Source organism: Schistocerca gregaria, chromosome 2 (assembly GCF_023897955.1).
Source record: "Schistocerca gregaria isolate iqSchGreg1 chromosome 2, iqSchGreg1.2, whole genome shotgun sequence".
Taxonomy (NCBI): domain Eukaryota; kingdom Metazoa; phylum Arthropoda; class Insecta; order Orthoptera; family Acrididae; genus Schistocerca; species Schistocerca gregaria.
Window position 1 is genome coordinate 765,229,809 of NC_064921.1, and position 1,153,433 is coordinate 766,383,241.

Here is a 1,153,433-nt window from a genome sequence, read left to right on the forward strand (position 1 = left end):
CTACGACTTTCCTTGTTATAAGTAGACTGTATATATTGTTTCAGGCTACGCCTCGGAGAAGAGCACTAAGGGGTCGAAGTGAGCGATAAAGAGCTAGGTAGTCACAATTTCTATGTAGACAAGTGGTTTGTGGGATTAAAGCGACCAGACTGCTACGGTCATCATTGACAAGTAATAGTAATAATGTGGACATTGTTCATGTTAATTCCACTGTTAGTTTGAAAGGTAGGTTTAAATGAGACTGAACGTCTAAACAATTTTGAGAGTCATATCTGCGGTGTGATGAATTTACTACGCAGGTTGTGTAATGCAAAACATTTGGCATCTGAGGTTACTTTACGTAATACAACGGCATTCACATTGTGTTGTCACAAGGGACTAGTGTATTTGCTGCTGTATACTCAAAATTAATTTTCCAAGGTACTGTATCAAGGACTCACTTCAGATGGTCGAACAATTAAAGAGAAACCAAAGAAATATTTCAGTAATATTCGTAGCTACAATGCAGTACAAACACTTGTGATCGAATTTCGACCACAGGCGATACTAGGTTTTAGAAGTAAACTTTGTATTCGCCTGACTTTGTAATAATATACGTTATTTGCTTCTAAAAAAGTTGGCAACTCTAGTGTTCACTATTAGGTTACTGCATAAAATTTATACGACGCAATATTTATACAATTCCCGGCCCAGACCTGTTGCAGTTAGTCTCTAATGTACGACAGTAATCGAATGACATTGTCTATCTGAATTGTAAGTCACCCATCTCCACAGGTTTCTTGTTATCTTTGCGGTGTTCAGACTCCGGTGAGGACAGTTAGAGTGTTAGACCACTGATGATCTCCTCAAATACAGTTTTAGATCTAGCACAATCGTGAACCCACAACAGGAGTAAATAATTGAAATAAAAAAAAGAAAAAAAAGAATCGATGAAGCTAAAACACGCATTTCTTCTACACTCATGTGTGGTGGTGTGGTGTTCTCGAGATCTGAGCTCGACTTGTAGGTGAAGCCACCGTGCTACTGGGACACAGTCCCACAGTCCGAGACTGGCAGCTGATACAGAGGGAAGGAAGAGAGATGGGCCGCAGAGCCAACAGTGAATGGCGTGCAGTCACGGTCGGGAATTCGAGCGCAGATGGCTAAAATTAACGACTGTGAAAGTTCTGTTGAAGGTGCAAGCAACGAACGAGTGTTACGTGTGAATAATAGGAAAAAGTGCTGCGTTTCTTTCAACTTTTGCCCATGTGCCTAAAATAATTGACAAAGATGATGCAGTCGCTATTAGCTCTGATCTGTAACAGCTGGTGTCGGGAACTAAGTTGTTATTAATAACTCGTAGTTCCGAAACCAATACAATTTTCCACAAATATCACGTCAAAAATTTACAGCGACGGCACCATGTTGGAAGTGACGCACTGAAACAGGGTTCGGTGCCATGATATACGTACAACGATGTACATTATTGTCATGCTCCAGAAACTATTACTATGGTCGTAGCGGACATATGAAGACGCACTTTCAACATGAAGATCATTGAGATTCAGCATTCAGGAACAGGCATTAGGACAGGGTCGTATAGTATCGGCCGGCTTACAGTACCGGCCACTGCTGTGGTTTCCCTTTCCGCCTCCAAACGGCGGAAGTGTACACCAAGCAGAAGCAAGCCTGTGTGTCCATGTACCCTGCAGACGGATATCTTCTTCTTCTCTTGAGTGCTTTGTCTGTTTTGAGTCGTCCTTCATGGTGGTTGATCTATCTCACAGCACACAGAATATTTTGATGCCAGTGTTGTCCGTTTTTGAAGTAAGTGATTACATTCGCTGCTATATTTCGGTTGTATGTTATGTAAGGAATAACATCGAACAAACGTTTCATGATAATTGCTATTAAAGAACGTACAATATGACTAGAGCCTAATGCGTGTTTGTCGTGCAGTTCTGGACACCCGATTGTATCGGGCCGATATAATTCAATTTCTGAATTGTGTTTTCTGCTACTTACTTCTTTTCAAATTAAAATGGCTGAAAATGAGGAAAAAGTACGAAGGGAATGGAATAAAGATTGCTTGAAAATCGCTGTCAGCAAGGACATGTCTAACAAAATGACAGCGAGGGAGGCAGTGAGCGTTTTCACAAATTAGAAAGGATTACCACAGAAGATAAGAGAACAAGTGCAGATAAAAGTAAGGCCGAAAGTGAATTGAAGAAAGCTGAACACAATTCGGACGTTCTAAAACAAAGACGCAAAAGATTGGCGTGGAAAGCCAACTGCAAACTGGAGAAAAAATCTGAAATTCACTGGAAATAATGAGTCAACAGAAGAGACTGAAAAGTGAATTATGTGTATGGAGTCATTTGATGAAGATTGGGTGCTATGTACCACGTGAGAGGCTGGGCACATGTTGATTGTATGGATCAAGACAATAATTAGTATTTTATTTGCTGTCTCTGTAAAACAGTGAGCTGATCATTGGTGAACTTAGGTGAATAAGTTCATATGTTTTGTGTTCTACTATTATTCAGTTCCGTGAAAGACATCATTAACAATCGTTATAATCACAGAAAAAACTGTGGCCGATACTACAAAACACTTTCAACAAGTATTAGCTGTTTTACTTTTAAGATAATTGAGTACTATAAACAAGAAATAAAAATCATTGCACTGTGCTATTCAGAGGATATGTCTTTAGGTAAGAGTATATATATTGATATTCCGATCAGTCCTACACAATCACACATTAAAGTAAAAAAATTAAGCCGGTCGATACTTCACAAGTCTCCTCTACATCTCGTAGCTACTTTTACTGATACTACGCAGTCAAATTGTAAGAAACAAAAACGTTAGCAACAAAGGGTTAAATGTCAATTACACGACTATAAACTATAAAAAAAGACTATTTTACACTACAGACTTCATATTCAATAGCTCAATAGCGGTACCGTAAATTCATTCTTAGCTTCGACGACGGAATAGGACTGCAACCATTTTATTTCAATATGGCTTTCCATGAGAACTTCATATTCAGTAACTGCATTTGACTTATAAGCTGCTAAATTTGGCCAACACCTGAGCGAATCGCAACACTGTTTTCGTCACACCCATTCACAGCCTTCTGTAATCTGAGAGCCCACATCTTGGTAGCACTTAGAATTAATCTTTTTTGGGGAAAAGCGCTTCAACTTCTAATAACTAAGCGATGTTATCTATTTTCTAGGTTGTGAGTGAGATTAATTATGCAATAAGTGTTGATTTTTCATTGTTAAAATCTGTGGTGTCATTTCCCTTTCCCTGCAGAGGAACACGCGAAAGGGAAGTTACGAGCATCAGGCACTGTAGGAGAAGTGAGTTATATTCCGCAGTAAAAACACAGAGTGCTAATTGTGACAGTATGGCGGGGGTGTAGTTGTGCTAAGACCTTGAAAGTTTTCTGCAGTGAAAACTGCAGCAGTTATTGAGCTTCCGCCCTCTTTGATCAACTAATTTCTATCAGGAGAATAGCTGGACAGTTCTGTTATAGAGATAAAGTAGTACATTAATAGCACGCGAGGGGTGAGAACGCATACACTTACAGCAAAAGTGGTTATTTGAACATAAATGATAAGCTTCAACTCGTTCACATTTCCCCTTAGATTTGTTTGTGATGTGGTAATCCATTCAAGCAACTGACTAGTTATTAATGAGCCACATTTAAATCTTCAGTAGAATACCACTCAAGGTAAAGATTTGGGTCCAGAAACACTCAAAAGCCACAATTTTGTCGGCAAAATTATGGGAATGATAGTTCGAGACTGAGCAAGAATTTCGTTGACTAAATCGTATCCTAAACTTCAGATAGTGGAGGAAATTATTAAATGGGTCGTAGGGTGCGAATAGAATTCAGCTTAAAAAACAAATGTCGGGAAATTAGTTTCTTCAGTTACTGCTTATGACCAATCCTAAATCTTCGTTATTTAGTTAATGGCATTAGCTACCTTTTGAACGGTATCTATTTGGACCTGCAGTGTTATGTAAGAACGGCTTATCTGTATGCGTTATAACTGTTTGTTTTCATGTTTTTGGCATATTTTTGCATTTTCTGGAATATCATTTTTGACTATATTACGACAGTTTGAAAATAAGTCCCGGCCCGGAACGATCAATGTATGAATAAAAAAAGTGAAGTTGGCAACTTTGGCCTGGTTTTTCGCGACGCTTTCCTTATTATCCTGGCTTAACATTCGGTAACAAAATTGATCAAGAAGCATTCTATTATTTTCACTTTTACATCAAATAGATGTCACTGAGATAGACAAGTTCTGCTCTGAAGAACATATGTTGATTCCACATGTTATTTATATCGTATGGTTTATAATGATCATTCCTTCTTCACAGTTTCATTTACATTAAGTTCAACACGCTACGGAGAAATATAACAATGCGCATACCAGGTTACGTTGGTATCTCCAATGTAAACTATTGTGTACTGCATAAGTTATTGGCCGTATAGTGTTGTTATAATGTAGTGAGCTAAGCTTGTATCTTTATTCTAAGACTCACACTTTAAGTATTATCTTTGTCCAGGAGTGTTTGGCAATGGAGCTGCAGCCCCAAAGGTAGTGACAAAGAAATAAACATAAACACAGTTCAGATGTAGTGTTGTTGTGGGACTGTTATGATAAGACAAATATTTTATCGACGACTAACTCACACAAGAATTCTCCTAAATAATTAAGAACATATTTACATTACCAGTGACCAGAAAGGCACTTCCTTCACCAGCGGATTTTTTCTTTCTTTTTGGAATTGGCATGTATCATGGTTTACCGCATCTCATCGCCACAAGCAACCCTTTCGTTTTTGCTTTTTTATTTATTGTATATCGGAACATGCCTATACAGCTATTTCAACACTGGAAATGTTACGTTACAGGTTATAGTTGGTATCGACAATTCAAAGCAGACATTAGTTTAAACCGTACCCTGGTACGAAGTTACATAGGCTTAACAAAAGACTGATTCTAACATGTAACAAGTTTTCAGCCACAGAATACTGAAATGAGTAAACAAGACGAAAATATAACATAGGATACACAAAGGTACTATGCTATAAAAGTCCTACTAGAACACAATGAGAAATAACAAATCGCGGTTGGTACACATTTGTGATATTGTCAGTTCAGTCCATATTAATGAATATATATCTAAATAAACAATAAAATGTCCTTTTTTGCGTCATGCAAGTAATGTTCGAAAAGCTACCGATAGAGGATTGAATATACGCACAGGTCTAGAAACATCATCTACACAGAACAAAAGAACAGCTCACAAGAACCAGATTTTGGGACTACGGCCCTACCTATAGATGCAGCAGTATTCAGACACATACATGTATGAAGAAAATAGTGACATATTTAGAGGCTGAGCGTTACATATTCTGCTGAGTAGCACGGGAGAATATAGTCAAGTAACTGAAATTTCGTCTTTCCCTGGCATTCTAATGAACCAAGAGCATTAGATTAGTAGCCCAGAGAGCTATAATTATATTGAAGTTGGCACTGTTGACGAACTGGAACAGTCGATTATACACTCATGAGCAAAAACATTATGACCACTACTCACCGCGACGTTGCATGTCTGGTGACGTTGCAGAACGTGACGCGGTAACGAAAGTATGTAAGTGGAGCAGACACGGACGGGGTATCACGCTAGCGAAGATATGGTCTGAAAATGGAGAAGTCCATTGAGATAAGCGACTTTGAGAAAAGGTATGTTATTATTACCTAAATCCTGTGAACAAATATCTCGAAAATGGCGTAGCCGGTCGAATGTTCATGTGTTACTCTCGTGAGCATCTACGGAACGAGGTAGGGCAGTGAAACTACCATTGGGATCTAAATGGTTAGATGTCCACGACTCTTCACAGAACGTGGGTCTCGGAGGCATGTCTGGTGCGTAAATAGGCATCTCTACGGAAAGAGATAAACGCTGGTGCACGTACAAATGTTTCGGACCACACCGTTCATCACACATTGTTGAACATGGAGCTCCGCAGCAGGTCATCACTACGTGCTCACACGTTGAACCAATGACGTCTTCAATTACGACTGCAGTGGCCACGAGACCATCGGGATTCGACTGTCGGTCAATGGAAACGTGTCGGCCACATTAGATCGCTGGTTGCCTCCATAAACGCCATTATTGAGGTGAACGGCGGGTCGAAACGTACAGCGCGCCACGGACGCTGGCTGGAGGAGGCAATGTTATACTGTGGGAGACATTTTCCTGAGCTAGCATGGGACTTGTGGTAGTAATCGAAGTAAGCTGACAGCTGCGAACCACCTACATCCCTTCATGCTTGGCGTCTTCTCCGATGGCGATGTCATCTTTCAGCGGTATCATTGTCTGTGCCTCGGAGCCAGAACAGGGCTACATAGCTTTGGAGACCATTACAGTGAACTCAGGGAGATGTCTCGGCAATTAAATTCGTCAGACGTAAATCTTATGGTACCCATTTGCGTCGCTGTCGGGCGTCATTACCGCCTACGCAAATCAGTGGCCCCTTATTTGCTCGAATTGCGTGACCTATGCGTAGACATCTAGTGCCATATACCTCCACAAATCTACCAACAAACTCCCGTTTCCGTGATACGCATTATCAGTTATGTATTTTGTCCTAAAGACGGAGAAACAAGCTGTTAAGGAGCTGGTCATGATGTTTTGGTTCCTCACTGAACGTTGCTACATCGTTGGATTGTAACAAGGTTTGGAGGCTGCTTGGGAACTGTTTACCAAGAGCCCGAAGTTTACTTGTAAGTACGTGTATGTAATACGTGTTCCGAGGACACGGTAGCCGGCGGGGGTGGCGAGCGGTTCTAGGCGCTACAGTCTGGAACCGCGCGACCGGTTCGGTCGCAGGTTCGAATCCTGCCTTGGGCATGGATGTGTGTGATGTCCTTAGGTTATTTCGGTTTAAGTAGTTCTAAGTTCTAGGGGACTGATGACCTTAGAAGTTAAGTCCCATAGTGCTCAGAGCCATTTGAAACATTTTGAGGACACGGTAGAAACATATAGTTTGCGTCTTCTTCTTCGCAAACCCATAAAGGGGTGAAGCTTAGATTGACCCGATAGAGGTGTTTGTTGAAGTTCCAATGATTAAATTTCAGCCTCCTATAACTGTCTTAACTCTCCTTGATGTTTGAGCCTTATTATACCATGGTACTCTTGGAATCGTGGGATGAATAAGTGCGTAGTGCCTGCCTTTGATTTTAGCTGTCAGTGACCATCCCTCTTGCAGGTGCGAGAATAACCGGTTTCTGAGCATGGGAATCACACCTGTGAGAGGGCTCCAAGCATATATGCCTGCTTTGCTAGAGCATATGCTTGTTCATTTCCAGGTATTATAGACTGGCCTTTCATCGACACTATCACTATGTTACGATAGTTCCTCTGCACCAAAAACGTCGACAATTTCTGCAACTGTGCGGTTGGTACATCAATTATAATGGTTCCTAATCGTTTTTTGGGCTGACATACTGTGGGAGATAATAAGTATTTTCTCTGTTGTGGTTGTCTGTGGGAATAGCAGAGCTTCCATAATGGCAATCACATCGGATTTCATAATAGTATAGTGTGGATCCAGCTTATACAGGCCTTCGATTCCGAGTCTCCAATAAGCACTGCCAGCGTCTTCGTTAGACTGAACCCATCAGTATGCACTACGCACGCCTTGTGACGGTGAGACAGGAATTCCATTGCCGTTGCGTTACTTGAGTCCTGGTCTTCAAACGTAAAACTAGTGCTGTCATCAATCTGCAAAGTTGACATTTTGTATGGCCTGTTGTAGAGTGGTAGAAGAGGACTTCCGCCGCGCGGGATTAGCCGAGCGGTCTGTGGCGCTGCAAGCATGGACTGTGCAGCTACTCCCGGCGGAGGTTCGAGTCGTCCCTCGGGCATGGGTGTGTGAGTTTGTCCTTAGGATAATTTAGGTTAGGTAGTGTGTAAGCTTAGGGACTGTTGACCATAGCAGTTCAGTCCCATAAGATTTCACACACATTTGAACATTTTTTTGAAGAAGAGGACTTTTCCACAACTGATGCGTTAATGTCTTCCACTGCTTACATCCAGCTACGACGGGTGGAAGTTGCTTATGTATCCAGTATCTTCCGCAACTGCAGTAGGATATATATTCCCGGGTTTTCTTGTTAAGGGACTCATATTCGTCGAAACAGAATCGCAGGAGGAATTTTGGGCAGAGGAATATTAGTTGCAAAAGAATTTCTGTTGTCCCTTTTCCTTTTTCAAACCAAGGTTGTTTTCTGATAATATTTTATTGTTCCCACACCACCATTCAAAGCGCCGCTTAGCAATACTTTCCATCACTTTCGCCGAACAAAGTAGTAAGATCGTAAGCCGATACGCTTGAGTTTATCACACGTTCTTTATTCGATTTGTGGGTGAGGGCGACACGACATAGTTCCAGCGAGTTGATTTCGATATTTTGCGTTCACATACTCAAAAATGGTTCTGAGCGCCATGGTACTTAAATTCTGAGGTCATCAGTCCCGTAGAACTTGTTGTTGTTGTTGTTGTCTTCAGTCCTGAGACTGGTTTGATGCAGCTCTCCATGCTACTCTATCCTGTGCAAGCTGCTTCATCTCCCAATACCTACTGCAACCTACATCCTTCTGAATCTGCTTAGTGTACTCATCTCTCGGTCTCCCTCTACGATTTTTACCCTCCACGCTGCCCTCCAATGCTAAATTTGTGATCCCTTGATGCCTCAAAACATGTCCTACCAACCGATCCCTTCTTCTAGTCAAGTTGTGCCACAAACTTCTCTTCTCCCCAATCCTATTCAATACTTCCTCATTAGTTATGTGATCTACCCATTTAGTCTTCAGCATTCTTCTGTAGCACCACATTTCGAAAGCTTCTATTCTCTTCTTGTCCAAACTATTTATCGTCCATGTTTCACTTCCATACATGGCTACACTCCAAACAAATACTTTCAGAAACGACTTCCTGATACATAAATCTATATTCGATGTTAACAAATTTCTCTTCTTCAGAAACGCTTTCCTTGCCATTGCCAGTCTACATTTTATATCCTCTCTACTTCGACCATCATCAGTTATTTTACTTCCTAAATAGCAAAACTCCTTTACTACTTTCAGTGTCTCATTTCCTAATCTAATTCCCTCAGCATCACCCGATTTAATTTGACTACATTCCATTATCCTCGTTTTGCTTTTGTTAATGTTCATCTTATATCCTCCTTTCAAGACTCTGTCCATTCCGTTCAACTGCTCTTCCAAGTCCTTTGCTGTCTCTGACAGAATTACAATGTCATCGGCGAACCTCAAAGTTTTTACTTCGTCTCCATGAATTTTAATACCTACTCCAAATTTTTGTTTTGTTTCCTTTACTGCTTGCTCAATATACAGATTGAAGAACATCTAGGAGAGGCTACAACCCTGTCTCACTCCTTTCCCAACCACTGCTTCCCTTTCATGCCCCTCGACTCTTATGACTGCCATCTGGTTTCTGTACAAATTATAAATAGCCTTTCGCTCCCTGTATTTTACCCCTGCCACCTTTAGAATTTGAAAAAGAGTATTCCAATCAACATTTTCAAAAGCTTTCTCTAAGTCTACAAATGCTGGAAACGTAGGTTTGCCTTTTCTTAATCTTTCTTCTAAGATAAGTCGTAAGGTCAGTATTGCCTCACGTGTTCCAACATTTCGACGGAATCCAAACTGATCCTCCCCGAGGTCTGCATCTACCAGTTTTTCCATTCGTCTGTAAAGAATTCGCGTTAGTATTTTGCAGCCGTGGCTTATTAAACTGATAGTTCGGTAATTTTCACATCTGTCAGCACCTGCTTTCTTTGGGATTGGAATTATTATATTCTTTTTGAAGTCTGAGGGTATTTCGCCTGTCTCATACATCTTGCTCACCAGCTGGTAGAGTTTTGTCAGGACTGGTTGTCCCAAGGCCGTCAGTAGTTCTAATGGAATGTTGTCTACTCCGGGGGCCTTGTTTCGACTCAGGTCTTTCAGTGCTCTGTCAAACTCTTCACGCAGTATCGTATCTCCCATTTCGTCTTCCTCTACATCCTCTTCCATTTCCATAATATTGTCCTCAAGTACATCGCCCTTGTATAAACGTTCTATATACTCCTTCCACCTTTCTGCCTTCCCTTCTTTGCTTGGAACTGGGCTGCCATCTGAGCTCTTGATATTCATACACGTGGTTCTCTTCTCTCCAAAGGTTTCTTTAATTTTACTGTAGGCAGTATCTATCTTACCCCTAGTGAGATAAGCTTCTACATCCTTACATTTGTCCTCTAGCCATCCCTGTTTAGCCATTTTGCACTTCCTGTCGATCTCATTTTTGAGACGTTTGTATTCCTTTTTGCCTGCTTCATTTACTGCATTTTTATATTTTCTCCTTTCATCAATTAAATTCAATATTTCTTCTGTTACCCAAGGATTTCTAGCAGCCCTCGTCTTTGTACCTACTTTATCCTCTGCTGCCTTCACTACTACATCCCTCAGAGCTACCCATTCTTCTTCTACTGTATTTCTTTCCCCTCTTCCTGTCAATTGTTCCCTTATGCTCTCTCTGAAACTCTGCACAACCTCTGGTTCTTTCAGTTTATCCAGGTCCCATCTCCTTAATTTCCCACATTTTTGCTGTTTCTTCAGTTTTAATCTACAGGTCATAACCAATAGATTGTGGTCAGAGTCCACATCTGCCCCTGGAAATGTCTTACAACTTAAAACCAGGTTCCTAAATCTCTGTCTTACCATTATATAATCTATCTGATACCTTTTAGTATCTCCAGGGTTCTTCCACGTATACAACCTTCTTTCATGATTCTTAAACCAAGTGTTAGCTATGATTAAGTTGTGCTCTGTGCAAAATTCTACTAGGCGGCTTCCTCTTTCATTTCTTAGCCCCAATCCATATTCACCTACTATGTTTCCTTCTCTCCCTTTTCCTACACTCGAATTCCAGTCACCCATTACTATTAAATTTTCGTCTCCCTTCACTATCTGAATAATTTCTTTTATTTCATCGTACATTTCTTCAATTTCTTCATCATCTGCAGAACTAGTTGGCATATAAACTTGTACTACTGTAGTAGGTGTGGGCTTCGTATCTATCTTGGCCACAATAATGCGTTCACTATGCTGTTTGTAGTAGCTTATCCGCATTCCTATTTTCCTATTCATTATTAAACCTACTCCTGCATTACCCCTATTTGATTGTGTGTTTATAGCCCTGTAGTCACCTGACCAGAAGTCTTGTTCCTCCTGCCACCGAACTTCACTAATTCCCACTATATCTAACTTTAACCTATCCATTTCCCTTTTTAAATTTTCTAACCTACCTGCCCGATTAAGGGATCTGACATTCCACGCTCCGATCCGTAGAACACCAGTTTTCTTTCTCCTGATAACGACATCCTCCTGAGTAGTCCCCGCCCGGAGATCCGAATGGGGGACTATTTTACCTCCGGAATATTTTACCCAAGAGGATGCCATCATCATTTAATCATAGAGTAAAGCTGCATGTCCTCGGGAAAAATTACGGCTGTAGTTTCCCCTTGCTTTCAGCCGTTCGCAGTACCAGCACAGCAAGGCCGTTTTGGTTAATGTTGCAAGGCCAGACCAGTCAATCATCCAGACTGTTGCCCCTGCAACTACTGAAAAGGCTGCTGCCCCTCTTCAGGTACCACACGTTTGTCTGGCCTCTCAACAGATACCCCTCCGTTGTGGTTGCACCTACGGTACGGCCATCTGTATCGCTGAGGCACGCAAGCCTCCCCACCAACGGCAAGGTCCATGGTTCATGGGGGGAGAACTTAGAACTACTTAAACCTAACTAACCTAAGGACATCACACACAACCATGCCCAAGGCAGGATTCGAACCTGCAACCGTAGCGGTCGCGCGGTTCCAGACTGAAGCGCCTACAACCGCTCGGCCACACCGGCCGGCTGAAAAGGGTTGTGTAATGACACTGTTGTTCTATTTATATTCCCCCTTATCTTACTGGTCCATTATGTCATGTAGAGCTATCACACACCAGACTGATTCTCAAAAGTTCGTCGGATGGTGGAGGCGTGTGCATGTCCGTTTATTTAATGTCCCTTATGACGCAGAAATCCCTGGTGTTTTGTGTGTCGTTGCGAACTGCAATGCAGAAACTTTGCAGTTTTTTTTTTGGTACCTTAATATTTTTTGTCTGTAGATTGTGCTTTCATGAAAGCAAGAAAGTTCTAACCATTGCACAGAGTTTTGTATATTCTCAATGCGCAACTTCGTTTCTTGAAGACTGCGCCACCTTCTGAATTTCACCAACAGGGTGATGGCCGATGACCAATCCGCGTATGTTATTTTCCAGGTATTGGGACCTCCACTGCTTCATTGGTAAGCGATAACAAGGTCCCGTAGTCTCTTCCGGGATCCTCATTTTCGATGACTGATATCAGTTTTTCTTCCAATAGTGTTTCGTGTAGGTTCCAATTGGCTTTGTTTGTGTTACATTTCCAGCTGATTGGGTGTTTGATAATCTCCCTACGTTATGCGTTTGTTATAATTTGAAATGGCACGTGATCGGCACCTAAAGTATTCTGTATCACTTATCACGTTGTCCGGCAGACCCTGGCTCAAGCCCACTGCCATCGCGACATCATTTTCTCAGACTGTTTGAGTGGGTGAACTCACATTTAGTACTATAAGGTTTTCTGAGTCTATTACCAACACTAGTATTGACATTTCTGCAGCCCCGTGGTGTGTTAAAATGGCTCTGAGCACTAAGGGACTTAATATTTGTGGTCATCAGTCCCCTAGAACTTAGAACTACTTAAACCTAACTAACCCAAGGACATCACACACATCCATGCCCGAGACAGGATTCGAACCTGTGACCGTAGCGGTCACGCGCTTCCAGACTAAAGCGCCTAGAACAGCACGGCCACACAGTCCGGCCCCATGGTTTGTGGTGGCCGTTAAATTTGTCTAGTAGCAGAAGGGGTTTTCCGATGGAGGCTATGATTTTCGTCAACTGTTGTTTAGATAGTCCGTCGTTAGGTGTTTTGTATGCTAAGACCAAATTCAAATGGAGGTCTCTGATCCCACTATTTGTAAAATGTCTTGCCGAGTACCAGTGTTGACAACGGAAAAGTGGATATCTTCGTTTTACCAACAACGCTGTACAGCCAAAGACATCATCTCTATCTTCTTTAATGACAGAGTGGCCAAGGAGTGTGACTGGTTCGTACGGTTTTTGTGATGGCACAAATAAATGTCTACATTAGTTTCGAGCAAAAAATGTGGACGGATGTCTTTTTTTCCTTGAGCGATCTAGCGTTCCATTGCACGGTTGTCTTAGTCGCTTTGGGGTGTAAGGAGCGGTTGTAGTACTGGGGTGGGCCCATTAGTAGCCTTCTGGTACTATACATCGTTCATCACAGGCATAATTATGCTCAACATGTTGTTAAGGAGATAATGTCCAACATCATTCTATTGGGTGAGTTTGTGAAATTGTGGTTCGTAGGAGTTGGGACTCACTGGAGTGAGAGGGAGGCAGAGTTCTGGTTGGTACAACTGGCTCCAGGGGACCGCACTTTGATGGAGCTCTTTATGTTCTACAGAAGTTATTCGTGGCAGTGGTGTAGTGGAAAATTCTGTATGAAAGTAGGGGGTCGCAGTATCGGAGGTGAATCCACTGGAGCCTCCATTTCTGAACTCTGCCGCATTATCGTCATGACGTGGGTTGGTTGCTGCGGATTGCAGGTGGCGGTGCTGGTATTTGCAGTGAGTCGCTATTGAGTCGTTAGGGGCGCGAATTCTGTACCCTGTCTCGTAATGTTTGGGGGAGAAGTAACTGCATTCGCATGAAGCCTGCTTTCAAACTCAGCTGCTGATTCTCGGAAGGTAATACTATTGCGAAACATAATGCTAATTTCCTTGTGTTTGAGATACATTGGACTTGTGACAACAGGTACAATGGATGCAAGTTGGTTGATTGGCCCTCACGCCGGCATCACTTCCGTATGAACTCGCGCAGCATGCACCTCTTGTAGTGCTTTTGTACCGTCTGCTGCCATGTCCAAGTCGCAAACAGTTAAAGCATTGTATGGCAGAGAGTATATACTCGTCCACTGAAAAACTAACTCCACGAACATGAAGAAACTGTCGGATCCATTGTCATCTAAATGTCACAACACAGACTAGAGACGGCTTTGTTACCTTTCGCCCACTCAGGATAAATATTTTACTAAATCTCTTCATGGTAATAACTTCACAGCAACACGTCCCCTGTAACGGAGGTTCCAATATTATTGATGATGCCTTGTTTTTGATTGTGAGGAACTTTAGAATATAAGTCTTCAAATTTGCTTTGTGTAAGTGTGTTCAACCAAGGCACTGGCAGTTAATCTTGACACAGTCTCAGTGTTCACATGGCTTGTCCCTGCCGCAGTAATATTGATTATGTGCTTGAATAACGACTCACAGTCCCCTCTAATAACTTTGCTAGTGTCATAGGATCGAACCTGCCTATATTTCTGTCTCTGCCTCCAACAAATAATATGAAAGGTCCTTTGTCGGTAGTTTCGTATACGTTAGCAGTGCAACTTACATGTGGGTGGCTGATGGTACCTTCTTGGGTGGCGCCGACATGTAACACTTTTTCCATTTTGTATCGTCGGTCATCGTCTCCTGCCACCTCCGTGCGGTCCCGTTGCCGTTTCTGCAAGGGCTGCAGGTCTGTTGCATCGACAGCTGTGTGTTTGCATTATGGGACGCGATCATTGCGCCGCTACTCACTTCACTAATGGGTGTATGAGACGCATCCATTGTGACACTGTGCAGCTGGTTTTGTGAAGTTTGTGAAACAATGGGGCTTCAGTCGCCACCGCCCATGGTGGAGATGGCAGCGTAGCAAAAGTTTTAAACTTTTGGCAGAGCCTGAGGAAGAACCAAGATAGATAGATAGATAGATACAAACATACATTAATCCTTGTTCCATAGATAATGAATGCGACATTTCGTAATGATGTGGAACGTGTCAATAAAACATAAGTTTTCTTTATACAAAAGAGTTAATTAATTAATTAATTTTTTGCAGTCATTACATCATATCTAAGAACTCATCTGTTGAGTAGAAGGAGTAGTCATTCAGAAATTCTTTTAATTTGCTTTTAAATGTTGGTTGGCAAATGACCAAAGATTTTTGTGGCAGCATAATTCACCTCTTTCTGTGCCAAAGCGAGATTTAATCCAAAATAATGAATATCATCATTTCTTCTAGTGTTGTAGATATGCACTTCGCTGTTATTTTTGAATTGGGATGGGTTATTAATGAAAAATTTCAGAAGTGAATATATGTATTGCGAAGGTCCTGTGAATATCCCTTGTTCTTTAAATAAATGTCTACAAGGTGATCTTGGGTGGGCTCCAGCTATTATTCTGATAACACGCTTTTGTGCAATGAATGCTTTCTCTCTTAATGACGAATTGCCCCAAAATATGATCCCATATGAAAGCAGTGAATGAAAATAGGCATAGTAGGCTAATTTACTGATATGGTTACCTTTTCTTTCAGAAAATCTACGTTGAAATCCCCACAAACAATAATTTGCTTTCCTTTGTCTGACAAGTAGCACAACAAAGAATCCAAGTTTTTCAAAAATAGTTGAAAATTTCACAATGGGGACCTAAACACAGCTACAATTATAAAAGTGCCTTTATTTAGTTTAAGCTGACATGCACATGCTTCTGTGTGTTGCTCTATACAAAAATTTTTGGTTTCCAAATTTTTCACACAATGGCTGATTTTAACATATATGGCAACTCCTCCTCTCTCCATAGTTTCTCTACTTATATGTGCTGAAAGTTTGTATCCACCTTCATTTACTATTTCCATACCTGTGATTATATGATGTTCAGACCGGCATAGTACATGTATTCCACCCTCAGTTTCTAAATCTTCTATACAAACAAGAAGCTCATCTAGTTTGTTTTTTAATCCCCTGATATTCTAATGCAATATATTATTATAATTTTTACTGTGCTTTTATGTGAATCTTGTAACATACTAACATTATTTTTCACTGTACTGTTATTAGAATCTTGTGATATTTTCACATCTCTTGTACCTGCTTGTCTGAACTTTCCATTAAGCTTAATTTTAATCAATGTAGGATAATTGGATACTGATCTTACCTCATGGGTTTCAGTGCCCCCTCTTAAAGATTTTGCTATCATCGCAGCCAGTTTACCTTCCCCTTTCCTACTGATCCGCAGGCCATGTCTTGTGAACTCCCACCTTCCAATACCATGAACAGAAACCAAACCTACGCTTGACAAAGTAGCCGCCCGAGGCAGCTGATCTAGCTCCATATTGACCCTCCTGACAGGGCTGTTCAATTGGGGCCGGTCACACCACATGAAAGCAGGAACCAAGCCAACATTTTTATGGTTCGTTGAAGATGCTATTTTTACCAGGTCACACTCAATATTGTAGCCCTGATCCCTATCAATATTGAATGAGATTTTTACTCTGCAGGGGAGTGTGCTCTGATATGAAACTTCCCGGCAGATTAAAACTGTGTGCTCGACCGAGACTCGAACTCGGGACCTTTGCCTTTCGCGGGCAAGTGCTCTACCGTCTGAGCTACCGAAGCCCGACTTACGCCCTGTCCTCACAGCTTTACTTCTGCCAGTATCTCGTCCCGAGTTCGAGTCTCGGTCGGGCACACAGTTTTAATCTGCCAGGAAGTTTCCTATCAATACAGTTTCCCGCTCCACCCACTACCACAACATGATCCTGCTTTGTTAAACCTTTGCACAATGATGCTACATCCTCTATCACAGGAATGAACTGTCAATGTGTTCACTGCATGAGCATTAGCAGAGGAACCCTTTATTCATGCTTTGTACGACCAAAGTTCGTACACCTGTGCCCGTTTCAGTCTCTGTCAGCTGCGATCTGCTGTGAGCGGTGGTTACCGTATCTGTATACTCATACCGCGTAGATAGTCTCCGGTTGTTATCATCCAGCACTGAAATGACTAACGATTTGCTGGTCTGTAGCCCTTCTGTTCGCTGTTACATTCCTTGGCAGTCGATGGAAAACCCACCTCATCAGCACGTTGTTATCCCCGACTGTTGATAATGGCGCCAGCTCTTTCCCTCGAAACTGAGTTGTCTCAGTACACTCATCGAGCCCTCACAATTACGCGCATTCAAATATACTATGCGATCAAAGTGTCCGGACCTACTAGCGGGCATTAACATGGAATGTGTCCAACGTTCACCTTTATGACGGCTTTAACATCACTGAAACCAGAAAATGTATTGATGTTGGACGCTGGGTTTTCGAACGAAGTCGACGTTATGAGTCATCTCAAGGGTGTCCGGCTAGTCCATTTTAGGGATGCTATTGTCTACAAACTATTGCCTCACGAATGCTGCTTTATGACAGAGTGCATCGTTTCCGAACTGTCCTCAGAAGCACGAAGTACACAAAGCACTGAAATTTGTTTATTTCCATCAGTATTTAGAGTTTTCTTAAGCACCTTAACAAGACTCAACCTAACCATAAGAGACACCCACGTATCGTAACATCTAAACCTCCGTATTTCACTGTTAGTACTAGGCATTAAAGCAGCTAATCTCGCCAGCCATTCGCCAGACCTAAACGATTACCAAAGGACATAGTGTGAGTCCTCGCTCCAAATTACTCCTTTCTAGTCGTTCACTGTCCACTTAACACCACAACAAATGTTGTTTAGGATCGACTACAGAAACGTGTGTCTTATGTGGATCTGCTTCACCATTGTACTCCATTCCTTGTAACTCCCTATGCGCAGTCTTGTGCTAGCTGGACTGCTAGAAGGAAACTCACGAGTGATTCTTTCCAGTAATTTAATGCGTTTTGCTGCACCCACCGTCCACAATGTTCGGCTTACCCTGTCTGTCAGTACTCGAGCTCAATCCCGGTCTTGGTTCAGCTGTGACGGTTCTCTCGCGTTTCCACTTCACAATCACATCACCAACAGTTGACCTGAACAGCTTTAGAAGGATATGTTCCTCATGGATCTGTTACTCGACTGACATCCAATAACTAGTCCACATTAGAAGTCACTAAGCTTTGCACACTGGCCCATTCTTTTGTTATTGCTTCCGTATACAAAACACCACCTTCTCTTACACTGAGGTGTAACAAGTCAAGGAGTAGCGATATCTACTTATCGTACTGACAACTGTGTTCGTCGTTGTTCCGCGAACTCACGAATCGAACAACAATAGTTTCTTAACCTTCCAAAGTGGGACCGATATCATGTGGATGGTCATATTCGCATCAAAGAGCGTGTAGGTACAATATTGCAAGTCGTAGCATCGATACTTTGAAACCAAAAGTGCTGCTTTCAGTGACTTTCGTGGAGTTTGCATTAACAGTCACGTTGCACTCGCCAACACCGAATTAGAAATGAATAAACTGAAGATGAACTGAATATTGAAGGGATAAACAACACAATATAAAAATATAGAAAAAGGTGGAAAGAGCATGTGAGCAGAATTCCAGAAATAAATACCGACAAAACCACTGTAAAGTACGAGAGGAAGAAGAAACTCTGGCACGGCCAAAATGAGATGGTCTCAACGATGACCTCCGAAGACGAACAGACTATTAGCCTAATGCCTGAAAGTGAAGAAGAACATGATGATGATGATGATGATGATGATGATGACAACGACGAGGTGAATAGGGACGGAGTACGAATTCTGAGTGGTGAAGCATAGGAAGGAAATCGGTCCTTCCCAAAGAGAAATCGCGGTATTTGTTTAAGTAACTCACAGATGACTGAAATCTGAATGACATGAGGGCGATTCGAACCGCCGTCCTTCAGAATACGAGACCAGTGGCTCACCAATGCGCCATTTCAATCAGTTAGTTACTTTTGATTACAACTTTCCATATCCTTTCAAGATGCTTCCTAAACTGCACTTATTCAATGAGATGGTAACGTCAGTGCACTAGATCAACTTCAGCATAAAACACACCGTTTTACATCCAAAACGTTTGCTAAGAGATACGTAGTATGTCTTTGGTAACGAAAATATATCTCTCACATTGTAATTTACTTTATTCCTTCACAGTGTAATGTCACTGCATTTGAATATGATCACAAATAAATAGAACACCTATAGTACCGAAGCAATACAGATCAGCGTGTGATAAAGATGTAAGCAGATGTGAGGAACATCGGATACAGTTACTTAAGGCAAGGGAGATACGAGGAAAAAGTATGGAGTAAAGGGAGATCCGCCCACGAGGAAGCCATTACAGATGGAATAATATTTTGAGTTGCAAATGGATGAGGAAAGAAAGAGGCCTTGCCGTTTCAAGGGAGGCGTTCTGGCATTCGTCTTAAGCTACACTACTGGCCATTAAAATAGATACACCAAGAAGAAATGCAGATGATAAACGGGTATTCATTGGACAAATATATTATACTATGACATGTGATTACATTTTCACGCAATTTGGATGCATATATCCTGGGAAATCAGTACCCAGAACAACCACCTCTGGCCGTAATAATAGCCTTGATACGCCTGGCCATTGGGTCAAACAGAGCTTGGATGACGTGTACAGGTACAGCTACCCATGCAGATTCAACACGATACCACAGTTCAACAAGAATAGTACTGGCGTATTGTGACGAGCCAGTTGCTCGGCCACCATGGACCAGACGTTTTCAGTTGGTGAGAGATCTGGAGAATGTGCTGACTAGGGCAGCAGTCGAACATTTTCTGTATCCATAAAGGCCCGTACAGGACCTGCTACGTGCGGTCGTGCATTATCCTACTGAAATGTAGAGTTTCGCAGGGATCGAATGAAGGGTAGAGCCACGGGTCGTAACACATCTGAAATGTAACGTCCACTGTTGAAAGTGCCGTCAATGCGAAGAAGAGGTACCCGAGACGTGTGACCAATGGCACTCCATACCATCACGCCGGGTGATAAGCCAGTATGGTGATGACGAATACACGCTTCCAATGTGCGTCCACCGCGATGTCGCCAAACACGGATGCGACCATTATGATGCTGTAAACAGAACCTGGATTCATTCGAAAAACGTCGTCGACCTCTTGGTGCAGATGGTTGTTGTCTTGCAAACTTTCCCATCTGTTGACTCAGGGATCGAGACGTGGCTCCAGGATCCGTTACAGCCATGCGGATAAGACGCCTGTCATCTCGACTGCTAGTGATACGAGGCCGTTGGGATCCAGGACAGCGTTCCGTATTACTCTCCTGAACCCACCGATTCCATATTATGATAACAGTCATTGGATTTCGACCAACGCGAGCAGCAATGTTGCGATACGATAAACCGCAATCGTGATAGGCTACAATCCTACCGTGATCAGAATCGGAAACGTGATGGTACCTATTTCTCCTCCTTACACGAGGCATCACAACAACGTTTCACCAGGCGACGCCGGTCCACTGCTGTTTGTGTGTGAGAAATCGGTTGGAAACTTTCCTCTTGTCAGCACGTTGTAGGCGACAGCCTTGTGTGAATGTTTTGAAAAGTTAATAATTTGCTTATCTCAGCATCTTCTTCCTGTCGGTTAAATTTCGCGTGTGTAGCAAGTCATCTTCGTGGTGTAGCAATTTTAATGGCCAGTAGTGTATTTAATGAAATCACCGAAAGCCTAATTCTGGGTGGCAGGACGGTAATTCGAAAGACTGTCTTCTTGCACACGAGTCCATCGACTTAGTGATGCGTCTCCTCGATCAGTAAGGTTGGAATATTGTTTGGCTGAAATTTGGTGCAGCCCTGTGAAGATATACCGACTGCTCTGACTCACCTATGTGGTTGGGACAAAGTGCTAAGTGACAGGTTCTCAATTATAATAATTATCCTGGAGTGATTATAACAACAAAAGTTGCAGTAACTACTGCAATTGCAGGAAGTAGGGAAATTACCGTTATAAGGAGAATATTAGATGCTGTTGCAACAGAAGCACAAAATCATTTGAAGGTAGTAGACGGTAGCTGAAGGCCAATGAAACTGAAACGTGAAATCGACTGGAGCAATTCGCTGCGCCACATTGTTGGAAACTGAAATTCAGTCAAGGCCTAGATCGGCGAAGCGAGTGGAGGCCGTCACACTGGCTGCGTACTCAGTGAGATAAAGTTGCCTCTTTCTGTCGTGATAAACCGGCTCTAAATCACGGAACGGTGGAGCATCAGTTACAGCGATAGCCTACAAATGGTAGTTGTAGATACCAGGTGAGCTCACGTCTGTCCTACTTGCCATACAAAGTACACTGACAGTTAACCGCCTTATTTGATTCCATATCAAATGAAAACAAGACAGGCGTGCACCTGTTCGTGCGAATCAGATCGACGACCACAAATATCTTTCTTCTGGGCCCCAAAATTATGAAAATCATATGGATAGAGAACGGGACTGTGGGGAGCGTGTGAAGAGGTTCCCTGCGAAACTTCTGCAGCGTAGTCGAAATAGCAATGGCAACATGTGCGCGGGTATTATCATGCAATAGGATGATGCCGTCCGTCAACATTCCTGAGCGTCTGGACTTTCTTGCAGAGTGTCCCACGTTCCGCTGTGCGCTAATTGTGGTGCCGTGATCCGCACAGTCAATGAGCAACGGGCCCTTGCAGTAAAAGAGAAAGATCATTGTAACTTTACCGGAGGTGTGGCCTGTTGTTTCGACTATGTAGCAGAAGTTTCGCTAGGAAGCCCTTTAACATCCTCCGTATAATCCAGATCCTTCCCCATGCGATTTCCATATTTTGGAGCACTGAAGAAAGACGTTTGTTGCTGTCGATTTGCTTCGGACGAAGAGGCGCATGCCTGGATACAATCATGGTTTCGTAGGCAGCCGCAAACATTTTGCCATGAACGCACTGACCGGCTTCTCAGAGTGGGATAAATGTATGAACAGTTATGGCTATTACTTATGAAATAATAAACCGTTTACTTACTCATTTCCATCTCTCTCGTTTTCACTGGACTGCCTCTTATATCTACAGGCCGGAACGTCCATTGAAATGGGTTGCGACATTTTTGAATCGCATAAGTTAATATTACTTCTAAATACATCATTAATTGGTACTTTAACAGTAAAATATTGGACGCTGAGTGAGCCTTTCTTTGCGTGTATTGAAACGGCCCTGAGCACTATGGGACTTAACTTCTGAGGTCATCAGTCCCCTAGAACTTAGAACTACTTAAAACTCACTAACCTAAGGATATCACACACATCCATGCCCGAGGCAAGATTCTAACCTGTGACCGTAGCGGTCGCGCGGTTCCGGACGGTAGCACCAAGAACAGCTCGGCCACTTCGGCCGGCTGAAAGTTTGCACACTCGATTCGAACAAAGAAATATTTTGAAAATTGAAATATAATCAAAAATGCTGTTTAAAACTAGCACAAGAACACTGAAAGAAATTGGAAAAACAGAAGTACAGTCTCTGATCAAAAATATGAACCTGAATAAATTAGAAAACTTAAGAAATTTCTTCTTGTAAAACTGCTTGGAATGTACAGCAACAAAGAATTCAAGAAAGGCGAAACTAATTTTCAACGTAAACACAGTCCATTTATAGCACATCTCGTACGCTCGTTTCGATTTTCTGCATCAGGGATATAAATGATCCTATCGTATACGGATGTCAGACTTCTTTCATTGCTATTTGGGGCTATTCAGTACCGAGACACGATCCTCCGACCTATCGTGGTCTACAGCCAAAATTTCAGTGACGTAGTTTTCATTCAAGACGATAACGTACTCAAACCTGTACTCACTTTTCGGACACTTTGGACCAAGCGGCAGGAATCAAGCGACGCTTGTGGTGTATGCTGAAACTTGCAGTACGCCTTCGCAGGAGCTCTGATGATGACCTCCGGTGTCCAGACACGTAGACTGACGTAATTGCGCAAAACTGGGTTTCTATAGCAGAGATAGTTAGTTTCATGTGACACGGCTCGTTTGTACGATAAATCGTAGTGATGCGGAATAAGTATTGTTACGTTCACATTAAACGGCAATTTGTACAATTAATCGTAATGATGTGGAACAATTCATTTTACATTCACATGACACAGTTATAGTTAAATCAGCGGAAAAATGCTCCTGCCTGAGCACAAAAAGGCGAACATGTTGCTCCCTACAAGTCTCTGACGAAAAAGTGGGGAACCGGTAGCCTCATCCTCGTTCCCACATGCGAACATATTCGCGCTCTTTTAACAAAGAACGTCCAAAACCCTTCTACTCATTCTCTCCTTGCAGATGAGCCTATATATGCTCAGCATCTGCCTGTCCCTAAAACTGACTGTATTGTCTGTCTCCCTCTTTTTCTCCCATTGGCACTTTCTCCAGTCTGTCACTTTCACTGCCTTCATCCTTCTCTCTCGATCTTCCTTACCAGTGTCTTCTTCTCTGCAACTTTCACTTGCTCTCTGTCACTGTCTTTGCCTTCCCCCATTTGTTTTCCTTTCCCACTGACACTGCCTCTTTCTTTCTTGCTTTCAATCTGCTGTCTGTCTCTTCAACCACCATTGTCTCCTCTGCACTCACGCCCTTGGAGAGTATTTGCTCGGGGTTTGACCCCTAGATTGGGAAACTTTAACCACATTCGTATATGGGATAGCGGAAATTGGGCAAATTGTTCAACACGTGGGTATAGGGGCCAGGAGGAAAATTGACAAAAGCCGAAATTCCCTCCCAAAAGGATGACTGGCGGCCGTGCAGACTACTCTGTTTTGCTACCAGTGTCCGCACGTGTAGCTTTATCTTCTGCTGACTCTTTCTTCTCTCTCATTTATATTGGCTACTTCCGCCTTTCCATCACACTGCCACTGCTATTGTCCCCTCTCCTTTTGTCTTTCTTTACCACTGCCACCGTCTCCCCCATACCACAGCAGCTGAAAACTTTTGGGGTCCAATTTATTTCCCCCCCCCCTACCCTCGTGTTTAAAATTTCGCCCCAAAATGCGTCCTCCCCTATACATATGTGTTATAGTTCGCCGGTCTGAGTAGGGGTTGGGGATGAGATCACTCAAAGTCTATCCATGGTCTTCCCTCATCTCTCTTTCTTTCATTTCCACTGTCTCCTCTCTCTTTTGTTCCCACTAATACTATATCTTTCAATCTCTCTTTCAGTTTCACTGCCTCTCTCAATGACCGTCGCTATTTCCTCTGATGGAATGGGAACAAAAGAGAGAGGAGAGAGCGGAAACGGAAAACAAAGATAAGAGGGAGACCGTACATAGTCTTTGGGTGATCTGGAGCTCCACCCACTCCCAGGCCAGCGAACTTAAAACCTAGGCATAGAGAAGGGCGAATATTGAGGCGAAATTTTAAACAGATGGACATAGGGCAAAAAGAAGTTGGATCCCAAGCATTATGAGCTGTTGAGATATGATGGATATAGTGCCAGTGGGAAAGAAAAACAAAAAGAGAAGTGTAAGTCAGAGAGGAGACAATATGAAAAAAAAATTTCAAATGTGTGTGAAATCTTATGGGACTTGACTGCTAAGGTCATCAGTGCCTAAGCTTCGCTACGGTCGCAGGTTCGAATCCTGCCTCGGGCATGGATGTGTGTGATGTCCTTAGGTTAGTTAGGTTTAAGTAGTTCTAAGTTCTAGGGGACTTGTGACCACAGATGTTAAGTCCCATAGTGCTCAGAGCCATTTGAACCATTTTGAACCCTAAGCTTCCACACTACTTCACCTAAATTATCGTAAGGACACACACACACACACACACACAAACAAACACACACACACAAACACACACACACACACACACACACACACACACACACACACACACACACACATGCCCGAGGGAGGACTCGAACCTCCGCCGGGACCAGCCGCACAGTCCATGACTGCAGCGCCCCATCGCTCGGCTAATCCCGCGCGGCGAAGACAGTATCAGCGGGTTGTACTTTAAATATGCTTTGTCTCCACTTGCTGCTGCATTCATCCATCTCTCTTTGTCTTTCATTGTCACTTTATTTCTCTCACGATCACTGTCTCCTCTCTCTTTCTCACTCACTGGCACTGTGTCCTCTCTCTTCCACCGACAATATTTCTCTGCTACTCCCTTTCAGCACAAAAAAGTGAAAACGTGTTCGTAAGCCAAAATATTTGATAAGGAAGGCGGAATAGGATTGAGGGAACTGGGTCGCCACTTTTCTGTCACAGTTTTTTTAAGAGGAAAGTATTCGCCATTTTTGTGCTCTCGGAGGAGTATTTTTCCGCTGGTCCTCTCCATTCCTTTGCTGATTATGGTATTCTACAGGTCACTAAAGTTTTGACAGTTTGCTTATTCGGTCGACACATTTACATACTTTGAATCAAATAAGCAACAAATAAGTACACATAATATAAGGCTAATACAAGGATCTCGGCATTGAAAAAGGTTTCACGGTTCCTCGAGAACATCGTCTTTTGAATATGTTGTGTAAATTTCGAGGATTTCACATCTACAGAAGTGGCCACCCCACAATTGGTGTTTCATATACCCAAAAATGATGCATTTCGGGGTTTTACTGATAAAAGACAAAGTATTGCGAAAAGAGGAAAATTGCATTTCTATACATATATAAAAAGAATATACTTTTAAAATTTGAGCCATTCGCTGTGTTTAATTATGTAGATAATTGTGGCACACGGTGCAAAAAAGGTAAAAAAGTGGTTTGTGCTGTTTCCTCGGGACGCGCAGATGAACAAACGGCGCTTTTATTAGCCACATAAGGCCCACTCAAGAACACACCTAATGCAAGAGAACCAATCAATTTGCTCAATTTGCCTGGGCTGCAGCATGTGTGTAATGTTCAAATTTTGACCCCATACTGTAGAGTAGCTACAGCATGCCCGTTTTTCCAGTAAGTCTACAAATGGTCGCTAGGCCTAGGGCTATCCAAATCCTTGACCCCTTATTTCTGTGATCCACAGAACCCGAGATGTGAACCCCTGAACAACCGTATTTTTGCCCACGCCTTTTCAGGACATATTGGTACCGCGTGTAGAGTGCACAGACCGATATGGCTATATGCTGTTTCTTACTGTACTGATCTGAGACAGCAATTCCGTCCACCGCCTTCTACACATTACAAGAACAGAAAGTCTTCTGCAGATAAATGGAGGTGCCAGGAGAAACTGTATAAGTTCGTTTATAAATTTAACTTGGCTGTCTGCCAGACCTTTTGTATCGTTGAGTAGGTTTTCAAAAAGTTTGGTGGCAGCATTTTGCAAACTTTTGCTGTAAATACAACCTTAATGTTAAGTAATGTACGTCATTTTTTTCTCCTAGTGTTGTAATTATGCTCATCATTGTCCCTTTTGAATTGCATGGATTGTTTGCAACAAACTTCACGAGAGGATAAATATGGTGTAAAGCAGTGGTCAGAATGCCCAACTCCTTAGACAGATATCTGCAGGATGATAGTCGGTGAGCACCACATATGCGCGTTTTAGAGCAATGAACACTTTCTTTCTTGAAGATGAGTTACCTCAGAAAATAACTCGATATGTCATTGCTGAATGAAAATATGCAAGATACGTAAACGTACTTCTTTATCTCTCCTGAAGATTCGTGATGATTCGACGTGCAGTCATGGCTAAACTAAGCTGTTTTAGGAGTTCCAAAATTCGTTTTTTCCAGTTTAAATTCTCATCAATAAGAACATCTACTTTTTAAAAAAAATCCATCCCAGTTATTATTCCCTCACCATGTGTTACAGTTATCATTTGTATAGTACTTCCAGAGACACAGAGTCACATTCGTTACGTCTTTTTGCAATTGAGAGTGAGATAATTCACAGGAAACCACACAGTAATAATTTTAAGAACATTTTTTACCAGTTCTAATGTCGCTGTATTATGTTTGAATTGATTACAATACTACCTTCATCCGCAAAAAGAAGTTGCTTGTTGGATATTAGACGGAAGGTCTTCTCATAAATGAGAAACAGCAGTGGGCATAGGATTGTGCATTGTGGATGCCAATGATGCACAAAGATATGCACTTTAGAATAGAATGCCTATATTTTAGCTATTATTTCATTTTTATATCATATTTATTTTCTTAGTTCTATTAGACTCCCCATGAATCTAAGCCCACAACACGTTCGCAAATATGCAGATAGTGCCGAACTTCTTTTTAGCTATTTATTTTGTTTTCAGAACGAAGTGTATTCCGAACAGATAAATGCAAAGGGAGTTGGAGGCAATACATCGAAAGTAAAGTAATTACTCTGTGTCAAGCCGTTGGACACCATGTTTCCCGTTAACAAACCTCTCAGAAAACCTCGCTGAACAACATCTGCAAGCTGATCTGTGGAACTTACATGATCCTGTATATAAATGTGAGAATACTTTCTGAGCTGTACTTGTATCGCAAGCTTCAGCATAAAAAACCTTTGTTGACCTTTTTTTTCAGAATGCCCCCCCCCCCATACCGAGGTGTACTTGTGTAATTGGAAATTAATTACACAGACACCAAATAAAATTTGGAAGCAGCTACAACCAGTTTCGGTGTCAGTAACGCAGAATGACCTTAAACGGTAACATATGCAGTCTTCGAAGCACCTAGAAAGAAGAAACAAGTGCCTATCGTCAAATGCTGATTCACGGTATAAATTTACATTGTACAATTCCTACGTCATGACGCAGGCCCGGATCTACGAAGAAGGGGAGGGGGAGGAAGGGGGGGGGGGCAGGAAAACGGGGTATCTGCCCTACCGGGCGGTAATTTCAGGGGGCGCCAAATTTATATTCTTGAAGAAAAGAACCTTGCTTCACAAACCGCCTCGATTATTCATATAGTTTGACACGCATCCCATTTGGTTTTTGAACCCTTTTGGACACATTTCTGCACAGTTAGAACGAGAAGAAACTGAGACATCACACAAATTGTATGGAAGAATATGACAATTCCAAATTTATACAAACTTTTCGCACTTTCGATTTCATGCCTGAGAATGATATGTGAAACTATTACCTAACACTAAACATTTTGCTTTTAGTAAGGCTAATGGGCGTTTGCTATCGATATTTCGTGAATTATGTTCTGTTGTGTTATTTATGTAAAAGAGCTACATAAACATGATAATCTGTACCAAAACAGTCTCGCTTATGTGGCGTATGTCGCAATTGCTGCAATATTAGAAAGGTCTCTTTTATCTAGCAGACAGTGACAAAATACACTTAATCCAATCGAGAAACCACACCAGTCTTGGGTACTATTCGTATTAACGTATTAACAGCTTTTTCAGTATTAGACAACGACATTAGAATATTTCGTTTAGCAGAACGCTTGGCGAATTTTAAGATAATAGATTCTTTCGCGGAAAGAAAAACACGATGTGTAAGTATGTAGCAAGATTAGAGAGAAAAAATGCTGGGACCCATGAATTGAAGAAACGTGCACTCTCTTTCTTGTCTTTACTGGTTTTACGTTTCCTATGTTTCATTTTACGTCACACAAAAGAAGAAGCTAATAGGCAATAAAGAGAGCAAATTTCCTGAAGAGTTCTTGTTCTCCCGGTCACAAATGATACCACCCCAGTATTAATTGAGAGTATTTTTTTATGGGACGTGGGAGGGGGGGGATGTAGGATGCCACACCGGCCGACTGGGAGCAGTAGGAGAACCACAGGACATTTTAATTACAAATGTCATGAATATACGTTTGATAGACCCCATTACAAAATAGACAATTCAAAAAATGTTTTGCATCACTTCGGTTCCGAGAGTTCCGGAACCTGTACAGAAAATTGGAATAGAGATCGACGTAAACATTATTTCCGCCCTTTTTATTGCTCATGAAAACCACACATTGCATGTTGTACCACCGTAGAGCGAGACCTTCAGAGGTGGTGGTCCAGACTGCTGTACACACCGGTACCTCTAATACCCAGTAGCAAGTTCCTCTTGCACCCAGTACCACGTCCTCTTGCATTGATGCATGCCTGTATTCGGCGTGGCACACTATCCACAAGTTCATCAAGGCACTGTTGGTCCAGATTGCCCCATTCATCAACGGCGATTCGGCGTAGATCCCTCAGAGTGGTTGGTGAGTCACCTCGTCCATAAACAGACATTTCAATCTATCGCAGGCATGTTCGATAGTGTTCATTTCTGGAGAACATGCTGGCCACTCCAGTCGAGCAATGTCGTTATCCTGAAGGAAGTCATTCACAAGATGTGCACGATGGGGGCGCGAGCTGTCGTCCATGAAGATGAATGCCTCGAATCCATGACCACCGGCGGCGTACGCCGGCCGCAAATAGTGCCACCCCAAAGCAGCAGGGGACCTCCACCTCGCTGGACTGGGTGGACAGTGTGTCTAAGGTGTTCAACCTGACTGGGTTCCCTCCAAACACGTCTCCGACTATTCTCTGGTTGAAGGCATACGCGACATTCATCGGTGAAGAGAACGTGATGCCAATCCTGAGCGGTCCAATCGACATGTTGTTGGACTCATCTGCAGCGCGCTGCATGGCGTTGAGGTTGCAAAGATGGACCTAGCCATGGACGTCGGGAGTGAAGTTGCGCATCGTGCAGCCAATTGCGCACAGTTTGAGTCGGAACGCGACATCCTGCTGCTGCACGAAAAGCATTATTCAACATGGTGGCGTTGCTGCAGGGTTCCTCCTAGCAATAATCCGCAGGTAGCGGTCATTCACTGCAGTAGTAGCCCTTGGGCGGCATGAGTGAGGCATGCTATCGACAGTTCTTGTCTCTCCTGCACGTCCGAACAACATCGCTTTGGTTGACTCTGAGGCTCCTGGGCACTTCTCTTGTTGAGATCTCTTCCCTGCGGACGCGATCGAACCGCGACATTGATTCATAAATGTTCAAATGTGCGTTAAATCTTATGGGACTTAAATGCTAAGGTCATCAGTCCCTAAGCTTCCACACTACTTAACCTAAATTATCCTAAGGACAAACACACACACACACATGCCCGACGGAGGAGTTGAACCTCCGCCGGAACCAGCCGCACAGGGAGATATTGATCATCTAGGTATGGTTGACCTATACACAACACGAGCCGTATACCTCCCTGCTGGTGGAATGACTGGAACTGATCAGCTGTCAGACCCTCTCCGTCTAATGGGCGATGCTCATGCATGGTTGTTTACATCTTTGGGTTTAGAGGCACATCTGAACAGTCAAAGGGACTGTGTCTGTGATACAATATCCACAGTCAACGTCTGTCTTAAGGAGTTCTGGGAACCGGGGTGATGCAAAACGTTTGAATTCCACGGAGCGAAATACAGTGACGTGTGATAGAAGAACGCTTTGTGAAGAGGCATGGCACTGCAGTTTGATACACTTAAGATCGAATAACATGTCTTACATTCACTCGAACATAAATGTTTTCTATGTAAAACTCTTCAGAAATATGTGCACAAAGTGAACATATTTTTGGAAAATATTTTTTTTTAATTTTGGCTCCTATCTCAAACACTCGCGGAAGGGAGGCGGAGCGCCAAGCGGTGTCACTATCAAGTTTTTGCGCCGATTCGGAAATATCGTAGATCCGGGGCTGTCATCATGTTGAAACGCGGCATAGCGCGAAACGCATCCTGTGGCCTTCCATTTACCTTCTTCCAGCCTGCCATCAAGAAGCGCAGCGTCCCGTGAACTCTTTCACTTCTGCGTTTTTCGCTCTGTGCTCTTGTCTCGCGGTGTCCCTCCTGTTGTTTTTAGTTCCCGCTGAGAATCCTGTGGACCTCACCTCTCTGTCGCGTGTTTCTAAAGGCACAACTCTGCTCGCAACGTCCACATATTTTATCCGGACATACTGGCGTTGAAACGTTTATTTGCTCGTCCGTCGAGCTTTCTTGTGTGACAAAATATCGTCAGATTTGAATCACTAGTTACTAAGAGACTAACATTACGTAAACAACTGTTGAGCTCACAAGGTTAAATCGTGTCTGTACCTGCTGGTCACGCAGTATTTGTTCTGCGTGTGACACCATCGTACGAGTGTAGGCACATGCGCATAATTACGAATTAACTTTGGAAAGTCACTGTAAACAGCTGGTGTAACTCTACTAGGTCCCAAATTGATACAGTAAAAATATTCGCCGTAGTGTAACTGAAAATTAAAAACAATTAATGAGAACATTGCACATAAACATTCTCGGAGGAGTAGAAAACGCAAACGATAGAAAATCTCGCGTCAAGAGAAATCCATAAAGCCTAAAATACATGTGCTGAAAGCTACGGCAGAGTCGAAGGCGAAATGAATAAACGGCGTACAGCAGCAGCGACAGTCCAGACATGTACGATGTACGTCTATACTGCACAAACCATCTTACGGTGTGTGGTGGAGGATATTTTGCGTATCAGTGTCACTCCACCCATTTTCCTGTTCCAGTCACATATTGTTCGCGGGAAAACGATTACTGGTAAGCCTCTCGTGGGATGGAATCTCTCAAATTCCGTCTTTATGGGCTTTCCACATGAGGAAGCAATATGCTGGTTTATTTATCTAGAAATGTACGCTCTCAGAAATTTGACAGTAGATCATAACGTGAGGCAGAACGCCCCTCTTGCATCGTTCACCACTGGAACTGACTGAACATCTCCGTGACGCTTTCGCTCTTACTAAATGAACCTGTCACGAAACGTGCTGCTCTTCTTTCGATCTTCTCTATATTTCCTCTATCAGTCCTATCTCGTACGGAAACCAGACAGGCGAGCAATATTCACGTTGTTAATAGACCACATTTCCTGAGAATTCCTCCAGTGAATCTCGTTTTGGCATCAGACTTACTCGCGATTAATTTTATATGGTAGTTCCACTTCAGATCGCTCCGTACGCATACTCCTAGATAACTGGTGGAAGTGATTACTTCCAGTGGTTTCTCTGCAATTTTGTAATCGTACAGTAAAGAGTCTTCCAGCCTATGTATACACAATACATTACATTTGTTTATGTTGAGGGTCAATTGCCACTTGCTGCACCGAACGTCGATCCCCTACAGATCTTCCTGCTTTTTGCTTCAACTTTCTTGCGTCGCAACTTCTCTCTAATCATCCTCAAAAGCTCCATGAAACTTCCTACGTTATCTATTAGGTCATCCCATGAGGTACGCCAAATATTACTTTTAGGTCAGAAGACTTCTCTCCGTTCAGAATAACACGCTGTGTGCTGTTTGCTAGGAACTTTTCGGTCCACTCACGCATTTGGTATGATATTCTATATGCTCGTACTTTGATCATTAGGCGGCCGTGTGAAACTGTATCGAATTCCTTTCGTAAGTCAAGGAATGCGGTGACCATCTGGGCGTCTGTATCTAGTGATTTCTGTGTCTCGAGGAACCAACAGAGCGATCTGCGTTTCACACAATTACATTACTCTTTGTAACCATTGCCTTAAACTGAATGATTATTAAGTCTTACTAAAACGAAACACTTGTCATGATTTTATTCTGCCCTTTAACGAAAAATCTGCTATGAGGATCCGAACTACTCACAGAGATTTTTTTTAAATGCACGTTTCACTCCCGTTTACTTTCGTTACCGAATCTGAACTCCTCTTTTGCTTATATCCATATACCGTTTCCTTTGATGCGCCGATCAACGTGGAAATAGCCACAAGATTTCGCGTGCATTCGCATACGCTTTGTGTCATCAGAGTTAGGTGCTTCCAATTATTAGTCTTTAATGCCTCCTTTAGACGTTCAGATCACACTTATTCTCCACAGTTATCTCGTGTTATTTCACAACTCCTTCTTTATAACTCCATTTGTACTGCCTTTAATTTCTTCTGCTTTACCCTGGAGACATCCCATAATCCAGCACCATAGAGAGCAATGCTCTCAACTTCAGTTTTGAATATTCTCTTTCTCAGACTTTTTAACGTATTTTTATTCGAACTAGTGGAGTGTAGGTGCTTAATTGCCGATTATCCCTTCCTTATTCTAACCTGTATTTTTTCATTGCTTCCACTCTTGTCCGAAATGTTTGTTCCTAAATATTTATATAGTCGATTATTCTTTACTGCAGATCCATCACCAAAGGCATCACCCTCATTTAGCTCGGACAACCAAGTATTCAGTGTTTGTGAAGTTTATTTTCGCCCCGCACTGCTCATATTCACTTGCGAATTATTGTTTGGATATACTGGATGTTTGTAAATTAGCTATACAAAAGTAACCTTTTACTATGAGAAGGATAAATAACTTACATAAATACAGCGGTGAATGCAGTATACCTTCAAGTTTTATTCCCTACCGACAATGTTAGTTCCCGACGTTCCGGCTAGGTGGCATGCACAAATGAGTTACTCCAATAGCTATCTTGGAGTCGTTTAACGTGCATAGCATACGCAGTCTTGTTTATGGTTTCACGGATCCAAACTGCTATTACAGTTCACAGACAATTCGAGACTAAATATCGCGAACTACTGTCTCAGAGACAAATTGCTATTAAACAAGTTCGGCAGTCCTACACACGTAGTTCAGGTAAATCAACGTGACGTGCCTGCTTAGAACTGAACATGCCTAGTGTTATAGTGTGGAAGGTATTACGGAAACGCCTGTCATTCAAACCCTACGAATTGGAAGTGTTGCGGAGAAGAACGATCTGAGTTTTGTGTAGAAATGTTTCACTAAATGCAAACTAAAGATAATTTCCTTAATAAAATTGTGATGAGTGACGAAGTCACCTTTCATACCTGCGGTAAAGTGAATCAGCATAATATCCGTGTATAGGGCGAGCAGAAACCACATCACGTAATCGAACGCGTACGGGACTCGCAAAAGGTACTTTTTTTTTAGCTTTCAGCAATAACAATATTTACAGTCGTTTCTACGAACTGTATCTGACCTACGGTACCTGGACATGCTTGAGCATTATCTAACGCCTCAGGGAGAACTGTATAGGGACGCCGAATTTATTTTCCAGCAAGATCAAAAATGGTTCAAATGGCTCTGAGCACTCTGGGAGTTAACATCTGTGGTCATCAGTCCCCTAGAACTTAGAACTACTTAAACCTAACTAACCTAAGGACATCACAAACATCCATGCCCGAGGCAGGATTCGAACCTGCGACCGTAGCAGCCACGCGGTTCCGGACTGAGCGCCTTAACCGCGAGACCACCGCCGCCGGCTTGCCAGCAAGATGACGCGCCACCACATCATTATCGTGAAGTTGTCGCCTAACTCCGTAGAAATGTGCAGATTTGGATAAGACGCGGTGCAACAATATACTAGCCACCACGATAATCCCAAATGACTTCTGTGTATGGGGTTACACTAAAGACAGGATGCTTGTTCCTCCGCTTCCTGGAAACGTCTACGAGCTGCAAAAACGGACAACAGTTGCCACCTTACATCATAGGATTTGGCAGGAAATTGGTTAAAGGTAGGACATTTGTCGTGTTACAAAATGTAGACACATTAAATACACACTGACGAAAAAAAAAAGAAATCTGAACACCATAACGAGAATTGGTAGGCGTTTCTCTACATCTGAATGTTTATGCCTGTTCAAATCTCGCGCCAGCGATGCATATCAGGTTTGCTTTAAGTATACGCTGCAAAGGTCGTGAGCATCGCAAGAAGGCCGGGCTCCAGACGGCAACGTGGCACTACCGAGACGGCAGACCATCGTGTTCGGCATATGGCAGCACAATGTGAGCATCAGTTGGCACCACAGTGGAGCAACGAACTGTTACAAATCGGTTATTTCACGGGAAGGTCAGTGCAAGACGTCTTGTAGCGTGCATTCCACTGACCCCAAACCTCCGCCATTTACGACTTGAGTGGTGTCAAATGAGAGCTCGTTAAAAGGTAGGGTGGAGGTCTGTTTTGTTTTCTGATGAACGATGGTTCTATCTCGATCCAAGTGATGGCACTGTGTTGGTTAGAAGGAAGTCAGTTAAGGTCCTAAAGCCATTGTATGTGCGTATTAGACACACAAGACCTACAGCAGGAGATATCGTCTGGGCCCGATTTCGTATTACAGCAGGAGCACTCTCGTCGTTATCCCATGCACTTTGAATGCAAAGCTGTACGTCAGTCTGGTGATTCGATGTGTCATGCTGCCATTAACCAACAGCATTCTAGGGAGTGCTTTCCAACAGGATAACGCTCACCCACGATACCGCCGTTGTAAAGTGCTCTCCAGAGGGTCGACATGTTGCCTTGTCCTGCTCGATCACCAAATCCATTTCCTGTCGAGCCCAAGTGGGACATAACAGGACGACAACTCTAGCGTCATCCTCACACAGCATTAACCGCCGCTGTATTGACCTAGTGCAAGAAGCATGGCACTCCATCCCAAAAACTGACAACCTGCACCTGCACAACACAAAGCATGCAGGTTTGTATGCTCGCATTCTGCATCCGGAAGTTACAGTGATTCATAAGTAGCAGCTTTTCACATTTGCAATGGCTTATCTCGCGCTTGAATTAACCTGTCATCTTGTTATGTTAATCACTTAAATATATTACTTAGACAAATGGATTCCCGAAATTTCATTACTCTACATTAATTACACTACTGGCCATTAAAATTGCTACACCAAGAAGAAATGCAGATGATAATTGGGTAGTCATTGGACAAATATACACTCCTGGAAATGGAAAAAAAGAACACATTGACACCGGTGTGTCAGACCCACCATACTTGCTCCGGACACTGCGAGAGGGCTGTACAAGCAATGATCACACGCACGGCACAGCGGACACACCAGGAACCGGGGTGTTGGCCGTCGAATGGCGCTAGCTGCGCAGCATTTGTGCACCGCCGCCGTCAGTGTCAGCCAGTTTGCCGTGGCATACGGAGCTCCATCGCAGTCTTTAACACTGGTAGCATGCCGCGACAGCGTGGACGTGAACCGTATGTGCAGTTGACGGACTTTGAGCGAGGGCGTATAGTGGGCATGCGGGAGGCCGGGTGGACGTACCGCCGAATTGCTCAACACGTGGGGCGTGAGGTCTCCACAGTACATCGATGTTGTCGCCAGTGGTCGGCGGAAGGTGCACGTGCCCGTCGACCTGGGACCGGACCGCAGCGACGCACGGATGCACGCCAAGACCGTAGGATCCTACGCAGTGCCGTAGGGGACCGCACCGCCACTTCCCAGCAAATTAGGGACACTGCTGCTCCTGGGGTATCGGCGAGGACCATTCGTAACCGTCTCCATGAAGCTGGGCTACGGTCCCGCACACCGTTAGGCCGTCTTCCGCTCACGCCCCAACATCATGCAGCCCGCCTCCAGTTGTGTCGCGACAGGCGTGAATGGAGGGACGAATGGAGACGTGTCGTCTTCAGCGATGAGAGTCACTTCTGCCTTGGTGCCAATGATGGTCGTATGCGTGTTTGGCGCCGTGCAGGTGAGCGCTACAATCAGGACTGCATACGACCGAGGCACACAGGGCCAACACCCGGCATCATGGTGTGGGGAGCGATCTCCTACACTGGCCGTACACCTCTGGTGATCGACGAGGGGACACTGAATAGTGCACGGTACATCCAAACCGTCATCGAACCCATCGTTCTACCATTCCTAGACCGGCAAGGGAACTTGCTGTTCCAACAGGACAATGCACGTCCGCATGTATCCCGTGCCACCCAACGTGCTCTAGAAGGTGTAAGTCAGCTACCCTGGCCAGCAAGATCTCCGGATCTGTCCCCCATTGAGCATGTTTGGGACTGGATGAAGCGTCGTCTCACGCGGTCTGCACGTCCAGCACGAACGCTGGTCCAACTGAGGCGCCAGGTGGAAATGGCATGGCAAGCCGTTCCACAGGACTACATCCAGCATCTCTACGATCGTCTCCATGGGAGAATAGCAGCCTGCATTGCTGCGAAAGGTGGATATACACTGTACTAGTGCCGACATTGTGCATGCTCTGTTGCCTGTGTCTATGTGCCTGTGGTTCTGTCAGTGTGATCATGTGATGTATCTGACCCCAGGAATGTGTCAATAAAGTTTCCCCTTCCTGGGACAATGAATTCACGGTGTTCTTATTTCAGTTTCCAGGAGTGTATTATGCTGGAAATGACATGTGATTACATTTTCACGCAATTTGGGTGCACAGATCCTGAGAAACAGAACAACCAACTCTGGCAGTAATAACGGCTTTAATACGCCTGGGCATTGAGTCAAACACAGTTTGGATTCCGTGTATAGGTACAGATGAACAAGCAGCTTCAACACGATACCACAGTTCATCAAGAGCAGTGAGTGGCGTATTGTGAGGAGCCAGTTGCTCGGTCATCATTGACCAGACGTTTTCAGTTGGTGACAAATCTGGAGAACGTGCTGGCCAGGGCAGCAGTCGAACATTTTCTGTATCCAGAAAGGCCCGTACAGGACGTGCAAAACGCGGTCGTGCGTTATCCTGTTGAAATGTAGGGTTTAGCAGGGATCGAATGAAGGGTAGAGCCACGGGTCGTAACAGATCTGAAATGTAACGTCCACTGTTCAAAGTGCCGTCAATGCGAACAAGAGGTGACCGAGACGTGTAACCAATGGCACCCCATACCATGACGCCGGGAAATACGCCAGTATGGCGATGACGAATGCACGGTTGCAATGTGCGTTCACCAGGATGTCGCCAAACACGGATGGTGTAAAAGGAACCTGGATTCATCCGAAATAATGACGTTTTGCCATTCGTGGACCCAGGTTCGCCATCGAGTACACCATCGCAGGAGCTCCTGTCTGTGATGCAGCGTCAAGGGTAACCGCAGCCATGGTGTCCGAGCTGATAGTCCATGTTGCTGCAAATGTCGTCGAACTGTTCGTGCAGATGGTTGTTGTCTTCCAAACGTCCCCATCTGTTGAGTCAGGGATGGAGACGTGGCTGCACGGTCCGATACAGCCATGCGGATAAGATGCCTGTCATATCGACTGCTAGTGATACGAGGCCGATGGGATCCAGCACGGCGTTCCGTATTACCCTCCTGAACCCAGCGATTCCGTATTCCGCTAGTAGTAATTGGATTTCGACCTACGCGAGCAGCAATGTCGCGATATTATAACCTACAATTGCGACAGGCTACAATCCGACCTTTATCAAAGTCGGAAACGTGATGGTACGCATTTCTCCTCCTTATACGAGGCATCACAACAACGTTTCACTAGGCAACTCCGGTCAGCAGCTGTTTGTGTATGAGAAATCGGTTGGAAACTTTCCTCATGTCAGCACGTTGTAGGTGTCGCCACCGGCGCCAACCTTGTGTGAATGCTGTGAAAAGGTAATCATTTGCATATCACAGCATCTTCTTCCTGTCGGTTAAATTTCGCGTCTGTAGCACATCATCCTCGTGGTGTTGCAATTTTAGGGGCCAGTAGAGTATTTTTTGGTGTAGCGATTTCCTTTCGTCAATGGGCGTAAAAGTATCAGACGTTTCTGTAAGTTATGTACTTTTTTCACGATTAAAGGTAACTTTCGTATAAATTATTTACAAACATCCTGCGTTGCACGCAACCGGCCCAGTTTTGTCTCAGTGCCGTTCTGCCCGGTATCAACTACGACAGCTTGCAGCCTGTTCCCACTGTGTGCCCTAGAGTTCGTCCGCTCCGAGGCTCGGCTCGATGCAGATGAGCGTGTAGCTGCTAATTGAGAGAGCAGCGAGCCGGAGAACTCGGCACCTGCTGCGCCACGCTACGCCTCTCTGAGACGAGTGGCGGGCAGTTCCCGGCAGCGCCGACATTGGCCGGCAGCGCGGGCCGGTTTACGAGCGGCGAGCGGCGGGACCAGCCAGTAGGCCGCGGCGGCTGCCCGCGACAGCACGCACCACGGCGGCAGCCTCTAGCGCTCTCCAGCCAGCCCACGCTAGGCGGCCCGCGACGCGACGCGATACGGAGGGCACCTACACCGGCGCCAGCAGGCACTGCCAGTGCTCCACCGGCCCCTCGCCTGGCCATCAGTGATCAAGAGGACGCGTCGACATTGTCGCCCAGGACGTCTAACCCTCTACAATCACATTACACACGTCGCAGGTGGAACATGCAGTCAAGTTCTTGCCTGTTTAAAAGTCACTTGTGTGTTCCACATGACTCTCGACGCGGGGGGAAGTACTTTGCCATTCTACACTATCACTTAATTAAATTCCCATTTACGTGACTCAATCGAGCCGAACTTTCACTTCCAGTAAACGGATCTTCCGCGTTTCGTAAATCGACGCGTTAAGGTATGTGCCGTACAAGGAGTGTCTAACGAGTCAAGTGCAACAGTAGAGCGTTGTCATCGAGACGTTATCAGTTTACAACTGGATTACTCTATTCTGCCGTTCAGCCAGCACGTGGGCACAATAAACGCGCAAGTGACTGCCTATACAACAGTCGGTAGCGGTACATACAGTATCCCAGTTACACATGATGCAGCAGGAAGTGCTCCGACATCCTGCGCCACCACATAAAAATAATAACAGCAATAACGTCGCGGCTGATGGAGTGAATTTCGTGGAATTAGAGCTCTAGCTTTTTTTTCCTGGTTTCACAGAACCGACGTGTTGACATTGTGAGCCTAGTTAGCTCAGACCTCACCACACACGACGTGGTAGAAGCGACGCTACAGTCAAGAATACGACGCACCATTTTATTAGCAAAACACAATTTCGTTCGTGCTGCTAATGCTGCGATTATTTTCAGTGCGTTAGTAACTTACCCATCGTTTCTCTGCTCGTTGTTGTGAAAGTGCCTAACAGTGCTGTATTCGACCCTCACTGCGTCGATCTACTTTAGGTATGATTGGCCGAGAGTCTTGCGATAAAGACACCCCTTAATGATCACACATTTGTGTTTTGTAAAATACACGTGGCTGTAAGATTAGCGTCGTGTGATGGTCTACAAACGTGAGTGAGAGGAGAAAGGGAAGTGGGCTGAATCAGCTACATCAGACAGGTACAATATGACCCCAGTTTTATAATATATTCGCTGTCTCAAAGGTCTGCTCTGCGTCTAGACTAGGACACCTGGCTGCGCCGGATGATGGACGCTGACAGTTCCACACTGTGTGCATCCGTCGTGCTTTGACAGTGCTGACAGATAGCAAAACTCGTGTGAATGCGGCGGTGGTTATGTGGCAGTGTAACTGCGAAAGCTAAACACACCTCTCAAACGTGACTACTATTAGTGCCGTGTTCTGCACACAGTTCAGGCAGACAACTTCGTGAGACGTCCCTAATACTCCACGTGGACGTTAATAGTGACGTTTAAGTGCCTGCGAGGGCGGTGTGGTTGAGTGTGTGTCACCAGAGGGCGTCGCTGATGCCTCACTTGGCCGGGGAGCGCGGCCGCGCAGTGCGACAAGTGAAGTGCTGAGCTGCGCCCCGCCAAGTGGACGGGAGGTCCGCCATGGGCAACGCGTCGAGCGCCGGAGCCGGCGTGGGCGGGAGTCGAAGCACAGACCCGCGGCCGCTCATCTTCCTGTTGTGGCTGCTGCATCGGTACTGGGGGCACAGTGACGCGCGCTCGCCCAGGGAGTTCCGCGCCCAGGTCGGTACCCGCCGCACACCTCTGTTTGTACAACTGAAATGAGTCGAGAGTGGACAGGTTCTAAGAGCCCAGACCCCAGGTCTCAGATCCGTACCAAACGTTTACATCGACATAGTATTAACCAGACCTCTCATGTAGTTTGTGCTATATGCTATCGTCCAGGAGCACTTGCGAAAAGAGTAAGTAATACGTAACACCAGACTCACAGAGCTCAGGAAAAACATAACTGTGAGCGCCTGTCTGGTACGGCTCTACTGGAGAAGTAGGTAGAGCGTTAGTCTATCATACCGAGGGTCCCGTGTTCAGGCTCTCGTTATGACAGTTTTTGTACTGTAGTATGTGTGACACTGTTATATAGGCCAACACGTTCCTCACATGTACATCTACATCTACATGAGTACTCTGCAATTCACATTTAAGTGCTTGGCAGAGGGTTCATCGAACCACAATCATACTATCTCTCTACTATTCCACTCCCGAACAGCGAGCGGGAAAAACGAACACCTAAACCTTTCTGTTGGAGCTCTGATTCTCTTATTTTATTTTGATGATCATTCCTACCTATGTAGGTTGGGCTCAACAAAATATTTTCGCATTCGGAAGAGAAAGTTGGTGACTGAAATTTCGTAAAAAAGTCTCGCCGCGACGAAAAACGTCTATGCTGTAATGGCTTCCATCCCAACTCGTGTATCATATCTGCCACACTCTGTCCCCTATAACGTGATAATACAAAACGAGCTGCTCTTTTTTGCACCCTTTCGATGTCCTCCGTCAATCCCACCTGGTAAGGATCCCACACCGCGCAGCAATATTCTAACAGAGGACGAACGAGTGTAGTGTAAGCTGTCTCTTTAGTGGACTTGTTGCATCTTCTAAGTGTCCTGCCAATGAAACGCAACCTTTGGCTCGCCTTCCCGACAATATTATCTATGTGGTCCTTCCAACTGAAGTCGTTCGTAATTTTAACACCCAGGTACTTAGTTGAATTGACAGCCATGAGAATTGTACTATTTATCGAGTAATCGAATTCCAACGGATTTCTTTTGGAGCTCATGTGGATCATCTCACCCTTTTCGTTATTTAGCGTCAACTGCCACCTGACGCACCATACAGCAATCTTTTCTAAATCGCTTTGCAACTGATACTGGTCTTCGGATGACCTTACTAGACGGAGGACTGTCCGGAGTTTACAGCAGTGTTGTATTGGCTATCCGCATCCGCTTCGTTTATTTGAAAGTACCAAACGTATAGATTACATACGCAATTTCACAGAATAAACACAAACAATGGGAACAGGAGAACAAACAGATAATTGCATCAACGGAGACAGTATGTAGTGGAAGTCGGCCGCGAGCGTAAACAAGCGAGAGCTCGGGCTGCCCGAGGGGTGAGGGAGAGGAGAAAAGCCCCGCCTCCCTCTCAAAGGGCTGCCACCCTACATCCGCGTTCTGTGCTTCCACGAAAGCACACCTGACACAACCTTCCTAGGGATCGCTAATTCCTTTTGTTGTGGCGAGAGTCGCATTAGAATCCCTTTGTGCACAAGTATTAGTCTCTCCACTCATTTACTCATGAAAAAAGGCAAGCAATTCACAACACAAAGCAAACTAGATTATACAAAGCATATGGTGGAGGCTACAGCGCACTTGTTTGCTGCGGTTGGCAGATAATTCAGGCCCGACATCTACGGGTCTCTCAGGCAACCATAGTTCAAAACACCGCCCACCTAAAATTACCACGATGTACGAGTAATGTCCGCATAGTATTCATAGCACTAATAATAATAATAATCATTATTATTCTTACTATCACTATTGTTACTAATATTATTATTAATTTCGCATGTGTGACGCAATTACTTCTTTAGTCCTCCGTTCCTATTGTTTATATTTATTCTGTGAATCTGTTAGGTTGGTGAATAAGTCCGTAGCACTTTTGTTTTGCACGTTGGTATTCTGGTTGCTACTGGTATACTTATCGATTGTCATTTTTTGTTTGTAGTTCACTGTCGCTATTTGAGTTTACATATTGTCATTTTGTCATTTGGAGATAGTGAGTAAAGCTGTCAACGCTAGAATACGGACTGCCAAGTGGAGAAGTCAGGATGTTTCCCACTTATTCTTCTCTTCAGGGTTGTCAATACCATCAGGCAAGAGTAGGCTGCCGCCTAGGGCGACAAACTTTTAGAGGCGGCAATGTGAGAAAAAAAATTAATTTCAAATCGAATGTCGAAGGAATTGTGAAAATGAGGCGAAAAAACGGAAAAGAGGTAAAACACCGAATTATTTTCAAAAGCATACGGACCAATTACAAAAGATTCTTTGCTTAATATGACGGTAGTAAACATACTATCCCTACTTAAATCGAAACTAAAGCAGCCGCTACCGAGTACGGAACGGAAACAAATATAACCTTGTCTGTCGAGCGCTGGAAGGGGGCACGTGCGTTGACTTGCCGAATAATAGCAAAGAATTATCAACTGTTTCATGATGTCCAATAAACGTATGAATCTGAGTGATACTTTTCATGTGAAATACGAGTAAGCATAAAACAGTAATATACTATCATTCATATCATTACTTCTGATAAATTTTAAATGTTACTAGTAGGGGCCTGCCGCGGTGGCCGAGCGGTTCTAGGCGCTTCAGTCCTGAACCGCGGGACTGCTTCGGATGCAGGTTCGAATCCTGCCTCGGGCATGGATGTGTGTTATGTCCTTAGGTTAGTTAGGTTTAAGTAGTTCTAAGTTCTAGGGGACTGATGACCTCAGATGTTAAATCCCATAGTTCTCAGAGCCATTTTGAATACCTCGCGCGAATGATCAGAAGCCAATCACTTGGATAACTATCCCACTGAGGTGGTTAACAGACGTTGTAGAAGTCCCAATAGAAAACGTAAACAAAGCTTCATTTATTTAATCTCAAGAGAGTAGATGCTAAAAAATATGGATGAGATTTATTCCTCAATATAAAAATGTTTGAATTACAACATAAACGAAATAATACCACGATGAACTAGTCTGATGCTTAGGCGTGTCTCCCATCAGTACAGCAGGGTTTCTAAATTCAATGAAAAATTCATACTCATCAGAAAATAGTTGCCCACCTCTATTAGTCCATTTTCTTGCGATTAAAAAGAATACGTAATTGATGTAAAATTTGATTGCACTGGTATACTCAATTGAGCTCTATTTTAGAATGTTCGGCACATTCATCTTATTGCAATTACTTAGGGAAATTTCAAATACTGAAGACAAAAAATAAAAAATTCGGAACATTTGTTGTTCTCAGTCAGTTTTAAAGGAGTTGAGGACAAAGGATGAAAACTGAGAACTATCTAGAGAAAATGAGGACGTTTGGTCATATTAGTTTAATGATTAAAAGTGTAATAGGAGATTAACATTTATGTGCCCTTGGATGTGGTGGTGGAGGTGGAGGTGGATGGAAGGAGGGATATCGGGCAGACCGATGATCGTGAAAAAGAGGGGTCATCATTTTTAGTTTTCGCGTAGGACGGCAAAACACCCAGCAACGGCTCTGCTTCTGAGTTCAATAGATGGGTGACAGCAGCAGAGGTAGCCAGAAACGTTTGCGCCATGTATGGAGATAATTCCACTGGACAGAGCACGGCAAGGCAATGATTTTCTTTTTTTAAGGAGGATCATTTTGACCTTAGTGACACTTCACGTTCAGGAAGACCTTCAGGTTTTGATGAAGATCGCTTAAACGCAGAAATCCACAATGATCGACGACACTGAACTCGAGAACTGGCAAATGTGATGAACTGTGATCATTCCACCATCGTTCTACATGCAATGGGGAAGGTTCAAAAATCGGTACTGCATGCTGTAAGCCAAAAGCACAAAAATCAGCTGGTGGCCATATGTGCAGCTCTCATTGCTCGTCATCAGTCATCTCGCAAACAACACTGACGGTTCCTATCCTTATCGTTACTGGTGACGTGAAATGAAAAGAAAACAATGTCTCAGCCCAAACAAATATGTGCAACTCTCATTGCTCGTCATCAGTCATCTCGCAAACAACACTGACGGTTCCTATCCTTATCGTTACTGGTGACGTGAAATGAAAAGAAAACAATGTCTCAGCCCAAACAAAGCAGAAACTCTCCGTACAAACACTTGTGCGCTTCCGCAAAAGGTATTGTTATGCATCTGGTGGAACAACGACCGCATGATGTACTACGAATTGTTACCCGATGTGTGATCATCACTGCTGACATTTATTGCCAACAACTAAGATATCTTACAGATGCAGACCACGAACAGCGACCAGGAAGACTGCGTGAAATGATGAAGCTCCACGATAAAACCCGCCCGCATTCTTCTAGACTGACAAAAATCACTATACTGGAGTTGGTTTGGGAAGTCATTTCGCACCCACCTTATTCACTTAAGATTGCGCCCTCAGGTTTTTGCCTTTCCCACTCCAAATGCAAAAAAAGGGTTTAAATGCCTCTGAGCACTATCGGACTTAACATCTGAGGTCATCAGTCCCCTAGAACTTAGAACTACGTAAACCTAACTAACCTAAGGACATCACACACATCCATGCCAGAGGCAGCATTTGAACATGCGACCGTAGCGGTCGCGAGGTTCCAGACTGAAGCGCCTAGAACTGCTCGGCCACACCGGGCGGTACTCCAAATGCACTTCGAACATAGCACGAGTTCTTGGCCTGAAAACTACGTGATTTCTACAGTGGCGGAATCGAAATCTTACCCCAGCGTTGGCATATGTAAATAGTCAAGGAGTATATATTACTGATGACTAAAGTCTCTGTTATGTGTACCTGTTGCGTTATTTAAACTTATGGAAAAACGCTACTAACTTAATGTTTCAACCAACTGTCGTCCAGGGGAACGTGTGTAAACAGTAACAGGTAACACATGACCTATGGAGCACAGGAAAAGCAGACCTGTGAGTATATGTCATGACGAGTTCGGATGATGATGTCGATAGAGCGTTAGAGGGTTGTGGGTTCGAGCCCTCGTTATACCAGTTTTTGTACTGCAGTAAGTGTGAAACTATTACACGAGATACATTTTCGACATATTAAAGGGATTGCTTGGGTTTTACAGTAATTTTGTATTGGCAGTCCTCTTTAACTTCGTTTATTTGTAAGTAGTAAATTTATACAGTACATTTGTAGTTTCACAGAATAAACATAAACAATGGAAACCGAAGAATAAAGAAACACCTGCAGCACACTTGCGGAAATATTAATAGTAATAATAATAATTATTACTATTATCATTGCCCGCATGTCGTGATCGTGCGGTAGCGTTCTCGCTTCCCGTTCCCGGGTTCGATTCCCGGCGGGGTCAGGGATTTTCTCTGCCTCGTGATGGCTGGGTGTTGTATGTTGTCCTTAGGTTAGTTAGGTTTAAGTAGTTCTAAGTTCTAGGGGACTGATGACCATAGATATTAAGTCCCATAGTGCTCAGAGCCATTTGAACCATTTTTGAACTATATCATTATTGTTATTGTTAGTACTATTAATACTCACGCATGTTTGATACAGTTGTTTCTTTATTTTTCTGTTTCCATTGTTTATGTTTATTCTGCGTAACTACAAATGCGCAAATAAACTTAGAGAAAGCCGACTGCTAATAGAATATTGCTATAAACTCCGCAAAATCCTTCTACATGTCAGAAACTTGTCGCCCCATGTAAGAGGATCACAAGTACTACAGTACAAGAACGGGCATAACCAGATATCAAACCCGGTACCTTTAGCATGACAAACTAACGCTCTGCCGAATTCCCCAAGGGAACTCTACATGACCGACGCCCAATGTTTGCTTTACCTGTGCTGCGTAGGTCAGGTATTATCTATTATTTACCATTTAAGTACTTTCTGCAGTAGGACAGCACACAACACAGCTCTGATTGATACTCTGTCGATATACAATGTCTGGTACCATTCTAATTGTCTGAAATATGGAGATTTGGATGTAAGTGCCAGATCTCACATTTGTCAGGAGAATAAAAGAACAATGTATCTCTTTGTACATAACTTATTTGTATCCAGAAAAATTGGAAGTTGTCCTGATACCACAGAATTCTGCTGCGCACTACATCGCCGCAGAAAAATAATGAGACAAATTAGATAAAAAATTCCTTATTAAGAACGTCCTAAGCGCCATAGCACGAAACCCACTGGACGTAGGTGCAGTAAGAAAGTTTTATTGCAAGTGACATTAATACACAGGGGTTATATTTTATTTGCGACAATACAAGAACAGAAATGCAGCAGTAAGTTGTAGTAGAAGTGTACTCCCATATCTTTTGATTTTAGAACTTTAAAGGAAGCAATATTTGGCAATCAATATTTGGGGCGAAAACCATACAGTACTAACCAACATTTGAATCACACACTGTATGATTTGTCACCTGTAACAAGTCTAGAAACATGTAAAGAGTACCGAGAACGCAGTACCACTGAAAACACGTTTTGAGGAAAAATAGTACTTACAACATTTTCCATTTCCGCTCTTTGCCTAGTGCTCGCAAATAAATATTCAGTTTTTATTGACATAAACAACATCCCTGTCTCTCAGAAACGTCAAAATCATGATATACTTGAACATCACCACATGCAACGGGTCCAATCTATGTTTAACACCTCAGATAAGCTTTTACTACGAGAAAAATAAATAATCTATCAAGCAAATATTGTTTAGCTAACGGGGGTGATTAACCAGGATGTTAGCCTTTCTTATAACTTCGCAGTTATGTCTTTTTTAAAATATCAGCCTGTAGTTTTATTTGGTAATTCACTGCTTCCCTCAAGAGGGTTACAGTGTATCATTCACATAAACACGACGTTATTAAAACGCAACACAAAATTAACTTCGACCGTCGTGTACTAGCATACAGTGTAGGTACCTGAGCTAAAGTAACTCGTCCACTTACTGCAGTAGACAGTAAACAAAAGTTTACGCAAGGAAAACGTACATCAGTCACTCATTTAAGCTTTTCAATTGAAAAGTTTGTGTGAGTACAGTGTACACCAACGAAGCGGAGGTAGAAATGCTGCATATTGCTCAAAAGGCAGACTAGAGCTTAATGTCCCGTCGACATCGAGGTCATTGGAGACGAAGCACAGGCTCGGACTAGGGAAGGAAGTCGGCCGTGCGTTTTCAAAGGAACCATTTTGGCATCTGCCTGGAGCGATGCAGGGAAATGAAGGAAAACCTAAATCTAGATGGCCGGACGAGGATTCGAACCGTCGTCCTTCCGAATGCGAATACAGTGTGCTAAGCGCTGAGCCACCACGCTTGGTGTATCGCTTAAAATGTACTACAGTACTGTACTACATATCCACCTATTATATATAAGAAAATATTTTCGCAGTTATTGGTCTTCTAATTTCTGTTTCCTTTAAACGAGCAGCATATTGTCCTTCCCTTCTCTGGTTTAAACTGTACTGAAACAAATCTTCAACAAAGACTGTTGACTAAACTACCGGTCTGCATTTTCCTTGCGTTTCCGTTTGATTACTGTCAGCTCCAGCAAGTAGACGAGTTAGATTAGTCTCGTTGCCTGCCCTGTGTGCTATTACAGGAGACCAAAAGCCAGTATTTTTAAAATTCTTGACGAAGTTATGTTTACGTGAATGGTACAATGTGACATTTTTCGAACAGTTCTTTCTGACACTCAAGAAGTTAGCATATAGTTTCATTTGCAACAGTCGTAGCTGACCTTGTGCCTTTGTCGTAATCCTTTCCTGTCCAAACTATGAAAAACTGTACCAAATGATTAAATATTTTCTGAGAGTACACGGCGTTTCAAAAATAATATATCCATTAAAAAGAATTATGTTGTCAAAGCTATCGGCCGCTGCACCACGGCTCAGTCATTGGGTGAACGAATAAATTGTCTATAGTCCATTTAAAATTATTTGTTAGTTCACACTTCATGCGTTGGAGCTGGTTTCCTCCAGTCAGAGAGCTCAAGGTCACGACTGAACCGTTTGCCGTTGTCTTCCAGTTCCTGGTCCAGTTTTCTTTGTTGATGTATTTAGATCCTAATACCTGAGTCTTGCCCTTTTATTTCGTATTTTATCACCCATGATAACCACTCTAAAAACTACAGATACACGCACACACACACACACACACACACACACACACACACACACACACAACGATGATATATCGAAATACAACAAAAAAATTGGCTCTGATCACTTTGAGACTTAAGTTCTGAGGTCATCAGTCCCCTAGAACTTAGAACTACTTAAACGTAACTAACCTAAGGCCAACACACACATCCATGCCCGAGGCAGGATTCGAACCTGCGACCATAGTGGTCGCGCGGTGCAGACTGAAGCGCCTAGAACCGCTCGGCCACTACGTCCTATACTGCGATACTACGTCATATACTGGCTCATCAGATGGGGCTTAGGAAAACTATCTCAATCGTGCGCACGTTTCCAGAGTGTCGTGGAAACAACTACAGTTTCGTTAGGTAGTTTTTTTTTACTACTTTTGTTTGACATTCGCTGTAAAAAAACAGCATGTCTAACTTCTTCTGATTTACGTATATGCCTGCATGCAAGAATTCTGAAGCGAAATGACCTGGCAATAGATAACAAAGTTCCTGCTAGTTCTGCACTGACGACAAGTAAATAGTCGAAACGCTTGCTACAAGGACGTAGCTTGGCATGAGCGGGTCTACAAGGCAGTAGCCTATTTCGGCCGGCCTGCTTTGCAGTTTTAGAATGCTTCTTGCATGCTTTTACGAAGAGTTTCAGTCTCAAAATTAACAATAATTATACCACTTCATTCGTCTTTTCAAACGCTTGAGGATGTCGTTAAAAAAGTATATCACTCTATTTAAAAGTGATGCTTGCTTCAATATCTCGACTGATATAAGAGTTAAGATTCTTTAATGCGTACCACAATTCGTGCCCCCTAGCGTATTATCATCCGTTATACAGTCTGAGTCAAAACCACTTTACACTTTTGAAATGATATAGAAATTTATTGAGATAATTTACAGAATCGCCAGAAGTGTCATTTTGTAGCAAACAATTTTAACTTTCACGTAAAAGAGTCAAGCTTAATTTTGGAACGATGTAACTACCATTTGTGGTACGGAAAATATCTCACGGGTAAACAATATCTTCCCACACTTGTTGCAGCAAAACGGGCGTAACTTGAGCAACGGCAGCATAGATTCGATTTTTCAGTCGGCTAAACTATTTGGTACGGGAGCAACATACACACGGTCTTTAATTAAATCCCAGAGCAAGAAACTCAGTGGTGTTAAGTCTGGGGGAGTGAGGTGGCCACGCTGGCTGGGGTGGCCGAGCGGTTCTAGGCGCTTCAGTCCGGAAACGTGCTGCTCCTATGATCGCAGGTTCGAATCGTGCCTCGGGCATGGATGTGTGTGATGTTCTTAGGTTAGTTAGGTTTAAGTACTTCTAAGTTCTAGAGGACTGATTACCTCAGAACTTAAGTCCCACATTGTTCAGAGCCGTTTGATGTGGCCACGCGATTGTCCCTTCACGGTCAATCCACCGACCTGGGAAGCGATTATCGAGGAAACCTCGAACTTCCTTGAGGAAACGAAGTGTTGCACCATCTTGCTGGTAGTAAATCATCCCATCTAAACCATCTTCGTCGATCGGTGGAATTTAAAATTTTTCAATCATATCCATATACACAATACCAGTGATAGTTTTTTCTGTGAAGGAGAAAGGACCATACACTTTCAATTTGCTGAAAGCAGAGAACACATTAACTTTGGGGCCGTCAGGAACGTGTTCTAGGGTTACATGTGCATTTTCGCTTCCCCATATTCTGCAGTTGTGGGTGTTCACCTTGCCACTGATACGAAACGTTGATTCGTCGCTGAAGATTATTGTGTTCAGGAGTGTCTCTTCGTCGTCTATCCGATGCAGTATTTCCGCACAGAATTCCCCATTAGCAAACTTATCTGTATCACAAATGTGCTGTGCCATTGTAGATCTGTATGGCTTAAAGTCTAAAAGTCGAGGCCCTACACAGTACTCACCAAAGTGTCTTTTGTGGAATGTCAGTCTCGCGAGGCGCATCTCACCTTGATTTCTGTGGACTACGGGTAAAGCTCTCGCTAACCTGTTCGACATGATCAACAACACGCTGGCGACCTGACGATTAATAATATCGCAGCGAACAACGCGTCTCAACAGAGTTCTTGTGAAAAGAGTAAATCGTAGACCTGCTTTTAGGTTCTTCAGCGTATTCGGTGCGAAATTTACGCCGAACAGTTGTTTCAGAGGTTGTTTCATCAGACCAAAACATACAGCGAGGACGTTCTGCACCAGTGAAAGTAGCCATTTTAATTGTGCACTACGCTGCCGCTCCTGCTGGCGGAATGGGTCACCGATACACCACGTGAATCAAACCTGAGGTTATTTGCTACACAATGACACATATGACGATTCTGTAAGTTACCTCAGTAAATTTCTATATCATTCCAAAGCTGTCAAGTTCTTTTTGAGTCAGCCTATAGTGTATAACAGCTTCACGCAGTGTAGTGGCGTAGTGGAGTGGCTAGCGTGTAAAATTGACGCGTAGGATGTCGTAAATTCGAATCTTGTCAAATGCACCGATTTTTTTTATTTCTAAATATAATCAAAAGTCTTTGATCATAAATTTTTTCAGTTAATTGGTTTCAATGTACTTATTTATTCAGAATGAGATTTCCACTCTGCTGCGGAGTGTGCGCCGATATGAAATTTCCTGTCAGATTAAAACTGTGTGCCAGACCGAGACTCGAACTCGGGACCTTTGCCTTTCACGGGCAAGTGCTCTCCAGTACCTCGTCTCCTACCTTCCAAACTTCACAGAAGCTCTTCTGCGGACCTTGCAGAACTAGCACTCCTGGAAGAAAGAATATTGCGGAGACATGGCTTAGCCACAGTCTGGGGGATGTTTCCAGAATGAGACTGTCACTCTGCAGCGGAGTGTGCGCCGATACGAAACTTGCCCGCGAGAGGCAAAGATCCCGAGTTCGAGTCTCGGTCAGGCACACAGTTTTAATCTGCCAGGAAGTTTCATACTTTTTTATTTCGTACACTTTTCAGCGTCATTTCCGTCATCGTATTGACTTTCTTATTTGTTTTTATTTTTCTTCCTAAAAATTCTGTTTTCATTTCCAATTTTCCTGTGTTGCCTATAATCTGTGACCAAGTGCCACCCAGGTTTGCTCATCGATTCGGCAATTCCAGCTGGACAATGCGACTCCCCACACGTCCCGAATTGCTACAAAGTGCCCCAGGAACACATTTCAGAGTTTAAACATTTTGCTGGCCACCAAACTCTTCAGACATGAACATTACTGAGCATTTCTAGAATGCATTGCAACGTGCTGCTCTGAAGAGATCTTCACCTCGTCGTACTCTTGCGGATTTATGTACAGCCCTGCAGGATTCGTGATGTCAGTTCCCTCGAGAAGATCGTACACGAGACCTTCCAAGGGAACGTAGGGATTGAAATCGAAGGAAAGATACTGGCATACTTAGCCTATGCAGACGACATCTGTTTACTCTCTAGGTCGGAAGAGGAGTTGGAGTAAATGACCAAAGCACTAATGGAGACTGCCAGCAAATTTGGGCTAAACATAAACGAAGCCAAGACAGAGTACCTCGTTATGACGCGTGGTCATTGCCAGACTGCTGATCATCTACAATCACTGCAGGTCGGGGACCAGTCCTACAAGAGAGTGCAAGATTTCAAATACCTGGGGGCACTTTTCACTGAGAACTCGTCATGTGAAGCAGAGATCAATGCCAGAATACAAGCAGGAAACCGATCTCACCACAGCCTAGCACAACTGCTTCGTTCCAGATATCTCTCCAGACAGTTTAAGATTCGACTGTACAAAATCCTGATCCAGCCTGTTGCTCTATGTGGCTGTGAGACGTGGAGTAACCGGATGCAGGACTTCCATATGCTCCTTGTTTTTGAGAGAAAAGTGCTTCGGAAGATGTTCGGTCCGGTTCTGGATGCAGATACAGGGGAATGGAGGATCAGATACAACCAAGAGCTTGAGGAACTATATCAGCAGCCCAACATAGCAGGTACTGTCAAAGCCAAATGCAGTGGGCCGTCCATGTGACCCGGATGGAGGATCACAGATGGCCTCGGAAGCTCCTGGATTTCACATCTACAGGAAAGAGACATCCACGGAGATCCAAGAAGCGTTGGAGGGATGGACTACATGAAGATTTAAACCAAGCGTCAATAGATGTGAACGGATGGCGGATAGCAGCAATGGACAGAATACAGTGGAGGAGGAAACTCGTAGATGCGTGCGGTCCACTGGGCCTGATCACGTAGTAGCAGCAGCAGTTCCCTCCAGCACTACTTCAGACATTAGTGGAGTCCATGTCACATCGTGCTGCGGCACTATTGCTTGCTCGCTGCGGCACTGCACAATATTAGGCAGGTGTACCAGTTTCTTTCGCTCTTCAGTGTACATAATAGTTTTAATTTATGTAAAAGACACAAGTGAGACTTAGTAGTCACATTTAATTTATGTAAAACACACAAGTGGGACTCACCAGTCCCATCAGGACATATTCATCGTAGCTGGTAGGGTTATTTATTTATTGCGGTACCAGTTTAAATCTACTAAAGTAATACAAAACCTCGAAACATTCAAAATAATGTGCTTTCACGTCAGCGGGGTCCCTACTTCCTTGTGCTAAAACGAACAACACAGCGGCACGACAATCTGATGTTGCCTTCTGTCCTCCGTTAGCGAAGGTGTTGAACTCTCACAGCCAGAGGGTTTCCTGTGTTGCAGCAGAACTGCCAGTGTACGTATTCAACTCCATGCTGTTTTATGACTAGAAAGCGAAAGGACTTAAGTCCCGTTGGGCGGAAAAGGTATAAACGAGAGCCAAAGAAAATACGTTTTCTCTCTTTAGCGTTGCTGCACACAACGACGAAGCCTGGCATTACAGCCCTACTTAGTGATGTTTACATCAGAGTAGCCGCTTTCGACCACTTTGCGTTTCAGCTTTAGCACGCTCTTAGGAAAAGACTGAGAAAGTTTCAAAGACAGAAATAACTTGAGTTATGTTACTGAAGTGGCTTTATCAAGCACTTTAGAATGCCATGTAAAAGTATCCCCTATAAAGATAACCATATTTGTTCCAGTATGTCACAAGAGGACCATGAAATTGTTAATCACGGATTTTAATGAGTCTTAGGTATGCTGGAGAGTGATCTGTTCTCAGTACCCTTGCAGCTGCTTTTCGTGCGACTTTCTACTTTCCGAGAGAACCGCTGAAGAAATTTTGTGCGTAACTTCTATACCGGTAATGCGAGTGTAACGTAGTGGTTAAGGTTAATGACTAGAACGCTGGTGGTACAGGTTAAAATGTTGCCTGTTTAGTTTCTTACCAGTATCATCTTTGAGAATATAATTAAATACGCTAAAGAACCAAAGAAACTGTTACATCTGCCTTACATCGTGTAGGGCCTCCGCGAGTAAGCAGAAGTGCCGCAACACGACGCGGCATGGACTCGACTAATGTCTGAAGTAGTGCTGGAGGGAACTGACACCATGAATCCTGCAGGGCTGTCCATAAATCCGTAAGAGTAACAGGGGTTGGAGATCTCTTCTAAACAGCACGTTGCAATGCATTCCAGATATGCTCAATAATGTTCATGTCTGGTGATTTTGATGGCCAGCGAAAGTGTTTAAACTCAGAAGTGTGTTCCTGGAGCCACTCTGTAGCAATTTGGACGTTTGGGGTGTCGCACTGTCTTGCTGGAATTCCCGAAGTCTGTCGGTATGCACAATCGACATGAATAGACGCACGTGATCAGACAGGATGCTTACGTACATGTCACTTGTTACAGTCGTATCTATACGTAGCAATGGTCCCATATCGCTCCATTTGCACACACCCCACACCACTGCAGAGCTTCCACCAGCTAGAAAAGTCCCCTGCTGACATGCGGGGTCCATGGACTCATGAGGTTATCTCTACACCCGTACGCCTCAGTGCGCTCGATACACTTTGAATCGAGACTCGTCCCACCACGCAACATTTTTCCATTCATCAACAGTCCAATGTCTGTGTTGACTTGCCCTACGGAGGCATAAAGCCTTGCGTCGTGCAGTCATCAAGGATTCACGAACGGGCCTTCAGCGGCTACGAAAATGCATATCCATGATGTTTCGTTGAATGGTTCGCACGCTGACACTTGCTGCTGGCGGACTAACGATGAGCGTCTTTCTGCCAGCCAGACTGATTATTAATCTGACTGCGGTGATTAACCATCTCCTTGAAAAGCCCGCATCTCGTGGTCGTGCGGTAGCGTTCTCGCTTCCCACGCCCGTGTTCCCGGGTTCGATTCCCGGCGGGGTCAGGGATTTTCTCTGTCTCGTGATGGCTGGATGTTGTGTGATGTCCTTAGGTTAGTTAGGTTTAAGTAGTTCTAAGTTCTAGGGGACTGATGACCATAGATGTTAAGTCCCATAGCGCTCAGAACCAGCCAAATTAACTATACAGGGTGATGCAAATGAGAGCACACAAATTGAAGGAGCGGACAGAGGAGTGGAAATTCAACAATTTTGGAATAGGAACTTATGGTCTCAGAAGTAATGCTGAGACAGTGGAAGCTATCGAATGTCAGGAACTACAACAACTTTCAATGCACACCCATTCAAGTTCACCAGTCATAACGTACCGTTTCTGTGTACATAAGTTTGTTGCTAAGAGATGTTTTTTGTATAAGTATCTGTAATGTTACGCATATTTAGCCGAGCTAATATGTCACCTAGAACTGCTACAAGGTAAGGTGTATCTGATGTACGGCTTAACGCTAGTGGGCCTGGAGGACAGCGCGGGCCAGCCCAGGACAAAGACGATCAGTGTAGCCGAATGTGGGTAAATCCCAAGAGAGGGGAACTGAACAATGATCGCTCGTTTAGCAGAATGACCAGCAATGGCAGACTTTGAGACAAGCTAAAAGATGGTGTCTTACGTCTATAATAGCTTACATTCAAATATTAATGCACATCTGAATATATCGGTGATTCCAGGAAACTGGTGTGTAACCAGTGGCATAGCAGTAATTTCAGTATCTTTTAAACTACAGACGTTAATATTTCACAGCAAACAAACATTTCACAATGACCGCCTAAATTAACAATTTCAAATGCTTCATGCAATCAGCATAATATATCTTAGATGATAGCATTGCTGTATAGCTATCATATCTGAAAGATATGTATGTGTATCATTTTTATTTCTTGGTTTATTAAGCCTTTTACATATTTTTTACTACGCAAAGCACAGCGTCAATGCCACATAATTTGTCATATTTGTATTTTCAGTTAATAAATGGTTCACTTTATTCAAATGCTGATTGCAAGTGCTTTTAAAAAACGGTGATAATTTGAAAGTGGTCAGTTGCATGTGTTTGGGACACCAAAACAGAACCAAAACACTCTTCTGATAAACAGGCCTAAATAATTGTTTAAAGCATATTTAACGACACTCTGTAGTCATTTGCCACGAGCGCTACTGCACAGAAATAATGGCTTATTTATTGATGGACACACATTTGTTTACAATTATTGTAAACGACTGGACTGTGGCCGGCCAGAGTGGCCGAGTGGTACTAGGAGCTTCAGTCTGGAACCGCGCGACGGTACGGTCGCAGGTTCGAATCCTGCCTCGGGCATGGATGTGTGTGATGTCCTTAGGTTAATTAGGTTTCTACATCTACATGACTACTCTGCAATTCACATTTAAGTGCTCGGCAGAGGGTTCATCGAACCACAATCATACTATCTCTGTACTATTCCACTCCCGAACAGCGAGCGTGAAAAACGAACACCTAAACCTTTCTGTTCGATCTCTGATTTCTCTTATTTTATTTTGATGATCATTCCTACCTATGTAGGTTGGGCTCAACAAAATATTTTCGCATTCGGAAGAGAAAGTTGGTGACTGAAATTTCAGTCGATGTCCTCCGTCAATCCCACCTGGTAAGGATCCCACACCGCGCAGCAATATTCTAACAGAGGACGAACGAGTGTAGTGTAAGCTGTCTCTTTAGTGGACTTGTTGCATCTTCTAAGTGTCCTGCCAATGAAACGCAACCTTTGGCTCGCCTTCCCGACAATATTATCTATGTGGTCCTTCCAACTGAAGTTGTTCGTAATTTTAACACCCAGGTACTTAGTTGAATTGACAGCCTTGAGAATTGTACTATTTATCGAGTAATCGAATTCCGACGGATTTCTTTTGGAACTCATGTGGATCATCTCACACTTATCGCTATTTAGCGTCAACTGCCACCTGACACACCATACAGCAATCTTTTCTAAATCGCTTTGCAACTGATACTGGTCTTCGGATGACCTTACTAGACGGTAAATTACAGCATCATCTGCGAACAGTCTAAGAGAACTGCTCAGATTTAAGTAGTTCTAAGTTCTAGGGGACTGATCACCTCAGATGTTAAGTCCCATAGTGCTCAGAGCCATTTGAGCCATTTGATTGGAGTGTGATCACATCTTTATGATATTCCTTTATTTAAATATTGTTGTAATACCTGTAATAATGTAGTCCGCAACTCATGATCTTGGGGTAGTGTTCTCGCTTCCCGCGAACAGGGTCCCGGGTTCGATTCCCGACAGAGTCAGGGATTTCCCCTGCCTCGAGATGACAGAGTGTTGTTGTGTCGTCTTCGTCATCATCACTCATCGCCATTACGGCCGGAGGAAGGCAATGGCAAACCACCTCCGCTAGGACCTTGCCCAGTCGGCGGTACAGGTCTTCCCCGTCGTACCCACACGCTCCTCGGAGTATTGGACTTCATCATCATCACCTGTGTAGTCAAATAATGTCTGTAGCACATAAGAACGATGTATTTTTGGTGCGAACGGCCTTCAGCCAATGGAAAAGCAGTCATTAGCGAAACACTACAGGAGTTAAGTGGAGGCTGTGATTTTTTAGTGAAGAGCTCAAGGGAGTGATTCTGGACACTTTGTGTCGAGTGGTAGAAGAAGGCATCCTGCCTGTGGTAATATGTGTGATTCAATCGTGTCCGTGATAGATTCTGGGTAGGGAACGGCCGCTTCAATTCTCTAATTTTGAATGGTCACTAGCTCACGAGAGATCGGAATGGGCCCCATAGTAGGACTCTAACTTTTTTCGCTTGTATTACGGAACTGGGGATAGACAGAATATGTGTTGCTATTCTCTGCATCATGTGTGCCAGTTAGTGAATCATCATGTTGAATTCTGGAACTGTCTGGGCTGGTGAATATATCGTGTATTGTCATTGCGAAATGGACTTAGTTTTCACAAATTTTGGATGACTATTTGGTTTGGGGAATTTGCTACCATTCTCGCCACGCTATCAACATAATTTTACTGCATTTGATAAGGGTATTTTCTGTCTGTGTTTTGACTGAATATCGTAGTGCCGCTTCCTGTTTATTTGAAATGCCCCTGCTTGGATAACTTTATTCAACATAATTCTCTGTCGTCTATATCAATTACAGGCGTTAAAAAAGAACTCTTGTTATTAAATTATTCATTTAATTTTTATTTTTTTATTTTCGTGTATTTTATTAACTCGCAATTCTGGTCAATGCATAGAGTATTTGAGTGCAGGATCATAGCTGCAGGTTATGTTTGCAGCGAATTAGCTGCGGGGTAAGAGACCAGACATGTGCTCAACCCTATGACTATATGCAAGTATTCTTGTTAAATAGAGCCAAGCACAGCCCAAGTACCTGAAGTATGAGTAACCACAGGTGGAGACGCAAATGGTTAGCTGACATGAGATGCTGTCAGAGAAACAGCAACACCAACGGAAACCATTATGTGCCGCCACATACGTGACGTACTCAGTACCAGCTTTCCCAGGCGTTGAATCGGAAGAGGAGGTCCTGTTGCTTGGCCGCCTCGTCCCTTGATCTGATCTCTCTTGACGTTCTTTTACGAGACCATACCAAAAGTGTAGTGTACGTGACACGAATTCCCGGCGAAGAAACACTTCTCGCTGGGGTATTTCCATCGTCTGATGAGGTTCGTGCGTGCGTGGTGTACTTGGTTGAGCGTGTCATAATTTTCTACAAAGATGTTATACCTGTGCTCAATGTGGTAGTAGCGATTTTGAACACATTCTGCAGCGTGCAACATTGTTGAGTTCATTATCTTTGCTAAGTTTAAGCAACGTCTGCATGCATTGTCCTTGTTGTTCCTGGCATTCCAAACATTTCAATGGCTCAGAATTAGTTCCAAGACCATAAATTCCTATTCCAAACTTATATTTTGACATACTCCTCCAGTTCGTGAGCAATCCTGTGAAAAATTCTGAATAATGCTCATCAGAGATCTGGTGATTTCCATCTGTATGTGTTGTATTGGACCACGTCGTTAATCAGACCACAAGGGTAATACCACTTAAAACAATTACAATTTTTCTTTACTTATGTAAAAGGAACATCTCTGACGTCGTCCTGTCTTCTCTGTCCCTTCCTGTCAACTCGCATATTGGTGAATGAGGAACCGCGATTTAGCGTGGCGTGATAACACATGAACCACGGACTGGTTCAAAAATGATTCAAATGGCTCTCAGCACTATGGGACTTAACACCACAAGTCATCTGTCCCCTAGAACTTAGAACTACTTAAACCTAACTAACCTAAGGACATCACACACATCCATGCCCGAGGCAGGATTTGAACCTGCGATCGTAGCAAACCGTGGACTTTGCCGGTGATGAGGTGACTTGCATGCCTCAGCGATACAGATTGAGAGGCCTGACAAACGCGTTCTTCCTGAGTAGGGATAGCAGCCTTTTCAATAGTTGCAGGAGCAATAGTCTGGTTGAATAATTGATCTGGTCTTGTAACATCAATCAAAACGGCGCTGCTGTGCTGGTACTGCGTACGGCTGAAAAAGCAAGAGGTTACTAAAGCTGTAATTTCTCCCGAGTACATGCTGCTCTACTGTGTGGTTAAATGACTACGGTATCCTCTTGTTCTCTTGCGTAAAATATTCTGAAGGTGAAAGACTCCCCCCATTCGGATCTCTGGGCGGGACTACCCAGAAGCATGTCGTCATCAGGAGAAACAAAACTAGCACTCTACCTACAGATGAGTGGAATGTTAGATCCCTTAATCGTTAGAAAATATAAAAAGGGAAAGGAATAGACTGAATTAAGATACAATGGGAATTGGCGAAGTTCGTAGCGGGAGGAACAGGACTTCTTTTCAGTTGAAACAGGGTTACCAATACAAAATCAGATCCAGGTAAGGCAGAAGTAGTTTTAACAAAATAGTAAAATAGGAGAATAGGAATACAGTTAAGCTACTATGAATAGCATAGTTAACGAATTATCGTAGTCAAGATAGACACGACATACACACGCATCATATTTCGGCGTATCGACAAGCGCCGGCACGAATATGAAGAACAAGAGAGTAGAGAAGGCTGTGAGACGACGACAGCGAGTAGTTCGCTGACTAGGACCGCACCACGGCGGGAGCGGCCTCTACAAGAAGAGAATACAGGAGCGGCCTCTACAAGAAGAGAATACAAGCGTCGCCCCTGCCAGCCTCGGCCGCTCAGTACTAGACCGGCACTAGGAGAGCACTGCGATAGCAGTTACTAGTAACCCATAACCATTGCTAGTATGGACATAGTATACAGAGAAAGACGCTGACTGTTTGCCTGTCACCCATCGCTTGCGACACGTTCTTGTAATACAAAGTTAAGTATTATCTATCATCTTTATTGTAATAAAAACTATTAATGTGATTGGCTTGAACTGTTGTATAGCATTCTGAATACGCAGCATCCTTTTGGCACCCTATACGAGACGACTGGGCAGAACCTCACACACCACAGTAGTACAAGTTTCTATACCAACTACCTCTGCAGGTGATGAAGAGAATAAAGGAATGTATGATGACATAAAAGAAATTATTCAGGTAGTTAAGGAAGACGAAAATTTAACTGTCGTAGGGGATTGCAGTTCGATAGTACGAAAAGGAAGAGAAGGAAATTTTGCGGTTGACTGTAGACTGGGGAAAGGAATGAAAGAGGAAGCTGCTGGTAGAATTCTGCACAGAGCATAATTTAATCATCGCTAAACTTGGTTTAGGCATCATGAAAGGAAGTTCTATACGTGGAAGAGTCCTGGAGGCACTGGAAGGTTGCTGATTGAGTATACAATGCTAAGACAGAGATTTAGGGGCCATATTTCAAACTGTGAGACATTTCCAGAACCAGATGTGGACTTCGACCACAATTGGTTGCTTATCAACTGTAGATTAAGACTGAAGAAATTGCAGAAATGTAGAAAGTTAAGGAGATGAGACCTGGATAAAACAAAGAGCCAGAGGTCGCTGAGACTTTCAGAGATGAAATAGTGAATGCAGCAGATGATCAAGTAGGGAAAAAGACAAGCCTAGTAGAAATCCTTGGATAACATAAGAATTACTTAATTTAAATGATAAATGGAAAAATATAAAAATGCAGCAGATGAAGCGGATGAAAGGAATAGAAAGATCTAAACAGTGAGATTGATACAAAGAGCAAAATGGCTAAGTAGGAACGGCTAGAGAACAAATTTAAGTATTCACAAGCATATATCACTAGGGAAAAGATAGACACCGCCTACAGAAAATTAAGGCGTCCTTAGGAGAAAAGAGAAGCAGCTGTATGAATATCAAGAGCTCAGATAGTAAACCAGTCCTAAGCAATGAAGGAAAAGTAGAAAGGTAGAAGGAGTACGTAGAAGGTCTATACAAGGTAGATAGACTTGAAAGCAATATTACAGAAAGGAAAGGGGACGTAGATGAAAATGAGATGGGAGATATGATACTGCGAGAGGAATTTGACAAAGCTCTCAGACACCTAAGTCGATACAAGTTCCGTCAGAACTACTTATAGCCTTGGAATAGCCAACCATAACAGAACCCTTCCATCTGGTATGCAAGATGTATGATACAGGCGAAATACCCTCAGACCTCAATAAGAATGCCGTAGTTCCAGTTTCAAAGAAAGCATTTGCTGACAGGTGTGAATATTGCCGAACCATCAGTTTAATAAGTCATTGTCGCAAAATACCAACTCGAATTCTTTACAGAAGAATAGAAAATCTGATAGAAGCCAACCTTGGGAAACATCAGTTTGGAATGCTGAGATATGGAGGAACACACAAGGTAATACTGACCCTACGACTTACCTTAGAAGCGAGGTTTAGAAAAGGCAAACATACGGTTATAACATTTGTGGACTTAGAGAAAGCTTTTGACAATGTTAACTAGAATACTCTCATTGAAATTCTGAAGCTAGCAGGGGTGAAATACAGGGAGCGAAAGGCTATTTACAACTTTTACAGAAACCAGATGGCAGTTACATGAGTGGAGGGGATTGATAAGGAATCACTGATTGAGAAGGGAGTGAGATAAATTTGTAGCCTCTCCGATGTTATTCAGTCTGCACACTGAACAAGCAGTAAAGCAAACGAAAGAAAAATTTGGGGTAAGAAGTAAAGTCCAGGGAGAAGAAATAAAAAGTTTGAGGTTTGCCGACGACATTATAATTCTCTCAGAGGCAGCAAAGAATATGGAAGAGCAGTTGAAAGGAATACATAGCATCTTGAAAGGAGGATATAAGATGAACATTAAAAAGCAAAGCAAGGATAATGGAATGTAGTAGAATTAAACTGGATGATGCCGGGGGGATTGGACTACGAAATGAGTTTTGTTACTTGGGCAGCAAAATAACTGATGATGTCCGAAGAAGGGAGAATATGAAATGTAGTCTGGCAATGACAAGAAAAGCGTTTCTGAAGAAGAGAAATTTGTTAACATTGAGTATGGTTCTAAGCGTTAGGAAGTATTTTCTGAAGGTATTTGTCTAGAGTGTGGAAGTGGAACATGGACGATAAACAGCTTTTGAAATGTGGAGCTACACAAGAATACTGAAGATGGTTCAAATGGCTCTGAGCACTACGGGACTTAACAGTCCCCTAGAACTTAGAACTACTTAAACGTAACTAACCTAAGGACATCACACACATCCAAGCCCGAGGCAGGATTCGAACCTGCGGCCGTAGCGGTCACGCGGTTGCAGACTGAAGCGCCTAGAACCGCACGGCCACACCGGCCGGCGATACTGAAGATTAGGCGGATCGATGACGTAAGTAATGAGGTGATAATGAATAGAATAGTGGAAGAAAGAAATCTGTTGCACAACCTGACTAGAAGAAGGCATCGGTTGCTACGATACATTCTGAGACATCAAGAGATCACCAGTTTAATTATCAATATTAGAGGGAAGTGTAATGGTCAACATTGTAGAAGGAGACCAGGAGATGAATACAGCAAGCAGATTCAGAAGAATGTAAGTTGCAGTAATTATTAGGAGATGAAGAGGCTTGCACAGGATAGGGCACATGGAGAGGTGCATCAGGCCAGTTTTAGTAGTGAAGACCTCAACAACGACACTAATACAAATGGGTATTTTCTCATTCCATATCCTTATTTCCGTCTGACAGTACAGGACTTAAAGCGGTCAGTAATGACATAAAGCATAGAACATACAGGGTGACAATTATTGAACTATGTGAAATAAAATCGCCATAACGTCTGAACAGTCTGCGTTATCATGTTCAAACTGTGCGGCTGGCCGCGGTGCATGGTTGGAATTAGTAAGCGCATATGGGTTGGTTTAGCGACAAAGTCCACTTTAATTTGGATGGGTTCATCAAGAAGCAAAATTGGCGCACTCCGGGGACTGTGTGATGTGCAGTGTCCAGTCACGGGATAATCGGTGCGATATTCCTTGATGGCACGGTGACTACCGAACGGTACGAGAAGGCTTTGGGAGATGATTTCATCCCCATTACCCACAGTGAACCTTATTTCGACAAGCTGTCAAGACGGAGCTCGACCCCATCGAAGCAGGAGAGTGTTTGATGTCCTGGAGGAGCACTTTGATGGCCGCATTCTGGCTTTGGGGTACCCGGAGGCCACTGGCATGGGCCTCGATTGGCCTCCATATTCTCCGGATCTGAACACGTGCGAGTCCTTTTTGTTTGGCTATATTAAAGACAAAGTGCACAGCTATAACTGCAAAACCATTGCTGAGCTGAAAATAGTCATTCAGAAGGCCATCGACGGCATCGATACTTCGACAGTTCAGCGGGTCATGTAGAATTTTGCTTTTCATCTGCGTCACGGCATCGCCAATGATGGCAGACAAATAGACATGTCAGCCTAAATCTGAATATCTGTAGCGACGTTTACATGTTGAATAAAGTATGTGCACACCGTAGTTTATAACTAATTTACGTTTTTTTCATATAGTTCAATAATTGTCACCCTGTATATCTTTCCTTTAGGAAGGTTTCAGAGCCAGCCACATAGTTTCTATATTTCTTTCTGTCGATAAACGAGACGATCTTACGACGAACATAACATTTGCTCCGTTATCTGTCTCAAGTTACTGACAAAGTGTGTAATACATAGGCCAGGTAACGTCAAAGTTATTTCATTAACTTCGAAAAGGTCTTCGATTTTTTTCCCATTTATCAGTTCGTCGCGCTCTTCGGAATGTTTCATGCGTCAGAAATTTCGATTCCGTTGTCTTTATTCTACATTTGCTGCCGACCTTCAAGAGATTTACTGCCATCTCAGACGAAAGTGTTTGCTCTGCTATCGTCTAGTAGAAACTAAACTTTTCTCTCAGCGTCCTTCAAATCACCTGATTGCTGAGTCAGATGATGTAAATAGCTACCGCGTCCATTGTTTAGCTGAGTCGTCGTCGCAATTCACGGTGCGAAAGTTCTGGAATTATTCAACTTTATATTTTGTGTAGGCGATAAACTCGTTGTCATTCCAGCCTTTCCACGTAGTTGACAGAGAATAATCGCCATCGAGCTACTCTTGCCCTCCAGGCTGCGATGCGGACTCAGTAGCGAATTCTGCGAACAGCAGCACTGTACAACGTGGCTATAGCTCGTTCTACTGCTGCCTTCTTGGAACTCACATATTAGCTGCTCTGTACCCGCGGCTTGGTCTTCCGCTCTTATTTCTGGGAAAGTTCTCGAGCAGCGTCTGTTTTCCGTTGTTCCCGATATCTTGTATCTATATGACGCTACTCTACGTGTTTAGCTTTCAGCTTCACCATTGCTGTATTTCCGCTATAAATATGTTACAGTTTCTTTCTTCTCATGCTACACAGATCTTTCGCTTCACTACTGTAACAAATATGTGCAGTTTTCGTACCCAGATTACCGTGAAACTATTAAGCTTAACTATTTTTTTCTACACTTCATGTCGACTAACTGCGATCACGTAACAAAACTGTAATTTCACTTGTTTATTCCTCTATATTGCTTCGAATCTTCTGGTGCTGTTGCACCTACTCTCCTGACGCCTTTTCCTTTCTTATATACATATTTGTTTTGTTTACTTCAAGAGGCATCAAAATTTAGTATTTTGCTGTTAAAATCGTTTCTTTTTGTGATTTCTGATGCTTTCATGTTTCTTTTTAGTTATCTTCTTATCTCTGTAATCCATGCCACCTCCTTTTCCAGAAATACTGAGTATTTGTTCTGTTACTCTGTTCCCATTTTTTCAGTAGGGATGTCCAAAGAATATTCTAACCATCGATTGCCATTACTTCTGAAAATTGCTTTGTATTCTGGCAGATCTTATTTTCCAACCCTCTGTCGTTTGCATTGTGCCTTCTTTTTCAAATAATCCATCTTAATCACTCACATACAGGAAGTCCAGGAGTAAAGTTCGAGTTTCAAAACGCTGTAGAAAGAGAATCATAGGTCAGAGTGACGTCAAATTTGAACAGCATATTATTGACGCCGGAGGCAACGTCATGGAACAAAAAACAATTTAACGAAATTTTGATCAATAGATGGCGCTGTAAGCGTCAGAATATGATCCACTGTTTGCGTCCGAGAAGCGCAACATGACTCTTTCCGTGAAGTATCGCGCGCTGCTGGTAAAGCTCTATTACAAGAACTATGAATGCGCGCCAGTAGCCCTACAGATCATCCAGACACTCAGGGGTATGAAAAAAGGCATTGATACGAAGTCTGAAAGCCTGATATGGCTCTGGAGAAAATGATTACCGTACTAGGAAAGACAGGTTCATTTGAAATGTAGGCCGGCCGCGGTGGCCGTGCGGTTCTGGCGCTGCAGTCCGGAACCGCGGGGCTGCTACGGTCGCAGGTTCGAATCCTGCCTCGGGCATGGGTGTGTGTGATGTCCTTAGGTTATTTAGCTTTAAGTAGTTCTAAGTCCTAGGGGACTTATGACCTAAGATATTGAGTCACATAGTGCTCAGAGCTATTTGAACCATTTTTTTAAAAATTGAAGTGATAGTTTCGGGGGGGGGGGGGGGGGGGGGTCAGCAGTTGGTCCGACGTCTGTCGAAGATGTGGCCACAGCAATTCGCAAGGGATCGATCGGTGGTGAGCAAACATACAGAGCGCGGGTAATTGCCCCAACGTTGGGAATGCCTGCGAACACGATGCATAAAATCTTAAGAAATATCCACCATTGCTATACATTTTCAGCAGTTGCTTCATGTTGACCTGTCGGAAAGACAAAAGTTCCCTGTGGAAATTCTAGTTCGGAAGGAAGTGGATAACGAATGGTCATAGAACATTCTGTGCAAAGACGAAGCCGATTTCCATCTCCAGGGACATGTCAATACGCAGAACTGTAGAATATGGGCCACGGAGAATCCGCAAGCACATCAACCGGTACCACTTCTTTTTACAAAGTTGACTCTGTGGTGCTGGTAGACAGCATCCTTTACAATAGGCCCATATTTTTTCTAGGAGTTGAGTCCTGTGGATCCTTTCACCTGTACCTTCACTGATAAACGCTATGAGATCTCTTGCGTACCACAGTCATTCCATTCTTTCCAACATCGTGGATAGGATCGTTTTTGTGCAAGACGGCGCTCTCCTGCACGTTGCATAGCCACTGAAGCGGCTGCTGGAGAGGCATTTAGGAAAAGCTAGAATTGTCAGCTGTCATTTCTCTACGGCCTGGTCGTTCAGATAATCCGACCTTAATCCGTGTGACTTCTGGTTGTGGGGTTATGTGAGATGTATTGTGTTCAGTGCTCCAATTATGAACGTAGCTGAACTGAAGGCAAGTATTCCGTTACGCAATCTGAACGTGACCCCCGGGACACTCCTGTCTTTTGTGGATCACGGTATTTTTTGATTTCAACTTGTGGCAGAAAACTTGGACAGCATATGGAACATGTCTTGTGCCAATCTCACGACAATTAGAAACCTATGTCAGTTAGGAACCTATGTCACTTTGGTTTTTATGCGGTTTTTGGCTTCGGGACAATTAAAAACCAATTTTCCCCATCCGATGTGGTACGACCTTGTCGTGGAAGATGGGCTTATCTAACTACAGCGAAAGAACAGCTGACTACTGAACTTGTGCACTCATGCACATTGAATAGAGCGGATGGCGTAATGTGCAACTCAAACCATAGCCGTCATTTGCGATTCATCTGTCTTTTGTAGCCGACCCCATTTAGGAGAAAACGGTTACAGCGCCACCTATTGTTAAAATTTTCGTTAAAATGCTGTTCAAATTTGACGTTATTTTGAGGAGTGGTTCTCTTTCTACAGCGTGTAAAAACTGGAAGTTAAATCATGGGCACCCTGTAAATATAAACATTCCCGTCTTACCACTCTAATATTGTGTTTTATCACTTTTGACAAGAAAGTCTGCGACGGTCTTCACCACTGAATGGAAGTATCCTAATCTTGGTGACCAAACTGATTTTTATTAACGTCTCATCATTACGCGTTTCGGTATATGCCCATCATCAGATCTGTGTATTGTTGTTGACAAACCTGATAGTGGGGCTATCCCGAAACGCGCAATCATGAGCTGTTAATAAAAATTTGTTTGGTGACCAAGAATAGCATATTTTCATTCCGCATAGTGTTTCAGTTTTATATTTATAGAAGTGCATTTCTTTGTATTACAGTAATATTTTTTTATTTGTTGCTCGTAAAACTGCAAATAAACTGAGTATAGAAGAAGTAACTGGCTGTAAAAGAGCATTGCTCCGGGTGGCGCAGGCATTAAGGCACTCGCCTCGTTACAGTCTGGAGCCGAGCGACCGCTACGGTCGCAGGTTCGAATCCTGCCTCGGGCATGGATGTGTGTGATGTCCTTAGGTTAGTTAAGTTTAATTAGTTCTAAGTTCTAGGCGACTGATGACCTCAGAAGTTAAGTCGCATAGTGCTCAGAGTCATTTGAGCCAAGCCACTCGTCTCGCACTGAAAGACGTCTGGTTCAGATCCCCGCCTGCCCTTCCAAATTTAGATTTTCCATCGTTTCCCTAAACTAGTTACAGCAAATTTGGGGATTATTACTTAGAAATTACCTTTCCGCAAGAATTATCAGCTTTTGCTCAGTTAGTATTATACGGAAATCCAATCTGCATTATGATCACACCTCCTTGACTCATGTGCAGGAAAGCGTCCAGTATTTCGCTTCATCCATTTTCAATAATTAGAATAAGAATTGAAAAAACCTTAGCAGTCATCCACGCACTTATAAGTACAAACTGAAGAACTGCCTTACTGCAAAGTTCCTCCATTCCGTCGGGGAGGCCCTGGAAGAAATTAGGCAAATTCCTGAGTTACGTTGTTGATTATGTTAGTATACACTCAGCAATTTGTCGTCTGCACAGGATTGGTTTAAATCTGGTTTTAACTGTTATTAATTTTTCTGGTGTTAGCCTCATGTACTGATTCGTTCCAAGGCCATGCAGATTTGCTGCTCTGTTTGGTTCTACGAAGCGTAAACAAGTAAATATTGACACGCTCGATTTGCTATCATGTCCGTACCCAAGCTTACGCTGCATCTCTAATGACTACCTCGTCGATGGGAGGTGAAAGTATAACTTCCATTGTTTACAAGCCTCTGATTATCCGTCTTTGCTCTCTGTTTAATGCCGTATAATGATCAAAGGCATAAAAACTGCCACAGATAGATAATATAAATGTGATTGCTGACTGTTTGTTAGACTGCGGTAACATGTAACGAAATGCGGGGACTCCTTTTATGTTCACTGACAAATCCAAACCTGACATGTCACATGTCAAGACATGAAGTAAGCTCTGAGTTGAAGATTCTGGATAAGACATCTGTTGTTCACAAACATTTCCGAAAAATTCAAATGAAGTGTGTCTAACACTGTCAGATTATGTTTATTTTTTTAGTGGTTAAGTGTTTTTTTAAGTGTTTAATTGTAACTAACATGTGAAGACGAACACGCTGAATCTATTATGCACTGTACCACAATAATAAAAAGTTCTTTTGAGATGAAAGATGATTGTTGTCACTGAGCTGTCAGACTATAATAAATACAAACGATTCCCCTCCGGACAAAACGAAGGAAAATTTAGGTACACTAAAAGGACATGTTTATTGATGGCAGTGTGAGAGTAATGTGATGACGGAGAAAAATATAAGCTTCTTTATGAAATATCCTCCTCCTGATGAAGGTAATTTAAATGAAACGCGCGCTAAATGAAGTAAAAACTTTAATGACTGCCGCAAAATTATATATTTTTCAACAGTCACAATCCTCACAAGTAAATCCGGTATGAACTGTTTTTGTTTGGTTACGTAGGTTCTGTACGTCTTTAACCCCATTTTACTGACAAAGTTTCAGAAGTTGTTCCGGGATATTTCCAGAGTACTTTCGTAGAAGGGATCTATTGTCTCCGGTAGCTTGTTACAGAGATTGCATTTCGTTTGATTTCTTATAGCTTATGTATCTTTGTACCTATGTCCCACTGAAAATATCTGAACAACAGTGCAAATGTCGACGGAAAGGGCTGTGTGTTTCGTTGGGAAACAAACTCGTTCGATTCACTCACTGCTCTTGCTGCTGACAACAGTAATGGCCACTCCACTCTCAAACGAGTTTTCGTGCTGTGTATAGACGAAGGCATGTTTACAAGAGATGGCATGTTCAATAGTAGGAATAACTACGTATGTGTGGGATGACGAAGAACCACACACAGTGACATGTCGAAACCATGAACGCAAGTTCGCTGTCCGCCACGACTTCCTCTCCTGTGACAATCTCTTCATTTCAGAGTAGCAGTTTCACCCAACGTCCTCATTTATCTCTTGTACGTATTCCATTCTCTGTCTTTTACTACAGTTTTTACCCTGCACAGCTTTTTCAAGTGCCGCGGAGGTTATTCCCTGATGACTTAAATCATGTCCTATCATCGTGTCACTTTTTCATGTCAGTGTTTTCCGCCGGCCGAAGTGGCCGTGCGGTTCTAGGCGCTACAGTCTGGAACCGTGCGACCGCTACGGTCGCAGGTTCAAATCCTGTCTCGGGAATGGACGTGTGTGATGTCCTTAGGTTAGTTAGGTTTAAGTAGTTCTAAGTTCTAGGGAACTCATGACCTTAGAAGTTAAGTCCCACAGTGCTCAGAGACATTTGAACCATTTTTAGTGTTTTCCATATATTCCTTCCTTCGCCGATTCTGCAGAGAGCTTCCTCATTCCTTACCTTAGCAGTCCAACTAACTGTCAACATTCTTCTTTAGTGTCACACCTCCAGTGCTTCGATTCCCTTCTCGTGCCATCTTGCCACTGTCCAAGGTTCACTTCCATGCCATACTGTGTTGCAAACCAACATTCTCACAAATGTCTTCCGGAAATTAAGGGCGTTATTCGGCAGAAACAGACATCTTTTGGCCAGGAATGTTCTCTTCGCCTCTGCTAGCCCGCATTTAATATCCTCGTGTATTGAAGATAAATGAAAAACGGAAGACATTGTCAGTTCATCCTGTCATTCCCTTTGGAGGAGAAATACAATAGCGGACGAAGAAACCTGAAACCTTTGGTTAGAGTCCAGTCGACGACAAGGTTTTAGAAGTGGATCAGAAGCTCAGACTGAGGAAAACTAGGAATGGGAATCATCCTTGCTCTTTTAAAACGAAGCATCACAGCTTTGTCTCAAGAGGTTTATGAATTCCATGAAAAAGCGAAGCTCATGGCCACAAGGGGAACTGAACGCCGGTCCTCCCACACGAGATCTATTGTGTTAACACTTTGCCACCTCGCTCAGTGACAGCGAACAAGCACGACATGAATGTACCGTACCGCTCATACAGTAGTTCCCAACTGCAACGTTCTTCTTAAGAGTCCACGTTTTGATAAACCGAACGATGCCGCAATTCCAACTCCCATCGGGCAATCCTGTTTTAGATTTAACGCAGTTTCTTCAAATTGTTTTACACGATTGGTGGGAATGTTGATTTTCAAGAGCTAAGCCGATTTCCGCCCCCAGAGTCCCCCCGCACGAGTTTTTGTTCCATCTTTAATAACCTTGTGGTAGAAGTGAAATTAGCCCCTTCGTGCGTTTTTCTTAACTAATCTGTAAGTACAGCCGTAAGGATAAACCCTTGAAGTGTCAAAATGTTGCATCCGGAATAATAATGAAATGTATGTCAGTATGGACTGACTGGGAATAGTAATCAATTCATTATGTTTCCCTATCACCACCATCAATTATGGAGTGCTAATCATTGATAGCAAAGAATCAGGAGCACAAAATCTATGCTGAAAAATTTTGCAAATACCTGTAGGAAATTAGCAGTGTTGGCAAGCATAAGCCCTTACGAATAAGACATTTCTCAAAGGATTGAGGTTCCTAACCACCTTAACACCATGTATATATTAGGTTGTATTATAAACATGTGATCACACTCCAATCAAATGGTTCAAATGGCTCTGAGCACTATGGAACTTAACTTCTGAGGTCATCAGTCCCCTAGAACTTAGAACTACTTAAACCTAACTAACCTAAGGGCATCACAGACATCCATACCCGAGGCAGGATTCGAACCTGCGACCGTAGCGGTCGCGCAGTTCCAGACTGTAGCGCCTAGAACCGCTCGTCCACTACGGCCGGCTGCTGCATAAGTTTGTAGCGTTGTTCCCTAAATTTAATAGACAACAGATACACATAAATAGAGACATTAGTCATCAATAATACGAGGGCTATCCACAAAGTACATTACGTTTTGGAATTAAAAATAAATAAAGTATTGGAATTTTTTATTATATACAGATGAAAGCCACACTTAAATACTACTTTTCTACATAGTTGCCATTTTAATTAAGGCACTTATGGTAGCGATGGACGAACTTGGAAATCCCTTCGTCGTAAAATTCGGCCGCCTGCGCCTTCAACCATGTGGTTACCTCTACTTGAAGCTGTGAGTCGTCATCAAAACGCTGCATAGCCAACCACTTCTTCACTGCTGGGAATAAGTGGAAGTCGCTCGGTGCCAGGTCGGGACTGTACGGCGGATGAGGAAACAACTCCCACTTAAAAGATTCGAGAACTTCACGAGTGGCATTTGCCGTGTGGGCCCGGGCATTGTCGTGAATCAACAAGATCTTTGAGCCCAACTTTCCCCTGCGCTTGTTTTGTATTGCTCTTCTGAGGTTGTGCAGAGTTTGGCAATACCTTTGAGAGTTTATTGTAGTGCCTCTTTCCAGGAAATCCACAAAAATCACACATTTATGTCCCAAAAGACAGTCGCCACGTGGTTGAAGGCGCATGCGGCCGAATTTTACGACGAAGAATTTCCAAGCTATTCCATCGCTACGATAAGTGCCTTAATTTAAATGGTAACTATGTAGAAAAGTAGTATTTAAGTGTTCCTTTCATCTGTATATAATAAAAAAATTCCAATACTTAATTTATTTTTAATTCCAAAACGTAATGTGCTTTGTGGATAGCCCTCGTATATTCTCCATCGCTATTTACAACAGTCTTTCAACGCTTGGGTAACTTTTCGATTCCGCTACTGTAGAAATCACGTGAGTTTGAGGTGAAGAACTCGTCCAGAATTTTCATCCCGAAAGGAAGTTCCTTGAAGGCTGTTCGACAGAGAGCGGAAAAGGTGAAAATCTGAGGGCGCTGATCAGATGAATGAGGCGAGTGGGAAATGACCCCCAACACGACTCTCGTATAGTGCTTATTCTTTTTTTTTTATTCTAGCAGAACGCAGTCGGGCTTTATCGTGGAGTAGCATCACTTCACGCAGCCTTCCTGGTCGTTGTTCTTGGATTGCGTCTGCAAGACATCTCAGTTGCTGTCAATAAATGTAAAAAATGTTCAAATGTGTGTCAGATCTTATGGGACTTAACTGCTAAGGTCATCAGTCCCTAAGCTTACACACCACCTAACCTAAATTATCCTAAGGACAAATACACACACCCCTGCCCGAGGGAGGACCCGAACCTCCGCCGGGACCAGCCGCACAGTCCATGACTGCAGCGCCTAAGACCGCTCGGCTCATCCCTCGCGGCAATAAATGTCACCAGTAATGAGTGCACTTCGGGGAAGCAACTGGATCAAATGTTTTACGTTTTTTATGTTACACTTTGAGATGTGCCAAAGCCACGAGAATCATCTAATTTTTGGGCCCATGGAGCGAAAACTGAATCTAATCTAATCTGTGTCGAGTGGCATTATCCGCATACACGGCGCAAATGTTTGACTGTCCCTGGTATGGTCACCCCTCTATGGAACTCAAATAGAAGAATATGTTGGAAATGTTCAGAGCTGTCCACTTGTCTCTCCATTCTCTAGCGTCCACAACCCTATTCACTACCTCAAAATAACAAAATAACAATATGTAAACACAAATAGAAACAGTGAACTACAAATTAAAAAATGACAGTCGATAAACAAACTCGTAGCAACCGGAATACCAACATGCAAACCAAACTCTACAAGGTTATGCACCAACCTAATAAATCCACATTCACAGCCACTTCAATGTCAGAGCAGATTTCACGACTTTCTTCAAGCCCAGGAAAACTGTCTACCTAACCGCTGGATATGTACTAGACGTTTCACCCATCGTTCCACTTGGCACTGTATTACGCAGATTACTATCAGTCACTTCATGAGTGTTTAAAAATGTAGAATAGTAGCTGCATCATTTGCTTCTGAGTATCCTTCAAATTCTGAAGCTTATGCGCACCCTTCTGTAACTTCTTCCCAACAATTCATTATAGTCCAGTCAAACCGCAGATATACGTTGCAAAAGGTCGGGTAGAAGAGTTTATTTTTTCAACTCGTTCATATGGTTGGAAAGATTAGAAAACCGAGTTTTGCCAACAAAATTTCGCTTGGGAAAACTTTCTGCAGTCAAAAAACTTGGAAAATTTCGGCCTTTTTCGGTTTTTTCAAAATATCTCAGTTTTTTGGCTCCTATCGCTTTAACGTCTAGTTTCTTTTTTAAAGAGCACAAATTTCTCTACAAATTTGATTCTTGCCATTTTTTCTACTCCCAATATCTAAGGTGCTACAGCGCCTCAAAAAATACCAATTTTTCAAATGTTGAGCATAGTGGCAAGATACCTTATTTTTGAACACTATTTTTTCAGTTTCTGTTTGTGTAGTATAAATAAATTATACATCATGTTAGATGTTGGAATTTACCACCTCACTTTCAGGTATTCAATTTCTCTGCATGCAACATGAGGATTGCTGGGCGCCCAACTATTGTGATTCTTACTTCAATACCTGAAGTTCACTGTGGGCCACCTCAGTCCTATAAATACTATAAGTATAAAATACTATAAATATAAAAATACAATAAATATAAAAATACGTCATTAACACACACACACACACACACACACACACACACACACACACACACACACACACACACACACAACACACATATACACACACACAAAATTGATAGTCTCAGGAAACTGAAATGAACGTGGTCTCGCAGCACTTATGAGTGCATGAGCAAGAGAAACACATATTTTCCCCCATTTTCTGGAAGACCGCTTGTGTTTCAAAATTATAGTTTCAAAGAGCTATCTTACAGATTTTGGTATGACAGACTCTACATCACACAAAAAATGATCAGAGGGAGGGTACTGTTTTACATCGTACGCTACTGAAGTTATATCGTCTAATATGATATTTGCAGCTGCTTTGACGATTCGTAGTCTTTCTTGCTGAGGATCTGAATTTCTTTTGGTGTACCAATTTTCACTGAGTAGTTGAAACATATGACTGCTGGCTTTGAAGCTGTTTCAGCTATCACCACATCCTAACCATATTTCTGGAAAGGCGAGCCTTGACAGTTCGAATATCCGGACGAGGTGATGTGTGTATTTGCTCCAACAAATCTTCCATAGAAAACTGACATTCTTCCGTATTGGTTTCCAGGTAGGCAAATATAGCCTCCATGCTTTCATCTACTTGTGTTGCAGGTCGGTCACCTCGATTCTGTCCAGTAGCTGAAACACGATGAAAGAACTTTCTGTAGCAAAATCTGTGGTATCACCCATCTGCAGCAACCAAATCATTTACATTTTGAATCCGCTCTATCACTTGTTGACCAAATTCTTCACCACGTCGTTTAGCTTGTTCTAATACTGTCGATTGAATTTCCAATTTCATTACTTTGTAAACAAAATTTCGTTTGGCATATGGCAACCTTAACTGATTGGTTAAAAAGTCATCAGAATTCCCTTTTGCACATAAGAAGCATTTCTCTTTGAAATTGAACTTACCTTTTCCCTGCAACCGACGTAGCACGCCTGTTGGTTCTTGAGGATGTCGAAGGCTAGCTGTTATCATTCTCTCATTAATGTACTTCTTGTAGCATGCTTCATGCACCATCACTTCAACGAGCGTTTTCAAAAAACGGGTGTGAGCAGACTCCCTGCGTTTAGCACTACAATCGATAAGTGTGTTCAGATCCTTTCTTTTTCACATTGCGTCCACCACTCACCACAGCTTCTTCGCAAATGAAACACAAATTCATGTCAGACATACTCATTTTCAGCACCACAACATATACTGAATGGAAGCGACTCCAAACTGTAGGACCCTTATTCTTGTGTGCTAGTAGCTGTCAGCGCGCTGTGAACAATCACCAGAGATAATCGTCTTCCGCCTGCCAAAGAAAAAATACTCTTTTGTCCGCTAAAGAACAATTCCTACATACTTTTTCTTATAACTGACCATTAACGTCAATCATCTGTAGAAAAAGTACGGCACCTGCATGCAATCGTATTACATATTGTAACACAAATAAAATTCACGCAACCCGACGTGAATGTTTTCGTAGTTACTGAATATGATGCTGTTTGTCCTGGCCCTGCAGCAGAGTGAGATGGTAAATTCCAATGAATAACATGATGAGTAATATGTTTATGCTACACAAATAGAAACTGAAATAACAGTGTTCAAAAATTAGGTAATTTGCCACTTTGCTCGAAATTTGAAAAAAAATTGTATTTTTTGACGCGCTGTAGCGCCTTAGATATTGGGAGTAGAAAAAAATGGTAAAAATCAAATTTGTAGATAATTTTGTGATCCTTACAAAGCAAATGGACGTCAAAGCGATAGGAGCAAATGAAACTGAGATATTTTGAAAAAACTGAAAAAGTCCGAAATTTACAAAGTTTTTTGACTGCAGAAAGTTTTCCCAAGAGAAATTTTGTTGGAAAAACTTGGTTTTCTAACCTTTTCAACAATATGAACGAGTTGAAAAAATAAAATCTTCTACCCCATCTTTTGCAAGGTACAGGCATTTTTTTTTTTTTGACAGTTTCACTGGACTATTACATTATCAGCCAGAACTTCATCTATTACGGAACTACTCCACCTCCGCGAAGTCATTCTTATACACAGAGCCAGAAAAATGTAGGCACTCTTTGACAGTTAAAATCTTTGGAACAAAATGCTACACCGTTGCAGTTTTGCGTGGTAGCGTAGTCCATTGTTTTCTCAACAGACCTTGGCGCGCGTTTTTCAGCAGATGATAGTACAGCAAAGAATGATGTAAGATTGTCGTTTGAGTAACGCAAGGCTGTACTCAAGTGATATCGGAAGTACGAAAACATGATGGAGGTACAACGGCAAAGGCATAATGTGACTGGAACCCTGCCACCAACATGTACAACCATTCATAGTTTTCGGGATAAATTTGAAGCCGGCGGTACTGTTCAGGATGTGCATAAGGAAAGGTCAACAAGTCATGCTTAAAAAATGGTACAATGACTTTGAGCACTATGGGACTTAACTTCTGAGTTCATCAGTCCCCTAGAACTTAGAACTACTTAAACCTAACTAACCTAAGGACATCACCATATCCATGCCCGAGGAAGGATTAGAATCTGCGACCGTAGCGGACGCGCCGTTCCAGACTATAACGCCTAGAATCGCTCGGCCACTTCGGCCGGCAGTCCAGCTTCCAGCGATGTTGTGTTTCAACATATCATTAGGTCACCTCAAAAAACTATGAAGCAGGGTGCACGTGAAAGCGAGAAAGCCAATCAAGCGTAGGACGAATTTTGAAGGCTGCAAAAGTGGAAAGTATACATTCCACGATCGCCGATCGCTATGAATGAGGATGGCCCGGGTCCAAGGATGGAGTACTACGAGTTATTTGAAGGCATGCTTCAAGAGCATGACTGCTTTGAGGGGATGGTTATCTAGTCTGAAGAGGAGCAATTCAAACTGAACGGTACTGGGCTACGTGTACTGGGCTCCTGAAAAATCTACCTGGTGGATGACATCGGAAGTTCACTGAGGCTTTTTGCAGATGATGCTGTGGTGTATCGAGAGGTTGCAACAATGGAAAATTGTACTGAAATGCAGGAGGATCTGCAGCGAATTGACGCATGGTGCACGGAATGGCAATTGAATCTCAATGTAGACAAGTGTAATGTGATGCGAATACATAGAAAGATAGGTCCCTTATCATTTAGCTACAAAATAGCAGGTCAGCAACTGGAGGCAGTTAATTCCATAAATTATCTGGGAGTACGCATTAGGAGTGATTTAAAATGGAATGATCATATAAAGTTGATCGTCGGTAAAGCAGATGCCAGACTGAGATTCATTGGAAGAATCCTAAGGAAATGCAATCCGACAACAAAGGAAGTAGGTTACAGTACGCTTGTTCGCCCAATGCTTGAATACTGCTCAGCAGTGTGGGATCCGCACCAGGTGGGGTTGATAGAGGAGATAGAGAGGATTCAACGGAGAGCAGCGCGCTTCGTTACAGGATCATTTAGTAATTGCGAAAGCGTTACGGAGATGATAGATAAACTCCAGTGGAAGACTCTGCAGGAGAGACGCTCAGTAGCTCGGTACGGGCTTTTGTTAAAGTTTCGAGAACATACCTTCACCGAGGAGTCAAGCAGTATATTGCTCCCTCCTACGTATATCTCGCGAAGAGACCATGAGGATAAAATCAGAGAGATTAGAGCCCACACAGAAGAATACCGACAATCCTTCTTTCCACGTACAATACGAGACTGGAATAGAAGGGAGAACCGATAGAGGTACTCAGGGTACCCTCCGCCACACACCGTCAGGTGGCTTGCGGAGTACGGATGTAGATGTAGTAGATGTAGATGTAGATGTTGCTGTGTGGTGTGGTGTGTTCTGTCATCGAGCGGTTTCATTGGTCATTCTTCTTTGAAAGTACCATAACTGATGAGTTGTATCTTCATACACTCCAAGCATTTATTTTACCTGCCTTCCGAGAGCTGTTCTGAAATGTAAGATTTTAACAAGATGGCGCTCCATCTCAATACCACAGAGATGTCAGAGTCTATTTGGATGGAAATCCACCTGGACGATGGATATGTCGAAGAGGAGCTCTTTAGTATCCACCACGGTGTCTAGCCCTTACACCTCTTGACTTCTACCTATGAGGCACCTATAAAAATGAAGTTTATCTACACAAGCCAGCTCCACTGAACGAGCTACGAGAAACCATCAAGGCGTCCTGTGAGGCTATCACACCGCCAACACTGAGAGCCGTAGTTCAGTCAACAATTAAGTGGTATCGACGTTGTTTGGCTGCTAACAACCTTTCCCCCGTCCAGGAATTGTAACGGTATGTCGTTTTGTTCCATTATCATTGTATCAATTGAAGACATAAAGTCTTAAAATGAGTCCGTGATCATTCAGATTGACTATCAAAGACTGCCTAAATTTTTCTGGATCCCTCTGTATATCTCAAACAAACACTCACAAATGTCAGTGTAATTCCTCTAGTTATAAAAACCAATCAAAAACGAGTTAATAATACGCCTATTAAACTCAAGCGTGTGCTTAATCTGTTTTTGTCATACATATTTCCATTATTCATCTTTTCAGGTGCATTATCAGTGGAAATAATTTGCATTACCTCAGTGGCTAACATTTTTGAGATAACTTCTGAAGCAATATTATCTGTAATATTCATTCTTCATTAGAAGAAGCATTTCAGCGCATAGAGTGAGTAAAACTATATGTAACTAAGAACTGCACTCACGACAATCTATATGTTTCCATGTACGCCACACAATAAAACTACATGTAAATATTCTTACAAACAACTCCCACATTGATTTTATACTTTTTACTGCAGTAAATTTTATTGTTGATTAAACTTTACTTCTTTTATATTATAGAACGTGAGAAACGTACATCTATGCTTGACTAATACTACCTTAAGACAGAACCAGCTCAGAAGATGACTGCCTCAAAGCCCAACCGTAAATATTCATACCATTACCCATTTGAAAGGGTGATTTCTCATGTCTTCCGACTCACAAACATAAGAAGGAACTGTTGTGAATAAAGTAACAACGATAAAATCGATTGTTTGTAGTAAACATAGTCATAAAAAACATTTAAGACTGATGGAATATATGTTTACCGCTGTCATTTAAAGGATTAACTACATAATATGTAGTAATTTCAAACAAGTTAAGACGCCAACCACTCAGTCTCTCTCACTAACTGCCTACTGTCCTCCAGACACTTCGTGTGAGATTTATTTTTAATTGGCTTTCGGGACATGCCTGTAGTGCCATTTCAAGAATGAAAAGTTAATTATGATGATACGAGAGTAATGACAACACAGAACCCCTTCGTGTGGTTGGTTACAAAGCAGTATTGCATCGTCAAGCAGGAGTCCCATTTGAATCCAGGAATACAGTACCTACACAAGATACGGAAAGAGGGCGTTCTGCGTAGAACTGGCGAAGAAAGGGGCTTATGGGAAACACTGAGAACAAGAAGAAGGGACAGGATGATAGGACATATGTTAGGGTATGAGAAATTAACCCCCACGGTACGAGAGGGGACTACAGAGGGTAAAAACTGTAGAGGAAGAAACAGATTGTAGTAAAACCAGCAAAGAATTGAAGACATAGGGTAAAAGTACTGCCCGGAAATGAAGAGGTTGGCGCAGGAGACAAATTCTTGGCGGACCGCATCAAGCCACTCAGATGGCTGATGGGGAGGAGGAGGGGGGGGGGGGGGGGGGAAGAAACAGAAACACACTAGTAGTCTAAACTCTTCACGGTAGGTAAGAGCGATCGATTTTCCAGTTTATCCATCACCAAGAGACTTGCCAGACTTCCATCCACGACGCATTAAATTTTCCGGCATTACGATAAATATTGGTTTTTTGAGGCTGTATTTTCTCACCGTATTTAGCGTAAGGGAAGCTGGAAAGAGTGCACTATATACAGATTTGCTGTTACAAAATTAATATAAGCAGTTTTGGTGAGTAGCCAGTATTTTCTGTCGAGGGTGTGTGAAAAACTGGCTACTGTCAGAACACTGATTGTTACCAAATCACTCTACAGCTAGAAAGGACCTCGCTGGTCATTCGCAGACAGCACTAACTCTGTCTTGTGCTGACTGTCTTCACGCTATGCTGTTCAGTCCGAATTTAATCGTTTAGCCACCTCGTGCTTGGTCATTAGATACGCCTAATGAATCTCGTATTGCTTCAATTACTACTCTTGCCTTTCTTGTTACGCCCCTTAACCGATCCACGAACTCACCTCCCGTCTTTATTACTGTACAATGTCGTTACATTAATTTCTGCAACTCCTTGTTAAGTATTCTGTAGATGTGCTTTTTCCTACACGGCTCCTTCAGCTTGCTCGATATTTTCTGTTACGAAGTCATCAAATTTCCACTCTCCTCCTCAAGTCTCTGAAGCATACGTGCATTGTTACTGAGCAGAAGTATATTAGCACTGTATAATGAAAAGTAAGACCTCGCGCTAATATATTTTGGAAATACTGCAAGATAAAGCAGTGGCGTTTCAGAGCTGCAACTAAACATTGACCTAAACTCAATAGTAACCTTAATCAACATCGTGACCAACTCCATTCCTCTCAAACGCAATTCCACTATCTTATCATTGCGATTCGTAGTTCTCTGTAATTATGATTCTCGCATTTTATGTAGCAAACAAATGAAACGTTGACTGTCATTACACTTGGCAGAGGTATTGGGGAGACTACCGAACGTAGTAGTTGGTTTCGTGCTTTTGATCATGATGAAGTAGGACAACGGAGCATTAAGCACACGAACTTATCCCGTTCTGTTTTCCTGCTCACTGAGAAACAGGCCAGATGCTGCGAGAGGAACCGCCGTTTATGGCTGGAATATACGACCAGTAGCGACATAAAACGGACGGAGAAGGGTCTGGGCTCCTGGGGAGGCAGTCGTCCTGGTCATCCAACAGCTGAGCTCTCTCTGATAGCTCGAATGAAATGTGGAGAAATGACCAGGATAACCTGTTTGTTCTTCCAGGAAGTACGTGATGAGAAGGATACAACAGAATCCAGGTCCAACATAAATTAACAAAAATCTCATTCGCTTCCAGAAAAGCGCAGTAGGACATAGTTAGAAAAATTCACTATATAACAGAGAAGGTGTTTGACGTTAAGAAATAACTTCACACGTATAACATATCGGTGAGTAGAGACATTAGGGCTCAACAGATAACTACGTAATACAACAGGCTTCGGCAACAAACATTCTTATATTGTAAGTAAACTTATATGTTGTTTGTAAGTACATCTTCATGCTCAAGCAACTTTTGGATTTCAAAGAACATATTTAGTGAAAGATATTATTCGTTTGACATCTGAGATTTGACGTGAGTCTATATCAATCATGTTGCAATGATACGACAGTTCCTACATTGAGAAAAGTGCTTGAAAAATGTAAAAAGATTTTTATGTTAAAACCCGTTTTCTTTTTATTCAGGACATAATTTGGCTATTTAGATATGCGTAAATACTTTACGAATTCCATCAGGAAATTTAGTACTTCTGATCAAATAGATTATAAGTATCCTGATATCTATTAGGGAACATTATATAGGGTGTGTCCATACTTCGCCGTAAACTCAGCTGAGGAGACATTCAATGAGGTGTCCGTATATGTGTGGAGGAGTTGCACCTCATTCCTCCTCAAGAGCTGAAACCAGAGAGGGTAGTGATGTTGGACCATGTGGACTGCGGCCGGCTGGTGTGGCCGAGCGGTTCTAGGCGCTTCAGTCTGGAACCGCGCGACCACTACGGTCGCAGGTTCGAATCCTGCCTCGGGCATGGGTGTGTGTGATGTCCTTAGGTTAGTTAGGTTTAAGTAATTCTAAGTTCTACGGGACTGATGACCTCAGGTGTTAAGTCCCATAGTGCTCAGAGCCATTTGAACCACTTGAACGCTGTGGACTGAAGTCGAGGTTGTAACTCATATCAAAGGCATTCCATTGGGTTCAGGTCCGGAATTTGGCCAAATCAGTCATTTCAGTAGTCTTCCAAAACCACTGCCTCACAGGGTGCGTTGTCATGCTCACACAATCATCGTCTACGAACTGTTCCTGTATTGTATCCATCCTTCCGCATTTAGCGTTTCCTTAAGAGCGATATGGGGACCACACCCAAACCACGTAGAACACCCGATTACCATAATACTTCTTACTCCACACTTCACTGTTGGCACTACGCATGACAAGTAACGTTCTTCAGGCACTCACCGAACCCAAATCCTTCTATCGGATTGCCACAGGGTATTGCGTGATTCGTCACTCCGTGTTCTGTATAGGAATCCTGCTTACTTAGTTCGCTAGACATACAACTTTTATTAATAAGTTTTAGTACAATAAGACAATTACAGTATTTAAATTTGATATTAGGTAGATGTGTCGCAATCAAAGGGCGACATACAAAGTGATCAGTCTTCCTGAGAACAGACAAACACAAATCTGTGCTACAAAGAGATTCCCATAGAAGTTGCTAACGTTGACGCTGGTATCCAAGTGGGCCGCCACCAGTCCGGCGCAACGCTTATGTCGTCTTCTCCTGGGGACCGCTGCTGTCGCGTTGTCGTCCTGGAAGGGGGTCGACCAGTGTGCGACCGCCTGACGTCTTCTCACAGCCTCCTCGTCTTTGTCGTTCCCAACTGGATTGCTGGGGCTGACTTTACGCCGTAGCACTCGGAATCATTCATATTCGGCCAACCACTCTCCAGTGGCGTCTCTCTTTACACCACATCACGTGTCGCTTAGAATTAACTACTGAAGTGTGCGACTAATGAGGAGTTACTCGACCATTGTAGCCCATTCTCTTTAGCTCTCTACGCATAACCGTTGTGCCAGCGAGATGGCTAGTAGCATTTTGGAACTCGCGGTTTATTACTTCCGCTGCTTTCCAGCGATTTTTTACAACCGCCCTTCGCAATGCTGGCCGGTCCTTATTCATCAGTACATGAGCTCTGCCTGCTCTTGGTTCAGTTGCAGTTCTTCCTGCGCTCTCCCACATCACATTCACATCACCAACAGTCTACTTTGATCGACATAGAGGCGTTGTAGTGCCCCTGATACATGTGTTAATCGGGTGACATCCAATTACTAGTCCAGATTCGAAGTCACTGCGCTCCCATGATCGCCGCATTCTGATGTTTCTGCTTCTCTACTGACAACAAGAGCAGGAGTGGCCGAGCGGTTCTAGGCGCTACAGTCTGGAACCGCGCGACCGCTACGGTCGCAGGTTCGAATCCTGCCTCGGGCATGGATGTGTGTGATGTCGTTGGGTTAGTTAGGTTTAAGCAGTTCTAAGTTCTAGGGGACTGATGACTTCAGAAGTTAAGTCCCATAGTGCTCAGAGCCATTTGAATTTTTGACAACAAGACAAGATACTTCCGGCCCTCTCTTACACTAGCTAGTCCGCCTCTCTTAATATCCATTGCTCAGTTCCGTACTATATAGTGGCGTACGTATACTTTTGATCAAATAGTGTATTTATCTTTACTTTTGGTGAGAAAGTTCTTATGGCAGTCAATATATGGCACGGATATGCTACGGCTATAATTAAGAAAATGATTTCACAGTGCCTACACTTAAGTCATCTTATTATCTAGACTCGACTAGTGTCTGAAGTAGTGCTGGATCCAGTTGATACCATGAATCCTGCAGGGCCGTCCATAAATCCGTAAGAGTACGAGGGGGTGGAGATCCCTTCTGAACGGTACGTTGCAAGGCATTCCAGATATGCTCAATAATGTTCATGTCTGGGGAGTTTGGTGGCCAGCGGAAGTGTTTAAACTCAGAAGAGTGTTCCTGGAGCCACTATGTAGCTATTCTGGACATATGGGGTGACTCATTGTCCTGCTGGAATTGCTCAAGTCCGTCGGAATGTACAATGGACTTGAATGGATCCAGGTGATCAGACAGGCTACTTACGTACGTGTCACCTGTCAGACTCGTATCTAGACGATTCAGAGGTCCCATATCACTCCAAATGCACACGACCCACACCTTTACAGACCCTCCACTAGATTGGAAAGTCCGGTGCTGACATGCAGGGTCCATGGATTCATAAAAATGTCTCCATACCCACACAAGTCCATCCGCTCGATACAATCTGAAACAAGACGTGTCCGACCAGTCGTCAACACTCCAATGTCGGTGTTGACGGGTTAGAGAGAAGCGAAAAGCATGTGTCGTGCAGTAATCAAGGATACACGGTTGGGTCTTCGGCTCCAAAAACCCATATCGATGCTGTTTCGTTGGATGGTTCGCACTCTGACACTAGTTGATGGCCCAGCATTGACATCTGCAGAAATTTGCGGAAGGGTTGCACTTCTGTCACGTTGAACGGTTCTCTTCATTCTTCGTTGGCCTCGTTCTTGCAGGATCTTTTTCCGGCCGCAGCGATGTCGGAGGTTTGATGTTTTACCGGATTCCTGATGTTCACGGTACACTCGTCAAATGGTCGTACGGAAAAATCCCTACTTAATCGCTACCTCGGAGATGCTGTGTCCCATGCACGTGCGCCAACTATAACACCACGTTAAAACTCACTTAAATCTTGATAATTGCCGTTGTAGGAGCACTAACCTTTCTAACGACTGCGCCAGACACTTGTTGTCTTATGTAGGCGTTGCCGACCCCAGCGCTGTATTCTGCTTCTTAACATATCTCTGTACTTGAATACGTATGCGTATAACAGTTTCTTGGCGCTTCAGTGTATTACATTCAACGTACTATATAATTTGTTTTCGACATTCTAGCCTCCGTCTACACTTATTATTTATTGCCACTCATGCTACTTCTACCATCAAATTAACTGTTCCTAGATAGCGTAGCAGATGTTCCAGTAAACTGTTCCACTTTGCTAAAACTACTCCAAAGACATTTTGTTTTATATTACTTGAATCCATAACTCATCTTTCCGCTTAACGATAACAGTCAACTTTTTTCGATAGTAAGGCATTTAAAATGCTCTATGTTTGCGTCTTCTTGGATTTTACAACGTGCACATTTCACTTCCATAAAAGACCGTGCTCGGGACATTCGCTTTCTAGACCTTATTTCTCAGTTCTTTATTAGTATCTGAAACCATTAGAGCACTTTCACTGAGGAAAGCTGTTTTCGCCTGCGCTAATTTACTTCTGATATCTTTCTTGTTTCGTCCATCCTCTGCAGTGTGCCTTTCTAGATAGGAGAATTCTTCTTCCTATTACTGAATCGTTCTTAATTTTTACGTTAAGAAATACGTTGTCCTTATTTCTTCCACTCTTCATCAGCTTTGTTTTTGCTTAGCTTATCCTTAAGCCACATTCTGTGCTTGCAGTGCTGTAATTGCTTTAAATGGTCTTTTGAGCCTTTCTTACATCAGGTCAGTACAGATATTTTGTTTGTTACCCTTGTTCTTTTATTTCTCTTCTGATTTTTTTCTTCATTTCCTTCACGTGTCTTCGACGTAAAAGTAAAGCGATAGTGGTAAGGAACAAAATTTCCGAAAAGGAATGTTAAATATCGTCGCCTTTGATCAGAAAAAAAATATTTCGCAACAAGATCTAACTGACGTACACCCTGAAAACGTCACGATAAAAAAGCGATACTGAATCACATAGTAACAACACATGGTCATCTGAAGAGAGTAGGGACGCGGCAACCTATTTTAAGCACTAAAAGCGTCTGCCGCTAGAAATATACGTAGTTTTGTTATGACAGTCTCTGAACTGAAACAAATGCAGTGCAATATAGATGTGCTTAAGTTTAAAAAAATCTTCCTCACTACAGTATTACAGTGCACTCACTCTGATAACATACTTTTTTAGCACTTTCAGTACATCAGTCTAAACCTCACAGGGAATACAAAAAATTCTACTTACATGCAGAAATAATTTAGTTTATTACGTAATGTGGAAGTTTGTGAACCAATGGAAGTCTTTAATGGCTCAACATGTCAGAGACTAGGAAAGGTATATTGAAGAGCTTTCTGCAAAGCCTTGTAGGCCTAAAATCTTTCTGAAAGCTAATGAGCTAACGCATGACAACTATTTAAAGTGAATTATGCTTTTGGAAATCTTTTTAACCTAAATGCTGCAGTGAGAGGTTTATACGACGGACGCTTCACGGTTGTCATCTAACCAGTGTTTTTTATGTGCGGAGGGATATTATTATGCCATTCCTCATCTAGTGATTTCGGGAAAGATTTTTCAAAATCGGCAAAGTGGCGAGGGCTCCTTTTTTTTTTTTTAAAAAAAAAAAGAAAGGAGACCATTTAGAACCACAGGGTACAGTGGCCGATAGTTTTGTTGCAGACGGGTGAGATGTAAATTCCTTTGACATTAAAGTTATTTAGTTTTCAAGGTCGTGGAATTCTATTTAAGGTGTAATCACAAAGGACAACCCTTGTTTGTAGCAAATATATTTTGAAAAAGACCAGTCACTCGGTTATTGCTGTGTTCTCTCATAATCTTTTATAGAACTCACACAGCTTTGCTCTACGACAGCTTAGAATTAAGACAATACACTTTGTAATATGGGCCATTTCTTCCAGTCAAACATCACTCAGCAGAAGATTAGCCGTTATTGTGCGATGGTCTTGACCAGCCTTTGATTACTTCCAAATCATTATATTGCTCTCATTAGAAAGAATTTTTTCCAGGAGAAACAAGTCACATAACGAAGTGTAAGTGTACTTCCTCGGCCGCGCCATGTCGGATGAAATAATTAGACTCTCGTAGCGGGTCAAACACAATAAAATCTCCAGGACCCTACGCATAGCTGCTAGTGCTTGCTTTAGGTACTGTATACAATCTTATAGTCAGAACCAGCAACGAAACTGAAACTGTAGAAAATCTTACATCTGCTGAATGAGACTTCAGCAGTCACACCTAAACGTGGTGAATACTGCTTTGCATTATGTTCCAGGAAGTTTTATTTTAAGTAGTCGCATCGCGTCAACTGATATCACCTTCACCATAGTCTATGACGTTTGATGAATTGCAGTTACCACTACACTATCAAATTAAAAAAAAATTCTTTACCTGAAGATAACAATATCTGTCTGTCTCTCCATAGTGCAGCAGTTCGCTTACTGAATTCGGAGTAATGTATCTTCGCTGTATGATACTTACACTTGCATTACGATTTCTTCTTATTTCAGTATCCTGAGGTGACAAAAGTCATGTGATACCTCCCAATACCCTGCTGGACCTCCTTTTACCAGGAGTAGGCAACAACTCTACGTGGCATGGGCTTAACAAGTCGTTAGAAGTCACCTGTAGAAATACTGAGCCATGCTGCCCCTGTAGCCATCCACAATTGCAAAAGTGTCGCCGATTCAGGAGTCTGTGCACAAACTGACCTCCCGATTGTGTCCCAAATGTTCGATGGGACTCATGTTCGGCGATTTCAGTGGTCAAATCGTTCGCTCGAATTGTCCAGAATCTTCTTCAAACGAATCGCCGCAAATTGTGATCAGTGGCAGGGCGCATTGCCATCCGTAACATTTCTATCCCAAGTGGTCTCCAAGTAGCCGAACATAATCATTTCCAATCAATGGTCGGTTCAGTTGGAGCAGGGATCGCAGCCCGTTCCATGTAAACATAGCCCACACCATTATGGAACCACCAACTGAAATTTGGACTCATCTGACGGGTATGTTCTTCAAAACCACGGTGCTCTCGGTCGTTAAGTGAACGCCCTCGGCCACTGCGTTGTTCGTGGTGAGAGATGCGATCTGAAATCTCGTGTTCTAGGCACACTCTTGACACTGTGGGTTTTGGAATACTGAATTCCCTAGCACTATCAGAAATGAAATGTGCCACGCCTATAGCTCCAAGTAGAGTCCCGCGTTCAAAGTCTCTTAATTCTTGTAGCGCAACCATTATCACGTCGGAAACCATTTCACATGAATCAACTGAGTGTAAGTGACAGCTGCGCCAATGGAATGTTCTTTTATACCTCGTGTACACGATACTACCGCCATTCGTATACATGAATACCGCTACCCCATGACTTTTGTTACCTCAGTGTATACTCACAAATACTCCAATCATAACAACAAATCGCATAATTCAGGCACAGGGAACATCAGCGCCTTAATGCCAAACCACCCTCGTGCTACACTGGTCGATAATTTCTTGGAAATAACAAATTTTCCAAATTCATTACTGCGCTTCAAAATCTGGCACAACCAATACGTAGAACTTCACTTCAAGTTACTATAAAAGGCGGTCGCAGATCGTTGTGGCTACATAATAACCAGTGAGTGTTTTGTTGCACAATGTCATCTAAGTGCTTACTATAATGGATGGGCAGTTGGTCGGCTAGGAGCAATCAAAAGTCAAAATCTTGGCGAATGGCATCTGTGTGGCAACAATTGTTACCGCACGCCTGAAGCCATCTACTCGTAGTGTTAGCAGAGCACTATCTGCGTGTGTTAATCTTGAAAGCCGTCGGAAGGTAAAATAAGCTAAGGAAATAGACACCAAGTCGGTAGCTGACATAAAATTAAAAGTGCGACACTGTTGCGCAGATCAGTTGAGGTGTTACTACTAACACAGGAACCGACGATAACATGGTGACTGAACAGTTGCATTCTCTGTGCTCTGAAGTCCACAGGGAGCACTGCGCATACTCCCAGCACGAACCTAGAAGATTGTAGCGGCGCCTGAACGTTGACTGTGAACTATGACTATGTGTCAGAATAATGTTATATAGTGCTTCGAGCAATTCTCAATAGTGTCTGGCCTGTAGAGGACGAGGGAACCGTTACCGTACTCACAGTATACTGGAACGTGCTGACAAAGAGAGGTGCCGTAGTCCGTTCTCCCGGAAATTTCGTTCAGTGGACGAGAGGTCAAAATAGGCGAACGCGTATCTCGGCTTACCTGTTGTCACTCGACCGTTTCTGAAAAAAAAACCGACGATCAAAACATTCGAGTTATTTTGTGTGCCTTTTACCAGATGGTATGTTCATACGAAATTGTGGCTCAGTAGCTAATGTCGCTGCTAACTAATTTTGCACTCCGTGTTCGAAACCAGATTACTGCTTTTATTTTCATTTTTAATTTATATGCCAATGTCTATAGCGCAATGGGACACGAATGTTTTTCAGTATATATCGACAGGACGTTCTCTTTCTTCGTCTACTAACTGTATCTCAGATGAACGAATTTAAAAACGAAAATGAATGAGAAAATTATTTGAAATTGTTCTCAGTGAAATTCCTGTAGTGTATCTTGATTCATAATCGATTGCAAGCGCCAGTTTTCGAAAAAGTGATCCGTTATGCAAGGTTTGTGCAAAATCTTCAATAAAGTTAACGACGTTTCTTTCCCGATTGAGATTCGTACAAAGAAATGTCACATTGGCAAACCTTCCTTCGCGCGATAGTCGTGGTGTTTGGAATATCTGCGTTTCGAATGTGTCTACGATCGGTATCATGTTAGGGAATGCACCAAATCTTCCTGAGGAATAAATATATGAAGAAAACAAGTGAATTAATATAATAATCGATATGAGAATGAAATATCAGAACATGAGAATTTAAAGAGTCTATAACCCCAGAACATACCATACACACATATATTACGCAATAAATGTGTGATAATTATTGTAAATACCAGTTGTAATTTTACATTTAATATATAACGGCTTTGTATCCACCAATTTGATGAGAAACATCCGTGTAGTAACTGTGGTGTCACCGCCAGACAGCACACTTGCTAGGTGGTAGCCTTCAAATCGACCGCGGTCCGCTGGTATACGTCGGACCCGCGTGTCGCCACTCTCAGTGACTGCAGACCGAGCGCCGTCACACGGCAGGTCCAGTCTAGAGAGACTCCCTAGCACTCTCCCTAGTTGTACAGATGACTTTGCTAGCGATGGTTCACTGTCTACAGACTCTCTGGTTTGCAGAGACGACAGTTTAGCATAGCCTTCAGCTACGTCATTTGCTACGACCTAGCAGGACGCCATATTCAGTTACTATAATTACTTCAAGAATGTATTCTGAACAGATAATATTGTGAATCATGTACCGTCAAGAGCGACGTTCATCATTAATGGATTAAAGTTAAGTATCAAACTAATTATGTCTGCTTTCTGAATTCTCATTCCTTGTCATGTTCCAGACCTCACGTCAGTATAATTCTTCTCTCCTCACGCCAGCATGCGTGAACTTAAAACGCGTGCAGTTCGGCCTCCACTCGTAACATAGTGTTGGCACTGCTGCTAACACAAAAGTAACCTTCTACGGACATGGGTAGAGCAATGAAAATAATATAAATAAAATAAAATAGACAAAACAGTAATCGAGTTTCGACCACGGGATGCCGCTACGCTACCCATTGAGTCTCAGTTACGTATGGACTACTCAGTTTGTATATTTTGCTTATTTTTTCATAGTTCCACACAACTTCTTCCTGTTTTCTCGATTGATCTGTGTTCAGTTTTCCAAGGCCTATCCACTGTGCCAACTTATAACTAAATCTGAGGGGGGTGCGACGGGGAGGTTCCCTTGTAAGTAGCGTCTTAAACGGTGTTCCTGTCCAGAACAATCGCAGATCGCGCATTACAATGAGCGGTGACGATAACTCTTTGATCTGTAAGCTCATAGTGGGACGTTTTATGATCTTTCTTTGTTTGGAGTGAGGTTTTTTTCCACGTTCAGTAAAATTTTTGGTACATAATTTACAATAGATTAATTCATAGTTAATCGCTTATTCTACAATAAGTTCATTAGAAGGTGTGTCTAATTGGCACAGTAAAGCTTTGGCTGTTGCAAAATGTAAACTTTCATGGCCGGAAATGTTACAATTAATAATATATTCCGGGCTGTTATGCTGTGGTCGGATGGACTTCACATTAAAACCCAACGTTTCGGCCCCATCTGAGGAGCACATTCTCGAGGGGTATTGTAGGTTCTCTGAGTTTCCTTTTGACACCCTGGCTCGCCACTGACTGCAGCAAAATCCCGTTTACTAATGCTCCCGCGCAGTGGGGTGACGTCACATGTTTCGAATACGCGAGGGCAATTCACCGTTTTCTCTTGTCGTCGTCCGCTGTTGCTGTCACCCCATGGTGAAAGACTTGTACACATGTTCTTCGCACCGGCATCCAGATGTCATTCAGTTTCACTCCTTTCTTCTTCCTTCTGAAGTTCCTGGGTTGTTTAACAGTCTCTATGGCCTCTCTGTATAGCCTTTCATGATATGCGCTTGAGACTTACGGTACTTGAGTCATACCAAAATGCATGTTCCGCAACGGCTGATCTGTCAGCCTCTCCCATTCCACAGTTGCCTTCGTAGTCTTCCAGTTGTTTGCTCTGGATACTTCGAAGAAACTGTGTGAGCATTAGTCTGAGAAGTGCTGCTACGGGTATCATAAATTGAGATGGTCGAACAGACATTAGAGTCCTCCGTCACGTACATCATTCAATATTTTACTTGAAATTTTTTTCATAGGTGTTTAGCATAAGCGTTTTGTCACTTTTTTATAGTTAAACAAGGATCTTTTAAAAAGTTTCTTTAAAATTTATTTCTGTTTGTTTCTAATAACTCCTCGAACTTATCATTGGCTGTATTTTGTAACCACCAATAACAAACATTACTGCATCGTTAGATGGTAGAGGAAAATATGTTGACCAAAACGTAACCCATGTTGCTTCTTATGGTGATACCAAAATACACCACAAGCCCTCTGTAAGACTTCAAGTTCATCATCTGCTGTACAATAGCGTATAACAAAGCATAGAGCTAAAGGTGGACAGAAGATGAATAAATTGCATTTGACTGTCAAGAGAACCCTTAATAACCACCGTAGCAGAATTTTGTGAAATGATCTTCCACAAAACCTAAAGAAATTCTGGTCGTATGTAAAGGCTGCTAGTGGTACCAAAGTTAGTGTCTGGTCACTCGCGGACGAACCAGCAACTGAAATTGCGAGTAGGAAGCAAAAGAAAAACTGCTTAGCCCTGTTTCTAATTGTTCCTTAACAAAGGAAAACCAATTTAATCCTCGTACCACTGAAAAAATAAGTGAAGTAAATGTTAGTGCCAGTGGTGTTGAGAAACGGTTAAAATTATAAAAACTGACGAAAGTTCCAGGACCCGATGGAATTCCTATCGGATTCTGTCCTGAATTTGCAGCTGAGTTAGCCCCTCCCTTAATTATAATGTATCTTAGATTCCTCGAACAAAAAACAGTGCCCAGTAGTTGGAAGAAATACAGATCACACCCATTTACAGGAAGGGTGTTAGAAGTGACCCACAAAACTACCGTCCGATATCCTTGACACTGATTTATTGCGGACTCCAATATAACGAGGTATCTCGAACAGAAGGACCTACTCTATGCCAACCAGTACGGATTCCGGAAACATCGATCATGTGGAAACCAACTCGCTCTTTTCTCACATGACGTAGTGAGTAGATGCATTAATTCTTGATTTCCGAAAAGCATTTGGCTCAGAACCAAGTGTATGCTTATTATCAAAAGTACTATCGTATAGGGTAACAAGGGAAATTTGTGACTGGACTGAGGACTTTTTGGTATGGAGGACACAGCACGCTATCTTGGATTCTTGGATGGAGAGTCATCGATAGATGAAAAAGTAACTTTGGGTGTGCCCCAAGGAAATATGTTGGAACTCTTTTTGTTCATATTACATCTTAACGACCTTGCGGACAATATTAATAGTAACCCCAGACTTTTAGTAAATTATGCAGTTATCTATAATGGAATACTGTCTGAAAGAACCTGCGTAACTGTTTAGTCCGTTCTAGATAAGATTTCAAAGTGGCGCTAAGACTGGCGACTTCCTTTAAATGATCACAATTGTAAAATTGTGCACTTCACAAAACGAAAAATCGTAATATTCCTATAATGAGTCGCAGAAGAATTAAGCCAATTCATACAAATGCCTAAGTGTAGCGCTTTGTAGGGATATGAAATGGAATGATCACAAATGCTCAGTTGTCATTGAAGCACGTCGAAGACTTCAGTTTATTGGTAGGTTATTGGGGAAATACAGTCCCTCTACAAATGACATTGCTTGCAGATCACTCGTGCGACCAGTCCTCGGATATTGCTCGAGTATGGAGGATCCGTAGGACTAATACTGAACGTATACAGAGAAGGGCTGCACGAATGGTCACCGATTTCTTTGATCCATAGGGAAGTGTCACATAGATGCTGAAGAAACTGAAATAGCAGGCTGCTGTAGATACACGTACACTATCCTGAGAAAGCCTACTTACAAAGTTTCAAGGACTGTCATTAAAAAATGACTCCAGGAATATACTAGAACGCTTTACGTATCGCTTCCGTTGGGATCGCGATGATAAGATTAGATTAATCACAGCACGCATGGGGCCACTTAAACAATCATTCTTCCGCACTCCATACATCGATGGAACGGGAAAAAATGCTAATAACAGGAACAGAGTGATGTACCCTCTGCCATGCAAAGTGTAGATGTAGATTGTCGACTTACGGGGACTCAGTTACATATAACCTAGCATCTTTACAAAATCCCTTGACAATTAATATTGCAATATCCATCGAAAATGAGTAGCTAATAGCAATAATAACAATAATAAAATAATGATCGTGATAATAAATTGGTATAGGAGTTAACAAAACCAGTATTGTAATGTCACCTCTTAACATTTTGATGAGCAAATTTTTCATAATCCCCATTCCTGTCAAATAAGAGAAATGATGTATTAACAAAAAGGTTTGACATTAGTGAATACAGAATTAAATCTGACGAATAAGTTAAAATATGGTCCACGGTACAGTGACAAGCTATAAGTATATCTTAGTAGGAGAGATAAGGAAAGAAAATGGAATGGAGATACAAACAAACAGAAGTGGGACACGATAGAGAGAGAGAGAGAGAGAGAGAGAGAGAGAGAGAGGGAGAGAGAGGTATTCATATGAGGAAATCGGTCAGGTGATTGGATGTCACTTGTGTCATACATCTATCTCTATGCGAGATTTCTACATTCCTAAACATCCCTAGCTGCCTGTTTCCGATGTGAAGTGGAAACGTGAAGGGACACGTACAGCACAAAGCGTACATGCCGACCTCGTTTGTTGACTGACAGAGACAGTTGAAAAGGTTCGTAATGTGTAATAGGCAGACATCTATCCAGACCATGACACAGGAATTCCAAACTGCATCAGGATCCACTGCAAGTACAATGAAAGTTAGGCGGGAAGTGAGAAAACTTGGATTTCATGGTCGAGCGGCTACTCATAAGCCACACATCACGCCGGTAAATACCTAACGACGCCTCGCTCGGTGTAAACAGTGCAAACATTGGACGATTGAACCGTGGAAAAACATTGTGTGGATTGACAAATCACGGTACACAATCTGGCGATCCGATGGCAGGGTGTAGGTACGGCGGATGCCCGGCGAACGTCATCTGCCAGCGTGTGTAGGCCAACAAATGGCTCTGAGCACTATGGGACTCAACTGCTGTGATCATCAGTCCCCTAGAACTTAGAACTACTTAAACCTAACTAACCTAAGGACATCACACACACCCATGCCCGAGGAAGGATTCGAACCTGCGACCGTAGCAGCAGCGTAGCTCCGGACTGGAGCGCCTAGAACCGCACTGCCACCGCGGCCGGCTGTAGGCCAACAGTAAAATTAAATTCGGAGGCGGTAGTGTTATGATGTGCTCATGGTTTCCACGGAGGGGCCTTGCACCCCTTGTTGTTTTCTTGGAACTATCACAGCACGGGCCTACATTAGTGTTTTGAGCAACTTCTTGCTTTCCATTACTTAAGAGCAATTCGAGGATGGCGATTGCATCTTTCAACACGATCGAGCAACTGCTCATAATGCACAGCCAGTGGCGGAGTGGTTACACGACAATAACATCCCTGTAATGGAATGGTATGCGCAGAGTCCTGACCTGAATCCTATAGACATGTTTGGGATGTTTTGGAACGCCGACTTCGTGCCACGCCTCACCGATCGACGTCGATACCTCTCCTCAGTGCAGCACTCCGTGAAGAACAGGCTGCCATTCCCCAATGAGCCTTCGAGCATCTGACTGAACGTATTCCTGCGAGAGTGGAAGCTGTCATCAAGGCTAAGGGTGAGCCAACACCATATTGAATTGCAGCATTACAGATAGAGGGCGCCACGAACTTGTAAGTCAATTCCATGCAGTGTCCGTATACTTTTGATCACATAGTGTATATTACCGTCCGTAGTGATCACACACCCTACCGACAAGGGAACCTCCTGATCGAACCCCCCTCACATTTACTGGTAACATGGCCTAGTGGATGGCCTGTCAAAAACTGAACACAGATCAAGCATGAAAACAGGAAGAAGGCATACTGAACTAAGAAATAAAAGGTAAATAGAAACAGTGAACAGCCCAAGTGTAACAAGTGCAACATTGAGGGAAGATTAAAGGCCGTGACGTCGAGGTTAAGTGGTTATGATGCTGGACTGCGAAGCAGGGTAATTGAGCTTTAAACCCCATCGGGCCATTTATTTTTACTTTCTTCACAACGTTATGAACTGTCCGTCCGCCCATTGAGATGTTTCTTCTCTTTATATAGTCTTGACAGTTGTCATACTATACATTGGTTACAGAAAGTAAGTCATGTGGTAAGAGTACGTTACTGTTCCATGTAAATGTAATGAATAGTGAGAGCAGGCGTGATACCACACAGACGTCTCACAGAAATTAAAACAACAAGTAAACGGAGGTGAACTGCGCAAAAACAAAGGAATTCAGGGGTCGAAACTTCCAAAACGGAACGCAACTTCAAAAACGTTGAAAACATGTCTTTTGACAGAGCAGAGAGAAACTGTGTGATTGTGAAACCATGTTGTTCATTTGTTCCAACTTATATGACAAACCACTACGTTTGCATTATTTCCTTGGGAGTGATCATATTCACATTCATACGAATACCTAAATCGGATAAGGAGGCATATCTCACTCCCTCACCATGCGGACAAGTTAGGTGCGTCAATAAGAGATTCCAGTCACATGACACACGAACTGTCACTAATGCCGTCTGTGAGACACCAGGCGTGTTTTCCAGTGGAGGTTTTGATTGACTTGTCGCCTTGTCATCAAAGGTTTGCGGTTCCCATGCGAAAGCCACATCCTTTCGGCTGCTAATAGAGTAGTTGTGCAGAATCAACTTTCATTACAGAGCCCTTCCTTACACCACGAAAACGGACACTAATTTGATTACAGAGAACAGTGAAAGAAATGAAATTAAAAGAAGGGGCAAGAGGGATCTTTGAACACGGCTCGCTTGCTTTAAAATCCAGCATCATAACCACTACACCACAACGATGCCCTTTCTCTCCGTCCCTCAATGTTGCCCTTCTGCGCTTGGACCGTTCACTGTTTCTATTTTGCTTTTTCCACAGTTTCAGTACACCTTCTTCATGTATTGATGCTTGACTTGTGTTCAGTTTTTGACGGGCTGTCAATAGGAGCCTCTCTCCACTAAATGTGAGGGGAGGGGGGTTGCGATGGGGAGTTTTCCTTGTAAGAACCATGCCTTGTCTATTGTAATGCCGAGAGAACCACCATGAATTTATTGTCTTTGAATGAAACTGTCATTGCTGTTCGTCTCATTGCGTATTTATTTCAGTTACCTTGTGTACTGTAATGTAGCAGTTCTTCCCATGTACGGCCCAAGTTTCAGCGAGCTGTGTTACTCGGCAGCGATATATAATCGGAAAGTTACTTTCATCCTTAAGTTTTGCCCACAAGAGTGTATTACAATTACCTTTAACCCTAAGAAAAATTATCTCAATGGGCTTATACTGAAATCATGGTATCTATCTGCTGTTACATATACCATCTCTTAGTTTTTGATCAAAGGAAATGGTCCATGGAAGAGCTACGAAAAACTTTCCTATATTATGTACATTGTTAGTCGTTTAACGTCCGTGAGGCAGTGCATAATACTCCGCGTCACAGGACTCTCGACCTTACATCACTCTTCCGACGCTTGAGGAATGACGCGAGCCCCCCGAACGGGTCATCGTGCGAGCTCGGGTGCAGTCGCCGGCGGGTCTTCCGGTGTGTGTGTGTGTGTGTGTGTGTGTGTACACGTCAGCCACAGCTACCTGCAGGACCAAGACCGCTCGCCGACCTGGATACCCGCCTAACTGTACACGCGATGTTTTGCACCCGCTGCTTTTAATACCCGACGAGACGTATTTATTAATGCGTTAAACTGGAATCCTGTAGCAAAGTGCCCTGCCGTGTCGCCCCAGCGTGCCCGCGCGGAAAAGTACTCTGCTACAGAACGTTTAAAGTGTAATCTCCCCACCGCTCTGCATCACGGACCGCTTTGCATAAACATTTAAACCTTGATTGGTGAGGCGAAAAGGTGCGGCGCCCCTACACTGAGGATGCAGTTCTGCCAGAGAGCCATCCATTACCCGGCTGAGCTGTATCGACGTGGCGACGAAGGGCTCTCATCCATATTTACATGTCCAATCTAAGACACTGTCGTTTAACAGATTCTCTAATCAGTTATAAAAACGTTTTTGCCTGATTTCCTACCGTTTTTCTCTTAACTTTTATTTTAAACTATTTTGTTCGTGCTTTGCAGTCTTCTCAGATCTGTTACCGGTTCCCCGCGTAATTGTCTAATCCCCTATCCTGTCTTGTGTTTATAGGTATACTAGCTGAAAAACTCACGATTGCCTTGATATCCGCCGGCGGATGTGGCCGAGTGGTTCTAGGCGCTACAGTCTGGAACCGCGCGACCGCTACGGTCGCAGGTTCGAATCCTGTCTCGGGCATGGGTTTGTGTGATGTCCTTAGGTTAGTTCGGTTTAAGTAGTTCGAAGTTCTAGGGTACCGATAACCTCAGAAGTTAAGTCCCATACTGCTCAGAGCCATTTGAACCATCCTTGATATCCATTTTGGCAATTTTCTATTACAAAAGAAACCTTATATATACTCCAGCAGTAGAATCGGTGTGAGCTCATCCTGGGCAGTTTTCGTATACTGGGTGCAGTTGCTACGTGTGTCTAAAACGTGATTTTATAGAAGTCTGTATGGCGACGCTTCTTCGCATGTCTATAGCCGGCTTTTATTTCCATTTACAACCGTTGCGCTTCGAAGTTGAAAGCTGTCAAAAGCGATGTCACATGTCAAGGACTTCCGTAAGCTGATTCGACTGTAGGAGTTTCTTAGCAGTAAAAGTTAAATGTATTAAAACATCATGCATTATGCGGCATTTTTTCACGCATTTCAGTGTTTATGGCATGAACCATGTTAGGTAGGTGGTTATTAGCCTGCCCAGCAATTGTTACCTGTATTTCAGTACACAGCTTGGTTTAGATGTGGAAAACACACACACACACACACACACACACACACACACACACACACACACACACATACTGTCCTCATTTTATTGTAACTTAATATTTCCTTCTTGGAAACATGCAACGCTACGTGAAAATCATTTACGTGGTTCGTCTGCAAAGGAAATAAAGGTTGTTTAACTCAGACAGCGTAACAGGTTAAGTCAACCCACATGTAAGTATGGGACTGGGAAAAGGCGGACCGGACGATTAGCACTGTTACCATCCACAACCATTACAAGCACTGGCCGGTAGACAACACTTTGCTGACAGGTGCCTACATTTCATGTTTCTGTGGACGCGTTATTGCGTCACCGTGTTTATTCTCTCTTTCTCTTACTCCGAGTGAGGTTGGGTAATGTTGACATACTGGAGGACAACGGTTCAAATCCTCGTCCAGACACTAGGATTTAGGTTTTCCTAAATCGACTAAAGCAAATGCCGTGGTGATTCTTTTGAATAGGATACGTCTAATTTTTCTACCCGTCCTTCCCAGGCTCGACTCTGCGCTTTGTCTTCAGTGACCTCATCATTGACGTGATGGTCAGCTCTGTTCTTCCTTTTTTTGAATTCGTGCGTTCGTAAATTTCACCAGCCACTGTCATAGACAAGGTAAAGGCACCAGAGAGGCAGTTATGAGGCGACTGATAATGGAAGCAAGTCTGAAGAAAAATCAAGATACATTCATAGGATTTGTCTACCTAGAAAAAGCAGTATACAATACAAAATTGTGCAAGATATTCGAAATTCTGAGAAAAATAGGGGTAAAGTACATTAACCAAGAGGAAGCAGTAACACTGGAAGACCAAGAACGAAGTGCTCGGACTGAAAATGGTGTAAAGGATGCAGTCTTTCGCCCCTACTGTTCAATTTACAGATCGAAGAAGCAATGGCGGAAATAAGAGAAAACCTCAAGAGTGGGATTGAAGGCCCCAATGTTCCGCCTCGGCTACACGGCTCATAGACATCTGCACACTTTCGCGCTATTCCATGGATTACACTCGACGCAGACAGTTGGGGTTCACTAATTCCGTCCCGAGGGGTACGGGGTGGCGGTAGGAAGGGCATGTGGCCACCCCTCAATCATTAACATGCCAAATCCGATTAACGATGGCTGACCCTGCGTAACTGTGGGACAAGGCTCAAGCAATAGATAGAAATTGCTGACCTCAGTGAAAGTGAGGATGAATAACAAGAGATGTTAAATGGAATGAACAGTCTAATGTGTATAGTAAATGGATTGAAAGCAATTGGTAGAAACACGAAAGTAATCAGAATTAGCAGTAATGAGAACTGCGAGAAACGTATCATCAGAATTGTGGATCACGAAGTAGAAGTAGTTTTCTGCTACCTAGGCAGAAAAATAACCCATGATGGACAGGGGAAGGAGCACATAAAAAGCTGACTAAAATTGGCAAAGAAGACATTTCTGGTCAAGAGAAGTCTACTGGAATCAAATATAGCTCTTAATTTGAGGAAGAAATTTCTGAGGATGTAAGTTTGGAAACGGCCGCTGTGGCCGAGCGGTTCTAGGCACTTCAGTCCGGAACCGCGCTGCTGCTACAGTCGCAGGTGCGAATCCTTCCTCGGGCATGGATGTGTGTGATGTCCTTAGGTTAATTAGGTTTAAGTAGTTCTATGTCTAGGGGACTGATGACCTCATATGTTAAGTCCCATAGTGCTCTGAATCATTTAGACCATCTTTTGGTTGTTGGTAGGTTTGGAGCACAGCATTGTATGATACTGAAACATGGACTGTGAGAAAACCAGGAAGCTTTTGAAGTATGGTGCTACACAAGAATGTTGATAATTAGGTGGGCTAATAAAGTAAGAAATGAGGAATATCGCCGCAGAACCCGTGAGGTAAGGAATATATGGAAAGCACTGACGAGAGAAGGGATAGGACGATAGGATATTTGTTAAACTATCAGGGTACTGGAGGGAGCTGTAGAGAGTAAAATCTGTAGGGGAGGACAGAGATTGGAACACATCCAGCAAATAATTGATGAAGTAGGTTGCAAGTAAGTGACAGTCTGAGATGGAAAGGTTGGCACAGGAGAGGAATTCGTAGCAGGCCACATCAATCCAATTAGAAAGCTAATGACACAAAAACAAAAAATTGATATAAAATTCGAAGCCAGAAATAAGTAACTTTTTTTTTACGTACAGGCCGGGGGATTTTTTGCCCCTAGCTACAATACGGTGGACTATGCAGATGAGAATAATCTGCACGTCGAAGTTCCATTTTCTGAGATCAGATATCTACATCCAGGTAGTATAGAGCTCACTGGTTTTTAACCTAGAGTCGAACAAGTACTGAACCAAAACAGCGATTCTGTTACTTAGTAAACAATTAGTAATAGATAGTACCACTTTCCTTCAACTTCGTTCTGAGCAAACAACGTATTTAAACAAACAAAAGATTCGTGTTCCGCAGTATCGAAGATGGACAAGCGCTTATAACTCTTAATGTAAGCATCGGTGTAAGTGCTGAACCCGTAATGTGAGCATTGTAACATTTAAACGATATTAGGCTTAAAAATTATTATATGAAGTTTGAAAAGGTCACGTGCTTCCTCTTGCAAAATGTCAACTTCTAAATAAAGCTCTGTTCACTTGAAAGGTACCATTGTTTTTCTCTCGTAATTTTCTACCTGTTTGATATGGCACACGTCTCCTTTCCATCTGAAGACTATGAGCTCCATCCAAGATCGTGGATCTTAAAATGTCGCCATGTTGGTAACGGAGCCGCACAGGTATCCGCATCTCCAATCTCACGTTACTTGTCTGAAAATTTATCCAGCAGCCATTCTTTTACGGCCCATCCTGAATAATCTCTGTATGTAAGAGAAAATGTCCTCACTGACTGAATCATCATCGCCCAGCCTAAGCCGCTAAGGATAGGAGTTTGAAATGAGGGAAGGGAGTTGATCTTACACAGTAGGCATCGCTCAGTAAAGGATTTTTCGAAGTACCTCACCTTAAATGGTAGAAGAAGGGATGAAAGATTTTTGAAAATATGTAGCTACTATTGCAATTTTGAATTTTGAGCTACGGAAACTGGTGTTTTGGTTTTTCGGTGAGAAATAAAATAATAAGTATTTCAGCATTTTTGAAAATTCTGTGCGAAATGGGGTGACTTAGTGGGTGAAAGATTTTTTTAAATAAATCATTATTAAGAGACTACTAAAATATTTTTAAAGCTACATCTACAAAAATTGGTATTTAACTTTTCGGTTGCAAATAAAAAAGACCAGTTTCAGTGCTTTTAGAAATTTAGCCCCTAATGGGGTGAAATGGGGGATGGAAAACTTTTATAAAAATATTTCGTTGCATTAAAAAGTTTTTAAAGCTTAATCTGTGAAAATCGATATCTTTCTTCTTGGTTAGAAATAAAGTAATAAGTGTCAAGGATGAAAGTTTCTATGCACACTTACACATGAACAGTGGGGATAACAACACACAAATTCTATTACAGAAACAGAATAAAAGTCGTGCAGAATGTACAACCTAGCGAAGCAGCGGGCAAAAAACGGTTCGAATGGCTCTGAGCACTATGGGACTTAACATCTGAGGTTATCAGTCCCCTAGACTTAGAACTACTTAAACCTAAGGACATCACACACATCCATGCCCGAGGCAGGATTCGAACCTGCGACCATCGCAGCAGCGCGGTTCCGGACTGAAGCACCTAGAACCGCTCGACCAAAACGGCCGGCAAGAAGCAGGCACTAAACTAGTATTTTGTGTTCGTCACTCCGAGAATCCCTCAGAAATCTCAAACCAAGCATGTTAACTTGTGCACCAGCTCGCTCATTGTGTCATTTTGGAAGTCGGGTCGGTGACGAGGCAGCGTAGGACTGATGGAGCCGTCTCAGTGCAGGGCGTGTCTGGCTGGGCCGTTACTGGTGCGGCCAATGGGCAGGCACAGAGCCGACGGGTCGTGCAGCCGATACAGGCGCTGCCTCTGAAGCCGCCACTGCACCCCCGAAAACCTTCACACCGTCCATCAATTTCCTCTCCACAGTAAAAGAATAGCGTTGGGTTCTCGGTTTCTGGTAGTCCAACTATTGGTCCAAAGTCTTTGAAGCCGCAGTCAGTGCAAACGTGTACCGTCAAATTTCCGAGGACTCCTGCTTTCAGTTAACGGCAGCACTCATTTTTCCGGCAAGATGGTGTTGCGTCCCACGTGTCCCGTTAGTCGCAGTGTCGTACGCATGAAGCCTTCACAGGAGGACACATTTGCGAAATGAGTTTCAACCTGAGACGACGACCACAAAACCGCACAGAGTCACCATTTTAAGCGTATGCTGCAGTTTGTAGCAGTATTTTGAAACTGCAAATTAACTGATGTTTTTTTACGACTGATTTTGCTTATTATGCACACAGTGCCTCTTATATCATGTACATAATGTAGTTAACTGATTTAAAAAACTCTGAAATCATCTCATTTATCACGGGAAGGAATTCAAAAAATTACAGTACAGAATCGATTATCTGAATATCGATCAACCGAACCTTCGTATAACGGAAAGCGTGAAAAAGGGATGGAAATGATTCTCAAGGACAGATGTGTACTTCAGTTGACCCATTGTACGTTCTAGAATGACGAGATCACCAGGGAATGCCAAGAAAACATTCCCCAATCCATAACACTTCCTCCTGGTTGTGGGTGTTCGTTTTCAGGCGTTTCACGCCGTACACGTCAACCGCCAGTTGTCCGCTGGAGCATGAAACATGATTCATCTGACAGGGGCACCTGTGGCTACTTGGTGGACGTCCAGTCGCGGTATTGGCGTGCAAATTCCAGTCTTCGCCACCAATTAACAGCAGTCAGTGTGAGGGCGCATAACCAGGTGCTGGCTGCGGAGGCCCACACGTAGCTAAGTTCGCTGAACGGTCGTTGAGGAGACGCTGTTGGTAGCCACTTGGTCCATCCGGGTGTCAGTGGCTGAACAGTTGCACGTCTACTCACCCAAACACGTCTCCGCAGCCGTCTTCCAGAGCTCTTTTAAATTTTGACTCTAATACTGAATCCCCTAAGTCGTCCCTACCGACTGAAATTTCTTCTTGTAATACATCAGACAAGTCCTCCCTCTGCACAGAGGCCTTCAGTGCACTCTCTCCACGTATTTGCTCTCTTGTGCGATTAACAATAGAATGTCCATTGCACACTCGATGTGCACTCTTTCCACCTGCAATACTGGCCATTAACATTGCTACCAACAAGAAATGCAGATGATAATCGGGTATTCATTGGAAAAATATATTATACTAGAACTGACATGTGATTACAGTTTCATGCAATTTGCGTGCATACATCCAGAGAAATCAGTACCCATAACAACCATATCTGGCCGTAATAACAACCTTGATACTCCTGTGCATTGAGTCACACAGAGCTTCGATGGCGTGTACAGGTACAGCTGCCCATGCAGCTTCAACATGATACCACAGTTTATCAAGAGTAGTGACTGGCGTATTGTCACTATCCAGATGCTCGGCCACCATTGACCATACGTTTTCAGTTGGTGAGAGATCTGGAAAATGTGCTGGCCAGGGCAGCAGTCGAACATTTGCTGTATCTAGAAAGGCCCGTACAGGACCTGCAACATGCGGTCGTGCATTATCCTGCTGAAATGTAGGGTTACGCACGGATCGAATGAAGTGTAGAGCCACGGGGCGTAACATATCTCAAATGTAACGTCCACTGTTCAACGTGCCGTCAATGCTAACAAGAGGTGGCCGAGACGTGGAACCAATGGCACCCCATACCATCACGAATAGACGCTTCCAATGTCCGTTCACCGCAATGTCGCCAAACACGGATGCGACCATCATGATGCTGTAAATGGAAACTGGATTCATCCAAAAAAATGACGTTTTCCCATTCGTGCACCCAGGTTCGTTGTTGAGTACACCATCGCAGGCTCTCTTGTCTGTGATGCTGCGTCAAGGTTAACCGCAGCCGTGGACTCCGTGCTGATAGTTCATACTGCTGCAAACGTCGTCGAACTGTTCGTGCAGATGGTTGTTGTCTTGCAAACGTCCCCATCTGTTGACTCACGGATCGAGACGTGGCTGCACGATCCGTTGCCGCCATGCGGATAAGATGCCTGTCATCTCGACTGCTAGTGATACGAGGCCGTTGGGATCCAGCATAGCGTTCCGTATTACCCTCCTGAACCCACCGATTCCATATTCTGCTAACAGTTATTGGATCTTGACCAACGCGAGCAGCAATGTCGCTATACTATAAACCGCAGTCGCGATAGGCTACAATCCGCTCCTTATCGAAATCGGAAAAGTGATGGTACGCATTTCTCCTCCTTACACGAGGCATCACAACAACGTTTCACCAGGCAACGTCGGTCAACTGCTGTTTGTGTATGAGGAATCGGTTGGAAACTTTCCTCATGTCAGCATTTTGTAAGTGTCGCCACCGGCGCCAACCTTGTGTAAAAGCTCTTAAAAGCTAATCATTTGCATATCACAGCATCTTCTTCGTGGTGTAGCAATTTTAATGGCCAGTAGTGTATTTGATTTCTTTTCCGTTTAACAGTAGAATGCCCACTGCACTCTTGATGTTACCACTCTTGTGCACTCTTCCACCTATTTGCTGTCTTCTGCGTTTAACAGTAGAACGCCCATTGCACACTTGATGTTACCACTCTTGTGTTTAATTTCACCGAAAGTTGTTTTGACTTTCGTATATGCAAGGTCAGACTTCCCAACGATCATTTTTTATCGATTTCTTTTTATCCTTGCTGCTGCTATTTCGCCTTGGATACCCCGTATTTGCTATTTGTTTATCCCTAAGGGATTTATATTGCTGTTTTACTGTTTTTTCCCAGCCATTTTACTGTTCGGTTCTTTCGTCGATCAGTTGCAGAATTTCATGTGTTACACAAGGTTTCGTCACAGTTACCTTCACTGTACGTATGTTTGTTTGTCCAACTCCTATGATAGCCGTTTTTAATTGAGCTTCCTATTCTGGTGTTACTTACAGCAGTAGTTAGTTCTATGGATCATTTGAACGATTCTCGTACGATATGGCACATGTAAGTTTAGAGGATGTACATAATGATTAGTGTTATTATTAATGAACACATTACTCTTAGTCCATCCATTTATTATTATTATTATTATTATTACTGTACTGGCTACTACTCTTTAAGTAGAAATTCGTCAATATAATAGAAGAAGTTGTCCACAAGAAATGATTTTAGATTAGATTTAAACTTGCTTCGCTACTTGTCAACATTTTAAGTTGTTGGGCAGATGATCAGAAATTTTTGTTGCTATATATTGAACGCCTTTCTGAGCCACAATGGGTAATTAAGGTCATTTACCCCTGTAGTGTTGTAGATATGGACATCAATGTTCTTATAAAATTGTGATGAATTCCATTAGCGAATGTATGTAATGTGACGGCGCTGTTAAAATACCTACCATGTTGAATAGGTACCTGCATGGCGCCAATAGATGAAAACAACATATTATTCTTACTACTCGCTTTTGTGGAATCAGTACTTTCTAAGTGATTAGTTACAAAAAAAATGGTTCAAATGGCTCTGAGCACTATGGGACTTAACATCTTTGGTCATCAGTACCCTCGAACTTAGAAATACTTAAACCTAACTAACCTAAGGACATCACACACATCCATGCCCGAGGCAGGATTCGAACCTGCGACCGTAGCAGTTCGCGGTTCCGGACTGCGCGCCTAGAACCGCACGTCCACCGCGGCTGGCGATTAGTTACACCAGAAAGGTATTCCGTAAGACATTATTGAGGGTAATTAAGCAAATACATCAAAATGTTGACACGTCTGTTTCCAAGATTAGCAATTATACGAAGAGAAAAAGTGGCTGAAATTAACTGTTTGAGAAGTGCTGTAATACACTCCTTCCAGTTCAGGTTTTCATCAATATGTACACTCAAAAATTTGGAGCGTTCTATACGCATCTACCGGCATGCAGCTCAAATCTTGCTCCATTGAAACATTTTATTGCTCATGCAACCAAGTTGCTGACAAGAATAATACACATAATAATGGAAAACAAAATTGAGGGTGTGTTATGTGACGATCAGTTTGGCTTTCTAAAAGGTAAAGGCAGTAGAGATGAATTCTGACGCTGGGGTTTATAATGGAAGAAAGACTAAAGAAAAATCAAGACGCGTTCATAGGATTTGTCGACCTGGAAAAAGCATTCGATAATGTGAAATGGGTCAAGATGTTCGAAATTCTGAGAAAAATAGCGGTAAGCTGTAGGGAAGGACGGGGAGTATACAATATGCACAAGACCCAAGAGAGAATAATAAGAGTGGACAATGAAGAACGAAGGGCTCGAATTGCAAATGGTGTAAGACAGGGATGCAATCTTTCACCATTACTGTTCAACCTGTACATAGAAGAAGCAATGATGGAAATAAAAGAAGGGTTCAGGAGTGGAATTGAAATTCATGGTTCAAGGATATCAATGATACGATTCACTGATGACATTGTTATCCTAAGTGAAAGTGAAGAAATCTTATATGATCTTGCTGGATGGAATGAATAACCTAATGAGTACAGAATCTGGACTGAGAGTAAATCGAAGAAGGGCGAAAGTAATGAGAAGTAACAGAAATGAGAACAGCGAGAAAATTAACATCAGTATTGATGGTCATGAGGTAGACAAAGTTAAGGAACTGTAATATATAGGCAGCAAAATACGAGAGCTATGCACAAAGTACATTACGTTTTGGAATTAAAAATAAATAAAGTATTGGAATTTTTTTATTATATACAGATGAAAGCCACACTTCAATACTACTTTTCTACATAGTTGCCATTTAAATTAAGGCACTTATCGTAGCGATGGACGAGCTTGGAAATTCCTTCGTCGTAAAATTCGGCTGCCTGCGCCTTCAACCACGTGGTTACCTCATCTTGAAGCCGTGCGTCGTCATCAAACCGCTGCATAGCCAACCACTTCTTCATTGCTGGGAATAAGTGGAAGTCGCTCGGTGCCAGGTCGGGACTGTACGGCGGATGAGGAAACAACTCCCACTTAAATGATTCGAGAACTTCACGAGTGGCATTTGCCGTGTGGGCCCGGGCTTTGTCGTGAATCAGCAAGATCTTTGAGCCCAACTTTCCCCTGCGCTTCTTTTGTATTGCCCTTCTTAGGTTGTGCAGAGTTTGGCAACACCTTTGAGAGTTTATTGTAGTGCCTCTCCAGGAAATCCACAAAAATCGTATTTCTACCGGGTTACTGATTAACCACGTGGTTGAAGGCGCAGGCGGCCGAATTTTACGACGAAGGAATTTCCAAGCTCGTCCATCGCTACGATAAGTGCCTTAATTTAAATGGCAACTATGTTGAAAAGTAGAATTTAAGTGTGGCTTTCATCTGTATATAATAAAAAAATCTCCAGTACTTAATTTATTTTTAATTCCAAGACGTAATGTACTTTGTGAATAGCACTCGTAACTAATAATGCCGGAGCAAGGACATCAAACGCAGACTTGCACTGGCCAAAAGGGCGTTCCTGGCCAAGAATAGTCTACTAGTGTCAAAAAAGGCCTTGATTTGAGAAAGAAATTTCTGACAATGTACGTTTGGAGCACAGCATTCTAGGGTAGTGAAACATGGACAGTGGGAAAACCGGAACAGAAGAGGATCGAAGCATTTGAGAAGTGGTGCTACAGACGAATATTGAAAATTAGGTGCACTGATAAGGTAAGGAATGCGGAGGTTTTGCGCAGAATCGGAGAGAAAAGGAATACGTGGGAGACACTGGCAAGGAGGAGGAGCAGGATGACAGGACATTTGTTAAGACATCAGGGAATCTCTTCCATGACACTAGAGGGAGCTGTACATGGCAAATACTGTAGAGGAAGCCAGATATTGAAATTCATCTAGTACATAATTGAGGACCTAGGTTTCAAGTGCTACTTTGAGATGAAAAGGTTGGCAGAGGAGAAGAATTCTTGACGGGGTGCAGTAAACCAGTACGAAGACTGATCACCCAAAAAAAGTCAGAAGGAAGGTCAGCGTTGGCCGTAATATTGATGGTTTATTGATAGCAAAATCGATTTTCAATCACATATTCAGTGCTGTGGTGTACAAGTTAAACTCATAGGCACTGGTATGAAGTTATTATCAGTTACCAAAGCTAAGAAACGATCGCAATTGAGTTATTGGGAGTTATTGTGATCGTTTCTTAGCTTTGGCTACTGATAATAACGTGATACACGTGCCTATGGGTTTAATTTGTACACCACAGCACTGAAGACTACCACTATATCACTACATGATTGAAAATCTATTTTTCTATCAATAAACCACCAATATTACGGCCAACGCTGACCTTTCTTATAATTTCACGTATATGGTCGTTGAGCACACCGGATTCCATGGAGTCGCTAATTAACCAAAAAACGTTGATGTTTTGTGTTCTCTTTCTGTGTCGTAGTGTCCATGAAAATACATTGAAATAAAATGGTACAGGCATGCGTATTCATATAAAGAAATATGTAAACAGGCAGAATACATAGCTGCGGTCGGAAACGCCTTCATAAGGACAACAAGTGTCTGGAGTAGTTGTTAGATTGGTTACTGCTGCTACAATGGCAGGTTATTAAGATTTCAGTTAGTTTGAATGTGGTGTTATAGTTGGCGCACGAGCGATGGGACACAGCATCTCCGAGGTAGCGATGAAGTGGAGATTTTTCTATACGATCATTTCACGAGTGTACCGTGAATATCAGGAGTCCCGTAAAGCATCAAACCTCCGACATTGCTACGACCGGAAAAAGATCGTGGAAGACGGGACGAACGAAGACTGAAGAGAATCGTTCAACGTGACAGACGCTCAATCCTCCTGCAAATTGCTGCAAATTTCAGCGCTGGATCATCAACATGTATCAGCGTGCGAACCATTCAACGAAACATCATCGATATGGACTTTCGGAACCAAAGGTATTGGTCGAGTGCACGACACAAATTTTACACCTCGCCTGGGCCCGTCAACACCGATGTTCGACTGTTGATGACTGGAAACAGGTTACCTGGTCTAGCGGTTGGACATGTACGGGTATGGAGACAACCTCAAGTATCCATGAACTGTGCATATAATGATGTGGGCATGTGCAGTTTGTAATGGTTCTTTATTTACGTGACCATAACGGCACTCCAACTCCAGTTCTTGATACCATTAATATCGTACTACTTTTCTGCGATGTAACAGACATATTTTTGTGACAATATTCACATTTGGTCTTATTAATGTATAGGTACTCCGATGTATCGATATATTACAGTGATATGGTTCTTGTGTGTATTCATTTCTGTGAGACTGTTATAATCTTTGACTTACTTGTAACCGTTTTGGCGCGAATGCGCACAGAGCAGTCTTTGTTTCACTTTGCAGAAGTTAAGTTTGTTGTTTTGGTAGAAGAGCCAACACCGTGTTACAACTGGAAGCCGAAATGCACGCGTTTTAGCTCACGAAGGCTGGCGTGTGTAGGGGAGAACTATACAGACGTGAGGTCTGGAAAATGACAAGGCATTAGTATCCAGAAAGGGGACGTAATTAGTTTGATAATTAACTTTAATCCATTAATGATGAACGTCGCTCTTGACGGTACATGATTCACAATATCAATATCAATAGTAACTGAATATGGCGTCTTGCTAGGTCGTAGCAAATGACTTAGCTGAAGGCTATGCTAAACTGTCGCCTGTGCAAATGAGAGCGTCTGCAGTCAGTGAACCATCGCTAGCAAAGTTGGCTGTACAACAGGGAGAGTGCTAGAGAGTCTCTCTAGACTAGACCTGCCGTGTGGCGGCGCTCGGTCTGCAATCACTGATAGTGGCGACACGCGGGTCCGACGGATACTAACGGACCGCGGCCGATTTAAAGGCTACCACCTAGCAAGTGTGGTGTCTGGCGGTGACACCACAAAGTTGTTATTTAGCTTTGTAAAAGAACAGTCAAGTCTTGTGTTTGGTTAAAGTAGAAATTAAATATATGAAGATTGATGCAAAACTGTTTTCTTGATGATGTGACAATTAAGAAGAAGCATATGTGAAGAAGTTTAATAAAAATGTGGATCGTGAAACCAAGTCAAAAATTATTTCTACCATACCATTGTTCTGATCTGGAATTGTTTGATCATTAAGAATTTCCTGAAAAACGCATTAGTTAGGTCTTCAAATATTGCTAAAATACAGATCTAGACCTTCTAGCAGTCAAAGTGGAATCACCCTAGTATCAGCAACATGAGCCATAACAACTTCGACGAAATCTACGTGGGAATCAATTCAAGATAAGTGCCAAAATTAATGACTTTTTTACAGTGACTTCATTATTTCCATTCTGACGATACCATCCACAGTTAGTAACTTTTTTGTTGCCCAATAAAGCGAACATATGCTGCGTGAGCAACATTATTAATCTGATTTCTAACCTACTTTGAAAGTGGTGATATTGTTAGACGTTGGAATGATATAGGACCCCTGATATGTCTAGATACGTCTCAAGTGAAGGTGACACGTAGGTACGCATTCTCTCTGATCACCTGCATCCATTCACGTCCATTCTGCATTCCGACGGACTTGGGAAATTCCAGCAGGACAATGCGACACCCCACAATACAGAATTGCTACAGAGTGGCTCCAGGAACCATATTCTGAGTTTAAACACTTCCGCTGGCCAACAGACTCTCCAGACATGAACATTATTGATATTGGGGTGCCTTGCAAAGTGCTGTTCAGAAGAGAGCTCCACCTCTTTGTTCTCCTACGGATTTATGTACAGCCCTGCAAGATTCATGGTGTCAATTCCCCACAGACTACTTCAGACATTGCTTGCGTCAGTGCCACATAGTGTTGCGGAACTTCTGCTTGCTCGCGGGGCCCTAAATGATATTTTAAGGGAAAGACGGGAAAACAGTAATATAAATCCCTTAGGAATGAAGCAAATAACAAATACAGGGTACCAAAGCCGAAATACAGTACTGGCCATTAAAATTCCTATACCAAGAAGATAACGTGCTACAGACACGAAATTTAACCAATAGGAAGAAGATGCTGTCATTTGCAAATGATTAGCTTTTCAGAGCATACACACAAGGATGGCGCCGGTGGCGACACCTACAACGTGTTGACATGAGGAAACTTTCCAACCGATTTCTCATACACAAACAGCAGTTGAGCGGCGTTGCCTGGTGAAACGTTGTTGTGATGCCTCGTGTAAAGAGGAGAAATGCGTACCATCACGTTTCCGACTTTGATAAAGGTCGGATTGTAGCCTATCGCCATTGTGGTTTATCGTATCGCGACATCGCTGCTCTCATTTGTCGAGATCCAATGACTATTAGCAGAATATGGGATCGCTGGGTTCAGGAAGGTAATACGGAACGCCGTGCTGGATCCCAACGGCCTCGTATCACGTATCGTACAGCCACGTCTCGATCCCTGAGTCAACAGATGGGGACGTTTGCAAGACAACAACCATCTGCACGAACAGTTCGACGACGTTTGCAGCTGTATGAACTATCAGCACGGAGTCCACGGCTGAAGTTTACCTTGACGCTGCATCACAGACAAGAGAGCCTGCGATGGTGTACTCAACAACAAACCTGGGTGCACGAATGGGAAAACGTCATTTATCCGGATGAATCCAGGTTCTGTTTACAGCGTCATGATGGTCGCATCCGTGTTTGGCGACATCGCGGTGAACGCACATTTGGAAGGGTGTATTAGTCATCGCCATACTGTCGTATCACTCGGCGTGATGGTATGGGGCGCCATTGGTTACACGTCTCGGTCACCTCTTGTTCGCATTGATTGTACTTTGAGAAGTGGACGATACATTTCAGATGTGTTAGGACTCGTGGGTCTCCCCTTCATTCGATCCCTGCGAAACCCTACATTTCAAGGGGATAGCGCACGACCGCATGTTGCAGGTCCTGTACGGGCATTTCTGGATACAGAAAATGTTCGACTGCTGCCCTGGCCAGCACATTCTCCAGATCTCTCACAACTGGAAACGTCTGGTAAATGGCGTCCGAGCAACTGGCTCCTCACAATACGCTAGTCATTACTCTTGATGAACTGTGATATCGTGATGAAACTGCATGGTCAGCTGTACCTGTACACGCCATCCAAACTGTGTTTGACTCAATGTCCAGGCGTATCAAGGCCGTCATTACGGCCAGAGGTTGTTGTTCTGGGTACTGATTCTCAGGATCTATGCACCCAAATTGCGTGAAAATGTAATCACATGTCAGTTCTAGTATAATATACACTCCTGGAAATTGAAATAAGAACACCGTGAATTTATTGTCCCAGGAAGGGGAAACTTTATTGACACATTCCTGGGGTCAGATACATCACATGATCACACTGACAGAACCACAGGCACATAGACACACGCAAAAGAGCATGCACAATGTCGGCACTAGTACAGTGTATATCCACCTTTCGCAGCAATGCAGGCTGCTATTCTCCCATGGAGACGATCGTAGAGATGCTGGATGTAGTCCTGTGGAACGGCTTGCCATGCCATTTCCACCTGGCGCCTCAGTTGGACCAGCGTTCGTGCTGGACGTGCAGACCGCATGAGACGACGCTTCATCCAGTCCCAAACATGCTCAATGGGGGACAGATCCGGAGATCTTGCTGACCAGGGTAGTTGACTTTCACCTTCTAGAGCACGTTGGGTGGCACGGGATACATGCGGACGTGCATTGTCCTGTTGGAACAGCAAGTTCCCTTGCCGGTCTAGGAATGGTAGAACGATGGGTTCGATGACGGTTTGGATGTACCGTGCACTATTCAGTGTCCCCTCGACGATCACCAGAGGTGTACGGCCAGTGTAGGAGATCGCTCTCCACGCCATGATGCCGGGTGTTGGCCCTGTGTGCCTCGGTCGTATGCAGTCCTGATTGTGGCGCTCACCTGCACGGCGCCAAACACGCATACGACCATCATTGGCACCAAGGCAGAAGCGATTCTCATCGCTGAAGACGACACGTCTCCATTCGTCCCTCCATTCACGCCTGTCGCGACACCGCTGGAGGTGGGCTGCACGATGTTGGCACGTGAGCGGAAGACGGCCTAACTGTGTGCGGGACCGTAGCCCAGCTTCATGGAGACGGTTGCGAATGGTCCTCGCCGATACCCCAGGAACAACAGTGTCCCTAATTTGCTGGGAAGTGATGGTGCGGTCCCCTACGGCACTGCGTAGGATCCTACGGTCTTGGCGTGCATCCGTGCGTCGCTGCGGTCCGGTCCCAGTTCGACGGGCACGTGCACCTTCCGCCGACCACTGGCGACAACATCGATGTACTGTGGAGACCTCACGCCCCACGTGTTGAGCAATTCGGCGGTACGTCCACCCGGCCTCCCGCATGCCCACTATACGCCCTCGCTCAAAGTCCGTCAACTGCACATACGGTTCACGTCCACGCTGTCGCGGCATGCTACCAGTGTTAAAGACTGCGATGGAGCTCCGTATGCCACCGCAAACTGGCTGACACTGACGGCGGCGGTGCACAAATGCTGCGCAGCTAGCTCCATTCGACGGCCAACACCGCGGTTCCTGGTGTGTCCGCTGTGCCATGCGTGTGATCATTGCTTGTACAGCCATCTCGCAGTGTCCGGAGCAAGTATGGTGGGTCTGACACACCGGTGTCAATGTGTTCTTTTTTCCATTTCCAGGAGTGTATTTTTCCAATTAATACCCGTTTATCATATGCATTTCTTCTTGGTGTAGCAATTTTAATGGCCAGTAGTGTATTATACAGTTGTATCAGTTTATTTAGGTCTTCAGTGTGAATGCTCGGCAGTAGTTTCGAAATGGCTCTCGTATTAGTTTTTCAGGCTGCTGGAATTTCGAGAGCCGAGTTTACGGCTCTGCAGCCCTCTCCATTCACTCGTTAGTCGCCGACGGTAGAGCAGGATGTCGTTACGGCCCGGCCTTGCGGCAGATGCCCGCTGGCGAGTGCAGTCGGCGCTCGCACGTAACTGGGTCCGCCGCATTCCTCGCGCTGCTCCCGTGTCCCTCCTCTCCTGCCAGGGCTGCGCCTGCGCGCCTCTTACCCCGCCGCTCAAAACACGGGTTCCGTTCTGCAGTAATAACTGTCCGCCACCGCGCTGCGGCCGCCACAGGCCAGCCTGTGGGCGGCACTCGCGTGCTGTCGGTTTTTCCTCTTCCTTCGGCCGTAGTGACCGACATTTGGGCGGTGGACCTCGTGTGACGTAATCCCGCTTACCGAATACGACAGCGGCTAATTGGACAGCACCGGAGGGTCAGTACAAGCACGATACTGAACTATAAACTCCCACGCTGCCGACGACACCGTTTTCCAAGCGCAGTAAACGTCGCAGACATGTGGACGAGTTTCGTGCCAGGAAGACCCCCGATTATCTTGTCTCGTTCGTATGATATTCACCTGCCGTCAGCAGCGGATAGGCACTTGATGCAGGGAGTGGCAACTCACCCTTAACATACACAAATGTAATGTATTGCGAATACATAGAAAGAATTATCCTTTATTGTATGATTATATGATAGCGGAACAAACACTGGTAGCACTTACTTCTGTAAAATATCTGGGAGTATCCGTACGAACCGGCCGGTGTGGCCGTGCGGTTCTAGGCGCTTCAGTCTGGAACCGTATGACCGCTACGGTCGCAGGTTCGAATCCTGCCTCGGGAATGGATGTATGTGATGTCCTTAGGTTAGTTAGGTTTAAGTAGTTCTACGTTCTAGGGCTCTGATGACCACAGCTGTTAAGTCCCATAGTGCTCAGAGCCATTTGAACCAATATGCGTACGGAACGATTTGAAGTGGAATGATCATATAAAATTAATTGTTGGTAAGGCGGGTGCTAGGTTGAGATTCGTTGCGAGAGTCCTTAGAAAATGTAGTCCATCAACAAAGGAAGTGGCTTACAAAATACTCGTTCGACCTATACTTGAGTATTCCTCATCAGTGTGGGATCCGTTCCAGGTCGAGTTGACAGAGGAGATAGAGAAAATCCAAAGAAGAGCGGCGCGTTCCGTCACACGGTTATTTGGTAAGCATGATAGCGTTACGGAGATGTTTAGCAAACTCAAGTGGCAGACTCTGCTAGAGAGGCGCTCTGCATCGCGGTTTTTGCTGTCCTGGTTTCGAGAGGGTGCGTTTCTGGATGAGGTATCGAATATATTGCTTCCCCCTACTTATACCTCCCGCGGAGATCACGAATGTAAAATTAGAGAGATTAGAGCGCGCACAGAGGCTTTCCGGCAGTCGTTCTTCCCGCGAACAATACGCGACTGGAACAGGAAAGGGATTTCATGCAGTGGCACATAAAGTGCCTCCGCTACACACCGTTTGGTGGCTTGCGCAGTATAAATGTAGATGTAGAACATTCCGCGAAAATTTGCCAGCTTCTATCCATCCAGCGGTTCGTACCGTCACATATTCCAGCAGCTTAAAAATCTCTCGTCGAAGTTGTCACGGCTTAGCTCCAACTCTCACTCGAACCATAACCGAAATCCACAGGACGTTTGTTAGGAATGAGTGGTACGTGAAACAAGTCATGTGAAGCATCGCACGGCATAATCGCAGTCAAATTACTATGACTAAACCCTGCTCTATTACACTGTGCAGCAAATTTTCATTGAAAATTTGTATATTACTTAAATTTGCGCTTTTTACAGAATAATAATAATTATTATTATCATCAATCTTATGATATGTTTCATGCTGCCCGCCACGACTTCCTCTCCCTCTCTAACCTATCAGAGCAGCACTTGGAACTTTTGTCCTCAATTATACCTCAGTAATTTGCTGGATGTATTCCTATCTCTGTCCGCCTCTACAGTTTTTACCCTCTTCAGTTCCCTCTGTTACCACGGACGTTATCCTTTCTGATGTCTGTCAACGTCTCTCTTCTTCTTGTCAATGCTTTCCAATGAATCTTTCTTTCGCCGATTCTGCGGAGAAACTGCTCGTGCCTTACTTTATCAGTCCATCTAATTTTCAACATCCTTCCAAAGAACTACATCTGAAACGCTTCGATGTTCTTTTGTCCCGGTTTTTCCCACTGTCCATGATTCACAACCCATACAATGCTGCGCTCCGAACTTACATCCTCGGAAATTTCTTCCTCAGATTGTGTTTGATTCAGGCAAATTATGATAGAAAACAGGCATTAGAAAAAAATACTTACCTCCAGTTACAGATGTGCGTTTCTTGTTTTATGCTATCGCCATACGCATTTAGCCGCGTGGGCTGAGGGGCCTTCATACGTATTTATTTAAGTAGCTATATATATAAGCTAAATTCTTTTATTGCAAGCATTTGATTAATAATCATGAATTCCTAACGTGAAAAATCACTTGAATAGCATAAAATCACTAATGATAACGGAATTCAATGAACAATAACTCGGAAAATGACTACATTAAATCATAAGAAACTCAGGAGTTGTCTGTGTTTTTTACGTTATACGCGAATAGTTCATTAATTTATAATGAATAAAGGAAATAACATCAGGTACAGCTCCAATACAGAAGAATCTTCCACTTGGACAGCAAAGCCAGCTAGAACTGTAAGAAGGGAAATACAACTTTCAAACTGTGTGGAGAAGGTTCAATGAACACACTTCATTGTTAGGATTACAGTTAATTTCAAATGCTAGCATTAATGTGTGATAATACTTTGTAGGTAATAGCGTGTGAAACGAGTTTATGAGCAACATCTTCCTCATAATGTCCTCTCACTACACACACACTTTGTGCTAAGCATCTTTGACAGTAAATTTGCTACATGTACGTAGACATATGCTTAAATATCTCAGGATAATGGCTGCTCTTAGTCGTAGGTATCTCCCACAAAAGACTAGAAACTGCTTAAAAATTCTCTTTGTAATAGCTATTAAACTGCTGTAAGACCTATAGTGTATTATTATTATTATTAGTGGCAGTGGTCAGGGACACACCAGTGGAAAGTGAACTCTTCACATTTCTGCCAGTTCCAAAGAAAGGAGAGCAACAGTCAAGTGATTTATGAACAGTTGTCCTAAGTATACCGCACACATTTTAATATGCTTTATTTTAAATGGGGTTGAAGGGTGTGGGTGATGCAAGTATCGCTGGGGAGAGGAACCACATTTTGTAAAACGTGTTTTCTCTCAATGTGGACAGCTAGCTTTGTTTTCTAAGGAGGAGTTGTAGATAGCACTCGCGATGCATTAACGATTGCTTCCTCATTCCACGAATAAAGAATGATTGTTAGAAATAAGTAGGACCAATTGTCTCTGTTACTGATTAGTTCATGGTCTGATAAACACCTGTTGAAAGTAAATATCACTTTCTGTCGTATTTTTACAAATGAGTGATAGAAGTTCATTTTCGTTCTAAAATTTGGTTATGTGCGAATCCTGATGGCAGCAGGGGATGTGGAGTGTAACTAACTAATATCTGACTGCACTCAGAGGTAATGCTCTAAAAGTACACTTATAGTGTGCTTCAAAACAGCGTATTGCCGACAACGTATCCTGAGAAAGTTGTCCGACAACACTGCAGCAACATGACTTGAGCCACATGTACGATAACATTACCGCCTGTTGTTTCCTGTCAGTGTTTGCGACAATACATTTCCGGGCCAAAAATGTTATCACGGAGCCACACTACTGCCACAAAATGGGCGAACGTGAGACAGTGGACTTGAGAGTGGCTTTACTGCTTTACATCACACAAAGAATAAAGTTCGAAATAGGGATCTACGGATGCGTTCTTCTTTAAATAAACGCAGTCCCTGGGAAAATTTTATTTGTGAACTAATTCTGGATGAGTACTTCTTCCAACATTTTACCAGAATGTCCAAACACTGTTTAGAATATCTCATACAATTAACTGGTACGAGAATTTGCTAAAACTAGCAAAAATATGAGAGAGTGTATTCCAGTTACAACCATATTGGCAATAACCCTTCGTCTTGTAGCTACTGATGAGTCATATACAAGTTCCATGTACCTCTTTAATAGCACTATGCATCAATAAGTCTCTTCGTAAAAGAAGTGTGCATTTCTGTTTAAAGAGGATTGAAGGATTTCGTTAAGATAAAGTTGATATAAGAATTATAAAATTTATTTGTGCTTTATTTTTGTTCTCTAGCACACAGCACTGTTTACACTATCACTTCCTACTTCAGGCACATCTCGAGACATGCTTCTATGAGACTCAAGCGTCAAATGCAAACCATGTGGACGAAGTGCCACCTGCATTTCCACTCCTTCTATGCAACTTTTGAAATGATAGGAAGTCTGGATTTGTTAGTGGTAAGGCACTGGGCATACAAGACCCAAGCATTTCATACTCTCAAATTTTCTTTATTTTCAATTTTTAACAACTGTGATTTCTCAAATGTGGCAAACATTTAAGAAATTACGCCAAAGGTACACAAAATTATTAAAAATGATTTTTTAAATATTTGCTATTTTAAATGACACTATAATACCAGAAACATTTAAGAAAATATACATTTAAAACACAAACACACCGAAGACCCAAAATCAGACTCCTTTGCTTACAATATCAAAAGACAATTACAAGGAGCCTTTAATACAAGAGTTAAAATAGCGTCCACTCAAATTTAAAAAAAAATTCTTTTGATTCCAAAAAAAATCTGCACTCAGGCAAACCTTCAGATTCACGAAGAAAATAAAAATGGTCAATGTACGAAAAATTTTAAAAATATTAAATTACCACAGAGCAAAACAAACGCCTTCATTAAGAGGTTCATAGTATAACTAAAAGGGAGTTGAAATTTAATGTATTAATAATGGTAAGGTCACCACCTCGAGCTCATATCACACATAAAGCGGTTGTTTGGTTCAGCTCAGACCCTAAAACATATCAGGACACACATGAAAATTATATAATAAACACAAATCAAAGATCGCAGGGGAGTGCTTGCCGACAGAACAAGAGAAACTGTGCCCATTTAGTCTACAGAAGCAAACAGACAACTGAATATGCAAATATTTTAAAACAGTTTGAATATCTGATCGTTCAGAATGAAATGATTCTAATGAGTTGACACACAAGTGCTTTAACTACAAAAAATAATACAAGGTTCAAAACCCTGAGCATTCAAAATAACCCACAGGTACCGATTTTAAAGAAGCAATCTCTGTATTTACGAGCCTTCATATTATAATGGAACTAGAGCCATTCAAAATGTGACTCCTTTTATAACTGCTATAAACGAGAATCAAACAAAAGTCTTAGTTAATAGGGCTCAGTAAAGTACAGGGACTTCCGCAAATTGCATCCAATACTCCATAACACATAAACTAGTTGCTCACTATTTATTTCTCCACTGGATACCAGAGACGAAAAGAATGGTGGCAGGATCACATCCTTCAAACATGGAACCAGAAATGGGAAGTGGTTTACTGAGACGCAACTGACGCCCGCAAGGCAGAGGGAAACAATGATTCTTCAAATGGCATCAGCGCACTCTCTACGATAAACAGCTGCTAACCACAATAAGACGACTCACCTGCTTCATCGGTGAGAGAGCCCTTTTAACGTGCGAAACAGCCAGCAAGACATGCGACGCCTAGCCTCCGGCGAGAGCCGCGTGTGCCATTAAAATCCCATCAAGCCACAGGCCAGTGCTTTAGCGAGACACCAGGAAGGCTGTTGCTAGGTAACGAAACCAGAGGCGTGCAACTATTGGCTGTAATCGATATGGGCGTACTCATGGATCATCTTTTTTGCCTCCCAACTGGCGTAGATTCAAAGACATTGAAATTTTTTGTACATTTCATCAAGCGTGATTCCGAGATCATCTACAACAGCTTTCCAACAGCTTTGCAACTGTCTTTTTCGTATTGTGAGTTACATACACATTACTTTCGACATCCCACAGCTCCGGTCGTAGATGAGTCGGATACCTGAAGTTCATATTTCTCTCATTTTCCTACTTCTCCATTGTGAACATAACAAATTTACCACAAGAAACAAACACGATAGGTGGCTATAAGCATGAACTTTAGAATTAAACGCGACACATGGCTGCAATGCTGTCGGAGAGAGAAATAGGAAAAAAAGGTGAGACTGAAAGGGAAGCGTTTAGAGTTTAGGGCAGAGATAGATATTGCCCTGCAATACGAAATATTGTCCACTGTTGATGGAAAGCACTGACAACACTTCGGCAACTTCCTGCTACAGCCTGCAACATCAGCAATATTGCCCGATGGCACCGAAAAATTGGCGTGTATTGCACCAATGTTCACAGATAAACTATTAGAATGAAACATTGCCATAAAATAACGGCATGTGTAAGTGCACCTTAAGATGTGCACTTGTCCACAAGAATCAAAGAAGTTTCTTAGAACTCTCCTCTAAAAAATGGCTCTAAGCACTTTGGGTTTTAACATCTATGGTCATCAGTCCCCTAGAACTTAGAACTACTTAAACCTAACTAACCTAAAGACAGCACACAACACCCAGCCATCACGAGGCAGAGAAAAACCCTGACCCCGCCGGGAATCGAACCCGGGAACCCGGGCGTGGGAAGCGAGAACGACCACGAGATGCGGGCAACTCTCCTCTCGTGCAAGGGAAACACACTTGCAGTTTCTTATACTTTTCCAAGTGGGAATAAATAATTTGTTAATAACTGTGTATCACTAATTTCCTAACTAAGAATTTAGTCGTATTGTCGAAACAGTTCCATGCCAAAATAGACCCACGACGTCTGCTTCCTGCAGGGCTGGCAACTGACTCCTAGATTTTCGTGAGCTACCAACAACTCCTAAATTTCAAATTCAAGTCATTCACGCCTTTTCCAGCTAAAGGCATTCCTTTGGGAAGTGCTACATCCTGGCAAACTCTTCCCAAGTTGATTTCCAACTTAAGCAGTGCTAGAAGAAAACTGATTTCATGGGAAAGTCACTTATCCTGCAGCCAAATTATGAGCTTCTGATCACAACACTAAGGTGGCATTGTGAATCTCCCTCATAGCTCACTTTATGTATATTAGTAGCAAACTAACACATCATCTCTAATGTGCAAAAAATCTAAGTCCACCAGAGAGCAGAAACCCGACGTGACGTCCCTAAGAATCAAGAAGGTAACAAGGTGTCCCAATACGGCGGCCATCTTCGGATGGCGGTATTTATGTAATACTCTATCTACTGTATCTCCCATGATTATCGTTCGGTTTAAGATCAAGGGCATAAGATGAATTGATGCATCAATGGGAAAAGTACAGGCAACATCTAAAAACCTTTTAAAACGCATTTTATGCATCTTGACACCAAACGCTGCAGAACAGGAAAAAAAACGAGCTCATGGTAGACAGTCAGCTGGTACACCAACATACTGGAAATTTACCCCTGTCGGGATTGACTCGAACAATAGCCTGCAGCAAGAGTATGGCCCCAGGACAGGGTAACATTCATTATTCTATGCTTCACCACATGCTGGAGAAGGGACGAATTCCTCTACTGAACATCTTAAATAAAAAATTTGGACCAACCAAATCCTTACACCAGAAATGAAGACTGCTCCAGTCGTATCAGTGTAGAAACTGGGAAAGGCGCCTAAGTGCACCTCATTATGGAGGTCCTTACTATTCTATCGTGTATTCATAAGACATTGGAACGAACGATTAAACACAAATTATAATGGTGAATTGAGAACTGAAGAGCTCTGCCCCTTTGAGAGACCAGTTTTGGAAGGGTATAGCCACAGCTGAAACGTTGGTATCGTTAAGTCACTGATATACAACTTAGATTCCAAGAGATTCAATTCTTGTTATCAGTTTATACTGATAGCACATATGCTCGTGATAGCGTTCTTATGCCCTATACGCTAAATAAGAAATATGACATCCCGCAGTCATTCAGTCCCCAAGCCACACTGATTGTTGTCCGATAGAAACCTGATTATTACAAGAAACAGTGAAACAATGGGGCCAAGGAGAACAAGCAAATGGTTATCACAGGGCCCGGGGCTGTTGTCATTGCTGTTCAGTATAGAACTGGAGGATACAGGTACTTCTAGATATAGTTTCATTGAGTGCCACCAGTAGATGGATAACGCTATGGTAGTGTTCAATGAATGGCTGAATGAGAACTGCCTCGATGTACCACGTTTTATATCGTCTGTGTGCGTATTTACAAGACATAGGCTTACGAAATAAGGAATATAAGATTAGGAACCATTATATTCCCGGTCAAAAGAGTGGCCAAGTACATAAACTAACACGGTCACAACACATTAATCATGTTGTTCCAAAAATGTCAAGCTGCCAAAAATATCCTTCAAGTTGTGACAGGCTTTTGTCTGGGAGCAGACCCAAGAACCTGCGTTAAAATATATCGGGTGCTAACAAGACCTTCCATAAATTATGGATGTGTCTGTTACGATTTAGCAACGCAAAACAGAGTAGAGAAACTCGGTAAGTGCCAGTATAACGCTATCGTAGAGTCTAATGGAGCATTCAAATCGACTCTAACATATTTCTGGTGGAAGTAAATGAAATACCCTTAAAACTACGCAAGAAATACGTACAGTCAAATTCCTATTGAAACCTTTTCACTTCTTAAATGACAATCTTTTGGCATAAATTAGAGATCACGCTACCAAGTGCTATGCAAGAATGCGATGTATTAAGAAGAATTTTGCTTTGATTCTTCGACTTTTCGTGAAGACGTTGCCACTTTCCAAAATATAACCTGCTTCAGTACGCCCTATACCTTAGTGAAGCTGAAGATCAAGACACACCTTCCATTCGGCGAAGGTTCACAGAATGACATAATTCAAGCTGACAACGTAGCAGCATGGCCATTGTCAAGACAGATCTACACAGACGGGTCTAAAGAAAAAGACTGGGCAGACAGAGTTTTCACAAATGGGAAGGCTAATCGAGGAGACAAATTCAATCTCCAGGAAGTTGCGTCCTTACTCACTGCAGAACTCATAGCGAATTTAGAGGGACTCGAATACGCAAAAGAAGTGCAAGAAGAAGCACTCATAATTTTGTAAGACTCGCCTCCACCCGCTAAGCTGAGTGGTGAGCGCGACTGACTGCCATGCAGCGGATCCGGATTCGATTCCAGCTTGGGGACTGGTGTTGTGTTGTCCTCATCATCCTTTCGTCATCATCGACACTCAAGTCACCTGATGAGGCATCAACTGAAACTACTTGAAACTCGGCGGCCGAACTGCCCCTGATGGAGACTCTGACATCAATACCATATACGATCATTTTATTTTATTAGACTCACGTTCAGCATTGATGTTGTCAAAATGGTACGACCTCAGCAGTCGCAAAAGTTATCTAGTATATCGAATTACAGATGCAGTGCAGCGTCTTTCTTGCGTGAATAAAACGACCATCATACTATGGGTGAAAGCAAAGCACACAGTGGAATAAAAGGAAATGAGAAAGTAGATACTCTGGCCAAGGAAGTTGTATGCACTGCTTCAGTAATATATGATAAAGTACCAACCGACGATATTCTTCACGACATAAGGACTATCATCAGGGCTCGATGGAATCATGATCTCTAACAGTCGTATGAAATTAAAGGGAAACACTATGCCCTATTGGTGCCTAATCTCCATCGTGTCCTTGGTGCTACAAATTCGGATACGACATAAACTTTATTGTGACAATTGCACGACTTCGCTTCAATGTCGGGAGATACCGGCAACTTTTCTACCGCCTCAGCGTGGTCACATCTTTTTCATGTGGACGCAGCAGTGAGAAAGATGTTAATCACATTTTATTCGGGTGTTACAAAAGGTTTCAAGAAACCGCGACACTAGTTATAGCATCTGCTGACCTCTGGAAGTGACTTGCCTAGAAACATTAAAACCTTTTCAGCAACAGAAGGCACGAAAGTCTATAAGGTCCTGTACGATTTTACAACAGAGGGTCAAATAATAATATAGAAAGAAACAATTTTTCTTACATTGTAATATATTAAAGATGTTAATTCACATTGATAGGTTACTTAAGTTCCGTTTAAATGGAAGTCACAGATAATTGCTGTTTTTATGGGCTGAGGCTGACTATTTGGGCGATGCCGAAAAGCTATTAATAAATTTTTAAAAATCTGTTGACTTTGACTTCAAAGTCCAAATTAAAACTCGAATTGACGCACTGTTCCATCTTACCAACGTCACAATAGACTTGTGAATAATATATTTCAAAGTAAAGCCAAAGGGAAATTTTGAACGGCCCACTAACAAAGAAACAAACACCTTAAAGAGAATAAGTCATTTATGGGCTCTGTACCATCCAAAACGTCCACTTGTTACGCAGATCACAAATAATGATACTGGACGAGCAGGTCAACTTTTTTTTCACTTTATGATGTAAATTTATGCGATTATCTTTCGTTTTTTCAGGGAAAGGGCCGTTTTTCATCCTCATGTAAATCTTTTTAAAAGACGTCATTGTCGCCTTCGCCTTTTACAATTATTTATTTATAAAAACTACGACTGAAATTTAGGTCTTTCGTCAGTTTACATGTGAAACAGAGCGAAAATCTCTTTCTTGAGCAAATATCGAAACTTAAAAAGTCTTGTACAATGTGTACATATCACCATTACTTGATCCATCTGCAATAGCTGTATATCTGTCTGCATCTGACGGTGTTTGGCGGAGGGCACTTCTGGAACCACTAATTGATTGCCCTAGGTTGTTTCACTCACGAATGGCTAATGGGAAGAACGACTGTCGGTAAGCCTCTGTATTAGCTTTAATTTCTTGAATTTTCTCATCGTGGTCATTTCATGCCACGAATGTGGGAGAAAGTAATATATTGTCCGATCCTTACCGGAAAGTACTCTCTTGAAGTTTCAGTAGCAAACCTCTCCGTTCAGCACAGGGCCTCTCCTGTGGCGTCCGCCGCTGGAGTTTGTTGATCATTTCGCTAAGGCTCTCGCGCCGACTAGACGAACCCATGACGAAACGCGCCGCTCTTCACTGGAGTCCTTTAGCGCCGGTCAGAATTTAAAAATATTGGACAACTGGTGGTGGATAGTGTAACGGCGACGTGTATACATTTTTTAATATTTTTAAATTCTGATGTGTACTAAAGCATGAAGTTCTCGTAGTGTTCCACTTCAAAATGGTGAAAGGCGGAAATTGCAAACGTGGAAATTCTAAATAAATATTTTTTACAATCGAAGGTGACAATGAAATCTTGCACGAAAAACGAGTTAGAAACCGTATCTTTCTACGACATCTTTACTGATTTAATTATTTGAACCGATGTGGATGAAGATAATCCCAACTAGTATTATAAACGAAATGAGGTGACATCTTAGATCAAGACACTGCGATGCTAGTAAATTTGTTTGATGATATCGACAAGTTATTGCTACAGAATACCATATCAACGTCACGGCAGATATTTACTTCCGCCTCACTTTTAATAAGGTTGACTCACTCCACAAACTGCAGCTTGCTGCGGCGTCGGGACACTTCACGCAGGAATAGACAGAGACGGATGATGAAGAAATCCCATCAGTGGATAGTATTTGCTACCGTCGTAAAGGACGGCAAAGCGGCACTGGCTGTTTTACGGCATATTCATCTGAAACCAGACAGTGAATAACTCGCACGGTGTCCCTGCCTAAAATGTCAAGTCTGTCACGTCAACCACACCGCGAGATTGGAAAGCCCGTACGCGTAACACTCGCAGAGGACCGATGCCTTACGTCACAGGCAAATGCCGACGCACCTGCGCTTGCTGCTGCATCTCTCGCGTTGTTTATGTTGGAAAAGGCCACAGGCACACTCTGAGTGCGGTCGAATCTCTTCATGCGTCCGCCTCGGCAGCTGTAGGGTCAGCGCGGCAGATTGCTAACCGAAAGTGCCGTGATCGTTACCCGGCGGGGTCGGAAATTTTCCTCCGCTCGGAGATTGGGTGTCGTGTGGTCCTTACATTGGTATCGTCGTTACTCACAAGAAAGTCGCCTCAAACACACTGTCGGATCGACTTTCTGCTATTGAGATGGTCTCATGCATACAAACCGAAAGCCAAAAAATTAACCCGGCCGTGGTGGTCGAGCGGTTCTAGGCGCTACAGTATGGAACCGCGCGACCGCTACGTCGCAGGTTTGAATCCTGCGTCGGGCATGGATGTGTGTGCTGTCCTTAGGTTAGTTAGGCTTAAGTAGTTCTAAGTTATAGGGGACTGATGACCTCAGAAGTTAAGTTCCATAGTGCTCAGAGCCATTTGAACCATTTGAACTAATAAGTTAAAGAAGAATTATCTCTTCAGAAATACACAACAGATCTTTCAGTAAATACACAAGCATAACCAAACGTACCCATAGATCGACGTCGCAGAAGACTTTGTCGCCGTCCCAGTACATCCCCGGGGCTCACAACTACTATATTGGTTTTGTTTCCTTTGGCACCATAAAAGCTACGAGGCGTCTTTTTGAGACTTAAACACACAGAAACGTCATCTGAGTTTGGCCTTTGGACATCAGGGCATCTTAAATGTACCTTCAATGAGAGGAACTCTGTTTCCCCTCACACAGTAACGCTTCACGTTTGCATTTTGGAACTCGAATACACTGGAATGTCATCTCAAATTGGGCTTCGGATTTTCAGAGTTGGTCTCTAATGTGTCTCAAATGTAAGGAAACTATCTGGCATCTGCAGAGCATATCGAGACCTCACGTGTAGAAGCGGTTAAGACTGTTTTACAGATTTTTTTCAGTGGAGCAATTTTAAAGTTTGAAACCTTACTGTTTCAATGTTTATTGAATTATACTTGTATGATTTATACGGTGCATTGAATGACCGTTCCTTAGTATTCCTTAATAGTATTGACAACTATTTTTAAAAACTTGACCGCATGTGTCTACTTGCCTTAATGTCATTTTTTTTTAGTTTCATGGTATATTTCTCAAATCATATTATTAAATTTACAATTTAATGTGATATTGAGATAATATTTCCATGCAACTCCCACGGCAAAGTTCTATTCCTCTCTGAGTCTAGTCATCTATCAAATAGGTGTTACTGACTAATTGGGCTTTAGAACTAATATTGTTTACCATTTTTTTGTTAGTATTTTGAATGAACTTGAGTAAATTATAATGATTAATAAGTCAGTCTGATAATTTAGTGTCTCAACTTTTGTATCCTTACTAAATCACGTTGAGTAGTACTTCCAGTAACCATTCAGTCTGTGGTTATAGTAAATATATAGTTAATGGAAGCATAAGTTCGGTTATTAAGAATAAATCACGATTTTTATATAACACAGTGTTCTTGTTTTACCTTTTAGTATAGAAAACACTGAATACATACGAAATGTGATTGATAAAGTAATAAATTCATCGCTAGAGTGGGAAGATTGTAAATTATTTTGGGACTCCTATGTCACAAAACATCAGTTCCTGCAGATCACGATACTTTTCTTCGGCAATGGCTTGCAATCCTGAAACAATGGATACGGGAGCACCTGATATCATGGTATCCCAATGGGTTTATTATTATATATCAAGAAATGCTGTTTCAAACAATGATATGACCTAGTTTATTTAAATTATTTGTGACCAAATTGTTTAATGACTTACTTTCATAACAGGATGATGGGTGCAAAAACTGTCCATCTGCAAGTTCTGGTTCCTGTACCATTCGTTCAGCAGGAATAGTGACAACTGATGCTATCCATGGTCCACTGTAAGTTTCACGATGTGTGATAAGACTTCGATGATGGCGCTCTACTTTCATCTCTTTTATAATTCGGGATGGAAATAGGCATTTTGGTCAGTATTTTGGATGCAAGAAATCAGTTCACTTACGTATCATTGAGCCATCAACTTCAACAGAGTTAAAAGGAGTGGGTTTTGCACGCGCGTCTTTAGTTATATCTATCCAGTCCTTCAGAAGCTCAGCTTTTGTTTTACGTGCAATGAGGCATATGTCTTTGTCGCATTCAAGAGGTTAATATTCTCTGACTGGGTATGTCACACGAATAGATTCGAAATGCTTGGCATGGTGTTCAAGGTAATAGATGAAGAGCGTGTGGTTTTTGTTTGACCCCCATAGGCGCCACAGTAGATTTCCAAATTTTTGCCCTGTAGATCCAGTTCGTAGTGACTTAATGATGTAGCAAAGGAACTACTTCATCTGAATCTTGCTTCCAAGTTCTTTCAGGATGAACATAAAATATTGCATTACTGACTGTGAATAGAGAAAGCTGTTGCTTATAACAGGCAACATTGATGCTCGTATCTGGACACGGAAGATTGCTTTGGAAATCCATGTATATCGATTTAGAGCTTCTAAACTTTCTGTTTCTCTGTCGAGATTGAAGGCATCAGCTTTTTGACGGTGTAGTTCCCCCCCCCCCCTCCCTCCCCAAACCCCATGAACCATGGACTTTGCCGTTGGTGGGGAGGCTTGCGTGCCTCAACGATACAGATAGCCGTACCGTAGGTGCAACCACAACGGAGGGGTATCTGTTGAGAGGCCAGACAAACGTGTGGTACCTGAAGAGGGGCAGCAGCCTTTTCAGTAGTTGCAGGGCAACAGTCTGGATGATTGACTGATCTGGCCTTGTAACGCTAACCAAAATGGCCTTGCTGTTCTGGTACTGCGAACGGCTGAAAGCAAGGGGAAACTACAGACGTAATTTTTCCCGACGGCATGCAGCTTTACTGTGTGATTAAATGATGATGGCGTCCTCTTGGGTAAAATATTCCGGAAGTAAAATAGTCCCCCATTCGGATCTCTTGGCGGGGACTACTCAAGAGGACGTCGTTATCAGGAGAAAGGAAACTGGCGTTCTACGGATCGGAGCGTGGAATGTCAGATCCCTTAATCGGGCTAGTAGGTTATAAAAATTGAAAAAGGGAAATGGATAGGTTAAAGTTAGATATAGTGGGAATTAGTGAAGTTCGGTGGCAGGAGGAACAAGACTTTTGGTCAGGTGAATACAGAGTTTTAAATACTAAAGTAAATAGGGGTAATGCTGGTGTAGGTTTCATAATGTATAAAAAAATAGGAGTACGGGTAAGCTACTACAAACAGCATAGTGAACGCATTGTTGTGGCCAGGATAGACACAAAGCCCACGCCTACTATAGTAGTACAAGTTTATATGACAACTAGCTCTGCAGATGACGAAGAAATTGATGAAATATATGATGAGAAAAAAGAAATTATTCAGGTAGTGAAGGCAGACGAAAATTTAATAGTCATGGGTGACTGGAATTCAAGAGTAGGAAAAGGGAGAGAAGGAAACATAGTGGGTGAATATGGATTGGGGCTAAGAAATGAAAGAGGAAGCCGTCTTGTAGAATTTTGCGCAGAGCATAACTTAATCATAGCTAACACTTGGGTCAACAATCATGAAAGAAGGTTGTATACATGGAAGAACCCTGGAGATACTAAAAGGTATCAGACAGAATATATAATGGTAAGACAGAGATTTAGGAACCAGGTTTTAAATTATAAGACATTTCCAGGGGCAGATGTGGACTTTGACCACATTCTATTGGTTATGAACTGAAGATTAAAACTGAAGAAACTGCAAAAAGGTGGGAATTTAAGGAGATGGGACCTGGATAAACTGAAAGAACCAGAGGTTGTACAGAGTTTCAGCGACAGCATAAGGGAAGAATTGACAGGAATGGGGGAAAGAAACACAATAGAAGAAGAATGGGTAGCTTTAAGGGATGAAATAGTGAAGGCAGCAGAGGATCAAATAGGTAAAAAGACGAGGACTAGTAGAAACCCTTGGGTAACAGAAGAAATATTGAATTTAATTGATGAAAGGAGAAAATATAAAAATGCAGTAAATGAAGCAGGCAAAAAGGAATACAAACGTCTCACAAATGAGATTGACAGGAAGTGCAAAATGGCTAAGCAGGGATGGCTAGAGGACAAATGTAAGGACGTAGAGGCTTATCTCACTAAGGGTAAGATAGATACTGCCTACAGGAAAGTTAGAGACCTTTGGGGAAAAGAGAACCACTTTCATGAATATCAAGAGCTCAGATGGAAACCCAGTTCTAACCAAAGAAGGGAAAGCAGAAAGGTGGAAGGAGTATATAGAGGGTCTATACAAGGGCGATGTACTTGAGGACAATATTATGGAAATGTAGATGAAGATGAAATGGGAGATAAGATACTGCGTAAAGAGTTTGAGAGAGCACTGAAAGACCTGAATCGAAACAAGGCCCCTGGAGTAGACAACATTCTATTAGAACTACTGACAACCTTGGGAGAGCCAGTCCTGACAAAACTCTACCATCTGGTGAGCAAAATGTATGAGACAGGCGTAATACCCTCAGACTTCAAGAAGAATATAATAATTCCAATCCCAAACAAAGCAGGTGTAGACAAATGTGAAAACTACCGAACTATCAGTTTAATAAGTCACAGCTACAAAATACTAACGCGAATTCTTTACAGACGAATGGAGAAACTGACAGAAGCCGACCTCGGGGAAGATCAGTTTGGATTCTGTAGAAATGTTGGAACACGTGAGGCAATACTGACGCTACGACTTATCTTAGAAGAAAGATTAAGGAAAGGCAAACTTACGTTTCTAGCTTTTGTAGCTTAGAGAAAGCTTTTGACAATGTTGATTGAAATACTCTCTTTCAAATTCTGAAGGTGGCAGGGGAAAAATACAGGGAGCGAAACACTATTTACAATTTTTACAGAAAGCGGATGGCAGTTATAAGAGTCGAGGGACATGAAAGGGAAGCAGTGTTTGGGAAGGGAGTGAGACAGGGTTGTAGCCTATCCCCGATGTTATTCAATCTGTGTATTGAGCAAGCAATAAAGGAAACAAAAGAAAAGTTCGGAATAGGTGTTAAAATCCATGGAGAAGAAATAAAAACTTTGAGGTTCGACGATGACATTGTAATTCTGTCAGAGACGGCAAAGGACTTGGAAGAGCAATTGAACGGAATGGACAGTGTCTTGAAAGGGGGCTATAGGATGAACATCAACAAAAGCAAAATAAGGATAAGGAATGTAGTAGAATTAATTTGGGTGATGCTGAGGGAATTAGATTAGGAAATGAGACACTTAAAGTAGTAAAGGAGTTTTACTATTTGGGGAGCAAAATAACAGAGGATGGTCGAAGTAGAGAGGATATAAAATGTATAGTGGCAATGGCAAGGAAAGCGTTTGTGAAGAAGAAAAATTTGTTAACATCGAGTATAGATTTAAGTGTTAGGAAGTCGTTTCTGAAAGTATTTGTATGGAGTGTAGCCATGTATGGAAGTGAAACGTGGACGATAATTACACTCCTGGAAATTGAAATAAGAACACCGTGAATTTATTGTCCCAGGAAGGGGAAACTTTATTGACACATTCCTGGGGTCATATACATCACATGATCACACTTACAGAACCACAGGCACATAGAAACAGGCAACAGAGCATGCACAATGTCGGCACTAGTACAGTGTATATCCACCTTTCGCAGCAATTCAGGCTGCTATTCTCCCATGGAGACGATCGTAGAGATGCTGGATGTAGTCCTGTGGAACGGCTTGCCATGCCATTTCCACCTGGCGCCTCAGTTGGACCAGCGTTCGTACTGGACGTGCAGACCGCATGAGACGACGCTTCATCCAGTCCCAAACATGCTCAAGGGGGACAGATCCGGAGATCTTGCTGGCCAGGGTAGTTGACTTACACCTTCTAGAGCACGTCGGGTGGCACGGGATACATGCGGACGTGTATTGTCCTGTTGGAACAGCAAGTTCCCTTGCCGGTCTAGGAATGGTAGAACGATGGGTGCGATGACGGTTTGGATGTACCGTACACTATTCAGTGTCCCCTCGACGATCACCAGAGGTGTACGGCCAGTGTAGGAGATCGCTCCCCACACCATGATGCCGGGTGTTGGCCCTGTGTGCCTCGGTCGTATGCAGTCCTGATTGTGGCGATCACCTGCACGGCGCCAAACACGCATACGACCATCATTGGCACCAAGGCAGAAGCGACTCTCATCGCTGAAGACGACACGTCTCCATTCGTCCCTCCATTCACGCCTGTCGCGACACCACTGGAGGCGGGCTGCACGATGTTGGGGCGGGAGCAGAAGACGGCCTAACGGTGTGCGGGACCGTAGCCCAGCTTCATGGAGACGGTTGCGAATGGTCCTCGCCGATACCCCAGGAGCAACAGTGTCCCTAATTTGCTGGGAAGTGGCGGTGCGGTCCCCTACGGCACTGCGTAGGATCCTACGGTCTTGGCGTGCATCCGTGCGTCGCTGCGGTCCGGTCTCAGGTCGACGGGCACGTGCACCTTCCGCCGACCACTGGCGACAACATCGATGTACTGTGGAGACCTCACGCCCCACGTGTTGAGCAATTCGGCGTTACGTCCACCCGGCCTCCTGCATGCCCACTATACGCCCTCGCTCAAAGTCCGTCAACTGCACATACGGTTCACGTCCACGCTGTCGCGGCATGCCACCAGTGTTAAAGACTGCGATGGAGCTCCGTATGCCACGGCAAACTGGCTGACACTGACGGCAGCGGTGCACAAATGCTGCGCAGCTAGCGCCATTCGACGGCCAACACCGCGTTTCCTGGTGCGTCCGCTGTGCCGTGCGTGTGATCATTGCTTGTACAGCCCTCTCGCAGTGTCCAGAGCAAGTATGGTGGGTCTGACACACCGGTGTCAATGTGTTCTTTTTTCCATTTCCAGGAGTGTAGTTTGGACAAGAAGAGAGCAGAAGCTTTCGAAATGTGGTGCTACAGAAGAATGGTGAAGATTATATGGGTAGATTACATAACTCATGAGGAGATATTGAATAGAATTGGGGAGAAGAGGAGCTTGTGGCACAACTTGACTAGAAGAAGGGATCGGTTGGTAGGACATGTTCTGAGACATCGAGGGATCAGAAATTTAGTATTGGAGGGCGGCGTGGAAGGTAAAAATCGTAGAGGGAGACCAGGAGATTAATACACTAAGCAGATTCAGAAGGATGTAGGCTGCAGTAGGTACTGGGAGATGAAGAAGCTTGCACAGGATAGAGTAGCATAGAGAGCTGCATGAAACCAGTCTCAGGACAGAAGACCACAACAACAACATCAACAACAACAACATACACCGCTTGACATTCGAAGCAGTACTGCGAGCATTCGAAGACACAGGACAGTGCGACTGCAGGGACTTACATCTGGCACGCTCCCCATGAGATCCACATTTCCAACTTACTATCCACATACTACATTTGTAGTGCCCTTGCCTACTATACTCATTACTTGCGGCACTCACATTGCTCAATATGAATGCCGCAAGTAATGAGTATAGTAGGCAAGGGCACTACAAATGTAGTATGTGGACAGTGAGTTGGAAATGTGGATCTCATGAGGAGCGTGCCAGACGTAAGACCATGCAGTCGCACTATCATTGCCAGCAATGCGGGGCAGGCCTTTACACGCGACGTATTTGACAAGAACCAGGAACGATGTTATTGAGTCCTTTCAGTATCTAGATATAACAAGCGTCAAATATCGTGGCCTCTGTGACCTCCAGCAGCTCACGTTGTCCGTGCGTATAACACATTCCGCAAAGGAAGTAAAAAGGTAGTGAATATTACCTGTTCAATTACGGGAGATTTGTGGCGTGCTGGCGCAGGAGTACACTTCACTCTAAATTGTCTGCTAATCCGGCCATAACTGGACTACCGTTGCCTTTGCTATGACTGTTGGAAGCGATTAAAGAGATCGGACGTGTTTTATGTTGGAGAGATTTTGCTGTTGTTGTGCGACGCTATTAAGCTCCATTCTGTATGTTTAATTAGTCGATGAAACAGTAAAGAAACTCAACAAATAATGCGCATCCAAGGTATGTTCAAAAATGGTTCAAATGGCTCTGAGCACTATTGAACTTAACTACTCTGGTCATCAGTCCCCTAGAACTTAGAACTACTTAAACCTAACTAACCTAAGGACATCACACACATCCATGCCCGAGGCAGGATTCGAACCTGCGACCGTAGCAGTCGCGCGGTTCCGGACTGCACGCCTAGAACCGCTAGACCACCGCGGCTGGCTCCAAGGTGTGTATTTATCAATTTATAAAAGAATTGACAAACAGTCTTCAGATATCACATGACGTAGAGCCATCGGAGGTGCTGTGTGGAATGATAGTGCGAGCCTATATCTTTTCACGGTCAATATTCTTCGAGAGAATATCTCAGAACTTTTCGTTGATAAAAAGGTTAGATACCAATCCATACGCATCATATGACATAGCACATCGTTGTGCCGAACGATGTTCGTAGCGAAATAAACATTTTAGAGATTTTAGGTGGAGCAGTTCCGACGAGGAGTGTCAGCGAGATCGACGCTGCGGGACATATATCTAGCTCTCCTGCGGTACTTGAAACAAAAGACTTATATTCTTTAGCTTTTAAAAGACTGAAGCTAAAACCTAAATAAAACCACTGGAAACCATAACTAAAAAGGTAAAAAATAAATAAGAAGCAGAGAATTTTCTTCAAAAAATTTCTTAAATAAATAAATTAATTAATTAAAATATAATAGTGGGAAGGTTCTTGTTTATTTCACTTGCATCAGCGTCGCTTGTGTGAAGTTTTCCTCGTTAGTGTTGTTCTGTCAGCCGAGTTAGTCAAAATGGCTCTTAGCACTATGGGACTTAACAGCTATGGTCATCAGTCCCCTAGAACTTAGAACTACTTAAACCTAACTAACCTAAGGACATCACACAACACCCAGCCATCACGAGACAGAGAAAATCCCTGACCCCGCCGGGAATCGAACCCGGTAACCCGGGCGTGGTAAGCGAGAACGCTACCGCACGGCCGAGTTAGTTGTAGCGCCTTCGCTACGCTCTTAAAAAATGGTTCAAATGGCTCTGAGCACTATGGGACTCAACTTCTGAGGTCATTAGTCCCCTAGAACTTAGAACTAGTTAAACCTAACTAACCTAAGGACATCACACACATCCATGCCCGAGGCAGGATTCGAGCCTGCGACCGTAGCCGTCTCGCGGTTCCAGACTGTAGCGCCTAGAACCGCACGGTCACTCCGGCCGGCCCGCTCTTACTGTCTTTCTGTGTTCGTCTACTTGCAGCGGCGTCGGCCGCTACTTTGTGACTACCATGCTTTCCACGTGTATCCCACGAAAAGGTACTGAGAGCTTCACTTTCAATAAACCAATGCAACATACGCAGCCCGGGTCTCAAGAAATCCACGATTGGCTTGTCGATACAATGCATGTGAACTCTCATCAAGTGCACACCGCTTATTTTGACGCAGACGAGTACGTGTTGTACGTGGAATTTATGGGTCCCCTTCACGCTGAAAGGTTATTGTCGCGACATGGTTCTCAAGCCCTGTTCAAGCATCGCGATAATTGCGTTAGGACGGTGGCACTCGCAAGAGCTGAAATTGACTGTACCAGTGTTAGTGTGTTCAGTCTCCCGCCGTAGATTGATGACAACTTTCTGAAGGACATATTGACTCCTTATGGTAACGTGAAAAACGTCCGTCGTGAACTTTGGTCTACTCAGCACAGATTACAGTGTTATAGTGGAATTCGTTCCGTGGAAATCCATGTCAAACGCAACATTCCATCACATATACTGGTGTGTGGTTATCGCGTTCGTCTCATGTATACTGGTAAAGAGTAAACCTTGTCTTTATGTAGTGAAAGTGGGCACTTTCGGTCTAATTTCCTGCCAAGGATTTTTGCATTAAAGCCGTCATTAATGCAGCGTTGCAAATTGACGGTTGCTGATCTTGTTCCTCCCACTCCCGACGTCGGATCTGCTTCTGCTTCAGATCATAATGAACAAAAATTCAGTTTTGATAATCGTGTAACTGAAGTTCCTCCTTTACCTCCACGACAGGTTCAGAATCCTATTGCCCCCAGGGTAGAACCTGTAACAGTGACAAACAAGCGACGTCACACTCAAGACGGTGAGGATTTGGCTGTGCCCAAATCTCCTCCACATCGATTGTGTGCCCTGCTCCTCTCGATGCTACTATACCTCCCTCCCAACCGTGGTGCGGTGAGTGGCGAAGAAGTTATCTCCAACATCCCTCCTGCTCGCGAAGTGGCACCTCCAGAGCTGCCTGTGTGTGGAGAGGGAGCGGAGTCTCCCCCCCGCCCCCCCCCCCCCTTCGTCTCTGTGACCTCCGTTACAGTCTGAGACAACGCAATGTCCTTCTGCTCCTTCGTGTTCAGACTATTTCCCGAATTTGCCGCTTCCAACAACTCCTGACGAGAGTAAAATTAGCGATCAAGTATTACCTGTTGTATTGGTAGTTCCACAGAATGCTTCTGCCTTAGTGACTGGACGTGCAGTACATGGCTGAGGGACAGGAGCCGGTGCCTACAACCCCTCCCACACCTCCGTCTGCAGAGGCCGCCATGCCACGCAGCCGACAGAACCAGCGTATACAACTTGATCGTGCGGTGGCACGTGAGAAACCTAAGAAAAAACGTTCTGATGATAAGGGTTCTGGTCCCCCGATGTCTGATTCATCTGTGAACTCCGCAATGGACCTTGGCGCTCAGTTTCCTATCTAATTCTGCTCAATATGTTCCGTATATCCGTGTATAGCTGTGATCAATGACCCAAGGCTACACGTTCCCTTCCTTAAATCTTAGTTGCGTGGAATCAGAATTGCGATTGGCTTCGCTGCGCCAGTTCATTTATGATCCATGTGCGGCCATAGTCTTCTTACAGGAGGTGTTATATAGTAATTTCTCCTTGTCCGGTTTTCGTATGATCTACAGGGTGTTACAAAAAGGTACGGCCAAACTTTCAGGAAACATTCCTCACACACAAATAAAGAAGAGATATTATGTGGACATGTGTCCGGAAACGCTTAATTTCCATGTTAGAGCTCATTTTAGTTTCGTCCACCTACGCTCAATGGAGCACGTTATCATGATTTCATACGGGATACTCTACCTGTGCTGCTAGAACATGAGCCTTTACAAGTACGACACAACAAGTGGCTCACGCGCGATGGAGCTCCAGCACGTTTCAGTCGAAGTGTTCGAACGCTTCTCAACAACAGATTCGGTGACCGATGGATTGGTAGAGGCAACGCACTGGATCGGATGTCCATGATAGTTTTCGCTCACTTACTTTATTAAACTTTGATTGCAAGACGGTGACTAGGGCAGTTGATAGTAGGATGTCGGTTGTAATGGAGACGATTGTTGCAAAACATCAAAGCTGCGTTCTTGGCCGTACCATTCTTACCCCTAAAGTCGAATATCGTGACGTGGTTTCTGTTGCTGCTGTAACGTCCATACCTTGTGCCCTTGCTTTTCTAGACTTCGATAAGGCATTTGGTCGTGTTAATCACGACTAACTGCTTCGGATTCTAGAGGCAGTTGGTTTCACTGATGACACACGGCAAGTACTCTCAAATCTGTTTACGGGTATTTCGACTTCGATGGTTGTTAATGGCCAACTGACGCCCCCCAATAATTATCCGTAGGGGGGGGGGGGTGCCTGAAGGAAGCCCACTGTCAATGACTGTTTGTCTCTGGAGCCTCTACTTCGGATGCTAGAATCCCAGCTGACAGGTTGGACGCTTTCTGGCGGAACTATAGCTGTTCGTGCATACGCAGATAACGTGATGTTCTACTTCGCAATCATGCTGAGACACCTCGGCTGAAGGCTGTAATCGATATTTTTTGTCAGAGTTCAAGTGCAAAACTTAAGGGAGGTAAATGCAAGCATCTTCCCTTGCGAGGTTTTGATGACGCGGTTGTACCATGGACTACTGTGGTGCATCGGCATACGTCTCTCGGTATCATCATTGATCGTTGTCCACTCAAAATGGTGACGGTGAACTGAAAGTCTGTTACGGACACAATTCAGGGAGCTATACTAGAGCATGAAAGGCGTTCTCTTACTCTGTTCCAGAATGTCCGAATACTGGATACATATGTCTTATGCAAAGATTATTACGTCGTCCAAATTTATCCGCTTTCCTCGATGATGGCGAAGAAACTACTACAATTGTCTCGTCGTTTCTTATGGAAAAGACATATATTTCGCTTACGGTATGAGGTGATCACGAAACCTCGTTCCTTTGAGGGGCTGGACCTGACTGATATACGAAGGAAGACGCAGATGCTATATGTGCGTCGTACTGTCGTGATGATGAGTCAGGCAACTCACACATTCACGTCTCATTTATTCCTCTGTGTCCGACCTGCTAGTCTTGAACCCCCTATTGCTGTTGGTTGCATAATTTATAAGTTAAACACATTCGTTACTTCTATCTTGCTGTGAGCTATTTAGGGGATGACATCTTATGGTGACCTGCCCTCACCATGAAATTGCTAGAGACACATTGGGAAGCAGTCCCTTGCCCGAACCTCGTTGAAAGTGAATCGCTGCAAACAACCTGGACGATATCATTTTCCGATTTTGCCGATGAGCGTAGAGTCCTCGTGGTATAAGGTAGTAAATAACTTGATTCCAACGAACAACAGACTTTTCCGTTTAGGGCTTAGTGACACGGATTTATGTAGTCGTTGTATATTTCCAGATATGATACACCGCTTTACTTGTGGAGGTCCTATGGCAAATTGGTCTTGCGTCAGGACACAATTGGCCTTCCTCACGCGTTCTTCTGAAACTGTATACACTACGGACAGCATATTGCGCCCAGATTCTTCTTTCTTCCCACGGTTGAAAACCCATACCGTTATGTGGTTGCTGGGACACTTCGTTCATTTGTTGTAGAAGGCGAGGGGGAAGTTCACATGAACTTCATGCAGTAAATAATCACTGCCTATTGGACATGCTTGCAAATGCCTCGATATCGAGACCTCTTCGCCAACAGGTTGAATCTTGTTTTCCGTCGGCAAGGTGTTGGTTAATTTAATTTTTCTGTGATAAGTGTGTTTCTTTGTTATGTATGTTCCCATTTGATTGCTTCGGATTGTCCTTTCTTGGTTTCCCTGTTCGTTTTGTTTTGTGTTTTGTCTCAGCATCGCCCCAGTTCTATTGTAAAATGTGTATAGATGATGTATAACTACACATGAGCGTACACAATTCTTAAAATCAAATTGGGATTTTTCTTAGTTTGCTATTTCGAATGTAATCTGGTTACGTTTTCCTTCTACTTTTAGATTGTATTACAAACTATAAAAACATATAAGAAATACTAAATAATTAACAAATTAAAAATTACTAAAAAACAATATGAAAACGGTTGTTGATACATATCATGTGAGCTTGGTGGTGGTTTGTTGGCTACGTCATCGGTTTTTTCCCTTCCTCCATTTATTTTTTATTCCGTTGTTATAATTAATTTTTTCTCCCATTTGCAAGATATATTAAATGATAATTTGACTATGGTCTACTGAATTGTTATGATAGTACCAAGTCATTTTGACAAAAAAAAGGCTCAGTTGGAAAGAGCGTCTGCCATGTAAGCAGGAGATCCCGTGTTCGTGTCCCGGTCGGGGCACACATTTTCAACTGTCCCCGTTGATATTTACCAACGCCTGGATTTCATTGTAATTTCATATTTCTGACGAGCTCCTATGCGACCAATGCTGAAGTTTTTCTATGGCGAGAGACATCTGAAGTTGGCCGTCCATGAGGCTCTTTCTTGTAAAGGAGAAATATCGGACGTCTACGTATTGTATCATTTTGATTTGTGAACGTCGATCCGAGGTAGAAAGGTTAAATAATAACGGCGATAAGGTCACATTGCAGATAAACATATTTGGCAAGTCAAAGTTCTATAACTGTAACGCTAAACGTGGGAACAGAACGAGCAAACAGTTCTTGCTATAAGTGAAATCTGAAAGTTGTACCTAAAGCGATGAGGCATCGGACGTTCCTCTACCTTTTCCAAAACAGTATTGCCTGTTCTGGGAAAATTCTGATTTTCTTCCCAAAATTTCTGTCTGTGTTGGTCATGCATTCTAAGATTTCCTAAAACCAAGAGTATAAATTTACTGATCTCCTTGGGGTGAAAAGTCATTAGTATTCTGGAGAATAAAATAAAATAAATAATAAAAGATAAATAATAAAAAGAGATAAATATAAATATAGACAAGCTATTTTATCTTATAACAGATATTTTGTCCTATGTCTATCTTTCCTTACCAGTCTTCACCACATCATGTTTTTATGACTGATCACATGCGTACTTCAGTCTTGTCATGCGCTTCACCACAGATCTTATTGTATGCTATGTGTACTCCAGGTTTAAAGCTCAATTTGACATTTTGGTTCGTGGCATGATGCTTGGTAGTTGTTATGGTTGTCAAACAGCTGATTATGATGTCACAATGTTCATGGTAAGTAGGTTATGAATGGCCATTATTATATTACGTCTGTATTTGTAACTACTCTTTGTGATCTGTTTGGGTCTTTTCGTTGTATGTAGATACCTGGAGATGATCTGGTGTAATAAAGTGAGAACAAAGCTGCACGCAACCTACAACTTTTTTAAAAAATTTCTAGAAGAAGTAAATCACCGCCTCCCTTAAAATAATATCACTAACTTTACCCTTGGTTCATACATTCTGTCCTACATTGAAGAGTGCTGTCGGAAGTGACTGAAATTGTTCCTGACTCTTCGTATTAAACTCAGGATATCGTATGGCCACGTAAGTAGCCCTGTTTCCGGTAGTGATCGATTGCTGCTTGCAGTGGAATATCATTCATTGCCATGATATATGTAATGCCTGCCAATTTCATGAATTTAGGCAGTTTCTGTTCGTTGAACCATTGTCTCCAGGGCAGTGGACGCACGTTGTAACAGCATTCTCGCACACTACCTCATGTCTGTCGCCATATTTTGCACAAGGCTTCGTTCCACGACATTGAGCACTTACATGGCTGTACCGTAAACACTGTTAACATTTGAGAACAGTCTGGAACTGTAATGGTCAGAGCGTGCCGCGTATTATAACAAGCTGTGTAAGTTGTCGCGCTCGGAAGATTAAAACACAGACAGGAATGGGATGTACTCCGACACACGGAAGCCCCTTCTGTATACCTTTCCACATGTAGAAACTGGCCACACTTACAATTTCTTATTACATTTCCTTCACGCTATGTAAGAGGTCAACAGGCCTGACTACCCTTCCTTTTTATTACACTGTTTGGGATACACGCTTCGAAATTTCTCTCCACTCACATTTTGCCATCAAGTACATTGTTAGCCGTTAATCATGAATTTTTTTCTATTCGTCCACGATTTGTCTTTTCTTTGACAACGTCAGGTACGTGCCTCTTGGCTATTATACCTGCACTAAAATTTATTTTCTCTATGGCAATGGGTGTAAGTTACCAACTGATTTTATGATACTTTCATAATTATAAACGATCAGTTATGCGTATTATTATATCTTTTGTTCTTTCTGGAAAGCTTAAAGCATGGCGGACATTCCGATCACTGATTTTATGTAAGTTGGGTCCTACAGGGTTTGAAGCTGAATTGTCTGAATTGGTATCTCCAATAATGACATTCGTAATGTTGCTATTAGTTTCGACACCAATCACTTTCTCTTACGTGTCTGAGTCCTCACTCGTTAGTTTGCTAGCAGTGATACATATCGACTTCTGCAGCACACCCGTAGTCGGCTGAATGTTGGTCTCGTTCTCCTGCACAGCACCATCCTGGTGTTTTTTTCTGCCGTGGTACATAATCTGGTAGTGGCATATTTGGCCGTTGATAATGAAGAATTTCGTCCATCCCCACCAGGTCAGAATAACATTCGCGAAGAACAGTATTAATGATCTGCCAGAAGTTCAGGGCATCATTCATGACGAATGAATTAATCTACCACGTCGTTCGTTCACATTACATATCTGTAACGCTTGTACACATCTACTAAAAGCAAACAACTCGTAACCACGTAGAGCGCACCGACTAAGACGTACAAACTCCGTGACGAACGGAGTTAAACGGCAGTGCTCTAGTTATGAGCCGACACTGACTCCACGAAATATCGCCCTAGTTAGTACTAACAAAGAGCCGAAATGGAAAACATCCTAAGTACCAAATGTGACATTTGTCAGGAGAACGAAAAGACTATGTATCGCTGTTTGTACATACCACAGAATGATGATGCTCAGTGCTCACTACAAAAATTATGAGAAATTAGAACGTTCTTTCCATAGCGGAAAACGGACTGGTGCAAAGTGCCAAGAAGAAAGTTTTTTCAAACTGATTCTCGCAAAGAACAACAACCAGCCCCTTTTAATAACGCTGCTTATTTATGCAAATAACATCGTTACCGGTTTCGCACGGACAGGTTCATCTTCAGGCGGCTGTTCAGGCTTTTTCACATTTCATGGTGTTGATATTAGTTGTTAGCTGTTTTTCCAGAAACTAATGTAAACAAAAACAAATGTTCGAGTGCGTGCTGAAAATTAATGCCCCCGAATTGGTGTGAAAACTCTTAAGGCTTTTTATCAAAAAAAACTTTATTAATGTTCTCCATCTTTACTCTTCAAGTCTACATGCCTCTTCATCAACATATTCACCCTGCCAAGAACACATTTCTCCCATCGAGAGATCAGTTTGTTGATACCGTAACTGTAGAATATTTGACTTTATTGACGGAGTCGCAACCTCATCTCTACTTGCACCGCTTCATCAGTATCAAAGTGAAGGCCTCGAAGGTGTTCTTGACGTTCTGAAAAGATATAAAAGTCGAATGGTCCAAAATCGGGATTGCGTGAAGGATGATCGGTAACAGTGCCCCACGACGTAGGATTGTCGCAGATGTTGCTTATACCGTGTGTGATCTGGCATTGTCATGGTGAAGCATAAGGTGCTCCATGCCTCGACTAGCGCTTTCAAACCGTACTTTCAGGTTTCCGAAGGGTCTTGCGGTACACCGACATAGTTACGTTACACTCTGCCACGTTACACGCTACGATTCGGAGCCCTCTAGCGGCAAAGGGCTGCAACTTGCGTCAGCAAATTGGGGAAAATCCACCGAGTTATATGCATGACATGTAAAATCTCTACCGATGTTGAGAACAGAATAAAAAAATCAGAGGCATTACTTCTCAGCACGCCTTCGTAATATAAACATGAACAGCCGTCTGAAGACGGAGCGATTGGTTCCCAACGTGTAACGGCGCTAATTGTGCAAACAAGTAGCATTATTAACAGTGGCTGGTTGATGTTTTCTTCTTTGTAAGAAACAACTTGTATTTTGACACAGCAACGGTCTCAAAGTACTCTCAGGCTGGTGTGGCCAAGCGGTTCTAGGCGCTTCAGTCTGGAACCGCGCGACTGCTACGGTCGCAGGTTTGAATTCTGCCTCGGGCATGGATGTGTGTGATGTCCTTAGGTTAGTTAGGTTTAAGTAGTTCTAAATTCTAGAGGACTGATGACCTCAGATGTTAAGTCCCATAGTGCTCAGAGCCATTTGAACCTTTTTTTGAAAAGTTCTGAGTTTTCGACAAAATAGCAGCAAGAATGTTTTTGCTCCAAGTGTCAAAAATACTGAGTCATTTCGTTTTATTTGTGATAACAAAGGTTCAGAAGTACAGCAATAGATTTCTAACTAGTAGAACTGTAGGCAACAAAAAACTCTTCGCATATATTTTCAATTTAGGAACTGGAGAGGGAAGCACAGCTTTCCAAAAAGACTGTGCCACCTACTAAGCATGTTCGGAAAACTTTTTCCATGGTTTGGCGACCGAGTGAGATGGCTCATTGGTTACCTCACTGGATTCGCATTTGGTAGGACGACGGTTGAAACCAGCAACCAGCCATCCTCGTTTAGGTTTTCCGTGATTCTCCTAAATCGCTTCAGGCAAATGTTGGGAGTGGTTCCTTTAAAAGGTCACGGTGGACATCCTTCCCTAATCCTCTCGGAAGGATGACCTCGCTATTTGGTCCTCTCCCCCAAATCAACCACGCTGAATCAAGACTAGAGTCATGAAACAGGGTAACGAGAACACGACAGCACTGAAAAGTAGCTTTGTGAAATAATTGGCTCTTAGAACGTTTTCCGTTTCCACTCTTCATATGTATTGGAGAGGTCAAAAAGTTTCTGGTTGAGGGAGTTATATGAACCGTAGTGCGACTCTGCTGCGGGTATGTAAGCACCGACATGTACACAAGGGATTAGCGTGGCATTCATGTCTTTCTGAAACGTAAAGCCGCGCGGGATTAGCCGAGCGGTCTTAGGCGCTGCAGTCATGGACTGTGCGGCTGGTCCCGGCGGAAGTTCGAGTCCTCCCTCGGGCATGGGTGTGTGTGTGTGTGTGTGTGTGTGTGTGTGTGTGTGTGTGTGTGTGTGTGCGTGTGTGTTTGTCCTTAGGGTACTTTAGGATAAGTAGTGTGTAAGCTTAGGACTGATGCCCTTAACTATGGCGACATCATTACATATGCGACCAAACAGAATCAACGTGCTGTTATTCTTTTCTTCGCTGCAGGACGACAATCACCTGTAGACATCAACTGGAGAGTGTGTATGCAATTAAGATGAAATGTCCGGGAAAAATGCGAAAGAGGATGCCGCTGCTTCATGATAACGCACGTTCCCAGACCTCAAATGTCGTGGCGCAGACGTTACGCCAACTGAGGTGGGAGACACTCGAGCACTCACCCTATAGACCTGATCTCTCCCAATGCGATTATCAAGTCTTGTGTCCCTTAAAAAAGGTGCTGAAGGATGGGCGATTTCCGTCGGACGAGGATATGTAGCAGACAGTTACGAAATTCTTCACGCAGCAGGACACGGAGACTTGCCAAACGGATGTCTTGAACCTGGTGTATCGGTGGGATGGATTCCTCAATCCTCACAGGCTTGCCGATACTGGACTGTAAGGCCGCCCCCGTTTATTATGCCGAAGTTCCACTTACAGCCTACCTTCACAAATACATTATCCCTTCAGCTCGTCAAATTTTACAAATTGCTCTACATTCGTACCTCTTAAACGAGGTGTTCCACGTGTTGTCGCTGTATTTGGATAACATACTGTCCTTTTCTTCGTGTTGAGTGCAAAATTATTTCAACCACACCCAGGTCATCTAGTGATGTTTAACAAGACTATAATTATCTCCTCCAGTCCTTGAGCGACATGTAACGCATCAGTACGGTTCGCCACTGACAGTTCGAGTAGGACCGGTACCTTCGTCTCCAACATCACCTGGCCTCACTCCTCAGGATTTTCTATTTTGAGTCATCTCAGAACTGAACTTGATATTGTTTAAGAATTGGTGCAACGAATTGTACATCCCCGCCAGTATTCACGAGATGATCCGGGACTGTCTGAAACGAATTCGTAAATCACAGCACAGAGAAGTGCGGCTGTGCTGTCGTCCTGAACGATGCATGTGATGTTATTACGTAACGTTATCTGATAACATCATTCGCCAAAACCGAAATTGTACAACGTACTTTTTTAAATTCAACAAAAGCAATCAGAAAATTTAAAACTGTATTTTAAATAAGCTATCCTGTACCATACAATGTACAGTGGCGACGTCACAATACGTGACTTGCAGCTCCATCACACAAAACAAATAAAATAAAGATGTCACCAAATTACAAACCGAATTTTGAAAGAGTAAGTAATCTAAATGTTTCTACCAAAGTACCCTGTGAGTTAACGTAAGCAATCTGACTGAATAACCTTCCAAACACTGAATAATATACAAATGAATGTAACGCTGCATCCTGAAAAATAAAAGTGTCTGCACTTGAAATTAAATTTGAATTGAATTTTATCGTAACTAATCCGGTAATGAATTCGGAAAAGCAACTCCTAACTATAAATGATCTTAATAAATTGACTGTACTGTACATCGCCCCAACAAATTTTCTTCGCTTGGCTGTGGCAACGGAAACTTGGCACTGCTCGAAGAGATGAACGAAAATGTACAGTCGAGATGGAAGCTAGCTAAAAGGAAAGAAAACCGTGCGCGTTGCAGTGCAGTGGCATGCAACTATTCTAAGTAGATCACGCTTTGACTTTAACCACCGTATTCCGGAGAATGCGAAATGGCGACATACGTAATCAGAAAAACGAATTTTTTTCATGAGGAGACGGTGAAGCAATTTGAACTTGCACAATGATTGAAAATTATTTTAAAAAAGAAAAATGGATCGCTAAAACTAAAAACCGTGTTTTGACAATTACAATGATCTTTACAAAAATTATTTTCTGGAACTAATATTACTCAGCCATGAAAACGACTGTTGTATTGGTAAAGGAGTGTAAATGTATAACACCAGAGTGCAAGGCATGTAAACTGATAAGTCATTTAATCACGTCTAGACAATGACACTGACTAACTGAAACCAATAAAGAAAATTTCAATCAAAATCTTCCGGTAATCAAACACATCATAATTAAGCTCATGAAAGCAGTGCTGTAACAACTGTACATAGTAATCTTCACTTCTGAAATTAATCTTTACCAAATCATGTTTCAAAATTCACTCTCCTCTGTGTCTTCCTCTCTGCGTTTTGCGTGCTATTTCAGACCGCTCGGTGTTCAGTCAACACACGACTCAAGCACTAGCTTCTTTGAGATCTCTGCTCGAACGACAGTACTACTAGGAACCAAAGATCATAGTATTTGTACACAGAACTTCTGTGGCGTAACATATCGATTACTGAAAATGACTGAAAAATGTTTAGTGTACAAATATACGACACATCCAACGAAAACATAGAGCTCACATCACTTTCCTTGAATACCAAAAATAAGCTACAAACCACAGTTACACTTGTCCAAATGCTCAGTACCCGTTAAAATATGCCGTTTTCGGAAATGATAAGTTTAAGTTAGGTGAGCAAAAGATACGTTTGTTCGGTTTTAGGAAACCAAACGAAGAACAAGTCTGGCGATACAGTCTGGCAGGTTACATTAATCTGCTGGCGACGACCTGATTGGCTAACTTCAGTGCTAAATAACTCTGAAACGGTGTAACGTATTCAATTTCTTTCTGAACACCTGTTTTTTCAGAACAACATCCCCTGCAACATTCTTAGAAACTTTCCGGACTGTTTCTGACTGCCCTGCACGCACGCATCGGAGTCGCGTTACGTTCCATTATACATCATGTGATCAAAAGTATCAGGCCACCCTACCACCCCAAAACATACGTTTTTTCATATTAGGTGCATTGTGATGCCACCTACTGCCAGGTACTCCGTATCAGCGACCTCAGCAGTGAAGTAGAAACGTGAAGGGACACGTACAGCACAAAAGCGTACAGGCCGACCCAGTCTGTTAACTGACAGAGACCGCCGACAGTCGAAGAGGGTCGTAAAGTGTAATAGACAGACATCTACCCAGACCATCACACAGAAATTCCAAACTGCATCAGGATCCACTGCAAGTACTACGACAGTTAGGCGGGAGCTGAGAAAACTTGCATTTCATGGTCGAGCGGCTGCTTATAAGCCACACATCATGCCGGTAAATGACAAACAGGTGCTCTATCGTGTTCAAAGATTCAATCGCCATCCCAGAATTGCTCTTCAACAAACGGTCCAAATGGCTCCGAGCACTATGGGACTTAACATCTGAGGTCATCAGTCCCCTAGAACTTAGAACTACTTTAACCTGACCAATCTAAGGACATCACACACATCCATGCCCGAGGCAGGATTCGAACCTGCGACCGTAGCGGTCACGCGGTTCCAGACTGAAGCGCCTAGACCAGGAAGACCTCATGTGCAGGAACCGTAAAGATGTGAGAACGGTAGTTCTAAAAAATCGCATGAAATCAGCTTAAGAAATCACTCGTGAGTTCCAAAGTGCGATCAGTAGCTCACACAGCACAATGACTGTGCATAGGGTGTTTGAAAGAAAGGGATAGAATGCTCGAGAAACTCCTAGTAAGCCACGCATTTCTGGCGTCAACGCTAACCGCCGCTTGAGGCGGTGTAAAGCGCAATGCCACTGGACATTTGATGACTGCAGACGAGGGATTTTGAGTAATGAACCACGCAATACACTATGATAATCCGCTGGAAGTATTTGGGTTCGGTGAATGCCTGGAGAAAGTTAGCTACTATCATGATTAGTACCAACGGCGAAGAACAGAGGAAGTGGTTGTAATGTATGGGGAAGGCTGTTTCGTGGTAAGGGTGTGGTCCTCTTATCGTTCTTAAGAAAACTCTAAATCCGCGAAGATATGAAAACATTTTACAGCATTCTGTACAGCGAACAATAGAGGAACATTTCGGAGACGATTCGCGATATCACAAAGCAACATCTGCGATGCAGTAGTTTAGGGACAGTAGCACTCCTGAAATGGACTGGTATGTCCAGTCCTGACCTGAACCCAATGGACCAATTCTGGGATGCGTTAGAACGCCTAATTCCCTCCAGATTCCAGCATCCACCAATGTGTTGTCTGGTGTAGACTCTTGAGGAAGGATGAGTGCCATTCCTCCAAAGACATTCATACACCTCATTGAGGGTTCCGAGCAGAGAAAAAACACAATAAAAGGTTGTTTATTTGTCTCACGACCAGTTTCAAAAATGGTGCAAATGGCTCTGAGCACTATGGGACTCAACTGCTGTGGTCATTAGTCCCTTAGAACTACTTAAACGTAACTAACCTAAGGACATCACACACATCCGTGCCCGAGGCAGGATTCGAACCTGCGACCGTAGCAGTCGCACCGGCCAGTTTCGGGCTTGCGCCCATCTTCAGGTGTTCATACAATCATGTACATGCTTATATGCTGGAGATCACTGTATAAACACAAAAAAATTATTTGCTGGTGACTAAAAAGATACAAGTGGGACAATTGTAAGTGGCAAGGCAGCATTTGTCGATAATATACACTCCTGGAAATGGAAAAAAGAACACATTGACACCGGTGTGTCAGACCCACCATACTTGCTCCGGACACTGCGAGAGGGCTGTACAAGCAATGATCACACGCACGGCACAGCGGACACACCAGGAAACGCGGTGTTGGCCGTCGAATGGCGCTAGCTGCGCAGCATTTGTGCACCGCCGCCGTCAGTGTCAACCAGTTTGCCGTGGCATACGGAGCTCCTTCGCAGTCTTTAACACTGGTAGCATGCCGCGACAGCGTGGACGTGAACCGTATGTGCAGTTGACGGACTTTGAGCGAGGGCGTATAGTGGGCATACGGGAGGCCGGGTGGACGTACCGCCGAATTGCTCAACACGTGGGGCGTGAGGTCTCCACAGTACATCGATGTTGTCGCCAGTGGTCGGCGGAAGGTGCACGTGCCCATCGACCTGGGACCGGACCGCAGCGACACACGGATGCACGCCAATACCGTAGGATCCTACGCAGTGCCGTAGGGGACCGCACCGCCACTTCCCAGCAAATTAGGGACACTGTTGCTCCTGGGGTATCGGCGAGGACCATTCGCAACCGTCTCCATGAAGCTGGGCTACGGTCCCGCACACCGTTAGGCCGTCTTCCGCTCACGCCCCAACATCGTGCAGCCCGCCTCCAGTGGTGTCGCGACAGGCGTGAATGGAGGGACGAATGGAGACGTGTCGTCTTCAGCGATGAGAGTCGCTTCTGCCTTGGTGCCAATGATGGTCGTATGCGTGTTTGGCGCCGTGCAGGTGAGCGCCACAATCAGTACTGCATACGACCGAGGCACACAGGGCCAACACCCCGCATCATGGTGTGGGGAGCGATCTCCTACACTGGCCGTACACCTCTGGTGATCGTCGAGGGTACACTGAATAGTGCACGGTACATCCAAACCGTCATTGAACCCATCGTTCTACCATTCCTAGACCGGCAAGGGAACTTGCTGTTCCAACAGGACAATGCACGTCCGCATGTATCCCGTGCCACCCAACGTGCTCTAGAAGGTGTAAGTCAACTACCCTGGCCAGCAAGATCTCCGGATCTGTCCCCCATTGAGCATGTTTGGGACTGGATGAAGCGTCGTCTCACGCGGTCTGCACGTCCAGCACGAACGCTGGTCCAACTGAGGCGCCAGGTGGAAATGGCATGGCAAGCCGTTCCACAGGACTACATCCAGCATCTCTACGATCGTCTCCATGGGAGAATAGCAGCCTGGATTGCTGCGAAAGGTGGATATACACTGTACTAGTGCCGACATTGTGCATGCTCTGTTGCCTGTGTCTATGTGCCTGTGGTTGTGTCAGTGTGATCATGTGATGTATATGACCCCAGGAATGTGTCAATAAAGTTTCCCCTTCCTGGGACAATGAATTCACGGTGTTCTTATTTCAATTTCCAGGAGTGTATATGTACTTACATAAAGCTGAAGCATCATTATTATAGTTACGCTGCGGTGACCGTTTTTCCACTTAGTTACACTCTTATCATTTTCACGTCCACATTTCAGTTTTATAAAGTTCAGCTGCATGTTTCATCATTACGATGTGCACTCGTGAAATACGCTGTGTTTTTCCCTTGTCAGAAATTGTTTCCCCGTTTTAATATTCCTGTGCATACATTTAGTTCACTTTTGTAATACTGCTCACTTTTTACTACAACTGCATTTCTCGATCTTTTTATCCCATTTTCTTGCAAAATTTCATTTTGAAATGCCAGGCACTTGGTGGTATGAAAACCCTTTGTTTTCTTGTTTTACAATCCTAAACTGGACAGCCCACACCTAATTTGTTTTGGGAAGCATAGTTGTCGAATATATTGTAATATTCTTCCGGTTTAATAATGGTGTCGATTTTCTTTATCTCCTTTTCAATTCTTCCAAATATTCGGTCAGGGACGATAAAAGAGTGGCAAACAATTGGAAAGAGCGACTTAGCTTCATCTATATTCTGAGGTGCTTCATTTATCATCCAGTAGGAAACCATGCCAATAATAGTGCAGTATTTGTTTTGTCCTACGCAGCCGTCGGCAATTAGCTTAATATTTTTATGGCAGATAGATCAAGCTTGTATAATCTATCATAAGTTCAGAGGCGATTTCGTTTGATCCTTTGGGGCGACATGATTCTAGCCAAACATACATGAAAGTATTGTCCTTATTTTGGGGATCATGAGATCAATCAGAACAAACAGTGAAACTGTACAATTGCCGACAGTAATATCTGCCTGATCAGGAATTTTCTGCAATACCAAATTTTTTTGGCAGTCGTAACTAATAATGAGTTAATGCGTCTCTTTCTTCTGCAAAATGCCACTTATGTACTTTTAGAGTAGGCATCACTACTAATTGTAGCGAGGACAATAATTCAGTAACTTCTGCATACACAACAGAGCACATCTACAAAAGGTATTCGCAGTTTGCACCGTAGCTTGAATACAAATACTGCATCGTGGGAAATCGTCCCTTCACGCACACGCTCTAAATACCCTCCGTATTTATTGTGTGGCGTCATAATGTTCTACATGTGTCGTCCACTTCCGGGATTTTTTCCGATCCTTGTGGCTCCACGTGTATTGTATTAAATTACTTGTCTCAGTGTCATCTACGCCGATACGAATTTTGTAAAACGTTAATAAGTCACCCAATAGTGGTTAGGCAGCAAAATAGCTGACAGCCGTGGACGGTTAGTTGAGAGCAGTGCGTAGCGTTCCCGCAGTGGCAGGGCAGCTTCCAGTCTGCCGGCGGCGGCGCTGTACGTGTGCGCGCAGGAGAGCCTCTCCAGCCGTGCGGTGGCTCGGGTCTATTTCTCTCCCGCCATTAGGCCCACGTTGGCGGACGCGCCGCCTCTCACCTCACCTCGGCTCACCTCAGCACAACCGGACCTGTCGCGTCATCGAGTGCGAGCCGGCGCAGCTCTCGCTGGAAAGGGTGGCGCGGAGCGTTGACTCTCAGGGAGTGCACCGCTGCCTGTACGTCGCACAAGGCAGAAATGTAATGAGTGTATGTGTTGTCCTATGTGTAAGTTAGTTTAAGTTAGATTAAGTAGTATGTAAGCTTAGGGACCGATGACCTCAGCAGTTTGGTCCCATAAGATCTTACCACAAATTTCCAATTTTCCAGATAGATGAACATCTCCTTGAAACGGCGGCAGCCAAATCACGGACGCTATAAACACATATCTTGGATCGCTAAGTTTCATATATCACGCTCAAGAGGGGGTAAACGGTTATTCAGAATATGTACATCCAGGAAATGTTAGCTCTCAAGTTTTCCCGGCGTGACTAATTAACCGTGTGCTCCCGAATTTCCAACAGAGCGTCCATTTCTTGCCGGTAGAAGTGGCCGAGCGGTTCTAGGCGCTCCAGCCCGGATCCGCGCTGCTGCTGCGGTCGCAGATTCGAATCCTGTCTCAGGCATGGCTGTGTGTGATGTCCTTGGGTTAGTTAGGTTTAAGGTTTTAAATCTAGGGGACTGATGACCTCAGGTGTTAAGTCCCATAGTGCTCAGAACAATTTTTTTGAACGTCCATTCCAATTTTTGATGACTATATTTCACTGACCAGCTGAGTCACCTTCTTCACATGCTGCGAGTTGTGTGACTACGAACGGATGCTTCCCAGGTTCACAGCGAATATAGGAAGACCACGCACACTATCTTCACGCCTCGAACTTTAACCAGCCGTCACAAAGGAATTCAGTGGGTAGAGCTCGAACGGTAAGTACCAAGACTGAAAAACTGTGCGGGATTTAAAGTCAAAATCAACAGTGCCGAAGGATCTGGGGGTGACTGAAAAAGAAAATTAAGGATCGCATCTCTGTCTTATATTAGACCTGTTTTCAGAAAATTTCATATCATCCATCCTTTCTAGGAGGGACGATATAAACATCCACTACTGGCCATTAAAATTGCTACACCAAGAAGAAGTGCATTTGATAAACGGGTATTCGTTGGACAAATATATTACACTAGAACTGACATGTGATCACATTTTCACGCAATTTGGGTACATAGATCCTGAGAAATCAGTACCCAGAACAATCACCTCTGGCCGTAATAATAGCGTTGATACGCCTGGGCATTGAGTCAAATAGAGCTTGGATGGAGTGTACAGGTACAGCTGCCCGTGCAGCTTCAACACGATTCCACAGTTCATCAAGAGTAGTAACTGGCGTATTGTGACGAGCCAGTTGCTCGGCAACCATTGACCTGACGCTTTCAGTTGGTGAGAGATCTCGAGAATGTGCTGGCCAGGGCAGCAGTCCAACACTTTCCGTATCCAGAAAAGCCCGTGCAGGACCTCTAACTTGCTGACGTGCATTATCCTGCTGAAATGTAGGGTTTCGCACGGATCGAATGAAGGCTAGAGCCACGGGTCGTAACACATCTGAAATGTAACGTCCACTCTTTAAAGAGCCGTCATTGCGAACAAGAGGTGACCGTGACGTGTAACTAATGCCACCCCACACCATCAAGCCGGGCCATACGCCAGTATGGCGATGACGAATACACGGTTGGAATGTGCGTTCACCACGATGTCGCCAAACACGGATGCGACCATCATGATGGTGTAAACAGAACCTCGATTCATCTGAGAAAATGACGTTTTGCCATTCGTGCACCCAGGTTCGTCGTTGAGTACACCATCGCAGGCGCTCCTCTGTGTGATGCAGCGTCAAGAGTAACCGCAGCCACGGTCTCCGAGCTGATAGTCCATGCTGCTGCAAACGTCGTCGAACTGTTCGTGTAGATGGTTGTTGTCTTGCAAACGCCCCCATCTGTTGACTCAGGGATCGAGACGTGGCTGCACGATTCGTTACAGCCATGCAGATAAGATACCTGTCATCTCGACTGCTACTGATACGAGGCCGTTGGGATCCAGCACGGCGTTCAGTATTACCCTCCTAAACCCACAGATTCCATATTCTCTTAACAGTCATTGGATCTAGACCAACGCGAACAGCAATGTCGAGATAACAAAAATGGTGCACCATGGGACTTAACATCTGAGGTCCCCTAGAACTACTTAAACCTAACTAACCTAAGGACATCACACACATCCATGCCAGAGGCAGGATTCGAAACTGCGACCGTAGCGGTCGCGCAGTTCGAGACTGAAGCGCCTAGAACTGCTCGGCCACATCGCCCGGCAGATACGATAACCCGCAATCGCGATAGACTACAATCCGACCTTTATCAAAGTCGGAAACGAGATGGTACGCATTTCTCCTCCTTACACGAGGCATCACAACGTTTCACCAGGCAACGCCGGTCAACTGCTGTTTGTGTATGATAAATCGGTTGGAATCTTTCCTCATGTCAGCACGTTGTAGGTGTCACCACCGGCGTCAACCTTGTGTGAATGTTCTGAAAAGCTAACCATTTGCATATCACAGCATCTTCTACCTGTCGGTTAAATTTCGCGTCTGTAGCACGTCATCTTCGAGGTGTAGCAATTTTAATGGCCGGTAGTGTATATATATTACAAAAGATAGAAACAGAAATCTGAAGTTCCTAGAAAGAGAAAAGTTCCAATTTTTATGCCTTCGTTGTGAGCACCACCTGTTGCAAATATCAAAACGGTGGCTCTTTTCCTGCCACACACGAAGCAGCTGGTACCTCGTTATCTATTTCACAGCTTCAACAATACGATATCGCTGATTTCCAAGAATGTCAGACACAGGCGGGATATAAACGCGGTCTTTTACGTAACCCCACAGATAAGTCACAAGGTGTGCGGTCTGGAGACCTAGGAGGCCACCGGCGATGAAGTTCTTCCGCAGCTCCACCTCTTCCAATCCGACGGCCTGGAACGGTGTCATTCAGATAACGTCGGACGTGCTGACACTCTTGAAAGTCTGCGACAACGCATATATATAGACCAGCAATAAATAAACCAACATCTCTGATTTATTCCAGAGGCAACCGGTTTCGGCATTCCATTATGACGGCTTAGGGCCCTCTATGGTAACATAAGTGTAAAAGCGAACCAGTATCCGCACATTCCGAGTTGCTTGGCTGCGTGATTTTAACTGCTTCGACAGTGTTTCAATCCCATTTCTGGATTGTCCCTCAGGAGGCACTGTTATTGTGTAGTTATCGCGTAATACATGTAAGACTCTCAAAGATGATCGTTCCTTATTGTTACAATGCCCGCAGCGTGTATTAGAGTCAGAAGTCCCGGGGGTCGAGGGGCTCATAACAAAATCCAGGAACCAAAGATTTGTACCGAGGTACCTTCTCTCAGAGGTTTATGCTTCCCGCACAACGCGCCTGACCAGCTGCTGTCTAGGTGCCTCGATAGTGCCAGACGTGTATTGTCTCATAAAGTTTCTTCTTTACTGGAGTGCAAGAGAATGTCCTTTCACACAGGAACGCGACACAGTCACGAAACACATGCATTACCTGAGGATCAAAGGGACCCACCCGTTTCGTGTTGAAGACGGAAAACTGGCACAGCTAAATAACTCAGAAGATTTTACTTCAACATTAAATTTGTCCGTGCAGTAAAGAACCATAAATATGTATTCGTTAATCTTAAATGTAGGGTTTTCCCAAGCAGGTCACTAACTGCATTTGCTCCATGTACTGCCGGGACTTCACGATGAGTATGTGTGCAATTTAGACGTTTTGTCCACAAGAATCGTGCTATCCTGCTTACTTCGACGTCGGAGTTACTTTTTTAGATTTTATTTATTTGTGAAATTTTGTGTTTCCAGAACCAGTTTATACCAAAGTTCATCACATAAAGTGCATTCACGTTTTGATGGAAAGATTATCATTAATGGGAGACGGAATGCAATTTTTATCCCTATTCTGCCAATGCTGTTTTACCCTTTGAATAGGTACACTTTTCAAAAGAACTATAAGTGATAAAACAATGAAATTTTTACTGCACGTATGTAATATATATGCCTCAATTTACAAGTAAAGTGAATACCTCTTATGGTTTTGAAGAGAAAAATTTATTCTTTCACTAGTAAAATTTAACTTTTTTTTTGTACTTTATCATAAAACAGTTTCTGATTGTTTGGTGGTTCTCAATTTCCTTGTAATAACTTATTACAATCTGCAGTACAAATTGGACAAATTTCATGTTTCTAGCCCCATTAGTTTATCAAATACTGGCACCTGAAAGCAAAAAAATGTAGTTTTGAGATAAATCCATCTAAAGTTTAATATTGCAATTCTAGTATAGTTATTGATGAGAATTACTTACCACTAATTTTTTTCCTGCACCATATTGAGAGCATTATCTGAATCATACTGATCTTTTCTTCTCTTGGTCCCTCTTCTTTTCTGTCTGGGTTCTTTTGTGCATTTTAAATTAGCAACATCTGCTTTGCAGATTCTTTATCTATTTGCACCAAGGATTTTGCAGTATTTCCACTAGATTTTATGCCCAATATTTCCAAAACGTCCAGTTTTCTAATTACACCATCATTGAAGCATAAAATAGCATCATAAACACCAAATTTGAGAATTGTAAGCTGAACAAATACAGTTTTTGGTAACTGGTTGCAAATGACAGAATTCACACATTCATTTCAATTTTCAGTTTTCCCATGAAGACATTTCTTCAACAAGTTATCTTTCCAAAGGTCTCTAAATATGGGTTTAATTTCATTCATTACTGAATTAAAGAATGTTTGTGGTCGTATCTGGCACTTTTCCTGTACTTGCACCAAGTGTCAGGATCATTCTGGCAAAGATCGTGCACTAGATTTTCAATTGTGGAAAGCTTATGCAAAAAGATAGCCCATACAGCTTTTTTCATATTTTCTAAATTCCCTACAATAATTTTGTAGTCTATCTATTCCAACATCTGTCAAGCGACCTTTACCACTTATCTTCTTACCATCTTCCAATACTATTTTTTACTTTTCTCTCAGTAATTTTCTCAACCTGGACTCCATTGTCTTCTGGACATGCCCAATGCACTCTAATTTAGAAACTGTGACATTAGGACCATAGGGTTATACTGCACATATCCCGTCATAGTCTGGGTGACACCGTCTCCAGACTGCACAGAGCGCCAGGAAAACCAACATATCTGAAAAGATTGTCGTATTTATACGAAACAAAAGCTGTTTCACCCAGGAAATACCAGGCATTTAAATACGCTAAAATCTAAAAATCTAATTTTTGAAGCCCACTTACCTTTAGTCTCCCCTTAAGTCCCAAAATAAATGGTTTCTACTTTCTTCTATGTCTTTGGTAGTTACCAGTAGCTAAGCGCTTCCCAATCGTCCTGAGACGTTTAAACTTAACAATAACAGCTATGAGTCAATATCCAAACAACGATTAGACCCTCACTAAAAACTGGATGTAAAATATAAACACTGTATGAAACTTCCTGGCAGATTAAAACTGTGTGCCCGACCGAGACTCGAACTCGGGACCTTTGCCTTTCGCGGGCAAGTGCTCTACCAACTGAGCTACCGAAGCACGACTCACGCCCGGTACTCACAGCTTTACTTCTGCCAGTATCCGTCTCCTACCTTCCAAACTTTACAGAAGCTCTTCTGCGAAACATGCAGAACTAGCACTCCTGAAAGAAAGGATACTGTGGAGACATGGCTTAGCCACAGCCTGGGGGATGTTTCCAGAATGAGATTTTCACTCTGCAGCGGAGTGTGCGCTGATATATGAGCGCACACTCCGCTGCAGAGTGAAAATCTCATTCTGTAAACACTGTATTTTTTCAATAACAATAGATAATTAATACCTTAATAAATACGTAGGGGTTTCAGGAAGTAAGTTATATATGTCGTCCCAGCCTAAGACCAATGCGTAAGCAGAGTCCACTAATTACAGAAGCTTTCCTGCAGATGCAGTACTGCTGCCGTACCTGTAACAGGTGCATCCCAGGCTGTGACTGAAATGATGCTGCAAATGGAAACTTATTCTGAAGTTGAAGTACGCAGAGTAGTACGGTTCTTGTGGATGAAACGCCTAAATTGCACACAGATTCGCCTTGACGTTCCGGTGGTATACAGAGCAAATTAAATGTCGCGCCCAGTGGTGGTGAGTTAGTGCCAGCAATTAGTCCAATTTCCAAGGACTGGGTGATTCTGATCGATAAGTACAAATGTTAGACCACGCAGTTTCGATCAAATGTTAGACCACGCAGTTTCGATCTTTTCTGAAAACTGAAAGAACGTATGGAGACAAAGAGATTTTTCAACGATGAGGACGTTACACAGAGCGGGTCTCGGATGGCTTCTGTGACCCTATAACGCTTTTCTACACGAATTGATGGATCAATAGAGCGTTCTGACCGTTGTTTACTGAAACTTAGCGACTTAGCGTCGAAACATAGTCATGTCTATGTGCCAGTATGAAGTGTAGAGCAGGACTGAATAAAAGTTACCGGGTGTGCTGCAAAATGTGTAACACTTTTTGAAGTGTCCTCGTAAAACTTAAAAGGTTTCGCAGTAGTATTCTGAAACCAATAAATGAGTCGATGATGCTGTTCGTTCTACAATATTCAATAAGTAATGTAACACACAAGAAGGTTGGTTTTATTCAGGACTGCAATACGCCATATTATTCCCCAAAACCCAACAAAATCCTATCTTTCAGCATAATCTTCTTCCAGTGCGACCGCCTTATGCCATCTTATTGGGAAGGCCTGTATGTCCATATGGTACCACTCTAATGATCGACGTCGGAGCCAACGTCTTTGTGCATCAATAGACTGCTCGACATCCACGTTCTGCTTTCCGCGGAGAGCATCCATCGTTGGGCCAACTAGACGAAAGTCGGAAGATGCGAGATGCGGGTTGTAGGGTGGAAGACAAAAAATGTCCAATGAAGTTTTGTGAGCTGTTGTCGGGTGCGCAGCGTTGTGTGAGGCCTTGCGTTGTCGTGCAGAAGAAGTTCGTTTGCATTTTTGTGACTATGAACACGCAGAAGTTGTTCCTTCAGTTTCCTGATGGTAGAACAATACGGTTCAGCGTTGATCGTCCCACATGAAACAGAATAACCTCTTGAGAGACCCAGAAGACCGTAGCCATGACTTTAACTTTCTTTTTGAACTTTTTCTTAGCATTTGGTGTGGCGCCACTCCATGAATAGACGTTTTGTTTCCGTTTCGAAGTGGTGAACCAATGTTTCATCGCCTGTGACGATATTCGACAAAAAATTGTCTCCATCACCCTTGTAACGTTCAAGCAGTTCCTCACAGACGGTCCTTCGTTGTCTTTATGTTCTTCTGTTAGTTGGCAACGAACCCAGCAAGCACACACCTTTGAGTACTCCGACTGGTAGACGAATGTTTCAGAACTACAGACGGAGACGTCCAGTCGTGCGGCGAGGTGATTAATTGTGATCCACCTATCACTTATAGTGAGAGTGTCGGCACGTTCCAACATTGCATTAGTCACAGCTGTGTGTGGCAGGCCGGCCGGTGTGGGAGAGCAGTTCTAGGCGGTACAGTCTGGAACCGCAAGACCGCTACGGTGGCAGGTTCGAATTCTGCGTCGGGAATCGATGTGTGTGATGTCCTTAGGTTAGTTAGATTTAAGTAGTTCTAAGTTCTAGGGGACTGATGACCTCAGAAGTTAAGTCCCATAGTGCTCAGAGTAATTTGAACCATTTTTTTGTGTGCTGTAGGCCGCCACGTGGGAGGTCCGTCAGGTGTGCGTGACATTGTTGCAATGATGACATACGCCTCGCCCAGCGACTCACCGTGCTTTTTTTCACTGGAAGTATTCTGCAGGCGCCTATGAGTATCTGCGATGCTCTGGTCTCCCGGCTAGGATAGCACTTCCGTTACAGACGCGATTTTCAAGGCTACTTATAGCGCCGAATCCAGACGTGAACCTATAGGGACTGAAGTAGGACTATTTAACGATATCCCACAACAAATTCCGCACTTTTTCAAGCGAAATTGGCAGACAAAAAGATGTTACATTACTTAGTGAACGCCCCTCACATTTCAAATTACATATTTTTTAATATATTCGACTTGACGTTGGTCAACACAGGTCTTAAAAGTTTATTCGGTTCGTCTCATTTGTTGCCGTTGTTACAGCAGTCGATGATCCACTTACACATCTCTAAGTTGTAGCGAACTGAATCAGTATTATGATAAGTCTACAGGCTTTCGTGGTCGTTGTCTCTGAAGTTCAAATCTTCTGGGTCTTTAGGTCACGTCATATTTCTTCTACACGATCGATGTGTCGCCCCCTCTGCTGAGATTTTCTTCAGGACTTTGTGGTATCCAGAGTCGACTGAGCTTTGTCATTTCCCGCTCTGGTGCTGGAGAAGTGGGGTTACTGAGTAAAGTCCCTGTGACTACCGTTGAGAGAGGATGGTGGGCGGGTGAGGGGGGGGGGGGGGAGGCGAACATTGTTTCATTGGACGGAAATGGATATTTCCCGCACTTATGCTGGAGAAAATCTATTGGTTAAAATTCTTCCTGCTGTTATTGTCAAGCCACCGTCATTGGACAGAAGCGAAATGGGCAGACGTTTCTTCTATATATGTTGATTTCCTTAGCCGGTACATGTATTATTGAAATCAACGTCAAGACCACAGTTTTCGAGATGTTCTGCTACCGCAGAATTCAGACTTTGTTTTAGCCGCGGGTGGATTCCGTGTTCCTTAGTACGTTCTTTAACAGTCCTTCCCGTTTCGCTTACGTACACTTTACCGAGCCACACATTATTTCGTAGACTCTGTCAGTGTGTAGGTAATCAGGTGCATCGGTTGGGTGTAGGGAAAAAGCTTTTATTTTGTTTTGAGAGAAGAAAGGGTCTGTATACCGCTTCTGCGCAGACGGTAGCTTAATAGTAAGAGAAGGCGGTTGTAACACTCCGTTCAAAAGCACTGTCTGCGGACAAACTGGCCTTCATTGTCTTCTTTAAGAAAACCAATTCCTATTCCAAGCTGTTTTCATCGCTGATGTGGAAGGCACGTGAAGACAGAATGTTAAGCACTGCTTGATGCGGGGCTGGGTGGTGGTGCCCAGGTGGCACCTAAACCCCTGTTTGTGTTACTATGCACTCTGCGCCCTAGATTGTTGTCGGACCATCTATACAGGGTGTTTCAAAAAGGACTTTACAAGTTTGAAAATTGACATAAATTAAGTCATAGTACCCACAGAGGTGACTGTAGTGTCACTTTGTAGGGAAATACATCACGTTTTGTCCCGCGTAGTCCGCTAGTGCCGAATCGCACCGCAAGGAGCGGTAGTGGCAGTTGCATTAAAGATGGCTGCCTTCACTGGGCCCGAGGGTATTAGCTGTGTGTTTTGGTTTGAAGAATTGAAGTTAGCGACAACAGTTAAGCGTAATTTCGGTACCAAGTACGCTAAAGATCCTACTATTGGGCCTACAATTTATGAGTGGCATAATTGTTTGGTAGAAACAGGGTGCTCGGTAAGACATGGGAAATCATCAGGTCGTCCAAGCACAGCTGACGACGTCGTTGAGCGAATGAGACGTTTTGTCAGCAGCCCTACGAAATCGACCCGGCGTGCATCTCGGGAACTGCAGATTGTCCGCAGCTCGTGGTCGTGCGGTAGCGTTCTCGCTTCCCGCGCCCGGATTCCCGGGTTCGATTCCCGGCGCGGTCAGGGATTTTCTCGGCCACGTGATGACTGGGTGCTGTGTGCTGTCCTTAGGTTAGTTAGGTTTACGTAGTTCTAAGTTGTAGGGGATTGATGACCATATATGTTACGTCCCATAGTCCTCAGAGCCATTTGAACCATTTTTGATCTGCAGATTCCAGATAAGACTGTTTAGCATGTGTTGAGAAACCGTTTGCATTTGAAACCATACAGATTGACGATCGCACAAGCAATAAAAGACGCTGATAAAATTGCTCAAAAGAACTTCTGTGTGGATGTATGAAATCGATTATATGAGGATGAACATTTCTTCGCCAAAATCATATTTTCTGACAAGTCGACTGTCCACTTAAGTGGCAAGGATAACTGTAGGATTTGGGGCAGTTAAAATCCACATCAAACATTGCAACACGTTCGTGATAGCAATAAACTGAACGTTTTTTGTGCATTGAGCAAGAACAAACTGTATGGGCCCTTTTCCTGTGAGAGAACCATCAATGGCATAGTGTACCTGGATATGTTACAACAATGTTTGATACCACTGATCGATGAGGATGACCAACAACGCCATGTTTACTTCATGAAAGCTGGTGCACCACCCCACCACCTGGCTGACGTCTGGGATTTTTTCAGTAATCGCTTTCCAGGTCAATGGATTGGCCGTGACGTGATAATTGCATGGCTCCCATGTTCCCCACACCTGACACCACTCGATTTTTTTGTGGGGATTCATCAGGAATATCGTGTTTGTACCCCTTGTGCCGGCTTCTCTACCTAAATTTGGAGCAAGAATTTACGCCGCCACTGAGCAAGTTACACCTTCAATGCTACAACGAGTTTTGCAGGAAATTGACATCCTATGGGATGTGTTCAAAATAACCAACGGAAGCCACAAACAACATCTTCAGTTTAAGGTAAAAAAACTTGATGTGATTCACTACAAAATAAGACTAAACGCAGCTCTATATCTTCTTTCAATAAATTTATATGAATTTTTAAAGTTGTAAAGTCTTTTCGAAACACAATGTACACCAACACACTTAGGAATGGGTGACCTAGCTCACTCTCAAACTTCAAGGTAAAGTTGATTTTGGAGTGAGTGTCATTCAAGAAATTGTTGAACCCGTAATCTCTTCTGTGCTGTGTCATTCACATGGCGGAGCCAACAGGAAGACTTTAACGGAGCATTACTTCACACCTGTTGCTCAAAATGTTTCATAAAAATATCAGCTACTAATAGCGACAAGGGTGAGCCCATAGCAAAAACGTAAGACAGTCATAAAATTCGCCGGCCGGAGTGGCCGAGCGGTTCTAGGAGCTACAGTCTGGAGCCGAGCGACCGCTACGGTCGCAGGTTCGAGTCCTGCCTCGGGCATGGATGGGTGTGATGTCCTTAGGCTAATTAGCTTTAATTAGTCCTAAGTTCTAGCGGACTGATGAATTCAGAAGTTAAGTCGCATAGTGCTCAGAGCCAGTTGAACCATTTTTTTTCATAAAATTCTCTGTATATTAAATTTTTTATCACACATCTAGAGTATCTTTCTCCCTTAACATTCTGTCTGACACTGGAATATCAGTAAACAAAGATTTCACATCGCAGCTCACAAAAAAATTTGAAATGCCAACTAGATATTTCAGTTTCTCAGATAAATGACTTGCTATTGGTCTCATCAAAGGACACGAATCTTTGTGTATGTTGGATAGGCCGTACATTTTGGATTCTGCAGGATGACAACAGATTTTTCTCTGTGCGAGCGATTTTTTCAAATGGCGCAAATGGCTCTGAGCACTATAGGACTTAACATCTGAGATCATCAGTCCCCTAGAATTTAGAACTACTTAAACCTAATCTAAGGACATCACACAGATCCATGGTTCGAACCTGCGACCATAGCTGTCGCGCGGTTCTAGACTGAAGCGCCTAGAACCGCTCGGTCACATCGGCCGGCAGCGATTTGTTCGTCGGATCGTTTTTCACTTGCTGTACGCAGGACCAGCTAATAGTTATTCCGTCTTCTTGGGTATTCCACATCGTACGTGACAACTGTAGAATGCCCTTACCTGCTTTCGTCACTACGCTGCTTTCGTTTCTCTTGAGGTCGTTAACAACTTTCCTTTCGGTGGCCGGGATGTTGCTTTTGGACGTTTTCGATTTCCTTAGAATTCTCTACACAACCTGTCTTAATTCTTCAGCCGGCACCTTCAGACGAGAAAATAGGGTTGCTTAGGCCGCACCGACAATTTCTACAACGGGAATTCCCTTAGGTGTAACTGCGATATTCAGACCTTTACACAGAACTGAGACGGCTGCTTCATAGAGTTCCTCTCACGAAAGGGCCATCACTACTCGTTACTGGTCCAGAATACACAAGAAGTGCACTTTATCCGTCGGTTTTACGAGCTTCTCTTTTTGTTTCTTAGCGTTTAAATTTGAAAATTTAGCTGAATGATGAAAGTATTCTCTCTGCTCTGTCCTAGTCTTCTGTGAGAGTGAAAAATGCATGGCTATGAAAACGGAGCTAACATAATTAAAGTGTCTGCGTATCTGCTGGATTCTTTCACGAAGAAGTGCTCGGCTCGCCCTCTGGTAGATCATCCTTTCATCGTCTGCATATCGTGGCTAATTCTAATCATCTTGACACCGGAAAAGAGAAACCAGATCAGAAAACAATTTACCTCCTCTTTTGCACAGATTCCCCTATCTTCTGAGAGTGATTTAAACATCTTTCCCTTATAAAAGTTCTGTGTAAATGTGCTGGGTTTCGTGGTCGTTATCACTGAAATTGAAATCTGCTGTGTTGTCGCGTCGCGACAAATTTCTTCTATACGGTCGACTTTTCTACGTCCCTGCTGGGAGCTTTCTCTGTATCTTGGGTCCACGGCTCATTGAACACTGTCAAGGAACAGTGTCGCGTTGTCTTATGAGAGTGGACTTTTGTCGCGCTTGTAGTGGAGAAGTGGGATTGTTGGGTAAAATTTCTGTGGTTGCCATTGGTGGGCCATAGTCATTGGATAGTAAGTGAAATGTTCCGCGCCAATGTTGAGGAAGTTGGGTTACTGGCTAAACTTCTTGTGGCTACCATTGTACAGTAATCTTCAGGCATCTTCCTAAACAATGTACACTTATCACCAAGCCAAAATGCTGCCACTTCTGTCTCATCAAAATCTGATTTCGGTGGTTTGTCTTTACTGATTCTTACAAATTATGCCTTGACTCGAATTTTACAGTCTTAATATGTTCCTTCTCTTATGTCGCGAGCGTCCGTAACTGCTGCACAGTTATTCAAGGGATTTCAAATCCAGTTTGCAGCTACTGCGAAATCCACATAATTTGGCAACACTACACATAATTAAAGATGCGACTGCCCATGAGGAAGTAAGTAAATACTACTGGTGAATTATTTTGTTGTGTTTTATCTAAAGTCAAGAAATGTGCAGTGGCTCATGCGAAAGTGAAATTAAGTCGAAAACATCAGTGCCAGATACAGCAATACATGGAAAAATGAAAACGAAAATTAGATAAACATGGAATAAATAGAAGTCGTAATTCAATATTTTTTTGAAGGAAGTATCTTTAGATTGAGACGCAAACCAAAGTTGTACACATTTTTTATTCCAGACCACTGACAATGTTTTAAGAGAATAAAACGAAACGCCTGTGGTAAAATATACACACATTTTTTAGCAGTGAGAAATACGTATTTTAAATACCTTAAAAATTAATATATTCCTTCAGTATCTGAAAATGTTCATAAAACGAAGGCATTTACTTGTCAGTTTTACAAATGAAGCAAACAGATATTAAGAGTATTGATTGCTACTGACAAGTAATGGTTATTGCGAGTGTGTGAAACAAATTGAATAGTCAAAATAGCCTGAATTTCTTTTGAGAAACTAAATAGGTTTCTCGGAATCTCAGAGAAATGTCGGAAAAAGTCAGAGTTTCATCAGGGTGCTTATCGGCTTATGGCAATGAGACTTGGTTCTCTAAGTAATCGACACAGCTTGAAGCATACACAGATTTACTCAGAAATGAAACATACTACAAGAAGACGAATAGATCGTGACCCATTCGAGCGGTGTCAGAATCCACTAGAGTCAATATGGAGAGACTCAGCGTAACGATAAAATCCGGGCATCGACACACAAAGCGTCGTACGCGATTAATTAAATCTTCTAGCGTAGCAATCCCGTTGAGTAGGAGTGCAATAGCACAGAAAGTTTTGCCAGGAACTCCATAGATGTCACAAAGTAGCTAGACGACGCGAAATGGGACACCCATTGCAGTCCGTAAACACAGGCCACGCCCCATAACTGAGAGCACATCCGAGCAAGTAGCGAGCGTCCCCTGGCGCCGGCCGCGGCGTAGCTCAGCGGCTGTGCAGTTACTTAATTAGTTACCCCACAATCAGATTCACGATAAGCGTTGTGATGCAGGACTTTTCAGCACAGTATAGAACTCTCATACACACTCGCCAACGGCCTTGCCGCAGTGGCAACACCGGTTCCCGTCAGGAAATGGGTGTTTAGCGATATCGGACTTGGCCACCACTTGGCTGGGACACCGTCCGAGGCTGCCGAGCGGTGTTGACCCGCTGGGTGCACTCAAGCTCTGGTGAGGCCAGTTGAGGAGCTACTTAATGCAGAAGTAGCGGCTCCAGTCACGAAAACTGATGTCCAAAGGAACTTTACATCGTATTCCTGAATAACATAGGCACTACAATGTCGTACTTATCCGCCGACACCGGGCAAATGATTTTGAAGTAAAATATCTCACCTGTACGGGAATATACGTAGTGGATGTACGAGTTCAGATTGTAGATGCACGGTTGACAACGTATGGATGTTTGGGTCTGGCCGTGAGCCGTGCGCGGATAGCCAAGTGATAAGGTGACCGGTACAAATTTTCACTGTCGTTATCCCATTCTACAGCTGATGGTTGTCCATATTTACAATTGTGAACACATTTAATATAAAACTGACAACGGACGGAAGAGCGATGTGCTAACCTCGTGCCCGTCAATGTTCGCATCTAGTGACGCCTATCGATTGAGGAGGTGAGCAGCCGCGCGCCTGGTGTGAACTCTTGACTTTTCGCGTGGTTTACGAGGTGGAGTATTGGACTTGTAATTCGCGATGAAATTGTGAATGATAGAACTGTGTCAAATGGGTATGCACTCGAGTGTAATAATAATCCTAAATACGACAACTTTCGTTATAAGTTTGCTTTCTGAATAAACATTATCCAAACCAAATCGTAACTGTGTGGCCTTCATCATTTATGAGTCGTTAATTTAGCTCCCGATTTTGTTATTACTGTTGTTATATGTTATATTAACGTTGTATGTTTCATACAGTTTCGCAAACTAACCATCAGCCACACAATTTAATCAAAGGGTCACAAGTGTGTAATTTCGGTCGTGTAGTGCGACACGTGCCTTTCAACCCCTAGACGAGTTTGAGCCAAGACATTTCGACGACGAGAAACCGCATGTAAGCCCTAACATCTCTGGGATGTTAGCTCGTAACTCTCCCGGGACATTCCAACCACTGTTGCTTGCTTACGAAGAGAACGGCTTGGGCTCCGTAAGACGACTCGCGTACATCTCCAAAGTTCCCTGGAGAAAGCTCACTTCTTGGTCGTCCTGTTGGTTTCTTCTTGGGGGCAGATAAAGTCTCTTCAAAGTTATTAACCCAACATTTTATCGCGTGTTTCGACGGAACGGCATCACGACGTCCTAAATTCTAAAAACGTCCAAAATCCCTCTGCGCCGCCACCAAACTATCATTGATTTTATAAAACCTTTTTAGGGCTAATGCACGGTGTTGTCCGTCCCAATGATCCATGATTATTGAAATGTCGGACTATTTACTTGCTAACTGTCACGAACCCGCTGTGCTGCCAGCTGCCCATGGCTGTCACTATTCATATCAAAAATCCCCTTTATTCTGTGTCACCCTGTACATACTCATGAGGAATAGAAACCGAGAAACCTACCTTTAAGTGTGTAATACCCCCTTACACCTTAATAACACGTCGTTGCATGGACATCATGCACAAAAAGTGTTGCGAACCCATCTTTAACATTGACAGCCCTCATATCACGGGGATTCCAAGCCATGCATATCTCGCTCGATGACTTGTTTCAAGTATTCAGTGTTGATGTACGTGCACCCGTTCTTATCACTGTGTCCTGCAATGTACAGTGAGTATATCGCTGCTGACACAGTCCCTTATGCATACCACAGCAAGTAGTTTCTGAACGGTACGGTAGCACACCCGTTGTTCTTGTTGTTCTACGGACTGCATTGTCGATCGATTTTCTGCACTAAGACGTGCCTATCCGCAGTTACGCTGTTGTCGACGGCGATTCCTGCCATCACAGTGTTGGTGCTATCATCGCCTCTGACGGCGGCGTATTTTCCGAAGTCGAGATACGGTACACGGTTCACATGGTTACACATGAACTGCTCACGCCCGGGGGATGGAGTGCTTCATTCAGTCTTTCTTCGTTATTGATTTTGGTACCTTTGTAGAGTATGTCCCTTGACTTTCTGGTTAACACTTTCAAGGATTTCTTGATCACAGTCGTTCTCTGGCCACTGAATTTCCAAGTTTCTTTAGCATCGAATTTTAGACGTTTCTAAATTCCCAACAGTTCATCGATCTTTACTACTATATCGATGGAGTCTACTGTTTGTACCGTACGTGCGTAGTAAAAGTAAACCACTCACGAATTAGGCCTGTCCCGATTGCAATTGGCCAACAGGTACCTACTAGGCAGCATGGGAAGCTATCTACGATCGTGAGACATTAGATTAGCATACTGCGAATCCCCCCAGCCGTAATTGCCGGTAGATAAATCCTGATGATACTTTTAGTTCTTTACTTAAGCAGCTCATACTTTGGCTTCACGAGGCTGAGTGGTAGCGGTTGCAGATCTCTCTGCCTCAGGAAGAACCTGAGAATGTACTGGAATTCGAACCGTGGTCATTCCACACCGAAGGCTACGGCGGCATGGATAGCAGGGACAGTATCCAGGTAAATCCTAATCATGCATAGCTTAGTGTATGACGTACTTAGACATAACGCACAACCATACGAAAAAACAAATACACAATGTGATCAAAAGTATCCGGACACCTGGCTGAAAATGACTTACAAGTTCGTAGTGCCCTCCATCGATAATGCTGGAATTAAGTATGATGTTGGCTCACTCTTAGCCTTCATGACGGCTTCCACTCTCGCAGGCATACGTTCAAATTGGTGCTGGAAGATTTCTTGGGGAATGGCAGCCCATTCTTCACGGAGTGCTGCACTGAGGAGACGTATAGATGTTGGTCGGTGAGGCCAGACATAAAGTCGGCGTTCCAAAACATCCCAGAGGTGTTCTGTAGGATTCAGGTCAGGACTCTGTGAAAGCTAGTCCATTACACGGATGTAACTGTCGTGTAACCACTCCGTCACAGGCCGTGCATTATGAACAAGTGCTCGATCGTGTTGAAAGATGCAAGCGCCATCCCCAAATTGCTCTTCAACAGTGGGAAGCAAGAAGGTGCTTAAAACATCAATGCAGGCCAGTACTGTGATAGTGCAACTAAAAACAATAAGGGGTGCAAGCACCCTCCACGAAAAACACGACCACGCCATAACACCACTGGCTCCGAATTTTACTGTTGGCACTACACACTCTGGCAGATGACGTTTACCGGTCATTCGCCATACCCACACCCTGCCATCGGATCTCCACATTATATACTGTGATTCGCCACTCCACACAACGTTTTTCCACTGTTTAGTCGTAATACGTTTACGTTTCTTACACCAAGCGAGGCGTCGTTTGTCATTTACAGGCGTGATGTGTGGCTTACGAGCAGCCGTTCGACCATGAAATCCAAGTTTTCTCACCTCTTGCCTAAGTGTCATAGTACTTGCAGTGGGTTCTGGTGCAGCCGCCTGCTGTAGTCGAGCGGTTCTAGGCGCTTCAATCCGGAACCGCGTTGCTGCTACTGTCGCAGGTTCGAATCCTGCCTCGGGTATGGATGTGTGTGATGTCCTAAGGTTAGTTAGGTATAAGTAGTTCTAAGTCTAGGGGACTGATGACCTCAGCTGTTAAGTCCCATAGTGCTTAGAGCCATTTGAACCAATTGGATCCTGGTGCAGTTTGGAATTCGTGTGTGATGGTCTGGATGGATGTCTGCCTATTACACATTACGACCTTCTTAAGTTGTTGGCGGTATCTGTCAGTCAACAGACGAAGCCGGCCTGTACGTTTTTGTGCTGTACGCGTCCCTTCACATTTCCACTTCGCTATCACATGGGAAACAGGGAGCTATGGATGTTCAGGAGTTTGGAAGTCTCGCATACAGACGTATGAAGCAAGTAACACCCAATCACCTGATCACGGGGGCGCTCCATTCTGGTCTCTCATGATGTCTAATGATTACTGAGGTCGCTGATATGGAGTACCTGGTAGTAGATGGCAGCAAAATGCACCTAATATAAAAAACGCATGTTTTTGGGGGTGTCAAGATACTCAGCATTCGAGGATGACTGCAGTACAATTTTACTGCCGCCAACTTATATTTCGCGGAAAGACCACAGAGATAAGATAAGAGAGATTAGGGCTCGTACAGAGGCATATAGGCAGTCATTTTATCCTTCGTTCTGTTTGGGAGTGGAACAGAGAGAGAAGATGCTAGTTGTGGTACGAGATACACTCCGCCACGCACCGTATGGTGGATTGCGAAGTATGTATGTAGATGTAGATGTAGTGTATATGATAGAGGGTTCTTTTGAGATTGGTAAAGTAAGTACGTAGTACGAAAAATAATGTTGATGGAAGTGATGTTCAAACAACAAATTACCTTAAGCTTTACCCTGCAGATACATCCCATCGAAGTATTCACTGAACTGATATAGATTAGTGTACATTCACAAATAGTCCTAGCTCGAAGCCGCAAGCAAAAAGTGTAGATGACTCTACACATCGGCAATCCTGGTGGTAAGATGTATGAAGACGCCTGTCGTTGCTTGGGATGGATGCATGACCTTTTTTTCTTTTTTTTTTTGGGAGGTCATCAGACTTTCGTTTGGTTTGATGCTGCATACAACGACTTCCTTTACTGTGGAAACCTCTTCATGTCATAGTACATCTAACATCATCAATTATTTGTAATATATATTTGAAACTCTGCCTCCCTCTATTGTTTTTGCCCTCTACAGCTCTCTCTGATAACGTGCAAGGTACTGTATTATGTTATAAATGTAGAATTCCTTACATATCATGTTTCACTTTCAAATAATCCTGTACACTACACGCGGTTTCTCAGAAAATTCTTCCTCAAATTAATGCCTGTATTTGATATTAGTAGACTTTCTTTAGCGAGAAATACTCTCTTTGCCCCTTTTACTCTACCTCTTACATTCTCCTTGATTCGTCGATCGGCCATTGCTTTACGCTCACTTGGTTTACTACGACGTTCCAAGTTTTGATGCTAAGCTTTTGCTAATCGCATTTCTGTTATTCCCCGTTACTTTCCTCTTTCATTGTTTTACTCTCATTCTATATTCTGTGATCAGTAGGCTATTCAGTCAGTTCAACAAGTCCTGTAATTCTTCTTCACCTTCATTGAGGATAGCAATGTCGTCAGCGTAAATTATCATTTTTATCCTTCCACTCTCAATTTTTATCTTTCCCCTGCATCTTTCTTTTATAGCAGCCATTACTTCTTCGCTGTACAAGTTGAACAGTAGGGAAGAGAGTCCGCATTCGTCTATTACGCCGTTTCTAATTTTTAGTACTTCTCTCTTTGTCTCCAATTCTCTAGGCCTACTGGTTCATGAATGAATTGTACGTTCTTTGTCTATCTTTATAGCTTATATATGTTTCGTGAAAATACAAACATCTTGCACCATTGTAACTTGTTGAATGCTTTCTCTAGGACGATAAATCCTATTAACGTGTGTTGGTTGATATTTCCTTGCATCTGCTATCAAGCGCAATGTCAGACCTAACTCTCTGCAGCCTTCACCTTACGTAGAGCCAAGTTGGCCTCGCCAGACGGATCCTGTGCTTTGTTTTCCTATCTTCCGTATATTGTTCTTGTCAGCAGCTTGTACACATGCGCTACTAAACATCTTGAGCGATCATTTGATTACCATTACTCACTATGGTTTTAGAAATTCCGCAGAAATTTTATCTATTCCCTCTTGCCGTATTCGACCGCAAGTGTTCATAACCACTTAAACTGTAATTCTGATACTGGGCCTCCTACGTCAGCCAAGCGGTATACATTTCTTCTTCTACCACGTACGCATAAGCAAACAGTTTCTCTCCCTAGAAGATGCCTTCAGTATACTCCTTTAACCTATCCTCTCCCTCCCCCTCGGGTTTAACAGTGGAAGTTCTTTGCACTCTTAATGTTGACGCGTTCCTCTATTATTCCATGGAAAATTATTTTTACTTTTCTCTTTGCTGAATTTGTCCATCTGTCAACCACTTCCTTTTAGATTTCTTCTCATTTTTTCTGCAGCCATTTCGAATTACCTACTCTGAACTTCCTATTTCATGCCTGTGTGACTTATACTGTAGCAGTCCTTTCTTCTACCAAACTTTTGCGACTGATCTTTTTTAAAGAAGTCGAGCCCCCATCTACTGAATTGGGACCGATGATCCTCAGCAGTTTGGTCCCTTAGGAATTCACTCACATTTGAACTTAAGCGTCAGCCTGCTCTTTAGCGTTACTAAATTGTGGCTGACGACTCGAACACTGCAAGTGCGATAACATGATTTCCAGAAACTTCGCTCAGGTGCCAAATAAGCGAATACATACTTCAGTTTATTCGTAGATACTCGACCTTTCCTAAGAAAATTTCTGAAGGTATATTATGTGCGTTTTACAGAGTATGTAGTTCATACGAATCAGTTCATACCAATCGTGTGTCTGAGGAATGAAAAAAAAGAGAAAGTTATTTGAAATTGTGTTCGCTGAAATTCCTGTAGTGCATCTTGATTCATAATCAAGTGCAAGCGCCAGTTTTCGTTACAGTGATACCTTATGAGTAGTTCGCCGCGAAATCATTGCCAACACATGAAGCATGTTAACGACGTTTCTTTCTCGAGTGAGATTCATAGGAAGAAAGGTCACTGTGGTAAACCTGGCTTCGTTCGATGTTCGTGGCGTACGGAATTTCTAAGATTATGTCTAGAATGTTTCTACGGTTGCTATCATGAAAGGGAATCCACCAAATCTTCCTGAAACATAAACATAAAAATAAAATATAAGAATTGACATATAGATGAAATTTACGAAGACTGAAAATTACACACACACACACACACATTCAGTTATTGAGAAGTTCAGTTGTAATTTTACAATTAGTATAATGCCCTTGTGTCCCCTATCATAGAAAGAATCACGCACGTAGTAACCTTCTACAGACATGAATAAACAAATGAAAGAAAAAATAAAAACAATAATTGCGTTTCGAATAAGGGGGCCTCTAAAGTGAGAGGTCGTGAAGCTAGCCACTGTGCTACGATCTAAGCCAAGGTTATAGCGCGCTGAAAGACATGAAAATTACATCGATAATTGTGACGGTCGTTTTTTCAAAAGTGACCGAGTACCAAGGGATAATCCGCGACTCTTGCTCGCTTATTTTTATTCCTCTTCCACTGAGAGAATTTTCTGGAAAATCGGGTTATGGCACTTGCCGTGTTCTTCAGGTGAGTCTATAGCTGAACCTGAGTACGCTTTGCATTCCAGCATCTGATTCTGGTATCTTTGTCTCAACGAAATATAATCAAACTGGTACCTTCCCGTGTGTCCAGGTCTCTTGTAAATACAGGGTGGTCCATTGATCGTGACTGGCCCAAATATCTCATGAAGTAAGCGTCAATCGAAAAAACTACAAAGAAAGAAACTTGTCTAGCTTGAAGGGGAAAACCAGGTGGCAATCTGGTTGGCCCTCTAAATGGCGCCGCCATAGGTTAAACGGATATCAACTGCGTTTTATTTTAATAGGAACCCCCATTTTTATGACACATTCGTGTAGTACGTAAAGAAATGTGTATGTTTTAGTTGCATGACTTTTTTCGCTTTGTGACAGATGGCGCTGTAATAGTCACAAAGATATAGCTCACAATTTTAGACGAACAGTTGGTAAGAGGTAGGTTTTTCAAATTAAAATGCAGAACGTAGGTACGTTTGAACATTTTATTTCGGTTGCTCCAATGTGATATATGTAACTTTGTGAAATTATCATTTCCGAGAACGCATGCTGTTAGAGCATGATTAGCAGTAAATACCACATTAATGCAATAAATGCTCAAAATTATGTCCGTCAACCTAATTGCATTTGGCAATACGTGTAACGACATTCCTCTCAACAGCGAGAAGTTCCCCTTCCATAATGTTCGCACATGCATTGACAATGCGCTGACGCATGTTGTCAGGCGTTGTCGGTGGATCACAATAGCAAATATCCTTGAATTTTCCCACAGAAAGAAGTCCGGGGACGTCAGATCCGGTGAACGTGCGGGCCATCCACTTGTCATGAAATATGTTATTCAATACCGCTTCAACAGCACGCGAGGGATGTGCCGGACATCCATCATGTTGGAAGTACATCGCCATTCTGTCATGCAGAAAAACATGTTGTAGTAACATTGGTAGAACATTACGTAGGAAATCAGCATACATTGCACCATTTATATTGCCATGGATAAAATGGATGCCTTTCTCCCATAATGCCGGACCATACATTAACCCGCCAAGGTCGCTGATGTTCCATTTGTAGCAGCCATCGTGGATTTTCCGTTGCCCAATAATGCATATTATGGCGGTTTACATTACCGCTGTTGGTAAATGACGCTTTGTCACTAAATAGAACGCTTGCAAAAAATCTCTCAAGGTCCAGTAATTTCTCTTGTGCCCAGTGGCAGAACTATACACGACGTTTAAAGTTGTCGCCATGCAATTCCTGGTGCATAGAAATATGGTACGGGTGCAATCGATGTTGATGTAGCGTTCTCAACACCGACGTTTTTGAGATTCCCGATTCTCGCGCAATTTGTCTGTTACTGATGTGCGGGTTAGCCGCGACAACAGCTAAAGAACCTACTTGGGCATCATCATTTGTTGCAGATCGTGGTTGACCTTGGACATGTGGCTGAACACTTCATGTTTCCTTAAATAACGTAACTATCCGGCGAACGATCCGGACACTTGGATGATGTCATCCAGGATACCGATCAGCATACATAGCACACGCCCGTTGGGCATTTTGATCACAATAGCCATACATCAACACGATATTGACCTTTTCCGCACGTGGTAAACGGTCCATTTTAACACGGGTAATGTATCACGAAGCAAATACTGTCCGCACTGGCGGAATGTTACGTGATACCACGTGCTTATACGTTTGTGACTATTACAGCGCTATCTATCACAAAGCGAAAAAAGTGGTCCAACTAAAACATTCATACACTCCTGGAAATGGAAAAAAGAACACATTGACACCGGTGTGTCAGACCCACCATACTTGCTCCGGACACTGCGAGAGGGCTGTACAAGCAATGATCACACGCACGGCACAGCAGACACACCAGGAACCGCGGTGTTGGCCGTCGAATGGCGCTAGCTGCGCAGCATTTGTGCACCGCCGCCGTCAGTGTCAGCCACTTTGCCGTGGCATACGGAGCTCCATCGCAGTCTTTAACACTGGTAGCATGCCGCGACAGCGTGGACGTGAACCGTATGTGCAGTTGACGGACTTTGAGCGAGGGCGTATAGTGGGCATGCGGGAGGCCGGGTGGACGTACCGCCGAATTGCTCAACACGTGGGGCGTGAGGTCTCCACAGTACATCGATGTTGTCGCCAGTGGTCGGCGGAAGGTGCACGTGCCCGTCGACCTGGGACCGGACCGCAGCGAAGCACGGATGCACGCCAAGACCGTAGGATCCTACGCAGTGCCGTAGGGGACCGCACCGCCACTTCCCAGCAAATTAGGGACACTGTTGCTCCTGGGGTATCGGCGAGGACCATTCGCAACCGTCTCCATGAAGCTGGGCTACGGTCCCGCACACCGTTAGGCCGTCTTCCGCTCACGCCCCAACATCGTGCAGCCCGCCTCCAGTGGTGTCACGACAGGCGTGAATGGAGGGACGAATGGAGACGTGTCGTCTTCAGCGATGAGAGTCGCTTCTGCCTTGGTGCCAATGATGGTCGTATGCGTGTTTGGCGCCGTGCAGGTGAGCGCCACAATCAGGACTGCATACGACCGAGGCACACAGGGCCAACACCCGGCATCATGGAGTGGGGAGCGATCTCCTACACTGGCCGTACACCTCTGGTGATCTTCGAGGGGACACTGAATAGTGCACGGTACATCCAAACCGTCATGGAACCGATCGTTCTACCATTCCAAGACCGGCAAGGGAACTTGCTGTTCCAACAGGACAATGCACGTCCGCATGTATCCCGTGCCACGCAACGTGCTCTAGAAGGTGTAAGTCAACTACCCTGGCCAGCACGATCTCCGGATCTGTCCCCCATTGAGCATGTTTGGGACTGGATGAAGCGTCGTCTCACGCGGTCTGCACGTCCAGCACGAACGCTGGTCCAACTGAGGCGCCAGGTGGAAATGGCATGGCAAGCCGTTCCACAGGACTACATCCAGCATCTCTACGATCGTCTCCATGGGAGAATAGCAGCCTGCATTGCTGCGAAAGGTGGATATACACTGTACTAGTGCCGACATTGTGCATGCTCTGTTGCCTGTGTCTATGTGCCTGTGGTTCTGTCAGTGTGATCATGTGATGTATCTGACCCCAGGAATGTGTCAATAAAGTTTCCCCTTCCTGGGACAATGAATTCACGGTGTTCTTATTTCAATTTCCAGGAGTGTATTTCTTTACATACTACACGAATATGTAATAAAACATGGGGGTTCCTATTTAAAAAATAAGGCAGTTTATTTCCGTTTGACCTATGGAAGCGCCATCTAGCGGGCCAACCATAGCGCCATCTGGTTTCTCCCTTCAAACTAGACGAGTTTCGTTCTTTGTAGTTTTTTTTGTTTCACGCTTGATTCGTGAGATATTTGGCCCAGTTACGATCAGTGGACCACCCTGTATTCCTCTTCCTCTTGTCGGAGCGCATCATGAGTGACCCGTTGAATGACCTCTCATACTCTGATTTTAGTGCAGCATATTCTTGTCAACAGCGGCTACTGTAATAGTAAACAAGCGTCCACCGGCTGTTCACATAAACCTGGGTGAGATACGTGAATAGACTGTTCAACTTTATTTAACTTGAAGTAATGGATTTCGTTTGCAATGTTATCGCTACGAGATCTTGAAGTATATTCCGGATAATCGCAAACAGGAGGCACAAATAAGCGCCTAGGTCCTCTGGAATCCAGTGCTTCATTAGCTGTGCTTCGTTTTACGGCTGTAGCGGGAATGTTACGATACTGGGTGAGATAACAGGGTAACAGCGGCGAGGTGGAACAGGAAACGCGGAGGCAGCTCGCGGCGCCGCCCTCAGTTGGCAGCCGCTGCCCCGCCGTCCCGTCCCTCGCCCACGCCTCGCTCCTAGTTTGGCGGCAGCAGGGCCTGCTGTCGGCGCCTCATATGGCAGCCAAAGAGGAAGCAATTATCTGACCATCGTTAGCGAGAGAAAGCGACAGATTTGTAGCTTAGGGAAAAATACCTTACCTTTTTCTGCGTGAAGAATGTGGGAAGTCATTTGCTCTGTTCTTCTATTGCCGAATAGTACACTGAACGAAGCTTTTATCATTGCCGACGTTGCAGACGTTTTCTCCTGGTTACTTTTCATTTGTCAACCTAAGTCAAATTATATGACATCGGAGTTCTTTTATTCTCTGATAACATTGATCACGTTACCTTGCACGGTATTCTCTATAACGCATGAAGGAACGCCGTGATTGTTGTGATTATACAGATTTGTAGCAGTACTTAGAATTTCTAATTAATTTCACATCACAGGGCTTGGCATTGAAACTGAAACACAATGGAGACGCCAAGCAACAAATGTCAGATTTGTATCTGTTGTCCTTGACTACACAAAGGGTCAGCATTTTCTGCGACCACACAAAGCAGAGAGGTTGGACAAAAATATGGAAACACCGCTAGAAATTTATACTTGAATATACACTACTTGCCATTAAAATTGCTACACCACGAAGATGAAGTGCTACAGACGCGAATTTTAACCGACAGGAAGAAGACGCTGTGATATGCAAATGATTAGCTTTTCAGAACATTCACATGACGTAGGCGCCGGAGGCGACATCTACAACGTGATGACATGAGGAAAGTTTCCAATCGATTTCTCACACACAAACAGCAGTTGACCGGCGTTGCCTGGTGAAACGTTGTTGTGATGCCTCGTGTAAGGAGAGAAATGCGTACCATCACGTTTCCGACGTTGATAAAGGTCGGATTTAGCCTATTGCGATTGCGGTTTATCGTATTGAGACACTGCTGCTCGCGTTGGTCGAGATCCAATGACTGTTAGCAGAATATGGAATCGGTGGGCTCAGGAGGGTAATACGGCACGCCTTGCTGGATCCAATCGGCCTCGCATCACTAGCAGTCGAGATGACAGGCATCTTATCTGCATGGCTGTAACGGAACGTGCAGCCACGTCTCGATCCCTGAGTCAACAGATGGGGACGTTTGCAAGACAACAACCATCTGCACGAACAGTTCGACGACGTTTGCAGCAGCATGGAGTATAAGCTTGGAGACCATGACTGCGGTTACCCTCGACGCTGCATCACGGACAGGAGCGCCGGCGATGGTGTACTCGACGACGAACCTGGGTGTACGAATGGCAAAACGTCATTTTTGGACGAATCCAGGCTCTGTTTACAGCATCATGATGGTCGCATCCGTGTTTGGCGACATCGCGCTGAACGCACATTGGAAGCGTGTATTCGTCATCGCCATACTGGCGTATTACCCAGCGTGATGGTATGGGTACCATTGGTTACACGTCTCGGTCTCCTCTTGTCCGCATGTCAGCACTTTGAACAGTGAACGTTACATTTCAGCTGTGCTACGACCCTTGGCTCTACCCTTCATTCGATCCCTGCGAAACCCTACATTTCACTAGGATAATGCACTACCGCATGTTGCTGGTCATGTACGGGCCTTTCTAGACGCAGAAAATGTTCGACTGCTGCCCTGGCCAGCACATTCTCCAGATCTCTCCCCGATTGAAAACGTCTGGTCAATGGTGACTCGTCGCAAAACGCCAGTCACTACTCTTGATGAACTGTGATATCGTGTTGAAGCTGCATGGGCAGCTATACCTGTACACGCCATCCAAGGTACATTTGACTCAATGCCCAGGCGTATCAAGGCCGTTATTACGGCCAGAGGTGGTTGTTCTGGGTACTGATTCGGTTCAAAAATGGTTCAAATGGCTCTGAGCACTATGGGACTTAACATCTGTGGTCATCAGTCCCCTAGAACTTAGAACTACTTAAACCTAACCAAACTAAGGACATCACACACATCCATGCCGGAGGCAGGATTCGAACCTGCGACCGGAGTGGTCACGCGGTTCCAGACTGAAGCGTCTAGAACCGCACTGCCACACCGGCCGGTCCACAGATTCCTCTGGATGTACGCACCCAAATTGCGTGAAAATATAATCACACGTCAGTTCTAGTGTAATATATTTGTCCAATGAATACCCGTTTATCATCTGCATTTCTTCTTGGTGTAACAATTTTAATGGTCAGTAGTGTAAATATAGACGCTAGCCAATATTACAGGTTTCACTGTATTTGGTCGTGAATGGAACCTGTGAAATGTCCTCAATATGTTGCAAGCGTCTGTTGTGGTCAGAACAGTGTTCTGTGTAGTTGTGAGTGCACTATGTTGGATCTGAGTCAGCTCTAACATGGGTAAATTGTTGGTGCTCGTATGACGAGTGCTTCCGTAACCAAGGTAACAGTAATGGTTTCTGTTTCAAGAAGCACCTCATCGAAGACTTGTAGCGCATACGGGGAAATCAGACAAATATCATCCATTAAACCACTATGTGGACGAAAGCGTGTGTTGAGTGGTCGTGACAGATAGTCATTGAAGAGGACAGTGACGATACATATAAAGATGACGATTGCTGCAAAAGTCATTTCAAAGGGTATATCCCACTTGCGAACCCTGTTAGCAGCAAAGCAACACGAAGGAAACTCCATAAGCAAGAAACTGCATGGGGAACTGGAATTCCAAAATCACGCCTCACTGATGCAAATTCCCGGAACAGGAAAACGTGGTGACGAAGCTATAAATCCTGGACTATGGGCAATGGAAGAAAGTCATTTGGTTGAATGAGTAGTGCTATACGCTGTGTCCAACTTATGGTAGAATTTATGTCTCAAGAGTGAAGCCTGGCGGGAGTTTAGTGATGATTTGGGCAGACATCTCGTGGTATTCCACGAGACTCATAGGAGGTAGGGTATCTGATTCCCTTGTAAATCATACGTGACCTACATTTGTCCATTTTCAGACAACCAAAGTATTAGGAATGATCAATAAAAAAGGCAACACAGTGTTTTCTAAAAGCAGGTTCGTTCTAATCAGGATTGCAATACATCATATTATTTCCCACTCTTCTTGTTACAAAACGTTATTTCCTAATATAATTTCCATTCAGTGCGACGGCCTTACCTCATCTTTTTGGAACGACCTGTATGCCCGCATTGTACCACTCTAACAGTCGATGTTAGAGCGAACGTCTTGCTGTCTCAGTAACCTCCCCGATCATCCACGTTCTGTTTCCCACATGGTGCATCCTTCGACGGGCCAACTAGATGAACGTCGGAAGGTGTGAAGTCTGGGCTATAGGGTAGAAGAGAAAGAGAGTCCAATGAAGTTTTTTGAGCCCCTCTCGGGTTCACATACTTGCGTGAGGCCTTGCGTTGTTATGGAGATGAATTTCGTTTCCCTTTTTGTAGCGAAGAACATGCTGAAGTCGTTTCTTTCAATTTCCTGAGGTTGGCACGCTAGACTTCAGAACTGATCGGTGTAACATGAGAGAGCACATCAAACAGATCAACCCCTTTAGAGTCGCAGAGTACCATGCCATGACTCTATCGTCTAAGGGTGCTGCTTCGAACTTTTTCTTCAGATGAGAGGTGGTGTGGCGCCATTCAATTTAGCCGTTTTTTCCTGTTCTAAGTCATGAACCCATGTTTCGTCTCCAGTCATGTTGCCTGACAAAAATATTGTCACGATCAGGCTCGTAACGCGCAAGGAATTCCGCACAGATGATCCTCCGTTGTTCTTTATGGTCTTCGGTTAGTCGGGGAGGAAGCCAACGGGAACAGGACTTTTAGTATCCAGACTGGTGGACGAGTGTGTCAGCACTATCAACAGAGATGTGGAGATGCGCAGCGAGGTGTTTGACAGTAATCTATCGAGCGACTCTAAAGAGAGTGTCCGCACGTTCCAACGTTGCGAGAGTCACAATTGTACGCGGCCGGCCGGCACGTACGCGTAGGAGATCGGACTGTTTGCACGACCTTGTTGCTATGACGACAAAGGCCTCGTGCAACAACTCACCATTCTTTTGTTCACAGACAGGGTTCCGTAGGCGCTCTGGAAGCGCGTAAGAATTTGCGATACTATGATTTCCTGCCAGAAGAAACTCAATGACAGCCCTCTGCATGAAACGCCCCTCCACTGCAGGCGCCATTTCGAAGGCTACGTATATCGCCGCTACCTATCGGAACTTCATGAAACTTTACGGGCTGACGCAGGAACACTCCACATTTAGCGCAACGAATTACGCATTTTTTAAACCGAAATTTGCCGAGAATAAATGTGGTGCATTACTTACCAAACGCCTCATGTACATTTCGTACGTAAGGAAAGATTACAAAGGGGGTTGCTTATTCGTAAATCTCATTTAAATGTTGTTTCTTTATGTGGAGTTTGTGCTACGTCTTGCGCAAGGAAGTGAAACATCTACCAGCACACGGAATTCGACAGTGGCAGGATCGTGGGCTATCAGAATTGCGGTTTATCGTTCGCTGATGTTGCTGCTCGCGTTGGTCTGGATCCCACGATTGTCATCTGAATATAGAATTTGTGAGGTCAGAAGCGCCATAATCATTGCCAAGCAGGATATGGAAAGCGTCACACAAGCAGATGCCGTGCAAGTAAACATATCGTTCACTTGGTGGTGCAGGGTCGTGCATCCACATCACGTCTCTCCAGTCTGGTTGTGGGACTGTTCCCAGCAAGGCAAGTATCCACACGGATGGGGCGACTGCATATGGAGCACCACGGACCGTCAGTTAAGGCAACCATTTTAGCCCTTTCCTTTGATGCGGCAACAGAGAGAGGTGCGTCGATACTGGTGCACACGACGATGCTGATAGATGCACGAGTAGCACAACGTTCTCTCTTCAGAAGAACCCTGCTTCTGCGTGCAGCACCACGATGGATGTATCCATGTGTCGAGGCTCCGAGGAAATTGGATGTTGTGAGAGTGCATACGTCGTCGTCACACAGGCGCAGCCCCTGACGTGGTAGAATGGGGTGCCATTGACTATGCAACACACTCCTCTCTGGTCCGCATATCCGGCAATTTTGGCAGCAGCTGTTAAGTCTCTGACTTACTAAAGGTATTGAAGGCGACAGCTGTGGCCTATCCTCGACGTCTTCGTGACGCTGTCTTCCAACAAAATAAGGCAAGACCGCATGTTTTTCGCTTGCCGTCGTGTCCTGCCTTGATCCAGAAACTTGCACTGGGTATTGCACTCTTGAGATCTGTTACCTGCTGAAGGCACTGGTCAGGGGTTACCGAAAGAATGGTGCGCCATCATTCGCCAGCCACTATGGTTGAAGAACTGTGGCAGAGAGTTAAAGCAGCATGTAGTGATGTGCCACAAACCGTAATACAAGTTCATTTCGACTCCAGGACCAGCCGGATTGGAGCGTTTCTTGTTACTAAATTTTGCGCTGTGTACGGCCTCAAAATGACCTACAGAACAGTGTAGGCACAAGGAGTAAAATTTCGTTATTTGCTATTCTTCCTGATGCTGCGTTTTTAACGGTAAACCTTGAAACTCCTCAGTAATACCAGCACGCTCTTTCTTATGTTTCGAGATCCTCTTGGCATTTTTTCTTGGCAACCGTCCACCATCGAAGAATTAAGGTCTAGCATACTTGGTGCAGAATCTGCAACGTCTGCAGTGGCTGAAAACTCCCACCTGAGAGTGACAGTCCCTATTGCAGGTTGGGCACGTGAAACGTGGGGGACTTCGAACAGAAGCCGTTCTCCCTTTCCGTCTTGTGCTCTTTCTGACTTTTCTTGTGGGTGTTCGTCCTCTACAAACTTGACCCCATTTCGCACAGTTAGTCGCCACCTGACACGGTCATCAGCAGTATTTTCCCAATGACTCTAATTAATATTGGAATTGGTCAGGTCCCTCTTCCAGACATCCTTAAAGCGAGGGTGCAGTCTTCCCACTGGCGTCACATGCTCCTAAAGCTCTCTGTACAGCACGTTCTTCGGCGTTCGTTCAGGACTCATCCATCTTACTCGCCGGTGGTCAGGAGAGCATGCGAGATTTGGGTGTTGGGTACTCTATCTCTCCAAGAGACCTGAAGGATCCTCCAGAGACAGCGGAGATTAATGCTGTTCAGTCGAGATTCGTGGTTAGCCAGAATTGCCCATGTCTCACAGATACACTATGCGATCAAAAGTATCCGAACCCCTGGCTGAAAATGACTTACAAGTTCGTGGCGCCCTCCATTCGTAATGCAGGAATTCAGTATGGTGTTGGCCCACCCTTAGCTTTGATGATAGCTTCCACTATTGCAGACATACGTTCAGTCAGGTGCTCGAAGATTTCTTGGGGAAGAGCAGCCCATTCTTCACGGATTGCTGCACTGAGGAGAGGTATCGATGTCGGTCGGTGATGTCTGGCACCACGTCGGCGTCCCGAAACATCCCAGAGGTGTTCTGTAGGGTTCAGGTCAGGATGCTGTGCGGGCTGTCCATTACAGGGATTTTAGTGTGGTGTAACCACTCTGCCACAGGCCGTGTATTATGAACAGGTGCTCGATCGCGTTGAAAGATGCAATGGCCATCCCCGAATTGTTCTTCAACATTGGAAAGCAATAAGGAACTTAAAACATAATATAGGCCTATACTGTGACACTGCCACGCAAAATAACAAGGGGTGCTAGCCCACTGCATGAAAAACACGACCACATGATAACACCACCGCCTACGAATTTTACTATTGGCACTACACACGCTGGCAGATGACGTTCACCTGGCATTCGCCATACCCACACCCTGTCATCGGATCGCCACGTTGTGTTCCGTGATTCGTCACTCCACACAACGTTTTTCTGTTCAATCGTCCAGTGTTTACGCTCCTTACATCAAGCGAGGCGACGTTTCGCATTTACCGGCGCGATGTGTGGTTTATGCTCGATCATGAAATTCAAGTTTTCTCACCTCCCACCTAACTGTCGAAGTAGTTGCAGTGTATCCTGATGCAGTTTGGAATTCCTGTGTCATGGTCTGGATAGATGTCTGCATATTACACATTACGACCCTCTTCAACTGTCGGCGGTCTCTGTCACTCAACAGATGAGGTCGGCCTGTACGCTTTTGTGCTGTACTTGTCCCTTCACGCTTACACTTCACTATCACATCGGAAACAGTGGACCTAGGTATGTTTAGGAGTGTGGAAATCTCTCGTACAGACGTATGACGCAAGTGACACCCAATCACCTGACCACGTTCAAAGTTCGTCGCTGATATGGAGTACCTGGCAGTAGGTGGCAGAACAATGCACATAATATGAAAAACGTATAATTTTTGATGTCCGGATACTTTTGATCACATAGTGTATAGGGAAGGGTGCTGATGGCACAAGCGTTGTATACTTGTAATTGCCGGCCGCTGTGGCCGAGCAGTTCTCGTCGCTTCAGTCCGGAACCGCGCTGCTACTACGGTCGCAGGTTCGAATCCTGCCTCGGGCATGGATATTTGTGACGTCCTTATGGTAGTTAGGTTTTAAGTAGTTGTAATTCTAGGGGACTGATGACCTCAGATGTTAAGTCCCGTAATGCTTAGAGGAATTTTATACTTGTAATTTAGTTGTTTACTTTGAGAAGTCCAATGTTCCACACACTATTTTTCAGTCTAGACATGATACGTTATGCTTTTATGATACGGTTCTTAATCTCAGTGTCCACAGATAAGTTGCTACATATTGTCGATGCCAAGTAGGTAAAGTCATCAATTACATGGAGATAACTGCCGTCGATGCTCATGTTTGGAAGGTTGATGGTGCCCTGCGCCATGATGTTAGTCTTTTGGAGGCTGATTGTAAAACCAAATTTTTCACATGCATGTGATAATTTGTTGATTAGTTACTGGAGCTCACTAATAACAACTCACTAATAACAGCTGTATTTACTTTGGTCTTAACCTTGAAGTGGGCAATGTCGAAAAGATCTCCATCAGATCTAATATATAAATACACTTCCTCCTCGCAGCCCTCAACGGCTAATCTCAGCAGAAGAAAAATGAAGATCCGAAATAGAGTAGGCGCTAACACACACACCTGCTTTACACCGCTATTAATAGGGAATGCTTCCAGTGTTTTACCATTTTACCGGATTATCACTTGCATTCTCTCTTGGAAAGGGACTGTTATCTGTAGAAGTTTAGTTGGGCAACCAGTCTTCTGCAACAATCTGAAGACCCCATTTCTTGTCACTGAAGTATAGGCTTTAACACGGTCAATAAAAGGAATATGAAATGGTCTCTGCTGCTCACGGCACTTCTGCAGCTGTCGTAGAGGGATCACATACACGGTTGATCGACCAGGTCTGAAGCCACAAAGAGATTCAGAGCAGATTCTGAAAGTTACGATATATAAACGTCGTAAAGTGACTCTTGGCCATGTCTTGCCGGCTACAGTTACCAGTGGAATGCCTCGGTTTTTGCTGAAGTCACTTCAGTCCCCATTCTGTTTCTACAAAGTAACAATGTTCGAATCAGTGGTACGTATCGGTTCCCCCAGCTGGTTGTGAGAAGTGAATGTAAGTGTCTGAGAGGAACACACTTGTTACACATAATAACCTCTGTAGGGATCCTTTCTTCACTTGGAGCCTTTCTGTCATCGAAGGAACCCATTGATCTGCTGAGTTCTTTCATAGTAGGCATACTGTAGCATCTAGTTCTTCCATAACTGGCATCTGTTGATGGCGCCAAGTGTATCCCTGCTAACTTAATTCTCAGCTGCATGCAGTTCGAGGTAGTGTTCAGCCTTGCGTTCCATTTTCTTGCCTTCATCAGTAATGACTTCACTTGCCTTGGACTCCAGTGGAGCTGTTTTTTTGACAGGTGGACCAATTGATTTCTTAACACCACCGTACATTGCCTTAGTGTGACCAAAATCGGCGGCTTTCTGTATACCTGCAAAGAAATTCGGCCAATAATGAGCACATCTCCTGGACGTTTACTCTGCCTTGTTCTTTGTTGCTCGAAAGTAACCCTGTGATCTTCCTCTTGGGTTTCTTTTGTAAGCAAAAAATGATTTCCATTTAGCCTCAATGATTGGCAATATCTCTTATAGCCCAATGCTACCGAATTATAGATGGCGCCAGAAAGTTGCGCCCATTTGTTATCAATGTTCCTTTCTGCTCATACGTTTCCTGGTAAAGCACTTCATAATTTCTTGGAAATTCCTGTTTTCGTTGTGAGTCACGGGTATGATACGTGTTGATCCGCGGACGACCTCTTGATTTGACGTGGTGATGTTTCTTAGGATGAGCCTCATTGTGTGTGTCATCAGAGTATGGTCACCGTTGCAGTCAGCACTACGATAGCTTCGTGTCAGTAGAATATTTATGAGGTTTGGCCTACCTATGAAAATTCCAAGTTGGTGTCAGTGATGAGTGAGGAAGTTTCTCCAGGACACCTTGTGTCGACCCTTAAGCTAAAAATGTGTGTTTGTAATGCATAGTCCATAAAAGCTGCAGACTTCCAGCAGTCTCTGGTCATCTTCATTCATTTTTCCCACTATATGATGACCCAGGAAAGTCTACCACATGCCATTACCTGATCCACCTAGAGCATTAAAGTCCCCTAGAATATACAGTGACTCGGAGCCAGGTACTTTGGCTGTTCTGTCACTGAGCAAATCATAAAAAAGAACCTTCTCATCCATGCAAGATAAGAAAGTGGGAGCGTACTTATTCAAGATAAATAGCACATTTGTATAGTGAGAACCCCCTCTATTTCACCAGATAGTGGCGCAATACTGTTCAGGGGGGTGTTTTTAACTGCGGATCCTATTCCGTGAAGTCTTGGCTCGCCTTGACACTTCCCTTACCAGAAGAATGTGTATCTGGCGTCTCTGAGAGAGCTCGTGTCTGAAAGCCGCGTCTCTTGCAGTCCAAAATGTCCAAATTCAAACGATGGATCTCTCTATCAATTACAACATTCTTACGAATGAAATCAACCTCTTGGGTATTGTCAAAGTGCCTTGGACACACTATCCTAACATTCCATGTGACAACACCAAGTGCTTATTTTCTTTGTTATTCTTTTTTAGTAGGTGTACTATACCAACCTGTTTCTGTTCGAAGATTACTTCTAAGCTCTACGTACTCTATGAATCGGGCGGGTAGTGGCGGGACAGCACCTTATTGTCTTGAGGCGGGCGGTACCAGTCCAGTAATATACAATGATCTCTCCTACCATCGGAAGTGCTCCCTGGCGCGCAAGTATTACGCCAATGAGACAGAGGTTATAGTCGGTAACTTTATTTTCCCTTTTTGTGCCAATGTCCTCGGACAGCACTTAAGTGTCTTTTTCCAAGATGCGATATGATAACATCCAGGAGATAGGCAAGGCAGTATATCTAGTATCACTTCGGTTGCAGAGACGTAGTACGCCTTCAAGCAGCGTTTGAGACCCCACTAGAGGTTTTCTTTGTTTTTTTTTTTTTTTAGGGTAGGAAACAGGATATGTAGGATATAAGATGGGTCGTTTTTAGGCACACTTTGTCTGGCTCTTCAGCTGTGTTGTGCTGTGCTGAGGTAGTATGTCGCTACCAATAGTCTGTAGTCTGAAACCAAAAGCACCCCTCTTGTTTGATTTCACTCTCCGGCAACCACATAATGAATGATTTCGCTCTGAATACACATAGAAAGCATATCAACTTCATTTCATTTTCATTTTGCGATTTCCTAATTTATTTACGGAATAGCAAACTTTCACCTGTCATTTTCTATCTTTATCAAATTTTAGGTACAGGGCTGTTATTTATCGCTCTGTGTGCTGGTGAGTATCGTTTATGTGCAAGATAATAACAAACGTGCTCTAGACGTCACTGCAGATGTTACCATGGAAGCCAAATGCACTACAGTTATCTTAACTGTATATGCAAGGGAAGACTTTCAATAAAATGCTCAAGACAAAATGAATTATTGCAAAGCGCTCAGTGAAGAAAAACAAACAGATTACATGCCTTAATGGCACATTCGTTAATATCTGTGCTGAGCGCTGCATGAAAGACACTTTTGAAATTTTCCACAGGTTCAGCCATACCTTACGCAGAGTTCTGCCACGTGTAACGAAGCACTGGCCTATACACTTCCGCATATAATTGATTGTAACTGATAGAACTCATTTTCGTGATGAATCTACCATGCCATTTTTCATGATCCTGGACCGTTGTTTAAGAAAGTCTCTTATTCTCTTGGCATATGTTATACATAGCTTGAAGAAGTACACGTACAGAGATAGTGCATGTTTTGTAATTTTAAGTGGCATGATTTTTAAAATTTAGTTTTTTCCTCCAAAAGCTTCCAGTAGTATTGTTCATCCTTATGTCCAGACCAGAAGTCACAAAGTACTTGTGACCTGGCCGGCAAAACTTATTGAGATGTTCTTTCGTCATCTGTCCGCTGACGCTAGAATCTACGAAAACAGTTCCATTTGGTTCTAAGAATCGTATATAGAGTTTGTCTGCCAATCGTCTGTCTATTGATACAGCAACGTCGACAGTGTACCTGTGCGTTGCACTGTTCACTGATTGCAATGTCAGAGCAGTGTTTCTGTCCCCTTTCAAGAATAGCGTTCTTTGGAAAGAAAGCTCGTAACAACAATGATTCTAATCAAAGTTCCATGCAGAAGTATTTGAATGTTTTCTGTTGTGATATGCGCGTTGATTCAACCACACATATTTGGATGCTTCGAATCATCTCTTCTTCATCGTCCTCCTCTCGTGCTTGCAGCATTGATATACGGTGTGAAGTTATCCTTATCTCCTGTTTGAAGCTAGCAATAAATCCCAGAGACGCTGTAAAGTTTATACACACGATTTTTCTACGTCCAGTGCCCAATGTTGCAAATGCCAATAATGAACAAAAAAATCGCGTTCTCGCGCTTCATCAAACTTCGCCATGACACGCTGCTTCATGATATTTACCTGCATCGTACGATTTCTCTTCAGTTTAGTTTCCCTTCTTTTCCTTAGCTTTTCATGTGTGTTCAGATCGCTGACTTGATAATTCGTACATATCTCTTTAAAGTCAGTAACGCCATTAGACTGTTTATTATTTGCAGTGTTACATTTACACGATCATGATTTCGGCTTTAAAGTGCCATTATCAAGTGTTTTAATGTTACACAGTGCCTAAGATGGCATACTATCGTATTTAAAATACGCTATGAGAGTGACTGTCTATAGTGTATTTTAAATACGACAGAATGCCATCTTAGGCACTGTGTAACATTAAAACACTTGATAATGGCACTTTAAAGCCGAAGTCATGATCGTGTAAATGTAACACTGCAAATAAAAAACAGTCTAATAGCGGTACTGACTTTAAAGAAATATAGTATGACTGTGGCCCCACATTATGAAAAAATTATTTAATTGATACATATTTTCTTGTGTATTCTCATCGAACATCGCGATGACACTTTCAATTTTTTACTTGTTATCAGGTGAAGGCTAGAATTGATTTACACTGCTTCCCTCGGCTCTTCTCGAACTTGCGTGAATTGTTCGTCATTATTGTCCCTAGCCTTATCTTTATGTATTAGTGTTACAACAGTATCCGTTCCCAAACAATATTTCAGCACTTTAACTGATACCACAAAACATGCAAATAATTGATCTTCTGTACTAGCAACATCCTCACGAATAAGAGTTCGCCATAACTTCATCTCAGCTAGTCTCAGTACGTTAGCTGGGTTGATTTACAATAGTCGACCCTTCTGACCCATCACCACACAAGTTACTTCACAAAATGCAACTTCGCATACACACTGCACCGTCTGTACTGATCTCGACTGGCATAGCTGAAGGCAAAAGTCGAATTCAGTATGGAATACTCAGAGGTCTCTAATGTACGACTGCAGAGGTTTGCAGGTAAACAAATTTCAACGGTACAGTAATGGCACTTTTAAATGAATCCTCAGGGGATTGTGATGTTTGTTCGCGCACAGATAATTTCCTTATATGTTTCGCATTTGTAAGGGTTTAATGGAATCGTTGCGTCTACAATACTCTCCAGTCATGTAGGTACTTCAAAATTAAATTTGGATAGCACGGATGGAGACTGGCAAGAGTCTAAAGTATAGTGAGAGTTCAAGCTGATAACTCTTGTTGTTATATAGCTTGCCATGACGGTAGATCTCTCCAGCGTAGCTTAGAGAAAGTCTACATAAACGTTTATAAAGGTTGCTATAAAATTTCCCTTGCAAATTTCTAGGACTTATATAGGGGACTGAGTAGATAATATTCTGAATTGGAACCCAGGTTCGTAAACGTACGGTTTCCGTGCTACAGCATTTAGAAAACACTTTGGAAAATGCGGCAGCTTGTAGAAGAAATTTATTAGGCGCGACCTGGTACATCATATGTTTTACATCCACTGCACGCGTTGTTGTTCGTGTACTCACTGGAAGTTCTCTTCAACGTGATGCAATACGGGCTCCTCCAATTCGGGTGTGCAGCGTCTCTTTGGAATACCAGTCACGGCTGCTGACGGTGAAAGTACCCCTTTCTCGAAGCCATTGCGTAACTGTAGTGTAAAGGGTATGCGATGGAGCGGGACATTCTGGATAACGATCTTGATAAAGGCGACGAGTAGTCCTTTCATCACTATGAGCTTCGCCAAACACGATGATCATGTCGGTCTATTCTGAAAAGGTGTACTGAACCACATCGCGGTAACCCTCACAAACACGTGTATGACGCTCGAACAAGGTCTCAAAAGTAGGACAGACGTCAAATAACATCAGCCGATCCGACATAAGCATCGCCACAGTAACTTCTCTGTTGCATACCTACCTAGAAAACACGTTTTAAAATAGTTTAAGCACGAAAACCGTACGTTTCCGGACATGGGTTCCAATTCAAACTATTGTCTACTAAGTTCCCTCTACATGCCCTAGAAATCTGTATGGGGAAATTTACAGTATCCTGAATAATGTATATGAACTTCCAGCATGCTGGAATAATTGTAGGTCAGCAAATTCTGTTAATCGAAAAACCAGCCAAAAATGCTACTTTTTCATTGTACAGTATAATGTGTTGTCTGTAGTGGCATGGGTCAGTAATCGCTATGGTGGGTTGTGAAGCTGGTTGTAATAAGTCAGGATGTTTGACGTTCACCACCCTGGGCGTGGCTGCAGTGGTGTTTTGGCAGGTGTCAACCGATCAGTCATGGAAACAGTACTTGTTGAATAATCCGTTTATTTCGTAACTAGACACAGTAGCCTTCGCGGGAAGGCGGCCAGTGTTGTCCGTGACGTACGCTGGACTCGGCTGGTGAAGCGTGCTGCTGTCAGCAGCGGACAGCACGTGGCGCCAGGCCTCGGGTGATAACAGCTGAAAAACATGGTGATGCCGTCTGCACTGCGCTGAAGCGCTGGTTCAAGAACCGAGCTGGCGTGCATCGGAGAGTGAAGGGCGTCTGCTGTAGTTGGTCTGCCCCCACTGCTGGATCCAACCATGGCCCCAGCATGGAGCAATGGCACCCAGTGACAGCGCATGCCTACACAGCGAAATGTACAGTGGCAGAATTTGCCCACTCATATAGCGACGATAGGTACACTACTGGCCATTAAAATTGCTACACCAAGAAGAAATGCAGATGATAAACGGGTATTCATTGGACAAATATATTATACTAGAACTGAAATGTGATTACATTTTCATGCAATTTGGGTGCGTAGATCCTGAGAAATCAGTACCCAGAATAACCACCTCTGGCCGTTCAAATGGTTCAAATGGCTCTGAGCACTATGGGACTCAACTGCTGTGGTCATTAGTCCCCTGGGACTTAGAACTACTTAAACCTAACTAACCTAAGGACGTCAGACACATCCATGCCCGAGGCAGGATTCGAAATTGCGACCGTAGCAGTCGCACGGTTCCGGACTGCGCGCCTAGAACCGCGAGACCACCGCGGCCGGCCCTCTGGCCGTAACAACGGCCTTGATATGCCTGGGCATTGAGTCAAACAGAGCATGGATGGCGTGTACAGGTACAGCTGCCCATGCAGCTTCAACAGGATGCCACAGTTCGTCAAGAGTAGTGACTGGCGTATTGTGACAGATCAGTTGCTCGGCCACCATTAACTAGACGTTTTCAGTTGGTGAGAGATCTGGAGAATTTGCTGGCCAGGGCAGCAGTCGAACATTTTCTGTATCCATAAAGGCCCGCACAGGACCTGCAACATGCGGTCGTGCGTTATCCTGCTGAAATGTAGGGTTTCGCAAGGATCGAATGAAGAGTAGAGCCACGGGTCGTAACACATCTGAAATGTAACGTCTACTGTTCAAAGTGCCATCAGTGGAAACTAGAGGTGACCGAGATGTGTAACCAATGGCAACCCATATCATCACGCCAGGTGATAGCCAGTATGGCGATGACGAATACACGCTTCCAATGTGCGTTCACCGCGATGTCGCCAAACACGAATGCGACTGTCATGATCCTGTAAACAGAACCTGGAATCATTCGAAAAAATGTCGTGTTGCCATTCGTGCATCCAGGAGTTTCGCCGTTGAATACATCATCGCAGGCGCTCCTAACTGTGATGCAGCGTCGTGCGTAACTGCAACCATGGTCTCCGAGCTGTTAGTCCATGCTGCTGGAAACGTTGTCGAACTGTTCGCGCAGATGGTTGTCTTGCAAACGTCCCCATCTGTTGACTCAGGGATCGAGACGTGGCTGCACGATTGGTTACAGCCATGCAGATAAGATACCTATCATCTCGACTGATACTGATACGAGGCCATTGGGATCCAGCACGGCGTTCAGTATTACCCTCCTGAACCCACAGATTCCATATTCTGCTAACAGTCATTGGATCTCGCCCAACGCGAGCATCAGTGTCGCGCTACGATAAACCGCAATCGCCATAGGCTACAATCCGGCCTTTATCAAAGTCGGAAATGTGATGGTATTCATTTCTCCTCCTTACACGAGGCATCACAACAACGTTTCACTAGGCAACGCCGGTCAACTGCTGTTTGTGTATGAGAAATCGGTTGGAATCTTTTCTGATGTCAGCCCGTTGTAGGTGTCGCCACCGGCGCTAACCTTGTGTGAATGCTCTGAAAAGCTAATAATTTGCATATCACAGTATCTTCTTCCTGTCGGTTAACTTTCGCGTCTGCAGCACATCTTCGTTGTGAGCAATTTTAATGGTCACTAGTGTAGCTAGATGGCCCATGCTCGAACCCTGATTCATCAGAGTAGGTGAGCAATAGCGGGTGACAGTCACATAGCAGGTGGCCCGCAGATGGAAATGCCCCACGACGGCAGCAACTAGACTTAACACTGGGGCAGTCTGTTGCTAGTGGAGACGGCAGCTGGTGGTGGTAGCTTCCTGACATGTTTTGGCTCGAGAATAGTGTAATCCTACCCTCGCGACCAGCGACTGGCGATGACTACGTAATGCGTGTCTGAATTGTGCGTTACAAACTACGGGGAAAATATCGCAACATCAAAACTGGCTAATGTACAGTAACGAAATTTCGGGAATACAATTGCCTACGTGACGTATTTAAGTAATTAACATTGCAAGATCACAGGTTAATCAAAGCGCAAGATAATCCATTGCGAATTTAAGATGCTGATACATAAATAACCGGTGTGACGACCAGAATGTTAAATGCCAGCGTGAATCCATTGTGTTGTACAGGTGCTGGATGTCAGTTTGTATGACAGAGTTCCATATCTGTTGCACTTGGTTGGTCATTACTTTTATTGCTGTTCGTGGGTGAAGCTGGACTTGTCCTATGATCTCCCACATGTTCTCTACTCGAGACAGAGCTGAAGATCTAGCAACCCAGGGCGACATGTCGATTCTCTGTACAGTATGCTACGCTACAACAGCGATACGTGGACGAGCGTTATCCTATTAGAAAAATCCCCTGGAAATCAGTTCATAAATGGCAGCGCTATAGGTCGAATCACTTCACTGACGTACAAATGTAAAGTTAGGGTTCGTGGGATGACCATGAGAGTCATCCTATTGTCAAACAAAATCACAAAAAATTGTTCAAATGGCTCTGAGCACTATGGGACTTAGCTTCTGAGGTCATCAGTCGCTTGGAACTTAGAACTACTTAAACCTAACCTAACCTACGGACATCACACACATCCATGCCCGAGGCAGGGTTCGAACCTGCGACAGTAGCGGTCGCGCGTTTGCAGACTGTAGCGCCTAGAAGCGCACGGCTAGAAAATCACACCCCAGACCAAAACTGCAGGTATAGCTGCAGTGTGTCTACCACGCAGACTGCTTGGTTGCAGGCCCTCAACTAGCCTCCTTATAATCTATACACGGCCATCTGTGGAACCGAGGCGGAACCAGCTTTCATCAGAAAACGCAACAGACCTCCACTCTGCCCTCCAATGAGCTCTTGCTTGACACCACTGAAGTCGCAAACGGCGGTGGTTTGGGGCGGTGGAATGCACGCTTCAAGGCGTCTGCCTCGGAGCCGTCCTTGAATTATCCGATTTGTAACGGTTCTTTCTATCACTCTGATGGCAACTAAGGCTGAAATTGCTGCTGCAGATGCAGTAAGATGCGCCAGAGCCATAAGCCGAACACAATGGTCTTCCCTCTCGTCTAGGCCCTGCAGTCTGGAACCGCGAGACCGCTACGCTCGCAGTTTCGAATCCTGCCTCGGGAATGGATGTATGTGATGTCCTTAGGTTAGTTAGGTTTAAGTAGTTCTAAATTCTAGGGGAATAATGACCTCAGAAGCTGAGTCCCATAGTGCTCAGAGCCATTTGAACCATTTGAACTTCCCTCTCGGTAGTGACACGTGACCGTCCAGACACACTTCTTACTACTGTACACTCCCGAGACCACCGCTGCCAGCAGTCGCGTACACTGGCTACATTCCTGCCTAGTCTTTCTCCAACATCGCAGAAGAAACATCCTGCATCACGTAGCCCTCATACACGACCTTGTTCAAACTCTGTGAGGTGTTGATAATGGCGTCCTTGCCGCCTTAAAGGCACTCTTGACTAACATCAACTCACCACATCCAATCGCAAAGGTAACTTACGCTCACGACCGTTGCAGCGTGTATTTAAAGCAAATCTCACTTGCATCCTCACATAGGCGTCACTAGCGCCACTCTTATGCCACTGGTGATAGGCAACATCTGTCAGATGTACAAAAACGAGTATCCAACTTTCTTTTATGTTGATAGGCGACCTCATAGTGAGCTGTGTGCACATTAACCATATGGTAAATAAAATTAGAAGGAAGGTCAGCATTGGCCTTGAAAATGGTTCAAATGGCTCTGAGCAATATGGGACTTAACTTCTGCGGTCATCAGTCCCCTAGAACTTAGAACTACTTAAACCTAACTAACCTAAGGAAATCACACACATCCATGCCCGAGGCAGGATTCGAACCCGCGACCGTAGCAGTCGCGCGGTTTCGGACTGAAGCGCCTAGAACCACTCGGCCACGGCGGCCGGCAGCATTCGCCTTAATTTTGATGATTTATTAACAACAAAAACGATTTTCGGTCACATAATGATCATCTTCAGTGCTTTAGCGTACAAATTAAAGCTCGTAGGCGCTGGTGTCTAGATATTAGCAGTAACAGGAGCTATGAAACGATGACAGTAACTTGTTACTGCGCCTTCCGCATTCAACGCAGGAACAACGCACTCAATGATACAACGTGCACCGTGTGTGCGTCTGACAACACTCATTCCTCTCCATGCCACGCTGCTATCGCCTGGACGGGCTTCTATCGACAGTAGGTCGGTGGTCTTAATGTTCTGGCTGATAAGTGTATGACTATGGGTAACACTATCCCTGATTACCTTGTGTTACGTTTTGTTTTCAGTTTCGATTGTGGCACATATTCACCCGTAACAGAATGTAGTCAAATGAAACCAGATGATTAATCTCCCGAAAACTTTGAGAACGTGCTATGCGGACTACTTTGAACTTCTGTTCTCATTTTGGATGGTGGTACATACCCACTCTTAACAGAATATGTTGTTGTTGTTGTTGTTGTTGTGGTCTTCAGTCCTGAGACAGGTTTGATGCAGCTCTCCATGCTACTCTATCCTGTGCAAGCTTCTTCATCTCCCAGTACTTACTGCAGCCTACATCCTTCTGAATCTGCTTAGTGTATTCATCTCTTGGTCTCCCTATACGATTTTTACCCTCCACGCTGCCCTCCAATACTAAGTTGGTGATCCCTCGATGTCTCAGAACATGTCATACCAAACGATCCCTTCGTCTAGTCAAGTTGTGCCACAAACTCCTCCCCCATTCTATTCAATACCTAATCATTAGTTATGTGATCTACCCATCTAATCTTCAGCATTCTTCTGTAGCATCACATTTCGAAAGCTCTTATTCTCTTCTTGTCTAAACTATTTATCGTCCACCTTTCACTTCCATACATGGCTACACTCCATACAAATACTTTCAGAAACTACTTCCTGACATTTAAATCTATACTCGATGTTAACAAATTTTTCTTCTTCAAAAACGCTCTACTTGCCATTGCCAGTCTACATTTTATATCCTCTCTACTTCGACGATCATCAGTTATTTTGCTCCCCAAATAGCAAAACTCCTTTACTACTTTAAGTCTCTTATTTCCTAATCTAATTCCCTCAGCATCACCCGACTTAATTCTACTACATTCCATTATCCTCCTTTTGCTTTTGTTGATGTTCATCTTATATGCTCTTTTCAAGACACTTTCCATTCCGTTCAGCTACTCTTCTACGTCCTTTGCTGTCTCTGAAATAATGACAATGTTAATGGCGAACCTCATAGTTTTTATTTCATCTCCATGGATTTTAATACCTACTCCGAATTTTTCTTTTGTTTCCTTCACTGCTTGCTCAATATACAGACTGAATAACATCGGGGAGAGGCTACAACCCTGTCTCACTCCCTTCTCAACCACTGCTTCCCTTTCATACTCATCGACTCGTATGACTGCCATCTGCCTTCTGTACAAATTGTACATATCCTTTCGCTCCCTGTATTTTACCCCTGCCACCTTCAGAATTAGAATGAGAGTATTCCAATCAACGTTGTCAAAAGCTTTCTCTAAGTCTACAAATGCTAGAAACGTAGGTTATCCTTTCCTTAATTTTTCTTCTAAGTTAAGTCGTAAGGTCAGAATTTCCTCTCGTGTTCCAACATTTCTACGGAATCCAAACTGATCTTCCCCGAGGTCGGCTTCTACCAGTTTTTCCATTCGTCTGTAAAGAATTCGCGTTAGTATTTTGCAGCTTTGATTTGTTAAAGGTATTTCGCCTGTCTGAAGGTATTTCGCCCGTCTCATACATCTTGCTCACCAGATGGTAGAGTTTTATCAGGACTGGCTCTCCCAAGACTGTCAGCAGTTCTAATGGAATGTTGTCTACTCTGAGGGCCTTGTTTCGACTCACGTCTTTCAGTGCTCTGTCAAACTCTTCGCGCAGTATCGTATCTGCCATTTCATCTTCATCTACATCCTCTTGCATTTCCATAATGTTGTCCTCAAGTACATCGCCCTTGTATAGACCCTCTATATACTCCTTCCACCTTTCTGCTTTCCCTTCTTTGCTTAGAACTGGGTTGCCATCTGAGCTCTTGATATTCATGCAAGTGGATCTCCTTTCTCCAGAGGTCTCTTTAATTTTCCTGTAGGCAGTATCTATCTCACTCCTAGTGAGATAAGCCTCTACATCCTTACATTTGTCCTCTAGTCATCCCTGCTTAGCCACTTTCCACTTCCTGTAGATCTCATTTTTAGACGTTTGTAATCCTTTTTGCCTGCTTCATTTACTGCATTTTTATATTTTCTCCTTTCATCAATCAAATTCAGTATTTCTTCTGTTACCCAAGGATTTCTACTAGCACTCGTCTTTTAACCTATTTGATCCTCTGCTGCCTTCAATGTTTCATCCCTCAAAGCTACCCATTCTTTTACTACTGTATTTCTTTCCCCTATTCCTGTCATTTGTTCCCTTATGCTCTCGTTGAAACTCTGTACAACCTCTGGTTCTTTCAGTTTATCCAGGTCCCATCTCCTTAAATTCCCACCTTTTTGCAGTTTCTTCAATTTTAATCTACAGTTCATAACCAATACATTGTGGTCAGAGTCCACATCTGTCCCTGGAAATGCCTTACAATTTAAAACCTGGTACCTAAATCTCTGGCTTACCATTGTATAATCTATCTGATACGTTTTACTATCTCCAGGGTTCTTCCATGTATACAACCTTCTTTCATGATTCTTAAACCAAGTGTTAGCTATGATTAAGTTATGCTCTGCGCAAAATTCTACCAGGCGGCTTCCTCTTTCATTTCTTAGCCCCAACCGATATTCACCTACTACGTTTCCTTCTCTTCGTCTCCCTTCACTACCTGAATAATTTCATGTATCTCATCATACATTTCATTAATTTCCTTGTCAACTGCAGTGCTAGTTGGCATATAAACTTGTACTACTGTAGCAGGCGTGGGCTTCGTGTCTATCTTGGCCACAATAATGAGTTCGCTATGTTGTTTGCAGTAGGTTACCCATACTCCTATTTTTTATTCATTATTAAACCTACTCCTGCATTACCCATATTTGATTTTGTATTCATAGCCCTGTACTCACCTGAGCAAAAGTCTTGTTCCTCCAGCCACCGAACTTCAGTAATTCCCACTATATCTAACTTTAACCTATCCATTTCCCTTTTTAAATTTTCCAACCTACCTACCCGATTAAGGGATCTGACATTCCACGCTCCGATCCGTAGAAAGCCAGTTTTCTTTCTCCTGATAACAACGTCCTCTTGAGTAGTCCCCGCCCGGAGATCCGAATAGGCGACTATTTCACCTCCGGAATATTTTACCCAAGAGGACGCCATCATCATTTAATCATACAGTAAAGCTGCATGCCCTAGGGAAAAATTACGGCTGTAGTTTCCCCTTGCTTTCAGCCGTTCGCAGTACCAGAACAGCAAGGCCATTTTGGTTAATGTTACAAGGCCAAGTCAGTCCGTCATCCAGACTGTTGCCCCTGCAACTACTGAAGAGGCTGCTGCCCCTCTTCAGGAACCACACGTTTGTCTGGCCTCTCAACAGATACCCCTTCGTTGTGGTCTCACCTACGGTACGGCTATCTGTATCGTTGAGGCACGCAAGCCTCCCAACAACGGCAAGGTTCACGGGGGGAACAGAATATAGTCATATTAAATCAGGTGATGCTGAGGGAACTAGGACAGAAAATGAGACCCAAAAATTTGTAAATGAGTTATACTATTTGGACAGCATACTAACTGATGATGGCAGGAGTAGAGAGGGTATTAAATGCAGGCTGACACTAGCAAGAATATCGTTTCTTAAAAGATATATTTCTGAAAATCTAATATAAGTCTTTAAGGTATTTTTGCCTTGAGTGTAGCCTTGTACAGAAGTGAAACGTGGATGATGAAGACACTAGAAGAGAAGTTTTTGAAATGTAGTGCTACGTACGAATGTTGAAGGTTAGATGAATAGATCGAGCAATCAATGAGATGTTGAATCAAGCTCGGGGAAAAAAGAATTCTATGACACGACATATTCAGAAGCGGCAAATCGTCAGTGGGGGGGAAGGCTATAGGGTAAAAGTTGAAGAGGGAGATCAAGGCTTGAGAACGGAAATCAGGTTCAATTGTATCCGGGCAGCAGCTGTAAAGAAAAGATGTAGAGATTTGCACAGGACTGACAACATCAGACTTTCAATTATAAGTGACAAGATCAGCACATCAACAAATTACACGTGTTGGAATATGCAGTATCTGCCAATGGTTTTTAAGAATATTCTGGCACTGAAACATTAATGGGAAATAGTTAAACAGCCAGTAAGCGTACCTTCAGTATGAACTTGAACTGTATAGGAATATACACTGTCAGACGAAAAAAAAGAAAAAAAAAACGACGCACCACGAAGGAATTATCCGAATGAAAAGGAGATCGGTAGAAGTTATTTACATGTGCAGACAAACAAATAATAACAATTTCAGAAAAAATTTTATGATTTGTTCTGGAGAATACAGAAGAAACTCCGGCCGTGTGCGGGCGGGCATTACCTTGCTGAAACGTAAGCCCACTATGGCTTGCTACGGAGACCATCAAAACGAGACGTAAAGTATCGTCTACGTACCAGCATGCTGTAAGGGTGCCGCGGGTGACAACCAAAGGGGTCCTGCTATGAAATTAAATGGCATCCCAGACCATCACTCCTGGCTGTTGGGCCATATGGCGGACAACAGACGGACTGATATCCCACCTCTGTCCGGTGCGTTTCCAGACACTTCATCGCTGGTCATTGGTGCTCAGTTCGAAACGGGGTTCATCACTGAAGACAATTCTACTCCAGTCATTGACATTCCAGATGTGTCTGAAGACTCCTGGACAGTGGTGGGATACCAACATGTCTGATGTCCGCCGTATGACCGAACAGCCTAAAGTAAAGGTCTGGAGGGTCCATTTTATTTCGTAGCAGTATCCTTTTGTTTGTCATCCGCGGTGCCCATACAGCACAGCGATACAACGATATTTTACGCCTAGTTTTGATGCCTTTCGTGGAAAGGCATCCTGGTCTTACCTTTCAGCAAGATAATGCCCGAAGGCACACGGCGAGAGTTGCTATTCCTTCTCTGTAGGCCTAAATCATATTCAGATAATCCCCTCGTAGTGCCTTGTTCCTTTTTTCTTAGAGTGCATGTAAGACGTGAAGCTGATACGCAGGCTGTCTGAGCTCATCTTCGTTTCTTCTAGAGTTTTAAAATGTTGTTTTCCGCTTTAGCGCCTTTCTTAATGGAGACGGATATCTATGCCGTTATACAGCTGGTGCATCAACTCTAAATAGAAATAGCGGTTATGAGCAGCTCTTGTTGGTAAGTGACTAGTGAAATTTGAAAATAGGATAAAAGTTGAAATATGATATACTTGAACCGAGATTAACGCCAAGGAGATTAAAGTGACAAAGATGAAGAACTGAAACAGCGGAAGAGTTTTCTAAAAAAAACTGAAGTTTGTTGACCGGTTCTGGTGCTTAGGAAACGTCACATCAGAGAATGAGGCTACTATAGGAAACATTAAGAGAAAACTAATGAGGCTAGCTTTGGGTTAGCTACACTCCTAACGATCTGGTGATGTGGAAACTTTAAGCCGTCAAATAGTAGCGCCTGTCTAACAGCAACGTAAAGGCGGCCCACGAGGATGACTGCAACACGAGGAAAGCCAATAGATTACATTCTAGGCGTCTGCAGGATTTCATGAAGACGTGCCAGAGGAACCTTCAGAGTACGTAGTAGAAACAAGTTATATCTAGAGAAGAACCCCGGATCAGTGCAAAGTCGACAGATAACGACAGCAGGTCTTGTCGCAGCAGACGGGAGATGGTCGCTCCCGGAAGAAACACGTACCATCTTACCGAACAAGCAGTGGAATGGGGACGTCAAGAAAATACAGTGACGGCAATAAAATCGCAGTACCGAGAAGGAGTCGGGCGACTTAAACCTAAGTTGGTAGAGGCGTTTCTACATCTGACAGATGACCTCTATTCAAATTTCGAACCAGTAGCATGAGATGGCGCTAATAACGCCACTAAGTGAATGCAAATCAGGTTAGCTGTATGTATGTGCTGACCGTTAGTTACCTTTGAGATTTGACGTGAGGAGTTGATGTTAGTCAAGAATTCCTTTAAGGTGATAAAGACGCTGTTATCAACACATCACTGAGTTTGAAAGTGGCCGTGTAAGAGGGCTATGAGGAGTTGGATGACCCCTCTGGGATACCGCAGAAACACTTGACAGGAATGTAGCCATTGTAAATGATTGCTGGCATCGGGGCTCGCAGGAATGTACGGTCGCAAGAAGATCGGGAACAGAAAGGTCAATTGTAAATACCGAGAAGGAAGACCGTAGGGTATGACTCGGCGCATCAACTGCGTCTTCAGTGGCAACTTGAGCCTTAGTTGGCGCCACAGCGACACAACGAACTGTTACAAATCGATTACTTCAAAGACAGCTCCGAGTCGGACACCCTGCAGCGTGCATTCCACTGACCCCAAACCACCGCCATTTGCGACTTCAGTCGTGTCAAGGGAGAGATCACTGGAGGGCAGGATGGAAGTCTGTTGTGTTCTCTGGTGGGAGCTGGTTCTGCCTCGGAGCCAGGGATGGCGGTGTGTTCGTTAGGAGGAGGCCATTTTAGGGCCGGAAACAGCGATCGTGTGAGTCCCAACTCGCTTTATGTGTTCATGAGACCCAGATAATATTAGATACAGGCTCCCAAGTAGATGCTATTTTCCTTGACTTCCGGAAGCGTTCGATACAGTTACGCACTGTCGCCTGATAAACAAAGCAAGAGCCTACGGAATATCAGACCAGCTGTGTGGCTGGATTGAAGAGTTTTTAGCAAACAGAACACAGCATGTTGTTATCAGTGGAGAGACGTCTACAGACGTTAAAGTAACTTCTGGCGTGCCACAGGGCAGTGTTATGGGACCATTGCTTTTCACAATGTATATAAATGACCTAGCAGATAGTGTCGGAAGTTCCATGCGGCTTTTCGCGGATGATGCTGTAGTATACAGAGAAGTTGCAGCATTAGAAAATTGTAGCGAAATACAGAAAGATCTGCAGCGGATAGGCTTTTGGTGCAGGGAGTGGCAACTGACCCTTAACATACACAAATGTAATGTATTGCGAATACATAGAAAGAAGGATCGTTTATTGTATGCTTATATGATAGCGGAACAAACACTGGTAGCAGTTACTTCTGTAAAATATCTGGGAGTATGCGTACGGAACGACTTGAAGCGGCATAATCATATAAAATTAATTGTTGGTAAGACGGGTGCCAGGTTGAGATTCACTGGGAGAGTCCTTAGAAAATGTAGTCCATCAACAAAGGAGGTGGCTTACAAAACACTCGTTCGACCTATACTTGAGTATTGCTCATCAATGTGGGATCCTTACCAGGTCGGGTTGGCAGAGGAGATAGAGAAGATCCAAAAAAGAGCGGCGCGTTTCTTCACAGGATTATTTGGTAAGCGTGATAGCGTTACGGAGATGTTTAGCAAACTCAAGTGGCAGACTATTCAAGAGAGGCGCTCTGTATCGCGGTGTAGCTTGCTGTTCAGGTTTCGAGAGAGTGCGTTTCTGGATGAGGTATCGAATATATTGCTTCCCCCTATTTATACTTCCCGAGGAGATCACGAATGTAAAATTAGAGAGATTAGAGCGCGCACGGAGGCTTTCAGACTGTCGTTCTTCCCGCGAACCATACGCGACTGGAACAGGAAACGGAAGTAATGACAGTTGCACGTTAAGTGCCCTCCGCCACACACCGTTGGGTGGCTTGCGGAGTATACATGTAGATGTAGAACCTGTGTGCGTGTTAGGCTGCGGGTAGTATTCCCAGGCGCAGGTCCTCGTTTAGTGTCGCAGATAGAAAGGGGTGACGAGCGACGTGGTCTGTTGTAGGATTTCTGCGTGGATGCCGTCAGGTCAGGAGCTTTTTACGGTTCTGTACCTCAATCGGTAAAAACAAAACCTTATAGGTCCATTTTGTTACCTGTTTGTCTGTCCAATCGACTGTTAAAATGCCTCTCAGGAACGGATATGCGTATCAAGTTGATATCTCTGCCATATACTAAGGTCTACTGTTCCTTGGCAGTGTAAAAAATTGAACTTGTAAGTCAATGCAATCAAAAGATACGGCCGTTTATGTCTCATATTTTGACACCCGCAAACTCACTCGTAAAATATTGTCCTGAGATATCAGATACGCCAAGATCGCTTGTAAATCTTTTTATTGAATACCTCTTTCGGCGCCGGCCGCGGTGGTCTCGCGGTTCTAGGCGCGCAGCCCGGAACCGTGCGACTGCTACGGTCGCAGGTTCGAATCTTGCCTCGGGCATGGATGTGTGTGATGTCCTTAGGTTAGTTAGGTTTAAATAGTTCTAAGTTCTAGGGGACTGATAACCACAGCAGTTGAGTCCCATAGTGCTCAGAGCCATTTGAACCTGTTTCGGCAAATTTGTGCTGTCTTCATCGGATCTTGTAACACATTGACAAAATCAGATTGGCTGATTTGGGAGAGGGAACTAAGTAGCGAGGTCATCGGACCCATCGGATTAGGGAAGGATGGGGAAGGAATTCGATCTTACCCTTTTAAAGGAACCATCGCGGTATTTACCTGGAGCGATTTGGGGAAAAATCACGGATAACCTAAATCTCGATGGCCGGACGCGGGTTTGAACCGTCGTCGTTCCGAATGACAATCGAGTGTGCTAACCACTGCGCCACCTCGCTCGGTCAGAACAGCAAGGTTTCACAGCACAAGTAAGGGAAAAAACCGAAAACTGTGAATTTATTATTACTTCACACGAAAAAAAAATTGGCGTTTGTTGTCCGATTGTCTGTTTTGTCTGTCCGTCTGTTTTGACGCCTTTTTTTCAGTAACGAGTAGACGCATCAAGTTGAAGTGCATATCATATACTGCGGTCTATAGTCACTTTACGGTGCAGTCAATGTTTCCAAGTGAATGCAGTAGATAGGGACATTTATCAACATTACCAATACCGACAGGTACTTCCAGTTGACCTAGAGTCACGAAATTTTGGAGGAAGCAAGCTTTCACAGTAACAGGAAAAGAAAAGTCTGAAAATTGTTAAGTCGTAGTTATATCAGATGAAAAAATATATATTTTATATCATATGTTACCCGAATGTTTCCCTATCCGTGGTCTAGCGGTTCTAGGCGCTCAGTCCGGAACCTTGTGACTGCTAAGGTGGCAGGTTCGAATCCTACCTCGGGCATGGATGTGTGTGATGTCCTTAGGTTAGTTAGGTTTAAGTAGTTCTAAGTTATAGGGGGCTGATGACCACAGATGTTAAGTCCCATAGTGCTCAGAGCCATTTGAACCATTTTCCCTATTCGTTTGTTAAGACCCATTTTTTCTCAGGAACGGAGCGACGTATCGAGTGAAATTTATGTCCTTCGGCGGAGTAATAAAGTTAAGCTTCTAAGTCAGTGCAGTCAAAAGATACGGCCACTTATGTCACATGTTTTGATGCTCTCAAACTCACTCATGAGAACCGATAGGGCCCCTCCCATTGACCTGGAATCATCAAATTTGGCAGAAAGCACAGTTTAACACAAGTAAAGCAAAAATCGCAAACTGTTAATATGCTTTATATTGCACAAAAAATTCTTTTGTTGTTTGTTATCGGACTTCTAAGTTAAAACTGAAACGTTTTCCAAAGTCTCTGAAGTACCGGGACGAATATCTTATCAGTATATGTGTTGATAAGAGTCAAGAAGCGTCAAAATTCTCGATTGGCGCAATGGATGAACTATTTTCGTACATATTTAAACTCGTATGGAACCCTCGGTGCGTGAGTCCTACTCATAATGTCGTATAAGTGGCGGTTTCTATTCTGTAGTGAATTCGTATTGCCGGCCGCGGTGGTCTCGCGGTTCTAGGCGCGCAGTCCGGAACCGTGCGACTGTTACGGTCGCAGGTTCGAATCCTGCATCGGGCATGGATGTGTGTGATGTCCTTAGGTTAGTTAGGTTTAAGTAGTTATAAGTTCTAGGGGACTGATGACCACAGCAGTTGAGTCCCATAGTGCTCAGAGCCGTTTTTGAATTTGTATTTCTGTTAGTAGATATCTGTAGATCTTCGTTTTGATCGTCACCAGGTAGAAGTTTTTGCAGTAACCGTACTGCAGTGCCTCTACATATATGCGATCGCGTGCCGATCATCTTGTCGTAGCGTTGACAACACCGAGTGGGGTTTTGTTTTTTTCTGTTAAAATTGTGTAATGTATTCGCCACATGCTTTACTGTGTAATGGTGACCCAATGTCGTTTCTTCATCTGAAAAGTGGCTGTTCTGTGTCTGTCTTTCATCTTTCTGCATATTTGTAGTCTTTTCTGTCCGCCTCTGGCGTTGTGTGCTAGTTGATAGTTTTTTTCTAGTTTGTCTTGTTTGTTTTCTTAGGTTTGTGAGCTCGTGTAACTATAGGTTTTTTTAGTGTTCGGGTTTGCTTGTGCTTGGTGTTGCTGTCTTTTGTCCCGTTTGACACACAGTCTATCATTATGGTGTATGCTTCCTTCTACGTTTTGCAGCCGGCCGGTGTGGCCTTGCGGTTCTAGGCGCTTCAGTCTGGAACCGCGTGACCGCTACGGTCGCAGGTCCGAATCCTGCCTCAGGCATGGATGTGTGTGATGTCCTTAGGTTGGTTAGGTTTAAGTAGTTCTAAGTTCTAGGGGACTAATGGCCACAGATGTTAAGTCCAATAGTGATCAGAACCATTTGAACCATTTTACTTTTTGCAGAGGATAATCTGATATGATTTCTCGCAATATATTCCAGTCTGCTTTAAACTCGTTAGATACGTAATCTGATACATTGCAGGTCTGGGTTTTTATTGTGATTACCTTTACGTCACATTGTGTGCAGCCTTCTTGAACGATCCAGTCTCCTATTTGTGTCAAGGCTTTGATGTTTACGATGGAGATATCTCTGTTGTCTTGCCGTCCTGTGTTTCCTTGGAAGGTTGATGGCTCTCCCCCTCTGTTAATAATGTGTATAGTATGTTTATGTGGCGTAGCGCTTACTATACTACTCCTATCGTCAGTTGCGTTGGAGGTCCATAACGGTTATTATGCGTTAATGCTTGTGCATACGTATATGGGGCAACGTTCCTAATGTAACGTACAAATGTTTCTATATTAACGGAGTACTGTACACAGGGAGAAGCTATGACCCAGCTGGTACATTCCCACGTGAACTCTATTGTTATGTTCTTCCCACAATGTTGACTTTTTTGGTCACTACAACGTTTTTATTCAGTACTGTTATGATAGCCACTGGCATTAGGCCACCAGTAACTGTTATTGTCCCTGGAGGTAGGCTTGTGAGTCGACCATCTTCGGAGAACGGTCCTTGGAGGCAAATTACGTCCGCAACTTTCGCTAATTCCACGATTACTAATTTACATCTTCCGGAATCAAGCCGCTTCATTTTTATCTAGGAATTTTCTAAAACCATAGCAATGCGGCGTTGTCTTGATATGGCCGAACAGAGCTCTTCCATGTGCGCGTTCAATATTTTCCTCAGAGCGATGCGTACATGGCTGATTGATCGGGGCACATAGTTTTTGCGTGTGTGTTTGTAGGTTTATTGCCTACAGTAACATTCTGTCTGCTTGCTCAATTGTGGAGTACCAATTTTGTCATCCCATGAATGTGTTAATCGTATCGCTATTCTCTGGACAGCCTGGAAGTTGTCTTTTTTTTCTTTTTCTAGTCTCCAAAGTCGTAAGTCTTTTTTAACCTGTCATAGTCTACAGTGGTCCGGTTCTGGTTGCTTCTCGTGGTTCTGAGTACTTTATTTTGCTGCGCTGGGGTCAGCACGTTCTAGTTCTGGAGTTAGTAGTATCTTCGTGCGTGTAGATTGGTCTTTTGTCTTTGCGACATCTGTCTTCATGAAATCTCCTGTCGCATATTTAACAGACGTCATGTGTTTTCTGCATTTGTAGACTCGCACTCTATATTAGATGATACTGTGTTAGTGGGACGCTTCTTAATTCTGTTCTTATGTTTAGCTATTATCACACTGATGTCTGCCTGTTTAGTTGAGGGATAACGTGTGTTTGCCCACGATGTAGCGGGCCCAGGTTGGATTCCCGGCCGGCTTGGAGATATTTCTCCGTTCGTGAACTTGGTATTGTGTTGTCCTCATCATCATCCATCATCTCCGACACGCAAGTCGCCCAATGTGGCGTTGCCTGAAATAAAGCTTGCAATCCGGTAGCCGAACTTCCCCGGTTGTGGCTTCCCGGCCATCAATGCCGCACGGTCATTTCATTTTTATCACATTGATGCCTAACACTGTGGTTCACTCTTTGGTAATCGTCACACGATGAATTTATGTTTTCACACGTATATTCGACGTTCAGCAGTTCCTTGTCAACTATTAATCCGTACGAACTGCCATATAAATGCTCGGAGAATTGAAATGGGAATTCTTGGAAGCAAAACCATCTAGTTCTCATGATACGCTGTTGAGCCACATCAGAGAACCTTTATTCGAAGAAAATTATGTGACAACTCTGCTGTCACAATCGTATACTTCCCACGAGATTCCTAAGAATAAGATAGATTAAGGTGTGTAGACAAGCAAATAGTTGTCTTTGCTTCAAGACACAGATACAATTGGGCAGAAAACTGAGATAATATTGGTGTGAAGTTCCCGTGGCCAAGCACTTGCCAATAGCTAGCGGATTATACAAGGTGGTTCAGGTGCCCTTGTCAATGACGTTTTATTCAGTCTGCAATGTTATATCTGGCCTTCAAAAACCATACTCGCCACGCGCAAGGTATTATTCCTGCAGGGAAAATGAACAGGACCTTTTTTGTATCAAGTTTAATCTAGTTAAATTTTGTGCTGGGACACAGTTTCGCTAGACGCTGTAATTTTCGAGCTAATGAAAAAAAAAATGTACAGAAGTGACCTTCAAATGCACCCATACTCTCACACTCAGCCGCCAAAGGTTAGGATTTCTAGTTTTCTGTTCGTGGCACTCCCCGATACTACAGAACAAATATTGGTGGTTGCATGAATTATTTCCCACATTCGGCCCTTATTGGCTTTTATTGGCTGCCTTTATTACGGCACGGAATAGTCGTTCACTTACGGATTGTATAACTGATGTTTGCGCATATTTTATCCAACAACGTTGTGAATTTTAACAGCATAAAATAAGCAGTTTCATCTTCTGACTAGGGAACTACGGTGCTTGTAATGGTTAAGTTCGCATCGCATTGTCACCGTAATTAGTTTTAGCGTAACGTGCACAAAAATCATTTTTCTTTCATTAGCCTCACGGCCACGTTTAAACGTAATGTTAACTAAACAGTAGACAACGCTAGCAACGTTACAGTCCAATCAATAGAAACTAAAATTCGTCGAATATCAAGAGGAGTTCCTGTAGTCGGAAATTTTTGTACAGTGTTAGGAGGAAGTGCCGCAAACAACAAACTAGAAAATCTGACTGGTGAGGGATGAGTGTGAGTTTGAAGGTCACTTTTGCAGGTTTTTCATGAACATCTCGGAAACTTCAGCGTATAGTGGACACGTATCCCAGCGTATCCGTAGCGAAAGAGAGCATATGAAAATCTAGCGCATATTTTTGAAGGCGTAAAACGACATCTGCAAGGGCAGTTGAATAGCTCTATATGTATATAGAAAGGACATTGACAGCATAACATGCTGACCATATTCTTTTTGTCATTATCTTTTTGTGCTCATTCCTCTTCAGCTGGCAGTTTACATTCATCGCAAAAAGATCGTGTTTGTTACTTACTGAATGTGGCATTACTATAAACCCTCTTCAGATTAAAACTGCCATCTAACATTAATGTCAGTCGTGCTGCTGACACGTCAAAAAAATCATCAAACAAACGTCACTCGGAAAAACTGAGACAGAAGCCAACAGACAGTTTGTCAACAAGCGGCCACGAAAGCGTTAATAATTTTGTATCCATAGCAATGTTCTGATTTTGGTCGTCGGTTTCTGTCACGGTTCGACGTTGATAACATGTTGTCGGGCAATATTCTGTGGAGTGGCGAAGCATATTTTGCACTAAAGCGTGCAACATACACGGAACTGCTGAATGTAGCAGACTGTTAAAGCACGTATTGTGTGCGTAGAGGCGCTGCACTCGGCTTATATGACTGTGTGATGTGGATTCACAAGCAACTTTATTCTCGGTCTGTTCTTTGAAGACAATACGTCACGTCTGCATGTTATCGAGACCTCCTTGTAGAGCATGTGACTCCTGCTTTGGAAGAGCACAGCTGTGAGGAAACCACTGTTTTCACGGAAGATGAGGCAACACCTCATGTCGCTCGCCCAGTGAAAGTTCTGCTTAATGCAACCTACCAAGAACGTGTTATCTCCAGAGGTTTCCCAGATGCGTTGCCTGTAAGAGTACCTGAAAATACTGTTCGCCACATGCTTCGGTGTCGATTGTGCCCAATCTCCTGTACAGAAGATGATCTTCAACAAGCAACGAAAATTGCACTGCAAGTGGCCAAGTTTTGGTCAAAGGTAATGTAATCACAACTGTGTAACATGTATATGCATGTACCTGTATGTGTCTGACACCAGTATAATAATAATAATAACCTGAACCTGAACCATGTGACTTTTGGCTCTGGGGATATCTAATAGAACGCGTTTATCGCCGACGCGTTCAGTCTCTACCCGATCTGAAAGCCAGTAAACATTGACGCGTTGCTCACATTAACAAATCGTTTACGTGGGGGTTAATAAGACAATTATGCCCTTCTCACTTTTTTTGACGTTTTCTGCCCGCGACCCCTTCCTAATCCATTGCATATGGAAATGTTTCTGTATGTCTTTCATGCATTCATGGCGCGAGATTTGCACTTGGTGGCCAATATTGGAATTAATTTTTTCCAAGAGTAAATCGATTCCGCAGCAACGCACTAAAATACCTACCAGAGTCTCTTCCATACAATTGCTGCGGCCCACACTGGACCTCTGTAAGTTGCTGCACTTTAATTATAACCACCCGGTACTTGTACTGTGATGTTATTGGCTGCTATACGATTCCACGCCACCGTTGAATCGAAATCTGTCCAAAAAATATCGTTACGTGAACATCCTCACTGCCAACACCACTCGTCAATACTGTGAACGCTGAGTGTCCTTTTAACTTCCAGCCTTGTTGTTCAATGGTTCAAATGACTCTGAGCACTATGGGACTTAAAATCTGAGGTCATCAGTCCCCTAGACTTATAACTACTTACACCTAACTAACCTAAGGACATCACACCCATGCATGCCGGAGGCAGGATTCGAACCTGCGACCGTAGCAGCAGCGCGGTTCCTGACTGAAGCGCCGAGAACCGCTCGAACACCGCGGCCGGCCCAGCCCTGTTGTCTGCGACCTGTGTTTAATGCTGTATCACGTATCCTCCTGTTGTGATAATCTTTATTATTGATGTCGAAAAGGCATGACTTGAGTTCTTATTGTTCGATTAAAACACGTATTCCTTGCACTATGTCTTCTTTGTTCCCGAAATGACTTTGTCAAAGTACCGCGACTGCTGTGCAGCGCAGAGCCGCAGATGTGTTCACCACTTGAAAGCACACACTCGTCTAATATCACATGCGCGTTCACGCACGGGTATCGAATTACCTTCGATACAGCGCAGCACGCAGCAGCAACGTGGGCGCAGAGAGTTTAGGTAGCCTCCGAGACTCCGCGGACTCTATAGTGTGCTAAAAGCAACGTGTAAAACAACGCCGGCCACGGCGCGACCAACACATCACAAGAATGGCTAGCTCCTCATTTGACAAGACTATCAGATATACATTTAAATAAAGGCAATCATCAATAGAGGACGTCAACTTTGTCCTCCTCACGTCTGCCATACAGTCGAAAGACGACCTAGTACAACGTTCTTTAGCAACGGATGATGGACGTCTATGTAAGGGCTGAAGTGTTACTGGTCCAGTAGAAAATATACAACCGTAATAACATATGTTACAATAATAGCCAAAACGTTGATCAACACCACAGTACCGCACCTGAAGACGAGAGCATATACACTCTAAGAAAAAAGAAAAAAGCAAAAGAAGGAATGGAACGGAAATCGGTGGATGTGATGTACGTGTACAGACAAACAACTGATAACAATTTCAGAAAAATTGGATGATTTATTCAAGAGAAAGAGCTTCACAGATTGAGCAAGCCAATAACATGCTGGTCCATCTCAGGCCCTTGTGAAAGAAGTTACACGGTTTGGCATTGATGAGTGTTGGATGTTCTCCTGACGACATCGTGCGGAGTTCTGTCCAATTGATGCGTCAGATTGTTAAAATCCAGAGCTTGTTGGCGCCATAATGCTCCAAACGTTCTCAGTTGGGAAAAGATACGACGACCTTGCTGGCCGATTTAGGGTTTGGCGAGCGCGAAGACAAGCAGTAGAAACTCTCTCCGTGTAGGAACGAACGTTATGTTGCTGAAATGTAAGCCCAGGATGGCTTCCCATGAAGGGCCACAAAACGGGGCACAGAATTTCGCCGACGTACCGCTAAGGGTACCGCGGATGACAACCTAAGGGTCCCTCTACGAAAGTAAATGACACCCCAGACCATCCCTCCTGGTTGCTTGGCCGTATGGCAGGCGAGAATCAGGCTGGTATCCTCTGCTGTCCGGGGCATCTCCAGACAAGTCTTCGGCCTGAAATCTCGTTGACTGGAACATGTCTTCAGTGTTGAGCCCAGATTGGGAATGAGCCACGATGACCAGCGAAGAATTATCTAAAGACGCCCCGACCAGCGATCGAATTTTTCCGAAATTTTAATCAATTTTTTTCTCTGAAGATCAAGTTTTCGTTCTATAAGAAACACATACTTCCTTTGAGAGTTGTCTAACCTTGCAGCTGATAGGTCATCCAGCCGTCTGCAAACAGAACTGAACAGCGCCAGCTTTAACTGTAAACTTAGTAATTTCTTGCGAGAGTTACGAACCAGTTATACCGTATCGCTTAATTTGTCACACCGAGAACTGCGAATCTGGAGCCAATATATAAGTCTGCCAGGAAGTTTCATATCAGTGCGTTCCCGGTAAAGAGTGAAAATTTAATCCTACACTACTGGCCATTAAAATTGCTACACCACTAAGATGACGTGCTACAGACGCGAAATTTAACCAACAGGAAGAAGATACTGTGATATGCAAATGATTAGCTTTTCAGAGCATTCACACGAGATTGGCACCAGTACCGGCAGCTACAACGTGCTGACATGAGGAACGTTTCAAACCAATTTCTCATACACGAACAGTAATTGACCGGCGTTGCCTGGTGGAACGTTGTTGTGATGCCTCGTGTAAAGTGAAGAAACGCGTACCATCACGTTTCCGACATTGATAAAGGTCGGATTGTAGTCTATCGCGATTGCGGTTTATCGTATCGCGACATTGCTGCACGCGTTGGTCTAGATCCAATGACTGTAGCAGAATATGGAATCGGTGGGTTCAGGAGGGCAATACGGAACGCTGTGCTGGATCCCAATGGCCTCGTATCACTAGCAATCGAGATGACACGCATCTTATCCGCATGGCTGTAACGGATCGTGCAGCCACGTCTCGATCTCTGAGTCAACAGATGGAGACGTTTGCAAGACAACAACCATCTGCACGGACAGTTCGACGACGTTTGCAGCACCATGGACTATCGGCTCGGAGACTATTGCTGCGGTTACCCTTGACGCTGCATCACAGACAGGAACACCTGCGATGGTGTACTCAACGACATACCTGGGTGCACGAATGGCAAAACGTCATTTTTTCGGGCCAATCCAGTTTCTGTTTACAGCATCGTGATGGTCACATCCCTGTTTGGCGACATTGCGGTGAACGCACATTGGAATCATGTATTTGTCATCGCCATGCTGGCGTATCACCCAGCGTGATGGCACGGTGTGCCACTGGTTACACGTCTCGGTCACCTCTTGTTCGCATTGACGGCACTTTGAACAGTGGGCGCTACATTTCAGATGCATTACGACCCGTGGCTCTACCCTTCATTCGATCTCTGCGAAACCCTACATTTCAGGAGGATAATGTACGACCGCATGTTGCAGGTCCTGTACGCGACTTTCTGGGTACAGAAAATGTTCGACTGCTGCCCTGGCCAGCACATTCTCCAGATCTCTCACAACTGAAAACGTCTGGTAAATGGCGTCCTAGCAACTGGCTCGTCACAATACGCCAGTCATTACTCTTGATGAACTGTGGTATCGTGTTGAAGCTGCATGGTCAGCTGTACCTGTACGACTCAATGTCCAGGCGTATCAAGGCCGTCATTACGGCCAGAGCTGGTTGTTCTGGGTGCTGATTCTCAGGATCTATGGAAGCAAATTGCGTGGAAATTAAACACATGTCATTTCTAGTATAATACATATTTCCAATGAATACCTGTTATCATCTGCATTTCTTCTTGGTGTAGCAATTTTAATGGCCGGTAGTGTAGTATTACTGTGACTTCCTGATAGCTTACTAAGGTTACAGAAAAACGCTTTTGTTATTTTAGGATTCCCTTGGTCGTCTTATTACGTCAAAAATTATTTGCAAAGCAAGTGATAAACGTCAGATTTTGTATGGATGACGTAACGACAGGCATAAGAGTTAGTCAGAAAGCCATCATGACGTTCCAGACACGCACTTTACAAACGGTTTCCATGTATGATACCTGTTATATAATAACCTTCAAGATTGACCGTGTCGTGTCGATGGAGAGCAGTTTGCGGTGGACACCGTTCGACCAATTAGAAACAGTCAGTCGTTCTGCGACCGCAACGGTAGGAGCCCGAGGCTCGGTACAACAGCAGCAGTGCTAAAATCTTTTGTTGTTAAAATAAACGTTTTTCAAAAACGAGGGATTTATCTCTTGGTTTCAAATACTGTAATGTTATTATAGAAAATAGAAAAAGTAGTCAGTGCTACTTTAATCACGATTCCGACAGACAAGCGCAACAAACACACGTCACGAGAAGTGGCACAGCATTGCTGAGACAATAATGTACATGTTACCATGTGGGACGACCTGTCAGATGGCACGTCTGCACTTGCAGTGTGTAAGACCTGTCCCATCTGATATGTACGGTACTGTCTCACTGTACTCGTCGGGTATCAGTTGCATCACAGATAACATCCCTAGTAAGAAGTATTTTATGCAATGTGGTATCAGCAAAATAAAATCCTCCGCTTGCTTTAACAAATTAAAGACGGGATGTGTCACAACAAACGGGCAACATCATATAAGGAGAAAACTTAAAATTTATTAGTTCTTCCATAGTTTTAAATGAAATAGAAAGTCTCTGATCTAGTGCCTGTTTCTACCTAGTGCGCCATTATCAGTTTGTAGCACTTGAAAACGGGCTACTTGACACTAAAAATAGAGTTCTGCGTCCTCAGTTTTACCCTTTGGCACTGAACGTTCGTAATTCCTAAATAGTGGTATGATCTTCGATTACAACATGATTTTTGAGCAGACTTTAAAAAACAGAATCAACAGAAGAATTGTTGAAACTTCCTGGCAGATTAAAAACGTGTGCCCGACCGAGACTCGAACTCGGGACCTTTGCCTTTCGCGGGCAAGTGCTCTACCAACTGAGCTACCGAAGCACGACTCACGCCCGGTACTCACAGCTGTACTTCTGCCAGTATCTGTAAAGCTGTGAGTACCGGGCGTGAGTCGTGCTTCGGTAGATCAGTTGGTAGAGCACTTGCCCGCAAAAGGCAAAGGTCCCGAGTTCGAGTCTCGGTCGGGCACACAGTTTTAATCTGCCAGGAAGTTTCATATCAGTGCACACTCCGCTGCAGAGTGAAAATCTCATTCTGGAAACATCCCCCAGGCTGTGGCTAAGCCATGTCTCCACAGTATCCTTTCTTTCAGGAGTGCTAGTTCTGCATGTTTCGCAGAAGAGCTTCTGTAAAGTTTGGAAGGTAGGAGACGGATACTGGCAGAAGTAAAGCTGTGAGTACCGGGCGTGAGTCATGCTTCGGTAGCTCAGTTGGTAGAGCACTTGCCCGCGAAAGGCAAAGGTCCCGAGTTCGAGTCTCGGTCGGGCACACAGTTTTAATCTGCCAGGAAGTTTCATATCAGTGCACACTCCGCTGCAGAGTGAAAATCTCATTCTGGAAACGTCCCCCAGGCTGTGGCTAAGCCATGTCTCCACAGTATCCTTTCTTTCAGGAGTGCTAGTTCTGCATGTTTCGCAGAAGAGCTTCTGTAAAGTTTGGAAGGTAGGAGACGGATACTGGCAGAAGTAAAGCTGTCAGTACCGGGCGTCAGTCGTGCTTCGGTAGCTCAGTTGGTAGAGCACTTGCCCGCGAAAGGCAAAGGTCCCGAGTTCGAGTCTCGGTCGGGCACACAGTTTTAATCTGCCAGGAAGTTTCATATCAGTGCACACTCCGCTGCAGAGTGAAAATCTCATTCTAGAAGAATTGTTAATTTTATGCAGTATTCAATCACGTATCACTTCGACAAAAGCTGCGAACGGTGAATGGACTTCTTTTATTTGCTATTAATTTAATATTTTGATTCTGAGTATCTTGAAACTGAAGGGCTCAAAATCTTACGGTCTTTGTACGATTTCTATGTTTATTACATGAAATAACAGGAACAAAAAACCGAAAATCATTCATTTCAGAAACGGGTTACTGTGAGCGGTTTTAAGACTCCAGTTCAACTGGCATGGGAATAAAACGAAATAACCTCAAAAAGGTTCCTAGAATGAAATTTTCACTCTACAGTGGAGTGTGTGCTGATATGAAACTTCCTTTCAGATTAAAAATGCGTGCCGGACCGAGACTCGAACTCGGGACCTTTGCCTTTCGCAGGCAAGTGCTCTACCAACTTTTCTTTTCTTTTGTTCGTTGTTGATCATTGTGTTTGGTCGTTGCGGACGTCACGGGACATCCGTTAAAGTTCGTTTTGTTGATCGTTCCACTCAGTTTTTTATTACAGAGGCCAACAGCTCTCTGATCGAACACACTGAGCTAGCGTGCCGGCATCCAACTGAGCTATCCAAGCACAACTCACGCCTCGTCCTCACAGCTTTAATTCCGCCAGTACCTCGTCTCCTTCCTTCCAAACTTCACAGAAGCTCTCCCGCGAACCTTCCAGAACTAGCACTCCTGGAAGAAAGGATACTGCGGAGACATGGCTTAGCCACAGCCTGGGGGATGTTTCTAGAATGAAATTTTAGCTCTACAGCGGAGTGTGCGCTGATATGAAACTTCCTGGCAGATTAAAACTATGTGCCGAGCCGTGCGAAAGACAGGCTGTAAAGTTTGGAAGGTAGGAGACGAGGTACTGGCAGAAGTAAAGCTGTGAGGACGGAGCATGATTCGTGCTTGGGTAGCTCAGTTGGTAGAGCACTTGCCCCCGAAAGGCAAAGGTCCCGAGTTCGAGTCTCGGTCCGGCACACAGTTTTAATCTGCCAGGTCTCAAAAAGGTTGCTTGAAAGATATCCGGCATCCCTATGCAGAACGCGAGTGTAAACAGCAGAGTCAGTTCACAGCACTCGGGCGATACCGGGCCCTGCAGGCAGAACAGCACGATATCAGGCGCTTCGGAAACATTGTGTTCGAAAATCACGTAAGACCACTTGAAAGCAGATGACGATGTAAAGATACGCACTCAGTATCAGATCTTCACAAACAATACTCGCACCGGCCTGCATACTGTGTAATTCTGAGCTACAACCTCCGCTGCTGAAAGCAAACCCAAGAGCGCGCCGGGTCTTATCCGTTTATTACGACTGCCCGTGCCGAATCTGAATTGCTGCGTGCGGCCATTCTTTCCTCGCCTAATCACAAAGCTGTCCGCACACGGGCTGTCGGCCAATCGGCGGCACGGAGCCGCCGGCGTGTAATTGCGGGCTGGTTATTGTATCCCAGCACACTGACCTGCTCTTACCGTGTCGGTGAATATTGATAGAGACTTGATTACACGCTTAGCACAGAAACTCTCGCGCAGTGAAACACACGTCAATTGATGCAGCAACGAACCGATATATTACACTGAATCAATAACTGTTTTCGAAATCCTTCGCCCGTCACCTGGAAAACGTGAATGAAATGATCGCTGTCTAAGCGAAACTACGAACAAAGTAATTTGGAACCACACCAATTAAACTCTTCCAGTTCATACTGGTACAATTTCTTGTCCGAGAGAGAATGAAGTTATCGAAACTCCTGCCAAGTGAGAAGCGCACAATAAGATGAAATATTACCATGTTCCACACACAGACCTATTCTATAATGTGCGGTTGCAAATTACAGCTTGAGGGGCAGCAACTGCATGCACCACACAAGCAAAAGGGCAGCACTACGAAGAAGTTGTCGTGAACATTCCATCATGGCCAAGATGTCTCTGGTTTTCATCACAGGTTCTTTCTAATGACCAAATTCCGCCTCCGCTTTCAGATGGAAGCCAGCCTAATCAAACATATGTTGTTGTTGTGGTCTTCAGTCCTGAGACTGATTTGATAGAGCTCTCCATGCTACTCTATGCTGTGCAAGCTTCTTCATCTCCCAGTACCTACTGCAAACTACATCTTCTGAATCTGTTTAGTGTATTCATCTCTTGGTCTCCCTCTACGATTTTTACCCTCCACGCTTCCCTCCAATACTAAGTTGGTGATCCCTTGATGCCTCAGAACATGTCCTACCAACCGATCCTTTCTTCTAGTCAAGTAGTGCCACAAATTCCTCTTCTCCCCAGTCCTATTCAATACCTCCTCATTAGTTATATGATCTACCCATCTAATCTTCAGCACTCTTCTGTAGCACCACATATCGAAAGCTTCTATTCTCTTCCTGTCCAAACTAGTTATCGTCCATGTTTCACTTCCATACGTGGCTACGCTCCATACAAATATTTCAGAAACGACCTCCTGGCACTTACATCTATACTCGATGTTAACAAATTTCTCTTCTTCAGAAACGCTTTCCTTGCCACTGCCAGTCTACATTTTATATCCTCTCTACTTCGACCATCATCAGTTATTTTGCTCCCCAAATAGCAAAACTCTTTTACTACTTTAAGTGTCTCATTTCCTAATCTAATTTCCTCAGCATCACCCGACTTAACTCGACTACATTCTATTATACTCGTTTTGCTTTTGTTGATGTTCATCTTATATCCTCCTTTCAAGACACTTTCCAATCCCTTCAACTGCTCTTCCAAGTCCTTTGCTGTCTCTGACCGCATTACAATGTCATCGGCGAACCTCAAAGCTTTTATTTCTTCTCCATGGTTTTTAATACCTACTCCGAATTTTTCTTTTGCTTCCTTCACTGCTTGCTCAATATACAGACTGAATAACATCGGGGAGAAGCTACAACCCTGTCTCACTCCTTTCCCAACCACTGCTTCCCTTTTATGCCCCTCAACTCCTATAACTGCCATTTGGTTTCTGTACAAATTGTAAATAGCCTTTCGCTCCCTGTATTTTACCCCTGCCACCTTCAGAATTTGAAAGAGAGTATTCCAGTCAACATTGCCAAAAGCTTTGTCTAAGTCTACAAACGCTAGAAACGTAGGTTTGCCTTCCCTAAATCTAACTTCTAAGATAAGTCGTAAGGTCAGTATTGCCTCACGTGTTCCAATATTTCTACGGAATCCAAAGTGATCTTCCACGAGGTCGGCTCCTACCAGATTTTCATTCGTCTGTAAAGAATTCGCGTTAGTATTTTGCATTCGTGACTTATTAAACTGATTGTTCGGTAATTTTCACATCTGTCAGCACCTGCTTTCTTTGGGATTGGAATTATTATATTCTTCTTGAAGTCTGAGGGTATTTCGCCTGTTTCATACATCTTGCTCACCAGATGGTAGAGTTTTGTCAGGACTGGCTCTCCCAAGGCCGTCAGCAGTTCTAATGGAATTTTGTCTGCTCCTGGGTCCTTGTTTCGACTCAGGTCTTTCAGTGCTCTGTCAAACTCTTCACGCACTATCGCATCTCCCATTTCATCTTCATCTACATCCTCTTCTATTTCCATAATATTGTCCTCAAGTACGTCGCCCTTGTATAGACCCTCTATATACTCCTTCCACCTTTCTGCTTTCCCTTCTTTGCTTAGAACTGGGTTTCCATCTGAGCTCTTGATATTGATACAAGTGGTTCTCTTTTCTTCAAAGGTCTCTTTAATTTTCCTGTAGGCAGTATCTATCTTATCCCTAGTGAGATAAGCCTCTACATCAAACATATAGTGTTGTAATAAATTAATTCACTGTAGCCGAGGCTGAGCATTCCTTCTATCACTGCCCCACATCCAATGTCTAAAGGTGTTTTTCTGAACCTATTTGTACTACCTGTATTGAGATCCACGAAAATTACGACTACAGGATTGACATACAACTCGTGGTCCTACCTAGAGTATTGCGCTTGGAATCTGGCCCAAAAGATAGAAAGAAAACCGTGACATCTGCAATGCTGTTCTGGGACAGAATTTTGGACCAACGAAGGGCAGAGAAGACTGGAGCAAAGGAAAACTTTGCGAACTATAGGACCTGTACAAATCGCTGAAACTTGTGGCAGTGATTAAAGAGAGGAGATTGAAGTGCTATGGCTACATAATACATCGAGAAGGCCAGGTCACCAAATAGGTGGTGAGACAAGACATCAGTGCTAGCAGACTAAGAGGTACAGCTTTTCTTAGATGGACAGACGGAATCAGAGAAGATACGAGTACGATGGAATTAGACGGAGAGGAATACATGGACCGAAGATGATGGTGGAGTCAGATTGGCGAGACCAAAGACTGACAGCCATTTGTACGGCCAACCTAGTAAGTAAGTATTTGCACAATAGCGTTATGTGGAAGTGAAACGGACGATAAAGACATATAGAGAAACGGAGAAAAGGAGAAAAATCTTGATAAATGTGGAGCTTTAGAAAGATACTGAAGGTTAGATGGGGACTCCGTGTAAATAATATCGAATTAGAAAGGAAAGAGCTATGGCCCAGTTTGACGAAAAGAAGGAAATGTTAATACTATACATCAAGAGGCATCATAGAACGCTTATTCTAAAGTCTCCGCCACACCCCGTTTTTGAGATGGATAAATTCATGAAATACATTCTGCAGTGGCAAGGATCATCATGGCGTAATCTGATTTTGCGAATCATTCTCTGTGTTTGTTATCATCCCCTAGTCATCAGAAAATAAAAATGTACCAATTCCTGCCGGCCGCGGTGGTCTCGCGGTTCTAGGCGCGCAGTCCGGAACCGTGCGACTGCTACGGTCGCAGGTTCGAATCCTGCCTCGGGCATGGATGTGTGTGATGTCCTTAGGTTAGTTAGGTTTAAGTAGTTCTAAGTTCTAGGGGACTAATGACCACAGCAGTTGAGTCCCATAGTGCTCAGAGCCATTTTTTTTTTGTACCAATTCCTACTGTCTAAGACCAATATCACTCGATACTTTTGTGTGAGATCCGCATCAGTTGGGACTGACGGATGACATCGAAAAAGTACAAAGAAGGGCAACTCTTTTTGTATTATCGCGAAATAAGGGAGGTGGTGCCACAGACATGATACGTGAATTGCAGTGGCAATCATTAAAACAAAGGCGTTTTTCGTTGGGACGGGATCTTCTCATGAAATTTCAATCACCAATTTTCTCCTCCGATTGCAGAAACATTTTGTTGGCATCCACCTACGTAGGGACAAGTGACAATCACGATAAAAGAAGAGAAACCAGGGCTCACACAGAAAAATTGAATTGCTTGTCTTTCCCTCGCGCCTTTCGAAAGGGGAACGGTAGAGAGATAGCTTGAAGGTGGTTCATTGAACCCTCTGCCAGCACTTTGTTGTGAATAGCAGGGTAATCACGTACACGTAGATGTAGATTAGAATGCTTCTTTCTTAAATTTAACATTTTGATAATGTGTGACTTGATGATGCTCGCTTGACCGAAATTAATACATAGTTTATGGATCGCAATAGCTTTTGCTGGTTCCTTGATGCCATTGTTTAAATATATTTAAGGTGCGTAGTGCTTTGTACACACTCCTTGCTGAAGGTACCAGAGATAAAATACAGGGAGTAAAATGTTCTTTGCAATGCAGTCATAACAGCCGAAGCAAATGAAAGAGAATGGAATGAGGCAGGATTGTATCCTATCCCCGATGTTATTTAATCTGTAAGTCGAACAAGCTGTGAAAGAAACCAAAAACAAATGTGGAAAGGAAATTAAAGTTCTTTGAAAAAGAATAAAAACTTTGTTTGCCAGTGGCATTGTAGTTTTGCAACAGACGACAGAGCACCTGGAAAAACAACTGCACGGCATATATAGTGTCCTGAAAACAGATAATAAGATGAAGGTCAACAAAAATAAAACAAGTGTAATTGAATTTATGCCGAGCGAACTAGATTTGAGAATGAGAAACTAAAAGTAGCAGGTACATTTTGCTATTTGAGCTGTGTAAAAACTAACGTTGGCCGAGATGATATAAAATGGAGAGTGGCAATATCAAGAAAAGAATTTCTCAAAAAGAGAAATTTGTTAACATCTAACATGAACTGAAATATTACGAAGTTTTTCTGAAAATATTTTTCACTATTATAGCCTTGTACGGAAGAGAAACAGGGAGGACGTATTGTTCAGATGGGAAGAGAACAGAAGATTTAGAAATACGATGCTACAGAAGAATGTTGAAGAATGACCTACGAGGAGCTTCTGGATCGATTTGCGGAAAAAATAAATTTATGACCCATTTCGACTAAAATAAGAGAGTTTGGCAGAAAGGAATTGTAAGTTTTGTAATTCCTGCCGGGTTTCGAACCCGGGACCCCGTGATGGGGAAGTGAGAACGCGACCGTGAGACCACGAACTGCGGACGGAGATGAAGAGACACCCAGGCGACAGAGCAGCATGTAGCGCTGGATCAAGCCAGTCTTCTGACTGATGATCACAACAAAAACAGCACTTCCCACAAAAGATACTTTTGCTTTCAGTGTTATAACTATATTGTTGAATAACCCTAGAATTTTGTTTACGCTCGGTGCAGTTCGGCGCGACGAAAAAAAATTTGGTAAATACGAGGTTCTGCTGAAAAGTATTGCCTCTGACTTTTTTATGTGAAAGGTCCTTAAGGTTTTTAAATAAAACAAACGTTATTAAGAGTCTACAGCTTTATTCTTCGTGTCTATTTCTCTAGTCGTAGTAACTCTGGCGACGAACACGTTTCTCCCAGCGAGAGAGCAGTTTCATGATACCGTCACTGCAGAATGTTTGACTTGATTGACGGAGCCACAACCTCAGCTTTGCTTGCACTCCTTCATCACTATCAAAGTGATGTCTTCGAAGATGTTCTTTAAGTTCTGGAAAGATGAAAATCGGATGGTCTCAAGTCTGGACTGCGTGGAGAGCATACGATAAATCGCCCAAATCTAAGGGCTGTCAATGCGACTAAATACCTAGGAATTACAATTACGAGTTTTTTAAATTGGAAAGACCACATAGGTAATATTATGGGAAAGGCGAAACAAAGACTGCGCTTTGTTGGCAGAAGACTTAGAAGATGAGACAAACCCACTAAAGAGAGAGCCTACATTACACTTATCCGTCCTCTACTGGAATATTGCTGCGCGGTGTTGGATCCTTACCAGGTAGGATTGACGGACGACATAGAAAAGGTGCAAAGAAGGGTAGGTCGTTTCGTCTTACCGCTCAATAGGGGTGAGAAAGTCACTGATATGTCACGGGAGTTGGGGTGGCAGTCACTGACATAAAGGCGGTTTTCTTTGCGGCGAGATCTATTTAGGAAATTTCAATCACCAACTTTCTCTTCCGAATGCGAAAATACTTTGTTGACACCCACCATCGTAGGGAGAAATGATCATCATAATAAAATTAGAGAAATCAGAGCTCGAGCGGAAAGACATAAGTGTTCCTTTTTCAAAAAAATGTTCAAATGTGTGTGAATTCTTATGGGACTTAACTGCTAAGGTCATCAGTTCCTAAGCTTACACACTACTTAACCTAAATTATCCTATGGACAAACACACACACCCATGCCCTAGGGAGGACTCGAACCTCCGCCAGGACCAGCCGCACAGCGTTCCTTTTTCCCACGCGCCATTCGTGTATGGAATGGTAGAGAAGTAGTATGGAAATGGTTCGATGAACCCTCTGCCAGGCACTTAAGTCTGAATTGCGGAGCAACCATGTAGATGTAGAGGATGATCGCTGACAGTGAACACAAGGCGTCGGATTGTTGCAGATGTCGCAGCGCTCGTGTGTGGTCTGGCATTGTCATGCTGAAGGAGAAAGTGCTCCATGTGTGGACGAACTCTTCGAATTCGAAACTCTATAACAGAACACTGTTTTTCATGCACTAGCGTAGTTACGTTACACACCGCCATGTTACACGCTACACTTCTAAACCCTCTAGCGGCGGAGGGATGCAATTTGCGTCAGGGAAGCGAGAAAGTCGACAGAATAATATGCATGACATGTAAGACGTCAACTGATGTTGCAAACGGAATAAAAAGTTCGGAGTCATTATTTTTCAGCGGGCCTCATATTCCCCACGTCGCGGAACAGATGCAGCGCGCTGCCCTTAATGACCCCCGGGCACTTTTGAGTAACGGCGCTGCTCAGCGAGGTAAGCTGTGTAGGCTCCCTGGGACGCCGGCCGACGCTGTTCGCCATGCCGAAAAACACAAACAACCCACCGCTACGCTGCGCTGCGACTCCCTAAATGACGGCGGTGGCGGCGGCGAGCGCTCGGTATGGTTACGGCCTATGGCACGCCGCCGCAAAAACTACGGCGCCGAGCGGAGCGGAAAAACCGGACGAAGGACAGGCGCTGCGGTCTAGCCTGCGTCCCCGATGTCCGCTCGCACAGAACTCAAACGCGCTCTTTGTCTCCCTCGACTTCATCTGCAATTACGACCGCTGCTCATAAAGTGCTACTTAGTAAAGAAAAATAAAGTCACATAGCTATATACATTGAAGAAAAAAAAATCGTAACGCCAAGAAGGAACTGGGCGACATAAACGAAAGTTGGTAGGCATGTGCCTACATCCGAAAGATAACGTCTGTTTAAATTTAGTAGCAGTCGCATAATAGTGACGCTGGTAGCGCCACTATGAGATTGCAAATCAGGTTTGCATTGAATACGTGATGTTACGGTCGTGAGCGTTGGTTACCTTTGAGATTGGACATCGTGAGCTGATGTTAGTCAAGAATGGCTTTACGGCGACAAGGACGCCATTATCACTGCCTTACTGAGTTTGAAAGAGGTCGTGTGATAGGCGCTTCAGTACAGAACCGTGCTTCTGCTACGGTCGTAGGTTCGAATCCTGCCTCGGGCATGGATTTGTGTGGTGACCTTAGGTTAGTTAGATTTAAGTAGTTCTAAGTCTACGGGACTGATGACCTCAGATGTTCAGTCCCATATTGCCCAGAACCATTTGAACCATTTCGTGTGATAGGGCTATGAGAAGCTGGATGTTTCTTCTGTGATATTATAGAAAGACTTGGCAGGAACGTAGCCAATGTATACGACTGCTGGCACCCGTGGTCACAGGAATGTACGGTCGCAAGGAGACTGGGCCCCGGACGGCCAAGTGGCATTAACGAGAGCGACGACCATCGTGTTTAGCGTGTGGCTCTGGCGTATCGTAGTACATCTGCAGCAGCAGTTGCAGCAGAATTTGGAATCACAGTGACACAAGGAACTGTTATAAATCGTTTACTTCAAAGACAGATCCGAGCCAGAAGCCCTGTAGCTTACATTCCAACCACGCCAAACCACCTCCATTTGCGATTTCAGTTGTGTCAAGGGAGTGTTCAGAGAATGGCATGGTAAATGTCTGTTGGTTTTCTCATGCAAGCTCTTTCTGCCACTGTGCCAGAGAAGGTCGTGTACTGGTTAGGCGCAGGCTAACTGAGAGCCATCAACCAACCTGTCGGCGTGCTACGCACATGACCTACAACTGGAGTTATGGTCTGCGCTGTAATTTTGTGTGGTTGCACCCAGACTGCATAATTATACATTAGTCTGGTGATTTACCGTGTTGTGCTGCCATTCAGGACCAGCATTCCTGGGCGTGTTTTCCAAGAGGATAACGCTCGCTTCCATACCGCTGTTGTAACCCACATGCTCTACAGACTGTCGACATGTTACTTTGGCCTCCTCAGTCACCAAGTCGAGCACATGTGGGACGTCATCGGACGAAAACTCCAACGTCATTTACAAACAACATTTAACTGTCCCTGTACTGACCAATCAGGTGCAACAGACCTGAAACTCCATGCCACAAAATGACGTCCGGCACCTGTACAACACAATGCATCCACATCTGCATGCTTGCATTCAACATTCTGGCTGTTACATCAGTCATTAATGTACCAGCATTTCACGTTTGCAGTGGCTTATCTTGCACTCTCATTACCCTGTGATCTTGCACCAATAATCACTTAAATATGTTACCTAGACAAACATATTCCCGGAAATGGATTACTCTACCTTTCTTCTTCCGTCTGTGCATTTGTTTTTTTTTTTTTTTTTTTTTTGCTGGTACATTCGTGCAGTACAGCTCACCATCCCACAGTACCATAGGACGCCGCTAAAAGTAGCACACTTCATTGTTAAAGGTGGAGTACTATGCGTTAATTCGTTTTCGGCAACAGTGGAAATAATGCGGCTGCGTCAGAACAAACCAGATGGTGGCTGTAATGTCATATGTTTTCAATACGCTAGCGCAATTGGTCGTTGCACTGTGCGGAAGCGGAATTTTGCTGTATTCAGTAGCGAACCAGGGTGTGAATCGAACATTCAACAAAGCTACGATCCCCCTTGAAAATGTCCTCCGCAGATGGGGGCGAAACGTCGGGTTTTAAAGTAAAATTCATTCGACCACGGCATAATAGCCCGGAATATTTTATCAGTTGCGAAATCCAACAACTTAACGCACCGTATGGCCATGGGAACAGCAAAATACAATTTCCCCTTTCTGTTCCTGCCACTTTGTCACGTCCTTATATGTACCCACGTTTACGAACAGTGTACTCTTGCAGCATAAATGTCACTGATCGTTGCTCCCCTACGCTCACGTAGCTGCAGTACGCTCATTTTAAAATAACAAATGCTGGGGCCTCGGAATCGACATGTATCTTTTCCTACGCAACGTTTCCCCTGATCTGATGGATTGTAAAGATAGTATCATTTCATTACGTAATACTTGGCTTAAATTGCTATTTTATGAGTATCTACATTAATCATGTATTATTTGATACGCCTTCTCCTAATTTGATTTTTAAATGCCATTTCAGCAAATTACTCGGAACAATTGTACTAGATCGGCCGTCGCACTTAGTGCGATGATGAAACTGATCGGCTGCCATTGTCGAAGTTTTACATGCATATCGCAAGGTCACCGCTCAAACCTATCCTCTTTCAGAAGTTTGTCCTGAAGTCCGATTCCTTTTTTAAAGTGTCATTTTATTACAAGGTCAACACCGAGGCAATGACCGCACGTTCGCTCATTTGCTTACCTTATTCCTTACAACGAAAATTAAAAGAAAATTAACCTGCGGAGAAAGGGCGATTACAAATCCCATGTACGTACGTAAAATGTGAGACCATAAAAGTCGAACAACAGAGGTTAAATTAGGTTAAAATAGTGCGTTCCAGATACATGGCATAAAACAGGAGACCCTCTCTGTTTCTAGGACCGCCGGAAAGCCACTCGGAGAGTGGAATCTACATAAGAAGACGAGAAGTCTCCAAATTAAAAGAGCGGAACCACCGAAAACAAAATCACGCCCCTAAGCACTGACCATTGTACGTTTTGTAGTGGGAAGTATGGGATGTTTGGACGTATAGTAATTTATATTTTGCTTACAATGATTTCACTTTTTTTTAATTTGCCGATATATGTCTTTTTAGCTAACCCCTGCTCTGCCATAGTCTTCGCGGCAGGCCTAGGAAAGGAAAGAGTCACCTGCTTTATGAATTGTACAGGGATGCACTAATTTAACCTATGTTATTCTACTTCAAAGGGCTCCCATTTTATATATACACATGCAATTTTTTCTTAAGTATTTTAGTGTAAGGTCTGTGTAGATTTTTAATGCTAACAATTTGGATTGGTCTCATTACTTATTTATAACTTTGCAGATGAATCCGAAGTGGGTCACATGTCCCAAAACCGTGTTGTCCTTTCTTTTTAGGGAGTAACGCGATGTATCATTGAAATTACATACCGAAACTACACGTACTTTTATAATACATAAGTATAAACATGAAAACCATCAAAAACTTAATTTTTTAATTTTATCGGCTTTGGGGACCTGCCCATATAACCATTTTAATAATGGAGTGCCGATTACTACGATACAAAGGGCAAGAACAATTCAGCACTAGTCGCACAGCGGAGAAAATCCCTGACTTAGCCGGGAATCGAACCCCAACCTCTTCGATTAGCTATCCGTCGAGCTGACTCCTCAGCTGCCGAGGCGTGGAAATACGGCATCTTAGCTTCAAAGATGGCGGCTCCTTGTGGGAGAAGGAAAGTGTCATCACATAATTAAAAAGTTTTCAACTTCTACATCTATATACGCCTACATTTATACTCTGCAAACCACCCCGAGGGACATGACAGAGGGTACGCCCCATTGTACAAGTTATTGTGGTTTTTCCTGTTCCGTTCATGTATGGAGTGCGGGAAGAATGATTGTTTGAATACCTCCGTAGGTGCAGTAATTATTCTAAACTTATCCTCACGATCCCTACATGAGCGATAGGTAGAGGGTTGTAATATATTCTTAAAGTAATCATTTAAAGACAGTTCTTGAATCTTTGTTTATAAACTTTCTCGGGATACTTCACGTCTATCTTCGAGAGTCTTCCAGTTCAGTTCCTCCAGTATCTCTGGGACACTCTCCCGCGGATTGAACAAACCTCTATACCTGCGTACATCCATATTTAAATTGGATGAAGGTGGGACATAGCTGGCATAATTTTTATTAAAAATGAGACTCATCAAGCTGCACTTGAGATTTTTTATTTATTTGGCTACTAGTTTCGACATTGTTTTATGTATGGTGTTGTTATACACTACTGGCCATTAAAATTGCTACACCAAGAAGAAATGCATATGATAAACGGGTATTAATTGGACAAATATATTATACTAGAACTGACATGTGATTACATTTTCACGCAATTTGGGTGCATAGATCCTGAGAATCAGTACCCAGAACAACAACCTCTGGCCGTAATGACGGCCTTGATACGCCTGGACATTGAGTCAAACAGAGCTTGGATGGCGTGTACAGGTACAGCTGACCATGCAGCTTCAACACGATACCACAGTTCATCAAGAGTAATGACTAGCGTATTGTGACGAGCCAGTTGCTCGGACGCCATTTACCAGACGTTTCCAGTTGTGAAAGATCTGGAGAATGTGCTGGCCAGGGCAGCAGTCGAACATTTTCTCTGTCCAGAAAGGCCCGTACAGGACCTGCAACATTCGGCCGTGCATTATCCTGCTGAAATGTAGGGTTTAGCAGTAATCGAATGAAGAGTAGAGCCACGGGTCGCAACACATCTGAAATGTAACGTCCACTGTTCAAAGTGCCGTCAATGCGAACAAGAGGTGACAGAGACGTGTAACCAATGGCACCCCATACCATCACGCCGGTTGATACGCCAGTATGGCGATGACGAATACACGCTTCCAATGTGCGTTCACGGCGATGTCGCCAAATACGGATTCGACCGTCATGATGCTGTAAACAGAACCTGGATTCATCCTAAAAAATTACGTTTTGCCATTCGTGCACCCAGGTTCGTCGTTGAGTGCACCATCGGAGGCGCTCCTGTCTGTGATGCAGCGCCAAGGGTAACCGCAGCCATGGTCTCGCAAGCGTCCCCCTCTGATGACTCAGGAATCGAGACGTGGCTGCACGATTCGTTACAGCCATGCGGATAAGAAGCCTATCATCTCGACTGCTAGTGATATGAGGCCGTTGGGATCCAGAACGGCGTTTCGTATTACCCTCCCGAATCCACCGATTCCATATTATGCTAACAGTCATTGTATCTCGTCCAACTCGAGCAACAATGTCGCGATACGATAAACCGCAATCGCGATAGGCTACAATCCGACCTTTATCAAAGTCGGAAACGTGATGGTACGCATTTCTCCACCTTACACGAGGCATCACAACAAGGTTTCAGCAGGCAAAGGCGGTCAACTGCTGTTTGTGTATGAGAAATCGGTTGGAAAGTTTCCTCATGTCAGCACGTTGTGGGTGACACCACCGGCGCCAACCTTGTGTGAATGGCCTGAAAAGCTAATCATTTGAATATCACAGCATAAATTTCGCGTCTGTAGCACGTCATCTTCGTGGTGTAGCAATTTTAATGGCCAATAGTGTATATAGGGCCTGAGGATGGCGTTGACGCAACGTCGAAAGTAGTAGCCAAATAAATATCAACCTTAAGTTCAGCTAGAGAGTTTAATTTTTAACAAAAAACTGAATACTTTCAATATACCTTTGTAGTCCTGTCTGGCACTGGTACCACACACTCGAGTAATATGCTAGAACCGGTCACACGAGAGATTTGTAAGGAGTCTGCAGGTTGATTGCACTTCCCCGGTATTCTGCTGTTGTGGCGTGTCTAAAAGTAGCGTTACTCGAATGGCGTCACAGTAATATGGGTGCTTCCGTAAGCAGCTTCGGTGATGCCACTAGAATGGTGGCCAAGTGGCGTTTTTTGTGTTGCATGTGGAGATTCAACTTTAGTCATTTAGTTCTGAATCTTCGTCGCCTCCCTCCAGGCAGAGTACAGGTCTATTAGCGTGATAGAGAGGCTCTTATCGCAGAAAGCAGTGCTGTTGGTGAGCAGGGTTCTGCTACGTTGACGCACAGTGGCGGTGACGTCGCTCTCTTCGCAGGCGCCGGCCGAAGTGGCCGAGCGGTTCTAGGAGCTTCGGTCTGGAACCGCGTCACCGATACGGTCGCAGGTTCGAATCCTGCCTCGGGCATGGATGTGTGTGATGTCCTTAGGTTAGTTAGGTTAAAGTTGTTAGAAGTTCTAGACGACTGATGACGTCAGCTGTTAAGTCCCACAGTGCTCAGAGCCATTTGAACCATTTTTTTTTTTTTTGTTATTGGCAGGCGGCGGCGGCGCGCCGGCGCGCGCAGCGGCCCACCACGTGGGAGCGGCCGTCGCGCTTCGCCGTGTCGCGGCTGGCGAGCTGCGCGCAGCAGCGCCGCCAGCGGTCCGCCAGCTTCTCCGACTGTGGCGGCAGCTGCTGCGAGGACGTCATCTCCGTCTCCTCCTTCTGGTGAGTACAGCCTCACCAACTTCAGAAACCTCAAAATGACACCCTCAACAGGATTTTTTTAAATTTATTTTGTCTTCGGCAGCAATGACCATACAGCCAGTAGCAGTCACAAGAGTGGCAAGACAACAGAACTGTAAATTCCACAATAGAAAAATGATGAAAGTTTCAAGTACAAGCATAAGTTCTCAGTCTGTAATACGAGGGGCGTCCAATAAGTAAAGCAATAAATTTCTTTCCTCGGCCATTTTCGGTTGAAAAAAATGCGGTACTTGTTGTGGGGCATCCTGGAATGTTCCCACTTCAGCCCCTATAATTTTATGAAGTTGCAACCAGCGACGGGACAGTAAGAAGTATCATTCAAAATGGCGTTCCAAGGACAGAGCTGTCACTGAGTTCATTCGGCGGAAAACCAGAGCATTGCAGGTATTCATACATGCTTGCACAATGTCTATGGAGACCTGGCAGTGGACACAAAAGCACGATGAGTCGTTGGCCGAGGCGTCTGTCACCATCGCAACAAGGTGGGGCAAACCTATCGCATTTCCCGCGTGCCGGCCGGCCTAAAAAAGCTGCGACTCCTGCAATGTTGAAACGTGCGGACACTCTCGTTCGAGGTGATCGAAGATACACAATCAAAGACCTCACTGCACTACTGGACGTCTCTTTTGGTAGTGCTAGCACAACCGTCCACCAGTTGGGGTGCTCTAAGCTGTGTGTTTGTGGTCGCTGAGTTCCTCGCCGCCTGACGGAACACCATATATAGCAACGAAGGACCATCTGTGCGGAATTGCTTACGCGTTATGGGACTCATCGTGAAAAATTTTCCTCGAACATCGTCACAAGAGACAAGAGATGAAATATGGGTTCATCACTTCGAACGGGAAACAAAACGGCAATCCGTGAAGTACCTTCTTACCACATACCCAATGAAGGATGCAATCCGCGGGAAGGAGACGTGAATGTTTTGAGCTTATCGATGCAGCAGGATACTGACGCCTACATCACCATAGCAGGGATATACGCCCTCCCAGTAAGGGGCATAAGGCTGTTGCATTTAACGGAAATTATGTTGAAGTTCTTAATGTGAAACGAAGACCGCCCTCGGTAGCTGAGTGGTCACCACGACATAATGTCAGTCCTAAGGGCCGCCAGCATGGTAGCTCAGCGTGTTCGGTCAGAGAGCTGGTTGGCCTCTGTAATAAAAAAAAACTGAGTGAAAGGATCAACAAACGAACTTGAACGAATGTCATGTGACGTCCGCAACGACCAAACAAACGATCAACAACGAACAAAATGAGTAAAAAAAGGGCCCGGGTTCGATTCCCGACTGGATCGGAAATTTTCGCCGCTAAGCGACTGGGTGTTGTGTTGTCCTAATCATCATTATTTCATGTCCATCGACGCGCAAGTTGCCGAAGTGGCGTCAAATCGAAAGACTTGCACCCGGCGAACGGTCTATCCGACGGGAGGCCCTAGTCACATGACATTTACATTTTTATGTAAAACAAAATTTCAATGGAACGAAAAACCAGTCCAAGATGCAAATATTATATTTTTCATTTGATGACTAGTTTCAGTCCGAGATCCATTTTCAAATCAACCTGCAGTGCAGAAAACTAAATTTACACTCATGCATAATACAGTTATTACCAAATTCTTAAGCATATGCCAAATGTACAGACCCTATCGCTTTAAACTTACATAACAAAGTCGAAAATGGCATTTCCGAAGATGTCAAAAAATGTGTAATATGCATTTACAGTGCATACAGACAACCGGCAGTTTACTCCTTCCTCTGTTGCCAGGAAATGTCGAGAAGGGGGTGCCCTATCAGGGTATAGGAAACCTTTCTGTTTATTAAAATGTTCTCTTACCATCAAGGATACAACAATTCATCCAATAACAGTAGAAGTCCTCAATAAAAATAAATTTAAAATATTTATCAAACAGAGTGAAATACTTAAAATCACTGACTGGTAGTACATAGCAGCGCCACATACGGCGTGTATTACAAAATTGTATGCCATGTTGACATATAAAAGTCATTAAGTGGAAAACTAGCAGGTGAACAATAAAAATATTACTTTTTAAATCCATTACCAAAAACTGTCAACTATTTAAAACCACAGACAGTAAAAGAAAACAGCACTATCTACGGTGCGTATTTCAAACTTGTATGCCATGTAGGTACGTAAAAATCTCCAAAAATGAACAGCAACATTAGTATTACAAGAAAACTATAGGAGATCAAAAATCCTTATCACGTCCGACCATTTATAAGCATAAAAAAATTTTATCACACCAAACTTAACAAATTCCGTGCAGGTTTTCGTAATACGTTCCAGATAAAAACAAACATTAAAGCACAAGTTGCCTTTTTTTCGCGGCACGAAAAATATACTTGCCATACAGACGAAGTCGTAGTATAGCCGCACCTCTGGGCGTGTAGTGTGGGAGTGTAGTTGTAGGGGGAGGGGGGGTGGGAAGGGAGAGGGTGAGGGTGAGGAAGGAGGGGGAAGCACGCTGCAAATTTGTTTAATGAAACGGAGAAGGCTTTAAGATAACTCCAAATCAAAGAAAATATGCTCAGAGATAAAACTGCAAAAAAAGAGAGAGAAGAGAGAGAGAGAGAGAGAGACAGAGAGAGAGAGAGAGAGAGGCAGGCTCCAGGTCAAAAACAAAACAAAACTAACGATCGAAAGCTCTGAAGAAGGGAAAAAAGTAGCCTCAGAAAGAATGAATCAATACGGGGGTAACTGAAAGGCACAGAATACTAAAAATTGGTTGACTTAACGTACCCCAAAGTCCGCTGAAACGAAAAAAGAAGAAAACAATGCTCCTGTTTTACACCATTTTTTGAGAATCATGAAACTGATGATTCAGCTTACCTAATAATGTGATTTACTGGGTGAGAAATATATACTTTAAGGAAGATGCACGTCGATAAACGCACTAGTCGCTGCATAATAGAGTATAGCACAAAAAACTCTTGATTAGAAACTGGAAGGAAGGTAAACAATCACATCACAGCTATCTCTTAGATGAAAAGACCGAAACATCGATTGTAACCAATATGAATAGATATTTTCAGATTCACTAGCACAACACATCAGTTTCAAGTAAATAACGTATCATGTAATTCAATTACTGTAGTAAAAAGTATATAAATTGGTCGCGATACGAGATGAAAACGAAAATCACAAGATGTTAATCTGTAAAACTGAAAAATGCTGACCTAAGCTACTCTCTCCTCTTGAACCCAAGACAAATTCCCTGTGCCCGGCACAAATACCTGAATTCTGAATCAGTTACACGCAGTAGGAAAGCTTTTGGAAAGTCAACCACCAGGAACATAGAATGAGAAGTTGTGTGTGTGTGTGTGTGTGTGTGTGTGTGTGAGCGCGCTCTCGCTACGCCTGTAAGAATATCTGTACAGTTCCGCGTGGTAGAACATGTACATCTGCATCTCCTTGATTACTCTGCAGTCCGCAATTACGCGCTTGGCAGAAGGTTCATCAAACCACCTTGAAGCTATTTCTTTATCGTTCCGCTCTAGAACAGCGCACGAGAAAAACGAGCACTTAAATCTTTCCATTCGAGCTCCGATTTCTCTTACTGTATTATGATTGTCATTGTTCTCTGTGTATATGGGAGCCAACAAAATATTTTCACATTCTGATTAGAAAGTTGACGATTAAAGTTTCATGAGAAGATTCTACTACAACGAAATACGCCTTTGTTGTAATTATTTCCACCCCAGTTCTCATATCATATCCCTGGCAATATCTCCCCTATTTCGTTATAAGATAAAACGATATGCTCTTCTCTGAACTTTTTCGATGTCCTCCGTCAATCATATCTGATGCGGGTCCCACACCACGCTGCAGTATACCAGAAGAGGACAAACAAGCTCAGTGCAGTAGACTTGTTACATCTTCTAAGTGTTCTGCCAATAAATAATATTCTTTGGTTCACTATCCCCAGACATTATCTATGCGGTGCGTTCCATGTTAAGTTATTCGTAATTACAATCCTTACGCATCAGTTGAATTAGTACTAGCGGCGTACGCCAAAGAAGAAACGATTACTGTACAGAGTGTCTATAACTTCGGCACTATTACAGATAAAGCACGGCGGTTTGTAATACAATGTTTAGCATCTATCGATTGCTTCACTGGTCCATACACGAAGGTTAGCAATGCCATAGACTGGTGCTATGTACACGTGATCCTTGACGTTTGCCAACAAAAAAGAGTCTAATAGCGTGACATCGGGAAAGTGCAGGGGCCGTGTGGTGACACCATCATGACCGATCGACTACTCAGGAAATGTGTCATTCAGCACATCCCACGCGTTCAAACTATAATGTGGGGCTGCACCACCATGCAGCCAGATGACGGACGACTGCAGCTCTTCAATCTGTTGTAGAAGGCGCTGTTCCCCCATTTCTCTTTCTTTCCGAAGGAAAAGATCATCCAGTAGTAGATTAGACCGCACCAGATATTATGCTTCAGGCTGTCATGGACTGGTTGACGTGTTTTGTGTGAGTTCTTGGAGATTCAAATACTAATGTTGTGGCGATTTATATGTCCAGAAATGCGGAACGTTGCTTCGTCTGAAAACGGCGTTTTTCCAAGTTATCATTGTCAGCACCTATGGAGACCAGCGTGCAACTTGCGAGTCCGTACCCTAGTTCGGCTCTAATGCATGGATCATTCTCATTTTTATGCAAAAAAACGTTCAGCATACATAACACTTTATGGACAGTTGATCTTGCTTCCTGCAATTCGCCTCGTGCATTACGAACTGACTTCTGATGGGAGCGCTGAAACGCAGCTTGCAATCTGTCAACAAGTGCTTGAAATACTGGGGAACGTCTACATCAAGAAAGGTCTTTGACACTGCCCCTCTCTTTTTAGTTTCTGAGTTGTCTCGTTATGCTTATTTTTATCGGCGGTACTCTCCCGTACGTGTGTCCATAATTGGGCAGTATCGGCGTCACAGGTTTGGATTCTGCATACCAGTTAACACATCGCACCTTCCCCTGATCTGTCGCCTTTTTTATGCATTCCTAGGCAAATCTGCAACAACGGACAAAGGGAAAGAAGCTTTAAGAGCTGCATTTCTCAATTTGTGGTAGTTTTTAAGTTAAGATGTTTTCTTTTAAATTAAAGCGGAACATGGTGAAACCTCTGTTCTCTAATGTTTGAGCGAGTCGAGTTATGTGGATAGCTGAGTGCCAGTAGCAGTAATTCTTCAGCTTCATGTGCTCGCTGTTTGTCTGTTTCGTAGGTATATGTAGACGTAAGATGAAAACTATATAGGATTTGTCTAACGGGAGACATGACAGCCAATCAGTGTAAGAGACATCATAACAAACTAAATGACAATGTTGTGACTGGTGATCCACAACTAACGAGTACTCTTAAAAATCATTTTGTAAATGTAGCAGCAAAAATGGAATTAAATGGCTCAGTTGAAGAAGCAGGAGAATATACTAAAAATGTAGTTCCACAAAAGGTTAAGCAACATCCTTCGCCGAAATTAACAGAACTATAAAAATTCTAAAAAACCAAAGCTCGCGTGGTTGACTGGTTGGTTGATTTGGGGCAGAGGACCAAACAGCGAGCACCTCAGTCCCATAGGATGAGGGAAGGATGGGGAAGGAAACTGGCCCTGCTGTTTCAAAGGAACCATCCTATCATTTGCATGAAATGATTTACGGGAATCACGGAAAACGTAAATCAGGATGGCCGGACTCTGGTTTAAACCGGCATCCTCCCGAATGTGAGTCCAGTGTGCTACACATTGCGCCACTTCGCTCGGTAGCTTATGTAGTGTTGATGAAATTTCAAAAACAGTTCTTAAAAGTTTCTTGAGCTTAATAAGTAGTGTCCTTAGTGATACACGTATGTAATGCATTACTGGCACAGGAATTTTTACAGACAGGTAAAAATATGCAGTTGTATCAAACGGGACAAGGCAGACTTAAATAATGACCATTCAGTTTCCTTACTGGCATACTTCTCCAAAGTATTTGAGTAGGAACAACTTGCTTAGCATATCGCAGTTTGCATTCCAGAACGGTTGCTCGACAGAGAAGACAATTTATGCATTCAATCAAATGTTCAAAAATGTACAAATGTGTGTGAAATCTTATGGGACTTAACTGCTAAGGTCTTCAGTCCCTAAGCTCACACATTACTTAACCTAAATTATCCTAAGGACAAACACACACACCCATGCCCGAGGGAGGACTCGAACCTCCGCCGGGACCAGCCGCACAGTCCATGACTGCAGCGCCTCGACCGCTCGGCTAATCCCGCGCGACTGCATTCAGTCAACAAATAGTACAACCGTGAATAATAAAATACTGTCATGTGGATTTTTGTGATCTTTCCAAGGCGTTTGATTGTGTATATCATGTTACTCTCTCAGAAAAAGCCAAGTTTTAGGAATTGTTGGCTCTACACACACAGCTGGTTTGAAACGTACCTCACAAAAATAGTGCAAAAAGCTTTGCTGAATAGTTGGAACAATGTTGGAAACGTAGAACATTTTAGTGAAGGGGGAGAAATTATAGAGATAATCCCAGAAAGAACAGTTTTGGGTCCACTCCTATTTCTTACAAATGTGAATGACCTTCCACGTAACATTCAACAGGCTGAGTTGGTCTTTTTTTTCAGACAACGCTAGCGTTATAATAAATACCATTAGAGAGAAAGCAACAGAAGAGGTTGTTAATGATATTTTCTTAAGAATTATAAAGTGATCCTCAGGAAATGCACTGTCTCTAAATTTGAAAAAAACACACTATATTCAATTCTGTAAAACAGCCGTACCAACAATTGGTGTAGCGCATGAGTAGGAGTCAGTAAGTGCTCCAAATTTTTGGGTGTACATCAGTAAAAACTTCAACTGGAAGAATCATATAACTGAGCTCGTCAAACTAATTTCAGCCACTTTTGGTGCTCGTGCAATCACTAACCTTGGAAACCAATGAATTAACCTCGTGACGTATTTTGCATATTTCGACACATTAATGTCTATGGAATACTTTCCTGATGTAACTCACCGCTTACAAAGAAAGTTCGGATTGCGCAAAAGCGAGCACTTAAAATAGTAAGTGGTTTTCACCCATGGACGTCATGTAGGTACCTCTTCAAGAATTCAGACACTTTAACTGCGTCGTAACAGTACACACATTCGCTAATGAAATTCGTCATAAATAATCCATCACAGCTTGAGCAGAACAGTGATGTCCACACCCATAACACCAGAGGGAAAAAATGCCTTTATTATCCGTTATTAAAGCTGCCAGTCGCCAAGGAAGGAGTCCAATATGTAAAAAAGAAAACAAATGATCATTGTCTAGTAGCAAAGCAAGTCTTAAATCTAATCTGACATTATTTCTCCTGGACAACTCCTGTCCTATGGACGAACTGCTGTTTGAAAACTTGGAGTCTGAAAAAAGCTAGTTTTAAACAGCAGTTGCATGAGTATGACTAAAAATTAATGTGTTCACTAATGATAAAACTAATCATGTATACACATCCTGTAAACTGTCTCGTTCCACACCATTTCGAAAAAAATCGCTAGAATGATCTATGGAAGATGTAACTAACACTGAATTTGAGATCCTTCTGAAGCGTGGCTGACCTGCATGCTGGCTAGACTGCCCTATCCTCCACCCAAATTTCAGCCTGTCAATGAAAAAGCTGTTGTATTCGAGTTACGTGTAGTGGTAGTGTGAAGACAGACTTGGCAATGAAATAGACAGGACTTGTTCATCGTATGCCGATAAAACAATGACGAAACATGGAGTAGTGGGTGATATAGTTGATCCCTTTACGACCTGATAGAAGATAACAGATTATGTGTAAGATGAAACGGTACGTATTGATCGCGAATCACCTCATTAATTATGAGAAATAGAGTTTAATCCCGTACAAACCATTTCCGCGAGCAGCCAGGTTAACTCCACACAAATACGTACTAGAAATCATATTTTGGTAAATGCTACAGTAGGAAACTAATTCGTCAAGATATTTTATTTCCGCAACGGAGAGCAGATAGCAAAGTAGTGGGCTACTAAGTACAGCCCGCATCTCGTGGTCGGGTTCCCGGCTTCGATTCCCGGCGGAGTCAGGGATTTTCTCTGCCTCGTGATGGCTGGGTGTTGTGTATTTTCCTTAGGTTAGTTAGGTTTAAGTAGTTCTAAGTTATAGGGGACTGATGACCATAGATGTTAAGTCCCATAGTGCTCAGAGCCATTTGAACCATTTTTTTGCTACTAAGTACACCTAGAAGTGAATAGCATTACTGTGAAAAGTGGTCATATTTTCGGAAACCTATGTCACCTCATATTTTATTAATTGACGAGCAACTAAAACTGTTTATTGAAATTGGAGTGATTTATCACAGGGACTTATTCGCGAACCTTATTTACACAAAATAGGCTTATTTTTCTTCTGTCGATCTCCAATTTTGTTATAAAATGACAGGTTTACGATAATGTCACCCATCCTCAGAGCACATCTCGTAAATACAAACTTATTTGACTTAACAAAGCTATCATACAACAGACAGCTCCTTTAAGACAGGTTACCCTTTGACTACGAAATATGATCTGAAGATGATCAAAATTGTCCGATACTTCTCATTTTGTAAGAAATGTGGGAATCGACAGAAAGCAGATAAACCCGTTTTATATAAATAGAAGTAACGAATAAGTCCATGTGACAAATAAGTCCAATTTTGATAAACAGTTTTAGTTACTTGTAAATTAATAAAATGTAATTCGATGTCGAAGGATTACCAAGTGATTTTGAAATAAAAATACTGATCGATGGACAGAAAACAAGCATATTTTGTAACTAAAACTTTTGATAGATAAATAAATCCACAGAGAACTCAATATGATTTTATGTAATTGTTTGATAAGAAAAAGCAACTATAGGAAAGGGAAATTTTTTGGAAGAATACTGCACTCATCGACACAATCTATGAAGTCAGGTGCTGCAACACAGTGAAAAACTTACCATGCGGCGCCAGGACTCTAAAGCCCTAGAAGGGTGTCAGAACAGAAATGACAGGCGAGGGTGTTGAATATAAGTGTGACGGTGGCGAAGTATCTGGGAGTACTGGAGATACATTTCGGCCGACCCCTGTGACCGAGCGGTTCAAGGCGCTACAGTCCGGAACCGCGCTGCTACTATGGTCGCAGGTTCCAGTTCTGCCTCGGGCATGGATGTGTGTGATGTCTTAAGGTTAGTTGGGTTTAAGTAGTTCTAAGTCTAGGGAATTGATGACCTCAGATGTTAAGTCTCACAGTGCTTAGAGCCATTGGAACCATTTTTGACATATTTCGATAGTTAACAATCTTATCACATAAGACTGAGGCTACAAGACAGGTGTAAATATTCAATAAGAAAATTATCGAGAAAGTTTTATTTTAATTCAGTGAAGAAAGCACTAAAATAATATGGTGCAATACGGTTTAAGGTTGTACGATGGTAGTTGGTGTCAAAAACCAATCGGAAATAGTAAGTGATAACATAAAAGTAATACATTAGGCCTATTATTTCGCTTAATCACTTATCTACAAACCGAAAATGTTGGCATCCTCAAGCTGAGCTCACCATCACCTTAAAGGTAACAGAGAGCAGGCTATACACACGTGTTTGAAAGTAAATCTTCGAAGATAAGAGCTTGGGAATTTCAGCTATCCGAATTAACAGTTTGCACGCAGCAGATTCTTTCAATAATATTGTATAATAATCATAGTACATTACACGAACAAAAGGTGTATAAATCCGTTATGCAAATAAACATTTAAAAGTTACGAAGTTCACAAACAGTTTTGTGAAGTAATGTTGGATCATATATGGCGTCACATGGCAGAATTTTAACAGACAGGAACAGCATAAATAGTTTATAATGAAAGAGCGCATTATGTCTGGCCTCCCATGCAAGGATAACTAAACGCCATGGTGGTAAGTGGAATATACGCTTTGTAGGGTGTTCTTTTTTGCATTTGATCAACAGTAAATCATTTTAGACTGTTTATTTCACCTCAGCTATTCACGAATTTTTAGCTAAGCTACAGGACTAAGTGTGGCAGTGAGAGGACAGTGTTTCACTATCAGACCCAATGGTCAACACTATGTACAAGTGACGTGTGATTTCTCTCTGTTAAAACATTGAAACGCAAATTCCGATGAAGAAAGTTAAAATAAGACAAAAGAATAACAACCAAAATTGGGCTAGGACTTACGAAGAGGGGTATTGGACACTGACTCGTGCTGTAGGGCATTATGCATAGACATTTGATACCGAGAAACATACGTAACCCCCTGCCCCTCCTCCCCCATTCACTCGTCTTCCCCTGAGAAACTGAAGTCCTGAGGGGACGTGGACTCGATAAGACATACATTAGAAGTATTTGCAACCTACACACGTTGTCAGAGTGTTTAATGAAAGTTGTGGAAAAAATTTCGTCACAGTCTTTCACAATTAAAAAAAAAAGGATTCAAGCAGTCATGCTGCTTCTGTTGCACATGCAAAAGCCTTGTACTTCTGGAGATGAAAATGTGCGGCAATGGCTTGTCAGATAACAAAGTTCTCATGTTTATATTTTTTCTTTGTTTTGGTCCATAATGCCTCTGTGGTAGTTGCCTACCCTACAAGCTCAGACAACTGTATTCTATTGTCGGAGGTGTCATAAGGACTTTCTCTCTTAATTTTCCTCTGTTATACATGAAAGTTTTTAACATCGTCAGGGAATCATCCTGTATAATGCTAACGACAGGTGGATAAAGAAGGCTTGATTTACCGTACTCATGAGAAGAACACGGCAAACGCCATAACGCGATTTCTCAGAAACTTCGCACAATGTAAGAGGGGTCTCGCTCATCCGTAGATACAAGACCGTTTCTGAGAAAACGACAGTCGCAGTGTTCGAGGTTATGTGCTTTTTAACGAGGAAAAAAGTGTTCTTGGAGCAGTGGAACAGTGGCTAGCATCGCGACTTCATCTCTTCATGGAACTCCGATTATTATTTTTGTGTTTGTTTCTCATTTATCTACCCACGTCCATAGAAGATTACTACACGAATTTTTTTCAGTTTACATTGAAATAACGTTGCCGTTAATCATCTAATAATTGTGCGTCAGAAGAATGATTTTAAGAGATAAATCAATGAGAAAATTATTTGAAATTGTTTTCGGTGAAATTCCTGTAATGTATCTTGATTCTTAGTCAACCGCAAGCGCCATTTTTCGATAAAGTTATATGTGGATTGTAGCGAAATTATTGCCAAGGCGTGATATCTTCAGCAATGTTAATAACATTTCTTACCCTAAGAAATGTCGCTGTGCAAACATGCCTTGGCTTAGGGCGATGCTCGCCGTGTTGGGAAGTTCTGCGTTTCAAATGTTTTCATGATCAGTGTCATCCACGGGGAAGCACCAAGTCTTTCTGTAGAATAAACGTCAGAATAAAACATAATAATTAACATAACAACCGATGTAAAGAACATGATACATAAGAGTTTGAGAATTTGGAAAGGTGTAATCCCTGAAAATACCATACACACATAAGTATATTCAATAACCATCTGATACATGTATGACACTTATGTTGAAACCCAGTTGTAATTTTACAATAAATACAACGCCAGTGTATCCCCGAACTTGATAACATTCGCGTAGTAACCTTCTAAGGACATGGTAGGTAAATGAAACAGTAAAATAAAGTAAAATAAACAATAGTCGGGTTTCGAAGTCGGGACGCAAAACTGAGGGGCGGTGACCGGAGACACTGTGCCACCATTTCGTCTGAGACTGTCGCACGCTAAAAGGCATTTAATATACATCGAAAACTTTGACCGCCGTTTTCTCCGAAAAGGTCGTGTATCCGGGGGTAAGCTGAGACACGTGTTCGTATATTTTGACTCCTCTTTCTCTGAGCGAAGCTTCTTGGAACTCGAGTCGTGGCACTTGTCGTGTTCTCGTCGTCAGAGAAAAGACAGAAGAGGAAGACAGAAGGTTGCCTGCTCAGACGGAGTAAAGGGGTCATAAAAAAGAGAAAGAGAAGTAGAAGACCGGGAAGCATGAGAACATAGAAATCAATGGCGACGGGTACGTGGGACGCGGCAACAGTTGTAGTAACTTCACAGGTTAGTGATTAAAACCTTGTGACTAGTCTTGGTACAGCAGTTGGGGCGTGCTGAGGGCAGCGGCCCGCAAGCAGGTGCCCGGTCGGCCCGCCACGTTCGCCACCCAGCTCCCAACTCTCAGCCGAGGTTGGGTCCTCCCTCGCCGGTCAGCTCAGCCACTGCCTTGCCTTCCTGTTAGCGGGGTCCGGCGTTTCGCAACGCGCTGCCGAATCGAGCCACCCGTATTATGACACGCAGCTTGTCCGTACACACCTTACGTCACCTGGCGTTGCGCAACGCGCGGCCGAGTGAATGCCCTGTGCCCCCAAGTTGCTACACGTGTTGTCATCGTGTACCATGCAGGCACCTCTGAAAATTAACATTTAACCTCGCAAAGGTCGCCAGCTGCCTTTAAACACACCGCCTTTCGCTGTAGCCGGAATGACTAAGCCAGAAGATATTGATAAAGAATACGTAAGGCAAATTTTACATAGCCAATTTAACACGAGGAAAGTGTGTGAGAAACTGGTGCCGAAGATTCTCATGAAAATGTTTGTACTGATACTTTGAACGCCATTGAAAACGATGCTGATTTCTTGGAAAGAGCGATAACACGTGAAAAATCACGGTCTTCCTAGTACGATCCAGGAACTAAGCGCCAGGCCACGTATTTGAAGGACCCAACGTCACAGAGAGCGAAAAAAGCTCGAATGAGCAAATCAAGATTCGAAGCAATATGACTGTTTCTTCAGTATTCATGGAACTATGTATTTTCACTGGGTTCCTGAAGGTCAGACTATTAATTATCATTACTACCTATAGGTTCTTGCTCAACTCCGTAAGGAAATAAGGGAGAAAATGACTCGAATAGTGGAAGAACTAGTCTCGGATTCTGCATCAAGACAACGCACCAGCTCATACAGCATTGTATGTTGAGAGGAAGCTAGTTACGTGCACCATTCCACTGTTAGACCACTCACCTCATTAACCTGACCTAGCATCATGTGACTTTTATGTATTCCCCAAGGTCAAATCCGAATTAAAGGAACAAGATTTCAGACTGTTGAAGCAGTGAAAGGAAAAGCGGAACGCATCATCAAGGGGCTCTCAGAGGAAGACTTCCAGCAATGTTTCCACCAATGGAGAATTGACACGGAGCGTTGTAGGTACGGAGAAGGTGAATATATAGAGGGTGACAGTAATTGAATATATATGTTTTTGAAATAAAATATTTTACGGCAGTAGACCCGTTATTTTATAGCCACACCTCGTATATTTTAACTTGATCGCATAGACATTGAGTCAAAACCTGCGCCCAAAATAAATGAAGTGGGTTTTCTGTTTAACGTAATATGACAGAATGTTAAGGTCTTAGTTTTCAGAGCTGCAGCTGGGCTTCATAGTGAGATAGGCTGCAATTTGTAGATGACAGATAGAACTATATATCCCAATTCATTGAAAATACTTTGTTGCACTTTCCTTGTTATTCATTACGAGGCTAGAGTTACTACATATATATAAAAGAGTGTGCGGATGTGTCTAATCAAAAGCATCCATCTAACACACCCTCTGGCCATTCTTACCACAGAAGAAAAATATTACGCCAACTGCTACAATGTGACAATGTGAATTGCTCAAGTGTAATGGCTTTTCAGTCTATCTACTCGGTGAATAGGTATCGTGCTACGCTTATTCCGACAAGTCGCAACGGGTCCCACGTGCCTGTAATGTGGTCCGATTCTCAAATAGCTTACTTACTTCACCAACAAAACTCTGTTGTACTAATTTTCTTAAATTTGAAGGCTGTAATTCAATTTTTGTAGGAGAAGAAACAGTTTGCAATCTGATTAATTAGGGGAAACAAACGCTTACTTAAATTATATTTTAACATAGCAGTTAAGTAGCGTACATGCGTTAATTACTTTCTCTCGAAAATTTTTCAGTGCTCAGGGCTCTTTCCTCCTTAAACGCTCACAACAAAAACTCCTCCTGTGTCGATAAGCTCACAGATCATATTCATTTTTACTCTAAAAGGAGACAGAACATTCTTTAAAATAATTAATACTTTGTCATTGTTTTTGTAATTACATCTACGCCAGTCATTAAAAGAAATGTTGCTGGCACTGTTAAGGTTTTCTCATTTGCTCACAGATGTCACTCTCCGTGATATTTAATGTTCTGTCCATCGAATGTTCCATAATGCCAATAGATGACAATATTCTGGTCATTCACAGATCGTCTCTCTCCATCTTTCTCTCTCTCTCTCCCTCTTTCTCCGTCGTTTGCGGCATGGAATACGAAATAAAACCCTTTTTAACTACTACTACATCTTTACCTACATAGTTTAAGACGTTTTACTTAAATTATATTTGATTTGTCTTCTGCGAGACATTATTTTCATTTCATGAGGTACAAAAAAGACGGTGCCTGTGAACGAAATTCACTTCACAGTGTTTACGCGAAAAAAATGTTACCGTACAAGTGAATTCACGTCCATCTCAATCAGTTTTCGAGCGAACTTTGCGATGGGAATTGCTTTTAATCTTCGGTCAACCATGTGCGACACAGGAACTTGTGAAAATGAGATAAGAAGATTTGTGACAATGAGATAAGCAAACGGAAAGTTTTAGGTCGAATGGCTTCGAAGCACCTCACCAAGATGTGGCAGAACAGAATGATAATCAACAGTACAGAGATCTGGCTTGTTAAAACACTCGTGTTTTCTGTCTTCTTTTACGATTGTGAAACAAGGATCCTCAATGACAATTAAACAAGACTCTAAGCTGCTGACAGGTGTTGATATACATCAATGGGGTCAGTTGATAATGTGCGCTCCGACCGGAACTCGAACCCGGGATCACCTGCGTACATAGCAGACGCTCTATCCACCTTTTTTCCTTCTTCTTCTTCTTCTTCTTCTTCTTCATTTTGTTCGGTATTGTTCATTGCGTTTGGTCTGGGTGGACGTCACAAGACATCCGTTCAAGTTGATCGTTCATTCCTTTACTCAGTTTTTCATTACAGAGGGCGAGCAGCCCTCTGACCAAACATGCTGAGCTACCGTGCCGGCGACATTCACAACCTAATGTCCACATACTACATTCGTAGTGCCCCAGCCCATTACACTCATTACTCGCAGTAGACAATCTTACCGAGTCCCGTAAGAGTTCGGGCGATGCGTGTGCATCCGCACAGGAGAAGGTCAATCGCCGGTTAGTCTTAACTATATGAAGATGGTATCTGTTCTTTCGGACATGTAAACAGGGGATCCCGAGTTGAGTCCCGGTCGGGGCACACATTTTTAACTGTCCCCATTGATGTATATCAACGCCTGTCGGCAACTTAGAGTCTTGATTTAATTATGATTTCATTCTAGAGAGCTGCACGGTCACCAATGGTATCTGTTCTTTCGGACATGTCCGAAAGAACAGATACCATCTTCATAAGGATTCTTAATGCCAGAGAGAAGCAGCCTTTCGGGGTATTTGGACTTTGGTACTGGTGCAAGATGCTGCACATCAAATAGACCAAAACAAGGGCTATGTGCCAACTGTTAAGCAAGTTATTAAGCAGGCACCTTTCTTTTCGCGTCAGCCAAAAAATTCTACAGTTCTTTGGCCATGTCGTCAGAAGAGATGAAGAAAATCTGAAAAGAAATGATCATGGAAGGAAAGGTGGAGGAGACGTGACCGAGACGGACAGCAATGAGTAGGTGGGTAATATATCAAACCAACCTCTTCAACAGGCTCTAAGAGAAGCTGGCAACCATCGGTATGGCGACACCTTGTTCATTGGTAACGACGCGCAACAATGAGCTCAGCTACTTGTGATGATATGATGCTCTTATTACCTGGCAAAAGGGCACCTCTCAGGGCAAAATACAAACACTTCTTCAAGGATCAAAACAGAGAAGCTGCAAAGTAGTTGACTGGAGTCTTGTAGTGTAGTGGAACGAGTCGCGATTTTGCCTGTTTTCAAATGATGCACCGTGTCAATTGTACCGTAGACCAAAATGAGGAGTTCAGCCCACACTGTGTGGACGATGTAATTCAGGCTGGAGGAGGTTCTGTAATGCTTTAGGGGGTGTTTTTCGTACCACGACTTGAGCCCACTGGTTTAGGCTACCCTAAACATCAACTAGGATGTTTAGTACATCACTATCGGCGTCTAAATGTTGCCGTTTCTTCTACATCTTTCGTTTGGCTAACATTAGGACATCCTGTCGCACCTCGACTGATTCACCAAATTACCCGATTTTAATCTCAAAAAATTCTAGCTCTAACTAGAACAACAGGTGAAACATATTCAGCACCCTCGCAACTTGTTAGCTATACGGGATCTAATCATCAATGAGTGGATTCAGCTGGATGTGGCATGACTGAAGATAGTTGTGAAGTCTTCCTCGTCGAATTGAGACCATTGTCAAGGGCAAAAACGGTGTTGCATGGTATTTGCGTGATGTTTCCCGGGAGTGACTAAGCTTTTGTGTGGTTTCCTTATGTATAACAACTATCGAGAAGTTTTTAGTGATTACTTATTACCGACTTGCGTATATGTTACTTTAAACGTATAAGCAGCCACATAAAACGCAGACGTGGTACGTTACACTGTAGCTAAGCAGAGAACTGAACGTGTCCCATAATTACTGAAACGGGTAATCGCCGAAATTGTATCGCAATTGTGACTGTAATAAATAATCATTTATTATTCTGTAGAGTTCTTTATTTACGTGTCGCTCAGATGCTAAGAGTACTGCTTGAGACCCTGAGACAAAGTTGACCTTCGAAAATAATTGCTTGCTCTACCACAACAGTCCTAGTCACATGGCGTTCAGCAGTTGCCAGTCCAGGGTTCGGTTCTGGAGGGGTCACAGGTCACAGTTTTGCACCGTCTCCCCCTCCACTCCTTCTCCCGAACATAGCTTACTGTCATACCCATTTTCAACGTCCCACACGTGGCTATAAGAGTGTAGAAATGAAGGGAACGCTGTTTGTTTCAATCGGTTGTCCCTATGTTCCAAAAAAACCGGCGCTTCATATTCTTTTTTTCCTTTGTTTACAATATTGTAGGGATTTTCCATTTCTGTCTTGACTTACTTACAAGAGACGGTCAAAAATACCGATAAGCCCACAAACAACACATCACCGCGTCCAATACGATGCGGGAAAAACACTGGCACTCGAAAATATGTTTCAGTCGTCTCGGAAAAGTAAATTCAGGTCCTGAAAAACTCTCCCTGCAAAATAATGCACAGGTTCAGGTTACGATGATGGAGGTGGATTGCGATCAAGCACCCTTTCCCCAAAGAAGATCACAAAGCATCAATAATATTGAGATTTGGTGGCTGTGGTGGCCAGTTAGATGAGACACTTCATCCTTGAGCTCACAAAAGTCCTGGAGGCGAGCTACGTGAGCAGGTTCCCAATCGTCTTCGAACTCAGTATCACCATTGGGCATCAAAGACTGTGCCATGGGATGAGCCTGGTCAGCCAAAATGGTCACTTAATTACTGGAAGGAATGCAGCCTTACAGAGTACCCATGGGGCCCCTGGAATATCACGATACGGGCGCCCAGATGATCACTGCACCCTCACCATGTGTCACTCTCGGCAGCAATCAGTCTGCATCCTAGGCCTGGAACAGCTTACACCAGACGAAACTTAACTGGAAGTAGCAAACAATATGAAACAAGACAAAACCGACCAAATGACTTTTTTTGCTTTGCCCCATAGCCCAGGTTTCATGGCTTCATCATTACGTTTTCCTGTTACGGGCGTTTGCATCACTAATGTGTAGAATTTCAGCCCACCCTGCAAATTGATACCCTGCTTCTGGAGCCCCCTTCGTGTTGTTTTGGTGTTGACAGTGTTCTCGGGTAGGACATTCAGTTCTACTGTGCCTATTGCACCTGCTTCTGGAGCCCCCTTCGTGTTGTTTTGGTGTTGACAGTGTTCTCGGGTAGGACATTCAGTTCTACTGTGCCTATTGCACCTGTCGTCCTCTTATTTTTCCTCACAATCCTCTTCAATGTCACAACGCGTTGCCATGATGTTTTTCCGCTTTCCATATATGGCTTAAAGTGTATGCGATATCAGTCTTCGACACGGTGTCTCCTGAAACTCGAAACACTTCGGCTACCTTCGTTACGGAAACACGCACCATACGAGCACCGACGGTTTACCCACGTTCGAATTCACTTACCTCCTACATAATGCGCTCACTCCTACACAGGAAATCAGACTGACCACGACTGACACTTGCAACGTATTGAGGGCATTGCGCTGGTGTCATTGGTGGTCAAATACAACACCGTAACCTGCAGGCTTGGCTAGCATCTGCTTTTATATTCCAGGATGCCTTTCAAGCGGTGTTTCTGTATTTTTGTCCAACCTCCATACCTTCCCAAAGTACTACGTGTTGACTCACGAACCGTATCGGGTTTGTTGTTGGCAACAAGCACGGTCGTACTGAGTATGGTAGCCTTAGCTGACTGGAATGTTTCTGTAGCCATTCCGACCACAAGCCCACTTACCTTGTCAAGGCCTTAAGCAAACAACACAAAAATTGTGTTTGTTAAACGCAGCCTGAAATTTTACAGCGTTTCTTGCCACTTTCATAGTTTAATTTTCACGGTGCTTTATCCTCCGTAAGTCAGCTGGAAATATGAAAAATACGTAAAATACAAACACTTTTAGTAAAATTTTTCTGAGTAAAGGGAGTGACTTTCAGCTCCCACCACTTCCACCCACTCTTTCCCTTAGGTTCTCATATGACGTTCAGTATCTGAAAAGAGGTTTTGGTAAAATCAAAATTGCTTATGTTTTCAGGCGCGCCCTACTCACCACCTATAGTCCAAAACGGATTTTCTTCCTCCTATAATGCGACCTAAAACGATAGTATTTCAGTACATAGAAGAGGTGTGACGGAAGTCACTGATCACTTGAAGACATTTTTTGCGTGGAATGTTATGAGACTTAACTGCTAAGGTCAACAGCCCCTAAGCTCACACACTACTTCAACCTAAATTATCCTAAGGACAAACATACGCACCCATACCCGAGGGAAGACTCGAACCTCCGCCGGGACCAGCCGCACAATCCATGACTGCAGCGCCTTAGACCGCTCGGCTAAAAAACAAGTATTCCAAGTTAGTACAGGCATCCCAACGGATTGAAATCAGTGTGTAGCACTAGCAGCTAGCAATAGAACCCGTCACTATCAGCGCCCGTATCCCAGGCAGGAGTTATAATTTTTAGTTCCCCACTAATACATAATTTAAAAAGTCGGAAAAGAATGTGGAAGGGCATCGCCCTTGTTCTGTTCGAAAGTAACAACCCGCTATTGGCCAGAAATGATATAACGAAACGACAGAAAACGTAAATCGGGACAGGCGGGCAGGAATCTGAATCGCATCCCGTGCAACACAAAGTGCAGCGCCTTAGTTACTGTACCACCTCAGCCGGTATTTGTTTTCACCAAGAAATGACTGGCTTTTCTACCCATGCAATGATGTTATACATTGAACGCTGTCCCTCCTCCAAATCCTGAAATTAGGTAATACTTTCCCCATTTTCATGTACTAACGTGTGATCATCCGTTATGCAATACTACATCAGCAAGCGTAATCCCTCTACGTCCTATGAACTACTTCATGAGAATTGAAATTTCCGATCTTGGAGCTGTTATTTCATCTCTGATGTTGCTTGCTTTTCACGTCCAACGTAACATCTCTCCTTTATCTTAAATTATGGATACGTTTCCTGTGTCTTGGTCCTTCGTACTTCAGTTCATAGTACCTCCTCGTTCTTGAATGTATCAGCTAGTTTCTGAAAGGCAAAATGACTTCTGGCTGTCTGAGTTCCCGAATATCTTTATATCGCTCTGACATTTCTCCGACTAAACTACTTTGTGATATTACTGGCTCCCTGCAACCACTGAGGTGGCGTCCGATGTGTCCAAGCAGTTTCTCTATACGGCCGAAGTCACAATGAACATCATTTATTACGTAACCCGCCTCACATTGTTACCGATACTGAAGCTGTTCTTACGCGTGTTTCAAAAGAGTAAAAAGATATGACACAACTTTGTTCTGTGAACTGTGTCTACTGCTATATTAAAAATTTATATGACTTTTTGTTAGCGTAATTAAAATCGTTGGCATTTGTGACACATTAAAATTGGGGGTGACATCAGAATTTATTTGCGATGGAAGGACCTTAATTTAAGACATTGGGCATGTACAAGACAAGTAACTAATAAACTGAATAATTATTTAAGTAAAATAAGTATTAAGTGTAACCGGTTTTATATCGGACTAAAAAGAATAACGTAATTTCTCCTAGCCCCACGCACATCCCTTACCCCTACAGAAAGATCAGAAAAATTGTGATTATGAATGTGTAAAGTCTATAATATAATAATACTTGTAAGACTTAAAACGGATAACGTGGGGCATGTGTAATAGATAATAGTTTGGAGGTGAACGGCTCATGAATTAATTATGTACTGTATGCGGAAATGATGTTTATGTTGATCTCTAATCCAATTTTCTGTACAAGTTCCATAACTCTCGGAACCGACGTAACGCCTAAATACACTGATTGTATCATAATTAAGAGAGGAAATTGGGACGATTCAAAGTACATGATAGTAGGAGCTTAAACGTAAATATTGTTCCGCAAACGAGCCGTATGCGATGTACTCGTAACTGTGAATGTTACTTTAGGATGAAATATTATCCTACTTACAAGGGGGCAGTACAAACTCCCCATCATCGATTTGATCGTTATTGGCAGGATGCGTAGGGCACTACTAGGATTTTAACATACATTAACAGGAAAACCCAACTCTCAGCCGTTTTTGGGAAAGTATAGTTTGAAAAACTTAAGCGTACTTACATAATGGTCGCTAGTATTTAATGAGCCCGCAGCTGAGCTAGTAATCCCTTAGATTCATAAGCGCGAAAACTCTGCTGGTATTTTTTTTATGAGCAAGTGATACAGGGTGACACAGAAAAATGGGAATATTTCTACAATCCGATAAAACTAGAAGTGATGAAGGAAAGAAATTGCATTCATAGTAACTGAAACCTTACAACTTTTTCTATTTACGGAACACTGATGGTATTTCTTATTTTTTTAAAAAAATTACACCCCTTAGATGGCTTCATCCTGTACGAATACAGTTGTGAAATCTGCTGTTGAGGTTCCTCATTGACCGCTGCAACATCTCAGCTGGGATACTGTGAATTGCATCCCGAATTCTCTGTTTTAACTCATCCAGGGTTGTTGGTCGAATCGTGTAGACTTTGATCTTGATGTAGCCCCACACGAAAAAATCACAAACGGATAAATCTGGCGTTCTAGGGGGCCAGGGAATGGTACCGAATCGCGAGATCACACGGATGCCAGAACAATTCTCGCACATACGCCATTGTTTGCCGAGCAGTGTGTGATGTCGCTCTTCCTGATGAAAACCGGCGTCTTGAACATTCAATGCAGGTATAACGAAAGATTGTAACATCTCCACGTAACGATCGGCATTGACAGTTATGTGAAAAAACATCACACCATACTGTAACTATACTAACGTGTAAAGGGCACTCATGAACCTAGTTAGGGTTTGTGTTTGCCCAGTAACGGTGGTTCTGTTTATTCACATAACCTGTGAGATGAAAATGTGCCTCAACTGACATCCACTACTTGCTTAGAAAGTCATTGTCATTGTTTATTTTTTTTATGATTTGTTGTCAGAATCCTAATCGTAACTGATAATCGCTGTCCTTCAATTCTAGCACCATCAGTAGTTTGTACGGATGAAATTTTAAATCAAGACCAAGAATTCTGCGAACACTCTCCCGGAACATTCCAACCACTGCTGCTTGCTTACGAATTGAACGCCGTGGGCTCCGTAAGGCGACTCGTGTACATCAATGTTCGCTGGAGAACGCACACTTCCTGGTCGTTCTGTTGGTTTCTTCTTGAGGGCAGATGCAATCTCTTCAGAATTATTAATCCAAGATTTTATCTCTTCTGGCGGAACGGCATCATGACGTCCTAAATTATGATAACGTCGAAACTTCCTCTGCGCCGCTATCAAACTATCTTTGTTTCTATAAAACATTATTATGGCTGCACGCTGTTGTGCGTTCCACTGATCCATGATTACTGAAATGACGGACTTGTTTACTTACTGTCATGAAGCCGCAGTGCTGCCACCTGCCCACAGCTGCACTACTCATTTCAAACATTCCCGTTAATCTGTGTCACCCTGTACTAACAAGGTGAAACTTTTGTACAGAGCGCAACACTCTGTCACGTGATACGGGGAGTTACTGCCAACTGTCTTCGTCTGCTTGCAAGAGACCACTGGCTCATTTGGACCAAATGTGAAAACATACTTGAGGAGTACGCACGCAAATACAAAAACGTTACGATAACATCTTCGAAGTCTGGCAAACTCAAAACAACATTATACGAGAGCTCCTCGAGACATGGGGAGGGCATACGAACTCGGGTTCGTAGGACGAATCTTTTAAAAATGATGAGGGTCTGCCAGCGTGCAGTATTGAAGTAATGTCTCCAAAGTGTACCCCGCTGCAGCCTTGCGACGTTTACTTTTACAGGCAAGTGAAGTACTTTATAAAAAGACAACAAAATTGTGTGTGCATCATCGAACAGAGTGGAGAGACAGCTTCTAAAACATGCAATCAGCAGTACAACCATCAGTCGTCTCCAACAATATTCGGTGATATGTGTCGACATGCGTAGTACGCTGCGAAATTGTGTGATAACCGAGAACCGTTTATGAACGTAAACTAAGTTTGTTTTGCAATGGACACATTGAAAAAGCCGTGCACGCGCAAAAATTCGGCGTTCATCATGCATGTTGTATGTCGCAGTCATTATTGCTTTCCATTTTCTTGAATTCAGTATCACACTGATTCGTGCAATGCCCCTTAGATTACTCATTACACTTCTCGGAGATGTAGATACAACAGTATAAATAATGACTATATTTACTTGAGTGAAGCTTCCCGTGCATCTTTTTTTTTATTTTCAATCTCCTTACGACTTTTTTTCAAGGTAAAGATTATTAAAGAAATAAGTGAATCATTACATATGGATAACTTTCAGAGTAATAATAAATCGGTTGTCAGAATTATTTGCGAATGAAAAGAAAGTGCCGGCACCGAGATTTGATCCAGAGACTTCGGGTTTATGTAGCTAAGTGCTTACTGGCTCAGCTGCAGACTCCTTGAAGACTAGTGACTAGTAACCATAAAAAGTACATAACCACGCCTAAAATTTTCAAATTCGATTTTTCCGAAGACATCGAGAGTCGCGTCGCCCTATTCACACATGTTGAAATAATAATCGTGCCCTACACGTCCGGGTCAATATGAATCAAATAGCCGAGGGGAAGTTCGAGTGCTTCACTTGTAGTACGAAATTATTTGAAATACGAACGTTTTCGACTCGCAAAAGGTTCATGGGTTCTGCACCATTTCCCGAGAAAATATTTAGGCACGTTCTTTTTTGCGGAAAAGACGGCTGCAGGAAGCACGTACTTGAAAATGTTGTAGGGCTGGCTTTCTCCATTATTACGAGAATACGACAAAAATTTCATTTTTCAAAAGGACGGGGCACGATCGTACTGGCACATACACTTATGATCGTTACAAGAACTGCCACAGTGCCGATCAGCTCTGCAAGGTGCGTACAGATCTCACAGTGCATCTCGAAGTCGCCTATCGCATCGTGTATGATTTGCGTGCGTGTGTGTGTGTGTGTGTGTGTGTATGTGTGTGTGTGTGTGTGTGTGTGTGGGAGGGTGGGTGGGTGGGTGGGTGTGTGGGTGTGTGTGGAGGGCCTGAGATACCCCTTCATCTGCATCCCCTTCTCACAACTTGGGATGAACTTCGACATAGCATAGCAACAGCATTAACTCCAGATATATTCGCAAAATATGGGAATACTTTGATTATCGTCAGAATGTCTTTCGTGCGTTTAGTGGATGGACTATTCAAAAATTTTTACGTAAAAATGTAAATTTTAATCCTGAACGTAACAGTAAAAGGCACCCTTTCAAAATCATATGATTCATTTGAAAATAAAAACTCTTTAGTCCTAAGTGTAAGTTAAAATTTGCTCTATGTTTTGTGTTCATTAATGTAGAAATAGCAAGAATTTTTCTAAAGGACTTTATATATAAAGAACCTAGTGAATATCTTGAGAAGCTCCATGAGGCTTTTAGCGGATGATGCCGTGTTTGTGAGAAGTTGCAACGCAAGAAATGTGTTGCAAAATTATTATGTATTATTTATACACAAATTATTGTGTATAAATAGCTGATTTCTTAAATGACTGCTGCAAACATTTAAAATAATTAAATATTTGGAAATAAGCGTACTGAAAGATTAAAGTGGAACGACCACATAAAACTAGTCGTAAGAAGGGGGAATGCTAATTCCTTTCAAGATTCACTAGTAAATAACAGCAAGCACCCTATTCTTTGAAGAATCGAGCCCCCACATAAAAAACAGCTGCAAACATATGATTTCTTTACGAACGAGTTAACATGTTAAATATTTGACGTTAAGCTTGTAAGCGAGAAAAAGTTTTAAGTGTTTGAAATTCTGTTTGAAGGTTGTTGGAAGTTGCTAAATTCTTTCGTCATGAAACATTGGTTGAACGTAGTCTGAGTAATTTGTGCTCCATTTTAAACAAAACCAAATTTTTCACGCATAAATATGTATCACGTCATATCTCCTGAAATGTGTGTCATATGATGACACAATTTTGCAGGTAAATTCAGTGGTATTATGTGGATACTGTCTGCAAACTGTGTTCCGAATAGAGTCGGTAATAAATTAAAACGTCATATCTGAGGCTGAAGTTTTACCGTACGAACAGCGAAAATGTAGTAAAAATGACCTTGCTTCCTGTCATCATTTTTTGGCGGTGTCGACGAGAAAAAGTATCATAACAGTTTGAAATTATCTGTATTTGCACGTAGTGAGTTAGGTTGCGCAAGCAAGACATACATACAGTTTCTAACTGTAATACTTGCCTTATTGCGTTAAACTATTAACATAGGATTATACCTCTTTTTGAGTAGACTATTAGAAATGTTATTTTTTTACCTCTTGATAGGCAGCCAGTAACCGAAATCGGGTTCAGGATTCCGGCATAGTCGCTTCGTTATATAGTTAGTTCACCCACTAAGTAAATAGCTTATACAACGCTCTTCTCAGTAATACTTGGATATTACTTCTCAGTAAGGAACCCTTATCAGGTGATACTGCTAGAAGAAATAGAGGAAATCCAAAGAAGGGCAGCAGATGTCGTCATAGATTCGTTAAGTAAACGAAGTCAGACGTTGCAGGTGGTACGTTGAGTATGAAGTGTGATTTTCTATTAATATTCCGAGAACGAACTTCTTAGAAGATCCAGCCAACGACATATTGCGTTTTCTTACATTACATCTTGAAGAAACCAAAATGGCGAAAATAGATACATCCGAGCTTAGCAACAATTGTTCTTCCAGCGCAGCGTTCATGACTGGGAAAGGAGATGGGGAAAGTGATACAGTTATACCGAATATCTCCGGCCACACACAGTAACGGGAGGTGGCTTCCTCAAGTGCCCAATGAATCAGTTGCATATTAATTCTTTGTATAACACTTTTATCGATAAGTTCGTTATACGTGATTTTTGCTGACTTTATTTCAAATTCGATATATTATTTATTTTTTTCGCTAGCGTCAAACAATACAGTGTCATCAGCAAAACGACGATGGCTCAGATAAATTTCATTTATAGGTCTTCTTTCTTGGGTTTCCCAGCTTAACACTACGATGCATATACATGGCCTCCGAGGCCCTTGTATGCCTTCATTTTTTAAAAATTCTGTAATTTTTTGTTTGGTTTCAAACTGCTTTCCAGTACTCTTTCACTAACACTGTGACATTCCTCCTGTCAAGTCTGAACGAGATACCTTTTTAAGTTTTTTGTATAATTAAATACGCTTACCCATACACCGTGAATACATATGCAGGGCTTCAGAAGCCCTCACACATTTATAAATGTTCTTTAGCCTATATTGTCTTCAACATTTGTTTGGGAGCAGTTATTAATTCAACAATAACTTTTAGTGGTATTTCCAGCAACAGGAGTACCAACAGCAGTAGTAGCTGTAGTAGTAATACTTTAACTAAAAAATAATACACACTACTTTCGCATATTGGCGATGTCGGTGTATTATTGATCTTTTTGCTATCAAATTTTTTAATATTGCATAGTATTGTTATCCTGTGCTGCTCTTGTCAGCCTCATTGTCACTGTAGTTTGTTTGTAGCTGCAAGGCCCATACTGTTACGGGTATGACTCGTTTAGTGCTACACAAGCTGCTGTTCTGTTGACACGCCTTTTGCTATGGCTTCGACACGCAAAGCAAGAGAGTCAGTACATGCAAATGCAGCTAATTTTGAAAGTGTTGTGGCTCAGTGGTTTGAAGAAGATGATTCTTGAGAGGAAGGAAATATTTTTGGACATGCTAGTAGTGAAGAATTAGCCAATGAACCTGCAGATGTGAATATTGACGGTCCTTTCGATAAAGGAGCACCACAAAAAGGTATAGAAGACCACACATGAATTAGTCGGAATGGAATGATTTGGAAATTAGATCCTCCTGCAACTTTTCGTACGCCTGTCTATAATATCGTAAAGAAGGCACCTGATCCAGCCTGTCGTTTGAAAATCTGTAAACCGAAGGATGCCTGGGACTATTTCATCTGCAAAGGAATACTAAAAGAAATCATCAACTGCACAAATATTGAAGGCATAAGAGTGGCTGTTTTACGTGGTAAAAAGTGGAAAAACGTTTCGCTTCCTGAAATGGAGGGTTTTCTTGATCTATGTCCCTATTAGAGAATTATTCTTGGATGAAAAGTCAAATCCTATATAAAAAGCCACCATGTCAGTAAATAGATTCGAGGATATAAGGAGAATGATTAGATTTCATGACAGGCGTACCTGTGAAGATCGATCTGCAGATGACAAATTTGCAGCTGTTCTCTATGTATGGGAACTATTTCTTGACAAGTGTAGAAATAGAATGATTTCCAATGATTCGCTCATAGTTGACGAACAGCTAGTCCCAGCTTCACCCAGTATATGCCCTCTAAACCAGCCAAGTATGGCATAAAAATATTTTGGTTATGTGTTGCTACATCTGCATATGCTTTAGACGGAATTGTTTACACGGGAAGGAAGCCCCATGAACCTATTGAGAAAAATCTTGGATTGAATGTGGTGAAAGATCTTGCTGAAAGCATTGAAGGATTATCACAAAATATTACTGTTGACAACTTCTTTACTAGTGTGCGGCTGGCAGAAGAGATGCTTCAGAAGCAAATTACGGTGGCGGGAACAGTCAAACAAAATAAACCAGAAATTCCTAATGATATGAAACCATCTACCTCAAGAGCGATTCATTCCTCTTTGTTTGCATTTAGAGGTGACATTACAATGGTGAGTTATGTTCCCAAAAAGAAAAAGTCTGTAGTTCTCATTAGCACAATGCATCATGACAGAAAAATATTACACTTGCAAGAGACAAACAAGAAGACAGCCATTTGCATTATGGATGAATATGATGGAAGTCGCAGCAATGAACAGTGAAATGTTATTTTCCGCCCGACATCTGACATACCATAGTGGAGGAAGTGATAAAAGGCGTTTGTTCCTAAGAGATTTAGCAGAGGAAATGGTAAGACTTCGTATTCAGAACCCTAATCTTCCAAAGAAAATCGTTGATGCCATGCAAAGATGGCTACGTCTGCTCAGAACAGTTTCAGTACTATGGAGTCTCCTTGCCTGGCTGTATTTTCTGTTCCAATATTCCCACGCTCCTGCGGAAGAGGAATGGAAATATAGCATCGCATACATCTCCTTCATCACACTAATAAAGGGTGTATCGCTTTCTCTACCTTTCATCTACACCATCTTCTGGTTACCTTTAAAACTTTGTATTCTTTGTATATTGCCAAACTCGATCTTTGAGTAGCCTTTTCTGCTTGTTCTGTTCTGTCGCTGTGTCTGCGTATCCAGCTCAGTTGTCAGATCAGGAGTGAAAACAAGCTATTTAATCTTGAAATTTGCATATGCAATGTGGATTTAGTTCTGAAATCCTTCCTCTTCATGTAAAGTTAGTTTTCCCATTCATGGACCATCTTTTTTTTTTTTTTTTTTTTTTTAAGAATACAGCAGAATTGGTTACAATTCATCAACTTGTCTGATGATATTTTCATTTAAAATTTTCATTCACGCTTTTCAATAATTCCATCTTACGACGAGGATAATTAAAATGTTTTCAGTTACCGTCACTATCATCGGCAGGAAGCAGACATGACTGACTACTTCACCAATCTTTTTGTGAAGTTGCATTATGCATAATAGTAACAGTGTTATACCACTCCTAATTTTATGTAGTAACTTGATACTGTACCCTCTCTATCTCATTAACTGGCAATACGCTCATTTGGATTTTAATATTTACGAACATTAATAATTGGTTTTCCATTTATTTCAAAACGAAAGTGACATGAATGGTGCATGGTACAGTGCTATCGGCGTAAACGCTTAATTCGCAACAAACTTTTCAAATGTGTTAATTATATATTTTATAATAGAGAGGTGAAGGTATCGAAGAAAATACACCACAAGAGTATTGTCTCACATACGTAGGGCTTGTGCATTGTTCGTTTACAAAGATGTAGTTGGTTGAAAAAATAAAAAAAAATAAAATTTAACTTTCCATAGCTGCCGCGCTTGAGGAGAATAACAAGTGAGCTCTACAAAAAAACTGAACACTTGAAGTTTGATCACGAAATAACATTTGTTCTTTCTCTACTAGAACTCCAATATTATTTAGTCAGCAGAAACAAAAGTATCTTTCAATACACTGCGGCTTATTCAAGAAAATCAGGTATTTCAGACGAAGAAGGTAGAATTATCAACGTCGATCTGCAAGAGAATAAACACAACGATCAAAACACGCTCTCGGAAATTTCGTGTAAATGTAGCGCCCGTGCACTAGCGCGGATGGCGGTGTTGTTGGGAACTAAGTTCGACTCTCTAAGTTGACGGCGCCGCCGCTAGATGGCAGCGGCGTGCCCAGAGCGTCGTTTCTGCGTCTGCAGCATTGTAGTTGCCTGAATCCAACAAACAGCTAAAAGAAGGAATAAAAATTAGAGTTTATCGTTCTGTCGCCGTACATATTAAGGACGGACGGAGCACAAGCTCGGACAGGGGAAAATGGAGCAGGAAATCAGAGGTGCCGTTTCAAAAGAACCACCGCAGTATTTGCCATGTGGTTTCTAGGGAAATTACGGAAGTTAAAGTGAGATATTCGTCCATCTTCAAACAGTACACAGCTACAGGTTTCTCCTTGTTAAAGTTTGTATCAGATCATTTACTGCTTAGTTACCTACAATTCAACTACTGCTATTCACTGAAAACAGCAACAAATAGAAAGCGTGTTTGCCAGCAAATTCAACTCTCGATTTCACCCCGCTCCCTTTCCCCCAATCCCCCCCCCCTTCCGCCCTTCAAAAAAATAGCTCTTTTGAAGAACGGTGTACCGATATATTCTGTTAAGAATACTCAATTGGCTTACTTAAAGGGCACTCCTGGTCAAGAGAAGTCTACTAGTACGGAACAAAGCCCTGAATTGTGAGGATGTACGTTTGGAGCACAGGATTGTATGGTAGTGAAATATGGACTCTGGGAAAACGGGAACAGAAGAGAATCGAAGCTTTTAAGATGTGGTGCTACAGAGGAATGTTGAAAATACGTTAGGCTAACAAGGAATCGACAAGGAAAGATGTACACGGTAAACCCTGACAAAAGGGCATATTGATAAAACATCTTTTAAGAGATTAGAGAATAACTCCCTGGCACTAGAGCGAACTGAAGAGTGTAAAACTGTAGAGGAAAGTAGAGACTGGAATATATCCAGAAAATAATTGAGGACGTTGGTTGAACTGCCACTCAGAGATGAAAAGTTTGACAAAGGTGAGGAATTTTGTGGCAGGCCGCATCAAATCAGTCAGAAGACTGATGGTTCAAAAAAAAAAAATGCTTTCGAGAAGGCTCAGTTTACATTAATCTGTTATTGATCTCTAACCTTTTGGGAATACGGCAGAAAATGTGGTTTATATTTCACTGAAAAACGTCGAGTGACCACAGCGCCTTGCGGAGAGCTGTCTGTTCCGTACAGGCCAGTGATTCCCAAATTTTATAAGACTATTACCCCTGACAGCAATCAGATATTAGCTGGTACTCTCACCCTTACCCCACCATCACCAACATTGGTGTCTAAGTAAACTTAGGAATGGAAAGAATTGTTTTTTGAACACTTATTTTGAAATTGACAAAAGATAAATAGTATTTGGTATTTGTAGGCCTTTTATTGAACAAGAACTAAGGAGTAAGTGAGGCAGTTAATACGCGTATTTCAAACAATCTGTATTTACAGAATGATTAAGCAATTCTAAGTTGTTTGCGAGTGCTGCCTACAACTCCTTCTCAGAAAAGAAAACTGACTATCCATACTGCGATGAGACACTTGTTACAGAAGATACTTCTTCCGCACAACTCCTGTCCTTAACCGCACTTCCTTCATCTACACCCTGCATCGACGTTCAGTGTCAACCAATTAAAATGTGTGCACCATACTTACTGTTCCTCACTCACGTGACTACCCGACTCCTAATTTCTCAACTGTCAGAAATCTGAAGACTACAGCTGCTAATAATAATAGTAATAATAATAATGTGTAAACTCTACTGCAATGCAGTAACCATTATGTGGTTACTGTTGGGTTGTACTGTGAATTGGTTCTTTTACCTGAATAATTAATCAATATCTGGTTGATTACGGGAACTACTTACAACTCGGAGAAGGCATTTTAATTGAGTTAGTGAAGGATATGTGACTTTACTATCGGATGCATAGTACAACGTACAAAATACGCTGAAGCTACAAAAGTCATGAGATACCTTCTAAAATCGTGACGGACCTCCTTTTGCCCGGCTTAGTGTCATGCCTCGACGTGGTTTGGACTCAATAAGTGTTTGGAAGTCCCCTGCAGAAGTAGTGAGTCATGCTGTCGCTATCCTCGTCCAACAGTGCGGAAATGTTGTCGGAGCAGAATTTTGTACACGAACTGACCTTTCGATCATGTCTCATAAACGTCGATGGGATTCATGTCGGGCGATCTAGGGGGCCAAATCATTCGCTAGAATTGTCCAGAATATTCTTCAAACCAGTCACCAAGAATTGAGGTCCGGTGGCGTGACACATTGTCATCCATAAAAATTCCATCGTTGTTTGGGAACATGAAGGCCACGAATGGCTGCAGATGGTCTGCAAGTTGCCGAACATAACCATTTTCACTCAATGATCAGTTCACTTGAACCAGAGGACCCAGTACATTTCATGTAAACACAGCCCATACAACTACGGAGACACCAACAGCTCGTACAGGGCTTTGTTGACTATTTGGGTCTATGGCTCGTGGGCTCTGCGCCGTTCTCGAACACTACCATCAGCACCTACCAACTCACTGGGCCACGGTCTTCCAGTCGTCTAGGCTCCAACTGATACGATCACGAGCCCAGTAGAGGCGCTGCTGACCATGTCGTGCTGTTAGCGAAGACACTCGCGTCGAACGTCAGCTGTCATAGCCCACAAAAGCCAGATTTCGCCTTACTGTCCTATAGGCTAAGTTTATCGTACGTCCTACCGATTTCTTCACGCAGAGTTGCTTCGTTCTTAGCACAGACAACTCTACCCAAACGCCACTGCTCTCGGTAGTTACGTGAAGGCCGCCAGCCACTGAGTTGTCTGTGGTGAGAGGTAATGTCCTAAATTTTGTATTCTTGACACACTCTTCACACTATGGATATCGGTCTGTTGAATTCTCTAACTATTTCCTAAGTGTAATGTCCCATGCGTGTAGCTCCAACTACCATTTTACGTTCAAAGTCTGTTAACTCCCATCGTGCAGCTATAATCACGTCGAAAACTTTTTCACATGAATAGCGAGTATTAATGACATCTCCCCCAATGAAATGCGCTATTACACCTTGTGTATCCGAAACTGTCGCCATGTGTATATGAGCATATCCCTATCCCGTGTCAATTGTCATCTCAGTTTACGCGCATAATGGGTGGATTAGGTGTGGAATATGGGATTCATACATTCGGTTCACAAGCTGTAACCTTCATTATAATGTGTCACGCATTAATAGCTAATACTGGAAAAAATGTAGCTCTTGGTTGGTTATGTAAGGAGTATTACAGTCTTAGGAAATAGTGATTATAGTAATGACCTTTTAAAAATGTTTCGTGACCGAAAGACAGTCGAAGATTTTCTTTTTACTCCTCAGAAAATTTTATTTGACTTGTGAGGTGTCAGGCAAATCCAACACCTTCCATGAAAACCCTGACATAATAAGCAAATCTAGTAATATCTCACATAGCTCCGAATAAATCGTGACATTAAATTAACCAAAGTAATATGAGTAACGAGTGAGCAAATGGAATACCACAGACTAACACAAGAATGCGTAAATGCATGTGGTACCTTCCCACCGTGAGACCGACGCAGTTCCGAGGGGAGAAACAAGAACAGAAGCCGAGAGCAGAACCGTGTTAAGCTAGAAGGCCCTACGATAAGGGACGGACTGGACACCTACGTCGCCAGCTAACCACTAGGGCCACACAACCCGCAAGTTTTAGCGTGAGACTTTTTCGCGTCTCTGTTACGTTAAGGACCACCCCCCAGCCCATGTTAAAAGCTAGAGCCCTCCAGAAAAACAGTATAGATCTTACGATAACACGAAAAGCGCCACTACCACCCGCAAGTTTTAGCGTGAGACTTTTTCGCGTCTCTGTTACGTTGCAAACTTTAAAAGCATTGCCCCACCACGAAAAGTATAATTGTTTCTCATTGGACAGACAGAATTTCTGTAGGCGGAGCTTAAGGTTAACATTGAGACCCTGATTGGTCAGATGAAAACACAGCCAGATAGTTTTTTTTTTAAACCAAGGAGAAGTTAGGAGGGGAGTTAGTTCCGAGATGGTGAGGTGAGCGGAGCTGTGCTGCCCGCCTCTGCCCTGACGCTGTCTAAACACCGACAAGGTAATGAATGCACGCGATGCCGCATCTTTGAGCGCATAAGGCTTCACCCAGAACTGCAGAAGTCTCATCTGTTAAACCTTCTTTTTGCGCAATACTAGTGTCGATCGTCAATTAAAGCTCATGGTGTTCACATTTGCCACTTGAAGTAAAGATCTGAAACGCGATGATTTTTCTGTTATATAGTTATTGAGAAGCCACATCAGCCACTGTAATTTATGACAAGTTAGATAAGTAATTAAAGATAATTGAGGGTTACTGTAGACCATTTTGATAGTTTTCTCTTTTGTAAAACTTAATTTAAACCTAGATTATAGACGTGATATGGCATAGGTCATCCTTCGATCCTTTGTAGAACCTGGAAACCCATTCAGGGAATATTCTTTCACAGTTTTGTTGAATGCAGTTGGTTTTTACCATCCTGTATTAAAATACTTCCTTTTATTAATAGTGCAACTTATAAACAATGTTTTGTGTGTAGAATAAAATTTCCAATGGTAAACTTAACTGCTTTTTCGACGTTATTTTACCACCTAACTAAAAATAGGAAAGCCTTGAACCCCTTCCACTAAATTTAGTTAGTATTAAGACTCTTTTACAGGGAGTGCAGTGGAGCTGACGCTGAGATCATTTAGTATTTGGTTATGTCATCGCTAGTCTCACTGAACTCTTCTGAATTCTACATGTCATGTGTGGTCTGGCGTCTCCTTACCAGCAACAGATCCCAGGTTCAAACTAGTCAATTCCCTAAAAAACACGCTCAGACCGCCGTTGAGCGAAAGTGGTAGGGAGACACGATATAGAACAAACAGACACCACCAAGAATGTTTAGATACTCCTCAGGAGTTAATTATCTGTAGGTTCGGAAATACTGGTGGTGGACGAAATACGGCGTCCCAAAGAGGTACCTCATATTAGTTTTGTTGTGAACAGCGAAATAGCTTTGAAATTTAGTAGTGGGTACGCTAGCTACGAGTCTTAGCCACCTTCAGTTACATGAGACACACGCAACTGTTACGTGTGGACGTTGCCGATGTCTAATACACTACTTAAAATCTAACGGATGAAGGTCGGATAAATGGAAAGACGCCTCCTTTCAAAGAAAATTTCCGCACATTCACCTTAAGGGAACTAAGGAAATCATGGAACCCCCAAATCTGGATGACCATAAGTGGATGTGGCTCTTTTCCCTACAGAAAACAGTTCTGGAGTCTAACCACTGCCAACAAAGGAAAATGAAAGTTGGCAGTACCCACTACGCTTGAAGAAAAACGTACGTCTCGAAACATCTATCGATGAATATCAAACTAAGACAATATAAAATTGTAGGGAAGTAGAGTGACTGTCAATAACCATGAAGACTGCAATAAGAATTATCAAATTAAAAGAATGGAAATTCCTGTGAAAGACAAAGGATCCAAGAGTTCTAGCAAGTGGAAGACTATGGCACAAGCCTAATTGAGAACTCTGCCACCACCAAGAAAACCCCATCGACGCCATCAGAAGAAGACGATTAGCTTTCTTTGGTCACTTGTGCAGAATGGATCCCCATAGGCTGAACTACGAGATCTTCAAAGTAGCCAATAAGGACGAAGCCGCCTGTAGCTAGTGGTCTAGAGGCTAGCGTTGCTGCCTCTGGATCATGGGGTCCCCGATTCGATACCCGGCCGGATCGGGGATTTTCTCCACCCAGGGACTGGGTGTTTGTGTTTTTCTAATCATCTCATCATCATTCGGGTAGTGGCGAAACTGGAAATGGAAAGATTGGAACTTGGGCGGGCGCTGATGAGCACGATGTTGAGCGCATCAACATCAGTAAGGACGAAGCCACTGGATCCCTGTGGATCAAGAAAAAGAGAAAGACCTGGCACAGCTTCATACTAGGCAAGTCATAGTGATCAACAAGGGTGGCTACCATTTAGTATTGAAAACAGATCCTTCCTAACATCTCTTACGGCAGAGCAACAAGAAGACCAGGAAATGGTCCGAAGAAACCAAGACAGAGCTCAAAAGGAAAGTGGAGGAACACTGGGGCTAATAGAAAAGTTCAGGGTACTAACAAGAGATCAGCTACTGAATTTTATGGGGAAGACCAGAAGTGGCAGACAACAACAAAACAAGCACTGTGGTTGACAGTAGACCCAAACAAAGTTTAAAAAAGAATCAGTGTTAATAAGGACCACTAGCCTTGCTTTGGCCCGCGAAACAGAGTTAAACTTCATAATTCAGAAGCCAATAATGAAAAGTCCTGTAGCTGTCTCGTTGATTTCAGGGAAGATTCCGAGGGATGTGACCACTGGACCGCTGACACTTCAGAACACCACTTCAAATGCCCGCCAGTGATTGCCGCCGACAGTCACCATAACAACAAAACAGAAACACCATTCAAAATTACCAAGGCAAGGTTACCGGTTTCACTTCCGGCTACATACAAAATAGTTGCTTGGTTCAGTTCAGAATCAAACATGGACAAGTTAAACATATACGAAATAAAGATCGCATGCGGGCTCTTCCCCTCAGAACAAGAAAATTTTTCCCGTTTAGCCCACAAAACCAAACACACAATTGAACAAAGAAATATTGTACAATTATTTGAACACCAGACCGTTCAGAATGAGATGGAGATATAACTCTACAAAATCACGCACGAGTCCTTTAAATACAAAAGAAACTGCAGTTTTTGAACCACTGAGCGTTCAAAATCAAGTATAGAGAGAGATGTGAAAGAAAAAAAATGTTTGTACTTAATGAGGCAGTAATGGAACTGGAGCTGGCCAAAATGTAACCCCTTTTACTAGGGCTGTGTTTTGAACACGACGCGAACTGTTCGAACAATCTACGTGACAGTTTGGGATATTTCGGGTTCTCTCCGAGCTTTCGCTCAGCTTGTGATCTAGTGACCTGTCTTGGCGTTTCTAATGCACTATGGATTTTAATGCTAAAAACAACTGTGAAAAACGGACTGAAATATCTTCTAGGGTGCAGGTCATGGTTAACAGCGGCCTGTCTAATGCTCGAGGTGTCGTTCAAATGCCTCTAAGTACTATGGGACTTAACATCTGAGGTCATCAGTCCCCTAGACTTAAAACTGCTTAAACATAACCTAAGGACGTCACACACATCCATGCCCGAGTCAGGATTCGGACCTGCGACCGTACCAGCAGAGCGGTTCCGGACTGAAGCGCCTAGAACCGCTCGACCACAGCGGCCGGCAAGCAAAACCATAGCTTGTTCCTTCAGCTAGTTTGTGGTTTCTGCCGTATCCCACGATACGCGCTGTGCGATCCAGATTTCACGCGATTGTTCGAACACATTTGATAGAATATCGAACGCTGGTGCGTTTCGGGAAATCTCGAACGTATGCGAGCGACAGTATCGTTTGCCCAGATTTACCCTTTACAGCGGCCTTAAAAATATCTCGCCCATGTTCCAATTACGGAGGATGCAAATCTGGTTTTAAAACCCACGCTAAGCAACGGCCAATAGCGAGAGCCACACATGCTATAGGTGTGTATCCAGCACAAGTCTCAATTAGTAGGCTCAGCAAAGAACAGCGGTTCCCGCAGACCGCATCCGGCACTTAATCGCTCGCTCACCATTTCTCTTTGTGGTGGAGCCCGAGGACACAAGGAATGGTGGCAGGCCATCAACGAAGGCACCAGAAATGTGAACTGGCTGCTCAGTAGATGCAGCCTGCGTCTACGAACGCACAGGGAAGCAATGACTCTTCAAATGGTGCCGGCAAGCTGTCCACAGTAAAAACCCGACAAACGGCGATCACCTCTCCGTGTCCCCCAGACAGCTCTCGTAGTGTGCGAAAGAGCCAGCCAGACAATATACAACGAGATCCGTGGGTGTCGTTAACATTCCTTGAAGCACCCGCAAGGCTGCCGCCTAACGAGTCGGCAGAAAGGCCGTCGCTGGGGAACGAAACCAGAGAGATAGAACCAGTTGACAGAACCAGCGGCCAGAATCAATATGAGCGCACACTTCACGCTCATTAATCCACACCACACGTAGAGGAAAACGAGAAAGTGCCTAAATAGAATTATAAGTCCGCACACGGGAACGCACTTTCGAATAATCTGTAGGATTTCCGTACACATAAATTAGCTTCGTTAACCACGAAAATTCACTAATACCACACCTCCGAAATGATAACCATTTATGAAACACAAACTTGCCCCAGAGGATTCCCAGCTTCTCACCTCGGCGCCACGAGATCTCCCAGTCGACTTCTCGATTTCAGGTGAACCAAACCAATTATGCTTAAAGTTTGTAGAAAGTAGCTAAATGTTCTCATTATAGAACATTGGACGAATATCGTTGACGGAAATCTGTTGTAGAATTATGGAACATGTTTTATGCTCGGTAATTATGACTCTTCAAAAATCAGTATGGACTCCGCAAAGAGGGATCTTGCGAAACTCAGCTCGCTCTGTTTCTAAATGAGATCCAGAGCCCTTTAGACAACGGTGGTCATGTTGCCGTATTCCTTCACTTCAAAACGGCATTTGACATAGTTCCATATTACAGTTTAGTGAAAATATACGAATTTTCCGAGTATCAAATCAGATTCGCGACTGGATTCAAGATTTCCTACAACTCAACATGTCACTCTTATTGGAACAAAATTGACAGGTACTTTCCGGAATACCCCAAGGAAGTGTGATAAATCTGTTAGTGTGATAAATCTGTTACTGTTTACAGTGTACATAAACGATCTAGCAGAAAGCGTGGGAAGCTCTTTAAGACTGTTTGTTAATGATGTGGTTGTCTATAACAAATTACCAAAGGCCGAAGACAGTTTAGATTTGAAAATGGTCTACAGATGAATGGTTCCGTCTCTGGCAGTTGACTACGAACGTAAATAAATGTAACATATTCCGAATACGTAGGAAAAGAAATCCACTACTACACAACTACACTACTGATGACAAATTTCTGGAAACAGTATCTACCGTGAAATATCTAGGAGTAACTTCACAGAGTGATCTTAAGTGGAATGACCACATAAAACAAGTAGTGGGAAAAGCAGGTACCACACTGATATTCATAGGAAGGCTCTTAAGGAAATGTAGCCGAGCCACGAAAGACCTGGTTTACAAGGTGTTTGTGCGACCGATTCTTCAGTATTGTTCATCTATCTGTGATCTTTTCCATGTAGTATTGATAGAAAATATCCAACGAAGAGCGGCGCGTTTCGTCACCAGATCTCTCTATGTCGCGACAGCTTTTGTTGCCTTTGGAAGGCATTAGATAAGCATCTTGCAACTTGGATTGCGAACTATGACTCATAAACCATGAACCATAAACCATCAGGCTTCAACTGCGAACTGGGTCGGTTTGTTAGCAACATATAAGAGACAGTGGAATTAAAATGAGACAGATGGTAAAAAAGTAAGTGAATAGTTCATTATTTCAAAAGTAATGGCCATTACTGTTAATACATTTACCCCACTGTGAGATAAGGCGGTCAGTGCATTGTGAGGCCACATGTTGTCAAGGTTTTTTGGACTATACTTAACAAGTTTCGTTGGGAAACCCTTACTTATTGTCCCGCTCTCTCCCCAAGCGATTTCCATATTTTTGATGCCCTGAAGAAAAACGTTCGTGGGCGTAAATTTGCTTCGGAGGAAGAGTTGCACGCTTGGATTCAGTCATGGTACTGCAGGCAACTACAAACGTTTCTCCACGAAGGCACTGACCATCTCGCAGCAGAATGAATGTGTTAAACGTTACGGCGATTACTTTTGAAATAATTACCAGTTTTCTTACATTTTTCCCTCCGTCTTGTTTTCATTTGACTGCCGTTACTGATATTCTATAACGCCAATACTTTTCTTGTTTATTTGTGTTTCAAAAAAATGTTCAAATGTGTGTGAAATCTTATGGGACTTAACTACTAAGGTCATCAGTCCCTAAGCGTACACACTACTTAACCTAAACTATCCTAAGGACAAACACAGACACCGTTGTCCGAAAGAGGACTCGAACCTCCGCCGGGACCAGCCGCACAGTCCATGACTACAGCGCCTGAGACCGCTCGGCTAATCCTGAGCGGCGTTTGTGTTTCTAAAAAGGGTTAATTGTAATCTCTGTTCCTGATACGTAATCATGTGCATGCAAGTTGTCGTCTGGTGAATATGAGTAAATGTTGTCGTGAGCGTCCTGAAGAACGTGAAGACGCAGTGAACTGTGTCACAGACCTGCGCGCCTAGAGAGCTTGCAACACTTAACGCGCTCCAATACACAGCGGTATGGATGAACGACGCAGCTCCTGTTTAGCCCGAACGCACGATTCTCTTCAGGTCGTCATGCGGTATCTAGCGTCGTTATCGTCAAGTTCATGTTGTTAGCAAGAACATAATAGTGCAATATACAGACTGCCGCAATAGAAAGCCAAATTTCGCGCTCGATTCGAGATTATTTGTTCCGTGGAATATCAGGAAACGTATTAACAACAGTGGGTGAGCTCGGCTTTTCCAGGTTCATTTACCAGCTCTCTGCCAACGCAGCCATTGTCGCATAGAACAGAAATGCTGAAAAACTCATCTGGAAGACGGTCGAAGGAAGAAGCCGAGCATATCACAAGGACATGTACCAAAAGCTGCAAAAATTATGAATATTCTTTAGACATCTATGTACCTGTCCTAAAGACATCTCTCAGATAAAATTAGGCTAACAACAGCTCACATAGATATGTACAAGCAGACCTTCTTGCAATCCCTCATCCATGATTGGGGCGGGAAGAGAGGTTCATGTATGACGCAGTAAAATGTAACCTCTGCCATGCACTTCAGAGTGATTCATAGAGTATAGACGTAGATGTAGATGCAACTGTCCATGTAGAAGTACCATCATCCCATCTCACTCACACGGGAAACTTTGGAGGGAAGATCAGTTTTCCTTTGACTCGCGTAAGGAATATCGTTGCAAAAAGTAACTTTGCGATTATGACCTTAATTTTAAAAAATAGATTTGGTGTAACGAACCTTTGTTAAATTCTAAATATTTGTACGCTATCCTTTTTAAACATAATCACCATATCTATACAGACTAAAGCGGCGAGTGCAAATTGCACCTAGACCAGTAATGAAACTCTCGTCTCCTGCTTACTAGGCAGCTGCGATAGCCACTAAGCCACCTCGGCAGAGCAGTTCCGATAACTGCACGGATTACCCTGACACGCCTCCCTTCTCGACCAACTTCTCGCTGCCGCCTCTGTATACTTCTAAATTCCCCATTACATACGAACAGAATTACCGAGGAGACACGGATTCGATTCCAGGTCTTGGTACGAATTTTCATTCGTCGCTTCAGTCTGTATACATCTTATCTGTATGAGACCAGTAAAGTGTCTGAAATTACGTCATTCCATCTGCATAGTTATCTTAACACCATGAACCACCCATTCCAAAAGGTAATAAATCAAATAAGTACACGCTGCATCTCTAGCGAACCGAAGCCTTGAACTCTGTCTCAAACGTACCTTTCCAAATATGTCTGGAACACCAACATAAAAAACCAAAGGATTTTGTTAAAAGCAACGAGCGTTTTACTAACATTAACTTGAAAGTGAGTTATGATACATTCTGCCTTAATACAATATCAATAGGAAAGGAAATAATAATAATAATAATAATAAAAATTTCACGCAAATAATGTAATCTTCACAAATCTTCAAATGATACTTAAACTGAGATATAGCTGCTGGTCTGTACTGGAATCAGAAAACTTCAGGTCTATAAGGCCTCCTTCCTATGAATTATGTATGTCCGTAAAAACTTGATGTATCGATTAACAGTCAGAGATTTCACATGTAAATACTCGTGTAATAAAAGAAGGCACAGCCTTCAAATTTTTTAGAGAGCATCTAGGAGAAGCCTGGCTGTTCGCATTTGTCTTTCTTGTTCTAGCCATCAGAATGTGAGCGTAGTGAGCAGTAGCTATTAATGATTTCTATTATTATATGAATTTAATTTTGCGTTACCAACGAGTTGTATCTTTACTCATCCAACAGATCACAAATTTATGTCAATATTTTTACAAGTTCTATTTTTCAGCTTTTCTCTAAGGAAAGACGCGACCCTTCGATGTGGCATCCACCCGCCATTGGCGTAATGTTATTACTGATTACAACGTTCATTTTCGCTTGTAGAACGACCAGAGACAGTAGCCATTCGTAGAAGAAGTCCGAGATTACTTTAATCAATCATACAGCATAGAGAGGTTATCAAATCTCGATATGCAATCTAAAATTCCATCGGTTCACATCCTCTCTTGCACTGTTCCAAACTCCAGTGTGGGAATCTTACAAACTTCATTCCAGGAAGTTTTCCTGAAATAATTTGGAGACCGGAAATGGGATCCAACTCACAGATCTCAGTACAGATTTTGGGGGTCTAGAACACTGCAAAAGCTATAAAACATATTACTCCCAATGAGACGAAGTTTATGAACTACGAGGGCTATTCAGAGCTGGAAACGACAGTGAAGAAGCGATGAAGCTTCGCATAGATGTTTTATCCGGTGTCTCTAGTATGCCTGTCGATCGCGTCACGTCGCTCTTTTGAGTTCTGAGTGCACAGTGAGCAGATAAAGACGCCTAGACCAATATGGAGTCTCTCGCCAAGTATGGTTGCCTACCGTGAGATTTCACCTGATTTCATGAAGCCCACATAACGCAACTGTAATGCATTCTCTTCTTCATGACAATTCTCTGGAGCACGTTGCAGACGCAACGAAGACGCTCCTGCAGCGTTTTGGATGGGAAGTCTTTAATCGCCCACCATACAGTCCGGACGTGGCTCCCTCTGGTTTTCATCTCTGCTCACATAAACCGGTGGCTATGAAGACAACACTTTGGCGCAAACGACGACTACAGACCAGCGTATAGAATTGGCGGAAAGCACAGTCGGCTGTCTTCTGTGACGAATGTACTAGGAAGTTAGTACAACGCTACGACCAAATGTCTAAGTCGGAGAGACGACTACTCGTATGTTCAGAAGTAGCTGGAAGGTGTAGCTAACTGTTGCAAGTAACATATTTTTTATTTTCACAGTGTTTTCCATTTCGTGCTGGTCGAACCTTACTTTCCGAATAGCTCTCGTGCAGTTAGAACAGTTCCTTTTTTTTTTACCACGTGGGAAGTCTACAATAATAATGAATGTTGCATTAGTACTGAAAGATGGACAGTTACCAACCAATTCTAACTGCCTATTGGAATAATACACAAAGTAAAAATAGCTATTAGGAACACTTTTGTAGAGAAAACCAAATATGTAAAAAAATATGCGTTTATTAAGAGGTACATTAAGATAAACAGGATTATTGTTGACATAATAGGGCAAGCGAAAGATATAGTAATACGAGAAACATACGACTGAGGTAGCGTGAATTGTACCTTACGATTCAGTTACTTTCTTCCTTTTGCCTCAGGAATTCCAAGTGGAAGCTTTGATAAGCGTTGTTATAATAGATGTCCATTAATGAATACTATACGGGATGGTCAGAAACAGTGGAAGAAGCTTCTAAGGGTGTTGGATGGTAGGCTGTGGTGAGGAATAATTGTTAAGAAAAAATTCCGTACTTTGCACCGTTTCCGAGCTACTTAGCATTTTAGATGGCTAATCAGGCCGTTGCGCACCAAGGATTTTACTTGGTTTTGCTTCTCCATTCAAATCTTGCAGTGCGTCTTTAATGATTTCTTTCGAGCGTGCATCCAGGACAACTACACTTCATCTTTCCATATTTAGGCTGTTAACCCGACAATCACTTTCAAGCAGAGTCTGTGACTAAATTCTGCAGATCCAAGGGTGCCTATTTATACGACGAAATTCTATAGATACGTGACGATAAGACGTACCCTGGAGTAAAATGTCCACATAAGACAGTTGGCACAACAGCACCAGTCGTAGATAAAACTTATATGCCAACGATAAACATGTGGCAAGCACTGAGTCAGGAAATCCTCAGTGCTTACAAAACATGTGGATAGTTGCGTTAAAATGGGAGGCAAGCGTTCGAATACCGGCTAGTCAGATGACTGTAGCATTCCAGCGTATAAATTGGCGCACTTAGACACGCGAAATTCAATCCCACACGTTCCAGATATGTGGCTTAAAAGAACAAAGTTTTGCTCCACACCTGCCCTCCAGACTTTCATGAGTCGGGAATAGAAGACGTGAAAAATAAAATGGTCTCCAGCCTTCAAGATGATTGTATGGATAACGCCGAGTATCGGAAGTTGAAGAATTCGTGTCCCGGGTACACATTTGAAAGATGATGGAATTTTTCTTTTTGAGTCATCAGTCTTTTGACTGGTCTGATGTTGCCCGCCACGAATTCCTGTTCTGTGCCAACTTTTTCATGTCTTTGGTACTTGTAAACTACGTACTCAGTTATTTGCTAGACACATTTCAGTTTCCATTTTCCTCTAAAATTTTTACCCTCTGCAGCTCCCTCTAGTACCACGGTAGTTATTCACTGATATCTTGACACATGTCCTATCATCTTGTCCCTTCTTCTTGTTAGTATGTTTCAAATACATTTCTTTCGACACCGATTCTGCAGACAAGTTCCTCATTCCTTACATTATCAGTCCACCTAATTTTCAACATTCCTCTGCAGCAGCACATCTCAAATGCATCGATTACCTTCTGTTCTGGTTTCCCCCAGTTCATGTTTCAGTCCCTTATAATTCAGTGCTCCAAACGTACATTCTCAGAAATTTCTTCATCAAAATGAGGCCTATGTTTCGTACTAGTAGACCTCTCTTGGCCAGGAATGCCCCTTTGCCAGTGGTACTTTGCTTTTTATGTCCTTCTTGCTCTGTCTGTCATGGTTTTGCTGGCTAGGTAGCAGAATCTCTCTTCTACTTCTTGACTATTAAAACAGATGTTAAGTTTCTCGCTGTTCTCAATTCTGCTACTTCTCATTACTATCGTCTTTCTTCGATTTACTCTTAAACTGTATACTGAACGTATTAGACTGTTCATTCCATTCAGCTGATCCTGTACTTCTTTTTCACTTTCACTGAGGACAGCAATGTTGTCAGCGAACTTTATCACCGATATCCTTTCACCTTGAATTTTAATTCCACTCTCGGATCTTTCTTTTATTTCCGTCGTAGCTTCTTCGACATATCGATTGTACAGTAGGGGGGAAAGACTACATCCCTGTCTTACACGCTTTATAATACGGAGCACTTAGTTCTTGGTCTCCCAGCCTTACTGTTCCCTCTTGGCTCTTGTACATATTTATATTCCATGTCTTTCCCTATAGCGTAAGCCGATATTTCTGAAAAATTTTAATACGTGAGACAATGTTATTTTGGCAAACGCGTTGTGTTGCCAGTAGAGAAGCAGTGTCGATCAGGAGAGCTCAGTGAATCCGAAAGTGGTCTAGTCTATGGCTGTTACCTGAACAACAGATCCACCAGGGACGTTTGAGCCCTTCTAAACCTGCCATAGTCGACTGCTGCTGATGCTGTTGTGAAACGGAAACGTCCTCAGCTGTACCCGGACATATACTAACAGGCAGGGAGCGACAAGCATGCTGAAGTTGGGTGTAAAAACATCGGAAGGAATCGCTCGTGAGTTAGAAAGGGCTGCCAGCATTCCAGCTAGGACAGTTAGTGCGGTTTCTCATGAGCGATACATTTTCGTAGTCAGTGCTAAGTGACACATGGGGTGATGTAAAGAGCTGTTCCGCTGGACAGTGGATGACTGGAAACGAGTTATTTGGAGTGATGAGTGACGCTATACCCTGTGGAAACGCGATAGAAAGGTTTGGGTTTGACGAACTGCTGGAGAATGTTACCTGTCATCTTGCGTAGTGCCAACAGTGAATTACAGAGGGGGCATGTCACAGTATGTGGGTGCTTTTCGTGGTTAGGGTGTCGTCCCTTCATTACACTTAAGAAAACGCTAAATGCAGAAGAATGCGAACACTTTTTACAGTTCTGTGTACTGCGTGAAGTAGAGGAACAGTTCGGGGATGACGATTGTTTCAGAATGACAATACAGCCCGTGATAAAGAAGCATACGTGAGACTGTGGTTAGTGGATCGACTGGGCTGGCCCAAGTCTCAATCTGAACCCAGTGCAGCTTCTCTGGAATCAGTCAAAGCGTCTACTTTGCTCCAGATCCCAGCGTGCAATATCACTACCTTCTTTGGCTTGGGTTCTAGGAGAAGAACTGGCTGTCATTCCTCCACATACATTCAGACGCCTCACTGTAAGCGTCCCCAGCAGAAGTCAAGCCATCATAGAGGCGGAGGGTGTGGACACCATATTAATGTCTACTAATGGGCGTCGGGATATTTTTGGTCACGTAGTGATGATGATGTTTGGTTTGTGGGGCGAATCCTATGAACGTGTGTTTATTCTTTCTTCAGTATTGCTTCAGAATTGCCTCTCCGGTGCCTTTATCTTTCCTGAAGCCCATATTGCATCAGCGAAAAAACCTGAAGAATGCCAGTGTACCAAGTTTTCAGTAACAGAATCACCGCAACGGCCTCCAACGTTTATGAGCGCAACATGCGTGACAAGAATTACGATGAGGACGGAAACCTTGTAGGAGGACATTCGAAATTGGGGAGACCAGATCTGATTTGTACTGGGATGCTCACTCTGAAAGGAGCAGTCCCTCACCGCTGCGACTATACGGGGGCGCCATTTGTGGAGCTTTTCTAAAACAGAAAGCGGATCTCGCACATAACGGATGCACGGCGGCAAAAAGATGTCGGGGAGGGCGTCGCCAGCCGTGAAGTTGGCAACGGTGACGAGCTCCAGCGGGCGCGCACTGCGCTCTGCTCTCTTCCGCGCTCTGTATGTCCCGTGCGGCCAGCAGACCGGGAAACGTCTCCAGTCCTGCCGCTACCCCGTACAGTACAGCACAGTACAGTAGGGGAGAGTCGTGCAGCATCCGCCGGCTTACAGTACCGCCCACTAATGTAATTTCCCTCTCCAGCTCCAACTTACAGAAGAGAATAGTAAGAAGAAGAAAGCTTGTGTATCTGTGTGCACTAGAGTCGGATATCTTCTTTCTTTCTTCAGCGTTTGCCTGCTTTGCGTGCCTGATGCTGTTGCTTTATCTCATAGCGGACGGAGGACATTTTGAGGCCTGTGGTACCCGTCATAAAAGTAAGTGATTAATTTCGTTGCTATACTTCGGTTAGACGTGTTATGTAAGGAATGACTTCTACCAAACGTTGCCTGATAATTTCTATGAGAGAGGGTACAGTATGAATAGATCCTACTGCGTGTTTTTCGTGCAGTGCCGGGTACCCGATTGCTTTTGGGTACTAGACACAGATAATTTCTATTTTTAAATTATATTTTCTTGTTTTTACTTCTTTTAAGACTGAAATGGTGGAAAATGACAAGAAAAGAGAGTTCATCTACATCTACATGGCTACTCTGCAATTCACATTTAAGTGCTTGGCAGAGGGTTCATCGAACCACAATCATACTATCTCTCTACTATTCCACTCCCGAACAGCGAGCGGGAAAAACGAACACCTAAACCTTTTTGTTCGAGCTCTGATTTCTCTTATTTTATTTTGATGATCATTCCTACCTATGTAGGTTGGCTTCAACAAAATATTTTCGCATTCGGAAGAGAAAGTTGGTGACTGAAATTTCGTAAAAAGGTCTCGCCGCGACGAAAAACGTCTATGCTGTAATGACTTCCATCCCAACTCGTGTATCATATCTGCCACACTCTCTCCCCTATAACGCGATAATACAAAACGAGCTGCCCTTCTTTGCACCCTCTCGATGTCCTCCGTCAATCCCACCTGGTAAGGATACCACACCGCGCAGCAATATTCTAACAGAGGACGAACGAGTGTAGTGTAAGCTGTCTCTTTAGTGGACTTGTTGCATCTTCTAAGTGTCCTGCCAATGAAACGCAACCTTTGGCTCGCCTTCCCGACAATATTATCTATGTGGTCCTTCCAACTGAAGTTGTTCGTAATTTTAACACCCAGGTACTTAGTTGAATTGACAGCCTTGAGAATTGTACTATTTATCGAGTAATCGAATTCCAACGGATTTCTTTTGGAACTCATGTGGATCATCTCACACTTTTCGTTATTTAGCGTCAACTGCCACCTGACACACCATACAGCAATCTTTTCTAAATCGCTTTGCAGCTGATACTGGTCTTTTGATGACCTTACTAGACGGTAAATTACAGCATCATCTGCGAACAGTCTAAGAGAACTGCTCAGATTGTCACCCAGGTCATTTATATAGATCAGGAATAGAGGTCCCAGGACGCTTCCCTGGGGAACACCTGATATCACTTCAGTTTTACTCGATGAGTTGAAAATGGAATGAAGACTGCATGAAAATGGCTGTGATCAGAGTTATGTCTAACAAAACACCGCGAGGGAGGCAGCTGAAGCGTTTTAAGCAATTAGAAAAGAAAAAAGTCATCACCGAAGACAACAGATTAAACGCAGAAAAAACGAAGTCTGAAAGAGAGTAAAGAAAGCTGAACTCAAATCATCTGTTCCCTAATATAATAAACATGCAAAGAGAGGCCATGGGAAGTCAATTACAGAGTGGCGAAGAAACCAGGAATCTACTAGAAAAATGGGTCAATAGAAGAGACTGAAAAGTTCATTGTGTGTCTGCAATCATTTGAATAAGACGGACGTCCGTATCTCACGACTGACTTCTAGTATCAGCCGCACGCAGTTGACGTCAACAAGTGTATGGGCCTGAAGATGACGTTATTAGAACGTTGAAACTAGTTGCCAAAATAAAATCGACACCTTAAATACAGCTGGAGGAATTTCTTCATTTTTAATATAAATTTATGCCAGTGGCGTCCCACTGTCCTCCATTTCAACTATGGATGTACGAAGACAGTTAAAAATGGCCCAACGTAGGAAAAACATGCTTTCCCTGTCAGAAGCCAGGATAAAGGGTGAGCGATAAGAATACTCGCACCTCCCAACAAAACCATGGTCCAGCTGACGTGGGTGGTAGTACCTTCTAAGGGTACCTGGTCAGGGTCGCTACTGACCATAGTGAATGTTCTTGAAGTCGAGAAAGGACTACTTTTTCCAATGGTGGATAAACCAGAGGAACTATCTTCAAGCTCCGGGGCTTACAAACCGAGCGAGGTGGCGCAGTGGTTAGCACACTGGCCTCGCATTCGGGAGAACGATAGTTCAAACTCACGTCCTACCATCCGGGTTCAGGTTTTTCATGGTTTCCCTAAATCGGTTCAGGAATATGCTGGGTTGGGTCGTTTGAAAGAGCACGACCGATTTCCTTCTGCGTCCCTCCCTAATCCAACCTTGTGCTCTGTCTCTAATGACCTCGTTGTCGACGGGACGTTAAACACTAATCTCCTCCTATTGCTCCTCCTCTGGAGCTAACAACGTCGGTTCTACTACCGGGAGGAAACAAGCCAACCCTCACCTTTCTAAACAATGTATGCTGACCAAAGTACAACGCTTCTTTGAACAAAACGTTTTATGTATTAGGCCTCGTCATTGGGAAAAGTTAAAAAACTATAAAACTGACGTCTCAACTAATTTGCAGTAGTTCTCTTCAGGGTGACTAAACTGCTGGATTCTACAGCAACATTTATATGTACACTTATATTCCCTAAGGCACTCTATACTATGTGGCGGAGGGTATTTTCTGTACGACAGTCGCCAGGTGGAGCGTTATATTGCGGCTACTCGTCGATGATGGCACACTATAGTTCTCTTCCGGCAGTTTGTTTTACCATGTCGAGAACTTATTGGTTGGCGAAAACACGTGGCTCCATGAGATGGGGTCGCTGGCAGCGAGGCCGTCAGCATCTTGTAGCCATCCTACAGGGTGAAGCATTAGTACCCAAAATTTACGAGCAATTGAAGAGGCGACAGAAAAACAAACAGATAAGGCAGTCAATGAGAAATATTGTCGCGATTCCTTTCCAGGATGAAGAAGCTCTTTATTTTCGTGAAGTGATGAGTGCTATCGACGGGGGACGTCAAACTGATTCCATATTTTTAGATTTAGAGAAGGCTTTTGACATCGTTTCTCACAAGAGACTTCTAATTAAATTGCTTGCGCATGGAATGTGTCGTCCCAATTGTGTGACTCGATGCGTGTTTTCCTGTCAAAAAAAAAAAAAAAAAAAAAAAAAAAACCAGTTGGTAATAACTGACAGAAAGTCATTGAGAAAACAATAGTAACACCAGAGGTTTCCCAAGGAAGTTTTATAGGCCCTCTCTTGTTCCTGATCTACATAAACGATTTAGGAGACAATCTGAGCAGTCTTCTTAGATTGTTTGTAGATGATGGTGTCGTTTACCGTCATGTAATGTCTTCAGATGATCAAAATGAATTGCAAAATTATTTAGATGAGATATCTAAATGGTGCAAAAAGTGGCAGTTGACTCTGGATCATGAAAAGTGTGAAGTCATCCACACGAGCACCAAAAAGAATCCACTAAATTCCAGTTACACGACAAAACACGCAACTATTTATTTTATTTATTCGTGTCAGAAGCATTTACAATATATAAAATAATGTACAATATTTGCATGTTGTTTGTAGATACAATTATTTACACTTTTGCCGCCCAGAAGTTAGCGACCTCTATTGCATTTGGCGTAGCATGTAGCAGGTCTTCTGTTGTGCATGTTGCTGGACATTGGGTACACTGGAGCAGGTGGAAGGTCGTCTGCGTTGCTCCACACTGGCAGAGTGGGGGGTCCTCTAGGAAACCCCATTTGGTCAGATTGCTCTTACATTTCGTGACACCCGAGCGTAGTCTGTTGAGGGATCTCCATGTACTCCAACTCTCTGTGTAGCCGGGTGGTAGTCTTTCGCTCGGTGTAACCCATCCCACAGTACTGGTAAGCCTTGCACGCCGTAGTTCGATTCGGCATTGCTGTGGTGCCCCAACTAGAGCCTCGGTAGATCTGAGGAAGCTCTTTCTGGATTTTAGTCGTGGGTTTGCTGGCTGATAGCCATATAGGGGGTGAGCTGCAGAAGTTTCTGATTTTTCCTTCTCGCTTTCCAGAAGCACTTATGAGTCCAAACACGCAACTGTAAAGGGTATAGACTCAACTCAGTACTTAGGGATTACTACGGCGGATACCTTAAATTGGAACGATTACGTAATGTTGTTGGGAAAGCAAACCAGGGACCGCCATTTATTCTGTGTGGTGTGGGATCCGCATTAGACAGGACTGACGGAGTACATCGAAAATGTTCAAAGAAGGGCAGTTCGTTTTGTATTATCGCGAAATAGGGGAGACTGCCACGGATGTGATACACGAATAGAGGTGGCTGTCATTACAACAAAGGCGTTTCTCGCTGTGGCTGGACCTTCTCATGATATTTCAGTCACCAACTTTCTTCTCAGATTGTGAAAATATTATTTTGGCGCCCAAATACATAGGGATAAATTATTATCATTATAAAATACGATGAATCGTATCTCGCACGGAAATATTTAAGTGTTCGTTTTTCCCGCGCACTGTTCAACAGTGGGACGGTAGAGAAGTAGCTTTCAGTTGTTTCGATAGACCCTATTCCAGGCTCTTAAATTTGAATTACAGAGTACTCACGTAGATGTAGATGTAGATGTAGGTGAAGCATGTACACCACTTAGCGCCAGACTGGGACTTAGTATTCTGCGCAGGGCAAAGCAGCCAAAATAGGCCATCCCATCTACATCCAGAGCGATTAAACGTAATAGAGAGGCTGTTAAGCAATACAGTAAATTGTATTTAATTACTGTAGTATCATTTATAGCCGCCGAATTATAGCAAAGACCTCTTTTAATTGAACTAATGCCTTTTCTTCAGCACTGGAAAGAGGCACTGGAAAGAGGTTTAGTACAGGACTTCGACAGAGTAACATGTGTCAAACTTGATCAAACAGTAGCAAGACAATACCGCCGCCAACCACTGTCCTCCCCCCTCCTCCACGCCCCGCCCCCCTCCCCCCCCCCCCCCCCTCCGTTCGCGGAAGAGGTGCCACAAAAGTCTGCCCTATTTATTAACGTCTTACAATTTTATTTTTCACACATACATATTACCAGCCCTGTGCCGCTAGAGGGCTCCGAACTGTAGCTTGTAACAAAGTAGTGTGAAACGTAACTACACTCATGCTCATAAATTAAGGACAATGCTGATACACTGTGAAACAACGCTCTGGTGGGCGGTTTGCGGGTTTAAATCACCTCGGTGTATGACCATGCGGTGCAATTGACCTGCGGTCGCCGCACGGTGGCGCTGGCAGCAGTCCACACACACACAGAGGTGTGTTGGTGCATGTCGGAGTACGGTGCAGAGAGTAAGTGTGCAGACATTTTCAGACGTGCTAATGGTGACTATGTGTTGAAAATGGCTCAAGTAACACATATTGATGATATGAGGGTAGAATACTAGAGCGACTGCAGGCCGGTCAAACACAGCAGCTCATAACACGGGCCCTCTGTGTGCCACAAAGTGTGATCTCATGATTACTGCAGGTAGCCTTGCTCGGGACCTTACCGCAGCCACTGGAACAGCTGTCTCCAGACACATAGTCTACAGACGACTGAACAGACATGGTTTATTCGCCCGCAGACCTGCAAGGTCCATTCCACAGACCCTTGGTCACAGGAATGGCACAATTCAAGAACACAGTACATGGTCATTTGAACAGTGGTCCCAGGTTATGTTCACGGACGAATGCGGGTATAGTCTGAACAGTGATTGTCGCCGGGTCTTCATCTGCCGTGAACCAGGAACCAGATACCAGCCTCTTAATTTCCTTTAAAGGGACCTGTATGGAGGTCGTGGTTTGATGGTGTGGGGGTGGGATTATGATTGGTGCACGTACACCACTGCATGTCTTTGACGGAGGAACTGTAACAGGGCAGGTGTATCGGGCCGTCATTTTGCACCAGTATGTCCGCCTTTTCAGGGGTGCAGTGGGTCCCACCTTCCTCCTGATGGATGGTAACACACGGCCCCACCGAGCTGCCATCGTGGAGGAGTACCTTGAAACAGAAGATATCAGGCGAATGTAGTGGTCTGCCTGTTCTCCAGACCTAAACTCCATTGAGCACGTCTGGGATGCTCTCGGTCGACGTACCGCTGGACGTCTTCAAACCTCTTGGACACTTCAGGAGCTCCGACAGGCACTGGTGCAGGAATGGGAGGCTATATCCCACAGATGCTCGACCACCTGATCCAGAGTATGCCAACCCGTTGTGCGGTTTGTGAGCGTGTGCATGGTGATCATATCCCATATTGATGTCGGGGTACATGCGCAGGAAACAGTGGCATTTTGTAGCACATGTCTTTAGGAGCGGTATTTTCATCTTATCAACAATACCGTGGACTTATAGATCTGTGTTGTGTGTGTTCCCTATGTGCCTATGCTATTAGCGCCAGTTTTCTGTAGTGCCACGTTGTTTATCACCACGTTCTGCAATTATCCTTAATTTATGAGCATGAGTGTATGTCGGGGCATAAGAATCTGGGTTCTGTAATCGAGTTTCGAATTCGAAGAGTTCATCCACACATTATCACCTTCTCCTTCAATATGACAATGCCAGATCACACACCAGCGCTGGGGCATCTGAAATAATCGGATACCTTGGGTTCACTGTCATCCATCATCCTCCAAACAGTTCCGACTTGGAACCATCCGATTTTCACCTGTTCCCGAAACTTAGAAAACTTCACCGAAGACTTCACGTTGGCAGTGATGAAGCGGTGCAAGGAGAGGCGAGGTTATTTAACATTCTACAATTACAGTATCAACAAATTGGTATCTCCCTGAAAGAAGTGTGTTTGGCGTCAGGGAGCAATGAGCGGGAGAAGTAATCCACAAAATATAAAATTATGTCACACATTTTCTTTTATTCCCAGAGGTATGAACAAAGGAAACATGGCACAATTCAGATACCGATCATTCACATGTGTTTAAAAGAACAACAAAATCGTATCCCAAATTACGTCTTTATAACTTTTAAAATTAACAAATAGAAAACCTCAAAAGAGTCCGTCCTGTTGCAAACACTCCAAACCAATACTTGATAGCTGATAAACAGCTGCTTCTACTAGTTCAGTTACGAAAAGCCACACTAGCAGCCCAATTTTCCAGAACATATCTAAACATTCATGGTGGTGTCTGTTTGTTCTATATCGTGTCTCCCTACCACTTTCGCGCCACGACGCTCTGAGCGTGTTTTTTAGGGAATTGACTAGTTTGAACCTGGGACCTGTTGCTGGTAAGGAGACGCCAGACCACACATGACATGTAGAATTCAGAAGAGTTCAGTGAGACTAGCGATGACATAACCAAATACTAAATGATCTCAGCGTCAGCTCCACTGCACTCCCTGTAAAAGAGTCTTAATACTAACTAAATTTAGTGGAAGGGGTTCAAGGCTTTCCTATTTTTAGTTACGTGGTAAAATAACGTCGAAAAAGCAGTTAAGTTTACCATTGGAAATTTTATTCTACTCACAAAACATCGTTTATAAATTGCACTATTGATAAAAGGAAATGTTTTATACAGGATGGTAAAAACTAACTGCGTTCAACAAAAATGTGTACGAATAGTCCCTGTGTGGGTTTCCAGGTTCTACAATGGTTCGAAGGATAACCTATGCCATATCACATCTATAATCTAGGTTTAAATTAAGTTTCACAAAAGAGAAAACTATCAAAATGGTCTACAGTGACCCTCAATTATCTTTAATAACTTATCTAACTTGTCGTAAATTACAGTGGCTGATGTGGCTTCCCAATAACTATATAACAGGAAAATCATTGCGTTTCAGATCTTTACTTCAAGTGGCAAGTGTGAACACCATGAGCTTTAATTGACGATCGACACTAGTATTACGCAAAAAGAGGGTGTAACAGATGAGACTTCTGCAGTTCTGAGTGAAGCCTTATGCGCTCAAAAATGCGGCATCGCGTGCGTTCATTACCTTGTCGGTGTTTAGGCAGCGCCAGGGCAGCGGCCGGCGCAGCACAGCTCCGCTTACATCGCCATCTCGGAAGCAACTTCTCCTTACTACATTTACCGAAGTTGGTTTGAAAAAAAAAACTAATCTGGCTGTGTTTTCATCTGACAAATCAGGGTCTCAATGTTAACCTTAAGCTCCGTCTTCAAAAATTCTGTCTATCCAATGAGAAACGTTATACTTTTCGTGGTGGGGCAATGTTTTTAAAGTTTGAGACGCTAAAAAGTCTCACGCTAAAACCTGCAGCTGGTGTGGTCCTTTTAGCGTTATCGTAAGATCTATACTGTTCTTTTGGAGGGCTCTATCTTTTAACATGGGCTGGAGGGTGGTCCTAATGTAACAGACACGCGAAAAAGTCTCACGCTAAAACTTGCTGGTGGTAGTGGCCCTTTTTGTGTTATCGTAAGATCTATACTGTTTTTCTGGAGGGCTCTAGCTTTTAACATGGTTGGGGGGGGGGGGGGGGGGTGGTCCTTGACGTAACAGAGACGCGAAAAAGTCTCACGCTAAAACTTGCGGGTTGTGTGGCCCTAGTGGTTAGCTAGCGACGTGGGTGTCCAGGCCGTCCCTTATCGTAGGGCCTTCTAGCTTAACACGGTTCTGCTCTCGGCTTCTGTTCTCGTTTCTCCCCTCAGAACTGCGTCGGTCTCACGGTGGGAAGGTACGACATGCATTTAGGCATTCTTGTATTAGTCTGTGGTATTCCATTTGCTCACTCGTTACTCGTATTACTTTAGTTAATTTAATGTCACGATTTATTCGGAGCTATGTGACATACTAGTGGATTTGCTTATCATGTCAGTGTTTTCATGGAAGGTGTTGGATTTGCCTGACACCTTACACATAGGGGAATACAGTTACAAAAAGGAATACGCTCAATAGATTAGCAATGAAGGAGAAAATTCGTGCCAAGTATAGTTACAGACTAAACAATATCCAGCATGTAATAAACCATTTAAGTTATTACGCATATAAAACGTTTAACATTCACAAAACGATTTGTATCAAAACGAGACTTCGCCCGAATCCTTAAAAAAAAGTCGCTTCTGCACAGGTACACCTTCATACACCTTATCTAAAATTATAAGATTTCCATCACATAAAAAAGCACATATATAAAAGGCACCGCTACTTCTGTGTTACTTCCCCTAAGCCCGGCCACTCCTGACAGCAGTACAGTGGCTTACGGAGCTGTTATCTTTTTGCTGTCTGATCAAGCTACACACGTGTTATGTCGTCAAGGTCCTCATCGAAGCTTTTTTCCAATGCCACAGAATAAAAAACATTGTTCCATTAAAAAAACGTAATTCGGCAATCGTAAAATAAACGAACTTGGTGATATGTTTAGTCATGAGTGGCCTCTTTTGGCTGGCTCATCCTGTCTGCTCGGCCTACACTCACCTGCTGCCCCGCATTTCCGTAGCCCCGGACGCTACTCTAGTGAAACAAGTGGTGCTTAAGTCCAACACCCCGCTCCGTTCCAGCCTGGCTAGAACAATAGCTTTCTATGTCACTTCCGTTTCTTTCCCCTTTTGCCGTTTGTAATTTACTCTCCATCTCTATTAGACGAAAAGACCTTCGAGTTCTCAAGCTTACTTGTGTCGTGATTCTTACGGACTGTTTTTGCTGGTATTAGTGTCTCGCCTTTCTTTAATTGTTACAGCGAGTGATACGCAGGTTGTGTAAAAAGTGGTCTTTATTCTTGAACAAGACAATAATGGTCAAAACTACAAAAAATTGTGCTTCAAACGTGAGTTCAAAAAGAGGTACTTGTTGAGATATGGGCCTTTTTATTACGTCACGAACACAAAAGTACTGCGTGGAGTTGACTGCCTTCTTGTTGACACTTATTGTTGATTCTTATTGGTTGCGTTTATTTTTGTATTTGGTCCTCTGTTATGCTGTTCTGATACAAAGAAATTACAAGTGTCTTAAAGAGCAGTCGTTTTATGTATATTATATTGTGCTTGTGCTGGATGAGTTGAGATCAGTGATTCTGTCGTCTTCTGCCAACGGCGTCATTAGATGCGGAGTGAAGGGGCATGTGATCGGCAGACTGCTGTTCCTGATCGGCTGAGTACCTGCTCAGCTGGTCTCACGAGGCTGAGTGCGCTCCGTTCCAGTTCTCCCACAAAGGAAAAACCCCAGGTAGTACCGGGAATACAACCCGGGTCCCTTGCGTGGTAGTCAGCCGCACTGACGACTCGGGTGTGGAAGCAAACAATGTGATAATGTGACAGGCTTCGATTTTTTTAATGGTGTATACCACATGTTAAAATCTGAAAAAAATAAGTCTAGAGGACGTTGACGTAATCTAAAAACTAGTTAGAGAACGATAACTATATTAACATTTTAGCGTTGATTGTAAGGAGGTGAGGAACAATTTGTGTTGCGGGTAAGCGTAAGCAATCAATATTTGAAGCTCGCGGTGTAGGCCTACTTGAGAAATTCCGGCTACTGCTCTCTTCTTCTGATTTCTGTCAGTAACAAACAGCGGATTCTGGGCTATGTAATGCGTCGTGAGGGAAACTAAATAAGTTAATTTCTTGTTATTTTCAGCAAAGGGAAAAGAAGACAAAGTAAGTTTATAGTTATTAGAGATCTGCTTTTATCTGAATATATTATTGAAATCTGCAACTCATTGTATCATTGCATGATTTTGCTTTCTAAATATAACAGTTTAACGAACAGAATCTGGTGGCGTTAGTGTGTAGCGGCAGACTGCGGTAACGGTGAAAGAGAACAGGTGCACACCGTCCGGAAAAAAGAAGCTACAGGAGGCTGGAATGAAGAATAAAATGACCAATGAAACAATGGACTTGGTTGCAGGGGAAGTTGTACGTGGGTACTTTGCTGAACAGGCAGAAAAAGAAGGAAAAGAAAACCAGCAGTAAGGAGTAAGCATGAGCATAATCGGAGCTATCGGATGTTTACAGCATTTGTCATGATGATGTTGACGATAAATGTGATGACCAGTTTACCGGTGCATTGAAACGACTACCTGCACGTACTAAAGAACACGACGAATTCCATCCATGTAGAAGTCGGTGAAGACAATAATTTTGGTACAGGTATGCTTTTGCTCTGCTTGGAATCATGCTGCATGTACTGCAGAAAACGCCCCTAGTCTATGTCTGTTGTGACTGCTTTTCCAAGAACTGAACATTCTAAAAATTGTTGAACTGTGGAAATAAAACTTATTACATGCTCCCTGTTACTACTGACAGAAATTGTCACATAATTTAATACTCATGTATATTTAATATCAGCTCCCCTTCTTAAGTGCAAATTTTCGTAAACTCTGCTCTGCTTACTCCCAAACTTCCCAGGCTCTCCCCGAGGAGTGGGGAATCGTACTCAAGCGTATTTGCACTCCATTGTACTGTCTTTCATATGTTGACTTAGTATAGTAAAAGCACAGCTTAATTTGTATCTATTTTTTTATTATTCAAGTCTAGAAACTTTTTGGACCGGCGGGTAACTGTGAATGTGTCAAAATAACCATTTCTGCTTAAGCGTACACTAGTACCCCATTTTTCATTACGTAAAATATATTTTATAAAAGCTGTGGAGTACAATTTAAAGAAGATCAAGGCATAACGTTGATATTACTAGAGGATACAATGAAAAGACAGAGATTGGAACATATGCCTCATACAGTTGAGGATGTAGAGTGTATTTACCACTCTGAAAAGAAGAACCGGAGATAGAAAATCGGGACAGTTGGATGACTAACGACTCAAAAAGAAAGAAATTACACAAATACAGCAGAACGCTCCATAATCTTCCATATATTTAATGCAATTTACGGACGTAGTGATTTTGTTTTTGTTTTGTTTGTGTATTAAACTGGGGACCTAAAAAACGCCGTAGCCGTCAGTGCTTCACAACCCCACAACAGGCCACAGCAGTCCACACACCCCACCGCCGCACCACATCGAACGGCTCTGAGCACTATCGGACTTAACATCTGAGGTCATCAGTCCCCTAGAACGTAGAACTAACATAACATTACACACATCCATGCCCGAGAAAGGATTCGAACCTGCGACCGTAGCGGCCGTGCGGTTCCAGACTGAAGCGCCTAGAACCGCTCGGTCACACCGGCCGGTCCCACACTGAACCCAGGGTTATTGTGTGGTTCGGCCCCCAAGTGGAGTCCCCTCCCCCCCATGAGGAACGTTTCATACCAGACGAGTGTAACCCCAAATTTATGTGTGGTAGAGTAATGATGGGGTACGCATACGTGGAGATAGTGTTTGTGCAGGAAATGCCGACATGGTGTAACTGAGTTGGAATAAGGGGAACCACCCCGCATTCGCCGAGGCAGATGGAAAACCGCCTTAAAAACCATCCAGAGGCTGGCTGGCACACCGGACCTCGACACTAATCCGCCGGGCCGATTCGTGCCAGGGACCGGCACGCCTTTCCGCTCGGGAGGCTGTGCGTTAGACCGCGCGGCTAGCCGGGCGGGCACGAAGTGATATTACTCAGAGTTCCAATATTTCCACGAACATGCATGATAACACTATCGATATTCGGGTCTGAACGAATGATAACAAAAATATCAGTTTCCCCATTTGTCTGTCTTCAGAACTGAGGCTGAGTACGTAGCATGATCGCTGAAAACATCTCGACACAAAATTACACTGAGGTGATGAAGTCATGGGATACTTCTTAATATCGCATAGGACCTCTTTATGCCCGGCTTTGTGCAGCAACTTGATATCGCATGGACTCAAAAACTCGTTGGAAGTTTCCTGCCGAAATATTGAGCCATGCTGACTCTATAAAAGTTCGGTGGGATGGATGGAAAAATCATTCACTCGAATTGTCCGGAATGTTCTTCACGCCAATCGGGAAAATTGTGGCCCAATGACATGGCACATTGTCATTCATAAAAATTCCATTCTTGTTTGGAAACGTGAAGTCCATGATGGCTGCAAATTGTCTACAACTAATCCAGCATAACCATTTCGAATCAGTGATAAGTTCAATAGTGCCAGAGAACAAAAATCACACTATTATGAAGCCACCATCAGCCTTGTTGACAACTTGGATCCAGGGTCTCGTAGGGTCTGCGCCACATTCGAACTCTACCATCCGCTCTCACCAACTGAAATCGGAACTCATCTGACCAGACAACGGTTTTCCAGCGATCTAGGGTCCAACCGATATGGTCACGAGCCCAGGAGACGCACTGCAGGCGATTCGTGTTCTTAGCAAAGGCACTCGCGTCGGTCGTCTGCTTTTATACCCCATTAACGCCATATTTCGCCGCACTGTCATATCGGATACGTCCGTCGTACCCCTTCCTGCAATATCGTATTCTCGCCACACTTTGAACACTGTGGATCTCGAAGTATTGAATTCCCTAACGATTTCCGGGGTGGAATATCCTATGCATCTACACTCATGCTCATAAATTAAGGATAATGCTCATACATAGTAAAACCATGACCATGCGGTGCATCTGACCTGCGGTCGTCGCACGGTGGCGCTAGCAGCAGTCCACATACACAGAGGTGTGTTGGTGCATGTCAGAGTACGGTGCAGAGAGTAAGTGTGCAGACGTTTTCAGACGTGGTAATGGTGACTATGTGTTGAAAATGCCTCAAGTAACACATATTGATGATATGAGGGGTAGAATACTAGAGCTACTGGAGGCCGGTCAAACACAGCAGCTCGTAACACGGGCCCTCCGTGTGCCACAAAGTGTGATCTCATGTTTATGCCAGCGATTCCAGCAGACAGGAAACGCGTCCAGGCGCTACAGTACGGGACGTCCACAGCGCACAACACCAGAAGAAAACCATCAGTGGCCGCAGACGACAACGGAGTACAGCAGTTAGCCTTACACCAGCCACTGGAACAGTGGTCTCCAGACACACAGTCTACAGACGACTGAACAGACATGGTTTATTCGCCCGCAGACCTGGAAGGTGCATTCCACTGACCCCTGGTCACAGGAGACCCATAAAGCCTGGTGTCAAAAACACAGTAGATTATGTTCACGGGCGAGTCTAGGTACAGTCTGAACAGTGATTCTCGCTGGGTTTTCATCTGGCTTGAACCAGGAACCAGATAACAACCCCTTAACGTTTTTGAAAGGGACCTGTATGGAAGTCGTGGTTTGATGGTGTGGGAAGGGATTATGATTGGTGTACGTACACCCTGCATGCCTTTGACAGAGGAACTGTAACAGGTCAGGTGTATCGGGATATCATTTTGCCCCAGTATGTCCGCCTTTTCAGGAGTGCAGTGAGGCCCACCTTCCTCGAGCACGTCTGGGAAGCTCTCGGCCGACGTATCGCTGCACGTGTTCAAACCTCTAGGACGCATCAGGAGCTCCGACAGGCACTGGTGCGAGAATGGGAGGCTATACCCCAGCATCTGCTCTACCGCCTGATCCAGAGTATGCCAACCCGTTGTGCGACTTGTGTACGTGTGCATGGTGATCATATCCCATATTTATTTCGGAGTACATGCGCGGGAAACAGTGGCGTTTTGTAGCACATGTGTTTCGGGACGGATTTCTCAACTTATCACCAATACCGTGGACTTACAGATGTGTGTTCCCTATGTGCAGTTTTGTGTAGTGCCACGTTGTGTGGCAACACATTCTGCAATTACGCTTAATTTATGAGCATGAGTGTAGCTGCAACTACCATTCCGCGTTCACAGTCTGTTAATTCCCGTCGTGCGGCCACAATCACATCGGAAACCTTTTCACTTGTGTACAAATGACAGCTCCGCCATTGCACTGCCCATTTATACCACGTGTACGCGATGGTTAGGTTAGGTTAGGTTACGCCATTAATACGTGTGCATATCGCTATACCATGACTTTTGTGTGCTCAGTATATTGTAGAAGTAAAAGCGCGTCTGCGAACACAGTTTCGCGAGGGCGCTGCCTACACCCCTGCATCCTTGGCACTTGCTGAGGATACGTACAAACCGTACAACCGCGCTCTCCCGCTGACCCTGCAGTAATGGCCGGCAACACGCCTCTGCAACCCGCCGCGACCCTGGCGGCAGGCTGAACAATAGTCCGTCCAGCAGCAGCGGGCCCGACCTCTTGTGCGACAAGCGTGCGTTTGTCTCTTCTGGCTGACAAGTGGGTCGAGGTCGGCAGTGCGTGTGCGACAGTCGTGTGCAGCGCCTCTCCGCACCCTCTTTTACTTTTCACTTCACAGGACACACAACAGAAGGGAAAGAAACTCAAAACTACAGAAAACTTGTACTTATAAATCACCAATTATACTAATGCTTCCACTTTTACAATACGTTCGTGCAAACTGTAACGCACGTTACTGGCAGTGGTATAGCTTGTGTAGATTTATACGTATTACAACGGTTATTCAATCAAAAACCGGAAATTTGTTAAAGCATGTAAGAGAATGGAATACAACATTTTTTTTCCAACTTAATTACCCTTAAGTTCTACGCAGTTATGCCAGCGTTGGAGAAGCTTCTCAGTTCCATGTGCAAACGATTATTCGGGGTGTGTGCGTAACCAGTTATGTACTGCTGCCTCGACTTCCTCCTCACCGGTGAACCTTGAACCACTAACAACCTCTTGAAGTGGGTTAGAAATACGGTAATCTGAAGGTGTTATGTGCGGGGAACACGGGGTGGTGTTCACGTCACACTTTATACACATATATGCGCCTTTCTTTCATTTCTGATGTCAAACGTCTTGGAAACCACATCGTATACACTTCCTGGAACATCAGAACATCGTGAATATTTTAATGGACCGATCTGACACAAGTGATCTTGCTGCAACATGACTCACGGTTATAAGAATGTTTTCCAACATCGGCTCAGCAACTCTCGCAGAGTTGTTCTCCGAGATTGCACAGGCAGAGCGTACAGGTCGTGGGGAATCTCGTGACACTTGTCACACCACATGTCAACTTTTCCGCCCACTCGCTTACTTGTGTTGAATTCAAACAACTTTCAACATATTGCACTACCATCCACCTCCAAATTTGCTAGCGTGTCCCCATCTTCTTTCACTGATCCCCAGCAGGCGTTTTAACCCCATCTGATAATAGTTCTAGGACAACGCCAACAAATAACAGATAAGCTCAAATTTCGTCGAAGTTTTGTATTTTTTATGCAACGTCTCTGTTATTTCTCGGATGGTCCTTCTATTTCGCGATCAGGGACGGAGTGTTCGTACGTATGTGTGTGAATACTTCCTGTATTCACATTTTAAGTAGTCTCGTACATTTGCTGATAGCGCGAATAAAAATACGCCGGGAGTTCAAGGGACAACGCTACTGAAAGAATTTAGAATCAAGAACCACTTTTTCAGTTACAAGGAAGTAATGGTGCACAGTGGTATGGTTTTAAGATATCCTGACAAATGGCTCAGAGCTACAATTACTAGTAGTTAATGTTGCTCTGTTCAGTTCGAAGGCTGATTTGATCATAACTTTACACTAAGGTATCGTGCGCATTTATGTCCATAACTACTACACTGAACCTACTTAATGTATAAATCTCGCCACTCCCCTCCCTTCCGAAACACGCACGCACACACACACACACACACACACACACACACACACATATATATATATATATATATATATATATATATATATATAAATATATATATATATACTCCTGGAAATTGAAATAAGAACACCGTGAATTTATTGTCCCAGGAAGGGGAAACTTTATTGACACATTCCTGGGGTCAGATACATCACATGATCACACTGACAGAACCACAGGCACATAGACACAGGCAACAGAGCATGCACAATGTCGGCAATAGTACAGTGTATATCCACCTTTAGCAGCAATGCAGGCTGCTATTCTCTCATGGAGACGATCGTAGAGATGCTGGATGTAGTCCTGTGGAACGGCTTGCCATGCCATTTCCACCTGGCGCCTCAGTTGGACCAGCGTTCGTGCTGGACGTGCAGACCGCGTGAGACGACGCTTCATCCAGTCCCAAACATGCTCAATGGGGGACAGATCCGGAGATCTTGCTGGCCAGGGTAGTTGACTTACACCTTCTAGAGCACGTTGGGTGGCACGGGATACATGCGGACCTGCATTGTCCTGTTGGAACAGCAAGTTCCCTTGCCGGTCTAGGAATGGTAGAACGATGGGTTCGATGACGGTTTGGATGTACCGTGCACTATTCAGTGTCCCCTCGACGATCACCAGAGGTGTACGGCCAGTGTAGGAGATCGCTCCCCACACCATGATGCCGGGTGTTGGCCCTGTGTGCCTCGGTCATATGCAGTCCTGATTGTAGCGCTCACCTGCACGGCGCCAAACACGAATACGACCATCATTGGCACCAAGGCAGAAGCGACTCTCATCGCTGAAGACGACACGTCTCCATTCGTCCCTCCATTCACGCCTGTCGCGACACCACTGGAGGCGGGCTGCACGATGTTGGGGCGTGAGCGGAAGACGGCCTAACGGTGTGCGGGACCGTAGCCCAGCTTCCTGGAGACGGTTGCGAATGGTCCTCGCCAATACCCCAGGAGCAACAGTGTCCCTAATTTGCTGGGAAGTGGCGGTGCGGTCCCCTACGGCACTGCGTAGGACCCTACGGTCTTGGCGTGCATCGGTGCGTCGCTGCGGTCCGGTCCCAGGTCGACGGGCACGTGCACCTTCCGCCGACCACTGGCGACAACATCGATGTACTGTGGAGACCTCACGCCCCACGTGTTGAGCAATTCGGCGGTACGTCCACCCGGCCTCCCGCATGCCCACTATACGCCCTCGCTCAAAGTCCGTCAACTGCACATATGGTTCACGTCCACGCTGTCGCGGCATGCTACCAGTGTTAAAGACTGCGATGGAGCTCCGTATGCCACCGCAAACTGGCTGACACTGACGGCGGCGGTGCACAAATGTTGCGCAGCTAGCGCCATTCGACGGCCAACACCGCGGTTCCTGGTGTGTCCGCTGTGCCGTGCGTGTGATCATTGCTTGTACAGCTCTCTCGCAGTGTCCGGAGCAAGTATGGTGGGTCTGACACACCGGTGTCAATGTGTTCTTTTTTTCATTTCCAGGAGTGTATATATATATTCCTTCATGCCTCAGACGGGGTTCTATCAACCGATCCCTTCCTTTAGCCAAGTTGTACCATAAACTTCCTTGTTCCTAAATCAATCTAGTACTCTCTCATTAACTGTTCGATCTATCAATCTAATTTCCGCGTTCTTCTGCATCGCCACATTTCAAGAGCTATTCTCCACTTTTCATTTCCGTACAAGGGTACACTTTAGAAAAATGCCTTCATAAAAGTCTTCCAAACATTTACATTAATATTCGATACTAACAAATTTCTCATTTCCATAAACGCTTTTCTTCCTATTGCGAGTCTGAGTTACATAGGTTCTACACTTAGGCCATTATCAGTCATTTCTCTGCCCAAATATTTGCTAACCTAATTCTCTCAGCATCGCCTGATGTCATTCGAAAAGGGAGAGTCAAGTTTAACGGCTCGTCGACATTGAGATCATTAGGGATGAAGCACGACATCGGGTTGTTTCAAGGATACGGAAGGAAATGGGTCCTTTGAAAGGGACTGTTCCAGCATCTGCAGGGAGCGATTTAGGGAAATCACGGAAAACCTAAATCTGTATGGCTGCACGTGGATTTGAATTGTCATCCTTCCGAATGCGAGCCCAGTGAGACAATTCAGCTACATCCCATTATCCTGGTTTAACTTTTATTGATGTTCATATTATAACGTCTTTTCAAGAAGCTATACATTCCGCTAAACTGCTCTTCCAAGCCCTCTACGGTATCTGACAGAATTACAAAATAATTAACAAAACTTAAAGGTTTTATTTCTTCTCCCCAAAATTTTACCCCCTTGCCGAATATTTCTCCTTTGTTTCGCTTACTGCTTGGTCAATGTAAAGATTAAATGATATCGAGGATAGGCTACTACTCAGTGTCAATCTCTTCTCAACTGCTGCTTCCCTGTCTCGTCCTTAGGCTCTCAAAACTGCAGCCTCGTTTCTGCACGAGTTGTTGTAAACAACCTTTCCCTCTGTGTCTTTTATTCCTTCTATTTTCTGAATTACAAAGAGTGCAGTCCAATGCCCCTTTGCACGTTGTGGCTCACTGCAAACTGATACTCATCTGATGCGTCTGCCTGTGAAGCGAGGTAGGATGCAAGTTCCGTTTCCGAAGATAATTTTTTTAATTGGAAATGCGGTATCTGGGGGAGGGGGTGGAGGAGCTCCAGCCCACCCCTACAACTCACCGTCACTTTACTCACTATAAAAGTAGGACTTCTGTTACAACTACCCACACTGATCAAGATCTCAAAGCGGTACGTCCATTATGTTAGCACATTTCTGTTTTGTCACTCAACTAACAAATCGCCTACATAATTACTTTTTCAAGACTCGTTTTCCTATTCAAATTTACTGGGATTCTGGTTTTGCTTTCCATTTTTGCCTGCTTTATATTAGAATTTTGATAAGTCGTCTCAGTAAAATCAAGCGATTTGTATCCGGCACGTTGTCAAACAGAATCCCGCACTAAACAAAGCCACGATACATGTTGCACGTAAAGGATAGCATTAGCAGATTGTTACGCGAAAGTTTTATAGACCATTTGGAAATAAATGGGGAACATTTACTCTTAAAAATATATTTAATTTATCACCAACAGCTGATTCCACGGCGTTGCCCGATTACGCGTTTATCTCATTATCTCACTCCTATGTCACCTCTTCTCCCCGGCACCCCTACCCTTAGCAATGAAATTTCCTTAGAAAATCAGTCTAGCTACCACGCAAGTCGTGGATACTACACTAATATTGTTCGTTTTCGATTATCTTATGTCAGCCTTGTCTTTCGTCACCCAACGTCGCAACAACACTCTACAGGTAAGAGTAATATAGTTGTCTTACCCCAACAGCATATTTTTGCAAATGGTGACAAGTCTGGCTGAGACTGCTCCACCTATTTCAAAGTTAGGCTTACATGGCACAACTCCTCTCATATGTGCACAATCAATTATCAGTTGGGTGCTAGCATTTTCCCCTCTCTCCAAGTAAGTGTCGCATGATACTGTGTCACAAGTATATCAATTAACACTCGAAAATAGCGTACACGACCCTTCCACTCCCCCCCCCCCCTCCCCCCCCCAAAAAAAACACACGTATAGTAGTTGAGTACTTGGCGTTGTTGGGAAGTATTTTTCCCGTTGTTAGTTTATCTCTACATTTCACCCTCACTCTGCCCATCCCCTTCTTTTTCAGTCTCCTCCTCCACCCCCTCTCTGTCCATCTCCTGCTTCACCTACCTATCTCCACCTTCCTCTTCTCTGTATATCCATCTGCTGCTTCCTCAAGCTTCTCCGTCCACCATCCCCACCCCAATAGAACGATGTTGTTTCTACTTCCACATATTTCTTTCTATATCACAGTTGTCCAGTCTTTTACCTTATCTAGGCAACATTTGAAAAACAGACGAGAGAGAAAGAGGACAGGATGGAGCAATGAGCGAATAGCATCGGTATAGTGAGCGTTTCAAAATGAAAATATTCAATTTATCACAACTTTACATAAACGGAATTTTATGATTTTTTTAACCCGACATATGTTCAATTCTTGGGCTGCAATCGTATCATTGATACATGCTTTGGGCCGCATGCGGCCAGTGGGCCGCGTTTAGACACCCCTGCTCTAGATATTAAGTAACATGTGTACCAAGTTTGGTTGAAAATCATCCAGGGATTTATGACGAGAATTTTACCCGCTTCTGCAACCGTTTACTCGTATATCTGTTTACATATGTGCAAGCAAATGTCACATACATTTCAGATATGTTTAACACATTTCACACATATTTGTACGTATATTTCACGTATATTTTTAAGGATCATTCAGCCTGCAGTATCATTTTCTTGTCGCTCATTTTTTATGACATCTTATCTCGTGAATAATGTGTCATAGAATGATGTAATTTTGTTGTTATATTCAGCAGCGTGTTTGAATACTGCCTGCGAAATGTGTTGGAAATAGAGTTAAAGAAGTAATAAATTAAAACATCACTAATTGTTCGGCAGTTTACTGCATGAATAGCGAAAATGTAATACGCGAAAAACGTTTTTTCTTTCAAAACTGTTTTGGAGGTTTGGAGCGAAAAAATGTTTCCTCAAAGTTTGAAACTAAGTTTAAGTTTTGTTACAAGTCGCTATGTGCTTTCATTCTCAAATACTGGATGAATAAAGCCTCACTATTTGCGCATCATTAGCTACGCTTCTTTTCCACCCCACGTGATCCTTCCAAACAATGCATGACATGTGTACCAAGTTTGGTCGAAATCGATCCAGAGATTTAGGAGGAATTGTGGAACACACATACAACACTTATATAATAATTTTGTATGGATATATACTGACGAACCAAAACATTATGAACTCTGTCCACCGCGAAATTTATGGCCATCTGGTGGCATGTGACATGCCAAGGAAAGTATTTAAAATACTTTGGCTGAGTGGAGACGAATGGGGAATTACACTAGCGTATATGTGGACGACAAATGGGATAATCCACAGACACAAGCGACTCTGACGAAGGGCGGGTTGTTACGGCCCGGCGTCTGGCGACGAGAATCTCCGGAAACTGAAAGCTGGTTGGCTATTCGAGCGTTAGCGTCGTGAACGTGTATGCAAAGTGGCAGAAGAACGGTGAAACCATGAGTAGGCGACAAGATGTTGGACGTCCTCGCCTCATTACAGAGCGTGGTGGCTGGAAGCTTGCCCACCCCGGATGAGCAGGACGGATGGTGCAGGAGCAAGTGTTTCTAAGCATGTCGCTCGGACTATATCTTCCCTCGTTGACCCAACGACATAGTTTAGCACTGCAGTGGGCAAGGTAAATGGATTCGACCGTGAATCAATGGAAACATGACGCCTATTCAGATGAATCACGTTTCATCCTATATCAGGCCGACGGTTGTGTCGGAATACGCCGTCACTGAAGCGAACGGATACTCTAAACATGCCGTATGCAACTGACACAGGTCGATGGAACAGTATTATGGTATGGGAGACATTCACCTAGGTTTCCGTGGAATGGTAATAATTGAATGCGCCATGACAGTTGCGGACTCACGTGGACATCACTGCGGACCACCAGCACACCGTCATGTTTGATGTCACCGATAGAGATGACATCTTCCAGCAGGATAACTCTCGGTGCGACAAAGCCGGAATCGTGCTACTGTGAACTCACGTTCATGTCTTGATCAGCATATCCGTCTGACCTGAATCATCTAGGACGCTATCACGAAACTGCTCCGCACTCACAAACCGCCAGCCTACAATTCATGTGAATTGCGTGGTCTGTGCGTAAACATAAAATACAAAAACTTTGTATTCTGTGAGTACAGTATCAGCGAATAATAATTGGAATCCGCTACGAAAGCCAGTTTACAAGGTACCAATAACCTGTATTAAGTCAGTGGAATACGTACAAATCTTAATACGAAGCGTATTTCGAAGTATACTTTTTCGTGAATTTCACAAAGGTTTGCAGAGTCTGGAGGTATGGTAAAACTCACCTTTGATTTTCATCCAGTGCACACACAATTCGCCATCAACGTGGTATCTATATCTCCTTGGATAGTGAAATTCAGTTTAAGGTTATCACTTTAATTCATTAAATACAAATACATATTTTTAATTGGAAATTATTGAAGTAAGCACGAAAATATTGCAAAAGGCGAGGTGATATACGAGGTGAGTGAGAAAAGTAATAAGACTGACAACGCTGCAAGCGACCAGGAAACGCTGTGTTGTTCTGCTTGTGTAGACCAATGCGTTCCTCCCTTCCAGATGTTCAGTACGTCTTTCAATTCCATGCAGCCAACACGTGATTCTTCAGATCGCCATCAGCGAAGTTGTGTTTTTGTTATGTGTTACGAAAAGGGAACAGCAGAATTAAGAACAACTTTATGCAATCCAGTTGTGTGTTAAACTTGTGGACTCCATTAGTGTGACTTCTGGAAAGTTGAATCAGGCCAATGGGCAACATTCCTTATTAAGAGCACAAGTTTTTCGCTGGTACAAATCATTTTTGGAAGGCCGGGAACACGTTGAAGGTGAACCTTACTCTGGGAGACCTTCAACTTCAAAAACCAAAGAAAATGTCTAACGTGTGCGTGCTCTTGTGAGATCAGACTATCATTTAACAATAAGGATGATGGATGATCTGTTAAACACTTCCAACGTACATCAAATTTTGGCGGATGATTTGCGCCTGAGAAAGGATTGTGCCAAAATGATGCCAAAAAACCTCACAACTAATCAGAAGAACGATCGCAGAAACGTGTGCGTTGGTCTTCTTGATTGCCAACGCCGACGAATAGTTCAGTCGTGTGAATTCTGGATTTTTGAGGACGATCCTGAAACAAAGCGGCAAAGTGAGGATTGGTACACTGAGACGTCTCCTTGACTGAAAAAACTTGAATGAGTAAATCAAAGATCAAAACAAAATTTGCTTTCACGGCAGCAGAGGGATATCATGCACAAATAATTTGTTCCCCCAACAAAGAAGCGACCAAGTGCTTTACAAAGATGTCCTTGAAAAGGTCAGGAAAAGGATGAATCAAGTGAGACCGAACACTGCAGACAGGCGGATGCTGCATCACATCAACGCCCCACGTCACACAGTCACTTTCATCACGAAATTTTTGACCCCAAAAGGCAGTCCTGTTGTTCCACAACCCGCTATTCAAGTGACCTGAGTCCGTGTGACATTTTTCTTTTTCCAAAATCAAAAAATGTCTTAAAAGGACGTTATTTCGCTACTCTGGAGAATATGACTGACATCTTAAATGCCCTAACAGTTGAACCCTTTCAGTGCTCCTATCAAGACTGGCAACAACGTCTCTGCCGGTGTGTAGCTGCCGAAGAGAAATGCTTTGAAGGGGCAATATCGTTGATTGAAAAAAATGAAAACTTTGGTAGATAAGAGATCAGTTTCATTTCTTTTATTACACACATCGTCTGTGTGGTTGTTCGAACTGACATTTGAAAGTGAAAATATCTTCAGCAGTTCCCGACGGTTACCAGCACGAACGATAAATTTTTATGTGTACTGCCATGCAGCTATAAAATACTGAGCAAATAAGTGAAACCGTCAAAGTTCTTCTTTCTTCCCCTTTCCCGTGACTACATGCACATTGAATCTGCTCTTCCTGTTATCAGAGCAATCAACGTATAGTTTTTATTATGCGTTCATGAAGCGCAATTCTCTTATAACGTCCCTGCAAATGCTTTCAGCGGAAGAGGAAAAATAACCCTTCGCTACACGCAGTGCAGTTCGTTTGCGACACGCTAGGAATACCACTGCTAATTGCAGAACCATATCTGTAAAACGATGCATCGTAAATGCCGCAAGGTGGAATGCAACCTTGACAGGCTGAATAGTAAATGAGGTCTGTGGGCAGCAGTTAAGGCAATTCGAGAAAAGCAAATATCCCAGCAGAAAAAGAAATGTTGTTTTTTTTTACAGCACATGGGAACGTCTGGATCCTAGTGCCGCGCCTAGGAGCCAACACCAAAAAATTTGAAACAGAAAAAATAGTTTAACAGTGTAGTGCGAGGCCTATTATGATCGTAAAAGAGATAGATGTAAATATTTTATATGAATGACTCGACTGAATTTTTGAGTGTACAGAAGATACGAATTAAGTCACATTTCATGTCTCGAATCCTTCCCATCCTAGTGTCAAATTACCACTGGTATCCATTTAAACGAATGCCACATCGACTAATAAAATCACGTATCCTGAAACAAAGGTTAACTTAACCTCAGCAGTTGGAAGTGAATTCGTTATCGTAGAACGCCCATTTTTTGCATACCTTATTTCATCCAAACATGAACCGGTAATGTTTTTTTTTTTTTTTTTTTACTTCCTGCCGCCGGACGCGGATTTAGGAGGTACTGAAGCTGGGGAAAACCATTTTCAGGTAATTTCATTCCTTGTGGAGATATTGTGGGAAAAGTACAAGGTGTCGTAACACCGATAGCACCTAACACATTCATTAGCGACTCCTCATGTCATGGTGAGGTCAAGCGACCACCATGAGATATTATAAATAACTTTTGTGACAGCACGGCCACATATACACTCCTGGAAACGGAAAAAAGAACACATTGACACCGGTGTGTCAGACCCACCATACTTGCTCCGGACACTGCGAGAGAGCTGTACAAGCAATGATCACACGCACGGCACAGCGGACACACCAGGAACCGCGGTGTTGGCCGTCGAATGGCGCCAGCTACGCAGCATTTGTGCACCGCCGCCGTCAGTGTCAGCCAGTTTGCCGTGGCATACGGAGCTCCATCGCAGTCTTCAACACTGGTAGCATGCCGCAACACGTGGACGTGAACCGTATGTGCAGTTGACGGACTTTGAGCGAGGGCGTATAGTGGGTATGCGGGAGGCCGGGTGGACGTACCGCCGAATTGCTCAACACGTGGGGCGTGAGGTCTGCACAGTACATCGATGTTGTCGCCTGTGGTCGGCGGAAGGTGCACGTGCCCGTCGACCTGGGACCGGACCGCAGCGACGCACGGATGCACGCCAAGACCGTAGGATCCTACGCAGTGCCGTAGGGGACCGCACCGCCACTTCCCAGCAAATTAGGGACACTGTTGCTCCTGGGGTATCGGCGAGGACCATTCGCAACCGTGTCCATGAAGCTGGGCTACGGTCCCGCACACCGTTAGGCCGTCTTCCGCTCACGCCCCAACATCGTGCAGCCCGCCTCCAGTGGTGTCGCGACAGGCGTGAATGGAGGGACGAATGGAGACGTGTCGTCTTCAGCGATGAGAGTCGCTTCTGCCTTGGTGCCAATGATGGTCGTATGCGTGTTTGGCGCCGTGCAGGTGAGCGCCACAATCAGGACTGCATACGACCGAGGCACACAGGGCCAACACCCGGCATCATGGTGTGGGGAGCGATCTCCTACACTGGCCGTACAACTCTGGTGATCGTCGAGGGGACACTGAATATTGCACGGTACATCCAAACCGTCATGGAACCCATCGTTCTACCATTCCTAGACCGGCAAGGGAACTTACTGTTCCAACAGGACAATGCACGTCCGCATGTATCCCGTGCCACCCAACGTGCTCTAGAAGGTGTAAGTCAACTACCCTGGCCAGCAAGACCTCCGGATCTGTCCCCCATTGAGCATGTTTGGGACTGGATGAAGCGTCGTCTCACGCGGTCTGCACGTCCAGCACGAACGCTGGTCCAACTGAGGCGCCAGGTGGAAATGGCATGGCAAGCCGTTCCACAGGACTACATCAAGCATTTCTACGATCGTCTCCATGGGAGAATAGCAGCCTGCATTGTTGCGAAAGGTGGATATACACTGTACTAGTGCCGACATTGTGCATGCTCTGTTGCCTGTGTCTATGTGCCTGTGGTTCTGTCAGTGTGATCATGTGATGTATCTGACCCCAGGAATGTGTCAATAAAGTTTCCCCTTCCTGGGACAATGAATTCAAGGTGTTCTTATTTCAATTTCCAGGAGTGTAGCTTTGGGTAATAAATGAATTTTGTAGCTGTACTTTTTTTTAACTTTGCTGGATGGAGATTAGTATTCTTGAATTTGTCTTCACTGATGCAGTCGTGATCAGGTGTTTTGCGGGAACTCTAGGACAGTCTAGTAACTTTGAATACGGGACAGCTTAGAATTTCCCTGCTGGGTTGCTGGTTCGCAGAACTTCTCGGCCGAAAACTACGTAGGTTTTGCCGTCCACGAGTCGGCAAGAGCCTCAGACGTTAGAGCATAGCGACCGTACGTTCCTTAGTATTGTTGGCGTGACGAATCTGCTCATCATGGACCAAACACGTAAGACAGCCATTTTACCGTCTCCATTGTGGGAGGATTTCAGATGGGTCATCAGTGTGGACACTGTGGGGCGAATACTCGAATCAATGAGTGGCGATACAGCAAATGCAGTGTACCAAATTCTGATTAGTTAATTGATAAACAAAGGGTGATGGCGGAGAAGCTGTTTTGGTGGATTCAGGGACATTGTTGCTCGTCAGTGTGGAGGAAATCATGAAACCCCCCCCCCCCCCTCCAAGTCGCAGGCTTTCGGGGGCTGAGAGGAACGTAGAGAAGACGGGAAACAGGATGGAGACACGTTGTCGTGTGGTCACATCAAAAGAGTGGCGCCCGGTGGCAACCTGGAGTCAATTGAGTAGGTATAGGTTTCTAGAGTCTGCGCTGCCTTTGCTCTGAGCAGCTCACAGTTTCCACAATTCTCATTTTGCTTCTTCAGTGATTTCATTTATCTGGGTCTTCGATACGTTTTCAATCTGAGTTTAAGAGATGCACAGATTTGGAAAGCCAGTCGCAGTTCGGTAGCAATGTTCCATAACCTTTGAGGTATCAATCAGTTACTGGCAGTACATTCTGTACCGGGACGGGCTCCACTCTAGAAGTCATTTCTTCTACTTTTCCTCACACCAACGTATGTTCCGTTGTGGAATTGAAATTGTTAAACTCATTTTGAGTTCATATAATTTGCTTTATGCTTCAAGAAAGCAATCATTTGAGATATAAACATGTGAATAGATATTCACTTTTTGTTCAAACAGCTAACTGTCAATCATCTAATTGTGATACTAGACTGAGAAAATTAACTAACAGATGAAAAGCTTAGTATTATATTCCTATCATCATTCAAATATAAACATGATCGATTTCTTTTGACTGAGTTGTGCTTTTACTGTGGTGGCGTTCCATTCATACTTGCAACGTATTTATGTACACTCCTGGAAATGGAAAAAAGAACACATTGACACCGGTGTGTCAGACCCACCATACTTGCTCCGGACACTGCGAGAGGGCTGTACAAGCAATGATAACACGCACGGCACAGCGGACACACCAGGAACCGCGGTGTTGGCCGTCGAATGGCGCTAGCTGCGCAGCATTTGTGCACCTTTTCCGTCAGTGTCAACCAGTTTGCCGTGGCATACGGAGCTCCATCGCAGTCTTTAACACTGGTAGCATGCCGCGACAGCGTGGACGTGAACCGTATGTGCAGTTGACGGACTTTGAGCGAGGGCGTATAGTGGGCATGCGGGAGGCCGGGTGGACATACCGCCGAATTGCTCAACACGTGGGGCGTGAGGTCTCCACAGTACATCGATGTTGTCGCCAGTGGTCGGCGGAAGGTGCACGTGCCCGTCGACCTGGGACCGGACCGCAGCGACGCACGGATGCACGCCAAGACCGTAGGATCCTACGCAGTGCCGTAGGGGACCTCACCGCCACTTCCCAGCAAATTAGGGACACTGTTGCTCCTGGGGTATTGGCGAGGACCATTCGCAACCGTCTCCATGAAGCTGGGCTACGGTCCCGCACACCGTTAGGCCGTCTTTCGCTCACGCCCCAACATCGTGCAGCCCGCCTCTAGTGGTGTCGCGGCAGGCGTGAATGGAGGGACGAATGGAGACGTGTCGTCTTCAGCGATTAGAGTCGCTTCTACCTTGGTGCCAATGATGGTCGTATGCGTGTTTGGCGCCGTGCAGGTGAGCGCCACAATTAGGACTGCATACGACCGAGGCACACAGGGCCAACACCCGGCTTCATGGTGTGGGGAGCGATCTCCTACACTGGCCGTACACCTCTGGTGATCGTCGAGGGGACACTGAATAGTGCACGGTACTTCCAAACCGTCATCTAACTCATCGTTCTACCATTCCTAGACCGGCAAGGGAACTTGCTGTTCCAATAGGACAATGCACGTCCGCATGTATCCCGTGCCACCCAACGTGCTCTAGAAGGTGTAAGTCAACTATCCTGGCCAGCAAGATCTTCGGATCTGTCCCCCATTGAGCATGTTTGGGACTGGATGAAGCGTCGTCTCACGCGGTCTGCACGTCCATCACGAACGCTGGTCCAACTGAGGCGGCAGGTGGAAATGGCATGGCAAGCCGTTCCACAGGACTACATCCAGCATCTCTACGATCGTCTCCAAGGGAGAATAGCAGCCTGCATTGCTGCGAAAGGTGGATATACACTGTACTAGTGCCGACATTGTGCATGCTCTGTTGCCTGTGTCTGTGTGCCTGTGGTTCTGTCAGTGTGATCATGTGATGTATCTGACCCCAGGAATGTGTCAATAAAGTTTCCCCTTCCTGGGACAATGAATTCACGGTGTTCTTATTTCAATTTCCAGGAGTGTATGTGGTAGGAAATTTACTTCATTTGCATTACAAATTATTAATCAGAATTATTCCTATTTGTATTTATCACTGTTTTGAGAACACAGGGAATTACAATTACTGTAACTATCAATCTGTTTGTTTAATATTACACAAGGCATGCACTAGCTTGTACAATATTTCTGTGTCCAGTACATAAGTGTGGTATGCAGTTTGCACATTCCACTGCTGAGTCCCAGCACGTCAGCCTCACACACATACAATAGTGAGAATATTTCACTTCGTTAGTAGAAATGTAGATGCAAACGAGTAAGCCAATAAGATTATTAGAAACTTTCATTTTAAGTGTGATTGTTTGGGAAAGTATTGTATTTTAACTAAATCTAAGTAAAATTTACTTGGCTTTTAGATTGATTTTGCTATATTTCATTTGCCTAAAAAACATGTTGCTTATAGTTAAAAGTGAAATACAAATTTTTATTTGGACATGAATCAAAACTCTTTGTTGTTTTTTTAATGTAGCTATTCATAGCGACGTTATAAATTTTGTTGAATACTTCAGTTGTATTAATTTTTTTTACCTTCTTAATGTGGATGATTTCATACAAAGATATAATAAAGCATAACTGTCGCTTTATAGTCTTTCAACTCTGAAATAGCTAAAAGACGATACACATATGAATTAAGTATCACAAGGTTTTCCCTGTTGGGTTCTACATCTGACACCCACCCTCAGCTCTTTAAAGATACTACTATCTATCGCTTGCGCCTTTGTCCCACATTGTACGCGGGTTTGGTATGGTTAAATCGGAATTGGCATGTTAATGTGAAGGTGTGGCCAGATGCCCTTCCTGCCGCCACCCCGTACCCCCTGGGACAGAATCAGAGTACCCCATCTGTCTGTGTCCAGTGTAAATAATGGAAAAGTGCGGATGTGTTTCAAATGTCACTTTTTTTTTTAGACAATCCCCGACCCAGCAGGGAATAGAACCTGGGCCCGTGACACGGCAATCCGTCACGCTGGCCACTTTTTTTATGTTATAAGAAAAAATAAAATAAAAATAAAAACGCGGTTCCTCCGCTTTATGGTCCAACAACGCGACTACTTCTTTTTTTCTGGGAACAGGAAGGCAGGGTAAACAAACAATCTTTATTCGTGCAGTTGTGCTGTCATAGGGATAAGAAAAGTATCGAGACAGCAAAAACAATTTGGAAACCATAAAATCAACGCAAAGGCCGCCCTCTTTTTTTCTTTTTTCTTTTTTTGGAACAGGAATAAAGTGAATGACAATCCTAGTCACGGGCGGGAGTGAAAATGAAGTTATCATCTGCATCACAATCCCTGCAGCACGCGGTGTCGCATCATAAACCTGGCAGAAAGCCATATAATCTTGACCATTTCTGCCAGTGTGGGAGGTATACATTTCTCCTGCGTAGACCATTCGAAGAACCATTAACTGAGGCGGTTTCGGTGTTTACCATCGTTGTGTGTGTGTGTGTGTGTGTGTGTTTTCATGTTAACATAATCCAGTCATAACTGGCGCCAATAGGTAGGGGCCAGTTTTCTTCTCAGTGTGCTATATGCCAATATAATGGAACCGCGCAGTGCTGTCTCTAGTCGTTCCGCTGCAGGAGTCTTCTCAGTTCTGGGACACCCCAGCTGTCGGGCGGATTGTGAAAAGCACTACCTAAAATTTGGAAAAGTAAGTCCTGTATTTCGTATGACTCCGTATGAGCTCGTGTTGTTCTTGTAAATACATCCAATAATCCATCACAGACTTAATATCGTACGAATATAAATATTTCGTCGCATGTCCAGCGATCCAATTGACCGCATACGCTTTTGTTTTTGAAAAAAGGTCTTGTCTAGTAGAAAAAGTACATCCGATGTGATTTCCGTGTAGTTAGTGCACCGAAGGAAGGCCAGTATTCGACGCGTCAGCATCCAGACGTCCCTCACTGCGCCACACACTAAACCATGTTCTTCCGTTGCTAACAGTCCACAGTTTGTGCAAAGAGGAGAATCGACTATATGAATTGTATGTAATCGACTCCTGGTCACAAGTTTACGGTTTATAAGCATGTACAACATCGATCTCGCTGCTGTTGACAGTAATGGAGTATGCACTGCACACCAAATGTGGTTCCACGTTCTCGACGGGTATTTGAATTCCATTATGTTGCGGCCATGGTGATTCATCAACCATCTATAGATCTCCCGAGTCGTGGGTATTCTGGCCGAAGGTACTTTCAGACAAACATAACTATAATCAACAAGAAATGAGGCAATGTGTGCGAGAGAGGGATAAATATTGCCCACCGCAATAGGGGGTTCGTACGAAGGCAGAACAAGTACTTCTATCAGAGCTGACGTTATGGTATGCTTTCTTTGTTGCCAATTTCGTATCATCGCTCTCATGTAAAGCGCCAGAGCTTTGTTTCGCACGTTTGTGAGGTTGAGGCCACCGTTCCGGAACTGTAGCGTTTACGTATCATATTTGATCTTAAATAACATCCCAGTACTAACAGAGTAATCAAAGACAGCCATGATGCGGTCTGCAATACCCTTCGGTATTGGTAGGATCTGCACTGAATGGGGGCAGTCGTGACGCTATGTGAACGTTGGCGTATGCCACACGTTGGATCATGTCAAAGGCTCTCAGTGAGTTGTTGCGTATCGTCAGACGAACATTCTGCAGAAACCGCCGAGAACTCGCCGCCGCTGACCGCCGTAGTGAACGGGTAAATGTAATCCCCAGACATCTCAGCGATTCCACCGTCTGAAACGGTCCCGGTACGTCTTCCAGACCCCGTCCAATGTGCATAATTTTGGGTTTCGTCATGTTAACGACGCTGCCTGCCGCCGTCCCGTAAGAGTATAGATGTTCAACAGCCTGACGCACTTCATGTCCTGATCTGACAAGGAGGATCATGTCGTCCGCATATGCGCGGCAAACGAAAGAGTTCTCATTAAGCGCTATCCCAGTAAGTGAGCGCCTCATAACACACATCAGCGGCTCAAGCGCTATCGGAAACAGCATCATGGAGAGTGGACACCTTTGTCGGACTCTGTTAATAGGAATCGAGCCCGCTTCCCGACCGTTTACGATCGCCTTCGACGTAGCCCCTCGTATTAGCCTCATAACGATGGAGATGAAAACAGGTGGAATCGCCAATCGGTTCATGACTGACGCCAAGAAGTCATGGTTTATCCCGTCTAACGACCTATCGAAGTTCACAGATATCATCGCTGCTCGCATTTTACACGTTTCCGCAAGGGCGATAACGTCACGGTATTCACTTAACGCCGAGGAGATGTTGCTTTGCACCCCTAGGCAAGCCTGATCAGGGGATATTGTCCTGGACATCGCCAGCTTGAGACGAGACGCTAATAGTCGTGCAAAGATTTTATAGTCGGTGTTTAACATAGTGAGACGCCGATATTGATTAACACCGCGACTCCCCGCCATCTTCGGGATGGGAAGAAGAAAGCCCCTCACAAAATCCGACGGTAGGTGCATGTCCGAACGCATCGCCACATTGTACATCAACACCAACTGAAGCATCATCATGTCCACGAATTCTCGATAAAATTCCAGCGTAATCCCATCTGGCTCTAGTGATTTATGGGCCGCTCCTTTTGTGAGTGCCACCTTTATATCGTCTTCTGTGAGTGGCTCCATAAGTGCTGCCTTATCCGTCCTGTCAGTGTCGTTTGCAGATGTTGCAGTATCTCTTCCCCCACCAGACGGTCCTTCGGTGTACCGGCATAGAGGCGGCGGAAATGCTCTAAAAATTCATTTGCAATGTTCTATTGTGTTGTCAATTGACGGCCATCTAAACTGTGGAGCACTGTTACCAATGCCTGGCGGTAACTTTTATGTTCCCGCGACACATGGTGAATCGAGGTACGTTTCCCAGTGATGGTGTCGAGACATCTTGCCCGTATTGGGATGCCACCCAGTCGTCGTCTCGTGATCGATAGGATTTGTGCCTTGACACGATGAACTTCCGGATGATGGTCTGCACACGGCACCTGGAAGGACAGCTCACGAAGCATGGTGTAATAATAATCAAGAGTGTCTCTTTGCCATCTCGTCTTATCCCGAGCATACTGTATGAGAGTTCTTCTTATTGCCGGCTTAGTACACTCGAGCCACCATTGAAGCACGGAGGTATATGTTGGTAGACGGCGTTGACATGTGGCCCATACCTCCTCGACTCTTTGACGACATTCGGAGTCCGCCAAAAGTGACGAATTGAGCTTCCATGTCCCGCGGCTTCTCCACACACTTTGCCTAGGGAGTGATATGATACAAATGTAAGCCAGATGGTCAGTAAATGCCGCAGGCCATCGTTCCGCGTCGACCGCCTTATACTGTAGGCCAACCGAAACATATGTTCGATCGATTCTGCTCGCCGAGTGACTGGTATAAAAAGTATATCCCTCACGGTTCCTATGAATCATGTCCCAGGTGTCGCTTAACTCCAGATCCCGGCATAGCACTTGCAATTCACGACAGGTATTGTAATGTGGAGTCTGGTCTTTTTTGGCTAAAACACAAGTCATCACCTATAATGAAATGATCGAATCTGCCGGTAAATAAGGGCAAGATCTCTTCCGAATAATATCTCGCACGCGCCCGTCTGTTGTCTGTGCCGGAAGGGACATAAACATTTAGAATGCGAATTCTATTAACAGTTATCGCCAGCCCCCGTGCCGAAGGTAGATAAGCCAGGTCGCGAACCGAATCCCGTCCCGGATCAATATCGCCGTTCCACTGTCGTTGTTCGAGTGCGGAGAGGTGTAGGAGATGTATCCTTGGACTTCCTGGAACTCAGGAATGTAAATTTCCAATACATCCACATCCGACGCGTATATCATGTCCTTAAACAACTGCTGCTTCACGGGCGATCTAATGGTATTTACATTCACTGTCCCTATTCTGTATGCCTGGGGTCGAGTAGCTGTCACCTCCACATGATGTTAAAATAACAAAGTTTCAACGTATCGGTAGTTCCTTTGCACATCCGCAGAGGGTCGCCCGACGGACGTGTCCCTGCGGCATTAGGTTTCTTGAGATGCGGACGGATGCGAGTCCCCACCAGTAGAATGGTCCGCATCGGTGATTTCGTCGTCCTGCTCATACCAGCTGATATTATTGGGGTGCTCCAAGTTTTCCTGTGCGGCATTGATGAGTGACATCTGTTGTTCTTTCGCAGCTTTAGACTCCACCGCAGAAGGGGTAGCAGGCCCCTGAGCGGATGCGTCGCCTGAACGACATGACATCTTTTCACTGTCCGAATTCATATGGTCTGCGACATCCGAAGCTTGTGGTTCCAAGTCAGACAGGTCCAAAGTTTTAGACACATGTGGGCTCCCAAGAAGCGAAGGGAGCATCTCCGCAGAGTTTAGTCGGCGCTTCTTGCGGCGCTTTGGCGAGCGTTGTTTGCGGGCCCTAACCTCGGCCTCCGGTGTCGGTGAATCTTGTATCTCCTGCTGTCTCGCCGTCGCCACAACGCCCTGGGGCCGTTCCACTTCAGCTTCCATGCCTGTTGTGATGCTGTCAACCTCTGTTTGCACCATCTGTAATGTCTGGGATTGAAGGTTTGTCGGAGCCATTCCTTCGTCAGTGGGGTCCGAAGGCGCCTCAATCAACTGCGGCGTCGGTTCGATAGTGCGTTCCGACCTCGGCGTCACCTCCCAGCGAAGCGCCGCCACGTAAGTCATCGGTAGTGACGTTGGTGTAGTCGGATTCTGGAGGTCTCCGCTGGGGAGTTGCACGAGTCTCCTCTGTATACACGCAGATCGAAGATGTCCTTCACCACCACACCCGGAGCATGTCCGGGGCTGTCCATCATAGATGACAATAGCTCGACAGCCGCCGATGTTGATGTACGATGGCACATGTTTCGTAAGGTCAATTCGCACCTGTCGGACACCATTGTTCACTGGATACGTGCTAAAACTTGCCCAACGTTCGGCCGTATGACTGATAACTCTGCCATATGGCTGGAGCGATTCTGTGACAAATGATTCGGGTACCTCGAAAGGCAGCTCGAAGACGCGAATCGTACGCACGCGCAGGCCCGAATGAGCGGCTGATACTTCGCCAATATGACCATCGGAGTGTCGGAACTGGAATCCTCGTTTGGCGGCTTTAATGATCCTATCGCATGCTGCAGCGTCAATCATCTTTACGTAAAGAGTGCTGCTCACGATTAATAAATGAATTCCAATAATCTCCGTGTAATTAAGTTGCACTTCGTCCCTCAAGAAACGTTCGATTTCGAAAGCCTTCGGTCGTGCATACTCGTTGCAGAACGTGAACTGTATGGTGGTTTTTCGGAAATTGTGTGCCATTGCGTTCGATTCAAACAGTAACACACGCGAGTGACGACGGTGTAAACGCCGCTTCTTCCGCGAACGTTCGCAGCCGGGACGTAAACAAGTCCGAGCTGCTCCGCGGCTAAAGGCGGACTGCTCTCGGCTAATCTGACGGGTCTGTGCTTCACTGGTATGTTTGGATACTACCTGCAGAGTATGCTACAAATAGAGGTAATAGTCAAGAAGTAATAAATGTAAACATCATGTATGATGCGACAGTTTTTCACGTATCTCAGTGTTTATATTTCCTGAAGGATGTGTCGCACAACGGTATGATTTTGCAGGAACATTCAGTGGTATATGTGAATACTGTCTGCAAAATTGCCGTGAACACAGCTATCACTAAATAAGTAACAAATTAAAACGTCATGCTTCACAAGGCAGTTTTACTGCACGAACAGCGAAAATGTAGTACCCGCTTCACTTTTCTTCTTTCATTTCTTTCTGGTAGTTGTCAGCGAGAAAAAAATTTCTTTAAGGTTCGAAATTTTGTGTAAAGTTTTTTTGCAAGTTAAGTGCTTTCAGTATCTAATACCGGATGAATAAAATATGGGCATTCACGCTTCGTTGACTACGCTGCTTTTTCAATCCCACCCCACCCCTACGATATGTAGGTGTTTTTTTATCCCCACAGCGATTCTTTTTAGACAGTAGTAAGTGATACGTCTACAAAGTTTGGCTGAAATGAGTCCATTGGCTTAAGAGGAAAGAAGAGCCAAACAAATTGGTACACCTATCTAATATCGTGTAGAGACACCGTGAGCACGCAGAAGTGCCGCAACACGACGTAGCATGGAATCGACTATTGTCTGAAGTAGTGCTAGAGGGAATTGACACAATGAATCTTGCAGGGCCGTCCATAAATCCGTAAGAGTACGAAGGGCTGGAGATCTCTTCTGATCAGCACGTGGAAAGGCATCCCAGATACGTTCAATAAAGTTCATGTCTGGGGAGTCTGGTGGCCAGCGGAAGTGTTTAAACTCAGAATATGGTTCCTGGAGCCACTCTAGCAATTCTGGACATGTGGGGTGTCGCATTGTCCTGCTGGAATTGCCCAAGTCCGTCGGAGTGCACAATGACGTCAGTGGATGCAGGTGATCAGGCAGGATGCTTACGTACGTGTCACCTGTCAGAGTCGTATCTAGACGTATGAGGGGCCCCATATCACTCCAACAGCACACGCCCCAAACCATTACAGAGCCTCCACCTGGTTGAACAGTCTCCTGCTGACGTGCAGGGTCCATGGATGCATGAAGGTGTCTCCATAACCGTACACACCCATCCGCCCTATAGAATTTGAAAGGAGACTCGCCCGACTATGCAACATGTTTACAGTAACCAACAGTCCAATGTCCGTGTTGACGGCCGCAGGCGTGGCGTAAAGCTTTGTTTTGTGCAGTCATCAAGGGTATACGAGTGGGTCTTCGACTCCGAAATTTATTATGGATGATATTTCGTTGAATGGTTCGCACGCTGACACTTGTTGATGGCCTAGCATTAAAATGTGCAACAATTTGCGGAATGGTTGCACTTCTATCAGACTGAACGATTCTCTGCAGTCATCGTTGGCCCCGTTCTTGCGGGATCATTTTCCAGCCGCAGCGATGTCGAAGATTTGATGTTTTACCGGATTCCTTATATTCAGGGTACACTCGTGTAATGGTCGTACGCGAAAACCCTCAATTCATCGCTAGCTCGGAGATGCTGTGTCTCATCGCTCGTTCACGGACTATAACATTACGTTCAAACTTACTTAAATCTTGATAACCTGCTATTGTCGCAATAACCGATTTAACAACTGCGCCAGACACTTATTGTCTTATATAGTCGTTGCCGACCGCAGCGCCGTAAGTGCCTATTTACATATTTCTGCAGTTGAATACGCACGCTATACCAGTTTCTTCGGCACTTCAGTGTATGTACGTACATACATTTTTATGGTATGTATGGCTTCCTAAGTTGGCAGTACTAGGATGAATGAGATATGTGCATGCTCTGTGTGCGGAGGTAGGAGGACCTCGCGGAGGCGCGTTGGCCAGTGGCAGCCATCTTCAGGCTGCTGCTGCCTCGGGTGTAGCGGTGGCAGAGTATCTGGAGCGCCGCATGGGGCACCTTAGCTGTCGCTCGTTTCGCCCTGGGCTCTGCTAACGAGGCACCTTGCAGTGTACCCGACGCAGGGGATCCGCCTCACTGCAGGAGGAGTGGCAAATGATAATACGTTCGCGTCGATCGAGACAGAGAATCAACGTGGAGACTGGAGACTCGCCCTTTCGCCCTGTGAGTGGACAGGTAGCCGCTCCCTCAGCAAGGTTCGAGAAACCACACAGGTGGTGGGGTTTACTAGTTATCGGGAGCTCTTAACTTAAAGCGTTTTATGGAGCCCATGAGGAAATTATGTTCAGGGACGAAAAGAAAGCCAATGTGCATTCGGTATGTCTGCCAGGGGATGTCTTCCGATATGTTTGGTGACAGCCCTGCCTGCGGCTACCGAGAGTGCAAGATGCAGCCGTCTGTAAGTTGTGACTCACATCGGCTCCTATTTGTCTGTCGCTTGGTTTCTGAGGCCGCCCTCAGCTCATACGGCTCGCTGACGGACACATGGTAAAGACTGCCAGTGGGGTGTACGGAAATCTAGCAATCTGCTGCATTATTCCCAGAATTGATCGGTGTTTTTCGACTTGGAGCCGAGTGGAGAGCATCATCAAACGCTTCGTCAACTCTGTAAAAGTCTTGGCTGCAACTTTATGGAACAGTCTCATAGGGTTGGAAAACTGAAATCTCCTTTTGGTAGGTCACGGATGCAGCTAGTGAGGTAGCTGAGCAGTTCGGTAGTCCACATGGTTTTTTTTTTTTTCCTAGGCTAGGCGACAGTTTGTGGTTCTCTGATGAACGCTCGCCACTCGGTACGCAGAGAATGAGATCAGATCGTGCGCCAAGTAAAGATATTTCGGATCTCAGAATTTTAATAGCACATTATCGTTGCAAAATTCCTGAATTTGCTGCCCTCCAGGACAATTATGGTGCTGAAGCTATTGTCGCAACCGAGAACTGATGAACCCTAACCAGAGTGCTCTGAAACATTTAGCTAGACATCAAATATGTATCCAAAAGACAGATTAGACGTCATAGGAGTGGGAGCGTATATTGCATTTGACAGAAATGTTGTGTCTATTAGTCTCAAAATTCAGACTGATTTTAAAGACATCTGGCCGCATGTAACAGGTAGAGAAAAACTCGCTTTAATTGTCGGATGTGTTTACCGGCCACCCGATTCAGCCGTGATAATTATAGAATCATTCAAAGGAATTCTTCTCTCAGTACCGCGAAAATACCTAGATCATGGGGTATTAGTTGAAGGCGAATTTGAGCTGACCGGGACCTCTGTGGATTTGTTGCCGGTGGTACGGACGGCATGAGAATTAACCTGCGGCTGTATGCTGATGACGCCGTGACATACTAGGAGGTGTCATCGTTGACTGGCTGTAGGAGGACAAAGGATGACTCAGGTACAATATCTAGTGGGTGTGATGACTGACAGCTTGCTCTGCATGCAGAGAAAATGAAAAGTAATGCAGGTGACAAGCAAAAACAATCCTTTAGTGTTGGAAAACAGTATTATTAGTGTGCTACTTGCAACAGTCGCATCGATTAACGCTTCAAAGCGATATGGAATGGAACGAGGACATAAGGATCGAAGAAGGGAAAGCGAAATGTCGATTTAGGTTTATTGGAAGAATTTTAGGGAAGTGTGGTTCGTCTCTAAGGGGACCGCGTATAGAACCCTAGTGCCACCCTTTCTTGAGTATTGCTCGGGTGTTTGGGATTCCCACCACGTCGAGTTAAAGGAGGACATCGAAGCAATTCAGAAGCGAGCAGCTAGATTTGTGCGGAAATGCTTCTTGAAGTGAAGTGGGAATCCTTGGGAGGACGAGGACGATCTTCTCTTTTAACAGTATTGAGAAAATTCAGCGAACTGTCATTTGAAGTCGACTGCAGGACGATTCTGCGGCCGCCAGCATACATTTCGCTTAAGTACCACGAAGATTAGATAACAGAAATTAGCGGTCGTACGGTGACACATAGACTGTCGTGTTCGCCTAGCTCAATACGCGAATGGAACAGGAAAGGAAATCGATAATATTGATACGGTGCACCCTCCACGATGCCCTGTATGATAGCGTGCCAGATATCTTTATAGATGTAAAATTTTCCAAAATGTTGATGTTAAAGTAATACAATGAATGTAGTATACGCACTTAGAGCATCAGAGAGCTTGTCTGTGCTTAATAGCTATACTTTCTGGATAACAGAGTATTAGTTGTTCAGCATGAATCAACTCTCACGTGATAACTACGGTATGTCTTTTTTTGAATGCCATGTTTCTCCACGCGCATATTTCTATGACACTTTTGCATTGTAGGTGTTTCTTTACTACTTCGTCCTCAGTTTCACATCTCAGTTATTCTTTTCACTCTACCGATGTTCCAACTTCCTAGCTGCATATGGACGGCGAATGGCTTGTCAGCGGTGATAACATCCCGCTCTTCAGTCTAGTGAATTTCGAAATTCATAATTAAAAAGGTGAAACATTTATATACGTTTTTGAAATGATTAAAAATAAAATTTCCATTGCTGATATTGATTAATGAAAAGGAACGAGAAGCAAAAAATAAAAAGATGACACTGCATGATGAAGACCTTAAAAAATGAAACACGTAACATTCATTGAACGTTTAAGTACCTGCTCTGGAAACCATAGAAACGGAAATACTAAGTGTTCTGTAGGGTTACAATGTAATGATGTACACAAATACACTCCTGGAAATGGAAAAAAGAACACATTGACACCGGTGTGTCAGACCCACCATACTTGCTCCGGACACTGCGAGAGGGCTGTACAAGCAATGATCACACGCACGGCACAGCGGACACACCAGGAACCGCGGTGTTGGCCGTCGAATGGCGCTAGCTGCGCAGCATTTGTGCACCGCCGCCGTCAGTGTCAGCCAGTTTGCCGTGGCATACGGAGCTCCATCGCAGTCTTTAACACTGGTAGCATGCCGCGACAGCGTGGACGTGAACCGTATGTGCAGTTGACGGACTTTGAGCGAGGGCGTATAGTGGGCATGCGGGAGGCCGGGTGGACGTACCGCCGAATTGCTCAACACGTGGGGCGTGAGTTCTCCACAGTACATCGATGTTGTCGCCAGTGGTCGGCGGAAGGTGCACGTGCCCGTCGACCTGGGACCGGACCGCAGCGACGCACGGATGCACCCCGAGACCGTAGGATCCTACGCAGTGCCGTAGGGGAACGCACCGCCACTTCCCAGCAAATTAGGGACACTGTTGCTCCTGGGGTATCGGCGAGGACCATTTGCAACCGTCTCCATGAAGCTGGGCTACGGTCCCGCACACCGTTAGGCCGTCTTCCGCTCACGCCCCAACATCGTGCAGCCCGCCTCCAGTGGTGTCGCGACAGGCGTGAATGGAGGGACGAATGGAGACGTGTCGTCTTCAGCGATGAGAGTCGCTTCTGCCTTGGTGCCAATGATGGTCGTATGCGTGTTTGGCGCCGTGCAGGTGAGCGCAACAATCAGGACTGCATACGACCGAGGCACACAGGGCCAACACCCGGCATCATGGTGTGGGTAGCGATCTCCTACACTGGCCGTACACCTCTGGTGATCGTCGAGGGGACACTGAATAGTGCACGGTACATCCAAACCGTCATCGAACCCAACGTTCTACCATTCCTAGACCGGCAAGGGAACTTGCTGTTCCAACAGGACAATGCACGTCTGCATGTATCCTGTGCCACCCAACGTGCTCTAGAAGGTGTAAGTCAACTACCCTGGCCAGCAAGATCTCCGGATTTGTCCCCCATTGAGCATGTTTGGGACTGGATGAAGCGTCGTCTCACGCGGTCTGCACGTCCAGCACGAACGCTGGTCCAACTGAGGCGCCAGGTGGAAATGGCATTGCAAGCCGTTCCACAGGACTACATCCAGCATCTCTACGATCGTCTCCTTGGGAGAATAGCAGCCTGCATTGCTGCGAAAGGTGGATATACACTGTACTAGTGCCGACATTGTGCATGCTCTGTTGCCTATGTCTATGTGCCTGTGGTTCTGTCAGTGTGATCATGTGATGTATCTGACCCCAGGAATGTGTCAATAAAGTTTCCCCTTCCTGGGACAATGAATTCACGGTGTTCTTATTTCAATTTCCAGGAGTGTAGTTCTGTGAGCTTCAAGTGACAACCCGACACGTTTCGGGGTTGATGGTAGGGAACAGGAATGGAGAAGGTGTATGGGTTGTTAGGTGACCCATAGTATGAACAGAAAAAAAAATAGGGTAAAAGTGGCGAGGGCAAGGGTAAACCGTGATGTGGAATGGGATTGGAAGGAAACAAAATTTATAGTATGACGGCAGATTTCATTGCCTAGCAGAGCGTGTCGGCTGCAATTTTGTTGGGATAGTATACAGAATGCCTGTATAGCTCCCAGGCGAAGTTCTTGGTAAAATGTGACAATGCTCACATGGGTGTTTTCCGCGAATTCAGTGGAAAGTAGCGCTAATAGTGTTCCATTTTGTTAACGTCTCTTGTGTACTTTAAACTCTGGTGGCTTCCATTTTCATGAGACAGTGACGTTTCCATAACTGATATGGATTCTTCTGATACTGCGAAAATCGCCTTTTAAACACAGTCTGTTTCCTTCAACTCTGGTGGCACGAGCAAGTTTTGTGTCACGTAATTCACATACACGTGGCGAACTTAGACAGTTCATCTTTTCTTCGTAGCTGTTTCACATTGCTTGATGCACACAAAAATAGAAACAAGCAGAAATATCTAAAATTAAACCAACAGTGCAGTACGATGTCTGTGTATAAAACGAAGACGTTGGAGATAAACAGTACGTGTACGGCTATGCTTACACATTTCATTCAGGGAAACAATGTGATCGCCTAGTTCTTGGGGTACAATGGTACGGTGCTTGATGGCGTTTGCAGTGAAACTTCCCGCAGAAAAAAGACGCGGAATACAGTAGGCATGAAGGTCAACTGTTTTCCAGTTGAAACATCGGATAGCAGTGCAGAAACTGATCTATGATGAATGCCTTGTCCGCAGCACTGTTGGTCCTTATGCCCTTTATTCGCAAAAACGTTTTCCTGCTGGTATTAACGAGGTCTGCGTCACAATGTTTCGCATTTCAATCGCTCTTCATTTCTGTTAATAAAAGTAAATAGATCTATTAAAAACACATTTATTTCAATAAACTGGTAGATGAAGATATTAGAAGTAATAACTGGACGGCATAATTCTCGCAGATTCGCGTTTATCAGTTGTCGGAAAGCTTGCTCCAATATCAGTAACCTTGTACAAAATGTGTCAACGTTCCATGGACACGTAGTATACTGTTCTTGCCTCAGCTGACGAGGTAATATCTTGTCACAAGTCGTAAGCCAGTTTCCTCTCAGCAAACTACGGGGTTCAGTTCGCAACGTAAGGAGACCGAGGGCAATAGCTATAGGCTGCACCACAATTACAGTCGTCGACCCCGTCGATAAATGTACTGCAATTGAAGGAACAGCTGTACTTCACCTTAACTGCAGCCTCCCGGCAGCGAACAGCTCAGCGATTTACGACGACCAAGACAGCGGCACATCCCCCGTGTGCAATGAGCGATCCGAGAACGTGGTCTTGTGTGCAAAATCCGGTTTACATCAGTTGTAACTCTAACTCCCGTTAATGTTCAGAATTTGATAAAAACTTTAAGTAGACAGATTTTTTGTTATGCTGTATTTCACACAGCCAGTTTTGTCCCTATACGACCCGCAATAATGTTATTATTGCTGGTGGAAGCTCTAACAGGATTGTAAAGTTTATAACGTAATTACCACTGCGGCATGGTTGGGGAGACCATAAGGGAAAAATCGGACACCCTGTCGCCCACGATGGTTTCGGTTTTACATGGTTTCTCTGATTCTTTGTAGGTTATTGTTAGCATCCTAGCCTAAGTCATCAGTTTCCAGAATTCAGCGAGGAACAGTTGGCATGCACAATCAACTAAGCTGAGTGTGCTTTCCCGGAAGTTTTTCCCCACCTAGTCACGCATCTTTCTCACTTGCCACTCCGTAAAAGAACAGAAAAACATGGAAACAAACGGATCGAAAATCACACAGTGTGCCCTTCATATTAGGTTACTGTGATGTTCTTGCTATGTAGAGCCCTAGCTAAAATCCTTAGTGCGTTATTAATGACTGCCTGTTGTTGACCCTGAAGAACGATGTGCAACAGCAAATACAGACATTATTACGACTTATCTCTTTGTTTCCATACCTTACTTCAGTATTTCTGTTGGAGCCTAGTTGAGTTCGCAGCCTTTTAGAGAATGCTTCTCTCTTGATCAGACATCAAAACAAAAGAGAAAGATACTAAGAAATTGCTCTCAGAATATCAGTTCCTTACATTAACAGAGCGACGCTTTGGTTTGCGTTAACAACTGAGCCATTAAGATTTGAGCTTAATAATGTATTATTTTTCTACCTGTAGTAACTTTCTAGTTATAAACCGTAGTAAAAGAGTTTATAACACAAAGAAATTGACTGTAAGTCCCAGAAAAAGGTAACAGACCGTTGGATCCATCACACCCAAACTATATTTATATTGTATCTGCAAGTCTCCCTAAAAAGGTTAACAGGCATGGCGTATTGATACGATCTTTTTGTTTTTTGGGTCATCAATCTCTTGACTGGTTTGATTCGGCCCTCCACGAATTCCTCTCCTGTGCTAACCCCTTCATCTCAGAGTAGCACTTCCAACCTACATCCTCATTTATTTGGTGGATGTATTCCAATCTCTGTCCTCCACAGTTTTTGCCCTCTACAGCTCCCTCTAGTACCATGGAAGTCATTCCTTCATGCCTTAACAGATGTCCTCTCATCCCATCCTTTCTCTTTATCAATGTTTTCCACATATTCCTTTCCTCTCCGATTTTGCGCATAACCTCTTCATTCCTTACGTTATCAGTCCACCTTAATTTCAACATTCGTCTGTGGCGCCACATTTCAAATGCTTCGATTCTCTTCGGTTCCGGTTTTCCTACAGTCTATCTCTTACTACCATACAATGCTCTACCAAATAATGCTGCACTCCAGACGTACATTCTGAGAAATTTCTTCCTCAAATTAAGGCCTACGTTTGCTACTAGTAGACTTCTCTTGGCAAGGAATGCCCTTTTGACCATTAGTAGTCTGCTTTTGATGTCTTCCTTGCTCCGTTCGGCATTGGTTATTTCACTGCCTAAGTAGCAGAATTCCTTATCTTCTTCTACTTCGTGACCATCAATCATGATGTTAAGTTTCTCCTTCTTCTCATTTATGCTGCATCTCGTTACTTTCGCCTTTCTTCGATTTATTCTCAGTCCATATCCTGTACTCTTTAGATTGTTCATTCCGTACAACAGAACATGTAATTCTTCTTCAGTTTCACTCAGGATAGCAATATCATGGGCGAATTGTATCATTAATATTCTTTCTTTAATTTCACTCATCAACCTTTCTTTTATGTCCATCATTGCTTCTTCGATATACAGCTTGAACAGTAGGGAGGAAGACTACATACCTGTCTTACTCCTTTTTTAATCCGAGCACTTGCTTCGTAGTCGCCGACTCTTATTATTCCCTCTTGGCTCTTGTACATTTCAAACATCTTGCACCATTTTACATTGCCAATGGCTTTTTCCAGGTCGATGTGTCTTGATTTTTCTTTAGTCTCGTATTGTATTGTATGTTAACGGGGGGCCTAGAAACGATGGAGATGATCCATTACCACCGTAGCCGCAGTGATCCACAACCCCACGACGACTACCGCAGTCCACTTCACACCTCCGTCGCCCCACCCCGAACCCAGGCTTATTGTGCTGTTTGGCCCCCGGTGGGCCCAACAGGGAACGTCTCACACCAGACGGATGTAACCCCTATGTTTGCGTAATAGAGCAATGGTGGTATATGCGTACATGGAGAACTTGTTCAGCAGTTGCCAACATAGTGTAGCTGAGATGGAATAAGGGGAACCAGCCCGCATTCGCTGTGGCAGATGGAAAACCGCCTTAAAATCCATCCACAGATTGGCCGGCTCACCGGATCTCGACACAAATCCGCCGGGCAGATTCGTGCCGGGGACCAGTCCCGCCCAGAAATCCGTGCATTAGACCGCATGGCTAACTGGGTGGGCTTCTTTAGTCTTCCTTCCATTATCAACCGCAACGTCAGAATTGCCTCTCTCGTGCCTTTGCCTTTTCTAAACCCAAACTGATCGTCATGTTGCACATCCTCAATTTTCTTTTCATTCTTCTTTACATAACTCTTGTCAGAAACTTGAGCATGAGCTGTTAAGATGATTGTGCGATAATTCTCGCACTTGTCAGCTCTTGCAGTCCTCGAAATTATTTGGATGATATTTTCCTAAAAGTCAGATGGTATGTCGCCAGACTGATACCTTCTACACTGCCTCCTTTTGCTCGGCGTAGTGCAGCAACTCGACGTGGCATAGACTCAACAAGGCATTAGAAGTCCCTTACAAAAAATGTCCAGCCATGCTGCCTCTACAGCTGTCCATAATTCCGAATGTGCAGAATGCTGTGCACGATCTGACTTCTCTATTATGTCCCATACATTTTCGATGGGATTCATGTTGGGCAATTTGGGTGGCCAAATCACTTACTCGAGTCATCGAGAATGTTCTTCGAACCAGTCATGAACAACTGTTGGTTGGCGACATGGTCCATTGTCATTCATAAAAACTCCTTTTTGGGAAAAAAACCTGTGAATGGCTGCAAGTGGTCTCGAAGTAGCCAAACGTAACCATTTTCAGTCAGTGATCTGTTCAGTGGACCAGTGGACACAGTTGATTCCTTGCAAATACCGCCCACATCATTACGGAACCACCAGCGGCTTCACAGTGCCTTGTTTACACTTGTCTCCATGGCTCTGTGATGTCTGCACCACACTCGAATCCTACCATCAGCTCTTGTCAACTGAAATCAGGATTCATCTGGCTATGCCAAAGTTTTACAGTCGTCTATGGTCCAACCGACTTTGTCACTAGTCCATGAGAGGCGCTGTGGGCGATGTCATGTTGTTAGCAAAGGCACCCACGTCGGTCGTCTGCTGTTATAGCCTCTAAAGGCGAAATTTCGTAGCGCTGTCCCAATGGAGCCGCTTGACGTATACCCAACATTTATTGCTTCAAATGGCTATGAGCACTGTGGGACTTAACTTCTCAGGTCATCAGTCCCCTAGAACGTAGAACTACTTAAACCTAACCAACCTAAAGACATCACTCACATCCATGCCCGAGCAGGATTCGAACCTGCAGTCGTGCGGTTCCAGACTGTAGCGCCTAGAACCGCTCGGCCACCACGGTCGGCCCCACATTTACTACTGCAGTTATTTCACGCATTGTTGCTTGTCTTATAGCACTGACAACATCATACAAACGCCATTGCTCTTGATTGTTAAGTGAAAGCCATTGGCCGCTGCATTGTATGTGGCCTAACATTTGGCATTCTGGGCACACTCTTGACCCCATGGATCTCCGTATATTGAATTACCTACAGATTTGTGTCCTATGATTCTAGCTCCAACTACCATTCCCCGTTCAGAGTCTGTTAGTTCACATCGTGCAGCCATCATCGCGTCAAAAACCTTTTGTAGACTCCTGACACCAAATGTAGATGGGATGTTGGATGAGGATGGAAGCTGTCAGGATGCGCCGTATTAAAACTCGTCCGAGTTTCCCAAGTGATTTATTATTTCCAGCTACAGTGCCCCCGTTCCTCTCGGTCTGCGTCACTGGGTCCCACAATGCCGAGGACATCACTTTGCCGTCTGCGAAACATCTTGGTGTGGAATGGCTGCCTCAGTGACCCGTGCAACGCCCTGCATTGTGTCGGCCTTGTACGGCCACAAAGCTGTGACGACATCAGGCAGCATCGGCAGTCGACTCAGCAGTCTCCGTCCCTGTTGTCTCAGCGCCGCTCACAGGGCGGCCTCTTGCGTGCCTCTTCACCAGTGTGGCCAAGATCGTAGCGACGACAAGCGCCGCGATCCGGCATCCGAATCTGTGGCCCTCACCTCAGGATGCCTCCAGTGTGTGTTGGGAGACAAAAAGACTGCCCGCGGTAGCGAGCCATGGCATGGCCTGCCACTGGCTGGCTGCGGACCCCGCTTTGGCCTCAGAGGGTCTAACCAGCGACCTGCTGTGGACTGGAACGGCTGGTGCCCCATCTGCTGCTGCCTGTAGCCAGTGGTGTGACATGCCCCACCATCCAGGAGAGCTGTCACACTTGAATGCCCTGCGCTGGCCTCAGAGGGTCAAACCAGCGGCCTGCTGTGGACTGGAACGGCTGGTGCCCCATCTGCTGCTGCCTGTAGCCAGTGGTGTGACACGCCCAGCCGTCCAGGAGAGATGTCACACAAGAATGTCTTGTTAGTGAACCGGCACCTATTTATGCACAGCTGTACGCCCGTTTTGCTAACACGCCGCTCCGAGTCATGTACTCATAGCACCTAGGGTGGGCAAGAAGGCCCTTCTGCCTATAACCTGCACCATCCAAACAGCTGTGTATACTCTTTTCAGCGGGCCTACGGCCCTGTGGCCTCCATTCTCCTTCGAAACGGCTAGTAGCATAACTTACTGTCAGCAGGCCCGCACCTGACTGTAACTTGTGCGCTCAGAAATATTGCACTGAAGCTAACCTTTTCCCATCTGAAACGGTGGTGCCACTACACTTTTCACTTGAATGACCTGAGTACAAATGACAGCCCCACCAGTGCACCGCCATTTTAAACCTTGTGTATGCTGTACTGCCACCATCGGTATGTGCGTATCACTATCCCACGACTTTGGCCACCTCACTGTATGTGTATCTTTAGAATCGTTATTTCATTTGACTTTACAGCAGGTCGTTTACTGCCACGCTGGCGTCGATCTGAACGCCACGTACAGAAACGAGACTCACAGCTGAACATCGGATAATGGCTCTCAGTATCCAAGCTGACACTGGGTGCACACTGTGCGAGTCGCTGTTATCTGTGGAATGCTGGCAGCGGCAAACAACGAATGGCGATAGAGTACTCAGTCCAGCACCCACAAAAAAAAAATTCCGACGGTTCGTGTTGACGCTCGGACAGTAACCTATATCCGGTTTTCGGCTACTGTTCTACGGCTTGTGGATGCAGCCAGTCGAACAATCAGATGATCTCCTTTTGTAAGGACGATGGCTAATCTCCTTGTCAGACTGTTCTCCTGTTCAGTTGGCATTTCGCTACAGTCAACAGTCTGTGCGATCTGCCTGTATGATTATTCTTATGCCTTTCATGCCAATGAGCCAACCATTCTTAAAGTCCGAAGACGCACCTTTCATCATTCCTCTGCAAATCGACACTGTCTTCTGGTGTTGCTACTTTCTTATAGACAACAATCTGAGAACAATCTTAAAAAGTTTTCGACGCTTTCTACTAGATCATCTATGTAAGTATAATGCAGACAGTAACGGTCCTATTACACCCCGGAAATTATGTTTACAGCTGTCGATTTTATTCAGTTAAGAGCGACGTGTTGAGTTCTATCAACAATGAGGTCTGGAATCCAGCCGCAAATCTGGCCCGATACTCGGTTAGTTCCTACTTTTTTCACTAAACGGCAGTGAGGTGTCAATTGCGCGCCTGAAGTCAAGCAACACGGTATTACCCTGAACGCCATTGCCTACAGCGCTGTGACTCACATGGAGAAACAAAGCGAACTGAGTTTTGCATTATCTCTGTGTGCGGAAGACACGCTGATTTTTATAGAGGAGATTTTCGTTCTAAAAAAACGTTCATAATTCTTGAGCATAAAACGTGTTCCATAATTCTACAAAAGATGGCCGTCAGCGATATAGGTCTATAATTATGTGCTTGTGTCCTACGGCCCTTCTTGAAAGCAGGAACTACCTGCTCTTTTCCCCTGTCACTAGGTACACTTTGTTGCTCCAATGAACTGCGATAAACTGCTGCTAGAGCAAGTTCTTTCGCATAATCTTTGTAAGATCTTACAGCTGTCTCATCTGTTCCTGATGACTTTCCACTGCTACGTGATTTTAGCTGATTTTCTATTGCGCAATCGGTTACCTCAATACGTGCCATTTCTGCGTTCGTACGATGAGTGAAAGGAGGTACTGTGTTACGATCTTCGGCTGTGAAACAGTTTCGGAAGACCGAATTCAGTACTTTGCTCCCTTCTTTGTCATCTTCCGTTTCGGTGCAAATGTAGCCACTCAAATGACTGAATAGATGATTTCTAGCTGGTTACTTATTTTACGTAAGGCCAAAGCCTGATAGGATTTTTTTGTCACATCGTTTATGGACGATGAAGAGAGATGCAGGTAGTCGTTTTTCCCAAGCTCTGTTTTTCGAATGAAACAAAAAAGGAAGTAACTAGTAGTTGTACAAGGTACCCTCCGGCACACACCACACGCTGTCTTGAGGAGTATGTGTGTAGATGTGTATGAAGCACCCCAAAGGCTATGCAGCAGATCACTTGCTGTAGGTTCAAAAAAATGTTCAATGTGTGTGAAATCTTATGGAACTTAACTGCTAAGGTCATCAGTCCCTAAGCTTACACACTATTTAACCTAAATTATCCTAAGGACAAACAAACACACCCATGCCCAAGGGAAGACTCGAACCTCCGCTGGGACCAGCCACACAGTGCCGTGGGTGACGTACGCAGTCGATGCCAGTATAAATAATTCCTTAGCACTTAGTGCTGGAATGTGCGGCAGCCAGTGGACAGTAGAAAGCAGCTGAGGCGGAGCGAGGTCCCAGCATTTAGGCCCAGCCCGGGGTCACTAGACACGCCCATGCTTTCTGTGGGAGTGCGTGGGTCGCGGGAGCCGCTGTTCGACGCTATTGCCCGATCACTGCGACGGGTTGCGTGAATCGTCATCGGCTTCAAACACCAGACTGATCCTGGGCACTACAGGAATATTAGGATGTATGCATCACCACAGTCGAATAACTGACAGTCTCCTCATAACACGAAATATTTTGCAGTATATTCATCTTTTGAATCTGCAGCTCTTGTCCTTTCTTTCCGCATTTGCACTTAAATTATAGGATATAGGTTTCGCCTTTTTGCAAACACACTGTTTCTTCTTTTTACTGGAACATGTTTCAGCACCTCTGTGGCATCAACAGTGGATTTTTATTGATTGAAAACGTGATTTTACGTTATTTCTTCATTTACAAGTGCCTTTTTACTTTGCAAACCTACGTGAGCAGTATGTTCTTGTGACAACAGCATTGTTCTCACCGCGTATTGTAAAGTAAAAAGCCGTTTATAAAGAAAGGAACTATACAAAGTACATTAATATGTGTGTGCACTGTTCTTGAAACCTAAAAGAAGAAGGATCAGTAACAACAAAACATGACAAGCTATCAGTGCAGGGCACCATACAATTGTGTAAGGTGTCAGGCAAATCCAACACCTTCCATGAAAACCCTGACATGATAGCAAATCCGGCAGTATGTCATATAACTCCGAATAAATCCTGACATTAAATTAACCAAAGTAATACGATCAACAAGTGAGCAAATGCAATACCACGGACTAAAACAAGAAAGCCTAAATGCGTGTCATACCTTCCCACCGTGAAACAGATGCTGTTCCGAGGGGAGAAACGAGAACAGAAGCCGAGAACAGAGCCGTGTAGGCTAGAAGGCCCTACGATAAAATATACCCACATCGCCGGCCGATCGCCAAGAGCAGCCCCCAGCACATGTTAAAAGCTAGAGCCCTCCAGAAGAACAGTATAGATCTTATGATAACACTCAAAGGACCACACCAGCTGCAACTTTTAGCGTGAGACTACACGCGTCTCTGTTACGTTGCAAACATTAAAAACATTGCCCCAGCACGAAAAGTATAACGTTTCTTATTGGATAGACAGAATTTTTGTAGGCGGAGCTTAAGGTCAACACTGAGACCCTGATTGGTAAGTTGAAAACACAGACAGATACCTTTTTCTTAAACCCACTTCAGTAAATCGTAGTAAAGAGAAGTTAGAGAGTTGCTACCGAGACGGCGAGGTGTGTGGAGCTGCGTCGCTCGCCGCCCATGACGCTGCCTAACCACCGACAAGGTAATGAATGCATGCGATGCCGCATAAGAGCGCATAAGGCTTCACTCAGAACTGCAGAGGTCTCATCTGTTACATCGCCTGTTTACGTAATACTCGTGTCGATCGTCAATTAAACTTCGTGGTACTCACATTTGCTACTGGAAGTTAAAATCTGAAACGCGATTATTTTATTGAGAAGACAAATCAGCCACTGTAATAAATAAGTAATTAAAGATAATTGATGGTCACTGGAGACCATTTTGATAGTTTTCTCTTTTATGAAACTTAACTTACACCGAGATTATAGATGTGATATGACATAGGTCATCCTTCGATCCATTATAGACCTTGGAAACCCATTCAGGGAATATTCGTTCACATTTTTGTTGAACGCAGTTGGTTTTTATCATCCTGTATGAAAATATTTCCTTTTCTCGATAGTGCAATTTATAAACAATGTTTTGTGGGTAGAATAAAAATTCCAATGGTAAACTTAACTGATTTTTCGACGATATTTTACCAGCTAACTAAAAATAGGAAAGCCTTGAACCCCTTCCACTAAATTTAGTTAATATTAAGATTCTTTTACAGGGAGTGTAGTGGAGCTGACGCTGAAATCATTAAGTATTTGATTATATCATCGCTAGTCTCACTGAACTCTTCTGAACTCTACATGTCATATGTGGTCTGGCGTCTCCTTACCAGCAACAGGTCCCAGTTTCAAACTAGTCAATTCCCTAAAAAACACGCAAAATTATATAACGTAAAATCACGTTTTCAAACAACAAAAATCCACCGATGGTGGCACAGAGGTGTTGAAACTTGTTTGAGCAAAAATAAAAAAAAAACAGTATGTTTCAAAACATCCCACAAACGTTTACAATGCATCTTAGAATAATCACGACACTTTACTTTATCCCTTGTCATTGTAGGACCAAAGACTGCTTTAAGTTTTCATCTTCTGAGGTACAAGCACAATTACAGTGCGCCTTTGTTGGGTCTTTGGTTATCTCCTGCCGAGCAAAGTGGAGCAGTGACATTCCTAATACGCTCGACTCGCATTCGATGGAGACTGGCGTTCAGTTCTACCCCAAGCATTTCGGTTACCCACTGGTATCGTTAAAACACTTCGAGTGAATGGTATAGTTCATTGTAGTACGCCAGGGCAATTTACTTCCTCATCCTTCACCAAGTGAGCTAGCGCTCTTTCTCTACTGACCTCATCATCCAAGTCGCCTTAAACTACACTGTGCAGCACAATTAAACGATCACTTGTTAGAAACGCCATAATTGTCTTAAGTTTAAAATTTGGCTCAAAGGTACCTAAAACCTCCCACAGTAATGGTGCAGGTGTGGCGCCCTGCGACTCCACCAATGTGCTCGACGACCCTTGAAGCAGCAAGGTGTCGGCAAAAGCGAAATACGGCCACAACTCAGACGTTCGTGTGGGCTTTAAGGTGCGCTAATGACGTTACATTGGAACAATTACTGTGCGCCTTTTTTGGGTCCTTGGTAAGCTCCTGCCGAGCTAAGTGGAGCAGTGACAACCCTGATAGCGTTCACTTAAGCTTATGGACTGACTGTCTTTCAGGTTCATGAACATTTATTTTTATCTGTTATTATTCTTATGTTGTAAGTTCATGTACTGACACGTTCCATGAACTTGGAGATATGCTCCTCAATTTGGTCCTACGGAACTTGAAGTGTAAATAAAATAAAGAAATAAATAAACTTCACCAAAATTCTGCTCAGCGTCACCGTGGACGTGTCAAACGATGGAAAGGTCGCCACGCCCTGTCATATCCACATTTCACCCGTTCTGACGCCCCTCTGCGATGGAGGGCCCCCAGCGTTGAAATCATGGGTGACCGAAGGACACAGTTCAGGCAAACTGCCGCTCAGAATAGACAGGGAATAGCCTTAGGGGTGGCAAAAACGGCGTCAATAAAGCCACCCCTACCCTCGGGATATTGATTCTCACACATTTCGCCGTCGAAAACGACAGTTCGCAGTACTGTGAGCAACAGGACGATGTTCTTGACAATGTTCGACACTGGTGCTATCCCCTGGGCTTTTCAACCGCACTCTAAGCAAATTGTGGGGCTGCAATCCCGCTCCACGCCATCTGCTCCATTTGATGTGCAATGCGACATCAGTTTTTGCTCTGGTATGCAGAAACAAAACGGACCGGTCAAAATTATTCGGCAGAACTTGAACGTGATCTGAGGCAGAAAGGGGTTTTTATGCTTTTTCAGTGCTGCTTTTTCACGGGCTCCCTTGTCGTCATCACAAAGCGTCGCTGAGCCCGTGGGTAACGTTCCGGGGCACCACGCTTTTGCACCATTACAGAGGAATACGATACCGCAGTGCCCGTATTCGCTAATGACGATGCAGTGCGACGACCACAGCCGTTACGATACACATCAAATGAATTCGCAACTGCGAACAGTGACTACCATCAGCTACACAAGGGAATGATGACGGTGAAAATTTGTGCCGAACCTGGAATCGAACCCGGATTTCCCGCTTATCGCGAACAGTCGCCTTACCATTTGGCTATCCGTGCGTTACTCACTGCTACGCTCAAACTGCCATATGTTGTCAACCATACTTCTACGATCTGTTCTCGCACATCCATTATGTGTATTCTCGTACAGATGAGACGTTGTCGCAATAAGCAGGAAATCCCAGGCACAAACTTTCATTGCCGTCATTCCATTCTACAGCTGGTGGTAGTCATTATTCGCAATTGCGAATTCATCTGATGTACTACAGGGGGAGGTTGTAAACATCTTTGAGATAAATTTTAAACTTACGCGTCGGGATGGCAGACAATTACGGGGTTTCGAAAAATTGATCCTTTAATTTTATTGCATATTGTAAAAACAATATATTGTTGTTTTTGTCTTCATTCTGAAGATTGGTTTGATGCAGCTTCCCACGACAGTCTATCCTGCGCGGTTCTGTTTATCTCTGAATAGCTACCAAAACCTACTTCTATCTGAACCTGCTTACTGTATTTATCTCTTGTTCTTCTTGTTCAGTGCTCTCCACTCTTCCCTCCATTAATAAACTCACGATTTCTTCTTGCCTCAGGCGCTTCAGTCCGGAACCGTGCGACTGATACGCTCGCAGGTTCCAATCCTGCCTCGGGCATGGATGTGTGTGATGTCCTTAGGTTAGTTTGGTAGAAGTAGTTCTAAGTTCTAGGGGACTGATGACCTCAGATGTTAAGTCCCATAGTGCTCAGAGCCATTTGAACCATTTGAACTATCTTGCAACTGCCAGTCTGCGTTTTATTCTTCTCTCCTTCTGCTATCATCAGTTTCTTTGCTATACCACTAACAAAACCTATTTGCTATCTTTATTGTCTTATTTCCTGACCTAATTCTCTCAGAATACCTAAATTAACTCGACTGCATTCCATTTACGTAGTTTTACTTTTGCTGATATTCATGTCATAACCACTTTTCACGACTAAATTCAGCTGTTCCTCCAAGTCTCTTCTTTAAATTTAAATTCTCTTTCCACATTTCTCCTCTGTTTCCTTCATTGCTTGCTGAATTTACAGATCGATTACATCGTAGACAGGTTACAATCCTGCCTCACTCCGTATACCAGTCTGGGCGCATGTTCTCCAGGTGTATTTGCTGGCGGTCCCCAACTAATGCGACAAAGTTTATGGCGAATGTAGTTTCTGCTTTTAAGTTTAGCGGACGTCGTGTCAAGTGCTCCTTAAGAGGAAGTGTCCTGTTTAACGAGATCCCGAGGTATACTGGACGCATTTTGTGATGGAGTGTGTCTCCCTCAGAAAAGATGTCAAGGGCGATGTGTGCTAATCAGTTTGACGGGTGAAAAAGTGCAACTTGTTTTATTTGAGTTTTTCTGTAAGCTGCTTTTGTGGAAACATTGGTTTAAGATGTGTAGATCAGAAGTTAGGATTTTTCCACTTGTTTCAAAGGTTTTGTGCTGGGTAGCTGTTGCCCATTCGTCTGCATAGCCAACTTCCTGGACTGTGTTGGAGGAATATCAGATATATATATATATATATATATATATATATATATATATATATATATATATATATATAAATCAAATAAGATATGCGCAAGGACAGATGCTTGTGGTAAGCAATTACTTAGTACTTCTGAATAGTGAGTACCTTTTTCTGTATTTACAGTAAATCTCCTTCCAATTTACATGTTGTCAAGTAGTTTTTTTGTCCGTCTGCATTGGACAAGTTGTAATAATTTATAAAGCAGTCCAAACCTCCAAACCGCGTCATCTGCTGCACTTAGGTTAACGAAAGTAACTGATGCTTTCTATTTCATATGGTACCCTGCATCAATAGATATTATAATATTTGATCAGCGCAGCTTCGTCCTGAATGGAATCCACTTTGCTCAAAAGGAAGGTTCAGGGTCACTGAACTAATTCTTTGAAGGAAATTATAAATAGTGCTCAATAGTGCGATTGACCCGTAGTCCTTAAGCTGGTCTGATACCTTGCCAGGCTTCAGAATTGCTATGAGTTTTGATTGCTTCATTTCTTGTGGGATTGAACCAGATATCACAGTGCAAGAGATGATGTCCCCCAGCTCTCTTTCACCCAGTACCCACTACGCAGAAGATTTTCTGGATGTATTCAGTGATTTCCCTGTGCCTTTCCAGGTGGATAACGTACTTAGTTCTGCTTTATACTGTGCTCAATGTTCCGAATGTTTATCCACCAGACAGAAGTGTGGATCCGTACCAAATTCCCTCCACAATTCCACTAACTCAGCATCAAACTTGTGTCGCACGACCACTGTATGCGAAATCCATGTCGATTCCTGTTGACGAGATGTACTGTCTCTAGGAAATTATGATACGTGAGCGAAAGCCGGTGTTTTATTTGACAGCAGACTAACTTCAGCGTTGTCAAATTTATCGTTCCAGCTTTTTTCTGAATGTCTGTGTAGAATTATTAAGTAAAAAGTAAAACGTTCTGTGCAAATGTTCTGTCCAGAACGAGCATGGTGAAAATTATTTCGTCCTCAGAGCCACTTGTTACACACGGTCTGTAAATGCTGGGATCTTGGACAAGAGATCATGAAACTCACCATCTACAGAAGACTGCAAATTACCCACAAACAATGAGTGATCATCATTGGAGCTTGTACAATTCGGCTTTTGCTGTGGTAAATATTATTTGCGATAAGCATCCAGCACACAGCACTCGTTACGTGACTCTCAATGCCTACTCAAGCATAAATAAAGCAAGGCGTAACCAATTTCCGAAGCTCGCCTCGCTGTTTCTGTGATTCAGGGGCAACAGGGTCAGCAACCAGTGCCGCGGGCCAGATAACGCGTTCTAAATAACACTACACGGGGTCGTTAATAATAAGGGCCACGAAACGCTGTTCTCGTATGCAAACTGCCGCTGAGATCAAACACGGCGTTTGACTCTGGCTCCAGTGTCGTTCGGTGGGTGGCTGGCACTGCCGTAATGGTTCTTAATTTCGGTGAGTTTCAGTTTCTTTTTTCGATGGGTGCTGATTCTGTTTGCTGTGGCGAATAAAATTCAGCTCCAATGTTTGCATCCCACGCGACACGAACGGAGTAACAACGGGTTTCCTGGAAGGTTCACCTTCAAAACCCACCCAGTTGTAATACTGCAGAGGTGTACAGGTTTTTTCCTAGTACTGCCACATAAACAACATTACTAGACTATCGTGATGTGAACCTGTCAATACGAGAGAGAGTAAATAAAAAGAAATTAGCACGTTCGGTGATCACACTTGCTGATAGCTGACCACACCCTCGATGTAAGCAGCGGCCGTAACGCCTTTACTGAGCGTACAGGCCAAGCAAGGAGCGACTTGACTTTTATTGGTTAGGGAACTGTCACATGGAACAAAAACTGTTACTGATATCGTGATTTTAGTTCCACGAGGGAGGCTCCCCGTGTAATCGAGTGCTGTTTATTCAGCGTGCGTTCGGCGAAACGTCGGCACAAATAAATCGCCACCTTTTAACGAGACAGGATTAATAAGAAAATTTCCTGCAGTATGAAACAAGATAATAAATAAATGTGACTTGCATGAACATGTTAACCCTGCTAGAACCACTGCTGCGGTCAATATGACCCCACAGCCACAATCGAAATATATCTTCCTTGTTCTCAAAACAAGTATTTTCAAAATGCATGACTCCTCCCTTGGGGTCAATATTATATCCAGTGCCGTTTTGTTAACTTTTTTATTTTCAAAACATTATAATTAATTCATAATTTTTGCACTGAGGACTACTGGTGAATATGGCCCCGATTTAAATTTTTCTTTCTTTGAATATGACAGTTACGAAAATAGAATGACGACTGTTACTTAGAACACTTGTTACACAAAACACATTCAACAACGAAGCCATAGACCTCGCTTATGTTTGCGCGCATTGTTGCGGTTTCTTGTCTTAGTTATTGCCCTACTGTTCCTAGTCCAAAAAATCTTAGTATGAACTCATAAGCCCATTGGAAATATATGTCTTCTTTTTTAATAGGTATTATGTTAATAATATATGAATTTCTCCCACTTGTTAATTTTAGGATAGAAACAGAACTCTTCTATGATCTCTTTGTTGTTTGTCTGTCTGTCCATCCAATTGTTTTTCTCAGGAGAAGGTAGAGCTATCAAGTTGGCATGTGTGTTAATACTAAGTTGTACGGTCCCTTGGTGGTGTGAAAATGTTAAACTTTAAGTTAATGTAATCAAAAGACAGAGCCATTTATGTCACATATTTCGATACTCGCAAACTCACTGACAATAAGTTATAGGGTACTTCCCATTGATCTAGAATCAGGTTTCACAGTACAAGTAAAGGGAAAAATCCGAAATTGTTTAATTAGGAACTACATCATATAAAAAATATTTATGTGCTACTTGTCATTCCACTGTCTGTCCATGTGTTAAGACCCCGTTTCCCCACGAACGAGTAGAGATATCAAGTCAAAATGTAGGTCAAATACTATGGTCTACGACGCTTTGGCGGTGTAAATAATGCCTGAAGACCGAGACGTAATTGGATCGAATATCGGTCCGAACACAGGTTTTTTTCAGTCTTCACTTTAACCTAGCCTCTCTCAACGACGTGAGGAGACGAAAACCACACACCACATTAAACTATAGGTCCCCTTCCCCCAGATGGATAACTGGGGTAGGTTAGGGACATGGAAGTCTTGAAACTGGCATCGACTACTGTGCAAAATTATTATTGTTAACAGTATATATAATTGGGTTTGTACGGAACCCTCAGAACACGAGTCCTACTTACGCTTGTCTTTCTTTTATTTTTACAACACATTTAAATTTATCTGTGGTTTTTCGGATGACTACCACTGGTGTCAGTATGATCCCAATTTAAATTGTTTGTTTGTTCCTTGAATGCGCACTACTGGAAATTAAAATTGCTACACCACGAAGATGACGTGCTACAGACGCGAAATTTAACCGACAAGAAGAAGATTCTGTGATATGCAAATTATTAGCTTTTCAGATCATTCACAAATGGTTCCCGCCGGTGCCGACACCTACAACGTGCTGACATGAGGAAACTTTCCAACCGATTTCTCATACACAAACAGCAGTTGACCGACGTTGCCTGGGGAAACGTTGCTGTGATGCCTCGTGTAAGGAGGAGAAATGCGTACCATCACGTTTCCGACTTTGATAAAGGTCGTATTGTAGCCTATTGTAATTGCGGTTTATCGCTTCGCGACATTGCTACTCCCGTTGGTCGTGATCCAATGACTGTTAGCAGAATATGGAATCGGTGGGTTCAGGAGGGAACGCCGTGCTGGATCCCAACGGCCTCGTATCACTAGCAGTCGAGGTGACAGGCATCTTACCCGCATGGCTGTAACGGATCGTGCAGCCACGTCTCGATCCCTGAGTCAACAGATGGGGACGTTGACAAGACAACAACCATCTGCACGAACAGTTCGACGACGTATGCAGCAGCATGGACTATCAGCTCAGAGACCATGGCTGCGGTTACCCTTGACGCTGCATCACAGACAGGAGCGTCTGCAATAGTGTACTCAACGACGAACCTGGGTACACGAAAGGCAAAACGTCATATTTTCGGATGAATCTAGGTTCTGTTTACAGCATCATGATGGTCGCATCCGTGTTTGGCGACGTCACGGTGAACGCACATTGGAAGCGTGTATTCGTCATCGCCATACTAGCGTATCACCTGGCGTGATGGTATGGGGTGCCATTGGTTACACGTCTCGGTACCTCTTGTTCGCATTGACGGCACTTTGCACAGTGGACGTTACATTTCAGATGTGTTACGACCTGCGGCTCTACTCTTCATTCGATCCCTGCGAAACACTACATTTCATATTATGCAAGACCGCATGTTGTAGGTTCTGTACGGGCCTTTCTGGATACAGAAAATGTTCGACTGCTGCCCTGGCCAGCACATTCTCCAGATCCCTCACGAATTGAAAACGTCTGGTCAATGGTGGCCGAGCAACTGTTACGTCGCATTACGCCAGTCACAACTCTTAATGAACTGTGGTATCGTGTTGAAGCTGCATTGGTAGCTATACCTGTATACGCCATCCAAGCTCTGTTTGACTCAATGCCCAGGCGTATCAAGGCCATTATTACGGCCAGAGGTGGTTGTCCTGGGTACTGATTTCTCAGGATCTATGCACCCAAATTGCTTGAAATGTCATCACATGTCAGTTCTAATATTATATATTTGTCCAATTAATACCCGTTTATCATCTGCATTTCTTCTTGGTGTAGCAATTTTAATCGTCAGTAGTGTAAATTTATGAAAACAGAATGAGGACTATTATGGAACACCTGTTAAAAGAAATACCTGCAACAATGAAAGCATTATTTCCACATATTTTTGTGTCCATTGTTGAATTTCTTGCCTCGGTTATTGTTGTGCTCTTCTTAGGACCACTGGAGTCGATACGGCCACATAACCACATTTGAAATATGTAAATCTTCCTTGTTTTCAAAGCTATTATTTCAAAATGAATGATTTTCTGCCTTGCACTCAATATTGTACCAAGGCTGTTTGGTTCAGTTTTATATTTACAACATACAAAAATTTATTGAGTAATTAACTCCAATTTTTTTGTTTCTTGTATGTAATTTTTATTAGAATAGAATGATGCTGTGACCTTGAATATCTGTAATGAATGTTTGTTATTTCATGTAAATACAGCCAATATATCTCGTGTGCTCTGTGAAATAGGATGCTGGTAGTAGGAGGTAAGAGGGTTAATGGAAACACGTAATAGTTACTGGCATTACATGTGAGCATTATACTTAGATGCAATTGAAAAACTGTTATCACTCAGCTTTTTAACAGTTGTACATAGGTTCGGAAACGGAACATTTCCATGTTGGAAAGAAAAAAAAATGTTTCAAATGGCTCTGAGCACTATGGAACTTAACTTCTGAGGTCATCAGTCCCCTAGAACTACTTAAACCTAACTAACCTAAGGACATCACACGCATCCTTGCCCGAGGCAGGATTCGAACCTGCGACCGTAGCGGTCGTGCGGTTCCACACTGAAGTCCCTAGAACCGCTCGGCCACACTGGGCGGCTGTTGGAAAGAAAGAAAAACTGACTCAGATTTTGGACAGCTGGACTAATGCTGTAGTTTATTCGTAGTTTTCTGGTTCTTGGCAATACAGCCATCGAACATTTGTGAATAAATATGATTAGAACAAAAATCGACAGAATAGCACGTTTTGTAGTTCTCTCCCGAGACCGCCACTACGCTACAGTCGGACAAATTATTGTTAGTTAGAAGGTGGGCGAGATACTTCGCCTCGAAGGGCCTCAGATTTGAGTCTCTCGTATTTCTTCGAATATGGGTCCGCGCTGAATAAAATTTACGTGTCTTCCGTACAGTCAGAGGCAGACCTAGTTGCATGAGTTGTGAAGGAAAAAACGAAGGAATCAAAGAACGAAGAAGGGAAGAATGGAGTTGAAAATCATGACGACGACCGGGTTGTCAGAGACGAGAACAAGCTCGGATTAAGAGAACAATAACGAAGAATGTTGATCGCATCAAAGAAATCATCCTGGCAGTTTCATAAGTGAATTAAGGAAACAACGAAAAACCAAAACCTGGCTAGCCGGACCAGAATTTGAACGTCCATCTTCCCCAAAGCGAGTCCAGTGTCAGAACACAGCTCCACCCTGCTCTGTGTAAAACACATATGGTATTTCTCTCATAAATTACGGCTCGGATACAATATGTGTAATTTTACAGGTCTTATATAAATGGGATGGTGACGATCCTTTGGCTGCCAGAGGATAAATCATAAAAAACATGACCAGTCTCTGAGCTACTGCAGTGTCCCATTTGTTCAGTTTAATACAAGTTTCTACTATTCATATAAGACAGAATCTGGCCCGTTCTTCGGTGAAATAACGTGAAACTCTTCATGTTTTCAGTTTTTCCTTATCATGGTTCTCTACAATTTCAGTGTAATTACGCAGGTGTCCCAAATCGAGGACAGGAACTCGTATCAGGAAACATCCAACGTCACTATAGCACCTGCCACAAAACCACCACTTCGGCAGGAAACGTGACTTTGTACGCTAACGGGCCATAGGCGGAAAGACACGCAGTGTTGTTTCTCATTCAGTGATCATGACTGTTTGCCACGCCAGTGGAGAAGATGGACCTAACTGCCTTGTAGCAGGCCTTGTCTCGTATGAATGCGATGTCCTGTTACCTTACTATATGACGGCTTTATACAGGGATTTCCATTAGCAGTTCATTTTTCTACAGCACACCAAAAAAATTAGAGATTTTAGGGGGATTCCGGGAGAAAAATAAACTTTAGATGAAAATCTGTGTCTGAAACGGTCATCCATCGAGACAACAGAGGATTTGTAGGAGACAAGGCATGTCTAGGCAACAGCTAGCGCCAGCTCCTCCACTGGCGATCGTGTCAATCAGTCGCAATCACTGAATAACTAACAACATTGCGAGACGTTCCGACTACGATCCATTACCGTATCTACAGGGTGGGCTACTAACAGTGACCGGGCCTAATATCTCACGAAATAAGCATCAAACGAAAAAACTACAAAAAACGAAACTCGTCTAGCTTGAAGGGGGAAACCAGATGGCGCTATTGTTGGCCCGCAAGATGGCGCTGCCATAGGTCAAACGGATTTCAACTGCGTTTTCTTAAGTAGGATACCCCATTTTTCGTTACGTATTCGTGTAGTACGTAAAAAAATATGAATGTTTTAGTTGGGCCACTTTTTTCGCTTTGTGACAGATGGCGATGTAATACTCACAAACATATGGCTCACAATTTTAGACGGACAGTTGGTAACAGGTAGGTTTTTTAAATTAAAATACAGTACGTAGGTACGTTTGAAAATTTTATTTCGGTTATTAAAATGTGATACATGTACCTTTGTGAACTTATCATTTTTGAGAATGCATGCTACGACAGCGTGATTACCTCTAAATAACACATTAATGCAATAAATGCTCAAAATGATGTCCGTCAACCTCAGTGCATTTGGCAATAGGTGTAACGACATTCCTCTCAACAGCGAGTAGTTCGCTTTCCGTAATGTTCGCACATGCATTGACAATGCGCTGACGCATGTTTTAAGGCGTTGTCGGTCACGATAGTAAATATCCTTCAACTTTCCCCACAGAAAGAAATCCGGGGACGTCAGATCCGGTGAACGTGCAAGTCGTGGTTGACGTTTCACATGTGGCCGAAGACTTTCTGTTTCTTTAAATAACATAACTATCCCGCGAACGGTCCGGACACTTAGATGATGTCGTCCAGGATACCGAGCAGCATACTTAGCACCCGCCCGAAGGCTTTTTGATGACAACAACCATGCATCAACACGATATCGACCTTTTCCACAATTGGTAAACGGTCCATTTTAACACGGGTAATGTATCACGAAGCAAATACCGTCCGCACTGGCGGAATGTTCCGTGGTACCACGTACTTATACGTTTGTGACTATTACAGCGCCATCTATCACAAAGCGAAAAAAGTGGTCCAACTAAAACATTCAAATTTCTTTGCGTACTACACGAATATGTAATGAAAAATGGGGGATCCTACTTAAGAAAACGCAGTTGAAATCCGTTTGACCTGGGGCAGGGCCATCTAGCGGGCCAACAATATTTCGTGAGATATATGGCCCAGTCACTATCAATGGACCACCGTGTACAGTAATGTTTTCCGCTGAATGGCTGGCCTAGTGACAGGTGCCGATGCCTGTAACTTCGACGTTCTGTAGCGTCGTTGGTTAACGTTTTCGGACTCGGGTTCCTATGCTCGATTCATTCCTCAAGACAATCTCTACAATTTCTCGAAGTTTGTTGCAACATTTCCGGGAGATTCTGAGTATCGCTTTTAGCTGTGTTAGTGGCATTTTCTGGCTGGATGACCTTCATGATACTACCACTCCATCCCTCCCCACCCCAGGAATGAAAATGTGTACCTCACCTATCTGTGCGAATGTGGATTTCAAGATCAAGTGTGATAACGATTACTGTTTACGTATTGTGTTTCAGAGGCGAGGAGCGTGTATCAGCCCACTATTTACCTAATTATATGTGAAAAACCGCCAATAAACGATATCTAGGTTCCTCGCCTCACCGGCGCTTCTCATTTATCTGCAAGGCAGATTCGATTCGGGGCTGGTTCAGATTCCCATGTCCCGGAAGTGGGCGCCTTAGAGCTCTCGGGTATTCAGGCAGATTAGACGAAATGACTGGTTCAACACCTAATAGTAAAAGGTGAAATAACACCAACGGACTAGACACAGTGGTAACATTGGTTCCCATCTCATCATCGAAGTTAATCACTTTAGGGCTTGGCTAGCAGTTAGAGAGTGACCGTCCGTGTCTGCCAAGTGCCGTTGACAAGAATGGTACACTCAGCCCTTGAGAGGCCAATTGAGGGGCTAGTTGATTGAGGAATAGCGGCTCCATTCTTAAAAACTGACAATGGCCAGGATAGTCGCGTGCCAACCATACGTCCCTCATATCCGTATCCCGTGATGCCTCTCGTCTGAGGATGACACGGCGGTCGCTCAGTACAGCTGAACCTTCCGCAGCCTGTTTGGAGCGAGTTTAACTTTTAGTTTTTTAAAAGGTTCATAAAAATAGACTATCCAGACTCAAGGAAACCGATATTAATAACTGGGCGAAGTGAACTTTAGACTCAGTCGTAGGGGGACCAACCTTAGTCACGTGACTACGTACCAGTGCAGCAAATAGTGCTCATTGCTACCTCGTAGTGCAAGTACAGAAGTGACCGTGAGAAATGCCTTTGTAGGTAGCGGGGTAGCGATGGTGCCCTGTTGTATACACGAAAAAGGGGACACAACGTGAAAGTAAAATGTTACAGTTGAGCAAATGGATGTGAAGAAATGACAGCTTGAGGGATACGATGCTGAAACCCCTGACGCAATGTGCGTACAATAAATATTCGACTGATGTTACTAATATGATTAAATATGTAACTACCCAGCAATTTGTGTTGAGATTGTAAACAATACAAGTAAATATCAACTACGTGAATTTTCACACTTTGGTTTGATAACTGGAGTTGAAGTCAACAATGAAACTCTGAAAACTGTTTTATCTGTGGGATTTCGTTTTGAAAGGTATTGGAATGATCGAGTTATGTATGGAAGAGGTGAAATACAGTGGTGAGGACGATGTTTCACTTACAAGTAAGGCAGTTCAAAGAAACTTGGATCATTGAAAGAACTCAAAAAAATACGCAATGAGACAAACGGATATGACAATTGTACTCGAAGATAATAAATACACTGAAGTCCCTGTAATGTATGATGGCCTCCTCGACATTACAGAAGACGGGACACGATTCTTAATAGGTTGTGCGAACACCACGGACGTCAGTGCATGCTCTGTAACTTGCTACAATGATGACCACAAAGATGATAAGAAGTTTGTGGTACGGCGTTTCAGTCTGCCATCAGTGCGGTTTACAATTGCTGGATGACACGGCTTGAACTGCTCCGAGTGAAACAAACAGTAACGACCCTGCACCTCCTTTTGGTCACTTCATAGGAAGCCGCATCAGTGGTGGAGGATCTCGTTGGAAATAAAAACTGGTTGGTCCGAAATGCCATGGTCGGGAACTCTACGGTACGGAAGTAAACGGAGCAATGCCTAGCTATCAATGTGTCTGCTCCGCTTGCGTTCCAGTCATGTGAGATCCTGCATGGTCATGGCCGTCCCATACTCGGCGAATCGATATCTGACTATCGTGAGACCCAGACCAACATGAACAGCTATATGCGGAACGATAAATCGCAGTCTCCATACACCACGATACTACCGCTGTCGCATTCTGTGACGTATTAGTGGACGTCTCTTCTTGTACGAGGCGTAATACGTTCTTTCACAAATGTCCAACATTCAGGTGGTGTTTCTAAAGAGAAACCCTCTTCAAAATTTTTCATTGCATATATGAGGTGTTATCGAAAAGTAACGGGAATTTTTTAGTTTTTGCGGGCCGTAGTGGCCGAGCGGTTCTAGCCGCTACAGTCTGGAACAGCGCGACCGCTACGATCGGAGGTTCGAATCCTGCCTCGGGCATGGGTGTGTGTGATGTTCTTAGGTTAGGTAGGTTTAAGTAGTTCTAAGTTCTAGGCTACTGATAACCACAACAGTTCAGTCCCATAGTGTTCAGAGCCATTAGAACCATTTTTAGTTTCACTGGCTTTATGCAATGGATTTACAAATTTCTTATGCTGTTGGTACACATGTTCCTCATGTATGTTTGCATTTTCAGCTGTTTTGAATATTTAGCTAAATAAAAATGGTAATATCGTGTGACTAGTTCCTCCCGTCGGGTAGAGCGTTCGCCGGGTGCAAGTCTTTCGATTTGACGCGTCGATGGGGATGAAATGATGATGATGATTAGGATAACACAACACCCAGTCCCTGAGCGGAGAACTCTCCGACCCAGCCGGGAATCGTACCCGGGCCATTGGGTTTGACATTCTGTCGCGCTAACCACTCAGCTACCGGGGTCGGACAATATTTAGCTTATTGTTGACAATCGAAAAGATTATACGTGCTTTCGACTGCTCGGCGAATTTTTACTTCGAAAAAGATGGACCAAAGAATCTGCGTTAAATTTTGTTTGAAAAATGTAATGAACCGCAGAACCACATTAGAAATGTTGACCATGGTTTTTGGCGAATTCACTTTCAGAAGGAAAGGAGTTTTCGGCTGGTATAAACGTTTGAAAGAGGGTTGAGATGATGTTGAATACGACTACCCTGGACGCCAAAGCACGTCAATTACTGACGACAATGTGGAACAAGTAAAAAAATGGTTCTGGAAAATCGCCGAATCACCACCTGAGAGATTGCTGATGATGAAGGCATATTCTTTGGCTCATGCCAAGCACTTTTTTCTGATTTTTTACACATGAAAAGTATAGTAGCAAAGTTTGTTCCGAAATTGTTGAATTTCTTTCAAAAACGTCGTCTCGAGACAGCCTTCAGCGATTTCTGAATGTAGTTTACAACGATGCAGAACTTCTAAAGAAGGTTATAACAGGTTACAATATACGGGTATTAAGGGTATAACGCCGAAACTGAGGCCCAATCGCCCCAATGGAAACTGCCTGGAGAGCCGAGGCAGAAAAACATTTGACAAGTTCCATCACACGTGAAGATTCTTTTCAGTGTTTTCTTGAATTATAATGGCATAGTGCATCATGAGTTCCTGCCTTACGGTCGTACTGTTTATAAGAAATACTACCTGGAAGTTACGCGCCGTTTGCCTGAAGCAATCAGAGGAAACGACCAGTGTTGTGGCAAAACCACTCGTGGAAATAACATCGCAATAATTCTCCCTCTCACACCTTAATTGTTGTTTGTGAGTTTTTGGCAAAAAAGGCAACCATTATATCGCCTCAATCACTGTATTTGCCGGACATGACCCCTGTGACTTCTTTCTAACCCGAGACTGAGGAGAGTTATGAAAGGACATCATTTGCCACCTCTGATGAGATAAAAACTTAACTGCTGAAGGGGCTGAACACCACAACGAGAAGTGCTTCCAAAATTGGAAAAAAGTGCTGGCACAAGTGTATTAAACCTGAGTGGTATTACTCTGAAATGGACAAAGTTGGTTTTGATGAATAAATAAAGATTCTTTAAGAAAAACAAAAGATGCCCGTTGCTTTTTGATCACACGTCGTAGGATGCAAACAACAGTAGAGTCCACGGAGAATACTATGGCCGATAGATGCACAGACGACAGGGCATAAGAGAGGGGCGTGGTAATGGTGGGTACTAGGTGCAGGTGTTGTATGTGAAATGAGGAGTGCTGGAGGGGAAGTGCTATTCTAAACTGAAGCCTATTCTCACATTTTTTGTAAATATTTAGTTGGGCCCCTCCATGCCCACGCTTGTATGGTGACCACTCAAAAGATCTGTTACCTCTGCTTTGGATATTATCTAAAACGAATTCCGTCAAAAATGCAGCGATTCATTTTCGCCTGACTTGTTAAACCATTTGTAAGTTTCGGAGAAGCATTGTCAGTGGTGAATTTTGAGTAAAACCTACATCTATCTCTGGTAACCATATTAAAATTTGCGTCCTTTGTCAAAACATAGCACAGTTTACACAGTTTCACCTTACTAAAATGTTGTGCAAAGACAGAAAATCCTGAAACAGTCGTTTATTAAGTTTATTAAGTGAAGAACTGAAGAAAAGTAAGGTCAGTTGCTTATGAAAAGGCACATCCTCAGTACAAAAAATCTTTAATGTCTTCACTTTTCCAAGACCCATAGCATTTCTTGTTTCACCAGTTATCGATGTTAGTGGAACAACACGCTAGATAATGAAGGTTTTCATAATGACAATATGGTGAAATAATCTCCTCTTTGTAAAATATAATTTACCAGAATATCATTTCGATATATGAAACCGTTTATGAAATATGAGGAATGTTGTGGATATTTTACACTGACCTGGTTCGAACGCAGATGAGTGTGCTACGACAGATCAATTTTCTCGGTATTAGTGACAGACAGACAGACACTTCTAACCAAGTCTAAAGAAATCATAAACCTGTCGTATAAAACTGTAAGCAAAGCAAAAATGAAATTTTTTTACTAAATCGTTTCTGTAAAAACTTTTGAGAAAGATTACAGGGCTTGCGCTTCGATTCTGTCATCGACGACCGGCCGAAAGGTGGAAAACACTTGGTTGCCTCCCCTTTCGAACAAACGAATGATCTCACCCAGCGCTTTGTACGAAAATTGGTCACTGCGCATTGACAACCGTATCCTGCGCGGACTCTGGCCCTACCGACTTAGCACCGTTGCGTCGAATCATTAGCATATCCAAACGTGTGGTACACTTCATATCAGTTCAACGTTTGTTGCACGCACCTTCATGGTGACTATTTTAATGTCGACAAGAGAGGAGACCTCGAGCGAATACTGAACAATTGAGAAAAATTCCGTTCCAGTTCATATGTGAAGTTCATTACATGCTACTGATTTGTCACACCCTATATATTCATCTTACAGAAGTCTATTACTGTTGCATGTTACTTCTGATACAATAAACTATCGTGACGTTAAGTTGTTCTAATTTTTCGATTTATTTTGAGTTTTTGTGTCAAATATGTTTTGTATTCTAATATGTGCAAATATGAAATTTATGTTAAATATTTGTGATGAAAGAAAAACCCGCCGATTAGCCGAGAGCGCTAATTCGCTGCCTCCTGGACTCGGGTAGGCGCGCCGGACCAGATCTAATCCGCGCGACGAGGGCCGGTACGCCGGTCAGCCTGGATGTGGTTTTTAGGCGATTTTCCACACCCTGCTAGTTGTATACCTGGCTGATCCCCACGTTCCGCCTCACTTACGCGACTCGCAGACATTTGAAAAACGTTCACGTACACTAATTCGGTCCCGGGGGGTTCGGCGTAGCGAAAGGAACGGCATCCGGCCACCCTCTGCAACTACCACTGCCAAATCCGTAGTAATACGGCCGATCCCGCCTTGAAGTGGGACAATGGCCCAAAGGAAATGATGAAGGAGGTGATGATTTGAGGTGAAGGAAAACTAAATTGCTTTTCATGGCTAAAACAAAGTAGTATCCTTTTAGATACCTAAGCACGAGTTTCGATGCAAAGAAGTTGCAACTACGTTTGACGCATAAAGTTCTAGTATTATGACTTAAACATCGAGCTTTAAATTCTCAGTCGGTACCTCATTTGTTGTACATAATTTCGATCATTGTTCAAAGGTGCCTCAAATGTTTCTCTAATCTGTTTTTCCCCTCACTTTTATACGAGGGTCAGTCAAAAAGTAATGCCTCCTATTTTTTTTCTACGTTTAATTGTCAGGAAATTTAAATGCAATTACATAGGTTGAAAACCACAACATTGAGGATCATTTTGTCATTTTTCAATGTAATCTCCGCCCATCTCTACAGTTTTGGTCCATCTTTGAACAAGGGCATGTATCCCAGCACGGTAAAAATCACAGCTCTGCTTCCTAAGCCATTGACGCACGGATGTTTTGACGGCCTCCTCATCTTCAAAATGAATCCCACGATGAGCTTCTTTTAGTGGCCCGAACAGATGGAAGTCTGATGGTGCCAGGTCAGGGCTGTATGGGGGATGAGGCAAAACTTCCCATCCAATTTTGACAATCTCGTCAGAGGTGTGACGACTGGTGTGTGGTCTTGCATTGTCATGCAAAAGAAGAACATCTGCCATTGATTTTGTTGGGCGAACTCGCTGAAGACGTGCTTTAAGTTTTTTGAGGGTTGTGACGTATTGAACAGAATTTATTGTGCATCCCTGCTCCAAAAAATCAACCAGAATCACACCCTCTGTATCCCAGAAAACTGTTGCCATAACTTTCCCTGCCGATCGCACAGTTTTGAATTTTTTCTTCCTCGGCGAACTTGTGTGACGCCACTCCATTGACTGCCTCTTTGAATCGGGTTCAAAAAAATGCACCCATGTTTCGTCCCCGGTCACAATTTTTTTCAGAAACTCATCTCCCTCCAAACGGAAGCGCTGCAAGTGTTGGGAGGCTATTGTTTTCCTTGCCTCTTTATTCTGATCGGTTAACATTCTTGGAACCCACCGTGCACAAACTTTTGAGTACCCCAATTGTTTAATAATCGTGATCACACTGCCTTTACTAAGAGAAATAATGCGACACACTTCATCTGCAGTCACCCGACGGTCACCACGAATGATGTCATCAACTTGCTGAATGTTGTGTGGAGTCACTGCACTCACCGGCCTGCCGCTCCGCTTTTCGTCAGTCAACGGTGTTTGCCCTTCAGCTTCCTTACAACGACGAACCCATCGTCTAACAGTGCTGACATCCACTGTCACAACACCATACACCTTCTTCAGTCTATCATGAATGCGTATGGGCGTTTCACCTTCTGCATTCAAGAATTCAATCACACAACGCTGTCTCAAACGAACATCGATGTCGGCCATCTTACAAACTTCTGCTGTGCTGCCACCTGTTGACACAGAAAGTTACTACTGCAGTGGATTGCAGAAGAAGGTTTGAGGAATGGCGCCAAATTCAAATTTTTCACTTAACTTAATTTTTTTAAGTAGAAAAAAAATTGGAGGCATTACTTTTTGACCGACCCTCGTATATAAATCATTCCACAAAACATCTCACCACATTTTTTAAATTGGTGTTTTTTTTTCCTTCTCAAGTTCAGTTCAGAAAGCGTGACACGTAATATATTTAAGTATCAGTCAGCGTTTCATTATCATTAGGAGAGGACAGATTAAGAGAAAGCAGAGGACTTTCACATTAAGCTGTGATTCGATATTTACTGTCACTTCATTTGCGTAGCTAGTAGCGGCTGTTAGTGAAATGTTTCGGTTTTCCTTTAAATCAATAATCGTTTCTTAATTACTCAATTGCTTTCAAATCATAAATTTTATTTTTGAGAACTGGACTTCACACTGGTGAATTTGATACCCCATTTATCCATTTCCATCTTTTCATTTGACTGCAAAGAACTGGATCAAAATTTTTCCTCAAATCACTAATTATGTTTTTCGTATTTACTCTGATTACTTTCAGGCAATTAAATCTTTCTTCGCAAAACTAGACCTCGCGCTGGTCAGTTTCACACCACGTTCGTCCGTTTACCTCTCTCCTTTTTTACGATGCTACCCCAAGGTCGGAAGGTTACCCTTTCAGTAGCCAGCCGGATCGGAGATTTTATCCGGTGGGGTCTGGGTGTTATGTTGTCCTCCTCATCATCGACGAGAGAGTCGCCGAAGTGGCTCAGAATGGTTCAAATGGCTCTGAGCATTATGGGACTTAACATCGGAGGTCATCAATCCCCTAGACTTAGAACTACGTAAACCTAACTAACCTAAAGACAACACACACATCCATGCCCGAGGCAGGATTTGAACCTGCGACCGTAGCAGCCGCGTGGTTCCCGACTGAAGCACCTAGAACCGCTCGGCTATCGCGGCCGGCGCCGAAGTGGCGTCAAATAAAAAGACTTACACTAGTCGGCCTAACATCCTCAGATGCTGTCTCCCTGCGATAATGTCATACAACAGTTCCATTTCTCTGTTTGGCTATGAAAATTCGGACAAAAATTCATTGCGTGATTTTTAGTGGGTGTTGTTTTCGCTCCGCTCAAACATTTGACCTAGAAGCAAGGAGCTCATTACTAGAGCCCGTGTAAAACAGCTCTAGAGCTCACGACCGAAGGTACTATCCTCCAAATTTTTCTTTCCACTTCCCTCCAGTTGAAACAGAGGAAAAAGTAGAGTTGCTCTCTACCAAAACTACGGTTCGTTGCTCCTGGATGCATTACATTAATAACGTAGTGAATGACTGGATTACCGGTAGGGAAAGAAACGTAAATTAATGTGTCAGAGAGAAAATAGGAGCAAACTACTCCTCTTTTGTATTTGTTTGATTGGTTGTTTGTTTTGCAGATAATTAGAATCTCATATTGTAAGTAGGTTGTTTAGGTTTTTTATATTGGTAACGCCACGTAGCGCTCTGTATAAAAATCACTGGCTGTGCTGTGTGCAGTCTGTGGCTAGTTTGCATTGTTGTCTGCCAAAAATATTGTGTGTCAGTTTAAGCACAGTCTTGTATAATTTTTCTAAGGGGACGTTTCAATATCATCAGCGTTAGTTTGCAGAAAATAAACTGCATTTTATAAGTAATAAAAATTAACTGATTGCGCAGCTTCTGCCTTTTTATGTAACCAAAGCGATTCTTTTGAGGCAGGTACCGTTTGCATGCACAAACACAAAAAATTATAATTATTCTTGTTATTTTGACAAAGGTGTGCCAGGAGAGAGGCGACTACGGTGTGAAGTATGTTAGCGGCAAGAAACTATCAGTGCCTTCTCTGCGCGATAACAATGGAGATACCATCGAAGACAGTGCTGACAAAGCAGATTTACTAAACACAGCCTTCCGAAATGCCTTCACAAAAGAAGATGAAGTAAATATTCCAGAATTCGAATCGAGAACCGCTGCCAACATGAGTAACGTAGAAGTAAATATCCATGGAGTAGTGAAGCAACTCAAATCACTTAATAAAAGCAAGTCTTCTGGTCCAGACTGTATACCAATTAGGTTCCTTTCGGAGTATGCTGATCCTGTTGCTCCATACTTAACAATCATATACAACCGTTCGCTCGACGAAAGATCCGTAACCAAAGACTGGAAAGTTTCACAGGTCACGCCAATATTCAAGAAAGGTAGTAGGAGTAATCTACTAAATTACAGGCCCATATCGTTAACGTCGATATGCAGCAGGATTTTAGAACATATATTGTGTTCAAACATTATGAATTACCTCAAAGGGCCGACCTCTGTGGCCACGTGGTTCTAGGCGCTATAGTCCGGAACCGCGCTGCTGCTACGGTCGCAGGTTCGAATCCTGCCTCGGGCATGGATGTGTGTGATGTCCTTAGGTTAGTTAGGTTTAAGTAGTTCTAAGTTCTAGGGGACTGATGACCTCAGAAGCGAAGTCCCATAGTGCTCAGAGCCATTTGAACCAATTACCTCGAAGGAAACGGTCTATTGACACACAGTCAACATGGGTTTAGAAAACATCGTTTCTGCAAAACACAACTACCTCTTTATCCACATGAAGTACTGAGTGCTATTGACAAGGTATTTAAGATCGATTCCGTATTCCTCGATTTCCGGAAGGCTTTTGACAGTGTACCACACAAGCGGCTCATAGTAAAATTGCCTGCTTATGGAATATCGTCTCAGGTATGTGATTGGATTTGCGATTTCCTGTCAGAGAGGTCACAGTTCGTAGTAATTGACGGAAAGTCTTCGAGTAAAACAGAAGTGATTTCAGGTGTTCCCCAAGATATTGTTATAAGCTCTTTGCTGTTCCTTATCTGTATAAACGATTTGGGAGACAATCTGAGCAGCAGTCTTCGGTTGTTTGCAGATGACGCTGTCGTTTATCGACTAATAAAGTGATCAGAAGATCAAAACTATTGATAAAAAATATCTGAATGATGCGAAAAGAGGCAGTTGATCCTAAATAACGAAAAGTGAGAGGTCATCCCCATGAGTAGTAAAAGGAATTTGTTAAACTTCGGTTACACGATAAATCGGACTAATCTAAAAACCATAAATTCAACTAAATACCTAGGTATTACAATTACGAACAACTAAAATTGGAAAGAACAAATAGAAAATGTTGTGGGGAAGGCTAACCAAAGGCTACGTTTTATTGGCAGGACACTTAGAAAATGTAACAGACCTACTAAGGAGACTGCCTCCACTACGCTTGTCCGTCCTCTTTTAGAGTACTGCTGCGCGGTGTAGGAATCTTACCAGGTAGGACTGATGGAGTACATCGGAAAAGTTCAAAGAAAGACATCACGTTTTGTATTATCGCGAAATATGGGCGCAAATGTCACAGAAATGATACAGGATTTGGGTTGGACATAATTAAAAGAAAGGCGTTTTTCGTTGCGACAGAATCTTCTCTCGAAATTCCAATCACCAACTTTCTCCTCCGAATGCGAAAACGTTATTTTGAGACCGACCTACATAGGGAGAAACGATCACCACGATAAAATAAGGGAAATCAGAGAATTGTGAAGGTGGTTCGATGAAACCTCTGTCAGGCACTTAAATGTGATTTGCAGAGTATCCATGTAGATGTAGAATGATTTGCGTAATCTGCATTTTGCTGAATTGATCGCAGGTGAATGAATCATAAATCAGAGAAAACGAGAATCCAGTATTCCTTCATTTATTAATTCAATTTTACGCGTTTCGGCGCTAAACATCATCACAATCGTGATTCGAATAAAAACCAGAGGAGTACGTAGTTACATTTTGGCTTGCAACGAACATGAGCAGACTGAAGTTGTAATTTTCTTCTCAATAGAAACTTCTTCATGAAGATCAAAGGTAAGAGTTTCCTGTTATCATTGGTAAATGCCAAAGTTGTCTATTAATAAAAGAAACATGGTTTGTATATGTTCGACAAAGTATTGGAGCGACGTTTGATATTTTTCTTACTTTTCTTTGTTTTACCAGTGCTCTTGAGGAAATTCCGTTTTCTAGTGCTGTAGGATAAATCTGTATTGTTTTATTTTTATTATCACTTCCCTGTGTCTCACATTACAAATCAACAGTTTTCGAATAAATTTGAATTAAAAAATGCCACTTTCAGTTTTGCCATAAATATTGGTTATTCTTAAGTAACAGACAGGATGGTGACTTTGAAGAACAAAGACGCTCCGTAGGTTGCCTTGCTCTTTGTATATCCCGAGTTTCTAGACTGTTCACCAAAGATGAGTGGCAACTTGCTAGAAGGACGTCATCTTTAAGCCAGTAACTGTTATAAATTTCTGTTACATTGGCCTTAAAGCCATAATATCAGCACTTGATAATGGCCTAAGGCCGAAATTACAATATTGAGATAAAAACTGATAACAGTCACTGAGCCGGCAACTATGGCCGAGCGGTTCTAGGCACTTCAGTCCGGAAGCACGCTGCTGCTACGGTCGAGGTTTCGAATTCTGCCTCGGCCATGGATGTGTGGGATGTCCTTAGGTTAATTAGGTTTAAGTAGTTCTAAGTTCTAGAGGACTGATGACCTCAGATGTTAAGTCCCATAGTGCTTAGAGCCATTTGAACAGTCACTGGTGTAAAGATGATGTCCTTCAAAACGTTTCTTATGACTGTGAATCCCAGCTACAACAAGTTTAACGTGTTAGAACACTGTGAGGGAAAAAAATCCCGAAACACCAGCTGGAGGCTGGGAACGTAGTTACAGATTACCCGATAGAAGAAGCACAAGTCTTTGATAAGGCTTTTACAACATAAAATCCACTAATACAGTAAGATCTGGACACCCGGGAAAGAGAGTACGAAATAACAACCAGCCAAACGGTGCAACGGACAGCCAGACAACAGACCAGGAATGCACATCGACTAACAACACCCAGCGAAATGAGAACCAAGTTAAAGAATCTTAAGAGCAACAATGTATCTGTCCCAGTTTCAATAACGAATGAATAACTCAAGAATCTACCGATGAAGGTACTCGTCCTATACACTAGAGTTTACAGCAACTGACTACACAACTGCTATTTCCCGAAAAAAAAATGGCAGCTCGGACACGTCATTCCTATTCCAAAAGCAAGGAAAGACTTAACCTGCCAATCAAAAACCTATCAGTTTACTGAGCAGTGCTGGAAAAACTTTCGAAAGTATCATTAAGGAGATACTAAACCACATTTTAACTGAAACTGAAATGATCCGACTTGAGCAATACAGTTTCCAACAGAAGTTTCGGAGGAGCTCCGAGTGTTGAGAATTACGGAGCATGTCATAAAGAATTTCAATACGACAACCTTGACCGCTGCTGTTTGTCTAGACGTGGAACAAGCCTGTGATAAGGTCTGGTACGCGAATTTGTTACGGAAGATGAGAGATCAAACAGCGATCCCAGTCAACTATACTAAACTCATAGCGAACAATCTCTTGATCAAAAAAAGGCGAGAACAACTTGAAGGCATGAGATGGAAGATTTCACTCGTAGACGTCGGAATTCCGCAAGGCTCGGACTTGTCACCATTCTTGTTTACAATCTACGCTAACAACGATTGCAGACCTCCAAATGCCTCTGAGCACTATGGGACTTCACATCTGAGGTCATCAGTTCCCTAGACAGAACTACCTAAACCTAATTAACCTAAGGAAATCACACACATCCATGCCTGAGGCAGGATTCGAACCTGCGATTGCGGCAGCAGCGCGGTTCCGGACAGAAAGGCATAGAACCGCTCACCCACAGAGGCCGGATGCAGACCTTCGGCTGACACAGTTCGTTGATCACACTGCGTCTTTTCCGAGTGGACGCCAACCACAACGCCAACGTCAGAAGACTACAGACACAATTGAACCTCACCACTGAGTAGTTCAGACATGACAAGATTAAAATAAACCCGGGCAAAACGACGTTAATATACTTTAGCAATAAACCTTCACAACTAGATAGAAACCTTACAACCAAGGGCAACAGGTACCATGGAGCTCGACCGTCAGGTATCTGGGAGTTTTTCGTAGACACGTACAAGACTTAAAGCCTCTGGCATTCTGCGTAGATAACTCAACATCTCAACAAAAGCTAGACTCTTCAAAGTAACTGTGCTATCAAAAATCCCTTATGGGAGAACGTCATGCGGTCTTGCTAGCAAGACCCAAATACTGCACATCCAGATATTACAGCCCAAGTCCTTTGGTGGATTCTTAGGGCTTCACGGTACGCGCGCATCCAGACACGGCATGAGGAGCTCAATATAGAACGTAGTGTAGAAATGATCCAACTCAGGTGTACAAAAATTCATGAGAAATTAGACCATCTTAGACATGTCATAGTCACATTCGAGACGTGGTATCACCAGTGCAGAACCTTGGCATTGGTACGGATTGTCCAAGGCATTAGTTGAATAGGACATCAGGAGTGAGACAAAACAGATTGTCCAAGGCATTTGTTGAAGAGGACATTAGGAATGAGACAATACTAACAAGGAAAGAACCTCTCGGACTTACGGACATGTAGCCCTTACAAGACCGCCCCAAGTGCAATAAGTAAAATTGTGAAAATTTTGCCTTACCCTGTCACAAGCAGAGAGAGCTGAAGAAGCGATGGAATTCGCCGCTTGCTGTTTTTTGGGGACACTAGTAAGAGAGTGATCCAATACGTGAAGAAAGCGTTCGTAATGAGGTAACGCCCGAAAGGTATGCAACGTACTGGTAACGAGGGTGCGACTTTAGCCAACACCGACTCAAAGGAAGGCCTCGACGCTTGTTCGTGACGTCACGTCAGCTAGGCACGGCGAACGCAATGTCTGTTGCGGGCATACTCATAATGGTAGTGTCTCCCTCCCTGACACAGGAAAATGTGAAACTATTGGCGGTAGTTGACCAACACACATTGTTATTAAAGATTTCTGCAATCAATTAATCGTGCAATTCATTACACTTCTTAACAAATAGTTTACTGCTGAACTTAAATTTCCACCTGTTTTAAGGATTGACATACAGAAACAACTTCATGGTCCAGCAGAAACAGAATCCGTGCTTCTTTAACTTATTTGTAAATCTGAGGAAGTTACGTTTGTACTGGGTTGCTTTTACAAGAAACTGTGAACATATTGGTGCTCTTCTTAAGGTATCTTGGTTGACTATGAGGTGAGGAGCACTGAATGTTAATGAAATATCTTGCGATTGTACACGTTGGGGGAGGGAGTGGGAGACAGAAGAAGAAGCAAAAGAGAGATACTTGTTTTATCAATTTTTTTTTATCTTATAAAGTTTCTCCTTTCAGTTGCAAGAGGGGAATATTTATCTTTTCTAATGTGCCTGCTTAAAAAAGTTTACGATCAGCTGTATTTTCGATGTATGAAGCTATTTTGTTTCCTGTTTAGAATTCCTTTCGTTGAAGACGTCTGTAATCTAATGACTGGCAACAGTTGCACATTTACACATGTAAATTAGTTCACATTTCCTGTGACGATGTCAAAAGAAAATAAATAAATAAAAGAAAAGAGTTAATTGTAAGGGGGTTGGGGTAAGTTTCGATAGCAAAATGGATCAAGTAAATATAGTTACATGAATGTAAAATTCCCGAAGCTTGCAATGGGGCAAAGCATCTTCTCATATTGATCTACGTTTGTTTCGATAGGATTCAGCAATACAGAACTATGATCTTCATTTGTAGCTTTACGATAGTAAGAAAATCTTTCGTCTAAATAAAACTGCAGAATCCAAAACAATACCAAACATTTTGTCCAAAAAGAAGAGATTTATAGTGATGAGCACGCCCAGGCTTTTCTGGCTGAAACAGACATGGCGTTCGCCGTGCCCAGCTAAAGTGACGTCACCAACAAGCGCCGAGGCCTTCCTTTGAGTCGGTGTTGCTTTAGCTGACCACTGCTACTGGGAAAACAACCATAGTCTACGCTTACTTGCAGAAGGCTCCGGTGGCCTACGGTAGTTCTACAGTTCTAGGAAAGAGTGAACTACCGTGGGCATTAAGTACCTTCTGCACGTCCGCGGCGAAAGGAAAGAGTAAAAAAGAAGTAGCGATCAGGAGAGATGAGACTCGCCGCGCCGGCGGAGGGCTTTGACACGGCCGGCGGCGCGCCGCCGCGGGCTGTTGGCACGCGCTGCGGCTTCGCCCCCCGACCGCCAGAGCGCGCGCGCGCTCCGGCCGCCCTTTCCCACTGTGGGAGCCGGCGTCACGTCCAGTCGCTGCGCGTCCCTCTCCACGGCAACCGCCAAGTGGCGTCTCCACGACCGACCGCTCGCCTGGCGCGCGCTGCTCCGCCACCGTTCGACGCCCCTCCGGCGTCGCAGGACATGTGACCCTATTCACAAGGTACGTCGCGACGCGTGCTGGCCCCTCGTCGTGGGGTCACTTCGCTCGTGATTCCAGCGTCCGTCGAAATTGTGAAATTTGTGCATCCTCGTAAACTCATTGCGTGTTTACACTCCCCGTCGTGGTGTTATAACCTTCCAAAGTTTCAGACGACCCGTGCCAAAGTGTTTTCCGCACAGAATCTGAAACAGTGAGCAGTATGCCAGTTTGCTTCTGGAGAATACTTTATATGAAGCGTATCGACGATTTTGTTGTCTCTGAGACACTTATCTTCTAATTGCTGTGATTTCCATTCCTTAACTTCTACTACAACCTAATAAACCAAACAAACCATTAAAAATAGTGTACGCAAATTGGCCGGTGTCGATTGTAAAAAAAAGGTAAATACAAAAAGAAAGTACGAGATAGAGGGTGTGATATGTGTGCTGGATACCAACCTCAAGTGGCAGAGAATATATCGTGCTTCCGGGTATTCACTTGAACTAAGTTAGGGAAACCTCGAAAAGCTATATTTCAGTATCCCCACAGGTATATGAACACTGGTCCATTTGAATACGAGTAGTCTCAAACACAGCACTATATCTCCCGGTCAGTCACTGTTTAAGTCTGCAGAACAATTTCACGTGTAATTTGCAACAACGGATGAGGCCAAACTTCTTAATGTTTTATCTTCTGGCAATCTCTCTTCATATCAAACTCCTCTCCTCTTTGCTCCCTTCACCACTTCCCTCTTCCTAAATTTCCATCTGCTGTACCTTGCCTTCGAGTATTAAATGTGCTTGTATGTTTGTTTATATCTGTGAGGGTTTGTTTCTGTGTGTGTGTGTGTGTGTGTGTGTGTGTGTGTGTGTGAGAGAGAGAGAGAGAGAGAGAGAGAGAGAGAGAGAGAGGCTCTCTTTTCTTACGACAAAAGCAGCCTTACTACATCTTTAGTTCTCAAATCACCTTTCAGTGTTTTAACAACACTGTGATTTGGTCTCTTTCCTGTTCCAAGTGCGAAAGGCATGCGGAAGGAACAACTAGCAGTAAGTCTGCGTTGCAAATTTCTGATTTTCCCATCATTCATACTTCATTTTATCACTGCAAACCAATGTCTGATCGTCTGAAATGCATTGTATGTAGTTGTACTCTATTAATTGTGATTATTTGTTGCTGATTGAATCACTATAACTAAATATTTATCGTAACCGTCGTTTTACCTTATCATTTCATATTTTCAGTATCGGTATATCATTGTTAATTACCTAAAGAAACTGTATTCGTTGATACTGCAAGATGATTATACATGTCATCGAGCAGTGCTTGACCGGGAATGGAACTGTGAAAATAATCCTTTACTATAACATCGCTAGTAGCATTATTGTATGGGCGGATCTTCTTAGATGACGACTATGAAACAGCGTTTTATCTAATTCAGCTGCAGCTCGCGGTGTAATCGTGCCGGAACGGTAGTTCAGTGCGTGCGGTCAGAGGGCTAAGTGTCCTTTGCAGAAAAAGCAGGGGGGAAAACAACCTGAGTGAAGTATTCAGCGATGAATAGAAGGGGTGTCACGTGACATCCGTCCAGACCAAATGACGGGTACCATAACGAACACAGTGAGAATGAAAAAACGTTAGCGTCGCTGCTGTTACATGGTAGTGTTAATCCTAGTGCCTTCCCGCCCCCGTCCAGATCTGACCAAGAAGGTGTCAGTTGACACTTTCCGCCGTAACTCAGTGTGATTGAAATATGGTCCAATCTCAATGTTTGCTCTTCTTTGAATTAACAAAGGCGTTCCACGGTGGCTGGTTCATCAGCCTGTGACCAATCCCGCATATCTGCTACACTGATTGAGATTTTTCCTAGACAGCTGTCCCTAGCCTGATTAATAGCGTATTCTCGCTTAATGTAAACGTACATATCTGCGTATCCACAAATGGCATTTCTGCAAAGTTTCTGTGATTTATATTCACATTTAGTTACTTTCCAGAGAAACGGGTATCGAATCCGCATCAATCCATCCAGATTTAGGTTTACCGTTGTTTCCTTAAACAGTGTGAGGAAAATCTGAGATGACTTGTTTAAAAAGAACTCGGCTGGTTTGCACTACTATCGTAGTCCAATTTTAGCTTGCGTTCCATGTCTAATAACCTAGTTGTTGGTGGGAGCTTTTCCCCTTTAATTATTTGAAATACAGTCATCTTGCATTATTGTTATGTTGGCGTTGTTGGCCAGATGTGTGAGTTCCTACATAACTGATCTAACAACTCAGGTATTGGAGTATAAATCACCAGGACTCTGTAACAAGAAATACAGACCACTTTCGGCAACATAAACCTTTCATGGGTTGTTCACCCAAATTTTTGGTACTCTAATCATTTTCCATAATCGTAGTAACGTTTTTCTGTTATATATTATTTATTCATTCCAAACCATATGCATTTTTATCTGCTTTTCCTGCTGGTTCTTGAAACAGAAATTTTGTTTCTCACTTCATGGAGTATTTCGAGTTGCTTTTCACAGTTCCTCGTACAAATACTTTACAAGGATAAAATAGTCCATGGCATGGCCAAAAAAAGAGAAAAAGAAAATTGAACCTGAAGTGACTTCTTGTTTTAGTTCTTCATCTTCTTCCCCCCTCCTACTCCTTCTTCTTCTCCCTCCGCTTTTTCACTGTGTTACAGAAGCACACACATTCTTTATTTTATCTTTCTTTTCAAAATCATAGCTATAGCCCTACTCTCATTGACAATGAATTACAGTGTGACATTTAAGCCGGCCGGACTGGCCGAGCGGTTCTAGGAGCTTCTGTCTGGAACCGCGTGACCGCTACGGTCGCAGGTTCGAATCCTGCCTCGGGCATGGACGTGTGTGATATCCTTAGGTTAGTTAAGTTTAAGTAGTTCTAAGTACTAGGGGACTGATGACCTCAACAGTTAGTTCCATAGTGTTCAGAGCCATTTGAACCATTCTTGTGACATCTTAGCTAAAAATACTGCTCCTAGAGTTGTCAAGCTGCAGGTAAGGATTTTTTTTACCAAGGATACACCTAATTTTCAAGACCGTTCAACTCATAGTAAATGATAAACACTAGTGGTCATTCCTGGAAGGTATCAGTTAGCGGCCTCGACTCAAGCGATACTCCTACCTATTGATCCCTTCCTCTTCCCCTTCCACCAAGCTTCTCAGTTGCCCCTCCCCCCCTCCTTCCATTACCAGCCTTTCCCCCTTCCTTCGCATCCAGCTCCTCCACAACCTCACTCTCTCTCTTTCTTGTACTGAGACGTTCCGATGCACGGAGAAATTAATTCGCATTCGGCTGAAGAATAGATTCAGAAAACGGATCACAGTTATTAGCTACTTTCAAAAGTCGTCAGTATTTTATTTAAAGTACAAATCACTGTAGCTGTAGCTAGTGTCTGAAGTAAGGCGGATGTCAGTATTTGTATCAAAATGACTTTCTGCATCAAACTTTCCCTATCTCTCCACATACGTGCAGTTAACACAGAGGTTGATTCTTCTGCGGAATTACACAATTATTTGCACACTTACGGTCTTATTTTGTGGACGGTGCCAATTAAAAGCGCACAGTAAAGGCTGACTTAATCTGCATTCAGTTCTCCCTGAAAAGACAGTGCAAAGGGGGGTGGTGGTCGTTCTAATTCTGATCGCCCTTCTTCAGCAGACACTCTTCTTTGTGACTCTGCGATCAAATGGTGGAATAGTGTCAAAATTGAAAAGGGCGAGGTTCGTTCGCCGGTCGACTCTGTAACATATTCCTGACTGTACCAACATGGGCTCCACAATTTCGGTGGCAATAAATTGAGGAAAATAAGCAACACCTATCGATGAAAGTTAGCCAACTGCACTCTGGCTATAATAACATTTTGGTTACTTCTTTTTCAAGTAAAGCTGGGCGCCTGTACAGCAACGGGTTACGAATGTCTTGGCATAAGACAGTCTTGGCTGCCAATTTTTTTATCTATTTATTGGCAATGAGGCGTTTCGCCCTTGTGGAGCGTCTTCAGGTTAACATAAGAAGTAATGTCGTCAGCCGACATATGGCATACGGCGTTAAAGAACTGAAGTTGGCTCATCACGTTGCTTGTCACGTAAATCTGAAGATGTCCTACAAGGGCGAAAAATAGAAAAAACGTTGGCAACTAAGACTGTCTTATTTCAAGAAGTTGTTCCTTTTCCTTGAGGCGACAAAATAAACAGACGAAAGATAGCGGAGGGGAGGATTCAGCACGTTTTCATATGCGAGGGACATGATACACTGTTGTTAGATATTCTTCTCAGGTTTAGCATTTCCTGCTAGCAACCGTGGACATATGTGTAAACCTCTCTCGCGTTTCCTATCACTCCCGCCAGACATCTGGTTCTGTACCAAAGTAAAACTAAGTCTACGGAAAGATATGCATATCTGAATATGTAGGTACCCGTTGTTGATATGATTCTTACTGTCATTCCAATATTTCGTAACAAAAGAACTACCGGTAGGAAATGTTATTGAAATATGTTATGGGGTGTAGCAGAACAAAGAACGAAAAAATTGAGTAGATGAAGGAGTAAGAGGAGAAAGCTTGGTCCTTAGCTGGTCTGTAACGAGAGAAGAAGTGGAGAAAAAAAATGTGCAACATATGAGCTTAACAAGCGCGAGGCAAGTAAAATTGAAAACAAAGACATGAGCTGAATAAGTATATAGTGAAAAAATACGGCACAGAAATAAACAATTAGTTGTTAGTTCGCCACAATTCCATCGCTTGCACGTAACGGATTTCCCATAATACTTTTACGAGCTTTATTCATATTTCTGTCCCGCGGGGTAGCCGAGCGGTCTTGGCGCCTCATCACGGTTCGCGCGACTGCCCCCGTAGGAGTTTTGAGTCCTCCCTCGGGCATAGGTGTGTGTGTTGTCCTTAGCGTTAGTTAGTTTAAGTTAGATTAGGTAGTGCGTAAGCTTAGGAACCGGTGCAGTATGGGACGAATCGGAATTGTTTGCTTGCATGCAGCCTCTCTCATTCCTGCCAAAAATTCATCCTTAAAAAATTTTGTATTCTGTATACTGCTATTATACTTCAATTCCAGGGTCGCAGAAGGAATAACTATTTTTCTGTCCCATTAGCTGGAACAATGATGGATTATACTGAATCATACGTATCTGTCGAGTGTTTTTCATTTTGGATTTTTTCATTTTCAAAATGGTTCAAATGGCTCTGAGTATTATGGAACTTAACATCTGATGTCATCAGTCCCCTAGAACTTAGAACTACTTAAACCTAACTAACCTAAGGACATCACACACATCCATGCCCGAGGCAGGATTCGAACCTGCGACCGTAGCAGCAGCGCGGTTCCAGACTGAAGCGCATAGAACCGCTCGGTCACAGCGGCTGGCTTTTCATTTTTAATTAATAATTAATCACTTGTGTTTCCCTGCATGCCACCTATTAATTAACGTAGGACATACTATCTCATCCTTGTTGTCAAGGGAAACCAATTTATACCCGGTAGTGTATGATTCTTACAATCATTCGTAACGGGGATCCCGCACGTTTTCATATGTGAGGGAGATAAACTGTTAAACGATTTTGCACTGTCGTCGCTTTTACTTGCATTATCATGATTCTCGATGTTACAGTACAGTTTCTGATCCGTGACATCTTCCAAGTTACAACTCATTTTTTCCACCACTGTTTCCACTGCCTCTGGGTACCGCTCCCTTGGACTACCGTTGGTCGCTTCCCAGTGCCGAGAGTGTTTTGTTGCTGCTCTGCATTTACCTATTCTCATCAAGTGATCATGCCACTGCAGTCTGCTGTTTCCAATAATACGAGAAGACTTCAAAAAGTAAGTTACACGTTATTATGGCAGGCCAAGTAACTTTTACTACATGCTGCAGTACACCTGGAAGCGAAACAGATACATGACACTGTTTCTCAACATAGTCACCAAGTCTCTGTGATCAAAAGTCAGATCAATGTACAAATGGTTCAGTCCCTCGACGACAGATACCTGCTCCCTCTTCACACAGCCTTCGAGAGCCACTGTTTGAATGTCTTCATCGTCACAAAATGTGCAGTTTGTTGCGAATCAGTTCCTCGATTGCTTTGACATTGTCCTCTGTGGTCGATATCGTTGGCTTTCCTTCCCGCTCAGCATCAGTCACGTCTGTGCGGCCGTGGTCAGATTGCTGGCACCATTCCTCTACAGCGGAACGCGACATAGCATTTGGTACATGTAGCGCCAGAATTTCAAGCTGAATTTGTGTGCAATTTAGACGTTTTGCTCACAAGAATTGTACTATACCACGTTCTTCATCTCTGACTTAAATTTAGAATCGCCGCGCCATTTCATTCGCACACCACGAGATGCAGATGTTAACCGTACTACTGCAAAATTGTCTCTGCAGGAAACAAAGACCCTGTCCCTCTTCTGACACCGCGCCAGTCGTGTTGTGCTGGCGTGGGATGGCATGTGTAAATTACCAAGTCTCCTCGTGTCTGTAAAGGGCTTTTAGTTGTTTCGTTGTAAGACTAATAGCACTGTTTTTCCTTTTTGATGTGTTTTTCTTTCCCTTAGTCTTCTGATTCATGGTTCTGAAGAATTTCCATTCTGTAGTTTATGTTTTCAGCCCATATTACGAGGGTAATCCCAAAAGTAAGGTCTCCTATTTTTTGTAAGTACATATATCTGTTTATGTCTACAATGTAAAGTTTGGAAGGTAGGAGACGAGCTACTGGCAGAAGTAAAGCTGTGAGGACGGGGCGTGAGTCGTGCTTGGGTAGCTCAGTTGGTAGAGCACTTGCCCACGAAAGGCAAAGGTCCAGAGTTCAAGTTTCGGTCCGGCACACAGTTTTAATCTGCCAGGAAGTTTCATATCAGCACACACTCCGCTGCAGAGTGAAAATCTCATTCTGGAATGGTTTACATCGGTTTACAGTTTCAACATTTAGCAATTTTTCGACATAATCACCATTTCTGCGGATGCATTTTTGTAGACGCTGTGGCAGTTTTTGTATGCCCAGCTCGCCGCCATGCTGTTCAGAAAGTTATGAACCTCTTCTTTCACCTCGTCATCGGAGCTGAACCGCTTTCCGGTGATAGTCACTGGCGCCAAGTCAAGACCATAGGTTGGGTGGGTGATTATGTTCCACTGAAACTATTGGAGGAGAGCAACGGTTTGCCGAGCGATGTGTGGGCGAGTGTTGTCATGGAGAATGTGTACGCTCTTTCTCAACATTCCTCTTCTCCGGTTCTGAATTGCCCGTTTGAGTTTTTTCAGAGTCTCACTGTACCTGTCAGCGTTAATTGTGGTCCCAGCGATTCAACTCAAATTGCTCAGACTGTAATTCCGTGTATAAACGAACTATTCTCTCATCTGTGGTGAATCAAAGTAAAAGAATTAATTCTTGTAGATACAATCCTCCGTAAACTTTTTATTATTTCAGGAGATGTAATGTTGTCTATTAGCAACATAAACACCATAGCAGTCCTAAATTATAAAACGTTAGCAGCTTGTATTTCATCTCCAGTTGTAAAATTCGATGCATTTCGCTCTACATAAATGTTTGAAACAGGTCGTTTTTTATAGGGTAATACAAATCGTTCAAATGGCTGTGAGCACTATGGGACTTAACATCTGAGGTCATCAGTCCCCTAGAACTTAGAACTACTTAAACGTAACTAACGTAATGACATCACACACATCCATTCCCGAGGCAGGTTTCCAAGCTGCGACCGTAGCGGTCGCGCGGTTCCGGACAAGCGCCTAGAAGCGCTCGAACACCCCAGCCGGCTAGGGTGATACATATAACAGTAATGTGGGACTGGCAGTCTACCGTTGTTTTAATGTATCTTAATTGATTTCTGTTCCCTTCATAAAACCATGTACTAATGGAAAACGCCACGCGGAGTGGCCGGGCGGTGTGATCCGCCATGTCACGGATTGCGCGGCCCCTCCTGCCGGAGGTTCGAGTCCTCCCTCGGGCTTGGGTGTGTGTGTTGTTCTTAGCATAAGTCAGTTTAAGTAGTGTGTAAGTCTAGGGACAGATGACCTAAGCAGTTTGGTCCCTTAGGAATTCACACACATTTGAACATTTTGAACTACTGAAAAAAAAGTACCGCAATCACTAACAAATTATCTCTGGACATCTTATTTTTGTGTTTGTAAAAGCAAAAAAAGAATCGTCTGACAGTTATCCGATGATGTTTGTACTCTTATGAACGACTGAATGCTTTGTGAAGGTTTGGGTCCCCTGTTTTATTTTTAACTCGTTTTCAGCCTCCAATCAGTACTGCCTATTTAAAGCAATGTATAGTTTTTTACATGTATAGAATAACGTGTGTAGGAAGACTTTATTTACTGACTAAATTGATCAAGAGTACAGATCAAAGAAGTTCTACAAGAAGAAACGTAAAAGTTTAACGTCACACCGATTCGAGATCATTGGGCAAGGAGCAGAAGCGTTCATTAGAACAAGAAAGACTGGGATGGAGTTCAACCGCCGTATGTAACCCGTTTGAAGAAAAGTTCTGACTGGCATGGCCATACCGATTGCGCGCGCTCTCTCTCTCTCTCACTTTTATTTTTAAAGGGAAAGGTGTCGCCATTATTTACTGTTCATGAAATAACTTTACTAGTTCATAGTTAGAACTATTTACTCATATTGTCACTTCAGACACTCAAATCATTTTATACCATTTGTCATAATAAATTTGCTATTTCGTAGAAAACTATGATGTAAAATGTGTACTGTATGTCTGATCCTGGGCCAATGCGAGAGAGGGCCTGGTGGCCCTGTGCAAAACACGTTAATTAAATAAATGAATATAAATATCCACGCCCCCACCAAGCCGCACAAAAAGACGGATCGGCTGCAGATGGGGAGTGTATGTAAATGCGTCGCAAAAACATCTGCGCGAGACGTCGTTTAGTTGGGGCATGAAGTGCAGAGAGAGCGTGTCGAATTTGTAATGGCGACTAGCGCTGCATTTAGATCAGATGGAAGCACAAAAAATGCGGTGCAACAAAAGGCGGCTGCGCTTCCAGGTGAGGATGAGGCCGGCGCCGTTGGAGGAGGTCGTCGACGTTGCCTGGTAACGGCGTCTCTGGCGGTGCCCTCCCTCCCACTCCACACATTGTTCGCCGAGACAGGCGGCGGGCGGTCCTGTGGCGCTGTGGGAATTCGCCGCTCGGCTCCCAGAGGACACTGCTGAGACGGCGCGTTGTTGCCGATCAGCTATACAGCGGCCTTGGTAAACCCTTCTTACCCATGAAATTATTCAGCCTTTCGAGACCTTCGTCTGAACTGTTATCCTTAATATCGCTCTATAAGGGCATGCTTGTTATTTAAATTTTGCAGCGCTTTGATGGGGCCACTACCCAAGACGGTTAAAGCGTAATGAGTCTCCGGGAACCAACTGATGTTATTGCCGTGGACGGGCGTTTTATTATATTATATACCGTTTAATTCTACATGTTCACTATGAATAAGTTAATATTAATATTCGAATTTGCACTCCTCTCCATCGAAATTGCAACGCCACCATTTCATACTCCTACGCTATGACCAAGCAGTGGCTACCGAATGGTGCGCTGCTGGTCTCTCGATCGAATGTTTCCCGTGAGTGAGAGATCACGCCAGAGCGACAGTCGCACACATTCTGTATCGAGATACATCATGGATAACATGTGGTCCTTCGTTATCCTCTCTTATTGCAAACAAGTCCGTTTCCTGACCTAACTCCACCGCCGAGCGAACAATAAATTTGTCCTCCTGGGAATTAGACGGCCGGCCGGAGTGGCCGAGCGGTTCTAGGCGCTACAGTCTGGAACCGGGCGACCGCTAGGGTCGCAGGTTCGAATCCTGCCTCGGGCATGGATGTGTGTGATGTCCTTAGGTTAGTTAGGTTTAAGTAGTTCTAAGTTCTAGGGGACTGATGACCTTAGAAGTTAAGTCCCATAGTGCTCAGAGCCATCTGAACCATTTTTGGGGGAATTTGGAGCTTGGGGCTATTGAAATCCTTCCTGTAGCTGAGAACTGCATTCCTGGACCAATCGATTCCATGTTCACGTGATTTTGGTGGGACCCTGACCAATGGTACCAGCAATACCACGGAACTACAAGGTGCGTCTGAAAAGTTTGATGAGTGGCCTCAAAAAATAAAGAAAACAAGAGTTAAGAACAAAATAGCTTTACTGGCCTGCAAAGCAACAACACACTCCCAATTCGCTGTTAGACCCTCTGGAAAGTGTTAAGAAACTCATCTTGTAAAATTGCTCGAGGTACCGTGGTCATGCATTCTTGAATATCCGCAACGTCACAAGAGATAAGACTTGGTGCTACCGATACCATCCGGAGACCAGTCGGCAGCCAATAGTATGCGGCCCGTCCTTCCCGCCTCTCTCGAGTAGAAATTCATGGCGGGTCAAGCCTTTGTTGTGGATAAAGACGATCAACGTCGTCTTAATCTCGGATTTCCTCAGCCGATCTTTTTTGGTACGATGGGACGATGAATTCCATGCCACTGTGTTTCGCTTACTCTCCAGTTGATACTGGTAGCACCACGTTTCATCTCCTGTTATGATACGGATAGCCAATGATGCGTCACCATGGTGCTTCGAGCGACTCCACACAGTTAAAGTTAACGAACGAGAAACCCGCTGCGTAACTTTTCCTTGCGTATAGAATGTACGATTGTGCTGAAATGCTAATCGTTTGCATATCCAAGCACGTGGTACACTTCATACCAATATGGCGTTTGTTGCATGTCGTCTTCATAATGCTGCAGTTGTAACGGCCAGAAGTGCATTTATATAAGGTGCGATCAAAAACTTTCCGTTCGAAGGCCGTACAGTCCGGAATCGGTATGCCAATCAGGCAAAATCGCTGTGAGCATCCCACCGACGCACCAGGATGAAGATACCCATTTGGTAAAACATAGCGTTCTGCTGCGTGCAGAAGTCCGTAACTGCCTGCTCCACATACTCATCCGATAGAAATCGTCGACTCTTCAAGGCGTGGTAATCGCATGGCGAGGGACCAGGGGACCTGGCGGGTGCCCGGGCGCCCCCCAGTTGAGTTGGCGTAATTTCTGCGCTACGGCTTTTGCGATATGGGGACGTGAGTTGTCATGAAGCAGGAGCAACCCCTGTCGCAGTTCTCCATAAAGATGGTTTACTACCAAAAAAATCGGTTCAAATGGCTCTGATCACTATGGGACTTAACATCTGAGGTCATCAGTCCCCTAGACTTATAACTACTTAAAGCTAACTTAAGGACATCACACACATCCATGTCCGAGGCAGGATTCGAACCTGCGACCGTAGCAGCAGCGCGGTCCGGACTGAAGCGCCTAGAACCGCTCGGCCACAACGGCGGGCGGTTTTCGACAGACACGTTGCGCATACACGTTCATTCTCCTATAGGTGTCCACCGATGTTCGTCATTAAGCAGCCAAGAAAAGAATAACAGCACTCACGTACTGTTTCAACGCATTTGATAATAACGTCGCCATATTTCACGTTTCTGCATTTAGCGTACGCACGTCGGAAAGACAAGAATGGTACGCTAATTTCTTGCTTGCATGCCGGTGCTTATAAAGTGTGGTCAGAAACAGCATGAAAAGCTTGTAATGCTGTTGCAGGGGAAGTTGTCCTGAGAAACAATTGCGCTGTTTCTGAGTTATTTAGGTTTGAAGCTACTCCTCAGGAATTTGCGTGTGCAAGTTTAAGCAACCTTCCATGGACAGTGTCCCAAACGAGCTCATCGTTTGATTTCTTCAGACCGAACTAACGTAGCTATTTTTCGCCTAGCTTAAATTTAACACTTACGAAAAAGGCACGTTTTAACTGGTAATGAGCATTTCAACAAGTGATAGCCCACAGGCGCACAAATGTATGTGCATTACTGCGTTTTAAGGCGTACAAGTCCTTGGATTCGTGTTTGCAATGATTTGAGTGTCTAACTTTAATACTAATTAACTCGAAAACGGAGCAACATATCGAATTTACTTCTTAATAATTATTTCCCGCACAACCATACCTGTAACAAGCTTACAAGCTATTTAAACAGTTTACGACCACCCTTTATACCCGCATCGGATTCGCACTAAGTTGGACATACGCTGCAGCCATGCCCTCAAGCATAAACTTTTAATCGTCCCTTTGTAAGGTTTCCTATCCTTATTATGTACCCTAAGCTAAAAAAAAAAATATTACAGCTCAAATGGTCAGGATGAGCAGCGCACTGAAATACAGAATTGCTCGTTTCGACTTAGTTTATTACAAATCCAAAAAGTGCTTTTCCAGTATTAGTGCACAAAAAGAAAAGAAACCGCGGAACAAAATAAATGGCGACAGATGATGTTGATGGTTAGCAAAGATGTAAGGGGAACGGGGTGGAGCTAGAACGATGCCTCCCTTAACATAATAGCAACAGCGCTCTCTGGATGTATGTGAGGTACTGAGCGAGATTGTGGACCTCTAGCTGAACGGCAATACAATGTGCATCCTTTGAAATATAGGACTGCAGGTCAGATGGACTCGCTGCAGTGATTACTAATTCCTCAGACAAAGATTTCTAATAGGCCTGAGCTGACGATTTGCTAACCGCTGAACTGCCCGATGAGTGATGTGCAGACTGGCTGTAGGTGCGCAACTGCAAAGGCCGCGACAAGCGTACCCTCGCCCCGAGCTGTGCAGAGAACCACTGCTGGCGTGCCGAAAACACCAAGGCTCTGTTATCCGCTCTCCGACAATTTGCTGAGTATACAGCGTATCTCTGCCGAACTGCCCAAACTGTTCTCTACGGTCGGCATGCACCGAATACCTCGACAATGTCTCCTCTCCTCCATCCTGAACATCAAATCCACATAGAGACGCCAAAAATTGTCCCCACTAATTTTCAAGCGGGCCGCGCAAATTGCAAAAATGGTTCAAATGGCTCTGAGCACTATGGGACTTGACATCTTAGGTCATCAGCCCCTAGAACTTAGAACTACTTAAACCTAACTAACCTAAGGACATCACACACATACATGCCCGAGGCAGGATTCGAACCTGCGACCGTAGCAGTTCCGCGGTTCCGGACTGCAGCGCCTAGAACCGCAAATTGCACCTATGGAGTACTTATGACACAGCGCCAGATAGCTCATCTAGACACGGCATAGCGGTATTCAACCAATGAGAAAGTTTCCCCGACAAAATCCATGTTCTACCCGGCTAAACTTGGCGCCAGAGAAACGCGCGTGCATTCCACTGCTGCAACGGACAACGCTCTCCTTCCCAAAGCAAATAATAAACCACGGCGCCCATCTGTCGGTCGCACACCCGAGTTGCATAATACGTTTCCAGAATGCAGGTCGCTGGCCATTGTCCTGCTGAAGACCGGGCCGCCCTCGTGGGGTGACTTTATGGCGAGGTACCACCACCTGCGATCATAAGCAAAGCTGTCATACTTCTCTAAAAGCCCTTGTGCTTTCCTGGAAGAGCTTACGGCTTTTCCTTGACTGCTGCCGCCCTGGCCACATCTCCTCGGCGTCCTCACTGACACAGAAAAGAATTTAGTGCCACAACCACTACTGGTAGCGGTTCACCACCTTAAACCTTAGTTGTTGTGTTTATGTGTGCTTAACATCACATGAACGAAATTTCCTGCGGAAGCTGAGTGTAGTTACTCTACAAATTTATTTACACTCTACTGGTACAGCTGTTTTTGCGCTGTGGATTTCAGATGCTTTCTTGATAACATTACCGTGGTATTTGTCGACTATTTCAGAACTGAGGTCTATCACAAGCAAGTAACGTGATCAGTAACCTTTGACGACTATACGATCATGTTAGAGTTACAAGAAAGGAAACAAGGTGGGGGATTAGTACCCATAAACGGCTTGATTACTAGAGACGCATCAAAAGCTCAGATTGGGGAAGCATAGCGAAAGAACTGGGTCTTGCTCGTATCAATCGATTTAGGCAAAGAATATACGCCTCCCAGCCTGCTTTGCAATTTTTGCTTTAGATTCCTAGAATAAGTGCATCTTTCAGGTCGTCAGACCATTTCGACATGCAACTCTGAGTGTAGTTTTAGACAAGATACATTATTGCTTAGTAGTTAAAGACAACCAAGAAAGAAGAATTGTTATCTGAATATCATAATAGGGGGTGACTACACTACTGGCCATTAAAATTGCTACACCAAGAAGAAATGCAGATGATAAACGGGTATTCATTGGACAAATATATTATACTAAAACTAATATGTAATTAGATTTTGACGCAATTTAGGTACCTAGATCCTGAGAAATAGTACCCAGAACAATCAGTTCTGGTCGTAATAACGGCCTTGATACGCCTGGGCATCGAGTCATACAGAGCTTGGATGGCGTGTGCAGGTACAGCTGCCCATGCAGCTACAACACGATACCAAAGTTCGTCAAGAGTAGTGATTGGCGTATTGTGACGAGCCAGTTGCTCGGCCACCATTGACCAGACGTTTTCAATTGGTGAGAGATCTGGAGAATGTGCTGGCCAGGGCAGCAGTTGAACATTTTCTGTATCCAGAAAGGCCTGTACAGGACCTGCAACATGCTGTCGTGCATTATCTTGCTGAAATGTACGGTTTCGCAAGGATCGAATGAAGGGTAGAGCCACGGTTCGTAACACATCTGAAATGTAACGTCCACTGTTCGAAGTGCCGTCGATGCGAACAAAACGTGACCGAGACGTGTAACCAATGGCACCCCATACCATAACCCCGGGTGTAGCGCCAGTATGGCGATGACAAATACACGCTTCCAATGTGCGTTCACCGCGATTTCGCCATACACGGATGCGATCATCATGATGCTGTAAACAGAACCCGGAGTCATTCGAAAAGATGACGTTTTGCCATTCGCGCACTCGGGTTCGTCGTTGAGTACACCTTCGCAGGCGCTCCTGTCTGTGTTGCAGCCATGGTCTCCGAGCTGATAGTCCATGTTGCTGCAAACGCCGTCGAACTGTTCCTGCCGAAGGTGGTTGTCTTGCAAGCGTCCCCATCTGCTGACTGGGATCGAGACGTGGCTGCATGATCCGTTACAGTCATGCGGATAAGATGCCTGTCATCTCGACTGCTTGTGATACGAGGCCGTTGGGATCCAGCACGGTGTTCCGTGGTACCTTCCTGAACCCGCCGATTCCATATTCTGCTAACAGTCATTGGATCTCGACCAATGCGAGCAGCAATGTTGCGATACAATAAACCGCAATCGCGATAGGCTACAATCCGACCTTTATCGAAGTCGGAAACGTGATGGTACGCATTTCTCCTCCTTACACGAGGCATGTCAACAAAGTTTCACCAGGCAACGCCGCTCAACTAATGTTTGTGTATGAGAAATCGGTTGGATACTTTCCTCATGTCAGCACGTTGTAGGTGTCGCCACCGTCGCCAACCTTGTGTGAATGCTCTGAAAAGCTAATCATTTGCATATCACAACATCTTCTTCCTGTCGGTTAAATTTCGCGTCTGTTGCAAGTCATGTTCGTGGAGTAACAATTTTAATGGCCAGTAGTGTATAATGAAACTTTCCCTACTTAAAGCCAGTGTAGACAAAAAACTATTTACCCAACATTATAGAAATGCTGTTCAGACAGTGCGCTGCAGGGTTTGTGCTGTTAGTCGTGTTAGTGTCATGATTTGCCGTCAGGCGACGGTACAGATACGGCGCCGCAAGGCAGAAGTAGAAGCATCAGTACGCATTACAGTTGGAGATAATAAACAAGGGTCTGGTCAAGATGAGCAGGGCGTTACTCGTAAAGCTGTTTTATGTAAACAACAACAATAGTACTGCTGCTCTTCGCGAGTATCGACGCATTAAACGGATACGGAGAGGTCCTCTTCCCACACCGAGTTTGAAAAACGTTATTGGGAAGTTCGAATTAACTTGCGATTTGGGAATTGCTCGTGGAAGAGGCCGACGGCCAATTGCGGCTCAACTTGTTAAAGAATTTATTATCACCATTGTTGAGAATGCTAGGCGTGCAAGGGGTGCACAAGCTGTGTCCTGGCGGCTAAACTTCCCAGGGTCCACCGTACGAAAAGTGCTACAAACGACTGTACGGTTCCAGGCAGTCGTGGGTGCAGATGAGTGGCATATTGAACAACGCTTGTGACCTGGAAACTAATCATTGTACACAATTAACAAATATTGTCCTCTCATGTGGAAGTTAAAATGTGTTTCTTTCCATGGTTTGTCCGTTATTTCTCCTCCGCATGTCCTTAAGAAGGATTTCACAAAATTACATTGACCTACGATCACTAGTTTTGCATGGGAGTCCTCTCTGTTAGCGAAAGTTTAGTGATGACCACGCTGTACACTTTAAGTCACGCTCACGATGCCGTTCATCACAGATTTATTCACAAAATTTCTAATTTTCTGTCGTTATCTCACTTTATTATTTCCATTTACGCGATATGGCACTCAGCCATCCTCAAATGGTTCAAATGGCTCTGAGCACTATGGGACTTAACATCTGAGGTCATCAGTCCCCTAGAACTTAGAACTACTTAAACCTAACTAACCTAAGGACATCACACACATCCATGCCCGAGGCAGGATTCGAACCTGCGACCGTAGCGGTCGCGCGATACCAGACTGAATCGCCTAGAACCGCTCGGCCACAACGGTCGGCAGCCATCCTCAGATCCGTCGTATGACAAAACGTATAAACATGACGTACGTGTAATTTCAGTGTACTACAAGAAGTAAGATGAGCTCACAAACTGATGGAAGAGAAATGCAGTATGCAAATATGTGAAACACAAACCAAAAACTTTAAGAAACAATGCAAGGTGTTACCTCAGATCGTGTAAGTTCATACCAAGCTCGACGGCGTGTGTTATTCACATTATATTTCCACTTCACAATCTTTTCACCAACAGTCGACTTGGGCAGCTTTAGAAGGGCTGAGATGTTGCTGTTGGATTCGTTACTCTGGTGGCATCCGACGACAGATCCACGTTCGAAGTCACTGAGCCCTCTTGATGGAGCCGTTCCGCTGTTACCACTTGTCCACTGAGAACACAGTACTCCCGGTCTCCTTTTACAATGGCAGTTCCGCCTCTTGTGAAATCTGTATTACATAAGGGTGTCCACATAATTTTGTTCTGATGTGTATTAAGGAAGTAAATCCTAAATCAACTGAAGGGCACATGAAACACTATTCCAGTGACAAATGTCACAGAAAAATTTGCTTAGCTTGAGTAATTTCTGTATTACTTGCGAAACATTCATATTCAACTGTAGCTTTTACCGTGATACGTTTAGAATTGTTAACTAAAAAACGCTTGAAGTTTAAAGTACCGATCTTCCTATGTAAGATTTGGGCAACGCTGGACTCAGAAACGCTCGTTACTTTAACAATAAACTTTCTACACTCCTGGAAATGGAAAAAAGAACACATTGACACCGGTGTGTCAGACCCACCATACTTGCTCCGGACACTGGGAGAGGGCTGTACAAGCAATGACCACACGCACGGCACAGCGGACACACCAGCAACCGCGGTGTTGGCCGTCGAATGGCGCTAGCTGCGCAGCATTTGTGCACCGCCGCCGTCAGTGTCAGCCAGTTTGCCGTGGCATACGGAGCTCCATCGCAGTCTTTAACACCGGTAGCATGCCGCGACAGCGTGGACGTGAACCGTATGTGCAGTTGACGGACTTTGAGCGAGGGTGTATAGTGGGCATGCGGGAGGCCGGGTGGACGTACCGCCGAATTGCTCAACACGTGGGGCGTGAGGTCTCCACAGTACATCAATGTTGTCGCCAGTGGTCGGCGGAAGGTGCATGTGCCCGTCGACCTGGGACCGGACCGCAGCGACGCACGGATGCACGCCAAGACCGTAGGATCCCACGCAGTGCCGTAGGGGACCGCACCGCCACTTCCCAGCAAATTAGGGACACTGTTGCTCCTGGGGTATCGGCGAGGACCATTCGCAACCGTCTCCATGAAGCTGGGCTACGGTCCCGCACACCGTTAGGCCGTCTTCCGCTCACGCCCCAACATCGTGCAGCCCGCCTCCAGTGGTGTCGCGACAGGCGTGAATGGAGGGACGAATGGAGACGTGTCGTCTTCAGCGATGGAGAGTCGCTTCTGCCTTGGTGCCAATGATGGTCGTATGCGTGTTTGGCGCCGTGCAGGTGAGCGCCACAATCAGGACTGCATACGACCGAGGCACACAGGGCCAACACCCGGCGTCATGGTGTGGGGAGCGATCTCCTACACTGGCCGTACACCTCTGGTGATCGTCTTGGGGACACTGAATAGTGCACGGTACATCCAAACCGTCATCTAACCCATCGTTCTACCATTCCTAGACCGGCAAGGGAACTTGCTGTTCCAACAGGACAACGCACGTCCGCATGTATCCCGTGCCACCCAACGTGCTCTAGAAGGTGTAAGTCAACTACCCTGGCCAGCAAGATCTCCGGATCTGTCCCCCATTGAGCATGTTTGGGACTGGATGAAGCGTCGTCTCACGCGGTCTGCACGTCCAGCACGAACGCTGGTCCAACTGAGGCGCCAGGTGGAAATGGCATGGCAAGCCGTTCCACAGGACTACATCCAGCATCTCTACGATCGTCTCCATGGGAGAATAGCAGCCTGCAGTGCTGCGAAAGGTGGATATACACTGTAGTAGTGGCGACATTGTGCATGCTCTGTTGCCTGTGTCTATGTGCCTGTGGTTCTGTCAGTGTGATCATGTGATGTATCTGACCCCAGGAATGTGTCAATAAAGTTTCCCCTTCCTGGGACAATGAATTCACGGTGTTCTTATTTCAATTTCCAGGAGTGTATATAATATGTTTAGGCCGTTTTTTGGCAGATGGTGATTATCTTTTATTCAGAATGATATTTTCACTCTGCAGCGGAGTGTGCCCTGATATGAAACTTCCCGTCAGATTAAATCTGTATGCCGGACGAGATTCGAACTCGGGACCTTTGCCTTTCGCGGGCAAGTGAGCACTTGCCCTCGAAAAGCAAAGTTTCCGAGTTCGAGTCTCGGTCCGGCACACAGTTTTAATCTGCCGGGAAGTTTCATTATCTTTTATTATGTCTCTCATTCCTTACACTAACCAAACAGCGTAAGCAGAAACGAATCTGGTTACGTGGATCTATAAAATCGAAAGGCAGCATAAAACATACGAATAACGATAATTTAAGGAACAAACACTTAAACGTGCTGATGAAGCAGTATGCTGGGAAATGTTAAATTAACTGCGCAGGAGTTTGTCATATGCAACGTGCTTTGGCCTACTATCATCTGGTTATCCTAGATTAGGATTTGTCTGTTTGTCTGACATTTACAAATGCCTGCTCGCATAACACACATCATTGCAAAACAGAGCCGCGAGAAAAAAGCGGATCAAAGTGGAGCGCCTGTTTAACCTTGAGTTGCGACGGGGTTTCGGTTTTAGGTTTCTACAGCCGGCAAGAAAAATACTATACTGTTTGTATGAGTGGTTAAAATACAAGAACGCACAGAACAGAATTTACGCAACTGGTAGACAAATCGCGAAGAAGAGATTATTCCTCGTTAAAGTGAAATGACGCCACTGAATATTTCCGACTGAACACTGATCCACCAGAGGTGAATTCCGGAATGCGAGATACACAAGAGAGAACAATGAGCTAGAGTTTGCAACATCTCTCTAGTCATATGGAAGTATGGCCCTTTGAACAATCTAGTGGTCCATTATCGCTATGCATCTTGCTTAATTTGGGGAAATTACCCTTCCCTACTGCTCTCGATATCGCCAGAGTATCAGGTCCATCAGAAAATGTAACTATAATGTGTTCATTAACTACGAATTCTGACACCATAATGTGTGTAAAGAAATTAGTATGTTGTACAGTACAATGAATCTACAGTTTTGATGCTCTGTTTAAGGTTTTAATCTGAAAGAAAGTCCACCGTTCCAGTTTCACCTTTGACTCTTCAGCCTGAAAACCACATCGACGGTCGATTTCCGCGCTCCATTTCCGATGGACCGTTTCTCACGGTGGAGTTCACGCCTCATCTGCCTCCAGAAACGTAGCAAGCATATTTACCAGGTCCTCTTCGTGTCGCGTTTGCATACGCTTTCACTAAAATTGATGTACAGTCACTGAGGTTAGTTACGTTATTTATGGATGGATGTGTGAACGTGAATCTAGTTCAGGATGAAAGCAACATTTTAACGAATCACACTCGGCATCTGTCTACTCAGAAATTACGAACTTTAGTTCACAGGTCCGGTTTCATTTTGTGTAGTTTGCGAGCTAAAGTGGTAACTTACAAGACTGGTACCAGTAATAATAATAATTTGTTTTCGATATTGACTGATGTGTGTTACGGGTAACACGGGATACATTTTCGATAGGAGCATGATTCACACCCTAATCTGGCCCTCCAGGTGTTCCGCTGTTCTTCTAAATCTCTGAAGGCAAATGTAGGGGTGGATCGCTTTTGAAGGATACAGCTAATTTCTTCTTTATCCTTGTCGTGTTCCAGCATTTCTTTTCTTTCTAAAGACCTTCTCGTTGACACGTCGCTAGACACTAATCTTCCTTCCTTTCTTCTGATAGAGAGTGAAGGGTGTAAGGCTTCTAGAATTGTATTTCCTAGAATTAGGTTTTTTAATATTGCTTAATGACTTCCAGACTCATTGTGTATGCGAAATATTTCAACAGTTGTTATGGTTCGGATTCACTCGCTGTCTTTAATTTTCCACCAGAATGCAGCAGTGTCTAGACCGTAGGACACCTTCAGTAGCATGAAAAGTAAAAAGAAATTGGTGTTACACCAAACTTCGAGCGGGTCCACGTGTTGCTAAGGTCGTTTCAGCTACACTGTAGAAATTTCGCTGGGTAGCCCTTACACATCCTCCATGCAGTCCTGATCTCTCCTCATGCAATTTCCATATTTTTCGAGGCTCGAAGAAAGACATTTTTCGATGAAAGCATTGACTGTCTGATCTCAGAGTGGAACAAATGTATTAACAGTTATGGTGACTGCTTCTGAAATAATAAACCCTGTTTTTCCCGTCTGTCTCGTATTCGACTGCCCCTCGCAAGTTCTACGATGTCCAATAAGGACAACTGTAACAGAGATACTGAGACCAAAGTAACGAAGTTCCTACATAGTGTGATTTTGATCAATGTTAGTCAACAGACGAAAATGAGGGTACTCACTAGTATTATTGAATACGTAGTTACTTAAGGCGCAATAATACGGCCACTTACGAATAAAAGAAGCGACGTCGGGACAGTGGAATTAGATTTTATAAGGGTATGCCTGTACGTTGAAACTTCAGCTTAAGCTTGGTAATTGAAAGCTGTATGTGCCGAAACCTCTCTCCAGCGATGTTAAAATAAGTACTTTTAATTTACAATGACGGTGTCGCCCTTGCATTCTTAACTAGAATAGCCTTAGATACCTTACTTTCGAACGCGAACGTTAATTATGTAAATTACTTTCAATGTGTGGGGATGTGTGTGATATCATTTAACCTAAACTGAATCTGACTGTTCGTATATGAAATTAAATACAAAGAATAGTTATCAATGATACGCAGGATGGCTTCCTCATCAAGCAGTCACACACAATGGCTAACTATTGCCTATTTCATCCCAGGAAGTTCGGTTCGGCCCTATACTTGTTTCCTACCTTTGCAATGGATAATTCAGCTCTGCTCTGTCTGCATACTGCAGGAATATGAAGTGCCGAAGTGCATGACCCTGAAATAAATCAAAGCGTGGTTGTTGCCTTGCCTTACTTTAGGCTATTTTGTAAATGAGTTTTACTAGCTTTCCAAAACTGCCGGTAGTTGTCCACGCAATAGTGCAAGGTATGTCGGCGCAGTAATGATAAGATTGCATTCAAACTGTGAAGATATCCATCAGTGAAATGTTTGCAAATGAATAAAAGGTTATTTTGAAACCATACGAAAGTCCTTTTAAAGAAAACAGTAACGACCCATACTAACAAGAACTATGATGTTTTTTAGCATTGTCATACACTACAAAATTTCACTCATAGAAATAATGTTAAATTACTTAAAATTTACTCTTTGCTTTTCTAATGGAATGCTTTTAAATGACGCTGGAGGATGAAGAATAATAAATAAGGTTCTGAACACATGACTGATAATCCGCCCTGGATATCAAAACATAAATGTTGTTAAGCACAATGTAATCTTCCTCTACAGTAATTGTTCAGCCAGCGCTCGCACCGAATAGAAACTCAATGCATATTTCCTTTTTCCACAAGTGTCGCATGACAACAAAACCATCTCAAAAATTGATCCTCTAAATTCAGTCCCACCAGGGGGCACCTCCAATAAAATTCATTCTCCATAGAGCACGTCCGCTATCAAAATCCCTCACTCTCTCTGCAACCGACGCACTCACTTGCTAGTGTTCTACTAATAATACAACCTCTGATAGCCAAAGAATACGTATCACTCTTGTGTTCAGACACGCCAAGACGCTCTTAGTGGCAAACATTTCAAATAAACTGCCATTTCCCATTATGTACGCCTTTCATCTTAACCCGTGGAGATAAGATCGAAACATACAAAACATGGGAAGAACTTGGAGTGACAGAGACCGTAACGAGCAGACTAGAGAATAAACAACTTCAGTGGTTGGAGCATAAGAATGCGCAATAATAGATAGCCAGCCGGCCGGTGAGGCCGAGCGGTTTAGGCGCTTCAGTCTGGAACCGCGCGACCGCTACGGCCGCAGGTTCGAATCCTACCTCGGGCATAGATGTGTGTGATGTCCTTAGGTTAGTTAGGTTTAAGCAGTTCTAAGTCTAGGGGACTGATGACCTCAGAAGTTAAGTCCCATAGTGCTCAGAGCCACTTGAACCATTTTGTTGTGTCCCATAGTCCTCAGAGCCATTTTGAACAGGTAGCCCAAGAAGGTGTTAATGTGGGCCCCGAGAAAAGCTCATTGTTATATAAATTATATATTGATCGAACATTAGATGAGATGGTGTTAACAGCTTTCTGCTGGAGTAACCGATACTACTGGAAGAAGGAATGACTAATGTCTAATGGGAAAAGTCAAAGAAGAAGAAAACAGAAGTGCCTTCTGGAGATATTCGTCCTTTGGTAGTGTCTTTAGTCATGCCACTTGCAATACCGTACTTCTATACTTAATTGTTCAATGTGAAAGTACCACTGAAAATGCTGACTGCCTTAGAGATTTCATACGTGTGACACACAGAGGAAGACACACGAATCTAGTCTCCCGAGAGATGGCAGTGGGTAATATTAATTTGCGTTGATGACTACGTACAAATACGAGTAGCCAAAATGCAGCGTAATCTCTCCCGTGGCTATCGCTTTAGATGAAAGTGTCAGTCTTTAGTGAATACATGGTTAAGTGCTCCCACTCTCTCTCACGTGAAAGGAAGCTCTTTTATTCCTTCTCTTTTGCGAATAATGGGTATTCTAGTTGCTAGTGTATAAGAAAACTTAGCGGTGTGTAATTCTCTTTAACATCAGTTCTTTGTCCCCCTACAGGAAGAATTTTTACATCAGGCTAGAATAAAAAATGAAGGGGATGTTACGGCGAGCAGCGATTCCAACAGTTATTTCTTTTTTGTACTATCCGACTTTTACCTGAGTGATGTAAACTCCTCAAGGCTTTACGCTAGCCAGTTCTTGAAAATTTATAAGTAGGCTTTCTCTCGATAATTTGCCTCAACTATGTGCCACTTTAGTTTCGCCAGCATCTCCCATGGGTCAAGCAAACTTGTGATCATTCGTGCTGCTCTTCTTTGTATAGTTTCAGCATCGTCTCTTAGTCCTATTTGAAATCGGTCCCATACTCTTGAGCAGTATTCTCGGACTGATCGTACCAGTAACTTGTAAGTTACTGCCTTTGCGTACTGGTTCCATTTCTTTGGCATTCTACGAATGAACCGTAGTTTACCACCAGCTACACTTACGACTGAACATATATGATCATTCTATCTAACATCTCTCAGGTATTTATATGGGCTCATCGATTTCAACTATGAATCATGTTGAGGACCGCAGCTGGTACTAATTTTAATGGAAACCACCTCAGTTGTATTAGCATATTACGTTTTCGCGTTTCGTTAAGTGCAAAATTTAACATTTCTGAGCGCTTAAAGCCAGTAGAATCAACTCTTCCACCACTTCTGAATCTTATCAATATGTGACTGGGCATTTACGCAGCTTTTCTCAGCCAGTACTTCATTATAGACAACTGCATCATCTATTAATGTTATCTGTAAGATCATTAGTATACAATATGAACATTAAGGGTTCCAGTACACTTCCATGGGGTAGACCTGAATCTATTTCTCTGTCGATGACTCTCTATCGAGGATAACATGCTGCATCTACACTATCAAGAAATGCTCAATCCAGTCACAAATTTCGCCTGATTACCCGTATGGTCGTACTTTTGGTAATAAGACTACGTTTGGTGCTAAGTCTAAGAAATCAAAGAATACTGTATCTGATTGTCTTGATCCTTTGCTTTCAGAAAGTCATGTGAGAAAAATCGTAGTTACGTTTCACATGATCGGTGTTTGTAAATACATGCCGGTTGGCATGTAGGATGTCATTCTTTTAGACTGGCGTTCAGTACTTTGCTTGCACCTTTTTCTTCAGTTTTGTCTCTTCCTTCTGCTAGTTATCAACAACTTTAATGACGTTAAGAGCAAGCGTACGTCTCCGTAGACAAGTCGTCACCACGTCTGACTCTCATAAGGACGTCTCGTGTTCAATTCCCGATACTATCAGTGATTTTCACAGTTCCATACCACAACCGGTAAAACGGAAGACTTATACGATCACATCGCTGGCCACTTTTCTGTCTGTCTGTCTGCCTAGCAACCTACCGAAAGCCCTTTTTCTCAAGAAGGCGTAGACTATCAAGTGGAAGTTAGTCACATATTGAGATCTACAGCCCCTTGGCGATGTTAAACAATGAAGCTTCTAAAGCCATTTATGTCAGATATTTTGATACACGCAAATTCACTCATCAAAACCTACATGGTATTTCCCGTTGACCTAGAATCACGAAATTCGTCAAGATGCAAGGTTTCACACTACAATCAAAGTAAAAAAAAAATTCAGAAAACTGTTAATTTTTAGTTTCGTCACGCGAAAAGAAAATCTTATTGTCAATTGTTATCAGACTTCAGACTTGAAATTAAAACATGCTCGAAAATCCTGAAATCCCTTGCCAGTATCAATGTCGATAAGAAGCAAAAATATTGGACATTCTGATTCCGGGAATGGATAAACTGTCTGTGTACGTAATTAAGTTTGTGGAGAACCTGAATGGCTACAACTGGTCTCGAAGTACTTCATTTGGACGAGAGGATCCAGTCTACTTAAACACATTCCACACGATTATGGTGCCTCCATCAGCTTGCACAGTGACTAGTTGACAATTTGGGTCCATGGGTTCGTGGGGTTTGCGCCACACTCAAATCCGACAATCAACTCTTACCAACTGAAATCGCGACTCATCTAACTACGTCACAGTTTTCCAGTCCTCTAGGGTCCAACTGATATTGTCACGAGCCCAAGAGAGTCGCTGCAGGCGATGTCGTGCTATTAGCAAAGGCACTCGCATCCGTCGTCTGCCTCCGTAGCCCGTAAACGCCAAATTCGCCACACTGTCTTAACGTTCGTCGTAACTCTCACATTCATTTCTGTGGTTGTTTCAGGCAGTATTGCTTGACTGTTAGAAAAGACAACTCTGCACAAAGGCCGCTGCCCTCGGTTGTTAAGTGAAGATCGTCAACCACTGCCTTGTCCCTGGTTGTAGGTAATACCTGAAATGTGGTATTCTAGAAGCACTCTTGACATATTGAATTTCCAAACTATTTCCGAAATGGGAAGTCCCATGCGTCTAGCTCCACCTACCATTCCGCTTGGATAACTGTAAATTGCCGTCGTGCGACCATAATCACGTCGGAAACCTTTTCACATGAATCACCTGTTTACCACTGACAACTTCGTCACTGCACTGCGGTTTTATAACTTGTGTACGCAATACTACCGCCACCTGTATATGTGCATACTGCCGTCAATTCATTGTAAATTGGAACGGGCCTCTACCTTTTCATCTAGAAAGTGGTCAGCACACTGGACTCGTATTCGGGAGGACGACGGTTCAGAGCCGCGTCAGGCCATCGTGATTTAGGTTTTCCGTGTTTCCCCTAAATCACTCCAGGCAAATGTCGGCATGGTTCCTCTGAAAGGGCACGGCCGACTTTCTTACCCATCCTTCCCTAATCTGATGGGACCGATGACCTTGCTGTTTGGTCTCCTTCCCCCCAATGAACCAACCAACCTTGTCTCCAAAATGAGTTGCCGATACGGACGGGTCTGTGGTTCGCTTTGTCAAGTAACACGATGGTCGGTAAAGGTGGCCACACACGTAACTGCTACTTGATAAACGTGCTTACGCAAGCGCGCACAAGTTCCTCGCGCCTCCACACAGTTCAAGCAAGCTTGTACAAGCATCACTTCGTTACCATTAAAAATCGAACCCTAACGACAATGTTCTGGCTTTGGCACTCGCTTTGCTTGTCTTACTGCAACAACAAAAGAGGAAACATGATATGCGGAGTAAGGAGTGGTTAAAGAAACGAAAATACTGTTCCCATGTTAACCATTCGCAGTGGAAACGCCACGGAAACTGTGTTACAACAATGATATTTTTCTTCTTTTCTCCCCACGTAACAGTGTATTCTTTGACTTTCCTACCTTATAGTACAACATTTGTACGAAATGTAATATAACATGAGTAAATAAAATTAAGTCAAATCAAATCACTGACGAATGCTTACACAAGCCTCCGTATTCTTAGTACACACAGTCTAACATAAACAGTCGCGAATCTCACCAATGTGAAAGTTATCATCTGACAGGCGGAACGACTCTAGCGCCCCTCGCGGCGAGAAAGCCAGCCCGGAGATAAATGTTTGTTTTGTAATAGTATTTCTACTCAAGTAAAGAAAGAGTTATTGTATTTTTCCTTTCCAGACATCAGTAAATTACTAAGGGGCATAAATAGTCATGTAATAAATGCAAAAAGCGTCTAATATCACTCATTTGGTGGCAAGTAATAACTTACTCATGAACAAATGCAACCGAATATGCGTATAGTTTCAGCTTACTCCATTGAAAGTAGCAGAATGTAAACACAGTATTTAATTCACGAGATGTTTATATCTTTGCTTTTGTCTGCTCTTATTATGATAGGCGTTTTTGCTGACACGTAACAATTTTGTGAGGAATCTAATGGTTCTAACAATCTAATAATTCACTCGATTTTCTAATATGTGAATATTTGTTTGAATGTAATTATTATTATTATTATTATTATTATTATTATTATTATTATTGCTTTCAGAAGACGACTTTGTTGAAGATTCTTGCCGTTTATGAATCAGAGGTAGCAACAATTTCAGAATTGGCTTCTTCAGTGTTGAAGAACAGCGTTATTGCTTTTGATTTATTGTCGCGTCTGCGTTGATTCTCTCTTCAGCTACAGTTGTGGTGACTAATTTGGTACGTTAAATAAATTAGGTATTGCATTTCACACAAGTTTCCTACGTTCCATTTGAATGATTTGGTTGGAAGTGTAGCGAATTAAATACCACGCTGTTGGTTGGATATATGACGTCTTTCTGCAAAAGGTCAGGTCTTCCGCGGTTTTCTGGCCCCTCTTTGTTCTTGAATAGAAACAACATTCTTCAGTAAATAGCCGTACGTCAAAAGAGAATCGTAAGTAAACTGCTCCGTCATGTATCTTTTATATGTCCCAGAGTCCTTAGGAAACTAAAGAAAGACAACTGCGGTGGAATCTTTTAGTATTTGCCGATTTTTAGTGCAATATATACGCTCCCTTTCTGTAAACTTTCTTACAAATCAGTGCAAACTATTATTTGCACTCGTTCAGTATTGTATTCAGAAGTATAGCTTACTGTCCGCTGCAGCGCTGGTGTCAGTGTGTAACAAATTTGACCGACTGTAAGAAGGAGTCGCATTCTGAGGGTTCCGTACAAACCTGGGTTTGTGTGTTATCCATCCCGAGAATCGAGAATCTTCGCGATTCTGGCAAAATATCGGTCCCGGAAACTCGCCGGCCGCGGTGGTCTCGTGGTTCTACGCGCGCAGTACGGAATCGTGCGACTGCTACGGTCGCAGGTTCGAATCCTGCCTCGGGCATGGATGTGTGTGATGTCCTTAGGTTAGTTAGGTTTAAGTAGTTCTAAGTTCTAGGGGACTAATGACCACAGCAGTTGAGTCCCATAGTGCTCAGAGCAATTTGAACCGGAAACTCCAGGACTTTCGAGAACATTTCAATTTTAAGGTTACATTATTTGTGAAATTTAGTATTTGCTATAGTAATGTCTGAGAAAAGGGATCGTAACAGATGGATAGAGGACAGACAGACTCACACACGGATAAAAAGAACAGAAACAATATATTTTCGTGTGATATAATTACAAATTAACAATTTTCGTATTTTTTCCTTACTTGCACTGTGAAACCTTGTTTTTGGCCGAATTTCATGATTCTAGTTTTTGATGAATGGGTTGCGAGTATCATTAAATGTTTTACATCGCTAACGGACCCTATACCATAGTATGTGACATAAATATTAACTTTATACGTCTACCCGTTCGTGGAAAAAAGGATTCTGGACAGCTGGACGGACATACAGACAGACAGACAGTCGGACGGACAGACAACAAAATGATTCTAAAACTGTCCGCTTCTACCGACTGGGATACGGTACTCTAAAAATGAACACGAGTGTTGTGACTGTGTGTTAGACTGTCGTACACGAACTCAAGCATTCGCACGCTTGAAGGCTTGCACAAGTAACCGTAATCGAAATTCGATTGAGCATCAAGCTGCTTGCGCAGTCCTAATGACGAGGTGCGCTCAATAAGTAATGCAACTTTTTTTTTCTCGGCAAATTTCGGTTGAAAAAATGCAAAATTTGTTTTGGGACATCGCTTTAGGCGCTATACTTTCATGAAGTTGCTATAGATGGTGGCGGTAAACATAGCCTGCAAAATGGCGTCTGTAGCGGAGGTGCGTTCCAAGCAGAGAGCTGTCAATGAGTTTCTTTTGGGGGATAACCAGTGCATCGCAGGTATTCATAGGCGTTTCAGAATGTCTGCTCCTGGAAGTGAACAAAAGCATGATGAGCCGTTGGACGAGGCGCCTGTCTTCATCGCAACAAGGTCGCGGAAAGTTGTCCGACCTCTCATGTGCCGGCCAACTGCACACAGCTGCGACTCCTGCAATACTGGAACGTGCGGACACTCTCTTTCGAGGTGTTCGACGATACACAATCAAACACCTCGCTGCACAACTGGACGTCTCTGTGTCTTCTACTGACACACTTGTCCACCAGTTAGTGCTTATAGGTGTGTGCCCTCTGAATTCCTCGTCGCCTAATAGAGGATCTTAAGGAGCATCGCAGGACCATGTGTGCGTAACTACTTGCGCGTCACGAGGCAATTTCTTGTCGAATGCCGTCACAGGCAATGACACATTGGTTCACAGCTTGGAGCTTGTGAAAAAGACAGCATTCCATCGAGTGGCGCCACACCTCCTCTCCTTCGAAGAAAAAGCACAAAGCCGCACTCCCAGTCGATAAAGTCATGGCGACGGTCTCGTGGGATTCTGAAGGCGTTATTCTGTTTGATAACTCCCTCAGGGTGTAGCGATCGACTTTGAAGTATATTGTGCTACCCCTCAGGAAATAGGAGAAATGTCTTCCTCGTGCTTGTCGCCAGAAAAATGCCAACTGTCTTCCCCATTCTCCATGGCGACTCAGGGCCTCAAACAGGTTTACGCATTCGAGGAGATCTCATAAAACTACATTGGACTGTTCTTCCTCATCCACTCTACAACCCAAGTCTCACACCTTCCTTGGCGCAGTGAAGGATGATGGAAAGGTTATTGATGCTACGAGATGTTTGTTCTGATGTCCACCACTAGAGCAGTATCATGTAGGCATTAAGCTCCTACGAGTAAGATGGCGTAGAGCGTTCGCATTAAATTTTACACAGAGTACGCGAAAGAACTTTCCCCCATTCTAACAGCCGTGTACTGCAAGTCTCTAGAGGAACGGAAGGTTCCAAATGAGTGGAAAAGAGCACAGGTAGTTCCAGTTTGCAAGAAGGGTCGTCGAGCAGATGCGCAAAACTATAGGCCTGTATCTCTGACATCGATCTGTTGTAGAATTTTAGAACATGTTTTTTGCTCGCGTATCATATCATTTCTGGAAACCCAGAATCTACTCTGTAGGAATCAACATGGGTTCCGGAAACAGCGATCGTGTGATCGCTTTATTAGATTCAGGATCCCAGGTAGATGCCATTTTCCTTGACTTCCGGAAGGCGTTCGATACAGTTCTGCACTGTCGCCTGATAAACAAAGTAAGAACCTACGGAATATCAGACTAGCTGTGTGGCTGGATTGAAGAATTTTTAGCAAACAGAACACAGCATGTTGTTATCAATGGAGAGAAGTCTACAGACGTTAAACTAACCTCTGGAGTGCTACAGGGGAGTGTTATGGGACCCTTGCTTTTAACAATATATATAAATGAGCTAGTAGATAATGGAAGTTCCATGCGGCATTTCGCGGATGATGCTATAGTATACAGAGAAGTTGCAGCATTGGAAAATTGCAGCGAAATGCAGGAAGATCTGCAGCGGATAGGCACTTGGTGCAGGGAGTGGCAACTGACCCTTAACATAGACAAATGTAATGTATTGCGAATACATAGAAAGAAGAATCCTTTATTGTATGATTATATGATAGCGGAACAAACACTGGTAGCAGTTACTTCTGTAAAATATCTGGGAGTATGCGTACGGAACGATTTGAAGTGGAATGATCATATAAAATTAATTTCTGGTAAGGCGGTTGCTAGGTTGAGATTCATTTGGAGAGTCCTTAGCGAATGTAGTCCATTAACAAAGGAGGTGGCTTAAAAAACATTCGTTCGACCTATACTTGAGTACTGCTCATCAGTATAGGATCCGTACCAGATCGAGTTGACGGAGAAGATAGAGAAGATCCAAAGAAGAGCGGCGCGTTTCGTCACAGGGTTATTTGATAAGAGTGATAGCGTTACGGAGATGTATAGCAAACTCAAGTGGCAGACTCTGCAAGAGAAACGCTCTGCATCGCAGTGTAGCTTGCTGTCCAGGTTTCGAGACGGTGCGTTTCTGGATGAGGTATCGAATATATTGCTTCCCCCTACTTATACCTCCGGAGAAGATCAAAAATGTAAAATTAGAGGGATTCGAGCGTACACGGAGGCTTTCCGGCAGTCGTTCTTCCCGCGAACCATACGCGACTGGAACAGGAAAAGGAGGTAACGACAGTTGCACGTAAAGTGCCCTCCGTCACACACCGTTCGGTGGCTTGCGGAGTATAAATGTAGATGTAGATCGGTCATCATGTTGAGAAATATAGTTTTGAAGCCATAAGACTGGAGAACAATGTGGTGTATTGGAATCTCGAATAAACCCAACCTATTTTCAGAAAAAAGGGAGTGTCGCTTTGCTTTTGAAAGGCCGTCGTGCGTACTCTGAGGTGGAAACGTAGGGCTCTGAGAGCCACAAGTGTCACGGAGCACTCGGCGCTCCGGCATTGCGCTGAGGTCAGTGACAGCGGGCGGGAGGAGGCGCGGCGCACGCTGCCGCAGACTCACGGCGCAGCGCCGGACAGAGGCGCGCGCGATGCGTTACGACCGCGACTGCGACCACGGCTGTGGCGGCGGCGGCGGCGGCTGGCGCGGATCAGGTTCCCGGCCGCCTTGACCTTGCCGCGGCACGGCACGGCACACTCCTGGAAATCGTTTTGCCGCTCCGGCGCCGGCGGTCGCTGGCTCGCTCACACCTGGCCGCGCCCGGTAGCCGCGCTGCCCCGTCGCCTCGCTACCTGCTCCACACCCGGCCGACGCCGGGGACGGCTTCTCTCCATACACCTGCGGCAATACCTCCAGCGGCCACATTCTCGCTGCCACCGCTACCGTCGAGCGTAACCACGCGGAGGATCAGTTTTTCAGGGACCACCTTACCCTTAAAAGCCGTCAGCACACGTTCAGCGTACCGACTTTTTACATCTACATACATACTCTGCAATCCATCATCGGTGCGTGGCGAAGGGTACCTCGTATCACAACTAGCATCTTCTCTCCCTGTTCCACTCCCAAACAGAACGAGGGAAAAATGACTGCCTATATACCTCTGCACGAGCCCTAATCTCTCTTATCTTATCTTTGTGGTCTTTCCGCGAAATATAAGTTGGCGGCAGCAAAATTGTACTGCAGTCGGCCTCAAATGCTGGTTCCCTAAATTTACTCAGTAGCGATTCGCGAAAAGGACGCCTCCTTTCCTCCAGAGACTCCCACCCGAGTTCCTGAAGCATGTCCGTAACACTCGCGTGATGATCAAACCTACCAGTAAAAACTCTAGCAGCCCGCCTCTGAATTGCTTCTATGTCCTCCCTCAATCCAACCTGATAGGGATCCCGAACTCTCGAGCTGTACTCAAGAATAGGTTGTATTAATGTTTTATAAGCAGTATCCTTTACAGATGAACCACATCTTCCCATACTCTACCAATGAACCGAAGACGACTATCCGCCTTCCCCACAACTACCATTACGTGCTTGTTCTACTTCATATCGCTCTGCAATGTTACGCCCAGATATTTAATCGATGTGACTGTGTCAAGCGCTACACTACTAATGGAATATTCAAACATTACGCGATTCTTTTTCCTACTCATCTGCATTAATTTACATTTATCTATATTTAGAGTTAGCTGCCATTCTTTACACCAATCACAAATCCTGTCCAAGTCATCTTGTATCCCCCTACAGTCACTCAACGACGACACCTTCCCGTACAACACAGCATCATCGGCAAACAGCCGCACATTGCTGTCCACCCTATCGTAAAGATCATTTATGTAGATACAAAACAACAGCGGGCCTACCACACTTCCCAGGGGCACTCTAGATGATACCCTCACCTCCGATGAACACTCACCATCGTACTGGGTTCTATTACTTAAGAAGTCTTCGAGCCACTCACATACTTGGGAACAAATCCCATATGCTAGTACCTTATTTAGGAGTCTGCAGTGGGGCACCGAGTCAAACGCTTTCCGGAAGTCAAGGAATATGGCATCCGTCTGATACCCTTCATCCATGGTTCGCAAGATATCACGTGAAAAGAAGGGCGAGTTGAGTTTCACAGAAGCGATGCTTTCTAAAGCCGTGCTGATGCATGGACAGCAACTTCTCTGTCTCAAGGAAATTCATTATATTCGAACTGAGAATATGTTCGAGAATCCTGCAACAAATCAATGTTAAAGATATTGGTCCGTAATTTTGAGGATCCATCCTTCTACCCTTCTTATATACAAGCGTCACCTGCGCTTTTTTTCCAGTCGCTCGCGATAAATGCAAGCTAAGTAAGGAGCTAATGCAGTAGAGTACTCTCTGTAAAACCGAATTGGAATCCCATCAGGACCTGGCGATTGATTTATTGTCAACCCATTCAGCTGCTTCACAACCCCAGGGATGTCTATCACTATGTCCTCCATACGGGAATCTGCACGAGACTCAAACGGCGGTATGTTTGTACGATCCTCCTGCGTGAAAGATTTCTCAAATGCTAAATTTAAAATTTCAGGTTTCGTTTTTCTGTCTTCCGTTGCCAGGCCAGACTGATGAGTGAGTGACTGGATGGAAGCCTTCCAACCGCTTACCGACTTCACGTAAGACCAGAACTTCCTTGGGTTTTCAGCAAGATTTTCTGACTTCATAGCATGGAATAGCGCGATCGGGAATCTTTCCTTACGTCCAGATCAATATCTAGCAAGCTAGATATTTTGAGTGCTTTTGAACGTAGACCAGTGAGATGGAAGTACGCTGCGTACGTCACATGCACACCATCTATATTCAGTACAGAGTCGCCAAGCGTCATATTGGCTTTCACCTGAAGCCCATATACACTGAAGAGCCAAAGAAACTGATACGCCTGCCTAATATCGTGTAGCGTCACGCGAGCACGCAGAAGAGCCGCAACACGACGTTGCACGAACTCGCCCATGTCTGAAGTAACGTCGGAGGGAACTGACACCATGAATCCTGCAGGGCTGTTCATAAATGCGTCGGAGTACGAGAGGTCGAAATCCTTTCCGAGCAGCACGTTGCAAAGCAACCCAGATGTGCTCAATAATGTTCATGTCTGGGGAGTTTGGTGACCAGAGGAAGTGTTTAAACTCAGAAGAGTGTTGCTGGAGCCCCTCTGCAGCAATTCTGGACGTGTGAGGTGTCGCAATGTTCTGTTGGAATTGTCCAGGTCCGTCGGAATGCACAATGGACATGAATGGATGCAGGTGGTCAGACAGGATGCTTACGTACGTGTCACCTGTCAGAGTCGTATCTACAAGTATCACGGGCCCCATATCACTCCAACTGCAGGCGCCCCACACCATTCCAGAGCCACCACCAGCTTGAACACTTCCCTGCTGACATGCAGGGTCCATAGATTCATGAGGTTGTCTTCATACCCGTACACGTCCATCCACTCGATACAATTTGAAAAGGGACTAGTCTGGCCAGGTAACATGTTTCCAGTCATCAACATACACTGTCGTGTTGACGCACTCAGGCGACGCGTAAAGTTTTGTATCGTGCAGTCATCAAGGGTACACGAATAGGCCTTCGGCTCCGGAAGTCCATATCGATTAAGTTTCGTTGAATGGTTCTCACGCTGACACTTTTTGATGGCCCAGCATTGAAATCTACAGCAATTTGCGGATGGGTTGCACTTCTCTCACGTTGAACGATTCTCTTTTGTCGTCGTTGGTCCCGGTTTTGCAGGATCGTTTTCCGGCTGCAGCGATGTCGGAGATTTGATGTTTTAGCGGATTCCTGATATTCACGGTACATTCATGAAATGGTCGTACGGAAAAATCCTCACTTAATCGCTGCCTCGGAGATGCTATGTCCCATCGCTCTTGCGCCGATTATAAGACGACATTCAAACTCAGTTAAATGTTGATAACCTGCCATTGTAGCAGCAGTAACCGATCTAACAACTGTGCCAGACTCTTGTTTTATATAGGCGTTGCTGACCCCAGCGCCGTATTCTGCCTGTCTACATACTCTATATCTACAGTTGAATACGAATGCCTATACTAGTTTCTTTGGCGCTTCAGTCTATAAATCGATAAAACGAATAACGCACTAGACTAAGCTGGGACCGCTCTACCGAAAGGACACGTAAAATTTTGATATTAATACCATTTTGTGTGTAAGTGGAAACAAACCGACGCCTTCCGTTGATACAGTGCTTTGTACGAAAGACGTGATGAGCAGGATTTGTTTCGGCTGACTGCAGCTACGAGCTGCGAAAACTAAATTGCAGATATCTGCCGAAACACCAGGGAAACTGCGCTTGACGATCCACACGAGAGAAACCCGATATTTAGGGTGTTTCCGTAAGAGCGAGAAAAAATTTAACCGGACGTGCAAGATGCTCCACTCAACAATGTGAGGTAAGGAACCTGGTATCGGAGAAGCCAGCTTAAGGACAGGACATAATAGGAATAAAATTATATTAATGTCTACTTTTTTATTTACATTACCTCGGGCATGGATGCGTGTGATGTCCTTAGGTTAGTTAGGTTCAACTAGTTCTAAGTTCTAGGGGACTAATGACCTCAGAAGTTGAGTCCCATAGTTCTCAGAGCCATTTGAACCATTTTTATTTACATTAGTTACAGTTAACAGTAAATACCACCACTGACAAATCAAATGGCTCTGAGCGCTATGGGGCTTAACATCTGAGGTCATCCGACCCCTAGAACTTAGAACTACTTAAACCTTAATAACCTAAGGACATACACACATCCATGCCTGAGGCAGGATTCGAACCTGCAACCGTAGCGGTCGCGCGGTTCCAGACTGTAGCGCCTAGAACCGCTCGACCACCCAGGCCGGCGATTATTTGCACTTAGCCATTGAGGGCTTCTTTTGTGTTATATTACATGCAGTATTGCAGACTCCCTTATTCAGCGAGTCAGAAATATAAGTGAACCTTTCTAAATTATTTGTGTGACTTCGTCACTAGTTTGTTGGAGTGTTGTAGAACCTTCGTCATCCTACCTTCTTACCTGACCCTGTAGCAGAGCTATGTAATAGTGGCAGGGAGAAATTGTCTTAGTGGTGTACTGCACCAGAAGCCGTTTCACGAACTCACTAACTCAGCGTACCGTAACAACAGTGGCAACTCGGCCTCCACAGCTGTAGCGACGAGGGTTTACAAAACTGCGACCCCAGGTTTCCTATCTCAAACTGTCCAATGGAGCATTCTCTGTGTCCTGTAACATTATTGCACCCTCTTACGGAAACACCCTGTATATACTGTTAACTGTCGCCTGAAGAAATGTGTCGGACACCCAAAAACATTGAGAAGCAGTGGTGCAGGAGCCACGTGCTGCCCTCTGAACTCGTTTTGGAACCAACGCGAACTCAGTACTATATTGAACTTCCTCATAAAATGAATGTTTCTGGAGGAAACTACGTACATTCAAGTTTTTGAGAAATCAAGACCCCGTGCATTTGAAATGCATTGCTCCACGCCTCTTCAGAACTGAGCGAAATGTCTTCTTGACTCAACCAAATTTACCAGCCGACATCCAGCCCTTAAACCTAAAGAAGCCACTATATGGCAAATGGTTCAAATGGTTCTGAGCACCATGGGACTTAACATCTGAGGTCATCAGTCCCCTAGAACTTAGAACTACTTAAACCTAACTAACCTAAGGACATCATACACACATCCGTGCCCGAGGCAGGACTCGAACCTGCGACCGTAGCAGCCGCGCGGTTCCGGACTCAACGCCTAGAACCGCTCGGCCACCGCGGCCGGTTAGCCACTATAGGAACTGCGGTTAGCGCAGTGTGTAAGAATTTTAGCTACAAGGGAAGTTGGCTACTACGAGCGAGCGCAACGGCTGAAAGCTTCGTGCCCTCGCACACCCGTACTCGGAAATGGTGTTGGATGGAAGCGGCCTTAAGGAAGCGACAGCGACAGGTTGTGTGGCCGTTGGCGCGGCAGGTGCGGCTCCCCTTCCGCCCTTTGTTACGCGGCTGTCGCGCCTCAACGGCTGCACCCACCCTGCTGTGGAAATGAGTCTGCGCCAGCACCGAGGTTTGTTTGTAAATAGCACAGCACTCCGCCTTCTTGGCCTGCGAGACTGGCTCGTAAACTGCAAACCGGAACCCTTTTTGTCGTCACTCTCTTGTAAGCTTACATGACGAATTGTTAGTCACTCCCTTAAAAGACCATACTGTTCACTTTGGAGTGCTAGGCGTGCTGTTGAACAGATACAAGACGGTTGTGTAAATCTTCTCTGCTGACGTAAATAGTGTAAGCGGAGTTGTGTGTATGAAGAAGCACAGTGCAGGTGGGCCAAACGCTTGAGTGGTGTGTATGAAACAGTACGGTAGAGGTGGGCCAAACGGTTATTTCGACGCATCAGTTATCGCGGGTGCGGTTACTTTTTAATACAGCGTATTGATCGACCAAGTGCAACAGTCGTGGGAACCCATCCCACAGACTGATATCCGGCTTCTGCACGATACAATGCATGCACGTTTGCATGCTTGCATTCATCATTCTGGCGGTTATGCCGGTTATTAATGAATGACTATTTCAAATCTCCAATCGCTTAACTCGCATTTGCATTAACCTGTGATGTTTCAACGTGAATTGTGGTATCAACGTTCGATACCACACTTGTTAGAGGCTGCAGTTATCGACCGCGGTTCGTATTAGTATCGTTGGACCCGTGAGTCACGACCAGCGCCGCTAGCGCAACTCTGCGGCTTGTACCAAGTTTCTAGCAGCTCTGGTCCACTTTGCCAACGTCCTTACCGCAGTCGTAACACCAGTTCCCGTCAGATCACCGAAGTTAAGCGCTGTCGGACTGGGCTAGCACTTGGATGGGTGACCATCTGGTCTGCGGGCGCTGTTGGTATGCGAGGTGCACTCAGCCCTTGTGAGGCAAACTGAGGAGCTACTTGATTGAGAAGTAGCTGCTCCGGTCTCGTAAACTAACATACGTCCGGGAGAGGGGTGTGCTGACAACATGCCCCTCCATATCAACATCCAGTGACACCTAGGGGCTGAGGATGACACGGCGGCCGGTCGATACCGTTGGGCCTTCATGGCCTGTTCGGGAGGAGTTTAGTTTTTTTTTCTAGTTCTCGTCCACTCCTGCTCGGGACATCAAGTAGTAAAGTATCAAAGCCTTCAGCTGATAGGAAGCAACCTCTAACAAGGGGCTTAGTAACGTATGGCATAAGTGAGGCCTTAATAGCTATCCGTTTATAGTTATATGTATGCACCCATGAAGAATCTTGTACAACCAATTAAATACAATATATTTTATTTTTCTACCTACGACTTCTAATTATTTTAGTCGTTACAGATCCAGACAATGCAGCCAGCACCCTATCGACGTTACTGACAAACCTGCTGTGATTTATACGTTTCTATTTAGCATTGTCCACCAGTCAAAATTGGCGACAACTCATTCGTCGTCATCATAACTTTAATCTCTTAAATGTGTTACCTAGACAAATTTATCCCGAAATTTCATTACTCTACATTAATTATTATTTGCTATTGTGATTTTTTCCGTCAATATACGTGCGGGACGTGTCAATAGCACCAGGAGAGCGGATGTTGGATACAAAGTTGCAATCTATTAATGAAAATGAATTCATGACGTGACCTGCACTGTGCCGGCCGGTGTGGCCAAGGCGCTCCAGTCTGGAACAAAATGGCTCTGAGCACTATGGGACCTAACATCTGAGGTCATCAGTCCCCTAGACATAGAACTACTTAAACCTAACTAACCTAAAGACATCACACACATACCCGATGCAGGATTCAAACCTGCGACCGTAGCAGCCACGTGGTTCCGGACTGAAGCGCCTAGAACCGCTCGGCCACTGCGGTTGGCCAGTCTGGAACCGCGTGACCGCTACGGTCGCAGGTTCGAATCCTGCCTCGGGCATTGATGTGTGTGATGTCCTTAGGTTAGTTAGGTTTAAGTAGTTATAAGTTCTATGGGATTGATGACCTCAGATGTTAAGTCCCATAGGGTCCAGAGCGATTTGAACCATTTTTTGACCTACACTGCCTCTTGAAGACATTAGTGACACTAATAACAACATTATATTTCTTGTAGATGGCGGAGGACACTTTATTAAATTTCTTTCACTCGTTTGGACGGGATTAGAGTGTAGCAGCATGTATACTAAGCAATTGAAAATGTGCAAGCGCAGATAACTACATAAAAAGGTAGGAAGGTTGCTTATGGGCAGCGATAGTGTAAATGAATTTGGCCCTCCTCCTTCTTGGGAGGAGGATACTGTCGATGCTTCCCTTTCGTGGCCGATTAAATTGTTCTTCAAAGTTCCGCACTCTGCTTCCAAGAGTGGAACTGATGACGATGATGATGAAGAAGAAGATGACGACAGCAATGGCGACGATGACAGCACGGCGAGACTGGCCACGCTGCACGCGTCAAGCACGCTGCTGACACCAGCTCCGCCGCGGAAGGGTTAAAGAGCCGTTTGGGGTTGCCCATCCAGGATAACGACTCCGTTCTTCGGCATAAAGTTTATGCGGCTGTAATCGTGTTCGCCGTGTGAACTCCGTTCAGTAAGACACATCGCTCGCAGCGCGATGACTTTCCGTATGGCCATTTGCTTCCCGACCCTAACTGTTGTGTTTCGTAATTTGTCTGTTTGTCGAGGTTCTCAGACTATGACGGATCAGATGACTCGCTCACTCTTAATTAACTACCTGCCCAACCGTTGCTTAAATGGAATTACCACAGAGTAAGTAGCTTTACTTTTATAAGATGCTCTGTCCATCCTATTGGATTACAAAGAATGTCAAGGATGCTACTCCAAACTACTGATTGCGATACAGCCATTTCAATAACTCTTTGCTCTTTGCCTTGTTCCTATGCAGAGTAAATCCGTCATGATTACAATGCCATGTTCCCAACTGTCCACGAACGAGATTCATAAAGTAGTGTTCTCGCGTTTCTTTTACTTTGACAGTTTGTCATTCGTTTACTCATTTTGACGAAGGGCAGTCTTCGTACTCCCACTGACTAGATTTACAATTATTTAAAACATGAAGCGTGTTTATGAAGAATCCTGCACCGAAAGATCCACCAGCATTGTCTGATGAAACGGCAACATTTCTTCCCGGAGGTCGCCTGCCAGTCTAGATAGCATTAAACGGCTCTTATCTGCAATATCTCATAGGCTATGCACAAAGAAATTATTTTGCACAATAACAGTGGTAATAGGTTATACAGACTAGACTACAATTTTATTTAAAATAAATCTACTAAATAAAAAGAAGTTCCCTTTAACAGGAAGAGAAGAACCTCAAAAAGACTTTCGTGCACCTTCGGCAACACTGAGCGCCATCAAGAACGGAGAGAAAGCAGTCAGAATGTCTGTTGCCACAAAGAAGGCTATTTGCGTGCTCTGATTGTGGGAAACAGTATGTACTGTTACTGCTCAGCGTCAACGCAAGGCAGGATTGTACAAAGGCGCGCATGCAGGGCAGTCTCCTATTCTGAACAGGGCTTCCTCACAACAGTTGAGAACTTTGCTCTGTTATGTAATATTTATTTGTATATTCTCTCACAGCTCTTTTGTGGTTAACTAATTCTTTTGTCTGTAAAATTTCTAATAAGCGTTCTGTAAAATGTGTACTAACTCTTTCCATGACCAAGTAGCTTTCACTCACAAGATGAGCTGACAGACAAACAAAGATAATTTTCTTCAGATCGATAATTTTGACAGTGCAGTAGCTGAATCTGAATATTAGAGACGGTTCCTAGAATTGTCGGGTAGTTTGATAAAGTGTGAGGCACAGCCTCAAGCTAAAAATTTTACAGTTAACACGTACCTGGAACCTCCTTATCTGCTAAGAATACCCTGGCAGCATATAATAATCTTAGCATTCCTGAACTGTATGCTATTCCCCAATCGCAAGCAACGGAATTGAATGTGTTCTGCACTTCGACAAAACTTCTCCGCACTGCTGACAGAATGTTAGTCTGTTTCTTAAAGTGATTTTTCAATATAATAGGTATTAGGTATGGTGTCATTCCACTGTACCAAAGACATTCCTTACAATAACAAAATTAAAAACTTACGTAGTATTACAGCCTGTATTAGAGATGGCAGTAGTCTCATTCACTGTGGCCGTGACCCAGGGCACGTTGAGTGAATTTGATAAAGGTCTGCAGTTCTGAAAGCTCTAAAAGTTTCCATGTATATCCTTATCGAAAAAAATCATCAAATCACCAACATACTATGTAACATTTTGACTCAGTTTATGACATAGCATAGTATATGACCGCCCCTTTTGCTGAAAACTTATTTACTTGTTTTGCACGAATGCCCATAGCGTAATTTAACATTAACATTTCAGCCACTACCGTACGTGGTCATCCTCATCGGGATCATGACAGTATGTAGACCCCCATAATATGTCACCTTGAAGCTGGGAAGTAAAATTGCCTGAAAAACTGAATATTTCATAGCATGACATAATCACAGCTCCGAATGTTTTTACTGAAACTCTCTAATCACAGAGGCACACCGCGAATTTTTCTAGAAAGAAGAAAATAGAGGAGGCAAAACGTTAGAAGAGAGAGAACAATATGAGAAAGGACACACACAAAAAAGAAACGCAACAAGAGGAAAGAGGTGACAATAAAAGAAGAAAGGAAAAGTAGAATTTAACATCTCATGGACGACGAGATCATTACAGATGGACAACTGTGGGGGACCAGACAAGAGGAGACAGGAGAGGAAACAAAATTAGAGGAAAGAGAAGACAAGAGATGGGGCGAGACAAAATGTATCCAGAGAGGAGACATGTGACGAAAAGTGAGGGGGAAGGAGATAAAACTAAAGATGTGAATAGAGACGACGAGAGTAAAGAGGAGGTGAGAGAAGCAAAAGAGACGAGAGAAGCAAAAGAGACGAGAGAAGCAAAAGAGACGAGAGGTGCGAAGAGAATATATGAGCGAAAGAGGCGACAGAAAGGATGAGACGGGAGTGAGGGAGGAATGAGAGTGAAGAAAAGGGGACATATTTGGGACAAGAGTAAAGATAAAACAATAGGATAAAAGAGACGAATGGTGGGAGGAGATGAGAAGATATGTGAGAGAGGATATGGGACGTGAGAAGAGGTGATAAGAGAGGAGCAGTGAGGCATGACGAGATCATAACAAAACAATGGCAGCCCGCAGATGTACCTAATCTGAGCCAGATGAGATGTTTGCACGTTGCCACAAAACTTTCTTACTGACCTAGCTGGTACAATCATTTATAACCCACTAATCACACCGATTTTTAATGCCTGATACAGCGAGAATATCTTCTCAATGAGCCAGCCGGGGTGGCCGAGCGGTTCTAGGCGCTACAGTCTGGAACCGTGCGACCGCTACGGTCGCAGGTTTGAATCCTGCCTTGGGCATGGATGTGTGTGATGTCATTAGGTTAGTTAGGTTTAAGTAGTTCTAAGTTCTAGAAGACTGATGACCTCAGAAGTTAAGTTCCATAGTGCTCAGAGCCATTTGAACAATTTTGAACCTTCGCAATTCTTCTGTTTAACATGCATGTGGGTATGGGAGTCAAGACAGAAAGAAGGTGTTTCTATTGCGTTATCAATCTGCCACAATCAGCATTGCTAAAGCACATTAAATCCATTTATGGACAGACTTTGAGCTTTTGCGTGGATAGTTTGCCGTTCCACAAAATCTAACGAAGCGATGCGGAGCGTATTCCACATCGGTTCATCCTTAATTCCCACTTTTTAATAACAGGTACATTCCACTGACAGCGAACACAACTTCTATGTAATGATACTGCCCGTGAGAATCGTAGCGATTTCCCCGCCGCAGTGGCATCTTACTTTGAAATGCGCGGCCATTTGTGCCGTCTTATTACCCGCTTAATGCCTCTCCCAACGTCCGTAGGGAAAAACGAATGAAGGCGTGAGGCGGGCTAACAGGCCATCGCGCCGAAGCTCATCACACAAATTGGCAGTGCGTGGGAGATTTCACGCGCACACGAGAGAACTGGTGCCGTTTTCATTAGCTTAATAATTGTAAGCACGCGAGGAGCACGTCAGGGCCATCTCTCCTGCGCAACGCACATCTTAAGGAGAGCTCGTTTCGACTGCCAGGCAGAAAAACCTACAGCTGCCGTGGTGCTTTTACCGATGCCACGGACGAAACGGGGGTTATCATTAAGTGACGGCTTCAGTGGAGAAGAAGTACACTCTAAATGTGACAGGGACGCTGACAAATCAAACGTGATATGTTTATATGCATACGAACGATGCCTGGCACCGTAAAAGGAAGGTATAGGAAAGCACGACAAAAAATAAGACATCTCATATTGTACGCGTCCATTTCTGTAGCTGAGCAGTCAGCATAGGTGTTTGTCATGTGGAGGACCCGGGTTCGTTTCCCGTTACCTGTTAAGAATTTTTCCTTTGTGGGGGAACTGGAACGGGATGCACTCAGCCTGGTCATGCCAAGTGAAGAGCTGTATGACCAAGTGGTGGCGACTCCGGGTCACGAAAACTGACAACGGCCGGGATAGCGGTGTGCTGACCACAAGCCTCTCCGTACAGCATCCAATGGCATCATTGGCACAGGGTTACATGGCGGTCGATCGGTACTGATGGACCCGCCATGACTTGTAGGACCGAGTTCCTACTACATATGCTGTAATTAACAGCAAGTATAAGCTCGAACATAATTTTGGTACAGTAGTAACGATAATATAAATTAGTGTAAGTCACCCCCCATGAACCATGGACCCTGCCGTTGGTGGGGAGGCTTGCGTGCCTCAGCGATAAAGATGGCCATATCGTAGGTGCAACCACAACGGAGGGGTACTGTTGAGAGGCCAGACAAACATGTGGTTCCTGCAGAGGGGCAGCAGCCTTTTCAGTAGTTGCAGGGGCAACAGTCTGGATGATTGACTGATCTGGCCTTGTAACAATAACCAAAACGGCCTTGCTGTGCTGGTACTGCGAACGGCTGAAAGCAAGGGGAAACTAGAGCCGTAATTTTTCCCGAGGGCATGCAGCTTTACTGTATGGTTAAATAGGTAAAATAGTCCCCCATTCGGATCTCCGGGCGGGGACTACTCAAGAGGACGTCGATATCAGGAGAAAGAAAACTGGCGTTCTACGGATCGGGGCGTGGAATGTCAGATCCCTTAATCGGGCAGGTAGGTTAGAAAATTTAAAAAGGGAAATGCATAGGTTGAAGTTAGATATAGTGGGAATTAGTGAAGTTCGGTGGCAGGAGGAACAAGACTTTTGGTCAGGTGACTACAGGGTTGTAAATACAAAATCAAATAGGGGTAATGCAGGAGTAGGTTTAATAATGAATAAAAAAATAGGAGTGCAGGTAAGCTAATACTGAACGCATGATTGTGGCTAAGATAGACACGAAGCCCATGCCTACTACAGTAGTACAAGTTTATATACCAACTAGCTCTGCATATGATAAAGAAATTGATAAAATGTTCGATGAGATAAAAGAAATTATTCAGGTAGTGAAGGGAGACGAAAATTTAATAGTCATTGGTGACTGGAATTCGAGCGTAGGAAAGGGGAGAAGGAAACATAGTGGGTGAATATGGATTGGGGGAGAGAAATAAGAGGAAGCCGTCTGGTAGAATTTTGCACAGAGCATAACTTAATCATAGCTAACACTTGGTTCAAGAATCATAATCGAAGGTCGTATAAATGGAAGAATCCTGGAGATACTAGAAGGTATGAGATAGATTATATAATGGTAAGACAGAGATTTAGGAACCAGGTTTTAAATTGTAAGACATTTCCAAGGGCAGATGTGGACTCTGACCACGATCTATTGGTTAATACCTGTAGATTAAAACTAAAGAAACTCCAAAAAGGTGGGAATTTAAGGAGATGGGACCTAGACAACTGACTAAACCAGAGGTTGTACAGAGTTTCAGGGAGAGCATAAGGCAACAGTTGACAGGAATGGGGGAAAGAAATACAGTAGAAGAGGAATGGGTAGCTCTGAAGGATGAAGTAGTGAAGGCAGCAGAGGATCAAGTAGGTAAAAAGACGAGGGCTATTAGAAATCCTTGGGTAACTGAAGAAATATTGAATTTAATTGATGAAAGGAGAAAATATAAAAAATGCAGTTAATGAAGCAGGCAAAATGGAATACAAACGTCTCAAAAATGAGATCGACAGGAAGTGCAAAATGGCTAAGCAGGCATGGCTAGAGGACAAATGTAAGGATGTCGAGACTTATCTCACTAGGGGTAAGATAGATACTGCCTACAGGATAATTAAAGATATCTTTGGAGAAAAGAGAACCACTTGTATGAATATCAAGAGCTCAGATGGAAACGCAGTTCTAAGCAAAGAAGGGAAAGCAGGAAGGTGGAAGGAGTATACATAGGGTCTATACAAGGGCGATGTACTTGAGGACAATATTATGGAAATGGAAGATGTTGTAGATGAAGATTAAATGGGAGATACGATACTGCGCGAAGAGTTTGACAGATCACTGAAAGACCTGAGAGGAAACAAGGCCCCGGGAATAGACAACATTCCATTGGAACTACTAACGGCCTTGGGAGAGCCAGTCCTGACAAAACTCTACCATCTGGTGAGCAAGATGTACGAGACAGGCGAAATACCCTCAGACTTCAAGAAGAATATAATAATTCCAATCCCAAAGAAAGCAGGTGTTGACAAATGTGAAAATTACCGAACTATCAGTTTAATAAGTCACAGCTGTAAAATACTAACGCGAATTCTTTACAGTCGAATGGAAAAACTGGTAGAAGCCGACCTCGGCAAAGATCAGTTTGGATTCCGCAGAAACATTGGAACACGTAAGACAATACCGACCTTACGACTTATCTTAGAAAATAGATTAAGGAAAGGCAAACCTACATTTCTAGCATTTGTAGACTTAGAGAAAGCTTTTGACAATGTTGACTGCAATACTCTCTTTCAAATTCTAAAGGTGGCAGGGGTAAAATACAGGGAGTGAAAGGCTATGTACAATTTGTACAGAAACCAGATGGCAGTTACAAGAATCGAGGGGCATGAAAGGGAAGCAGCGGTTGGGAAGGGAGTGAGACAGGGTTGTAGCCTCTCCCCGATGTTATTCAATCTGTATATTGAGCAAGCAGTGAAGGAAACAAAAGAAAAATTCGGAGTAGGTATTTAAGTCCATGGAGAAGAAATAAAAACTTTGAGGTTCGCCGATGACATTGTAATTCTGTCAGAGACAGCAAAGGACTTGGAAGAGCCGGTGAACGGAATGGACAGTGTATTGAAAGGAGGATATAAGATGAACATCAACAAAAGCAAAACGAGGGTAATGGAATGTAGTCGAATTAAGTCGGGTGACGCTGAGGGAATTAGATTAGGAAATGAGACACTTAAAGTAGTAAAGAAATTTTGCTATTTGGCGAGCAAAATAACTGATGATGGGCGAAGTAGAGAGGATATAAAATGTAGGCTATCAATGGCAAGGAAAGCGTTTCTGAAGAAGAGAAATTTGTTAACATCGAGTATAGATTTAAGTGTCAGAAAGTCGTTTCTGAAAGTATTTGTAGAGTGTAGCCATGTATGGAAGTGAAACACGGACGACGATAAATAGTTTGGACAAGAAGAGAATAGAAGCTTTCGAAATGTGGTGCTGCAGAAGAATGCTGAAGATTAGATGGGTAGATCACATAACTAATGAGGAGGTATTGAATAGAATTGGGGAGAAGAGGAATTTGTGGCACAAATTGACAAGAAGAAGAGACCGGTTGGTAGGACACGTTCTGAGGCATCAAGCGATCACAAATTTAGCATTGGAGGGTAGCGTGGAGGGTAAAAATCGTAGAGGGAGACCAAGAGATGAATACACTAAGCAGATTCAGAAGGATGTAGGTTACAGAAAGTACTGGGAGATGAAGAAGCTTGCACAGGATAGAGTAGCACGGAGAGCTGCATCAAACCAGTCTCAGGACTGAAGACAACAACAACAACAAGTCACTTTTAAACATATTTCCAGGAAATGATGCCACACAGCTATTTAGATATTTAAAAAATACCATGATTACCGGATTGAGCTGCTGATAAAGTCAGTAGTTAAACAACCAGTTTCGGTCGACTGGTCATGATCAGGATCTTAAAAGCATCGTATTGATAGAATATAAGTCATTAATGTCAGATGATAAAGCCATGAATTAGTCACTATTGACACATCGTAATATAAAGTACGTCGTCAATATATAAACTGTGCTAGGGACAAATTCACGGTTTTATTATCTGACGTAAATGATATTATGCACGCGTAATATTACGGTGTAAATGCCTTTACGAACGTGATGATGGTCAGTCGACCAAAACTAGTTGCTTAAATAAAGATTTTGTCAGGTGCTCTGGGCAGTAGTCATGACATTTTACCAATTTTTGTCTAAATGTGATGAGAGATAGAGCAACAGAGCTGTGTAAGGGACTATCACCATATACGCCTGAAAAAGTGGCGAAATTTGTAGCGGAGGATCTACTATGAGTGATCGTAATGTACATGCCATTTTGGGAGTATGTGTTAAGTACACTCCGTGATCAAAAGTATTCGGATACCTGGCTGAAAATGACTTACAAGTTCGTGGCGCGCTCCATCGGTAATGCTAGAATTCAGTGTGGTGTTGGCCCGCCCACTCTCGCAAGCATACCTTCAGCCAGGGCTGGAAGGTTTCTTGAGGAATGGCAGCCCATTCCTCACGGAGTGTTGCACTGAGGAGAGGTATTGACGTCGGTCGGTGAGGCCCACCACGAAGTTGGCGCTCCAAAACATCCCAAATGTGTTCTTTAGGATTCATGTCAGAACTCTGTGCAGGCCTGTCCATTACAGGGATGTTATTGTCGTAGAACCACTCCGCCACAGGCCGTGCATTATGAACAGGTGCTGGATCGTGTTGAAAGATGCAATCTCCATCCCCGAATTCCTGTTCAATATTGGGAAGTAAGGAGGTGCTTAAAACATCAGTGCAGTCCTGTTCTGTGATAGTGTCACGAAAAACAACAAGCGGTACAAGCTCCCTCCACGTAAAACACGACCACACCATAACACCACCGCCTCCGAATTTTACTGTTGGCAATACACACGCTGGTAGATGACGTTCACACCCTGCCATCGGATCGCCACATTGTGTACCGTGATTCGTCACTCCACACAATGTTTTTCCACTGTTCAATAGTCGAATGTTTACGCTCCTTACACCAAGCTAGGCGTCGATTGGCATTTACCGGCGTGATGTGTGGCTTATTAGCAGCCGTTCGACCACGAAATCCAAGTTTTCTCATCTCCCGCCTAACTGTCGTAGTACTTGCAGTGGATTCTGATGCAGTTTGGAATTCATGTGTGATGGTCTGGATAGACGCCTGCCTATTACACATTACGACCCTCTTCAACTGTCGGCGGTCTCTGTCAGTCAACATACGAGGTCGACCTGTATGCTTTTGTGCTGTACGTGTCCCTTCACGTTTCCGCTTCACGTATCACTTCAGAATCATTGGACCTAGAGATGTTTAGGAGTGTGAAAATCTCGTGTACAAAAGTATGACACAAGTGATACCCTATCACTTGACCACGTTCAACGTCCGTGAGTTCCACGGAGCGCCCCATTCTCCTTTCTCACGATGTTTAATCACTACTGAGGTCGCTGATATAGAGTACCTGGCAGTAGGTGGCAGAACAATGCACCTACTATGGAAAACGTATGTTTTTGGGGGTGTCCGGATAGTTTTGATCACATAGTGTAATTCGAGTAACAGTTGGCAATATGAAACCAACAACAGTGGATCATACACCACTAGCCATTAAACCTGCGACATAATAAAGGCGGCAAGCAGCATTCATCACATTGGCACGAAATGTACTAAATGCCTGGATTTAGAAATGATCAGGATTTCAGCACTGAAGCTCAATGTAGGCAGGAGTAACGCCGCTCCCATCTTGTGTAAAGGAAATACTGTACTTTGTGTTCTCACAGAAGTCGCATCTGAATGTTGTTTGTCAGAAGACCATGATATGCCTCATGCAAGAAGATGTCGTAATTCGAGAGTGGCTAGATGTCAGCTTAAGGAGACAGCAGTTTATCTTTTCACGGCACTGCTATTCGCGTTGGTCGGGACTGCACTACTGCCATGTGAATATGGATTCGATGAGTTCAGGTGAGCCGTAATAACGCCATGCAGGATCTCAGCGGCCCCACGCGACTAGCGAGCGAGAGGACATTCATACTTATCTCGCTCGACGGTGCAGGATGGTACAATCACGCAACGTACCTTGAATCGGGAAACGGGCAAGTTTGCAACAAGACACGGATACTGTAGCGACGCCTGGAGGACCGACGATTGTCAACAAGGCATGATTGATACAGCTTCCCTTGGTGCAGCAGGAAAGAAAGGTGACCAACAGAGGTGCGCCCAACGATAAGACATGGAAGAGGAATGGCACTGGGCCACGTGTTAAGAATGTGAAACCTTCCAAACTTCGTGTGAGCGCACACTCCCGTGCAGAGTGAAAATTTTATTCAGAAAATACTAGGCGTTTAAAACAGTGTCATTGCTTATCAATGCGTCTCGCCAAAGACGCCGGTGGAAGAGGCCCAGTCGTTGAATCACTTGCATCGCATTCGAGTGTAGGGGACTTTCCGGCCGTCCATAAATCACTCAAGCCACTGTCATGGTGCTTTTTGTGAAAAATGTCGGTAACGCGAGTCATCTCTATTTACCTCGCTGATGACGGGACACTGAACCCTTAATTTCCTTAGCGTTTTCTTCTGAAATTGCAGTGATTGAAGAACGAAATGCGTCGGTCAGAGTGACCAGTAAGCTATGTCTGGAGCTGACGCGTGCAGATTTCCATGTCTGCGAGAGCGGGCTGCGTGGCAGCGGCTCGGAGAGCGGCCCGCCGCGCCACGGTTTGGTGTAATTATCGCCTTTCCCTGGACGCACGGCCTCAGGGGACAGGCCGCCAGTGGACAGGCGTGGCGGAATTTACCGCAGGCACGTCAGCTTTCGGAACTGGCCCGCGGGAACCAGCAAGTGGACGTCAGTCACTGCGTCTGTTCTATCTATTTTTAATCATTTTTGTTGTCTACCCCTAGAAGCAGTCTGGGCTCTTCCAGCTCCGGCCTAAGGCAGAGTCAGGGCATTTCCAGCCATACATTAGGCAGCTGCTAGTGACGCAGAGGCAGTTCTGATTTGAAAACCAGTGCCTGACTAAAAAAGTTAAGTATCCTGACGAGAAAGATTAAAGGAAGTAATACTTCGCGTGCTAAGAGAATATGTTATTTCGCTAATTATAAAATGTAGCCAAATCTACAAAAAAGTTTGTAGTATGAGCCCCCACAGTATGATGTTTCACATTCTCTAGTCTGGACGCTTGCACTGTTTGGGAAGTGTTTCATAAAGCTGTCGTATTCCCTCCGGACGCTAGTTGGTCCACGACTGCTGTAACTAGACCTTGATATCCTCGATTCTGGGCATGGTACATACATGTTGTATCGGTAACAGTTCTGGGGATCTTTGTGGACACGGGACCACCTCTACATCACGCCATGTATGAACGAGAACTGAGCTGTTGAAAAATAGTACCACGACAGTGTCGCATGAGAGGTAACATATGAGGACGCAGGACATACGTGACGTACAATTGAGGAGCGTGATGGACTATGTGCGTAATTTGATTTACGACTTTTCCCGTCAAAGTGCTAAATTGATACCTCCATATTTAAATTACTCACCCTGAAATTTTAAGGTCAATATTTTTGGTGTAGGCTAAGCAATCGTCTTAAGAAGGCAATGGATGACAGGCAGTTGTCACCTTGTTTACTGCGTATAGGTTATTGTATCAACTCTGAGCTGCGTTGCGTGATAACTTTTGTGATAAAATGAATGAAGTGAGTGGTAATGAGACAGAAAATGACTTTACAGACAAAAAGAAGTCAGTATGACCGGAATTTCGACATTTATGGAAGAAAGTTGAAGAGGGAAACTGTACATTCAAAAGAAGAGTATGACATAATCCTTAAACAGTGCAGGGAGAACCCAGAGCCATTTTAAGTCACTGACGGAAGTGAGCTTATTAAAGATTGGATGAAACGTTTTATGGGCTTCTTCTCATCAAAGACACAGGGGAAATTTCCTTTCCAGTTGCAGTCATATGTGAGGATGCACTTTGTCAGTGATGCCACAATCGTTAGTTCAAAATCATATTGGAAGGTCTTCACACCCTTTAAGTTCATTAAGAAATCAACAAGACTACCTGAAGATAATCCGCGTGGGGTAGCCGAGCGGTCTAGGGCGCCTTGTCACAGTCCGCGCGGTTCACCCGTCGCAGGTTCGAGTCCTCCCTCGGCCATGGGTGTGTGTGTTGTCCTTAGCGTAAGTTAGTGTAAGTTAGGTTAAGTAGTGTGTAAGCTTATGGACCGATGACCTCCGCAGTTTGGTCATATAAGGCCTTACCACAAATTTCCAAACTACCTGAAGATATTTCATTTTTGTCATTAACGGAGAAACCAACTGTAGCAGCAGCAAAGTTGAAGGACAAATTCAAGACCTGTTGCTCTTTCTTCCTGATAAAGTATAAGGGTGGTATGAAGAACTTCTAGACAGAGTAAACAGTAAAGAAGCTACTGATCCTGAACAGGAACATATACTATAAAGCCCATGAACATATATGTTTTTGTTAATGTACAGTTTAACTGGATAGTAAAATAATAAAAGCAATTTTCAACTCAACTTTCATGATATTTTGTAGAGGCATCATGGTTTGATGAAAACGGGCGTAAACCATTCATTATATTTTGGATAATATAGCACAAATGGAAGAAATGTCTTCAGTTGTAAGGAATGATTCTGTACGTCGAAAGTATAGTCTAAAACAGAACTATTACATCATTCAAATATAACTGTTTTTAAATAAGATATAAACATGCAAATCTTCAAGTAACTTTTAGGATTTACGCCCATTGTCCATCAAACTCCTTAATCGTCCCCTCAATCACTACCTGCCATGACCTGAGGTAATACTCGATGGCTGCCCACACTATGACGTCGGGAATAACACTGTTGTCCCTCTCCAAAACACTGGAATAATTTGGACTTCTCCCCACGTCATTCCCACACTCGATGAAGATGGTCACCCGGGGCAGTACAGAATCGCGATTGATCGTTGAACACAATGCGACGTCATGCAACAGCAGTTTACGCTTCCCTGTCACGGCACTTCTACAAACACAAACGTTTGTGATACGGTGTCACAAGTACCCTACGCAAGGGGGGTAATTCCGTTGTCCAGCTGCTCCTGGTCTCTGACCAATGGTATAGGATGACACAGAATTTTTCAGAGAATTCATTACTTTTTCTCGGATAGTAGTCGAAGAACGCGAACCTCCCTTGTGATGATCAAGCGTGGTTGACCGCAACCTTCAAGACGAGTATGCCTGCCCTCAGTTTCCCATTCAGTCCAACCACGAGTCACAGTCACAGTCACATGCGAATGTCCCACAAGTTGCATACTGTACGTCGACAACCTCGCCGAACGGAGGGGCCCCTTTCAAACTCTGTTAGGTGCTGATAACGCTGTTTCACACGAGTAAGCGGCATCTCCGTGTCCCTGACAGTGATCACTCAACAACTGACGTTATGCACTCCATTGGGATAGCCTTTTGGGTGCTGTAACACTACTAAATGTTAACAACACTAATGTTCTCTGGTGGCCGTTCCACTTGCCACAGACAATTGCAGCTGCTGTAGTCATTAATCCACATGCGCCGGTGATGTGTACATGTACGAAGTTACATTAACATCCGGCTATGTCTTCAGGGTGCTTCACTTTATTTACCAGGCAGTGTGTTTAGGAAGATATTTCCAGTTTTATTTTTACACGTTGTATTCCCCACCTTTGAAAGGATGGCGGGCTGTTGTAGATCTTTCCTACCGCGAAGTATCACAGTAACCTGGTAATGGGACAGAACGGTTCTCAGTTACAAATATGTATGTGTGTGTGTGTGTGTGTGTGTTTGTCTTTGCGGAATGTAATAAGAGGAAATGGCTGCGGGTGGCAAGATAGTTGAGGTCGAATGTTCAGGTCTTGAAAGTACTGAACTGAGAATGGCAACTGTCGAAGTGGAATTCTTTTTTTGCTTATTCATTTTAATTGGCCTCGGGTAATAACCCGTAGAACCACATGCGAAATTAATGTAGCAAATGTCAAATTTAAATTTAAGTTACTTAGTCTGTGAGATACACAGTATACTGAAACCTTTAATCTTAAAAACTGTACTCTTTCTTATCACTTGTATAAAGAAATTAAATACCGTGTTATTCAGTGTTAAGCACTACAGTATAATTTCGGTATTCGTTATTCTAGAACTCGGAACTAAATAGATCAAAGAGTAAACTCACCTTTGAAAATTCCGTATAGTGCTTTTACTTTTTCACTGGTTGGAAATTGAAATTTTGTGGTATGTTCCTGCGGGACCAAATTACTAAGGTCATCGGCCCCTAGGCTTACACACTACTTAATCCAACTTAAACTAACTTACGCTAAGGACAATACACACGCCCATGCCCGAGGGAGGACTCGAACCTCCTACGGGGGACCCGTGAGAACCGTGGCACCGCGCCACAGACAGCGCGGTTACCCCGCGCGGCCTTTGATTGTTGTGCCTTATGCATTTGACTCAAAAATACAATGTAGTACACTTTACAGCTACATGGAAAACGCAATTCAAAGCCATTATTGTATTTAGCAGATACTTTCGCGTTGTTGATAAGCTATTAATGGTTACAGTCTCCTTCATAATGATATCATTACTAAGGATCTATGCAATGCGCTGCTGTATAGAGTTCTTTGACGTTAATGTTCTCATTATGTACCGTTGGCCCTTCTGCCTTTGCCTCGGTGACTCGTTGGTACCATACGCCGTATCTCTTCGTTCTGGGTCTTATCATTTGGAATTAATTTTGTTTTTTATTTCATTTACATAAATTAATTCCGCAGTACAAATTAGCGTGTTTGTCTGAGGTTTGAGCAAATGCTGTAACCACTGATCTCTCAGTGCATTACTACCACACTGCACACAACTGCTACAAATGGTTCAAGTGGCTCTGAGCACTATGGGACTTAACATCTGAGGTCATGAGTCCCCTACAACTTAGAGCTACTTAAACCTAACTTAACCTAAGGACATCACACACATCCGTGCCCGAGGCAGGATTCGAACCTGTGACCGTAGCAGTCACGCGGTTCCGGACTGAAGCGCCTAGAACCGCTCGGTCACATTGGCCGGCTCAACTGCTACACTTAGAGCCTTAAGATGACCGTTGTGCCGTGCCGCATCTAAGAAATCGTCTGCTCTGTAGGTCACAAAAGGTTGGCTTCTCTGTCGGAAATCACTAATACTGTAGCAGGCACAAGTGTTACGTAGCACCACGAATTCGTGCAGACGGTGCTTCGCAAGAGACATTTACTCGTTTCGTAGTGCCAGTTTCCAGTGACATGGCCCCTTTCTCAGTTGCAATAGGTACAGAAATATCATTGATTGGAGAGTGGAATCGAAGAAAAAAAAGTTGCCCCATTAAACAAATCACGCTTAGTGCTAAATTGTGAGAATGAGCAATTCAGGATACGACCTCTTCCGTGAAAATAGCTGTATGATACATTCGTCACTGGAGGTATATTGACCATTGGCCACAGTATCATGCTGTGGGATACATTCACCTGTGCACTGCTGGCTGTGTGATTGTTACAAAGGTATTATGAAACGTGTGGTCTCCATATAGAAAATTCCTCGAACAGAACATTGTGCTTACTGATTAGGAGAAAGCGAAAGTGCTATCTGCATACGAGAAGGGTAGCAAAAGTGAACCATAAAACTATAGTACAGCACTGACCTCTGTTGTATAATCTTATAATATACTCCTTATATGTAAGAGCTCTTACTAATCAGTATGGATTTCGTAAATATCTGTCTTGCCGTGCCCAACTGGCGCTTTTCTCACAGGACTTCATGAAGGCCACAGATCAAGGTAGTGTCATCGATGCATTATTTCTTGAGTCCTAAGGACATCTGACTCAGTACCACACTAATACTTAATAAAGTACGTTCATTTGGATATCAAGCAAAATTTTTGATACATGGACGACCTCCTGGTGGGGAGGGTCACTAGACTTTATCTTGGCTATAGAGTCATCGACGAATTTAGAAGTAACTCCACGTGTAATACAGAAAAAATCTCTTCAGACCCTTGCTCTACCCTCTGCTATGCACCTGACAGTGGTTTCCAGAGTATGGACGTAGGTACAGGTATAAAATTCGACTCAGTCGTTTACGTTGCCAAGTTTCCTATCTCAAATCTATGTGGAGAGCCTGCCCTATCACTCCTGTAAGAATATGTGAGCATGGACATATCTTATAGGATTCTCGACAAGCCGAAAAGTTAGTATAAGGACGCAGCAGCAGTTAGGCAGATGACTGTAAATCTCTGACAGACCAGTTTGCGCCAGTCAAAGCAGCCTTAACGCTGGAAGCACTACAATTTTGAAATGGCATTTCAAGTTATGCACATAGTAAACGCAAAATTATGCATCCTCTGCTCAGGCGAGTTCTTGCCAAGAGAAACGTTCGCGATGTAAAAAAGTAAAGGCTCGCCTTTTTCGTAAGTGCACAAAGGCAATCGTCGCGAGAAATGCTGTGCGCCAAGCCTCGGTCCTTGTTTGACCTCAATGACAGCATTTGAATGCGGAATTTGTCGACTCGTTGACTCAAGCATCGAGTACCGAGCTTTTGCACCTCATCCTATTTTGATAGCTCCGTGAGTGCAACGTAATAACATTACCCGATAGTCCCATTTAATACCCCTCTACACTGATAGCGTCTCACCTCATTTACACAGCGCTATGAGCGCCATCATTCAAGATAGTCACGGGCACTTTCGGATCTACTTGGTGGTCAGCATCAGTTGCTGCAGACAGCGTAAATTTCTCGTACAAGTGCTGCGCTTCACACAAGTCAAAAAGTCAACGGTCCGCCAGGAATGCTTCAATTCGGATAAAAGCCACCGTCTTCAAGCTCGATTTCCGGAACCATCAAAAATATTAATGAGAGAGGTTTCCGTCGGCTAGTTATTCCAATCGTCACTTCGTATAAACCCAGCACAAGATAGCTGCAGTAAAAGACGTGAGTACTCATCATCTTATAGTCTCCCCGCGACAGGACACAGAAGCCACCACCCCGTAATAAAAACCGTGACAGCTGTTCATCACAACGCACAAGGACATGAGAACTACGATGCTTAACGCTCAAAGCAGGTTAAGCAGTCGCTCGGAGCGTAGAAGTGCAATACTTGATTGCACAGGGCTATAAGGGGAATTCTACGAGTGTGTAGAAAGATAACTGAGGCGACGAATGCACTTGTGAGTGGGGTACCGTCTGGCTGGCAGTACTCTCATGTTACGAATGTCCATTGCAATCCGTGGTACGACTTGTACCTTTCGCCACAATAAGCGGAGGAGTTCATTTCCGCCAGTTTGGTCGCCTACAGTACCCAAATGAGACCTGTATCTTCAGTAGCTGTTTTTCCTCTGGTGAGTGTGGCTCTCAGAAAAGCATATTTTTCTTCTGGCGTCTCTCAGTGCTACAACGAGCAATTTTTTGAAACTCCCATGTTGGCCAGACAATCCTGTAACGAATTTTGTAGCTCTTCTTTCAATCTTTCTTACCTTCTCTTCCGTTAATCCAACTCAGTAATTGTGGCATACTGCAGACCAATGATAAAGAACAGATCAAAGAAGAGTTTCGTTAGCGACCTCTTTAGCACATTGCATTACATGAAATTACGTTAATTTACTCGTATATTAAGAGGCAGCTGTCAGCTTTTGTGCCAGGTACTGACCCTCTGCAAGTCTTTACAATTAATAGCAAGTTTCTATCGATATCCTTAACATCGGTTTGCTATAGAATTCTTGAACACATTCTGAGTTCAAGTACAATAAACTTCCTAGAGACATAAAAAAACGGAAAGAATATAGAAAATATCATTCTTGCGAAACTCAGTTTGCCCTTTTCTCACATGATATCCTGCGAACCATGGATGAAGGCCAACATGCACGTTCCATATTCCTAGATTTCGGAAAAGCGTTTGACTACGTGCATCACTGCAGACTGTTAAAGGAAGTCCGAGCATAGGGATTAGGTTCCCAGATATGTGCGTGGTTCAAAGACTTATTAAGTAACAGAAGACTTATTAAGTAACAGTAACGTTGTCTTCGATGAGCAGTTCTCATCGGGAATAAGGTAATAGTCACGAGAACCCTAGAAAGTTTTATAAGGCCGTTCGTGTTCTCTACATGCGTAAATGATCTCACGGACAAGATCAGCAGCGATCAGCGGCTTTTTACTGATGATGCTGTAGGATGTTCGTCGAGTGACTGTTGGAAGATATAAGATGACTGAGACAAAATTTGTGGTTGACTTGATGAAAGGCAGCTTGCTCTAAATTTGGAAGAATGGTAAGTTAGGGCAGATGAGGAGGAAAAAGAAATCCGTAATGTTCTAATACATCATTAGTAGTACGTTGTTTGGCATAGCCAGGTCGATTACATATTTAGGCGTAACGTTCCAGTGACATGAAATGGAACCATCACGTAAGGACAGTAGTGAGGAAAGATAATGGTCGACTTGTGTACACTGGGAGATCTTTAGGAAAGTTTAGTTCATATCTAAAGGAGACCGAGTGTATAGCCCTAGTCATTATTCGGTACTGCTCGAATGTTTGGAATCCCCACGGGGTCGGATTAAAGGAAGACATGAAAGCAATTCAGAAGAGGACAGCCATATTTAATACCGGTAGTTTCGATCAACACACCAATATTATAAAAATGCTTCACGAACTCAAATGGGTATCCCTGGAAGGAAGACGACGTTCTTTCGCCTTTCACTACCGAGAAAATGTATGGAAGCGACATTTAAAGCTAACTGCAGAAAGATTCCTTAGCTGCCAACATACATTGCGCGTAATGACCACGAAAATAAAAGAAATTAGGGGTCCTAAGGACAGCATTCGTTTCCTCCCAAGTCTGTCTGCGATCGGAACAGGAGAGAAAATGACTAGTAGTGGTACAAGGTAACCTCTGCAGTCACGCACCCACAGGGATGAACGTGCGGTTGCGTTATCGTGAAGCGAGAGCCATGAACTGTCTCGCCACATTTCAGGCCGTTTCCTTCTCACATTTTCTCGCAGACGTCGCAACACGTCCTGATATTACCATCGATTAACAGTTTGTCCCCGTGGCACAAATTCATGATAAACTAATTCTTCAAAGTGAAAAAAAGCTATCAGCGTGGTGGCTTTGACATTTGACCTGACCCGGCGTGCTTGGCTTGGAGAACATTACCCGACCCATTGTGAAGATTCAACCTTGGTCTCAACATCATAACCGGAGACCCACGTCTCATCACCAGTTGTGAATCTCTTAAGGAACATCTCGTTATTTGCGAGATCCAAAAGCTCTTAAAAGACTGCGCGGCGAAGGTCTTTCTGGCCTTGACTCATGAGCTGTGGGCTGAACTTGGCGGCAACACGATGCATTCCAAGAGTCTGTGTCGGGATTTCATGACATGATCCAATTGAAATGTTACATTCTTCCGCTGTCTCTCGGACAGTCAGTCTACGGTTGGCAAACACAATTTCGTTGACGTTCGTGACATGAGCGTCGTCGGTAGACGTCGAAGGGCGTCCTGAACAAGGGTCATCTTTAACTTCCGTCCGGCCATTTTTAAACGGTGTGAACCTTTCATAACGACGAGTACGGCTTAATCACTCATCACCCTAGGCTTGGTACGTCATTTAGGGAGTCTCTTTAAAGGTTTTTTTAAGTTTCACGCAAAATAGACATACAACAATGAAATTTCCGGCGGTTACACACTAAACACAGGCGTGTGTAGGAATGCCAGCCGAATTACGTTCCAACCTGTCATTGGCGCAAAACTACGGATGTTCCAGAATTTTTTTACCAGGCCTCGTATGTTTGATTTATGAAGATCCCCGACAGTTTGTTCCCTTGACAACGTTTGTCTTCCACGATATCTAACAGTGTTTAAGGCTTCCGCGGCGCATTAACATCGCTACTTTATGAAAACTGTCGCCAGTAGCGTGTTTCAGTAGATCGTTTAGGTTCAAATCGCTGCTTTCCTTTTCGTTTTAAGCGGTCTGATATACCTTTCATGTGCCGCGAAAGGAAAGACGAACATTCTCAATTAACTAACAGTTCGAAGCTCAGATCCGGTCTATGATTAACGAGTCGTTTCTCCCGGGGCGGAGTGAGGAAAAACATAAAAATATGCGGAAACCGGCTATTAAGGAGGGCCGCGGGCGAGGCTCCGCTCCCGGCCTTACAGCCGACCCGCCGGTCGCCAGCAGCGGCCCCTTACTGGCCAGTGTAGGCCGCCCCGCATTACAAGACGCTTTGCACAGCTCCAGAGCCGCGGAGGTTCGTTTACGTTCGAGCGGCGATAAACGACAAGAGTGACGATACAAGCAAAGCTGCAAAAAGTGTAAACATAATTCCTATGGCAGTGTTTACATTGGGGTATCACCCGGAGCCAGCATAGAAGCTGAGCTGCAATAATATCGGGTGATCAAAATGTCAGTACAGATTTGAAAACTTAAAAAACCACGGAATAATGTAGATAGAGAGGTAAAAATTGACACACATGCTTGGAATGACATGGAGTTTTATTAGAACAAAAAAAGTTCACAAAATGTCCGACAGATAGCGCTGGACAGCAAAACGTCACTGACTGCACATGACAATCGTGTGTAAGAGGAGCTGCAATGAGAGAGAGAATCAGATGCGGCAGCAGTCGCAGCTTGTTGACGTTACCTGAAAAGGCGCTTTTAGTGATCCTATCGCCATAGGAAGGGGATTCGAAGGGGAAAAGGTCCGTTGACAAATGCAGCTGTGGTGAGAATGATTTCGAAGTTCGAAGCCACGGGTTGTTTAGACGATAGACCTCGTAGTGGCCGACCGAGCACAAGGCGTAATGTTGCTGAGACAATTCAGGAAGAAATGGAGACTGTAGTGGGTTCGTCTATGCACGGGGAAGTCAGCGCTCGTGCAGTCGCACGTTGCGCCGGCATCCCATCCACTACTGTTTGGTTGGCACTTACGCGTACCCTCCGATGCTATCCCTACAAAATCCATCGGCATCGTGAACTGTTACCTGGCGATTTAGTGAAGCGGAGGGCATTTGCGGTGTGGGCTTTCAAAAGATGGTGGAAGATGACGATTGGTTGAGTAACGTGTTGTGGATCGACGAAGCTCATTTCATGCTCCGAGGGTGTGTCAACGCCCACTACTGCAGAATTTAGGCAACCGAAATTCCCATAACTGTCGTGGAAACTCCATTGCACGACGAGTCACGGTATGGGTTGGATTTACCACATCTACCGTTATCGGGCCCTTTTTCTTCGAGGAAATGCGTGATGCTGGTTTTGCAACTGTTAACGTGGCGGGTAGGAGGTACGCCGATATGTTACAGAATCGCATCATCCCATGCCTGGCTGATAAACACCTGCTGGAACGTACAATCTTTATGCAGGATGGAGCTCCACCCCATATTGCTAGACGCGTGAAAGATCTCTTTCGCGCGTCGTTTGGTGATGATAGGTCCCCAGACCTCAGTCCGTGCGATTATTGGCTTTGGGGTCACCTGAAGTCGCAAGTGTATCGTGATCGACCGATATCTGTAGGGACCCTGAAAGACAACATCCGACGCCAATGCCTCACCATAACTCCGGACATGCTTTACAGTGCTGTTCACTACATTATTCCTCGACTACAGCTATTGTTGAGGAATGATGGCGGACGTATTGAGCATTTCCAGTAAAGAACATCATATTTGCTTTGTCTTACTTTGTTATGCTAATTATTGCTATTTTGATCAGATGAAGCGCCATCTGTCCGACATTTTTTGAAATTTTTTTTATTTTTGTGCTAATAAAACCCCATGTCTTTCCAAGCATGTGCGTCAATTTGTACCTCTTTATCTACATTATTCCGTGAGTTATTCAGTTTTCAAATTTATACTGACTTTTTGATCACACAGTACCTTCGATTATCCCACATGACTTTCATTTGTTTGCATCGATTACGGCTGTCGGAAGCGTTATCTGTAAAAAATACAGGGTGATTCTAATTAAACTGTCGCCACCTGAGTCAATATAAACGAAGAACTATCTACCGTATGGGTACCGAATTTCCCTACATTTCAGTGATGAAGTGATCCATTTGTAAGGTATGTAACCACCCAGACTTGGCATGTAGTAATTGCACGGAAACGTCTTGATCGCTAAAAACTTTATTTATGATGAGTTTGGAGCAATCACAATCAGATAACTGTGGCACGGCGAGCACCAAAACACGACAATGTAACTGGATTAAAATTGGAAGGACCTGAAAAGAGAGGGGATGTCAGAGAAGATGGAGAGAGGAAAGATCGAAAGGAGTTCGGTGGCGGAGGGGGCAGGATTGGGCGAGAGGGGAAAAGCCGGTAGCGCACCAAGGGGTAGGAGACAGGGAGGCTGGGGTGGGAGCGGCCCAGAAGGGAGCCCAAGGACTGGGAAGAAAGGAGAGGGAATGACAAGGGGAAGTGGGTAGGAGGGTGGAAACAGCATAGGGGGAGGGGAAGGAGAGGGAGCCCAAGGGATGAGGGGAGGAGAAGAGGAGGGTCAGTGTTGGAATGAAGGATAAATATCGGGGCGAAGTACATCATCTGGGTCGGGGAGAATTTGAAAATCCCTTTGCGAGAGGAGTTGGAGGATGTGGAGGTTGAGGTGAAGGTGGAGGTGGCGGGACACATCGGTAAACGTGCTGCAGCAGGCGGGGAGTGGAGACAGCAGGGGGTGAGGTGGATCGAGGCGGCGGTTGGTGTAGAGGACACGGACTCTCTCGTTGGAGTATTTGTGCCTAGTGTGCTATACGATCTTTGTATATGTCCCATGACAGGTTTTGACTCATTACATATCCCGCTTAATTTTTCATCGACGGTATGACGCTTATACGTTTTTTTGTATTATTAAGAGCTATGTCCCAGTTTGTTACGATATCTGAGATCAACGCCGTCTGGCGCCAAGTTCAAATAAAACGGTTCTCGAGTCTGCTGCCTTCAGTCTGGCTCGCGACTTCTTTTTTGTGTAGATTTTGCCACAGTTATCTGTTGATGGCTACTCGAAACGAGCCATAAATAAAGTTTTTAGCGATGAAGACGTTTCCATGCAATTACTACATGTCATATACCTAACTTTATAGGAATGATAAAGCAGCTGCAGAATTTCCGTTGTTTGTGATGTTCGTATCGTAACTTTCCATTAGGCGCCGGCACTGGTACGCTGATGTAGAGCAGAAACGCAAGCACTAGTCTGCAGTACAGTAGCAGACAGTCAACACGGGTCTGGGCAAGGTGAGCAGGGCTTTAGTCGTAAAGCTGCTTTATCAAAACAACAGAAATACTGCTGTTGGTCTTAGGGGTATCGAAGCATAAAGGATTATGGAGAGGCCCTCTTTCCGCACCGAGGTTGAAGAACATGATTGGGAAGTTCGAATTAACTTGCGATTTGGGATTTGCTCCTGGGAAATACCGATGGTCATTTATGGCACAAATTGTTGAAGGCGTCATTGTTGCCATGGGCAAAAATGGTGGACGCCATAAGCGATCTCCAATCAGTGCGCGTGCTGTGTCACGACAGCAGAACATTACACGTATCGTCACAGTGAGCAACGTTTGTAACCTGAATCGTAAACGTCGTACACAATTAACGACTGTTACCCTCTTATGTGGAAATTAAAATATCTTTCTTTCAACGCTTTGTCGGCCGCGGTGGTCTCGCGGTTCTAGGCGCGCAGTCCGGAACCACGCGACTGCTACGGTCGCAGGTTCGAATCCTGCCTCGGGCATGGATGTGTGTGATGTCCTTAGGTTAGTTAGGTTTAAGTAGTTCTAAGTTCTAGGGGACTGATGACCACTGCTGTTAAGTTCCATAGTGCTCAGAGCCATTTGAACCAATTTTTCCTTTCAACGCTTTATTCGTCATTTCTCTTCCGCAAGGCCTTGAAAATGTTTCCACAAAGTATCATCGTCCTACGATCACGCTTTTTTCATGGAGACCTTCTCAAGTAGCTAAAGTTTAGTTATAAGCATCCTGTACCTTACGGGCAAGCGTGCCCAGGCCAGAAGAGACAAAAATACTATTATTATGTTTGTCTGGATAAATTATGGAATGAAATGATAGGAAAATTGAAAAGAATATATGCGGGTGTTGGAACTTTAGTAGCGGCAACTATTTACAACTTACACAAAAATAGTTGTATGTTTGACAGTTTTACTGTCCTTCAACGTAAACACCAGCATTGTGCATAAAGCGCTGCCAGTGATGCGGAAGTCGTAGGACATCCTTAACGGCACCAGTTGTGCTGGTAGTTCTAGCTGAACGGCCCACTTCCCGACGGATCTCCTGTAACCGTTCTGAAGCGAATCGCTTTTAATGCTTCATTAAATTTAGGAGTCAAGTCGAACTCATAGTTAGTGTTACCAACATGTTAAGGAGGTAACAGAGATTTGTTCTTACGATCAATTAGAAAAAACAGTTTTTTGAAGGAGACATCATCTTCACGCTAGTGACAGTTATAAGTTTTTATTACACTATTGCAATTTCGGTTTTACGCCATTATCCCCCCATGAACTACGGGCCTTGCCGTTGGTGGGGAGGCTTGCGTGCCTCGGAGACAGAGATAGCCGTACCGTAGGTGCAACCACAACGGAGGGGTATCTGTTGAGAGGCCAGACAAACGTGTGGTTCCTGAAGAGGGGCAGCAGCCTTCTCAGTAGTTGCAAGGGCAACAGTCTGGATGATTGACTGATCTGGCCTTGTAACAATAACCAAAACGGCCTTGCTCTACTGGTACTGCGAACGGCTGAAAGCAAGGGGAAACTACGGCCGTAATTTTCCCCGAGGGCATGCAGCTTTACTGTATTATTAACATCGAGTATAGATTTAAGCGTCAGGAAGTTATTTCTGAAAGTATTTGTATGGAGTAAGCCATGTATGGAATTGAAACATGGACGATAAATAGTTTGGACAAGAAGAGAATAGAAGCTTTCGAAATGTGGTGCTACAGAAGAATGCTGACGATTAGATGGGTAGATCACATAACTAATGAGAAGGTATTGAATAGAATTAGGGAGAAGAGGAGCTTGTGGCACAACTTGACTAGAAGAAGGGATCGGTTGGTAGGACATGTTCTGAGGCATCAAGGAGTCACCAATTTAGTATTGGAGGGCAGCGTGGAGGGTAAAAATCGTAGAGGGAGACCAAGAGATGACAACACTAAGCAGATTCAGAAGGATGTAGGTTGCAGTAGGTACTGGGAGATGAAGAAGCTTGCACAGGATAGAGTAGCATGGAGAGCTGCATCAAACCAGTCTCAGGACTGAAGACCACAACAATAACAACCATTATCCAGTGCTGATGTTATGGCTTTAAGCCATGTCACGTAATGTAAGCTGACACATTTGTATGTCATTGTCAATACTGCCAGCAGCTGTGGTCTAATGCGTTTGTGACTAGTGGTGGATTAACGAACATGTGCAATTACAGATTATGTTGTTTTACGATGTTTGAATACGTGTGCACGCACTGTGTAACGACGGCACGAATGTGTTTAACAGTATTGACAATGACATGTGTCAGCTTACATTGTAAGTAGGCTGTTTAGGTTTTCTTATTGGTAACGCCACATAGCGCTCTGTATGAAAAATCACTGGCTGTGCTGTGCGCAGTCTGTGGCTAGTTTGCATTATTGTCTGCCATTGTAGTGTTGGGCAGCTGGATGTTAACAGCGAGTAACGTTGCGCAGTTGGAGATGAGCCGCCAGCAGTGGTGGACGTGGGAGAGAGATGGCGGAGTTTTGAAATTTGTAAGACTGGATGTCATTAACTGCTATATACAGGGTGTTTAAAAAATGACCGGTATATTTGAAACGGCAATAAAAACTAAACGAGCAGCGATAGAAATACACCGTTTGTTGTAATATGCTCGGGACAACAGTACATTTTCAGGAGGACAAACTTTGGAAATTACAGTAGTTACAATTTTCAACAACAGATGGCACTGCAAGTGATGTGAAAGATATAGAAGACAACGCAGTTTGTGGGTGCGCCATTCTGTACGTTGTCTTCCTGCTGTAAGCGTGTGCTGTTCACAGCGTGCAAGTATGCTTTGGACAACATGGTTTATTCCTTAGAACAGAGGATTTTTCTGATGTTGGAACTGTACCGCCTAGAACACAGTGTTGTTGCAACAAGACGAAGTTTTCAACGGAGGTTTAATGTAACCAAAGGACCGAAAAGCGATACAATAAAGGATCTGTTTGAAAAATTTCGACGGACTGGGAAAGTGACGGATGAACGTGCTGGAAAGGTAGGGCGACCGCGTACGGCAACCACAGAGGGCAACGCGCAGCTAGTGCAGCATGTGATCCAACAGCGGCCTCGGGTTTCCGTTCGCCGTGTTGCAGCTGCGGTCCAAATGACGCCAACGTCCACGTATCGTCTCATGCGCCAGAGTTTACACCTCTATCCATACAAAATTCAAACGCGGAAACCCCTCAGCGCCGCTACCATTGTTGCACGAGAGACATTCGCTAACGATATAGTGCACAGGATTGATGATGGCGATATGCATGTGGGCAGCATTTAGTTTACTGACGAAGCTTATTTTTACCTGGACGGCTTCGTCAATAAACAGAACTGGCGCATATGGGGAACCGAAAAGCCCCTGTTGCAATCCCATCGTCCCTGCATCCTCAAAAAGTACTGGTCTGGGCCGCCATTTCTTCCAAAGGAATCATTGGCCCATTTTTCAGATCCGAAACGATTACTGCATCACGCTATCTGGACATTCTTCGTGAATTTGTGGCGGTACAAACTGCCTTAGACGACACTGCGAACACCTCGTGGTTTATGCAAGATGGTGCCGGGCCACATCGCACGGCTGACGTCTTTAATTTCCTGAATGAATATTTCGATGATCGTGTGATTGCTTTGGGGTATCCGAAACATACAGGATGCGGCGTGGATTGGCCTCCCTATTCGCCAGACATGAACCCCTGTGACTTCTTTCTGTGGGGACACTTGAAAGACCAGGTGTACCGCCAGAATCCAGAAACAATTGAACAGCTGAAGCAGTACATCTCATCTGCATGTGAAGCCATTCCGCCAGACACGTTGTCAAAGGTTTCGGGTAATTTCATTCAGAGACTAAGCCATATTATTGCTACGCATGGTGGATATGTGGAAAATATCGTACTATAGAGTTTCCCAGACCGCAGCGCCATTTGTTGTTGACAATTGTAACTACTGTAATTTCGAAAGTTTGTCTAACTGAAAATGTACTGTTGTCCCAAGCATATTGCAACAAACGGTGTATTTCTATCGCTGCTCGTTTAGTTTGTGTTGCCGTTTCAAGTATACCGGCATTTTTGAAACACCCTGTATATTATGACTAGTAAGGTCAATACATTGTTTGTTCTGCATTAAAATCTTTCATTTGCTAACTATTCCTATCAGTAGTTAGTGCATTCAGTAGTTTGACTCTTTTATTTAGCTGGCTGTAGTGGCGCTCGCTGTATTGCAGTAGTTCGAGCAACGAAGATTTCTGTGAGGTAAGTGATTTGTGAAAGGTATAGGTTAATGTTAGTCAGGGCCGTTCTTTTGTAGTGATTTTTAAAAGTCAGATTGCGTTGTGCTAAAAATATTGTGTGTCAGTTTAAGCACAGTCATGTATAATTGTCTAAAGAGGACGTTTCAACATTACGTTGACATGGCTTAAAGCCATAATATCAGCACTTGATAATGGCCTCAGGTAGAAATTGCATAGTGTAATGGAAACTTACAACAGTCACTGGCGTGAAGATGATGTCCTTCAAAAAAAAAATTTAATAGCTGTGAATCCCAGCTACAACAAGTTTAGAAAAAACAGTCTTGATCGCAGAGTATCTCATACGTTAAAATTACCAATATCGGCTCTTTTAAACGGCGATCTTCAGATTATATGAGCGCTGTAGAGATATGAAAGTGGTTGTTAGTTACGGACGTCAGTCGTTTTATAAAAAGGCTGACTTCTCTAATTAATAGGTGCCATGCGCACTGTCATCTGATGGTTAATCTCGAAGGAGAGACGGTCCTTGTCCGAAATAGTCCTGGCTCTGTGTATTAGGGTGTTCAACGTAGCTCTGTTCTGAGCTGGATGGTGAAACCTACGCCTGATCAGATATAGGCCTGTATGCGTCGGTTTTCTGTACACAGAATGGCCAAGCCGTCATTCTGATTTCCGTTTGCCCAGCACGTCCAAGAAAGCTTATAGCGTTTTGCCTGATCAGTGTAAGTCCCCCCTAACACTGTGTCTCACACAATGAAATACATCTCACTCATTCTGCTATGGATGTTTTACTTGGTGTATATACTTTCATGGCTTCTGATTCTTTCTTATTTGCAACAGTGAATTTCGATACTGCAGTAAAGTACACATTTTTTAATGTCATTGAATATTTACAAAGTATGCCTGTACGCTGTTTTGTTGATTCTTTGCAAGGAAAAAACTTAGGTCTTTACTACAGGCGTAAGACAAATGAATTATATATGCAATCTGCAACATCTATGATGCAAGTGCGATGCCCGAAAGTTGTTCATAAAGAGAAACGGTACATTATTTTTCATCTGCGAACTTGGAAACAAGATAGGAACGTCTCAATTAAAATAGAACTGGCAACTTGGGCACTGAGACGCTTTTGCCTCTGTCCTCCCATTCATTCTGGCCGTCATTATTGCCTGTAGGTAAATGAACATCAACGAGGAAATACTGCCACTGTCAATCTCGTAGAATGGAATGAAAGCGTAACGAAACGCCAATTGGAAAACTTTCTCCTTCGTTAATACTGGTGCAGCTTTGCGTCAGGACAGAATAAACTTTCTCCGCTTTTGATCACATAGAGAGAGACAACATTATGGGATACGAGGCAGTTGCGCTAACAGCAGTGTAGACCAATCAAGATAGAACACGACCCGCGCGGGATCTCACTCCTCGTTGACTTCCTTTACAAATGAGATGATTAATGGCTACGATAAACACGAACGAAAATATGGCAATGCGGTGTAAAGAAATTATAATGAAGTTTGCGGTGTTACTTATTACTGTTCCCAGTTCACGCACTGTGTAAAAGAACGTTGGTCTAATAAACTGTTATATAGCTTTTTCTCGTAGTTTCCCAGTTTAATGGCAGAAAGACATCACGAACAAAGAGGTTTATAGCAACGAGGAAGATTGGGCTAGAATAGAATGTCAGGAAGGGTGGGTAAGACACATAAGTGTGCGCCACTAGTCCAAAAAGAATTGTACGTACATAAAATGTGTTCTATCTCGAAAAATATTCGGAATAGAACCTATGTCCACATGAAGTTTTTTGCTTCAAATGATCATTTCTGTCATATCCCTGAACATTAATCGTAGCTTCTCGAGACCCTATACTAGTTATGAAAAGTTTCGTCAAGGAATACGTATAGTGAGGAGCCGTAGTTAGTACTTCTTTGACCCGTCAAATACACCAAAATCGTTCTCAACGCAGTTTTGATGCCAATAATAATAGTAAAAAGAGCATAGAAGAAGTCGATCACCTCTGTTCACTACAGACCTATACTTTAACTTTTCCAGTAGGTGGAAAAGGTGGAGCTCATAAAAAGCCCCCCAGAAAATGATATGCGAAAATATTTTAAAAACTGAAAAGAACAAATACAAAAGTTTTTGGATTGAAATTAGTACTTATTTAAAAATCCTAGTACTTACACAATTTATTTTATAACCACCCAAACATACAGCGTCAATTTCCTTTAAATTCTGCTCTTGTGTGGCCACATTGTTCATAGTAGCTCTACAATTTTCAAATGTACTCAGGATCTGTATTTGTAACTTCTAGAAATTCGTCTTTACACCACTACATTGGTTTCATTATTTTGGTTTGAAACGTCAGTAATCTGTAACGACACACATTTACAATTTTGATCACTTTCCGAACCAAATACAGTTCGCTACAACAGATGCCGTCGAGCGATATTTACGCACATCATGTTTTTCTTGATTTCCGTATGCATCTGAAAGTGTTGTGTGCTGGCACGATCCTCAGGTATACCTGATTTTAGCTGTCATGATTTTCGCTTAATTTCATGTTGGTTTGCAGCTTCACGTATTTCCTGACCTGGAGTAAAACGAAATACACTCTGTGACAAAGAAAATGACGCACCACGAAGGAATCATCTGAATGGGACAGAAACCGGCAGAAGTGATATACATGTACAGACAAACAAATGACTACCATTTCAGAAAATTTGGATGATTTATTCAAGACAAAAAGAGCTTATCAAATTGATTGAGTCAATAGTCCGTTGGTCCACCTCTGGTCTTTATGTAAGCAGTTATTCGGCTTGGCGTTGATTGATAGTTGTCGGATGTCGTCCTTAGGAAAATCCCGCCAAATTCTGTCGAATAGGTGCGTTATATCGTCAAAGGAAATGTGTTAGCACCATTGTTATATGATACCTATAACAATGACCAACAAATTGAACCTGTCACAAGATCTTTCATCTACGTAGATGATACAGCAGTTGCTGCCAAAGGAAAAACCTTTGAGGAGGTGGAAGAAAAACTAACTACAGGTCTTCAAACACTCTCTGCCTATTATGATGACAATTACCTGAAACCAAATCCCTCTAAAACAAACGTGTGTGCTTTCCATTTACGGAATAGAGAGGCTAAAAGGAACCTAAACATAACCTTGAGAGGACAACAACTGACCAACTGCGGTACCACAAAATACCTAGAAGTAAAGCTAGAACGATCCCTCATCTCCAAAGTCCATTGCAATGACACAAAAATGAAAGTATCTGCTAGGACCAACATCATACGGAAACGGGCAGGTAACGGTTGAGCGCACAACCAGATGTTCTTCGCACATCTGCATTTTCCTTATGCTTGTCCGCTGCTGAACATGCAGCACCAGCGGGCCAGAACTCCAACCATGCCAGACAAGTGGACATTGCCCTTAATGAAACAGAACGCATTGTCACTGGCTGCTTGTGGGCAAATCACGTCATTAAAAGATATCATCTCATGGGCATAGAACCTCCACATATCAGAAGATCTACATAAAAAGTGTAATACACAGGCCGGCCGCGGTGGTCTCGCGGTTCTAGGCGCGCAGTCCGGAACCGTGCGACTGCTACGGTCGCAGGTTCGAATCCTGCCTCGGGCATGGATGTGTGTGATGTCCTTAGGTTAGTTAGGTTTAAGTAGTTCTAAGTTCTAGGGGACTAATGACCACAGCAGTTGAGTCCCATAGTGCTCAGAGCCATTTGAACCATTTGTAATACACACATGGCTATCCACACATAAAAAGGACATTTTATGATAAAGTGAAAAGCAAAACCAACAACTAAGCTGGCAACGCTACACACAGTAAACACGCAGTCACACGTGAAAAAATACAACAGTTATATTTCGATGTATTTCACGACAAGAAATGCGTTGAGCTGCAGGGAAAAAATCAAAGCTGAAGCCATCGGTGGCCATCGAAGGGACAGCTGGGAAATTTGCTAACAGAAACATTTTCAGATGTAAAAGGAAACAATGACAGATGTAAAATTCACACGTCAGCATCTTTGGAACGAATTATTGTAAATCCAGACGGAAAATCATAACAGTAAATTGCTTCATTCAAGACCAATGCTGATGTTTCAGATCAAAAAGGAACATGTTCATGAGAATAGCACTCTGGCCTTATGGCCGAGCGGTTCTAGGCGCTTCAGTCCGGAATCACGCTGCTGCTATGATCGCAGGTTCGAATCCTGCCTCGGGCATGGATGTGTGTGATGTCCTTAGGTTAGTTAGACTTTAGATGTTAAGTCGCATAGTACTTAGAGCCATTTGAGCCATTTTTGAGAACAGTACGATCATCACGGATGAAATTGTCACCAAGATGTTGGTGATATTGTCACACGATTGGTATTGTAGCATAGTTCAGTGAGACTCCCCTTAAAGCCACGAGAGGTGTACGGATGGCCCATTGGAAACCACCCGACAGCGTCACTCCATCACCACACGTTGTTGCACATATGGGACACTTGTGTTGGAGCTATTTTATATTTCCGAGTTGTCTCCAAAAACATTTTCTGCGATTACCAGAATATAAACAGATCCAAGTTTCGTCCATAAACAACACACGACACGAACCCTGGGGCGGCAATTCTGCATGATTTCTTGTCCATCTGTAACTGAGTCCATGGTGCTGCAGTTTAGGAACTCGTGTTGGACGTGGTCGTCGACAACAGAGATTGCATTGTGGCAGTCGTTTCCTAACAACGTGATGCGATACTTGACATCGTATAGGCTCCTCGAACGCCGAAGCTCAGGAGCACTCAACGCGTACTTCTTGTGACTCAAAAACCGTAAGACACCGGTCTTTCTGTGCACCTGTCGAACGTTGACAGCCTCTGCGGCGTACTTCGTCCAATTACCCCCAACAGTACAGATTCCATGTCCGCACCACATCATTTGGACTCCAGTGCACATGTCGAGCAACTTCCCTTATTGACAAGCCTTCTGCGTGTAACGTGATGATGCGGACTCGTTCATTGATGGCGATTCACCTTCGTAGCATAATGGATGTCCACTCTACACTGAGGTGACAAAAGTCATGAGATATCTCCGAACACCGTGTCGGTCTTCCTTTTGCCTTGGGTAGTGCAGCAACTGGACGTGGCAAGGATTCAACAAGTCGTTGGAAGTGTCCTGCAGACATATGCAGCCATGCTGCCTCTACATCCGTCCATAACTGCGAAAGTGTTGCCGGTGCAGGATTTTGTGCACGAACTGGCCTCTCCATTATGTCGCCTAAATGTTTGATAGGATTCACGTCGGGCGGTCTGGGTGGCCAAGTCATTAGCTCGAAGTGTCCAGAATGTTCTTCAAATTATCCGCGAGGAATTGCCCTCTGGTGATATGACGCATTGTCAAGTCTATGAATGGCTGCAAATGGTCTACAGGTAGCCGAACATAGCCATTTCTAGTCAGTGATCGGTTCAGTTGGACCAAAGGACCCAGTCCATTCCACGTGAACGCAGCCCAAACGATTATGGAGCCAACATCAGCTTGCACAATGCCTTGCTGACAACCTGGGTCTGGGGTCTGTGCCACGCCGGAAACCTGCCATCAGCTCTTGCAAACTGATATTGGGACTCTTTTGAACAGACCACAGTTTTCCAGCCGTCTAGGGTCCAGCCGATATGGTTACGAGCCCAGGGGAGATGCTGAAGGTGATATCGTGCTGTTAAAGGCTCTCGAGTTGGTCGTCTGCTGCCATAGCTCATTCACGCCAAATTTCCCCGCACTGCCCTAACGGATACATTCGTCGTACGACTCAGACTAATACCTGCGGTGATTCTATGTAATACTGCTTGTCTGTTAGCACTTACAACTCTACGCAAACGACGCTGCTCTCTGTCGTCAAATGAAGGCGGTCGGCCGCTTCGTTCTCGGTGATGAGAGGTAATACCTGAAATTTGGGCTTCTCAGCACACTCTTGTCACTGTGGATCTCAGAATATTGTATTCCCTAACGATTTCCCAAATGGAATGTCCCAAGCATTTAGCTCCAACTATCGTTCCGAATTCAAAGTCTGTTAATTCCCGTCGTGAGGCTACAGTCACGTCGGAAACCTTTTCCCATGAATCACCTGAGTGCAGAATGACTTCTCCGCCAATGCACTGCCCTTTCATACATGATGTAAGCGATAATGCCGCCATCTGTATATGTGGATATCGCTATCCCATGGCTTTTCTCACCTCAGTGTAGTGTTCCACATGCGTCTCTACTGTATTCCTACAGTTGATTTACTTTCAACTGAAGTGCAGCAGTGTATCAGATAGCGGCGTTCTATACATAGCTAGCGCTCATGGTGATTGTGTGTAAGTTTACAAACAACTTCAGGGGTGATCGTCCTATCGGTGTCCTCCGTGATATATCGGCGTGGTGTAAAACCTTTGTTCATTTGTGTATTTTACAACAGCGACAATCGTCGTTACGTTGTAAGTCTACAGGGAAAATCTACTAACACTGCGTGCCTACCCTCAGCTTGTGTGGCCTTGGACTCCGTTAGCACAATCGGATGAAAAGACATAACAATTCAGCCTCGGCGTTACAAAGCAGTTCCGAGTAAAAGAGGAGTACGCAGAGCGTGTAATGGAGGGTTCTTTGAGCGCCGGGAGCAGCGTATTGCTAACGGGAGCGAACGGCGAATAATGGAAAAGCAGACGTAGTCCGTATCATTCTGTATAACGTAACGCAAAATACAGAAGCATCACTCATTTGATAGATTCCTGCGGTTAACGGTCGGTTTGTCGGGTATATGCGGGGCCGTGGTCGCCATTATACTGTTCCAATGAAGCGAGCCACGCTCTATTGGCTGGAGATAGGAGCTTGTGAACTGAGCAGGCGAGTTTTGTGCTCTATGAACGGCCCATAAAAACATGGCCGGCCGCGGAGCACCGTATCTCAGATGAGTGGTCAGCCATGGCAGAAGGGTCAATGGCCAGAGGGGAGGGGGCGCTGACTCAGCGGCTCTTCGGCGAATTCCTCGACGCGGGAACCCCGCGAACATCTCGCATTCCACAGCCTTTTAAACGAGTTCAGGGAGTGCTAGTCAGTGCTTATTCACCTTGTATATGTCGCACCTTCAGTTTTACCAGGTTTAATAAGAAAGTCAACTAAGTGTTGCATACAGGGTTGCCGGAAACCTTTAGACTCGAATTTATACCTACTGTACAGAATACTACACAGATATTTTGAGATACGGGATCGATGATCGGTAGTGAATATAAAGCGATACGAGGCGGGGCCGTATGTTGGAGCAATACGCTCAATCAGTCAACCTGTGGTAGCGGTGTCACCAGGCGACATTTTGTTTTAATTAAACAGCAAAAATAAAATTTTAGAATAGTTTTCGAATTAACGCAGCGTCTGTTTTTTCTTATGGTGTTTTTTTACATAACTTCCTACCGATTGCGAAATGGAAAAAACAGCGAAAATAAAGAAAAAAGATTTTTATTTGTAACATTTAGCTACACTTTCGTGCACCTTCTCTACAAAGTCGCCACTCTGACTTAGACATTTGCCGTTGTGTGGTACTAACATTCCAATATCTTCGTCACAAAAGGCACCCACCTATGATTTCCGTCAAGACTGGTGAGTAGCACGATGGCCATGCAACAATGCGGTCCTCATAGCGAGCAGTTCATGTGAGCGAAGAGATGAAATGTCCGGGTTTGTATGGCGAATGATCACACTTATCACAGAAAACGCTTCAAGGACGTCTTCGTTGCACTTGCAGTATGTGGCTGAGAATAATGCTGTCATAAGAAGGAAATGCACGACAGTTAAGTTATCTGGGCTGCATCAAGGCAGGCGAGACCCCTGAGGAGTTCACTGTGCATTCACAACTAAAAAGTAGGACATAATGCTGTAGAAAGGCGTACTAGAGACACTGTGCAACACATCTGCACAAATCTTCACAGATTTTCACTGTGGTTTCAATCTCGTGACCGATCGGACGCTGAAAAAAACAGCCCTCGTATTCTGACCTATAAAATATTATTATGCAATATGTTACTTAATGAAATGATACTAAAAATTTGAAAAGTATTGTCCTATCTCTCATTCGGTTTAAAATTCGTATTTCTTTTAGTGCGATTAGTTCATATCAGTATACAACCCCCCCTCCCCCTGCCACCACCACCACCACCACACACACGTAGTTCTTTAACGACTAAAACTACCATACACGAAAAAGCTTCAAACGCTTTAACAAATAACTTAATGTGTTAAACATTGGACGGGAAGCATCTAAAACCTAACATTCTTTTACTGCGGAATTCATCCACAGGTGCCATAAAGATGTAATTCGATAATTTTGAAACGTAAACTTCTAGACCTAATGCGTTTATAACAAATATCGCTCAAAATGCAATTAGCGGCCATGAGAGCTTCTGTCCTGTGGGAAGAAAAAGGATCTCTGCTGCGCCCTCAAGTGGAGTTTACCAGTGTTCACAGATAATGACAGATTGTAGCAGTTGGAGTATTACTCACAACAATAACTACTTGAACTGCATTTAATGTACGGAGCAGCAGAATACAGTGTCCGGAAAGCCGAAAGAATGTATAAAAGAAAAGCGCCATCCCATTTGAAGGAAATATACTTGAATATAAATCTATCAGAAACCGCGCCGTTCAGGTCAGAGAGAATAAGGAACTCTTGTTGGGTCGTGTACGAGTAGGTTGTTTAATGAGCCCATGGCAAACTTGCCTACGAAATGCACACTGTGGAGAATACATGTGGAGAGCACTGGTGGAGTTTGCTGTCATAAACAGCACATGGTTCGGCACCTCTGTGCCATCACCAGAGGGTTTTGTTTTATTGAAACGTGAGTTTGCGTTACATTTGTTTGCAGGACCATCTGTATGGTGTCCTGCACTGATAGCTTGTCAAGTTTAGTTGTTACTGATGAACGCCAACGGCGTTAGGACAGACGACAACATACTTCTCACTGCTTTTCGCGAGGTAAAAAGACGTATGTAAAACCAAAATTACACGAAGTGCATTAACATGTGCGAGCAGTGCCCTCAGAACGCAAAAGGAGGATGATCAGTCACAACAAAACGTGAGAAATAACAAATACATACTCAAAACATTTCGACACGCCAAAATCACGTTCTCTGAAAATGAAGGAATGTGTTAACTCGCTGATGAAATTCGTATTTACAGCGTTAGGTTTTCAGATGACAAGCTGTAAGTGCAGGACGCCATATGGCTGGTCCTACAAAATCATGTAATGTAAAATTACGGTAATACGAAAACGTTTAAAAATTTTTTTAGCGTCATTTTGTTAGATTAGTTACAAACAAATATATGTGAACTTTTTATAGTTTTCAATAAAAAAAAACCACTGATGACGGCACGGAGGTACCGAAACATGTATGGATAGAAAGAAAAGACAGTGTTTTTGCAAAAAGGCGGAACCTATATCCTATAGTTTAACTGCAAACACGGAAAGAAATACATGAGCTGTATATCCAGTAGATAAAAATTTAAATCATTTGTCAATAAAAATGTGAGGTAACATCGAAGGTTTCCTAAGACATAGTACCTTACTCAGCTCTGTCAACAGGTTATTATGATTAGAAACTACCATTGCAAATTGTGCCAGACTGGATTTTTACTCTGAATAAATGAAAAGTGCATAAGTGGTTGCTATCAGAATTAATATTCATTTCCAACCACATTGGTGCTTTATCTCAGTTTAGGATTTCTTACCCCCTTGTGTAACTTCGATGGTAAAGCTTTGGGACATCCTGAATAAATTTACTCCTTGTGGCTTTGTCCGGATCAGGATAGCTTAATTACACCTTCTCTCCTTTACAAGATGTAAGTGAAAACTGAGAATACGACCTGGTGGAAAATCAGCAGAAGTCATCTGAATACATGCAGCAGTATGGGTGCATATAGGCTTCCAATAGAACAAGATAATGAATCAGCCGTATAAATTCAGGAAGAGAGGCAGGGGACTCTATCATCAGAGCTCAGGTGGTAGATCACTGCTCAGAAAGACAATTTTATTACGGGACACACAGTTTTAATTCAGAATGGTCAATGACAATAAACAGTATACCAATGCGGATGAGTTTGTGTGACTGAGTAGAGGCCCTTTGTTTTGTCATACTGCTCAAAACTGGCTCAAATAGCTCCAAGTACTATGGGACTTAACATCTGAGGCCATCAGTCCCCCTAAACTTAGAACTACGTAAAGCGAACTAACCTTAGGACATCACACACAACCATGCCCGAGGCAGGATTCGAACCTGCGACCGTAGCAGCCGCTTGGTTCCGGACTGAAGCGCCTTCAGCCGCTCGTCCACCGCAGCCGGCTGCTCAAAATTATTTTTGGAGAAAAAACAGTATCTTCCCAGAGGATTTTATGGTGCCAACCGGCTGCCGTGTCATCTTCTGTGCTGCGGCGTTATGCAGATGCGGTATGGAGGGCATGGGGTCATCAGAACGCTCTCCCTCAACGTTTCCGTCTTTCCAAACCTCGGAGTCGCTACTATCTGGTCAAGCAGCTCCTCAGATAGCATCACGAGGCTGGATGAACCCCTATCCCTTCCTCCCATCAATAAAAATTCCTGGCAGTATCAGGAAGCGAAACCGGGTTCTTCCCATGGCAGTCAAACACGCTGACACCTCCAGCTACGGAGACGGACTAGTCACGAAGAAAACGAGAGAATTTTTTGTATCAGAGTTTCATATCTCGGTTGACGGCAAAGTCGGGCAGTAGCGACATCAATCCACTTGCAGTTGCAGACAAAGAGCAAGTAAAGAAAGGATCCCAGACGAACAAACACGCATCAGGCGTCTTCAGAAGCTCCAATACAGATGCTGCTGTGAGAGGGCTGACTAAAGGCTTCTAGTTGTCCTATAGGCCTACTGCAGGACGTAATATCACAATGGAGACTTTCCGAGGAACCTCAAAACTGACGACTCAGCAGAACACAGAGTTTTATATATATCGGAGAAAGTAAACAGTGCCCAATATTAAGAAGGAAGTCTTCTTGGTGAACGTTCGCTTTCTTTGTACAGGAAAAGAGGGTTTCACGAGATGGCGACTAAAGTTTCTAACAAATATATTTGATTAGTGAGAAGAAGAATCCTTGCAGGCCAATCAGAGGAATGGGCAGAGCAACAGCAGATCTTACAGGGCGCTAGGGGCGAGACAGTTGGATGACCCACTGCCAGACTTCACGAGACACACTTCACTGCTACACATAATGTGAGGCGTTGCAACTCGTGCTGGGAGGGCGCTCGGGACTTGGCTTGTGTGTAACCGACGACCTTCATTGAGTAACAGCCGGTAGCTGCATGGCCAGTTATGCACGGCCACCATCGCTTTCATCAAGCCGGTCGCGTCTGCCACACGGGAGATGCTGTCATACGAGTCCTGCAAGTCAACTCATTGCAATGCAGCGTCTGCTAATTACTTGGACTGTAACGCTACTCGTAGAAGTCCATCAGTCACTGTTACGCATGCCTCAAAGCAATAATGAAAACCTGCGAAAAGACCCTGAAATTTTATTTTCCTGATCAGTGTTGTGGAATAATACACTACTGGCCATAAAAATTGCTACACCAAGAAGAAATGCAGATGATAAACGGGTATTCATTGGACAAATATATTATACTAGAACTGACATGTGATTACATTTTCACGAAATTTGGGTGCATAGGTCCTGAGAAATCAGTACCTAGAACAACCATCTCTGGCTGTAATAACGGCCTTGATACACCTGGGCATTGAGTCAGACAGAGCTTGGATGGCGTGTACGGGTACAGCTGCCCATACAGCTTCAACACGATACCACAGTTCATCAAGAGCAGTGACTAGTGTATTGTGACGAGCCAGTTGCTCAGCCACCATTCACCAGACGTTTTCAGTTGGTGACAGATCTGAAGAATGTTCTGGCCAGGGCAGCAGTCAAACATTTTCTGTATCCAGAAAGGCCTGTGCAGGACCTGCAACATGCGGTCGTGCATTATCCTGTTGAAATGTAGGTTTTCGCAGTGATCGAAAAAGGGTAGACCCACGGGTCGTAACACATATGAAATGTAACGTCCACTGTTCAAAGTGCCGTCAATGCGAACAGGAAGTGACAGAGACGTGTAACCAATGGCACCCCATTCCATGACGCCGGGTGATACGCCAGTATGGCGATGACGAATACACGCTTCCAATGTGCGTTCACAGCGATGTCGTCAAACACGGATGCTACCCTCATGATGCTGTAAACAGAACCTGGATTCATAAGAAAAAAATGACGTTTTGCCACTCGTACACCGATGTTCGTTTTTGAGTACACCATCGCAGGTGCTCCTGTCTACGATGGAGCGTCAAGGGTAACCGCTGCCACGGTCACCGAGCTGATAGTCCATGCTGCAACTGTTCGTGCAGATGGTTGTTGTCTCGCAAACGTCCCCATGTGTTGACTCAGGGATCGAGACGAGGCCGCACGATCCGTTACAGCCATGCGGATAAGATGCCTGTCGTCTCGACTGCTAATGGTAAGAGGCCGTTGGGATCCAGCACGGCGTTCCGTATTTCTCTCCTGAACCCACCGATTCCACATTCTGCTAACAGTCATTGGATCTCGACCAACGCGAGCATCAGTGTTGCGATACGATAAACCGCAATTGCGATAGGCTACAATCCGGCCTTTATCAAACTCGGAAATGTGATGGTACGCATTTCTGCTCCTTACACGAGGCACCACAACAACGTTTCACCAGGCAACGCCGGTCAACTGCTTTGTGTATGAGAAATCGGTTGGAAACTTTCCTCATGTCAGCGCGTTGTAGGTGTCGCCACCCTCGCCAACCTTGTGTGAATGCTCTGAAAAACTAATGATTTGCATATCACAGCATCTACTTCCTGTCGGTTAAATTTCGCGTTTGTATCACTTCATCTTCGTGGTGTAGCAATTTTAATGGCCAGTAGTGTATTAATTGTTTCGTAGTTAACTTTTGGACACCATAACTAGCCGTGATCCAGTACACATACCCAAGGGCTGGAAAAACGAAATATGGAGACAGCGCGAGAAATTCGTGCTTGAGCATAAGGGCAGACTCTAACCAAGTCCACATGTGATGCCGTCGTATATTTGCCGCTAACGGCACTTTTCCGATTCCTTCAATGTCTTGAAAGTGTCAGCCGATGTCAAAACAGTTGTCTGTGTAGTTCTGAGTGCATCATGTCGGAACTCGGTGCATTTTAATGTGGGCGAGTGGTTAGTGTTCATATGGTGGGTGCTTCCGTAGCCAAGACAGCAGAAGTGTGTAGTGTTTCGCGAAATACAGTATCGGAGAATTATACCGTGCAAAGCGGTAAACATCATCCGCTAAGCCATAACGTGGACGAAAGTGCGTGTTGAATGATCGTGACAGATGGCTATAGAAGAATATTCTGACGAGAAGTCGACAACTGCGAAAATAACTGCTGAACTGAACGTCGAAGTGACGAACCCTGTCAGCACCAAATCACCACGAAGAAAGCTCCATAAGCGGGGAATTCAGAGACAACTGGAATTCCAAAATCAAACATCAGTGATGCAAATGCCCGCAAAAGGGAAACGTGACACTAAAGCCGTAAAACATAGACCATGGAACAGTGGAAGAATGTCATTTGGTCGAATGAGTTTTACGTCACACTATTTTTAACTTCTGAATACTGAAACATTGTGTGGGGGGGGGGGGGGGGCGTTGATGATATAGGTAGCCGTATAATAGTATTCCGTAAGCCCCATGGTTACTCAGGAAGGTAGCATTAAATCCAAGAATCATTTTACCACTTTGGCTCATCATGTCCATTCAATGGTACAGTGATTGTTCATCAATGGTGACGCCCCTGTTCAGAGAGCTCACACCGTCCAGGACTAGTTTTGTGAGCAGGAGGTAGAATTATCGCATCTCCGCTTGCCTCCACACTCACCTGATTACAGTATTACTGAGCCTCTGTGGTCTATCTGGAGATAAGGATGCACTATCCCTATCCAACTCCATCACCACCACCTGAAGTTGCCACTATTTTGCAGGAAGAAGGGTATAAGATTCCCTTGAATACCATACAGGACATACATTTGTCCAAACCGAGACGACTGGAAGCTGTTTTGAATGTCAGTAGCTTCTCTACACCGTATTAGGCATGGTAATCTGTTGTACTCTCGTCGTTTCAATATTTTTGTCCATCCCCCAGTGCAGCCTGAGCAAAATAATACTAGCCCAGAAAATATTTCATGTACGCGGTCCTCAGGATAGGCAACCGAACTTACAGCATCAGCCCCAGAAACGCATGATACAAGCTAAGTTGCGTATCTTAAGATGCATGAAAATATTTTCTGGGTTAGCTTTATCTTCTCCATTGTTTGTTTTGTGAAAGTAAGAAGAATTACAATACATTATTTACTAACTTTATGTTTACTTGTGCCCAAACTCCTACATCGTCTTCTATCAGCACTCAATTTCTTTATTTATGATAACGATTTTGGTATCGCGGACATCCTAAGAAATAAATCAGTATCAAATTATCGTTGAAAATGAAATTCATTGAGAATCCAAGCAAACCTAAAAACACTACTTATATTCCTGCAGTTACCACAACTAACCCATACCAGAGGCAGTCAGAATCTTTAATAATGACCTTGAAAAATCCAGCCTGCGAAGTGAAACTTAAGGGTGATATTAGCTCTGCTCCAAGTACTCACCCTTCAGTGACCTGATGGAGACTCTGAAGGTAGAAGTTTGCAATCTGGTTGTCCGGGAAACATTCCACCTTGAAAATCACGCAGTCATCCTTCTGTAACACAATCCACACAATGGTTTCTTCAACTGATGAAAGACAGTCACTGGGTGCCATGTTATGAAAATATAGGAGGTCAAAATTTGATATCCCAATGACGCAGCAAAGCAGAAAATGTGACTGTTTTGCGCAAAATGAACTGGAGCGTTGTCATGGAACAGAAACACCCCTTTGGTCAGCTTTCCCACTTTGCTTCATCTAGACAGCCTCCCGTAATCTCGTCGGAGGACATTTGGGAATATCTTCTTGTGACCGTTTTTTTTCGTACTAGCAAAACCTACCGAGTTGTTATAACTGAAGTGCAGCTACTCACAGATGTCCGTTGTGGGTTGTAATTATCATATGGCAGCGAAACGTGACAGCTGTTCTAAGTCGTTGATGCCGAACCGATTTAGGCCGGGAAAAAAGTTCCAATTTTGGCCACCAGGTGCGAATCAGGCGCTATGAATGCAAGAAAGGCGTATAGGAATGTTACCATATATAATGAATCAGGAACAGGGTGTGGTCAGAATATGTCAAACAAGTGAGAAAGTCATAATTGTTGATTATTATTACTAACCGCTCCTTACCCAATTTGCTCAGTATGAGCACCGGAGACGTCAACGAGTGCGGCATAATTTCACCTGGTGGCCAAGATTAGATTTTTTTTGTTTTTTTGTTTTTGTTTTTTGTTCTCCAGCGTACTTCGGTTCCACACAAACGCATGAGCATATCTACCAAGTTTCGCTGCCATACGACAGTTACAGCACACACTGGGCCTCCGTGAGTAGCTGCACTTCAGTTATAACCAGCCGGTATTAGCAAAATGGTTCAAATGGCTCTGAGCACTATGGGACTTAACATCTGAGGTCATCAGCCCCCTAGAATTTAGAACTACTTAAACCTAACTAATCTAAGAACATCACACACACATCCACGCCCGAGGCAGGACTCGAACCTGCGACCGTAGCGGTCGCGCGGTTCCAGACTGAAGCGCCTAGAACCGCTCGGCCACACCGGCCGGTTGGTATTAGCAGTACACTACTTTATTTCCAAAACGACTCTCAGAATCACCTTGCCCTACAATGGTTGTGTCTTCGCCATTTCCCGCGGTGCTTTGCTATCTTCGAAATTGTGTACATGATATTTTTCCGAATGTCTGATGGTATGTCCCAGTCTGATAGATTCCACACACCAACTTGAATAGCCCTTTAGTTGCCACTTCTCCCAACTATTTTAGAAATTCAGATGAAGTGTTATCTTCTAATCTTAAGTCGTCCAAATCTCTTTTAGTTTCTGATTCTAATACCGCATCCGCTCCTCTTTCCTTATCGACTCCAGTTTTCCTTTTACCATCACACAAATCCTCTCTGTCACAGAAGCTTCAAAGTATTTCCACCAACCCGCTGTCTCTTCTCTGCCTTTAACAGCGGAATTCCCGTTGCACTCTTAATGTTGCCGCCCTTGCTTTGTTATAATTTCAAGTACCGCACTCATCTATAATTATTTTTAATACATAATGAACATTATTCATCTTCCCAAACTGGGGCTAGCAAAAATTTCCACTACAGAATTGGGGCCCAACGCGAGAACCAACAAAACCACTAGCTAGTGTTGGTTCAACGTTTGTCAGAAAATATCAAACGGAACTCAGGGCGCCGATATGCCTGTATACGGAGACTCACGCACAGAGTGAAGATGCTGTCGTGTACAGGAAGGTTTCGTCGTTGAGTGAGTGTAGGAGGATACAAGATGACTTGGACAGGATTTGTGATTGGCGTAAAGAATGGCAGCTAACTCTAAATATAGATAAATGTAAATTAATGCAGATGAATAGGAAAAAGAATCCCGTAATGTTTGAATACTCCATTAGTAGTGTAGCGCTTGACACAGTCACGTCGATTAAATATCTGGGCGTAACACTGCAGAGCGATACGAAGTGGGACAAGCTTGTAATGGCAGTTGTGGGAAAGGTGGATAGTCGTCTTCGGTTCATTGGTAGAATTTTGGGAAGATGTGGTTCATCTGTTAAGGAGACCGCTTATAAAACACTAATACGACCTATTCTTGAGTACTGCTCGAGCGTTTGGGATCCCTATCAGGTCGGATTGAGAGAGCACATAGAAGCAATTCAGAGGCGGGCTGCTAGATTTGTTGCTGGTAAGTTTGATCACCACGCGAGTGTTACGGACATGCTTCAGGAACTCGGATGGGAGTCTCTGGAGGAAAGGAGGCGATCTTTTCGTGAATCGCTACTGAGGAAATTTAGAGAACCAGCATTTGAGGCTGACTGCAGTGCAATTTTACTGCCGCCAACTTACATTTCACGGAAAGACCACAAAGATAATATAAGAGAGATTAGGGCTCGTACAGAGGCATATAGGCAGTCATTTTTCCCTCGTTTTGTTTGGGTGTGAAACAGGGAGAGAAGATGCTAGTTGTGTTACGAGGTACCCTCCGCCACGCACAGTATGGTGGATTGCGGAGTATGTATGTAGATATGTAGATGTAGATATGTAGAGTCGCACGTGCTCCTGACCGCTCTCGCCGAATGAACGGCGAGGAACGGGACGCCTCGCCCCTGCTACTGTGCTGTTCGCCCGCTGTTTGTCGCCCGGGGCCACACCCCGGCTGTCGGTGGGGAGGAACGGCACTCCGGTAGCCGATATTTCCTGGCACGCCAGCACTTCATTACGACTATCCCCGCGGCGTCGGCCGCTGCGGCTAACAAATTAACGGCACCGCAGCAGATCTGCTTTTACGTCGCTCGCTGAGAGATACTTCTCAGATAAGCGGTATGCACGTCCCATAAATACTACTGGCCCGCTCAGGTCACTGCGTTCGCCGTTTGTTTCTTGTGCCTGTCCTGCGCTCAATACCAGGAGCGGCACGTAATGTGTGGAGCCTTTTCGCTGTTAGTACCTTCGCCAGCACTCAGCGAGCTGTTGTAACTAGCAGACCACTTCTAAATCACCATTCTTCGCCTATGTTTGCAGGTACGATCTAAGTAACCTCTTGATTACATGTAATCGTCAACGAGGGTAATTCCAAAAGTAAGGTTGGCTCTGAGCACTATGCGACTTAACTTCGTAGGTCATCAGTCGCCTACAACGTAAAACTAATTAAACCTAACTAACCTAAGGACATCACACACATCCATGCCCGCGGCAGCATTCGAACCTGCAACCATAGCGGACTCGCGGTTCCAGACTGAAGTGCCTAGAACTGCTTGGCCACACTGGCCGGCTCCAAAAGTAAGGTCTCCTATTTTTTTATAAGTACGTAGACCTGTTTATTTCTACAATGGTTAACATCAGTTTAGAGCTTGAACATTTAGTTATTTTTCGACATAATCACCATTTCCGTCGATGCATTTTTTGTATACGCTGTGGCAGTTTTTGTATGGCCATGTCGTACCAGCTCGCCGTCATGCCGTTCTTTCTCCTCGTCATCGGAGCTGAATCGCTGGGACCACAATTAACGCTGACAGGTACTGTGAGACTCTGAAAAAACTCAAACGTTCAATTCAGAACCGGGGAAGAGGAATGCTGAGCAAGGGCGTACACATTCTCCATGACAACGCTCGCCCACACATCGCTCGGTAAACGTTGCTCTCCTGAAACAGTTTCTGTGGAACATGATCACCCATCCACACTGTAGTACTGACTTGGCCCCCAGTGACTATCAGCTGTTCCCTAGGTTAAAAGAACATTTGGCCGGAAAGCGATTCAGCTCCGACGACGAGGTGAAAGAAGAGGTTCATAACTTTCTGAACAACATGGCGGCGAACTGGTATGACATGGGCATACAAAAACTACCACAGCGTCTACAAAAATGGATGGATAGAAATGCTGATTATGTCGAAAAATAGCTAAATGTTCAAGCTGTAAAATGATGTTAACCATTGTAGAAATAAAAAGGTCTATGTACTTATAAAAAAATAGGAAACCTTACTTTTGGGGTTACCCTCGTAATATCATAACCATTGCTATCAAACAGCAATTTGTCTCTCTAAACGTTTTCCGTCCAAGGTCAAGTTTCTTCAGCATCTGCTAAAGAGCAAATACTTGGTTAATTTTCCATTATAGTCTCTTATTTATTATGATTCGAAATCATAAAATTGCAATAAACAAAACCTCTAAATACAAATCAAATGTTCAAATGTGTGTGAAATCTTATGGGACTTAACTGCTAAGGTCATCAGTCCCTAAGCTTACACACTACTTAACCTAAATTATACTGAGGACAAACACACTCACCCACGTCCGAGGGAGGACTCGAACCTCCGCCGCGACCAGCCGCATAGTCCATGACTGCAGCGCCCTAGACCGCTAGGCTAATCCCGCGCCGCCTCTAAATACACTAATCTGTGTTCGCCTGAGATAGAGCGGTGCTAATAATGGCAGTTAATGTTCCGTTCCTGCTTTAAATACACGTGTAACGGTCGTGATTAGAAATTCGAGGTGGTGAGTTAATATTAGTCAAGAATGCCTTTAGGGTGACAAAGACACCATTATCAACACCTCACTGAGTTCCAACAGATAGTGTGTAGGGCTACGAAAAGCTGGATGTTCCTATTGCAGAAAAACTTGGCAGGAATGTAGACACTGTATTTCACTGCTGGCAACGGTGGCCACGAGAAAGTTCCAAGTAGACCGGGCTCCGGATGGCCACATGACATTACCGAGAGAGACCATCGTGTTCGGCGTATGGCTCTGGCGCGTCATGCTGCATCTGCATCTGCAACAGCAACTTGAGCAGCACCTGGCACCACGGTGACACAACGAACTGTTACAAATCGGTTACTTCAAGGACAACTCCGAGTGAGACGCCCTGTAGCGTGCATTCCGGTGATCCCGAAACACCGCCATTTGTGATTTCATTGGTGTCAAACGAGAGCTCATTGGGCGGAGAGGTGTTTCCTGATGAAAGCTGATTCTGCTTCAGTACCAGTGATGACCGCATGTTGGTTATGATGAGGCCAGTTGAGGACTTCGAACCACCCTCTCTGCGTGCTAGACGCACTGGACCCACACCTCGAGTGCGAATTCGTATGACAGCAGGAGTACTCTCGTGGTCATCCCACGTACTCTGATTGGAAACCTGTACGTCAGTCTGGTGCTTCGACCTGTAGTGCTGTCATTCATGAACAGCATTCCAGGGGACGGTTTCCAACAGAAAAATGCTCGCCCACGTACCACTGTTGTAACCCGATATGCTCTACAGAATGGCGAGATGTTGCCTTGGCCTGCTCGATCACCAGATCTGTCTCCAATCGAGTACATATTGGACTCATAGGAAGATAGCTCCAGCATCATCCAGAAAAGGCATTTTTATTCTCGAATCAGAAGAATCAGAAACGTGCAAATTTACAGTAGCCATACACATCAAATATATATTGATGTGTATGGCTACTGTAAATTTGTACGTTTCTGATTCGAGAATAAAAATCTTCGTGAAGGATGTAGGCACTGGAGCATGTGGCTTGTTCTTGTCCACAATCACAGAACGTATCTTCTGTTATGAAGTCCCATCTGTCCAGGTTGTCTCTGGATCGTCCCCGTATTGAGCGACAAAGTGCAACAGGTAAGGAACTCCATCCCACAAACTGACATCCGGCACCTGAACAAAACAATGCATGTACGTCTGCATGCTTGAATTCAACTTTGTGCCGGCTACACCGGTCATTAATGCACTAACATTTCACGTTTGCATTGGCTTATCACGCGCTTAAAGCCGTCGGCACACGGACCGTGCTGTCGAACGTTAACGTTGAGCGTGCCAAGTTCAACGTGCTGCTGAACGCTCAGGAACGATGCGACTCGTGCATACGGTACGTGGACCCCAATGTGGTACACGCGAGCGCAACGCACTCCAGCGGCAGTTGCGGAATATTTCTAGTTCGTAAATCACACTGTTTACTCAACACGCTGCGTAAAATTCCCTCGTTAGCTCTATTAAAACGCACATTTCCTCTAATGTTCATATCCTAGTCACGTTGTTCTATACGTAATATACACAAATAAAAACTTCAATATCGATGTATATGTTTTAAGACAGAAAGGAAAGTACCATGTGCAACGAATAAGGACACAGGCTTATAGAAGTTCCATTACAAACAGTGCGACACAAATTTGGAATAGTTCTCCACATAAGATAAACACTATTTTATCTACCCCACATTTTAGTAAAACCCTAAGGTCATACTTAACTTGATCACTGTTCCTGCCCAGTAGCAGAAATCATGAAACTCAAAAGAAAAAGAAACAAAATATCTTTACACAAATAGCGCAAGCTGTCCGGTATATTAAGCCAATCGAACAAACTCACTCCTCAAAAAAAGGTGAACTTATATTTACATAACATCTAATATTGTAGTATATACTTCCATTAAACTAATAATAAAGCATCAGAACCTATTATATACGCGAGTATTAGGAAAAAAAATGTAGACTTAGGGAGATGCGAACGATCATCAAATCACAGATTTGGGCTTGAATCATCAACGCTACTCACTAGGCTAAAGCGACAACAATTCATTTATGGCGCTCTTATAAGATCGTGCCACTTGCTAAAAGTTGTAATCGTAGCTATGTTACTAACTGAAATTTAATTACAACTAATTGTACCAAGAACATGGTGTTTGTGGTGGATCCTCAGTGTGTCGCTACCTTCAGATGATATACTGTCATAATACGCAAGTTAAAATAAGTCTTTTGCTGCGAATACGATGTCTCTCATTGTTTTATTATAACGAATCAGGCAGGTTACGACAGGTTTTCGAATGATTCTCAATTTCCTGATGCTCAGAAACGACATATATGCTTATAGGCTTGAACTGAATGCCAATATGGCACCTCGCAGCTCAATGCTGAAGGGAGATGGCGTGTATGTGGCTTTGTATCACCTGATTGGAAAAACTCCCGAACGTGATATTCCACGCTATGACGTCAGAAACTCGTCATGCTCAACGCTCAACGCTCAACGTTCGAATGCACGGTCCGTGTGCCGACGGCTTAACCTGCGGTATTGCAATGTTAATCAGTCAAATACGTCACCTAGACAAATGTATTCTCGAAATTACATTTCTCTAAAGTAATTATTTTGTGGTGTAGCGATGTTTTTCCGTCAATGAATTTTAGTCTCAGAACTTTAATTTAAACCTTGGTTATGACGTCAATGTAGTGAACTTGGAAGTTATAAATGTTAGCCGAAGTGTACTGATTATTGAGCGTGCTCAAGAGAACCAGGTCTCAGTTAATTTCTTCGTGTCCAAGACGTCAACTGAAAATTTCTGTCATACGAGACGCATTAGTTTTATTTGCCAATTAAGATAGTTTTAAGACTATACTGCAGTAATGTTGCGTTGCTACTTGCCAAGCACAAGTCGCATTGTCAACAGAGTCGCAACGCGCTGCCCGTCCGCTTCTTGCAGGCGTGGCCGTAAATCACGGAGCTGTCGTCAGCAGTCAGCAACAGAAGACGCGAACCTGCCGCCAGAGCGACGGCGCGCCAGAGCGAGCAGAATTACTCGTACTCAGCTCTGGGAGGCGGGGGACTCTCTCACTCGAAATCGGAACGCGCTCCGCCACGTGCGGCCGGCCACTGAAACTCATTTAATGTCCGACTGGAACCGCAGAATGGGCCGCGTTAATAGTCCAAGCGTGCGGTGCTCCGGTCCACCAACTAGCGCTGCCACTCACCGATTAAAGAGAGACAGTAATCTCTCGTGGTAACTCCTCCTGTCTGCGCAACAAACCTTCCTAATTATAATTCAACGCAGCCACGGTCGGTGTGTGTGTTCCTCCGAGTTTTCTAGGAGCTATTTGGCACACTTCGAAGCTATTTGGCAGACTTAACGAAGGTTCTGTGGTATCACGTGTCGATACCATCCCAGTGGCGTCCCACAGCTGGTAACGGCAATGTAAGTTTCCATCAGAAGCCAACAGCAGTCGTGTGGAATCCGGAGGACCCAGTGGTGCACGCCCGCTGAGGCTCATCAGCTCGTGAAGCTCTGTACAACGAGCGCCCTTTGCGACCACAGTATATGATGTCCGGGGACAGCTGCGCAGTCCACTCACACTCGGAATCTCTTCATTACTTTACGCTACACAGACGCCATGTAGTTACTGTTCTGACACCATAATTTGTGCTTTAGTTCAGACAGTCTCATTCTTGTTTCTGTTATATTAGCTGCCTCTGTCCAGCTTTCCTATGATGAAAGTTGCATCACCGCTCTGTATCCTGCCTCTCCTTACTGTTTCGTATCGTGTTGTACACAACTGGTACGACCATGAAAGGGTTCCAAGATATATGAGTGGGTCGAGGACATCTAAAGTAATAGAATCCAGTACTTCGTCCTCGACCGCGAGTGTTTACCCGAGACAAGGGTACCGTCACGAGTGCCTCAGGGCTGTGAGATAGGACCATTATTATTTTCTGTACAGGGTGCGACGTTAAAATCCGGGCAAATGAAACGTTCTTTGAAAGAAAATCTATTAAAACAAAATAGAAATGAAAATTAAAATCCTTTTACATATACGTCGTGGTATCTTTCAAGAGTAACATTACTCTGTGCAACCCCCTTCAGCCGCAGTGATCGCCACCAATCTTGTCCTGAAGCGATCGCAAGCACTTTTTAAAACAGCGCTGTCCATATTCGCGAATGCTGCCTCGATAAATATGCGTTGAAATTAGGGTCCCTTGCCTAATTGGTAACTCTTTCGACTACGTTCCAAACATAGTAGCAATTGAAGGAAATTACCTCAAGCGAAAGTACTGTTGTACTGTAAGCAGTATTTACGGGCAAAGTGACACTTTCACATCATTACTTATTTATACATTGAAGCGCTAGAGAGACCGGTATAGCCATTGGTTGGTTGGTTGGTTGGTTGGTTGGTTGGTTGGTTGGTTGGTTGGTTGGTTGGTTGGTTGGTTGGTTGGTTGGTTGGTTTGGGGAAGGAGACCAGACAACGTGGTCATCGGTCTCATCGGATTAGGGAAGGATGGGGAAGGAAGTCGGCCGTGCCCTTTCAGAGGAACCATCCCGGCATTTGCCGAGAGTGATTTAGGGAAATCACGGAAAACCTAAATCAGGATGGCCGGACGCGGGATTGAACCGTCGTCCTTCCGAATGCGAGTCCAGGGTCTAACATAGCCATTGGTGTTCAAATACAGAGATATGTAAACAGGCAGAATACGACGCTGTGGTCAGCAACACCTTTATAAGGCAAGTGTCTGGTGTAGTTGTTAGATCGGTTACTGCAGCTATGACAGGTTTTCAATAATTAAATAAGTTTGAAAGTTGTGTTATAGTCGGCGGACGAGCGATGGGACACAGCATCTCCGAGGTAGCAATAAAGGGACTATTTTACCATACGACCATTTCAGGAAGGTACCGTGAACATCAGGAATCCGGTAAAATATGTAATCTCCGACATTGCTGGGGTCGGAAAAAGATTCTGCAAGGACGGGATCAACGACGACTGAAGAGAATCGTTCAATGTGACAGAAGTGCGACCCTTCCGCAAATTGCTGCAGATTCCAGTGCTGGGCCATCAACAAATGTCAGCTTGCGAACCATGCAACGAAACATCTTCGATGTCGGTCTTCAGAGCCAAAGGCCCTCTCGTGTACGCTTTATGACTACACAACACAAAGCTTTAAGCCTCACCTGGACCCATCAGTACCGAAACTGGACTACTGATTACGGGAAACATGTTCTCTGGTCGGACGAGTCTCGTTTCAAATTGTATCGAGCGGATGGACGTGTGCGGGTATGGGGACAACCTCATGATCCCGTGGACTCTACATGTGAAAACTGAGTGAGTGTGAATTCCTAAGGGACCAAACTGCTGATGTCATCAGTCCGTATACTTACGCATTACTTGAACTAACTTATGCTAAGAACAACACACACACCTATGCCCGAGGGAGGACTCGAACCTCCGGCGGGAGCGGCTGCGCAATCCGTGCATTGCACCTGTAACCGCGCGGCTCTACATGTCGGCAGGGGAATGTTCAAGCTAGTGGAGACTCTGTAATGGTGTGGGGCGTTTGCAGTTAGTGATATGGGACCCCTGATGCGATTCTGATTCGTGGCACGTACGTAAGCATCCTGTCTGATCACCTACATCCATTCATGTCCATTGTGCAATACGACGGCCTTGGGCAATTCCAGCAGGACAGGACAATGCGACACCCCACACGTCCAGAATTGCTACAGACTGACTGTAGGAACACTCTTCCGAGTTTAAACACTTCCGGTCGCCACCAGACTCCCCAGGCATGAACATTATTGAGCATATCTGGGATGCCTTGCAACGTACTGTTCAGAAGAGATCTCCGTCCCATCGTATTCTTACGGGTTTATGGACAGCCCTGCAGGTTTCATGGTGTCAGCTCCCTTCAGCACTACTAGTCGAGTCCATGCCACGTCACGCTGCAGCATTTCTGGGTGCCCGCTGGGGGCCAACACGATATTAGGTAGATGCACCAGTTTCTTTGGCTCTTCAGTGAATATGTGATGTATGTTTCTTTCGGACATGTCCGAAAGAACAGACACCGTTTTCACCCAGTAACTATTAGGGGCCGGTCGGAGTGGCCGAGCGGTTGTAGGCGCTACAGTCTGGAACAGCGCGACCGCTACGGTCGCAAGTTCGAATCCTGCCTCGGGCATGGATGTGTGTGATGTCCTTAGGTTAGTTAGGTTTAAGTAGTTCTAAGTCCCAGGGGACTGATGACCTCAGAAGTTAAGTCCCATAGTGCTCAGAGCCATTTGAACCATTTTGAACTATTATGGACGAGGACACAAAGGAATTACAGACATTGGCTGAAAGCGGACTTAAAGTCAATGGGGAAAGTAGAAAATATATGCCGGACCGGGATTCGAGCCCCAGTCTCCTGTTTACCAGGCAGAAGCACTGACCACTGAGCCATACGGACGCAAATTTTCAGCTTTCCCCATCAATTTCAAACAACGCCCGCTTGGAGCCAATTTATGTGTTACTTTATTTTCCTTGAAATTAAAACACATTCCGCCACAAGAAGAAGGAAATGGTTCGACGAAATTACTCGCAACTTTAGTGACATGAAAGAGGTTGAGCTTATTTCATGAAATAGTTACTAAAAACACTGAAGATATACCGTCTCTTCTGCGAAATTACCACAGGAGCGTACCAACGGAGGTACTGCGATGACTTCATTCTTCCGACCCTGGAGCAGCCGTGCCTGTGTTTTGCGAGCGAAATGCTGACACAGCGAAACCAAGAATTACTTGCCGTCGTCTCGGTAATAACACTGATCGCTTTCTCGGGCTGCGTTAGCCGAGCAGGCGGCGACCGCCCGATTTGTTTTCGTTTTCTCAGCGCGGCCGTGTCTACCTAGAGCTGCAGAGCTGTCTGTCGTTTTGCTCCACCGACGGCCGGCAGTCAGCAGAAGAAAGTCTGTTATGAATCACGGCTGCAACCAGCTGGCAGCGCCGCCGAACCCTTGGCGAAACGCAGATTGAACGTGCCACCCCGTTTAATTGCAGAAAGTCATGCGAGACATTTTTACCGTTAGAAGAAAGTGGAAAACTGAATGTACATTTATCTAGCACGAACCAGTGATTTTTCAGTCCTGTTCTCACTGCATCCAGCGGCCCGAACCAAGTGTTGGTGCGGTCTGCTGTTCTCGTCCGTTTTTAATAATAATGTGCTTCTAAAGCAGTGATTCCCGACTTTTCTTAGACAATTATCCCTGAGTGTAACCCCCCCCCCCACCTCCGCCTCGCCAGCCTCCCTCGCAACACTTTTATTTTTAAAATGAGGAAAATATTTTGTGTGTGTGTGTGTGTGTGTGTGTGTGGATTAGAATGAATGACGGACGAACTTGTGGTGTATCACAAGTGCTACTCACAATCCTTCTCAGATAAGAAAGCTAACTATCCACAGTTAGGGCAGACACTTCTTACAAAACATACTTCCCCTGCATTACTCCTCTCCATTGTGACACTTGCTTGACCTGCATACTGCAACCCCATTTAAAACCAACCAAGTTAAAATGTGCGCGCTATACTTATGGATGTAAATCACTTGATTGCTCCACTCCTTACCTCTGAACTGGCAGAATTTGGAAGACTTCACGCTGTTAATGCTTTGTGTGTTACCACAGCCAGAAACAGCAATAGTAGGAATAATAATAATAATCCTGTGTACAGAACTACAGTAGACCTTATGTAATTACTGCTGTTTAGCTGTCAGTTAATTCATTTTTCTGTTTCGAAGCGAGTAATGAAGCAATTTCTGGACTACTGCAGACACTATGTACAACTTCGAGAAGACATTATGTTGAGATATTTAGTACTCGTTACGTATTTGTCTCTCTTTAACATCAGCGACGTACGGGACAGAGTACAACATATGTGTGTAACGGGTGGACTATAAGAGGAACTTACAACCTCCATCGCATTATTAATGCTGCTAATTGAGAAAAAGTAATTATTGGTTACTTATATAATCAATATTAGAGTCTTACAAAATTGTGGTAATATTAATAATCTTCAGAAAACAGTTTCGTGACTGAAACAGATTCGTATCGTTTGGTTTTTGTGCATCAGAAAATTTCATTTAACCCCTCATGGGGTAATTACCGCCAAGCTGGGAACCAATGTTCTAGCAGCTGATAGCATAATCCAAAAAGAACAGCTAACGTTGAAACAAAAATGCTTACAGAGACAGTAATATTTTAAGATACTTAATTTTAATTAACATCAGTGAAATGGGCCTGAGCTAAGTAAAGTTTGCCGCTTACGTCAGGGGCAAAATGATATGCATCGCGGCTATTGTGGGGTTAATAGAAGTGCGAGAGGGAATGTTTTATTGTCTTCCGATGCCGACAACTCTCGAGCGCGCAAAACTAGCACCGATCTGCTACTACGGTGTCAATGTCAAACGGAAGTAACATGGATTCGTGTATGCACGTAATAGACGCGGTGATCTTCAAGTGTCGTACACGTTTGTAACAAGTAATATGAAATCAAATTGGGACTGCTGTCAGACAATGCAGTGACTAAACATATAGTAATCATTTCTGATCGTGCCTCGTATTGAAATTAGGCCTGGTGTTATTACTTAATATAACATACAAATTTTTGTAAGTTACCAATTAATAGTAAGATCGGTAGAATGTGATATTCTAAAGTGACCAGGATGGGAAAAGTGGCCGTTGCACTTTTTTTGCCCCGAACAGCGATACTGCCTGCCGAAAAATGGTGAGATTAGTTCTAATATACGTACATCGCTATTGTCGTCAGTGAGATTGAAGAGGAAGTTTGTTCCATTATTTATAGTAATATTTTTTTGTTTCGTCTCATTTATATTATTGTTATTTTTAAAGTGTCAGTATCAATGTTTAAACGATGGCTTTTGGCCTACGAATGCAGTCTCTTGGTATTTATTTTAGTTTGATAGTTTCTTCTGTGGATCACCAATGCCAACATGGCATCCGATACGGAAAAGTGGCCAGACTACCCGTCAGGGTAAATGGCCGAGGTGTTAACCCCATGCAGAGTCAGACACTTCCAAAAATCACGCATAATACGGCAGATAAAACTGACTTCTAACCCCGTTTATATGCTTAGCTATCACACTGCCACTCTACCTACATGTGAGAGTTTTGAACTAATTAAGTTACATTATTTAAAACCGTCTCTGTTCTATTTGGCCTAATATAAAATCCGATCGTAAACGGTCTGCTGCAGGCGATTGGTATTAGGTGCTAGGACGTGAAGATGCCTAGAAAATATGTCCGGAAATGAGAAAAACAAACATGAGACCCTGTTGCAATGGCACGGGCCACAGTGCTCGCTTAAGTACGGAAAACTAGTCGCTACATGAGCCTTCAGAAAAATGCATGTAGTTTCAATATATAAATTTCTTTTTTACTTAAAAATATTTGGTATGATACCTTACGATATTCAAAATGTATAAGTGGTAAGCTTCTGTCAGTAACCATGGTTTGCTAAAAAAAGAAATTTCTCTTTGAGTAGCTACTTCACACACACCCCTCAACCAACACCTCCCGCTTCATTGCAACCGTGGTGCAAAGCAAAAAAGTTTGACGACCACTAACCTAACATTTCAACAGCACTCTTTTCTCCCGTAGTTCTGTTTGCGACTGTTACAGGAAAGGAAGTGTGTAATAGTGGTACAGGATACCCTCCGCCTGCACCATAGATAGCTTGTGGAGTATCTGTGTAGATGTGTATGTAGAGCCGGCCGCGGTGGCCGAGCGGTTCTAGGCGCTTCAGCACGGAACCGGGCGACTGTTACGGTCGCAGGTGCGAATCTTGCTTCGGGCATGGATGTATGTGATGTCCTTAGGTTAGTTAGGTTTAAGTAGTTCTAAGTTCTAGGGGCCTATGACCAGTCCAGTAGTGCTCAGAGCCATTTTTGTGTATGTAGATGTAGACAGCACAAAAATTCACTGGAGCACACAAAGAGGTTAGTATGGCCATGCAACGTTATGCCCCCCCCCTTCCCACACACACACACACACACACACACACACACACCAGAGTGTCTGGCCCATCAAAACGAGCGTTTTCCACAATGCTGGGCGTATCTTCTTCAGACGAGAGGTGGACGTAATGGGCCCAGGAATGTCGTCGAAAGTGGTCGTTTTGGTTATACAAGTTGAGCGAGTGTTCGAGGTATCAGTGACAGACACTTGCCAGGTGCTTACGAAGAAGTGATCGGTCTCCGCTCAACGAAACACTTGAACAGGATAGGTCAATAACCATAAATGAAATTAGCGGTCTACACATCTAGCAGCAGTCATTTCCGGTAGTAGTTTGTAACTTACATTCAATAAGAAAAATGCTATGCCCTAATAAGAGATAATGAGCATTAATCACGTTTTTTCTACAAAAATTCATAGTATTTTTAGCGTTATATTACTAACGACTTAGAACAGAGAACTTCCTTACGATCAGTTTTATCTTCACCTCCATTAGTTAACACTGTTTATCAATAGAATTGATACACCTTAATTTTGAAAAATGGATTACACTTGTATTTTAGCCATGAAAGATAACATCATATTTACACCCCATAAGTAGATCAGTGGTAAAACGCAGTGGAAACGAGATTTCGTGAACATAGTCCATACATCTAATTTACATCCACAGCCATATTCCACAAACCACTGTGACGTGGTATTCTACCACATGTTAATGTTTCTTCCCGTTCCATTCACGTGTGGAGTGCAGGGATATAGCTTAAGTTGCCCTGTGGGCGTGAAAATGAGTCAAATCTTCAAACTTCCTGGCTGATTAAAACTGCGTCCCGGACCGACATTCGAACTCGCGGCCCCTACCTTTATGGGCAGATGGTTTACGAACTGAGCTTCACGGAGCGAGATGGCCCAGTGATTAGCACACTGGACTCGCATTCGGGAGGACGACGGTTCAGTCAAGCGTCCGGCCATCCTGATTTAGGTTTTCTCTGATTTCCCTAAATCGCTCCAGGCAAATGCCGGGATGGTTCCTTTGAATGGGCATGGCAGACTCCCTTCTCCGTCCTTCCCTAATCCAATAAGACCGATGACCTCGCTGTCTGGTCTCCTTCCCCAAACAACCCAACCCAACCCAACTCCAACTGAGCTACCAAAGTACGTCCCGTCTTCACAACTTTACTTCCAGCAGTACCTCATTTGTCCAATTTTGTCCTCACTGTTCCTGCTTCTTATGGGGTAGGGGGGTGCGGAGCGGATACATAGGAAGGCTGTACTAAAAATTATAGATTCCTCAGTTAGTACTTGTTCTTTAAATTTTGAATTTAGGAGTTTCTTTCATTTCATCGTCATAGAATCGCAGTTACCATTGAAAACTGAGTTACTTTAATCATCACGTGTCCCCTTTTCACTGGAACTCCTTCACGTTTTGTGATCAACAACTTATCTCTTCTTCATAAAATCACACTTCCCAAACTGAATATTCACACCAGCCGTTGATATATTTAGTGCCTCATCCCCGTTAATCTGACAGACGTAACGGTACACCTTTATTGCTGTTTGTTTCACGCAATCGGAAAATTGACCGTTACTCAAAATTCCATTAGGCAGCCTTTAACGTTCTACTCACCTACGCAAAAACTTGTCATCAGTCACAAATAGATCACAACTAAATGTCAGCAGGGCACACAGGAAAAACAAAAACAATTACAACTTATTTTGTGCAGTGGCTGTGTAAAATCACAGTGATTCAAGGGGTTGCCGTAATTCTTGAACCGAACCAACTTTTGAATGATTGTGAATAACAGAGACGGCACTCCTTATGGCAAGGTTGTGGCTAGCCTCGCTGCCACTATATCAAAATAGATGACAGCGAAATAGCATCAAGTAGGTGAATCAGCCTTACTGCCATTATATTAGAGTAGATGACAGCGAAATTACTTCAGAGCAGAGAAAGTCCGAAAGAAATATTGTGGGAGTAACTGATCCTGCTACGTTTTTTGTACGTATTAGCTTTCTTTTCCGCTAACGAGTAGCGCTGAAAGCTCGGCACATTGCTGATCATCTGCGGTCCACAAGCGGGCGTTAAGTGAAAGGCTTCCAGCCGCTTTTTTTGTCCGTTGACGCTGCCCAGGTTTAGAACTGAATGTGGAGGCAATTAAGACGCGGTTAGTGGTGCGTAACATAACTCAGTGGACTCGTTAGACATGAAACGAGTTTTCATACACTAACTTTTTACGCCGCTATATTGCAGTGTTTGTATTATTATAAATTACGATGCATGCATGACCGGAGTGTAACACAGGCATTGCAATATCGTATTTATACGGCGACGCAGAGCCATCGACTTTCAAGTAAAATGTGGACAGATGGTTGACGACGAATGGAAGTTTGGGCCTGGCTGTGACCCATGCTCAGATCTCTGAATGGATCGCAATGAGCGGGAAATCCGGGTTCGAGTCCCGGTCAGACACAAATTTTCATTGCCGTCATTCCATTACATAGCTGACGGTTCTCCATATTCGCGACTGCAAATATGTTTCATGAATAGTAAATAACTAATCGTGTTGTCGCCAGACTGAACAACTTGGTCCTTAAAGATTCATGCTTTTTCCGTATTAGATGTATTATCAAACACACATTTATCTATGCACGATAAGTCGATATAGATTTCAAGCCAGTCTCAAGTACACCAAGCTCATCAGTTACACCTGGAATTTTTTAATACATTGGGTTACTTACGCGTACGTATACTAAATCGTACGCTAAGCGCCATTATCACGTGCTTTCATGGTTCATTAGCACCAATCTGTACTACTACGGTTTTTTTTCTTTTTTCTCACTTTATTCTCCCGAACAATAGCGTGAATGGGGAGCGCTGACTGTAGAACGTATCTGCTCCTCAACTGTGAAGTTCTTATTTTTGGTTTAATGCAAGCGATGGCTAGAAATGACTAGAAATTAGAATACACATCTGATAGTCGTGGAACTACATAAAGGTTATGAAATGGTCCCCCTAACCAAGTTGCAGAAGAGGATGCTGAAGAACAGTGTAGGTAACACTTAGGTGTTAGCCGTGAAAGAGTGCACCAGTTGTTCGAAGATGGGTAAACAGGTATCGATGAATGTAGAATCAGAAAAGGAGCTCCTACTCTGTTCAAAATCTGTTTGGAGGAAGCTTTATAAGAATGGAAACGTAAATGTTGTGGCGTGGGAATTCCAGTTGCAAGTGACTTTTTAGGTGACTATGCGTTCATTGCAACAGATGCTGAAGATGTGGACTACATATTCCGGAAACTCAGATAACAATACGAGCAATGAGATCTTTCAATGTATATTGGTAAAACTGTACTTCTTGCAGTGGAAGTAAATAATGATATGGATCAGGAAACTAAAGTTGAAAGGATAAAATGAAGAAAAGCTTTTAAATATCTTGGGCTAACATTATCTGTTAGTGGAAAGAGCACAGAATAAATCAAAAATAAAGTTGGACAAAGCGTGAAAGCAACCCAATAGTTAAATTTTGCCTTAAGGAATAATAAACTAAAAATGAAAACGAAAAAGTAATTACCATACAGTTGTGATTAGTATCGCAATGTATGGGTCACAAACCTAGATAAATAATGAAAGATATAAACGCAGGTTCCTTGCACTGGATCACGTAATAAATGAGGAAATCCGAAGGTGATATGCAAGTTGAAAAGACTGTTACAAACAAAACTGAAACAAATAAGGCTACTGTGGTAGGGGATTCTTGAAATAATGGATGGTGCAAGATGGTCAAAACGACTATGGCAGTGGATACCCAATAAGTGGAAAGAATCTAATGTGTAGTGGACATTTCAATTTATAAACGGCCGATTTTGGACGGCGAGCATTTATTTCCAAGTTTCCTATGACAATGGAATTTTAAGGATACTGAGATTAATTTTCAAACCATACACGAAATCTACTTACATGGCCGAACAGGTAGAATACTTGATGAAACTACCAATTCGCAATTCGTTACAAAGAATTTACAAAGAGGTTGAAGAGATTATAATACATACCCAAATATTTCGTTGTTTTTGTCATAACATAAAATATAATGTGGAAATAGCATATAAGACAATAAAAAGTAATCATAATAGGCTAATCACCAATACAAAGTTCTAGAGTCCAATTCGTGTGTCCGCTTCAACGTTCAAATATATTCTTTACTGTGGATAAGTTTCAGAAAGTGATGTTCGTTTGTAGATCACCTGCTGCACTTGTTTATTCGACAGCGGAGTCCACAATTGCTTAACGACAAATCGTAATGTGCAAATGAGACCGTATACTGAGTACTGTAATCTCACCAAACGCGGTTTCTTCTTGTGAATATTTGAGAGAAACTTCATGCACGGAACATCTGCAAAGATAGAGATGGTCTCCTGGCGAGAATTCTCACTGCCTGTGACTTTGTGTTCAGGTAAGATTATAGTTGTTCGAATGGTTACAACAAAACTTTGCGTGACCATGTCCTCCTGTATAGAATTTTGCGACTAAATTAACCTCTACACCATGATATTATATCGTAGGGCATCCGTCAACGAAAATACACAAATCTGTTACTTTATTCATTTCTTTAACCCGTTAGTTGGTAATTTATATTAAGTAAAAGTAGGTTTAGCACTTCTACTATACAGTTTTTCAAGTTTACGTTTTCCTCAAAATGCAAGTTTAGTGACTTTGAACTTTCTACCCAGTTTACTGTTTTTTATTGGTGCACAAAGTTGATACAGGTAATTTTCACAACACAAAACTAAATGAGTTGTCTTCTTTTGCAACTGTGATAACCATATCAAAACAAACCCAATAATCAACATGAATTGAGAACAACGTTTTGTACTGAACAACAACAAATACCACATGATGGGTGCGAGTCACAGTAAACATTATTGCCTGTGAAGTCGATTTCCATCTCATCGATCGCTGGCATGTGTTGGAGTAATGTTGGCTGGTGTAATATGGAGTCACAGCGAGAAAAGGAGGAGCAATCATATACATCCGCTCGCTCACCGATAGATCTGTACCTACAGATTGGAAAATTGCGCAGGTCGCACCAGTGTTTAAGAAGGGTAGTAGGAGTAATCCATCGAACTACAGACCTATATCATTGACGTCGGTTTGCAGTAGGGTTTTGGAGCATATCTTGTATTCAGACATTATGAATCACCTCGAAGGGAAGGATCTATTGATACGTAATTAGCATGATTACAGAAAACATCGTTCTTGTGCTATCGACAGGGGATCTCAAGTTGATTCCGTATTTCTAGATTTCCAGAAAGCTTTTGACACCGTTCCTCACAAGCGACTTCTAATCAAGTTGCGGGCCTATGGGGTATCGTCTCAGTTGTGCGACTGGATTCGTGATTTCCTGTCAGGAAGGTCGCAGTTCGTAATAAGACAGCAAATCATCGAGTAAAATTGAAGTGATATCAGGTGTTCCCCAGGGAAGCGTCCTGGGACCCCTGCTGTTCCTGATCTATATAAATGACCTGGGTGACAATTGAGCAGTTCTCTTAGGTTGTACGCAGATGATGCTGTAATTTACCGTCTATTAAGGTCATCCGAAGACCAGTATCAGTTGCAAAGCGATTTAGAAAAGACTGCTGTATGGTGTGGCAGGTGGCATTTGACGCTAAATAACGAAAAGTGTGAGATGATCCACATGAGTTCCTAAAAAAATCCGTTAGAATTCGATTACTCGATAAATAGTAAAATTCTCAAGGCTGTCAATTCAACTAAGTACCTGGGTGTTAAAATTACAAACTACTTCAGTTGGAAAGACCACATAGATAATATTGTGGGAAATGCGAGCCATATGTTGCGTTTCATTGGCAGGACACTTGGAAGATGCAACAAGTCCACTAAAGAGACAGCTTACACTACACTCGTCCGTCCTTTGTTAGAATATTGCTGCGCGGTGTGGGCTCCTTACCAAGTGGGGTTGACAGAGGACATCGAAAGGGTTCAAAAAAGGGCAGCTCGTTTTGTATTATCACGTAATAGGGGAGAGAGTGTGGCAGATATGATACGCCAGTTGGGATGGAAGTCATTAGAGCAAAGACGTTTTTTGTCGCGACGAGATCTATTTACGAACTTTCAGTCACCAATTTTCTCTTCCGAATGCGAAAATATTTTGTTGAGCCCAACCTACATAGGTAGGAATGATCATCAGAATAAAATAAGAGAAATCAGAGCTCGAACAGAAAGGTTTAGGTGTTCGTTTTTTCCGCTCGCTGTTCGGAAGTGGAATGGTAGAGAGATACTATGATTGTGGTTGGATGAACCCTCTGCCAAGAACTTAAATGTAAATTGCAGAGTAATCATGTAGATGTAGACGTGTTTGTGTAGACAAAAAATCTCGGTCTTCAATACCGTTCTTAGATTGCTAACACTGTTGGACATGAGTGTCTCCTTCATATAATTACGCAATTCGCGGTTGTAGTACTACAAAGTGAGTGAACCAAGCACGAACTCAGTGGTTCTTAACGACTAACTTTACCAGAATTTTAATCTAAAATCTCCTAAGACATTCGTGGAAAGCTGTTGGACGTCCAAAGTGTTTAAGGATTAACGCTGATTAAGCTATCTGTTAGAATATGAACTAATTTCTTTATTCGACATTCGTCAACGAAATTACGTAGAGCTCTGAGATTTAAAAATTCGGGGAGAGACATTGCGTTCGAGAATATAAACAAGTTCGTAATATTTCATCACACTTGCAAGCTCTGTATCGTGAAAGTGTCAAAGAGGAATGGAAGTCATTTTTTAGCGTTTATGTAACAACAGCAAAGTCTTATCCAATATTTAAAAACAAGAAGTTCACATTTATTGCTGTCCATGACCAAGGAAGGTTTACAATAAACATTATACAACTAATAGCTAAAGAAATGTCAAAGAAATCGGGTCACGATTATGACGTAAAAGAAGATTTTTACCTGCAGAGTGATTTGAAAAGTGAAGTCTGAATGGAATCACATCGAATTATTTGCCAAAAACTACAGTTCCGCCCAGACAGTTGTGAGCCTGCTGTCTCATGGAGAACGCATGAAGCTGCCTCCAGTCTCCGTTAGCTGAGAGTCATACGCCGAATTCATGACTAAAGACGAACTCAGGAGTGAGTTGTGTGTGTAGAATGTATTTTCTTTAGTGTCACAACGATAAATTTCCGCAAATCAAAGAAAGCTTCCAACGATACATAAAAAAGAGAGTTGTTCTATAGACTACTGTAAAACACACGAAAAGTACATTCCTTTAATGTATGACAAAGAATTGGAGCAATAAATGCAACTCGATTTCAGATTTGTCTATTATACGCAACACTTTTTCTTCGACGATGAATAAGGATTTTTATTCATGTATGTGATTGTTTTTTTTACAATTGACAGGAATAGGGGAAAGAAATACAGTAGAAGAAGAATGGGTAGCTCTGAGGGATGTAGTAGTGAAGGCAGCAGAGGATAAAGTAGGTACAAAGACGAGGGCTGCTAGAAAACCTTGGGTAACAGAAGAAATATTGAATTTAATTGATGAAAGGAGAAAATATAAAAATGCAGTAAATGAAGCAGGCAAAAAGGAATACAAACGTCTCAAAAATGAGATCGACAGGAAGTGCAAAATGGCTAAATAGGGATGGCTAGAGGACAAATGTAAGGATGTAGAGGCTTATCTCACTAGGGGTAAGATAGATACTGCCTACAGGAAAATTAAAGAGACCTTTGGAGAAAGGAGAACCACGTGTATGAATATCAAGAGCTCAGATGGCAGCCCAGTTCTAAGCAAAGAAGGGAAGGCAGAAAGGTGGAAAGAGTATATAGAAGGTTTATACAAGGGCGATGTACTTGAGGACAATATTATGGAAATGGAAGAGGATGTAGATGAAGACGAAATGGGAGATACGATACTGCGTGAAGAGTTTGACAGAGCACTGAAAGACCTGAGTCGAAACAAGTCCCCCGGAGTAGACAACATTCCATTAGAACTACTGACGGCCTTGGGACAACCAGTCCTGACAAAACTCTACCAGCTGGTGAGCAAGATGTATGAGACAGGCGAAATACCCTCAGACTTCAAGAAGAATATAATAATTCCAATCCCAAAGAAAGCAGGTGCTGACAGATGTGAAAATTACCGAACTATCAGTTCAATAAGCCACAGCTGCAAAATACTAACGCGAATTCTTTACAGACGAATGGAAAAACTGGTAGATGCAGACCTCGGGGAGGATCAGTTTGGATTCCGTCGAAATGTTGGAACACGTGAGGCAATACTGACCTTACGACTTATCTTAGAAGAAAGATTAAGAAAAGGCAAACCTACGTTTCTAGCATTTGTAGACTTAGAGAAAGCTTTTGACAATGTTGACTGGAATACTCTTTTTCAAATTCTAAAGGTGGCAGGGGTAAAATACAGGGAGCGAAAGGCTATTTATAATTTGTACAGAAACCAGATGGCAGTCATAAGAGTCGAGGGGCATGAAAGGGAAGCAGTGGTTGGGAAAGGAGTGAGACAGGGTTGTAGCCTCTCCCCGATGTTATTCAATCTGTATATTGAGCAAGCAGTAAAGGAAACAAAAGAAAAATTTGGAGTAGGTATTAAAATTCATGGAGACGAAGTAAAAACTTTGAGGTTCGCCGATGACATTGTAATTCTGTCAGAGACGGCAAAGGACTTGGAAGAGCAGTTGAACGGAATGGACAGTGTCTTGAAAGGAGGATATAAGATGAACATTAACAAAAGCAAAACGAGGATAATGGAATGTAGTCAAATTAAATCGGGTGATGCTGAGGGAATTAGATTAGGAAATGAGACACTTAAAGTAGTAAAGGAGTTTTGCTATTTAGGAAGTAAAATAACTGATGATGGTCGAAGTAGAGAGGATATAAAATGTAGACTGGCAATGGCAAGGAAAGCGTTTCTGAAGAAGAGAAATTTGTTAACATCGAATATAGATTTATGTATCAGGAAGTCGTTTCTGAAAGTATTTGTTTGGAGTGTAGCCATGTATGGAAGTGAAACATGGACGATAACTAGTTTGGACAAGAAGAGAATAGAAGCTTTCGAAATGTGGTGCTACAGAAGAATACTGAAGATAAGGTGGATAGAGCACGTAACTAATGAGGAGGTATTGAATAGGATTGGGGAGAAGAGAAGTTTGTGGCACAACTTGACTAGAAGAAGGGATCGGTTGGTAGGACATGTTTTGAGGCATCAAGGGATCACAAATTTAGCATTGGAGGGCAGCGTGGAGGGTAAAAATCGTAGAGGGAGACCGAGAGATGAGTACAGTAAGCAGATTCAGAAGGATGTAGGTTGCAGTAGGTACTGGGAGATGAAGCAGCTTGCACAGGATAGAGTAGCATGGAGAGCTGCATCAAACCAGTCTCAGGACTGAAGACAACAACAACATGTGATTGTTTAGAATAATATTTCTTATTCACAAATAAGGAATAGTACTTTATTTCTGTGTTCGTTATTCGCATAAATTTCGCCGGTCTGGTGCTAAGCGAAGCGTATTGCGCATGGGGCTGTCAGTAGCATCGGCAGTCTTCGACAACTTCCGCCAACGTTCGTGCATCGTATTCGCACTCTCACTCACGCACCACAGGTGCGTGCGAGCCATGCGGATAGGCCACGCGGTTGCAGAGCTCTGCGAGTGTAATCCTTCTGGCAACAGTGCAGACGTGCATTCTCTCATGCAAACGATCGAAAACGTGCTGAATTTCATCCTGCAAGTAAACTGTCTCAAGCAGATTGCGCCTTTTGTTGCAATATCGGTAGAGTCGCTGGAGAACAACAATGTTCCCACATCATCATGTCTCTTACGAGTTTGAGTCGGCGAGAGATGTGGTGATTTATTGGCCAGGGCAGTTGTCGTACACCTCGAAGGGCACAGCCGTATGTGGACATGCACTGTCCTGCTGAAAAAGCACATCCCTTCCTCTCGAAGAAATGACAGTAGCACTGGCGCAACAGCCTGTACAGCAGGGTGGGTACTGGTTTCTTTACGCTGTAGAAATACCAGATATGGCCGGAAGTTGTAATTGATGCCCCCCCCCCCCCCCCACACACACACACATACAAACACACACACACACACACCATGCAGCCTGGGATGGGACCTACATATAGTGGGCGAATGAACTCTGGGATAGGCAGCCCTTCAGGTCTGCGCCCTATACGAGTGTACGAATGTGTCCGTCACTCGCACACAGACTGAAGACAACAGAGCACCAGTCCACTCTCTCGTCGACTCTCACTGACACCAGAGTACCTGTACTTGGCGGTGTCATGGTGTCAGTGATAGCGTGGCCAGAAGCAGAAGTGATCTTAATGCTGCTGCAAGCAGACCGTGCCTAATGGTCCCTGATAACGCAGCAAGAGCAACATGTGACCGGATTTCGTCTATGGATTATGATGACTGGTAGGCCACTACGGATTGCACACTGCATCTGTACTACACGGACATCTAGAAGCTGGTCTAAAGACGTGTCAATGTTCCACAGACTACAAGCAGCGATGCCACACCGATACATTCTGTCCAACACGTGCATCAATCCGTCTTTCCACAGGCCCTCAATGCGACTCTCTTCAGATGGCTGAAGCTACTCAATAGGTGCATGTACTCTTCGGTTTGGCATGCTTGTACACTAGAACGAAGGTTGCAGCTACTTTTCACCTCTAAAATCAGCCAAATAAACTGGTACACCTGCCAAATGTCGTGTACGGCCCCAGCGAGCTCGCTGAACTGCTGCAACACGACTTGGCATGGACTCGACTAATGTCCGACGTAGTGCTGGAGGGAACTGACACTATGAATCCTTCAGAGTTTCCCATAAATCTATAAGAGTACGAGGCGGTGGAGATCTCTTCTGAACAGCACGTTGCAAGGCATCCCAGATATGCTCAATACTGTTCATGTCTGTGGAGTTTGGTGGCCAGCGGAAGTGTTTAAACTCAGAAGAGTGTCCCTGGAGCCACTCTGTAGCAATCTTGAACGTGTATGGTGTCCCATTGTTCTGCCAGAATTGTCGGAATGCACAATGGACATGAATGGATGTAAGTATTCAAACAGGATGCTTACGCAAGTGTCACCTGTCAGGCCCGTGTCTAGACTCATCAGTGTCCCATGTCACTACCTAGACGTATCAGGATCCCATGTCACACCAACTGCACGCCCCCGACACCCAACAGAACCTCCACCAGCTTGAACAGTCCCTTGCTGACATGCAGGTTCCATGGATTCATGAGGTTGTCTCTATACCCGTGCGCGTCCATCCGCTCCATACAATTTGAAACGAGACTCGTCCGACCAGGCAACATGTTTCCAGTCATCAACAATACAATACCGGCGTTGACGGGTCCAGGCAAGGCGTAAAGCTTTGTGTCGTGCAGTCATCAAGGGTACACGAATGGGCCTTCGGCTCCTAAAGGCCGTATCGATAATGTGTCGTTGAATGGCTCGCACGCTGACAGTTTTTGACGGCCCAGCATTGAAGAGTACAGCAATTTGCGAAAGGGTTGAACGATTCTCTTAAGTAGTCGTTGGTCCAATTGTTGCAGGATCTTTTTCCGGCCGCAGCGATGTCGGACATTTGATGTTTTACCGGATTCCTGATATTCACGGTACACTCGTGAAATGGTCGTACGGAAAAATACCCACTTCATCGCTACCTCGGAGATGCTGTGCCCCATCGCTCGTTAACCGACTATAACCCCACCTTCAAACTCACTTAAATCTTGATAACCTGCCGTTGTAGCAGCAGTAACGAATCCAACAACTGTGCCGGACACTTCTTGTCTTATATAGGCATTCCGACCGCAGCGCCGTATTCTGCCTGTTTACATATCTCTGTAGTTGAACACGTATGTCTATATCTGTTTCTTTGGTGCTTCAGTGTAGCTACGAGAGAAGAGAAGAGTGGGTACTGAGGGGAGCCGTGACAGTATGGTCGAGCACCGGAGGCCTTCCCCAGTCGGCGGCAACTCGGGTCTTCTGAGTATCGGCGGACGCGGTCTGTATGGCTCGCGGCGACAAGAAGGCAAGCGGAGCTCCATGGAGCGTGACGCAGCTGCTGGAACTAATGCCCGGCCGGCAGCCGCCGCTCGGCACGCCCCCACACACCTGTCGCGTGACGTAGCAGACGCCCTCCCTCCCCACTACCTCAGCGCAGCCACACTGTCAAGCAATGGCGAAAGCTGGACATGGCTACGGTTCTGCCAGGGACAAAACGTTTGGGAAAAAGAGGCAAATAATTTATAACTGACAGTCCATGAATACATAACACTGGTATGCAAAACTCTAAACATTCATGGTGGTGTCTGTTTGTTCAATATCGTGTCTCCCTACCACTTTCGCGCAACGACGCTCGAAGCGTGTTTTTTTACGGAATTGACTAGTTTGAACCTGGGACCTGTTGCTGGTAAGGAAACGCCAGACCACACATGACATGTAGAATTCAGAAGAGTTCAGTGAGACTAGCGATGATATAACCAAGTACTTAATGATTTCAGCGTCAGCTCCACTGCACTCCCTGTAGAAGAATATTAATACTAACTAAATTTAGTGGAAGGGGTTCAAGGCTTTCCTATTTTTAGTTAGCTGGTAAAATAACGTCGAAAAAGCAGTTAAGTTTACCATTGGAAATTTTATTCTACTCACAAAACATCGTTTATAAATTGCACTATTGATAAAAGGAAATGTTTTAATACAGGATGGTAAAAACCAACTGCGTTCAACAAAAATGTGAACGAATATTCCCTGAATGGGTTTCCAAGTTCTATAATGGATCGAAGCATGATCTATGTCATATCACATCTATAATCTAGGTTTAAATTAAGTTTCACAAAAGAGAAAAACTATCAAAATGGTCTACAGTGACCCTCAACCATCTTTAATAACTTATCTAACTTGTCGTATATTACAGTGGCTGATGTGGCTTCTCAATAACTATATAACAAAAAAATCATCGCGTTTCAGATTTTAACTTCAAGTGGAAAATGTGAACACCATGAGCATTAATTTACGATCGACACTAGTATTACGCAAAAAGGGTGTGTAACAGATGAGACGTCTGCAGTTCTGAGTGAAACTTAATGCGCTGTTATGCGGCATCGCGTGCGTTCATTACCTTATCGGTGTTTAGGCAGCGTCAGGGCAGCGGCGGGCAGCACAGCTCCGCTCACCTCGCCATCTTGGAAGCAACTCTCATCACTTCTCCTTACTACAATTTACCGAAGTTGGTTTTAAAAAAAGCTATCTGGCTGTGTTTCGATCTGACCAATCAGGGTCTCAATGTTAACCTTAAGCTCCGCCTACAAAAATTCTCTCTGTCCAATGAGAAACGTTATACTTTTCATGCTGGGGCAATGTTTTTGAAGTTTGCAACGTAACAGAGACGCGAAAAAGTCTCACGCTAAAACCTGCAGCTGGTATGGTCCTTTTAGCGTTATCGTAAGATCTATACTGTTCTTCTAGATGGCTCTATCTTTTAACATGGGCTGGGGTGTGGTCCTAATGCAACAGACACTTGAAAAAGTCTCATGCTAAAACTTACGGGTGGTAGTGGCCCCTTTTGTGTTATCGTAAGATCTATACTGTTTTTCTGGACGGCTCTAGCTTTTAACATGGTCTGGGGGGGGGGGGGGGGGGGTCCTTGACGTAACAGAGACGCAAAAAAGTCTCACGCTAAAACTTGCGGGTGGTGTGCCCTAGTGGTTAGCTGGCGACGTGGGTGTCCAGTCCGTCCCTTATCGTAGGGCCTTCTAGCTTAACACGGTTTTGCTCTCGGCTTCTGTTCTCCTTTCTCCCCTGGGAACTGCGTCTGTCTCACGGTGGGAAGGTATGACATGCGTTTAGGCATTCTTGTGTTAGTCTGTAGTATTCCATTTGCTCACTCGTTACTCATATTACTTTGGTTAATTTAATGTCACGTTTTATTCGGAGCTATGTGACATACTACTGGATTTGCTTATCATGTCAGGGTTTTCATGGAAGGTGTTGGATTTGCGTGACACTTAACAAAACGTTAGGCCAAAAGTAACAACCACGTGTCACTGCCAAGTAACATAGCTCGATGAAACTTATTACCCATACACGGAAAGGAGAAACTATACAGTTCACTACAGGACGTATCTCAAAGAAATACGCAGTGAGATGAACGGAAATGACACTTTTATTTTAAGACATTAATGGCACTAGAGTCACCACGATTCATCAAGGTATTCTGGAATTTCAAAAGGCAGGATATGTTTCTTAATAGGGAATAAGTTCACTGACCTTGAGTATTCTATCGCGCAGGAAACGGTATGCAAATCTTAGATCCCTTGTGTTGAAACTGTAATAAACTGTTAGCGAGGAACTGATGCTACTTAAGAACCGATTCGTTCACTTTGCCATCGTATTTCCTGTAGCAGAACATTATGGATTAAAATTTTTATCCATCTTCTGTTTAACAATTTACAGGCGGTTACTAATTTCACAAGTTCTCCCTCCGAACACCGGTAACTGATCACAAATATACTTATGTTTTTGACCATTCTAGATTTGCCGTTTCTTTATAGAAATGAATCACAACTGAGGCACCAGACCTGTACTGAGCAACCCGAGTGCGACACACGACCCGTTGTGACAGAAAATCCCCCTAGTCTGTGACTAAACCATGAATCCGGAATATCCTTTCTTCAGAAGTGCTATTCCCGCAAGTTACGCAGGACCACTTCGGTGAAATTTGGATATTAGGAGATTAGGTAATGAGGTACTGGTGGAAGTAAAGCTGTGAGGAGACATCGTGACCTGTGCTCTGGTAGATCAGTTGCCAGAGCACTTGCGCACCAAAGGCAGAGGTCTCATTTTCGAGCCCCAGCTTCTGGTTAATTAATTAAAGTTCACAACACTTAAAGAAGTTGACTAACTTAATGACACATTGTTGTAAAGTTAAGTAAACTTTAGAAAGGTGACTACTTAGCTTTTATAATGGAAATCTTCACCACGTAGCAGAAGCTGTGAACTGGGGTTTTCAATCGACTTCCAGATAATCCTGAGAACTCAGCATGTAAGGATCTGGTGTTTTTTGTTTAATTGCCAACTTCAGAATATCTTCGATTAGACAGTCGTAAATTTTCTCAAACAACATAGTTACACAGACCTCTCGCCGCACAGCAACAACAAAACTACCTGAATTTTTTAGGTTTAACATGCAGCACTGCTTATATACTTGCTTGGTAATCCATGCCTTTTTAATCTCATTGTTTACAAAATAGATTTATTGAATTACAATTAGAAATCTGCACTAGAAAATATTCTGTCAATACAATTATGGAGTAAAGAAATGTCGTTTACAATGAATATAGTTTCAAGTAATAGCATTTGGGTTTTGAGACGATAATGAAATGACGAATTGCGGTTAACAATACTTGACAAGTAAATTAGAGATCTTTACAGACAGCAGAATAAGACTGCAAGCCTCACATTTTGTACAAATACTTTGTTTTGTCACAATATCAAAAGTTCCTTTGTTGGTATCGGTAATTTCTACAAGGTGCAAATACAAAAGTAATTGCAGGCATTCTGAGAGTGGCATCTTTAAGAACGTGATTCCCTAAGGTCCTACGTGAGTTGAATTACACCTGACATAATGAAACATATCGAACTGTCAATATGGCTTTATATGAAATAATCGAATTTGTCATTGATTTGCAGTTACTAACAAGCTGAAATTTGATGCTAACATTGTCATGACATCCTCACTTACTGTTTTCCACAACTGCGTAATTAGATTTCCTTTAACCGTTATCAAATTACTGATTTAGAAATAATGCATTACTGGCAATTACAGATGCTAGCTAATTACTTTTACCTTGCAGACGTATAATCTAATTCTGTACATAATGCATGCATTAGCATCTGATCGTAAATTTTGAAGAAAAAGATGTTTCATTACATACTGTGTCCTGTGTAATGTTGATCGGATGGTCTACTGAAAGTTACCTTGGGCAGTATCCAATTGTTCATATATTGTCTCTCACTAAGTCGTATTACACCAGGAAGTGTTGATTAACAATTCATCCCGACAATGAGTTCAAATTACGAAGCATCCACCTCTAATTCGACTCCTCAGTGACTGCTACTTCTCGCAACACAAGTGTTTCCGGTATTGACCCGTCCGCCCCGCCCGCACTGCTCCTCAGTGTGGTGTACAGCCGGTGCGGCGCCGGAAGCTACGCCTTTGCCACAGAGTCGGACGTTACACTTCTGTCGCGGGGTTCGGGGTTCCCGGACGTACTTTCGCCCGGCGCCGCCCCCGGCGCTGACAACAGCTGCGCAGCGTCCGCCGCCTCCAGGCCGGCTTTCGACGCGCCGCTCATCTCGGCCACGTTACACTTACCGCCCTGCCACCGTCCGAAATGCCTGCTTCCCGCACAAAGCGTTTCTCCTAACTCGGTGCAGCTCTTTTCGTCAACCAAACCTCCTGCTCCAAACGCGTATCACACCCTTGTTCCTTCGTGTCCTGTACAGGGTGATATCTGCCGATATTGTATTGTATGGACAACAGAGCTTTGCACAAAGTTACGGGTAGAGTTGAGTGTAAAAGCTGTAGGGCCGTTAAGAATCACCTTATACAATGATGTGACAAAAGTCATGGATTATCTCCTAATGCACTACTGGCCATTAAAATTGCTACACCACGAAGATGACGTGCTACACACACAAAATTTAACCGACAGGAAAAAGAGGCTGTGATATGCAAATGATTAGCTTTTCAGAGCATTCACACAAGGTTGGCGCCAGTGCCTCACCTACAACCTGCTGACAGGAGAAAAGTTTCCAACCGATTTCTCATAGACAATCAGCAGTTGACCGGCGTTACCTGGTGAAACGTTGTTGTGATGCCCCATGTAAGGAGGAGAAATACGTACCGACTTCGATAAAGGTCGGATTGGAGCCTATCGCGATTGCAGTTTGTCATATCGCGACACTGCAGCTCGCGTTGATCGTGATCCAGTGACTGTTAGCAGAATATGGAATCGGTGGGTTCAGGAGGGTAATACGGAACGCCGTGCTGGATCCCAGTGGTCTCGTATCACTAGCAGTCGAGATGATAGGCATCTTATCCGCATAGCTGTAACGGATCGTGCAGCCACGTCTGGATCCCTGAACAACAGATGGGTACGTCTGCAAGACAACAACCATCTGCACGAACAGTTCGACGACGTTTGCAGCAGCATGGACTATCAGCTCGGAGACTACGGCCGCGGTTACCCTTGACGCCGCATCTCAGACAGGAGCACCTGCGATGGTGTACTCAACGACGAACGTGGGTGCACGAATGGCAAAATGTCATATTTTTCGGATGAATCCAGGTTCTGTTTACAGCATCATGATGGTCGCATCCGTGTTTGGCGACATCGCGGTGAACCCACACTGGAAGCGAGTATTCGTCGTCGCCATACAGGCGTATCACCCGGCGAGATGGTATGGGGTGCCTTTGGTTACACGTCTCGGTCACCTCTTGTTGGGATTGACTGCACTTTGAACAGTGGACGTTACATTTCAGAGGTGTTACGACCCGTGGTTCTACCCTTCATTCGATCCCTGCGAAACCCTACATTTCAGCAGGATAATGCAAGACCGCATGTTGCAGATCCTGTACGGACCTTTCTGGATACAGAAAATGTTTGACTGTTGTCCTGGCCAGCACATTATACAGATCTCTCGCCAATTGAAAACGTCTGGTCAATGGTGGCCGAGCAACTGGCTCGTCACAATACGCCAGTCACTACTCTTGATGAACTGTGGTATAGTGTTGAATCTGCATGGGCAGCTGTACCTGTACACGCCATTCAAGCTCTGTTTGACTCACTGCTCAGGCGTATCTAAGCCGTTATTACGGCCAGAGGTTGTTGTTGTTCTGGGTACTGATTTCTCAGGATCTATGCACCCAAATTGCGTGAAAATGTAACACATGTCAGTTCTAGTATAATGTATTTGTCCAATGAATATCCGTTTTCATCTGCATTTCTTCTTGGTGTAGCAATTTTAATGGCCAGTAGTGTATCTTGTCGGACCTTCTTTTGCCCGGCGTAGTGCAGCATCTCGACGTGGCATGGACTCAACCAGTCGTTGGAAGTACCATGCAGAAACTTTGATCCATGCCACCTCTGTAGCCATCCATAACTAAAATTATTGCCAATGCAGGATGCTGTGAATAAACTGACCTTTCGATTAAGTCCCATAAACGTTTGATGGGATTCATGTCGGGCGATTTGGGTGGCCAAATTAATCGGTCGAATTGTCATGAACGTTCTTCAAACCAGTCACTAATAGTTGATGCCCTGTGACATGGTCCATTGTCATCCATAAAAATAGCCTCATTGTTTGGCTGAAAATGGTCTTCAGGTAGCCGACCATAACCATTTACAATCAATTATCGGTTTAGATGGACCAGAGGACCCAGTCCATTCCATGCAAACACAGCCCACACCAATAAGGAGCCACCACCAACTTGCGCAGTACCTTGTTGACGACTTGGATCTATGGCTTCGTGGTGTCTGCGCCATACTCGAACCCTACCAACAGCTCTTACCAATTGAAATCGGGACTCATCTCACCCGGCCACGATTTTCCAGTCGTCTCGGGTCCAACTGATACAGTCACCAGCCCAATACAGGCGCTGTAGGCGATGTCGTGTAGTTACGATTTTCGCTGCACCGTCCTAGCGGATACGTTCGTGGTCCCACCCTGATTTCTGCGCCTATTTCACGTAGTATTTCTTGTCTGTTAGTTCTGACAATTCTACACAAACGCCGCTGCTCTCGCTCGTTAAATGAACGCCGTCGACCACTGCGTTGTCCGTGGTGAGAGGCAATGCCTATAATTTCCTATTCACGGCGCACTTTTTACACTGTTGATGTCGGAATATTGGATTTCCTAACGATTTCCGAAATAGAACGTGCTATGCTCGAATTACTATCCGGTGTACAGGATCTGTTAATTCCCCTCGTGCAGCCAATGTCACGTCGGAAACCTTTTCACTTGCACCATCTGAGTACAAATGGCAGCTCCACAAAGGCAAAGCCCTTTGTACCTCGTGTACGCGATACCATCGGCATTTGTATTGTGCTTATCGCTGTCGCCTGACTTTTGTCACCTCACTGTTTATGAAATGTATAACAAAGTGTTCCATGTCTTATAAGAGATGTTGTTATCTTCAATCCTAAGACTGACTTGATCCACCTCTCTACGCTAGACTATCCAGTGCACACCTTGCATCTATTTCAACTTCCATAATCAAAACTACGATTCCTTGACGCCTCAGTGCATGTCGTGTCAACTGCTCCCTTCTTGAAGTTAAGGTGTACTATAAATTTCTTTTTCCCCAAGTCGATTCAGTACCTCTTCATCAGTTACTCTATATAACACCTAATCCACAGCATTCTTCTTTAACACCACATTTCGAAAGCTTCTTTTCTCTTTTTGTCTGAACTGCTTATCGCCCACGTCTCACTTCCTCACAAATAGCTTTAGAAAAAGCTTCCTACGACTTAAATTATTATGACGTGTAAACACATCCTCTTTTTCAGAAATACTTTTCTTTCTATTGCCTGTCTGCATTTTATATCCCGTCTGCTTCGCCCACCATGAACTATTTTACTGTCCAAACAGCAAAACTCATCTACTATTTTTAGTTTGTTATTTCCTAATCTAATCCTCCCAGCACCATCTGATTTAATTTAGTTACATTCCACTACCCATATTTCACTTTTCGTGACGCTCATCTTTTAATCTTATTCCAAATCCTTTAGCGTTTCTGGCAGAATTACCATGTGATGGGCAAACACTTAAATTTTTATTTCTTCCCTCTGAATTGTGATTCACTTCCCGAAGCTGGCCGCGGTGGTCTCGCGGTTCTAGGCGCACAGTCCGGAGCCGCGCGACTGCTACGGTCGCAGATTCGAATCCTGCCTCAGGCATGGATGTGTGTGATGTCCTTAGGTTAGTTAGGTTTCAGTAGTTCTAAGTTCTAGGGGACTGATGACCACAGATGTTATGTCCCATAGTGCTCAGAGCCATTTGAACCATTTGTATAGATTGCATAGCATTACGGACAGGTACAACAGTGTCTCACTGCCTTCTCAACTACGGCTTCCCTTTCACGTCTTTCGACGCTTGTATGTGCTGGCTGTTTATTGTACTAGTTGTGGTCCCTGTAGCTTATCCCTGCTAGCTTCAGAATTTGAGAGTGTAGTCTTGTCAATATTGTCAAAAGCTTTCCCCAAATTTAGGAGTGCTATAAACGTAGATTTGTCTTTCTTCACCCTACCTTGCAAGATTAGTCGTACGGTCAGTATTGCCTCGCGTGCTCCAACATTCCTTCGGAACCGAAAATGATCATACCCGCGGTCGGCTTCTTCTAATTTTCCATTCTTCTGTAAATAATACTGGTAAGAATTTAAAAACTGTACAATTTATGACTACTGTAAGACGAGTACTTGTTGAGATATGAACCATTGTGTAGGAAGACAGCCATCTATTCTGATACTACCAGACCCATTGTTACATATCCTTCAGCCCTCCTTTTCAAATAATCACGAACTCTTCTGAACACAGAAGACTGCCATCGGATTTGGTCACGTCCACGGGACACACATTCCTGTAGCACGTGCAAATTATCTATGGCAGTGGAACTTATTAGTGAATTTAAATGTCCGTATAGCCAAAATTCTAAGTCATTGAGCTTAGACTTAGACCGACATAGAGGCCATGATAGTGGACCTCGTCGACCAAAGCAACGCTCATTTGTTTGTGCTGAATACGACCGTATGAGCAATAGAAAATATGATAATGTCCCGTCATGTACAGACCACATGCGCAAGGTAACGTTTTCCAATACCACGGGTGACTATTGAAGAAATAGTTGATAAACATCACACATTAATTGTACTGAAAATCGTATGGTCCTGTTGATCCGTCGGCCTGATTTCCTGCTCACATACTCGTAATAAAGCGGACGTAATTCCTTGCATCCATGATCGCTGAACCGCGCGGGGTAGTCACCAAGTCTGAGGCTCCTTGCCACGGTTCACGCGGCTCTCCCCGTCGATGGTTCGAGCCCTGCCTTGGGTATGGGTGTGTGTGTTGTCCTTAGAGAAAGTTAGTTTAAGTTAGATTAAGTAGTGTGTGAGCCTAGGGACCGACGACCTCAGCAGTACGGTCACATAGGAACTTACCACCATTATAGCTGAAGTATTTCCATCTTTACACACGATGTTACTCCGGTAACTAGGTATCCCATTCTGTGTAAATTTTGTCACATTCGTAAACAAAATGCAAATTGTGACTTACGTGTTTTCAGCAGTGTTCTGTTATGGACTCGAGAGGCAGAACTGTCATCGAACGTGATGGTACTGTGGCCTGACTATTCGTACATGCTCTAAGGGCTACGGAAAATGTAACGGTAAGCTGTGGTCAAGCAGAACACGCCAACTTTGCTGTTGACTGAATAAAGCATTTCACTATTATTGGCAGTGACACAGGTTCGTTGTTATTTTATTCGATTCAGAGGTAAGAAATATTCATCTGTTGGATCTGCAGCCCTTGTCTTTATTTCGGTGTTTGCAATTAAAATTATTGGATACAGGTTCTGCCTTTTATGCAAATATACTGTTTCTTCTTGTTATCCAACCATCTGAGGCCGTTCTCGAAGCTAGAGAAGGTCTTATACGGCACTGACGTCGATGCCTACAGAGAGTGACCGGTTTATTCTCCGGTGTGGGTATTATACACAAGTTGGCAATGTGCAAACACAGCGTAATTTCTCTTCCCAGGACATCCACAACTATTATTCATTGTCAATGATAAAATCCGCTACAAATGTAAGAATTACTTATTTCTAAAACCGAAAGCACTACCTGGTTTCAGAACATATGTCCCATCTTCAGGTGTATATTAAAATGTGAGCCCACAAAGAATGCATAACTAAGCTTAAAATAGGTTAAAATATGTTAAAATAGTACATCCCGACACATGACAAGCAAGAGAATATCTTGTTCGATCCTAGGTCTGCCAGAAAGTCTCTCGCAGAGGAGGACTCACATTTTAATGTGCACCTTGTAAAGGTATATTCTCCTGTAGCATTACTTTTCCTCAACAGTAGTAGTCGATACCAGTTATATTTTTCCAGTTTTGGACAGGTTAGTATTATCTCAGCTGTTTTTCTGAAAAATTACAAATAATTTTATACGCTATGTGTTATATTTAAAGCCAAAATTTATGAAAAGGAATTACTTTATTTCCGTTGTTACAATCGATATGTAGTAGCTCGGAATGCACAGTCAAAAAAAATATTTTTGAGACGTTTGAATATTACAAATTATTTGGCACACTTAGAATTTCTGTTGTTAATTACGCAATCTCGTACTGTTTATTATGTTCATTTCTGGATTCATTTATGATATAACAATCTAAACTACTAGAAATTCATTTGTCAAAAAAAACTGTAACCCTTTGGATTACTGTTGTTACCGCATAGTGAAGTATTAGTAAGCACGCCTCTGATGTGATCGGACGTATTTTTGTATTTTGGACGAACAATGTAATTTCGGCTCTGTTAACGTAAAAATTCAAAGACAGTGTGATATAGCAAAATGTGACAGAATAAACTAACGTAAAAACAAAAATTTTACAGCGACTTTATTCAAAGTTATTTAGATGAATTGAACCATGAGAACCTAAAATATGAGAATTTCAGCTTCAAGAATCAGACTCCTAGACATGAAGAACTGGAGCCAACTGTGCAAGAAAAGATCAGGAAAAAGGTTATTGTAAATCTTACTCACCTCGAATCCTCAGAAAAGACTTTACCATAGTGGACAGTAGGAACAACAAAGAAGGGAGGGGTAGATTACAACCTGAAACATGGTGGTTGTTGTTGTGGTCTTCAGTGCTGAGACTGTTTTGATGCAGCTCTCCATGCTACTCCATTCTGTACAAGCTTCTTCATCTCCCAGTACTTACTGCAACCACATCCTTCTGAATCTGCTTAGTGTATTCATCTCTTGGTCTCCTACGATTTTTACCCTCCACGCTGCCCTCCAATGCTACGTTTGTGATCCCTTTATGCCTCAGAACTGTCCTACCAACCGGTCCCTTCTTCTTGTCAAGTTGTGCCACAAACTCATCTTCTCCCCAATTCTATTCAATACCTCCTAATTGGGTAGTGGTTTCCTTTTCAGAAATAACTTTTACAATTGTAGCGGATTTCTCATTGACGACAGCATAATTTCCCTATTTTCCCTTGTTACGCTAAATAAGAAAATCTTAAAAATTAACAAAAGTGCAAATACTTTGAAATACTATCGGAACTGATACTTCTGTTCCAATATCGTTGAGGTATCAGTATTGGTTTATCTGTTGCTATTGATGCCGAATATCGTGCCTAACCTCGTAATGGAATTATAGCGCCAGCCAGGTCTTCAGGCTCGCTGGCGCCTGTGACGCTCGCAGGTCAGCAGTCCGTGGAGGGACACGGAAGACACCGCGTGCGGTCCGCGGTCTCCATTACGGCCTAAGCGCCGCTCGCGTCCCGTCTCATCGCATAATTATACCCACCGCTCGAATTACGCCGGCGCTTCGGTTAATTTGCCTCTCGCCAGCACTGTAATCTTCCGGTTTCGCAATGAACTAAGTGATTACGGTTCGGGATACTGCCGAGAGCGTAATACAGATAGTACAAGCTCTCCTGAAGACCTGGGACGCACAAGCTGACCGTCCATATTATTAAGAACATTTAGCTGGTATCTTGTTGCAACATCTACGGATGTCACAACTGCACTGATTCGGCGCTGTAACAGTGTATCTGGTTGGCGGGAAGTATGTGTAGTCTGTTGTTTGAGCAGCCATATTTTAGTGGCTATATCGACAGGACGAGTCTGAACAGCGCACGCGAAAAAAGAGAATTATGCGTGATGATGGCAGTTTAGCGAGGAAGCTCGTCTTCTCGGTATAGCTCATAAATCATAATGAAGACTACTTTCCCAGGCGTCACTGTCGGCTTCCACCAGACTACTCAATTTCACTGTTTGAGGAGGAACTAATTCTGTGAAGTGACGTAATTATAGCTTGATGAACAGTTTATTGCCATCAGAACTGAAACAAAATTAATGAAAGATACTGTAGCAATATTAATTCCCTGTCAAGTTTCCGGGAAGAGTACCAAGTATGAGTTCGAAGTCCGCTGAACGGAACCGACGTAGTCTAAAAAGTGAAACTGTGTGGATTACGTACGCACAAACAGTTACAATATTGCGAGTTCTATGCTTCATATTAAATAAAAAGGCAAAAACTGAAATATTTTCTCTTTATTTCAGGTAAGTCGCAGTACGATGATTCTACAGCTGACTGAAAAAAATCACCGTAGAGATCATCCAGACTCTTTCAGTGTGGGTATGTTCTTTTCCACATATGTCTGACATGAGCAAGTATAGATATTTTTGTTTCGTTACCTATGGTATCAGTATGTACACCAAATACTCGACAATGTCACGGCAAAGTAAGAAACATCTTCGTATCAGTACAGGATGGTGTGGGGGAGGAAAAAAAAGCCTTCAAGTACGTTGTTAATGAGAATTAAAATGAATAGCGCACCTCTGTAATACACAGGAAACACGATTCCAGTAGTAAAAAATATACACCGTGAACAGCCTATCCACTACATTGAAAGAACTATTCCATTATTAAAATGTGTATCATGTAAGTGTAGTTTAAGGAAAGTATGACAATAATTTAATAGAATTATATTTTCACGATCCTTTTCCAGTTTGCGTTACTGAAGGACAAGTAATCTGGCGACGTTGTTTCTTTGTACAACAGCTGTAGGAAAATGCTTTCTTCGTCGGTGGTGAAGAATGCGAAACACGAAAACCGATTTCCCTGGATAAGAAAAAGCAAGAATTTATTGTCTCAACATTTGAATGTCTTTTCCCGAGAAACTGCCAGAAAGTGGATTTCTCGGTCGCATGATTTTGGCTCAAACACTTGTAACGGTTAGTATTTGTAGTTAGTGTGTTAACCAAAGAATGCCTCAAAGTAGATATTTCTTTCTACTACGGAACTAGAACTTTGTTTATAACCCTGGGACGTATGCTAGCATGAAATTGTCTTCAGGCCCGTTATTTTTGTTTGCTTTCGGAATATTTATCATTACTAGTTACGTTTCTGTTTGATTTCGTACTTCAGTTGGTTCATGCGAACATACTATTATATCTGTATTACATCTTTAATTTTAAATATGTACTGCAGTGTTAACAAGTCTTAAAACATGTAAAAAATTATTATCAAAGCTTACGAAAGTGCTATTACCGTCGTCTTTGTATCAATATTATCGATGTATTGACTAACATTCGTAATTGTATCGATACCAAATATTGTATCGAATTTTAAATTGTAATATCTATGGAAACATCCCTTTCTCAGTGAAGGCGACTGTGACACGTTGTGGCTGTACTCCCCGGAATGCCGAAACTATCGCACAACGATTGCTATCAATTGGTCCATATTAGAAACGTATATCAACCTCGATGGCGTCCCGCATAAGCGCAGTAGGACCGAGGACAGATAATTTATGGGGCCAAAAATACATTCGAATGTCTGTTGAGGCAATCGGCTTGTAAAGTGTTTCACTGGAGGCTCAAGTGGCCTGTTAGAACAGAAGGGCTCTAAGTATCCGAATGCCCCAATATGATGTGGAATTGACCACTAGCTGTCACAAGAGTTGGAACTTCTGCTGTAAAACGATGCGGATCACTATTGTGTTGTCAATAAACATGCAATAACAGCGGAATTGCTTAGACAGGAAAGCCCAGTGACCTCGAACGTGAACTGGTCATTATATTTCACCTGAATAAAAAGTCCATCACGGGCATTTCAATCCTTTCAAGGCTGGCCAAGTCGACTGCTGTGATCATGTGTTGCAAATGCGAAGGAACAAATGCAGCTAAACCGAGACAAGGCACACCTTATGTTCCGACGGACAGGAAGGGTCGAGTTTTGTGGAGACTTGTTGTAAGAAACCGCATGAAATCAGTGAAAGCAACCACTAGTGAGTTCCAATGTACTACCAACAACAGTCCAATTAGTACAACGACAGCGCCTACGAAGTTAAAAGGAGTAGCGTACAATGATCGAGCAGCTCCTCATAAGACACGCGTTTCTGTGATCAACGCTAAGTGACATTTGATGTGGTGCAAAGAGTGATGCCACTGGGCAGTGGATGACTGGAAACGAGTGATCTGGGTGATGAATCACGCTGTACCCTGTGGCCGAGCGGTTCTAGGGGCGTCAGTCTGGAATCGCGCGACCGCTACGGTCGCAGGTTCGAATCCTGCCTCGGGCATGGATGTGTGTGATGTCCTTAGGTTAGTTAGGTTTAAGTAGTTCGAAGTTGTAGGGGACGGATGTTCTCATATGTTAAGTCCCATAGTGCTCAGAACCATTTTTGTACCCTGTGGCAGTCCAATGGAAGGGATTGCGTTCGGTGAATGCCAAGAGAACGTTATCTACCATCATGTGTAGTACCAAAATGAATTGCAGATGAAATGGTGATACAGTACGGGGTGTCTCTCGTGGTTAGGATGTGGTCTCCTAATTGTGCTTAAGGAAACACTAAATGCGGTAGGATTTGAACATATGTTACAGCATTGTAGACTGCTTACAGTAGAGGAACAGTTCTGGGACAATGACTGCCTGTGTCAACACACAATGCCTCAAGTCACAAAGCAGCATTTGTGAAGCAATGGTTTGTGCACAGTAACTTTTCTGAAATGGACAGGCCTTCCCAGAGTCCCAAACTGAACCAAAAGGAATACGTTTTGGATGACGTAAAATATCGACTTCGCTCCAGACCCCAGAGTCCAATATCGCTACCTCCTCTCGTTTCAGACCTTGAGGAAGTCTGGGCCACCACAAAAAAGACGGCAGTCGCGCACACGACATATTATTGTCTATTAATAGGTGCCCGGATATTTTTGATCAGATATTGTATGCAGACGTACAAGGGTTTCTTTCTATCACATAAAAATGCAATACGAAAATATCTGTTACTGCCGTCTGAATGATGCAGTGTTTGAAGGTATCATGCCCCCCCACTATCGGCATTTACCAACGCGCGCTGTGATTCACTGTTTCATACATGTTTCACCATCTCTCAAGCGCCCGTTTTAAATATTCCTGAAACCATTTCAACCTCGGTGCGCTGTGACGTGCAGCGAGCAGACGCTCATGTATGGGCCACAGCCTTCTGTACCTCACTGCAAGGCTATGAATGATATTGCACGCTACGACTGCTGTCCAGTTCTTGTCCAGCACTGAAACGGCGAGCGATTTTCTGCACTGTAGCCACGGTTATCCGCTGTCACAATCAGCACTAGTGGATGGCGAACCCCTGTCATTAACACGTTCTTACGCAAGGCAGTCGACTGTGGCACTGGCTGATTTGTCTGAATTTAAGTACTCACGTAACAGCCAGACGCAATCACTCGTGAAATTAACTGTGCCTGAACGACTTCAGAGCACACGCAATGTGCGCCGCGAAGAACTGCGTTAACACCACATTCTCGTTCATACTCTCGACAGTCGCACCCACTGCGATCATCATGATGATGACGACGTTTGGTTCCTTGCACAGTCCAATCTAGCCACTTCTACGAATGATGATGAAATGATGAGGGCAACACAAATACCCAGTCCCCGGTCAGAGAAAACCTACTGCGAGTACAAGATTTGACGAGACCTCACGGCGTTACACACGGAACTATTCCACAAGCCATGGAGAAAGGAGTACAATATCTAATTCAATTGTTCGTGTCTATACTTCTCCAATTCTGAGTTCATAGAACGTGTTTAACAATGAGACGTCAAAGATGACAGTCATTGATAGGAAACACGTCAAACACATCACTGAGAATTGAAAAATTCGCAGCCTTCCCCCATCCACATTTCTTTTCGTTCTCTCTCTCTCTCTCTCTCTCTCTCTCTCTCTCTCTCTCTTGGCATTTTCTCCTGGATGGACACACGAAGCTGCAACAGCATAAGAAATTTGGGCAAGACTTCGATAATTACTTGCGACTTACATTTACCGACCGGGCGGCCAAATGGGGCGTGACGGGTGAGAGATGAGATAGACGAAGAAGCCGAGATAGACATCGATCACACTTACGGACCCTTAGTTAATTTCGAGAAGAGAACCCAGTCTGACACAAACGTCTGGAGAACGAGTCATTAGATGGCTGTCTTGCTCTATCGAACGTCGGGTCGTGAGCAGGTGTCGCAGGTATTTGTACTATCCGCGATGTCTTCATGTCTTTCATTTGGACATTTTCAGTTTTATTCATTTCCTTGATTAATTAATTTTCTAATTAGCCACTATTTGTCAACATTTGGACATTGTAGACATTATTTATGTGGTAGTACAACAAAATGTATGTCGGCAAAGGTTGTTAGTCTGACATTGGAAAAAAATTTAAAAAAAGATGGAAAAATAAACAAAAGATACAAAAAATAAAAAAATCAAATAAAAAACAAAAAATAAAGTTGGTAGAGCACTTGCCCGCGAAAGGCAAAGGTCCCGAGTTCGAGTCTCGGTCGGGCACACAGTTTTAATCTGCCAGGAAGTTTCATATCAGTGCACACTCCTCTGCAGAGTGAAAATCTCATTATATCAGAATCATTTGCCGTTTTCTGCGTAGCATTCTCCAGCACACGAGGAAATACACAACGAACATGAAAATAGCTGTAAGTAATCGCGAAATATTTTCGCTCTTTATATAAAGCGATTTGTTAATTCGCGAACCAACAACAAAATAACATAATTTTATTGCAGACGGCAAGATATAGAATAAAGTAATGAGAGTCTTACGGAATTTGCCATTGTAGAGAGTAAGATAATCACAATAGATATTGAGTTTTTAGGCCTAACTCTCGTTCCAGTTATTAGTTAAAACATGTTTGCACTTTACAGACCTGTATAAACGTGTCCACTGACTACAGCACAAATGAACCGAAGCATTTCTAGCCATTAAAAATTATAGCTGTTTGTTTAGTAGGCTCAACTGAATTCTCATACATTTAATTTGCGAACAATACTGCTGTTAGAGTTTCAAAACAAACGGCGACGACTTAATTTTCATCCTTTAAGCCATGGACATTGATACTTTTTGCACTGATTACAAGCCGTACGTCGGTATCCTTGAGCAAATTCTGAAACAAATGTTTTCATTTATCACCGGGATTCGAACCAGTACTCTTCGCATCGAGCATAGCTTCGATACCTCCATTCAGCAACCAAGACGACGGAGTCTCTTATTAAAATAACTTCGTGATTCCACTTACCTGACGAGGCGAAACAGCAAGACCGATGAGTGGAGTGCGGCCACGCCCCGTGTGATTAACACACAGTCGGCGGCTCAGGGACGATGTCATAAGTAGCCGTTCATTCAGCGGAGCGTTACAATAGCGGCTTGACAATGAAGGGCGGCCCAGAATTTCATTGACTCATTGATGAAAGGAAAACAAACGCAGAGACAAAAAGTGAAGGTCCATCGCTTCCCACTCGCGACCGTCCGTGCTCTTCATCACGGTCTGCTGATGGCTCGCCGCCGCAACTGGACAACACCTCGGAGAAGTGGCGCTATGACTTCTAGCATCGACATGTAGACGGTGAAAGTCATGGGATAGCGATACGCACATACAGAGATGCCGATAGTATCACGTACACAAAGTGTAAAAGGGCAGTGTGTTGGCCGAACTGTCATTTGTACTTTGAATGCGGAATGGTAATTGGAGCTAGACGCATGGGACGTTCCATTATGCAAATCGTTAGCGAAATCAATACCCGTGATCCACTGTGTCAAGAGTGTGCCGAGAATAGCAAATTTCAACCATTACCTCTCACCACAGATAAAGCAGGGCCGACGGCCTTCACTTAACGATCGAGAGCAGCGGCGTTTGCGTAGAGTTGTCAGTGCTAACAGACAAGCAACACTGCGTCAATTAACCCCATAAATCAATGTGAGACGCACGACGAACGTATCCATTAAGACAGTGAGGCGAAATTAGGCGTTAATGGGCTATGCCGGCAGGCGGCCCACGCGAGTACTTTTGCTGACAGCACATCAACTGCAGCGCCTCTCCTGGGCTCGTGACCATATCGGATGGACCGTGGACGACTGACAAACCGTGGCCTCGTAAGAAGAGTCCCGATTTCAGTTGATAAGTGCTGTTGCCAGGGTTCGAGTACAGCTCAGACCCCACGGAACGTTGGTCCCAAGTTGTGAAGACGACACAGTGCAAGCTGGTAGTGGCTCCATAACGGTGTGAGCTGTGTTTACATAGAAGGGACTGGTTCCTCTGATCAAATAGAACTGGTCATTGACTGGAAGTGGCTACGTTCGGCTACGTGAAGACCATTTACAGCCATTCATGCACTTCATTTTCCCAAACAAAGATGAAATTTTCACAAGGCCACAATTGTTCGCTACTGGACTGAAGAACATTTTGGACAGTTGCGAATGATTTGACCACCCATATTGTCTGACATGTATCCTATAGCACATTTATTGGATGTAATCGAGAGATTAGTTCGTGCGCAAAATCTTGCATCGGCAACACTTTGGTGGTTGTGGACTGCTATGGAGGCAGCATGGCTCAATATTTCTTAAGGGACTTCCAACGACTTGTTGAGTCCATGACACGACAGGCCAGGAAATTCCAGTAAATTACAGGCTGCTGGTTTGTGGGTACGGAGCTGGTGCCCGATAGCACTACAGGTGTGTACCATAGGATTCAAATAAGACGAAACTGTTGGCCAAGACATCAACGTGAATTTTATTATGATGCTCATCACACCACTGTAGCACGATATTGATCCTGTGAAACGGACACCTCTGCTGGGGGTCTGTTGGGAAAGAAATCAAGCGTAATGAAGCAGGCGAAAGTCAACGGCAAAGAAATGAAGCGCGATCAAGCAAATGAGTATCGGAATTGTAATAACACTGTCACCGTGGCGCGCTGCATACAAGGTGATTATAATTGAAGTTAAACATTCAAACCGCTGTAGAAATAACAGCACTGGTCGGAAAGACGTCAAATTGCAACGGAATCTTATCTGAGCAGGGGGCAAAACGTAAGGCAGAAGAAAAATAAACAGTTACAAAGTGTAGCAATAGATGGCGCTGTAAGCATCATACTTTAATAGTGGTCGACTAAAAATGACAAATGAATCATACAACAATGCCTAAGGTGTACGTTCGACGCTAAACAAACTGTACTACTCAGTGTGCATACTGATGGTATCTTCCAGTATGCATACTGTTAGTTACGTAAGCCTATCCACGGCAGGGTCATGTCACATGGGAAGGGAAAAATCGGTTTTTAATTGTCCTGAGGCCAAAAACCGCATAAAAAGCATCACTCACATCGGTTTTTAATTGTCTTGAGGCCAAAAACCGTATAAAAAGCATCGAACGCATCGGTTTTTAGTTGCCCTGGGCCATAAACCGCATAAAAAGCACCAATCAAAATTGAATCGGATTATTGATTTCCTTGTGACTGGCGCAAAACATGTTCCAAAATGCTGTCCACCGTTTTCTGCATCAAGTTTAAATTGAGAAACAGCATGTTCCACAACTGGTCGAAGTGTTTCCGGGGTCACGTTAAGAAGGTGTTGCGCAATGCCTGCCTCCAGTGCAGCTTACTTAGCAATCGGAACACTGAACACAACATGTTTCAGATAGCCCCACAACCAGAAGTCACACGGATTAAGATCAGGTGATCGGGATGGCGAGGCTGTAGGAAAATGGCGGCTGATAATTCTACCATTTCCTAAATGGCGTTTCAGCAGCGACTTAACTGGATTTGCAATGTGCGGAGGTGCGCCATCTTGCATAGAAATGACCCCATCCACATATCCACGCTGTTGGATAGCTGGAATGACGTGGTTTCGCAAAAGACACTCTTAGCGCGTATCAGTGACGGTACAGGTAACAGGACTGGAAGCACCTGTCTCTTCAAAAAAATATGGTCCTATGATAAATGAAGCCGTAAACCCGCACCACACAGTGCCCTTTTCAAGATGAAGTGGTTCCGGTTGATTTACGTGTGGATTTTCTGTTGCCCATATTCAACAATTATACGTACTGACATGTCCTGACAGATGGAAGTGGGCTTCGTCTGTCCACAAAATCTGCCGCGACCAATCATTGTCCACGTCCATGAGACCAAGAAATTCTAAAGCAAATATCTCCCTTGCTCGCAGGTCAATAGGAAGCAAATCGTGCACATGGGTACTTTTGAATGGATAGCAAACAAGGATGCTTCGAAGGTTTTTACGCATCTTGCTCATGGGTACGTCGAATGTTCTGGAAATTCTCCGTGCACTACACGTTTGCGCACCACCACCTGTCTCCTCCGGCACTGCTGTGGCCACTGCTTCCACTGACGTCGAATCAATTCGTTTCCTTCCTCTACCAGGTTGCTCACCAAAACAACCCGTCTTTTAGAATTTCCGAATCATTTTCTCCAGACCCACGGCACTCTTCGGACCAACGCCTTTTTCAAACCCTTCAGTGTCCAGAACGTCTGCAGAGCGACGTGTACACAATCATTCTTGTAATATAGCTTTACAAGCAGAGCGCGATTCTGCATTGAGACTGTCATGGCCAACATCGCAGACGCTAAAGAAATGAAAGCCGTGTACACGGCGTGTTTATACAAACTTCAGTGGGTCGTGTGCATGACAGGTGTTTTCATTTATGTATTCTGACACATGCAGCGTCATCTATTGATCAATTTTCACACTATTGTTTTCGTCTGCCATCCGTTTTCCCGCTTCCGCGATAATATTCCTGTTGCAGTTTGACGTCATTCTGACCAGTAGTGTTATTTCTATAGTGTTTTGAACGTTTACTTGTAAGTATAATCACCCTGTATTTCGAGTAGCCGTTTGCCTGGGTGATTGTGTATCCCGACCCGTCCGTCGATCTGGGAGGAAAAATGTGAATAATCCGACGAGGAGACACTTTTGCATTGATCCAAGGTCAGAGATCAATGATTCCGTGACCAATCGAGCATAATCGATGGTGTCGGGGTGTGCGCATGGGAACGCTTAGTCGTCGTCTGCAGTGATGCTCTGTCTTCAATTATGCCCTCTGAACAGAGTGCTCCGCAACACTTGTGCCTTAGAATTTGAGGGATCTCAGCCTGGAAAAACCGAGCGAGGTGGCGCAGTGGTTAGCACACTGGACTCGCATTTGGGAGGACGACGGTTCAATCCCGTCTCCGGCCATCCTGATTTAGGTTTTCCGTGATTTCCCTAAATCGCTTCAGGCAAATGCTGGGATGGTTCCTTTGAAAGGGCACGGCCGATTTCCTTCCCAATCCTTCCCTAACCCGAGCTTGCGCTCCGTCTCTAATGACCTCGTTGTCGACGGGACGTTAAACACTAATCTCTTCCTCCTCCTCTCAGCCTGGAAAATTCATGAGATTGTGGGGCTGGATGTCGTCTGCGTGATTTCGTAGATTTATTGCAGTCCTAAATGTTTCCCAGTGTGAATGTTCAGAATAAAATGAGGCGTGTTTGTTATAACCCGGGACACTTCGTTCCGAAGAGATTGCAGTCGTTTCAGGTCAAGGAGACGATAGTGTTCCAAGCATTGTGTAACTGGTAAACACTATGACGACTCATCAAATTTTCCGCTATGGCCATTTCCACTGATTATTTAATAATGCAGTCCCAAGGAGATGTTGTTATGGCCAAATGGAGTATGATAAAACAATATTTTTAGCCACGGCGATGTCTTTTTGAGGCCCCGTTACTAAAGAGTGTCTGGGAAAACGCATAGTGAGAAATCTGACGAACTTGGTAACGGCTACCAGTTACATAATGCACGGAACCTATCAACTACTCAATTTGCTCTGTCGAAGATGACAGATACTCCGATGGTCGCAGAGAGCGGCAACCCAGAGGATGTATGAGTTCCGCAATTCAACAAGCGAGGGTGCGCGGTCATTCTGTCGTAAACATCTTGACGCATGGGCAGAGAACTCAAAGCGCGGTTATAAACTGCAGAGTGGGAACGTCTTCATCAGTCTTCAGTGGCTTATCTAATAACTACTGGCAGCCGCGTAGTCGAAATATCGTGGACTGTAGTTAACGAAGGCCGGCTGCAGGCCTGACAGATGTTTTTTTCCACCCAATCTCTGCCCGACGAGTTAGTCGCACTACTAGAGAAACTTATTCTTGGGAAAGAAACGGATGAGGTTTATTCGCGACTTGGAACCACCCTGTGTTCTAAGACACGTACAGCAATACCTAACACGAGTGCTTAATGATCAATTAATTGATGGAAGGGGTCCAGTAGGACGGCCTCTGCGTTCATTTGACTCTAGGCGCGCGGGATTAGCCGAGCGATCTGGGGCGCTGCAGTCATGGAATGTACGGCTGGTCCCGGCGGGGGATCGAGTCCTCCCTCGGGCATGGGTGTGTGTGTTTGTCCTTAGGATAATTTAGGTTAAGTAGTGTGTAAGCTTAGGGACTGATGATCCTAGCAGTTAAGTCCCATAATATTTCACACACATTTGAACATCTGACTCTAATCTCTTAGGTTTTTGGCTACTTTAAACCATATGTGTATCCAACACTTATCGAAGACGTGCGCGCCTTACAGGAAGGTGTGTGTCATGTATGTGATAAAATCTTAGAGTAGCCAGATGTATTCGTACGAGTTTGTGATTGCTTGAAAATGAGGGATGAAAAATATCTGTAAATGGCTGATGATCAGTTTGAGAACCTCTTGTAGTGTCAGGAGACAGACGGTTATCTTGGCGCACAATGGTCCATATCTCAACAGGTATTTCCGGATGAATGAGTAAAGGACTATTTCTCTTTTTTAAAAAACACTCTGTGTAGCGTAACCGGGTGCGGTCGTCGGTCCAGACAAGTATTTTTCATTTGAGAGAGGACTGAAACGGTCTTGTTTGGTCAAATGAGAATGTGATTCAGGAAGAGGCGGTGCCTTTGGTTTGGAGCGCTTACATCAAGGATTAGAGGAGCTGTGTGCTAACCACGTGCGACTTCATACTGTATACCGTCCAGTGACCCCTCAGACAGAGAAGCAACGGAGACTTGTTGATATTGGGGCAGTCCTCTGACAAACGCCGTTAGTTATGTGTCTCTCTCACTAGAATCGTGTAAGTAATGAGTGCAAACATTTCTAAAGTTAGCCTTCTACTCTGACAAACCTTTTCTACTGCCATTAATGCATAAATCCTGGCATCATTTAAAGAGCTATCTTTCAGAGGCCACGACATGACGGAACAAATTGAGAGGTACTGAGTGACAGAAGTTGATAACTCAGTGACTTTGCATGGTCAAGTCTCAGAGGCGGGCAGTGTCTTTACGGACAGGCGCTGTGATGACGACGCCGGCCGACAGCTGTCAGCGCGCCACTCTTCGCGGAGCGCTGGCTTGACCCGCAACTGTACTCGCCGCTTATCGCAGTCCCCACATCTCGGTACAGTTACTCGTCTACCCGCAGCAGGCTCCAGGTTGCAGGTTCACCTATTTCCCGTGTCACCCCCTGGTCGCCGTGTAGATATTCTGCACCGCTAGTGTCAGTGACATTCCCCAAGTTCAACTACCGCAAATGACCAGTGTTGGCACGTACACACTGGACTCGTATTCGAGAAGAGCGTTCGGGCCATCCACACACAGATTTATCGTGGTTTCCGTATATCCTTTTAGAGCAATCAAATGATGGTTTCCAACAAAGCCACGGCCCATTTCCGCTATCGTCACTATCCTGATGTTGAGTAATCCGTATCCAAAGACTATTTAAGTGGAATCCCCCTTCTTTATTCCTTACCTTCCTCTTCGCAATATGTCAAAAGTATCCCGACACATGTTAGTGGACTGTAATATATCATGTGTCCATCCTTAGCCTTTGCTGACTTTAATTTCGATAGGGACACCGTGAGAGGTGTATGAATGACTGTAGAGGAATGGCAACCCATTCTTCCTCAAGAGCTGTAACCAGAGAAGATAGTGATGTTGGACGCTGAGATATAGAGCGAAGTTGACTTTCTGACTCACCCCAAAGGTGTTCCATTAGGTTAAAATCGGGACTCTGGACACGTCAGTCCATTTCAGGAATGTTATTGTCCACAAACGATTGCCTACGGACGGTGCTTCTTGCGTTGGTGCATTGTCATGCGTAATCAGTGATCGCCTCCGAAGTGTTGCTCTACTGGATGTAGCCTACAACGCCGTGAAATGTGTCCACATTCTTCTGCATTTGGTGTTTCCTTAAGCGATGAGGGGACGACACTTAATCACGAGAAACACCCGATACCGTGTCAACATCTTCTCAGTGCTTTATTGCTACCACTACACCCGATGAAAGGTAACGTTCTCCAGGCATTCATCAAACCTAAACACTTCCATTGGACTGCCACGATGTATAGCATGTTCATCGCTCCAAGTCACCTGTTTCCAGTCATTCATATACCCAGAAAATAATTAACGAAATAAGTTGCAAGAAAACGTTGGCGCAGAAGAGGAATGCGTGCTGTGTTGCATCTAACCAGTCACAAGGCCGATGACAAAAAAGGAAAAATGCTGCTTTCCCACAAGTCTTTTCAAATCTCTCTCGGAAAATAGTGGCAAACATCGCGAAATCATTCGCCCTCTTAGGCCCAGACTGCTATCTATTTGTAAGGACTAGGGAGGATATAAGATGAACATCAACAAAAGCAAAACGAGGATAATGGAATGTAGTCGAATTAAGTCGGGTGATGCTGAGGGAATTAGATTAGGAAATGAGACACTTAAAGTAGTAAAGGGGTTTTGCTGTTTGGGGAGAAAAATAGCTGATGATGGATGAGGTAGAGAGGATATAAAATGTAGACTGGCAATGGCAAGGAAAGCGTTTCTGAAGAAGAGAAATTTGTTAACATCGAGTATAGATTGAAGTGTCAGGAAGTCGTTTCTGATAGTATTTGTATGGAGTGTAGCCATGTGCAGAAGTGAAACATGGACGATAAATAGTTTGGACAAGAAGAGAATAGAAGCTTTCGAAATGTCGTGCTACAGAAGAATGTTGAAGATTAGGTGGTATATCACGTAACTAATGAGGAGGTGTTGATTAGGATTGGGGAGAAGAGAAGTTTGTGGCACAACTTGAATAGAAGGGATCGGTTGGTAGGACATGTTCTGAGGCATCAAGGGATCACAAATTTAGCATTGGAGGACACAGTGGAGGGTAAAAATCGTAGTGGGAGACCAAGAGATGAATACACTAAGCAGATTCAGATGGATGTAGGTTGCAGTAGGTACTGGGAGATGAAGGAACTTGCACAGGATAGAGTAGCATGGAGAGCTGCATCAAACCAGTATCAGGACTGAAGACCACAACAACAACAAGGAGAAGAGCAACCCATCAACTCTTTGAAAAAGAAAATTCCCCCCCCCCCCTTTTCCCGCCAAACCCCGCAAAAACCGACCTAGTCGCAGAAAATAGCCACAGCAAGAGCTCACAGGCGTGGTCAGGAAATGATGTTATCGGTACAGTTATTTTCAGTGTCCGGAAGAGAGAACCAGAAAAGAGTGAACTGCTGTGTTTGCTTCGTCTAGTGAGTCATAAGGCTCGGCGAGAATGAAAGTCGCGAATACTTTTCCTCTTTTACTTGGACGTAATTACATGATTGCCAAGTATTCGGACGTGTAAGATATCGGCCAACGCTTTGAAGGTAGCACCGCTCTAAGAACATTGATTCACCCACACTGTTCGTTTCTCCATTGTTTCTGGGCAATGTGCCACAAGAGGCGTTCCCGTAGAAAACCAACACGCCACTAGTCGCTACCACCACCACTTCCTCGCCGCCAGCAGCTCCGCGAACCGTTTACGCTCGAGTATCGCCAGACCATCACATGCCTGCGCTGGCGTTTCGCTGACGTGAAAAATAGACATCGAGAAACACGTGCAACTAATTTACAGGAGGAAAAAGCTTAGGACTGCAAGGGAGAGAGAGAAAGAGAGGCGGAGAAAAAAAATTACTTTAGTACCTTCGAACTGGCCATTACGAGCTGCCACACCCAAAACTGGTTTCCAACTCGTGTCCCTCGACGAACGAAATTGGTTCGTAACGATAGGAGCTCGGAGGAGAGTTTCTCTCCGCCGTTGGCCGCGCTGGCTGCAGAATTATAGGTTAACGAGTGACCCGCCAACACGTCGCCACAAGTGTATCATCTCCGCGGCGGACGGCGGACTTTCGCCCGTGACGGCCGGCGTGGCGCGCGGAAGCCAACAGCCAGCGCCAGCGCCAAGTACGGACGGGCGAGAGGGCCTCGGGCGGAAGGGAAACGTGGCACTGGGGACGCCACACCTCACACCGTGACAGCCCTCGCCTTGCGTCTGCTGGAGCCACGCTGCCGAAGAGCTGTCACTGATAACACTGGAGGGAGATAATGGCCTGGCAGCCGTAGATTGAGATTGAGATTGATATTGATATTTACAACAATTAAAGGTCTGTGCCTGCAAATACACTACTGGCCATTAAATTTGCTACTCCAAGAAGAAATGCAGATGATAAACAGGTATTCATTGGACAAATATATTCTACTAGAACTGACGTGTGATAATATTTTCACTCAATTTGGGTGCATAGATCCTGATAAATCAGCATCCAGAACAACAACCTCTGGCCGTAATAACAGCCTTGATACGCCTGGGCATTGAGTCAGACAGAGTTTGGATGGCGGGTACAGGTACAGTTGCCCATGCAGCTTCAACATGATACCACAGTTCATCAAGAGTAGTGACTGCCGTATTGTGACGAGTCAGTTGCTCGGCCGCCATTGACCATACGTTTTCAGTTGGTGAGAGGTCTGGAGAAAGTGCTGGCTACGGCAGCAGTCCAACTTTTTCTGTATCCGGAAAGGCCCGTACAGGACCTGCACATGCGGTCGTGCATTATCCTGCTGAAAAGTAGGGTTTTGCAACGATCGAATGAAGGGTAGAGCCACGGGTCGTAGCACATCTGAAATGTAACGTACACTGTTCAAAGCGCCGTCAATGCGAACAAGAGATGAACGAGACGTGTAACCAATGGCACCTCATGCCATCACGCTGGGTGATACGACAGTATGGCAATGACCAATACACGCTTCCAATGTGCGTTCACACATTCGTTCGCCAAACACGGATGCGACTGACATGATGCTGTAAACAGAACCTGGATTCATCCGAAAAAATGATGTTTTGCCATTCGTGCACCCAGGTTCGTCGCTGAGTACACCATCGCAGGCGCTGCTGTATGTGATGCAGCGTCAAGGGTAACCGCAGCCATGGTCTCCTAGCTGATAGTCCATGCTGCTGCAAACGTCGTCGAACTGTTCGAGCAGATGGTTGTTGTCTTGCAAACGTACCCAGCTGTTGACTCAGGGATCGAGACGTGACTACACGATCCGTTACAGCCATGCGGAAGATGCCTGTCATCTCGACTGCTAGTGATAGGACGCTGTTGGAATCCAGCACGACGTTCCGTATTACCCTCCTTCCCATCGGTTTAGGGAAGGATGTGGAAGTAAGTCTGCCGTGCCCTTGTAAAAGAAACCATTCGGTCATTTGCCTGAAGCGATTTAGCAAAATGAAGGAAAATCTAAATCAGTATGGCTGGACCATCGCCCTCCCGAATTAGAGTCCAGTGTGCTAATCACTGCGCCATTTCGCTCGGTCCAAGTGTATGGAGTATGTTTCGAAAATGAGTACATATTTTTGTCTAAAGCTTGCATCTAAACGCCGGCCGCGGTGGTCGAGCGGTTCTAGGCGCTTCAGTCTGGAACCGCGCGACTGCTACGATCGCAGGTTCGAATCCTGCCTCGGGCATGGATGTGTGTGATGTCCTTAGGTTAGTGAGTTTTAAGTAGTTCTAAGTTCAAGGGGACTGATGATCTTAGATGTTACGTCCCATAGTGCTCAGAGCCATTTGAACGATTTTTTGCAACTAAAATCGTTTTAAAAAGTCTCGTAAGAGCATCATCACATAAAGAAAAATTTTCCTTCCTCCAGAAAAAAATCAGGTCTGAAAGGGGTTAATAAAAGATAGAATATTCACACAAATAAATATATGTAATATATTATAATATTCTTTCCCAAATTACCTTTTTTTTACCACATAGGATTTCACAGTCTGCATGATGCTGACATCTTTCAGCCACAGCCGTTACTGCTTGATGCTAACATGTTTGCTGGAACGTAAGCGTCCGTCTGCCGTTCTGGAACCATGAAACATCGCCCATATCTAGCTATCCGCTCTCGTTTGACCTGTAGACCCTATACAATAGGCTACACCACCAGGATGCCCACCCACCATAAATGTCGCGAGCCCCAAAAGAGCTCCACGAAATCGTTTAAACACTAATATTTTATCCAGTTAACCTAAAAAACAAAAATTCAGTTATTTTCATTGGTCATTTCTTGCTCCCACTAACAGCATTCCTTCACAGAGTGCTGCGCAGCTCCAACAGGTGCCGGAACACGCCTGCCGTCCTGGAAAAAAAAAGTCTCGCCCACGAACTAGTCTGGTAGGCCCCAACCGCGTCACATTTATAAAGCATGCAGAAAGAACAAACCGTCATGTCCTGACTGTATAAGGGATTCATCTTTCAGGTACTGGAAACCACCACTAGTTTCCTCATTAGCGAACCGGACAAACTACAGGCTCGGCGAGAAAAGACGTGTGACAAATGGTCTGAACTCTTGCGGGCGTTTCGAGGAAGACGCGCAGTTGTTACTTGTGGCTGAGAGTTCCACAAATGCACCGGCCTTGTACGTAATCCAGCTGATACGCAAGGAAGGCGTAGAGTGACTCATAGCCCTGCTGGCAGGATGCGGCGATGTCAGGAAGCCACCAGCAGTGCTGAGGGCACGTGTGGCGGAGGCAGTCAGACGTGCCCGACAACAGTCACGTACGCCGCCTAATGGCCGATCTGTGTTGTGGGAGGAAGTGGGCGGGGCCTGAGAGCTAGGAATAAGTGCGGCGAGGCAGCAGGTGCGCCACGGAGACCAGTTCTCTGACCGCAGCGCAGACTTGCTCACTCTTCTCCGCCCAATTAGGGGTCGCTGAAATCTGAGCAGGTGGGCCTCTGTCATCCCTACGAACACCTCCGTTCTCAGTCGCCAACGCATCAAAAATTAACCCATTCACAGCCAATTAGTGTATCGCCATCTCCCTAAAGCTCTACGAGTACCTAGGCAGCGAGTCACCAACGCATGAGAAATTCGCCCATCCACAGCCAATTAAGGTATCAATGTCATCCTTAAGTTAAACACCACCTCAGTGGTCAACCGCCAAGGCGCGAAAGCTTCGCCCATCTATCATCAATTAATGTGTCTCTGGTAAATGAGGTTATACACGTTTCTCATTCCTCTCGAATGCGTGAAAATCTTCTCCGGTTTCCTTTCGCATTAATACGCAGTCCCTGACGTTTCTGAAACCGTATACTGTCCTTCCATCTTTTGGCGAAGTTCCAGTCTCTCTAACTAATATATGTCGGAAACGGTTGGCACATGAATCCTCGCTACAGATGCTCGGTGACAGTTCTTCTCCACAACGTGGACGGAAAATATATGACGAAATGTAGCGGACTCATTCCGAACAGACGCGACAAGAAATCTGAAAAGATTCTGTTACACTGACTCCCAGCGAAAACATTCATTTGCTTCATTAGCTTCGTTCTACAGAGACCGAATACTTTTCTGTGCTGGAAAACTGTTACTAGTACTAGGTAACAAATTCGATTGATATTTTTCTGTTAATATGCTGCGTTTTTTACATTTTAATTTATTCAGTTGATAGCTCAGTTGTGAATTATACCATATACGATTATCTTTTTATTCCAAAAAGTATGACGGTTATCACACATACGCTTTGAACATATGAACTGTTGTTGGGACTGAAGTAGTCCGTAGGCCGTGATTTGAAAAAATAATTAATTTGATCATATTTTCCCTACATTTTCTACATTTGCGTTTGAAATTTCTCTGTACTTGCGAACAACTAATCTAGGCCTCTACTTCACAACCAAATTCTGACTTTACTTTTACATCTCTTGAAGGCTTTCCATACGTCCTCCATACGAAGATATCCTCAATTCAATCAGAACGTATGTTAGACACGCCACATTCTCTTCTAACACAGTTACTAAGCATTCGTGTGGCACTGAGAAATCCTTTTCAGAAGTCACGAAATGCTGTACCGACCTGATTGGCTTGATCCATAGCTTTCAGAATGTCAAGAGATGAATGTAACTGGGGTTTCTCATGGTCGAAGTTTTCGAAATTTATGGTATCTACAAAAGGTACTGCAAGATTGCTACGGTGAGTTAAGCGTTTAAAAGAGCAGATAAGGTCTGTGCAGTACGTACAAAGGAATGATCTAATTGGACTCAACATATAAGATTTAATACCCAATACTTCAAAACATAACGGAAGTAGTACTGTGCGAGGAATAGATAAGTTTTGGGAGAGTACGATCCACTGTAGATGGTTTTTATTTTGGAGTAGCAAATACAAAAACGCAGAGAATATAACAAAGTAACACACATTGCTTATATTAGTTTTAAGAAACCTTTTGACAATGTCAATAGACAGATACTTTGGAAGATAAGGACAATCGAGGATCCCCGTAACATCTAATACATGCGGTAAAAAGTTTATAGAAGAATATGACTATCACTGTAGATCTCAATGGAAAAATGCCTAATGAGTGATACCAACTAACAAACGCGGACAAGGCTGCTGTACCGCCCCAACTTCGACAAACTTTTACACACATGAAGTAATACGCATCGGTAAACAGAATTTCAGAAAGGTATAGACCTAGACAGGAGAACTCTTTTAAATAACTTATTATACGCTGTCACTGCAGTGATCGTATCACACAATGAAGAGGACCTTCAGAAAGGAATTAACGTACTGAACCCCGGAAGCTGAGTGGTCAGCGCGACAGACTGTCAATCCAGAAGGCCCGGGTTCGATTCCCGGCTGGGTCGGAGATTTTCTCCGCTCAGGGACTGGGTATTGTGTTGTCCTAATCATCATCATTTCAACCCCATCGACGCGCAAGTCGCCGAAGTGGCGTCAAATCGATAGACTTGCATCAGGCGAACGGTCTACCCGACGGGAGGCCCTCGTCACATGACATTTCATTTCATTTCACAGAAACAAATAAGTGCGAATTTTGACGTGGAAATAAACAGAAAAAACCTAAACAATGACCTTCGTGGGAATAGAATACATTAGAACCAAAGTAGCGATAGACGAGAGCCGCGCGGGATTGGCCGAGCGGTCTAGGGCGCTGCAGTCATGGACTGTGCGGCTGGTCCCGGCGGAGGTTCGAGTCCTCCCTCCGGCATGGTTGTGTGTGTTTGTCCTTACGATAATTTAGGTTAAGTAGTGCGTACGCTTACGGACTGATAACCTTAGCAGTTAAGTCCCATAAGATTTCACACACATCTGAACATTTTTTTGATAGGCGAGAAGATTTTACGACAAGTAAAACATTTCAGTTATCTAGGACGTGATATTACATGTGGGAAAGATGTAGAAATTAAGCTTAGCAAATTCTCCCTGGTATGTGGAACAATTGAGGAAATATAGTTTCAGGAGGTAGTCTGACATATTAGAAAAATGCCATATTATTGCATTCAGCTGCGAGAAATATACTTTATTTACGCAATCAGTTTCAGTCATCTAGTCATCGTCAGGTTCATAAAATTATTCACAGTGTCACGTTAGGCGAAATATGAAATCATTATCGTAATGTGATAAAACCATGAGTAATACACTGTAGCATATCGTAATATAAATTACGTCGTCTATCTGTAAAGACTGTGCCAGGGAGTGTATCCAGTCCTGTTAAAACTATAATCGACGTCCCCTAACATGATGATGTGAATACTTTTGTGCACCTGATGATGGTCAGACGGACCTTTGGTACAGAGACGAATGGAGGGTCTGAATCAGAGGTTGAGACGGTTCTGCGACCGTGTGGGCTGCAGTTTCCTCGACTTGCGCCATAGGGTGGTGGGGTTTCGGGTTCCACAGGATAGGTCAGCAGTCCACTACACGCAACAAGCGACTACACGGGTAGCAGGGGTTGTGTGGCGGGGGCTGGGCGGTTTTTTAGGTTCGGTGGCCTCGGGCAAGTACAGAAAGGGCAACAGCCTCAACGGGTGCGGGGCAAAGTCAGGACATGCAGGGACCAAGCAGCAATCGGTATTGTAATTGTAAACTGTCGAAGCTGCATTGGTAATGTACCGGAACTTCAAGCGCTGATAGAAAGCACCGAAGCTGAAATAGTTATAGGTACAGAAAGCTGTCTGAAGTCAGAGATAAATTCTGCCGAAATTTTTACAAAGGTACAGACGGTAGATTGCATGCAACCGGTGGTGGAGTGTTCGTCGCTGTTAGTAGTAGTTTATCCTGCCGTGAAGTAGAAGTGGATAGCCGGCCGCGGTGGTCTCGCGGTTCTAGGCGCGCAGTCCGGAACCGTGTGACTGCTACGGTCGCAGGTTCGAATCCTGCCTCGGGCATGGATGTGTGTGATGTCCTTAGGTTAGTTAGGTTTAAGTAGTTCTAAGTTCTAGGGGACTGATGACCACAGCAGTTGAGTCCCGTAGTGCTCAGAGCCATTTGAACCATTTTTTAGACGTGGATTAATTGGCTCCTTTTACCGACCTCCGACTCAGCAGCATTAGTGGCAAAACAAATGAGAGAAAATTTGGAATTCATTTCACATAAATTTTCTCCGCATGTTACAGTCTTAGGTGGAGATTTCAATTTACCAGATATAGACTGGGACACTCAGATGTTTAGGACGGGTGGTAGGGACAGGGCATCGAGTGACATTATACTGAGTTCTCTATCCGAAAATTACCTCGAGCAATTAGACAGAGAACCGACTGGTGGAGATAACATCTTGGACCTACTGATAACAAACAGACCCGAACTTTTCGACTCTGTATGTGCAGAACAGGGAATCAGTGACCATAAGGCCGATGCAGCATCCCTGAATATGAAAGTGAATGTTGTTGTTGTTGTTGTTGTCTTCAGTCCTGAGACTGGTTTGATGCAGCTCTCCATGCTACTCTATCCTGTGCAAGCTGCTTCATCTCCTAGTACCTACTGCAACCTACATCCTCCTGAATCTGCTTAGTGTACTCATCTCTCGGTCTCCCTCTACGATTTTTACCCTCCACGCTGCCCTCCAACGCTAAATTTATGATCCCTTGATGTCTCAAAACATGTCCTACCAACCGATCCCTTCTTCTAGTCAAGTTGTGCCACAAACTCCTCTTCTCCCCAATCCTATTCAATACCTCCTCATTAGTTACGTGATCTATCCACCTTATCTTCAGTATTCTTCTGTAGCACCACATTTCGAAAGCTTCTATTCTCTTCTTGTCCAAACTAGTTATCGTCCATGTTTCACTTCCATACATGGCTACACTCCAAACAAATACTTTCAGAAACGACTTCCTGATACATAAATCTATATTCGATGTTAACAAATTTCTCTTCTTCAGAAACGCTTTCCTTGCCATTGCCAGTCTAAATTTTATATCCTCTCTACTTCGACCATCATCAGTTATTTTACTTCCTAAATAGCAAAACTCCTTTACTACTTTAAGTGTCTCATTTCCTAATCTAATTTCCTCAGCATCACCCGATTTAATTTGACTACATTCCATTATCCTCGTTTTGCTTTTGTTGATGTTCATCTTATATCCTCCTTTCAAGACACTGTCCATTCCGTTCCACTGCTCTTCCAAGTCCTTTGCCGTCTCTGACAGAATTACAACGTCATCGGCGAACCTCAAAGTTTTTACTTCGTCTCCATGAATTTTAATACCTACTCCAAATTTTTCTTTTGATTTCTTTACTGCTTGCTCAATATACAGATTGAATAACATCGGGGAGAGGCTACAACCCTGTCTCACTCCTTTCCCAACCACTGCTTCCCTTTCATGCTCCTCGACTTTTATGACTGCCATCTGGTTTCTGTACAAATTGTAAATAGCCTTTCGCTCCTTGTATTTTACCCCTGCCACCTTTAGAATTTGAAAAAGAATATTCCAGTCAACATTGTCAAAAGCTTTCTCTAAGTCTACAAATGCTAGAAACGTAGGTTTGCCTTTTCTTAATCTTTCTTCTAAGATAAGTCGTAAGGTCAGTATTGCCTCACGTGTTCCAACATTTCGACGGAATCCAAACTGATCCTCCCCGAGGTCCGCATCTACCAGTTTTTCCATTCGTCTGTAAAGAATTCGCGTTAGTATTTTGCAGCTGTGACTTAGTAAACTGATAGTTCGGTAATTTTCATATCTGTCAGCACCTGCTTTCTTTGGGATTGGAATTATTATACTCTTCTTGAAGTCTGAGGGTATTTCGCCTGTCTCATACATCTTGCTCACCAGCTGGTAGAGTTTTGTCATGACTGGCTCTCCCAAGGCCGTCAGTAGTTCTAATGGAATGTTGTCTACTCCGGGGGCCTTGTTTCGACTCAGGTGAAAGTGAATAGGAATATAAAAAAAAGGGAGGAAGGTTTATCTGTTTAGCTAGAGTAATAGAAGGCAGATTTCAGACTACCTAACAGATCAAGACGAAAATTATTGTTCCGACTGACAATGTTGAGTTTTTATGGATAAAGTTCAAGGCAATCGTAAAATACGTTTTAGACAGGTACGTGCCGAGTAAAACTGTGAGGGACGGGAAAAACCCACCGTGGTACAACAACAAAGTTAGGAAACTACTGCGAGAGCAAAGAGAGCTTCACTCCAAGTTAAAACGCAGGCAAAACCTCAGACAAACAGAAGCTAAACGATGTCAAAGTTAGCGTAAGGAGGGTTATGCGTGAAGCGTTCATTGAATTCGAAAGTAAAAGTCTATGTACCGATTGACAGAAAATCCTAGGAAGTTCTGGTCTTACGTTAAATCAGTAAGTGGCTCGAAACAGCATATCCAGACACTCCGGGATGATGATGGCATTGAAACAGAGGATGACACGCGTAAAGCTGAAATACTAAACACCTTTTTCCAAAGCTGTTTCACAGAGGAAGACCGCACTGCAGTTCCTTCTCTAAATCCTCGCACAAACGAAAAAATGGCTGACATCGAAATAAGTGTCCAAGGAATAGAAAAGCAACTGGAATCACTCAACAGAGGAAAGTCCACTGGACCTGACGGGATACCAATTCGATTCTACACAGAGTACGAGAAAGAACTTGCCCCCCTTCTAACAGCCGTGTACCACAAGTCTCTAGAGGAACGGAAGGTTCCAAATGATTGGAAAAGAACACAGGTAGTCCCAGTCTTCAAGAAGGGTCGTCGAGCAGATGCGCAAAACTATAGACCTATATCTCTAATGTCGATCTGTTGTAGAATTTTAGAACATGTTTTTTGCTCGAGTATCATGTCGTTTTTGAAAACCCAGAATCTACTCTGTAGGAATCAACATGGATTCCCGAAACACCGATCGTGTGAGACCCAACTTGCTTTATTTGTTCATGAGACCCAGAAAATATTAGATACAGGCTCCCCGGTAGATGCTATTTTTCTTGACTTCCGGAAGCCGTTCGATACAGTTCCGCACTGTCGCCTGATAAACAAAGTAAGAGCCTACGGAATAACAGACCAACTGTGTGGCTGGATTGAAGAGTTTTTAGCAAACAGAACACAGCATATTGTTCTCAATGGAGAGACGTTTACAGACGTTAAAGTAACCTCTGGCGTGCCACAGGGGAGTGTTATGGGACCATTGCTTTTCACAATATTTATAAATGAGCTAGTAGATAGTGTCGGAAGTTCCATGCGGCTTTTCGCGGATGATGCTGTAGTATACAGAGAACTTGCAGCATTAGAAAATTGTAGCTAAATGCAGGAAGATCTGCAGCGTATAGGCGCTTGGTGCAGGGAATGGCAACTGACCCTTAACATAGACAAATGTAATGTATTCCGAATACATAGAAAGAAGGATCCTTTATTGTATGATTATATGATAGCGGAACAAACACTGGTAGCAGTTACTTCTGTAAAATATCTGGGAGTATGCGCGCGGAACGATTTGTAGTGGAATGATTATATCAAGAGAGGCGCTCTGCATCGCGGTGTTGCTTGCTCGCCAGGTTTCGAGATGGCGCGTTTCTACTTATACCTCCCGAGGAGATCACGAAAGTAAAATTAGAGAGATTAGAGCGCTCACGGAGGCTTTCAGACAGTCGTTCTTCCCGCGAACCATACGCGACTGGAACAGGAAAGGGAGGTAATGACAGTGGCACGTAAAGTGCCCTCCGCCACACACCCTTTGGTGGCTTGCGGAGTATAAATGTAGATGTAGATGTAGAGTGAAAATGAATGTGTAAATAATGTATTTTATCAGCAGTTCAAGACTGTAATGCGACATTTTACAAATTAACTGAAGCCTTGAAAACAAAGATACTCAAACTAAATTCGACAAATCTGTTGCTGTCATTACACTACTCTGTGGAAGCGAGACCTGGGTGATAACGAGTAAACAAGAACGCCGTACCCAGGAACAAGAAATTAAATTCCTTGAAGAGTGGCTGTACAATAGAGGACAGACCAAGGAATCAAAGAATGTTAGTCTAAATTATAAAGTTCTAGATTAAAGAAGAGAATGGAACGAAAACATACAAAAAATGGAGAGTGAAAGACTCCTCTTAATGGCTAGAAATTAAAGTTCCGAGGAATAAGGAACAGAGAAAGACTCGACCAAAGATGGATACCGTAACGTGTAATTTTGCCCAGTATCTGAAGAAAAAAAGAAGGAAAAGATGATGTTGCTTCACATTTCGTGTTTTCTATAAGTCCGACAGTATTTCCTTATTTTACCTCCTTTTTAAATTTTTTTGTGGCCTTCACTATTCAGCTACATCTCTAGAGGTAACCGTTTCTTTTATTAGTGCAGTCCCTAAGCTTCCTGGCTTTGTTCAGCGGCCGAATTCGATCTCCGAATGTGAGCAGTGATGGTACTACCGCCACTGGAGTGATGTTGTTTAGAACGATCAATAGTTTTTACGTCTTAATTGAGCAATGAAATAAGATTACGCTCCCGATTTCTCTAGGGCGAACCGGTCACTGTGGGGATTTAATGGCCGTGAAAGCGGAAGCGGGGTCTGCTTGCAGCTAGACAGTAACGGCGGCCCAGTCAGGCAGCTGGCCAGACCACGGTGCCTTGTCGCACGTACAAGTTTTCCTGTCCTGATACCCTGAAATTGCAGGCAACAACACGTCGAAACAAAATACTGCTGAAGTAACGAGTGCTGTTCTAAAGACTTACGTAGCTACGTGAACCGAGTCCACCAAGTCTCTGTATCTTTTGATACATGTCAGTCTGTGCCTTTTCATGTACTTCAGTCTCCAAATGCGCTGGATACTGGAAAAAATTTCCACAGTTTGAAATATTTTGTGAAGACGCTGTCAATGTGTTCAACGACAAATGTGTTCGGTAACGCGGCCAGGAAACACAGGGTGATTATAATCAAACCTTCACAGTTTTCGAGGAGCCCCCAAGAAAAACGAGTGATTGTAGGACAATGAAACTTTGAGGAAACATTTGTACAACATGCGGAAGAGAAATAACGAATAAAACGTTGAAAGAAAAACAATTTAATATCCACATGAGAAGGTAACAATTGTTAATTGCGTATCTTGGTCATGTTCCAGTCTGCAAACACTGCTCAGTGTGAGAGCACCTGCATCAACGATAACCTAGAACCACACGGGACATAATATTTCACAATGGTTCGCAGCACTTTTCGAACGGTGGACCATGCAATTTTCAGCTGTGGGGACACAGTTCGTGCACTACATATATATCTACATCTACGTGATGGTTCTGCTATTCACAATAAAATTCCTGGCAGAGGGTTCAATGAACCACCTTCAAGCTGCCTCTCTAGCGTTCCACTCTCGAACGGCACGTGGGAAAAACGAGCACTTCAATTTTTCTGTGCGAGCCCTGATTTCTCTTATTTTATCGTGATGATCATTTCTCCCTATGTAGGTGAGTGCCAACAGAATGTTTTCGCAATCGGAAGGGAAAACTGGTGATTGAAATTTCATGAGAAGATCCCGTCGCAACGAAAAACGCCTTTGTTTTAATGATTGCCACTCAAATTCACGTATCATGTCTGTGACACTACCTCCCCTATTTCGAGATAATACAAAACGAGCTGCACTTGTTTGTACTTTTTCGATGTCATCCGTCAGTCCCACCTGATGCGGATCCCACACAGCGCAGCAATACTCCAGAATAGGGCGGACAAGCGTGGTGTAAGCAGTCTCTTTAGTAGACCTGTTGCACCTTCTAAGTGTTCTGCCAATGAATCGCAATCTTTGGTTCTCTCTACCCACAATATTATCTGTGTGATCGTTCCAATTTAGGTTATTTGTAATTGCAATCCCTAAGTATTTAGATGAATTTACAGCCTTCAGATTTGCGTGACTTACCGCGTAATCGAAATTTAGCTGATTTCTTTTAATACTCAAGTGAATAACTTCACAATTTTCCTGTTTCAGGGTCAATTGACACTTTTCGCACCATACAGATATCTTATCTAAATTATTTTCCAAGTCGTTTTGATCATCTGATGACAGCATCATCTGCAAACAATCTAAGACGGCTACTCAGATTGTCTCCTATGTCGTTATGTAGATCAGGAACTGTTCGAAGGTCGTACATTGCGTCCAGCATTCTCAACTACGGCAACGTATCTTCTTCGACAATTTGTGGCGCAACTGGCCATCGGCCTCTCCTAGACGCAAAATCCAAATCGCCAGTTAATTCGAAATTCCGAATCATGTCCTTCAACCACTGAGCGGAAAGAGGAGTTCTCCGTGTTCCTTTAACGCGTCGATACTCGCGAAGACTGTTGCTGTTACTTTGATAAAACAGCTTTACTGGTAAAGCCCTGCTCATTTTGTCTCCCAAGTTGACTGTCTGCAACTGTAATGCACACTGATATTGTATTTAAACCGTACCTCACCATAACAGTACCGGCGCCTAACAGCAAATCATAGCACCAACACTGCTAACAAAGCAAATCTTGTAGCGCACATTCTGAACATAATTCCTGAAAAGTTTGGTGCCCTTACGGCAAATAGGCTTCCATCAACACTGGTTCAAGTAGCGAAGTAGCGAAAGTTTAATTACAAACACCCCTGTACGTAGTTAAGATACTTTTTCAGTGTCTTAATTATGAAATTTTATCCATACCTCTTGTTTATCCACTTATTTCTCGAGAATCTAGCACGGCCAAATTAAAAATGGAAGGCGTTTGAAGCCAAACACCCCAAAAGACAGGTCGCCAGTTTTTAGCCCCAGACTGGGCATGCATTTTTCTCTCGCTTGCCTTATTGTTAGCTCGGAAATCAGGACTGCAAGCGATAGTGTGGTAATAAACATTCCATTTGAAAACAAAATCTCCGAACTCTCCGTCGGAACAGGCTTCGGAAGACAGAACGGTACCGACCGACAGCCGTGTCATCCTCAGCCTTAGGCGTCACTGGATGCGGATGTAGACGGGCATGTTGTCACCTCGCCGCTCTCTCGGTCGTTGTCAAGTATTCGTTACCGAAGCCGCTACTTCTCAGTCAAGTAGCTCCTCAATTGGTCTCGCAAGAGCTGAGTGCACCCCACTTGTCAACAACGCTCGGCAGACTTGGACGGTGGTCATCCGTCCAAGTGCTAGCCAAGCCCGACAGCGCTTAACTTCAATGTCCTGAAGGTAAACGGTGTTACCACTGTGATAAGGCCATTGGCATTTGAAAACATAATTAATTCAAAATCTTCTCTCTTTACGCTAGTGTCACGAAAGTGCATTCAATTGTGTGTCCGAAAATGTATCACGCGGGAACTTAAGATTATCACCGGATTTTAATTTAGTTCATGAGCAAGCAGTCAGCATAAGATAAATTATTGACATTTTATTTTGACTATGAGTCATACTGTGATGATTACTCGAAAAAGATAACGTTACATTATTTGAGTGATCAGTGGCAAACACAAGATGTTTACATACCACCGACCGAGCTATAGTTTCTTCTTTGCATGTGAGCCTGTATTTATCAAAATAGATGTGATAAAGAATACATTTTTGTTTCTGGATCTCTCAGAACTTTCTCAGTTATTCAACAAGTTACATCATGTAGCGAACATTGTCTACTATACCCAGACAGGAGGAAACATTTTAACCCTTGAGTCACATCAGTTGTCAAAATATCTATGTCGTCGGACGGCATTTATCTATCGCGTTAGTACCTACTGACACGCCGGTGAATTCGGAAACGTTCCATGGCCCATGAAATGAAAGGACTATTAGAATTTAACATCGTGGCGACATCAGATTTATTCCTTTACGGAGGAAGTGATTTAGGGAAATTGCGGAAAGTATAAACTAATACGCTAGGAACTGAATTTGAGTCCGTGTATACACGGGAACAGCAAGGCACCTTCTAGAAACGCCTATAGAATTAGTTACCGTAATTTTCGCTGAACTAGCGGTCATCAAACAACTCTTGAATGTTCGTTACTGGGGATGCCACATTTCCAGAAATATTTACTTGGACTGGGGGAGGGTGCTCTGACGAATCCCAAACTCAGTTTTGCAGTCTCTCCATCCCGTAACCATTCGGTTATTCTGTTGAGCATCGAGGAAATTTAATTGCCTTAAATGTCTCTTTCAGTCGTGTTTAAAAAATCACCAAATATAATGTCATTAAATCAGAAATTTTGAACCTGATAATATATACAAACAAAATAAAATTCGAAAGTATTTTTCATTTTACCGAAGATTTAAGACAGTACTGAAATGCCACTTTTAGTAAGTAGTAGTTGGAGAAAAAAGAAAAAAAACTGAGTCTACTGCGATAAAAGTCACTATGGGAATTACTATTGTTCGTGCACTCAAAACTTTAATAAAAATGACACCATTTTAGAAGTGCGGTAAACACCATTGCCCTACAGGTTTTTTGTGGCCGTTTTTATGTATTTACATGCTGACTATACCCAAATTATAGAAAGCCTCATGACTGTGTGCGTCAAATATTGTAATATCAGATTGTCAAAAGTGCTGATAAACGTTGAAACTTTAACACAGAAAAGAGCGGGAAAATATAGGAGGTTTTAGTTCTTATATTGGTTCAAATGGCTCTGAGCACTATGGGAATTAACATCTACGGTCATCAGTCCCCTAGAATTTAGAACTACGTAAACCTAACTAACCTAAGGACATCACACAACACCCAGTCATCAAAAGGCAGAGAATCTTATATCGTCAAACAGGCTTTTTCTGAGAAAATAAAGAGAGAATTACATAAACATTGGATGAAATGTGTCTTACCAGGGACAATAAACTTATTAAAGTGTGCAGAGTGCCATACCTTGCTAATTAACCTGACAAATAATGTTCTACGTTCAACATAACTCACATTATTTACTGTGCTAAATGGAATTAATAGAGCGTAAAAGCACATTAGTGCGCACTTATTACTTTTTGTTTTCGCATACTGAAGAAGAGTAACAGAGGCAGCTGTGCGTTGTTAAATCTCATGCTGTGTTACTTTATTTTTGCTCTTCACCTGTATTTTAACGATATTCTCTAGTTCTTTCCAAGCGTTTAACAACGAGCATTAACCAGACTGATCAGTTGCGAAAAGGTGAAAAAGCATGTCGTATTCTATCCCAGACACATTTCGAACCCAAGTCGACTGAGAATTTCACTACTTGCCACTCGTCCAACTCTCAAAGCGTAGTGGGATGAGAAATTCGGACAGTCACAGCTCACTAAAGGTAGATACCAGGACTGGAGTTCCAGTCCGGCAAACACTTAGAACCTGGTACGTAAGGTCAATTTTATTAACACCTGTTTGTGAGTAGGTTGTAATAAATTCAAGTACGATCGTTGCATTAAAAAAATAAATAAATAAAATCTGGTAGATGGAACATACGCTGCATTAATGAACTACAGATACTGATGAAAAATTTTCGTAATATTTTTTTCGTGCGGTTCTAGTTACTGCCCTAATCAGATGCTAAGTGTAAGACGTGTCTTGCTCTCACGCGGTTAGCCACGTATAATTACCGCTCTTCAGATCCAACGTCTACATGTGAACGTTGATTTACTCGTTTATCGTTGCACTGATTTTCACGTATGTCGTCATTCTGGCAAACCTGCTTCTCCTCCATTTTTGCGCGGAGAAAAACTAATGATCGCGTGACTAAAGTACGAGCACGAATCCGTGCAGAATATCATGTTCGAGATAGTAAATTCATTACACACCGAAATAACCAAGAAATGGGTGAGCGGAATTGCTTAACTGTGCGTACCTTGCATATCTACGTCGTGGTTAAAGCAAGCGCAATTAAATATTAATGACAGCCCATTATTAATTATAATTTACTCTGACATATCGCGAGTTCCTCTAACGACTTTGCGGTCCGCTCGCCTCCAGTTTTTCGCTCCGAGATGAACCTCAAGAACAAGCGCCATGTATCTTGCTTATCTTGGGAACATGCACTGAGTTCTGACGTAATTCTGGTCATTGCTTTGGTGATTAGCAGTTCTTGTGACGCATGTAAGACATCCAAATGTAAACAGACTAATTTGAGAGGTATAATACGTGTCAGAAGAAAGAGGTAGCCCATTTAAAGTTCCTATTTCACTTTAAATACACCTTAATACACACAAAAAAGGACGTACCACGAAGGAATTATCTAAACTGGATGGAAATCGGTAGGGGCGATTCATATGTACAGACAAACAAACGATTACAGTTTCAAATGGTTGAAACGGCTCTGAGCGCTATGCGACTTAACTTCTCAGGTCATCAGTCACCCTAGAACGTAGAACTAATTAAACCTAACTAACCTAAGGACAATACCCTCAGACTTTAAGAAGAATATAATAATTCCAATCCCAAAGAAAGCAGGTGTTGACAGATGTGAAAATTACCGAACTATCAGTTTAATAAGTCACAACTGCAAAATACTAACGCGAATTCTTTACAGACGAGTGGAAAAACTGGTAGAAGCCGACCTCGGCGAATATCAGTTTGGATTCCACAGAAATGTTGGAACACGTGAGGCAAAACTGACCCTACGACTTATCTTAGAAAATAGATTAAGGAAAGGCAAACCTACGTTTCTAGCATTTGTAGACTTAGAGAATGCTTTTGACAATGTTGACTGGAATACTCTTTTTCAAATTCTAAAGGTGGCAGGGGTAAAATACAGGGAGTGAAAGGCTATTTGCAATTTGTACAGAAACCAGATGGCATTTATAAGAGTCTAGGGACATGAAAGGGAAGCAGTGGTTGGGAAGGGAGTGATACAGGGTTGTAGCCTTTCCCCGATCTTATTCAATCTGTATATTGAGCAAGTAGTAAAGGAAACAAAATAAAAATTCGGAGTAGGTATTAAAGTCCATGTAGAAGAAATAAAAACGTTGAGGTTCGCCAATGACATTGTAATTCTGTGAGAGACATCAAAGGACTTGCAAGAGCAGTTGAACGGAATGAACAGTATCTTGAAAGGAGGATATAAGATGAACATCAACAAAAGCAAAACGAGGATAATGGAATGTAGTCGAATTAAGTCGGTTGATGCTGAGGGAATTAGATTAGGAAATGAGACACTTAATGTAGTAAAGAAATTTTGCTATTTGGGGAGCAAAATAACTGATGATGGTCGAAGTAGAGAGGATATAAGATGTAGACTGGCAATGGCAAGGAGAGCGTTCCTAAAGAAGAGAAATTTGTTAACATCGAGTATAGATTTAAGTGGCAGGAACTCGTTTCTGAAAGTATTTGTATGGAGTGTAGCCATGTATGGAAGTGAAACATGGACGATAACTCGTTTGGACAAGAAGAGAATAGAAGATTTTGAAATGTGGTGCTACAGAAGAATGCTGAAGACTAAATGGGTAGATCACGTAACTAATGAGGAGGTATTGAATAGAATTGGGGAGAAGGAGAGTTTGTGGCAGAACTTGACAACAAGAAGGGACCGGTTGGTAGGGCATGTTCTGTGGCATCAAGGGAACACAAAGTTAGCATTGGAGGGCAGCGTGGAGGGTAAAAATCGTAGAGGGAGACCAAGAGATGAATACACTAAGCAGATCCAGAAGGATGTAGGTTGCAATAGGTACTGGGAGATGAAGAAGCTAGCACAGGATAGAGTAGCATGGAGAGCTGCATCAAACCATTCTCAGGACTGAAGACCACAACAACAACAAGAAGAAAGAGGTGGGCCGCCTAAAGTCCCTCTGTCACTTTAAATACACCTTAAGACACACAAAAAACGATGTACCACGAAGGAATTATCCAAACTGGATGAAAATCGTTAGGTGCGATTCATATGTACAGACAACCAAACGATTACAGTTTCAGAGAAATTGGATGATTTATTCAAGACAACAAACTTCACAAATTGAGCAAGTCAAAAACACTTTCATCCACCTTTGGCTCGTACGCAATCAGTTCTTGGCAGAGCTGTTGGATGTCGTCCTGGAGGACGTTGTGCCAAATTCTGTCCAAATGGCACGGCGGATCGTCAAAATCCCAAGGTGGTTTTCGGGCAGTATGGGGGGCGACAGTCAGATTGTTATCCCACCGCTGTCCGAGGCGTCTCCGTAAACTCTTCGTTCGTCACTGGGGCTCAGTTCGAAGTGGGACTCATCGCTGATGATAATTCTACTGCATTCAGTGAGATTCCGGCCCTAATGTGCCCTTCACGACTACAAACGGGCTTGTTCCTGTACAGAGATCAACGGTAGACGGCGCAAGGAGCGCCGTAAACACAGTCCTCTTAGTCTGAGCCGCCTGTTAATGGACCCTGTGGTTGCGCCTCGGATCGATGATAATGATGAATCTTGTTTTCTGAGTGTTTCCTCCTTGGCACTGTATTCGGCCATGGTTCACCCAGTCCTGCCACCATCGTCGAATAGTGGCATCGCACCTGCATTGTGGCCCAGCGGTTCTGGGAACTTCAGTCCGAAACCGTGCTGCTGCTACTGTCGCAGGTTCGAATCCTGGCTCGGACATGGATGTGTATGATGTCCTTAGGTTAGTTAGGTTTAAGTAGTTCTAAGTCTAGGGGACTGATGACCTCAGAAGTTAAGTCCCATAGTGCTCAGAGCGATTTCTGAAGTGGCATCGCCTGTATTTAAATGTCGAGCGATTCGCCGAGTACACCATCAGTCTTCTTTGAGCCCAACTTCTCGTCGTCTCTGAATAGGTGACGTCTGTATGTACTGTTTACACGCCTTTCTGCGGGTCATGGTTACTGTTCATCTGAGTACGCGGACTGAAATTCGCATAGACTTCATGCACTGGTATAGACATGTCCCCTGTTTATTGTCCTTGCTAGCTGCGTGGAGAAATTGCGCCCATAATGTGATGAGACCTTAAATTCAACAGATCCGACAGGATGCCTGGAGAGTCATTTACTGTAAGAGTCTAAGAAGTTTCCTACATACCCATCAGATTACAGAACTCTAATAAAAAAAAGCGTACAATAATTGTTTCTGGTGACTGTGAGTAGTAATTGGTAACTGGATCAGAAACATGCCCCTAAAGTGATGTACCATCTCCTTTGGCAAGGACGACGGCGAGGCGATGAGTTGTAGCTTGGGCTCCACAGCTCGCTGAAACATAGGACAATCATTCCCATTCATGGTTGCTGAATAACCTCTGAAGAGTCAGCAGAGATTGATTGGACCACTTGAAAGCATCGAAGATTTTTTCAGTAAAAGATCAGGAAATCTACGACAAAGGGCCAACAAGCTCGGACATCACATTGGAGGGGCCACCGAGACAGTGTGTCATAGTTGTGACGCCATGGAAGGTGGAACTGCGTTGCTGAATTATTTCGGCCTCCAGCGATGTGTCGCATGTGGACAAGAAACTTAGCATCTTAAGGCCACTGTGTCGTGAATACATACAAAAGCCACATTTTATTTTACATGCTTACAGAAGACCTCAACACTGTCGTGAAGTGTAACGAATCGTCAGGATAAATTCATTGCTTCATGTGCTTTTCGAACCACTTGTTCTACATGCATCGTGGCATGTTATTTCAGATGGGCTTACTCTGTAGAGTCACTGTGCTTCTTGGTTCCGACTACGTCATATGGCCTCGCATGAAACTCTGACGTTTGTAATCTGTGTATATGTCGGTGGTATGATCGCTCTCGGGTGACCCTTTCCTGCCACTGAATATGAAGAACAAACTTCTGCAGTTGGCCCCTTGTCAGCTAAGTTTGATATATGGCGCACCTAATTGTCGGCTAGCTCGCCTGCCGAAGCTGTCACATTCCATGAAGTCTGCGGCAAGCTGGTTGCTGGTAAAATTATCTGTTTCAACTCCAGATGTTTTTGTGATAAAAAGAGAGTATTATCAGCAAGTAAGCACGACACTGCCTCACACGCATCACATAAATCAGTAAAGCAATACTGCTTCCTCTCCTGCACTGTTGAGCCATATGCGGCAGGTAAAATGCACAGTCAGATTAACCTCCGACCGAGCAGCACTAGAACGTGTCCCCGGCTTGCAGGATGTGACGTCATAGATCAACAGGATTCCTTACTAACCAGTGCAGGTAGCATTCAACCAATTTTACGAGGGCATTAGCAGCGGATCTACCATCCGAAAAGGTATGAAGTTTTCTAAATTTACCAATCAGTGGCGCGAGCAAATAGGCGAACTTTACAGAAAATCTTACTCCGTGTGACACAGGTTAAGAATCCGTATTACTAAGACACTATCGGTGGTCACGGAAACAGCACCCAGTTGCAGGTTTCCTACCCAGCGGCTTGCAGGGGCAACAAAAATTAGGTTTTCGTTATTTCGCGTATTTGTTGATCGAAGTTAAAATGCTATCATAATCTATTCAATAAGACGTATAATCTTATGTGTAAGTCAAGTATTACGTGTAAGTCAAGTATTACAGCTATAAAGTATGTGTATGATAAATCGTCTCCAGGCAGATACAAGCATACATGTATAACGTAGCAAATGCATAAAACAAATGCTGGCTTTAATGCAGTTTATGGGAGTTTCGAAAAAGTACGACGTTATGTTAGTTTTATAATTGCGTATTTGACTACCGTGAACATGGTCCTGAACTGAAACAGGTCGGTAAACACGGGAGGGGGGGGGGGGGGGCACAATAAGTAATGCGACACATTTTTCAGGTTGGTTTTTGGTTTTATTCAAGATTTCAAAACACCATATTATTTCCCATTTTTTTGGCTGCAAAACCCTAATTTTCAACATAATCTTAGTTCAAGGCGACGACCTTACACCGCCTTACTTGGGAGGTCCATCATGCCCGCATGATACTACTTTACTGGTCGACGTCGGATCCAGGAGTGCATCCTTCAATGGGCCAAACAGATGGAAGTTGGAAGATGTGGAGCAACGGTTGTAGGGTGGATGTGGAAGAACAGTCCTATGAAGGTTTCTTAGGTCATCTCGGGTGCGAACGCCCGGCTGAGCAGCGAGGTGTTTATGATCCGTCGACCGCCTTGATGGAGAGTGTCCGCACGTTCCACCATTGCAGGAGTGACACCTATGAGCGGCCGGAGATCGAACAGGTTTGGGCGACGTTTTCGTGATGATGGCAGACGCTTCGCCTAGCGACTCACCGTTTGTTCACTGCCAGGTGTCCGTAGACATTCTATATGTGCATATGAATATCTGCGAAGCTCTGGTTTTCCGCCAAAAGAAACTCAATGACAGCTTTCTGCTTGGAACTTACCTGCGTTACCGACGCCATTTCGAGGACTGCGTATAGCGTCGCCACCTGTCCGAGCTTCATGAAACTGTATGGACTGAAGCGGGAATACTCCACGATGTCCCACAACAAATTCCGCATTTTTTCAACTGAAATTGGCTAAGAAAACAGTGGCATATTACTTTTTTAAACGCCCTCGTAGAGTCCATTAAAGTCAACATGTGTGTTACGAATTTCCTACATTATTTGTGTCGAAGCAGCGTAGCTCATCTCGCGCAAATAACCAGAGTTTATTCGTCCAGTATTCGACAATGAGAGCACTTAATGACTTGCAACACACGTTGACACAATTTCACACTTTTAAGATTCTTTTTCGCACTGACACAAGCCACAAAATAATGAAAGGAATAGAGTTTGTTGCTTAAAAACATATTCGCTTTTTATGCAGTAAAACTGACGCATCGGGCATGACGCTTGAATTTATTTCTTTTTTATTGCTAACCGTATTCGTGACACATTGTGCAGACAGTGTCCACATGTAGCACTGAATTTACCTGCAAATTATAACATTGTGCGACACATGGTTCATAACATTTGATGTCATAAACATTGAGCTTCGTAAAAAACTAGCTTTGCTCAAAACGAAGCGCATATTACCAATAATATGGTAGATAATCGGAGCTTTAAATATAATTTCTAAACTTTTCTAAACTATTCTCGCTTACATGCTCAAAGTCAAATAGTTAACACAGTAACACATTTGTAAAATAACACTGTTTCGTAAATGGTAGTTGGACTTGTGGGTTTACTGTCCCTCTTGCCGTCCCCCGTTGCTGATGAGGGCAGGAGCAAGTTTACCAGGGATAGAATACTCAAGCGACAATCAGTACTGAACTTTCTAGGACATGAGCCTGAAGTTTGCTTTGATTTCTTAAAGTACATGCGTCTCGGTCATTAGATGGCATGGGAACTAAATTTGCTATTCTGGAACGCCGTAAGGCAAAAGCACAAGTCACACTTTTTACTTATTTATCATAGTGGTTTTGCATACAATCTACAGTCATGATTACGTAATGACGATTAACAGCCGGCTTGCAGTAAAACTAGGTGCGGCACACGTTTACGACATTCAGAACGACCACAGAGACCGCACTTGCTCTTACCCTAAGAGACATTCTAATTACTCTTCTCAGAATGCAAGGCACGAAGTGTCGAATTGTCAAACACGAACTAGACGGTCTTTTTGTCTTGGCGTGAAATGCGACGTCACTCTATTCCCTGAGACAACTTTCTTGTTAATGGCACCTTAGCAGGAACCATTGTCTGAGGTGTCAGTCAACGCTTTCTGTCCTTCGCCTTATGTCGTTTCTTTGAAACTTCTCGCAGTCAAACTGCCATAAAAGACTGAAATGAAACAATACATTTCAGTGAAATTATGGTGACCAGATCCAATGGGAACACCACTGTCTGCTCAAAAATAAAATTGTATATTGAAAAACCCTAAGAATATTTTCCCGTTAATATTACAAAACAAGAATAAAATCAACATGTTTCATCCCTACAATATCTTCCCTCTAGATCAGTATCAACATCCATACCCTGAAAACAACTGTGAAGTTTGTGGCAAAGAGCAATTCCCATTGTATTGCATTATATTTTCTCCCTTTTCTTTCTCATATGGAGAACGGAAAGCATGAAAGCTTGAACGCTTCTTCGCGTTCTACAAGTGTTCTAATATTGAAACTTCCTGGCAGATTAAAACTGTGTGCCGGACCGAGACTCTAACTCGGGACCTTTGCCTTTCGCGGGCACGTGCTCTACTAACTGAGCTTCCCAAGCACGACTCACGCCCCGTTTGGAAGCTAGGACACGAGGTACTGGCAGAAGTAAAGCTGTGTGGACGGGGCGTGAGTCGTGCTTGGGAAGCTCAGTTGGTAGAGCACTTGCCCGCGAAAGGCAAAGGTCCCGAGTTCGAGTCTCGTTTCGGCACACAGTTTTAATCTGCCAGGAAGTTTCATATCAGCGCACACTCCGCTGTAGAGTGAAAATTTCATTCTGTCCTAATATTGTTTTAGCGGTTGCTATGGGAACGATAATTACCGGGGATACCTACACATCTCACTTTAGATGTAAGATTTCGTCGAACAGTTGCCGTCAGTCTTAGTGTTCTCCAGTCAAGTTTTCCAGCATTTTCATGATGCTAACCGGTGCTTCAACCTTTCCATATCCGTTCTACCGTTCTTTGTTGTTCAGTGTGAGTCCCACACACTTAACTAGATTCTAGGATGGGTCGCGCTACTGTTTTGTAAGCAGTCTCCTTTGCAGACAGTACTTTTTCCGTATCACACAATGAACTGAAGTCTACTAACTGCGTTATCTACGATTAGGCCTATGTCATCAATCCATTTCATACTCTCATAATTTGTTACTTCCAAGCATTTGGGTGACTTGAACGACTGAAACTGTGTCACTGTAATGTTGTAGTCGTAGATTAGTACGCTTTTGCGTTTTGTGAAGTGCACAGGTTTACGTTTCTGAGCATTTAAAACAAGTTGCCAATTTTTGTACCAATCTGAAAAATCTATCGAGATCTGACTGAATATTTGTGTAGCTCATTTCGGGTACAAATTTCTTTACAGATAACTTCATCACCTGTAAAACCCTTGAAGATACTAGTAGTTTTGACTTCCTGGTCATTAACACGCAGCATGAACACCCTTCCCTGGGGCTCTCCTACAGTTTACTTCACATCTGTCGACAACTTTCCATCTCAGGTAACATCGTCCGTTGTACTTAACAATATGTTCTCAGTCCAGTCATAAACTCTTTTGATATTTCACAAATTACACTTTCGTTAATAAGTTTTTCGTTCCGAGTTCCTACCCCACCCTTCATCCCAAAAAAAAAAAAAAAAAAAAGAAGAAAAGAAAAGGAACGGATTACACATGCGTACTCGGAATAAACATACAAAACCGAAATGCGGTTAGCCACCGCAAGACGAACAAAAGACGAGAAGGGAGTACACTGGGTTAGTTGGCAAAACTACAGGAACAAAACACGCGCATGTAGACGTACTAGAGACATTTTTAATTCGCGTGCAAGTGGTCGTGTTAGGTCATACTGAACTTCATAGGATTACCCTTAGGAGTTCCTTTAAATGTTAAGAAGAGCTCGCATCAAGTCGAAAGTCAAAAGAGTAACGGTCATAAATTCGAAGTACACGTGAGTGAGAAATGTTGTTTCTAAATCGATTATAGGGCATTAAAGGACGTAAACAATAATCTCCGGTCTGTAGAACTGTTTAAATTACGTTGTCATGTACCTGGAACACATTTGAATTATAAAAAAATGCGCTAAAAGCCACCGACGATACATCGTAAATAAATAAACTAAACACATTTGGTAGACAAGAACTACACTTTTATTTCGCCATACAAATAGTCCACATATGCTGAAGAAAATAAAAAGCCAGTGAATAGTTTTAAAAAGAACTAACTTGACCTATACCAATAAATAAAACCAGGTTTGAATAAATATGTTATGATGTACATTTTTTGTAGGATGGTTTTCATTTTATTTGTTACCGAAGTAAGAACGTTGTCATGTAAGCTGTTATAAATAATTTTACAACACCTTGAAATATCAGGAGTATGAAACCTGTAGTAGGTAATAAATTACTTTATCAGTTGCTGTTCAGTGTTTTGAAATATGACTTTCCCATTACTGTGTGGTTAAGGGTAAAGACTTAATTATAGTAACAAACATTCATAGGTTATGTTGTATACTAGCTGAAAAACCTGGTGTTGCCTCGGTATTTATTTTCAGCTGTGTCCAAGACTCCATTTGTATGGAATTTATACTTGACCCGGTAGAGCACTTGTCTGCTAAAGTCAAAGGTCCCGAGTTCGAGTCTCGGTCCGGTACATAGTTTTAATGTGCCAGGAAGTTTCATATAAGCACACACTCCGCTGTAGAGTGAAAACCTCATTTTTGGAAACATCCCCCAGGCTGTGACTAAGCTGTGTCTCCGCTAAGCTATGTCTCTCTTCCAGGAGCGCTGGTTCTGCAAGGTTCGGAGGAGAGCTTCTGCGAGGTTTGGAAGGTAGGAGACGAGATACTGGCAGAATTGAAGCCGTGAGGACGGCTCGTGAATCGTGCTTGGGTAGCTCAGTCAGTAGGGAACTTGCCCGCGAAAGGCAAAGGTCCTGATTTGGAGTCTCGGTCCGGCACACAGTTTTAATCTGTCCAGAAGTTTCATGTAACCGGACACTCCGCTATAGACTTGACTTATTCCGAGTCTTATGACTGGAGACATGAATGAAGAACCAATTTGCTTCACTAACACGGGAGATACCACTCACAGCCGGCTACTGACACTAAGGTCGATATATGTAACAAGCAGCATCGGGCAGAGTATTTTGATTATGGTCATGGCATAACCAAAGACCACAGGGAATTCTGTATGTTTAAAGCGAAACGGTAATTTGTTAGGAAAAAGCGGGATTTGGGGTATAAAAATTCGCTCACCTACGCCAATTCCATCAAAATTCCTGGTTCTGTGATGTTGCGTTGGAGAGAATTAACTTTAAGCTTCTATGAATGAAGGGCTCTTAGGAGCGAGGTAATGCTTGGCGCTCTCAGAGTTACATCGCACCTCGGTTTTGGAAGGGGTTTCCAAAGAGCCAATAAAAGCCTAATGGCCGGCCAGAGTGGCCGAGTGGTTCTAGGCGATTCAGTCTCGAACCGCGCGACCGCTACGGTCGCAGGTTCCAATCCTGCCTCGGGTATGGATGTGTATGATGTCCTTAGGTTAGTTAAGTTTAACTAGTTCTAAGTTCTAGGGGACTAATGACCTCAGAAGTTGAGTCCCGTAGTGCTCAGAGCCATTTGAACCATTTTTTTATTATTTTGTAACTAAGTGAGGAGAATGAAGACTATTTCTTCGTTTGCATTCAAATATGTTATGAAACTAGATACGACGTACATATTCCTTTTTTGTGTAGATTGTCGTTACCTCCAATATACTTGTAGCAGTTTCTCACTCGCATACAAGAACCGCGTTACGTGAACAACAAGTTTCTATATGTCAGTATTTTGTATGTTTACTTACCTCCTCCATCGCGCTGGACTTTCGACAGCCAAATCCATATCGTTGTGATTCATCATAAAAGCTTGACACATATTTGAAATTTTCATTGGGTAAGCAAGCAGCAGTATTAGCTGCTATTCCTCGCAATTCGTTTCATTTGCTAGCGCGTTGTAATTACTGTTGCGCGGGATTGCAGTTCCACTCGCAGCGAGTCGGGTAAAGGGGACTCGCCCCCATTTATTGCGGCGAGGGAAAAAGCGATCCAGATTCCCGAAATATAGGAGGTATTTAGGGGCGGGCAGTCGGTCCGTGCTTGACCAGAGTGGTGATTAGGTGCGCCGCACGCAAGCGAAGCGGGCTGCGTCACGCGAACAGTAGCTCAGGGCTTTACCGGCTGGCGCTCCGGCTTCTCGCTCCGCTACGCTAGATCGGCCCGTAAATTACAATTTAACTCTGAAAACGTGACATTTCTAATGGAATATAGGCCTGCCTGTGAGAACGACGATTGCTTGTCGTTAATCACAGGCCAGCACGTTATTGGTTGCAAACGAACTTGGCTCGTTAACTATGGGCCGTTGGAACGCACTTTGGTTGTAAATACACCGCCGTGTATTGCGTGTGTTGTATCCCATTTAGTCTCCCGTAATGCAAGGAGAAGCGTGCTCCATTTACTATGTTGGAGTGGATAAAATTCTTACCCTTAGGAAATACGAGGTGTGTTAAAAGACAAACCGAACTTTTGAAATAGCGCACGAACCAACAGAGAGACCGCGCTGCAGCTACTGAGCGCACCTAGCTGCAGGTTTAGAGAACAAATTTCCATTGTCTTGTGTCGCTCGGACAATTACCAAGCGAATCACAGCCGCTGAAGTAAGGAAATGTACAGCATGCTCGTCGGATTAGTGCAATGGAGACATTTCAAATGCTTAGCCATGCTTACGGGGAGGACTGTATGAGTCGCACGCAGTGCTACGAGTGGTTTAAACGTTTTCAACAGGGCACAATGTCGGTCTGTGACGAATCCAAGTGTGGACATCCTTGGTTCAAATGGCTCTGAGCACTATGCGACTTAACTTCTGAGGTCATCAGTCGCCTAGAACTTAGAACTAATTAAACCTAACTAACCTAAGGACATCACACATATCCATGCCCGAGGCTGGATTCGAACCTGCCACCGTAGCGGTCGCTCGGCTCCATACTGTAGCGCCTAGAACCGCACGCCTTCTCCGGCCGGCTGTGGACATGCTTCCTCATCAACAGATGATAGCCATATGGATAGCATTCGTGCTGTGATTCGCTGAAATCGTCGTCTAACTGTTCGCGAAGTTGCCGAGGAGATGGGCATCAGCGTAGGATCATGCCATGCCGTCATTTTGATTTAAATGGTTCAAATAGCTCTAAGCACTATGGCAATTAACATCTGATGTCATCAGTCCCCTAGACTGAGAAGTACTTAAACGTAACTAGTCTAAGAACATCACACACACTCGGCCGTTGTGGCCGAGCGGTTCTAGGAGCTTCAGTCCGGAACCGCGCTGCATCTACGGTCGCAGATTCGAATCCTGCCTCGGGCATGGATGTGTATGATGTCCTTAGGTTAGTTAGGTTTAAGTAGTTTTAAGTCTAGGGGACTGATGACCTCAGATGTTAAGTCCCATAGTGCTTAGAGCCATTTGAACATCACACACATCCATGAGCGAGGTTGGATTCAAACCTGGGACCGTAGTAGCAGCGTGGTTCCGGACTGAAGCGCCTAGGACCGCTCGGCCACAAAGGCAGGTTCAAATTTTGAGTGAAAAATTCGTACCGCGTTTGTTAACTGAAGATCATAAACAGATCCGTGTTGAAATGTGCGGGGAAATGTTTTTCGGTCGTGACGAAAATGAAAAATTTCTTAAAGACATCACAGCAGGAAATGAGACGTGGGTGTACGGATGTGATGCTGAAACGATGATGCAATTGGGTGGGCAAAGAGCCATCTCGTCCGAAAAAAGCGCACATGAGTCGGTCAACGTTGATGATGTTGGTTGTGTTTTTTACTACAAAGGCAACCATCATGAATTTGTGCCACGTGGTCAGGTGGTAAACAAGACAGTGTACCAGGGAATGCTAGTGCACATTAGGGACGCTGTGGACAGAAAGAGGCCTCAGTTGCGGGAAAACCAAAGTTGGATGTTATATCACGACAATGCGACAATCCAATTTGTCCCATCCACCGTATTCTCCGGACCTAGCCCCCGCAGACTTTTTCTTGTTTCCCAAACTGAACAACACTTTGAAAGGACGTCGTTTCCAAACCATAAAGGTGATACAGGACAATGCGACGAGAAACCTTCCTGCACATTCCACAAAATATGTTCCAGGAGGAGTTCCAAAACTGGAACATCGATGGGAACGGTATATTGACAGTAGAGAAAACTAGTTTGAAGGGGGCAGTGCTTAAAATGTTGAGCTTTAAGCAATAAAGCTGATAGAGCAAAAGTTCGGTTTTTGAAAACACCTCGTACATGACAGTAACTCGAATAAAGCAAACGTCGTAGACTTAAACGCCTGAATCTCTTAATGAATAAACTATCGCTATGCAGAAAAAAAGTCTCTTTCTTCACACCGATAACAAAACCAGTAGCTCTGTAAGGTGTGTCTCGCGTGGAGACATGCTGCGCCTTCACACATTAAGAAACTCCAGGATGTCCAAAACAAGTCATTGCGAATATTACGGTTTGTGAGAAACACAGCAATTCCTTATGATCTAAAAATTAATTTGTATTAGCTCCTAATTTTTACAATTCGTTTCATTTGCCAGCAGACTGTAATTACTGTTGCACGAAATTGCCGTTCCACTCGCAGCGAGCCGGGTAAAGGCGACTTGCCCCCATTTATCGCGGCAACGGAAAAAACGATTCAGATTCATGCGGTAAGAGAGGTGCCTAGAGCCTCCATTAAGCGATATTTAATGTTGAGGGTAACTGAAAACATTCTAGCACGTGTATTTGCAGTGTCAAGAAAGCACATTCCAACAGTGATGGGGTTATTTCTCATTCTTACAGATTCTCCAAGTAGCTTCAGTAAGAAAATTTAATATATTTAAATATTAAAATTTTAAGTTACTATACTGCTATCACCTGATGTTCAGGCCAAAGTGTTGTGGATGGCTTCTGCCATTGTTCATTGACTTCTGACAGTAAAACTTCAACATAAATCTTGATGATGATGATGAGGTCCTATACTCCGAGGAGCGCTGGGGGACGACACGGGAGATCTGCACCCCCGACTAGGCAAGGTCCAAGCGGAGGTGGTTTGCCATTGCCTTTCTCCGACCGTAATGGGGATGAATGATAACGATGGCGACACAACAACACTCACTTATCTTGTGGCAAGGAAAACCCCTGACCCCGTCGGGAATCGAACCCGGGACCCCGTGGGCGGGAAGCGAAAACGCTACCGCAAGACCACGAGTATACATCTTAAATTGCGACATTTTAAAAAGATTAATATGATGTGGCTTTGTCTCTTATTAAGGTACATACTTTTTCAAATGTGAGAATGACAGAAGAGAGAGCTAACTTGAAGCTCAAATCGTTTCGTCATTGAACAATACGGTTGCAACCTATTGAAGTCAGCCCGCTACGGAAATATCCGTCTACGGTTCTGCTTGATTAATGGCATAGAAAACGGGTATTTCAAATATTTCTGCTAAATAAAACACTGCTAGATAAATTAAGTCAGTAATTACACAATAAACCATTCACATCACAGAAACTTGCATCATACATCCGCTCAACTTAAAGAAAATTCACAGAGTGAGTGATTCCACAAGACAAATGAAGTATTCTAACATTTACTTGTTTAAAAAGATAAATGAAAAGACCTGCAATCAACATTTTAGAGTGCAATAAGTAATCTTTAGCGGTTAACCTATAGCACTTTCTTTATGAACAGTAGAAAATTAAACATATTTTCTTGAATTTAAAAAGGTTGTGTTATAACACAGAACAGAAGCATTATACATCAGTCTTCATGCACGGACAACTGCAGCTAAGCGTTTTCACTACGCTTCTTCAAAAACTGTACCCCCGTCATCACATGGATTTATCTCAGTTAGCCGGCCGCTGTGGCAGAGCAGTTCTAGACGCTTCAGTCCATTTTTTATCTCAATTAATGAGGCAAATACTTGGAGAGATACATGGTAAATACTGTGCTGTCTTACAATATATTTATTCACAACCGGTTTCGATCATTGATCGTCTTCACAGCGCTGGCATAAAAATGGCAACAAATTGAAAACTGTGAATATCAAGTCGAATTACATTTTCATGAGAATTATTAGTCGGAAAAGTTTTGTGTACTTGCGAAAAATATTGTTACAAGTTCACATGTCACAGGTACTATTGAACCAGAAAAGACGACATAGCTGACTTGCAAACATCAGAAAAAGACACTTCACGCCATCATGCCGGCTTAAGCAAGCTGAAAACATTGAAAACACGAAACCATGTAAGATCAGTATTGTTCAGGCACAACGACATCTAGCAGGTTAATACAAAAGTGTTGATCAAAGAAGCTATATGCCAAAGTCAAAGAACAAATTCCAAAATATGTGTACCCAACAGTACAGTCGCAGAAGGATACAAATTGACTACAATTACAATAAAATAAATACAATAAAAGCAGATACAAATGTATAAAAATATTTCTTTACTGTAGTTTTCTTTTTAACTTCATTTCAGTACACTATTATGTAATACAGTAGCCACATATACTAAAAATTTGATGAGAACTACCACATAAAAAATATACAGTCATGTACAATAATAAATAATAAAAGTCACATGATGCTATTGCAATGTCACACGATAAAAACTAACAAAGCATGTAATAACACCTACATCAAATTAAACTGTACACAGGTATGCCGTGGCGCCTTTTCTGGTTAAATAGCATGTACGGCAACCGCAGTTGTCACAATATTTTTCATAAGTACACTTAATCTTTCTGACTAATAATTCCCATGAAAATGTAATTTGTGTTGATATTCACAGTTTTCACTTGTCCTCCATTTTTGTGCCAGCACTGTGAAGGTAATCAATGATCTAAATTGGTTGTGAATAAACGCATTGTAAGACAACACAATGTTTATCACCCATTTCCCCAAGTATATCGATGCTATTGACAATCGCCTGAAATTGTCTTTGCTAATAATAATAATTTCGTGTGGCTCTTTCAATTGTATGATACTCCGTGGACTTGCATGTCCGTAACTTACCCAAGTTAGGGACCTACAATGTCACGTTTAATCTGAAGAACTTGTCGATTTTAGTAAATCTACACATCTTTGAGAGGTGAATGCTTGGTGAAAGGCAAACCGAAAAATCTGTGCTCCGGTAGGGATTCTGTCCCACGACACCACTAGACCACCAGGCCCGACACAAGGCATGGATAGCTTGTAGGCTACATACCATTTTTCTCGGCAGCCTGTATCCCTGTCGTCTCAGTGGCCGTATGCTACGTTCCGAATCGCATTTACATCATATACGCTTCCTCTAAATTGCTAGAAACTGTGTATGTGTTTCTACTATCGGTCCACTACGTTGCTATACTGCTGGCATACGGTAAAAGTTTTACCCCTACATTTATAATGTGTTAGTTATAATAATCTGTTTTGTTCCTTAGGTGAGAATTGTATTAAAATAATGAGAAAAAGTGGAAATGTCTGGCGCCAGTGCTTGAATTCCAAAATATATAGAAGATATACAATTGAAAAAAATAGGAAAAATCTTTATTACAAAACGGGTGAAGAATCTGCGTGATCTAAAACAAAGTACGTTCAAATTTAAAGTTTTATCCAACAATTTCAACGAGTTCTACGCTGGCCCATGTGCTAAAATACGTTATCTCTAAAGCTGTCCCGCGATACAACTAAGAGTAGTGGAACAAATTCTCCACTGTATGTAAAATGTCGTTGTCAGGTGGATCACATCATGCTCGATAATGAAGATATATACATTTAAGTGTGATGACATAAACGAACTGACCACACCAAACATATCATAAATACAGATAAGTGGTTCGTGAAAATGGGTATAGCCCGAAACTAACCAGTCAATAAATAAGCATCAACTTTGGTGTTAACATTCAAAGACGTCTTTTCTTCAAGAGTTCAAGAGAGTAACTTTATAGAAAAATCGTGCTTTTATATAAATCGTATTTGAATTTAACGTAAGTAAAGTAAATTGTGTGCTACGTAGGGCAAATATGGAAAATCCGACACATTTATCAGGTACATTGTGACCTAACTACACAGCCGGTAGATTATACAGTTATGATGGATGATCGTAGGCTTAAGAAACTAATACTAAAGATACTACGTTGCTAAACTGTTTTTCCCTTAATTGCTTTATCATCTGCTCATTATACAGATACGAACTTTGCAAAGTGACTATCCAAGTACAAAAGAAAAAAAAATGGGTCTGAGCACTATGGGACTTAACATCTGAGCTCATCAGTCCCCTAGAACTTAGAACTACTAAAATCTAACTAACCTAAGGACATCACACACATTCATGCCCGATGCAGGATTCGAAACTGCGACCGTAGCAGTCACATGGTTACGGACTGAAGCGCCTAGAACGGTTCGGTCAACGTGGCCGGCTGTACAAAAGAAAACCAAGATTGTTCAACAGAGTAATTTAGACTTTTTATTCTGCATACAACAGCCTCCTATCGTAATTTAAAATATGTGACTATCTTCTCACAGGAGGTTACTGGCCTTTCTGTCTATAATCCAAATTTCCTAACATGAAAGCACACTTCATTTAAAATTTCCAGAAAACAAGAAAAACAGTAATCGTAGTAATGCCTATTGCAGCTGTCAAAAACGGAATCGCATACTTTATAATACAAATAACACGCATTTTACCTTACCTCCAGCAACTATGTTTCCTGTCACAACACAACAAAAACATGATCTTTTGCCCGAGACGTTTCGGAACTGCTGCGAAGTATGAATCAAATATTAGTCAAGACTCTTCATCGTTACCAACTTCTCGGAATATCATAAGGCTTAAGGTATACTGAAAGGGGAACTTGGATGAAACAAGCTTTATTACACAAGTAAACAAATATGTCAATCTACACAAAGCACGTCACATTTACAGAAGAAATGTAAATTTTATTTCGGATCTCCGGGGAGCGTAGAATGTTAGATTTGTTAATTGGACTGGACGATTAGAAAATTAAAAAGGGAAATTTATAGGTTTGAAGTTAGAGATATTGAGGATTAGTGATGTTCTTTGGCAGGATGAACAGGAGTTTTGGTTAGGTGAGTACAAGATTATAAACACAAAATCAATTAGAGGTAAAATAGGAGTAGGTATAATGTTGACTGATAAAATAGGAATGAGGGTATTCTCTTATGCACAGCATATTGAACGCTTTATCCTAGCCAAGACAGACACGAAATACTACCCAAGCAGATGATGCAGCGATTGAAAGAATGTATGATGAGATAAAAGAAATATCCAGCTAGTTATGGGAGAGGAAAATTTAATTGTGTCGGGGGAATGGAATTCGGTAGCAGGAAGAGTAAGAGAAGGAAAAACAGTAATTGAACGTGGAGTGGAGGGAAAGGAATGAAAGAGTAAGTCGCCTGGTAAAATTTTTCACAGAGCATAATCATCGCTAAAACTTGGTTTTAGAACAATGAAATAATGTTGTATACATGGAAGACATCTGAAGACACCAACGGTTTCAGATGAATTACATAATGGTGAGACACATATTTCAAAACCATATTTTAAAGTAGGACATTTACAGTGGCAGGTGTGGATTGCGACCATAATTTGTTGGTTTGCGAACTTAAGATTAAAACTGACGAAATTGCAAAAAGGTAGGAAATTCAGGAGATGAGACATGGACAAGTTGAAAGAAACAGAAGTTTTTGAGAGTTTTAGAGGGAGTATTATGGCAGCAATTGACTGGAGTAGGGAAAGAAACGCAGTAGAAGACGAATGGGCAGCTTTGAGAGATGAAATAGTGAAGGCAGCAGGAGATCAAATATATAACAAGATAAGGCCTAGTAGAAGTAGTTGAATATCATAGGAGATATTGAACTGATGAGAGGAAGAAAATTAAAAATGCAGAAAAAGCTGGTTCAAAGGGCAATATAAAATGGATAAGCAAGAACGGCTAGACGAGAAATGTAAGAACACAGAACCATAAGGGAACGGTAGGTACCACCCATAGGAAAATTGGAGATGTCTGGAAAAAAGAAATGTAGCTGGATGGGTATCAAGAGCTCAGATTGAAAAACAGTACTAAGAAGGGAAAGCTCGAAGGTAGAACGAGTACAGGAGAGCTATACAAGGAAACTGTGCTTGAGGCGATATTATAGAGAATGAAAGGGAAAAAAAATATGAAGATAGGAGGTATTCGAATTAAATCATGCGATGATTAGGAAATGAGACAGTAAAAGCTGTGGATGAGTATTGCTATTTAGGCAGTAAAATAACTCATGACGGCCGAAGTAGAGAGGATATAACATGCAGACAAGCAATGGCAAGGAAAGCTTTTCCGAAGAAGAGAAATTTGTTAACGCCGAATATAGATTAAATTATTGGGCAGTATTTCTGAAGGTACCTGCCTGGAATATAGCCTTGAATGGAAGTGAACCTGGATGATAAAAAATTCAGACAAGAAGTGTATGGGAGCTGCAGAGGAATGCTGAAGGTGAGATGGGTAGATAACGAAACGAATTTGGAGGTAATGAACAAAATTGGAAAGAAAAGGAATTTGTGGCATAGCTTGACTAAAAGAATTGATAGGTCGGTCGGATCCGTTCTGAGACAGGAAAGGTTCAGAAACATGAAGGGGTCGCCAATTTAGCACTGGAGGCAAATATTGGTAGTAAAAATTGCAAGGAGAGGCAGTAAGGGTTGAAATTGATGTTGGTTGCAGTAGTTAATCGGGGATGAAGAAGCTTGCAAGGATAGATTAGCTTGGACAGGTGCATCAAACCAGTCTTCGGAATGAACATCACATCAACTTTGTATCCCGCCTGGAAGGCGGCGCGTGGGTCTACTCTTGTAAACTGAATGGGTAGGGCGAATGTAGGAAGTGAGTAGGAGTAGGTGAGGTAAGATTCTAGGTACAGCTTTTTACGTGAAAGTACATTTAATGGAGAATATTAGTCAATGAAATACATAACTTTGCAACTGAAGAACCCCGTAGGTGCGAAACTGGATAGACATTAACGTTAATAGCCACTAGTGACAAGACAAACTATGATTGAAGTAAAAAAGTCAGTAATGGCCCCCTATGAAGTAAATACCATGTTGAGGGTGCTGTCGTCCGTGTCTCGTAGTGCCAACTTATGAACTTGCACCAACGCTGTGACATCGTTGCTACCGATACCACATCAACAAAATGAATATGTAAAAATATGCACGCCAGTACTGAATCACTTGCCGACATACTGCATGAGGTACCGCGAACACAGGGCAGGCACGACACCGAAAATAAATACGGGAACTGTATAGCTTACAAAACCATGCACCAATTGCCTCGCTTTCAGAACAACTGCGGGATGTATTACGGCGGCTAATAGTAAAGCTCTGAATAACGTGGCACAGCCACTCTGTGTATTCCCTGTGTCCTTTACCTGAGCGTGCCGCGTGGGTCAGAGACAGAGTGCAGTGGCGACGTCGCAAAATATTCCTCGTCTGTCTCTACGCAGAACGCGCCCGCCTTTTATTTGGCTCCCCCTGTGGCTAATGTTGACTGGGTCTGCTGCGCTAAGAAGGGAATCTGTACCGACAGAAGGCTCTGAGCTCTTATACGTACAGGCACTATCAAGCTAGGAATTCTGCTTAGTATGAGCAATATTAGTATTGGACAATCGTTAGAGCCTCACAAAAAAGTGATTGTTGGGATTAAATTTTTGTCCAAATAAATGAAGAGGGGGCAGCGAGGAAGGTCTCACGAACAGAATTAAACATCACGTGCGGCACCAGCGCTGCCAGATACCTAGCACAAGAGGGTAGTGCGAAATCCACTACTTTTCATGGCAGAAAGCTGCATAGTCACCTCATCAGAGCAGGCGGTTGCGCGGAGTGACACGGCGTGGCCGTATCAGGTCGGCTTAGCAACATACCTCACTTCTCCACTTACGCAACGCCGGGACCAGCCGGCTGTGGCGTGCTAACCCGCTGCGGCTCTCAGCCGCCAAGGTCCCGCCTGTTGTGTAAACACGGCGCGGCCACGACTCCCCTCTGCGGCGCCCGGGTGCCTTCCCACGGTCCGGCAGGTAGCTAGCTGCCTGCCAGACGCTTCGCAAAATCTTCATCACCACCACCCAGCAACTGCAAGGTCTGAGGACGAAGCGCTGCCTCCTCGTCCAGGTCCCCGTGGTTTCTTTAAATTTTTAATTTATTTCTATTTTTTGTCTTTGGTTCAAAGGGTTCAAATGGCTCTGAGCACTATGGGACTCAACTTCTGAGGTCATCAGTCTCCTATAACTTAGAACTACTTAAACCTAACGAACCAAAGGACATCACAACACATCCATGCCCGAGGCATGGCCAGACTGTAGCGCCTAGAAGCTCTCGGCCACTCTGGCCGGCTATCTTTTGTCTTTTTTACTCTTGAGTACGGTTCTGGGCTTAGGGGTCTAAGAACCTACTCTGAGGGTAGCTACTTTATTTTATTTCAGGTTTTATTATCGAGAGTGTTTCGCAATGCCACGGGTTACGTTGACTTTTTGCCGGCTTTACAGTGACAGAGAGCCTGCCCAGAATCTGGCTATAGCTCTTAAAACCTAGTCGAGTCGTTTACTAGTCGACGCCTGAATTCAAACAACATTCTGGGTAGAGCAACCACAGCTCAGAGACACAATGAATAAAATAACAAACAATCAACACTCAATAGCCATTATTTACATTACTTTTCCGTGTCCAGATCAAATTTTATTTTTCCAATAGTTAGCCACCGCTACGGCTTTGTCATTGGCTTGTACCAGGTCACTAAAACTGCAGGGCTCCGGCAGTAGTCGGCACATGAGCAGATATGCCTCGTCCTGTACCTCTCCCCATCCGCAAAGAACGTCGTCATCGTTAGTCAGCAGTCCCCTCTTGCACAGATTAGTTTTGCATCTGGGTACACCAGCCCTCAGTCTATTTACTGTTCTCCACACTGTATAAGGAAGTTTGTTTCCAGGTACCATTTGCTCTTTTGGTATAATCTGCAGTGCGGTTTGTTCATTCTCCCATTTACGGACTCTATTATCTTCCTGTGAACCGTCAAGGATCTTCGTTCTTGCAATAAAGCTATTTCTAGGCTTAAGCCTCAGAGCCTGAGTGACGTACCCATTCAGTGGGTGTCGAGAATCTGTTTCTTTCTTTGTTCTCTCAGCGTCTCCTGCCACCTGCCTTCTGATCTTGGATGGGGCAATTCCAGCAAGTAGGTACAATTTACCCGTTGGTGTCGTTCTGAGACAGCTGTAACAATTCTCACTGTCTCATTTACACTTACATCAACTTGTCTAGCAAGTGCAGATGCTTCCCATACTGGCGCTGCAAAGTCTGCTGCAGAAACACTCAGAGCAAATGCTGATGTTCTCAGTACTGATGGTTGAGCTCCCCATTATAGTTTGTCAGCCTGCTGATGATGTTATTCCTGGAGCAGAGTTTAGCCTTGGTGTTTTGACAATGCTGCTTGAAGGAAAGCGTTCTGTCAAGTACAACCCCCAATGTATTTAGTTGTTGGACAGTGCTTTAGCTTCTTACCTTGCCATGTAACGTCGAGCTCAACTCCAGCATCTCTATTGCGCAGATGGAAAGCACGTCCTTGGATTTTGTCAGGGTTTGGCTTGAGGTGTTTGGCGTCGTAGTATTGAGCCAGTTCTGCCGGCCGGAGTAGCCGTGCGGTTCTAGGCGCTACATTCTGGAGCCGAGAGACCGCTACGGTCGCAGGTTCGAATGCTTCCTCGGGCATGGATGTGTGTGATGTCCTTAGGTTAGTTAGGTTTAATTAGTTCTAAGTTCTAGGCGACTCATGACCTTAGAAGTTAAGTCGCATAGTGCTCATAGCCATTTTGAGCGAGTTCTTAAAGCGCTCTAGAGAGATTTTCAGATGATGCATCAAAATTCGACCCCTGGACCACCACAGCTGTGTCATCAGCATATACGAACGGTCTTGCATCTTGAGGTATAGGTTGGTCATTAGTGTACACATTATAAAGGATGGGAGAAAGTACACTTCCTTGTGGTAAGCCAGTCTTCTGTAGTCATCATCTACTGTTCTTACCATTTAGGGAGACATAAAATCTTCGATTCTGCAGAAGACGACCAATAACCATCGTCAACCTACAGTCCCCTGTGAGGTGAGATAATTTGAGCAATAGCTTTCTGTGGTTTACCGTGTCGTATGCAGCAGTACGATCTATGAAAGCTGCTCCAGTTATTAATTTTTTTTGAAACCCATCTTCTATATGTTGTGTCAGATTAAATATTTGCCCACAACAAGATCTTCCTGGTCTGAAACCGGCCTGTTCCTTTATTAGCTTTCCATCTATAGTTTCTGCCACCCAGTTGAGAATTATCTGCTCCAGTATCTTATAGAGATGGCATAGAAGTGACACTGGTCTGTAACTTTTGGGGTCCTTTATTTCCTTGCCAGGTTTTAGTAAAGCCACCACTCTCGCCTGTCGCCATAGTTTTGGGATATTCGGCTCTTTAATACAGGCGTTCATCAATCGTAGTAACCAGTTTCGAGCTTTGGGCCCAAACTGTTTTATCTACTCCGTTCTAAGGTCATCAGTTCCAGCGGCCTTATTCAGTTTCATACTCTGAATGGCGTCTTCCAGTTCGGTTGCTGTGAATGAAGCATTGAGGAGTCCGTAATCTTTTTGTTCTTGGGGTATAACTCTTTCCCTTTCTCTTTTCCCTTAGGTTTTCCCTTTCTTCAGAAGTTGGATAGCAATCTGATTTGCTGTTACCCCGTTAGCCATTATCAAAAATACATACATCAAAAAGAGTTTTTCATCACCCTGGTTCTTAGAACTCCTGAAGACACATGTTGACTGTAGATATTGTATCACAGACACAGTCCCTTTGACTGTTCAGAGATGTCACTTAACCCTCCCAAAGCTGTAGACAACCATGCATGAGCAGCGCCAATTAGACGGAGGGGGTCCGACAGCCGATCAGATCCAGGCATTCCACCAGGAGGGAGATACACGGCTCGTGTTGTCTGTAGTTCAACCATGCCTAGACGCCAAATACCGCGGTTCGATAGCGTCCGTGCCGCGCGGGATTAGTCGAGCGGTTTAAGTCGTTGCAGTCATGGAGTGTACGGCTGGTCCTGGCGGAGGTTCGAGTCCTCCCTCGGGCATGTGTGTGTGTGTGTGTGTGTGTGTGTGTGTGTGTGTGTGTGTGTGTGTGTGTGTGTGTGTTTGTCCTTAGGATAATTTAGGTTAAGTAGTGTATAAGCTTAGGGACTCATGACCTTAGCAGTTAAGTCCCATAAGATTTCACACACATTTGAACATTTGATCGCGTCCGCATTGTTACTTAGTGTCAGGATTTCTCTCAACAAGAGAAGTGCCCAGGCGTCTCTGAGTGAACCAAAACGATGTCGTTCGGGCATGGAGGAGATACAGAGAGACAGGAACTGTCGATGGCATGCCTCGCACAGGCCGCCAAAGGGCTACTACTGCAGCGGGTGACCGCTACCTACGGATTATGGCCCGGAGGAATCCTAACAGCAACTCCACCATGTCGAATAATGCTTTTCGTGGAGCCACAGGACGTCGTGTACCGAGTCAAAAAAAAAAATGGTTCAAATGACTCTGAGCACTATGGGACTTAACTTCTGAGGTCATCAGTCGCCTAGAACTTAGAACTTCTTAAGCCTAACTAACCTAAGGACATCACATACTTCCATGACCGAGGCAGTATTCGAACCTGCGACCGTAGCGGTCGCGCGGTTCCAGAGTGTAGCGCCTAGAACCGTTCGGTCACAACGGCCGGCTTCAGCTTGGGTGTAGGTGAATTAATGGTTTAAACTTAGTGATTCATTCGAACATTGACGTTTTATTCCGTCGTCGCCTGCTACTCCGAGTACACGAAATCTGATTGTCAGCGTGGGACGAGTCAGGTGGGATGTCTGAAGGTGACAAAAATGAGTTCGGCGCAAGATCGGAATGAGGCTAACCGGATAGTCTAAGGACACCGAACCCTGTCTAATTGAGTGGAAACGACGTACCGTAATAATTAAGAAGGACAGGAAGCAGCTTGTGCAGGTACCTGATAGGAGGGCAGCCGTGGGCGCGATGACCGTGGGCCGCGAACAGGTGGGTTGGCGGCCGGACGCTGCGGGCAGTTTCTGCACAGCGCCCCGTTCGACAGCCGGTTAACGCCGACGTACTGTATCTGCAACATCTCTCCCGTGATGCCTTCCAGCTGACGCCGTCCAGAAACGGGAGGCGCTCGCTGAAGTTCCTGCTGTGCTACGTTACGAGATCCGACCTAAAAGAAACGGGCGGTTAATTTACTGGTGGTTTAAATGGCTATAAGCACTATGGGCCTTAACATCTCACGTCATCATTCGCCTAGACTTAGAACTACTTAAACCTGACTAACCTAAGGACACCACACACATCCGTGCCCGAGGTAGGATTGTAGCCTGCGACCGTAGCAGCAGCGCCGTTCCGGACTGAAGAGCTCACAACCGCTCGGCCACAGCAGCCGGCTAATTTACTGACTTGCAACTCTTTAATAATGTTAACTTGCTATTTGCACGAGAGTTGGATCACAGATCCTAAGGTCCGGGATTCTATTCTCAGTTGGTCCTAAGATCTCTTTTTTATGGCAATACTTTATGCACGTTAATAAATCACGTTGTACAGTACTTGAGATTCTACTCTGAAACGTGGATCCTCTGTAGCACTAGGATTAGCGGTTTGCAGAAAAAGTAAGGGAAAGCGTAAGTCACATGCTGCAGGTTAAGTATTGCAGTATCCAAACTAACGTTCAGGTTGTTAGAAGTTATATGTGTTACTCATTATGTATGAGAGTGTAATCGTTAATGTGACCACCGCCTATGTTCGACGTCAACTTGCAGTAACCACTCACATTCGGGAGGACGACAGTTCAATCCCGCGTCCGGCCATCCTGATTCAGGTTTTTCGTGATTTCCCTAAATCACTCCAGGCAAATGCCAGGATGGTTCCTCTGAAAGGGCACGGTCGACTTCCTTCCCCATCCTTCCCTAATCCGATGAGACCGATGTCCACGCTGTCTGGTCTCCTTCCTGAAACAACCAACCAACCAACTAACCACGCCACGCAGGTGGCAGCACTAGCAGTGCAGGGTATATAGAGCGTGTCGGGATGTCGCAGATAACAGTGGTGCCGTTGTCATGATGCGCAACCGGAGCGATTTATCTGACGTCCAAAATAGCCCGATCATTGCACTCGGGCCAAGAATGGAAATATTTCTGAAACGGCTGTTGGTAAAGTGTTCACGTACTGACGCGGCTAAAGCATATCGTGCATGGGAAAATAGCGCTCTGCAAAACTGGCGCAGAGGCAACTGTAGTGCACCACAGCCCACTGATGACAGGGGTGAACTACAGTTTGCTGAGGTGTGTACTGCGAATAGACGTCCAACTCTTCAGCAACTGACCGCTTAGATGACCCGAGGAACTACCAACAGTCTTCTCAATGACCGTTGAGCGAGCGTTGCTGCCTGTGGACCTCCGCAGCAGGCGCCTGGTTCATTCACCCATGCTGAATGCCGCTCGTCAGCGGCGAAGTCCGGAATTTGCACATCAGTACTGCATCTGGAAGTCCACTGAGTGGCGACAGCCGGCCTTCTCAAACGAATCAGGTTTTATGCTCCGTCGGCGTGAAACGTCTTCGAGCAAACACCCTGGCAACAATCGTGGAAAGGGTCCAAGCCGGACGCCCGGAGGAGGAAGCATTCCCTGTGTGATCTCGTCATTCTGGAAGGCACATTGGATCAACATGGGTATACATCTATCATTGGGGAGCTCGTCCAACCCTACACGCAGTTTGTTATTCCTCGGCACGATGGCATCTACCACAAGGACAATCCACATCTACATCTACATCCATACTCCGCAAGCCACCTGACGGTGCGTGGCGGAGGGTACCCTGAGTACCTCTATCGGTTCTCCCTCCTATTCCAGTCTCGTATTGTTCGTGGAAAGAAAGATTGTCGGTATGCCTCTGTGTGGGCTCTAATCTCTCTGATTTTATCCTCATGGTCTCTCCGCGAGATATACGTAGGAGGGAGCAATATACTACTTGACTCCTCGGTGAAGGTATGTTCTCGAAACTTCAACAAAAGCCCGTACCAAGCTACTGAGCGTCTCTCCTGCAATGTTTTCCGCTGGAGTTTATCTGTCTCCGTAACGCTTTCGCGATTGCTAAATGATGCTGTAACGAAGCGCGCTGGTCTTCATTGGATCTTCTCTATCGCTTCTATCAACCCTATCTGGTACGGATCCCACACTGTTGAGCAGTATTCAAGCAGCGGGCGAACAAGTGTACTGTAACGTACATCCTTTGCTTTGGGATTGCATTTCCTTAGGATTCTTCCAATGAATCTCAGTCTGGCATCTGTTTTACTGATGATCAACTTTATATGATCATTCCATTTTAAATCACTCCGAATTCCTACTCCCAGATAATTTATGGAATTAACTGCTTCCAGTTGCTGACCTGCTATATTGTAGCTAAATGATAAAGGATCTTTCCTTCTACGTATTCGCAGCACATTACACTTGTCTACATTGAGATTCAATTGTCATTCCCTGTACCATGCGTCAATTCGCTGCAGATCCTCCTGCATGTCACTGCTAGAGGTGTACGTGCTTGGTTCGAAGAGCACCAGGATGAGTTTGCCGTGCTCCCCTGGCCACCAAACCCCCCGAATTTAAACCCAACCGAGAATCTGTGGGCCCACCTCTTCGGGCTGTGCGCACCATGCATCCTCAGCCGAGAAACCTAGCGCAGCTGGCCTCGCCACTGAAGTATACATGGCTCCACAGCCCTGTCTGTACCTCCCCAGAAACTCATTGACTCTCTTCCTGCACGTCTCGCTGTGGTCCGCGCTACAAAAGTTGTTTATTCAGACTTTTGAGAGGAGGTCATATTAATGTGACTGGACAGTACAGAAGTGTTCTTGAGTGGTACCAGTAAACCCCTGCCCCCATACTTTAAAATATAAACTCCTCCTGAACAGGGCAAGGAGGCCCAACGGTACTGGCACTGACTGGCATCTGTATCATCCTCGGCTCATAGGCCTCACTGGATGCGCCTCACAAGGGCTGAGTTCACCCCAGTTGCCTACAGCGCTCGGCACACCGGATCGTCACCCATCCAAGTGTTACTCCTGCCCGACGGCGCTTAACTTCGGTGATCTGACGGGAACCGGTGTTAACAGCGTGGCAAGACCGTTGCCAGCCCCCCCCCCCCACCCTAACCGCCACCCCATACTTTAAAGAAGTATAAACGTCGTACTAGTAAAGAAGTAGTAACTTTAAACGTCACGTCCGAAGGTTTACTGCATGAACAGCGGAAATGTAGAAACCTATAATCTCTTTTCCTTGTATCTTTTTGTGCCGGTATCAGCAAGAAAAACTGTCGTTAAGTTTCTTGGAAGTCGCTAAGTATTCTCTCAAACTCTGGGTGAATAAAGTAATGATAATTTGCATTCCATGAGTTACGGTGCCTCAAAACATATACACAGTTTGTAACTCTAGTAAGTGACATTGTGTTAAACTTTCAACCTAAGCTTATAGCTCTTCATGAGTAGATTATGGCAGCATTTTAAATTTTTAAAATCGGTCAGCACTGTATGAAATATTATGAAACTTTTATAGCCCCTGGGACCATTAGATAGGCCACCTGCAACTGGGATTTGGCGACCCAACCCGGGATCAGCTGTTTACTAATGTAAATAGCCCGTCTTCAGATGGGATGCTCCTACACCACATTAATTCAGCGAGGTCATCTACGTCCAGAGCGAGGTCTCGTGTTTGACCAGCGACTCTTGAAGGGGCGGACTGGCAGAGACTTTCCGTGAATATCCACACCATTTTAAACAAATTTACATATATTGTTTAGATATTCATAAAAAAAGAACAAAATAAGACCGCGTTCACGATGTTAGACCGAACTTCAGACTATTACGATTTTTGAATTATGTAACACTTGGTCATCTCACCTCTATATCAGGGTTAACTGGCAAGACATGCAAGTAATAGATGGATAGCTGGCAAAACACTTTAAAAACAAAGAGAAACCCGTATTAGGAGTGTCCAACAATCTTAACATTTTATTTTACTGAACAGTTTGTTACGGCTAAATTTTTTAGAGAAAATTATAAGAAATTACACAAGTCGTTCCTCATTGGCTGAACCCGAACAGGAACCTGGATCATTCTCACTTTTTGAACCACAACTGGTTTTTATTTTCTGCTCCACGGCTTTCCTTGGAATATGAAGCTCTATAGAACCTTTTCTGACAGAATAACGATCATTTTTATTTATTAGGAGCAATTTGAAGTCATATTCTCTTCATCATTCTTTAGCAGAAGCAATCTTGGTAACGTACTTCGTTGACAACTCTGAGAAAAATGAATTCCCGCAAAACTAGAAAAAAAGAAGTTATAACTATCCCAAAGATGGTACGGACATGTCTCCCAATCGCAGAGAGAGATGACCAAAGCGCGTCATCAAACACGCTGGATGGATCGAACATAAGTCCACACTAAAAGAGTTATAGGAGAACTGTGGACCAGGACCAGTACGACAAGACAACGGAAAGCCTGTTGTCGATTCTTCTACATTATGTTACTTCAATTCGGCTTTTATACAGGGTGAGTCAGGAGGAATGGTACGTGTTTTGACGGGTGACAGCATTACTGATTCTGAAAAAAAAAACTTGATATGCCCTATTCCGAATCGTTTGCGAGATAGAACAATTTTAATGTACATTTCTATCTATTTTCTGTATTATTCGTTGTTATTGTTTACAACGTACCACAGTAATATAGAGGAAATTGAGACGAATATTTTGATACAGGACGCCTGTGGTCTATCAAGTCGGAAAGCTACCTCAAACTGGCATACAAAAAGTACCTAAGCTACAGCTCACACGGGTCGCGCGAGATTTTCAATGTTCCCGCCATCTCTCCGCGCAAACTGTCAGTCCTAGACAAAAAATAAAGAAGGATCTGTTTCTGCAGTAAATTGAATTTAGTTTGTGTACTGAGACACGTTTCCGTTGCAGTGTGCGGTTTTCGAGTTATTAAAGAAAACGTACAAAAGCGATATTAAACATGTTCTATCTTGGAAACCATTCGCAATAGGACTTATGTCCATATGAAGTTTTTTGTTCAGAATCACTAATACTACCGCGTCTCAAAGCAGCCACCGTTTCTCCTGACTCACCCTGTATAAGCGGAGCGAAGTTGCGAAACATGCAACACATCCTCCATGGAAAGTTTTGGAGTGATACAATCTCCAACAGACGCCCCAAAAAAATCCGGTAATCATCGAAGAAGGTGTTACCACTAGCTATGCCTAGTGCTAATTAAGCCAAAATCTTGAGGACAGTGTACGCAATTATCTCTTTTATCTTTTTTCTTTTTAGTGGTTTCTTCAAATAACTCTCAAAGAGTAGCAGAAAGATTTCTTATACTAGACGATGCCGTTCTTTAAAACTTTGACAAAATTCTCAGTACCTAAAGCTTTGGCAATCAGCGTAAACTACAAGAATGATATCTAGGATTACACAAATTGTTATTTCTGTTGTTATTGTCTCCAGAGACAAGACTGATTTGATGCAGCTATCCACGCTACTCTATCCTGTGGCAGTCTGTTCACCTCCGAACAAGGACTGAAACCTCCATCCATTGAATCTACCTACTGTACTCAAGCCTGTGTGTGTGTGTGTGTGTGTGTGTGTGTGTGTGTGTGTGTGTGTGTGTGTGTGTGCGTGTGCGTGTGTGTGGACCAAACTGCTTAGGTCAACGTCCCTAGACTTACATACTACTTAAACTAACTTATGCTAAGAACAACACACACCCATACCCAAAGAAGGACTCGAACCTCCGGCGGAAGGGGCCGCGCAGTCCGTGACACGACGCCTCAAACCGAGCGGCCACTCGGCACGGCTTCAAGCATCTGTGATTTTCTCCCACCCAACCTGACGATTCTTTCACACACTTCAGGATGTCGCTAACGTTGCAAGGCCAGATCAGTCAGTCATCCTGACCCCCCATCCACCTCCCCCCCCCCCTCCCCCTGGCCACTGCAGTTACTGAAAAGGCTGTTGTCCCTGCTCAGGATCCATAGGAATTTCTTATCTCTTCACAAATATCACTATTATGACTGCACCAGCGGTAAAATTACCTGACCTATCAACCGATCCTTTCTTTCAGTCAAGCTGTGCCATTAATTTCATTCTTCTCCGCTTCGATTCAGTAGCTCCTCATTAATTATACGATCTACCTATTAAATCTTCAACATTCTTCAGCAGCACCACATTTCATACGCTTCTATTTTCTCGTCTGAAACGCTTATCGTCCACGTTTCACTTTCGTACAAAACTACACTCAAGGTAAATGTCTTCATGAAAGATTTCCTAACACCTACATTTGTATTAGGTATTAATAAATTCCTCTTTTTCAAAACTGTTTCTCGTGCTATAGCCAGTCTGCGTACTCTCCGTTTCATCCACCACCAAAAATGGTTGAAATGGCTCTGAGCACTATGGGACTTTACTTCTGAGGTCATCAGTCCCCTAGAACTTAAAACTACGTAAACCTAACTAAGGACATCACACACATCCATTCCCGAGGCAGGATTCGAACCTGCGACCGTAGCAGTCGCGCGGTTCCAGACTGTAGCGCGTAGAACTGCTCGGCCACTAAACGCGAGCTACCCTACATGTGAAAGGTCCATGGTTTATGGCCGGGTAAGGATGGGATGAAAAATTGCAGAGCTGATAACTTTCTACTGTTTGAGTTAATTATAAGGAGACGAAATACGGTGAATCCGCCACCGGCACATGAATATTAATGCTCCCTGCGACGAGGACACTTTCACACGCACGGATAGGGCGGCTCATCTGACGACTTACAAAAAGATACGCAGTAAACTACTTTTCAGTGCAGCTCGAATGTGAAAGTATACACGGTGTCAAGCATTAAACGCTTCTAAAGTTCTAGGAACGTCACGAACGGTGTTGGATGTCTTTCAAGCGAAGCACCCGCTGAAAGCAAAGTACTATATCAGTTCGTTCCAATTACTCTCCATATGCTGCACTGCTGTCGGCGCGAATTACTGAGCAGCGAGACGTGCGAAACCAGCTCCGGAGTCCTTTCCGGTTCAGGAGAAACGAAACAACTGTCTCAAGAGAAGTAATACTGGGATGCAACACGTATTTTATCTAGTTAGTGCTGACATTGAAAATTAACGCTGCAGTACGCGGCAGGTTGTTGGGATTATGTACAGGGTGGTCCATTGATCGTGACTGGGCCAAATATCTCACGAAACAAGCGTTAAACGAAAAAGCTACAAAGAACGAAACTTGTGTAGCTTGAAGGGGGAAACCGTATTGCGCTACGGTTGGCCCGCTAGATGGCGCTGCCATAGATCAAACAGATATCAACTGCGTTTTTTTTTTTAAATAGGAACCTCCAATTTTTATTACATATTCGTGTAGTACGTAAAGAAATATGAATGTTTTAGTTGGACCACTTTTTTCGCTTTGTGGTAGATGGCGCTGTAATAGTCACAAACCTATGGCTCACAATTTTAGACGAACAGTTAATAACAGGTTGGTTTGTAAATCAAAATGCAGAACGTAGGTACGTTTGAAAATTTCATTACGGTTGTTCCAATGTGATACATGTACCTTTGTGAACTTTTCATTTCTGAGAACGCATGCTGGTACAGCGTGATTATCTGTAAATACCACATTAATGCAATAAATGCTCAAAATGATGTCCGTCAACCTCAATGCATTTGGCAATACGTGTAACGACATTCCTCTCAACAGCGAGTAGTTCGCCTTCCGTAATGTTCGCACATGCATTGACAATGCTCTGACGCCTGTTGTCAGGCGTTGTCGGTGGATCACGATAGCAAATATCCTTCAACCTTCCCCACAGAAAAAAATCCGGGGACGTCAGATCCGGTTAACGTGCTTAGACGACTAATCCACCTGTCATGAAATAGGCTATTCAATGCCCCTTCAACCGCACGCGAGCTATGTGCCGGATATCCACCATGTTGGAAGTACATCGTCATTCTGTGATGCACTGAAACATCTTCTACTAACATCGAAAGAACATTACGTAGGAAATCAGCATACATTGCACCATTTATATTGCCATCGATAAAATGGGGGACAATTATCCTTCCGCCCTTAATGCCGCACCATACACTAACCCGCCAAGGTCGCTGATATTCCACTTGTCGTAGCCGTCTTAGATTTTCCGTTGCCCAATAGTGTATGTTATGCTGGTTTACGTTACCGCTGTTGGTGAATGACGCTTCGTCGCTAAATAGAACGCGTCCAAAAAATCTGTCATCGTCCCGTAATTTCTCTTGTGCCCAGTGGCAGAACTGTATACGACGTTCAAAGTCGTCGCCATGCAATTCCTGTTGCATACGAGCGGTTCTAGGCACTTCAGTCCGGAACCACGCGACTTCTACGGTTTCTGGCTCGAATCCTGCCTCGGGCATGGATGTGTGTGATGTCCTTAGGTTAGTTAGGTTCAAGTAGTTCTAAGTTCTAGGGAACTGATGACCTCAGATGTTAAGCCCCATAGTGCTCAGAGCCATTTTTGAACCTGGTTCATAGAAATATGGCACCGGTACAATCTATGTTATGTAGCAGTCGCAACACCGACGTTTTTGAGATTTCCGATTCTTGCGCAAATTGTCTGCTACTGACGTGCAGGTCGTGGTTGACGTTTCACACGTGGCTGAATACTTCCTGTTTCCTTAAATAATGTAACTATCCGGCGAATGGTCCGGACACTTGGCTGATGTCGTCCAGGATACCGAGCAGCATACATAGCACAGTTGGGCATTTTCAACACAATAGCCATGCATCAACACGATATCGACCTTTTCCGCACTTAGTAAACGGTCCATTTTAACACGGGTAATGTATCACGAAGCAAGTACCGTCCGCACTGGCGGAATGTTACGTGATACGACGTACTTTTGCGTTTGTGAGTATTACAGCTCCAAAGCGAAAAAAGTGGTCCAACTAAAATATTCATACTTCTTTACGTACTACACGAATATGTAATAAAAATGGGGGTTCCTATCTTTAAAAAAACGCAGTTGATATCCGTTTGACCTCTGGCAGCGCCATCTAGCGGGCCAACCATAGCGCCATCTGGTTTCCCCCTTCAAGCTAGACGAGTTTCGTTCTTTGTAGTTCTTTCTTTTGATGCTTAGTTCGTGAGATATTTGGCCCCGTCAGTATCAATGGACCAACCTGTATACTATTTCAACCATGGTGATACCCCTCTTGTGTTAGCTGTGTCACATTAAGTATGTCTAATGATTAGTTCAGAGCTAGCTGCAGTGTCCTTTTTCCGTGGATTACAAGCTTAACAGCCTCCCTTTGCACAAAAGCTTCAATCGCGAGTAGTCTCATGGAGCTCCTCTTACTCACGTCAATGATAGATCCATGGAGCAGGGAATGTAAGGTACACATCTTTTACGGAGGAAAAAATTTATCACTGATTACTTCTGTAGATAGATATGAGAATCTACAGGGAAAAAGGGAAAGACCGCAACAGTTAATGACTCTTCTATGGAGAAATTTTAAGTTTTTGACTCTCCACCCTCCTTATGTGTTGGTTTGCAATCTTAAAATTCGAGATTGTAATTACTTTTTATTTATTTATTTTGGATGTAATTGTTTAATATAAGGCTACGAACTCTAGTGACACTTTAATATTTTGGTGAACAGGATGGTTGATCCAATGTGACATTGTATAAGGAAACAAGAACTTTAGTTGGTTCAATAAATCGAAAAATCAAATTTCACTGTAGGTCTTCTCTTCAGTTAATGGTCTCTTACCCAGAGAATATCGTCTGTCGAACTGGCTACTTGGCACTGCAGCTGTAGAAAAGGCATATAAATTTACTCTTATCTGCCCTTACAATAGCTCCACGATTGTATGCATGTATGTCAGTGTACTTTTGCTTACTCCTGAGGGTCTTGTAGTTCCGACGATACAACTAACAGAAAACGCGTGTTTTTCTCACCTGACGCGTTACGCTTTATTGAGGTAAAGCATCATTGTTGGTCTGAAATTAAAGATATTTACAATCTGAAATGTGTTTAAGATAGAAAAACAATACGTTGTCAAAAAAATGACTCTGAGCACTATGGGACTTAACTTCTTTGGTCTTCAGTCCCTTAGAACTGAGAACTACTTAAACCTAACTAACCTAAGGACATCACACACATCCATGGCCGAGGCAGCATTCGAACCTGCGACCGTAGCAGTCGTGCGGTTCCAACTGTAGCGCCTAGAACCGCTCGGCCATTCCGGCCGGCAATGCGTTGACAATTTGTTTTCGGTTACGGTAATTTCTGCGTGATTTCTTGCCTACATCAGGAAATGCCGTCTACTAGCTAGTCTTTGATTTCTTCCTTCATTAGACACTGATACGTGTAGTTTAATTTTTCGCTGCTTTGTAGAAGTAATCATTTCCCACGTTTCACACACCGCACTTTCTCGTACGCTACGGTTTACTGTTTATTTGTATACTTCTCAGTGTGTATTGTATTTTCTAGTGTTGCCAACATTGCCACTGGTTTGTCTTTGGCCCAAACCGTTTTTTTGTAGTTAATTATATGTGTGTTACTCTATTTAATTACGTTGCTGCGTAGTGTGTAGCAGTAATAGAATGACTGACAAGACATTTCACACTAGATACAAAGAACACGTCAGAGCACTGAAATACGGTACAGACCATTCAACATATGCACATAATCTAAAACAGAACTACCACAAACAAAGCAATATTAAAAAAGATATGAACATCACAAGAATCAGTAAAGACAGACACAGCCTCCCTTTCCAAGAAAATTTCCACGTGCACAAAACATTAGCATAAAATAAGCGGCCGCTCACTGACCAAATAAACATTGGAAACGAGATATTGTACAAAACAACTAAAAAAAGACATGAAAAAGAAGAGAGCCTTTACCCCTCTTCGCCCTCTCCCGCCCAAACCCTGGCTCCCTCCCACCCACCTCCCCAATTTCATTTCTTGCTCCTTACTGACTCTCCGTCACATTACTATCTACCACTGCTTCATCTATCCACCACATAAAAAAATACTTGATCAGTATTCCTACATTACTCTTACAGAGCATATAAACAACATAATTAAACAGAATAACACACATACTGTAAAAAAAGTATAGGTCAAAGACAAACTAGTGACAATGCTGTTGACATTACAAAACGCAATACGCACTTAGAAATTTGCAAATAAACAGTAAACAGTGGTGCACGAAAAAATGTGATGTGATGCAGACGAGAAGCCAAGCAGAAACTACCGCAAGTAAAAACCAGCAAATTCTTAACGAACTGTATTTGGCTCTCAAAAACAAATAAAATTGCAAATATCTTTTATTTATGCCACTGACGATGCTTTGTCTCAATAAAGCGAAATGCACCTGGTGAGAAAAACACTCATTTCCTTGTAGTTGTAACAACAGAACAAAAATTCCCTCAGGAATTGCAATGCAACTACGGACAATATAGCCACACAAATGAAGAATTTTTGTCGATGTCTGTGCGGTGATTTTACAAGGAGGAAGATGTAGCTATTTTTAGTTTTATCAGATACTACGTGGGTTATAATGTTTCGTTGTCCAGTTGTAGACATAATTACTGCGTTTACGTGACTCCCACATCCGGATTTCTTAAACCATTTTTCCAATATCGGCTCTGACTGGTCTCGTAAACACATCAATGTCGAATTTGGAAACGGGGTTCTGGTTGTCAGACTTCATTTTCCTCAGCCGGTGTTTCTTCACATGGAAACATTAAACCGATTTTAGAAAGAGTATGGGTTGTCAGGTTCCAAACTGTTTTTAAAAAAGTCTCTTAACCAGGAGATAATAACGCTTTTTTCTGCGAAAGAGAGGAAGGAAATATTAACATGAGCAGGAATTTATCGACCTCTAATATTAAACTGAATAGAAACAGCTATGGTACTGCCTAAATCGGTAACTAAAGCAGAGCTGTGAAACAACTGCCGCTTGGAAAACCTATATTTGAGTGAGATAGCAAATACGATTCGCTTTAATATATGGAATCGTCAGTGAAAATCGGTTTTAGACGTTAGGTTTTTGTTCCGAAAGTTGTGAAGCAAGTAGTCGTGATGACATCTCGCTGGTATTCCAAACGGTGCCAAACGGTCACCAAGGTGCTTTCACGAATCACAGAGCAGCCCATAAAACTGCTTGTTTTGCTTCATCGCTGGAACTATAAAGTACAGGTTTTTAAGATCTGTCGTGTCTTTCCGGAACGGTGCTTTTATGTGCTGTCCCATCCAAACTGCTTCCTCTAACTTCCCCGAGCAGTGCTTCTAGGAAGAAGTGTGTGGCACAACGCTTTCTGAAGCACCTGTAGCAAAGAATGTAGTGATAGATGGAACTGTTGAAACTCGACATGATGCTAGTCTGTAACAGTGACATATCAACTAACATGTAAAGGAAGATGATCTTTTCAATCAGAAATAAAGCAGCAATAAATCTTCCCAACTTCCCGCTTAAGGCTGTTTCAGCGATGTAACACAATGTCAAGGCACTTGTAAGGGATCCACGAATCCTAGCGTTACTAATTGTGTGTTCGCACAGGCCATGTGTGCGATTGAATACCGACCAGTGGAAAAAATGCTCCTCTCGGAGTATTAAAAAAATGCGAATATATTCCTGTTTATTTAAAAGACTCTGACTGAAAATTGGGTAGCTACCGGCTGTCTCGTTCTGCCTTTCTCAGCACCTCTAAAAATTTTCCCAAAAATTTTGGCATGCGAACATATTCGCGCTTTTTTTTTTGACATGTAATTCACCTCAGACTCCCACAGGCTCCCCTAACTGTAGCTCACTAACACGCACTAGTTCATCGGTTAAGTCGGTCATACCCATCCATTCCCTGTTGCCCTTACTCACTCACTCAGCCCAACTCACTGTCATTATCTCTTTGTGTCTCTCTGTCATTGTCTTTGGTGCCACAGTCACATTTCCCTTCTTTCCATCTGTACTGCTACTATCGTCTTCTCTCATTGACAGTGTCTCCCTCTTGCTTTCACATACTGTTAATATCTCATTCCTTCGTCGCTGTTGCAGTTCTCTCTTCTCACTGTCACTATCTCTCTCTCTCTCTCCTCGTTGTCATTGTCATATATTCTGTCTCTCATTATCACTGGCTCCACTCACTTCCACTTTATCTTTCTGTTTATTCCTTTCCCTCTGTCACTGTCTCATTCACACATTTTCTAGCACTGTTCTGTCACTATCAGCTACGTTCCACTACCACTAAGTTCCTGTCTTTCTCTCACTCTGCGACTGTCTCCTTCGCTCTTTCTGTAACACAAACACTGCCTACTATCTTCCTCTATTAATTACTTTTCCGTCTCTTTGCCACTGTTACTGTCTTTTTCCACCTCAGCGTTAAAAAGCGGGGATATGTTAGTATGCAAAAAATTTTGGGAACATTTTTAAAGGTGCTGAGGATGGTAGACTGCGGCAGCTGGTACCCAACTTATCGGTCAGAACAGTTTAAATAAACAGGAACGCATTCGCAATTTTTGTGCTCCGATAGGAGCATTTTTCTGCCGGTCCCCTTTTTTTATCTACCATAACAGGCCATGTAACTCGTATCAGGTGAAATGTTTTGGTAAGTAAAATTTAGATAGTTTACCTACGTATAATTTAAATAACTCAAAACTAATTTTATACCTCAGACTGGATTTTAAGTGCAAAAACTACTTGCAAGTGCTTCAGTTCTATAAAATGTGGTTCGCAAATGACAGAGGAGAACTTTACAACATATTTCTCAGTGCTACATCACTTTATAAACTACGTCTTCGCATCACATGAAGAAAACTTTCAAGGTTGTTCGACATCGGGATCTTACGGATACATCGTAAAAATTAAAGCCATTTGTTGTGCATAGCCGCCTCGGAATCCTTGGCTGGATTTTGGTCCACTAGTGACGGCAAAAATATAGTAAAAAAAACTTTTTTGTGTTTTCCGAGGTACAGGAATTAATGGTGCTTCCGTAACTCCTATCAAGCCTACCGTAGATCAACCCATGCAAACAGAACCAACCGATTTGCTGCAGTTGTCTAAGCAGGAGGAAGTGTGTAATGTTCATATTTTGACCATGTAGGTACTATAGACAGTTAGGCCTATAGCAGTATTCGCATCTACCGCGCCGGTCACTATTGGACTTCAGTGTTAGTTGGGTTACAGTACTGGATATGCACGTAATGTAAAGAGTGGCGTACGACAATTAATATTTCAATTATGGCCGTAGATCAACTGTTGTTAGTCTGGAAAACGAAGGGTGATTGTCTCACGTTTTGTGTCCAAAAGGAATACATTTTCCTTTATTGCGGACTCAACGCTGACTTTAACTACAGTGTAACCTCTTTCCAAGACGCCATCCATTCCCCGTCTCCGACAGAATTACAGTGTCATAGTTTTCATTTGTTCTGTCTGAACTTCAATTCCCTTTCCATATTGCTCCTTCTTTTCTTTTACTGCTTCTTCTATGTAGAGATTGAATGAGACTGGGAACAGGCTACAATCTTAGTCTCTTTTCAAATACTGCTTCCTTTTCATGTCCGTCGGCTCTTGCAACTGCCTTCTGGTTTTTGTACAAGTTTTAGATAACCTTTCACTACCTGTGTTTTCAGTATTTCTAACAGTGTATTGCAGCAAACATCTTCAGAAGCTTTCACTAAAGATACAAACGCTATAAACGAATGTTTGCCTTATTTGCACCTATCTTTTAAGGTAAGTCGTAAAGTCAGCACTGCCATGAATGTTCATACATTTCTCAAGAACCCAAACAGATTGTCTCTGAAGTCGTCCGTCTTCTACGATTTTTTTTACATTTTTCTGTGAATAGTTCGTGCCATTATATTGCAACCATGGCTTGTTAGATTGGTAGTCCAGTAATATTCACACTTGTCAGCACCTACCTTCTTTGAAATTAGTATTAATATGTCCATTTTCCGCAATTAACCAGCTGACGTGTAGCAGAGGGTGCTTTGTGCACTGCTGTTTCTTTGTGCTCTTTCCTGTTCCAGTCACGGGAGGAACAATTGTTGATAAATATCGATGTGAGCTCTAATCCGTCTAATTTTAACTTGATGGACTACACTCTATATACGTCTAAGAGGAAGCAATATATTGAATGGTTCTTCTAGAAAAGTACTCCTCTTGAAATCTAAGGATATTTTGGCAGTCTCATACATCTAACATACAGGTAGAATATCCTTATCATGGTATCTCAATAACTCTGAGGAACTGTCGACTGCTCCTATCCGTGTTTAGACTTATGTCTCTCACTGCTCTCTCAAATTCGTCTCGATGACATCTCCCACGTCAGCTTCAGCTAGTTCCATTTATAATCTTGTCTTCAAGTTCATTTTCATTTTATAGCCTTTGTATTTATTCCTTCCACCTTCTAGTTTTCCCTTCTTCGCTGAGTACTGGTTTGCCATGTGTGTTCTTGATAACAAATAATTCTCTTTTCTCCAAAGGCCTCTGTAATTTTCCTGGAGGCGGCACCTATCTTTCCCATACTCATGCATGCTTCTACGGTCTTTCTGTTTTCGCACAAGTAACTTACAATTGCAATTAAGGGAGATATTGCTTGGCAGCTGTTTTTAAGTGTATCGAACATACTATTTTTTTATCCTTTTGTCTCACAGAGCTTCCGCCCTATAACTTCAATTATTTATTGTATTTATTCCATCTTTATCTCCCCGTAAGTTTCAATCCACTACACATCCCTCTACTACCATGAACGTCTTCGCTGATGCCTTAATACATGTACTCCTCTTGACTGTCCCTCTTCTTGTCGGTGTTTCCCATGTGCTCCTTTCAGCGGAAAACCTTCTCATTCCTTATGTCATCAGTCCACTTAATTTTCAGGATCCTTCTACAGCACCATTCACAATCGCATCGAGTCTCTTCTTTTTCATTTTTCCCACAGCCCGCCATTCACTAACATACAAAGATTTGTTATTGACTTACAGTCTCAGAAAGTCCTTCCTTATATTGAGAACGATGTTTGATGCTAGCGGACTTATTTTTACAGGATTGCTGTATCTGCCTGTCCTCCTGACTTCATAGGTCCTGCGTTATTTTCTCTACGTATATTTCAATCAAAATAACGCAGTGGCTGGCAGCGTAACATGGCAGGGGAGACGTTATCGTTTCAATTTGGTCTGTGAGCGTAATGCTGCTGCAGCAATAACAGCAGGGCTGTTGTGGACACGTTCACACCGTGCCTTTTAACGTGAAGCTCTGGGTTTGATTACCGCGATGGTAGTAGTGTTATAAGTTATCTGCGCATTTTAGCGACTAGTTCAGGATATTCCATCGCGTAAAATGAACTTCCAGCACAGAGAAACTTTGCAGACAACGGAAACTAATCAAGATTGTTGCATTACCGTCTGCAAGAGTCGTCCGAAACTGACTATGGTTCAAAATGGCTCTGAGCACTATGGGACATAACATCTGAGGTCATCAATCCCATAGAACTTAGAACTACTTAAACCTGACTAACCTAAGGACATCACACACATCCATGCCCGAGGCAGGATTCAAACCTGCGACCGTAGCAGCTGCGCGGCTCCGGACTGAAGCGGCTAGAACCGCTCGACCACCGCGGCCGGCCCAAACTGACTATGGGTATTGGATTAATGTGACATAGGTGAACAGAACAGATGGTGTGACCAAGCTCATCCTCCGATCGGTTGTCGCTATGGTACTGGGTGGTTACAATTGAAGTGCAGCTACTCACAGGAGTCTAGTGTGGGCTGTAATTATCGTATGGCAGCTAAACTTGGTAGATATGGTATTGTCTTAATGCGGAACAGATTTATGCTGGAAAAAATTAGTTCCAATTTTAGTCACCAGGTGCAAATATGGCTCTATGAAAAGAAGAAAGACGCATACAAATGTTTCCATTTGTAATGGATTAGTAATGGAATATGGGCAGAGGAGGTCAAACAAGTCAGCAAGGCATAATTTTGATGTTGTTATTAATTATTATTAATCGCCGCTTTCACAATTTCTTCCTTCTCAATAGCCATATTGTTCACCCACGTTAGGCTTGTCAAATGAGAGCGTGGATGTCATTCTATCATAGACACAGCGCAACATTTGCACCTGCTGGCCAAAATTGAAACTAATTTTTTTTCCAGCGTGAATTCGTACCACATTAACGTGTTTGCTTGTCCACCATGTTTCTCTGCCATACGGTAATTAGAGGCTACACCGGATCTCCGTAAGTAACTGCAGTTTAATTATAGCCACCCGGTAGCTGTGCTGTAAACAACTAGCTGCCATTTGCTTTGTTGTTCTGATCCAAGTACGGTATTCAGTTGGCGGCGAAAGAGAGACAGAACTGTGCGGACTAAAGCGCGGCCAGCAGAGTTTGGCGGGTAGAGCATCAGGTGCTTGGCGCCCGTGGCGGCAGATGGCACGTACGCCGGCAGCTAGAGGCCAGCAGCTACGCTAACGGTACGTCCCTATCTGCTGTCGCTGAACCCAGAACGTCGCCTCGGCTCGCCGCAACGTCTTCTTGTTGCCGACGCCGGCGCCGCAGCAATGAGAGTCCCGCCGCTAGGAATTTAATCGGCGCCGCTCGTCTCTCGTGCTAGGAACTCGTTACGGCCCAAGCAGTCTCGCTGACGTCACACCGTCACGCATTTAAAGGCCAAAGGAGTCCTAAACATGGTTAGGTGGGATCGTTATTCTCCATTAGCACGCCGTTACATCGAAGCGAATGGCAGGAATTCTTACCAGCGCGAAACATGCAAAGCGAGAGGAAAATAGAAGACACGGCGCGGAAACGTTTACCATTTAGGTACCTTTGAGTACCCGAGTGTTAGGAGGGATCTGCGTCACTCCAGCGAACTCGCATTCACTTGCTATTTCGTTAACGCAGGGATTTAGTAAATAATCATGACAATTTCAAACTATATTCTATCCGTGGCAAAAATACACTTCCTGAGTCAGTTTCAAATAACTTCCGGGAATTCGACCAGATAACACTTTCAGCGACCGCCGATATTTCGGCAGGAGAACACCCTGCCATTTTCAAGGCAAACTGCAACGGACAGGTGGCGTACATGCAAATTTAAAACCTCGGTTCTCGGACTGAAGCAGGAGAGATAACACACACACACTGAACACTAGTGCCACCAAAGATGACCAAAGTCAGGGCTATCGATGGTGAGACTACGAATTCACAGGTGAGGCAGCACTGACTCTGTCCCTCTGTTTTTGACAATGGAGAGAGCCGGATTCCAAACAGAGTTTAAACAGAAACCTCCATCCCTGTTAACGAGTTTGCTCGTTAATCTAATCTCAACTGCCTCCTTAATAACACTGTCCCAATAGCAGGACGTGCATTCCAATATCTCGGTGTTATTATATATCATGGGGTGACCAGTATCCAAGCAATGTTCGACAATAGCAGATCTACTTGGCTGCTGTAATCGTATGTGCCGTTTATGCTCAGTACATCGGTCCTCCTCGGGCATGATAGTTTGACCAGTGCCTTGCAATCGACATTCGAAGTAGCAAACCGTGTGTGATACATCGATTGACGCGTTTGGGGAACGAACGACGCAATTCCTCGGCCGTCTTTACCCTATGTAAAGATACGTATATGTCACGTGCGTCCATCATTCATATGAAGCTGGGACATGGATGTTAGCCTACACAGTTGCGTAAAATTCTAGTTTCTTGAATTTGTGATCAGGATCGAACTGACGTGAGCCATCTGAATAACGTAGTAGTGGCATGTGCAAAATACAAGGAAGCACAGGGATTGCTTTACAGGAAATTCTTTGAAATGGGTTCTCCCCCATCTACAAGTGTTACCTTGTTAGTGATAAATAAGAATTTTTGCATCCAAGATCGTGTGTATAAATATTTTTATTTTCTCAATAATAGGTTTCGACGGGTCCTTACTGTCATTTTCGGATCACCTGGAAATAATATTACTGTCTTTCCTGATGGACCGTAGCTACAACGGCTTCACGGAGGACGATCTCGCCGCCAGTCCAGGGCTCTTAGTTGGTGCTATGTACTTTTCAATTACTCTGTCTTTTGTATTTGACAAGTGTATTGTGTTTGTAACTGGTGCATACCCTCGTTACAGTCGTACGATTCATGCACACTAATAATATTTTCAGGAGATCCGAAGATGAGAATTGGACCCGTCGGAACCGGTCGCTGAAGAAATGAAAATATTTCAGCACGCAATCTTGGCTGCAAATATTCTTATTTATCACTAAGGAGGTAACAATTGTTACAACCATCAGCTGTAAAGTGGAATGACAACAATGAAAATTGTAATGTCAGGTTGCTGAATAAATGAAGAGCTAGCATTCGCTGAAAGTTAGAAGAATAATCTATTTTGTCGTATGTTTGTCTTAACATTGCTGGAAACGCACTGAAGGAAGAACGAGAAAGCGTATCATTACTTAAAAAGTGGATGAACATCGTAACAACGATCAGAAATATTGAGCACATGCCGAATTTCACTATCATCTTTCAAGTTCTACATTGGACTGAGCGACCAGTTTATAGCTAGGTGGAAGATGAGAGTAAAGAACATTTTCTTTGCTTCGACGTGATGTTTACATCGACCGAAAATTGTGTCCATAAGCTCAATCGCGTGCTCTCTGTGATTGCATGCAAAGACTGACAGGCTGGACATGCGCAAACGAAAATACGATTAAACGAAAAAGTCACTATGGTATTCAAGTAAACGTTATGATGATCAAAGGGAAGGTAATTAGTGTTTTCTAGGCGCTGCAGTTTGGAACCGCAAGACCGCTACGGTCGCAGGTTCGAATCCTGTCTGGGGAATGGATGTGTGTGTTGTCCTTAGGTTAGTTAGGTTTAACTAGTTCTAAGTTCTAGGAGACTAATGACCTCAGAAGTTGAGCCCCATAGTGCTCAGAGCCATTTGAACCATTTTTTATTTAGTGTTTAACGTCCAGTCATCAGTAACTTTATTAGATATGGAGCACAAGCTAAGATTGGAGAAGAATATGGAAGGAAATGTTCAGTATCCTTTGGTGGTTCATTGAACCCTCTGCTAGGCACTTATTGTAAATAGCAGAGTAATCACCATCCCGGCATTTGCCTCAAGTGATAGATCTGTAGGGAATCCATGGAAAGTCTAAATCTGGACGACAAAATGAGGAAATGAAACCCGGCCCGACCCTACCGGATTCGCACTGAATAACTCAGTGGAAGTTACTTTGATCTGCACCCATATGGTAGAGTAAGCCAGGGGAACACAGTGCCAACGCGGAATAAGCGGAGCTCTTGGTGTAGAATGAGTTTACATAATAGAATCCTTGATACGTGCTTTCTGCTGAAGGTGCACAATGTGTGCTTATATAAAGGTCACGAGTGTTTATTACTTCCATTACTGCTACTTTCTTTATTTCTTCAGATTCCCTAAACAAGAGTTCTACTGCAAGATGAGATTTCAAGGAAAACCCGACGCTCTGTGTAAGGTGCGTTAATTGAAGCAGAGTAGAACACCGACTACGTTTTCAAGGATCTTGGAGCGCAGAAGAGCACTGGAGTTCCAAGTAACGTCCCCTACAGACACGGAGATCATTTGAGACAGAAGTCTTGGATCTATTCCAAGCATCCATCTTTGTTGTTTCTCTACACCTGTAGCACAATGTGCCCACAGAGAGCCGGTTGTTGCTTATTTCGCATAAAAATCATTACTTCAGTTTCTTGTTGTCATTTCGCAGGCAAATGACCCTTACCCTGTTAACCCATAGTCTCTTCTACATCGCACTTTGTGGTTCTTATTCGAGGTGTATGATGTAGAACAGAGAATAATAAGTCTTTTATGTAGTTGACGGTAACTAGAGTGTTACGGGTGTTTTCGATAGCCGGCCGGGGTGAACGAGCGGTTCTAGGCGCTTCTGTCTGGAACCGCGAGACAGCTACGGTCTCAGGTTCGAATCTTGCCTCGGGCATGGATGTGTGTGATGTCCTTAGGTTAGTTAGGTTTAAGTAGTTCTAAGTTCTAGGGGACTGATGACCTCAGCAGTTAAGTCCCATAGTGCTCAGAACCATTTTTGTTTTGTCTTCGATAATCACTGCAAACAGATAGGTGTCAGGTTTTACAAAGAGAGCTACTCTTAAAATACCGAAAAATTATCTCCTGTAACAAGGCTGTAAAGACTTGTTGTTCCATCTAAGTCTTGTACAAATGTAGCGACGAGAAAATGAAAGCGATTAGCTCACACACAGGTTCATAGAACCATTACTTCTTAGACGCATGTTCGTCAACGTATCAGACAAGATAAACATGGGACGGCAGAGAAACTGGGGAAATAAGTCATGCCATTCGCCAAAAATGATTTATGAAATTTGTGTTTATGTTAGTGAAGTACGCAGGCAGTCGCTTTTTGAATCTGGTATGATTTATTGCACCATTAACTAGTTTTTCAGTCGTTGCGGAGTCATCACGAGATGGAGGTGTTACAACAACATTATTTTCTGTACCATGTGCAGTTAGACGTTTAGGACGTTGTGCTGGCTGGAAATAAAACAAATCTGCCATGAGTTGATGAAATGTTTACAAAACGGAAAGATTTTTATGTTATAGTGTACCACGAGGCAATGCAATGTAAGTACCTTAAAACGTAAGAACCTTTTTATTTCGTAAGCGTTTCGTTAACTTACGCGTAATTTTCCGTTATTTTCTACAGCACCACAATCTCATGATGAGCCTACAGCGGCTCTAAAACTAGTTAATGGTGCAATAAATCTTATCGAATTCGAAAATCGATTGGTTGCATACTTTACCTACCTCATTTTAAATCACAGTGTTACGCGTAGTGGCCGCGCGGTTTGAGGCGACATGTCACGGATTGCGCAGCCCCCTCCTGCCGTAGATTCGAGTCCTCCCTCGGGCATAGGTTTGTGTGTTGTTGTTAGCCCAAGTTAGTTTAAGGAGTGTGAAAGTCTAGGGACCTATGACCTCAGCAGTTTGGTCCAATAGGAATTCACACACATTTGAACATTTGAGATCACAGTTGTAGTTCGTCATCTGGAATAGATATAATCGTTTATGAAACTCGCTGAAGACCTACATCAGCATGGCCATGCAGGGTTTAGAACCTCCTATTCTACATCTACATATCTACATAAATGCTCCGCTAGCCTCCAAGCGGTGTGTGGCGGAGGGCACAATACGCGCCAAAGTAATATTTCCTCCCCTCTGTTTCACTCGCGGATAGCACGAGGGAAAAACGACTGTCTGAACGCCTCAGTACGAGCTCTAACTTCACTTATCTTTGAATGGTGATCATTGCGCGATTTTAAAGTTGATGGTAATAATATACGCTCTACATCCTAGGCGAAGATTGGATTTCGGAATTTAGTGAGCAACCACTTCAGTTTAGCGCGTCTTCTACCTGCAAGTGTGCCCCACTTCAAACTTTCTATGACATTAGTAACGCTCTCGCGATGGCTAAATGTACCAGTCACGAGTCTTGCCGCTCTTCTTTGGACCTTCTCAATCTCCTGAATCAGACCCAACTGGTAAGGGTCCCATACAGACGAACAATACCCTAAGACGAACTAACGTATTGTAAGCAATTTTCTTTGTTGAAGGACGGCATCGCTTCAGGATTCTACCAATAAACCGGGATCTAGAGTTCGCCTTGCCCATTACTTGTGTAATCTGATCATTCCATTTGAGATGATTTCGAATAGTCACACCCAGATACTTGACGGATGTTACCACTTCCAAAGACTGAGCATTTATTTTGTACTCGTACATTAATGGCGATTTTCGCCTTGTTATACGCAGTAGGTTACACTTACTAATATTGAGAGATAACTGCCAGTCATTGCACCGCGCATTTATTTTCTGCAAAGCCTCGTTGATACTACTTTCCTGTAGACTACAGCATCATCGGCAATCAGTCTAATGCCGCTGTCAGTACAATCAACCAGATCGTTTATGTAAACCGTAAAAAGCAGAGGACCTACTACGCTGTCCTGGAGCACACCTGAAGTTACGCTTGTTTCTGTTAAAGACGCCCCATTCAGGACGACATACTGCACTCTGTCTGTTAGAAAACTTTCTATACAACCACGTATGTCATCGGATAGACCGTATGCGTGCACTTTTTAGAGCAAGCGACAGTGCTGAACTGAGTCGAACGCCTTTCGAAAGTCGAGAAATATGGCATTAACTTGAGAGCCGGTATCTAGAGCCTGTTGTATATCATGCACAAAGATGGCCAGCTGTGTCTCACATGACCGCTGTTTCCTAAAACCGTAGTGGTTTCTGCAGATGGGCTTCTCAGAGTCTAGAAAGGTCATTATATCTGAACACAAAATACGTTCCATGAGTTTACAACAAATCGATGTCAGTGAACTTGGCCGGTAATTATGTGCATCCGATTTTCTCCCCTTTTTATAGATTTCTATGACCTGGGGCTTCTCCCAGTGCCATGGAACTTTTCGCTTTCCGCTTTCTGGTGTAGCGTGACGTGAAATACTACGCCACCACACTCGGTTTTCGATGGAATCAACATCAGTAGGATTCCCAGGTGTTTGTCGTAGCTACGAGTAACTGCTGATAAACAGTGAGATTATTTGTTCATGCTAGGCCGCATATTTCCTGAACACAAGTGAATCACGCCATACCTATGCGGTCGTTAGTGATATAGTATCAATAGTAATTAACTTTCGCATATATTTTCTAATCAAAAGTATCAGGACACCTATTAGTGGACGTTAATATTGGTTGTATCTACAATTCGCCTTGATCAGGGCTTGAAATCTGCTGGCGACCCTTTCAGTGAGGCGTTTGTATGTCTGTGGAGGATTGGCAGCCTATTCTTTCTCAATAGCCGAAGCCAGTGGAGGTAATGACGTGGGACGTTGGGATCCGGAGCAAAGTGGACCTTGTAACCCATCCCAAATTTGTGCCATTGGGTTCAGGTCCGTACTCTAAGCAAACGAATCCATTTCAGGAATGTTAAAGTCCGCAGATCACTGACTCACAAACTCTGCTTTGTGGCAGGGTGCATTGTCATGCTGATAAAATCATTGTGTCCCAACTATTCCTCTATTTTACGCACTACACGATACTGTCAAATGTGTTCATATCCTTTCGCATGTAGCGTTTTACGTGCTGTAAGTGGACCACATTCCAACCACGATACGCACTCCCGTAATGTAACACCACCACCTCCTCCATACTTCACTTTGAAAATACACATGATGGCAAGTAACGTTCTCCAGGCATTCGTCAAACCTAAACTCCTCCATTGGATTGCCACAGGATGTAGCGTGATTTACCATTTCTAAACACTCACTATCAGTCGTCCACTGTCCAATGGCGTTGCTCTTTACACCACCCCTAGCGTCGCTTAGCACTGATGACAGAAATGCGAGGCTTACGAGGAGCTGCTCGAACATTTTAACGCATTCTTTTTAACTCCCTACGCACAGTCATTGTCCCAGCTAGACTCCTGATAGCGGCCTGTAACACACGAGTGATTCCTCCCAATGTTCTCATGCGATTTTTTACATGCCCCTCCGCAGTGCTCAACTTTCCTCCATCCGGTAATAGACGACGTCTGTCTGGTATTGGGCTGGTTGTGGTTGTGCCTTAGCTTTCCCACTTCACAATCACCTCACCAACAGTAGACTTGGTCAGCTTTAGCAGGGCTGAATTTGCTACCGACAAGGGCAACACGACAAATGCCATAACCTGATTTCGCAGCAACTTGGAAGAGTAGGCAAAATAAGCTAACATGCGTCCCGGCTTATCCGTAGACACTCTACCGATTATCAGAAAACTACCTTCAAGTGTTCGACGTAATTTAGATGCGTGTTAGCACACTATACACTCAGCCTAACTGGTGGCATAGTGGCCATCATCGCTGCCTCCTGCTTTTAAGTTACATGTTCGAAACCGATTACAGTGTTTATTTCGAAACCGATTATTGTTTTCATTTGATTATATTTATTTTTAATTTGTTTTGTTCATTCTTCTACCCACGTCCGTAGAAAGTTTCTACGTCAATGTTCCTTATCAAGTTAGGGGATACAAGGGCGTTATATTAATTGTAGAATTACAACTGGGTTTCCCAAAAAAGCGTCATACATTTGTTATGTAATATATGTATGTATCCACGGTATTTTCAGGGAGTACAGTCTTTTTAAATTCTCATATTCTTATATTTCATTTTTATATCAATTCTTAATTCTTATATATTATTTTACGTTTATTCTTCATAAAGATTTGGTGCATTCCCTTGGATTATATCGATCATAGAAACATTCGAAACACGGAAATTCCAAACGCCACAAACATCGAATGAAGACACGCTTGCCACAGCGATATATCTTCGCACGAATCTCACTCGTAAAAGAAACTTCGTTACTATTGCTGAAAATGTTGAACTTTGGCAGTAATTTCGCGCCACAGCAAGCATAACGGATCACTTTTCCGATAACTGGCGCTAGCAGTTGATTATGAATAAAGATACACTAAATGAATTTCAACGGGGAACAGTTTGAAATAATTTTCTTATTCATTTATTTATTTATTTATTTTATTTATATTTTTTAAAATTAGTTCACCAGACATACAGTTGGTAAGGGTACATAAATGAAAAACAAAATTAAAATAATAATCTGGCTTCGAACACGACGGGAAAAAATGTCACTTGCGGCTCGAAAACTTTGACCGTCGTTTTCTCAGAAAGGGCTCGAACATCTGCAGATAAGAATAAACAAGTTCTCGCTTATTTTGACCCCTCTTCAACTGACCGAAGTTTCTCGGAAATTGGATTATGGCATGTACCGTATTCTCCTCTTTATTAATACCCAATGACTAGTTCACGTCACTGAGCTATTCTTACCGATCCACTCTGCTCTTACTACTTCTCTACTGACAACACAATAAACCGCGGCTCCTTTTGCACTGGCCTGTCCGCCTCCCGTGGTCATTTGCGCCTTACCCAAATTAGTTCGGATAGGTTTGAGCAGATAGTGTACACTGATCACCGAGAACGCTATGGCAACCGACCTTCCATCGACGTAAGCGCGTCCACGCGATAGCAGCGTCACCTGGTGAGGAATGACTGCTAGTCAGACACACGCACGGTCCGTGTGTGGAATGAGGAAGGCGCGCGATCTATCTGAGTTTGACCGAGGGCAGACTGTGATGGCCCAGAAGCTCGGCATGAGCGTTTCGGAATGTGCCCCACTTGGTGGGTGTTGGAGGAGTGCTGTGGTGAGTGTCGTCAATACATGGCGAAACCAAGGTGAAACCACGTCCAGGCGTCTTGGGGTTGGGCGACCACCCCACACTGTAGATGGACGTCGGAGGCTTTCCAGGTTGGTGAAACAGGACAGACAGTGAACTGTGGTGGAAGTAACGTCACACCTTAATGCTGGGCAGAGTGCACGTGTTTCTGAACACACAGTACACCAAACACTACTAACGACGAGCAGCCGACGACCCATGTATATGCCAACGTTAACATCATGACATCGGCATCTACACCTTAAATGGGCCCATGACCATCGGCACAGGACGTAGGAGCAGTGGCAGCGCGTTGCATGATCTGATAAATCCCAATATCCTCTTAATCATGCAGATGGGAGGCCGCGAATCTGTCGTCTTCCAAGAGAACAGCTCCTTGACACCTGTACTGTGGGATGGAAGACAGGCTGGCGGCGGCTCCATTGTGCTCAGGGAAGGTTCACGAGGCCATCCATGGGTCCAGAGGAGCACGTCTGGGCCACCATGACCGCCAAGGAGAGTATCATACACTGGTTACAGGCCACGTACACCCCTTCATGACGATCAAGTTTCCCGACGACAGTGTGTTTTTTTAAAAAGATACTGCGCCGTGTCACAAGGCCAGGATATGATTGAGTGGTTCGAAGAACACAGTGCACTATTCCAATAGATGTTCTGCCCCCACAACTCGCCAGATCTGAACCCGATCGAAAACATCTGGGATGTAAATTTTAATTATGAACAGCCTCAGTTGCACCGTTTGCCTAGTATGTACCTAGGTTTCAGTCGGGATAACCCAACCTTCTTCAGAATAAAAGTATCTACTGTTTGTTTTCAGAATAACAGTATCTACTGTTTGTCCAGAAGGTTTAGTTGCCCCCACTGAAACCAAGGTAAATGGAGCAACTGAGGCTGTTAAAAATTAAAATTAATATTTATACAGTTGCTGACAGGGCCGCGAAATGTTGAAGATATTTAACATCTGGGATGTGACTGAACGTGGCGTCAGAGCTCATCGTCTCCCTCCCCGGGATTTACAGGAATTACGTGACTTGTGTGTGCAGATGTGGTGCCACCTACCTCCAGTGGCCACCAAGGCCTCATTTCTTCCATGCCACGACGCGTCGACGCTATTACCCGTGCCAAAGGGTGACATACCGGCTATTAGGTAGTTGGTAATAAGGTCCTGGCTGATCAGTGTATGCTCTGATGTACGCTCCCCTCGTGAGCAGCAGTCCACCGTGCAGATCGTACTGTGCGAAAATGTTTTACTGCTTTGCCAGATCGAAAAGGCTGGCCGTTGTGGCCGAGCGGTTCTAGGCGCTTCAGTCTGGAAATGCGCAACCGCTACGGTCGCAGGTTCGAATCCTGTCTCGGGCATGGATGTGTGTGATGTTCTAAGGTTACTTAGGTTTAAGTAGTTCTAAGTTCTAGGGGACTGATGGCCACAGATGTTAAGTCCCATAGTGCTCAGAGCCATTTGAACCATTTTGAACCTCAGATGTTAAGCCCCGTAATGCTCAGAGCCATTTGAACCATTTTGAAGATCAAAAAGTGAGTTTCACTTGATGGGACACCATTCGAAAACTTAATAACGTAATTTAACGGCTGCTTATTTTCTAGTGCCAGAAAGGTTGTCTTTTCTCTTCTGTTTTCACTCCCAATAGCATGGTCAGAAAGACAAATTCGCTAATATCACAGCGACTGAGGCCAACAGAATTAGCGAAACTTATACTATGCAAACACGTTCTAGAACACGGAATATTGGTGTGAGGAGAACACTGTGACGAAACATTGGTTTTGTATTGGCTCTGACAAGGACAAAAATTAAGACGTTTGAGGCGTGAGAGTTATTCCTGACCTAAGGAAAAGATCAGATATGTATTTGCTTTACGCAAGCACGCAATGTAAAGTTGTCCCTTTGACTGACAGCTGCGTTATTAAGTTGCCTTGAGATATATACTGGTAGACAGGTGTAACATCTCGAAATTAAGTAGTTCTAAATGTTTCCCCTTGAGCGTTTCGTAACATTTTTTAGCACGAGGGTATTATGATCGTGTCAGCCGAAGGAGGTCACGAACAGCACGCTACCTTAGAAGACGTGATGCGCTTCATTTTTCGTCGATTATAGGGGAAAACTAGTCTCTAGCAGAGGCCACTTATCGCACGACAGCGTGATGGATTTCGATCCACGACTAGCCGTTTGCACTCCTGTGGTAGTGGCAGTTCTCACAAACACTATTTCAGCACGTCTAGAGCAGTAAAAGCACAGTATAAAACCTCTCTCTCCCACTGTGAGTCACTGACATAAAATTAAATCACGTTACATTCCATTAGGAAAATGGGTGCTCTCAGCGACTGTTATGTAATTTATAAATGATAGAGCGCAGCAGTCTGTCGTCCTTTTTTACTTTTTTTTGCTGGTTTTATTACGCAAATCCAGATTTCGGCTAGCGCCTAGCCATTATCAATGCACAATTTTTTAAAATCTCGGTGCATCTTAGTTCCGTGTTCTTCGGGCGATTCAAAGAACTGTGACTGACGCCCGAACGACAGGAAACTTAGAAGCATCGAGAGTAAAAAGTAGTGCATTGATAATGGCCAGGCACTAGCCGAAATCTGGAGTTGCGCAATAAAACCTGCAAACAAAAGGACGACTGATTGCTGCGGTCTATCATTCATAAATACAACACTAAATTCAAAATATCAAGATCGGTTCATGAACCGACGGAATGTGATACTGTTGCTGACCATCCATTCATCGGATGGGGTGGTATGTTTTATGATACGGTAAAGCATTTCAACTTCTAATCATATTTCTTACTGATTCATCATCTTCATTGTCAGCATCATCATAATCACCATTATCATCGACACTCACACGTCAGCCCCCCCCCTCTCCCCCCCCCCTCCCCCCTCCCACGCGCACACGCACACTTTATAGCGGTCTGCAACTAACCGTTTACACATAGGCCACAGCACTCACACCTTACAAGGGCCAATGTTTACGAAAGAAAAACTTTTCTAATCGAAAGACTGGCTAACTCTTCAGACCCTCACACTTTGTGCCATATGAAGTCAGTCAGCAGCAAAATAAGATATTTCAAAACATAAAATATTATAAAACTTATGTTAGCTGTAAAGCCGTGAAAGTAAGACATGGAAACAATACTACAACAGAAATAGCAAAATATGATTTTGCATGACTTTAATAAACTTCACATCTCTTATGAAAACTGCTGTGCCGTATAACATCGTATCAATATTCGTAGAGAGCGACTGCGACTAGGGTATAAGACGATGAGTTTTAACTAGGTCCTGTCTCTTCTTCCTGAGAAAAGGAACTACACCTTCATCTTTTACTGACAAGGGAATTTCGTTTCGGAACGGCTCAAAGAAAATAATATTATATAAGCTTAAAATATAATATCAATACATATTTTTATCATGTTAGATTTTTTATTCTGTCTGTGCGAGCATATAATTACTCACGAGGCCATATTACGCATCTAGGACACTAAATCTTGCACTTCAATGTGAAGAGCAAAGTGTTCAAATGCCGGCCGCTGTGACCGAGCGGTGCTAGGCGCTTCAGTCCGGAACTGCGGACCTGCTTCGGTCTCACGTTCGAATCATGCCTCGGACATGGATGTGTGTGGTGTCCTTGAGATTAGCTAGGTTTATGTAGTTCTAAGTCTAGGGGACTGATGACCTCAGATGTTAAGTCCCATAGTGCTCAGAGCCATTTGATGATTTAGTACATGTTCATCCGTGTAAGCTATATGAATTCCACACACTCAACAAATCAGAGTTCCCTGCGGAAGCGTTTTCCAAACCGACCAACTGTGATGTTCGAGTTTCGTATCAATGAACCGAAAACACATAATTATTTCATCCATGAGTAAACCCAGGAGCTCCACACTAATATCATACAATTTTCTGTGAGCAAGGCAATTCATTGTTGATAGTCTCTTATTTGCTGTTGAGTTGCTTCCACAGGGACACTGATGGGAAAGTAAATAATACTACCGACATTCATACGTTCACAGCAACATCATTTTTTTCTGTAAGCCGTCTATGTGGCATAGTACTTTCTTCATCCAACGTGCCTGACGTAATTAAATCTACCACTTGAGTGTTAAGTGTATAGCCGTGTGTAGCCTGCGAAGCAGTGCAAAATAACAAGAATTTGAATTACATTTATGGTGTTACGCACATCTGGTCAGTCTACCTCATAGTGTGGTGGCTACGGCTGGTAAATTACAAATGAGGAGTTACGACGTGTCAAGCGAGTTGTTGAACTTCGGTACAAATGCAGGAATGTTGCGAGAACCAAGATGATAACTGAATGTTGTTGTCATTTACATCACAGTGAGGGCCACTTCATGGATTAATAAGCTACCTAATCACAATAGCGTTACGCATATAATGATGTAGAATTGCAAGTCGCGTGAGCCAATGTTCATCTAATTAATCGAGCTGTTATCCACACAATGTATTAAAGAAACTATCGCACGAAATGCGGTTGTTGGACAATGACAATTTGGAGAAGAATACTTAAGTATGGTAAAATTAAGTCGAAAACTATACACATCTTTTCTGAACATAATTTTGTAAACGCTACACTCTCTGCTTGGAACTCACCGGTTGATTTTGTTTATTCATGTATTTTATGAGACAGCAAAAATAGGCAGATTATCATGGAAACCGTGCACCGTACAAGCGACTGTTATCCGCTACATTTTTCCAACTGCGAGTAAGTATTAGGTGGCTTTCCACAACTGCTACACGTGTGTTCAGAGACAATGTAGGTTGTATTTCTTTTTCTGCCTCAGATTTACCATATACAATGAAACTGGGAAGGTACACAGAACGATGCTTGCACGACTCACCTCGTAGTTTGTAGGGATGTGGTACCGTCACTTAGAGACCTACGTAGAAATAAATACCAAACTCAAGGCTAGTCCACAACATGTCATCCTCGAAAGTGCGGGAATAGAATGAGGAAAACGAAAAAGTTGCAATTTACCTCGAACAGCGACCTGCTTTCGAGAAGAAGAAATCCAACACACGCAACATTATCCACGTACAATTACGGATACAAATCTGTGTGAGAACAACTATGTACAAGGTTATGAGATCTACAGTCCATTAAAATGTGAATACAATGTCTGGCATAATCGGTAACACTGATGTAACAGCAGTAAGCTTGAACCTAAAAACCTTCAGACATTTTCACATATGATTAAGCAATAAAGCATGAGCATGAAGTTAACAGTATGGGATAAATGGTGTTAATTGTTAAGGTTCAGGTAATTGAAACACTTTTTGCGTCAACATTATGCATTATTTTCTTCACATCCTAGTACATAAAATTTGCAGGTTGGCGCCCATTAATATACGATATTACAGTACCGCACCATCATGTTACGTAAAATAAAACTCTCTTAAAAACAGTGGAGTCTTTCGGCTTTACAATTTCTAATGCTGATGCTGCAAATTCTGTTATTATAGTTTTATAACTTAGAAACGATCACTAGTTAGCTCAAAGTGCCAGTTATTCTGTTTACTGCACGTTGCATAAATCAGTTCCACAGCACGTATACGTCTGATTTCTCTAACACTGTAGCTCTTTGCTTAAGGTTTACGACAAGATTACATTAAAAGCAAAGCACAGTTTAAGCACACTGAATTAAAGACGATGTTACAAAAAGCTCTTAAACGATTTGCAGCTCTATTTCTTTTATAGACGGAATCAGTTATTGTAACGCGTTACCTATTACACAACAGGAAGAGAGCACCGAAACATAGAACAAGAACATACAACACGCGATACATAGTACACAACAGCAAAAGAGCACCAAAGTACGAATACAAGTAGATAAGGCACGGAACCAATCTTGCTGCGTTACAGACACACTAATGGAGAGTGCCGTTCACACCGCACGGATTGTCCGTAACGGGTTCCTTGTGACCCAGGAACATAACTGGTCGTGTGGAATACCTCAGCCAGTAAGGCGTTCATTACTACTGGCCTGCTCCACGCACACATCTCATCATAAAAGCCTCATCGGAACGGGCCACAGCTGGGAGTTTTGTGAGGCTGTAACGACAAGCTGCGTCATCTAATTACGACGAGGCCTGCACAGTTAGTCTGCTGTGCTGCGCTGCCCCATCTTGCTACTGTGCAGCGTCCCAACACGGCGATTAGTGTGTAGTGGCACATACACTATCTCACCAAAACAATACGAACAACCTTAAGTAAGGCACAACTGACCACTAAATATTGTGAGAGGCAGACCAGCCAGAATACACTAATCAGCCAGAACACTGTGTCAGCCAGTGTGTCCACCTTTGGCACGGATAACAGCGGCGTGTCGTGGCATGGAAGCAATAAGGGCTTGATAGGTCGCTGGAAGGAGTTGACACCATACCTGCACACACAGGTCACCTAACTGCTGTAAATTCAGGAGAGGGGGGTGATAAAGTTCTGACGTCACGTTCAGTCACACCTCAGACGTGTTCGATCGGGTTCAGATCTGGCGAGATGTGGGGGCCAGCACATCAATTGGAAGTCACCACTGCGTTCCTAAAACCACTCCAATACACTTTTGCCCTTGTGACTTGGCGCAGTGTCTTGTTGGAAAATACCAGAGCTTAATGGAGACCCGCAGTGCAGGTGTCAAGGAGCTGTTCCCCTGGAAGATGACGGATTCACGTGATGAAGAAGGTGCCGAGATTTATCAGACCATGGCAACGCTCTGCCACTGCGCCAACGCCCAATGCCGACGGTCAAGTGCCCATTTCAGTCGTAGCTGCCGATGCCGTGGTGTTAACATTGGCATATGCATGGGTCGTGGCCTTCGGAGGCCCATCATTAGGGGTGTTTGGTGCATTGTGTGTTCACACTTGTACTATGCGCGTCATCAAAGTCTGATGTTGGTTCCGCCACAGTTCTCCACCTGTCCTGTTTTACCAGTCTGACCAGCCCATGACGTCCGACAAATGTAATGACGGGTGGCCACCCAATCCCACGACGTCTGGACGTGGTTTCACCTTGGTTTCGTCACATGTTGAAGACACTCACCACAGCATTCCTCGAAAACCCGACAAGTATTGCATTTTACGCAGGACCATCACAATCTGCCCTCGATCAGACTCAGATAGATGGCACGCCTTCCTCATTCTACACACGGACAGCACGGTCACTGATAGTAAATGTACCGTGCGTGTGAGGTGGCGCTGCTGTCGCCTGGACGGGTTTATAGCGATATTAGGTCGGTGGTCATAATGTTCTGGCTGATCAAAGTAATAAGGCGTCGCTTAACTCCGTTCGGCGGCTAGTTCTTGGAATAGCGCAACGGAGAAGGCAACTGAAGTACGAGCCGAATCTCCTTTCTTGGGAGAAGGAAATTTGCCTTCGAGCCCCTTAACAGCCTGCTATGAAAGCGACTACAGGAAGACCATCCGGCAATCGGGCTTTTGTAATTTATAGTAGGTGAAGTTCAAAACTGAAATACCTATCTGCTAAGCAGTTCGTTGCTACTCCACAAAATTCTCTAGCAAACTGAGTTTGGATAGTTGGGTTGTTTGGGGAAGGAGACCAGACAGCGAGGTCATCGGCCTCATCGGGTTAGGGAAGGACGGGGAAGAAAGTCGGGCGTGCTTTCAAAGGAACCATCCCAGCATTTGCCCGGAGCGATTCAGGTAAATCACGGAAAACATAAACCAGGGTGGTCGGACGCGGGATTGAACCGTCGTCCTGCCGAATGCGGAGCAAATTGACTTTGAAGATTTTCGAGGAACTTTAATTCACTAAAATTGAGGTGATTTTCACGACAGGCCAGATGGCTCTCTTGGTTGCGTCTGAGAATGGTAATCGGTTAATCAGCGGAACCCCAGTCTGAATCTTGCTGTAAACATTTTTTTCGTTTCCTTTTTAATTCAATTAGAATACCTACATCATTTAAATGTATAATCCATCACGTATGTAATAATCATCTTTTATGAAAAATGCTTCTAATTAGATACCGCAGACAAAATTCCACTTATCAATGCTATTTCTTAACTATCGACGTCTTGTAGAAGTGTGTAAATAGGTGTGTACTGTTTTTTACTTAAACAGTCTTTCGCAATATATCGATATTTGAGAATTTATATTTGCAATGTGTGCGATGTGTAATAAGAAACAAGAATCGTGAATTTTTGGTAAAATGTGGTGATCAGATATGTTTCAATTAGAATACTTCCATGAATTTTATATTTAAGTGACGTAGATAATCGAACTAAACGAAAAAATAAAAGGAAAGAACATAGTGAGACTGGAACCAGCGTTCCATTGAGGATCCGATTGTCAGTATCCGACGCTACCAAGTAAGCCAAGGGGCCGTTCGCAAACTCGACCTTACTTTAGTGAATTACAGCTACTCGGAAATTTTCAAAGTCGAGTTACAGCTAACTGCTTTGCCGATTGATATTTGAGTTCTGGACTTCATGTACAACAAATACAAAAAAATTACAAAAATCCCCCTACGCTGCCGACATGACACATAGTATGAGACACAGTAAGAAGTTGGGAGAAGAGACTATAGTTCGTCAAACATCCCGGATACACGGCGAACTGACGTGGTTAATATAATCCGATGGGATGTTATTGTATTTGGCTAATACAATACGATAAGATCTTACTGTATTTACGTGCTTTTGGTAACGTTCTTTTCCACCAATTGTAGAGTCACAGTATTTATCTCCTCTTCAGAGCCCTACATATACTCGACTCCTTATCGAAAAGGGGTTGTGAAATGAACACAGATATTTACTGATTTGGCTAAGAGTACTCTTCAGCAGCGCACTTCCTCGACGTTTTCACTTTTCCTTTTGGTCACGTGTTGGTGCCAGCGAAAGTATATAAAATAGATCAATCCTGGCAAACATTCATTCGCTGTCTTCTGAGACAGTACAACTGAACTTCAGCAGACGACAGGAGAAAGGTACGTGTTGTCCTCCCGTCATTTTATTGAGCTAAAATGTTAATTCTTGAGCAGTCTTCGCACTTGAGAAAATACACAGACGTAATAAAAGTCATGGGGTAGTGATGTTAACACACACAGATGGCGACAATATCGTGTACACAAGGCATGAAACGGCAGTGCTGTGATGGATCTATCATTTGTACTTAGGTGATACGCGGAATAGTAGCTGCAGCTAGACAAATGGGACATTCCATTTCGGAAATAGTTAGGAATTCCATATCCCGAGTTCCACAGTGTCAAGAATGCGCCCAGAACACCTAATTTCAGGCATTATCCGTTACTAAGTTCCATGCAGAGGCCGACGGCCTTCACTTGAAGGCCGAGAACAGCCGCATTTGTGTAGAATTGTCAGTGCCAACAGACAAGCAACACTCCGTGAAATAACCTGAGAAATCAATGTGGCCCGCATCTCGTGGTCGTGCGGTAGCGTTCTCGCTTCCCACGCCCGGGTTCCCGGGTTCGATTCCCGGCGGGGTCAGGGATTTTCTCTGCCTCGTGATGGCTGGGTGTTGTGTGATGTCCTTAGGTTAGTTAGGTTTAAGTAGTTCTGAGTTCTAGGGGACTGATGATCATTGATGTTAAGTCCCATAGTGCTCAGAGCCAATCAATGTGGGATGAACGGTGAACATATCCGCCAGAATAGTGCGACGAAATTTGGTGTTAATGGGCTATGGCAGCAGACGACCACAACTGCCCCCATCGACTACAGAGCAATACATACACTATGTGATCAAAAGTATCCGAACACCCCCAAAAACATACGTTTTTCATATATTGGGTGCATTGTGCTGCCACCTACTGCCAGGTACTCCATATCAGCGACCTCAGTAGTCATCAGACATCGTGAGAGAGCAGAATGGGGAGCTCCGCGGAACTCATTGACTCCGAACGTGGTCAGGTGATTGGGTGTCACTTGTGTCATACGTCTGTATGCGAGATTTCCACACCCCTAAATATCCCTAGGCCCACTGTTTCCGATGTGATAGTGAAGTGGAAATGTGAAGAGACACGAACAGCACAAATGCGTACAGGCCGACCTCGTCTGCTGACTAACAAGAGACCGCTGACAGTTGAAGAGGGTCGTAATGAGTAATGGTCAGACATCTATCGAGACCATCAACATAGGAATTCCAGGCTGCATCAGGATCCACTGCAACTACTATGATAGTTAGGCGGGAGGTGAGAAAACTTGGCTTTCGTGGTCGAGCGGCTGCTCATAAGCCACACATCACGCCAATAAAACCCAAACGACGTCTCGCTTGGTGTAAGGAGCGTAAACATTGGACGATTGAACACTGGAAAAACGTTGTTTGGAGTGACGAATCACGGTACACAATGTGGTCATCCGATGGCAGGGTGTGGGTATGGCGAATGCCCGGTGAAGGTTATCTGCCAGCGAGTGTAGTGCCAACAGCGAAATTCGGAGGTGGTGGTGTTATGGTGTGGTCGTGTTGGGGCTTGCACCCCTTGTCGTTTTGCGTGGCACTATCACAGCACAGGCCTACATTGATGTTTTAAGCATCTTCTTGTTTCCCGCTGTTGAAGAGCAATTCGGGGATTGTAATTGCATCTTTCAACACGATCGAGCACCTGTTCACAATGCACGGCCTGTGACGAAGTTGTTACACGACAGTAACATCCCTGCACAGAGCCATGACCTGAGTCCTGTGGAACATCTTTGGTATGTTTTGGAACGCCGACTTCGTGCCAGGCCTCACCGACCGACATCGATACCTCTCCTCAGTTCAGCACTCCGTGAAGATTGGGCTGCCATTCTGGAAGAAAGCTTGAATGAACGTATGCCTGCGAGAGTAGAAGCTGTCATCAAGGCTATGGGTGAGCCAACACCATACTGAATTCGAGCATTACCGATGGAGGGCGCCACGAACTTGTAAGCCATTTTCAGTGATTTGTCCGGATATTTTTGATCGCATAGTGTACAACATAGATGTCTGAGACGTTGTAAGGTCTCTGGGACAATGCGGTTTTATATTAAAAAATTAAGTTTAGAGGCTGTTTACATCATGTTTCTTTATCTATACGTTAAAAATTGTCGCGAAAGCGAAAACGTGTTTATTTGTATATATTAAGCCATTGCTGATAAAAGAAACTGGATACTGGATACTGTGTCTTAAAGTACGAGTCAGCTGTAAGGCCTTCAGAATCAAATCAAATTATTCTACAGAACAAGATAAGTGCATTATGTCTGAAGTCCAAATAAAACATATTATAGTTAAGATACTTGGAACAATTTAAGTATTTGCCGTCCTTAATTCGTCGATAAATCTAACTACGGAGATAGTAAATATGAAAGCTGGAAATATTTTCTGTGTAAGAACAGCAAACAGCAAGTATAAGCAGCTAGCGCTACATTCCTGGGACGGGCGTCGCTGTTTGCCCTTGAGTCTGTGCTCTTCCCCGCTGTCAGTGTGCCAGACCGCGAGAGTGAATACGAACCGATGTGGTGGGACACGGAGGGAAGTTCCCCGCCTCGCCAAAGAATCTGTCCAGCTGTCTCCGTCCTCCGCTGTGGGCGCTGAATTCGTGGCGCTGCAAGTTCCCACGCTGGCGCGCCAAGGCCATTTGTTTCTGTACGCAGACTTCTCACACACGCCTTCCGCTCACAGCCGTCTTAATACACGTGAGATGGCGTCTTTCTGTTCTTAAGAGGCAGCTCAGAGAGGAAATGATATATCATACCAGATGGGAGGCTTGCTTTGCTCTCCCACGGTTCAAACACACACACACACACACACACACACACACACACACAAGCAGGCTCGCGCGGGGGAGAGGGAGAGAGAGGGGGGGGGAGAGGGGGGCGGGGAAGCCAGAAGGATGCTGTGATTTGTTATAATCGTAAGCTCCCGTTCTACAGTGTCTCCCAAAAGTCTGTTAACATTTAAAAATTCTCCTTCACGGAATAACGTAGGTGGAGAGGCAAAAATTGACAAAGCCATTTGTCATGCCCTTCCGAAATCACTACGTCTCGCATTACGACAACGACTGCATTGTTTTCCACGTGCCCCGTCACGCTTTACGTATACTCTGCGTTACTGGTACTGTCACCTGCCGTCTTTGAATGGTTTTTGCACTTTGACGTCGCACGCAGGCGGTGATCACATTAATGTGTCTGGAGCGTTTGTTTGTGTATGTCACTGGTTGTTAATTTCTATATAAAGCCCTTTTACTGAGATCAACTTTTGCTACCATGTTTTTCTTGGATTTTTCCCGAGATATCAAAATTTACCCACCTGTTATTCAAGTTAAATCTTCTGCCATCCATCACGGCCACATATTACCACAGTTCTTTTCTTTTATCATGTGCACGTTAGGGCTGTCGGTTGGCACACATTCGATTTCACAAACCACCCGAGTCGGATCCTTTTCACTTTCAGCGCTCACTGCCATTTCATCAGCGAACGGTATCAAATTGATTTTCTGTCCGTGAGAAACAATTCCGGCATCGAGACAGCACTTTATTTTTCTGTTTGCTTCTTCAAATTACAAATTAAACATCGGTGGTGAAAAAGTAATCCTACATATTCCTTCTTTGATTTTAACTTGTGATATTACTGTCACATATCACTAAGCGATATTGCTTCATTTTCTGCAACTATTTGGTTGTTATTGTATCGAGGCTAGCAACTGATGACATTTTACAGCAACATCATAGCGTAACTAAGGTCCAGGGCCACTGCCCATGCAAACATCGTAAACTTTCAGACCTCTAGTTTTGTTCAGTCAATGCTAACTACTCCAGTCTACGTGGCATGGAGAGAATGAAACTCTGCACTCGACACAAGATCATTGTCGCGATTGTTCGGTTAAAATGGCTCTGAGCACTATGGGACATAACATCTGAGATCATCAGTCGCCTAGAACTTAGAACTACTTAAACCTAACTAACCTAAGGACATCACACACATCAATGTCCGAGGCAGGATTCGAACCTGCGACCGTAGCAGCAGCGCGGTTCCGGATTGAAGCGACTAGAACCGCTCGGTCACAAAGGTCGGCACCATTGTTCGGTGTAACGCTAAGCTTGAATTTGTTCTGTGGTGGTAAGCAGCAACTCTCGGTTGTGAATCACTCTGCAGTCTGGAAAGCATCTCATAAAGTTCAGCCCACAGACAAGAAGTATATTCCGTAATTGGAACTGGGATTTTTTCAGTAGCAGTGGATGCATCCGTCATGTATTTCTCTCAATGCCTGATGGATTTCATCTTACTTTCTCATTAGAGTTTTTATCATGAAATACATATAATATGAATGGATCCAGTAAAGCCGCGTCGGTGTAAATTTAGTTTTCTTCTATAGCGCGAAATCGTCTGTTTAACTCTTCCACTAACTTCTCAGCCATTTGCTTCACATCACCACACTTTTCAGTGTTACTGACAAACCTGCAGCACCATATTTTCATTGACCAACTGACGAATGTAACTTTCGACTTAGTGACCACCCTGTGCCATTTCCTCAGTACAATCTTAAAACTTCCAACAGTTGTTATACTTACAATATGTTGTACTTACAATGTCGTCTATGTTCGAATTTGGACGATACAGATAATTGACGGTTATAAGTGATATCAGGGAATTCTTGACATCAGCTATTCTTTGCAGCATATCAAAGGTTGAATTCCACCTTCTAATTGTATCCTGTTTCATTGCCGGACTCGCTCTTTCAACTGCTCCTGCCTCTTTTTGAGATTTCTTCTACCCTGCGAACAATTTTTTTCACTTTATTCAGACTGAGTCGATCTGATGAAAGCCACTGTGAACGATTAAATTCAGGCTGTATGCAAAACAGGGGATGTGTTTCGTGGTCGCGATCACACTGGTATAACAACGAACACTTACAACAGCTGCCTCCTGAATAAAACAAAGAAATCATACAGATGGTTCAAAGGATTTGAAGGATTAATACTGTCGACAAAAATAAAGTCGATAGGCAAATTAATGAAAAACTGAGATAGATATATAGATTTTATGGCAGTGATAAACATATTCATTCTATTTTGAATTAAATTTGAAGAACAACATAACATTGTAATGCATGTCGTGGGTAAACTTGGTGTTTTCTGCAGAGAGTACAAGAAACAAGGCATGTTGTAGCAGACAAAGATTTCGTGTGGCACATCTTTCGAAAATGACGAACAAGATTGAACTTATATCCTTCTTTGCTTATCTCTTCCTTGTCGCCTTTAGCCACGATCCGTTTAAATTTCATGAGATGCTGTAAGTTGGATGTCCATAATTACATAGTTCTGCCATCTGTTGGTAATATTAATAAGTATTGCCAAGCTTCGTTTAGTGAGTTAGTCTTAGTGATTTCTAGTTAAACGATGTCGCGGATAAAAAACTGAGCAGCTCCGTCAGGTTTCAGTACTTCATGAACGAACTATTTCATTTGAAAGCTTCGAGTTAAAGAGTGTGAATGAGATAAGTAGTTCACAGGATTGACTTGGTTCGATCCATCACCACGTGAAGATCCCATATTAGCGTCTGCCGCGGCTGCATACGCTCAAAAATAAGCCACCGTTAAACTCATTGTTGAGTTAAAAGAATATTAACCCGCACGTTGTCGCTCCCTACAGAGGTTTGTATTTTTCATCTCGTAACGACGTAGCTGCATCAACGGCGACTTCACGAGTTGCAGCCTCTCAGATGTTCAGTAAAAAGGAACAAGGATGTTTATTCTAGTGCGACAGCCACCTGTATTACAGTCATAACGGAAACACTGCCATATTATACGGCGATTGTCTCCAATAGCTTCGTCTTCTCACAGAGGAAGAAGAAAACTAAGGAGTCCCGATCTACTAACTTCTCCACCACTGTATCTCTTGGCCGCAGTAGGCTTTCCACCGGCTGAAACAGCAGCTACGCAACCCGGTCCGCGATAAATCTTGCAGCCGCGATGTTATCGCGCGCCGAAACAGCATTCAGCACGCCGAGTCGTAATAGCTCCGCCATTGTTCCAGCACGAGTCTCACGCGGATACTGGCGCAACGGCCGAAGGACGGAAGCGATTGTCACTTAAGTGCGGGGCTGCATCCACACCGGGGACTCGGCCCATTCAGCTGTGGGAGCCACCGCCGCGCCCTCGCCAGTGAACGCTGGCAGCGGTTGCGTAAGCCACGCCGTGACTTCCTCTTTCGTGCTTAAGCGCCGCAAACAGTTGATTTCCTGCTTCGTTTCCCTCGAGCAAAACCCATTTGTCCCTCTTCCCTACCGGCTTCGATTTCATTAGGCTGGATAACACCAAAAGCCGCAAGGTACTACCGGCACACCGCTAGAGGTTTCCAAAATTCCTTCTCCATTCTCGTCAAACTTAGCAGGTGCTCTGTGCAGAAGCGTTCCCCCTAGTATCAGGTCGGGTCATGTTGGGGCAATAAATTCACTATTTACATCTAAAAAATACAATTTCTTGCAAAATGAAACTAAAATTATTTGCAAATCCTGAATTTATCAATCACCAAAGATTTCAGTGCTACGATATCATAACATGTACTTCTTACAGTCCCAGTTACTGGCAAATTCTAGCTCGCATGGGATCAACAGATAGTTTACTAATATTATTCTGCTGTCCGGCAGGTAATGTTGAAGTACAAGCGAATAAATTCTGCATTCACATTTTTGTATACTTCAGTATTAGCTTGTAACACTGGGGCAGAATGTTATTAATTGAAGGTACAACGGTACTGGAAGGTTTTAGAATCCAGAGCTACCTCGCATTATCAGTTGCAAGGAGAGTAGCAATGAATGGCGACATGATTTTGAGACACCTGATATACCTGCTGGATGTCAGTCAGCGTTACATCTTCTGACTGATGCTGAAGTGGAGTTGTAAAACTACCCTCTCCTATTGCAGGCTAGTTTTCCTAATAGCTTTGGTCAGTTAAAAAATGGTTCAAATGGCTCTGAGCACTATGGTACTTAACATCTGAGGTCATCAGTCACCTAGAACTTAGAACTACTTAAACCTAAGAAACCTAAGGACATCACACACATCCACGCCCGAGGCAGGATTCGAACCTGCGACTGTAGCGGTCGCTCGGTTCCAGACTGAAGCGCCTAGAACCGCTCGGCCACACCGGCCGGCTTGCTCAGTTAAGATCGTAACCGAATTACCTGTGCGTTAGATATGTTGCATACCTTTTGGGGCGTTACCTCATTTCGACTGCTTTGTTGTTAGCGTATGGGATCAGTGTCTCACTAGATTCCCCTAGAAACTGGCAACGGTGAACTGTCTAAAAATGTCTGAGGATATATGGAGGGCCACATAACGCAGAGGACTTTTTTGTTCTACGTATTTATCCTCCACTCTGTGATGTAAAAATTAATATTATTTGTAGAAAAACTGAAATTGTCAGTGTTTAATTCAGCTTTTATTTAAATGTGTTGATTTGTAATGTTAAACAGAGCGATGTTATAGTAAAAATTAAAATAAAATACGTATTTATAATATAGCTCTAGAAAACACAGTTTCCTTATAAAAAAGGTCAAATTTAAAAAAACATAAATAGAATATATCAAACATCGCTTCATCGCTTCAGAGCATTGGTGAGCTTATGTAAAATGTTTTTCTGTTATTGATAAACAACTTTTGCACCTACCAATAATAACATAAAAGCCTTAAACATTTTTCTGTTTTTCATAAACTACTTTTGCACTTATCAGTAATAACAGAAAACTCTTGCCTATGATCATGTTGAATTACGTTACATTGAATCCAAAATATCAATGATAAATACATATATTTATTTATGTTTGTCGATGTAAACTACACTTGCATCAAAAGTAACTGCCCTGGTTTCAGAAAAGCCCAGAAGTTACTGATCAAGTGATTTTTATTACTTATTTTGTAAGCATATAAAATACACAATGGAGTAACACTGAACGGCGTGTGGATCTAATTCTGTGCAAGACAAACAAACAAAAGCAAAGAGATATCCTCGGTTCCCAGTTTCTGTCACGCATTCATTCATGTTTCTTTCATTAGTAATGCTACCAATCCTGGCGGTAATCTTACCATTTACTACGTTATTTATGTACTGTACTAAAACTACCGAACCGTAGTTGTCTTCTACAAATACTTTTACATACCAGAAACCACTTTTGTACACTTCACGGAAGATTGTTTTTGTAAATATAGTTTTCTTTTCTTGTTTCATTTTGGTATAGAAGAAATGATGGTTTCTATGCTCTAAATGCTTGTATCTTGCGGTTACGAGCTGCACGCGAGAGATATGAAAAAGACGGCACGGTAATGTTATGGTTCAGCCACAATTTTTGACGGTATTGTTTTGCAGCAGGCGAATCCAGTAATATATAGTCAGGCGTGACACTTGTAGTCCATAGGTAATTCTTGCCTTTCTGAAGGTATGCGGGATACATGGGTGTCACTTATTGATCAAATATGCGGGTGTAATGCGTCTCTCACTTCAGAATTCTGGAATTGGTTATCAGTGTTGTGTGGTTTATATTTTATATATATGTACTGTGTACGTCCTCGAAACACTCTTTGCCATTTTTCAAGGGAGTTTGTACTGTTTTTGATGATTTTCGATGGTAAATTACGTTGACCAAGCGCATGTACGCATCGTATACAGCTCCAACAGACTTTTTGTGTTGAATATGAAACTATTGTGCTTTGAAACCGGTATGGAAATAAACACAGTTAGCAGCTGCATGGCAGAATTTCAGTTTAATTTTTAATTTTAATTCTTTACGTTCCTTGGACCATGAGAGCCAAATTTAATTGCTCGTGTAATAAGGCGTTACACAACTCGCACAAAGCAGATATTACAACTTAACAAAACAAAAAATACTACAAACTTTTTAAACGTTCGGAAATCTTCAGTAACGTATACAATGAAGAATACTTTACATTTATCTTTTCCTTACACATTGAAGTCGTTAGTTGAGCTTGTAGCCATTCGGACTGTCTGATTTTAATGAATAGTTCCAAAATGTCCTTCATTAAAGGACATCAATATTATTCAGGAACGCTCAATTTCGGAAGCCATTCTCAACCATCCAAGAGATTTAATTTACTTTAGCGACCAAAGATGTTTAATTGATGATGTCGCTCCTCATAACAACAGTCAATGATTTACGTGAAAGTAAATCAGCCTTGTCATTTGCTGGCCTACATTGTGGAATCATAAGGCGGAAGCGTAAGTGAATGGGACCCAGCTGTTTAGAGGAAGAAAGGGAGATGTCCGATTTTCCTCTCAAGCATTTGCTAGGCTCATGCTGCCTCGAACTAAAAGCAGTAAGTCTGACACCCGTCATTTCAGAAGGTGACAGCTTGGGGGCAGCAGCATGTCGACCCTTCATTAACAAGAGACAATACTTGTGCCCCGTGCTCAGCGACTGTCTTTGTGATTCGTTCTTATCACGGGTCGCAATCTAAATCGACATTGCACGACGCTGCGAACCCCGCTGTGTCTTTCAGTTGTAGCGAATTAATTACCTATGTGCCAGCAACTCAATCGGTCATGTGGTTCCTTCTGCATTAGGTCACAAATTGTGTATAAAGTTCCGTGTCAACTCGCTTGAATAAAGGATTCAAAACCAACGAAATTAAGAGCTGGATAATAAAAGTGTATGGATACCGGATAGGCTAGGATTTAAATCTCCGTCATGTTTAATTTAAGTTCGATTTAGTTACAATATTTGAAGGGAGTCCCGAGATGTTTTCTTAAGACAAGAACATGTCTAGTTGCTATTCACGTGTTGTCTATTTTTTCAGGATGTTTAATAGTAAGATACATTCCTTTTACATTACGCAGTTGAAACAGAGGCGTACAATGAATTGTGTATCAACTTTCTTACAAGAAGTCGAAAGATTAGAACGTGAAGTGTAGGCGAAGCTGGCGAGAGTGGCCGTGCGGTTGTAGGCGCTACAGTCTGGAACCACGCAACCGCTTTGGTCGCAGGTTCGAATCCTGCCACGGGCATGGATGTGTATGGTGTTCTTAGGTTAGTTAGGTTTAGGTAGCTCTAAGTTCTAGGGGAGTGATGACCTCAGAAGCTAAGTCCCATAGTGCTCAGAGCCATTGGAACCATTTTGTATGTGAAATTAAGCTACACGCTGTGACTGTATGAAATTCGGTGAGTCATTTCAGGTATCTGTTTATATAGTTTTGTGGTTACTGCCGTCTCATAGCAAGGATCGTGAACAGATATTTCCTCGTACTGTTTAATGTCGTACTGCTTTTATAGTAGTTTCACGTTCACAGGTGTCTGTTGTTGTCTGGTGATTGACATATAAGCTTTCACTTTCTATGAGGAGCTACGAGATTGAAGCATTTCCTGACGTTTCACTGCCTTTTTTTTTCAATTTTAGTGCAAATTAAGTCAGAAATTTATTTTTATTGCTTAATTTTGTTTCTTGTGCATTACGACACCAATTTTTATCACGCTCCATCGTGTGCTATTCGTCGTCTCCGGTTCCAAAGACGTAGCAGTCTCTTACAAGAGCGCGCATACGATAGTTTGTAGAGGGGAAGGGGGATAGACCTGGGGCTTTAGTATGTTTTTAAGATTTGTGAAGACGAATGGCCACTTGTAAGTAGCCATAAAAATGTTCCAGTTCCGACGCTGTGTAATACTGACTTTTAAACAGTTTTCTTGAAATAAAAGCACGTAACTATTTTTTCCTTTGCCTGAGAACTAGAGGGGGGATAGTGGGGCTGGGTAGCCCCCCCCCCCCGCCCCCCCCCCCCACCCCCCCTTGTCCATGATGGCTATGGGTGCCCTTGTGCTCCCTGACCAGTCTGGTCTAGCTGCTGTTTGTATCTCAATGCATCGCTCGCTGGTATTGCTAACGTACCGTGACGACGTTCTGTACTAGGTTAATATACATCAAATTACCATCGTAGCTAGTAGGTGCAGGAATATTCAGCAAGAGTAGTGTTTCTAGTTTTGCCAACAAAATGCTGAATTTTCCGATTTAATGCGCACGACTCCCATCCCAGCTCACCCTCCCCTCCCCTTCCGTCTCCCGTCCCCCTTGAAAACTAAATCAGGTAACAGACTGACCTGTAATGTAGCGCAAGACCTAGGTTCACTTCGAAGGTGACAATCTGGTTGCGAGTTAGAGAAGCCAACGAATACGAGTACAGAAGAAGATTAAGGTTACACACTGGAATGTAGCTTAGGCTGATGACTATGTTCGCATGCCAAGTATAACACACTTCGCAGTATTTGACGAACTTTTCTTTATAAAAACTGAAACTGGAAGGTAAATCCAGAAAAAGTGTATTACATAATCTAGCTCCGATGAGTATTTTGAAGCATATGATGAACATACACTAGCGAACGAATACATTATTACCACCGCCCACCGCGAAGTTGAGTGCTGCCTGGTGGATGGTTCAAATGGCTCTGAGCACTATGGGACTCAACTGCTGTGGTCATTAGTCCCCTAGAACTAAGAACTACTTAAACCTAACTAACCTAAGGACATCACACACATCCATGCCCGAGGCAGGATTCGAACCTGCGACCGTAGCAGTCGCACGGTTCCGGACTGCGCGCCTAGAACCGCGAGGCCACCGCGGCCGGCGCTGCCTGGTGGAGCTGTGGGATCTGACGCGGCAGAGAAAACATATAACGATGGTAGGTAATGAAAACCTCGTAATTCCACTTTGTTAAATTTTGCAAAATAAACAAAAAAGAGCTTCTTAAGAAACAATATAAAGTGACACAGAAAGTCGCTGCATGTGTGACTGTACACTAGAAGCCTAGTTATTGATAGATTGGGGAAATCGATGCACTTTCAAATCTCTCTTTGACTATGGCGTTACTGGGTACTAGTCTTATAAGGTTTTCACAGACAGATGGAGCTAAGAGTTTTTCATTGCCTACCATCGACAAGCAGAGCAGAGACTAATGGGGTGTCAGTCTAGCGACGAAATGGGCGGAAAATGGGCAAATCTACTAAAGTAACAGACCGGGTGCCTGGGAACGAACATCTCGGAAACGGCTAAACTGGTCAGCTGTTTGCTTGCTACTGTCGTTAGCGTCTATGGAAAGTGGTTGAAGGACTGTGAAACGACAAGTGGGCTTCAAGGAGTTCGTCGTCCGCGACTTGTCACACAACGTGAAAGTCGAAGACTTGCACGATCTGTAAAGCAGGATAGGCGCCGATCCGCGGGCCGATCTGACGACAGAATACAGTTCTGGTGCAGTGCACATTGTTGATCATGAGGTTTCGCAGCAGACGGAAGCTATGTGTTAGACTTAGCTACATATGGAAGTCAGCATTTTTGTATAATCTCCTGTTTTCTATAAGCTCAATAATATCTGCTGTAATCCATTTAGCCGGCCGCGGTGGTCTCGCGGTTCTAGGCGCTCAGTCCGGAACCGCGAGACTGCTACGGTCGCAGGTTCGAATCCTGCCTCGGGCATAGATGTGTGTGATGTCCTTAGGTTAGTTAGGTTTAATTAGTTCTAAGTTCTACGGGATTGATGACCACAGATGTTAAATCCCATAGTGCTCACAGCCATTTGAACCATTTTTGTAATCCATTTCCTCTTGTTTTTGGGTTCAGTTCTTCGAACTATCTTTTCTGCTGCTTTGTGTATACCAGATTTAATTTGATCCCAGTCTTCATTTACTCCACTATGTTGTAAATTCTTAGATAGATTGTCTGTTTCATGAGCATAGCGCATTGCCAGTCCCTCAGTTTTCAGTTTTTCTAAAAAATGGTTAAAATAGGTCTGAGCACTATGGGACTTAACATCTGTGGTCATCAGTCCCCTATAACTTAAAACTACTTAAACCTAACTAACCTAAGGACATCACACACATCCATGCCCGTGGCAGGATTCGAACCTGCGACCGTAGCAGGCGCGCGGTTCCGGACTGCGCGCCTAGAACCGCTAGACCACCGCGGCCGACTCAGTTTTTCTAGTTCTCATTTAAATTTTACTAGCTTTTTTTTCAAACGTTTTATATAAGTTTGACGAATTATTGAAGCGGTGTTTGATGCATTTTTGTTTTGCAGTTTTTTAAATTTTTACCTTGTCGTTGAGGAAATTGCATTTTATAGTGCTATTTCATAAATGCGTATTGTTTTCTTTATTTTTACCAGAACATCTCTCTGTTTCACGGTACAAGTCAACAGTTTTAGAAAAAAACTGAATTAAACATTGATAGTTTTAGTTTGGCTATAAATCATGTTTATTCTTAAGTAACAGGCATGTGAGTAAATAAGAAGAACAACAATGTTGGTAGATTACCTGGACCTTCATATATTGTCACTCAGTTTCTAGATAGTTCACCGCCCCAGTTTTTAGAGGAATCTAGTAAAGAACTGATCGCATACGTAAAGAAAGCGATCCTTATGAGGTAACGCGACACACCTAGCGTACAGGTAACACGGGTTCGACATTAACTGACCAAAGCTACTAGGAAAACTACAGTAGTCTGCGATTACTTTTGGTAGTCTACGGTAGTTTTACAACTCTAGACGCAGGTAAGACGTAATGATTTTAACTAACGTATATGGTGACATTTTGGATACACCTCGCAAAAGCAACTTGTAATGGTACTTGAATTACCTAACCATTGCGACACCTCACCTCAGCCCCCCGATATCAGCAAATATTCTGTAAATTAATTAACATAATTAACATATTTCTGTGACAACATTCAGATTTGATTTCATTAATGTAGAGGTACTTTGATACATCGATATGTTTATATTGCAATCATATTATTCTTATGTGTATTCTTTCCTTTGTCACTATGATCTTTGACGTACTTGTAACTCTAATTTTTGGGCGCGTAAGCGCTTAGTAGAGAGTCAAGTCTTGGTCGTCATGTTGAAAAGACGCAAATTATAGTTAGTTTACGAAATGTGAACTTTAACAGTGTGAAGATTTTTTCAAGTATGTTTTATATTGTGAAGTGACGTTGCAACAAAAGTAATAAAAAAGAATAGTAACTTAAATTCGGAGTGCTGATTACTATTTTACGTTACCATTGTCCTAACTTGAAAAACGTTTAATCTTCAAGAATGGTTTATGAAACACATCTATAAAACTTTTGAATATCGCAGACTAACACCTAGGCCTCTTTGCATCCGAGCTTGGAATCATCACTACCTAGATTTTCGACGATTGAGCCATGAGTTCACAACGAGAGCAGCGTGGGAAACACGAAAAGATGAGTGCCTAGTTTATCTATTACTTCATGAAATAACTTTATTAACTGTGTTCTAACGACACCTGCCACATAATAGAACTTTGTTGTTGCCCGAAAATGCAGTGAGCAACACCTTAAACTCTGGTCGTATAGTAAAATATGGAATCGTCAAAGACTTTTATGTTCCTTTTCAAGTGTTTCAGAAGACGACGTGGATAAAAATAGACGCCCGGCGGCAGGTGTATTTTTGGCATGCTGAGAGAGGCGCTTTTCGATGTATGTCCGGCGAGAATCCCGTCGAGAGTGGAATATGAAACGAGTGCGTGCAGCGGACGTGGGTGTGCATGGGATGTGTTGGAAAGGGGGGGGGGGGGCAACACGTAATTCTGCCTGGAGGGGGTGGGGGTGGGGGCGGGGGTGGTGAGCGGGGAGCTAGGCCGATAAGCTGTGTCGGCGCGTCACACGCTCTCGCCGTGGACATTCGAGACACGCGCGCGGCGGCGCTTCCCTCCGAAGGCGTGCATTCCTGCAGGTAGCGCCCCGGCACACGTGACGCGGGTGTGTGTGTGTGTGTGTGTGTGTGTGTGTGTGTGTGTGTGTGTGCTCGCCAGCAGGCGATGCACTGGGCGGCGGCGTCGCCGCACTGCACTGGCCCAGCCTGCAGCCACGGAGAAACACGCTGAGTTTCTGACTGCTCGTGTGGTTCACGGCTTGGTGCAAGCCATCATCGCGGTAAGCGTATCGGTTTCGCTGCTTGTTTCACACGAGCAACTTCTCATTTTGCCTGACGAAGCAGACTTTTTCACCCAGAAAAGCCTGAGGCTCTCGCCAGGAACAGAAATCACGGATCCGCGTTACTAGTAGTAGACGTACAGCACTGCATCATTTTCTTGTGCCAACTCTTCATCCCGTTACTGGTTTTTTTAAGGCTCCCTCGGGGAATAAGGAAAATTCTGTGGTTTTTAGAAAGAAAATTCATTCTGGAAACAAGAATTGTATGAACAGCCATCAGGCTGAGATTTTCACTCTGCAGCGGAGTGTGCTTTGATATGAAACTTCCTGGCAGATTAAAACTGTGTGCCGTACAGAGACTCGAACTCGGCACCTTTGCCTTTCGCGGGCAAGTGTTCTACCAACTGAACCACCCAAGCACTTGCCCGCGAAAGGCAAAGGTGCCGAGTTCGAGTCTCTGTCCGGCACACATTTTTAATCTGCCAGGAAGTTTCAGCCATCAGGCTAACTGTGCCCAGGGCAAATATCGAATTTGTGCCTCCTTCCCCCAACCCATGTCTCCCCATTTCTGTTCATTCGTTTATCGAGTTTAGAATAAAGTAAAATGTACTGAAACTCCTTGTTCTCGCTCAGACGCTCCAATCGGGACCGACCGACCTCCGTGTCCTTTGCCAATGGCGTCATAACACACAGCTCTCTCAGCCTCTGTCGGCATTTCAGACCTTAGGGCTGCTAATTCTCATTACCTTACAGACGCTAAGTGCACCCCATCCCAATTCTCCACCAAGGAAAAATCCGAAATTGAACCTGGCTTCTCCTTATGAGAGTCAAACGCTCTGACTACATCGTTTCATTTTCCTCTCTATGTGTTTTTCTCCCATTTTCCTCACCAGTTCTGTGCAGAAGACCTCTTGAATTTCATTGCTGAAAACTTCACCCAGTTTCCTTAATGCACTGAGCAACCATTCGGATACGGAGATGGACGAAGAAAACTATGCACATTCCACTAATTCTTTTTTATACGATTCAGTTCAAACCATACAAAACACGCAGTCCATATTTGTTCGCAACTATAGCGCAATTACTTTTCATTTGTTTCATTGTCGATCCATGTAAAGCTGTAACAGCCAAAATAACAAACGCAAAATATATACTCTTTACAGTTTCGTTGCTTTGGCTCACTTCCCAGGATGACAGGCTCCATCTGTAGTCGAGACGGTCTAAGAAGATCCGTGACAGCTCGTGGCACTGTTGCCAGCTTTCAGCTGTGAAGCGCTGACAGCTGCAAGCAAAAGCAATAGCCGTCTACATAGCTGTGACAACACTGAGGCGTTGACGTAGAGATGTTTACAAAATCGCGTTAGTCTATTGGTTGAGATAGGCCCGAGAAGCTACCTCGCCCGGACCTCTGCTGTTGTCAGGTATCAACTTACGCAGACTTAACTCGCTCTGTTTACCGACAAGAAAACACTCTGCCTCTTCCCAGGTTAGAGCCCCCAAATCGTTTCCTTTCTTCTTATTCTCCTACTTTGCCCTTCCTCTTCCTTTTTTTTCATCGCTCTTTCACTTTTTCTTTTCCTCCTGTGACAAAAACACGCCCACACAGAAAGGACGCCCACGGTAAGAGCCTGGCTACCACACCCTAGTTCTGGTAGTGCCCTTGATAACAAATTTACTAACTGGTGTGTCTGTAGCTCGCCGACAAGACTGACTCAATTGTGGCTTTGAAATGTAACGTCCTAGTCCTCAGTCTGTGGATGTTACGGTTATTCTCGCTTTTCTTACTTTTCCGTGCACGTACACGCAACGTATCCCTCGCAGGCATATTTAACGAGTGAAGTCCAGCAGCAGTATATATTGGCCTTGTCGAATATGCGAGCCGACCCGTGTGGCCGATCGGTTCTAGGCGCTACAGTCTGGAACCGTGCGACCGCTAAGATCGCATGTTCGAATCCTGCCTCGGGCATGGATGTGTGTGATGTCCTTAGGTTAGGTAGGTTTAAGTAGTTCTAAGTTCTAGGGGACTGATGACCTCAGCAGTAAAGTCCCATAGTGCTCAGAACCATCTGAACCATTCAAATATGCGAGATATACGAGTCTTTCAAGGTTTCGGCAAATATTATGTTCAAAGCGCGAGAAGAGTCACGAAGAAGAAGCGAGGTGGGCCACTATAAATAGTGATATAAGTCGGTGGAAGCAGTTGAAGAAAAGAAACAAGCAAGGGTTGCATCTAACGGACATAGAGTTAATTAGAAACAAAGCACAGGTTTTTATCAACCAAGCATGAGGAAGGAATTGGTTATGCTCTCACTGGAGTAGCACTGGAGAAATCCGCTTGGTCCAATTGGAACTCTGCACGCCTTAATGTAGTTACATGGGCGATGGTTTGAACCCCAACCATTCAGAATAAGAGTCCACTGTCCGAAACACTGCGTTGACTCATAGTAATCTATGAATACCATGTCAGTGAGTCACAACTGGGCTCAGTCAACTCACATAACTACCTGGATGTGACGCTTCGTAGGGCTATAACGTCGAATGATCACACTGGCTCAGGCATAGGTAAAGCAGGTGGATGACTTCGGATCAATGACAAGATAGTGAGAAAATGAATTCGGCCTTAAATGCTCATGAGTCTCATCTTAGAACATTACTCGAGTGTACAGGATACCAACCAAGCAGGATTGTGTGACCCACGGGAGAGTGTCGCAGAAATACTGAAAAAAAAAAACTTAATTGCCAGACGCATGAATGAAGCATGTACAGCATTTCTCACCAATCTCGCAAATGCCTATTTACAAAGTTTCACAAATCAATATCAGCCGAAGAATCTAGAAATACTCTCAATTCATTCTTCCCCTCCCCATTAACGTATCGCTCCCATACAGAGAACGTGAAGGTAAGAGGTAAAAGCGTACAGCCTCCATGAAGCAGAAAGTTTTCCCGCGCTCTGCACACAGTTCGAACGGGTGGATGCCCTAAAATCTGGTACCTTATGAAGTACACTCTGCCATGAACTTCGCAGTACTTTGCTGAATATGTACGAAGATGTAGACGTACTTAACGCGGCGAGCACAGTTGGTGTGACGACTAAAGAGAACATTTGTTTCATCATGACTCTACTTCCTCTTCCAAGCCGAAGACGAACTGAAATCGACTCACCACATCTCTTAATTAGAGATGCCAAATTTATACTAAGAACATACACAAAATCCAATCTTAATCAGCGTCACCGTCAAAGACGTTACGTAGAAAAGTTTTAATTATAGGTGTTTACATGTGTGTACCTCTCCAACCCCAGAGGCCGAGTACAGAGCCTTGGTTATGAATATCAGTAAAGAGATCAGTAAAAAAACGTGCGATGGTATAATTATTTCTTCTTCGTTCTGCATGTTTTAGGCATTTGCCTGTTACACCGTCTTGGTTCAAATTATTGATCTTTCCACCTTTCCCGTGGTTTCGATAAAGAGCTTCCGCCCGCTGCGTACTGATTCATCATTAACTTTGATAAAATTTGATATTCTGTCGCCTTCCATTCTTGAGGTATGATCCTTCTAGTTGTTCCTGTATTCCTTAATATTGAAAGTTGTCTTAATAAATAAAATATATAAAGAGGATTATAAGAATGTGCAACTGTTTCCTTTACTTCTGGATTGTCTCTTTCTGAATATTAGGTCTCTTCATAATTTAATCTGTAGCATATCAAAATATTCCATTCATAGAAAAGAAATGTGTGCATAAGATAACCTCAAGCTTACAGTTAAGAATTAAATCTATCTGTGTGAGATCCAGCCGCGGTGGCCGAACGGTTCTAGGTGCTTCAGTCCGGAACCGCGCGACTGCTACGGTCGCATGTTTGAATCCTGCCTCGGGCATGGATGTGTGTGATGTGCTTAGGTTAGTTAGGTTTAAGTAGTTCTAAGTTCTAGGGGACTGATGACCTCAGATGTTAAGTCCCATAGTGCTCAGAGACAACCATTTGTCTGTGAGAATGAGAAGCAAATCTGATTGTGTGAAATATGTCCTGTCTGACCAACACTGTCTGTTACAAAAGAAAAATTAACTTTGAACTTTAATGAGAATAATTAAACTCAACACTGTTAATTGAACCTGTAAAACTGAAAACTCCTATGTCCTGTATTCGACTTAGTTGTGTGGCAGTTGAAAACGCCATGCAGTTGCTCTCGTAGAAAAAGATAGAGAAGGCGCGTATCAGTTTATGAGCTGCTACCAACTCCAGACAATCGTGGTAGTGCAGTTCGATATATGCAATGCAAACTTGGTTCTCATAAAATTTATATGTTATATAAAAGTAATGTTCATCAGGTAATGGCAGCTAGATAATGACGTAGGATAGTCTGAGTTACTCTCTAGATAAAAACTGTTCGCAAGAAACTGTATTTAAAAAATTCATGTAAAAAAAATTCTTGACATCACCGCACTTACAAAATTTCACCATTTAATGCTTAGCAAACAATAAGAAAATATTTCCTTCCATACAAATTTGTTATAACTAGGAATAACACAATAAATGTATCACCTTTCTACGGTTTATTGACACAACACTGATACAAATAATTCTGTTACGAAGCGCCAAGTTGTAGAGGAACATTTTAGGCAAAGTTATACAAATTTATGGTGGTTATGCCAGTGTACTGGAAGTGCAAGTGAAATGCAGAATTCCGGCGGATATTCCAAGTCCGCTGATATACTAAACGTAGTGAACGTTGAAGTCCAAGTTCCAGTATAGCGTTCCGATTCGAAATCCAGAGCGCAGCCGAATCAACATTGAACAGCAGGTTCTTCCGAACTGAGGAGTGGGAACAAATCACTGTGAGAACTGACTTGTAGACGTCAGGCGTTAAATAAAGCTCCATAGTTAATGCAGCCGGCGGCTGGAGTCGTTGTATGTTCCGGGAGAACCAATACCTGAGTGTTACGGAAAGCCAATCGTGTTTTAAAGCGCTCGCACACGAAGGCGGTCTGCGATGTTAGCAGCGGGCCGGGCACGGAGAAGTGCGGCCAGCGTTGCATTTCTTGGCCGTGCGTAATGGAGCTGGCCGCTGCTCGATGCGAAGATTTAGTAGCAATGGACACCATAAAATTACAGTTGCATAGGATCAACACCGGAGAAATACAAGAATTTAACGCCTCATGAAAATTTGTTCTAACACAGAAGTCTTCATACCAATCATCGTCTTTTCAAATTCATTAACATCGACTGAGAAAAAACTTCACAAAAATAGCAAGAAATTCCAAATTAGGATGTCTGCGTTGAACCAAGAACGCCTAACCAGATGCTGCCATAGGAAAGTAAAATATGTCCATTCTTTACCCTAAATCCCTTTCTTCTCAAAATAGTATCTATCTTAGTAAGCCCATCTCATTCAGTGCATATTGATAATATTACTTTTGTAATAATAATGTCGTCCATCAGATCAACACCGTGCAGCACCGTGTTCTGCGTCCTTCCTGTTCAATCTCAAAACCACGACACCCCTCTACATCTCCCTAACTCCTCTGCTCGCGTTCAACACTCAGCACCCGCGCACCTTTGCAGAGCTAAGATGACCTAACCAGTCTCCGGCCAGCGCAGCGTCTCTGACGAGATTGCGAGCACATAACAACATGGTGTCCGTTCTAAGACATCCAAAAACAAGATAATTACGTATAAAATTATATACACGCACCTTCCAATCTGCTCCTTTGAGCTTTGCGGTCCCAGCTCTTCTCTGATGACAGCATTCTTCCTGCCTCAGATAGTGTGTAACCAGTCACTCTTTTTAGTAATCGCATCTCCGATGTTTGTATTTTTTATTCATTTTTCTTAAATTCCATGGCTCACTCCCATATAACACGTTTGCTATCGACGTTATTTTCTAGTACTTCAGAAGAGGTTACCTTCTTATTTCAGTTCTGAGCGTTCTATAAATTAATATAATTAAATGCTTCTACTTTATTTTGTATATCCATTCTGTGACGAATGAGGTAGTTTTTGTTAAGAAGTTGAACGAGTTTACTCTTTCTAATTTGTGTTGCTTTTTTTATTACATTGGTGGGCATTGGCTCCTGGCTTCTGAAAGCAATAATATAATGATAATTAATCGAAACCCTCAGCTGCCACAGGTGTTACTGACATACCTTGATGGGGACAGCTGAAAATGTGTGCCCCAACCGGGACTCGAACCCGGAATCTCCTGCTTATATGGTATACGCTCTATCCATCCGAGGACACAGATGAATAGCGCGACTGCAGGACTGCAGGGACTTATCGCTTGCACGCTTCCCGCGAGACCCACATTCCCAACTGTCCACAATCTACATACGTAATGTTCCTAATAAATACTTTGCCCATCCACTTGTTACTCGTAAGAGTTCGTGCAACATGTCCGCACTCGCACAGAAGGAGGTCGGGTAGCCATTTAACTATATGTGAAGATAGTAACTGAAACTTCGTGGCAGATTAAAACTGTGTGCCCCACCGAGACTCGAACTCTGGACCTTTGCCTTTCGCGGGCAAGTGCTCTACCATCTGAGCTACCGAAGCACGACTCACGACCGGTCCTCACAGCTTCACTTCTGCCAGTATCTCGAAAGAAAACATACCATTGATGACCGTGCAGCTTCTCTAGAATAGATGATAAGTAATTGAATCCCTCAGCTACCGACAGGTGTTGTTGACATACCTTGATGGGGACAGCTGAAAATCCCGGGTTCGAGTTCAGCTGTCCCCATCAACGTAACACCTGTCGGCAGCTGAGGGTTTCAATTAATCATCATTTATTCTACAGAATCTGCACGGCCATCAATGATATCTGTTCTTTCGAGAACAGTTACTATCTTCATAATAATATGATATACACATTATAAAAATGAACTGAACCGATTTAAACCAAAATTGGCACAGATATCCCTTGCTCTCAGCGAACAATCGCTGTGAAATGCGTGAAATTTGCTTCATCGTGCATGATGTTTAAATTTATTACTTCTTTGCTATTAACTCTGTTCGCAGCGTATTTCACCGCTAAATGCACACATGCAAATACATAAGTAGAGAGATGACATCATCAACGCTGAATGCATGAAAAAATGAGGCATCATTCATAAAGTTTTAATAAATTTATTCTTATTAATTATACTTAGGAAATCCCTGACACCTGGCAGCGCATTTGATAGCTTTCACCTGCGATGCGCAAACGGCTGTAGGCGAAAACAATAGCCGTCTACACAGCTATGAAGAGGCGTTGCCATAGAGACGTTTACAAAATCAAGGTGTAGACACGCAAAGCATCTGCGCCCAACGTACAGAAACTGTTCGGCATACTGTTCTTATATATTTGTACGTTATGCATGTTTCTTTGTACGACTGTTCCATAATTTCGAAGGTGTTTTCACTAATACATGAAAATGATATTTTTTCGATATTACACTGCAACACGGTTCATTTTTTGTTTTCGTTTCTGATAGAAATGTGGAGAAATGAATATCCGGGTAATGGCGAGTTTGTCAGCCAGTAGATTATGTAACTTATCTGTTATGGATAAAATATGAGCAGCTCTTTGGGATGTGTTGCCAGCGACAATCATGACTTTATCATCAGCAAAGACTGATGTTATAGAATAATTCTTTTCGTTCTAATAATAAATGTAAAATCTTAACCCACTTATTCATTGCCTCACCACGTCGCCAGCGTAAGTATTGAAAAGTATTTGAGATAAACTGTCTTACTCCCGGATGTATCCTGATCTTATACATTGCACTTACTGCAGTGGCAATTTCTGATCCTTGGCACATGCATTCTGCCACCTTTATTATGTGCAGAGGTATTCCTCTTTTGTTCATATCTCCCATTGCGTTTCTGTATTTACTCCATCAAAAGCTTTCACATAGTCTGTAAATAGTGAATATGTGTCTCTATTGAACTCTATCTCTCAATTATTTGTCTAAAAGCGAACAAATTGTCTGTGTATGATCAGCCTTTCCTAAAGTTCGTTTGTTGTAGACTATTTTGAACAATTACTGCTAGTCTCTATGTTACTATTTTAGAATACATTTTATAGCCCCAGTTTAGAAGAGGAACGCCCCTGGTAGTTTTCGCAGTTGTTTTAAACACATATCGTCGCAAATTGGGATATTAACAGAGCGTTTTCATTGTTGCAGCGAGCTGTCGCCGAGGTCAGAGATGGCGCCAAACTCTGAGGAGGATGGCTCGCGACTTTCCACTGTTCAAGATGCCGGCTGGAGCCTCGAGGAAGCCAACAAGGTCAGTTTAAATGCCTCCTCCTCTTTGGCAGAGACAGTCATCAAGTCAGTACAAATTAAAAGCGATCACATTCCCAGATTCGCCTCTTAACCTTGGAATGTGCCCATATCTTGTGGCACGCTTCCTTAAAAGACGCTTTGGTTTTGATATTGGTGAATCACTGGAGCTGCTCTCGATGGATATGCGAAAATACTTAAAGTTTGTTCAGTTTTAAGAGGACTAGTTGCAAAGTAATGTCCGATCGGTCGTGAAATGGAAACAATTATGAATATCAAGAAGTTTTAATTGGAATAGTTAGCTACACCTTTTAGCTACTTCTCTACACAGTCGCCGCTCCGTCTTAGACATTCGTCGTTCTGTTCTACCAGCTTTCCAGTACCCTCGTTGTAGAAGGCAGCCGCCTGTGCTTTCCGCCAATTCTCTACACTAGCCTACACCTCGCGGTCTGCCAGAATGTTGTTTTCATAGCCCGTGGCTCGTTTGGGCAGAGATGACTGTCAAGAGGGGCCAATTATGGGCTGTATTGTGGGTGATCAAACACTTGCCGTCGGAAACGCTCCAAGAGCATCTTCATTGTCCCTGCAGATTGCAGCCGAGAATTGTCACGAAGAAGGAAAGGCATGGCGGTTATGTCATGGTGGACTGCACGACATCAGGTGAAATCACTCAAAAGGCCCTCAAACTCTGCGGGAGACTCTATTGTTCTATTCGTTTTTACGTGGTCACTGTGAACTCAGAACTGAAAAGAGCGACGTGACGCCATCGACGGGCATACTAGGGACACAACTCAACACATCTGTGCGAAGCTTCAACTGATTTTCATTGTGGATTCCATTTCGTGCCCGATCGGACCTTACTTTCTGAATATCCATCGTACATGTATTAATGTTCTGTTAGTAGTACAGAAGTCTCCATTAATTAGCATCAGTAACATCACTGTAGTCATGCAATCAGTCTCGAAATTATCACAGCATGCGCCTTTGCTTTGTCTAACTCAGAGTACTATTAGGAGATTTAAACAAAAGAAGACATTGCTACTGAAAGTTGTCGGTGACAAAGTTATATATATATATATATATATATATATATATATATATATATATATATATTTAAATCTTAGTGGCTGTCCACGAGATTATCGCAGTTCAAGTCGCTGTCAGTGCCATTCTTAATGTTGAGTTTCTAGGAAAAGATGCATCCAGCAGTACGTTTCTTTTTTATGGGGCCTCAAGGGGAGATTCTATTGCCTTGTGACACCGAGGTTGTATGAAAATGAAGTAATCCTACGCTTGTGAAGTCAAGATACGTTTTTGTGGAGTGAAGAAGAATTTGGTAGAAATGTGAAAGCTAACATCATTTCATAATAAAGTTAGTATCCAACTGCGTACTTCAAGGTAATCTGAGGGGAAAAGCCAAAAATATAGCAAGTTTCTTACAGTGAATGTCTGATATAAATTTGTGAAATGTAAAACTCTGCAGTTTAGAAAATGAAAAACATTTAGTGACTAGTATCAATGAGCGTGTATCAGAACCAATTAACTCATATAAATAGCTAGGTGTAATTATTTGTAGGAATATGAACCGGAATGATCAAATTGTCTCAGGTGTAGATAAAGCCGGTGATTGATTTCAGTTCATTTCCTTTTTACGGGAACGGCCGGCTTAACCGCCTCGGCCATCCGATCACTCCTCCCTGCCGATCCAAATTCCCTGCCTGTTACTAACTACTGACGTAGCGAAACCTACGCATTAACCTCTTACTCGAAGTCCGTTAGAGATCGAGCATTGTGTGCATCCGCATTGAAAGACGTTATCGTTGATCGCCGTCGTCTTATATATACACTGAAAAGCCAAAGAAACTGGTACACCTGCCTAATATCGTGTACGGCCCCCGCGATCACGCAAAAATGCCACTAAACGACGTGGCATGGACTCGACTAATATCCTGGAGGGAACTGACAGCGTGAATTCTGCAGCGCTGTCCATAAATCCGTAAGAACACGAGAGGGTGGAGATCTCTTCTGAACAGCACGTTGCAAGGCATCCCAGACAGATATGGTCAATAATGTTCGTTTCTGGGAAGTTTGATGGCCAGCGGAAGTGTTTAAACTCACAAAAGTGTTCCTGGAGCCACGCTATAGCAATTCTCGACTTGTGGTGTTTCGCATTGTCCTGCTGGAATTGCCCATGTCCGTCAGAATGCACAATGGACATGAATAGATGAAGGTGACCAGAAGGATGCTTACGTACGTGTCACCTGTCAGAATCGTATCTAGACGTGTCAGGGGTCTCATATCAGTCCAACTGCACACGCCCCACACCATCACAGAGCCTCCACCAGCTTGAACAGTCCCCTGCTGACATGCAGGGTCCATGGATTCACGAAATTGTCTCCATAGTCCCACATGTCCATCCACTCGATACAATTTGAAACGGAAACATGTTTCCAGTCATCGACAGTCCAATGTCTGTGTTGACGCACCCAGGCAAGGCGTAAAGCTTTGTGTCGTGCAGTCAACAAGGGTACACGAGTGGGCCCTCGCCTCCCAAAGCCCATATCGATGATGTTCCGTTGAATGGTTCGCACGCTGACACTTGTTGATGGCCCAGCATTAAAGTCTGCAGCAATTTGCGGAAGGGATGCACTTCTGTCACATTCAACGATTCTCTTCGGTCGTCGTTGGTCCCGTTCTTGCAGTAACTTTTTCCGGCGCAGCGCTGTCAGAGATTTGATGTGTTAGCGGATTCCTGATATTCACGGTACACTCCTGTAATGGTCGTACGGGAAAATCCCCACTTCATCGCTACCTCAGAAATGCTGTGTCTTATCGCTCATGCGCCGACTATAACACAACAATCAAACTCACTTCAATCTTGATACACCACTGGCCATTAAAATTGCTACACAAAGAAGAAATGCAGATGATAAACGGGTATTCATTGGACAATTATGTTATACTACAACTGACATGTGATTATATTTTCACCCAATTTGGGTGCATGATCCTGAGAAATCAGTACTCAGAACAACCACCTCTGGCCGTAATAACGGCCTTGATACGCCTGGGCATTGAGTCAAACGGAGCTTGGATGGCGGGTACAGACACAGCTCCCCACGCAGCTTCAACACGATACCACAGTTCATCAAGAGTAGTGACTGGCATATTATTGCTTGGCCACCATTGACCAGACGTTTTCAATTGGTGAGAGATCTGGAGAATGTGCTGGCTAGGGCAGCAGTCGAACATTTTTTATATCGAGAAAGGCCCGTACAAGACCTGCAACATACGGTCGTGCATTATCCTGCTGGAAAGTAGGGTTTTGCAGGGATCGAATGAAGGGTAGAGCCACGGGTCGTAACACATCTGAAATGTAGCGTCCACTGTTCAAAGTGCCGTCAATGCGAACAAGAGGTGACCGAGACGTGTAACCAATGCTATCCCATACCATCAAGCCGGGTGATACGCCAGTATGGCGATGACGAATATACGCTTCCAATGTGCGTTCACCGCGATGTCGCCAAACACGGAAGCGGTCATCATGATGCTGTAAACAGAACCTGGATTTATCCGAAAAATCGACGTTTTGCCATTCGTGCACCCAGGTTCGTCGTTGAGTACACCATCGCAGGCTCTCCTGACTGTGATGCAGCATCAAGGGTAACCGCTGTCACGATCTCCGAGCTGATAGTCCATACTGCTGCAAACGTCGTCGAACTGTTCGTGCAGATGGTTTTTGTCTTGCAAACGTCCCCATCCGTTGACTCAGGGATCGAGACGTGGCTGCACGATCCGTTACAGCCATGCGGATGCCTGTCATCTAGACTGTTAGTGATACGAGGCCGTAGGGATCCATCACGGCGTTCAGTATTACCGTCCTGAACCCACCTATTCCATATTCTGCCAACACCATTGTTGCGATACGATAAACCGCAATGGCGATAGGCTACACTCCGACCTTTATTAAAGTCTGAAACGTGATGGTACGCATTTCTCCTCCTTACACGAGGCATCACAACAACGTTTCACGAGGCAACGCCGGTCTACTGCTGTTTGTGTATGAGAAATCGGTTGGAAACTCTCCTCATGTCAGCACGCTGTAGGTGTCGGCACCGGCGCCAACCTTGTGTGAATGGTCTGAAAAGCTAATCATCTGCATGTCACAGCATCTTCTTCCGGTCGGTTAAATTTCGCGTCTGTAGCACGTCATCTTCGTGGTGTAGCAATTTTAATGACCAGTAGTGTAAATTGCGACTGTAGCAGCAGTAATCGATCTAACGACTGCGCCAGAAACTTTCCGACCGCAGGACTGTATTCTGTCTGTTTACGTCTCTCTGTATATTAATGCCTGTACCAGTTTCTTTGGCGCTTCAGTGCATTATTAAAACGGGGATTTCATATAATATTCAAAAGTAAATTCCTGTTTTAAGCACAAGTCCATAATTGTGATAGGTGATCGAAACCTTTTGACCGATAATGTAGATGTAGATACGCATCACTGTCTATTACATCCGTTAGGTCTTCTGGTAGATTATCTAACAGATCAGATCGAAGCAATTTTATGAAGAAAACGCCACGAGCGCTTACGTGATGATGTTGACCTTCGAATACAAAATAGCCCGGCTGCTGGAGAGTGACTGCGAACAAAGAGTCTCCACACGCGCTTCAGACTGTTCGCGTGCGACGCCTCAGTCGCTGGCTGACAGCCTGTTCTCTCTGGACAGTGGCCTGCGGCTTGGGCAGGTGGAGTCTCGGCAAGACCGCTCAGACGTCTGCACGCAATCCTCCAAAGCACGGGCACGCACGGCCCCGAGGCGGCGGCCGCTGGGACCCAAGTCTGCGCCTGTCCTTGAGCTGAGTGGCCCCAGGCACCAGTTCCCCAGGCCTCGCCAAACGCGAGCGCCGTTTCTCCTCCGTTTTCGTTTCTCTGAGAGTCCAGTATCTTGCACTGTCTGGTGGAAACTGTTTGATCCTCATGCCAGTCGAATTTTCTCGACAACAATTTTTCTAATACACAGGAAGTAACAGAATTACTTAGGAATTCTCGACAGCTGTGCAGTACATGTCTACATCTGCATCTACAAGGATACTCTGCAAATCACATTTAAGTGCCTGGCAGAGGGTTCATCGAACCACTTTCACAATTCTCTGTTGTTCCAATCTCGTATTGCGCGCGGAACGATTGAACACCAATATCTTTCCGTACAAGCTATGATTTCTCTCATTTTATCGTGGTGATCGTTCGTCCCTTTGTAGGTCGGTGTAAACAAAATATTTTCGCATTCGGAGGAGAAAGTTGGTGATTGGAATTTCGTGAGAAGATTCCGTCGTATCGAAAAACGCCTTTCTTTTAAAGATGTTCAGCCCAAATCATGTATCCTTTCTGTGACACTCTTTTCCATACTTCTCGAGCATACAGAAAGTGCTGCCTTTCTTTGTACCCCGTCAGTCCTATCTGGTAAGGATCCCACACCGCGCAACTGTATTCTAAAAGAGGACGGACAAGCGTAGTGTAGGCAGTCTCATTAGTAGGTCCGTTACATTTTATAAGTGTCCTGCCAATAAAATGCAGTCTTTGGTTAGCTCTCCCCACAACATTTTCTGTGTGTTCCTTCCAATTTAAGTTGTTCATAATTGTAATTCCTAGGTATTTAGTTGAATTTACGGCTTTAGATTAGACTGATTTATCGTGTAAACGAAGTTTAACGAGCTCCTTTTAGCACTCATGTGGATGACAACATACTTTTCGTTATTTAGGATCAATTTTTCGCACCATTCTGATATCTTTTCTAAATCGTTTTGCACTTTGTTCTGATCTTCTGATGACTTCATTAGTCGATCAACAACGTCATCTGCAAACGACCTAAGACGGTTGTTCAGATTGTCTCCCAAATCGTTTGTATAGATAAGGAACAGCAAAGGGCCTATAACACTACCTTGAGGAACGCCAGAAATCACTTCTGTTTTACTCGATGACTTTCCGTCAGTTACTACGAACTGTGACCTCTCTGACAGGAAATCCCAAATCCAGTCACATAACTGAAATTATAAAGTACTCAATTTTAGTACGACCCGCTTGTGTGGTACGGTGTCAAAAGCCTTCCTTCCCGAAATCCAGAAATACGGAATCTATCTCAAATCCATTATCAATAGCACTAAACACTTCATGCGAATAAAGGGCTAATTGTGTTTTTCAGGAACGATATTTTCTAAACCCATGTTGACTGTGTGTCAATAGATGGTTTTCTCCGTGGCAATTCACAATGTTCGAACACAATATGTTCCAAACTTCTGATGCATATCGACTTTAACGATATGGGGCTGTAATTTAGTGGATTACTCCTACTACCTTTCTTGAATATTGGACCAATAGTTTGCGCGAAGAGGGCGCGAGAATATTGAGAATCTCGCGCGACGAGCATGCCCTATAGCTTATGTAGTTTTTGAAGGCCCGTTTGAAGCTTTTTCCCAACTTGATGGAGCGCAAGTGACCTGTATGTAATCATTCGTCTCAATTTCCTCTACGCTGCTATGGCACCTTGTAAACAATAACAATGTTTGAATAATACAGAAAATAAATAACAATATAAATTAAATGGGTTCTAGCTCGGAAACCATTTGAAGTTTGTTGCTCAAAATCATTAATCTTATCGTCCCTCAAAGCATGTACCTTTCTGCCTGACTCACCCTGTATTTTCGCATTCGGATGAGTAAGTTGGCGATTGAAATTTTGTGGAAAGATCGCGCCGCAATGAAGAACCCCTTTGTTTTAACGATTGCACCTCCAATCCGCGTATTATATCCCTGACACTCTCTCCACTATTTCGCGATAACAAGAAACGAGCTGCCCTTCTTTGGAGTTTTTCGATACCCTCCGTCAACTCTATCTGGGAAGGATCCCATACCGCGCAGCAACGTTCTAGCAGATGACAGTCGAACGCAGTGAAATCAGTCTCTCTAGTGCATTTCTTGCTTGTTCTTTGTGTTCTGCTAATAAAACCCAGTCTTTGGTTCGCCTCCCCCACATGTAATCGTTCCAAATTAAGTTTCTCGTAATTGTTGTCCCTAGGTATTTAGCTGAACTGACAACTTTGAAATTTGTGTGGTTTATCATGTAAACAAAATTTAACGGATTTCTTTCAGTGCTCAAGTGGATGACCTCACATTTTTCGTTATCTAGGATCCATTGTCACTTTTCTCACGATACTGATGTCTGAAGCACTTTGCAGTTGACTTCGATCATCTAATGACTTTACAAGACGGCAAATGACAGCACCGTCTGCAAAAAATCTAAGAGGGCTGCTCAGACAGTCTGCTAAAAAATTTGTCCAGATTAGGAACAGCAGAGAGCCTATCTTGAGGATGAGTCAAAGGATAGAAAAAGAGATCGAGATAAACCACCCCAACAGTTCACCCAGTCGTCTCATTACGAGCGGAGTACATGAAAGAAGCAACGAAGATTAGGGATGAATCTGCACTCAATGACGAGGTCACTAGAAACCGTGCACGGTACTAGGAGAGGGAAACTTCTCATGCTCTTTCCGAAGCAACCATCATAGTATTGGCCTTGATCAATTTAGCGACTTGTAGCGTTTTATTTGTCTCGGGTCGATGGTGATGGTTGTCCCAGTCTGGTTGACATGGAGAGTCTGGATCTTTCAGCGTGTGCCTTTCACAGCTGTGGTGACCTGAAGACATGCATGGGCGTCACTCCAGCGATCACGACGACTCCGATCTGTAACTGTTAAAAACAAACCACTAGCTTGGTTGATTAGTTTCAGACACTGTCTCCCTTAGCGTATCGAAGGAGCAGCACGCCGGAATGTGTAAGCGGCCCATGTTTACAATTGAAACACTGGTTTCGAAGTGTGTCGGTCTTCGTTACTTCGAACCCACAGCGACTGCTTCGCATGTTCGCGGCAGGCTGATAAGCTTACGCGAATTTGATAACTGTAGTTCTTATGCCCGGTTTGCGAGTGAGTGCTCAAACGCAGATAATAAGATATCTTCAGTTATAAAGTCCATCACTCAAGCCGATGCCAAATCATAGTTTTGAGAGGATTTGGATTTATTAATTAATATAGCGTCTTCAAGGCTTCGCTACGGTGTTAATTCAACAACTAATACGACGTAACTCCAGAGATAAAATACTCTTCGGACAACGTACAGAAAGCGTCGTATTTCAGTGTAAACTTGCTGATCACAGTTAATAAAATCACTAAATCACCTTTAACTTTAATTTCACAATTACACAGTAAATTTCCATTAAATGGCGTACCCGATACGAAGCATTTAGGTTATATTGGAGTTTATTGAACTTCGTAATTATTTAAACCTGGACTGAAAACACACCGATCTGTCTTTCAGGGACTTGAATCTATTTGCATCAGCGATTCTGACATTGACTACAACTTCCGACAACACGGCGTAACTGTCAGTTCTTCGTGATCGCGTGTAGCTGTTTCCTACTCAAGGCTAATAAGAGTTTATGTCGGCGGTTGGTATATCGCTGTATCCTTTGATGTTCGTGACAATCACAGATCACGAAGGGTAAATCCCAGCGTTAATCAGGTATCGCACGATTTACTTTTCTTTCACATTTAATAACTGCCCCGTTGTCTGGCTAAATCGTAATAATTATTTTACTTCAGTTCGAAATTCTGACTAGGACGTCAAGTCCATATTGAAAAACTTTTAAACTTCAGATCGGTTTCAAACAATCTAGTAGCGTTCAATAGGCTTACTACTATTGCGACGTCTACAAGAGAGACTGAATTAACATCTCCATTGCAGTGTTACATTGTAGTAGCAGCGAACTTAACAGCTCGATGCGGATAAGCTTTCTTCTTGGATAAATGTTATCTCTGATATATTTATGGTCCGGGCTTTAACCTTCGTAAAGAACATATTTTGAATTATTTATATAAAGTTTCAGGCGTCGTATCATCTGATAGTCTTTCATTTAGTCCTTTCTTTATGAAAAACGTTATTAGTTACATAGTATTCCTGTTAGTCAAACTTGCAATAGTGTTAATTTTGTTGTCAGTAGCTCCCGTCAATGCCAGGTAACTAATTTTGCTATTTCCTTTGCTACCAAAGGGCTTTCATTAGGGGTTCCATATTTGGGGTGTTACAGAATCCACGGGAAATCTGAACCCTTATGGCGGCACTCAATTTTCAACCCCGCTCTCCTGGAACGCAAGTCCAGAGCCTGAAGTACTGCGCTCTATCGTTCGGTCACTGCAGCTGACCCACATCCGCCGATGCCGGCAGCATGGTCCATGCAGCGGGACGCACGATGCTGCCTCCCTCTCCCTCCCTTCCCCACTCCTCTTCCACCTGAGACGTGAGGAATGCGGACTTCCGTTAAGAGTAGTTGGTGCGTAAGGTCTGGTACAGTGCAGGCTACAATGTAATGGAAAGCTCCGCTGGACAAGTGCAGTGTGTGGGGGACTGCACCAAGTCCTTGCCTTGTAGCTATCAAGAGACTGACGATCCTCAAGACTACGCTAAAGAGCTGGTAGGTTTGATAATGTGCAAATCTTAAATCACTCCGCAATATGCGTATCGATTCGACATCTACAGTGGCATCTATAGCCCACAGGCCACTTTACCACGTGTAGCAGAGGGTACTTTTATGCCACCGTCACTTCTCCCTTTTTCTGGTCTCATATCGAATGATTCAAGGAAAGAACGATTGTTGGTAAGCCTATGCCTGAGCTAGAATCTCTCTCACGAGACAGTTTGTTTGTCTATTAATGTAAGAAAATAAGTAAATTTATTTGCAACAATTTCTGTACAATATTGTAACTGCGAAACATTTTTCATTCTCTAACGTCGCTGTCATTGTACGGGGGATGTTCGGAAAGTAAGGTCCGATCGGTCGCGACATGAAAACAACAGTGAAAATAATTTTGTTTCGTCCACAACAGTTAGCCACACCTTCCAGCTGCCTCTCTAAATAGTCGCCGATCCGACTTAGACATTTGTCGTAGCATTGTGCAAACTTTCCAGTACCCTCGTCACAGAAAGCAGCCGCCTGTGCTTTCCGACAGTTTTCTACGCCGGTCTGTCTTTCGTTGTTTGTGCCAAAATGTTGTCTTTGTAGCTGCGGTTCATGCGAGCAGAGATGGAAAATCGAGGAAGCCAAGAAAGGGCTGTTTTGTAGGTGATCAAACACTTCCCATCGAAAACACTGCAGGACCACCTTCATTGCTCCTGCAGAATGCCACTGAAAATTGTCTTGAAGAAAGAAACGGATGACATTTATGTTATGTGGGCTGCATAGCTTCAGGCGAAATCTCTCACCAGGTACAGATACTTGGTGGGAGACACTGTTGTTTTAGGCATTTCCACATGATACTTGGCACTCTGAACTGAAAAGAGTGACGTGAAGCTATCAGTAGGTACACTAAAGACACTGCCCAACACATTGTGCAAAGTTCCAACGGGTGTTCACAGTGGGTTCCAATTCGCATCTAATCGCACCTTACTTTCCGAGTACACCTCTTAAAAACTAAACTACACCCTTGCTGTTTAACTCATTATTGACGATATGTTCAACATTGTGACTACTGAGTGAAACCACTTTCATATTTATGAAATCATAGTTGGGAAATCCCGTGTCAGTAGTAGCAACAAAGAGTCAGTGGTGGCAATGAAGAGTCAAAAGTCTTCAGCTTCACACATGCAACGCACGTATGGACAAAAGTGCTAAAATTAGATGAATTACGGAATATCCATGCGGATGTAGTAGCCAGTCTACGCCCACTCTGTTCCTGAACAGTACGCAGCAACACGAAGCAGTATGGTTAAGAGAAAAATTACTTGCACGGTACGGTAGTGAGTGGAGAATATTCCGTCGCAGCCGGGAGCGTTACCCCACTCCATAATCCAAGCACTTACCTTGCTGGGCGACCCCGGAGTGTCCCCTGGGTAAACATTTGCGACGGAGGTACAGCCAAGCGACGCAGCTGCTGCTCTTGATGTTTAGCCAGTGGGTGTTGTCACAACATCAAACAAGGCTTTCCCATTAGACGGATATTCCTTTTAAATGGTAATTTACTGCTGCAGGTGCCTGCCCTCTTGCATTCTGATCACTTTTCGATTTCTGTTTTTCAATTGCAGCTGTGTCAACCCAACCCGTATGGCTAAAGAAATCATCTGGATACCCCTCGTACAGGCAACAGCATCGTCCGCGAACAGCCTCATAGACATCTCGACGTTATACAGTAGATAATTAACATGAATTGTTGACTTGTAACGGTCATATAACACTCCCGGACGGTAGCCTTGAAATTAATTTTACATCTGTCGATTTTGTTCTGTTGAGAACGATATGTTGAGAAACAGCTGTTAGAAAGCCCCGAATTCAGTCACAAATCTGGTCCAATCGGTTAGTTCTTATTTCGTTCATCAATTGACGATTCGAAATTATATCAAATGTGATCTCTTAGCTTTCCTCGGAGTGACTGATGACAAACGTGTTTCCTTTAGTAGGGGAAAGGGGGGTAAGATCGGGTAGGTAATGCGCCAATGCCCTTTGGAGCTATACTATTTAACCTAGAAATTGCCAGATTTAATAAAAACAATAATTCTTTGATTGGGTATAATACATTAATCCTAGAAAGTCATAGCTTCAGTACTTTTTTAATGAAAGGTTCTCTTATAGAAAAAGTCAAATCACTCGTCTTACCCCGCTAGTGAGACAAGAGTGGGAACAAACAATAACTTTAAGAGAATACAACAAAGCAAAATTGTCAGTGGAAAAGCACCAGAGTTCTGTTTTTAAATATGATTTAGCTAACAATATAATTCGCAGAATTCCAATGTAAAGTAATAATCCCCATCATCTGCTCACTACCGCCCCCGGTAGCTGAGTGGACAGCGCGACAGACTCTCAATCCAAAGGGCCCGGGTTCGATTCCTGGCTGGGTCGGAGATTTTCTCCGCCCAGGGACTGGGTGTTGTGTTGTCCTAATCATCATCATTTCATCCCCATCGACGCGCAAGTTGCCGAAGTGGCGTCAAATCGAAAGACTTGCACCAGGCGAACGGTCTAGCCGACGGGAGGCCCTCGTTACACGACATTTCATTTTTATCTGCCCACTGGGCCTTTCGTGGGCCCAGCAAAGACATTTTCCGCATTAACTCCAACCGCCTCCTTTTGAGTTTGAAAATATGCCGTCACAATACAAGCAGTTGATATCGCAATTGTTCTTATCGCCCTCATCCACAGAATCGTTGTCGAAAGACTGACCGGTACGGCCTGGTCTTGGCCCCACTCAATGCACCCGGTCTCAGCTACAGTACAGAGCTTACAAAAATGAAACAAAACCATTCCATTGTTGAGCTGAATCCCTATTGTTTGCTATAGTATAAATACTTAATAATTATGTAATTCCTAACTAAGTAGCTTTTTTGTAAGTGCAATGACTGTCAAATTATCACAGTTTAAAAACAAAACAAAAACATTACTCAGTTTATACCACAAAAGAAACTCTTGCCTTCACAGACATGGTTAACTGAACAGAAACAACACGCCAACGTGGTCACTCTTCCTTCTCGACTAGTGGAATGTAATTCTGTGTCTCTCCCCCAAATGGCGTAAATAGTGACCTCAGAAACACAGTGACCAGTTTCACCCAACCACTCAGTCTAACCACACTTTCCACTATAGCTGCTGTGTGTGTGTGGGGGGGGGGGGGGGGGGGGAAGAGATCCACTGGGGGCCGAAGCGCACAATAACCTTGGGTTCGGTGTGGAGCGGTGGTGGGGTGTGTGGACTGCTGTAGCCTGTTGTGGGGTTGTGTGTTGTGTAGTACTGAGGGCTACGTCGTTTCTAGGTCCACAGTTCCATACAATACAATACAAACTACCGACAATCCGCCCATGCGCATAAGCAGCGATAACTCGCGCATGCGCAGAAGGGTGTAGCACAGTGCTTTCTACTTGTTGTTTACTTATTGTTAGGCGTCTAGTGGCTAATTTCAGAGTTTAGTGTTGGGGATTGCCCGCATTTTTTCAGTAAATAAATGTAGAAACAAAATTTTTGCAGCAGTCTTTTATACTAGCTGCTTGTGAAAGCATTTTTTTCTACTGATTGCTTCATATTCTAGAAATGAAATGGAACAAAGAGGCGTTATGCGTCTTAATTCAGGCTTACAGCGAGGAAAGGTATATGTATGACCAGCACGACCCGCTGTATCATAATAAGGTAAGTTCAAATGGTTCAAATGGCACTGAGCACTATGGGACTTACCATCTGTGGTCAGCAGTCCCCTAGAACTTAGAACTACATAAACCTAACTAACCTAAGGACATCACACACATCCATGCCCGAGGCAGGATTCGAACCTGCGACCGTAGCAGTCACGCGGTTCCGGACTGAGCGCCTAGAACCGCTGTACCACGGCGGCCGGCTAATAAGGTAAGTCGGCAATCTTTTATTTCTGAGTAATGTGCATATAAAGTTACACGGTGATTTTCGATTTGTATCGTAATGTCTTAGACTTAAGAAAGTATGTGTTTGATTTGACTAGATCTCTTCCTTTATTTCAGCATAGCAGAAAAGAGAAATTGGCAGTTAATGGCGAGAAAGTCCGTGCAATTTAACCCAGTGCGACAGATGAGGATAGCGCATGTATATATCAAATTCGGAAAAATAACACAGATGCACATTTAAGTATTGCACCTTTAAAGTGTTGAAAATTGCTGTGCCCACATCCACAGCAACTTTTGAAATGAAGGGCTGTGCTATTCTGTGGCTAAACGTCAGACTCTTATTGAGATACTCCAGTCGCCAGGAAATGTAATGTTACAACCAGCCTGCAACATAACAGGCCATGTGCCGGTATTTTATCAGTTATCTTGGCTGGTATGGTCACAAAACGTATAAATATATTATTTAATTCTTACTTTAGAGAAGGTGGGACTGTGGGACTGTGTGACACTTGCTAATTCCATCTTCTATCGTAGAATGCAGCTTCTCGAAGAAATCCATGCGGATCTTCGAGCCTCACTTATTTCATAAGCATCTAATATAATCCCCTGCTTCTTTTCAGCCAGGGTCGAACTCAACAACGTCTGTTTATTTGTTTTCATTGTCGCTCTGCCCTAATCCGAAGATTTTCTGTCACTGCCAAGGCAATAGTTCCAAAAACAGGTTGGTCCTCCATATGCAAAATACTATATAAATACTTGTGCCTGTGTAACCAAGTGTCTTAATACAAAACCAACTGTTGAACCTGTAATTCCGAACAGTAGTAACCTATATAAGAGAATAACAACTACGTAATGCCGGCCGGTGTGGTCGAGCGGTTCTAGGCGCTTCAGTCTGGAACCGCGCGACCACTACGGTCGCAGGTTCGAATCCTGCCTCGGGCATGGATGTGTGTGATGTCCTTAGGTTAGTTAGGTTTAAGTAGTTCTAAGTTCTGGGGACTGACGACCTCAGATGTTAAGTAACATATTGCTCAGAGCCATTTGAACCATTTTTGAATTACGTAATAAATAATGATAAAAAACAATTTCTTATTAAATAGGAACCTTGAGTCACATAAGCCAACGGTCTTGCCACAGTGGTAACACCGAGTCTTGTCACACCACCGAAGTTACGTGCTGTCGGGCTGGGCTAGCACTTGGATGGGTGACCATCCGGTCCGCCGAACGCTGTTGGCAAGCGGGATGCACTCAGCCCTTGTGAGGCAAACAGAGGAGCTACTTGATTGAGAAGTAGCGGCTCCGGTCTAGGAAACTGACATACAGCCGGGAGAGCGGTGTGCTGACCACATGCCCCTCCATATCGGCATCCAGTGACGCCTGTCGACTCAGGATGACACGGCGACCGGTCGGTACCGTTGGGCCTTCATGACCTGTTCGGGAGGAGTTTAGTTCTAGTTTAGTTTTTGAGTCATATAAATAATTTGAACAAATTATCACTGTCTACTGCGCGTTCGCACCAAGTGTATCCCTCGTGGATGGTGTAATAGTTCGAAGTGACCAGCCTGAAATTTAAGATATGCACACTTGAGGCGCTGATGCATAGGTGTTCGGTTTAGGAGCATCGTGTAATAGGGGCTTCAGACGTACTGCTGGTAGATCTTACGAAATCATGAGTGATTCTACATCTACATCTACAGCCATACTCCGCAAGCCACCTGTCGGTGTGTGGCGGAGGGTACCCTGAGTACCTCTATCGGTTCTCCCTTCTATTCCAGTCTCGTATTGTTCGTGGAAAGAAAGATTGTCGGTATGCCTCTGTGTGGACTCTAATCTCTCTGATTTTATCCTCATGGTCTCTTCGCGAGATATACGTAGGAGGAAGCAATATACTGCTTGACTCCTTGGTGAAGGTATGTTCTCGAAACTTCAACAAAAGCCCGTACCGAGCTACTGAGCGTCTCTCCTGCAGAGTCTTCCACTGGAGTTCATCTATCATCTCCGTAACGCTTTCGCGATTACTAAATGATCCTGTAAAGAAGTGCGCTGCTCTCCGTTGGATCTTCTCTATTCTATCAACCTTATCTGGTACGGATCCCACAATGCTGAGCAGTATTCAAGCAGCGGGCGAACAAGCTTACTGTAATCTACTTCCTTTGTTTTCGGATTGCATTTCCTTAGGATTCTTCCAATGAATCTCAGTCTGGCATCTGCTTTACCAAGGATCAACTTTATACGATCATTCCATTTTAAATCATTCCTAATGCATACTCCCAGATAATTTATGGAATTAACTGCTTCCAGTTGCTGACCCGCTATATTGTAGCTAAATTATAATCGATCTATCTTTCTATGTAATCGCAGCACATTACACTTGTCTACATTGAGATTAAATTGCCATTCCGTGCACCATCCGCCAATTCGCTGCAGATCCTCCTGCATTTCAGTACAATTTTCCATTGTTACAAGCTCTCGATATACCACAGCATCATCCGCAAAAAGCCTCAGTGAACTTCCGATGGCATCCACAAGGTCATTTATGTATATTGTGAATAGCAACGGTCCTACGACACTCCCCAGCGGTACACCTGAAATCACTCTTACTTCGGAAGACTTCTCTCCATTGAGAATGACATGCTGCGTTCTGTTATCTAGGAACTCTTCAATCCAATCACACAATTGGTCTGATAGTCTATATGCTCTACTTTGTTCATTAAACGACTGTGGGGAACTGTGTCAAACGCCTTGCGGAAGTCAAGAAACACGGCATCTACCTGTGAACCCGTGTCTACGACCCTCTGAGTCTCGTGGACGAATAGGGCGAGCTGGGTTTCACGCAACCGTCTTTTTCGAAACCCATACTGATTCCTACAGAGTAGATTTCTAGTCTCCAGAAAAGTCATTATACTTGAACATAATACGTGTTCCAAAATTCTACAACTGATAGGCGTTAGAGATATAGCTGCACATCTGTTCGACGTCCCTTCTTGAAAATGGGGATGACCTGTACGCTTTCCCAAACCTATGGAACGCTACGCTCTTCTAGAGACCTTCGGTACACCGCTGCAAGAAGGGGGGCAAGTTCCTTCGCGTACTCTGTGTAAAATCGAACTGGTATCCCATCAGGACCAGCGGCCTTTCCTCTTTTGAGCGATTTTAATTGTTTCTCTATCCCTCTGTCGTCTATTTCGATATCTACCATTTTGTCATCTGTGCGACAATCTAGAGACGGAACTACAGTGAAGTCTTCCTCTGCGAAACAGCTTTGGAAGAAGACGTTTAGTATTTCGGCCTTAAGTCTGTCATCCTCTGTTTCAGTACCATTTTGGTCACAGAGTGTTTGGACATTTTGTTTTGATCCACCTACCGCTTTGACGTAAGACCAAAATTTCTTAGGATTTTCTGACAATTCAGTACATAGAACTTCACTTTCGAATTCATTGAACGCCTCTCGCACAGCCCTCCTCACACTACATTTCGTTTCGCGTAATTTTTGTTCGTCTGCAAGGCTTTGGCTATGTTTATGTTTGCTGTGAAGTTTCCTTTGCTTCCGCAGCAGTTTTCTGACTCGGTTGTTGTACCACGGTGACTCTTTTCCATCTCTTACTATTTTGCTAGGCACATACTCATCTAACGCATATTGTACGATGGTATTGAACTTTGTCCACTGATCCTCAACACTGTCTGTACTAGAGACAAAACTTTTGTGTTGAGCCATCAAGTACTCTGTAATTTGCTTTTTGTCACTTTTGCTAAACAGAAAAATCTTCCTAACTTTTTTAATATTTCTATTTACGGTTGAAATCATCGATGCAGTAACCACTTTATGATCGCTGATTCCCTGTTCTGGGATAACTATTTCAAATATTTCGGGTCTGTTTGACACCAGAACGTCTAATATTTCGTTCCGCCGATCCCGTGCTATTTTTTGCAGCCACCCTCCGCAATTTTCAACTATCACTGTCGTAAGGTCTTCTTGGTCTGGGTTTACCTGTGGTTGTTCCTTCGAGTTTCCACTTCGTAGCCACATCACCAAAAGTCGGCTTGGGCATATTTAGAATGTTTTAAATGTCCCTAATGGATTTGTTACTCAGGTGACATGCCATGACTAATCAAAGTTGGAGGTTACTGAGTTCTTGGTTCAAATGGCTCTAAGCATTATGGGACTTAACATCTGAGGTCATCAGTCCCCTAGACTTAAACCTAATTAACCTAAGGACATCACACACATCCATGCCCGATGCAGGATTCGAACTTGCGACCGTAGCAGCAGAGCGCTTCCGGACTGAAACGCCTAGAACCGCTCGGCCACAGCGACCGGCTACTGACATGTCCTGACTGATCCGTTCTGCCATTACTGCTTGTGTACTGACAGTACAATACACTCCGCCTCTTTTTATGCAGGTCAAGCCCACAATACATAGTGCTGCCGTATGCATCAATAGTGTTGATGTAGATGCAGAAAGTGCGCTACCGACACTTGGGGGTCCTTGCAACAAGTGTCTGATAATACACTCCTGGAAATTGAAATAAGAACACCGTGAATTCATTGTCCCAGGAAGGGGAAACTTTATTGACACATTCCTGGGGTCAGATACATCACATGATCACACTGACAGAACCACAGCACATAGGCACAGGCAACAGAGCATGGACAATGTCGGCACTAGTACAGTGTATATCCACCTTTCGCAGCAATGCAGGCTGGTATTCTCTCATGGAGACGATCGTAGAGATGCTGGATGTAGTCCTGTGGAACGGCTTGCCATGCCATTTCCACCTGGCGCCTCAGTTGGACCAGCGTTCGTGCTGGACGTGCAGACCGCGTGAGACGACGCTTCATCCAGTCCCAAACATGCTCAATGGAGGACAGATCCGGAGATCTTGCTGGCCAGGGTAGTTGACTTACACCTGCACACGTGCACCTTCCGCCGACCACTGGCGACAACATCGATGTACTGTGGAGACCTCACGACCCACGGGTTGAGCAATTCGGCGGTACGTCCACCCGGCCTCCCGCATGCCCACTATACGCCCTCGCTCAAAGTCCGTCAACTGCACATACGGTTCACGTCCACGCTGTCGCGGCATGCTACCAGTGTTAAAGACTGCGATGGAGCTCCGTATGCCACGGCAAGCTGGCTGACACTGACGGCGGCGGTGCACAAATGCTGCGCAGCTAGCGCCATTCGACGGCCAACACCGCGGTTCCTGGTGTGTCCGCTGTGCCGTGCGTGTGATCATTGCTTGTACAGCCCCCTCGCAGTGTCCGGAGCAAGTATGATGGGTCTGACACACCGGTGTCAATGTGTCCTTTTTTCCATTTCCAGGAGTGTACGTGGTTGTCGGACTTGCAGTTACGTGTGTAGCCGGCATTACAGACTTGGCGGGGTGTACGGCCGCTACTGGGTCTGTGGCACAGAGGCTGAGGCGAGAGTAGCGGTCCTGTCGCCCCTGTGTGGCCGCTGGAGCGAGACTTGTTATTACCGACGTCTCTAACTGTCGCCGAGCCGTTACAACTCGCCCGCGGCGCCTGGACCAACCAACCACTCGTGCTTAGTGTCGGCGGAGCAGAGGTAGAATCGTCTGACAGATCTCGAGGCGCTAGTTTGTAAGTAGGCTGTTTAGCTTTTTATGTTGGTAACACCACGTAGCGCTCTGTATGAAAATCACTGGCTGTGCCGTATGCAGTCAGTGGCTGGTTGGACTCATTGTAGGGATATTCACCAGTGTAGTGTTGGGAAGTTGGATGTGAACAGCGCTTAACGTTGGACAGTTGGAGGTGAGCCGCCAGCAGTGGCGGATGTGGAGAGAGAGAGATGGCAGAGTTTTGAGAGATTGCTATAAGCGGACGATCTGGAAGCGTGTCCGCCAGAATAAATATATATATATAGGGTGTTTCAAAAAGGTACGGCCAAACTTTCAGGAAACATTCCTCACACACAAATAAAGAAAAGATATTATGTGGATATGTGTCCGGAAACGCTTAATTTCCATGTTAGAGCTCATTTTAGTTTCGTCAGTATGTACTGTACTTCCTCGATTAACCGCCATGATTTCATACGGCATACTCTACCTGTGCAGTTAGAACATGCGCCTTTACAAGTACGACACAATGTGGTTCATGCGCGATGGAGCTCCTGCACATTTCAGTCGAAGTGTTCGTACGCTTCTCAACAACAGTTTCGGTGACCGATGGATTGGTAGAAGCGGACCAATTTTATGGCCTCGAAGCTCTCCTGACCTCAACCCTCTTGACTTTCATTTATGGCGCATTTGAAAGCTCTTGTCTTCGCAACCCCGGTACCAAATGTAGAGACTCATCGTGCTCGTATTGTGGACGGCTGTGAAACAATATGCCATTCTCCAGGGCTGCATCAGCGCATCAGGGATTCAATGCGACGGATGGTGGATGCATGTATCCTCGCTAACGGAGGACATTTTGAACATTTCCTGTAACAAAGTGTATGAAGGTCACGCTGGTACGTTCTGTCGCTGTGTGTTTCCATTCCATAATTAGTGTGATTTGAAGAAAATGAGCTCCAACATGGAAAGTAAGCGTTTCCGGACACATGTCCACATAACATATTTTCTTTCTTTGTGTGTAACGAATGTTTCCTGGAAGTTTGGCCGTACCATTTTATAACACAATATATAATGACTTTTGAACATTTTTTCGGTAAATACATTGTTTGTTCTCTACCTTTTTTTTGCTAACTATACCTATTAGTAGTTAGTGTCGTCAGTAGTTAGAATCTTTTATTTAGCTTATTTATCTGGCAGTATTGATGCTCGCTGTATTGCAGTAGTTCGAGTAAAGAAGATTTTCGTGAGGTAAGTGATTCATTAAAGGTATAGGTTATTGTTAGTCAGGGCCATTCTTTCGTGGGGATTATTGAAAGTCAGATTGCGTTGGGCTAAAAATATTGTGTGTCAGTTTAGTAGTGATCTGAATAAGTAAAGAGAGAAATGTCTGAGTTTTGCTCATCTGTTTGAAAATCAAATAACGTAAGAGGTGTTCCAGCCTGTCATTTTTAAATTCCTCTAAGGGGACGTTTCAAGTTGTACGACTTCTTCAACATCTGCATGACTACTCTGGAATTCATACGTAGTGTTCGTAGAACTCACCTTCAGACCATTTCTCTACGGTCCCACTGCCGTACACGGCGCAAGAAAAACCTTTCCGCACCTCCCTATGTTCGTGGACGTCAACAAAATACTTTCGCTTTCCGTGAAGAAACTTCATGATTGAAATGTCGTGAAAAGATTTCACCGCCACGAAAAACGCCTTTCTTTCAAAAACTACCACCCGAATTCGCATATCAAAATCCGCGACGCTTATTCCCCTATTCCGTAATAGTAATGGAAATGTACCAGAACCAGATGAGATACGAATAAGATTCTACAAACATTATGCGAAAGGACTTGATCCCGCCAGCCTCTATGGCCGAGCGGTTCTAGCCGCTTCAGTCTGGAACCGCGTGACCGCTACGGTCGCAGGTTCGAATCTTGCATCGGATATGGATGGGCCCTTAAGTTAATTCTAAGTGTTAGGGGACTGATGACCTCAGATGTTAAGTCCCATAGTGCTCAGAACCATTTGAACTTGGTCCCCTTCTAGCAGCAATTTTTCGTACATCGCTGAAGCAACGAAGAGTAGGTCTACCTAGCGACTGGAAAAGCGCTGGTTGTTCCAATTTCGTGGCAGGAAAGATGCACATAAATATAGGCCTATATCGTTGCTTTATGCTCAAGAATTCCTCAAACAGACATCCTGTGAAACTCAGCTCGCTCTGTTCTTCCCAGAGATCCATAGCGCTGTAGACAAAAGCCCTCAGTTGATGCCGCGATCCTTGAATTGAGGAAGGCATTTGAAAGCGTCCCCGCACTGCCGTTGAGTGAAACAATAGATTACCTAGTATCAGACCAGATTTGAGACTGGATTCAAGACTTCCTTACAGGTAGAACACAAGCAACAGAATCGACAGATGTAAAGGTAATTTTCGGAGTACCCCATGGAAGTGTGATAGGACCTTTCCTCTTTGTTATGTGTATAAGTGGTCCTGTAAAAAGCGGCGGAAGAAGTAATTTACTCAGAGTGACGCAAAGTGGGATGACGACTTAGAATAAATAGTACCGAAAGCAGTTGCCAGAGATATTCATAGGAAGATTCTTAAGGAAATGTAACTCACCCACCAAGGTAGTGACTTATTAGGCGCTTGTTCGGCCGATTTTTGAGTATGTTTCGTCAATGTGGGTCTTAAGATGGTAGGGCTAGTGCAGTGTCATGCTGATACGGGGTGTCCAAAAAGTCTCTCCGCAATGCCGTATGTCTGTCAACCGCGCGTGCCGTATGCTCGTTCGCCTGCCTGGGTTACTCACCCAACATTCCACTGTTTCGTTTATCTCAGCCAGCGTTGGTGTGTGTCGTTACGTGTTGACGTGAACGTTGAAGTTTAGTTCCTTTGTTCGTTTGTTTCGTTTTTGTCACTGTTAAAATGTGTATGTCGTTACGTGTTGACGTGAACGTTGAAGTTTAGTTCCTTTGTTCGTTTGTTTCGTTTTTGTCACTATTAAATTGCTAGCAATTGAAGAACGTGTGTTTTTAGTCGAACAAGAGTTCAAATCTGGCGGTAAATACATAGTTTCAATTCGTCGAACATTTAATTCAGTTTTCCTGGAGACAACACTCCCACATTGCGATACTGTGCGAGTTTTGATCAACAACTTTCGAAGTACGGGTTTAGTGACAGATGCACCGAGAAGTGGTCGTCCTAGCGTTTTGTCTAAGGATGAACTACTCGATATTTCCGATAAAATGTCCATGAGTCCGAACAAGTCAGTAAGAAAACTCGCCCAGGAAATCGATGTTAGTGTCGGAACGGCCCACGCAGCTGTAAGGAAAAAGGAATAGAACTTTTCCCATACAAAATGACAGTCGTGGAAGAACTGAAAAATAGTGATCATGGTAAGATACTGCATTATTGCCAATGGTTCAAAAATTTCGTTTAACAAAATGGAAGGGGTATTCTTAATGAAACGTTTCTCACTGATGAGGCGTGGATTCAATTATCCCGGTACATGAACTCGCAAAATTCTCGTATGTGGAGTACTGCAAAACCATTGTGTATTCATGAGGAACCACTTCATTCTGTGAAAGTAGGAGTTTGCATTGCAATCTCTAGACTTCGGATTATGGGTCGGTCCCATATTTTTAAACGAAACAATAAACGCACAACGATACTGCAGTGATATTCTGTACCCATTCATAGGAGCACTTGCGTTAAGTGAAATACTGAACGGTTATTTTCAACAAGATGGTGCAACCGCGCATACAGGTCGCGTTTCAGTGTCACTGCTTGCTGATGTTTTTGGTGATCCCATAATTTCACAGGGACTTTGGCATCCACGATCGCCTGACCTAACACCACTTGATTTATTTTATTTTTATTTATTTATTTTTTATTTTATTTTTTATTTTTATTTTTTTTTTTTTGCGCAGTGAAAGCAACTGTCTATATAAACCGTCCAAAATCCATCGATGAATTGCAATATCCACTTTCACTACTTCTGTTACAGAAGAAATTTTAGAGCTTGTTTTTGGAAACATGATTAGACGAATCGAATTGTGTATTCAACAACAGGTGGGGGGGGGGGACTTTCAATATTTAATGTGAAAATTTGTAAGTAAAAATGAATATTCAATAAATTAATAACTTGTATTTCACTGAGTTTCATTTTGGTGAATTCACTGCGGCATACGGCACGCGCGGTTAACAATCATACGGCACTGCGGAGAGACTTTTTGAATACCCCACTGATTCCCAGCTATTCCTCTGCCGTTTGCAGTACACATTTCTGTAAAATGTGTTCGTATCCTTCCACGTGTAAGGCGCCTCATCTTAAGCGCAATAAGGGGACCACGAAAAACACTTCCGTATCGTTTAACTACCGCCTCCGTGCTTCAGTGTTCAAAAAATGGCTCTGAGCACTATGGGACTCAACATCTTAGGTCATCAGTCCCCTAGAACTTAGAACTACTTAAACCTAACTAACCTAAGGACATCACACACATCCATGCCCGAGGTAGGATTCGAACCTGCGACCGTAGCAGTCGCGCGGTTCCGGACCGAGCGCCTAGAACCGCTTCAGTGTTGGCACTGCTCATAATGGCAGGTAATGTTCTCCAGGCACTCACTGACCCCAATACCTTCCACCGGATTGCCACTGGATACAGCGTTATTCATTACTGCAAATCAGTCGTGTCCAGCCATCCACTGTCCAGTGATGTCGCTCTTCACACCATCTGAAGCGTCGCTTAGCGCTGTCTACAGAAATGCGTGACATATGAAGAGATTGTCGTCCATTGCACCCAGTTTTTTACTACTCTACACGGCCATCGTTCTAGCTTGACTGTTGGTAACACTTTGAAACTCAAGATTGATTCCTCCCGATAGTTTCATGCGAACCGGCGTTGGTCCTTCGCGTTTCTACTTAACACTCACATCAGCAACAGTCGACTTGGGCAGCTGTAGAAGCGTTGAAATGTCCTTGATTGTTTTGCTACTCAGGTGACATCGAGTGAGTAGTCCACGTTGCAAGTCACTGAGCTGTCTTCGCTGACCGAGTCTGTTGGTGTTACTTCTCTACTGACAAAAAAATACTCCCCTCATGTTTTTTATTCTGGCAGGTCCGCCTCTCGTGACATCTAGTGCTCGATTCCGCGTTACATAGGTTGTCCACGTACTTTCGATAAAATAGTGTACATCGAGGTAATTAGGCCGGTATTAATCAAATTTCTTTCTCAAATATTTGATCAAATATTTGATCAAATATTCGTCAAATATATTTGACAAAGAACTTTGACGTGGCGCTAAAAAGGGGTATTACACTGTCACCATATTTTTCGTCAAAGTTCAAGATGGCTGACAACAACAACTTGTTATTAACCGCAGCAGTTGCTTTTACCACAATTGCACTGTGCGCACATGCGGAAGAGAAGCGGGGTACAAAAAGGAAACGTATCTGGGTGAAGCCTTGGGTTTTACGACGACACGATAAAAGCATTCAACAAAACTTGTTACGTGAGCTTATAGTGGAGGACGTCAAGTCATATATCAATACATTTCAATATGTGCCCAGTGAAGTGTATCCTCATATCACAAAGCACAGTACTTACTTAAGAACTGCTATATCTGCAGAAGACAGGCTCACTGTAACACTCCGATTCCTTTCTACAGGAGACGGTTAGGTTAGGTTAGGCCAGATTAGGTCTCCAATCTTCTTAATCTATTTTTGTATTCAGGGTGCCTCACGTTGTAAAGCGCCTCATCAGCTTCATACTACTAATTTTGTAGTTGTCGGTACACACCAATTGTATTTACCGGCAATGTTTATAAAACAACTACAGATGACAAAACGCTGTAGCGATGCTAGCGCTGCACGTGCTAACATGTCACATTGCAGTGAACAGAAGACAACCAACTTCTTTGATCAAATTTATTTGTCGACAAACGAGATTTGACAAAGTTCCCTATTACACCATAAAATTTCTTTGACAAAGATACTTGACAAAGAAATTTGATAGTGTAATACCAGCCTTAGCAGTGGAGTACCAACTCGGATGCGCAAGTATTGAAGTATTCTGTCACATTGTTAGTGGAACCTTCCCGACATTAGTCTGAAGTGATTTAAAAAACCAGTGGGAACATTAAACTACGATGCTCGAACACATATTTAAATCTCGATACAAAACCAGTGTGTTTTAATCAGTGTGCTGCCTGAGTCGTTTCTGACAAACAGTTCAGACTTCTCCAATGTTTGTGCCTCACAACAAGACTCTTAGCATTCTGGTACGCCAGAGCCGTTTTCACAGTCCGCACATCGCTGGACCCACACGCACGTGTCGCTCGCGACTTCAGATGCGCCGCCATACGGGAAGCCGCGTTCTCTTTGTAAACCTCTGTCCGCGTACTCGGGTCACGCGTCTGGACTGTCGACTGCATATTGTTTGCTAGCGGCTAGCTTTCACTATTACTCACTCACTACTTTGTCTTTGATGATCGTCCGCCTCATCAACCACACTTCACCAGTGCTGTAAAACCAACTTATTGTACAAATTTAGCATTTTTTGTAGGCGATTGCTAAGAGCTATTACGTATTAGGGTGAGTCAAATGAAAACCTTAATTTTTTAAAATATTATTTATTGTGCAGAAGTGGTACAAAGCTGTATCACTTTTCAACATAATCTCCCCCACGCTCAATGCAAGTCCTCCAGCTCTTACAAAGTGCATAAATTCCTTTATAAAAAAATTCTTTTGGTAGTTCGCGCAACCACTCGTGCACGCATGGCGTACCTCTTCATCAGTACGAAACTTCTTTCCTCCCATTTCCTCTGTGAGTGGTCCAAATATATGGAAATCACTTGGGGCAAGGTCTGGTGAGTATGGAGGATGAGGAAGACACTCAAAATGCGGGTCTGTAATTGTTGCAACTGTTGTACGGGCAGTGTGGGGTCTTGCATTGTCATTTTGCAAAAGGACACCTGCTGACAGCACATCGCTTTGATCTGATTGCCGGCCGCAGGTGATTTTTTAGGAGATCTGTGTATGATGCATTGGTGACAGTGGTCCCTCTAGGCACGTAATACTCCAAAATGATGCCTTTTTCGTCCCAAAAGAGAGTCAGCATAACCTTCACTGCTGCTTTGGTTTTGGTGACGAGGAATGGCGCCATTCCTCGCTCGCTCTCATCGTTTCCGGTTGGTGGAAGTGAACCCAGGTTTCGTCCCCGGTAACGATTCTTGTAAGGAAGCCATCACCTTCTCGTTCGAAGCGCCGAAGAAATCCAGAAGTGGTTCAAATGGCTCTGAGCACTATGGCACTTAACTTCTGAGGTCATCAGTCCGCTAGAACTTAGAACCACTTAAACCTAACTAACCTAAGGACATCACAAACATCCATGACCGAGGCAGGATTCGAACCTGCGACCGCAGCGGTCGCGCGGTTCCAGACTGTAGCGCCTAGAACTGCTCGGCCACCCCAGCCGGTGCCGAAGAAGTTCCTCACAAGCATCAACACGTCGTTCTCTCATTTCAGGAGTCAGCTGCCGTGGCACCCATCTTGCAGAAACTTTGTGAAACTGGAGTACATCATGCACAATGTGGTGTGCTGACCCATGACTAATCTGTAAACATGCTGCAATGTCATTCAGTGTCACTCGGTTGTTTTCGTACAATACGGCTACTGCTGCAATGTTCTGTGGAGTCTTAACGCGTTGTGGGTGACCTGGACGAGGAGCATCTTCCACTGAAGTCATACTATTTGCGAACTCCCTACTCCATTCGTAGACTTTCTGCTGTGACAAACATGCATCACTGTACTGAAACTTCATTCTCCGATGAATTTCAATAGGTTTCACACCTTCACTACGCAAAAACTGTATAACAGAACGCTGTTCTTCCCTGGTGCAAGTCGCAAGAGGGGCGGCCATCTTTATACTGATACTGAGACGGTATGTGTGCATCTGCTCTATGCTGCCACCTACAGTCCATTCTGCACGCTATTTGTAGCACGCTTACCAACTTGTAGGATAACGGCTCGAAATTTCGATTTGTTATTACAAATTTAAGGTTTTCTTTTGACTCACCCTCGTATATTAAGACACACAGCTGTCTATATGGTGTTAAAAAATCTACGTATACAAAATTTAGCGCAGATACGAGAGACGTTTAATAGGTATTGCAACACATTTTTTCCCAACTCTTTTGGCTACAAAAGCCTGTTTTGCATCTCCTTTCAGTGCCACGGCCTTACACTACTTTACTGGGAGGGCCTGTATGACCGCTTGGTACCACTCTATTAGTCGACATCGGAGCAAACGTCCTTCTGCATGAACATCCTCCCTATCATCCACGTACTGCTTCACGCGGAGTGCATCACCCATTGGGCCAACAAAATGGAAGTCGGAAGGTGCGAGATCTGCGCTGTTGGGTGGATAAGGAAGAACAGTCCAATGAAGTTTTGTGAGCTCCTCTCGGGTGCGCAGACTTTTATGAGTCCTTGCGTTCTCATGAATATAAGTCCGTTTGCATTTTTGTGGCGACGAACAAGCTGAAGTCGTTTCTTCAGTTTCCTAAGTGTAGCATGATACGCTCCAGAGTTGATCACTGCACTATGACGGACAATATCAAACAGTATAACCACTTCAGAGTCCCACGAGACTGTCGCCGTGACTTTACCGGCTCAATTCCGCACAGATGGTCCTTCGCTGATGTTTATGGTCTTCTTCTAGGCCACTAGGAACCTCTGAGTAGCCCAACTGGTTGACGAGTGTGTCAGCACTAGCAACAGAGACCTCGGATGAGAGTTTTTGTATGTCCATCCTTGACGTTGGAAGTCTGGGGACTTGGACCGTTTACATATGTAAGAAAATGAAACATCCATAACAGTCCTTATGATGTCGTTTACTGTATGGCTACTAGTTGACTGGACAGAGAACATTGTGGTGACAGGTAATCTGCGAAAACCTGTAGTAGATGTTGGCCACTGATACATCGTGTATGCGGACGGTGTTAACCCTCTTGGCATCAACTAAGGCCTGAAGATTGTGCACTGAAGCACCGAAACCGGCAGCCATCCAATAAATTACCTAATAAGGACGGCTGTAAATGTCCCATTTTCTTACGTTGAATGAGAGTGTCCGCACGTTCCAACATTTCAGGAGTCACAAGTGTGTCTGGTCGGCCGGCACGCGAGAGATCGGACAGGTTTGAGCGACCTTGTTGCCATGAAGACAGACACTTCGCCCTACTACTGACCGTGCTTTTTCTTGCTGCCTTGTCCCCTTAGACTTTCTGCAAGCGCCTATGAATATCTACAATGCTCTGGTTTTCCGCCAAACGAACGTCAACGCATGGTCTCTGCTTGAAACGAACATCCGTTACAGACGCCGCCTTAAAAGGCGACGTACAGTGCCGCCACCTAGCGGAACTTCATGAAACTCTAGGGGCTGAAGCGGGAATATCCCACGATGTCCCACAGAAAATTCTTCATTTCTTAAACTGAAATTATTAGACAAAAAGCAATGTTTTACATTGCTTATTGAATGCCCCACATGGAAAGAAACACTATTTTTATGTGATAAAAACGTCACATTTGTATCGCGTCCCCTCTAGGGATTCAAGACTTCTCGACGCTAGTGATGTTCATAGACGTTGTTCAAGCTGCGGTGTGATGAATATTGTTTGAGAGAAATAAAGTTGAATATCTCCTCCGTTTACATTAAGCAAGCGTTTGGTGTACCAGACGATAGACTCTCCAGGACAGTTAGTTGCCTGCTTCGCTGCAGCTGCAGTCACTATTCGTGAAACTTGTGGCTCTTTTGTGCGTGTTTGATGATCATTAGCAAACAAATGCCAGCTGTGACTTAACGTAAACGGGCGACATTTTCAGTAACTTCTCTGAAAGAATACTTAACACACAGCAGTTTCAACGCCATCTCTGAAAATCACTACCGTCAGAACCCTCATGGAACCATATAGAACATTTTTGTCAAACAAAAAAATGTTTCTTTCCATCCCCCTAAGCAATGTGAAATTTTATGGACATAGTTTTCATACACCTTGTATATTTATTTTATTATTACAACCTCCTTCCGTTATCAACCATCTCCAGGGTATCTGGAAACAGGACATAAGAGTATAAAACAGTCGGAAATGCATAAAGTACACTCAATTTAAATGTGAAGTTGTGTAAAAGAATACTTGCACAAAATCCTATACTGGTTACATGTTTTGACATGGAAAGGTTATAAAATACACCCTTGTATCTCAACAGAACTTGTGAATATGAAAGTGAAACCATTCATTTTGGTAAGTGATTACAAGGTGTTCATACCGTATCACATATCTTCACCCAACAGGCAGTCCCTAATAAAAAGCAGTACGTACAGTGAAGGCACAGTTACAACTGCCCGTAGTGGCCAGTAACAGTAAACCTGTTGTTTCATTCGAACTGGTCGTCAGATAAATTGTAAACAAATCACAAAATATGAGACCAGAGACGTGTGTTTTGTGAAGAGAATATACGCCAGTAGAGATAACTTAATGCAACTTCATAAAGTGTGCTTTTTATTAGTGTTAGTTCATAACTCCCACATTTAATTAAATGTGCTCTAGGCATTTCTGCTTGTTTTATGGCCATATTCGCAGTGTGCAGGTAATGTGAAGATGGTTAATAGCCGAAAAGGGTTGCAATAGTAAATAAATACAGATAGCTGCCTGTCACGCAGTTCCTAAAATATGCAAATGAAGTCTGATTTTTACGGCTCTGCACAGAAAGCACAGTTAATTGAATTGTAAAAGTTGGAAATAGCTCTGAGAATGAACCCATATTATTTGATAAACAATTGACCATATCGAAACAATTTTAGGCATGTGATAGTAATCAAATGGATGAGTATTTGTCTGTATGCATAATTAAACGACCTTCCTCATGCTTTGTATTTCCGTCTCAAAATAAACATAGCTTGGTGAAAACTGATCCTCTGATCGACGTCGCTGAGAACATCTCATAAATCAGCATTTTCATCTTCATATCTACTCTGCAATTCATATATATGTGCTTGGCAGAATGTTCGTCAAACCACATTCAGACTCTTTCTCTACCTTTCCATTTTCGATTAATACTCTGGAAAAAAGTACACTTAAATGTTTACCTGCGGGTTCTAATTTCGCTTATTTTATTACGATAATCATTTTTGCCTGTGTAGATTGATGTCTAAAATATTTTTGCATTAAGAGGAGAAGGTTGGTGATTAAAACTTAGTGCAGAGGTCTCACCGCAACGAAAAACGCCTTCGTTTTAGTGACAGCAAACCCATTTCGCGAATCGTATCTGTGACACTCTCTCCCCTGTTTCGCGACAATACATATTGCTTCGGCTACTTCAAAGATTTCTCTTTATGCGAAGGTATTCTGTACATTAAGTCATTTGTATAGTCTGAGGGTTCGGAGCCTGCGACGCCTCCAAGCTAAGGCAACTAGACTATCAATGAATATTCGGCTATTACTCGGTATTCGGCCTATACGGTGACTTTTGTCCTATTCAGCCGAATACCGCGTATCTAGGTACTATTCGACCGAAAGCCGAATACTTAAGTAAGATGTTTTGTTCTAGTCAGGTAAGCGGCAAAATCAAAATATTGATCTATTTTGTAACAATAATGTACTTTTCTTGTAATAATCAACTTCCGTGTTATAGGAATTAACAATAAAACTAGGTCTCAAATAAATCTGTATATTCTACGGGTACATTTCTTAAAATAATAAATGTCTATGCACTTGAGTTCCCATAATTAAAATTTAGAAGTGGAAGATTATGGTGCAGAAAGACTAATTTTTTCTGTATTTCAGGCAGTAGTTTACTACTTTTCTACACGTAGACATTCCCAGTTTCAGAGGAAAGACGGTCTGAATAAACACTACTTCCTGGTACCGACAGATAGTTTGCTGCAACCAAACACGTAAATTTAGTTTTCTTGCTTGCCACCATGTGTATGGACTGTCATGACGTTACGTTTTCTTAATACTTAAATAAAAGTCTATTTCAGCTAAAGCTGCATTTCCTTTCTTTAAATGTCCAGGTAAAAGCTGTGTTTTTTTTCTACAACCACTTCTTCAAAGCAGTCCATAAAAGATGAGTAAAAAGTCTGCCTTAGACTTTGCTCTTTGGTTCTCATCCTCTTGGTCCGAACAGGGGACGAATTCGCTCTATCGTCACTGCTTGTTTCACAGTTCATCTTTAGGGTGTCGATAGAAATATACTACCTTACTTTTCCTCTTTATAGTTGACTGGTGAAAACACTCATTTTAAAGCGTGGGTCTAAATTTTTACTTGTTATCACGTCTTCAAATCGTTTTTGCAACCCTTGTTGTATGACAAGCCTCGTCTTACTTAATTTGAATGTTGGCTCTGAAGTACTCGTTTTATCGATATATCACGTTAATGTAACAAGGTACGGAATAATTTCATAAATACAAGCGTATCTGGGTCTTGTAATTTTTGTTATTTCTTCCACTGATTGTGATAATTTTGAAAGTTGCTCTACAATCTCCTATTTTACAGCAGTCAGATTGGCGATATCACAGTTCGTGAGATAGAATGAAGTGGTCCGTTTTTGTTCCACTAGCCTTGCAAGCATGTAACAGGTGGAATTCCATCGGGTACTGAAATCTTGCACCAATTCAAGCTGAGGGAGATCTAGATCTTTTTGAACAGAATGCAGTTTTTCCTGTGCTGTATCAGAATGATCAAAATGAGTTACAATCCTCTTATCTGTTGTTATCATTTGAGTCACATTTGACTGAACCTTCAGACAATCATTAACAGCAAATGAAATAACGCACTGAGGCCAGCTCTGCATTACTAACAGCTTTTACTATGTTCGTCCATTATCACGAATAACGACATGAATTTTTGCCATTCTGAAGTTACATAATCTTGCAATTTTCTGTAAACTAATCGCTATGTTTTCTGCTGTGTTATCCCTTAAAATGTTTGATGCTCAATACTACATGTTTGGCATTCAATTCACGATCAATAAAATGCTCAGTAAAACTTAAAGAACTGCTTTTGTTACGCAAGTACGTCCCCAAGTCGCATGTCACGGAAATAAAATGTCTCCGAAAGTAATCATTTAATTGTCCCAACCACCTTATGATATATTTCTGGAATTATTTTGTCTGAAAAGTAAGGGTAGCTTGGTATTTTATGCCGCGGTAAAGCGCTATTATTCAGTCTTCTGAAGTCAGGCTTTTCTACTATATCTACTGCTCCTTTGTCAAGTGCTATCATTTCGCCGATTAAGAGATCGTATTTTTGGCCTTGGGAGCGTTAATACCCCATGGTGTACGTTCTTCAGGACATTCTTCAAGACTCAGTTGTCCTTTTTTTATGTCGAAGGTTTACTTACATCTGTATCTTGAATCGTAATTTGTTGCCACTTAGGAAGCGTAGGCTGCAACTTACGCTGTTCGTCGCTGTGTTTATTTTTCAAATGATTCAGCGTTCCTGATGTAGTCGACTTCTTTCCAAATTTTTATTTCGCACAATTTACACACAACGCTTTTCGGACTATTGTCATCGTCGCCGAAGTATGTCCATATAGGGGATTTTTTTTAGAACCCACAATCGATTATTTTTAGTTAGATCTTGAACAATTTCATTTTTAAACAAATCAAGACATAGCGAGTACGATAAAGTGTGCTTTAGTATTGACGATGTGACCAAACTAAACTTGCCAACAAAACACACAGCGCGGTAACAATTGAGGGCGCAGGACGGCACGGCGTGGGAGGTAGATAAGTGTATGTACAAACGAGCGAGACACAGACGCGCCGACCGAATACTTTTGCCTAATATTTGGCTAGAAAGCCCGCAGAATATTCGGTATTCGGCGTGTGTCCCAATACGCTTTTTGTTCTCAGGTGCAGGAGCAAATGTGAAGGGCTTACGATGTTCTTCGTACACTCCCTCGTGATTGTCAGGTGTGACCGACCGGAAACTTGACGACGAATATGCTTTCCCTGGCACTGACATGCTGTCCAATATCGGGCCACTGTCACATCCGATTGCCCCGTTAATATCGATACTGCCCTATTCGCCCAGCCGGCCATACAGACATGCGCAATGAAATCCGTTTCAAACACTGTTACATGCTGATAACGCTGTCTCTTACGAGTGCGCGACTTCGTGTCCTGCACAGTCATCGCACATCTGACACCGTTCACGCCCATTATAGACCTTACCAGGCCTGGTCACAACACTAAACACCAACAAAACTAATACTCTGGCGGCCGTCCTGTCACAGACAATTGTTGCACCACTTACATTAAGGTTACATTCAGTTTTTTTCAGTATTTTAACGAAATATAAGCAGTTGATAAAGGAGAGTCCGGGACTGCGCTGCTAATATGGTCGCAGGTTCGAATCCTGCCTCGGGCATGGATGTGTGTGATGTCCTTATGTTAGTTAGGTTTAAATAGTTCTAAGTCTAGAGGACTAATGACCTCAGATGTTAAGTCCAGTGGTGCTCAGAGCCATTTAAACTATTTGATAAAGAGTAATGAGTGTCATACACTTCAGCGAAAACCTCTGACCTCTGGGTCCTTTATCTTAAAATAGTTTAGGATCCTCAGCCGTCTGTATAATTTTGAAGTTAAAGTTTTGAGACGTACTGTGCATGAGAGTTGCGAATATACACTGAAGAAGCAAAGAAACTGGTACACCTGCCTAATATCGTGTAGAGCCCCCGTGAGCCCGCAGAAATGCCACTATACGACGTGGCATGGACTCTACCAATGTCTGAAGTAGTGATGCAAGGAACTGACACCATGAATCCTGCAGGGCTGTCCATAAATCCGTAAGAGTACGAGGACGTGGAGATCTCTTCTGAATAGCACGTTGCAAGACATCACAGATATGCTCAATAATGTTCATGTCAGGGGCGTTTAGTGGCTAGCGGAAGTGTCTGAACTCAGAAGTGTGTTTCTGGAGCCACTCTGTAGCAATTCTGAAACTGTGACTTGTCGCATTGTCCTGCTGGAATTTCCCAAGTCCGTCGGAATGTACTATGGACATGAATGGATGCACGTGCTCAGACAGGACGCTTACGTACGCGTCACCTGTCAGAGTCGTATCTATACGTATCAGCGGTCCCATATCACTCGAACTGCACATGCCCCACACCACTGCAGAACCTCCACCCGCTCGAACAGTTCCCTGCTGGCATGCAGGGGCCATAAATACGTGAGTTTTTTCCGTACCCGTGCACGTCCATCCGCTCGATACAATTTAAAACGAGACTCGTCCGGCCACGCGACATGTCATCGCCAGTCCAATGTCGGTGTTGACGGATCCAGGCAAGGCGTAAAGCTTTGTGTCGTGCAGTCATCAAGGATAAACGAGTGGACCATCGGCTCCGAAAGCCCATATCGATGATGTTTCGTTGAATGGTTCGCCCGCTGACACTTGTTAATGGCCCAGCACTGAAATCCGCAGCAACTTGCGGAAGGGTTCGCAATTCTGTCACGTTGAACGATTCTTTTCAGTCGTCATTGGTCTCGTTCTTGCAGGATCTTTTTCCAACCGCAGCAAAGTTGGAAATTTGATGTTTTACCGGATTCCTGATATTCACGGTACATTCGCGAAATTGTCTTACGGGAAAATCCCCACTTCATCGACACCTCGGAGATGCTGTGGCCCATCGCTCGTGCGCCAACTATAACACCACGTTCAAACTCACTTAGATCTTGATAACCTGGCATTCTAGCAGCAGTAACTGATCTAACAACTGCGGTAGGCACAATTTGAAACGAGACTCGTCCGACCAGTCAACATGCTTTCAGACGTCAACAGTCTAGTGTCGGTGTTGACCACAGAGCCGTATTCTACCTGTTCACATATTTTAATACGCCTGCCTACACTAGTTTCTCTGGCGTTTCAGTGTACAACGCCGCAGGAATCAGACGACGACACGTATGACTACGTAAGGCATTCCTTCCGGGGGTCTGTTTATCAACAGGCAGCGAAGTTCATCGGGAAAGACAGCTGCACTCAGCGAAGTCGTCGCCGAAGGCAGTTCCGGGGAGAGAGCTGCGTCGCGCCGTTAATTGTGGTCGGCCCATTGTCATATTCGCTGGCGGCGCACGTCTCGCGGACCGCTAAGCCCGCTTTCTTATCTTTGCAAGAAATTATGTCCGTGCTCCCTAGTACCAGTGAAAAGAGCAGAGGACCAAACCTAGCGGCTTTCTTTTGTGGTTAGCAGCGGCCGAGATGCATGTCCCGATGACCGCGCCCGTAGTAATGAGATGGGGCACCATCTGCACTCATATAGAAAGTAAGTGGTGAGCGCCTGAGTTTCCCTGTTAGATGAGCAGCCGTGACGAAACCTGTAGTGGCTCAGTTAACCATGCATCCGTAAAAACAGGCCACGCCAAAAGAGAAGTCTTGAACAATGTGTCGATAACTGGAGACACATAGCTCAGATCGTGCATGCTGGCCCTTAAAATAGCCAAAAAATAGGTAATGTTCCTACTATTGTTTGACTGGATCGTCGCTGATAAATCAATGGTAGCAATCACAACTTTTAAGTACCCAAGCATATTCATCCACAAAGATACACGGTGAACAACTGCAAAGTATCTACCTGTCAGATTCAAACTCTTTGGAGGAATTTTAAGGTAGCATTATTTAATGATAAAAGATACCGCATACGATCATGGGAGCCTGGCAAAATTGGATTACCGGAAGAGAGAGAGAAAAGCAGCGCTGATCTAGACTGATAGAAATCTCAACATAGTGGGAGACGCAACAGCAAAGACGTTGTGAATCAGCATTCTGAGAGCGGACAAGTGATTAGTCGACAAGGGTGTATTACTTCCTCCCAGACAGAGATCACTTATTGACCATTAGACAGATTCTAGTTTGTAAGGGAAAGCATCAACAGATGTTCTGTTCTTTCTTAACACCTTTCCTGAATGGAATATCAAAAGGGGGCAGGAGAATGATGTCGATGTTGTATTTGCCAGCAGTGATAGTTCGCACAATGGCCTGCAGAATACAGACATACAAGGGTGATTCCGTGGATACGAACTTCCAAGGATGTTGGAGAACGATGAATGTATCAATTTGAGGCAAGGGACCCTAGTCCGGAAACGGCCGAATCGAGGCATACAAGCGAAAATAGTTCTGATACCTCTTAAAGTGGAATACATGTATCGGTACTGTTATGGCTAAGATTGATGGGTAGGAAATTTTAATAGGTGTTACTATGGACCAAAAAAAGGAAAAATGTTAATTAAAAATGGTTCCAATGGCTCAGTGCACTATGGGACTTAACATCTGAGGTCAATAGTCCCCTAGAACTTAGAACTACATAACATAACTAACCTAAGGACTACACACACATCCATGCCCGAGGAAGGATTCGAACCTGCGACTGTACCGGTCGCGCGGTTCCAGAGTGAAGCGCCTAGAACCGCTCGGACACTACGGCTGGCCAAATGTAAATTACATATGGGTTCTGTTATGCATACCGTAAGAGCCATGAGCACTTGCTCATCTTTGCAACTATAAAACAAATTTCTACTGAAAAATTGCCAATTTCTCTTAATGTATGCATTTTTGAGTCCATGTTTACTAGACATTTTTTCTTGTTTTCTTCCTTATTATCACCTCTGAAAGTTGCCTACCCTACAGTCTTAGCAACAACAGTAGCAGTATACGTGTTCCACTGTCAGAGGTATCAGAACGATTTTCGCTTATAAGCGGTCGTTTGCGAACTAAGGGTGCTTACCTCAAATTTACACATTTACCCTCCTCCATCATCCCTCTAAGTTTGTAACATTGTCACGGAATCAACACGTATATGTGCAAACTGATGTTAATGTCTCTGAAGGCGGCACTATTCACAATAGTTTTTAAGCTTCATTTGACTCAGATACAGTATTTAAGGAGATATCGAGAACTGTTCGTGTTTTTTCCCTATGGGTTAACCCTCGTTCGAAGCGAAGTCGAAATGAATCAGTAAGTCGTCTCTGTTGAAAGTGTTGGTAAAACGACGTTGCACCGAGACTGAACATAGCTCATCGGTCACCACAATCACATTGGATTGAGAGAGGAATTACAGAAGACTCTGTCCAAAGGAAGATTTCACCGTAATTCGCAATAACAAAGATACCGCAACATAGTATTTATCCGCCGACACCGGGTAAGCGACTTTCAAGTAAAATGTTTCCCCTGCACAGGAATATACTCAATTAATGTACGAATACAGGTTGTAGGTACGTGGTTGACGACATATTGAAGAATGGGTCTGGTCGTGAGTCGTGCTTGGACAGCATGGCGACCGCTCACGATAAGCGGGAAACATATATTTTTGGGTGGGATCCTCACGGACGGCAGGTAACAGCACTAGCAGTGATGGGTATATACAGGGGTTGAGGGGGGAGGGACGGGAAACAGTGCAGCGGGATCGTAATGAGGAAACGGAGCGTCCAAAAGAGCATGATCATTGGATTTCGGGCCAAGGGTGGAACCAATTCCGAAACGGGCAAGTTTGTAACCGTTCGCGTGCCGTCGTGGTTAAAATATACTGTGCATTGCAAAATGTCGCTATCCAAAACAGGCGCCGAAGCAGCTGTGGTACACCACGGGCCATAGATGACACGGTTGAGTGACGGACATCCGGAGATGTCCACTTGCGCAACTGCCGAGTAGCTGACCGTCCAGACGATCCAAGGGAATACAAAAAGTGTCTCCTCCACGACCGTTCAGTTAACATTGCTGCTTATGGGCCTCAGCAACAGGACCCTGGTTCATGCACCCATGCTGCCTGCTGTTCATTGGCGACGAAGGCTGCAATTTGCACGACAGTACCGCAACTGGAAGTCAACTGAATGACTACTGGTGACTTTTTCAGATAAATCACGTTTTATGCTGCTTAGGAGTGAAGGCAAACAATCTGCAACAATGGTTCTAAGGGTCCAGGCCAGAGGAGGGTGCGTTATTGTCTGGGGAATGTTTTCGTGGAATCCTCTGAGTGTTCTTGACATTATGGAAGGGAAATTGGATCAACAGAGTTATGCATCTATGCTTGGGGATCATGGCCATCCCTACAGGTAGATTCTTTCCCTCGGCACAGTGGCATCTACCAGCAGGACGATGCAACGTGTCACACAACGAACACTGTATGTGTTCGGTTCGAAGAGCACCAGGATGAGTGTATCGTACTCCAATAGCCACGAAAGTCCCCAGATTTAAATCCAATCGTGAATCTGTGGGACCGCCTCGATCGGGCAGTTCGCGTCGCGGATCCTCAACCGAGGCATGGAACTGGTGGCGGCATGGCTCCACGTCGCTGTCAGTACCTTCCAAAATCTCAATGGCTCCCTTCCTTCGCGTCCGAGCTGGAAAAGCTGATTATTCAGGATTTTGCCAGGTTGTTACATAAATTTAACTGAACCGTGCATGAAACACCCAGGCTGTTTTGAGCGTGTTGCTTCCCCCTGCGTGTATCTCAAGAAAAATAAAACAGATACTAAAATTAGAGATGTTAAAACTCAAAGGTTACAAACAGTCGCCATTCCGACGCATATTTCTCGACAATAATAATCGGGATAAGGAGGGGGGGGGGGGGAGTGACATTGGTAGGTGAACTACTGACCCCCACCCACCATAAGGTGTCTCCCAGAAGATCTATACGTTGATAAAATTGATCGACGACAAAAAATAAAAGTCGAGGGCAGCGTTCTTAATCGGTCAGACGGCACCCCTCACCCCCCAGTTCCCTGTGTCGCCGAGTGGCGGCTGCAGATGCACCGCAGGCCGCGGCCGACCGACCTTCCGTCCTTCCGGGGAGCCCTCGAGCCTTGACCGCGATACGTCGACATCGCCGCTTTGTCACGGACAGACAGGTTTCTTGCACGATTTCTCTCCTCCGCGCGATGCTGCATCTGCGGAGGATGAAGCCATTCCCCTAAGTACAGACTGACCGCTAATAGCTTCTCCACTATAGATCGTTTATCCGCTGCGCATCGCGCTCAGAAAATATTACACTTCTCCTGCAGTCTAGAGAGTTGATCTCCTCTGCGAGGCCACCCTGAGGAGCAGCCTTCTGCCTCCACCAACTTTCGCTCATATCGTCACGTTTTTAGGTTAGAGACGACAAACAAGATCGATGCGTGGAACTCTTCACATTCACTTAATAGTAACCCTGTAGCGTGGAGACGTATCGTTTCACGGACCAATGAAAACGCACGCTTACTATGACGCGAAACAGAAGCTTTGCGCTATTCAGTATCATAAAACTAAAGTGTATTTCGGTTGCATCCTTTTTTTATTTCTCCATTTTATTACACTGTGTTTATATAAATACAATTTTACTGAAATGATCAAATCCGGTTATATATCTGTTAATTTTTCTTCCACTTCAGGACTGTCTATTGACAGCATTATGAAATAATAAAATTAGAGGCACTGTCTATACCGAGCGGTTCTAGGCGCTTCAGTCTGGAACCGCGCGACCGCTACCGTCGCATGTTCGAATCCTGCCTTGGGCATGGATGTGTGTGATGTCCTTAGGTTAGTTAGGTTTAAGTAGTTCTAAGTTCTAGGGGACTGATGGCCTCAGATGTTAAGCCCCATACTGATCAGAGCCATTTGAAGCATTTGAACACCGTCTATAGTACAACAGCGTAATTACATACACGGGATTATTCATAAATAACTCCGAGGCTTCGGAAGACAACTGCGCGAAAACTAAGAGACTTCTTCTTCACCTCATGTGCTAGACAAATTGCCTGTTACGGTCCTCCATATATTGTGTGGTCTTCCTACATTTCTTCTTGCAGTCTACTTGTAATTAAGAGCCTACACTGTAAACGTTCCTCCTCCCATACTGCACAGATTACCGTTGTATTTGAACAAATTTGCGATAAGACTTCGCATACATTACCGATATGTATGGATAATAAAATCATTATGCTGATTTTTAAGCAATATAAAGGGCAAAGACGAAAATGTTGTTCTCCAAAAATATTGCTTTACTGAACACAGTACAATTTATTCGTTTATGAGAGATTGGAATGATTTATCACGTGGGTTGGAAATAAGCGTTTCAGTGTCTAATCACGTACTGGAATAACAGGTAAGAGCATTATCAGATTTAACCATTTTCAAAACAAGATGGCAGCATTCAGATGAAACAAGAAAGAAAAGTAATTGAGAATTAGTGACCGAAACACATCGTGGAAACTGACTAACTGGTATCGTGAGAATATACTACAGCACAAGACACGTCCTGGAGATAGTATCATCAGACCTCAGCAGATCGCGAGAGAGCGAAAGCTGTCTTCTATTTATTTATTAGTTGTTATATATGAGCCCCACCCTAGAAAATATATTAGTCCGTGTTTCACAGTTATTTCTATTAGTAAAATCGATAGTGCAATAAAAACGCTGAGATAGCTCGACGAGAAAGCACAATAAAAATTACTTGGTTGCAGGTCCATCTAAAATCGAGCGTAGCTCGAAATTGCTCGATCTGTGATGTAAACTCCGAATCGTGCTCAAGAACAGCCTTACTTTATATTGTTAACGTTAAAATAATTGTCGTGCCCATGTTGTCACTCTTTGGTTGATGACAAATGAAATACAAAAATGTTTCTCCTTCTTTGCCTGTGAAGGTTAACAATAAAGTAATGCCGTAAATGTGTTTCGGTGAGCCAGACGTTATACAAAAACTACATCTTCTCTCCGTAAACACGTCGTTGCAACTAACAAATGAGTGTGGTGTCCTAGCGAAAGCGTGAAATATCGCGTTACGGAGACTATAATCCGGTCATCATAAGAATAAACCTGATGTAAACAAACACAAACGCAGCACACGTACACTGGTGTTGTTACGCTCTTGGAAGTAGGTTCTATTTATGTGTTACAGATCTTATTACTGAGTTACGTTTAATGAAATTTAAAGATATTCAAATGTATTAATAACCACCAACGTTTTTCTAAATCACGCTATAACTACGTAGTTTATATTTCAAAAATCGCGTACAGTCACAGCCTCTGTACACTTGTGCTCTGATTGTCGCGCTGTATAAAAATGGCTGAGACTGCTTTCTGTTCCGTAGTGAAACTCGGGCGAGGAACACAGTTAAACAGTGCCGATAAATAAGCTGTTCTTAATGTTTTTCATAAATTTACGGAGGCAATCGGCTTTGAAGTTTTCCCAGTGTTGAATGTGATGCAGTTGATAAGCAAGTCCACATTGAATGTGTAGCGTAGTTTGTAACATAATGGAGTGTAAATCACATGCAGTTTGATCGTGCGTTGTTCCAAATCTCCCTTTTTTTTATCGTTCAGCCTGAAACACCTACATCTCGTAATTATAACACTCATCATCATTTTTTAATGAATAATGCACGTCTTTTTGTTTCTAATTATATACTGGACGGGAAATTCCTGTTTACATTTAAAATACAAATTCTTAAGTTGTTTAAATTAAGAAAACATAACAAGACAATTTTTAAGGCACAAACGAAAAACCAAACCCTCTTTATTTGGACTGTGTCCATCGTTTTATACCGCAGAGCTACATAAGTATCGTAGAAACATAAAAAACAATCATTTTCACAGCATCGAGCACATCATATAAATACTGCGTGTTTACATTTGCTACTGTGCCATTACTTTATGGACCCAACAGAACTGATATGGAGCCAAGCTGAGGGATTTGGTCCTAGAAGTAACAAGACTGTTAAGCTGCCAGTCGAACTGGAACTAACGCAAACAGCTTTTTCAGATATCACTGCCGAACGCTGGTGGGATATAGAACGGCTTGTCATAAAGGTAGAAGAGAAAATGATGCGCCTCGTTGGCTTCGTGGATTCCGTTGTTGATAGGCTCGTTAACAACGTAGCAGGTAACACTTTCAGAACTGAAATGTATTTCTCGGATTCGGATGAGGAAGGAACTAAGAGATCACCGGACGACTGACTGTAAGTAACACTTACAGTGCCAACATGAGATTTTCACTCTGCAGCGGAGTGTGCGCTGATATGAAACTTCCTGGCAGATTAAAACTGTGGGCCGGACCGAGACTCGCGGGCAAGTGCACTACCATCTGAGCTACCCAAGTACGACTCTCACCCCGTCCTCACAACTTTACTTCTGCCAGTATCTCGTCACCTACCTTCCAAACTTTAGAGAAGCTTTCCTGCGAACCTTGCAGAACTAGCACTCTTGAAAGAAAGAATATTGCGGAGACAAAGGTCCCGAGTTCGAGTCTCGGTCCGGCAGACAGTTTTAATCTCCCAGGAAGTTTCAATACTTACATTGGCTTAAATATTTAACCATCCGATGAAATCCTTCAATACTCGCTTTCGTTACATATAGCTCTTGTAGATAATTACCCTGTGGTTAAGTCAGGAATTTTCATCATTCTGCCCGTGAAATTCAACCTGCTTTGGAAGATATGCACCAATTTCCCTGTAAACGTAATGATTTCTTGACTCCATATGCACTGGTACGTCAATAAATCCTGAGTGAACTGGAAACCACTAAAAGGAGGTACCAATTTTCTCCGGCAGTGTATTTAGAAAACATTTGAAGACTCTGTAAATTTAAATTTACCAAGTTTTGCTAGTAATTATTGATCAGTCAAACTCTTTGCGCACAGTGTAAACATCTTTGCTTTAAATACTATCTTTGTACTTCTTCTCTGTAAATGTTTGATGGAAGATAGTGAAGCAATGGGAAAGTAGTGTGTATGTTGCGGTCGAAAGCAGATGTTGTAATTGGAATGGTACCACATGGAAGCGGATAAATGATAAATTTTGTTATTACCGTGTTTTAAGAGGTAAAATACAGATATTCAGAGTGAAGGTATTTTTTTCATTTCGTAGAGAGTGATTCTCCAGACTTTCAGAATCCTAACCTCAGCGGGTGTTCTCTGTACAAAGCAGACGTTCGGCATTAATACTCCTAAAAAAGGGCAACGAAATCAACTTAACAACATTCAGCTAAGCAAAAATTATATTTCAATAAAGTGAATATACCCCTCAGTTCGACTCACTCCGTAATAATGACAAACGTTCGTTCTACGGACAAGTCACTGAATGTACAATATTGAGTCAGCGTATTAGAGGCTACGTCTTTTAATTCTATAACTGGAGAGTTAATTGACGATTACTACAAGCACTTACTTTTTTACCCGAAGTATTGTAAGTTGAGGGAAGAGCTGTCTTGCTTTTTTATTTTCACCGTGTCAGCTTAGATTCTCTCAAGCACCTTAATATTATTCGCACTAGCAAATCGAACTTCGTAAATTAAAAAAAAAAAACAGACAGGTTCTGAAGAATTACTACAATTTTTAGCGATCTCAGAGAGACAGCCGTAATAGTGGCCACAGAGACATCGAGCAAGCCGGTTATTCGCCATCATACAATCAAAGTAATCAGCACTTCCACGGTAAAAACTTTCAGTGACATACCAGGGTACTAGTTGTGCACAATAAAATAACATGACACAAGGTTTAAGCAAAAATGAGCATTATTCTCAGTTAAAGAAACTCAAACTGTATGTGCGTCTTTATGTAGAGGTAAGGTGAAGAGGGAAGTAACAAGAGGAGTATGTCATCCAAAAGATGGATATTGTTTTATAACAGTAATATCTTCCAAACCGATTACTCCAGACTTTACGCATTATGACTGCATGTCTCGTGTATCTTTTCTTCGGTACAAGTGACACGTGTATAGTAAAACTATTATCCTGTACCTGCACTAAAATAAAGTAGTTTCATTAAAACAAGAAAATTGGGAATACATTTCTAATATGTTCTTACAATCTGCACTCTAGGACGTTCCAGTACAAGGCTCGATATGATATGGTCGCTCGTCAGCACTGGAACTAAGGCACACTATTTTTCCAGACGCAGGTCCAGCAGAGAAACAGAGGTTCGCGTGGCGCCCCGAAATGCTGGGGGCACCGAAGAGAGCAGAGCAGTTACAGACACGTCAGGGGGCCATAATTATCAGAACCTGTTCCTCCGAAATCCCGGCACCCAACCGGAGAACGAGCTGGCTGCGGTTCCTCCAGTTTCCTTCCTCATACTGTATGACGCGGCTGTAATTCCCGGCCCCAACACGGCCTCGATTTGTTACTCGTTTTACTTCGAACCTGTTTGTCAGACGTCAACAACTGTTCCTGCATGTACACAGGAGACAGACCTGATTGAAAAATTACCCGATACCCAACTGGAATGACTAGTTATATACAGCGATAAATGTCGCCACATGTAGATGATGTAAATCGAAGTGTAGCTCATGTTCACAATTGTTTTGATTCGCCTCTATTAGTACTTTATCAACTACGATGACAATTTTAACGGTCGTGACACAATACACTGCTTGAGGTATTTCCATACTCCGCAGAACCGATAGAAGGAAAGTATCGCCGATATCAAAGTGATTGATGGCCTATCTCTGGCACCGGTACAAGATAGTACTGACAAAGCGAATAGATACGATCCAAAAATAAACAAGTTGGTATGCTAAGGGCCGGGCGCGGTGGTCTCGCGGTTCTAGGCGCTCAGTCCGGAACCGTGCGACTGCTACGGTCGCAGGTTCGAATCCTGCCTCGGGCATGGATGTGTGTGATGTCCTTTGGTTAGTTAAATTTAAGTAGTTCTAAGTTCTAGGGGACTGATGACCACAGCAGTTGAGTCCCATAGTGCTCAGAGCCATTTGGTATGCTAAGGGCGATAGCGTCATTGACGTGCTCAGTCAGCTCCAATGGAAGACGCTACTAGAGAGGCCGTATGAATTTCTGTATAAGTAGATAGCCTCAGAGTGTTGCTGTTGTTGTGGTTTTCAGTCCTGAGACTGGTTTGATGCAGCTCTCCATGCTACTCTATCCTGCGCAAGCTTCTTCATCTCCCAGTACGTAATGCAACCTACATCCTTCTGAATCTGCTTAGTGTAGTCATCTCTTGGTCTCCCTCTACGATTTTTACCCTCCACGCTGCCCTCCAATACTAAATTGGTGATCCCTTGATGCCTCAGAACATGTCCTACCAACCGATCCCTTCTTCTGGTCAAGTTGTGCCACAAACTTCTCTTCTCCCCAATCCTATTCAATACTCCCTCATTAGTTATGTGATCTACCATTCTAATCTTCAGCATTCTTCTGTAGCACCACATTTCGAAAGCTTCTATTCTCTTCTTGTCCAAACTATTTATCGTCCATGTTTCACTTCCATATATGGCTACACTCCATACAAATACTTTCAGAAACGACTTCTTGACACTAAAATCTATACTCGATGTTAACAAATTTCTCTTCTTCAGAAACGCTTTCCTTGCCATTGACAGTCTACATTTTATATCCTCTCTACTTCGACCATCATCAGTTATTTTGCTCCCCAAATAGCAAAACTCCTTTACTACGTTAAGTGTCTCATTTCGTAATCTAATTCCCTCAGCATCACCCGACTTAATTCGTCTACATTCCATTATCCGCGTTTTGCTTTTGTTGATGTTCATCTTATATCCTCCTTTCAAGACACTATCCATTCCGTTCAACTGCTCTTCCAAGTCCTTTGCTGTCTCTGACAGAATTACGATGTCATCGGCGAACCTCAAAGTTTTTATTTCTTCTCCATGGATTTTAATACCTACTCCGAATTTTTCTTTTGTTTCCTTTACTGCTTGCTCAATATAAAGATTGAATAACATCGGGTAGAGGCTACAACCCTGTCTCACTCCCTTCCCAATCACTGCTTCCCTTTCATGTCCCCCGACTCTTATAACTGCCATCTGGTTTCTGTACAAATTGTAAATAGCCTTTTGCTCCCTGTATTTTACCCCTGCCACCTTCAGAATTTGAAAGAGAGTATTCCAGTCAACATTGTCAAAAGCTTTCTCTAAGTCTACAAATGCTAGAATCGTAGGTTTGCCCTTCCTTAATCTAGCTTCTAAGATAAGTCGTAGGGTGAGTATTGCCTCACGTGTTCCAACATTTCTACGGAATCCAAACTGATCTTTCCCGAGGTCGGCTTCTACTAGTTTTTCCATTCGTCTGTAAAGAATTCGCGTTAGTATTTTGCAGCTGTGACTTATTAAACTTATAGTTCGGTAATTTTCACATCTGTCAACAACTGCTTTCTTTGGGACTGGAATTATTATATTCTTCTTGAAGTCTGAGGGTATTTCGCCTGTCTCATACATCTTCCTTATCAGCTGGTAGAGTTTTGTCATGATTGGCTCTCCCAAGGCGGTCAGTAGTTCTAATGGAATGTTGTCTACTCCCGGGGCCTTGTTTCGACTCAGGTCTTTCAGTGCTCTGTCAAACTCTTCACGCAGTATCTTATCTCCCATTTCATCTTCATCTACATCCTCTTCCATTTCCATAATATTGTCCTCAAGTACATCGCCCTTGTATAGACCCTCTATATACTCCTTCCACCTTTCTACTTTCCCTTCTTTGCTTAGAACTGGGTTTCCATCTGAGTTCTTGATGTTCATACAAGTGGTTAGATTATCTCCAAAGGTCTGTAATTTTCCTGTAGGCAGTATCTATCTTACTCCTAGTGAGATAAGCCTCCACATCCTTACATTTGTCCTCTAGCCATCCCTGCTTAGCCATTTTGCACTTCCTGTCGATTTCATTTTTGAGACGTTTGTATTCCTTTTTGCCTGCTTTATTTATTGCATTTTTATATTTTCTCCTTTCTTCAATTAAATTCAATATTTCTTCTGTTACCCAAGGATTTCTACTAGCCCTCGTCTTTTTACCTACTTGATCCTCTGCTGCCTTCACTACTTCATCCCTCAGAGCTACCCATTCTTCTTCTACTGTATTTCTTTCCCCCATTCCTGTCAGTTGCTCCCTAATGCTCTCCCTGAAACTCTGTACAACTTCTGGTTCTTTTACTTTATCCAGGTCCCATCTCCTTAAATTCCCACCTTTCTGCAGTTTCTTCAGTTTTAATCTACAGTTCATAACCAATACATTGTGGTCAGAGTCCACATCTGCCCCTGGAAATGTCTTACAATTTAAGACTTGGTTCCTAAATCTCTGTCTTACCATTATATAATCTTTCTGAAACCTGTCAGTATCTCCAGGCTTCTTCCATGTAAACAGCCTTCTTTTATGATACTTGAATCAAGTGTTAGCTATGATTAAGTTGTGCTCTGTGCAGAATCCTACCAGGTGGCTTCCTCTTTCATTTCTTTGCCCCAGTCCGTATTCACCTACTACATTTCCTTCTCTCCCTTTTCCTACTACCGAATTCCAGGCACCCATGACTATTAAATTTTCGTCACCCTTCACTATCTGAATAATTTCTTTTATTTGATCATACATTTCTTCAATTTCTTCGTCATCTGCAGAGCTAGTTGGCATATAAACTTGTACTACTGTAGTAGGTGTGGGCTTCGTATCTATCTTGGCAACAATAATGCGTTCACTATGCTGTTTGAAGTAGCTTACCCGCATTCCTAGTTTCCTATTCATTATTATACCTACTCCTGCATTACCCCTATTTGATTTTATGTTTATAACCCTGTAGTCACCTGACCAGAAGTCTTGTTCCTCCTGCCACCGAACTTCACTAATTCCAACTATATCTAACTTTAATCTATCCATTTCTCTTTTTAAATTTTCTAACCTACCTGCCCGATTAAGGTATCTGATATTCCACGCTCCGATCCGTAGAACGCCAGTTTTCTTTCTCCTGATAACGACATCCTCTTGAGTAGTCCCCGCCCGGAGATCCGAATGGGGGACTATTTTACCTCCGGAATATTTTACCCAAGAGGACGCCATCATCATTTAATCATACAGTAAAGCTGCATGCCCTCGGGAAAAATTACAGCTGTAGTTTCCCCTTGCTTTCAGCCGTTCGCAGTACCAGTACAGCAAGGCCGTTTTGGTTATTGTTACAAGGCCAGATCAGTCAATCATCCAGAATGTTGCCCGTGCAACGACTGAAAAGGCTGCTGCCCCTCTTCAGGAACCACACGTTTGTCTGGCCTCTCAACAGATACCCCTCCGTTGTGGTTGCACCTACGGTACGGCTATCTGTAACGCTGAGACACGCAAGCCTCCCCACCAACGTCAAGGTCAATGGTTCATGGGAGGAGGAGCCTCAGAGTGGTGAAGCAAATTAAATCACTCAATAAAAGCAAGCCTTCTGGTCCAGACTGTATACCAATTAGGTTTCTTTCAGAGTATGCTGAAGCAATAGTTTGATACTTAGCAATCATGTACAACCAATCGCTCGACGAAAGTCCAAATGGCTCAAAACACTATGGGACTGAACATCTGAGGTTATCAGTCCCCTAGACTAACCTAAGGACATCACAAACATCCATGCCCGAGGCAGGATTCGAACCTGTGACCGTAGCAGCAGAGCGGTTCCTGACTGAAGGGCCTAGAACCACTCGCCCACAGCGGCCGGCCTCGACGAAAAATCCGCACACAAAGACTGGAAAATTGCGCAGGCCACACCAATATTCAAGAAAGGTAGTAGGAGTAATCCTCTAAATTAAGGGCATATACCTTTATCAGAAAAATAACAGTATTTTGGAACATATATTTTGTTCCAACATTATGGATTACTTCGAAGAGAACGCGCTATGAACAGTCAATACGGATTTAGAAAACATCGTTATTGTGAAACAAAAAACTACCTCCTTACTCACGTGAAGTGTTGAGTGCTACCGAAAAGGGATTTCAAATTGAATCCGTATTTCTAAATTTCCAGAAGGCTTTTGATACAAGCGGCTTGCAATCATATTGCGTGTTTAAGTTATGTGACTGGATTTGTGATTTCCTGTCAAAGAGGCCGCAGTTCGTAGTAACTGACGGAAACTCATAGAGTAAAACATAAGTGATTTCTGGTGTTCCCCACGGTAGTGTTATAGCCCCTTTGCTGTTCCTTGTCTATATAAACTATTTGAGAGACAATGTGAGCAGCGGCCTTAGGTTGTTTTCAGATAATGCTGTGGTTTATCGACTTGTAAAGTCTCAGAAGGTCAAAGGAAATTGCAAACCGATTTCGAAGAGATGTCTGTATGGTGCGAAAACTGGCAGTGGACCCTAAATAACGAAAAGTGTGAGCTCATCCAAATGAGTGCTAAAAGGAATCCGTTAAACTTCGGTTACACGAAAAAGCAGTCAAATCGAAAGGCCGTAAATTGAACTAAATACCTAGGAATTACAGTTACGAATAACTTAAATTGGAATCAACACACAAAAAATGTTGTGGGGACGGCTCATCAAAGACTGCGTTTTGTTGGCAGGACAATTTGAAAATGTAACAGATCTACTAAAGAGAATGCCTGCATTACGCTTGTCCGCCCTCTTTTAGTATACTGCTGCACGGTATGGGATCCTACCAGGTAGGATTGACGGAGTATATCGAAAAAGTTCAAAGGAGAGCAGCACGTTTTGTATTATGGCGAAATAGGGGAGAGAGTGTCACTGAAATGATACAGGATTTGGGGTAGACATCATTAAGAAAAGGCGTTTTTCATTGCTGCGGATTCTTCTAACGAAATTTCAATCACCAGCTTTCTCCTCCAAAGAGGGGGGGGGGGGGGGGGGGGGGGTTATTTCGTTGACACCGACCTACGTACGGAGAAACGAGCACAATAATAAAATACGAGATTGGAATAATAGAGAATTGTGAAGGTGGTTCGATAAACCCTCTGCCAGGCACTTATATGTGTTTTTCAGAGTATCCGTGAAGATGTAGAGGTGAAGTTTGGTGTTAAAATGCCGACAGCATACTTTCTTAGAAGGGTCAACCAAGAAATTACTATCTCTTACGTGTAGTTCGTAGGAAGATGATCAAAGCAAGATCAGAGAGATTCGAACTCACAAGAAGATATACCAGCAATATTTCTTAGCGACTGGAACAACAAAGACGGGAAGTGACATTACTACAGAAAGCACCCTCCGCCTCACGTCATAAATAGGGCTGCAGACCGTAGCTGTAGTTGCACTTCTAGCTTATGCTGGAAAGGATAGGTCGACAAAATTCTGAAGAAACTGTAACGGTATTCCTGTCAACTAGTTCGCGGAAATCACAAAAAAAGGAGGACGGTGGCTGTGACAAGAATTTGAGGGTAGAATTAAAATAATTTTGATTATCAAAATCATGGATGGGCGATTGCTGAAGAGAAATAAGACAATTAATTAAATGTTGTATTACGTTTGAGAACACTTATCCACAAAGAGAATTCTTACTTAAAATACACAAAGAAGTGCAGGCTTCCAGTTATTAAAGACATTTGTGTCACTACTAAATGAGGTTCCCAAGTCAATTAATAACATGGATATTGGCTGGAGATATGCAGAAGACGTACATACTCTTACACCTGTTTTTAGATAACCTAGAAAGGCATGCCGAAAAGTAACGTCTCCAAATTATTATATGCAGACTGTTAAAGCTTTTTAAATAAAAAAAGTTTAACATTATACATCTTTATACTTCATGTCTACATATTTGCAGCCTTCTGCCGCTAGAGGATCCCTGATTGTAGCGTATAACATGGCGGCGTGTAACGTAACTATGTCGGTACGAGAGAAACAGCGTTTCGAATTCGAAGAGTTCGTCCACACACTGAGTGTCCTCTCAGTTAGCATAACACTGTCAGACCACACACGAGCGCTGCAGCATCTGCAACAATCAGACGCCTTCGATTCACTGTCATCAATCATCCTCTATACAGTCCCGACTGGGTCGCATCCGATTTTCATCTATTTCCAGAAAGAGCACGCTCGAGAACTTAATTTTGATAGGTTGAAGCGGTTAAAGCAAAGTTGAGGTTGTGGCTCCGTCAACTAAGTTAAATATTCTACAGTGACGGCATGGACAAACCGATCTCTCATTGATAGAAATGTTTGTCCCCAGGAGGAGTAATATGTAGACATTTAAAAACTTCAGAAGCATTACGTTTCACACGCCTTCGTATAATCCAGAGTTATTAGTGAAACGTACGCAATCATATGAGAAATTTATGCAAGTTCCATTGCATTACCAGTTTCCAACATACTAGCGCTGATCTTAAGAAACCTTTTTAATGCCAGTAAAATAAACTTCAGCTCCATTTCAGACAAAAATCAGTCAGCGACTTACAATGTTAAAACAAACAAAATAACAAAGAATTGCAATAATTTCAGTGAATGAAGCAGTAAGTTTATTAAGGCAATGTATTGCAAGAAATCGGCGAAATTTCGTTCCAACCTAATAGGCCTTGAAGAAATTTGCCAGAGCTCTATTATAGCAATGGGTATTATAACCGTATTTGTCGTGCCTAGGTATTCCATGTCAGAAAAATCTAACATTACAGAACCACTCAGTCGGTTTCCATGCAGCGTATTGTCGGGCCATTCCTTAATTTCAGACTCATTTAATCTGCTGTGAGGATCAGGCAAAACAGCTCACGGCGTACGAAATGCCGACATGGTTCTCTGACGTGCAAAATAATTTTATTCCATTTTAATGAACTGGAAGAAATACATGTCACATAATTCGCCACAGAATGCGCCCGATGTCGATGGACAGCCTCAATAAGAAACTGAAGTGGCATTGGCACTGGTTTGCTTTTCGGTAGAAGTAGGTCTCAAACAGCGTCCCAGGCATATTGATTTAGATTTATCGTCGTTTCTCGATTTAAAAGAAGAAAAAGGAAATAACAAACACGGTAAAGTTCCGTCAAGGGGTCTTTGACCAACTGAGTTTGTCTCCAGTCTCGGATCACCCTGATGTCCACGAAAACTAAAGCTCTATGCTCACTTTGTCCGTTTCAAGTAGATAGTTAAAGGGATAACTTACACAACAGCGAATATCTTTAATATTTCGGTGCAGCACAAATCTTGACGCAACTTTCGATTTAGTTCGCTTCATTGCTATTATTAAAACTAAACTAAACTCCGCCCAACGGTACCGACCGGCCACTGTGTCACACTCAGCCCACAGGCGTCACTGGACGCGGGTATGGAGGGGCATGTTGTCAGCATACCGCTATCCCGGCTATATGTCAGTTTACGAGACCGGAGCCGCTACTTCTCAGTCAAGTAGCTCCTCAGTTTGCCTCACAAGGGCTGAGTGTACTCCGCGTGCCAACAGCGCTCGGCAGAACGAATGGTCAACCATCCCAGTGGCAGGCCAGCCCGACAGCGCTGTTACTATTGGGGCAAGACCGTTGGCATTGCTATTATTACTGGGTTTCTAATACTGTAATAGAGACAGATTCACTAAGCGTAAACTTTGAATAACACAGCCGCTTAGCTACGCCGGCGACTCGGAAGACGCGATGAGCCTCGTGTCTCTTTTCTCTATTTATGCATAAACTACGGGTTTTAACACTTGGTCTATGAAAACGTAAGTGGTGACATAGCATCTTCCTGTGCCTGCAAAGAAGAAACAGTCTAGCGAGAGTAAACTATCGAGTCAATTTTTTAACGTACTGGACGCAGTTTTGGCGACTTGAGTATCTATGGTGCCAGATATGCGACTGGACGGCGTCGGCGGTTCTTATGAGATCGCGGAGGGTAACTTTTATTGTTAGTGTTGATCACTCGGATTTTTATGATCACGACGATAGACTCGTCTTAAAACCCCTGTGTTGGCGCATGTCTTCCTCGAACTCTTCACGGATGGTGTCAAGTTTGCCATCTAGGCTGAAGTCTCCATCTGACGGACGGATGACATTCAACTGAGTCTGATGCCTTCATTGTATCGCATTTCGCCGAGAGGTTTGGGATTTAACGCAGGATATTGGCACATTCTTTAATGTTCAGGACCCTTATTCTATAAACTCTCTATTCTTGCCTGCCCCCTTTAAAATGTCGTAACCACCAGTATACCTCTGATTCGAATCCCAATGCAGTTATGGTTTAGTGAGTTCGACTACGGAACTGTCCGCCCTCGGTAGCTGAGTGGTCAGCGTGACAGAATATCAATCCTGAAGGCCCGGCTGAGTTGGAGATTTTCTCCGCTGAGGGACTGGCTGTTGTGTTGTCCTAATCATCATCATTTCATCCCCATCGAAGCGCAAATCGCAGAAGTGGCGTCAAATCAAAACTGTCTACCCGACGGGAGGCCCTAGTCACACGGCCGTTAGTCCCATAGTGCTCAGAGCCATTTGAACCTAGTCACACGACATTTACGTGTTGGCTAAGGGACTTAGTATTACAGCTCGTTGTTATATCTTATTGTTGTCTCTAAGAGGGGCGCTGACATTCGTTGTGTACTCGTATGAATATCTTTTTTAGAGGTCTCTGTTCGCTTGCGTTCCTAGGTTCACTACACGTCACACTTTCACCAACTAAACGCAGGAAGATCTACACTCCTGAAATTGGAAAAAAGAACACATTGACACCGGTGTGTCAGACCCATTATGCTTGCTCCGGACACTGCGAGAGGGCTGTACAAGCAATGATCTCACGCACGGCACAGCGGACACACCAGGAACCGCGGTGTTGGCCGTCGAATGGCGCTAGCTGCGCAACATTTGTGCATCGCCGCCGTCAGTGTCAGCCAGTTTGCCGTGGCATACGGAGCTCCATCGCAGTCTTTAACACTGGTAGCATACCGCGACAGCGTGGGCGTGAACCGTATGTGCAGTTGACGGACACTGAGCGAGGGCGTATAGTGGGCATGAGGGAGGCCGGGTGGACGTACCGCCGAATTGCTCAACACGTGGGGCGTGAGGTCTCCACAGTACATCGATGTTGTCGCCAGTGGTCAGCGGAAGGTGCACGTGCCCGTCGATCTGGGACCGGACCGCAGCGACGCACGGATGCACGCCAAGACCGTAGGATCCTACGCAGTGCCGTAGGGGACCGCACCGACACTTCCCAGCAAATTAGGGACACTGTTGCTCCTCGGGTATCGGCGAGGACCACTCGCAACCGTCTCCATGAAGCTGGGTACGGTCCCGCACACCGTTAGGCCGTCTTCCGCTCACGCCCCAACATCGTGCAGCCCGCCTCCAGTGGTGTCGCGACAGGCGTGAATGGAGGGACGAATGGAGACGTGTCGTCTTCAGCGATGAGAGTCGCTTCTGCCTTCGTGCCAATGATGGTCGTATGCGTGTTTGGCGCCGCGCAGGTGAGCGCCACAATCAGGACTGCATACGACCGAGGCACACAGGGCCAACACCCGGTATCATGGTGTGGGGAGCGATCTCATACACTGGCCGTACACCTCTGGTGATCGTCGAGGGGACACTGAATAGTGCACGGTACATCCAAACCGTCATCGAACCCATCGTTCTACCATTCCTACACCGGCAAGGGAACTTGCCGTTCCAACAGGACAATGCACGTCCGCATGTATCCCGTGCCACCCAATGTGCTCTAGAAGGTGTAAGTCAACTACCCTGGCCAGCAAGATCTCCGGATCTGTCCCCCATTGAGCATGTTTGGGACTGGATGAAGCGTCGTCTCACGCGGTATGCACGTCCAGCACAAACGCTGGTCCAACTGAGGCGCCAGGTGGAAATGGCATGGCAAGCCGTTCCACAGGACTACATCCAGCATCTCTACGAACGTCTCCATGGGAGAATAGCAGCCTGCATTGGTGCGAAAGGTGGATATACACTGTACTAGTGCCGACATTGTGCATGCTCTGTTGCCTGTGTCTATGTGCCTGTGGTTCTGTCAGTGTGATCGTGTGATGTATCTGACCCCAGGAATGTGTGAATAAAGTTTCCCCTTCCTGGGACAATGAATTCACGGTGTTCTTATTTCAATTTCCAGGAGTGTATTTTAATATACTTTTTGTTGATTGTGTTCCATAGCTGAGTTAAAATGTAGGAATAGCATCATGTAACACAGTAATTTACTGTTTGATGTATTTTTTAATATGCGACGGGTTTCGCTCAAAGGTCATTATCCAGCATAGGTTTTTTTACAGCAATAATTACAAATATACGTAAAAATTATCAAAAAATAAAATATTAATTGTTCCTTCAGTGCTTGACGGAACAGGGTTACAATATTGAACAAGAAACACCTCCCGATATTATGCAAAATTATATTTATTTCGTCACGATCCGGCTTTCGGCTTGTTAGGCCATGTTCAGATGACAACTGAATGTCGCTGGCACAGATACAATGGCATACGACTTACACAGATATTATTTACACCGAAGACACAAATATAATGACATGCGGAGCGTTTATATAGGAAAATATTACAAATAATTACATCAACTATATAAGCAAATCATAGTTTTTTATAGAGCTACGTATATTTAACAACTGATAAAAAGAATTATTTTGTATTTCTAGTTTGAATCTGATCTCACCCTTTTTGTATCTTCTGTGTAAATAATATCTGTGTAAGTAGCAAGTCATTGTATCTGTGTTTGCGACATTCTGTTGTCACTTGAAGATAGCCTAAGGCTTTGACACAATAGTATGCAAAGCCGAGCGATTTTGTATATAGACAACTTCGAGACATTTCTTGTCTATAGACATGCTTTTGCAACAGAATCACAGAAATTTTGACCTCCACCTGAAATGGGAGACACGAGATACTTTTTAGACAATGTTGCTCATCATTTAGTATTATGGACGTGTTGGTAGATATGGCATCCAGTTATTCTCCTTGCGACGTGAAAAAAGCTTTGTCGGCTTTGTATCGTTCTTGTTTTGCGTACTGTAAACATCACTTATAAAAATGTGTAAAACGGAGGAAGTGTTGCAGCCGACTGAACATTTTCAAGCGGAATATGTTTGTGGGGAGTTAGTAATGCCGAACATAAAAACCGCAACAAGAAAAAGTTGTTTATCGAGGAACTAGGCAGAAAAATATTGAAGTATCAGTGAGTGACGTTGAAAAACAATCAACATGTTGTCTTCGGCTTCCAAAGACAAACGTAAATTACAAGGCCCCTCTACAAACAGTTCACGTTTCCACTAAAATCTCCTCTTCCGATTTCTTTCAAATGGTTCAAATGGCTCTGAGCACTATGGGACTTAACATTTTAGGTCATCAGTCCCATAGAACTTAGAACTACTTAAACCTAACTAACCTAAGGACATCACACACATCCATGCCCGAGGCAGGATTCGAACCTGCGACCGTAGCGATCGCGCGGTTCCAGATTGAAGCGTCTTGAACCGCTCGTCCACAGCGGCCCGCTCCGATTTATTTCACTATCCGTTTTTATTATTGCACAAGCCGCGATCCCAACACTGTCAGCCATTTTTCGCAAATATCAAGGAAAGAGACATTGTGTAAAGTATCTAGACTGTCTACTTACATTTTGTGGCTACTTGTCTGTAGACAATCGCTCATGTTTGTATACAAGTGTGTATTTACCTTTAAGCCGAAAACCGGTTCGTGATCAACTGAATATAACTTTGCAGAACACCAGAAAGTGTTTCATATTTAATGTTAGTAAAGTATTTATAAATGATGATTAATCATGCAGGGATAGATACGTAGGTAGTAATTGTAGGCAAACATCCATGTTCTACTTTTGCGTGACTTAACATTATTTTCCAAAATATTTTGTGTTGGACATTGTGTTCGTTGACGCATATGTGTAACTCATGCTGTTAATAACAAAAATCTCTGCTAGGTAATTATTTTAACCGAAACTTGTCGCATATGAAAATATATGTCCAACAGCGGCTTTTAGCTTTATGTGATGCCATTTCTACAGCCTATTTTATTAATACACTCAGGAGCTCCAACGCGTAAAACCCAACTCTTCACGCAGCTTATGATATACTAAATATACGGTAGTCGATAGATTGTTATTCGAATTTTTTTGAAAGGAAGTAAACCTAAATTGACGCTAACGGTACGAAAGTTATCACAGTTCTGGTGCAAACGGGTCATAGCTGTCTAAACCAGCTATCATGAAACAGTCGTAAAGGGTGTCTTCGTATTTCACTAGCGGAAAACGAAAAACAAGTAACAGTCGCAAATGAAGAAAGTAGTGTTCACATATTACACTGGGTACCCACTCAATAAGTTTTAATAGCAGGCTCACACAACTATTGAAGGATTATTTCGGACGACTTCATTTTCTGGAATAACCTTCACAGATCGCGCATGGTGTAAAGATTAGTTTCTGACTAAGCGCAATAGCTTGTTGTAATAACTGTCGACCCACCACACCAGGATAATTCACTGTTATCAGAACAATGCAACAAATTCGTCAGTGACTTCCGTAACATTTCCCGTTACAGGGTGAACTTACTGTCCCGACGAGATAAAAATGTGCAACTGTTGATATAAGTACATCAAGGTCGGTCAGCCAGTTAAGATAACAAGATATGTTTGACACCACGCACGCTGGCCGCAGTGACCGAGCGGTTCTAGGTGCTACAGTCTGGAACCGTGCGACCGCTACTGTCGCAGGTTCGAATCCTGCCTCAGGCATGGATGTGTGTGATGTCCTTAGGTTAGTTAGGTTTAAGGAGTTCTAAGTTCTAGGGGACTGATGACCTCAGCAGTTAAGTCCCATAGTGCTCAGAGCCGTTTGAACCATTTGAACACCACGCACGTGACACCAAACACATTTATATTGTTGGGAATGTAGCTTGTTACTAATCGGCACAGCCTAGTCTTTGTTACAGAGCAGTCCTGCAGCCATGCGTAACCTACGTTCATTGATTCCTACGAGGCCTGACGTTGTTGTCTGAGGTATAAAGACAATAGTACTCTGATTAAGGAGAAATATTGTAGGGCGAAACGGTGGGTCCGTCCTGTATGGGGTTTACTGAGTATTTCTTAATGGGTCCGTAGGTGTGTTAGCTTGTCTAAGAAGTGGATTCGCTGCGCAATATTGTAGTATCTTCAGGCCTGGAGTTCCCTGTATACGATTGCAGAACGATTCATTGACTTTGCTGCAAAGTTCACGCTAGGCGGGATCTTCCAGACAAATTAAAACTTTACATCAGCTCTGGAATTAAAAACAGATCCCGGCGTATCGCGGACGGTTGGAATTTGCACCACTTGATGTTAATATTGGTGTTAATATTCTGTGTTTCTGTGACCTACTGGTTATAAAATGATGGCTACAAGTGATTCTAAATACAGTTTCCCCGCATGTCATCTCGAATACATCGTTTGTCTGATAATAAGCAACACGCCCAGTCCTAAGTCCGCAAAATATAATACAGATGCTTGTCAAATATTCCTTACGGACATAATAAGATGATCGGCCATACGCCGTACTCAAGTGTACGGTTTGGCATTTTTACCTCGTCGGTACTGTAAGTTCACCAAGTAACGGCAAACTGTCAGTGCAAGTATATGTGAGACGTAACGGCACCTAAATGCCTGGAAAATTGCTGACGAATTGCTGGATTGTCTGTAGACCGTAAATTACCCTGGCGTGAAGGGTCGACGGTTAAACGCAGCTATTCTAACGAGCATTTTAACAAGCACTTGTACGATAGCCAGTAAACAATGTATACTCTTGTGTCAGATCTGTGAACAATGTGCACACATCTTTGATGCTATTTCCTTCTTACGTGGATGACATCTACAGAAGGCTTGCTGTGTATGGCTGCTCACAGTTTTTTGTTATTTGCTTCTTTCCTGGATAATATTGCAGCTGACTTACTACGAAGCGTTGCTCACAGTTGTTACAATTGAGCTTTTATATTCTCGGGAAATAGTTGTAACTTCCCTAAAGCAGAGTAGTAGTTCGTGCATTACTAGATTCATATCATCTTATATCTTTAAAGGCACTTAACCAGAGTTATTCTTTTGTTGGGTCACTTATTGAGCCCCAAAAAAATCGAAAAGCTTTTCTCCCGCATTCTTAAATCAAACGTATGCTTATGAGAACATCAGAAACCACATGAAAAGCACACCAATCCGTTTACCAGATGCCCAATATGGACGTAAGTACTCGTTAAGAGAGTAACGAGTTACGGAAGTAGAATATTGACTGATAAATCCCAAAGATAGCAGAGACAAATAAGTGCGAAAACTACCGCACAATTAGCTTAACATCTCATGCACCCAAGTTACTACTAAGAATAGTATGCAAAGGAATGTAAAAGGAAATTGAGGATCTGTTAGATAACTACTAGTTTTACTTTCGGAAGAGTAAAGGCACCAGACAGGCAGTTCTGAGTTTGTGGTTGATAATGTAAGCAATACTTTATAAGTATCTGGGCACGTTCATAGGATTCATTGGTCTTGAGCAACCGTTCGACAATGTAAAGTGGTGCAAGACGTTCGGAATTCTGAGAAAAATAGGAGTAATCTGTAGCGAAAGACAGGTAAAATATAACGAGTAAAAGATCTAAGAGGGAACAATAAGAACGGAAGACCAAAAACGAAGTACTCGTATTAGAAATGGTGTGAGACAGGCATGCAACCTTACGCTACTGCTACTCAATCTGTACTTCGAAGAAACACTGACGGAAATAAGGAAATGGTTCAAGAGTGAGATTAAAATTCTAGGTGAAAGGATATCATTGATAAGATTCGCTCATAACAACGCTATTCCCAGTGGAAGAGGAGAAGAATTACAGGATCTGTTTAATGGAATAAAAAGTCCAATGAGTACAGAATTAATTAGTGACAGAGCTTTACCTCGGGCAGTACCTCACGGCCTACGGTCCAAACTTCACAGAACTTATCTTGCAATCTTGCTGGAATAGCACTACCGGGAGAAAGATGTTGCGGAGAGATGGTTAACCCTCATCTCCTACCTTCCTGACTTCACAGAAGTTATCCAGCAACGTTTTCGGGGCTAGGGCTCCTGGAAGAAAGGATACTGCGGAAACGTGGCTTCTCCATACTCTGCAGCGGAGTATACACTAATCTGAAACTTCCTGGAAAATTAGAACTTTGCTCAGGACGGGTAATCGAACCTGGGGCCTTTGCCTTGGTGTACTGGCGGAAGTACAGCTGTGAGGGCGGTTTATGATTCGTGGTAGGACAGCTCAGTCTGTGAAACACTTACCCGCCAATGGCAAAATTCCCAGCTTCGACTCCTACTTCGGCACATAATTTTGATCTGCTAGGAAGTTCCAAACAGTACACACTCCGCTGCTAGGAGAAAATTCGTTCCGAAAATGTGAGTTGCCTTTAATTGAATCACGGTTTTAAAATTGTGACAGAGCTTTTACCTCGAGGTATGAACATATATAGATGGGGATAGTATCAGGTACAAAAGGTCTCAAGGGTAGTACTTTGACGGAGTTGTTTCTTTTTACTCAGGTGACTCATGTGAAAAAGTGTCGGAAGTGATTATGGCCACCCGGTGAGAATTAACAGACTTTGAACGCGGAATGGTAGTTGGAGCTAGACGCATGGGGCATTGGCAACTCTCACAAGAGGCAAGCGACACTGCATGAAATAACAGCATAAATCAATGTGAGACGTATGACGAACGTATCCGTTAAGACAGTGCGGCGAAATGTGGCGTTAATAGTCTATGGTAGCAGAAGACTGACGCCAGTGTCTCTGCTAACAGCACGACACCGCCTGCGACGCCTCTCCTGCATTCCTGACCATATCGGTTGGACCACAGACAACTGCACGAACGTGGCCTGGTCAGATGAGTCATGATTTCAGTTAGTAAGAGTTGACGGTAGGGATCCAGTGTGGCGGACAAACTAGGAAGCCATGGACCGAAGTTGTCAACAGCACAATGTGAAAGCTGGTGGTGAGTCCATAATTGTGTGGAGTGTGTTTATAAGGAATGGACTGGTTCATCTGGTCCAACTGAATCGATCATGGATTTTTGGACAACATGGTTGTGGAGATTAAGCAGTGATTAGTATGATAAATTGTTCAAAACCAGTCTTAATCGCATTTATTATTATTATACTGCCAACCGGTTTCAACCGGACGTAGGGGTCATCTTCTGGGCATTTATACCATTGGTCGACTGCTGATGATGTCACTCCTGTCTATATGACGGCAGGAAACTAGTTCTGTAGACAGGAGTGACACCACCAGCAGTCGACCAATGGTGTAAACGCCCAGATGATGACCCGTACGTCGGGTTGAAACCGGTTGGTGGTATAATAATAATAAATGCGATTGAGACTGTTTTTGAATAATTGATCATGGACTGGAAGCAGTTCTGTTTGTCTACTTGGAGACCATCTGCAGCTGTTCATGGACTTCATATTCCCAAACAAAGATGGATTTGTTATGGATGACAATAAGTCGTGTCACCGGGCCAGAATTATTGGTTCTGAGCACTATGGGACTTAACATCTATGGTCATCAGTCCCCTAGAACTTAGAACTACTTAAACCTAACCAACCTAAGGACATCACACAACACCCAGTCATCACGAGGCAGAGAAAATCCCTGACCCCACCGGGAATCGAACCCGGGAACCCGGGCGTGGGAAGCGAGAACGCTACCGCACGACCACGAGCTGCGGACGAACTATTGGCGATTAGTGTGAAGAATATTCTGGACAATTCGAGCGAATGATTTGGCCACCCGATTGACCGACATGAACCCCATCGAATATTAATGGGGCATAATCAGGAGGCCAATTGGTGCACAAAATCCTGCACCGGCAACGTTTTCGCAAACACGGACGACAATAGAGGCAACATGGCTTAAGCCCGTCTCACACGGAGCAAGTTTAGCCGCAAGTTTGCGAGATGCCTTGCAGGCAAAGGAGCCGGCTATATTCCATGCCGAAGCTCTCCCACGGTGCAAGATCCGCAGCTAGTTGTGTTGTGTTCGGCTGCATGTTGTATCGAACGAAGATGGCTGCTTCAGAGCAAATTGGCGGTATTAGCTGTTTTGGTGCTAAACGATGCACAAATGCATGTTAATGACAGAAGAAGAAAGAAAGAATAGACGAAAAACTGGATTAAGAGGAGAAACGCTGGAAAAGGTGTGCTGTCCATGTTTCATAAAGAGTTGAGGTTAGTTCGCATAACAACTACTTTAATTTGAAAAGTATCATCATTTGATTACTGTTTGACTTTATAAATATACCAATAATGACTGTTATATACGATTTTATTTTATAGGGTAGAAGATCGTACAACCTTAGCAAAATTTTATACGAATGGATGAATATGGGCCGCGCGGCATTAACCGAACGTTCTCGGGCGCTGCAGTCATGGACTGTGCGGCTGGTCCCGGCGGAGGTTCGAGTCCTCCCTCGGGCATGGGCGTGTGTGTTTGTCCTTAGGATAATTTAGGTTAAGTAGTGTGTAAGCTTAGGGACTGATTACCTTAGCAGTTAATTTCCATAAGATTTCACTCACATTTGAACATTTTTGATGAATATGTGCGAACAAGACACATGGCACTTGCAACTCTTTCGAGTGCTTCTGCACGCAAGTGTTTATTATAATAGTTTGCGCTTTTCACGACTTACAGACTCTGTTCTTCCCTATAAGAACATATCAATGCTTCAATCGCTTCCTTGGACCACTGCGGTGCCATTATTTAATAATTATAAGAATTTCCTACCGCACCTCACAACAGCAGAAAAGTGGCTATCAACAAAGGCTTCCTGCCCAAGCTTTCCACGTCTGATGTCACAAACGAAACGTCTCATGATTGGCCAACGCAGGTAGCACTCAGGGAACCTTACAAGAAAAACAGCACCGGACCTATCCAGGAAATCTAGCAAGGTTCCCGGCAAGATAGCCCGCTAGCAGACGACGGAGCCCGCAAGGTAGACGTCGCGCGAGTCAGCAAGGAAACTTACAGCGAATCTTGCTCCGTGTGAGACATGCTTTGGTGTCTCTGCAGGGGACTGCCAACGATTTGTTGAGTCCGTTGCCTCGTCGAGTTGCTTCCACAACGCCGGGCAAAAGGAGGTCCTACACGATATTAGGAGATATCCCATGACTTTTGCCACCGAAGCGTGTTCAGTGTGTGAGGTGGACGGCGCTTTTTGGCGGGCGAGCGGTCGCAGCTGAGGGCCGGGCGTGCGCGCCGCGCTACGTGTCCGGTCTTTGACCCTGGCGCCGCCGACGGCCGGCCGCTGGCCCCGCGCAGTCCGTAATGGACCGCGCAGCGCCGAGAGGAGCCTCTCGGCCAGGGTCCGGCACGGAATCCCAGAGCCCGGCTGGCGGACCACCTCTGCGAATCGCTCGCCCGCGCTCTCACACCGCCCGGCGCCTTGCGTACACACGAACGATGCTCTCCGAAACAACAGCGCTGCCAATGGGCAGGTCACGGCTCAGCTTCCCGTCGACGACGTCTACACTCTAAAAAATCGCTCGAGTACGTCACAGAGCGTACTTCCTATTGTACTGCATAGGGAGCGTGCGAACTGCAAATGCTACACTCTAGCGCAGTGGTTGCCAACTTTGGGAGTAACTGTCCCCTGGGGGGGTAAAATGAAATTTTATGACGGGTAAGAACTAAACTATTCGATACTGTTTCTGTCTCGAAACTAAATTATTTTCAAAAGATCATTAAGGAGTATGTAAGATGAACACGTGAGGCAATACTGACCCTACACATTAAGCAAAATTATGATTGTCCAGGCTGTTATGCCGTGGTCGGTTGATGAATTTTGTCTCAATTCCCAACGTTTCGTCTCCGTCTGCGAGAGACATCTTCAAGGGAGTCTGTATCTCGATGGAAGGTCCAACACACCATGCCGTTTGTTAAAAATGTAACGGAAGGAATAGGGAAGAACTTGACGAAGCGGAATATTACCGCAATTTACAAGCCCACCAGGAAGATACAGGAATACCTTAAGCCTGCCAAGGACGCTCGCAAACCACTGGAAAAAGCTGGAGTATACAAGATCAAATGCAGCTGTAGAGATGTTTATGTGGGTACCCCTAAAAGAACTGTTTCAAAACGTTTGGAGGAGCACAAGGGCAATTGTACAAGAGGAGAAACGAAACGATCAGCTGTTGCGGAGCATGCTTTCCAGCCAGGGAACCACCATATTCGTTTCGAGGAGACGTAAGTACTAGCTGCCACAAGCGGATATTACGAAAGGCTCTACAGGGAGGCAATCGAAATCGCTAAACACCCTAATATTTTCAATCGGAAGGAGGAGGGCGTGAAATTAAACGGTATATGGATGCCGGTGTTAAAGAAGATGTCTACCACCTGTCCACTACTGGGTGATGGCAACGGCGATCGACGGCAACGGACAGCGGCCAATTGCACTGGCGTTTCAAAACACGTGACCGCACGCCGCGGCGCGGGAGCGCGCAGACACAGAATTTAGCGGCAGTCAGTAGCGAGCCAGCGGGTGTGTCGGACCTTCCATCGAGCTACAGACCCCCTTGAAGATGTCTCCCGCAGTCGGAGACGAAACGTTGGGAATTGATATAAAATTCATCAACCGACCACGGCATAACAGCCCGGATAATCATAATGGACATGACATTTCCGGCAATGAAAGGCTACATTTTAGTAACACTAAGAAAAAAACAAACCTACGTTTCTAGCGTTTGTAGACTAAGAGAAAGCTTTTGACAATGTTGGCTGGAATTCTCTCTTTCAAATTCTGAAGGAGGTAGGGGTCAAATATAGGGAGCGAAAGGCTATTTACAATTTGTACGGAAACCAGATGGCAGCTATAAGAGGCGAGGGGCACGAAAGGGCAGCAGTGGCTGGGAAGGCAGTGAGACAGTGTTGTAGCCTCTCCCCGATGTTATTCAATCTATATATTGAGCAAGTAGTAAAGGAAACAAAACAAAAATTCGGAGTAGGAATTAAAATCCACGGAGAAGAAATAAAAACTTTGACGTTTGCTGATGACATTGTAATTCTGTCAGAGACAGCAAAGGACGTGGAAGAGCAGTTGAACGAACTGCACAGTGTCTTCAAAGGAGGAGATAAGATAAACACCAACAAAACCAAAACGAGGAATTAAATCACGTGACGCAGAGGAATAAGGTTAGAAAATGAGACACTTATAAAGTAGTAAATCAGTTTTGCTATTTGGGGAGCATAATAACTGACGATGGACGACGTAGAGGGGATGTAAAACGTAGACTGACTACGGCAAGGTAAGCATTTCTGAAGAAGAGAAATTTGTTAACATCGACCATAGGATTAAGTGTCTGCAAGTTTTTTTCTGAAAGTAATTTTATGAAGTGTAGCCATGGAAACTGGAAATTTGTGGTAAGGATTATGGGACCATCCTGCTGAGGTCATCGGTCCCTAGGCCTACACACTACTTAATCCAACCTAAACTAACTTGTGCTAAGGACAACACACACACCCATGCCCGAAGGAGAACTCGAACCTCCGACGGGAGGAGCCGCGCGAACCGTGACAAGACGCCTGAGACCGCACGGCTACCCAGCGAGTGTAGCCATGTATGGAAGTGAGTCATGAGAGATAAACAGTGTAGACAAGAAAAGAATATAAGCTGAAATCCACAACAACAACATTATGATTATCACAATTTTGTAAGACGCTAATACCGGTTATATAAGTTATCAATAATTACTATTTCTCAATTGGTAGCATTAATGCGATGGAGGTTACATGTTCCTCACACAGTCCTTCCACTAGACACAAATGTTGTGTTTTGCCCCGTACATCGATGATGAAGAAAATGAGACATATACGTAACAAACGCTAGATATCTCAAGAAAATGTGTTCTCCAAGCTGCAGATATGCAGATAGTACCTGCAGTAGTCCAGAAATTGCTTCTTTACACACTTCGAAACAGGTAAATGAATTAATTCAATGAACGACAGAGCAGTTACCACATAAGAGCTACTATAGTGTTGTACATAGTATTATTATTATTATTATTATTATTATTATTATTATTGACAAACTGCCTATAGGCTGCTGTCTCGGGCTGTTCGGCCGACGTTGGTCTGATGATTTTTCTGACATTTCGCCAGTACGAGTGGCTGGGATTGTCGAAGTTTCTCCCTCATTACTGAAACTTCGACAAATGCCAGCCACTCCTGCTGGCGAAAAGTCACAAAAATCGTTACACGAACTTCAGCCGAAGAACCCGAGACAACAGCCAGAAGCAGTTTGTCAAAAAGTGGCCACGAAAGCTTTAACAATTTTGTATTATTATCATTACTACTACTACTACTACTACTACTGTTAGTGGCTGTGATCAGACACAAAGCATTAATAGTCTGGAGTCTTCCATATTCTGCCAGTTCAGAAGTATGGAGTGCACCAGTCATATGATTTACAAACAGTGAGTATAGTGCATACAATTTAACTTGATTGGTTTTAAGTAGGGTTGCACTGTGCAGGTCAAGTGAGTGCGGCAATGGAGAGGAGTAATGCAGGAGAAGTATATTTTCTAACAAGTGTCTACCCTAACTGTGGATAGTTAGCTTTCTTATCCGAGAAGAAGTTGTGAGTAGCACTTGCGATACACCACGAATTCTTTCGTCATTCATTCTAACACACACACACACACACACACACACACACACACACACACACACACATACACACACACACACACTAAATATAATTCATCCTTCATCATTTTAAAAATAGGGGAGAATGGCGGGGGTGCTAGCTAATGTATGGAGGGCTAATGGTCTAAGAAAGGTTGGGAACCAATACTCTAGCGGATAGCCTTGCAACAGTCTCGAAGGTTACGCATACAATGAGATGACAAAATTTAGATATTGCACATGACACTTAGTAACGCTCTACATATAACATTATCATATCGTACTGTTACAAAAAAGATATTTGCCCAAATTACTGTGATTTTAGTTGCGTTAAGTTGCTGATTACCACTAGTTTCTCTTCAATACTTGCCGGGCACTTCATCCCCCAATATTTCTGTAACTTCAAAAACATGGTTCTGTTTGGAAGGTCTATACCTTTCTTTACAGTGGAAGACGTGAAGCCCGCATCTCGTGTTCGTGCGGTAGCGTTCTCGCTTCCCACGCCCGGGTTCCCGGGTTCGATTCACGGCGAGGTCAGGGATTTTCTCTGCCTCGTGATGGCTGGGTGTTGCGTGCTGTCCTTAGGTTAGTTAGTTTTAAGTAGTTCTAAGTTATAGGGGACTGGTGACCATAGATGTTAAGTCCCATAGTGCTCAGAGCCATTTGAACCATTTTTTTGAAGACGTGAAATACGACGGGACTGAATTTATATTCCTGAAGCCACTGTCAATTAGGCTTTGCCCAGTGCGCAACACGCGCACCGGATTACAGCTGACCTCTCGGTGTCTCATTCATAACGTTCCCCACTCGTGCTGCAACAGGAAATCACAGTCACAAATGCTGCAGTCGCACGAACCTTACACACAGAAATGGACTGTTTGACATCGTGGAAGTGATATTCATTTGCCTATGGGGGCAGTTAAGTATCGGTAGGTAAGGTCCGGGAAACTGTTTTGGACCCCACACATCTACACCTATCTATTCTATTCTTTCTATTCTTTCTATTCTGTTCTGTACTAATAACTGCAAAACAGTCATGTCTGTCTGTTTTGCCTGTTTGTACGAACTAATTTCCAAAACTGCTAGCCGAATTTTCATGGCGATATCATAGGTAATTTCAGCCTAGCTCGGGAAACGTAATTACTTTATTTATTCGAATTCAGTATACGAAAAAAAAGAATTACAAATTTTATCTAAAGCCCACTGCTCAGTTTAGTAGTTCGGAAGTTTAAACATCACGGCGTAGTACAGCAAAGAACCGATAGAATGCGCTGATAGTTTCCTTTTTTTTTAACTCAGTGACTGATATATTTTCGGGAGTTTCCGTCAGTGACAAGAATTAAGTGCCGCAACCTTATCTTTACGTACAGAAACTTACTTCGGATTTTCTTGCCTAGTCTATTCGGATTTACTGATTGTCTATTCCCGTCTCTGCCTTTCCGTACAGCTTTTACCCTCTACAGATTCCTCTAGAACCGCTGAGGTTATTCCATGATGTCTTAACACATATCCTATAACTTCTGTCACCCTGTCCTTTCAACTTGTCAGTGTTTTCATATTTCCCAACTTCACAGATTCTGCGGAGAACCCCCTCATTTCTTATCAGTCCACCTAATTTTCAACATTCGTGTTTAGCACCACATCTCAGACTCTTCAATTCTTTTCTGTTCCGGTTTTCTTAGAGTCCACGCTTCCCTATCGTACAATGCTGTGCTCCTAATTTACATTCTCAGAAATTTCTACCTCAGATTAAGGCCAATGGACTTCTCTTCGCCAGGAATGTCCTCTTTGCCTGTGCTAGTCTGCTTTTTATCTCCTCCTTGTTTCGTCCGTCTTCGGTCATTTTGCTTCCGCGACAGGCATAATTACAAATTTTGATGTTAAGTTTCTCGCTACTCTCATTTCTGCTGCTTCCCATTGATCTTTCTCCAGTTAACAGCTCCCCAGTAGTTTCCAAATGGACGTCGTAGCCTACATAGCTGTTGCCGCTGTGGAGATCCAAAACACAAAGCATATTTTCGTGCGCGAACTTGAAGAGATGATTGAGTGACGCAGTACTTGCATTCAAGCAAACGGTGCAGATTTCGAACACGTCTTGTGAATGTTATCTGTTGTAAACATAGAAGACACAGTATTGTTGTCCTCGCGATAACCATGCAAAAGGTGTCCTTGTTTTGTAGACACATCAAAAAAAGTTCTGCATCACCTCGGTTCGAGCAGTCCCGTAACCTGTACAGAAAATTGGAATAGAGATCAACATAAGCATCATTTCCGTCCTTCTTATTGCTCGGTGCGCGGTGGCGCAGTGGTTAGCACACTGGACTCGCATTCGGGATGACGACGGTTCAGTCCCGTCTCCGGCCATCCTGATTTAGGTTTTCCGTGATTTCCCTAAATCGCTCCAGGAAAATGCCGGGATGGTTCCTTTGAAAGGGCACGGCCGATTTCCTTCCCCATCCTTCCCTCACCCGAGCTTGCGCTCCGTCTCTAATGACCTCGTTGTCGACGGGACGTTAAACTCTAATCTCCTCCTTCCTCCATGAAAATCATACATTGCATGTTGTACCAACATACAGCGAGACCTTCAGAGATGATGGTCCAGATTGCTGTACCAATGGCACGTCCAATACCCAGTGGCACGTCCTCATGCATTGACGCATGCCTGTGTTCGTCATGGCATACTACCCACAAGTTCATCAAGGCACTGTTGGTCCAGATTGTCCCACTCCTCAACGGCGATTCGGCGTAGTGGTTGGTGGGTCACGTCGTCCATAAACAGTCCTTTTCAATCTATCCCAGGCATGTTCGATAGGGTTCATGTCTGGAGAACATGCTGGCCACTCTAGTCGAGCGATGTCGTTAAACTGAAGGAAGTCATTCACAAGATGTGCACAATGGTGGAGCGAATTGTCGTCCATGGAGAGGAATGCCTCGCCAATATGCTGCCAATATGGTTGCACTATCGGTCGGAGGATGGCATTCACGTATCGTACAGCCGTTACGGCGCCTCCCATGTCAGTCAGTGGCATACGTCGGTCCCACATAATGCCACCCCAAAACAACAGGGAACCTCCACCTTGCTGCACTCGCTAAACAGTGTGTCTAAGGCGTTCAGCCTGACCCGGTTGCCTCCAAACACGTCTCCGACGATTGCCTGAAGGCATATGCGACACTCATCGGAGATGCCAATCCTTAGCGGTCCATTTGGCATGTTGTTGGTCCCATACGCAGTGCGCTGCATGGTGTCGTGGTTGAAAAGATGGACCTCGCCATGGACGTTGGGAGTCAAGCTGCACATCATGCAGCCTATTGCACACAGTTTGAGTCGTAACACGACGTCCTGCGGCTGCACGAAAAGCATTATGCGACATGGCGGCGGTGCTGTCAGGGTTCCTCCGAGCCATAATCCGTAGGTAGCGGTCATCCACTGCAGCAGTAGCCCTTGGGCGGCCTGGGCGAGGCATGTCACTGACAGTTCCTGTCTCTCTGTATCTCCCCATGTTCGAAAAACATCGCTTTGGTTCACTCCGAGACGCCTATTCACTTCCCTTGTTGAGAGCCCTTCATGGCAGAAAGTAACAATAAGGACGTGAGCGAATCGCAGTATTGAGAGTCTAGGCACGATTGAACTACAGACAACACGAGTCGTGTACCTCCTTCCTGGCGGAATGACTGGAACTGATCAGCTGTCGGTCACCCTCCGTCTAGAAGCCGCTGGTCATGCATGGTTGTTTACATCTTTCGGCGTGTTTATCGACATCTCTGAACAGTCTAAGGGACTGTGTCAGTGATACAATGTTCATAGTCAACGTCTCTCGTCAGAAGTTCCGGGAACTGGGGTGATGCAAAACTTTTTTTGATGTGTGTTTCTTTCCTTTCGTCCCTATTTTTTATACAGAAGTTACTTAGTAAAGAAAACATAGACCATTTACTGGTAACGACGTAATTCGGAATCTTATAGTCATTTACTTTTGACGCAATACGGTATGATTTCGTTGTATTGTGCTTTGCGATAAATCAGCGGAGAGGGCGAGACGTATACACGTAAGTGCCTAATACAATGAAAAAAAACATGTGTGCTAGACGCGTGAGTCGAGCCCTGAGCCCCACGAGCTAAAATCGTGCACGTGGGTGCGGAGCCACACTGACGTGAACTGACAGATGCTCCAGATCGATAGACTCAACCGATACACGGGCAGCGAGGTGGCGTCGTCCGGTGACGTCATATGTTCAACACCTGTCATCCACTTTTGGGGTATCTCTCGACATTTGCGGCCACACGTGTCTTGTATTAAATTACTTGTCTCAACGTCATCTACGTCGCTTCGGTGGTTTTTAAAAGTTAGTAAGAATCATCCTGTACAGAGGAGCAAGACTTTAGAAAAATCAAAACACATTCATAGGATTTGGCGACCTGTAAAAAGCGTTCGATATTGCAAAATGGTGCAATATATTAGAAATTTTATGCAAAATAGGATCATCTTTAGAGAAAGATGGGTAATATACTGGTACAGTATGTACAAGAATGAAGAGAAAACCATAAGAATGGAAGACAAACGACTAAACAATGTATTCATTGCAGTTTACAAGAATATTGTCGGTACTGAAGTCGAAGTTGAGTGTATAATGAAGTTACTGGTGAGGTGCAGGTGAAACAAAGTTGCCTGTTGGATGTTTCTACCGGCCATTTGACTCCGCTGTGAGTTCTAGAGTCATTCCAAGAAATTCTGCGATCAGTGGTTCGTAAATACCTAGATCATGCAATGCTACTTGGAGGCGACATTAACCTACCGAGTACAGACTGCGATTGTATGGATTCATTGTGGGGGTACATACAGACAGTCATGCGCAATATTTTTGAACACGTTTTCTGAAAACTATCTTGCGCAGCTAGCTCGGCAGCCCACACACAATGGAAATATCTTAGACCATGTAGCTACAAATAAGCCGGACCTTATCCACAATATCACTATAGAACCGGGGATTAGCGATTGTGATGTCATTATAGAAAATTTGGTTACGGAAGCTAATAAATCAGTTAAGAAGGCTGGGACAGTGTTTCTGCTAGATAGAGCAGATAAACAGTTGTTAGCATCTCACCTAGACAGTGAACTGACACCACTGAGTTCCAGTAAGATGGACGTAAAGGAATAACGGGCAAAGTTTAAGCAGAATGTAAATCGCGGTCTGGAGAGTTACGTGCCTAACAAGTAGATAAAGGATGGAAAAGACCCACCATGGTTTATTAACGCAATTCGGATGATGCTGAGAAAGCAGAGGCTGTTGCATTCACGGTAAAAAAAAAAAAAAAAAAAAAAAAAAAAAAAAAAAAAAGAAGCACGAATGACGACAAGCGAAGGTTAGTAGAGATTCTTGCATCTGTGAAAAGATCTACGAGAGAAGCGTAAAACAATATCACTTTCACACCTTTGCAAAAGATCTGGAAGAGAACCTGAAAAATTCTGGTCTTACGTAAAACCGCTAAGCGGGTCTAACGCTTCCATTCAGTCCCTTTTTGAGCAGTCTGGTGTGGCAACTGAAGATAGCAAAACGAAAGCAGAAATTGGATATAGTTGCAAAGCAATATGAAGTGGAACGAGCATGTGAGAACTGTGGTAAGGAAGGCGAATGGTCTACTACGGTTTATTGGGAAAATTTTAGGAAATAATGGTTCACTTGCAAAGGAGATCGCATATAGGACGCTTACGCGACCTCTTGTTGAGTACTGTTAAAGTGCCCAGGATCCGTACCAGGTCGAATTGAAGGAAGACATCGAAGCAATTCAGAGGCGGGCTGCGAGATTTGTTGCCCGTAGGTTCGAACAACACGTAAATGTTACGGAGATGCTTCGGCAACTCAAATGGGAATCCCTGAAGGGAAGGCGATGTTCTTTTCGAAAAACACTATTGAGAAAATTTAGAGACCCGGTATCTGAAGCTGGCTGCCAAACGATGCTACTGCGGCCAACATACACTGCGCTTTAGGACCACGAAGATAAGATACGAGAAATTAGGGCTGATACGGGGGAAAGGAAATGACTAGCGGTAGGAGGGTGTACCCTCCGCCACGCACCGCATGGGGGCTTCCGGAGTGTCTGTGTAGATGCTGACGTAGATGTAGTTGTGGATGTAGATGCCGATGTGTAAGACAGGCATAATATTCGCAACTAACATTGCTATCGACTATAAGTGAAGAAGAATAAATTACAGAACGTGTTGACTAGATTGAAAAGTCTAATGAGTACAGAATATGGGCTGAGGGTAAATTAAAGAAAAACGAAAGTAATGAGGGGGAGCATAAATGAGACTATCGGTAACTTAAAATCAAAATTGGTGACCACGAAGCAGACGAAGTTAATGAATTCTGCTACCTAGGAAGCAAAATAACGCATGATAAACGATGAGGGGAGGAGATGAAAAGCAGACTAACACTGGCAGTAACGGCATTCCTGGCCAAGACCAGTCTACTGTTAGCCGGCCGCTGTGACCGAACGGTTCTAGGCGCTTCAGTCCGGAACCGCGCTGCTGCTACGGTCGCAGTTTCGAATCCTGCCTCGGGAATGGATGTGTGTGGTGTCCTTAGGTTAGTTAGGTTTAAGTAGTTCTAAGTATAGGGGACTTGTGACCTCAGATGTTGAGTCCCAAAGTGCTTAGAGCCATTTGAACAATTGTTTGAAATCTACTGTTATCAAACATAGGCCTTAATTTGACGAAGAAATTTTTGAAAATGTATGTTTGACTCGTAGCACTGTGCGATAGTGATTAATGGACTGTGGCAAAACCGGAAAAGAAGAGAACCGAAGTGTTTGAGATGTGGTGGTACAGAAGGATATGGAAAAGTACACTGAAGAGCCAAAGAAGCTGGTACACCTGCCTAATATCGTTTAGGGCACACACGACCATGCAGAAGCGCCGCAGCACGACGTAGCATGAACTCCCCTAATGTCTAAAGAAGGGCTGGAGGTATTGACTCCACGAATACTGCAGGGCTGTCAATAAATCCGTAAGAGTACGAGAGACTGGAGCTGTCTTTTGAACAACATGTTGCAAGGCATCCCAAATATGCTCAATAATCGGCATAAAAGTTTTCTGTGTGTGGTACCCGCGTCATAATGTGTAAAACAACTGCTGCTGGAAGAAAACCAACGGTTCGGCCACGGTTGTAGCAAATTAGACCCAGAAGAAGACAGCTGCAACTGTGGCCGAAACGTTGGTTTTTCTCCAGCAGCAGTAGTTTTATACATTATGACGCGGTACCACACCCAGAAAACTTTTATCTCGACTGAGAAGTCTACGCAATTACATGCTCAATAATGTTCGTATGTGTACAGTTTGGTGGCCAGCGGCAGTGTTCCTGGAGCCACTCCGTAGCAATTCTGGACGTGTCGGGTGTCGCGTTGTCCTGCTGGAATTGCCCAAGTCCGTCAGAATCCACAATGAACTTGAATGGGTGCAGGTGATCAAACAGGATGCTTACGTACGTGTCGTCTGTCTGAGTCGTATGTAGACGTATCAGGGCTCCCATATCACTCCAACTGTACATGCCCCACACCATTACAGGGCCTCCACCAGCTTCAACAATCTCCTGCTGACATGCAGGATCGATGGATCCATGTGGTTGTCTACATACCCGTACATGTCCATCCTCTTGATATAATTTGAAACAAGACTCGTCCGACCAGGCAACATGTTTACAGTCAACAATACATAGCCCAATGTTGGTGTTGACAGACATAGGCAAGGTATAAAGCTTTGTGTCGTGCAAACACCAAGAGTACACGAGTGGGTCTTCGGCTTCGAAAGGCCATATAAATGATGTTTCGTTGATAATTAGCACGCTGAAACTTGTTGATGGCCCAGCATTGAGCCCGCATCTCGTGGTCGTGCGGTAGCGACCTCGCTTCCCACGCCCGGGTTCCCGGGTGCGATTCCAGGCGGGGTCAGGGATTTTTTTCTGCCTCGTGATGGCTGGGTGTTGTGTGATGTCCTTAGGTTAGTTAGGTTTAAGTAGTTCTAAGTTCTAGGGCACTGATGACCATAGATGTTAAACCCCATAGTGCTCAGAGCCATTTTGAACCCAGCATTGAAATGTGCAGCAATCTGCGGAAGGGTTGCAAATCTGCCACGTAGAAAGATTCCCTTCAGTCGTCATTGGTCGCGTTCTTGCAGGATCTTTTTCCGGCTGTAGCGATGTCGGAGAATGGATGTTTTGCCGGATTCCTGACATTCGCGGTACACTCGTGAAGTGATCGTACTGGAAAATCTCCACTTCATCGCTGTCTCGGGGATTCTGTGTCCATCACTTGTGCGCCGACCATAATACCTCGTTCAGACTCACTTACATCTTGGTAAACTGCCATGTTGCAGCAGAACCGATCTAACAACTGCTCCAGACACTTGTTGTCTTATATAGGCGTTGCCGACTGCAGCGCCGTATACAGCCTGTTTACACATCTCTGTATTTGAATACACCTGCTTCAGTGTAGATGGAGTCAAAAGCTAAGAAGATAGAAGGTTGTCCTCAGAAACGGCGAAGAAATTAACATAAGCAAATTACTGGCAAGAAGAAGAAGGGACAGGATGATAGGCATCGTCACATGTTAAGGCATCAGAGAATAATTGCGGAGGTACTAAAGGTAACAGTTAAAGGTAAAAACTGTAAGAGCAGACAGAGATTTGAATATATCCAACAAATAACTGAAGACATTGCGTGTAAGTGCTACATTGGGACGAGCACAGGGAAGGTAGTCAAGACGCGCCGTATCAAACCAGTCAGAAGACAGATGAAATCAACAGTTTGGTCATCCTGAAGAGAACGTCGCAAATTCCGTCGAAACATCGCGTCTATAGCTGTTTTAGTGTTCCATAATGATGTGGCTTAACATACATAAGGATTTTATTCGTATCAGGGTAGTGTATTGCCGCAGACCTGCGTCGTCCAGTATAGATGGACTAATGAGGCTAATACTTTGCGTTCTGGAACCTGTTCTGAAACGCGGTGCCTAGTCAGTGGCTATTGCTCTGACTTAAAAATATACTGATTAACTAGTAACGTATCTTACGAGTTTACAATTCATCATAATGAATAAGAATTCTAATTAAAATTAAAGCAGTAGACGTTATATACTCACGAGCAGCGAAGAACGACCGCTGCTGCGTGCCACGCTTCACCGCTTACTGCTTTACGTGCAGATGACTTCACCTTTTTTTTCGCCCACGTGCAGAAGTTCTGGGTACTCGTAATTAGTGGGGTATCTGTAGCGCTCCTTTTTAAGATGCTTGATCAGAGATAAGCTCTCCTGAACCTCTACCACAGGCGCCATGAATTGACCCCAGGCCGCCGAGAAATGGCGCCGTCTGACCCCACCGGTACCTGTTCGTGATGTTAGGGACCCCGCAGCCACTTCACGAACAAAACGCTCCCGGAAGTCCGATTACGTCTTGTTATTTCTAATATACGAACTTGACTGTAGCGTTTCAAAATATAACACACCAAATGCTAAGATTAAATGGTAGCATGAAGAATGCTTGTAGACCTGTTATTCTATAGCTGCTTCCCCCACGTGAAGGGCGCGGGATTGTACATTGTCGAGTCGCAACAAAGCCGTTCTGTCTTCTCAACCATTCTTCTTGAGTTGCGGCCGCAAAGAGTCTGAATCGTTATGGTAAAGTCAGCTGTCACCCTATATGGCTACGTTACTGGGAAGCACCTCGCAGTACCTAACTCCTACTATGTAGCGCTAAACGCACAAACATGTCTCTATGCGCTAGAACAGAAACTTTAATACTGTGTCTTACTTCTCTAATATGGTTAGGTCATATAGTTTCTTTTTACTGTTCCCATAAAGGCATCACTTTCGCCACCAGTACCAGTCCTGAATAGGAAAGGTGGATGTTCACGAGGTTGTGACAATCAAGAGCAGGCGCACGAATGATGACATCAGTTGCTTCCCCTTTAAACTAGCGGCACACACACACACACACACACACACACACACACACACACACACACAGCGTTTTGTAACATCCTTCGTTGACTACAGATAGATCAACTTTTTTCAGGCCCGTCAATTTTCAAAGGTCACGTACTATATGTGGTCAGAAAATATTCGTGGCATCTTGTACGTTTCATGAACTTCGCGCATTGCTCCCGACAATCTATCTTTGAAACAATACTCATTAATTTCCTTACTTCATCCAATGGCATTCTCTTCACAGATGATTTATATACACTACTGGCTATTAAATCTGCTACACCAAGAAGAAATGCAGATGATAAATGGGTATTCATTGGACAAATTTATTATACTAGAACTGACATGTGATTACATTTTCACCCAACTTGGGTGCATAGATCCTGAGAAACCAGTACCCAGAACAACCACCTCTGGCCGTATTAACGGCCGTGATACGCCTGGTCATTGAGTCAAACAGAGCTTGGATGGCGTGTGCAGGTACAGCTTCCCATGCAGCTTCAACACTATACCACAGTTCATCAAGAGTAGTGACTGGCGTATTGTGACGAGCCAGATGCTCGGCCACCATTGACCAGACGTTTTCAGTTGGTGAGACATCTGGAGAATGTGCTGGCCAGGGCAGCAGTCGAACATTTTCTGTATCCAGAAAGGCTTGTACAGGACCTGCATCATGTGGTCCTGCATTATCCTACTGAAATGTAGGGCTTCGCAGGGATCTTATGAAGGGTAGAGCCACGGGTGGTAACAAATCTGAAATGTAAAGTCGACTGTTCAAAGTGCCGTCAATGCGAACAAGAGCTGACCGACACGTGTAACCAATGACACCCCATACCATCACGCCGTGTGATACGCCAGTATGGCGATGACGAATATACGCTTCCAACGTGCGTCAAGGGTAACCGCAGCCATGCTCTCCGAGCTTATAGTCCATGCTGTTGCAAACGTCGACAAACTGTTAGTGCAGATGGTTGTTGTCTTGCAAACATCCCCATCTATTGACTCAGGGATCGAGACGTGGCTGCACGATCCGTTACAGCCATATGGATAAGATGCCTGTCATCTCGCCTGCTAGTGATACGAGTCCGTTGGGATCCAGCACGGCGTTCCGTATTATCCTCCTGAACCCACCGATTCCATATTCTGCTAACAATCATTGGACCTCGACGAACGCCACCAGCAATGTCGCGATACGATAAACTGCAATCGCGATAGGCTACAATCCGACCTTTATCAAAGTAGGAAACGAGATGGTACGCGTTTCTCCTCCTTACACGAGGCATCACAACAACGTTTCACCAGGCAACGCCGGTCAATTGCTGCTTGTGTATGAAAAATCGGTTGGAAACTTTCCTCATGTCAGCACGTTGTAGGTGTCGCCACCGGCGCCAACCTTCTGTGAATGCTCTGAAAAGCTAATCATTTGCATATCAAAGCATATTCTTCCTGTCGATTAAATTTCGCGTCTGTAGCACGTCATCTTCGTGGTGTAGCAATTTTAGTGACCAGTAGTGTATTTTGAACCGCCCTTCAGATCTTTGTTGCCCTTGGGACTAAAAAGTTTAAATATTGCAAGCTTCTTTTTTACTGTATTTCTACATCTTATTTAGCCCCCACACATGCTGCACATTTTTTAAAGCGTCTCTTTTACGTTGATGACACTCGAGATATCGAAACATAAATGATAATAGTCGTCCTGAAGAGGAGCGCTGCAAAATATTCTAAATGTTGCGTGTATACCTATTGCAGTGTTCTCTAATGATTCAGAGGTACATGATTACGCACAAACGTTACGAACCCGTGCGTCAAACTAATATTACATGCTCTCCAAATTCCTACTGGAACAAGTTTCTCGGAAACATCAAAGTAATTTTCACCACCAGGCAGTAAATGTTCTTGGTCATATTTCGCATCTAAATTTATTAAGTTTCTACAGAACGCTCTTGTGTTGACCATACAAGCTTGTAACAGTAGTTTACGTGTACAGAAATAGGACTCCTCCAAGCTTTTTTGTCCCTCATTGTACTCGTACTGAGAATGGCCGCAAATCCCGCAAAGCCATCGAGCGGACATACACGAACACTGACAGAAATATTTGTATGGCGTGCTGCAGACATGTACTCGCACAAACACTTGGTGGCATATGTCGATTCAAGCAAACAGGTGAAAAATATAAACATAATACACTATTGCTTAGTGAGGATCAGAATGAGATAGACGGTAGTGGTATCTCCTTGTTTAGGCAGTAATGTTGCCGAGAACGCTGGGGAAATAGTACCGAGGAGTGAAGTATAGTCGCCGATCCGACTGAGACATTTGTCGTAGCGTTGCACCAGCTTTCCAATACTCTCGCCCTAGAAGGCCGACGCCTGTGCTTGCCGCCAGTTCTCTGTGCTGCTCTGCAGCTTGTTGTCTATGCCAAAGTACTATCCTCACATCCAGCCGCTCGTGTGAGAAAGGAGATGAAAACCAGAGGGATTAACGTCCGGCCTGTGTGGTAGGTTATCCACACTTCCCATCTAAACCTAGCGAGGTGGCGCAGTGGTTAGCACACTGCACTCGCATTCGGGAGGACGACGGTTCAATCCCGTCTCCGGCCATCCTGATTTAGGTTTTCCGTGATTTCCCTAAATCATTGCAGGCAAATGCCGGGATGGTTCCTTTGAAAGGGCACGGCCGATTACCTTCCCAATCCTTCCCTAACCCGAGCTTGTGCTCCGTCTCTTATGACCTTGTTGTCGACAGGACGTTAAACACTAACTAACCACCTTCCCATCTAAATCACCGCAAGAGCGTCTTTGTGGCACCCTGATAAAAACATTCCACTCTGGTCGTTCTGGGTTGCCCTTTGTAGACGATTTTCTCAATCACCTGACCTGCTGGCTCAACAAATTCGTCGCGGACACTCGTTTCTTACCCTGACCACCTCTATAATGAACGTCTTCTTACTTTCTTCTTCAAAGTTCCTGCACCATTGCCGCACTTTGCTGTCATGCATGACATTCATGTTATGCGGGCAGCATGGAAATCAGGTATAAACCCTCAACAGGAAGAAATCGAACAAACGGTTCAAATGGCTCTGAGCACTATGGGACTTAACATCTGAGGTCATCAGTCCCCTACAACTTAGAACTACTTAAAACTAACTAACCTAAGGACATCGCACACATTTATGCCCGAGGCAGGATTCGAAGCTGCGACCGTAGCAGTCGCGCGGTTCCTCTAAGGCGCTGCAGTCGTGGACTGTGCGGCTGGTCCCGGCAAAGGTTCGCGTTCTCCCTCTGGCATAGGTGTGTGTGTTTGTCCTTAGGATAATTTAAGTTAAGTAGTGTGTAAGCTTAGGGACTGATGACCTTAGCAGTTAAGTCCCATAAGATTTCACACATTCTGAGTGATGTAACACGCAACGAATCGTTCTCCTGTGCCAACCTTTTCATATCGGAGTAGCACTTAGAATTTCATCCTCGGTTATTTGCTGTGTTTATTCCAATCTCTGTCTTCCCCTACAGTTTTTACCCTCTACAGCTCCCTCTAATACCATGGAAGTTATTCCCTGATGTATTAACAGATATCCAATCATTCTGTCCCTTCTTCTCCTCAGTCTTTTCCATATATTCCTTTCCTTGCCGATTCTGGGGAGAACCTCCTCTCCTTGTCTGTGCATCCAATTTGCAACGTCCTTCTGTAGCAGTGAATCCAAATGCTTCGATTGTCTTCCGTTCTGATTTCCCCATCATCACCATACAATTCCGTGCTCCAAACGAAAATTCACAGAAATCTCTTCCTCAAATTTAGGTTTACGTGCGATACTAGTAGATTTTGCTTGGCCAGGAACTCCCATTTTGGCAGTGCTAGTTTACTTTTTATGTCTTCCTTGTTCCAACTTAGATTGGTTATTTCACTGACTAGGTAGGAGAATTCCTTAACTTCATCTACTCAGTGATAACCGATACCGATGTTAAGTTCGTCGCTATTCTCATTTCTGCTACTTCTGAACACTTTCGTCTTTCTTCGATTTACTCCCAATCCATAGTCTAAGTTACTCGGCAGCATTCCGTGAACACCACGTCGGCTTCCTTTCAAGGATACCTGCTTATGTTCCGAACATGTGTGTCATATGCGCCATACCGAAGCGATAAAATCCTTCGATGTTTTTTGTCATGCCTGTTTCATAACGACTCTATTGGTTGTAATACCTTTACACAGTAAATCGATACAAACGGTGAATGTGACATATAGCTATTTGTAAAAGACCAACTGGACATTAAGCATCGAAGAAAATACGAAAACAAGCTTGCGAGAAAAAATATTGGATGATCAAGGAAAAGGACCATAGCTATTCCACTCCACGATTATTGACATATGATGTCATTGTCAATGAGACGTTGGAATCAGAAAACCGAAACTTGCCCACGTCCTTGCTTACGCGTGACGTAACTGTCTGATGAACGCTCGTTAAATTTTCTTGAGACAGCTCAACCGAGGTGTACGTGTCACACCACCAAGTATTTAGGCGTAATTAGGTGCTCTGTCGATGCGACCGCGTTACACATCGGTCGCTTTCCGTTAGCGGGCACTTGTCATTTCGTAATCGCCTCTCGTCCGGACACGCAAAGCCGTTCGGTGCGGCTGGGCGGCTTCCTACGTCCACGCCGCCATCGGATCCTGTTATAGGCGGCCGGAAAAGCAGCCTTTGCGAATTCGTTTTCCAGGTCGCCCGCTGGAGAGCGGTTCTGCAACGACAGAGTGCCGGGCGTCGTCGAGTGCAGGTTCTCAGTGCTGCTACCAAACTGTACACAGGGGCTGCGTAACTTCTTGATTATAAAGAGAAGGCGTGCCAATTTTTTCTGTTCGCCCTTACTCTTGGACTATTATATTCACACTTCCTGCGAAATTTATAAATAGGTTTTTATTCTCTTTACTTAGCGTTCATCAGTCGTAAAGGATCCGCTGTTTTCATAATTTGGTAGCAGGCTTTTAGAGGTATCCAACTCATTCAAGATTTATTGTTGCAACAGTGCTTCTGGAGTACATGAAATGATCTCATTTACAGATCAACAGCACAAGCGGTTCTGAGGTACCAGGTATCGACTCTTGCCGAAACACTCATTTTAGAACGTGGTGTAGCCTCCACGGGAGGCAATGCAGGCGCTGACTCTGGTATCCAATCGATCGTACAGATGTCCGGTGATACGTTATTCCACGCCTGCTCGACCTGTTTACGTAGTTCTGTAAGAGCTGTTGGTTGATGAGTCCCATGAGTCACTTCTCATCCCATCATATCCCACACGTGCTCAACTGGAGACAAGTCCGGAGATTTTGCTGGCCGGGAAGTTGCTGCACATCTGTACCAAGGGATAAAACTGTACAAGAAACTACCAAAAGAAATTAAAGAAATTACAAAAGTACACTTATTTAAAAAGGCAGCGAAAAAGCACCTGTTATGCAATACACTTTATATATTGAAGGATTACTTAGATAAAACAGAGTAGGGGTTTGATAAAAAATGAAATATAAATAAATAATAATGATTATAAAAACATCCAACATTCCACATAACACCTTCACTTTATGTTTTCTCCTTCTTTATTGCTTTCTTGAAATACTTACCCCAAAGCTATGCATAGCACTATCCCAACACTTCTTCCACTTTCTGAGCTCAACATCTCACTCATTATTGAGGGATGCTGACTCAGATTTTCAGGACAGCAAACGGGAAGTTGCGGTACAGAAAATCGCCCAGAGATCACCAGCGTGTGTGTGTGTGTGTGTGTGTGTGTGTGTGTGTGTGTGTGTGTATTGAGTGAGGTGTTATGAAACAATGTGTGTATAGTGTGTGCAGTGACTGATAGTGAGATATGAGTAAACAGTGTGGCATTACATTATTTAATAAATTATTTGTAAAAAGAGTATTGTGTACCAGGAGTAAAGGTAATGATTGTCTCTAACTGGAAGTCGGTAAATGCATGTGTATACGAATTAGCTTATTTTAAATTGGTCTAAACTTGTAAATACTTTGATATGTCCTATATCCTTATAAAAAGAGATCTATGGATGAGTAAAGCTATTGCTACAACTACTACTACTTGAGATTTCCGAACAGTGTGTGGGCGAACATTATCGTGTTGGGACAACATATCGCTTTTCTGTTGCAAGAACGGCAAAAGAACAGATCTAACAGCACTCTTCATGTACCTACCACTAGTTAGCGTCTCCTCCAGAAACAGAAAAGGTGAACGAGAGTTGTAGCTTATCGCGCCCCAAACCATATGGCCTGGGGTGGCGCCAGTGCGTCTTGGACGAAAGCACTCTACGAGACAGCGCTCACCAGCTGTATGTCGTACGCGCAAACGACCATAACCTGCGTGCAGGCAGAATCGACTTTCATCGTTGAAGACCGCTGTGCGCCATTTCATCTTTCAAGTGACCCTCTAACGGCACCTATCGAGTCGTGCACTCGATGCTGTGGCCGGCGCTTCAGTCAGGAACCACGCTACTGCTACGGTCGCAACTTCGAATCCTGCCTCGGGCAGGGATGTGTGTGATGTCCTTAGCTTAGTTAGGTTTAAGTAGTTCTAAGTTGTAGGGGACTGATGACCTCAGATGTTAAGTCCCATAGTGCTCAGAGCCATTTGAACCATTTTGAACTCGATGCTGTGGAATGAGTGGAAGACAGGGTAAAGGAATGTGTGCGCGTAGTCCCACTGTTAATAAATGTGTTCGCATTGTCACGTCTGGGCTCACAACCCCTCTTAACTGTCTTGTGGTGGCTGTACGATCTGCCACTGCTGCAATTACAATACAGTGATCATGGCGGGCGCCTGTACTGCGTGGACGGCCACAACCTGCGTTATGGATGTAAGAATGTTTATGTGATCACTGATGCTAATATCATTGCACAGGTGTAGGTATTCTCCGAAAGGCCCATGCCGTCACTCGGAAGGCAACAGTTCGATCCCTTTCGATCCCTTCCCCTTTCATTTGGCTGTGAGAAGCGTGCCTCTGTGGCACAGTTGTCTGTTTAGTTCACACTTTTGTACCACACTGCGTTTTCTGGCCGTAGGAGTTCCCTATTAAAAGGAAATACACACATGGCGCTCTGGTAGCTGTGCCACTCTACTGCCTATTGGAGGTCGATTTTGAAACCATTATCAGAACATCTACTATACCCTGGGTGGCATATGCCGCCATCGGTTCAAAATCGACGTCATGTTCACAGGTGTAGTAAGTGTATTTTCACCTTTCTCGTCATCACAGTTCTCAGTTAACCTAGGATGGCAGTTGTGCGAGAGAGCTGAATGTTAATCGTATAAATTTTGTTGTGTTTTTTTTTTCACTGCATTTAATGAGGTAGAGGTTGGGGAATTGTGCAGAATTTGCCTAAATCACCGTGGATAACTGCGTAAAAATCACACTCAGGGTGGCAGTATACTAGACGGACGTTCGATATTCCGCCGGGAGGACTCGATCCAGGTCTGGATCACATCCCTGGCTCAAACGGTTCAAATGGCTCTGAGCACTACGGGACTTAACATCTAATGTCATCAGTTCCCTAGAACTTAGAACTACTTAAACCTAACTAACCTAAGGACATCACACACATCCAAGCCCGAGGCAGGATTCAAACCTGCGACCTTAGCGGTCGCGCGGTTCCGCATTGAAGTGGCTAGAACCGTTCGACCACACCGGCCAGCTCACATTCCTGTCTTGCAAGTTAGCAAACTGAGCAGATCTGTAATAGGGCATGTTCTATCAATATTTTATGTGTGGTGAATCTTAATGGACCACGTAACAGTTGTATGATTAAAGATTGTCAGCAGAGACCACAACCAGCCATAAGTCTTTAAAAAATAGATTTATTCATTTATCATCACTGGTTACGGGCTATTATGCCCATCTTCAGGTAACTGCAGCTGTTTTATTACATTGTCAATATCGTCCACAACATATAGCCTTCTCCTGTACTACCTGAGAATTTTTGTCCAGATGGTACCACTTGATGTATTGGATTAGATGTGGGACGTGGGCAGCACAGTTCGAACATCTGAGAAAGACATAATGTCGATTTTATTACTAACCACCGCTTACACAGTTTATTCGTTATGAGTTCAGGAGACGTCGACGAGATGCTGTATAGCGGCAGATTTATCCCTGGTGGCCAAAACTGGAACTATTTTTTTCCCAGTGTAAATCGGTTCCACTTTTACGCATTAGCATATCTATCAAGTTTCGATGCCATACGGTAATTACAGCTCACTTTCGAACCTTCGTGAGTAGCTTCATTTCAGTTATAACGATCTGGTACAATGTAGGCTTTCACAGCCGTTATTTACATGCTTCGTGATTTCAGTTGTTTGGATATTACGCAGTGGTCTACGCGTATTATTGTGCCTAATGTTTCGTCTCATGGTGCTAGAGACATCGTGAGAGTTTGTTAGTTATCGAATCTAGTCATTCCGCTTATGGGTATTAAAAGTTTGTTAGCTGGCGAGACTGTTCGCTTTCGAAAGGTATCTAACGATGCCTTTATGACCTATGAGGAAGTCTGCAGTATTAGCAGATGAAACGTTTCGCGCAGAAATATGCCAAATACCATGGCGCAGTACCCGTACATTTGAATCACCAAGAATACTCACTGCATCTTACACCGCGACTACAGCGCAGGAAGCGGGACTCTCACAAAATACTGATTCCTAGTAAGCGAGATGTATGCAGTTATAATAAGGTGACCATATTTTCTAGACTCAAATTCGGAACATTAACATATTTCCTAGGCCCAAATCCGGGACACATTAAACATTTTGCAAAATAGGCTATATTTATTTATTATATGAGAAGAAGGTTTCAATTAAATGTAATAAATACAAAATATCAAATAAATTTGTTACAACGAGAAGCACAGTTACATTTTATTAATCCCTTCTAGGATGAATGAGTGTGATCAGGGCAACTGTATTTACCAGTGCTGTGAATTTTCTTTATCGAGCCAACATATGAAAAATCTCGACACAAGTTTCATCATAATTTATTCTTTTCGCTAACATTGCTTTCATGGTTTTTACAGTCAACGTAATATACCATAACATGACGCAACAGAAAATTCAATCTCATGTAATATGGCGCACATAGATGACAAATGGTAGTATTCTAGAGACCAGCATACACTGCGTTGGCGACGTCAAAATCGGCGAGAGCGTATGCTACTGTTCGTCTGTTCCAGTTACTTTGTATTTCGTCTGCATGTTTGCCATAAAATCCCCTCTGCCTCTTCCATGGCTATCAGAAAATATGCAGATTTCTTCCTTCTTCTGTTCGAGTTACGGTTAGCAGTGCGGGATTAGCCGAGCGGTCTGGGGCGCTGCAGTCGTGGACTGCGCGGCTGGTCCCGGCGGAGGTTCGAGTCCTCCCTCGGGCATGGGTGTGTGTGTTTGTCCTTAGGATAATTTAGGTTAAGTAGTGTGTAAGCTTAGGGACTGATGACCTTAGCAGTTAAGTCCCATAAGATTAAAAAAAAAAAAGGTACTGTTAGAACCATTTCGACCGCGCGAGTGCGTTAGAGTGCGACTTTTTCCCAGTTGCTGTGATCTCTGACTGCCCATTAGCTGTTCTAGCTGCGGCCAACACGTGTTTGCACAGTAGAAACAGTTTTGTTGTGTACATAGTTCCGTGTAGCCAGCGCGTACACAACTTTCCCACTAGAGCGCGCCCCGCTAAGCACAACAGCGCAGGCGCAGCGCTCGTCCGTCTCCGCACTACGAGATGGCGCTCTCTTAGAGACGGACCAAATTCTGCTTCCGCCGATCCGCGTATTAATGTGTAACGCAGCCAATGAGATTGCTGCTAACGTAGAACTTTTTCTCCTCGCAGATCACACTCGCACAGTGATATCTGAACGATCGAGGTATTATAACGAATGTACAGACCTCCGATTACTCAGCTTGCATCAGTCTGCAGTCAAGTTTCAGTCTCCGTCTAGTAATATTATCATATTCCTGTACATAGCCATGAAGATAAATGAATAGGCACTTTGTCAAGTACCAGAGATATGTGAGAATAAGATTAACGTACCAAGACCAAAGGAACTTCAGATTGTCAATTGTAAATAGCATCCAGAATCAAGTTAAGTAAGTTTTATGATGGTTATTATTTTAATAAACGTGTGTGAAAATTAATCAAGTTCTGTTTAAAGTTGGTCACCGTCAATCTGCTACTCTAAGCGTGCAAGTGGCACTTCTGTCGTCTGACCTAACGGCAGAAGATAAACACGCAGCAATAAGACCACGAGACATATTTGCTGACACTCGCCTACGTCATTAGAGCGACAAGTCAAATAATCTGATGGTCTTTGTACCAAAGGTCTTACAGTACGCACACCACAAGTTTGATATCGGTTTCGACAATTTGTCGTACCCTTTTGTCATACAATTTCCCGCCATCACTAAAACTAGTAACAAAATATACCGATACAGGTGAAATGAATGTCTAAGTCGGGACAACTGGGGTCATGATTGTTAATTTCGAGACAAATAGGTGTCCCGAATTACCTTTGAAAAAATTCGGAACAGACACACAAAAATCGGGACTGTCCCGAAAGAAACGGGACTGATGGTCACCTTAGTTGTAACCATGCAGCCCTATCAGTATAGGTAGTGTTAAATGAATCCTCTACTTTTCTGATGACTCCCTGGCGGAGACGCTCCCTTCAACAACTCGGGTGTAATTGTCGCGCAGCAGACGGCAGCCGCGTCCGCCTCTGCGCCGTCAGTTATGGATGCATCGGCTGCGCGAGCCCATTGCAGAGGCGGGGGCGGGGCGCCGCTCAGCCGTCCCCAGACGCGACCGGCACGCAAAGAGGTGGCGGCCAGCGGGGGAGACTCACAAGCAGCGGGCAGCGCGGCACCTGCGATGCGATTACGCAGCGCGCCCGGCGGAATGCGGAAATACGGCCGCTCAGCCGTGTGCCTGCCGCCTAAAAAAAGCCGCACCGCACTGCACCTCGCTGGCCGGTGTTTACGTCGCAGCAGCGGTAAACCGGCAACAACGTGTCAACGAAGCGGAGCTCGTCGTCAGGTGCACCGCTTGGATCATCGCCATTTTCATCTGGCAGGACGCAAAATCGTGACACACAATTTCTTTGTCTATTGAGGCGAAGGTTCGATGGAGTAGTTATCCGATCTGATTTATCTTCAAATGGCTCAAATGGTTCTGAGCGCTATGGGACTTAATGTCTAAGGTCATCAGTCCCCTAGACTTAGAACTACTTAAACCTAACCAAACTAAGGACATCACACACATACATGCCCGAGGCAGGATTCGAACCTGCGACAGTTGCAGCAACGCGGTTCCGGACTGAAGAGCCTAGAACCGCTCGGCCACAACGGCCGGCGATTTATGTTCATTTGAGCCTGACGAATACAATCGCACTTGCAATTTTGTCATATGATCACATGATGGAGACCGTGGCTGTTGTTTGAACACAAATATTGATGGTATTAGGACAGCAACCAGCCACAAATTTACTTTCAGTTCATTTATTTAAAATGTACCGTTACCGGTTTCGAATCGTTGTGATTCATCCTCAGACGGTTTACACGCTTTCTTTATGACATGTGGTGTGTTTTTACAAATTAATTGTGCTAAAATATAAATAACACATAAATGTAAACACGCCACACACAGATGGTTTCGTTACAGATTTTCGTTGCATGTGACTTACTTGAAACGTCGTTTTGGACTGTTTGTTTCCATAACATTCGTCCAACAGATGTAAATGCATACCCAATGCATTCTTATTGTCGCACAGGTAAATTTTTCTCACTGAACACTTTAGATTTGTCACTGAGAAGATTTCTACCATGCACCACATGTTTTGATACATACGAGGGTCGGTCAAAAAGTAATGCCTCCCATTTTTTTTCTACTTAAAAAAATTAAGTTAAGTGAAAAATTTGAATTTGGCGCCATTCCTCAAACCTTCTTCTGCAATCCACTGCAGTAGTAACTTTCTGTGTCAACAGGTGGCAGCACAGGAGAAGTTTGTAAGATGGCCGACATCGATGTTCGTTTGAGACAGCGTTGTGTGATTGAATTCTTGAATGCAGAAGGTGAAACGCCCATACGCATTCATGAAAGACTGAAGAAGGTGTATGGTGTTGTGACAGTGGATGTCAGCACTGTTAGACGATGGGTTCGTCGTTGTAAGGAAGCTGAAGGGCAAACACCGTTGACTGACGTAAAGCAGAGCGGCAGCCCGGTGAGTGCAGTGACTCCACACAACATTCAGCAAGTTGATGACATCATTCGTGGTGACCGTCGGGTGACTGCAGATGAAGTGTGTCGCATTATTTCTCTTAGTAAAGGCAGTGTGATCACGATTATTAAACAATTGGGGTACTCAAAAGTTCATGCACGGTGGGTTCCAAGAATGTTAACCGATCAGAATAAAGAGGCAAGGAAAACAATAGCCTCCCAACACTTGCAGCGCTTCCGTTTGGAGGGAGATGAGTTTCTGAAAAAAATTGTGACGGGGGACGAAACATGGGTGCATTTTTTTGAACCCGAATCAAAGAGGCAGTCAATGGAGTGGCGTCACACAAGCTCGCCGAGGAAGAAAAAATTCAAAACTGTGCGATCGGCAGGGAAAGTTATGGCAACAGTTTTCTGGGATACAGAGGGTGTGATTCTGGTTGATTTTTTGGAGCAGGGATGCACAATAAATTCTGTTCAATACGTCACAACCTTCAAAAAACTTAAAGCACGTCTTCAGCGATTTCGCCCAACAAAATCAATGGCAGATGTTCTTCTTTTGCATGACAATGCAAGACCACACACCAGTCGTCACACCTCTGACGAGATTGTCAAAATTGGATGGGAAGTTTTGCTTCATCCCCCATACAGCCATGACCTGGCACCATCAGACTTCCATCTGTTCGGGCCACTAAAAGAAACTCATCGTGGGATTCATTTTGAAGATGAGGAGGCCGTCAAAACATCCGTGCGTCAATGGCTTAGGAAGCAGAGCTGTGATTTTTACCGTGCTGGGATACATGCCCTTGTTCAAAGATGGACCAAAACTGTAGAGATGGGCGGAGATTACATTGAAAAATGACAAAATGATCCTCAATGTTGTGGTTTTCAACCTATGTAATTGCATTTAAATTTCCTGACAATTAAACGTAGAAGAAAAATAGGAGGCATTACTTTTTGACTGACCCTCGTACATGTTTGTAAGCTCTTCGTATGTATCAAAACATGTGGTGCATGGTAGAAATCTTCTCAGTGACAAATCTAAAGTGTTCAGTGAGAAAAATTTACCTGTACAACAGTAAGAATGCAGTGGGTATGCATTTACATCTGTTGGACGAATGTTATGGAAACAAACAGTTCAAAACGACGTTTCAAGTAAGTCACATGCAACGAAAATCTGTAACGAAACCATCTGTGTTTGGCGTGTTTATAATTATGTGTTATTTATATTTTAGCACAATTAATCTGTAAAAAACACACCGCATGTCATAAAGAAAGCGTGTAAACCGTCTGAGGATGAATCACAACGATTCGAAACCTGTAACGGTACCCTTTGAATGAAGGAACTGAAAGTAAATTTGTGGCTGGTTGGTGTCCTAACAGCATCAACATTTGTCTTCAAACAGCAGCCACGGTCTCCATCATGTCATCATATGACAAAATTGCAAGTGCGACTGTATTCGTCAGGCTCAAATGAACATAAATCGCCGGCCGTTGTGGCAGAGTTGTTCTAGGGGCTTCAGTCCGGAACCGCGCTGCTGCTACGGTCGCAGGTTCGAATCCTGCCTCGGGCATGTATGTGTGTGATGTCCTTAGGTTAGTTAGGTTTAAGTATTTCTAAGTTCTAGGGGACTGATGACCTTAGATATTAAGTCCCATAGTGCTCAGAGCCATTTGAACCATATTCCAGTCTCTGTCTTTCCCTGCAGCTTTTAATTCCCTATCAGTCCAACGTTCCACTATTCCCCCGTGCCACCAGATTTCATACACTTGGATTCTCCCCTGTTCTCACCAACTTGCAGCCATTAAAGTAGGATTCACGCAGTGCATTTCAAATGACAGCTTTAAGAGCCCTTCAACGCAACTGAGCGGGACGGGACGGCTTCGTCAAACTTTTCGGGAAGAAAAAAATTTAAGCTGATTTAAATACACATCTTTCTCATACGAGGGTAATCCCAAAAGTAAGGTCTCCTATTTTTTAAGTACATAGACCTGTTTATTTCTACAATGGTTTACATCAGTTTACAACTTGAAAATTTAGCTATTTTTCGACATAATCACCATTTCTGTCGATGCATTTTTGTAGACGATGTGACAGTTTTTGTATGCCCATGTCATACCAGCTCGCCGCCATGCTGTTCAGAAAGTTATGAACATCTTCTTTCACCTCGTCGACGGAGCTGAATCCCTTTTCGGCGAAATGTTCTTTTAACCTAGGGAACACGTGATAGCCACTGGGGGCCAAGTCAGGACTATAGGGTGGGTGGGTGATTATGTTCCACTGAAACTGTTACAGAAGAGCAACGGTTTGCCGAGCAATGTGTGGGCGAGCGATGTCATGGAGAACGTGTACGCCCATGCTCAACATTCCGCTTCTCTGGTTCCGAATTGCCCGTTTGAGTTTTTTCAAAGTCTCACAGTACCTGTTAGCGTTAATTGGTGTCCCAGCGATTCAGCTCCGACGACGAGATGAAAGAAGAGGTTCATAACTTTCTGAAAAGCATGGCGGCGAGCTGGTATGACATGGGCGTACAAAAACCGCCACAGCATCTACAAAAATGCAACGATAGAAATGTTGATCATGTGGAAAAGTAGCTAAATGTTCAAGCTGTAAACTGATGTAATCCATTGCAGAAATAAACAGGTCTAGGTATTTATAAAACAATATGAGACCTCACTTTTGGGATTACCGTCGTATTTAACAACTACAGATTTAGAGTCGGTAACGATGGGAAAAGTATAAAAATGGAATGTAAAGCATAATTGTTACTTAACACAGTCATTCTGTTACTGGCCGCAAATGTAACTGAAATTTTGAGTTAAATATAAAAGTAATTCTGTGAAATGTGACACCGTTCACTGCATGCACACTCTTTGGAAAGCAATATTGTCCTAAGATCTGCGCACTATGTTGCGAGGAAACACTGTGAATAACATGTTTCGTTTGTGTGAATTTCTCCTTGATGAAGAAGACACAATGCCTTTAAACAGATACACAAAAAATATTCTCCTGTAACGCGAGCATCTAAAATTCCACAACTTATTCGGTCTCCCGACCGAAGTGTGAACACAGAAAGACAACTGCAGCAAGAGAGAGGAAGAACAGAACACACACAGACGTCACATCTGTGTCACAGTTTTGTTTGTGAAAAATGTTTTCGATGTTTAAAAGTGAACAACAAGTTGTATGTGATATTTAGTGTGTGTGAGAGTCTGCACAAATGGACCATAAGGAAACTTAAAGTCAACAAAAAGAATCAGAATCTCACTCATCGACATCACATAGTAATGACATAACAAACACAAAAAACACGCTTGAAAATGGGAATCATTTCCCGAAACGCGTCGTGCGAAAAATAAAATAAAGAAAATCGTGACTGGTAGCAGATGAGTTATTTATAAAAAAAAACCTATTGTTTTTTCCATGTTTGCTGTAAATCTCAAGATGGTCATTGGTGACCGAAACCGGTAGTCAGAGAACCTAACAAGTTTGTGGTCATCGACGTGAAATAAGGAAATTTATTCTAGCAGTTACTCGTTTCCTGGCTTATACAACTGGGGCAATAAAACTTACATGTCTTCGCGTGATCTGAAGGACTAGCTCACACTGGCCACAGACTGCCATATAATGGCTCATTCTATGGCTTCGGTCATCCAGAGCGGCCAGGCGTTTGGGTAAATAATAAAAATTTACTACATCATTACTTGCATAATTCGAAACGATACCTGCTATAAAGTACTGAATCGAATAAAAGTATTGTTTGATAAGTATCGACCAAAAAGTATCGGTGTCGAGATGAAAGTAGTCGATACCAACAAGTACTGCAACATTTTCCGTGTCCCTGACGCCGAGTCCTTTAGTTTAGCGACCTTGACCGGACGTTCCTCACCGTGGCCAGCGGGAAGACACTGCACCGCAAGGTTTCCCACCCTTGCAGAAGGTCGCAGTTATTCCAGTGAAGACGCCATTCCTTCGCCGTAGGCGTGACTCAGAGGTCATCGGGAAGCAGCAGTACGAATTCGGGTCTCGCCCGCAGCTGAGTACCGAGGCGCGCCGGACTTTGTGAATGCGGACCCACGGGCGATTCGCAGCTGCAGCGCGTGCGACGCGGCGCGGCGCGGTGCCAAACGGGTGCGCCTCGGCTGTGCAGTGCGAGCAGTCACGCCCGAGGGCACCGCTCGACACGGGTGTGTTACCTGCTCTGCCCTCCAACCACGTGACTACATCTGCCACGCCCACCTACGAACAAGCTATCGAACGGGGCATTCAGTAAGTGATACGACACATTTATTTCTCGGCCATTTTCGGTTGGGAAAACACAGAATTTGCTGTGGGACGTCGTGGAATACTCCCGCTCCATCCCCTATAATTTCACGAAGTTACGGTAAGTGGAGGCGCTGTAGTAGCCTTCAAAATGGCGTCTGTAACGTAGGCGCGTTCCAGACACAGAGCTGTCATTGATTCTCTTTTGGCGACAGCCAGAGCATCGCATGTCTTCATAGGCGCTTGCAGATTGTTCACTGAGGTCTGGAACCGAACAAAAGCACGGTGAGTCGTTGAACGAGGCGTCTTTCATCATCACAACAACGTCGCGAAAACCTGTCCGATCTCCCGCTTGGAGGCCGGCCGTACATAGCTGTGGCTCCTCAGTGTTGGAACGAGCGAACACTCTCATTTGAGGTAATCGACAGACAACTGGAAGTCTCTGTTGGTAGTGCTGACACACTCGTGTACCAGTTACCGTATTCAGAGGTGTGTGACTGTTGGATTCTTCGCCGCCTAACCGAAGAACCATAAAGAGCAATGAAGGACCATCTGTGCGGAATTTATTGTCGAACATCGTCAAAGGCGATGAAACATTCGGTATCAGTTCGAAACGGAAACAAACGGCAATGTATGGAGAGAAGCTACACCATCTCTTCTCCGAAGAAAAAGTTCAAAACCGGATCTTCCGCTGGTTAAGTCGTGACGGCGGATTTCTGAGATTCTGAAGGGCTTAATCGGTCTGATGTCCCTCGTGGTGCAGCAGTCATCTCGGAACTGTATTGTGCTACTCTCAGGAAATTGAAGAAACCACGTCACCACCTTCGTCGCCTCGAAAATTCAAACGAACGTCTCCTTGTCCATGACAACGCAAGGCCTCACACAAGTCTGCGTAACCGAGAGGACCTCACAGAATTTCATTGGACTGTCTTTCCTGATCCATCCTAGTGCCCAAATCTCGGGCCTTCCGATTTCCATTTGCCTGGACGAATGAAGCGGTAAGTGGATGAGGGCGTCGTTATTTATACAGCAGGGCATCCACCGTCAGATTGTCACCATGGGGGCAGACAGGCCCTCGCAGTAAGGTGGCGTAAAGCCACCACACTCTACGGAGATTATGTTGAAAAATAGGGTTTTGTAGCCGAAAGAGAAGGGAATAATGTGGCGTACTAGTATCGAGAGTAAAACGAATCTGCTTTCAGAAAAAAATGTTGTATTACTTACTGAACGCCCCTCATTGTGTCGACACCAATTGGCCTTCATCAAGATACTTTCCATCTACACAAATGTCTCCATTCTGCTTTTAAAGTCTATCTGTGTGAGAGAGAGAGATAGAGACAGAAACAGAGACAGAAAATGCGTGTGTAAGAGAGAGAGAAAGAGAGAGAGAGAGTGTGTGCGTAAGAGAGAGAGAGGCTGTTTTACAACTCACATATCATTTATAGTTATGGGACTCAGAACGCTAGATGCACACCATTCCATTTCACCAAAACAATTGCAAAATTACTTAGATACGCTATCTGAATGGTGCGAAAAGTGGCTGTTGTCTCTCAGTGCGGAAAAGTGTGATGTCATTCACATGAGTACAAAAAGAAATCAGTTAAATTTCGATTACACGATCAATCAAGCAAATATAAAGGCTGTCATCTCTACTAAATACCTAGGAAATGCTGTTACGAACAACTTAAGTAGGAATTGTCACATAGACAGGTTTTTTTGGTAGAACAGTTATAAAATGTAACAGGTCTATCAAAAAGACTGTCTACACCACGATTGTTCCTTCTCTGCTAGAGTACTGCTGTGTCCTCAGGGGTCCTTACCAGACAGGATTGACGGAGGACATCGGAAAACTTTAAAGAAGGACACCTGCATTTAGAAATATTATTCTGTCGCCAGCCTAAGTAGGAGGAAATGAAATGCTCCTCTTAATAAGATAAGAAAAATCAGAGCTATATAGCTGTTTATTTTTGCCAAGCTTTATTAGAGAGTGGAACGGTAGTGAAATAGTCTGAACGTGGTTCAAAGAACCCTTTGCCAAGCACTTAAGTGTGAACTGCAGAGTGCCCTCTACATGTAGATTCACATCTAGATATAGACTATCAGTGACCGAAATCGGGGAGAAAAGAACGTCCGTATGACTTAGATGTATAACTTTGCAGGCTCTCACTTTCCCTAAGTTCCGAGACATCTGATGATGTAGGAGACTGGCTCGTTGTTGCGGGGGTGTATTGTAGCCTGTTGGTTGCAGGCCTCCGCTACAGAAGTGAGGAGGCGGTCCCGCGCGCTGGGGCTGATGATCTCATTCGCTATTCCTCCTCTGTAGGAGGGAGGGAAGGAGGTATCGGAACGGCCCCGAGGCAGCACTCTCGGACGAGGCGGCGGCAAATTTATTGTAATTGCTCTGGCAGGCGTCCGGTCGTGTAATTACTGCAGCCTTGCTGCATATATCAGCCGGCGAAACCTGCCACCTGTTCCACTATTTCAGCAGGTGGATTCCCGTTCCGTCTCATCGCCGCACAAAATAACGACCACTGTTCACGTCGGTGGTCGGCGTAAACACCTCTGTCTTGTAAGTCAAGAGCACACAAATCTCCTTCTATTAAATTTCTTCTTTTAAATTTCTTCATCAATTACGCGATAATGCTAAATTAAGACAACTGTTTTTACGTTGAGAGCAGTGATTTTCAGGTCCTCTGCACGTTCAAAAATCTATTGCTCTTCCAAACATTTTTAACGTTAAGAGAGATTATAATGAAAGTGCAACTACTCAGAGTCGTCGAGTGCGGGTTGTAATTATCGAAAGGCAGCGAAGCGCGCTAGATATCCTTATGCGTTAACGTGAAACCGATTTACGCTGAAAAAAAAATACTTACAATCTTGGCCACCAGGTGCAAATCTGGAATTGTGAATGGAAGGAAGAGATATAGAAAATTTTCCATATGTAATGTATTAGGAACAAGACGTGAGCAGGAACCATCAACCAAGTGATTACCGGAGGGGGGGGGGGGGGGAGGGGGGGATCAAATATAAACCGGATTTTTGTTGCTGAACATCAACAGTTATCAGGACTGGCCCCGCGCTCCTGATATGCTTAGGCGGGACAGTTAGAAGTGAGAAGAGCGTGCTGTTAGATACAGGGTGTTTCAGAAATGACCAGTATATTTGAAACGGCAATAAAAACTAAACGAGCAGCGATAGAAATACACCGTTTGTTGCAATATGCTTGGGACAACAGTACATTTTCAGGCGGACAAACTTTCGAAATTACAGTAGTTATAATTTTCAACAACAGATGGGGCTGCAAGTGATGTGAAAGATACAGAAGACAACGCAGTCTGTGGGTGCGCCATTCTGTACGTCGTCTTTCTGCTGTAAGCGTCTGCTGTTCACAACGTGCAAGTGTGCTGTGGACAACATGGTTTATTCCTTAGAACAGAGGATTTTTCTGGTGTTGGAATTCCACCGCCTAGAACACAGTGTTGTTGCAACAAGACGAAGTTTTCAACGGAGGTTTAATGTAACCAAAGGACCGAAAAGCGATACAATAGAGGATCTGTTCGAAAAATTTCAACGGACTGGGAACGTGACGGATGAACGTGCTGGAAAGGTAGGGTGACCGCGTACGGCAACCACAGAGGGCAACGCGCAGCTAGTGGAACAGGTGATCCAACAGCGGCCTCGGGTTTCCGTTCGCCTTGTTGCAGCTGCGGTCCAAATGACGCCAACGTCCACGTATCGTCTCATGCGCCAGAGTTTACACCTCTATCCATACAAAATTCAAACGCGGCAGCCCCTCAGCGCCGCTACCATTGCTGCACGAGAGACATTCGCTAACGATATTGTGCACAGGATTGATGACGGCGATATGCATGTGGGCAGCATTTGGTTTACTGACGAAGCTTATTTTTACCTGGACGGCTTCGTCAATAAACAGAACTGGCGTATATGGGGAACCGAAAAGCCCCATGTTGCAGTCTCATCGTCCCTTCATCCTCAAAAAGTACTGATCTGGGCCGCCATTTCTTCCAAAGGAATCATTGGCCCATTTTTCAGATCCGAAACGATTTCTGCATCACGCTATCTGGACATTCTTCGTGAATTTGTTGCGGTACAAACTGCCTTAGAGGACACTGCGAACACCTCGTGGTTTATGCAAGACGCTGCCCGGCCACATCGCATGGCCGACGTCTTTAATTTCCTGAATGAATATTTCGATGATCGTGTGATTGCTTTGGGCTATCCGAAACATACAGGAGGCGGCGTGGATTGGCCTCCCTATTCGCCAGACATGAACCCCTGTTACTTCTTTCTGTGGGGACACTTGAAAGACCAGGTGTACCGCCAGATTCCAGAAACAATTGAACAGCTGAAGCAGTACATCTCATCTGCATGTGAAGCCATTCCGCCAGACACGTTGTCAAAGGTTTCGGGTAATTTCATTCAGAGACTACGCCATATTATTGCTACGCATGGTGGATATGTGGAAAATATCGTACTATAGAGTTTCCCAGACCGCAGCGCCATCTGTTGTTGACAATTGTAACTACTGTAATTTCGAAAGTTTGTGTGACTGAAAATGTACTGTTGTCCCAAGCATATTGCTACAAACGGTGTATTTCTATCGCTGCTCGTTTAGTTTTTATTGCCGTTTCAAATATACCGTTCATTTTTGAAACACCCTGTATTTCCCGCCGTTTCGTATTAACCGTCGCTTACACAATTTGTTCAGTATGAGTAACGGAGACGGCGTAGAAATGCTTAACAGCGCCAGATTTTCACCTTGTGGCCAAAACTGAAACTACGGCACTTTTCGGTTCCTTATTAACGCATTAGCATACGCACCAAGTTTCGCTGCCATACGATAATCACAGCCCACAATGGACCTCCGTGGATAGCTGTACTTTAGTTATAGCCGCCCGGTACTTTGTGCTTCAGTTCAGACAGACAGTCGCGCAACACAACTGGCTTTTTTCGTTAATTACACGCATATTCGTAAATTATATGTTACTGGTAATACAATACATCTGCATCAATATTCCGCAAACCACTGTACAGTGCATGGAGTGGTGGGGGTTTGGGGGGGGGGGGGTGGTTATATCGTACCAAACTATCAATTTCATTTTATTTTCTATTCCATTCGCGTATTGAGCGGGTGAACAAATACTTACTTAAACGTCCGTTTGCGTGCCCCATTTTTTCTCATATTTTGTCGTAATCCCTACGTGAAATCTACGTGGGTGCAGAATAATGGGCGTACAATATCTTTTCGAATACGCGTTCTGTAAATTTACCGAACAGGGTTTCGTGCCAACTACATCGCCTTTTTTCCAAGGATCCCCTCTTTATGTTCTCCGAGCATTTCTTGTACACTTTTGAATGGGCTCTACCTACCTGTTCAGATCAGATACTACCAGCGGGGCTTTCAATTCGTTCAACGTCTATCGTCAAGTATACTCAATAAGGAGTCCTACCACTGCAACAGTATTCTAGACCTGATATAACTGCCGTCTTTTATACAATTTCTTTTAATGATACACCGCACTTTCCCAGTTGTCATTGTTCACTAATTGTTAGAACGATTTCAGCAACACTTCATCGACGTAAGCGTGCTTATGTGCTCACTCCCCGCCTTCCCTCCCCCCCTCTCTGACTATCACTCCCCGTCCAGGCCGACCCCCATTATTCAATACATCTGGGAGGTATCGAGTAAGATGTTTTTCGTGTAGACTTTGAATTAAACTTATTATTATTTCAATAACTTATCCGCCCGGGTAGCCATGCGTGTTAAATCGCCACTTCCGGGATGTGGAAGTGCTCCGATCCCGGATGTCAGTCGGCCGGTGGAAAAACGACGAAGTTCGGTCTGCCAGCCAGCTTGTATGTGATTTTTAGGCGGCTTTCCATATCCACTAAGTGAAAAACGGCTGAACTCAAGACCAGCGCCAGTTACACAATTGGAAAACGTTTATAAATCTTTTGCCCGCTTTCACATGAAGAAACCAGACGCAGAACGTTGCGGGTACACAATACTGTCCCCTCCCTCCGAGGGGGAAGGTGGACGGGGGGGGGGGGGGGGAGTAACGGGATGGCAATAGGAAGGACATCAGCCCGACACTTCATCAACCACTCCAAATGCGACACTAACCATACCGACACTTCCCCTACGTGGGACAAAGCCACAAGAAAACGAAGGTACTTTCAGTAACATGTTTTACAAACCATTCTGTTATGATGTGAAGCTTACGTGTCTGTAGTCTACAACATATTGCACACCGCACTTTTCTAATTGCATAATTACATTTTCAAAAAAATGTGAGTGAAATCTTAAGGGATTTAACTGCTAAGGTCATCAGTCCCTAAGCTTACACACTACTTAACCTAAATTATCCTATACAAACACACACGCCCATGCCCGAGAGAGGACTCGAACCTCCGCCGGGAACAGCCGCACAGTCCGTGACTGCAGCGCCCTGGGCCGCGCGGATTAAATTTTCAATATCACGTGACTTTCTGTCTGTTTTCTGCTAACTGTGCGACTTATCAAGACCTCTGAGTTTCTGGTCCCAAGGAAACAGCTCTCCGGGCCTCAGAGAGTTCCAACCTGTGGTATTCCTATTGCTTAATATACATTCTAAGAAAATATGATTAGAAAAAAATGAGTAGGTGTATTAAAGAGAAACAAAATCAAACCTACCACTATGAAAGACCACCACCGTCTCCACGTTCCATTATAAAACGAAATCAAAGGTATTTCCCAGTCTTCTTTGCTGCAATTGCTCGCTACCATGATGGTGTGTTTTTCTCCAGCACACGGAAAGTGGTATCCAGGTTATAGATAGAGCCTTGAGCTACGACCAGAATGCCTGAGTTATAGGTGGCAGTTGAGCGGTGGGTAAGGACGACGTTGCATTGTTTTCAGTGTCTCGTGGATTATACGCCACGCCACGACATTTTGAGGCGAGTGTTGGATTTTCTGTGATACCAAGTTGCAAAGACTCTAAGGCTACCGACTATTCTTTCCTAAATCTTCATGGAACTGAGCTAGTGTTGCGTCTCAAATGATCATGATGTCGATGAGGCGCCAAAGGCTCACCTCCCTTTTATGGCATCACATGTACACTGCCAGAAAAAAAATTCCAACACGAAGAAATAATTAATGTAGAGTAATGAAAGTTCAGAAATATATTTGTCTACGTAACGCACTTACGTGACTAACGTGGCAAATTCACAGGTAAACGTAAGTTCGAGAAAAAACCTTGCAAATGTGAAATACTGGTGTATTAATAACCAGTCTAACAGCCAAAATTTTGAATGGAAGCGTGCAAACGTCCATGCATTGTAACGTACAGGTGCCGGATGCCACTTTATGGAATATAGTTCCATCCTCTTTGCACTTGGTTGGTCAATGCTGATTTTAGTCGTCAGATAATGTCCACATGTGCCCGATTGGAGACGGATGTGGTAATCTAGCCGGCTAAGGTGACATGTTGACACTCCGTCGAGCATATTGGGTTACAACAGCAGTATCTGGGCGAGCGATATCGTGTTGAAGATCTGTTTATCAGTGGCAGCACAAGACGTTGAATCACCAGTCTGACGTACAACGCTGCAGTGAAGGTGCGTGGGATGACTTCGAGTGTGTTGCTACTGATATAAGAAGTCGCACCCCAGACCATGACTCCACGTGTAGGCGCGGCAGCCGCAGACAGGGTGGCTGCAGGCCTGAACTGGCCTCCTTCTAACCAAACACCAGCGCATCATTTGCACTGTGGCAGAACCAGCTTTCATCAACAAACACAACAGACTCCCACTCTGCCCTGCAATGAACTCTCACTTCACACCACTGAAGTCGCAAACGATGCTGGTTTGGAGTCAATGGAATGCGCGCTACAGGGCGTCTGACGCGGAGCTGTCCTTGAAGTAACTGATTTGTAACAGTTCGTTATGTCACTGTGGTACCAAATGCTGCACAAACTGCTGCTGAAAATGCAGAACGATGCGCCACAGCTATACGCCAAACACGATGGTGTTCCCACTTGGTACTGCACTCGGTATCGCAGAGGGAACATTCAACTTCTCGTAGGCCTATTACACGACCTAGTTCAAAATCAGTGAGATGTTATAATGGCGACTTCCTCGTCTTAAAGGCACTCTTGACTAACATCAGACGAGTACCGCAAGTCTATAAAGAAACGGAAGGTTCCGAATGATTGGAAAAGAGCACAGGTAGTCCCAGGCTTCAAGAAGGATCGTCGAGCAGATGCGCAAAACTATAGGCCTATATCTCTGATATCGATCTGTTGTAGAATTTTAGAATATGTTTTTTTCTCGCGTATCATGCCATTTCTGGAAACCCAAAATCTACTCTGTAGGAATCAACATGGATTCCGGAAACAGCGATTGTGTGAAACCCAACTCGCTTTATTTGTTCATGAGACCCAGAAAATATTAGATACTGGCTCCCAGGTAGATGCCATTTTCCTTGACTTCCGGAAGGCGTTCGATACAGTTCCGCACTGTCGCCTGATAAAGTAAGAGCCTACGGAATATCAGACCAGCTGTGTGGTTGGATTGAAGAGTTTTCAGCAAACAGAACACAGCATGTTATTCTCAATGGAGAGACGTCTACAGACGTTAAAGTAACGTCTGGCGTGCCACAGGGGAGTGTTATGGGAGCATTGATTTTCACAATATATATAAATGACCTACTAGATTGTGTCGGAATTTCCACGCGGCTTTTCGCGCATGATGCTGTAGTATACAGAGAAGTTGCAGCATTAGAAAATTGTAGCGAAATTCAGGAAGATCTGCAGGTGCAGGGAGTGGCAACTGACCCTTGACATAGACAAATGTAATGTATTGCGAATACATAGAAAGAAGGATCCTTGATTATATGATAGCGGAACAAACACTGGTAGCAGTTACTTCTGTAAAATATCTGGAAGTATGTGTACGGAACGATTTGAAGTGGAATGATCATTAACGTTAATTGTTGGTGCCAGGTTGAGATTCATTGGGAGAGACCTTAGAAAATGTAGTCTATCAACAAAGGAGGTGCCTTAGAAAACACTCGTTCGACCTATACTTGAGTATTGCTCATCAGTGTAGGATGCGTGCCAGATCGGGTTGACAGTGGAGATAGAGAAGATCCAAAGAAGAGCGGCGCGTTTCGTCACAGGGTTATTTGGTAAGCGTCATAGTGTTACGGAGTTGTTTAGCAAACTCAAGTGGCAGACTCTGCATCGCGGTGTAGCTTGCAGTCCAGATTTCGAGAGGGAGCGTTTCTGGATGAGGTATCGAATATATTGCTTCCCCCTACTTATACCTCCCGAGGAGATCACGAATGTATAATTAGAGAGATTCGAGCACGCACGGAGGCTTTCCGGCAGTCGTTCTTCCCGCACACCATACGCGACTGGAACAGGAAAGGGAGGTAATGACAGTGGCACGTAAAGTGCCCTCCGCCACACACCGTTGGGTGGCTTGCGGAGTTTAATTGTAGATGTAGATGTAGATGTAGCTGACTAAGTCCAGTCTCAAAGTAACTAACGTTTACTAACGTTACAGTGTGTATTTAAAGAAAACTTGATTTGTATCCTCATAGTGGTGCTGTTAGGACCACTCTTATGCGCTGGCACGACATCTGAATAGAAGTCACCTTTAGCATGTATAAACACGCCTTCCAACCTTCGTTAATTCGCACGAAACCTTCGGGATACTGCTCTTTTTTTTTTCATTAGTGTAGATAGAAAGTCCAGAGACATGTGTGTCCGAGAATCGTTAGACTTTAAACTATTCCGTGTGTTTCCTTTTATTGTCAAGATAGAACCCTGAAGATAATCTCCTTTGGCCACTGCGAGTCCCGTCAGGTGGCGGGACAAGGCGGTGGTCACAGCAGCAACCGCAGGCGCCGAGACGGTGAATGGCGCCTCCAGGTTTCACGCAGCGCCAGCTGTGGGCTGGGCGGGATAATTCATGGACCCAAAAAGCTCCCGAGCAGAGGCGCTTTCTAGCCCCCGGCCACTCGCTCCAGCTGTCAAGGCAGGTCCGCGAAACGGGCGAGAATCTTGCCAAAACCAGTGTCGCCCTAGTTTTGTCCGAGAGGCTCTGCCGCCAGAAGCAGGTGGCGGTCAAGAGACTGCGCTTGTACTCGGTAGATTCGAAACCTCGTCCGGATATTCATATCCATACCAATTATAAAATTGGGTGTATGTATGTATATTCCACATCACCGATCTGTACCAAACTTGATACATATACCATTTACTGTTTGGAAATTATCATTGTGGGAGTAAGATTCATCTACCTATCAAAGGGGGGGGGGGGGGGTGACAAATCAGTGTAACCCACGACGCGCGAATACGTGTAATTTAGCCATCCAGAATTTGAGAATGTGAGCACTTATAGACTTGCAAAAAACTTTACATATAATTTCAAATCTTCAGAAAACTTTTTCTCGCTGACGACACCCACAAAATGATGAAACGAAAAAACTTCATCGCTTACTACATTTTGCTGTTCATGGAGTAAAACTGCCACATGAAGCACTACGTTTTAATTTATTATTTCTTTACCAGTAACTGTATTCGTGACACACTTAGCAAACAGTATTCACATATACCACTGAGTGTACCGGAAAAATTACACCGCTTATACGACACATAGTTCAGAGGACATGACGTCATAAACACTGAGATACATTAAAAAATGCCGCATCACGCATGACGTTTTAATTTATTATTTCTTTACTACTAACTCTATTCGCAACACATTTCGCAAATAGTATCTACATATACCGCTGAACCTAGGAAAGCATATGATTCTACGACATACAGTTCACGAGATATGATGTGATCAACACTAGATGCGTGAAAAACTGTCGCATCACATTTTAATTAATTATTTCTTTATTACTGATTCTATTCACAACACATTTCGCAGACAGTAGCCACATAAATCACTGAATGTACCTGCAAAATATATTGGACAGCACATAATTCAGGACACACGCCATAAAAATTGAGCTGAGCAGGGTGAAATTTGCTAGAGATACGGGTGAAATACATCTACAAATACTTGTGAAATATGTTAAATGTATCTGCCATGTGCGTACTGGGGTGAAGCCACGGGAGAAAGCTCATCCAAAAACCCGTGGAATGATTTCAACTACATTTGGTACACATATTAGTTTACAATCTGGAAATAAATACTGACGGGCTAAGACCCACCAGGCTCTTATTGAAGTGGGCATCTTAACATGGACAGAGAAGGGGAGAGAAAGAGATGGACAGAGAAAGGGTAGAGGAGGAGACAGACAGAGACAGGAGGAGGAAGGTTAGGCAGGGAGAGGAGGAAGAAGGAAACAGACAAAGAAAGGGAAGACGAAGAGATCGACAGGTGTAGCGGAGGAGATGAACAGAGAAAGGAAAGAGGAGGAGATGAACACGGAGAGGAGGGAGGAGGAGATGAACAGAGAGAGGAGGTGGGAGGAGATGGAGAGAGGGAGGGGACGAGGAGATTGACAAAGATTGAAGGGAGGAGGAGATGGAATTAGAGGAGAAGGAGGAGATAGACAGAGAGAGGGGTGGAGGGGATAGACAGAGAGGAGCTGAAAGAGGAGATGGACAGAGGGAGGAGGAAGAAATATACTAATTGAAGATGAGACTAATTCTGACATAAAACTCCTAATATTTCCCAAAATCACGTAAACCAATGCCACAAGATTTCGTTTCATAAAGCCCAATTTTTTGCCCCGTCCTTCCATAGCAAAGGCATATTTCTACATCTACGTGATTACCCCTGCAATTTATTTTTAAGTACTTTACAAAGGGTTGATGCAACATTAAATTCCATAATCTCTTGACACTCAGTTCATAAGCAGTTTTTCTCTTGCTATAAGTGGTTCCCTCTGTTACCTTTTATTCTTGTCGTATTAGTCTTCATTTATAAGTTCAGTTTTTCTCCGCGAGATATTGGAACTTTAATTCGATTAGAGCTCTTCAGATTTACTACCAACTAATATTCTGTTGTTACATAACGTTTTGAACACATGTCCACTCCGCATTTGCCTAAGGCTTCTGCAATGTCAATTCACTTGTTAGCCTGAAGTCTCGTTTTACAAGTACTAAAAAAATTAACAAATAAATAAACCTTATACACGAAATAAATTTAACCGTAAGAAAACTATCGTGAGTATATGCTGAATGCATCTTCCTTAGCTCAAAAACAATCTATTGGTTAAATTTATTTCGTCCTGTCAGGTCTGGTGTTTTAGTGGTAAAGCGCGTGCTGGAAACCGAAAAATCGCGGGATCGTAACCCGATTGGAGTACAGAATTTTCTGTCTGCATTTAACATAGTGACCAGAAACGAGACGTGGTTCGGATTCCACGTTCAATTGTTAAGCCTCCGTTTCTCGGTAGGATTCCTGGGACTGATTAGCCGTCCAAGTAGCATCCTGCTGGAGGACTTGCACCATGTCGTTGACCCACACGGAGTTATTGTTATACCTTCTTCTGTTGCGCTGAAAATCAAGATGCGAGATTTAGTTCGGTCGCCATCTATGTAGACTCTTCACCATTCGTCGTTCTTAAATGCCAGATCAATGCAGCATACTAGAAACCAGTTTAAATTCAGAAGTATGGTATGGCAGGATATGAGATTATTGACGTTTGGAGAAATAATAATTTCAAATACGGAACTCTGGCGTCGCAACCTTCAACTAGGACAGCTAGATCCACTTCCACGGCAAGTTTGTGGACTGGACTGAACCGCCAAAATGGTGGCCATTTCACATACCAGCAATGTGAAAACCAGCTTATTCAGTTTCTGCAAGAGATACTGAAGACAGCAAATACTGGAACTGAATACCATGTTTCTTGATTTGCATAAACCTTCGATACAGTCCACAGCGACGCCAATGGAAGCATTGTCCCTGCATACGGAAATTTCGAAGAGACATACTGTCCCACTGAAGACATCCTAGCCAACAGAATTCGATACGCCCCTCCTAATGGAGAGGCACCCACAGAGGCGAAGGCAGCGTCTCGGCTGCTCTCGGCTGTGCTACAGGCCCGCTATTGTTCACTGTTCGTATGGATAGGTGGCATCGTTAGGAACGTTTTATGAAATGCAGAGAAAACTGCAGATGATCATTGCAATGGCACTTGATCTTAAAACAAATAAATGGCATATGATGCGCGTAAACATACAAGAAAAATTGACATCATTTAAGCATCCCATTGGCAATCAGTCAATGGAAGCATTCACAACCTCGAAATCTCTAGAAGTTTCCATCCGAGGTGATTTAAGACGGAAGGACTTCGTACAATAACTGGTCAAAAGATCCACCCCTATGCAACGCAGAATTGACTACTAAATGTTTCGACAAGCGGTTTCACAATTACAAAAGAAGGCGGAGGGTACTGTGTTGTCAGTAGAGAGGAAGCAACAGCAGAACGGTTCAGTCAGGAGAACTCAGTGACCACTAATCTAACCTAACCACTTGACGTCGTCTGAGTAACGTATCCATAAAGAACAGTACCCTTCTAAAGCTGCCCAAATCAGCTGTTGGTGATGTGATTGTGAGGCAGAAACGCGAATGAACAATCAGAGCTAAAGCAAGACTAGGCAGACCCCTGGTACTGATGGACAGGGATTGACGAGCACTGATCAAGAGCGTGGTAAAAACTCGCATGAAATCAGCAGAAGGCATCACACGTGAGTTCATAGTGCAACCAGCAAACCAGCTAGCACAATGACTGTGCATAGCGTGGTAAGAAGCATGAGCTACAATGATCGAGCACTTTCTTGACAGTGGATGACCAGAAACGAGCGATCTGGAGTGATGAAGCACTCTGTAGACTGCGGCAGTCCGACAGAAGAGTTTGGGTCTGGCGAATGCGTGGAGAAAGATACTTGCCATCGTGTATAAAGCCAGCAGTGAAGTACGGAGGTGGTGGTGCTACGGTATAGAGGTCTTTCTCGTGGTTATAATGTGGTCCGTTTATTGCGTTCAAGAGAACGCTGAATGCGAATTGATACGAACACATTTCACATCATTGTGTACTGTATAGAAGAAGGAATAACTGATAGACGATGACTGTATCACCATGATATTGCACTCTGTCATGGTGGTGCAGTCATCGTCTCTGAGTGCTTCAAACTTCAGCGTCAAACGTTACAATTTTCTCTAGTTTCGGCAACCATTCCTTCAAAAAGACATTCAGACACGTCATCGAAAACGTCCCCAGTAGGTATCAAGCAATCGTAAAGGCGAAGGGTCGGCACGCACTATGCCCGCTAACAGGTGTCTGGATACATTCGATCAGATAGTGTAATTCCAGCTAGGTGTAAGTTCCGAGAGCGTCTGTTCCTAGAAGATTCAATCAATATATTGTCTGCCCCCGGTAGCTGAGTGGTTAGAGCGACATAATATCAATCCTAAGAGCCCGGGTTCGATTCCCGGCTGGGTCGGAGATTTTCTCCGCTCAGGGACTAGGCATATGTTGTCCTAATCATCATCATTATCGTCATCATCATTTCATCCCCATCGACGTGCAAGTCGCTGAAGTGGCGTCAAATCGAAAGACTTGCACCAGGCGGACGATCTATCCGGCGGGAGGCCCTAGTCATACGACACGACGACGAATCAGTATATTGCTTCCCCCTATTTTGTTGTTGTGGTCTTCAGTGCGAAGACTGGTTTGATGCAGCTCCTCATGCTGCTCTATCCTGTGCGAGTCTCTTCGTCTCCGAATAACTACTGTAACCTACATCTTTCTGAATCTGCTTACCCTATTCATCTACGATTTTTATCCTCCCACATTTCCCTGTTGTCTCACAATGTGTCGTATCAACTGATTGATCCCTTATTTTCGTCAAGTTGTTCCATAAATTCGTTGTCTCCCAAATTCTGTCCAGTGCTTCCTCTTTAGAGACATGATTGACCCTTCTAATCTTCAGCATTCTTCTGCAACACAACGTTTCCAAAGCTTCCCTTTTTATCCAAACTGTTTATCGTCCATGTTTCACTTCCATACCCTCCCGACAAATATCTTCACAAAAGAGTTTTTAACACTGAAATCTACATTCAATGTTAACAAATTCCTCTTCTTCAGAAATGCTTTTTCCCCATTGTCAGTCTACATTTTATATCCTATCTGATTCAGCCATTGTCAGTTATTTTCTTATTTTGCTGCCCAAATAGCAAAATTCATTCACTACTTCAAGTGTCTCATTTCCTACTTTATTCCCTTAGCATTACCTGATTTAATTCGACTACATTCCAATATTACCGACAAACCTCAAGGTTCTCTCCCTCAACTCTAATTCCTCTCCGTACTTTTCCTTGGTTTCCTTTACTGTTTGTTCAGTGCACATATTGAATAACAGCCTGCCGTTGTGGCTGAGCGATTCTAGACGCTTCAGTGCGGAACCGCAGGTTCGAATCCTGCCTCTGGCATGGATGTGTGTGATGTCCTTAGGTTAGTTGGTTTAGGTAGTTCTAGGTTCTAGGGGACTGATGACCTCAGCAATTAAGTCCCACAGTGCTCAGAGCCATTTGGACCATTTTTCTGAAGAGCAGCCAAATGAAGTTTTGTGAGTTTCTCTCTGCTGTGCAGACTTGTGTGAGGTTTTGAGTAGTCATGTAGAACGAGAAGTTCGTTGCATATATATGGCGACGAACGCGCTCAAGTTGTTTCTTCAATTTCCTGAAAGTAGTCGACTATAGTTCAGAACTGATCATTTCATTATGAGGGAGGACATCAGACAGAACAACCCTTCAGAATTCCAGAAGACAGGCTCCATAATTTTGCCGCCAGAGGGTGCTGCTTTGAATATTTTCTTCGGAGGAGAGGTGGTGTGGCGGGACTCCAAGTATTGCCGTTTTGGTAGCGGTTCGAAATGAACTACTCATGTTTCATAGTCTGTGACGATGTTCCACAAAAAATTGTCACTATCAGCCTCTTAACGTGCATGCAGTACCGCACAGGTGGTCCTTCGTTGCTCTTTGCGGTTTTTTGTTAGGTGACAGTAACCCAGCGGGCACACAGCTTTGAGTACATTAACTGGTGGACGAACGTGTCAGCACCACCAGCAGACGTCCAGTTGTACAGCGACGTGTTTGCGATCCTTCCATTACCTTGAATGAGGTTGTTCGCACGTTCCAACACCACAGGAGTCACATCTGTGTGCGGCCGGTCGGCACGAAGGAGATCGGGCAGGTTTACGCGACTTTGTTGTAATGATGACAGACACGCCCAACGACTCACCGTGCTTTTGTTCACTGCTAGTTCTCCGTAGACATTGGGCAAGAACTTATCAATAACTGCAATGCTTTGGTTTTCCTTCAAAAGAACCTCAATGACTGCTCTCTGCCAGGAACGCGCCTACGACGAAGCCATTTTGGAGTTACGTATAGCTTCGCCAGCTATCGAAACTTCATGAAACTATAGGGGCTTAAGCGAGAACATTCCTCGACGACCCACAACAAATTCGGGCATTTTCTCTTCAACCGAAACTGACGGCAAACATTTTGTTTAATTACGTACTGAACGCCCTTCGTAAATATGAGCTGTAGTCATAACGACGAACAATGTACCGGCAGAGGCCTATGAAGGGCCAGCTGAGATCCCGGGGCGCGGCTGTGCAGTTCGTTAACCCTCAGCTCTCGCGCACGCCTCGTCCGTCTTCGCCGCGACTCGCCGTCCACCGCGCTGCGGCCAGGCCGTGCCGCGCCGGGGCCTTGAACCCGCGACCCCCAGCTACCGCTGCTGACGCCGCTGCCGTTCCCACCAGCCGGCCACTGCCCCGACGTCGGCGCCGCCCTCTAATTTTCCCGCGCCGCCTCACATGAGCATACTCGTATCTCACGTGCATTGACCACTGGAGCAGATCAGAACTCTGTGACTGTCGATTGATAGTATTACAAAAAATACAAGTGGCGTTCAATAAGTAATGCTACACATTTTTTCTCAGAGAATTTTGTTGAATAAATGCGTAATTTGTTGTCGAACTTCGTGGAATATTCCTGCCTCAGCCCCTGGAGTGTCATGAAGTTCCGAAAGGTAGCGAGTCTATAAGTAGCCTTCAAAATTGGCGTCTGTAACAGAGGTGCGTTCTAGGCAAAGAGTTTCTGTTGTTGGAAAACTAGGACATCGCAGATACTCATACGCGCTTGCACAATATCTATGGAGACATGGCAGTTAACAATAGCACGGTGAAACGTTAGGGAGGCGTCTGTTATCATCGCAACAAGGTCGCGCAAACCTGTCCGAAATTCTTTACGCCGGGTGGCTGCACACAGCTGTGACTTCTACAGTGTTGGAACGTGCGCACACACTCATTCTAGGTGCCAGACGGGTCACAATCGAACAACTCGCTGCGCAATTCGTCGTCTCTGTTGGCAGCGCTGACACACTCGTCCAACAGTCGGGGTACTCAAAGGTCTGTGGCCGTTGGGTTCCTCGCTGCCTAAGAAAACACCTTTAAGTTAAGTGCGGTCTGTGTGGAATCGCTTGCATGTTACGAGTCTGATTGTGACAATTTTTTTGTCGAATATCGTCATACTTGATGAAACATGCCTTCTTCACTTCGAACCAGAAACGAAACAGCAATCTATGGAGTGGCGCCACACCACCTCTCTTCCAACGAAAAGTTCCAAGTCGCACCCTTTGCCGGTAAAGTCATTCTGATAGTCTTCTGGGACTCTGAAGGGTTTTTTCTGTTTCATGTCGTCCCTCATGGTGCAACAATCAACTCTGAAACGTGTTGTGCTACCCTCAGGAATTTGAAGAAACGACTTCATGGTGTTGGTCACCACAAAAATACAAACGAATTCTCCTACTCCATGACAACGCAAGGCCTGAAACATTACCGCACTCCCGAGAGGATCTCACAAAACTTCGTTGGGCTGTTCTTCCTCAATCACCCTACCGCCCGGATCGAGCATCTTCCGACTTGCATCTCTTCGGCCCAATGAAGGATGCATTTCGAGGGAAGCAGTACATAGATGAGGGGATGAGGGGTTATTGAGACAGCAACACGTTGACTCCGACGTCGAATGGTAACATCCGGGCAGACAGGCGCTCCCAGTAAGGTGGCGTAAGGCTATAGTATTGAACGGAAATTATGTTGAAATACATGGTTTTGTAGTCAAATGTTTTGGGAATAACCTGGTTTATAGGAATCATAAGTATAACCAACCTGACTTCCGAAAGAAATACGTTGCATTACTTATTAAACGCCCCTCGTATATTGTTGGCCTAACCCCTTCAGTTGCACAATGTTTTATCCAACATAACAGTTATATGCATAACAAAAGGAAGGTCAGCCTCCATTGTAAAATCGTCTGTCTGTTTTTATTGCAGATGTAGATTTCAGCTAGCAGTGCGCCTATGATGAGTTGTGTGTAGTCATGTGCACTAAACGTAATTATAACAAACACATTCCAAAAAAAATGGTTCAAATAGCTCTGAGCACTATGGAACTTAACATCTTAGGTCATCAGTCCTCTAGAACTTAGAACTACTTAAACCTAACTAACCTAAGGACATCACACAACACCCAGCCATCACGAGGCAGAGAAAATCCCTGACCTCGACGGGAATCGAACCCGGGAACCCGGCCGTGGGAAGCGAGAACGCTACCGCACGACCACGAGATGCGGCCAAAACACATTCCAGCATGACTTACTGATGTTTAAGCATTAGTCTAATGCTAATGGACTATGTGCTGTTATTATTACGTTGAGCATACCAGACTAGCTATAATGGACACACAATAACTCCACTCTTAACTGAAGTCTAGGTCTGGAATAAGAATTAACAAATGATATTATGATCGAAGCTGACCTTCCCTCTGTCCTGGATTATATCGCGGTCGTGGGGCAAAAGCATTCCCTTGGAATCGAACCATGATCAATCATATTCATGTCAGTATGTTTCTTTTTTGGAATAGTGATCACTGATTCCGTTCAATTTATTATGTATTTCTAATTCCACCATGAGTTATAGGGTAGTAAATATTCATATCAATGAATTGGGAGTGCAAAATTATATATGTTAGTCGCACTGGTGTTATCAATTTCACTTAGCAAACAAACGCTCTCAGCAGAAGTCATTTCACAAAGTACTGGGGTTCTCAACCAACTTTAGACCATGCATATAAATCGACGTTTCCAGCCACTTCAGTAACATAAGCCATTTCAAGATTTTCGTAAAATGCTTCATCAAGCACAGGCAAACTGTGTACCCTACCCGCTGAATCTGTACTAGACGTTTCATCCTCTAATCCACTTTACTCTGTGTTACTCAGGCTAACATCACTTACTGTAGTATAAAACTGTAGAAATAGCAGCTGCTTCATCTGCATCATCGACCTGTCCAACTTCTGAATCTTGCGCATGCTCTTCTGTAACCTCTTTCCAGAAGCTCAATACACAATCAGCCAAAACTTCGTCTCACCTTTAACTATGTCATCTCCACTAAGTCATTGTTATAGGTCCAAAAGAAACGTTGACGAAGGTCAGTGTGATCCCTCTAACTCTAAAAACCAACTAAAACTGAGTAAATAATGCACCTATTATATTCGAGTGACTGTGTAAACTGTTTTCGTCATGTTGCGTACTTTCAGTAATCGTCCACATGTGCACTGCTAGCGGAAATAATATGAATTATCTTAGCGGCTAGCATTGTGACAAAAATTTATCAAACAGTGTTATCTGCAACGGTCATTCTTCATCGGAAGAAGCGTTTTCTAGGATATAAAGTTAAATGTAACGATCCGTTTGGATTCTACTGTAGCACCACATTTCAAAAGCTACTATAATCTTTTTGCCTGACTTGCACATTGTCCACATTTCACTTCCGTACGAGATTTACACTTCAGGATAGCTTCAGCAAAGACTTGCAAACATTTAAATGGACATTATATATTTAAAAAATTCTCTTTTTCAGAACTGCTTCTCTTATTATTGCCAGACTTCCTTTTACGTTCTCTCTCCTTCGGCCGACATAAGTTATGTTACTTCCCAAATACGAAAACTCATCTACAACTTTCAGTTTCTCATTTCCTAATTTAATTCCCTTGGAATCGCCTGCTTTAATTCGCTTACACGCGATTACCCTGTATTACTTTTGTTGATGTTCCTTATAATCTCTTTTCAAGGTATTATCCTTTCCGTTCAACTGTTCTCTTCAAACCTATAAGTAAATCTAGTGGCAATGTGACGTTTATTCTATTCATTCTTCGTGGGGTTACAGTTTTAATGGTCAGTAATATATCATCCTAAAACCATTCTGGTGCCCATCTCTGAAGAGGTGTCTCTTGAATATTGTTAATTATATCTATATGAAGAATAACATCAATTGATGTGGGCCAGTTGAAAAAGAAAAATCTTAAGAATTTATCATCAACACGTTGATATGTAACGGATGATGCTAGTGACATTACCAAGCCTCTAAGGCATTCGCTGACAGCAGATACATGAGAATAGTTTGATAAACCCGATAAAAAGTTAGCCGGCCAGTGTGACCAAGCGGTTCCAAGCGCTTCACTGTGGGACAACGCGACCGCTACGGTCGCAGGTTCAAATCCTGCCTCGGGCATGGATGTGTGTGATGTCCTTAGGTTAGTTAGGTTTAAGTAATTCTAAGTTCTAGGGGACTGATGACCTCAGCTGCTAAGTCCCATAGTGCTCAGAGCCATATGAACCATTTTTGAACCGGTAAAAAATTAAAGTTTGGGGTTTATTTGTTAGCTTCGTACGTGCAAAGAGTATCGGTATAAACCTGCTCTAGTTTACTCCCAGTTCATTTGTCCGATCAAAGACGTAGGCTTTGTCAACTACATAAAATGTCCTGTTGTGAACGCACCCACTCCATCTCTCGATAACAGTTTCTTCTAACCAAAAAAATTTTTTCGGAGTTAATCGATAATGTAGAGCACTTTTTCCTGGCCATTTTTGCTGTTACGTTATGTCCCCGGATGTGTCCTCCAGCTGCAGGAGTCGAAGCCTTCGAGCAGTTCGTGACCTCCACCGCGCCAACAGTGGACGCGTCTCAGGCGCGCAGGAATCCCAAAGTGGCGCCAATTGAGCCATTGGATACGCCAAACGTCCGTGAAAGGGAGCCGTGCTCCACAAAGGCCGCGAGGAGTCTGGCCGGCTCCCTAGCAGTGCGTCCAGGAAGGCGGGGGTGGCGGTGGAGGCGGCATCGCTCGGCGCGATCAGGTTGCACCTGGCCGGTCACGCGCGATCCAGGTAGCTGTAGCGGCAACGGCAGCCGCTGGCGGAGATCGACGAAACTCGAGCTGATGCCTCTATTAGCGCTACGCTCACCTACAACTGCTGCTGTTCCCCTTCCAAGGGACGAGAACTTTCTCCAGTTAGCTGTGTATCATACAAGGGGAAGTGAAATGAAAACCGAACTCCTAACACAACGGGACCATGGAATGGTTCCGTTTAAAAGTAATGGCCGCAAGCGTTAAGGCATTGATCCCACAGGGAGATGAGACAATCACTTCATACTTCCAAGCTAACAATGCGCCTATGATGAATTGTTAGGTAGTCATGTGGACTCAACGTAATTATAACAAAACATATCCTCGCACAATCGAAAAAATGACTGACATCGAAATAAGTGTCCAAGGAACAGAAAAGCAACTGGAATCGCTCAACAGAGGAAAGTCCACTGGACCTGACGGGATACCAATTCGATTCTACACAGAGTACGCGAAAGAACTTGCCCCCCTTCTAACAGCAGTCTACCGCAAGTCTCTAGAGGAACGGAAGGTTCCAAATGATTGGAAAAGAGCACAGGTAGTCCCAGGCTTCAAGAAGGGTCGTCGAGCAGATGCGCAGAACTATAGACCTATATCTCTGACGTCGATCTGTTGTAGAATTTTAGAACTTGTTTTTTGCTCGCGTATCATGTCGTTTCTGGAAAACCAGAATCTACTCTGTAGGAATCAACATGGATTCCGGAAACAGCGATTATGTGAGACCCAACTCGCTTTATTTGTTCAGGAGACCCAGAGAATATTAGATACAGGCTCCCAGGTAGATGCCATTGTCCTTGACTTCCGAAACTCGTTCGATACAGTTCCGCACTGTCGCCTGATAAACAAAGGAAGAGCCTACGGAATATCAGACCAGCTGTGTGGCTGGATTGAAGAGTTTTTAGCAAACAGAACACAGCATGTTGTTATCAATGGAGAGACGACTACAGACGATAAAGTGCCGCAGGGGAGTGTTATGGGACCACTGCTTTTCACAATACATATAAATGATCTAGTAGTGTCGAAAGTTCCATGCGGCTTTTCACGGATGATGCTGTAGTATACAGAGAAGCTGCAGCATTAGAAAATTGTAGCGAAATGCAGGAAGATCTGCAGCGGATAGGCACTTGGTGCAGGGAGTGGCAATTGACCCTTAATATAGACAAATATAATGTATTGCGAATACATAGAAAGAAGGATCCTTTATTGTATGATTATATGATAGCAGAGGTAGGAGTTAATTCTGTAAAATATCTGTGAGTATGCGTGCGGAACGATTTGAAGTGGAATGATCATATAAAATTAATTGTTGGTAAGACGGGTACCAGGTTGAGATTCATTCAGAGATTCCTTAGAAAATGTAGTCCATCAACAAATGAGGTAGCTTACAAAACACTCGTTCGATCTATACTTGAACATTGTTCATCAGTGTGGGATCCGTACCAGATCGGGTTGACGGAGAAGATAGAGAAGATCTAAAGAAGAGCGGCGCGTTTCGTCATAGGGTTATTTGGTAACCGTGATAGCGTTGCGGAGATGTTTAGCAAACTCAAGTGGCAGACTCTGCAAGAGAGGCGCTCTGCATCGCGGTGTTGCTTGCTCGCCAGGTTTCGAGAGGGTGCGTTTCTGGATGAGGTATCGAATATATTGCTTCCCCCTACTTATACCTCCCGAGGAGATCACGAATGTAAAATTAGAGAGATTCGAGCGCGCACGGAGGCTTTCCGGTAGTTGTTCTTCCCGCGAACCATACGGGTCTGGAACAGAGAAGGGAGGTAATGACAGTGGCTCGTAAAGTGCCCTCCGCCACACACCATTTTGTGGCTTGCGGTGTACAAATGTAGATGTAGAAGAATACGGACAGCCGCTGACGGATCCGCTATCGTACCACCTCTTTAACTTCCTCGTCCGACTGAAACCAACGTGCACACATGTTGCTCTTAAGGTCGCCGAAGATGTGGAAATCACGAGCTGAAAGATCCGGGGTGCCCGGAGGATGTTGAAGTGTGGGGACGAGCGTTATTGTGCAACAGGATGCTTCCTCTGCTCGTCGAGTTCCTCGAGTGTGTAACTACAATCAATGCGTAGAGCTATGGACGCGCCGTAAAATTCAGAATGCCCAGGAGAGCTGTTCTGTTGCACGATAACGCCCGCCCACACACAGCCAAATGGATGAAGTTTACGCTTCAGCGATTTGATTGGGATGCACTGCAGCATTCTCTCCATAGCCTGGCTCTTTGATAGCGTTATTTTGATATCTTTGGTGACCGGAAGAAATACATGCGTGGACGTCAGTTTCAGTCGGACGAGGAAATGCGAGAGTACGTTTCACGTACCAGGAATTGAGCGGTTCTCGGCGCTTCAGCCTGGAATCGCGCGACCGCTACGGTCGCAGGTTCGGATCCTGCCTCGGGCATGGATGTGTGTGATGTCCTTAGGTTAGTTAGGTTTAAGTAATTCTAAGTTCTAGGGGACTGATGAACTGAGATGTTAAGTCCCATAGTGCTCAGAGCCATTTGAACCAACCGCGTGATGCCGCACAACGGCCGATGCAGCCGCATGGCTGGGAATTCCATTGTGACGCTGTTGTTGAAGGAGACACGCCGGGAGTGCCAAAGATAGCGGACTTTGTGAAACTTAATGGCAGACATTTCACAGTTTGTATAGAAATTAGTAGTAACCAGATGAATCGTGTTGCCTCAAAAAGAAACACGTACATTATCATTATTTCCACGACGATTCTGGTGGTGTAATCAGATTTTGAATATCTTTATTACTTTACAGTTTCGTACCTGACGGTACATTATACAAGTAACACCCAGCAACGAATTACCAAAATATAAACGGTTCTTCATATTTTGTCAATCGCCGTTTCTTTAGAAAGCTATTAGTGTAAACCTAAATTGGTCTGAATTACAGGCATGTAACTTAAATAGTACATGAGTTATTGGAGGTCAAAGTGGCCGATTACTATCGATCGCGACGGGTCATAAGAACTCCACAGTTACACGAAGAAACGGTAGCAGCATGCTTATAAATATATTTATTCATCTATGTCTTTGTTTATATTCGATATATATACCATTCATGAAGAAAGTGGTTAAACATTTACTGTGTTTTAGAAAGCACAGAGACACTAGACTACTGGCCTACATTTTGTTGCTATTCCTTTGTTATATGTTTATTTAATTTGTTTACGTATTTAATAATGTGTGTTAGAGCGTGTTTATGGTCCAGCCGTAGGAATATTTATTTATTTTCAAGTTACGTAAATGTAACTCCAGTATTTCGTATGTGTTTGAATATGTTTGTGAGTTGGAGACATGGAGGGAGCGCTCTAGCCAAGCACAGCGCTCGTTAATGGTGAGACTGTATGGAAGTGGGGGAGGAGGATCGTTTCCGGAGGGGACGAGGGAGTTCTGGAACAGCGCGTCGCCGGTCACAGTCGTACAGGACACGGGAAGGCTGGACGCGACAGCGGGCCGGTCGCGCAGTCGCGGAGAGACTTGGAGAGTGTGGAGCGGTTTGCGCGTGTTCGCGACAGATGGAAATACTTCGGAGAGCCGACTTGTGCACTTGTGAGATTTCCGTGGCTTCTACAGTGGAGACGTAGCGTGCGTTTGGAAGTGAATATCTCGCGAGCTATGTTGTCGTTCATAACTAATTACGTGCAGTAAGAATCTATTGTTTCCCTGCTATTTAACTTAAATTTTATTTAATTGCTGGACCATCGACACCAATAAGAGTTTGGCAGACATATACCGCATTCTCAAATGTACTTTCACTATTGTACTCACCATTTAAAGTTGTTAAGATAGAACATGCAGATTTTATTTAATTGTAATCTTTCATTTATAAATGTCTATATTACGTTCAAAATTTGCAATTGCCTTCGACCATTCGATTCTTGTATCGATTTATATTGTACACTGTAGACTCAGCAGTATTTGGTTTGTAATGCGGCAACTACGTATCGCAGCCCCTAGACAACGAAACCAGCCAAAACTTTTAATATTGCTACTCTGAGTCTGAGGGTGCGTAGTTGAGAGCCACCACACCACTTCATTTCCTTTGAAAGCCCGCAAGTGGTATAAACTTCTTAACGCATGTGGTGATTACGTTTGAATGGAACCATTCCATGGTCCCGTTGTTGTGTTCGGTTCTCGTTTGTCGGCACCTCATACGTCGAACCTTCATTGGACAGCTCGATACCTACTGTCACTTGCACTTAGAAGCTGGCATTCCAGACTATTCCTGCAGGAAGAATGGGATCCAAATCGCCGACCGGTTACCCATATTAAAGCCTTTCTGTAGTTTCTCTAAATTTCTCAAGGCGAATGCCGGAATTGTTACTTTGAAAAGATGAATTCCATACTTGTCTTCCCTGAGCTAGTGATCAACAAAATGATGGTGCTGATAATGATGGTGAAGAAGCAGATGACGAAGATGATGATACGTGTTTGGACGTACGACGTCTGGCTCTTTGGCTCTGAGACAAATATCTTTAAGATATGGAAGTGGTCAAGAGAAATCGAAGTGAAATTAAACCCAAAAATCTAGGTAACCATCACACACAAACTAAAATTAACTTCATGATCATTGCTGAAACTGTATAATTTTGCGAGTTGTTTACGGGTGTTGAGGCTACTTGTCGCAACCTCGTATTCAGGCACCTACATTCTTGTAAAAATCGTCTTTCAAATTTCTCAGTGGCATATCCTCCTCCACTTGATTTTGCCATTCTGTACAGGGTCTTCCTCTTTATCTTTTGCGACCGTGGTTTATCCCTAAACTCATCACAGGCCCGTACCAGGTTAAACGCTGTTTTCCCAACTCTTCAAGGATATACGTAGGAGATTTCATTCGCTTGCGGATTTCTTTATGTGGGATCTTCTCGCGTCTGGAAACACTGTAACTTCTTCTCAGAAAATCCATTAGCAAGACTACTTCTTGTATCTCGTTTAGTCATTTCGCAGGATTCCGCTCCATATAAAGAAATGCTTTGTATTATGGATCGCCGGTCGGTGTGGCCGAGCGGTTCTAGGCGCTTCAGTCTGGAACAGCGCTACCTCTACGGTCGCAGGTTCGAATCGTGCATCGGGCATGGATGTGTGTGATGTCCTTAGGTTAGTTAGGTTTAATTAGTTCTAAGTTCTAGGGGACTGATCACCTCAGATTTTAATTCCCATAATCCTCAGAGCCATTTTTGTATTATGGATCCAATACCAAAATCGTTCAAATGGCACTAAGTGCTATGGGACTTAACATCTGAGGTCATCAGTCCCCTAGAACTTAGAACTACTCAAACCTAACTAACCTAACGACATCACACATACCCATGCACGAGGCAGTATTCCAACCTGCGTCCATAGCAGCCGCGTGGTTCCGGTCTGAAGCTTGTAGAACGACTCGACAACAGCGGCCGGCGATCCAATACCTTTTTTTCATCTTTTTCTTAATTTTTTTTATGACAAAGGATTGTACTCATCTTATTGATTGCTTACTTAGCTTGTGTTGTTCTGTCTTATAGTTTGGACATGCTCAGTGGTATTTCCATCTGCGATAATGTCATATTGCTTACATTTTATAGAGACATATTTTGTTTTAGAAAAATTTATTCTTAGTCCGGCCACATTGTATGTTTTTACGATTTACTTCATCACGTACTCTAAACAAATGCATCTACAGCCAATATTATTTGATCGTCAGATACTAGACTCGATAGATAAGTCCCATCTATGTCTAGAACCATTATTCGACACATTTTCTGTAAGACCTGAGGGTGCGTAATCGGCGAGAGTGGTATACCCCGTGCTACTCCGTTGTCTCGTTGCGTTAGCGAGTTGTACGTGGCGAGACCGCCTGTTCCCTTCTGTGCCAGTCCGAATTTCTGTAATCCTGAAGTGTCTGTGTTTACGCAACAGGATAGCGCTCCCTCCAAGGTGGCAGCTAATCCGTTTATTCATGAGCGTTATTATTCATGTCTCTTGCCTCTGATGAAGTTCCACTTCTCTGTCTCTTGTGCGTTCAGTTTCTTCCTACCCAAACCAAATATAGAAAACTATAGCTACCGAAGGTAGGAACTCTTCTTTCATATCATCTATAGTTTTACAACAGTAAGGAAAGTGCACATGAACTCGTTAATAACTTGCAGCAGCTCAGTTAGTACACAGTCCGGAGGCATTAGTGTAACTGAGAACCATACTCGTTCTTTCATCTCAGAAACTGACGTGTGGTATGTTGCCCTCACTGTGCGCATTAAATTATCTTCAGAGTTTCATGTCGACCGCATTTCTCTTCGGCCTTCCTCTTCGCCTTATTTTCAATAGCAATCTTTAGTGAGACTGCCAATGAGCAAAAGGAGTACTGGCGGACATGAGTGTTCTCAGCGGGGTGCGAGAGCGCCCTGGCTCCTTGGCAGCGGGCCAGAATTCCAGAGACTACACGGGCAGCTGGCGTGCACAAAGTAAAACTCTCCTAACGGAAAACGGAGACCACCTACTGGGGATGGAGCAGGAGTTACATACATTTGTTTTAATTATTTGCTTGTCCACAGAACAGCAGTGAGGTCTCTGAAAAACGGATGAGCGTCAAAGGGCGTGTACCAGGCTTCGGAAGTCTAACCCAGCTATAAACAGCTGCGAGACATCTTCCATAGTGCTCAGCGTGGTGGGAATCAAGGGAGCAAGTATGCAGAACAACAAATTTCACTGCACCTAAAAAAGACGACCTAGTCAGTCATTGACAGATTGGGCATAAAAATGGAATCAACAATGCGCCTGAGCAGACCGAAAGCACACAGAGAAAACATCACAGATCACAGTCCTTGAGGTGCTAAATAAGTGCATTGCGTTTGCGCTTGTTTTGCAAAGTGCACCATTCTGTGACACACTCGAGAGGAAGTAAAAGGGTCGCGGTGGGACGTCTGCGCTTCCACTGAGATGCGAGAGAGCTATGGCCTTCTGGCAGGCAGCCATGACGCGCAGACCGTCTGCTCGGTGCGTTTCTGAAAGTTAACTGCTCGCATCGGTGACAGGCCACGCCTCTACCTATTGACCACCTGTATCACGTGCAGTGTTAGTGCGTCATCACTACTTAGAATCTGAACTGTTCCTGAAATTAATGACTGCTGTTTTTTTCAGGTTTAATTCCAGGGGAAAGCAGTATACTTTAATTTTTACCTTAATGGTGGACATGCGGATAAATATAAAGTGTACGTGCCTTTGCAGCTGCTGATATCAAATATATTTAAACATGTTATAAACTTTTAAAGGAATATTCGTTGGTTTTTGGAGGAGCATAGACATATTAATAACTTGAACACAACGTAGTAATGTTCACAATAATAAACTCCTGGAAATTGAAAGAAGAACACCGTGAATTCATTGTCCCAGGAAGGGGAAACTTTATTGACACATTCCTGGGGTCCGATACATCACATGATCACACTGACAGAACCACAGGCACATAGACACAGGCAACAGAGCATGCACAATGTCGGCACTAATACAGTGTATATCCACCTTTCGCAGCAATGCAGGCTGCTGTTCTCCCATGGAGACGATCGTAGAGATGCTGGATGTAGTCCTGTGGAACGGCTTGCCATGCCATTTCCACCTGGCGCCTCAGTTGGACCAGCGTTCGTGCTGGACGATCAGACCGCGTGAGACGACGCTTCATCCAGTCCCAAATATGCTCAATGGGGGACAGATCCGGAGATCTTGCTGGCCAGGGTAGTTGACTTACACCTTCTAGAGCACGTTGGGTGGCACGGGATACATGCGGACGTGCATTGTCCTGTTGGAACAGCAAGTTCCCTTGCCGGTCTAGGAATGGTAGAACGATGGGTTCGATGACGGTTTGGATGTACCGTGCGCTATTCAGTGTCCCCTCGACGATCACCAGAGGTGTACGGCCAGTGTAGGAGATCGCTCCCCACACCATGATGCCGGGTGTTGGCCCTGTGTGCCTCGGTCGTATGCAGTCCTGATTGTGGCGCTCACCTGCACGGCGCCAAACACGCATACGACCATCATTGGCACCAAGGCAGAAGCGACTCTCATCGCTGAAGACGACACGTCTCCATTCGTCCCTCCATTCACGACTGTTGCGACACCACTGGAGGCGGGCTGCACGATGTTGGGGCGTGAGCGGAAGACGGCCTAACGGTGTGCGGGACCGTAGCCCAGCTTCATGGAGACGGTTGCGAATGGTCCTCGCCGATACCCCAGGAGCAACAATGTCCCTAATTTGCTGGGAAGTGGCGGTGCGGTCCCCTACGGCACTGCGTAGGATCCTACGGTCTTGGCGTGCATCCGTGCGTCGCTGCGGTCCGGTCCCAGGTCGACGGGCACGTGCACCTTCCGCCGACCACTGGCGACAACATCGATGTACTGTGGAGACCTCACGCCCCACGTGTTGAGCAATTCGGCGGTGCGTCCACCCGGCCTCCCGCGTGCCCACTATACGCCCTCGCTCAAAGTCCGTCAACTGCACATACGGTTCACGTCCACGCTGTCGCGGCATGCTACCAGTGTTAAAGACTGCGATGGAGCTCCGTATGCGACGGCAAACTGGCTGACACTGACGGCGGCGGTGCACAAATGCTGCGCAGCTAGCGCCATTCGACGGCCAACACCGCGGTTCCTGGTGTGTCCGCTGTGCCGTGCGTGTGATCATTGCTTGTACAGCCCTCTCGCAGTATCCGGAGCAAGTATGGTGGGTCTGACACACCGGTGTCAATGTGTTCTTTTTTCCATTTCCAGGAGTTTATTTATTACTTCGTTGTGATCTGGCTTTCGACTTCTACATCAAAGAGGCCAAGAGCCGGTTCATAAAGAACTAATAAATATTATTGTGGAACATTAGTACGTTGTATTCAAGTTATTAATATTATAAACTGATGAACCAAATCATTTTGCACTTGAGCTGGTAAACTGTTTTTTAATTGTTTCCCGTTTCTCACATACACAAGAATGCAAAATAAATTATGCTTCCCATTTATGTAGTTTCATAACACACGTAATTATGGGCATTTATATCTATAGGAAAATCATCCAAAACAATAGTAACACAATAGAATCGAGAATATCAGAACAATGTATAAGCATTTTACTTAGAAAACCAGAAAACAATGCACGAATATGACTTAAAAACCAAAATAAAGAAAAAACTCTTGGGGTCTCGCGTGTAAATTTGGAAAACACATGACAAAATGAATGTAGTAGATGAGCATAAGTGTAGTACATTTATGTACTGTTTATTAATCGGTCTTGCTGAAAAGAAAGCAACATGTAGAATTTGTTCTTTATTGACGTGCGTGTTCTGTCATGACGCAGTGGAAAACGCTTGTGACTATGCATAAAGCAATCGCGCACACCACATACACTGGAAGCACAGCTGGTCAGCACGAGGACTCGTTGGCTGGACGTGGGGATGGGGTGGGGGGGGGGGGGGGAGGGGGGAGGGGGGAGGGGGGAGGGGGAGGGAGAGGGAGACTCCGCTGGCTTCTCCACCTTCCGGCATTCCGCTCAGTTGTACATCTGGTCAACAACCCCAGCAACTGTCTTTTATTTTACTTTTGGAACTTTTATTATGTACAGGGGGACATTATCATCATTGCTACCTCAATATGTACTCACTTCAGTGTGCTGGATGTTTCCCCTCTGCCTCTAACAGTCTTCCCGCAAACAGCTCATATTGTTTATTACCTGATATTTTCCGCACGCTCGTAGCTGTTCCACGAAGTGGACTACGCCTGTCCTTATCCGCTTTCTTGTGCCGTAGTTACTTGGAGGTGCTAACCAACCCATAAACATACTACTCGTGATAGCTACAATAATTATTCTGCAAATGAAGTAAATGCTGTTATTACGTTGTTTAGTACACCGTTCCTCAGCCGTCAGTAGAGATATCTTCACTTACACCCCTAACCCACAGTAAACATACATCAAAAAAAAGTTTTGCATCACCTCAGATCCGAGAATTCCGGCAACAGTACAGAAAACTAGAATAGATATCAACGTAAACATTATTTCCGCCCTTTTCATTGCTCACGAACAACACACATGGCATGTTGTACCACTACACAGTGAGATCTTCAGAGGTGGTGGTCCAGATTGTTGTACACACCAGTACCCTTAATACCCAGTAGCACGTCCTCTTGCACTGACACGTGCCTGTATTAGCCGTTGCATACTATCCACAAGTTCATCAAGGCACTGTGGGTCCAGATAGTTCCACTCCTCAACGGTGATTCAGCGTAGATCCCTCAGAGTGGTTGGTGGATCACATCGTCCGTAAACAGCCATTTTCAATCTATGCCAGGCGTGGGCGATAGGATTCATGTCTGGAGAACATGCTGACCACTCTTCTCGAGCGATGTCGTTATCCTGAAGGAAGTCATTCACAAGATGTGCACGATGAGGGCGCGAATTGTCGTCCATGAAGACGAATGCCTCCCCAATATGCTGCCGATACGATTGCACTATCAGTCGGAGGATGGCACTCACGTATCGTACAGCCGTTACGGCGCCTTCCATGACCAGCAGCGGCGTACATCGGCCCCACATAGTGCCACGCCGAAACAGCAGGAAACCTCCACCTTGCTGCACTCGTTGGACAGTGTGTGTAAGAATGTGTCAAAGGTTTTCACCCTGACTGGGTTGCTCCCAATATGTCTCCGACGATTGTCTGGTTGAAGGCATATGCGACACTCATCAGTGAAGAGAAAGTGATGCCAATCCTGAGCGGTCAATTCGGCATGTTCTTGGGACCATCTGTACCGCGTTGCCTGGTGTCGTGGTTGCAAAGATGAACCTCGCCATGAACGTCGGGAGTGAAGCTGTTATGCACAGTTTGAGTCGTAACACGACGTCCTGTGGTTGCAAGAAAAGCATTATTCAATATGGTGGCGTTGCTGTCGGGGTTCCTCAGTCATAATCCGCAGGCAGTGGTCACCCACTGCAGTAGTAGCCCTAGGGTGGCCTGAGAGGGGCGTGTCATCGACAGTTCCTGTCTCTCTGTATCTCCTCCATGTCCGGACCAAATCGCTTTGGTTCACTACGAGACGCCTGGACACCCGTTGTTGAAGAACCTTCCAGGCACAAAGTAACAATGCGGACGCGATGGAACAGCGGTATTGACAGTCTAGGCATGGTTGAACTACAGACAACACGAGCTGTGTACCTCCTTCCTGGTGGAATGGCTGGAAATGATAGGCGCTGCTCATGCATGGTCATTTACACCCTTGGGCGGGTTTTGTGGCATCTCTGAACAGTCAAAGGGACTGTGTCTGTGATATAATATCCACAGTGAACGTTTATCTTCAGGAATTCTGGGAACTGGGGTATGCAATACTTTTTTTGATGTGTGTATTTAGTGTGAGTGCATATCTTTTATACCCTTGTCATCTAAATTTGCTGCCTATTATAATAACCCATTAGTGCTAGCGTCTTTATCGTCATCATCGTTACAGGAACGAAAATGTCATTATCTAGGGACACATGTGCCCTCCAATCGTCACTAAAGCTTTTCGATATCGTTGGGAGGTATGTCCCACGATAGGTTGTCTGAGAATTCTTGCAAATATACTTCATGTTATTGCGACGTATCAGTGTCCCTTTGGTGAAGGGAAGCCTGCTAATGCTTTGGAGAATTCTTATAATTACAGTGGATCTGCTGTTTTCAAGTTTCATTGTTAACCGTCTCCTCTGCTCCGTTCCATGTTGTCGCCTTGAATTACATCGCGCCTGCAGATAGGCAACTCAGTGAACAACTTCGCAAAGTAGACTGCTGTCAGTCTCCCCGGACAATTCGTGCCAATGAATTGGTCGCGTATGTCATATTGGGTACCTGTAATGTGAGGAAAGAACTTGGGGAGAAGCTCTGTGCCCTGGCGTGTCTCTTTTATGTATGATGTGTCTGTTTTATGTACGTCTTGCAGTTCTGGTGCAGACGTCTTCTGAAGTCCTGGAGGTAACTATGGATAACATTGGAACTTGCTGCCAGATTAAAACTGTGTGCGGACCTAGACTCGAACTCGGGACCTTTGCGTTTCACGGGCAAGTGTTGTACCAACTGAGCTTCCCAAGCACGACTCAGGCCCCATCCTCACAGCTTTACTTCTGCCAGTACCTCGTCTCCTACCTTCCAAACTTTACAGAAGCTCTCCTTTCGCAGGAGAAGGTAGGAGACGAGGTACTGGCAGAAGTAAAGCTGCGAGGACGGGGCCTGAGTCGTGCTTGGGTAGCTCAGTTGTTAGAGCACTTGCCCGCGAAAGGCAAAGGTCCCGAGTTCGAGTCTCGGTCCGGCACAGTTTTAATCTGCCAGGAAGTTTCATATCAGCGCACACTCCGGTACAGAGTGAAAATCTCATTCTGGATGGATAACATTGTATCTCCCACCTATCCTCGCACTGGGAAATAAAACGGCGGGAATTTCTTTCTTATTCTTACTTTTGAGTGCGACATTAATGAAAACTACCATCCATTAAGATCTTTCGCTACGGAAAAATATGTGTTGAAAGGATTAAACAGCATCTACTAAGCTGACTATGATTTTCCATGCTCGGTCACTTCACTCTTTATTGCGGACATTCTCAAGAAATGAAATGAACATTCCCTTACTTATGATTCATTGACGCTACAACGACACCATAAACCTTAGAGATTTGAAGGTAAACAACAATACTTGTCACGTCTCAGGCATTCAAAACGCGAATCACTCTAAAAAGAATAAATATGTGGCAGCGCTTTGCCTATCTGTTGACGCAGAGTAAAGTGAGACAGTAGTTAACAAACAGGATGCCAATTCGAGTGAAGTAAAGTACAAAGCTCTTCCACCTGTTCAGGGTCAGGCTTCGCGTGGTTTCGCTTGGTCTCCTAAGAAGAACATGGGACGATTGCTTTGAGGATTTGAAAGGACACGGCCAGCTTCCTTCCCCACTCTCGACAATTTCTGACTTGGACTGAGACTTTAATGATTGCGTCGTCAACGGATGATACACCCTTTCCTTCCTTTCAACAGTTGAAAAACTATCTGCCCCGTGCGACTGCTACGGTCGCAGGTTCGAATCCTGCCTCGGCCATGGATGTGTGTGATGTCCTTAGGTTAGTTAAGTTTAAGTAGTTCCAAGTTCCAGGGGACTAATGACCACAGCAGTTGAGTCCCATAGTGCTCAGAGCCATTTGAACCATTTTTTGAACTATCTACCCCACATACGCAACTCATCCTAAATGTAAATGACGTACATTGTTTCACTGCAAAGCAGCAAGCTTGGTGCAATGTTACCGAGATTCATCAACAGGAATATCTTAACTGATGACCCGTCGTAAAAATAGTCATCCCGGTGAGAATCACTACATAAATCAACACTGCATACTAATTAAGCTCCGTAGATAAAAAAAAATCACATCAGTGTAATTATATAGTATTACGTGCTTTGTGGTGAACAGGACACAGAGAGATTTAAAATTGACGCAAATAAAACACAGTATGTAGAAAGTATGACTTTTATAGCAATGTCATTAATATTTTTGCAGTATTTCTGGAAAATTCAGTGATTTTGCCTGCTGCTCATGAAGCCGCCGTAGATTTCTCCAGTTATCAGTCCCCAGAAATAGAAATAACATTCGTCACCTTCTTTCGTCTGGGGAAAGGCTACCGCAGTTAGCATAAGTGAAACCATTTTAGAAGTGAAATGAATTAAATGCGCTGAAAAGTTTATTAATTCATTTCATATTTCTCCCTTATGGCAGTGTAAGGCACTGGTACCCAAAGACCCCATGACCCCTGTGGTGGCACAACGTCAGGTAGCATTATTCGGAAATAACAGGTGGAAACAGCAGTGTGACAATGAAAGTTTGAGTCAGGCCTGGAAGAGTGCTGAGATAAGTGGAAGCGATCTGATTAAATTCAGTCAAGGGAACATTCTGTCTTGGAAAAGTTCACAGCACAAATGTAACCCCACCTTAGATCTGCGATAATAACCATTTAGGGGGAAGCGTAGGCCATACATGACCGCCTGTGTAGCTGATTGGTCAGCGCGGCTGACTGACGTGAGGGGACGCGGGTTCGAGTCCCCCGGTACTGCCAAGACCTTTTCCTTGTTGGGAGGGCTGGTGCGAGGTGCACTTAGCTTCATGAGGTCAACTCAGGAGCTACTCGATCTATTAGTACCGGTTCCAAGGTCAATAAACCCGCCAACGACCAGGAGATCGGTGTACTGACCACATGCCCCTCCAATACCGCAACCGATGACGCCGTAGGCAGACGATGAAACTCGAATGCGGAACTGTATATACCGAGCGTAACGGGACCAAGTGCAGATGTTTCGACTGGTGACTGAGGACGGAGTACTGAACAACACTGCATCAGTATTTATGTTATTCGCAGACTAAAAATTATAGTTAATAAATTCGTTTGCTTTTTAGGTTCGTTCGCACCTGCAAAAATATGCGGCAAGAGTAACCCATCGCTGTATATTTTCCCCTGGGCAGCAGGCCAGGTGTTGAAGCGTGGACTTGTGGGCGCAAAATGTATAGCCTGTACTAACAGACGTAGCCCACCTAGTGGTGTAGTTATGACCATGCAGAAAACATCAGGTTTTGAAGTTTGAAACGTATTTGTGGAGCGATCGTTTAACACTGCCGAAAAACAACCAACAAAAAAAATGGTTCAAATGGCTCTGAGAACTATGGGACTTAACTTCTGAGGTCATCAGTCCCTAGAACTTAGAATACTTCAACCTAACTAACCTGAGGACATCACACACACCCATGCCCGAGGCAGGATTCGAACCTGCGACCGTAGCGGTGGCGCGGTTCCAGACTTTAGCACCTAGAACCGCTCGGGCACACCGGCCGGCTAACCAATACATCGATGTGTGTACATGGTGAGACACCATACAAAACTACATGCAGTCAGAACCGTTACACAATTTATACAGGGTTTTACAAAAAGGTACGGCCAAGCTTTCAGGAAACATTCCTCACACACAAAAAAAGAAAAGATGTTATGTGGACATGTGTCCGGAAACGCTGAATTTCCATGTTAGAGCTCATTTTAGTTTCTTCCACCTACGCTCAATGGAGCACGTTATCATGATTTCGTACGGGATACTCTACATGTGCTGCTACAACATGTGCCTTTACAAGTACGACACAATGTGGTTCATGCGCGATGGAGCTCCTGCATATTTCAGTCGAAGTGTTCGTACGCTTCTCAACAACAGATTCGGTGACCGATGGATTGGTAGAGGCGGACCAATTCCATGGCCTCCACACTCTCCTGACCTCAACCCTCTTGTCTTTCATTTATGGGGGCATTCGAAAGCTCTTGTCTATGCAACCCCGGTACCAAATGTAGAGACTCTTCGTGCTCGTATTGTGGACGGCTGTGATACAATACGCCATTCTCCAGGGCTGCATCAGCGCATCAGGGATTCCGTGCGACGGAGGGTGGATGCATGTATCCTCGCTAACGGACGACATTTTGAACATTTCCTGTAACAAAGTGTTTGAAGTCACGCCGGTATGTTCTGTTGCTGTGTGTTTCCATTCCATGATTAATGTAATTTGAAGAGAAGTAATAAAATGAGCTCTGACATGGAAAGTAAGCGTTTCCGGACACATGTCCACATAACATATTTTCTTTCTTTGTGGGTGAGGAATGTTTCCTGAAAGTTTGGCCGTACCTTTTTGCAACACCCTTTATAGCCCATACATTTTTATACAACCATATCTTCACCGTTTAGAAGTGCATCAGTCACCAACCCGCAGCGACGAACGACTCAAGGAGCACAACTCGTGCCTTCCTAGAATACCTCCAGCGCACTAGTGAAAATTCTTGGAACTTTAACAAAGAACAGCTCTTTAAACGTTCTGAAAAATCAAAGCTTTTTTAAGTAAGACATACGTTATGAGCATTTTCCCCCTTTATTCTTCATGTGTACATACATGCAGCCCTTTGCTGCTAGAGGGCTCCTGATTATAGCTTTTAACATGACGATGTATGACATAAGAATGTCGGTGCGTGAGAAATAGCGTGCTGTAATCGAGATACGAATACGAAGAGTTCGTCCACAGAGGGAGCATCCCCTCCTTCAACATGAAAATACCAGACCATACACGAGCGTTTCGATATCTGTAACAGTCTGATGCACTATGTTCATTGTCGCTGATCATTTCCCTTACAGTACCGACTTGGCCCCAACCGATTTTTATCTTTTCCCAGAACTTGAAGAACATCTTCGAGGATTTAGTTTTGACAGTGATAAAGCGGTGCAAACAGAGGCGAGGTTGCGGCTCCGTCAACAAAGTCTAAAATTCTACTGTGACGGTATCAACAAAATGGTCTTCGTTGGGACAAATGTGTTCGTCGTCAGGGTGATTCTGTTGAAAAATAAATATGTGGAGATGAAACATAAAGATTAGAATGTTAATAACGTTCATTTTATTTGAAAAGTTTTCCATAAAAATATCAGAGACATTACTTTTCAGCACCCCTCATAACTTCCTGAGATTCTTCACTTCGGATTTAACTTCTTTGTCAATATCGCTGTCAGAGTATGGATTCCATTTAAACTGATAGAGAGACTGGCGCATTCGTTGAGTGAGTAGACATGTATTCAGCACCATTGTGCCAAAGATCGTCGTTCGCCCATTCAGATGCAGACTTCTCTGGTGTTGCAAATCGTTTCAATCGAATTATCGAATTCTTTGAGCACTATTATATTCGGTTTTTTGCGTTATTCTTGTGTCGACTGGACTATTATTACTTCTCAATGGCCTAGATGCCGATGTGCTGTTTAGTTTTTTTTTTAATGCCATATTGTAAAGATCAACGTACAGAACGTAGTCCTGTTGTTCAACCACAATGTTAACTGTCGTATTCGACCCCAAAAGGTGTGGGAATCAGGAAAGGGTTTGTTTCAGTGGCACCCTTTTGTGCTATCCCGAAGGTTTTTCGTGACGATTCTGAGCGACGGTGCTCCTGAAATGTTTTCCTCAGCCAGCGATACGAAGACCGCGTGATTTCAACGTTGGGCATCGCGTTTCTGACCTCCATGGCAGAGGTGCCAAAGAAGGGATGAAATATGGAAAAGAGCGAATGTGACTTCCTCTGCCATGGTGCGACACGTCCACGGTGGAACTGGGCAGAATTGTGGTGAAATTTTGTGCTAATGTGACGTCATGAACCTACCAAACACCTCACACGAACTTCTGGGCTGTGGCCTTTTTTCGTATAAGTCGGCACCTTGCGGCTTGAGCGTCGCCGTGCTCGGGCGTTATGTTGCAGACCGCCCCGCTTGTGGACCTTTACAGAGGAAGGTTGTAGTCTTCTTCCAGCCAAATTTCAAACGTGTACGTGGCAATACGACGTTTCGAAAAAGTAATCATTTAATTGTATTTTACTGTATATAAATGATAGTAATCTGTGTTGTATGCAATACAAAGTACTCGATTATTCACAGTCCAGTGTGTGGAGGTGTTATTGCAAATAAGATATTCTGTAATAGATCTTGATTTATAAAAATGAAAAGAGGAGAAGCAAAGCAACGGCATTTTCTTTTCAGTATTGACAAGCTACACTTGACAATATCTGTAAATAAAGCGCTGTTGATTATTCATTTTAATGTGTTAAATTTACGAGAGAAGAAAATGCTTTTGAAAGGCATGTGATCGCTGATTAGAAAAATGTGTTTTCGAAAGACTACTTTTTCAAGAGCAGTATGTGCTGTCATGAATATTTGTGACGAGTTAAAACTTTATGCCTCGTGGTGTAGCCGCGCGGTGTAGGTCGTCTTAAGTACTGGAGTGAAGTGGGGGGGGGGGGGGGGGTACAATCGTAGAGCTGGACCAAGAGATGAATACAGCAAGCATATTCAGAAGGATGTGGGTTTCTGTACTTACCCTGAGATGAAGAGGCTTGAACAGGGTGAAGTAGCATGATAGCTGCATCAAACTAGTGTTCGCGCACCTACTCCCATCGGCGGAGTCCTCCCTCGGGCATGGGTATGTGTGAGATCTTACCACAAATTTCAAAAAATAAAAATAAAATAAAAACTTTGTAATAAAGCTCATTACAAGGAGCTCGTTTCTGGGACGTCTTGATAGTAGCTTTGTTACGGTGTTCTTGTTTATTATTTATGAAATGTGTTCTGTATTGTGATCGTAAGTAACGCAAACGAGCATACCATACCATTCTGAACGGAGAGAAGGAACTTCCGGGTTGCCCCAAGGAAACAGTATAGGAGCATTACTTTCGATAATATGTATAAATGACCTAATAGATAACGTCGGAAGTTTCATTTGTCTTTTCCCGAATGATGCTGTTGTATACCCGTCAGAAAGCCAGAAGATTAAAGCGAAATGCAGGAAGAGTTGCAGCGGACCGGCGATGGTGCAGGGAGTGGCAATTGATACTCAACATAAACAAAAGTAGCGGATTGTGACTATATAGAGAGAAAAACTTTATACTGTACGGGTACACGATTTCAGAAGAATCCACAGAAGCAGCTACTTCCACAAACTATCTAGGAGTATGCGTACGGAGTGATTTAAGTGAAACGACCACATAGGACCAATCGCGGGTAATTCAGATGCCGGAATGACCTTCATTGGAAGAATCCTCAGTAAGTGTAACCTATCAACAAAGCAATTAGCTTACAAATCACTCGTTCGAGCAATACTTCGACATTGCTCGTCGGTATGGGATCCGTACCAGACAACTGATAGAGGAAATAGAGAAGTTCCAATCAGGAACAGCACGTTTCGTTACAAGTCGTTTGGTAACAGCAGAGGCACCACGGAGATGCTGAACCGATTCCAGTATCTGACGCGCGTAAGAGAGGTGTTCAGCGTCGAGGTGTGGTTTACTGTACAAGTTTAGAGAGCGTACGTTCGTAGAAGGGTCAACCAGTATGTTGCTGCCTGCTATATACACCTCGCGAAAAGATCATGAAGGCTGAATCAGAGAAAATCGAGATCATGCGGAGGCTTACCAGCAATCATTCTTCCCTTCAACCAAACGCAGCAGGAACAGGAGAAGATGTAAGTGACCGTGGTGCAGAAAGTACCCTCCGCCACACACCCTAATGTTGGTTGCGGTGGATGGATAGAGACGTAGATGTAGAAACTAAGCTATTTATAGAAAAATAGTTAAGAATGAGATATGGCTAGATGGAGAGAAATGCAATACACTGATCCACCTGATGATGGGGCAGTAGTCCACCGAAACGCTTCGTGGAAGGAAACGAATAATTCTTTTTATTTATACCGCAAAGAGTCGATGTTCCGTAATCTACACTACTGGCCATTAAAATTGCTACACTACGAAGATGACGTTCTAGAGACGCGAAATTTAACCGACAGGAAGAAGATGCTGTCATATGCAAATGATTAGCTTTTCAGAGTATTCACATGAAGTTGACGCTGGTGGCGACACCTACAAAGTGCTGACATGAGGAGAGTTTCCAACCGATTTCTCATACACAAACAGCAGTTGACCGGTTGACTGGCGTTGCCTGGTGAAACGTTGTTGTGATGCCTTGTGTAAGACGGAGAAATGCGTACCATCACGTTTCCAACTTTGTTAAAGGTCGGATTGTAGGCTATGAGATTGCGGTTTATCGTATCGCGACATTGCTGCTCGCTTTAGTCGAGATCCAATGAGTGGTGGCATAATATGGAATCGGTGGGTTCAGGAGGGTAATACTGAACGCCGACCTGGACCCTAACGGCCTCGTATCACTAGCAGTCGAGATGGCAGGCATCTTATCCGCCTGGCTGTAACGGATCGTGTAGCCACGTCTCGATCCCTGAGTCAACAGATGGGGACGTTTGCAAGACAACAACCATCCACACGAACAGTTCAACGACGTTTGCAGCAGCATGAACTATCAGCTCGGAGACCATGATTGCGGTTACCCTTGACGCTGCATCACAGACAGGAGCTCCAGCGATGGTGTACCCAACAACGAACCTGGGTGCTCGAATGGTAAAACGTCACTTTTTTTGGATGAATCCAGTTTCTGCTTACAGCATCATGATGGTCGCATCCGTGTTGGGCGACATCGCGGTGAACGCACATTGGAAGGGTGTATTCATCATCGCCATACTGGCGCGTCATCCGGTGTGATGGTATAGGGTGCCATTGGTTACACGTCTCGGTCACCTCTTGTTCGCATTGACGGCACTTTGAAAAGTGGACGTTACATTTCAGATGTTTTACGACCGTGGCTCTACCCTTCATTCGATCCCTACGAAACCCTACATTTCAGCAGGAGAATGCACGACCACATGTTGCAGGTCTTGTACGGGCCTTTCTGGATAAAGAAAATGTTCGACGGCTGCCCTGGCCAGCACATTCTCCAGATCTCTCACCAACTGAAAACGTCTGGTCAATGGTGGGCGAGCAACTGGCTCGTCACAATACGGCAGTCACTACTCTTGATGAACTGTGGTATCGTGTGGAAGAGGCATGGGCAGCTGTACCTGTACACGCCATCCTAGGTCTGTTTGACTCAATGCCCAGGCGTATCAAGGCCTTTGTTACGGCCAGAGGTGGTTGTTGTGGGTACTGATTTCTCAGGATCTATGCACCCAAATTGCGTGAAAATATAATCGCATGTCAGTTCTAGTATATTTGTCCAATGAATACCCGTTTATCATCTTCATTTCTTCTTGGTGTAGCAATTTTAACGACTAGTAGAGTATGTCCAAGATGGATGATAGAAGGAGAAAAGAATATGATGATGATGATGTTTATAATTGTGTTAGCAAGGAGTTCAAGAAAATATGCTTAATCGTCAGTGATAAGGAAGCGGACCGACAGTCCACGTGTTTGGTAGAACGCTCGTTCCACGCGTCACTACAGCCTCGAAGATAACTATCTGACGCTTCCTGGAAGCAGCGGAGGAAGGGGGCGGGGTGGCAGGAGAACTCCCAAACTGTCGGGGCACTGGCCGCCGCAGCGACCGCACTTCCTCCGCACTTCTTTTTGCCGTAGCCGGCCGTTCTGTTCCGCGCCGAGCTGTGCTGTGGGAACGGCGCAGGTCCGCCCCCGTCCACTTATCGCGCCGGCTGGGTTTCCAATTAGGCACATCCTGCAGCCCGACAAATCCGCTGAGGAACGACGCCTGGACTCACTGGTCCGCCGCCTCCCATTGTGCGTCCTCTGCCTGCTACACGTCTCTTATGGTAATCAGGTGGGCCAGGATTACGTCAGTGATGGCGAGCGGCGCTACTGGATGGACTCGTTCCTTCGTCAGTGAAGCTGTGTGACTAGTCCGGCCAGTGATCTCTCAGGATTTCTCGGCGTGGAGGACTAATGGTGTGCTTTCTGGCGTCCAGCAGAGATGTAGATTCCACTTACCTTGCAAGCTTTGTCAACGACGAATGAAATGTTCTCGGACTTCCAGTGGTTTAAAGTGGTCAAAATGCAGTGAGGTTCGACCAAGTATTCTTTAGCCATTATCAGACTGAATCACTATTGGTACGCCCTTACATTCGTTACTTGCCAACTGGTGGCGACAATGGTGCCTGAGTTGCCTGTGTACTTAGGACTTGACCATTGGACGTCACGAGAGATGGTCCCGACAGTATAAAAGAGGCAGGAGTATTATCGATAAAGAACCAGCAACAGCAGAATGAATCTGTCGGGAGAGCTCAGTTACTGCGAACCTGGACTTGGCACTGGATGTCACTTGGTAAACAAATCCATCAGCGACATTTTGACCCTTCTAAAGTTGGCAAAAGTCGACTGCTGCTGATGTGTAAACGCGAAGGAACGACCACAGCGACACCAAGACCAGAGAAAATTTCTTCAGATCCAAAGCGCTACCAGCAGTCGAACTACCAGGGTGACTGTGCTTAGTGAGTTAAAAAGAACGGGATACGATGGTACTCATAAGCCACACATTTCTGAATCCTATGCTAAGCGTTATTTGAGACGTTGTAAAGAGCGAAGCCACAGGGCAGCAGATCACTGGAAACGAGTGATCTGGAGTGCTGAATCACGCCATACCTTGTGGCAATGTGATGGAAGGGGTGGGTCTGGGTTTGCCGAATTCTTGGAAAACGTTACCTGCTATAAAGCATAGTACAAACATTTAAGTATAGAGGGGGTAGTGTTAGGACATGAGGATCGTTTTCGTAGTTAATGTGTTGTCCCCTTACTTACGAAAACGCTGAATGCGTAAGGCTATGAACGCCTTTTACGGTAGTGTTCAAATGGTTCAAATGACTCTAAGCACTATGGGACTTAACATCTGAGGTCATTAGTCCCCTAGACTTAGAACTACTCAAACCTAACTAACCTAAGGACATCACACACATCTATGCCGGAGGCAGGATTCGAACCTACCACCGTAGCACCAGCGCGGTTCCGGACTGAAGCACCTAGAACCGGTGGGCCACAGCGGCTGGCTACGGTAGTGTATACTGCTTACTGTGGACGAACAGTTCAGAGTGGATTGTTTGCATCAGCATGACAATGCACCCTGTCGTAAATCAGGATCTTTGGAGCAATAGTTTCCGGACAATAACGTTTCTGAAATGGACTAGCCTGCCCAAGGTTGTGACCTTATCCTAATGGAACATCTTGGAGATGAGTCAGAAAATTCATTTAGCTCCAGATCCTGCTGCCTAATATCACGACCGCCTCTGGTTTTGGCTTTTGAGAAAGAATGGGCTGCTGTTCCTCCGGAGAGATTCAGGCACCTCATTGAGTGTATACGCACCAGAGTTCAAGCCACCATAAATGCGAAAGGTGGACTCATCTCACTAATTCGTGGGCGGGTATTTTTGGTTATGTATAGTTAATGGACGTACGTTAGATTTTGCGCCCTCTAGAGCCTCGCCATCGCTAGCTCCCACATTCTTCAAATTGTAGACCGCAGTCTCTTATTTATTTCAGTGGTTTCTTTAGTCCCACTATCATGAGAGCCATTAGTGCGACCCACGAGGAGCGTTTACAGAATACCTTAGAGTGCGACCAGTCTTCCATCGGACAAGGAGTGCGTACTGTAGAACAATGTAAGATTCAGCATGAGAGGTTTTATGAACTACGCTATCCAAAAAAAAAAAGCTGCTTTAGCTGAGGCTTCTCTGGTAACGGTCACAGGATCAAATCTGACAACACCTCTGTGGCGGCTCCCTTATAGGAAGTCTTTCATTTGACGTAACAGTCTGTCCACATCCTGTTTTAATCATTGTTCAAGGATGTTTCCAGAATGAGATTTTCACTCTGCAGCGCAGTGTGCGCTGATATGAAACTTCCTGGCAGATTAAAACTGTGTGCCCGACCGAGACTCGAACTCGGGACCTTTGCAGTTTTAATCTGCCAGGAAGTTTCATATCAGCGCACACTCCGCTGCAGAGTGAAAATCTCATTCTGGAAACATCCCCCAGGCTGTGGCTAAGCCATGTCTCCGCAATATCCTTTCTTTCAGGAGTGCTAGTTCTGCATGGTTCGCAGGAGAGCTACAGTTTTGATCTGCCAGGAAGTTTCATATCAGCGCACACTCCGCTGCAGAGTGAAAATCTCATTCTGGAAACATCCCCCAGGCTGTGGCTAAGCCATGTCTCCGCAATATCCTTTCTTTCAGGAGTGCTAGTTCTGCATGGTTCGCAGAAGAGCTTCTGTAAAGTTTGGAAGGTAGGAGACGGATACTGCCAGAAGTAAAGCTGTGAGTACCGGACGTGAGTCGTGCTTCGGTAGCTCAGATGGTAGAGCACTTGCCCGCGAAAGGCAAAGGTCCCGAGTTCGAGTCTCGGTCGGGCACACAGTTTTAATCTGCCAGGAAGTTTCATCAATACAGCTGCTTTGACAAATACGTCAGCATTGAACCACAGAAAAAGTAACTCAGAATTCCTCAGCCGGCCAGTCTGGCCAAGCGGTTCTGGGCGCTTCAGTCTGGAACCACGCGACCGCTACGGTCGCAGGTTCGAATCCTGCCTCGGGCATGGATGTGTGTTATGTCCTTAGGTTAGTTAGGTTTCAGTAGTTCTAAGTTCTAGGGGACTGATGACCTCAGATGTTAAGTCCCATAGTGCTCAGACCCATTTATCAGAATTGCTTTGCGGGATCGTCAACCCCACCGCGACAGTAAGCGATTACACCGCCTTACTGCGGCACCCCGTTCGGCGTCGGTGTTACGTGTGAGAGTTGAACGCCGGTCGTCCATTTTTCTGCTCGCATGCCCGCGCTTTTGAGGATCCCGGCCTCGAGTGCTTTGCTGGAGGGCACCGCGCCGCAGAGTTAACGACCAGCGAGGCACGAAGTCGCTGGCCGGCTGGCTGCGTCTGGGAACCGCAGTGACGGCGGAAGCCGATAGCATCTCGCGGCGCGGCCTCGGGTGCTGCCAGATGCGGGGAGCCGATACTGAGATAGGGCACCGGGAGGCGACGCTCCGATCCCGCCAACAACAGCCGTAAAACACTGGACTCGCCACCAGAGCCGGGACATCGCCGGTAACCGGAGCACCGCCGCCATACACAAAAAGAGGAGCGTCAATTTATCTGCGCTCGAATCTTACGTCGGCCGGCATTAGGCCTGTCCACCCTAGCGGACATCGTTTTGCTCCAAGCTCGCCTAATAAAAGTCGAGGCGGCAACTTTATTGCAAGCTCATCCGGACCTTTTACTCTTTCATTGCCAGCTATAATAAAATCTTACCGCACTAGCTTGTATTTATGACGCAATTAGCGCTGGCGTCACGCTATCCTATTACCGTGAATCCTGAGAATTATTATTGTCGGTCGTCACTTCTCTGACCCTCTGCAATTACATAACTTTTCTTTATATTCGTAGGGAAGCAGTGTGTGAATCTGTGTTTAGTGTCAAGCCCACAAATGCGAAGCTTCGAAAAAGTATGAAACATAAGGGTTGAACGTCCTTTCGACGACGACGGGGCACTAACACGGAGTGAGGAACGATGGAAGAGGAAATCAGCCGTGTCCTTTTCAAAGGAATTGTAAGCGTCTCGTCGGGATTATTCACCAGTGATGAAGCAGCTTGTTACAAAAGCTACAACCTAACCAGGAGTCCTCACACGCTACCTGCAGGATGCGCCGAAAGAGTAACTGTCTTTCTGTAGTTCTTCCACTGGTTTCTTCTTCTTTGTTTCACTGCCGTTTCTGGTAAATGCACTGGAATTAATACGGAAACGGAATTTGCACTCGTATCACAGTTTTGGTGGATACTGCCTATATTCTAATATCACTAACTCAGATTTGTTGACGGCCGGGGTGGCCGAGCGGTTCTAGGCGCTACAGTCTGGAATTGCGCGACCGCTACGGTCGTAGGTTCGAATCCTGCCTCGGACATGGATATGTATGACGTCCTTAGGTTCTATAGGTTTAAGTAGTTCTAAGTACTGGGGGACTTATGACCCTAGAAGTTAAGTCCCATAGTGCTCGGAGCCATTTTAACCATTTGAACAGATTTGTTGGACACTGTTCTCAGTCTGGAATATCCATTAATTTGCAGCGAAATAATATATCATAACTGTACCATAGCCAGAATTCTTGTGTCTAGCGAGTAATGTAATCGGATACCCGTTGACGTTCTGCAAAACACAGTACTGTCAAATAAACTTGAATGTCATCACGTAATATACGGCCGCAAGCCGCTTTTTGTCGCCTATATGTGAGGGCTAATCTCATGAATTACTGTATGATATTTGATACGGTTTCCACTAATAAACTGATTCATCAGGACATTTGTCTACATAATTCATGATATCTAAAGCCAGACGCGTCACCAGGCCGTACATATTTAGCACCAGGGCGGGTTGCTAGTGGCGAATAAATGGATAAATTAACTTCACAGGCTTCCTATATATTTCTGACAGTTTTAATTCCAAAGTCGTTTATCACTCTTGACGGTTCACGTACGAGCTAACTCCGCAAGCCTACTTTTGGTGTGTGGCGTGCTGCCCATACCCCTTTCTAATCGCAGGAAAGCTGTTAAAGTAATCCATAATTACATGAATGCATGGTGTCAATTCTTTCGGACACGTCCGATATAATAATATAATAAATATAACCTACAACTCAATTTATTCCTATAAAATTTATCAACATTCGTAGCTTATTCATAATTGTTGAACCTAAAGCAGTACCATATTTCTCTCACACATTAATAAATTCATTGTCCCAGGAAGGGGAAACTTTATTGATACATTCCTGGGGTCAGATACATCACATGATCATCACGTAATATACAGATATGATTACAGAACCACAGGCACATAGACACAGGCAACAGAGCATGCACAATGTCGGCACTAGTACAGTGTATATCCACCTTTCGCAGCAATGCAGGCTGCTATTCTCCCATGGAGACGATCGTAGAGTTGCTGGATGTAGTCCTGTGGAACGGCTTGCCATGCCATTTCCACCTGGCACCTCAGTTGGACCAGCGTTCGTGCTTGACGATCAGACCGCGTGAGACGACGCTTCATCCAGTCCCAAACATGCTCAATGGGGGACAGATCCGGAGATCTTGCTGGCCAGGGTAGTTGACTTACACCTTCTAGACCACGTTGAGTGTCACGGGATACATGCGGACGTGCATTGTCCTGTTGGAACAGCAAGTTCCCTTGCCGGTCTAGGAATGGTAGAACGATGGGTTCGATGATGGTTTGGATGTACCGTGCACTATTCAGTGTCCCCTCGACGATCACCAGAGGTGTACGGCCAGTGTAGGAGATCGCTCCCCACACCATGATGCCGGGTGTTGGCCCTGTGTGCCTCGGTCGTATGCAGTCCTGATTGTGGCGCTCACCTGCACGGCGCCAAACACGCATACGACCATCATTGGCACCAAGGCAGAAGCGACTCTCATCGCTGAAGACGACACGTCTCCATTCGTCCCTCCATTCAGGCCTGTCGCGACACCACTGGAGGCGGGCTGCACGATGTTGGGGCGTGAGCGGAAGACGGCCTAACGGTGTGCGGGACCGTAGCCCAGCTTCATGGAGACGGTTGCGAATGGTCCTCGCCGATACCCCAGGAGCAACAGTGTCCCTAATTTGCTGGGAAGTAGCGGTGCGGTCCCCTACGGCACTGCGTAGGATGCTACGGTCTTGGCGTGCATCCGTGCGTCGCTGCGGTCCGGTCCCAGGTCGACGGGCACGTGCACCTTCCGCCGACCACTGGCGACAACATCGATGTACTGTGGAGACCTCACGCCCCACGCGTTGAGCAATTCGGCGGTACGTCCACCCGGCCTCCCGCATGCCCACTATACGCCCTCGCTCAAAGTCCGTCAACTGCACATACGGTTCACGTCCACGCTGTCGCGGCATGCTACCAGTGTTAAAGACTGCGATGGAGCTCCGTATGCCACGGCAAACTGGCTGACACTGACGGCGGCTGTGCACAAATGCTGCGCAGCTAGAGCCATTCGACGGCCAACACCGCGGTTCCTGGTGTGTCCGCTGTGCCGTGCGTGTGATCATTGCTTGTACAGCCCTCTCGCAGTGTCCGGAGCAAGTATGGTGGGTCTGAAACACCGGTGTCAATGTGTTCTTTTTCCCATTTCCAAGAGTGTATTTATAATAATATTCTCTTTTTTATGAGTAGATCACTAATGAGGAGGTACTGAATAGAATAGAAGAGAAATTTGGGGCACAACTTGATTAGAAGAAGCAAGCGGTTGGTAAGACACATTCTGAGACATCAAGAGATCACCAATTTAGTATTGGAGGGATGTGTGGAGGGTAAAAATAGTAGAGGGAGACCAAGAGATGGATACGTTAAGCAGATTCAGAAGGATGTAGGTTACAGTAGTTACTCGGAGATGAGACTTGCACAGGATAGAGTAGCAGGGGGAGCTGCACCAAACCAGTCTCTGGACTGAAGATCACAACAACAGTCATAATTACTTTCCTTGGTAGTCGTTTTGAATGGCCTTGACGCAAATAGGAAAGAAAACGAGAGACGGTCATCTAAGTGTTATTTTTCTTCAGCAGTGTGTGGCCAATATATCAGTCAAGTGACTCATCGCTTTCACACTGTGGGCGTGAGACTGGAGACAACTAAGCCTCTCACATTAGACATACAGGCAGCAAGGTGTTTGTCTCTTACTCCATGCTCTCATCCAGCAATCTTCAAAATTCGTCCTGGGCGTATCCTAAATGATGGTGCAATCTTGTTAGTCGTTGGGCCACGTCGCATTTCTCTTCAAACTTCTTCCGCAGTTGACGTTTCGATCCCTCTGCTGGGATCTTCTTCAGGATTCCTGAATGGCTCAGCGCTGTAGAAAGACAGTGGTGCACTCCTTATAAAACGCTTTTCTCTCCGAGCTTTTTCAGACAAGCGGAGATGTCGGGTAAAATCATCGGGCTGTCATTTGTGGGCTGTCGACAATGGGTAAATACTGGAAGCAGGCAGTGAAAGAGAGAGGAATCCAATATATTATTGTTGTTGTCCGCGTCGGAGGTTTTCTGGTAGTTGTTACGCTCCTTGCTCGCTGTGGTTGCGTGATGACGTGTAGACCTGGAAGACAGCAGTTTTTATCCCTATTGAAAGTGCATCCATTCTTCGATATTTCAGCTAGTTCTCGGACGTTCCTTCTGTAATGATTACTTTCTCTGGCTAACACTCGCATATTCTTATAAATTCATAAGCTAGTCACATTAGTCTAAGTGCTTCGCCACTGTCGATTTTATGTTTTGTCTTAAACATATGTGGCGTGCACATTGTTTAACGATTTCTTTTTTGTCATTTCAGTTTCACCTGTATATACTTTGCCACGACCATATGCCGCTTCATAAATTCTCGCAGTGTGGGGGGAGGTCGGGCACGTCCATTACTGGTGGGAGGAAGTCTTTTTATCTTGTCTTGACTGCAAAAGTAGTCCTTATGCCATCCTTCCGAAGAATTCTGCCTAGGCGGCCATTTACTCTAGAGATAACCGCTACTCTTACAGCATGTGTAGGAGATTTCTCATTCCTCTTCTCTGCATTATTATTATTGTTACTATTATTGCTGTTTCCGGCTTCATTGAAACTCGGTATCAAGGAAGAAAACACCTAGTCACGGCGAGTGAGGAACATACATAACTACAAGGAACCCAATGAGGTGGCACAACAATAATAAAATTTTGGGTTTCTCTTCTCACTCAGCATCTGGTTTCAATATTCACCAGACGACGACGACCAATGGCATACTGAAGATTTTATCCACATGTTTTCCGAAAAAGAGCGGGAAAATAGCGTTTTGTACCTGAGTGTGACTCTGTCTTTCGATAGTATTCAGCCATCCAGTGACACCAGTGCAATACTGAAGAGCATCCCAACGGAAGGACCGAGGAATGGGCATCGAAGAGGTATGACGAGAAACATGACACGTCCAAAAGGCTCAGATGGTGTTACCATCAATGACAACGCCCATGAAAGCCTGCAGACTTAAGTATCCTTAATGTTCATGAAATACCGTGTGTTATTGAAACTGCTAATGTAATTATGTTAAATTGCTCTTAGACAACGTTCTCTCTTTCAACATTAAAGAAAGACACACTTTCAAAATGTCTTCTCTGAGGCGTTGTAGTTGGTGAAATATTTTCTGTTCTGTGTCTTCAGATTCCTCTTTTACAGCCGGCCGCGGTGGTCTCGCGGTTTTGGCGCGCAGTCCGGAACCGTGCGACTGCTACGGTCGCAGGTTCGAATCCTGCCTCGGGCATGGATGTGTGTGATGTCCTTAGGTTAGTTAGGTTTAAGTAGTTCTAAGTTCTAGGGGACTAATGACCACAGCAGTTGAGTCCCATAGTGCTCAGAGCCGTTTGAACCTCTTTTACAGACACGTCACAGATTGTGAATACATGCTGGGAAAGTGACAGTGTGTAGGAAGTAATTTGCAACAAAAAAGCCAACCAATGCATCATTGTTACCAGACGTTTAGCGCTTGGCAGTACTCCACTCGTAATAGTACTGTACTATATCCTTTCATCCTCAGAAGAATGCACGACAGCCCAACATTTGACGAGTTCTTCAGTGATGTAAAAATACTGCAATGTACATCGTTGCTGCTCCATCCCTCTGATTCTTCGGCTTATCGACGATAGTAAAAGGTTCGAACAATACATCATTGTTACCAGACATGTTCCTCTTGTAGCAACAGTGCACTGTACATTATCGCTGCCTTGTCGCCTTCATTCTCATGCATATCCACGACAAAAAATTTTCTGATTACTGATTCATTGTTACCAGGCATTCAGCACTTTGCAGTGCTCCACTTGTAACAATAGCGGACTCTACAGTGCTACTTATTCCCTCTCATTCTCAACTGGACAACCATAGATTTCACCAGTGATTGGGTGTTGCTAGAAATATAAATGTAACAATACTGGACTCTTCATGACTGCTGCTCCATCCCTCTGATTCTTCTACATTTACATCTGCATGGATACTCTGCAAATCTCATTTAAGGGCCTGGCTGAGGGCTCATCGAACCACCTTCACAATTCTCTATTATTCCAATCTCGTATAGCGCGCGGAAAGAATGAACACCTATAGCTTTCCATACGTGCTCTGATTTCCCTTATTTTATCGTGGTGACCGTTCCTCCCTATGTACGCCGGTGTCAACAAAATATTTTCGCATTCGGAGGAGAAGGTGATTAAAATTTCGTGAGAAGATCCCGTCGCAACGAAAAATACCTTTATTTTAATGATTTCCAGCCCAAATCCTGTATCATTTCTGTGACACTCTCTCCCATATTTCGCGATAATACAAAACGTGAAGAATTCCTTTGAACTTTTTCGGTGTACTCCGTCAGTCCTATCTGGTAAGAGTCCCACAACGCGCAGCAGTATTCTAAACAGAGGACGGACAAGCGTAGTGCAGGTAGTCTCCTTAGTAGGTCTGTTACATTTTCTGAGTGTCCTGCCAATAAATCGCAGTCTTCGGTTAACCTTCCCCACAACATTTCCTGTGAGTTCCTTCCTGTTTAAATTGTTCGTAACTGTAATACCTAGGTTTTTAGTTGAATTTACGGCTTTTAGATCAGGCTGATTTATCGTGTAACCGACATTTAGAGTCCCTTTTAGCACTCATGATGATGACCTCACACTTTTCGTTATGTAGGGTCAACTGACAATTTTCGCATCATTCAGATATCTTATCTAAATCATTTTGCAGTTTGTTTTGATCTTCTGATTACTTTATTGGTCGCTAAACGACAGCGTCATCTGCAATCAACCGAACACGGCTGCTCAGATTGTTTCCCAAATCGTTTATATAGATAAGGAACAACAAAGGGCCTATAACACTACCTTGGGGAACACCAGAAATCACTTCTGTTTTACTCGATGACTTTCTGCCAATTACTACGAACTATGACCTCTCTGACGGGAAATCACAAATCGAGTCACATGACTGAGACGATATTCCATAAGCACGCAATTTCACTACTAGCTGCTTGTGTGGTACAGTGTCAAAAGCCTTCCGGAAAACCAGAAATACGAAACCGATCAGAAATCCCTAGTCAATAGCACTCAACACTTCATATTGATAAAGATCAAGTTCTGTTTCACAGGAACGATGTTTTCCAAACCGATGTTGACTGTGTGTCAACAGATCGTTTTCTTCGAGGTAATTCATAATTGTTGTGCTTGTATATGACAACAATAGATTCGATCCGTGCATCATTGTTATCAGACTTATACTGCTTGCCAATGGTCCTCTTCTAACATTACTGGACTGATCGTAATGGATACGCTGTCCCAGTCATTCTCAGGCGAACCCACGACGACAGAAGACTTGACTAGTGTCATTGTTGTTAGACAGCACTTGGCAAACCTCCACTTGTAAGGACACCTACACCTACATCTACATCTACATGATTACTCTGCAATTCACGTTTAAGTGCTGGCAGAGGGTTCATCGAACCACAATCATACTATCTCTCTACCATTCCACTCCTGAACAGCGCGCGGGAAAAACGAACACCTAAACCTTCCTGTTCGAGCTCTGATTTCTCTTATTTTATTTTGATGATCATTCTTACCTATGTAGGTTGGGCTCAACAAAATATTTTCGCATTCGGAAGAGAAAGTTGGTGACTGAAATTTCGTAAATAGATCTGGCCGCGACGAAAAACGTCTTTGCTTTAATGACTTCCATCCGAACTCGCGTATCATATCTGCCACACTCCCCCCCCCCCCCAAATTACGTGATAATACGAAACGAGCTGCCCTTTTTTGCACCCTTTCGATGTCCTCCGTCAATCCCACCTGGTAAGGACCCCACACCGCGCAGCAATATTCTAACAGAGGACGAACGAATATAGTGTAAGCCGTCTCTTTAGTGGACTTGTTGCATCTTCTAAGTGTCCTGCCAATGAAACGCAACCTTTGGCTAGCCTTCCCCACAATATTAACTATGTCGTCTTTTCAACTGAAGTTGTTCGTAATTTTAACACCCGGGTACTTAGTTGAATTGACAGCCTTCAGAATTGTACTATTTATCGAGTAATCGAATTCCAACGGATTTCTTTTGGAACTCATTTGGATCGTCTCACACTTTTCGTTATTTAGCGTCAAATGCCACCTGCCACACCATACAGCAGTCTTTTCTAAATCGCTTTGCAACTGATTCTGGTCTTCGGATGACCTTACTAGACGGTAAATTACAGCATCATCTGAGAACAACCTAAGAGAACTACTCAGATTGTAACCCAGGCCATTTATATAGATCAGGAACAGCGGAGGTCCCAGGACGCTTCCCTGGGGAGCACCTGATATCACTTCAATTTTGCTCGATGATTTGCAGTCTATTACTACGAACTGCGACCTTCCTGACAGGAAATCACGAATCCAGTCGCACAACTTAGACGATACCCCTTAGGTTTGATTGGAAGTCGCCTGTGAGGAACGGTGTCAAAAGCTTTCCGAAAATGTAGAAATACGGAATCAACTTGAGATCCCCTGTGAATAACGGCCATTACTTCGTGCGAATAGAGAGCTAGTTGCGTTGCACAAAAACGATGTTTTCTGAAACCATGCTGATTACGTATCAATAGATCGTTCCCTTCGAGGTGATTCATAATGTTTGAATACAGTATATGCTCCAAAACCCTACTGCAAACCGACGACAATGATACAGGTCTGTAGTTCGATGATTACTCCTACTACCCTTCTTAAACACTGGTGCGACTGCGCAGTTTTCCAATCTTGCTGCACGTGATTGGTGCTGCGCCCTGCCCCTGTACTGCCACTGCGGGCTGCTGACCTCTGGCCGTGATGTTTGCAGGAGCAGCTGCGGCCGCCGGTGTACAACCCGGAGGACTACGCAGCGGCGCTGCGCAAGTGGGGGCGCCGTGGCGCGGGGGCCGCTGCGGCCGCCGTGCCTGGCGTCGCGGCGCTGGCGGCGGACGGGGGTTCCCCGCGCGACCACCACCGCCGGCACGGCCACGGCCACACGACCTCGCAGCACCAGCACCAGCAGCAGCCGCCGCAGCAGCAGCCCGAGATGAGTCTGCGCCAGTTCAGCAGCGCCTCGGAGCTGCTGGCCAAGCTCAGGGCCGACCTCCGGCTCGCATACCCTAGGTGAGACATTCGGGCTGCCCATTAATGTTTATACAGTTCGGAACTAATGCGCTCTTGAAATATGGAGATCTCTAATGTCATGCGTAACTCTTGTAAGGGGCACCAATGGAAGTCAGTAAAGCAGTGCTGCGAACAATGTAGGGACCGCATGTGAGACCTTAACTTTTCCCGGCGCATTGAATGTTTAAATAACTTACAGGTTTGCTGACAAGTAACATCGCCGAACACCACCGATATTTCGACAGGAGCACACGCTACCATTCTCAAGGCACAAATGCAAGGAGGAAGAAATGTGCAAGGAAATTTAATACCTCGGTTCACAGAGGAGAAACAAGCAAGATACCACCCACAGAACAAGTGTCGACACAAACAAAGATAACCAACATCATAAATGTCGATAGTTACTATTAATCAACAGGTGAGGTAGCACCAATTCTGTCTCTCTGTTTTTTGATGAGGGACAGGGCCGGATTCCAAGCAGCATTTCAACAAAATCCACCATCTCTGTTAATAGGGTTGCTTGATAGTTTGATTTCAGCAGCTTCCTTAATAACACTATCCCAATAGCTGGACGTGCAAGCCAGAATCTCCGTGTTGTTGTATTCCATAGGATGACCGATGTCAAGGCAGTGTTCTGCAATAGCGGATTTGCTCGGCTGTTGTAAATGTGTGTGACGCTTATGTTCAATACACCGATCTTCCACAGTCCTGATTGCCTGACCAGTATATTAAATGCTACAACTGCAAGGAATACGATACACCCCAAACTTACGCAAGCCAAGATCATCTTTTACGGACGTCAACAGGGCCTTAATCTTAAAAGGTGGTCGAAAAACACATTTCACATCATATTTCCCCAAAATACGGCCAATCCTGTTGGAAATGCTTCCTGCGTAAGGCAAAAAGTCCGTAGACTTAGGTGCCATTTCGTTGCTATCGTCACTCACCCGTTGCACAGAAGGCTGATAGCGCAACGCACGTTTGATCTGCCTCTCATTATAACCATTCTGACGAAAGGTGACTTCGAGATGTGATAGCTCAGCTGCGAAACTTTCAGGGTCTGAGATAACGTGGGCCCTGTGAACCAAGGTACGAAGTACTAATTTCACGCTGAGCTGGATGGTGACAACTTTCAGATCGCAGATACAAGTCAGTGTGAGTGGGCTTCCTATAAACAGAAAGTCCCAACGTACCATCGGTCATCCAACACATCAATGAAAGGAAGGCATCAATTCATTTCCACCTCCATAGTGAACTGAATATTCGGGTAGATTGAATTCAGGTGTTACAAAAACCGGTTTCTCACACAAAAGTATCGTCTACATATCTGAAAAAAAACACGCAGGTTTCAATGTCGCTGACACACGTGTTTTTGGCCGTATTTTGCCGAAATATGATGTGAAATGTGTTTTTCGACCACCTTCTAAGATTAAGGCCCTGTTGGCGTCCTTAAAAGATGATCTTGGTTTACGTAAGGCTCGGGTCTATCGCATTTCTTGCAGTTGTGGCATGTCATATACTGTTCAGACAATCAGGGCTGTGGAAGACCGGTGTATTGAACATAAGCGTCACACACACTTACAACAGCCGAGCAAATCCGCTATTGTAGAACATTGCCTTGACACCGGTCATCCTATGGAATACAACAACACGGAGATTCTGGCTTGCACGTCCAGCTATTGGGATAGTGTTATTAAGGAAGCTGTTGAAATCATACTATCAACAGAGATGGTGCATTTTGTTTAAACGCTGCTTGGAATCCGGCTCTGTCTCTCATCAAAAAACAGAGGGACACAATTAGTGCTACCTCACATGTTGATTAATAGTAACTATCGATATTTATGATGTTGGGTATCTTTGTGTGTGTTGACACTTGTTTTGTGTGTGGTATCTTGCTTGTTTCTCCTCTGTGAACCGAGGTATTAAATTCCCTTGCACATTTCCTCCTCCTTGCATTTGTGCCTTGAGAATGGCAGGGTGATCTCCTGTCGAAATATCGGCGGTGTTCGACGATGTTACTCGGCAGCAAACCTGTAAGTTATTTGAGGGACCGCATACTTAACATGGATAGCACCAAAAACAATTGAACAATTTATTACAAAATCCATCATTACTTTTAGACTCTTCATGTGGTTATACACCGACGGGAAAAAATCGCAACACCAAAAACAGTTAATGTAGAGTAATGAAATTTACGAATACATTTGTCTAGTGAACATATTTAAGTGATTAACATTGCGAGATCCCACGCTACTGTAAACACGAGCTAACCCATTGCAAATGCGAAATGCTGGTACATTAGTAACTGGAGTAATCGCCAGAATGTGCAATGCAAGCATACACACGTGTATGGATTGTGTTGCACAGGTGCCGGATGTCAGATTTTGGGATGGAGTTCCATGCCTGTGGCACTTGTTCAGTCGATAAAGGGATGGTTAACACTGGTTGTGGATGACACTGGAGTTGTCGTCCGATGATGTCCATATGTGCTCGATTGATGACAGATCTGGTGATCGAGCAGACTAAGGCAACATGTCGACACTCTGTAGAGCATGTTGGGATATAACAGAGGTATGTCGGCGAGGGGCAACGGCCTTGCCGCAGTGGCTACACCGGTTCCCGTGAGATAACCGAAGTTAAGCGCTGTCGGGCGTGGTCGGCACTTGGAAGGGTGACCATCCATGCCGCCATGCGCTGTTGCCATTTTTCGGGGTGCACTCAGCCTCGTGATGCCAATTGAGGAGCTACTCGAACGAATAGTAGCGCCTTCGGTCAGGAATACCATCATAACGACCGGGAGAGCGGTGTGCTGACCCCACGCCCCTCGTATCCGTATTCTTCTCTGAGAATGACACGGAAGTCGGATGGTCCCGATGGGCCACTTGTGGCCTGTAGACGGAGTGGGTTAAAGTCTCGGTGCGTGGGATAACCACGAGACTGCTTGAGACCACGGAAGTCACAAATGGTGGTGGTTTGGTGTCACTGAAATTCATCATATAGGGCGTCTACTCGGAGCTGTCCTTAAAGCAACTGTCCGTAACAGTTTGTCGTGCCACTGTTGTGACAACTGCTGCTCATATTGCCGCTGCAGGTGCAGTACAGTGCGACAGAGACGTAGGCCGCCCTCTCGGTACAGTCACGTGATCGTCCGGAGCCCGGCTTCTTGCGGAGGTACGTTCTCGTGACCACCGCTTCCAGCAGTTATGTACAGTGGCCACACTGTTGCCACGTATTTCTGCAGTATTGCAGGGGGTACAGCCAGCTTCTCGTGGCCCTGTCCCACGACCTCGTTCAAACTCAAAGATGTGTTGACAATGGCCTCCTTGTCGCCTTACAGGCATTCTTCACGCATGGATCACCAGGTCAAATCTCATAGGTAACTAACGTTCACGACTTTCACAGCGTGTATTTAAAGCTAACCTGACTTGCTTGCTCATATTGGCACTACCAGCACCACTCTTACGCAACTGACGCGAAATTTGAATACAATATCTTTCACGTGTAGAAACACACCTACCAAATTTCGCTAATGTCGCACAAATCCTTCATAGTGTTGCGATTTTTTTTTTCGTCACTGTAGGTGCTGAAAACACGGCAGCAGCCGACATATATAAAAACCATAAAAATTACTTGAGCCTCGATGTCTCGTGTCAGCCTTTGGCGCAAACACCATCGGTATGTGAAGGATAGCATTGTATCCGTTCCATTTTTGTGTATGTAACAGAGGCTATCACCGGCCACCGATGTAGGATTCATTTTTGTGGCTTTTATTCATGTGGACTGCTACCGTGTTTTCAGCACTTACAATCACATGCAAATGACCACAAGATCTAAGTGTAATAACGTATATTGTAATAAATATAGTCATGGTGCCGGCCGTTGTGACCGAGGGGTCTAGGCACTTCAGCCTGGATCCGCGCGACCGCTACGGTCGCAGGTTCGAATCCTGCCTCGGGCATGGATGTGTGTGATGTTCTTAGGTTAGTTAGGTTTAAGTCGTTCTAAGTTCTAGGGGACTGATGATCTCAGCTGTTAAGTCCCAGAGTGCTCAGAACTATTTTAACCATTTTTTGAACAGTGATGGCGATTTTTAAGCCATTTAAAAATCCTACGACAGTGTCAGCCAACAACAAATACAAATCTGAGAAACAATTTGTTTAATTACCTGAACCTTAGCCAAGTTGTGTTGTGGGATTATGGAAAACTGCATAACTCCTCCTAAAAGTTGCCCAGCGCGCTGAAAATAGACCAAGGAAGGTGAGCATGCTCATAATCTTGTTAGGCAGAGCATTTACATTTAGATTCACATATGGATCGCCACTCTCATGATCAGCCCATTTATGATTCTACAAAGAGTGTAATATGAAATAGGAATTACACTGCACATGGGCATCTAAGATGTGAACGGGCTGTTAGATGAGTCACCTGACCATGGCGTGTACCAAAACGCACACATACGTTCGGGAAAAGACCTGTTGTCGTTCCCCAACACAAAGGGAAGCTGCTCTGACGGCCCGGCCCTCAGAGCACATAGCTTATCAGACGACGAAAGCCCACACGACGTCTTTCACAAGAATGGGGATTCCACTCGGCAGACTTGGAGAGCGTTGTGGAGAGAAAAAAAGAGTAGGGAAAACCCAAGGCACTATGCAGAAGCAATCACTTCGAATGTCAGCAGAATCGTTAAAATCTTTTAACGTCAATCGTGTGGCATGGCCATTAGTACTCAGAAAGGCGACTTTGCCTTATCGCAGACAATTTCATCAGGTGGAAGAAGCGTGGTACCCAGCTCATAAACTGTTTTCAATAATGCAGTACCTCGGCAGAAATTCAGTCCGATCTAAACCGCTGAATATTTGTAGTGAATTGGCTGTCTCTTAAGCGACGGTTTTCCATTAGTATTTCATTTGAATCCATAAGCCAGACAACCCAATCCTTTCGTTATTGATCGTACGCCTGCAGCACTCCACAATTACACTACACCAATTCATTACTTTTCCTTCATTCATCGCCGATGGCCCAAAAATTTCAGGCACTTCTCGGTGAGTTTCATTGCGTCAGGTGCTTTTGCAATTACAAAACGAATCACTACCTTAATAGAAAGGCACTTGAGCTGTTAACCGTACTAACATTTTAAACCACCTTCACACAAAGAGAAGTCACTAGCTGCTGTGGACATTTGAAATTTCGCTGCTCGCTCAAGGAGGACCTGCCCGCATTACAGCGCAAGAAGACAAGCTTCGCACATCATCTGGTGTATTTCAGAATATATTCTCACACTAAAAAAGAAACGAATGAGTGCAGTCACGTAGGAATGGAAGTATATCGAAACATGTTAGGTCTGGTGCAGACAACCCCAATTCAACGGAATTCCTGTTTCTTTGTTCTTACGAAGTGGTAATGGTCGGTTTATTCCACTTCACAGCCCGTCACAATTATATCGCTCCCCACCGTGAGCAATTCAATTAAACACACGAATCTAATAATAAGCAGCACGCCCGTTTCCACTGGTGACGGCTGCGACAGTGTTGTAGCTGGTGCAGTAAGTGCAAAAAAAGGTAACTGGACAAGTTCGAGTAGGAATCGTGCTCTTAGGGTTCTGTACGAACTTAATTACGTATGTAGACAGTTCATCCAACCCAGGAATCGAGAATCTCTACGATATTTAGTCCGCAGCTCGTGGTCTAGTGGCTAGTGTTGCTGCCTCTGGATCGAGGGGTCCTGGGCTCGATTCCCGGCCGGGTTCGGGATTTTCCCTACCCGGAGACTGGATGTTTGTGTTGTCCTCATCATTTCACAATCATCATCATCATTCGTGGCAGTGCCTAGATCGGACTGTGTAACAATTGGGACTTTGTACGGACGCTGATGACTGGATAGTTGAACGTCTCACAAACCAAACATCACCACCATCATCATCGATGATATTTGCATGTTACCGACTTCAATACTGCCAAGATACGGCTCCCGGGAATTTCACGACCATATCAAAATCTCACGAGACTACCCCGGACACAAAAAACTACGAACAGGATAGTTCGGTTTATATGAGGATAGAGAGAGAAGTTTTATTTATTCAGTAAGACATGAGTACAACGTACGTTTTATGTCTGCATGCAGTAATACGAGTAGTATGCGTATTTTTCTATTATCCTTCTGATGTTTTATACTCCTGGTACACCCAATGGCAGTGTTCATAAGCCCATGCTAGTCTCTATTCCTTGTTATGTGCGGTAAGCAATGGCAAATCTCAGGGACGGTGGCATCTCCACAACATAGCGAGGACGTGATTCTGTACGGCGTATCCACTCACCGACTATTACTGTCCAGCAATGAAACATTCCCTATATAAGCTGTCACGAGATGTGTCAGCCGACGGTGACCTTACCATCAACACATTGCAGCCCACGCAAACTAGCAAGGATGATTTCCTCTGAACCGAAGTACTAATGATAGACCAGTGGTTCGCGAAAAGCCGAGTGGCAGCTCGACTTCGGAATCTTCCACATGTGGGTCACCCAAGATGTGCGCTTGACCGAATGCGCTGATTTGAGGCATCTTTCCTATTTCCCACTCGACTGTTACGCTTACAAGTTGTTGCGACAGCGCACGACTTTCCCTTTCCTGGTGGCGAGAGGAACATTCTTCGTCAAACACATCACCAATCTCTAATGTAGTTGATGATGGACATAAAACGAATCAGAATACACTGCGCATTAAATACGAAGGCGTACTGAAAAGTAATACCGCAAAATTTTTTATGTGACAATTCTTAAACTTTTTAAATAAAACAAACTTCATTAACGTTCCACATGTTTATGCTTCATGTCTACATATTAGCAGCTCTCTGTCACTGGAAGGCTCCGAAATGAAGCGTGTAACGTGGCTGTGTGTAACTGAATTATGTCCATGCGTGGGAAACTGCGTCCTCTAACCGAGTTTCGAATTCTAAGAGTTAGTCCACACATGGAGCACCCTCTCCTTCAACATGAACATGCCAGACGACACACGAGCGCTGCGACATTGCAACAGTTCGATGTCTTGGGTTCACTGCCATCGATCATCCTCGTACAGTCCCTACTTGGCCCTATCTGATTTTCCTGTATCTACCAAAACTTAAAAAACACAATCAAGGGCTTCACTTTGATTGTGATGAAGCGCTGCAAGAAGAGGTGAGGTTGTGGCTCCGTCAAGAAAGCCAAACATTCTACAGCGACGGTGTCAATAAGTTAGTCTCTCGTTGGGAGACATTCCGTCGTTGCCAGGGCAACAAACCGTGGCTTAGAATATAATCAACGTACCGCTGTGGTGTAAGAATGCCGCAGATGACAACCAAAGGAGTCTTGCTGTAAAATGAAATGGCACCCAAGACCTTCAGTCCTGGCTGTCGGACCATACAACTGGCGACAATCAAGTAGATATCCCATCTCTATATGGAGCGTCTCCAGACACGTCTGCGCCCGCAATCTGGCCTCAGATAGAAGCGGGACTCATCACTGAAGATAATCCTACTCCAGTCAGTAAGTTCCAGGCCGAAGACATGTCTGGAGATGCCCCGGAGAGCGGTGGGATACCACACGGCCCCACAACCAGGAGTTTGCGGTTCCATTCCACTTTCATAGCATTTCCGCGGCACAGCGGTACGTCGGCAATGTTCTAGGCACCGATTTGTTGCCCTTCGTGGCAAGCAATTCTGGGCTCATATTTCAGCAAGATTATTCCGGTCCGTACACGGCGAGATTTTCTGTTGCTTGCTTTCGTGCTTGCCAAACCCTTCTTGGCCAGCAAGGTGGCCATATCACTCCACAACTGCGAACGTTCGGAGCATTATGGGCAGGGCCCTCCAACCACACTGAGATTTTGACGCTTTAACGTGCCAATTGGACATCAAACAACTGTATTAATCAATGCCAAGTCGAATAACTGCTTGCTTAAAGACCACTGTGTTACTGACCTGGCCGGCCGATGTGGCCGAGCGGTTCTACGCGCTTCAGTCAGGAACCGCGTGACCGCTATGGTCGCAGGTTCGAATCCTGCCTCGGGCATGGGTGTGTGTGATGTCCTTAGAACTACTTGAACCTAACTAACCTAAGTTCTAGGGACTGATGACCTCAGATGTTCAGTCCCATAGTGCTCAGAGCCATTTGAACCATTTGTTACAGACCTGCTCAGTTTAAGAAGCTCTATCTCTTGAATAGATCATCCAGTTTTTTTTCTGAAATTGTAATCATATATTCACCCGTACATGTACATCACCTCTATCTATTTCCATCCCATTCGGATAATTACTCGAGATGAATCTTTATTTTCTTAGAGTGTAACTGTGTAAACATGAAGAATAAAATTGCAGAACGTTAATAACGTTTGTTTTATGTAAAAAGCTTCAAGAGTTTCCACATAAAAATTCAGAAACATTGCTTTCCAGCACGCTCTCGTACTACACTGCGAAATTTTGCAGCAATACGGAATGTATAGGTTAGAAGATGAATATCAACAAAAGTAAAACAAAAGCTAGTGGAATGTTGAGAGAATTAGAGCAGGAAGTGAAGTGAAAAACTGCAAGTACTAGATGAGCTTTGCTATTTGCGCAGCAAACTAAATGACATTGGCTGAGGCACAGAGGGTATACTGTGCAGACTGGCAAAAGCAAGCAAAGCGGTTGTAAAAAAAAATTGCTAACATCAAATGGACATTTCAGTGTTACGAAGTTTTTCCTGAAAGTACTGATATGGGGCGTAGCCTTCTATGGAAGTGAAACGTGGATGGTAAACACTTCAGGCAAGAATAGAAAATTTAGAAATATGGAATAACAGAAGAGTGGTGAAGATTGGATGGACGGATGAAGTAAGTAATGAGGAGATACTGATTCAAATCAAGGAGAAAAACATGATGACACAATTTGACTAAAAGAAGCAATTGTTTGCTGAGACGCATCGTGAGGTATCGAGAAAACTTTACTTCGGAAGTGGAGAAAAATGTGGGTGCTGATGAGGGGAGGGAAGAGGGGAGGGGTGAGGGAGGGGAATAAATTGTAGAGGAATACGCAGGCTTGCTGCAGTAAGCAAGTTCAAATGCATATAGTTTGCACAGGTTATGAAGAGGCTTGCAAACGGTAGACGAGCGTGGGGAGCCGCGTCAAACGATTCTTCGGACTGGAGACCCTTAACGATAAACTATAAGATGCTTCACACAGTGCGCTTCTGTTACAAAATTTTTACATGAATTAAACTGATTCTTTGTATAACCAATCGTCCAATATTAATAGAGTTACTTATTTACTTGTTAGATCAAACAGATGGTTCAAATGGTTCAAATGGCTCTGAGCACTATGGGACTTAACATCTGTGGTCATCAGTCCCCTAGAACATAGAACTACTTAAACCTAACTAACCTAAGGACATCACACACATCCATGCCCGAGGCAGGATTCGAACCTGCGACCGTAGCAGTCCCGCGGTTCCGGACTGTCGCCTTAACCGCGAGACCATCGCGGCCGGCATCAAACAAATGTTTGATTCGTAGCACATCCGTCAAATTAATGTTGACCATAGTGTATGTTTGACGTCAACGTGCAATAACCACTCACAGACGACAGGTGGCAGCAGTAGCAATGAAGGGTATATAAGAGTGCCGGGGGACGAGGAAGACAGTGCAGTCTTACGAAACTGAGCAATTTGTCTGACTTCCAGAAGAGCGTGATCATTGGCTTTCGGGCCAAGCGTGGAAATATTTTCGGAATGTCTAAATTCGTAAACTGTTCGCGTGCCGCCAGGCAGCTGTGGCTAACCACGAGTCATAGATGACAGGGGCGAATGACGGCTGCAGAGATGTGTACGACCAAATAGACGTGCATCTGTTGATCAACTGACCGCCCAGGTAAAGCAGGACATACCAACAGCGTCTAGTCAACGACCGTTCAGCGAACGTTGCCACGTATGTGCCTTCTCAGCACTGCTGACTGCTGTTCATTGGCGACCAAGGCTGCAATTTTCAAGCCTGCACCTTAACTGAACGTCAGCTGAGTGGGTATATGTGACCTTTCCAGATGAATCACGTTTCATGCTCCATCATACAGATGGCGGTTGGCGTGTACGATTTGAAATCTCTGAAAGCAGACACCCTGCAATGAGCGACGGAGCGTTATAGTTCGGGGAACGTTTTCGTTACCTGCGCTGCGCGATCTCGCCTTTATGGAACGCACAGTGGGTCAGTACAAGTAGACATCTGTCCTTGGGGACGATGTCCATACATCAGCAGGACAATGCGATGTTCTACACAGCTCGCAATGTAAGTGAATGGTTCGAAGAGCACAAGGACGAGTTTGCTGTGCCTGCCTGGCCACCAGGCTCCCCTAATTGAAAGACTATAGAGAATCTGTGGAACCACTCGATCGGGCTTTTCGCGCCATGAATCCTCGACCAAGAAATTCTAACGGAGCTTCCCACGGTACAGCAGTCAATATCACGGCTCTACATCCCTGAGCTACCATCCAGAACCTGGATTCGCATTCGGGAGGACGACGGTTCATTCCCGCGTCCGGCCATCCTGATTTAGGTTTTCCGTGATTTCCCTAAATCGCTCCAGGAAAATGCAGGAATGGTTCCTTTGAAAGGGCACTGCCGACTTGCTTCCTCTTCCTTCCCTAATCCGATGAGACCGATGACCTCGCTGTCTGGTCTCTTCCCCCGAAAACAACCCAGCCCCTTCCAGAACATCACTGACCCTCATCCTGCACATGTATGCGATGCAAAAGGAGATTAATCGCGTCTTTGACAGGTGGTCACGACAGCCTGAGTGGACAATGTATATTTCACGTAAACGCAACTGCACTGTCTTTGCAACAGCCAAAATGTGGTCGCCAATACGTCCATCTCTCCCTCCGCACCACTCTAGTAGTATTTGGGTGGCAGGCGGTTCACGATAGCTATAGAGTTCACCAGGGCACGATACTGTGCGTAGAGGGCGTAACCCAGGTTATTGTCGGCACCGATGTATAGTCCAAATTTAGATCAACATATTGATAGTTTTGTGGAAGAATGACGAACAGTTCCACAGTATAGTATGATACTATAACGTGCTATGAAAGAAAGTTTTATGTATGTGAGCCTGTAATATTTTTTCTGAGTCATCCTAGAATTGCTAAGAAAACAGAAAAATAATACTAGTGTTGTCGGTGTACGAAGAGGTTCCAGAACAATCTATAAAATTAGCTTCAGAGAAATTTGTATGTTGGGTGGAATAAATTCCGTAACCTAGTAAATTTATCTCAGTCACTCGTCAACAGTTTGTTGAGGCGGTTTTGTTTCTTGCCTCAAAACGAGTGAGTTTGATCTAAGGAACGTAATCTTAAAATGGAAGTTTCAAACGTAACGACACACTGAAGTAAATTGGAAGCGTAGCGTTAAAGATTGAAATGCTGGCGGTATTTTTTGCCACTTGCCTCACTATCAATTGAAAGTTTCTGACGTTGAAAGTTTCATGAGCTGTTACTTCTTACTGCTCGTGATGCAACTCACTCAACGTGTTCTCGGAAACAGGAATGCAGCTCTTGCTAGCCCTGTGTTCCTAGCCGCATGCCCGTCAGGTAGCCGACTTACAGGTTCCCATTTTTTCTTCTGAGTCTCCCTACTCGAACGCCATAAACGTTCATTAAGAAAGAAGTCTCCACGTCTTTTTTTGCAAGTACGTGGTCTCGGCACCGTAATGAAAGGAACGTGGTTGGAGTATCATTTGTCCCAACTACGTGTTCGCTGTATGGTACTGTCTGTTTGTCGGTTAGTAAATGCTCTCTATCGTTCTTGACAGTTCTGTAGTACCTGACATATATTATTACTTCTCTGTCGCCTCTTTTTGGGTCTCATCATGTGGGTATTTCACTCACTCTTATCTTGTTAACTCGTCAGTTTTATTGCTGAAACAGAACTTCTTTGCACAACAAATCTCCTTTGATATTCTCTTATCTTATACACCGAAGCGCCAAAGAAACCGGTATAGGCATGCGTATTTCAATAAAAACATATGTAAACAGGCAGTATACGGCGCTGCTGTCGGCAGCGACTATATAAGACAAGTGTCTGGCGCAGTTGTTAGATCGGTTACTGCTGCTACAATGGCAGGTTATCAAGATTTTAGTCAGTTTGAACGTGATGTTATAGTCGGCGCACGAGCGATGGGACACAGCATCTCCGAGGTAGCGATGAAATGGGAATTTTCCCGTACGACTAATTCACGAGTGTTCCGTGAATATCAATTATCCGGTAAAACATCAAATCTCCGACATCGCTGCGGCCGGAAAAAAGATCCTGCAAGAAAGAAAAAGACGACGATTGAAGAGAATCGTTCCATGTGACAGAAGTGCATGGCGTCCGCGAATTGGTTTAGATTTCAGTGCTGTGCCATCAACAAGTGTCTGCACGCGAACCATTCAACGAAACATCACCGATATCGGCTTTCGGAGCTGAAGGCCCACTCCCATACCCTTGATGACTGCACGACACACAGCTTTATGCCTTGCCTGGGCGCGCCAATACCGACATTGGACTGTTGATGATTGGAAACATGTTGCCTGGTCGGACGAGTCTCATTTCAAATTGTGTCGAGCGGATGGATGTGTATGGGTATGGAGACAACCTCATGAATATATGGTCCCTGCATGTCAGCAGGGGACTGCTCGAGCTGGTGGAGGCTCTGTAATGGTGTGGGGCGTGTGCACTTGGAGTTATGTGAGACCCCTTATACGCCTAGATACGACTGTGACAGGTGAGTGTCTCGTACGTCAGCATCCTGTCTGATCACCTGCATACATTCAAGTCAATTGTGCATTCTGTCGGACTTGGGCATTCCAGCAGGACAATGCGACAACCCACACGCACGGAACTGGTGCAGACTGGCTCCAGGGACACTCTTCTGAGTTCAAACACTTGCGCTGGCCACCAGACTCCCCAGACATGAACATTATTGAGCATTTCTGGGATGCCTTGCAGCATGCTGTTCGGAAGAGATATCCACCCTCTCGTACTCTTACGGATTTCTGGACAGCCCTGCATGATTAATGGTGTGAATTCCCTCCATCACTACTTCAAACATTATACTAGTCTATGCCACGTCGTGTTGCGGCTCTTCTGCGTGCTCGCGGGAGCCGTACACGATATTAGGCAGGTGTACCAGTTTCTTTGGCTCTTCAGTGTATATTTCAAGTTTGTGAATGCTTTAAAGGCTAACTCTTTACTACTGTAACTAATAATGTTTTCTACCATATGTATGGACCTCTGGTGCTATTTGCCTCCAACTATGTACAATATCCTGTAAAACACATAGTAAAACAAAGGATGCTGAAACCAGCATATGCTGTGTACTGCGGTAAAGTCAAGATATGAGTTTAATTCACTTTATATGAGACATCGGTTTACTATTGTTGACGTCAACTTACTATATATTTAGGTCTGTAACGACCCATTTGTGATGGGAAGATATAAATACTGCTAAATGAGCAATGTAAACTGAATAAGATAATATTGTACCAGAGAGTGCTGCCGTATCTGCATAGGTATTTAACACAGGCTCTGTTAACGGGCCTGAATGTCAGTATGCAAAAAAGTACCTGGAATGAAATCAGTTACGTCAGTTAAAATAAAATTCGGAATTAATGCAACATGTATGTAAACAAAACCCGTAATATGACATTATGAATTTTGAGACTACATGCAGAAACTAACGACTGGTGTGACTGCTAACGGCGTGCTGCCGTTCAGTCACGACACCGGAGCATCAGCGCGCTTGACTAATCTACATTTGTCGTATCTGCAGGCACTGTTTAGGGGGACAAAGGCATGAAAACTGCAACTGACCGCGCTATTCGTCCACGAGACTCAGAGGGCCTTAGACACGGGTTCACAGGTAGATGCCGTGTTTCTTGACTTCCGCAAGGCGTTTGACACAGTTCCCCACAGTCGTTTAATGAACAAAGTAAGAGCATACGGACTATCAGATCAATTGTGTGATTGGATTGAGGAGTTCCTAGATAACAGAACGCAGCACGTCATTCTCAATGGAGAGAAGTCTTCCGAAGTAAGAGTGATTTCAGGTGTGCCGCAGGGGAGTGTCATAGGACCGTTGCTATTCACAATATACATAAATGACCTGGTGGATGACATCGGAAGTTCACTGAGGCTTTTTGCAGATGATGCTGTGGTGTATCGAGAGGTTGCAACAATGGAAAATTGTACTGAAATGCAGGAGGATCTGCAGCGAATTGACGCGTGGTGCACGGAATGGCAATTGAATCTCAATGTAGCGAAGTGTAATGTGATGCGAATACATAGAAAGATTGGTCCCTTATCATTTAGCTACAAAATAGCAGGTCAGCAACTGGAAGCAGTTAATTCCATAAATTATCTGGGAGTACGCATTAGGAGTGATTTAAAATGGAATGATCATATAAAGTTGATCGTCGGTAAAGCAGATGCCAGACTGAGATTCATTGGAAGAATCCTAAGGAAATGCAATCCGACAACAAAGGAAGTAGGTTACAGTACGCTTGTTCGCCCAATGCTTGAATACTGCTCAGCAGTGTGGGATCCGCACCAGGTAGGGTTGATAGAAGAGATAGAGAAGATCCAACGGAGAGCAGCGCGCTTCGTTACAGGATCATTTAGTAATCGCGAAAGCGTTACGGAGATGATAGATAAACTCCAGTGGAAGACTCTGCAGGAGAGACGCTCAGTAGCTCGGTACGGGCTTTTGTTAAAGTTTCGAGAACATACCTTCACCGAAGAGTCAAGCAGTATATTGCTCCCTCCTACGTATATCTCGCGAAGAGACCATGAGGATAAAATCAGAGAGATTAGAGCCCACACAGAAGCATACCGACAATCCTTCTTTCCACGTACAATACGAGACTGGAATAGAAGGGAGAACCGATAGAGGTACTCAGGGTACCCTCCGCCACACACCGTCAGGTGGCTTGCGGAGTACGGATGTAGATGTAGATGTAGATGTCAGTGCTTGTGATTGGTAGTGCATGCAAGTGTATCCTTTCTTAACAGACAGGACGTGTTCAACTACCGCTGGCACACGGGGCAGTCGGCTGAACGCAGACATAAGTGGTTCACTCGACCTCGCCGTGGCAGTCGTGTCTTGGGGTGACTTACGGTGCTGCCGCAGGTGACGCGTCTGTTGTGGTACATTGCCACGGCTCTGTGCTGCGGCCGAGTGAGCAGTTTCGCCTCGGTGCCTTACTGCTTCTGCTGCTTTCGTGCAGTCTAGCCCTGACTGTTAACTTAGAGCTTTGCCTCGCAAGTTAGTCGAAGCGCATTGAGATTTAGCTACGACGCTGAAGGGTATAACTCCGTTACTCCAGGACGAACACAGAACAATGATTATTCGGTGAGAACTTAATGCTAAACATACTTCTGATGCAACACGAAAAATAGACATCAACATATAGCTTCTAGCTGTCATGGTTAACACTTTCTAAGACAAAAAAAATGAAGAAATTTTCTGAATGCAACACGAATCTATAGATATGACGTACATGTACGGACAAACGATTGTAGTTTCGGAAAAATCAGATGATTTATTCAAGAGAAAGAACTTCACAAATTGGGCAAGCCAATAAGGCGTTGGTTCACCTGTGGACCTTATGCAAGCACTTACTCTGCTCGACATTGATTGATACGTTCGTTGAATGTCATCCTGAGGGGCATCGTGCCAAATTCTGTCAAACTCGCGCGTTAGATCTTCAAAATTCCGAGATAGCTGGACGGCCTTGTCCATAATGCTCCAAACGCTCTCAACTGGGAGAGATCCGGCGATCTTGCTGACTCACGTAGGGTTTGGCTAGCACGAAGACAAACAGTCAAAGGTGTAGCTGCATGTGGGCGGGCATTATCTTGCTGAAATGTAACCCCAGTATGGCCTGCCATGAAGGATAATAAAACGGTGCGTGGAATATCGTCAACGTGCCGCTGTTACTGTAAGTGTGCCGCGGATGACAACCAAAGACCTCCTGGCCGACCGCTGTGGCCGAGCTGTTCTAGGCGTTTCGGTCTGGAACCTCGCGACCGCTACAGGCTGCAGGTTCGAATCCTGCCTCGGGCATGGCTGTGTGTGACGTCCTTAAGTTGGTTAAGTTTAAGTAGTTCTAGGGGTCTGATGACCTCAGATGTTAAGTCTCATAGTGCTCAGAGCCATTTGAACTATTTTTTGAAAGAGGTCCTGTTATAAAAGAAATGGCACGCCAGACGATCACTCCCGGTTGTAGGTGCCGCATGGAATGCGACTGTCAGGTTGGTATCACAGCGCTGTCTATGGGCGTCTCCAGACACGTCCTCGGCCTCGAATCTCATTGACTGGAGTAGAACTGCCTTCAGTACCGAGTCCCGCTTCTAACTAAGCCCCGATAACCAGCGAAGAAAATTCAGTACCAAGCCGAATAGCTGCTTTCATTAGGACCAGAGGTGGACCAACGAGCTACTGAATTGTTCAATGAAGCTCTTTCTCAGAATAAATCATTCGGTTTTTCTGAAATTGTAATCATTTGTTTGTCTGTACATCTACCGGTTTCCGTCACATTCGGATAACTCCTTAGTTGCGCTTCGTGTTCTTGTCATAGAATGAATTTTACTTGTGTGCTGACATTCGTCTGTCTCAGCTGCTAACTGATGAGGGGAGACAGTGTTTAACATTTTAATTTACCCCGTCAACTGGAAACATAGCGTAGTCAAGTCGTGGTTTTCCCGTAACAGAATTGCGGAAGTTTATTTCTCAGCGGTTGCATCTGTTTTCTGAGGCACTAAATCCGAATGTCATGTTTGTTGCCTTGCAGACGGTCGGCGTCATATCAACAACACGAAGAGTCTCAAAATATTCGCACTTCTTTCCAGTTTTTCGTTTATGTCTCGAAAAGTATGCCTTTTCCGAAATTGTCCATTCTATACAAAAGCGAAGTAGACAAAATTTCCTACAAAACACTCTAATTGAGTCTGATTTTCTGACAAACGGGATTGGGCTATAGCGCCCTGAGAAGCAGCGATTTTCTGGCACTTGTGTGAAAACATAAAAAATGTCCACTCCCACCGCTTACAACTCGAAAAATATCCATGTCATCAGCGAAACTCCGGGCACCAGGTAAAAGTACATTACGTTTCCTGCAAGGCACGTCTGTGACATTCAATTTCTTCATAAGGGGAAGGCTGCAAAGTGAAAATTGCGAATAATGCCTTCTGCTCCGTACCGCCAAACGTCTCCTCACCCCTGTCTGTCTCTGTTCGGCGCTATGCTTTCGTGTATTGCGCTTAAAAGAGATTGTTTTGAATGAATTCATGGGAAAGTGTGTCTGGCGAAAACATTAACAAATTATACACAAATCAAAAAAAGGTTTGCATCACCTCGGTTCCGAGAGTTCCAGAACCCATACAGAAAATTGGAATAGAGATCAACATAAACATCATTTCCGCCCTTTTTATTGCACATGAAAAGCACACATTGCATGCTATACCACCATACAACGGGACCTTCAGAGGTGGTGGTCCAGATTGCTGTAGACACAGGTACCTCTAATACCCAGCAGCACGTCCTCTTGCATTGATACATGCCTGTATTCGTCATGGCATACTATCCACAAGTTCATCAAAACAATGTTGGTCCAGATTGTCCCACTCTACAACGGCGATTCGGCGTAGATCCTTCAGATTGGTTGGTGGGTCTCGTCTTCCATAAACAGCCCTTTTCAATCTATCCCGGGAATGTTCGATAGGGCTCACGTCTGAAGAACATGCTGGTCACTCTAGTAGAGCGAACTCATTCACAAGATCTGCACGATGGGGGAACAAATATGCTGCCGATATGGTTGCACTATCGGTCGGATGATGACGTTCACATATCGTACAGCCGTTACAGTGACTTTAATGACCACCAGCGGCATACATCGGCCCCACATAATACCACCCTAAAAGAGCAGGCAACCTCCACCTTGCTGCACTCGCTGAACAGTGTGTCTAAAGCGTTCAGCCTGACCGTGTTGCCTCCACACACGTCACCGACGATTGTCTGGTTGAAGGCATATGCAACACTCATCGGTGAAGACAAGTCACTCCTGGGGGGGGGGGGGGTCCATTAGCCATGTTGTTGGACCAATCTGCACCGCGCTGCATGGTGTCGTTGTTGCACAGATGGACACCGCCATGAACGTTGGGAGTGAAATTGCGCATCATGCGCCGTACTGCGCACAGTTTGAGTCATAACACGACGTCCTGTGGCTGCACGAAAAGCATATTCAACATGGTGGCGTCGCTGTTAGGGATCCTCCGAGCCGTAATCCGTAGGTAGCGATCATCCACTGCAGTAGTAGCCATTGGGCGGCCTGAGCGAGGCATGTCATCGACAGTTCCTGTCTCTCTGTATCTCCTCCATGTCCGGACAACATCGCTTTGGTTCACTCCGAGACGCCTGGACACTTCCCTTGGTGAGAGCCATTCCTGGCACAAAGGAAGAATGCGGATGCGATCGAACCGCGGTATTGACGTCTAGGCATGGTTGAATTACAGAACGAGTCGTGTACCTCCTTTATGATGGAATGATTGAAACTGATCAGCAGTCGTACTCCCTCCGTCTAACAGGCGGTGTTCATGCACGGTTGTTTACATTTTTGGGCGAGTTTAGTTACATCTCTGAACAGTCAAAGGTACTGTGTCTGTGATACAACATCCACAGTCAACGTCGATCTTCAGGAATTCTGCGAACCGTTGTGATGCTAAACTTTTTTTGAATGTGTGTATTTACAGCATATTAGGTAAATGACGCTGAATAGAAAGCTGGATATGAAATTGTATGTAGTAACGTACATGAGTCATGAAATAGATGAATGTCGAGCGCAGGACTGGATCGACACTGAATTACTCTCTGCGTGTGGAAAAGAAAGAAAGCATTTAGAGACAGAACATGGATACATAAGACTGGTCCGTTGTACACTGAACTATCGGCGTTTGACGAAATACCTGTACTAGTCTCCGTTTGGCTGCTGGTGACCCAGGCAATGTTTCTTGGGCACTGGAAGGTCGCGTTGAAGGGTTCTGAGCAATGGAAGATCCAGGCAAATCTTCAGCGGCTGTGGACGATCCTAGATGAACAGTGAGTTGTTGCTGCTCTTAAGCTGAAAAACTGTAATTCAGTAAATCATGCCGTGATAGCCAAAAACTGATTGGTGAATATGCGTAATTCTGCACAATGTTACGTGAATTAATACCTTCTCAACTGCTTCAGACAGTGGTACAGCAAGTGACTCGTGCAGGTCGTCTTCGTCTTCTATATCAACATTTTCGTTGATGTTGGAACACGATCCTTCACATTGCTGGCACACTTTCGTGGAGAACCTTCTTGCTCGCCTACACTCACACTGACTCTCACGTCAGAATTGTAATGGCTTCTGTCCAAATTGCTATCTATGTGAACCATTGGTAATCGTGTTGTGTAATCAGTGACACCCCGTAACATCATCAGTATGGTGCTATGACCGTATGATAAGAACGAATGACATCCAGCAACGTTCGTTTTCCTCGGAGACTGCGCAAATGAATACATCCAACGTGATGCTAGACGCGTAACCGGGGTCCATCAGAAAGGTTACTCCTACTTACTTCGCGTGGGTGGTTGAAATGTTAATCATTTGCGTATCCAATCGAATAGTAGACTTAATGCCAGTTTGACGTTTGTTGGAAATCTCCTTCCAAGTGCTGCAGTTTTAATGGCCAGGAATGTGGGAGCAAGCTACAGGAGGCATTCTACGAATCTATCGAACAGGAAATGATATTATTTCTAACAGTATTGCATCTCCGTTAACACTAACGTGATTTTTCTGGGTGTAGCCTTTCTAGCCTCAGTTCCGCAGTTTCTCTGCAGAGCGCTAGTTGTGCAGCTGCTCCCTGCTCTGAGCCTGTCGGTCTGAATACAAAAAGTAGCTGCAGACGTCGTTAACTCTAATGACGGATTTCTGAAAACATGGTGAGCGCGGTCGGCGACGAAGAGAGTGCTGTTTTTGGTGGCTGGACTTGATGCTGGACAACTTTCCAGGAGACCGCAACTTGACTAACGAGACCCTAGTTTGTCCTTGGCTCTCGCAAACGGTAGGAATACCTTCCCAAGGTCGATGTGTTCACACAGAAAGAGTGAGTAAACTGCATCTAATGATGCTAGTTCAATAGAAGAGAAGTGTAGTATAATCAAGAAGGAAATGTTTGTGGCGTAACAGCATACAGCAAGCATATTGAAAGCAGAGGCGAAGCAGCCATGGATGATGCAGGAAACGGTCACACATTTGGATGGAAGTAGGAAATATACATATCATAAGAATGCGGTAGGAAGACGGCAGCATAGACAGTTTACAAATCAAATTGATAGGAAATGCAGACGGAATCAGAATTGATTGGGAAAAAATGTAAAGATATTGAGAAACTTGCAATTGTAGGAAAAATCTGTACTTTTTATGAACGGATTAAATGATCGGAGAAGTAAAATGTAAACTTGTGAGGACCAGGTGGAAAACCTGCACTAAATGTGGAATAAAGGACAGATACGTGACAGTGATACTTGGAAGAATTAAATTTCGATGCGTAACCTGAAATCCCATTGAAAAAAATATCAAAACAGTAACAGAACCATTTAAATTAAAAAGCTGTCACTCGACAAAAATTATGTAATAAATTATTAAAAGAAAAATATCGAGGATAAAATTGAAATTCGACACGAAAATGAAAGGAAAAAGTCAGAGAACAAAAAGGAAATTAATACACAGTCTATCATTGAACTCAAAAAAGGAATAATGTTAGTTAAAATACTTAAGCCCATAATTAATCAAAGGGATATTCAAACTTTAAACAAAGAATGTTGAACTATAACAAATGTAAAAATAAAAGATGTCATCAAAATTCAAGAAGGCATAAGACTAACAAAATACTAATCAAATTTCGATGATTAATCTTAAGTCCCATTGAAAAAAATAAACATCAGAGCAGTGAGTGAACCATTTAAATTAAAAAGTTGTCACTCACCAAAAATTATCATCAATTATTAAATACGTAATACACTGCGAAGGGGAGGGGGGAGAATGACTTCTTCCGGATAAAGAAAGCATTGCGTGGCAGCAGTGTAGGCATTTTCAGTATGTGGACAAGGTGATTTTCGACCTGTAACAGTTTCTGAACAGTCAAAATGAAGAGTTTTGCAACTAAGGTCTCCGCCAAGACATCCATCCTTTAGAAAAATACATCGCATTTAAGGGCGAATGTGTAGATAAGAAACATGCTCGCAACTTGATTTTTTTTTCGAGAGGGAAATTAAAACACTGTGACCACCCCCAAATGAGGAAACTTCTCCCTGATACAACCTGTGACAGAATTCATAGCCGACTTTCAATTGAGCGAACGTGAGTGAAAAATTCTACTGCGATTCTTCCACGTAGCCGGAACTGTTTTTCTAACTCGTCACATTTCCGAGTCTTCAGCTTTCAGGAAGCAATTATAGTTAGTTGAAACCTGTGGACCGGAAAAAAGACACACCAGACAACAAACAACAGCACAAACTTCCTGATTGCGCCGAGCAAGGCATCAGTGATATTGATACAATGCAAAGGATCGTGTAACCGAAGCCGATTTCCTTTTCCTCAGCGCCGATGATCGAGTGACGTAATCGTGGTTTGTTACGGCAATAAATGCTACCGACGCGGGCCTGTGGCATTGCGCAAACAAGGCGCGCGCGCCGGCAGATGGCAGTAAAGATGAGGGCCCGGTAGAGAGCCTGTATACGTATGCAGACACTCTAGAGGCCAGAGAACCCACCTGGGCGCATGCGCGGACAGGCCCACAAGATAGCATCGCCGCTCAAGGAGCCAGCTGCCAGCCCCTGCTGAGCTAGCCAGTAGCCACTTCCGGGCTGCCCGAGCACACACGGACGCTGCTACACGGCGCTGTTCAATAGCGCGTAAAAGTGAACAGCGTGTTACTTTCGCAGCGTTGACGCTAAAAACTTATTACTCCATTCAGGTCTATTTACACTACTGGCCATTGAAATTGCTACACCAAGAAGAAATGCAGATGATAAATGGGTATTCATTGGACAAATATTTTATACTAGAACTGACATGTGATTACATTTTCACGCAATTTGGGTGCATAGATCCTGAGAATCAGTACCCAGAACAACCACTTCTGGCCGTAATAACTGCCTTGTTACGCTTGGGCATTGAGTCAAACAGAGCTTGGATGGCGTGTACAGGTACAACTGCCCATGCAGCTTCAACATGATACCACAGTTCATCAAGAGTAGTGACTGGCGTATTGTGACGAGCCACTTGCTCGGCCACCATTGACCAGACGTTTTCAATTGGTGAGTGACCTGGAGAATGTGCTGGCCAGGGCAGCAGTCGAACATTTTCTGGGTCCAGAAAGGCCCGTACAGGACGTGCAATATGCGGTCATGAATTATCCTGCTGAAATGTAGGGTTTCGCAGGGATCGAATGAAGGGTAGGGCCACGGGACGTAACACATCTGAAATGTAATGTCCACTGTTCAAAGTGCCGTCGATGCGAACAAGATGTGACCGAGACGTGTAATCTGTGGCACCCCATACCATTACGCCGGGTGATACGCTAGTGTGGTGATGACGAATACACGCTTCCAATGTGCGTTCACCGCGGTGTCACCAAACACGGATGTTACCATCATGATGATGTAAACAGAACCTGGATTCATCAGAAAAAATGACGTTTTGCCATTCGTGCACCCAGATTCGTCGTTGAGTACACCATCGCAAGCGCTCCTGTCTGTGATGCAGCGTCAAGGGTAAGCGCAGCGATGATCTTCGAGCTGATAGTCCATACTACTGCAAACGTCGTCGAACTGTTCGTGCAGATGGTTGTTGTCTTGCAAACGTCCCCATATGCCGCCATATGCCGACTCAGGGATCGAGACATGCCCGCACGATCCGTTACAGCCATGCGGATAAGATGCCTGTTTACTCGATTGCTAGTGATACGAGGCCGTTGGGATCCAGCACGGCGTCCCGTATTACCCTCCAGAACCCATCGATTCCATTTTATGCCACCAGTCATTGGATCTCGACCAACGCGAGCAGTAATGTCGCGATACGATAAACTGCAATCACTATAGGCTACAATCCGACCTTTATCACATTCGGAAACATGATGGTACGCCTTTCTCCTTCTTACCGGTGGCATCACAACAACGTTTCACCAGGCAACGCCGGTCAACTGCTGTCCGTGTATGACAAATCGGTTGGAAACTTTCCTCATGTCAGCGCGTTGTAGGTGTCGCCACCGGCGCCAACCTTGTGTGAATGCTCTGAAAAGTTAATCATTTGCATATCACATCATCTTCTTCCTGTCGGTTTAATTTCGCGTCTGTAGCACGTCATCTTCGTGGTGTATAAATTTTAATGGCCAGTAGAGTAATACACTGGTGTGCAAAACTTAGGGAGGAAAGTAACTTTCGCATGATGCGTCACTGCCTAGTATATCTCGATGAAACTTGGACCATACATACGAGGGTCGTTCTGTAACATGCGCAGTACTTCTTTTTTTCCTAAAAGAGGGCTTGTTTTATTCAGGATTCCAGTACACCTTGTTATTCCCCACTGTTTTGGATATGAAACTATATTTTTCAACATAATCTTCGTTCAATGTAATAGTCTTATGCCAGCTTACTGGGAGGGCCTGGATGCCCGTATAGTTCAAGTCTATTCATCGACGCTGGAGTGAACGTCTTGTTGCGTCAATAGCCTCCCCATCATCCCTGTACTGCTTCTTGCAGAGGGCATCCTTCATTGGCCCAAACAGGTGGGAGTCGGAAGGTACGATATCCGGACTGTATAGTGAATGAGGCAGAACAGTCCAAAGAAATTTTGTGATGTCCCCTCGAGAGCGCAGACGTTGTGTGTGAAGCCTTGCGTTGTCATGGAGAAGAAGAACTTCATTTGCATTTTTGTGGCGACGGACACACAGAGGTCGATTCTTCAGTTTGGTTCAAATGGTTCAAATGGCTCTGAGCACTATGGGACATAAGATCTGAGGCCATCAGTCCCCTACAGCTTAAAACTACTTAAACCTAACTAACCTAAGGACATCACACACATCCATGCCCGAGGCAGGATTCGAACCTGCGACCGTTGCGGTAGCGAGGTTCCAGACTGAAGCGCCTAGAACCGCTGGGCCACACAACTCTTTAATAATTCATAGAAATTGCAAACATATCTTTAATCTTTTAAAGCAAACGAAGCATTTTACTTAATTACAGCGTCCCTTCGATAACTATTTACAGACTGAGGTTGATGCCATTCTGCAATACATCGGACGGACGGGGTGGCCGAGCGGTTCTAGGCGCTTCAGTCTGGAAGCGCGCTACCGTACGGTCTCAGGTTCGAATCATGCCTCGGGCATGGATGTGTGTGATGTCCTTAGGTTAGTTAGGTTTAAGTAGTTCTAAGTTGTAGTGGACTGATGACCTCAGAAGTTAAGTCCCATAGTGCTCAGAGCCATTTTTTTCCGATACAACGGACGTCAGGCGACGCCATCGAGAAACGACCGTGTAGACCAGATGAAGGAAGTCTTGCGTCCACGCGTACGACACACGGCAATAGGGATGTTATTGATCAGCGACGCTATACCTATCCTTATGCCATGTGTTTGTTGCTCGTTTCTGCCGACATTGTTATTAATCTAGCATTGACCGTTTTTCCCGTTTCGTATAATGATGCAATAATTCAAAATAATGCAAATTACTAATATAAATTATTATTTAAAAAAAAGTCTTTACTTAAAAACGAAAAAAATTTGCGCTGTCCCTATGGCTAAGTAGTATTTACTATTTTTACTCGGTTATTATATTATTAAAAAAAGGACCTGTTATAGCCGAGACCAAACAAATACCGGTTATTTGGAACTAAAATACTGGTATTAGTTTTAACCGGTAGGTTTCGCCATGCCTAGTTGACGTCTCCGTATTTACCTTACGCACGTTGGAAACACACGAATGCTACTCTGATCCCTTGCCTACATGTCTGTGCTTACGATCCCGCATCGGGGTCGCGATACGTTGCAGCTACGACCTCAAACTGTTTGATCGCCCGTTATAAATCCCAACCGAAGTATCCCATGTTTGTTTACATTTGATATCGATACTTGTGGCAGAAGCTCCAGTAGTACAGCTGTCGTGTTGTCCTGCCCGCAGCTTCGTGCAGGAGTTCATCGGCGACCCGCTGGACGGCGTGACGCTACTTCTGGAGCTGCTGCGCGCCGTGCAGCAGCCGGCGCCGGGGCAGGGCGGCGGCGCGGGGGCGGGTGGCGGGGGCGGCGGGGGCGGCGCCGGCGGCGGGCGGCGCGCGCTGCTTGACGAGCTGGCGTGCCTGCAGTGCCTGCACGCGTGCCTGCGGCTGCCCGACGCCGCGCGCCGCCTCGCCAGGTCGCCCGCCGGCCTCTACACGCTCGCCGTCTGCGTCATGAGCAACGCCACCAAGTCCAGGGTCATCGCGCTGCAGGTAGCCTACACAGCCCACTAACCTCTGCTGCGGCAACTGCGCTACAGTGCAGGGCATGTCAGGGTACTACCTGCATCTCGCATGCAAATAACTAAACACGCACGCAGTTTTGCGAAGGATCGCACCACACCCTTTGGCCAATTACAATGTGTACGTGTTCGTTTTTTTAGAACGGAATGAATGATAACACACGTCGCTGACGCTCCTAAATCAGGAAAATATTTGCTCGCTATTTACAGCAGGACTAAAACATGCACAGCTCCATCGAAGGTTAAAAAAAAAAAAATCCTGCACTCGCTGCTGATGGGATACTTTCTGAGAGATGTTAGCGTTACACTACTATACCAGTTGAAAAGCATCCAACTAGTTTCATCCAACTCCATCAACTTGTAGTGTTACGCTCTAAATTTGGTATCAGTCCAACCCGCAATAAACAGTTAAATGCAACTGCAATGGATGAAAAACCTCATCACATGTTAATTCAGAGTTCACACTAGAAATTTTTTCTGCAAGTTTCTTCTTAAACTCTCGTAGAAGTGAGGTAATCATTGGAGAAAACTTCTTGTCGTTGAAAAAATTATTTTGTCGTATTCATTTAGTGCAGCTATGGGGACATGCAGTGATTTGCTACTCCTAAGGTATTTCACAGATGATGTATTACGCCCGACCTGCACACATTTTGTGATTGATTACAAACTTATCTTGTCTCTTCGTGAAAGTGAATAGATGTGAAAGAATAATTGTGAACATTCGCTTCCTATCTTTGATTAAAATTACTTCCTGTGTTACAAAATTATTTCACTTGTCATGTCAGTTTACGTGAAAATATCTGTCCAGAGATATTTACCAGTAGTCTTCTTCTGGTAAACTCTTAAAGCTTCACAATAAATTATACATTCGCATACAGTAAAAAAAAACTCTTCAGAATCATCTTTATTGTATTCTTCACATTAAATCACACACAGTGTGTAACAAAACTTCCCGATGTAATGGCCGGCAGGAGTGGCCGAGCGGTTCTAGGCGCTACAGTCTGGAACCGCGCGACCGCTTCAGTCGCAGGTTCGAATCCTGCCTCGGGCATGGATGAGTGTGATGTCCTTAGGTTAGTTAGGTTTAAGTAGTTCTAAGTTCTAGGGGACTGATGACCTCAGAATTTAAGTCTCATAGTGCTGAGTCATTTGAACCATTTTGAACCGTTGTAACGAAGTGTAAAAGTCTGAAATCTCCGAATCAGTTCGGACGAAGGATATTTAGGTTTGTGTAATAGTGGTCTACGGGTAGCGTCTGTGATCAGTAATCAAAACGATAGTTCAGGTATACATGCCGACGTCACAAGCTGAAGATGAGGATATAGAGAAAGTATATGAAAGTATTGAAAGGGTTATTCAGTACATAAAGGGAGATAAAAATCTGATAGTTATGGAGGAAGGAGTATAAGATAGGGTTACAGGAGAATATGGGCTTGGTACTAGGAAAGAGAGAGGAGAAACACCAATGGAGTTCTGTAATGAATTTCAGATAGTAATAGAAAATACTCTGTTCAAGAATCACAAGAGGTGGAGATATACTTGGAAAAGGCCGGGAGATACGGGAAAATTTCAGATAGACTACATCACAGTCAGACAGAGATTCCGAAATCAGCTACTGGATTGTAACGCGGCCCCAGGAGCAATTATAGACTCAGACCACAGTTTAGTAATGATGAAGAGTAGGCTGAAGATCAAGAGAACAGTCAAAAAGAATCAGTGAGCAAAGAATTGGGATACGGAGGTACTAAGAAATGATGAGATACGCTTGAAGTTCTTTAAGGTTGTAGATGGTGCAATAACGAATAGCTCAGTAGGCAGCTGAGTTGAAGCAGACTGGAAGTCTCTAGATAGGGCAATCGCAGAGGCTGGAACGAAAAACGTAGGTACAAAGAAGTTAACTGCGAAGAAGCCATGGGTAACAAAAGAAATACTTAAGTTGATCAATGAAAGAATGAAGTACTAAAATTTTAGTGAAGTTCAGGAATACAGTAATACAAGTCGAAGAGGAATTAAATAAACAGAAAGTGCAGGGAAGCTAAGACGAAATGAGTTCGTGAAAAATGTGAAGAAATCGAAAAAGAAATGTTTGTTGGGAGGACTGACTCAAAATACAGAAAAGTCAAAACCTCCTTCTGTCAAATTAAAATGGGAATTCCCCTGTTAAATGCATAGGAAAGGGCGGATAGGCGGAAAGAGTACACTGAAGGCATCTACGAGGGTGAAGATTTGTCTGATGTGATAGAAGAAGAAACGGCGGTCGCCGGCCGGAGAGGCCGTGAGGTTCTAGGCGCTGCAGTCTGGAACCGAGCGTCCGCTACGATCGCAAGTTCGAATCCTGCCTCGGGCATGGATGTGTGTGATGTCCTTAGGTTAGTTGGGTTTAATTAGTTCTAAGTTCTAGTCAACTGATGACCTCAGAAGTTAAGTCGCTTAGTGCTCAGAGCCATTTCAGAAATGGGGGTCGATACAGGAGAGGTAGGGGATCAAGTACTAGAATCACAATTTAAAAGAGCTTTGAAAGACTTAATATCAAATAAGGCTGAAAGAATAGATAACATTTCATCAGAATTTCTAAAATCATTGGGGGGACGTGCCAACAAAACTACTATTGACGTTGGTGTAGAATACATTAGCCTGGTGATATGCCATCTGACCTTAGGAATAATATCATCCACGCAATTCCGAAGACTGCAAGAGCAGACAAGTGCGAAATTATCGCACAATCACCTCAACAGCTCATGCGTTCACGTTGCTAATAAGAATAATATACAGAAGAATGGAAAAGAAAGTTGAGGATGCATTTGATGACGATCAGTTTGGCTTTAGGAAAGGAAGAGACACGAGAGAGGAAATTCTGACATTGCGGTTAACAATGGAACCAAGACTAAAGAAAAATCAAGACACATTCGTAGAATTTGTCGACCTGGAAAAAGCGTTCGACAGTGTAAAATGGTGTAAGGTGTCCTAAATCCGGAGAAAAACAGCGGTAAGCTATAGGGAGAGACGGATAACATATAGTATGTAAAAGAGCTAAGAGGAAATAATAAGAGTCGATGACCAAGAACGAAGTGCTCGGATTAAGAATGTTGTAAGACAGGAATGTAGTCTTTCACCTCTAAATTGCTACCCTGAGTGAAAGAGGAAAAGCAACATGATTTCCTGAATGCAATAAACAGTCTAATGAGTACAGAATAGGGATTGAGAGTAAATCAAAGAAAGAGGAAAGTAATGAGAAGTACCAGAAACGAGAACAGCGAGAAACTTAACATCAGGATTGATGCTCACGAAACACATGAAATTAAGGAATCGTATTACCTAGGCAGCAAAATTGGCAAAGATGGATGGAGCAAAGAGGACTTGAAAGTCAGTCTAGCAACAGCCAAAAGAGCATTCCTGGCCGAGAGAAGTCTACTAGTATCAGATATAGGCTTTAGTTTGAGGAAGAAATTTCTAAGAATGTACGTTTAGAGCACAGCATTGTATGGTTGTGAAGCATGGTCTGTGGGAAAACGGGAACAGAAGAGAATCGAAACATTTGACATGTGGTGCTACAGACGAATGTTGAAAATTCTGCGCAGAATCAGACAAAGAATGAATATATGGAAAACACTGACAAGAAGGAACAGGATAGTAGGAAATCTGTTAAAACATCAGGAAACGACTTCCATGGGACTAGCGGGAGCTGCAGAGGGTACAAACTGTAGAGGAAGACAGAGATTGGAATACATCCAACAAATAATTGACGATGTGGGATGCGATTTCTATTCTGAGATGTAGAGGTTGGCACAGGAGACGAATTCGTGGAGTGCCATCTCAAACCAGGCAGAAGACTGATGACTTAAAAGGATGGACACAAGAGTCCGACTTGGTAGTAGGGCAAAGTAACACAACTGTATCAAACTGCTCTCCCCCTGCTGGGGATTTTAACCATTTTGACCAAATTTACCACAGGTCAGTAGGTCATGATTGAAAAAGAGTCGTGCTCTCGTACTGCACGACAAACAGCTACTTAGTATACTACACTCCTGGAAATTGATATAAGAACACCCTGAATTCATTGTCCCAGGAAGGGGAAACTTTATTGACACATTCCTGGGGTCAGATACATCACATGATCACACTGACAGAACCACAGGCACATAGACACAGGCAACAGAGCATGCACAATGTCGGCACTAGTACAGTGTATATCCACCTTTCGCAGCAATGCAGGCTGCTATTCTCCCATGCAGACGATCGTAGAGATGCTGGATGTAGTCCTGTGCTTGCCATGCCATTTCCACGTGGCTCGTCAGTTGGACCAGCGTTCGTGCTGGACGTGCAGACCGCGTGAGACGACGCTTCATCCAGTCCCAAACATGCTCATAGGGGGACAGATCCGGAGATCTTGCTGGCCAGGGTAGTTGACTTACACCTTCTAGAGCACGTTGGGTGGCACGGGATACATGCGGACGTGCATTGTCCTGTTGGAACAGCAAGTTCCCTTGCCGGTCTAGGAATGGTAGAACGATGGGTTCGATGACGGTTTGGATGTACCGTGCACTATTCAGTGTCCCCTCGACGATCACCAGAGGTGTACGGCCAGTGTAGGAGATCGCTCCCCACACCATGATGCCGGGTGTTGGCCCTGTGTGCCTCGGTCGTATGCAGTCCTGATTGTGGCGCTCACCTGCACGGCGCCAAACACGCATACGACCATCATTGGCACCAAGGCAGAAACGACTCTCATCGCTGAAGACGACACGTCTCCATTCGTCCCTCCATTCACGCCTGTCGCGACACCACTGGAGGCGGGCTGCACCATGTTGGGGCGTAAGCGGAAGACGGCCTAACGGTGTGCGGGACCGTATCCCAGCTTCATGGAGACAGTTGCGAATGGTCCTCGCCGATACCCCTGGAGCAACAGTGTCCCTAATTTGCTGGGAAGTGGCGGTGCGGTCCCCTACGGCACTGCGTAGGATCCTACGGTCTTGGCGTGCATCCGTGCGTCGCTGCGGTCCGGTCCCAGGTCGACGGGCACGTGCACCTTCCGACGACCACTGGCGACAACATCGATGTACTGTGGAGACCTCACGCCCCACGTGTTGAGCAATTCGGCGGTAGGTCCACCCGGCCTCCCGCATGCCCACTATAAGCCCTCGCTCAAAGTCCGTCAACTGCACATACGGTTCACGTCCACGCTGTCGCGTCATGCTACCAGTGTTAAAGACTGCGATGGAGCTCCGTATGCGACGGCAAACTGGCTGACACTGACGGCGGCGGTGCACAAATGCTGCGCAGCTAGCGCCATTCGACGGCCAACACCGCGGTTCCTGGTGTGTCCGCTGTGCCGTGCGTGTGATCATTGCTTGTGCAGCCCTCTCGCAGTGTCCGGAGCAAGTATGGTGGGTCTGACACACCGGTATCAACGTGTTCTTTTTTCCATTTCCAGGAGTGTATAATACGTAAAATAAAATTCTACCTCTGCCACAATGCTTTTTTTTATTAACAATGCTACTGTTGTATAGTACTTCATACATAACAGTAAGGAGAGGGTGGGCTACAGAGTTGTACAACTAATGTCATCATACGAAAGCTGATTAGCAAACAAGTTAACACAGTAAACAGAAGATTTACTTAACGTGTATATCTCAAAGCGTATGGAGGTTCATTACAAATAATGCAGCAAGAAACGAAGTCTGACTCATGCAATAGATGAGGCTCTGCTAACTAAAGCACCAACAGTCGTGTGAGAGCGGCGCGTAGGCGGCATCTGCGTAGCGTCACGTAGCGAAGAGGCTCCAAGTATGTCTGTGCGGCTGCTGCTGCCCATCCTATACCGCAGTGGGAGAGGGCGTTCATGGTATGGAGCCTCTCGAAGCGTGCGTCTGCAGGTATGCTCCACTGGGTCCGCCACATCCCTCATGGCCGCTATTGGTGTCTGACAGAAATTCCATTGCCATCTTTGACGCCTGTGGGGTAGTATCAGTATGTGATACCACAGCTAACAGCTTTGGACAAACATTCCTCCGTTTTCATGAATTTGAATGGGGCCAATTACAGTCACAATACGAAGAATGCTGCACGTGGTAGCCGCCTGGTGTAGGGCGTCTTGTCACGGTCCGCGCGACTCCCCCCATCGGAGGTTCGAGTCCTCCCTCGGGCATGGGTGTGTGTGTTGTCCTTAGCGTAAAGTGGTTTAAAGAACTCCGTCTTCCGGCCACAAGTGGCCCATCGGGACCATCCGACCGCCGTGTCATACTCAGCTGAAGATGTGGATAGGAGGCGCGTGTGGTCAGCACACCGCTCTCCCGGTCGTTATGATGGTTTTCTTTGACCGGAGCCGCTACTATTCGGTCGAGTAGCTCCTCAGTGGGTATCACGGGGCTGAGTGCACCCCGAAAAATGGCAACAGCGCATGGCGGCTGGATGGTCACCCATCCAAGGGCCAGCCACGCCCGACAGCGCTTAACTTTGGTGATCTCACGGGAACCAGTGTATCCACTGCGGCAAGGCCGTTGCCACATAAGTTAGTTTAAGTTAGATTAAATATTGTGTAAGCTTAGGGACCGATGACCTCAACAGTTTGGTCCCATAAGACCTTACCACAAATTTCCAGATTTCCAAATGCGATGAATAAGCTACAACATCTCATTTCTGGACCGCATCTGTTTGAACATTTATATGTTTATTTTGTACACCAAGCAAAGATATTTTCTCATCCTGGAGGTAACCGGCCTATCTCTCCTTAATCCCCCTGAATTAATCATGGTCGAGCATAGTAGGCTGATTCAAGGTCGAGTGATTTTCCTGTGATTTTTAGTGTTATCGAACAGCCATTCTAGGGAAACTTGTAGAAGTCCTTGTTGGAAGCAGAATCTTAGAGAAGAGCTCTATATGTGAACAGGAAGTGCCAAAAAAAGCCTACATTCTGCTCTTGATTCTAATTAGCTGAAAGGCCTAAATGTGGAACAAGTCTGTGGAGCGGCTTGAAGCTTGCGAAACCGAAGAGTCGGCCAGGAGACCTCGAGGGGTGAGTAGTCGTCTGCCCGGTGGGGCGGAGACTGAGTTTTTGTAGTGTATTCCAGAAGTCTAAAGAAGGCGCTCTTTGGTAATCAGTCGAGTTATTTTTCCAGTACGGAAAGGGTACAAGCATTCCCAAGTGTGTTCTCGAGAGTCTGTGTCGAATTCTGCTTGCGTGCTTTCCGGCTGTCTAGGCGAGTGTTGACTTTAATTGATCGACCACTCGCCCAGTAGGCAGGTCCTTTACAACAGGTCGCGGAGGCTGTAGCTAACTGGATGGTGATGTTTCAGTCAACGAGATGGATGTTGGCGAGATGTGATAGAAGCCAATAAATTGTATTTGCTAGCATGGAAATTTGAAATGGACTCTTTTATGACTTTTTCCTTTATTGATGTCGAGTGAGGTTTGTTTTGTGATGTGAAGGTTATGGATGACAGTTGTTCGGTGCTGTGTACGAACTCTCACCGACTGTCGGATCAGGCAGTATTTATAAAATTAGTTCGATTGCTGCAAGACTTTGATTATTGACACTGGGGCAGGGAGAAGTTTAACCCTGACTCACGAGTCTAAGCGATGCTGATGTCCATTACTTAGACTGCTTCGATAATCAGAGCAGGTAATCAATCCAGGTCCACTAATAAACGTTTCCATGACGGAAGACAGGGGATGGACAGACATATGGAAACACCAAAAGCCCAACACATTACCATGAGTAATACGTTGTGGGAAAGTCATTGGCATTCAAAAACGGCTTTCAGTCTTCTCGGACTGGATATGTGCAAGTCTTTTATGGTTTCCAACGGAATACTGTACCGTTAGTACTGCAAAATAGTTGCAAGTTCTGGTAACGATGATGAAGGTGGATAGCAGTCACTCGCCTTTCCCTCCAAAGTAGACTACAAAGGCTCAGCGATAGGAGGTCTGGTGAGTGTGCAGGCCTACGTGGCAGAGCGGTTCTAGGCGCTTCAGTCTGGAACCGCACGACCGCTACGGTCACAGGTTCGAATCCTGCCTCGGGAATGGATGAGTGTGATGACCTTAGGTTAGTTAGGTTTGAGTAGTTCTAAGTTCTAGGGGACCCATCTCCTCAGATGTTAAGTCCCATAGTGCTCAGAGCCGTCTGAACCATTTTTCTGGTGACTGTGGCGACCAGGAGAGCAATTCATCCATGTACTCACAAAAACACCCTTGGACGGTGCGAGATGTGTGAACAGAAGCGCTGTCATCTTGAAACACACCATAACAATTCTGGAATAAACACTGTACCACAGGATGAACTAGTTCAACCAAAATGGTCACGTAATCGTTTGTTGTTATTCGATGTTGCAGAGTAATCATGGGGCCTATGGAACACCAAGATATTGCTGCCCCAATCATCATCGACCTCCCGCCATGTTTCACTCACGGCTGAAAGCAGCCTGCATCGCAAGCTTAGGACGGTGTACGCCAGACGTAAAGTCGGCCGGAAGTGGGAACAAATGACTTTCTCCCATTGCTCCGTAAAGCACGTTTTGTGGCTTCGGGATCACGCTTCTTTGTTTTACGGGCATTGCGTCACTGATGTACAGTTTCGAAATACCAGCTCGCTCTTCAGTTCCCTGCTATGGAGGTCGCTTCTTGGTGCCTTGGTGCTGATAGGATTCGCGAATGCGATATACAGTTCAGCTGTTCAAATCGCTCTGAGCACTATGGGACTTAGCGTCTGAGGTCATCAGTCCTCTAGAACTTAGAACTACTTAAACCCTAACTAACCTAAGGACATTACACACATCCATGCCCGAGGCAGGATTCGAACCTGCAACCGTAGCGGTCACGCGATTCCGGACTGAAGCGCCTAGAAGCGCTCGGCCACATCTGCCGGCTCTTCAGCTGTCGTCCTGTTATTGTTCCCACAATCCTCTTCGATAACCGTGTGTTACGGGGACGCAACACATGTTTTCGTCCGCGTTGTAACTTCGTGGACGAAGTTTGTCCGTTTGAAACACCAAGCACTTTGGCTCCCTTGATTACAGAAACCCCCACTATATAGGTATTAACGATTCTCTCACGTTCGTATTCGCTTAGCTCCGACATAATGCTCTCACAACTACATACAGCACAATTCTGACCAGTACTGACACTCGCAACGCATTGAGGACGGCGCACAGCTGCCTCTCGCGGTCAGATATAGCAGCGCAAGCTGCAGGCTCGGCTAGGATCTGGATTTACGTTCTAGTACGCATTTCTCGCCGTTTTTCCATATTTTTGTCCAACCCCTATTTGCCTATCGTCAAGAGCGTCAAGACCACTGTCGCGAATGTCACCTTGCGCAACGCTACGCAAGTTCCAAGTACAGACGAAAACAACGTTTCAAAACTACAAGTCTCCTGAATGAGATTTGCACTCAGCAGCGGAGTGTGCGCTGATATGAAACTTCCTGGCAGATTAAAGCTGTGTGCCCGACCGAGACTCGAACTCGGGGCCTTTGCCTTTCGCGGGCAAGTGCTCTACCATCTGAGCTACCGAAGCACGACTCACGCCCGGTACTCACAGCTGTAGTTCTGCCAGTACCTCGTCTCCTACCTTCCAAACTTTACAGAAGTTCTCCTGCAGAGTGAAAATCTTATTCTGGAAACATCCCCCAGGCTGTGGCTAAGCCATGTCTCCGCAATATCCTTTCTTTCAGGAGTGCTAGTTCTGCAAGGTTCGCAGGAGAGCTTCTGTAAGGTTTGGAAGGTAGGAGACGAGGTACTGGCAGAAGTAAAGCTGTGAGTACCGGCCGTGAGTCGTGCTTCGGTAGCTCAGATGGTAGAGCACTTGCCCGCGAAAGGCAAAGGTCCCGAGTTCGAGTCTCGGTCGGGCACACAGTTTTAATCTGCCAGGAAGTTTACAAGTCTCCTGGTTTACTTAATCGTGGCACCACGAAATGTAGCATTAAGAGCTCAAACAGCTATTTTTGGGAAGACGATACGGCCTACTGTGCTTCATACTCGTTATATATACACAGTTGACGCTAACCATCTTGGTGCAATGCACAAGAAAACTGGAGGCTGGTTACTTATTCTTTGCCATGTGTCTGCGCTGTCCACATTAAAATTCATTAAAACATAAGGAATAATCCTCTAAAACTGGAAACGCCTTTAATAAAGAACTTGGTGAGAGAGGTGGAATCTTATTCAGTGCATTTAGTAACTACTATGGACACGTCACAACGCGGATAAGCCTACTTGTTAAGTAATGAGAGCAGTCTCGTTTCGTTCGTTTTGCGGTATTACTGCAAGTCTAGGAGGTAGAAGAGTACGGAAGGTACTTAATGGCGTACAACATTTGCGAAGCGCTGGAGTTATTACCGCTTACTTGCGATATGTGTCAAAGACGTAGTCACGGCAGAATATTAGCGTCCGCGCACTGGAGCGCTAAATCTCTTGACTGTGCCGCAGGCAAGCAAAAGGAAGGAGACGCAGCGACGCACGTAAGTGCTGCCGTACACGGAGCGCTATTTACAGCTTTTTACACCCGGCAGTCCTCCGTCGAGAGCCTGGAGGCCAGTGGCTGGTTTCCAGTCGCTGGGCGGCCGGTAACAAAGCGGATAGGAAGTCGTAAGAGCCGCAACTAGCCACTGGCGCGTCATTAGCGACGCGGTGGGAAAGCTGCGCCTCCGCACCCTCCGTGAATGGCATACGGCGCTATCTGGCGCTTCCAGTAGCTGCTGTCGTTAACCACGCGTGGCCTGAAGAGGGCGTTCACTCTATCGTGGGAAACGCCCGCGGCCCAAGAGTGTGATTCGAACCCACTGAAGTCATTTCACTTGCTGGCTGCGCATAATCACTTCCGTCGCGATATTTCGCCATACCAGACGCTGTGCAAGAGGCTTGCTGATACCCAGCAACATGTACATCTACTCTACTGGCCATTAAAATTCATACACCACGAAGATGACGTGCTACAGACGCGAAAATTAACCGACAGGAAGAAGATGCTGTGATATGAAAATGATTAGCTTTTCAGAGCAGTCACACAAGGTTGGCGCCAGTGGCGACACCTACAACGTCCTCACATGAGGAAAGTTTCCAACCGATTACCCATACATAAACAGCAGTTGACCGGCGTTGCCTGGTGAAACGTTGTTGTGATGCCTCGTGTAAGGAGGAGAAATGCGTACCATCACGTTTACAAATTTGATAAAGGTCGGAATGTAGCCTATCGCGATTGCGGTTTATCGTATCGTGACATTGCTGCTCGCGTTGGTCGATATCCAGTGACTGTTAGCAGAATGTGGAATCGGTGGGTTCGGGAGGGTAATACGGAAAACAGTGCTGGATCCCAACGGCCTCGTATCACTAGCAGTCGAGATGACAAGCATCCGCATGGCTGTAACTGATCGTGCAGCCACGTCTCGATCCCTGAGTCAACGGATGGGGAAGTTTGCAAGACAACAACCATCTGCACGAACAGTTCGACGACGTTTGCTGCACCGTGAACTATCAGCTCAAAGACCATCTCTGCGGCTACCCATAATGCTGCATCATAGACAGGAGCGCCTGCGAAGGTGTACTCAACGACGAACCTGGGTGCACGAATGGCAAAACGTCATTTTTTCGGATGAATTCAGGTTCTGTTTACAGCGTCATTATGGTCGCATCCGTGTTTGGCGACATCGCGGTGAACGCAGATTGGAAGCGTGTATTCGTCATCGCCATTCTGGCGCATCACCCGGCGTAATGGTATGGGGTGCCACAAATTACACGTCTCGGTCACATCTTTTCGCGTTGACGGCACTTTGAACAGTGGACATTACATTTCAGATGTATTACGATCCGTGGCTCTACCCTTCATTCGATGACTGCTAAACCTTATATTTCAGCAGGGTAATGCACGACCACATATTGCAGATCCTGTACAAGCCTTTCTGGATACAGAAAATGTTCGACTGCTGCCCTGGCCAGCACATTCTCCAGGTCACTCACCAATTGATAACGTCTGGTCAATGGTGGCCGAGCAACTGGCTCGTCACAATACGACAGTCACTACTCTTGATGAACTGTGGTATCGTGTTGAAGCTGCATGGGCAGCTGTACCTGTACACGCCATCCAAGCTCTGTTTGACTCAAAGCCCAGGCGTATCAAGGCCGTTATTACGACCAGAGTTGGTTGTTCTGGGTACTGATTCCTCAGGATCTATGCACCCAAATTGCGTGAAAATGTAATCACATGTCAGTTCTAGTATACTATATTTGTCCACTGAATGCCCGTTTATCATCTGCATTTCTTCTTGGTGTAGCAATTTCAATGGCCAGCAGTGTACATACGTACTCTGTAAGCTACCATACGGTACATAGCGGATAGTATACTGAACCTCAACTATCCCGTTCCGCTAGTCAAGGGAGCGACAGAGAAACAACTGTACAGAGCAGTGGTTTCCAGTCGTTCTGAGACCGTTACGCATAAACGTAATCAGATACTGGCTGCACTACCCCCGCCTCTTCCCCGCGCGTCTCCCCCACCACGAACATTAGGGCTTTACGAAAAGTTAGAACCAAAAAGAATTTTCTTTGAACGCATTTGTTATTAAAATCACGCAAGACAAATAACTATTTAGCTTTTGTAGGCGTGTTACTAACGAGCCAATCAGACAGCTTGGGCTCCTTGTTTTTAACTTCTTCTTACAAAACGATGAAGCAATTATCACTGCAACTCAAGGGCTACCTAAAACTCTTTCTCAGAAATGAAAACTATCTACACTGACGGAAAAAATCGTAACACCAACCAATAACTATTGTGACGTAATGAAATTCCGGGATTACATTTCTCTAGGTAACATATTTGACTCTAACATCGCGAGGTTACAGGTTAATATATGTGCGAAATATGCCAGTGCAAATGTGAAATACTGGTACATTAATGACCGGTGTAACAGCAAGAGTCATGAACGCAAGCATGCAAACTAGCATGCATTGTGTCGTACAGGTGCCAGTTGTCAGTTCGTAGGATGGAGTTCCAATCCTGTAGCACTTGGTCGATCAATACAGGGACAGTTAATGCTCTTCGTGGATGACGCTGGAGTTGTCGTCCGATGATGCTCGACTGGAGAAAGATTTGAAGGTCGAGCAGGCCAAGACAACATGTCAAGACTCTGTAGAGTTTGTTGTGTTACAACAGTGATACGTGGCCGAGCGTTATCCCATTGGAAACACCCGCGGGAATGTTATTTATGAATGGCAGCACAACAGGTCAAATCACCAGATTGACGTACAGTTTTGCAATCACGGTGCGTGGGATAACCACGGAAGTGTTCCTGTTGTCATACAAAATCGTACACCATACTATAACTACAGGCGTAGGTCCACTGTGACTTGCCCAGAGACAGGTTGGTTGCAGCCGCGCACCTGGCCTCGTAACCAACACACGGCCATCACTGACACGGAGACAGAACCAGCTTTCATCAGAAAACGCAGCAGACCTCCACCCTGCCCTCCAGTGAGCTGTCGCTTGACACCACAACATTCTTAAAGGGCAGTGGTTTGGGGTCAGTGTAATGCACGCTACAGGGCGTCTGGTTCGCTGCAGCCTTTGAAGTAACCAATTTGCAACAGTTCGTTGTGTCACTGTAGTGCCAGCTGCTGCTCAAATGGCTGCTGCACATACAGTACGATGAGCCAGAGCCGTACACTGAACACCATAGTCTTTCCTCTCGGTAGTGCCATTTAACCGCCCATGGTCCGGTCTTCTAGTGATTGTTCATTCTCGTGACCACCGCTGCCAGCAGTCATGTACAGTGGCTATATTTCTGTCAGGTCTTTCTGCGATATTTCAGAAAGCTCATCCAGCTTCTCGCAGCCCTAGACACTACCTCGTTCAAACTCAGTGAGGAGCTAATAACAGCGTCTTTGTCGCCTTAAAAGCATTCCTGACTAACATCAACTCACCACGTCCACTTTCAAAGATAACTAAGGCTCATGACCGTACCAGCGTGTATTTAAACGAAATCTAATTTGCAATCTCATAGTGGCGCTACTAGCTCCACTCTTATGCGACTGGCGCGAAACTACGTAGAAACACTCCTACTAGCTTTCATTTATGTCGCACAACTCGTTCTTAGTGCACCCTGAGACTGAACACTGCTTATAAAACATGTTTGCTCTACACCGTCCCTCTCCCTGATGACACTCGGGTCACCCATGCCTTGCACACCCATTTAAGAGCAGGGAAGTTAAAAAGTATGCTTCATTACTGGATTCCATGCATCTGAACTGACAGGAACTGGAAGACTTCAAGCTGTCAATGCTTTGTGTCTGACCACTGCCACTAACATTAACAAAGCGGGGGCCCTACAGTAATTACGCAGCTAATTACATAGTTTATCTGTCGCGAAGTGAATAATGATGCAATGTTTGGTCGTTTGTGGGTACTACACTGTGCAGCCAGAACATTATGACCACCGACTTACTATCGACATAAGGTGACAGCAACGTCACCTAGCGAAGAATGACTGTTAACCAGGCACACGCATGATGCATGTAGTATCATCAGTAAACGAGCTGTCCGTGTCTAGAATGGGGAAGGCGCGCGAACAGTCTGAGTTTGACCGAGGGCAGATAATGATGGCACGGTAGTTCTGCACGAGCATTTCAGAAACTGTACCACTTCTCGCGTTTTCAAGACGTGGTGTGATGAGTGTCTTTGACACGAAGCGAAACCAAGGAGAAACCACGTCCAAACGTCGTAGGGTTGGATGGCCAACCCTCATTACAGATGTCTGACGTCGTAGGCTGGGCAGACTGGTGACCTGTGGCGGAATTAACATCAAACTTTAATGCTGAGCAGAGGTTGGGCAGAGTCTGAACACACAGTACGCCGAACACTCCTAACGATAGGCCCCCTCAGCCGACGACCTATGTATGCGCCAATGTTAACACTACGACATCGGCAACTACGAATGATATTGGCCCGTGACCATCGGCACTGGATGTTGGCGCAGTGGCAGAGCGTTCCACGGTCTGATAAAACCCGACATCTTCATCATAACGATGTGAGGGCGCGAATCCATCGTTTTCCAGAAGAACAGCTTCTTGAGAACAGTACGATGGGACGGATACAAGCTGGTGGTGGCTCAAATGGTTCAAATGGCACTGAGCACTATGGGACTCAACTTCTGAGGTCATTAGTCCCCAAGAACTTAGAACTACTTAAACCTAACTAACCTAAGGACATCACACACATCCATGCCCGAAGCAGGATTCGAACCTGCGACCGTAGCGGTCTCGAGGTTCCAGACTGCAGCTCCTAGAACCGGACGGCCAGTTCGGGCGGCCGGTGGTGGCTCCATTATGCCCTAGGGAACATTCATGTAGGTATCCATGGATCTAGTGGAGCTCGTGCAAGGCACCATGACGGTCAAGGAGTATCGTACACTGGCAGCAGACCACGTACACCCCTTCATGACAATGATGTTTTCCGATGGCAGTGGCATTTTTCAACAGGATAATGAGCCATGTCTTAAGGCTGTGAGTGTGATGGGGTGGCTCCAGGAACACAGTGGCGGTTTCTAACTGATTTGCTGCCCCCCCCCCCCCCTCCACTCGTCCCTCCAACTCGCCAGATCTGAACCCAATAGAACGCATCTGGGATGCGTGGCGTGACGTTAGAGATCAACCCCTCTCCGCGGAATTTACGGGAATTAAGTGTGTGCAGATGTGGTGCCAACTCCCTCAGGCGACTTATCAAGGCCTCATTGCTTTCATGCTACGACGGGTCGCCGTTGTTATCCTTGCCAAAGGTGGACATACGGGCTATTGGTTAGGTGGTCATAATGTTATGGTTGATCAGTGTAGCTACAACTCAAAGATCGCATTTTAATGAGACATTTAAGTATATGTAAGATATATGCCTGAATTTTTTGTCATAGGTACATGTTACAAAGTAGAAGTATGTGGTGGATGGACTGTGCGAGGAAGATGTCCATACAATCGTTTCACAAGGTATAACCCCTCCATACGGTGTCATTTAAATATTTGAAAAAAATGTAATTATTGGTAATTTCCTTTATCAGTATTTACTGTCCTATGGAACAGTATTAAGAGTAACAATCTTTTAAAGAAAATTTAGTTTTGTGAACCAAAGACAACCAAACATTTTTCCCCTGAAAAAATTCATTTTAGTCATCAGGTGGTAATTACACCTAGGTTGGCAACCATTGTTCTAGACAGCGTTACAAAACGTGTTCCATGTTTTACCAGGTCTAGTATAACCAAAAAAAGACAAAAATGTTATGTAAAAATGGGCTCTAAAATGTGTACCTTAAGAGCTACATTCATTTCTTCATTTTCGTTAATGTGAAACGCATTAATTCAACTGCAAGCTCTTTGCTACTACGATGTCCTACTGAATCCATGGATACAGCATGCAGTAAATATCTGTTAGTGTCGTTATTGTAAATCATATTCATAGTGCAGCACATACGTTAATTCTAATGGAAGCGGTTCATGTTTTGACAAGTTTATGTGATGCTTTTACACTGTAGCTTTACCTTTGAACTTACCAGCATAAAGGAAGCCAATTATTGCATACGAAACATGGCAGATATGATCTTTACATCATTTTGTAGACCATTCCCAGTAGCAAGGAGTTTGCAGTAAAAGACACGTATTTCACATTATCGAAGATGAACAAGTAGTCATAGTTCTTAAGGTACGCATTTTAGAGCGCATGTGCACCGGGCATTTCTTCCTTATTTTGGTCCAAACCACCGCCTCTCAAAATATGAAATACTTCTTTTTAAATGCACCTTACAAGTATATGTTTCGGTACAAGATCTGATTTCTTCGCGGTCATTGCATGAAATACACGTTGATGGCAGTGAGCTCATTCTGCATTCTGCCACAAATGCCGCTGCTGTAAACTATCTCAGGCAGTATTTCGCGAGAAGTATGTCTTCCCTCCGCTGCCTTTCATTTGCGTTCAAGTGGAATTTCCTCAGTTTTCGCGCGCTGATCGAACCTGCTGGTAACAGATCTAGTAACACGGCTCTGAATTGCTTCGATGTCAAATTGAGTAAAAAGTCTTTGGCTAAGCCTGTTATTTTCCTTTATTGAAAGGAAACGACCGTTTTCTCATTCTAGAAATGCACCATCAGATGATCTGTATAGTGGAGGAATAACATCTTTCCTCCTCTAGATAACCAATTTTAAAAATAAGTGTTCATAATCATCTAAGGTCGCTAAGAATAGTACAGTTCCATTATTTTTTAAATTATTGTGGTATATAAGCGAAAACACTTACAGCCGAGTCCCATCGTTCATCGTCAAAGCAATAAGAACGAGTGACTCGCTGTAAGGCGGTGGTGCGACTTAAAGTGACGGGGCCCAAAAAGAAACGTGTGAAATAAGGCCATACCTCACTCAGTAACTACGACAGACGGAAGCGATCGGAAAAACCGTAGCTGGCGTAAGAACATCAGACTAACAAGGTCAAATAAACGTAGCCTTATTTCAAGTGGGAATCAGAGAGAAAGAAGCCAGGCTGAACACTCACGTTATCCGCAGACTGCTCACGGAGGTAACACGGCATGAAACTGCGCTAAACTGGCAGAACATTGTCCTGAGACCGCGTGGGAATCGGTGCATGCACAAATTTATAGACGGACTGGGTCGTATGTACCAACAGGATGGATGGAAAGTGACTTCACACTGTCACTAAACTAATCTCCTAACAGTCAAGGGGAGGAATATACTGAATGGACCGGCAATGCGGAAAGAATATGGTTCGGGGAACAAATAATCAGAATTAGCTAAAATGTTTCTATGGCGTAAATCAGTCTGTGCTTTACGTGCTTCATAAGGAAATCTTTTTCAATGAGCGATAGATTTCCAGTTATTCCAAAATATTAAGAATATTACCCTTGGTTTCTCGATGTACTGTCTGAAGATTAGAGGAGAGATCAGTAACTGAATACCTAGTTTCCCGCAGGTGGGTACTTACGGCTGATTTGTAGCCTGTATTGTCCTTACAATGTACGCCAGCGTTGGAGGATTTGTTTGGTAATACTGTACAAGCACTTTCCATCCTTTCCGTAGGTACAGACGGCCCGCCCCGTCTGTAAACTTGGGATTGCGCAATTTCCTGCGCTGTCTCATAACAACGTTCTGCCAGTTTATCTCATTGTCAGATTGATGCCGAGTCACCTCTTTGAGTGGCCTACAGGTAAGGTGTGTACACAGTCTAGCTTCTTTCACTCTGGTTCCTGCTCGAAGAAAGGCTACGTTTATTTGACTTTTGTTACTCGAATGTTCTTACGGCAGCTACGTGTTTTCCAATTTCTTCCGTTTTTAATAGGTAATGAGATATGTCCTTATTCTATAAGTTGCTTTTCGGGGCCACGGAGAGTTACTTATTGTTTTGGCGGTGAGCAGTGGGGCTCGGCTATAACTGTTTCCCTGTGTGCTACTATGGTTTGAAAGATAATATAAGTGTGCTGTTCTTAGCAGCCTTATGGGATTATGATCACTTATTTTTAAAATACGGTTTTCTGAGGGGTAAATACGTTTTTCCTCCAATGTGCAGACCACCTGATGATTTGTTTTAAGAATTTGAAACCGGTCGTGACTTTTCAATAATAGCCTGACCGAAGGCTTTTATTCAACGTGAAGAATTTTGTCTGTGGTTGCCCTCATTTCCAAGTTACGAGTTATTTTAATGCGACCCGTCCGTGATCCCGAACACTCCAACAAAACTCAAGAACGAGTTGTACAAGTGTTCTGTATGTGATCTCTCTTGTAATGGTGCTACATATCCTCACGGGTTTTCCACATGAACTGAAGTCGATCGATCGCCTTCATTAAAACTGACCTGACGTGCCCGTTCCATTTTATGCCGCTTCGCAACGTTACGCGCAGATATTTATCCACGTGATTGTGTCAAACATCACATCACTAATACTGCATTCTAACATTATAGGATTGTTTTCCAACCCATCTGAATTAACTTACCCTTTTTCATACTTAGAGCAAGCTGTCAATCATCACACTAAATACAAATTGTCCAAGTCATCCCGTATCCTCCTACAGTCACTTAAAAACGAGATGATGCGTTAAGAGTACAGCGTCATCATCAAAAAGTCGCAGATCGCTGTTCACCCTATCCGTGCAGGTGGAAGCGTATGCGATGAGGTAAGGAACCAGTTCGTCATTAATAAATGAGCTTTGATGTAGAACACCATTCTGCCACAGCAGCGTTTTAATCTGTACTCCACATTTTATTAGGCGGTACCAGACTGAAGCCTGTCTTCCCTTCAGAAACCCAGTGCACTAAGAGTGAAACACGAAAATAAATGGGATACAAATCTGCCTCATTACACAGTGTAATGTTCAGAAGACTTTCTGTACTGTATGAAGGGAAGGCGGAAAGGTGGAAGGAGTATATAGAGGGTTTATACAAGGGCGATGTACTTGAGGACAATATTATGGAAATGGAGGAGGATGTAGATGAAGATGAAATGGGAGATAAGATACTGTGTGAAGAGTTTGACAGAGCACTGAAAGACCTGAGTCGAAACAAAGCCCCCGTAGACAACATTCCATTAAAACTGCTGATGGCCTTGGGAGAGCCAGTCCTGACATAACTCTACCATCTGGTGAGCAAGATGTACGATACAGGCGAAATACCCTCAGACTTCAAGAAGAATATAATAATTCCAATCCCAAAGAAAGCAGGTGTTGACAGATGTGAAAATTACCGAACTATCAGTTTAATAAGTCACAGCTGCAAAATACTAACACGAATTCTTTACAGACGAATGGAAAAACTTGTAGAAGCGGACCTCGGGGAAGATCAGTTTGGCTTCCGTAGAAACGTTGGAACACGTGAGGCAATACTAACCTTACGACTTATCTTAGGAGAAAGATTAAGAAAAGCAAACCTACGTTTCTAGCATTTGTAGACTTAGAGAAAGCTTTTGACAATGTTAACTGGAATACGCTCTTTCAAATTCTGAAGGTGGCAGGGGTAAAACACAGGGAGCGAAAGGCTACTTACAATTTGTACAGAAACCAGATGGCAGTTACAAGAATCGAGGGGCATCAAAGGGAAGCAGTGGTCAGGAAGGGAGTGAGACAGGGTTGTAGCCTCTCCCCAATGTTATTCAATCTGTATAATGAGCAAGCAGTAAAGGAAACAAAAGAAAAATTCGGAGTAGGTATTAAAATTCATGGAGAAGAAATAAAAACTTTGAGGTTCGCCGATGACATTGTAATTCTGTCAGAGACAGCAAACGACTTGGAAGAGCAGTTGAACGGAATGGACAGTGTCTTGAAAGGAGGCTATAAGATGAACATCAACAAAAGCAAAACGAGGATAATGGTATGTAGTCAAACTAAGTCGGGTGATGCTGAGGGAATTAGATTAGGAAATGAGACACTTAAAGTAGTAAAGGAGTTTTGCTATTTAGGAAGTAAAATAACTGATAATGGTCGAAGTAGAGAGCAAATAAAATGTAGACTGGCAATGGCAAGGAAAGCGTTTCTGAAGAAGAGAAATTTGTTAACATCGAGTATAGATTTTAGTGTCAGGAAGTCGTTTCTGAAAGTATTTTTATGGAGTGTAGCCATGTATGGAAGTGAAACATGGACGATAAATAGTTTGGACAAGAAGAAAATAGAAGCTTTCGAAATGTGGTGGTACACAAGAATGCTGAAGATTAGATGGGTAGATCACATAACTAATGAGGAGATATTGGATTGGATATGGGGAGAAGAGTAGTGGCACAACTTGACAAAAAGAAGGGACCGGTTGGTAGGACATGTCTTGAGGCATCAAGGGATCACAAATTTATCACTGGAGGACAGCGTGGAAGGTAAAAGTCGTAGAGGGAGACCTAGAGATGAATACACTAAGCAGATTCAGAAGGATGTAGGTTGCAGTAAGTACTGGGAGATGAAGAAGCTTGCACAGGATAGAGTAGCATGGAGAGCTGCATCAAACCAGTCTCAGGACTGAAGACCACAGCAACAACATGTTATTTTAGAGAAAGATGACTTCATATGACTTTATCTACGTGTTGAAAGCCAAATATAAAGAAGACGAGATCAGATATACTTTTCGTTCCATATATAGTGACGAGATCCTCGAAGTAGGAATTCTATAGCTACACCAGTCCAACATTCAACCCTGGGTTCGGGTCTAGAGGTTCTGCCTTCAGGAACTGATGAGGACATTTTTGCCAATAGTTGCAGACTACTTAGATGCAGGGGCAATGGTGGTCACTTGGCGTTTAATGAGGGTATTGAACCTACCGATACGACTGACGTCAAGGGCGGCTTGTCACACTCCACCTCTCTTCCCCCTCCTTTCACCTACTCGTTCTCCTACTCTTGCCCCCTCCTCACCAGCCATCTCAGCGTAGTATTTTAATCCCGCAGTCAGCTGCGTAAAAATGGTGCCAAGTTCGGAGATATACAGTAAAAAATTCTAATTGTGTAAATTGATGCTATTTACGGCGCGGACGCATAACACACACATAGACCCACCCACCCACACACACACACACACACACACACACACACACACACACTGTGTAAGTGGCATAATCAGAGAGATGGATTTACGTGTGTGTCATAAATCCCTTCCCTCAAAAATTTCCTCGCTTCGTACCTGCTCTGTGTTACCAGAGATGTAGTGTCACTGATCTCATTTGTACTAAGATTGCAGTAAACGCGAGGTGCCTAGTTGCCTCCAACGCCCTGAGTCGAAGACAAAGTTCTTGATAATGTTCACCAGCCTGCAGTATTTTATAGTTGTGGTCCCCTGAGCAGAAAACAGCACGTTGGCCGTGAATCCGTTATATTATGGCCGTAATAAACTGTTAGCCAGGAACTAGTCTTGTGTAAATAATTAAATTTTGAACTGATTAGTGTAAAAGGAATGCCACTCGCTTTTTATTAGCACAAAAGGAGAAACTGCACAATTATAGTCCACTGTATGGATCACAAGTAACTTCCATTCTTCACACTTTCATTAAAAATAAACAAAGTAAGGAAATGTGTATTAGCATAACTACTAGCAACCTGCCCTCAGTTACATGTCCAAATAATCAGAGATGGCCAATTAAGTTCTTAACCAAGGCAGACAACATGACTGTCCTTCGAGAGTGCCGAACCAGCTCTAATCTTACAACCAAGTTAGGCGCGACCGGAGATCCCGGAAGTGCTTTATCTGTCTTTTCGTTTAGCAGTTGTTTATTAAACTGCTGGTAATTAACACTTTTGAAATAACAGAGTGATAGCCTGCTACTGAGAGGTGCTTAATATGAAATGCAAGTAAATTCACCTTTTACTTTTTCTAATATTAATAACAGAAGTTTATTAAACTACTTTAAGAAAAGCTTCTTGTAGCTGAAAATGATGGCTGTAAAACCAGAAATATTACAACACACACACACACACACACACACACACACACACACACACACACAAACACACTGCAGAATGTACAAAGTCCCTCTCTCCTCGCTAGCCACCATTAGAATAAGACAGCCAGTTACAATGTAGCCTATCTGGGCTTTGCTCAAAATTATCCGAACGACTTGAATTATTTATCAAAAATATATCACGCCCTCCAAAAAGTATCTTTATAGTAAAAGTAAAATAACAAAAATGTGTCAATCATAATACTGACGTCAAAAAAAACGCTTGTTGACCGGCTCACTAGGCGAATTACTAAATTTCATTGAAAGCTACATAAAGGACAAAGATAGTGCATGTTGTTACACACTAGAAAAATAAAATCAGTGACAGTGATGGGCAGTTATTGCTTTTATTGCAAGTGATTCAGCCCCTACTAGAGGTTATGTACAAAAATAACTTTCGACGGAGATTCAATATTTACCAATCGGAACATGGGCCAAATCTCTCTAAACGTTTATAGAATGTATTTCGCATAATCATCTATTAAATAACGCCAATAAAAGTACACGAGGAAGGAAGAAAAAAGGTGTGTTGATAGTTTAATTGTGCTGTAACACATAAACTGCGGTTGTTTTTTTTTTTAGTTCAAACGAGAATTTCTTTAATATTTAGATACGTGTCACAGCCAAAGACGATGACAGAGTTGAATCATCTTCAGAGAACATAGTGCTATATCGAAAACACACACACACACACACACACACACACACATTGCATGCTTATCGTAATATCGAAGTGCAATCGCAGACCTCTCTACAAAAATTACAGCAAAAGAAAACTGTATTATTTCTCGAAATTTGGCGCACTTTTCAAGCTCCCTGGACTTCAGATTAAACATATCCACGTCAAAAAAGGTCTTCGTTGCCCATTACAATAAATACAACTCGCTTATTGACACTACGTAAATAAATTACAGTTTAGTAGACGACTATACTTCGATCTTTGTACCATACGGTAAATTCACCTAAATACGTAAAAATTTGTTGCAAAAACATGCACACGAGCACCACTGCACATATAAATTACTGCTTGAAATGCACCATTAATTACCATTGTTACTCTAACGTGTAATACACGTCTCTAAAACCGAAAGATCCCTATTTATACCACACCTAGCAAGTAGAACTTTCAAATTATTTTGCACATTATCACTCCCTGCTGTATTACAGAATCACCTTCAGAGTCAGTGCACCTAAAGTAAATAAACTGTTATCCAACAGAAGCGAACAGTAAGAATATTGGGTAATGCAGCAGAAACCTTTTTAAGGATCTTGGGCTTCTTACACTCACTTCCCAGTACATTTGCTCCTTAATGGATTTTGTTGCCGATAATAAAAATCAGTTACAGCTGAATTGTGACACAATTAGTCACAATACAAGACATAAAAAGTATTTAATGTAGACCTTTCCTCTTGGCCAGGGTTCAGAGTGGAAGCACTCTGGTGGGAAGACATTCAACAATCTCCCACCCAACTTAAAGCAATAAATTGGTAATCCCCTCCTTTTGAAAAGGAAATTAAAATTTTTCCTCATTAATCAGTCTTTCTACAAACTGTCTGGATATGTAGATTCAGGGACTGAAAAGCTACATGGCAAGTGTCAGTGTTCATTACAAAGGCGCATGAAAAGCATAAGTGTGTTGTAAATAGGTCTCATTATTTACAGACACAGGGACTTGTTTACTTTGAAAAATACCGTTGTAATCAAATATTTTATTGTTAATAACAGATAAATAGCGGCTGTATAAAAAGAGCAAATTCTTACTAGTTTACTGGATTAAATTTAGATTGTGTACGAGTGAGTAGTATTAAACGCTATATGAATGCTGTATCGAGACTAAGTTTTTACTGTATGATGCCTCTGTCTTACATTAATGTATACCTTGACTCGATTCACAACCCTGAACGGCATAGTTGTCGATGAAATCTACGGAATGTGATGAACAGTGTAAAGCTGTAATGTGTGAGCAGTGCACAAATGTCAATTTTGTCAGACTAAATAACTGAAAAATAACTTGAATATGTACAGAAAAACTTAGTACTAGTGTGATTTTCAGTTTGTGCTGACATGAATGCATAACATTGTAATCCATCAGGATATTTCAAAAAATTGACTCCAGTGACTTGTTTGACCTACTGACGTGCACTTTGTAGACAAGTAGAGAGCAGGAATTTTAAATCTGGAAGAAGAAAAAAGTGAAACGTTGGACTGTGACCGCCAGAGATGCTTTTAAGTATCATGGAAAGTTATGATGAATTCGCTGTTCATCATAGAGCAAAAAATTTGTATATCGTGAAAAAATTATATATACTGTAGCTGCCGTGCAAGTAATTTTCTGCAACGGTTAGTACACAATGAATACCGCAGTATACTGATTAGGATCGAGAAAAGTGAGAGTGGAGATGTAGAGCAAACTCCCAAATAATTTTAGTATTTGTAAAGAATACACGTATTATTTACCTCGTTGATCCAGTACGTTTACGCAATGAAAGCACTGTTGCCCGCTCCTTGCTACCCTCTTCACTTCCTGCCACTCTCAGTAAGAGACAGTGGATTTTAAAGACAGAACGTAACAGTACGAAAGTGATTCAGTGCAGCCTGCAGATATGTAGTCAAAAATTTGAGCTAAATCTCGACACTGAATGTGATTTCTGGTGAAAGGGAAAGTTCATCTCTACAGTTCCATCCGTTAGGTTCTTTCGCAGCATACTACAAAAAATATACATATTCACTTCAAAACACATACCCCTATCCACCAATAATATCTCAGGTTGTGGTTTCACTCTGCAAGAAATGGGTCGCGAGAGATGCCTCGAAACGGAACGTTCTGTCCCTTCACTTCGTCATCATCAGTCAAGTCGAGCGTGGGAAATACACTCGAAATAAATGAGCGGTTTCTTTCAGACAGGATGGGAACGGATGAACACTTCCGTCGTCTTAATTCAGCAAAACTACTTGCTCGTCTTTTGCAAGAAACTTAAAATGAAAGCCAACGTGAGGCAGAGAAAGTCACGCAGTTCACTTTTATTTACAAGTGGCATTCGTCCAACTTCCCTGTCACTTTTCTGCTTTTCGGTAACTTCAGATTTGGAACACAGAACACAGACACAACTGGCCGTAACAACAACGTTAGGAACAGCACACAGACCCCTTCCTGTTAGAGGACTCAGGTTTATTTCGAACAGCAATTCTAAACCACTGGCCGTCATAGGAAATCACGAGCGCTTATACCAGTGAAGTCGACTCCTGCCACAACCCATTTAGGAGTATTATGGGAAAACTGGATAACTATCATTTTCAAGCTGGAGAAAACCACCTTCCCACGCGTACTGAAAGCTGGCTCTAGCGTACAGAATAGCCACAGGGAGAGCACACTTGCAAAGCCAGACTGGTAGAGAAAGAAGAGGAAAAAGGGAAAACAGATACATATTACATCGAAGAGTGTCTTATCTGTTTGTCAGGAATACAGGTGGCCATAATTAATCACATACGAAGGTTTTCTTTCATTTTATGTAGGTGCATGGACAATAACTGCACAAGTGACTCATAAGTTTACTGCCTTGCCGCAGTGGATACACCGGTTCCCGTGAGATCACTGAAGTTAAGCGCTGTTGGGCGTGGCTGGCACTTGGATAGGTGACCATCCAGCCGGCATGCGCTGTTGCCATTTTTCGGGGTACACTCAGCCTCGTGATGCCAATTGAGGATCTACTCGACCGAAAGTAGTGGCTCCGGTCAAAGAAAACCATGATAACGACCGGGAGAGCGGTGTGCTGACCAAACACCCCTCCTATCCGCATTCGCAACGGAGGATGACACGGCGGTCGGATGTTCCCGATGGGCCACTTGTGGCCTGAAGACGGAGTGCTGATGCTGCTGAGTTCTCGGTCTAGGGGACTGATGACCTCAGATGTTAAGTCCCATAGTGCTTAGAGCCATTTGAACCATTTTTGAATTCACTTAGCTACTACACAATGCACTCAAAATTACACAGAACACTATTCTGACCACGACTTCCTATTGAGAAAAGTGAACATTTTTGTGATCAAATACGAGAGCGCCTTTTTTAGGCTTGACTAGCGCCTGCACTTATGTACGTGGACGCATTTCTCACTGCGTTTGCATGTTTTTTGTCCAATCCCTTTACTGCGTCTAGCGTGAGTTCAACGCTCGCCTGCTGACATGCTGTAAGAGACTTCATTAGCCAGCCAATAAGGTCAGTGGTTGACCCGCTTCTGGAGGCACGGTTTAGGTGACACGGCAGCCGGCAGGTGGGTGATTGGGAGGCGTCCTGTCACGTCACGACTTGCTCCAGCGAACGGTGCGTGAGAGGGGGCCCGCTCTCACACTCAGGGGAAGATGGAGATCAGAAACTGCAGCACGCCACACGTCTGCTACCCACAAAGATAAGCGTCAACAAACAGTCCCTGCCGCACACCGCTCCGGGAGAAAGCCGATGTTTCCCCGTAGCGGCCGAAACACTCTCCTGTTATAAACGAAGGAACGTCGGTGCAACGTGTTTCCTTGTCTTTAAAAGCAAGAACTGTAATACGTCAGGTGGCGAAAAGGAGACGTTGTCAAAAGTAATCGACTTGTGATCTGTTCTCAGATTCAGAAGTACAAGTAAAGTCGAGCCTAACTAATTGAAGCTTATGGCGTTCTACATAGTGAAACAAATGTACAAGCCACAGTCAAGCTTTTCGTGATATTTTAAAGCAAACATGCAAGCTGGGAATACTCGTCGATATAGAAAGCAGGAGTAAATGGTTGTGAAAATTACCGCACTGTCAGTCTAGCAAGTATCACAAGCAACCCAAATGCAATATCACTTAATTAAACAATGAGATATTGAAAATATTTTAATAGAGGTACAGTTTAGCTTTAGGAAAAACCAGGGCACTCACGAAGCAGTTTTATCACTGCAGTCAACAACATATTGGAGATTTAGGGAAAAAAGGAAATATACATTGTATTTATAGATCTGGAGAGAGCTTCAGATGATGAGTAATGGAATCAAATCTTTCCCACTCTTGATCAACTTGGTACCAACTACAGGGATTGAAGGGTAAGCCAATCACTTTGTGCAAAGCAGCCTGTAGTAACCAGTACTGAGTTAGGAACGGTTTCTCAATTTAACGACAGATGTTTAACGTGTATATTGAAGATGTAATGACGGAAGGAAATGTCTACCTTGATTAGGGAATTCTTTGACACAGACAAACCATCAAGTTGATAAGGTTCACTCATGACTGAGCAGCAGTGAACGAACGGGAACAGGAACTGAGTCGGATACCTAATGAAATGGAACGTGCGGTACTCGATGACTGTAGGATGCACATAAACAACAACAAAATTAAGGCAAAATAGTGTGTTGCTGCACAGCAACTGCATATGTTGGATGGCTCAGTGTTAAACTTGAAGAAATGGACGAATTTTGCTTACTCGGAAGTACATGAGATAAAGACAGACACGAGAAAAGGGAGGAAGGTTAGGGTATAACGCCACGTAGACAGTGAGATCGTGAGAGAGACGATACAGAAGCTCGTATTACGAAAGGATGGTGAAGCACATCGGGCGTGCCCTTTTCAAAGGAGCCAACCCAGCATTTTCCTGGAGCTATTTAGAGAAATCACGGAAACCTAAATCTGGATGGCCGGACGCGGATTTGAACCGTTGCCCACTGAATACGAGTCTTGTGCGCCACCGCGCTCGGCAAGATCGACACAGGAAAGATATAGAAGCAAAGATTGAGCAAAGTACGTGGGCTTTCCATAAAACGTGCCAGCTGTTAATATCAAAAAATATAAACCTTAAGACCAGCCAAAGATTCATAAAAAGCTATGTTTTCATCACTGTGCTCTGAGTATGCGAAACATGGACAATGTGAAAGACGGAAATAAAACGATTCTGGTTTTATTATACCAGCAGTTATAATCCGTAGACATTCATTGGTTATATGGTGCGTCTACACAGTTGAGGTAAACCCCTTACCAGTAGCACTCTTAGCTTCTGTATTTTCTAAACAGCACATGTAAAGGTAACTACAAGGGAAGATTTACCTACGACTGCCTACCACAGAAATTTTCCGATGGATATGGAGAAGTCCGTCATACATAAAGTGTTTTGTAAAGTATTTACGTGCGGCACAATTACTTAACAATTTCACAACTTTTCACCGGTTTGGACCAATCATTAGCTACACTTGGAGCCTAGTACACAAAACTGACACACTATTTACGTTACTTGCACTTTGTCGTCCATTTTTTTATATAATACGAGTATATTTTGTGGGTTTTTCTATGGACTCATTTCAATCAATAAGAGCTGTACTGCAGATACTATCTCGTTTTAGTAGAAAAAGTTGAGCGGCTATCGTTGCAACTCACCTTGACTCGTATTTCTCTATCAAGTACCTAGGATGACCAAGATCTCTTTTCTTTGAGCAGCCTGCACACGGTAAGCGGAACTAGCCCTAAGTTATTCCACTCTTGGAATGCCCTCTTTGTGACGCCTTATCAGATAACTACCCTCTATTATCCTCCGAAACTGCAGGTAATGTTGAGTTGGCGATTGATTGCTACCGAATCACATGACCATTGGTATTCTGAAAGAACTGTAGCAAGAAATGTACACAAGCAGTTGTTGCCCATTAATCATTCATTGTAAGCGTTGAACGTATCAGTCATGGAGTTTCTATTAACATAGGCTTGTTAAGGAAAAATAAGTAGATTTATGTCAAATTAGCAAGAAGAGGTCGAAAGTTTGAGACCAGAAGACGGTGGGGTCTCTTCTAGAGAGTGACCAGTAGATTTCACTTTCTTTTCAGGCTACAGGATGCTTTTGAAAAGTGAACATGCGGGCTTGCTGAACACACAAGATTATTTCGACATGCTAAGGACTGGGATAGTAATTAATACTCACAGCATGGTAGGCGCTGAAAAGGTCACAGGCCGATTGTTTAGCTAAGTCTCTTGCGACAAGAACCCGGCAGCAGTTGCAGTAAGAAACCACTTCAAGACAATCGTCCTATCTTGCTGGAGATTGTTTTAATTAGGGTATATGGGAGATATGTGAGAGGTCAGCTTTTCACTCAGCGTGGCTGGAGAAAGGGAGGAGAGGCTCGACTAACTCTTTTCCCTTCTAGACGAGGAGATGAAATACAGCCCAGTTACTTCTATTTCTGTCAGTCCATTCTAGTTACGTTTACACAATATCTATTCCTTTTGTCTCTGTTCCTTAGGGCTCTATACTTTTTTCCATCTTCTGTAGGTATTAATAAATGACTTTCCCCAAAAAGGATTGGGGGGGAGGGGGATCCCTGTACCAATAAAATAGATTTGAGAAGCAGTGTCACGAGATACGCATTTTTAAAATTATTTTTGAAACTATCAGATCCCACAACCTGCTCCCTTGTTGGCTGAAGCATGACGTATAGTACATCTCTCTATTTTCGTAATATGAAAATTAGAGCTCATTAACAAATTTCATGATATGAAGTTGCAGCACACCATTACACCATTTTAATTTCCTACTACACGTCATTATTGCATTTTCTACTCTGTTCATGACGTCTTGTGGTTTCGTGGGATTCGGCAAAAATTAATTTGCATATTCAATATAAATAAACTTTACAAAGTCCATACTCTTGGAACTGCCTACAACTGCAGCAGATGAAGAAGCAAAAATCAAGACATGAACGTTTATGAACATCACAGCTACCTAGCAACTGAACTTATTTACGGAAAAAATAAATAAAATGACAATTCCAGTTACAAAAATTTAAACAACAAATAAAAGGAAAAATGAAAGAACATTAGACATGCGTGCTCAAATTGTTCATGTAGGAATTGTGTTTAACATGAAGCTCCAGTATCACGAATACAGTATATACACTACCTGGTGAAAAGTATCCGGATGCATCATTGTAAAGCGGCTGGTCCCGGCGGAGGTTCGAGTCATCCCTTGGGCATGGGTGTGTGTTTGTCCTTAGGATAATTTAGGTTATGTAGTGTGTAAGCTAGGGACTGATGACCTTAGCAGTTAAGTTTCATAAGATTTCACACACATTTGAAATTTATTTATCTATTTATTTTTTAAACAAGTAGGTGCTACAAGACTCGGCAGTATAGAAGGAGGCGGGGAGTACAGTGGTGTCAGTAGAAAAGCGGTAACAACAGAATGGGCCGTCAGAGATCAGTGACTTCGAATGTGGACGCCATTGGATGTCACCTGGGTAACAGATCCATCAACCCTTCTAAACCCTCCCAAATCCACTCCTGGTGAGGCGACTGTGAAGTGGAAACGCGAAGGTACACTACAGCTATAATAAAACCAGACAGACCTCATGCATTGACGGATGGGGACTGCCGAGTATTACGGAGCGTGGCTGTAAAAAACCGCATGAAAATCAACGGAAGGATTTACTCGTGTGAGTTGCAAAGTGTCACCAGCGGCACAGCAAGCACCGTAACTGTGTGTAGGGCGCTAAAAAAATGGGATATAGTGGTCGAGCAGCTGCTCATAAGCCAAGCCTCTTAAGTCAGTGACACGTCGCTTGTGATGCTTGAGGTGTGTATAAACAGCAACGCTACTGGGCAGTGGATGACAAGAAATGGGTAATTTGGAGTTATGAATCACGCTATACCCTGCGGCAATCCCATGGGAGAGTTCAGGTTTGGCGAACGCCTGAAGAACTTTTCTTCTGGCTTTACAGTACAGGGGTAGCTATCGCGGGTAGTGTGTCGTCCCCTTATTGTGCTTATGAAAACGTTAAATGCAGAGGGACACGAACACATTTCACAACATTGCGTACTGCGTGCAGTAGACGAACAGTTCGGAGACGACGACTGTATCAGCATGACAATGCACCCTGTCTTAATGCAGCATCTGTGAGGCAATCGTTTTGGACAATAACAGCCTTGAAATGGACTATCCTGCCCAAAGTCCCAACCTAACCCAATGGAACACCTTTTGGATGAGTTAGAAAGTCGACTTCACTCCAGACCCCAGTGTCTATCGCCACTACCTTCTGTTTTGGTTTCGGCTTCGAGGGATAACGGTCTGTCACTCGTCGATAGACATTCAGACATGTCATTGAAAGTGTCCCCAGCAGTGTTCAGGCCTTCATAAAGGTGAATGAACAAGCTGTGCTCACAATGAGGGTTTCGCACAGTCGCAGCAGGTAAGGCTCAACTTCCACGTATGTGAAATCCATATGTAAAATGATCAAAGTGCAACCATTATACAGGTTTTGTCACTGTTGAAATATACATAAGACATTAAAATACATTAGCTAACTACTGAAGGGGAGGCACACATGGTGTGGTCAAAGCTATTTTGCCTCTTTTCAGCGATGCAAGGCGTCGAGAGCTCCCACGCTCAATGAGCTGTTTATCCACACCATCGGAGGGTGAGGTTCAGGTCGGAGGTCTGATTTTTGATCAATTATTCAAAATGACAGTCACAATCGCATTATTTATTTTGCCTCCAACCGGTTTCAACCCGCGATGGGGTCATCTTCAGGGCAATTTACACCATTTGGTCGCTCGCTGGAGTCGTCACCTTGCCTGGGCACGGTTGGTAACTATGCACAGGCAGGGTGATGACTCCAGCGAGCGACCAAATGGTATAAATTGCCCTGAAGATGACCCCATCGCGGGTTTAAACCGACTGGCGGCAAAATAAATAATGCGATTATCACTGTCATTTTGAATAATTGATTATGAGTAAACCAATCGCTGTTATCTCCACACAACTATGTTGTCTACTGATTTGTGATGTTTTCGCATGTGTGTTTCGTAACATGACTTGAGCCCACATCAACCTGGCTGTTCAGTACAATGCTCTCGGAGACCAATTGTTGCCGTTTCTTGTATACCATCAAGATGAGTAAACTGTGGAGAATTCTGTCTTCCAACATCCATCTGATCAGTGCTGCACACACACATGTTTCTGGATTGCTGAACACTCAGGCACTCCATTGCACCTCGACCAGCCCGCTAAATCTTAGTCCTACAGAAAATGTCTGGGGCAGTTTGGGACAACAGATGAAATGGAGCCATAAGCATCTTCACAGTATGGCAGTTACATGGGATCATATCATCAACAGGTGGCTTCAGCTGGATAAGGCATAATGGAGGAAATTTTTGTGCCCCATTCCTCAAGGAACTGAGGCCATTCTCAGCGCTAGAGACTGTGATAGTCTGGAAGCACAAATAAGGCTGCTAGTCTGCTGAACTCCACAGGGCCATCAGGTGCACATAGAGATGTTGGTTAACCAGCCACATAGTGCAGCAGCAGCAGCAGTGTGATGCGCACATGCTGCCTGCTTCGTCGAACTGTTTTACAGAAAGTATTAGACAAAAAATGATTATTTCGTTACTCATGTGTTATCTTTGTGATTAACTGTCTATTAGATATTGAACGGTAATAGTCATTGTGGTATTTCCTAATGAAGTAACCCAGTGCGCTTAATTCATATACTTTGCAATGAAAACAAGGATTCACTATGAGCTTACATTTGTTGTGCATTAGGTAATACATTGCTTATGAACTGTATCTAACATATTGACTTCTTTTTTAGACTTGCGAGGGGTTTCTGTCTATTTCTGATCTGGAGAAAGAGACAGATCCTTAAGACCTCGCTCGGAACATACGAGGGTCACTCCAAAAGAAATGCACACTATTTTTGTATAAATACAGTTTTCATTCTGCATGTGTGAAAGTTTTACAGTGTGTAGATACATCCCTCTCACTTGTTTTCAAACTTAGTTCAACTTGTTCCCGTGAGAGGCACCGTCACTGCATGTCTTCAAGATGGGTGCTACACTTGACCGTCAGAAGCAACATGCTATCATAGAATTCCTGTGCTGTGAAAACAAGACAGTGGGAAACATCCACAAGAGGTTGGTAGGGAATGCTGCTGTCGATCGCAGTAGAGTTAGTCGCTGGGCAAGCAGGTTACGTGAGGAAAGCGGGCACGGCAATATTGAGGATTGTCCTCGCAGCAGCAGGTCTCGTACTGCACACACTCCAGACAATGTGCAGAGAGTTAACGAATTGGTGACTGCTGACAAGCGCATCACAGTGAACGAATGGTCGCGCTACGTTGGGATAGGGGAAGGAAGTGTTTGCAGAATACTGAAAGTGTTGGCGTTAAGAAAGGTTTATGCCAGGTGGGTTCCCAGGATGTTGACAGTGGCTCACAAAGAAACAAGAAAAACGGTGTGCAGCGACCTTTTGGAACAGTACGAGAATGGTGAGATGAATTTGTTGGAATAATTGTGGCAGGTGATGAAACATGGCTCCATCTTTTTCACCAGAGACGAAGAGGCAGTCAATGGAGTGGCATTATGCAAATTCACCCAAGAAAAAAAAATTCAAAACCACACCTTCTGCTAGGAAAGTTATGGCTACGGTGTTTTTCGATTCCGAAGGAGTCTTGCTTGTGGACATCATGTCAAGTGGAACCACCATAAATTCTGATGCATATGTGACGACACTGAAGAAACTTCAAGCTCGACTGAGTCGTGTTCAACCACATCGGCAAAACCAGGACGTTTTGCTGTTGGCCGGCCGCGGTGGCCGTGCGGTTCTAGGCACTTCAGTCCGGAACCACGTGACTGCTACGGTCGCAGGTTCGAATCCTACCTCGGGCATGGATGTGTGTGATGTCCTTAGGTTAGTTAGGTTTAAGTATTTCTAAGTTCTAGGGGACTGATGGTCTCCGATGTTGAGTCCCATAGTGCTCAGAGCCATTTTAACTCTTTTTTTATTTTTTTTATTTTTTTTCTGTTGCACGACAATGCACGGCCACATGTCAGTCAGAAAGCTGTTGGACAACACTGAAACACCCACCTTACAGTCCTGACCTGGCTCCATGTGACCATCATCTCTTTGGGAAATTGAAAGACTCTCTTCGTGGAACAAGGTTTGAAGATGGACTCCCTTGTGCACGCTGCCAAACAGTGGCTCCAACAGGTTGGTCCAGAATTTTACCGTGCGGGTATACAGGCGCTGGTTCCAAGATGGCGTAAGGCAGTTGAGAGGGATGGAAATTATGTGGAGAAATGAAAATATTGTTCCTAACTGATCTATCTACATACTGTAAAACTTTCAAACATGTAGAATAAAAGATGGATTTTAAGGGGGGTAGGACATCAAAAGGGGCGACTTCGAGCAGGGGAGGCATCACAGGACATTTTAATTGCCAGTGTCTGTACTTTTACAAATAAATTCATAAAACTTTGTCAGCATCACCAGGAAGGATTCAGGATTCACACTCATTGCAGTGTAAGTTCGAAAACATAACAAAATAATTTTTTTTACGTGTGAAATTTCATCATTTTTCTCACTTACTAATGGCAGCATTTGCTGCTATAGGTACACTTTTCTTCATAAGTTAGAGAGATTGCTCGATGAGTTTTGCACAGCATACATACCAAACTTACAGGCGTACGAAACTCTAGAATTTATTCAATTTATGAAACAACGAATGATCTGTTGTATTTTAAACTTCATGTTTAGAAAAAAACAAATTTTGTAGTTAATTACCTCAACTTTTACCACAGCTTTTAATAGATTTGGAAAATTCTAGAGTTTCATACACCTTTAAGTATGGTTTGTATGCTGTGCAAAATTCATCGAAGGATCTCTCTTACTTGTTGTGGTGTGCGTATTGTAAGACCTTCGGTACACACACCATCAGATTATTTGACTTGTCGCTCTAACGAAGTAGGCGAGTGTCAGCAATATGTCTCGTGGTCTTATCGTGCCGTGTTTATCTTCTGCCGTTAGGTCAGACGATAGAAATGCCACGTGCACGCTTAGAGTAGCAGATTGACGGTGACCAACTTTAAACAAAACTTGATTAATTTTCAAACACATTTATTAAAATAATAACAAGCATAAAAATAACTTAACTTGGTTGTGGATGCTATTTACAATTGACAATCTGAAGTTCATTTGGTCTTGGTACGTTAATCTTATTCTCACATATCTCTGATACTTGACAAGGTGTCTATACATTTCTCTTCATGGCTATGTACCGGAATATGATAATATTATTAGGCGCAGACTGAAACTTGACTACAGACTAATGCAGACTGACTAATCAGAGGTCTGTACACTCATTATAATACCTCATGTGTTCAGGTATCACCGCGCGAGTGTGATCCACGAGGAGAAAAGGTTCTACGTTAGCAGCAATCTCACTGGCTGCGTTACATATTAATACGCGGATCGGCGGAACCAGGATTTGGTCCTTCTCTAAGGCAGCGCCATCTCCATCTATTGGGAAAGTTGTGTACGCGCTGACTACGCAGAACTATGTACACGACACTTCTGAAGTGTACCTATAGCAACAAATGCTGCCATTAATAAGTGGAAAAATGATGAAATTCCGCATGTAAAAAAAATTATTATTTCGTTATTATTTTCGAAGTTCCACTACTAATAGTGTGAATTCTGAATCCTTCCTGGTCATGCTGACAAAGTTTTATGAATTTATTTGTAAAAGTATAGTCAGTGGAAATTAAAATGTCCTGTGGTGCCTCTCCTGCTGCAGGTCAGCCCATTTGACGTCCTACTCCCCCCTTAAAAAATCGTGTGCATTTCTTTTGAAGTGACCCTCTTGTTTGTATTTGGCAGCGACTCTAGTTGAGTGTACCAAATGCTCCAGTAAGGGTACAGTGTGTAAACTTTTAGATGGCAGACCTCTCCCAAGTCCTGAATCGGTAGAAGTCGGTAAACGTCGGGAAGCTTCGGTAGTCACGCAGTTTCGACTGCTGCCAACATTAAGTAGCTGACTGTGTTGTACAAGGTAGCCATTGTTGTCTACTTAGTTATTGTTTTGCGCTGTACTGTTCTGCCTGTTTTTATTGTGCAGTTGTGCTTCATTGCTGCAGTTAAGATATTTATTAAACACTAGCTGTACGCCCGTGCTTCGCAACGGAAGAAATCTCGGAAAGTTTTTGACCGATTGATTTATACGCCCGTGGTTTTATATACTTTTTTTAACACGTTTGCGAAACGTGTTGCGAATAGTGTTAGTAGTGAAGAAATAATAGAACAAAACGTCATGCATGACGCGGCACTTTTTCACGCATCTCGATGCTTACCACGTCATATCTCCTGAATTATATGTCGTAAAGAGACATAAATTTGCCGGCGCATTTACTGATATATGTGGATACTGTATGCAAAATATATTGCGATCAGAGTTAATATTAATACTGCGGCAGATTTACGACATGTACTGAGAAAATGTAGTAAACGACAAACTTTTTTCCTTTCATTAATTTGTGGGGGGTGTCAGCAAGAAAAATTTTCTTAAAGGTTTGAAACTGTGTGTAACGTTTGTTGCTAGTCGCTAAGTGCTCTCACTCTCAAATAGTGGATGCATAAATCTGGGTATTTTACCACGGTGGCATCTCATTGTTTGACGTCATATCTCCCCGAAAATGTGTCTTTTTTTCCGGCTAGGAACTTTCGTGGGCGTTCGGAGAACGTATCACCAAAATTTCATCGCAATCGGATGAATGGTTTGGGAACTCACAGAGGGCAGACACACATACATTCATTTTTGTATATAGAGGTTGACGGTTACGTTATACTATATGACCTGTTTAAGTATATTTAAATTTTATAATTAATAGTTTAACATTGTGGGGAATGAAATAAAAAAAGAAATTGCGAGCACTGGGAATCGAAACCGGGCCCGCTGCATGACAAGCCTGAACCTTTTTTTTGTTCTTTTTCATTTTGTTCATTATTGATCGTTGTGTTTGGCCGTTGCGGACGTCGCAAGATATCCTGTTCAAGTTCGCTGGTTGATCCTTCCACTAAGTTTTTTTATTCCAGAGGCCAACCGGCTCTCTCACCGAACACGCTGAGCTACCGTGCCGGCTTTCACTTGCGCTGCGCATGCTACAGTGAATTAACAATTGAAACATTGTCTGTTACTCTTACCGGGAATGTACATGACGATTTCAGTTTCGTTCACGAACAACATTTAAAGCGAGTTTTAGTTCCAAGCCTTTCGTCTGCTTCTATTTGTAGTGCCTGCAGTGCAACTGGTAGGCGTGCCTTGTCCCCCCCCCCCCCCCTCCAACGCCTCCTCACCCCTCGCCAGCCGATGCTTGCTTCCTCCTCTCCCCGCGCTCCCCTCACAACTCTGCCGTCTTGCAGTTAACACACTGTACGGGTCCACCCGTCTGCGCCACGTTTGTACTGTACAGTGTTGGTGTGCTTTTTTAAGACGCAGTCGTGCGGAGTGGAGTGACGCGACTGAGTAGAGCGGTGTGCGTGCCGGCAGCTGCTGACGCGCGCGTGCGAGCCGCCGGGCTGCGGCCACGCGGCCGTGTCCGAGGCGCTGTCGACGCTGCGGCTGCGGCTGGCGGAGCCGGTGCGCTTCCGCCTGCTGGCGGGGATGCTGGGCAGCGCCGGCGGCTGCCCCGACCTGCCCGCCGCCGGCCTGCGCTTCCTCAACACCCTGCTGGAGACGGCGCCCGGCGAGCAGGCGCGCCTCTACCTGCTTGCCGAGCTGCGCCAGGCCGGCTTCCAGCCGCACGCGCTCGCCCAGGTACGTCCATAACTGCCGTTACTGCTTCTAACACGCACCACAGGTACTCTGTGTAGTTATCCTCAGTAATACACTACTGGCCATTAAAATTGCTACACCAAAAAGAAATGCAGATGATAAACGGGTATTCATTGGACAAATACACTCCTGGAAATTGAAATAAGAACACCGTGAATTCATTGTCCCAGGAAGGGGAAACTTTATTGACACATTCCTGGGGTCAGATACATCACATGATCACACTGACAGAACCACAGGCACATAGACACAGGCAACAGAGCATGCACAATGTCGGCACTAGTACAGTGTATATCCAACTTTCGCAGCAATGCAGGCTGCTATTCCCCCATGGAGACGATCGTAGAGATGCTGGATGTAGTCCTGTGGAACGGCTTGCCATGCCATTTCCACCTGGCGCCTCAGTTGGACCAGCGTTCGTGCTGGACGTGCAGACCGCGTGAGACGACGCTTCATCCAGTCCCAAACATGCTCAGTGGGGGAGAGATCCGGAGATCTTGCTGGCCAGGGTAGTTGACTTACACCTTCTAGAGCACGTTGGGTGGCACGGGATACATGCGGACGTGCATTGTCCTGTTGGAACAGCAAGTTCTCTTGCCGGTCTAGGAATGGTAGAACGATGGGTTCGATGACGGTTTGGATGTACCGTGCACTATTCAGTGTCCCCTCGACGATCACCAGAGGTGTACGGCCAGTGTGGGAGATCGCTCCCCACACCATGATGCCGGGTGTTGGCCCTGCGTGCCTCGGTCGTGTGCAGTCCTGATTGTGCGGCTCACCTGCACGGCGCCAAAGACGCATACGACCATCATTGGCACGAAGGCAGAAGCGACTCTCATCGCTGAAGACGACACGTCTCCATTCGTCCCTCCATTCACGCCTGTCGCGACACCACTGGAGGCGGGCTGCACGATGTTGGGGCGTGAGCGGAAGACGGCCTAACGGTGTGCGGGACCGTAGCCCAGCTTCATGGAGACGGTTGCGAATGGTCCTCGCTGATACCCCAGGAGCAATAAGTGTCCCTAATTTGCTGGGAAGTGGCGGTGCGGTCCCCTACGGCACTGCGTAGGATCCTACGGTCTTGGCGTGCATCCGTGCGTCGCTCCGGTCCGGTCCCAGGTCGACGGGCACGTGCACCTTCCGCCGACCACTGGCGACAACATCGATGTACTGTGGAGACCTCACACCCCACGTGTTGAGCAATTCGGCGGTACGTCCACCCGGCCTCCCGCATGCCCACTATACGCCCTCGCTCAAAGTCCGTCAACTGCACATACGGTTCACGTCCACGCTGTCGCAGCATGCTACCAGTGTTAAAGACTGCGATGGAGCTCCGTATGCCACGGCAAACTGGCTGACACTGACGGCGGCGGTGCACAAATGCTGCGCAGTTAGCGCCATTCGACGGCCAACACCGCGGTTCCTGGTGTGTCCGCTGTGCCGTGCGTGTGATCATTGCTTGTATAGCCCTCTCGCAGTGTCCGGAGCAAGTATGGTGGGTCTGACACACCGGTGTCAATGTGTTCTTTTTTCCATTTCCAGGAGTGTATATTACGTTTTTACGCCATTTGGGTGCATAGCCCCTAAGAAATCAGTACCCAGAACGACCACCTCTGGCCGTAATAACGGCCTTGATAGGCCTGGGCATTGAGTCAAACAGAGCTTGGGTGGCGTATAGAAGTACTGCTGCCCATACAGCTTCAACACGATACCACAGTTCATCAAGAGTAGTGACTGGTGTATTGTGACGAGACAGTTGCTCGGCCATCATTGACCAGAGGTTTTCAATTGTTGAGAGATCTGGAGAATGTGCTGGCCAGGGCAGCGGTCGACCATTTTCTGTATCCAGAAAGGCCCGTACAGGACCTGCAACATGCGGTCGTGCATTATCCTGCTGAAATGTAGGGTTTCGCAGGGATCGAATGAAGGTTAGGGCCACGGGTCTAATACATCTGAAATGTAACGTCCACTGTTCAAAGTGCCATCAGTGCGAACAAGAGGTGACCGAGACGTGTAACCAATGGCACCCCATACCATCTCGCCGAGTGATACGCCAGTATGGCGATGAGGAATACACGCTTCCAATGTGCGTTGTCACCAAACACGGATGCGACCATCATGATGCTGTAAACAGAACCTGCATTCATGCGAAAAAATGACGTTTTGCCATTCGTGCAACCAGGTTTGTCGTTGAGTACACCATCGCAGGCGCTCCTGTCTGTGATGCAGTGTCAAGGGTAACCGCAGCCACAGTCTCCCAGCTGATAGTCCATGCTGCTGCAAGCGTCGTCGAACTGTTCATGCAGATGGTTGATGTCTTGCAAACGTCCCCATCTGTTGACTCCGGGATGGAGACGTGACTGCACGATCCGTTACAGCCATGCAGATAAGATGCCTGTCATCTCGACTGCGAGTAATACGAGGCCGTTGCGATCCAGCACGGCGTTCCGCATTACCCTACTGAACCCACCGATTCCATATTCTGCTAACAGTCATTGGATCTCGACCAACGCGAGCAGCAATGTCGCGATACGATAAACCGTAATCGCGGTAGGCTACAATCCGACCTTTATCAAAGTCGGAAACGTGATGCTACGCATTTCTCTTCCTTACAGGAGGCATCGCAACAACGTTTCACCAGGCAACGCCGGTCAACTGCTGTTTGTGTATGAGAAGTCGATTGGAAACTTTCCTTAAGTCAGCACGTTGTAAGTGTCGCCACCGGCGCCAACCTTGTGTGAATGCTCTGAAAAGCTAATCATTTTCATATCACAGCATCTTCTTCCTGTCGGTTACATTTCGCGTCTGTAGCACGTCATCTTCATGGTGTAGCAATTTTAATGGCCAATAGTGTACTATTATTACAATTTTGCAAGACTGTAATACTGATTATATAAGTTATCAATAATTACTTTTTCTCAATTGGTAGCATTAACGCGATGGAAGTTACAGGTTCCTCTCATAGTCCGCCCACGTCATACATATGCTGTGCTTTGTCTCGTATATAACTGGTGATAAATGTGAGACGTATGCGTAACAAATGCTAAATATCTCACGAAAATGTCTTCTCCAAGCTGCAGACAGTAACAGCAGTAGTCCAGAAATTGCTTACTTACTCCCTTCGAAACAGATAAATGTATTAATTGATTGAACGACACAGAAGTTACTCCGTAAGAGCTACTATAGTGTGTACATATTATTATTGTTATTATTATTATTATTATTATTATTATTACTATTAATAGCTGGGATCAGACACAAAGCATTAACAACCTGGAGTCTTCCAATTTCTGCCAGTTCAGAAGTATGGAGTGCAGCAATCAAGCGATTCACGAACAGTCAGCATAGTGCATACATTTTAACTTGTTTGATTTTAAATAGGGTTGCATGTGCAGGTCAAGTGAGTGCGGCAATGGAGAGGACTAATGCAGGGGGAGTATATTTTGTAACAAGTGTCTACCTTCATTGCGGATAGTTAGCTTTCTTAAGAAAAGTCTTTCATTCTACAGTTTAGTTATGTATATAAGATGGGTGATAATGTGGGGGAGAGGGTCTAAGAAAGGTGGGAAACTACTGTGTAAGTCCTACAGAAAAAACGAACAGAACCTTTGCGTGGCAAATTTAATGTAGTTAAACTTTGTGCTGGAAATCATTTTTGCAGGCGGCCGCAATTTTCGATTATTTCAAGAAAAACGCGTTTGAAGGTCTCCTTTGTACGTTTTTCTTGAGTAATATGAAAGCTATGACCTCTATCGAAAACGTATGCCAGTACAGAATTCAACTGCATTAAATTTACTACAAGAAGGTCCTGTTCATCTTTTCTGTAGGACTGATAGTTTGCACATAGCAAGCTTGAGTGTGGTATTTGAAGTCATTGATGATTGCGTAAAATGCAGCAGTAGGGGCAGTTGAATTCGATTCCCGGCGGGGGTCAGGGATTTTCTCTGCCTCGTGATGTCTGGGTGTTGTGTGTTGTCCTTAGGTTAGTTAGGTTTAAGAAGTTCTAAGTTCTAGGGGACTGATGACCATAGATGTTAAGTACCATAGTGCTCAGAGCCAGAGCCATTAAATGTTGTTATGCAGTTGGTTTTAAATTCTGCAAACGGTTCTTCTGTTGATTTGTGCATAACAGTCGACCACGCTTGGATACCATGTAACGATCCTTTTTAAGCAGGTCCAGTTGGGAATACAGCATTATAAACAGGTTTGTCGTGTGTACTTTAACGCAGTAAATGTGCTCCAATCCATCCTTTTCAGCCAGCCAGAACTCCAACATATGGCCAGTTACCACTGCTATTAACAGTAAACGTAGATATTTTATATTCTCCAGATTTGGACACACACTGTGTTTAAAGCAATATGTAAGCCTTGTCTGCACATATGTAATAGTCTCTCCTTTTTCCAACAGTAGTTTATATTCTTTCTTTACGCGCTACTCCGCTTTTCGTTTTTTGGCTTTGATGTCTTCCATTTCCAGTTTTCTTTTTCGTACACACAACACATTAACTGCTATTAAGGGCGTAACTTCTTTATTGGGAAATGGCTTAAGTATTTGACTTTCATGCTCTTTCGTAGGATTTGTGGAATAAGACCATTTGTTGGTAGCGGTCCTAATTCGGCGATATCTGTATCTGACAGCACTGTAGAGAACATGTCCTGGATTGAGAGAAATATGTTTCTCCTGCTTTAATATAGCACTTATATTGTCTTTGTTGTAGTCAGTGTTAAGAATCTTCACGTAGTTTACAGGCAGATAATTAAAATTATATGCAGACAGTGCATCACTTATGAGCTCTTCTCGGTCTTGAGAGTCTGGCAGACTTACCTCCAAACCAGTCAATTTTCGTGAATTCTTATTGTCCCTGTAGACAAATTGCAGAAGGTTGTTAAACACCACACAGCTGCTGTTCTGTAAGTTATTAGTTAGCTGACACCATATGGATGTGACTGACACAGAGTAAAGTGGAGCACATTGTGTTTGTTAAAGTCAAATACACTTCAACAGTCTTGTACAGGGTCGAACTCACGATTGGTTCTGTAGTTGTATATTGCAGTCTCCAGCCTGGTAATATCATACTGTTTAGACAAGGACATAAAAGGAAACTTTTATGTCATCCTCTCATATCTGGACACTTTTTAAGATCTATAAGATGGTTAGCGACAAATTTGTTCATATAGGTACGAAATGAGTGTTGCCTTGCCTTTAACTACCAATTCCAGCTACTTTTCGAGGTCATCCATCAACCCACTGCTTTTCACTATAATGATGCGAAAGACATATATGAATTATCACAAATAGAAGACTATTAATGTATTTTTGGCAGGGGAAAGTGTTTTTGCTTAACAGTAGGTAGTTGGATGACCTTGAAAAGTAGTTGAAACTGTTCAGTCAAAGGCAAGGCAACCATCATTTGATACCTATATGACACCGATTTGAGTTTCGTGTAGTGAGATCCTTTCTCTCCAGTACAACTTAGTCTTTTTCTCCACCATTTCCAGGTGGAGGAAGGGAGGGGGGAATGGTGGAGGGCTGGGGGATTTCCCATAGGGGATAGGGCAATTAATTGATCAATTTAATTAATTAGTCACTTAATTTGATATCAAAAGTGTGCTCATATTACTGAGGGGGAGGGGGCAATTTTTCATTTCCCTGAGTGATGGGGGAGGGGGGTGCGGGTTTCTTACAAAGACAGATGCCTGCCTCTGAATGTATGCAACCCACACAGACGAAATGGCTCAGGGTTTGCTTTACCCCTTACTGACAATTCGTCCCTCAGGTAGAAATTCATGATTCATTAAACACTTGCCGTCGAAAAAGGCGATCAGCATCCTTTTAATCTTGGATTTTGTCAGCCAATAGCCGATTTTTTTGAAGCCGAGAAAGTCCATGAACACCGTGCCATTGGCTGTGGTGTCGTCTCCGGATCGTATTGGTAGCGTCAGGTCTCATTTCTTGCAGTGACGGTTTCCACAAATTGCAGTTCCGACCAGAAATATTGATGAAATCTCCAGAAATTTCCATCAGAGTCTGCTTCTGATGTTCTGTCAGCGTGTACGGTACAAACCGAACACAAACCTTCAGCCTTCGTGAGCAGTAACGCTTACGCTGTCTTCACTTGTCTTCAACTCTTATGCTATCATTCTCAAAGACAGTCACCTATCATCCGCAAGCATCCGTCGCAACTCTTTCGATGTTGTCTGGGATTGTGTTTGTTGACATTCGACTTGAACACGGCTCGTCCTCGCCATCTTCCTTTCCGTCTCTAAAGCATTTAAACTACTCACACACACTCTTTACCCTCTGCTGCAGCACTGTAAACTTGCACTGACATTACGTAAGTCTCTGTTGCCATTTTCCGTAATTTGAAGCAGAAATCCGTGTCAACGCGTAGTTCCACTTTGCCGTCCATTTTGCAATGACACGAGTTACCTCAATGACTCCGTCAGTATGGTCGCAGTGTGCACCACAGCTTCACTTCCGTGGCTTGCACCGTAGGGGGCGCTTGCTGCCATGTGTCTAAATGCGTATGTGCAGGCGCCTCGTCATAACCAGTGCGATTTTTGAGATATGGGACGATTCACCGAACTTTTCAGTCACACCCTGCACTTACGTACGATGGACGGCAATGTACGGCTATATGGTCTCACGGTACTATAAAGTAATAAAATTTTCTCAGGCTTCCGGTTATGTCAGGTACTTAAATATCACAACGAGTTTTCGGGCAAGAGCTACTTGCCCACTATCAAGTTGTTACTCATCATTTTAAAACGGCTAAGTAGAATTCATCTGAAAGCTCGCGGGTATTTAACAATTTGATGCTGATAGAAGTCCGAAATACGTTTCATTAGAACGATAGTAGTTATAATTATTGTTACTATTAGCACCCATTCAGGTGAAAGTGCCACTTTGTTAGCTGGAATGTACGGTGGCCTGCAGAAGGGAGGTGTATTGTTGCCATCTGTAAGGGATAAAGATGGCGACGTACATTTTTTGTGCTTTTTTACACAATCACAGGTAAATCATAAATACGTCATAGATTCATCAGACTGCGATGACCTTGCATCGTCACATGTCAAAATATTTGTCATTATGTGTAACATTCGATCGTAAATTTATGAATCTACTTGATCGCAGCTAGTATTTTGAAGCCACCTCTGGTTTTGCCTAGGTAGAAATCCAAAGTAATCGCTGCCCGCTGGCAATGGCTTGAATAATGTTTGACATCTGGTGCTGGGCGACAGCGTTTTGTGTTGCAGTTGAGCGGAGAGAGTCTACAGTAGAGAACGAAATCCACGGTCGAGTCGAACGTAGAGACGGGAAAAACCGACCGGTTAAAACGTATACCGTATTGTCGTTCTGAGTAACCGGTGTTCTTGGGTATTTGTTTGGTCTCGATTGCAACAGGCGCTTTTTTATTTTTTACTAACAACTGAGTAAAAGAAATATTAGTTAGCCATAGCAGTAGTGCTGAAATGTTGCATTTTTAGATAAAAATTTCTTAAAAAAGAAGTTATGTTTATACGTAAAATTTGCGTTATTTCGAAATATTGTGTTATTACAGAAAACGAGGAAGGCGATCAGTGCTGTTCTAATAGCAATACCGACAGAAACACGCAACAGATACACGGCATAAGAATTGGTACAGTTGAGACAATGACGCCCTGGTTTGCATGTCGTAGCTTTTCAGGTACGCTTGTATGTACAGTGTGCAAGACTTGCCCCAAGCTGGTCTATACGGTAGTTTCTCGCTGTCGTCGCCAGACATTCGTTGTACTGCAGAATGGCACCAACTCTAGTCTAGAAATATATTTACATAGTGACGTAACAATTAAGTTCAATGCTTTATTTGCTTTGAAAGATTAAATATTTGTCTGCCATCTCTATGAATTCATAAAAGATGATTGAGATTATGGTGAGAGAAACATATTAAAAATTTAACAACTTAACTACTAGCCATTCATAATGCACAATAAAAATAGAAAGTTGCTGACTTGCCGTCGGTGTCTACAAAATTTGACTCTGTCCGCTTGTAGCCCTTGGAAACGGACAAATTAACTTGGAAAAACAGACTTATTCAACCTCAGCTTTCAGCCTTTAGCACTGACTATTCGTCATGCCCAAATACTGATATGACCCCGGATTACAACGTGATTTTTGAGCAGAGTTTCAAAAACGTAGAATCACTACGAGACTATTGGTAATCTTTTCTAGCATTCATCCACTGACAACTTTTTGAGAATAGCAGCAAATTTGCCTACTTAATTTAATATTTTGATTCTATGTATCTTGAAACTGAGAGAGTCAAAATTTTTTCAACTTTGTTCGACTTCTACGTTTATTACAGGATATAATAAGTGCAAAAAACCTAAAATCGCTTATTTCAGAAACCAGTTATTTTGAGTGGTTTTAAAACTCAGGTTAAACTGACTTGGGAAGGGGCGAATATAACCGAAATCGGTTGTTTCAGCCATAACCGGCATCCATAGTCGAGCGGAGCTCCCACGATGTGCTTGCCAGCATTGTTTGGATGAGATTGCTAGTTCACCTTTGGGATACTAACACGCGGCACGATTGTTTTCGCTTCAGAGTTTCAGTGTTGCTTGATCAATGACATGCGGGGAATATTGCTAAAATGTTGAAATTTAGAGCTAATGGGAACGAGTTATGTTTTAAGTAATAAATCGTACTGTTGGTACTCTGCTACCAACAACTGTTCTGAATTGAACCTGTCATTAATCGCTTTCCTTAAACTACCAGTAACTTAAATAGACGCCATTAAATTCATTGAGGTAAGAGAGTTAGAATCGCCGAAATATGGTACACCGAACCGTCGTGCTATAAGCCTTGTGCCTGAATCGCCACTGTTTAGTTGGATTAATAGCCGTCACTTACGCCGTTACTGAAAATTGACATAAAATGACGTGATAGTTATTGTAGGAGCGTGTTTCCAGGTTCGGCATTTGCCTTATATCCAACGGAAACACCATGAAAACTTTATTAGAATCAGAAGATACGACTTATTTCTAATTTAAGTCTGGGACCATACGTCATAGACGAAGAAGGAAATCCTAGTGCTTGTAAGAGTATACTTCTTTATGAGTAAGCAAAGTGAAGCTGATGTCTTGCCCGACACAAACTGTATATATTTGCCATCATCTTTCTTTTAGTTTTGATATTCCATTCCAAGGAGTAAGCCTGGGGCTGCTTTAGACCCGGCCTATTTATTATAAAGTCGAGGATGTTTTGAACCAATACCATAATAGATGGTAGACGGACATAAGAGGTTATCAAGAGGGAATAAGTGGGTATGGCATACCAGTTTTGTAACTGAGCTTTTATATAAATTCATTTAGTTTATCCTGTGAGAGAGTTCACATCACTAAAGAGTATCGTCAAATTAAAGGAAGCAGCCTTCCTAATATAATGCTGATTCAAATGTTTAAGTGAACTGGTGGATTTATTCTTAAATGGTACATTCTATGCTTTATTTCAGTCACGTTCTTCTTTGTTGATACTGGTTTCACGACAACCAGAGATATGAATTCGAGGTCTATTCCCACCTGACGACCTATGTAGGCGGCAAAGAATGATACGATCTGTGGTCACGATGCCTCTGCTTCCGCGCCGCTGTGTCCACTGTCACAAGTCTTAGATTTCAATTTATGCAAATCGCCCGTTAAAATTATTATTGTTACCAAGGTCTAATTTACCAACACTATCTGAAAACGCAACAACTTACGCACGACTCTGTGCCTGTTTCCACGGAGATTTTCAATCCTATGCACTGTCTTTCAGGTGATAGCACCATATGTACTTTTTGTCCAGTCTTTACTGGCTGCCTTATACAGTTCATCGTATAACCGGAAGAGTACGTAACAATTGCATTCCAGAACAAATTAGTGTATTTGTGCTATTCCGTACCTTTTTTCTTCAATAATGTAAAATACTTGTGTTCGAGACGAGTTACCACGACGTGCTTTGTCTGTCCTTGGCGCAAGTTTTTCATGATATGATGTACAGCTTAGGTAATAAAATTCTACCTGTATGGTAGTGTAACAATTAATAGAAATGGCCTCACCGCACACTCTGCTGCAACGATAACGTCGAAACTGTCTCAGGATTTGTCGATGTGTGCCACTAACAGCTTCATCTGGTGTACAGTTGCTAGTTGCTTGTCGTGCTAAAGGTGCCTCGCTGAGCAAGTAGTGCAAATGCAAAGGAATGTTCAGTGCTAATGGCTTGTATAAAAGTGTGAGCAGAGACTAATAAAAGTGCAGGATCTGATAATGTAATGTTCACGTCACGCATGTGTGGCTTGAGCAGTAGAGAGCGATAATGGTAGACAGGTTCGATCGACTTCGAAGCAGGATGCTGTCCAGCCACACACGTGCAAACGAGTTGTCAGCTTTCTCAATATAGAGTGAGCAAGTTCGCACACTGTACATATTGATTATAAACGAAAGTTATTGTGGACGATTGCTGTTAATTACTTAATCAGTTTCTAGTTATCTACAATAACGCCAGCGCAGGCAATGTTGAAACAGAAATTTCATCTCGTTTATATAATAGAGACAGTATGAGAAGTTTACTTCATTCATTTATAGTTTGCATTTTGCTTGTTATTGTCGTACTGGCGCCGGCCAAGCTGCTACGGTTCAATCATTCCAAAAGAGATTTCACATTCATACATCAATATTTCTGTGATTAAATCGTGATGATATGGCGACTCTATAATCGATGGGAACAGTTTTGGTGAGTGGTACGGTAATCCGAAGGCTGCGGTTTGTTGGCGGCGGAATTCAAATAAATATTATGTACGCCATCCAATCAAGAGTGTCCGGACACCATTACGTAATACAGAAGTGACCACTAGATGTCACGTGATGCGGACCCAGCAGTGTAAAAAGAGTAGCAGGGAGTATTGTGTTGTCAGTAGAGAAACACTAACACCAGAATGGGGCGTCCAGGGGAGTTCAGTGACCTCGAACGTAGACTACTCACTGGATGTCATCTGAGCAACAGAGCCATCAGGGAGATTTCATCACTTCTCAAGTTGCCGATGGCCATTGTCTGACATGAGACTGTGAAGTGGAAAAGCGAAAAACAACTACAGCTGAATCAAGACCATCTATACCTGATACAATGACGGACACGGTACACCGAGTATTGTGGAAGGTAAAATCACAGCAGAGTTAATCACTTGTGAGTTCCAAAGTGTTACCAGCAGTCCAGCTAGCATAATGGCTGTGAATGTGGAGTTAAAAAGAATGGGGTACAATGGACGAGCAACCCCCTATAAGCCACATACACTCCTGGAAATTGAAATAAGAACACCGTGAATTCATTGTCCCAGGAAGGGGAAACTTTATTGACACATTCCTGGGGTCAGATACATCACATGATCACGCTGACAGAACCACAGGCACATAGACACAGGCAACAGAGCATGCACAATGTCGGCACTAGTACAGTGTATATCCACCTTTCGCAGCAATGCAGGCTGCTATTCTCCCATGGAGACGATCGTAGAGATGCTGGATGTAGTCCTGTGGAACGGCTTGCCATGCCATTTCCACCTGGCGCCACAGTTGGACCAGCGTTCGTGCTGGACGTGCAGACCGCGTGAGACGACGCTTCATCCAGTCCCAAACATGCTCAATGGGGGACAGATCCGGAGATCTTGCTGGCCAGGGTAGTTGACTTACACCTTCTAGAGCACGATGGGTGGCACGGGATACATGCGGACGTGCATTGTCCTGTTGGAACAGCAAGTTCCCTTGCCGGTCTAGGAATGGTAGAACGATGGGTTCGATGACGGTTTGGATGTACCATGCACTATTCAGTCCCCTCGACGATCACCAGAGGTGTACGGCTAGTGTAGGAGATCGCTCCCCACACCATGATGCCGGGTGTTGGCCCTGTGTGCCTCGGTCGTATGCAGTCCTGATTGTGGCGCTCACCTGCACGGCGCCAAACACGCATACGACCATCATTGGCACCAAGGCAGAAGCGACTTTCATCGCTGAAGACGACACGTCTCCATTCGTCCCGCCATTCACGCCTGTCGACACCACTGGAGGCGGGCTGCACGATGTTGGGGCGTGAGCGGAAGACGGCCTAACGGTGTGCGGGACCGTAGCCCAGCTTCATGGAGACGGTTGCGAATGGTCCTCGCCGATACCCCAGGAGCAACAGTGTCCCTAATTTGCTGGGAAGTGGCGGTGCGGTCCCCTACGGCACTGCGTAGGATCCTACGGCCTTGGCGTGCATCCGTGCGTCGCTGCGGTCCGGTCCCAGGTCGACGGGCACGTGCACCTTCCGCCGACCACTGGCGACAACATCGATATACTGTGGAGACCTCACGCCCCACGTGTTGAGCAATTCAGCGGTACGTCCACCCGGTCTCCCGCATGCCCACTATACGCCCTCGCTCAAAGTCCGTCAACTGCACATACTGTTCATGTCCACGCTGTCGCGGCATGTTTCCAGTGTTAAAGACTGCGATGGAGCTCCGTATGCCACGGCAAACTGGCTGACACTGACGGCGGCGGTGCACAAATGCTGCGCAGCTAGCGCCATTCGACGGCCAACACCGCGGTTCCTGGTGTGTCCGCTGTGCCGTGCGTGTGATCATTGCTTGTACAGCCCTCTCGCAGTGTCCGGAGCAAGTATGGTGGGTCTGACACACCGGTGTCAATGTGTTCTTTTTTCCATTTCCAGGAGTGTATTTCTGAAGAAAATGCAAATCGACGCTTTAGATGGTTTAAGAGCGACTTTATTGGATGCTGGATGACTGTAAACTAATGATTTGGAGCGATGAATCACGCTATACCGTGCGGCAGCCGCATGGAAGGGTTTAGATTTGGCGGATGGGAGAATATTACTTGCCATCACGTGTAGCGACAACAGTAAAGTATGGGAGAGGTGATTTAGGGTAAGGGTGTGTTTTTCCGGACTAGGATGTGGTCCCCTTATTGCGCTTAAGAAAGCGTTGAAGACGGAAGGATATAAACATGTTTTACATAACTGTGTACTGCGTAAAGTGGAGGAACGGTTCGAATACTGTGATTGATCATATCAGCATGACAATGAACCTTGTCGTAAAGAAGTATCTGTGAGGGACTGGTTTCTGGATAACGTTCCCGAAATGGACTGGTATGGACAGAGTCCCGACCTGAACCCAATGTAATCCCTATGATGAGTTAAAACGTTGAATTCGCTCCACACCACGACGTCCGTCACCACTACCTTCTCTGGTTTACGCTTTTACAGAAGAAACTGCCATTCCTCTATAGACCTTCAGAAGCCTCACTGACTGTGTCCCCAGCAGAGATCCAGCAGTCATAAAGGCAAAGAGTGAACGCACCCGAAATTAATATCCAGTAATAGGTATTCGGGTACTTTTGCTCAGATAATGTATGTCACAGTGCCTGTGGATGGGTTTGGCTCTTGATTATCTGTTGATGCCTAGCACTGACTGACGAGAATTTGCTGCAATGTAATCATACTACTACGACAATCCACGATAGTCAACGGCAACTTCCCAATCAACACGGTTTCGGCCACGGTTGAGCACCCTGGCGAAGGCAGCTTTTTCCAATTCGGGGTTCCCTCGGAACACTCTTAACGTGGCGGCACGTAAAAAGCCCAGAGCCTGCGTGACTACGACGACACAGACAGTCCCGTAAGTCTCGTGCCTTGATGAAGTGCTCTTATATTACGTGTCTTGCCGATCCTTTTATCTATTAAAAAAATGAAACAAGAAGCACCCAAAGAATTACAAGGTTATTAGTGTTATGGCATCTGTCAGTAGAATTTTTAGCACTGTACTGTAACACAGGTTGGAGAACGAGATTTGGGAAAAGCAGCTAGCGGACCAGGAAGGCTTTACGATTGGATGAACTTGTATGGGTCATATTTTTAGCTTTACAAAAATAATTGAGAAGGCATATTCTAAGAGTCACGGAGTGTAACTAATATTTGCAGATTTACAAAAATCGTATGATTCTGTACTCATCAACGCTTCATGGGAAGCGATGGAGTGTATAGGTGTAGAAGCATCATAAATATCTCTAATTCGGAGAACATGCCAGCAATCGTATGCAGTATTTAAAATGGGAAGCTATCTGAGTGAGTCATTCCAAACATGGAAAGGACTGAGACAGGGCTCCAGTGTGTTGTCAACCCTGTTTCAAATACGTATGAAGTATGTATTGGAGCGGTGGAATCTGTCGTGGTGAGGTATGGGAATTCCTTTCCATTATGGAGCTATCTACTCATTATTATTTGCCGATGATGAAGCATTAATAGCAAAAATTAGGGAGGATTTCCGAGTCAGAGATAAATAGGTTAACAGAAGTATTTGAACGAGACGAGCTTAGGATAAATATCAACAGAACAGAAATATACTGGTGATAGGAGATGGAAGTGAAATAGTTTTGCTGCAAGGAACTTTTAAAACATCGAAGCAGTTTCAATAGCTGTTGTTGGCGGTGGTGGTGTGGTGGTGGTGGTGGTGGTGGTGGTCTTCAGTCCGAAGACTGGTTTGGTGAGGCTCTCAATGCTCCTCTATCTTGTGCAAGCCGCTTCATCTTAAATAACTACTGCAAACTACGTCCTTCCGAATCTGCTTGCTGTATTTGCCTCTTGATTTCTCTCAACGATTTTTATCCCCCACACTTTCCTCCAGTACTAAATTGGCGATCTCTTGGTGTCTCAGAATGTGTCCTACCACCCGATCCCTTCTCTTATCCAAGCTTTGCCACAAATTTCTTGTCTCCCCAATTCTACTCAATCCTCCTCATTAGTTACGCAATCTACCCACCTAACCTTCAGCATTATTAGTAACACTACATTTCAAAAGTCTCTATTCTCTTCTTGTCTAAAGTGTTTGTCGTCCTCGTTTCACTTCCATTTTTCAATACTTAGGTTCGATTATCCATAGCCCGAGAAGCTATGAGGCAGATGTGGAAGGTAGGATCCATCACATGAATAATTAAGATGCTAAATAGATATCATTGGAGCGGAGAAATATCAAAAGAAACAAAGAAAAGCTAGACGTATGCCAACATATGGTGCATAAGGGTGGAATTTGGGAGATCAGTGGAGAAGTAGAGCATACGCAGAAGAAATGGACGGAACAAGAGGACAGTCAGAAAATCAAGAACAGAGTGGAGGAGAAAGGAAGAAATTAGGGAGACAATCGATATGGAACGACCAGTCGTGCAAAGAACTGAGAAAAAGAGTCTTTAAGTGGTATGGCCATGTGTAGCGAATGGAGCAACTTCAGTGGCCAAAAGCAGTGTTTGTATCCTGGAATGGTTGCCGCCTGGAAGGAGGAAGCGCGGACGGCCGAGAATAACATGGAGAGTGGGAGTAATTGGAGTGATGAGGAGGACAGGCCTGAAAGAGGAAGACTGCGATGAGTGTGAATGATGGCGAATGGAGATACAGGACAACTGGGGAATAGTGGAGAAAGCCTCAGGAAAGTAAAAGTAAGTAAGCCGGTCCTGCGATCGACTGTCAAGGCGACGGCCAAAAACTAGTTCTCACGACATCCTTGCTAGGTGATACGCATTTGCATTCTCCGTGTCACATGGCAACAAGAGATCTCTCTCTCTCTCTCTCTCTCTCTCTCTCTCTCTCTCTCTCTCTCTCTCTGTGTGTGTGTGTGTGTGTGTGTGTGTGTGTGTGTGTGTGTGTGTGTGTCTCGTGTCTCTCCCTCCCCACCATCGCACCTCTCTCTGTTTCAATCACACACAAGCTATAGAGCGATGTGTGGTGTGGGCTGTTTGGAAATCGTAGTGTAGGTTTTCAAGGATTTTCTAGGGTAGCATTGACACACACTTTACATCCCTCAAGATACAAATACTTTCCGCTGAACGCAAATTGCAGTATAAAATCTAACTATACAGTGAGGTCGTCAACACTGGAGGCCAAGGCTCTTTCTGAACGGCATCTCTTAGTGGAGTGATCCGTTCTGGTGTTCACTGCGTCGTACTTTTCAGGCCGCTTGAAGCCAAAGGGTCGCAAAGCCCATTTCGCACCTCAGCGGCCTCTAAAGCTCTGTCGGGCCCCGCATCCAGAATGTGATTCTCCTGTTTGGTCGTATCGATATCCTTAGATTGAACATCTCTCCGTGTTCGTCGTTGTCGGATGATGATACCATAATAAAGTCTAAATTATTGCAACTACACTGTTATGCAAAACTTAAGCACGAAAGATAACTTGTATTATGTCAGTGCCAAGTAACATAGTTCTATGAAACTTGGACCATACACAAAATGAACAGCTGCAGTATAGTACAGAAGATAACCGAAAGAAATACGCAATGCGACAGTGAGAAACGACAATTTTATTCAAAGACAGTAATTACAGTGAAGTCACCGCGATTTATGATGTTCACCTGGACATTAAAAGGGGCAGGTTGGTTCATAAAAGGGCGCGTGATCACCACAAACGGCAACGTGTGCTCTGCGACATCCTTCCATGCTGGCCACAAGATTGGTAAGGAGTTCTTGTGATAGGCCGCTCCATTCCTCGGTAAGCGCGTTGACAGTTGCTGGATTGCCTTTGATGGATGTAGACGTGTTACTAAACGTCTCCCTAACAGGTTAAACAAGTGATCGACGGGATGTTAGTAGGGGTGATGGGACGCAGAGGCGGGGGGGGGGGGGGGGGCGGGGGAAAGGGGGGGGGGGGCGTGCCAGTTCATTCGTAGGATATCCTCTTCTTGCAAGAACTACTCCACCAGCGCTTTGTCACCCGTAAATATGAAATCACGATCGAATGCAACTGAGAAAAGACGCACTTGGGAAAAGAGTACAGTGGCACAATAACTTTAACGTGAGTGTACTGCGTTCAGAGATTTGTAGATCAGCTTGCCCATGCAAGATATTTCCTCCCCACACCACAACAAAGAAAAAAGGTTCAAATGGCTCATAGCCTTATGGGACTTAACATCTGAGGTCATTAGTCCACTAGAACTTAGAACTACTCAAACCTAACTAATCTAAGGATAACACACACATCCATGCCTGAGGCAGGATTCGAACCTGCGACCGTAGTGGTCGCGCGGTTCTAGACTGAAGCGCCTAGAACCGCTCGGCCACACCGGCCGGCACACCACAACACCTGCGACCCCAAGCCGAACATGTTCGACAATATTCATCTGTACGTTACGTGTACTCACCTCTCGCCATATGGGAGTACATCCAGAATCCTTACTCAGACATCAGACTGAATGTATTCTCATCCGATAAAAGCACGCGACTCCACTCCTCGTTGATCCATTCCCTATTCTCTTGGCGTCATCACACACGGCGCTGCCGATGAGCTGATGTCACTGGACCACAACACAATGGTCGTCGGGCAAAGATACCAGCCCCACGCAGTGTGATGTGTGAGCTTGCGTGTCTTGCAGTGCTGGTAAATGTGGCTGCAACTGCATCCACTGTTTGGCGTGTGACCCAACTTGCCTGTTGCACAATTTAGCGGTCTTCTGCTGCTATAGTTGATCGTAGCCCACAACCCCAGACTGCACTGCCTGTGGTTCTGAACGCTCCACGTGCACGTGAAACAGTGCTGTGAGTAGTACCAAACTCCTTCTTTATCCATTAGTTTAACTGCCTCGTGTTCAGCGGCCAGACAGATTTGTCACTATAGTCACGCTAGCTACACACCATGTGACGTCCAAGTTTCCGTGCACGATTGGGAGACCTCTGGCAACTTCCTCCCGCACTTTCATTTCTTTCCACCAAGTAGTTAACATGTTATGCTACTTTGTCTATATCCTACTCATTATACACTGGGATGACAAAAGTCGTGGGTTAGCGATATGCTCACATACAGACGGCTGTAGCATCGAGTACACGAGGTATAAAAGGACAGTGCATTTGCCATTTGTACTATGGTGATTCGTGTGGAAAGGTTTCCGAATTGATTATGGCCGCACGACGGGAATGGTAGTTGGTGCTAGAAGCATGAAACATTCCATTTCGGAAATCATTAGGGAATTCCACACTCCGAGATACACAGTGTCAGCAGTGTGCTGATAATATCACATTTCAGGCATTACTTCTCACCACGGACAACGCAGTGGCCGAAGGCCTTCACTTAACGCCGAGAGCAGCGGTGTTTGCGTGGACTTGTCGTTGCTAACAGACAAGCAATGTCGGTTAGGACAGTGAGGCGAAATTAGGACAGTGCGACGAAATTTGGCGTTAATTGACTACGGCAGCACGACATCGTCTGCAGCGCATCTCCTGGCCCCGTGACCCTATTGGTTGGAACCCTAGTGATTGAAAAACCATGGCCTGGTCAGATGAGTCCCGATTTCAGTTGAAAACAGCTCATGGCAGGGTTCGAGTGTGGCGCAAACCCCATGAAGCCATCGACCCAGGTTGTCAACAAGGCACTGTACAAGCTGGTGGCGGCTCCATAATCGTGTGGGCCGTGTTCACATGGAATCGACTGGGTCCTCTGGTTCACCTGAACCGATCCTTGACTGGAAATGGTTATCTTCGCCTACTAAGAGACCATCTGCAACCATTCATGGACTTCATGTTCACAAACAACGATGGAAATTTTTACGAATCACAGTGAACCATGTGACCAGGCCACGAACAATTGGTAACCGAAATCGGCCGACATGAATTCTATCGAACATTTATAATCGAGAGATCAATTAGTACACAAAATCCTGAACCGGCAACACTTTCGCAATTGTGGGCGGCTATAGAGGCAGCATCGCTCAGTATTCCTGCGGAATACTTCCAACGACTTATTGAGTCGATTCCACACCGAGCTCCTGCACTATGCCAAGCAAAAGGAGCTTCGACAAGATATTACGAGATATCCCGTGATTGTATAATGCTACAGTAAAATAAAAGTGGTTGTTTCAGAGTATTCGCGACATATTATTCCAGTTACGCAAGCAGAAGCAGCGTGTGCTGTTCTGAGCGGTCTCGTGGGAGCACCGCTGCGGTTCATTATCCTCCGGTTCGCGGCGCAGCAGGTGTATGAATGACCGGCTCTTCCTGTTACGCTGGCTTCGCCTTTCTGGGAACTCAGCGGTCAGGCGCCTGGCTGTACTGCAAGTGCGGCGGCCAGCACTGTGTATTTTCCTCTCTGAATCCTTCACGTGCTTCTTATTGCCTCTCTCCCATAACTTTTGCTGATCATCTTGCCCTCTGTAGCATCTGCTTGTCATCACAGTCGGTATGCGAGGATGACATCATCCGGGGAACATCCTTGAAGCAGTTTGAGAGAGGCCATGAGGTTCATTCGCAGGCCGTACGCGCCAAATAAGTCACGAGTCTCATCAAGATAATGGTTCAAAGCGGAGGACAAAAGGTTCTCCGTGGTAGAATGTCGTTGCACGTTTTGTGTGATTGTAATCGACTGTTACATTATGTGTTAGACACAACCACAGGATTCCTCAGGGACACTGTGTATTTTCCTCTCTGAATCTTCACGTGCTTTTTATTGCCTCTCTGCTATAACTTCTGCTGGTCATCTTGCCCTGCCCGGTCCAACCTTAGAACCGATAGAGGTACTCAAAATACACTCCGCCACACACTTTCAGGTGGCTTGCGGAGTATGGATGTAGATGTAGATGTAGACATCTACAAGCTGAGGCAGTTGAAAACCATCACCGCAAAAAATTCTAGAACGAATATCGAGGTGCGCTATTCTTTAAGAGTCGTGGACAGTATGACAGGCTTTCAGAAAAACGCAAGGAATTTTTAACCTTTTTTTTTTTTTTTTTAAAGAGTAACTACATACCTCTTCTGAACCGTTGCTATCAGACTTCGAAGATGATTCCAACGACGTAACAAGTTTGGAAGTTGATCAAATAGTAACATGATAACAGCGCCCCAAATCGCTGCTCCGCCTTCAGGAGTATTAGTCCCATTAAAAGCTAAAAGTTTACAAACAAACGCGTAACTCAGCTACAATTGTTATCTTCAACTTTACCAATGCTTATCAAATACGCAGGAAATTTTACATATAGCATATAGTTACATAGCATAAAGCGATTCCAGACGGACGATGCTGCTCGCTGAATTTCACCTGCACTTACCGCAGCACATACTTGTATCACAAGGCATTTCGTGTCTTCGAGAGTCGTCGTTGTTTCGTTGTAGACCTCTTGTTTTAATTTTGCCCACAGATAAAAGTCCAGGCGTGCTACACCTGATGAACGTGCAAGAACTGCTGCATGTTATCTGTTAGTAACTTGGGGCTAGAGTCCCATCAGCAAAACAGAGACTTCTTACGTGGTTAGCAAAAAATCTGCACCACACGTTGACAGACAAAGGACGTTCTGTATCAGATTACCTCATCCAGCGTCGATTTTCAGCTGACCTGTAATGTATAACGCGAAGATTCATTTGCTCATGGTTTGTGGCGCAGGAAGCTAATAGTAGCGGTAAGTGACTGGAAGTTGTATTGACGTAAATCTTAAGCAAATGTGATTCAGTTAATTAATAATTATAAACAATCCCGAGTTCATACAGAACAAACTCAGCGCTCAGAATACAAAATCAAGTTGTTTAGAATAACTTACAATCCAGAGAGCTTGCAGAATGAGCAACGACCAAAGAACTCAGAAACCAGGGAAAAAAATCCATCAGTTCAGAGTAGACGTATTTCGGGGGCAAGACATCACCTTGAATTCACCATCATGCTCGAGAAACCACTGCCGCAAAACTCTGTTTTTGGGACGTGGGCTGTTATCCTGCGGGAAGATACCATCGATGTCGGGGAGGACATCAGACATTAAGGGAAACAGATGGTCTGCAATAACGGTCGCGTAGTGTACAGCTGTCAAAGTGCCTTCGATCACCAACCCAGGCCCCAAGGAGGCCTAAGGGTGTGCCCCTCATAGCATCAGGCTGCCCACCAATGGCCTGCATCCGTGAAGCGATCGCCTGAGCCATTTCTATTGATCTATTGCCATTTCTATTAACCCACGTTTCAACCTTGATCATCTCGTGTCCAGTGCAGTCGTAACTGACGTTTTCGTTGCACTTACAAAGGACCATGGAGGCGTCGTGTCCTGCGTAGTCGTATATTCACAGAGTTCTAAAACAACTGTATGCTACCATAAATAAGGGAAGACTACGGTAGTTTTTCTAGTAATTCTAGTTAGTTAAGAATGTAACCGCGTTACTAGTTGTTAGGTGTGTTTTACTAGATTCCCCTAAAAACCGGAAGTGGTATACCATCTAGAAACTGATGGAGGACAGTTTTAAGGACTAGGAAACCTACAAAACATTATTGTTCTATATAGTTATCACCATGTCTGTTACGAATAAACAGAATTCATGGTAAAACTTAAATTGTCAATGTTTAATTCAGGCATTATTCGAAAATGGTTGACTTGTATCGGCAAACAGAGGGATGATGTACTAAAACGAAGGAAAATAATACAGATTTATCATATAGCGCTAGGGAACGCAATTTCCTCAACTAAAAGGTGAAATAACGAAAACCACAAAACAATAATACATTAAACATCTCTTCAATAGTTTGTCGAACATAAATAAAACGTGTTTCTGTTATTCATAAACAACTCTCGCAGTTATCAATAGTAAGACGTAACTCTTGCCTTTCATCACGATGAAGAACGTTCTACTGAGTGCAAAATAATTATATATATAAGACGAAGCGCACTCTGCTCGTCCAATTGAGATAACCACAAAGGAAACCATTGACAAAACCCATGATATGGTAATGCAAGATGGCCGAATAAAAATTCGTGATATTTCTGAGACTGTATGCACCTCAACTCAACGAGCGAATGATATTCTGCAAGGAGAAATGGCTATGAAGAAGCTGTGTGCGAGATGAGTGCCACGATTACTAAAGCGTACACGGCACAACATTTCAACACAGTCTGGCGATGTTTAATCGCAATCTGCAAGATTTTTTGTGCCTATTTGTAACTGTTGATGAAACCTGGATCCGTCATTACACACCAGAGTCAAAACGGTGCTCAAAACAATGGACAAAGACGTCTAGTTAATAAGGTGATGGCCTCTGTTTTACGGAATTCTCAAGGAATAATCTTCGTAGACCACTTGGAAAAAGACACAACCGTAACTGGACCCTATAGTGCTTCATTATTGGCTCGTTTGAAACTTTCTTTGGTTGAAAGAAAGACCAATGTTGGCACGAAAAAAGTGCTCTTTCATCAGGATAATGCACCGTACCGCATATCAGCAATAACAATTGTAAAAGTGCGTGAATTGGACTTTGAATTGGTTCCTCTTCCACCCTATTCAGCAGATTTAGCACCCAAGTGACTTTTTTCTGTTCCGTAAATTGAAACTTTAGCTTGCTGGGAAGAAATTTTCATCAAATAAGGAACAGATATTGACAGCTACCGAGTATTTTGCAGAATCTCACAGAACCTATTTTTCCAGTGGGGCGAAGAAGCTGGAGGATCGCTGGGCCAAGTGTACATCCCTCAAAGGAGACTATGTCGAGCAGTAAGCTGTTTACGAAAAAAAACATTTTTTTCTGCTTTTTTATCAGACTTATCAAACTACCCCGTAATCTCACAGCGACGACATATATCGTGAATTACATGTTTCATAACTCATTTGTTTCTCAAAGCTCTGCTACTACTACTGTTCAGATGCTCAACGGGATATTTAATGCGACTCATAAATTATATGTGAAACAAATGGTGGCACAGTCCGTGAGCCACCCTATATTTCTCAGCACAATGTATCCTGCGAAGTCCTTACAAGCTTTTCAGATTGTTTCTGCCCACACTGTATAAGATCCTCATAATTGTGTGAGTCCTTTGTGTACCGACAGTGCTTTATGTGATTGCTCTCCGAATAACTTGCATGCATATAGACAGCTGTAAGTTAGGGGTGGCGGTTATGTCTGAAGCATCTGGTTTTCAATCAACCTTTTTTTTCTCATGTTTAGCTTAACATCATCTTTAAAACTGCTCAAAATAAACAGTTCCTGAAACATCCGATTTTCGCTTCTTTACTTCTATTTGCACTAATAAAAGTAGACATCGGAAAGACGGAAAATTTCTAAGATGCTGTCATACTTTTTGCATTATACAGGTAAGATTGAAGGCATGTAAAATCAAAATATCAAATACAAAAGACAAATAAAATTTATGCAGTCCACCGCACGCTGATTTTCTCGAAAAGTGTTAGGGGTTGAATCCTACAAAAAAAGACTGCCTGTATTCTCTTATTGATAGTACGAATATTTTGAAACTCTGCTCAAAAGCCATGTTGTAATCGAGCATCATACCATCGTTTGGACATTACGAATAGTCTGTGCTACAGGATTAAAACTGAGGTTAGAGAACTCTACTTTCCGTGTTGTTCTTTTCCTTGGGTTAGAAGCAGATAATGGCATATTATATAGACAGAGGCAGCAGATCTGCTACTTTCTATTCTTATTACAACAGTGAATGAATTGTTAAATTTTTCATTTAGTACTGTAAACATAAGTCGCTTTCTCTTTCATTATTTCATAGAAATTGCAAGCAAATCTGTAATCTTTGCAAGCAAATGGAGCATTGAACTTCATTGCTATTACACTTCGTAAAACACATCCAGAATACAATCAATGTCCGGTGACGTCGGTGCAAAACTATCACATAGACGAGGTGTTTGCACGATTTGCGCACTGCACGTAGACATGTACCATCTAAGAGGCGACCCCACACGACAACAAGTACATAACTGTCTCAGCAATGCTGTACCGATTCTTATTTCATGTCACGTGTTTATTGGTCGTTTCTATCGGCGTCGTTGCTGAAATAGCACCGATTGCTTTACTTGTCTTCTATAATAGCCCAATATTTCAACGCAATAAAAATTGGACAAATGAATAGTATGCATATTTTTAAAAAGAAGTTTCATTCAAAAACAAAGTTTTATCAATTCAGCTACGGCAAATTGTACTGATATTGACCTGGTTATTAGTTAAAAATTAGAAAATACTTGTAATCGAGATCAAACATAAATTCCGAAAAATTCCGATAATTCAAAACTAAAATATCGATATCGGGTTTAATCGGTCGGTTTTTCGTATCCCTACTGTGGTATACGTATTGGAGTTACACAATTGGTGACGAAAGTGCAACTTTCCTTCCAACACCTATAGCGGTCGTGCGGGACCTGGTAGACCCAACAGAGCACACCCTCAGAGCCCTCTGCCGGCGCGATATAGAAAGGCTGCCGACACCGGCGCGGCCTACTCACGCTCGGAGCCTCTCCGATGCGACCCTTCATTCGTTCTTAGGACAGCGAGTCTCATCCTAGTTGCTACAGTATGAACCGGACTCTTTGTTTCTTGTGCATAATTTGTAATGAGTATACATGCACTTGAAGAAATACAAGTTAAATAAATCATCTGTTTTTTGTGTTTACTTGTTCGCTAATCGTTTTTGCACCAGTCCAGCTTTCCTACGACGACAGTCGCCGCACCATTCTGTAGCCCACCTCTCCCTAGCGTACGTGGCTCAGCTCGCAGTGGTGCGCCTGAGAGAGCGGCTTCCCTTGTTGCAGGTGCTGCCCGCGGGCTCGGCAGCGGCGCAGCAGCTGCAGGCGGAGCTGTCGCGCTGGCAGCGCAACCAGGTGGACGTGGCGCAGCTGCGCGCCCGGGCCGCCGCCGCAGAGGCAGAGTCGCGCGCTCTGCGCGAGCAGGTCGCCATCCTCGAGCAGCGGGTACAGGTCAGTACTGGATACTCCAGTCGCTCCTCCAGAGGTTATACTGTCATCCACACTGGACATCGTCCGTCGGGATACCAACGTGCACATAACTGTCTTTCTCGCGTTCCTTCTGCATTATCTGTAAACAAGTAGCACATATAGTTTCTCTTCATTTGTTGAAGACTACTTTCTCTTTTTTTTTCTTTTTTTTTCGCACTAACCTGTGCTCCAACTCAACGTGACCGACACTGACAGAATGAAAACTACATTTCTTCTTCGCAAGTTTTATGCAGGTTTTGCAGTGGTGCAACAGTTCCCTCCTCACTCAACAAGATGGATTTCCGTATATAGGCACAAAATCACGAACTCCGGCATAAGATAACAATTAGTTTAATGCTCAAAGCAGAGAAATCCAAAGTTCTAAATATTATAATTTTCTACTAATTGTATTTTGAACAGTAAAACACTGTTGAATTTGTCGCTTTTCGAGCTGAGATACTAGTTTCTGAAATTACGAGGGCCCTTCAATAAGCAATATAACTTTTTTTCTCAGCCAATTTCGTTTGAAAAAATGCGGAATCTGCTGCGGAACATCGTGTAATATTCTCACTTCAACCCTATAGGTTCATAGAGTTGCGGTAGGTGACAGTGCTATACCTAGCCTTCAAAATGACGTTTGTAACGGGGGTGCGTTCCAACCAGAGAGCTGTCATTGAGTTTCTTTTGGTGGAAAATCAGAGCATCGCAGATATTCGCAGGCGTTTGCAGAATTTCTATGGAGATCTGGCAGAGAACAAAAGCACATCGACCCGTTGTCCGAGGCGGTTGTCATCATCACAACAAGGTCATACAAACCTGTCTGATCTCCCGTGTGCCAGCCGGCCGCACGCAACTGTGTCTCGTGCAGTGCTGGAACGTGCGGACATTCTCATTTGATGTGCTCTACGAATCACAAACACCTCGCTGCTCAACTGGAGGTCTTTATTGGTAGTGCCGACACTCGTCCACCAGTTGGGATACCCAATAGTATGTGCCTGCTAGGTTCCTCGCCGCCTGACAGAAGACCACGAAGAGCAACGAAGGGCCATCTGTACGGAATTGCTTGCGCTTTGCGAGGTTGATTGTGACAATTTGCTGTCGAACATCGTCTCAGGCGATGAGACGTGGGTTCATCACTTCTAACCAGAAACAAAAAGGCAATCCATTACGTGGCGTCACACCACCAAAGAACAAGCTCAAAGCTGCATCCTCAGCCGGTCTTCTGGGACTGTGAATAGGTTATTCTGTTTGATGGGCTCACTCATGGTGCAACGATTAACTCAGAACTGTGCTGTGCTACCCTCAGGAAACTGAAGAAACTTCTTCGGCATGTTCGTCGCCACAAAAATGCAAATTACACTGAAGAACCAAAGAAACTGGCACGCCTGCCTATTATCGTGTAGGTCCCCCGCCAGCAAGCAAAAGTGCACCAACACGACGTGGCATGGACTCGACTACTGTCTGGAGTAGTGCTGGAGGAAACTCATATATGAATCCTGTAGGGCTGTCCATAAACGCGTAAGAGTACGAGCGGGTCGAGATCTCTCGTAATCAGCACGTTGCCAGGCATCCCAGATACGCTAAATAAGGTTCATGTCGGCTGAGTTTGTTGGCCAGTGGAAGTCTTTAAACTCAGAGGAGTGTTCCTGGAGCCGCTCTGTAGCAATTCGTATGCGGTGTAGCATTGTGCTGCTGGAATTGGCCAAGTCCGTCGGAATGTACGATGGACATGAATGGATGCAGCTGATCAGACAGGATGCTTACGTACGTGCCACCCGTCAGAGACGTATCTAGACGTATCAGGCGTCCGATACCACTCCAACTGCACACGCCCCACACCATTACGGAGCCTCCACCGGCGTGAACAGTTCCCTGCTCACATTCAGGGTCCATGGATTTATGGGGTTGTCTCCATACCCGCACACGGCCAACCACTCGAAACAATTTAAAAAGGGACTCGTCCGATCAGGCAACATGTTTCCAGTAATCAACATGCAATGTCGTGTTGACAGGCCCAGGCGAGGCGTAAAGCTTTGTGTCGTGCAGTCATCAAGGGTACACGAGTGGGCCTTCGGTTCCGAAAACCCACATCGATGATGTTTCGTTCAATGGTTCGCGCGCAGACACTTGTTGATGGCCCAGCATTGAAATCTGCAGCAATTTGCGGGCCCGCATCTCGTGGTCGTGCGGTAGCGTCTCACTTCCCACGGCCGGCTTCCCGGGTTCGATTCCCGGCGGGGGTCAGGGATTTTCTCTGCCTCGTGATGGCTGGGTTTTCTGTGATGTCCTTAGGTTAGTTAGGTTTAAGTAGTTCTAAGGTCTAGGGGACTGATGACCATAGATGTTAAATCCCGTAGTGCTCAGAGCAATTTGCGGAAGGGTTGCACTTCCCTCACGTTCAACGATTCTCTTCAGTCGTCGTTGGTCGCGTTCTTGCAGTATCTATTTCCGGCCGCTGCGATGTCGGAGATTTGATGTTTTACCGGTTTCCTGATATTTATGGTACACTCGTGAAATGGTCGTACGGGAAAATCCCCACTTCATCGATGCCTCGGGGATGCTGTGTCCAATCGCTCGTGCGCCGACTATAACATGACGTTCAAACTCACTTAAATCTTGATAAGCTATCATTTTAGCAGCAGTAACCGTTCCAACAACTGCGCCAGACACTTGTCTTACAAAGGCGTTGGCAACAGCGGCGCCGTGTCAGCCTGTTTACATATCTCTGTATTTGAATACGTATGCCTCTATCACTTTCTTTGGCGCTTCAGTGTAACTTCTCCTTCTCCATGACAACGGAAGGCCTCACACAAGTCTGCGCATCTGAGAGATCTTACAAAACTTCATTGGACGTTCTTCCTCAGCCACCTTACAGCCCGCATCTCGCGCTTTCCAACTTTCAACAATTTGGCGTAATGAAGGATGAACTACGCTCGAAGCAGTACGTGGATGATGGGAAGGTTAGTAATGCAGATACACGCTGGCGCCAAGGACAGCTAGTAGTGTGGTACGATGCGAGCATACAGGCGCTCCCAGTGAGATAGCGTAAGGCTGTCGCGTTTAACTGAGTTTATGTTAAAACATAGGTTTTTAGCCAAAAGAGTGGTGAATAGTACGGAATGTTGGGATGCTGGATAAAACCAACTTGCTTTCAGAAAAAAAAGTGCTGCATTGCGTATTGAACGACCCTGTCCTTAAGTTCTATTAAAAAAAAACGAAGTTGATACCGATACCTGGGTAATTAATATATCTATGAAAAGAAACTATACGTCGTTTAGGGAGAACTTACAGATCATTTGGATGAAAACAGATTTTTGCTACCCTAAACGGTTCTCGAAATATTTGAGGTGGACAGTTTAGCCGCATCACTCATTATATCAGTACAATCTCTAAAATGCATTGTTTTACATACTGAGAGTTAATCTGTAAATATGTTGGGTGATACAGCCGTTTAGTTATCGTATTAGGTTTCGGATGACTATAAAACCACGGCATTAACCACTTTAACTAAAAATCTTTTTTTTGGTGCTGACCTATGTTCGTTTCTGCCTGCTGTGGGGGTTTGGGGGGGGGGGGGGGCGAGTATCATTAGTGATCTGCGTTGTTGAGATAATGCCTTTTAATATGTACTGCCTAGCAAAATATGAAATATGTGAAGTATCCAGAAGACATGATCGGATATCAGTGTAGCTTCGTAAACGTATACACCCTCGACGAATACATACACGATTAGAACTTCAGTTCTGTATGACAGGAAAAACAATCACCAGTGCTCATTAGTCGTATTCGTGTTGAGCTTTGTTATCAGGCCTTGTAGTGTCGGAAATGAGCGATCCCCGTGAACGACACGGAGACGATGGGCATTTGTATGAGATAGCGTTATCAACATCTGACAGAGTTTGAAAGGAGTGTCAATGTCGGTCTCCATTTGGTCGGCTAGTGGGCTTGTGCAATTCCAGATTTGTGAGGCATTTTCATGGGACAGTGTCCAGATGTTAGATGTCAAGGGAACATGAGGGTACACAAGATTCCGGTCCACCATGACTGGCCACCACAAAGGAGGATCGGCGTTTTGTGCACCAAGAACAGCGCAACCACTTTTCATCTCCACCTACGATCCGAGTACAAGTAATGCACTCACTGCAACGTTCTGCGTAATCCTGCATCTTTGGTCGGAACAAGCAGCAGCCGGACTAGGGAATTACCGTCCATGGAGTAGGCTGCCGCTAACACCACAACACAAGTGGCTCCGCCTGGAGTGGTGCCGTGACGGGAAAGCATGAACTGATGATGAATAGTGTCGTGCTGTTGTCAGAAATTGCGGTTCTGGACTAACGTGGATGATTATAGTGAGGCAACGACTTGGGGAGAGGTTCAATTGTTCCAAAGTTTTGGAGAGAGGCAGTGTTGTTGCTCTCGGCATCATCGGTTGGGTGTAACTGCAGATCACAGCTGATAGCGACTGAGGGAACTCTGACGGCACAACGGTACGTCACAGACATCCTGCGTCTTGGTGTGTTGCCTCTCTTGTGGCAGTATCGCGGCGCCATTTTCCGAGAGGACAATGCTCGTCTCCAAATGGAACGTGTCTGTATGAATGCTGAGGTACTACCGTCTCCAGCGAGATCCCCAGATGGGTGTCTGACATAAAATGTGAGGGACCAGGTCAGATGTCAACTCCATCACATTGCAAGTATCCAGGATGTCAAGGATCAGTTACAATATATTGCCGACATACTATCGGTCTGAACAGAGACCAATAACCTTAAGAAATAATTATATTTTTATTTTTGCCTGCTGGCTACTGGTTTCGGTACACAGTACTATGTACAGAAATCGGTAGCCAGTTGGCAAAAACAAAAAAATTGCGACTATAGACTAAAACATATTTAATTTCTCAGTTACAGCAATTGTGGCTCAGGTGCCTCCGGAGAGGTCACAACAGCTTTATGACACGCTTCCCAACCGAATCGCTACATGCATGCAGTGTATGCTCATACAGATATGTGGGCTTATAGTGCCAAGTTTTTTGTAAATTTGACTCTGTTTTGTAGTCATTGAAACATCGCATACTCTCTCAACCCTTGAAGTTTCATTTCGTTTCTTCCTCCCTTTCTCCGTACGTTACTTTTTTGGCAGGCAGACTATTTTGTGCAGATTGTGCACCGCAGCTCGTAACTACTTAAAGTCATTTATACGTGACATGAAGAGATCCTGACGAAACAAATCTTGTCTTCTGCCAGTTCCGATTGTCAACAGGCAACCGTCTGTCCAAGAAATCCGCGAGGGTGAGTTTATTCCTGTCGTATATCCTACGGCACCGCTGTAAACACGGCGGCAGCTTGAAGTAACAGTTGTAAACGTATGTGCATTCATATAAATCATAGAGCGCAGCAATCAGTCGTACATTTTAGATATTATTATGCAAATCCAGATTTCGTCTAGTAGCTAGCCCAAATCTGGATTTGCATAATAAAATCTAAAAAGGACGACTGATTGGTGCTCTCTATAATACACTCCTGGAAATTGAAATAAGAACACCGTGAATTCATTGTCCCAGGAAGGGGAAACTTTATTGTCACATTCCTGGGGTCAGATACATCATATGATCACATTGACAGAACCACAGGCACATAGACACAGGCAACAGAGCATGCACAATGTCGGCACTAGTACAGTGTATATCCACCTTTCGCAGCAATGCAGGCTGCTATTCTCCCATGGAGACAATCGTAGAGATGCTGGATATAGTCCTGTGGAACGGCTTGCCATGCCATTTCCACGTGGCTCGTCAGTTGGACCAGAGATCGTGCTGGACGTGCAGACCGCGTGAGACGACGCTTCATCCAGTCCCAAACATGCTCAATGGGGGACAGATCCGGAGATCTTGCTGGCCAGGGTAGTTGACTTACACCTTCTAGAACACGTTGGGTGGCACAGGATACATGCGGACGTGCATTGTCCTGTTGGAACAGCAAGTTCCCTTGCCGGTCTAGGAATGGTAGAACGATGGGTTCGATGACGGTTTGGATGTACCGTGCACTATTCAGTGTCCCCTCGACGATCACCAGAGGTGTACGGCCAGTGTAGGAGATCGCTCCCCACACCATGATGCCGGGTGTTGGCCCTGTGTGCCTCGGTCGTATGCAGTCCTGATTGTGGCGCTCACCTGCACGGCGCCAAACACGTATACGACCATCATTGGGACCAAGGCAGAAGCGACTCTCATCGCTGAAGACGACACGTCTCTATTCGTTCCTCCATTCACGCCTGTCGCGACACCACTGGAGGCGGGCTGCACGATGTTGGGGCGTGAGCGGAAGACGGCCTAACGGTGTGCGGGACCGTAGCCCAGCTTCATGGAGACGGTTGCGAATGGTCCTCGCCGATACCCCAGGAGCAACAGTGTCCCTAATTTGCTGGGAAGTGGCGGTGCGGTCCCCTACGGCACTGCGTAGGATCCTACGGCCTTGGCGTGCATCCGTGCGTCGCTGCGGTCCGGTCCCAGGTCGACGGGCACGTGCACCTTCCGCCGACCACTGGCGACAACATCGATGTACTGTGGAGACCTCATGCCCCACGTGTTGAGCAATTCAGCGGTACGTCCACCCGGTCTCCCGCATGCCCACTATACGCCCTCGCTCAAAGTCCGTCAACTGCACATACGGTTCACGTCCACGCTCTCGCGGCATGCTACCAGTGTTAAAGACTGCGATGGAGCTCCGTATGCCACGGCAAACTGGCTGACACTGACGGCGGCGGTGTACAAATGCTGCGCAGCTAGCGCCATTCGACGGCCAACACCGCGGTTCCTGGTGTGTCCGCTGTGCCGTGCGTGTGATCATTGCTTGTACAGCCCTCTCGCAGTGTCCGGAGCAAGTATGGTGGGTCAGACACACCGGTGTCAATGTGTTCTTTTTTCCATTTCCAGGAGTGTATATAAGTCACATACAGTCGCTGAGTGCATCCACTTTCCGTATGGAAAGTAATCTGATATGTGCATTCGACCAGTTAGTTATCAGAAACAGTGGTAAGTAGCGGATGTGCGGCCGCAGTGTTGCTGTATCACAAATTTGCATGGAACAACCTCCCTAAATCAGACGTTCGACAAATCCTCCGGAGTAAAAACAACGATGCGTGGACGTCTCCTGCAACTTATTGGAAATGCAAAATGAAGACAGTTCTTTTCTGAAAACATGGATGACGAGACTTTGTGTTATCAATACGAAGCTACCAAAAACCGACACGTTCAGAAATTCACATTAAGGGTCAACGCTTTGACGACATAACTGCATTAAAGTCAAAGTGACGCGGTAGTTGAACAACATCCCGAAGAAGGATGGTCACATGGAAGTTCTGTGCGTTCTACTCAAGTGGAATGGTGGGCGGGAACATATGGAGCGTTACATCAACTACTTTACCTTTCCTTTTTTTACTAAGCCAGTCTCGAAACTATATCAACTGACGGACTTTGTAGCATCACTCCAATGTGCAGTCAATGATTAAATAAAGTGTAAATGAACAAATTATTATAATTTTAGTTGTGTTACTGAGGAAGCAGTAGCAGTGACGTCATTTAGGGTACTAACGAGGCCTACGAGAAAGACGCCGCGGCGCGCACGTCACGAAGGTAGGCCTGCCCTTGCCCACTCGGTCAACTCAGCAGACAAACTACGTTTCTACAGCTGTTAGCTCGTTACTAGGTGTATATGTACAAACGATAATTGCATTTTCTATAGCAACCGTTATAATGAAGTCTTACTGTTATTAGTCCTACAATGATCTGAAACCCTTAGGCCTAGTTATAATTTGTTATGGCTGTACTAGGGTACAATAAAATTAAAATAATGCCGAAATGATTATCAGTTGCATAAGGCACCACTTCTTGTTTGCAATGAGGGCTGTTAAGCAGAAGAGACTAAATGCTATAAACAAGCCGTTATACCATTTACATTGAGTATTGGTCTTAAATTAAGTTTTGTTGTTACACTGTTAATCAGTAAGACTTCATAATAGCAGATTACAGTAGAAGAGGCAATTCTCGTTAGTACGTACACGCCCAGCTGCGAGTTAACAGGTTTAGAAATGCAGTTTGTCTGCTGAGCTGAGCGAGCGAGTTCAGGCCTACCTTCGTGAGTACGCGCCGCGGCCTGTATTTCTCGTGGGCCTCGGGCTACTACAGTAATTTTATGTTGCCTAATGGTCGCTTCGATCGAATATTCGAGTAGTGACAAACAAGGTTTGTTTTACTAGCACTTCCTGACGTCACGGAAAAATATGTGTCTTCGGTTAGTGTCTTCTGTTTGGAAGACCTGTGATTCGAAGTCATCATCGTCTATCATACTATGACGTTCCCCGCGTAACTGCTGCTATGGTAAAATTCGTGCCCTAATAATTCTTTGCAGAGTATTTTAAACTTATGTCTCACATTATGAAAAGCCGCCGGGGAATAATGGTGACTACATAGAAAATCTTCAGTGGAACTAAGTGGTGTGTGATCCCCTCATTGTGTTGTTGTATAGACCAACACTTCGGCCACTGCTTCATCACGCTGGTGAAAATTTCTTAAAATAGCGTCCAAAACGATGGTCTTCACAACAGTACAACGCGGTCACTCACACGGAACAATTTTACTGAACATGACAGCAACAGCGATAACATAAGGATGTATGTATATCTGTATCTACATTTTACATCTACATGGACACTCTGCATGTCACACCTTAAGTGCCTGGCAGAAGTTCATCGGACCACCTTCACAATAATTCTCTATTACCCCACTCTCGAACAGCACGCGGGAAAGACGAACACCTATATCTTTCCGTGCGAGCATTGATTTCCATTATTTTAATATGATGATCGTTTCTCCCTATGTAGGTCTGCGTCACCAAAATATTTTCGCATTCGGAGGAGAAAGTTAGCGATTGAAGTTTCGTTAGAAGATCCCGTCGCAACGATAAACGCCTTTGTTTTATTGATGTCCATCCCAAATCCTGTATCATGTCCATGACATTCTCTCCCCTATTTCTTGATAATACAAAACGTGCTGCTCTTCTTTGAACTTTCTCGATGTCCTCCGTTAATTCTATCCGGTAAGGATCCCACACCACGCAGAAGTCCTCCGAAAGAGGACGAACAAGCGTAGTGTTGGCGGTCTCTTTAGTAGATATGTTGCATGCTCTAAGCGTTCTGCCAATGAAACGTTTTTGGTTCGCTTCTCCGCAACGTTTTCTGTGTGTTCTTTCCAGTTCAAGATGTTCGTAATTCTAGTTTCTAGGTGTTTAGTTGAATTTAGATTTGATTGATTTATCGTGTAACCGAAATTTAACGGATTCTTTTCACTACTCATGTGGATGATGTCAAACTTTTGAATATTTAGGGTCATTTGCCAATTTTTGCACCCTATAGGTATCTCTTCTAAATCGTTTTTCAATTGGTTTTCATCTTCTGATGACTTTACCAGACGGTAAAACACAGCACCATCTGCAAGACAGCTGCTCGGATTGTCTATTAAATCTTTTATACAGATACGGAACAGCAAAGGATCTATTACACTACTCTTGGGAACGCCAGAAATTACTTCACTTTCACTCGATGACTTTCGGTCTGTTACTACGAATTGTGACTCCTCTAACAGGAAATCATGAATCCAGTCTCATAACTGAGGCGACATCCCATAAGCACGCAATTTGACTACGAGACGCTTGTGAGGTACAGTGTCAAATTTAGAAATACGGAATCAATTTTTAACCCCTTGTCGATAGCACTCAGCACTTCGTGTGACTAAAGAGGTAGTTGTGTTTCACAAGAACGACGTTTTCTAAATCCGCGTTGACCGTTCTCTTCGAGGTAATTCATAATGTCGAACACAACATATGTTCCAGAATACTGCAGCAAATCGACGTTAATGATATGTGCCTGTAATTTAGTGGATTACTCCAACTGCCTTTCTTGAATATTGTTGTGGCCTGCGCAACTACCTAGTCTTCGGGTTCGAACGAGCGGTTGTATACATTTGTTAAGTAGGGAGCTATTGCATTAGCATATTCTGGGAGGAACCTAATTGGTATAAAGTCTGGACCGGAAGACTTGCTTTTATTAAGTGATTTAAGTTTCCTCACTACTCCGATGATGTCTACTTCTAAGTTATTGGCGTTGGGAGCTGTTCTTGTGTAGGAAGCGTCTGCCTATGGGTTTTGTAATGCATTCTTTATTTACCTCTTTTGTGATGAAAATGCCAGCCATCAAAGACCAACAGCCCACGCTGGCAGCTTAATGCGCTAGCGCTACTAACAATGAACTGCCAAGGAGCGTTCTGTGTCCTGCGAGATTAAAACAGTAATCTACATTCGTTGAAGACTGCCAATCGTGGCTCTTGCTGTGGGGTATCATCAAAACTATACGGAACCAATCGAGTTATGACTGCCACTCTTGGACTTTCATTTTCGACTGAATTGTTCCGAAATTAAACAACAAATAGTTTCCGTCCCCGAAGACAATGACTGAAAATGGAAATTACCTCCCAAGTATTCCCAATTGAGTAAGCCTCTATCCCACTAGCAGGTATTCTGGTACTTATTTGAAAAGACTCTGACTGCAGAGTAGGCCATTACTAGAACCGTCGCTCCAACTAGAGAATGAAAAGTATACAAAAACTACTCTGCATGACAAAAAAATTAAGCACCCAGAACGGGAGGAGGAAAGGGAATCAAACTTTCCTATTTGGGGAGATACGTGATGTTATGTTAGTGATTTCAAAATCTAGTCAATTTTACAAAGAAGGTGTAAGTCTGAGCCCACTTACTAATATGATATTGCACACCTTGTGACCTGGAAGCATATAGGATGTGGCTGTATCATCTCCCGGAAAACTCGTCTATATCGGTTGTAATTGGTTCTTGATATCCCTGATACTGGCACTAGGATAGAGTTGACATTCCACATTTTCCGACATATGTTCTATCAGGGCAATTCTGGGTACCTTGGTAGCCCTGAGTGTGGTGTCGTCCGAAGAGTAGGGTGCCAAAGCAGACCCTCAGAAGAGTATAAATGCTGTATCACATATCGACGAATGAGCAATGTCCGGGCACCCATGCCGCCTAGAGCTTCGCTACGCTGCCGTAATCGATGGTCTGCTTACGGCCCAGCAGAGAAATCCTCGGCCTAGTTCGCACTCGGCGATCACGTCGACAACAGAGTCTTAAATAGACAACCAGTGTCTTAGATGTCTTAGGCAGGCTTAACACGAACATTATGTCCGTTATGCTTCAATTTTATTTTATTTTTATTTACTCGTCAAGTTCCGTAAAACCAAATTGAGGAGCAAATCTCCAAGGTCATGGAACGTGTCAGTGCATGAAATTACAACATAAAAGTCAGTCCATAAGTTTAAGTAAACGCAGTCAACAATACAATAAGAATCAGCTTAATTTTTCAAGAAACTCCTCGGCAGAATAGAAGGAGTAACCCATGAGGAAACTCTTCAGTTTCGGTTTGAAAGCGCGTGGATTACTGCTAAGATTTTTGAATTAGAGTGCTAGCTTATTGAAAATGGATGCAACACTATACTGCACACCTTTTTGCACAAGAGTTAAGGAAGTGCTATCCAAATGCAGGTTCGATTTCTGCCGAGTATTAACGGAGCGAAAGCTGCTTATTCTTGGGAATAAGCAAATATTGTTAACAAGAAATGACAGTTTGAATATATATATATATATATATATATATATATATATATATATATATATATATATATATATATATAAGAGGTTCGTGAACTTACAACATTTATTGCCCGAACCGCCGATTTCCGAGCCAAAAATATCGTTTTAGAATGGGAAGAGTTACCCCAAAATATAATACCAAACGACATAAGCGAATGGAAATAAGCAACGTAGACTAAGTGAAGTGTCTTGCAAATTTGTCTTCTATCACTTGATATACTTTAGCAGCAGCAGCACTCCGTCTTCAGGCCACAAATGGCCCTTCGGGACCATCCGACCGCCGAGTCATCCTCATTGAGGATGCGGATAGGAGGGGCGTGTGGTCAGCACACCGCTCTCCCGGTCGTTATGATGGTTTTCTTTGACCGGAGCAGCTACTATTCGGTCGAGTAGCTCCTCAATTGGCATCACGAGGCTGAGTGCACCCCGAAAAATGGCAACAGCGCATGGCGGCTGGATGGTTACCCATACAAGTGCCAGCCACGCCCGACACTGCTTAACTTCGGTGATCTCACGGGAACCGGTGTATCCACTGTGGCAAGGCCGGTGCCTTTTTGATATACTTTAATATGCTGTAAATACTCAGAACGTTTCTGTGGAGATATATTGTACAAAATAAAGAAAATCTTCACCTCTTTGTTGCAATTAAGAAGACTAATGTTGTGTATGTTATAGTTGCAATCAGTCTCCTCCCAGAGCAAACCAAAGAACCCACCGTCGTGCCGGTGAGAGTACTTTCGTACGGCACGACAATGGAAATACCTGAACATCATGGAGACAGATTATAAAGACATCTAGACAGGCATTGTCCTGCTAAAAATGGCACCATGACATTGTCGCGTAGTGGCAATACATGAGGAGCAAGGATGTCCACGGTGTGCCTTTGTGTTCCCTCAATCACTACAAGCCGTGACCTGAAGTCACATACGATGGTTCCCTACACCGTGACGCCACGAGCAAAACCGCCGTGCGCCGCCAAAAGATTGGAAGAACGGGCCTCTCCCCAGGTCGTCCGGGGTAGTGCAGAACCGGGTCATCACGGAACACAATGCGTTGCATCCATCAGCAGTACATATTTCTCTGCCTCGACACCACTCCAAACGCAGCCACCAGTTTTGTAGTGTTAACGCAGCCTACGCAGTGGAAGGTAATTCCTTAGTCCGGCTGTTGGTACCCACAGACCAACGGTACGGGGTGACACAGGATGTTGTAGAGAGTCCATTATATGTTATCGGGTGGCAGGCGTAGATGGGAAGGAATTACAATGTGACTGTTACGCAATGCGGCAATCATATCTTGGTGGCGAGCTTGCCTGTCCTCATGTTCCCATGCACTCCATCATGGGGCCACTGTCATATCTGAGTGCTCCACAGATCTGCACATTCCACGATTCGACCGTTTGGCCAAATGGAGACTCACAACGAGACACCTTTCAAACTCGGTCAGGTGGTGATAACGGCGTATCACGTAAGTATCCGACATCTCCGTGTTCTTCAGAATGATCACTCAATTTCATCTGACTCGTTCACGCCCTTACATAACCTACTAGGCCTGGTAACAACATCCAACACAAACAACACTAATGCACTCTGTCATCACAGAGAACTGCAGCTCTAACCATATACATACCTGGCGATGTAGTGTACTTGCTCTAAGTTACACAGACATCTGACCATGTCTTCCGGACAGTAGTAGACCGACAGGAAGGAGACTGAGACCGTGGCCGAAACGTCGATACAATTTTTTGCTTTTTTCTATTTTTTTGCGACATGATGCGCCTCTACCCCCTAGAAAACTGCCTTTAGATTGCCCCCAAAGTTTGACAAGCGTCTCGTAGAGCAAGTTCCGAGGAAAGTGCATAACTGCCAACTGCTACGGATTGTCCGTAATTATTACAGATTTATCTCCTCAATAGCGGAGTTACCAGAAGTTACTAAAATACGTAATTTTACAATTTGATGTTCGAAATAAATCGAAAAACATACTATTTACATTTCGCCAATCATACGCTATTAAAATTTTTTATAGATTGTGATGATTTCCTTCCTGAGCACATAGTTAATCTGCCTCTGAATGACTTCATCACCACGGCTTACTAAAGGCGCGTTTTCACTCTGATGGAAACATGTTCTGCAACATTGCCGCGGTAGTACTTGACTACTGATGTTCGCAACATGTTGTTGTCACCTTGGCAAGACAAAACGAGTGTTCCATGGAAGTGTTTGTACAGATCAAAGGAACGTAGTTTCTGTTCTGCTACCACTAAATACCGATACGCAATGCTAGTGTTTGTTTTTTCTCTGTCTTTAGTGGTCCTTTACGTGCGTTCCTTCTTGAAATGGTGTGGACAAAAGCAAAATTGGCGAACTTGTCACAAACTACGACGCAGAGGAGTGCCTCTGGAATGTTCGAAGTCATAGTTATAAAACTTTTCAGCAGACACCTGAATCCATACAAAAAAATGCTGCGTTGCACGGCATCAGCTCCAGTGGACGTAGATAAAAAAAAAGAAGTCCCTCATTTCTCAGTACCGCAGTAGCAATAACAACAAAGCTAACAGGATTCGTTATCAGACTTTGGAAAAGAGTGTCATCAGCAGGTTACGTGAGCTGCTGCATTGCGAAAGTCCGGTGACAACAAAAGAAATTTGCGACAGTCCCTATGAAACGGAAATAAATATATGTAGGAGGCAGCAGTCAGTAGTAAACGTAGAAGTGGCAGAGGGATTATCAACCGCAGGTTCCCCCGTCACATCCATTGGAAGTGTGACTGTTACTAGGGATGAAGCAGTTTTGTTCAGTGAAAATGATAATCTGGATTGAATTTAAAACGAAAATGAAACTGACGGAAAAGAAATAGTAACAGCAAGAAGTAGTTGTGCGACATAAACAGAAGCTGTTGGGCGTGAATCTACATATGAAAGATGATGTCTGTTCAAATTTCACGCCAGTCGCAAAGAGCGGCGCTACAGCGCCATCGTGAGGATGCAAACCAGGTTTGCTTTAAATATAAACTGCAATGGTCGTGAGCATTAGTTACATTTGAGATTGGAGATGGTGACTTTAAGGTGACAGACACCATTATCAGCACCTCACTGAGTTTGAACGAGGTCGTGTAATGGGGCTACGAGAAGCTGAGTGTTCCTTCTTCGATATTCCAGAAAGACTTGGCAGGAAGGTAGGCACTGTACATGACTGATGACAGTGGTGATCGCGGGAATGTACGGTCGCAAGAAGAACAGGCTCCAGACGGCCACTTGGCACTACCGAGAGGGAAGACTAAGTGTTCGGCATATGACTCTGACGCATCCTACTGCTTCTGCAGCAGAAATTTGAGCAGTAATTGACAGCAGTGACACAGGGTCGGTTACTTCAAGGACAGCGCCGAGCCAGATGCCCTGTACCGTGCATGCCACTCACCCCGAGCCACCACCAATTGCGGCTTCTCTAGAGTCAAGCGAGAGCTCATTGGAGAGAAGGGTGGAGGTCTGTTGTGTCTTCTGATGAAAGCTGGTTCTGCCTCTGTGCCAGTAATGGTCGCCTGTTAGGAGGAGGCCAGTTGAGGGCTTTCGACCAACCTGTCCGCATGCTAGGCACATTGCACCTACACCTTGTGTTATGATCTGGGGTGCGATTTCGTATAACAGCTGGAGCACTCTCGTGTTATCTCATGTACCCTGACTGTAAATCTGTACGTCAATCCAGTGATTCCACGTGTTGTACTGCCATTCACGAACAGCATTCCAGGCAGTGTCTTCCAGCAGGATAACGCCCACCCACATACCGTTGTTCTAACCCAACATGCTCTACAGAGTGTCGACATGTTTCCTTGGCCCGCTCGATCACCAGATCTGTCTCTAATCTCGCATATATGGGACATCATTGAACGACAACTGCAGTGTAATCCACAACCAGCATTAAGCGTGACTGTATTGACCAACCAAGTGCAGCGGACATCGAACTCCCTACCACAAGTTGACATCCGTCACCTACACAGCAAAATTCATGCACGTTTGCATACTCGCAGTGAACAATCTGGCGGCTACACCGGTTATTAGTGTTCCAGCATTTCACATTTGCTATGGCTTACCTCGTGCTTAGGTTAACCAGGGATCTTGCAATGTTAATCACTTAAATACATTACCTAGATAAATGCAATCCCGAAATTTCATAACTCTATATTAATTAATTTTTGCTGTTGCGTTTTTTCCATCAGTGCATATGATCAGTTACATATCTTCTTCTTCTTCTGTAGTGGTCAATCCAAGGATTGGTTTGCAACAGCTACAATGGCAGCGTGTTTCCATTCTGTGCGTCTTTCAGCTTTTCTCTTCATTTCTTTATAGGTGTAACACCCCACATCTTTCACGATTTGATCCACGTACCTCAGTCGTGGTCTTCCTCTTGGTCTTTTTCCCTCGGCATATCCCTCGATGATTGTGTTCAGGAGTCCTTTATATTTTAATAGATGTCCTGTAATTTGCACTCTTCTTTTAACAATGAAACTCCAGAAGCTTCTCTTCTCACCTGCTCTTTCCAGAACCACTCCGTTTGTGACCTTGTCGATACATTTTATTTTGAGCATGTGTCTATAGCATCACATTTCAAGAGGGTCCATATTTCACACCCATAGCATGCCACAGTCCACACGTATGATTTCAAAAATCTTTTCCCGATTTCAGTGCTGATGCTCTTAGATGTTAAGATGTTTTTCTTCTTGTTAAAAGCAGCCTTTTCTTGAGTAATTCTACTTCTCATTTGTGCCTTGCTCCTTCCATCCTGCTGAACAGAATGGATAAAGTTGTGGGGGAAGAATATAATATGAGAATTAATCAAGCAAAAACAAAAGTAATGGCATGCGACAAAAAAGATCAAGTGAAAGTCCATGTAGGCCATGAACTGCTTGAACAAGTTGATAAATTTACTTATCTGGCCAGTTACATATATCTTCCTAATTTTTTTTTATTTGAGTTATCAGTCTTTTGACTGGTTTGATGCTGCCCGCCACGAGTTCCTCTTCCTCATTTGGGGTCGTAAATGATATTAAATACAGCGTTTAAGGGCCTAAATCAGGCTTCTAGCTCCTAAAATTTTCTGCCGGTAGGGGGGGGGGGGGTCGCTGACCCCCACCATATTTGCCACGTGATTACTGACAGCAGCTATGACACCGATATTAACAGGAAAGCGTCTAGCTGATGTGGGGAATGCTGCCAGCCTCGACCTCCGCCGTCCCCAGACACTTGCCGGCACCACGCCTCGCGCGCTGCACGGCAGGCCGCGCCGCTCCGCCCTCAGGCTCGCTTTCACGGCCAGCCGCCGACGAGCCGGGCTCGGCAGCGCGTAATGAGGCGGGCCAATTAGCTGAGTTTCCCCGCCTGGACACGTCGCCCGCGCCGCTCACTTCCCTCCGACGTCGCCTCCGTGCCACCCAACTTGATCGCCATTACCCGGAAGATATGCATGCGACCGAAATAATCCAGTTTCTCTTGATCCTAATGCTTCAGCTATGTCCTAGCCAGACTGCAGTTAAAGGGTGAAAGCAGTTCAGTGTGTCACGCTACTACTTCGTAAACCGACGCTCTTCTGTGGCATCTCGGAATGTGCTTACGCCATCCTGACGCTTTCCACAACACTGATCATAGATAAGCTTCGGAGGAAGGCGGATTGCGACTGTAGCTGTTGACTGGAATTTGGGAGGACCTAATAAATGTGTAAGTCTGCAGTGTTTCGTGGCCATTGTCAATGAATATAAAATCTTCTGGGTTGTCAGGTAATGGCATTTCCTCTTCATCACTGACCCTACGAGTTATCTTAGAAGCTAGATTAAGGAAAGGCAAACCTACATTTCTAGCACTTGTAGACTTAGAGAAAGCTTTTGACAATGTTGACTGGATACTCTATTTCAAATTCTGAAGGTGGCAGGGGTAAAATACAGAGAGCGAAAGGCTATTTACAATTTGTACAGAAACCAGATGGCAGTTATAAGAGTCGAGGGACATCAAAGGGAAGCAGTGGTTGGGAAGGGAGTGAGATAAAGTTGTCGCCTCTCCCCGATGTTATTCAATCTGTATATTGAGCAAGCAGTGAAGTAAATAAAAGAAAAATTCGGAGTAGGCATTAAAATCCATGGAGAAGAAATAAAAACTTTGAGGTTCGCCGATGACTGAATGTTTGATTATGGGAGTACACCTTATAGCATGTGACATTGATAAAAAAGTCTGGATAAGTCTGACTAGGACTCAGGCACTGCGGGTTCCGCACATATTTAATTATGTGTATAAATAATTCAATCATCCCGGGAACTGAGAATGTCGACGATTTTTGCCTGTTATCGATATCGATACTGGCAAGATATCAAAATATGTTAAATCGATGGCGGTATCTTTTGATTGTGTTGAAGTAGAAGCTTAAATTTATAACGTTGCCAAAAGACCGTAGGCCTTAGTTTGTGTCATAAATTTCAAAGCGTTATCTGTACCCGTTCCCGAGAACAGACGGACTGACAGACTGATAACAAAGTGATCCAGTGAGCAAACAATCCTACTGGAGGAATATCCGCAACTGAGCACTGTAGCAGGGACTGAAAGTACCGCCTCATTTGTTTGCTTTTTTTAATTTTTCACTGCTTATACCACGACCGGTTTCAGGCTATTACATGCCCATCGTCAGATTTGGTACTGAAAACAAACAAGAGACCGAAGCTAATAATAATTTTCACATGTAGTAGTACAGATGAGAAAAGTAAAAAAGAAGTACCATGTAACAGTTTTAGAAAACAGCGGCCGGCCTGGGTGCGGTAAAACATAACTCAATGCCAAAGCGACATCAGACAATATATCGGATGACTGTCGGGATAAAGAAGTATGGAATGAACGCCAGGACACTTGCATCTTGTGCTGTGATTCGGAGGGCGTGCGAAGGAGAATACAGGAAGCGGCGTACCACCAACGAACGCAGACATCGGAGCTGCGTACACGAAGGAGGAAATAGTCCCCTGTCGATAACACTCCTTATTTCGTGAGAATAAAGAGCTAGTTGTGGTTCACAAAAACGATGTTTTCTAAATCCGTATTAGCTATTTGTCAAGAAATCGTTTTCTTCGAGGTGATTTATGATGTTCGAACACATTATACGTTCCAAAATTCTACTTCAAATCGACGTTAGTGACAGGGGTCTGTAATCCAGCGGATTACTCTCATTTCCTTTCTTGGGTGTTGGTCTGACTTGTGCAACTTTTCAGTCTTAGGATACGGATCCTGTACTACACTGTAACATTTATTTCTGTGTGTGGTCCAAGTTTCATCGAGGTATGTTACTTGGCAGTAGCACATCTTGCGGAAGTTAAGAACGTCCTTAACTTTTGTACACCAGTGTATATGACTTAGCGTGTACTGAGAAACCCCTGATGAGAATGAGAAACAAAACATTTTTGAACGTTTCTTTGTTCGCTTGTTTCCTCTTAACATAAACATATTAATGCGTCAGGATTGGCCAGGAGGGGAAAGCAATAGGCACCCGTTAAGGTGAAGATTAAAACAAGTTTAAACTGTATGAAGTTTTAATGCCGTAAAAGAGGCAGGCCCGGAGAAGCCGCCGAGACTGAATGGGCAGCCGCCCAAGATAGCAGGTGAGGAGGGCGTCTGATCGGTTTGGAAGTTGCCAGCAGAAGAGGGCGAACGGCGTGTCCGCTCCCGGCAGCCGGCCGCGGTTCCACCCCGACTTGACCACCTCCAAGCCTCCCTATTGGTTGGTCAGATCGTAAGACGCGCAGTTCGGTAGCGTGACCTCGTTAGCAACCCGTGAGTTTAGCTCCTGATAGTTCAACACGTGAGTTTCAGGGTGGTCCTATCCGGTTCTGGGTAACGTGACTGAGACGCTGCAACTTACCGCCAGGCAAAAGGCACTGACGAATATCAAGTGAAAAAATAAAAATCAAACTTTATACTAATAAATCCATCCAGTATCGGCCCTCGCTGTACAAACATTTAATTAGTTACTCATTGCGCCAACCAGTATAGGACGCCTTCTTCTCGTATACGCCGTTTCTTCCGTGACTGTAAATTAAAGCGGGGTGACGCAGTGTGTAAACGTACGACTCACCTCAGTCAGTAGCGGTGTAGCTTTTCTTCTCTCTCTGAACTGCAGCACGGCTAGTGTGGTCGATAGGCGTTTATTAAGTTAAGTATCTGCGGCTGGAGAATGGATGCTTGTGGTCGCGTTAAAGTGCATGTAAAACAGCTAGTGACAACAGAAAAACGAAATGATATCGTGACTGATGCACGTAGAATGTATCTCAAGTTGATTATCTCATGTAACCGCGGGACTGCTACGGTCGCAGGTTCGAAACCTGCCTCGGGTATGGATGTGTGTGATGTCCTTAGGTTAGTTAGTTTTAAGTAGTTCTAAGTTCTAGGGGACTGATGACCTAAGATGTTAAGTCCCATAGTGCTCAGAGCCATTTGAACCATTTTTGATTATCTCATGTATCTCGAAGAATTATCGTTGGCAATGGACTTAAGTCTATGCACACAATTATGATTTCAGCAGCGTGCACGTAAAAGACAGGAATCGTAATGACTAATATTTAATAACAAATTCCATAATGGTCGTAATGTTTCCAGACACTAACAGTACATACTCATAGTAATGGCTAGGTGTGATCGTGTTGGTTGGAGCACACAGTCGTTGTTGGTTGCCGTATTACTAGACTGATAGCCATAGATCATGTGAATATGTATCACATACTTCAAACTTACTTGTTTCTTTATATAAAGAGATGTTCCGCAGAAAAAAATCTGAGGTGTGAGCTCATCTACTAACTAAACAGTCCGGTTGGCAAAAATAGTTAAATTGTGATGATTTACTAGTAAGGAGATCACAAGTGCTAAGACTCGCATTACAGAGGACAGTGGTTCAGATCCCTCTTCGGCCAATGTGATTTTGGATTAACGTGGTTTCTTTAGTTGCTGGAAGGGTTCGTTGAAAAAGGACACGGTCGATATCCTTCCCACCGTTTCCCTAATCCGACCCGATGCTTCGTCTCCAATGACCTTGTTGGTGACAGGACTCTAAGCCGTAATCTTCCTTTCTATCTGTCTGTATGCGCCTTAAATTCGGCGATCACTAAAACAGGTGTTTTCGTATTGTCATAATATCGTGATCACGTTTCAAAATGGTTCAAATGGCTCTGAGCACTATGCGACTTAACTTCTGAGGTCATCAGTCGCCTAGAACTTAGAACTAATTAAACCTAACTAACCTAAGGACATCACACACATCCATGCCCGAGGTAGGATTCGAACCTGCGAACGTAGCGGTCGCTCGGTTCCAGACTGTAGAACCTAGAACCGTACGGCCACTCCGGTCGGCGTGATCACGTTTATCACCTCTAAACACATAGCAGTAAAGGAAAAGGTACAAGCAAACTATCACAAAAATTGTGAATTGTGAGCAGAGCTGGAGTCACGTCGGACTACTGTAAACATACAAAAGCTTGAAATTTCGCTAAAATTCCTCCGAGTGTACTTCTGTATTATCATTTAAAATATTGAAAATGCTAAAACAACCCACGTTTCACCTAGTTCCTGAGGCCTTCCTCAAGGTTTACCTAAGGAAGGCCGGCCGCGGTGGTCTCGCGGTTCTAGGCGCGCAGTCCGGAACCGTGCGACTGCTACGGTCGCAGGTTCGAATCCTGTCTCGGGCATGGATGTGTGTGATGTCCTTAGGTTAGTTAGGTTTAAGTAGTTCTAAGTTCTAGGGGACTGATGACCACAGCAGTTGAGTCTCATAGTGCTCAGAGCCATTTGAACCTAAGGAAGGTTGTTGTCACACGACCGAAATATCGGTAATTTTCGTGTGCTAAACATTTAGTATGATGATACGGCTATACATAAAATGATTTTAATGAAACTGACTGGGGAAACCTACGTATTTAAAAACATAAATTGTTTTGTGCTTCTATGGTACTTTATACTTCATCGTCGATGTCATCTTGTTGGATTTATACAGATTCTTTGATAAGTGGTTTCATTTATTGTAATTTATTTATAATTTCACTGTAGCGAGACCAAGATGTAGAACACCCAGTACGTCGAGATTTTGTTTCGTCGGTCTTTTCTGTTCGAGGATGTCGACTAACATAAGCGTGAATGAAAGAAGATGCAAGATAGCGAGGCACCGTATCAAGTTTTGGAGTGTGTCAGAATGAACTCATGCAACACCAGATTCCAAAACAATAAAATAAGTACCGTTTTAAGCTGCTAAATATGTGCAGAGCTGCCGACGCACGGAAACCAAGAATGTCAGTGTTGTTGTAGACATACGTAGTAGTTGTTAAGGGCCTACTGCGAACTGGAATAACTGTTTTGAAGAGTATCAAGGAAGGCGCTACGTAAAACCCTTTCTTCACCTTCGCCACATTGAATGGCGGCAGTTCTCTGGTTAAATGTTGTAAGGTGCTATGTGGCCAGTGATTTACCGCTGCTGCTAATACAGTTTAGTGCCTTTTTTTCTATAGAGATTCAGCAGTGGCTATATGATTGGTTACCGTATTACGAGACAGACAGCCATAGATCATGTGAATATGTATGACATACGGCGGTTTATTTCTTTAGATACAGAAAGAGGTATTCTGGAGAAAAAATCTGTAACCTTACACCAATATCATTATAAAATTTTCGACTATGCAACAGTATTTGAAATAACACCTTTGAATTGGGAGTTGTAAAAAATACAGATCGTTTAAGGAACTAGAGTTTGAGTATAAATCTATTTGACAAAAAAAGACCCCAAGTTATCGAGTGTTTAATCCTTCAGTTGCAAAAAATGCAGAAAGTCAGAGTGGGGAGGACGGGGGGGGGGGGGGGGGTGCGACTAACGGGCACCATATGTACTTACACGAGTTTCCAGAGTATTTCACAAGGCTAGAAAATGGCAACACTATCTTATCAAGCTTAGGAGAAAGTACATAGAGCTATACTTGTTGTACATGATGATTCTGGACATCTTTGACAATCTCTAGGAGTTATTTCTTTCTCAAGCTGTCATTATATTTCGGTTTTGCTGTTACGTACGTTCGTGTATCGTGCAGCATAACAAATGCTAGAGATGCAGAAAATCACTGCGAGTGCAGTTCCATTCCGCTCGCTCATGCACTCCAACACAAGCTAAAACGCCGAACCACGAATAAATTATCCGAATGGAACGTAAATCAGTAGATGTGGTGTACATGTACAGACCAACAGATGACTACAGTTTCAGAAAAATTGAATGCATTGTTTAAGAGGAAGAGATTCACGAATTGAGTAAGTCTATAACGCGTTGCTTCTTCACCTCTGGCCCTTATGCAAGCAGTTATTCCTATTAACATTGACTGACAGAATTGTTGGATGTCCTCCTGACGCACATCGCGCCATATTCTGTCCGATTGGCTCGTTAGATCCTCAAAATACCGAGATGGTTGGTGGGTCGTGCCCATAACGGTCCGAACCTTATCAGTTGGGGAAAGGTTCGGCGACCTTGGTGGCCAAGGTAGGGTATGGAAGACAAGAAGACAGGCGGTAGAAGCCCTCGCCGTGTTGACAGGATGATATGGCGAAAAGTAAGCCAACAATGGCTTGCCATAAAGACAACAAAACGGGGCGTAGAACATCACTGACGTACCGCTGTGCTGTCAAGGTGCCGCGGATGACAACCAAAGATGTCTTGCTGTGAAAAGGAACGGCACCCCAGACCATCACTCCAGGTTGCCAGGTCGGATTGTACGGCGGGCAACAGTCAGGTAGGAATCCCACCGCTATTTAGGACGTCTCCAGGCACTTCTTCGCTGATCATCAGGGCTCAGTTCTACATCTACATTTACATTTATACTCCGCAAGCCACCCAACGGTGTGTGGCGGAGGGCACTTTACGTGCCACTGTCATTACCTCCCTTTTCTGTTCCAGTTGCGTATGGTTCGCAGGAAGAACGACTGTCTGAAAGCCTCCGCGCGCGCTCGAATGTCTCTAACTTTACATTCGTAATCTCCTCGAGAGGTATAAGTTGGGGGAAGCAATATATTCGATACCTCATCCAGAAACGCACCCTCTCGAAACCTGCCGAGCAAGCAACACCGCGATGCAGAGCGCCTCTCTTGCAGAGTCTGCCACTTGAGTTTGCTAAACATCTCCGTAACGCTATCACGGTTACCAAATAACCCTGTGACGAAACGCGGCGCTCTTCTTTGGATCTTCTCTATCTCCTCCGTCAACCCGATCTGGTTCGGATCCGACACTGATGAGCAATACTCAAGTATAGGTCGAACGAGTGTTTTGTAAGCCAGCTCCTTTGTTGATGGACTACATTTTCTAAGAACTCTCCCCATGAATCTCAACCTGGTACCCGCCTTACCGACAATTAATTTTATATGATCATTCCACTTCAAATAGTTCCGCACGCACACTCCCAGATATTTTACAGAAGTAACTGCTACCAGCGTTTGTTCCGCTATCATATAATCATACACTAAAGGAACCTTCTTTCTATGTATTTGCAATACATTACATTTGTCTATGTTAAGGGTCAGTTGCCACTCCCTGCACCAAGTGCCTATCCGCTGCAGATCTTCCTGCTCGAAGCGGGACTCTTCACTGAAGTCAGTTCTTCTCCAGCCAATGACATTCCAGGCCGAAAACGTGGCCAGTCCGGAACCGTGCTGCTGTTACGGTCGCAGGTTCGAATCCTGCCTCGGGCATGGATGTGTGTGATGTCCTTAGGTTAGCCGGGTATAAGTAGTTCTACGTCAAGGGGACTGATGACCTCAGATGTTAAGTCCCATAGTGCTCATAGCCATTTGAACCGAAAACGTGTCTGGAGACGCCCCGAACAGCAGCGGGCTACCAACTTGACTGTCACCCGCAGTACAACCAGACAACGAGGAGTGATATACTTATATGGACACGGTGTCTGTTCTTTCCCCGAACACGTACGGGACTTGGTAGGAATGTCTTCCACAAGTAATGAGTGCGTTGGGGTGGGAGGCTACGAATGTAGTGAGTGGACGTACAAGGTGAGAATGTGGGTCTCGCGGGAGGCGTGCGCGAGATGGTCCCTGCAGTCACGCTATCCTCTGTACCCTCGGTGCCTCAGATGGATAGAGCGCCTGCCATGTAAGCAGGAGGTCCCAGGTTCAAGTCCCGGTCGGGGTTCACTTTTTCACCTGACCCCGTTGATATCTATATCGACGCCCATTAGCAACTCAAGGTATTAAAATAATTCTAATTACGAGGAGTGATGGTCTTTGGTGCCATTTCTCTTGATAGCAGCGCACCTATAGCTGTCATTCGCGGGACTCTTAAAGTACAGCGGTACGTCAATGATATTCTACGCCCCGTTTTGTTGTCCATGGCAAGTCATCCTTGGCTTGCGTTTCACCATGATAACGCCCTGTCAGCGTGGCGAGAGTTTCTGCCGCCCATCTTCGTGTTAGCCATACCTTGGCCACCAGGGTCGCCGGAACTTTCCCCAATTGATAACGTTCGGAGAATTATGGGCAGGACCCTCCAACCACATCGGTATTTTGAGGATATAACGAGCCAATTGGACAGAATTTGGCGCGATGTTCGTTAGGAGGACATCAACAACTCTGTCAATAATAATCATGCCCAATAATTGCTTGCTTATGGGCCAGATATGGACCAGTGCGTTAGTGACTTGCTCAATTTGTAAATCTCTTTCTTTTGAATAAGCCATCCAAGTTTTCGGAAATTATAATCATTTGTTTGTCTGTACATGTATAAGTAAATCACATCTACTGATTCCCGACCCATTCGGATAAGTCTTAGAGTGTATGTTCATTTGGAATATGTTAAGTAAGCGCTCACTATTTTCAGGAACACGTTGACTTGCGAATATTTCGTAAGGCAGTCCACGTAGAAGAGAAAAACTTTCTCTGAATTCGATTTAAATGTTTCTGCTCTTTGAGCAGTCACCTCGCATGGGACGCTGCGGGGAGATGTGGAATCTGTTTCAGGACATTTGCAGAAAGTCTGGTGATTAGGAACTCTACGCAACCCCTTGCTGGCCAACTACAGGTGAAACCTCATTAGTAAACAAGTTTCGAGGAAAAAAAGTTCAGCCTCACATCACTGCAAGGACCTCTGAATAAACTGAACACGGCGCACAAAGTGCGCTTCAGAGCCTACATATTCTGTGGGCGGTATGCCTGTAGAATGTGTCACCGAAACACTCGAGGTACTGATGTTTGACTTTCAGTTATTGCACGGACAACGGCGTTCGCACAAGTTGAGGGCTCGCTCACGAGTCTCTCGAGCACCTCCTTGACAAACTCAGCCTGCACACATAGCGTCGTCATCTGAAAACGTGCCGAGAACGGTGAGATCCCGTTCCTCGAATGCGTTGACAAGCACAAGCAAATACTGCATGGTGTGGTTGATGCCTGCCTGCGGACTGCTTTGGTAAATACGGAAAGTTTATCTTCCGTTTCCTCTAGCCTACCCGTAACACATTATCGCGTGATTGAATTCAGGCAAATTCAAAATGTACTAAAGCATTTAATGTTTAGTGTCGGCTGCTTATGAAAGTGGCTACCTACGCACCTTGAGTAAGAGATTGAGTTCTCATCTCTTGCTTTTGTTATTACGAACGCGATCACAAGTACGAAGCTGACTGATGTAAACTTAAAGATAAAAACAAAGAATCACCAAGAAGGGGATGAGGAAAAGGGGAGGAGGAAACGAAATGAAACTTGATGGGGTGACAGAGTAAGTTATGTATTTCAGTGATAACAAAGCTGAGTCAGATAAATACATAACATGGCAGCATGAGCCCTCTTACCAGTATGTCGTTGCACCCCTGCTGCCATGGATGTATGCACTGATTTTATTGGGGATGATCTCATAAACCCGTTGTATCCTCTCCAGACGCAAGCTGGTACACAGCTGTTGTAAGTGTTCCTTGATAACCCAGATACTGGTAGTGAGACAGAATTAACATCAGAGCTGGCCACCCACATGTTCTGTCGGAGACAGATCTGGAGATCTTGTTTGCCACGAGAGTACCTCAGCATAACGCGGGTAGTTCATAGAAACACGTGCCTGTGTGGATGAGCATTGTACTGCTGAAAAATGGCACCTTTACTGCCGGATGACAGGTAACACTAGAGGACACAGGATGTCCGTGACGTGTCTTTGTGCCGTCAGAGTTCTCCCGTCCACTACCGGCCGTGACGTAGTCAGATCCAATGGCTCCCCACACCATGACGTCAGCTGAACCTCTCCAAATCATTGGAAGAATGGGACCTTTCCCCACATCGCCGCCATACTGATCAACAGTGGTCTTCCGGGACAGTGTAGAACACTGGCTCAATGTTGAATACTTTGCTGAATACTGTGCAAAGCCATTCAGCAGCAGTCCATGTCTCCTAGAGGCGGCATCACTCCAAATGCAGCCATTTGTGTTGTTGTGCTAATGGCAGCCGAGGCATGGGACAGTAATTCCCTAGACTGGCTACTGCTATCTTCCACCCTATAGTGAGGGCTGAGATAGAATATTTAAGGTTCAAAATGGATCAAATGGCTCTGAGCACTATTGGACTTAACGTCTGTGATCATCAGTCCCCTAGAACTTGGAACTACTTAAACCTAACTAACCTAAGGACAGTACACATATCCTTGCCCGAGGCAGGATTCGAACCTGCAACCATAGCAGCCGCACTATTTCGGACTGAGAGCCTCGAACCGCTCGGCCACCACGGCCGGCTAACATATATAAGGAAGTCCCTTATGTTTCTCGGGTGTGAGGGGCAGAGGTGGAGCTTCTGTGTGCTTGGTGGGAGCACAATAGGACAATGATTCCTTGTGGTGGTAAGCCGTAGTCGACGTGGGCACTGACGAACGGTATGCCTGCGCGCACGTTCCCATGCAGTCCAACATCGGCCATGTCATGTTCGAATGCCACTCAAATCTGGATACTGTACGATTCAACCAGCCGGCGAAATGGATACCCACAATAAAGCCAGTTTCAAAGTTTGTTAGGAGCTTATAACGTCGTCACACATGAGTACGCGCAAATCTGCGTCTTTCACACTGATCGCTGAACACCTGGCTCATTGACGCCCATTATATAGCCTGTCACGCTTAGTAACAACAGTAACACGGACAACGCAAATGCCCTGTGGTAGCCGTAGTCCATGTCACAGAGAATTGCAGCTGTAATCACTTACATACCCATGCGTGATTTTTAAGTGTAGGAAGCTACATTGGCATCCGCTCATGTCTTTGGGTTCTTCACTTTTTTTTACTAGGCAGTGTACTTTGCCCACCCTGTATATGCGTAGATCAATGATAAAACGACAAATAGCCACGGACTCACATCATTACCAAAAGATTTAGCAGTGGCGCATTAATCGACCACATGCGTTCCGATATATGCCCCTTAGAAGACGAAGTACAGACCGGTCACGTCGCGTTCTGGTGTTCACTTATGGCGTACACATGGTTTTACCTCACATCAGACTGTGCGTTCCTAGGATTATGTTTGTGGACACGTAGGGAATATCTGAACTCGTGCTGTTAACGAAATGGTTCAAATGGCTCTGAGCACTATGGGACTTAACTTATGACGTCATCAGTCCCCTAGAACTTAGAACTACTTAAACCTAACAAACCTAAGGACATCTCGCACATCCATGGCTGAGGCAGGATTCGAACCTGCAACCGTAGCGGTCGCGCGGTTCCAGACTGTAGCGCCTAGAACCGCTCGGTCACCACGGTCGGCTTGCTGTTAACATCTACGAGCGATTCCACGAGACCGTATCTCGATATAGTAGGTCTTCAGATGAGCAAACGTGACTCGTCCTATTCGCAGTAGTGCATTGGATATCAATACTATCTTCACTTGTGTTCCTCCCAGTAAATTGAGTGCGTTCAATAAATGGTAATTTTTACAGTGGAAAAAAACACATATCCTCGCAGCCCACAATGCCACTCGGACCAACACTCTAGAAATTCCCAGATCTCGGCGACATTTATACGACGGCATAATTTTGTCGGCAGTGAGTTGTATAACCTCTGATGATGATACCGACTTACAGTCGACTCTCGCTAAATCTAACCTCTATTCTCGGCAAGACAACGTAGTGTTCGGTCCCTTGAAGTTTTTGTACATTTCGGTGACCAAGTCCTGACTAACGTCGCAATTTTATCTGTTCCGAGTGACAATAACGAAGACAATGACGAATCAGGAGGAGAATGAGGAGCAGGGGGAGGGGAGAGGAGGAAGAGGAGGAGGAGGAGGAGGAGGAGGAGGAGAAGATTGGGAAGGCCTCAAAAGTGGAAATGTTATCATTGGAAACAATGTGTCTTTACATCGTTAGAATGAAAATAGACGACGATGTATTTTCGGCTTTGATCAGAATAAAAAATGTGCAGGACCAAGCAAGCTAGTTCACTGAAAGTGAAAAAGATCACTGCTTTCTTTGTAAAAGTTCTTTTTAAGTATTTCCAGGAATTTCTGCGTGTCTGTCGCCTCAAATATTAAAATAAATAAAATTTAATAAAACCTGTGAAACACTGGCTTTTGATTTCTAGTTGTTGCTTTTTAAATAAATTTGATATTTTAATGAAACTACGATATTATATTCCAGTTTTATTTTGGAGGAGATAGCCTTAATTTGATTATTTCTTGAACGTTCCTCCATTATCAGTCAACCTTGCGTTAAAACGAACTTTCAACTCTTCGAACTTTTTCTGTAGTCTCTTGAACTTCGCATTACCGTGAGTCTGTATGTAATCAAAATCTGTGTATACACTACTGTCCACTATAATTGCTACACCACGAAGATGAATGCTACAGACGCGCAATTTAACCGACAGGAAGAAGATGCTGTCATATGCAAATGATCAGCTTTTCAGAGTATTCACACAAGGTTGGCGCCGGTGGTGACACCTACAACATGCTGACATGAGGAAAGTTTCCAACCGATTTCTCATATACCAACAGCAGTTGACCGGCGTTACCTGGTGAAACGTTGTTGTGATGCCTCGTGTAAGTAGGAGAAATGCGTACCATCACGTTTACGACTTTGATAAAGATCGGACTTAGCCTATCGCGATTGCGGTTTATCGTATCGCGACTTTGCTGCTAGCGTTGGTCGAGATTCAATGACTGTTAGCAGAATATGGAATCGATGGGTTCAGGAGGGTAATACGGAACGCCGTGCTGGATCCCAATGCCCTCGTATCACTAGCAGTCGAGACGAGAAGCATCTTATCCGCATGATTGTAACCCATCCTGCAGCCACGTCACAGATGAAGACGTTTGCAAGACAACAACCATCTGCACGAACAGGTCGACGACGTTTGCAACAGCATGGAGATCAGGTCGGAGACCATGGCTGCGGTTACCCTTGACGCTGCATCACAGACAAGAGCGCCTGCGATGGTATTCAAAAATGGCTCTGAGCACTATGGGACTTAACATCTGAGGTCATCAGTGCCCTAGAATTTAGAACTACTTAAATCTAACTAACCTAAGGACATCACACACATCCATGCCCGAAGCAGGATTCGAACCTGCGACCGTAGCGGTCGCTCGGTTCCAGACTGAAGCGCCTAGAACCGCTCGGCCACTCTGTCCTGCTGCCATGGTGTACTCAACGACGAACCTGGGTGCACGAATCGCAAAACTTCATTTTTTCGGATGAATCGAGGGTCTGTTTGCAGCATCATGATGGTCGCATCCGTGTTTGGCGACATCGCGCTGAACGCACATTGGAAGCGTGTATTCGTCATCTCCATCCTGGCATATCACTCGGCGTGATGTTATAGGGTGCCATTGGTTACACATCTCGGCCACCTCTTGTTCGCACTGATGGCACTTTGAACAGTGAACGTTACATTTCAGATGTGTTACGACCCGTGGCTCTACCCTTCATTCAATCCATGCGAAACCCTACATTTCAGCAGGATAGTGCACGACCTCATGTTGCAGGTCCTGTACGGGCCTTTCTGGATACAGAAAATGTTCGACTGCTGCCCCGGCCGGCAGCCGGCCGAGGTGGGCAAGCGGTTCTAGGCTCTACAGTCTGGAGCCGCGCGACCGCTACGGTCGCAGGTTCGAATCCTGCCTCGGGCATGGATGTGTGTGATGTCCTTAGGTTAGTTAGGTTTAAGTAGTTCTAAGTTCTAGGGAACTGATGACCTCAGAAGTTAAGTCCCATAGTGCTCAGAGCCATTTGAACCATTTTTTTGGCCCTGGCCAGCACATCGTCCGGAGCTCTCACTAATTAAAAACGTCTGGTCAATGATGGCCGAGCAACTAGCCCGTCATAATACGCCAGTCACTGCTCTTGATGAACTGTGGTATCGTGTTGAAGCTGCATGTGCAGCTGTACCTGTACACGCCATCCAATCTGTTTGACTCAATGCCACGGCGTATCAAGGCCGTTATTTCGGCCAGAGGTGGTTGTTCTGGGTACTGATTTCTCAGGATCTATGTACCCAAATTGCGTGAAAATGTAATTACACCTCAGTTCGAGTATAATATATTTGTCCAATGAATACCCGTTTATCACCTGCATTTTTTCTTGGTGTAGCAATTATAATGGCCAGTAGTGTATTAATTCGGACTGAAATCGCTCAGTAAACGGGAGGATTTATTTCCCCTGAATTACTGTGGTATAGAAGCAGATAATCGGTTGTGGACGCGTGCATGCCCCTGAACGCTCTCTGAGGGTTAGTGAACCGCACGTCTACATTATTGAGCAATATGCGTCATAGTCCAGGCGTAACATATTCAGCAAAACGGGTGACCCGTCTTTTATAAGTCGGGTATTGTGCACTGCCGGCAGAACTGGTGGCTACTGGAAGGAGGAGGAGGATGATTAATGTCGCGCGGGTGCTGTGTTGTGGAGCTAATGCAGGCAGCAGGCAGCGGGTACAGTGGTCGTAACTCGTGGCCGCGCGCTGCTCTGCGGTGGCCGGGAGCGGCTAACGGTGCTCTCCTCGGCGGTTAGCAGCGGCCGGTAGCCGCCGCCTGTTTATATAAGACCGACACATCCATCAGCGGGCCCGTGCTGTGGGCTGCACTCCGCGCTCGGGAAGCTCTCCCACTGACGATATGCCTCAAGTCAATCAGAGGTGAATGTCAAAAAGACACGCTAGCAATACCGAAGAGACAGGCTGAGCGTCGTTTCTTCGTATTTAAGTTAGTGGAGACGGAAGTGGCAAAAGCCATGGTCTAGCGGTATGCACATACACAGATGGCAGTGGTATCGCATACACATGATAGAAAAGAGCAGGGGCATGAACAGGGCAGTCATTTTTGCTCAGGTTATGCATGCGAAAAAGTTTCCGAAGTGATTATGCCGCACGAAGGAAATTAACAGTCTTTGAACTCGGAATGGTAGTTGGAGCTAGACGCATTTCGGAAATCGTTCGGGAATTTAATATTCCGAGGTCCATAGAGTCAAGAGTGTACCGAGAGTACAAAATTTCTCGCATTACCTCGCATCACAGTCAGTGCAGTGGACGACAGCTCTCAGCGGCGCGTGAATAGAGTTGTCAGTGCTTACAGACAAGCAACCCTGCTTGAAATAATGGATAACGGAATATTGAATTACCTAACCATTCGCCAAATGGAAATGAGCGTACGGCATTGTGGGCCGGGAGTGCCCAATTCGGGAAAGTTCGGCCACCGAGGGCAAGTACTTATTGTATTCGACGCCACATTGGGCGGCTTGTGCGTCGAAGTTGGGGATGAAATGATGATGAGGACAACACAACACCCAGTCCCTGAGCGGAGAAAATCTCCTGCCCCAACCAGCAATCGAACCCGGACCCCTTGGCGTGGCATTCTGCCGCACTGACCACTCAGCTAACGGGGCCGGACACGATTTCCGAAATGGAATGGATCTCGCTGCTGTGTAGACAGGCCTTGTCTCCTATTAATATGATGCTCTGGTGCTTAGGTCGATGATAGTTTCAGACAAGGGTTTCTACTTGCAGTTCATTTTTCTCCTGGAACTCTCTAAATCTCCAGTGTGTTTTCGGTTACAGGAGGAAAATAAACTGCAGATGGAAACCTTGTCTGAAACAGTCATCCACCAAGACAATCGAGCATAGCATTCATAGAAGACTAGATCTTTCTATGCCACAGCTAGCTCCATCTTCATCACTGACGATCGTGAGAATCATTCGCGATCACTGAATAGCAGACAGGATTGCAAGACGCACCACCTACGGCCTGTGGGCGTAGAAATTCACGTTTCCCGCCGAAGGGGTGGCCTAGTGGCAGGCGCTGGCGCCTATAACTTTGACGCTCTGTAGCGTCGTTGGATGAGCTATATGGTCACGGGTTCCTGTCCTCGATATGTTTCTTAAGACACACTCTACAGCCCCTCAAAGTTTGTCGGGACATTTCTGGGACACGCTGTATAACTGGTTCTGTATCATGTAAACACAAGCAATTTGGTTTATGGAAGACACGTGAAGCGTAAGTCGCATATAGCATCAACCACATAAATCCAATTCCCTGAGCGACTTCCAAAAAACAAGACAGGGAACTAAGCTGAAGTGGAAAGTAACTGTACTGACTGCACAGGTTTTAGTATGAAACAACAAGAATACGATTGTGTAACCAGCTTGAAGCCTATCGAATTCATAAAGAAACGAAACTTTCGAAACACCACGCACATGGATATCGGACCACTTCCACAATTCATATCACGTTCAGCACACGACATTAGTCAAATATTGATCCGTAAAACACGAGCTCCATACGAACGATTTAATAGAAAGCATTGCTTACGAGCAGCCTTTTGGAATAACGGCGCATACTATGTGCCCGCGAAGAAGCGTGTATTTCGAAGCCATTCGCAAGCATGGTCTCCCAGCCGCCTGCGCGTTGATTTGCTCTTCGCAGGGAAACTCGTGACCGTAAGTTTCTGCTCAACATCACAAAGGAACAACTCGTAAGTCTATACCGCCCACATCGATACTGGTTACAGCAGTATCTTTGCAAAGTATCAGCAAAGACAAGCTCGCGAGCTTACGAAAGTATATCATTTAAAAATTGGAGTGGTCGTGTAACAGGAAAGTTTCAATGTGTGTTATTTTAACTCAACGGGGTGTCGACAAATTTTGGATCTTACGCTAGGCACCACCTTGACTAACAGAGCAGCTACAAAATTATCGTGGTTGCATGTTCCATTTCTGGTTTGCTGAGCAGTTTTTAGGTAATTTAAAATACAAATTTATTGCAATATGATCGATACAAAAATTGTGCTAAACGGAGGTGCTTCTACTGCTGTGATATGGTGTAAATATAAGCGAATGTCGGAGGTCTTCATAGGGAAGCGAAGAGCTACTGAAAATTTGAGTTCTGGTCTACTACAGCAGCTTGTTATAAACTGCAAGATGTAAAGTGCCAAAAAAAAAAAGACATTGGACAGCGATATGCCAAGATGAAAAACACTCCTGACTGATGCTACCCTGAGGTAACATTTTTAACTCTCTTACCGAGCGACTAGTGCTTAACACTCCAGACTCTTCTTCGAGGAAAGTGGGTTCAGACTCCGGTCCAAACATCCATATTTACTTATTCCGTGGTACCCCTAAATTGCTTGAGGCGAATTGTTGGATGATTCCTTGAAGAGGGAGACGGCAGATTTCCTTCCCTATCCTCGCCTGGTAATGCTCCGTCTCTAATAATGGCGCCGTCACCAGGATGTTGAATCTTTGTCTTCGTTCCTAAATATATAGTTGCGCTAAGGATACCGAAGAGAAACGAGCTAAGTTTTTCTGATGATTCGGGACAGTAAGAAAGTATTCGTACGGTTAAATTGACAAATAAATTCAGGTTTATATTATGGCTCAAATGGCTCTGAGCACTATGGGACTTAACATCTGAGGTCATCAGTCCCCCAGACTTAGAACTACTTAAACCTAACTAACCTAAGGACATCACACACATCCATGCCCGAGGCAGGATTCGAACTTGCGACCGTAGCGGTCACGCAGTTCGAGACTGAAGCGCCTAGAACCGCTCGGCCACACCAGCCGGCTGTTTATATTATGGTGGCTGTGCTCAAGTTTTGTATCGTAAAGTAATTGGAATTATAAAAATCTAGGACAAGAGTAAATTAAGAGACTCAATCAAATTTCTTATGTGGATTAAAGGATGAATAATATCCAAAAGCGGAAGAAATGACACGATCCGATAATTATTAAAGATCTTTGCCGTCAATGGTAATACTGACGACGGCAAATATCGATAACGTCAACTCATTTTTTCCAGTCGAAGGCAGTCACTTGCTAAAGACAACATTCAAATAACTGCCATAGCCAAGAAGTATCTCGAGAAGAGCAAGAAGAAAGTGGAGTAATTTACTGTACCAGAAGGATAAGAGTCGAAGGACAGGAAAGGGAAGCAATAGTTGAGATGGGAGTGACACAGGTTTGCAGCCTCAATTTGTACATTGAGCAAGCTTTGAAGGAAGTCAGAGTAATTTGGAAAGAGTTTTAAAGTTCGAGTGGAAGAAATAAGAAATTCAGGGAGAAGAAAAAAAAGCACTGCAATTTTCCGAAGGCATTGTAATTGTTACAGAGGGCAAAGGACTATGAAGATCAGTTGTACGGAACAGGCATCATCTTGAATTGAGATTGTAGTGAACACCAATAAAAGTAAAACAAGGGTAATGGAAAGTAGTCGAATTAAAACAAGCTATGCTGAAGGAATTGGATTAGTAAATGAGACACGCCCTCGCTGGTCATCGGGGGATTACTTCGAAGTGGGACTCGTCACTGAACACAGTTCTAGTCCAATCGGTGACATTCCAGACCGAAGACGTGTCTGGAGGCGCCCCGATCGGCAGTGGGCTACCAACCTGACTGTAGCCACCATACGTCCCGACAACCGGGAGTGATGGTCTGTGGTGCCACATCATTTCATACCAGGACCTCTTTGGTTGTCACCGGCGGCACCATTACAGCACAGGACAGCGGTACGTCGACGATATTCGACGCCCCGTTTTGTTGCCATTCGTGGCGAGCCATTTTGAGCTTACATTTCAGCAAGATAATGCCCGCCCGCACACTCCGAGAGTTTCTACTGCTTGCCTTCATGCTTGCTAAATTCTATCTTGGACAGCAAGATCGACGGATCTCTCCCCAACTGAGAACGTTTGAACATTGTGGGCAGGGCCTTTCAACCATTTTGACGATATAATGCGCCAATTGGCCAGAATTTGGCACGATACCCTCAGGAGGACATCCAACAACTGTAGAAATCAATGCCAAGCCGAATAATTTCTTGCATTGGGGCCACAGGTTGACTGGCTTGCTCAGTTTGTGAGACTGCTTCTTTTGAATAAACCACCAAACTTTTCTGAAATTTCGTTTGCTGTGCATCTACATTAAATCTACGGACTTCCGTCCCATTCGGATAATTCCTTCGTAGCGCATAGTTTCTTTGTCACGGAATGTATTATGAATTGTTTTCTGAAGGTATTTGTTTCTACTGTAGGCTTGTGCAGAAGTAAAAGATGGACTATAAGCAGTGCGACAAAAAGAGAATAGAACCATTTGATATGTAATGCTATAGGAGAAAACTTAAGATTAGATGGGTAAATCACATAACTAATGAGGAAGTACTCAATAGAATTGGAAAGAACTTGATTAAAACAAGGGATTGGTTGATAAGGCATAAATGAATCGTCATTTTGGTAACTAATAGAAGTGTCGAGGGTAAAAATTGACTACAGTAAGCGGATTCAAATGTATGTATGTTGCAGTATCTTTGCAGAGATGAAGAGGCTTGCAGAGGACAGACTTAGGGTGAAGAGCTGCAACAAACTGTTCTTCGGAATAAAGACACGACGACAACAATGTTCGAGAACAGACAGAATGAGTAACAACCAGTGATGGTGATGGTGGTGGTGGTGGTGGTGGTGGTGGTGGCGGCGGTCGTGATTGTGGCAGTAGGGATGGTTGTATTCCATGCGTGACTTCAGACTGGCAGTACAGTGTGATTCCGCGATGACGTTACAAACTTCTACGGATGATGGAGAAAGATGACGTTGGTCCGGAAAACGAGTGCGTCGAAGTTATAAGCGAAAATCGTATTGACGCCTCTGACAGCGGAATACGTACATATTCCGGTTCTGTTGTTGTAAGATTGTAGGGTAGGCAACCTTCAGAACTGGTAGTATGGACCAAAACAAGGAGAAACTGGTAAAATGGCTCTGAGCACTATGGGACTTAACTTCTGAGGTCATCAGTCCCCTGGAACTTAGAACTAAGTAAACCTAACTAACCTAAGGACATCACACACATCCATGCCCGAGGCAGGAGTAACATCTGCGACCGTAGCGGTCGCCCAGTCCCAGACTGTAACGCCTAGAAGCGCTCGTCCACTCAGGCCGGCGAGAAACTGGTAAACATGGGCTCTAAAATACATACCTTAAGAGCTATCAGCACTTGTTCACCTTCGTTAGTGTGAAACATATCTCTCATCTCTTCCACTAAACAAGTGTCCGTAGCTCTTAAGGTACCCATTATAGGCTGTATATGCCGAATATTTTTTTCTTGTTTTGATCCACACTACCACCTCTGAAAATCGCCTACCCTACAATCTTACCAACAACAGAATGCATAGATGCATTCCATTGTCCGAATTGTTAGAACTATTTCCGCTTATAACTTTCGACTCGGTCGTTTCCGAACCGGGGTCCCTAGCATTAAATTGATACATTCGATCTTCCCCATTATCCATGAAAGTTTGTAACATTATCAAGGAATCACGTTGTATATCTGATACTGTAGCGGCGAAGTGCTATCGGTCGAGGCGACAGTGTGGTTTTCAAATCCAATGTGTCAGCAGCGTGTAATTCAATTGCTTTCCAGTACGTGTTCGTCACGCCAGTGCTACCACATGGAGTGTGTTATGGCCAGTAGCAACCGTAGTTACTGGTCATAAAAATATTTGCTCGACGGGGCAGTTAATTCGCAGAAGCCAGCTGCAGCCCTCTCGACAGACGTCCCACGCAGGCCCCTGTCACGGCGGCGGTTCTCAGTAACCGCGACCATCACGTCTGGGTGTGCCCGCGAGATGGCGGCAATGCGAGCGGGACGGCGGTGGTCCATCCGCGGCCGAGGCGACCGATGAGCCGTGACGGCGCTGCCGACGGGCCAATTACGTCGTCCGCCGTACGCGAATAACAGTGGTTGCCGGTCGCGAGTAATGGAAAATGTTAGCCTGCGACGGGGGTAGCATTACTGGTAATGGCAGCCGCGGGGGCGGACGGCGGTGGCCGCAGATTGCGGGGGCGAGGCGCGAGGCGGCGCCCCGCGGTAGTCCGCCCGCTGCCGGCCCCCTCCGTGACGTCACGCCGACATCTCGCTCCCGTTCCTCAGTCCTCCCTTGCGCCTCCATCCTCCCGGTTCTCACGAGCTTCACTTCCTGACGAAGGCCACTCCATCGACCCTACATCAACGGCAAAATTATACCACTCCCGTTTAGGGCGAGTGTTCGTCAGAGACAAAAGGGTATCGTCAGGAGTGGCGCAGTCCAAGGTGGGGAGCAATCTGCGGTTGTTTGCTGATGACGCCGTGATGTACAGTAAGGTGTCGAAGTTGAGTGACTGTAGGAAGATACAAAACGACTTAGACATAACTTCCAGGTGGTGTGATGAACGGCAGCTAGCCCTAAATGTGGAAAATGTAATTTAATGCGGATGAGTAGGAAGATCAAACCTGTAATGTTCAGGTACAATATTATTAGTGGGCCGGCCTTGGTGGCCGAGCGGTTCTAGGCGCTACAGTCTGGAACCGCGCGACCTCTACGGTCGCAGTTTCGAATCCTGTCTCGGGCATGGATGCGTGTGCTGTCCTTAGGTTAGATAGGTTTAAGTAGTTCTAAGTTCTAGGGTTCTGATGACCTCAAAAGTTAAGTACCATAGTGCTCAGAGCCATTTATTATTAGTGTCTTGATTGACACACTCAATTCGTTTAAACATCTGGGCGTAATGTTGCAAAGCGATGAAAAGAGCATGTGAGAACTGTGGTTAGGATGGCGAGTGGTCGACTTCAGTTTATTGGGAGAATTTTGGGAAAGGGTGGTTCATCTGTGAAGGAGACCGCATTTAGGATGCTGGTACGACCCATTCTTTAGTGCTGCTCGAGTGTTTTGGATCCTTACCAGGCCGGATTGAGGGAAGACATAGAAGCAATTGAGAGCCGCAGTGCTAGATTTGTTACTGGTAGGTTCGAACAACAAAAAATGCTATGGATATGCTTCGGAAACTCAAATGCGAATCCCTGGAGGGAAGGCGACGTTCTTTGCGAGAAACGTTATTGAGAAAATTCAGAGAACCAGCATTAAAAGCTGACTGACGAACGACTCTACTGCCGCCAATATACATTGCGCGTAAGGACCACGAAGATAAGATGTGGCAAATTAGGATTCATACGGAGGCATATACACACTCGTTTCTCCCTCGTTCTGTTTGAGTGTGGAACAGGAAAGGAAATGACAAGTAGTGGTACAGCACCATACGGTGGCTAGCGGAATGTCCACAGTACCGTACCGATACCGTCTTCGACTCAATGCGGCAGACGCGATATTGATTTTTGCTTATTTAGCTATTTTGTGTTGTAGCTTCTAGTACGCCGTTTCAACGCAAAGGCTCATTGAAGAATTATCACAAACATGTCAGCCTTCTAATTACACACATCAAAAAAGTTTTGTATCACTTCGGTTCCGAGAGTACCGGAACCTGTGCAGAAAATTGGAGTACGGATCAACATAAACATCATTTCCGACCTTTACATTGCTCATGAAAACCGCACATTGCATGTTGTACCACCATATAGCTAGGCCTTCAAAGGTGGTGGTCCAGATTACTGTACTCACCGGTAACTGTAATACCCATCAGCACGACCTCTTGCATTGATGCATACATGTATTCAATGTGGTATACTATCCACAAGTTCATCAAGTCACTGTTGGTCCAGAATGTCCCACTCCCCAACGGCGAAATGGCGTAGATCTCTCAGAGCGGTTAGTGGGTCACGTCGTCCATAAACATCTCTTTTCAATCGATGCCAGGCATGTTCGATAGGGTTCAAGTCTGGAAAACATGCTGGCCACACTCGACGAGCGATGTCATTATCCCGAAGGAAGTCATTCACAAGATGTGCACGATGGGGGGGGGGGGGGGGGGGCGAATTGCCGTCCCTGAAGACGAATGACTGGCCAATCTGCTACCGATATGGCTGCACTATCAGCCAGGGGATGGCATTCACGTATCGTACAGCTGTTACGGCGCCTTCCATGACCACCAGCGGCGTACATCAGCCCCACATAATGCCACCCCTCCAACTTTCTGCACTCGCTGGACAGTGCGTCTAAGGCGTTCAGCCTGACTGGGTTGCTTCCATACACGTCTCCTGACTGCGTATTGAGCTATCTTGGCTGGTTGAAGGCATATGCGACACTCATCGGTGAAGAGAACGTGGTGCCAATCCTGAGCGGTCTTTTCGACATGTTGGGCCCACCTGTACCGTGCTGCATGGTGCCGTGGTTGCAAAGATGGACCTCGCCAATGACGTCGGGAGTGAAGTTGCGCATCATGCAGCCTGTTGCGCAGTTTGTGTCGTAATACAACGTCCTGCGGCTGCACGAAAAGCATTATTCAACATTGTGGCGTTGCTGTCAGGGATCCTCCGAGCCATAATCTATAGGGAGCGGTCATCCACTGCAGTAGTAGCCCTTTGGCGGCCTGAGCGACGCATGTCATCGACCGTTCCTGTCTCTCAGTATCTCCTCCAAGTCAGAACAACATCACTTTGGTTCACTCCGACACGCCTGGACACTTCCCTTGTTGAGAGCCGTTATTTGCACAAAGTAACAATGCGGACGCGATCGAACCGCGGTATTGACCGTCTAGGCATGGTTGAACTACAGACAACACGATTTCTGACCTCCTTCCTGGTGGAATGACTGGAACTGATCGGCTGTCGGACCCTCTGCGTCTAACAGGCGCTGCTCATGCGTGGTTGTCTACATCTTTGAGCAGGTTTACTGACATCTCTGAACAGTCGAAGGGGCTGTGTCTGTGATACAATATCCACGATCAACTTCTATCTTCAGGATTTCTGGGAACTCGAGTGATGCAAAACTTTTTTTGATGTGTGTAAATGTCAGTTACTGGTATATCACCTTATAAGCCTCCAAGAGAGCCGACACAAAAAGTCGAATGTATTCAGCATACAGTAATGATAAGGACATCGATTACAGAGTCAAAGAAAGTAGGGTATTAAGTGGCTGTAGAATATTCTGAGATTCCTTACTTTGTACTGTTTCCTGAAACTGTAAGTATCCCACGGATATAAAATTTTTGAAAACATTATCAGCGATCTATTAGAATTAAAATTTAAAGATTAAAACAGTCTTGATCGCAAATTTATTTTTATTGGAGTGACCAGTTTCGATAACTGCAGTCTGAAGATGGTTCTTAAATAGAATCGAAACCGGTCACTCCAATAAAAATAAAAAGTTGCGATCAAGACTATTTTAATCTTTAAAACTTTATCCCACGAATAGTTGTCGTTTACCTCCAATCATCTGCCATTCCAGGTCCTTGAGTGTTTCTCTCCCGTGGACCAAACAAGGTTGTGACCAGTCGTATTACTCTTCTTTAATATCCCAATCTAGTTCTATTTTGTGTAGGCCCCACACAGTAAACAATAGTCTAGGATGGGTCGCAAGAGTTTTTTTGTAAGCGATTTCCATCGCAGACTCACTGCATTTTCCCAGTGTCCTGAAAATGATTTGAAGTCTGCCAAATTGTTACATCGGTATATCTGTATTAGTTGATTTTCGATCACCGCACGGAAATGAGTGAGGCTGGAAATGAAGAAATGGAGAAGACACTCGATCGAGGAAAGCTCGTTGAAGCTGTCGGGGTAATTGTTGGATTACGTGTGGAATATGAGGAAGAGCAACAATTAATCGTAGGTCGAATGGTCCATCCTGATTGGAACAAGTCATTCTGGTCTTTTAAATGATTGCAGGGCAGTTGAACAGAAGTTCAAGGCTATCTCGCCGACATCCCGTTGCTGGCGAACTGTGGGAAACAACCCTGATTATGTGTGCATCGACTGTATGAAACTCAGCTTCAACCAACAACTCCAGAACCCGGTAGAGAGCGAAGCCCAGTTTGAAGACTGATACCATGTTTTCCTGACTTCCAGAAATCTTTTCATACAGTTGCGTGCCGTCAATAAGTAAAGAAAATATGTAGACAGAGCAATTTATAGCATAACGATCTCCACAATTCACCCGTGGGGAAGGCAGCTGCAGGCTGTGATATGCCGGAAGAACTGTAAGGAAGTTTTATTCATCCATGAAGGACGTCATTCCGACAGTTCTTGAATATTTTTCATCGTTCGTGTTTCTCTACTGGAGTCATTATGCGTAAGTTCACAATATGATTTAGAGTTATTCTTGAGATGGAAGTGGATGATTTAAATACGTACCTGAGTAGTCTGACCAGTATTTGAATATCGCTCGTCAATGTGGGATCTGTATCACACAAGAGAAAATCCAAAGAAGAGCAACGCGTTTCGTTACAGGCTCATTTAGTAAGCACTAAAGCATCACAGAGACAGACGCAGCAAGAGAGGCGTTCTGCATCAGCAATCGTTCTTCACCCTCCACCACTCATCAGCTGACTTGCGGAACATAGATGCAGATGTAGATACATTGCCCTTCTCTAAGATGAATGTTACTTGTGCTCAGTTCTAATCACAGTGAACAGTTATTTGCACAAAAGATTTGTCATCACTACGTATTATAAACTACATTTCCCCGTCGCGTTTTTCTGTATGTATGTGGAGGCTAATCTGAGAAGTACTGTAGCCATTTGAATGCGGTTGTCACTAATAGACAGACTGATTAACAAGGTTTGTGTATATTATATACTCTTGCGCCATGTAAGACGTGCGGGAGTATATACTTATTGTTAGTCCTACCCTTGTGAAGCCGTGCGATTCGCTAGTGAACTATGTTTAAGAATGGGGCTGAACAATCTTACAGTGATCTGACTTTCACCGCCGTTTGCAGTGCTGTTTGCGGAATTTACATTTGGCGAAACTAGGTGCAATATCTGTTTCCTGACACGTTTTATCCACACTCACTGATACACAGACACTTTTCGACGAAACACAAAGTTGCTTACGTTTTAGTGGATTCATTTAGTGCGAAATGAACGTAGTTATTCGTAGTAAGAGTAACTTCATGTACTGTGTGTACAAAACTGCTTCGCTTCAGTGTTTTAACAGACAGATCTGGTGGCGATGAAGTTACGGGGTCTGACATTCGAGAGGAGTGGGGTCGAAATCTCCTTCGGGCGTCCTGAGTTACAAGGGGTAAAATATTAATTATAACCCCGAAAACATTAAGGCGAAAAAATCGGAGGAAACTTACGGCTTCTCAAGGTAAACACCAAATACTGTAGAAAATAGTAATTAACAAGTTAATAACTGAACAGAAGTTACATTTTAAATATCTGGACTGCGACACGAGTTACGGCGTTGGTTACAATAATAAGGAAGAATGTATTTGAAAACGTCAAACAATATGTGAGAAGATGACTTAATGGAAGGTCGGTTCTAGATTTCGGAAAACACGTAGGAGCAACACATATTCAAAAATCTGAAGAGGCACGCAATATACAGAAAGGTCGAGAGAAAGCTTTTACCCAGAGGTACGTAGGTTTCAAATCACAGATGATGGTGATCAAACAGACATTATGCGGCGTGGAGAGGTCTTATTTTTTTCGCTAGCACTGAGAGAAGCAAGCTGCAAATAAAAATTCACATACCTCAAAACGGCGTTTGCTCAATGTCCCTTCACTCGGCAACGGAGATACGTACATGATGATGTGAAAGCAGCACTGATGAAAAACACCACCTAAATATCTACAGTCACTGAGGCCGCGCAAGTCTAGTTTTGAAAGAAATTTCTGTAGAAATACAGTATTAAAAATTTTTTCAGGCACTAAGAAAATAATTATGTCCAAAAATGTTTATTTTGTCCTTGATAGCCAAAGAAAAGGTACTATTCAGTCCACATTTAAACTATTGTCTATTTTCTTCCAGTTCACAACTCATACACACATTTCACATGCACAGCAGCCAAAAATCTGTCCAAACTCGACCCGAACCAACAACGTTTTCAGTCATTAATCTCACCACTAATATGAGTTAATACATTCGCTCCTTCTTGTGGATTTCTAAAAAAGAAATTGCTCGTCAAAAAATTCTCAGTTGTTGAATACTGAAACATGCCAGGTGGATACTATGAATATGATGATATATTTCACACGTGAATATCTGTCCAACAGATTTAGTCATAATCTCTGAAATTTTGCCAAGCTGTCCTGAACAACAACTGTTATCGACTTAGTTCACCAATAACTCAAACGCTAAGTAATTCTTCATCTTACACATTATTTTGACTGACACTAGTAACATGACTGTGCGTTCAATGCTAGCGAGCGACTCCCTCTTCCAGCCTCACTCCCAGTATAACTACCAGGTAACGAGTGGGAACCGTCTCAGTTCTGATTGGATGACCATACTCGCTGCCAATCACAATGCTCGCTGATAATCATACTCACGCCAAAACTGGTCTGCATCAATCCTTACACACAGGCGCTTTTGCGTCAATCTCACATACAAATATTAAAGTAATGTTTAATAAACGAAAACGAAAAGACAATAATTCTGGAAATATTCTTCAGATACAGATTTTTCTCCAGCTGACTTTCTGGCTGCTCTGTTACAATAGCAGTCACACCTAGACTTAGTCATCAGCTAAGTGGGTAAATTTCCTGCGATCATTTTCCCAAGACAGGCTTATGTAACTCTTGCAAGTTACCTAAGACGGTATATAATGCAACATTAAAATTTGACGAATGTCCCACGTACACACTCACATTTACTCCCACAACAATCTTAGACACAAATAATAATTTTGTCTGATTTTTATATTACGAAAACGAAAAGTAATTAAAGTTTTAATATGAAAACCTCAATTAATTAATTCTGCACACTGAAAGTTCTGATGATGTTCTTTTAAATGAAGCCAAAAGATAAACTATTATAGTTTCTAACTGAATTTAATTTCCTAAGTGTCGATTTTTGACTTTTCAAGTAATTTTTTCGAACTCTTAAACTATGATAGCTACAATGTTGAAATTTTTATACAATCTTCTCCTGAATAACAAAAGGTAGTGTGGCGATTTCGAAAATGATTGAATGATATTTAATATCGTTTATTTAGGTTCTCATAGGTGGTGAATGTACGCGTTCAGTAAGAGACATTGAATAGCTTTTCCACTGCAGTCAGTGCCAGGTGCACGTGTGTCTCCCTGGTATGCCGCTAGATGTCAGCCCCCGAATTTACATGCAGCAAGCTATCCTAAAACAAAAGTTAGCTCCGAATAACTTGCGACGCTATAGTTACTTCTGAATAACAGAGCCATACATATTATTAATAAAAATTACGAGTGAAATTCCAGGAGTCGAGTTATTTTACAATTGGCAGCCCAAAGCATGATTTCGTACGACTTGTATTAGACTTTCGCCATTCCTGTAGCCTTCATCCTAGGGTAGTCTGATGATGTTCCCATTTCTTTGTATTACGTGCCTCTCTTACCCAGTTATTGGAGCTAATTCCCGCGAAGGTTAATGCTACCAGCATCTCTCCAGTATCGGCTGCCCGCTAGAGTTTCTCCCCACTCGTTAGAATTCAGAACGTCATAAAGTGTGAATACAAAATGAACACAAACAACCTAGAACAAAACCTTGGTACAGCGGTGATTACGCTTTCGTGCAAGAGATAGTGATTTAGAATATCAGCTTTTAGCTATGAATACAATGAGGCGCGCGAACTCCCTGTACACAGGAGAACTGTGCTGCGGCTACCTGCCGATAGACCACGCAGAGCTCCGAGGTCGCTGTTGTATCTGCAGTGCATCTCTCGCCCCGCCCTCGTGCAATCTGCCGCGGCGTAACGCAATCGCTGCTAAGTGCGGCGAGCTATTATTCGTTATGCGATCTCCGCCGCAGGCCAACATTTCCATTACTCGTGACCCTTAACGTCTGTTAGGCTATTTCATTTATCTCGTGAGTTATTCTGATGGGCTTTTCAGTATTGAGACATCATTTGCTAGACGTCTCAACATCCCTTTCTCTTCCTGGAACCGTCACATACAGTAATGATGGTTGCTGCTACTGCTATGATTCTAAAGTCAGCCTGAACGATCGCCAGTATCTACACTGTCTGACGAAAAGAGTGACTCACACAGAAGACATGGTCTGATGTCAGTGTAACTTCGTACATGTACACATCTTCTGGCGGCATTTGAATGCTTAGAGGTGCAATTTCCTGTGACAGGTGGATCGGCCACCAGAGTGCATTAGTCTTGATCGTGTTTAGTGTCGTTACCAGGCCTGGCAGGGTATGTAAGGGACGTGAAGAGCGTCAGGTGTTTAGTGAAAGACACTATTGTGAGATAACGTTATGAGCGTGTGACAGAGCTTGAAAGGGGCCTCATTGTGGAACTACACTTTGAAGATTGGATGAATCGTGTAATATACTGATTTGAGAGGCATCCGAATGAGACAGTAGTCCGATGTTGGACTGCATACGACCATGAAGGCCGGCACATTCCTCGTCAAGGTTCCAGTTAGGTCTGTTGATAAAATATCGATTTTTTCCCCATAAATATCGACATACATCGGCGCTTTTGATTTCACCGATATGTCAATAACGGAATGGTAATATCCGGTGCCGATATGTTTATTTTATAATATATTTTTTCGCAATTTTCGATAAATATCTGAAGTTGATCTTTTCAAATTGTATTACTACTTTTTGAGCTTTCATCACGTCCAGTCTCTCTTTGGCTGTGCCAAGCAAGTATAGGGTGGCATAAAGGAGTAGTCCGCTTGCACTAGAGGATGGCGGTGTGAATGGAATAACAAGATACCTTATTTGAAGAACTAGCACACCATCTGTGCCAAAAAACAATTTTTAACGCAACTATTGTGCCATTTTTTCACATCGGCAGTCTTCAAAAACAGTTGCTAAAACTTATGAACAAAATTCTAAATGACAAGGTTGGTCTTTGTGGGCAGAGACGTGTGATGGGAAATTATGACATAATCAGTGCTAGATACTACCAACAGAAACTGCAACGTTTAACTTCCCCACGCAGGTTTGACAGTACGACTACTAGGTCGATGGTGTTATCAGAAAAGAAAAGTGAGGGAAGTCGATATGAAGTGTTCCAGACAAATCCGATATGTGACAAAACCGAACAACGGATCCGTCGGACACCTTTTATTGTGCCACTTAGCTACAATTACCATTGTTATCAAAGTGGTCATAGCAAAACGTGAACGCACATCGGTTTCCTTTCAATTTTGGCCCTAATGGGGATAAGCAGGCTGCTATCTTGTTGATGTACATAATACCTAATAATAAATCAGTACTTAATATACAGCTCTACAAGTGACCCATGACTTAAGACATAATTTCTAGTTGGTGTGAATACGAACAGCGAGCAATGAAAACTGCGCTCTGTACTTGACGATGACAGTTGGGGAAGCTGTCGAAATCTCGCTGCAAACCCAAAACTAGTACACCACCTGTTAAGGTTGTTGCAATTCTGACTACAAATACGTTGTTACGTAATAACTGACAAACACTGACGCTCCGGCACCATATTATTATTATTTAAACAAATTTTTACTGGAGATCACATTTACCTGATGTTATATAGTTGTCATGGCTCACGGCTAAACACAATAGAAATGTAAGGAAAATGAAAGAAAAAAAATATGTTTCATATGTCACTTTTCGTTTTACCACTAGAAAGTGAACTTTTACTTCTGTATTGCTCCACAGCTTACTTATCTGCAGCTTGCAGATAAATCATTTCAATTGTTGTAGCCATCACGCCCAATTCCTCTGCAATCCTTCTTCTTGTATATTCTTCTGTGAAGAGCAGGATAATAGTTTTGCTGCAATTGTTGACTTTTATGACATTGGGGTCAAGACTACACGTATCCACCGGCAGAAAACAATACGATACAGTTTATCATTTGCATAAATAACAGATTCAGCGTGTTCTGATTTGACGAAAAGTAATAATTAAAATTCCATAATGCAGGACAATTATCTACATGTACAGATGGAATCTTACGTCAGTTACTTTCTAGACAACAGGAAATCATTTCCTTTCTTTAGAATAGATTATCTGACCGTATTACTGTCTTCTTCAGATACGAAATGTATAAAACGGTTTCCGTAAAGTATCAGCGGCTAGGCTGAGCAGAATAAATAACAACACCTTAACAGCATGCAGATTTCTAAATGCAGCAAGTGGTACTATTCAATGAGTTGAAATTCACTGCTCTTGAATCCGTATCTTTTAGGAGGTCATATTAAATAGTGGAATATTAACGCAGCGACTCACCAAACCTAGCGTCGCTCTTTCATATTTCGTTTGCGGTAAATCCACGCAGCTTCTACTTTGTGTGATCTGATTGAATTCTATGCCATAAAAGGTGGTCGCTTCGTTTCTTTGCGCTATAAACCAGATTGTACAGAGAATGTAGAATTCAGAATAACAAAATCAACAAAAGCTTTTTTGAAAAAGAGGAATATTTCGATATCTAATATAAATATAAACGCTAATAAGTCTTTTCTGATAATATTTGTCTAGAATGCAGCCTTGTAAGAAAAAGAAACGTGGACGATAATCGGTACAGACAAGAAGTGAATACAGCTTTTGAAATAAGATTTGAAACTGTCTAAAATGGAAATCTTTAAATCAGCGCATACAGAAACACTCGCTCCTGCCAAGAAATGAAGATTTTATTTTGTATATCATCCAACTTGTGAAAACACAACCTACTGAAGCAACGCTGGTCATTCAGTTTTGATCAACGTTTACAGCTAATATTGGAACATGTTTGCCTACGAGTGGTTGAAACTGGAGATTTCTACATTCAAGCCAGAACAAGCTGGTTTTAGGAAGCAAAATGATTACAAACTGAAGCCTGTGTTCCGATACCAGAAAGAGTTCATTCCGGCTTGAATACAAAAACTCCACGAGGTCTTACAGACAACCATTCTCCGCAGCAACAGTTCTGATTCTCACATGTAAATCATCCAAAACATGAACTGTATTAGTAACAAATACATCTGCCGTTTGAAGCGAACAGTTCCTTTCACAACCTCACCGTTTCTCCAAAGAAAAGTTTACAAGCGGTCAAATTGTTCACGCAGATGCGGATGCATGGTCTTTACATAGCACTCTCGACGGAATATGCAACAATAACACTACAATGAGCTTTAGAAATTACAAAATTAAAAAACCATTTTAAAATAGACTCGCCAAGAGCAGCGTTGCAAATCACCTCGATATATCGCGCAGCCGCGTTGCTGTTGTCCCTAACGTTGATAGTAAACATACACGCAGTTACAATGAGCGCTACCTATGGGCTATAAACATACATAAAAGTTAGAATGAGCGTTACCCATAGCAGAATGCAGCACTCGAATGGATTGCAGCATTTCACTTGAAATTAAAGTAGCATCAGGGACGCATTAGAGACGTCTGTTGAACAGTAGAGCGAACATCCATAATGCCACAAAGGACAGTCGCGACGAGTGATCGGTTCGGTATCATCACTTTAAGCGAAGAAGGCTTGTCAATCAGGAAAGTTGCTCGATGTGTGCAGTAGAGTCAAAGTAATGTGGTGCGAACATAGAATCGGCTCCAAATGACAGATAAGATTGAAGACTTCCGCCGCACAGGACGCTCCACGCTCGACAGGTGCACAGAATTGTCGATATCTACGACTTTTAAGTCAAAGGAACTGTTGGCTGTGCGCTCCAGAAACGAATGCGGTGAGGGGTTACAGGACGTTATGTATCGCATCAAAAGTGTTAGAAGACGATTGCATGATGCGAACCTCCATTCCAGACGACCAAGACGAGCACTACGTCATATAATACTTCATCGTGGATTCCGTTACAGATGGGCAAGAAATTATGCAGAATGGACGTGCAGAACTGGTGTCGGCTGTTATTTATGTACGTAACATGGATCTGTTTGTAATCACAGACAACGTATTTGGAGACAGCCCGGTAATATCAAACGCCTTCAACACTCTGTCACAGATGTGGAAGAGGCTTGTGGTGTTCTGGAATGACATTACGTGGGACCACCGAACACCTGTCGTCGTTGTTCAGGGCAATCTCACTGCTCTATGTTACAGGAACATGGCTGTGCAACTAATTGTGGGACCGTATCGCCAACATTTTGGTAAAAATTACATCTTGATTTATGATAATTAGCATCCTCATCACGCTGTTCTCTATTGAAATGTGCTAGTTTTGGACGTCGATTACGACCACATAGTGTGCGCACCTCACGCAGAATCGCAATTGAAGAGTGGGTAATTAGAAGGTGGGCTAGCTCGATGATATCAGGGATAGTTAGCCACGACAGATTCACGAACTGACGTTGCTCAAGATTGCCGAAAAAAAAAAAAGAAACACGTGGGAAACAGATGACTTTTTCGTTACACAAATAACTTTTTATTTGGTAATCTGGGCGCATTGCAAATGAATACATACGCACGGCTCAGAGCCAATTTTTGTTTTTGTGTCCCGCATTGCAAAATAAATGGATGACGCAAACCTTTTGTTCATGTGTATATTTGTAACCAACGATTGCTTTAAGTAATACTGCTGTAACTACTCATCTACATCTAAGACTACTGTGCAGGTCACAATTGAGTGCCTGGCAGAGGTATTATTGAACTGCCTTCAAGTTATTTCTTTGCTGGTCCCCTCTCGAACTGCATACGACAAAAAGGAACATTCAAATGATGTAGTGCGAGTTCCGATTTCTCTTACTTTATTATGATGATCATTTCTCTCTCTCATAGGTGGGCCCCAACAAAACATTTTCATACTCTGCAGAGAAAGGTGGTGACTGAAATTTCAGGAGAAGGTCCTGCCGCAGCGGAAAACGCCTTTGTTTTAGTGACTGACACTCCAATTCGAGTATAATATCCATTGCACTCTCTCCCCTACTTCGCGATAGTACACAACGAGCTACCCTTCCACGAACTTTTTCCAGTCCTCCGTTAATCGTATTTCAAAAAATGGTTCAAATGGCTCTGAGCACTATGGGACTTAACTGCTACGTTCATCAGTCCCCTAGAACTTAGAACTACTTAAACCTAACTAACCGAAGGACATCACACACGTCTATGCCCGAGGCAGGATTCGAACCAGCGACCGTAGTGGTCGCGCGGTTCCAGACTGCAGCGCCACTCCGGCCGGCGTTCATCCTATTTGATGAGGATTCCACACAGCATAGGAGTACTATAGAAGCACATTTTTTCTGTGTTCTGCCAATAGATTGCAGTCTTTGGTTTGCTTTGCCCACAACATTACCTATCTCATCAATCCAGTTTCTGTTATTCCCTAAGTATTTTGTTGAATTGCACAGGGCGAATTGCTAGAATACTCGTTTGAATGGGGTTGATGCTGCTGTTCTTGTTGTTGGCAGGCCGCGGTGGCCGAGTTGTTCTACGCGCTTCAGTCCGGAAGGGCGCGACTGTTACGTCGCAGGTTCTAATCCTGCCTCGGGCATGGATGTGTGTGATGTCTTTCGGTTAGTTAGGTGTAAGTCGCTCTAAGTTCTAGGGGACTCATGACCTAAGATGTTAAGTCCCACAGTGCTCAGATCCATTTGAACCATTTTCTGTTGTTGTTGTTCTGCTGATATCTTGCAAGGCGAAGGAAATTCACATTTATGGGATTCCCATTGGATTTGCCCTATTCTAAACCAAGACTCTTTTATTCCCCAGAAGTTGGCTTTAGCGAGGAAAGCCGAAGCGTTTTACCAAATGGTAACTATTTACTTTTTCTTGTGGTTTACAGATTCTGCAAGAGGAGAAAGGCGTGCTCGTGTCACTGGAGAGGTGCCTGAAAGACCGCTGTTCGGAACTGGAGGCGACAGTTAAGAGGCAGCAGCAGCAGCAGCAACATCAACAGCAGCGCCAGCAGCAGAAACAGACGGACGCGGGGGGCGGCGGCTCGACTCCCGCCGAGGACGAGGGCATCAGCTCCTCCGACCAGGAGCACTCGCTGGAGGAGCGCGAGCCCATGGTGTACGAGCTGTTCCACGTGCACAACGACACCATCCTCATGCAGGAGACCAGCGTCGACGACGGCCCCGAGCCCGGCGAAGCCGAGGGCTGCGTCGTCGGTGGCGGCGCCGGCGTAGTCGGAGGCGGAGCCGCGGCCGACGAGGACGAAGAGACGACCATCGACGAGGTGATCGAGGAGCTGCGCAACATCATCAACGACGCGGAGACGGAGGCGTACGCGGCCGAGGCGGCGGCGGTAGCGAAAGCGGGCAAGCGCAAGGAGGAGCCGCTGGTGATCGCGGAGGAGAGGCCGGCCGCCGTCGGCTTCACGGTGCGCATCCAGGCGCTGGAGCGCGAGGCGGAGATCGTGCCGGCCCGCCTGCTGCCGCAGCCGCCGCGCCGCGCCCGCAGCCTGGTGCAGCTGGCGCCGCGCGCGCACGCGCACTACGTCTCCTCCAGCGCCGCCAAGAGCGCCTCCTTCTTCTTCGACGACGAGGACGACGACGAGGAGTCGCCCGTGCACTCCAGCGAGGAGGAGGACTCCGACTCCCTGCTCAGCAGCGCCGCCAGGTGAGACCCCGCCGTCAGCACTTCTGAAGGCACAGCAGAAGGTTGTATTGTTAACCATTGTTGACTCCGTGACTCGTGGAAGTTTGCGTCGGTCCTTGAGGCGCATTCAGACAGCCGCATTGGTTAGCACGACCGCTCGCGACAAGCGGGAAATACGGGTTCGATTCCAGGTCCGGCACGAATTTTCATGTGTCACAAACAGCTAATGTCAAAATGCGAATCGCCGCGCGGGATTAGCCGAGCGGTCTGGGCCGCTGCAGTCATGGACTGTGTGGCTGGTCCCGGCGGAGGTTCGAGTCCTCCTTCGTGTATGGGTGTGTGTGTTTGTCCTTAGATAATTCAGGTCAAGTAGTGTGTAAGCTATGGGACTGAGACCTTAGCAGTTAAGCCACATAAGATTCCACACACATTTGAACATTTCAAAATGCGAATCCATTTCGCAGAAATATTTAATGAGGCACACCAATATTTTGTCTCCAGTGTCAGTCTCCTCTACTCAGAGTAGAACTAACCCTGTCCATCCTGAATTATTTTACGTATACATTCGAGCCTCTGTCTTTCTTTATACTTTTTGTCACCTACAGCTCCCTGCAGTTCCCTGGAAATTATTCCCTAATGTCTCAATATACAGTCTGTCAACTTCTCGGGACCTAGTCTTCAAATCCCTCTTTTCCTCGCCAGTTCTCCAAAAAGTTCATTATTTCTTGTGACAGTCTTCAATGCTGTTCAAAACTGAAGGATGAAATTATCTTTCTCAAGTTGTGCCACTGCCAGCTAACAATGTTCGATGACATTTGGACCATAAACAGAAAGAACTTTGCAGTAGAGTACAGAAGGTATATAGAAATGCGCAATGAAACGAACAGAAACGACACTTTCACTCAAAGATAATGATTACGATGAAGTCACCGCGATTCATAGGATGTTTCAGTACCACGAATGGCAGTGCATGAATGCATACTCTGCAACGTGCTCCCATGCTGCCCACAGGATTGATGAGTTACTGTGGTAGGGCGTTCCATTCCTATACAAGCGCAGCTGACAACTGCTTGACGTTCCTTGGTGCATGTCGACAGCCGGCCGATGTGGCCGAGCGCTTCTAGGAGCTTCAGTATGGAACCGCTCGACCGCTACGGTGCTGCAGTCGCAGGTTCGAATCCTGCCTCGGGCATGGATATGTGTGATGTCCTTAGGTTAGTTAGGTTTACGTAGCTCTAAGTTCTAGGGGACTGATGACCACAGCTGTTAAGTCCCTTAGTGCTCAGAGCCATTTGAACCATTTAAAGCGGGACTATCACTGGAAACAATTCTACACCAGTCAATGAGATTCCTGGCTGAAGAAATGTCTGGAGACGCCCAGGGCGCCTATGGGATACCAACTTGACTGGCACACACTATATGGCCTACCAACCAGGAGTGACAGTCCACGGTGCCATGTCATTACGTAACAGGACGTCTTTGGTTGTCATCCACAGTACCCTTAGAGTATAACGGCCCATTTTGTTGCTCTTAATCGCAAACCATCCTGGGCTTATACTTCAGCAATATTACGTCCGACCAGACACGGAGAGAGTTTCTACAGCGTAACGAGACAACTAACCATCACAGATTGGTTCAAAATGACCACCGGCAGTGGCAACACACGCTTCCAGTCTGGTATGGAACGAGTGGTGCACATGTGCTATCGTGTCAGTGAAGGTATCCAGGCAGGCTGCAATAATACACCATTGTGTATCATCAGGTGTGGTTGATATGGCCTTGTAGAAAAAAGTCTATAGGTGTCAAATTTGGGGAATGGGCCGGCCAAGGTGCAGGTTCTCTGCGTCCAATCCAGTAATTTCGAAATAATTCGTGAGGACATGCTGTATAAGTTCGTGAACTATAGGCTGGACAGCCATCATGTTTTTATCACCTGTTCCTCCTCCCAGTCTGCTGAGGAACGTCTCCCAATACCCATGAAAGATAATCTAGGAGGTTGTGATACTTGTGTGCATTCATTGTTCTGTGGATGAAAAGCGAGGCTGTGTGTTGATGACTCATTATCCCACACCACACGTTTACACTCTACGGTCACAGACGTTTCACCTGGCGAAGGCAGCGTAGTTTGTCAGCAGACCAATGGTGCGTGTCCGGCGGTTTACTTGATTATGATTAATAAATGTAGCTTTATCGCTAAAGAAGATACAGTATACATATAGAGTATTCCATTTTAATGCTCATCTATATAAGTTAACACGATTCTCATAATCATTTTCACGCCGCTCTTGGTATAGAGAGATGTGACAGGCATCCAGCCTATGTCGATGGAGGACGCACAGGGCACTTGCGTGACTCAAACCATTTCCTCGTGGAATAAGTTCTAAAGAGCGGATCGACTGCAACGGCAGTGAGAACATTATTTCCCCCTCTTTTGTCGTCACTTATTTCCTTCTGTTATGTTGTCTAGGTATTAAACTACCAAATTTATGCAACTGGTTTAAGAGGTTGATAAATAATTCCCGAGATGGCTGACATCTATTGGGATATCTTACCACATACACCACACAAGAACGAACTGCAGTCTTCCTTCACTCTCCATACACCATGACGTTCTCGGCTTTTTCTGCATAGGTAAATCCCATCGTCCACTCAAAACCTACTGCCTGGACTGTCACAAGCTAACTGACTTGCAGTGCACTCAAGAAACGCACAATCACACTGTAACCAAACATAACAACGTAGTACGTAGCAACTGTTGAATGGCACAAACAAGTGGCAAAATGGTTCAAATGGCTCTTGATCACTATGCGACTTAACTTCTGAGGTCATCAGTCGCCTAGAACTTATAACTAATTAAACCTAACTAACCTAAGGACATCACACACATCCATGCCCAAGGCAGGATTCGAACCTGCGACCGTAGCGGTCGTTCGGTTCCAGACTGTAGCGCCTAGAACCGCACGGCCACTCCGGCCGGCAAAACAAGTGTCAGTTTGCAAACTTTTTAAAATACGATAACGATATCTCGTAAACCATTCGCACTGTAATGCTGCAACAGACACCACTGACATTCTAATTTACCCTACTTTCAGTCAGATAATATCGACAGGCATTTTTCTACAATGAAGAGCCAAAGAAGCTCATATACCTGCCTAACATCGTGTAGCGCCCTCGCGAGCACGCAGAAGTGCCGCAACACGATGTAGCATGGAGTCGACTAATGTCTGAAGTAGTGTTCGAGAGAATTGACACCATGAATCCTGCAGGGCTGTCCATAAATCCGTAAGGGTACGATGGGTTGGAGATCTCTTCTGAACAGCACTTTGCAAGGCATTCCATATATCCTCAATAATGTTCATGTATGGGGAGTTTGGTGGCCAGCAGAAGTGTTTAAACTAAGAAGAGTGTTCCTGTAACCACTCTGTAGCTATTCTGAACGTGTGGGGTGTCGCATTGTCCTTCTGGAATTGCCCTGGTCCACCGGAAGGCACAATGGACATAAATGGATGAAGGTGATCAGACAGTATGCTTGCGTACGTATCACCCGTCAGAGCCGCATCTAGACGTATCGGCAGTCCCATATCACTCCAACTGCACACGCCCCACACCATTACAGAGCCTCGACCAGCTTGAACAGTCTCCTGCTGGTACCCAGAGTCCATGGATTCATGAGGCTGTTTCCATACCCGTTCACGTCCGTCGGCTAGATACAATTTTAAACGAGACTCGTCCGACCAGGCGACATGTTTCCAGTCGTAAACAGTCCAATGTCGGTGCTGACAGGTCCAGGCGAGGCGTAAAGCTTTGTGCAATGCAGTCATCAACGGTACACAAGTGAGCCTCCGGCTCCGAAAGACCATGTCGATGAAGTTTCGTTGAATAATTAGCACGCAGACGCTTGTTGATCACCCAGCATTGAAATATGCAGCAATTAGCGGAAAATTTGCACTTCTGTCACGTTGAACGATTCTCTTCACTTTTCTTTTCTTTCTTTTTTTGGGGGAGGAGACCAGATAGCGAGGTCATCGGTCTCATCGGATTAGGGAAAGAAGAGGAAGGAAGTCGGCCGTGCCCTTTCAAAGTAACCATCCCGGCATTTACCTGGAACGATTTAGGGAAATCACAGAAAACCTAAATCAGGATGGCCGGACGCGGGATTGAACCGTCGTCCTCCCGAATGCGAGTCCAGTGTGTTAGCCACTGCGCCACCTCGCTCGGTATCCTCACTCTTCACTGGTCCCGTTCTTAAAGGATCTTTTGCCGGCTGCAGCCATGTCGGAGATTTGATGTTTTACCGGATTCCTGATACAACGGCACACTCGCGATATTGTTGCACGGGAAGTTCCTCACCTAGTCCCTTCGTCGTAGATGCTGTGTCCCATCGCTCGTGCGCCGACTATAACACCACGTTCAAACTCACGTAAATCTTGATAACCTGCCATTGTAACAGCAGTAACTGATCTAACAACTGCACCGGACACTTGTTGTCTTATGTAGGCATTGCCGACCACAGCGCCGTATCCTGCCTGTTTACAAACCTCTGAATTTGAGTGTGCATGCCTATACTAGTTTCTGTGTCGCCTCAGTGTATTTAAGAAAAAGTATGTCTGTACAAAAAGTGTACATTCTAAGTGTTATTGCAACTTATTGATTGGTTAACAACAGGAGCCCCTGACTACCGATCCATTCTGTGAAAACTGCACATTAGTAGGACTTTCTACACTACTGGCCATTAAAATTGCTACACCACGAAGATGACGTGCTACAGACGCGAAATTTAACCGACAGGAACAAGATGCAGTGATATGGAAATGATTAGCTTTTCAGAGCATTCATACAAGGTTGGCGCCGGTGGCGACACCTACAACGTGCTGACACAAGGAAAATTTCCAACCGATTTCTCATACACAAACATTAGTTGACCGGCGTTGCCTGGTAAAACGTTGTTTTGATGCCTCGTGTAAGGAGGAGAAATGCGTACCATCACGTTTCCGTCTTTGATAAAGGTCGAATTGTAGGCTATCACGATTGCGGTTTATCGTATCGCGACACTGCTGCTCGCGTTGGTCGAGATCCAACGACTGGTGGCATAATATGGAATCGATGGGTTCTGGAGGGTAATACGGGACGCCGTGCTGGATCCCAACGGCCTCGCATCACTAGCAGTCGAGGTGACAGGCATCTTATCCGCATGGCTGTAACGAATCGTGCAGCCACGTCACGATCCCTGAGTCAACAGATGGGGACGTTTGCAAGGTAACAACCATCAGCATTGACTATCAGCTCGGAGAACATGGCTGCGATTACCCTTGGCGCTGCATCACAGACAGGAGCGCCTGCGATGGTGTACTCAACGACGAACCTGGGTGCACGAATGGAAAAACGTCATTTTTTCGGATGAATCCAGGTTCTGTTTACAGCATCATGATTGTCGCATCCGTGTTTGGCGACATCGCGGTGAATGCACATTGGAAGCGTGTATTTGTCATCGCCATACTGGCGTATTAAGCGGCGTGATGGTATGGGGTGCCATTGGTTACACGTCTCGGTCACGTCTTATTCGCATTGACGGTACTTTGAACAGTGGACGTCACATTTCAGATGTTACGACCCGTGGCTCTACCCTTCATTCGATCCCAGCGAAACCGTACATATCAGCAGGATAATGCACGACCGCATGTAGCATGTGCTGTACGGGGCTTTATGGACACAGAAAATGTTCGAATGCTGCCCTGGCCAGCACATTCTCCAGATCTCTCACCAATTGAAGACGTCTGGTCAATGGTGGCCAAGCAACTGGCTCGTCACAATGCGCCAGTCACTACCCGTAATGAACTGTGGTATCGTGTTGAAGCTGCGTGGGCAGTTGTACCTGTACACGCCATCCACGCTCTGTTTGACTCAATGCCCAGGCGTATCAAGGCCATTATTAGGGGCAGAGATAGTTGTTCTGGGTACTGATTTCTCAGGATCTATCCACCCATTTTGCGTGAAAATGTAATTACATATCGGTTCTAGTATAATATATTTGTAAAATGAAGATCAAAGATCACAAGTTGTGTTTATTTACTGCACTGTGCATTTCGAGCCCTGGAGGCCCATCTTCAGGTGCTTTTCAGTGATTTACATCTGGTTTTTTAGTTGTTTGCGTGTTGATATTACATTTTTGTGTTACAACGTGGTATATTGTAGATATAAGTTTAACAACGTTAATAATATGAAAGTAACTTACAGTTTAGCATTGTATGATGTCTGCTTCTGTTGTGCAGTTGGTATACACAATACACATCTTTAATTTTGCAGTACATGATGGGATATGTACATAGTCACCCACTTTTTCGCACATTGTAGTAGCAGAACGTAAACATGTCGAAAATTCTCGTTCATACAGATGCTCTACTTCTAAATATAATCGATTTTCTTGTTTCACAGAAGATAATATGTTATAGTATTACTAGTACACAGCTATTATTAAAATAATTATTTGGCACCATGTTGTAGGCCGTCAGCTGTTTGTACTATTACAGACATAGAGTTTGTACTATTATAGACAATATATATTGTACCATTGTAGACAATGTTGAACTGTAAGTTAGTTTGATATTATTAACGTTGTTAAACTTATATCTACAATATACCATGTTGTAACAGAAAAATGTAATATCAACAGGCAAACAACTAAAAAACCTGATGTAAATCACTAAAAAGCATATGAAGATGAGCCTCCAGGGCTCGAAATGCATAGTGCAGTAAATAAGCGCAACTTGTGACTGAAGGCGGTTTGTTCTTCATGTTACGAAAGTAAAACTATCGCGGATGAAACACTGAAAAACAATGGATAAAATTAAAATAATATATTTGTCCAACGAATACCCGTTTATCATCTGCATTTCTTCTTGGTGTACCAGTTTTAATAGACAGTAGTGTATTTCCGCAATTTTTGCGGTGCAAGTTTTAGGCGATCCACCCTGTTTATGATAGTATGCATCAAATGCACGGAGCGCAGCTAGTGTAGATGTACGCCTGCTTCAGGGACCACTGCGGCACAAAGAAGTGGACAGTGAGGGAGGCGAAGTCCACGGCGGCGCTGAGGCTGAAGCTGGCGGGCGCGCCGGCCGGCGAGCGTGGCGGCGGCCGGCCGGTGCGGCGCAGCGAGTCCTTCCACCAGGTGCTGGCCGGCGACCCCGAGCGCCGGCAGCGGCTGCAGGGCCGCTGCGGCAGCTTCGACGGCCTCTTCTGCGTCACCGACTCGCCGCGCAGCCGGCCGCGCTCGCCGCCCTCCTCCACCGCCGTGGTGCCCACGCTGGCGCGCAACCGCCACCACTCCAAGAGCCTCGACTGCATCGACGAGGGCCTGCACGCTCTCGTCGACGTGGTCGTCGCGTCGACGGCCGCCACCGCCGCCACCAGCGTGTCCGTGTCTGCGGCGGCGGCGGCCGCGGCGCAGGACCGGCGCAGCAGCGGCCGCGGCTCCACCACCGACGAGTGGAGCCTCGAGTGGGACAAGAACTACCTGGCGGCGGCCGGCGCCGGATCGCCCGCGCTGGCCGCGTCGCCGCCCCCGCCGCCCGTCGCCATCGTGCCCGTGTCGCGCTTCCCGGCCGCCGCCAAGCGCTACCCGCCCGACGGCGCCAGCAAGCCGCCCGTCTACCTGCCCGCCGCCACGCGCAAGAACTCCTTCGACGCGCCCTTCCTGGTGCGCGGCGGGCACGGCAACGCGGGCCTCTACTCGGGCCGGCAGGCGCTCTCCAGGGAAGCCATCGCCAAGCACAGCGCCCGGGCCCGCAGCGCCTCTTCCGCCGGGGCCACGCCGGGCCGCAAGGTGTCCGTCAGCGTCAAGGTCACCGACCTGCCCTCCGGACTCTACTAGGGCATACGGAAACACAGACTTCAGCATCACCTGTGCGTCATTTGTTTCTGCATCTCGATTTTTGTTTTTCTACCAGAGTATTGCTGTTTTCCACCTGCCGCAGAGAATAAGTCTTTTCCCACACGAGTTGACTAGCTCGCCCGCTTCTATCTCGCCTTCACAAATCGTGCCCGAGATAATCACCAGCAGGGACAATCTATAAGGATAAGTCAAAAAGTATCTGTGTTTATCTATGCCAGTCACGATTTCATTTATTTCTAGTACGACGTGTTTCGGTAAATGATTCTTCTTTGCGAGTGCCTTTTTTTGCATTTGGCAAAGGCCTTGCCGCAGTGGCTACACCGGTTCTCGTGAGATCACCGAAGCTAAGCGCTGTCGGGCGTGGTCGGCACTTCGATGGGTGACCATCCGGGCCGCCATGCGCTGTTGCCACTTTTCGGGGTGCACTCAGCCTCGTGATGACAATTGAGCAGCTACTCGAACGAATAGTAGCGGCTTCGGTCAAGAATACCATCTTACGACCGGGAGAGCGGTGTGCTGACCTCACGCCCCTCCTATCCGCATCCTCCACTAAGGATGACATGGCGGTCGGATGATCCCGGTAGGCCACTCGTGCCCTGAAGACGAAGTGCTTCTTTTGCATTTACACATAACATTTTCGATGTGCGGCATTCTGCATTATTCTGTTGCCGTTACTGTAATACATGAGTATAAACACGTGCTTTTTGTAATTAGTGGTGGATATTTATATACAGGCGAATTTGCAAAAAGAATTTTTCGATTGCAGTTTGCTTTTACTTATTTCAGAAACAAACATATTGTTTTTACAGTCACAGGCTTTACTACAGTTTACAGTGGCAAAAAAAAGAACAAAATTTACCTCTACAACATTTTTAGTTCATTATAAAATCACAAAATTTACAATGGCAAAATTTTTCAACGTAGTCACCCTGCTTTTCATTGCCCTCAGTCCTTTGTAGCACAAACTAACTCCTTCAGAAGTTTTTTTTCCTTGAGGACGGCTTCCCTTACCTCTTCATCACAAGTGGGTCTACATGCTCTTAAACCACCTTCACCAAAAAATGTTAAGAGGGCAGGACGAAATTAGGAATGTGTGCAGGATGCTCCAAGCTTCAAAATGCATATTCTGAGAGTTCGTATGAGCAGTGATATGTGTACATGCATCATCGTGCAAAACAATAACAGAATTTGACAATAAATCTTGGTGTTTGGTTAAAATGGCAGGCTTCAACTCATTGCAGAGCATGTGACTGTAACGTTCACTGATTACTGTCAATCCCTTTTCTAGGTAAAGTTGCAATGTGTCAATAAACAATGAACACGACTTTTCTAGCAGAAAGTTTACTCCTGAATTTGTTTTTGGTTGGAGATCCGTTCCATCTTCCTGCATTTGTTGTCGGGTTCAAAGTCTTTACTGCCAGTGGAGATTCATTTCAAAAGAATTTCACTTTCGTTAGCAACATTCTTTAGTGGCTGCACTTGGGTTCTTTATGGATTTGTTTTTGGATCTATTTTGCACAAACTTTATGAAAGTTGACCCTGTTATGAATGATGTCTCGTACAGAACTATAACTAATGTGTAGTTGATTTGCCACTTCACCGACAGCCACATGTAGGTTATTCAAAATCAGGTCACAGACTTGCTCAGTATTGCCATTAGTAGTTGATGTGAATGGACATCCTGCACTTTACCTGTTCTTCATCCTCACTTGGCCACTTCTGAATTATTGAATATACTTGTAATCAATTTGCCAATCTAAAACATCACCCCCATATTGTCCTGAAACTGTTCTAGGGTTTTAAGATCCTGGTATACTTTCAGAAAAAAATTATTGTGGGACCTTTTCCCTAACTGATGCAAATGGAGAGTAGTGAGGCCATGTTTATTTTCAAGAGAGCAAAGCAAACTAATGTGACAATACAGAAACCTTCCACAAACAAAGTGAATGGTGGCATCTAGTGGCTGGCAATTGCACTAAGCCATACTGCAAACCAAAAGACAATTACAACGAACATGCAGATACTTAATGACTCATCCTAGTAGATATTCATGTATTATCAGACACAGCTAACTCAAAAATCAAAATCAAAGCTGTCCTCCATCCAACGGGTGGTCTAATACTGCAATGCTCTTTTAGGCATAGTCCTGTTGGAAGTAGTACATGCTTGTTGTCCTCTGACCTCTGGAAATGTCTTATGCAGTCAGTTATAGGTGAATGTGCAGTTTAATGTGGACTGTGTGCCATGTTGCAACTTGACATTTTTTCCCATTACAAATTACTTTTGGAGTTGAAATAAATTCTAAGAGGCCTGTCACAATGCTTTGTACATGTGAAGAAGCAGATTTGTATTATGTGCCAAAATCCATATCAAACTGCACATCCATAAATAAATTATGTATAGTGAGACAGTTCTTGTATCAGATGAAGTCTAGGTTATATTAGCTCCAGCAGGTCAATTCTAACTACATCACTGTGGCATTCAATCCAATCTTTGAATTGGTGACCACTTCTTTTGTACAGATAATAAGCTGTACCTAAATAAATTGGAACACTGAAAATATGAACCAATGACTACTCAGAATTAGTTTAAAAGAAAATGTCTGAAATGTTGCACTGAAAACACAATCAACTTTTGTGTGAATCATTTATTTCCCAAAATGAAAAACAGAAAATATCATTTTCACCTGCAGAAGGAATCTTTTTCAACTGGACTCAAATATAGATTTTTAAGTTAGTATTTAGTGATTTGTGCAATATATTTATATCCAGCTGTTTGATGTCTGTAGGACCAGCAAACACATGCATTTATTCACAAACAACTACTTATCATCTTCATTGCAAGTGTGATAATATTGCATTGTCATTCCTATGTTATGTCCCATGTAAAAATTTCATTATGCCCCTCTGTTTCCTTATTCTTCTGTGTAAACAACACCATGCATGGAAATCTATGCTTTCTGTTGCTATGTAGATCCTTCCACAACTTGTGCATCCTAGGTACTCTATCACTGCACTTGACTTATAGTCCAAACTGTTTGCCAGTTTGTATTTTGAACATTTGTTCCTGGAAAATCTTCCAACTTTGCATGTATTATTATTCCTGCAGTATCTACCTATCAATTACTGTACAGATGAGTGTCACGTCAATTTTGTGCTGTATCCTCTAACAGACTAAATTGATTCACAGCCAATAAATAATACTGATGTGAAGATCACATAATGCTTAAACTTTCTGCCTGGTATGCCTTCTGAACTTCCTCTTCCTAGCTTAGTTCACATAAGTGACTGAGACACCCTTGTTCTTCTCCTAATGCAGTATGAATATTAAAATTATTCTTGATGATAAATACAGATGTTATAGAGCTACAATAATAACAGCCACATTAGCACTATGGAAGAATAAGTAATGTGTAGTCATTGTTGTAGATAGGACAGTTTACATTTTTTTGAATGAAGAAGCAATGTAGACCTACTGCAGTTAAAGCAGAAGAAGAAACCGTTGTTTATATATTTGATCTGTTGATTTACAGAAACAATCTTCTCTTTCAGAAGAAGAAATACTGATTTCCTAACATTTTACAAAGTGAATTGTGCAATATATTTATACATTAAATATATAGTGTTTATAGTGAACTGCTGGAATTTTTGTATAATTACCACACCTTTTAATAACGTTTTTGGGGAATTATGTTATTTTGATGAGAACCTGACCATGAAGTACATTAGGCATCTTTTCAAAGAACCTTCACTTAACACAATATCACAAATAAAAAGAATGTGTACCTGCTTGTGTAAAGATATTTCCATGACATTAACATTTTCTGACAAAAAATCTGAAATTTCTGAAATAAGGAAAAAATATTTTGTACATCTTAAATATATGAAACCATGTATAAGTACATATTGGATGCAGACTCATAGCATTTTTTAAAACATATGACACCATCTTAAAACTGTATTCTTATTTTATAATTTTTAAGTGATTTTCTGTTAATTTTCTGCCCTACCAAGTTAATTATCCCTTGATTTTCAGCTTATTTTCTTATCCTGTCATGTATTGCTTTCCATATTTTCTCTATTTCATTTCTTATGTAAATTTGTTCTGTAATATGTCATTGCTACCTAAGTAGTCCATCTTGTACATCTGTTGCAAATTACTCTTTCCCAAAATTATGATACAATGAATGACCTCACCCCTCAACATGTTGTTAACATGGAAATAGTTTCGTCTTCCTATCTCTCCAGAGAGAACCAAATTGAGTTCCAAAAAAACTGTGAGCAAATAGTAGTCTGAAACTGACACTGCAAACTCCTGCACAATGAAATGAATAATTACTGAAAATTGTAAAAATTGGAAGCACAAGAATTTAAATAAAAATTTAATTAGATAAGAAAGTCACTTCACAAATATGCACTGCACAGTAAAAATAAAGGAGTGCGTAGGAACAGTTTGTTCATATGTATGTGTCAGAAAATCACAGTTACTTCATCATAGTACTGAATGGGTACTTTTTTTCGCTTGTTTTCCAGTAAAGACTTATTTAGACTGTACTCAAATTTCTAAGTCCAGAAAAAAATGTTCACATCATGGGTACTAACATTGTTTTCACAAGTGAAATATTTAAATAATTCATCTAACATATAAATAAATATTTCTGTTCCTCTTTAATTTTTTTACATTTTTTTATATTTTGTACTGTGTACAAACTTCACAGCAAGCTGAAAATTTTATATAATTGCTTCATTTGATGTGAGACATTATTTTTTCTTTTGTTAATATTTGTATGGCAGTTTTTTGGCAGTTTTCCATTACTGAGTAATTCTGCCCCAGCAAAGAATTTTAGTTAAAATGCAGACCTGTTATAAGATAAAATGTAAGCAGGTAATTATAATTACACAAGTATCAGTTTAATGGATTTTGTAAATTTTTGAAGAGATGCCAACATGGTCAGCTGTCTGGGATCTTCTTTATCATTCCATACTTGATGCAACTATATTAAGAAATAACTTAATGTTCATACACTGGCACTGCATGTTTTGCTTCACAACAGAAGCAAAATTACTGGCATCTGCTGTTTGAAATCAATAAAATATTACCGCAGCTGATATGGTTCTGCATGTTATCAGAATCATACACAGTCAAATTTAGAGTTTAGTAACACATTTGCTTTACTGGTGCAAATTTATCTTTCAGACACTGTAATTAGTCATTTTTATTTGTACATAGTCTATGAAACAGTGTGATCTCAGATTACATTTTAACATGATTTAGTTCTTTTGTAATGTGTCACATTTTCAAGAAAAATAAAGGAAAATTGGAAGTAAGAACCTGTCCTTGTTAATTCAGTTAGTTCAAGGATATGCACCTAATAAGCTTTTTACACATGTGCTGCACCTTTCCACAGCCCTTCATTGTCATCATAACTGCATACTGCAGTAGTGTTGTGTATCAATACTATAACATTGTCGATAAAATTACATGTACCAATACATGAGTGCTGAAATGAAATGACTGATACGCTGCTTGTATATGAGAAGGCTAATAGCAAACCTGGAAATCTGTCCTCCCCATAAAAATTTAGTTAGCGATTCAGTCCGATAGGGAATTTTCTGTTTTTATTATTCTTGAAGTCCATTTGTTTCCTAAATGAAGCTAAATATGATCAATCACATGTTGATATTCGCTATTCACTTCAAAAGCAGGCACCACACAAGATCTTGATGCCAGATTCGGATATTTGCTGAATACACTAATGCGAACCAATGTACACTGTATATTCACATAACTTCCAAAATCAAATAGGTTTCTAAAGATTTTTGCTGTATTTGATAGCAATAATTAAATTTTAAGTGGGTGAAATTGAATAAAAAGTTTCACCAATTACAATAACAAAAGCTAGATAGAGAAGGAACAAAGTAAGTATAAAAAACTTCCTGGCAGATTAAAACTGTGTGCCCGACCGAGACTCGAACTCGGGACCTTTGCCTTTCGCGGGCAAGTGCTCTACCAACTGAGCTACCGAAGCACGACTCACGCCCGGTACTCACAGCTTTACTTCTGCCAGTATCCGTCTCCTACCTTCCAAACTTTGCAGAAGCTCTTCTGCGAAACATGCAGAACTAGCACTCCTGAAAGAAAGGATACTGTGGCTAAGCCATGTCTCCACAGTATCCTTTCTTTCAGGAGTGCTAGTTCTGCATGTTTTGCAGAAGAGCTTCTGTAAAGTTTGGAAGGTAGGAGACGGATACTGGCAGAAGTAAAGCTGTGAGTACCGGGCGTGAGTCGTGCTTCGGTAGCTCAGTTGGTAGAGCACTTGCCCACGAAAGGCAAAGGTCCCGAGTTCAAGTCTCGGTCGGGCACACAGTTTTAATCTGCCAGGAAGTTTCATATCAGCGCACACTCCGCTGCAGAGTGAAAATCTCATTCTGAAAGTAAGTATAGCTTGTAATCAACACTGCTCCATTTTTGCTTGCATTCCAGGTAATTATCAATTGTTGGAGAGAATTTTGATGTCAGAAAAATGTGTGAGTATATGGGCAAGAATCTGATGAGAGTTAACTGGCCTTTTGCTCAGAATTTCTGAGATACAAGGCCATGAAAAGTAGAAATGGGCCATGTTACCAATAGATGGGCAAAGTCTTAATCATTACTGACTGCCTCTACTATCCTGGTAATAAAATCAGTGGTCCTGGGTTGGATTGTTGGCCAAAGGGGCGTGGAGGAAGGGGTAAAGATTCAATGTTTAAATATTCACACTAAAATACAATAAAAATAAATATTAAAATGCAACCCTTTAATCAACCATGAAAACCTGTTTCCAAGCTCAGTGCTGTCAATATAACATTATAATTAATATATTAACAGAGAAACATAGATGTTCACTGTTATTTGTTTATGGTTCTGTCTCCATTTTTGTGCAATTCCTGTACTGTTAAATTTGCCTACTATCCTTACATAAAAATATATAGTAACAAGTGGTTTCAATGGTTGCAACATCCAAGTAATTCCACTAACAGGTTCCCTGAGGATTCAACATGTAACCACAGAGTTGGTTGCCAGTGTTCATCACTAGTGATATCTGACATTAAAGACTTCCATGACAAGGGCACCCATACCCAGAGGCAAGTGGAGCCTGCACCCCCCCCCCCCCCCCCCCCCCGCACACCCCACTCCCAAGCTCTCAGGGAAAGGAAAAAAAAGGAGTGTAGTCAGGCGTTTCCTTTAAAAAAAAATGATGTAAAAGTCGGTATTATGCAGATGTTTAACATATTTGGAAATTGAACTTTTTTATGGCTACTTAAAAGTTTCCATTTGTCTTCGAAAATATTAAAAATACTCCATAGCCCCAGGTCTAGGTACCCCCCCTACAAATTATCTTATGGGGACCATTTTACAATGATGCATTTTACTCTATCCCTAAAAAGAGTAAGCAAGATGCATTCATTCTCAAATATTTCATGCTGAAACAGCCAATCCCAAGAGGAAAAAGAAACAAGTGCTTAAAGGAAAATGATGATTCATTAATTGAGAAATTTATGGGACTAAACAGCGAGGTCATCAGTCCCACAATTCCAAGATAACACATGGGAGAGAGACAGTCCAGTACAAGAGGAGAGGAGACAAACTATAAAATAAAGAAGTTAAAACAAACACAGTAGAAGGTATAAATAGGTAGCTCGAATGAAAGAACTGGGAAAACAGAGGGATAAAAGCACCTGTCTTTGCAAAGGGGAGTGGTCATGGGACACAGATCGAGAAAACATGAAGAGAAGCCCCAATCACAACTACCCTGCCTCTGCTCTAGGAGTAAAGCAAAACCTTATATCTGAAAATAAAAACCACTTTCAGTTCAATCATCCATGAATCGTCTGCTAATACAAAATTTAAGGAATCTGGATTACTATACTTAGTATGAAGGGCCAAAAGAAGCAAACATTCCACGAATACATATGTGATAGCGTCAGTTTGGATCCACAAACACCTTGTAGGGGTGCTTCGTTACACAAGAGAAAACAATTAGTGAGCCTGGTATGAACAATGCATAAATGACATAAGACAGTGGACTCCTGTGAAGAGGAGCGGAAGGAAGAGTGGCAAACTGAGTGGCGTTTATTACTGAGAGTAGTAGTGCACCAGATTTCATTCCACTTTTGGGCAAAGAGACATTTGATGCAGATTAGCATATCTGCAGTTGGAATCATGAAACAGAATGAGGGGTAAGTATCTGCTTCTCTAGCCAAGTGGTCAGCTAGTTCATTCCCTGGGATGCCCACATGACTTGGGAGCCAGGGAAAAACGACTGAGCAGGTAGCACAGCCAAGAGCAGAGAAAAGGGCATGGATAGCAGAGACCAAAGGGTGATGAGAGTAGCATCGGTCAACAGTCTGCAGGCTACTCATTGGGGCAGTACATATTAAAAACTGTGCATGGAGGTCTTAGAAACAAAATGAAAGGCTCTATGAATGGCTAGGAGCTCTGCTGTGAACACACTACATGATCCCAGAAAAAATTGTGTTCTAAGCCAGCAGGAGACATTAAAGTGTATTCCACTTTATCTATCGTCTTAGAACCATCAGTGTAGAAGATTGTGGCAATCCGGAACTTTGCAAGGATGGAATGTACAACTCACTGGAAAACCATGGGGGTGACAGAAACCTTAGGACACTGAAACAGATTAGTCCTAATCCGTGGTCTAACTAGCATCCAAGGGGGTGGAGAGGATTCCCAGGTGGATTCCAGTGAGTGGAGACAGAGATCCTGACAGAGGGCAGTGACAGGCATTCCAATTGGCCACGCACCTGTGGGCGGTTATCAAGAGGGACACATCCCTGATTTGCAAATAGGACAGGGTACACGGGACGCTCAGGGAGTTGGCGAATGACGATTGCTCAAGAGACCAGGAGTTGCCTCCGTTGTGTTTGTAGAGAGGGAATCCCTGCTTCTGTGAGGAAACTGTCAACAGGACTAGTGCGAAATCCACCAATAGCCAGATGCACCCCACAGTAGTGAACAGAGTCAAGATTTTCAAAGTGGAAGGAGCCGCTGAGCCAAAAACCTGACTGCCGTAACCTAGTTTGGACAAAACCAGAGCACAGTAAAGACAGAGAAGAGTAGCACAGTCTGCACCCAAGATGTGTGGACCAGGCGGAAGAGAGCATTAAACTTTCGCATGCATGTAGCCTTTAGGTGGCGAATATGGGGCAGTCACACCATCAAACATAAGGCCCAAGGAACAGGAATGTGCTACAACATCATGGAGCATGTTACCTAAATCAAGTTCTGGATCGGGGTGTACTATGGGTTGATGACAAAAACACATAACTCGCGTTTCTGAAGGAGAAAACTGGAAGCCATGGGAGATGATCCATTCAGAGACCCATCGGATGGCGCCTTGGGGCTGGCACTCAGCAGATTCTACCAAACAGGAACTGCACCAGATGCAAAAATCGTCGACATACAATACCAGGGTAACCACAGGCCCAGCAGAGGTTACAAGCCCATTGATGGCTACGAAGAAGAGTGTGACACTTAACACAGAACTCTGTGGGATAACGTTCTCCTGAATCCGAGGGGCACAGAGTGAAGTGCCAACTCGACCTGGAATAGACAGTGGGATAAAAACTTGCGATTAAAAATCGGAAGCGGGCCGTGAAAGCCCCAGACATGGGGGATAACTAAAATGTGCTGGCGCCAAGACATGTCATATGAATAATGCAGGCCAAAGAAGACCACGACAAGGTGCCAGCGGTTAGTAAAAGCCTGTCGGATTGCTGTTTTCCATTCTGAGTGTATGGTCAGTTATAGACCGTCCTTCGCAGAAGCCACACTGATATGGGGATAAAAATCCCCGAGATTCAAATATCCAGCATAACCAGAAGCTAACCATACTCTCAGGCAGTTCACAAAGTACGTTCATCAGGCTAATGAGGTGATAGCTGTCGAGAGATGTTGGATTCTTCCAGGGGGCTTACTGATGGGGATAACTATATTGTCTCGCCATTGCGGTAAGGACAGCACCCATGAGCCAAATGTGGTTGAAGACCCTGAGTAGATGCTGCTTCTGGGTAATGTCTAAAATGTTGGATCATCTGGTTATGGATGGAAACCGGGCCTGGGGCCATGTCATGTGAAGAGGTAAGAGACTGCAAGAATTCCCGTCCAGTGAACGGTTCATTGTAGGATTCAGCGTCATGCAGGTTGAAACACAGGGGAGTCTGTTCAACTTAGTGTTTCTGCCAGAGAAAGGTAGCGGGATAGGAAGAGGAGACCAATGACGCAAAGTGTGTCATGACGTGTTATGCAAGGACCAATGGATCAGTGCACAGAGCACCTTGCAGGTTAAGAGCCGAGAGACTTTCATTGGCAAACCAAGAAGGCAACAGAGCTTGGACCAAACCTGTGACGAAGAGGAATACATCCCCAGGAAGGAAACATAGCGATCCCAGCATTGCTTTTTACTCTGCTTAATAAGGTAACAAGCCTTAGCACAAAGACACTTAAAAGTGAGGAGGTTGGTCTGGGAAGGATGTCGTTTAAATCGCTACAGAGCCTGTCAGTGGTCCTGGACAGCGACTGCTACGTCCTTGGTCCACCACAGTACCAGTCGACGACGAGAGGAACCTGTGGATAGGGGCACAGCAGAGCCAGCAGGATGAAGAATAGTGGCAAAGACGCCCCGCACGACCGCATCATTGCAATTCGAAAGGAAGGTGTCTTAAGTGCCCAGCAGATGTATATAAAGGCCAATTGGCCCTGTGGAAAGCAAAACGTCCCCAGCTGTCTGCCTGGCTACGACGGGGCACGATAGAATCACCAGAAAGTTGTCACAAAGCTCATCATGGGGTGACCAATGTAGGGAAGACATGAGAGAAGGGGAGGAGATCATGAGATCAATAGCAGTAAAGGTGCCATGAGTGGAACTGAAGAGGATAAGGAAACCATCATTGAGAAGACACAAATCCAAGTCTGTAATAAGTCAATTAGGAGACCCCTACCCATCAAAGTGACACTCCCCCACAAGGGGTGGTGGGCATTGAAATCCCTGAGGAGGAGAAACAGGAGCAGCAGTTTCTGTATTAAGGTAGACAGTTCAGCATTAAGCATAAGGAAGTGGCCTATCTGGAGGGAGGTAGACATTACAAACAGTGATTGCCAGAGTCATTTGCACTCCAACCACTATTTTTTCCAAGTTAGTACAAAGGGGGATCCAGTCACTAATGACACTGGAGAAAACCAAGCGGAGACCCCTCCAGATGCTACCCTGGGGCCAGTATGGTTCTGACAGAATACCTGATAACCATGAAACGTTAGAGATTGGTTATCTCAGAAGTGAATTTCTTGAAGAGCAAGACAGAACGCTGAATAGGAGAAAGCAATCGTATTATTTCCTGTAGTTAACGATAGTATCCATTGCAATTCCACTGGATTATTGAGTGGCAAGAGTCCAGGTTAGACACAAAGAAGCTGAGAGTAGGTCACGTCACTCGGTCAATGGTCAACATTGACAAGGATGGGATAATATCCATAAATGTGATGCCAGATTGTGAGGGGAGAGATCAAACAGCGAGGTCATTGGTCTCAACGGTTAAGGGAGGAAGGGGAAGGAAGTCGACCGTTGTACAAGTACATGATGAAGACCCCCCAGGATGCCATAAAATTAGCATTTATTAAAAAACAAGAAATTGAAACACCGAGTAACCAGAGGGTTGGCAAAGACATTAGTTATGAATGCACGGTAAGATGCAGACAAACGAAAACGTTTTCTCATTCAATTTGTTGTACAGTTTTTTGTTTAGACAGACTCTTACAGACTCTCTCATATGTAGAAGGACGATGAGGATGTGCGATTTTAGAGATGAAGTATTGCGATCTCGATTTATAAAATGTGCGAGTGAATTATATAATGTTGAAAAACCGTATCAAGCATTTTATTTATTGAGCTGAAGAGGATTTTCGTGATAACAACAAGTGCCAGTGTACCTGGAGTCCTCCACCGCCTGCAGCTTCATCTAGGTCAGCGAAGTCCGATCGCAAGGAAAAATAAGATAAGCATAAACAATTTATGAAAGCAACCATATCCATATTCATTTTTTAAACATTTTTTTATCTATATTACAACCGGCGACCGTGACAGGACTTCTGGGCACCGGTCGTGAGTAGTGTTTGTTAACTATTGTTATAGTAAGAAGTTTATGACACTGTTATTAATTATAAAAACTAGTTGCCTGTATTTTCTGTTTGCATGAATCACAATGGTGAGCAAGTAAGGCAAAAAGGCTAAAGTTGAGGAGGAAAATTTTGAAAGGAATAAGAATTTGAGCTAGGTCACGTAAAATATTCCACAGTAAGCTGTTTTGTTCTGCGCAGCAAAGGTAGGACGGCTACGCAAGTTGCTTCCATGGTTACCTTGGTAGCACCTCTTTTGATGTAGATAGAAACTTTTTCCTCGTTATTTCCTTTCTTGAATTTTATTGACGAAAAATTTACAGAAATTTTTCAGTGTGTTACACATTGTCAGGAATACAAAGATTTGTTGCAAAATAGTTTGATCATCATAACAGATGTAAAACAGGCTTTGACATTATGTAATTTACATTTATCAAGTGTAATAATTAGCGTACGAAATTTTTAACATTTTTTTGAAATTTCCATTTTTTGTGAATTCATATAAAATGGCTGAAAAATATATGCCCATTATTGATAGCGATAGTTAAAACGCAATCAGCCAAGATGGAGTAGAATTGCGAGATCGAACAATTGAAGTTCAGGCGCCATGCATTCCTACTGCAGAATGTTTAAGTAGATCAGAGATGAGTCTCGTAGGAGTGACAAATGACAGCGACGCGCCACAACAGAATAACCTTGATGACACAATGTTTACAACTGACGAGAAAATGTCACGCATCTCCCAGAGCGACATACCGTTCATGAATGAAACATCGATCTAAATACGAATCTTGACAACACGTTACAAACAAAACAGTGTCACAACACGAACATTAAATTGGGAAATACAGCTGACAGCAACCACAGTAGTACAGCTAACGCACTGCTATGGCAGTTACTGTCTAACATGAACACGAAATTAGATAGTACCAATACCAATATCAGTAATTTGACACAAGATATGAACACTGTAAAACAGCAACAAAACACTGTTACACAAGACCTAAATGCAATGAAGCAAGAGCAAAAACAAGTATTCGTGGCTTTACAAGACACGGTCTCACAGAAATTCGATGACTTAGCCAAAAATTTTCACACTGAAATAGACGAAAAATTGAATGATATAAAAACACAGGTAAGGCATGATGTACTTTCTGAAGTTAACAGTAACATTACGGAGTTAAAACAGAGATAGATTCTTTTAGTGACCATCACGATCGAGTAGAGCAACAGATATCACGATCGAGTAGAGCAACAGATAAGGAAAATCGCAGACGCAAACATAAACATTGAGGTCACACAAAATCAGCTTCGACAATAAAAAAGGTAACCACTGTCGTTAACAAAATAAATAGAGACTATGGAGGTGTACCTCTAGCTGTAGGAGAGCTTACTTTAAAGATAGTAACATTAGGAGTTGACTCAGCACGTGCTAAGAAGAAGAGAGAGAAGATTAATGAAAATCTGAGTGATATCATTAGTCAAGCTGAAGCAGGTACGCTAGATAAGGATAACACCATTGCAGAGAAGTTAGTAACCGATAGTAAGTTATACACAGATGTGGCAGAAAAGGCTATTCGGAAAAAGCAAAATGAAATCGTGAACAAGGGAAACCTTAACCTACAAGCCGCGGAAAATAGGATCCGCAATCTTTTAGAAAAACACATATGAATGTAAATAATACACAGGATACAGTGAACAAACCACAACCTCTTGGTATCTAGTCACCAATTGTCACGAGTCCCACAGCAGGACCGGTGACATTTGTAGATTGCCAAGTGTAAACATACCCACAACTCCAGTACCTGAACAATTACCAGACTGAATTACAGGTAAATACAATAACAACGTAAACACCATCGAAAATGCCACGATTCTATCATTTTTGCAGACGAAGGCTTGCTGAGACATTGGCAATTTCCTACATTTACAACGGAATACAAAAGAATGAATCCCGTAGTAATTTAGTAGTGCTTTTCGTCATGTATTTCCACGCAACTGGACGGAAGCACAGAAAATCAGATTTGTCGTGGGATATACGCAAGGCGATGTGCTCTTATGGGCAACTGAAATGGCTGAACGTTTCAGCACTTATACCCAATTAGAACGAGCTTTCCTCGACAAATACTGGTGTGAGGCAGTGCAAGAAAGACTCAGACGCAATGTTTTCAACCCTGCACCATCAATGGCAAATAGGGTAGTTTACATGGATGCTTTGAAAAATACCTGAACAAGACACGCTACTGGACGAACCCAATATCACAGGTAGACGTGTTAAAAATTTTGAAAAGTCGTTTACCATCGCACATTAGAGAAAAATTAATCACAACGCCTGAGCACGACACTGAATATTTTCTGTCAGTGCTCGATTCTATCGACTTAATCTATGAGGAAAGAACTGTAACCCACAGAGCAACAGAAAATCAGGCCCAACATCAACATAATTATGTAAATCAGTCAGTAAAACGTGATTTAAACACACAGCAAGGTTGGTACACACAACAGCAAAATTACATACCCAGGGGTAGTGAGTACGGTACCGGGAACGGAAAAAACAAACGAATATAGCTTGTCCATATCCAAGAAGTAAAGGAGGAGTAAGATACGTTGTAGCACTATACGATATATTCTCGAAACATATCAAAATGCATGCCATTAAAAATGCAACATCCACAAATATCAGAAAGAGAATTAAGGGAGACTATTTGAGAAGAGTAGGTAAACCAAAGGTACTACTAACTGATAATGCTTGATATTTCGTTGGACAAAAGTGGAAACAATTTATGACCTCACAGGGCATAAAGCACATGTTAGTAAGCCTTTTTCACCCAGAAGTAAGTCCAGTAGAACGAGTCTTTAAAGAATTAAACCTGTGTGTATTCCTGAAGATTACATCGACGAATTTATAAGACAAACACATGAAATATGGGGACAATATGGAGTAAGCAAATGTACTGCAAAAATTGCAAAACTTTGCTATTGAGAAGGCGAGTCCTTCAGGCATTAAGAAGGTAAACACACTCGATGGGTAGAATACGTAACTCCTTTCATGCAAGTTGTCAATAACATTCCACATTCTTCAACAGGTTTCACAGCTATTGACTTGATGTTCCGGACAAAACAAACGAGTGAGTGGGAGTCGCCCATACCAAAGATACCCACTACAGAAATGACACTACAAGACAAAATCAAACAAGCCATCATTATATAAAAGGAAAATTTATAACAAGAAACTGAAACGTATTACACAATTTTTTGAAGGGCAACGAATTCTCTTACGGACTCACCCTCAATCGACCAAATTTGGCAAACTGAATAAAAAGTGGCAATTACTCTATTCAGGACCATATGTAATTTCCAAAATACCATATCCTGGGACGTACAGATTAGCCTATGAGAAAACAGGAAGAGACAAGGCTCTCTACCCTCACAAAGACATAAAAGCCTTTATAGAATGACAAAGTGTAGTAACACTTTTTATCATAAGATAACTGTACATAGTGTACAAATTCTAAGTGTAATTTTTCTTCTGAAGTGTATTTTAAGATAAAGTAATGTGTACAGGCATAAGTAATTCTTCTGATTTGTACATATAGGCATAAAAATTGTCAGCAATGAGAAGTAACATACCGCTTACTTCGAAGCGAAAGTATAAACGAAATTAGCTTATGGCTCAGCTGTAGCGCGCTCAACAATACGCGCTGACGTCAGTAGCAGGAGAGGAGCATCGACTGTGCTCATGCGCGACAGACTGGATGAAGGCGCAACCAAAATAGGAATGCGAGATTAGATTAGTTTTTCGTTCCGTAGATCCGTGTTGAGGAGATCGTCGTGGATGTGGAACATGTCACTCTTTTTTCTTTTTTTATCTGAAACAACAAAACTAATAGTATAAATATATACAACACATCGTTTGTTTCTATTAAAAAATTCGTCAAAGGAGTAGAAGGAGTTGGAGACTAGTAAGTCTTTCAGGCTCCTTTTAAACTGATCTTTATTTGTAACTAATTTTTTTATGTTTGCTGGCAAATTATTGAAGATGAGTGTTCCTGAGTAGTGGACCCCTTTTTGAACTAAAGTAAGTGCTTTTAAGTCCTTGTGCAGATCATTTTTGTTCCTGGTATAGTATGTATGAACTGAGCTGTTTGTTGGAAAAAGAGATATATTATTTAGGACAAATTTCATTAAGGAGTAAATATACTGAGAGGCAGTAGTTAGTATACCCAGTTCTTTGAAGAGGTTTCTACAAGACGTCCGTGAGTTTACTCCACAAATAATACGTATTTCACGCTTTTGGACTCTGCGATGAGTACTTAACCTAAATACAAAGTAAACTGAAATACTACGCAAATATATCTATTGTCTAAGAACTAAGGAACTTATTGATATAGGTACATATAGATTTAATTAAATACTAAGCTATATACAACATATTTGCAACCAACGGGAAGCATTATGAAAAACTGTACGAGACGTGTAAGCTAAGGACTAAAGACAAAATAACGTAGGAAATGTCACATAATTTTTCTTTGCAGAGTGATTGATCATAATGGGTAACAGAATAAACGAAAGTCTATGAATTTAAACAAAGTGTGGAAATATCTGCGAATGTATGCAATGACCGAATGTATCAGTGGCCACCGAGCAACGAAATGCAATTAGTTTTAAGTTTAAGTTAGTTTTAAGTTTTTTTTTTTTTTTTTCTTTCAGGGATCAGTGCATCGTCACGGGGAAATACGTCGAGAGTAACAGGTATCAAATGAAGAAACGGGCCGCACTTCGAGTAAACAATTTATTTATAAGGATATTTATACAAGGTCATAAGGCAAATAAAAAACGAAATACGCATCGTCGCAGTGTGTCTCCGTAACAATTATCAGTACCTATTCGCTGCAAAGTACACATAAATATTTGAGCATGAGATTTTACAAAAACCTATTAATTTTTATCGTGCAACATGAAAACTTGAATAACAACATTTCCAGGTATTTAAGAAAGATAAGTATATGATGGTTAAAACATCATATTTCACACGAAGCTACAGGTGAATTGAAGTAAATAGCACTAGCACAAGAAGAAACAACCTGGCACTTCGTCAATGATTAGTCAGTACACATTATTTCAATGAAGCAAATGTCCCTTGGCAACTAGTCCATGATTGTACGAGTAACATTTCCTCATGAATCCTTGAACTAGTAGATGAATATTTCCTTTCTTCCCTTCCAAACAAAGGAGGCGGGGCTAAGCGTAGTGAGGCCAGCAATACGCAATGTTTTAGTCCTATTTGGAATGTTTTTCTCCCTCCTCTACCCAAGAAAGAAATGAGCTCCCATAAGCGATAAAAAGCCTATATATAAAATGATGCAAAAATGTATCATATGCTTGTATTGTGTCATCAAAATGTGGTATGTAATTAATTTGCATATGTGATGTGCACGAAGATTAAGTTGAAGCTAACAAACAAACTGTAGAAACAGAACCCAGTTAACGAAAATTTTATAACGTTTTAATACTTATGAAATTTGTGTCAGTAATATAAGCAATGGATGGAATGTCAGCCATAGGTATAAGCTATCATATTATGTATATTGTTGTAACTGAATACTCGCATGAATTTTAACTGGAAACCAAACTCTATATGAAGAAATGAACCTCAAAGACAAGCAATTTGGACGGCTGTATGTGTCTTTCAAGTGCATGGTCAAGTGTGGTGACATGAACATGCGTATGCAACGAAATAACTTGTGAGAATCGTGGCTCACAACGCTTGCTACATTGACAGGTGAACCATAATTGTTCGAGCAGGTACTCACCTCATCGACAGATCCTATTGGTCAGGGTTCTCTCCGCTGAAAATGCGAGTATGATGTGAAATAATGACGCCCGGGCCGTGAAAACGGAGAATGAAGCAAATTGGACATTATTGTTAGCGCGCTAAATTTAAATATGTAATGGACTCACATATTATGTACATAATATTTTAATTTCTTGCAGATCTTTAACATACATAGGATAAACTGACATGCACAATAAAGGGCATCGATCCCCATCGGCAAATTTAAGTAAAAAACACTGTACGTCTCCACAACATGTCAACGTACAGTGTGGGGGTAATTGTTTAAGTGCATGATAAAGGTCCCCAGGATGCCATAAAATTAAGATTTATTAAAAAAGAAAAAATTGAAACACTAAGTATCCAGAGGGTTGGCGAAGACGTTAGTTATGAACTCGCGGTAAGGCGCAGAGAAACGAAAACATTTTCTCATACAATTTGTTGTAGAGTTTTTTGTTTTAAAGAGACTCTTACAGACACTTTCGTATGTATAAGGTCGATGAGGATGTGCGATTTTAGAGATGAAGTATTGCGATCTCGATGTATTATATGTGTGAGTGAATTATATAATGTTAAAAAACCGTATCAAGCATTTTATTTATTGAACTGAAGAGGATTTTCGTGATCACGACAAGCGCCGGTGTCCCCGGAGTCCTCACCCGCCTCCAGCTTCAACTAGATCAGCGAAGTCAGATCGCCATGAAAAATAAGATAAGCATAAACATTTTAACAAAGCAACTATATATATATATATATATATATATATATATATATATATATATATGTGTGTGTGTGTGTGTGTGTGTGTGAAGAACGTTTCCTGAAAGTTTGGCCATACCTTTTTGTAATACCATATTATATATATATATATATATATATATATATATATATATATATATGGTGTTACAAAAAGGTACGGCCAAACTTTCAGGAAACGTTCCTCACACACAAATAAAGAAAAGATGTTATGTGGACATGTGTCCGGAAACGCTTAATTTCCAAGTTAGAGCTCATTTCAGTTTCGTCAGTATGTACTATACTTCCTCGATTCACAGCCAGTTGGCCCACTTGAAGGAAGGTTGACTTCGGTGCTTGTGTTGACATGCGACTCATTGCTCTACAGTACTACCATCAAGCACATCAGTACGTAGCATCAACAGGTTAGTGTTCATCAAGAAAGAGGTTTTGCAGTCAATGCAATGTTTACAAATGCGGAGTTGGCAGATGCCCATTTGATGTATGGATTAGCACGGGGCAATAGCCGTGGCGCGGTAACTTTGTATCGAGACAGATTTCCAGAACGAAGGTGTCCCGACAGGAAGACGTTCGAAGCAATTGATCGCCGTCTTAGGGAGCACGGAACATTCCAGCCTATGACTCGCGACTGGGGAAGACCTAGAACGACGAGGACACCTGCAATGGACGAGGCAATTCTTCGTGCAGTTGACGATAACGCTAATGTCAGCGTCAGAGAAGTTGCTGCTGTACAAGGTAACGTTGACCACGTCACTGTATGGAGAGTGCTACGGGAGAACCAGCTTTTTCCGTAGCATGTACTGCGTGTGCAGGCACTATCAGCAGTTGATTGGCCTCCACGGGTACACTTCTGCGAATGGTTCATCCAACAATGTGTCAATCCTCATTTCGGTGCAAATGTTCTCATTACGGATGAGGCTTCATTCCAACGTGATCAAATTGTAAATTTTCACAATCAACATGTATGGGCTGACGAGAATCCGCCCGCAGTTGTGCAATCACGTCATCAACACAGATTTTCTGTGAACATTGTTGGTGATGTCTTGATTGGGCTCCATGTTCTTCCACCTACGCTCAATGGAGCACGTTATCATGATATCATACCTGTGCTGCTAGAACATGTGCCTTTACAAGTACGACACAACATGTGGTTCATGCACGACGGAGCTCCTGCACATTTCAGTCGAAGTGTTCGTACGCTTCTCAACAACAGATTCGGTGACCGATGGTTTGGTAGAGGCAGACCAATTCCATGGCCTCCACGCTCTCCTGACCTCAACCTTCTTGACTTAAATTTATGGGGGCATTTGAAAGCTCTTCTCCACGCAACCCCGGTACCAAATGTAGAGACTCTTCGTGCTCGTATTGTGGACGGCTGTGATACAATACGCCATTCTCCAGGGCTGCATCAGCGCATCAGGGATTCCTTTCCGCAGAGGGTGGATGCATGTGTCCTCGCTAACGGAGGACATTTTGAACATTTCCTGTAACAAAGTTTTGAAGTCACGCTGGTACGTTCTGTTGCTGTGTGTTTCCATTCCATGATTAATGTGATTTGAAGGGAAGTAATAAAATGAGCTCTAACATGGAAAGTAAGCGTTTCCGGACACATGTCCACATAACATATTTTCTTTCTTTGTGTGTGAGGAATGTTTCCTGAAAGTTTGGCCGTACCTTTTTGTAACACCCTATATATATATATTACTCCGTGCCCTTTCAAAGGAACCATCCCGGAATTTGCCTGAAGTGGCTTAGGGAAATCACGGAAAATCTGTCAGGATGGCCGGACGCGGGATTGAACTGTCATCCTCCCAAATTGAGTCCAGTGTGCTAACCACTGCGCGACCTCTCTCGCTTTTTTTTCGGGAAAACAGTCATTGTAGAGACACAGTTTATGTCAATTGCAACTACTGTGTCTGCCACGTTTGAAGACACACCTGTGCAATGTGGCCTTTCTTTCGACATTCGTTGCAAGCCGCCCAAAGCTTAGGGCACAAAGCACGCCCGTATTTGACGAAGCAGTACGAGCAAGACGGAAGGGGGGCACTCAGCCCTTTGCTGCTGTGGCCGTAATCTACCTGCCCCATATGACGCTGGGTTAAAGGTTGTACTACTGCTGCTGCAACAGCTTCCCTGTCATCCTGAACACTTGCAGCATGCCTCATAGGGGTTGATTGAGGAGCTTCCGATACGTCCCCCCGCGCAGCAATCTCATCGCTTTTGGCACCTGACACTTCAAAGGCCTGTGCTATATTGAGTATGCATCGGATTCTCACATTGAAGTGATTTTTCGCGGACTTCCCTATCCGGGGCCATAAGAATAATAACAAAATCACGCACCATAATATCAGCGCATGATTCGTGATGGGTACTAATGACAGATTTACAACAACAGGTCAACTAAGATTGGTTTGGGCGTTTCTTACAATGGTAAAATTCTACACGCATCGCAGTGGCATGCGTTCTGTCGCAGTGATCGATTGAGAGAAGCTTGCACATTTCAACAAGTGATAAACTGTTTGGTTCTTGCAAAGGCACAACTGATACACGTGCGGCGAAAGCCAGGAAAGATAGAAAACCCTACATAGGTTTGCGCTGCCCAGTTCATCATATGCCAGAAAGAGTCACGTTTGCACTGACGGGAGAATAACCTGCCACGGACACGCTACTTGACAGAGCTGTGGCGAGAGGCTGTTGTTCCGCGAAAGCTTGGTGCTGGGCAATGAGACGTTAGAGTGTTTCTTCCATTGGCATGTTTGTAGCGTGACTTAGCGCTGACACTAACGTTCGGAGAAAATATAACCTTCACTCGTCGCCAAGTTTGTTGTAGCAAGAACAAATACGATGTACTTTACAGGGCAACACGTTAAGATACAGGTTGTACATAACACAGAACACATTGACTAGACGACAGTAATACAGCGTAAATAACAGACCAAGCACTTCAGAATGAGATTTTCACTCTGCAGCGGAGTGTGCGCTGATATGAAACTTCCTGGCAGATTAAAACTGTGTGCCCGACCGAGACTCGAACTCGGGACCTTTGCCTTTCGCGGGCAAGTGCTCTTGCCCGCGAAAGGCAAAGGTCCCGAGTTCGAGTCTCGGTCGGGCACACAGTTTTAATCTGCCAGGAAGTTTCATATCAGCGCACACTCCGCTGCAGAGTGAAAATCTCATTCTGGAAACATCCCCCAGGCTGTGGCTAAACCATGTCTCCACAGTATCCTTTCTTTCAGGAGTGCTAGTTCTGCAAGGTTCGCAGAAGAGCTTCTGTAAAGTTTGGAAGGTAGGAGACGGATACTGGCAGAAGTAAAGCTGTGAGTACCGGGCGTGAGTCGTGCTTCGTTAGCTCACATGGTAGAGCACTTGCCCGCGAAAGGCAAAGGTCCCGAGTTCGAGTCTCGGTCGGGCACACAGTTTTAATCTGCCAGGAAGTTTCATATCAGCGCACACTCCGCTGCAGAGTGAAAATCTCATTCTGGAAACATCCCCCAGGCTGTGGCTAAGCCATGTCTCCACAGTATCCTTTCTTTCAGGAGTGCTAGTTCTGCAAGGTTCGCAGAAGAGCTTCTGTAAAGTTTGGAAGGTAGGAGACGGATAATGGCAGAAGTAAAGCTGTGAGTACCGGGCGTGAGTCGTGCTTCGTTAGCTCAGATGGTAGAGCACTTGCCCGCGAAAGGCAAAGGTCCCGAGTTCGAGTCTCGGTCGGGCACACAGTTTTAATCTGCCAGGAAGTTTCAGACCAAGCACTTGTTTGCAGTCGCTTAGGCCGGTATTACACTGTCATATTTATATGTCAATGATGATATGCCAACTGTTTATGTCAAAGAAGCCACGCCGTAAATTTGATTATAAAAGTCGTTCGTCTTCTGTTCAATGCAATGTGAAATGTAACCGCTTGGAGCGCTGGAGTCGCTAGAACTGTTTGACGTCTCTGTAATGTGTTTATACAAGGAGGTATATAAACTACATAGAGTGGCTATCTGTGAGGTAACAGCGCTCCCAGCGGCAGCAAAAAGCAACACCGGCCGCCATTTTTTGAAACGTCTACATGTCAGTATATACTATATTTAGTATTTACATTTGGTGTATACTCCATGGGTGTATAGTACGGGCGTTAGAAAATCACTGTTTTCCGGTTGCAATTTGTTTTAAAAGTCTTATTGACCGATCCCGAATCATGCCCAGTGTATAAGCAGCGTACAATTGCGCTAATAGAAGTGATAAAACAACTGGAATATCATATTTCAGGTGAGTATCTAAATGCGTGTTGTACTTAGCGTCTTGTGCATAATTTTCGTGTTTAAGCTGTATACAAAATGTAAATAAACTATTGTATACACGTCTCTTTGTTTTTAGATTTCCTCTGAAAAAGAAAGAGCTGTTAAGTCGGTGGGTAGTCAATATGAGGCGAGATAAGTGGCAGCCAACTCAATATAGTTACATATGCTCGTTTCACTTTGAAGATAGATACATGTATAGTACAAACGAGAAAAGGCGACTTCTGGCAAACGCAGTACCGAAAATATTTACGTTTCCTGACCATCTTCAGAAAACAACTATAGTATAGAGACAAACAAGGAAACGGCCTGTCAGTGGAGAATCAGTTTCCTTATCAAATGAACCAGGTAAAATAGTTTTCCTGTTATTTATTTGCTATATTGGTTATGTGTGAATTTTATTGTTAATCGATGTATGTTGAAATAAAAATAAACCTTAATGATAATACTTCATTTTTGTAGGTGAAAGAGTGAATCAGAATGGTCATACAGATCATTCTTATTGTATGCCTAGCTCCAAAAAATTGAAACAGAATTATGAGGCACTACTGAAAAGGACTAGGAAGCAAGCGGAACATGCAAGCAAAGTGTTTCAAGAAAGAAGAAACAAATTGTGACATACAAAACAATGGTTGTAGGCCTAAATAAGAGACTTCAAGACTGTGCTTCTGAAGTGATAGGATGTGACAAAACTAGTGATATTCTGAAGCACTTTTTGCAATGCAAAACAAATGTTCAATTCCTGAATATCCTAAAGAAATAAGACAGTTTGCACTTGCACTCAATTTTTACTCCTTCAAAATTTATAATTATTTGAGGAAGTCTGTTAAATTACCCCATCCTGCGCTGTCAATTGGTCGTACTGAACTATTTAAAATTGTTTTTGATCTAATCTATACGTCATTGCAGCGAAATGAACCGCAACATTTCGTAATGAACTTTTCAATTAATCAATGTGAGAAGTGTGTTTCATTTCTTTTAGCCTTCATCGCTATATGTTTTACAGTAGAGAAATCAGATTGTCAGTGCAGATTGGCTATCTTTTTTACGCCATGCGTAGTAAACAATAACAACATTCAGCACTAGCAAACGACGTGTAGGCTGCACCTTGACGTTACAAGACATGGCGGCTCAGTTTTCAAGTTGCTTCAAAGATGGCGGTGCCATAGCCAGTCTATGTTGTTTATATAGGACGCTGTGTTTATAAATCTGGCTTCAAAGATGGTGTGTTCCTTCGAGTCAGACTTCATTCAACTAGGGTGGAGGGGTGAGCAAGGGGCACAGTGCATGCCATTAATTGTGTGTTGGTGGGCAGGTGGAATATGCTGCAGGCGACATATGTCCACGATCACAGCTACAGCCAACCTCTGCATCTGGAAACATCCAGTCGGCTTTTCAGCAGGCCGGAGTAGAGGATGTGGTCAAACTCAAAAATAAAAAATTCTTTCTTAGCTTTCCATTCTACTTGTGTCTATTCTTAAAATCTGGAAGCCATAAGTTAAAAAGCGCTTCATCTATTTCGTACTTGTTATTAATTTTACGGAAAATATTACGACAGTGTAATACCCCTTTTTAGCACCAAGTCAAAGATATATGATAGTGTAATACCGACCTTAAATAATGCTGTTCCTTTGGCGGCCCACCAGAGAAAGCCTAGGGGGTCGACCCTCTATACGCGGGACTGAACTAGGTGTATGGACGCGAGTTCTCAAATCGCGCGCGACATAGGTGAAGGTACATCATGGTATCGCAATATTAGAAAGTACAAGCCTAGCAGCATACAAAACCATGACAGCTCCATTTGAAACTTTCAGCTTGCAAGAGCATAATATTGGGAAAACAAAGTCAAAGTGATAATCAAAGGAGAACTTGCTTGCAACATAGATATGGAATCAGAGCGATCAATTTCTAAAGTCAGCAACAAACTGGAAGGGATAAACTCTCAGAACATTCTCATTAATGTACCACTCAAGACAAAAAGAAACTTTGCAATGTTGATATATTACTAGGCAAACATTTAGTGGAAACTCTAAGAACTTTCCCACTCTTAAGTAGTACAAAAATGTACTACGGAGATCAACTTGTAACTCAGATATGGCTCATGAGCAATGTGAATGTGAAACAGAGCGAAATAATTGTGGCATTGATCTCATTTTTATGTCTATTTGACATCAATTCACCAATCCTTGGATTTAGATTTCCATACATAAATTAAAATTTCAGTTACCTCTGGCAATATCGTCATAATCGAATAATTTTAAAATACAAATCAGTTTCGTTACTACTAAAATCCTGTAAATGAGCAGAACAAGTAAGACATCACTAAAAGCTCTCAAAAGAATGATCATTGTAGTTTTTTTACTTTTTTAATAATATAAAAGGGTTTGAAACTTAATCTCATTCACTTTATGTCGAATTCCTGCAATTTCACAGCTGATGCTCTTGTAAAAGATTGATAGCAATCTAGCAAAAACTGACACCTGCTAGCAAGTTCACATCAAAAGTGGACATGTACGAATTTTGGTTTCAAAGGCGGATATCTGTATTTTCAAAGATAATTCATGTAGTTCAGTTGGTGTTGGGCACTTGAAGGACCAATTCTGCGATATTAAAGTTGATGCCTAAAGCAACATGGAAGTATATAAGCTTCACAATCTGTAATAAAAAAATATGTTGATCTGAATTTTTTGCAAATGACAGAAGCCCATCTGTGATAATAAGCTACTTATACAGCAACAGCAGAGCTGAACAAAGAGTTCTGAACATAATGGTTCAGTTGACGATCGTAACAACTGAAAAAAGAATAGATGAGACCAAAAAGTTGCAAATAGGTGCCGAATTTTCTGCCTGGAGTACTTCCCCGTCTGTAGTGTCTACTTAAAGCAGAGTCTGTTTTCTACACTTGTTACATCTTGATTTGAATTGTGGGGTATTAAATAAGTTATTGCACATACGATAAGCCTTCAGAATATAGTATCAGTTATTCTGCATTTCTCTCCAGTATTAGATGGCGAAAACAGATGCCAATGACCCCACACTTGGTTCAAGCTGTGGCCTCTGAGGAAGATGTGTTGACATGCTTCAAGAAGGATCATCCATCAGCATTAGCCATGTGGCGTAACCATGTCGTCTTCCAACAACAGCTACACTCACACCATCTACACATTGTTCAGGACTACCCATTACGAGTACAGTTTGTAATGATAAAGTAGTGCTTACCCCAGCCACAATTCATAACTTTGGTGCTATTCATTGCTGAAAGCACAAATTTCTCATGATGGCATTGGGAACTCACAAACACTGAAATTTGGACTGACAAAAATATGGATGTATAAGTAATCAGCACACAGTTCAGTGAATGTACGGGCTAGTATAACTTGTAGTCAGATCGTCAGTCCGTATCTAGTGCCGATTACTAGACTAACGAGATTGATTTACCTCCATTTTTGTAGAGATGTTTGTATCGACCTCCTTTACATAACTGGATTTTGCAATAATATGTTTGATCGTGTTTGCCTGTGCCTAACAGAAAGTAAAATTTAGCAAGGCTATCGTTTCCAAAGGAAAATTTAACACCGATTAGTGAGGGGGAGGTTTACAGGAAGTTATCTCTGATGACAACTTATTCTGCCCACTCTATTTTCAGTTAAGTTTTGTTCAATTATTAAAAAATAATCATTCACGTATTGTTCCAACAAAAAGGGGTACCAGTGTACTCAGGACACAAAACGATAAACTTAACTAACGCTTTTGGAATAAAAGAAAAACGGTCGCGAGCCCAATTCCGCACTGTCTGTTCACTAAGTACTTAAAACTGCGAACAGCAATGAGTAAGGAATAATTTGAATAAGTGTGGCAACAGAAGGCTACACACACGTTTGCAGTAAGAAAACATGTCACGGAATAATAATGAGAGAATATTTTGATTATTAAACTACTTATTAAGCAAAACGAATTGAATTTCGAATAAATAAATCTCACAACACTGGCTAACTGCCTACTGTAATGCTAAATTGTTGCTTAACCTCACAGTAGCGTTCATTCACCTTTGCTAACTTGGGAGTTGGCAATGAAACATGAAAGAAAACTTCAGTTGATTTTAGAACTATTTAAGAACTACCACTGAAATCAGCACAAATGCAACTCCGAAATACAAACCAGGCCAACACACAAAACAGCGTCATAAGTTTGCGTAAAATTAGCAAATATGAATAATTGTTTTCTCTCAGATAAAATCTTTAGTTTGAAATACAAGGAATTAATATACTTTCAGACAATTGGCACTGAAATTAATTTTGATATATTTTTTCTTTTCAAATTAATAACACTTTGTTTTAATAACAGGAATTGACATGGGACCTACTTGATAAGAATGACTTGGGATACCATAACTGTCAGGTTGAAGTTTCTAAGTTCTTACAGTAATTATTATTAAAACTAAAAGTTCACCAGTATCACTGAGTATTACCGTTACATCTCTAAAAAAACGTGAAATTAGTGGAACAGTCTTACGGTCGACCGTTGTTGAAGAGATGACGCCGTAGCTGTCATCGACAATGCTGCAGTGGCTCCAGAAAAAGTGGCGCGGACATAATTTAGCAATGATCACTGGCGGAGCAGGATCTTGAATCTCTTCTCCTCACGTTGACATAAAACGCAACTCGCGTCTGATCACAGCACAGTTTGCAGTCAACTGTTCTTCCTGACGTCACATCACTCGCGTCCAGAGACGCTGTTACATAGTGCTTTTTACTCTTTGAAAGACATTTCTAGAATTTCGCTAACCAGCACCGACCAGAATAAATTACAGTTATTTAGATTATTATTTTCACAGATCAATAAACATTCTATGTGCATACAAATATGGCGTTCTACGGATCGGAGCGTGGAATGTCAGATCCCTTAATCGGGCAGGTAGGTTAGAAAATTTAAAAAGGGAAATAGATAGGTTAAATTTAGATATAGAGGGAATTAGTGAAGTTCGGTGGCAGGAGGAACAAGACTTTTGGTCAGGTGAATACAAGGTTATAAATACAAAATCAAACAGGGGTAATGCAGGAGTAGGTTTAATAATGAATAAAAAAATAGGAGTGCGGGTAAGCTACTACAAACAGCATAGTGAACGCATTATTGTGGCCAAGATAGACATAAACCCAATGCCTATTACAGTAGTACAAGTTTATATGCCAACTAGCTCTGCAGATGACGAAGAAATTGAAGAAATGTATGATGAGATAAAAGAAATTATTCAGGTAGTGAAGTGAGACGAAAATGTAATAGTCATGGGTGACTGGAATTCGTCAGTAGGAAAAGGGAGAGAAGGAAACATAGTAGGTGATTATGGATTGGGGCTAAGAAATGAAAGAGGAAGCCGTCTGGTAGAATTTTGCACAGAACATAACTTAATCATAGCTAACACTTGGTTCAAGAATCATAAAAGAAGGTTGTATACATGGAAGAATCCTGGAGATACTAAAAGGTATCAGACAGAGATTTAGGAACCAGGTTTTAAATTGTAAGACATTTCCAGGGTCAGATGTGGACTCTGACCACAATCTATTGGTTATGACCTGTAGATTAAAACTGAAGGAACTGCAAACAGGTGGGAATTTAAGGACATGGGATCTGGATAAGCTGAAAGAACCAGAGGTTGTACAGATTTCGAGGAGAGCTTAAGGGAACAATTGACAGGAATGGGGGAAAGAAATACAGTAGAAGAAGAATGGGTAGCTCTGAGGGATGAAGTAGTGAAGGCAGCAGAAGATCGAGTAGGTAAAAAGACGAGGGCTGCTAGAAATCCTTGGGTAACAGAAGAAATATTGAATTTAATTTATGAAAGGAAAAAATATAAAAATGCAGTAAATTAAGCAGGCAAAAAGGAATACAAACGTCTCAAAAATGAGATACACAGGAAGTGCAAAATGGCTAAGCAGGGATGGCTAGCGGACAAATATAAGGATGTAGAAGCTTATCTCACTAGGGGTAAGATAGATACCGCCTAGATGAAAATTAAAGAGACCTTTGGAGAGAAGAGAACCACGTGTATGAATATCAAGAGCTCAGATGGCAACCCAGTTCTAAGCAAAGAAGGGAAGGTAGAATGGTGGATGGAGTATATAGAAGGTTTATACAAGGGCGATGTACTTGAGGACAATATTATGGAAATGAAAGAGGATGTAGATGAAGACGAAATGGGAGATAAGATACTACGGGAAGAGTTTGACAGAGCACTGAAAGACCTGAGTTGAAACAAAGCCCCCGGAGTAGACAACATTCCATTAGAACTACTGATGGCCTTGGGAGAGCCAGTCATAACTAAACTCTACCACCTGGTGAGAAAGATGTATGAGGCAGGCGAAATACCCTCAGACTTCAAGAAGAATATAATAATTACAATCCCAAAGAAATCAGGTGTTGACAGATGTGAACATTACCAAACTATCAGTTTAATAAGTCACAGCTGCAAAATAATAACACGAATTCTTTACAGACGAATGGAAAACTTGGTAGATGTGGACCTCGGGGAGGATCAGTTTGGATTCCGTACAAATGTTGGAACGCGTGAGGCAATACTGACCTTACGACTTAGTTTAGAAGAAAAATTAAGAAAAGGCAAACCTACGTTTATAGCATTAGTAGACTTAGGGAAAGCTTTTGACAATGTTGACTTGGATACTCTCTTTCAAATTCTGAAGGTGGCAGGGGTAAAATACAGGGAGCGAAAGGCTATTTACAATTTGTACAGAAACCAGATGGCAGTCATAAGAGTCGAGGGGCATGATAGGGAAGCAGTGGTTGGGAAAGGAGTGAGACAGGGTTGTAGCCTCTCCCCGATGTTATTCAATCTGTATATTGAGCAAGCAGTAAAGGAAACAAAAGAAAACTTCGGAGTAGGTATTAAAATTCATGGAGAAGAAATAAAAACTTTGAGGTTCGCTGATGACATTGTAATTCTGTCAGAGTCGGCAAAGGACTTCGAAGAGCAGTTGAACGGAATGGACAGTGTCTTGAAAGGAGGATATAAGATGAACATCAACAAAAGCAAAACGAGGATAATGGAATGTAGTCAAATTAAATCGGGTGATGCTGAGGGAATTAGATTAGGAAATGAGACACTTAAAGTAGTAAAGGAGTTTTGCTATTTACAAAGTAAAATAACTGATGATGGTCGAAGTAGAGAGGATATAAAATGTAGACTGGCAATGGCAAGGAAAGCGTTTCTAAAGAAGAGAAATTTGTTAACATCGAATATAGATTTATGTATCAGGAAGTCGTTTCTGAAACTATTTGTATGGAGTGTAGCCATGTATGGAAGTGAAACATGGACGATAAATACTTCGGACAAGAAGAGAATAGAAGCTTTCAAAATGTGGTGCTACAGAAGAATGCTGAAGATAAGGTGGATAGATCATGAAACTAATGAGGAGGTATTGAATAGGGTTGGGGAGAAGAGAAGTTTGTGGCACAACTTGACTAGAAGAAGGGATCGGTTGGTAGGACATGTTTTGAGGCATCAAGGGATCACAAATTTAGCATTGGAGGGCAGCGTGGAGGGTAAAAATCGTAGAGGGAGACCGAGAGATGAGTACACTAAGCAGATTCAGAAGGATGTAGGTTGCAGTAGGTACTGGGAGATGAAGCAGCTTGTACAGGATAGAGTAGCATGGAGAGCTGCATCAAACCAGTCTCAGGACTGAAGACAACAACAACAAAAACAAATATCATTTAAGATTTACAAGAAAATCTTTTCAGTGGTACGAGGATTAAATTATGGCAATTCTCACGAGGTTTCCATTGTAAAGGAACAGTTGGAAAGGGAGTTTAGCATTTCAGCTTTTGCTTTGCTACCCTCGGTTTCAGTTCCTATCTCGTTCACTAGGGACTGGGCAGTAACTTTGGTGCCACTAACAGCCTTTAAAAACGACCAGAATTTCTTTGGTTTCTCTGAAAGATCGCTTGACAATATTCCGCTGTAGTACTGGTAGTCAATGAAGGCATCAGGCATTGGCCTCGTAACAGCCAAACACGTTTCACTCAGAACGTCGTTTTACACCTATTATGCAATAATCTATGTTTCTTTAGAAGTTTCTTTTCACTGACTATAGCCATAGAGATTCCTTCTCATTATCAACTGTTCTGCTGGGTACATATCTATCCAGTGCATGGTCAATTACTCTTTTAAACTTGAGCCAGAGTTCCTTTACATGCTCCTGGCCTGTGCTGAAAGTTTCATTGAGATATGACACTGATGATTTTTTTGTCTACTTTAGTGAAAATATCTCTCTTTTTGCATATGTCAGTTGTCATTTGTAATTTGGTAATCATTTATGTCACAACCGAATCATGGTCACAAATACCAGTTTCGATGTGGACATCATCAAAGAAGTCGGGTCTGTTTGTTGCCACAGATCCAATATATTTCCATCATGAGTGGGGTTCCTAACTATCTGTTCTAGGTAGTTTTCAGAGAAGCCAATTACTAAAGTTTTGCTGGATGTCTTATCTCGCCCACTAATAACAAAGATGTAATTCTCCTAATTGATTGTTGGATGATTACAGTCTCCACAGATGATTACAATATGATTGGAGAACTTACATAGAAGTGTACTGTGATTTTCTCAGTTCTTGGTTACATTAGGAGATGAGCCTGATTTGCAATAAAATGATCCAATTATCAATTTATGCTCACTCCTGATACTGAGTGTTGCCCAAACAATTTCTGTCTCGGCAATACTGAGTTTCTTGTGTACTGCTACAAATACACCACCTCCATTTCCCATTTACCTATCCTTTCGAAGTACACTTAAATTTTCCCAAAAAAATCTCACTGCTGTCAATGTCAGGTTTCAACCAGCTTTCTGTACGTATTATTGTGTGAGCTTCACTGCTTTTCTATAAAATTGATTAGTCTTTCATAATAGATTTTTCAATTAGTTGAAAAACCATATAGTAGTGAAATAGGCCTATAGTTTGATACTTCTATTTTTTCCTTTTCTTGAACAGTGGTTTTATTTTAGATATCTTCAGTTTTCCTGGGAACACACCTTCTGATAAAGATTAGTTACAGATATTGCCCTATGAGGGGAGCACATTTTGTCAAGATGTAGTTAAGGAAATTGACAGTACCAACAAAGGATTTGGGGTTCAGTTATTTGATTACAGTAACTATTTCCTTTTCATTGGTGAGGTATGTTGTTGTTGTGGTCTTTAGTCCTGAGACTGGTTTCATGCAGCTCTCCATGCAACTCTATCCTGTGCAAGCTTCTTCATCTCCCAGTACCTACTGCAACCTACATCCTTCTGAATCTGCTTAGTGTATTCATCTCTTGGTCTCCCTCTATGATTCTTGCCCTCCACGCTGCCCTTCAATGCTAAATTTGTGATCCCTTGATGCCTCAAATCATGTCCTACCAACTGATCCCTTCTTCTAGTCAAGTTGTGCCACAAACTTCTCTTCTCCCCAACCCTATTCAATACCTCCTCATTAGTTTCATGATCTATCCACCTTATCTTCAGCATTCTTCTGTAGCACCACATTTTGAAAGCTTCTATTCTCTTCTTGTCCGAACTATTTATCGTCCATGTTTCACTTCCATACATGGCTGCACTCCAAACAAATACTTTCAGAAACGACTTCCTGATACATAAATCTATAATCGATGTTAACAAATTTCTCTTCTTCAGAAACGCTTCCCCTGCCATTGCCAGTCTACATTTTATATCCTCTCTACTTCGACCATCATCAGTTATTTTACTTCGTAAATAGCAAAACTCCTTTACTACTTTAAGTGTCTCATTTCCTAATCTAATTCCCTCGGCATCACCCGATTTAATTTGACTCATTCCATTATCCTCGTTTTGCTTTTGTTGATGTTCATCTTATATCCTCCTTTCAAGACACTATCCATTCTGTTCAACTGCTCTTCCAGGTCCTTTGCTGTCTCTGACAGAATTACAATGTCATTGGCGAACCTCAAAGTTTTTATTTCTTCTCCATGAATTTTAATACCTACTTCGAATTTTTCTTTTGTTTCCTTTACTGCTTGCTCAATATACAGATTGAATGACATTGGGGAGAGGCTACAACCCTGTCTCACTCCTTTCCAACCTACTGCTGCCCTTTTATGCCCCTCGACTCTTATGACTGCCATGTGGTTGTCACTCCCTGTATTTTACCCCTGCCACCTTCAGAATTTGAAAGAGAGTATTCCAGTCAACATTGTCAAAAGCTTTCTCGAATTCTACAAATGCTAGAAACGTAGGTTTGCCTTTTCTTAATCTTTTTTCTAAGATAAGTCGTAAGGTCAGTATTGATTCACGTGTTTCAACATTTCTATGGAATCCAAACAGATCTTCCCCAAGGTTGGCTTCTACCAGTTTTTCCATTCGTCTGTAAATAATTCGTGTTGTTATTTTGCAGCTGTGACTTATTATACTGATAGTTTGGTAATTTTCACATCTGTCAACACCTGATTTCTTTGGGATTGTAATTATTATATTCTTCTTGAAGACTGAGGGTATTTCACCTGTCTCATACATCTTGCTCACCAGATGGTAGAGTTTTGTCAGGACTGGCTCTCCCAAGGCCGTCATTAGTTCTAATGTAATGTTGTCTACTCCCGGGGCCTTGATTCGAGTCAGGTCTTTCAGTGCTCCGTCAAACTCTTCACGTAGTATCGTATCTCCCATTTCATCTTCATCTCCATTCTCGTCCATTTCCATAATATTGTCCTCAAGTACATCACCCTTGTATAAACCCTCTATATACTCCTTCCACCTTCCTGCCTTCCCTTTTTGCTTAGAACTGGGTTGCCATCTGAGCTCTTGATATTAATACAAGTGGTTCCCTTCTCTCCAAAGATCTCTTTAATTTTCCTGTAGGCAGTATCTATCTTACCCCTAGTGAGATAAGCCTCTACATCCTTACATTTGTCCTCTAGCCATCCCTGCTTAGCCATTTTGCACTTCCTGTCTATCTCATTTTTGAGACGTTTGTATTCCTTTTTGCCTGCTTCATTTACTGCATTTTTATATTTTCTCCTTTCATCAGTTAAATTCAACATTTCTTCTGTTACCCAAGGGTTCCTAGCAGCCCTCGTCTTTTTACCTACTTGATCTTCTGCTGCCTTCACTACTTCACCCCTCAGAGCTACCCATTCTTCTTCTAATGTGTTTCTTTCCCCCATTCCTGTCAATTGTTCCCTTAAGCTCTCCTCGAAACTCTGTACAACCTCTGGTTCTTTCAGCTTATCCAGATCCCATGTCCTTAAATTCCCACCTGTTTGCAGTTTCTTCAGTTTTAATCTACAGGTCATAACCAATAGATTGTGGTCAGAGTCCACATCTGACCCTGGAAATGTCTTACAATTTAAAACCTGATTCCTAAATCTCTGTCTCACCATTATATAATCTATCTGATACCTTTTAGTGAGGTATAGAAAAATATATTTATTATTTATAGTACAACCGGATTGACTTCTGGGAGTAAACTGTAAATTTTTATTTATAAGATGTTCAGCTATTTGTGTAAAGCATTAATTAAATTTATTTGCAGTTTTTGTAGGTTCAATTATCACAGTTGACTTCTCCACTAGGCAGTTACCATTATGGAAATTTGTCTGCTCTGCTGCAGTTTCCTTTCTTACAATATTCCATATGGCTTTCATCTTATTGGTGGAATTTTTTATATATGTGTCATTTGCCATTTTTTTTTTTGCCTGTTTGACAACATTTTTGAACATTTTTATAGGTTTTGTAATTGAGGACAACAGTATCCCTGAAGTCATCCATTTATGTTTTGTTTTCCTTGTGTATATCTTCCTCTGTGTCAGAGGGATGCACAATACAAAATAGTAGGAAAAATTATAATAAAGCTGTCAAATTTTCCATCTTTGTGTTTGCAGTTATAAATCTCTTTCCAGTTTTCTTTGCTCAAGTAATGGAGAAAGGGATCTATATTTTCATTACTGCAGTTTCTACTGGTAGTTTGTAGGCAGTGTTTAAGGTAACTTGCCAGTGAATGGCTGGAATAACAGTAAGGATTTTCATAAATTTTATGAGGTTTGAACCTCATAATGTGAACTCGGAATACAAAGAAATTTAGGACAATGAAAGTGTTTTAAGGATGTAGATTTTGGTAGATGAATAATCAGAATAGTTTTGATATAAACTTTATTATATACACATTTATGTCGGTCAGTAATTTAAAATTTTTCCTGCCAGTCTATGTTTGAAGTCTATAGACTTATTAACTACTTTTCTTAGATGCTTAAAACTGTGTAAACACATTTATGACATTGTTATCTAGAATGTAGACTTCAATCAAATGATTTCAATCTATAGTTTTTATACTATAAATACATAAATTAGACAATCAAAATTAAGGCAATTTTTTAAATAATTAATAAGGTTATACTTTTCCTCCTGGTGATAGTAATCTGGTGTCTGTAGTCTACTTTTCTCCAAATGATAGCCTGAAATTCCACAAAAAATTTCAGACCTCTAGCTTAAATAGTACTCACCTCTGTGCTCAGAAAACCCTCCAGTTGCATAATATTCTTGGTTTGTGTGTTCCTCATCTTCTCTCTTCCTTTTCTTGCTCCTCTTTGCTATTTTGGCCTCTTTATTTGCCACAAGAACCAATTTTTCGCATTCGACCACTCTCCTTGTCTCATATTGAAACCAGGAGTTAGTGCCAACAACACTTCTACCTGCCCCATCATTAAAGCAAATAACTGCACCTAATACACCTAATCTCATCATACTGAATCCACCAAACACAGTTTTAGACAGGTGTTCCCATATCACATGGTTGAAACATTCAATAATATTTTGTGTCTTTCCCTGTAATTACCATGACAATAGTTTAGTGTTACTTATGTCCCTGTATATTGGCTTAATTGCTTCCAATACCTCAAATGCCAGGGAGTGATGGTATGGATAAGTCTCACCATTTGCTATTGCTTTTTTGCATCCATACCACATGTCTAGACCACTGTCACAGAGAGCATGCTGTGAATGGTCATACGTAGAAGCAATATGGAAAAAGGCAGCCTGTACTGCTTTCTTCATGGCTTCAATAGTGTCTCGATTCCTTCTTGTGGCTAAACCATAGTAGTGCTGCAGTTTGTCCACCTCTTCCTTAGCAAGACGACCCCATCCACCAATTGGTTTGCCATCAATGAGCTTTTTCCCATTCATATCTTTTATTAGCTTTTGTAAACGTGTGCCCATCCTCTTTTGGATGTGACCAACACTCTAACTTTACAATTTTTACACTTCTGCCATAAGGCATATTTTCCAACACATTTGCAAACCCTTTGGAGTCTCTGTCTCCATGGTACTTCACATACCGTACACCATATTCTCTTCTGGCCTTTGAAATATTCTGAGAATTCCCTCTGACTCCATTCCACCACTGAACCCAGAAAAATTCTGAACACAAATGTGATCCTGGTTATTTCCTTTGGAACCATAGCAGTACTTTGTCATACATTCTATGTCAATCACCTTTCCATTTTCTAGGGATGTTGAGGTGACAACACTATACAGTGATTGGTGACCGTGCTTCTGCCATGTCCCATCAAAGGCTGCAGCTATATCAGTGGCACCTTCTTTGCATAACACAGTTTCTTCTACTGCCTTCTTCATTGACACAGCACTCACCTGACCAAGACTTTCAAGAAGTAAGTGTGTGCTCCCCAAATCTTGTAGGTGGGGGCAAATTCATGATACCACAAAATGTCTGAGCTGCCTTTCTATCCTTCCCAATACATCTCATTCCATATGCAAGTCTCATATTTGTGTTATAAACTCTTCCTTTGCACAATCCAAAAGAATACCCAGATTTAGGTACCCCACAGAAATCACAAAACACTTGTAACTTACTAGCCACACTTTTCCTGCCTTCATAATCTTCAATGATTTTAATACCCCCTTTTCCACAAAGTGCACAAGCAGCAGCATTCTTTAGAAGTGAACATAAAGCACTCAGTTCAGCAATTCTGGGAACACATTCCGTTACAGTGTTTTGACCATATTTTATAGAAATGTCACTCTGGGTACTCAAATATATTAGCTTCTGTTTTACACACACACACACACACACACACACACACACACACACACACACACACACACACACAGGAAAAACAATGGAGCATCGGAAAGTGTGTGTACTAATAGGGCTGCCAACTCAAAAAACGAGTACACAGTGTATCTTTTCAAAATGGCAAAGTAATAATGACGCCATTTGACATCTGACCACAGTGGAAACATGGTCATTGCCGCATACCGACATATATTAAAATTCCTTTTTAAAGATGTTCCTGCTGGACGTTGTAGACGAGTGGTTCTAGGTGCTTCAGTCCAGAACCTCGCTGCTGCTGCTGTGTTCGCAGGTTCGAATCCTGCCTCGGGCATATCCTTAGGTTAGTTAGGTTCAAGTAGTTCTAAGTCTATGTTAAGTCCCATAGCGCTTAGAGCCATTTGAACCATTTTGAAAGATGTTCCTGATTCTGAATCGATTCATTTAACTACCATTTTGTTCATAAAAACTCTAAATATTAATTTAAGATGGAAAAAATAGAATTTTTGAACCAGATACACTAGTAAGTGATCTTAAATTGCAGCTTATGGGCTGAGTGATCACCAAAGTCTGTGAATATTGTTTCTGTTTATACTTCATTTCTGATTTTACAAATATCTGATCATTTGTGGTAGATGAAATCTACTATAGAAACTGCAACTCGTAGTTGCAGCTTATATAGTAGATTTCATGTTAAAAGTTTGCAAGAGATTCAGTAAATCATTTGAGGAGTCTGTTTGGGTTGGTTACACCAAACAACACCCATTTAGCAGTAGTTCATTTATTCACCTAAACACATGCAAGGCTCACAAAGAACTGAACATGGCAGAACAGCCAAAAGGCAATGCTTGGAGTCCAAAGACGATGCTCAGAGTCCAAAGACGGTGTTCAGAGTCCAAAGACGAACGCATATTGATGCTGGTGTCGATCTCATCGGCGCCGCATAACGCCCCCCCCCCCCCCCCTCCCCGCAGTACTCTTGAGAGGACGGTAGGGGGGGGGGGGGGCAGGAGGGCAACACATTTCACCAGGTGGCAGGGAATGGTGGAGGTTGTGTCATGTGCACTGGATGAAGAGAAACACACGATGAACAGTGTATAATTGCGCAGTATTATTGAGATGTTGTGGATTATGTCCAGGGGGCCAGGCACAAACACCTCGACCGAGGGCACGTTCAAGATGGGAGGGGTGTGAGAAACCTCGACAGGGCGAGGCAGGCTACGGTGAAGAGGTCGAAGGAACCGTCAAAGGGCCCGGCAGTGAGGGCGTGATCGTAGGAAAGCTCAACGTGGGGAGCATGTGGTCACTCGACGGAGTGTGTGAGAGCAGAATAGAGGGTGAGGTCAGAGGAGAGCTCGACGATTGGAACTGGAAGTCACTCGATTGAGTGTGTAAGTTTGACGTGGAGGGAGGGGTCGGAGCGTCGTAAGCCACGACAGTGAGTGGCGTGGTCCTGGCCTGAAGGGGGGTACAAGAAGGCTCAACATGAGCAGGCTTGAGTCTGTTGAGAGAGACTGTAACAGCTGAATCTTTCATCTGGATGTCATAGGTGTTGGCTGAGCGCCAGAGAACTCGGTATGGGCTGGTATATGGAGGTTGGAGGGGAGCACAGACAGTGTCATTACGGAGCATGATGTACTCGCAATTGTCCACAGATTTTAGGACATGAACTTGGGGGGGGGGGGGGGGGGATGGCTGGTGGTGGAGGGATATGGAGGTTAATGAAGTGGCGTCTCACACGGTCCACAAAGGAAGGTAAGTCAGACTGAGGGAGAGAAGTGGAAGGGCTCACAAGTTCGCCAGGGAGAAAAATGTTCTGGCCATATACGAACTCGGCTATTGTGCCTTTGAGGTCTTCCTTATAGATCGCACGAATTCCGAATAGCACAAGGGGAAGGGCCTCCGTCCATAGAGAGTCATGGCATCTAAGAGCCGAATTGAGAGTGCGGTGCCAGCGCTCAACCAGCCAGTTACTTTACCAATGATATGTTGTAGTATGGATGCGCCGGATGCCGCAAATATTACAAATCCCGTTGAACAAGGCTGACTCAAATTGTCTGCCCTGGTCAGTAGTGATGATAGCTGGACATCCGAAACGCGGTACCCATGACTCTACGAAAGCTCGAGCAACAGTTCCTGCCCTAGTAGTGGGGAGGGGGACAGCCTCGACCCAGTTAATTGTTCGGTCGATAGACGAGAGAACATAACGAAAGCCGTTAGAGGGCCGACAATACCAATATAAATACGCTGGAAACGCCCAAGTGGGATCAAAAAGGTGTCGAGGGCGGGGGGTGGGGGGTGGGGGGGGGGGGTGAAGTGTGCTTGGGTACTTTCCAGCGTTGGCACGCAATGCAGGAGCTTGCCCATTGCTGGCAGTCCTAGTTGACATTTCTCCACACAAGGCGCTCCACTACGAGGTGGGCAGACGCACTAACACCGGGGTTGGCTAAATTATGCAATGTGTTGAAGACAGCTCGACAGAGCTTGGTTGGGATGAGGGGGCATAACATGCCTGTACAGTCATCGCACTAGATCTCACCAGAAATGCCAGGGAAGTTGGTGCGGATGAAGTGGAGTGAAGAAGTAGAGTCTGAAATTAGCTTTTGTGTTTCCTCATCGGCGGGTTGGAGGTTAAGCAGTTCAGAGAGGTCTAACAGTGAATGGACGGCGTCGACTCGTGAAAGGAAATCAGCAACTATATTGTCAGCACCCTTTATATGTCTGACATCGGTGGTGATATGAAGTACATGTATCTGACACAGTGAGTGGGCGGGTCAGCTGGTGGGTTTGTAACGGCCACAGCCAGGGGTTTGTGGTCTGTTAAAACATAGAAAGGATGTCCCTCAACGTCAACCAGAAAATGTTTGATCGCTTCATAGACCGCGAGCAACTCCCTGTCAAACGCAGAATATTTCCATTGTGCATTGGTGAGCTTGCGCGAGAAGAACTGCAGAGGTGAAGTTTGGCTGTCGATTGTCTGGCTAAGGACAGCGCCGATGGCAGTATCACTCACGTCTGTGGTGATGAAAAGCTGCACATTGGGATGAGGATGCGCGATGGTGAAGACCTCAGCAAGAAGATCTTTGAGGGCAGTGAAAGAGTCAGTCATAGCAGGGGTCCATGGAATGGGCCGAGATCCAGAAGTGTTGGTGCCAGCCAAGCCATCCGTCAGTGGAGCCTGAATCTCCGCAGCCCAAGGTAGATGTCAACGATAATAATGAACTGTCCCCAGAAAGTGCCAGAGCTCTTTGAATGACGAAGGTCTGGGTAGGTTTAGTATTGTTTGTACTTTCTCAGAAGGCGGTGAAATGCCGTCGGCAGAGACCTGAAAACCAAGAAAAGTGACAGTGGGTTGATGTAGCTGCAATTTGTCCTGCTTGGTCTCGATGCCTGCTGCCATGAGAGTGTTCATAACAGTTTGCAGGTGTTGAATGTTGCTCTCGACGGAGGAGCTGAACACAAGAATGTCGCCAAGATATGCAAAGCAGAATTTCAGGTCGAATAGCACTTTGTTGATGAAGCGTTGCAAGATCTGGGTTGCGTTTTTCAGACCAAAGGGCATGAATTAAAACAGAAATAACCCGATTGAGGTGGTGATTACTGTCTTCTCAATGTCTTCAGGTGCCATGGGGATCTGGTGGTAGGCCCGTTTGCAATCAATGACTGAGAACGTGGTCGCACCTGCGAGGGAACTGGTTTAGTCAGCAATGTTGGGTCTGCGGTAGGTGTCCATAGTTGTTCGTGTGTTTAGTCGATGGTAGTCTCTGCACATGCGCCAGGATCTGTCTTTCTTAGGTGCCATATGTATGGGCGCAGACCAGCTACTGGCAGAGGGTTCAATGACGCCGGAGCTTAGTAGTTCAGAAATCTGATTTTTAAGGTCAGAGAGGCGCTCGGGATAAAGTCGACAGGGTTTACTGAAGATCGGGGGACCTGGCGTGAGGCGAAGCTTGTGAACCGGGTTGTTGGTGAAGACAGAAATGTTGCCGGTGGCACAGGAGGCGGTTTGTTTACAACGTGTGGTGGACGGGGCAGCGGGGCGTGGTCGTGGCGTTTGGAGCCACTCGGTGGATCCGACGGGAGCCGAGGTGGCAAAGTGCCCCAGGAGTTAACGCGACAAGATGGCCGCCGGCCCGAAGCAGTGGCACCGTGGTCGGGCGAGCTCAATAGAGCTCGTGAGCCGTTAGTGTCCATTGTCAGAGGGCGCGGCCTGTGGCAGCACGGTCGCGGGCGAAACGCTTGGTGCACTTTTTGTGTTATCAGTAGCATAGTTTGAGGTGCTGTCCGCGAAGGGCAGGGTAGGTGCCGTCAGTTCGGGAACAAGTGACGCTCGTCGCGCATGTGCACTTGTGTCCGGTGAGTGTCAAACGCTCCCGTGTTAGGAGGGTGTGGCCCTGCAGAACTTTCAGTACATGTTATGGCAGTCTTGATAGCACAGTTGTGAGGGGTGTAAACACAAGGAGGCTCGATTGCTGTGACTACAAGCAGATTTGTCACACTTACTGACCTTGCTGTAGTGTCTGTAATTCCTTTGCTGCGTTGGAGAGCTGGAGCTGTGTTTTGTGGAGCTGGAGGGAGAGCTCGAAGTTTTCCTTGTGTAGGCGAGTGACTTGTTCAAGCTCGACAAGGCTCTTGTGCATGGTTTCTTGTAATGTCGTCGACAGAGACAAGCATGTACGGATGAGATGAGCCCGGACAGATGTGTAATGGAGGGGTTTGCTCAACGGAGCACAGGGGAAGTGAGTCTTGGATGGATGATGAAACACAGTGTTTCGCACTGGGTCTGGTGAAAGTTTGTGGTGTCGCAAGAAGTCAATGCCTAGTATAGGTTCATCAATTTCGCACACTAAAAAGGTCCACTCGAGTTTGCAGTTTGTGGAGAGTGAGACGACGTGGGAACTTGAACCCCAGCATTGTAGTTTAGTTGAAGTTACGGCTTGCAGTGAAGTATGATAAGGGCGGATGTTCGACGATGCTAAAGATGTAGGCACTAGCGAAACATCAGCGCCTAGGAAAAGGTATCCCGACGAAATGTCTTTAATGTGAAGTTGTCCACAATTATCCGGTCATTCCAGGGTGATGAGCCTGAACCTGAGATTGTCAGGTAAGCAGTGGCTGGCGAAATAGAGCAGTGATACATCGTGTAGCTTGTCAGCAATTGTCATTCTTTGCTCGACAGGTTCAGGAGACCTTTGAACCGGTGCAAAGCGGATGTGAGGAGATCTGACCAGATGGCGAGGAGAGCTGTGTCAGAAAACAGATCGGCGCTGACCAGGGCATGTAGCCGGCCCCAGAGCTGGGAAAGTTTGTCATTGCCTAGTTGCTCGACGTAGACCACTTGCCGTATTGCTGCCTCAGTTGAGCGTGCAAGCCAACATAGAACTGTCTTTTGGCTAGAGTGTACCGGGTGGATGAGTCCGGGGCGTCGACCAGATCAGCAATGAAGTCCTCCTGGTCGTGCAGGTGGGGGATGAGGCACAGAAACCTGGTTGACTCGTCGAGTTTGTAATGGCTGAACACTTCATCCACAATTTTGAACCAGGTTGTTGCTCTGTCGGGATTAAATGGCGGCAGTGTCAGTAAGCATAGTAGAATGTTCAGAAGAACAGGTTGAGTTGAGTTCATCGGGGCACTGCCTGAATCGAGCTGTTGTTGCTGTAGTATTCGAGGAGAGTGTGCCTCCAGGAGACGTGGCAATGACAGCTGTTTGGGTGGCAGCGTGAAGGTGACACGTTGTGGTTGAGCGCGATCCACCACGGAAGGCCAATGGGGGTGAGACACCGTAATGTGTCGATCGCGGTTGTGGAAGCTCAATACGTTGTGGGTGTGTTCGGATTGACGCATTGCGGAAGACTGACGTGGATCAGGCACCAAGATGTGCCAATAATGGTAATGGAAGCTCGACTGGAGCTGGCGTGGGGGCGACAGGTGAGAAAAAGTTGAAAGTTTGAAAATGCGTGTTAGTCCACGGAAAGCTCGATGTATGATCAGAGTTGGGGCCACCTGTGTTGCAGGGAGGCTGCGGAGGTACAGACTGTCCAGAAGCACAGTGTTGGAAATGATGTCGAACGTGGGACGGAATGAGTGAATGTTCACTGTTCATAGTCACTCCACTCAAAACGGCGTGCGAATAAGGTGAATGTCGTGACACAAAAAACTGAGGCGTAGCAGTGGGACAGAGGTGGAGGTCATGCACATGTGGCGGGGACAAAGACATTTGATAGCTGGAGTCATGCACACTCCTAACCTCACTTATTGTTGCAGGCTCGAAAACGTCCGGCGAAATCGATGGAATCGACGAGTGAGAGGCGATGCTGGCGGGTGTACATTGCCCGCAGCACGATGCATGTCGATCACAAAACCTGGCATTAGGTGCTGGGCCAAAGTCATTGTTCGATGCTGTGTCGATGTAATACATGTGAAAATAACTGACGTGGAGGTTGCGGATACAGTAAAACGGCGAAAACTGAAGACGTTACATCTCGGAGTCACTAGTGAGGAGTTCGCTCAGGTGGGTTACACCAAACAACACCCATTTAGCAGTAGTTCATTTATTCGCCTAAACATTTGCAAGGCTCACAAAGAACTGAACATGGTGGAACAGGCCAAAGACAATGCTCAGAGTCCAAAGATGATGCTCAGAGCCAAAGACGAACGCATATCGATGATGCTGGTGTCGACCTCATCGGCGCCACACATTCTTTTCTTTGGCATCCATTCCAAAGTCAATATTAAAATCGCCACATACAATAACTCTTCTATTAGTCTGTTAAGTGAACGTTGCAATTTGTTTTGTAAAGTATTTATGTCACTAGTTGGAGCTCTGTACAAACAAATAATTGCTAATTTAGTGTTCACTATCTCACCTCCAGATAGTACCACATCTTTTTTCTTCATTATTCCAACAGGAAATTTTATATTTACAATTTTTATATTATTTCTTACGAATATACAAATGCCACCATGTTTAAGAATTTTTCTACATAAATAACCACCTACCTAAAGTTAGATAGGGACACAACAAGTAACCAGCCCTCATCAAGCCAATGTTCTGCGGCACACAACAATGAGTTTTTTTTTAAATTCATTTTCTAAGAGGATTCGAATTTCACTTATTTTACTAATTAGTGATTCCACATTTTGATGAAAAACAACCAAGTACATATTTTTGTACTTACCTGCAAGTTCTTGTGTCCTCACAGAAAATCCTGGCTGTGAATGGAGGTCAGCATTCTCTTGATATTTCCCTCATCGACTTCTTGTTGTCTGAAGCCATGTCTCCACTGCGATGGGCTGCAATGGGCTAGTGTCTTTTTGTGATCTTGCTATTCCTGCAGGTGCTGCTACTGTATTTAATGCTGTTGTTCCTGCTAATGTTGATGAAGGTACTGCTACTGTTATCATTTTCTCAACCACTGTTTTTGATCCTCCTCCTCCTGCTGCTGCTGCTGCTGCTGCTATTGTATCTGCTGTCCCTGTTGGCTCTTCTGTTGCTGTGGCTTTTGCTGATTCTGCTGTTGCTTCTGTGTCAGACACAACTGCTGCTGCTGTTTCTGCTACTGTTTGTAATTGAATTTCTCCTGCTGCAGGTTCTGAGGCTAATCCTCCTGGCAGTAGAGGAATTGGTGTCATAGTTGCAGTTTTCAGAAAATACTTTTTTTTTTTTTGGCCGAAATATATCTTGTCCTTTTTGTTTAGGTGCATCCCACGTTTTGTGAAATGAGCTCTTTCTAAGTAATTTGTGGCGAGAAATAAAGCATTTATGGTCAATCTGCAAATTTTTTGTATATCCTATTTCCTTTCTGAATTTCTTTGTTTACACAGGATGAATGAATTAGGTCGTACTGTGTGGAATGCCTACAGATTGATCCAATATTTGATTTAGAATAAGGCTCACACTGCAAGTTGCTTCTTTTAATTCATTTCTATACACTTCATTTGCACCACCGAGGATTACAATGCATTGGTTTTGAGTTGGGCTATTTTTGCTTATAGGTGTCCGAAGCTCGTGGTGTTGCGGTAGCGTTCTCACTTCCCGTGCACGAGGTCCCGGGTTCGATTCCCGGTGGGGTCAGGGATTTTCTCTGCCTCGTGATGACTGGATGTTGTGTGTTCATCATCATTGACTCACAAGTCACCGAAGTGATGTCAGCTAAAAAGGACTTGCAATACGGCGGCCGAACTTCCCTGCATGGGTCCTCCCGGCCAACAATGCCATACGATCATTATAGGTCTACAGTTCTTTTTTATGATTTCTTGCATACGTGCACCTAGTTTTATGAAACCTATAGCTTGCAGCTCATACTGGTTGTGTAATGTTTCAGTTAATTCCCCTGCTGTGGCTGTCTGCATATAACACAATTTCTGTTTCTTTACAATTCATGACAGACTGCTTTGTTTAGTTTATGGTATTATTTTCTTGCACAGTTGTTTGAACAGAAATTTTGCTTGCATTCCCGCTTGTATTCGATGTGGGATTACAGTTTATGGAGTGTAAGTGATCACTAAACATATTACTTTTTGATGCATCCTGTTGTACAACATCTATAGATTCACCGTCTATAAACTCTTGCACCTATATCTGTTTCTACAGGTTAGCAAGCACTGATTCACTGAAAGATCAGGGCGAGAATGTTTTTCTGCCTTATGCACTGGTAGTTGTTCCTACATTTTGATTCTGAAGCATGTTCTGATAAACACCGTATCATGTGTTCCAACTTGCTGATATATGCCCTGATTGCTGTGATGTCCTGTTCCAGTGCTTCTAACATGTTTTCTTCAGGTCCTAAACAGTCCTAAACAGCACATTTCCATTGCTGCTTCATGATCATTACAGTTAGGTTCACAGTTACATATTTTTCGTTTCAAGACCACCTGGGCTAAACACTGTGTATGATACCACCTGTGCACTTCTGAGCTTAATTTAACACCTTTTAGCACATGTTCACCACATGATATGCAGTTAATTGACTCTAAATAGTCGCAGTTTATGAAGCACTTGACTAGGACTTGAATATGTTCCACCATGTTGTATCAGTAAGTATAAAATGCAAGTTCCATCAAAACAAATAATGCCTCATGAATAAAATGGAATGCATTTTAACACCAACACAAGAACATGAAAGCGCAAGTGGATCATTAGCAGATGTGTTATGTGGATCTGAACATCACTTAGAAATTACTAAAAATTTAACTGATACACCTGTATAGATACAATCTAATGTCACACAATTATTAAATCACTACAAGAAAAGGATGCGTGGCTATATATACAAGAAAAATGGCCTCAAGTCCCAGATCCTAAAGGTCAGTAAATATTTTTATGTGTTGCAATAATGGATCTGTAGGCACATGAAGGCCTGCGCAGGAAATATCTTAAGTTTCAATGAGCAGTTTGATTGTTAATAAAGCAATGCAGATTTAGCTGGGAACTCACTGTTTGTGAAAACTTTAAAGATGATTTTCTGTGAGACTACTCTGATTCCGGACATCTAGATTGTTTTATTCCAGTTTTGAATTATTTCTCACGCTAATGTTCCCAATGGGAATTACAGGTAAAACTTAACGGCTATTGACAGCTTGCTTTTAGACCCAATTACCTGCAGGATTGTAGGTGTAAAATCAGTATTAAATGGTTAATTTACATTCTTTATCAACAAATATTGAGAATAATGAAATTGAGTTCCTAGATAACAGCTGTTAAAAAAATACCCCTTCACCCAATTACAGAGGTGTTACAGTATTTTCCTGGCTATTGTGATATTAAAATCTTATGCTGACTTAAATGGCTAACTCATGAGTTATCTTTGAAACCACTTAATGACTTGAGATATATTTCCTAACATACTTAAGTATTCTTGTCAGTAAAAATGGAGACAGGAAATTACCTCTAATAACTACCCAGTTTCACTACATCCAGTATCTTTAGAAAGTCATTGAGAAAGTGAATTACTGTAGAATGTGGCCTTTTCTTTTTTCCACAACATCTTAACAGCCTCTCAGTTTGTCTTTTGTGGAGGTTTCCTGCAACTTGCAAGAGAGGTCCTAATATACCTGTACATCACCTTTGTAGCTCACGTCTCCAACTACTGCTATTATGCTCAACCTGACAGCATACGGTTCATGTTTATAATGGAAAAATTTTATTCTCTGTAACATGATTACCAAGAAAGATACAGTGGAGGTGTAAACTTCCTGATCATCAAAATTCGCATCAGGAATCTGAGTTAAATGCTAAATATTTCTGCAGTGTCCAGTGGAGTAAGAGTATATGACATTGTTGATGGAAAAGGGGAGGGAGGTGTGGGGTAGATGTAGGTTTATGAAATAATTTTAATACATTTTGGTAGATCAGTGCCAGCTTCTACGCAGCCATAAAAAATTTCCAAGCCTTGTAAAAACCAATGTAATACTGACATATAATTCATTTTCTTAAAAAAAGACCACACTATATATTTATGTTTCTTTTAGAGCTAGAGGGTGAGGGGAGGGGGGACATCACATGCCCTGGGTACGGGCACACTTGGTTGATAGTGAACTATGACAGATGTGGATCTTAAGTTCAGTAGCCCTTTAGGGCTATTCAAATGGAATAGGGAGTCAGCTTCAACCAGGTTTCACCATGTCCATTCTCTCTCACTACAACTTCATGACCATCAACACTGCAAATGTCACACTAAATTTCAGTTGTCTATACTCATCTAAGAAATGTAAGCCTGCTCTCTGAATTCACCACTGGTGCCTCTCACAAAGACAGAAAGCTGAATTCCTTCTTATTCATATTTTCTAATTCTGTAATAACAATGTTGGCAGGGTGAGTTTCTACATCTACATCTACATCTACATCCGTACTCCGCAAGCCACCTGACGGTGTGTGGCGGAGGGTACCCTGAGTACCTCTATCGGTTCTCCCTTCTATTCCAGTCTCGTATTGTACGTGGAAAGAAGGATTGTCGGTATGCTTCTCTGTGGGCTCTAATCTCTCTGATTTTATCCTCATGGTCTCTTTGCGAGATATACGTAGGAGGGAGCAATATACTGCTTGACTCTTCGGTGAAGGTATGTTCTCGAAACTTTAACAAAAGCCCGTACCGAGCTACTGAGCGTCTCTCCTGCAGAGTCTTCCACTGGAGTTTATCTATCATCTCCGTAACGCTTTCGCAATTACTAAATGATCCTGTAACGAAGCGCGCTGCTCTCCGTTGGATCTTCTCTATCTCTTCTATCAACCCTACCTGGTGCGGATCCCACACTGCTGAGCAGTATTCAAGCATTGGGCGAACAAGTGTACTGTAACCTACTTCCTTTGTTGTCGGATTGCATTTCCTTAGGATTCTTCCAATGAATCTCAGTCTGGCATCTGCTTTACCGACGATCAACTTTATATGATCATTCCATTTTAAATCACTCCTAATGCGTACTCCCAGATAATTTATGGAATTAACTGCTTCCAGTTGCTGACCTGCTATTTTGTAGCTAAATGATAAGGGACCTATCTTTCTATGTATTCGCATCACATTACACTTCGCTACATTGAGATTCAATTGCCATTCCGTGCACCATGCGTCAATTCGCTGCAGATCCTCCTGCATTTCAGTACAATTTTCCATTGTTGCAGCCTCTCGATACACCACAGCATCATCTGCAAAAAGCCTCAGTGAACTTCCAATGTCATCCACCAGGTCATTTATGTATATTGTGAACAGCAACGGTCCTATGACACTCCCCTGCGGCACACCTGAAATCACTCTTACTTCGGAAGACTTCTCTCCATTGAGAATGACGTGCTGCGTTCTGTTATCTAGGAACTCCTCAATCCAATCACACAATTGATCTGATAGTCCGTATGCTCTTACTTTGTTCATTAAACGACTGTGGGGAACTGTGTCAAACGCCTTGCGGAAGTCAAGAAACACGGCATCTACCTGTGAACCCGTGTCTAAGGCCCTCTGAGTCTCGTGAACGAATAGCGCGAGTTGGGTTTCACACGATCGTCTTTTTCGAAACCCATGCTGATTCCTACAGAGTAGATTTCTAGTCTCCAGAAAAGACATTATACTCGAACATAATACGTGTTCCAAAATTCTACAACTGATCGACGTTAGAGATATAGGTCTATAGTTCTGCACATCTGTTCGACGTCCCTTCTTGAGAACGGGGATGACCTGTGCCCTTTTCCAATCCTTTGGAACGCTTCGCTCTTCTAGAGACCTACGGTACACCGCTGCAAGAAGGGGGGCAAGTTCCTTCGCGTACTCTGTGTAAAATCGAACTGGTATCCCATCAGGACCAGCGGCCTTTCCTCTTTTGAGCGATTTTAATTGTTTCTCTATCCCTCTGTCGCCTACTTCGATATCTACCATCAACTGTGCGACAATCTAGAGAAGGAAGCACAGTGCAGTCTTCCTCTGTGAAACAGCTTTGGAAGAAGACATTTAGTAATTCGGCCTTTAGTCTGTCATCCTCTGTTTCAGTACCATTTTGGTCACAGAGTGTCTGGACATTGTGTTTTGATCCACCTACCTCTTTGACATAGGACCAAAATTTCTTAGGATTTTCTGCCAAGTCAGTACATAGAACTTTACTTTCGAATTCATTGAAAGCCTCTCGCATAGCCCTCCTCACACTACATTTCGCTTCGCGTAATTTTTGATTGTCTGCAAGGCTTTGGCTATGTTTATGTTTGCTGTGAAGTTCCCTTTGCTTCCGCAGCAGTTTTCTAACTCGGTTGTTGTACCACGGTGGCTCTTTTCCATCTCTTATGATCTTGCTTGGCACATACTCATCTAACGCATATTGTACCATGGTTTTGAACTTTGTCCACTGATCCTCAACACTATCTGCACTTGAGACAAAACTTTTGTGTTGAGCCGTCAGGTACTCTGTAATCTGCTTTTTGTCACTTTTGCTAAACAGAAAAATCTTCCTACCTTTTTTAATATTTCTATTTACGGCTGAAATCATCGACGCAGTAACCGCTTTATGATCGCTGATTCCCTGTTCTGCATTAACTGATTCAAATAGTTCGGGTCTGTTTGTCACCAGAAGGTCTAATATATTATCGCCACGAGTCGGTTTTCTGTTTAACTGCTCAAGGTAGTTTTCAGATAAAGCACTTAAAAATATTTCACTGGATTCTTTGTCCCTGCCACCCGTTATGAACGTTTGAGTCTCCCAGTCTATATCCGGCAAATTAAAATCTCCACCCAGAACTATAACATGGTGGGGAAATCTACTCGAAATATTTTCCAAATTATTCTTCAGGTGCTGAGCCACAACAGCTGCTGAGCCCGGGGGCCTATAGAGACATCCAATTACCATGTCTGAGCCTGCTTTAACCGTGACCTTCACCCAAATCATTTCACAATTCGAATCTCCCTCAATTTCCTTCGATACTATTGCACTTCTTATCGCTATAAACACGCCTCCCCCTTCACTGTCCAGCCTATCTCTGCAGTATACATTCCAATCAGAGTTTAGGATTTCATTACTGTTTACGTCTGGTTTCAGCCAACTTTCTGTTCCTAGTACTATATGGGCGTTGTGACCGTTTATTAATGAGAGCAGTTCTGGGACCTTTCTATAGATGCTCCTGCAGTTTACTATTAGCACATTAATATTGTTATTCCTTGTTGCATTTTGCCTACTCCTGCCTTGCCGCGTCTCAGGAGGCGTCTTGTCGGGCCTAGGGAGGGAATTCTCTAACCTAAAAAAACCCCATGTGCACTCCACACGTACTCCGCTACCCTCGTAGCCGCTTCCGGCGTGTAGTGCACGCCTGACCTATTCAGGGGGACCCTACATTTCTCCACCCGATAGCGGAGGTCGAGAAATTTGCACCCCAGCTCTCCGCAGAATCGTCTGAGCCTCTGGTTTAAGCCTTCCACTCGGCTCCAAACCAGAGGACCGCGATCGGTTCTCGGAACGATACTACAAATAGTTAGCTCTGATTCCACCCCGCGAGCGAGGCTTTCCACCTTCACCAACTCCGCCAACCGCCTGTACGAACTGAGGATTACCTCTGAACCCAGACGGCAAGAGTCATTGGTGCCGACATGAGCAACAATTTGCAGTCGGGTGCACCCAGTGCTCTCTATCGCCGACGGTAGGGCCTCCTCCACATCTCGGATGAGACCCCCCGGCAAGCAGACAGAGTGAACACTGGCCTTCTTCCCCGACCTTTCCGCTATTTCCCTAAGGGGCTCCATCACCCGCCTAACGTTGGAGCTCCCAATAACTAATAAACCCCTCCCCCCGTGTGCCTACTCGGACCTTGCTGAAGGAGCAGCCACATGTCCACTCACAGGCAGAGCCGGCGATGCCACACGGCCAGCCTCCACATTGACCCTCCGCCTTGTGCGCCGCGAACGCCGCTGAACCCGCCACTCCCCTTGGGGAGAGGGTGGCCCAAACGCGCCCGGTACCCGCGAAGATGTCTCGACAGCAGGGACAGTGGGTGAAGAATGTAACACCTGGGGTGTACCTTGCGACGCACCAGACTCCCCACTGCCGCTACACTCCGAGGCAGCAGCCTGAAGACGGCTGACCGCGGACATCAACACGCTCAGCTGTTCGCGAAGAGTGGCCAGCTCCTCCTGCATCCGTACACAGCAGCCACACATCCTAGCCATCCTAAGAAATCAATTTACTATAGAGTGTTAATCAGCTTTTAACTAGACTGCTAATTCACTAAAGGCGGTTGATTATTGACTAAACTGTGATTGCTAACCACTTCTTGTAGAAACAAGGAAAATAGCACTACCTGTCTCTGGACGGTATTGAAAACAAACACTAGCACTACTAGCACTATGGCTGACTAAAGGGACTCTCTGACTGTATTCAAAACAAACACGAGATCTATGGAACACTTAATAGCACTCTACTATTAAAGCTTCCTAAAAGCAAAAACACGCAGAAGAAGAAGTGACAAGTAAGAAAAATACAGATAATACTTAAATTAAGGTAGCTCGCTGCACAGAAGACGCGCAAGTGACTTTATCAGCTGTGGCCCTACCCCTCATATCTTTTCCCTTTTGTACTTACAACTCTGTCAGTTTTCTCTACTATTAATTGTGATATGCACTCTGTATAGAAATATCAACAGTTGTAGTGTGTGTGACATCCCTCTCAGCTTGGCACCCCACGTGGCAGCTTGTGTAGCTTGGGCATTAAACTGGCCCTTATGTTGGGACCCCTTTCCTCTCAGAAACTGGTATCATGCATAAACATTAGCCAGTAATTTTACACCCTTGTTTTTCCAAGAATTTCCTGTATACATAGTAATGTGGAAATACCTTTCTTTATATGTCTGGGTGCCTTACCACACTCTGTGTAATCCTCCTTGAAGCAAGCCAAAAGCTTGAATAAAATCACCTAAAGAAGATGTCCAGTCAGTTGGTCAAATAACTCTAAAGTTTCACTCTTCACCTCCCCACTCCTCCCCCCACCAACCCTACCATCCACACTACCACAACCAACAACCTGCTGACACCCTCCCTCCCACCTCCTAGCCAACATTCCCAGCTTGGCCTCCTTACTTAACTCCTCAATCCCGTCAATTCATCCCTCCCCCAGAGTACAATCATAACCATAATCTAATCAAATACCTCATAACCCTAGTTCCCATTCAGTCCTAAACTTCTCATCCAGATCCCACTCTGATCCCGAGACATCTCTTCTTTTCAAAGGACTAGCCTTGAGTCCTACACTCAATTCAACGACACTGTCCTGGTCAAAGCTCTCTCATTCACCCATAAACTTAACTAGAAATATCACTTCACCACCCAATCTCAATCTACATCCGACAGGTGAACATAAAACTTTGCCCAGAACAGATTAAAGGGCATCTGTCTGATGAAAAGATTTCAGTCACTGACTGTGTATGATTAACATCCTGAGCCAGATGCAGCCGCTTGCTCTGTTTCAGGGGATACCATGCAGAGCTTATGAAGCTGACAACTGCAGGTGGTGGCTCATGCCTGTATCAATGGTGTGCATTGCTTTGAATCAGAAGAGATTCTTTATGGAGTTGGGTGGCTAGCTGAAGACTACCAGCCTTGCTTGCAAGGTAACAGTGGAGCTCAACATCTGTAGCGTTATCAACAAGATTGACTGTGGACCTTTGGCACAGAGCCAAATGGAGGTCTCAGTTCTGTGATCATGTGGCTGCAGATTTCTCACTTTTGCCATCGGGTGGTGGGTTTTCAGGTCCTGTTTAATAGTTCACAGATCCATTACAGGCAGGAAGTGGCTCTTTGTGGTGTGGGGGAGTAGCCATGTATGTGAAAAATGGTATCCCATTTGAGTCAACTGATGTATCAAAGTACTGCACTGAAAAGGTGTTTGAATGTTGTGCAGGTGTGGTTAAACTTAGTGGAGCTAAACTTATAACTGTTATTATTAATAGATCCCCAGACTCCTATTTCACAACATTTCCGCTAATGCTAGAAGAGGTTCTTTGTTCACTTTATGGGAAATACAAAAAGTTAGTTATATGTGGTGACTTCAATATTAATTGTATAAGTGATTGTGCAAGGAAAAGGATGCTGGTAAACCTCTTTAATTCATATAATCTTATGCAAACCATATTCTTTCCAACGAGATTGCAAGGGAAAAGTAGAACAACCATAGACAACATTTTTGTTAATTCCTCATTACTAGAAGGGCACCTGTTAGTAAAAAGGTGAATGGTCTTTCAGACCATGATGCACAAACTTTTACTCTGAAAGATTTTTGTGCTGCAACACATGTTAAATACAGTTATCAACTTCTTAGGAAAGCTGATCCAGTTGCTGTGGAGACCCTTGCAAACCTTATCAAGGAACAAGAGTAGCAAGATGTTTATAGAGCTGATACAGTAGATGATAAATATAATGCTTTCCTCAAGACTTTTCTCATACTCTTTGAAAGTTGCTTTCCATTAAAATGTTCAAAATAGGGTATTAGCACAAACAGTCAGCCTGGGTGGCTGACTAGAGGGATAAGAATATTCTGTAGTACAAAGTGGCAATTATATCAAAATGTTAGGAACAGTCAAAATCTAAATGCAGCAGCCCATTACAAACAGTATTGTAAGGTGCTTACAAAAGTTATTAGGAAGGCAAAAAGTATGTGGTATGCAGATAGAATAGCTAAGTCTCAGGATAAAATTAAAACCATGTGGTCAGTCGTAAAGGAAGTGGCTGGTCTGCAGAGACAGGTCGAGGATATAGAATCAGTGCGTAGTGGGAATGTCCATGTTACTGATAAGTCGCATATATGTTCAATATTTTGTAATCACTTTCTGAATAAAGCAGGTGAATTAAATAGAAACCTGGTCCCAACAGGAAATCATACAGAGCTCATACAAAAAGTGTTCAGAGACTGTTACCTGAAATGTTCCTCCATGATACTGACAAGAGGGAGATTGAGTTAATAATTAAATCACTAAATACCAAGAACTCTCATGGATATGATGGGGTATCTAGCAGAATACTGAAGTATTGTTCTATGTATGTTAGCCCAGTACTTGGCCATATCTGTAACTTTTCCTTTAGGAGTGGTCGGTTTCCTGACCGATTAAAGTACTCGGTAGTGAAGCCACTTTATAAAAATGGAGACAGGGATAATGTTGACAATTATAGCCCTATTTCTATGCCATCGGTGTTTGATAAAGTTATCAAGAGGGTTGTATATACAAGGTTACTGGAGCATTTAAATTCACATAATTTGCTGTCAAATGTAGAGCTTGGTTTTAGAAATGGTTTAACAACTGAAAATGCTATATTCTCTTTTCTCTGTGAGGTTTTGGAAGGATTAAATAAAAGGTTGCAAATGCTAAGTGTTTTCTTTGATTTAATGAAGGCTTTTGACTATGTTGACCACAAAATATTACTGTAGAAGATGGAGCATTATGGAGTAAGGGGAGTAGCTTACAATTGGTTCACCTCTTACTTTAAGAACAGAAAGCAGAAGGTAATTCTCCACAATATTGAGAGAGGTTGTGATGTTCAGTCCCAATGGTGCACTGTTAAGTGGGGTGTTCCCCAAGGGTTGGTGCTGGGGCCACTGCTGTTTCTTACTTATATAAATGATATGCCTTCTAGTATTACAGGTGATTCAAAAATATTTCTGTTTGCTGATGACACCAGCTTGGTAGTGAAGGATCTTGTGTGTAATATTGAAACAGTATCAAATAATGTAGTTCATGAAATAAGTTTGTGGCTCGTGGAAAATAATTTGATGCTAAATCACAGTAAGACTCAGTTTTTACAGTTTCTAACTCACAATTCAACAAGAACTGATATTTTGATAAGAGAGAATGGGCATATTATAAGCGAGATGGAACAGTTCAAGTTCCTATGCATTTGGATAGATAGTAAACTGTTGTGGAAAGCCCATGTTCAGTATCTTGTTCAGAAACTAAATGCTGCTTTATTTACCATTAGAATAATATCTGAAATAAGTGACAGTTCAACACGAAAAGTAGTCTACTTCGCATATTTTCATATGTTTATGTCATATGGTATTATTTTTTGGGGTAATTCTTCTGATTCAAAAAGGGTAATTTTGGCTCAAAAACGGGCTGTTCAAGCTACGTGTGGTGTAATTTTGAGAACCTCTTGTCGACCCCTATTCAATTGTCTGGGAATTCTGACATTGCCCTCACAGTATATATTTTGTTTAATGTCGTTTGTTGTTAGCAATGTTAGCTTATTCCCAAGAGTTGGCAGCTTTCATTCAGTTAATACAAGGCAGAAATCAAATCTGCCTGTGGAATGCATTTCCTTGACTCTTGTGCAGAAAGGAGTGCAGTATTTTGCTGTATCCATTTTCAATAAGCTAACACAAGAACTCAAAAATCTTAGCAGTAGCCCCAAACACTTTTAACTCTAAACTGAAGAGTTTCCTCATGGCCCATGCCTTCTATTCTGTCGAGGAGCTCCTGGGAGAGCTGAAAAATGAAGCAAATTCCAGTGTTACATTGTTGATTTTCTTGGGTGCTTGTGTCTGTGTATGTATGGATGGATATGCTTGTATGTGTGTGTGCGCGAGTATATACCTATCCTTTTTTCCCCCTAAGGTAAGTCTTTCCGCTCCCGGGATTGGAATGACTCCTTATCCTCTCCCTTAAAACCTACATCCTTTCATCTTTCCTTTTCCTTCCCTCTTTCCTGACGAAGCAGCCGCCGGTTGCGAAAGCTCGAAATTCTGTGTGTGTGTTTGTGTGTTTTATTCATTGTGCCTATCTACCGGCGCTTTCCCACTTGGTAAGTCTTGGAATCTTTGTTTTTAATATATTTTTCCCATGTGGAAGTTTCTTTCTATTTTATTTACATCATAAATAAATAAAAACATGGATATTGGGCACTGCAGGAGAATGAGCTGTTTTTAGATTAGAGGGTCTCGTAAAATTAAGGAAATGACATCAGTCTAAAAGAGTGTAAGACAAACATGGGAAAGTAGACCCAGGAACAATCAGTATTGTATTTGAAAATTGTCATACATGTGTTGGAAAAGAAACACAGCTCCTGGTGCTAATAGGAAGCACTGAAGCTCAAATCGTTACAGGTATGGAAAGCTGACTATGGCTCGATTAAGTTCAGTAGAAATTTTTGCAGAGGACCTATTGTTATTCAGAAAGGACAGATCATATACAGTTGGTGGTGGAGTGTTTATTGCTGTTTACCTTGACCTGGAACTGAAGGAGACAGCTCCTATAGTTAGTATGGACAGAAGTTATACTTGACAATTGGAATGAATTATTAACTGATTCCTTTTCCTGTCCCCCAGCTGAGATGATACAGCTACTGAACAGTTCAAAGATAACTTCTGTCTCATTACAAATAAGTGTCCAATTCAAAAAATTACAGTTGGTAGTGATTTCAGTCACCGACGACATGTTGGTGAAAAGTCAGCAGTAGGCATGAAAGCCATCCAAAATCGTACTGACTGCTTTATCAGAAAACCATTTTGAATCATTAGTTCAGGAGCCCACTAAAAGTGTAAATGGTTGCAAAAAAATACTTTACCTGTTGGCAACAAATAACCCTATCAAACAGAGAGTGTCATGATGGATACAGGCATTAGTGACCACAGGTCATTGTAGCATGACTGAATACTGTAACATCAAAATCTACAATAAATACATGCAAAATATATCTATTTAAAAAATTTGCTTGACACCTCCCTATGAGACAGTTCCATTCCTTCCAATCTGGCTGTGTAAGTGTAGATTAGATGTGGTTTCAATTCAGAGAAATGGTATTCATGGCAACTGAGAGAGAGATTACATTCACGGCAAGAGAGAGTGAGATGTACCAAATTAATAAGAGATGTCACTGATGCAGAATGGTACAGAAAACAAGCAAGAACACTGTGTCAGAAGCAATGGGAAAAGCACACCAAATGTAAAAGAACATAAAATCTGCAAGATTGTCAAAGTTTTACAGAAGCTCAAAATTTAGGGTGATCTTCAATGCAAGATGCTTTTAAAAGTTTCCACAATGAAACATTGTCACAAAATCTGGCAGAAAACCCACAGACATCGTGGTTGTATGTAAAGTACGATAGTGACAAGACACAATCAATACCTTCCCTGCATGATAGCAAAGGTAATGTTATTGATGACAGTGGCACTAAATGCTAAAAGAAAATAAAGTAAATATTCCAGAATTCAAATCATGATGAACTTTCAGCATGAGTAACTTAGAAGTAAGTACCCTTAAATAACGTAAATGCAAGACCTCTGGTCCAAACTGTGTACCAGTTAGGTTCCTTTCAGGATATACAGATACAATAGGTCCATACTTAACAATCATATACAAACATTCACTCATCAAAAGGTTAATACCTGAAGACTGTAAAGTTGCACAGGTCACACCAGTACGCAAGAAAAGAAATAGGAATACTCCACTGAATTACAGTCCCATATCACTAATGTCAATGTGCAGTAGGGTGTTGGAATATATATTGTGTTCAGACATTATGTATCACCTTGAAGTAAAGGATTTATTGACAAATAGCCAGCACAGATTTAGAAAATATCATTCTTGTTAAACACAACTAGCTCTTTATTCTCACTAAGTAATAAGAGCTATTGACAGGGGATGTTAGAATGATTCCATGTTTTTAGATTTTGAGAAGGTTTCTGACACTGTTCCTTGCAAGTGGTTTCTAATCAAATTGCATGCCTAGGACTCAAGTACTGGTAGCCACAACTGGATACCATGAAAGGCTATACAGAGAGGCTACAGACAGTGTTAAACACCCCAGCAATTTCAATAAGATGGTGGAGGATGTGAACTTTAATGACATCTGGATCCCAGTGCTGGAGGTGTATACAAGTCTTCCACTATGGGGTAACAGCAACAGCGGAGGACAGCAACCGACAATGGCCAACTGCCCCTGGGTATTCACAGCATGTGAAATCACACCACTGTGAAGGAGCACACGTAAATTGAACTTTGCCACAGTCAATAGCAAGCCACGGTATGAATCCTACATTCAAAGAAGCTACAATCGAGCTACGATAAAATGATGGGTTTTAATAGAAAATCCATCCTACCAAGGCACACCAGGCCAGAATATTTTATTAATTGTGACATTTCTGGCCATGAACTTTTACATTTTACAAATGCTCTACCGTTGGCCACTCTGTGTTCCCAATTTATAAAACTGTTCCTAACAACTTCATTCCTTCCATCCAGACTGAGCTGCAGACATTCTTTAAAACCTTATGACCTTTAAAAGGACTCCTAACTGCTTCAATAAAAATTTATTGCTTCTTGTGATCTACACACCACAGCCCCCGTCCCACATCCTAATTAAATAAAAACACCAGTCACTTCCCTGAGCATCTCAAATCTATATCCAGACTTCTTGCACCTAGAATCCTCCTTATCACTATCAACACAACCTTGCTCTACACAAACATCCCACACGCATGGCCTTTTCAACCTAAAGCACTACCTTTCCCATTAACCACCTGAAACCTATGCTCACTTTTTCATGGGCAGCAGGGAAGTGGCATTCCTCAAGATCCAGGAGGCTTGGTACAGATTCATCATGACATCTTTGTGGTCTGGGCTTACGATAAAAGAGAACTAATCCATTTCCTGCAACAGCATACCTACATTTCCCAACTCTGTTTCTCCTGACCCTCTTTCAAATCCAAAGCTACCTTCCTTGATTGTAACCCCCACCTTACTGAAGCTCACATCTAAACCTCAGCCCATATAAAACCAACAAATAAGCAACAATACATACAATTTGACATTAAAACACAAAAGAATTACAGACACTGGCTGAGGTTGGGCACTAATTTAAATCAGCAGTTTCTAATCTGGGGGGGTACTTACCTTCCGAGGGGTAAAAACTAAATGATTCAATTCTGTTTCAGTCACAAAACTCAATTATTTGAAAAGATCATTACTATTATCACAATTTTTAAGACTCTAATACTGATTATAAAAGTTATAAATAATTAATGCAGTGGAGGTTACAGGTTTCTCACATAGTCTACCCACTACACACACATGTTGTGCTTCATCTCGTACATCACTGAGGATAAAAGTGAGACATATACGTAACAAGTACTAAATATTTCAAGAAAAGTCTTCTCCAAGTTCTAGTTAGTAACAGCAGTAATCCAGAAATTGATTCATTACTCGTTTTGAGACAGATGAATGAATTAATTGACAGCAATACATTGCAGTAACTATTTAAGGGCTTCTGTAGTGCTGTACACAGTGTTATTATTTTTATTGTTATTATTATTGTTATTAGAGTGGTTAGACACAAAGTATTAACAGCCGGAAGTCATCCAATTTCTGTTAATTCAGATGTAAGTGATTTACAAACACTAAGTGTGGTGCACACATCTGAATCTGTTTGATTTTAATTTGGGTTGCAGTATGCAGGTCAAACAAGTGTCACAATGGAGAGGAATAATGCAACATAATTATAAATATCATTCATCTTTCATCATTTTAAAAGTAAAGGTGTTCCAAGAAAAGTCATTTCAGTCTACAGTTTAGTTAGGTGGTAAAGTTAGTGTGATAATGTGGGGGGGGGGGGGGGCGGGGGGGGGGGGGAGGAGTACTATAGCTAATGTCTGACTGCAGTCAGGGGTAATGGTCTAATAAAGATTGGGAACCACAGATTTAAATCAATGTGGAAAGTTGAAAATCTGTTCTTCAGACATGTCCAAAAGAACAGCTAACACATATATATAGAATTAAAGCGAAGACAGCTAATGATATCTTCAGTTTAGTTGCATACCAGGTTTGAACCCTTACAGGAATCAGCAAAATGCCATGAGTAATGAGGATAATTGGCAAGGAACACTACATTAGTAGCATGTGGGTAAGCTCACTACATTAGTAGCATGTGGTTAAACTGAGAATTTGAGTCTGTCACAAATTGTCAACTTTCCCTATTGATTTAAATCAGTCCTCGCTTGTAGCCAATATCTGTAATTCCTTTGTATCTTAATTAATAGTGGCTGTTGGGTCAAACTGGTCTCTGTTCTTTTTGATACATCTGAAAGAACAGACACCACTTTTATAGACATTCAGATGGCTTCTACCCCTTCCACAGTAAACACTCATTTCCCTACACCTTAGGTGCCCACAAGAAATGTAGTTGTTCCATGACAGAATCCCTAAACACCTACATCAACAACCTCTCCCAGGTCTTCCTCTCCAACAACTACCACACAGACCTTAATAGACCTTAATTACGAACAAATCTCCTGGGAAGAATCCTCTTTTCATCCTCTGACTGATACAGCTCCCACCTTCTAAAAACTCAACATTATTCCCCACCCTTATTACTCAGTACCGCTGAGAATGTGTTGAATGCCTCAACACATTACTGCACCAAGGCTATGGCTTTCTCAAGTTATAGCTTCGAAATGAGAACCTGTCTTCCTGATACCCTCCCCACACCATCAACTTCCTTCTAACCTCCATAACATCCTACTCAATCTGTATGACTTTCCCAAATGATTATCCTTACCACAAGTTTCCTAACCCTGCAATCATTCCTGCAGTAAAACCTGCCCCATGCAACCTTACTAGCTACCACCTACTTCAGATCCACCACTGAAAATCCTACAATATTAATGGCAGAGCAACTTCTCATGTTGTTTACTAACTGACTGGTGTCCACTACAGTGTTCTTTAATAGGAATGCCAACCACTTAATTCTCTGAGCTCATGAATAAGCACAGAAGAACTGTCCACTTTGGGGGCACCCAGTAGCCAATTGCTCAACATGCTCAAAAATATGATTTAAAGAGACTTGAGTGTCTGCTACACCATACTGGGAATTTGGATCCTGTCATCCGATATTATTTCCACTGAACACTGTTGATAAAAACAGGCTCTCATCATCATTTCTTCTTACATATATAAACCAGAAAGGTGGAAGGAGTGTATAGAGGGTCTATACAAGGGCGATGTACTTGAGGACAATATTATGGAAATGGAAGAGGATGTAGATGAAGATGAAATGGGAGATGCGATACTGTGTGAAGAGTTTGACAGAGCACCGAAAGACCTGAGTCGAAACAAGGCCCCCGTAGACAACATTCCATTAGAACTGCTGATGGCCTTGGGAGAGCCAGTCCTGACAAAACTCTACCATCTGGTGAGCAAGATGTACGAGACAGGCGAAATACCCTCAGACTTCAAGAAGAATATAATAATTACAATCCCAAAGAAAGCAGGTGTTGACAGATGTGAAAATTACCGAACTATCAGTTTAATAAGCCACAGCTGCAAAATACTAACATGAATTCTTTACAGACGAATGGAAAAACTGGTAGAAGCTGACCTCAGGGAAGATCAGTTTGGATTCCGTAGAAATGTTGGAACACGTGAGGCAATACTGACCCTACAACTTATCTTAGAAGAAAGATTAAGAAAAGGCAAACCTACGTTTCTAGCATTTGTAGACTTAGAGCAAGCTTTTGACAATGTTGATTGGAATACTCTCTTTCAAATTCTGAAGGAGGCAGGGGTAAAATACAGGGAGCGAAAGGCTATTTACAGTTTGTACAGAAATCAGATGGCAGTTATAAGAGTTGAGGGGTATGAAAGAGAAGCAGTGGTTGGGAATGGAGTGAGACAGGGTCGTAGCGTATCCCCGATGTTATTCAATCTGTATATTGAGCAAGCAATAAAGGAAACAAAAGAGAAGTTCAGAGTAGGTATTAAAATCCATGGAGAAGAAATAAAAACTTTGAGGTTCGCCGATGACATTGTCATTCTGTCAGAGACAGCAAAGGACTTCGAAGAGCAGTTGAATGGAATGGACAGTGTCTTGAAAGGAGGGTATAAGATGAGCATCAACAACAGCAAAACGAGGATAATGGAATGTAGTCAAATTAAGTCAGGTGATGCTGAGGGAATTAGATTAGGAAATGAGACACTTAAAGTAGTAAAGGAGTTTTGCTATTTAGGGAGCAAAATAACTGATGACGGTCGAAATAGAGAGGATATAAAATTTAGACTGGCAATGGCAAGGAAAGCGTTTCTTAAGAAGAAAAATTTGTTAACATCAAGTATAGATTTAAATGTCAGGAAGTCATTTCTGAAAGTATTTGTATGGAGTGTAGCCATGTATGGAAGTGAAACATGGACGATAAATAGTTTGGAGAAGAAGAGAATAGAAGCTTTCAAAATGTGGCGCTACCAAAGAATGCTGAAGATTAGATAGGTAGGTCACATAACTAATGAGGAGGTATTGAATAGAATTGGGGAGAAGAGGAGCTTGTGGCACAATTTGACCAGAAGAAGGGATCGGTTGGTAGGACATGTTCTGAGGCATCGAGGGATCACCAATTTAATATTGGAGGGCAGCGTGGAGGGTAAAAACCGTAGAGGGAGACGAAAAGATGAAAACACTAAACAGATTCAGATGGATGTAGGTTACAGTAGGTACTGGGAGATGAAGCTTGCACAGGATAGAGTAGCATGGAGAGCTGCATCAAACCAGTCTCAGGACTGAAGATCACAACAACAACAACAACAACAACAACAACAATATATGTATAGATTTTACCAGAGTCAACAGAGCAACTGTATAGGTAGTTAAATTAATTCTTATTTATTGTTCATCTCAGTTGCACATTTTTTAATTAGATTACATGTTTTGATCACTTGGGTCATCTTCAGATCTAATTACAGTTGAACTTTCTTATGACATTGTAAGCAATGGCAACTTGGCTTAATGTCATGATTTCTATGGTCATATTCCTGATAAGGAACATACTTTTCATCCTTGCTTCATACAACAAATTTATCTCCAAGTAGCTCTTATATGAATGGGTGAAAATCGTAACGGTATAAGTAGCATAGAGTTTATTGTGAGATAAATGACTTTAAACATTTCAGTGTTTATATAAAGTCACATGTTGTACAAAATGAATCAAAAGATTTGTACAAAGTTTTACACTTGAAGAACATATATATAATAGTTATCTGAAGGTCCTTGGTGTAAGGTGCCATGGTTTAAAAGATCCATAAAGTTCACTTGTTCCATTATGGTTTCAAAATGTCTTAATAATAATGTCACTTGTATCACAATGCCTTTAAAGAATAAACTCTTTCCTCTTACTCGCTTTCATTCACTTCATCACTATCACAGGGTAGCATTCATCATCATCATCATCATCATCATCATCATCATCATCATCATCATCATCATCATCATCATCATCTGGCTGTGCAGTGCACTGTAGAAAATGTGAAAGATGATGCTGACCTCTGCCACGACTACAAGGATGACCAGAAGGGCAACCACGATGTCTTGGTTGGTTTTCTGGTGAGCTCTGAATCAGTGTTAGACTCTTATACAAGTTGTGATGCATTGGAGGAATAAACTGTAACAATGAAATCAAACCATCAGTTTTGCTTGCTTTAAATGTACTGGTCCATGTCAAAGTAGGGGAAGTTGTTCAAGTATTGTTCCAGACATACATTGACATGCAAGATTTACTTTTCAAAATTGTAAGTCTTCATTCAATGTCTCCTTGATGAAGAAAGCTTTTCGTTCAGATTCCCTGTATTGCATCCATCTCAGTGTCAACCAGTTAACCATTTGCTTCTCAGTGTCTATTTTTCTGTAAATGAGAAGTTTTGCAATTGGTTCTGTAGATAGGAAATTATCTGCTTTATTTCTTGCACGTGAACTGTCATCCCGGGCCTTTCTACAAGCTTCATCCAATCCTGCAGCACAAATATAAACTGGGTTTGCTCTTTCTTCCTCTCAATGTGAGAAAAATCAGCGTCATTTTCAAGGTAACTATGTCCAGGCATGAGGAACTTATGATCAACAATTTCAGTAGAAGTGTGAGCAACAATATATAACTGAAATCAGGCCATTATTTGATTTCTGTTTTGCCCACTGCAACTATCACTGTGGGCAATAACAAGTTTAATATCAGATGACAATGATTTTACATGCTTCAGTAAGCGAGAACCAATTTCTAAAGGTCCAAGTGAGGCAGTATTTTCAGACCACATATACATGAAAGCATGATCTGTTCTACAGTCATGTATTCCAATATTAAATGTCCAAAGCTGTCTCTTGTAGTAAATAACATTCATTATTAGCATTGGAGTTGGCAAGGTCGAAAGTAAGTACATGTGTTGAGCCTTCTTTTGACTTCTGTGTATCTTCTTTCTTAGCAGCTCTTGCTTGCTTAACTTTTCTTAGGTGAAGCTCTTTCTCAGGCTTTAGATTGTTAATTTCACTGTTATCTATCTCTACTTTGAGTAAATTTTCTAATCAGTCACAAGTACAGCAGGTGTCATTCCTTAGCTTATAAAATGATAGATTAAATTCTAAATTGAACACTTTATGGTAAATGCAGGCCTTCGCTAGCAAAGTGTTTACTTCCTCACACTTCTTAGTATAAAGCATATACATTTTTGAGACAGGTAAGTCTGGTGACAGGTATTTCCTGTGAGGATTATGTTTACGAGAACAGTTACTTGTGTCACGAGGAAAGCTTTCCACGTGGTTCCTTCCGGTAGTGAGGCAATCTTTATTTCCAGGAGCATATTTACCACATTTCGCAGCTGGTGATAGGCCCTGCACTCTTGGTTTGTATAATGCAGCTGTGGTAAACCAACGATTGCTTATGGTTATGTCTTCAGGAAAAAACTCCTTACACACTTCATTATCATCCATGATAATGACAGCACTTTGTGTTTTTTACTCCTTACAGTTTTGTTTTAGACATCTTGGTTTGGCAATTAAACAAATGTCATGTGACTAGGGCCTCCCACTGGGTAGACCGTTCGCCGGGTGCAAGTCTTTTGATCTGACGCCACTTCGGCGACTTGCGTGTCGATGGTGATGAAATGATGATGATTAGGACAACACAACAACCAGTCCCTAAGCAGACTTAATCTCTGACACAGCCGGGAATCGAAACCGGGCCCCTAGTATTGACATTCTGTTGCACTGACCACTCGGCTACCGGGGGCAGACGTTTGACAGCTGAAACACATTTTACTATAATGGACGTTTGTTGTTGCCAAGTGAGTTTTCAAAAACTCTTCATGGACAGTTCTTAGACTGGCAAAGTTTTGCAGAAGTTCAAAACATAGTGCGTACTTCAATGTGAGATGCTTTTAATGATTTCCACAATGAAATTCTGTCTCAGAATCTGGCAGAAAACCCAACGAGATTCTGGTCATACATAAAGCACACAAGTCGCAATATGCAATCAGTACCTTCGCTGCACGATAACAATGGTGAAACCACTGATGACAGTGCCACTAAAGCAGAATTATTAAACAAGGTTTTCTGAAACTTCTTCACTAAAGAAGACGAAGTAAATATTCCTGAATTCCAATCAAGAACTGCCAAAATGAGAACCATAGAAGTAGATAACCTCGGTGTAACAAAGCAGCTTAAATCACTTAATAAAGCCAAGGTCTCTAGTCCAGATTGTATACCAGTCAGGTTCCTCTCAGAGTATGCTGATACAATAGCTCCATATTTAGCAATTATATACAACCACTCGCTCACAGAAAGATCTGTAGCTAATGACTGGAAAATTGCTCTAGTCACACCAATACCCAAAAAGGGAAGTAGGGAAGGGAGTAGGCCCATATCACTAACATCTATTTGAAGTATGGTTTTGGAACATATACTGTATTCAAACATTATGAAGTACCACGAAGAAAACGACTTATTGACACACAGTCAGCACGGATTCAGAAAATATCATTGTTGCAAAACACAACTAGCTCTTTATACTCATGAAGTAATGAGTGCCATTGTCAAAGTGATTCCATATTTTTAGATTTCCAGAAGGCTTTCAACACTGTTCTTCACAAGTGCCTTCTAATCAAGCTACATGCCTATGGAATATCGCCTCAGTTGTGTGTTCTGGATTCATGATTTCCTGTCAGAAAGGTCACAGTTCACAGTAATAGACGGAAAGTCTTCGAGTAAAACAGAAGTAATATCTGGCGTTCCCCAAGGAAGTGTTATAGGCCCTCTATTGCTCCTAATCTATATTAATGACTGCTCTGTATGGTGCACAAAGTGGCAACTGTCCCCGAATAAAGAAAAGTGTGAAGTTATTCACATGAGCACTAAAAGAAATGAGCTAAATTTTGATTATGCAAAAAGTCACACAAATCTCTAAGCTGTAAATTTAACTAAATACTTAGTGATTACAATTACAAATAACCTAAATTGGAACAATCACACAGATAAAGTTGTGGGTAGAGCAAACCAAAGACTGCAATTCATTGGCAGAACACTTAGAAGGTGCAAAAGGTCTATTAAAGAGACTGCTTACACCACGCTTGTCTGCCCTATTCTGGAGTGTTGCTGTGTGGTGTGGGATCTGCATCAGGTAGGACTGACGGATGACGTAGAAAAAGTGCAAAGAAGGGCAGCTTGTTTTGTATTATTGTGAAATAGCGGAGACAGTACCACAGACATGATAACGCGAATTGGAGTGGCAATCATTAAAACAAAGGTGTTTTTCTTTGCGACGGGATCTTCTCATGAAATTTAAATCACCAGCAAAGTGAGAGGTGAAGTCAACAGCATGAATACTGAACCAATTCAACAATAGCTCACTACCAGAGGGCTACAATTCATCAAGGATATGCAGACTGTGACATCTTTAATGCAGACGAGACTGGTATTTTCTTTAAATTGACACCTGACAAAACTCTGAAATTTAAGGGTGAAAAACATTTTGGTGGAAAGTTATCTAAAGAATAAATACTGTTTCAGTCATGCAGGAATAACAAATGAAGGACTAAATGCTACCGAAACTGAAGACACATTTGGTGACACGATCTGCTGCTTTCTGGATTGCTGCCTGAAATCAATTGTGATATTCTCAATCAGTGTGACTATGAAATGTATGCAACAAGAGATGATGACCCAGTTACAATTGAAGTGCAAACTGAAGATGAAATTGCAAATGAAGTGAAGGATCAGAGCCACAGTGACCATAAAGTGAGCACGGGAGATGAAGAAGAAAGAAATAAGTGCCTAGCCCTACTGTGAGTGATGCTTTAGAAGCCACTGGAAGTGTGAATACGTCCTATGAAGCTGGCAGAGTGAGTGGAGATATTGCAAATGAAATCATGAATATAGAACGTAATTTATAAAATATGTACTGGGCAAACAGACAGCAATGAAATGACTGATTACTTCAGTCCTCAGTAAAGAAGTTTGGTGAGTACTCAATGTACTCCTGTATGTACTGTATTCATGTAAGTTTAAAAGTGAACACTGTATGTACAATAAAATAACACTACATTAAATTTGTTCCCACCACAACAGACTGAAAATACAAATCTTATTTATATCGATACTCATTTATAACAACGTAATTTTCAAATTCCTTCGAATGTTATTATAGCCAAGTTTCACCGTAGTTGTGTCAGCAACCCATCTTGACTACTCTGATATGTGGCTGAGAGTAGAAAAGATGGGTGCTGACGCAACTGCTTAGATCTGAATATGATCCAGAGTGACAAGCATATAATCTAATAAAAAGAAATGTAACTGAGACAGAACAATAAATGAGAATTATCTTAAGTACATATTTTATGTCTCACTTATTTTTATTTTAATCAAACAATGCAAATTCCAGGATGAACAACATTAGGGAAAGGAAAGTTGCTACTCACCATATAGTGGAGATGCTGAGCGCAGAGAAGCACAACAAAAAGACTTTCACAAATAAAGCTTTCAGCCAGTAATGCCTTCATCAAAAACAGATGACACATGCATGCACACATGCACACACGGGGATGAGCCTTCTCTTTACCCCCACCCAGTCATCACTCCCATTCAGTTGCCTGAGAGTGCAGTCGTGTGCAAGTTGCGTTTGCGTTTGCGTTTGCGTTTGCGTGTGTGTGTGTGTGTGTGTGTGTGTGTGTGTGTGTGTGTGTGTGTGTGTGTGTGTGTGTGTGACTAAATCTGTATTTATGACCGACAAAAATGTTTATAGTAAAAAAATCAATAACATTTTAATAGCTCCAACTGTTTGCCCAAGATTAACAGAGTATCTCAATATGATGCTGAATGATTCGGTTCAGTTAATTGTGGATGACATCATATATCCATTCCTACATGTCTCTAAACAGGCTTCACCCCCTCTGTCACAAGAATGTTGTTAATCTTTTGGAACAGTTGATGATGACATTTAGGAGTTTCCACTGATGCACTATAAGTAAAAGTTTTCAGTGTATTAAAATAAAGAAAGACTGTGGAAAGTGGGTGAACAATATTTAAATAATAAATTTCATTGAAGGCTATAGGAAATACGAGTGGATTCATGGCAATAGTACAATGATATAATTTTTTGTCAGTGAAAAAGTATTTTATTGCACACTTGAAAATTGTTTACAATTAGCACAGCAAGACACATCTCACAAAAATTAACAATCAAACTTGTGTATAAAAAAACAGATGATAAAATGTAAGGCAGTGAAAGTAACAAAAATATGAAACAACGAATATTTGTAAATGACTCTCTCTCTCTCTCTCTCTCTCTCTCTCTCTCTCTCTCTCTCTCTCTCTCTCTCTCTCTCTCTCCCCCTCTCTCCCTCCCTCTCTCCCTCCCTCCCTCCCTCCCTCCCTCCCTCATTTTTGGTACTTCTCACATTATTGTACTGAAAATTATATAGAGCACATTATAAAACATAACCAAACTTTCAATTTCCATACAACAATTAATGCATACATAAAGCTTCTCATACATGAATAACAAGAAACATACAATAAACTAACTAACAGAAACAACACTGATACTCCTCCTACACACACACACACACACACACACACACACACACACACACACACACACACACACACACACACACACACAAACACACACAAACACATTTCATACTACTATAATCTAACAGGTTACAAACCTTATACCAACTTTGGTAAGTCTTTCAGCGTATGAAATTCATAGATTTCATTATTAAACTAAATAATCTTAGATTTAAATTAATACAAAGTAACAAAACAGGTATGTCTGTTTGGACACATTTTCATTTGAAGCTTAGCGTTAAGAAAAAATAAATAATTTCAAGAATTTTTAAGACAGAGCCACAAAAGATCCATATATCCAAACTAATCTACTCATTTTTCATTCCATTGAATACAATCACAAATAAGATAAATTTAAAAAACCCTCTCATATTTTCTTTCAACCATAATTAGTTGACATCAATATTCACTCATTAGTCCAACTTTTTCTGAATGGGACAAAGCCTAGAGAGCTTTGTAACTGCTATTAAGAGTAAAAGGAGTGAACACACATCAATAACAGAATGCTACACAATAATGGATAATGCAGCCTGAAACAAGTACTGCAACAATAAAATCTACACCATAATAGTCACAAAACACACACACACACACACACACACACACACACACACACACACACACACTTACTTTTATTTTAAGCATACTTATATCTCACTTCAGGTAGCTACAGAAAATGTAGCTGAATATTGGACCCTTGTGTAAGATTCACCTACGCTTCAAAATTCCAACAGGCACTCTACTGGCACCCTCTTATACATACAACTGCCTGCAGTACTTCAAAATTTAGTACTTGCCACAGTACAGTGGGCACACAATCATACATCATGATATATTATTTTCATACAAGCTCATCAGAACCAGAGGTACAATCATGCTGCTAGTGGTTCACCATGATTTGAATGTGCCATACAGATTCAGCACCTCCATGTGGGATGACTACAAAAGAAATCAGCAAAAGTTGTTGCTATACTGGCAGCAGTGATGGAATAACTCCTGCTGCAGCAGAAACTGTTAAGGACAGACCTTTTACAGTGGCATATGCTAAATCAAGTAGGGCCTTTGTCAAGTTTTCGATACCAAGATTGGGAAGTGTTAAGTCAGAATTTAAAAAAAATGTATGCTCAAAGGGGATTTAGTGATGAAGAAAAATGGCATAACATTGAATATTTTGTTATGAGTAAGGACTGAGTTCTGATTATGGAAGAACAATGGACAGTTATTTCTACAGATCCTGAAGTTGCAAAAAAGAAGATAAAGACACAACCAGCAGAAAAAAACAGATGGGTCCAGTGAAGCAAATAAAATAAGGAAGGAGGAATTAAAATATCGATATAAAATAGTGTTTTGGCATAAATATCAATTCAGGAATGAGTTGAAGAAGCCACAGCATAGACTATTTAAATAAAATGAGCAGAATGTCCACAAAAATTTTTAAGCACTTGCCAATTCCATAGTCAGCAGGTGGATAAATGTGGTGGTAAATGTTATTTCTGTAATAAGATGGCCTGTGGTTTCTATAGCATTAACTGCATTGAATGCAACGATATATATTGCCACAAATGGTCATCACCATGTCAGCAATGCTGAAAAGAGCCACATCTGCATTGACTGTGCAATGACGTGACAGAATGTTTTTGGTTAACTTAAAAGAGTTCACCTCAGCTCATGAGAGAGGAATCAGCTGAACATTTATGATATTTTCTGAGTAACACTGATATGAGTTCTGAGAATGATATCCACTTCATATGTTCTTCCAAACGTAACATTCTAACTGTAAGAAATATAAATGAAACAAAAGAAACATTTTCAAATGTTTTCACTTCAGTGAGCGAGTTCCACACAAGTTTTACAAGTTTTGTAGAAGCTGAAAGATAAAGTTGCTTTCAAGTAAAAGTAATGTCAAAGATCAGCACTGATTCCCTTTAAGTGAAATGGCACATTTTTCTCTCAAAATTATGCCATGGAATTAACATTATAGTATTGAACAATGTTTCAGATGAAAATAAGGAGATAAACCACCTTCCCAAAGCAAAGTATTAGTCACTGCAATTACAGATTGCATCTACACCATGTTTGAGAGACAGCTTTAGTGAAGTAGTTTTACTAGGCATTCCAGTCTCATGTTGTATAAAACTGTCTGTTTTGTTCTGTCAGCAGTGGTACACTGTTGCTGAAGCGTCTTCGGCCATCTACAGCATCTGTTCGGGGTAATGGCAAGTAAGTATTCCCATCCTGCGTTATGGACACCTCTTTAAGATCAAATCCATTCATTTTCACTTCTTCTCCCGTGAATTCTTCATTGTTTACTAGAAAAGAAAATCAATAAGAAGGATTAAACATTTTATCAACTACTGTTTAGCAATTTACTGGAAGTAAATGGGAAACCATATCCATGGTCAATTCCAGTTCTATAGTTGCCATATGTAACACGTTAATTTTATTCTCCTATTAAGAGGGTATTTTCTGTATTTAATTTTCATTGGATTAGGGGATTTGCAAGAATTTCATCGAAGTGTTAATTACATTACAACACAGTAGTGTTCGCTGTTCTACAGCATGCAGCATGATTACACATATCTTCTGATCATTATGTCTTGTATAGAAAAAATATGTTCTAAATGATTTATTTGATTTTGCAGTACCCATAGCAAACCAAACAGAAATGTATATTTCTGAATATGAGGGGCACCTTGAAGTGTAGTTGCAGCTGTTGCTGCACTGAACAGTGTTCTAAGTAAAACAGAAACATACAATGCCCTGCAGTGGTATTAAAAATGAAAACCTAAGTTTAAATACTCACAATGGATTATACAGAATGAGCCCACACCGCACCTCTTTGAATATCCTGATACAGAAAAAAATGAATGTCTATCTGTCCAGAATGTATGATCTCAAACAGTAATGGCCCGATGTGTGTTCATCTTTTTGCAAAACTATCAGTATTGTCTGGAGACAGTTTGTAGCTGTGTAGATTTACAGCAACAGTGTACTGGTCTTCCATTAAAACTGACAGTGAGAAAGACAATAATGCAAGTCTCATCTTTGGTCTCCCATATGGTGAGATTCCTGCAAGCTCTCACATGATGGTAGTCCTGTGTAACAGTTTAACAAATATGAGTAGCCTACACAACAATTTTCACATGTAAGCAAAATAATTTAGTTCAGACCAAGCTGAAACATTGAACAGTTGCTGCTACTTTCACTGTGAAAATGATCATGCCTCCTAAACATGCATCAATTGGTAGGTCTACAAGACAGGAAAAAAAGAGAAAGCAACTATGTACTTTTCGAGGAAGCTAGGACGGGCAAGCAAGTAAAAAATCAGATCGTTTACGGGTTGCTCAGTCACGTACATCAGAACTGGAAGACCAACACACAGCACAATATTTATCTGATCATTTGCTAGGTGCTCAATCACGCGCTTTGAAATAAGAAGGGTATTGCATGGCCAGATATTTAGCTGATCATTTACAAGCTACCTGATCATGTGCATTGGAATCAGCACAGCAATGGACAATTAGAGTGGATGCAGAACATTTCTATGCTATTCGGTCTCAACAAACAGAGCATGTTGACATAATTCTTGCTGCATTCCAATACAGTGTCAATTACAACTACAGTTTGCATCCAAGTGTAGACATCAGCTACACGGATAAAGTGCGAGCACATTGTGGTACGTGAAAGTTCTATGTTGTAACACCAGGACTGTGCTCCGCAAATGGCAAAGCTAAACTTCTGACTTTCTACATACCACCTGAACCTCTGTTATCATTGCTTTCAGGTGATTCCACTGATTTTGTGCACATTCTACAACACATTCACAAATATAGTTTCCTTTCAAGCCAACAAATTATTCAGTATATGAAACATTCAAAATTCAATGGCAAATATATCATCATGTAGGACCATTTGTTCCAGTTCTTGGTGCCGAACATAAATTTCTACAAATGTTCTTCATGGGTGACAGTGATGTGTAAGTTGTTCAGTGACGTCATATATTATATGCTTTGCAAACTTTTTGCACCAAAATAGCACCCTGATAAAATTGTTAAAAACAGCAACTATACAGCATGCCAGCAGATAATTATGCAGTCCACATAAGAGCCAATAAAACATCAACTATACAGCATGCCAGATGCTGCAACACACCTACCATCAATAAAGTAGTGATTGCTTTACATGGAGGACAATGTGATAGGTGTGATATCATTCTACACCAACATAACAAAACAATTGTATGTGTGACTGAAAAACATTGATGTTCTGATACATTGCAGTATACCATAATTTTTTGGGACATGGTGGACAGATATCATTTCAATATTATGCAAACTATCCTCAACTGCAGGCAAGTGCAGTCATTGTCACTTGCCCATGTCATTTAAAATAAAAAAATATTCCTTCTCATTTTTGCATATCTGATTTGCACTTTTCTAATTGTTTCTTTCCTCTTATTCCTATTTACATGTGATGAGCTTAATAAAAAAAGTATCATTAATGACTTACTATTCCAGGGTGTATACGCGGACAAGGAAAAAATACCCGTATTTCCTAGTTAACTGACAGCATATTTTCTCTCGGAACTGTATAACTTATCAGTCCTTCGAATGATTATGGTTTTATACACGAGCATAGAAGTTCCCAGCACTATCAAAAACTAAACACAGGGAAAAACGCGTTTTGGAAATATCTTTGATGTGCAGCAACATGTACGCTGCATATTTTCGTATTACAAAAGTAATAAATTTGAATTCCACCAAACACCACATGTTACTTTCCGAAGCATTGAAATTGAGTTTGTGATGTGCTTTTGTAATACGCTGCAAGAGAATCTAAGCTTTCACATACAAAGTTGGTCTTTATACGTGTATGGCAATTTAAGATGTTGTTGTTGTCTTCAGTCCTGAGACTGGTTTGATGCAGCTCTCCATGCTACTCTATCCTGTGCAAGCTGCTTCATCTCCCAGTACCCACTGCAACCAACATCCTTCTGAATCTGCTTAGTGTATTCATCTCTTGGTCTCCCTCTACGATTTTTACCCTCCACGCTACCCTCCAATGCTAAATTTGTGATCCCTTGATGCCTCAAAACATGTCCTACGAACCGATCCCTTCTTCTAGTCAAGTTGTGCCACAAACTTCTCTTCTCCCCAATCCTATTCAATACCTCCTCATTAGTTATGTGATCTATCCACCTTATCTTCAGCATTCTTCTGTAGCACCACATTTCGAAAGCTTCTATTCTCTTCTTGTACAAACTACAATTTAAGATACATCACACATATGTGCCAGTAAAATTCTTAATAATGACATAAATTTCTGACAGTGGAAATTAAAATGTCCTGTGGTGCCTCTCCTGCTTACAATCGCCCGGTTTGACATCCTGTCCCTCTTTGTTTTAAAAAAAAGCTGGGTTTCATAAAATCAATGTCTACAAAATTAATTTCCTGTTGCACTCAGATAATTTAATATCTATCATGATCATGAAGCACTTAATGATTGGAAGTAAGTTATCACAAATCGATTGTTCAGGAAAGGTATTCAAAAGACATTTCCTCATGAAATGCTCTAACACATTACACAGCTGGTATGTTTTTAGGAATTTTGGGGTATAACATTACTTTATATTCCACATTTTGTTATTACAACCATATGGGAACTCTCATCAGCTACTCAATCATCTTATAAATCTCAAAACTGCTAAACGCTTATGAAGGGTAGTAGCCATATTATTAAAAAATGGAGTGCCAAATTAAGCAAATTTGTCTACTGCAGGTTCATCATTTGATTATTGACAGAGTATGTTGAAGAGAAGACATTCTAAAAACAGTAGATTTAAATTAACAAAAACACAGTTTCAAAATAAATGATATTAATAAACTCTAGGTAGTTTTTATAATCCACAAACTAGGGGCTATTCACTTACTACATGTGGGATCATAAAACTAAAACTCTGTTGCACTTTAGTTCTGGAATGAATCAAACTCTACAGCAGATTACATAAAGTAATACAGTAAAACTTCTGGTCAGATTAAAACTGTGTACTTGTCATATAAACAAGTTTACCCCAGAATGAGATTTTTCACTCTGCCCCATGTTGTGGCTAAGCCATGTCTCTGCAGTATCTCTTCTTCCAGGAGTGCTAGTTCTGCAAGGTTCACAGAAGAGATTGTATGATGTTTGGAAGGTAGGAGACAAGGCACTGGCAGAATAGAAGCTGTGACGATGGGTCGCAAGTCGTGCTTGGATAGCTCAGTCGGTAGAGTACTTGCACAATAAAAGCAAAGGTCCCAAGTTCGAGTCTCAGTCTGGTACACAGTTTTAATCTACCAGGAACTTCCAACAAGTTAACTGTTATCTACAATGTAGGAAAAGACAGATTGCTACTTACCATAAAGAAGACCACACACACACACACACACACACACACACACACACACACACACACACCAATTTCAGCATCTCAGGCTGTGCTGGAGTTGGTGGTCGCATGTGCTTTTTTTTTTTTTGTGTGTGTGTGTGTGTGTGTGTGTGTGTGTGTGTGTGTGTGTGTGTGCGCGCGCGCGTGCGTGTGTGTTTTCTTTTCCTACATTGTTGATATTCCTACCTGGAGTTTCCATTGTCAGAAGTTTAATGTTATCTGTTATTTATTTCCATGAGATATTTCAGAGATGGAAAAAATAAATTGTGGCTCGAAACAGCAAATCTGCTCTTTCATTTGAAATCAAAAATGATCACTGTAAAGCCTAACCAATAGTGCCTGCATTGAAATGGTATTCTCAACAAGAATTTAAACATTGGTAGCAATATGATTCCACAAATATTTTACTTGAGGCCCTTTCCAGGGAGTTTCACTACAATAATTCTCCACAGAGGATTAGAGCTTTCATCCCAGAAACAATTTCTAAGCTATGGTAAATCATGTCCCATCATACTGTTTCTCAAGGAATGCCTCTTGAAATAGTATGGGGATCTATAGAGTTCAGAAGAGTAGGAAAAATATAGCAGCAGAATGAAGCTTTGAGTTTGGTCAAGATCGTGCAGATAAAATGGTCCATAAACATCTGCTCTAGGATGTTTGTTGTCTGGATGAGTGATTTTATTTGTTAGCTCTGACATTTAGCTCATTATGACAAATTATCAAATTTTCTGTGCGATCGAACACTACATTTATTATGTTAAGAAGAAAAGCACAAACAACATGTACAACATTTTAATATTTATTTTTATTTTTATGGGGACAGCACTTAATTTCTCATAACTTTCTATAATGATTCTACATGTACAGGTTGTCCATCATTAAAATTCCAGTTTCAATACACTGTAGAAAGTGAACCATTGCTCAGAATGACAATGAATTTTAACAACAAATTATTAACGCAGGGGGAAACATAATGGGGGAAAAATATTTACCAATAGACGGTGCTGTAAGAATTTTAACACATGCAAATGACAAATGAATCACAATACAATGACTAGATTTGGGTTGAACATCACACCATTTGTACTGTTCAGTTTGCATGACTGCACAAATTTGGCAGTCAACAGTTATGGCGCTGTTGGTTAGATAAGCCCACCCACCAAGGCAAAGGAATGCTGCACCATATGGCAAAAATTGGTTTTTTATTGTCATGAGGCCAAAAACCGCATGAAAAGCAAAACAACATCAGTTTATAATTGTCGTGAGAGTGGCACAAGACATGTTCAATATGCTGTCCATGTTTTCTACCATAAATTGAAATCAACAAATAGCATGTTCCACTGCAGACTGAAGTGTCTCAGGTGTTGTGTTATGCATGCTACATTTACAATTGTAACACTGAACACAACATCTCTCAGATAACCCCACAACCACATGTTACACATATTCAGCCAGGCTGCAGCGAATGACAACTGATTATTCTAGCATTTCTTAAATGCCTCTGCAGCAGCCACTTCACTGACTGTACAATGCATGGAGGAGCACTAGCTTGCATAAAAATGATCCTAAACACACATCCATACTGTTGAAGCATTGGAAAGATGGTGTGCAAAAGACTCTCATAGTGTTTACCAGTGATGATACAGATAACAGAACCCCCTGGATTTATCTCCTTGAAAAAATACAGCCCGATGGTAAACGATACTGTCAACCTACACCACACAGTTACTCTTGCAGAATGAAGTGGTATGGGTTGACATGTGTGTGGATTTTCCATTGCCAATATTTTGCAATTCTGCATTCTGACATGTCCATGGAGATGGAGACGGAGACGGATCTCGTCTGTTCACTCAATGTTCCATGGCGATTCATTGTCCATTTCCATGCGAGCACAAAAGTTCAGTGCGAAAGATTGTCTTGTTGGTAGGACAGCTGGAACCAACCCATGAACATGGATGATCTTTTATGTGTAGCACTGCATGATGTTTGGTAGGATGTTATGCATCATGCTCATAGGCATGTAGAACAGTAGGGCAGTTCCTGTGCACTGCATGTTTGCATACCACCACTAGACACTTCCTGCAGTTCTATGGCCATATCTTCACCAGACGTCAGATCAACTGCTTTCCTACCTCTGCCACACTGCACTTCAAAAGAACCTAACTTTTTGAATTTTGTAATCATTTTCTCTAGACCCCTAGCAGACCTTTTTTCACACGAGCTTACCTTAGGGGGAAAAAAGGATAGGTATACACTCGCGAACACACACACACACACACACACACACACACACACACACACACACACACACACACACACACACACACACATATCCATCCACAAGCCCTGCTATCCTTTTTTTCCCCCAAGGTAAGTCTTTCCGCTCCCGGGATTGGAATGACTCCTTACCCCCTCCCTTAAAACCCACATCCTTTCATCTTTCCCTCTCCTTCCCTCTTTCCTGACGAAGCAACCGCCGGTTGCGAAAAGCTCAAAATTTTGTGTGTATGTTTGTGTGTTTTTTTATTTTGCCTGTCTACTGGCGCTTTCCCACTTGGTAAGTCATGGAATCTCTGTTTAGCGGCTCTCTTTCTACATTTTGAATCTAGAACTTGAACTACAGATACCTTGTATGTACCAAAAATAAAACATGTAATATAAAATTCATTTTAATATTGAATTACTCAGATGAATAAAAAGCCACAAGCATAAAACAGTGTCCATGAAATTACGTTACTAACAGTTTCAGCATTTGCAATAATAATACATGCACTCTTACCTTTCAAGTTCTGTTCAAGCTCTTCTGCGCTGCAAATGTGAACAAATTCTTCCAGACTTGCTCCCTTAAAAACTGATACAACATCAGGGTGTGGATTTAGAAAATATATTGGCTGTTTTCTTTTGTTGAAATCCTCTATGAGTGCTGCTATTCCCTAAAAAATGAAAGACATCCCACTTTAAGATAGTCTATCTGTGTCAACCATTTTAATCGTAAAGGCTCACAATGACTTGAGAAATTCATACAGTAAAATGGAAGTTACAACCAACAAAGAGGAATCATAATCCAAGCAAACAGAAATGTACAATCAGAAAAAAATCTCAAAATTCTCTATTAAGCATGATTCTAACTGCTATGTTTATGTAATGGCATACTACTTTAACACAAAGTTACAAACAGATATTTCAACATTAGAACTGCAGAGCTTCTGAAGACATAGCCGAATAATTCTGATTACAAAATCAGAGAGGTCTGAAAAAGGAAACAATGCACAAATTATGCAAATACAGGATGCACTTTGATAGAAGTGTCCCTCTTGTTGGTGATTGCCACTATCCACTTCCTACACGTACAAGAAAATTGAAAGAATATTGTTCAATCAATAAATTGGCTATTACTAATGTTGGCTGTATGAGTATATTCTGACACAAATTGACAACTGACTGATGTGTTAACCTCTTACATTCATGTACATGTGTTCCAAATCTTCAAATTTCAGTAAATGTTTTTGAGACACTCAGAAATCAGTGGCAAGTGCTGTAAGACTATATACCAAAAGATTTCTATAATATGCAGTATGAAACAAATCAAAAAGGTGTTATCTGAAACATAGCTACATTTTTTATTGTTTTTTATTCATTTATTTATGTCCTGAATCTTTGAGGTACATATACCATACCTTAGATGTTGGACAAAATGACTTTACATTAATATACTGTTACACTGATTGTCTACATTACATTTATAAATTGTTACATTGTTATATTGCTATATTGTTACATTACATTTTTATATTGTTACAACCAAAATTAACTTATTTTTCAAGATACTGTGTTACTGAGTAAAAACAGTTATCCAAGAAATATGAAGTTACAGATTTTTTAAAGCTATGGATTTTGTTTATGGCCTTTAAGTTACTTGGCAGCTTATTAAACAAATATGAACCTGAGTGATATACACCTTTCTTGCACAGTGTGGTATAACAATGATGTCTGTATATGTCACTATTTGCCCTTGTATAGTGTTCATGTACAGATTTATTTTGAATAAATACATTTCCATTTTTTAGCATGCTTTTTTTTAGGTGCATGACAACTTCTTGTATATAGATACATGGTAGGGGTTGAATCCCCAGCTCTTTAAAGAATGGTTTGCAAGATTTCCTCACAATCTTTTTTGTTTCCTGAATGTTTTTATGCTATGAGGAGAATTTCCCCAGAATATGATGCCATATCTCAATAGGAAGTGTATGCAAGTGTAATACACCGGTCTAACTGGGAAAATTCCACTTGCTCTGATAACACTCCTAGCATAAAATACTATCTTTCTTCTTTCTTTTATTTATTTAATCAATATTACACTTTTTTCAGGTCAAAGACTGATTTGCTCTAATTCTTAAGACTGGTCTATCTTGTGCAGACCCCTGCTGCAACATACACCAATTCGAATTGTGAAATGATTTGGGTGAAGGTCACGGTTAAAGCAGGTTCAGACATGGTAATTGGATGTCTCTATAGGCCCCCGGGCTCAGCAGCTGTTGTGGCTCAGCACCTGAAGAATAATTTGGAAAATATTTCGAGTAGATTTCCCCACCATGTTATAGTTCTGGGTGGAGATTTTAATTTGCCGGATATAGACTGGGAGACTCAAACGTTCATAACGGGTGGCAGGGACAAAGAATCCAGTGAAATATTTTTAAGTGCTTTATCTGAAAACTACCTTGAGCAGTTAAACAGAAAACCGACTCGTGGCGATAATATATTAGACCTTCTGGTGACAAACAGACCCGAACTATTTGAATCAGTTAATGCAGAACAGGGAATCAGCGATCATAAAGCGGTTACTGCGTCGATGATTTCAGCCGTAAATAGAAATATTAAAAAAGGTAGGAAGATTTTTCTGTTTAGCAAAAGTGACAAAAAGCAGATTACAGAGTACCTGACGGCTCAACACAAAAGTTTTGTCTCAAGTGCAGATAGTGTTGAGGATCAGTGGACAAAGTTCAAAACCATGGTACAATATGCGTTAGATGAGTATGTGCCAAGCAAGATCGTAAGAGATGGAAAAGAGCCACCGTGGTACAACAACCGAGTTAGAAAACTGCTGCGGAAGCAAAGGGAACTTCACAGCAAACATAAACATAGCCAAAGCCTTGCAGACAAACAAAAATTACGTGAAGCGAAATGTAGTGTGAGGAGGGCTATGCGAGAGGCTTTCAATGAATTCGAAAGTAACGTTCTATGTACTGACTTGGCAGAAAATCCTAAGAAATTTTGGTCCTATGTCAAAGCGGTAGGTGGATCAAAACAAAATGTCCAGACACTCTGTGACCAAAATGGTACTGAAACAGAGGATGACAGACTAAAGGCCGAATTACTAAATGTCTTCTTCCAAAGCTGTTTCACAGAGGAAGACTGCACTGTGCTTCCTTCTCTAGATTGTCGCACAGTTGACAAAATGGTAGATATCGAAGTAGACGACAGAGGGATAGAGAAACAATTAAAATCGCTCAAAAGAGGAAAGGCCGCTGGTCCTGATGGGATACCAGTTCGATTTTACACAGAGTACGCGAAGGAACTTGCCCCCCTTCTTGCAGCGGTGTACCGTAGGTCTCTAGAAGAGCGAAGCGTTCCAAAGGATTGGAAAAGGGCACAGGTCATCCCCGTTCTCAAGAAGGGACGTCGAACAGATGTGCAGAACTATAGACCTATATCTCTAACGTCGATCAGTTGTAGAATTTTGGAACACGTATTATGTTCGAGTATAATGTCTTTTCTGGAGACTAGAAATCTACTCTGTAGGAATCAGCATGGGTTTCGAAAAAGACGATCGTGTGAAACCCAACTCGCGCTATTCGTTCACGAGACTCAGAGGGCCTTAGACACGGGTTCACAGGTAGATGCCGTGTTTCTTGACTTCCGCAAGGCGTTTGACACAGTTCCCCATAGTAGTTTAATGAACAAAGTAAGAGCATACGGACTATCAGATCAATTGTGTGATTGGATTGAGGAGTTCCTAGATAACAGAACGCAGCACGTCATTCTCAATGGAGAGAAGTCTTCCGAAGTAAGAGTGATTTCAGGTGTGCCGCAGGGGAGTGTCATAGGACCGTTGCTATTCACAATATACATAAATGACCTGGTGGATGACATCGGAAGTTCACTGAGGCTTTTTGCAGATGATGCTGTGGTGTATCGAGAGGCTGCAACAATGGAAAATTGTACTGAAATGCAGGAGGATCTGCAGCGAATTGACGCATGGTGCACGGAATGGCAATTGAATCTCAATGTAGCGAAGTGTAATGTGATGCGAATACATAGAAAGATAGGTCCCTTATCATTTAGCTACAAAATAGCAGGTCAGCAACTGGAAGCAGTTTATTCCATAAATTATCTGGGAGTACGCATTAGGAGTGATTTAAAATGGAATGATCATATAAAGTTGATCGTCGGTAAAGCAGATGCCAGACAGATTCATTGGAAGAATCCTAAGGAAATGCAATCCGACAACAAAGGAAGTAGGTTACAGTACGCTTGTTCGCCCAATGCTTGAATACTGCTCAGCAGTGTGGGATCCGCACCAGGTAGGGTTGATAGAAGAGATAGAGAAGATCCAACGGAGAGCAGCGCGCTTCGTTACAGGATCATTTAGTAATTGCGAAAGCGTTACGGAGATGATAGATAAACTCCAGTGGAAGACTCTGCAGGAGAGACGCTCAGTAGCTCGGTACGGGCTTTTGTTGAAGTTTCGAGAACATACCTTCACCGAAGAGTCAAGCAGTATATTGCTCCCTCCTACGTATATCTCGCGAAGAGACCATGAGGATAAAATCAGAGAGATTAGAGCCCACACAGAAGCATACCGACAATCCTTCTTTCCACGTACAATACAAGACTGGAATAGAAGGGAGAACCGATAGAGGTACTCAGGGTACCCTCCGCCACACACCGTCAGGTGGCTTGCGGAGTACGGATGTAGATGTAGATGTAGATGAATCTCCTTACTGCAACAAAGCCTTGGTCTGTCCTTACACTTTTTAAACCTCACATTTCCCACATTACCAAATTTTGATACCTTTATGCCTTAGGATGTGCGCTATCAACCAGTACCTTCTTTGACTGAAGCTGTGCCTTAAAATTATTCTCTCCCTGATTCTTCAATACCACATTTCAAAAGGTCCAATTCACTTTTTGTTGGTTTGGTTCATGTTCCATGGATCACTTGCATGATAAGTTGTAATGATGTGGAACAAGCCATTTGACATTCACATCACTAATTACTTTGTACACATGGATACATGCTGGACATTTATAAAGCTTCTTTTATTATTATTATTATTATTATTAGTATCAATATTATTACTATTATTAAGTATACATCTGTGAGTTAGTAACTCCTAACCACCACCTTTTCACACAGATATTCTTCTTTGGGATAGAAGAGTTTTCAAGTAGAAACTTTTCCAGTTTGTTTTCAAATTTTACTTTGGTGTGTAAGACTGGGTTTGTTATCAAAAATTTTAGTTGCGGCATTGAGCACCCATTTTTGTGCTAAAGATAACCTTAATGTAGAGTAATGAATGTCATTTTTCCTTTTGGTATTTTAATTAGGTGCACCATTGTTCCTTTTTGAACTGCGGTAGATTGTCTATGATCAACTTAATGAGGGAATAAATGTACTGTAAGCAGTAATCAGAATGCCCAACTCCTGAAACAGATGTTTACAAGATGACCCTGAGTGAGTACCACATATTATTCTTGCAGCAAATTTCTGAAGAATGAAGACTTTCTTTCTGAAAGATAAGTTACCTATTGAATGAAAATATTCAACATATGTCCACTTACTGACTTATGTTTCCCAAGATTTGCAATTATTCTAAGTGAAAATGTGGCTGAACTAAGCTGTTTTAGGAGTTCGAAGCTGTCCTTTTTCTATTTAAATTCTCATCAATATGAACACATAAAATCTTTGAGTTTCCACCCTATTTATTATTTACTCACCATGTGCAGTACTGACTATGTTGCATCTTTTTAAAGCTAAGAGTGAGACCATTTGAAGGAAACCACTCAATGACACTGTTAAGAAAATTGTTTGCCATTTCTTCTGTTGTTGTTTGTATGCTCGGATCGACTACAATACTAGTGTTATCTGCAAAAAGAACTAATTCTGCTTGTTGCATATTAGACAAAGATCATCTACATGTATGAGTAACAACAGTGGAACTTAGATTGAGCCTTGTGGAATCCCATATGTGATTTATCCCCAGACTACATTGGTTGAATCACCAAGTACAACTTCCTTCTGGTTAGATATGGCCAGTGGCGGCTCACATATAGGCAGTAGAACTGCAGCTCCCACTGTTTCCATTTCATATTATCAACTAAATTAAATTTTTTTTTTTCTTTAATTCTTTTTTTGTGCTTCAACAACATACAATCCTCGAGCTTAATGCCAGTAATCAATTCCCATTTTATGAAAAAGATGCAAAAATCTTTTTACTGAGCTGTGTGCTTCATGGTTCCAGCAACAAGATGTTTGGCTGTTGTGAGCATGCACAGACATGAAGCTGACACGATGCTGTTAGGGAACAGAGCACTGTCACTCCGATAGTGCAAACCCTGGCGGGTGTGCTGGGAAGGAGGCCATTTTGGTTTCTACTCTGTGTGTGTTGTGCTTACAAATCATTATCATATCTTGAATGTAATGACATGTAGAATTATATTATTACCCCACTTTTAGCTATTCTATTTGATTCAACTTTATTTCAGTTCTTTTAATTTACAGAAAACTTTAACAATGATCTTGCAACAATGAAGAAATAAGTTCTGTGACAGTAAGTGAACTTCAACAGATTATGATTTCACAACTGACTCTGCATGATAAAGTTACAGTAGAGGAAAGACATCGTTCAACGACTGATACTGTAACATCTCAGCCTGGCATAAGCAATAACAAGACAAAATTTGCATGTTTAATTATGAATGGTACCAAAAGAGAAGTTGGCTTTGTGGCTGTGAAGTAAAAAATGCACTGTTATGCTTTCTATGCTTGCTGTTTGGAAGTGATGTAATGTGGACAAAAGTTGGTTTTCAACACGGAAGTAAAAACTTTAATGGCGAACACTGCCACTTACAATTTTATTTTTTATGACCAGTTTCAGCAAGTCTAAGTTCCCATCATCAGATCTGAAATGAAATAAGATTGCAACCAACTTGTGACGAAGTGAATCTAATAACTGTTATATTTTTGTGTCCCCTTTACTTGAATAACATAACTCACAATTTGAGAATTACCATCTGTTTCTATATATTCGTTATAAGCTACATGATGTAGTGATCTAGATTTAAAATTAGTGGTACTTGAATAAGACTGCTAAGATTTGTGTACTCCTGATAAATATAAATGTGTGCTGCTTCTTCTGTGCTGCCTCTTTCTCCTCATTTGTGCCATCAGTGGATCAGGCCAATTCAGGTCAGCTTTATTTCTTCTGGTTGTTATCCTTGTCCAACATTCTTCCATACTTTGCAACCATCTTCACTCTTCTCTACATGATGATTTCGCTCTGTGTATAATTCTTTCCTGCAAACCTGTGCCAGTCAATTTTTTAAGTCCTTCTGTTCTAAATCTCTGTTTCCTGTATTCCAGTTTCTACCAGGGCCCTTCGTACCTCTTTGATCCAGTATATACTGGTTCTCTTGCTCGCAAGAAACTGTATTATCTGATGTGTGAACCTCACCTGGTCCATTATAAGGATGTGTCCAAAGAACATGTTCCTCTGATATTTCTGTTTTGGTATACTGTTCTTGGATTTATTACAGTTTTTTTATTATATTTTAGAAGGATTTTTGTCTACATTTTTGCCCGTATTATGGTATATCTGTTTCCATATAATTTCAAATGACAGCTGGAATCTTGTCACCTTTTGCTTTAATAATTCTCTATATTTCAAACAACAGTATCACTGTACCTACCTTTGCTGCAGTGAAGTCTGCACCCAATACATAACGACAGTCCACAATGACTGGTAGATGACTTGACCCTTCTTGTACAGCAACACGTCCTACACTTGTGCGAATGAAGTCTACCGCAGGGAAGTATAGACTGTTCCCTGGTATCACCAACAAGTATTCCTGTCCTGCCTTAGTCTGAAAAAACAAATGGAACATCATTATAAACACCCATCAGATTCCCAAAGAGATTTCCAGAAAGCAAACGCTATAGTCACTCACTTCATTCTGCAATTTAGCAGCAAAAATCACAATCGGTGAAAACAATAAAGTCCACAGTTTGACAACATATAAGCTCAATTTTTGTTGTTATCTCATGAAAATAACAAATGAGGATGATCTGTCCTTAGCAATAACCATTATTCACTGCCTGAAATTACAATATCCACCACAACCAATCATATTTATTCGTACTGCAGTACTGAAGCAGCACGGACAGACAGATACTATATTTTCCTCATAAGAGACTAGCTGTTCAGTTCATTGGAAATACCATATAGCAATAACATTACTCACTGGAAAAAGGAAAAGGATGTACCATTATAGGTTCCGACATTTTCCAGAATACCGTGCTTCAAACAAGTTTACAACAGTAACCAAAAAACCATACAGACACCATAATAATTGCAGAAATTATATTTCTTTGTATGTATATATTTGCTATCTTGCAGTATGTTCTGTGACTAGCCCCCCCCCCCCCTCCCCTCCCCCCATCAATGAATAAGGATAGCTATGGTCTCACAACTGATTTCAAACTCAATTACATATATCTCCAATGTATGTGGCAGTCCTGTGATTACCATTACAGCACTGACCCTTATACAACATTCATTCATTATTAGAAATACACATTTCTGAAGACAATGTAAAGCGTAATTAACAAGGACACACATTTTTTACCAAACTACAAATACATTTGGTCAAAAACTAATAATGGACACTTCAGGGTGAAATAATAAATAATGAATGATAATGAGGATCTGGTAGTGAATAATGGTTATCTTTAAAAATGAAATAAAACAAGAAAAGAAGATTAATATGTCTCAGCTGGAATAAGAGAACATAAACATGGAACTGTAACCATAGTCAAGTGACTACAGCAGTGAGAGCACTGCAGATTGTTTAGTACCACCAATGAAATACGAAGTTTGAACCAGTCCGCTATCATTTAGCGAAGACTGCTTCAGGCAGTGTTACCTCAGTGCCTCACTAGGAGACACAGCAGTGATGATAAACAAAAGACATGTTCCAGCTCAGGTAAGAGCTTACACAGTGAGAGTCGGAGAGTGACTTTTGGACAAGTAGATAATCTAGCAAGCCCTGCTCTGGGTAGAGAGTGCTTGTTTGTTGACTACTTTGGAGGCAAAAGCTAGTGTGGAGCTGTCTGACTTAGCTCTGTTTCATGGACTAGCAGTTGCTGTACCCGATTGACCATGCATCTTGTAAAAAGCCAGCCGCAGTGTATGATGGTGAATATGGCATGGTGATACTGATATTATTTGGGTGGCCAACTGCAGCAACTGACAGAGTTCACAGGCCCTTGATCAACTAGTTGCCTAAGGTGGATGCTTCTGATACATGGCTGATCGAGTTTGATGTCAAAAATTGATCAAAACTTCAGTGCTTGGAATGGTGACCATAGTGTCCATTTGTTGAAAGATTTAAATTTTGTTGATAAAGTGCTGCACTCATTTGACAAACTGAGACTGTAATAGATAAACCTACCTATAGGTTTTGTTGATTATGCACGCTGGAGGAGATCGGCTGCTTAGTAAACTGGTCTAGAGATTTACCTGCTTGTTTAGTGTAATATTTTAGGTTATTTATGTGTTGGTTCTCATCCTTGGTTAACAGGAACTTACTTGGTAACAGCTAAATTGTTCTGATTGGTTTCCATTCAGAATTTGGGGTAATAAGCCAAGGACAAGAGCCATTATGTCTTTTTTGATGTGTATAACACAAGTTCTTTAAGATTTTTTGGGTAGGAAGCTTCCTTAGAATTTTTCTCAATAACTGTTTTTAATTTCCTTAAATATGGGCTCTTTCAGCTGCAGTGAGATTTATATGGCTCTGTTAGTCTTTGCTAAGTTCAGTTACTTGAAGTTTTTTAATCACATTAATATTCACTGAGCAATTTATTTCCTAAAAATTTTGCTATGTAAACATCTTAAATTTCTTTAAAAGGATGGGACTCTTCTAATGATTATGCTTTGAAGTTCCTTTTAATGGCAATACTCAACGAGCAAGGCTGATTTTTACTAACTGTTATTTCTTTTTAATATTAGAGTGTGACTGATGGGTATCTTTGTTAACACCATGTGTGTAATTACTTTAATATGTATGTTTTAGATTTTTCCTGAACATTTTTTGTCAATGCATTCATAAAGGCAGTGACAAGGAGGCCATAAAACGCCAGTCAGTTGTTAAGTCACAGCATCAACTGTATGAGGTACATCAATGTAATATGAATTTGCTTTTTAGTAATCCAGGATTTACTGTATGTTGCTACAATGACTGGATTATTGTAATTACTGTTTAAATAAATATGTGTTATTTACAGCATTGTCCCTGTGTTTGTGACCACGACCCTTCCACATCCAAACTCAGTGTAGGTAGCTTTGTTATTTGTTGTTTACAAGTTAGACATGTTTACAAGTTAGACAGCTCAATGTCAACATGGAATTATTACCATAGCTGGATGGCCATAACACTGAATGCATGGCAGAGCCTGTAGATACTCAGGCAGTATTGTGGCTGTACATTCTGTGGGATAACATGTCATGGGCAGAGCCTATTGTTTGTAGCAGCATATAACCTGGCATGTAACAGAAACACATCACTTCATATTTGAATATCACTGCCTCCATTACTCAATGGATTATGTATAATTACTCTCACATGCACTTTGTACTTCATATGCATGAGACTTCGTAGTTTGTTGGTGTGTTTCCTGGCCTTGGCATTTCTAGTTATTCACGGATTCCACTTCAGATTGCCTCAACCCCTACTTACAAAGACTGGCTGTGTATAGGACTAAGAAGTGGACACTGTGACACAATCTTGTATTATTACTCCATACTTACCGTATTTTAAAGACTATAAGACACACTTTTTACTTTGAAAAATTGCTTCCAAAATTTAGGTGTGTCTTATACTTTTATTAATATAAAAATGTCCAGTGTGAGATTTAAAATCTTCACCAGTCTTACAAATGGCATATATCTGATGCCATGGGAAACCTCTCTCTACCTGGCAGCATTCCATTCAACTGAAGCAGCAGTGCCCCAGTGTGGCGAACATGAGTTGTGGGGATTCACATGCTTGCTTACACTCCTTCCTGTCCCACGATCTCAAACCCAGAACACTGTCTAGCCTATGACGCATCCTTGCAGTCTGTAGTGCCAGTGAACTTTAATTTAAAGTGATCTGCTTTATCGTAACAGTACATTATTTCTGTTGGTAGCTAGTTTTGTAATGGTAAAAAAAATAAAAAAATGACATGGGCTATAAATTGAAAATAAAAGCATATGCAGAAGAACATGGAAACACCATCTGCGACTGGTGGGGTAGTAAAGAACTGAAATAAATGAGGAAGATTAAACTATGCAAATAGAGGGCTGAATACAAAATGGCTAAAACTGGAATATGATGTACTGAAATGGATTCAATGACATTGTCAAACTGGCATTGGAATTAATACAAAAATGATTCAAATACATGGTTGTAAGCTACTGCTACAGTGGAACTTAACAGACTTTAATAGTGAAGTTGGGTGGTGCTAAAGGTTTATGAAGGATCGTGGACTTAGCACGCAAAGCAAAACCAAAATATCTCAGAAAACGCCACAAGTGTGCCAAGAGAAAATACTATCTTTCTATTACTTTATTATTCAATTACGAAAGAAAATCAGTGTGGAACTAAGCCAAATGCAAATATGGATGAAATTCCTTCAACATTTGATGTGCCAAGTAACAGAACTGTGTCATGGAAGGTGCTAAAACTGTAACTATAAAAACAAGTGGACATAAAAAAATGCACTGCACTGTTGTCCTTTCATGCTGTGCTGAAAATACTAAACTTAATTCAATGATCATTTCTCAAGTGCAAAACAATGCCAAAACCTTCTGAAATATTGTCAGTCATTGTTGTTAACAAACATGATGGACGAGGCAGGTATGATATTATGGATTAACAGAGTGTGGAACCGAAGGAAAAGTGCTCTACTGAAGAAAAGTTCTCTTTTGCTAGATCAGTTTAGTAGTCATTGGAAAAATTCTGTGAAAGAGAAATTGAGACAGGGAACTACAGAGCTTGCTGTTATTTTGGTATGATTTACTTCACAACTGCAACCTCTTGATGTTTCGAAAAATAAACCATTTAAAGTGTATATGAGAGAGAAATGGAACAAATGGACGATGGATGAAGCCCAACACAAATTCAAGCAGAAGGGAACTTCAAAATGACCTACTATCAAACAAGTGCATCAGTTGATAAAACAGTCATAGGCTAGAGTGAGAGAAGACATTATTGTTAAATCTTCCAAGAACTGTGGCGTAAGTAATGATCTCGATCGCAGTGAAGACTATGAACAATGACTGACGAACAGGAAGAGGAAGAAGAAAGTACAGATCATGATTTTTCAGGTATTTCAGAGGTCATTTTGATTCTATAAACTAAATTTTTTTCTTTAGTCTGGCTTTGCAGTCTAATAAAAAAATGGCAAAAATGTTATTTTTTCCAATTTTTTAATAATTAAGGTGTGTCTTATGGTTTGTGGTGCCTTATAGTCCACAAAATATGAAATCAACAAATATGTTAATTCAGCTAGAAAGATATGCACAAATGTATCAAAAATATAGTTAATAAAGAAGTGATTTACCATTGCTCGTTCCACTGTAATGCTTGGCCTGGCTGATGGGTACAACAGGAACAATATATTTATGGCAACTCCTATCAGTATACCAAGTTCCACACCAATTACCAGGCATGCCACAAAAGTAACAAATGTTGGTACTAAATCTTTCCCTGTAATAGCGAGATTTTACTTCATTAAGCACACTAAAAAATGTTGTTCTACTAAGTTATAGATATACATCACAGCATCTTATTTTAATAATAATTTATCCAAATACCAGAAAGAAAGACATCATAAACACAAAATTTCATTTCACACAGACAGCACATTACACCAGGTGATTCAGCTCACATACCGAAGTCATTTTATGCATACCCAAAAATTTTGTACCTGGCCTTCAAAAAGATTTTCCCATTATCTCATTAGCTTCATGCAAACTATTAGCCCAATAGAAAAAAGGAACACAACCTTTTGGTATCAAATCTAATGTAGTTAAATTTTGTACTGGGATATGTTTTCACTGTAGACCACTGTTTTTGAGTTTTTCAGGAAAAATGTACAAAAGTGACCTTCAAATGCACCTCCACTCCCACACTCATCCCTCACCAGTCAGGATGTCTAGCATGTTGCTTGAGGCACTCTCTCTCCTGCCACTGTACAAAAACTTCCACCCACACTAACTATTCTTGATATTCGACCTTTAGGTCTCTATTGGTTGGGCTATCACACCACCAGCATAGTCGGCTATTTCATCAACAATATTAATTTAAATGTACCCATGAGGGTATTTAAAGAAAAATAACTTTTGTAAACATTATGCTAAAACTAATTAGATTGACAATTTTATCTAAACTTAACCCTTTAAGCACATTACTTTTGTAATAAGTTGGCCTTACAATTACAACAATGTAATTGTTTATTTTATGCCATTAAAATTCCCAAAATGTTCGGTAAAATTTATACAGGTGTCAGTTTTACAATTTGTAAGTGCTCAACTAATCCGATGGCATAATAAGGCCAGTCAATGAAAACCAAGAAAGATTGAACATGGGAAATAATTCACACAGTGACAAACTTTTGTACAGTGGTAGGAGGGAGTGCCATGAACAACACACTAGAAATTTTTACTGATTGGGCTGAGTGTGAGAGGGGGTTGTATTTGAAGGTAACTTTTGTATGTTTTCCTTGAATAACTTGAAAACTATGGCCTCTACTGAAAACATATCCCAGTGCAAAATTTTACTAGATTAAAATTTGTACAAAAAGATCCTGTTCATTTATCCTAAAAGACTATTAGTTTGCAAATAGCTCAGCAATTGATGCATCTTCAATAAAGGTCTCAAAGACGAATGACTGAATCTTCATCCATAGTTATCAATATATTATGCTTAATCATCATAATATAACTGAAGACTTATCTATCAGTCTTGAACTTGTTGCTGAAGTTGCTTTATTTTCTATGTTTGACGACATGTCCACAAGACATTTATGATTCACTGGTGAACAGTCAAGTTCTATGCAACACATACCAGTCCATTCATAACAATGGTGCAATGTTGGAATAATATAAAAAATAAGGGAGCAGCAACTACTAACCTATAGTGGACTGATGTGTGTTGCATAGAAAAATGTAGCAGGAAACAGTACCTAAATAGCTGTTGAGCTCTTGCTGTTTTTCATAATAAAAGCACATACATTCACAAACATGCACAGTCTGCTTGTGTCTGTGTATGTGCGGATGGATGTGTGTGTGTGTGTGTGTGTGTGTGTGTGTGTGTGTGTGTGTGTGCGCGAGTGTACACCTGTCCTTTTTTTCCCCTAAGGGAAGTCTTTCTGCTCCCGGGATTGGAATGACTCCTTACCCTCTCCCTTAAAACCCACATCCTTTCATTTTTCCCTCTCCTTCCCTCTTTCCTGACGAAGCAACTGCCAGTTGCAAAAGCTCGTAGTTCTGTGTGTGTGTTTGTGTGTTTTGTTCGTGTGCCTGTCTGCCGGCGCTTTCCCGCTTGGTGGGTCTTGGAGTCTTTGTTTTTAATATATATATATATATATATATAGATAGATAGAGAGAGAGAGAGAGAGAGAGAGAGAGAGAGAGAGAGAGAGAGAGAGAGACAGAGAGAGAAAGAGAGACCACATTCAGGGAAGGAAGAGTGGACGGATAAGGCACTATGCAATCTAGATGGGGAAGGAGTGGAGTGGACAGATGAGAGAAGGCAAAATATAAGGCGAGGAAGTGGGATAAACGTTAATATGCTTGACAGACCATTCCTATCTGTGTAGTTCAGAGAAACTTGTGTTGTACGGGAGTATCCAAATGGACAGTATAGTGAAGCAGCTGTTTAAGTCACTAGTACTGCAGTGTGCAACATGTTCAGCAACTCTATGGTCAGTTCTGTGGTTTGCTGCAGTTTGGCAGTGGACACTCAAGGAATTAGACAGTTGTTTACTTGTCATGCCCACGTACAATGCTGTACAGTAATTGCAGCATGGCCAATAAATAACATGGCTGTTTTCACACATGGCCCTGCCTTTTATTGGTTCAGAAATACTTGTGACTTGACTGCAGTAGGAGGTGGTGAGTGTGTGCACAGGACAGGTCTTGCACCTGAATCTATCAAGTTGGACTGATACATTGAGTGCAGGGTTGGGTACAGGACTGGAACAGGGATCAACAAGGATATTCTACAGGTTGGGTGAGCAGCAAAGCACTACTTTGTGTGAGATGTGTAGGATTTTGGGTAGGACATCCTTTATCTCAGGGTACAATGAGAGGTAGTTTAAGACCTGGTGAAAGATCTGATTGACCTTTCCAAGGCTAAGGTGATACTGGGTGATCGAAGGAATTCTTGTCTGAGGTTGCTTGACATGTTTACTGGTGTCAGAGAGACTTCTTTATGGATGAACTGAAAGTGTGGCAACTGTCTAAGTGAAGTTACTGTTGGTGGTTGGTGTGCTTGATGCAGACAGACATCTTTATAGAACTATCTGAGAGGTGGAGATCAACATATAGGAAGGTGACATCCAGGAGGACTAGGTGAAGCAGATTTTGAGTAGTTGAAGAGGTTGCAGAAGAAAGAGTAAAGACTGTCCTTGCTGGGAGTCCAGATCACAAAAATGTCATCAACGAATCCATACCAGACAAAGGGATTTAGGTGTTGAATGGATAGGAAAGATTCCTCCAGATTGGAAAGGGGGTGGGGGGAAGGTTTATGGGTGAGGTTATCAGGGGATTCCTCCTGATGGCTCATAAATTTGTTGTTGATATAGGATGATGCCATGGATTTGTTTATAGATTTGGTCTTAAAAAGTGAAATAATTGTGGGTCAAAACGTGGTTGGTTAGGAGGATTAGGAGAGGTGGTGGGTTTGGTATCAGGAGGACATTAGGAAAGGTAGTGTTCCCCAGCCGCATGGCTTAGGCATGGAGGATGTTGATGTACAAGGGTGTCACATCCACAGTGACCACAATGAAGAGTCTGGTGGTAATGGGACAGAACTGTGGAGAAGCAGCAAAGGAAGTGAGGAGTGTCTTGAATGCAGGAAGGACGTTATGGACACTATTTTTGGAGAGGTTTGTCAGCCAAGGCAGAGGTTCATTCTGATGGAGCGTTATACCCAGCCACATTGGAACAAACCAGTAGGGAGACATTTGGGATTGAGTTTGCGCAGTATGTAAAAGGAAAACATACACAGGCTGCTGGTGCGAAGATGAATATGGACTCTATACTGATATTTAATAGAGTGTGTAATTTAGTTTACATGGTTTCCTTGTTCTTTTTTCTTAACTCATTCCACATCCCTGAAGACCTCCCTTCACATTATCCATGGTACACGATGGGTGGATGAATGAATGAACCCTCAGGGATGTGCAATGAATCAAGATAATAATTAATAAAGTCAAGTAACTGTTAGAAGTATTGGAGAACTGCTATAAAATATATATATTTAAACGAAGCTTAATGGCGATATTATTAAGAAATTTGATAAATGGGAGAAAGAAAACAGAAGACGAAGGTGAAGAAAAAGAAGGGGAAAATATGAAGGTGGTGGTGGTGGTGAAAGAAGAAGGAAAATGCTACTCATTCCTCAGTAGTCTGGTTTTCAACTTTTTCTCTCTTTTCTTTCTTCTTAGCTCAATATCCACACAATCATAATGGTAATTATCAATAAAATGAAAATCTATGTGTTGAAAAAACTTATTTTACCTGCAGATAAAAGGAATCTTTAATCTGAATAATAAGATAATCTGTAGAATGAATGGGTAATAAGACATATTTATAATTTTCTTTCAAAATTGTAGAGCTCCTGCTCAATTGCTTGCTTCATGTGCAATGGGAGCCTGCTGAAGAGCTGCACAGCATAATACAGGAACCTGTATCTTGTCTTATGGTTGTGTGCATCACAAACAAGATGCCGATTTTAACTTCTAGTAACAAAATCATAAGAATTTAAAAATCTTCTAAGAGGTATCTAAAAGGTGTGGAGATATTTACTTTACACAACATTCTCACTGCCCGCGCCTGATTAAAAACTACTTTACTTCCTTTAACTGCATAACACCAAGAAAAAAATCTGTAAGGGTATTGTAAGACTGCACATCTGATTAATATCATAAAAATATTGTTACTTCCACAGTGTTGGAAATTGTGGATGTCAGCTGCTAAATACTGAATCATGAAAAGTAGATACTATTTTCATAGCTATTCGAGGCTTTCTTTATGTACTAATTGCCTGAAAGATTCTCAGGCACTGCATTGGCTGATACTGTCTAAACTGCATGGTATTTCTATGAGCCATCTGTTTATCATCTTCATGTGTAACTGAGCAGCCGCTTCATAGAAATATTGTTCACTTTTGACAGTACCATACTATGCAACACCTGAGAATGTTTCAAGCTATTCTCCTACTGGTCCCCACTCAGCTGAGATATTTGCATGATATTTATTTTATTTAATCATGTCAGAAACACACACTATAACTCACAAGTTATGCAAAATGTTCCAAAACATGGTACTATAAGCATTACAATTAAAATCAAATGTGGCGTGACCAGCATGCAGCAACTTCGCACACTTCCTTAGTGGCATTGATGACATTCTGTGGCAAGCATGATGTTGGTCATAGGCTGCAGACAAGAAGATAACTCATTGTCCGTTCTTCACCACATTCACATGCTGTGGAGTCGCAAGCAAATACCCAATTTTTCAAGTTGGTCTTCATTCTTCCAACTCCAGAATGCAGCCTGTTGAGAGTCTTCCATATTGACCAGCTTTCTTTGTGACCTGATGGGAGGCTTTCAGTTGGGATCATCCACCCTGTAAGGTGACTGTGTCTGGAACGTCATGAGTTGACTCTGAAGTTTGAAGGTGGTCCAGTGAGGCATTCAGTTGAATGGAGCAAGCATTTCCTTGACTTGAGCCTTGGTACTGTTGGCTGATACCCGTGTAGTGCATGGGTCTTCAGATTACATACCTTACACTTTTCCAGTCTAGATGCACGTTGACAACGGATATCTAGAGGTGGGATGCCCACTAGACAATAAACTTTATCAAGTGGCGTAGATCTCGAACATCCCGTAATGAGTCTGCAGGTTTCATTCAATGCGATATACACTTGTTTAGCATGACTAGATCTGCACCACACAGGGCAAGCATATTCTGCAGCTGAATAACAAAGAGCTACAGCAGAAGTTCTTAAGATGCGAGGATGCGTCCCCCAGGTTGTACCTGATAATTTCCGGAGAATGTTGTTCCTTGCAAATACCTTCCATTTGATTTTCAAGCAATGTATTCTGTAGGTAAGTGCTCAATTAAGAGTTACTCCAAGATATTTGGGGGTGAAGCAGTGTTCTAATTGCTTACTTTTCCCAGAAAATCTGCAGTTTCCTCACTGCATGTCTATTTCTAAGATGGAACTCACAAATCTCTGTTTTTGCTGGATTTGGCTTCAGCTGTTTGTCTTGGTAATAGCCATTTAGCATTTGATTTTCATGCTCTAGTTACCACACAAGATGATGCTGGAGTACATCATCCAAATTTGCTATATCACAGTGATCTCAGGACTGTTGTGCCTGGAGATGAATCTGATGTTCCTTCAAAATAAAAACTACAACTCATCCAAGTGGAGACTAGATAGAATGAGAACAGTCTTTATCATCCTTAATCAAATAACAACATGTGGATTACATCCACAGGATGATGTTGGGTAAAATAAGATCACTCATAAAAAGGCAGATAGTAGGTCTACAAGTTATACTCTTAAGTGTTGGTATCTGTTGGAGAATAATGTATAGAGGTTCTATGGATAATTAAAGTTGGAATACAAACTAGTCACAAATACTCACTACTTGATTTCCACATTGGTTTCACCACTTCATACTCTATCATGAAGATCACAGCACATATGATAACAGCTGCCAAGGATGCCTTAGGAATGTAATAGAAGTAAGGTGTTAGCAGACTAAGTGCCAATAAAATCAGGGAACCTGTAAAAAATAGCATAATACAATTACTGATAGAGATCACACAGATTGAACTAGCTATGCATACTGCATGCACAAAAATTAACTCAGTAACACCCAAAAAGCTTGACAGAAAAAAACCATAACATTCAGTGTCTGAGACTTAAGACATTTTCATTAATATAATGCTATCTCTCTATTTCACATTTATTGCATCTTAACAATTCCAATTTTCACACCCTCCCTTTATTCATAAATTTTATTTAGCAATGTATGCCATGGCTACTGAATAGTCACAATTTCTGTTATCATTTTTGCACAATATCACCACAATACTTTACAACAAACACATTAACAGCTTTTATCCAAATGTCGTGTTATGGAATGAATACTTTAGTATTAATTATGAAATTTGCCAAAAATTATTTCATTTTATTTTAACGAATGTGGGATCTGTATTGTTGTTTTTGTTGTGGTCTTCAGTCCTGAGACTGGTTTGAAGCAGATCTCCATGCTACTCTATCCTGTGCAAGATTCTTCATCTCCCAGTACCTACTGCAACCTACATCCTTCTGCATCTACTAAGTGTATTCATCTCTTGGTCTCCCTCTATGATTTTTACCCTCCACACTGCCTTCCAATGCTAAATTTGTGATCCCTTGATGCCTCAGAACATGTCCTACCAACTGATCCCTTCTTCTAGTCAAGTTGTGCCACAAACTCCTCTTCTCCCCAATTCTATTCAATACCTACTCATTAGTTATGTGATCTACCCATCTAATCTTCAGCATTTTTCTGTAGCACCACTATCCATAAGCTTCTATTCTCTTCTTGTCCAAACTATTTATCGTCCATGTTTCAATTCCATACATGGCTACACTGCATACAAATACTTTCATAAGCAACTTCCTGACACTTAAATCTCTACTCAATGTTAACAAATTTCTCTTCTTCAGAAATGCTTTCCTCGCCATTGCTAGTCTACATTTTATATCCTCTCTACTTCGAACACCATCAGTTATTTTGCTCCCCAAATAGCAAAACTCCTTTACTACTTTATGTGTCTCTAATTCCCTCAGCATCACCCAACTTAATTCAACTACATTCCATTACCCTCGTTTTGCTTTTGTTGATGCTCATCTTACATCCTCCTTTCAAGACACTGTCCATTCCATTCAACTGCTCTTCCAAGTCCTTTGCTGTCTCTGACAGAATTACAATGTTATCAGCAAACCTCATAGTTTTTATTTCTTCTCCATGGATTTTAATACCTACTCCGAATTTTTCTTTTGTTTCCTTTACTGCTTGCTCAATATACAAATTGAATGACATCGGGGAGAAGCTACAACCCTCTCTCACTCCCTTCCCAACCGCTGCTTCCCTTTCATGCCCCTCGACACTTATAACTGCCATCTGGTTTCTGTAGAAATTATAAATAGCCTTTCACTCCCTGTATTTTACCCCTTCCACCTTTAGAATTTGCGTTACAAGCCAATTTTTTGATGATTTCATCATCAAAATAAGCAGTTGCGCATAGAGCATATGTTTCTGAACTTAAGGCTTTGAGAATATTTCATTTAAAGAAGGCATGATTGGCAGACAGGCACAATGACCATGTCTGTCTGCCACTCAACACCACCTCCATGCGGTGAGTAGCAACGTATCCTTCATATTGCTGTTATTCCATCCTGGATTTTCCATGTTTTGTAATCTATCATTTCAAATTCAAGTTCTAATCAATATGTATATCCTGGAATTTTGAACATTATGTGTTACATATTTCTTTAACTTTGTGCTTCACTATTATTGGCGAAGACATCTTGCCATGGACAGACCTTAATGAACTGTGTTTTTTCCAAGTTAAGTGGCATGCAGTCTATTAATAACCAATCCATATTTTGTGAGAATATAAATGGAATGTCCATTACTGCACCTCTATTGGGCTATGAAGTATGTATCATCAGCAAAGAGAAGTATTCCTGCTTCATCAGCATTAAAAAGTTATGGTGATTTATATAATACTCAAAATAAGAAGTGAAAGTGTTTGTCTTAGATTCAAGGGGAGCAGAGACTGAAAGAAATAGCTTTATGAAACTAAGCAGTGTAAAAGAACAAAATGCAATTACTTACAGCATGCACAAAGAGATTTAAACAGTCATTCTACCTGTGCTCCATGTGTTAATAGAATGGGAGAAAAGCCCTAATGACTGATACAATGGGATGTGCTCTCTGCTAAGTACTTCACAGATGATTGTGGAGTATGAACGTAGATCTGGTAGCAGAGCAGAAAGTGCATTTGCTATCCACAAGGTTGAGACAATGCTCCTCAAGCCTGTCCCTTTCTTTGATGGTGATCTTTGTAAGAGTTTTCTATTGATAACAGTTGCAAGTTTCAACTGGTCCCAAGGTGGATTCATGTCAGCAGCTACAACAGACACTTCCGTTGAGTTCATTCGTGCCAACTGGAGCAATAATGTTCTTGACTTAGGGGTAGTATGATCAAGCACAACCATCTTTAAAAATGAACCCATCACCAATTTGTTGACTGTATGATTGTATAATGTGTTGGACGATATTTCTCATCCCTCAAATTGTTGCCAGTATCAATGTGAACTGTCCGACATCCTAATATGATACCAGCCAAAAACATGTTTGACTCATACCCCTGCTGCAGTCATGGGACTGCATGCCTCATACGGAATGGTACCATGCCTTGACCATCAGACAAGTATTGCACTCTTTGGTGAAGAGAAGTCAACATAACTAACCCAGATTCCATTTCAAGTGTTCCCTTAACTACCTTCCTTGTGCACCATAGTGCTGAGATGTTTGTACTGTTGTTCATAATTGTTACCTAGAGGCCAAATTGACAATGTAGAGATAGTTTTGAACTGAGCCAACACATTCCTCCTTCTCGGCTTTCTCAAAAAAGGCTCCATGCAATTATGTAGTATTCTAGTCAGGATACCTGCGAGCCATAATTTGTAGGTAGTGATTGTCAGCTGCAGTTGTTGACCATGGGTGACAACTAAGGCAGACCTTGTATGTTTTGTGTTTTTCAAAAGTTGATGAATGTTCAAATGATGGTCCAGTGGTGTATGGCAATATGGTAGGTACTGACAACCTTTCTTGCCATAAAGTGACTACCAACCAGTTGTCCACTATGTTGAATGGCTATCGCCAAACTGTGGCCAAGAGCAAAGTGGACCACTGTGTGGCACACCACGCAGCAGTGGCTGCTTCACAACAAGGGCCATCTGGACTGTCCCCCTCCACCACCAGCTTTTCTGAACTGTGCGGATGAGATTTTGCACCACAACACACTTCTGCTCCCAAAATCATTCCAGTCTTGACCTATTGTAACCTACTGTCAACACACCCTCCATCCATTAGTTTTTGTCCACTCTGTCCTATTGCCTCCTCCCAATTCATGTCCTCTCCAGTCATCGTGCGCTGTTCTGCCAAAGAACACACCAGTGTTTTCCCTTTCTCTGTTCCTCTCCTTTTCCATTCTGCACCCACCCTTTCCTGCAATCTGCCAACACTCCACCTGGTAACCTTGTCCTGCCACCTAGTCCCTGCAAGCTCTGCCAGGCTGTGCCAACTCCTCTTCCCCTACACCTGTATCATCCTATCCCTACCCCCTTTCCCTACCCCCTACAGATTGCTGCTTCCATTTGGGTGCCATTCTGGTCAGAGCAGCTTGAGATGGTAGTCATGTGTGAGTGAGGTATCAGTAGCAAGTTTTTTACAAATCAGTGATTAGAGCTACAAACTAGAAGAAAAATTCATAGTTCTGTAGGAAATGAAACATGGGTTAAATTAAAAGACAGGACAGAAACTAAAGTAAGTACAGAAAAAGTAAGGAAGAAAAAAAAATGCCACATTCATTTCTTTCTAGTATTAACTGTAACACATGTACCTTATCTTGGCACCTGGAATCAAGTTGTTTTGAATAAGTAGGAATCTAAAGACTTCAGACTGGCACTATTTTGTGTTGTTGCTACCAACCTTAGGCATCAAACAATACAGTGTGTAGGGGTACTGAAGTAGCAACTACTGAATGATGCACTTCATTCCTTTTCCTCTTAGGCATTTTGCTCATCTCCTACACTACTGCTATATCCTCCCCTCAAACCACTATTTCCAGATTCATTTACAGTATATTACTTAGCTATTAAATTTTCTTTATTAGATTAGAGTTGATTTTAACATGGTCCCACAACAAGAGAAAACATGTGGAACTGATATAATTACTGTAACTTTCCTGACTACAGACCTATAACTATAACTATCATAAGGTATTGTAAGTATAATTAAAACACAAAGAAAAGAAATTTATACACTGACCAGTATAAATGCCTCCCAACTGTGTCTTAACACCACTTGCATGGTTCACAGCACTACGTGAAAAAGATCCACTCACAGGGAAAGATGATGCCATTGAACCAAAGATGTTGCACAGTCCAAGGGCCAACATTTCCTGTGTTGCATCAACAGATTCTCCACTAGCTGGAAGTAAAAGCAAATGAAACTGTCACACTTAAAAAATAAAATATTAGACATGTGAATTATATAGCATGCATTTTTTTCTTTTCCGATGCAGCTGAAAATTCAAATCCAATTCATAAACAAATGTTCAGCTGACAAATACTGACTTTTAAGCAGCAAACATTAATATGGGATACTTACCAAAAGCTTTTGCAATGGCAACATTTCCTAAGACACCAATAACAGGCACAAGAAAGATAGATGAGCCAAGCTGTCCACACATCTCACCAAATGAATATGTTGTATTTCCAATAGTTGTGCTGAAAGGAGGAAACCCGAAGTTTGGCAGACCAGATCTCACAGTTCCTATAACACAGTAAAAATACAAATATAAATAAAGCAGAAAAAGTTTTAAATGGTGTAAGTAGATTAAACTGTTAGTACAAGTGAGAAAAATAACAGCTTACAACAAGTCTTATCTCAAAGAACATAACACTAATAATGCAAAATTGTGATGCTTTATATCAATATGTGTACTTATATCCTGAACAACAGATATGATACGACTGTATAGCCAAATTTTTTGATATGATATTTATGGACAAAAACATTTTCCCCCATTATTTTCTTCTTGTGGGAATTTTGCAAGTAATCTTGCAAAGGACTATCTACTGGGCTCCAGCTCAATATGGTGACACCAATCTCACATCTGGTGATAACACTGTCTGAATAATGTCATCTCCACTCTTACACTAGAGGAGAAAGAGGAGGAGGACATAACAGGTTTCTGTTATGTCTGGGTGAATAAGAAGAAATAAATTGTGTTTTGCATAAGGCAGAGGTTTCTTTCTTTTTTTTTAAAGAAAAAGAAAAGAAAACACCTCTGGGAGCTTCCAACCTGAGCAAGATGATTCAAAGAAATAAGGTACAATGCAGATACTGCTTTCACTGAATTCTATTTCCAGACCCTTAAAAGCCCAATTTCGTGAAAATTTTCCACTAAAACCCAAGAGATATCCAATTGCCAAATCAAAATGCATGCATAAAACTGACAAAGTAAAGACATATTATACTACTATACTAGCTAAAATAAAATGCAGTGTCTAACTAGTAAAGAAGCTAAAAAATATTTGCATTAAGGATAGACTATACTGCAATTATTTACAGCCCAAAAGGATTTACAGAAAAGAAGTAGAGAAAGAAAAGAAGTAAAACAATGCCATGTTTAATGAAAGAGCTCAGAGACCTTGAAAAGCAGCAAGGGAGATGGTTAATGAACAAGCAAAAGCCCACCTCTGTTTCTAATTCTTGCAGACCAGATGAATTAAATGAATATTTTATAAAAATAGTGCTAAGCAGAGTAGGTGAAATTCCTGACTTTGGAGCAGATCCTGCAGTTGTTGTGAAATTTGGAAATAAATGCATCATGGTAATGTGGAAGAGATTGCATATAAAAGACATAATAAAATTATTAAAAAACAAACACTTAGGGAGCCTAGCAGTTCGCAGATAATAAACTTTGTTCTCGGAAGTGGAGACTGTAGTTCAGCCTGTTCAACAAGCACAAGTCCTAATTGATGAGGCCAAGACTTGATCTATCATGAACAAGATGACAATTAATGAAGACAAACACAGAGGATATTATGCAGTCTCACTGATACTGAAGCACCAGATGACACAACAGCTGTTAAGCTTCTGGGCTTTTTCATTGATACCAAGTTAATCTGACGGCAGCACACTAAAATGTATGTTCCAGTCTTTCACGGGTTCTGTATCTCTTGAGGAAACCAAAATGCACAATATCAGAAATGTATCTACTAACACTGTTTAAGGTAACTGTCGACAGTGTCACATAATAACACAGATATCACAACTACATCATTGTGTCACCTGCTGAATGTGTGGAGTTTTGTTGAGAATTTTCCAACAAGACAAAACTAATTTGGAAATATAATCATAAATGCCTATACAATACCTTGCCAAAGCTCTTAAAATCACTACTATGACTGTATGAGGCATCATATTACTTGTCATCTAAAACTCAGTTTCATCCCTAAACATCCATGAGATAATAAATCCTTTTATACTGAAAACACGACTTCTTCACGAAAAATTATTTCAATCATCCACATAGTACACAAAATAAGGACGCGTGCGCGTGCATATGTATACCTGTCCTTTTTCCCCCTAAGGGAAGTCTTTCCGCTCCCGGGATTGGAATGACTACTTACTCTCTCCCTTAAAACCCACATCCTTTCGTCTTTCCCTCTCCTTCCCTCTTTCCTGATGAAGCAACCGTGGGTTGCAAAAGCTTGATTTTTGTGTGTCTATCAACATACCAATGCTTTCATTTGGTAAGTTACATCATCTTTGTTTTCAGATATAAATTTCATTCTTCAGAAGCCTAAGAGAATAACAATCTAAACATTAAGCTAAATCTATTGAAAAAGAATTTACACAATATTCTGACACTCAGTGATAGCTGACGGAGAATTAGCTGATAATTTAAGCAGTATGTCATTGATCATCAGCCTTATTACGTAAATCTAACAGTTCATTCTCAGGATTAAAAAAAAATTGAATACTGCTTCAGTACATTAAGTACAGTTCTGCATAAGTGTATCATGTTACCAGTTTTTGGCATGTCTGCTCTACCCGAATCTAATTATTATTAAGTGTATTTTACAAGACAAATAAATCTCTATTCACCACACCATATGGCTTCAAGCAGATGCTGTGATGGCTGGTCTGTCATGGTCTTGAGTGACTCATCTGCAGTATTGGACAATAAGAGTTAGTGCTCCACATTTAATGACTTCAGTGTCATTTAATATTCATTTCCTATTCTTCCCTCAGCTACATCACTGAGAAGACATTCTTACTGACTTGCCATCGAAGAGACATTATTCCATGTCAAATTGCTTTGTAGTTTGCTAAAAGTACCCATTACTGCATAGCGGTAATGACTTGTGGTATGATACTGCACTTCAACTGACAACATTTTATTTGTGGCGGAATGCCGGTATCACTTATGGCCTCTAATGTTTGGCAAACATTTTGCCATGATCTACCTAAACTAGTTACATTTTTTAACAACCAGAATGCTCTCAGTCATCTCATGAGTTACGAGTTTATCCTCACTGTTAAAATGTGGTTTCGTATCAAGTGCCACTGGACATGACAGATTTTGTGATAAGCATATACTAAATGTAATATTGCCTTTTGTTGCTGTTATAAAATACTGAACCAGTGTTTCATCTCATGTCCTCAACAAACATAATTCTTATTACACTATTTCCCATTTCAAAAAACTCTGTGAAAAGTATTAAGATTAAAATGCACTATTTTTGCACATTTGGTGATTTGAAGCTTTTGTCAAGTGATAGAACTGCTATTAAAAAATGAAAAAGAAGGATTAGACTGTTCTGTTGTATATCCAAAGGACATTTCCTTGTGTCATGTTTTCTGTGATTAAACTGCAGTTTTAATTTTACCCTGATATAATTTACAGAATACAATTCTGTCTTCTAAAAATACTATCCCTGTAAGCTGAGTCACACCCCCCCCCCCCCTCCCAAAAAAAAGCCAAAACTAACCAATGAATAGATATATGCAGAATAAACTAGTTTTCTTATTTTTAAATCATCTCTACCAGTGATCAATTTTCTCATTTTTAAATCATTTCTGGCAGTGACCATATTCACTGCAAATATAAATGAAATATCTCAGTTCAGTACTTCTAGGATGTGGGTCTTTTAATTAAGGTTGTAAGCTACCATACCTGTACTCCCAAAATGCTAACACTGTCCGCTTCTTGTATTTCATTCTTCAAACAGAGTCTCTGTATAGTTTGTGGATTTAAATGTGAAAGATAAATATAATAAATATACTGTTTGCTATTTCCCACCAACATGCTTGCATTATCTGTAATAAGGACAACATTTGTATCTTGTGACAAATCAAGCAGAAGATCATTTGTGTACACCAGAAATAATGAAGGACTCAGTGTAGAAAACACTGCCTGGTTGCTTCAAATTCTGAGTGCTTATTTCTGTCAGATTGATGTGGAACTAATACACTCTGCTTTCTATCATGGATATAAGATAAAAATCATGAATATGCTGTATCCACTAGTCTATATTATTTTAGCTTTTGAATGAGGGTATCACAGTCCACACAGTTAAAAGGCTATAGTCTGTTATATGTAAAGTACTTTAAACTGTTGCATAACAAAATATGACTTACCTGTCAGCAGAAAAGGTGCAGTTCCATCATCAGAAACCAACATGTAAGCTAGAGCTGAACACAGTAGAACTACTAAAGCATTGCGAGCAGTAGACAAAAGCCACATAGATCGATTTGCCCATGCTGGCCCTGGTTTCACATCTTTCAGTTTCTGAAATTTTATATAACTTTCATGAGATTCTTTCTATTTAATATACTTAAACTAATACAAAACAAACTGCAATATGATAAAATTAACACAACTGAGAAAAGTCAATCATCTAGCTGGAGCTCTACACACATTATTCAGTCTTCCTTTGGTGTTCCCTACGATAATTCTTGTTGGTTTCACTCCTTCTACTTACTAACATGCTTGAATTCAACGGGCAGTCTCAATGGGAAAGAATAGTAGCTCTTCCGAAAATTACTAGACTTTTCTGTTCAGTGTGTTTACTAGCTAAGAAACCCAGCATTGCAGAGGTATTTATTTATAGCTGTGACCAAGGCTGTGTGTGCACAGAATTTGTTTTTGAGATATAAAGCTTCTTTGCATACAGTGTTTGAAGTAGCGTAGTTAGAGACATAAACCAAGAACATATTTACTTCATGACATGGAAGACACAGTGAAGCAGCTGTGTAGCATGCTGAAAAATGCAGTGGTTTCCTCTGTGAGAGATGGGTTTTGAGGAATGAGATAATACACAACACTGTTAACCTGATTTATGTTGCACCTCAAGTTTGGTAGGAGTTTCCAATGAGTGAGTTAAAGTCGGGTGTTCTCAAGGCACAGCAATTCTTGCTGATGGTCTCAACTGGATTCTACAGACCTCATTGCTCTAGACACTTTTAGCCATTGTGGTGTATTCAGAATGACTCCACCATTTTCTAGGAATTTTTATTCGTAAACAAAACAAAATCAAAGTGTAATGAATTGGCACCCAGATCGCAAATCAGACTCAATAAATTCATATTTCATAGGGAAGAATACAAATAAATAAAATTCTCCAACATTTCAGCCACTTTATGAACTTGCAGCATGGGCAGGTGAAAAACAGGTGCAGAGCTTGTCTCATAATTGAAATAAATGGTTGTAGCTCCATCATAAATTGCACTGAGATGTATCTTTTTCTTTCTTTTTATAATTTCTTGGTGGTGACTAGTTTCAGACACATGTGTCCATTTTCAAACCAGCTGTATTGTAAAGTGTAAAAATACAGGCGACAGCTTCTGTGCAGAAACTGCCCTGCAGTGGTGATCAAAGTAGCACGATCACTGACTCAATAATGGTAAATACACAACACAGGATGGATATTATTGTACAGAGTTACAACCTCCAATTGCAGTTTCAGCCACTGTTTGCAAATGACCTTCCTCAGGCTGTAACCAATATACACTCCTGGAAATGGAAAAAAGAACACATTGACACCGGTGTGTCAGACCCACCATGCTTGCTCTGGACACTGCGAGAGGGCTGTACAAGAAATGATCACACGCACGGCACAGCGGACACACCAGGAACCGAGGTGTTAGCCGTCGAATGGCGCTAGCTGCGCAGCATTTGTGCACCGCCGCCGTCAGTGTCAGCCAGTTTGCCGTGGCATACGGAGCTCCATCGCAGTCTTTAACACTGGTAGCATGCTGCGACAGCGTGGACGTGAATCGTATGTGCAGCTGACGGACTTTGAGCGAGGGCGTATAGTGGGCATGCGGGAGGCCGGGTGGACGTACCGCCGAATTTCTCAACACGTGGGGTGTGAGGTCTCCACAGTAAATCGATGTTGTCGCCAGTGGTCGGCGGAAGGTGCACATGCCCGTCGACCTGGGACCGGACCGCAGCGATGCACGGATGCACGCCAAGACCGTAGGATCCTACGCAGTGCCGTAGGGGACCGCACCGCCACTTCCCAGCAAATTAGGGACGCTGTTGCTCCTGGGGTATCGGCGAGGACCATTCGCAACCGTCTCCATGAAGCTGGGCTACGGTCCCGCACACCGTTAGGCCGTCTTCCGCTCACGCCCCAACATCATGCAGCCCGCCTCCAGTGGTGTCGCGACAGGACTTTAATGAAGAGACGAATGGAGACGTGTCGTCTTCAGCGATGAGAGTCGCTTCTGCCTTGGTGCCAATGATGGTCGTATGCGTGTCTGGCGGCGTGCAGGTGAGCGCCACAATCAGGACTGCATACGACCGAGGCACACAGGGCCAACACCCGGCATCATGGTGTGGGGAGCGATCTCCTACACTAGCCTTACACCTCTGGTGATCGTTGAGGGGACACTGAATAGTGCACGGTACATCCAAACCGTCATCGAACCCATCGTTCTACCATTCCTAGACCGGCAAGGGAACTTGCTGTTCCAACAGGACAATGCACGTCCGCATGTATCCCGTGCCACCCAACGTGCTCTGGAAGTCGTAAATCAACTACCCTGGCCAGCAAGATCTCCGGATCTGTCCCCCATTGAGCATGTTGGGACTGGATGAAGCGTCGTCTCACGCGGTCTGCACGTCCAGCACAAACGCTGGTCCAACTGAGGCGCCAGGTGGAAATGGCATGGCAAGCCATTCCACAGGACTACATCCAGCATCTCTACGATTGTCTCCATGGGAGAATAGCAGCCTGCATTGCTGCAAAAGGTGGATATACACTGTACTAGTGCCGACATTGTGCATGCTCTGTTGCCTGTGTCTATGTGCCTGTGGTTCTGTCAGTGTGATCATGTGATGTATCTGACCCCAGGAATGTGTCAATAAAGTTTCCCCTTCCCGGGACAATGAATTCACGGTGTTCTTATTTCAATTTCCAGGAGTGTAGATACGACGTACTGAAAAAACCAGTCATTAAGTTCTTTAATACACAAAGCAAAATTAGTAAATCTGTATATCCTAACCAAACAAATGTTAGTTTGTTTTTCTAAAGATAAGACTGCTGAATTTAATTATGTCACTTCACCAGAGATAATAATTAAAAGTTCTGTAGATAGCTAACCACTCTCAGGAAGAGTGAGAGATCCAATTGCTGCACTGGAATGTGTTCTTTAGTGGCTGTTTAAGACACTACCTCCAACTCATCGTAACTGCCGTCTGCTTCACATGTCCTGTGCAGCAAGCTATGTAAATTCAAGTATTAACTATGTTTTTCTTACTCGTCACTTCTTTTTACGTGTGTTTTTGCTTTTAGGAAGCTTTAATTTTTAAGTACTAGTAATAGTGTTCCATAGATTTCCTGTTTTTTTTTTTTTTTAAATACAGTCCAGAGACAGTTAGTGCTTATTTTCATTGTTTCCAACAAGAAGTGTCTAGTAACCACAGTTTAGTCAGCTATCAGCTGCCTTTAGTGAATTAGCTGTCTAGTTAAAAGTTGATTACTTAACTCTCTACAGTAAATTGTTGATTTCTTGGGGTGGATAGGATGTGTGACTGCTGTGTATGGACACAGGAGTCCACTGTTTGCGAACAGCTGAAAGTGCTGATGACCGCAGTCAGCTGTCTTCGGGTTACTGCCTCGGAATGTAGCGGCAGTGGGGAGTCTGGTGTGTCACATGGAACACACTAGATGTTACATGCTTCACCCATAGTCCCTGCTGTCAAGACATCTTCACAGGTACCGGGCACAATTGGGCCACCCTCTCCCCAAGGGGAGTGGTGGGTTCAATGGCATTCGCGTCACATGAGGCGGAGCGTCCATGTGGAGACTGGTGAATGGGCATGTGGCCACTCCTTCACCAAGATCCGAGCAGGCACACAGGGGGAGGGTTTTATTAGTAATTGGGAGCTCCAATGCTAGGCGTGTGATGGAGCCCCATAGGGAAATAGTGGAAAGGTCGGGGAAGAAGGCCAGTGTTCACTCTGTCTTCATGGCGGGGGTCTCATCCAAGATGTGGAGGAGGCCCTGTCGGTGGCGACAGAGAGCACTGGGTGCACCCGACTGCAAATTGTTGCCCATGTTGGCACCAATGACTCCTGCCATCTGGGTTCAGAGATCATCCTCAGTTCATACAGGCGGTTGGCGGAGTTGGTGAAGGCAGAAAGCCTCGCTTACAGGGTGGAATCTGAGCTACCTATTTGTAGTGTCATTCCCAGAACCGATCGTGAGTTCTCTGGTTTGGAGCTGAGTGGAAGGGTTAAATCAGAGGCTCAGATGATTCTGGAAAGATCTGGGGTGCAAATTTCTCACCCCCCGCTATCGGGTGGGGAAATGTAGCGTCCCCCTGAATAGATCAGGCATGCACTACACGCAGGAAGTGGCTACAATGGTAGCAGAGTATGTGTGGCGTGCACATGTGGGTGTTTTAGGTTAGAGAATTCCCTCCTTAGGACCAACAAGACACCTCCAGAGATGCACAAGGTATCAACAGGCAAAATGCAACAGGGAGTGACAGTATTAATGTGGTAACAGTAAACTGCAGGAGCATCTATAGAAAGGTCCCAAAACTGCTCTCATTAATAAACGGTCACAATGCCCACATAGTACTACGGATGGAAAGTTGGCTGAAACCAGATGTAAACAGTAAAGAAATGCTATACTCAGATTGGATTGTATACCACAGAGACAGGCTGGACAGTGAAGGGGGAGGCGTGTTTATAAGAATAAAAAGTGGAATAGTATCAAAGGAAATTGATGGAGATCCAAAATGTGAAATAATTTGGGTGAAGGTCACAGTTAAAGCAGGCTCAAACATGATAACTGGATGTCTCTACAGGCCGCCTGGCTCAGCAGTTGTTGTGGTATAACACCTGAAGGAAAATTTGGAAAATATTTCCAGTAGACCATGTTATAGTTTTGGATGGAGATTTTAATTTACAAGATATGGATTGGGAGAGTCAAAAGTTTATAAGGGTGACAGGGACAAAGAATACAGTGACATTTTTTTAAGTGCATTATCTAAGAACTACCTTGAGCAGTTAAACAGAGAAGTGACTCGTGGCAATAGCATATTAGACCATCTAGTGACAATCAAACCCAAACTATTTGAAACAGTTGACGCAGAACAGTGAATCAGCGATCATAAATTGGTTACAGCATCGGTCATTTCAACCATAAATAGAAATATTAAAAAAAGTAAGATGATTTTTCTGTTTAGCGAAAGTGACAAAAAGCATATTTCAGAGTACTGAAGGGGAGCGATTTAAAATGGAATAACCATATAAAATTGTCAGTAAAGCAGATGCCAGACAGATTCATTGCAAGAATCCTAAGGAAATGCAGTCCGAAAACAAAGGAAGTAGGTTACAGTACACTTGTTTGGCCACTGCTTGAATACTGCTCACCGGTGTAGGATCCGTACCAGATAGGGTTGATAGAAGAGATAGAGAAGATCCAACGGAGAACAGAACGCTTCATTACAGAATAATTTAGTAATCATGAAAGTGTTATGAAGATGATAGGTACACTCCAGTGGAAGACTCTGCAAGAGAGACGCTCAGCAGCTCGATACGGGCTTTTGTTGAAGTTTCAAGAACATACTTTGACCGAGAAATCGAGCAGTATATTGCTCCCTCCTACGTATATCTTGCAAAGAGACCATGAGGATAAAATCAGAGAGATTAGAGCCCACACAGAGGCATACCGACAATCTTTCTTTCCATGAACAATACGAGACTGGAATAGAAGGGAGAACCGATATAGGTACTCAAGGTACCCTCCGCCACACACCGTCAGGTGGCTTGCGGAGTATGGATGTAGATGTAGATAACTTGATTCTAGCAATTTCCATTGACAAACTTCATGACAACAAAACAGCACAGTTTAAAGTCAACAGGGAAAACATCGCACAGAAACACCACAGTCAAATTTGCATAGAAATAAATGAAATTTGTTGGTTTCAGTGAAGATCTTGCCTAGTCTATCTCATTTTCTTGTCCAGCTAGCTACTGGGCTGCACAAACTAATTTGAGATTTCTGGCTGCTGAATGTCTGCACACTCACTTACAAAACGGGAATGAGTCAACGCAGAATCCATGTCTGTGCACATTGGAATAAATAACTCAGTTGAATACACAGAATCAGCTTCCCAAACTTTTGAAATACACTAAAAAAATGCCACACCCACCTGAGAGGTCACTTGACTTCTGCACCCCATGAGGACTGCTGGCCAACTCATCAGTTTCACAAGGTCCAAACTGCTACACAAAATTATTCAACATTTAGGCCTTTCAGCTAGTCAGAATCAGGAGCATGATGTAGGCATTTTTACTCGCTGTTTCTTGTTCCACTAAAAGTGCTTCCATCAGGCACAACTTCCCGTGATGACTTTTAGAAGTCACTCTCAATGGGTGTTGGAAAACACCAGCCATCATTACGAAATCACTCAACCTGGAGCCTCCTCATAAGCTCCGATCACCACCCATCAACCATCACCCAGCCAATGATTAATAAATTAGTGAAATAAAAATATCTTAAACGAAAATAGCTGAAGTTATATTGTGAACCATCTACAATGTCATCAGATATATTGAAACTCAATCCTTCAAGCTAGCACTGCAGAAAGCTACTTTCATACCCAAATTATTCTGCAGGGCATAGTTTCTTTAAGTCTGGCACATTTTGCTATAAATTCACCAATTCAGCAGCACTTTAACAAATATTTAAATGTACTGAAACTCTTGCTCCATGCACTTCCCTTTTGCACCACTGGTAGCCACAACTTAAGTAGTTATCCGACATTATTAACATGTGTCCAGCTTCATTCCAAAAGACATGATCAGGCAATACTGGATTGAAGTTTAATTTCTTACTTCTTTTTAATAAACTATTAACTTGTCAAAAATGGAGAAAACATAAGGAGAGACCAATAACTGTTATGAGTAAGAGGTTTGTTGATGTATGCTCTTTTATTCAAAATATTACAATTTACTGACCAGTTATACTCACTCTCATTCCTAACAAGATGACTATACATGTGAAACCAAGTACTGTGTCCCACAGCCTTGTCTCATGTATGTGCATTGCTACTGCTTTCACAGTGGGAATGAAACCTGACGCTTTGAACTTCAGACCAAGTAGACCTTTCAACTGTGAGCATGCAATGATTACTGAAGTTGCAGATGTAAATCCAACTGTTACAGGGATTGAAATGAAGTCTATCAGCACACCTGTTAAACAAAAGAGGTAATTAATTTTACTTAAAACAAGAATAATGATGATATACTTAAGAGTAGGTCCATTAATTACATGAGCTCAAAACGAGGAGGGGGTCCAGCAAAATCTTGGGGAGGGGGGGCAAGGGACAATGAATATCTCATTTTAGCTTTTTAATTCAAAGAATATACATTATTATAACCAATAACATTTTGTTTTATGCAATTAATCCCGTGCATAGACAGTATTGAAGTGCCCATTAATCTTTATTGCAGAACTGAACTGAACGTTTTACACGTGTACATGCTGGGGTTTCCCCAATTTGAAACAAGTGCCGCACAAGTGAGAGATTTCATTCAGATAGTTCACTGCCATGCTGACTGAAATCACTATGTGTGTCAGTCAGTCTGTCATGGTATTCTTTAAAACATATACAGCCCAATGTTATTGTGTTCAACATGAATTTGTGTCGTAACATTTACAATGCACATTTTAAGTGGCATGTCAATGAATTAAAACAAACACACACAAGCAAGAAGTGGAAGGAAGCTAAGCTGAAGGTCACTGTCAAGAATTCTCTTAGTGATCATTAAAATGAAGAGATTGAAAAGCTACGTAATCCTATAGTTCACAAAATGTTGTCTTTCATCTGCAAAGTAAATAAAGGTTCAGTGGCATCTAAAGTATAAAATATATAACTAAAAGGTCAACTTTTTAGGGAACTATCAAAATTATTAATACTACTTTCATGGAGTCTTTTTTCTGTCTGTCTGTTCAGCTGAATACTACTCTGGGGTGCTGTGTTTAAAATATTTTTTAAATTACATGCTAAAAATACTGTTTAATACTCTTTCTAAATCTACAAATTACATTCATTCTGTGAAATTAAAGGCGAAAATGATAACCACATTAAAATGCATTATAACAAGTTTAATTGAGTAAACTTTCTTGAAAGCTGCCAAAGGGCAGTAAATATTCAATATCATAACAGATAAAATTTTGTTTTATAAAATTAATACCAAGCAAACTAATAAGTATTTTTAGTGGTATGAATCAAAAACATCAATATATCAAATAAATTATTTAAAAATTATAGGGTAAATCTCGGGTAAGGGGGGAGGGGGCGGGTTCCACCACATCTTGTCAAATCCCAGCAAGGAGAAAGGGGGAGGGGTACTAAAATTTAAGGAAAAAACCTCACTTAATGGACATACCCTAATCTGTATAGTGTGAGAAAGTTTTGCATGAAGCAGCCAGGAAAACCAGATATCCAGATTTGTTAAGAAAATATCCAAGTACGGAAATGTTCAAATTACAGCTAAAGGGTAGACAAATTAGTTTAGAGAATTTCAGTACATTATTTCTGGCAGAGACTGCACAACTAGTTCCTCAAGGAAAAAATGCACCAACTAGAGGCACTGTTCTAAATGTGGCCATCATTATTTGTGAAAATATTGGATACTTACTGCAATGAGATAGTGTGAGATCGATCTAGCATTCAAGTACTGCTAACATATTCCCAACTACCTAACATCACAAACTGATATTTTGGACACCAAGGATAACAGATCAGTTGTCTCAATGTTTGATGCCAAACATGTATACACCTACGATTATCCATGAACTAGTGTAAACACATCAGACAGTCAGATTAAAGGACATTCATCTAGTGTTCAGCCATCCACTCTGCCTATCTGTTGTTTGAAGTAGGTTTTCTTCTTTCACTGATGTAATCATGTGAAGCTTTGGAGTAAAGCAGAAATAACACAAAGACATACATGTGTTAAATGCGGTACTGACAACTGCAGTATTATGTGGTTAGCTGCTATGAGACAGTATGTGGTAGGGACAAAACGATCATAAAGACATGCCATTTGCCTCCGTTGTCATCCCTTAATAGTGCTCTGCAACTGTACTGACAATTGGGTGTTAACTTTGGTAAAAGAAAATTACTATATGATTTATTTGACAATTATAGGGCCCAGCTCATCCAGCTCTCACAACCTGATATTTATTGAACCCAAAGCATAAGCAGGGAAGAAGTCTAACACGCGTTGAAGGACGTGAAAAGTGTGAAGGCCCTAAGGGCAGGCCAAATCCCAGTAGAAGCATAGAAAAGTCTAGGAGAACAGGGAACTGATATTCTCTGGAATCTAATGCAGAAGATCTGGAAAGGAGAAAGAATGCTGCACGCATGGAGAAGCAGTATACTGGTTCCCATATATAAGGGGCAAGGGGATATCCAAAACTGTGGCAACTGTAGAGGGATGAAACTGATGTCCCACACAATGAAGATCTGGGAAAGGATTATTGAGAACAGGTTGCATCTAGAACTGAAGTACATGAGGAACAGTTTGGATTTATGCTGGGAAGAGGAACAACTGATACAATATTTGCACTAAGGCAACTGATGGAGAGGCACAGAGACGTACAAGCCAAACTGCATATGGCCTTTATCTATCTTGAGAAGGCATATAACCAAGTGCCGAGGCAAGAGATATTGAGATGTCTGAGAAGTAAATGCCTGCCAGAAAAATATATCAGGGTGGCAGAAGACATGTATGAAGGTGCAATGACAGAAGTCAGGAGCAGTGCAGGTGCAACAAAGGCATTTCCAGTTAGAGTATGAGTACATCAGGGATCTGCTCTCAGCCCATATCTCCTTGACCTTGTCAATGAGGTATTAGTCAAAGATGTGAAAAAAGAGGCACCTTGGAGCATGATGTTTGCCGATGATGTAATCTGTGAACCCACAAAGGAGGCACTTCTAGACCAACTTGAACAGCGGAGAAAAGCTCTAGAGGAAAGGATAATTAGAATTAGCAGGGTGAAAACAGAGCATGAGTGTATAAAGGATGCCAAAGATCTATATATTAACCTGCAAGGAGAACAACTGACACTGGTCAAGAAATTTAAATACCTAGGCTCTTATGTGCGAAGTGATGGAGGACTGGAGGCTGAAATACAGCACACGACAAATAGTGGATGGATGAACTGGAGGAAACTGAGCACAGTACTGTGTGATAAGGTTAGCTGCAGAATGAAAGGAAAGCTTTACAAGTTTGCAATGCTATATAGCACAGAAACTTTGTCAATTACAAAAGCCCAAGACAAAAAGATGGAAGTGGCAGAAATGAGTACGTTAAGGTGGATGAATGGGGTAACACGAAAGTATAGAATAAGGAATAAGTACATCAGAGGAACAGAGAAAGTGGGGCCCATAGGGAAGAAGATCCAAGAAAGTAGGCTAAGATGGTATGGACATGTGCAGGGAAGAGGGGAGTACTACATGGAGAGAAGAATTGAAGACCCAGAAATCGAAGGGTGAAGGAGAAGAGGAAGACAGAAACTGAGATGGAAAGATAAGATAGCAGGGGACCTAAGGGAGAAAGGACGGCTCGGAGAAGAAGCAGTGGTTAGGCATTTATGGAAGAGAAGGATCCAGCAAAGCAACACTGACTCCACATGACATGGGAAAAGGCTGAGATGATGATGAACAGCAATATTATGAAAAATGAAAGACTGCTACTACCATAAAGTGGAGATGTTAAGTGGCAGTGAGACACAAAAAAAATGACTTATGTGTTTGATCTTTCAGCCAAATGGCCTTTTCTTAAGTAGGAATGGTCATGTGTGTGTGTTTCCTACTTGAGGAGAAGGACATTTGGCTGGTCTTTCTGTTGTGCCTGTTTGCGGCTCACCATCTCTTCCTTATGGTGAGTAGCAATCTGTCCTTTCCATACACTGACTGGTAACAGCAATATTTATTCTCAAGATGAAATAACCTTGTATGGACACAGCTGCAGACTGTCCCACAACCACTGTGGAATGGGCAAATTGAAACTTGACATTTATTAACTTATGCATAACGCCAAGGCCCATATCAACTGATTGATACTATTTCCAATGATATGCACAAATGTGATTTCATTACTTTTAGTTACGAGTATCTCACAGCCACACAGTTCAGTCTACAGCAGATAGGATGGTCACAAATGATTTCAATTCAGGAACATACAGTAAAATGATAATTTTGTTCATGTTGCATATTCAACAGCAACTGGCTATGCTATCTGTATATGACATACAACAGAATTTGACAAGAATACGGGGTGGAACACCAGAGGAAAGATATTAGTGAAGCTTGGAAAGGATGCAGCAAAGAATTAGCCATGGGGCTGCTATTCTTTCATTTTCCTATAGCAAGTTAGATCAAAAATATCTAAATCATGACAATAAGATGGCAGGTTGGGCACTAAGCAGTATATAGGAGAATGATTAGTGCAAGAAAAAGAATGATGGTTTGTATGAGTTGATACTCATACCCAGTGTCACTCCATACACTACTGTGAATTTGTTATTTCAGAATATTACGATTTAGTCCTCTACATATATAATGGAAAATAGTTTATAAAAAATTCTCCTCTTTATCACTCACAAGATAAAGATACAGATTTCTCTGAACACATAATTCAGTACATAAGTTCTCCACATTCAACATATCATCTTTCTTAGATATGTGATAATGTAAAACTTATTTACTGATAATTAGACATTATTTTCTTTACATTAAAATTATTAATCTAAAAGGAACAAGAAAAACAGCAATTTCTTATTTTTTTCAAGCAAATAAAATAGTCTTACCTAAGTGCAGTAAACTCATAAGCATCTGCACACAACCAGTAAAGAAACATAAGAGGATGGCAAAATCAACATTCAGGTCTGATGTCTGCTGATATGTCATCAATGCCATCAGAGCAGTAGGCCCGATAGTGATGTCCTTTACACTTCCAAATACAGCATATACAAAACAGCCTACAAATGCTGAGTACAAACCATACTGTAAAGTATAACAACAAATTTAATGTTACCAGTTTTACAAGATAACATCTTTATTGAAATTTCAATTACCATAAACAAAGAAAATAATAGGTGAATAGGAATGATTAATTCCATTTTCTACAAAGGAGGTTATATTTACACACATCTTTAATCATTGTCTAACAATGAAAAATCTCAATTCTTACAAAAATTCAGAGGCACCCTGAAAATAGAGACCATTTGGAAACCCTGTTCTTTCAGTAACACACTGCTTGAAAACTGCTAAGAAAACTGACACTTGTTAAGGAACAACTGCCAACTGCTACAGAAGAACCAACTGTTACGGAACATCTGACCAATGATAGTAAAAGGACATGTGGAGGGGGGACGTGTTAACTGCAGCAAAGCCTGTGCATAAGCATCCTGTGTGCAGTCAACAGATCATGCAGTAAGGTCCTTGACGAAGGTTGTTGTGGAACCAATTAGTGTCACATTCCGTGTGGTGTGGCAACATGTCTGTAAAACAGCATTTGAGTGTTTACAATCATGGATGAGCAGTTGATCAATCAAAGATGATGAAAGTGTCGCTACTGTGGCCACACTAGTGGGTGTGTCAAAAAGTGTCACCTTGCAATAAAAAGATCACTGAAGGTGAAATGCTACACAAAAACACACCAGGTCGATACTTGACCCTAGTGGGAGACATATCACTGTAGACCTTGCAACCGTTACTGGTATACATGTCTTTGCCAGAACCATATCATGGCAATTAAATCATGCTGGTTTGTGAACTCCGAAGCCTGTTAAATACACCCCATTTCAACCGTGCCATTGTCGATGAGGAATTCACTGCTGTAGGAAGTGTGTTGCTTGAGGTCAACAACAGTGGTCCAGGGGGACATCCTCTGACAAATCTCACTTCGCAGTGGCAAGTGATTCTGGCCTCAATGTGGAGGGAGGGAGGGAGGGAGGGAGGGAGGGAGGGAGGGAGAGATTATGGTGTGGGTAGGCGTTATGCACAATGGCCAAAAGTGCTGCACATCTTTGTGTAAAGTACCACTACAGCAAAGCAGTATTGCAGGGAAATTAGTCTGGATCATATCCATCTGTTTAGTGGTGCTGTAGATTCCAACTTTCCATTTATGGGCAATAATTCCTGATTACACACGACTGATGAGGAGTCTGACACAATGGAAAGTGAAGATATTAAACATATAGAATGGGATACTCTTGGACCTTCCTGAACAACACACAAAATGAAAACCTCTTGAGAGAGGAGTGAGACAATAGCCTCCAAGAACTTGCCATCATAATGGAACCAGCATGACTAACAGATGCAAAATGTGTAGTAGAGTCTGAGGAGGGCATTTTCCTTACTGAGACTCCAATATTGATCTTTATGTTTGAAACATGAACATTATTTATTTCTGTTATCCTACTTTCCCATGTGGTGACACCTGTGCCATTTTTCCACCATAAATATACCACTTCACCTCTATTACATTTGATCTGCATTTCATTTTATACATCACTGTCTGCGATTATTACTGTCCAAAACTGTCTTTGTTTCTTAGCAATTGTCAAGCAGTATATAATCTCGTTTAGTGGTGGTTTTGTTAGTGATCATTAAGTTTATTAAATTATTGCTTTCTGTATGAAAACCCAGGAAGTAAATTAGCAATACATTTGAATCTGTGGTTGGAGACTGCTCATAAGAGGGTTATAAGAAGATGACTCAGAAAATTGGACATTAGTGGTTTTAAAATTGTGGAGAAACTGCAAAATCAGAGACAGGTGAAGAGACTGAAGTTATATTTATTATAGATTAGTAACATGAAACAGCAATAGAACACCTGGTCAGGGTGGTATACAGTACTTTATAATAGTAACATCAGTTGACAGTTTATGGCATTTTGGCATTGTCGTGAAAACAAAGTTTAGTAACTGATGTTCTCAGAAATCACACATGACCAATGCCAACTACCTTACAAAAATATACATGAAATTTCCTGGCAGATTAAAACTGTGTGCCGGGCCGAGACTCGAAATCAGGACTTTTGCCTTTCGCGGGCAAGTGCTCTACCAACTGAGCTACCCAAGCACGACTCACACCCCGTCCTCTCACACTCCACTGCAGAGTGAAAATCTCATTCAAGAATATACACGTTAATGTCATTGCAGAATTCTTGTTTTATATTTAAGAAACTAAGAGAACAAATGAGGTAACTGAGGTGTTCATAATGTGTGTTAAAGGAAATGGACATTTTACCAACTCTGGGGACAGTACTGACATATTTTGGGCAAGGGAATGAGAAGAATGTATCTATGGGAGATTAAACACGGTTTTAATCAACACCCTCTTCAGCAAATTTGGATCCAGATTGTGATATGTTAACAGTCCATAGTTGGGTAACATCCATAAAAACAAACAAGAAGACACATTACAGTAGGACGTGTGGGACTCAAAGTTTAGAGAGCAAAGGGTAAGATGTTGGTGACTGCAAACAGAGAAAATGGAATGCATATATAAAATAGTGATATTTGATAAAGGAGAGGTCCTCTTCAACACGGTGAATATTGAATAGATGATATATATATTCACTGCTGCTTTTAAATTTTTACCTTTTTCCACCTAATGACAATTGTTGTATGTATATACCTGGGCTGGGTTACTGACCATTAACGCCATGGCCCATTAGTGTATATGCAAACATAAATTTAAAGGTACTGCCCAGAGGACAAGAAAAAGTGTTCAGTAACAAAAGTTACATCATTACTTTTTGCTGCTTCATTTACCATATAGCTCTTTGTCTTAAAAGTAAGCAGTGTTCTGCCTTTGCAGCTATGTTTGCACTCTGAGACTTTCTACTGTCAAATTATGGAGAGACAGAATGGTTAACCAGTACTTGCCTTCAAGAGAGAAAATTCCAAGCACCACCTACACAAACACTTAAAAACTCGTTCTACTTCAAAGCATATCTATTAACAGCACTTAGAATTTTGCATCCTAAGTAACTACTGACCAATCCTTTTATCCTTTTGTATTTGAATTTTCTTTTGGTGCAGTTAATTGATTCAACATCGATAAATATTTAGATTCCATATTCATTCATACCTGTGGTTCTAAGCCAGCCAGTGTAGCATAAGCCAAACTCTGAGGCATCACAGTTAATCCTACAGTTACTCCAGCAATAATATCACTAATAAATTTCTCGGAATTGTACTGTGGCAGCCATGATGTTATCGGCATACGTTGATGAAGTAATCGTTTCATTAAACGCATTTTATTTGGCATTCTTGTTCAAAAATAAGAAACTGGAATGGAGACAATCACCTGAAATAAAAAAATACATTTTTTAAAAATTCCCCTTCATCAACATGGCCTTAATTTTTAGTCAGTGAAAAAGTGTAAAAGTAACATTTCATTTTAAAAGAACATCAGTTATTAAATAAAGGCCAAGGTCACATGCAAAAGGACATGAAAATAAGGTACCAGAGACAATATGGATGAAGAACAAAATGAACACACACAGAGGAAGATAAAATGTGTGAAAAAACAGATAACAACAAAGAGATATGGAATTTTGTGTCTTGGTAAATTAATATCTACAAAAAAAAATATTCTTTCCTTAAGAAATCATTTTTCAGCTGATATTAAACTGAAGGTTGAGTTGTCCACTACAGTGGTTAAACATGGCCTGTTAGGTGGGTTACATTCTTTGTTTTCTTGATCTGTGAATTGCCTCCTCCTCATATAGACTTACAGCTTAACAACAAGTCTGGTATGGACACAACCCTCATTTTTCTTCCTGCACAACCCAGTGACAGAGATGATCACACACTCTATCACAAAAAGAAATTAGAAAGTTCACCAGGTTTGTGCCCACCATCAAAATTACCCAGAAAGCTACCAGATCGTGGTCACAAGATGCACTCCAAGATTTGACCAGAGCAGAGTTAAATTCACAGACTACATCAGGAAGCAAATTTCCTGACACATTACATCAAACTACACTTCATAAATGAAATAAACAATTTAAAAAAAACATGTTTTCAAAAACATTTAGCACTACAAAAACATGAAAAGCATTTTTATCTGTGAGACAGTTAAATGTAAACAGGTAAGACCAATGTATTTTAATCCAACAAGTTTTCCTCCTAACATCCTTAGATAATACTACACAAAGAGGAACAAAAGCCAGCAAAAACGCACAATAACACACAACCTACAAATAAGTATAAACATTCGCATTTTGTCAATATATTCACAACATGATACTTATTTATAATTTCAGAAATTAAGGTAATATGTAGATTGGTAGTTTAAATTAGTTTAGTTTGAAACCTACATAGCTTGTCTGCCAGTATTCACATCTATTGACAGGTTGTTATAGATGCTTTTACATTGCAACAAAACCTAAATCGCAGTAAGCTGCATATATGTTCCCAGTACGCACTCTTCAAGTACAAAGATTATACAGGGTGGGATATAAGTGCAGATATTGTGATCAATGTTACCCACTTCAATGTTACAGTTTCTTTTTCTCTGCATCTAACAGTCTTCCCAAAACTACATCACATAATTTACTATCAGCTGTTTTCTGCACAGTCTTGACTGCTCCACTAATTGGACGATGCCTGTCAGTATAGACCAGACTGTGTTCAGCAGGGCACTGGCGTTCCACAGGAAGTGAATAAGTGCTCCACGAAGAACTATCAATAACAAAGTGTGTTTTTTTCCTTTTTTTACATTTTATTGATACTATTTTTTTTAATTTTATTATCATTTCTGTCATTTCTGTCATAAGTATATGACTTAAAATTAATGTAATCACTAAATAGAACTATTTTATTAATTTTATAAAATTATATTAACCTTCAAAATAAACAAGTGTTCCATCAAAGTACCAGGATTCTCCAAATTCTCCATTAGAGGAAAAGTTTCGGAGCCCCTAGTATAAACTAACTGTTTTGTGCCCATATTTCCACACTTCAAAACCTATCCTGCTGCCCAGTTGAAAATAAGCATTAATGACTTGCTCTTGCCAACTATACTTGGAGGTACTAACCAATGTAAAAAAATGCTACTCCTAACAGCCATAATTATTAGTCTGCAAATGAAGTAAATATTGGTGTAACGTCGTTCAGTACATTGTCCTCAGTCACCAATAAAAATATGGGCACTTTACCCCTAAACCCTACATATGAAAGCCCACTGACTCCAATATATACCAATATACCATATAAAACAATCCTTTTTGTTTCTCATACTTACTTTACCTCATACAGTTATTTACAGATACATATTCCTACATTTTTTATCTAACATCTTGATTTGAAGCTTTTCTTTTTGTAACCCACTATCCATTACTGCCAAAATTGGTACATGACTGGATTTTATAAACAAGTAGCTCGCTGTGAAAGTACCTACCACATTGTGTGTTTTATGGATTGGTATACAATGTACACTGTATGGATCACGTCAAATTTGTTTAAAACCACGAAAAAGAATATTATGCCTAATAACTTGCGGTTAGCAAACTAAAATATGTATCTTATATCCTTAGCCTGTGATATATTCATAGGCATCCACGGAAGAGGATGGGGACAATCCCTCTTGGAATCTTTATTCATAACAGAATTCTGGTGCAATTCTAAAAGTGAATGGATAACCACCAGTTCTCTGGGTTATAGTAAGTATTTTTGTGACATCTATAAAATTTGATCCTTCTGGTATGAGACACCTTGAAAGTGACCAACTGTCCGCCTCGACAGCTGAGTGGTCAGCACAACAGAATGCCAGGCCCGAGTTCGATCCTGGCTGGGTCATAGATTTTCTGCACTCAGGGACTGGGAGTTGTAATGTCTTCTTCATCATCATCATCATCAACACGCAAGTCGCCGAAGTGACATCAACTAAAAAGACTTGCACCAGGTGACCGGTCTACCCGATGGGAGGTCCTAGCCACATGACATTTCATTTCAGTGACCAACTTTTCGGAGTCTTGCCGCCCCCACCGGCCCCAGAACAAATTTTTAAGGATGATCTAACCGTAATAAACTTTTTTCCAAATGCTTTGGGGGGATTTTTTGAATTCTACGTACTTTGTAGACAAGATCATAAACAGATACCACCTGCATGTAGGCTAAAGCGAACCGATTTGTTGGTAACTAACAGAAATGAAACCTTGAAAGCATTTTATCGTTTGTCTATTTGTTAAATAAGTATGACAGGAAATTTTGGTAGCACACTACTCTGGGCAAAGGCAAGTGGCGATCCACGACGGACTGGCCTACGCCTCGATTGTAAGCAGCAGCATCGCCAGTGACCTCTTAAAAAAGCAAGGTCAGCTTGTTATTGGCTCGACTCGCGGCTTCAAACTGAACGCTATGGGGACAGTGATTACTACCGTTTTTGATCCCTCGTAAGAGAATCGCGGAGGAGATATTAAGATCTGGGTCGTACCAACGTCTTCAGCACGCCCGCACACGGAGCGACTGAAAAGGAACGACGTAACGTGCAAGCTATCTACAGCGGCGACTGGTTGCCAACGCTGAAATGACAAACTGCTGTTGCCGTGTAAGACTGTCGAGGAAAGTGAGCACTGTTTGTCGCACCCGAGCATCTTGTTACACGCGACATGTCGAGCACAAACTCAAGCTCAGAGGAAAATATGGTGCTCTATTTCTATTACTATTACGCACGAATAAGCAAACTAAGAAAATTCTGGATTCACCCGTACATTCACACAAACAGAAACTGTAGGGCTGTATGTAGCAGCCCAGGAGTTATAACAGACAGATTCGAAACTCATAGCTTTCTACAGAACGAGTAAACAGCGCCAAATTGATTTGGCGCAGTTGGTTCCTTCCGTCATAACATAACGTTATTTTATTTTATTTTGAAAATCGAAATATCTTTGGATTTATATATACTGAAATGTATGATGGTGGTTTGGGCTCGTTAAATCATTTGTATGTGATTACCACTGTATTTACACATGTAGGAGATCTGTGGCTTTTCACTGCTGCCGAGCGGTTCTACGCGCTACAGTCTGGAACCACGCGACCGCTACGGTTGCAGGTTCGAATCCTGCCTTGGGCATGGATGTTTGTGATGTCCTTAGGTTAGTTAGGTTTAAGTAGTTCTAAGTTCTAGGGGACTGATGACCTCAAGAGTTAAGTCCCATGGTGCTCAGAGCCATTTGAACCTTTTTTTCCACTGCTCTTTCCCATTTGACGATGTAATTTTACAGAATAACAAAGACTGCTAGTCACTCTAAAGAATACTGTTGGTATGTTTACAATTTTTTGTACATTTGCTTCAACTGTTTTTATTTCAAACAATAGATGTAAGTAAAAGACATATAATATTAAGTCATTTCCACACTTCACATCCCGCTGTCTCAGTCAAATCTCTCCTTCAGTGGTCTGGGAGCTTGTCTAAAATAGGATGTTTTTCGACTCCCGGTACAAAGCTAATGTTGACAATACTGCTCGTTCATCTTCTGACTAAACCTACACATAGCTGTGTATGTGGATACGGCGCTACCCAGATCGCTTGGCAACGAGGGAGCCCTATTTCACTACACAGGAAGTGATTCGCTGGCGACCCGTTAGCAATTTCCATCGGCAACGAATTGCTTTTGAGTCGTTTCGTGTGTGGAGAGCCTTAGATGTGTAACGTGTAGTGTTCTTGTACGGCAGCTGTGTTAGATGTGTGTGTGGGTGGATTCTTGGTGTCCTCTTTGTTGGTTTGTATATAGCATAAACAAACAAGTTGTGTAAGTTTACTGCGCCATAAAAGAGAAGCAGCCTCTAGTTCCTTATGTCCGGTCCGCAACTACTCATTTGGAAACTAAACCTGGCTTGTGCTGTGTGTTACGGTCTGTCCATTCTATCCCCTTGATAGTCCTATAAAACATCAAGTTATCCAACGTTACCAAAAAACGAATAAAGCTGTCATTTGAAACTAGGATTGATATATATTAAGCTACAAAAATTACCGAACACTGCCTGGGAAAGGATTTGCTGACTTGAGAGTGAACACAACAAAAAAGCTTAGTATACATTAAGAACTATATTATTTACAGCTTTCAACAAGTTTTGTTATCTTTAATCTTTTTGTAAAGCTGGTTGCTGGTTGCAAACTTCAAATTACAACGAATGTATAATCCGGCTTTTACCATAACGATACTCAATTTCTTTCTAGCATCAGACGATAAATGATTCGTGTGACTGAAAACTCCACATAGGCATTGCTGCAGGGAACCGCCATTATCCTTTCGATGATTTAGTGCTATAAATGGAATTCTAAAAATATCAAACCACTCATACTACGGTACCGAACATGGGGCTGAAATACCGAACACCTAGCACCCCAGTTTGAAACAGACTGTCAGCAGTGTGATAAGTTTTCGCAGAAATGCGCAAGAAGAGCTAAGATTTTTTCCAATAATGAATTTTACAACACACACGCGCGCGCGTCCGCACGAAATGATGACGGGCTGCAGTTGGCGAATCGATTCATAACCAGCCCGTAGGCCAAATGTAACTACTTCGGAAATTAAGTTAACAATTGACAAAGTCTTATAATTAGATTTTCTGGGAAATTTCTGTGTTATCTACAATCGCGCAACTGGCAATACTTTTAGAATTATTAATTTTGCACTTTTTCAATTGGTGCTTTAGGATTATCCGGAAATCCTTGAACACGCCTACCGGGATATGTTATTACAAATGCTTAGTGTTCCTAGTGTTAACTCTGCTGCCTTAAAATGTGTCGACATTATGAAAGTTGCTCTAGACATATACATTTCTAGCGTCTTTTCTGTTAATAACAATAAACGTTTTTAAGTATATCAGTATATTCACAGAGCAGATAACAACCACGTGTTTTTCCGATTACGGTACAGGTTTTTACATGACTTCACCTACTTACTTAAAACGATTTAATAACTCCAGAGTTACGAAATGGATATTACAACACGAATGATGCAGCAAACAAGCAGCTCCCAAGCAGAATTAATCAGAATGATGCAAACCTATGACAAACTGGTCTAGAAAACAGGGTTACGAGTTAATGGAAGAAATACAGAATACTGGTCATATTTAAGAAAATCCGAAATAATGCAACATGGATAGTAGACAGATTGACATTCAAGTCAGTTTACGACTTCAAATGCTAACAGGTTTTTTTTTTTTTTTTTTTTTTTCATAAACGCAATAGAGATGTTCATCTAGCAGCAGTTAACAGAACGCACCAGTTTCAACAATATCTGAAGGAAATATACATAGTACTAACTCCAATTCGCCTATATGGATTTTATTTATTTACTTAGCATCCTTGTATCTCATCATTATAAAAGTGATACAGGATTTGTCATATATTGTCTTACACAGAAAATAGGACATGATTTACAATTATATGTTCATAAATAAAATATTATTACATATAACATGAAACCATATGCATAACAACATTCATAATATGCTAAATTAGAATAATAAATGAATACACTTTAGTTTTCAATGAGCATTTGGTGTCATTATGATGACAGAAATAAGCTATTGTATATTGAATGCTGGTGATTCAAATATTCTTTGCCACTATAAAAACTCTTGCCAATTAACATTTTTAAGTTCTTTTTTGAATATGTGGAATTTTGGTATACTTTTAATTTGCTTTGGTAGTCCACCAAATAAAATTTTTTGCTGATAAAGAACACTTTTTTGATACATACAAATATAGATACATGGTAGAGTCATGATTTGCAGTTCCTTGAAAACTTTTTACACGATTCTCCGTGTGTCATACCTCTTAACTTCCAAGAAAGAAAAATGAAGAGAAACTATTAACATTCGAGACGAAACTACTAAGAAAACATTTTGAACATGTCATCCATGAAAATGACGTGGAATGGAGGATGAGAAAAAATGGAGGACTATGGGAGTTGTACCAGCACCGTAACGTCGTCGAAGTGCTACAGCAGAGATGGGCAAGAAGTCGAAGAATGGACACCTGAACAAAGGTAAACATTTTCTTTCCGCTACGGTCGTAAACTGATCAGTGTGAGCTGGCCGGAGTGGCCAAGCGGTTCTAGGTGCTTCAGTCTGGAACCGCGCGACCGCTACGGTCGCAGGTTCGAATCCTGCCTCGGGCATGGATGTTTGTGATGTCCTTAGGTTAGTTAGGTTTAAGTAGTTCTATGTTATAGGGGCCTGATGACCTCAGATGTTAAGTCCCATAGTGCTCAGAGCCATTTTTTTTTAATCAGTGTGAAATGTTAGGCAATGTAACACACAAAACAATCGACAACTGATCTTCACATTCCCTACTCCTAATTAAGCTGTCAACGTTCATTTTAGGTGGCATTTTTCTATGAACAGAAAGAAAACTAAAACTAACATGAACTGCCTGCCGTCATTGCATAATATTAAGGAACCTTTAATATGAGCTGTACTTTACTACCCCTGAAATTCCGAAATCTGCTTTTGCCTCTCAGCTCAGTTGTCTTCAATCGGTATTATTCTGAAGACTTCGAGGAAGTAGCATGTCGAATTTGAATTCAGTAGCTACCAACACAGAGGTCAGTTACTAAAGGTCACCGTCATAAATAAACTTCTCTACTTTTGATTTTATGTGTATTTCTGTGAGAACTGACATCTGTATTTATATACATATAAGTACCTAAAGTTGTCCTCAACATGAGATTGGTTTGAATATCTAGGCATGGTCCTTCTGGAGGTGCCTTCCTAACATCTTTGAACTGACTTAGCCAGCCAGTTATAGATACAGCTACAGTTTAATATCCACTCTCAATCACGGCGGAGCTTCACATTTTTTTCCATCTTAGGTAGAAGGCGATCTTAGATAGGAGATTACAGAAACGTTGCGACAGAAAAAATCCTGTAACCGACTGAAGACTGGAACTGGACCTTCGGATTAAATGTATCAATCGATTTACATTGCTATTCCGATTTCCATTTCATGAAGCATTCGACTATTCAGTAAATTTGTATGCAAGTCGTGTTATGTAATTGTGCTCTGCGCGAAAAGACATTTCGCTCTACACCGGGTCAAAGAAATTGTCAAGACTACGATGTGTCTCTAAAAAGATTTTTAAGTTTAACCACTAACTAAGGGAATATGAAGATTTATAAGTTTAACCACTAACCATGGGAATATGCTGTCAACAATATAGTTTGTTAAAAATATATAGCTGAGGCCAGTCTGATTTTTTTGAGTTCTGCACCCAGTAGTGTGATGGACAGTTCGATACAAATTTAAAATGCTGTCCTTCCCGTCAAATCGTTCATCACATCAGCGTGTCAGTATAGCTAACCTGTGGACCTAAAGTTACAATAGTTCGTCGGAGGTAGCAGTATAACTCATTCAATTATTTATGCAGAATTCATGATAGTATAAATGTGAAATTTAAATGAAAAACTTACTGTAGACAGTAGCAAATGTAAAGAACAATAGAAACTACGAAGAAACATTTAACATATATCCAACGGAATTGTGAAAAGATACCCACCAATCTTATTCCTTGCAGCTTCTTGATCTTGACTAGTCACTCGCTCAATATAAATCTGTTTATAGCGACGAAGACCACCGCATGACTATCTGAGAAATGGAGCGAGAAGAACAACATGTTCGGATCAAAGAATATGCGTTCGAGTTTAAAGTGATAAGGTCAAAACTTTTATACAAAACAGAACGAATGAAGATCACGTAACGTGCGCGCGATTACCAGTACAGACTGTACTGAACTGGTTGTAGTTACTGTAGCATATTACGATAGCTATTGCGGCCTGTTATTTTTTAACTTGGGGCAGATTTTCCTAGTACGCTGCATCAGACCGTTTGAATACTCAGTGCCACTCAGCGTACCATACGACAATCTCTATGAGGCATCTAACAAATTCAATGGTGGAGAAAAATTGCTGTGTCGCAATGCATTATTCAGAAAAGCTCAGAACGTATGTCGCACACCCATAATCTTCCGATATGCACAACTGCATTACTACCGTCGAATTCAGATCCGGTGATACCTTGATAAGCTGTGAACAACCTTCGTTACATCAAGTCCCAAATTAGAGAAGCGTTTGGGTAGGTTTTGGGGTATTATCCACCCTGCTTCATTCATTATTACTGGTTTCTGGTGTACAATAGTGGTTCTAGGTGTCGGTCTTCCCGTTTTTAACTGGAGGTATCATGAGACAGGGAAGAAGGTATGTGTGAAGTATTATGAGGAAGGTTTGCAAACCCTAATTTCGTATGTAATGGATTGTGATATTTACTGAATATGAGTCCCACGACTGTGCTGAAGGAGTGATGCGAATTTGTCTTCTGCCACTTCAAGAACTCAGTTTGCAGTAATCTACACAAGGTGTACCATAATGTGTGGTGAAAACTGACACCGTCATAGAAGTAAAAACGCTCTAGTAAACATAGGTCCTCTGTCCATGAGATATCTCTGAATGTTTGGTTACGAACTGCCACCGGATTCATTGTGAAATTTTGCTCTAGGTACTATAAATGAGTTTGAAATTGCAATTTTTCATCTAAAGCCCCACTTAAATGGGCTCAAATTTCACCCGTGGCCTGTCTTAACATGAAATGCAACATTTCTTGAGCACGGATACATATTACAATTTACTGTACACTCGTACCTGTTAAAGGTGGTGTTGCACGTTATTTGGATTCAATACTGCACTCGTCTCTGCAATGAGTCACGAATTCTTCCGGACTCCTTGGATTATTTCAACAAGTTTGACAAAACTGTACAGCTCCCTGCTTCGATTCTTTACCTGTATAAACTCAGTTGCTGTACACTTCGCTTTTGAGATGACCTCACAAAGAAAAAAACCGAAGGATTAAGGTCAGTTGATCTTTGAGGCCAAGGTAAAGATCTTGTTCAGCCTATTCATCTTGAACCATATTGGCGCGCTATATGTCGTCGTCTATCAGAAGTACAATGTGGCGGTACCCATCGTGCATTTACCACAGCGTAAGGTTGAAATTCGAGGCTAATTAGAAGGGACTTAATTGGAAAGTTTGCTGAGTATGGCAAATTTTCACACTGAAGTCAGTGACCGCTCATCACCACACATTCGCAATTACCTGGCAAACAGCTTGTTTGCTGAGTCACGTATACTGGAAATTTTTTGCTTCCATTATTGCATATTTTTACTCGAGTCAGTTTTCGCTTTTATGACACACCCCGTGTAACTTTAAATGCTTACATTATAATTTAGTCTTTATCGTGACTTAGAGGTGCCGATTGCAGCTACAAGTTTACTGTTCCGGGAGCAGTTTTCGTTATGGCAACAGTATACTTGTACGGTGGTGGTTTGATAATTCTGGTAAACTTCCATGAAAGAATCGAACATTTTTGTTGCGGCTCGATCATTGGTAAGTTTGATTATTTCAAGGATAGTATAAAGACTTTTAGCAATGTACAGCGTGAAGTTCATTATTGACAGCCGTTTGAATTGGTCAGAGTGCCGTCTGCGACTGAAGATGGAGAAAAAACAGCTTCGCGCTGTTGTTGAACTATGGATTAAGTTCTCGCGGACTCTGTACTATCAGTACAGACCATTTACTTTTTAATTAATGAATTTAAACGTGGTTGGACAAGCACCGAGGATTTGGCGCGGTCTGACCGTACAACTGAGGTCACCACAAAGGAAACCATAGACCAAATCCATGATTATGGTAATGCAAGACTGTACAAAAAAAAGTTCGTGACTGTATTGAGACCGTGAGCGAGCGCATAATATCCTGCACAGAGAATTGGCTGAAGAAGCTGTGTGCAAGGTGGGTGCCATGATTGCTCACAGTCGACCGAAAGTGCATCCGACACATTTCAGCACAATGTCTAGCGACGTTTAATCGCAATCGGCAAGACGTTTTGCAGCGATTTGTGACTGCTGATGAAACCTGGATCCACTGGAGTCGAAACGACAGTCAAGACAATGGACAAACGCTTGTGAAAGTGCCATAGACGGCAAAGCCCATTTTACGAGCTGGTAAGCTGATGACCATTGTTTTTTGGGGCTCCCAAGGAATAATCATCATATATTACTTGGAAAAAGGCAGAACCGTAACTGGACCCTATCAGGCTTAATTGTTGGACGGTTTGAAACTTTCAGTGGCTGAAAATGACCTAGATGACACGCAAAAAAGAGCTCTTTATCAGGATAAAGCACTATCACGCACATTAGCGATAACAATGCGACAATGCAAGAATTAGACTTTGACTTGGTTCCTCATCCACTCTATTTACCAGACCTAGCCCCAAGTGACTTCTTCCTGTTTCCGAACTTGAACCTTTGGCTTGCTGCGAAGAAATTTTTATCAAATGAGGAAGTGACTGTTTCAGTCAACGAGTATTTTGTACAGTTTAATAGAACCTATTTTTCCAGTGGGATGAAAAAGCTGGAGGGTCGCAGGACTAAGTGTGTATCCCTCAAAGAAAATTATGTCGAGAAGTAAGGTAAATTAACTACAAAAAAAATTCTTGTTTTTTACCAGCCTTATCAAACCACCCTCGTAGTTCCAATCGTCCTTACCGGTACGGGTGCGAGAAATTGCAAGTCCAATCTCATTTCCTCTTCAGAGGGGAACGTGGAGCAAATCAAGTGACAGTCCATGTTCATTATTCAGTATGATTAGCTGATAAAGCGTTGGTATCCGCGAGTTACGAGTCTCAATCCTGTCTAAATTATATTATTTTTTGAACGGCTGGCACAAAGTGTTTACCAATGAGTTAAAAATACGAGAGCTGCGTTCTAGGTTGAAGGAGATGGCCAAGGTTGTTCCTCCTCTCTTTCCATACAAACGTCCGCCGTAACGACTAAGTCGTTTGCAGCTACAAGTAATATTATACGTAACAGATTTATAAGTCAACAGAGATCTAGACATGTACTGGTACCGGTACCGATTCCATGAGCGAGCGCTCTTTCCGTCCCTTTCAAGAGCAGCTTCGAGGAAAAATTGCGAACTATCTACCGCAGGACATCCTAGGGCATCTTACGAGATCGAGAATTCTCCGTAACTGTGTCAGTTTCAGCGGATAACGGCCACACCGCAGCTTGTCAAGAATGTCCACTCTAATGTCCTTCTTGCACAGTGCATTTAATACAATGGAGGGTGGTCGAAGCTGTGTAATGAGGACAGTAAAATCAAAAGAACCGGTATTGGACTATCTACTAGTTAAGCATTTCATACTTATCACTGACCGACAATTGGGAAACGTGGCTACCAAGAAAAGGAAATGCCTGTTAAAGTTAATATCTTCTCCGTGTGCCGATTACTGCAACGTTGAAGATTACATCAGGTATTTTTTTTAAATGTGAAATATTTTTAAAATGGTGAAAACACTAATGGAAGAACACAAAATTGTTGAATACTTGTAGGTCTGATTAATCCTACCTTCTCTCAGACTATCAAACCTATTAATGTTTTTAGAAGTCCATGAGATTTTGTAAAAAGGGTCTTTAATGTTAACTTTGTATCCCCCGTGTGATTCTTTGATTTCGTTGGTTTATCATAAAGCTTTGTTTATGGGATAACTTGAACGACAATGTTCAATGTCCTTATATTTATGATATTAATTTCATAAATGTTACTGCGTTATTCCCTATATGTATAAATGATTTCAATTTTATCCCGTCTCATGTTTCTGAATTTTGCATTTGGCGGTACGGGCCTGTGCCCGAAGGCATTTGAAATAAAGTTAGCTCAACAATCATCTGCGTAAAGCTGAGAGAGTATTTGTTTCAACGGCACCTGTAGTTTGCTGGCAAAATTGTTATTTTGGTTTCGGTCAATTCACGCAACCGTTATCATGTTCATAAGATCCCACTGTAATTTACGTGTCTTAAGAGCCATAAATTTCAGCATGTCTTCTGACGCTACGTCGGAGACAAACAAGTAGACTATACACCAGCAAAACAGTTTTCTTTAACGGGTGACACAGCTTAAGCACACAGATAAGGGGGATACCCCCACAGCACACACTGAACGCGTTTTCTTACTCACCATACCAGCGCGTTACATAGTCTACGCACACTTCTCAGCTGTTTGAAACTGTTCGCCTACGCTCAAAGATTCCGTATTAAAGAGTTTCGCTAGGGAGCACCGGCATTCGACCATGGAATAATGTTAAGGACGCGATTCCGGAGAACGTTCGGGGAAGCCGCCGTCAACGCAGATTTCACTTTCCGCAGAGCATGTCATAATGGGAATACGAAAGGTCGTAGAAAAGCGGGGAAACTCACGCGACCGTGTCCCGTCAGATCCAGTGGCAACACAGCCATGTAACTGACTCAGTACAGCCCAGCCAAGGACAATTTGTTTTTTGCCCGTCCGCTTGAGGGAATGCGTTCGTTTCTTATTGGCAAGCAGGCGCGACGCCCGAGCAAAACACTGTGGCGCCGGGTAATCACGTTTTCTCATTTCAAAACATGGATGCAGTGAAGCCAGGCGGTACCAGAGCGTGTCGAATTTATCTTATCCAGCTTGAAGGTCGTCGAGGGGGAACCAGCGGAGAATCAACAACAAATTTTGAATACGTCATTTTACGCGCCTGGGAGCATGTCTCGAAAGCAGTATCATGTAACAGGGACAGACACGCGCTGCCAGCATTGGGAAAGAACCAATTCTGGCTCTCATTTCTCACTCAAAAGAACTACGACGTACTTGTCCCACTAATGAGTGATGGAAAAAAGTAAGATGGTTTAACGTTTTGTGACATTATGGCGGGGCCGACAGATAACAAATAAAATAATTGCTACCACTGCCGTTTATTATAATTCCTTGAAGACCTGGGAAAAAGAGATAGCCAGACAGAGAGAAAGAAAGAAAGAGCAACGGAGAAGTGCGCATAAGACTCGCGCTCTGAGGGTGCCTGCAAAGAATTTATATATTGTAAATAAAAATGAATGTTTCTTTTTATGTTTCTTCCCTATGTGTTCCTAAATCTTTCATCCGATTGTCATGAAATTTTGGTGAGCTGTTCTCCGTATGCCCGTAAATGTTCCTAGCCTAAAAACAGGGAGTGCAACACATAGTTGTGGAGATATGACGTTACAAACATGATGCCACCGCACGAAAATAACCAGATTTGTGCACCTAGTATTTGAGAGAGATCATTTAGCGACTAGCAACAAACTTCACATAATTTATAATTTCAAACCCTTACAACGATTTTTCTCAGTGACACCTCCCCCCTCCACAAAATGATGAAGGAAAAAAGGCTATCGCTAACTAAATTTTCTCTGTACATACAGTGAAACTGTTGCATCAGGCATGGCGTTTTAATGTATTACTTTGTTACTAACTAACTCTATTCGCAACATACTTTGCATGCGGTACCCACATATATTACAAAATGTGCCGGCAAATTTATATCACTGTACGACACACAGTTCACGAGGATGACATCAAATACTGAGATGCGTGAAAAACTACCGTAGCACGCATTACGTTTTACTTTATTACTTCTTCGATACTAACTTTATTCAAAATACATTTCGCAGACAGTAGGCACATATACCGCTGGATGTATCTGTACAACTACATCATCATACAGCACATACTTCAGGATATACGACGTCTTAAACATTGAGCTGCGTGAAAATGAAACTGCAGGGCGAAATTCGCTAGACACAGAAGTGAAATATGCGTGCAAATACGCTTGAAGTATGTAAATCATGTATGAAATATATCTGACATTTCCGTACGCAGATAAAGCTCATCCTTGCCACCTGCGACGATTTCAACCAATTTTGATACACATGTTATTTACAGTAAGGAGAGAAATACTGTTTGGGTAAGAGTCACCAGTCTTTCACTGGGGTAAGTGTGATAACGTGGAGAGAGAAGGGAGGACGAGGAGATGGACAGACAGCAGTGGGGAAGGAGGACATATAGGCAGCGATAGAAGGAAGAGGAGATGGACTGAGAGACGAGAGGGAGATGGACAGTGGCAGGGAGAGGAGGAGACTGATAAAGAGAGGGGGAGGAGCAGATTGACGGACAGAGCAGGGGGGGGAGGTGGAGGGGGGCAGGAGGAGATGGACAGAGAAGAGCGAGTAGGTGATGGACAGACAGCAGGGGCAGGAGGAGATTGAACGGAATGGGGGGGGGGGGGGGTGAAGGAGGTGGACGGAGAGGAGTGCAGGAGATGGACAGAGAGGAGGAAATGAACTGACGAGTATCAAAATATGTGACAAATAGATAATTTGCATGAAAACCTCTTAACTCCATCTGTCTGTGAAGACCTTTAACGCCAGTAACCATTAACTCCATTATCAAAGAGATTTTACAGTGCCTGGATCTCTCTAATCGGTTAGTAACTGGGCTTCTAGTGTATAATTCACGTGTAGCGACTTTATCTGTATCATTTTATATACAGGGTGATCAAAAAGTCAGTATAAATTTGAAAACTGAATAAATCACGGAATAATGTAGATAGAGGTAAAAATTCACACACATGCTTGGAATGACGTGGGGTTTCATTAGAACCAAAAAAATACAAAAGTTCAAAAATGTCCGACAAATGGTGCTTCATCTGATCAGAATAGCAATAATTCGCATAACAAAGTAAGACAAAGCACAGATGATGTTCTTTACAGGAAATGCTCAATATGTCCACCATCATCAACAATAGCTGTAGTCGAGGAATAATGTTGTGAACAGCACTGTAAAGTATGTCTGGAGTTACGTTGAGGCACTGGCGTCGGATGTTGTCTTTCAGCATCCCTAGAGATGTCGGTCGATCACGATACACTTGCGACTTCAGGTAACACCAAAGCCAATAATCGCACGGACTGATGTCAGGGTACCTGGGAGGCCAAGCATAACGAAAGTGGCGGCTGAGCACACGATCATCACCAAACGACGCGCGCAAGAGACCTTTCACGCGTCTAGCAATATGGGGTGGAGCGCCATCCTGCATAAACATCGTACGTTCCAGCAGATGTTTATCAGCCAGGCTGGGGATGATGCGATTCTGTAACATATCGGCATATCTCTCACCCGTCACGGTAGCAGTACTGACGTTTTGCTGTCCAGCGCCATCTGTCGGACATTTTGTGAACTTGGTTCTAATAAAACCCCATGTCATTCCAAGCATGTGTGTCAATTTTTACCTCCGTCTGCATTATTCCGTGGTTTACCAAGTTTTCAAATTTATACCGACTTTTTGATCACCTAGTATTTTTTAATAAACTGTTAATGCTTCTCCCGTAAAATTTAGCGGAAAGGAGTTACGAGGTTGTCACTGCCTACCATAGATATTTGGTATTATCTTTTAGTTGCACTGACTTAGAAAAGTTAATTATTTACAGTACCAGGGGATCACAGACCTCAGTATTTGACACAAATTTCAACTCGATACCTCTATCCGTTCCTGGTCAAAAGTGGACTAACAGTCACCCGGAAAAATAGTGGGACGAACAGAGTAATCCTATAAGCATACGGACTCCGTTTTTACTCACTGAAGTACATAACCCTAAAACCGCCATGAACACTAACAAACTGAAATCCTGTCCTCCACATTCAGATTCTACATAAAAGTAAAAGTCGAGCTACTACGGTACTTCTAGTGTTAACAAATGTGCCGATTATCGCGGAATGTCCTGTTTTGGAATGTCATGATCGACTTAAGCGCAACGCCAAACATCACAGTTTTTGGGTACTGCTAACTATTCGAAATGCGTATTCACTTGAGAAACAGTCGAGTACATGCAAGTTCCGAAATGAGCTTCCTCGATGGCAGTATCGAATAATGAATACGGTGCTCAAGAAGGACAAGATTAGCCGATGTACTAAGTGGTCGCCACAGCGTACGCTCGAACTGTGCGTTTCGAACCAACTCAGCCGCATGGCTTTAACTGTTGTATTATTATCGTCACACCGCTGTTTCTGAACATTGTTAAACTTCTCTCCCTTCTCGCTCTTTGTCTGCAACCAGCGACAGTTCGAGAAACGTTTTCCTCACAACAAGCGACTTTGCCGCCGCCATCCCCCGCTCTCTCTCACTGCTTTACCTTTTACACTTTCATCAGTGTCAGTTTTCACAAATACAAATCTTGTACTTGGGCGCCCCAAGCGACCGCTGTTAATTGAGATACGACCTATATGGAAATCTTACAGTTGTGGCGATTCTGGCGCCGCTCTCCGCTTTGCGCCCCAAGCGGTGGTTTGTGCTTCATGTGTCTTAGAGCGACGCTGGCCGTGACTTTCTTTGTTGCTTCAGTTCCGTGGCGATGACTGCTACTCGCGCCCACCAACTTGATCGTCCCATACTTTCGTACGAGAGGTAAGTGACTTTTAGGTATGCGTACAACGCCCGTGGCCTTTTGAAGTAACTTGTGTTTCTTCATATTTAACCATTTATAGCGCTTTTTTTTATATTAAGGGATTTTTGTAGACGAGCAGAACACTACTTCTCCCACACGGTGTGTTGGAGAGGCACCAAAGGGAGAAAGAATTACCCTGTCATTAAACACAAGCTTGCACACTGAAAACACACACACAACCCCAAACCCACATCTTCACGATATTCCCTAGCGCATTCTGAAGTCTGACGGGCACAGACCAGTGGTACTTCAAAAAGAGCATAAACAACCATAGCCTTCGTCGACCCTGTCACATGGCACGCAGGAGGAACGGTATGGAGGTAATGGGATAAACCATAAGCGACAAAGAGAATGTCTCGACCTGGGGACTTTTTTTTAAATCCTCAGATAGCGTAATGGTTAACTCGACTGCTTGTAAAAAGCAGAAAATCAACACTCGAGTCAAGGTATCGGAAAATTATGTGTCACGACATCCATTGCATTGCAGGATCATAATTTCTGAACAGTTTTAAAATATATCATTTACACTAATCTAATTCGCTTCAGGTGAGTGCTCGTCGCAACACCTACTGATGGCAGTTCGTTCCCTGTAGACATAGGTAGACAACAAACGGAAACTCAACTGCTACAAAACAAACAGTATGAGTGTTTGTATGGCCATATTCCGCAGAAGCTGTTATATCGCAAATTGTTATTTTTGCCTGTCTTAAGCTTACAGTAATTCAAGAGTGTTTTCACCAGCTGCGTATCACTTTTATTTAAAACTATATTGCACTGGCGGTACTCCCACCCTAAACTAAAACCAAATGAACTCATACAAGGTGTACAACTTTGCTTCCGCTGTCATTCGAAGTATTTTCCATCACCGGCCACTACTTTCTCCCATCTTTCGGGCAGTGTGCGAATCCCGCGTCGTAAAAATTGTTGATCTTCTGAGGCGATCCACGAATCGATCCAATTGGTGACTTCTTCATGAGATCGGAAGTGTTGGTCAGCCAGGCCATGCGCCATTGATCTAAACAGGTGATCGAGGGAGCAATGTCTGGAGGATACGGCGGGTGAGTTAAGACTTCCCATTTTAATGTTTACAAGTACGTTTTGACTTATTTTGTAACGTGGGGTCGAGCGTTGACGTGCTGCAAACTCACTTTATCGTGCATCTCGCTGTATTGCGGCCGTTTGTCTTTTAATGTTCTGCTTGGTGTAACACCTTATAGTACATATTTTGATTCAAAACGGTAACACCTTCCGCAAATGACGAGAATTAGGTTCGTAAACTGACATTTTTAATCAACAACTTTATGATGCAGATACAAATAGACTAATATCTGAGTGAGGTTATGTTGACCGAGGTCCGCTAACAGCCTGACACCCATCTGTTTCTTTCGACCGCTACTTAACCGTTGTCGCCACCTATCGGCAAACGGCGTATGCAAAGTTGTACACATTGTAAAAACACAGGTGAAACTACATAAGTGAAACTACAGCAGTATTTGTATGAACTTTTATGAAGTTTTACGAAAGTGAAGTGAGAAAAAAACACGTGCACCAAAAGAAACTCGGGTACGCAAAGCTAAAAAAATCTAAAGCTTAATGTGTAACCATTTTTTTTCTTTTTTCAGCCGCTAAAATGAGACCAATATCACCATAAGTAAATTACACCAAATTTATAAAGAAAAACTGTTTTAATCTATGAACATCAAAATGAAGAAACATACTATGTTGCCGTGTTTACAGAATGACCACAGCAAATAAAAGCGAAACGCGTCTGGCGAAAAACTCTTAAATCGCAAGCAGAAAACAGCAAGGATCTGAATATTACTCGAATAAAAAACTATAAAGTGGCAATTATAAAATGCAGTGGGGAAACGGAGCACAGGCTCGGATTGCGCAAGGCTGGAGGAAGGAAGCTGTCCCTGTCCATATCGAAGAAAATATCTTGGCATTCGACTTCAATTCAGACAAACTACGGAAAACCAAAATATAGATGGCCCGACAGAGATGTCAATCCGCCTTCTTCGGAATGCAAGTCCAGTGCTGTGACGTCTGCGCCCATCTCTCTCAGTGATGCGATGTGACGCTTGATCAAAGCGCAGGCACTTTGAGCGGCGCTTGTGAAAGACATACTCATCATATTAGTTTGGCCGACAAAGCACAAAAACATTTGAATAACCGACCAGGTCTCGCTGCTGCGAACAATAGCTGCCGTGCACGACCACAAACGCAGAGAGTGAGTTTGTCTGCGATAGCGTGTTTGTTGGCCCGAATGGGCCACAGCTGCTACATAGAGCTGCTCTCATTCCCCCCCCCCCCCCTGCCCCACCACCCTCCCGTGCCTCATCCCTCTGTCCTTCGTCTCGCAAACAAGTTACAGTCACCACATGTGTATAGTGCACATAAACATCTCATCGAAATACAATACGCTTAAAATACAAGAATTATAGTCATTCTCACGAAAGTTGGCTTCGCCCTTACTACTGAGCGAGATGGTGCAGTCGATAGTACAATGGAATCTAATTCTCCAGACCGACGGTTCAAATAATCGTCCAGCAATCCATACTTAGGTTTTCCGTTATTCCCCTAAAACTTACACGATAAATGCCGGGATGGTTCCTTTGAAAGGACACCGGCAGTTGCCTTCCCCATGCTTCCCAAATCCGATCTGTCTAATAACTATGTTGTCGATTGATGTTAAATTCTAATCTTCCTTCTTTCCTTCCGAGCCTGCCTACAACACTGACCAACTTTCTTTCTCACTGATGTTTCCACCTATGATTTCTATGTAATAATTCTTGGGGCTCCCCCGTTTGATATTTGAGAACAGCACCACAGTTGGTACAGATTTGGTTAACAACTGTTGCTTATCCTACCAAAGATATTAGGAAAGAAAGTCAGTTGGATCTGGGCGTGTGATCAGACCGCCTCTTGATCACTGCTACCGCTCACGACGAGCAGGAAATGTGGGTTCGCGTCACGCTCTATTTTCAATTGTCATCATATATTCGATTCAGTATTAGATGCTTGTACAACATGCTTATCACTTGAATCATGTATACTGACACTAATAATAAAACTGCCTAGGTGACAGAAGAACTTTTTTGTGTGTGTATGAATACCTAAGGGACCAAACTGCTTTGGTCACCGTTCCCTATACTTACACACTACGTAAAATAACTTATGCTAACAACAACACACACACACCCATGCCCGAGGGAGGACTCGAACCTCCGGCGGGAGGGGAAGGGGAATGTTTTTAAGCTTTGCAGGACAAAGTAGCATGCTTGACATCACACTGTAGCACGTAGTGGCCTGGTGCGTTGTCACTGCAGGGCAAGTTGCGTAACAGAATTGATTTTGAACATTTCGCCATGTGCATTCCCCATGACTGGATAGGCGAACACCAGAATAGCTATGTGTAATGCTTCAGATTTTGATACAAAGCACCGCCTTATTTTTCCGCTTGAGCGACGCCAGGCAACCCAGAAATCACCGCCCTATTTTTCTGCTTGAGCGACTTCAGGCAACTCAGAAATATTAAATGTTAGTATAACAATTGTTTTGTTTGTTTCATGTTGGACGAACAAGTTCCTGAAAAGGGGTGAAGTGATGATCTACCGGTGAGTGACAGTGCGAGTAAAAAAAAATAAAAATAAAAGTGACTGACACTATGGGACTTAACTTCCGAGGTCATGAGTCCCCTAGAACTTAGAACTACTTAAACCTAACTAACCTAAAGACATCACACACATCCACGCCTGAGGCAGGATTCGAACCTGCGACCGTAGCGGTTCCAGACTGTAGCGCCTAGAACCGCTCGGCCACTTCGGCCGGCTTGCGCACGTCTCCTGAGTAAATGTACATCACCGACATAATCGGGTTCGTTAAACCAGCTGCCAGCGGGCTCATGTGCATGCGCTGAGCTGTAATCGCGTGTAAGCCGCGCCTTCTCCCGTCTCTGGCTGTTTGCTGTATAAACAGTGAGAGCAAGCAGCCCGACTCCACACAGTAAATTTTTTCTGCGCAGTTGTGTGGCGGTAGACTCCACGTGACGTTTTGTTAGTGATGGGTTCTGCAATCTGTTTGAAACTGTTGCAGTTCCCGTGTTAGATTATTTCATGTTTAAGTTTCATCGCTAAATGTAAGGTAAGCATTTTAAATATTCATGTAATATCGTCTTTGCCTGTAGGAGTGCAAAAGAATAGTAACTGGCTGAAAATGAAACTTAACTGTCTTTTATTCCAGATTTCCAGCGAGTCGGCATCGGATTTTCTGTCGAGTGACGAGGAGTTAGAAATGTTACATCGTACCAAATCCGTCTCTAATGACCTCGTTGTCGACGGGACGTTAAACACTAACCACCACCACCATCGTACCAAATGACAAACAACGAAAATTATATCGAGAATGTGGTACCGCAGTATAGCAACAGTGAATTTATGGAACGTTTGCGTGTGCGGCGTCTTTCGACAGAAGAGTTAGGTGAAAATTTCAAGAACTCGAGCCATTATAAGTATCAGGCAGGTGGAAATGGGAAGCTGCTTTCACTACAGCACAATCTGATCGTTTCGTGGTTTTCTGGCCGCGAAGCGACAAGTTTAAGAGTCGTGGCAGACAGATGTAACATTTGCATTGGTTCTTTGCACCATGTCATAGAAAGAGTGACTTGCTTTGATAGTGGTTTAGAAGTTGACGTTATAAAGTAACCATCTGCCCAGATGTGCCTGAATACCTTCCAACACCTCTTCCCCGTGGCACGCAATTGTTGCTGCTGCTACGCATATCAGCTGTTGATTTATCACAGCCGGCCGAGGTGGCCGAGCGGTTCTAGGCGCTACAGTCTGGAACCGCGCGACCGCTGCGGTCGCAGGATGGAGTCCTGCCTCGGGCATGGATGTGTGTGATGTCCTTAGGTTAGTTACGTTTAATTAGTTCTAAGTTCTAGGGGACTGATGACCTCAACAGTTAAGTCCCATAGTGCTCAGAGCCATTTGAACCATTTTTTGATTTATCACTGCGCGAGGGAATCCAACCAGAAATGGGACGAGAAGCGTTTAAGTTGAGCAAACACCAAACATGGATTTTACGTCATGGTAGCTGCTCATGCGCTGTAATGCCTGTTTCTTAGAGTTTGAAAGTTACTCTTTGGTAGCTGCTTGACCGAACCTATCTATTATTAAGGAAAATATTATTCAGTTTACGTAAATTCTATAAATAGTAGACAAGCTTGCAAGCAGTTCTTTTAAAAAATACCAACTACAAGGAGGGTGTTGGTTTGAATCACGAGTTTTAAAGCTATTTGAGTTGAAGAAGTCACTGACAAAACATCTACGTGAATATTAAGAATATTGATGAAGAACAGTCCCTCTGAAGCGTCAGTCAAAAGTAATTCAGTGTTAGAAATCTCTTTGAAGATGGTTAGAGAAAGGAAAATTACAAAGAGAGACTGCAATTATTTTATAAAAAGCGATCTTAATAGATTTATCAAATTACAGCTTCCAGATAAATTTATACGGAATTAATTCAGAGACATACAGTCAAATTGCATCTGTGAATTATCGATCTTAGCGACGACACGTTGTTTTTCACAAATGAGCATTTTCGAACTTTTGCGTTAACAGAAAGTGATCTGAACAATTTCCGATCTCTTTTCTTTCGATAAAAGGTTACACACCGTACTTCGATTTAAATAACCAATTTACGACGCGTGGACGCAATACTCTTAACTAAAAGAAGATGAGTACGCGGTAAGACACTATTACGCACTGTCAATCACTTCAAGAGAATATTTTGTAGCTATTGTAGAGAGACTATAAACTCACAATGATAAAAATTTATACCGATTACAGTCTATATAAAGCTGAGACTCTTTTAGCCCTCGGGATGTTACCAAACAGTGGAATCTGGTATTGAGTTGTTTGCAAAAGCTAATTTTCCCAGCTTAATTAATTGAAGTAACCCAGTCGACTCACCACAAATGGTAGACATGTGGGCAAGCAGGCTAAGGTAGCGCAAGTCCGTGACCGGACTATCAGTCTGACGGCAGAGGGAGGTCACGCCATTAGGAGGGGAGGAGAGGGGTGGTGGACCCACGATAAAAAATACCCCGTCCTCCAGGATTGAACCTGGGACCTCTAAGGCTCTACCCATTAGGCCTATTGATAAAATATCGATAAATCGATACTTTTCCAAACAAAATCGGCTTTTACAAGCGATAATTTTATTCCCGACATACCGACATCGAAATGGCAGTATCGAGTGCCGATATTTTTATATTATATTATACTTTTTTCGCAGTTTTCGGTAAATATCTGAAATTTTTCTTTTGAAATTGTAGTAGCACATATTTATCTGTGTGAAGGAGTCTTACTACTTTTTGAGCTTTCATCACGTCCATTCTCTCTCTTCGACTGTGAATCAAGTATAGGTGTCACAAAGGAGTAGTCCAATCGCAATGGAGGATGGCGGTGTGAATGGAATAGCAAAATCTCCGAAGTGAAGAAATAGCACCTACGTTGCTTTAAAAAAAACAATTTTTAACGCTACTAGTGTGTTATTTCTTCACATCGGCGATCTTGAAATACAGTTGTAGAAAATGATAAAAAAAATCTAAATGACAAGATTGATTGGTCTCTGCGGTGGGCGGAGACGTATGAGGGGAAATGCTGATGTAATTCAACAGAAACTGCGACGTTTAACTTCACCACGCAATTTTGACACAACTGCAAGGTCGCTGGCGTTCGCAGAAATGAAAAAAACAGGGAAGCAGACATGAAGTGTTGCGGACAAGTCCGATATGTAACGAAACCGAAGGGCGAACCCATCGGACATTTTTTATTGTGCCACTTACATGCAGTTACCACTGTTATTAAATTGGTTATCGTCAAGCTTGAATGTGCATTGTTTTCCTTTCAATCCTTGCTCTGAGGGAGGATAAGCAAGCTGCTAGATTATTACTGTACAGAATATCTAATAATGAATCAATACTTGAATATACAGCTCTAAGACCGGCAGTATATTTACAATGTGCAGCCGATATTTTTGTAGACCGATACGTTGATACTCTTTCGTCGATATATCGGTACTTTCTTCGTTAGCAGTGTGCCGATAATTATTCTTCTTTTAAATATCGGACTCACGATATTTAAAAAATATCAACAGTCCTACTACCCACTACACGACTACAGCCCCTTCATATGGACAGGAACCGTAAAAAGTGTACAAAATTCTTTGCCTCAAAATTCGTGCTCTTTTCGCTTTGGCTGGGTAGGATTCTTCTGAATAACCTAAAGTCATGATTGTCTGCTCATGATATAAATATTACTTTTTAGCGTTTACATCATACTCCACGAGCCACCTAATGGTTGGTGGCAGAGAGTACTTCTGATACCACTAACTGTTCCATTCGCAAATAGCGCGTGGAAATAATGTTGGTAAGCCTTTGTATTGGCTCTAATTTCTCGAACTTTCTCGTCGTGGTCATTGCGCGAGGTGATTGTGGGAGAAGTAGTATGTTGTCCGACTCTTCCCGAAAAGTGTTCTCGCGAAATTTCCATAGTAAACCTCTCCGTGATGCACAACGCTTCTCTTGTGACGTCTACCGCTGGAGATTGTTGAGCATTTCGGTAACGATCTCGCGCTGACTGAGTGATCCCGTGGCGAAACGCGCATCTCTTCACTGGATCTTCTCTATGTCCTCTATCAGTCCTACCTGACAAGAATCCCATATTGATGAACAATACTCAAGAATCGGTGGAACAATCGCCTTATAATCCACTTCATTCGTGGATGAGCTACATTTCCTCTGAAGTCTTCCCATGAATCTCAGTCTAGCGTCTGCTTATGCTACTATTGGTTTTATATAGTCAGACTATTTAGGGTCTTTCTGGATAGTTACTCCTAGATATGTTACGGCAGGTATTGTTTCCCGCAGTTTCTCAGCAACAGCGTAGTTTTACAGTAGTGGCTTTCTTTTCTTGTGTGTGCGAAATGTGCTAGATTTATTTACGTTCTGGTTCAACTGCCGAACTCGGCGCAGTTCATCCATATTCTGCACGTCACAAACGCTTCCCTGAAGTCAAGGAACACGGCATCAACCTGAGCGCCGTCGTCTACAGTGCTAAGGATCTCACGGAGGAACTGAGCGAGCTGAGTTCCACAAGACCTCTGTTTGCGGTACCCATGTTTATTTTTACACAGGAGGCTTTCGTTCTCTTCATTGTCAAGAATCAAAATTTGATAGTATTTGCCGACAGACAAATTCACTGGAATAATCTTCATGAAGTGTTGCCCCCATACAAAGATGGTAACTTACATAACACTTGTTCGACGAGTACTTGAAAATTACTTGTCGGTCTGGGATCCGTACCAGAGAGGGTTTATACAGAAAATTGAGAAGATCCAAAGAAGAGCTGAGCGTTTCGTTACAGGTGCACTTAGTAGGCGCGAAAGCGTCGCGGAGTTGCCCTGCCAACTCCAGTGGCAGACACTGCAAGAGAGGCGTGCTGAGACACGTTGTGCTTTACTGTCAAAATTCCGAGAGCGTGCATTCGTAGATCACGAACGTAAGGTTAGAGAGATTCGAACTCACACGGAGGGTTACCAACAATCCTCCTCCCTGCGACTCATCCGCAACCGGAACAGGAAAAGGAAAAGGCGCAAGTGACAATGGTACACAATGCACTCTCCACCACACACCGAAGCTAGTTTGCGGAGTATAGCTGAAGATGTACGCAGATGTGGTGTTCAACGCACTGAATACTTCTGCACTGGGGTTAGAGCTTCTCAACTTTAAGCACAAATAAAAAGCAACAAGAGTTGAGGGAGAATTATGATAACTCGAACTTCCGAGAAAGTATTGCTCTTCTCGGGCGGTTCTCTCGGTCCACTGCACTGGACAGACTGATATTCCCCAATGGAAGACAGCAGTGTGTCAGCCGTTATGTAACGAAATGACGCGATTTGGCAGACGTGGAAGTCCATCCGTACAGCGCAAGGCCACCGCAGGCCACCAATGCTGCTATTGCCTCAGTCAGGATGCACTGCAGTAGCAATGTCATATTTCGCAAGCGTCACACCCCGTATCAGCACCTCTCCACTAAACTCACATGAGAACTTGTTTACCGAGCGAGGTGGCACAGTCGTTAGCACAATGGACTCGCATTCGGGAGGACGACGCTTCAGACCCGCGTCCGGCCATTCTAATTTAGGTTTTCCGTCATTTCCCTAAATCTCTTCACGCAAATACCGGCATAGGTCCTTCGAAAGAGTACGGCCGACTTCCTTCCCCATCCTTCCCCTAAACGTTGGGACAGATGACCTCGCTGTTTGGCCCCCTCCCGCGAAATCAACCAAACAACCAACTCCTTGTCCAGACAAAATTATGTAGCTGCACTTTCCTAGGAGGCAAAATCCCAGCAGGCGTGTTTCAAAAATAGATTTTTTTACGCCGATGGTTACTATTTAATTCCCTACAAACGACCACAATTACGACATATGTACAAAAAATTTGTATTACCACACCACGTCGGAATTCACAAAGCTCCATAACTATAGATGGAATTTATTGAACTTTGTCAGTTGGAGGATAAAAATTCCTGAAAGCAAGTCATCGTTCAACGCAACACTGTAAAACTCTCGCCATGACATAATGGTAACGCGTCGTTATCTTCCGCATGCTTCTAGGCTTCTCCACTCATAACACTGTTTGTGCTATACGAATCACGTTGTCCCTGTGTTTTCTAATTCACTAAGTCGACGTTCTTCTTATGTCTTGGAATCCACCCGGCATATATCTTCCTTGATCCATACATTCGCTTTACACATATCCTGTCGAATTCCATTTCATTTTCATAATTACTAATTCTACGTCATTCTGTTCCCTAATCCATTTGCTTATCTTCCTTTGCCTCCTATTCCACATAATGCGTCTTTCCATAGCGCATTGTGCAACCCTTAGACTTCGAATGGTTTTCACATTGATAACCTGTCTCGTTACCAGGCGCCCAAAATAAGTTCGTTATAATTTTACAGTCGATTATTCATCGTTAAACCGAAGTCGATCACGACCAATAGCAACAGGCACTTTGACCCTAACCTAAATTGATATTACATAAATGCTATTTCTTTTATACATAAGAAATGTTTATAACAACGCACTGTATTACTGAGTGCTTACTGACTCCACGGATACCATAAAATTTAGGATTCATTTAAGAAGTCCATATTTCGAATGTTGAAACCAGGTGAAGTGTCACCCCATATTACGCTACCACGACGTGAGAATCTATAACGACTAAAAATCATAATAGGGATATAGTTTTCTTGGGAGGGCTATTTGTTTGTCTAATTCCGAAATTGTGCCTAGTATAAACGAAAGAATTTTTGATGCAGTACTGAAATTCAGTTAAACGACTGTGTTCAACTGATTCCAGAGTACAAAAATACGAGTTTCACACTTACAACTGTAACTCACATGCATCTGGTAAATTAATACTAATAAAACTATTGGTCATAATATTAAATTCTCCGTACCTTCGGAAATATTATATACTTACAAAATCCAACACCAGTTTTGGAGCCGGTACAGAATTTCCTTTGAGACGAGACGTTTTAAACGTCATTTCAGAGTTGTTTTCAATTTCGTAAAATCAGTTTTATTTTGATAAGGGCCGGCCGGTGTGGCCGAGCCGGTCTAGGCGCTTCAGTCTGGAGCCACGTGACCATTACGGTCGCAGGTTCGAATCCTGCCTCGAGCATGGATGTGTGTGCTATCCTTAGGATAGTTAGGTTTAAGTAGTTCTGATTTCTAGGGGACTGATGACATCAGGTGTTAAGTTCCATAGTGCTCAGAGCCATTTGAACCATTTTTTGAACCATTTTCATAAGATTGTAAAATGAAGGGCTCAAACACTATTAATACCACACTCATATACATTACAATTAATTTAACGAACAACGAACACAATCTTAAGTGAAAGCTTAATACAAATAAAAGCATTGCTGCCTATCAAGCAGCTTACTTCCATTGTTGTTGTTGTTGTTGTTGCTCCTGCTGCTGCTGCTGTGGTCTTCAATACAGAGACTGGTTTCATGCAGCTCTCCATGCTACTCTATTCTCTGCAAGACTCTTTATCTCCGAATAACTACTGCAACCTTTATCCTTCTGAACCTGATTGGCGTATTCATCTCTTGGTCTCCCTCTACAATTTTTAACTCTTCACTCCAATACTAAAGTGGTGATCCCTTCATGCCTCGGAACGTGTCCTACCAAACGATCCCTTCTTCAAGTTGTGCCACAAATTCCTCTTCTACCCAATTCAATTCAGTGCCTCGTCATCAGTTACGTGATCTACCCATCAAATCTTCAGCATTCTTCTGTAGCAACAGATTTCGAGAGCTTCTATTCTCTTCTTGTCTAAACTAGTTATCGTCCTTGTTTCACTTCCATACAAATACTTTTAGAAACGACTTCCTGACACTTAAATCAATACTCGATGTTAAATTTCTCTTGCCACTGCCAGTCTACATTTTATATCCTCTCTACTTCGACCATAATCAGTTATTTTGCTTCGCAAATAGCAAAACTCATTTACTATTTTAAGTGTCTCTTTTCCTGATATCCTCAGAATACACGTGATTTAATTCGACTACACTTCATTATCTTCGTTTTGTTCTTGTTGATGTCCATCTTACACCCTCCTTTCAAGACACTGTCCATTCCGTTCAGCTACTCTTCCAGGTCCTTTGCTGACAGAATTACAATGTCGTCGGCAAACCTCATAGTTTTTATTTCTTCTCCATGGATTTTAATTCCTACTCCGAATTTTACTTTTGTTTCCTTTACTACTTGCTCAATATACAGATAGGTTACAACACTGTCTCACTCCCTTCTCAACTACTGCTTCTATATAAATTTGTAAATGGCCTTTCGCCCCCTGTGTTTCACCTCTGCCACCTTCAGAGTTTGAAAGAGAGTATTCCCGTCAACATTGTCAAACGCTTTCTCTAACTTTACAAATGCTAGAATCGTAGGTTTGCCTTTCTTTAACCTATCTTCTAAGATAAGTGGTAGGGTCAACATTGCCTCGTGTGTTCCAACATTCCTACGGAATCCAAACTGACCTTCCCCGAGGTCGGCTTCATCCTGTTTTTCCATTCATCTGTAAACAATTCGTGTTAGTATTTTGCAACCGTGACTTATTACACTGATAGTTCTAGTTTTCACACATGCCAGCACCTAATTTCTTTGGGATTGTAATTATTATGTTCTTCTTGAAGTCAGAGTATTACGGCTGTCTCATACATCTTGCTCAGCAGACGGCTATCAGTAGTTCTAATGGAATGTTGTCTACTCCCGGGGCCTTATTTCGACTTAGGTCTTTCAGTGCTCTATCAAATTCTTCACGCAGTATCATATTTCCCACATCACCTTCATCTACGTCTTCTTTCATTTCCATAATATTCCCTCAAGTACATCGCCCTTGTATTAGACCCTCTATATACTCTTTCCACTTTTCTGCTTTGCGTTCTTTGCTTAGGATTGGTTTTCCATGTGAGCTCTTGATATTCATATAGGTGGTTCTCTTTTCTGCAAAGCTCTCTCTAATTTTCGTGTAGGCAGTATCTATCCTATCCCTAGTGATACATGCATCTACATTCTTAGATTTGTCGTCCAGCCATCCCTGCTAAGTCTTTCTGCACTTGCAGTCGATCTCATTTTTGAGACATTTGCATTCGTTTTTGCCTGCATCACTTACTGGGTTTTTATGTTTTCTCTTTTCATCAATTAAATTCAATATCTCTTGTGTTACTCATGTATTTCTGCTAGCCCTCGTCTTACCTCTACTACAAAGTACATATTTACATTTCATTTATGTGAGCTCACAAAACTTAAACTGATGGGTTGAGACGTGCTTTTATATATAGGATGCCAAAGGCATTGGGAGTGGCGGGTTTGCTGGCAGAAGGGCTGACGAAGACTTTTTTTTTTCTTTATTGATTTTCAATTCCCCCCCCCCCCCCCCCCGAAGGGGTGCGGGCTGGCAGCAGCTTAGTACGCTGCTCTACAGCCTACAGACTTTTTGGTAAGAAAAGGAAGAATAAAGAAACAAGGAAAAACAGGCGATAAAATGGTGACTTAAAGTGTAAAACGGAGTAAAAATGCGGAAAATTAAAACAGAAACCAAAAGAGGTTGGCAATGTCGATAAAATACACAAATAACATAGTAGACACACAATTAAAAAACGTGGCGACAGTCTGGTTTCTGTTTGCAAGAGAAAAAAAAAACAAAAAAAACCAAGGAGGGAGGAGAGAAGAGGAACCAAGGAGGGAGAGGACTCATAAGGGGGGAGAGGGGCAGGGTAGATGCGAGAGGGAATAAGAAGAGGCAGAGGAGGGAAATGCAAAAGAACTCGGGGGAGAGAAGGGGGGAGCCCAGGAAAAGGACAGAGGAAAGGAGGGGGAGTGAGGATCAGAGTTGATAGGAGGGATAAATGGAGGAAGAGAGGGCATCTTGAAAGCCACCTTGGGAAAGGAGATGTAGGGTGTAGAGATGGAGGGTAGGGGGGATACAACAGTGAAGACGTGGTAGGGGGCGGGGATGGGAGAGGAGAGGAGCAACCAGGGGGTGAGGGGGTTCAAGGCGGCGGGAGGTGTAGAGGATGCGGATATGTTTGAGGAATAGGAGCAGATGGGGGAAAGGAATTAGATCATAGAGGATCCGCGTGGGGGACGGGAGGCGTATACAGAAGGCGAGGCGCAGTGCATGACGCTCAAGGATCTGGAGGGACTTACAGAATTTGGAGGGGGGGGGGGGGGGCAGATATCCATACAGGACTGGCATAGCAGAGGATGGGACGGATTAAGGATTTGTAGGTGTGGAGGATGGAAGACGTTCTCCGCTCTGTCTTATATATAGTGCTGATAGTACTGCCGCGCATGCGTTGCAGTCGCGAAGACCTAAGGACCACACCGCCCAGCGACAGCGCCCTCGCTGGTGGAACTGCAATACTCAGTTGCTGTCGATATTGTCGCTGGCCGCAGCTATCGAAGTCTTCTGGCGTCTTCGTCTAGAGCAAATTTCGGAGATGACGGGATTCCATGTGTTATTCAATTGGTAACCACTGTCACGGTTCATTACATTTCCCGCAATGCGTATTTCAGCCGATTCTTTGATGATGGAGTCATAAAAAGTTGTTGCTGTGGCCAAAATCGAAGTTTTGTCGTACTCCATTGAATGTCCGTTATAAATACAATGTTCCGCAATGCAGACTTACTGGGTTGCAGTAGACGAGTGCACCGTTGATGTTCTGTACAACGCTCTTCCACTGTACGCGTTGTCTGTCCTATATAGGCAATACCACATCGACACGGTATTTTGTAAATTGCGCCTTCCGCAGTAAAAAATCATCCTTCACCGACCCCAGCAAATACGAAATCTTAGAAGGCGGACGAAAAGCCACTTTCACATGTAAATTATTAAGAATCGTCGCTATCTTGAAGGAGATATTTCCAACGAAGGGACGAAAAACTACGGACTTGGCTGGCGCGTTCTCCTCTTTATCCACTTCCTGGGTCCTGGCTCTAGCTGAGAGGGCCCTCTTAATTTGCCGGGTCGAGTACCCATTACCTCTGAACACCGTCCTCAAATGTGCAAGTTTATTAGTCAAATTCTCTGCATCCGAACCTTATGTGCCCTGTGCATAGTCTGGGATGGGTGATGGCTAAAATGAATTTGTCACAACCTGGATCTGAAAACTAATGGGCATAGTTTTGTTGACATGGAGTCTCCTTCTCTGCCTCCTCTTCTAATTATGAATGTTCTACTATCCTCACGAAGCCTAATGGAATGTCTAAGACTGATGTATATAATCTTCAGTATACTATCATAGGTTGAGTCTACGTCATTTTTATCAAGCAATGTTAACGCAGATTTGTCAATATAGAGGCATTAGGTTTTCTCAAAATTTATGTATCCCAGGCAAAATGATAATTCACAAAACAGGCAGAAAGTACCCATGTACTTCCAAAGGGCCAATGAATGAGGACAAAACTGCAATTACAAAATACGGTTTAACAAACAGAACCCCTCTGCAGTAGTTGTAAAGTTAGAGACTACAGGCCACACGTGATTTTACGAGCCGCGCTGTGGTCTAGTTTCATAACTACCCACAAGACACCAGCGCAGTCGAGAAACTAATAAATGCATGTCAGAGATTTAACTGTTGTGTGATTGACAGCCTAACTGACCCAGCGACGCGTGCTCACGTCAACTCAGACGCTATTGTACAGAATAAAAGTGCGTTGTTTCCGCAATGAAACATTCACCTATAGTGGAGTTTAGGCTATATTTTATTTTAAAACTATCGTCGTTAAGTTGTTGCATGTGGAAAAATTCAGCTTACTGAAATTTTCTCACAAATAAAGTAAGCCTCTGGTGACGAAAAGTCATCGACCATTGAGCAGTGAACGGCATTTAAGGAGCGACGAATAAGTATGCAGTGTGAAGTACTACCTGGGCGTCGTCTCTCATTACAATATTCTTTATTTACTCGTGTGGCTGAGTTCATTGTTTAAGCTTTTGAAGTTGCCGCCACCTGGATGGCTTGCGTGTCATGTGTCTTAACAGTAACCATCTCGTTCAGGTGACGTGAATGCGTGTGTTACAGTTTCGTGTTTGTGTTGCTGAAGGCAGAGGAACGTTCATATGAAGAATCTACAAAACAGACGTCGCTCAGATAATTTACACTGTTTATTTTTTAAAATTCTATAGCTAAAAATGGCTATAGTTAAGCGCTCTACCATTGTAAGTATACAAACTAAAATAGAATTGGGGGGGGGGGGGTCCATTTTGCACATGGGGGCCTCTGTTACCATCATAGAATTGAAACAAACCATCTACTGTGATGCAACTCTGTTGAATTCCCCATTCTGTTTATCAACCGACTAGCGACAGTAAACACACTACGAATTACAGCATATGGCTCCCGTCTGAAGGCTCTTTCTTTTACCCGAGTTTTCACGTATTAAAAGTTGGTTCTAATTTAACATAACAGACACTTTCGACCATAACAAAGAACTGCTTGAAATCATCCGTTCTTTTTTTTATACCGATCATTTAACCTATAATATTTGACTTATGTTACTTATATCATTGTCATCGCATGACTCAAGTTCTCGTTTTCCGTTTCAGATTTGGAAATTATGCATAACATTATTAACACTCATTCCAGGCCAGAACCATTTCTTATTAGCAGTGAACATGGTGGGCTGCGTCATTGACAGCTTCGACAAGTTAATCCTACCAACCCTGAAGAAAGGCACCATTCGGTATTAACTGAGCTATCTCAGTCAAAGCAGAAGGTCAAAATACCTGGATTCAAAGAATTTCATATAAACGACAGGACAGGAGTACACCAGCAACATTCAAAACACATTCTTTTGATGAAGTCTGATTCCTGATTCATCGAATCAAATGCTTTCGTTTTACACGCATAATGAAAATATTTTAGGCAATTTTTATCTTGGCAGATTTATAGTGAGGTTTGTTTTTATAAGTTTTCAGCCGTTCTGTCCCCATGTTAACCTTGTTAAATAAACCTATTTTAAACGTGATTTGCATGCATATAGAACCTGCTCTCCGAAGGACTCTTATTTCTATTAGAACGCGGTGAATCAGGTAAAAAACTGGCCTTCGACTTCATTTATAATACGAACTGAATAAAACACCTGTGATCATTAAACATCAAAAGAATTACACTGTAGCGCCAAAGCGTATTCAAATACAGACATATGTGAACAGGCAAAATACGGCGCTGCGGTAAGACAAGTGTCTGGTGCTGTTGTTATATCGGTTACTACTGTTACCATGGCAGGTTATCAAAATTTAAGTGAGTTTGAACGTGGTGTTATAGTCGGCGCGGCTCCAGGAACATTCACTTCCGCTGGCCAGCACACTCTCCGAACATGAACATTATTGAGCATATCTGGGATGCCTTTCAACGTGCTCTTCAGAAGAGATCTCCACTCCCTCGTACTCTTCGGATTTTTGGGCAGCCCTGCAGTTTTCATGGTGTCAGATTTCTCCAGCAGTACTTCAGACATTATCTAGTCCATTAAGCGGCACTTTTGGGTTCTCGCGGAGGTCCTACACGGTATTAGGCAGGTGTACCATTTTCTTTGGCTCTTCAGTGTATGTTCCAGGCCACCATTTCCGAAGAGGCTGCTTCTTCTGAAACTGACGGCATTATGGGGAGATTGATAGAAACTTTACCACTCGTGCTGCGACAGTATTTTCGTCTGCAGCAATTTTAACATGGCAAACTGATGCCGACCTTTTGGAATTCGAACAATTGCTGGTGTTTTCGTCATTTATTTTTATTGGAGCTGCAAGTGAAGAAAATTACAAACATTACATAAAGCTTTTTTAGCCATTCAATAGCTGCGAAACGCCAATATAATCTCAGATATCAAAAGAAGGTTTAGGCCTGCACCACTTGACAAATAGGGTGATGTCAAAAACTTAAGTATATCCAGAGAAGTTGGCGATTTGGAAACTTACAAAATTGTATTGCATCTTTAAAGGTAGATTTAAAAATTCATTTGTGTTTTGTATTCGTAATCATAAAAACTGTTGCAACTTCTGGGTCATAACGTCACAATGAGCAGATGACTCCCATCGGAAAGTATCAACACCAAATCTAATCCAGAAAAGAGCAAGTAGTCAACGAAACTGAAAAAGGGGGCACCCTGTCACTTTTCTTTTTCGCAAGGCTTGGCGTGGCATTTAAAGAATGTTCTCATGATGGACGTTATTCCTTAGAGACAGAATCTGTGGGATGTATACTGTCAGACTTCATTGTTTTGACTGAAAAGAATCAGTTTCCTTGCGGTCAAACTCTTTCGACAGTTTTTGTAATTGATGGAAAGACTACAGGTGCCAGTTAATCTCTTTATTGTTTTAATAATAAAACATCATTTTTTAAGTGGTTACCATCAGTAACTGGGCATTTGTTACACGGAAATCTAAACAGATACAAAAATTAGATTCTATAGATAGCAAGAAGTTCCAAAACAGGTAAAAATGTAGCATTGTCTACTTGTCGCGCAGCAGTTGCTGCTAGATGTTACAAAAGATAAAATTTAGTTTCACAATACTGCGTTCGTGTAAGTAATTTCGAAAGCACCGTTATCTCTTGCTTTTCTGCCTAGCGGGCTGAAGTGTGTTTTGTTGCTTGGCCACTGACCCACAACGTTTCTCATCGCAAGGCTTACGATTGTTTCCTTTCGCACTGGCACTCCCTTTAATGGTAACACAGAGTCGAGAGACTAAGTAAGCTGTGAGGCAAGTAATTAGCATTCGTGGATCCGAAGATAAACAGCATTACAGAGACCGGGTGTTACCGAGAAGGAAGGAATATTAAGAATTAACATCCCGTCGATGAAGTCATTAGAGACAGAACGTAACCTCCATTGTGGAAGGTTGTGGAAGAAATGAGCCGTGTCCTTTCAAAGAAACCATCCGGGATTCGCACTTCAACGATTTACGAAAATCAGGAAAAGTTAAATCTGAATGGCTAGACGGGGCCCTCCTGAATATAATTACAGTGTCTCACCACTGCGACACTTCGCTCAAGTACAAAAGAAGAAAGGTAAATTGCAACTAGCGCTTAACTCAACACGACGCCGCCAGTCGCATAAAACCGCAGATGGTTTGGCCCAGATGTTGCCATCTATTAGACTATACACATACAATGATGTGGCAAAAGTCATGGGAGACTTCCTAACATCGTGTCGGACCTCCTTTTGCCCAGCGTAGTACAGCAACACGACGTGGCACGGACTCAACGCTTCGTGGAAGCCCGCAGCAGAAATACTGAGCCACGCGGCGTCTATAGCCGTTCATAACTGCATAACTGCAAAAGTGTTGCCAGTGCACGATATCGTCCAAGAGCTGACCTCTCGATTATTTACTATACATTTTCGATGGGATTCATTTCGGGTCTGGGTGGTTAAATCAGTCACACGAATTGTCCAGAACGTTCTTCAAACCAGTCGCGAACAATTGTGGCCCGGTGACATGATATCGTTATTAGGGAACATGAAGTCCATCAATGGCTGCAAATGGTCTTCAAGCAGCCGAACTTGACCGTTTCCAGTGTTCGTTCAGTTGGACCACAGGACCCAATCCGCTCCATGTAAACACACTCCACACAATTAGGAAACCACCACCAACTTCCACAGTGCCTTGTTCACAACTTGGGTCCGCCAGCCTTTGTGGCCGAGCGGTTCTAGGCGCATCAGCCTGGAACCGCGCCACCGCTACGGTCGCAGGTTCGAATCCTGCTCGGGCATTGATGTGTGTGATGTCCTTAGGCTGGTTAGGTTTAAGTAGTTCTAAGTTCTAGGGGACTGATGACCTCAGATGTTAGGGCCCACAGTGCTCAGAGCCATTTGAACCATTTTTTGAACAACTAGGGTCCATGGCTTTTCGGAGTCTCCGCCACACTAAACCTACCATCGGCTCTTACCAACTGAAATTGGGCCTCATCTGACCAGGCCATGGTTTTCCTCACCTACGGTCCAACCGCTATGGTCACGAGCCCAGGAGAGACTCACGTTGTTTTTCAACAGTTGTTGACAAATGTGATAACTCAGATCTGAAATTATCTCCATAAACAATGTTTTCAAACTTTAAAAAAAGTACTGTGAAAGCTGTATTGAGTATGGACTAGAAGTAAGGCTTGAAAGATGTAAATTTCCTACATCGCAGAGCTGATGGCAAAAGATACGAACGTGCAGACTTGTACAGGACTACCAATCCAGAAATGATATCACTAAGTTTCTGTCTTATATTTTTGGTTTACCAATGCTGGATCCCCCCCCCTCCCCCCATGAACCATGGACCTTGACGTTGGCGGGGAAGCTTACGTGCCTCAGCGATACAGATGGCCGTACCGTAGGTGCAACCACAACGGAGGGGTATCTGTTGAGAGGCCAGACAAACATGTGGTTCCTGAAGAGGGGCAGCAGCCTTTTCAGTAGTTGCAACGGCAACAGTCTGGATGATTGACTGATCTGGCCTTGCAACATTAACCAAAACGGCCATGCTGTGCTGGTACTGCGAACGGCTGAAAGCAAGGGGAAACTACAGCCTTAATTTTTCCAGAGGACATGCAGCTTTACTGTGTGGTTAATGATGATGGCGTCCTCTTGGGTAAAATATTCCGGAGGTAAAATAGTCCCCCATTCGGATCTCCGGGCGGGGACTACTCAGGAGGACATCGTTATCAGGAGAAAGAAAACTGGCGTTCTACGAATCGGAGCGTGGAATGTCAGATCCCTTAATCGGGCAGGTAAGTTAGAAAATTAAAAAAGGGAATTGGATAGGTTAAAGTTAGATATAGTGGGAATTAGTGAAGTTCGGTGGCAGGAGGAACAAGACTTTTGGTCAGGTGAATACAGGGTTATAAATACAAAATCAAATAGGCGTAATGCAGGAGTAGGTTTAATAATGAATAAAAAAAATAGGAGTGCGGGTAAGCTACTACAAACAGCATAGTGAACACACAAAGTCCATGCCTACTACAGTAGTGCAAGTTTATATGCCAACTAGCTCTGCAGATGAAGAAGAAATTGATGAAATATATGATGAGATTAAAGAAATTATTCAGGTAGTGAAGGGAGACAAAAATTTAATAGTCATGGGTGACTGGAATTCGTCAGTAGGAAAAGGGAGAGAAGGAAACATAGTGGGTGAATATGGATTGGGGCTAAGAAATGAAAGAGGAAGCCGTCTGGTAGAATATTGCACAGAGCATAACTTAATCATAGCTAACACTTGGTTCAAGAATCATAATAGATGATTATATACGTGGAAGAAGCCTGGAGATACTAGAAGATAGATCATATAATGGTAAGACAGATTTAGGAAACAGGTTTTAAATTGTAGGACATTTCCAGGGGCAGATGTGGACTCTGACCACAGTCTATTGGTTATGACCTGTAGATTAAAACGGAAGAAACTGCAAAAAGGTGGGAATTTAAGGACATGGGATCTGGATAAGCTGAAAGAACCAGAGGTTGTACAGAGTTTCAAGAAGAGCATAAGGGAACAATTGACAGGAATGGCGGGAAAACACAGTAGAAGAAGAATGGGTAGCTCTGAGGGATGAAGTAGCGAAGGCAGCAGAGGATAAAGTAGGTAAAAAGACGAGGGCTGCTAGAAATCCTTGGGTAACAGAAGAAATATTGAATTTAATTGATGAAAGGAAAAAGTACAAAAATGCAGTAAATGAAGCAGGCAAAAAGGAATACAAACGTCTCAAAAATGAGATCCACAGGAAGTGCAAAATGGCTAAACAGGGATGGCTAGAGGACAAATGTAAGGATGTAGAAGCTGATCTCACTAGAGGTAAGATAGATACTGCCTACAGGAAAATTAAACAGGCCTTTGGAGAGAAGATAACCACTTGTATGAATATCAATAGCTCAGATGGCAACCCAGCTACAAGCAAAGAAGGGAAGGCAGAAAGGTGGAAGGAGTATATAGAGGGTTTATGCAAGGGCGATGTACTTCAGGACAATATTATGGAAATGGAAGAGGATGTAGATGAAGACGAAATAGGAGATAAGATACTGCGTGAAGAGTTTGACAGAGCACTGAAAGACCTGAGTCGAAACAAGGCCCCGGGAGTAGACAACATTCCATTAGAACTACGGACTGCCTTGGGAGAGCCAGTCATGACAAAACTCTACCAGCTGGTGAGCAAGATGTGTGTGACAGGCGAAATACCCTCAGACTTCAAGAAGAATATAATAATTCCAATCCCAAAGAAAGCAGGTGTTGACAGATGTGAAAATTACCAAACTATCAGTTTAATAAGTCACAGCTGCAAAATACTGACGCGAATTCTTTACAGACGAATGAAAAAACTGGTAGATGCGGACATCGGGGAGGATCAGTTTGGATTCCGTAGAAATATTGGAACACGTGAGGCAATACTGACCCTACGACTTATCTTAGAAGAAAGATTAAGAAAAGGCAAACTTACATTTCTAGCATTTGTAGACTTGGAGAAAGCTATTGACAATGTTGACTGGAATACTCTCTTTCAAATTCTGAAGGTGGCGGGGGTATAATACAGGGAGCGGAAGGCTATTTACAATTTGTACAGAAACCAGATGGCTGTCATAAGAGTCGAGGGGCATAAAAAGCAAGCAGTGGTTGGGAAGGGAGTGAGACAGGGTTGTGGCCTCTCCCCGATGTTATTCAATCTGTATATTGAGCAAGCAGTAAAGGAAACAAAAGAAAAATTCGGAGTAGGTATTAAAATTCATGGAGAGGAAGTAAAAACTTTGAGGCTCGCCGATGACATTGTAATTCTGTCAGAGACAGCAAAGGACTTGGAAGAGCAGTTGAACGGAATGGACAGTGTCTTGAAAGGAGGATATAAGATGAACATCAACAAAAGCAAAACGAGGATATTGGAATGTAGTCAAATTAAATCGGGTGATGCTGAGGGAATTAGATTAGGAAATGAGACACTTAAAGTAGTAAAGGAGTTTTGCTATTTATGGAGCAAAATAACTGATGATGGTCGAAGTAGAGAGCATATAAAATGTAGACTGGCAATTGCAAGGAAAGCGTTTCTGAAGAAGAGAAATTTGTTAACATCGAGTATAGATTTATCTATCAGGAAGTCGTTTCTGAAAGTATTTGTATGGAGTGTAGCCATGTATGGAAGTGAAACATGGACGGTAACTAGTTTGGACAAGAAGAGAATGGAAGCTTTCGAAATGTGGTGCTACAGAAGAATGCTGAAGATTTGGTTGATAGATCACGTAACTAATGAGGAGGTATTGAATAGGATTGGGGAGAAGAGAAGTTTGTGGCACAACTTGACTAGAAGAAGGGATCGGTTGGTAGGACATGTTTTGAGGTATCAAGGGATCACAAATTTAGCATTGGAGGGCAGCGTGGAGGGTAAAAATCGTAGAGGGAGACCAAGAGATGAATACACTAAGCAGATTCAGAAGGATGTAGGTTGCAGTAGGTACTGGGAGATGAAGAAGCTCGCACAGGACAGAGTAGCATGGAGAGCTGCATCAAACCAGTCTCAGGACTGAAGACAACAACAACAACAACAACAACATGCTGGATCCTGATATGGTTGAGGCTGCCTACGTTTTTATGTTGGTAACGCCACGTAGCGCTCTGTATGAAAATCACTGACTCTGCTGTGTGCATTCTGTGGCTGGTTTGCATTGTTGAAGTATTTGCTATTGTAGTGTTGGGCAGTTGGATGTGAACAGTGCGTAGCGTTCCGCAGTTGGAGGTGAGCCGCCAGAAGTGGTGGATGTGGGGAAGAGATGGCAGAATTTTGAGAGCGGACGATCTGGACGTGTGTCCATCAGAAAAACGAAATTTGTAAGACTGGATGTCATGAACTGTTTATTCTCTACGTTTTTCTGTCCCTGTTAATACTTAAAATAAATATCTCACTACAATAATTTTGGACCGCTCTGTTGAATGGGCACATGAAATTCCGATTCAAGAATAATTTTTTTTGTAACGGGAAACAAACTGACGCTGTCCGTCGAAACTGGGAGCTGCATGAGAGACGTAATGAGCAGCATTTTCTGGGGCTGACTCCAGATACAAACTCCAAAACCGAACTTGCAAATATATGTCTAAACACCAGAGAAAATGCGCCCGGCGGCCTACAGGACAGACACAGGTCGTGTTTATAGCTTTTTTGAGGTACGGTCTACTGAAACATATTCAATACGATACTGAGGTTGCAACCACTACTCGGAAATGAAGAAAAAGGAAATGTCTTCGAAGCAGCAAGTGGCGACCTTAAAATCTGGAAAAATTAAAAGAATGTAATACATGAAACTAGTTTCCAATAAAATAAAACCTGCAAGTCCAAACTAAAATGAAAAAGATCATTTTTAAAAATGGCCATACGTAGTAGGATAATGGGGGAAATTTTTTAAGTATATTCCAAAATACAAAAAGAAAAATGTAAATTGGCAACGACTTTTGCGTGAGAGACAGTTCGCCTCCAACTGGTGCACCCTGGATAACGATGAACAAACAGGTACAAAAATCATTAATTCACATTTAAGCATCAGAGACTCACGTTCCTTCGATCTCGGCAAGTAAGATAATCACGGTATTTTTCCTTGTTACTCACGAAAGACGCGAAAAACGTTATACAGCTTCGACTAGAAATACGTATGTGACCACCTGACTTGAACGGGAGGACTGGTCCCATCCCTGACCTAGGGAGGCGCGTGTCTTACACCCGTACACACGGAGTCGCATATGAAGGCTTGAGAAAGGTTTTCAGAGTTTCCGGAGTATGTCCTCGGAATGACACCGTTCTCTGGCAGCTAGGCAGTGGGATGTAGCTGCAAGCTTAGTGTCTGAACTGGTTCCAGCTCACCTTGCGCCAGCTCCCTGGACCAGTTCCAGGCTTGTTGACTGTCTTTCCAGACAGTTCCGTGGCTCTCCATCACGCTTTACAACGTAGCTAACCACGCTGTCATGCGACTTGCTTCATAATAGGTGAGGTTCACTGGCACATCACTGTGAATAGGTGGAAACAAGACACTATCTTTCCCTTGTCCATCTCCGAGCCTAAAGTTGTCATTGGTTTGCTCGCTTTGCAGGATCCTGCATACTGAACATGTTGATGAATTTGAATTGATCAAGGACTGGGACACTAAAAACGCACAGCGCAGTAACGACCGACCTTCCTATGAAAAAAGCAACTGTTGAATTGAGATACAGGGGGTGGACAAAAACGTGGGAGCAATTTGTTGGAACAAAAATGCAGGTGCTAGCCAAGCCTGCAGGTGGCGCTGATGTATCTGACGTCGAACGGCACCTACACAATGGCCTCAGCACCATGCAAGTGTCAGCTATTGTCAGAACAGTATCCTGTATAGCTGTGAGAGCATTATGTCGCTACTAAGTTAATTCGAACGTGGGCAAATCGTTGGCGTGTGCTTCCGCAAACAAGGTAGACTAGCGTTTGGTGTTTCAAGAGCCACCGTATTGAAGATTTATATAACATACAGTGGAAGCGGAGTAATGTCGTCCGCTAAGGCACAACTCTGACGAAAGCGTGTTGAGTGATCGTGACGGACCGTAACTGAAGAGGATTTTGAATTAAAAAAAAAAAAAGGGTGTAACACTAGCCTATCGTTACACGTCACTCTTCCCTAACAACCGAACCTGCAATTCCTGACCTGGGAAAAGTAACGTGTAACGCTAACTTGCTGTGAAACGAGCTACTGTTACCCTCTGAGAGGACTTTCAAATTTTGACCGCGCGCGCGCGCGTGTGTGTGTGTGTGTGTGTGTGTGTGTGTGTGTGTGTGTGTGTGTGTGTGTGTGTGTAATGGATAAAGGCATCTGACTATAATTTTGAATATGGTGAAATTAACAGAAAAACTAAACAGACTTTAACCTTTGAAAGTGGTAAAACTCATATATATACAGGGTGTTTCAAAAATGACCGGTATATTTGAAACAGCAATACAAACTAAACGAGCAGCGATAGAAATACACCGTTTGGTGCAATATGCTTGGGACAACAGTACATTTTCAGGCAGACAAACTTTCGAAATTACAGTAGTTACAATTGTCAACAACAGGTGGAGCTGCGGTCTGGGAAACACTATAGTACGATATTTTCCACATATCCACCATGCGTAGCAATAATATGGCGTAGTCTCTGAATGAAATTACCCGAAACCTTTGACAACGTGTCTGGCGGAATGGCTTCCCATGCAGATGAGATGTACTGCTTCAGCTGTTCAATTGTTTCTGGATTCTGGCGATACACCTGGTCTTTCAAGTGTCCCCGCAGAAAGAAGTCACAGGGGTTCATGTCTGGCGAATAGGGAGGCCAATCCACGCCGCCTCCTGTATGTTTCGGATAGCCCAAAGCAATCACACGATCATCAAAATATTCATTCAGGAAATTAAAGACGTCGGCCGTGCGATGTGGCCGGGCACCATCTTGCATAAACCATGAGGTGTTCGCAGTGTCGTCTAAGGCAGTTTGTACCGCCACAAATTCACGAAGAATGTCCAGATAGCGTGATGCAGTAATCGTTTCGGATCTGAAAAATGGGCCAATGATTCCCTTGGAAGAAATGGCGGCCCAGATCAGTACTTTTTGAGGATGCAGGGACGATGGGACTGCAACATGGGGCTTTTCGGTTCCCCATATGCGCCAGTTCTGTTTATTGACGAAGCCGTCCAGGTAAAAATAAGCTTCGCCAGTAAACCAAATGCTGCCCACATGCATATCGCCATCATCAGTCCTGTGCACTATATCGTTAGCGAATGTCTCGTGCAGCAATGGTAGCGGCGCTGAGGGGTTGCCGCGTTTGAATTTTGTATGGATAGAGGTGTAAACTCTGGCGCATGAGACGATACGTGGACGTTGGCGTCATTTGGACCGCAGCTGCAACACGGCGAACGGAAACCCGAGGCCGCTGTTGGATCACCTGCTGCACTAGCTGCGCATTGCCCTCTGTGGTTGCCGTATGCGGTCGCCCTACCTTTCCAGCATGTTCATCCGTCACGTTCCCAGTCCGTTGAAATTTTTCAAACAGATCCTTTACTGTATCGCTTTTTGGTCCTTTGGTTACATTAAACCTCCGTTGAAAACTTTGTCTTGTTGCAACAACACTGTGTTCTAGGCGGTGGAATTCCAACACCAGAAAAATCCTCTGTTCTAAGGAATAAACCATGTTGTCCACAGCACACTTGCACGTTGTGAACAGCACACGCTTACAGCAGAAAGACGACGTACAGAATGGCGCACCCACAGACTGCGTTGTCTTCTATATCTTTCACATCACTTGCAGCGCCATCTGTTGTTGAAAATTGTAACTACTGTAATTTAGAAAGTTTGGCCGCCTGAAAATGTACTGTTGTCCCAAGCATATTGCAACAAACGGTGTATTTCTATCGCTGCTCGTTTAGTTTTTATTGCCGTTTTAAATATACCGGTCATTTTTGAAACACCCTATATACGGTCGCCAGCCCAATTGGGCACATTAATTTTGAAACATATGTTTTAGAAAATTGAATATTGGTTGTTGAAGTTACTTTCATTGATATTTCCTTCTGAATGGCACACAGGATACAAATTGACACAGGGCACCCTGGGTTGCGTGTAGCAGCAGTTCCCAATAATGGCCAGTAATCATAGAAAGCAAATTTGCACCACGCTCATACTAATCACAGTTACACTCAAAATGATTACTTAAACCAGTACTGAAATGTTGCTCCATGAAATGCGGAACTGAATTTGGACATGTGGGGCTCCTATATTAACTGACATGTAGAACACAAATAAAGATAAATAATACCATAATACCATCATTGTTTATATATATATATATATATATATATATATATATATATATATATATATATGATTTCTTTAGCACCATTGATAGTCCAATTATCTTTCTAATATATGAAGAATATGATGGGGACCCATAAACTAGTATAGTGTCACTAGTCAACGTCTATGATTATTTCAGTAGAAAAGACTAATTCAAACAAATGTACTATGCAAGGCAAAATATTCAACACTGAGCTCAATTAACTTAAAAAAAGAGATAATTTATGATAGTAATCAAGATTACATTATGTTTAAAATGAGCTAAACTTATTTGTCTTTTCTATCACCTGTGAAACAGATATTTTAGAAAATAACATTTACACAATCTGGCACTGTATTCTTGCAAAACCATAGTTCGCAATAAACTGGAGTACTTCAGCAAAATCCTATCTGGCTTCACTTTTGTTGATTTTAGCTTTAACTTTTGCTACTTCTCTCACATTTGACAAACAAAAAGAAAGCACTTTGAAAAGCCCTGGAATCATGAATAGTTCATTTAAAACAGGATATTCGGTTTTATTAACACTTAGGAGAGGACCCTGTATAGTTCGTGATCAGGATAGGAGATATGGTTCCGAACACAGATTTATAGCATTTGGATTATTATTAATATCGCCGGCCGATGTGGCCGAGCGGTTCTCGGCGCTTTAGTCTGGAACCGCGCGACCGCTGCGGTTGCAGGTTCGAATCCTGCCTCGGGCATGGATGTGTGTGATGCCCTTAGGTTAGTTAGGTTTAATTAGTTCTAAGTTCTAGGCGACTGATGACCTCAGATGTTAAGTCCCATAGTGCTCAGAGGCATTTGAACCATTATTAATATCACTCAAACCAATTAACTGGTCAAGTTAATGAAGCCGTGACGAAGTTTCTGGTGGCAAGCGACATGTCGGCTAACTCTACTCACGGCTCTTGAGGTTCGAATGCTCTATAAAATCTCTTCTTGGTGTCAGATTATCACCATATTAGAGCCATTCCTTTTTGACGAGAATACCAAACAATAGCCAGAGCCACATCCGAGGCAACAATCCCTTGCAAAGCAGCTTCCAATTGCCTTTCTTGGCACCGTCGAAGTGTACCGTGCTAAAGCTGACCACTTACTGCGTATCGTTCCCACCAAAGAACCGCCCAGTCCGACCGTCAAAACCACCTTTTACATCGTCCAATGCCACTTCCGTTGCGGAGGGGTTTCACTACACTATTAGACTTGGTGACGGTCGGAAACATTCGAACAATACTCAGGAAAGTACGAATAACTTATATTAGCACTCTCCTTTATAAATGAGTTACACTTTGACAAACTGCCTATTGGCTTCTGTCTCGGGTGCTTCGGCCGACGTTCATCTAATGATTTTTCTGACGATCGCCAGCACGAGTGGCTGGCATTGCCAAAGCTTCATCCTCCATTGCCGGTGGTGAACTGGAGCCGAGCTCGCGGCCGCAGACTACACGTACCTGGCGCGCCAACGTCCGAGGGCTTCTCCGCGGTTATTTCCGGTGCGGTTCTCCTCTTGCTACCTGCGACGGTCGTTCGCTGCAGTACGGGAAGCCAGGATCCGTTTACCTTAAGGCTTTCCTCTTTCTTGTTGAAACTGTTCGCGTGTTTTTGTACTTCTACAGCTTCTCTAAACAAGCGCGTGTGATAGTGCTTCTCTACAGCCAGAACTTCCGTGTCGGCGAATTTTATTACGTGGTCGGTCTCAGTGCGTGCTCTGCCACTGCCGATTTCTCCACCTGCCCCAACCTGCGATGTCGCTTATGCTCTTTGATCCTGGTGTTAATTGATCGTCCGGTCATTCCGATATAAACTTTTCCGCATGTGCATGGTATACGGTATATTCCCGACATTGCAAGTGGGTTTCTTTCTTGTCGGTTTGAAAATCGTCTTTACGCTATGTTTGCGCAATATACGGCCGATTCTGTCCGTCACTCTGGGAATGTATGGCAGAAAGGCCGTACCCGACATTTCTTTTTCTGGTTCCTTACTTCGCCGAGTGTTTGGCTCTGTTACACTTCTAATGTAATTTGTGGAGTACCCATTGCTCCTCAGAACAGTTTCCAGGTGTTGCATTTCTAGTTTGAGGTGTTGCGGCTCACGTATTCGTCCTGCTCTCGTTACGAGCGTACTAATCATGCCACTTTTCTGGCTCGGGTGGTGGTTTGATAGTTTGTACAGGTATCGGTCCGTGTGTGTCGGTTTTCTATACACGCTGTGTCCCAGGTTTTCGCCCAGATGTGCTCGTCACAAGGTCCGCACGACCACGAGCTGCGGACTTAAAACTGTGTCCCGAGTTCGAGTCTCGGCCCGGCAGTTTTAATCTGCCAGGAAGTTTCACATCAGCGCCCACTCCGCTACAGGGTGAAAATCTCATTCTGAGAATTCTGTATGTTTCTCAGTTTAAAGAAGTCTTATTTATCGACGGAAATGTTAGGAATACCTGGATGTCTAGCTAGGAATGTTCCAGTTACGATAGAACGAAAATAGTCTACCTTGTCCTGTCGACGAGAAATTCGAGAAATGTAAAGTTTTCTATTTACAAAGTGTTGTATGTAATGAATGTTGAGTATTCGAATACCACAATCGTTAATAACACTTCGTTCCCCATATCTGGTCGGCAGAAGGAGAATCGTCGGCGGTACTAATGCTACTCCAATGTGTTTTTTCATTTCCTCTTGCTCCCCGCAGACTCATCTTGAAAAGGTTTCGGGTATGCATTCGCTTGTGAAAACAGAGAATTAAACCGAAAGGCTTACTTTTAAAAAAATGTTATTGGACCATGCGTACTTTATACGAATCTGGCTACACTGGTCGAGTAACATTTTTAAAAAACCTCATGAAATTTCAAGACAAGAAATGAATGTCAAAATCAAATGACAATGAGCGACTTTACTTACTTAATTTTCTATGTATTTTTAGAGTTATCGAAAATTCTTTAACTATATTGAAACAAACAATCAGACTTTTTTGGGGGGCTCACAGTGCGAAACGGTTTTTATTTTAGATATCACTCAACGATGAGCCGATATGAGCTCAAATAAAACTACAACAAATTCCAGGCAAAAACATAATTAGAACCAAACCTACAAAAATAATAAAAAAACAACCGAATTTACAGACATCACTTATTTATAATGGTAACTATGTAAACATGTTATATCGCTGATGCACTATCATCCAAGCTGTCAATAGGAAAAGAGCATATATCAAAACCGACTAAATCCAGATAGGCGTCTCCTGCTACATCTAAGAAGAAACTAATAATTCTACAAAAATACACGACTTGGCACCAACGATATTACATGTAAGGTAAAATCAAACGAATGCATTATAACTTTACTGATCATAATTGCAGATCTTTATATTAAGACCATCACTTATGTACGCGTATTTACAGGGCACCTCATGATGGCATGACGCCGAAATCCACTGACCGTGAGTTATTTGTAAAATAGCAGCCGTTTAACGAGCAGCATAGCGGGCTGGTATTCATAAGAATATATTCAAACGATTACGTGCACTAAAAATTAATGTGGTAAAAATTTTAAATTCGAAATTAATAATAAAAGGGGCTTATGTTTTATGTACAAGTCTAAGTGCAGACAGGGGGCTGTGTATTGCCACTAGCGTTAGAAGACTTGATTTTTTAGGGTAACAGTCAGTCAGCTAGACGCCTGCTGTCTGTGACACGGTGCATACAAACTTGGCTGTGACGCACAGCAAGCATGCAAAAGTAATTCGTTTCATGTGGTTCACATTTACGTCGGCACGGGCATTGTTTCGAAATGCGCGGCATTTGATAGCCCGTGTGCACCGGTAGTAAGTATATAATTGCCGATAAAACTGTAAGTACTTACCGGCCAAGAAAAGCGGTTCAAAATTACTATCGTTAGATATCTTTCTGGCGCTCTAAGTGTTTAGCTTTGAGAACAACTAGCCAATTAAATTTAAAAAAATACGTGATTATTTTTGACACACACTTTCATAGTGAAATCCTGTCTCGCAATTTTGCAGAATCTTTTTGGGAGTGTTATAAGAAAACTTTCGATTTTTTCGGATAACTACGGCGCCTTAAATTATAAATCGATCCAAAACGATGTTTGCAGTTTTTAACAGGTTTCTTTACAAATTAAACTATTTTCTATTTATGAGACGATTTACTTTGCAGACTGATACCTGTAAAAAATATATTGTTCCTAATGTAAGAAGCACTATCAGGGTCGCCGATAGTTTGTAGTTGTAAATATTTTCAGATGTGTATATACGATTAGTTTGGGTTCTCCAGAACATTTTTCTGAAATCCTCCGCAGCCTCATTTCTGCTCATCACAGCGCTACGTCCTCTCCTGTTGTTCCCATGTTAAAAAAGAACAATTCAAAAACTCACGAGTAGTAACGGCTTTTACTGCATATAGATTTCTGTCTACTAAACAGCTAACCCGGTTCATGGTGTACAATTATAGTTGTAGGATGCCTATCGAACGGTTTCCAGAGGGAATTAAAACTTTGGCAAATATAAATGTGGAGTCTTGGGAACTGAAGATGGGCACTTAGCTTTAGCGAAAAATACTTTCGAACACTTAGCTGTCCATTCGCGAAAAGTGCTTTCAAACACTTAGCTCTCCAGGCATACCAGTCAAAGAGCCTGAAAGATTCAGTTCGCCAGTACAACTCTTCCATTTTCCTGACAGAGGAACTATTGGATATCTTACTCTGGTAAAAAGAATATGACGTAGAAAGAACAGCCTGAACCACGGCCCATGTAATTGGTTCGAAAAGGAATATTCCATTTTGCAGCGCACAGCGCTCTGTTATGAAACTTCCTGATACGTTATTCATTTGAAACTTTGCTGCTTAGGCTAACGAGCTGCTCTGCTGCGCTTTAAATACTGAAATACTTCTCCGGTGTTATCTACACGATGTGCTGTCAAATTTACCTGTTACGTCCTTTACTTTATACATTTTTGAAGTTTCTATGAGTTGAATCCAATATCATCAACCGTTACTAGTGTGTGAAGTTAACTCTTAGTATCACCAGACAGCGCTGCCAGTTTCATAGATTAATTTAAGCACGCTGTTACAGAAATAACTCTTACATTCGGAAGGAAAACTGCCAGAATTTGAAAGGCAAGCAAAACAATGGCAAACAGTTCTTTTTGAAGTACCTTTTTCAAATAGGGGAAGTGCCCTACTATGGGGTGCCGTTTTTAAATTGAAGATTACCACTAAACCTGTAGTCTTTACACTACTGCAAATGTGCTATACCATTACTTGGGAATATTTATATACTACGCTCGCAAAAATCTTCCGAATATTTTCTCATTCTGTAATAGCAGCACAAAGAATTAAAACGTGTAATTTTTGAGCTCCGGAAAATATGGTTTCTAACTTCGGGTTTCCTAATTACGGGTTGTTAATAAACACCAAAATTTAACGAGTTGCAAAAGTAAAAATTTGCAACTTGGACTGGTAATTTAATGAATTTGTAGAATAGCCCTTATTCGCAGCAAATGTTTATTTCAAAAATAAAGATTACTGTATAATTGTCGGTCACTACGCAGACGTTTCAGTCCCAAAAATAAAACGGTCAGTGTGCTTCTTGATACAGATGTCACATTTAAAATCTTTCCAAGAATCATCGTCGACACCTGCACAGGTGAAAGCAACCGGTGCACTTTAACCAGATCTCTTTAGAGGTATCACCATGACCACACTTGGTCGTAGTACATTCACTCCCCGTCCTGTTCATATTCAGATGATGAGTCTTCCAACACAGTTTTATCTACACTTTAATAGGAGACCTCGTCACCATGATCCTGCTGCTTCGTGGCTCTCTGGTTTTTTTTTTTTTTTTCGAACAGCTTCCTTTTGGTAGTCTCAGATATTGAACGTCTATCAGATGCATCGAATGAAGCTCCTGCAGTAGGTTTTGTTGAAGGTGGTGTATTTCCTGTAGTTTTGGTACTTGCTTTCTTTTCCCCTTTAACAAGGAACTGCTCCAAAGCCTTTTTGAAAGTAGATGACGTCAATTCTGCTGCTAGATCTACTCTTGGTGTTGGGCCTGATGGTTGAAATAGAGAAGGCAAGCTTATTTCAAAAGTGGAAACGGGTGTCTCCTTCATTCCATTAACTGTGATCGACAGTAGTCCTGCTGTTGCTTCTGACGTTTTATCAACATTTGCTGCAGATTGCTGAAGAGGAAAATCCATATTGGAGAAAACCAAGGAATCACAAGGACATGTCCCACATTTTTATGGTTTAATGCCTCAGCCGGTCAAAGCAGAATCCTTATTGGATCGCTAGCTTGTCCGTCTGTCCGACTGTTAAAAACCCTTTTTCTCAGGAACGGGAAGGCGTATCAAGTTGAAATTTTCGTCATATACTGAGGTCTGTGGTTTCTGCGCAGTGTAAAGCACTGAAGCTTTCAAGTCAACGCAGGCCAAAAGTATGGCGATTTATGTAAAAATTTTAATACTCGCAAACTCACTCATCGAAAGCTATAAGGCACTTCCCCTTGACACAGAATCATGAAACTTGGCAAGAAGCAAGGCTTCACCATCAGTAGTTCTGCATTCAAGCTGAGTGGGTCACAACAGTAAAGTCAAACATCAGGCAAGGAATGACTTTACTGCTCATATGGCGCGTTTCGGATTTAATCCATCATCCGATATCCAGGAGCGATTACTGCGCGTAGATATCGCGTTTCACATACAGCTGCAAGCGCCATATCTACGTGCAGTAATAGCTCCTGGATATCTAATGATGCATGAACTGGAAATTTGTGGTAAGGTCTTATGGGACCAAACTGCTGAGGTCATCGGTCCCTAAGCCTACACACTACTTCATCTAACTTACCCTATGGACAACACACACACCCATGCCCGAGGGAGAACTCTAACCTCCGACGGGGGGAATCGAACGGACCGTGACAAGGTGCCCTGAACTGCGCGGCTATCCCGCGCAGCGATGCATGAATTCCGAAACGTGTCATATGAGCAATGAAGTCATTCCTTGCCTGATGCTTGACTTTTACCATTGTGACCCAATCAGTTTGAATGGTGAACTACTGATCATTATAATAGCGGTCGCGTGCCTACTGCATGTCTATATCCCATTTACATTATCGAAATTAAAACGCTCTCGAAAATCTTGGAATCCCTCGGGCCGATATCTTGCCAGTATCAATGTCGATAACAGGCAAAATGGCAGAAAGTCTCGATTCCCGGAATGGATGAACTATCTACATACATAGGTAAGTCTGTAGGGAACCCTCAGTGCTCGAGTCCTCCTCGCATGTGGCCAAATTATGAAACCATTTTCAGCTACACCAAATATTGTGGTTCAACAATATGCCCTACCCATGGAAGGCCCAACGTCTTTGTTTGTGCCACACTGGAAAGGAGCCATCTCGGATACCCGAAATAGAGCAGTCTATTACTGTACGCTATTAGGGACCACCCCTTACAGCTATTTAGACATAACCTAACCTTCACGTTAACGGTGGACAACACAATTAGATGTGAAAGAGCATGCTTCATACTACTGTCTCACACGAAATACCGGTATTTGGAAAGTACGTCTTACCTGGCTTGAGGAATGACTTCCACCTGTACTCCGTAATAAATGTTTATCTTCGTCACAATGCAAAAACAGTTGCTGAGAACTAAACGTTGACAGCACCACGGCCAAACTCTCAATGGAGTAACAAAATTACCTCCGCTACTGGCTGTCGGAGCAGCTACAGATTGCAACACCAAGCTCCGGATTATATTCAGCTATTCGGAATTAGGCACCCACCTGAAATATGGGGACTTTACCTATTATTTTAGAGAAAGAAATACACAATTGTTACTGAATTCCACTTTTATAGCAGTTAAATGATGCTTTTCACGATCCAGAACACACCGAAATCATCTGATTCTCTTTAGGTGTTACAAAACACTTCCGCCGGTTCTAGTTTCGGGAATGTCCTCTATAAACTCTAAGAAGGTTTTCAAACGTTCTAAACAGTTTTGTAATTCCCTGTAATCGGAAATGTGACGTTATAGAATGACCTCGAATGTTCCTGAATAGCCTCCATTGATATTGAACTGGAAATTCTTGAGGCTAAGTTGTCAAGAAAGATTTATGGTCCGAGCGGCCGCCTAGAGTGACAAGCTGAGTGCAAAATTTGTATACGGGGTATACCATGAATTGCAGTGAAATGTGAAAGTGACGAAAGTATACGAGGGCGGGAAAGGGGCTTGTGAGCAAAAATGTTCTTGAATGTTATACAAGTTTTCGGCCTCAATAAATACAGGGTGTTACAAAAAGGTACGGCCAAACTTTCAGGAAACATTCCTCACACACAAATAAAGCAAAGATGTTATGTGGACATGTGTTCGGAAACGCTTAATTTCCATGTTAGAGCACATTTTAGTGTCGTCCACCTACGCTCTATGGAGCACGTTATAATGATTTCATACGGGATACTCTAACTGTTCTGCTAGAACATGTGCCTTTACAAGTACAAGTACGATACAACATGTGCTTCATGCGCGATGGAGCTCGTGCACGTTTCAGTCGAAGTGTTCGTACGCTTCTCAACAACAGATTCGGTGACCGATGGATTGGTAGAGGCGGACAAATTCCATGGCCTCCACGGTCTCCTGACCTCAACCCTGTTGACTTTCATTTATGGGGGCATTTGAAAGCTCTTGTCTACGCAACCCCGGTACCAAATGTAGAGACTCTTCGTGCTCGTATTGTGGACGGCTGTGATACAATTCGCCATTCTCCAGGGTTGCATCAGCGCATCAGGGATTCCATGCGACGGAGGGTGGATGCATGTATCCTCGCTAACGGAGGACATATCGAACATTTCCTGTAACAAAGTGTTTGAAGTCACGCTGGTACGTTCTGTTACTGTGTGTTTCCATTCCATGATTAATGTGATTTGAAGATAAGTAATAAAATGAGCTCTAACATGGAAAGTAAGCGTTCACGGACACATGTCCGCATAACATATTTTCTTTCTTTGTGTGTGAGAAATGTTTCCTGAAAGTTTGGCCATACCTTTTTGTAACACCATGTATACGTCGAAGCTTGGGTCGCTTACGTTAATAATAGGCGAAAATTCAAAGTAAATGTCAAGCGAGAATCTCACGAATTTTTTAAAGCATATCACATCCGCCGTTAACCATAGAAATTATTTCACAATTGCAATTTCGGCCTTGCGGCCATTGTCAACTGGTACTGCAAAAGATTTTGTTTCAACCCACATCATTCTTAAAAATCCGTAAGGGCGAAATGGCAATTGTGAAAATTTCTAGAGCGAATGGCGAATGTGATGCCCTTTTACAAATTACCACATGACTGTGAACCCCATCCATGAGAAGTTAATAAATATCAGTAATATTTAGTGAATCAGCAAATAAATATACATGTCGTGTGACTAGCGCCTCCCGTCGGGTAGACCGTTCGCCGGGTGCAAGTCTTTAGATTTGACGCCACTTGCCACTTCGGCGACTTGCGCGTCGATGGGGATGAAATGATGATGATCAGGACAACACCCAGTCTCTGAGCGGAGAAAATATCCGACCCGGCTGGGAATAGAACCCGGGCCCTTAGGATTGACATTCTGTCGCGCTGACCACTCAGCTACCGTGGGCGGACAGTGAATCAGTGAATTTCAGTGTTCAGTACCTAAACGTAGAGTATTTTCGCAACACAGAGAAAGCACGGAGAGATAGAGTGGCACGGAAAAATGAAACAAAATGTGAAGAACGACAAAGAAAGTTTGATGCACAGCGATAACATTTTTAACGAATCAAAGCAGTTCTCGATTACCAGCAGAAAATGAGTCCGTAAAAAATTAAAATAAAAAACTATCTGGCGAACGGCCAGCTGCTCATGACACAAAAAGTGGAGCAATATTAGAAAAAAAAAAAAACATGACTGCGCAGGGCGAACCAATACCAACGAGTGGTTCAGCAGTTCCTCGACGACGTAGGTCCACCTGAGTTTTTCAGATATCGACACAGAAAGTGAGATATGTGGGTTGTGGCCCGCCCAAATGAGACAACCCCTTCTCCAAGTTCTCCCAGGCGGTAGTGTTGCATGCCTCAGTGGCTAGCTGACGATACAGTAACTGCAACGTTTTCTACCTCGGGAAAGTAGGAACTGTACACGTTACGTCACATCAAGCTGAAGGATTTCACACTATCAAGCAAGTTCTACCTAACAACTGTAGCAGCATTTTCTACTGGCAATGCTCTGACAAGGTTTTACCGCCACAGATATGAAAATGTGTCTAGCAGTTTTAACATATCGACAGGTGCAATACAGTTTTCTTTTGAATTGCAATAGTGATATAAAAACAGTAACAGCTGAAAGCAAACATATATATGTTGTGGACCCATATTACAAGAAAATAACCTTTTCGTTCGGCTTCAAATTTACCAATATATAATTAAAAGCAATCGACTTAAGAAAGAGCAATACGCGTTGCTCTTATAAAAATCAACTGAGAGATTCACTTGTATTACCTTCAAACTGTGAAAATCAATTTTTTGGCAGCTCAAACTATGTGTAAAATGTTTAGACAAGTTGTGTGATATTTACGATGACTGCTAGCACTATGTTGTTCACATCTGGAAAGGCAGAAAACATCCTTTAACTGCATGTAGAACGGCAAGAGCCCCCTTGACCTTTATTTCGTTGATAATCTCCCACTTCTTCGTAATCACTAGGCCTATGTGTCAAGCCCCTCACCACAGACCATTTTAACAATTCACTGTCGAATTATAACCTTCGATATGACACTAAGAATTCGCGGACTAGAAACGTTTTCAAGTAAATTCAAATTTCTCCATCACACACACTGTCGCTCTCGTCAAACATTGTAATGTTTTACCTTTTTTAAATCCCCCTTTTAATTAAATCCTTCCTAATCCTCGAAATATACATGACTAGCCGGATGTGTTTAGGTGCTGCACTAAAATTAAAACACCGCAGTTCCCTGTGCGCGCAGTTACCTTTCTTACTAAGTGGATCGCTGAACATGTGGTTTACTCAATGCAGTGTTAAAATAATAGTAGCGGTGACATTTTTATTGTATATGGGTGTACATACGGTAACTACTTCTCTATGTAATTGTATTTTCATCGTAGCGGTTCCCGCTTTTGATATAAATTCTTTTCATTTCACTTGACGGAAGTGTAGTTTTTATCGTGAATGGCATTCAAATCTTATCAACCAGTTGCTATGTTAAGGTGGCCGCCTGCTTCCTTCTTTACGTGCGTTTTTCTCGGTCAGCTGCGAACCAGTGAACATGTGAGCCCCACAGATTAGACGGATATGGTGTTGGGCTGTTACATTTCACGCATTCTGAAAGCGAATTTCTACCCGAATCTCAAATGTGGCGCGAGCTAAATTTTTATCCCTCATTACAAGCAAAGAGTTCTCGAATAAAAACAAATGGCGTACAACTGCAGCCCAAACAACAGCGCAGCGTGTTCTCAAAATGACAGAGAGAACGCAGCGATGACAGAAGTTATCGCTGGCCGTTGTGGCCGAGCGGTTCTAGGCGCTTCAGTCTGGAACCGCGCGAAGTAGTTCTAAGTTCTAGGGGACTGATGACCTCAGATGTTAAGTCCTATAGTGCTCAGAGCCATTTGAACCATTTGACAGAAGCTATCAACGAAACCTATTTTCCAGAACACTCATCGCAGAAACCAACATTTCGCACTAGATGTTAACTAAGTGAGGTAAATAATAAAATATTCATCAAATAAATGACACATAGTTCATTACATACTAGGGGAAAGTTGCTTTGATTTCCAGTTTAAGTAGAACATCTTTTGCTTTTCAATATATTAGACACAGAAATCATAACATTTACTATTAATGAAATATTTGAAAAATAAAAACGTATATCATGGGCCCAATGAAGACTACTGTTTACCTCATTGGGACAGACACTTCCCATGTACTGCATATAGTGTAATAGCTGTTACTATACACATAAGTGTCAATATATTTTATATTTTTTTCAATTTTTATGTGTTTTTGTTGGCATCTGAAACCGTATAACATGATTCGAAACTAAAGATGCTAAAAGTAGCAATATTTTCTACGAAGGTAAAAAAATAAGAAAAAATAGATTTTACTGTTTATCGAAACTCAAACTATTAGGAAAAATATAATGAAAACCAATACTTAAATTTAGTCCACAGTAGCCTAAGATAAGGCAACAGTCGGGAGCTGCTCATTCAAGGCAACTTGCACGGCATCGCAAACCACCCAGACTCCATGCACGGCACGCAACTTTATATTCTTAACATGAAAAAATGGAACAAATTGTTCATACTTTCCAATGGTGGCTGCAGAAATTTAATAGATATTACCATATCATTACAACGTTTCAAATATTAATACTAGTCAATCACAACAACTCAGTGCAAGTCTCGTTCTTTCACTGTTGCTTTGTGTCCTCGCGGAACAACTCACCACTACTACTAAACAGATTGACAAATTGTCAGGGGAGTTTTTTTTTTTTAAATATCAATGACGATGAAATACTGGAAACTGCTGAAGTCCTGTCTGCAACATGTTCAGCGTGACACGCAAGGAGAGTGCGTAACAGCCAGACTTAACTCCGGATCCATATAGATTCTACACCCTCAGGCAGACACGCTGTTTCGAGGATAAGGCAATACCAACAGCTTTAATGAAGCTGTAATTGAATAATTTTCTGGTTATTAACTTTTAAGGACCAAACCGTACGCCGGCGCCGGCCGCTGTGACCGAGCAGTTCTAGGCGCTTCAGTCCGGAACCGTGCTGCTGCTACAGTCGCAGGTTCGAATCCTGCCTCGGGCATGGATGTGTGTGATGTCCTTAGGTTAATTAGGTTTAATTAGTTCTATAGAGGACTGATGACCTCAGAGGTTAAGTCCCACAGTGCTTACAGCCATTTCAACCGTACGCCGACCGAATCACGGCTTTGCTTGGTCCTTGCCGGAAAGCACCCAGTACAGGGCACATTTCGTTTAGTGCTGCGGTGCGGTAATTTCGTCGGCACAACTCTATTCAGGATTGCAGAATTTTGGTGCCAGCGTTATTTACCATTCATTCAGTATTTGTTCGTGGTACGAAGACCATGCACACGTCCAGTGGTTGTTTCCACAAGAACAGGCAATCTAGCGATCCAGAGTCACGAGGCTTTAAAACTGAATGGAATTAACAAAAGAGAGGGATGGGAATTCTTAATATCTCTTATGTAGTCGCATAATCGGCGGGTACTACAAATTTGCTATCGAATGACATAACAATATCATGCAGAAAGAATTTAGATTTAGTTGACAACGAAAGAGCAAAACATTACGACAATCGAAAGACTGACTTCATTGTTCTATACGTCAGGAAGCACTCTGAGCTAAATATGCAATCTTTGAGCACGTGAAGAAATTGGTGGTAAAATTTCTGAGGTAGCACGCACTATTCTACTGACAGTTGCAACAGGTTTCGATGGAATTGACCGAAGAGTATGGAGACATTATACAATACATTATTATCAAGTTCGTTGAGGCACACCTGGAACGATTTCTCGATTTGAAACCTGCTATTGTTGAATTTATGTCGAAGAAAGGAGCGCAGGAACGAAATTTAGAACACCTGGAATGGGTTGCAGACCTCGCATTTTAAGTGTGCTTGGCTGCATGCTGCCCACAGCAAGGCAATGCAAAACGTGAACCAGCTTACTTCTGATTCGATTTGGCTGCATTCAAAAACAAAATTACGTTGTAGATGGGACAAATTCTGACAAACACAGTGTAGTATCCTTAGCCCACTGATGTTAAGGAAAACGCGATGTTTGACGAATACATTGTGGGCTTGAAAGAACTATAAGGATAGTTTCCTACACGTTTTGTGGACACGGCCAATTTTACAACTCTAATCAAGCTGTTTTCGAGCCCATTTTACCGTTTCAGCTGAAAGCGTACTTGTATATGTGCAGATGCAACTGACTGATCTATAGTGTAGGTCCAGTTTTACAGACAAACCCTACGCTAAAACTGTCCGTGACGTCTACATTGTTTTCCTCAGGTAACGCCCCATAATGAGATTTGAAAGCTACTACTCTATTTCGATGTATGTGTGTAAAAGACGTTTTTCCTATTTTGCAATTAAATAAGACAATCACGTGTCAACCTGATTGGGAAAAACTGTGAAATTGTCTGCATCTATCCTTATGCAGACAATTTGGATCAGACAATATAATTTGTATGTCTTCAACGCACCAAAAATAACTAAATAATACTGACAGTTTGTTTTGTGATCTGTGTTGTTGAGATATGTAAAATATAAAACAAAGTCGTATGAACTGATGCAGCATTGCCATATAAATGTGGCATTTTCACAGGTTCCAATTCCTCGTGCTCAGGCAGCGTGCTGTGGCCGTGAGGAAGGTGTGCCGCTATGTGGAGCGCTATGGCATTCGTGCCAGGGTATGGCTCACGAGCTTTATTCCTGGTCGCTCCTGTTTTAAGGGATTCAAGAGAACCAGTAATAACAGAAAGCTATTGCATACTTCTATGACTAAACTAATGCCGATAAAACCGGAAATCGGAGACCACTTAGTAGCTAAAGTGAAGGAATTCTGTTACCTTCATCCGACTGACAAAGCCAGGATGATATAAGGTGCAGACTAGCACAAGCAAGGAGAGGATATGTCGTTAAAATAGGTCTACCAATATCAGACATAGGCCTCAATTTTAGGGAGAATATATATACACTTTGAGCACAGAGCTGTATGGAAGTGTATCGTGGACGGTGTGAGAACCGGGATAGAGAACGAAAGTGTTTCAGACGTCGTGTTACAGAAAGGTGCTGCAAATCAGGTGGAATGATAAGGAATGAGGAGGTTCTCCAAGGATTCGGTGAAGAAAAGAAGATGTGGGAAACATTGACGAGAAGGGCTAGGCTGACAGATGTGCTAAGACCTCGGGCGGAAAATCCATCAAATAATCGAGTAAGTTTAACTGTAAGCGTTGCTCTGGCACTAAGAGTTCGGCACAGTAGTACTCTCGAACCGCATCAACAGAATCAGAAGACTGATGGTTTGGAATATGTCTTCAGGACAAGACTCTGTCCACTGTTTTCCCTTAATAATGTATTTGTTGTCGCTTAACTTGACGTGGTGTTATGCTGTTCCTACACAACTATTTTAATCGTCAAGTGTACCTATTGTATACTAATAATGAAACAATAAAACCGTCGTGCCTGAACACGCTAATCTCGAAAACTACTAGAAGAATTTTCATGGGGTTTTCACAGATATGTGAGCGTAGCTTGCGGCAACATTTATGAACCAAGTGGACGATTAACCTATCACCTTTGTGGCGAGTAAGTGATCTTTGCTCGATCGTTGACATCTTCGGTGGTTGTCTTGCCACCAGGAGGCAGGCGGAAGATGCGTAGACACAGAGGCGCGCATGCGCGGGTAAAGCTCTCCGCCACCAGGCTCTTAGGCCGGTAGTATACTATCATATTTCTTTCACAAAGAAATATCTCTGACGTGGCGCTAAAAAGGGGTATTACGTTGTCATACTCTTCATCAAAGTTCAAGATGGCGGATAACTTATTTACGCTGCAGTCGCTTGTACCACAATTGCACTGTGTGTGCATTTGGAAGAGAAGCGACGGAAAAAAAAGGAAATATACGACGGTGAAGCCGGGGTATTCCGTCGAGACACTAAAAGTATTCAACAAAATTTCTTACGAGAGCTGCCAAGCGGAGAGCGTTACGTTTAACATAAATTACATACGAATGGAAGAGAATGCATTTCATTAATTGCTCAATAAATTAATGCTATATGTGCAGAAGACAGGTTCACCATGACATTATTGCTACACGAGAGAGGTACTCTAGCTTACTATACAGCACTCCAATATCACAAAGCACATTAACAAAATAATTCCAGGAACGCGTGAAGCTATTTATAAAGCACTGAAGAAGGAATATCCGAAGATAAATAAATGTTTAGTGCACTATATGGACATTAAGAACTATTTTGATTTTTGAATAATGTAATTAACTGAATTAGTGTTGTAACAACTACAAAATTAATAGAAAGTGCGAAACAGATTAAGCACTTTACCTTGTGGCATCCAGAGTTCAAAAATTGACAAACTAGAATGGAGAGCTAAGAAAAAAATATATTTTAGAGTGTGTCGTCACATATTCCGGCTTGCTGAAAAGCTGCCGAGAAGTTTTCAGATATAGAGGGGGTAGCTGTAGTTATAATCGTGGATTTGAAATCGCCCGCAGTATATCCCACCTGCACACCAGCACACGATTAATAACATTTAATCTGCCCCTTACTCACTCCCCCTGTCGAAGCAAGGTTATTACAATAAAATGTCGAAGGAACACAGCAACCAAACTTTGCAACCCTGTTTGCAAACACACTACAGACGTCAAACAGCTGTAGCGAAGCCAGTGCTCCAAGCGGTTACATTTCATATTGCAGTGAACAGAAGACGAACGACTTTTATGATCAAATCTACGGTGAGACTCTAGATTTGATCATTTCTTTGACGAAAGGCGAGATTTGACAAATTTCCCTATTACACTATCAATTTCTTTGACATAAGTATTTGACATATCAACTTAGACAAAGAAATATGATAATGTAATACCGTCCTTACAAGGGAACCTCCCCATCGCACCCCCTTCAGATTTAGTTATAAGTTGGCACAGTGGATAGCCCTTGATAGGCCTTGAAAAACTGAACGCAGATCAATCGAGAAAACAGGAAGAAGTTGCGTAGAATTATGAAAAAAATAAGCAAAATATACGAACTGAGTAGTCCATGCATAAGATAGGCAACATCAAGGAGAGTGTGAGCTCAGGAGCGCCGTGGTCAGCGTGAGCAGCTGCGGAATGAGAGGGCCTAGGTTCAAGTCTTCCTTCGAGTGAAAAGTTTATTTTTTTTTATTTTCAGACAATTATCTGTCCGTCCGTCCATTCGATGCGAGGTAACTGCGCCGTAGTATGGGGACGCTACACCTAAACAAACATCGAAACACACGACGTCAGTCGACTACAGCGCACTGAAGAGAGAGTATTCCTGCTAACGAGGCTTCCTGGCTGGCAGTTGACTGTTCGCTACTTTGGACATGAGTGCATTAAATTCGTGAGATGTATTCCGTGGGCAATATGAATCCAGCAAATATAGCTCGCGACTTTCGTCTACTAATCACACGGTTTTGCGGTGCGGTCGCAAAACACAGACACTAAACTTATTACAGTGAATAAACGAAAGGACAGATCATAACTTTGCGAAAAATAAAGAAAGTAAATTTTTCTCTCGAGGGAAGACTTGAACCAAGGACCTCTCGTTCCGCAGCTGCTTACGCTAACCACGGGACCACGGCGCTGCTGAATTCACCCTATCCTTGATGTTGGCTATGTTGCGCATGGACTACTCAGTTTGTATATTTTGCTTATTTTTTTCATAGTTCCATACAACATCTTCCTGTTTTCTCGATTGATCTGTGTTCAGTTTTTCGAGGCCTAACCACTGTGCCAACTTATAACTAAATCTGAGGGGGGTGCGATAGGGAGGTTCCCTTGTTAGAGCGGTGGTTGTGCCTTGGGTATGCAAGCAGGGAGAGCGCAGTGTTTTCGGCATGAACGCTCAGCTGTCTTTCCGGGTTTGGCCTACTGCTGGAGAGAGCAGTACAGTAGACATTCGACAGTAAGCAACAGGCCTGTCTCCTGTCAACAGGTGTCAGTTCTTCGGCAGGGCACGCTAGCCACGGGAAGAGAGGACGAATTTACCTCTACAGTAGTAGTGGTGTGCCTTGGCAGGAGCCGTTGTGAGAAAAGCACGGCAGTTGGACCGCCGTGTATTCAAACTTGCACTCTTGTCACGCTGTGGGTCCTGCTACGGTATTCGACCAGCTTACTTCGAACGGACTGGGTCTGTTTTACAATGGAGAGCATCTGCCTTTACCGAGTTGATTCAGGCGCTTCGTATAGGGAGCGTACCAGTCTGTATCAGCCTGCTTTCCAATCTGCCACGTGGTATTCACTAAGAGCGCACTGCACTCTAAGCTATATTTAGAATAATGTGTAACACCAAGTAATATGTGATCCGCTGCCTTGTACGCAGGGAAGTGTTGCCATTTACCAAAGGTTGCTATGTAGTTTTGACCCGGGTGATGGCCGAGTGTTATTACGATTAAGTTACAGTATACTAATTAAGTTACATATATTAGTCAGTACTACTTTGTTTCTGGTCTGCAAATTTCCTGAGCCGTTGGAACATTACTTTCAGCGCAACACTTTAAAGTTGGTGGCTTATTTAGTTCTAGCCGTTGTGTAATAACTTAAAGATTGTCTTCAAGCTTTAAGTACTTTATACAGTTGAAGTTAGGACGGGCTGTTTTATTGTATGCGTGAGTTAACTTTGTTTGTGCTACACATTTGCGTTTTACATCTTTACAAAGAGCCTGTAACAGCTGTAACTTGTACCGCTTCATAACCGTTCGACATCTCAATGCATGCTGAAACGTTCTTGTAGGCAGTTGTAGCTCCCGACTGTCACGACGGGTTGATTTTACTAGGACTACGTTGGAAAGCGGTTTGAATTCCTGCAACATTTTCATCGAACACACGAAGGCGGCCACGACTCTTTCCTTTAGATACACATCCTGTGGCTACAAACCGTGGATACCATCTGTGTATGTTCCATCAATTCGGAGGATAAATTTGGTACCTCAACCTGAAACATCTTTCTACTTGTTGTTGTTGTCTTCAGTCCTGAGACTGGTTTGATGCAGCTCTCCATGCTACTCTATCCTGTACAAGCTTCTTCATCTCCCAGTACATACCGCAGTCTACATCCTTCTGAATCTAGTGTATTCATCTGTTGGTCTCCCTCTACGGTTTTTACCTTCCACGCTGCCCTCCAGTACTAAACTGGTGATCCCCTGATGCCTCAGAACATGTCCTACCAACCGATCCCTTGTTCTGGTCAAGTTGTGCCACAAACTCCTCTCCTCACCAATTCTATTCAATACCTCCTCATTAGTTATGTGATCTACCCACCTAACTTCAGCATCCTTCTGTAGCACCACATTTCGAAAGCTTCAATTCTCCTCTTGTCTTAACTATTTATCGTCCACGTTTCACTTCCATACAAGGCTACACTCCATACAAATACTTTCAGAAAAGACTTCCTGACATTTAAATCTATATTCGATGTTAAATTTCTCTTCCTCAGAAACGCTTTCCTTGCCATTGGCAGTCTACATTTTATATCCTCTCAACTTCGACCTATCATCAGTTATTTTGCTACCCAAATAGCAAAACTCCTTTACTACTTTAAGTGTCTCATTTCCTAATCTAATCTACTCAGCATCAGCCGACTTAATTCGACTACATTCCATTATCCTCGTTTTGCTTTTGTTGATATTCGTCTTATACCCTTCTTTTAAGACACTGTTCATTCCGTTCAACTTCTCTTCCAAGTCCTTTGCTGTCTCTGACAGAATTACAAGGTCATCGGCGAGCCTCAAAGTTTTTATTTCTTCTCCATGGATTTTCATGCCTCCTCCGAACTTTTCTTTTGTTTCCTTTACTGCTTGCTCAATATACGGATTGAATAGCATCGGGGAGAGGCTACAACTGTCTCACTCCCTTCCCAATCACTGGTAAGCACGGAATTACACTTCGCAAAATCGAGAGCACGAAATTACTTCTGCTGCGGAGTAGCAATTTTGCAGCATGTGATGATAAACAAGCAAACAGAAGACAACGAACATCTAGCGGCAATGCATATAAGGTAACAATGTATTCCTTCCTCCAACAACCGAGCCGTAGCGCAGCGATTTAACATAATATTTTTAATACGCATATTCTTTCTGAAAAAATTCTTCAGGGCACAGTTTGCCGGCAGATAAATTTTTGTTCTACTATTGCGAGCCGGACGAAATATATTCCGAAAAGACGGCTTTTAGGGTCCTTGTAATTACGTCAGTGGAATGTCTTACGAAAACAACGTAATGTCGTCTTCTTGTCTGTTTATCTCCAAATAGTAGCCAGCCGCGGTGGTCTCGCGGTTAAGGCGCTCAGTCCGGAACCTCGTGACTGCTACGGTCGCAGGTTCGAATCCTGCCTCGGGCATGGATGTGTGTGATGTCCTTAGGTTAGTTAGGTTTAAGTAGTTCTAAGTTCTAGGGGACTGATGACCACAGATGTTAAGTCCCATAGTGCTCAGAGCCATTTGAACCAGCCAAATATTAACTGTCACCGCCACTGGAAAATAAAACGTTTTACGCAAGTGGGAACCTCAGTTTCATGCATGCTGGCTGAACACGAAACAGCACTGACTGCGCGGCAGAGATCTTGACAGCGATCGTATGCTTACGTGCACTCTTGAACACAGGTGGCAAAAAAACCTTGACGACTGAAGTTGGCGTAGAATGATAAGATTCGATGTTGCCAAGGTCGGTCTGCGGCGCGCACTGTAAGCCGTGAGGCGCTACAGGTTTAGTTTCCGTAATTTATACATCATTCGTCTCTGAACACGGAACATTTGTCTTCTCGGTCGTTCAACTGATTTGAGGAGTCTCGCGTCTCTGTCTGCCTCATACAAGTATACTCACCACTACGTAAGTTACTACACCAAACGCGCTAGGTTAACCTGTCTTTAATTTTCTTACTTTCGTCTACCCTACAATATTTTGCCTTCAACTGCTCCTGCTAATGTCATTCCGTGCTTATTTCTGGACATGACACCTTCCACTGATCTGCCTCTTCTTGTATTTGTCACTCTCGTAGAAAACTTTACCAGACCGTTCTTCCTAGTGCCTGTTAATTCCGTTCTTTAAACGTCACGTGATTTTTAACCTGCTTCAGCAAAATTGCATGTCAAATAGTTGCAGCTTCTTCGCACGCTATTTGTTATTTCGGTCCCCATTAAAGCGAGCACTATCATCTATCGTTCATTTACCGACCGATATTTATTGACCGCCCCACATACATGAAAACGTTATCTCGTTGGTACAGACCGTAGATGCAACAGTTACATAAACAATTGCCGGAATTTGAGACAATCTGTCATGACAAATGATGGAAAATGAAACAGAGCGCTATTACACAAGATGGTTCTAGCTCTCTACGGTTAATCTGATGTTGACACGAAGAAAAAAAGGTTGTGGCATTGTGTAAGTATCTTATAGAGCTGACTAAATACATCAACATACCAATACTTTTAAAGGGACTAGTGATACATTCCCCCTTTTTTTTGTCGCCTTAAAACGTAGAAATATCTTAGACCTGAGATAAGCAAACTTCTCAGAAAGGATGAAAACTCAACATTAAGAAGGAAAATGTTCCGACGACGACGACACAATCATTATGGACCGTTAGGTCATTAGATGAATGTAAATAATTTCATTAATATCTCTAAAAGATCTTACGAGGCGACGTTTGAAGACTCACAAAGCCGTCTTACCGATGCTTACTGGTCCACGTCAATATGACTCGAATGTTACGCCAATGAAGTTGTACCAAGAAGCATCAGTCCGATATTTATCAACCTTAGAGAGGACGTTGATCACACAACAGGTATTAAATTATTGAACTTTCATTTTATTCGAAAATCATGTTCATCATCAACATTAGTAGGCTACAAGCTGTGACTTAGGGAAGTGTAGATCATCTATAAAGGAGATAGTTTACAGAACACTAGTGCAGCCCTGTCTTAAGTACTGCTCGAGAATTTTCGACCCCATAAGGAATGTGATCAGAGCAATTAAGAGGTGTGCCACCGGATTTGTTACAGATCAACACAAAAGTATTACGGAGATGGTTCGTGGACTCAAGTTTGGAATCACTGGATTAAAGAAGACGTTCTCTTCGCGAAACATTATTGAGAAAGGTTGGAGAACCAGTATTTACAGATGGCTTCAGAACGATTATACTGTCGGCAACGTACGTTACCACGAAATCGAGATAATAAAAACAGGACCCGTACTAAGGCATACAGCACGTCGTTTTTCCCCTCGCTCCATTTGCGAGTGAAACAAGTCCGAAAATCACTAGTAGTGGCACAAGGTATCCTTCTCCATGCACCATACGCTGACTTCCGTAGCATGTAGGCAGATGCAGATTCCCCACAGGCAGGAACACACTGCTGTGTGGCATGGAAATCAGAACCACACGTGTTCACAGCGAGCCATGTGACACATTTCATTGTCTTGCTGGTAGATGTCATTGTACCGAGGGTCGCACAGAACCCACAAGGATAGACGCATGGTTATATTGATCCATTCTGCCTTTCTGAATGACGAGATAACCCAGGGAATGTCACAAACATTCCCACACCATACGCTACCTCCTTCGGCCTGACTCAACAAGCGTTGCAGGGCTGTACACAGCAACGACCATGTGTCCCGTAGAGAATAAAACTCGATTCATCTGAAAAGGCCAGCTTCTGTCATTCAGAGGGCATCCAGTTGCAGTATTAGTGAGCAAACTCCAGTCTTCGTAGCCGATAAACTGTACTCAGCATGAGTGCGCGAACCAGGGGCCTGCTGCAGCAACATTTGTGTTGAAGAGACAGCTGGTAGGGCCTAGACTCATCTGTGTTGTTCTCCGAACGCATCTCCGCAGTCATCGTTCACCCGTGTCATTTATGGCCCGTGATGCTCCACGGAAATGCATCCACCCTTTTACCTATACCCAATGACCAAGCACTTTTGGACGTCAGATAAGCCGCTCTGTTTCCTCACTATGACAACGACTGCACTGTTTTGCACGTCCCTCTGACATGCTTTCTTACCTTCCACTGTTAGTGCTGCCACCTGCTGTCTCTTACTGGTCATTGCAGCCTGAACATAGGTAGTGGTCACGTTAATGTGAGTAGACTACGTTTAATGTCACAGTTGATGAAAATTGCTGGATGGGGGCACGTGTGAAAGTATGCACCTACCCACTGTATCCCGAACATACTCTATGAGGCCGGCCGCGGCGGCCGAACGGTTCTAGGCGCTAGGATGTGAGAGATGTCCTTAGGTTAGTTCGGTTTAAGTAGTTCTAAGTCTAGTCGATATTCCAATTTTCTGTACAAGTTCCGAAACTCACGGAAACGAGGTGTTGCAAAATTTGTTTTGATGTGTGTTTTAAAATTTGCTGTTACGTGGACCAAATCAACTCAAAGATCTGAAGCTGCCAGCAATGTTCCACAGGAGTACAAATTAAATATGCAAAATATACAGTGTCCGTGCGTCTTCTTTGTGTAGCAGTTTAGCGTCGCTCTCGCAGCTTGTTCTGAACATCTTAAAACAGAGATATTACATACAGTATGAGCAGCTGCCTAAACTTATCACAATTGGTACATAGTTTATTGGATCCCACCTGCTGGCAATAAATAAGTCACCGCCGCATCTAGAAGAAAATTGTTTGCAGTATTAGAAACGTAAAAACTGAAAGTAAAAGAAATAAGAGAACATAAGTTTCCAAGTTGGGATTTGACCCCACGGCACTCGGATTACCGTTCTATACTCCTTTCGCCGCGCCAAGTGGTACCTGGACACTGTGCTACGATAAATGTCTCATGTCTCGTCGGACCTGCGTCGAAAATGCCTTTTTTTTTCGTAAACGCTTGGCCATCAGGAGCTTGGACTTCTGTCACTTTAATTTCAGGCCAAGCATTACGTATACAACACATTTGCACGAAGTCGGTGATGAGGAATAGGTGCAGTCCCCTTATTAGAGTATTTAAACCCCTGCGTAATTAGAATCGAGTCTGAAATGTCTTCAGTTACGTCTAACGAGTCCAAGCTCCCTCAGAGAAATTCTCCTTTTGTCGACGACTTGCCGCTACCTGTCGAAGCCAAGAGCACACTACACTGACCTTTCATTCAGATTGTACGACAGATAACAATTTAACGTAGTCAAGTGGCTGAACAGATATGCAGAGATTGTGCTTCTTACACTGCCATGACGTAACAGATCAGAACCAGTGACCCTGACTTAGCTCAAGGGCTTCCACTTAAGAATGCCACGTGCCTTGTCAATCGCATGGCCATTTTTTCCTACTAAAAGATCCGGGATCATCAACTTTCTAAGCCACGAAAGAGAATGATGTGTAGTTGCGTACGCTAAGATGAAGAGCAAATAAGAAAACAATAATACAGATTTGCCGCAAAGTAGCGAAGGGACAAAAGACGGCGTTGCATTGCCGCTAGAACGCTCCATATTGTTAATAACAATGTTAGCAGCAGCATGGGTGGAAACAAGAGCTTCCAAACCCGTGTCACGCCGAAGACGGGCAAGATCACTTTGACTGTTTCATTATTAAAGGCTCACAAGTAGGTCACAATTTATCGTGCGGAGTGTAGCATTTGAATATTCGCACATCACGACAGCAACAACTGCTTTCCCTATTACGTGCACAGATTATGGACAGATGTAACATCCGCCTCAGTGTCTCAACACTAACCGATTTTTTTCTGATTTCACCGTGTGATATACAGGGAATGAACAAAAATATGGGAAAACAGTGGGAAATACATACTTGACCATTAATACAGATGCTAGCCACGTTTGCAGGTTGCACTGTTGTACTTGACCACGAATGGCATCTGAGCAATGTGCTCAACACGTTGCGAGTGTCAGTCGTGGCCAAATCTTGCAGTCGTGGTGCAATCTCTGCATTGTGAGTGCATTACGTCAGATCGAAGTGAACACTACAGTACGCTAGGTTTTGGTACTGGTGTTGTGGGTAATTCCGTAACCAAGGGAGCCGAAGAGGCTTGTGTTTCAGGAGGCATCGCATACAGGGAAAGCGTAGAAACATAGTCCGCTAAGTTACAACGCGGACGAAAACCTGTGCTGATTGATCGTCGCAGTCAGTCACTGAAGAGGACTGTGGCAAATCACTGCAAGACTGAACGTCACATTCGCGAACCCTGTCAGCAGCAAAACAACAATAAGAGAGCTCCAAAGGCTGGTAAATGCAGGGTGAGCTGGAATCCCAAAACCACTCAACAGTGGTTCAAGTACCCGTAATAGGAAACGTGGTAGCAAAGCTATCAATCCTGGACAACGGAGCATGGAAGAAAGTCATGTGTCGGATCAGTCTAGTTGCACAGTGTTTCCAATTTCTGCCCAAGTTTATGCGCCAACAGTGGAACATGGTGGGGGTTCGATGATAATTTGGGCAGCTGTGTCGTGATATTGCTTGAGCCCCATGGTTACTCTGCAAGATCGCATTACTGCCAAGGGTATGTGACCATCTTGGCTGATTAGAAGGATCCCATGGTACAGAGTTTGTTCCCCATTGGTGATTCCGAGCTCTAAGACGATACAGCCTCAGTTTACACAGCACCAGGATGAACTGTCGCATCTTCTCTGGCCACCACAGTCACCAGATATCAATATCATTGAATCTTTGTGGTTCACTTTGGAAAGAAGGGTACGTGATCGCCTTCCACCTCCATCATCGCATGATGTGTCACTGCCAAGTAACATAGCTCGATGAAACTTCGACCATGCTTATAAAGTACTACTACAGTATAATACAGAATGCAGCTGAAAAAAATGCGCAATGGGACGGACAGACATAACACTTTTATTCAAGGGCAATAATTAAGGAAAGGCAAATCCACGTTTCTAGCATTTGTAGGCGTAGAGAAAGCTTTTGACGATGTTGACTGGAATACTCTCTTTCAAATTCTAAAGGTGGCAGGGGTAAAATACAGGGAGCGAAAGGCTATTTACAATTTTTACAGAAACCAGATGGCAGTTGTAAGAGTCGAGGGGCAGGAAAGGGAAGCAGTGGTTGGGAAGGGAGTGAGACAGGGTTGTAGCCTATCCCCGATGTTATTCAAAGTGTATATTGGGCAAGCAGTAAAGGAAACAAAAGAAAAACTCGGAGTGACAGCAAAGGAATTGGAAGAGCAGTTTAACGGAATGGGCAGTGGTTCGAAAGGAGGATATACGATGAACATCAAAAAAGGCAAAACGAGGATAATGGAATGTAGTCGGGTGATGCTGAGGAAATTAGATTAGGAAATTAGACGCATAAAGTAGTAAATGAGTTTTGCTATTTGGGGAGCAAAATAACTGATGATGGTCGAAGAAGAGAGGATATAAAATGTGGACTGGTAATGGCAAGGAAAGCATTTCTGAAGAAGAGAAATTTGTTAACATCGAGTATAGATTTAAGTGTCAGGAAGTCGTTTCAGAAAGTATTTGTATGGAGTGTAGCCATATATGGAAGTGCAACACGGACGATAAATAATTTGGACAAGAAGAGAATAGAAGCTTTCGAAATGTGGTGCTACAGAAGAATGCTGAAGATTGGATGGGTGGATTAAATAACTAACGAGGGGCTATTGAATAGAATTGGAGAGAAGATAAATTTGTGGCACAACTTGACTAGAAGAAGGGATCGGTCTGTATGGCATATTCTGGGGCATCAAGGAATCACAAAATTAGTATTGGAGGACAGCGTGGAAGGTAAAAATCGTAGAGGGAGACCGAGAGACGAATACACTAAACAGATTCAGAAGGATGTAGGTTGCAGTAGGTACTGGGAGATGAAGAAGCTTGCACAGAACAGAGTAGCATGGAGAGCTGCATCAAACCAGTCTCTGGACGGAAGACCACAACAACAACAACTACTACACTGAAGTCACCGGGAATTATGATGGTCACACAGACATTAGAAAAGGCAGAACATGGTTTTTAGTAGGGTGTCTTCTCCAAAAAGTGCTCGTATGCTATCCAATAGGTTGGTAAGGAGTTCTTACGCTAGGGCGTTCCAGTCCTCCTGCAGCGCTGTTGACAACTGCTGGATGGTTGGTTGGTATGTAGAATAGTGCAGTACATCTCCCCAAAGCATCCCACATGTACTTGATGGGATGTACGTCGGTTGAACGGGCTTCCATTCGCCGAATATACTCTCGTCCCAAGAGCTCCTCCACCGCGCAGTTCGATGCGGTCGCGCATTGTCATCCATAAATCTGAAGTCAGAGCCGAATGCACCCATGAAGAGCTGCACATTGGGACGTACTGTACTATCACGACAACGCTGAGCGGTGAGTTAAAAGATTTGGAGGTCTGTACACCCATGAAACATTGTGGCTCCCCACACCGTAACATCAGGACCAATAAAACTACCATGTTCGAGGATGCTAAACGAACACTGATATGTGGAAAAGTGGGAACACGTAATGCACTCAAGAACACTGTCGAATATAATCCTTTTGGAGGTTCAGGTCTCGGTGTGGGGATGCATAATGTTGCAGAGTCGTATAGACCTCCAATTTTAGAACACTGTACACTTACTGGTCAACATTACTGTGATACTGTACTCCTCCCCATAAACATCTTTTTCAGGGGTGCATTCGGCACTGACTCAATTTTATGGATGACAATGCGCGACCGCATCGAACTGTGCAGGCGTAGGAGCTCTTGGAATGAGAGGATATTCGGTGAATGGAACGGCCTGTCCGATCCCCCGACTTAAATCCCATCGAGCACGTGTGGAACGCGTTGGGGAGACGTATTGCAGCACGACCACATCCAGTAGTTGTCAACCACACTGGTGATCACATGGAACGCACAACCACAAGAAATTATCTACGTTGTGGCCAGCAGGTTCCAGAGCATGCATTGTCATTCGTGGTGATCTTATACCCTAGTAAAAACAATGCCGTACATTTCGTAATGTGCAGGTGATCATCACAAATCGCAATGACTCCAGTGTTAATGTTGTCTCTGAATAAACGTGTCATTTCTGTTTGCCTCATTGCATATTTCTTTCGGTCACCTTATGTATTATACTGTTGCAGTCCTTTCGTGTAAGGTCCAACCTTCATCGAACTATGTTTCTTCGAGTGAGACATCATGTGAAAGCTACTTTCGTCCTCGAGTTTTGCACACTTATTGTATCTTAACTAGTTATGTATCGTATTTTCTGAGGCGTACATCGAGGATCAACTCAGCATTCGCGTAAACTAGCATGGAAAGATGCCTAAAAATCACATCCAAGCTGACCGGCGTACCAGACCAATGGTCGTCAATCCGTCGCACGGATTCGTTCCGGGTCTGGGTTACATGTCTGTCTCGCCAGCTATCGCGTTGCATTTTAAGCTTTATGAGCAGGTCAGTGGAGCTTCTTCGGAACCCATTCGCTAATCGGATAACAAAATTTACACAGATTTTTTTGTTTTGGGAAGTGCTTATTATCCATGGAAGTGTTTAAACTACTGCGCTACTTCCCTCTGTCATTATCAAGATAGTCGCTTTTCAGTATTTGGAAATGGACTTCCGCTGCAGGCAACAAGTTTCCACTGTGTGACCATCGATTATTTCCTTCGAGTGAAGCTAAGGCCCTCGCTTTCTACACCGAAGGCCGCGAAAGTGTCTACCGTCGAGCGGGAGAGAAGAGAGAACTGTTTTCGAGGCCAGCTTAAGTAAATTACTTGGAACGTACTAGGGGCCCAGATAAGCAATGAACTGCTAAAGTTATTGCGGCAATTGCTTATTATATTCGCGATAAAGACCGTGCATCCCCTAGTAGCCACCAATAAAATATTCCAGAGCGCATGAAACCAATTTCTAGCACTGAAAAAAAATTACAAATGGTACGCTAATAATTAATGTTTAACCAATGAAGACTATGGAGATAGTTCTGATAGTCTTAGCGCCCGTATCAGACCATTAAAAAAGAAGTCTGAGACGATACTGATACAGAGACACTCAAGAGCTGTTTCTGACTGTCAGTTCAAAAGAATTTTAATCCACTGGTCACTATCGATCCGGACGTTGGGCAAACAACTCTGATATTCGAAAAAGAGTTCCGTCCCGCTACAGCTTTCTGTTTCTTATTTCTATTCACTGCAAACGTCAGACAGCGGAAGGCGGAAAAGAAAACGAGGGCACAGCTAAATGTCCCGTCGACGACGTTGTCGTTAGAGTCGGAGCACACAGTCCGTGGATTGGGAAACCATGGAGCAGAAAATTAGGCATTGAATCCCCCTCCTACAGAATGCTAGCCCAATGTGTTATTCATTGACCCACCTCGTTCCGTACTTCGGGGAAAGTGGAGAAAGGATTGGCCGTAGTCTTGTTCAAGAAAATTTCTTGACAGTCTCTGAACTAACTTCGATAGGCACGGCAGCCCTAAGATACAGGAGTCCTATTCTTCTAGAGTGGAACAGGGGTGTTACACAGGGAAGAAGGTTACGGGACGGGGACTAAGGAAGCGAAAATTAGGAGTATAGCTTTCAGACAGTAGCGAAATCACTCTATGGATGGGACACTGAAGTGCTTTTGAAGATTGGAGAGGTATTTGAACCCGACCATTCCTGAATACTGCTAGGGTCATGTTACTCATACGTTTTCGATACGCGGTGCTCCACAGCTGTTGAAAACACCGACTTTTGTCGAGATGAATCATTATTTTGCTACCAGTTTCAATCATAAGCGATCATCTTCGGACACAGAAACCCTCACTCACTAAGTGTAAGAAACGGTTCAAATGGCTCTAAGCACTACGGCACTTAACATCCGACGTCATCAGTCCCCTAGACTTAGAACTGCTTAAACCTAACTAACCTATGGACATCACACACAGCCATGCCCGAGGCAGGATTCGAACCTGCGACAGTAGCAGCAGCGGTGTTCTTGACTGAAGCGCCTAGAACCGCTCGCCACAGCGGCCGGCAAGTGTAAGTAACCATGACTCAATAAAAATGTGACATGAGAGAGACTTCTCTACAGCGTTACAAATACACTACACAATAATATTCAAAAATAACGACAGAACATCCTCATAATAGCAATTTGTCACGACCTGACGATGTAGTATAAGGAAGAGATGAACACACGGTAATTCCTTACAATACATTTATTTAAGAATAACAGAAACACGTCACGAATGAGATTTGATTAGGAATATATCGAGAAAAATGCATATTACACTTATTTAGGGACGAGAACTTCCCTTTTGTACCCACAGTAAAATGTCCATTCTAGGACAAGACGGCGTAAGAAACGCACTTTTCTGTTTAAAATGCAACTGGGAACTAGGAACCTTAAATTCTTGCAAGGGGTTGTGCGACTGTTTAGAGAGTGGACATGCACACGCAAAGGATGAAATCCGTTCAGGCAAAAAAGTTGCAAGCGGCAATCTAAGGAGGTACTCTCCTCAGGTAAACTAGAGCCTAACAAAATAATGTTGGATCTCCAGTACATTTTTCAACTTCTTGCTTTCTGCGCCGGAAGCTCTGAGGACAGTGAATTGTTTAAGTCAGTGTACTCGCACGCGGAAGGAACGAGACTCATATCCCACTGTTACTATCTTGGCTTATGAATTTCATTTTTGTTTCGTAACAGTAGACATCTGCATATGAGCTGTTCTTACTACTTTATTACGCTGAACCGTTGTCGGACGATATGTCCATCTTCAACGGTGTGCATAGGTTGTATATATATCAATGACTTGTCATTAACGATAATATAACGATACTTACGGTGTGTAGTCTAAGAAAGGCACATAGCACGACACCCGTGCGGGTAATGAAATTTTAAGAGCAAGTCGTTAACAGTCGATATTCTAGTGATAAAATAAATAAATTTCGAAATTTTGCGTGGACTGCAGAGGACCATGGCCTAAAAAGAATATTCTGAATTGGGTTTTATTATGATTCCTAAATTGTTTAAGACGAGGTGCTTGATCTACCTCAGTATTATACAGCTCGGGCTAGTTCTCCTCCTCATAAGCCCTGTCATAGGCGGAATTCCCTTTCCTCCCGTAGGATTTTGGTGACATTGCGTTGCTCTGAACTGTTAAAGGTGGCGTCCCTCGGAAAGCTAACTCAGGTCGTGCAAAACGCCTTGTGCCTAAGTCGCTGTACAGTCTCATTCAGCCCTGTACAGCTTGAATATTTTGTTCTGTGCACCAACAAAGGTGCGCGGGTGGAAGAGCTAATCGAAGTCCTTCTCCACTGTTCATCCTCTGCAAGAATATTTTAAGCATTAACTCTGAATCCACCGATAAAGGATGCAACGCCCTTAACACACCGGCGTCAAATCTTCGGATGGACCGTCCGCTGGTTGCTATCTCTTCCTGGTGCGATAACTCTGCGTGGTTTCTTGAAGGTCGGATGAATTACGCGTGATCTAAAGAGCAACTTCATTTCCGGTTTTTGTGACCTCACTCGCGATCCATAACTATCTTCACAATCACATAACAGAAATACATATGGCATACCGTAGGAACTGTGTCCTGGAACATATATAAAAAGTGAAATGCGAATAAGTAATGAAAAATCCTGGCAAAACAACTATGACACAATGCACGAAATGGATTCTTATTTATCCTACTGAAATGAAACTATACGGAATAAATGCACTGGTTTTTGTGAAAGACACTATAATTTTATGCGTGCGCTTCTAGTTTGTAAGTACCACGGACATGAATTTAACTTCCAAATGAATGAAAAATTTTGCTATCAATACAGCTGAAATGTTGATATTCGAAGAGGGCTGTCCATAATGTTGTAAAAATGGGAGAACTATGGTAAAAGCTTCGTACTGAATGGCAGCTTCCCTTACATTTTAAGGGTTAAGTTTTAATAAATCCTCTTTGATATTTCACAGTAACATTTCTAGTGATCCTTATGGCTCTGAGCCTTACACCGTTTGTTTAAGGTGTCTGTGATTACATACAACTTTTCTATAAAGACTTTTTGGCTGCATCTGACGCCTAGTGGGTGCTTTATGAGCAAATACGGAATAAGCCACAGTAAATATACTACGCTTCCAACTAACACTACAGGTAGTGGAGTTACGAACTTTCGTAATAACGCTGCTTTCGTATGGTAGCTACAACTGAAACTGACTGTAATTGATTTCTACAAACTTTGTGTACACGCTTAAGCATGCGAAGTCAATCGAACAAACGAAGTGTAAAGCATTTCCAAAACATCAGTGCGTAACACATAGACAGAATTCATATTCATCTACTCGAATTACTGAAAAGTTTTATAGAAGTTGTGAACACTGATGTGAAAGTCTTAACGTGCAATCTTTCGTCGTTGCTGCGAGGTCATAAATATTAAGTTTCAAATACACATACTACTTCGTAGGCACTGAACTTCGTGGGACCTGTATGAGACTTTCTACAAAGCTTAGTTCATTATTCCTGTGAAGAGGCAGCTGTCAGATACAAATAGCAACTGAAATATAAACGATGGGCTCTTACAAGAGCAGCAGTGCATCGCAATAATCTGACATACGTACTTACGGAATCAGCTTTTAGTGGATACTGTACTCTCGAACACACGTATTCTGAAGTACACATGTTACTTACCACAGTTACTTCCACTTCAAACACTTCCACCTTACAATGACGCCAACACCACTCACAGCACTGAAGCTGTGTTCGCGTAAACACATCCTCATATACGATCCACAGATGCAACTTGTCAGTGATCTGCAGACGACAACAAACCAAAGATAATGGCTGCCCGGCTGCATGATATCGATATGTACGTTAACATCATCTGGCGGCAGTTACATGAACTAAGAGGCGCGCGCGCTCTTCGATATGCGCCTCGTAGTACCGGACGTTCAGTGACGAATTTACCACACGGCCGATTACCTTGGCTACAGTTGAAACCTCGTCTACATTTTAGGCGCAAAAATGTATGATCTGAATGTCTCAAATCGGGAAAAACGAGATTGTGTTATTTTTTAGTTATTTGAAAATGATGTATCCGATAAAGCTAATTAAATTGTCTTAGTGAATTTTAATACCAACTTTCTTTGCATAGTCGTATTGTTGTTTCATAACAGTCTGTCTATAGTACCCATCAACGTCACATTGGCGAACAGGCTACTACTAAAATATACACATGAAATTGCCATAAAAGCTTCTGTAGAGCAATACTTGTCACAGGTAACCTCTTTTTCCTCTTCTTCCTCGTAACTACCGCCATAAATTGCGAATAAACCCACGACGCATATCTTTTGGGTTCCAGAATGATAATTTCGGCTTTTTCTATCCAAGTAATTTAAGGAAGAGCCTCACATGGTCACCATATTTTCTAATGAAACTAAAATGTTACTACTTAAGATAATTAATGGGAAATTTTACAAAAAAAATTACCGTAACCTACATACTGAAGGCTTAACAGTACAATTATATACATTTCAGAAATTCTGACGAAGGTCTTCACGAGCATTTCGTTCATTGTAAGGCAAGTACAGGAGCTGTACATCCTGTGGCACATTTTCCTAACAGGAATCTCTTTTTTTCGATCTCGCCTCGTGGGATCTAGAGAATAAAATAATCGAGAGACCGTCCAGTTCACCTCTTGTAGGCAATTAAACTTGGAACTTGGAGAACGAAATCATGAAATGCCAATGATTTGAAGTGACCCTGATTATGTCAAACATGCGGATCATTAGAGAGAGCGCATAAGTTAGAGAAGGGCAGGTAAAGGAAAGGAGATGCGCCGTGGTCTTTTGAAGGTAGGAGTCGGGGCATTGACCTTCAGTTCTTTCAAGCAAATTAAGAAACATATTAAATGTGGATGGCGACGATTTGTATCCATGTTCCGCCTGAATGCGAGTGTGCCACTTCGCTCAAGGTGTGAAGCAAATCTCAAGGGTTAACCAAATCTTTTATATAATTAGATCTAAAGAAGGGAATGATAATTTAAAACATCTTGCTGATACAACTGGTTAGAAACGTAGACGAGACTTTTTATCAATACAGATTAGCAATGCTATGTATGTTTACAACAGCATGTCATCACTATACAATCTGAACTCAATTGAAAATGCTCGGCAACTTGGTAGGATTTAAGATGGATACAGAGTGCATGACATATTATCAATCCCTGGAGGATGAGGGAACAGAAGAAATGGGAGCCGGAACGGAAGTCTCAGAACAATTACGTGTGTAGCATCCTGACTTTATAATAACTGGGAACACAGATTGCCTGAGAACAAATTATTAGTATTCCAGGAGATGAAAGAAGTAATTTAAAGCAGAAAGTATGTGGCATCCATAGACCACTAGAATACTACCGTTCATCCTTGATGTTATGGTCTTTGACTTTGCTCTCTATTTCTTTATGTCTGCTCGCCACTTCGAGGTGTTCAACGCTATTGTGCTTCTATGTTTGGTTAAAAGTTTTTGATAATGATCGCTTGTTGGTGATTTCCATCATCTACCATATCATCGTTAGGATTGGAATTACTGCACTGGTGGCTCCAACGTCGGACTCACCAACATTATGTATTCTGATGTTCGTTTACTTCTGCATATGGACCTTACCAACTACCAATTGCAACAACGTAAATATCTAATTACGCACTATCCCATCACACTCTGCTCGTAGAATGTGAATCTTAAATCGTTGTCCTCCACATCGAGGGTTACCAGATTTCACAATGCCAAAAAGAGGACGTTTTCCATATTTTAGGATTAAAAACGAGGACACTTTCTATTTCTTAAATATATTACACAAGAAACAAAAACTAAAAATATTACACACATCTTAAGCACCTACAACGCTGTAGAACTAATATATCTTTCATCTGACTGAATCTTTTTTTTAAAGTTCCTTTTCTTGACACAGAAATTTAAACATGTTCTTGCAATCCAAATTTCTAAATGTAAATTTCACTACTGAAATCCCTTTTCCAGTGTCAATAGTGGCTCTGTTTCTCTCATTTGTCGACTGTGTCTGTGTCAAGGAGAACAACCTCCCAACACAAGCATTATGGACTGGCAACGTGAAGAACTGTGCAGTTTTAATTACCTCGTTAAGCTGTTTAAACTTTTCCTCGCTGCTACATGACTCAACATACTTGCACCATTTCTTACGGTATGGTTGTGATTTTCCGTTATATGTGGCTATGAATTTGTTTAAATTTGAAAACTGACGAAAGCATATTGCATCGTCAGTTTTAATATTTTTATTCAACAAAAATTTGATTGATTCTTCCACGCAAGTCCACAATATGTCTGAAAAATCAAGCCACTTAAAACAATAAAATCCACATATTCAAGTACTCCAAACATCCTTCATAAAGGATACCAACATGGCACTTAAAATCCCTCACCTTCGAAGTACGACCATCATTTTCCGTTTGAAATAATGTTTCTTTCAAGCTCATATAAAATTTTCATCTTTTCTGGTTTGAAGAGCACCAAGAAGAGACCAGTACATTCATGAAATCTATGCGGGAGCTTTCTTCCTTTTCTAAGTTACCAATATAATTATGAAAAATGTCAACTAAAGATATGCCATAGATATCTCATTGATAGGATCCATAGAGAATTCTTAAGGACTGTTGGAGGCTTATTTTGTGACAGAAGGATTTCAGAGCCGGAAACATCTCTGTAAGCCCCTAAATTGCCGGAAATAGTGACAGCCTTCGAGTCTTGCTATGGCTGAGAAATTGTTGGTGCTCTCTTTCGACAAAATAAGAAAGTTTCGTTAGACACTCAGCACAGACAGTATACATTGAAAAACGTTTATATATTTTCATTATTAATCTCTGTAAATTAATTTCCAGGAGGACAGTTCTGTGCTGAATGCAGTTGTTAAGGACATGGGCAGGGGATCCAACTCTAACCAATACCTTGTTAAGTGTCCTCTTTAGGTTGGAAAATGTGTTATTTCCATCACGTCTTTTAATACCATCGAACATTGTGCTGGAATTGTCAGCACCAAACGCAATACATTTGTCCTTAGTTTTAAACTTGTAATATTCCCATAGTTGCTAGCATCTGTCGCGACGCCAACAAAAGGAATGCACTCCAGATCTGTCACGATGCATTCTACTGAATGATGTGCTAGGACTGAATTCACTATTGCTTCGATTTTAGTACATCCACACGAGATTTTTGATGATGTGGATGAGTCATGGAAAACCTCTCTCAACAGTCCATAGATTTATAACTGCTGATGTGAAACACAGCATGGTAAGCCAATGTTCCTTCAGCAGCACTTACTATTGTGTCCAGTTCAGAACGAGGTTTTATTAAAAAAAATTAACCGCTTTACCTGACGAACTTGCATCACTAACATACTTCATATGTTTTGCTGTTTTCGTGTGCACTTCCAGGTCGCTGGAGCCATGATTTTCTATAGATACATGGGTCCCTGGGCAATAAACAATACATTCTGCTTCCAATTAAACTCTTCCAAGACGAAAGCTCGGATACTTTTCTTGGAGTTTATCCTTAAGTTCACATTTCTTTGGCATGATGTGAAATTATCTTAAACAAATATGAAACAAATACCGATCAAAAATCATTGCTGAGCTACCGCATGAAAAAGTCTTCACTTACAACATGAAACTATATTTCTACATCTACGTCCATACTCCGCAAGCCACCAGACGGTGTGTGGCTGAGGGTACCTTGAGTACCTCTATCGGTTCTCCCTTCTATTCCAGTCTCGTATTGTTCGTGGAAAGAAAGATTATCGGTATGCCTCTGTGTGGGCTCTAATCACTCTGATTTTATTCTCATGGTCTCTTCGCGAGATATACGTAGGACGGAGCAAATATACTGCTTGACTCCTCGGTGAAGGTATGTTCTCGAAACTTCAACAAAAGCCTGTACCGAGCTGCTGAGCGTATCTCTTGCAGAGTCTTCCACTGGAGTTTGTCTATCGTCTCTGTAACGCTTTCGCGATTACTAAATGATCCTGTAACAAAGCGCGCTGCTCTCTGTTGGATCTTATCTATCTCTCCCATCAACCTTATCTGATACGGATCCCACACCGGTGAGCAGTACTCAAGCAGTGGGCGAACAACTGTACTGTAACCTACTTCCTTTGTTTTCGGACTGCATTTCCTTAGGATTCTTCCAATGAATATCAGTTTGGCATCTGCTTTACCGACTATTAATTTTGTATAGTCATTCCATTTTAAATCACTCCTAATGCCAGCTTCCAGTTGCTGACCTGCTATATTGCAGATAAATGGTAAAGGATCTTTCTTTCTATGTATTCGCAGCACATTTCACTTGTCTACATTGAAATTCAATTGCCATTCCCTGCACCATGCGTCAATTCGTTGCAGATCTTCCTGCATTTCAGTACAATTTTCCATTGTTACAACCTCTCGACATACTACAGCAGTAAACAGTCCTACGACACTCCCCTGTGGCACACCTGAAATCACTCTTACTTCGGAAGACTTCTCTCCATTGAGAATGACACGCTGCATTCTGTTATCTAGTTGTAACTCTTCAATCCAATCACATAATTGGTCTGATAGTCCATGTGCTCTTACTTTGTTCATTAAACAACTGTAGGGAACTTTATCAAAAGCCTTGCGGAAGTCAAGAAACACGGCATCTACTTGGGAACCCATCTCTATGGCCCTCCGAGTCTCGTGGACGAATAGCGCAAGCTGGGTTTCACACGATCGTCTTTTTCCAGACCCATGCTAATTCCTATAGAGTAGATTTCTAGTCTCCAGAAAAGTCATTACACTCTAACATTATAGGTGTTCCAACGACGTTAGAGATATAAGTCTATAGTTCTGCACATCTGTTCGACGTCCCTTCTTGAAAATGGGGATGACCTGTGCCCTTTTCCAATCTTTTGGAACGCTACGCTCTTCTAGAGACCTACGATACACCGCTGCAGGAAGGGAGACAAGTTCCTTCGTGTATCTGTGTATAATCGAACTGGTATCCCATCAGGTCCAGCGGCCTTTCCTCTTTTGAGTGATTTCAATTGTTTCTCTATCCCTCTGTCGTCTATTTCTATATCTACCATTTTGTCATCTGTGCGACAATCTAGAGAAGGAACTACAGTGCAGTCTTCCTCTGTGAAACAGCTTTGCAAAAAGACATTTAGTATTTCGGCCTTTAGTCTGTCATCCTCTGTTTCACTACCATTTTGGTCACAGAGTGGTTGGACATTTTGTTTTCATCCACCTACCGCATTAACAAGTGACCAAAATTTCTTAGAATTTTCTGCCAAATCAGTACATAGAACTTTACTTTCGAATTCGTTGAACGCCTCTCGCATAGCCCTCCTCACACTACATTTCGCTTCGTGTAATTTTTGTTTGTCTGCGAGGCTTTGGCTATGTTTACGTTTGCTGCGAAGTTCCCTTTGCTTCCGTATTTTCTAACTCTACCATTTTGTCATCTGTGCGACAATCTAGAGAAGGAACTACAGCGCACTCTTCCTCTGTGAAACAGCTTTGGAAAAAGACATTTAGTATTTCGGCCTTTAGTCTGTCTTCCTCTGTTTCAGTACCATTTTGTTCACAGAGTGGTTGGACATTTTGTTTCGATCCACCTACCGCTTTAACATGAGACCAAAATTTCTTAGGATTTTCTGCCAAGTCAGTACATAGAACTGGCTCTTTTTCCATATCTTACGATCTTGCTTGGCACATACTCATCTAATGCATATTGTACGATGGTTTTGAACTTTGTCCACTGATCCTCAATACTATCTGTACTTGAGATAAAACTTTTGCGTTGAGCCGTCAAGTACTTTGAAATATGCTTTTTGTCACTTTTTCTAAACAGAAAAATGTTTCTACCTTTTTTAATATTTCTATTTACAGCTGAAATCACTGATGCTGTAACCGCTTTATGATAGCTGATTCACTGTACTGCGTTAACTGTTTCAAGTAGTTCGGGTCTGTTTGTCGCCAGAAGGTCTAATATGTTATCGCCACGAGTCGGTTCTCTCTTTAACTACTCAAGGTAGTTTTCAGATAGTGCACTTAAAAAAATTTCACTGGATCCTTTGTCCTTGCCACCATTTATAAACGTTTGAGTCTACCAATCTATATCTGGTAAATTAAAATCTCCATCCAAATCTATAACATGGTCGGGAAATCTGCTCGAAATATTTTCCAAATTTTCCTTCAGGCGTCCTGCCACAACAGCTGCTGAGCCAGGGGGCCTATAGAGACATCCAATTACCATGTTTTAGCCTGCTTTAACCGTGACCTTCACCCAAATTGTTTCACATTTCGGATCTCCGTCAATTTCCTTCGATACTATTGCACTTTTTATCGCTATAAACACGCCTCCCCCTTCACTGTTCAGCCGTCTCTGCGGTATACATTCCAATTTGAGTTTAGAGTTTCATTACTGTTTGTATCTGGTTTCAGCCAACTTTCCGTCCCTAGTACTAATTGGAATTGTGACCGTTTGCCATAAGCAATATTTTGAAAATCGCAGACCTTACCCAGTAAGATGAATACGGAAAGTGAAAATGCAGCTGTATGATCAACAATATCGCTAAAAAAATGTCTATTACACAAAAACAAAGGGCACGTAGATATCACAGCTATCCTTTGACCATAGATACTACCTATTGTCGAAGCAGCTATCTTGAGGCTAAAATGATAGAAACATAATTTGTACGCAATATAAATCGGACCGGCGGAGGTGGCCGAGCGGTTCTAGGATCTACAGTCTGGAACCGCGTGACTGCTACGGTGGCAGGTTCGAATCCTGCCTCGGGCATGGATGTGTGTGATGTCCTTAGGTTAGTTGGGTTTAATTAGTTCTAAGTTCTAGCGGACTGATGACCTCAGAAGTTGAGTCCCATAGTGCTCCGAGCCATTTTTTATAAATCGAAATTTTCTGTTTTCAGGGCGTAACAGATCGATTTTAAGCTAATAGCAGATGATGTAATTCAATGGCCGAAGTAAAAAGTAGACAAATAGTTGACGATACGAGATGAGATCAAAAATCAAATTATATTCATTCCAAAAACTCCAAAATGAGGACATTCTTAGAAATCGCAGAAATGTATGCAGGCGGTACATTAAACGTCAAAAATGAGGACATGTCCACGTAAATGCGGACGTCTGGTAACCCCAGCCACAGCCTACCTGTAAGGTGTCAGGCAAATCCAACACCTTCCATGAAATCCCTGACATAATAAGCAAATCTAGTAGTATGTCACATAGCTCCGAATAAATCGTGACATTAAATTAACCGAAGTAATACGAGTAACGAGTGAGCAAATGGAATACCACAGACTAACACAAGAATGCCTAAATGCATTTTGTACCTTCCCACCGTGAGACCGATGCAGTTCCGAGGGGAGAAACGTGAACAGAAGCTGAGAGCAGAACCGTGTTAAGCTAGAAGACCCTACGATAAGGGACGGTCTGGACACCCAAGCCGCCAGCCTACCTGTACGACTACCACCCGCACGTTTTAGCATGAGACTTTTTGCGTCTCTGTTACGTCAAGGACCACCCCCCAGCCCATGTTAAAAGCTAGAGCCCTCCAGAAAAACAATATAGATCTTACTATAACGCAAAAAGTGCCACTACCACCAGCAAGTTTTAGCGTGAGACTTTTTCACGTCTCAGGTACGTCAAGGACCACCCCCCAGCCCGTGTTAAAAGAGCCCTCCAGAAGAACAGTATAGATCTTACGATAACGCTAAAAGGACCACACCAGCCGCAGGTTTTAGCGTGAGACTTTTTAGCATCTCTGTTACGTTGCAAACTTTAAAAACATAACGTTTCTCATTGGATAGACAGAATTTTTGTAGGCAGAGCTTAAGGTTAACATTGAGACCCTGATTGGTCAGATGAAAACATAGCCAGATAGTTTTTTTAAACTAACTTCGGTAAATTGTAGTAAGGAGAAGTTAGATGAGAGTTAGTTCCGAGACGGCGAGCTGGATGGCTGGTGCGCCGGCCGCTGCCGCCCTGACGCTGCCTAAACACCGACAAGGTAATGAACGCACGCGATGCCGCATTTTTGAGCGCATAAGGCTTCACTCAGAACTGCAGAAGACTCATCTGTTACACCCCTTTTTTGCGTAATACTAGTGTCGATCGTTAATTAAAACTCATGGTGTTCACATTTGCCACTTGAAGAAGAGATCTGAAACGCGATGATTTTTCTTTTATATAGTTATTGAGAAGCCACATCAGCCACTGTAATTTACGACAAGTTAGATAAGTAATTAAAGATAATTGAAGGTCACTGTAGACCATTTTGATAGTTTTCTCTTTTGTGAAACTTAAATTATACCTAGATTATAGATGTGATATGGCATAGGTCATCCTTCGATCGATTGTAGAACTTGGAAACCCATTCAGGGAATATTCGTTCACATTTTTGTTGAACGCATTTGGTTTTTACCATCCTGTATTAAAACATTTCCTTTTATCAATAGTGCAATTTATAAACGATGTTTTGTGAGTAGAATAAAATTTCCAATGGTAAACTTAACTGCTTTTTCGACGTTATTTTACCAGCTAACTAAAAATAGGAAAGCCTTGAACCCTTTCCTCTAAATTTAGTTAGTATTAAGATTCTTTTACAGGGAGTGCAGTGGAGCTGACGCTGAGATCATTTAGTATTTGGTTATATCATCGCTAGTCTCACTGAACTCTTCTGAATTCTACATGTCATGTGTGGTCTGGGGTCTCCTTACCAGCAACAGGTCCCAGGTTCAAACTAGTTAATTCCCTAAAAAACACGCTCAGAGCGTCGTTGCGCGAAAGTGGTAGGGAGACACGATATAGAACAAACAGACACCACTATGAATGTTTAGATACCGTCAAACTGGAGCAGGAACAATTCCTCCCTTATGCGACTCTAACGGGTACTCTAACCTTACCAAATGCACAACGACTCTAAAACAGTTCACCGACCTCAGTGTTTCCACACAGTAACGTCGATTTCGGCACTTTGCACGTCGCACAACTTGTTGACACTGCACGGTCTGGACCTGATGTGCAACTGCTGTACTACATACACCACTGCCGCTCGGTGGTCTTTGATCTGTGCACTACTTCCCTTCTACAGATACCGTCCACACTCGGCTCAGTATGTTCTGACATCTCCATTTTCGCATTCTGCAGCTACAGCAGCACCTCCTGTGACGCTAAACCACGGTCCTGCGCCTCTTGTGTCGCAAATCCTCAGCTTATTATCGACTGGAATATAAGCGTAGCACAGACACATTCTCGCTAGCCCAAACGGTCATTTGGATGTTAAATTTGACACTAGGGGCACACCCCCTTCCCCTACCCCACTCCACTTCACTCAGCTGGCAGAGACCGTGTGAGAGTGCGCACAGCTGTCCTCCAGTTCACCTTCATTGTGACCATAATTACGTTTACCACCCCAGTCTGTCTCCAAATGAATTTGTTTCCTTTTCTGGCCGAGAAATTCCCAATATGCATGTTGATGTTGTTCGCTGAGAAACCCTCACTTTTCCATTGATTTCCGCATTAAAAGTAGTGGGTAGATCGGGTAAGTCGCCACTCCAAGGGAAATTGAATTATCAACACACCACGGTTATTCATAAAAACTTGCCGTTCACACATTTTGAATATACACATTACAAAGTATCACACTAAATATTTTTAAGTTAATAAGAAAATAATATATAACAACTACATGCATCTATTTGAAGGCTTACATTGTGGCCACTTTTACATACCAACACTATGTGATTAAAAGTATCCGGACACCTGGCTGAAAATGACTTAAAAGTTCGTGGCGCCCTCCATCGGTAATGCTGGAATGGTGTTGGCCCACCCTTAGCCTTGATGACAGCTTCCACTCTCGCAGGCATACATTCAATCATGTGCTGCAAGGTTTCTTGGGGAATGGCAGCCCATTCTTCACGGACTGCTGCGCTGAGGATAGGTATCGATGTCCGTCGATGAGGCCTGGCACGAAGTCGGCGTTCCAAAACATCCAAAAGGTGCTCTATAGGATTCAGGTCAGGACTCTGTGCAGACCAGTCCACTACAGGGATGTTATTGTCGTGTAGCCACTCCACCACAGGCCGTGCGTTATGGACAGGTGCTCGATCGTGTTGAAAGATGCAGTCGCCATACCCGAATTGCTCTTCAACAGTGGGAAGCAGAAAGGTGCTTGAAACATCAGTGTAGGCCTGTGTTGTGATAGTGCCACGCAAAACAACAAGGGGTGCAAGCCCCTTCCATATAAAACACGATCACACCATAACACCACAGCCTCCGAATTTTACTGATGGCACCACACACCCTGGCAGATGATGTTCACCGGGCATTCACCATACTCACATCCTGCCATCGGATCGCCACATTTTGTACCGTGATTCGTCGCTTCACACAATGTTGTCCACTGTTCAATCGTCCTATGTCTACGCTCCTTACACCAAGGGAGGCGTCGTTTGGCATTTACAGGCGTGATGTTGGCATATGAGCAGCCGCTCGACCATGAAATCCAAGTTTTCTCACCTCCCGCCCACCTGTCATACTACTTTCAGTGGATCCTGATGCAGTTTGGAACTCCTGTGTGATGGTCTGGATGAATGTGTGTCTATTACACATTATGATCCTCTTCAACTGTCGGCGGTCTCTGTCAGTCAACATACGATGTCGGCTTGTACGCTTTTGTGCTGTACGTATCCCTTCACGTTTCCACTTCACTACTACATCGGAAACAGTGGACCTAGGGATGTTTAGGAGTGTGGAAATCTCGCGTTCAGGCGCATGTCATAAGTGACACCCAATCACCTGACCACGTTCGAAGTCCATGAGTTCCGCGGAGCGCCCCATTCTGCTCTCTCACGATGTCTAATGACTACTGAGGTCGCTGATATGGAGTACCTGGCAGTAGGTGGCAGCACAATGCACCTAATATGAAAAACGTATGTTTTTAGGAGTGTCCGAATATATTTGATCATCTAGTGTATGGTGGTATTGTGGCCAGTGCCATTGCAACTGCTTCTCATTTTAGATGTTCTGATTTTCGGACATATTTTCTAGGCGCCTACAAGGTGGGCAAGAAGTCCCAGACCCCTAGTATCAAATGCTGATTTATTTGATTTGTCTGAGCTCAAGTACTTATTAACATATTAAGTCTTCAATACATCGATATGTTACCCACCATGCTGGAACCACATTTCCACACGCCCCCGTGTTCTTCTTGACATATTTTTGAGTATGTCGGGTGTTATAGTGTGAAATGCATCCTCAACAGCATTGCGCAGTTCTTTGTACCAAAACGACGTGCAGATACGTACGCCATAACGAGGCCCCGTAACGAGTCGTCAGGTGTGGTGCGGTCAGGACTTCTTGGTGGCCATATCAAGTCGTGGAAAGTGTGCATTTGGGAACTCGCACACTGCTAGAGCTTAGTGAGGAGGCGCTCCTTCTTTCTGCAAGCATATGCGTTCTATGAGACCCAGTTCTTCAAGCTGAGGTATTAACCATGTTTGTAAATGTGCGAATAATTACTACCATTCACAGACCCTTAAAAAACTCGGTCCAAGCAGATGTTGCGATGTCATCACTGCCCATACCGTTACATGAAGAGCGTTTCTGTCTAACCCGATTGTGTAATAAGGATTCTCTTTGGCCCAAATGATAATATTTCTAGCACTTGAGCTGCGATAAATGGCACATTCATTTGAATACACAACGTTGGCACGGTTCACTGCATTTGAAAACTTGAGTTAACAAAGCACGGCATGCTAAAACGCTTTCATTCCGGTCTGTACCCGATAACTCGTTTACGAATGTCGGTCTAAATGGTCTGACCTTAAGGTCTTTTTTCATGTGATCTCGCAATGTTGCCCTCAGTATACGAGTTCCGAAACACGTTTATGTGTAGACATTATAGGAGATTGTTCAATCGAAGCAGAGATTCCGGCACATCTTTCTCCTCGAGTCTTCTTCCTTACACTCTGCGGCCTGTCTTTAACATTGCCGAAAGCAAAAGCACATCTTTCCCAATTCAGAAGAGCTACTTTTTACGATGGAGCCTTATTCAATCTTTCCTGGAATGCTCCCATAAACTGTCTCATTGTCTGCCCTTTGTGTTGACGTTCTTGTACCCACACACTTGCACTAAGTTCTCCTCAGTAGTGTAACAAGGCCGCTCACATCTGCCATGGATACAAATTAAAAATCAACTGCGGCAAGACGTATAACGCTAACTGCTACAACTGAATCCAACAACAGATGTGAAGTAATATAGCTATCAACCTGCATAATAACATGGAACTACAGTAAACAGGAGTTACAGTGATACAGGAACTTATCGCACACCCTGTAGGTACCTAAGCGGCCGGAGGAGACTGTTTCGATCGGATTTTTGTATTAAGCCGACTGTAACAGAACAGAGACGGTTTTATGTACCGTATTTTTCGAACTATAAGACGGACTTTTTGTTCGAAAACTTGCCTCCAAAATGTATGTGCGTCTTATACTCGAAATTAATATGAAAACATCCAGAGTTTGATTTAAAATTCCAGCATCTTAAAATGGCCTTATATTCGGTGCCCCGAGAAACCTATCTGGCAATACTGGCAGCAGCAGTGCACCGATGTGGCGAACATGAGTTGCGGGGATTCACAAGCTTGCTAAAACTGTCTTCCTTCCGCCCCGCCCTAACAAACCCAGAACACGTCTAGCCTATGATGCGTCATTGCAGTCTAGGGTGCCAGTGAACGTGAATTGAAAGTGATTTGTGTTATCGGTAACAGTACAATATTTTTGTCAGTAGCTAGTTTCTTAAAAGAAAAAAGTAAAAGGTATTCATACATGCGGGCAATAAATTGAAAGTAAGAACATATGCAGAAGAACATGGAAACAGAGCAACTGAGTAGCGTTTCGGCCCTTCACCAACAGAAAAAAACATTCTCGATTGGCCGGATAGTAAAGAAACACTGAAAAAATGAGGAAGACTAATTGTGCAAGTAGAGAACTGAACGTAAAACGGCTCAAACAAGATGTTTGCAAACTGGCACTTGAATTAATACAAAAATGATTCAAATACACGATCGTAAGTTAGCACTACAGTGGAATTTAACAGACCTTAAGGGTGGAGTTGGTGGGTGCTACAGGATTATGAAGCATCATGGACTTTTAACATGCGAACTAAAACCAAAATACCTCAAAAAATGCCCCAAGAGGATGAATAGAAAATATTATATTTCCAATCCTTTATTATTCAACATCGAAAGAAAACCGGTGTGGAACTAAGCCAAATAGCGAATATGGACGAAACTCCTCTTACATTTTATATGACGAGTAACAGAACTGTTGCCTTGAAAGCTGCTAAAAATGTAACTACAAAAACAAGTGGACATGAAAAAATGAACTACACTATTGTCCTTTCATGTTATACTGACGGTACTAAACTTAACTCAGTGATCATTTTGAAACCCAAAGCAATGCCAAAACGTGGCCGTGGTGGCCGAGCGGTTCTAGGCGCTACAGTCTGGAACCGCGCGACCGTTACGGTCGCAGGTTCGAATCCAGCATCGGGCATGGATGTGTGTGATGTCCTTAGGTTAGTTAGGTTTAAGTAGTTCTAAGGTCTAGGGGACTGATGACCTCAGGAGTTAAGTCCCATAGCGCTTAGAGCCACTTGAACCAATGCCATAACATTTTGAAATACCACCATGTGTGCCCAAACAAGATGTTTGCAAAATGGCACAGGAATTAATACAAAAATGATACACATACATAATCGTAAGTTAGCGCTACAGTGGAATTTAACAGACCTTAAGGGTGGAGTTGGTGTACATGACAATAGTTGAATGGACGTGGGTGGCATGAAATTACGGATTAACAGAGTGTGGGAGAGAAGGAAAGGTGTTTTATGGAAGAAGAGTTCTGTTGGTACGTTACATCAGCTTAGGAGTCATTTTAAAATTTCTGTGGAAGAAAAACTGAGACAAGGAAATACAGTTCTTGCTGTTACTACGGGAGGACTCGCTTCACAACTGCAACTTCTTGATGCCTTAAAACATTTAAAGCGTATATGAGAGAGGACTGGAACAAATGGATGATGTATGAACTGCAACACGAATTCACGCCGAAGGGCGCTTAGAAGAAAAACCTACAATCAAACAAGTGTGTCAGTGGGTAAAACAGTCGTGATCTAGAGTGAGGTAAGACATTATTGTCAAATCTTTCAAGAACTGCGCTCTTGATGGCAGTGAAGACTATTTTATACATGAAGAGGACAACGATGTCGACGAAGAGGAACAAGAAAAAGAAGAAGAAAGTTCAAACGACGATTTGCGGGATTTGTAAAGGTCAGTTAGGTTTTATAAACCAAGAATTTTTCTTTTTGGTCTGGCTTTGCAGACTAATAATAAAAATGGTAAAAGCGTAAAAATGCTAAAACGTTAAAGAGCGTCTTGAAGTCCGTATCATTTTATAGTCCGTATCATACGATAATATAAATTAGTTAATTCAGTATCTTCACAGAGAGATGGAATTACTGAGGATAGCTTTGTATATAAAAGATTTAGAAGTCAATCTGATCTGTAATACTATATACGGAAGTAACTAACTCTTATCGGCGAATACACCTTGGCCACCTTTCCCGTCGAGTAATCTGGCCACTTTCCCCAGTCGGACACAATTACGGCAATGCTAGATCGGAAGCGTTGGTGTACTTTTTACACCAGACTCATCTTTTGTCCTCTACCAGAGAATATGCGAAACCTTATAGCCGTATATTTGTTGACACCTTCATAGTCATTGTTTAGCTTACGTTTAGTTGTTGCAGCCTCTACAAAAATGGTTCAGATGGCTCTAACACTATGGGACTTAACATCTGAGGTCATCAGTTCCCTAGATTTAAAACTACTTAAACACAACTAACCTCAGGACATCACACACATCCATGCCGAGGCAGGATTCGAACCTACGACCGTAGCAGCAGTGCGGTTCCGGACTGAAGCGCCTAGAACCGCTATTTTTTTTATCTCATTTTGTTCTATATTGTTCGTTGAATTTGTTCAGGGAGGACTTCCGATGACACCCATTTGGGTTCTCCGTTGATCTGTTCACTCAGTTTTTTGTTACAGAGGGTAGCTAACCCTCTGTCCGAACACGCTGAGCTACCGTACCGGCTAAGCCACAGCGGTCGGTACAGCCTCGACAGGTAACTGCTGGAACTGCAGCAGCAGAGTCCTGTATACACCAGGTTCCTGTACTTGCAAGTTCTATCTCAAATTGACAACTTCATGTGTTGTACGTTAACACGAATCGGTGTAGAGTTGTCAATTATTATATTTGACTGCCTGCTAATAATAATTTGTGTTTCTGATTGTAGAGCCTAAAAAGGAGGAATTAGAGCGGACTCTTTTAGAGGTGCTTACGGAAGACGGCGACCGAGGAGATATTGATGATATGCTTTCTGATGTAGAGTATGAAGTAATATTACTGAGTGATCATGATAGTGACTCAGAAATTAATGTGGTGAGATATTACCTTCCTTTGATTGTTGTTGTTGTTGTGGTCTTCAGTCCTGAGACTGGTTTGATGCAGCTCTCCATGCTACTCTATCCTGTGCAAGCTTCTTCATCTCCCAATACGTTCTGCAGCCTACATCCTTCTGAATCTGATCAGTGTATTCATCTCTTGGTCTCCCTCTACGATTTTTACCCTCCACGCTGCCCTCCAATACTAAAGTGACTTATTACACTGATAGTTCGGTAATTTTCACATCTGTCAACACCTGCTTTCTTTGGGATTGGAATTATTATATTCTTCTTGAAGTCTGAGGGTATTTCGCCTGTCTCAAACATCTTGCTCACCACATGGTAGAGTTTTGTCAGGACTGGCTCTCCCAAGGCCGTCAGTAGTCCTAATGGAATGTTGTCTACTCCTGGGGCCTTGTTTCGACTCAGGTTTTTCAGCGCTCTGTCCGTATTGATATGATAGATGAAGTTGTGCTTATTACAAATGTATACATTCATGGAACCAGGCAAGAAGAAAATTAGTCCAGAGACAGGGATACTTAATTTACAGATCATACTCAAGTTTATGCAGTATTAGGCATTCTTTGTTTGACTGACCTCAATGGTGGCATCCACAGAAATGTATTGGAACTTTGGTCAAATGACGGAACAGGAATGACTGTTTTGAGGTTTTTTGATGAGCTACAAAAGATTTTTATTGTTTCTCAGGTGTGTTAGATTTGATGAGAAAGGAACTAGGGATATGAGACGGGAAACAGACAGATTTGCAGCTACACTCCTGGAAATGGAAAAAAGAACACATTGACACTGGTGTGTCAGACCCACCATACTTGCTCCGGACACTGCGAGAGGGCTGTACAAGCAATGATCACACGCACGGCACAGCGGACACACCAGGAACCGCGTGTTGGCCGTCGAATGGCGCTAGCTGCGCAGCATTTGTGCACCGCCGCCGTCAGTGTCAGCCAGTTTGCCGTGGCATACGGAGCTCCATCGCAGTCTTTAACACATGCCGCGACAGCGTGGACGTGAACCGTATGTGCAGTTGACGGACTTTGAGCGAGGGCGTATAGTGGGCATGCGGGAGGCCGGGTGGACGTACCGCCGAATTGCTCAACACGTGGGGCGTGAGGTCTCCACAGTACATCGATGTTGTCGCCAGTGGTCGGCGGAAGGTGCACGTGCCCGTCGACCTGGGACCGGACCGCAGCGACGCACGGATGCACGCCAAGACCGTAGGATCCTACGCAGTGCCGTAGGGGACCGCACCGCCACTTCCCAGCAAATTAGGGACACTGTTGCTCCTGGGGTATCGGCGAGGACCATTCGCAACCGTCTCCATGAAGCTGGGCTACGGTCCCGCACACCGTTAGGCCGTCTTCCGCTCACGCCCCAACATCGTGCAGCCCGCCTCCAGTGGTGTCGCGACAGGCGTGAATGGAGGGACGAATGGAGACGTGTCGTCTTCAGCGATGAGAGACGCTTCTGCCTTGGTGTCAATGATGGTCGTATGCGTGTTTGGCGCCGTGCAGGTGAGCGCCACAATCAGGACTGCATACGACCGAGGCACACAGGGCCAACACCCGGTATCATGGTGTGGGGAGCGATCTCTTACACTGGCCGTACACCTCTGGTGATCGTCGAGGTGACACTGAATAGTGCACGGTACATCCAAACCGTCATCGAACCCATCGTTCTACCATTCCTAGACCGGCAAGGGAACTTGCTGTTCCGACAGGACAATGCACGTCCGCATGTATCCCGTGCCACCCAAAGTGCTCTAGAAGGTGTAAGTCAACTACCCTGGCCAGCAAGATCTCCGGATCTGTCCCCCATTGAGCATGTTTGGGACTGGATGAAGCGTCGTCTCACGCGGTCTGCACGTCCAGCACGAACGCTGGTCCAACTGAGGCGCCAGGTGGAAACGGCATGGCAAGCCGTTCCACAGGACTACATCCAGCGTCTCTACGATCGTCTCCATGGGAGAATAGCAGCCTGCATTGCTGCGAAAGGTGGATATACTCTGTACTAGTGCCGACATTGTGCATGGTCTGTTGCCTGTGTCTATGTGCCTGTGGTTCTGTCAGTGTGATCATGTGATGTATCTGACCACAGGAATGTGTCAATAAAGTTTCCCCTTCCTGGGACAAGGAATTCACGGTGTTCTTATTTCAATTTCCAGGAGTGTATTTGGAGCTTTCTGCATTCATTTGTGAAAAACTGAATGAACAGTTACAATCTTAGAATATTTGTTACCACTGATAAGAATTAGAAGCATTCTGAGGTCTCTGCAGCTTTATGCAATACATTCTCAGCAAACTAGCTAAATGTGGCGTTCAAATATTTGCTCCGTGCGATGCTGTGATTCTACACTGTTTTGCTGGAAGCAAACTGTGACAAACAGCCAGGAGGATCGTTTTGTCTTTCTAAAATGCCATTTGCTGTTTTGTCTAGTCCAACCGAGCTGATAAAAGTCAGATAACTGGCATACTAGCTATCCATTGGCTCTCTCTCTCCCTCTCTGCTGCAAAACAAAATTGCTTGCATAGGAACACCAAGAAAGTTTAAAAAAGAAATACCACCTGAGTTTCTGCCAACATACACAGAAAAATCGGGTTGGCAGTTTCTGGATACCAAAAGACGTTACTATGGTATCATGTGTACCTAGATGTAACAATTCTGCTGTACTCATTTCCACAATGCACAACGAATGAACAATAGAGGAGACCACGAAGAAACCTTTTGACGAAATGTGCAATAAATATTCAGTAGCGGGAATGACAAAGTGATGGACAACGGCAGTGTGGTAAGCATTGTTGAACGGGTTGGTGTCAATGTGCAGGTGTTATTTCAAGCAAATGAAAAGAACGAGAAACATCAGCTTCGAGTTTTTCCAAAAACCTTTCTTTTCAACTCCCGAAAACACATCTTATCGAAAGATCTGCGATACCAAGTTTACCATCTGATGTTAAATGTATCTGGGTCGTTACAAAGTTCGAGAGATGCGTATACAAGAGCAACAAATGAAGAAGAAAGGTTGATGTGGAATTCATGGTGGGACAAAATACAGCCCCAAAACAATAAAATAAGCTCTTGTAATGATTTTTATCTGCAAAAGTCATTCTCAAACAACAAGTCTCTGCGAAAAATGTAGTGATGTTAACTCAAAGCTGAAGATAATTAATTTGCAAGTAAATTATTCCATTGTAACAAATTAGGGTCCAGCGTATATAGAACTATTGTTAAGCATAAGCTTAATTATCCGCGCCTGCTCCTGTAACATGGAAGAGCACTCCTGCTCTAGAGTTTTGGTTCACAGTGAAGAAGGAAATTAAAGGAACTAGGTCAAAGGACGATGTTTAAACCTTGATATGGTATATAAGTATTATTCTGTGTATAAGTCAGATAATAAGAATAATATAAATGACTTACCTTACGTCAAACGACTGAAAATCACAAAACGTTTTTACTAAAAAATAACGGGGCAAGCTTCTTCTGCCAAACTCGCTGACGACTTGAAACGTCCCCTTATAAAAATTATGAATGACTATGCTAGTAAACTTCTACGTTATTTGATACAAAGAAAGCTGAGTAAAACTGAACGTACTCACACAGTTCTCATTTACCATCCGTTACCATGACCAAAAGAATCATTAATATCTAAACTAAAATTTAGACGACAACCACAGAAAACAGAAGGTCCGTCCAGCAAGGCTTGAGAAGCAACAGACTTGACTGGTATACGATTCTTCTTGTCTCCAGCTGTTGTTGCAAATTCGATGTTCTCGATAGTTTTGTAGATCATCACTAAACTGAAGCACAATATATTTTTTTTTCAGCGCAACGCAACTTGACTTTCAATAATCCCTACAAAAGAATGACCCTGACTTACAATAACCTACACTTTTCATGAATCACTTACCTCACAAAAATCTTCGTTACTCGAACTACTGCAATACAGCGAGCGCCAATACTGCCAACTAAATAAAAGATTCTAATTACTGAAGGCACTAACTACTGATAGGCATAGTTAGCAAACGAAAGATTTTGATAGAGAACAAACAATGTATTTACCTTAGTAATGTTCAAAAGTCATCATATATATATATATATATATATATATATATATATATATATATATATATATATATATATATATATATCATCCATCTTTACACACTTGTTTTTTTCTGGCGGATACACGTCAAGATCGTCCGCTTATAGTAACCTCTAAAACTCTGGCATCTCTCATCTCCAACTGCCCAACTCTACACAAGCGAATATTCCGACAATGAGTCCAACCAGCCACAGACTGCACACAACACAGTGATTTTCGTACAGAGCGCTACGTGGCGTTACCGACATAAAAACCTGAACAGCCTACTTACAAACTTTGATAGTGTACATTAGAACTAGTGTGGCTGTTTGACGGCAGGGGCAGCACTGTTCAGGGGCAAACAACAGACAACTGTCACTGCTCCTGCTTTACGCCTCTTCTCCCTACATGCCACACTTTCATTACTCAAAACTAATCATACATAATGTGCGTCAACTTCTTTTTCCAGATACATTGGAAGCTTGATTTTGAAAACACTGTTTAGTTGGACACCAACGGCCGTGCCGCAGTAGTATCACGGGTTCCTGTCGGATCAGCCAAGTTAAGCACTGCCGAGCTTGGCTAACAACTGAATGGGTGCATGTCCGGCTCTGTCGAGCACTATTAGCAAGCAAGGTCCACACAGGCTCGTGAGGTCAATTGAGGAGCTACTTGACTGGTAACTGGCGGTCCGGTCACGGAAACTGACAACGGACGGGAGAGCGGTGTGCTTACTACATGCTCCTCTATATCTGCATCCAGTGACGCCTAACGCTTGAGGATAACGCGGCGGTCGGACGGTATCGTTGGCTCTTCATTTTTTACTCTGCTACTATTTCTTTTCGTTTCTTTAAATGCAGGTGATGATCACAAATTTTTTGTGACCAACGCCTGGAGTTAAAGAAACACAGTCTGTGTAATATTATGTAAGTTGCATGTAAAGCACAGCGCCATTCGACAATCAGCTAATACCCAAATTAATATGCTGAACAAAACTGTCGTATAATTAGATAATTATACCAATGTTATTGGCAAACGTCCTTGTCATGTGCTAAGAAAGCAGTATGTAACATGGCGCTGATGATGGGCATGTGCACCCAATGCTAGAGCCTTAATAAATAAATTAAATAATCACTATTGGACAGTTTACGTCAATAACTAAATATGTTCGGGAACGATAAATGACCAACTACTATCTTTCGGTGAAGGGGTTATTAAGCGTTACAATTACAGGACAATTGTTAAGCACATTTACTTTAATAATAAAGAATTTAGCCTTGCTTCTAATTACTGCGATTGCGTATCGTAATTGATGTTACAGGCAATGGCTAAGAAAAAAAAAAACAATCTCGTGACGGTAAGTGTTCGTAACTACGCCTACGTGAAGTACCTATTTTAGCACCACAAAATACATTATGTCACTGTAAATGACTATAATTATAAATATTTCTCACTATGATGGTTTAACAGTGCATAGTCACAAACATTTTCTTTATAACGTGACTTGAAATTACGTCTTTGTTGGTTCGTAGCCAGGCCAGCTGAAACATCAATCATTTATTGTACACCTGAAATATCAATCATTTATTGTACACTTATTCGTTCCATATACAGGGTGTTTCAAAAATGACCGGTATATTTGAAACAGAAATAAAAACTAAACGAGCAGCGATAGAAATACACAGTTTGTTGCAATATGCTTGGGACAACAGTACATTTTCAGGCAGACAAACTTTCGAAATTACAATAGTTACAATTGTCAACAACAGATGGTGCTGCGGTCTGGGAAACTCTATAGTACGATATTTTCCACATATCCACCACGCGTAGCAATAATATGGCGTAGTCTCTGAATGAAATTACCCGAAACCTTTGACAACGTGTCTGGCGGAATGGCTTCCCATGCAGATGAGATGTACTGCTTCAATGTTCAATTGTTTCTGGATTCTGGCGGTACACCTGGTCTTTCAAGTGTCCCCACAGAAAGAAGTCACAGGGGTTCATGTCTGGCGAATAGGGAGGCCAATCCACGCCGCCTCCTGTATGTTTCGGATAGCCCGAAGCAGTCACACGATCATCGAAATATTCATTCAGGAAATTAAAGACGTTGGCCGTGCGATGTGGCCGGGCACCATCTTGCATAAACCATGAGGTGTTCGCAGTGTCGTCTAAGGCAGTTTGTACCGCCACAAATTCACGAAGAATGTCGAGATAGCGTGATGCAGTAATCGTTTCGGATCTGAAAAATGGGCCAATGATTCCTTTGGAAGAAATGGCGGCCCAGACCAGTACTTTTTGAGGATGCAGGGACGATGGGACTGCAACATGGGGCTTTTCGGTTCCCCATATGCGCCAGTTCTGTTTATTGACGAAGCCGTCCAGGTAAAAATAAGCTTCGCCAGTAAACCAAATGCTGCCCACATGCATATCGCCATCATCAATCCTGTGCACTATATCGTTAGCGAATGTCTCTCGTGCAGCAATGGTAGCGGCGCTGAGGGGTTGCCGCGTTTGAATTTTGTATGGATAGAGGTGTAAACTCTGGCGCATGAGACGATACGTGGACGTTGGCGTCATTTGGACCGCAGCTGCAATACGGCGAACGGAAACCCGAGGCAGCTGTTGGATCACCTGCTGCACTAGCTGCGCATTGCACTCTGTGGTTGCCGTACGCGGTCGCCCTACCTTTCCAGCATGTTCATCCGTCACGTTCCCAGTGCGTTGAAATTTTTCAAACAGATCCTTTACTGTATCGCTTTTTGGTCCTTTGGTTACATTAAACCTCCGTTGAAAACTTTGTCTTGTTGCAACAACACTGTGTTCTAGACGGTGGAATTCCAACACCAGAAAAATCCTCTGTTCTAAGGAATAAACCATGTTGTCCACAGCACACTTGCACGTTGTGAACAGCACACGCTTACATCAGAAAGACGACGTAGAGAATGGCGCACCCACAGACTGCGTTGTCTTCTATATCTTTCACATCACTTGCTGCGCCTTCTGTTGTTGAAAATTGTAACTACTGTAATTTAGAAAGTTTGTCCGCATGAAAATGTACTGTTGTCCCAAGCATATTGCAACAAACGGTGTATTTCTATCGCTGCTCGTTTAGTTTTTATTGCCGTTTCAAATATACCGGTCATTTTTGAAACACCGTGTAAATAAAATCTCCTCCAGGTTCGCAGTCTCTTGAGAAATAGAAATGTTATACTAACTGCGAGCAGTTGCGCAACTGTAAACAAAAGTATTAAAATTCAAATTTTCCCCGTGATGTCGGCTTTCTTGTAGTTCCTGCGATGCTACGTTGCCCTGACTGCCTATCGTGCTAGAATTGCTGTAAACGCTTCGTTACTTGATACAGGGCGATAACAACGACGAAATGAAAGCATTACATAACAGTTTAAGTTAAAAATCGATTTCACAATGGATAACATGTTATACAGTCGTACGGTCTTGGAAGGCGTAGAGCGATCTTATAACAATGACAGAGACAGTAAAAGAGCGTCATAGAGAGAATATCAAGGAGACAGACCTATCGCAATGGCGATATATATATATATACTGCTTCGTAGCACATTATGTCGAGTTTCTATTTTCATTGGTTTTCTCCAAAGTAACATATCGTATAATTAACAATCTTATATTCCATCATTGATTTTCTTTTTCACTAGTTATTACATTATACCGAGTTTCTTTTATTAATGTCACTCAGTTCATTAATTCATAAAAAATATAAAAACATTCTTGACAAATGCATATGGGGACGCCATACAGCTGAGGATCACATGACGATCGGACGGTATAGATGGGCCTCCCGAGGCCTTTTCGGAAGGAGTGTAGTTTTAGTTCAGTTGGACAAATGCACTCCAGTTTACTTTTTACTTTGCTGCTACCACAATTTTTTTTTTGTGAACACCGACTGGAGATGCCGAAACACATTCTGTGTAATATTGCGTAAGTTGGATGTAAAGCACAACTCTATTGACAATCACACAATATCCAACTTAATATACTGATCAAAAGTGTAATATAGTTATATAATTATAGCGGTGTTATCGGCAAACGTCCTTGGCATGTGCTAAGAAACCAATATGTAGCATGCCGCTGATGAAAGGCCTGTGCGTCGAATACTTGTGGCGCATTAAATAAATAAAGTTATCACTGTTGGATAGTTTACACCAATAAATAAATTACATGTTCCAGAGCAATAAATGACCACCGAGCGAGGTGGCGCAGTGGTTAAACACTGGACTCGCATTCGGGAGGACGACGGTTCAATCCCGCGTCAGGCCATCCTGATTTAGGTTTTCCGTGATCCCCCTAAATCGCTCCAGGCAAATACCAGGATGGTTCCTTTCAAAGGGCACGGCCGACTTCCTTCTTCGTCCTTCCCTAATCCGTTGAGATCGATGATCTCGCTGTCTGGTCTCCTTCCCCAGAACAACCCAACCAATAAATGACCAACTACTATCTCCCGGCGAAAGGGGTAATTCAGTCTCATTGTTCCACTCTCTAGTTTCATTTCCTGCTCTAAGTACCGTTTGTCTATTGTACTACATCCATTTTTAAAGGTAACTTTTTCTCTTAATTGATTAATGTACTATATTTCTTCTTTGTGGTTTAGTGGTAATTTCAGTATATACCTTGCGCACCCACAAGGGCATGGTGGTAAGGTATTGGTCTCACATTCACGAGGAAGGCGCTTCAAATCCCAGTCCAGATATCCAGATTTAGGTTTTGTCCTTTCCGTAAATTGATTAAGGCAAATGCCGCAACGGTTACTTCGAGAAGGACACGGCTGATCTCCGCTAACTTGGTGCTGTCTGAGCCTTTGTTCATATGTGTGTGAATTCCTAAGGGACCAAACTGCTGAGGTCATGTTCCCTAGACTTACACGCTACTTAAACTAACTTATGCTAAGAACAACACACACACCCATGCCCGAGGGAGACTCCGAACCTCCGGCGGGAGGGGCGACGCAATCCGTGCCATAGCGCCTCAAACAGCGCGGCAACTCTGCCCGTCGACAGGACGTTAAACCGTAATCTTTCTTGTACATGATGGAAAGTTATTAATATTACATCCATAAACAACAAATTCAAGGACGTACGCATCTCACTTCGTGGGTAAGCTGAAATGCTCAGTGATGGTGCTTCTCTCCCTCAATACAGTATCTTCACAAAAGCTGCTGTGGGGACGCTTCCCGGGTTAACTCGGGGATTTCAAGGCCAGTATTCCCGAGTGAAAGATCAGTGCGATAACAGCTGTGCCAACTCGCTCATTAAAAAAAAAAGAGAGTTTTTGAGAACTGAGAGATAAGGCTCTTTGCAGATAGTATTCCTCCTGATATCATATGCACTACGTGAAAGACTCTTATCGAATATAATGGCCTTGAAACTGGTAGATATGTTTCTCAGCGTTCAATTCTGATTTTTAATTGCCTATGAAATGCTAACTCGTTGGAAAAACTTAGTGAACGTTGGAGATAATTACAATACATGGGCAGGATAATGACTTGCCTGATAATGGCTGCCGTAATGTTGGGTACTGTCACGATATTTCGAACTTTTCCGGCGAAGTGGCCGAGCGGTTCTAGGCGCTACAGTCTGGAACCGCGTGACCGCTACGGTCGCAGGTTCGAATTCTGCCTCGCGCATGGACGTGTGTGATGTCCTTAGGTTAGTTAGGTTTAAGTAGTTCTAAGTTCTAGGGGACTGATGACCTAGATGTTAAGTCCCATAGTGCTCAGAGCCATTTGAACCATTTCGAACTTTTATCTAGTAACTCCTCAATCAACCATTATGCACATTTGCCACTCGTCTCTCATCCTTGGTGTTTCCTATAATGAAGTAACATTTATTGTCTTTTATCGAATACGACAATTATACCTTCAGCTTTGGGCTTGTTAAACGAATGGCAGCCAAAAACAGAAAACAAAAAACAGATAGCAGTACTTGCACTCCAGTTGGCAACTTACTTATTATTTTCCGTGTCCGGAACACCATAGATGAAAATCTAGTATAAGTCAATTGTAATAAAATCTGAAGTTTAAATACGTTTTGCCCAGTAACTAGCTACACAGACTGCCTTATCATTAGTTAGCTGTAAATCTAGAGGGTAGAGGTTGTGCTAAGATGTGGGCACGTCAGTAGGTAGTCTCCCGTTTGGACATTCCCACAGTCTATAGTGCTTCCCCAGCGAAGTAACCTCATCGGGCAAGGTTATGATTACAATTTGAGACCCTAATCCTCAAGCTGCTGAGAACCTTCCAGGTTGTGAAGGATTTGTTACTGCCTGCTACAAGCTCTTCCTTCAGCTCCAGGACGGGATTTGGTTCAAATGATTCAAATGGCTCTGAGCACTATGGGACTCAACTGCTGTGGTCATTAGTCCCCTAGAACTTACAACTACTTAAACCTAACTAACCTAAGAACATCACACACATCCATGCCCGAGGCAGGATTCGAACCTGCGACTGTAGCACGGGATTTGGTGCTGCCTCCTTTCATAGCTGAAGTCTCCTCTCTTCGATGCTGACGTAGATTGGCTCTGAAGTCCAAAGGAAGCTCTTTCTTGAGCGAAGCCGCCTGGGTGGTTGTTGACCGTGTGGAGGACGACGATTATCTGTCATCTGTTTCTTCCTCTCCACCTCGGCAGCTACTTACCACTGTATACTGCGGCGAATTATCCCTATGAGAGGGCGCATCTTTTCTGTCTGCGTGGGTCTCAAACATCCTGATACGATGCAGTATGGGTCGTTTACGGCCACATCTATGTGTTTTTCGCGTGGACCGAATTCTCCCACACAGGAGCGGCATATTCAGCGGCCGACAAACTGAGTGCAATGGCTTTTGTTCGAAGCAATTCTGTGTCAGGAACCCAGTTTACGATTGACATTTTTCCTAGCACTGATGCAAACAGTGCTCTTTAAACGACAGAGTTCTGTACAATTTCATGCCTAAGTATTTGGGAATGTAGCAGTGCTCTAGCTCTTGCCCTTTGCAACTCAAAAGGAATTTTCTTTTGGCTTCCTCATTCCTCACGTGGAAACTGCAGACTCGACTGTTTTCTGATTCCAAGTGGTTTCGGCGATACTAATCTCCCAGTGTATCTCCTCCACTTCCTCGAAGGTGCTCCCATGGGCAGCCACAGCCGTATCAGCAGCATACACTAGGGTTGCCCTGAAAGTAATGCACCACATTTTTTGTCTTCAATAATTTTTTTATTGAATAGAATGAGAATCACCCACACGAAATGCAACAATTTGTACTTTGTTCTTTGTTGCATTGATTTCTTCTCTCAATGATTTCAAATTTTGGTCCAGCTTTTCTGTGACCTCTTTAATGTTGCTCCCTAATTGGTTATTTTGAGTTACCAACTGTTCTAGTTTATTATTCAACAACTGAGATATCGGATCAATTAAATTCGGTTGCTGATTTGCTCCAGAAAAACGATGAAAGGGCGAACAACTACTGCTCGCGGAATTTGCTTCACTGTTTAAGTGTACATTTGGAGTTGAAGCATGAAATTGACGGCCTGTCAGCTTGGTCATGCCTATTCGATTTAACTGAGTTTCGCTCATTTTGATCAAAGTAGGTAAAACACTAGACAAAACACTTTCCTGCCTATCAAGTGAAATTATCACACGCACACAATGAAACCCAAACAGAAAATTGTAGGGCACTGTCTGCGACTGAAATAAAAACAATTAAAAGGGGTACTTACCTGGTTCATTCGCGATGTCACTTTTGCTCCTGGCGGCGTCCGTGGCGCAGTCTGCAACATACAATACTATGGTTCCTGCCTCTTGTACATGGAATTCTTGCGAGTCGTCCTCTGCACTGTCTTCCACTTGATCCCAGCTCCTACACCACCTTCAGATGTTTATATTTTCCCACCTCCGCGTTGCCAATGTTTTGACTGAAATGCCCAGTCGATGCGCTGTAGTTTTCACGTCAATTCTACCAACATTGAGAGTTGTTTAGTTCTCGGGGTTTTGTAAAATTCCTGGATTCATGTCTCGTCGCTGTGCAGCCTATGAAAAGGATTGCGGAAAATTCCCAAATAAATTGCAAAGTTTAGTGCAGTTTTAATACCAATGTATTTCCAGGACCCTGGCGTTCGAGCCTGGTGAACTGTACCGGTTACATCACATGTACCCAAAGTTGACACTAAACGACACGGAGCTCACAACAATCAACAAACGAGCGTTCCCACATTACACTCGCTCGCAACACTAGCCAAAAAACGAGTGCCCCAAGGTGCCTGCATGACCTCTATTTATACTTTTGTTAACAATTACCTACAGTGAAAATTACAATTTTATCTAAAATCACAATTAAAAGTTAAACCGAATATGAGCTACACATCGCTAAAAATTTAGAATCTCAGTGCTGAACAAGGTGAACCTATTTTCAACTTAACTACGAGTTAATATAACATTTTTTGACTAATTATGTTACAGGTAACAATTACATTTCTAAATTTGTTTATAACAAATCAACTAGTGCCTGAATTTTACTGCTAACATACATCGGAGATTCAATTAACATGCTTTATTTATATGTTGTATTTAATTTGCTGTTGTAATTTTATACTGATAGGTTTACTCCTACATCCTGACCATGTGCTACATTTCCTTCGATTAGTTACAGTATTAATCTCACGTTTATATTATGTTTCTCACATAAGAACAATGTTAATCAGCAAAGCATCGTTTTCGAATTGTATGTATACTGAAATAGTGGTTTTTTGTATGTAATTTGGAAACATGTCACTTTACAATTGAACAATTAGCACTGGTGTTTAACTTTAATGCTCTCCGAGGGGTACTGATAGGTAGCAATGGGATACAGTAATATTTCAGAAAGAATGGTGTTTTCATCTACATCTACATGTCTACTCTGCAAATCACATTTAAGTGCTTGGCAGAGGGTTCACCGAACCACAATCATACTATCTCTCTACCATTCCACTCCCAAACAGAGCGCGAGAAAACGAACACCTAAACTTTTCTGTTGGAGCTCTGATTTCTCTTATTTTTGATGATCATTCTTACCTATGTAGGTTGGCCTCAACAAAATATTTTCACTTTCGGAAGAGAAAATTGGTGACTGAAATTTTCGTAAATAGATCTCGCCGCGACCGAAAACGTCTTTGCTGTAATGACTTCCATCCCAATTCGCGTGTCACGTCTGCCACACTCTCGCCCCTATTACGTGATAATACAAAACGAGCAGCCCTTTTTTGCACCCTTTCGATGTCCTCCGTCAATCGAACCTGGTAAGAATACCCACCTAGCAGCAATATTCTAACAGAGGACGAACGACTGTAGTGTAAGCCGTCTCTTTAGTGGACTTGTTGCATCTTCTAAGTGTCCTGCCAGTGAAACGCAACCTTTGGCTCGCCTTCCCCACAATATTACCTATGTGGTCTTTCCAACTGAAGTTGTTCATAATTTTAACACCCAGGTACTTAGTTGAATTGACAACCTTGAGAATTGCACTATTTATCGAGTAATCGAATTCCAACGGATTTCTTTTGGAACTCATGTGGATGACCTCACACTTTTCGTTATTCAGCGTCGACTGCCACCTGCCACACCATACAGCAATCTTTTCTATATCGCTTTGCAACTGATACTGGTCTTCGGATGACCTTACTAGACGGTAAATTACAGCATCATCTACGAACAACCTAAGAGAACTGCTCAGATTGTCACCCCGGTCATTTATATACACACCTGGAAATGGAAAAAAGAACACATTGACACCGGTGTGTCAGACCCACCATACTTGCTCCGGACACTGCGAGAGGGCTGTACAAGCAATGATCACACGCACGGCACAGCGGACACACCAGGAACCGCGGTGTTGGCCGTCGAATGGCGCTAGCTGCGCAGCATTTGTGGAACGCCGCCGTCAGTGTCAGCCAGTTTGCCGTGGCATACGGAGCTCCATCGCAGTCTTTAACACTGGTAGCATGCCGCGACAGCGTGGTCGTGAACCGTATGTGCAGCTGACGGACTTTGAGCGAGGGCGTATAGTGGGCATGCGGGAGGCCGGGTGGACGTACCGCCGAATTGCTCAACACGTGGGGCGTGAGGTCTCCACAGTACATCGATGTTGTCGCCAGTGGTCGACGGAAGGTGCACGTGCCCGTCGACCTGGGACCGGACCGCAGCGACGCACGGATGCACGCCAAGCCCGTAGGATCCTACGCAGTGCCGTAGGGGACCGCACCGCCACTTCCCAGCAAATTAGGCACACTGTTGCTCCTGGGGTATCGGCGAGGACCATTCGCAACCGTCTCCATGAAGCTGGGTTACGGTCCCGCACATCGTTAGGCCATCTTCCGCTCACGCCCCAACATCGTGCAGCCCGCCTCCAGTGGTGTCGCGACAGGCGTGAATGGAGGGACGAATGGAGACGTGTCGTCTTCAGCGATGAGAGTCGCTTCTGCCTTGATGCCAATGATGGTCGTATGCGTGTTTGGCGCCGTGCAGGTGAGCGCCACAATCAGGACTGCATACGACCGAGGCACACAGGGCCAACACCCGGCATCATGGTGTGGGGAGCGATCTCCTACACTGGCCGTACACCTCTGGTGATCGTCGAGGGGACACTGAATAGTGCACGGTACATCCAAACCGTCATCGAACCCATCGTTCTACCATTCCTAGACCGGCAAGGGAACTTGCTGTTCCAACAGGACAATGCACGTCCGCACGTATCCCGTGCCACCCAACGTGCTCTAGAAGGTGTACGTCAACTATCCTGGCCAGCAAGATCTCCGGATGTGTCCCCCATTGAGCATGTTTGGGACTGGATGAAGCGTCGTCTCACGCGGTCTGCACGTCCAGCACGAACGCTGTTGCCTGTGTCTATGTGCCTGTGGTTCTGTCAGTGTGATCAAGTGATGTATCTGACCCCAGAATGCGTCAATAAAGTTTTCCCTTCCTGGGACAATGAATTCACGGTGTTCTTATTTCAATTTCCAGGAGTGTAGATCACGAACAGAAGAGGTCCCAGGACGCTTCCCTGGGGAACACCTGATATCACTTCAGTTTTACTCGATGATTTGCCGTCTATTACTACGAACTGTGACCTTCCTGACAGGAAATCACGAATCCAGTCGCACAACTGAGACGATACCCCATAGGCCCGCAGCTTTATTAGAAGTCGCTTGAGAGGAACGATGTCAAAAGTTTTCCGGAAATCTAGAAATACGGAATCAACTTGCGATCCCCTGTCGATAGCGGCCATTACTTCATGCGAATAAAGAGCTAGCTGCGTTGCACAAGAACGATGTATTCTGAAACCATGGTGATTATGTATCAATAGATCGTTCCCTTCGAGGTGATTCATAATGTTTGAATACAGTATATGCTCCAAAACCCTACTGCAAACCGACGTCAGTGATATAGGTCTGTAGTTCGATGGATTACTCCTATTACCCTTCTTAAACACTGGTGCGACCTGCGCAATTTTCCAATCTGTAGGTACAGATCTATCGGTGAGCGAGCGGTTGTATATGATTGCTAAGTAGGGAGCTATTGTATCAGCGTAATTTGAAAGGAACCTAATCGGTATACAATCTGGACCTGAAGACTTGCCCGTATCAAGCGATTTGAGTTGCTTCGCAACCCCTAAGGTATCTACTTCTAAGAAACTCATGCTAGTAGCTGTTCGTGTTTCAAATTCTGGAATATTCCATTCGTCTTCCCTGGTGAAGGAATTTCGGATAACTGCGTTCAGTAACTCTGCTTTAGCGGCACAGTCGTCGGTAACAGTACCATCGGTACTGCGCAGCGAACGTATTGACTGCGTCTTGCCGCTTGTGTTCTTTACATACGACCAGAATTTCTTCGGATTTTCTACCAAATTTCGAGACAATGTTTCGTTGTGTGTTATCTAATCACAGTATTTTTCCACGTCATCTCCGTCCAGTTCTAAGGCTTCCCTGCAGCGCGAAACAAGTTCGTGTATGCCCTCTCGATGCCAATCTTTGTCCTGGTGGCGGAGCAAGAGCTTCATTGTGTGAATCACCTCCTCATCGTCCGACCCCAGTAGCCCAGTCTGCTTCAGGCGGTGGCGCGGCACGGACCTGTATTTTACCCCTGCCACCTTCAGAATTTGAAAGAGAGTATTCCAGTCAACATTGTCAAAAGCTTTCTCTAAGTCTACAAATGCTAGAAACGTAGGTTTGCCCTTCCTTAATCTAGCTTCTAAGATAAGTCGTAGGGTCAGTATTGCATCAGGTGTTCCAACATTTCTACGGAGTCCAAACTGATATTCCCCGAGGTTGGCTTCTACTAGTTTTTCCATTCGTCTGTAAAGAATTCGTGTTAGTATTTTGCAGCTGTGGCTTATTAAACTGATAGTTCGGTAAGTTTCACATCTGTCTACACCTGCTTTCTTTGGGATTGGAATTATTATATTCTTCTTGAAGTCTGAGGGTATTTCGCCTGTCTCATACATCTTGCTCACCAGATGGTAGAGTTTTGTCATGACTGGCTCTCCCAAAGCCGTCAGTAGTTCCAGTGGAATGTTGTCTACTCCGGGGGGCCTTGTTTCGACTCAGGTCTTTCAGTGCTCTGTCAAACTCTTCACGCAGTAGCGTATCTCCCATTTCATCTTCATCTACATCCTCTTCCATTTCCATAATATTGTCCTCAAGTACATCGCCCTTGTATAGGCCCTCTATATACTCCTTCCACCTTTCTGCTTTCCCTTCTTTGCTTAGAACTGGGTTTCCATCTGAGCTCTTGATGTTCATACAAGAGGTTCTCTTGTCTCCAAAGGTCTCTTTAATTTTCCTGTAGGCAGTATCTATCTTACCCCTAGTGAGATAAGCCTCTACATCCTTACATTTGTCCTCTAGCCATCCCTGCTTAGCCATTTTGCACTTCCTGTCGATCTCATTTTTGAGACGTCTGTATTCCTTTTTGTCTGCTTCATTTACTGCATTTTTATATCTTCTCCTTTCATCAATTAAATTCAATATTTTTTCTGTTACCCAAGGATTTCTAGCAGCCCTCGTCTTTTTACCTACTTGATCCTCTGCTGCCTTCACTACTTCATCCCTCAAAACTACCCATTCTTCTTCTACCGTATTTCTTTCCCCCATTCCTGTCAATTGCTCCCTTATGTTCTCCCTGAAACTATGTACAACCTCTGGTTCTTTTAGTTTATCTAGGTCCCATCTCCTTAAATTCCTACCTTTTTGCAGTTTCTTCAGTTTTAATCTACAGGTCATAACCAATAGACTGTGGTCAGAGTCCACATCTGCCCCTGGAAATGTCTTACAATTTAAAACCTGATTCCTAAATCTCTGTCTTACCATTATATAATCTATCTTAAACCCGTCAGTATCTCCAGGCTTCTTCCATGTATACAGCCTTCTTTTATGATTCTTGAACCAAGTGTTAGCTATGATTAAGTTGTGTTCTGTGCAAAATTCTACCAGGCGGCTTCCTCTTTCATTTCTTTGCCCCAGTCCATATTCACCTACTACGTTTCCTTCTCTCCCTTTTCCTACTACCGAATTCCATTCACCCATGACTATTAACTTTTCGTCACCCTTCACTATCTAAATAATTTCTTTTATTTGATCATACATTTCTTCAATTTCTTCGTCATCTGCAGAGCTAGTTGGCATACAAACTTGCACTACTGTAGTAGGCATGGGCTTGGTATCTATCTTGGCCACAATAATGCGTTCACTATGCTGTTTGTAGTAGCTTACCCGCATTCCTATTTTCCCATTCATCATTAAACCTACTCCTAAACCTATTACTAAACATATCCCTTCTTATTTATACATTGGAGGATGTCGAGCTATTGTGATTTACGATGGCCAGCCACGCACCTGTTCTGGCTGTGGTGGAGAAGGACATATCCGCTCGGAGTGTATCCAACGCCGCGTCGTGCAGCTGACACATGGAGAAGCGTCACAGCGAGAAGTTCCGACGTAACTGCCGATGACGTACGTATCGGTGGCCCGCCGGGAGGAGTTGCCAAGTTCAGAGCGTGACAAGGACGTGTTTATGCAAGAGCAGACCGAGTTACGGGAGCATGGAGGTGACTCGGAGAATGTCCCTACACCCACGTCATGTCAGTCGAGGGAGGACCCTTCCGAAAACTCACATGTAGCACGCGGCGTGGATGTAGAGGTCGAGACAGTGGCGCCGGCAACAGACCAATGAACGATCGACGTACACAGTGAGGCAGCAGAGGGCAGGGCACGCAAACAGCGATCGCCAAAGCGTCGCAAAAAGCGTCGCCATAGTTCGGGTGACACGTCCCCCCCCCCCCTCCCTAGCCTAGGGTACACGGAAGGTGTTCTAGCCGAAGAACTGTCTGATACAGAACACGTGCCTTTAGAGGACGCTGACAGGATTCCGTCAGATGGTGACCGAATGTCCTGCCTTACAGATGGTCGCTCTTCATTGACACCGACTGATCCAGCGCTGCCGACGAAGGAGTCAGGGACACCAATGTGCCGTCAGACACGTCGAAATACATCAGAGGACGTTTCTCGGATGGATGACCACTGCGACTGGGCGGAACCAGTCGAAGACATACAGGAATTGCCACCCCCAAATGATGACCACCCACATACAGGATGCACACCACGGAACGACAACAAAGGAGGGCCACGCGTTGGCGGGCACCCCTCTGAGCACGAATAGTGGACTAAAGCCCTTGGAGTTCTCAATGACATGACACGAGCATGACAACGACAACGAACCAAGCATACAAGGTGGGCACAGTGAACATTAACACCGCACGTTCGCTCCGGGACATGATTTACGCCACAGACGTTGATATTCTGCTGATGCAGGAAACCTGCACTGCTGCTTTTCTCGGCGTGCATGGATACAACACTTATCTAGCGCCGACTCCAGATGGAGGACGTGGCCCAGCGATACTAGTCCGGGAAGGTATTCCGATGTGTGACTTCGATTATCTTCCTTCGGCTCGGGGTTTGGCTATGACCGTGGACGGCATTCGTATCGTCAACATCTACGCACCCTCTGGATGTGACAATTGCCAGGCGCTTGCACGATTCTACTCGGAGGAGATTGCCCCCCTATTCCATGGGAGGTATGACCACATCCTGGTAGGGGGGGGGGGGGGATTTTAACTGTGTACTCACATAGAAGGATCAAACTCCCAATTTCAGCTCCTGCCACGCATTGAACACGATCTTCCGGGACATGGCCCTAATGGACACGTGGGAAAAGATCCATGGGCAGCGAGAGGGCTACACGTATTATACTAGCCACTCGGCGAGCAGGCTGGATAGGATTTATGTTTCTGACGGATTAAGAGATCACGTGTTGGCTGCTGAACGTTGGCCCACAGCTTTTACGGATCACCTTGCATATTTCTGCACGTTAACCCTCCCACGGCAGCGGGTCTGGCGGAGTCGTAGTTTCTGGAAACTTAATTCATCCTTATTGGTGGATCTCGAATGTCGCCAGCGGATCGAAGAAACATGGCAGACTTGCACTCGCCATCTGCCGCTGCACCGTACGGTTATTTCATGGTGGTTGCAGTGTGCAAAACCGGCGATACGAAGAGCTCTCATAACGTATGGCAAGGAAAAAGCGAAATGGCTCCGAGATGCATTTGATTTTTACTACATGGTGCTCCGCGACCTGTCCTCCAGGGCCCAATCGCCCGAGCGTCAAGCGAAAGTCCATCGCATTCAGGCCTGCATTTTATCGATCACGAGACGTCAGCTGGAGGGACTTTCGATCCGTGCTCGGTGCTTGGACAACGTCGATGGGGAACGTATTGGCATGCATCATGTGTCCAAGGGGCATGCGCGTAATCGCCTATCCCTAATCACAGTCCTCCATGAAGACGATGGTCGGCCCTTGACGTCACAATAGGACATTGCTGCTGAGTTTCTGGAGCATTACCGCCGCCTTTTCACTAGGACGCCGCCGGACAATCGGACAGAAGAAGAAATTTTGCGGCAGGTGCAAACGGAGGTGGATGGTCCGGATGCAGAGGCGCTGTTGGAACCCCTAACGGCAGATGACATCCGGGGCGCACTCGCGAAGGGTGCGGTGCATAAATCCCCTGGGCCAGATGGGTTGACACTCGAATTTTACCGCGCATTTGCGGATTTAATGATGTCCCAGTTGGTATTGATGTATAATGAGTTATTGAGCCCTGACACGGACGTTCCGTCGCAGTTCATGGCGGGACTGCTTATACCAACACCGAAATCGGCAGCGAGTGTCAGTGTCCATCAATTTATACCTCTCACGATGCTCAATACTGATTATAAGATCTTTGCGCGAATGTTGGCGGCAAGGCTCAAGACTGTAATATCCAAGACAACACCACCAGACCAGGCTTGTCTAGGAGTTCGGAGCAACATACATGCTATCCTCGGCGAATACCGTGACGTAATTTCCCTGACGGAAGCTTGTCGCATGCGAGCGGCGTTCGTATCGGTGGATTTTGATCGTGCCTTTGACTGGATCAAGCATGATTTCCTTGACTCGACCATGCGACGCATGGCGATACCACAGGATTTTATAACCGTCCTCATGCGCCTCCTTCGCGGCGCTTCTTCGACGGCGAGTCAATGGCAGGGAGGTAGGAACGATTCCTGTTTGCTGCTCAGTTAGGCAAGGAGGTCCCTTGTCGATGATACTGTTTACAATAGCGCTAGAACCATTGATGCAGACTCTTAGACGGACTCTAACAGGCGTCCGCCTCCGTGCGAGCTCCTTCACGTGTCGTGCATATGCCGACGACTTGATGATACTCGTCCGGTCGGAGAACGAAGTAAGACAGGTGGTTACCTTTCTTACTACGTACGGAGTAGCTGCGGGAAGCAGGGTCAACATGAATAAAACCAAGATCATGCACATCGGTCGAGGGCTGGACGCTCTGCACAGTCCGTTTACGACGGTGGACATCTTGCGATGCTTAGGTGTATTGTTCACCCGATCGCTACGGCAATTAGCGGCGGCGAGCTATCGCCGTCTCCTCCAGAACGTCCGAATGCACATACACGACAGTTCACTCCGGACGCACGACATGCTCCAAAGGGTGGACTACACTAATGTTCACCTGGCCTCGCGACTGCCGCACCTGGCATAGGTACTCCCAATGCCACATGGTATTGCTGACAGATTAATGGCGGCCTTTGGATACTATGTCAGCCAAGGAATGTTGTTTAAGATCAAATAAAGACTTTGACTCTCCCACACCATTCTGGAGGACTTAACCTCACGGATGTGCGGAACAAGGCTCTATCTCTATACCGGTGAGCGACGCTACGAACTTGGAAGCAACGACACCACGCCATCACGTCGGCCATCCTGGATGTTATAACATCCCAGCCCTTCAACACCAAATTAAAACGTTCTACTTCAATTTGTTTGCACTTATAGCGATCCCAGCTTCCTCAACCAAATTAAAACGTTGCATTAAGAGGTGTCTGCTTCGTGCAAAAGGTCTTGAGTTCATATTGACGACAACAAGTAATTCTTCATTACAGACGTTTATTTACAAAAAAACTGACAGACTTCACAGACTCAACAACTGACTCTCCGAGCTAACCGCACTGCATATCCGAACTGGCAACTGACAACTCCTAGGTGTATTAATATCTTTCCAAACAATGAGAGTCTTTGACAATGTTTTGTTTACAATACGATAGCAATTCACGACTTAAAACTAAATTAGACATTACAGAATTTTAGTACAGATTAAAGTAAGTAAAAGGATCAGTACATATAAATTCTTACAAGCATAATTTCCAAATAGATTTTATAACATTTTTCTACCAGCTTCTGGATAACCTTCACCAGATTTGTACCGATGTTTCCAGAAATATCTTGACATTTGATTCTGGATATTTCTTGAGTGGTTTAGAACAACTATTTATATGTAAAATGATTTAAATCGTGTTTCAAAACGTAAATAAATCTTTTTAGCAATATTTCTTGATACAAATCGTCTTTCGAAATTAGGTTATGAAACAGTTTTCACAAGTTTTCGTATTTTTGCGATCATAATATAGAATTTCTCCATAGCAAGTTCCAGAAGTGTGCATTAAACGTTCATTTACAGACTTTCTCTTTAGCTGGTGACTTTTTAAAAGTATCTTGTCCATATTATACGAAATAATTTAGCTCAAAACTGATAATTTATACAATTAATCAGAGCTACAGCAAACAGTGAGTCTTTCTTTTACAAAATGAAATATAATTACAAAATTGAATGAAAATAAGTTACTAACACTAATTTATATTTACATTAATTCTATTTTTGTTCTTTCTGTGCAAAATGTCCTAATATTGACACAGTACAATATTTAAACATCACCAAAGTTTCCCTTTACATTTTGCATATCTGTATCAACATCCCCTAAAAGTCTACAGTATCGAATACTTCAATATGTCCCAATATGTCCTGTAATGTTACACAACCCCCCCATCAGCACTTCCACGTGAAACACGGAAGGGTTGATGTCCTTACATTACAAAACAGAAAATTTTTACACATATCTTTGGTGTCTTCTTTCTTGAAGACCGGTGATCTTCTTTCTTGAAGATCGGTGATCTTCTTCCTTAAAGGTCGGTATACCTCAATGCCACACACTGTATTTCAGTCTCATCTTCACAGTCCGTATGGTTTCCATATACACTGCAGGCTATCACAGGCTGCAATAGCACAGTCTGCTATGAATATACAGCATACAGTGGTCAAACCCAGTTAAACATTAGCAAAAGCATTTAATAGTCGGTAGACCGGTTTTTTAGGACACAGAAATTTGAATTCTCTAAAGTCTAATTACTCAAGAAAATTTACTCTAAATAATTTCTTAAAGCTAAGAGAGGATAGACTGACAGATGGAGAAAATTGATTATACAGAATCACAGAATACGTGTAAGATGCAATGCCAGAATACGAAAATGAAATATGACAATTGCATAGCTAGGGGTCCTAGTGCTCGCCAAACACTTAGCACACAAAGAATGTATGCTCCCCTGAGGAATCAGATAAATACAACATAACAAAGTATACAAAAATATCCTGGTAAGATTACATATAAAAGTCTATAAACATCTATTGTCTAAAATACTTTTTTACATTTTTTTATACAATTTCAGTTCGGTCACGTTTCGTAGGCCAAACAGTCTGCCAGAATTTGGGTAGACCAGACGGTAAGCATTCGGATGAGGATTGTCCTGAATCTTGAAAGGTCCAATGTATATGTCAAAAAACTTTTTTAATTCACCTTTGATGGCTTTAGACTTCTCTTGTGTTTTAACAAGGACCAGCTCTTCAATTTTAAATTGAGTAGGCTTCAATCTTTTGTCATGTCTACATTTCCTCTTATCACCTTGAGATTTCGTGGTCTTTCTCACTATTTCCTCTCTCTCTTGAGTACTTAATGGTTTGCAGACTGGAAAATCAATGAAATCACTAATTGGACGTGGTGGTTTGCTATTATACTGTATTTCATAAGGCGAAAACCCTGTTGAGGAATGCTGTAAGCTGTTCACAACATCTTCGAATTTCTCAACATAGTCAATCCAACTAGCATGATCAGTATTGCAGTAGGTTCTAAAGAATCGCCCAATTTCCCTCATGTATCTCTCTGAAGGGTTTCCTGACGGATGATAAGCTGAAATAAGAATGTGACTTATATTTTCATTTTCACCAAAAGCTTTCCATACTCCAGAAGTAAATTGAGTCCCATTGTCTGATAAGATTTTCTGAGGTTTTCCAAACCTGCCAAAATAGTCTCCTCTGATTTTTGAAATAATGCTCTTACTGTTTGCCTTGCGAAGAGGGTATAACTTAATGAATTTTGAAAAAACATCAACCATAACAAAAATGTAGCAATAGCCTCCTCTGGTCTTCGGTAATGGTCCATATAAGTCGACAGCGACTAACTGGTGTTGTTCTTCTGGTAAGATGTTTTGCATCAATCCTCGACAAGTTTGGTAGGATACTTTTACTCTTTGGCACCTGTCACAACCCGTCAAAATTTTTCTAACCCTCCTGGCTATGTTGTTAAAGTACACATTTTCTTGGATTTTCTGGATACACTTTTGAATCCCACAATGACCAAAACTTTCATGAATGTACTTGATGAGTACATTGATGTACTGTTCAGGCCAACATAATTTCCATACATCGCTATCTACACTGTTTCTCTTGAATAGAATCCCCTTGTAGATTTTGTAATAATCTCCCACTTTTTCATGTCCCTTTTTCCCTAAATAACTTTTGACCAGTTTACAGTTCTCATCGTGGTTCTGATTCCGTCGGATGTCATTACAAATGTCTCTGATTTCTTGTTCATTGTCCACCCCTCTTAAATACACAATTTTGAATTCTTTTTCACATTCCCCACTGTCATCTTCAAAGTCACCCCCCACAGGTAGTCTAGATAAAGCATCAGCAACTACATTATCGGGTCCTCTAAGATATTTTATTGAGTAATTAAATTGTTGTAACAAGAGTGCCCACCTGGTAATCCTTCCATGATGCAACCTACATTCTTGAATATAAATTAATGCCTTATGGTCTGTGTAGACAACTACCTGGTTTCCCAATAAATAATTTCTGAATTTAGAAAATGCCCAGTAAATGGCCAAAAGCTCTTTCTCGGTAACAGTGTATTGCCTCTCACGTTTTTTCAAGGTTCGACTAGCAAAAGCAATAGACCTGTGTTCTATTTTCCCATTTATATTTACTTCTTGGAAAAGGTGAGCACCTAGGCCATAATCACTACTATCGGCCATAATACAAAAAGGTAAACTTAAATCAGGACGGTACAAAATTTGACTGTTACAAAACTGTGTTTTTATTTCTTCAAAAGCAGCTTCACATTCCTGATCCCAAACCCACATTGCGTTTTTCTTCAGCAATCTGTTAAGACTTGGAGCATTTAGAGCTTGGGTACTAATGAACTTTCTGTAGTAACCGCACATCCCGAAAAATGACTTTAGTTGTTTCTTGGTTTTTGGAATTGGGAATTTTGCAATTGCCTCGAGTTTTTCAGGATCTGGCAAAATACCTTCCTCAGAAATACTGTGCCCCATATACTTTTCATACCAAACTTACATTTAGATAATTTAAGTGACATTCCCCCTTTCCTTAATCTATTGCAAACCTCTCTCAAAGTATTAACATGTTCTTTCCAAGTTTCTCCAGTGATCAAAATGTCATCTACATACACAGTTAATTTTGATAAAAGATCTTTTCCCAAAACATAGTCAAGTGCTCTAATGAATTCGGCTACTGAGACATTCAGCCCAAATGGTACCACACAATACTGGTAACATCTTCCCCCATACAAAAAGGCAGTATACTTTCTGGAATCATATTCTAATTCTACTTGGTGAGCTCCTGATGTGAGATCTAAACTGGTCATGTATTTCAGTCTTTCAAATTTATGAAGTAATTTGTCTATATTCTCGGGATGATCGGTCTCTCTTTCCAGATACTTATTTAGGTGTCTTGAATCTAGTACAAGCCTGACTCTGCCATCACGTTTTGCAACCACTACCAAAGGATTATTGTATTGGCTCTTACTTCTCTCAATGATGGCCCACTCTTCCATCTTTTGAAGTTCCTTTTCTACATCTTTTCTCTTTGCAATGGGTACACTATAAGGTTTTATAAAGAATGGCTCATGTGGTTTTAATCTGAGTTTACATTGATAATTGTTTACTCTGCCAGGTCTATCATCAAAAACATCACAGTAATTCCACAATAATCTTTCTAACTCTACCTTCTGTTTTTGGTTCAAATTATCTGATTCCCGTAATTTTTCTTGAACTATATCCCCATATTCTCCATCATCATAATCCTCAGTAATTTCCTCTACACAATAACCACTGTCTTTAGGAAATGTAACGTCCCTAATTTCAATTCCCTTATCAGCACAGTTTTGAACCGACATGTCAGTACTGTAACATACTCTCGTCTTAGGATCAATAAAGGTAAACAAACTCTTTTCCCAATCAAATGCTGCATTAGCTTTTAATATCCAGTCCATACCCAACAGTACATTCTCATTTAGGTCACTTATTACAAGACATCCTTGAGTAAACCGTACATCATTTATACTGAAGGACAACAACAACTGTCTATTAACAATTTTGCTCAGTTTGCCGGTAATGCCTCTAATTTTTATTCCAACAACTGGTAATTCAACAAAGTCAGGATCATGCTTAATTATATCTCTTAATTTGCTTGAAATGGCACTAATTGGACTCCCTGTGTCAATCAAACAATACTCTTCCCAACCTGCAGCTTTAATTTTTATGTATGGACTACCAATAGTGGTGTTTTCCCTTTCTTCCTGTTCTTCATACAAAAGATCTTCTGCTATCTCATCATACCTCTGTTCCATATTTAGGTTTTCTTTATTAGGCAATACTTTCTTCAAACTTCTAGGTCTACTGGAATTTACTGGAATGTCTGGATTACTATTTACCTCACACACATCCTGACTAGTACCCCGTTTGATGATTTCATTAGGCTTAAAAGCAGAAACTGGTTCACAAATTTCCCTTAATTTGATCTTAACATCATTGTCATCACTGTAATCTTTAAATTTGTCCCAAACAGATTTCAAAATAATCTCAGATGCATCAGCACAATCAACCCCCCTGTCTCCTGATGTATTACTTAACTGAACTGGCACAATCTGATTCTCATGTGAAATGTAGTTAGAGTTCCTGGCACAACTATTCTCAACGCTATTGCTTATAACATCCTCCATAACTTCAACATAAACTATTCCATCCAATTCACCATCAAAATCTTCTAGTACATAATCACCATTAGCCTTAACATCAACATTATCATCATCATTGCCTGAGCTTACACTACAAACACTACTAGTATCACCAACATTACTCACAACACCATCTTCACCAACCACATCCACATGAATATCAGACTTTCCAGAAACTTCAGTACGAACATCATTATGACAACTTACATCTAAAACGTCACCACACATAAGTTTGTACAATCCAAAATTATCAAAGTTATCCTTACCTTTCATTTCAGCATTAGGTGCTTCTTCTTGATTATATAAATTTGCAATTATATCATCTTCTAAGCCTACTTCATCAAAGGTAGCCTGGTTCCTATTACAGTTGTTTCTAGTATTTTCTCTGATGACATTCCAAAATTTCCTGTCAAATTTAATTTTTTCATTACCTCTATCTACAGATCGATCATAAGCATACTGTCTATACTGGTTAGGTCTCTGATTATAGTGCTGTCTGTTCCGGGTGAAATTAGCCTGATTTTGAAAAATCCTTGCCCCAAACTGACAGACTCCCAGTGGAGCATTTAGTCGTTTAAAGGCCTATGTCTGTCGTTTCCCTGCCTCGGGTTACTTTCTCTCATGTCATTACCCCAGGACCTGTTTCGATTTTCCCATTCTCTGTTTGAATTAAAGTGCTGATCATTCCTACCAAAATTTCTTCTGTCATTGCTATTATAATTATCCCTGTTGTTGTTAAAGTTTCTTCGATCACTATTATTGTTATTATTTCCACGGTTCGGTTCCCACCCTCTGTGTGATGAACCTACAAAGTCGTTAAATCTGTTGTTTTGTTCAAAGGCTCTATCAAGTTTGTCCACATATTTCAAGAATTGTTCTATGGGCTCATCTGGACCATATACTAAACCCCATTGCACTCTTTTCGGAAGTCTCCGTTTTAGTGCATCAATTTGAGTTAGCTCATCCAATGGCTTATCCAGATGCACTAATTTTTGCAACTGTTTCTCACAATAGGCTTTCATTGACCCATCAGATTCTCTGTAACTAGGACCATTCAAGAATTCACTTTTGATTCGAGCTTGCTCAGTTTCAGACCAAAATTTTGGCTAGAAAACATTTTTCGAAATCTTCAAAGGACATTTCCGCGGAACAATTCTGATTGGCCCACGAAAGCGCCTCACCATCTAGTAATTTCTTTACAAATTTTATCTTAACACTATCTGTCATTATGGACGTGAACTGTTCCTTGCAGAATTGCATGAAGTCTTTTGGATGTATATTCTTGTCACCGGGATAAGTTTTAATGGGAAAATTTCCCCATACCCCATTACAACTATTACTAAAACCTTTTTGCAACATAGTTTCTTGTATTTCTACAAATTTTCTGTGTACAGTTTTTTCGACATTACCTACTCTACTACATATTTCTGTGACCTTTTTGTCAGAATCAGATTTGAAAGATTCATTTTCGCTTTCAAAAAATCGTTTTGTCTGGTCAAATTCATTTCTCAATTGAGAATTTTCCTCATTTACAAAATCAACAACCTTTTTAAGTTTTGACTGGTTATTTGAAATTTCGTTACTTAAATCAGTTTCAAGGACAGAAATTTTGCTCTCAACCGTGTCCACACGACAACTAAGTTCTTTTTGGTTTGACTCAAAAGTAATTCGCCATTCTTCGAGAACCTGATTAGTGTGAGCAATCTGTTCTGTATTTGAATTTATTTCTGATTTTAAATCACACACAGCCTTCGAAATCGACCTGTCCATCTGTTGTTGTGTCTGTTCAATTTGTTGACGTAATTCGGCACAAGAATCGTCCATCTTCGAGTTTATGTTATCCAACTTCGAGTTTAACTCTGAAAACATTTGTTTTAACATTTCCAACATTCCTACACTGTCAGAAGCACTTTCCCTAATAGGTGTACTCGCTACACCGCTGTCAATACTGAAATCTGCGTCTTTTTCCATTAATTTAGGAAGCAGGTACTTATCTTAGTGTTCATCGGCGGACTTTGGTGTCCGTGTTTTGCGAAATTTCTTCAATTCCAGGATGGTTTCGCTCGGTTGATTCACTCCTCTTCTTGTGACACCAGAATCGACGTATTTACTTCTGAAGAATGTCTGGTCCGTCGTATATCCTCTTCTTGTGGTCCCAAAACAGACGTATTTTCTTCTTGTGATCCCAGAAGAGACGTATTTTATTTTGAAGAGCCACTGGGTGGTCGTCATATCCCAGCTCTTCCACCAAATTATAACATCCCAGCTCCTCCACCAAATTATAACATCCCAGCTCTTCAACACCAAATTAAAACGTTCTACTTCAATTTGTTTGCACTTATAGCGATCCCAGCTTCCTCAACCAAATTAAAACGTTGCATTAGGAGGTGTCTGCTTCGTGCAAAAGGTCTTGAGTTCATATTGACGACAACAAGTAATTCTTCATTACAGACGTTTATTTACAAAAAAACTGACAGACTTCACAGACTCAACAACTGACTCTCCGAGCTAACCGCACTGCATATCCGAACTGGCAACTGACAACTCCTAGGTGTATTAATATCTTTCCAAACAATGAGAGTCTTTGACAATGTTTTGTTTACAATACGATAGCAATTCACGACTTAAAACTAAATTAGACATTACAGAATTTTAGTACAGATTAAAGTAAGTAAAAGGATCAGTACATATAAATTCTTACAAGCATAATTTCCAAATAGATTTTATAACATTTTTCTACCAGCTTCTGGATAACCTTCACCAGATTTGTACCGATGTTTCCAGAAATATCTTGACATTTGATTCTGGATATTTCTTGAGTGGTTTAGAACAACTATTTATATGTAAAATGATTTAAATCGTGTTTCAAAACGTAAATAAATCTTTTTAGCAATATTTCTTGATACAAATCGTCTTTCGAAATTAGGTTATGAAACAGTTTTCACAAGTTTTCGTATTTTTGCGATCATAATATAGAATTTCTCCATAGCAAGTTCCAGAAGTGTGCATTAAACGTTCATTTACAGACTTTCTCTTTAGCTGGTGACTTTTTAAAAGTATCTTGTCCATATCATACGAAATAATTTAGCTCAAAACTGATAATTTATACAATTAATCAGAGCTACAGCAAACAGTGAGTCTTTCTTTTACAAAATGAAATATAATTACAAAATTGAATGAAAATAAGTTACTAACACTAATATACATCTACACCAATTCTATTTTTGTTCTTTCTGTGCAAAATGTCCTAATATTGACACAGTACAATATTTAAACATCACCAAAGTTTCCCTTTACATTTTGCATATCTGTATCGACATCCCCTAAAAGTCTACAGTATCGAATACTTCAATATGTCCCAATATGTCCTGTAATGTTACAATGTGCTTCTTCCCACGTCCTTTGAACCACCGGTGGCGGTAGGCACAATCACGCTCTCGTTTTCTCACGTCGCGCGTTTTTTTTTGTTGATTTTAGTTATGTTCAGTTACAGATACCTTCTACAAGAATCCCCACTACCCGTGAGGTATATCGATACTTGCGGCGTCATCTTGGCAGCAATGTTGTCGAACTTAAACACCCAACACGAAACTGGCGACAGATTTGGCGAGCTGTCCATCCACCTCTCCTCTCCACAGCAGCGCGATCGTCATGGTATACATTAATCAACCTCAAGACCGTCAACCGCCAACGATTGTACGACATTCGCATGGTAGATTCCCCGCTCTGCCTTATATGTGGCATGCAGGACACCGACGAACATTATCTGCGGTGCGGTGAGGCAACGGATGTTTGGCGGCTGACGCAACGCATCATGGCCCTCCTCCGACGCACCGACGAATCCACGATCACGACGGACTCTTTATTTTTCCCTGACGCTGTCTTTTTCCCCTCACAAAAAACATCGGCGATCCAATGGATTGGAGGACACGCATCGCACTACGTGGTCTCGCGGACCTTGATATCGGGCATGGACTATTGGCATTATCTACTAGAACAACACGAGAGCATCCGACGCCACTCTAAATATAAAACGCATTTTGTGAACTTTCTAGGCAGCATATTTCATAACCCCCCGAATCGGTGGGGAGTCCCAGGTTTACGTTGTGTCGAGGGATGGTATTTACTCCCAGTGAAGTGACGAGTATGTCACTTCGGCCTATATTTCTTTCCCTTCTTTTTTATTTTCGATTTTTCTTTTGGGACATTAAAATTAAATGAATAAATAAAATATTATTGTTACTAACAAAAAATTACAATGTACAATATTTCATTCCTGCTGCCTCTCCAAAAAAAAAAAAAAAAAAAAAAAAATTGGTGAGTGGTCAGCGCGACGGAATGTCGATCCTAAAGGCCCGGGTACGATTCCCGGCTGGGTCGGATATTTTCTCCGCTCAGGGACTGGTTGCTGTGTTGTCCTAATCATCATCATTTAATCCCCATGGACGCGCAAGTGGCCGAAGTGGCGTCAAATCGAAAGACTTGCACCCAGCAAGCGGTCTACCTCCTCATTGTCCTCGAAATGTCTTCCACGAATGGCATCCTTTTATGGCCCACATAAGTGGAAGTCTGAGGGGATTAGGTCAGGGCTGTCTCGTGTAACAGCCGTGGATGGTCTCCTCGACCGCTGCAAATCGTGGAGCTCCGCCGTACCGCCTTCTGATGACCTCACCCTCCGTGCCGAGTGACTAACTGTACTTCTGTCGACAGCAGATGCTCCATAGACTTTGCACAAGCGTTTGTGATCATTCCCCACAGTTTCTTTTTCTGCAGTGAGAAATTCAATGGCGGCACGTTTCATGTAATGTACACCACCTACAGACGCCATTTGGAACTGTCCTACAACTACACTTTTTTGTCGGTAGGGATGGAAACTTGGCGCGCTCTCTCAGGAGACTTCAATTTCAAATAATACATACGTAACGTTTCGCGTTAGTAGTATTGTTTTCTGCCGAGAAAAAAATACGATCCGTTTCTTTCTGGGCAACCCTCATATAAACTGCTTGTCATCGGTATTTTTCTTTCCTTTTTCTTTTTTTTTCTCCACCGTTTATTTTTTCCCAGCATAGTAATATAAGCGCCTATTCTGTAGTGCACACCACACAAATCTTGAAAATGCAAAAGCCTTCGTCACTTGCTTTATTTATTGTTCCGTGGGACCACATTAAGGAGAAGTCTCCATGGTCATGGAACGAGTCAATACATGAAATTATAACCGATTGTAGAAACAGATAAAATGAAATATAAGAAACATATTCAGGTGTAGATTGTACAAACAGATAAAATGAAATATAAGAAACATATTCAGGCGACAAGTCGTTAGTTTAAATAAAGAAAATCAACAATGTAACACTGGAATTTGCTTAATTTTTTAGCTCTTCCAGGAGCTCCTCGACAGAATAGAAGGAGTGAGCCATGAGGAAACTCTTTAGTTTACTCTTAAAAGTGTTTGGACTACTGCTAAGATTTTTGAGTTCTTGTGGTAGATTATTGAAAATGGATGCAGCAGAATACTGCACACCTTTCTGCACAAGAGTCAACTAAGTGCATTCCACATGCAGATTTGATTTCTGCCTAGTATTAACTGAGTGAAAGCTGCTAACTCTTGGGAATAAGCTAATATTGCTAACAACAAACGACATTAAAGAAAATATATACTGTGAGGGCAATGTCAAAATTCCCAGACTATTGAATAGGGGTCGACAAGAGGTTTTCGAACTTACACCACACATAGCTCGAACAGCCCGTTTTTGAGCCAAAAATACCCATTTTGAATCAGAAGAAATACCCCAAAAAATAATACCATATGACATAAGTGTATGAAAATATGCGAATTAGACTACTTTTCGTGTTGAAATGTCACTTATTTCAGATACTGTTCTAATGGTAAATAAAGCGGCATTTAGTTTCTGAACAAGATCCTGAACATGGGCTTTCCACAACAGCTTACTATCTATCCGAACGCCTAGGAACTTGACCTGTCCCGTATCGCTTGTGATATGCCCATTCTGTCTGATTAAAATATCAGTTCTTGTTGAATTGTGAGTTAGAAACTGTAAAAACTGAGTCTTACTGTTATTTAGCATCAAATTATTTTCCACAAGCCACGAACTTATTTCATGAACTACATTATTTGATAATGTTTCAATATTACACACAAGATCTTTCACTACCAAGCTGTTGTCATCAGCAAACAGAAATATTTTTGAATCACCTGTAATACTGGAAGGCATATCATTTATATAAATAAGAAACAGCAGTGGCCCCAGCACCGACCCTTGGGAAGCGCCCCACTTAACAGTGACCCATTGGGACTGAACATCACTACCACTCTCAATATTACGGAGAATTACCTTCTGCTTTCTGTGCTTAAAGTAAGAGGCGAACCAATTGTAAGCTACTCCCCTTACTCCATAATGGTCCAACTTCTGCAGTAATATTTTGTGGTCAACACAGTCAAAAGCCTTAGTTAGATCAAAGAAAACACCTAACGTTCGCAACCTTTTATTTAATCCGTCCAAAACCTCACAGAGAAAAGAGAATATAGCATTTTCATTTGTTAAGCCATTTCTAAAACCAAACTGTACATTTGACAGCAAATTATGTGAATTTAAATGCTCCAGTAACCTTGTATATACAACCTTCTCGATAACTTTAGCAAACACCGATGGTATAGAAATAGGTCTATAATTGTCAATAGTATCCCTGTCTCCCTTTTTATAAAGTGGCTTCAGTACCGAGTACTTTAATCGGTCAGGAAAGCGTCCACTCCTAAAGGAAAAGTTACAGATATGGCTAAGTACTGGGCTAACATACATGGAACAATACTTCAGTATTCTGCTAGATACCCCGTCATATCCATGAGAGTTCTTGGTCTTCAGTGATTTAATTATTAACTCAATCGCCCTATTGTCAGTATCATGGAGGAGCATTTCAGGTAACAGTCTCGGAACACTTTTTTCTACGAGCGCTATATGATTCCCTGTTGGGACTAGGTTTCTATTTAGTTCACCTGCTATATTCAGAAAGTGATTATTAAATACTGTACATGTATGCGACTTATCAGTAACACGGACATTCCCACTACGCACTGATTCTATATCCTCTACCTGTCTCTGCAGACCAGCCGCTTCCTTTACGACTGACCATTTGGTTTTAATTTTATCCTGAGACTTCGCTATTCTATCTGCATACCACATACTTTTTGCCTTCCTAATAACTTTTTTAAGCACCTTACAATACTGTTTGTAAGGGGCTGCTGCATTTAGATTGTGACTGTTTCTAGCGTTTTGATATAGTTGCCACTTTGTTCTACAAGATATTCTTATCCCTCTAGTCAGCCACCCAGGCTGCCTGTTTGTGCTAGTACCCTGTTTTGAACGTTCTAACGGAAAGTAACTTTCAAAGAGCACGAGAAAAGTCTTGAGAAAAGCATTATATTTATCGTCTACTGTATGAGCGCTATAAACATCTTACCACTCTTGTTCCTTGATGAGGTTTACAAATGTCTCTACAGCAACTGAATCTGCTTTCCTAAACAGGTGATGACTATATTTAACACGTGATGCAGAACAAAAATCTTTTAGAGTTAAAATTTGTGCATCATGATCTGAAAGGCCATTCACCTTTTTGCTAACAGGTTGCCCTTCTAGTAATGAGGAATGAACAAAAATATTGTCTATGGTTGTTCTACTGTTCCCTTGCACTCTCGTTGGAAAGAATACGGTTTGCATAAGATTTTATGAATTAAGGAGTTCTACCAGCATCCTTTTCCTTGCACAATCACTTAAACAATTATTATTGTAGTCACCACATATATGCTAGACTTCATATATCATTCTACTGTGGTTAATAGTATCACAGGGCCGCTATTAGATCAATGAAAGCCGCACCAGTTAGCAATAAAAAGTCACGACAAACTTCGAAGAAATTTTGTGTTTCTTTCAGTTAGTAATAATTCCGTGTGCCTCAATGGCCGGATGCAAGACTTTCGTCTGGACGCCACTTCAGCGACTTGCGTGTCTTTAACCTATCCCAGATATGCAACCAGAGAAAGGAGACCCACAGTTTAACGTGGAATCCGAACCATGTGCCGTTCGTGGCGAATCCTCACATCTTTTAGAGGTGAAGACTACATCAAACGCATATTGAAAACTTCCAGGGTCCAACCGGGATTCGATCCCATCTTCTCTCTGTTCCGAAGCACGCGTTTCACCGCTAGATCACAAGGGCTGACTCTTTTCTTTCATTTTAACCCTAAAATCAAGAGATTACTTTTCTGTAACGTACGAGAATACTAACGAGGCAGAGTATAAGGGACCCCATGTTTAAACCGAGATTTAAGGCACAAATCATTAGAAATTTTTAATTTATGCTGTATAATACTTATTTTTACAATTACATGATTGTTGTTTAAATGCTCCTTGTTTGTAATATTGTATTAAATAAAGCCCGAAGTATTTTATTATATGTCACAAAAAATCACATACTTCTGTGTGCTTTTTTAAATAGTATACATAAATCGACTGTTAGAGAACTGAATTTTACATTCTGAAAAATTGTGCTATCTCTGTAAGAAGTAAATTTACACATAAAACTAATCTCCAGGGGTTAAATTTGCGCATAAAAATTCCATTCGATAGGTACGCAAAGAAAGTCTGCAAAACTGACATTCATTGCTGGAATCTACATTTTTCTTATCACCACGCAGAACACATTTGATTGTAGGTAATACTTTAAGTATTTTGTTGAAAAAACAGACAGATCCCTATCACAGTTGTCCTGAAGTTCTTCCTCTGAGTGATGCTCTTGTTCGACAACAGAACTGTGATCACTCACTATAGTAAAATTATCGAATTTTTCGTCTGTTTCTTGATCTATAACTCAGACACTTTCCTCCGTCCACCGACTAACAATTTCATCAAACTCGGGAAAGTTTAAACTAGTCCCTGTGAACTTATTTTGTACCATATGGTAACGTAAAGCAGAAAACAGGCACATAGTTCACGAGGTACGGTCTTGGAGACCCTAACACTTCTCGATAACTTGTGTCAACAGCAAACAAAAAGACGATAACGCAACCGACAGCAAAATGTTGCAGGGTTAGCTACTTCAGGAGAGCAGGAGGAGTACCTAGGCATTCCGCCACAACTGACCTTGGAGAGCGAGTTCGAAAATTTAAGGTTTAAACAAAACCGTGGTTGGTTTTGTAAGTGTCGTGCTTGGTTTTGGCAGTCTTGCAATGAACATTTACGAATGACACGGGAGGTTTTTTTTTCTTCAAAGCTGTAGAATTAATAGGTTCTTTGATAAATCTATCCAACGCCTTTGATACACTACACTGTACCAAATCGTCGACTATTCACCGAGGTACCATCTCTACAGTATTTGTATGGAGTGAGGAAAAGAACCTGCCTAGTCAGAAGAATTCCTTAACTTCATCTACTTCGTGACCATCAATGCTGATTTTAAATATCTCGCTGTTATCATTTCTGCTACATCTCATTACCTTCGTCTTTCTTCGATTTACTCTCAGTCCATACTCTGTACTCATTAGAATGTTCATTCCGTACAGCAAATCACTTTCACTCAGGATAGCAATGTCATCAGCGAATCGTATCATTGTCATCCTTTAACCTTGAATTTTAATCCCTCTCCTGAACCTTTCTTTTATTTCCATCATTGCTTCCTAGTTGTACAGATTGAACAGTAGGGGCGAAAGGCTTCATCGTTGTCTTATAACTTTTTTAATGAGAGTACTTCGTTCTTGATCGTCCGCTCTTATTATTCCCTCTTGGCTGTTTACATATTGTATATGACCCGTCTCTCCCTACGGCTTACCCTCTACTTTTCTTAGAATTTCGAATATCTTGCACCATTTTACATTGTCGAACGCTTTTTCCAGTTCGACAAATCCTACGAACGTGTCTTGATTTTTCTTTAGTCTTGCTTCCATTATTAACCGCAAAGTGAGTATTGCCTCTCTCGTGCCTCAAACTGATCGTCATGTAGCGCATCTTCAATTTTCTTTTCCATTCTTCTGTGTATTATTCTTGTAAGCAACTTGAATTCATGAGCTGTCAAGCTGATTGTGCGACAATTCTAGCACTTGTCAGCTCTTTCCGTCTTCGGAATTGTGTGGATGATGCTTTTGCGAAAGTCAGATGGTATGTTGCCAGACTCATACATTCTACACACCAACGTGAATAGTCGTTTTGTTGCCACTTCCCCCAATGATTTTAGAAATTCTGATGCAATGTTATCTATCCCTTCTGCCTTATTTGATCTTACGTCCTCCAAAGCTCTTTTAAATTCTGATTCTAATACTGGATCCCCTATCTCTTCTAAATCAACTCTTCTTCTATCATATCAGACAAATCTTCCCCCTCATAGAGGCTTTTGACGTATTCTTTCCACCTATCCGCTCTCTCCTCTGCATTTAACAGTGGAATTCCCGTTGCACTCTTAATGTTATCACCCTTGCTTTTAGTGTCATTGAAGGTTGTTTTGACTTTCCTGTATACTGAGTCTGTCCTTCCGACAATCATTTCTTTTTCGATGTCTTCCCATTTTTCCTGCAGCCATTTAGTCTTAACTTCCCTGCACTTCCAATTTATTTCATTCCTGAGTTTCCCGGAACATTTTTATACTTCCTTCTTTCATCGATCAATTGAAGTATTTCTTCTATTATCCATGGTTTATAAAGGGTTGTTGTGCTTGATGTTCTTTCTCATGGTGTAGCGATCAGTACTGAAATGTAGTCTGCTACTTTAAGCAAACTGAAGAAACGACTTCAGTGTGTGCGTCGCCACAGCAATGCAAACCAACTTCTCCGTAACAACGGAAAGCCTCACACAACTCTGCGCACCCGAGAGGAGCACAAAACGTCATTGGTCTGTTCTGGAATAAGAAAATATTCCAGTCTCTGGCACCAGTTTCGATGGCATAACACTCCAAATCTATACCTGGCAAGTTGAAGTCATCCTTATTACACCGGCATGATCGGGAAAAATACTAATGATATTCTGCAGGTTCTGTCTAAAGCACTCTACAACTACAGATGCTGACCGTTCTTTCATATATTACACAGTTTTTAAAAATGCAATAATTAAGTCAAAAATGCGTCGAAATAAAAAATTCTTTTTTATTTTCACCTACATACATTCCCATTTAAGTGCAGAAAGTTGCATCGAGCATATGTTCACATCCACTGTCTCGGCAGGCAGTTACTCGGTCTATGAATTTCATCTTCTCATCGCTGTTGATGTCGTTGATGACATGTTAAATTTCTTCCTTAAGTCTGAGAACTGTTTGTGGTTTGTTCTCGGAGACCTTGAACTTCACCTAACTCTATAAACACATGGAGTAAGATCATAAGATCTAAGAAGCTATTACAAGTCGCCTCTAAGTGAGATCACAGTCGGGGAATTTTTCGTGGAGTTGGGTTACCGTCTCGTGTGACACGTAGCTCTGTCCTGCTGAACCACGTGTTGGCCGTATCCACTTCATCCAGAGCAGGCCAGAAGTTGTTTCTGACCATTTCACGATAAAGCTCACCGTTAACTGTTACTGCATTAGCGTTGAAATCTTCACAAAAGAAGGGGCAGATCACACCTCCAACCCACAAGGCACACCACACTGTAATTCGCAGTGGATGCATGTGGCTCACCTTGACCACTCTACGGGTTTCTTGCTCTCTTTACCACCCTAGAGTTTTCTTGGCCCCAAAGACGGCCATTATGTCTGTTAACGAAACAACACAGATGACAATGCTTCTCGCCATTGAAGATTAGGCCTTTCTGCAAAAGCGTTGTCTTCTTCTTGTTTTGTGAGAATCGACTCTGCGAAATTTATCCGTTTCAAATGATCTGTAAGTTTAGGATATTGCGTCAACTGAATCTTGTATGGGTGCTTATGAAGATCATTTTACAAAATTCTTTGTAAAGAGGCTGTCGAAATTCAAAATTTTTGAGGACGGCATTGAAGTGGTTTGTGAGGGCTCACAGCCACACTATGCTCCACCAGAGCAATGTTCCGCTCCGAGCGATTTTAATGTGCAACGGACCCGGTTTCGTCGAATTTCCTTATCAACCGCAGCACCGCTAATACTGTAGGAGCGCCGCGCGGGATTAGCAGAGCTGTCTAGGGCGCTGCAGTGATGGACTGTGCGGCTGGTCCCGGCGGAGGTTCGATTTCTCCCTCGGGCATGGATGTGTGTGTTTTTCCTTAGGATAATTTAGGCTAAGTAGTGTGTAAGCTTAGTGACTGATGACCTTAGCAGTTAAGTCCCATAAGATTTCACACACATCTGAACTGTAGGAGAATTAAAAAGAAAATACGTGGAAGTCAAGACTTGGAGAATACTACGAACAAACGGAGGGAGTCGCCATGGGTAGCCCACTCTCACCGGTGGTAGCGAATTTAAACATGGAGAACTTCGAGGAGGAAGCCCTTTCGTCATCCGAATGGAAACCTACTTGCTTTTTCCGTTACGTGGACGACACGGTCGTCATCTGGCCACATGATATGGATAAACTCCTTGACTTCCTTACACATCTAAACTCCATACACCCCAACATCAAATTTGCTATGGAGACTGAAACGGAGGGTAAATTACCTTTCCTTGACGTCTTGGTCAAGAGAAGGGCTGACGGCACCCTAGGTCATGGGGTGTATCGGAAGACAACGCACACTGATCTGTATTTGCACGCAGACAGCTGCCATCACCCTTCACAGAGGAATGGGGTGAAACGTCCCCTTAGAAAAATTATAAATGACTGTGCTTAAACTGACGCACAATAGTTTTAGCGTAACGCAATCTGACTTTCAATAATCCCTACAAAAGAATGGCCCTGACTAACATTAACCTATACCTTTCACAAATCACTTACCTCACAAAAATCTTCGTTACTCAAGCTACTGCAATACAGCGAGCGCCACTACTGCCAGCTAAATAAAAGATTCCAACTACTGAAGGCACTAACTACTGATAGGCATAGTTATCAAATGAAAGATTTTGATAGAGAACAAACAATGTATTTACCTTAATAGTGTTCAAAAGTCATAATATATATAGCAATTCATGACATCCATTCTTACAAATGTACTGTTTCTGATGGACACACGTCCAGATCATCCGCTCTAAAAAAATCCGCCATCTCACTTCCCCACATCCACCACTGCTGGCGGCAGAAAACAATGCAAAACCTAAACAGCCTACTTACAGGGGTACTTAAAACTCTAGTTCATAGGGCGCGCACTATCTCTGACGCAGAGAGTCTACACCAGGAATTGGAACACCTGAGAACCGTATTTCGAAAAAAAAAAAAAAAGGGTACTCAGAGTGCCACATTCAACGTGCTCTCCGCACAACCACTGCAGCACAACCTGTGGAGATGGATGAAATCACGAGGGAGGAGGTAGGCACTGCATTTATTTCCCGGGGAAAATCGCCCGCATTCTGAAGAAACACCGGGTCGGAACTGTGTTTTGTCCTCCGAATAAATCTCGTGCACTGGTGGGGAGCGCCAAAGATGACCTCGGTTTGAGGAAGGCCGGCGTGTACCAGATTCCGTGTCAATGTGGCAAGTCGTATATTGGTCAGACGATGCGTACCGTCGAGGATCGAAGCCGTGAACACCAGAGGCACACTCGACCGATGTATCTGAGCAAGTCGGCGGTCGCTGAACATTGTTTGTCGGAAAATCACGCTATGGAGTATGAACGCACGGGGATTCTGGTACAGACGTGGAGATACTGGGACAGATTTGTGAAAGAGGCCATCGAAATTCGTACCAATTACGACCTCATAAACCGTGACTGTGGCTATAATCTTAGCAAGGCTTGGGAACCAGCGATTGGGTTAATCAAGAGTAAATCGAGCAAACGTATAGTTGTGACGACCACGGCGGACAGAGCCATCACTCCGACGTCATCTAAGACGCCGTCGCAATCTGTTCCACCGCGCGACCGTGGCGCGGGGCGCGGACAGCGGAGGGAGTGCGCCGCGGGCGGAGGGTATTTAAATCGGCCGCCGCCGCGACCGAACCCAGTTCCCTCTGAGCAGCCATAGCGTACGGATCTCCGTGCCGGACATTCACAGGAGCTCAGTCCGTCAGTTCACCTGATGATGGCGACATGTATGATCGCCGAAATGTTGTGCCCGTTGGACACTGTAGACCGGCAGTACACCCGTGGATATTTTGATTGTCAAATACGCCGGGAGAAACTCAAGAATCATAATGATTGATCAAGTAATCGAAGTGGCAATTGATATTAAAAGTAATAAAGACAGTGCTGTAAACGTGAAAACAAAATTTTACCACTCAATTTAAAAACTGCGTAATATGTAAAAGTCATTGAAAAAACTAGAAGTCAAGTTACTCAAGAAAGTATTGTATGTGCTATGGAAGGGGAGGGGAGGGGGTAGCAACACATAATAGTTCAGGCGCGAACGAGAAAATAGTGTTGAGATTTTATCTTAAACGGCTCTGGGTAAATTTGCTACTAGTCGGGGCACTTCGTGGTAGAGAACTGAGTTATTGCGCATGTATACAGGGAACGAACTCTTGCTGCGGAATTTTGTTCACAGGTAACCCCATGTGACCAGTGATGGGTGGTGGGGAGAGGGCTTGGGGCTGGGGAGAAGCTATGAAGAAAATTCTGGTAAATGAAGTCAGTCTCCAATGTGGAACGCAAAGGATGATCTGAAACTGACATACTATTGAGCAAAAATCTGTCAGCCAGCAGCTGCCTTCCGATACGTAAGGGCATTTCATGGGCATCAGTTAAGAGGAGCCCGTAGGGGTAGAACTCATAGTTCTTAAGCACTACATCTAAATTGAATCTGGCCCAGTTTCTTCATTATGTCGTTTCGCCCAGTATGGAATGCTACACGGCATATTCAACAAATAGATGGTATTAGAGCCCAGCCAAACTCGATCGGGTAACATTTAACGCTTTTTCTAAAATGTCTGTAAGCACTATGGGACCTAACATCTGAGGTCATCAGTTTCCTAGACTTAGAACTACTTAAATCTAACTAACTTAAGGACATCACACACATCCATGCCCTAGCCAGGATTCGAACCTGCGATCGTAGCAGCAGCGCGGTTCCGGCCTGAAGCGCCTAGAACCGCTTTTTCTCAGTCACTTATTACGTCGTTAACGTGAGGGACACATGGCAACCGAGAACCAGAGGTTCTATAGGTAACTGCTGTGTGGAATTATGATAGTTATTTATTCCCTGTTTTAACAATTAGTACTCTTTCGATATTCACAAGCAGCCGAAGATTTCTGGGTTTTATGATCCAAAATTGAATAAAGGTGGCGCAAGTACTATACACTTCATTACTGTATCAGACGCAAAAATCAAGGAACAAAAAACTCTGGGGAAAACCCAACATATAACTTAAACAGAGTTGTTATACGTAACCAACGATGCTAGATCGTCCGTCCACGATTTTTAGGTTGGTTAAGTAATGTTTCCAGGTGATTTTTGTTTTTGGTCCATGACAGTGCTGGTGAACCAGAGATTTTTTACGATACGCTCGGCACTGAAGGCAGAAACAGCTTACTTTCTGTGAAACTCAGTCGTTCCTCTTATTAAGGAACGCCACAATAGGCAACATTCAGTCTTGTGGTGGATAGTGTCATAATGTTTTGGCTCATTATTGTAACTTATAATTAATACATACGATAGTGTCAAGGATTACTCAGAGAACACGGAATAAGGTTAGTAAAAAAGTGATATAATTTAATAATAAATACCACTGTCATTCTATAGTACACAGTCAAAACATAGAGCAATTACTGGAAAATTTTGTGCCCAAGATACAATCCTCTCGTGAGCTACATCTACATCTACATCCACATGACTACTCTGCAATTCACATTTAAGTGCTTGGCAGAGGGTTCATCGAACCACAATCATACTATCTCTCTACTATTCCACTCCCGAACAGCGAGCGGGAAAAACGAACACCTAAACCTTTCTGTTCGAGCTCTGATTTCTCTTATTTTATTTTGATGATCATTCCTTCCTATGTAGGTTGGGCTCAACAAAATATTTTCGCATTCGGAAGAGAAAGTTGGTGACTGAAATTTCGTAAAAAGCTCTCGCCGCGACGAAAAACGTCTATGCTGTAATGACTTCCATCCCAACTCGTGTATCATATCTGCCACACTCTCTCCCCTATAACGCGATAATACAAAACGAGCTGCCCTTCTTTGCACCCTCTCGATGTCCTCCGTCAATCCCACCTGGTAAGGATCCCACACCGCGCAGCAATATTCTAACAGAGGACGAACGAGTGTAGTGTAAGCTGTCTCTTTAGTGGACTTGTTGCATCTTCTAAGTGTCCTGCCAATGAAACGCAACCTTTGGCTCGCCTTCCCGACAATATTATCTATGTGGTCCTTCCAACTGAAGTTGTTCGTAATTTTAACACCCAGGTACTTAGTTGAATTGACAGCCTTGAGAATTGTACTATTTATCGAGTAATCGAATTCCAACGGATTTCTTTTGGAACTCATGTGGATCATCTCACACTTTTCGTTGTTTAGCGTCAACTGCCACCTGACACACCATACAGCAATCTTTTCTAAATCGCTTTGCAGCTGATACTGGTCTTCGGATGACCTTACTAGACGGTAAATTACAGCATCATCTGCGAACAACCTAAGAGAACTGCTCAGATTGTCACCCAGGTCATTTATATAGATCAGGAACAGTAGAGGTCCCAGGACGCTTCCCTGGGGAACACCTGATATCACTTCAGTTTTACTCGATGATTTGCCGTCTATTACTACGAACTGCGACCTTCCTGACAGGAAATCACGAATCCAGTCGCACAACTGAGACGATACCCCATAGCTCCGCAGCTTGATTAGAAGTCGCTTGTGAGGAACGGTGTCAAAAGCTTTCCGGAAATCTAGAAATACGGAATCAACTTGAGATCCCCTGTCGATAGCGGCCATTACTTCGTGCGAATAAAGAGCTAGCTGCGTTGCACAAGAGCGATGTTTTCTGAAGCCATGCTGATTACGTGTCAATAAATCGTTCCCTTCGAGGTGATTCATAATGTTTGAATACAGTATATGCTCCAAAACTCTACTGCAAACCGACGTCAATGATATAGGTCTGTAGTTAAATGGATTACTCCTACTACCCTTCTTGAACACTGGTGCGACCTGCGCAATTTTCCAATCTGTAGGTACAGATCTATCGGTGAGCGATAATATGGCTGTATTTATGAATTAACTATTTTTAAAAATTGCTTATCTTTGAGTCAGATATCATTATGTAGAAGATCTATGGACGAATAAGTCATCTGGTTAAGTCAAAAGTAACTGTGTACGAGATCCGTGGACGAATAAACCTAAAAAATGAGTCAGCAAAGAGTCAGTTTTAGGGCACTAGAAGCTACGTCCTAAATATGCAATTAAGGAAAGAAAAGGTTTTACTTAAAGATTACCTGTACACAATCCCTTGTCTCTATAAAACACCGATGAAAGGTCTCTGTTGGATTCCTTTCATGTTAATTTCTTAAATCTGTTGTCATTTACGGCATAAATTCCTCTTCTAAATTTATTGTGGTGTTTATGACTATGTGCGAGGAGACTGAGCAGTGGAACGTGTTACTTTTACACATAAACAAGAACGATCTGTCACACTACTACACTTTAAAGCACAGTTTATATCTAATTCATATAAGTAATTCATGTCACACAGTCTCATACGGAACCTACATCCGCTTTCTTTTATATACAGTATGTGATAAGATACTGTCATCCCCCTTCCTTCGGTGTGAAAGAATGAATGAGCAAATATATTTCTAGTTGCATGCTTGAGGGTAGCAGACAAGCCTGTCTGCTAGAGAACAGTAGGACCAACGTCGGAACAGATAGCTAAGCTTTCTAGAAGCAAAGAGGTTTCTATCCTTAGTATGGTCCTGTCCGTCCCTTGTCATGTTGGTATAGGAAGCTGCCTCTCTGGTCACTTCCGTTTTGTATACGGAAGCACCCTTGGTAGGAGCCCAGGTCAGTCTGTCCGTGGCGAGTGTCTGAAGTGGTAAGATCTCCGGCTAAGCGCGTGTCTGCTAAGTCCGCAGGACAATGGATTTCTTAAGATCAGCCTAACTGAAAATTTAATCACCTTTATTTCAGGTTTTAGCTATAAATTATCTAATGTTATCTTAAATTGCAACGCAGTGTATTTCGAGTGTCAGCTTCAGAATATCTTCCAGTAATTGCTTTGTCACTACTTTGTGAGTAAAGTGGAACCACGTGTTGATCAGAAACTCTAACTAAGATTATCAATCTTAAATGCGAATGTGTGTGAGATTATAACGTCTCGTCTTAACAATGTTTTTCAATATAGCAACTTTTCTTTATGTTCAACCCACGTGGGGTGTACTTTGTGAGAGCAGCACCACGCGCTTATACAATTGTTTGACCCATCAGGGTAATAGTAAGACGATAGTAACCAGTTCGAGGTTTTTCTTTTGTAAACTGCTTTTCGATCTAATTTATTTTAATTATCAAAATTATTGTGGAGTTACACTCTTTGTGTAAATGATGTTGACCACGTGAAGCATGTGGTGTAATCATCAAAGTAGCCCTCAGCTATTCTTTTCGGGAAGATTTCTCAGAGAGTTAGTATGAATTTAGTATACCAGTGTGTGGTAATTACATGACGGACAGGATTGCGCTACAAACGTAACTTCTTTGGGTGAAAATTGAATCGGTTGGTTGTGGTTAATTTCCTCTTGCATATGTTTCAACGTTTCCTCGTGTGTTATTTTATGAATGCAGTGTTGTATGCAGTCTCCCAATCTTGGCCCCGTATTTGATGTGTTCTGTAAGATGACAAACTCACATTTTCACAATCCTAAATATGGCACCAGTTTAGTTATGACTCAAGTTTAATATGCTGAAATTTCAATGATCAATGTTAAAACAAATTTTCAAATATAAACTGATTTATTTCTTTTTATTTAAATTCTCTTTTTTATATGTATATCGCCTGTTTTCGTATGACTATTAAAAGATTATAATTAATGTTAGTCTGGTTGGGAATTTGGTAAGCTTGCAGTAATGCAAGGTTAACTTCCTCAGATAGCTCACAGCTTTTAACCCGCTTTTATTGAATATCAGCACCGCTTTCATAGCAAATTAAGACAACAGCATTACATCGAGAAAGAACAGATTTTAACTCGTGTCGGGTAAGAGGCTATCAGAGACGGAGCACATATTCGGTTTGAACCATATCGGTATTTACGGTCTACGTCGAACGATTAAAGGAAAACACAGAAACTATAAATCTGAATGACTGAACGAGAAGCTGAACCGCTTGCCTCCAGAATGCGAAACGATTGCTAATAATTACTGTTTTTCATAAGAGGAAGCAGAAGATACAAATGTGAAGGACCCTGAAGGTCTAAAAGAGAAAACATTATGAGCTGACATACACTACATGCGAAAGGTATCTTTGGACAGTGCCTACTTTAAAGTATCTTTATTGCGCGTAATGTTGGCGTGACCCTGGTGTACGGAGGGAATATAAAACGCAAAAAAAAACCATATGGTTACCCAAGAGACTCATGGGTTCAGCAGCGGAGGGTAGGAGGAGTCGGGGCAGACCAAGGAGAAGGTACCTGGATTCGGTTAAGAATGATTTTGAAGTAATAGGTTTAACATCAGAAGAGGCACCAATGTTAGCACTGAATAGGGGATCGTGGAGGAATTTCATAAGGGGGCTATGCTCCAGACTGAACGCTGAAAGCCATAATCAGTCTTAAATGATGATGATGATGATGAAAAAAACATAGCCTAAACATGAGGCGTACTGTTACTGACGCAGTGTGAAGATTGACAGTTTGCTGAATCGAAGATGTTACCAGAGATAATACGATGTGTTCGTCCTAGCGGTACTCCTCTCATAATGGATGTAACAATGACCATCATCTTAGATATCGTATTGACGTGGGGAATGTTGGACATTTTAACAACTCCAATTATTGAGAATAGGACCATGAAATCATTAAGACCGCAAACAATTCAGCAAAGATTTACATACTGCGACAACCAAAAAGCAAGGACGATCCAAAATGTGCATCTCTTTATCAGCAACTGCTGTTCATTTTACTTACAAAACATGCTACATTGCACAGCAGAAAACCCTTTGCAATATTTACGCATTACTGGCCGTATATAATGGGCTGCGAATTGTCTCCAACGGACAACGGTAAGGGCTAACGCATTGGTCCACATGTGAATCAAAGAAGCAGCTATTCGGCCTGGTACTGATTGAAAGAGTTCTTGGATGTATTTCTGAGGGATATCGTACCAAATTCAGTCCAACAGGCGCGTTAGATCGTCAAAATACTGAGTTGGTTGGAGGGCCCTGTCCATAATGCATCAAACGTTCTCGGTTGGGGAGAGATGTGGTGACCTTTCTGGTCAATGTACGGTTTGCCAAGCACGAAGACAGGGTGTGGTGTGCATACTGTAAGACCTTCGGTACACACACCATCAGATTATTTGACTTGTCGCTCTAGCGAAGTAGGCGAGTGTCAGCAGTAGGTCTCGTGGTCTTATCGTGACATGTTTATCTTCTGCCGTTAGGTCAGACGATAGAGATGCCACTTGCACACTTAGAGTAGCAAATTGACAATGACCAACTTTAAACAGAACTTGATTATTTTTCATACACATTTATTAAAATAATAACAGGCATAAAAATAACTTGGTTCTGGATGCTATTTACAATTGACAATCTGAAGTTCCTTTTGTCTTGGTACTTTAATCTTATTCTCACATATCTCTGATACTTGACAAAGTGTCTATAAATTTATCTTCATGGCGATGTACAGGAGTATGATGATCTTACTAGGCGCAGACTGAAACTTGACTATAGACTGGTACAGACAAATGCAGACTGATGCAGACTGATTTTTTTTCCTTTATTGCGATTTCATTCCCCTGCCCCATATGGGCTGTCAGCGGCACAATCCGCCGCTCTTCAGCCGAGTGACACTACAACTAAAACAAGAATAAAATGATACATACATAAGGAGATAAAAAAGGGGAACATAAGAGAGAGTAAGGGGAGAAAATGGAGGTAAAATATACACTGACGTGGAGACGTTCATGGGGGACAGTTAAAACAAGTCACCAGAAAGTTAAAAAACACAGTTGGCGATTCTTAAAACACAGAGAAGACACTGAATGCGCAGGCACAGGTTAAAAGTCGGCCACAGTAGAAAAAACACTCCGGAACAACACACTTAAAACCCACTTGGAGCACACATGACAAACAATAAAACTGCCAGGTGAGACCTGCCGAGGGAAAAGGTCAGAGAGTATGGAAAAGGAGGGGAGAGCAAGGGGCAGCTGGGGAAGCGGCGGGATGAAGAGAGGAGGGGAATCAGTGGGTTCATGAAGAGGCAGGAGACACATGGGGCAGCAGAGGAAGAGGGAAGACAGGGCAGGAGGGAGCGCAGAGACACTGGAAGGAGGCACAAGAGATGGAGGGGGAGTAGGAGGGGGAAGCCGCTCATGAGGAGGGAGGGGGAGAAAAGGGAGCCCAGAGGAGAAGGCAGGAAGAAGGGGTTAGAGTTGGTAGGAAGGGTAGATTTCAGGCCGAAGCTCATCATCCGGGAGGGGTAGATGGTGAAAGTTGTGTTGGGAAAGGAGGTGGAGGGTGTGGAGATGGAGAGAGGGTGGGACACAATGATAAAGGCGCGGCAACTGGTTGGGGGTTGAGAGGATGGGAGAAACCAGGGGGTGAGGGGGATCAAGGCGGCGGACAATATAGAGTGTGCGGATGTGTTCAAGGAAAAGGAGAAGGTGGGGGAAGGGGATGAGGTCGTAGAGGATGTGCGTCGGGGACGGAAGGCGGATGCGGAAGGCGAGGCGGAGTGCATGGCGTTTGAGGATTTGGAGGGCTTGATAGAACTGGGGAGGGGCGGAAATCCAAGCGACGCTGGCATAACAGAGGATGGGGCGGATCAAGGATGTGGAGGTGTGAAGGACGGTGGAAGGATGTAGACCTCACGTCCGACCGGACAGGAGTTTCAGGAGGCGGAGGCGGTTGTGAGCTTTGTTTTGGATGGTAAGGAGATGGGGAGTCCAGGTGAGGTGGCGGTCGAGAGTGAGGCCAAGGTATTTGAGAGTAGGAGTGAGGTGGATAGGAAGGCCATAAATGATGAGGTAGAAATCATGGAGGCAGAAGGAGCAGGTGGTGCGGCCTATGACGATTGCCTGGGTCTTGGAGGGATTAACACGGAGGAACTACTGGTTGCACCAAGCGGTGAATTGGTCAAGCTGGGTTTGGAGGGTACGTTGGGACCGTTGAAGGGTAGGATAAAGGGCTAGGAAGGCAGTGTCATCAGCGAACTGGAGAAGATGAACAGGAGGGGGAGCTTTGGGCATATCAGCAGTGTACAGGAGATAGAGGAAAGGGGAAAGGACAGAACCTTGGGGCACGCCAGCAGAAGGGTGGAAAGTACGGGAGTTGGAATTGCGGATAGTCACATAGGAGGGACTATGGGAGAGGAAGGAAGCAACGAGACGGACGAAGTTGATGGGGAGTGCATAGGTCTGAAGTTTGAAGAGGAGCCCAGGATGCCAGACACGGTCATAGGCATTCTGGAGATCAAGGGAAACAAAGATAGTGGAGTGACGGGAGTTAAGTTGGAGAGGAAAAGAAGATTGGTAAGATTAAGGAGCTGGTCGTTGGTGGAGATGGAAGGCCAGAAGCCACATTGGGTAAGAGGAAGGAGGTGGTGCTGGTTAAGGTGGCGGTGAATACGGCGAAAGAGGATGGCTTCGAAGACCTTACTGAACACGGAGGTGAGGCAGATTGGACGATAGGAAGAGGTATCAGAGGGGGGTTTGTTAGGTTTAGATAACAGCAGGACACGGGAAGTCTTCCACAGGTCGGGGTAAAATCCAGTGGAGAGGAGGACATTGTACAAGGTAGCAAGGACAGACAGGGAGGAGGTGACAGTAGGTGACACCATCATGACCATGGGCGGTGTTGCGTTTGGAGCGGAGGACGAGTGTGATGTCTTGTGCGGTGATGGGAGTGTTGATGTCTGAGGGGGGCAACTGATCCAAGTACTGGAAGCTAGGGGCGACCGGGGGGACAGAGGTGTCAGTGTGGTCAAGGACAGTGGGGAAGAGGGAGTAATCAAAATGGGGATCGTCAGGAATGGAGAAGACCTCAGACAGGTGGAATGCAAAATGGTTAGCCTTACTGAGGTTGTCAGGAAAGGGTCGATCGTCATGGAGGATGGGGTAATGCGGGGTGGGATGGCTACCAGTAAGGCGGTGGAAGACTGACCAGTACTTGGAGGAGTTGACAGGGAGGGTGGAGTTCAGGCGCGTGCATGTCTGGCGCCAGTCCCGGCGTTTCTTTGCTGTAAGGAGGTTCCGGATGCATTGCTGTAATTGCCGGTGGTGGGTGAGAGTATCCCGGTCATGAGTGCGGAGGAAGGAGCGGTAGAGCCTGGGGGATTCACACAGAAGAAGGACGGCCTGTGGAGGAAGCGTAGGGCGGTGAGGGTGGATGAGTTTGGTAGGGAAATGAGCCTCCACAGCGTCAGTGGTGGTCTTCTGAAGGAAGGAAGAGGCATGGGTGATATCATCAGGGTGGTGAAAGGAGAGGGGGTGGCTTTCGACCTGTAAGGCAATGGATTCCTGGTAGGCATCCCAATTGGCACGGTGGTAGTAATTGACAGACTTTGGAGGGGCAGCTGGGCAGGTGGCTGCAGTGGCGGGACGGGTAGAGGAGATGGTGAGAAGCACAGGAAAATGGTCACTACCAACAGGATCGAGGGCATCAAGAGCGATGTGACCAAGGAGGTTGGGGGAAGCAAGGACAACATCAGGGGTGGAGTTACTTTCAGGACGGGTGTGCTGTGGGAGAGGAACAAGGTCACCATGGACAGTGGCAAGGGACTGATGCCACCGCCGAAGGGTGGCAGGGTCACGGCTGTGGATGTTGAGGTCAGCGGCGATCACATAAGTGGAGAAGGTACGGTCAACATGGGAAATGAAGTCAAAGGAGAGAGGAGCTGCGGAGCGGATATAGATAGTGGCACAGGTGACGGTGAGGGAGGGAAAAAATAGGCTGAGGAGAAGGTGTTCAGTCGGGTCATTGAGGAGGGGTTGTGGCCGGACAGGGAGATGCCAGAGGTGGCCTATAGCGACCCCACCTCGAGCTAGGGGAAAGGGATTGTCAGTGCGGTGAAGGAGATAAGGGGAGGTACAGACAACATGGTGGGCTTGGAGGAAGGTTTCATTAAGGATGAAGGAGTCAACCTGGTGCTGGGAGAGGGTATGCATGAAGAGGTATTTGTTTGCTGGGAGGGATTGAATGTTGAGGTAGAGGAGATGATACTGTTGATGCGCCAGGAGGTTGGAGGTGGGAAGGGTGCGGAAGGGGAGAGAAGGGCTTAAACGAGGGTGTCGAGGTGGGTGAAGTAAAGTGGACCTGGTTGTGGGAGTACGTG

The 1,153,433-nt window shown here is 43.3% G+C and overlaps 2 protein-coding genes and 1 non-coding gene across 5 annotated transcripts; 2 read left to right on the forward strand and 1 right to left on the reverse strand.

Annotated features, from left to right (window-relative positions):
- The first annotated feature begins 38,791 nt into the window (after positions 1-38,791).
- LOC126334988 (uncharacterized) lies at positions 38,792-893,483 on the forward strand. Of its 3 annotated transcripts, XM_049997796.1 has the most exons (9): positions 38,792-40,528; positions 231,365-231,534; positions 591,642-591,744; positions 739,109-739,404; positions 764,641-764,947; positions 802,727-802,993; positions 827,567-827,731; positions 879,505-880,283; positions 887,295-893,483. In XM_049997796.1, exons 1-9 carry the CDS (start codon positions 40,388-40,390, stop codon positions 888,130-888,132), a joined length of 3,066 nt encoding a protein of 1,021 aa, XP_049853753.1. In that variant the 5' UTR covers positions 38,792-40,387; the 3' UTR covers positions 888,133-893,483. The 3 variants fall into 3 exon arrangements, with proteins under 3 accessions (XP_049853753.1, XP_049853754.1, XP_049853755.1); XM_049997797.1 differs by lacking the exons at positions 38,792-40,528; positions 231,365-231,534 and adding an exon at positions 357,522-357,637; XM_049997798.1 differs by lacking the exons at positions 38,792-40,528; positions 231,365-231,534 and adding an exon at positions 366,614-366,878.
- On the forward strand, positions 217,572-217,646 carry Trnas-cga (transfer RNA serine (anticodon CGA)). Its single transcript has one exon. It is a non-coding gene; the product is annotated as a tRNA-Ser (tRNA).
- Positions 893,484-957,109: 63,626 nt separating the features above from the next.
- On the reverse strand, positions 957,110-1,086,290 carry LOC126334989 (sodium-independent sulfate anion transporter-like). Its single transcript, XM_049997800.1, has 12 exons — positions 1,086,140-1,086,290; positions 1,009,069-1,009,287; positions 1,005,777-1,005,972; positions 1,000,926-1,001,146; positions 994,072-994,222; positions 990,028-990,192; positions 989,686-989,847; positions 985,219-985,359; positions 978,898-979,043; positions 973,983-974,156; positions 966,793-966,946; positions 957,110-959,898 (listed from the first exon to the last, which is right to left on the reverse strand). Exons 2-12 carry the CDS (start codon positions 1,009,246-1,009,248, stop codon positions 959,711-959,713), a joined length of 1,878 nt encoding a protein of 625 aa, XP_049853757.1. The 5' UTR covers positions 1,009,249-1,009,287; positions 1,086,140-1,086,290; the 3' UTR covers positions 957,110-959,710.
- Between the last annotated feature and the right edge of the window lie 67,143 nt (positions 1,086,291-1,153,433).

Excerpts from the sequence above, each read along its gene's own strand:
- LOC126334988 (XM_049997796.1), top strand. The coding sequence starts at position 40,388 with ATGGGCAACGCGTCGAGCGCCGGAGCCGGCGTGGGCGGGAGTCGAAGC. Across the intron at positions 231,535-591,641 it reads ATCTCCGTCTCCTCCTTCTG|CGAGCTGTCGCCGAGGTCAG; the intron begins GTGAGTACAGCC and ends TCATTGTTGCAG. Across the intron at positions 764,948-802,726 it reads CCAGGGTCATCGCGCTGCAG|CTGCTGACGCGCGCGTGCGA; the intron begins GTAGCCTACACA and ends GCGTGCCGGCAG.
- LOC126334989 (XM_049997800.1), bottom strand. The coding sequence starts at position 1,009,248 with ATGCCAAATAAAATGCGTTTAATGAAACGATTACTTCATCAACGTATG. Across the intron at positions 994,223-1,000,925 it reads TCATCTTGTTAGGAATGAGA|AAACTGAAAGATGTGAAACC; the intron begins GTGAGTATAACT and ends ATAAAATTTCAG. Across the intron at positions 989,848-990,027 it reads TGCCATTGCAAAAGCTTTTG|CTAGTGGAGAATCTGTTGAT; the intron begins GTAAGTATCCCA and ends TTTTACTTCCAG.